Source organism: Chiloscyllium plagiosum, unplaced genomic scaffold (assembly GCF_037043375.1).
Source record: "Chiloscyllium plagiosum isolate Xiang-an unplaced genomic scaffold, Cpla_swu_hap1 HiC_scaffold_11, whole genome shotgun sequence".
Classification (NCBI taxonomy): domain Eukaryota; kingdom Metazoa; phylum Chordata; class Chondrichthyes; order Orectolobiformes; family Hemiscylliidae; genus Chiloscyllium; species Chiloscyllium plagiosum.
The window spans coordinates 59,613,285-60,626,221 of NW_028270149.1; the positions used below are offsets into that span (position 1 = coordinate 59,613,285).

Here is a 1,012,937-nt window from a genome sequence, read left to right on the forward strand (position 1 = left end):
GAGGAGTTGCTATACTCATCCAGAAGAATGTCCCATTTCAGCTGTTAGACCAAATTAAGGACAAATATGGGTGTTTCGTCATCCTTAATGCTTTAATACATGGAGAGGAGCATGGGATTTTGAATGTAAATTGTCCCCCAGCGCGTCCCCTCAAATTTTTAATGGATGCACTTTCCAGTTGATGGCTCTTGGAGCGTGTCATACGATAATAGGGGGAGACTTTAACCAACTAATGGACCCCAAGGTAGATAGGATGCCCATGGATCTCGCAGGCATATCCCCGCAATCCAGGCAACTGGTAGACCTGAGTGGGCAGCTGGAGTTGGTGGATGTGTGGAGATGTCTTCACCCTGAGGGTAGGGACTTCACCCTTTTCTCTAACCCACACAATCCTAATGCTACACTCGGATTGACATTTTTTTTTACCCCATCAGCCTTTTTGAATTCAGAGCTATCCTGTAGAATTGGGAACATAGCCATTTTTGATCATGCGGCAGTGTACATGGAGGTCGAGGCTGGGACAGGCTCGCGGCATTAGTGCATAGATCCTTTCCTCCTGAAGGATACCAAGTTTACTGAGTATTTGTCGTGGAAATTTAAAATTTTTTGGGACATTAATTCGGGAATGGCCAGCAACCCATCGGTGCTCTGGGAGACTGCCAAGGCCTATGCAAGGGGTTTGATTATTTCTTACTCAGAGACCCAGAGGTGGCAGAGGGGACAGCAGCAGCGTATGCTCGAGGACTGGCTAAAGGCAGCCAAGGCGGCATACTTTGACAGATCATCTATGACCAAGTTGCAGCAAATTACAGCCCTCAGGGCTGCTCTGAATGCTGCTCTCACCCAGACAGCAAAGAGGGAGCTCTTCTTTGCAAAACAGAGGTTATTTGAGTATGGTGATAAACTGGGGAGATATCTGGCTTATCTGGCCAGAAAAAAAGAGTGCCCCCCAAATCTATCACATCCATCAGAGAGTGTGCTGGTACTCTCACTTGCAACTCCAAAAAGATTAACACGGCATTCAGGAAATTCTACTCTGAGTTGTACCGGTCGGAGAGCTATGAGGACAGATTGGCGAAGATGGAGTCTTTTTTTTAAGACCTTGGACCTCCCAGGTGTAACTTCAGAGCAGGCATACTTTGAATGCCCCTCTGACAATCCAAGAAATACAGGAGGCAGCGAGGCAGCTCCAGAGCAGTAAAGCATCTGGCACAGATGGATTTCAGAGCAAGCTTTATAAAGAGTTTATAAACGTGCTGGCTGGGCCAATGTTGGATATGTACAATTTTTCTTAGTCAGGACTGCCTCCCATCCTCTCTGAGAGAAGCAAATATCTCCCTTATTCTCAAGAAAGAAAATGCCCCCGAGGATTGTATTCTGTACAGTCCATATTGCTAGTCGATGTGGATTTTAAAATTTTGTCGAAAATGCTGGCATTGAGGTTGGAGAAGGTCTTGCCTCCATCGTAAAGGAGGACCAGTCATGTTTTATGAGGGATCACAGATCTTCTAACAACATTAGAAGGGTACTGAATATGTTCAGGTATGCCAGCAAGGGTCAATTCCGGGCTTGATAGTTTCCCAGGATGCAGAGATAGCATTTGATCAGGTGGAGTGGCTGTACCTCTTCTATGTCCTGGAAGGGTTTGGTCTTGGAGAGGTCTTTGCAAGATGGGTGGCAGTATTACATAGTGACCCTAAGGCAGTGGTTCCTCCTAATGGTATACGGTCTGACAATTTTAGTACTGGTAGAGGCAGCCGACAATGGTGTCCGTTTTCACCGTTGCTATTTACATGAGTGATTCAGCTGTTGGCAGAGGCTATCCGGAGGGACCCCAATATAATTGCCCCGGAGATAGGATCAGAAGGGCATAAGATCACCCTTTATGCAGATGAAGTTCTTTTTCTAACTAACCTGATAATATCTATGCCCTGTTTAACACAAACTATTAATTTATTTGGTTCTTTCTCAGGGTATGAAATCAATTTTTTGAAGTTGGAGGCCATGCATGTGGGGGTATCTTGTTAGAGTACCTGACCTTTGGGTGGAATCTGATTCCCTTTCAGATCGTCACAGGGAGTTTTCCTGTATTTTGGCATTTTTATCACCACCACCTTCGATCAATTATATAAAGCTAACTTTGTGCAATTAGAGTCATAGAGATGTACAGCATGGAAACAGACCCTTCAGTCCACCCATCCATGCTGACCAGATATCCCAACCCAATCTAGTCCCATCTGCCAGCACCCGGCCTATATCCCTCCAAACCCTTCCTATTCATATACCCATCCAAATGGCTCTTAAATGTTGCAATTGTACCAGCCTCCACCACTTCTTCTGGCAGCTCATTCCATACTTGTACCACCCTCTGCATGAAAATGTTGCCCCTTAGGTCTCTTTTATATCTTTCCCCTCTCACCCTTAACCTATGCCCTCTAGTTCTGGACTCCCCGACCCCAGGGAAAATACTTTGCCTATTTACCCTGTCCATGCCCCTCATTATTTTATAAACCTCTATGAGGTCACCCCTCAGCCTCTGACGCTCCAGGGGAAATAGCCCCAGCCTGTTCTGCCTCTCCCTATAGATCAAATCATCCAACCCTGGCAACATCTTTGCATACCTTTTCTGAACCCTTTCAAGTTTTACAACATCTTTCCGATAGGAAGGAGACCAGAATTGCACACAATATTCCAACAGTGGCCTAACCAATGTCCTGTACAGCCACAACATGACCTCCCAACTCCTGTACTCTGACCAATAAAGAAAAGCATACCAAACGCCTTCTTCACTATCCTATCTACCAGCGACTCCACTTTCAAGGAGCTATGAACCTGCTCTCCAAGGTCTCTTTGTTCAGCAACACTCCCTAGGACCTTACCATTAAGTGTAAAAGCCCTGCTAAGATTTGAGTTCCCAAAATGTAGCACCTTGCATTTATCTGAATTAAATTCCATCTGCCACTTCTCAGCCCATTGGCCCATCTTGTCAACATCCTGTTGTAATCTGAGGTAACCCTCTTCGCTGTCCACTACACCTCCAATTTTGGTGTCATCTGCAAACTTACTAACTGTACCTCTTATGCTCACATCCAAATCATTTATGTAAATGACAAAAAGTAGAGGACCCAGCACCGATCCTTGTGGCACTCCACTGGTCACAGGCCTCCAGTCTGAAAAACAACCCTCCACCACCATCCTCTGTCTTCTACCTTTGAACCAGTTCTGTATCCAAATGGCTAGTTCTCCCTGTATTCCAGGATATCTAACCTTGCTAATCTGTCTCCCATGGGGAACCTTGTTGAATGCCTTACTGAAGTCCATATTGATCACATCTACTGCCCTGCCCTCATTAATCCTCTTTGTTACTTCTTCAAAAAACTCAATCAAGTTTGTGAGACATGATTTCCCACACACAAAACCATGTTTAGTATCCCTAATCAGCATTTGCCTTTTAAAATACATGTACATCCTGTCCATCAGGATTCCCTCCAACAACTTTGCCAACTTCCAGTCTTCCGGCACGTCACCTGTGACTATCGATGATACAAATAATTCAGCAAGAGGCCCAGCAATCACTTCTCTAGCTTCCCACAGAGTTCTCGGGTACTGGGGATTTATCCACCTTTACCCGTTTCAAGACATCCAGCACTTCCTCCTCTGTAATCTGGATATTTTGCAAAATGTCACCATCTATTTCCCTACAGTCTATATCTTCCATATCCTTTTCCACAGTAAATACTGATGCAAAATACTCATTTAGTATCTCCCCCATTTTCTGTGGCTCCACACAAAGGCCACCTTGCTGATCTTTGAGGGGCCCTATTCTCTCCCTAATTGCCCTTTTGTCCTTAATGTATTTGTAAAAACCCTTTGGATTCTCCTTAATTCTATTTACCAAAGCTATCTCATGTCCCCTTTTTGCCCTCCTGATTTCCCTCTTAAGTGTACTCCTACTTCCTTTATACTCTTCTAAGAATTGACTCGATCTATCCTGTCTATACCTGACATCTGCTTCCTTCTTTTTCTTCACTAAACCCTCAATTTCTTTAGTCATCCAGCATTCCCTATAGCTACCAGCCTTTCCTATATTCCTCTGGATTCTTGTTATCTCATTTCTGAAGGCTTCCCATTTTCCAGCCGTTCCTTTACCTGCGACCATCTGCCTCCAATCAGCTTTTGAAATTTTTGCCTAATACTGTCAAAATTAGCCTTTCTCTAATTTAGAACTTCAACTTTTAGATCTGGTTTATCCTTTTCCATCGTTATTTTAAATCTAATAGAATTATGGTCACTGGCCCCAAAGTGCTCCCCCACTGACACTTCAGTCACCTGCCCTGCCTTATTTCCCAAGAGTAGGTCAAGTTTTGCACCTTCTCTAGTAGGTACATCCACATACTGAATCAAAAAATTGTCTTGTACGCACTTAACAAATTCCTCTCCATCTTAACCTTTAACACTATGGCAGTCCCAGTCTATGTTTGGAAAGTTAAAATCCCCTACCATAACCACCCTATTATTTTTACAGATAGCTGAGATCTCCTTACAAGTTTATTTCTCAATTTCCCTCTGACTATTAGGGAATCTATAATGCAATCCCAATAAATTGATCATCCCTTTCTTATTTCTCAATTCCACCCAAATAACTTCTCTGGATGTATTTCCGGGAATATCCTACCTCAGCACAGCTGCAATGCTATCCCTTATCAAAAATCCACTCCTCCTCCTCTCTTGCCTCCCTTTCTGTCCTTCCTGTAGCATTTGTATCCTGGAACATTAAGCTGCCAGTCCTGCCCATCCCTGAGCCATGTTTCTGTAATTGCTATGATATCCCAGTCCCATGTTCCTAACCATGCCCTGAGTTCATCTGCCTTCCCTGTTAGGCCCCTTGCATTGAAATAAATGCAGTTTAATTTATTAGTCCTACCTTGTCTCTGCTTGCCCTGACTGTTTGACTCGCTTCTGTTCTCAACTGTACTATTCTCAGATTGATCTCTTTCCTCACTATCTCCCTGGGTCCCACCTTACTAGTTTAAATCCTCCCGAGCAGTTCTAGCAAATTTCCCTGCCAGTATATTAGTCCCCTTCCAATTTAGGTGCAATCTGTCCTTCTTGTACAGGTCACTTCTACCCCAAAAGAGATTCAAATGATCCAAAAATGTGAATCCTTCTCCCATACACCAGCTCCTCAGCCATACATTCATCTGCTCTGTCCTCCTATTCCTGCCCTCACTAGTTCGTAGCACTGGGAGTAATCCAGATATTAGAAGATAAGACAGGACCTTCGGCGCTGGGAGAACCTTCTGATATCCTGGTTGGGTAGAATAGCTCTGGTCAAAATGAATGTTTTCCTCGTTTGTTGTATCCCATGCGAACGCTTCCATTGATGCTGCCCAGGCAAGCGCTACAGAGACTTAACGTTTGGCTTGGTTCTTTTATCTGGTGTCATTATGCTTGTCAAATTGCAGCTCCTGCAGGGCGTGGCTGGTGTGGACTTTCCAGATTTTAAGAAATATCAATTAAGTTCCCTATTATCCTGTGTGGCTGATTGGGCTTGCGAGGATCCGAGGTCAATTTGACAGGACATTGAGGCCTCCCAGGCAGAATGTCCCCTCATTAATTTATTGTTTATGGACAAGATGAGGACTGTCATGGAGTATTGCAGAAATCCAATTGTCCTTAGCACGGTTAAGTATGGAGAATGATGCAACAAAGTGAGGGCAATTTACAAACAACTTCCCCTTTTACTCCCATAGTAGGAATGCCAGGATTCCGGCCGGGATTGATGGATTCTGGCTTTAGGCTCTGGGAGTCTAGAGGAGTCTTCTGTTTGGGAAATTTATTTGAGGGGGAGCTCATGATGGCTTTCAAGCAGTTGAGCCAGAAACATGAACTATCTAGGAGGAATCTCCTTCGTTATTTTCAGATTAGGGAAAAAGACTACATTAATGGTTAGCCCTTACAAGTCTGATGTGGAGAGGAGAGTACTCCGGCCCATGAGTACTCTTTCGGTCAGCACCCTCTATCATTTATTAGGAGGTAGCGTCTCGAAGGACATTGAGCAGCTGTGTGGGATCTGGACTCAGGAATTGGGAGTAGAGATCTCATCAGAGATGTGGGAGGACATTTGGGAGAACGTTAGGAAGATTTTGATATGTAATAGGATGCAGGATATGCAACTGAACCTACTCCACAGGGCTTATCTGGTACCAGAACGGCTTGCGAAATTTAAGACCAGGAGCGTTTGCAATGTGCCCCAACTGTAAAACGGATATACACATGGTACTTTTACACATTACTTGTGGTCATGCCACAAGCTTTGTAGGCTTTGGGACGCTGTAGCGAGTGTCTTGGAAGGGGTCTTGGGAACCAAGGTCAAGGTAGAGACGGTGTCCCTCCTTTTGGGTTTGCCGAATCTCCCTCTTTAGATGCACATGGGAAAAAACTGTTTAATATTCTTTCATATTGTGCGAGGAAGAACATTCTGATGAGGTGGGTGTCGGAAAATCCCCCAGGACTTCAGGGTGGTGTAGGTTAGTTATGGAGCACATAGAACATAGAATATAGAAAAGTACAGCACAGAACAGGCCCTTTGGCCCACGATGTTGTGCCGAGGTGTAATCCTAATGTAGAATAAAATAACTTAACCTACGCACCCCCCAATTCACTGCTATCCATGTGCATGTCCAGCAGTCGCTTAAATGTCCCTAATGCCTCTGCTTCCACCACCACCACTGGCCACGCATTCCATGCATTCACAACTCTCTGTGTAAAGAACCTACCTCTAACATCCCCTCTATACCTTTCTCCTAATATCTTAAAGCTATGACCCCTCGTGCCAGTCAATCCTACCCTGGGGAAAAGTCTCTGGCTATTGACTCTATCCATGCTTCTCATTATCTTGTATATCTCGATCAAGTCACCTCTCTTCCTCCTTCTCTCCAGAGAGAAAAGTCCAAGCTTAGTCAACCTCTCTTCATAAGGCAAGCCCTCCAGTCCAGGCAGCATCGTGATAAATCTTCTTTGTACCCTCTCCAAAGCCTCCTTCCTATAGTAAGGCAACCAGATCTGGACACAATATTCCAAGTATAGTCTCACCAGGGATTTGTAGAGCTGTAGCAGAACTTCACGGCTCTTAAACTCAATCCCCCTGTTAATGAAAGCCAAAACACCATATGCTTTCTTAACAACCCTATCCACTTGGGTGGCAACTTTGAGGGATCAATGTACTTGAATACCAAGATCCCTCTGTTCCTCCACATTGTCAAGAATCCTGTCTTTAATCCTATATTCAGCATTCAAGTTTGACCTTCCAAAATGCATCACTTCACATTTATCCAGGTTGAACTCCATCTGCCATTTCTCAGCCCAGCTCTGCATCCTGTCTATGTCGCGCTGCAGCCTGCAAGAGCCCTCGATACTATCGACGACACCTCCAACCTTTGTATCATCTGCAAATTTACTAACCCACCCCTCAACCTTCTCATCCAAGTCATTTATGAAAACTACAAAGAGCAGAGGCCCAAGAACAGAGCCCTGCGGGACCCCACTCAATACTGACCTCCAGGCAGAATACTTTCCATCTACAACCACTCTCTGCCCTCTGTCAGCCAACCAATTCTGAATCCAGAGAGCCAAATCTCCCTGTATCCCATACTTCCTGAGCTTATGAATGAGCCTACCATGGGGAACCTTATCAAATGCTTTGCTGAAGTCCATATACATCACATCCATTGCTCGACCTTCATTGACCTATCTTGTCATCTCCTTAAAGAACTCAATAAGATTTGTGAGGCATGACCTGCCCCTCTCAAAGCCACACTGACTGCCATTAATCATGCTATGATTTTCCAAATAGTCATAAATCCTATCCCTCAGAATTCTTTCCAAAACTTTGCTGATCACATCTCCCTCGCCTTCCTTACAAGTATGGTGCACCAGAAAACAGAATTCTTTTATAGGACATAACTATATAGATACAGACTTGTTGGCTATATTGGTCAAGGCCTTTGTGTAGCCATGAGGGCTATGTCTGGTGGGTCGGGGGCTCCAAGAGGAAGAATTCTGAAAAAATACAGGTATGCTAACTTATGCTCCCAGTGATGGGGTGCTTTGGTGGGGTTGCACTGAGTGTTGTAACTTAATTTAGTTTAATTTGCCTTGGTTCAATTAGATTTAATTTAGTTTTTTTTGTTTAATTTATTTATTGAATTGTAGTATCGGTGGGGGGTTTTCTTCTTTCTTTTAAACTGTTTGTTGAGTAGAGTAGTAGCTTGTTTACTGTTATTGTTGTTATATTATAAGATTGTTACACTGTTTTGTAGTAATTTAATAATTTTGTAAAAATTTCAACATTTTTTTCTCAATAAAAATATTTTCAAAATAACAGGGTGACCAAAGTTGAACACAATACTTCAGAACAGACCTCACCAACATCCTGTACAACCTCAACATAATGCTCAACTCCTACACTCAAATGAGTAATGAAGGCAAGTGTACTGACTGCCTTCTTAACCAAGCTATCTGTCAGTGACATAAATTTCAAAGATTTATGTGCTGGAACCATTCAGTCTCTCTGTTCTATGACACTACCCAAGACTCTACTTTTAATTGTATAAGTTGTGAAACTAAATTTAATAAATTTGGGAATTTTTTGTAAACTAGCATAAGATCTCTCTCAATGTCAGCAAAACAAAAGTGTTGATCACTGACTTCGCAAAGAAAGGAGGAAAACCAGCCCCAATCTACATCAATGAAGCTGAGGCGGAGAGGGTCGAGAGCATCAAGTTCCTAGGAGTGATGATAACTGTCCTGGATCTCCCACAGTCAAAAAGGCACAACAACGCCTCTTCTTCCTCAGGCGGCTTAGGAAATTCAGCATATGTATAAGGGCCCTCACCAACTTTCACAGATGTTCCATACAAAGCAATCTATCCAAGCGTATAACAGCCTAATACAACAACTGCTCTGCCCAAGATTGTAAAAAACTACAGAAAGTTGTGTGCACAGCCCAATCATGACGGAAGCCAACCTCCCATCCATTTACACTTCTCACTGTCGCGGAAAGGCTGCCAACATCATCAAAGATCCCTCCCAGCTCGGTAATACTCTCCTACAATCTTTTCCGTCAGGCAGAAGATACAGAAGCTTGAACACATGCCCCAGCAGGTTCAAGAACAGCCTTTCCCTGCTGTTATTAGACTATTGAATGGACCTCTCCAACTTTAAATAATGTTGACCTGCGTATGTTGATCTTGCTTTGTGCACCTCTTGTGCAGCTCTAATCTTGTATGCCTCACTCTGTCCAAGAACCCTATGATCTCTTTGTCCTTGCTTGCTATGATCTGCCTGTACCACGCATAAAACAAAGCTTTTCACTGTACTTAGATACATGTAACTACAATAAATCAAATCAAAAAATATTGTTACTGAATAAATATACCAAGTTTTGGATACCACACACACAAAGAATGTGTTTACTGAAGGCTTTTGATGGAAGGTCACAACTTGAAATGTTACATATTTTTTTCTGCTCACAGAGAAGAGAAACGATGCATCTGTCCAGACGCATCTTAAATGAATCTCCCGTGCCTGCCTCTACTACCTCTGCTGGCAACGCGTTCCAAACGCCTACCACCCTCTGTGTGAAGTACTTGCTGTGTGTATCCTCCTTAAACTTTCCACCTCTCACCTTGAAAGTGTGACCTCTCGTTATTGAACCCTTCACCCTGGGAAAAAGCTTGTCTCTATACCCTTCATGATTTTGTAAACCTCAATCAAGCCCCCCTCAATCTCCTTTTTTCAAATGAAAATAAACCTAATCTACTCAACCTTTCCTCGTAGCTAGCACCTTCCATACTGGGCAACATCCTAGTAAACCTTCTCTGCACCCTCTCCAAAGTGTTCACATCCTTTTGGTAATGTGGTGACCAGAATTGTACACAGTATTCTAAATGTGGCTGAATCAATGTCTTGTACAATTTTAACATGACCTGCCAGCTCTTATACTCAATACCCCGTCCAATGAAGGCAAGCATACTATATGCCTTCTTGACCACTCTATCCACCTGTGCAGCAACCTTCAGGGTACAATGGACCTGTACTCCCAGATCTCTCTGCCCATCAACTTTTCCCAAGGCTCTTCCGTTCATTGTATAATTCGCTCTAGAATTAGCCTTGCCTAAATGCATCTCCTCACATTTGTCTGGATTGAAAACCATCTGCAACTTTTCCACCCAACTCTCCAGTCTACCTATATCCTCCTGTATTCTCTGACAGTCCCTTATGCTTTCTGCTACTCCACCAATCTTCGTGTCATCTGCAAACTTGTTGACCATACCAACAGTGCCCTCTTCCAGATCATTTATGTATATTACATACAACAATGGTCCCAACACTGGCCCCAACACTGACCCCTGTGGAACACCACTGGTAACCTTTCCATTTCAAGGAACTCCCTTCAATTACTACTCTCTGTCTCCTGTTGCTCAACCAGTTCTTTATCCACCTCGCTAGAACACCCTGCACACCATGTGACTTCAGTTTCTCCATTAGTCTACTATGGGGAACCTTATCAAACGCCTTACTAAAGTCTATGTATATGACATCAACAGCCCTTCCTTCATCTATCAACTTGGTCACTTCCTTGAAGAACTCTATTAAGTTGGTAAGGCACGATCTCCCCTACACAAAACCATATTGCCAATCACTGATAAGCCCATTCTTTTCTAAATACAAATCGATCCTATCCCTCAGTATCTTCTCCAGCAACTTTCCCACCACTGACATCAGGCTCACTGGTCTGTAGTTACCTGGAATATCCCTACTACCCTTCTTGTTCCAGGGGACAACATGAGCAACCCTCCAGTCCTCCAGCACCTCACCTGTGTTTAAGGATGTCACAAAAATATTTGTCAGGGCTTCAGCTATTTCCTCTCTTGCCTCCCTCAGCAACCTGGGATAGATCCCATTCGGTCCTGGGGATTTGTCCACGTTAATAACCTCTAGCCTACCCAACATATCTTTTCTACTTACGTCAATGTGATCCAGAGTAATTAAACTTCTATCTGTAATCTCAACATGCAAAGTAATCATTCAGAATCTCACCCATTCTCTCAGGTTCGACACACAGCCTTCCTTCATTATCCTTTAGTGGACCAATCCTTTCTCTAGTTAGCCGCTTGCTTTTTATATAAGAATAAAATATAAGAATAAAATGCTTTGGGATTCTCCTTAATTCTGCTCGCTAAAGCTATTTCATTACCCCTTTTAGCCCGCTTGATTCCTCGTTTAAGACTTGTCCTACTCTTCTGATATTCTTCCAGGGCCCGTTCTGTTCTTAGCTCCTGGACCTTATGTATGCTTCCCTTTTCCTCTTGGCTAGTTGTACAATTGCTCCTGTCATTCACGGTTCACAAATTTTGCCCTTCCTATTCTTTGCCTTCAACGGGACATACCTATCCTGCACTATCTTTAACCTATCTTTGAAAGCCTCCCACATATCAAATGTGGACTTCCCTTCAAATAGCTGTGTCCAATCCATATTTCCAAGCTCCTGCCTAGTTTTGATATAATTAGTACTCTTCCCTTAGGACCACTCGCTTCTTTATCTACGAGTATTCTAAAACTTACAGAATTGTGGTCACTGTTCCCAAAGATATCCCCCATCGCAACTTCTACCACCTGGCCTGGCTCGTTCCCCAGTACCAGGTCCATTATGGCCCCTTCCCTCGTCGGACTATTGACAAACTGCTCTAGTTTCTTACATCCAGATCTCTGACGTTAAGTGTATCCCAGTCAATGTTGGGAAAATTAAAATCTCCCATCAACAATACCCTATTGCCTCTACATCTTTCCATAATCTGTTCACCGATTTGTTCTTCTACTTCATGCTCACTGTTGGGAGGCCTGTAATACAGCCCCAACAATTTAACTGCACTCTTCTTATCTCTCAGCTCCACCCATAATGCCTCACTACCCAAGAGCTCCATAATGTGCTCCTTTAGCACAACCGTGATATTGTCCCTGACCAGCAATGCAACTCCACCCCCTCTTTTACTTCCCTCCCTGTCCTTTTTGAAGCGGCTATATCCTGAAACATTTAGTTGCCAATCATCACGCCCTTCCTTCAACCAAGTCTCTGTGATTGCAATAACGTCATACTCCCAGGCACCAATCCAAGCCCTAAGTTCATCTGCCTTACACACTATACTCCTTGCATTTCAGGCCACCAGTTTTTTTGCGCTCATCTGCTCTCTGCCTACTCTTCCCTTTATTAATGCTACCTTCATAATTCTTACAGTCTCCAGTGTCCACTTCGCTGCCTACTTGTTTTCTCTTTTGGTTCCCAGTCCTCTGCCACATTAGTTTAAAACCTCACCAACAGCAGTAGCAAAAACTCCCCCAAGGACATTGGTTCCGGTCTGGTTCAGATGTAGACCGTCCATTTTGTAATAGTCCCACCTTCCCCAGAACCGATCCCAATGTCCAACAAATCTGAACCCCTCCCTCCTACATTATCTCTCAAGCCATGTGTTCATCCTGCCTATTTTTTCATTTCAATGCTGGCTAGCACGTGGCACTGGTAGTAATCCCGAGATCACTACCTTTGAGGTCCTCCCCTTTAACTTCTCTCCTAGCTCCCTGAATTCTTTTTTCAGGACCTCATCTCGTTTTGTATTTATATTGTTGGTGCCTATATGCACCAAGACAACTGACTGTTCACCCTCCCCTTTTGAATGCTCTGCAGCTGATCGGTGACATCCCTGACTCGAGCACCTGGGAGGCAACATACCATCCAGGAATCCCGTTTTCAGCCACAGAACCGCCTATCTACTCCCCTCACAATAGAATCCCCTATGACTATGGTCCTACGAGTCTTTTTCCCGCCCTTCTGAACAGTGCCCGCCACGGTGCCATGATCCTGGCAACTGCTGCCCTCCCCTGGTTAGCCATCTCAACAGTATCCACAACGGTGTACCTGTTTTGGAGGGAGATGACTGCAGGGGACACCTGCACTGCCTTCCTACTCTTTTTCTGTCTTTTGTCACCCATTCACTGGCTTCCTCAGCAACTCTAACGTGCGGTGTGACCAGTTCACTAAACCTCCTCAGCATCACGGATGCTCCGCAGTGAATCCATCCACAGCTCCAGAGCTGTCATGTGGTCAAACAACAGCTGCAGCTGGACACACTTCTTGCAATTGTAAGAATCAGGAATGTCAGACACATTCCTAAGCTCCCACATCAAGCAAGAACTTGATGTTCTTGCATTTGGATACAAATGGTTACAGATGCTTAGGAATTGACCAACAGGTTTAGACAGTACATTTGATCGGCTCAGGCTTGGAGGGCCGAAGAGCCTGTTCCTGGACTGTAACATTTCTTTGTTCTTTGTTCAGATACTGCCAAACTTTTTCTTTATTTCAAGCATTTCCTATATTTATTTTGGATTTCCAGTGTCCGTACCATATTGCTTTTCAAGAGGCTTCCATCTGTCCCCAGGGACTTAGCAATATGCAAAGGCAGTCTTTACCAAACAGGAGATAACTATTTCAATATGTAATTTACGTTGAGTTTACTGTAGCATGAAAACAGTCATTACCTGGCTGAGTCTTAAGGAAACAACTGTTCAAATAAGTTAAATATTGATATAGAAATTAAACCATAGAAAACATTTGAACAAAATATGTATAAGTAACATTATAAGGATTCCCTAAATGCTTTACCATAAACTTGCCTCAATTTTTCAGGCTCTGAAGTCTTAAACCAACCTCTCAAAAAAAGATCTGGGAGTGATATCACCCACCACAACAGACCAAGACACATAAATAGTAAGCAGGACAGAACACCAGTGCTTCAATGGAGGCTCACTGATGATATTATCTAGCATGGCGACGAAACATCTCAGAACAAATCTTGCAAGTCAGCGAGCAAACTTACAACCTGATCCACAATCTGAGCTACAAATCTTCACAAAAACTGCTCTATTCCATCCTTTATAATAGACTTTAATATAATAATTCACAGCAAGAATTCACCAAAGATCCTTAGACAGCACTTTCCAAAACCACAATCATTACTATCTAGGAGAAGAAAAGTAGGTACATGGAAACATCTTCACTTGCAAGTTCCCTTCCATGCTACTCACCATCCTGACTTGGAAATAGAAAACCTCAGTGTTGTTGAGTCAAAATCTGGAACCCCCTCCCCCCCAATGGCATTGTGGGTCTATCTATAGCACAAGGCCTGCAGTGGTTCAAGATGACAGCTCACCATCACTGTGAAATATTGTGCTAAAGGTTATCTTTATTAACTCACTCACCAGCTTGCTATATTTTACTGCACTTTCACACCTTTTCAGCCCTTGCTACAAGCAGTGTTTACCTTTGAATAAGTGTAGCATACAGAACAATACCATTCCCATTAAGTGTCCATGAAACATTATAATATTAATCAACCCTTACCAACCATCTCCCGGACCTGAATAGATTACCCAATTAGTAAGTACCTGTTAAATGCCTTTTAACTGGGTCATTTTCCCTTTAAAAAAACTAACAGACAAAACAGCGCTTCCATGAAATTTCATGAATGAATTAAACTCATCCGGCAAACAGTAAATAAATCTCACCACAGAGCTGTAGCAATCAGTTTAATATCATTTGTTCTTTTATTAGGTACAGGTACAATTTCTAACTTATTTAGAGCATGTAGGCCTTGTATTTTTAATAACATTTACAATGAAAAGAGAAAATGACTAACACCTCTTAATTATGCAAGCAGACTGGCAGACCCTCTTCATCCCATCAGAAGTAGCAGTCAGCATTCAGCACCTATTAACCCATCTCCTGTCTCTTCAAATCTTTGTGTTGTATAGATAAACAACGTATCACCATAGTAATGGAATTTTAATATATGTAAGGACTGTGTATAAAGGGGCTCTTGTAAGAACCGTATTTTGGGATTCTATTGCCACCTTGAACTTGTGCTATGATTGCTGAATAAAACCACTCACCAATTCCAGTCATTATTTGATCCCACACCACCTTCTCAGGGGCAACTAGGGACAAGCAATAAATTTGAGTATTTATATTAATAAATATTATTTACCACGAGAGAGAATTTGCATTTATTTAGTGCCTTTTTATGATCTTAGACACATCCACGTGCTTTGTAACCTAAGCAATTTTTGAATATGGTCACAGTAATACAGAAAATTGCTGTAACCAATTTGTGCACAAGTCTCACAAACTGCAATAAGACACACATCATCTGCTGGTGCTCTTTGTAATGGTGATTTAGGGATGGTTATAGCCATGACTGTAGGTAGAAGTATTGTTATAACAGGCGCTGGAAGAATGCACTGACACTCTAGTTTCACCACTCCACAGGTTAGAATGTTAAATAAAGATAGCTTTACAGTTACCAAGATGACCGACAAAAATGCCTCCTCAAATTTTAGACAAAAATGTCTCTAACAGGATTTCTAATTAAACACCATTACTGTTAAAACAAAATATACTCAATAATGATAAATGCAAATACTGGTTACAGAGATTCGTAGAGATCTATGGCACAGAAAAAAGGTGCATTGTGTCTGTTCCAGTCAAAAACAACCATCTAACTATTCTAATCTATTGTTTTTTATCAACTGTCAGCAAAACAGAATACAGATGATTATCCCTATAAATAATCTCAAAACACCCATGCAAACATACACACACCCTTCAGGAGAAAAAGAAAGAAAGATCTCTGCAGAGATTGCTTTCTGGAAAGAAAACACTGGTCAATGAATTACTTTGAAGGCAGAATGAGAAAGCATAGGACATTCTGGAATCTGTTGCTCTGATACTATAGAATATGTAGTCAAGCTAATAATCATGTATATTGTCTCATAAATACAGCAGGCACAACTGACCAATACCTAAATGTCCTTAAACTAAATGGTTTAACTGAACCCCATTCTGAAGAAGGGTCATTGAACTTAAAACGTTAACTCTGCTTTCTGACCACAGATGCTGCCAGACCTGCTGAGATTTGCCAGCAGTTTTTATTTTTGTTTCAGATTTTCAGTATCCACAGTTCTTTATTTTATTTTAATGTTATGGACCATGTTGGACTATGGGTAATTACTTAATCATACTTATAACAACAGGAAAATGGCTAAAGATTTATCTGACATCCCATGATCAACACTCCTTACAGAGTTTATGGATTGCCATAATTGTATTGGTCTTACATGAAAGACCAGTAATTAAACCTGGATAGTCTCTGGCTATGTATGGCTCAACTAAATCAGTGAGCTATCATTGAATCATTATACGTAAGATACAAGGCCTGAGTTTACTGTAGGAATGCAGTGACAGTGTACCAGTATAGAATCATATATTGCATCAATATTGTACACAACCTACTCACAAGAATTTGCAGGATCTGCTTATTTCAAAATTATTCAGTAGTGTCAAATTGGAATATCTCAGACATCAACAAATCTATTCCTGTATCTTAAAGGGGTAAAGGTAATTTCAGCAGGAACATTTGAACAGATTATGTTGAAATTATGTCGGAGGTTCTCAAAGGTACTAGAGTGAGGATAGCTACACTTATACTGAGTCCTAGACAGTGAGAGAGGTATAGCAAATCAGGATTACCATTTATACAATATAGCACAGCCTTCTGAAAAGTCTACTGACTACCCTCTGATTGGAAAAAAATGACAGTGCAGATTATTTTTGTCCTCATTTTTCATTCATGCGTGGGTTGTGGATGTCACTGTCTTGGCCAGCATTTATGCCTAGCCGCTTATGAAAAGATGGTAGTGAGCTAACTTCTTAAACATTGTAGCTCACGTACAGTAGACATCCCCACAATGTCATTAGGGAGGGAGTTCCAGGTTTTTGAGCCAAAGACAGTGGGGGAATAGTGTTATATAAGTTTAAAATCACACAACACCAGGTCCAGCAGGTTTAATTGGAAGCACACTAGCTCTCGGAGCAACGATCCTTCATCAGGTGGTAGTGGAGGGCTCAAACTCATGTTATATAAGTGGCTTTGAAGAGAACTTGCAGGTGGTTCTGTTCCTATCTATCTGCTGCTCATGTGTTTCTCAATGGTAGGGGTCATGAGTTTGGTAGGTGCCGTCTAAGGAAAGAGCTAAACATTGTCCTTCAATCATTTGGAAATCCCTTAAAATATCTCTCAAGTATCCAGACAGCCCATACTCTTGCAAACAAATTTTCAGCATATTTGTAACTTGTTTGCACAATTGGAGATTAATGAGAGATTATGCATATGAAATTGAGATCAAAGACTGAGCGTCCCAGTTAACTATCAATGTGTATTCAGTAATATCCCATATAGGATGAAATAATTTTCATCGGTAGTGCTTTTTAGATAGCGCTGGATTTGCCTTTACTTAAGTTTGAATCTGTTCTGGGACTACAAAAATTCTGAAGCTCAATATCATATACTGCTGATTGTGTGTTTGAATTGTCTGAAGCTGAACCTGTATCCAGTGGCAAAAGTGGGCAACTGAATGTGTAACAGTATATGTGTGATAAAGGAAGCAGACTCCATGTTCGTCGGGGCTGCTGTTAACCATGCTGCTAGAGGCAACTGAATCTCATAGGTTCTATGTAGTTGCGGCTCAGGGAAGTCCTAGAATAGTTTAATAGTTTTGAGAGGTCATGGAAGTTCAGGAGCCATGGGGGATCAAATGAAGCTGTGTGCCACTAATACTTCAGCAGAGCTTGGAGGTTGAAAATCCTTTGAGCAGGATAGTACTCAAGACGTAACCCAGTGGCAGTACTAGTATAGTGAAGCTAGCTGCTTATGCAAAGTTGGAGTTGTTTCTGCAAGAAAATGCTGGAGTGCAGATTCCAAGAATTCAGGGGAACATAGTCCCAAGGAAAGAAAGGTGAAAGACCAGAAGATGAACAGTCATTAAATCAATGCATGATGACTTTGCTGTTGACTGAGTTAAGAACAAGTCATTGAAAGTGAAGAATCATAATCCAATGTGACATGAGATTTGGTGACCCACTGTGTCACTACCATCAGTCAGGAATTTCTGAGTACTGTAATCTGTTCTAAGGCATGTTTGGCCATCATTTGTCTACAAACTCAACATCAGGCAAAATATAGATAACAATGCTAGAATACAAGCTATATCTGTCTGCACAGTCTAAACCTTGTCTTGTCAATAATCTTCTTACCTTTTTTGAGTAATAAACAAACATTATTCCTCTTTGACAAAAGCAACCTTGCTGAAATGTTTCTGATACTAAACCAGATACATTCTAAAACCTACAATGATTGCCCATACCACCACTCCAGTTACATTTAAAGATTCTGATAAGAACATAAGAACTCAGAGCAGGAATACGCCATCTGGCCCGTCGAGCCTGCCTCGCTACTCAATAAGATCATGGCTGATCTTTTTGTGGACTCTGCTTCACTTACCCACCCGCTCCTCTACTGTTCAAAAGTCTGTCAATCTTTGCCTTAAAAACATTCAATGAGGAAGCCTTATCTTGCTTCACAGGGCAGAGAATCCCACAGATTCATAACCCTTTGGATGAAGACGTTCCTCCTCAGCTCAGTCTTAAATCTGCTCCCCCTTATTTTGAAGCTATGCCCTCTAGTTCTGGTTTCTAGCCAGTGTAAACAACCTCCTTGCTTCTATCTTACCTATTCCCTTCATAATTCTATGTGTCTCTATAAGATTCCAACTCATTCTTCTAATGTGCAATGAGTATCTTCCCAACCTACTCAATCTCTCCTCATAAGTCAACCCCCTCAATTCTGGAATCAAACTAATGAACCTCCTCTGCACCCCTTCCAGTGCCAGTACATCCTTTCTCAAGTGAGGAGATCAAACTGTACAGTGTGGCCTCACCAGCACCCTATACAGCCCCAGCATAACCACCCTATTTTTAAACTCTGTTTCTCCAGTAATGAAGGATAATTTTCCATTTGCCTTCTTACCTGCACACCTGCAAACAAACTTTTTGTGATTCATGCAGAAGGACACGCAGGTGCCTCTGCACAGCAAAACACTGCAATTTAGCACCATTTTAATCGTACTCCATTTTGCTGTTATTCCTACAAAAATGGACGACCATGTATTTACCAACATTGTGCTCCATCTGCCAGACTCTTGCCCACTCACCTAACCTATCTGTATCCCTCTGCAAACTTTCAAAGTCCTCTGCACACTCTACCACTCGTTTAAATGTCATCTGCGAACTTTGACACACTACACTTGCTCCCCAGTTCTAAATCACCTGTGTAAATTGTAAACAATTATGGTCCCAACACTGATCCCTGAAGCACGCCACTAGTTACTGATTGCCAATTAGAAAAGCACTCATTCATCCCTACTTGTTGCTTTCTGTTAGTTAACCAATCTTCTATCCATGCTAATACATAATCCATAACACAGTGCATCTTTATCTTATGCTGTAGCCTTTTGTCGGCACCTTTTCAAATGCCTTCTGAAAATCCAGATACACCACATCCACTGGTTCCCCATTTTCCATCATGCCCATAATGTCTTCAAAGAATTCAGTAAACTAGTTAAATCAGTGGAACCAGAGGAATTAGTGCACTGTCCAACCACATTCATTTAGCTTCTTACAAGCAAAAATAAGTTATATTGCAAGCACAACTATTAATGTTAAAATGGTTGTTAGTGTTTTGGCTAAGTATAAGTCAAGTTTGGTTTGATGGTGCGATTCTCATTGCAAGGCAGAGCAGTTTTTGAACTGAATCCTCCCAAATTCACTACCTTAATTGTTGTTACCATCCCAATGACAAATATCATGCTGAATTTCCATACAATCTCACCATGCACTATTCCTGAAACAAATCACCACTTACCCGCAATCCCAAAATCAACCAACATCTCTGGCATCAGATGGATCTTTAAAAGTCCGTTATACATCCAGTCATGCACTATCTGTCCAAAGCTGATGTGTGTGCTTCCTGACATTTATCCTGAACATGCCAGATAGGGAAATTGGCACTCGGCTTTGTTGAAATTGTTCTGGAGCTCCTGATGGATGGGGTGGTGCACAGGCGAGACTTCCTCTACTCCCAGGACCTGCAATGGGGACTATGACACCAACCATGTCAGCCTGTTCAAAGATTGCCAGCAATGGTAGAGCATTCTCAGGTATCCAAAGGACTGCCCTTCTTCACTCTGCCAACCTTGGTACACCTTCTTCTCTCCGATGCCTCACACACACTCTCTCACTGCTACTGCACTCATGTCCCCCAAGAAACACAGTCTACCAGTCTCACTACTACCTGCAACATCTTCCCACTCACCCTCACCCACCCCAACCTGTGATATACTAATTTCTGGCTTCCTGTTTTCTCTAAGTGGCTTGGCAAGACAATAGTAATATGAGCCTAGCATCCTAGGATGTGTGACCACAGTGAGAGTGAGCAAAGAACCTGCGGACGTGGCAAAGTTTAATCCAGGAGGTAGGTGGGTGTCCCTGACTGCAAATCATCCTTGTAGCAAATTATAATGACAGTTCCTGCTGCAGCCTATAGTTTGGCATTCAAATACAGAATCATCCTGTAAGTGGATCAGTGATGTTCTGTGAGTACTCTGAGAGGCTGGCAATTGTCAAGTCCCAACAACTGTCGGGTTTGGAGTGTGGCCAATGCCCATGGAGTCTGCCCTGAGATGTTGGTGCCTGGTGTCCAACATGGAAGCCTTATGGAGCAAATGGTGAGCTCAACCCACCAAGCACCACGTTGTGTTTTCCGGATGTTTAGTTTCTTTAGTGAGTTGGTAAGACCACAACTGGAGTATCTGTGTGGCAACCTATGCTGTTAACAATGAGTTTAAGAAGCAATAATGCACATCTACTGAAAGCTTACTGCTGCTCACCCTCACTGCTTGACAAAAGCATACAAAGTGCACGCCCAATTCTGGCATAGGTCTCAACATATCACACACATTGTTCAGACCCAGATAAGATTTCATCAGAGTCTTTGATGTAAGACCATAAGACATAGGAGTGGAAGTAAGGCCATTCAGCCCATTGAGTCCACTCCGCCATTCAATCGTGGCTGATGGGCATTTCAACGCCACTTACCCACACTCTCCCTGTATCCCTTAATTCCCTGCGAGATTAAGAACTTATCAATCTCTGCCTTGGACACATTTAACGTCGTGGCCTCCACTGTGCTCCGTGGCAATGAATTCCAAAGACCCACCACTCTCTGGCTGAAGAAATGTCTCTTCATTTCCATTCTAAATTGACCCCCTCTAATTCTAAGGCTGTGCCCACGGGTTCTAGTATCTACGCCTGACAGAAACAAATTCCATGCATCCACCTTTTCTAAGCCATGCATTATCTTGTAAGTTTCTATTAGATCTCCCCTCAACCTTCTAAACTCTAATGAATACAATCCCAGGATCCTCTGCCGTTCATCGTATGTTAGGCCTACCATTCCAGGGATCATCCGTGTGAACCTCCGCTGGACACACTCCAGTGCCAGTATGTCCTTCCTGAGCTGTGGGGCCCAAAAGTGGACATAGTATTCTAAATGGGGCCTAACCAGAGCTTTATAAAGTCTCAGAAGCTCATTGCTGCTTTTACAGTCCAACCCTCTTGAGATAAATGATAACATTACATTTGCTTTCTTAACCATGGACTCAACCTGCAAGTCAACCTTTAGAGAATCCTGGACTAGCACTCCCAGATCCCTTTGTACTTTGGCTTTATGAATTTTCTCACCGTTTAGAAAATAGTCCATGCCTGTATTCATTTTTCTAAAATGCAAGACCTTGCATTTGCTCACATTGAATTTTATCAGCCATTTCTTGCACCACACTCCTAAACTGTCTAAATCTTTCTGCAGGCTCCCCATCTCCTCAGTACTACCTGCCTGTCTGCTTAACTTCATATCATTGGCGAACTTCGCCAGATTGTACCCAGTCCCTTCATCCAGATCGTTAATATATAAAGTGAACAGCTGCGGTCCCAACATCGAACCCTGCGGGACACCACTTGTCACTAGTTGCCATTCCCGAAAAAGAACCTTTTATCCCAACTCTCTGCCTTCTGTCAGACAGCCAATCCTCAATTCATGCCAGTAGTTCACCTCAAACACCATGGGCCCTCACCTTGCTCAGCAGCCTCCAGTGAGGCACCTTATCAAAGCCCTTTTGGAAGTCTAGATAGATAACATCCACTGGGTTTCCCTGGCCTAACCTACTTGTTACCTCTTCATCGAATTCTAACAGGTTTGTCAGGCACGACCTCCCCTTACTAAATCCGTGCTGACTTGTTCTAATCCAACCCTGCACTTCCAAGAATTTAGGAATATGATCCTTAATGATGGATTCTGGAATTTTACCTACAACCAAGGTTAGGCTAATCGCCTGTAATTTTCCATCTTTTGTCTTGATCCTTTCTTGAACAAGGGGGTTACAACAGTGATTTTACAATCATCTGGGACTTTCCCTGACTCTAGTAATTTTTAAAGATTACAACCAATGCCTCTGCTATTTCCTCAGCCACCTCCCTCAGAACTCTAGGATGTAGCCCATTGGGGCCAGGAGATCTATTAATTTTTAGACGTTTTAGCTTTTCTAGCACTTTCTCTTTTGTAATGGCTATCATACTCAACACTGTCCCTTGACTCTCCTTAATTGTTGGGATATTACTCATGTCTTCCACTGTGAAGACTGACAAAAAGTATTTATTAAGTTCTTCAGCTAATTCCTTACCTCCCATCACTGGCCTTCCTGCATCAATTTGGAGCGGTCCAATTTCTACATTTGCCTCTCGTTTCTTTCTTATGTCTTGAAAGAAACTTTTACTATCATTTCTAATATTACTTGCTAGCTTACCTTCATATTTGATCCTCTCCTTTCTTATTTCTCTCTTTGTTATCCTCTGTTTGTTTTTGTAGTCTTCCCAATCTTCTGATTTCCCAGTGCTCCTGGACACTGTATAGACTCTCTCTTTTTCTTTGATACATTTCCTGACTTCCTTTATAAGCCATGGCTGTTTAATTCCTCCCCCCGGATATCCTTTCTTTTCTTTGGGATGAACCTCTGTACTGTGTCCTCAAGTACACCCAGAAACTCCTGCCATTGTTGCTCTACTGTTTTCCCCGCTAGGCTGTGCCTCCAGTTGATGTTCGTCAGTTCCTCTCTCATGCCCCTGTAATTACCTTTATTTAACTGTAACACCATTACATCTGATTTTGCCTTCTCTCTTTCAAGCTGCAGACTGAACTCTACCATATTATGATCGCTGCCTCCTCAGTGTTCCTTTACTTTAAGATCTTTTATACAGTCTGGCTAACTACATAGCACTAACTCCAGAATAGCCTGCTCCCTTGTGGGCTCCATCACAAGGTGTTGCAAAAAGCCATCCTGTAAACGTTCTATGCATTCCCTTTCTTTGGATCCACTGGCAACATTATTCACCCAGTCCACCTATACATTGAAGTCCCCCATGATCACCGTGACCTTGCCTTTCTGACATGCCCTATCTATTTCCTGGTACATCTTGCATCCCTGGTCCTGACCACTGCTGGGAGGTCTGTACCAAACTCCCATTATGGCTTTTTTGCCTTTGTGGTTCCTCAACTCTACCCACACAGACTCCACATCATCTGACCCTATGTCATTCAGTGCAATAGATTTAATTTCATTCCTAACTAACAAGGCAACCCCGGCCCCCTCTGCCCATCTCCCTGCCTTTTTGATAAGTTGTAAATCCTTGGATGTTTAATTGCCAGTCCTGACCCCCCCCGCAACCACGTCTCTGTGATGCCTACCCCATCATAATCATTCACGATGATCTCTGCTGTTAATTCATCCACTTTATTACGAATACTATGAGCATTCAGGTAAAGCACCTTAATACTAATTTTCTTATCCTCATAATTTCCAACATCTCTAGTAATAGAGTCATAGAGTCATAGAGATGTACAGCACGGAAACAGATCTTTTGGTGCAACTCGTCCAAGCCGACCAGATATATATGTCCTAAGTTATCCTTCCTTTTTGCTTCATTCCTAGTCTGCCTTGAACTTAAACCCTGCACACATGCTAACCTGCTGCTTATCTTTCTACTTGACTCTATAATCCCTGTTGCTTTCCCTTTCCCTTCCCCCTGACTCATTGGTTTAAAGTCCTGCTGACCACCCTATTTATCCTTTTCACTAGAACACTGAATCCAGATTGATTCAGGTGGAGACCGTCCCATCGGTACAGGTCTCCCTGGTTCCAAAACTGGTGCCAATGTCCCATGAAATGGAAACCCTTTTTCCCACACCAATCTCTTAGCCATGTGTTTACCTCCCTAATTTTCTTATCCCTATGCCAATTAGCACATGGCTCAGGCAGTAATCCAGAGATTATGATCCTCGAGGACCTGTTTTTCAATTTCCTTCCTACTGCTTGATAATCCCCAAACAGGTCCTCCTTCCCAGCCTTGCCTATGTTGTTAGTGCCAACGTGAACCACAACAACTGGATCCTCGCCCTCCCACTCCAATATCCTTTCAAGCCAGTCAGAGATGTCCTGCACCCTGGCACCAAGCTGGCAAGACACCATGCAGGACTCCCAATCCTGCTCACAAAGGATACTATCTGTCCCCCTAACTATAGAATCCCCTATAACAACAACTTGTCTTTTTGCTCCCCCATCTTGAATGGCCTTCTGCACCATGGTGCCGTGTTCAGCTGGCTCATCTGGGTGGCACGGTGGCTCAGTGGTTAGCACTGCTGCCTCATGGCACCTGGGTCCTGGGTTCGATTCCCGCCTGTCTGTGTGGAGTTTGCACATTCTCCCCATGTCTGCGTAGGTTTCCTCCGGGTGCTCCAGTTTCCTCCCACAATCCAAAGATTTGCAGGTCAGGTGAATTGGCCATGCTAAATTGCCCACAGTGTTAGGTGCATTAGTCAGGGGTAAATATAGGGTAGGGGAATGGGTTTGGGTGGGTTTCTTTTCGGAGGGGCAGTGTGGACTTGTTGGGCTGAAGGACTTGTTTCCACACTGCAGAGCATCTCATCTAATCCTGTCCACAGCCCTTTTCCTCATCCATACAAGGAGCAAAAATTTCATACCTATTGGACAGGGTCAAGGGCTGAGTCTCCTCCAATCCTGAACTCACGATATAATCCACGAGTCATTGGAATATATGGCCTACAGACCTGCCATTGGATATACCACATTACTCATGTATGTAGTCAGCAACATGTCTTTTTGGATTAATGGCAACACCTTGTCAGTGGATACTACCACTTATGTTGCCACTGAACAAATTTTATGCACTGACTTGTCTTACATCTTTTAAAGCCTTTTTTTTTAACTTACAGGTCTTAATAACTTCCAAAAGTTTGGGTTTGAGTGATATTTTAGCCTCGAGCTATGATGTTGTGGCCCAAATTCAGATTGAACAGTCTGAACGTGTCTTAGATGGTGTCAGCTGCACAATCTGCATTTTTCTTCTGACCATTGAAGCCATCTCAAGCCATGGAATTTTTATTAAGGGTCCCTTATCAAGTTTGACAACTACTCCATTAAATCTTAAGTGTAGTTGGTGATTTAGACAAATTCTAAAAATGATTTTATATTAACCAGTTCAGCACAACAAAAAAACGGAAAAAAACCGAAAAGAAATACAGCAATAGAATGAAAATAATAAGATCCTGAAAAATGTTATGCAGATCTGCTAATAGTTAGTTCAATGCCATACACAAGTGATCCCAAATCCTTCAAGTGCCTGGCTTTGATTAAAATATTTGCAAAATCACCAAATATTTAATGAGTTTAAATCTCTGTCTTTCAGATTAGTAACTTTGTGAAAAGGTCTTTTTGGGTTACCTATCTGGTGCTATAATCTCAACAGAAAAGCCTGAAGAGATATTTAGCTTCTTTGTTGCTATTGTACATAGTGTAGTTTCATATTGTACCATAGGCAATATGCTATCTCACATCATCATCATTTAATACTTGCTGCTGAGTTTATTCATGCCACAACAAGTGCAAAACCTTTGATAAAAAAATCACAGAGAGTGAAGATGTCACACTGGTGGTGTGCGTACGCATTAAAAAGATTTGTATTTATTATATATCACCTTTCTCGACCATGGGGCATTCAAAGCTCCAAACAAGCAATGAAATATTTTCTTGAAGTGTTGTGAGTCTTGTCATGAAGGAAACATTACTGCAATGTATATTGTGTCAATATATAGCTTCCATGAAATGCCAAAAACTTTGTCTGATGCAATAAGACTCCGAGTCAATGTTCTAACGTGCTTTCTCCAAACAATTTTGTTTCATTCAATAGACACTATAATCAAACAAATAGAAGAACTTTAAGGTCTCATTGATTCATGTGCAAGAGGTTTGAGAGCTAATTGAAAAGATTTTTTCCCATTTTGAACATTATTGCCATCTCAACTAAACAGCAAATATTAAGAATATGCAATTCTCATAGCACAGGACTCTTAAGATAAATTAATTAATTTGCTTTACTACATGAGACACATGTGAAAAGATGTGTGGAATGACTCATGGAGCAATGCAAAGAACAAAAACTAAATTGGGCTGGGTTAAAACTACAAAGAACTGTCGGCAGCATATTATTATTTTTGAACACTTGCAGAGTTTAAACACTGAACATAAAAGTAATGTGTAGTCTGGCAAAAGAAAACTATCTAGCAACAAGCAGAAACTTGATAGGGTGTGCCACATTACATATTGCTGTAAACACACACACACACACAAATTCAAACTACATTCAAGTCGTGTGCATTTTCATGAGTTCTCAATATGCAAATTCATTGGTATCAAAATTCATAATATCACTGAAATGGGATCTCAGTTTCAGTGCAACATAATTACATGCGCAGTTGGCATCATGAAGAAGTGGAACTGGAGGAATTGATGAAGATGTGTACTTTGACTGATTCTTAGCAAGTTATTGTATATCAAGAATGAAATAAGAAGGGACACGTATTCCATGGGTGGGAACCTGAAAGATTTCTTGGTTTGCTTATTTTCTCATTAGTGAGGTTAGAGTTTTAGTTGCTCTTGGGTGGGGAAGTTACTACTGCCTGCCCAATACTACCACTGAAACATCGAAACTATTTTGATGATTAGGTCTCAATTAAATTTCATCGGCAGACTACCCACGCATTTCCAGTGGTAACAGATAGCTTGTTCAATTCAAATATGGGATTTATAAATGTGCCTGTCATCGCAATTAAAGAGTGAATGCATCTTTCAAAATATGGTGTCCTTCTAATTTTTGGAGTTTTTTTTATTCAAAGGATATGGTCTTCACTAGCTGAGCAAACATTTAATGCCCATTCCCAATTGCTCTGGAAAAGTTAGCAATGGCCTGTCTTTGTGACTCTTTCCAGTCTGTGTAATGTGGCTACATCCACAACATTGTTATGGAGGTAGTTCCAGGTATTTGACCCACCAACAGTGAGAGATATTACCAAGTCAAGATGGTGAGTGACTTGTTAGGGGACGTTTTGGTGGTTTTGTTCCCATGTATCTCCTGCCTTTGTCCTTCTACAGGGTAGTAGTCATGCATTTTGAAGGAGGTAAGGAACATTGGTGAACTTCTTCAGTGTATCTTGTAGATGCTGCCACTGCTACTGAGTATCTGTGGCAAAGACAGTGAATGTTCGTGGATGTGGTGCCAATCAAGTTGGCGTCTTTGTCTTTGATGGTGCCAAGCTTTTTGGTACTGCACTCATCTAAGCAATTGGGGCATTTTCCATCATATTCCTAACTTGTGTCTCATCATTTCATTGCCAGTTATGAATCTGTTTCTTTTTAAACATTCAGTCAGTAGAGGGAATTGTGCTTATTACACAGAGATGCATTGGGCTAGAGTCTGGTCCTTACACTGCAACTTATGCCTTAAATGTACTGTGAAATCTACAGCTGGAACATTGACTGCTTTCATAATCATATACTGTTTTCCACATTAAATGTATAATTGCAACTGTCAGTTCTAATACACTTCCAAAGAGAAAATTAAGCATTGTGAGTTGCCATAGTCAAACACACTAAAGCTGTCTTTATGGATTACAATATTGGGAGATTAACTATTGCCTAACTAAAAACAACAAATGTTGGAAATCACAGCAGGTCAGACAGCATCAATAGAGAGACAGCAAGCTAATGTTTTGAGTGTGCTGGCTATGATTCAACTGCAGTTAAAAAAAATTGTGCAAGGAAAATCATTTCACACAAACTTGATTTAGTTTTTTGAGGAAATTACCAAAAGGATTGATGAGGGCAGAGCAGTAGACATTGTTTACTTGGATTTTAGTAAAGCCTTTGACAAGGTTCCACATGGTAGAATAATTAGTAAAGTTAGATCACATGGGATTCAGTGTTGGCTTGTCAATTGGATGCAACATTTGCTTAATGGCAGGAGACAGAGTGATGGTAGAAGGTTGCTTTTCAGACTGGAGGCCTTCACCAGCAGTGTTCCACAGAGATCAGTTCTGTGTCCTCTTTCACTTATCGTTTATATAAATGATTGAGATAGAGTAAAGAAGGCATGATTAGTAAGTTCATGGATGACACCAAAATTGGTGGTATAGTGGACAGTAAAGGTTATCTCAGATTACAAGAAACACCTTGTCCAAATGGGTCAATGGGCTGAAAAATGGCAGATAGAGTTCAAGTTGGATAAATGTGTAGTATTGCATTTTGGTGCAACAAACAGGGGAAATACAATTAATCGTAGGGCCTTGGGTAGTATTGTAGAACAGAGGGACCTAGGGATTCAGGTACATAATTCTTTGAAGTCTGCATCACATATAGACAGGGCATTAAAAAGGCGTTTAGCAAACTTGCCTTCATTGCTCAGTCCTTTGAGAATGGGAGTTGGGAAGCCGTGTCAAGGTTGTACAGGACATTGGTGAGGCCTCTTCTGGAATACTGTGTTCAGTTCTAGTCACCGTGTTATACAAAGGATACTGTTAACCTAGAGAGGGTTCAGAAGAGATTTACCAGGATGTTGCTGGGTATGGAAGGTTTGAGTTATAAAGAAAGGTTCAATAGGCTGGGATTTTCTTCATTGGAATATAGGAGGTTAAGAGGTGACTTTATAGAGGTTTATAAAATCATGAGGTGTATAGATAAGGTGAATGGTAGGTGTCTTTTCTTTGGATGACGAATTTAAAGACTAGAGGGTACAATTTTAAGATGAGAGGAGAGAGATTTAAAAAAGACATGAAAGACAAATTGTTTACAGAGTGTGGTTCATGTGTGGAATGAACTTCCTGAGGAAGTGGTGGATGCAGCACAGTTACAACATTTAAAAGACACTGAGATAAGCACGTGAATAGAAAAAACACAGGAGCAGGCAGGTGGGGCTAGTTTAATTTGGAATTGCTTTCAGCATGGACTGGTTGGACTGAAGAGTCTGTTTCCATGCTGTATGACTCTACAATGCAGTTTTATCATGGAAATGAGTTAAACAATGATGACTGAGGCATATTATTTGGGGACAAAGGAAGGTTAGCTACTGTAAACTATATTTAAAAGTTAACAACAGCGCAATAAACAAAGAAAGAATATGATTCAGTGATGGGTTTGGAATGTATAAGTTTATTATCATAAATATAATTCACTGGTACAGCTGACAGTATGGAGCGCATTGAATCCAAAGTCAGAGAGGGATGAGAAGAAAAAGAGAAAAGGGGAAAAAAGGTTATATTACACAAGTTTACTGAATTTCCATCAGCAAAGCACCATTTATAATTCATTAACTCTGTTTTCTTTCTACAAATGCTGCCAGCCCTATTGAGTTTCTCCAGCACTTTCTGTTGATGTTCCACTTACAATTGCTATGCTTCTCAGTAAATGGATCAATTCATGTTGAGTAATGTTTTATTAAAATTTTACGGAAAAAACATCAACTGCAAGGAATTAAAAACATGCAAGTATTTTGTTCCCAATTGCTCAAATTGAGCTGTGGTAAATCATCTCTTACTACATGGGATAGATGGAATGACACAGATGTCATTTCTGCCTTGAAGCTCGATACTGAAATTTAACAACATTACCTAAAAGCATGTTTAGTGGGATTGTCTATGGTTCACTACAGGCTACATTGGTGTATAGAAGAGTAATTACCATATAAAGAACTTACAGAATTCAATTTGTTTATAATTTATTGTAATTGGCAGGATCTAGAGTTTGGCACTGGGGAGGAGAGATTTAAGATAGGTGAGAAGAATGGGCCAAAACTAAAATTAACGAGGTAAAAACAATGACTGCAGATGCTGGAAATCAAATTCTGGATTAGTGGTGCTGGAAGAGCACAGCAGTTCAGGCAGCATCCAAGGAGCAGCAAAATCGACGGAGGGCTTTTACTCTTCCAAAACTAAAATTAGATGTTATATGAGAATAAAGATCGGGACTGAGCAGAGAACTGTTTAATAGCAAATTCTGGTCAATCTACAGTGTCCTTAATGTAGACAATAGAAAACTGGTGCAATGTAAGTTATCAGTAGTAGTAATGACTTGTTAATTAGGTTGAAGAAAGGGAGTTCAAGAGTCATAATTCTTCTCCACTTCCATGAATAGTTCATGCAATGCTCATTTGAGCTGGCGGAGTCCCTCATTTATATTATGCATGGTCTGTGGAGGTGGTGCAATAAAATTACAATTCAAACTACAAGATTTCAGAAAAACTATAGGCTTTGTATATATTACAAATCTGAGAAAGAAGCAAAAGACAAAATGTTAACATAACAAGTTGTATCCCAACAGACACACTGTTGGCATTAGATTTAATTTACTCATATCAATGTTATAGACTAAGGTTATTGAATAATTCATGTGTTTTTGTGCTTAGGCAGACATCAAAATAATGCCAGGTTATAGTCCAACGGGTTTAATTGGAAGCACACTAGCTTTCGGAGCGACGCTCCTTCATCAGGTGATTGTGGAGCACCTGATGAAGGAGCGTCGCTCCGAAAGCTAGTGTGCTTCCAATTAAACCTGTTGGACTATAACCTGGTGTTGTGTGACTTTTAACTTTGTACACCCCAGTCCAACACCGGCATCTCCAAATCATCAAAATAATGAACAGGGAAGAAACTGTAATGTGCCTCGTATCAGAAGATATGAAATGCCTACATTAAGTTAGACATTATTACCATTAATCCTTTCTTTATCCAACAAATTTAATCCAATATTTGTAGAGTTCTTTCCATTTGATGGAATTATTTGCATTATTTTACAGTATATATTCAGTCAGAGGACACATCATTGGAGAGGACACATATGGTATTGACTGACCAAGCCGGTTAATCGAAGTACTTCTGTGGGATTTACAGTGGGAAGAGCATGATTAGAATTTTGACTGGATTAATTAAAACAATCCAAAGACAAACTAATTTTTATAAACCTTGGGTATAACTGTAATTTACAATATATAACACTTAGGAAAATAGAGCAAAGTTAATGCTAAATGCCTTGGTCCTGATAGCTACCTCTGTTGATATCCTAAGGTGGAACTGACAGAGATAATCTGGTAGCAATCTTCCAAAAATTATTTGATTCAGGAAAATTCACAGGGGATTAGAAACTGACAATGTAACACCATTATTCAAAATGGCAAGGAGAGAAAGAAAATCAGATAGCTATAGGTCAGGTAAGCTAGAATGAATAAATCATGATCATGTGTACTCTACAATGAACAATGTGGTAAAATACAGTGAAAAGCTTTAACTGCTGCCACAATCTGGCACCAATCAAATACTTCAAGAATATAAAGAGCAAGCTGAAAGAAAGTCCATCTTCACTCCGCTGCCTCCACCATGAGTCCCAAGTCAGCTAATAAACGACACCGGCATTGGACTCAACAATGGAGTTGTCGCTCTTCTAGCACCATGTCTTCATCACTCGGTCCCCCCGGCCAACAGGCTGCCAAAATCAGGTTCCATGCTTGACCCACACTCGACCTGTAACCAGGAATCCCTGGCACCACTGTTGCCGACTCTGGGCCTACCACAACCAGGAGTCCCCAGCTCTGGGCCTACCATGATCAGGAGTCCCCAGCTGTGGGCCTACTATGACCAGGAGTCCCCAGCTGTGGGCCTACCACAACCAGGAGCCCCTGGCTTCATCGCTGCTGTCACTGTCTCTCTAATACCCGAAGTCCCTGCTTCGGGCATACCACACAGCCGCTGCCTCACCAACTTCTGGAATCCCCACTCCATGCCCACTACAACCAGGAGCCCCCAGCTTCACTGCCAGGGGGGCTGCCGATTCACCAAGAGTCCCACTCTGGCCGCTCCCCTCTGCGATGTCACCCCCCCCACCCCCCTCCACCACCGGCAACAGGAAGCAGATGATGAAAAAGATTTTTAAAAAAGTAAGGAGATAAGGGAGGAAGTGACCGCCTGAATTGTATACACCCAGGGGCCCAAACACTGCCTCTCTTGACAGTGCCACATGTCACTGGAAGAAAGCTAGTGTCTATCATAATGGGTGTAGTAACGGAGCATTGAGAAATGAAAAATAAAATCAAGTAGGGACAACATGGCTTTGTTAAGGAAAACCATGCCTGACAAGTTTATTTGAATTTTTTTGGGTTGTAACAAGCAGGATGGATAATGGGGACACAATAGATGCAATATATTTGAATTTCCAAACAGTATTCAATAAGGTATCACACATAAGGCTACTTAATAACTCAAGAGCCCATGATGTTGGGGTGGTATTTCAGTATGAAGAGAGGATTGGCTGACTAATAGAAAACAAAAGAATTGGGATAAGGCAGCATTTTCAGGATGGCAACCTGTAACTCATGGAGTTCCACAGGGATCAGTGCTCGGACCACTATTATGTCCAAAATATATTCATGACTTGGATGAGGTAAATGAATGTACTATAAATAAATTTACAGGAGATATAAAAATAGGCAGAAAGGCAGGTTGAGAGAAAGCTACAAAAAGTTTGCAGTGAGATATTGAAATGTTAAGTAAGTGGGCAATAAGTTGAAAAAAGGAGTATAATGTGGGAAAGGTGAATTTGTTCATCTTGGAAGGGAGAACCAAAAGAACTGAGTTTGTTGAAATGGAAAGCTGCAACACAAAGGGACTTCGGGGTACCTGTGCACAAAGTACAGAAAACTATCACATGGGTGCAGCAGGTAAGAGGGAAGGCAATATCTTTAATAATAGTTTTAATGTCACTCCCATGACTATGTTCAGCTAATTTGCCTGTAGTTTCCTGTCTAGGTTTTTGAATTCAAGAGTTGTATTATATTAAATTCTATATTACAGGCTACACTGCATGCCAAAGGCAATCTCATTCATAGAAAACACATATTGACACATGGTGATACTTCTTGACAGATCTTTGACAAGTTGGAAAGTTCTATAGGTTTATGCACATTTTAAAGTATATTTCTCTCCAAAGTTAACAGTCCCAAAGGATATTTCAATGCACAAAGGATCACTGACCCCACACTCAAAGAATATCTGATGCCCCCCCTCCCAGAAGGGAACCCTGACACCCCCCCCCCCCTTTTATTCATCCAGGGTATTGTGGGTGTCACAGACTAGATCAATATTTATTACTCAGAGATCAGTTAAGAACCGCCACATTGCTTTAGGTCTGGAGCCACATGTAGGCCAGAACAGGTGTGATATTAAAGATATTAACTTGCTCTGCTGACCTGCAGGAAATTGGATGTCCCAATGCTAGGGTGGGATGCTTCTGACTTACAAATAAATTGTTAAAAATTACCTTATCATCTCCTATTATCCAGAGCCATTTACGTGGCCATTTTCTTGCCATTCAGAGCTATTTACATTTTCATCCCCTATTCAGAAATCAATAACAACATTATGATTGGAATTCTGACTACTCCCTATAGTTAAAAAAATACAAATTACACCAGATCTGGCTATTTAAGGATGATTTGCATTACGTTGTTTCTGAGGATGAAGTAGTCACTGCATTGTGTCTTGAATGACATGTGACCGTGGGGAAATGGCTGGGGGTTGTCTTGTGGGTATTACCTATTGTGATGTAAAGAGTTTGTATAAAGGAAGGATTGTTTCCTTTGTTCAGGGAGAGATTTTGCCATGACCCCCTAAGCCCTGCGAGGTGTGCGTTAAAGTTTCCTCCAGAAAGTTTGTTCTGTACTGTGCTCAATAAAATCTGATTGTTGATTCAGAAGTTGGTGTGTTGCTGTTGCATCAAGTGTGTAAGGACCTCAGGAGAAAAAAGAACTGAACACAAGTAAATGTAGCAGTTTCCATCCCTAAAGGACACTGGTGAACCAGATAGGTTTCTCTGATAATTGACAATGGTTTTGGGGTCATCATTAGACTCTTAAACCCAGATTTTCATTGATTTCAACTTCCACCATCAGCCATGGTCAGATTCAAACCTGTGTCCCAGAACATTATGTGGGTCAATGGGTTAATAATTTAGCAATAATACCACCACGCCATTGTTTCCCTTGCCCCAGGAGTCATGGAACAATATCCTCAGCACACCTGAGCTCTCCAAATAGGTACTCTGGTTATCCAAAAGAAGCGCATTGAACAGCAGACAGTGGTTAGCACTGCTGCCTCACAGCGCCAGAGACCCGGGTTCAATTCCCGCCTCAGGCGACTGACTGTGTGGAGTTTGCACGTTCTCCCCGTGTCTGCGTGGGTTTCCTCCGGGTGCTCCGGTTTCCTCCCACAGTCCAAAGATGTGCAGGTAAGGTGAATTGGCCATGCTAAATTGCCCGTAGTGTTAGGTAAGGGGTAAATGTAGGGGTATGGGTGGGTTGTGCTTCGGCGGGGCGGAGTGGACTTGTTGGGCCGAAGGGCCTGTTTCCACATTGTAAGTAATCTAATCTAGTCTAATCTAATCTAATCTAATCAGATCTTTTCTACCTGGCCTAACCTCAGACCTCTGGATTCCAGACCCTGGGACTCCAACATCAATTATGAGTGGAGTTAGCCGATCATCTAAATGACCAGCTCCTTCCAGCAACTGAACATATATAAAATAATGGACCATCCTGATAAAACAATCAATTCCCAACTTCTGCTGGTATTTTTGTGAAGATGAAAATGTTCTCTGTCACGGATAAAATTGGGACAAGAGCTTATTCTCACAGGTTTGATTATTTTTATTAACTCGTGTTCTTAATGCTTCCAATTCAGTCATTACCAATTTTATAGCCTTTAGTTATGCCAAGTTGTCAGTGAATCTTCTGGAATGGTCTTTGAATATTGATTTTTATGCATCAATATTGTTTATTTAAACAAGAGAGTGTTGGAAAAGCTCAGCAGTTCCGGCAACATCTGTGGAGAGAAATCAGAGTTAACGTTTTGGGTCAAGTGACCACGCCACAGAGCAGATCTCTCAATGTCTATTTCATGAGGGTCTGAAAAAGGTAGCGACAGATGAGCTAATTTACTAAAGAATATGTCAGCAATGAAAATAGACAAAACCTTTAAACTGTCCAAATATTCAACAGGTTCATACTGGTAAAGGATAATTAATATGAACGGTTTCATCAACATGGGAAACATTTTGCAACGTGCTGCTAAATTAACTCAATGGCTCCTGTACTTCGGAAAGTAGTTATCCACAACCTGCATCAGAGTTAATCATTAAATTGACAGGCTACTAAGATCAGAACTGAAATATGGTGATCTCATTGGAACATACAGGATTCTTAAAGGGCTTGACATAGTAAATGCTGAGAGGTTGCTTCCCCTTGTGGGAGAGTCCAGAACCAGATGCACAGTCTTAGCATTAAAGGCACCAATTTAAGGCTGAAATGAGGAAGAATGCCTTCTACTGGAAGGTTGAGAATCTTTGGAATTCCTCAACACAGAGAGGTGTGAAGGCAGAGTCCTTGTGTATATTTAAGGCTGAGATAGCTTTTTGGTCAGTCAGGGAATCATGAGTTATGAGGAAAAGGCAGGAAAGTGGACATGTCGGATAAAGATGCTATTGGGTGGTGGAGCAGGCCAGAGTGGCTTAACGGCCCACTCTTATTCCTATTCCTTATGGCCTTATGGTCTATAAACATAACTTGCTGTTTCATCCACAGTTCTGCACTTGTGCAGAAAGTAGAGTTGGTGATAGACCATGCAGAATATTAACTGCAATATTATTAGTGTACCTTTTAGGTTGGTGTGTCCAAACTATTTTGCATATGTGAACGCCCAGCCTCATCCGAAAATGACATAACATTAAATGTTCATCATACTTACATGCAAATTAGGAGCAGGAGTAGGCCATTCAGAACCTCATGCCTGATCTGCCACTTGATAAGAACATGGCTGATCTGTTTGCGACCTATAATTTTCTGTCTACTCCCTCCAGCATTTGAATCCCCATCTAAATCTGTATTAAAAGTATTCAATTGCCCTGCATCCACTGATTTGATTAGATTAGATTCCCTACAGTGTGGACACAGGCCATTTGGCCCAACAAGTCCACGCCGACCCTCTGAAGAGTTACCCACCCAGACCCATTTCCCTCTGATTAATGCACCTAATACTATGGGCAATTTAGCATGGCCAATTCATCTGGCCTGCACATCTTTGGATTGTGGGAGGAAATTAGAGCACCCGGAGGAAACCCACACAGACACGGGGAGAATGTGCAAACTCCTCACAGACAGTCACCCAAGGCTGGAGTCGAACTTGGGTCTCTGGTGCTATGAGGCACTACTGAGCCACCGTGCCGCCCCATAGATTAGATTTCCTACAGTGTGGAAACAGGCCTTTCGGCCCAACCAGTCCACACCGACCCTCTAAAGAGTAACTCACCCAACCCACCTAACACTAACTCATGAGAGACACCTAACACTATGGGCAATTAAGCATGGCCAATTCACCTAACCTGTACATCTTTGGACTGTGGGAGGAAACCCACGCAGACACAGGGAGAATGTGCAAACTCCACACAGACTGTCGCCCGAGGCTGAAATTGAACCTGGGACCCTGGTACTGTGACGCAGCAGCGCTAACCACTGAGCCACCATGCCTGCCCTCAAGGGAAGGGAATTCCATGGACTAATGGCTGTCTGAGAGAAAATATTTTCATTTCAAACTTAACTGGGAGTCGGCCTTATTTTGAAATAGCATTCCCTAGTTCTGACAGCAATTTTTTGACTTCCACATTTATTCCCACGTTTTCTGTTATTTGTAAATAAATAGAAGAGAATGTTCCTTTCATTTCTTTTCTTTGTGCAGGATCTGCTTGTTGTACGACTCAGATCCTTTAAGAAGCTATGGATCCACTCAGGGGCACATTGTAAGGAAACCGCGCCTTGCCATTATTCCAGGTAAGACATTTCTTTATAAAGCTTTCTAAAAATTAGTCAAAGTCCACACAGTCTCATTTTTGTTTCTGAAAATCTCAGATGTTTTCTCATGGGTACTCTATTCATCTGTCTTTACCATGTAGTCAATAATTCCATTTTGTTTTAACTTTCGGACTAAACATAATTTCAGAATAATTATTTGAATATGGGCAATCTGCTCAGAAACCACTAGATGATAGACAAGTAGAAACGGGTCCCACCTTTCCACCCAAAGGTAAGTCAGCTCTTCTGAAAGAGGAAAACTTGGCTGGGAGATAGAACCAATGAGGTAAGCGAATACTTGTGGAAGATTATGCACAGATTTCAACAGCAGCTTGAACAATTAAAATCTAATGTCAGGCTTTGCAGCTGAACAACTTCAAAAGCATGTGTTGACTTCATAGGAAATGATTGAAAGATAAAGCAATGGCAGCTGCCCAAGCTGGTTCTCCTCTCTAGACCTCTCTTCCTCTCACTCCTCCTTCAGGATTCACCATTAAACCTAGTTGTGGATTAAGGATATTTATTCACCGCCCTGTTTTTTTTTTTAGCGTGGCTCAGTGTCAAAAGCTGTTTGATAACACTCGTGAGAGGAACTTGCAGTCACTTTACTACATTCTAGACGCTGTTGCTGTTATGAAACAGAGAATTCAACTGGGAAATGTCAAATTCTTCCCTCATCCAATAAAAAATATAGAGCCAACTGCATTATCTAAATTACACCAGTTTGAATTCAAACTATATTCTTTCAGTTAAAGGTTCAGAGTGTAGGAATGTAATATCAAAGTACAGAAAATAATAACTATGATTTGGAAATGAAGGTGCACCTTGTTGCCAATGGTTAAAAATATTGCAAATCAAGTCCACATAGCTTGTTTCAATAAATTGCTTAGGACAGCTCCAAGTCCTTAACAGTGACTATTTGTGACGGACAGAATCTTGGGATACTCTCAATGTGGAGTGGCTTCAAATTAGAACAATTCTTTTCATGCACTTCAGATGAGTTGGAAACCACATTTACAGATTACTTTTTCTCACTTTAGTCAGCTTACAGTTGGGTACAAATGTATCACCCACACCCTTGTTCACCATCAAAAACAGGGATCAGGTCTCAGAACAAGAATGAATTTACTTAATAATGTTTCAGATGGAATTTGTCTGTTTTCTCACTGGCATTTTCAATGTGTGTTGTATATGAAGTGATTGTATTTCTTATTTGCCAAGTGGTTGTCCAATTTAAACAATTTAAGGAGCAAGCTTTTTAAAGAAGATTTAGCATAAAATAGGCTGATTTTCATCCCACATTTCCCCTCAAAAGTCTAAAAATGTGACATCCCATTCACTTGGCTCACACAATTACTTACCAAAAATTAAATACAGATGAAGAGGAAAACAATACACAAGATTGTACAATCCTCTCAGTCTCTCTTTCATGGCAGACTTGTATTTTCTTGATTACTTTGAATGAAAGTGTAAACTCATCTATATACAAAGATTTCGTAGTAGGCTTTGAGGCTTTTGTTAGTTGAATTTCCAGGAGGCTGGTTCTCACATGAATTTGAGGTTGGAATACATTAGCAGAATCCTTCTCTCACTTTCAAGTTATTGCTGTTTATTATCTTGCTTGCCTATTTGCAGACAGTTCAATGGTCTTTTGATGGAATGTGATAAAATTTCTGTCTTTGAGCAGTTTTTATTTTTAAAGTAGACAAGACTATGGCTACCTCATCATATAGATTGATACAAGATTAAATCCCTTTTTCCGACTAGAAGGGCGTTTACTGATTACACATCCTATTTGTCATGTGACCCTTTGAAACTTATCAGCTTAGTACTCCTGCGGACAGTGTGGGCAGTTGTCTGTAATGATAATCATCCTCCTTTTCTTCCATATCTATACTTGGTCTACTAACCTGATCGATGCCTCAAAAAAAGTTGGAGATCCTCCAAGTGGTTTTGTTATCCTCATACTGTGTGGGGAGAAAGTGAGGTCTGCAGATGCTGGAGATCAGAGCTGGAAATGTGTTGCTGGAAAAGCGCAGCAGGTCAGGCAGCATCCAGGGAACAGGAGAATCGACGTTTCGGGCATAAGCCCTTCTTCAGGAAAGGGCTTATGCCCGAAACGTCGATTCTCCTGTTCCCTGGATGCTGCCTGACCTGCTGCGCGTTTTCATACTGTGTGGGGTAGTGTCTTGATAATTACAAAGCATTTGGAAATTCTAAACTGGAGGAAGGTAATTTTGGTGGCATTAAGCAAGAAATTTCAAAAGTTGATGAGGAGCAGATATTTGCAGGTAAAGGGATGGCTGAAAAATGGGAAGCCCTCAAAAATGAGATACTGAGAGTTCAGAGACTGTTGTTCCTATTATGGTGAAGAACAAGGCTGGTAGGTATAGGGAGTGCTGGATAATGAGAGAAATTGAAGTTCTGGTCAAGAGAAAGAAGGAAGCATCTGTCAGGTATAGACAGCGGGGATCGAGTGAATCTCGAGAAGAGTATAAGGGCAGTAGGAGTATACTTGAGAAGGCAAAAAGGGGACATTAGATAGCTTTGGCAAATAGGATTAAGAAGAATCCAAAGAGTTTCTATACATGCATTAAGGACAAAGGGAGAGAATAGGGCCCCTTAAAGATCAACACAGCTGTCAATGTGTGGAATCACAGGAGATGGGTGAGATACCAAATGTGCATTTTGCATCAGTGTTTACTGTGTAAAATATGGAAGCTAAAGAACTTGGGGAAAGAAACAGTAATATCTTGAGAAGTTTTCATGTTACAGAGGGGGTGGTGCTGGGCTTCTTAAGATGCATAAATGTCAATAAATCCCCGGGACCTGATCAAGTGGATCCTAGAACTCCATGGGAAGCTAGGGAAGTGATTGCTGGGCCCCTTGCTGGAATATTTGTAGCATCAATAGCCACGAGTGAGGTGCCGGAAGACTGGAGGTTGGCTAATGTGATGCCATTATTTAAGAAAGGTGGTAAGGAAAGGCTAGGGAACTAAGAAGATGATTGATGAGGGCAGAGCACTGAATGTTGACTATATAGGCTTAAATAAGGCATTCAACAAGGCTATACATGGTAGATTGGTTACCAAGGTTAGATCACATGGAATCCAGGGAGAGCTAGCCATTTGGATACAAAATTGTCCAGAAGATAGCAGACAGAGGGTGGTGGTGGAAGGTTGTTTTTCAGACTGAAAACTTGTGACCAGCAGTGTGTCACAAGGATTGGTGCTGGGTCCACTGCTTTTCATCATTTATATAAATTACTTGGATGTGAATATAGAAGTTTGCAGATGACACCGAAATTTGAGGTGTAGTGGACAATGAAGGAGGTTACAACGGGATCCTGATCAGATGGGCCAATGAGCCAAGGAGTGGCAGATGGAGTTTAACTTAAATAAATGTAAGGTGCTGCATTTTGGAAAGGCAAATCAGGATTTATACACTTAATGGTAAGGTCCTGGGGAGTGTTGCCGAACAAAGAGACCTTGGGGTGCAGGCTCATAGTTCCTTGAAGTGGAGTCACAGGTGGACAGGATAGTGAAGGCATCATTTGGTACATTGAGTATAGGAGTTGGAAGGTCATGTCACAACTATACAAGACATTGGTTATGTCTCTTTTGGAATACTGTGTTCAATTTTAGTCTCTCAGCTACAGGAAAGATGTTGTGAAGCTTGAAAAGGTCTCAGAAAAAATTTACAAGGATGTTGCTGAACCTGGAAGGTTTGAGTGAGATGGAAAGGCTAAATAGGCTGGGGCTCTTTATAGGTAAAAACAATGACTGCAGATGCTGGAAACCAGATTCTGGATTAGTGGTGCTGGAAGAGCACAGCAGATCAGGCAGCATCCGAGGAGCAGTAAAATCGACGTTTCGGGCAAAAGCTCTTCATCAGGAATAAAGGCAGAGAGCCTGAAGGGTGGAGAGATAAACTAGAGGAGGGTGGGGGTGGGGAGAAAGTAGCATAGAGTACAATAAGTGAGTGGGGGAGGGGATGAAGGTGATAGGTCGGGGTGGGGGGAGGGTGGAGTGGATAGGTGGAAAAGAAGATAGGCAGGTAGCACAAGTCATGGGGACAGGGCTGAGCTGGAAGTTTGGAACTAGGGTGAGGTGGGGGAAGGGGAAATGAGGAAACTGTTGGAGTCCACATTGATGCCCTGGTGTTGAAGTGTTCCGAGGCGGAAGATGAGGCGTTCTTCCTCCAGACCTAGAGCTTTGGAGGCTGAGGGTTAACCTTATAGAGCTTTATAAAATCATGAGGGGCATGGATAGGGTGGAGAGTCAAGGTCTTTTCCCCAAGGTACGGGAGCCTAAAACTAATGGGCAGAAGTTTAAGTTGAGAGGAAAAAGATATAAAAGGGACATAATGGGCAACTTTTTCACACAGATGATGGTACGTGTATGGAATGAGTTGTCGGAGGAAGTGATGGAGGCTGGTACAATTACAACATTTAAAAGGCATTTGGATGGGTATATGAATAGGAAGGGTTTATAAGGGATATGGGCCAAATGTTGTCAAATGAGACTAGATTAGGTTAGGTTATCTGATCAGCATGGATGAGTTGGACTGAAGGGATGGTTTCCGTGCTGTACGTCTCTATGTCTCGATAATGCTATCACAAAGAATAGCAGATTTTCTGTCCCCACCATGTTGACAATAACAGTGACACATTCCTTGCTTTGCTTTCCACTTTTACACTTTCTTATTGTTAAACATGGAAGGGCTATCCCGTAGAAGACAATAAAGCAGTCCAGTTTCACCTGTGTACAAAATGTCTTTTGGTGCATACATGGTCCAGGTGCGTGCAGTACCATTTTGCAGCTAATCATCTGTCATTGCTGCCATAACAGCCACACCCTTACTGCTTACCATGCAGAAAACAATGCTCTGCCTTGTCTTGAATTGTCTCGCCATGCATCACTGCAGGTGAACTTCTTTTGGCCTCTTTTCTTTGCCATGAAGACACCCCTTTCTTGTAGGATTGGAGCACAGACAGAATATTCTCTACTCGAGCTGTCTTGTACCATGTTCAGGGAGCCTTTTCTACAATGCGATATGCAGCGATTCTCATCCTCACACATGCTGGTCAAAGTGTGCCAAGGTGCCCACCTTGTGCTTCAGAACAGTTGACAAACTTGACAGTGGAACCCCCCCGCTCTGTGGTGACATTCACTTTTCACTTGGTGTACCAATTTCACTTTGTCTCCAATCAACAGCACTTTTAGCTTTCTCACAGATTTAAGCTATACTTACAGGGACTGAACATCCTCTCTCAGTGTAATCTTGATGTTGAATGATAACTCACCTGAATTTTCACGCTGTATCGTGGTGGAATGCGACTCCAAATGGTTGGCATGGTCTTTGAGACATATGCATGTCTTCAGTTAATCCAGAGTTATTTCCAGAATTTCCCCTTACAGGAATCCTCTTATTGAGATTTCCTCTTCTGCCACTGGGAATTACTGACTACTTCACCACAACTAAAGCTTTAAGTAATCCAATTTGACTCATCGCAAATTCAGTTAATCTAACATCAGAATGCTCAAACATGTGCTTTACATCCAGCATGTAAACACTTCACCAAATGTAGCTGAGTTAATAATGATCTTTTCCAGATGTGGCCAGTGGATGTAGATTCTTGTCCTGAAGATCAGCCAATCACTTACTCTCCAAGATCTTCTTCCAACCATTAGCAGGGTCTCCTTCCTTTGACTGCAATCCTTTGATTTCCAATGTGTTCCATTTTTTATATTTTTTCAGGGCATGAGGTTATCACATTGACAGGCCATACTGTTCCGTGAAACATCTTTTAAAAGTGCAATACCTGATTATATTCTGCAGCATTAGTTAAGAAAGTTGTCCATTTTTCATTTGTTTTCTCCAGCAATTTTCCAACAATTATGTCCAGCCCCTTGTATTTTGGGAGAACATTATGGTTTACCCTATCTGGATTCAAGCCGTGGTCTTCATAATAAAAACAAAAATATCTCTGGCCAGCCTGTTATCATCTCTGTCATTTTATGTAATACCATTTCTTTTTGTGCCTCAGCTTGATGAGGCCTACTTTTGAGAAAGTGAAAAATTTACTTTCTTAGGCTAAGTTATTTCATTGCAAAGTGCAATGAGCAGCACTGACCAATTTTCCCCCTGAATTTGCTTAAAAATGGTGTCTGTTTTTGCCAATAACACTCTGCATCTGAACAGTAGACCTGTGCATGGATTACACAATTACATATTACCCTCATCCCATCTACCTTGCTCTTGGTTAACTTGATGTCATTGCTTTAAATGCACTATACATATAATGTTCACCAACCTGATTGATTTTGCTAAAATCATAGATTGTGCAAGAATATTTTGGGTGCTAGATTAGGAATCAAACAAACCAACTGAGGTCCCTCTTTTGTCATGCAAAAAAGACTGTGTATTGTCCATCTTCTTGGGATTACATATGTAGAATGAAGTATGTATAATGATGGAGAGCAGCTCATTAAATAGCATTACCATCAGAATTTATAAATATCACAAAGAATGTTGGTTTACCTTTGATACAAGAGTTCATCCTTGTAATTCATACAACAAAATATAGCTCAGCAAAACTGTTCAAGAGCTTATTACTTCAGTATAAAGTAAGCAAACACATAGGACTACAAAAGGAATATAAACACATATTTATGTTGTATCACATGTAGTCTTATTGCAATTCCCAATATACCAGAAACCTTTGTGATGTTCAGTACATTTCTTATTCAGAAAGAAATGCAAACGTATTTAAAATGATTTGGAGATGCCAGTGTTGGATTGGGGTGTACAAAGTTAAAAATCACACAACACCAGATTATAGTCCAACAGGTTTATTAGGAAGCGCTAGCTTTCAGAGCGCTGCTCCTTCATTAGGTGGTTCCAAAAGGTAGTACTTCCAATTAAACCTGTTGTACCATACCTGGTGTTGTGTGATTTTTAACAACATATATTAACAGGAGGACAGATTGAAGCAACAGTGCCCTCTAGTGTTGTCGAGCAATCACACAGGAGTGTAGTTCTTCAATATAAAAGTGCAAAGGTAAACAAGAAAGACTTATTTTCAACACAAATGCTGTAGTAAAGTTAATAAATGAGATCAAAAAATAAAGTTTAAAGCTACAAATTGAAAGCAAACATTCAAAGGAAGTAAGATGAAACAAGGTCACAACAAAATCTTCCATTTATATGATGATCTTCACAATCTTAGGAAATCAAAAACATTTTGCAGACAATGTGGTTACTGTGAAATGTAGAAAACACAGCAGCCCAGAGTACATACAATAAAGCCCACAAACAGCAATAAAATAATAACCAGACCATCAGATTATTTCTCTGCCCCACTTCAATCTCTGCTAACTCAGCATCCTCTACTCTTCTAATAAAATTGAAATGGAATCTCAAGAAATGACACTTCCTCCATCACGTGGGCATTTTATAACTTTCTGGATTCAATATTAAAAGTTCAATAATATCAGATTATAACCAATATTACCATTTGTTTCAGAAAGCAGTTATTTATGTTGATTCTGCCATCTCCATTTACACCTATCTAGACACAGCTTTCGTTTACTTCTCATTTAAAATCACCTTTGCTTTGTGCCAACATTCCTTTTGACTCTCCTTTAATCTCTCCTGCTTTCCAGTCTATCTCAAAATTTCCCCTTGTTTCTTATTTCCCCATCCCTTTTCACCTTTTATGTATTTGCTTAGAAACCTGTCAAATCTCTAACTTTTCCAGTTCTGATATACGTTTATCACCTGTGAGACTTTCAGTGAAATCCTGTTGAGATGTTGTGGCCCTTGCTTGATCAGGACAACCCAAAAGATCCCAAACCAATCAGACAGTGGCACGGCCTTGCCCTAGAATGAAGACCCTCAGGACTTGGGGTGGGAAAAGTCTCACCTGCCAAGAGCTAATGGCCAATCTGAAGCTGGCATAAGCGATCAACACCACCACCGGGGGGAGCGATAGCTGCTGTTGGAACAACAGGCATCGAACTCTCAGCAGCATAGAGCAATCCAGGCTACAGGTTGGTAACAATGGGAAAGTTGCCATGGGGAGAGGGGAGCAAGGTTGTTGGCCACAAAGCAGCAGGTGGCTCTCAGCCTGCTTTCCCTTCCTGCTCTCATGTCCGTCAATCAGGTTTCCAGTGCCTGAGATTGCAAGACAATCCCCCAGAATCTGACATGTCGCCCTGTTGTGACATACTAGGGAATGTGAATTCCACTCCTCCTGGGGTCACCACAAAACTTAATGATTTAGTCAAAGGACACACAGTCCCCAATTTACCTGGCTGATAGACTCAGGTTATCTGAGAATACTGAACAGGGGTTCTTAACAAGAACCACTATTTATTACAAATAAATGTAATTAGCAACATGTAAACAAAACTATATCTGTTAATAGGTACCTCTACTAAGTGAAATTTTAATCCTTTTTTAAACACACACATACACACACACACAGATTCAGGCAATCAGAGATATATTGGTGTTATGGATGGAATGAAAATAAAACTTGAAACATAATTCAATAGCACCCCCAGGACACAGGGTTCGATGAGATGTTCTGTTTCTTTCCAAGATCTTCTGTTCTTTGATCTCCATTCTCTAGGTTCTTTCACCTATTTGCAGAACATACTGGTTTCATTACAAAATCTGTTAGTAATGGTTAAAAGCAACAGCTTACAGCAACTACTAGGAGAAAATAGCAGGCTTTCTTCAGGCCTCAGGCACTTTTACTAAAGGTGATAGAGAGAGAAGTTGCTCTTCCAGGAATTGTGAGGCTTCTCGCCTTCTATTGTAAACACTGAAGCTGTTCATCTGCTCAGCAGCCAATCAGACAGCTGCGTCAGACTGATGTCTTCTGGCACACAAAATTGGTCATTTTTGCACAAACCAATCAGAAACCTGTTGCTGGCTGAATATCACTCTGCACACACCTTCCGGTGTCTGATCTCACCTCACCCAACACTTGCAAAGCAACAATGTAAGCACAACTCCCAATGAGTTCCAGTAACTTGTTTTAAAGAGTGCAGCAAATCCATTCATAGTCCTTGGTTTTAAAGCAGGCTTCTTTTCCCCATTTCAGTCCACAATCAACAAATACACACACACGCGCACACACACACACACACGGTTACAAGCTTGTCTGGGCACACGGGGCAAGGGGAGGGGGTTTGGGAGAATGCGGTTATTACTTGGCCACTTTAAGGTCTCAGTTGGTGATGGGATGGCAAGGTTAGCCATAGGTTTTCCCCCTGCCCATCCACAATGTATTCTAGGTCATGGCCAGAAGGGAGTGAGGTTTATTTATGACACCACCCAATAATTAAATGTCCTTCCTACCTGTAACCTGACTACCATCATAACTGTGGGCCTCTTGTGGATGCATTAGGACCAGCAGACACCCTCCCATTAGTGCTGGTGGCCTGAGGATGGGCAGGACCAGGAAGGTCAATGCCTGTAAAGGGCTGACAGAATGAAATCCCCTTTGGGTACTGAAGTGAACACTGGATTTCTCCCACAGACCTAATGGTGGTTTGCTGTCTTTTTAATCACAGAAATGTACTGTCAGTCTTACGTTTGTGGTCAGCCAAGGTTTTGTAAAAGAATTCTGGGGGATAGGATTTATGACTATTTGGAAAAGCATTGTGTGATTAATGGCAGTCAGCATGGCTTTGAGAGGGGCAGGTCATGCCTCACAAATCTTATTGAGCTCTTTGAGGAGGTGTCAAGACAGGTTGACGACAGTCGAGCAGTGGATGTGGTGTATGTGGACTTCAGCAAGGCATTTGATAAGGTTCCCCATGGTAGGCTTATTCATAAACTCAGGAAGTATGGGATACAGGGAGATTTGGCTATCTGGATTCAGAACTGGCTAGCTGACAGAATGCAGAGAGTGGTTGTAGATGGAAAGTATTCTGCCTGGAGGTCAGTGTTGAGTGGGGTCCCGCAGGGCTCTGTTCTTGGGCCTCTGCTCTTTGTAGTTTTTATAAATGACTTGGATGAGGAGGTTGAGGGGTGGGTTAGTAAATTTGCAGATGACACAAAGATTGGAGGTGTCATTGATAGTATAGAGGGTTACTGCAGGCTACAGTGCGACATAGACAGGATGCAGAACTGGGCTGAGAAATGGCAGATGGAGTTCAACCTGGATAAATGCAAAGTGTTGCATTTTGGAAGGTCGAACTCGAATGCTGAATATAGGATTAAAGACAGGATTCTTGGCAGTGTGGAGGAACAGAAGGATCTGGATGTGCAAGTACATAAATCCCTCAAAGTTGCCACCCAAGTGCTGGATAGGGCTGTTAAGAAAGCATGTCGTGTTTTGGTTTCATTAACAGGGGGATCGAGTTTAAGAGCTGCGAGGTTTTGCTTCAGCTCTACAAGTCCCTGGTGAGACCACACTTGGAATATTGTGTGGTCACCCTACTATAGGAAAGATACAGAGACTTTGGAGAGGGTGCAAAGAAGGTTTATCAGGATGCTGCCTGGACTGGAGGCCTTGCCTTATGAAGAAAGGTTGAATAAGCTCGGACTTTTCTCCCTGGAGAGAAGGAGGAAGAGAGGAGACCTGATCGAGGTGCACAGGATAATGAATGGAATAGATAGAGTCAATAGCCAGAGACTTTTCCCCAGGGCAGGATTAACTGGTACGATGAGTCATAGCTTGAAGATATTAGGAGAAAAGTATAAAGGAGACATCAGAGGGAGGTTCTTTATTCAGAGAGTTGTGATTGCATGGGGGGGAATGTGTTGCCAGCTGTGGTGGCAGAAGCAGAGTCTTCGGGAACATTTCAGTGACTGCTGGACATGCACATGGATAGCAGTGAGTTGAGGGGTGCGTAGGTTAAGTTACTATATTTTACATTAGGATTAAACCTCGGCACAACATCACGGGCCAAAGGGTCTGTTCTGTGCTGTACATTTCTATGTTCTATGTTCTATGTTTATTCATAACATTTTTTTTAATTTAAAATTTTGAAGAATTTTAAAGTCAAAGCTGACATTTCATGAAGTGCAAACTGGTTCTTCCAATACTTGTTGTGACTCAATACAATTACAATTATATTTAATATTTACCAGACTTATTGTATGTTGATCCTACAAATCCTGGAGTCACTTGGCTGAAGGAACATTGGAAATCTCTTTACTCACTTTGCCTTGACCTTGGAAAGTGCCAGTCAGCAACACTGGGACATTGACAGCTCCTTGAAATTCATCAACGAACAGGCTTCAAATAGCATCTTTCACCAAGTTGATGGCCATCTGGCCACTGTTAATACTTGTGGAGGGCGTGGTTAGGCAACGGAAGGCATTTTGAGAAAAGTCCTGAAGCACAAATGCTGCAGAAGGCATGCATTATTAAATCTTTAGACAGTAATCTTTCCCCATTGATTGTCTGAAGCTTTAGGGCAGCCCTCAATATGTAATCCTGAACCTTAGATTATGCCAGTCTGCAACACAGGAGGACAACCCCTTGTAAAGGCCAGCAGGTTTCAGGCAGACCAAAGATTGTTTTTCACTGAGTTGATGGACTGCCAAGAATTGTTGATGCTGATCTTGGTGCCAAGGAAACAGTGTGGTGAGCACAGGACACTGCATCTCAGAACTGATCAGGATGAACCTCAGCAAAGACTGTGGCATCTCCCACCAAACATTCTTTACAAAGGCACATTCTACAGAGTACATCATAATGTTTACTGTGAAGTTCTGGTGATGAGGCATTCTGACAGTCTGCTCAGGCAAACATCCACCAGAATCGCCCACTTCCTTTCCTGCAAAGGCCTTGACGATGTTATGTGCTGATCACTGTCTGATGGACACATGGTAAAAGGTATTCTCCTACGTAAACATCCCCACAAGCGACAAGTGACATCACATCGTCCAATTACTTGGAGCTGTCTGAGGTAATCTGGCCAGACTCAACTTTCACAACATTGGAGAGGCAAAACTCAGCACACTGTGACAGTGTTTATATAGAGAAGGTCTACACCCAACTTGATGCAGCTGCGTACAAAGGTGGCCATTGGGGTAAGGGTGATGTTGAGTCTGATTTTGTTCTCTTTACTTAGGAGGTTTGTATATTGAATTCCCTGTGAATAAAGTCCACCTTTGATTTCCTGATAAGGAAGACGATGACTTGGGTAATCATTTTGGCACAGAATTCGGGAATGGGCCAGACCTGTGCCACATACAGCTACACTGAGAGTGCCTGTCACCTGAGACCAGGTTCTTGTCTGTAAAGGAGAGGGAGCCTCACTCCCACATCCCAGCTTCAAACTGACCAAAGTTATTCGCTCAATCTTCCAGGTTTCAATCACATACCCACTCTCCCACAAATCCTATCCCCACCTCCTGCAGGGTATCTGACCTGACAGTCAAAGGGTCAAAGAATCAGTCAGCCCAGTTACCAAAGAACATGGCTTTCCTTTTGACTCAATTTACCTTGGCCCTTGGGATCAGTTCAAATCAGTCATAATGTTAATTGGTCTGTGCCCTGACAGCAGAGCCGAGCAGAAGACAGTGAAATTTTCCATGTACAGAAAGCTTTGGCCTGAGTGCCTCCATTACCTGAGATTGTCACCCTCTTATGCCCATCTGGACTGGACAGACTCGAATAGCTGGTCAGTACAACACACGAGCAGGACTGGGAAATAAGGGCAGCCCTGCCTGACTTCAGATCAGGAAGTTTTCCAATTCCCTTCCATTGATTGAAACTGTTTCACAATGCTTGTGTCAGACAGATGCATCCAATGGCAGTCCAAACCCCAGTTCAGTAAGTACGCCCATGGTCGTGGTGTGTGATATTCTATCAGAAGCCTTCTCCCAGTGTGGGTTAATGAGGCAGGAACTAGCCTCCTGTTCTGTACGAGAACCCTGAAGCACTCAGGGATCTACCTGATTTGCCTGCAACAGTGGTAAACCTGCCGATGTTAAGGGCATTTAAATGGTCTTTGGATAAACATATGGATGAAAATGGAATAGTTTAGGTTGGATGGGCTTCAGATTGGTTTCACAGGTCGGTGCAATATCGAGGGCCGAAAGGGCCTTAATGCACTGTAATGTTCTATGTACCACCTGCTGAATGTAGCAGGGGTCTGGGCAGAGCAGATCACCGTCTCCAGGGCATGTTTCACCCGGGTGGCCGTAGCCTTGGTGAGAATGTTGAAGTCATATTTCGCAGTGAGATGGTCATCACTTTCTAAGTTTGTCCGTCTCCTCGGTCTGTTTGTAGGTGAGGGCCTTTCCTTCTGAAGCCAGACAGGCTGCCAGCCAGAAACACACGCAGGTACATCAAAACGTCCTACTCAATCAGCTCTCACAGAGATCAATACAACTCAAACAGTAAGGCATCCCTTCCAGGGGCTCTCCTCCTCCCAAAGGACTCGAAAGCCTTAGTCAGCTCATCCAAAGTTTGAAGTTTGTCCAAACTGTCTGCGGCCTGTCATCTGAGACCTGTGTGATTGAGAAGGATAGCTAGGAATGACAGAGCCTGTACACGCTGCAGGCTTCACATCAGGCAGTCCTCTATAAAAGGATTAGAGGATTCTTAAATTGTCAGGCTGTGATTATTTTACTGAGGCAGCTTCTTCCTTCAGGTTACTAACCACAGAGTTCCATCTGTCTGCCTGCTGAAAGAAGACATTTCAGCTCATCTCATCCTGCTCCACAGAGTTGCAAAGTTTTGTCATTTAATTGTCTTTCAAGTAACCGTTCTTGGCTCTACTCCTGTCTCCCAATCAGGATCACAAATTGTCTGATGGGCCTGCCCCATTAGAGTTCCTGGGCCTGGGATGAGGTTTGAACTTTCTCCATTGGAGGTCTTCAACCCCACTTCTTTCACTAGGAGTTTTCCCTCAAGGGCATTGTTCACAGCTTCCTGGAGTTTGAGTGCACTGGTCTCTTCCATTTGTGATTGGCATTGGTGACCACAACATCCTCCAATAGTGAAGCTAGGCAGAGGGGGCAAAATTGTTCATTTATAACCCTTCTTTATTACCTTAACCTGCCATTTGATGGTCAAGATCCTAAAGGTATCCTTAACATCAGTGAAATTTCCAACCTGGTTGATGTACCTGGTTAGGAAGGTAAGTGTATCCAGGATGAGAATGCGTGGAGGTGGACTTTCACCACACAGTCCCATTGTGACACTAGGATGAACAGGAAGCTCCACCGTAAAGATTGCCAGCTGCAGAATGTCCCTCTTCTCCTTGAAGAAATTTTAATGTGCTGCGATGTCTGTGAGAGTATCATTCTGCATGCAGTGGATGACAGTAGCTTCATATCAACATCATTCCAAGAGGATTTTCTTGGTGAAGGAAGCACAATCCATTAGTGTACCTCCTTGCCCACCTTTCCCTGCCATTCAAATCGTATTACATGCCCCCCTTAGAGCATTACTGTCTACAACCAACATTATCCTGATCTTAGTCTCTCTCTTTATTCTCCAGCCAATAAGAAAGAATTCTGCTTGCCCAACAAATTCCATTCCTGGTTACTCTAGAGGTTCTGGTAGGGAAATGTGAGGACTGCAGATGCTGGAAACCAGAGTTTAGATCAGAGTGGTGCTGGAAAAGCATAGCAGGTCAGGCAGCATCTGAAGAGTAGGAAAATCAATGTTTCGGGCAAAAGCCCTTCTCTGGTAGGGAGTCATCTTCTCAAAGCATTGCTGTCCATTTTTTGAAGACACTTCCATAATGCTGTTTAGTAGGGAGTTAGAAATGTTTAGTCCAGCAATGAACTGAAATGCTATTTAGTCAACAGAAAGTAAGTAATCTAGTAAAAATAAATCTAATCTAATCTAATAAAAAATGTAAGAATTGCTTAATATTAGTTATGACCTTATTTATTCTTTATGTACTGTAGAATATTGCAGAGTGAGCCAATTCTGCCCAGTGTCTGGCCAGGATACCTATAGCCTCAAACCCTTATGGTCTACTGCTTTATTACGTAATAGAGAATCAGTTGGTGGACAGATTGTCAGCTCTTTTAGTAAAGGGTAACTTGCAGAGTTAGTTCAAAGAAAACAATTCACAAAACATGATATTCTAATGCCTGCAATCAATTGGAAATGATTGGGAAGAATCAGGTAAACATTATGAAGGACTAACATACAATTTCAAAGTAATCTTAACTGAAGATGGGTAGAGCTGTCCAGTTATTCTTTGTATAATTTAACATAAAAGCCAATATAGTCTGAACACTTGTTCAGAATTGAGAAAGAGGAGAATAGCCAAAGCATTATTCCTTTCATGAGAACCACAATTTCACCGAATCTTTGGTAAGCCTATATTCAGCAATAGTGTTGATAGAAATTCTGCTCTGATTTTTATTTGTAAGTTTAATTTTGACATTTTGATTGAAAAACTATATCTGCAGTTTCCAAACAAAAAGGGATATACCAAGTAATGAGCAGTCAAGGAGTCAGTAAACAATGCATTTTAAGAATCCTCTCTTCAATAGTGGGGGGGAGAGAATGTAGACAAGGGGAATCTGAACAAGTGAAAAGATGTGTTGAGGCACAGTGCGCCCACAGTAATTGGAGTAAGAGTGCGTGAAAGAGAGGAAACTGGTTTTTGCAGTGATTCTCTTATTCCCCTGTAAGCACATGATGCCTCCCACTTGAGGTAATAAATGGGACACAAAGCAGTGTGGAAAATAGGATCAACAGAAAATTATGATAAATAGGAATCAATTATAGTAGGTAAAACATTACAAATCGAATGCCTTGGTTTATTTAAGTTTGAAGTCAGTGAACGCCAAATAATAGCCTATGCTCCAATCATTCAGAGCATGGGGAGTGTATTTGATTAAGTTTTGCATTCCTTCAATTTGTTTTAAAACAAACATTTGTTAGGCATGATTCAGCCTTTTGTCCAACTGCATCTCCTGAGCAGCAGGAATGAAAGAAGTTGGTGGACCAAAAGCAGTTTAGTAATGCAACATTTTTCTGCATTAACTGAGCATCCTGTGGTGTCAGATTTAATCCCAAGAACAACCAGATATCGCAACCTCTCTGTGGTTCTGTCAGTGCTCGAATTTACTATCAAGCCAAAGTGAGAGATATACTGCCATCTGGTGGACTATGTCAGTCGAGCATGTGTAGTCGTGGTTTTTTTAAAGTTTCTATCTTATAGAATTGTTACGGTCCTGAAGTAGGCCATTCAGCCCATTGTGTTTGCAATGGCCCTTTGAGATTTGATTTATTGGCAATATCCTGTCTTTCCCTTAAATAATCATCTAGTGCTTCTCGAATGCCTTAATTGAACCTGACTCCACCATATTCCCAGACTGTGCAGTGCATTCTCTGACTACTCACTGAGTGAAAAAGGTTTTCTCATCTCACCACAGCTTCGTTTGAAAATCAAATATTTTAAAGTTGACCAAAAGATTCTCTTATTTTTTGAGCATCAGCAGTTTCTCTCTAACTAGACTCTTCCTGGACCCTGATTATAAAAACATTTATCATAGCCCCTCTTAACCATCTGCTCTCCAAATTCTCCAGTCTTACACAAAAGGCAAGAGCCTGCGCAAGTCCATAAATGCTGGACTGCAGTAATAGGTTCAAATAGACTCAAAAATATGAAGAGGCAGCAGAGTTCATTAACATTTCAAAATCCTGTCCCACCAAACATTGCATTCAGATAGTGACCATGAAGAGCACTGGTACCTGCCCAAAAACATGGACAAGAACTTCATAAACCACAAGTTAAACATGCCCACATGAAAATCTCTCTCAGGAAATTGAGAGACAAATATTCTATATTTTATATTCTGTACTGTATATACATTCGATACCTGAATCACTTTTTGTCTTGGGTCCATTTAAAAGAATAGATCAGGAATCGACTTCTGCAGATATGGATTAGAGACAATTAAAAGGAATAATCATATGCAACATTTTCAATCAGCTCCCAACTTACTGGTTACAACTAAAAAATATCTTCAAATTACCCTGCATAATGCTTAATAAGTCAATATGAATTGCTTTAGTTCTGTAGTTTAGTAGAGTCATTAATACTAATCAATATGTGAACATTAGTTACAAAAGGGGAAAAGGAATTTAAATCGAGTGATTTAAAAAAACCCAAACAAAAGTTCTTCTGGACATTCACACGCTATTTATTGGCCAAACACGGCACCAAGGGAAATTAAGAGAAGACTACAATTATCTGAGCTCACACTAATTCCCATTTTTGAAATACCTGGATTTTATGAAATGTATCCATAATTTAATAACCCAATGGCATGCAGGTGTAATGATTGAGTGTTTTAAAATCAAAATCCAGCTTAGCCAACCAATTAATTTTGACCCTTTGTGATTTGCAGAAGAATCAATGTTTAATTTGGATAACTCACTTCACAGCATCAGGGTTGAAATGAAATATGCCACATACAATAGCAGTGTTAAGGTGGTTAGAAGGGATTTCAATACAAATAATTCAACATTAGCTTTATAGGACAAAGCTTCATTCATTTTTTTTCAGAACTCCAATAACTATGTAGTTGCAATGTAGAAAGCAGGCCATTCACAAGGTCAACAGTCAATGATGAACAAGGAAGGCTATTTGCCACCATTTTCAGGTGAGTTAAAGAGTCCAGATTCCCTCGCAATTGCAATGTCGAATTGTTGCTTCCATGATTCCAGTTTTCCCAGCCTAACTATACCATAGGAACTTCATTTCATGTGTCAGTCATTTCCTCAAAGAACTTTTTTGTCGTCAATCCAAAATCTACTTTTTAAACTTGTATTCTTGGAATTTAATTTAAATGTTCCTATATTTTTGTATCTGTAATAAGATCACATCATTTTTTTTCCTTTTGAATCTAGAAGGTTCTATCCCGTTCCTACCCGTAATTCAGACCATTGACACTGAGTGTCAACTTTGTAGTAGTTCTTAGCTGTGACTTCAGTACTTAATTATCTTTTGTACATCAAAAACTAGAATTAGATACTGCATTCATGTGTAGTCTAACCAGCGCACTGTAACATTTGATCTTCTACCAAATTACATTTTACTGCTTTTTGCTAGGTATCCCAAAAATGATCATGGTATCCATTTATTTTTTGAGACCATTTTCAAAGCTTCACTGACAATGTTATAAGAATAATGTCTGAACTTGGTAAACAGATTGATTCAGCTCTGTTTCCAATTGTTTTTACAAGCTGGCAGATTTGTTGCTGTATACCTATGAATTTTCAGTCTGTAATTCACATAATCATATCTGTTCCAACTCTCCATAGGTTCAACAATGGGGTCTTGAATGGTTACTTTCTATATTTGAATAATTTCTGGAAGGCTAGTAACATGGAGTTGTTGTAAAAATCAGTACTGGGAACCTATCAACCATACCCACACCTATCTGAGGGTTCATCGTTGAATCCTGCGCATGCTGGAGTAAGTTATAGTTATGGACAGTTTCTTTAGAAAAAATAAAAAGAGACTGATCAAGTATTTAATCAAACTGTAGAACTTTACTAAACAAGGATAGAATTTGAAATAACTCCACGAAGGCTGATACACATACATAGTACATGACGCTGACCTAGCTCCCTCAGCAGTAGCTCAGAGAGAATAGAACCCCTGACACTCCTGTTTATATCTTTCAGCCAGGGCTCCCTGATTGTACCAGGTTGATAGCCCCAGTCAGGGATGTCCACCTGGATGACATCATTCTAATCACTACAGTCAGAATGTTACTCTACTTGCCATGAAAGAATGATGTTTAATCCAAGTGTTCAGGACAAACTGCCATTTATAACGGGTTTGCATATCACAGACTGGATTTTTTTGTTGAGTTCAAGAAATGTGAATCTAGCCATTTCCTCTAGCCAGAGACCTAAGACCATCAGCTGTGTCCATACACATTATATTTTCATTTCCTGGGGAAGTCAGGCAGCCAGGGTTCCATTGGCTCAGCTCCCAAGGTAGTATTTGAGGTGTGCAGATATTGAGGCAGGCTGTTTAAAAGGCCCATGTTTTTCATTGGGACATCAGTCCAACTCTCCACATCTTTCTTATCCCCTTAATCCTCACCCTCATGTTCCCACCATCCTCCTTCATGCCCTGTTGTACCCCTTTGTATATTCTGATGTTCAGCCAGAACCCAATATATACAATCCTCAAGAGTGATGCAGTACAAATAGGGCCATTAGAAATGGACTTCAAGTAATTAGATACATAACATCTAATAAAGTGCTAATCAAACACTGCAATTCAAACTGCTCTGAGAAAAATCATAACTTCCACTGAAAATAAATGAAGTCATCACTAATTTGCAAAAACAAGAACTGCCCTGTAGTAACCACAAAGACAGATGATTCTTCAACAACCTTTTAAAATTATTAATTGAACTATATTCACAACCTCCTTCTGAGCTAGGTGTTTCAATAGATTTTACAAGTCAGCCAACCACTCATAAAGTGCTCAGTTGTCAACACAAACTCTCATAATGCCAGACCATGGAGCTGATTGAAACTGAATGACCAGATTATATATCCTTTGTTCGATTTCAAAGCAGATGCCCTGTTAAGTCAGTATAGTAGGTGCCTGAATTAAGTTTCAGCCGCTGATTTTTTTCTAAGTGAAACAACTCTGGACATTTGAATCACTGTCAATATCATGGCATAAAATTGCCTAAGCATTTATTTAATAGTTTTGAATGTATGATAGAACATCTTTACAATGGGTGAAGCACTTTAATATATCTCAGCACTTAATCCATGCCAGTTAATATATCAACTTGCTTTTGTAGGAGAGCCTTCTGGCTGAAGGTATATGATGAATCACCACAGTTAAGACACAAGTAGACTTAAAATAAAGTATCTAATAATTATATTTGAAGTTGTCAAAATATCTAACACTTACCTGTTCAAAAGATTCTTGACTCCATAGCAGACTTCCATCAAGGATCAAAACTCTCAAATAAGGCATGTTTTCCTCCAATCTCAAAAACATACCTAACCTGAAAAACACCAAGAGATACTGACTTCAGAGAACACATTTGTGAGGTCATGACTTGATCTTAACCTAAACCACTTCTTACCTATGGGAAAGTTACATAGACTCATTTCAAAACAAGACATTTGAATTTGCTGTAAAGAAAACAGCATTTTGATGATTCCCAATGCCAAGATGATTAAATCCTGCCCATGAACCTATTTGGACATTATTGAGATCTCTCAGAACTGAGCATATTTTGCATGTTGACAATATTACTAAATGTCCATAAGGAATTTTTTTTCAGGATTCAGAGAAAATGATTTTTTTAATCATAAAGTACGACAACATAAATTCACAAGAAACAATGTTGATGAAATGTGCAGTGGAATTTCTGAATACAACATGTTCACACCAGTTCTAAACTATAAAAATAGCTGTAAACGTTTCTACTTAAATGTCACGAATTTTCAGAGGGATTTATCAACCATTTTTTCGCAAGTAAAAATGACACTGATGTCAAGTGTTGTGAAAGATACCTTAAGCTTCCAAAAATCATATCGCTAAGATAATTTGTGTTGTTAGTTTTGTCGCATTAAAATAGTTGAAGTTCGAATTTAGTTTTAATGCAGCAATTGTCACTTAGAGTAAAATATAACAGAGTTTGTGATAATGAAAAATACAACAAAGTACACTTTGTGAATGCTTTTTAAATCTTAAAATACAGAATTACTGAAACTTCAGAATTTAATGGTGAAGACTATCCCAAATGGACATCAGCATTTATCTTAACTACGGTTCGATACTAATTCTAGAAAACAGAACACTTGATACTAAAATCCATGAAATACAGTTATGAGTAATTTCTGCTCATGTTGCAGTTGAGACCATCTTAATAGAAAGGCTTGGAAGAAGGAGCTATTACAGCTTAATAAATTCACAAATTCATATCTTGCTGATCATAGAATGAAGCAGCAAAGGGAGCAGCCATTTGGCCCATCCACCAAGTGCTGGTTAAATGGAACATCTGCCTAATTAGTCCAGGTCTCTTGCTATTCCCTGTAGTCCAGCAAATCTTTCCTTTTCAAGTTTATTTCCAAATTCTCTCGAGAGTTACCCTTTAGACACTTTCACCAACTTTTCAGATCATAAATTTTCCCTGAGCATCTGGTTCATTGTCAATTATTTTGCTTATCTTAATAAAGCCTGCTACTTAGCCAGCAATCATGGAAAGAAATATTTACTTCTCCCCATTATTCTTTCGAGTGTTCACTTTAAAGGCACTATACAAATGCAAGTTATTGCTGGTTATGTATCCTTTGTTATGTGCCATAGCTGTCAGTGGATCTTGTCAATTTTAAATGCCCTGACTGTGTTTGTGCTGACTATACTGTTGAAACAGCCCACTTTGTGACAATGTCAGTGTCAATCTTTGTTTTGTTTGGAAGTATTTGATTTAACAAAAAAATAAATTATTTATGCAAATAGAACACAGCAGGCTTTTACAGCTGACGTTGACCTTCCTCCAGAAGACTTGAAATGGGAGCTTCAGAGCAGCTCATCAATCAAGTTCATTTACTTCAGTAAATTCAGTCAATTCTTGGTCAAGTTGCACGTTTATGTCTCACATGGGAGCAAAGTGCTCTGGCTGAGAGAGATGTAAAGCTGACACTTTTCAACTTGGCTAATTTAAAATTATTCCTTACTGCTGATTGTGGAATTATGGCAGCTTTCAACAGAGTCGCATATGACTGTAGTTGTCATACCTGCTGCTAATAACTTTAACTTCTCCTTAAAGAAAACTCTGATAAGCAGACTCACTTTAAAAACAAATCTGCAAACATACCAAGCTGCAAACATACCACTCTTAAATTTTTTAAACTATTTTTTCTAATCAACCCAGTCAGAGATGTAATTACACCTCTCTGGAGCAGGTGGGACTTGAACCCAGACTTCCCTATTCAGGTATAGGGTCATTACAACTGTGCCACAACCATGCCCTATTCAGAAATATACAAAGGCACAGCATGTGGCAATAGGAACTCTGAAATGATGGAGGGTGGTTCTGATCCATTGTTCTCTGGGTTACAGGCCCAGCATTCTCCCTCTGCATCACTCTGCTAGCATATAGGTAAGTGGCATATTTTTTTGGACAAATTTGCAACCAGTATGGTGGAAAATTGGGTCTAAGAAGTGACAGGTTGGATGCGAAAGGTACTTAATTAAATAATTAAATAATCAACTATTCAAAGCTAAAAATTGTGTACACAGGCAATCGCTGTGTTGCAAATTGCTTCCATTCTTGAGGCTGGTCACAAGTCAATTGATATGCAATCGGAACACAATGCAAGACAATATAAAATTGTCGTTTGTAAGTACAAGAAAATATTTGCATGTTGGACCTTTAAAATTGATATTAATATACCTTGAATGGTTTTGCATTTTTATGTACAAGCATTTATAAGGTAGACATTCATAAATTGGGGAGTGCCTGTAATTTAATTTGTATTTAATCAATAAACACACAAAGCCCTGATTTGTTTCCTCACCATATGTATAAATTGCTCATTTTAAAAAATCAGCATTTAAATTGATTCCCCTCAGAGTATCTACTTATTTGAGGAAATTTCAGACTTTCAATAGCAGAGCGAATATCCCTTCAATATACTTCTTTTCATTACTATATCAGCTAAGGAGAAATGATTTTGAGTGACATTTTAATGAATAGACAGGAATTAATTATAAGAATAGTTTTTTGTGTGTGTGTTTTTTTAAAATACCATGCCTTGTAGCTGACTGAGATATAGTGGAGCTTTGTTTTTACTTGCATTATACTTCAGCAAATAGAGGCAGATGTAAGTTTGTTATTTCATCATAATGTTTTGTACTAAACTCCTCCACAAACAAGCAAACTCAAATTAATGTACATGTGGTTTTAAATATCACTGGGACATATATTTTTGGAATAAGGAATGTTTGATCTCTGTTCAAAGCTATGGAAATACGAAAAAATGTTCTCTGGCCTGGAAGCAAATATAAGCTACATTGCAGCTACTAGAGAGAAGATAGGATTACCTAATCCATACAGCAACATAGTAAGATACTCATTAAGTTCCTAAATACAGCAGAAACCTTCTCGTTCCCTTCCTTTCCTTTCCTATTACTAGTTATCAATTAGATCACTTTGATCCTCGAGTATGTTGGATCACTGTTTTAGCATGTATCTACAAATGGCTACAGATATCTGTTTAAACCTCAAATATATTAGCAAAATATGCATCAATTGCACTTCTGTGTAAACAGTGTAAAACATTCTGACCAAATTTGAAAACAAATCCACATTTCTAATGGAGGCTTAGGCATTATTTAGCCATCTAATGTTTATCTCTCTAATATCAACTAGCAGTATTTATTAATATTTTATCATTTTTCAAATACCCTGTAAAAGTAAACAGATTCATTCTTTCATGTTTTCTACCAACTATTCTCTCATCTGGTTTTTCAATTTGTAATTTGCCAATGTTGCAGATATAGTAAGAAGAAATTACTTCACAGTTTGATTTGCCTCACATGGTTCCCTGAAAAAGTATTCTTTATTTGGGGAGAGATAAATGTCCCAGCGGTTTCATTCTAAGACCTGAAGCCCAACCTTCTGCAGTTCTTCCAACTCTGTCTTCAGACTAAGAATCTCTCTCATGTATTGGCAACCAGAATTTGACAAAGGGTTCAAGTTTTGGCTCAACCAGAACAGTAAAGCACCATTTCCTCTGAGCTGTACTTTAACAGTTTCACCTATGTGGACAGGTAGCTCTCTGTAACTACTTTCTGGGAACCGTGAAGAATGTAAACATGGGGAAAGTGGCACAAGGGAGCAAAGTATTAATGATTGCTTTCAGAAGAAAAGTTCTGAAAATGAACTCACTTTATCCAATTGTCATGCAGTGTACTGTATGTCAGTGGGTGGACTTTCAGTTAATTGTTTTTTTGAAAATTAAAAACAAATCAGGGTTAAGATAGCATTCACAAAATCATATGATTTGGCATTTGGACTATAGACCATATCAAATCTCTAGTGAGTACATAATTAAATGTGGACATGGCCAATGATATCTCACAGCCGTCAATAGAATTCTCACCTCTCCCTTTCCCTCTCTTGATGTCACTGTTTCCATTTCTGGGGATAGCTTCTCTACCAGTGTCCATCTCAAACCTACTGGCTCCCAAAGTTACCTTGACTACACTTCCTCACAGGTGAAAGTAAGGGATGCAAATGCTGGAGATTAGAGTCAGAGTGTGGTGCTGGAAAAGCACAGCAGGTCAGGCAGCATCTGAGGAGCAGGAAAATCAATGTTTCGGGCAAAAGCCTGATTTTCCTGTTCCTCAGATGCTGCCTGACCTGCTGTGCTTTTCCAGCACCACACTCTCAACTCTACACTGCCTCACACCATTTTTCCCGCAAAGATTCCATTCCATTTTCTCACTATTCCCTTGTATGTTAGATCTATTCTAAAGATGCCACTTTCTGCATGGAGGCCTCCGACATGTCCTCCTTTTTCCTCAACCGAGGACTCTCCCACCACCACCACCACCACCCCCCCTCCCCCACCCTACACACATTGGTTGATAGGGCTGTCAATCCATTTCCTGCACTCCTGCCCTCATCACTTCCCTTTTCCACCAGAATAACAATAGGTTTCTGTTTGTCCTTATTTTCCACCCACAAGTCTCCAAATTCAAAAGAGCATCCTTTTCCATTACCATCACCCCAACAGGATACTGCCATCAAACACTGCTTCCCCTCTCCGCTTTCAATCCAGACCACTGTAGTCACTGCTCACTTTGTGGTTGTTACATTGGCGAGACCAAACGCAGTTTGATTGACTGTTTGTGCTGAACACCTCTGCTTTGTCTATAGGAATGATGTCAGCGTTCCAGTTGCTCACCATTTCAACAAACCACATTTCAAACAATTCTTGGTAGTTTTATTTTGGAGCTAATTCTATCCTTGTTATGTGTTGTTGTGACCAGAGCTGTAAGTTTATTGTGATTCCTATTCTTCTCCAGGTGTCACACTCAATTATTGGACATGATTTGAAGATGCCGGTGTTGGACTGGGGATGCTCCTTCACTACCACCTGATGAAGGAGCGTCGCTCCGAAAGCGAGTGTGCTTCCAATTAAACCTGTTGGACTATAACCTGGTGTTGTGTGATTTTTAACTTCGATTATTGGATAAACCACAGCTAGCGCCATGGTTTTACTCTAGGGCTGAGCAATGACATAGGCCCCAAATCATTCTCAGCTGAAACAGGAATTGAATCTTGCACTATCAACTGACCAAGCAGCCCCTTACTTTGATTAAAATCATTCTATTTCTGTGCAATTCTGTTACTCATAATGGTGTTTACGAGATTACATTTCACAACTGTATTAGTTTTCTGAGAAAAACATCCTTGATTGTGACGCATGTTGAATTGTTGAAATTAGAATCATTTGTACATGGTTGAATACCATAATCCTTTGTTGAGGGATGATCTAGTTATTCCTTCTGGACAACTTTCTCTCCCAACACCTTTCCCAATGCTCATATTGGCTTCTACAGTTTCATGGTTTTGGGCACCTGCAAGGACTTGCCCACTCAGCTATTCTGCACTTAGCAGTGAACATTGATCGTCTATTCAACTGAGAAAGTGATGAGGAATTATTGCTCTTTATCACACTAACTAGCCTCGCCCACACCCCCGATGAAGCAAATTGCAACATTCCTAAGCGTGGTCTGACTGTGATTAACTGACATAACCTAGAGCAGACAACAGACAAGGACCTTATTGGTTTGCATTGTCATTTACTGTCAATGAAAATGAGTGGACTCTGTCGATTAACCTTTATAATTTAAAAAAAACAAATTACTCGTAGATTCCTGCTGTTGCCATAAATCCAAAGCAATTGTGATGACAAAGTAACGATGCTGTACATGCACTTCTATAAGGATACAGTTATAAAAGTACATCAAATCAATTGTGGTACATAAGTTCTGAGTAAACCAGGATGAGTACATCTAGTCTTAGTAGGGACTGATCAATAAGGGAAACCTTTCACCTCACACAGGAGTAATCCTATTGAATAGTTATGTCATATACCAGGAATGTCTGTCAAGATAATTACACAAAAAGGTCGTTAGCATACATTTGTTCCTGAATTTTAAAATGAGAATAATTTATATACTTCGTTACTTTAATTCAGAATAATTCTGGCATTTTATGTGCAGGTCTAATATTCATAATCTGCATAAAATCATTGCCCAACTCAACACTCTACATTTTAGTTGTTTTGCTCTCTATAAAACCATGCATTAATTTAATTAGCTTACACTTGATTGCTTTGCAGGTTGAGAAAGATAGTTTCATAAGTAGTACAGTGTTCCAACTGCAGATAAAAGTGGTTTTATAGATATATCAGCTGTAAGTGATACAGTATTGTTGTCAAGTATGGTCCAATACAGTACAACGAATGGTGTAGTATGGCACAGTACTTTATAGATATGAAGATTTACTTTAAAAGTGGTGATATCATAAATTTAAAACAATCCAGATAAAGGTTTTCCTCCGTTTCCATTTTCCAACAGTCAATAACTTACTGTAACATTATGTCAATTCTGTTACCGTCTTCAACACTGCATGAAATTTTATGATGCCATGGAAGCATTAGTGTTCTCAATGTTCATGCTACTAACTTGCCAACTAGTTTCAACTGGAGAAGTTAGAATGCATAATTTTATGTTGTTAAAAATTTTAAACAATTTTAATTCATGCCTGTGGTTTTCTGCACTGTCTACTTATAGGCACTGTTGCAATTTGTTGAATACTATCTTCCTGACGTAACATATTCTAGATATATATATTTTTAAAAATGTATTTGCTCTGGGTTTGAGCAGACATCATTTAAAACTTTGTTTCATTTATAAAATAAAGCTGGAGCCTTCAGTCTTCTTGCCTCTGAGACCATCTCCCATCATAAAAATTATGGATACTCTGTTGCACACTCTGGATGCAAATTATTAAACATATTTAACATCTTTGTTCAATTTAAAACTTGATAGCTATCCTTCAATCCTTTCCTTCTTGCGAAAAGATTGTTTCTCTCCTCCACATTTCAACTGAGTCGAGACATTTTACACAATTATCCTTTCAATATGTAAGTTCTTTGTAAACTAAGTGAGCATTGTTAAAAAATGAAAAGGCACTTAAATAAAGTACTGAACTCAAATCTAGTGCACCCGAAAATAACGCAATTGTAACTGTCCTACTCTTGCAATTTCATTCATGGAAGTACCTGTGCATAGACATAAAATTAATGATTTAATTCTGTTACAATTCAGTTGTATAGCCATTGTCACAAGTCTTGCCTTGACTAGTGCTTTCCGCTCAAATGGCATTTACACACTCCAAAGACAACATATTTCCAAATACTGGGCTTTTCTGCAACAGTTGTAGTCATACATTATAGACTAGCCATTGCCAACTGTTTTACAAACATAAAAATAATAAAATTATGAATAAAGTCAAAAGTCAAATATGACAATTCTCTCCACTCTATGCTCAAGAGTATCCCTCTATGTTCTCCATCCACTTGACCTGCCACCAATTCCACACAGCTCAATTCTTTACTTCTCTCTCTTTCTCTGCACTGCTACCTAAATCTTTGTGATGATAAAGACACCAAGATTCTGATTACTCATTAGATGGCACCTTGGATTGACAAGGCATCACAGTCATGTTCTGTCCCAATTCCAACTAGTATACCTCAGTAAAGATAAAAGTTGGAAATCAGAAACAAAAATAAAGTGACAGGTTAAAAAAACTCAACAAGTCAGAGAGTATCTTTGTACAGAAAGAAATACAGTTAATGGCTCAGTTCTCTCAGAGTCATACAGCACAGAAACAGACCCTTCTCTTCAACTCATCCACACTGGCCAGATATCCCAATCTGACCTAGTCCCATTTGCCAGCATTTGTCCCATATCCCTCTAAACCCTTCCTATTCGTAAACTCAATAAGATGCTTTTTATATTAACTGCCTCCATCACTTTCTTTGGCAGTTCATTCCATATATACACCACACATTGCATTAAAAGTTACCACTCAGGTCCTTTTGAACTTTTTCTCTTTTGACTTAAACCTATGCCGCCTAGTTTAGCACTCCCTCAACTGAGGAAGAAAAATCATCTTGGCTATTCATCCTATCCATGCCACTCATGGTTTTATAAACCTCTATATGGTCACCCCTCAGCCTCTGATGTTCCAGGGAAGAAAGCCCCAGCCTATTCAGCCTTTTACAAAAGCTCAAACCCTCCAGTCCCAGCAATGTCCTCATAAATCTTTTCTGCACCCTTTTAAGTTTAACAACACCCTTCCTATAGGAAGCCAACAGAGTTTCACATGGCATTCTAAAAGTGGCTTCACCAATATCCTGAACCACTGTAACATGATACCCCAACTTCTATAGTCAATGTTCTGACCAATGAAGCAAGCTTGCCAAATGCTTTCTTCACCATCCTGTCTACCGGAGCTTCCTCCACTACCTGGTTACCTCTCCTACCATGCCAAGTGGTCAACTATCTACTTGACTGCATTTGCAGTGTCTCCACCTTCCTGAACTGCCATTCATCACACCCCCTTGCTTTTGTAAATTCCTTACTGCCTCTAACTGCCACTCCGACTGATCCCTGCATTCCAATAGGATTCGCAACACACTTCCTACAGACATAGTATCCAGGAACATTCAAATTCTCCCTGATCTCCTACATCTGACAAGAGGAGTACATCACCCTATGAAAAGCCATTTCTGTCTCTTTAACAATCTGCAGACCCAGAAATTAGCTAAAAACAGACATAATACACTTTGTTCAAAAATGCATTAGCACAGTCTTACTATCCAAAAACACTGCTGTGGGATAACGTAATATCAATCCTTAATGTTAAAAGTCAATCAAGAGACAGATCACAGTATAAACATCAAAATAAAAATCCCCTCACCTTACTCACTTTCATGCATTTACAAAAAAAACCAGATTAAGATTGAAAGTCTGATAAGTCTTAAACTCTCTCCATCAGAACTGGTATAATATCACCCTACTCTTTTTTATTTCACACAGATTCTTTTGAAGTTTAGTCCTGGACTGTCAGTTAAATGACTTGCAGAATGGTGTGAAGGACTAATCTAAGAATTCCTTTTGGGAAGGTAGAAGTGATTGTGTAAAAAACATAAACCTATACACATATATATATTTCAAATAATCTGCCATACTGTCTGAACTGCTGTGTATTTGCTACATTCCTGTTCTCTCAGATGAATGGCATTTGATTTTTTTTTATAATTAGTAATATAACCAATGAGAAGACCCAAGCCATTAATAAGAAAATTATTATGAATTATTAGATTTATCTTCATCCTTACTCCTAAATAAGATCTGATTAATTATTTGGACAGCTTTCATTCTCAACTTTGATGAAGCAGAACAATACATGGCTGGAAAAGTGCAGTAGGATGGAAGGCTTTAGTATATTGGGCCACAGGGACGTGGAACCTGGAGAAACCAAATGGATTGCAGCTAAACAGAACGGGAAGTTGAGATCTTTGTGGGACATTTTGCAAGTGTTATTGGAGATAGTTAAATTAACCTGACTCTGGTATGAGAAACAGAACATAACAGCAAAACAAAAAAAACTATGGTACACAAAACACGAAGAAATAGATTGCACTAGGACAGTGGATAAGTGAATAACTGGGATCAGAGTAAGGTGGAAAGCAATAAGGTCTATATTAGGGTTGCTGTGAATGTATCTGAATGCATAGAGACTCATGACTAAAACTACAGACAGAGTTATAGGCAGAGATTGCCATATGGAAATATGAGGTAAAAACAATGACTGCAGATGCTGGAAATCAGATTCTGGATTAGTGGTGCTGGAAGAGCAGAGCAGTTCAGGCAGCATCCGAGGAGCAGTAAAATCGATGTTTCGGGCAAAAGCCCTTCATCAGGAATACAGGCAGAGAGCCTGAAGGGTGGAGAGATAAGTGAGAGGAGGATGGGGGTGGGAAGAAAGTAGCATAGAGTACAATAGGTGAGTGGGGGAGGGGTTGAAGGTGATAGAGATGGAAATGTGTTGCTGGAAAAGCGCAGCAGGTCAGGCAGCATCTAGGGAACAGGAGAATCGACGTTTCGGGCATTAGCCCTTCTTCAGGAAGAAGGGCTAATGCCCGAAATGTCGATTCTCCTGTTCCCTAGATGCTGCCTGACCTGCTGCGCTTTTCCAGCAACACATTTCCATCTCTGATCTCCAGCATCTGCAGACCTCACTTTCTCCGTTGAAGGTGATAGCTCAGGGGGGTGGAGTGGATAGGTGGAAAAGAAGATAGGCAGGTAGGACAAGTCATGGGGACAGTGCTGAGCTGGAAGTTTGGAACTGGGGTGAGGTGGGGGAAGGGGAAATGAGGAAACTGTTGAAGTCCACATTGATGCCCTGGGGTTGAAGTGTTCCGAGGCAGAAGATGAGGCGTTCTTCCTCTAGGCGTCTGGTGGTGAGGGAGCGGTGGTGAAGGAGGCCCAGGACCTCCATGTCCTCAGCAGAGTGGGAGGGGGAGTTGAAATGTTGGGCCACAGGGCGGTGTGGTTGATTGGTGCAGGTGTCCCGGACATGTTCCCTAAAGCGCTCTGCTAGGAGGCGTCCAGTCTCCCCAATGTAGAGGAGACCGCATCGGGAGCAATGGATACAATAAATGATATTGATGGATGTGCAGGTAAAACTTTGATGGATGTGGAAGGCTCCTTTGGGGCTTTGGATGGAGGCGAGGGAGGAGGTGTGGGCGCAGGTTTTGCAATTCCTGCGGTGGCAGGGGAAGGTGCCAGAATGGGGGGGTGGGTTGTAGGGGTGTGTGGAACAGGGATATATTTCCCTCCCCACCCCCTTCCACCTTCCGCAAAGTTCCCTCCGTGACTACCTGGTCAGGTCCATGCCCCCCCTGTCTGTGAGTCACTAACGTGTGGAAAGAGTGTAGGGAAATTTATTTACAGGAATGTGTGAAGATTTGTAGCTCAGGTGCTGGCTGATGTAGTTGTGGATATGTTCGCTGAGCTGGGAAGTTGATTTGCAGATATTTTGTCCCCTGTTTAGGTGACATCTTCAATGCTTAGGAGCCTCCGGTTGCATGTTGTAGTGGCCGGTATATTGGGTCTAGGTCTATGTGTTGTTGATGGAATCTGTGGATGAGTGCCATGCTCCTAGAAATTCTCTGGCTGTCCTCTGTTTAGCTTGTCCTATGACAGGGACAACACAATGATCAGAGAACAAGCTAAACAGAGGATAGCCAGAGAATTTCTAGAAGCATGGCACTCATCCACAGACTCCACCAACAAGCACATTGACCTAAACACAATATACCAACCGCCATAATGAACAACTGGAACTGGCCACTGGAAGCAGCAGAAACAGAACCAAGTAAATTCCCAGAAGACACAGTACAACAGCTCTTCACAGGAGGCTCCAATGCATTGAAGGTGCCACCTCGGCAGGGGACAATACGTCTGTAAATCAACTTTCCACCTTGTCGAACATACTCACAACTATAACAACCAACCCATGAGCTATACATCTTTACACATTCCTGTAAAGTTTTGCAAGGTTTGTAGCTCAGGCTGAGGTTTAGGGTGTAGGTTTGCTCGCTGAGCTGTAGGTTTGATATCCAGACGTTTCATTACCTGGCTAGGTAACATCATCAGTGGCGACCTCCAAGTGAAGTGAAGCTGTTGTCTCCTGCTTTCTATTTATATGTTTGTCCTGGATGGGGTTCCTGGGGTTTGTGATGATGTCATTTCCTGTTCGTTTTCTGAGGGGTTGTTAGATGGTATCTAGATCTGTGTGTTTGTTTATGGCGTTGCGGTTGGAGTGCCAGGCCTCTAGGAATTCTCTGGCATGTCTTTGCTTAGCCTGTCCCAGGATAGATGTATTGTCCCAGTTGAAATGGTGGGTTTTTTCCTCTGTTGTAGGGCTATGAAGGAGAGGGGGTCATGTCTTTTTGTGGCCAGCTGGAATTCGTGTATCCTGGTGGCTAACTTTCTTCCTGTTTATCCTACGTAGTGTTTGTGGCAGTCCTTGCATGGAATTTTGTAGATGATGTTGGTTTTGTCCATGGGTTGTACTAGGTCTTTTAAGTTTGTTAGTTTTTGTTTGAGAGTGTTGTGTGCTACTAGGATTCCGAGGGGTCTTAGTACTCTGGCTGTCATTTCTGAAACTTCTTTGATGTATGGTAAGGTGGTTAGGGTTTCTGGCTGTGTTTGGTCTGCTTGTCATGGTTCTTGAGGAATCTGCAGACTGTATTTTTTGAGTATCCGTTCTTTTTGAATACGTTGTATAGGTGGTTCTCCTCTGTTTTCCGAAGTTCGTCTGTGCTGCAGTGTGAGGTGGCTCATTGGAATAGTGTTCTGATACAGCTTCATTTGTATGTGTTGGGATGGTTGCTGGTGTAGTTAAGTATTTGGTCAGTGTTTGTCAGTTTTCTGTATACGCAGGTTTGTAGTTCTCCGTTGTCCGTTCTTTCGACCAAACCAAGCAATGTAACTTTATCTTTTTTGTTCCTTAGTTCTAAACAAATAAATTCTCTTCTTGACTCCTCTAAGACATCCCAGCCCGGCTCTGTGCTCCTTAATCAACACTACCACTCTCCTCATCTTCTTCCTGATTCTCCTCATTATCTTTCATGAACACTTTGTATCCAGGAACATTTAAAACCCAGTAATATAACTTTACCTTTTTTAATTCCTTAGCTCGAGACAAATACATTCTGTAAATCAACTTCCCAGCTCAGTGAACGTACCTACAACTACGATATTTACAGGAATTTACAGACAGGTGCAAAAATTAAAGAATGGTCACAATGGAGGAATTTTACTGTCTGAACGCAGACAGTATAAAAGGAGCGTCAAGGGCAGAGAGTGGCTATGGCAGTATGCTTTCAGTCCAATGAACAACAGAGGGAATATGGGACCTGCCTCTTGGGAATGAGGTCAGTCAAATGGATCAAGTGTCAGTGGGAGAACATTTTGGGGACAGTGAGTATTGAATCATAAAGTTCAAGCTAACTATGGAAAAGAACAATGAACAATGAAGCGTGAGAATAATTAACTGGAGAAAAGCCAACTTCAATATTGGTAAGAATGGATCTGGGCCAAATAAATTGGAGTTAAAGGTTATCAGGAAATTCATAAGCTAAGCAATGGGCTCCATTCAAAGATGACAATTCAAGCACAGACAGGGTATTATCCCTTGAAAGTTTGGTCGAATAATGAGAACCTTCTTGGAAGACAGAAGAGATAGAAATGAAGAGTGTGGTTATGACAGATGTCGAGCAGAAAATTCAACAGAAAACCAGTTGAATATTGAATGTTCGGGGGAGATGAAAATGTAAATGAGAATAGCCAGGAGAGTCTGAGAAGAGATTGACAACAATAGGTTCTAAGAAGTGGATCAACACATGGAAACAGGGGATATAGCAGAGGTATTAAATTAATTTTTACTTAAATTGAATTGCATCATTCTTTACCAAGGGTTGCTCAGACTATGGTGAAACAGGTAATCCAGAAACTAGGAAGGTTTACAATTGATAAAGAGGAGGTACAGGCTGTCACTATTTAAGATTGGTAAAGGATTGGAACCAGATGAGATGTATCCGACAATACGCAGGGCAGTCAAAGTGAAAATTGTGGAGGCACTGACCATAATTGTCTAATGCTCCTTAGAACTGGGGATAGTGTCAATGGACTAGAGAATTGCAAATGCTGTATTATTGTGCAAAAGAAGGTATAAAGATAAGACCACCCACTACATGCTAGTTAGCTTAACCACAATGGTGGAAAACTTTTAGAAATAATACTTTGGGACAAAATTATTAGCTCCATGGATTATTAAAGAAAACTACCACAGATTTCTTAAGAGAAAATCATCTTTAATTGCAACTGGGATTTTGATGGCTGATGCCCTTTAGTTCTAGACTCCAGCACCCCAGGGAAGAGACCTTGTCTATTTATCCTATCCATGCCCCTCATGATTTTATAAACCTCTATAAGGTCACCCCTCAGCCACCGACACTCCAGGGAAAACAGCCCCAGCTTATTCAAACTCTCTCTATAGCTCAAATCCTCCAACCCTGGCAAAATCCTTGTAAATCTATTCTGAACCCTTGCAAGTTTCACAGCATCCTTCCAAACGGAAGGAGACCAGAATTGCAGACAATATTCTAAAAGTGGCCTAACCATAGTCCTGTACAGCTGCAAAAATGACCTCCCAACTTTTGTACTCAATACTCTGACCAATAAAGAAAGCATACCAAACGCCTTCTTCACTATCCCATCTACCTGCAACTCCACTTTCAAGGAGCTATGAACCTGCTCTGCAAAGTCTCTTTGTTTAGTAACACTCCCTAGGACCTTACTATTAAGTAAGGAATAAGTCCTGCTAAGATTTGCTTTCCCAAAATGCAGCACCTCGCATTTATCTGAATTAAACTCCATCTGCTACTTCCCAGCCCATTGGCCCATCTGACCAAGATCCTGTTGTAATCTGAGGTAACCTTCTTCGCTGTCCACTACACCAATTTTGGTGTCATCTGCAAATTTACTAAGTATACCTCTCATGCTCACATCCAAATCATTTATATAAATGATGAAAAGTAGTAGACCCAATACTGATCCTTGTTTCACTCCCCTAGTCACAGGCCTCCAATTTGAAAAACAACCCTCCACCACCACCCTCTGTCTTCTACCTTTGAGCCAGTCTGTATCCAAATGTTTAGTTCTCCCTGTATTCCATGAGATCTAACTTTGCTAACCAGTCTTACATGGGGAACCTTGTAGAACACCTTACTGAAATCCATATCGATAACGTCCACCGCTCTGCCCTCATCAATCCTCTTTGTTACAAAGCCACGTTGATTATCCCAATTCAGTCCTTGCCTTTCCAAATACATATACTTCCTGTCCCTCAGGATTCCCTCCAACAACTTGCCACTACTGACGTCAGGCTCACTGGTCTATAGTTCCCTGGCTAGTCCTTACCACCCTTCTTAAACAGTGGCACCACATTAGCCAACCTCCTGTCTTCCTGCACCTCACCTGTGACTATTGATGATACAAATATCTCAGCAAGGGTCGCAGCAATCACTTCCCTAGCTTCCCACAGAGTTCTCGGGTACACCTGATCAGGTCCTGGGGATTTATACATTTTTTCGTGTTTCAAGACATCCAGCACTTCCCCCTCTGTAATATGGACATTTTTCAAGATGTCACCATCTATTTCCCCACATTCTATATCTTACATGTCCTTTTCCACAGTAAACACCAATGCAAAGTACTCGTTTGGTATCTCCCCCATCTCTTGCGGCTCCACACAAAGGCCACCTTGCTGATCTTTGAGGGGCCCTATACTCTCTCTAGTTACCCTTTTGTCCTTAATGTATTTGTAAAAACCCTTTGAATTCTCCTTAACTCTATTTGCCAAAGCTATCTCATGTCTCCTTATTGCCCCTCTGAATTCCCTCTTAAGTATACTCCTACTGCCTTTATACTCTTCTAAGGATTCATTCAATCTATCCTGTCTATACCTGACATATGCTTCCTTCTTTTTCTTAACCAAGCATGTTGAGACCTTTGTAGTTTTGCATATACAGCAGATATCATTATGGAATTTCAAAGCATTGCAAACTGTGAGCAGGGTAGTGTAGAACTTCAAAAGGACATGAACAAGTTAGTGAAATCATGGGGTGGGGGGAGGGGGGTGAGCTTGGGGGGGATGAAGTGGCAGATGAAGTTCAATGTGGAGAAAGGAGATGAATCATCTTGATGGGAAGAATAAAGAGAGAAAACATAAAGAATACAATTCTAGGAGCAAAACAACCTGAATGTAAAGGGACATAAGCCATTCAAGAGGGCAGGACAGATTGAGAGATTGATTAATAAAGCACACTGTGCTCTATGCTTCATTAATAGAAGTATAGTGTACATCAATATTCATGAACCTTGACACTATCAGGACAAAACAGCCCACTTGGTTAGTTTCACATCCAGAAGAATTCGCTCACTCCATTGCCACCTCACAATAGCAACAGTATGCACCATCTAGAAGAGGTGCAGGAATTCACCAAGGCCTCTTTCAAACCCATGACCAGCACGTCTAGAAGGACAAGGGCAGCAGATACATGGGAATACTATCATCTGTAAGTTCTCCTCTTAGCTACTCACCATCCTGACTTAGAAATACATCGCTGCTCCTTCTGTGTCACTGAGTCAAAACTCCTGGGACTCCCCCACTAATAGCATTGTGGGTCTACCTGTACCACATAGACTGCTGTAATTCAGAAAAGCAGTGACCTTCTACTCCTACCACTACCTTCTCAAGAGCAACTATGGATAGGCAATAAATGTTGGCCCAGCCAGCAATGCCCACATCCAATGAATGAATAAAAAGTAGAAAGTAGATTGTAGTGATTGTACCAAGGTCAAACAAGTGGAACTGATAGAATATGAGTTCCCTGATTGGACTAGGTTAACAGCCCCAAACAGGGAGCCCTGGCTGACAAATATAAACAGAAGTGTCAAAGGTTCTATTTATTCTAAGAGTTGGCTCTGAGAAAACCAAACCAGTGTCAAGTACTATGCAAATGTAAATAACGGGTGACTTTGTGACAGGTTATCAGCCCTCTGTGGAGTTATTTCATTGGTTATATTAAACTAATACCGGACACTGATTTAACATCAGCTGGCGTGTTGTATACAGTTCTGGGTGCCACACTTCAGGAAGTTTGTAAAAGAATGAGAGAGGGTGCATAAAAGATTTACACAAATCATTCAAGAGATGCAGAACTTATGAAGAGATGCTGGTAAAGTTCAGGCTGCTTTCCTTGGAGGAGAGATGGTCAGGAGAAGATCTGACAGGTTTTCAAGATCTTGAGGTGTCTAGGACAGAGTAGGTAGTAAGAAACTGCCACCATGAAAACATCAAGAACAAGGCACAGATTTAAATTAATTGGCATATGAGGCAAAGGCAACATGAATAAAGCTTTTTCACGCAGAGAGTATTTAAGGAAAGCACAACCTCAAAGTGTACTCGAAGCAGACTCTACCAGCGCATTCAAAAGGGGGAATTTGATTATTATTTTTAAAAAAGAACAATGTGCAAGATTACAGGGCCAAAGCAGGAGAATTTCAAAGTGAAACACTCATTTCGGAGAGGTGCAGCAGTCATGATGGGCTGAATAGCATCCTTCTGCAATGTAACAATTCTGGGATTCTGTGAATCTGATCAAAACATAATAGAAGGCAAAGGTTTTATGTAAGAATTTTCAGTAACTGTAATATGGAGAAGTGTAGAGAAAGATGGTAAGAGTGCTTTCAAACACAGCAAGTCATATAGACTGAACCTGTATGAGGCAATTGTGTCTTTGGAAATAAAACTCCAAAAGCAAAAGAGAGGTCAAGTAGCTTTCTTAGACTGAAGATTAGGAAGTTTTATGCTAGTTACTGAAAAAGCTGTGTCTGATATCGTATTAGCAATTGATTCTAAAACCTAATTACTACTGGTGATATTAGCAAATGAATGCTTAATGTCTTTATATAGCGAGGCTAATTGAAACAAAGTCATGCATTATGGATTAATGTCACCCAACTGCACACTTCAAATGGCACACTGTAATGAATCTGAAGGGAGAAACTCTGATAGAAATAAAATATTTCAAGATCCTGCAGCATCAAATAACACTTTGAGCAGGTCGTGGAATTAACTAAATTATAGCTACTTTTGATTTTGTGGCTTCACGCTGGAAATTTATGCCATATTTTTATATTGCTCCAATTGTAGATATGACAAAGAATTTTCAGTATAACCAAATAGATTTTGTTTTAAAAGGATATTCAGGAACAATGTTATCCTTAAAATATTTCACTATTTGTAGTTGTTTTGTCTGGGAAGTAATGTAAGGCTTTCTGTTGCCTTCAAATAGTGAAACTTTTTTATTCAAGTTAGACATACTATCTTCATCAGCTCATCACTACATCAGAGGTAATCTGAACGAAATCACAGCAGCCTCTCTTGTAGAGATCAGTGCAACCTTATAGCTAGATGTCTAGATCATGTAGCTATCTTGACCTCAATCCATACCTTAAGCAAAATTATTAGCCTTAGAGTCTCGCAGAGACATTTGACTACAGGATGCTGCAAGTTACGGTAATGAGTAAGTTTGTCCTTTCTCATTTATTCCCGAATGCACATTCTCCTCATGCTATCTACATATCAATGCAAAAACTCCTGTGAGAACATGAAAAAAGATTTTTTTTTGCTTAGACTTAACTTCTATAGGTTTTTTTGAAAAAAAACATAATTCTTATTTTCCTTGATCGATAGAAGTAGCCTCCTTCAGTTCAACTCCCCACTGATTGGCTTGCCTCATCCAATTAGATTAATGGATATCTATACCAGTTCCCTGAAGAGGCTCAATCTTTCCCCACTTTTATCTTTTATTCCTTATAGTTGCATGTTTTAGCCTCAAGTGTTTAATTGCTTCAGATTTTAAGACGTTTTTACTTAATTTTCTAGTGTGCTATTGTTGGGTTTTTCTTAGGAAATGTGTAATGCAATCTTTATCTGCAGTTTCTACTTACATATTAGTCAAAAAATGTCTTGTCAGAAAGCATAAAGACTATTGCATGGAGACATTTTAACAATGCACTATTTTGCTGCTATGGGACAGCACTGTGGCTCAGTAGTTAGCACTACTGCCTCACAGTGTCAAGGACCTGGGTTTGATCCCACCCTCAGGTGATGGTGTAGAATTTGCATGTACTCATCACGTCTGTGTGGGCTTCCTCTGGGTGCTCTAGTTTCCTCCCACAGTCCAAAGGTGTGCAGGTTAAGTGGATTGGCCATGCTAAATGGCCTACAGTGTCCATGGTTAGGTGGATTAACCATGCAGAATGAAGGGGTGGGATGCTCTTTGGAGGGTCAGTGTGGACTCGATGGGCCAAATGGCCTGCTTCCACACTGTAACGATTTGATGATTTCAAAGGAGAAATCATAAAAAGGACCATTTTATGAAAAGACTTTACATGAGTGTTTTTTTAAATTCCTTATTAAGTATCTGGAATTCCACACTTATTATTACACATGATACGTAGGACATAAAGACACTGGAGAAGATGCAAAATAGAAGCTATAATCTAGCAGAAAAGCACAAGCAGGCAAAATCTCCTCTCTGGGAAGGGGTTGATTGAGTGGTGACTTAATAGAGAACTTTAAAATGATGAAAGGTTGTTATACTGTAGACAAAGTGTTTCCAGAATGGACAAGAACAAAACTAGAGGCTGTTAATGTGAGTCACCAAGAAATCAAATGTGGAATTCACAAAAGTGTTTTGTCTGAAAGGATGGTGATGTAGGATTGTACAGGAAGTGGTTGAAGTAAGTAGTACAAGTATATTAAAAGATAGGCTGGGTAAGTAAAAAATGAATAAAAGGCTATGATGAAGTTAAACGAATGGGAGAAGGCTCGGAAAGAACAAAGAAATCAGCATAGACTGATTGGGCTGTATATTGTTTCAGTATAAATGTAATACAGCACTAGAAAAGTTTTCTTCTGATGAATAGTTTGCAAAAAAGGTGGGAATATAGGCCTTTCCCAAGTTAGGGTTTTAAGGACCGGAAGGAAAACAGAATGCCTAAACTTGGTATAAACTCCTACATCTAACATAAGGAAGTTCAATGTTAGTTACTCTGTGAAGCACCAGCTTTAAACAGACATATTGTACAACATTGCATTCAGCTCTATATTGTTATTTTCCTGGTTCTGAAACATTTTGTCAGCAGCATTTCACTTAAATGCTGCTGTACAGATTTACAATATGCATTCATTGCTATTTGTTTAAAGCAATTTCATGTTCACAAACTGGACTAATTTTTAAAAATCAATTTGGAGTTCTACAAGGAAAATTCTTCATTGAAAAAATGCATTAAATACACATGGGTTACTTAATGGAAAGCTTACCAGTCTAGACAATGTAGACAAACTGACAGCCAAATAGTCTGCAGGAGACCAAGTAGTTTTGCAATTTACTACTGTTATGTAAGGTGTGAGATTCATTTATATCTTAGTATCATTTATTTAGGATTTTGAATAAGTGCCAAGTGAGTTTGTGTCCCCGAAGGGCTTTAATGGTTAAACTTGGAGAGTTTATGCATGAACAAATTAAAGAATGTAGTGTCTTATGCTTTTGAGGAAAGATCTTTGGGGTGCTTAAGGAAAACACCACAGCTTAGAAATAAGATTTTTTGTTTCAGTTTGGGCAGTTTTGCAGATGTTTTGAATTAAGCTATGTAAAACTGCTGCTTCTGAGAAAGGGAGGTAGCATATTAGTTAAGATAGATTAACTCAACGTAAGGAATTTAATTCAAACGTTCCAAATAAGAGTGTTGGGTTAAAACCCTGAAGATTTATGTGAAGCTCAGAAAATTTAAGCTTAGTTATATGACAAATCAAGCAAGATTACATCAGATTCTCATAACTGGGATTGAGAGAGAGAGAGGGGCTTTCAGTAGTATAAAGGCATGCCGTCAGGATGAATAAGACTATATTTTAATAGTGTTGCAAACTTTTTAAATGTGTTATATGTAAATAGCTTGGTTTATTCTATGTTATCTTTATTTCTTTTGCACAATAATCTTCTATTTTCTTGTTAAAGCAGCATTGTGTTTATGTTTCAGTAAAAAGCTATCAAACTAAAAAGGAAAAACAAATCATTCAAGCCAGATTTCAGCCTGGGATCTCACTTGTCCTGGCCGGAACGGTGGCTAGCACTGCTACCTCACAGCGCCAGAGACTCAGGTTCAATTCCCACCTCAGGTGACTGACTGTGTGCAGTTTGCACATTCTCCCAGTGTCTGCCTGGGTTTGCTCCGGTTTCCTCCCACAGTCCAAACATGTGCAGGCTAGGTGAATTGGCTATGCTAAATTGCCCGTAGTGTTAGGTGTAGGGAAATGGGTCTGGGTCGGTTTCGCTTCGGCAGGTCGGTGTGGACTTGTTGGGCCGAAGGGCCTGTTTCCATGCTGTAAGTAATCTAATCTAAAAAAAGCACCCTACATATCCAGCCATCAACCAATTATTCTGAGGCCTTTTAGTTTTTCAACAATATGGTCATTTTTGTTTTCCAGCAACACATTAGTTAAATACGTGCTGCGGGTTTAGTGGTTCAATGTTAACTAACTAATAAAGACAATATTTTTTGTATTCAATAAATCATTTGAACATTCAAGGATACAAGCTATTTGACCGTTCTCTAGTAAATTGCACAGCTATTGCTCAGATCTGGAAGCTGAAGCTCTGATAAAGTCATCCACTTTAAACATTAGCTTGTGTTCTCTCCCTGAACGTGGTCTGACCTACTGTGATCTCCAGGATTCGTTGTTTTCAGCTAACTCCAGTATATTGTGAAAGAAGCAGTCAATGCCAAGCATTGAATCTTCAGCTCCATATCTATTAATCAGAGCATGTCAACAGGTGTAGTGCTGCAAGCTATGAAGTCTACCCTGAAATTCACAGGAAGCAGTGCTATTTTGAATTGACTACCAATACTACATACATGTGGACATTTACTTCCCAAATGCTGTACCTGGCTTTAAGAACTTATTGTTGAAAGGATCACAGAATTCTCTATTTGTAGAATACATCACTCTTGTGGTGCTTCCTTTAACACTTAGTTTGACCCTTTCCTGTCTTGAAAAATCATGACAACATGAGCATAAAAGGATAATCTTGTACATGCAATATAGACTATATATGACGAGAAAGTTGGCTGCAAAACAATAGAGATTTAGTGTAGTTAGAATGACAAAGGTAAAAAAAATGGTGTTTCAAATGCTTTATAGTCAGTTAAGTACTTTCTGATTATCTGTTTATAATTTTAGAATGTTAGAATCCAATTGTTAAACACAGCACTCTTACAAAGAGAGATCTGTTTTTAGTGATGTTGATTAAGGTTTCTAAATATTGATCATTACCATTTTAATACCTCTGCTCTTCTTTGAAGTAGTGTCATGGAGCCTTTTATGCACACTTAAAGTAGCATCTGGAGCTCGTGTTCAATATCTCATCTGAAAGGCAGAACCTCTGATTGTGTATTATGTCCTTAATAGTACATAGGGTAGCTGTCTGGATTTTTGTTTTTGTGTTTCTGGATAGGACTTGAAATCACAATCTCTCAGTATATATTTGAATGCCACTATAGCTACTGTACTGAGAAAAGTGTAATTTATGAAAAAATAGACCAAAGCAATACTTATCAATATAACCTTATATTGATCATTTTGCATGCTTCCCTTCATTGCTCAGACCATTGAGTATAGGGGTTGGGACACGTTGTTGAGGTTGTACAGGACGTTGGTGAGACCACTTTTTGAGTACTGTGCATAGTTCTGGTCACCCTGCTATAGGAAGGTTATTATTAAACCAGAAAAGGTTCAGAAAATGTTTACAAGGATGTTGCCATGACTGGAGGGTTTGAGTTATATGGAGAGGCTGAATAAGATGGGACATTTTTCACTGGAGCATAGGAAGTTGAGGGGTGAACTTGTAGAGGTTTAAAAATCACAGGGCAGGGGCATAAAATGAATAGCAAAGCTCTTTTCTCTGGGGTATGGGAGTTTAAAAGTAGGGGACATATTTTTAAGGTAAGAGGAGAAAGATCTAAAGGGGACACGAGGGGCAATGTTTTTACATGGTCGATGGTTTGTAAGTGAAATGAACTGCCAGAGGAAGTGGTACAGTTACATTTTAAAGACATTTAGATAGGTACATGATTAGGAAAGATTGGGGGGGGGAGATGGGCCAAATGCAGGCATATGGGACTAATTCAGTTTGGAAACTTGAGGGTATGGGAAAGTTGGACCAAAAGGTCTGTTTCTGTGCTGTATGACTCTAGGATTCTAACTTTGTCATAGGGAAATGATTTTTCTGCTAACTCAGTCAATGAAATACCTGAACACACAGATTAAAACAGCAAGAACTATTCAGAAACAGTTCAAAACTATCAGGACATTGATTTTCATGGACAGGAAGAGTCGCTTACTCCATTCCTGAATATCTTAGCTGCAGAGAGAAGTTTGGCAAAAAGTGGAGTTGAACAAATTTTTAAAATGTGTCTACTCGCGGACAAAGACTTTTTTTTGAGCATTGAAGTGTTTTCGATTCTTTTTTAACCTATCACATGCACAATGATGCAAACCTCAGCTGGTAAGACTGCATTTACTTACTTTTACTGCTGTTTCAATTGAATTGATTGCTTGCAAGCATTGTAAAATGTGGGTGTGCATGGAGTTGTTCATCTCATTGAAGTGTGCCTTGATGCTAAAAAAGTTGGTAACCACTGCTATCGATCATGATGACAAAACATTAAAAAAAAGATTGTCACATCTTATTCTGATGTGCAACCGTAAGCGAAGTCTTTCCAAATCTATTCGGCGGTCAACGTGAACATGGTTTACCCAGGCACACAAATTTTAAAATCAAATGGGTTAAATAAAATAAATATATTTGGAATCTGAGTTCAGAATAACTCATTGGGGGAAAGAAAAGCCAATTTTCTAAGTGCAGACTGATTCACTAATACTTGATCGGAACTGTGTGAGTGTCATTATTAGATTTCTTTCACTGTTAAGACATTTATATATAGCCCTTTGGTTTCTAAAGGAAGCATTTATGCGTTTTTGATAAATTATCAAATTAAATAATCATGACGCAAATTTCCTCCTCTAGCATTTGTAATGATGGTTCCCACCCTTCATGCCAGGGACCCAGGTCAATTCCTCAGGTGCCTGTCAGTGTGAAGTTTGTACATTCTCCGTGTCTGAGTGGGTTTCCTTTCAGGTGCTCCAGCTTCCTCCCACAGTCCAAAGACAAGCAGGTTAGGTGAACTGGCCATGCTAAATTGCCTATAGTGTCTGGGGATGTGTACGTTAGGTACATTAATCAGGAGGTAAATATAGGGTAGGGGAATGGGCCTGGGTTACTCTTCAGGGCTCAGTGTGGACATGTTGGGCCAAAGGGCCTGTTGCCACATTGAGACAAATAAAATAATTTCAAAAAACACATCCATGAACACAACTTTACTACAAAGAACATCACTCAAATTTACTGACTATGAACAAAACACACTCAGCAGATAACCTTACAATAACACACTGGTTGAAAGCATCCTGAAGATTAACTCCAATAAACTCACCAACTGTTCTGTTGCAAAAGCTAGTCACTTGTCGAGATTGTTCTACTTTTCTCCCAAACGCACACTAGAGATAATTGATAGTTTTCTAAATGTGCTTTAAGTTGAAGAGAAACAAATCTCTATAGTGCGTGAAAATTTTTTTTATAATTGTTCAGTGCAAATATGACCAATATAATAATACTGAAAAATAAACATTTGACAATTTGATACACCTACTTTCAAGACTTTTTCCTCAGATGAAGTGTTAGCTATTAATATGCCAATTTAGAGACTGCTGTTAATAATTCAAGTAAATTACAATATTCACTTATGTTATTGAATATGTCTAAAAGTCATAATGTAGATCTGATGGCATGTATTTAGTTTTAAAATGGACATTGGTAAACAATTGACCTAAATGATTTTAGATGTAAAATTCACATTTTGAAAATCAGAGTGAGATATTACTGTATGCCAAACAAAGTCTTATTGCAGTCATGCAACTGAAGTAAAAACTGTACCTTTTCCAAAATGTGAATGGTGCAGAAATATTACTGCATTGAAATGATTTGTAAAATTGATGGTGTAGACACCAACATATTAAAGGATATATGATTTCACATATGAAATTGATTGATTTATTTGTCAGATTTGATCTTTGTTGGCTGGCCAAAATTTTTTTGCTGTCCCTAGATGCCCTTGGGAAGGTGGTCATCAGCTGCCTTCTTGAACTGTTCCAGTCCACCTGCTATAAGTTGATCCACATTGTGCTTAGGAAAGGAATTCAGGATTTTGACTCAACTACATTGAAGGATCAGTGATATATCTACACACATCAGGATGATGAGTGGCTTGGAAGGGAACTTGTTACCATATATCTATTCCCCTTGCCCTTCTATATGGAAGTGGCCATAGACTTAGAAGACTTTGTTTAAGGATCTGCAGATTCTGCAGTGCATACTGCAGATATTACACATGACTGCTACTGTGTGTCAGTGGTGGAAGGAGTGGATGTTGATGAATCAAATGGACTGCTTTGTCCTGGATGGTGTCAAGCTTGTGTGCTGTTGGAGCTGCACCTATTTGGGAAATTAGGGAGTATTTCGTCACATCCCTGACTTATGCCTTGTAGATAATAGATAGGCTTCGGGAAGTCAGATGACTAGTCTCTGGCTAGTTGTTGTACACATTTTGTTTATGTGGCAACTTCATTTCTTAACTTCCTTCCATCTAACTCAAATGTACAGAGATGTGGACAAACAAAAAGGAAACAAAGGGAATGAAGTAATAGTGACATAACCCCTAACATTCCTTTTGAATGTATTTCACATGACCTTTAAGTAAGCAACATAAAAATGACCAGTCACAGCTTCTAATTAATGCCTACCTATGGAAGTACGTTCTTCATCAATTTATCAAAAATGACACTTACTTCATTTATTTGTATTAGCTGCTTGAATTGCTCCATAGTCTAATTATAAAAGTAGCCAGAATTGCGATTAGTTTCTGAATTTTCATAAATTCAGCAGTGGGAATTAAGCACATCATGTTTTAATTTAAAAAAAATTGGTTAATCAGAAAAATCAAGAAACCCTATTCAGAGCACACAAATGTACCACAGACATGGTTTTTGCAACATTTTAATCACTTTTGTTTACATAACCATTAAATGAGGTGTATTTTCACAGGTTATTGCACAGTATATGTTTTTGATATTGAACACATTACTCATGGAAAATAGTACCTTGATCTGCAAAACATCTGCTATTCCATCACATATCATTATAGACCTATTTGATTTTCCACTGAGAAAATTGTTTGCACCTGCCCCTGCTTTCTGAAGTATATTCATAACGTAACATTAGCACTTAATATTTTTTCCAGTAAACAATATTTCAAAACGTTGAATGGCTTGAACATTTCTTGTCAAAAGAAATATTTTCCATCATTTATCATGAGTGAGTTCTACCCAATTCTTTGGGAACAGAATTGTGGTAGAAGTGTTCCAGCAAAGCAAGCTGTAGCTTTAATTTTAGATACATTAATAGTCTTTAAACATCCACATGCTTTAAGCAAAGCTTATTTTGGCAATTCTTCTCCAAATCCATTTTCAAGATTGGTTACTTTTAATTAGTGTCAATAGACCTCAACATTAATCCATTTTCAGGGTAATGGGGAAGTAAAGTGAAGAGTAGCAGCAAGTGGATGAAAATAGATCTATTTGTTTTTACACAACAGAATACAGCATTGATTTAGGTAAGGTATGGAAATACTGCCTGTCGAATTAGAATGTTCAATTAGTTGGACCATTGCAAGATGTAAATGTTGCCCTCTATAATTTCACTATGATATATTTACAGCATTTTTCAGTTTGCATCAACTTGAAAATATCACCATGGGCCATTACTTTGACCTTTCAAAATACATTATTCTGTATCCTTTGGAATTTCCATCCCATTATTACACTTCAAATCTTCAGCATCAGAGTTGGCCATTTGCGATTGTTTGTCTACTTCACTATTATCCAATGGTTCTACCACTTCATTGTTGCCATCTTTTGTGGGATCAGATTCGGGGTTTGTATTTTCTTTTGCTTGAACTGCTTCTGATTCTGCAGAAGTTCCAAAACCAGAACTTCCTGGTTGCGCACCATCACCATCATAGATAATGTCTTCAGGGTTTGGAGCCGCGGGACAGAACTCTTCCCCTGGACAGACTTGATGAAAGATATCTTCTGCCTAGTGAAAGAAGAGGAAATAAGTCCTGTGAATATTGATCCAAACAAATACTGAAAATAATTATTGGTCTGAAGGAAGACACTTTATCGAAGTTGTTACAATTATAATGCAAATGGACTATCAATGTTAAGCTTTCATCACTTAATTTTAACACCTGACTTTAATGAACTAAAAATGGTTACAATAAGGAAACTAACCTGAATGACTGCACATGGAATGTACAAAACTGGTTGCACTAAAATGACCGTTTTTAATCAAAGGACACCAAAATTCAGTGAGGCATCAAGAAATTTTAGTATTTTATTTTAGCCATACTCGCATAATACCATCACATATTGAGAGATGAAAGGTCACCGGTGGAGTGTTGATGTCTGAAAGCACTTCATTCCCTTATTATCTCTTTCAATAAAAGGTAACACTTCCTAAAGAATAGCTTGCGAATGCCACCTTTCACCAAGAAATCAAGGTTAATTGTCCTAAGCAAGCAGGTGGCGGTAGTGGGAGCCAGTTCAGAGGGCCTGCGGCAACAGGGAGAGCGAGTTCGGAGGGTGGGAATGAGACGAGAGGCTTTGAGGAGGGAGGCCCACTTACTGAATGGAGATAAGATGACCTGAAGACTTTTAGATCTGAATTCATTTCTTGACTCGGTTTTTGTAGTTCTGTTTGTTTAAAATTCTGGATTTTGCATTTAAAATGGTCATTTTTTAAAAAAAAGTTGGGTTTTTGTACTGAAGAGGGCACTGGAGAATGGTGACTTTGTACACTGTACTTCTTTACTTGAGTACACGGGACAATAAAACCTAACCCAATTCTAAAACAACAGCTGTCACTCAGGTTTCACTCTTGCAAATCAATGATTCCAAAAATTTTGAACTGCAATAACTTTGACCTTCCTATCTGAATAATATGTTTTTTTATAAAGAACTTTATTACCTGCATTTTCATGTGTTTGAGAGCATGTTTTCTTATGTTTTTCAAGTTTAACAGGAAACTCAATTCCACTCAAGAAAGCCTTGAATTGGACCACCTTCATTCTGATTTGTTTAACTAGGTTTTGGAGAGCAATAGTTGTGCACGAAAAACAAAAATAGCTCCTACTGACCAAGAGGGGGATTTAAAAAGAAGGGAGTTGATCACCACTCATCTGCCTGTAACCATGTAGACTATCTCAGTGAATAAACAGTCTAGTGTGGCTGAAAGAATGAACGTGTTTATGTAACATCTTTCATAATCTCAAAATTTTGAAGTGTTTAGCAGTTAAATGCATCTTTTTAAAGATGTGGAGTTGGAATGTGACATAGTGTTTTGCATACAATATTCCACAAACAATAGTAAGATTATCAGCCAGTGATTCTGGTCAAGAAATAAATGTTTCCCAGGACAATGAAACAACTGTAGAGAGTCAAGGAAGTGCCACATGATAATTCAGGTTCCCCTGAACAGGCTTCATCTCTCAATAGTGCAGCACTCCCTCAGGAGTGTTCAAGTATCAATCCAGATTACATGATCAAATCTCTAGATGTTGTATGGATCTATCAGCAAACTGAATTGACAACAGTGATATGAAGCAGAATGAATGGAATGGTTTCCAAATATGGTAAAAACAATGACTGCAGATGCTGGAAACCAGATTATGCTGGTTATCTAACTTATCTGAGAAATGCACTATTTACCCTATTTCCTGATGAAGGGCTTTTGCCATAAACGTTGATTTTCCTGCTCCGTGGATGCAACCTGACCTGCTGTGCTTTTCCGGCACCACTCTAATCTTGACTCTGATCTCCAGCATTTGCAATCCTCACTTTCGCCTATTTACCCTCAGCACCTTATAACGGCAAGCTGGATGGGAAGATCCAAAGTTCACATGGCCAATTGCTATATGCTGACATGCGCTGAAAAATATTGGCTTTGCACTAAAAAAAGCCTTCTGAAAATCACTGGCCAGGATCAGAAAGACCTTTCACTTGAACAGAGTATGAGAGAGAAATCAGCACTGATGTTAGCACTCCAGACAGTGGCGAGGATGAGCAAAGAGAGATACAGATTAAATATGTCAGACAGAAAGTGTCCAAATTTTACATTAATACGGTAATCCTGAACTCTTTGCTGAGGCCACACATTTGCTGAAAATAAATAATGCACAACTCAGCATTTGCCATAGAGGCATTGAGATGTAAATGGAAACAGTCCAACTCGTCCATGCCAACCAGATATCCTAACCTAATCTAGTCCCATTTGCCAGCACCTGGCCCATTTCCCTCTAAATCCTTCCTACTCATACCTATCCAGATGCCCTTTAAATGTTGCAATTGTACCATCCTCCACCACTTCCTCTGGCAGCTCATTCCATACACACACCACCCTCTGCATGAAAACATTGCTCCTTAGGTCCCTTTTATATCTTTCCCCTCTCACTCTAAACCTATGCCCTCTAATCTGGACTTCACTCCAGGGAAAAGACTTTGTCTATTTACCCTATCCTTGCCCCTCATGATTTTGTAAACCTCTTTCAATCCATTCAATCATGGCTGATTAGTTTCTCATCCCCATTCTCCCATTTTCTCCCTGTAACCCTTGATCCCCTTGATATTCAAGAATCTATCTATCTCAGCCTTAAATAGACTGAATGACCTGGCCTCCATACCCTTCTGTGGAAGTGAATTCCATAGATTCACCACTCTCTGACTGAAGAAGTTTTCCTTACCTCTATTCTCAAAGCTTTTCCATTTTCTCAAGTCCTAGTCTCTCATACCAATGGAAACGTCTACCCAACATCTACTCTATCCAGGCCATTCAGTATTCTGTATGTTTCAATTAGACTGCCCCTTTATCCTTCTAAACTCTGAGTATAAACCCAGAGCCCTCAGACATCCCTCAGATGTTAAGCTGCTCAGTTCTAGGACCATTCTCGTGAACCTCCTCTGAACATACTCCAAGGCCAGTATATTCTTCCTGAGATATGGGACCCAAAACTGTGCACAATAATCCAAATGTGGTCTAACCAAAGCCTTAAGGAGCCTCAGAAGTACATCCCTGCTTTTATAGTCAAGTCCTCAAAATAAATGCCATCATTGCATTTACCTTCCTAACTACTGACTCAACCTGCAAGTTTACCTGGAGAGAATCCTGGACGAAAACTCCCAAGTCTCTGTGCACTTCACACTTCTGAATATTCCATGCCACTATTCTTCTTACCAAAGTGCATGACTTCATACTTTCCCACACTGTATTCCATCCGCCACTTCTTTGTCTATTCTCCTAAACTATCAAGATCCTTCTGTAGCCTCCCCTCCTCCTCAATGCTACCTGTCCCTTTATTTACCTTTGTATCATCAGCACACTTAGCCAGAATGCCCTCAGTTCCTTCATCTAGATTGTTAATGTATAAAGTGAAAAGTAGTGGTCCCAACATAGCCTTATGGAACACCACTTGTCACCAGTTGCCATCCAGAGAAGATTAGCTTAGATTCCCTACAGTGTGGAACCAGGCTCTTTGGCCCAACAAATCCACACCAACCCTCCAAACCCACCCAGACCCATTCCCCTACATTTACCCCTGACTAGTGCACTTAACACTACAGGCAATTTAGCATGGCCAATTCACCTAACCTGCACATCTTTGGACTGTGGGAGGAAACTGGAGCACCCGAAGGAAACCCATGCAGACACAGGGAGAATGTGCAGACTACACACAGAGGTTCCTGAGGTGAGAATTGAACCCGGGTCCCTGGCGCTGTGAGGCAGCGGTGAAAGGATCCTTTTATCCCCACTCTCTGCTTTCTGTCAGACAGTATAAAGTGAGGACTACAGATGCTGGAGATCAGAGTCAAGAGTGTGGTGCTAGAAAAGCACAGCACGTCAGGCAGCATCGGAGGAGCAGGAGAATCAATGTTTTGGGCATATTGGAAGAATTGTTATTTCAGAGCTGTACACATACTACTTGACACAGACAACACAATCTGCACTACAATGCCCAAATTCCTGAAAGGGCGTACGCCTGAAACATCAACTCTCCTGCTCCTCAGATACTGCCTGACCTGCTGTTCTTTTCCAGTGCCACACTTTGACCACAATGCAGTCAAGCATGATGTTTTCAATTGAGGTCATTGAGACTGCTTGGAAGGAAGAAAGTAGTAACGAAGGACAGACTCCTCAGGGCCTGACTTCAAACCTTTTAATACCTGTTTACTCTCAAACACTGGACAGACTCTGCAATGGTTTTGTTTATGCCTTTGCAATCTCACATCTTATTCTACTGACTACAGATGTGTGTCTGCATTAGTGTGTGTAGGAGAAGGATAGCAATCATCTCCTGATTTAGCAGCCATTTGTTGTCCCAAGGCCAAACACTTACACTATGGGCAAGTTGGAACTGGATGGAAAAGGTACAAAGCAACTATGAGTAGAAGATGTGTGTCCGGACATAGCACACACAGTTACAAGATTCTTACCCAATTCTTCCAATGAGCTCCATAACTGAACATTTCAATAGCAGAGCCATTAGTTTCTTCTGCTGTTTACTGCACATCACTTTACATATTTGATCTTTTTCATTTTTCGACAATTCACTTTCTGCCGCTTAGATTGTCAAACATATTTAAAGCAAATGAGATTTATAATTCTATTATGTATTTTACTACTGATGTATGCTTCAAAACACTTTACAGCTAACAAAATACTTTGGAAGTGTAGTCACTGTTGTAACATAGGAATTGTTGTAGACAATATGCACACAGCGAACTCTGACAAACAGCAATATAAAAATGAGCAGATCCCTTTTTTGTCATGTTGATTGACAAAAAGTAATAGCTGGGTTATGAGAGATACTCTGATGATCTTTAGGATATATGCCATCTTCATATTCATCTGAACAAAGTAGGTTGGGTTTAGGTATAGTATCACCTGACAGAGTGCTGACACCAAAATGCTGCTGTAATGTATCAGCAAAAGTATCAAACTTTATTTCTATTTCCGTGGAAAGACACTTGAATTTGTATATTTTAAAAATTCATTCATTCATGGGACATCAGCCTCACTGGCGAGACCAGCATTATTTGCCCATTCCAAATGACCCAGAGGGAAGTTCAGAGTCAACCATATTGTTACAGGTTTGGAGTCACATGCAGGCCAAACCAGGGAAGGTAAGGATGGCAGATTTCCTTCCAAGGACATTAGTTAATCAGATGGGGTTTTAATGCAAATTAATAACGGTTTCATGGTGTCTTTAAACTAGATTTTTATTCTATGTTTTTACTGAAACTCAAATTTCACCATCTGCCATGGTGAGATTTGAACCTATGTTTGCAGAACATTAGTCTGGCTTTCTAGATGACTAGTCCAATGACATTACCACTATATTGCTGTCTCCTCCATGTGCTAATAAATTAACAATTGACACACAATACATTTACTGTTTCATTTTTTTTTGCAGTTTATTGCCACCCAAGGTGTAATAAACATCTGTCTACTGATTGTTTAGCTGCACAGTAGTCACACCAACCCTTTAACATATTCACAGCAATGCCACATAGTACCTTGAATTCAAAGTACTTGCATCTCTATTGGGTTTTAATTATCCTCTTCAACACTATGTGTACTAATAAAGTGTCAATACCGTAAATAAATTGTTTTCTAGATATGTTGCCTTTTAAACACACATTATGATTCCTTTGCTTTCCACAAAGGAAACCCCCCAATGGCTCCCCAATATCCATTTCTAAATTTCTCAATTGCTTTTGTGCAGTCAGCATATTTTGCACTTCCCCTAACTGCTATCACACTCTTCAAATGAACCATAATTTTAAGAAAGGGACACTGGTTGCTTAACACAAAGATATGCTGCCTTTTTAAAATTCCCAGCTAATCCAACACTCATTCTCCCTTAGGCTCTTTAACATCCAAACAGGTCTTCAAGTGTACAATGGTAAATGGTATGCAAGATTTAATTGTGGCAAATAAGATGAATCAACTTTAGGTATTTGATGACAGTTATCTATTCGAAACAGAATACATGGTGCAAGTTATTAGATTTCAATACCAGAACATGGAAAAGCAAGTTATCCCAGAAGAGTTAAAAAATTTTAATTTTCACCTTGCAGACTGACTGCTATTATTGTTTCCTTAACTGTGATGACACATCAGAAAGGTAACAGCATAGTTCAAAAAGCCTGTGGTACATTCTAAAAGCGAGAAACACATGATAACATGAGCAGTTTATTTTAGATAGTTTTGAGTTGACCGTACCTGCTTAACAGACTGCTCAAATCCAAGAGCAACATCAGGTCCACAGCAGACAAAGACGTTACTGGGAAGGCCTTCATATGTGCTTCTGTCAACCGCTGATGTATCTCTCACATTGAAATATAAAGCCCAAAGTACTTGAGGTTTCTCTTTCACTTCATGATCACCAAAATCTGAAAGAAAAATAAGTAACCATATTGGTAGTCAAGCACAGTACCACACATACAGATATAATGTATATTAGAAGAGCCTAATATCACCGGTTGACAACCTAAATCAAAGTATTTGTTATGATTATTTCAAAACAGAACACAAAATCCACAAGACAGTCAAGTACTGTAATGTGTGCAGAGGGGAGCTGCATGATAACTACCGGTTCCTTTGCCAGAAGTTTGAATGGAAGGAGAAACTTCGTAACAATCTATATTTTCATAACATTCCTAATGTTTACAGAAAATGCAAATTTACAATGGATCTAGAAAACTTATAAAAATTACAATATCCAAAATTACAAACTAAATGGTAAATAGAGATTTTAAAATTCAATATACAGCAGAAAATAATGATAATTATCTGTGTTAATTATTTTAATCACCCACACTCATTAACGAGAAGGAAACTTACTCTTATTTCCAAGAAGGGGAAGGGCATAGGATTTTGAAGAAGGACTCTGATGGAGAACAAATGGGTGGCAGATGCAGTATAACATGACAATCTGAAGTTGTCCATTTTGGCAATGAATTATTTATACAGTGATAAAGTGGGAAAGGTTGGTGTATGAGGGGCCTGGGTATCACTGAGAGCAAACAGTTGGGAAGGCAAATGGTACAATAGACTACATTGCATGAGTTTCAAATTCAGGTGCATGAATGACTTACTGGAGCTGTACAAGCCCTTGAGACCATACCTGGGCTACTGTCTGCAAGTTTAACTCCCCACCTACGTTCGTGACAACACCCACGTCCTCCACCTCCTCCAGGATTTCCGCTTCCCCGGTCCCCAACGCCTCATCTTCACCATGGACATCCAGTCCCTGTACACCTCCATCCCCCATCACGAAGGACTCAAAGCACTCCGCTTCTTCCTTTCCCGCCGTACCACCCAGTACCCTTCCACCGACACCCTCCTTCGACTGACCGAACTGGTCCTCACCCTGAACAACTTTTCTTTCCAATCCTCCCACTTTCTCCAAACAAAAGGAGTAGCCATGGGCACCCGCATGGGCCCCAGCTATGCCTGCCTCTTCGTAGGGTATGTGGAACAATCCATCTTCCGCAACTACACTGGCCCCACCCCCCATCTTTTCCTTCGCTACATTGATGACTGTATCGGCGCTACCTCGTGCTCCCACGAGGAGGTTGAACAGTTCATCCACTACACTAACACCTTCCACCCCGACCTCAAATTCACCTGGACAGTCTCGGACTCCTCCCTCCCCTTCCTAGACCTTTCTGTTTCTATCTCAGGCGACCGAATCAACACGGACATCTACTACAAACCAACCGACTCCCACAGCTACCTGGACTACACCTCCTCCCATCCTGCCTCCTGTAAAAACACCATCCCATTCTCCCAATTCCTTCGTCTCCGCCGCATCTGCTCCCAGGAGGACCAGTTCAAAATACGTACAACACAGATGGCCTCCTTCTTCAAGGACCGCAATTTCCCCCCCGATGTGGTCGACGGTGCCCTCCACCGCATCTCCTCCACTTCCCGCTCCTCCGCCCTTGAGCCCCGCCCCTCCAACCGCCACCAGGACAGAACCCCACTGGTCCTCACCTACCACCCCACCAATCTCCATGTACGGCGCATCATCCGCCGTCACTTCCGCCACCTCCGAACAGACCCCAGCACCAAGGATATATTTCCCTCCCCTCCCCTATCAGCTTTCCGTAGAGACCACTCCCTCCGCGACTCCCTTGTCAGATCCACACCCCCCACCGACCCAACCTCCACTCCCGGCACCTTCCCTTGCAACCGCAGGAGGTGCAACACTTGCGCCCACACCTCCCCCCTCACTTCTCTCCAAGGCCCCAAAGGAAACTTCCATATCCGCCACAGATTCACCTGCACCTCCACCCACATCATCTACTGCATCCGCTGCAGCCGGTGTGGCCTCCTCTATATTGGGGAGACAGGCCGCCTACTTGCGGAGCGATTCAGAGAGCACCTCTGGGCCACCCGGACGAACCAACCCAACCACCCTGTAGCACAGCATTTCAACTCCCCCTCCCACTCCACCGAGGATATGCAGGTCATTGGACTCATCCACCGCCAAACCACAACAATGCGACGGTCGGAGGAGGAGCGTCTTATCTTCCGACTGGGAACCCTCCAACCACAGGGGATGAACTTGGACTTCACCAGTTTCTTCATCCCCCCCTCCCCCCACCTTGTCTCAGCCGAATCCCTCCAGCCCGGCACCGCCTTCCTGACCTGCAGACTTCTTCTTGACCTCTCCGCCTCCATCCTACTCCGACCTATCACCCTCACCTTGACCTCTTTCCACCTATCACATTTCCAACGCCCCTCCTCCAAGTCCCTCCTCCCTACCTTTTATCTTCTCCTGCTGAACACTCTCTGCTCATTCCTGAAGAAGGGCCTGTGCCCGAAACGTCGAATCTCCTGTTCCCTGGATGCTGCCTGACCTACTGTGCTGTTCCAGCAATAAAGTTTCAACTGTCTGCAAGTTTAGTCTTCTAATCTGAGAAGATATAGCTACATAGGTGGGGGTACAGCAAAAGGTTCACCAAATAGATTCCAGGCTTGGCAGACTTGTTATATGTGGAAATATTGTTTCAATTGGAGTTCTAGTCACTGACGTTGAGGAGAATGAGGGGGATCGCACTGACTTACAAAATTCTGACATGAAAAAGCATAGGAAAATGTGAGGTTATGCATTTTGGCAGGAAGAATAGGGGAGCAGAAAATTGCTTAAAGAAAGACTGTAAAAATCTACAGAGCAGAGGGATTTGGGAATCCTCATCCATGAATCTCAAACGGCTCACATCCAATTTCTGCAGGTAAAAGGGAAGGCAAATGGGCTGTTGGCCTTTATTTCAAAGGGAATGCAGTATAAAAGTAAGAAGGTTTTGCTAAAACAATACAAGCCACTAGTCACTGGCTGTTTTCCTAGCTGGGGGTCCACAAGGGGTCTCATCCTTCTGAATTCTAAAGAAGCTGAGTCTACTCAACCTCTCCTAAGACAGTTCCTCCATACCAGGTATCAACCTTAGTGCACCTTCTCTGAACTACTTCCAATGCCAGTACTTCTTTCCTTAGATAAGGGACCCAAAATATTTTTTATTTTGCAATATTTTAGCTGTGGTCTGACTAGTGACTTGTATTGTTTTAGCAAAACCTTCTTACTTTTATACGGCATTCCCTTTGAAATAAAGGCCAACAGCCCATTTGCCTTCCCTTTTACCTGCAGAAATTGGATGTGAGCCGTTTGAGATTCATGGATGAGGATTCCCAAATCCCTCTGTTCCATAGATTTCTACAGTCTTTCTTTAAGCAATTTTCTGCTCCCCTATTCTTCCTGCCAAAATGCATAACCTCACATTTCCCTATGCTTTTTCATTTACCAAGTTTTGCCAATCACAACTAGACCAGAAAATGGCAAACAAAAAGGAATTGAAATAAGGTCTGGGATTGGCCTCATGAGTGCACAGATTCAGGGGTAGTAAATCAGCGAATAACGAGTATAGAGCACTTCAGTGATCAAAGATGATGACAAGCTCAATCTTGCGTATGTGTACACGTGGAGAGAGAGCCCAAGGAGCAATGTTGCGCTTGGTGGGCAGACTGCTTACTCAAAATAGGCATGCTTAATAGAAAGGTTTATGAACAGCAAAATGGTAAAGTTGGGGATGCTACTAGTAAGAAAGCTGTGTGTTCTTTCAAGATAAGGCTGAGGATGGTTTGAGAGAGACAAGAATTGTGAAGTTGAGATGGAGATTAAAGGTGACATGAACATAAAAGTAAAAGAGCAGCTATGAAGAGCCTGAAGAGAAAATAGTGGTCTTAGAGGTAAAATTCAATGTCAGTAAAAGGTGTAAAGATGTGGAACTGAATTGGTCATTTTTCCATTTTTTTCATACATGTATAAATGGATACAAATGACTGTCACCTTCTTGTTATGCATTTTATCATCTTGCTGAGGCAGAATTTCATTTCTACACCCCACTACCACCCAAGGCAAACTGTTCTTCCCATTCTCACTGGGAAGCACAGCTCTCTGTTGAGACCTTGAGGACCTGCCAGTAAATTATTATTGTAACATGTATCAAGATACAACAGTCAAAACATCAGTAAGCATCCCAGTGTTTTTCAAAACAAGTTTCACATCAATTAGGAGAAAAACTTGGGAATTAACTGTCATCTGTGAATAATAAATTAAACAGCAAAAACATCAAAATCAGATAAGAATAACCGCACAAAGATGAAGGTTTGAACACAAATAGTGAACAGGAAAAAAGACATTATGGAAATATAAAACATTAAAATCAGCACTAAAACAGTCATAATCACACGTGTACATAAGTTTTAACGTCATCACCTTGCTACTGTTGATCCACTGAGAATACTGCATCAGTTTTCTATTCTGCACATTAAAATCTCTGCAATTACTGGTGTAAGAGAATACAATTCAAGGGCATGGTTATATTTAGTAAATGTTGTATAACTACCAGCTCAAAATCAAAACTTTATTTTGTGTGCAAGGGACTAAAGTGATTTTCTTCTTTCAGAGCTGCTTCTTGTAAAGCTAAAACATTTTTTTTTCATTTCTGAGCCTGTTATTCAGAAGTACAAAAGGTTTCTTCTGTATTGTTTTATCAGTGAAGAAACTAAACCCGCTCTTTCAGGTGCCTTTGTCTTTTTGACCTGCTATGGCCTAGTGCTCACCTGATCTGGTGATTCGTCCTCAATGGCTCTAATAGAATTTGCTCTGACATTTTAATTAAAATACTGCCACTGCCATACACACTGCAATCACAGGCAGATGATAAAAAGGGCAATGTACCAGCTGAAAACTCGTGCATGCCATATTTTGGAGCAGAACTGCACCTGATGTTCCTTGTTATTATCTCTGCTATGTGAACAAAAGAATTTCAATTATACTTTAAGTAAAGCAAATGAGAGGTAAAGCTTTCCTTCTTTGTAAATGGGCTAGAAGTTTAACACACACATCAATCGATGTAACATGGTGACATCAGACAGTTGAGTATTTTTTGAACAGAGTTTAAACTGGGTTCTTGTTCACTGATAATTTTTTTTTTTTAAACAGTATAGGTGAATAAAAAAAAATCCAAAACTAAACTGTGAAATCTTTTCTTCTGTTTTCTCAACTGGAATGGGAAACCATCTCAAAAAACCTTCAGTGATTCCTGGCTGATTCTGCACATTTAGCAAAATAATCATTCAAAAGCAAACAAATTACAAACCCTGTTAATTATTTCTGGGCCGAGAATAGTAAGTTCAAATTTCCAATAAGTAAAATGTACCATTCCAAATCAGAGAATCATGGTATGATGTGTCATAGAACGTGATCATTCAGTTCTGTGAAAGGCAACCCAATTGATCCCATTCCCCTATTACCTATATTAAATTAACTATCACACAGATTATATCTTTCACAAGCTTTTAACATTAAAGCAATGTTTGGGATGTAAAATACCAACAGGTTCAGAGTTTGCCCTTCAGCATTGAAAATCGTGGCCTAAAATTTAACTTTGAAAAATTCAAAAAACAAAATCACTCTTAACTGCTTTGTCAGGATGACAAAAAAAATTTCTGGCAATCTCAATGCAGCTAGAATTAATATGAGTCAGCAGCAAAACAAAAATCTCCAATTCAGCAGTTCCAGCTTAACAAAGCCATTGTCAAGGTTATGAGCATTAAAAAGTTAGAGCATCACTGTATTTTGTAGTATGCATTTCTGAAACACTCATTAATGCAACTGACAGTGACTGATTCAAGATAATAGGTTTACACAACATACAATTTATCACTACATCAAATGACCAGATATGAAGTGACAAAATGATAAGGATCGCTCAAAAAAAAGTGCAAAAGTGCAAAGAGGAGTCATTTTCTCTGTTTTTTTAACTTGCGAAGCCGCAACAGTTAGTTAGTGTTCATTCACTCAGTTTCCATTGCGCAGTTAACTTATGATTACTTGAATACTACTGCTTGTCACAAATAAATGAAAAGGAGTACAAAATTTTGATCTTTCAGTTTACATAACAGCAGTGAAACCTAAAACAAAACGTGCAAGGCTTAGCTTGCATTTATAATCTATAATATATACATGTGCAGACTTGCAAAAGTAAGAAGTGTAGTACCCTAAAATGATGCAAGAGACAGAACCACAGCAGGTAGGTTGTCAATACAACAATCAACCACATTGGTCTTATGCTATCAAGGTTAAGCAGACATTAACACAGTCAGTCTCGGCTCACCACAAAAATAAAATCTATACTGAATACCGAGATAAACAGAAATTGCTAAAATTGTAAACAGTAAGGATGGGTAGGGTCCCAATTACAGTGAGAGTCTCCATTGGTTAACTTAACATTTTCAACATTTCAATTGTAAACCCTCCTTCTATTCGAATTTGAAAAATAATGACTTTTGCAAAACATCGTTTTTTCACGCATGGTTCTGAATTATTTGTCTCTGCAGAAATATAGTTAACTTATTTTTGGTTAGCTTGTTGCTATTCAGTGGGCAGGCAAACCACAGTCAGACGATAAAGTATTTCTATCATTCTCCAATATACTGATTTCCAAGGTGATTATACACAAGCAAGTTTTCAACTTCCTATAGGTACCTTTACATTTCAGAAGTCTCACAGATACCATTTTCATTCAAATACACAATTATAGTAATAATTACTCAGTAAGTAAGTGATATTAGAATGGCTCTTACATCAAAATAACTGTTAAGATAGTGGGGTTAATGGTGCAACAATGGTACGTCATTCTTTTGCAAATATGTTCTCATTAAAATGTGACGAGAACAACAATTATGACCCTAGGTGTTGTGCACAACGTCTAGCTTTGAAGTGTGAAGTGATTACTTCATTATGTGCATGAGTTATTGATGTGTTAGTATGTGATTATTGTAACATCATGTCAGAAGCAAGCAATGGTTTACACTGAGATAATCAGGTTCAGTTTTCAGATCAATTTCAAGACCCATCCTTTTAAGCTTCTAAAATTTGTTTCTAAGCTTGAATGATTCACAAACAGATAACCACTTGTTAGATTATTTTGCATGCAATCGTGTCTTATAATAATGTAATATTGCTCAATAATATTTGCTTCTGATAAAAGGCCTCTGGAGACTGTACACCAATGTTTCAACAGTAAAACAGAAGTTATGTTATCAATTCATAAAATAAGATAAACGGAATAGCAAAGATCGATACTGCCTCAGATGGGATGGAGTTAGATAAACTTTAAAAAAAACCACAAGAGAAAAATAATGCCAATTCTGGAAATGTGGAGTAAAGAACTTATATGAAAGATCATAGAAATGAAATATTAGTGAGTTTTGAGAAGATTTGTAGCTCAGGTTGAGGTTTTGGATGTAGGTTTGCTGGCTGTGCTGGAAGGTTCGTTTTCACACGTTTTGTCACCATACTCGGTAACATCATCAATGAGCCTCCAAATGAAGCACTGGTGGCATGGCCCACTTTCAATTTAGGTTTCCTTGGGTGTGTGACGTCACTTCCTGTTCTTTTTCTTAGGGGATTGTAAAAGGGATCCAAGTCAGTTTGTTACATGAATACCAACTAGCCATGACCTACTCTCACTAGTATCCTTACAGATAGAAGAGGAGGGACACCACTTCAACTGGGACAACACATCCATCCTAGGACATGCCAAACAGAGATACACACGAGAATTCCTAGAAGCATGGCATTCCAACCGGAACTTGATCAACAAACACATCGACTTGGATCCCATTTACCACCCCATGAGAAAAAGAACAGGAAATGACATCACACACCCAAAGAAACCTAAACACACAAATAGAAAGTGGGCCATGCCACAATGCACCACTGATGTTACCCAATGTGGTGACAAAACATCTGAAAACAAACCTTCCAGCTCAGCAAGCAAACCTACATCCAAATGAAAAATTTGTGGAGAGAGAAGAAATGATCAGACTTGCTAAACAACTCCAGTGTCTGGTTTTAAGTAGTAAAACTCCCACAAGTTTATCCATGGTCCATTCTGAGGTGGGTGATGTCTACTGAAGTCTCAACAAGGGAAAACTATTTAAGGTTTCATATTATCAACCATTACCCATAACTCTATTTATGCTCATAGTCCCATTTATGATCCTAAAAAGGGTTTCTGTTGACCTTCAACCATAGCTATGACAGCTAATCCTGAGGAAATCTGGGCAAACTCCCATTGTTGGGCTTAAGGTGATTAAAAATGTACTTACCAGTGAGGCAACTGAAGTAAACATGACCCCATCCAAACAAAATTCAAAACAGGACCAATTTACTGAGAGACAATGCAAAACAGGTTTCACATTAAAGATGTGTCCAGTTGGGGAAAGAACAGATGTTAAAGGAGGAGCAGATGTGGAATGAACGAAGTAGCAATGAACGAGGTGGTAAGGAAAGGAATAGGCATTTTAGTCTAATATCTTTGCCAGTAGAACATGATGTCAGGTAAAAGAAAAAGCAATATAGAAATTTGACAATTTCAAATTAAAACAAAAGAGAGAGTGCGGCTGAATGCAAACATCTACTCTGCCATCCTGAGGAGTGATTAAGTCTTCAGTTCTTACCAGCATCATTTTCACTGTACTGGGCATACAGTGTGGACACAACAGGTTCCAAGTCTTCTTTGGCAGTTCCATTTGATGGACAAGTTAGGTGAACCAGATCTATTTGAAATAGAACATAACAAAGCACGTTATTAACGTGAAATAAATTAACAGAGATGAACAAGCAATTCAAGTGTTCCCAAAACAAACTTTCGGTATTGTAAAAGTCAGGAAATATTTTTTAGTGCAGCCTTTTCTCCTGTAACAATAAGCTAATGCAATTTCAACTTAGAATTTTACTTCTGTCACATTGGAAAATAAATGCAACTTTTCTTTGCAATATAGCCCATTCTATAGGTTTAAACATTTTGTACTTTGAGATAAGATGACTTATTCGGCTTCACATTTATCCCCACACAGTACTCTACTTGACACGGGTGCTGACTAACTACATGGAAACTTGTACATACAAGTTAGCCATTTATGATGATCTTGGTACAGGCAATTTTATTAGAGTTTGGGAGATGTATGGATATGATTTCTAGAGATGCAATCCCAAGCACCATTATTTATTGATGAAAACGAACATTGTAAATTTAGGAACATAAATGGTTCACACTGCAAACAAAAACAAAGTTACATTTTGAGTATAGGTATATGATCATCGTGATGTTTTGGGCACATGCAATTCATGCCACATGCTTGTTTTTCAAACACAATGAAATCACAGGCAACTTAATTCTTTGGTACTTTGCATTATTTAGAATAATAATGCATGCTACTTTGTGCATTTGAATTGTCAAGAGGTGCCAAAAAAATTATATAATATCTATTACAATGAGACACTGCTTTCCTAAAAATAACAAAGTTGTTAAGCAAATAAATTAACTTTTAGTACTCCAAAATTATAAAGACAACATGCATAGAAGTTTGCTGTACTGTTCAAATACATAGGATAAGCTGTTACAATTTTCCAAACTTGACTAAAAAAGAATACATATCTTTTGTGGCCCCACAAGTTCCCATTGAACCACCAAAGTCTGATTAAAGATCCAGAATGTCTAAGATTTTATTGTTGGGAAGCCAAGAAGACTATGTTCATCAGCTTTTTTTTTTCAAATAAGTCACCAAAGACAGGTGGAAATGTAAGTTTAGAAAGAAAATTTGAGGCAGCTTACACCCCAATTCTAGCTGCAAACTACTTCTGCATAGATGTTGGATGTGTCCAAGATTAAATTTGCTAATGGGAGCACATATCTTTGCTTGGCCTCCATCAAAAATATGTGATACACACAGAAGTGCTCAACTAAGTACAGAAGATTTCATGTCGCCAGTGGAACTATATCCAAACAGCACTCATTTCCTTCTTGACAGGAATATGGGATTGAAAGCAAAAAGATTAATGGAAAAGAAAACTAAGATGACAATTGTTACAGTATGATGGACAGGTTGAACAAAACTGAAGACTGGTACGATCCCAGATAGTAATAGCATGAGTGAGAGAGGCTACATTTGCTACTTACTAGCAAGTTCAATGCATGTTACCATCTGACTGTGCAGAAAAGCATAAATCGGTCATTCAGAGCAACTTCAAAAGCACTCTGACAAAAAATAGGAACAAAAATAGTGTATACTCAGTTAAAAGCTGAGCCAACAATTCACTTTCCCTATTTAATTTGCTATTGTAAATGGCTCACCACTATGCAATCTCATCTGTTCAAAGCAAAAGGAATCCTAAATTAGTGCAGTTTCTTAGAACTGCACTAATTTGCATCTGTGACCACTGTGAGGAATTGTGGTTTATATGGTCATTTGTCAATCTGAAAAACTGTCTACAAGGGATCTCGTTCAACTCTTCATAAATGTTTTTACAACATCAAACATACATCTCAAAGTGTAGTTTTTTAATTCCATCTTAATCACTTGCATATCATTCTATGCAATGATTTATAGCTTTTTTTGCAGAACCACTCTTTCCAACGTTTTCAGAGACTGGACTTTTCTCAAGAAAAGTCCAAACAATAAGGAACTGTATAAGAGGACATTTGTTTGATTGAAAAGAATTGAGCATGATAGAATAGTTGAGATTGAAGAACTATATGAGAACAACAGGCTTCATTCTTCAGATTCCATTACTTAACAAGCACCTTCACATATCAAATATTCCTTGAAGTGGAACATCCCCATCAACATTAACAGTGTAAGGCCTAAGGTTTCTTTCATGGGGGTAGGCGATAATCTAATTTTCTTTATAGTAAAAGACCCAGTACCACATAAAAACTTTATACAATTGAACAATAAATCAAAAATAACCACCATATTTTATGGTACTTTGCACTGTCTTTACATTCTGCCCTCTACTGTAGTCTGCCACATCAGTTTCTATTATCCAACACGTTTGAGTCACTCAGGTATGACTGAATTAGTAACAGCAGCTGAAGCCATTTGTCATGTAATGCTCTCCGAGCAGGAAGAACAATGATTTCAGTTCATGATTCGATCATTTGAGTCATATTTTCAGGGCAAGTGAAAGACTTCAGTTCCAGTCAGCTGGCAACTCTGATTACATGTATGTCATCTTCACAACACAAGATTGGGGGGCTTGAAGAATAAATGAATTAATCTTCAACAGTTATTGACCATGGTAAATCACTCAGTTAAAAATCAATTTAAAAATGAAAATAATGTAGAAACAGGATTAGATATTGATTTCAAAGCAAAATCGTTGTTAGTTCAGGTATTAAGTGCAAAATATCTCAACTTACAGGTGCCCTGTGGACAGGTATTTGAAGAGGGACAGAGCTCAATGATTCGGATAGACGGTTGACCTTTTTCCACTGCAGGTACAGTCAAAATAGATATCTGTAAAGTCAGTGCATAAAGTTGTGGATTATTGAATGAGTGGAAACAATGCCAGAAGTCTAAATAATCAACCTTATTCTTCAATTTGAACTTTCACATATGGCAGTTTGTGGTATCTTATTGTATACAATGACTTAAAACTCACTGCAGTGATGCAAAGAGCACTTTAGGATGATGTGATTTAATATGATATCTTAGCACAAGTTGTCTTTAGTGACAAAAATCAGTCCATTATCCTGAGATCAGCAATATTGTCACCAAAGGGGAGAAGAAATCAAATCTTTGATTTGGATGCTGAAATAAATCCACCAACCTGACCTTGAATTGGGATTGTATTTCTCCAAACAACTGGATATCTAGTTAACTACAGTAGCTGTCATATTTCAGACCAAGGAAAGATTCATCATGAATATTTTTAATCCCATAGCTCACATTTTTCATTTCCACAAGAAAAAAAGTCACTGGTTTACAATTTAGGTATCTGATTTTTCTTTTCCCCCCCCTCCCCTCCGGGCAAGTTTGTAGAATTGATGATGTATGAAGGTTTGTTTTATTTAAGGAAACAAATGAATGGGTGAGTCAACTTGCAAAAAGATCAGGATTTCAGGAATCTAGCTACGAAGATAAACTTACTTGGAAAAGCTCAAGTCATTTATATACCGTGTTTTAAAATATAGGCAAGTATGCTTCCAGTCTGAGTGGTGTCATGCCCCAGTGCAACAGCAATCTGCTGTTTATCTTGGAATGTGGCCATATCCAAGAGCACTGCAGCCAGGTCCTGACCTGGCTCAATGATATCACAGGAACCTGATTTGAAATTTTGAGGCACTCACCTGTTTCTGGTCAATGTATTTGTCAGAGTTAGCTTCGGAGTTAAAATAGGATCGAAGGTGTTTCTGTTGGGACTGGTACAGTAATGACAACTTCTACTGTTTAAACGTCCACCTCAGTGTCACTTAGCTCATTGCATCAAAATCTAAGTGTTTCATTGTCTTCAAAAGAACACTGGATACAAATATGGGGCACACGCAGAGAACAACTAGATTTGATAATTACAGCTATGAATTATACTATCTATACCAGATGCACAATGAATGATGATGCTTAGACCTAAAGAAGTGATCAGTATGGCAGTGCCTAATGGAACATCTAAAATAAACTGTAAGCTTCTGAGCTTCCTATTCAATAATACTAACACTATTATGATAGCCATTCGTTTGTTAAATACCAGATTGAAACATTACAATCTCAGCTGGGAAAGAAAGAAGACAGGACAATTAAATAAAGATAGATTTTCTCATTCTCTATCCCAAGACAATGATATCCAGCTGGCTGTTAAGCCAGTGTATTTATTTTTGGTTATGTTGAGCAATTAATATTGTACTGCACATTTTCCAGAGGATTTTGCAATCAAGGCAGCAAGGATGAGGAAGGCCATTCAATGCAACTGGATTCACTTATTCAGAAAGTTCATATAGCCAAGCTAAACAAAAAATTAAAATTAAAAATACAAGAAATATAAATTGCTGGAGAAACTCAGCAGATCCGGTAGCATCGTGGAAAGAGAAACAGAGCTAATGTTTCAAGTCCAATGACTCCTCTTTGGAGTTGTATTATCAACTGTCAACTTGATAAAATTCTGCCTAGCTTTTAGACTAATTTCATGTAATATTCTATTCAAAAGCCTAGTTGCTAATGTTATATTTACATTTTATAGAAACTTAAGAATTGAAAGACCAAGTATCAGTAAGAGTTACCATCACCTGCTCAGAAGTGGATTTCAGGATAGAAGAATTTGTTATAAGAACTCCTCTTGAAATATACCTTAGAAGGAGAAAAAATAATAATTAAGTAGCAGTGTGAAATATGGAACAATGGAGTAAAAGGACTGTAACCAATCTCCAGAATTTAACAATGTTCAAATTATGACCATAATCCAGGATATCAATACTTAAGCCTTTTTAAACATGGGTAATAAAAAAAATGCTACTATTGAATGATTAACTAGTTAATAAACACAAGGAGTTTTGAAAAAATCCAAACGAATATTTAGTTATCTCACAGCTTTTCTCAGCAGACATGCAAATGCTGAAGATACAATATTTTTTGACCATAGAATACAGAATTCTTTACAGCAAATCAGTGGACTGTCAACAATCACACAGAAATAACAAATCACAAAGGAGGATACAATAGCTGTGAAAGTGTGCATCATGCTCAAGGGGTTTGCACAACATTAAGCTACAAAGACTAAAGTTGATGGACGAGATCCTGAGTCCATTACAACTTCTCACATGTTTCCAGGCCAATTTTGATGCACACTTTTCTCTACTTTCTATTATTGCATTACAATTTTCCCAGCTTGGATTTTACTATTGTATCTTTCAACAGTATTATACTTTGTGAAAATACATGACCAGATTTACAACTTAGATAGGCATAAGATAGTTCAGTGCTGGGGAAAAAAAGTTTGCGTAAGGCTGAAGAAAATTTATTCTGTTGCTGAGAAGAGACACTTTTTTTTTCTTACTTTCATCAGGACAAATGCAAGAACGCCAAATTTCAAACAATGATATGTACTATCAATGACTGCTAATTGGTTGGAAAGTCAGCTCTGATTGGCTGAGACATTACCATGAGAGAAATAACATGCAACTATAAACGATATAACTAAAATTTATTTCACCAGACCATCAAGGATTTCTAATTACAATTTAAATTAGACATTTGACAACCTTATAACAAGGATGTATTAAAATTACAGGGCAACCTCAAATTGTCCGAATGACATGGGTGGGGAGTATATTGATCGGATAATCGAATGTTTGGATAACTGATCAGAATTTGGTAAATATCTTAAATCGAGTTAACATTAACAGGAGGTTGAATCAATTCAATATTTAAACATTTGCACTAGACAGAGATGGTGGGGAAGACCTCCCTTGGGTGTACACCGAGCTACAACCTCCAGCCTGTTCAACTGGACTCCAAGGCCCCCTCTCCTTTGCTTCTTCCCCTTCGAATCTCTCCCCCTAGCAATCTCTAGCCCTGCGCATCCTCCACTGCTGCCGGCTGGAAACTGCGGCCACGCACAAACGGTCCCAAGTTCGAGGCACAAAGCAGGTGCAACGCCGTCTACATCCGGGTCCTCGCACAACAGTTCCATCCCCTTCTGAAAGCCAGTCATATGAGCCATACAACCAAATCCTCCACTGTTAAATTTATTTCAATCACTTTATATTTTAAAACGAGAAGCAGGAAGAAAGAAAATAAATGACTGGCAGAGGAGGAGCGAAGTTGCTGAGTTCACTGCTGAGCAGGTAGTGACAGAGTCCAGTTTCCAATCTCAAACTTAGGGACCTTGAGATCGTATTCTGATAATCCGAAATTCAGATAATTGATTTTCGGATAACAGAGGTGGTTCCATATTTGATGTGACAGTTCTTAAATGTAGAAAAAATTTACCTGTATTGTACATTTTTAGCATGTTCCTCAGGTAGGTAGCTATTATTCACAACAAAATATTGACAGCTTATGCGATGGCCATTACTGTCAACAACAGCTTTACACCTGAGAAATAACAATATGCAGAGTAAAAGGTTAAATTAGTTATATTACAGACACAAAATATAGCAAACAAGTTTCCTACAAAAGTAAATGAAGATCAAACAATATACATTAAATAGTTAACTTGCATTTTTAGTGAACTGCAAACTTCAATGAAAAACAGTACTGAAGTTATTAATAGTCTAACTACAATTGCGTAGGTGTTACTGATATGGCAGTAGTTGAAACCACTGATGAATTAAAATTCTAAACAACTCAGAACTAGCTTAAAGTATAATGTATGTCTTACAAAGAATCAGTTCATACCAAGATACTAAATTAATTTGAGTGCTGGGAGTAAAAGTGAATATCATTAAATGGTGCCCACATATCTGAAGTTTAAGATTAAAGAAAAAAAATTTGTATGCAAAGAAAAATTCAGTCATTTTGAAAGCTTTTCCAAAACCCATTCCCTGAAGTGGAAGCTGCAGAAACACTGCAACAAAATCATCAAGATCAAGGTTTCCAACTTGGACAGAAATCTAAATTGTCTGTGTGGCTCAAATGAAGTTATCTTCGTAGCTTGCAGATATTATAGAATCCCAGCATTAAGTGTCTCTGTGGGTGTGACATTCCCCTCTTTGGAGAAAGTGGTGGTGGCGGAAAGGACAAATAATTGGTCAGGTTGATCCCAGAGAAATACTTGAGCTTTCCTGCCACCTTAGTAATTAAGGAGAAAGTGAGGTCTGCAGATGCTGGAGATCAGAGCTGGAAATGTGTTGCTGGAAAAGCGCAGCAGGTCAGGCAGCATCCAGGGAACAGGAGAATCGACGTTTCGGGCATAAGCCCTTCTTCAGGAATGATTCCTGAAGAAGGGCTTATGCCCGAAACGTCGATTCTCCTGTTCCCTGGATGCTGCCTGACCTGCTGCGCTTTTCCAGCAACACATTTCCAACCTTAGTAATTAACCTGGGTAATAAAAGCCATGGATGACCTTCATAAATTAAGGCCCCTAAATAGTCAATTAATAGCCACTCTGTGTTAGAATGGAAGAGAAGAGACTGAATGACAGAAAAGTTAGTCTTAAAAGTCCAATCAGAATTGGGTAAGGAAAATAAAAACTCGGCACTAAAAAAAAAGACAGACTGAGAGCAAGTGTGCTGCTGCCAAAAAAAAACAAGCAGAGAAAACAATTCAAAATGGATGACAGAATTTACAGCTTGAAATTGCTGAATTCAATGTTGAGTCCAGATAACTATTAAGTACGTACACTGAGACTCATTGCAACAGAATAGAAAAGCAATTTATTGTCACTTCTATGTATGAAAATACAATGAGATGCATATAAGTCACCACAATTCGGCACCATTTTATTTACAGAAATTATAAAGAGAAATAGTTGGGACAAAGTTAAGACCAAATTCATCTTTTGTTTCCTTCACAGCAATCTGGGTTTATGTAGCGGCTACAGGACACCACCACCAAAGCTGCCATACTGGACAAACTGGAACCACCATGCCACTGCTAACAGCCACCACTGAAACTGCCGCACTACCGCCAGGAGGAACGGACCAGACCCACTGACAATGAGGCCTTTAATAAAACCGCAGCCACCATGGCAGTGAGGAACAGACATCCAATCCACCACACTGCTGCTACTACAGCAGACCCTTGCAACTGCCTATCTTCACTGCAGTTGCAGAAAAGAAAATAACTGATAAAGAAGAAACAAAACAAAAAAAAATGTGTCCAGCCAGGTGAGTGGGAGAGTAAAGACTCAAAGTCTGAACACTTCCTATCCTGCTGCCATTTTGAATACAGTGCAGATATGCCAACAGGAGATCAAGGAGGATAATTAAAATGATGAGCCACTGGAAAGTTTAGGTTATGTTTGAGACAGAAGTGTTCTACACAGAGATAACAATTTGAGCAGCCAATACAGTAGAATAATGAAATGCACATAAACTGTTGGTTCACCTGGAACGAGTGCTTGGATAGTTAAGCAAGAGGAAGTAAAGGGCAGTGTTAACCTTGCCTGCGTTTGTGTGGAAAGGTGCCATGGAAAAGGGTCAGGGTGTTGGGGTGACAGAGGAGTGAATTAGGATATCACAGAGAAGAATCTTCAAAATGCTGAAAGAAGAGAAGTTTTGTTTGATGGTGGTAAAAACAATGTAAAAGTAAATTTTTGAAGACCCTTTGTCTTAACAGCCAAATACGTTGGTGTGTCTGGAACCACAAATAGGTCAGACCAAATAGGAATGGCAGATTTTGTTCCCTCAAGGACATTAGTGAACTAGTTGGGTTTTTAATGACAACCAAATGATTTTAAGAGCATTATTAACAGACTAAAATTTCATGCCTGATTCATAAATTAAATTTGACCAGATAACCTCAGAACAAGAGTCCAGGTCTTCAGATTATTAGTCCAGTAAAATGACAATTTGGGTTACCACCCTGAGAGACTTCAAAAATGTTATGAAATGTGATGTCTGTTTATTAGTGACTGATAATGCTGAACCGAAAGAAAATAAAAGCAAACCCACAATTGTCCCAAACAAGTAATGGCTTGTTTACTCAACCAAAGTTGAAATGCTGATTGAATCAAGTGCGGCTCAAAAGAGATGACAAAGTTATCCATGATTTTTAACTTAGAATGATTTTTCAAGTGATGGGCTTCAGTGTGCTGGAAAGACAAAATACAAAAGGCTCTTGTTCTTCTTACCAGGAGACTCTTATGCAATTAGGAAGGCAAAATGGATGGAAACAGGAAAGCAAATAGCATGTCACCCATTTATTGCAAAAGGTTTGGAGTATAGGAGAATACAGTGTCAATTTGTCACCTGCAAAGTGTCACTTTGATTATACACCTGCAAATACTGTTTTGATCTCTATATCGAAGGAGAGAAGTATTTACCTTGGGAGGTGTGCAACAAACTTTTATTAGATTAATTCCTGGGATGAGAAGATTGCCTTTGTCTTCTTTTAACTCTTTGGAGTTAAGCATGAAAGATGATTTCATTGAACCATAAAAAGATTCTGAAGGTTGATACAAAGAAGCTGCTCTCCCAGGCTGCAACCAGGGAGATGAAATGCAATAGAAGGGTTGGTCATTTAGGATTAAGATGCGGAAAGTGTCTTAATTTAAAAGATGGTGAATCTTTGAAATTGCTGTTCAAGAAGGCTCTGCATCAGTCCTTACATACATTCAAGGTGGAAGTCAAGAGATTTTTGGTCACTGAGATAATTGAGAGGTTACAGAAATCAGGTAAAGTGCAGTGAGGTCAAGACTCCTCTTTCTCATCAGTGTAGGAGCACAAAAGGGCACACAATCTACAGCTGCCTCTACAGCCCATCCTCTCATGTAAATAGGAGGAGGAGAAGGAAACAGGATACAGAGAATGTGAGAATTCAGATCTATTTGGTGGTTATCACTGAATTTAGTTCTGGAGATTAATAAGTTTAAGTTATTTGGATAAGCGAACAGCACAAAATTCTACATAAAGTCTACATTTGATCTTCTGTACTGTTCATTTTTACTTTAGCAGAGATTGCTTGTTCACAAAAATCTTCAGCCCCTGCTTTGTGCAAGGGTTTCTCAGTTTCTAATTCTTAGACCTTTCTTCTGTTTTGATTACAGGAACCTTTGGTTACGAAGGGTGCCATTTAAGAAACTTTTGAAAAATAGCATTAAGGCATGTTAAATTAATTTAAATTTAAATTAATCTGAATTAGGCATTACCTGTTAATTTTAAATAAAGTCTCATCCTTCACAGATGATAGATTTCAGATTGAGTGACTTGTCAGAGATTATGAAGTCACGTCAGACTACTTCAAAAAAAAACTGCTAAGATTTCACAAACTCTAATTTTGTCTCATCTTCAATACTCTGCAAATGTTCAAATGATCCAAGGAAACTTGACCAAGTGAATTTTGTCTAGAGACTAGCAGATTAGATTCAAGTATCAGAACAATGGCACACAGGTGAACAGTGAAAGTCTCTTTTCCCTCTTTCAAAGTTTCTTTTTGTTTCCTTTACTGTTTGTGGGTCTTCGAACAGCATTGACTAGTTACAGGAAGGATAACAGGGATAATTTATCATTTTATCTAGACACCAAACATGAAGTTTGCAACTGTTAAAGTTATAATTATACATAGGTTAGCTGCAGCAGAGCTCAATTCCCTCTTCACTGCATCCACAATGTATCTCAATGCCACAATCAGTAGCCAATACCATTGTACAACTGTAGCAATTATCAATATTACACTTGCATTTGGCCATGGCTGCCAATTACAGCACATCTTTAACGATCAATAGAAATGTTTAGTGCCAAACAGTTGTTCCATTAACTCAGTTGCTTGCTTAAAATTCCACGACAAACCAAAATAGCCAACAACAGTTGTTTCATAAGTTCAGTGAGAAACCCCCGAGCTACTCATGTTGCTCCTTTGACAAAAGTTGCGCTGTCCTTCATTTTTTTTCTCCAAAAGTGTTGTACGAGGCAGAGTTGCTGAGATGGCTGGGTTTATCTACTTAAAGAAGCTTTTAAGTTTTAAAAAAACCTTGTACAATGAAAGGGGAGTGGCCAGTTCTTCCAGTTCAGCTTTGATCTAGTTTGGTTTAGGTTTTTAGCAGTCTGGCTGTTCAGAGCTGCTGGTCAGCTTTATAAGGCTGCTGGTCAAAGAAACAGCTACATGGAAGGTGTTGCCTACTGAATCTCTCTATCTCCTGTAAGCCACGGTGCTTGATTCTACCTTTTTTGCCATAGGGGTGTTTATGGGGATGTTGTAAGTATTTGGAACAGCATCATTAAGTTGTGAGAGTCAATTGAGTTTTCAAATCGTTATGTTATTCTAAATTTGTTTTTTTTTATTCATGTGTAGAATAAATTAAGTTTTGTTCAAAACTGTGTGGTTGGGCCAGCTACATCACTCCTGGATTAACAACTTAACACCTGCTTAAAACTAGAAAAGTCAGGATCTGCCCTGGTCCATAACACTACAAGGATGAAAGCAGCACATGTTTACCTTGGCATCTTGAGCAGTGACGACAGCAAATCTTCCCGCTGAGAAATCAAGTGAAGAGTGGAGGAGGTAGTATTGATAGATAGTGGACTTATCACAACATATATATAAAGTGAACTTTTCAATCCTAGTTCATGGTTCAAGAAAGTGGCTCATCATCATCTTCACAATGCTAATTAGGGATAGGAAATAAATGCTCACATCCCGAGAATGAATAAAATCAAAATGCCATATGTGGAGAAACAGAGTCGTGATGGCTGCAGGAAGCGGCACAGACCATGGAAAAACTTAAACACGAGGAAGAGAATGGTGAACAGCCTGGTGATCACGAATGCATTGCAGGCCACCGAGCACATTGGGATCAGTGTACGGGGCTTACCGCAAGTTAGGATACAAACATAGTTCTGAATGAAGCAAAGTTTGCAAAAGCTGGATGGTGGGAGGGTCTGCCATGAGCATAGATTCCTGATGAAGGGCTTATGCCTGAAACGTCGATTCTCCTGCTGTTTGGATGCTGCCTGTGCTTTTCCAGCACCACACACTCTAATCTGATCGCCAGCATCTGCAGTCCTCACTTTCTCCTTCCAAATAGTGTAATATCCAAGCTTGAAGACATTAAAAAGCATGGGTAAGGGTTTCAATCGTCAATTGTTTGAGGTAAGGTTGAAGATTAGTCTTGATGAAGAGAACAAGTGTATGGGTGATCCTGGATCAGCTCCCAATGATAAAATGCTAACAGAGAAAATGCTAATAAACAGAGAATACTGGAAATATTCAGCTGGTCAGGCAGTATCTCTGAAAAGAAACAGTTAACGTTTAAGGTTGATGACGACTGTTCATCTTTTTCCTTCAATGCCACATTCAAAACCTACAATCTCTATCACCCTGAAGGACAAAGGCATGGACCACCACCATCTTACAAAGTTCCCCTCCAAGCACCCTCACTTGGAATTAGACTGTTATCTCTTCAGTCATAGGGTCAAAATTCTAGAACTCTTTCCAAAAGCACACCGAGGAAGTTAATCCGGGTGTTCCCCAACAGGAAACCCTGGATGAATTAGGACATATAGAACTTGCTAAATACCAGGCATGAGACCTTCAGATCAGGAGACCCACTCGAATATAAGAAATCCAAGTATGACCTTCGCAGAACCATTAAAACAGCCAAGGACCAATACTGACACAAACTAGAGACCAGACAGACACCTGGCGACTATGGCAAGGTCTGAATGACATCACAGGTTCTTAAAAAAAAAAGTGCAAGATAGCAGACGATGACATTATTCCTCCCAGATCATCTCAATGCCTTCTATGCTCGCTTTGAGCAGAATTTCTGTGGAGAGGTAACACCTATTCTGACAAGTCCTGACAAACCTATCCCAACAGTCACTGCATCAGAGCTCAGATCAGTTTTCCTTCTTGTGAATCCAAGGAAAGCAATGGGACCAGATGGAGTACCAGACTGTGCACTCAGCATGCACAGAACAATTGGCAGAAATCTTCTTGGACATCTTCAACCTCTTCCTGCAGCAGGCCACTGTTCCTGCCCATTTCAAGAGGGCCAACATCATCCCTGTGCCTAAGGCGACTCATGTAGCATGTCTCAATGACTACCACCCAGTGGCCCTAATTTCAGTGGTCATGAAGTGCTTTTAAAGGCTGGTCATGGCGTTAATCAACTCCAGCCTCCCCACTACTCTTGACCCACTCCAATTTGTCTATTGGAACAACAGATCCACATCAGATGCCATATCACTTGCTCTTCACTTCTCCCTAGAATATCTTGACACCAAGAACAGCTACGTAAGAATCCTATTCATCGACTACAGTTCAGCCTTCAACACTATTATCCCCTCCAGACTGATTACTAAACTTCGTGATCTCAGACTAAGTCCCACTCTCTGCAACTGGATCCTCAGTTTCCTGACCCACAGGGCACAGTGAAGAGTGGGGACAATATTTCATCCTCACTAACACTCAACACTGGAGCCCCCCAGGGTGCATACTCAGCCCCCTACTCTACTCACTGTATACCCATGACTGTGTCACCAAATACCAGACTAATGCCATTTACAAGTTCGCTGATGACACCACCATAGTCAGTCAAATCTTAGATGGCAACAAAACAGACTACAGATGGGAGGTGGGAAGATCTGGACAAAATGGTGCACTGAGAACAACCTAGCACTCAATGCCGGCAAAACCAAGAAACTCATTATTGACTTTCAGCAGGATGTTACTTGTGCCCACCTACACATCAACAGCACAGAGGTGGAACGAGTAGAGTGTCAAGCTCCTGGGAGTGGTCATTCACAACAAACTTTCTTGGATTCTTCATGCAGACGCACTGGTTACAAAGGCCAACATCTCTTCTTCCTCAGGCATCTGAGGAAATTTGGCATTATGGCGAATACCCTTCTCAACTTTTATAGGTGTGCTATCGAGAGCATTCTTTCTGGATATATCACTACCTGGAATGGCAACTGTACCATTCAAGATCGGAGATGGTCAGAGTGAGATGAACTTGGCCCGGACAATCAGAAAGGCCTACCTCCCATCTATAGAATCCATCTATCAGGCCCGCTGTCAAGGAAAGGCCACCAGCAGTCTTAACGATTCATCCCACCCTGGCAATGTTTTTCTACAACCTCTACCATTGGGGAGAAGGTACAGAATCCTGAACACACGCACCAGCTGGTTTCGAAACAGTTTCTACACCACTGTTATTCGAATACTTAATAGAGTCACCAACTCTTAACATTTGCCTGTACTTGTGTTTTTGTTTTTGCTGCTGTTTACCTATTACTTACTATCTATGCTACTTAACTCTGATCTGCCTGTATTGCTCACAAGACAAAGCTTTTCGCTGTGCCTCGGTACACGTGACAATAAATTCAATTCATTTCAGATAGGCTGACAGATCAATTTGGCAGATGCGTTTCAATGTAAGCAAGTGTAAAGTAACACATTTTGGCAGAGAGAATGAATAAGAATATAAAAAAGGACAAGATTCTCAGTGGGAATGTGGGTGTATACATGTGCATTACATTTTCCAAGTGAAAGGGAAGTTCAGGAATGCAGTAAAAGTAAAACACAAATTTCTTAGCTTTGTGAAGAGGCATTGACAAGAACAAGGAAGTTACTATCATCCTTAATAACACATTGATTCAACCTCAACTAGTCACTTTAGGAAGCTTGTGAAGTCTTTACAGATGTGCAAAGAAAATGTTCACATTTTTCCCAATTTATTTCAGGAGCTGAGAGCCCCATTGGCAAGACCAGCATCTGTTGCTTACCCAAACTGCTCTTGAGGAAATGATGCGGAGTCGAAAATGGTTCCAGGCATGTGGGACTTCAGTTACATGGATAGACTGAAGCTCAAGTTTGCCTTAGAGAAGAAAAGGTTGTGGGGAGATTTGACTGACATGTTCAAAAGTATGAGTGGTTTAGATAGAGTAGCAAGTAAAGCTCTTCACCCTGGCAGAGGCATATAGAATCGCAGCTTTCAAGAGAAAACTGGATAAGCCCCTGAAAGAAAACCATTTACAAGGCTCAGTTAAAAGTTTAGGGTTTGAAATTGAGAGGGGTGCTCTTGCAGAGATTTGGGATTAACACTGCGAATGAATTGTTGTCTTATCGTAGAATCATTCCAAGACAGCAGAGTAGATAATTCTTACAACTGACCAATTGATCGTCATAGAAGAACTACTACCAAAGTAGTCAGTAGCTTTCTATTTGTCTTAAGTTTTAAATCACAGCAAAGCAGCCATAAATTAGAATAATGTAATGAAGGGATAAAATCAAAAGCCAATTAGGTGACTAGAAAATTCCCAATGACAAATTATGAATGACTTTAAGTAATCAAACCTGAAATGATCAGTCATGAAAACCCATTACTAACATAATTCAAAAAAGGGGAATTGCTTTAAATGCTTCTTTCTTCTGTCACTTTCATTAGTAAATGAAGTTTTCAACGTCCAAAGGAGTGTGTCACTGTCATTATTTTGAGATTGGTTTTTTATCTCTCTTAGGAAAGATGGTGGGAAGTGTTTGCAAAGTGTTACATCAGGCATTAAAAATCCAAGACAGACTAGCTAGGCCAATGGGTCATTCCTTGTTTGTAAGCTGTGCCTCTGATAATATATGATGTATTACATGAAATAATAGCCCAGTTCTTCTGAAATAGTGATTAAATAGACAATGTTGAAAACAGCTTTTGCCTTAATGTTTTGGAACAATTACGTAGTAGTACACTTCAAGGTCCACATCCTAAGTTAAAAGCAGGGATATTGAATGTTTAAACTGTGTTCAAAGCTAGAATGTTTGGTATGTGAACATCTTTCAATGCATTCCACTTTTTAAATCACCCAAGTATTCCAACTTAACTACAAATCTGTTTGGGAGCAGTACTTCACATCTGCAGACATTCCTTAGTTGTACAACCACATTTTCTCAAATATTTCTGAAGTTAGCAGCTGATGGGCCGGTGTCACTTCATATCTTAAATCAAATGAAACTAACAGAACAGAATAATTCATTTGATGTGACCACCCTGAACAGTCCGTTTCAATCCTTCCCTTATGAACTACCCGAGGGCTGTTATTACTCATCTCAAAATGGGATATACAGCTGCACAATCCTTGCTGAATTTTCCCACTGCAGACAAAAGGGTTTATCAAATGGGAAGAGCGACCTAGCTTGCTACAACGAACTTTCTAAAAATTCATTAAAGTCGTTTCCTCTTTGAAATGACACGCATTATCAACAGCGATTAATCTGGTGAATCTTTTGGTGAACTCAATTTATAAAATGCAACAACACAGAGCCTTTTTGTCTTCAGATGAAAATCAATTAGTGTAGGTAAGGCCACAAGGAAAAACTAACATCACTCATCACTAGCCTCTGGCAGCTCAAATGATTTGTCTTCCAAGCTTGGGTGATCAGGAGCTGTTGTAATATCTCAGGAAAATTAATTTTGTTTCTATATTCTAGACCAAGTTTCCCTGTTTGCTGGACCTTTACACAAATAACTTTTAATCAAAGGTGATCTTTGATTAATACTTTAGATGATCTCAGAAGAAGGCTCCTTTTTCATGAGCCCTTATACAGTCTTCCCTCAATATGCTGTGTGAAAGGCAGGTCATTGCCTTTGTCTTTACCTCGATGTTTCTCTGTCGACCACCAGGCATTTCACCGAATGTCGCAAACAGTACGTTCCGCCAAAGACTGCAGACATCCTGTGGACAAAGTACATATTGTAATATCCTTCAATATCCCATAATTTTAAATGTAAAATGTAGAAATAAAAGAAAACATGCAAAACTGCCATATCTCAGGTTGAGGTCTTTGTTTTCAGTTCACGATTAACTATATCCCAGGTTTAAAGTAGATAAGTAGCCAGCTATTGATATGTTCCTGAAAATATTAATTTATAAACAGCATAGGAACACAGTAACTACTTAAAGCACCTTCTGCTTTCAATCACCTGAGTTCCTGAATTCATATCTGTTTTTGGCAATTTTAGATCCAAGGCATATGTGTCCCATTCTGCACTCTGAGTGCAAGTTTGATGGAAACAATTTTTAACCCATGCAGATAAACTATTCCATTAGCACACCTGAAAGTGACCAGTGCAAAGCTCCTAGACCAAATGACAAACCAAGTGAAAAACAGGGAAACTAAATTAAGTGACGTAGTTTTGCAAGATACAATTCTGCATTAGAGCATATTAAACCTCATATGTTTTACTTTGCCTACCCCAATAACAAACCACATCAGAAGGATTACTAATATTTCATATTAGATTTAATATTTGCAGGCCTTGCAGGATCACAAATAGGAATACACATTGCAAACCAACAACCTGTAGCAGGCAAATTTCACTGGTTTGCAACAATCCAGATTTAAGAAATTTTTTTCTGAAATGCTTTGCCCCAATATTCAATGCAGCATTCATGAGAAATTGGATTTCATCCACCTGCTCATTATACAAAGTTACACTCTTTCAAAAAAGTTTAATTAATCAGTGACAATTCTGATTTTCTCAATGGTACGAATAGCTACTACTCCTCAAACTACAAAATAAAGATCTATTACTTTAGGGATGTTACATACCTACATTATTGGAACTAACATTTGTGCTACACAAACACTGACCAATACCAGCTTAAATAAAGAACCCAAATACAAAAGCATTGCCAAAGTGTATTAAAGTAGGTTTCAGATTTAATACTTTTTGGAGGTCTTTAATTTTGACGATTGCAGATATCTGGATTAGGCTTGAAAAAGGTCAGTGAAAAGCCTTGAGGTATCCAACCATTGCTGAAAGAAGGTTTCTAAGAAAATCTTATGACTTTAGGTAACTGTTTGAATACAGTTCCGGGAAAACACCTGACTGTTAAATTACAAGGTTTTACTTGAATATTCCCTGCAGGCATCGAGTTTGGTTTGTAATTTTTTAGTTGGGGAATGCCTGCTACAGAACAAGATGTTCAGCCTGTGTGTCCTGTTTGGAATACTTCTTGCTGTGACATTAAGGTGAAACCTGACTCACTCTTCTAAAACAGCAAAGAATTTCACAATATTGTATTTCCTGAGCAAGCCTTACAAGACCCGCGTATACTTAGGGATTTGACCACATATACAAGAATATCAGGTCGAAAGATTTTGGAACATTCTACATCTTTTCCTTTAAGAATTGTATTCAAGGATAATAACCAATGTCAGAACATGTTTTACTTTTTTTGTTAAATAAGAGAATCTTTGCAGAAAGAGAAGTATCTGAGGACAAAAAGACAGAAACACCTAGGGGTTCAGGTGCATAGTTCTTTGAAAGATGCATCACAGGTAGACAGGGCAGTTAAGGTGGTGTTTAGCACAAATGCCTTCATCTCACAGACCCATTGAGGATAGGAGTTGGGATATCATATTGAGGTTGCACAGAACATTGGTGAGGTCACTTTTGGAGTACTATGTACATTTCAGAGTGCCCTGGAAGCAGAGGGTTCAGAAAAAATTTACCAGGATGTTGCCAGGATTGGAGGGTTTGAGTAACAAGGACAGACTGGACAGGCTGGAACCTTTCTCACTGGAGTATAAGAGGTTGAGGAGTGACCATGTATAGGTTTCTAAAATCATGAGAGGCATGGATAAGGTGAATAGCAAAAGGTCTTTTACCTACTACTGTAGGGTAACTCAAAACTAGGGAGCATATTTTTTAAGGTGACAGGGGAAAGATTTAAAATAGACCTGAGGGGCAACTTTTCTACACAGAGCATTGTTCCTATGTGGAACAAACTGCCATAGGAAGTGGTAGAGGCAGGTACAGTTACAACATCTAAAAAGATGTTTGGACAGGTACATGAGTATGAAAGATGTATGCGAAAGCTGCTGGGGTGGAAGGTGAGGCCCGGAAGAGTTCTGTCCTTGTTGCGTTGGGAGGAATGAGGTTCAAGGACAGTGCTGCGTGAAGTGGAGGAGATACGCTGGAGGGCATTGTCAACTATGTGGGAAGGCAAGTTTTAATCTTGGAAGGAGGCCATCTGGGATTTTGAGGTGGAATTGGTCATCCTGGGAATGGATACATCAGAGGTGGAGGAACTGCGAATAAGGGATAGTGTTTTACAGGAGGTAGGGTGGGAAGAGGTCTAGTCTAAGTAGCTGGGGGAGTCAGTGGGCTTGTAGTAGATGTCTGTGGTTAGTCGGTTACCGGAGATGGTGTGGAGAGGTCCAGGAAGGGGAGGGAGGAATCATAGATGGTCCAGGTGAACTTGAGGTCAGGGTGGAAGGTGTTGGTAAAGTTGATGAAATGTTCAACCTCCTCACGAGGTGGTGCCGATACAGTCATCGATGTAGTGGAGGAACAGCTGGGGGCTGGTGCTGGTGTAACTGCGTACCTGACATACAAACAGGCACAGCTGGGTCCCATGTGGGTGCCATGGCTACCCCTTTGGTTTGGTGGAAGTGGGAGGTTTTGAAGGAGAAGTTGTTGAAGGCGAGGACCAGTTCAGCCAGGCGGATGAGGGTGTCGGTGGAAGGGTACGGGGTGGGACGCCGTGAGGACAAGAAGCGGAGGGTTTCAAGTCCTTCCTTGTGGCTGATTGAAATGTACAGGGACTGGATGTCCGTGGTGAAAATTAGGCATCACGAACTTAGGTGGGGAATTCCTGGACTAAGGGGACAGGATGGTGTTGAGGCAGGAAGAGGGGAGTTCAGTGGGACAGGTGCAGGCTGAGACAATGGGTTGACCGGGGCAGTCAGGTTTGTCAATCTTCGATAGCTGGTAGAGTTGGGCGGTGCAGGGTTCACAGACTATCAGGTTGGAGACTGTGGATGGGAGATCCCCAGAGGTGATGAGGTTATGGATGGTCTGTGAGATGATGGTTTGGTGATGGGAGGTAAGGTCGTGATCAAGGAGGCAGTAGGAGGTGGTGTCTGCAAGTTGGTGTCTGGCCTCAGTAGTGTAGAGGTCAGTGTGCCACACTACTACTGTGCCCCCTTTGTCTGCAGGTTTGATGGCAAGGTTGGGGTTGGAGCGGAAGAAGTGAAGGACTGTGTTGTGGGAGGGCGGGAGGTTGGAGTGGGTGAGTGGGTGGACAAGTTGAGGTGGTTGATGTCACGGCAGCATTTTGAAATGAAGAGGTCAAGAGTAGTTAGCAGACCAGCACAGGGTGTCCAGGTGGATGGAGTGTGTTGGAGGTGGGACAAGGAGTCCTCAGTGGTGTCTTGTTTGAAAAAGCGGGCCCGAAAGCGGAGGCGGTGGAAGGACTAAACATTGGTCCTCAGTGAGTGGGAGGTCTGGGGGAATGGTGAACACAACAGGGCTGGGAGCTAGGACCTGGAGTGGGACTGGAGCTGGAGGTGGGGGCAGAGACACAGTTGCTTGAGTGGGCGTGATTATAGGGTCACGGTGATGTCACCAACAGAAGTGACGCTCACTAAGTGGGTAGAAATGGGGCTTACAGCAGTGTCCACAGGGATAGAAGTAGTGTCACGAGTGATGTGGGCAACATTTTGGCTTGGCTCTCAGCAGGTGATGTCACTGGTGGCGGAAGTGATGTTGGCGATAGAGTCTTCCGTGTCTAGGTGAGTGATGTCTTTAGGGATGGAAGTGGCTGCCGTGGTGGCAACTGCTGGGGTGCAAGTGATGTGCAAGGTAGGTAACGCGTCTGTGTTGGGGGTGGTGAATCTAGCAGTGGCAGTAGTCTTACCCGCGGCACGGAGGTGATTGGGTGGACAGCGATAGCAGAGGTGGTATGGTCGGCATTGGCTGCTGTCCGAGGGGTGGCGGTGGAGGCGGAAGTGATGTCATCATTCACCCCGGCAATCATGGATGGAGCGGCCACGTGGGTAGTGGAGCCTGGGCAGTTCCAGAGACCAAGAGAAGTTTTCGGAGAAGCCAGTGCATTGAGGGAAGTACATAAAAATTTGTTTAACTTGTGTTCTTTTATGTCCAATGTAGCGGAGAAAAACTGTTGAGCGCCTGAATCCTTTGGAGGGTGAAGAAACGCAGAGGTCGGTTGCAGGTCTGGGAGAATGTGGCTCTGAGGTCAAGGGCGGGTAGAACTGACTGCAGGTAGAGTAGATGGCGGCGCATGGCTGATATTATGGAGCGGGAGGGTCCAGAAAGAGAATCATTGCTGAAGGTTTTAGTGTGTACTGGGTATCCTGTTCAGGTCCAAACTGTCTTGGTCTGAATGTGGTCCAGTGTCCATGTGGGATCAGATGGTTCTGTAGGCAGGCACTGAGGAAGGAGATGTGGCTGTGGTAACGAATCTGCTGAATGGCATGGCTGAAGAGCATCAGGGTTGGGGAGGGGGGAGGGTAGTACAGAGGGAGAGGGACTCACTGAGATACTGAGATCTTTGTAGAGAGGGGAGGAAAATTTCTGCGAGGTAGGCATCCTTAGAAGAGGGTTCACAGAAAGGTTAAAATAAACTAGGATATAATGAGGACTGCAGATGCTGGAGATGAGAGTTGAGAGTGCGTTGCTGAGAAAGCACAGCACGTTAAGCAGCATTGGAGGAGCAGGAGAATCGATGTTTTGGGCATAAGCCGTTCATGAGACATGAGACTTGTGGGCTGGGGCTGACAGATAGATGGGAGGGAGATGGGGGGGGGGGAGGAAGAGATGGGGGGGGGGGGGGGGGGGGAGGAGGAGATGGGGGGGGGGGGGGAGGAGGAGATGGGGGGGGGGGGGAGGAGGAGATGGGGGGGGGGGGGAGGAGGAGATGGGGGGGGGGGGGAGGAGGAGATGGGGGGGGGGAGGAGATGGGGGGGGTGGAGATGGGGGGGGGTGGAGATGGGGGGGGTGGAGATGGGGGGGGGTGGAGATGGGGGGGGGTGGAGATGGGGGGGGTGGAGATGGGGGGGGTGGAGATGGGGGGGGTGGAGATGGGGGGGGTGGAGATGGGGGGGGTGGAGATGGGGGGGGTGGAGATGGGGGGGGTGGAGATGGGGGGGTGGAGATGGGGGGGTGGAGATGGGGGGTGGAGATGGGGGGTGGAGATGGGGGGTGGAGATGGGGGGTGGAGATGGGGGGTGGAGATGGGGGGGTGGAGATGGGGGGGTGGAGATGGGGGGTGGAGATGGGGGGTGGAGATGGGGGGTGGAGATGGGGGGTGGAGATGGGGGGTGGAGATGGGGGGTGGAGATGGGGGTGGAGATGGGGGTGGAGATGGGGGGTGGAGATGGGGGGTGGAGATGGGGGGTGGAGATGGGGGGTGGAGATGGGGGGGGGGGATGTGGGGGCGGGGGCAGTAGCTGAGAAAAAGATAGGTGGATGGAGGCAAGGGAGAAGGGGATAGGTCAGAGGGGGAAGTGATGGACCGGTCAGCAGGGCCTGTTGGCCATACAGGACTTGGGTATAACATTTTTATCTCTGGATCAGTGGTGCTGGAAGAGCACAGCAATTCAGGCAGCATCCGAGGACAGGCAAAATCGACGTTTCGGGCAAAAGCCCTTCATCAGGAATAAAGGCAGAGAGCCTGAAGCGTGGAGAGATAAGCTAGAGGAGGGTGGGGGTGGGGATAGAGTAGCATAGAGTACAATAGGTCAGTGGGGAAGGAGATGAAGGTGATAGGTCAGGGAGGAGAGGGTGGAGTGGATAGGTGGAAAAGGAGCTGGGCAGGTCGGACAAGTCCGGACAAGTCAGGGGATCGTGTTGCTGGAGGTTAGAAACTAGGATGAGGTGGGGGAAGGGGAAATGAGGAAACTGTTGAAATCCACATTGATGCCCTGGGGTTGAAGTGTTCCGCTCTTGCCTGGATTACACTTCTTCCCACCCTACCTCTTGCAAAAATGCCATCCCGTATTCCCAATTCCTCCGCCTCCGCCGTATCTGCTCCCAGGAGGAGCAGTTCCACCATAGAACACACCAGATGCCCTCCTTCTTTAGAGACCGCAATTTCCCTTCCCACGTGGTTAAAGATGCCCTCCAACGCCCTCAGACCCAACCCCTCCAACCGCAACAAGGACAGAACGCCCCTGGTGCTCACCTTCCACCCTACCAACCTACGCATAAACCAAATCATCCGCCGACATTTCCGCCACCTCCAAACAGACCCCACCACCAGGGATATATTTCCCTCCCCACCCCTCTCCGCCTTCCGCAAAGACCGTTCCCTCCGTGACTACCTGGTCAGGTCCACGCTCCCCTACGACCCACCCTCCCATCCTGGCACTTTCCCCTTCCACCGCAGGAACTGTCAAACCTGTGCCCACACCTCCTCCCTCACCTCCATCCAAGGCCCTAAAGGAGCCTTCCACATCCAAAGTTTTACCTGCACATCCACTAATATCATTTATTGTATCCGTTGCTCCCGATGCGGTCTCCTCTACATTGGGGAGACTGGGCGCTTTCCTAGCAGAGCGCTTTAGGGAACATCTCTGAGACACCCGCACCAATCAACCAAATCGCCCAGTGGCTCAACATTTCAACTCCCCCTCCCACTCTGCCGAGGATATGGAGGTGCTGGGCCTCCTCCACCGCCGCTCCCTCACCACCAGACGCATGGAAGAAGAATGCCTCATCTTCCGCCTCGGAACACTTCAACCCCAGGGCATCAATGTGGATTTCAACAGTTTCCTCATTTCCCCTTCCCCCACCTCATCCTAGTTTCTAACCTCCAGCAACACGATCCCGACTTGTCCGGACTTGTCCGACCTGCCCAGCTCCTTTTCCACCTATCCACTCCACCCTCTCCTCCCTGACCTATCACCTTCATCTCCTTCCCCACTGACCTATTGTACTCTATGCTACTCTATCCCCACCCCCACCCTCCTCTAGCTTATCTCTCCACGCTTCAGGCTCTCTGCCTTTATTCCTGATGAAGGGCTTTTGCCCGAAACGTCGATTTTGCCTGTCCTCGGATGCTGCCTGAATTGCTGTGCTCTTCCAGCACCACTGATCCAGAATCTGGTTTCCAGCATCTGCAGTCATTGTTTTTACCTCTATAACATTTTTATGCTATGTTATGTCATGGCCTGGGAGTAGTGGAACTAGGGAAACCATGTACTTGCCCACCTTGGTCATAACAAATGTCAAATCCCACCACCACATCCATTAAACAACATCTAACATTACCACTAATCAGAACCTTAACAGAATCAGCCACATAAATACTGTAGCTACAAAGCAGGTCAGAGACTATATAATTTCTAGCTACTGAATCTCCTCCTAAAACTCAAAAATCTTATCATCCACAAGGCGCAAGTTGCAATGGAACAGAATAAGCTCTTTCTGTATGAGCACAACAGCATTCAAAAAGCTTGACACCATTAACCTGCTTTATTGCATTTCATCCACCACTTTAAACATTCACTCTCTCCACTACCAATGTACCATGGCTGCAGTTTATGTACTGTTCACTGTAGAAGCTCACTCCTTGTCGACAGCATTGCCCAAACCTGCTACTTGAAGGGATAAAGTTAGCAGGAATGTGGTAGCACCACCACCTCAAATTTCCTAAAGTCACATGCCTTCCTGATTTGAAAATACTTTTGCTTAAAAACTGTCAATGGGTCAAAGTCCTGGAATGCCCTAACAGCCTTCATTTAAACTTCCTGTCTAGCATAATTACTTGTGGGATTATTTCACCACAAAGACTAATAGTTATGACTCATCACCAATTTCTGAAGGACAGTTACAGGAGAGCAATAAATGTAATTTTTGTTTAGCAACATCCAAACCTGCTGAAAGTTAAAGGGTCTTTCAATGCTGACCTTAATCACAAAACCTCATTGTGACGACATGTGACGACAAATCTATTGATGCAAATTGTACAGAAGGCTCTCAAAAAAAAAATAAGTCAGTCTTGCTGTGACTCTACTACTGTTTAGAAAATGGAGGATGTCAGTCACAGCAGGTAGTGATTGACTGGGTTGCTGGATGCAACTCAACACATGATTGTGATTTTCTGTAATCTTTTCAGCAAAAACTTGTTGTATAAAGCAGCAATCTGTCTTAAGCCTTTTATCAACAAGTGTGAAATTGATCAAGTTTATAAAAAGCTTATTAAGCCATTTGCTTTCATTTATATCATCTTCACTAGAAGACAGGCACTTTATATTAATATGGAAAATGAAACACTAGACGATTATTAAAATAGTGAATAGCTTTTGCACATGGTAACCACAATTGCGAGTTTTGATAATATTTAGTGTAGGTGATGAATGTTGTTCCGAATTCAGCACTCAGGATTTGAATACTAATAGTCAAATCACAGCAAGACTGATGCAAGCTATTATGGAAAATACACAAAGACCAGAATGTCAACTGATATCACAAGTAATAAGTCAAAAGCAAAATAAATGCAAGTAGTAATCTAAAAAAAAAACAGAAAAAGCTTTTAAGTATTCATGCTGAATTATCTGTGGAGAGAGTTCACCTTTCAGGTTGATGACCTTTCATCAGAAACAAAACATTAAAGGCATAACAGTTTTTATGCACGTTCAAAGGTGGAAGAGGGGCCAGTTTGGGGGGGGGGGGGGGGGGGGGGGGGGAGAAGAGAAGTGGGGGGGGGGGGAAAAAGAGGTGGGTGGAAGAAAAAACAGGATTTTGGATAGGTTGATCAGCAAAAAAAGACATTACATGATTTAGGTAGAACAATTAGACAAAGATAAATAATGGGTCAACACCAGCTGTAAATAAGGTAGTTGGTTAGCTTGCCGAGCTGCTGGGTTATCGTACAGACTTTTCTTTACCATGCTGGGTAATATCAGTGTGACTTCTGTGAAGCACTGTTGTTCTGTCCTGCTTGGTTTTCATGTGGTCCAGTGCGTTGGGGTGAGTGTCACTTCCGGGTCGTCTCTGCACTGGTTTGGACACTGGGTCTGTGTGTTTGTTGATGGCCTTTTTGGGTGAAAACCAGGCTTCCAAGAACACTCTGGCAAGTCTCTGGTTAGCTTGTCCTAGAATGGTTACTTTGTCAAAAGTGGAATTAATGGCCCTCTTGATCTGTGTGTACGGTGATATGCCAGGACACAGGACCCCATACCCACAATATGCAGGACCAACATGGTATGCAAAATCCCTTGCAACAAGCACTACATTTGACAAGCAGGAAGAAAACCAGCCAACCGACTTCACAAAAACCAACTGGCAACTAAATGACATGACTCACTCTCCCTCATCTCCGTACACTGAACTCGCACTGATGATGTTACCCAGCACGGTAATGAAACATCTGCACAATAACCCAGCAGCTTGGCGAGCTAACCAACTACCTCATCCACAACCTGAACTACAGATCTTTGCGAAAACCTTAAAGCTGTAAACAATAATAGCAGATTAGCTTCAATCTTTATGTCACCATTGCTGACAGGAATAGTGCCAGAAGACTGGAGGATAGCAAATGTTCCTTTGTTTAAGAAGGGGAGTTGGGGCAACCCTGGTAATTATAGGCTAGTGAGCCTTACTTCAGTTGTGGGCAAGATGTTGAAAAAGGTTATAAGAGAGGATTTATCATATTGAAAGGAATAATCCGATTAGGGATAGTCAACACTTTTGTGAAAGGTAAGTCATGCCTCACTAACTTTACAGAGCTCTACAAGGTGACAAAACAGGTGGATGAAGGTAAGGTGGTTGACGTGGTGTCTAATAATTTCAGTAAGGCGTTTGCTAAGGTTCCACATGGTAGGCTCTTGCACAAAATAAGGAGTTTCGGGATTGTAGGTGATTTAGCAGCTTGGATCAGAAATTGGCTAACTGAATGACGACAGAGTGGTGGCTGATGGAAAAGTTCATCCTGGAGCTCAGTTACCAGTGGCGTGACGCAAGGATTTGTTTTGGGGCCACTGCTATTTGTCATTTTTACAAATAATCTGGAGGTGGACGTAGAAAGATGGGTTAGTAAATTTGCAGGTGACACGAAGGTAGGCAGACTTGTGGATAGTGTCGAAGGGTGTTGTGGGTTACACAGAGGCACATAGATAAAATGCACAGCTGGGCTGAGTGGTAAATGGAGTTTAATGCAGACAAGCGTGAGGCAGTTCACTTTGGAAGTAACAGGAATGCAGAGTACTGGGCTAATGGTAAAATTCTCAGCAGTGTAGATGAACAGAAAGATCTCTATGTCCAGGTGCATAAAGCCTGAAATATTGCCACCCAAGTTGCTAGGGCTGTTGTGTTGGCGTTTATTGGTAGGGGGAATGAGTTTCAGAGCCACAAGGTGGCTGTAGAAGACACTGGTAAGACCACACCTGGAGTATTGCGTGCAGTTCTGATCACTACATTTTAGAAAGGACGTGGAAGCTTTGGAAAGGGTTCAGAGGAGACTTGCAAGAATGTTGCCTGGTACGGAAGGAAAGTCTTATGAGGAAAGGCTGAGGGAACGGATGCTGTTTTCGTTGGAGAGAAGGTGGTTGAGCGGTGACTTAATCGCGACATATAAGGTAATCAGAGGGTGAGACAGAGTGGACAGCGAGAGCCTTTTTCCTCAGATCGTGAAGGCTAACACGAGGGACATAGATTTAGGACAAATATCAGGGGGAGCTTCTTTACTCAGTAGTAGGGGTGTGGAATGGCCTGCCTACAACGGTAGTAAATTCACCAACGTTAATGGCATTTAAACAGGCACTGGGCATACACATGGATAATAATGGAAGGGTGTAGGTTAGTTGGGCATCAGATTAATTTCGCAGGTCGGCGCAACAGCGAGGGCCAAAGGGCCTGTACTGCGCTGTAACGTTCCATGTTCAGATGAAGTGCAGAAGCCGTTCAATGATAAACTGGGGCCAGAGATTAGGATTTTAAATTATTAAACTTAATGTAGAGCCCACTACACAAGTGCCAAAACTAAGAAGCTATTCTTCAAGCTTCCATTAAACAGAAAAGAAAGCAGAGCACGAGGAGAGAGAGTGGGTGAAGAATTAAAATGACAAGCAACCGGAAGCGGTGGACGACAATGTGGAATCCTTTTTGCTCTGAACCTTAAGTACATCTGGTGGGGAGCAGGAAATTTCAAAGTGTTTAGGTGGGAATGGCCACTTTGGAATGCTGAAAAGGAGGGGTATCACGACTGAGGTAGAGAATGATCTATTGAATGTGGTAACTGGTAGGACAGAAGGTGGAAAACAAGGGGAAATGTTTTACAATTTTGGGAGTAAGTAGAAGGGGTGAGTGTGTAGGAAATGGAACTGTCATGCTAACCATGTAAAATGAAATTATAGCACAGAAACTTCATGACCCAGGAGATAATTCAGTCCACTGTGCCCACAGTCTCAGTCGAGTCCCACTCCCAGTTTCCAATTCTTGACCTGGAACCCAGTGGGGGCTGTGCCACTTCAAACGCACAAAGTTGTGTTTAAAAAAACACATTGAGATTGAATATTTCTTCCACATCTTCTAGTACCAAAAGAGAAAATACTGGAAAATCTCAGCAGGTCTGACAGCATCTGTAAGGAGAGAAAAGAGCTGACATTTTGAGTCTAACTAGCTTTGATAAAGGGTCAGTTAGACTCGAAACGTCAGCTCTTTTCTCTCCTTACAGATGCTGCCAGACCTGCTGAGATTTTCCAGCACTCTCTCTTTTGGTTTCAGATTCCAGCACTCGCAGTAATTTGCATTTATGATCTTCTGGTGCCCACCACCACTTGCATAAAAAACCCTCGCAACATCCCTTTAAATTGGTTAGGCACTAACTCGACACCTATACCACCTGATTGTTGACCCCACTGCTAAAGGGAAATAGGTTTTTCATATCCACTTCAATTTCTTGTCCTCAAAGAAAAAACTGGCCCTTCAGTCACCACTCTAAACGTACTTTAGAACTCAGATTGAATAGGCTGAATTCATGATAGTTTAAAAGACATTTGGAGATTCACCTCTACCTTCACTGAGGGAACGGAATAGTAAGAGACTGACAATATGCAGGCAACATGTATGCATGGAATGGGTTGAAGCTTTGAAAAAACAACTATTTCTGATTTGGGACAGCTTTCAGCAAAGTCAATGCCACATTAAGCAGTTGCCCACAGTATAATTTATTATTCAGACAGTTAACTTTTCTCTAATGGCTGATACAAATCACAAGTGAAAGAAGATATAATCGTATCTTGTTATTTTGTTAACAGAAAATGACGTTAGCATTAAAACAGGATAGAATGAAATCAAATACACAGTGTTTAAAATATCAATGTTGCTATCATATTTTACCTTTAATCAACCGGGTGCATGTAATTGGAGGTTTTGTTTCATACTTGCTTCTGAAATGCTGGAAAACATCTTGTTTTACAGTAAAGCCCTTTAAACTACTGATCGGTACCAAGATCCAAAAAAAAACTGTTCGACCTACATCCCCAAAAGATACAGCTGTTCAATAAATGACAAAAACAACTGAACGCTTTCAGCCTGGCTTTTGGCAATTTTTGCACAGCACAGAAAAATGCATATAGTTAGACAGATTCTTGATGAAGAGAATCAAGGGCTATGAGGAAAGGACAGGTAATTGTACATGAGCAGCATCTGGAACAGCCACGATCCTGTTGTTAGGTAAGGCTTTAAAACTTCCTAAAGCAATTTTTCCCCTAAATGTGGGTTTCACCCAGCACCTGGCTGGAGCATTGCCCCATTTCCAGAGCCAGCAGTCTTTAATATCATTGTTATAGTTGTGCCACAAACTGGTCCAACTAATCCTTCCTCTCTGATAGGACTTCTATCAAGTAATTTGAAATTTTATTTCTGCCTCCAATGATGAGATCAAACTTCAACAGGAACAGTTAAGTTTAGATGAACACTGCATCCCCTGGTTGTGCTTATGTACTCTGTGAGGTGATGATCAGTGCAGCCCATTCTGCCCCACAACATGTGAGTAACAGCATGGAAAACCAATTGCAAGAATAGGAGTTAGAGAAATACACAATATATCACAGGAAGAATCACTGGTCACAGTATACCTTCCATCATTTTATAATGTGATAATGTGAGTTTAAGAAAGCTTTAATTATTCAATTCAATACAAAACTGGTGTTAAATAATTTTTTTTCTGAAACAAAGTATGCTCTTAGATTCCCCAGTGCAGAAACAGTTTTAAACTTCAATTAGCACTTCCAGGAAATGGAAGCATATTGATTTTGTTTAAACACAATAGTTTGACTTGCCCTAATTTCCTAAGACTCAGGGAAAATACCACTCATCTGTAATTCAAAATTTTATTGACAATAACTAAGTTTCTATAGACATTTGTGTACAATAAGAAAACACAGTCAGACCACACATGGAATATTGACAGCAGGTCTAGCTATCACATGTTCGGAAAGATATCTTGGCATTGAAATAATTGCTGTGTAAACTTGCCAAAATAATTGATACCTGTACTCCAAGTGTAAAGTTTATAAGGAGCAATGATTGAAACCAGAGTTGTACTGCCTAAAATCTACAAAATTAGGGATGATTTGATCAGAGTGTAAGACATTAAGACAATGTGGAAGATATAGACAGAGTCTAGAACAGGACTGGAAGGGGTATAGTCCAGGAATTGGGAGGTATGTTATGAAACATGGCACGGACCCAGTGAGTGGTCGAAGTGGGAAATGCTCTTGCACAGTCAACTAATGCGCCAGATCAATTATAAACTTTAGATCCAAGATTGATCAATCTTGTTATTCAAAAGAATTAAGGATATGGGTACATGGTTACATGGAGTTAGGCCATAAATAATCCTTAACGTTAAATTAATGGTAGAACAGGCTCAAAGGATAAAATGGCATATTTGTTCTGAAAATACACTTTGCTTACCCAGAATTCAGAAGTATAATCAGTTGTTGTGTGTGAACATAGGTGACCTGTTCATCCCTGTGGCTATAGGACAATTTCAGGGGGTAGACAGTCTGAAAGTTAGGGTAGAGCAGGGAATTTATGGCAAGAGAGAAAATCCTGTTAATAGATCATTAACAAAAAAACTCAAAGAACTGCTGGTAATCAGAAACAAAAACAGAAACTGCTGGAAAAATTCAACACTTCTGGCAGCATCTGTGGGGAGAAAACAGAATTAACACTGCGGACCCAGTGACCGTTTATCTGAACTACAGACCGACATTTAATTCTGTCAATGAAATCATTACACTATGATTTCAAATTACAAACAGTAAAATTCTTCTATTTTTAGCAGCTCTAATGGTCTATGTTGGTGCAGAAAAAGGACATACACACTTTAGAGGGCCTTTTCTCCTAAATGGCTGCATAATTTATTACATCCATTTGGAGAATATTTCATTATTTTAATACCCATTTAACACATCAGCTATCAACTAGTTCCACCTCCTTATGAAATGTGAATTTACAAAATTGTGCCAGGCTGCAAATGGGGTAGAATATGCAGGTTCTGGATTAGTGGTGCTGGAAGAGCACAGCAGTTCAGGCAGTATCCGAGGAGCAGGCAAAATCGACGTTTCGGGCAAAAGCCCTTCATCAGGAATAATGGCAGAACAGACTGCTCAGAATACTCATTCCTTGGCAGGTCACTGATATAAAACAGATTGCATACAGGGCCAACTATTTTCAGCCAGAAGTGCCAAGTAGCTAGCCCATCTCAACTACTGCATCACAAAAACCAGACCAGCCAATTTATTTAACCACATACAAGATCAAGAAATGGTTGCATGTGCTGGGCTTAGCAAGCGCTTTAACACTGGCTGTTGTGCTGATGTCTTATGGCTAATTCTAAAGCACAACTCTTGTGCTCTCACACTGCTAAAACACAAATGAAAAAAAATTGAAAAGGTGTGTCAGATCCACAAAAAAGCAGGAAAAATCCCATTTAGCCACTTATCAATCCATCAACCATCAAGTAAACAAAGGCCTCATTGGCACGCTTATCAAGTCACACATTCACTAGTAACGTGCTCACTAACAGGAGGCTGTGTGCCATCATGACAACTTCAGCCCAAAATATCATTGCAGACTTGGTTCAAACATGGATAAGAGAGTCAAAGTGCAGATGAGAGAGGATTGCCTTTAAAAATCAAGGCAGCTTTTGATCACGCAGCATCAAGGAGCCTTAGTAAAAAGGATTGGGAAAACTCTCCACCTGTAAGTCATACTTAGCATGAAGGAGGGTTTAAAGGAGATCAATCATCTCTGAACATGGCTGTAGGAGTTTCTCAGGGCAATGTCCTTGGCACAATCAGCTTGATTGCTTTATCAATGACTTTCCCTCATCGACCTGAATTCAGACAGAATTAGGCAGAGAAAGAGGCCATTCTGTGCAATATGCTTGCACCAGCTCTTTGGCGGAGCTGTCCAAATTGTCAGACTTCCTTGTTCTTCCTAAATATTTTAAATTTAGGATTTATCCAATTCTCTAATGAAAGAGCATCAACCTGAGGTGTTACTTCTATTTCGCTCTCAGTTGCTGCCAGATCCAAATATATCACCATCTTTTTTTTGGTTCAGATTTGTAGCGTCTGCAATGTTTCGCTTTTGTGTTGAAAGAAAAATCTGGATGTCTGCTCAATAGAAATAATGCCATGTCATCTTGTAAACAGTTATATACAAGGAGGATGAGTAAAAACTAACTTACAGATTATTGGATTCAGAAATCAAACTATTAGGTCACTTGGATGAGTAAGCATGTTTTCTTCAGTTCAAATAATGACCACATATTGGTTCTCCGGTTTTCACCTGCCCCTGAAATGGTTTAAAAGGAGCTACATGCACTGCCATTAATGAATAAATAAAGGCCATCTCTATTACCCTTTCTATTAGTAAATCAAAGACAACTGCCATCCCAGTCTTAATCATGTACAGAAAACTATCCTGATAATTGTGGCCTGTGGACTTGAGGAACCTTTTTATGCTATTAACCCTCAAAAGAAGTATCACAACTTGAAACATCTAACTACTGCCACCAGTATCAGTGATGTGTTCATTTGCTAAAAGAGGATGCTAAAACTGTACTTGCTCTCACCTTTAGCCTTGCAGTATCAAGTCACATAATGACTAAATTAACAACTGCAGAAACTTCAGACCTTGTATCACAGTGCTTCATACAGTCTTTAAATGCCATTTCAGTTCCTATCAAGACACAAATCAGTGGAAGCAATTTTTAATGCAGCTGCTAAACAATAAGACCCATTAATAGCTGAACTCTGACAGCACTATTCACGATGATTAATGGTTCTGTGTATAATTTGATTATTCTATTAATTCTGCTGATTACTGTTCCTGCTAATACAGTGAAGGTCACTTCCAAAATAAATCTTCATTACACACTTACATTAATGGAGAGAAAATACTGCCTCTAACTAGTTGTTTTTCTTAATTAAAAGCTAATGTAACAAGAACTAAATAGGCTTGAGGGCTACCTTTGCTTCTGTTACAATAACAGGATGTTTTTAAAACTCAAGATAGAAATTATTTCACCTTAAATCATACTGGTGAAAATAAAAAGTATAGGATTAAGAAAGTTCTCTTGGAGAAATGTGAAAGCACATGCAGCCACCTACAGCTGTAAACTGCTTCTACTTCAGTGACTCAAACAAACATTGGACTTTAAACAATTACATTTTAGATAATTAGGTGCTTCACTAAAATGTTCAAACAAAAGAAAATGTCAACCTACCCTAAATCCAAACTGAAGGAGGGTAGAATGAAACATTTATGAGTAACATTTTGAAATTCATGTCTGTCACTTCAAAGAGACTACAGATTTACAACAGTTGTGAAGAAAAGTACTTTTAAGCTATTTGCTAGGCTCTTTATGCTAAAGAGAATTGTTCATGAGTGCAGAGACACTTCTTTACAGTGGAAAACGTTATCAGATTACCTCCATCAGTATGATAATCAGGAATAATCTCTTTTCACTTTAAGCTATTCAATGTAAACATTGATTTATTATTTTTAATAAATCAATCCAATTTATCTCTGTTCATTTGTTCTATTACCCCACATTCATTTCTTGCTCCTTCAACTCATTAAAGGACTGTTGTTTTCATGTTATGTTTTTTTCAACTCACATGGTAATTCTCTCGTTGAACCCTTCCCCATGTGACTTTCTTCTGCCTGCTGCTTTCACTATTAATTTAGGAGATGTAAGCAACCAAGCACTTATTGGCTGGAAAACAATTTCCAGGTTCCTAGCCAATGGAAAGTCTGGAAAACGACATCCAAACTTTAGGAGCAGTAGTGAGGAATAATAAACCTGCCAGTAGTGGTACAATCAAGATATGACGCTGGAAACCTGAAATTAAAAAAGAAAATCCGGAAATCTCAGGCTATAGAGAATTTGTGGTGAGAAACAGAGCTAACGTTTCAGACCTGTCACCTTGCGTCACAACTGAAGGAGGGATGGATGCGACAAGGACACAAGGAAGGTCTGTGACAGGGTGTAAGATAGGAAAGATTGAATGCCAAAAGACTTACTCTTGCAGAGCCATACAGAATGGTGATGGCAAAAAGGAAAACAACAAGTAAAGATATGCCTGGAGGTGGTGAGCAAAAGAAAAAAAGTGTAAAAATCAACACATGCAAAGAAAATTCACAATCAGACATTGAGGTCTGAGCTCTGAAACTGGTGAAATCATCAAGGACTATTAAATGCCTAGTTAAAAGAGGTGACACCACTCCTCAAGCTTACTTTCAGCTTCACTGGAACAGTGCAACATGGGAGCAGAGAAATGTCAGCACAAAGGCAAGGTTAAGAATTAAAATGACAGGTCACCAGAATCTTGGGGTCACACTTGCAGGTGTCGAGGTGTTTCACAAAGCAGACACACAATTAGAGCTTTGTCTCACCAATCAGGGTTCAATACAGAGGAGACCACATGTAAGTAGTGAGTATAGTCGACTAGACTGAAGGTAGCACACAAATTGCTGGCTCACTTTGAAGATGAGCTTGGGATCTAGGCAGTGAGGATAGAGGTAACAGGGCATCTTCTGGGTTTGCATGGAAAGATGCCATAGCAAAGCTGCAGGATATTGGAGGTGACTGAGGAATGACAACGATATCCTCGATGGAGTGGTCACTCTGGAATGCTGAAAGAGGAAGGCAAGGTATGCTTGGGGGTGGAAATGGTCTATTGAATACGGAAGCTGGTGGGTGGAAGGAGAGGTCACGAGAAACCCTGTTGTGGTCAGAGGTCCTTCATTCCAGTAAATCTGCACCCAACAAAAACTAGTCTAAATCTGCACTAGTGCCATTTCCAGTACTTGGCCCACAACCTGAAATATTATGACATTTCAAGTGTTCATCCAAGTACTACTTAAAGGTTTGAAGTTCCCTGCATCAATTCCCTCTCAAGCAGCGCATGCCAAAGTCTCACCACCGTCTCTGAATTTTTCATTTCCTTAAAATCTCCTCTAAACCTCCGGTCTTTCACCTTAAAATTACGTTCCCCTATTATTGACCCTTCAACACGCACACTTTCCCTTCTCTCACCCCCCTCACCCCCACCTCCTCCCGTTCAACCACTCCTTTCCCCCTCCTCCCTTCTTTCACTCCGCCTTCCTCTCTCCTACCCCTTCCTTTCCTCTCTCCCCACCTCTTTTTTGCACAAACTTGCAATCCGAAGGAGACATCTTTGATTCAAGGGACAGCCAAAAATGACAAATTAAAAAAACACAATGCAAAAAAAAACTCTACTAAAAAGCAGTCTTTTGTGAAATTTCTACATTACAACACTGAGTCAGACAGCTGAACTAATTCAGTCTTTCTAACCGTACATTTGCAACACAGAAAAATGAAACCATTGAAGATCTTCCAAATAGTCACTGCAATGATTTTTAACCAGACTGAAAATAATAAGTTTCTAGACACTGGTTTTGTATCTTAAAAGACTTAACTATTTATTAAGTATGCAATAACTTTAGCAGAAAGAAAATTAAGCATGGTAAGCTGATTAATATCTGTGCGTTTATACTTGAAACATGTTTTCAGAAAACCACACACACACACACACTTAAAAGGGATAAATAAAACAAAATAATGAAACCGGCTAGATCACTTAAATAGCTTTCACGGTGCGTTGTTTGGCAGGTATAAAAGTGATCTTGGTTGCTTTTCTGAAACAGTCATCAGGGTTACCATTTTAGATCATCCAAACAATACATCTCAGCTTTCTATTCTTTGGACTTCTGGAAGCTGGCCTTGAAGATTAGGGCAAGGAGCATTCAAAATCTTCATGCTGTCTCACCAGCAGCCCAGAACCATCTCTCAGAAAACAGTTGCAAAAATAAGAGTTTGAGATTTGTCTTCATAAACCAATCAGCTCCTCCCAAGGCTACAATTACCATCCAGCATCTGCCAGCTGCTTGAACGTAGGTCTCTTCCAGGCTTGCTCGAACACGTCTGTGTTTTTGAAATAATGCCCTTCCTGGGCTTGTCGTCTCTGTTGAAATCTTTTTAATCATGAAATCAGCCTGCTACTAGCCTCCAGGCTTAGCCTCACAAAATAACCTTGTTTGGTCCATACACAACAAGCTGTCCCAAAGTCCACAAATCATTTCCAGCTTATAACTCATTATGATAATAGTATAAAAGTAAAACATTTAAAAATCAGTGAGAGCTCTAACACACCATTTGTTTTCCATTATGCCTCATGCCCAAATTCTTTTTCAAAAGAAATACTCTGGCCTTTACATTTTTCATTTGAATCTCTTCCACTCTCTTCATATTCTCTTTTACTCTGTTCTGCAGAAATTTCTCCTAACAAACCGGCTTTTCCCTCAAATTATTTTCTGGGCATCACCTATTCCTAATTTCACTCTACTTTTACAATCCTCTCAACCCTTTAAATCTAAAAGGAAGAACTGCAGAATCTGTAAACCTGAAACAAAAAAATTGCTGGGGAAACTCAACATTTCCAGCAGCATTTGTGGAGAGAAAGGAGGGTTTACATTTTGAGTCCAGTGACTCTTCTTCAGAACTGCAACTGTATGTTACAAATGCAGCAAGGATGTATCCACACAAGTATGACCCGAAACATCAAATTATACATAGAATTAGTTTAATTCATGGAGATTTTAACATGGCGAATAATCATTTTAAGAAGGTACCAATCCATCAGAAATGCAAGTTCTGCACAGATGCTGCCGGACCTCTGAGTCTTTCCAATAATTTTTGGTTTCTCTCAGTTCTTTATTATTCTCTCAAATTTAAAAAAGTGTGTCAACAGTTTCAGCAGACCAGAACTGAATAGTTGGTGCTGCTGGATGTAAATAGACCTATTGTTTATTTTAAAATGGTGCATGGGCTGTTGACTTCAGTGCCAAGCACATCTACTGTATTTTGAGGCACATCACAGAGTAAGAAAGTTGTAACTTTCCATTTCTTACATTTCAGTAATGTACTACAGTGGTAATTGTTACAGAGGGAAATCTTGGAAATTCATTGGTATAATTGCAAGTGCATAGATCAAATGGGTTGCTTGGTCAAAATTCTGCAATTCCCTCCTTGGCACCATTGTGGGTCTACTGACAGCACATGGAGACTGCAGTACTTCAAGGCAACAGCTCACTACCACCTTTACCCAGCCAGTGATATCCAAGTTGCACAAGTAAATAAATAAACTCAATCATGTATCACACAGCATTCTAAGCCTGAACACAACCCCCAGTCCACCTACACCTTGAACCTCTTAGCACAGCTCATTTCAACTTCCATTTACAATGTTCACACTGTTGACTGCACTTGATTTCAGTTGACCATGCACCTATGGGTCAGCATATTCTACAATGCAAGTGCCTGACCTGTATTACTGAATATAGAAGCATCACTGAATATTTTTAAGGCAAAAGTAGATTAATTTAAGAAAAAGGTAATGCTGGCATCGCTGCATATGCTAAGTTCCATTGCCCACCTTAAGTTGCCCTCGAGAAAATAGTGGTGAGCTGTCTTCGTGAACCACTGCCGTGCACACACACACATACAAAATGCTGTTTGGAAGAGAGAGTTCCAGAACTTTGAAACATTCTTTTGACAAAGCGAGTCAAAGGTTATTGGAAGCAAGTAGGAATGTGGAATTCAGGTCACAAATGAGGTCACTTTCAATTTGTTAAATGGCGGAGCATGCAAGAGGTGCGTAATTGCCTATTCATGCTCCATAATTCGATGGATTAGTAGGTTCTGAAAATGATTATTTGCCATATTAAAATATATGTGAATTACATTGATTAATAAAATTGTTTAGTGTCATACTTATGTGGATACATCCTACACACAAGCAAAGCAACCAATGTTTTCAATAAGGGCAAATTGACTTGAAATTAAATTTCTATGGGACTCTATACTGATAAACCAACCCTATCAAGAATGTCATCATATAAAGGACCAACACTAATTAACTTATAAGTCTATCAACTCTCACACTGGGAAATAGTGTCGTTATTTGGCCTCTAGCAATATTGATCATGTTTTCAGTTTCAATAAGTAGGCATTAAGGAGGAAATTTAGTTGTAACTGGTACTGCTCTTACAGTCCTGGTCATCTGTAATGAGAAGCAACACATCTCAGATATACTGAAAACCATTTAACTGATGACTTTCTTCCACGACACAATTACAACACATGCCAAAGATTGGCTAGTAGTTGGTGGACAGAACCTTTGTCTACAACATTTGCTTTTCAATTCACTAAAATCTGAACACTCAAAATCTAACTACCAACTGTTTTACCAAAACAATGCATACAGTGTGTGTTGTACTTGAATAGATAACTATAACAGACTAGATGGATAGTGCATTGAAACAGGCAATCAAATCTTGATAAAAACTGCAAAATGTTATGTTCATTGTGGCAGTAATCGCAACACATGAACATAAAAAAAATTGGAGATGTATTTTGTATTTTTTTCCAAATTATCCATAAGACAGTTGCTTCATATCAACAGATTAGCTTGCTTTTGTTTCAATCAGAGTAGAAATTTACTTATGCGTTTCATTTAATGCTGAAGAACTGAGTAAAGTCATTCGCCCAGATTAAAGGGCATTTTACTGTCAAATTTACTGATCTTCAAAAGGACAATTTTCTAGTGTTTGCTAATTATCTAATTTTCTATTAACCATTATTATATGCATAATATTAGCATGACTAATTTAATTCACATTTTCAACAGAATAAAAAGTTGGCAGAGTTCAATCACATTTTTCAGTAAAATTCTCCACTCCAATCTCACACATAGGTTTACATTTTAAAGCAGCCAAGGAAGAATTTAGCTTTTTGCTCATGATTCATCTGAAAACACATCTTGCTCTATACACAATAAAAGACTAACTAATTTGAATAAAGCAGCACAAGATTAATCCTACCACATAGCAACGATTTCCTTCCAAAAGATATAGACTAACACAAGAAAACTAGAGACAGAAAAAAAAATACTTGAAAAGGTTAGGACCATAATTCCATAAATGAATTATGTTAGTCTGAAGGTCTAATCAGTAATGCTCAAAATTCAAACACTATTAATGTAAAAGTTCACCTACGTTTATCATAAATTTCCTGGAAATTACATCTGTAATCTGCGACAAGCAAATTTATTTCGGCCAGTTTTTCCACACATTTTGTAAATGAATTTGTTCACTGCATTACAAATTATAAGGATCAGCTGTAAAATACAAGATGTCTCCAAAAAAACCAACATATGCACTTCTGAACATATAGTAATTTCTGTATAACATCCTTGTATGTAATTAATTACGAACTTTCTATCCGCATATTTTGTTTTAAGTAGTAAAAAGGTGAGCCACTGAGTCTGTGGTGTAATAGATAGCAATGTCATTAAAGTAGCAATCAAGAGGCCCAAGCTAAAGTGATGAAGACATTGATTAAACATCAGAGCAGCAGGAGGGAGGAACTTAAATTCAATTAAGTCTCAGGTAGCTTCAGTATCATCATTAACTGTTGAAAAAATGAACCTGTTCACAAATGTCTTTCAGTGAAGAAAATTTGGCATCCTTATCTGGCCTATATCGACTCCAAACCCACAGCAACATGGTCAACTCTAAAATACCCTCTTAAAAACAGCTTTGTGAGCCACTCAGGTACGAGAGGGTCCAGATTTCAAGCAATTTGTCAAAGTGCCAAATATGATACAAGCAGAAACTTTATCCGACAACTCAGATCTGGAATGTACTGTTTGAAAATGTGGTTAATGCAGACATTCTTCTAATATGATTGAGTCAAAATCTTGCAATTCCAGTCTAAACAGCACTATGGACAGCAGCAGTTTAGACAGGCAGTCCATCACTGCCTTCACAAGGCCAATTAGGGCTAATCAGAACAAAGATGACCCAATGAGCAATGCCCATAATTTGTGAAATGAGAAAAGTTAAATAGAACATAAAATTTTCAACAATTGAGCTACTTTCTTAATAACACTAACCGACATTAACAACTTTTAAAAAGTTACTATAAGATTTCAGGAATAAACAGATAAACAAGAGGTTTAAAATACTTAATAGCTTGCTTCTGAACTGGATTTTGCTTCATTCTTTTTAATATTTACATATTCAGTGAATAAAACCATAGATCTTTTATGCTTCCTTTTTTTTTTGCTTTATTCATTGACAGAAAGACAGCACCACTGGCTAGGCAGCATTTATTGCCCATCCCTAATTTGCCCAGAGGGCAGTTAAGAGTTAACCATATTGCTGTGGGTTTGGAGTTACATGTAGGCCAGATCAGGTCAGATTGGCAGTTTCCTTCCCCAAAGGACATGAGTGAACCAAATGGGCTTTTCTGACATTCAACCATTGATTCATGGTCATAATTAGTCTTTTACTTCCAGATTTTTCAAAAATTGAATTCAAATTCCACCATCTACCATGGTGATATTTTAACCCACATTCCCAGAACATTATCTGGGTTTCTGGATTAATAGTCCAGCGATAATACCACTAAGCCATCGCCTCCCCCATTATTATGATGCTACGCTGTCAATGATTTTAGAAGACACAATTAAAATTTTAACCAGGTGATATAACACTCACATTTGGTCATCAATTTCTAAATTTACAAAATATGCTAAAATACTGCCCAACTTTAACATAACCAAAAAACTTTTCTCGTACTGTTTTTCACTCACCAGACATTTGCTGGAACTCATACAAATCTCAAATATGAAAATTATGAAAAGGTATAAAGAGTATTCAGATATCAAGAGTAAAGTCTACACACCTGCAGAAGCATTGTGGTATTTCTCCAACACCATACAAGGGAAAGAGGAATGGTGTGTTCCCATAGCGTCCAAGGCACTGTAGGAAGTGCTGAGTTGCTTTGAGTCCCTCAGTGGTCAAAGCAATTTCAGAGACCATAGCAATGGAATGCAGAATGAAATGTTGTAGATTTGAGGTTAATTTCTTTGTCTTCAAATAATCTGAAAACCTACTGTCCTGAAAGTCTGTGGATTAAACACAGCAAACAAATTACTTTGTATTTTGTTTCATTCAACCAATTTTCAGATTTGATATCTCGATTTAAATATCAAAAGCATTTTGGGTACTGGTTCCAAAAGACCTAAAGTCAAAACTAACCAGAAATACAAGTGTGCTTACAAAAAAATACCTTCATCCATAAAATATTTAGTTGGAGAACAGGTGTAAGACATTTGAAGTGGTCAAGTTGCCTCACATTTTTAAAATTAAGGTTAGCAGCCAAGCGGGAATTGTGTGTGAGGTGGAGAAATAAATGAGTAACCAAAGATCAAGATTAAAAAAGTAGGCATTATTAAAATTGTCTAACTATTTTAATTCAAAACATATATTTGAGACTGTGGTGTGGGAAAACAGGTTGAGTAGCATCTGAGCAGCAGAATAGACATACGCCCTTCATCAGGAATTAGGCTTGTGGGTCGAGGCTGAGTGAGGAGGAAGAAAGGAGAGGAGGAAGAAAGGAGAGGAGGAAGAAAGGAGAGGAGGAAGAAAGGAGAGGAGGAAGAAAGGAGAGGAGGAAGAAAGGAGAGGAGGAAGAAAGGAGAGGAGGAAGAAAGGAGAGGAGGAAGAAAGGAGAGGAGGAAGAAAGGAGAGGAGGAAGAAAGGAGAGGAGGAAGAAAGGAGAGGAGGAAGAAAGGAGAGGAGGAAGAAAGGAGAGGAGGAAGAAAGGAGAGGAGGAAGAAAGGAGAGGAGGAAGAAAGGAGAGGAGGAAGAAAGGAGAGGAGGAAGAAAGGAGAGGAGGAAGAAAGGAGAGGAGGAAGAAAGGAGAGGAGGAAGAAAGGAGAGGAGGAAGAAAGGAGAGGAGGAAGAAAGGAGAGGAGGAAGAAAGGAGAGGAGGAGGAGGAAGAAAAGGAAGGTGAGGAAAAGGAAGAGGAGGAGGAGGAGAAAGCGATAGGTAATAAGTCAGAGGGGGGCAGTGATGGACGGGTCCGAAAGGCGGTGCCGAATTGGAGACTTCGGCCTGGGATAATGTGTGGGGGGGGTTGGGGGAAGTGGTGGAGAAGGGAGAAGAATTAAGAAGCTGCTGAAATCCACATTTATCCCATGTGGTTGCAGGGTTCCAAGGCAGAATATGAGGCATTCCCGCTCCAGACATCAGGTGCTAACAGTTTGGCGTGGAGGCAGCCCAGTACCTGCATATCTTTGATGGAGTGGAAGGGGGAGTTGAAGTGTTCAGCCACGGGACGGTGGGGTTGGTGGATAAGAGTGTCCCAGAAATGTTCTCTGAAATGGTCCGCATGAAGGCGTCCTGTCTCCCTGACGTAGAGGCGACCACACCGGGTGCTCCAGGTGCAGTAGATGACATTGGTAGACAGACAGGTAAATTTCTGAAGGATGTGGAAGAATCCCTTGGGGCCTTGGACAATGGTGAGAGGAGTGGTGTGGGTGCAGGTTTTGCACTTCCTGCGGTGGCAGGGAAAGGTGCCAGGAGTGGGGTGTGGGCTGGTGGGGGGCGTGGACCTGACGAGGGAGTCACGGATGGAACGGTCTTTTCGGAACACTGATAGGGGTGGGGATGGAAATATATTTCTGGTGGTGGACCCATTTGGAGGTGATGGAAGTAGCGGAGGATGATGCGTTGTATGCGGACGTTGGTGGGGTGGAAGGTGAGGACGGGGGGCGGGGGGTGTTCTGTTCCTGTTGCGTTGGGAGGGGTGGTGGTCAAGGGCGGTGGTGCGTGAAGTGGAGGAGATACACTGTAGGGCATTGCCAACTACGTGAGCAGGGAAGTTGCGATTGTAGAAGGTGGTGGTCACCTTGGACTTTGAGGTGTAATTGGTCATCCTGGGAACACATGCAGCGGAGGCAGAGGAATTGGAAATAGGGGATGCCGTTTTTACAGGAGCTTGGGTGGGAGGAGGTGTAGTCTAGTAGCTGTGGAAGTTGGTGGGCTTGTGCTATATGTCTGTGGTTAGTCGGTCAACAGAGACGGTGATGTAGAGTTCCAGGAAGGGGAGGGAGGTTGCCAAGATGGTCCAGGTGAATCTGAGGTCAGGGTGGAACTTGTTGGCACTGACCTCTACACTGCTGAAGCCAGGCGCCAACTCGCAGACACCTCCTACTGTCCCCTTGACCATGACCTCACCTCCCATCACCAAACCATCATCTCCCAGACCATCCACAACCTCATCTCCGGGGATCTCCCATCCACAGCCTCCAACTGCAATGTCTTTGAACCCCTTCTTAAGATTCACAAACTGGAATGCTCCAGTCAACCCGTTGTCTCAGCCTGCAACTGTCCCACCAAACTCATCTCTTCCTACCTCGACACAGTCCTGTCCTTTTTAGTCCAGAAACTCCCCACCTACATTTGTGACATCACTCACACCTGTCACCTCCTCCAAGATTTTCGTTTCCCCAGCTCCCAACACCTCATTTTTACCATGGACATCCAGTTCCTGTACACATCGATCAGCCACGAAAAAGGTCTTCAAGCACTCAGTTTCTTCCTCTCACACCATTCCAACCAGTACCCTTCCACCAAGGATCTCATCCGCTGGTCCTCACCCTCAACAACTTCTCCTTTCAATCCTCCCACTGCCTTCAAACCAAAGGGGTAGCCATGAGCACCCGCATGGAACCCAGCTATGCCTGCCTGTTTGTTGGCTAAGTGGAACAGTCCATCTTTTGCAGTTACACCGGCGCAACCTCCACCTGTTTCTCCACTACATTGATGACTGTATCGACGCCGCCTTGTGATCCCATGAAGAGGTTGAACAGTTCACCAACTTGACCAAAATCTTCCACCCCAACCTCAAATTCAACTGGACCAGCTCGGCAACCTCCCTCCCCTTCTTGGGCCTCTCCATTACGGTCTCCTGCAACCAACTAATCACAAACATTACTACAAGCCTGCTGACTTCCACAGCTATCTCCACTACACCTCCTCCCACCCTACCTCCTGTAAAAACACCATCCCTTATTCCCAACTGCTCCGTCTCCACTGCATCTATTCTCAGGTTGACCAATTCCACCTCAAAGTCCCAGCTGGCCTCCTCCCTGCACGATTGCAACATCACTTCCCACATGGTCGACGATGCCCTCCAGCCCATCTCCATTTCATGCAATACTGCTCTTGAACACTACCCCTCCTAATGCAACAAGGACAGAACCTCCCCCAGGTCCTCACCTTCCACTCCACCAACCTCCACATACAATGCATCATCCTCCGCCACCTCAAATCGGAACCCAGAGATATATTTCCCTCCCCATTCCGAAAAGACTATTCCCTCTGCGAATCCCTCATCAGGTCCCCCCCACCCCCAACACCACCACCACCCCCCACTCCTGGCACCATTCCCTGCCACCGTAGGAAGTGCAAAACCTGTGCCCACACCACTCCCCTCACCTCCATCCAAGGCCCCAAGGGATCCTTCCACATCCTTCAGAAATGTACCTGTACCTCTACCAATGTCATCTACTGCATCCATTGCACCCAATGTGGTCTCCTTTACATTGGGAAGACAGGACACCTTCTGACGGACCATTTCAGAGGACATCTCTAGGTCACCCACACCCACCAACCCCACCGCCATGTGGCTGAACACTTCAACTCCCCCTCCCACTCCTTCAAGGACATGCAGGTCCAGGGTCACCTCCACTGCCAAACCGTTACCACCCAACACCTGGAGCAGGAATGCCTCATATTCTGCCTTAGAACCTTGCAACCATGCAGGATAAATGTGGATTTTAACAGCTTGCTCATTTCCCCTTCCCCCACATTATCCCAGTCCCAAACGTCTAACTCGGCACCACCCTCCCGACCAGTCCATCCCTGCCCCCTCTGACATCTTCTTCGCCTTCATACACCTATCACTTTCCCAGTTACCTCCCCAACCCTGCCCCCCTCCCATTTATCTCTCAGCCCCGACCCACAAGCCTCATTCCTGATGAAGGACCCATGTCCGAAAGGTCGATTCTCCTACTCCTCAGATGCTGCATGACCTACTGCGCTTTTCCAGCACCACACTCTCGACTCTGATCTCCAGCATCTCCAGTCCTCACTTTCTCCTATGTATTTGAGACCGTGAGGTTTTATAATTTAGCTTCTCCTGGCTTTCAAAAATTTCAGTACTGTAATAGCGTTGGCTATGGAATCATAGCACATGACTTGAAAACTTCCTCAGTTGCTTCACGCAGAAACAGGCAGAGAGAGAAAGAAAACAAGAAAAGAAAGGACAGACAGAATAGTTTTCTTGGAGATGCCAAAATCTAAGGATTAACTTAACAAAAATGCAATGTGAAAAATTAACTCAGAAAGCCCTATTTAACACCCCTTGTGGAAAAAATGTTGACATTAAGTTGACACACATACACTGAAAAGTTCTAATAGGAAACAGACTATCAATAAAATATACTTGAACATGGAAGTTAGCAACATGAAACTATGTATTTAAATATATTATAAATCACAGATTTTTTTCAAAAGTTGGGGATTAGTAGACAAAATAACAGGGGATATGCGGATAAAAGTGGGTCTGCAGTGAGCGCACAGTTCCTCAAGCACAATGGCAGAAGCTTGGAAATACAGCGTGGCCTTAGCCATAAAAGTACAGTACCTAGGTATTCATCTGGGTATTGCTCATATTCCAAACAGAATGTAAGAAATTTCATCAACATTCGTTTTTCCACCATAGTGAGCTGTTTGCTGGCAAACACATCTGCTCGGGAACACGGTACCTAAGAATGATGGGAAAAGTTAAAAGGGACAATAAATTTTAACTTTGGAAGAATACAACAAAAATGTAAGCTATCAGTTCTTGAAAATACCAGCAACATGGATTTTTTTTTCCTGAACACAAAATCAACCATAACCATCCTTTTGGTATGAAGATTATTTTCGGTTCCTAGATATCTTAAAATAGTTATTACTCTAACAAGCAGACCTTGTAAACAGGTTTCAAAAGTAATGGGCTGCAAAATTAACTTGCATTTCGAACAAAATAGTAAACAAAACTCCTGTAACCCCTTTGCCTTTGATGGACATACACGGTACATCAATGCAGCAAAGTAGTCCTTAGTGAGCCCTAATTATTTACCTCATGCCTAAAAATTGAATATCTACATCTAACAAAAAAAATACAAAATTGCTAAACAAGGTACCTTTGTAGGTTCAGTTGACTAATATAAATGTACAATTTGCTTTGCAACTCAGCAAAGTTCAACAATTTTTAAGTGAACCACTCAAGGAAATTACTACAATGTCGCTAATTCATCACAATTTTATGGACTGTTCTGTGAATTTAATTCTAAAAATGAAGTGCAGCAGTAAGTAATTCTTCATGGTTTAAATTTTTAGTTATGGTTAATTCTGACATTTTGATGGATTTTCCTTTCAATCAATCAGAAAGAGAGAGAAATATTTTATATAATTCAGTTATGCTAATTTTGGGAACAATCAGGTCCTGACAACAAACTGAATCCATCCTAATGTCCTATTAGGAGAAATATCCATGATATGCCTAATTTATAACTGAAGTCTGAATCATCAAGTAAGCTGTCTCAGTCATATGCTGGGCAGATTTGAAGTCAAAAATCACAATTCAACCATTTCCAAGACTATATTGTTTGGATAATACTCAAAAGTAGTTGTGTTTATGAAGGTGCTCTTTTCTACTGCATCATCCACATTCCTGCACCATTATTGGTAAAGCAAAATCTCAATTTTAAAAATCATGACCTGTGCAATAATTATTCACCACTCAAACAAATCTAAAGTAGTTTAAAATGGTCAGCGCCCAGTAGCTTAATCACAGTTGCTAGAAAGGGCCAGCTTGTAATCAAAATAAGAAACCTTACATTCATATTAATTATTTTCTACATTATCATTGAGTGTCAACAACTGCCTGCACCAGCCTCTATTTCTGAAGTTATTAACAAATTCATTAACAATGTTGAGCCTGATTTCTGAAGAGTGGCAATCTCATGCTGGGTCAGATGCTGAGCAGGTTGAGTGCCAGGTGAGCAGAGATAGTGCATCAAATGGGTAGGGTGCCAGAGGGACAGTCAGTGGTCCAGTATTTAGGCTAGGTTGGATTTTGAGTGGGATTTCACTTCCTTTGGGAGTCAGGCCAAACAAAAGTCAGGTAGGGTCTGGAGGTGGGGGTAAAGGGATAGGTCTCAGAGGTGCAGGGGAAACAGAGGTCCATCCCTTTTGTGGGGTGGTGGTTGAGGTGGGGGGAAGCATGTGTGTGCGTGCATGAGTGTGTATATATTCATATATGTGATGGGACCCAGGGGGAATGGAAAGGACGTCAGTCAGGAACTGGGAATAGGAGTCTGGAGTCTGGGAGAGGTGCAGTTGGGGGTGCTGGTTGCAGGGCAAGTCAGTTGAATAGGAGTTAGGATATTTAACAGTCTAATCTTCCCTGAATGGTTAGTTACTTAATTCCATGAGATCCATTCAAATCATTTAAATTGGATGGGTCCAAGCATAGAGGTATTGCTCAGTGGAATCTTCAATTTCCCCAGCAATTCCTTCAGAGTCCGTCATGATAAGAATTCTACAGGGTCTCCAGATGTAACTCCTATAAATACTGGAGTAACTACTGTCTGATCATCAGAAAACCTGGGCTATTATTTCTGTTCAGACCATAAAGCAATGCAGTCATAACATATCTGGGCTGCATAGATCTGGTATATGCAATCTAAGATTCTTCTGTGTAAGAATCAGGGTGGCATGGTGGATCAGTGGTTCACACTGCTGCCTCACAGCGCTATGGACCTGGGTTCGATTCCAGCCATGGGTGACTGTGTGGAATTGGCATATTCTCCCCGTGTCTGCGTGAGTTTGCTCTAAGTGCTCCGGTTTCCCCTCACAATCCAAAGATATGCAGATCAGGTGAATTGGCCATGCTAAATCAACCATAGCGTTCAGGGATGTGTAGGTTAGAGGCATTAGGCGGGGTAAATCTAGGATGACAGGGTAGGGAAATGGGACCGGATAGGTTAGTCTTTGGAGGGTCGGTGTGAACTGGAGGCAAAAAGGCCTGTTTCCACACGTGGGATTCTAAGTCTACTCAGAAGACTGCTTTAAAAGTATAGCACAAAGATTGCAAAAAAGTGAGAAGGTAATGCAATCAACTGACAAAATTAAAGCACAATAAAGCTTCTGCAAGAGGAAGAAAAAAATTAATTTACCCACTCAGTACATATTCAGATAAAAAAACCCAGAAAAGTCAGCACCTCACTTTAGGCTTTGGCTACATTGACTTGTTACAGTCTTATTTATGACAAATTATATTGACAAAATATTTTATGCAAAACAAAAAGTTCACTGGCAAAAAAAAGTGTCTCAACCAGCAGAATAAAACAACACAGCACATTTTCATTTGTTCCTGGTGTCTACTAACCTAGGTCATATGCTGGATATAAAGGAACCTCGAGTCAAAATAAGTTTTCAAATCACAGATGGGAGAATTATATAGATGCAGCACCAAAGAACATGGAAAAAATAAAGGACTTATAGCGGTTATTTCCACAATGTGGAACTTTGATTACTTAGGGGGTAAGGCGACTGAGTTGAAATACTTTGAGACGACATATCATGTACAGATATTGCAAAGAGATAATAAGTTTTTTTATTTGTCACATCAGCCCTTATTTTAGTCAAAACGTAATACTTCCTGGAGACTAGCTGTGTCAATGTTTTAATATCTAACTCATCATTTTGCTAATAACAATATAATCCTGAAGAACTATCAACACCATGATAGTTCATTCTTCCAATGCATTAAAAAGTTCCTAAAGACTTAAAAATATTTCAGCCAATTGAAAATATTCAATTCTAGATTTAATAAAATGCAAAGATGTGCAAAAATGTAATTCACTTTTCAGTTAAAAGAAGCAATTCAACAATGAAAACGGCAAAGGAAAACAGAGTGTTGGCGATGAACAGAAGCTCTCATCAGGCAATACCATGAGAAAAGCTTATTTCATGCATTGCTTCTTCTCTACTTATGCTGAGGTAGAGCCTTCATTGTTACTTTGTGGGTTTGAGAGCTATTTGGGGTTATGTGTCAGCTATAAATACTTCAACAGTTTATGGGCTATTAACTACAGTTGCACTAGCTAAATTAACATTTCTGAGCATTTTGATGAATAGCTGCATGAACCTCAGAAATAAAATCAGATACTCAACAGCGAAAAGGAACCCAAATTAAGAAGTTATGTGCACCCACCTATTGCTGCATGCCTTCTATATTTGCACCCTATCTCACCTCTCCCTTAACAGGGTTTCTCTTTCTTTAATTGCCTTTCAACTTCTAATCACATGTATTCTCAGTGTTTATAAATAAATGACTTCAACGTGGACAGAGAGCAGCACAATCTTGGAAACAGGTCAACGACACCAGTGAGCGAGGAGGATAGGAAAATTTAGCATGATGCAAGCATTTTTATGATAATGGGTTTAATACTGGCATGTGAAATTTGACTTGACAAACCAAACGGTAATACATTTTGAGGGAGCAAAAATTGAGAAAGCAAATACACATACAATGGAAAGATTCTAAAAGATATGGGTGAACAACAAGACTCGGAGATCAGATACATAATACACTGAAAGAATGAGAATATGCAGATGGAGAATAAGCATAAAAATCTACATTCCCCCTTTGTCCCTTATAATTCAGCAGCTATGAATCAAAACATGACTGCCTGCTTTTAAAAACATTAAATTCAAGCAATGCCTGAAAACATAAGTGGGACACAAAAGAGAGAGATAATCTAAATACAAGTTAGATATTTTGCTATTTTGTTAGTAAAAGCATAGCATTCATATTTGCTACAAAGAAAATTCTGCAGTAAGGCCCAGATATGGTAGTCAAAAGAAACCCTCTCCAAATTTATAATTCAAAATTTGTATTTATTTTGATTAAATACACATGCAAAGTTGTGCTCGATGACTTGTTACCTTCTATACTTTAGTTTTTTTCCACATCGTGCAGCTAAAATACTTGCAATACAATCCACAAGGCAATGACACACAGATCCACCTTTACCCTAAAACATAAGGCACTCTAGATTTTAAAGAATGCACTGGAATTCATGCATTTGACTGCATCTCACCCAAAGTCTATTAATTGCAAGAAACAATTAAGAGAAATGATCGAATACCCGTTCAATCTTTCCTCCTTGAAAAGTAAGTATCCTGGTAATATTTTTGAATTCTGCATACCGACTGACATTGGATTTGATAAGAAGGTTGACCAAGGAGCCACAGGAATACAGAAACTGGAAGAACACAAACATACTGGTTAGTTAGCCAGGCTTCAAACTCTGGTTTTCAGATCACTGTAATGGTCAGATACTGCATCACGTTTTCGGGTTTTTTTTTCATGTCAAAATTTATACCAAAAAAAACCAACTTATAGAGAATCACATTTATGTATTTACAGCATTATAACATTGAAAGGAAACTGAAGAATTTGCTGTTCTTTCAAACCACGATAAATCTTATTCATATTAAGGTTTATACAGGTCACAAAATGTATTTCACATTAAAAAACATTTAAACTCCCTTGCTGATCCTTCACTTTTACAGGATTATAAATAAGGAGATTAGAAGTCTCAAAATAGAAAACAAATACTTTTGCATGTTAGTTGCGATGCAAACTTCAAAGACAAAAAGACATGGAAGGCATTTTGCATGCCTGCCTTCATTGCTCAGTCCTTTGAGTAAAAGGAGTAGAGATGTTATGTTGAGGTTGTTTAGGATATTGGTGAAGCCTCTTCAGCAATACTGTGACCAGTTCTGGTTACCCAGTTAAAGGAAGGATATTATCAACCTGGAGAGGATTCAAATTTACCAGGATGTTGCCGGGTATGGAGGGCTTGATAATTATAACAAAAGGCTGGATAGGCTGGGACTTTTTACACTGGAGTGTAGGAGGTTGAGAGGCGATCTGATAGAAGTTTATAAAATAATGAGAGGTACAGGTAGAGTTAGTAGTTGCATTCTTTTCCCTAGGATGAGGGATTTCAAGACTAGGGGCCACACTTTTAAGGTGAGGAGTGGAGAGAAATTTCAAAAAGATATAAGAATCAATTTTTTTTTTTACACAGCGAGTGCTTTGCATGTGGAATGAATTTCCTGAGAAAGTGGTGGATGTGGGTACAATTACAAAGTTGAAAAGACATTTGGATAGATACGAATAGGAAAGGTTTGGAGGGATATGGGCCAGGAACAGACAAGTGGGACGAGGTTAGTTTGTGATTATGTTCGGCATGGACTGGTTGAACCGAAGGGTCTGTTTCCATGCTGTATGACTATGTTTTTCTTTCTTCCCACCAATAAAGAGAACACTGATGGCTCAGAAGGACAACAGAGGAAAAGCAATAAGAACACAAACTCTCTGCTTATGAGCAAACCCAACAAATCTCCAGTCTTATTTTTAATTATAAGCTGAATTAGGAAATTTATGTGAATGCCTTGAATAACTAGTGGGCAAAATCAAATTGCTACCTTGGAGGTCAAGTCGATGTTAAATTTCCTGCCATTCTTTACAATTTGTGAATAAGTTGTTATTTTTTCTTCTTTCTTCACTTGTTGATCAGAGGCATCAATAGATTGGTTTACATTGCCAGTTTCCACTTCAATTGTAGCTATACCATCAGCGATCTCTTTTGTGTCCAGAGATATTTCAGTGGCTACAGATGAAGGAATATTGCAAGAATATGGTTTGTCCTCGGATTCAATTTTCTCAGTAGAAACTTCCTCCTTAGAGTGTGAGGAATCTTTGTTCTCTAGAGGAGATTCTGCATCACCACTGCTTAGAATTTTGTGTGTGTGATTTCTCTCATCTTGATTTTTCATTACTGCATTCGCTGCTCCAGTGTTAGAATCCATATTTGATTGCTTATTTTCAAGAGCTCCGACTTCTGTAACATCTTCCTCTGTCGTTGTGCTATCAAGTGTAAAGAAAATACAAATCAGAAATACCACAAAACACACTTTGACCCTTATCCTTCAGTTCAGTGATTATGGTGTTTGTACACAGGTTCAAATCAGTAAAAGGCAATTAGAACTGATAAGGAAATTCTTCTCAATGTGGAATGGTGTATGATATTAGTGAAATCCCAGAAATAAAAATTAAATCAGATACTGTACTGAAGAGATGAAGTACAACGGTTGAAAGTCTGACATATAATTCTTGTGATCTTCATAAAACTTTGCAGCGAGCCACTGAGCTGAGACCGCCTCCAAACGTTACATCACAAAACAAAGACAATAGCAGAGGCTCTCCACTCTCCTCCCCTTCAGTTCATCTTGACAATGGAAGATATACAGTAGGTAACTTCATATATTCAACAAGTAATTCTAAAAGCTCCACAAGCGTCAAGCGTTGGATGAGATATTGGAAAGGGAAGCACAGACAAAGTGCAAATTTATTTTCCAGGTACAAAAAAATAAGACAGACAACAAAATCGAAAAGATAATTCAACATCTTGCATGCAGGAATATGCCAAAGCAGAATTTCACATTACATCCATCCTCTAGAATATATTCTAATGAAAATATGCAAACAGAGCACAATTAGGATCAAGAATTTAAAATCGCCAGATATTGATTCACCAAGATATTCACTGTCCATGCGAATAAACCTTCGATTTCATGATGAATTTCTTGGTCAACTGATGCATAAAATAATGGCATATACTGCCTACTCTTATTTTACTTGGAGATGAGGTCTTATGAAATATAACAAACATAATGTAATTTGGATTATCAACAAAAACATGCCAGGACTGATTGCAGAATTTTATTTTCATATGACATGAGCATGGGAGATCAGTAAAACATAATTAAGTTTAGCTCAAAAGGCACAATATGGCTTCAAGCTCATCAAAATGTACTAATATGATCAAGAACTTTGCAGACTGAACAAGTCAAATTTTTTTAAAAATTGGTTTTGATTTAGACAATGGCATATCATAAATGAAAAAGTTTTTTTAAAAAAGGAGCATTGAACAATTAACTCCTGGATTTAGACCAGCAGCCAAAGACGTGTAATTGAAATCAGAGTTAAAAATCACACAACACCAGGTTATAGTCCAACAAGTTTAATTGGAAGCACACTAGCTTTCGGAGCGACGCTCCTTCATCAGGTGATTGTCGCTCTGAAAGCTAGTGTGCCTCCAATTAAACCTGTTGGACTATAACCTGGTGTTGTGTGATTTTTAACTTTGTACACCCCAGTCCAACACCGGCATCTCCAAATCATAAGTGAAATCAAACAGCCTCAAACTAAAGGAGCGCAAGACTTACTTTAAGTAGTCATGGCTGCATTAAAGAGTAGCAGATCACTAACGGTGGAGTTGTACTCAAGACATTTGTCTTGCACCCACAGCATAAAGCCATTTTATATAGATGGTTTCCCAGAAGCAGAAACCTGCGTCCTTAACTATGCACATGCTTGAGACCCCTAGGTTTAATAGTTGATTTTTAACCTGGAAATCGTACCAACCACAACTTGTGCTTACCACTGTCTCTTTAATAAGAAAGCATCATGTCAACACAGCAAAATACGTGGGCTAAAACTTTTTGTACACATTTTTAGAAAGCATAAAAAAAATTAAACAACAAAAGGAGAATCAGCCTTAAAAAGTGTTTACTAATAGGGAAAGATTGCACATCTAGACTCTGATGAACAATGTGCTGATGCAAAAGCTTTGGCTGACTTTCCAGATATGTTTTTGTACAGGTTGCATACATAGATACAAGTTATATCTTACCAGGTGAGATAACAATGCCTAAAACATGAACCTGAAAATCAAGTTACTAAGTATAAAGGATACAAAAATAACAGGTTTCAAATTCAAATCAGCTTTACATTATAGTATTCAAAGCTGCAAAAGTAGCTCAAAGTTTATTAAAAAATCCCTAGCAACTATTATAACTACCTTCACCACTTCAGAAAACAGCATGCTGACATGGACTTCAGAGAACTCATTGGTACTTTGTTAGCTCTCCAGCAAAGCAGGAAGAGATATCAGAGATATTCTGATAATGTAGAAGAATTGTGCATCTATGGCTGCAATTTACCACAGCAGAATGATTTCCTTCAGGCTTATAGCTGCAAGCACACAGGTGTGAGCACCCAGAATATTAAGGAAAATTATGAGCAAGTTAAATTGGCTGAGCTCAATGCAGACAAAGGTTACTTCCTGATTACAAAAACATCTTTTACTATATTTGCATTTTAGCTATGTTATTTTCAAAATACAGAGGCTGAATTTTAGCAATTTCATCCCTCTGCTTCTCCTGGTCTTTCAGCTGTAAACCGGAGGAAATTCATTCTGCTTTGGTAAATCGTGTGCACAATTCCACATTTTCAGGGTCTCTCTGAAACAAAATTTCACACTCGTGCTTGCAGCGAGAATCTCTGTCTGCCAGAGAGACATCCGCATACTAGTTAGTGGACTGAAATCTATAAATGAAAAACATAACATTTTGAAAAACACACCTTGCATAGCAGAAGACTTCCAAATTCTCAATAGATTTATCCACCAGACCAAGTTGAATGACATCTTCTCCTTCTAGTATCTTATCTTTCCAATTAGCTTCTGTTGTGTCAGTAGTGTGTTCCTGATGTAGGGTTGAAAAATCAAACTAACGATAAGTCAGAATTGACAAAAGAACAACTGTTCATACTACAGCTTTAAAAGTATGAGGAATTAAAATATATTAATAAACACAAGCATAAAGGTACTGCTAATAACTAATAGTAAAGATGTCATGTCTAAAATGCCAATGCTTGAAAGCTTTCAGTATGTCATGCGATCACTAATATGGTCATTGCTTTTACAAGTAAAAGTTGAGTAAAGCATTTCAATCAAAAAAATGTAAAATCATGCCATAATATTCAATTTTAGATACTTTTAAAATTTTGTGAAATGAAAATTATGAGGAATTAAAATATATGGATAAACACAAGCGTAAACATTAATTTTTTTAATCAGTGCCAAAATTGTTAGCGTTAGTAGAAATGGTTCATGTTGACATTCCAAAATAGTGTTCTCTTTTTTCAATGCAAATTCACTTGGATTTGCATTGAAAGGTATCAAGAGCATGTAATTTTAATATAATATTTTAATAAAGGCAAAATGTGTGTTTTAGTATGAATACAAGGAGATCAAGGATATATACACACACACACATTTTAGTCATGAACAAAAAGGAGCTATTATTGCTAAAGATATCAGCATTGTGTGTCTTAGGCATATTGCCATTATTGTTGCACAGATGCATCATCTGGAGGTCATTCTTTTGAATGGTCAGTGACAGGAACTAAAATTAACTCCACTTGCCAACTTTTTAAGCAAGAGAGCCAGTAAATTCACTGTTATTAAATTAAACAAATTTAAAAATAAACATGAAAAAGTTTTGTTCATATATTCAGAATACATTGCAGCTAATCTTAAATAATATTCCACGTGTTAATTTATGTTTCGCAGAACTGGAACAGCCATTTTCACAATGCCGAATACTTCCAACAGGAAGTGCACAAAAATACACTTCGATTGTTACTTTAAGTATAACATAATATTGCAGTGTGCATCACAGAAATGTAACAAGAAAAAGGTCACCCAGCTGAAGACTAGGACAGGTAGCAAAGAAATAGCATACATGTCACATTAACATATGTGGCAAAGTTGACTTTTCAGCTCAGGAGATTAAAATGCATTCTTTTCATATTGCCACTCAATGGCAGAATCAATGTTTGCAGCCTAAAATGTTGCCAGACAACGTATGACCAAGTTAGCAGACATTTCCAATTTCGATATTATGTTACCGGAATGGCAGTAGCCTGGAAACTCTAGTGTTGCACTGTCATGGCTGCTCTCAGCAAAATATAGCAAGGAAAACAAAAGCTAATGAAAAGATGTGATAAACTCCAATTTATTGGCTTGTAGCCAAAGAACAATTAGTTCAATTTTTCACACTTCTTTTGTAAATCACTTTTCTTTCATTCTTCTCTCCTCTCCCACTTTGGTAGAAAGGGGAAAACAAAATTGGGTAATAGATTAATATTGCATGCTCAATACAAAGTAAACCACTAATTTGTCCCAAAACTACTTACTTCAATGTAAACTTCTATTTCCTTTAACGATCCTTACAAATTCTGTGGGAGACTACCAATTTAGTGCACATGTATACTGGAGTACTGACACTTACACCATTGGCACAAATGAGTTGAATCAGAGATGGCATTGCCACGAAATCATTTCGTGGCAATCAATTTGTAATCTCCTTTCAGCCCAACCATAACATTTTATAGAATACGTGAAAGGAAAAACACTGAATTGTTACAGAACAGAGAGCAATAAGCACATTAGAAGGCTTTTCTTTTTACATAAAAGGGACTTTGGAAGGAACTCAGAACTGCCATGGCTGGGTCATTTAAAGACATGGCAGTGGTATAATGAGATGAATAGTAGGTGCCTTTTCCCGACTGTGGGGGATTTCAAGAGTAGGGGGTGTATTTTTAAGATCAGACAGAAGATTTTAAAAAGAAATTAAGGGCAATTGATTGTTTTTTAAAACGTTGGATCACATGTGAAATGAATTTCTATAGGAAGTGATGGACATCAGTACAGTTACAACGTTTAAAAGATATTTGGGCAAGTACATGATTAAGAAATGTTTGAAGGGACATGGGCTAAACGCAGACAGGTGGCACTACTTTAGTTTGGGATTATGATCAGCATGGACTGGTTGGACCAAAGGGTCTGTTTCCATACTGTATGAATTTAACTCTAAACTGTACCTAAGTCAATCTTATACCATCATTTCAAAAACTCTCAGTGAACTTCAACATAGTAGACAAAGCAGGAGACAAACATTAAGGCAAAACTCAACAGTTGAGCTGAATAAGATGCTGAAGCATTTAAAAACAAAGACTTGTAAATCAACATCCGAGGAAGACAGAACACTTGCAGTTTGGAAATGGTGACAGTGATAGACAATTCATTACATAACAATAACTTGGATTTAAAAGTTTTGGATTAACAAGTTTGCCAGTTGTGGTACATTTGAAACTTGTTTATAAGAATTAAGTATAACTGTTTTTTTGATGACTGAGGGGGAGGGAAAATTAGGTAGGGAAAATTCTTGAAATTGAGAAAGCTGTTTGATCAGATGACTTGAAACTTTGAAGACTCAATAGTCAGATAGTTACTGCAATTGTATCCTAAAGGAGTACTGATTTGAGCAGTCTGCACTGCTATTCACAACTCCCAGTATAGCAGTACCCACAAACAGCCGAGATCTGATGATGAGTGTGAAAAAAGTAAAGTTTATCTTTGCTGTGGTAATGTTATACAAATAAGCTACAAGATGAGAAGGCAAATATTACCAAACAGGACAGTTGAGCAGCATGTTGGAGCCAAAGGCGTTCACAGAAGGAATTCATGAGGTTACAGCACTTGCAGCATACCTTCAACAAAACATTCAATCCTCTTGCATCTAAAAAGATTCAACGACAGCAGACTTGTGGAACCCCACCACATGTAAATTCCCCTCCAAGTCCCATACCATCTCTGATTTGGAAATATGTTGAGGGGAGGTGGTGGTATAGTGGCAATGTCACTGGATTAGTCATCCAGAATCCCAGGTAAATATTCTGGAGACAAAAGTTTGAATCCCACCATGGCAGATATTGAATTCTGGTTTCACCAAAATGTTGGAATAAAAAGCTAGCCCAATGCAACTATGTGAAAAACATTTGAATGTTGCAAATAAATCTGGTTCACTAATGTTCTTTCCTCAATCTTCCGGGAGGCAGTCACAACTCTTAGACTACATAGTTCTGAATTAGCTTGTGCTGCATTTTCAAGTTGGCAGGCTTTGATTACTGGAATACCACAAGGATTGGCGTTGGGACATCAGTCGTTTTCAGAGAAAGTGAGGGCTGCAGATGCTGGAGGTCAGAGCTGAAAATGTGTTGCTAGAAAAGCGCAGCAGGTCAGGCAGCATCTAAGGAACAGGAGAATCGACGTTTCGGGCATAAGCCCTTCAGGCTTATGCCCGAAACGTTGATTCTCCTGTTCCTTGGATGCTGCCTGATCTGCTGCGCTTTTCCAGCAACACATTTTCAGATCAGTTGTTTTCAAACTATATTAATGATTTTGATAAAGAAAAAAATAATAAGATATCGAAATTTGCTGATGGTGCCAAGCTAGATGTGAATGTAAGCCAACAGAGGAACAGAGAGACTGCAAAGAGATAGTGACAGATTATGAGCGGGCAACTAGGTGGTAGATGGAGTATAAATGAGAGAAGTGTGAGGTAATTAATTTTGCTCATAAGATTTTTTTTTAATTCTTTTTAAAAGAAGTGAAATGAAATGTGCATATTTTTGATATTTGAAGAGACTGGGTGTGTTCACACACAAAGAACACAAACAATTGACACATAGGTAAAACAAGCAGTTGGGAACCAAACATCTTTATTGCTAAGGAGTACAAGAAGAAGAAAGTTTTGCTACAATTGTACACAGTTTTGCTACGTTCATACCTGGTATACCGTGTGCAGCTTGTGTCCATAGTTAAGGAAGGATACACTTGCGTTGGAAATAAATACAGTAAAAAGGTTAATAGATTAGTCCCTGAGAAGACAGGGTTATTGTATGAAATCAGAGTTATCCAATGATAACAGGAGTGAGTAAGCTGGCCTTATTCTCTCTGGAGTTTAGAAAAATGAGTGGTGATCACACTGAAACATTTAGGATTCTAAAGTTCTGACAGGTATTCTCCTACAGAATCTAGGATGGGCATAATTTCAGGAAAAGGGTTCCATCACAATGATGGTCAGCTCCCTGAACAAAAAAAAAATCCAAAAGTGCCACATTTTCCTCCTTTACTACTTTTAGGAAAGGGTTACCTTGAACAAAATCTCTTTAGAGCATTAAAGCTGCCTTTAGTATACCAACATGTCTGTGAAATTTCAGGGTGTGGTCCTGCTTGCTTTTTCAGCCTGAACTGCATCCAACTCCAGTTCTCAGAAAAACAACAGCAGTGTGCAGCAGACAAATTTTATGCTCCTGCACAATGAATCTAATGTCATTCCCTGATTAAGAGATAAGTAGCATGCTTGGAAATATCACCTGGTGATTTAAAAGCACAGAGTTTCTGAAAACGCAAGCAGGACTACACCCTGAAATTTAACAGGAAACATGTTGGTATACTAACTTAGGGCAGCTGCATGGATTCATTTTGTGAATGACCTAGACTTGAAAGCATATTCTGGATAGGAGATAGCAAGTGTAACTGAGTAAAAATATGGAAAAGTAAGAACTTCAACACAACTGGTTTTTGAAAAAGGATACACAAATATCATGCAGACAATCTAAAATGTACTTTAATGTCCCACAGCACCAGAATACCGTTTTACTCAGTGATCACATGAGAAAATGTTTTTCTTGATGAAGTAGATACGTTATGTATAAATATTTTAATAGCTAGAACGTACACTCAACATATATTCATGTTCACCTAATTCAAGAAAGTGCAACTACTAACTTGTATACTGCGATATTTCACACAAGCTTCCAAATAAAACATGACTTACTTTGCATTCTTTGATCCAAGACAACAATCCAGAAAAGCTGAAACTTGCCCAGGTGCCTCCATAATAATTCCTCCTGCATAGAATCCAAAATATTCATTAACAACAAAGTTTAAGACACCAATTCTTTCAAGATACTTTAGATTTGAAATTTTAAAATCTGCATTCTGTTACTCCTCGCGTGGTCACATTGACTTGTCAGTCTGACAGTTTGGTTGAACTACGTAAAAGGTGTGCTTAATTCACATAATTAGGTACATCATTGCACAAGCCATTAGTCTTAGACCCATTTAAACAGTGACAGCATATGGTATTATTAAATATCTTTGTGCGGTCAAAACAGAGGCATCTGCAATTAAAGGCTGGTAAAAAGGAGAGACATTTACCTTCTGATCTATAGCATCACCAAGGCTTAGTTGAAAGTTTCTTAAATTCTCAGAAAACACAACGAGCTATATTTAAATTTCAACTGGTCAATTAAAATAAGGAAAGTAACGCTATTCTAAATATTTTAAATGGCAGCCTACTTCATGAGACAACATTGATTGTCCACGTTTTAAATTTCGATTTTACTGTCACTTGTGCTTTAAAGCACAAAAAAAAGTGAAAAAAAAATCTGCACCTGGATCCTCAGTTTCCTGACCCACAGGCCACAATCAGTGAAGATTTGGGACAATATTTCATCCTCACCAACACTCAACACTGGAACCCCCCCCAGGGGTACGTACTCAGCCTCCACTCTACTCACTATCGCCATGACTGCATCGCCAAATACCAGACTAATGCCATTTACAAGTTAGCTGATGACACCACCATAGTCAGTCGAATCTCAGATGGTGATGAAACAAACTAGGTGGGAGATGGAAGACCTGGAAAAACAGTGCACTGTTAACAACCTAGCTCTCAATGCTGGCAAAACCATGGAAATGATTATTGACTTTCGGCAGGATGTTACTCATGCCCCCCTACACATCAACAGCACAGAGGTGGAATGAGTGGAGAGTTTCAAGCTCCTGGGAGTGGTCGTCCACAACAAGCTTTCTTGGACTCTTCATGCGGATGCATTGGTTACAAATGCCCAACATCTCTTCTTCCTCAGTCAGCTGAGGAAATGTGGCATGATGGTGAAAACCCTTGCCAACTTTTATAGGTGCACCACAGAGAACATTTTGTCGGGATGTGTCGCTACCTGGTATGGCAACTATACCATTCAAGATCGGAGACGGTTAGAGAGATGGGTGAACTAGCCCGGACAATCACAAAGGCTAACCTCCCATCTATAAAATCCATCTACCAGTCCTGCTATCGAGGAAAGGCTGCCAGCATTCTCAAAGATCCATCCCACCCTGGCAATGCTTTTCTACAATTTCTACCATCAGGGAGAAGGTACAAAAGCCTGAACAAACGCACCAGCCGGTTTTGAAACACTTTCGACCCTATTGGTGCTAGAATACTGAATGGACTCACAAAGTCTTCACATTCGCCCGTACCTGTGTTTTTGTTTTTGCCATTATTTACTTATCTATGCTACTTAACTCTGATCTGCCTGTATTGCTTGCAAGACAAAGCTTTTCACTCAGTACATAGGACAATAAATTCAATTCAATTCAAATAGCGCCAATTTGAATCATTTAAAAAAAAAGATAGATATGGCTTGAAGAGGTTCCATCAGTCCTGAGCCAGCTCATCACCATCAATGACGTCTGCATCAACCATTTGTCACCATCTACACCAGGCTCAACCAAAGTCGCCAATCCTCAGGCGCCATCTTTACCGCTGGTCCAATGCAGCTTTGCCACCACTATGCTGCCTCCTGTGCTGGACCCACCAACATCAGGGTTGCATCTCGCTGCGCTGCGCCAACCTCAATGTTACTATGATGCCCTCTGCCTCCGCTTCACCGCTGCAAGTACTGGACCCAACCAAGGTCACTGATCCTCAGGTGCCAGCTTTCACCACTGGGCTTAAACTTGTCGACGCTACTTCAGCAGATGCAGCAACCACTGACTCCAGGTCCGCTGCTTACTCTGGAAAAGTAAGGACTCACTCTCACTCTCCTCTGCACCCTGGCCCGGCTGAAGACCACTCAACTTGCTGATGCATTGCAAGCTCAGGACAAGCTAAGTAAGTTAACAAAAGGAAAGAGGGGAGAAAAAAGAAAGAAAAAAAAGAGCAGTTGAAGTGGACAAGCTCAGCACAGAAGTCCTACTCTGGTACTATCTTGAACCGGCTCGCGTCCTAAAACTATTTGTATGTGTTTTGAGATTTGGATTGCTCCCAACTTTCTGCCATCTAAACACGCTCACTTTTGGGAGTTAAAACAATAAATCAAGATTAAATCAGTAATCCATCTCAACCAAGCAAGGCATAAGCACAGCAGGAGGACAAGTTTTATTAGTTATTTTTCAAATCAATCTATTCAAAGATGTTGATATCTCAGCAGCACTCCTGACTCAGAAGTAGGGACAGCACCACTGAAAGACAAAAGCCCCAATTGATTTTCTATTTAGAGGGAATTATTCCAGCTGCAAACTCTACTTTAATTCCATCCACTGAGTAAAATCCTTAGAAACCCAATTACATAATGAGATATTGTATAAATCAAATTAAGCACTTCATTAACTCTTAATTATTTTAGCCCCAGTGCTTAGAAGATTTACTTTTTCAGATTGTATGATCTGTTTCTGCTGGAAATAAGCTGCAAAATGTGTTATGAAGTCAGACAGTAACTCTGTATTTCTCACTAGTTTAACAAGAGCTCTTTATTTTAAACAATTAACTCCATAAAGCAGACAGATGAATTTGATAGAAATATACTAAATGCTCATACAAGATCAGTGCATCTCCAGCTATATTCATGAAAGTAGACTATTACAACTTCAAGGGGGAGAAATGGGATTATTTCAGAACACACTTCCCCAAAAGCAGGAACAAGAAAGAAAAAGAGAAGCTTGATATAACAGTGGAAGAATAATTCAAAATTAATATATATAGCTTCAACAAGAAATAAGTCAAGAAAATGGAAATTCACATCAGCTGCACCAAGATAAAAGCTTTGTATTTCTCAACATTTCACAGGCTAATTGCATTTTTCGACAAGATCAGTACCAAGTGACAATTTAGCTTTAGCAAATAACGAATACAGATAAGAATTCACAAATCAGTTTCATTTAAGCACTATTTAACTTCTGCTATAGCAATCAAATTCACAGAATTGCACGAACACGCAACAGAGTATTTGCAATTCAGCCAACTGGGTCAATGCTGTCTCTTAGCAAGAGCTAAGAAAGTAAGGACTGCTTAACACTCCAATATTATTGCTGACCCCCTATCACTAGGTCTCATAAAAGGCTTGCTAATTGCAGATATATTTGGGACGACCTGCTTGACTATACCAAGTCTCCACACACTTGGACTCTGGATATTCTTGGAACTATCTTGGTATTCTGGAGTCAACCTTCATAATTTTTGCTACATAAATATAACTTAAGATTCTTGTAGTGATTCCTCTTCACTTCTTATTCAAAGAGAGGCTTACCTATACACATATTCTTAAAACATTGTGAATTCAGTGGTCTTGCACGTCTCTGATAACACGGTGGATGAGCATGTTGTCCATGTAAAAAATGAATACCCCTTTGCCTTCATAGATATTGGACACTACATGTTGAAAGATTTCTAGCGGAGAGGATATGTCTAACGGACGTTGGTTAGAACAATACCAATTGAAAGGCATGAATGTATGTTGTGAGCAACTTGGATTCTTGGTAAAAGTGTATTTATCAAATAATGGGATTGGCACAAGACTGTCATCCAGAAGACATTGGATGCATTTCCTTTGAATCACTATGTTTAGCTGTGTCAGGTTAGCACAAAACCTGTTGATAGTCCCCAAACCAATCACTAGTCCTGAATACTATTTTGTCAGCTTGATAATGGGTGAGATTACACTTTGATGCAGCATATCAAATTATGTCAAAAGATGTAAACAAGTAGATGCATTTAAAAATATGGGAAGCAGAGCAATATAATCTCACTTCAGCTTTCTCAAACCCCAAACCAGTTTTGTAAATTCATTAATAAAACATTGTTCCACTGTCACTTTGTGTTACTACCAATTTTCTATACAAATGCATGCTCAGGGATATTTGCTGGTTCTCAAGGTGTACAAAGTTGCATTACTTTTTTTTTGCCTGTGTCCAAGAGTTCTGGTGATCTGGTCCTTGACTTTGAAGTTTGCACCTCCTGGTCGCTGCAATTTTAACCTGGATAGTTGTATTTAGATTTCTTTAAGTCAGTCCAATGATCCTCTAAGAAAGTGAAACCAGCCCATGTCTCAAGTTTCACCTCCTGCACAAAATCTGTCTTCCAGTTCTGCAGAGTACAATTATTGAGATCTTTTATTTTGTTTAGGAAACCTTCAGCTTCAATCTCTATTTTTGATTTTCTGTCCTCTGCAATTGCTGCAAACTTGTTCTGGCTGTCTTCTTTTAATGTATGTTTGAGTTTGCAGAATTGCTGAAAATGGTATCTTGCCGCAATATTTAGCTCCCTCTGCTGGCCATTCTGCTCTGAAATAATGGCACCATATTGAGTCCATTTTAAATGGTTGAAACTGTGTCTTCCACTCTTTCAGTTGTTGCGGTTTTCCTGAGCTTCTCAATGATTGGCATTCTTAATTTTGTGCCTACACAAAAAATCAACCACCTCAGGATCCTCACCATCTCCCCAAAGTACACCTTGATTCTACAGCTCCACCTGCTTCACATGATGAATAGTAAATTCTAAAGTTAAATCATCTTTTGTTTGCACAAAATTTGAAAGCACCTGCACAAACACACAATTATTAGGTTGTGAATTAAGTCACTTTTAAGATTCTGTAGCTTTAAAATAAGAAAATATGGAGTACTGACCTCAAATTTTGTCATCTGAGTTAATGGATCGAAATAGTTTTAAAAAGGAGCAAAAACAAATTCTAAATTGGCATAGGCATAAGTTGACCAATTCAGGTTGACCAAGCTTCATGAAACCAACACACACGAGACAACCACAGCTGAAATTAATATTATTCCCAATTTAATATTATTCCCAAGGCAACAAAACCAGTTTCCCAAGAGGGATGAAAAAGATTTCCAATCCTATGTGATTTGCACCATCTTGAGAATCTTCATACATCAGAACTAAAAACATACACACAATGAATGCAGAAGGAATACACAAACAACTTGTTATTTCAACAATTATTTTGAACATCACTACTGGATTTCTTTTCACGATCTTTTCAAGCAGCCTATTTTATAACGACTTATTGTATAGACATAATGTTTCCCCACTTTAGCGTGGTTTCTTTTCCCTGTCACCTTCTGTTTATGACATATGTTCACCGATCCTTCTGCCACTATCTCCAAGTTTCCCCACCACAAAACGTTAAGTTGACCAGTCTGCAGTTTCTGGCTTCATCCCTCTTCAAACCTTTTTCAAAGTAGAGATTTATAACTTTTCAATGCTTCGGGTTTTGACACTATCCACATATTCGAAGCGGATTGGAAAGTTGTGGCCAGAACTTCTGAAATTTTCACTCGTAGCCTCGAATTCACCTTATTTGCTTTGAGTGATGTACCTACTTCTTTTACCATAAACTTTATTTGCTTATCCTCTAATTCATGTTCCTTTTGAAAAATCACTTGTGCACCCTTTTACTACATTACATATTTTTCTAGTGAAGAGGTTTATTACCACAACCATGCCTCCACAAAGTCCATTAAAGCCTGGTTTTCTTTTGACAAATCTTTATGATGTTTTTACCCAACTAACACACTAGCCACTATTTTATACTTTTTATTCTATCCAAGTTTTTACAAAGGTGTTGGTTTCTCCACTACATCATCCATCACCAGTGCAATATCAACTTCCTGAGCAAAGTTGCAACCCCTAACACCTTCATCCTTTTTTTTTCTTTGCTCCCTAGCTTTCCTCAATACCTGCAAACTGGATAATAAGTACCTTCAGTTCCTTCAATGAGGGTACTACAATTGTTAAAATCAAGAGATTGGAATGGTTGATTTTAAAAATACAGGTTAGGTGTTCTTCAAATACATTACTATAAAAAGCTTCAAAAAGCAGGAAAAGACATGTTTTTCAGAAACTTCCTATCATTTTTGATTTGTCCTTCAAGTGAAACAATGCACTTCCACAGCTGAATCGTCTTATGCTCCAAACAGATATCTGTCAGTCAGTTTCCAGAACCACTGAGATTGAAATTTTTCCTACTAATCTTAAATTGCAAGCACCATCCAAGCACCTTGAGATGCATTTCCAAGGTGGCATCTTGACTAAGTAAACTTTTAACCTAATTTTTACCTATTGAATACAAATCAAATAAATAGTTTCAATATTCCAAGGCTTTTTGTTCCAGATTTATTTTAGTCATTCACTTTAATGAACTAAAATTCAGAATATATTCAGACTTTAAAATATAAAATTTATATACAAATAGTTACTGTGGGCCAGATTCCACTGCGAATTGATGGCAATGTGCTCACTATTATTGTTGAAGTGTAGGTCAGACTTCAACTTCCTCTAATCGAAGATGTGTAATTCAGGAAGTTGTTGTCAGAGTTGCCTTGATCTTTTAGAAGCTGCGGTTTACACTGATATGGGTTGGCTCACGTGATACTACTACATACCCACTACATGTACGTGGAAAAGACGTTAAGATAACATTTTCAGTTTAAGTAATTTTTTTTAAACAGCGAGTCTTAAATTACTGCCAAAATCACCATTTGTAATAAAAACTTTGAGATGCACAATTTTTTATTCACTTTTAATAAAGAAATACATTTTGCTTTATCTCGCCTCTTTTTTTTTAAATCCAATCTTTCCTTCTATAATGTACATTCTGTACCTGATTTGACATTGAATTAAACGGTCACACATTTCCTAATGATGAGTCTGTGATGATTTTAAACCAAATTTTTAATCTGACTAACGAACACAGTTGCTTAAGTAGCCCGCACAGGTGGTAAATTCCCCTGTAGAGAGCGCCATACCAAAACTGCTCTCAAAATGACAATAAGATTAGAATCCCTACGGTATGGAATCAGGCCCTTCAACCCAACAAGTCCACACCAACCCTCCAAAGAGTAACCCATCCAGACCCATTCCCCTACCCTATATTTATCCCTGAGTAATGGACTTAACACTATGGGAAATTTAGTATTGACGATTCACCTGACCTGCACATCTTTGGACTGTGAGAGGAAACCAGAGCACCCGGAGGAAACCCACAGACAGGGTGAATGTGCAAAGTCGCCAGAGGTGGGAATCGAACCCGGGTCCCTGGCACTGTGAGGTAGCAATACCAACCACTGAGCCACTGTCACTGCAAGATCCCAAGAAGCTGTGAAATTACAAATACGACAAAATACGACTTGGTTGCCACGAAGAGAAAAATTCAGCCCATATTTAAAATTACTCGTGACGTATAAAGGGTACATTGACTGTTCAATCTCATCTCCCATGTGACTATTTCTCATTTCTTCACAAGTAATTTGGAAACAAAATAGAATAAATTTACTATTTCTTGTTAGTCTTGCCTCCATCATGCATCTGCTTATGAAAATATGGATTGGAACAAAAGGATGGAGACAGTCAAAAATGCCTTTCACATCTGACTATAACAAAATAGCAACCAATCAACATACAAATGGCTCAGTCACTTTTAATCACCATTTCTTAGTTCAGAAGGTTCAGTTGAGAAACCAAAACAATCAATCACTGATTTAGTAGTCAAACTTGTACTTTCTTTCAACTCCCTTTAATGCAAATTTCCAGATTTAGAATTAATGAGAATGAATTGCATTTCATGGAATAAAAGACTCGAAACACATTGTTTGCAAAACAAAACGGTAATAAAAAAATTAACTTACGTTAAAAGTAAAAAAGCAGCCCAAATTTGGAAATGAAGTAAAACAAAATATGCAACTTTGATTATAGCATCTCATTTTGCTTTACCAACATAAGTACTGGAACAGTAGAATAAATCCATTTTACACAATGTTCAATAAAAGGTTGAGAACATAAAATGTTTCAAGTCGAGGTAGTAGTATTTCTACAGACAAGGACACAGCTTTGATAATTGATCACAGACTGACAGCAGGAACACAGTGATTGGTTTCCTTCCAAACTGCAAAATACTGTAGCTTACCTGTCAACATGAAGAACTCTCTGGCCAATTCGAGAACAAGCAGCTGCAATAATGGACTCTTGCAGACCTGCAATAGAAGTAAATTTAAAAGGCATTCCATTGCTCAAATATAGAATACAGAAACTAGATATATTCCTGTGAATACTCTAGCCTTAAAGTAATGTCAAATTTAAATTATATTCAACTTGCGACCTAATTTGTTTCTGCAAGCTTTGGAAGCAAGCTTTTGGAACTTATTTCATTTGATGATCATTCAAACTGCAAAGCACAAGATGGCACAGCAGCACAGCACTACTCATTGATTTTTGAAGAGTCCCACAATACAGCAGATTTATAAAACCCCTTTTCAAAAGGAGGAAAGTGATGAAAAACAAAATCCTCCTTTGCCTTACAATTAGAGGAAATGCTGAAATATATTAAGGAAGTGGCAACATAGCATTTGGAAAACCATATGATGATTAGCTACAGTCGACTTATATTTTCAGCATTTAAAGCTTCCCTCTTTGACAACTGGACCTAGTATCTTCCTTTGGAAAAGGAAGATACAATGTAGGAAGGTTTGGCCTTTTAACATTTCCATCACACAGCATTGAACACACTGGGTCATTCTGTATTCATAAGCATAGATTGATGACATTTCTTTTCACTGAAAGCAAAAGGACACTTAAACATCCTTTTTAATACAGATGTCTTCACTATCCTGCATCGCATCAAGCTTATTTGAATTAATCATCCAACTTTTTCAATCTAAATAGTTAAAATGGAAGACTGAATAAAATTGTTTGTAATAAAATGTGTGAAATAAATACAAATATAATGAAGGAATACGAGACAAATCACATTCAGAGGTCAAGAAAATGTCAAATATTGCATGCTGTATGTTGAAAATTTAACTTATCTTGCTCAAAATTCTTTTTTACTCTTATTACAATCAAAATCCAAGGGTATGACAATAACAGCTGGAGTTACAGAACTTTTTGTTTATTGTAGTTCACTTCCTTTACTGTGTTTACTTCAAGTGAGCTAGGACATTAGTTAAAGAGTTCAACAGGAGGTCCTTTCAATTCTCTGTAGACAACATCAAACAAATGAAAGACTCAATTTTATGCAACATAAAGTAAGTGCTTTGAGAGCTACTATGCTTGTTAATACTGGGGCAGTCTAAGTCTGTGCTGCTGCTGATAGGATTCAAAATGACTCTTGGCTGTCAGCATTTGCTACTGTCCAGGTCTGACCTATTGACACATTGTAAGACATCCACCTTCAGCTACTCCTGATTGTTCAGCAATGGAAATGGGATCAGCATTGTGAAAACAGATCAAATGTTTTTGGATAATGACCTTTGTGGTTTAATGCCTCTCTCTCACCCTGTCTGCTTGATCCACTATATTCTATAATTTTACATATCTCGTCAAGAAACATATTTGACTTAGCATGTCTCTTTTCTAAAAGACAGAAGTTGCATGCATGATTTAGTACATATTTGCTGATAGGTATTCTTAGAAATAATCAGAGTAGCAATGAAATAGGTTGGAAAGCAAATTCTCTGACAAAATACTTGGAAGGTTAGTGCTGATCTCAAGTGTTCACAGTTCAATTCAATTCTCTTAAAATTAATGTTGCTAAATTACAATCAGTTTTGTCCTACTGCAGCAAAAAAAATGCCAATTCAAAATACACTAGTGTTGTGATTGTACTGCAATCCAAGGATAACTAATATGAGATGAAAATGAAATTATGCAACGAGAGAACCATTGCCATAACTATGATCAAGGGTAATATGTATTTGTTACTCATACTGCGTTAATTTGCTGATACAGACGATCACACTATTAAATTTGCATTCCATTTGACAGTTCAAAGAGAGCATATTCTCAATCCAGCCTCATATTTGCTGACACAGATAGGCATTATTCAAAAATTAACAGGCATTGCACAGGAAAAAAGTTTCATAATCACATGAAATACAAATATAGTTTTACCTTAATGGTTTAACAGTCATTGGAGAAACCTAGTGTACAATTTACTGGATGTTTTGATCAATTATTAATAAAAACTCAATGATCTTTCTGAAATTGCATGTCTACAAGTGATTCTGTAGTATTACATTGAGTATGTGCATCAACATGCATTGTCAAAAGTTAGAAGTATGCTAGATTGAAACAGAAATGCGTCTCACAAGAAATGTTTGAATTTACATTTAGGTTTATACAGCTCAAAGGTCACCTGGGTTACAGAAAGGAAAAGCAAGATTTGAGTGAATGTTGCTGCGCACTGCTGCGATTAAACACAAAATACAAAACAACTGATGGAGGAACAAACATGAAAGCAGAAGAAAATCCGTGATAATGCGAGAATATGTTTAGTTCAGTGCCCATCTTAAGTTTGTTCGAGAAGAAAACCTGTGTGTAATCTGATATTGACAATCCAGTGGTATTTTTATCTATAATTCCAGAGCAATATTTGTAACCTACATGCATGCTGGATTCTAAGTCAAGACCAAAATATTAAGCATAAACCCAGATACCTGCACTTCTCAATACTTAAGAAATATTCTGCCTGTTATTTAACTACCTAAGTGAATAATATTACACTAATTTACATTACGGTTCATCTGCCAGATACTAGCCCATTCACTTACCTGTCCAAGTCTTCTTGATGACTCCTTGCATCCTTCTCAAAAAAACCTCACATTTCCAGCTAGTTTGCTGCCATCAACAAATTAGGAAATATTATAGATGATTCGCACATCCAAATTATATACTTAATTTACATAGATTATGAACAGCTGTGGACCTATTACTGATCTTGCAGTACCCATTAGTAACAGCCTGCAATTCTGAGAATGATCCGCTTATGCCAACTCTCTGCTTTTTATTAACTTACTCTATCCCTACTAATTCACACCCGATGTCATGTACTTGAAATTTAATAACCTCCTTTGAGGTTACCTTATCAAAAGAAAAATTCAAATACACTGTATCCACTGGATCTCCTTTACAAATGTCACAATGAACATCTTCCAAAACATCCGATAGGTTTCTCAAATATCATTTTCCTTCCATAAATCCATCCTAATTCTGCCCTGTTTTACTGTTATTTTCTAAGTGTTCAGTTATCACATCCTTTTGAGATTCTAATATTTTCCGTACTACAGACGTCAAGTTAACAAGGTCTGAATTTCTCCACATTCCCTCCATTCTTAAAATAACAGGATTACACTTGCCACTTCCAGTCTGCAGAAACTTTTTCAGAATCTATTGAATCAAGATAGATTGAACCAATCATCTAATCCAGGAGATTTTACATCTCTCAATCCAACACATTCTTCATGTACATCCTTTTATTCATCCCAATTTCTTTTTGCTCTTCAGTTACACAAGTCCCTTGATTACCTAGTATTTGTGACTGATTTTCTGTATCTTCGTCCATCAATACATGTACAAAATTTACTTTCTCCACCATTTCTCGATTTTCCACAAATTCTCTTGTCCCCAAACAAAACTGATCCAATTTTAACCTCTGCATACACATAATGAAGCTATTACAGTCTGCCTTTATGTTCTCTGTTAATGTGCATTCATTTCTTTGTTTCATCAGATCCTTTGCTGGGTTATAAATTTCTCCCAATCCTGAATCTTACTACTGTTTCTTGTATTCTTATAAACCACTTGCTTTGATCAACCGCAATCTTTAACTAGATTTTGTTAACAATGGTTGATTCATCCATCTCTTTGAGCATCTGTGCCTTGAAGGAATGCTTGTATTTTGTAGACATTGTGATATTTCTTTAAATACTAGCCATTGCGTATCTATTGTCATATCTTTTAATGTATTTGTCCAATCCACCATAGCCATTAGTTGTTTGCTCAAATCTGTGCTCCCTCTCACAGCACAGGTAATCTTCCTGCCAAGATGTCAACCCTGGTCCTGCCAAGCTCATACTGATCCTACTTGCCCCAGAAACAGCCTCAATGCTGACGCGCCCCTCATACACCAATTTTCTAGCCATGCATTCAATTGTTCCGTTCTCCAGTTTCTATGTTTACGAGTACACAGAAGTTGGAGTAACCCTGAGATGTCTGCTTTGAAAGTCCTGCTTTTCAATCTCCTTGCATGCTTAAAAGAAATCTGGCTTCAGGGCCAGTTCTTTCCTACTCAAGTTATTTGAATAGGCATGGGCCACATACATTTATTTACCACTTTGGAATCAGGTTCTACAGTGCTTATTACAGGAGATTAGTTTAGCTCCATTGACTGAATGACTGGTTTGCTATGCAGAGTGACACCAACTGCACCAGCTGAGGTTGCCATGAAAGATTCTCTTCACCTCGTTTGACATGTGGTGACTCTCAGGTAAAACCACCATCAGTTGTCTTTCTCCCTCTAATGTGACAGTAGCCTTATAACCTAAGACAGTATCTTTCTGATAAATTGGGACATTTTGGATGATAATGAATCACGAGAAGGTAACACTATATACTCTGAACGTACACAAAAAGTGCCATTGCTGCCGTCTGCTCTCAGTAAGAATGATGGAGTTGGTAACTTAAAGACAAGCTATTACAAAAGGGATGATCTTACAAAGTGACTGACATATCAAAGAATGAGCAATAGGAAACAATATCAGTAAGATGACCATTATTGTAAAGAAACCACACAAATGAGCATAAACTACCAAGCCAATTCAAGATTAATTATGAACTGTTCATGCACATAAGAAGCCAACACCTAGGTACCTTTGTCCCTAAGTTGGTACTGTAAATGACAACTTATAAACTTTTCACTGTACTCATTTGAGTACGTGACAATAAAGCTAATTCAATTACAGTCTAGGATGTCTCTTATCAGTCAAACTTTTGTTGGTTATTAAGGTTATTAATAAGTAGTGATTCTTAGGATTAGGGTACAAGGAGGAAGACTCAAAGCACAAGGAACACTTCAGCCAACAGAAGCTTCAGGACAGGAGACATGTGTCCAGACAACTAGAGTTACAAATTGGCATCCCAAAGAGAATGAGCTGAAAAGTCACTTTTTATTTCTTTTATACTAGTTATGATAAACTTAAAAACTTTGAATATTTGTGAAAACACATTTGTTTTATGTATGGATTTTGTAATTATTGGGACGAACAAACTTAGTGACTCTTTCAAACAAATAATCTATAATTGTCATTGATTTAGATCTTACAATTACAGTTAAGCGCACCCCAAAATTCTTACAATCCTAGAAAACCAGCTTAAATACTCAAAGCCTGCAATGGGATACAAGATAAAGCAAGTGAGCAAACATATGACAGATGGCGTTAAATATGGGAAAATATGAAGTTGACCACTATAGTGGAAAGAATGAATGAGTAGATTTGAGTAGAGTATGCTGCAATTCAGATGGATTTGGATGTCCTTGTACAAGGATCAAAAAGGGTTAACTTGCAGATACAGTAGAAGGCAAAGCGAATATTGGGTGGGTGAGAGAGTTGCAGACAAGTAGGGAATTTTTGCATAAACTGTATGGGGTAATTGCAGTCTCAATCAAAGGAGGAATACTGCTTGCATTGGAGGCAGCATCATAAAAGTTCACAGAAGAGATTGCCTTATGTGGAAAGCTTGAACAGGTTAGGTCTATACTCAAAGTTTAGAAGAATGAGAGTTGATTTTATTGTAGAATTCAGAGGAAGGTTGATAATAGTAGATGCTAAGAGGCTATTTCCCTCAGGAAATTTCTTCTCTCTGAACATTATTAATCTTTGCAATTCTCTTTCACCGATAACAGTGAATCATTGGGCAACTGAATATATTCTAAACAGAGTTAAACACATTTTTTATTTGCAAAGGAATCAAGGGGTACAGGGTACAGGGAGAAAGAAACCAGAGGGCACAACCTGATCAGTCATGATATTATTGATGAGCAAAGCAGGCTCGAGGGAGTGAATGGCCTACCAGTGCTCCTAATTATGTTCTGTACCTTCTGTCCAACATTAGCTGTCAGTAACCTATTGCTTCCACTTGCAATCCGCTCACTTGTTGTGTTTCAATCTCTTCCTGGATTGAAAATGTCTCATCTTTATCATGGCTTCCTCAAGCTATACATAATTTCCCATAAATCTTTTACCCTTAAAATATTTTTTTTTACCCCAACACCTCATTATTGCGAACTGTCTTTCAGCTTCTGGGCACTGAACTCTGCAATGCCCTCCCTTAAGCCAATGCACTTCGCTACTTCCCGTGATTCCTTTAAGTCTTGTCTTATTTGCCACCTCTTCAGTAAACATTTACATTAAAAACCTGGTGCCTTTACTAGAAATCTTACAAAAGAACATGAAAGAAAATTAAATAACCCAAGATCCCCAAAATACAATCGCTTTATCGGAAAGATGTTGCGAAACTTGAAAGGGTTCAGAAAATATTTACAAGGACGTTGCCAGCGTTGGAGGATTTGAGCTACAGGGAGGGGCTGAACAGGCTGGGGCTGTTTTGCCTGGAGCCTCGGAGGCTGAGGGGTGACCTTATAGAGGTTTACAAAATTATGAGGGGCAGGGATAGGGTAAATAGGCAAAGTCTTTTCCCTGGGGTTGGGGAGTCCAGAACTAGAGGGCATAGGTTTAGGGTGAGAGGGGAAAGATATAAAAGAGACCTAAGGGGCAATTTTTTCACACACAGGGTGGTACATGTATGGAATGAGCTGCCAGAGGAAGTGGTGGAGGCTGGTACAATTGCAACATTTAAGAGGCATTTGGATGGGTATATGAATAGGAAGGGTTTGGAGGAATATGGGTCGGGCGCTGGCAGGTGGGACTAGATTGGGTTGGGATATCTGGTCAGCATGGACGGGTTGGACTAAAGGGTCTGTTTCCATGCTGTACATCTCTATGACTATAACATATGCAAAGAGGGGTCAAGTATTGCTTCTACTCGCCACTTTCTTCAATTATGATTTTGAAACTCATTCTGGCTTTAATCCATAGAAATATTATTTACAAATAAAAGCCAATCTAAAATATATGCACACACGAATGAATTGCAACTTAAAGTTGAAACCATTCAGAAGAGAAAATTATACCAGAAGAGATCTTGGAAAAATAAGGTTACTTTAGAAGCCAGAGAAGAGCCAAAACTCCACCAATAAGGCCATTAGTACAAAAAGGAAGTTTCAGAAATAGTATACAATAGTTTGAAAAGCTTTGCTTACATTCTCAATTCTAATCAAATACCTTGATCAAAGTAAAAGCATTACTCCACATTTTCCTGCAGCTTTTTATACATTGCGTAGTTACAATACACCTCATTTCAGAATGAGATAAAATTAGAACACAAAGTGCATAAAAATTGCCTAATTTGAGATTAGTTATATAAAGAAAACTCCTAAATCTGCAAGTAAAGCATGGTTAATCAAATTTTTTTTGTTTTAAATTGAAAAATGTTCAGAAATGTACTAAGAGTAGCAGACCTTTCAGTTCCTTGATCTTGTTCCACCATTCCAGTCAAGAATGATTGATAGGTACCTCAATTTAGCTACCTTTGCTTCCTAGTTTTCAGTACTCTTACCTTACAACCTGTTTGTTCAATAGATTCAGCAATAGCAGCCTTTTTTGTTCGTACATGCATGTGTGCTTACATGTGGTGAGAAGACTTAAGATTTCCATCAGTCTTTGTTCAATTCAAACAACCAAATTGAAGGAAATACTTTACCTGTACATAGGTCAGAGCTGAAAATGTGTTGCTGGAAAAGCGCAGCAGGTCAGGCAGCATCCAGGAAACAGGAGAATTGACGTTTCGGGCATAAGCCCTTTTTCAGGAAGGGCATTCCTGAAGAAGGGCTCATGCCCGAAACGTCGATTCTCCTGTTCCCTGAATGCTGCCTGACCTGCTGCGCTTTTCCAGCAACACATTTTCAGCTCTGATCTCCAGCATCTGCAGTCCTCACTTTCTCCTGTACATAGGTCACCAAATTTCTTCATTTTAAACTCATTTGTTCAACCATCTAAACTTAGAATACAACCTAGATTTAATGACTCATGTGGCACAATGGTAGTGCCCTACCTCTGGACCAGACAGCCCAAGGTCAAATTCCACTTGCTCTAGAGGAGCTTCTAACATGTCTGAATAGATTGATCAAACATATCTGAATAGATTGATCAAACATATCTACAATTAGGCTAATGCAATTTCTCCTCATAAGCATGAATGCTCAGGGATCATTCTGATATTCACTATCAACAAATTAAAAAATGGTGCACCAAGACATAAAGCATATGGCAGCCACGTACTATGTTTATTCCCTGGATAGTGAGCATGGGCAGAAAGCATATTTTGAGTATTTGAGCCAAGTTAACTGACAAGCTTCAGTTGAAGACTCCATCCTCATGCAACACGACTTCCTTTTGGTTTACCTTTTATAAGTAAAGAAATTGAAAACAAAAATCATAAAAGTGAATTTTAAAAGCTTTTTCAATTCAAACTTTATATTCAAACTATTGTGAAGTCTTTAATGTTATTTAAACTTTGGTCAGACAATTCTTAGGCAACCACTTGCAGTTTGTAAGCACCACTCCCTTCAGTATAGTGGAAAATCTTGAACTAATTCGATTTTCGCATTGCATAATGTAGACAAAAACTAAAAATCATCTGAGGCTTGGTAAAATTCCAAAGTCTGATACATGACTAACATCAATACGGATCAGAAATCAGCGTGCATAAGAAAAACAGGAATTACTATCAAGTTTGAAGTTGTAGCAATTTTATGTCTCATGGATGTTATATTGGGACAACTAGTCGTATTTGTATGACTATCAAAAATCTGTTTTCTAACCTGGATTGGAGATAAGAAAAACAATTTTCCTTGTATTTAATACACCTTTCCACCAAACATTCTACTTCTCTACTTTAGAAAATTTATATTAGGAGAACATGCTACCAGAACCAGAGAAATTATATTTTTGATGTTCTTTCAGAATACAAACAATTACATTTCTATCTCACGTTTATCAGGCTCCTTCTAGCGATTGTAATTAACCAGTTTTGAGCATTGTGAAAAGGACAAAAACTTCTACCTAACAATTGTTTCACCAAGCTACTTTTCCAATAAAACTATAGGTAATAAAGATTACAATCAAGACATTTTTTTTTACAGCTGCCTAATGCATATAGCCCAATAGGCCATAAGATAGAGAAACAGAATTTGGCCATTCGACCCATCTGGCCTGCTCTGTCATTCAATCAATCATGACTGTTATGTTTCTCAACCCCATTCACCTACCTTCTGTCACCTTTGATCACCTTACCAATCAAGAACCTCTATCTTAAATAGACTCAATGACTTGGCCTCCACAGCCTTTTGTGGCAATGAGTTCCATAGAATGACTACCCTCTAAGCTGAAATTCCTCATCTCAGTTCCAAAGGGTCATCTCTTCATGCTGAAGCTCTGCCCTTTCTTACTTGTGGAAACATGTTCTCTACAACCATTCTATCCAGGCCTCTCAACATTCTTTAAGTTTCAAAGAGATCCCCCACACTCCCAGTCTTCTAAACTCCTTCGAATACAGACCCCAAACCCTCCTTCAACTGTTCGTCACGCAAGCCCTTCATCGCCAGGATAATTCTTATAAATTTCCTCTGGATCCCTTCCAACGCCAGCATATCCTTCCTTAGATATGGGTCCAAAACTGCTCTCAATATTCCCAATGCATGACTAGAGTCTGATACCACCTCTGTAGTACATCTCTGCCCTTTCAGATCGAATTCTAACAATGCATTTGCCTTCGCTATATGACACATGAACCTGCATGTTAATCTTAGGCATCCGAGCTCAGGATTTTCTAAGTCTGCATTTCAGATTTCCAAAGCCTTTCCACATTTAGAAAATAGTCTATACCTCTACTCTTCTGATCATAGTGCATAACCTCTCATTTTCCCAGACTGTATTCAACTTGTTTTAGTGAACAGTGGAGTTTCAATCAGACTGCAAGATTTTGTACCTAAACCTGTTAATCCTCAAGACATTACTGTAACGAGACAAAATCACCATGCACAAAATTGGTACTCATCGGTCTATCCCCTCCATCCCACCTTCAGACAGATCTTGTAGGCAAGACCTGCTTTGCCTGAGGTGAGAAATGCAAGGAAGAAATATGACACTCTGCAATCAACTTTGTCTGGCTATAGTGACTGCTCTGTTGTCTATATTTTCAAGCCATGCCAAATTCACATTCTTGAATAAGGAAGAAGATGCCACTTACAAATCTTTGAGGTGGCAACTTAAATCTATCCCAAAAAGGTACAGGTGATGCATAGAATAATTTCTATGTGACTGTAACTGTCAATGAGTAACCAAAAGTATGTTCATGCATAAAATTGCTTCAAACATGTACCACAGCATGGAGTTTTAACTCATGCACACAGTCTCTGATGTAGATTTGGACAGTTTAACTTCCTCCAATTCCTAAACACATATCGTGAACCAATCACTTGAGATTGTGATCTCAAAAGCTGCAATGGCAAGTACTAAACAAACAGTCTGGGCAGGATATTTCCTTTCTTACTACCTTAAATTGTTATTCAATGAGAAATTTTACACTAACTCAATTGGCCACTCAAGTCAGTACTCTGACTGGCTGATTGGTGACTTCTTTGGACATGCCCATGAACAAAGTCATACTCAAACTGCACTGTGGTCAATGGTGCATCCCTGACAGTGGCATGGGGCTCCAAAACCTGTGCATGCACAATTCTTAACTCCAAGACCCCATCATTTTCTAACTATTGAGTACAAAATCATTTTGCCCAGTCAGTAAGTCTACCCAACTCCTCAGATTGAAATTGCTCCAGTTTCACACATTAAAAATGGGGTCAGAGTGGGAGAAGGTTTGGAAGGACTGCATTAGGATTTCTCAAATCAATTCTCCTAAAACCTTAATACCAAATGAATTCTGATGTAATATCTTCTACTGCTGTTCAAGAGATTTTAGGATTTCAGGAGGGTGGGAAAGGCGAGCGACATAACTTATTCAGGTGCTGGGTGCCACACTCCGACTTCCCAGCATTCTTCTGCTTAATACTCCTCAGGGCAACACAAACTTCATACGTTCCTCTATTTCAGGTATTTCTTTACATTCTTATTCTAGCCTATACACCCTCCACTATCTTTTGTCACCATACAGTCTTCTCACATGCATGCTCCGCAAGTGCAGACCTTCCTTCTTCTCCACACAAGTTGTTTCTAACATTCTCAAATGCTGCAAAGCAAACAAGGAAAACTAAAGCAAACAACACAGAGTGAGCAGAGACCATAGAGAAGGCGACAAGGGAATGCCTTCCACTGACTTGACAATGTGATGATGCAGCCCCTTTAACAAGGTTATTTTACCTTTATTTCTTCTTTTGAGAAGGGTCAGAAAGGCAGAGATGCCAATAAGTCTGAACTGGCTACTTCAATAATGATAACAGTTACTGCCGAAGTCAACAATCAGAAATAGCTTTCAGATTGTTCTTTTTAAAATTAGTTGTAAAATGAAAGGGGAGTGGTCAGTTCTCTCAGTTCAGATTTTCTTTCTAGTTTGGTTTAGTTTGAAGCTGCTAGTCAAAGGCAGCTGGTGGGGGAAAAGGTTCCCTGATTCAACAGAGGTTTTCTAGCTGACTCTCTATCTGACATCTCTTCTGTAAGAACCTGTGCTTGATTTTACGTTTTTTGGCAAGGGATTGTTTCTGGGGATGTTGCAGGAAATTGGAACAGCATTGTTAAGTCGCAACAGAGTCACTTGGGTTTTCAGACAAGGTAAATTATTCTATACTCTGTTCTCTTTTGTACATGTTTCATTCGGTAATCTGTAAATAAATTGTTTTGTTTAAAACTGAGTGGTCTGACCACTCCTAGAATATCCATCTTACACTTGCTTAAAACACTATGAAAATTCAGGGTCTGGGCTACCTTCTTGAAATGTTTGGAGGGGATCTGGGCTGGTCCATAACAATGACCACTGACAATATATATCAATCTGTCCCACTGGGAAAGTGACCTCATTCCAGAAAGCTGTAGATATCGGTGATGACTTGCCTTAAAAACTCGAGAATCCTGGATATTGATGCTCATGTGACTCAAGTGTTGATATTCTGTCTGTAGACTGTGTTGTGGTTACCAGAACTATGGTCTGTCTATCTACTCAAAAAAGGAATGTATGCTTGAGAAGGCAGCTGCCAGTATTTTGATGTTGCTGATCCTCTTGTTACTCAGAGATGCAATGTTGAGTTAACAGAGAGGAGAAACTGCTATGGAGTAACTAGATTACTTACATTGTGGAAACAGGCCCTTCGGCCCAACAAGTCCACACCGACCTGCCAAAGCGTAACCCACCCAGACCCATTCCCCTACATTTACCCCTTCACCTAACACTATGGGCAATTTAGCATGGCCAATTCACCTAGCCTGCATATTTTTGGATTGTGGGAGGAAACCGGAGCACCCGGAGGAAACCCACACAGACACTGGGAGAATGTGCAAACTCCACACAGGGAGAGTCGCCTGAGGCGGGAAGGGAACCCGGGTCTCTGGCGCTGTGAAACAGCAGTGCCGCCCACAAAAAACATTACAACCAAATGCTCTTGTTTTCAATTGACCAGTTAATAAACTATGTTTGGGTCTGTGGTGCAAAATTTAAAATGTTGACAAATATGTCTTCTATTAATATTGTCTAAATACCTGTCTGCAACTAAACTAATTTCAAATTTTTGAAGCCTGGCTTTCAGTATAATGACTAGCTAGGTTTCAAAAACAAAGCATTTAAATTGGAAGTAGGGAAGTAGAAATTTTTAAGGCAGGAGAAGTTTGAAGTAAAAGTTAAATTAGATCAGTCTTGCACATTATCTTCATGACTAACAAAGGGATCAATGACAGGAAAGAGACAGTTTGAAAAACAAACAGAAGGTTCATGGAATATCCTCCTCAAATTTGGCTGCCCTCAGAAATATATCACGTAATGATCACCATGTGTAAATCATGGTTGTCACAAAGAGAACCAGTACAAACTCCCAGTTAGTCACTGCTATAATGCATGGAACAGCAGGCAGCATGGTAATACTGCAAGGAAAACAGAACATAAAAGTAGGCATTGTTTTGCTGCAACAGAACAGGATATTGGTGAGACCACATTTAGAGTAGCATGCAAAGTTTACTTTCATCGTATTAAGTGACAGAGCAAGCTGGAAAATATCAGTGTTCCCTCTAATTTCATTTTTCTGTGTGGATCACTCAAGGTCTTTGCAGGACAACGACTTTGGGAACCAGAAGTCATTGCTGCTATCCACAATGATCTCCATGCACACAGCCTCAGAGCAGGCACAGATGCAGCATAGCATAAATTGGAGTAGACTGATGGTTAGCAACAATAAGTTGTTTGTATATTTTCAATGTGGGAACCAAAATAGTCCATTTCCTCACATGCTTTGGAGGAGTCGTCAACAATGAACTTGAGCTCTAAGTGAAACAACACAAGAGTCACTGGTATACGGAACATTTAAGACTGACAGTGATTTTGTTTTGGATTGGGACCAGTGTAGATCAAGCAGATTTTCATCTGTTCTGTAAATTACCTCCACATGTGGATCATTTGTTTGAGGTAATACCCAGTACTGGCGTGAGGAAAATTGAAGAGAGCAGTACAAAGGTTGACCTCAGTTTTCACAAGAAGAAAAAAAGCTATCATATATTACGACCAAATCATCGATACAGGGTGCAATGATTGAGGTCCTCTTCACCTCCCACAAGCCAAAACCTGCCCCTTGAATTAAGATCAAAAGCAAAATTCTGGATTTTCTGTATCTTGAGAGCCTTATCTTGATGTAGGCAGACATATGGGCAACTTCATTAAACAAAAAGAAAAATTTATCACCTCCAATCTACTAGCACAGCATTTGGCCAAGTGGTAGAGAGAGAGACTGAGGACCAAGAGCTCAACTTTGAAACTACCATAACGGTTTCCAAGTAGCAGTAATCTCAGTGTTCCTAAATGCCTTGGAGACTTTTAGCAGGCATGTCAAAGCACTGGTGAACTTATACCAGCAACTGATTCTTAAGATCATCCAAACCAGTTGGCAAAAAAAGGCAGTGCAAGATCAGGAACCTCTTCCAGGTGAACCTGCCCAGAAGCAAAGAACTGATCACTCAAAACCAGCTGTGTTGAGCAGTATGCTTGTTGCCAATCTCCCAAATAAATTGTTCTACTCAGATTAGTTGCAGCAAAAGACTCCCAAGAAACAATGGAAATGCTTAAGAGATACCCTCAAAAGCATCCCTAAAGATGTCAAACAAATATGTTAACTTGTACAACTGACTGGTGACCAATCAAAACAGTTATCCAGGGAAGCAACAGACACATTGAAAGATTTTGGAGTGCGCAGAGTAAAGTCGAGCATTTGCAAGGAATGCATAAACCTCCAGAATACCCATCCAAACAACCCAACGCCAACTCGAGGACACCTCTTCCTACTGCCCCCTCGACCATGACCCCACCCCCCATCACCAAACCATCATCTCCCAGACCATACAGAACCTCATCACCTTAGGAGATCTCCCACCCACAGCTTCCAACCTCATAGTCCGGGAACCCCGCACTGCCCGGTTCTACCTCCTTCCCAAGATCCACAAGCCTGACCACCCTGGCCGACCCATTGTCTCAGCATGCTCCTGCCCCACTAAACTCATCTCTACCTACCTCGACACTGTCCTATCCCCCTTAGTCCAGGAACTCCCACATACGTTCAAGACACCACCCACGCCCTCCACCTTCTCCAAGACTTCCGTTTCCCCGGCCCCCAACGCCTCATCTTTACCATGGATATCTAATCCCTCTACACCTCCATCCACCATGACCAGGGCCTCTAAGCCCTCCATTTTTTCCTCTCCAGGCGTCCCCAACAGTACCCGTCCACCGACACACTCATTCGTTTTGCCAAACTGGTCCTCACCCTTAACAATTTCTCCTTTCAATCCTCCCACTTCTTCCAAACCAAAGGGGTAGCCATGGGCACACGTATGGGCCCCAGCTATGCCTATCTCTTTGTTGGCTACGTAGAACAGTTAATTACACCGGCACCACACCCCACTTCTTCCTTCGCTACATTGATGACTGCATTGGCGCCACCTCGTGCTCCCGCGAGGAGGTTGAGCAATTCATCAACTTCACCAACACATTCCAACCTGACCTTAAATTTACCTGGACCATCTCTGACACCTCCCTCCCCTTCCTGGACCTCTCCATCTCCATTAGTAAAGAGCGACTTGACACTGACATTTTTTGCAAACCCACCGACTCCCACAGCGACCTGGATTACATCTCTTCCCACTCTATCTCTTGCAAAAATGCCATCCCGTATTCCCAATTCCTCCACCTCCGCCGTATCTGCTCCCAGGAGGACCAGTTCCACCATAGAACACACCAGATGGCCTCCTTCTTTAGAGACCGCAATTTCCCTTCCCACGTGGTTAAAGATACCCTCCAACGCATCTCGTCCACATCGCGCACCTCCGCCCTCAGACCCCACCCCTCCAACCGTAACAAGGACAGAACGCCCCTGATGCTCACCTTCCACCCTACAAACCTTCGCATAAATCATCCGCCGACATTTCCGCCACCTCCAAAAAGACCCCACCACCAGGGATAGATTTCCCTCCCCACCCCTTTCTGCCTTCCGCAAAGACCGTTCCCTCCGTGACTACCAGGTCCACGCCCCCCCCTACGACCCACCCTCCCATCCTGGCACTTTCCCCTGCCACCGCAGGAATTGTAAAACCTGTGCCCACACCTCCTCCCTCACCTCTATCCAAGGCCCGAAAGGAGCTTTCCACATCCAAAGTTTTACCTGCACATCCACTAATATTTATTGTATCCGCTGCTCCCGATGCGGTCTCCTCTACATTGGGGAGACTGGGCGCCTCCTAGCAGAGCGCTTTAAGGAACATCTCCGAGACACCCGCACCAATCAACCAAACCGCCCCGTAGCCCAACATTTCAACTCCCCCTCCCACTCTACCGAGGACATGGAGGTCCTGGGCCTCCTTCACCACCGCTCCCTCACCACCAGACGCCTGGAGGAAGAACGCCTCATCTTCCGCCTCGGAACACTTCAACCCCAGGGCATCAATGTGGACTTCAACAGCTTCCGCATTTCCCCCTCCCCCATCTCATCCTAGTTCCAAACTTCCAGCTCCACACTGTCCCCTTGACTTGTCCGGACTTGTCCGACTTGCCTAGCTCCTTTTCCACCTAACCACTCTACCCTCTCCTCCCTGACCTATCACCTTCATCACCTCCCCCACTCACCTATTGTACTCTATGCTACTCTCTCCCCAACCCCACCCTCCTCTAGCTTATCTCTCCACGCTTCCGGCTCTCTGCCTTTATTCCTGATGAAGGGCTTTTGCCCGAAACGTCGATTTCAAAGCTCCTCGGATGCTGCCTGAACTGCTGTGCTCTTCCAGCACCACTGATCCAGAAACCTTCAAGTTTATCTGCTCAAATGTGGCAGCCTCCACAGAACTTGTCAGTCATCACAAAACCCATCAAACTGGAGCATCTTCAACAACAAGGGGCAGAAACTGCTGGGCAAACTCAACAGATCTGCCGCCAGACCTGCTGAGTTTTTTTTTCCCCCAGCAAATTCTGTTTTCGTTTCTGAATTCCAGCATCCGCAGTTCTTTGGGGTTTTTGCTTTGGTGGAGCATCCTCAACACGAGGGACTGTTAAAGGGGGTGAGAGACCAACAGTGACTGCAATTCAAAAGTACTCGGTTGGCTGCACTGGGCCCGTCTTGGTTTCGTAAAGACATGTAAATGTTATGCTTTTGCTTTGACACTCTTTGCTAACACAGGGAAGGGTTGGGTTTCTTGCCTGCTCCGGGGCGGGGGCAAGTGTGACTGGCCCGGGCTTAGACCTACACCCAGCTTCCTGTCACTTTTTAAATGTCCGGCAATCGGAGACACCCTCCCCCCCCCTCCTCCCTCCTATAGCTTTACCACTCCTGCGGCAGGGACCAGCCCGGATGGGACACAGCCGCTCCTTACCTGTACCCAGGATGACCACGTCCAGCTCCTCCGGGAGAGCGTCCGCCATCTTCACAGAGCACACGTGACGCCGAGCCCGGAAATGACGACGCCCCTTCTGCCCCGCAATGTTGTCCATCGAGGTGGTATCCGCCCCGCTGCTCTGCCAATCGTCCCGCGAACATCAGACTTGTTACAGCGTTCCCGTAATCAGACAGGAGCTTCGTCAATGACAACCGTTCACAACAAAACATTACGCTATAAATCCTGGCACAAAGCAATGGTGCAGCCACTTTCTATCCGCTCCTAACTTCTGCCAACAAGTAAATGACATGTCAGCAGCAATATCAAACTTGGAATCGTAAAACAACAGATAGTTCGTCGTTTGAAAAGAACGTAGCTGTATTGATTAGTTCTTAATAAGTATATCCACAATGCGAACTATCGTCGATACTTCTCTAATTTAATCAGAATTCGATAGAATGCTCCTTAAATCAATTTAAAATCATTCTAAGTTCTCAATTTTCCATCCAATTAATCCAGAAATCTTTTGGTGTGATCTTTCTTTTAGCAAAATTAACTGAATTCAACAGTGTTAATCATTTGTCGCAAATGTATCATTTTGGAATTCTGTCCCCTTACTGAGTTTGACTAATTTCCGGAAAGTTGATTGAAAAATAAATAACTCGGATTTCCCCCTTGCAACCGACGAAAGAATAATTAATTCAATTCTTCGTGAAGTTTAAAATGCAAAATGTCAACTCGGAAAATCACATTCATTTTATTAAATAGCACATCTTTGTGGCGATGTTGAAACACTTCTGCAGCGAAGTGCAAATTGGACAGGTGGAAAACTGAATTAGATGGTATTCCACTTTAGTACATCATCGAATCGCCTTGCCATTAAGTAGGATACTAGCTTGTCAACCCGAAAAAGCGTTTCGCCTGCTTGTGGCAAAATTACCCCATATTTCCAAATAAAATGGACATGCAGCATGCATGTATCAGGTTAATGTAACAGGTATGTAAATGGAGATAACAAGTTTCTTTTGTTGTATAACAACGCAGTATTTCGCTGCCAACAATTGTAATCATGCGACCTTGAATTCTGTGAGCAGTGTAACCCAGCATTTGTGTGTAAATCTTAGTTTTTTTGAGCTAAACCGACCGAGACGACGCCACCGCACCCTTATCTCCTTGAATTAAATGAAAATACTGCGCAATTACAGTTTGACTTCGGTAAACTCGACAGGTTCTTCGAGGGGTCGTTTTCAGTAAGGGGTGATTACTCAGCATGCGATTAGTAAACTCAATTTCATTGAATAAATGTAATACTTTTATGAATGAAATGATATGACGTCTGTTTCCAATGCACTGGAATATCACTGAGGGTATGGGGTTATAGCAGCGATCTGGCAGAATGTGTCTAAGAGAAAAGTTAGTTTGCTTTTTTTGCTTACTTTAGCGATGTCGCTATCGTTGAAACATCTGCCCACTCCCATCTCCTCATTTTTCATACTCAATGTTTAATACTTGTATTATTATACAGCCGATCTCACCCATCCTGGGACTCGGGCAACAAAGTACACACAAACACGCTTGTAAACACAATCTCCTTACTGAGAAATTAAAGCGGCGAGTGTTATCGCACGAGATAGAAAGGAAAGCTGCATATAATTTTCAAGCTGACATTAGCGACTGGGTAACACGATCAGTTTGCAAATTTTCTAAACAAAACAGCCCCTTCAACAAAATGTAGTAAGGAGAATAAAATCATTAGCTTGAATATGTTAACTGACCATCACCCTGATACGCATGTTATCTTTATAACACGCCAGATTGTCCACAAGATTGACAAATCATTATTGGTTGTACAGCATTCGCGAACAATGTGCCTAGTTAAAAATCACACAACACCAGGTTATAGTCCAACAGGTTTATTTGGAATCACTAGCTTTCGAAGCGCTGCTTCTTCATCAGGTGGCTGTAGACTTGATCGTATTGTAAATGCTGTGAAAACTCTTAGATCATTAAAGGCGCTACATCAATACATAGTTCTGAAATAAAATGAACAAAACCATTAATAAAACTAACAACTTCTCAAATATCTCTGTTATAATTATGATTGAACTGTTATTACCCATTGCTTTACAGTTAAGTTCAGAGTTTTATCATCACTGTGGATTTTTAACAAAATTTTTAAAATATGACATATGATGCTTAAGAATTTCAGACAAGCCACTAACCCTCAAGACAAGTGGTGATAAAGACGGTGTAAAAAAAGGGGGCCACGTTTGTCCAATTTGATTACTCTCACTTGTGCGCAAACTATTTCCAAAGTTTTATCAGGCATGTGTCCCCACTTGAGATTTGAGAACTTTCCACTTTCTTGTAACAAAGTTTAAAGAAGTAAACTTATAGATTCCCTCCAGTATGGGAACAGGCCATTTGGCCCAACAAGTCCGCAGCGACCCTCCGAAAAAGTAACCCACCCAGACTCATTCCCTTATATTTAACCCTAACTAATGCACCTAACACTATAGGAAATTTAGCGTGGCTAATTCCTCCTACCTACACATCTTTGGATTGTGAGAGAGTATGCCAGCTCCACAAAGACAGTCACCAGAGGTGGGAATCGAACTCAGATTCCTAGCGCGGTGAGACAGCAGGGCAGACCACTGAGCCACCGTGCCGCCCTTAAATAAAATGCTGAAATACTACCCAAATCTGGCAGCATCTGCGGTGAGCGAAGTTTCAGTTCAACGACGAACTTCTCTGTCCAGAGATGCTGCCAAGATCTGCTCAGTGTCACCGGCACTTTCTGTTTTTATTTCACACTTCCAGCATCTGCAGTATTTTGCTTCTGAACCAACCATGCGTGCTGTCTTCACACAACAGTTTCCAAAGTGTGTGAAACGTAACCAATTATAATTTGCTTTCAAAAAAAAATCGTTTGAGCTTATTTTAAGAAATTTCGAAACGGGAGGAGAATTAATTATGTTAATACATTCAAAAATGATTTGTACTCACGCCGTTGCTATCGTTACAAATTATCATTTTGTCAGTCGCAAAATATGTAACCAACAGCCATTGTAGCAGGTATTCGTTTCCAATTATATAAGTTCTATTGACGTATTATTCACATGTTACAAATAATGCCAATGGACAGATTTATTGCTTAGTTCAGTATTTACCAGCCAAGGTGACATTCCAGACGCATATTCCAGTCGGCTAGTTTGATCTCAAAGGAAGACGGAAATGACCACCTGGTTGTTACATCTGTATAACTTAAATGTGTAGAACCCTTGTGTTTTATTCTCGAATCGCCCTCTCTGCTCTGCATATCTTCGAATTCTCTCTATTTTTAGATAACATGCCATCTGCTGGGTTAACAACAATACACGTTTTCCATTTGAATTCACTCCGCAAAATTAACCCGTGGTTTGCGTAAGAAGATTTAAAATAAGCAGGTATTATTTGTACACCTGTTTATAATCCGCAAACGCGTCAGACGTCTTCACCCTGCCCATTGGAACTCCAAGCAGGGGGGAAAAATACTTCAGCGAATGCCGAAAATCTGACGTGGAACAAAAACAACAAAAAAGGGGTCTGCTAAACACTCGGAAGTTTTGGTAGCGTGAAATGTTAACTCTGTTTCTCCCTCCACCGATGCTGCCTAACATGCTGAGTGTTTCCAGTGTCATTCTTTCTTTTGTAAAAAGTAAATGCCAGTAACATTATCAAAGGAATTACAAAACGGAATTTCTGTGAATATATTATTTGCGGGATGGCTAGAGTGCCTGCTTTGAGCTTTACGGTAACATTAGCTGGACCTCGGTTACCCCTGGGCTATTTCTATTCAAACTGATATAAAATGAAGTTTGTTTTTAGTTTTCTATCCCAATCAATAGATTATCCATGCGATTTCTACGGTGTGTATTTTGTAGATGATTCCACTTTATGCAGCAATTCATCTCGGGTTGTACAATTCCGAACTAAGTTATATGACCCAAACACAAGGAGGCATCTGAAGATCTGAAGACTCAAGATTAGTTACTTATTTCACCCTGTTCGATCCACAGTCATTAATGCTTTGTTTACATGAATATGTACTAATAACTTTATTGTGTGCCAAAGGTGATAAAAATGCAATCTTTTGATTCTAAGACTGAAACGCTGGGTTTTTAAAGGCGGACAGAACTAAAATACATTGAGAATGCTTGAACTCGGCCGAACCTTGCAGTCTTGAGAGTTGTCTTTTCAAATGTACCCACACTTTAAAACATCCTCCGTCAGAGAATGATGGAAAATTCATTCAGAACAGTTTTTCTTTCAAAGATGCGTTTCTAATGAAATAGAAAAGTGCGCGGGTGTCATGTGGGATAGAATTTAATTCTGAAACTTCAGGAAAGCAAGGAGGGAATGCAGCTTTAAAGCTGAAGCGAGCAGTTCCTGTCCATTCACTGATTTATTGATGTATGCTCAGCACGTATTTCAGCAAAGGCCGACTGGAAGCCCCACCCTCCGGCCTTTGATTGGCGAAAAAGCGCCGCAAATATCCAATGGTGAGGGGGCCCAGGGCAGCTATGCTGCGGATTGGATGAGGACCGTGTCCGTCACAATGTGGGGGGCGTGGTCGGGGGGCAGAGTGGGTGACTGCGGCTCTTCTCACTCATTTCTTTACTACGTTGCACAGATACACAGAGAGACACAGGAAAGTACATGTGGACAAGTGACCATGGCTGTGTCAGCTCCCGTTATCCCACCGCCCCCTCTCACACCCACTTCCACCCCGTTAACAGGAGGCTTGTACCGGACCGATTCGATGTACCCCAGCCCTTCGGAGTCTCCCAAACTCAGCAGCATTGGGAACAATCTCAACAGCGGCAACGAGTGTAAGATGGTCGAGCTCCGTGGAGTCAAAGTGGCGTCTTTCAATGTGGACGGGCAGGAGCTGATCTGCCTCCCGCAGGTTTTTGATCTCTTCCTCAAGCATCTGGTGGGCGGTTTGCATACGGTTTACACCAAGTTAAAGAGACTGGATATAACGCCCGTGGTCTGCACCGTGGAGCAGGTCAGGATCCTCAGAGGACTCGGAGCCATCCAGCCCGGCGTCAACCGTTGTAAACTCATATCCAGGAAAGACTTTGAAACTTTGTTCAACGATTGCACCAACGCGAGGTAAGCACCGTCTTTTTTCGTCTTCCCGCATTGTTTCTTTTTCTTTCCACAATACTTTTTTTTCCCTCTTTCAATATTTCCACCCATCTCCCTTTCATTATTGTCACCTGTTTGGGAATTTTTAACCGCTTGTCATTTGGGTTGGGGGGTGGGGATTGTTCGATGATCAGAAACGCTGTGGGATTCTCATTCAGAGAGAGATCCATTAAGTCTTGAAAACTAGTGCAGCAGATTGAAAAAAACGGGGGGGGGGGAAGCACCAGCTTTGGCACTTAACGCAATTTACAAACTCATCGATTCGTCCCCAGTCACGTTTCAGTTTCGCTCTCTCACCCACCCTCTCTATGAAGCTCCTTGTATTATTGCAACCATGGAACCCAGATCAGCGGAATGAATACATGTTCGGTCATCCAATATGAAAACATTTTCTAATTATATCTATTCATCGTTTTACGAGAAGCATATGATACCCACGTAAGCGAGAACATCACTTTTTATGCGCTCGTTGTACATGTGTAAAACTAGCACAAGGTTCGGCTGTGCACGCACAAAGTTAAACGAGGCAGCGAAAGGTGGCTTAAGATTCCAGATTTTGCTACTGGAAAACAATGTGAGGTTGCTTTCAATTACTTGCGAATGGGGATCAGCGCCGCTTTGCTGGGGGCGGGGGTGGGGAGTTGTATGTTTTCTGTTTCAGCCTGCAGGACTCGCTGTTGTCATTTCTAATCAACAAAAAACACCAAAAAAAAACTTATGCCAAAGTACTAAGGACGTTCACAATTAGCAGATCATTCGAGATGCAAAATAGACCAAGGTACCAAATTAAACCGCGGGTTGATTTATCTGCAGCACTTTTTTTCTTTGTTCTGTTTGAATTGATCGCGAATTAATTTTCAAGATCGTCTTTTCAGACTGCAGATGTTGCAGTTTGTACAATAAATCAATAGGAGCAGATCTAAATGAATCGCCTCGGATATGGATTCTGTGCATGTTTTGATGTCTCTGTGTTATTCTTAGCTTGTTATCCTGATAGATATATACATGGTAAGCATGTATTGCCAACTAGGGTTCTGCGAAACTATAACTTTGCAATTGACAGACCTGTCAAACTCAATGAATTAAAAGAAAACTTTTTTCAGTCCAGGAATGGTAGGCGAGTGAAACAATCCCTTATAATTCCTAGGTTTGAAATTGATCTGCTGGTTTTATTGCATTCATTATTTATTGAAGAACTGCAAGCTAAACATAACGTTAAGCTATTTTGCACTTAGGGACTGCATTTAGGAAATTGGATGGAAATTGCATTACTGATGAACATCTGTGCATTTTCCACTGCTGTATTGTTATACTTGGGTGTAATGGCTCAGCAGTTTTTTTTTACCCACATAATTTCTAGCCACCATGTCATTTTGCCTTTTGCAAAGTACATTTCTGAAATATTCTGTCAGAAGGGCTACATTTACTAGTCATGTTGAAAAAAAGATTGTCTGCAAAAATTAATTTTTCATTTGCCTCTAGCAGAGGTTTAATAGAGTACACACTTGTTGTTTGCAGAAATATTGTTTAATCACATTAATATCACAGCCTGAGGAAGGAAGATAATTGTACAAATGCATATAGAAATATGCATTGCTAACTTTTTATGATTAAATTATGTAAATGACCCATCCACCGTCCTTCGGAGCACTAATCATCTAATTAGGAGTGATGTCCTGAATAGATGTTTCTGAATCTGGGTATATGCAATCAGAAATGCATAAAATTGGAACTGACATTCATAATTCCAGAAAATAGCCTGCAAGATAAATGTTAACATATATACAAATATACATGTTAATAAAAGTAGAGGTTAAATTAACTTTATTGCTATTTCTATAAAGGCTGTCTGCATAATTAATCAAATGCCACATAAATTACTTGTTCAGGTATGTTAGCTTGGGAGTAAGGTAACAGGTTTTTATAAATTGTGCAGGATTTCTTCTGATGATGAATGAATTTCAAGATGAAATAACTGTACAAGCAAAATAATATAAAAACTTGCTACTTCTAAAACAGATTTCACGAATGTCAAAAACATTTATTATTTTTTAGAATGCTTTGATATCTTTCAGAATTTGAAATCTTGTCTTAAACTAGTTGAGACATAGTGGCCCAAGGTTAATGCCAGGTATGTGATTACCAAGGTAAACAGTAGGTAGTGTTACTAATGGGATTGAGTCAAAGTATATTTTGTGCGCTGATTGCAATGTAATATGTTGGTTTTAATTTGCCTACAGTAAATATAATGTCAAATGTGTCATGTGGAAATAAATACAGTGAAGTTTAAAGGGAGACATGATGCCCCAAAGCATCACTCACTGGATTGATTTATCTTGCGTGGTATAATGACTGCAGATGTGGATCTGTTATTCTAGATGAGGAATGAATTTGATGAGCTGATAGCACAAGCCAAGAAGCGTGGTTTTAATTACTGATGTGGAATTTATTTGTGAAGTGCAAATGATTTACTATATTACTTTGTTATTGACAGATGACCTTTACATCAGAACATTGCTTTTCAATTAATCAAAAAAGAAGAGGTATTTTTGGGACTCCACCATTTGATATATTTTAAACCATTAGTTGATGTGAGTCTGTGAAAGGACTTGACTGACATATAATACTATTGTGACCGACTGGGGTTGTGTGTTACTGTGCAGTGTGAGTTCAGTGGTTGTAATAATGGGATGGTGGTAGGAAATGAGTGGGTGTTCTTTATTTTGAAAAGTCAAGTTTATATCAAGCTCATTTAGGCTTAATGTCTTTCAAAATTATTTTGAGTGCTCAAATAAAATGAAAGAAATTAAGAATCATGAAGGAGAGCATGCGGAACATTTTACTGCTTTCTTTGAAGCCACAATAGGAGTAATCCACACCCCTGATGTAATTTCCAGAGTGTGGGTAGGTTTCAGAACACCTGGCTTACAGTTTCAGCACAGCTGATAAAATAAAGTTAAATTTTAGATTCATGTGGCAGCCTGAAGAGAAGAAAAATAACATGAGGGTTTCTTTTGTAAACACAATAGATGGAGCAGGGAGATAAGGGTCTCCCAACTCTTTAATCATTCTTTGTTACAAGTTACTTTTAAGGGATCAAAGTATTTGAAATGAGAGCTTTTTTTCATGTGATTCATAATACTGTTCCAACTAAGAGCTTCTGTTTGTAAGTTTACAAAATGATGATACTGGATATTGAAATTAATGTTTTATATTTGAATCACAAACAGATATCATGTTGTCTTAGGCTCTTTCATTTGCGAATGATCATAAAAATAATGTTCTGAGTAACACACATTTAATATGCAATTTGGATTGTTGACAATAGTAGAATTATGGATAAGATTTATTTTATAAATCTGGTTAAAAAGAAGTGATCTTTATTGCTGAAACATAGAAGCAACACACACAATGCATTGTTGCATGTTCTTTAAACCATAGGGTTTTTTTTGACAGATTGCGCTGATTACAATTTCCTATGTTTAAAAAGCAAGGTGAGTACCTGTATCTGACAAGAGTACAGTAACCATTGCAAATTATCATTAAGATTTTACAAGGTATTTTTAAAGTGGTACAATATGGAACTATCTGTCCTATACATAAAAATGTCTTTAGAATTTAAATACAGAAATATCTTAAATTGAAAAAGAAGATAGTATACTAACGATGAGCATTTTGTGTTGACCAGGTAAATTAACTTAAATATTTATTTTGTAACACTTGTGATCTTAATATATAGGACTTACATGATTTTTGCCAAATACAGTAACATAACTTGATTTTAAGCAGCAGTCACAAAGCAGTTGGGGGTTCTAAGTGTAGCTCACCATTCCTCGATATCTTTAGGTCAAAAGTCTCTTCTTCCCTTTTTCTGAACATGGTGCCATCTGTTTTTTTTTGCACAAATAAGTAATAATTACAGAATTATAGAAGGTTTTTGAATTAAGCTGATGTCTGCTTAATAGGATCCATTAATGATCTACCATGCTTAAATTGGAAGCTATGTAATATCTTACTAAATATTTACAAAAAAAAGGACTTCAGAGCTGCCATGGGTCAGTTTAAGTGTATAACTACATCTGAGAAAGTAAATGTGATTTGAAACATTGATCTCCTTGAGTAGCAAAATGGGAGATTTGTATCAGATTGGTATAAATGGTTGATTGTAAATCTGCGGATCTTACCCATGAGTCAACACTTTGTATATGCATCAGGCAACTAATTTAATGCACCCTGTATTGTAAGCAGACTAGAGACACTTTCTATGTAAACACTGACACAAAACTCTCACAAAATTCATGTTATTCCAAGTCAAACTGAAAGTAATATATACTCATTCACAATAAAAACATTCCCTCCCTGGCTATAAATTGAACAATCAATGTATCCCTCTTATAGTGACATATAATTTCACAGACATATTGTTAGTCTTCAGATGATGTCTATTTAGTATCTCATTTGCATTTTGTGCATTTTCATTTAGTCTGTGGATAAGTTCTTGAGTTTCAGTGTCATCTGCCTTGGAATTCCGTTGCTCCCAAGTTTTTTGGTAAGCCATTACATATAAGAAAAGACAGTTCGAATGTTGGACGTACACTTACTAAATCAAAACGTGAACAAAAGTACCAGATAAATTCCATTTGAATACTAAATATACCAGATGACTGGAGATGGTCTCATCCAGCAGATCAGGATCTCTGTGGAGCAAATTGGGACGAGTGTGAAGAATTCAGAATAATGCTGAGGCATATCAGCAGGAGTGTGAAGCTGTTCAGGGCCATTCTGAAGCAGGTCCGAATCATAGCAAAGTAGTTAAGGATCACGGCAAAGCAAACTGGGAGAATGTGAAACAGATGGGAGAAGTGTGAAGCAGTTCAGGATGATGTTGCTATCAACCAGGAGGAGTGTGTAGCCTTTCAGGATCACTGTGTAGCAGGTCAGGATCGTAGTGAAGCAGTTCAGGATCACTGTAAGGCAGACACAAGAGGAGTATAAAGCAGGAACTAGACCAGGAGGAATGTGCAGCAGGCAAGTATCACTGAATTTGATTGGGAAGGTTGTGCAGCAGGCAGGGATCACAATGGGGCTAATTGTGAAGCAGATTGGAATCACAGTGAAGTGGACTGGGATCACTATGAAGCAGAATAGGATCATTGAAGTAAGAGAAAGACAATCAAAGTTGGCACAAGGGGAAGGTCAAAAATTGGTTGGCTGGTGAGTATTGTATATTGTTCCTTTGGTCCAAAGTTAAAATGTTCATGTAAAGAGCTGCGAATTCGTTTTTGATAATAGTGGTTAAGTAATGCTTTTTTATTAACCTTGACATATTTAAGTATCAGCAGAAGAAGAGAAGGGAATATCTGTTGAGTTTTTTTGAGTGTAGTTCTAGTAGATGGAAGAATAGTAGGCCCATTCCAGTCTTCAGAGTGCACATCCTTTTTCCTATGGGAACTCCTGGATATTTGTGGTGTCCTGAATAATCAGATGTACAGGTCACGAGGTCAGCTGCAGCAACTTAGGCTCCGTGTTTTGGAGCTGGAACATATGCATCACCACTGAGCCTCAACATGGTTGAGATATTTATGGATAGTATCTTGAAGCTTAAAGGTATGTGATGAGAAAGGGAATGGGAGTTAAGACAAGATAGGCTGGGGATTTTGGAATCCTCTCCAAACAGGATTTAGTTCTGAAAGTGATGGTTCTTCTGAGGAATGCAGCCAAGCCCAAGTCTACAGCAACATGGCTGACTCAGCTTTACAAGTTGGAATGAAGAAGACAGGAAATGCAATAATAAGAGGAGATTTGATGGTGAGGGAAGTAGACAACTTTTTTTAAGACTGCAGACCAAGAATCTAGGGTAATGTGTTATCCCTCTGATATGAGGATTAAACATGTCACTGAACAGCTGTAGAGCACCTTGACAGGAGTAGGTGAAGACCCAGCAGTTATGAACCATATTGGTACCAATAAAATTGGCAGAGTGGAAAATGTGTTTTGTACTCAAAAGTTGAGCAAACAGGTTAGCAAGCAGGACCTCATATGGTAATCTCCATACTTGGTAGCTTGTGCAAATTAAATTTGAAATAGGGTAGAGTGATGAACACATGGCTGGAGAAATTGTGCAGGACAGAGGAGTTTGGATTCTTTGGACAATGGCACCAGCCAGTTGGGTTGCACCTGAACAGAGTGATTAACTGATGGTGTTGGGAAGTGTTTAAACTCACTTGACAGGGATGTGGGAATGAGGAGGTAATACTAGAGAGGATTATGCAGATGAATCTACTTTCTGGGGAGTCACATAATACTAGAGCAGGAAATAATAAGATAATAGGAGTGTTCAGTGTAAGTTTGCAAGAAGATTACACTTCATGTGTATGAATGAGCAGATTTCGGTAAATGAGATTGATGAGTTGCAGCCACAGGTAAATAGATAAAAATAAAATGTGGTAATACGAGAAAACTGGTTCAAGGATGGGCACGACTGAATATGCAATACTCCAGGATGCAATGTGTCCGGAAAATAGTAAAGAAGGAAAAGGAAGAGAAGTGGCAGAATTGGTGAAAGAGAATGTTGTAATGAGAAGGATTAAAGAGGAATACCCCAGAGATATCAGGATAGAATTGATTCAGTTAGCGCTAAGTAAGAAAACAGGTGTAATTTCATTGGTTGATGTGTAGCCTATAGCGCACTAATTAGGGGAAAGATGTAGAGGACCAAACCTGCAAAGGGATTACAGAAAAGTGCAAGAATTTCAGAGTAGTTGTAATTGTAATTGTAATCTCTGAGATAGTTTTGGTGGTAAGAGATATAGAGTGACAAAAGTTCTGAGAATTGATTCAGTAGCACTTTGATTAAGTTAAATGAAAAAGGAAACATTGCCCGAGTTGTTTCTTAGAAATAAGGTAGGCCAGCTACCTGTAGGGAACTGTTTAGAGGAAAGTGATCATACATCATAAGGTTTGGATTGGCTTTGGAAAATGACAAGGAGCAATCCAGATTTGGAATAATTAATTGGGGAAAGCCAACACTGGCCAATAAGGTTAGAATGGATCTGGACTAGATAAATCAGAACAAAGCTTAGTTGACTAAGCTGTAACAACAGTGGGCTGCATTTAAAAAGACTTTTACTATGCTCAACATATATTCAGCAAAAGAGAAATCCAAAGCTCCCTGGATGATAAAAGAAATAGAGATTAAAATGATGTAGAAAATATGTTTATCACAGATGTCAGGTGGAAAACTAGGTTGATTATAGAAAGTATGGTGGGGAATTGACAAAATAAACAAGAGAAACAAAGCAAAAGTAGAAGAGATTGGCAGCTTACATAAAATGGCATCCAAAGGCTTGAATCAACATATAAATCAGAAAAGATGGTAAGAGGACCACATGATTAGGGACCAAAGGAAGGGATTTACCTATGGAAGCAGGGGACATGACTGAAGAACTAAATCAGTTCTTTGCATCTGATAAAGAAGAAGATGCTGCCCGGGTCATGATGCAAGAGATAGTAGTTTCAACACTTCAAGGGGAAGTATTCAATAGGCTGTCAGTAATTGGAGTTGATGAAGCACCAAGACTGGATGAAATGCATCCAACAATGCTGAGGGAAGAGAGAGAGAGACAAAAGTTGTGGGGCACTGGCCATAATTTTCCAATCTTGCTGAGTATCAGCTTGAACAGAAGACCCGAGAATTACAAATGTTACTCAAAAAGATGTCAAGATAAGCCCAGCAGTTGCAAGTCAGTCAGTTTAACCTTGTTGGTTGGAACTTATTAAGATGATAATTTGGGACAAAGTTAATAGTCACAGGTAAATGTAGGATAGTTAATGAAAACCAGCCTGGGTTTGTTAAGAGCAAATTGTATTTAACTGATTGAATTTCTTGAGAAAGTAACAGAGAGAGTTGATGAGGATAATGCAGTTGATGTAATGTACATAGACTTTCAAAAGGCATTTGATAATGTGCCACATGACAGACGTGAACAAAATCATAGCTTGTGGAATAAAAAGAGCAGTAGCAGCATGGATACAAATTTAGCTGAGGGACAGGAAAGAAAGAGTAGTGGTGAATGGATGTTATTGGAATGGAGAAGTGTAGAGGACCAAACCTGCAAAGGGATTACAGAAAAGTGCAAGAATTTCAGAGTAGTTGTAATTGTAATTGTAATCTCTGAGATAGTTTTGGTGGTAAGAGATATAGAGTGACAAAAGTTCTGAGAATTGATTCAGTAGCACTTTGAGTAAGTTAAATGAAAAAGGAAACATTAAGCTTCAAGATACTATCCATAAATATCTCAACCATGTTGAGGCTCAGTGGTGATGCATATGTTCCAGCTCCAAAACACGGAGCCTAAGTTGCTGCAGCTGACTTTGTGACCTGTACATCTGATTATTCAGGACACCACAAATATCCAGGAGTTCCCATAGGAAAAAGGATGTGCACTCTGAAGACTGGAATGGGCCTACTATTCTTCTATCTACTAGAACTACACTCAAAAAAACTCCCTTCTCTTCTTCTGCTAATACTTCCTGATGTTAACATTCCAGCGTTTGAGGCACAGGGCACAATTTCCAAATTTGTGAATGATATGAAACTTTTAATTGCTGTGTACCATTGAGAGGACAGTGTCAAAATTTGAAAGGACATGGACTAAGTTGGCAGAATAGGTTAACAAGTGGTAGATGAAATTTAATTTACACAACCGTAAGGTAATTCATTTAAGTAGGAAGAACTTAGAGAGACAGTACAAAATAAATGATGCAATACTAAAAAGGATACAAGAGCAAAAGTACCTGGCTGGATATGTGTATAAATAATTGAAGATGGCATGGCACATTGCAAAACGGATTAATAAAGCCTACAGTATCATGCAGTTTATCTTGGGGGACATAGAATTCAAAAGTAAGGAAGTTAAGTTAAACTTCTGTCAAAAGTTGGTTCCGTTTTATGCTGTGCCCTGCTCTGAGCACCACGCATTCAGAAAGGTGTGAAGGCATTAGGGAGTGTGGAGAAAAAAAAGATTAATGAAAATCATTCCAGGATAAGTCACTTCAGTTATGTAGAAAGACTGGAGAACTTGGGGTGGTCCTGCTTGAAGAAGAGAAGGTTGCGGGGAGATTGTGTAGAGGTATTTAAAATCATGAGGGGTCTGGGCAGTGTAGATGGAATAAAACAGAATAATTAAAAACCAAAGGTCATAGATTTAAGCTGATCTCCTAGTCTTCTTCTTTCAGCATGTGGTTAGGAGAGTCATTTCTGGCTTTCAAAAGGGAATTGGGTGATTATCTAAAAGGAAACATTTGCAAGGGGAAAAGTTAGGTGAGCAGCACTAGTGAATTGCTCCTTTACAGAATCAGCGCAGGTACAGCGGGCTGAAGGACCTCCTTCTCTGCTTTAACCATACATTGGTTTGTGAAATAATTTACCAAATCTGCACTTGCTACAGAATTGGATATGTTCTAATATATTCTGTATCTAATTTCAAAGCACAACTGTGCTACATGTAATGGTGAAGATAGGAATTAGTTGAAATACATGCCAATACACTGGAAATAATTCCAATACTGAATTTAAAGTGCTCACACAAAAAAATCCAATTACTCAAACTAAACACATAATTGCCGAGAAAGTGCTCCAGAAATAGAGGAGTTGCATGCTGCTATTATGTTGGATGCTGTCCAGTTGCCTTCCTATTTATGTGTCCACTTGTGTGTTACATGATGATTTTTTTTCCACAGGACAATTTCAAGCATGTATAAAATGAAGCAAACAATAATAGCAATCTATAGAAAAGTTAATAAACCTTTAATGTTATCAATAGTAAGTGGTTCAATTAATTGCTAATTACAACAAAACAATAATTTTAGCATGCTTTCCAGAATATCACTGATGTCACATCTCCAGCTGATTTGATGACAATTGAAGAGTAAAAATGCAATGTTAAAACCTATATTTTCAAATTTATTAGGCTGCTTTATAACACTTGTCACTCCAAGAATACAATGTAAGATGGGATAGAATTTGTACATATTTTGGAGCATGCCAAAAGAGTGGAAGAGAGGAGTTCATTTCATTAGGGCCTTCATTTATTTGATTGATGGAGAAACACCAATAATCAATACTTTAAAGGCGACACTAAAAATTAACAAGCGCACTGTGTAATTGTTCATCTTATAGCATTTTCCAGAGCACAAAAGCAATAGATTTGTGATCAAACTCAAATTACAATGTTTGTGAGGAGTCATTGCAGTAATATGAGCCATTTACTCATTTTTATTTGTTTCTGTATCATATTTGTATGTGTGCTGATACAACCTGCATCAGGAAATCCAAGACCTAATTGTTATTTTTCCATTCCAACTAAATTATTGTAATCCTGACTCAATCATGCAGACAATGTGGAATACATCTTTCTTTACGCTATTTTGCATTTGAAACAGATTTATAGTCCCCCAGAAATTGGCTTACTTGAATAACCAAAATTATATTTTAGGAATGCCAAAAGACTCAAGCCAGTAGTATTTAGAATTCAGGAACCTAACAACCATTTTATTAATAGAACTTTTGAAAACTGCGATAATTTAAAACCGTGCTATTGATCTGTCCAAATGCATCACTAGTTTACAATGTCAAAAGGCACCCACTCCTTGAATCAGCTCCTGGCAGATTTTAAGACATCACGTTCAGCCTTGGTAAAGGCCAGCCAGTGCTGCTTTCATGCACAGTGTATTGCCTTTGGAGAAAATTTATGACTCAAATGTTGATTTTTCAGCCTGCATGTAAGGCCAGTGAATGAAGCAATAAATATGTCATTCTGATCAGGCAGATCACTTGTGAGTGTTGGTTGTTTTGGAAATATGTGCAGCCTTAATCAGTAGCAAGGATGAAGCTAGATCCTTTTCAGAAATGATGCTCAGTGACCACAAAACTCTTATCATCCTAATCAGTATAACTGTTCCATTTTGTGTTTGACATCAACAGAAGCTGCTCTACATAAAAATGTTTGAGATAATGTTCTCAGCTATTTAACTGCTTGCACAATTGCATCATCAGTAGAAAGATGGGAGTGCAGTGTAGCTGATACATGACACTATTATATTTTTGAAAATGGACATATAAAAATAAACCTCTGCTCTAAAAATTTTAAATGGAACTCTAACAGTCTAAATTAGTAGCCACTGTTGGCAGCCTCTCCATTCATTTTAATGACCATTTCACTGACTCAAAAGTCCAGACAGCCGTGCAACCCAGACTGACATCATATTCAAATACGACAAAAGAGTCTATGACTCCACTAATCTCTTTGGTTGTTTGCTAATGATATTCTTGGCTGTACTAGGTGGGAAAAAAATCAAGATTGCTTTGGGATAATCAGTCAATTTATAGGAGTTTTTTTCTAATAAAAAACTTATTAAAATAAGATTTAAATGAAAAAGTATTATAAGAAAAGGTTTTACCATGAAGAATAATTTTGAACATGGCCACTTGAAGAAAACAAACCAACAAATAACATTTATGTGTTCGAATTAGAGTAATGCCTATTTGATTTATTCAAAGGATTCATGTGTAAAAAACAGCTTTTAAAACTTTTTACAAGCAATGAATTTCTGAATGAAAATGTTGACTAAGATTTAGTCTACTGGAGTTTAGGATTTCAGGTAGATATGCGTCATCATGTGTGTGACAATTCTGGTTACATTCAGTATTTTATTTACTTCTTAATTTTATGTTTGCATCATTAAAGATTATATTTAACTAAGAGGGGACGAAATGCAACATTAAAGATCTAATAAACTAGGAAAATATAAACAAAAGCAAGCATTGATCCAAATGAGAAGAGCTAATAGTAAATTGTAAACAATATTATGAAAAAAAATTCACTTGTACAAATAAAATGAAAAAAAATGTTCAACTTTTCAACAAATTCATCTTGGATTTGTTTAATTTCCATGGAAGATGTCAAGCTAACATTCCAGATTGTTACAATAAAGATTGGCTCATTTCTATTTTGGTCCATTGTTATCAGATTTAGTGACATCATATTGTCTGCTACAATAATTAACATTAGGTTAAAGTATATGGTCAGTTACAACATTAAAATCAAACATCTGATTCAAATGTTAGGTTAAAAAGTTACCTTTTATGTCAACTCCTCTCATTATTTGTAAATGCCCTGTGTTTAAAAAAAAAATCCCATGGGTCTCATAGACTGTAATAGCTTCATGAAAAAAAGCCCACAGGATTTTACTGCGTAAATTTCACATCCATAATATCTACAAGGCAGCCACACATTGCCTGATAGTCTTTCAATGTAAAACAACTGCTGAGCAGCCTTCTACATGAGAACAATGAAAGAGAATGGTTAATTTGGACATGATTGTTTTTGGTTGAGCACAATAATATTTATAGATTTTTTTTGACTTATACTTTCTTTCTGTCAAAATGGACAGAAGTCCTTATTAAAGAGGAGATCAGTCAATATTTGATAACATTTTTTTACTATTTCTTTGGCAAAAAAAAGTTTAAATGCAAGTCGCTGTGCCTTCAGTGTTAGAAAACTACAGGGGGAGTTGAAATGCTGGCACTCCAGCAAAGAGCTATAGGCATGGGACAATTGGACAAAAAGGAATCCTCGGCAATTTTTTTGTGAGGGTCAGCATGTCACCAGCTGTTAGGTGCGGAAAAATGTCTGAAGTTGTGCATGTAAGACTTTTCCCCCATTGTGTGTTTGTTCAGAAAATTTGAAATCAACCAACCGACTGTTTTGTGGTGGACCTGCGAGAAGTCAGCTCAATTATGGGGAAATCTCTGGTTGGCTGAGTTTGAATTTGTGAAATTGACTTAATAAGAATGTCAGTTTGAAAGCAGATACGGCAGCTTTAGCTGCAGCCTCTCCTTTACAAATTAAATTGGTTAATTAAATTATTTCAATCACTTGAAGCCAGGTTTATTAGACGATGAGTCCAAAGATTTTCACGAACATTGAGATAAAAGGAAATTTGTCTGTTGATGCCATTGTTTAGTTGAAGCTGTTTGGTGCTGACAGATGTCCTATAGCACCATCAGGGCAGGGAGGCCCCAGTTAAAGTAATGGATAGCAGTCTCATGTAAAGATTGGTCCATTACAAGGATGGATTTTCAGCGGGCTATAAATCAGTGCCTGACTCATTTTCTTTCCCAGCACAGAGATGAGCTGCTGTTTTTCTTGTTATAATTGAACGTCAGCCATGAGCAAAGGGCAGAAAAGGGAATTTTATGTTGACATTCATTATTTTTTCACCAAGTAAAAGACAGGAGGGTTTTTGTTAGGCAAATATTCATATCATATCTTGAACCTACATTAGCACATGAATGTGATGCCTTTTTCACCCCATTCCAATAATGATTCAAATTGGTTAGGGGTTCCAATTCACTGTCTACTTATTACTAAATATGTCATGCCTTAACCAAAGCATTTTTAGAGTTGCAAGATTACAATGGTCTTAAATTTACAAGAGAATGACAGTCAGTGCTATGTAAAGAGAGGTTAAATGCACAATTTACATATTCATTTCATGATTCATTTGTTTGATGATTTATATCTATTTACAGTGTGTTTTCCAATTTTGTAGCCACATTCCTTTCATCATTGTGTGACAGATATACTGGGCTTGGCTGAAAAAATCAGAAGTTCCTCTGTGTATCATATTAAACTATGCATGTTTACAAATTTTGTGTTTGTCCATTATTTTCATCTTCTGTAGTGTGCCTGCCATCATGCATCCAATTTGCTAACATGGGCTGGATGATCTGGACTGCAAAACTCTCCAGATCATCACGTCTGGCACTTAACGAAAGGAGGCACACTTGAAGCAAGACAACTTACTTCTGGTCAATTCCTCACTGTACCCGACGACCAATGCAGAATGCCTCACCAGCAGTCTGACTGGAAACTAACAAAGTTCACCCTGTGGCGGCAATTGGAATGAAGTCATGAAATTTTTGTTTGTTACCTTCCGGCTAGGAATCAAACACTGTCACTGCCTCACTGGCAGAACAGCACTAAGTTGCATGTTTCAAAGAAATTCTATTTTCAAACAACTTACTAATTTAAGTTATCAACCTATAGATTTTCCATATAGAGCACGTCTTTCATAAAGAATTTTATGTGCTTTTGGTTGCAAAAATTTCCAGCATTTGTATTTTTAGCAGCTAAAAATTTACAATACATTCTCTTAGTTTATGGATAGAGGATCTTTACAAATCTCAATTCATGCTCTCATGATAGGATGTGCCTTTTTTTTGCCTCTGAGCTCTTGCTTGTTGAGTTCCTGATCTTAGCAAGCTGATATTGGATGGATAGTAACTGCTTTCCCCTCACAGAGCAACAATTCAGAGGGTAAGACAATCTGCATATTACCCACTTACATCTTATTAACCAATCCATGAGCATCAGAGTTTGAATGGATCACTTACTTATCTGTTTGTCCTCATGAATGATATGTGAAATGGGAAGGTCAAATGATTAAGGAGATATAAATATAAATACAGAAACAGGAAAGCTACTGAGACTCATGGAACCAGAATCTAATCACAGTCAGTACCTTCAGAACAGGAGAAAAAGGAATGAAATTGGGAAAATTCCAAAAAAAATTATTCTAAGGCTGAACTCCACCTAGAATTCATAAATCATGTTTTTGAAATAAAAGTTGCCAACTTTCAGCAGACAATACACTTATTTTTAAGAATAATTTACTTTTGTTGTTAAGTGCAGTCAGATTTGTTGGTATTTGCTAAATGCAATGCTTTAATTTGTAAACCTTAACAAATATATACGGTTGTAATTTCACTTAATACACAAACTTTTATTCCAGGATCAATGACCATCATGAAGTATTTGTGTTTTAAAGAAGATGTCACTTATGTGATTTCTGAAACAAATATAACTTGCTGTAGAATTTGAGATCAGTGGAGTACTTGGGGTTTCTTTGTTTGACACAAACATTCTGTCTGGCTGTCTCTGGAAAATGTCTTTCGTTTATTTATTTTCTGATACACCAACACAAAATAATTGGTGCAAGATATCTTCATTTAATTCAGTCAAAATATTCCACTTGGCAGATTGTGATCTTTGGTTCTGGAACAACACCAGATGGCGTCAGTTTAGTGAGTGTGTAGATGGGATGGAGGGTATAAGAAGTGACTCCATAGAGGCAGTGCGTGCAGAATAAGTTAGTGAGGCAATTCCAAGTTGGATTTCAGAGTCATTATATACAATTGTGAAGATGGTTGCAGGAGGAAAGAAAATGCAGCATGAAAATTTACATAATATAAAATAATATTAATGTATTGGTTTCAATTAAAAATTATTTCAACAAGCAAGGAAAAAATAAATTGGATCAAATCCTTTTTATAACATTTACAAATTCAAGACGACAAAGAGTTATCAAGTGAATAAATAACAGTTCCATTGAAATTTGTCATTTTTCTTGCTTTTCTGTCTTAAGCATATCATTCAGTTGCTTTCTCCATTCTTTCCTCTACTTCCTGTTTGTATTAGATTCTGTGCCTTGTAATCTTTGTTCTGAATGACCCAGGAACTCTAGCAGTCTGGTGCCTTATTAATTTTTAATATATTAAGTGTTTTACTGTTGGGAGCAGGTGTCAGGAAAATATTCTAATTGTCAGCTTTAGGCAAAAAATATTGAATCCTGGTGTCAGTTCACTGAAAATAGACGGTAAAGAAATCAGCAAATTCGTGCTTATGTTAAATGTTCCTGACATTTGTTCTGCTGGAATTATATCCAGTTTATCTGCTAAGCTGAACATTTTATCAGCATGACAATTGAATTGTGCAGTGTATATGCGGCAGAAAAATGGTAATTGAGTATTTTATCAGAGGCTTCCATGAAATGGACTTTGTAGTCATAAATGAAGATTAAGGCTGTTGTTCACAGAGACGAACAAATTGGAGTGATTTATTATCTGTGACATCAATATGTCATTGCTTGGATACAAAATGAAAAACACTGAATTGCAGCTAAGCAGCGGAAGGTAAATACAGGTTTTAATTATTTGCTCCAAACCATTAAAACTGAGATGAAATTGTCATTAAGATCGCACAGCTGTTACACTAGGCTCATTTGTGTGGATTAAAAAAAGACAGTAATAAAGGATCATGTCAGAACAGAGGAACAATGAATGCATGATTCATTGTAAATAATCATTAACACAGGAATCCTGAAAGGACTTTTTGACTTACACAGTTCACCTGGCACTAATCTGTATATCCTTATTGAATTCTTTTGAACAACCTAATTGAAAGTAGATTTTTAAAACAGTCATTAGACTTCTCGATTCTTGCCCCACAATTCAAGACTGCAGACAGTTCAATTAAGACACTGTTCTGAACCTTCATTGCAGAAAGGCATTGTCAATACACGAACATGTTAAGCAGCAAAATGTTTTTAAGAGCATGTTGCTCCTACAAGTGACTTTGCTTTTCCACTGTTGCACTTAAATTCGAATTAATTGTTTTACAATACTAGTTATTGTGTTTTGTTTTGTAGTATCAATGTGAATTTTCACTTTGGTAACATGCAATAATGTTTATGAATTTCTCAGTGCTGACTTTATTTTTAATGTACCATTATTCTCCACCTAAGTGTTAATTTTCTAGACATTAGGAATGTTGCCAGTGGAGACAAATTGAACTGTGAGTTATATGATAATGCTTGCACTGTTTAGAAGCTTTGTTTAACAGCTTGTTAACAGAAAGATACAATGTTAATCAGTGAATAGTTTTGAAGATTAACACTTTAAAAACCAAACACAATTTAACGTGTCTTTTTAAAAGAAGTGACTCTCTATCACTCACTCACACACATGCACACACATACTACACTGTATTTTTTCTCAAAATGGCAATCTCCAGAATCACATTGAATTCCTCAAGGAACCATTTCATATTTTATTTCTACTTGTGCATAAGCTTCAAACATCACATTTCAAAAAAGTGTCAGAAGTATATGAAATAATGATAGAAAGGCAGCCATTTGATGCTGAGGTCAACTGCAGGTTAATTTCTGTTGCCGAGGGAGCATTACAGCATGTAACATGTTATGTGTGTTCTGCTGTTGAAGTGGAGCTTTGAGTACTTTTGCCTTCGTTTAAGACCACTTGCTCTATTTTCTGTATGTGGATCAGTCAGTTCAATATAGTAACCTTTAGATCCTTATGTCATTTACGGACCATCAGTCTTTTTAAGAAGTGTAACTTTTTAAGTTGTTTGGAAGACTTAATTACTTTCAGTACATTTATGTGAAAATACCTTTTCCGCTCAGGAATACAAATATTCTAATACTAACAACAAGATTTCAAATAAATCAAAATGATCTCATTCACCAATAAAGTAATTAATTTTGTCAAATGTATTACATTCTGTGCCTCTCAATAACTTCATTGCTGTTTTACTTCAAGAAGTCTGTCAGGCCAGACTTTGAGTGCATGCATGAACTGCTTCCCATTACCTCAGAACTTTCTCACCCCATTCCCAGATCCTGCAGTCTGTGCAACCAAAACTACCTCTAAGGTACAAAGACCTGAAGTACCTGCCTTTCAGTGCACCCAGAGCCTGGGGATCTGCACCAATGCTGTGTCCCTTCTTCACAGCACTTGCACTGCACATTGGCATTCTGGTTACTTCGCACATGTGGGTAGATGGCATCATTATGACATCAGATTGCATCAAAAAGGTGGTACTTAACTCAGAGAAATTGCAGTCTTGTCCACCTCTGGTTCTGCCTCCTCAGATGACTGAAAATCATTCCTTTATTTTATTGATGATCCTGCCTATATACCCATGTCAGGTTTTGTCTATGTCCGGATTCCAAGCAATCTAACATGTATTTTGCTTGGTAGAAACAAATTCATTTTCAGTGCATAAGAATTTTTCATGGCTTGTTTCTTTAAGAAACCGATTTGAGTGTAAACTTGATGAACTTAACATTTAAAGAAACCTTAATTTTACACAAATTAAAAACAACGAGCTGAGAGCACATCCTGGGCTGGATTTAATGTAGCTCGCCATAGTGGGAAACTTGGAGACTGGGTTCAGTTAATTGTGTGGGAAGCTTGCGTTAGTCTCCTAGTGATGACAAAATGACCCCTGATTAATATGGAGAGCAGAACGGTTGGATTCTCGCTCACCTGCAGCAGGGTGTCAATTAGGCTCATTAATGAAACGATTGACACCCGTTATCCCTGAGCCCACCACAGTTTACTGGTGGCTGAAGGGTTAAATGGCCCTATGAAAGCGGCTGTCAGATTTCTCTGTGGCCTACTGGAGGAACCCTTGTCATCAGGCACTGTTGGCCGAGTTGAAGATCCTGGTCTCATGCAAAGGTCACCTTTCAGGGTGAACGCTGAGATCCCAGAGTGATCCTGGGCATTTTTTCTGGGTGCACTTTTGCCAGCAGTTCACGCAGGCAGCAGAGATGAACTGTATCCCCTGATTAGCTAGCACCTCTCAGTGCACGGGATGGCCTTAACCTGGGGCTCTGTTTTGGGGAAGGCCCCTTAGTGGCCCTGGAAGTGCTTGAAAGGCTTCCCCCATCGGACTCACGGTGGTTCCTTGCAATACCACTTCAACCAGAAAATGTCCCAGCCTCTGTGTTCACATTTACAATTACTGATTCAACCTTGAACGGAAATGAATACTTATTTAGGTAACTCCTTTGCTAAACAAACATTAATATAATGCAAAAATAGGTGGGATATTTATTTCATGTAAGAAGCTGGTAACTGAGAAAGCTCTAGTTCGGTGTGTCTCTGTCTGTAGCAATGTCATATCCATGCTAGAACTTTGTCAATGTGAGCCCTGCCACATGTTTGAACATATAAGTTAAGGTCAATCCTTCCAAATTTTACAGAGGAAATTCTACACTGTTGGAGCTGTCGTCTTTCAGTTGAGACACATATTAGTGGTCCTGTCTGTCCTTTTGAGGTGGACAAGAAAGAATCTCTGGTGCTATTTCAAAGAACAGTGGGGATTTATTACCAGTATCATGACCAATATTTAATCGTCAATCAACATCATAGAAACAGATAATTGTAGGTGTTGGCTTTGCACAAATTGACTCCTTGGTGCCAACATTATACTAGTATTGTGCTCTAAAAACACATCTTTGGTTCACTCCATATTGCCAGTATTCTTTTTTGAGGCACATAATTCAATGCTCAAAATATAGATTTTGAAATCTGTGAAATAATAAAAAAGATTTTTGATTGTCATATTAACTCAGTGGCCATATCTCTGTGTGCATTACAGGGTGCCACATCCATATAGTGACCAAGTAGCACATGCTGTCTCAGCATGAGCAATGCTATAGTGGCTATGTCGGTCAGAGAAAGAAAGCTACGTTTACAAGTATTTCCTGTCATTGGACTGATAATTCTTTATTACACTTTATTTAGGGAGCAATGTTAGTGATTTGAAATGTGCAGAATCACTCAAGTGGATATTTGTTATTTGGCATAGGAACTAAAGGCCAAAATATTCTGTGACTAGGCTCAGTAGCCCACACACCTCCAGCTGTTCAAGTGAATGGAAGGAGAAATGCAGCTTCAGAAGTGCATAAAACTAAAACCCTGACAAAAAGTCCTCATAGTGTTTTACCAATCACATCTTGAGAAGAAAGGGAAGCCAGTGATCTTATCTACAATCCCAGCCTAACTCAGCATTTCTTTAACTGCAGTTCAAATTAATCTTGAAAGGATATGTGCAACACATGAAAGATTCTCAACTTTTAGAGATTATACAGTGTAAATGTTCCTGATAAAAGTCATTTCCACAAACTGAGATACTGGATTTTAGTAATTTAACTTATATTGAGTTGTTCAGTGATATTAGTTTTAACGAAAGGATAGGAAAACTACAGGTGCCTGAGATCTATTTCTATGTAGATTGGACAGCCATGAATGAATAAATTGGTTGAGGATAAATAGGAATCTTTTCAAAACACTGGGCTGAATTTTACTGGTCAATTGGAGATGGGTTGGGAGGAAGAAGAATTGTTTTGAAGAAAAAGCTAGTGGAAGACTTTTGACATTTTTTGCTGCCACAGGATGTTGTTGAAACAGGAACAGCAGTGGCTTAGCCAGTTAATGACCATGTCACCACAGCACCAGGATTAACTGGTATTTCAATATTGTGAAGCACTCCTCCACTACTGTTGAGTGGGGAGAATATCAGCCTTCCAGCGACTTCCTGAAGTGGGACAGTTTTCCATTCTGACCACTCCATGGGTCATGGACGATTCTCTCCCCCGACAAACCCTGCCACCGTTGTGGCTCAGCTTCCAGTTACTGGAACCTGCTTGGCTGACCCAAGCACATTTAAAGAACAATGTGAACCTACCTTATGGCACCTCAACATGAAGGTGCCACCTTCTCCTTGCAGCCTCAGTAGCAGCCATCTCTCTTGGGGGCACTGCTGTGGCTGCCAAGCTGCAGCCATCTTTTAGAGCCTGCAGCTTTGAGAAATGGGCTGTCCTCCTCAATTGATGGTCACCTCTTAATTGGCATTGGCTAGTAGTATCGCCTCTAGAGGCCTGTTGTCTGCTCGTCTGTCATTTCACATGGCTGGAGTTTCTGATTCATATGAAGTTCAGCCCATTATGTAGATATATTGAAACCAATAAAAGACAATACATTCTGAGGTAAACTAAAGCTAAAAGCCCAAAGCAGATAAATGACAAGCAAATTTAAAGGTAGATTTAAATGGGATAAATTTATAACACTTAAGAGAAAGTTACCATTTGTCTGTATATGAAATTACATGAAGCATTTCAAAAATATTACATGTTCAAGTCAGTTAGCAGGGGTATATCAGCTTATGCTATAAAAACTGTGGTTGGAGAGAGGGAAATGAAAAATCACTGAGGATTTCAAAATGCATTGAACATGATGAATGGGAAATGGCTAAAATCTTAACTTTCTACTTTTTGAAGGGTTTCATTTTAACCAGGGAGTACACAGTAATATATCATAGTACATCAAACATATGTGCTCTGGGAGTTTTTGTGTTATTGATGCTAAGGTTCGAGATAGGCTTAAGAAGTTGAAACCCAATAAATTTCAAGATGATAGGCTATACTTTTGAGTATCCATGAATATAAGGGAAGAAATGTATGATGTACTGATGGTCATTTTGAGGAAGAGATTCCAATAATGAAAAAGGCAAATGTAAAATCCATATTCAAAAATGCATACAAAACTCTGTAATTATAAAACTAATGGACCCACTAATCAGAGACAACATGAGGATCCTCTTATATCCAATAACTTACAGTCAGCACAGTTTTAACCAAAGTAGCTTTTGCTCAAGCAATTCCATTGACTATATAAGAATTGGTGCCCAGAATTGATGTAATATATTGTAATTTGACTTCCAAATGTCTTTTGGTGAAGTACCTCATGGAAGATGACTTTGCAAGCTAATGCTTATCAGGGGTAAGACATAAATGTGGATTAATCACTGGCTAAAGTAACTGAAAATTATTAAAGTTTCTCATTGGTGCTGATGCTGCCATCCAGATTATCAGAAAGGGATTGATGTTATACCACAGTACATTTTAAATTCCAGCTGTTGGCTCAATTTTCATGGCACAAGACCATTTCAGGACAGGACTCTTTCAACATCCAAAATGGCTCATCGACTAATCATGCCACATACTGCAATGATTTGCTGTACATCTCTATGACTCAATGACTCTATAAGTGTCATTAAATTATAGGCCAATAGACACCACTTTTCTGAAGCTAGTCTTCAATGATTTTTCAAGCAGGAATCCAGCATCCACATGAATTCCATGTTCCGATTCCATATCTCAGTGTTTTGCTCTTATGACACAACTTTTAAATGTAAGTAGCTTAATTGGCCAGGGACAACCTCAGTGGCTAATGAGAGATGTGAAACACCTCTAAGTGACAGGAACTGCCTGCTTTGCACCAGCAGCAAATGCAGGTGGTAGCCATGATGAGGGTGGCCTTACTGATTAGAACTGGTAGTCCAGCTAATGGCCAGGATACTTAATATGGTGAAGATCAGCTATGGAGAACAAGGTCAGGAGCATTCCTCATGCTAGTGCTTGTTTGCCTCACACATTTGAATAATCATTAACCACAAAGAAATGGGTAAATCTCAATACCATCTGTAGATATTGGTTCTATCACAGTGTAGAGCCAAGTTTTTTTTGTCATTAATGTTAATTTAAATGTAAGACGTTTAAGCAATCTAATTCTCTCCTGATCTTCTAAATTTTTTCAAAATTTGAAACTCTCCCGGAATGGTCAGGATCCTGATATATCATCCAGGAGTGCAGTTGTGAATTGTCGTCCTGAACCAGAATTCAGCCCATGGAATCTGCTTTATGATGTTTATTTCTGGATGATTTCAGTACAACATCAGTTAGCCATTGTGACAATGCAATCACAATATATCAGTGCATATAAAAATATTGCTTACCTTGTGATACTGAAAAATATGTGGCCTTTTGCAAATGTAAGGATCAATTACATCGCCCACGCCTCTCCCAAAACTCAGTGCAGAGCAAATGAATTGAAAATGTGTTCTAACTGAATGGATCTGAACCTGTTGGCATTTCTGAGTTCAGGATATTTTACATTTGGCCATATAAGAACATTCTTCAGAATGGAAGTGCATCCAAAAATGCAGTTGAGAAGAGATCTGCAGTGGTGGTAATAGCCACTGTCTTCAAACCCTCCTGAATGTTATTCAGTAATAGCACCAATATATTCTTCCTGGCTAGAGCTGGAAAGGTCATTATAACCTGTTTGAAAAAGGGTGCGAAAAATGCAGAGAGCCCATTCAATTTGGGTTGTTGGAAACAATCTCAAAGGCCCACCTGCAAAGGAAAGTGCTGCGTTGGTGCCTGCAAGCGGCCCTCAGCAAAGCGGGACATTCTGATGTCATTTATTTGTCATTCAATTCACGTTAATTATGGCTACCTCCTTCAACCATCCACCCATGTGCTAATATGTACGCGACATCCCTTTAAAATGCCAAGTAAGCAGAGACTTATAGTAAGTGACTCTTTTCCTCTGATTTATGCTCACGAAATGAGTGCAGTATTCAGGGAAAAAAAGCCCCTATACTGATTGCAGCAAGTTATTATTCAAAAAACTCAATGACTTTATTTTATCCATCTCGCACTGTGTTCTTTTCAGTTTTCATGTATTTTCAGGATGAGAAAGACCGTTAGATCTGACACAACCTTTCTCTACTTCTAAATATTTCGCCGGCTTATCTCCCATATTCCTTTCTCCCAGTGTTTTACTTTTTCCTCTTGTTTCCTCACTCTGTATTTCTGCTTATTGGCAAAGGTATTGTGACCAGAAAACAAACCTCGAGGGTTTTAACTCATATCAAGTCACCTGAAACAAACACTTGAACATTTTTGGTCCTGGCATAACTAGCTGACTGCTGAGGATCAACATCAAAGTGCCTGATAAACATGTCCCCTCCCTTGTTCAAGCATTGGGTCCCATTACTGATGTGGGCGGCACGGTGGCACAGTGGTTAGCACTGCTGCCTCACAGCGCCTGTAGACCCGGGTTCAATTCCCGCCTCAGGCGACTGACTGTGTGGAGTTTGCACGTTCTCCCCGTGTCTGCGTGGGTTTCCTCCGGGTGCTCCGGTTTCCTCCCACAGTCCAAAAGATGTGCAGGGTCAGGTGAATTGGCCATGCTAAATTGCCCGTCGTGTTAGGTAAAAGGGTAAATGTAGGGGTATGGGTGGGTTTCGCTTTGGCGGGTCGGTGTGGACTTGTTGGGCCGAAGGGCCTGTTTCTACACTGTAATGTAATCAAATCTAATCAAATGTGTAAAAGAACCCATCCAAATAAGACCATCAGTACCAACTTTTTATAACTGACTGAAACCATTCAAACATTTTCTTAAAAAAGTTATTTTTGCCCCTCCCCCAGCACATTTTATTTGTAAGTATTTAGTCAGACTGCCGAGTGCACTGTGGTTATTATCTTGTCGTCAGAGTTGAGTGAAGAATTATACTTTACACAACCTTGTGTTATGGTTTGTTTACTTACACATGCATACAAGGAACTTACCCAAATCTGTTGGAAATTCCACCACATCCTAAACCTAGGGCAAAGAAGAAGTGGTCCTGGATAAAAGCATTAACACATGTGAGAAGTGTCTTTTGCTTTTTAGAGCATTACATTGTTTGTGTGACATTTTACACATGCTTGTCTAAGTGAAAAACAAAGACACTGGCTGTAACAGTGTTGAGGTGTTACTTGAGCATGTTGGTTGCTGCTTTTTTTTTAAAGTACTTCTAGTTTGTGAACATTTGTCAACTGAATATTTTATTGGCAGAAGCAGCTTAGCCTCTGCCTCCCATTTGGCTTGTTTTGCCCTGTAGGTACATGAGGTGCTTGTTTTAATTTATTTGACACTATATTTACTGGAAAGAAAAAGTGAAAACTTTTTGGTTGAAACCTTTCATTTCATCAGGACATTCCATTGTGCTTTAAATATAGTAAAGTACTTTTGAAAGCTAGTTATCAATTTACTTTAGGGAAATAATGGCAACAAAAAAAGCACAGAGTAAAATCCAATAAACAGCAATGAGCAATTTGACCAGATAGTTTCTTTTAATTATGTTGATTAACTTATAAATGTGAGCTGGGACATGGCAGAATTCCCATGCCTTTCTATCAAATTAAGCTTTGGAATCTTTTATCTTCACTTAAGAGCTTTAGTTTAATGTCACAGCGAAAAAATCAGGACCTCCATTGGGGATGTGTCAGCCTGGATCATGGACTCAAGTCCCTGAAATGGGCCTTTAATTCAAATACTGTCTGACTCACAGGTAGGTGTTCTGTCACCGAAATTTCGTTCAATATGAATGAATCATGAATATAAGGTTTATAGTTGTTAACTAACAGATTTGTCAGAGCTATGGGCTGACATATCCCTGGGTTCTGATGACCTTTATTCTGGGTCTTAATGAAATAGTCAGTTTTAATTTTCCACAATTGTTACATCTTGGGGAAAGTTCTATTACATTGGGAAAATAGTGAATGTAACTCCTTTTATTCAAAAAGGGAGGGAGACAGAAAGCAGGAACCTGCAGACGAGTTAGGTCAACATATTTGATAAGCAAGATATTAAAAACTATTCATAAAGAAGCTATAGTAGGGCATTTAAAGTTCAAAGGAGTCAGGCAAAGGCAACATATTTTTGTAAAAGGAACATTTTGTTTTAAGTCAGTTTAAATAATGCTGAAAAACACAGCTGTTCTCCAAGTTTTTCCATCTTACAATCCATCATACAATAAGACATAGAAACAGAAGAAGGCCATTCAGTCTGTTGAGTCTCCTTGCCATTCAAAGAGATGATAGCTGATCTGATAATCCTCAACTCCACCTTCCTACCTTTTCCCCGTAATCTTGGATTACCTTATTGATTAAAAATCTATCCAGCCTTCAATATACTCAATGACTAGTCTTCACAATCCTCTGCGAAAAAGAATTCTGCAAATTCACCATTTGTTAAGAGAAGGAATTGCTCCTCATTTCTTTCTTAAAATTCTTTTTTTCTGAGATTATGTCCTCTAGTCCTAAACTCTCCCATGAGTGGAAACAGCCTTTCTGCATCTCCCCTGTCGAGTCCCCTGAGAATCCTATGGTGTTTAAATGAAATTCTAAACTCCAATGTGTATAGATCCAACCTATTCAACCTCTCCTCATAAGACAGTCTCTCTATATCTGGTATCAGCTTTATGACCTTCCTCTGAACTGCCTCCCATACCAGTACAGGTATATCTTTTTTTACATAAGGGGACCAAAACTGTTTGCATTATACCAGTTGTAGTCTGCTTAATGCCTTGTATCAATTTAGCAAGACTTCCCTTTTTTATACTCCATTTCCTTTCAAAATAAAGGCCAACATTCTATTTGCCTTTCCTATTTCCTACTGAACCTGTATGCTTGCTATTTGAGATCCATGCACTCCCAAAATCCCTCTGTACTCTAGCTTTCTGCAGTCTTCCTTCATTTTTCTTCTTTATTTATTCATAAGATGATGACATTGCTGATCAGGCCATTTGCCCATCCCTGATTTGCCCAGCGGGTTGTTAAAAGTCAACCACATTGCTGTGGATCTGGAGTCATATGTAGGCCATACCAGGTTAGGATGGCAGTTTCCATCCTAAAGAACATTAGTGAACCAGATGAGTTTTTCCAACAATCGACAATGGATTCATGTTCATCATTAGAGTCTTAATTCCAGATTTTTAAAAAAATTGAATTCAAATTTCATTTTCTGCTATGATGGGATTTGAACCCAGGTCCCAAGAACCTTATCTGAGTCTGCTGTATTATCCAGCAATAAGACCAGTACACCATCACTTGCCCTTAAATAATATTCAGCTCTGTATTCATAGCTATTGTCAAGACATTCCATAAGAATACAAATTCAATGGGACAATCAACAATTATACTGTATGAGAGGAGAGTGCTGATTGGTTGGCAAGTGGACTTGATTCGTCAAGATTTTGAATTGGAAATTGCAACCAGTAATGCTGATTGGCAGTTAACATCTAAGCTTTGTTTAAAATTAAAACCAGGCAAGTTGACTTTCATTGGTCTGTTTATTGACCTGAGAAATGAATGAGCAAGTAGCTGTCACATATTTTGTGTTGCCGTGGAATCCCTCCAGGCCCAGTGCTCTCAAATATTTTTTGTTGGATTCCATGAGAAATGTGTCTTCAATGGAATGGCATGGAACCGAGTTAAAAGAATTTTGAGGGCAATTAAAGATAAAATTAGGGAGGTTATACTTCAGTTTGAGATTGCCTTGATGAGACCTCAACCTGACTTTTTCCACTTGGAATTAAAGTGTGATGAGTGAGTTTTTCTTGTGTCTGGTCCTCCATGGATCACGGTGAATTTTCTTACACAATCTTCTGCTTTGCATCTTATTAATTATGCATCCAAGCTATTCAGTTACACACTCTCAGTTACACACAGCTTCACTTTAGCATTAGAATTATGAATTATATTTACTGCTCTGTGGGCTATAACTGAACGACATCACAGAGATATTGGAAGTGGCCCACTCCTTCTAACTTACATATTCCATTATTCTGATGATGTTGTTCCATAATAGGCTGCAAAGCATAAATATTATGAACCATAATTCACCACTCTAATGCTAAAGTGGAGCTGTGTAATTGAGTGTGTTCCTTTAAGGATACAAAGAACAATTTCTGTTTTAGGTTAGTCATAGATTCATTGTTTCCAGAAGATCAGTGTCACTCAAGTATAGCAACAACCTGAATCTTCTGACAAATTCACATTCATGTTGGCTTCATCTCCAGCTTCTGCTATTTTATCTTTGTTATTATCGTTGTTGGATTTAGTTTAAAAGGAGAATACCTAAAAAGCTTTAGTCCTCTTAAAGATTTTAATTAATTACCCAATATCCATTCAAGATCCTCATTGTAAAATTACAATGAATAAGGCAGGGATGGCCCCTTTGATAGGCTCAGAATTTTTCTTTGCCCCCCCCCCCCCCCCCCCCCCCCCCTGTAACTGCAGATAAATGTTTTTTTCTTTAAAATGTAATATATTTAAAATCCACCCCGTGGAGCCAGGGGAAGTAGAAGAGAAAGAGTTGCTCATTTGGGGTGTCTGCAGTGATATGACCAGCAGCAACAACGTGCTTGAGTTTGCTGAAAAGATATAATAGACAATAGGTGCAGGAGTAGGCCATTCTGCCCTTCGAGCCTGCACCACCATTCATTATGATCATGGCTGATCATCCTTAATCAGTATCCTGTTCCTGTCTTATCTCCATAACCCTTGATTCCACTCTCCTTGAGAGCTCTATCCAACTCTTTCTTAAATGAATCCAGATACTGGGTCTCCACTGCCCTCTGGGGCAGAGCATTCCACACACCCACAACTCTCTGGGTTAAGAAGTTTCTCCTCATCTCTGTCCTAAATGGCCTACCCCTTATTTTTAAGCTGTGTCCTCTGGTTTGGGACTCACCCATCAGCGGAAACATGTTTCCTGCCTCCAGAGTGTCCAATCCTTTAATAATCTTACACATCTTAATCAGATCCCCTCTCAGTCTTCTAAACTCAAGGGTATACAAGCCCAGTCCTCCAATCTTTCAACATAAGATAGTCCCGCCATTCCAGGAATTGACCTCATGAACCTACGCTGCACTCCCTCAACAGCCAGAATGTCTTTTCTCAAATTTGGAGACCAGAACTGCACACACTACTCCAGGTGCAGTCTTACCAGGGCCCTGTACAGCTGCAGAAGAACCTCTTTGCTTCTATACTCAATCCCTCTTGTTATGAAGGCCAGCATGCTATTAGCTTTCTTCACTACCTGCTGTACCTGCATGCTTACCTTCATTGACTGGTGTACAAGAACACCCAGATCTCTTTGTACTGCCCCTTTACCTAACTTGACTCTATTTAGGTAGTAAACTGCCTTCCTGTTCTTGCCACCAAAGTGGATAACCATACCTTTATCCACATTAAACTGCATCTGCCATGCATCTGTCCACTCACCTAACCTGTCCAGCTCACTCTGTAGTCTCCTAACATCCTCCTCACGTTTCACCCTGCCACCCAGCTTTGTATCATCAGCAAATTTGCTAATGTTACTATTAATAGCATCTTCTATATCATTAATATATTGTAAAAAGCTGCGGTCCCAGCACTGATCCCTGCGGTACCCCACTGGTCACCGCCAGCCATTCCAAAAGGGAGCCGTTTATCACTACTCTTTGTTTCCCGTCAGCCAACCAATTTTCAATCCAAGTCAGTACTTTGCCCCCAATACCATGCGCCCTAATTTTGGTCACTAACCTCCTATGTGGGACTTTATCAAAGGCTTTCTGAAAGTCCCGGTACACTACATTCACTGGATATCCCTTGTCCATCTTCAGAGTTACATCCTCAAAAAATACCAGAAGATTAGTCAAACATGATTTCCCCTTCATAAATCCATGCTGACTCTGACCTGTCCTGTTACTGCTATCCAGATGTGCCGTAATTTCATCATTTATAATAGACTCCAGCATCTTTCCCACCACTGAGGTCAGACTAACTGGTCTATAATTTCCTGCTTTCTCTCTCGCTTCTTTCTTAAAAGGTGGTACAACATTAGCCACCCTCCAATCTGCAGGAACTGATCCTGAATCTATCGAACTCTGGAAAATAATCACCAACGCATCCACGATTTCTAGAGCCACCTCCTTCATTACCCTGGGGTGTAGACCGTCAGGCACCGGGGACCTAACAGTCTCTCCAACACCAATTCCTGGCAAATATAAATTCCCCTCAGTTCAGGTCCTTCAGCCACTGTTACCTCTGGGAGATTGCTTGTGTCTTCCCCAGTGAACACAGATCTGAAGTACCAATAAGGGCCAAAATTTGTTGTTCATCCTTGGGATTCCCTGTTCATATGCATCTTTATTGCCCAGTTGTAAGTGTGGACCAGAAGATAAGATTGTAAATTTCTAGATGTTAAAGTTATTGAAACAATGCTTAACTGAAATCTAAGTTTAAGTTAATTTTCACTGAATTGCATTGGTCCAAAAGGAGGCCATCTAGCCCATGTCTGCACCAGCTCACTCAATGAATATTTGCCGATTGTCACTCTGTCACCTTCTCTCTATATCTCTGCACATTTTTCCTTTGCAGATAATAGTTTACATCTCTTCTGAATGCATTGATCCAGACCATAACTACTTGCTGCATGAAAAAAAAATCCTCATATCGCTTTTGCTTTTTGCCAATGACTTTAAACCTGTGCCTTCTATCTGTCTTAATTCATTCATGAGTAGAAATGGTTTCTCTCAATGTATTCTATCTTGATCCCTCATGTTTTTGAATACTTTTTCGAAATCTCCTCTCAGCCTTTTCTACTCCAAAGAAAATAGTCCCAATCTCTCCAATTCACTTCATAATTTTAGCTTAGAAATGATGATGATGTACAATAAGTAAAATGTTGAATGGGTTTTAAATCATTGCAACAATACCAAACAAAATAATTTCATATAAAACAGTTTTTGAGTTAATCTTGAAAGGTAATTAACAATCAGTTTTCTTGGGCTGTGAAATTGCGGAATTTCACTGAAAGAAAATCCACTTCTTGCCAGGGGCAGTGACGCTGTCACATCTCAGGCTGGGATCACTGACGCACTTGGCATAAACACCTCAGAGTCCCAAACTGTTGGCAGGAAGGGGAATGCCGCACTGTCGCTCAAACTGTTGGCACCCAGGGAGAGATCTATCCCAGCCTGAAGAATTAGTGCCTTGAAAGAGATTTGTGGTCCCAGTGGATTGCCACAAAATAAGGTTTTGATTGGTTGACAAGCTCTCAGCCCTTTTCTGGTGTGTCGGTAGGACCACACCAGCTGATACAGCAGACAGATTGTCTATGTTGCTTCTCCTTCACTCATCCCCAGTAAACATCTCAAGCCAAAAATGAGGCTCAATCCAGGTATAGCCCCCTGATCAGAAATTCACCTCAGTTGAGCTGTAACACTGATTGGACTTTGGGCACTTAGTATTTCATGTCGACAAGAAAACATATATCCTACTGATTACTTTAATATACTCTCCTCTATCAGACCAAATAACGTTAGATTTTATTGACAAAAATTGTTTAATGTCATATTAATTTCCCTCAAATAAAATTGCATTTCTCCTGCCATTGGATCTGAATTTCTAAACACACAGACTTACAGGGAAGGTCAGGACAAGAGAAGCCTAGACCTTTCTCAGGGGGCCCAGAGGAGCACCTTTGTACCTCAAGAAAAACAAAACAAAATGTCTTTAAAATTGTTTGCTCAGATTTCTTCTGTCTAGACGTATTCATCTTTTAAGTGAATGTAAAAACTACAATAGGCTTCTCATTCAGGTGGCTCTCCTTACCATCTGCCCAGAAGAGTTGATTAAAATAGAAGACAACAACAAGACAGCAGATTATTGACAAATAAGACTCAGCTGATTTTGGTTATCTGCCAATCTATGACCAGGTATATGGGGTTAAATCCCCCTTTTCATTATAATCTTATAGTTTTCTTGGAACGCAGCATGACTAAAAACACAATATTTAGGGAGGTTACCTTTTCAATACGAGGACAGTAGGAAAGTAACGACCTGCTTTAAATATTTGTCAGTTATGCCAATAGAAGTTTTGGATATATTCAGGTGAGCAAAATGTTTAAGCAGAGTTTAAGTGTGATTTCTCTTAGCAGAGAACATTAGCAGACATACCTTGAAACTGACATGTACTTGATGATGCTCAATGATAACAGAATTGTGTTTGATTTAGCTATTAACTTCTTTCCCTTGTTCAATTATGAAAAGCATGTAATTATTTGAAATGGTCAATACTAATTTGAAGTTTCATCAGGCAGAATAAGATGCTATTGATGACAAATGTCTTGGAATGTATTAATCAGCAATATCTCTCAGAAGAAGGAATTTCAATGTAGCCCTGCTCTTTTGGACCAGTTGGAACAATGACTGTTTCAGGTCAGTTTGAACAATGTCCTTGTTTGTGTCAGTCAATAGGTAATAATTGTACAGGACTCTGCAGACTTGTTCATTTTGACTTTTAACTTTGCTGCTGGTCAGAGTTAATAAGATATTTAATTAAAAAGTATCATACTTAACTAACTCACTTCTTTGTAATTGTCAGTTGATATGACTGCGTTTTCTATCTTGAGGTCAAGGGTTCACATGCTAAGGTTGTGATGGTTGTATACATTAGGAAAATAGGAGTGCTACTATTGTGTATGATGAGCAAATGATTAATAACATTCACCTGAAAAGTAACATTCATAATGCTTTTCAGCAGAAATACTGGAAACTACAGCTTCTGCTTTGGATGCAATTACAAGTAACAATCTTTGCACCCATTTAGAGAACTATTCTCTTTCTATGAGCTTCCACTCTTGCATATCACCAATTTCAGAAAGTACATTCCTCTCAAAGACATTTTTGGATGTATTACAGGTAACTTGATGCAGTTTTATTAACACTTCTAAGCTGAAAATGAGCTTATCACAAAAATAAGCATACTTTTTCAGTGTCAACCACCACCCATGAGTAACCTGATTTTAAATGACTTAAAATGACGTTCAATAAAATGTACACAACAATTTTCTGGTTATGTTGGTGTACACCAGCCAATTTCATAGTAAGTGGTTATATTGGTGTACAGCAGTTTCGTAGCAAATTGAAACCAAATATACTTAAATGTTTTTTGAAAACTTTTCTTCTTGGTGTCTATGCATCCAAAAGATTTTTTTCAGTCTCCTGAGAGGCCTGCAAATAAGCTCAATTAGCAATGGTTATTGATTCAGTATGGGGCTAGTTTGTGGCTGGGGCCAGCTTCTAGCGCAGTGCCTTTCAAACTAGTGTGAATGGTCGTGAAATTTGGGTCACACTGAATGTAATTTGCACTTAAAGTTCTATGATCCTTTGTGTAGATTTCAAGCAAATTGTACTGGAACACAACCTTGCAGGAACTCTTACCCCAGAGGCATATCCCTGTGAAATTCTTATGAATATGATTGAAATAAATGTGGAATATTCTGAAATAATACAAAACTCTATTAGCAACATGAAGAACCATGTCAAACAAAGGAGGTTTGATGAAGAAACCGATCTGACATGTTAGCTTGCTTTTCTTCTTTCAGATGATGACTGACTTGCTTGCTTGTACCATTTTCTTTGTTTATTTCAGATTTTCAGCATTCGCAGTTTCTTTTCCTTTTAAGTATAAACATAATTTTACTGATGAGGCATTGGAGATAACATTTTTTTGCTTATTTTTTTTCTGTTCCTGGCACTAATCCATGGGAGCACAATTTCCTGACCAGCAACTTTTCATGATTTTGTGACCTTGACCCTGGTGACTTATTCAGGGCAGGAACCCAACCTATGATGAGTTTGATACTGGGAAGAGGGGAGATTTAAAATAAATGTACATTTAAAACAAGCCATTTTAAATAATTTTTAAAAGAATCCTCATATTGTTTTCATGTCTGACTTAACCAGACAGCTTATCTTGAACACAGATCTAAAGGAAATATTTGGTGGAACACTCGAACAAAATTAAGTTTCTCTCAGAAGGAATGTGAGTAAATAGATATAGAAATATGGTCCCCATGGAAAATTTTGCAGTGGGTTTTTCCAGCATGCCCAAAGCAGAGACAGTTGGTGTCTAAATTTGGTAAGAAGCACTGTTTCTGTTCATCAGAAAATTATCCTTCTGATGTATCACAGTTGTCTTGATATTTATTGAGTGTCAAACCTTCCACTCCATTGTTAGTTTAATTAGTGGTTTATTACATCATCCATCAGTATTACATTTGACCACCTGACTTTAAGCTGTGACCATGAACTGAAACATTTGTAATAAGGTGACTACTTGTCTGTCATCAGAATTTTCATACAAATGTAATTTATTTGGTATTAATGGCATGACAATTGCTCTTGTTATGAATAAGCTGTACATGGAAAATATACTTTGAAATTGCAATTGAATAGAAGACAAAAAGAGTTTTAATATGGATAAACATTCCTTTAGTTTTCTTTTCATTCTGTAAAACCAAAAATCCAAAATGTTTATTTGGCTCAGTGTTGATCAACTTTCTTCTGTTTCAGAATGTTCGAACTTCACTGTCATGACTGTATCACCTAACCTGATGCTTCAACACAACATGCAATGAGTGTTGCATAGTTTCAAATTGAACACTGAACTAAATTACTTGTTCAGGTGGATACAAAAAAATTTCCTGGCACATTTTGAATGGCCGGTAGAAGGTGAAGAGTCTTTAGGTGCCCTGGTAAACATTCAACCATTAGCTAACATCACGAAAATGGATAGATTAGATTTTTTTTTAGATTACTTACAGTGTGGAAACAGGCCCTTCTGCCCAACAAGTCTACACCGACCCGCCGAAGCGTAACCCACCCATACCCCTACATTTACCCCTTACCTAACACTACGGGCAATTTAGCATGGCCAATTCACCTGACCTGCACATCTTTGGACTGTGGGAGGAAACCGGAGCACCCGGAGGAAACCCACGCAGACACGGGGAGAACGTGCAAACTCCACACAGTCAGTTGCCTGAGGCGGGAATTGAATCCGGGTCTCTGGCGCTGCGAGGCAGCAGTGCTAACCACTGTACCACCGTGCCGCCCACGATAACGATACAGCTTTTGGCCCAACGTATCCATGCCCATTCCTTGGCAGAATGTACCAATTAATTCCACTTATCTTGCTGTTCTCCATAGCACCATTTCCTTTCAAGTACTGATTCAAATCTCCCTTCAGTGTCACTATTGTGTTTGCTTCCATTACTTCAGGCAGTGCATTTCAGATCACCACAACTTAGTGTGTTTTGAAAATAAAGCTGTTCATGTCATCCCTGAATGTCAATCTGTGCCATTTGATTACTGACCTCTTTGCCATGAGATTTCCTTTCCCTATTCAATCTGTCAAAACTATTCCTATATCTCACCTGCTGTTTCTAGGATATTGCTGTGCAAAACTGGCTCTTGCATTTGACAAAAATAACTACATTTAAAAAGTAATTAATGGATATAAAGTGCTTAAAAACTGATTCCTTACTTCTGATATAATGCATGAATCTATTGAAGGAATCTACAACATATGAATGGGAGCCAAATTTTCAGGAAACTCTATAACTGTAGCATTTAATAATCAACTTGTTTCCTATTAGAGGTAAAGAAGGGGTGTGCATATTTAAACTACAGTAATGGTGGATCACATTACATATTTACTAGCAGATCAGAATATGAATTTTACTACTCTGTAACAGCATTTTCAATTTTGTATCTATGTTTTCCTATTAACTTCAAAATGAATAAACATACTTCATAAGGTATAATCACATTATAATAGATTAAAAAGCAGTTACAAACAGTTTAACTTTCAGTTGATAAAACCATACAACATTGAAGAAGGTTTTCTAAGGTTTTAAAAGGATAAAAGAACAAAGAAAATTTACAGCCCAGGAACAGGCCCCTTGGCCCTCCAAGCCTGAGCCGACCCAAACCTACTGTCTAAACCTGTCACCCAATTCCTAAGCATCTGTATCCCTCTGCTCCCCATCTACTCATGCATCTGTCCAGACGCATCTTAAATGAATCTACTGTGTCTGCCTCTACTACCTCTGCTGGCAGCGCATTCCAGATACCTACTATCCTGTCTATATCCTTCATGATTTTGTAGACCTCAATCAGGTCCCTCCTCAATCCCATTTTTTCTAATGAAAACAAACCTAATCTATTCAACCTCTCTTCATAGCTAGCACCTTCCATACCAGGCAATATCCTCGCAAACCTTTTCTGCACCCTCTCCAAAGCGTCCACATCATTTTGGTAATGTGGAGACCAGAACAGTACACAGTATTCTAAACATAGCCGAAACAGCGTCGTGTACAATTTTAACATGACCTGTCAGCTCTTATACTCAATACCCCGTCAGATGAAGGCAAGCATACCATATGCCTTCTGACCCACCTGAGCAGCAACCTTCAGGGTACAATGGACCTGAACTCCCCGATCTCTCTGCTCATCAACTTTTCCCAAGGCTCTTCCGTTTACTGTATAATTTGCTCTAGAATTAGACTTCCCAAAATGCATCCCCTCACATTTGCCTTGACTGAACTCCATCTGCCACTTCTCTGCCCAACTCTCCAGTCTATCTATATTCTCCTGTATTCTTTGATAGTCCCTTATGCTTTCTGCTACTCCACCAATTTCGTGTCCTCTGTGAACTTGCTGATTGTACCAGCAATGCCGTCTTCCAGCTCATTTATCCATATCACAAACTATAGTGGCCCCAGCACTGAACTTTGTGGAACACCACAGGTCACCTTTCTCCATTTCGAGAAACTCCCTTCAACTACTACTCTCTGTCTCCTGTTGCTCCACCAGTTCTTTATCTACCTAGCTAGAATACCCTGCACACCATGTGACTTCACTTTCTCTATTATCAAACGCCTTACTAAAGTCCATGTATATGACATCTACAGCCCTTCCTTCATCAATCAGCTTGGTCACTTCCTCAGAGATCTCTATTAAGTTGGTAAGGCACAATCTCCCCCGCACAAAACCATGTTGCCTTTCACTGATAAGCCCATTTGTTTCTAAATATAAATAGATTTTATCCCTCACGACCATCTCCACCAACTTTCCTGCCACTGACGTCAGGCTCATCGGTCTTTAGTTACCCGGAATGTCCTACTACCCTTCTTGTACAGGGGGACAACATGAGCAGTCCTCTAATCCTCTGGCACCTCACCTGTGTTTAAGGATGCTACAAAGATATCTGTCAGGGCCCCAGCTATTTCCTCTCTTGTCACCTTCAGCAACCTGGGATAGATCTCATCCGGTTCTGGGGATTTGTCCACCTTAATAACCTCTAGCCTACCCAACACATCTTCCCTACTTAAGTCAATGCGATCCAGAGTTATCAAACTTCTATCTCTAATCTCAACATTCATCATGTCCCTCTCCTCAGTGAACACTGATGCAAAGTAATCATTCAGAATCTCACCCATTCTCTCAGGTTCGACACACAGCCTTCCTTCCTTTATCCTTTAGTGGACCAATCCTTTCTCTAGTTACCCGCTTGCTTCTTATATAAGAATAAGAGGCTTTGGGATTCTTCTTAATTCTGCTCACTAAAACTATTTCATGACCCCTTTTAGTCTGCATGATTCCTCGTTTAAGACTGGTCCTACTCTTCCAATATTCCTCCAAACCCATTCTTTTCCTAGCTGCCTAGACCTAATGTACGCTTCCCTTTTCCTCTTGGCTCATCGTACAATTTCTCCTGTCATCCATGGTTCATGAATCTTGCCTTTCCTATCCTTTGTTTTCAATGGACATGTCAATCCTGCACGATCTTTAAGCTATCTTTGAAAGCCTCCCACATATCAAATGTGGACTTCTCTTCAAGTAGCTGTGTCCAATCCACATTTCTCAGCTCCTGCCAAATTTTAATATAATTGGCCTTGGCTCGGTTTAGTACTCTTCCCTTAGGACCACTCTCATCTTTGTCTACGTGTATTCTAAACCTTACAGAATTGTGGTCACTGTTCCCCAAGAAATCCCCCACCGCAACTTCTACCACCTAGCCTGGCTTATTCCCCAAAACCAAGTCCAATATGGCCCCTTTCCTCATCGGACTATTGGCATACTGCTCTAGAAAACTCTCCTGGATGCTTCTTACAAATTCTGCCCCATCCAGAAAGCTGACACTAAGTGTATCCCAGTCAATGTTGGCAAAAGTAAAATCTCCCATCACCACTACCCTATTGCCTCTACATCTTTCCATAATCTGTTTATCTATTTGTTCTTCTACTTCATGCTCACTGTTGGGAGGCCTGTAATACAGCACCAACAATGTAACTGCACCCTTCTTATTTCTCAGCTCCACCCATAATGCCTCACTACTCAAGCCCTCCATAGTGTCCTCCTTTAACACAGCTGTGATATCATCCCTGACCAGCAATGCAACTCCTCCCCCTCCTTTTACTTCCTTCCCTGTCCCGTTGGAAGCATTTATATCCTGGAACATTTAGTTGCCGATCATACCCTTCCTTCCTCTGTGTTTGCAGTAACGACATAGTCCCAGGCACCAATCCAAGCCCGAAGTTCATCTGCCTTACCAACTTACTCGTTGCATTAAAGTATATGCACTTCAGGCCACCAGTTCTTTTGCATTCATCTGCTCTCTGCCTACTCTTCCCCTTATTAATTCTATCTTCATGATTTTCACAGTCTCCAGTTTCCATCTCCCTGTCTACTTGTCTTCTCTTCTGGTTCCCAGCCCCTTGCCACATTAGTTTAAATCTTGATCAAATGGGTCATTGGGCTGAAAAATGACAGATGGAGTTCAAGCTGAACAAATGTGAGATATTGCTTCAACAATTAATGGTAGGGCCGAGCTCGCTTCAAATCTACCACACCCTCATGCCATCCCTCCCTTCAACTGCTGATCTGACTCTACCACCTTGACATTCTTGGGGACTTGCTACTCACCGGATATCTTAGAATAGACTGACATGCCTGGGACCTGAGCCATCTTTAAATAGCTGTTGTGCATCCAACAAAACATCAGCAGCCTGGAGCTGCCCTGCATTGTTTGTGATATCTGCCGCATACCTGGTAAGTAAGGGAAAACGGCACCCCACTTTGGTACCTGGAGGTCCTGGGGATGGGGGAGGGACATCCTCATGCCCCAGGACCGGCAGAGGACACCACATTCTCAGGATCTGCCGGCCTGGGCCATGGTTGCCAACCAGACTATCTCAGCCATCTGGAGGAATGTCCATCAATGAAGGAAGAAGGTCAGTGACCTTCTGTGCTCAAACAGGATAAGCATCACAATCTTCTCTCCGCTATCTCACGTTCATGTTTCCTATTGCTAAGCTAACTAGCCTACACATCCCTGGACATGACTGGTCAATTTAGCATGGCCAATCCACCTAATCTGTACGTCTTTGGACTGTGCAAGGAAACCAGAGCACCCAGTGGAAACCCCCCCAGACACTGGGAGAACGTACAAACTTCACACAGACAGTTGCCCAAGGTTGGAATGGCACATGGGTCATTGCAACTGTGAGGCAGCAATGCTAACCACTCAGTGCTAATTTAGAACTCTGAAAATGCAGTGAGTTTTAATGGTCTTGGCATTAGGTCTTGGCCAACTTCTCATGTGATTCTCCCACATTTCTCACCATAGCCCACATTACTCAGGCTCCTATAAGAGACTGCCCTTTCAGTTTGTGTTAACAGTTTTCATAATATCCACATCCTGAGATGGATGCTTACCTCAGAGGCTTGAAAGCTCTGCAGCAAAATGTGTCATTATTCATTTAATATAGTAGTCAGAAGACAAGCAGCAGGAACTCCCTTACCATTTTAATCCCATTTGTTGTATCAACTTTCCTTTGTGACTTTCAAACCAGGAGCAGATTCCTGTCATACAATAGCTATCACATAATATAATAAAATGATTTCCTGTGAATATGAAATTACTTTAACAAGATAAAATGGGAAAAACAGGAAAGATAAAAAGATTCTTAGACATTGCTGAGCTGAATAGAATGCAGGAATTGTTTACCATGTTTTCTTCAAATCCTAAAATGCTTCACATATAATAAAAAGAAAATAAATTCCAACATTTTTAAAGTGGTTTTTGTGAGTTCAGGATATTTCAAGATGCTTTTTAATTAACCAAGTAATCTTGAAGTGTGGTCATTGCTACAGTCTACGAAATGCAGCCTCTAATTTTGTCCACCATGCTCCCACAAATCACATTGTAAAAATGGCCTGATAATTTGTTTTACTCAATTTGACTGAGGAATAAATTTTGGGAATGACTTCCCTGCTCTTCACCTAATCGTGCCATGAAATCTCTTATGTACCACTGAGGAACATAAAGGAAAGAAACTGAATTGCTTTGAAGTGAATTTATGTTTTTATTTCAAAAACATACTTTGTTCATTTAAAAAGTCTACAAGGTACACACAAAGCTTTTAAATCAGTTTGTACAATCTTTGCAGAGAAAGAAAAAACAAATTTTAACTTTGGCATTTCTGAGAGCTCTGCAGTTGCAAAAACAAAGGCATTTTCTATTTATGCAGGAAACTATTTCCATTCATTTTGAGGCAATGAGAGGGTCTGACAACTGATCAGACCCTCATTATACTTTGGCAGAAAGACCTTAGAAAGTAATTTTTCTCCAGTGTGCCTTAGTGGCAGCTGCCCCAAGGTTTTGTGCCTCAACAAATACCATTGCATGTCTCTCCAGACCTTCGTTGCAAAGGTACGTTCCAGAAGGAGATGAGTGACAGTCTGTTCACCGATGTAGCTGCTTTGAGGGCAGTGTGTGATGGCACACGTAGACCAGGCACTGCCTTTCTCACCACCATCCAAGCTATGTCTTGGTGCTTGTTGGAAAATTCTGGTGATGAGGCATTCTGCCAAATGAATTTGACAGTCTGCTGTGGCAACTTCCTGACAGGATCCACCTTCACCTTTTCCTGCAGGGTTTTAATGACATTATGTGCTGACCACTTCCTAATGGACCTGTGGTGTAAAGGGTTTTTCCTTTGCAAAGTTTTTCATGAGGAACAAATGATATGGAACAGTCCAGCTATTTTGAACATTCCACAGTAACAAAGTCAGTCCCATTCTTCATCCTTCCCCCACTTCTCCAGAGTTTTGTACATGGTGTCCCTGTGGATTCAGTCCATCTTTGACCTCCAGATGAATTGGAAGATGGCTTGGGTGACTCCAGCGGTGCAGACTCAGGTAATGGGCCAGACCAGAAATGAATTTATAACTTGTTCTACAATTCCAGCAACAGCTTTACTTGTGCTGATCAGTGATGAGATGAACAACTATTCAATCTATTTTGGTGACGTTGGCTGTATGAGAGAACTTCCAGCTGTCTACAGCCACCCTTGCTCTGCTTTTAAAATCATACTGTTGGACCTTTAACATCCTTCTGACTCATTGAACTGGCAGACATATCTTGACTTAACATTTCATTTGAAGATGATATTTCTAACAACGCAGCATTCCCTCAGAGCTGCACTGAGGTAACAACTTTGCTTCGGTGATGAAATCCTCCAGCTGGACTTGCAGCAACACCTTTCTCCCTGTTGAGTGTACTAATCAACTGGGTCAAGCTGACACATTTAATGCACTCTGACTGTAATTTTGTATAAGATTTTCAAGATCTATGGTAGTTTGTTTTTGTGTTATTTATGTAACCTACTGATTTTGGAAAAGCTAATCAAATCATGAAAAGCAAAGTTTTGAAGTTTCTTTTTGTAGCTGCATTGGCACAAAATACAATTACAACTTTGCCAAGTTAAATTGTATGATAAAATCTTCAATTTACAACAGAAAATGCACATGGGAAAGAAGTAGTTAGGTTGATGTAGAGGTGGCCCAGCACCACCAAATGAGAGGTATCAGTCAAAACTTCAACCAATCTTTAAATTTCAGAGATCAAGTCTTTGATTTTGCACTTTTTCTCACTATTTGTAGAACCTACAGCCTTTTTCTTTCTCCAGAGAGGCATGAGTGTTAAGAGTTTTTACAGAAGTTAAACTGTATTTCTTTCTTGCTTGGTATTCATTTCTGCTCTTTGCCCTGGAGATGAGACGTGTAGAGGATCAGCGTGTTATTGAAACTCCTGAACAAATATTGAGTAATTTGTATAACCACAAGGGTAATGTGAACTTCACACAAAGGGGAAAAAAAGGTTGATACTGCAGTGTAAAATGATGACATCAGCAAATAAGAAGAAGAGCCTTCTCATGTATGACAAATAAGCATACAATTAGAGAGATCATTAACACAGACTTCTACACTAAAATATATACAGAGAACTATTTAGGCTGAGCCCTCACTTTCGCAAAAGGGGAAAAAAAACTAGATTATATGCAGCTGAGTAAGCGCTAATTTTCTCTGAGGAGGTCAGTGTCTCTTGAAGGCTAGGTTCAGGAGTGAAATAATTACTTAACAGCGTGTAAACAATTGGAAATTTGAAGTGCAGCCTCGGTATGAGAGACTTCTTCTCTCTGTGCTCCACTGGGACAGACAGCAGAGAAATTTGATTAAATGTTGCCCAGGTCCTGACCCTGTCTAAACATGCTGCAGCTCTCAGCATTAATCAAAGAATGTAAAAAATTTCTGACCTTGTGGTATATTTGGAATCATGTAAGCCAGTTAGGAATGGGAACTTGATTACAGCAAGTGACTTTGAAGAACATGGAGTCTCTTTGATTAATTTAGTATATAAATATTTAGTAATGCTTGATTATTACGTGAGGTATGCAAGGGCTACTTTGTTAATTACACAGCTGATCACGAACTGACAGTTCTGAAAACAGAGTTCTTTGCAAAATGTTTAGTTGCCTCCAAAATATTCAAAAGTTGGGTCTTGCTAGAAGCAAACGGGGATTGATTACTTGTCTCCCTTCAGTCTTGTTCGTTTCCTAGGTTTCTTATTGCTTATGTTTGTCCGCTTCCATTTTATTTGGTTGTTGGTTGTTTAGTTAAGGGAATATTGTACACTAACAAAATGACACAATAGGTGGGGGTGAGTTAAAAGCCATCCTTTTCTGAGTGGTTCATCTCTGTCACATCCAGTAAACTGTCCACATTATCCACCATCTGGATCATATCAACACTTAAAATTACCGCAGAGTTTGACCATCATTGCTCTCGATACCTTTCAGGGTATTTGTTACCAGTACATCTTCTTAACATGATCTTTTGAAGCATCAAAGATAAACAAAAGGATATCTGAGTTCACATGGCTTAACACAATAAAACGAAGATTAATGAAGTTGGTACAATTGGGGGAGAAAACATTTTGTTTAACAGTTCAATGCTAATCTCAGCAATATTCTTTAGTGATTTGCTTAACACGTTTCTGAATTCCAACAGCATGCTGATTTAGGGAATTTTCCATGTCCTTAATTCCTGCTTTTATATATTTTATTGCAATAATAAATTTGCTTTCAAGGTGTCCTTTTCTGGAATTGCAAAGGAACTGTGTTTAAAACAATAGTAGGGACAGTGTATGCAGGAAACTGCAATGGCAGGTTTTTTTTTGTCAAGACAAGAGGTGCTAGATGAGTGGCATATCATTTTTGCCACAGTGGTGTTATGCGCATGTATTGCAATGGTGCATCTTGGCACATTTTGCATTCCATTGTTAAATTAGATCACTCTTGCAAATCTTGCTGTCACATTACTCAGAAAGTAATTGAGGCATTCTGATCAGGGAGTGATTCCAAATGTGATCCACAATCTGTTCTGCGCTTGTGGATCTCAGCCAGACTAGTCACAGTTACTTTTAGCATTTTGGGTATCGTACAGTATTCCCACTCTAGGTCACTGGCTACTGAATGTACAGATCTGGATATTAAATGAAGATAGTGCCAGGTCTAATTGAGAATTCCCTTCTCCATACTTAATAGCCTGTCAATGTTATTCTGAAGGATTTGTCTCAGCCTGGTATGAGAGGGGTGGAGAAAAGTGTAAGTAATGTATATCTCTGGTAGTGGAACTATAAATAAATATAAGAACAGCAAATTTTTCTTGAGGCAGTTCTCCTAGAAAGTATAAGCTGTCTTATTTATAGGATCATAAGTAAATTGCTGGTGTTGTTTGCATCTCGTAATATTTTGCCCTTTTTTGATTCAAATGTTAGTAAGGTGCAGATGTAGGTTTATTTAAATATGCATTATGCAATGATGATAGACAGTTGCAGTAAAAATAGAAGACTGAAAATTATAAATGCCAGTTCATCCTTAGTGACTATTTGAAGGTATCCCTTCCCAATGGCAAGTAGTTGGTATTCTATGCTAAATCAACCACAATAAAATTAATATCAAATCAAATTGTATGTTTTTGGCGTAAAAATGTAAAATGTGAGCAGCTGATCATGAATCATGGGAACCAGTAACAATACTATTAAAAAGTTGACCTTCATGAACAGCTGAATAAAGGAATCTTGAACTCATTTGTTTGGGTGATAAAATCTCTTCTCATAAACATTACCAAATCTGTTGATGATTTTCAGGTTGACTTTTTTGTTCTCCAAGGAAATCTTAATTTCACCAAAATGTCATTCATTTTGAGGAAAGGCTATCTGGATAGATTGCGTTAGGTTACAGGTCAAAGTAAATTTTGCTTCTTGTCCAAGATTAAGCTCACTAACACTCCATTGTGAACAGGATTATTTTTTATAGATTCAATAACCACAGCAACATGTGTGTTAGGTAGTTTGATTCAATGGTTTCCCTTTCTATACAGAAAGAAAATTAAAAGGATGATGCATTAAAATAAATGCTCCATCCTTTTGCCTTTTGAAGTGGAAATAATTAAGTTTCACCGAAGGAATTCCATCATCACTAAAATGTTTGTGGAAATGTGAGGCAGATATAGTACTTGCAATTGGGATATGGGTGTCAGATAATTTTGACTGAATTTCTCTTCTTCTCTGGCAACTTAGTGACTAAGTGTAAGTCTTCACCAGTTCTCCTGTACATTGGTTGCCAAAGATGTGTGCACCAATAACGCAATAAGGATTCAGCTGCTAATTTTTCCTCTCTCACTGGGGAAGTGTCTGATCTCCACTTGATGCCTCTTCAGACTGACAGAATTAAGAACTCAGCAAAACTGAAGATTCAGCCTTCATTTCGCTATTCCACGAGGTAGTCTTCTGTTCCACGACACAGATTCTGTCTATTGGCAGCTAAGAATGAAGAACTGACTGATTAAATGCTGAGAACACTGGTATGCCAATCAACACAGCTATGTTGAATAGGAATTAGAAAGTTTATATGTGATTTATATTCTTGATTTGTACACATGGTAAGATTTAGAATCAGACTACATACTGACATGCTTTTATGGAAATTTAATATCTGAAATGTCAGCTTAGTTTTACATTGAGGAAGCAACTGTTTGAATACAACCTTTCTGTCAATGACAAAATAAGGGAATATGAATAAACCATAACTACAAACACTATTGATGTTTATGAATCTAGCTTTTAGTGAATTTTGAAGGTTCTTTGTTTACAAGCACAGATAATGCAATACTGTATGTATAGTGAATATTGACAAGTCTCCTGGATTATTCCTGTATAAAAAACCTGTCTGGGTCAGGTAACATGGACAGTAAGAAGATTGTGGTGGGTAAGTTGGTACCGTGTTTATCAACATGCAGAGTGGCCAATCTAAGTTGGGTTGCTTTGTGAGGATGATGGAGTGAGAGAGGGAATATTGTGGATGGAGTAAGCAGTGACTAAGAGGATTCTTGTATGCATTGTGAGACAACCTGCACTGCTGTCAATTTCCGTCTGGTATTTCAAATGTCTCGAGGAAAGCTACGTGAAAAAGACATAACAGCAGAAATTTTGTCGTAACTTGCCAGTGGGCGGCACGGTGGCACAGTGGTTAGCACTGCTGCCTCACAGCGCCAGAGACCCGGGTTCAATTCCCGCCTCAGGCGACTGACTGTGTGGAGTTTGCACATTCTCCCCGTGTCTGCGTGGGTTTCCTCCGGGTGCTCCGGTTTTCTCCCACAGTCCAAAGATGTGCAGGTCAGGTGAATTGGCCATGCTAAATTGCCCATAGTGTTAGGTAAGGGGTAAAGATAGGGGTATGGGTGGGTTGCGCTTCGGCGGGGCGGTGTGGACTTGTTGGGCCGAAGGGCCTGTTTCCACACTGTAAGTAATCTAATCTAAAAAATAAGGTCTTTCTCACCAATTGGTGAGCTGAAACTACTCACACCTCTCATTGATAATTTTCTGATAATGTTGGCATGGCAACATTTTACCAAAATGATCACCAAGAGGGATCTCACTCTCTGGGACGCTATCTGAATCTACACACTAACCGGTTAAGTAATCACACCTACATATTGACCATTAATATGTAAAACCAAACAAATAGTCCTGGGTGATCAAGCACTCACCTGCTAAGACATTCCAGTCATACATATGAACATTTAAATTTATCTTATGTAAAATAAATGGTTTGAGCTCATATATAGCAAGCAAGTTTATGAAACATTTAGAATGCTCAATCATTTTTATTCTGTATTTTTGTAAGAAAAGTAGAAGACCATGGTACATTTTAGCTCTGTTCACATTGCCATAAATTCATCAGTGTGAAAACATATACAATAGCCTCATCAACATTCTCTGGAAAGACTTTTTAAAAATTAGTCATTATTTGTTCAATATTTTACGGGGTCTTAGACCAACTGGATGTTGATCTCTGTAACTTTTGCATTTGGAATGTCTTAACATCATTGTGAGAAAACTTGCTAACTTACTTGTTGAAACCCTTTGAGATGCTGAAACTTTCTTTCAGTTTCAAAGCTGAAGCAACAATTGAAGCATATATGTTTGGAAATTATCTCTGATACTCCTAATTTCTGGTACTTAAATTTCAAGATAATGGGGTTTGTCTCATTTTCAGTGCCCTCATTACTGTCAGAATATTTTCAGCACTTTTAAAAAGCTTCACAGAACAGTTACTGTGCAGTCAACAAGGGTGGTGGTGGGAGCCCAAATCAATACATTTACAATGGTCGCTATGATGACAAGTATTGAAAGAAATATAACTTTAAGAAAATAAATGACTGATGGTTAGATATAGGGGAAGAAATGGTAAAGTTAGTTTGTGTAGCAAACATATTTGCATGTAAGCTTTGAATATATGTTCGAGACAATACCAACAGTAGCAACATCAAACATAGTTTTACATATTCCTTTAAAAGCTTGGAAGAACATGCCAAGATACTTTACAGATGGGGAAATAAGGTAGGACAACAGATGCCACCCCATGTGAGAGAGTTCAGAGAGGGGAGCAAAAGGCTGATAAAACAATATTTAAGACACTTTTAGATGAAGACAGAAAGTTTAGTAAAGTAATTTTCAGAACCAAGGTTCTGCTACTAATTGTGGGACAAAAGGTGAGAAGAGGGAATGGATTTGGAGAGTGTTACATTGGGCCATAGAACTGATGCATGCAGGGTAGGTCAGAAAACTGGAAAAGGTATGAAAGTTAGGGTGGGAAAATGTGGGGAATAATTTGGAGATAACAATGAAGACTTAATTAAATGGTTTGGCAGATGTAGAAATATGTCAATCAACAAGGATGGGTAATGGGTAAGTGACATTCAATGCAGGATAGGATTTGAGCAGTCGCATTTTAAATGAGTTGAAATTTATGGAGCAAAAGCTTGGAAGGGCATTAGGAAAATCACTGGAGTTTGTTTAGAGAAATTGGGGGTGATTAAAATGTAGTTCTGAAGAAGGGTCACTGGACAGAAAACGTGAACTCAGTTTTCACTTCACTGGTGCTGCCAGACCTGCTGGGTTTCTCCAGCAATGGATTTGAACCCATATGCCCAGAGCAGAGCTTGGGATTCTGAACTGCCTATTTAATGACATGACCACTGTAACACCACCAACCTGAATGAGTGGTTGAAGCAAAGAATGCAATAAGTGATTTTAGAAATTGTGCAGACTTTCCATATATGTACCCACTAAGAAATCTAGGGTGAAACTTTACAATCTCTTGTTGGTGTATTTTGATGGCAGAGATGCTCATAAAATACAGGGTCTGGTCTGCACACCACTCACCCACCTGCCAACTTAGCTCCCAATATACAGGAGTCCATTAAGATAACTTGCACTTGCCCAGCCTTGAGCCTGTTGAAGTGCTAAAGTGGCCAATTAATTACCACAAAAATGCCTCCTCCTACCCTGCTGCTCTTTTACCCAAATCGGTGGTGGGGGCAGACTATGGCATTAGCCAAGGGAGGAAAAGAAGCAAAACCTCCTTCATGGGCTCTCGTGCCCTTGGAGGCACATCATATAGAAAGTCACCCTCCTTACACTTTTAGTCTTTCTCAAGTACAGCCCCAGAAACTCCTTACCTGGCACTTGCCAGCCCCAGTCTGAATCCTGAACTAAGTTCAGGAATGGCCATCCCTTGAATACGGCACTGCTGAGATAGAGCTGCTGGCTATGGCAAATGGGAGGAAACAGGTGCTTTCAAATAGAGGGTGCAAGTCCCGTTTTGAGCTAATTAAGACTCCATGGCATGTTAAATAGCTATGGGTTGGGCGGTAGCTATCTGAGTGCATTCCCTGCTGACTTTTTGGGTGAGGGGGTGGGGTAACCAAAATATTCCACCCTTAGTTTTAGGCAGAATTGAGGAACATTCCACATGAACTGAGGAAGAAGCACGTTTGAATCAGTCACACTCGTGCATTAAAAGCCACTGGCAATATGGTTATGATGAGGGATCTGTAATTCTTTGGAGGCTGAGGTAGCATTTTCAGCAGCAAGTCGATGGCAATTCTTTACCGAAACAGCAATCAACAAGGTGAGATTTATTCAATTATTTGGCTTTTATCTAAGCCATCTGTTAAGTATTCCACAAAGGGAACAAGCAGAAAGATTTTCCCAGCAGTTTTACAGTAGCTTTTTCTGATGGCTGAAGAATTGACTAGATCTTCCTGCTTAAGAAGGACGGCTTCAGCTAAACTAAAGGTGTAGTTTCTCCCTTGTGCATGATGTAATTGAAGCATGATGTCATCCAAGCAGCTATTCACACTATTCACAAGTCAATGTAATACCAAGAGTATTGTAACAGTGATACAAATAAAAAGGTCTGATTATACTGTCCACTTGTGTTGTTGCAGGATGGTAGAAAACAGAGTTATTTACAAACACATTGAAGTACAGGCATGAATAATCACGAACCAGTCTCTGTCTGACATTTTTACAAAAGCTGACAGTTCTTCTAATTCCTAATAGGGTGTACAGCAATTAAACACAACTTTAAAAGTGAGAATTTGCATCAGCCTTTCCATTACTGAAGTCAGTGGAGTCACCATCCTTGTTCAGTGTAGATTGGACAGCAGTTTCATTCTCCAGTTGCCATTCAAGCTGTAATATAGGTGCAGACCAAACACTGCATATAATATGAAAGAATAATTGCAAGACGACTTTGCACCCTTGGCCATGTATGTCACATGAAACAAAAGTAACTAATAGGAAGCTGGTTTGCACTGGAATCTGCCAGTTTGATTCAAAGTGCTCAAAGTGACGGAGGACAACAGTGAAATCATTCCAGGACTGAAGGATCTTGTGTCCATGCTGATGGGTCCTAGTGGTGTCAAAACAGTGTTGCTCTAGCAAGTCAGTGCTTTCATGATACAAGCACAACAATGTTTTAAAATGGTTTTACTTCAAATAAACAAATAACTTATCAAAAGTTTGTTTAGCTGCATATCTTATACATGCCCAAAATGTCTTACAGCCGTTAATTACTTTTATGTCATGATTGTTTTCTAGGCCAACATGACAATCAGTTTACACAGCAAATGGTCTCAGGATATGTGTAAGCCTTTTCGAACACAGATGATGAGAAATGTCTTCACTCAAGGTAGTGAACTTGTAGAAATTTCTACTACAGAACACTGTGAAAACCAAGTCACTGACAGTATTCACGAAGGAAATAGATTTTTAGGGTCTAGATGTGTCAAGGGGTATAGGGAAAGAGCAAGACTATGTCATTGAGGTAGAGGATCAGACATGATCATGTTGAATGGTGGAGCTTGATGGACTGAATGGCCTACTCCTGCTCTTATTTCATTTGTTTCCAAATGGGATGAATAAACAGCTGATAGGCCAGGTCTTTAGTGTCCAGATTATTAGAGATTGGATCGAAGTCCATATGCATACATTCAAGCACCGAAATGGAGATCTTTCCACATCTACAGGCTTGGAGATCTCATTCCAAAGATGCCACCTTTGACATTACCCTGAGCAGTGCACTGAAGGTTTGCCCCAGGTAACAATCGCAATGCTGATACGGATCATGAAACCCTGACATCTGACTTGAAAATAAGTATTAAAACTAAGGCAAAGCTGATACTGAGATAAACATTGTTCTCCAAGTATAACCTGTCAGAAGGAAGCATTTATTTACTTGAAGAGTGGTGGAAATCTGGAAATTTCTCTCCGTAAAGTTGAGGAGTCAAGGTGATTTATTAAACATTTCAAAACTGAAATTGACACAGATTTTGTTAGATAAGGATAATAAGTGATCCAGAACCAAACTATTAGAGTTAATGGATAGAATGTAGCCCCGCATTCCATGACGAGCTTTAAGACAAAGGGCATTTTAAATAAGTGAAAGGATGATGGGGGCTTGTGGATTCTGCTACTTTCTGACCTTCACCCCCTTTAGGCTTGTGGTGGAGTTAGCTGCTGGGTCCTGTGGAAGGGCAAAGTCTAGGACGGGAAAACACAGGATTTTTCTTTGAAGCCACAGAGGCCATCTGTAGACCAAAGTCAAATGGACAAGATCCCTTTGCTCACAGCATTGTGTTTCTCTTCTTAAGATTGACAAGGGCATTTTGAACAACTCCACAAACAAGAATCCACTATGGCACTCTCCATACCAATCCCCAGTACCCTGTCATTGAATCCATGGGTGAACCATCATCGAGGGGAGAGTTACAAAAGGCAAACAGTTGGATGAAAATGAAAGTCTGTGGCCTCATGGTATTCCAACTGAGGTCTTTGGAGTAATATAAAATAAAAAGGTCTGGTTATACTATCCACATGTGGTTGTTGTAGAATGGAAGAAATCAGAATTCCATACAAGCACGTTGAAGTACAGGAATGAATAGTCACTAACCAGTCTCTGATTGACATTTTTACTGGTTTTATAAAAGCTGACAGTTCTTCTCAATTCCAAACAGGGTGTACACTCACCTGAGCTGCTAGGACTTGAGGCTTGGATTGTGTATCTCCTGAACCAAAAGCTTGGGTTCAAGTCGCATATCAGGACTTGCTGGCAATGGAAAATGCATTTGTCGTGTGCCCAAACTGGTTGATAATCAGCCTCCCAAATCATAAAAGAAAAGCACTGGAGATTTTAAATAAAAATCAGAAGAAACTCAGCCAGTTTGGCAGCATCAATGGAGAGAGAAAAAGAGTTAACGTTTCAAGTCTGATATGAAGAGTCCCTTTATTTTCATTTGTTCATGGCATATGGGTTCTGTTCGCTGGACCAGCATTTCTTGCAAAAGTGGTGGTGAGCTGCCTTCTTGAACTGGTGTAGTCTTTTTAATGTAGGTACACCCACAATGCTATTAGGCAGGTTCTACAATTTTGAACTGGTTTGACAATGATGGAATGGCAATCTATTTCCAAGTCAGGCTAGTGAGCAGCTTGGAGGGGAACGTGGAGGTGATGATGCTGCCAGAGGGAGGAGATGACATATTGGTATTGCTTGGACTAGTAATCCAAAGACCCACGAAATGTTCTGAGGATGCAGGTTTGAATCCCACCATAGCATGTGAAAGAATTGAAACAGAAATTGGTGGAGAAACTCAGCAGGTCTGGCAGCATTAGTGGAGAGAAAGCAGAGTTAATGTTTTGCTTTTCATCGTCCTGCCAATTTCTGTCTTTGTTTCAGATTTCAGAGAGTCTTCAGTCTTTCCTTTTATTTCAGTGGAATTGGAATACTTGGTTTGGCCTTCTTGCGATTCCCATTCCACAGTGACTTATTGATTATTCTGCGCCCTGGAAAATGACCTCTCAACCTGCTCAGTTGTATCAGCTGTAAAATGTCATGTTGGACTTGAAACATGATGGCAGAGTGGAAGTTTCCTGGCCAACCATCCTGCCAAGGACAATAGTAAACCACTGCAATATATTGTCCAGAAGCATGGACCAAACCAATGGAACCAGCCATCTTCAGGTGCTTCTTGAATGTCCTTCCTTCCATCGTAAGGTTAGAAGTGGTGATGTGCAATGATGAGCGAACAGTGTTCAAAGGACAGAAAGGGAACTAGCAGGCAGTGCAGGGAACCCCTGTGGCTATTTCCCTCAATTCAAAGTATACCGTTTTGAATACTGCTGAGGGGGATGACTTACCACGTGTAAGCAATAGGGCAAAGGTCTCTGGCACAGAGTCTGTACCTGTTGCTCAGAAGGGAAGGGGAGAGATGAGCAGAGCATTAGTCATTGGGGACTCCATAGTCAGGGGGACTTATAGGAGGTTCTGTGGGAACGAGAGGGACTCACGGTTGGTGCGTTGCCTCCCAGTGCCAGGGTTCATGATGTTTTTTGGGAACGTGTTTTTGGGATCGTTGACAGGGAGGGGGAGCAGCCCCACATCGTGGTCCACACAGGTATTAACGACATAGGTAGGAAAATGGATGGGGATTTAAGGCAGAAATTCAGGGAGCTCAGGTGGAAGCTTAGTGCTAGAACAAACAGAGTTATCATCTCTGGTTTGTTGCCTGTGCCATGTGCTAGCGAGGCGAGGAATAGGGAGAGAGAGGAGTTGAACATGTGGCTTCAGGGATGGAGCAGGAGGCAGGGTTCTGGATTCCTGGATAATTGGAGCTTATTATGGGGTAGGTGGGACCTCTACAAACAGGATGGTCTACACCTGAACCAGAGTGGTCCCAATATTCTGGGGTTGGGGGGAGGTAATTTGTTAATGCTCTTTGGTAGGGTTTAAAGTAATTCAGCAGAGGGATGGGAACCTAAAATGTAGCTCCAGTGTCCAGGAGGTTGAGAGTAGTAAGGTCAGAAATAAAGTTTCAAGGTCACAAGAGTGCATTGGCAAGCAGGAAGGTGGTTTGAAGTGTGTCTACTTCAACCCCAGGAGCATCCGCAATAAGGTGGGTGAACTTGCACTATGGGTTGATACCCGGAACTTCAATGTTGTGGCCATTTCAGAGATTATGGATAGAGCAGGGACAGGAATAGTTGTTGCAGGTTCCAGGAATTTAGATATTTCAGTAAGATGGTAAAAGAAGGGGAGGTGTGGGATTGTTATTCAAGGACAGTATTATGGTGGCAGAAAGGATGTTTGAAGACTCTTCTACTGAGGTCGTATGGGCTGAGGTTAGAAACAAGGAAAGAGAGGTCACCCTGTTGGGAGTTTTCTATAGGCCTTTGAATAGTTCCAGAGATGTACAGGAAAGGATAGCAAAGATGATTCTCGATAGGAGCGAGAGTAACAGGGTAGTTGTTTATGGGGTCTTTAACTTTCCCAATATTGACTGGAAATATTATAGTTCGAATACTTTAGCTGGGTCAGTTTTTGTCCAATGTGTGCAGAATGGTTTCCTGACACAGTATACAGACAGGCCAACATCACTCCCCACAAGCACACACTCCCTCCACCTCCAATACTCAGAAGCAGCAATGTGTGTACTATCTATAAGATGGACCAAAAAAATCACCAAACATCCTTAAGCAAAATCTTCCAAACCCAAAACCATTTCCATCAGAAGGATAAACACCAGCATATGCATGGGAACACCACAATTTGCATGTTTTCCCCCAAACTACACACCATCCTGATTTGGAAAACATACCACCATTTCTTCACCCTGGGTCAACCCACAGTACTTCGACTGCAGTGGTTCAAGAAGGCAGCTCACCACCACCTTCTCAAGGGCAGCGAGGGATGGGAAATAAATGCTGGTCCAGTCAGCAACCTATGTGCCACAAATGAATACAAGCAGGGTGCTCCTGGTTTAATCCTTGTCAACAGAGACAGGAGAAAGACAGATGTTACAAAACCACACTATAACGATCTTATTTTTATTCATTTGTGGAAATGTGGACGTTACATTTATTACCCATCCCTAGTTGCCCTTTAGAAGGTGGCAGTGAGTGGCCTTCTTGTTGCAATCCATGTACTGTAGGTAGACCCACAATGCTGCTAGGGAGGGAATTCCTCCAGTATTTCGTGATCATGTGGAAAATGTGATTCATTTATAAACTTAGCTTAAGTAGAGCAATATGTTTTAATAGCCTCTTTATGTTTAGTTTGTCTTTTAAGAGGAGATTGTTATTTTGGTACTTTTAATCTGAGTTTTAGGGAAATTCTAACAAAAAGTCAAGATTACTGTGTGTAACCTGATTTTTGATAAAAAAAAACATCTAGCTGTATACTTGCTTTGATAGTGCATGTTTAAACCATATTACAAGTCCAAAACTGACTCATGTGGAAAAATTCTGTTATGTTTGTAAAATATGGACAGTTTAGGACAGCTGAAAGAAACTTAGATATATGACATTTACTCTAGCTACCCTCCAGTAGTTAGTGAATAATGAGGTGTTAAATAAACCCATTTAAATGAACAATTAACACATTAGCTTTTACAAAGACAAGAATGGGGCCATTAATCTACTGCTAAAGTGTGCATTGTGTGTATAGACTTCAAAATTATACACTTAAAAGAAAATTATCCTTGTTATTGTACTGTAGATCTATCAGGATGCAGAGTTTGTGTTGAATGAAGATAACTTTGCTACTTCTGAACAACATTGCATTTGAAAACTGGTGCACACTTCACAAGCATGTTCTTAAGTGGTGTGTTTATCTTAAATGGAGAGTCTAATTACTTTTATTGGAAATATCTTCATTGCTTGTTGATACATTAACCCCATATGTTCCCGAATACATGCAATGAGAGGGATCTTGTGGCAGTGTATTAGTATCCCTATCCCGAAGTCAGGAGTTCAGGGTTCAAGTACCCACCAATGCTCCAGGTGTATCATGACAGGTCCGAACAAGTTGATTTTAAAGAAAACTAAACACAATGAGCACACAAGGAAAGGAACATTACTCTGTTTAATTTGTGATTTTTTTCCATTGTTTTATCCATCACTCTAATTACTGTGTCACTAAGGCATTTCATATCATACCACTGCTTTCTGTAAAGTGCATCCAAAGATGTGCAGGTTAGGTGAATTGGCCATGCTAAATTGTCCATAGTGTTAGGTGTAGGGGAATGGGTCTGGGTGGGTTGCTCTTCAGAGGGTGTGTGTGGACTTGTTGGGCCGAAGGGCCTGTTTCCACACTGTAGGGAATCTGATCTAATCTAATCTTTCCCCTATAAACTTGCACATTTTTCTTCCTTTTCCAATAACAGTCTGATGCTTTTTTTTGAGTGCTCTAATTGAACCCACATTTTCAGATAGTGCATTCCAGACCTTTGATTCTTTTGCCAAATTACTTCACGACCAGGAACAATTTCACCCTCCAAACCCCACAATTCTGAATACCTCCATCAGATTTTCTCCTAGTATTCTGTTTTCCAGGGAAAACAATCTTAATCTTTGCGGTCTATTTTCACTCCTGAAGCTTTTCATCCTGGAACTCTTGTGTATCATTTCTGCATCCTCTCCAATGCTCTCACATCCTCCTGAATGTGCACCTCTAACAAATGGACCCAGTGCTCCAGCTGATGCTGAACTACTGTCTTAGAGAAATTGAATATAAGCTTCTTGCTTTTGAAATGCCCCATATTTCCCAAGCCTTTGTTAGTTGTAAACTTTCTTAACTCTCAAATTGTCCTGCTACCTTTTAATGACTTATATATTTGTACACCCAGGTACTACTGTATCTGTTTTCCCCTTGAGGATTGTCCCCTTTATTTTTAGAGAGAAGGCAGACAATAGTGGTTCACTGATGTTCTTTGAGGAGAAAGTGAGGTCTGCAGATGCTGGAGATTAGAGCTGGAAATGTGTTGCTGGAAAAGCGCAGCAGGTCAGGCAGCATCCAGGGAACAGGAGAATCGACGTTTCGGGCATAAGCCCTCCTGAAGAAGGGCTTATGCCCGAAACGTCGATTCTCCTGTTCCCTGGATGCTGCCTGACCTGCTGCGCTTTTCCAGCAACACATTTCCAGCACTGATGTTCTTTGGGCTGGCAGAAGGTTCGCTGGGCTGAGTTTTGGGACCTTTGTTTTTCACAATACTATATTAATAGTAATTGGAGGTATTGTGAGCTGTGAAGAGGATAGAGTGGAACTTAAGAGGACATAGACAAGTTGACGGAACAGATGGACAGGTGGGAGATGAAGTTCAATGCAGAGAAACAGGAGGTGACTGACTTTGGTAGGAAGTACACAGAAAGGGAATAAAAAACTTTTTCCCTGGTTTCTCATATGTGAACTGTTTACCTCAAGTTCTACTTCAAGGCTGTAAACCCTTATGAAAAAGGCATGTATGAACAAATATCAGACACCTTAACATCATTCCTAACCTACATCTACACATATACTAATGTGATGTCCTTTTCTTATTAACATAATATAAAATACAAGTTTTCAAATAATAATACTAAAATATCCTGAGTCTTTGAAATAACTGCACAGAGGCTAGGTCCCCTTATCAAGTCATCCTTCATTTACTACTGCCAGCCAGCTTAGAGTGCATGCTCAACTAATGAGATTCTAAAACATCTGGTTACATTGGTCAGCCAGGGATTTCCTTTATTGGGGTTGTTAACCCAGGTCAATTATGGACCTCATAGTCAAAAAGGTCCACCTGGTCCCAATCACTACATCCTTCATTACACAGGGCTGTTGTGCAGCAGCCTATAAAGGCCTTTTGAAAGTCCAAGTACAATGTATCAACAGCATTACCTTCATTAACACTGCTTGCTGCATTTTCAAAACATTCCAGCAGGTTGAGCAAATGTGTGGATTATCCCTTAATTTCCTAAATTAACTATATTTGTGCATGTGGTGATTTTGTCCACAGATATTGTTTCTAGAAGTTTCTACATCACCAGAGTTAAACTGACTGGTCTGTCACCGCTTGGCTTGTCTTTGCACCCTTTTTTGAGCGAGGGTATAATGCTTGCAATTCTCCAGTCATCCTGCACCACTACTGAGTGTAAGAAAGACTGAGTATCAGGGCGAGCATCTTAACATTTCTCCGTCTCAGTTTCCACAGTGTCTTTGAATGCAACTCATCTCATCACAGAGTGCGACAAGCATGTCAGATCCCAAACTTTGGCTGCACTAAGATCTGGCAGGTATAAGGCCCAAATACAACAACAGCCTGCACTGCAACTAGAATTTCAGATTTTATTTCCATCAGGAGATTTGATGGACAAGTAAAAATCCATGCCAGGAATAGCTTTGATGTATTGAATCATTGCATGCCTATAGAATGGAAAAGGAAGCTAGGCTGGCCGAATCGTGGTGAATGTGACCCAGAGTGAATACCTCTCATGCTGTTCATAACTATGATACACACTTTAACTGACACTTTTACTCTCCGTGAAACTGGTGGTGACCCAAAATATAGCACAAAATACGATATAAACACAATGTGTTTGATCACATTTTCAAGCCAAAATGATTGATTATCATCAACAGTGACTGAGACTTGACTAGGTTGTTCCTACAAGTTCTGACTCACTTGAAGTGTCTCTATTCAACACTGTGCATCAAAATTGAAAGTGATATCTACAATAAGTTTGCCTCCTTGAATAAATAGTAAAGGAACAAACACAAGTTGAGTGAGCTTCTTATTTGGAAGATGATGAAAATTGTCAGAGAAAGTAACACTTTATAATTGTTACTAATTAAAGTGCTGCAACACAAAACAATTCACAAGATTTAGAACAGTAAATAATTTGATATTATTACTTTATTACTTTATTAATAGATTGTGCGAAGATCAAGTGGTCATCTAAACTGTACAACAGTACTGTTTCTTCAATTTCAAAGGCTTCATTTTGAATTTACTGAGATAGCATAGACTGGTTGGGCTGAATGATCTTGTTTTGAACTGCATTGCACAACATGGTGGTTCAGTGGTTAGCACTGCTGCCTCACAGCACCAGGGACCCAGGTTTGATTCCCACCTTGGATGACTATCTGTGTAGAGTTTGCACGATCTCCCTATGTCTGTGTGGGTTTCTTCCCACGATCCAAAGATATACCGGTTAGGTGAATTGGCCATGGTAAATTGCCCATAGTGTCCAGGATGTGTAGGCTAGGTGCATTAGTCAGGGATAAACATAGGGTAGGGGAATGGTCTGGGTGGGTTACACTTCAGAGGGTCCGTGTGGACTTGTTGGGCCAAATGGCCTGTTTCCACACTGTAGGCCTTCTAATTCTAAAATGGCATTAGTAAAGTGTGAAATCTTTCATTTAATGTTCATATTACTTGCAGTCCTGTGATGTGTTCACATTTATGACATATTTTATTCAATTGCTTTATTAATGTTAAGGAAGATGTTCTTTATGAATGCTATAATCTTATGTCTATTAGATAAGCTGTTTTTCTTTTAAAAATAATTTTGTAAAGAAAATCCTGAAGAAATAATGTATTTTTAATTTGATAAAGGACAGATGATAAACTATTCAGTCTGGTCTCTTTTTTTCTCTTTTTATTGTACTTTTCATCATGAGAATAAATAAAAAGGCAGTAAAATTTAATGACACAATAAATTAACATCAGTAATTATCAGCCCAGTGGCAAGGTGCTTAGCCTCAGTGTAAACGTCACCAAGTATCTTAGAGAGTAATCTGAAATTTAAAGGCAAAGAAAATAGCTAGAACATTGATTGTTGTTTATGTCTGACTGCTTATTCAGTCATGCTGAATGTTTTGTTCTGAACAAATGCAATTTAGATTTTCCCAGGCTTGTGAAATAAGCAATGAATCACTAGGCTTTGAGAGACTTGTAGTTTGGGGGAGGGGTGTGGGGCGCGGGAATTGAACTATTAATGGATCTCCCCATATACCTAATGCAATACATAGCTTCTCTACTTCTCCTGTTACATTGTTCCTCCAGATGTTCTCCTTTGCTAATTGGATACCTGTAATATATCCTTTCAGCCCTTAAGTTCACAAGATGATTGGCCTTCCACTTGAAACAGACAAAGAAAACATACATACAGTAGAACTCATTTTCTCATTATTGATTTCATGCACCAGCTGTCTGGTGTATTCATTGTCCATTTAAACCTCAGGGTGTCAGGGAAACATTTGTGACCAGCTGTTACATATAACTGTGTATGGCTACAATAAATTAATTCTGTTTCTTTTGGGGCAGATCTGATAATAAGCAAGGTAGTATGTACGACTGAAAGAAAGGGTTGGCTGTTGTATGGCTGGTACCTTTACCTGTAAGGATTTATTTTAAAGTGGAGAAGAGCTGGCGAGAAAGTCAGTGATATTTCTGCATGAGCGATGACAATGTAAGCACTGTCTCTAATCCGGCAATCTTGTACAAAAGCTATATTGTCAAGTGGAACCTTGTAAATAAAAACATTCTTATATCTTCAAAATGCTATTTCGGTACAGGTGCTTTTATTTGCAGAGGTTCACTAAAAGCCAACTATAAAGATCCTGTTGCAGCTTCCCTGTTATGTTTATTCAGATCTGGGTATTTCTGACTTGTCAGCTGCATGGCAATAGGTCTGAATACTTAATATCTCACAAGAACTCAGACTGGTGTTCATAAGAATGTAACTTAAGAAAGCATTAAAGAGGAAAAGACAACAAGTCTACCAACCCGAGTCCTTCCACAGATTCTAACCATGCTATTTAAACTCTTCAGGACTATTTCAAAATTCACTGAAAGAAATTCCTGAAATTCCCTCAAATTTTTCATCCTAATGACACTTTTCTTGCTGTGACATTTGCATGGTGTCAGCAGATCAGGGATTGTTCTGTTGAGCAGAATGTTTGATTTATTCCGATCTCTTAAAGGACTCAAGCACAATCTATCTCTTTGTGTACACATTATCTGTTTTGCAAATTAGAATTGTAATGCCCTAATGTCCCCTGAACTGATTGTAGGATGGGTTAAACTCCTCTACTGATTTCCTGAAAATGTGACTGATATTTCTTTTCAGAACAATATAAAGAGGAAGATGTTCGCCGAGCTGGGAATTTGTGTTGCAGACGTTTCGTCCCCTGTCTAGGTGACATCCTCAGTGCTTGGGAACCTCCTGTGAAGCGCTTCTGTGATCTTTCCTCCGGCATTTATAGTGATTTGAATCTGCCGCTTCCGGTTGTCAGTTCCAGCTGTCCGCTACAGTGGCTGGTATATTGCGTCCAGGTCGATGTGCTTATTGATTGAATCTGTGGATGAGTGCCATGCCTCTAGGAATTCCCTGGCTGTTCTCTGTTTGGCTTGTCCTATAATAGTAGTGTTGTCCCAGTCGAATTCATGTTGCTTGTCATCTGCGTGTGTGGCTACGAAGGATAGCTGGTCGTGTCGTTTCGTGGCTAGTTGGTGTTCATGGATGCGGATCGTTAGCTGTCTTCCTGTTTGTCCTATGTAGTATTTTGTGCAGTTCTTGCATGGGATTTTGTACACTACATAGGTTTTGCTCATGCTGGGTATTGGGTCCTTTGTTCTGGTGAGTTGTTGTCTGAGAGTGGCTGTTGGTTTGTGTGCTGTTATGAGTCCTAGTGGTCGCAATAGTCTGGCTGTCAGTTCAGAAATGCTCTTGATGTATGGTAGTGTGGCTAGTCCTTTGGTGGAATCCTTCCACCATGTGTCAGATACAGACCACCAGTCAACAACCCACAAGCCAGTGACACAGCCAGTTAGAACAATTCAGGATGATCCAGGTAATGATTACAGATGCTTACCATAGACTTCACAAATACAGACAAGAAATTGCGTGCCAAAAATCGTTAATTTCAAAAATCACCATTCAGGAATGGACCCAGACCATAGAGCAGGCCGTCACCATAAGACAGAACAGGACCACACACCGCAAAAAAACGGCACTAAAAGAAAAAAATGGCCAAACTAACACACAACAGAGAGGACACCACAACACACACCTGGGTTAGAAACCTCTCCCACAGACAGCTCACAGACACGGAAAGAACAATACTGGCCAAGGGACTCAACTCCAGCCACAGGGACGCCAAGACAGCAGACGTCCTAGCAACACTAGAATGCACACTCAGGAACAACGGACTGACAGAAGAGACACAATAAACAGTGAGACAAAGTATCGTACCTCTGATAACAAGGAAAAGACAAACACATAACCTCAACACCAAGGAGAGGGAAGCACTAAAATCACTAAGAAACGATAAGAACATAATCATACTACCAGCAGACAAAGGCAGAATGACGATCATCCTGGACAAAACAGACTACATCCAAAAAGCGCAACAACTACTTGCAGATACCAACACCTACCAAAAGAGGGAGTTTGACCCCACCCCACAGCTCACCAATAGGATAAACAACACACTGAGGAACCTGCAAAAAAAAAACCGGACAGATAACCAGGTTTGACCGACAAAGAATGGAACCTGAAAACAACAACACCCCCAGATTCTATAGACTACCTAAAGTGCACAAACCAGACATCCCACTCAGACCCATAGTATCACTACCAGGGACACCATCACACAAACTGGCTACAGCAGAAACTGAAACACCTGATCAGTGGATCCAGACACTCTATACAGTCAACACAGGAATTCTTGGACATCATCAGAAATATACACATAGACAAGGAAGAAACCATGGTCTCATTTGATGTAACGGCACTGTTCACTTCTATCGACAAAACCCTAGCCAGAGAAACAATAGCCAACCTGCTGGACATACAGAACAGACAACAGGACGTTGAACCTATCAACAAAGACTGCACACTCAAACTACTGGACCTGTGCCTCACAACATACTTCACATTCAACAACCAAATATATGAACAAATCAACGGTACACCCATGGGCTCACCCACCTCTGGACTCATAGCAGAAGCAGTAGTGCAAAGACTAGAACAAACAGTCTTACCGCAAATTCAACCCAAACTCTGGGTCAGATATGTGGATGACACCTTTGTAATCATTAAAAGTACAGAAATAGAGAACACACACCGGATCATCAACGCCACACTCACAGGAATCCGATTCACTAGAGAGGAAGAAAAGGACAACCAACTCCCATTCCTAGACGTGATGGTACAGAGAACACCGAACGGAGAATTCACCACAAAGGTATACAGGAAAGCCACACACACAGACCAAGTCCTGAACTATGAAAGCAACCATCCCAACACACACACAAGAAGTTGCATCAAGACACTATTCAAAAGGGCCACAGCACACTGCAGTACACCAGAACTGCAAAAACACCTATACAATGTATTTGCCAAAAACGGATGCCCGCACAATTTCATCAAATTTCCTAAGGGAAAGACAACGGAACGAGAACATGCTGCAACCCAAAGACCTATCCACACTACCATACATCAAGAGCATTTCTGAACTGACAGCCAGACTATTGCGACCACTAGGACTCATAACAGCACACAAACCAACAGCCACTCTCAGACAACTCACCAGAATGGAGGACCCGATACCCAGCATGAGCAAAACCAATGTAGTGTACAAAATCCCATGCAAGGACTGCACAAAACACTACATAGGACAAACAGGAAGACAGCTAATGATCCGCATCCATGAACACCAACTAGCCACGAAACGACACGACCAGCTATCCTTAGCCACACACGCAGATGACAAGCAACATGAATTCGACTGGGACAACACTACTATTATAGGACAAGCCAAACAGAGAACAGCCAGGGAATTCCTAGAGGCATGGCACTCATCCACAGATTCAATCAATAAGCACATCGACCTGGACCCAATATACCAACCACTGTAACGGACAGCTGGAACTGACAACCGGAAGCGGCAGATTCAAACCACTACAAATGCCGGAGGAAAGATCACAGAAGCGCTTCACAGGAGGCTCCCCAGCACTGAGGATGTCACCTAGACAGGGGACGAAACGTCGGCAACACAAATTCCCAGCTCGGCGAACAGAACCACAGCAACGAGCACCCGAGCTACAAATCTACTCACAAACTTTGAATAGAGAGGAAGAATTTCACCCCAGTAATCTCTTTTCAAAACTGAAAGAACTGTGGGTGCTGTAAATAAGAAACAAGAACAGAAATTGCTGGAAAAGCTCAGCAGGTCTGGTAGTACCTGTGAAGGGAAATCAGAGTTAATGTCTTAGGTCTTGTGACCCTTCCTCAGAACTTTCTGTATGGTCACCATAGTCCCAGAGGACCACAGAACTTCTCTCTCATTGGAGCGAGACGATTGGTGGCAGGTTTAAACTCATGGTCACCACCCCTCCAGTTAAGGGCCAAGGTTGAGAAGGCAGAACCTTCATGGTAATCTCAGTCGGTGCAGGAATTCAACCTGCAGCTTTTGTGTCACCCGGTATCACAAATCATCCGTCTAGCCAACTAAGGTAACTGAGCTAAAAGAGCAGTTATTTCAGTTCCAAACAGGAGTGAAACCTGCCATCCTTCTCATTTGTTATGTGGAAAACTATGAGTGAAATCCTGTGACCTTTAAAAATGTTGATTAAAGGATCCCCTAACGTAGCACTGTCCATCAGGGTGCCTGCCTGCAAGATCTCCTTGGAGGCAGCCCACTAATGAGCCACTTCCAGGCCCACCTTTCAAGGATTATGGGTGGAAAATAGGGGGTTGTAACAGGAAGCCTGGTGGTTCCAAGCTGGCCTGCTACCTCCAGGAATCTGCTGGACTTGTTCCTCAGTAGAGGTCCCTTCGACCTTTTGGAGGATCCCAGCAATATTCCGAATCAGCCCTGACATTGATAGCTGATTATTTCAACCCAGGGAGAAAGGGACGTATCAAACTGCTGACCTGATTCTTATATTTCTCGGCTTCCCTGAAACTGGGAAAAATCTGTTCTTGGTGAGCGTTAACTTCAAAAACCAATGGGAGAATCCATGTCAATAAATCACATGGTGCATCATAATCTGAGTCAACACTCTCAAGAACCCTTAGGCGCAAACATGTTTTTTTGAGTTTTGTAGTTTCACCAGTTGGTTTTATGTTTGCCATTATGTCTTGAACCAAATGTTCCCATCTCTGCTTGCACACATCTTTAAGAAATCCTTGCATTAGTGACAAATACATGAATAGTTCACGTGTAGTGTCATCAGTCATTGGATCATCTCTTGAATATTAACACTGGTAATATCAAGGTGAACTAAAGATTTTATTTTAAAAATGTATTTATTCCCTGCCCTAATACCTTCAACATTCGTTCTTGTTATGATGCTCTTCTGCTGTCAACACCTGAGTCTTGTGAAGCAGGTGCCAACCCTAACCTTTAACTTAGGTATTCTCACACTAGTTGGGTTTTGCAAACATTGCCTACTTTTACATGTCAAAAAAGACTATCTAGAGAGTACAGTCCTGCATTTGTGGTTTGGAGCATACATGAGCAGAGCCTCAGTATTGTTTAGTTTAATATGAGATGTACTTGACACTGTGACTCAGCTGTGTTTACTGAACATTGGACATTACAAATACCTTTCAATTTAGCTGCAGCCTGGAACACCTATTTTATACAAAAGATAGATATATAATTCTCTAAGTAAGAAAACAGAAAGCCTTAACATAATGGGAGAGCAGAACGTTAAAGAACACGGTCTGAAGGCCATAGAGTCATAGAGATGTACAGCACGGAAATCGTCCCAACCCAATCCAGTCTCACCTGCCAGCACACTGGCCATATTTCTCCAAACCCTTCCTATTCATATACCCATCCAGATGCCTTTTAAATGTTGCTATTGTACTAGCCTCCACCACTTTCCCTGGCAGCTCATTCCATACATGAACCACCCTCTGTGAAAAAGTTGCTCCTTAGGTCTCTTTTATATCTTTCTCCTGTCACCCTAAACCTATGCCTTCTAGTTCTGGACTTCCCCACCCTAGGGAAGAGACTTTGTCTACTTATCCTATCCATGCCCCTCATGATTTTATAAACCTTAGTAAGGTGACCCCTCAGCTTTCGATGCTCCAGGGAAGAAAGCCCTAGTCTATTCAACCTCTTCCTTTGGCCTGGGAGAGTTAGGCATGTGGAAATAGCTATTGATTAAGTAGCGGGAGGAAGCTGCCTTTTATTTGATAAGGGTCTTGTCATTGTTACAGTAATAGATGGCATCAAGATCAGGTAACACATTGGGAAGAGCTTAGACTGGTGAACCTTCCTCTGCAATTAGATTTTGAATTAGATTACCTACAGTGTGGAAACAGGCCCTTCGGCCCAACAAGTCCACACCGACCCGCCGAAGCGTAACCCACCCAGACCCATTCTCCTACATTTACCCCTTACCTAACACTACGGGCAATTTAGCGTGGCCAATTCACCTAACCTGCACTTTTTTGGATTGTGGGAGGAAACCGGAGCACCCGGAGGAAACCCACGCAGTCACGGGGAGAATGTGCAAACTCCACACAGTCAGTCGCCTGAGGCGGGAATTGAACCCGGGTCTCTGGCGCTGTGAGGCTGCAGTGCTAACCACTGTGCCACCGTGCCGCAATGATAGGCTGTGTTTCAAAATGCATAGTTTTATAAGAATAAAGTTTTTTGGGAAAGTATTAAGCAAAAAAGAATCATTTCTAGCTGCTATAACAAATTTTTAATTAATTTGTGTTATTGAGTTTGTTTTCACAATTAAAGTGAAGTCATGATAAACGTAATTTTACACATTTTTAAGCAATCACATTTGAACTTATTTATCTTAAGAAAATGAATTGATGTTTCTAAATATTTGGCATTGATGTGTTATCTTTCACACTGAAATCAGTAATCTATTAATGATAAGAACATCAAGCTACATCAAATGCAAAGATATTTCGATACGTTAAACTTGCTTACAGAGCAAATTGAAAAGCCTGTATGATATTAATGTAATTTGTGTGGTATATCAGAAAACCAAATGAATAAAGGAGAATTGAAAGAATGCAGGCAAACATCAAAAACAATACATGTATTGATATTTTCATAGACTACAGACACATTGTACAATTCCAAAGGTCAAGCTGTAAGATTAATGCAAGCCAAATGGTAATTGCTATGCCCAGTGTCTGTTCGTTCTTGCAATCAAAGCTTTGTATTGATTTCTGACTTCAGGTAGCTCTTGGAAAATTGTCCACTATAGCTTTCCTTTCTGCTAAGTTGTGTGTTTCTCTCTATATTGAGTGTTATTGTCATTCATAAACATGTGACTGTGGTTTGATCCTAAGTGAAGCATAAAACATTGATCCTACTTTGTTGACCGCGAAGATTTACAATTAATTTCCTTTCTGGTTTTGAATAATTTATAGATCAAGCAGCTTCTGGCATGTTTTCTAATATAGAACTAGAAAGTTAACTCTCTAGTACATAAGTGATATTTTAACACCTACAATGCTACTGTATTAGTATTTCTGCACATTGCTTTTTTTTTTCAGAGTGATTTGAACTTATGATTCCTGTATGTTTTTATTTAGAAATCGGTACTGTCAGAACATAGAATAAAGTAACTTAAATTTTGCTGCGTGAAACTATTTGGTACATGCAAATCGTGTTGGCATGTGTGTGAGATATAAGTGCATGTATGAACAAGCAGCTATGAATGATTTAGCCATGCATTGTGTCAATGTGGACTCACATATGCAGATTGCGTTACTGATGCAGATGCACATTAAAGAAAGTACCTGATGATAAGTGAGCTCCTGATTGAAAATAATCTACAATGTGCTCCAGTATCACTACAGCTAAACATTAATCATGCTGTTTCTCATGAACTATCTGCATTGTCTGGATGAAAGAAAACCTTTTGGCTTTGAGATGACCACTATGCCAGATCTTTAGAAAAGACAGATGATAAAATAAGTTGATGCACATAAAAATGAAATTGTTGGCTAAGTTAAAGTCAGCTAGGCCCACGCTCTGATGACTGAAGCATCAAGACTAAAAACTCTTCTTCCCTTTCTCTGCAGTCCTTCAGCCATGTAATAATTTGGAAGTGGCAAAATAAAACAAGAGGAAGAACCCAGGCTCAATAAGGAAAAAAAACCAAACCTGTAAAATTGCCATTCAGCCTGCTCAGCTGAGTCACGCAACCCGGGAATCCACGTTATTTAGAGAGGCAAGGCTATCGACATGGTGTGATCTGTGTTCAGGTCGAGCTTGCTCTCGAAGATGTACAGAGAGTCAGCATTCAGTGTATCAGAAATTCCATGAACTCTCTGCTCTGGGAGAAAAACAAACTACATTACCCAAACTCTCATCAATAAGTCTGTATCATGAAGAAGTGACCAGGAGTAAGATCATTTTGCACTAAAATTGCTTTATAAGATGTACGAGATCGACCAAAAGAATGTTGCTGGGTATTGCAAGATTTTCACTGTTGGAGCATTCCTAACAAAATTATAAATAATGCTCCTTTTAGTTTTAAGTGATGTTACATAGTAGGCTTTTAGAAGGCAGGGAGTGTTAACAATACTTGGCACTGATGTGTTATTTTATGTTTTTGTGCCTAACGGGCGACATGCATTTGCAATTTTCCTGTTTGCACTAATCAAATTACGAATTATATTTGTCTATATTAGTTGCAATGGCCCATGAAAGGCACCATATATCTAATAAGAAAGTAGACCCCAGAAAGAAGCTAGCAGCAAGATATTCTGTATTACATAACATAATGAAGATATTCTTAATGTCAGGCTGTTCATTAGATAGGAATAGCAAACTGAGTTCAAAGGGGAATGTAGTGTGATTAATAGAAAAGAAATTGAAATTCTTCCCCTTGAATCTTGCCTTCAAATTATCATCAAATAGTTTCTTTTTGGATAAGGGTCAGGGAGAGTAACATTCAGTGTCAGACAATTGAATTGATATGAATAATATGCAACTAAGACATGAAATGGGGAGTTGATCAAAAAAGTTGAATTGACATAACTGCTGGGGTGCAGACATACAGATAATGCTCAAACATCTGTTTATCGAAGAATGAAGGATTGGAGCCTGTCAAGAAAAGAATAATCCTATCCTCTCATCATTGACCTACCACTCTCAGCTGACTTACAAATGTCCTTTGTCATCTAATGGACGTTTCAAAGCAGTATTTGATAAAGAAATCAATGTTTTCCCCAATAGCCCACATTTTTGTTTTGCTTTTAATACAATGTAGAATTCTATCCACAAATAATTAAATGTCTAAATTGTTAATATATTATAATAGGTCCAATTAAATATACCAACATTTCACAGACCATGCTGTTTATATTGATCTCTGTAAAATTAGCATGATTATAGTCCCTCTGCAACACAGGTAATTGCCATTTTTAGATGCAGTTTCATTGCTGAGGTAATGTATGATTTCCTCATCGTGTTTGAAATTTAACAGTATGATAATAATGCAAGCTGCAGTGTTAGCTATATTTAGTAGTTTAATACAGAAATCCAATTTGAGATGTATATTGCTCCTCAGTACTTCTTTACCAATCAAAAATCTTTACACTCTCACAACAAACTTTCCTAGAATGCTCAAATATACAGTACATTGCATTGCTGTGGTCTTTGGAGATTTTAAATGGTATCTTTGTTTAATCAGTAACATTTTTTTTGTTTGCCATATTCCAACAGTACGCTGTGTAATATTTTGACCAGAAAATGGAACGTTATTTCAAACACATGGACTGATTTCATCAAATTGCTTCAGTCGCAATTAACAATCACCAGACAGCATTGCTTATCAATAAATACTGGACATATTTAATGAAGCTGAGAGGCTGTCGCCCATCAGCTAAGGAACAGACAAGAATCTCACATTGTCTCTTTTCACGAAGGGCGACCAAATTTAGTGCAAATCAGACACTTATCCAGACAACAAAGCAGGCCTTTCCTAAGATCAATGCCATTGAGAGTGGAAGTCCTGTCCTCTGAGAGTAGCTGGCCAATTAGAGATGGGCAGCCATTATTGCATAGAAGCAACACTGGGAAAGAGGTGGCTACTGGCAGTACTGCGCCTGCTTGAGGCCTAGGATTGACGAGGGGTTCATGCACAGGTGAGTGATGGTTGGGTGATGGTTCTGAGGTCGGGTTCACATGGGAGGGGTCTTGGATGCTGTCAGCAAAGGTGGGAAAGGCAGAGATTGTCAACATAATTGTCAATTTCCAGTGACATTACCAGATCATTCAAATGCCTAGGAATTAGTGACAACAGTGTTGAGTACAGGAGTTGGGAGGTCATGTTGCGGTTGTACAGGACTTTGGTTAGGCCGCTGTTGGAATATTGTGCGCAATTCTGGTCTCCTTCCTATTGGAAAGATGTTGTGAAACTTGAAAGGGTTCAGAAAAGATTTACAAGGATGTTGCCAGGGTTGGAGGATTTGAGCTAGAAAGAGCAGCAGGCTAGGGCTGTTTTCCTGGAACATCGGAGGCTGAGGGGTGACCGTTATAGAGGTTTATGAAATCATGAGGGACATGGATAGGATGAATAGACAAAGTCTTTTCCCTGGAGTGGGGGAGTCCAGAACTAGAGGGCATAAATTTAGGGTGAGAGGAGAAAGATATAAAAGACACCTAAGGGGTAACTTTTTCACGCAGAGGGTGATACGTATCTGGAATGAGCTGCCAGAGGAAATGGTGGAGGCTAGTACAATAGCAACATTTAAAAGGCATCTGGATGGGTATATGAATAGGAAGGGTTTGGAGGGATATGGGCCAGGTGTTGGTAGGTGGGACTAGGTTGGGTTGAGATATCTGGTCGGCATGGACGGGTTGGACCGAAGGGTCTGTTTCCATATTGTACATCTCTATGACTCTATAACAGCTTAATGTCAGGCTTTTTGTTTAGAGCATTCAGATTATAACTCTGGCCTTTGGAGATTCTTCCTTGTGTTGATACTCTCCAGTGTATATTACAATTGATTCAGAAGGGTGAAAGTGTGACAATTTCAGTGGATGGTGGAAAAAAAACATAGTTGGCACCAAATAACTGCACCCTCATTTCTGATTAAATGTGTCCTGTTTGAAGTTTACCTTTGGGGTTCACATTCTAAAAGCATCAAAGTATTGAAAGCAAGGATAATGGAAAAACCTAAGTGGACTAATAATGTGCATGGTGTGTACAATTTTTTTCATTGACAGTTTAAAGATAATGCCATATGATAAGGGTTTTATTAATGTTGTCCTAGAACCTTGCTGCTACTTGGTTGGTAATGATGATGGCCAACCCCCCCATCACAAATTTCAGTACAGTACTTTCTAGTGAGTTACTTCTGTGATGAAATGCTTTAATTATATCAATTTTTGTTGGATTAGATGAGCCAGCCATCTGTGATTGATAATATTTATGGAACAAGCAGTTCCAAAAGTCAATAGATGGCAATGCCCAATTATGTCTAGTGACAGGGTTTTAAATAGTCCCTCAGGATGGTTCAGGGTTCACTGAATAGACGTTCAAAGGAGACTGACAGAGACTGAAAGTCGGTAAATATACCATGTAGAGAGAGGGAGAGCAGACTTCATATAAATTCTGTCTTTTAGTTGTATTGCAGGCAAGACAGTTCTCTGTAGTTGGAGTGCTCATTGAAGTCCTAGAGCGGTTGAATATCTCTATATGGTTGGGACACAGGAAGTTCTAGGAAAGAGAAAGAAGAAAGCTCCACACAGAACAAACTTGTTGAACAATATTGCGGTAAAGGCAACTGAACTGCAATGAATTTATAGACTCCATAGAACGTAAGAGCAGTTAGATATGTCTGTGCTGTTAGAACCTAAACCAAGTTCTGGAGTATCTAGATTTTTCAGTCAGGGCTGCAGAAAAATTTGATAATTTGCATGGCTCACAAAAGCCAGGTACCACTAATAGGTCAGTATAGATAGGAGTGGGGGTTGATGTCTCTTGTGGCAAAGTAATAGTGTCCCTGCCTTTGGGCCTGAACATCTGGGTTCAAATCCCATGTGCCCTGGAGATGTGATCTAACATGTCCCAACCGGTTGATCCAAAACAAAAAAAAAGGGAGGGTTGATGGGACTTTTGTGGTGAGTGGTAGTAACACTGAGGACTGAGTTGATGAGGAACTTCTTCACCTAATGGGTTGTGAATCTGTGGAATTCCCTGCCCAGTGAAGCAGTTGAGGCTACCTTGTTGAATGTTTTTAAGGCAAAGATAGATTTTCGAACTGTATAAGAATTAAGGATGATGTTAAGCGGGCGGGTAAGTGGAGCTGGGTTCATGAAAAGATCAGTCATGATCTTATTGATTATGGGGGCAGGCTTGATGGGCCAGAAGGTTTATTCCTGCTCCTATTTCTACATTCTCATGTAACCCTGAAAGCCTAGGTTCAAGCCCCATCTGCTCCAGAGATTGGTTGGAAAATAGGAAGAATGGAGGTTGAGAATCTCTTAAAAAATACAGTAGCCAAAGCCCTACTGGTCCATAAGACTGCTTTCTCAATAGAGAAAGATGACTGGTGGTGTTTTAACATGAGGGTCACCATATCTTAGGTGAAGGAAGAGGTTGAGAAGCAGAATCCTTTATGGTAACCTCAGCCAATACGGGAATTGAACCCAAGCTGCTGGCATCACTCTATGTCACAAACCAGCCATTCAGCGAACTGAACTCAGCAGTGAAGGATAATCTTGATATTTGTCAGAACCCATGTAAATCCTGTTGTTTTTGTTCTCTTAGTCTGTTGGATCTCTTGACTGTTTTAAAAATAAAAATTGTAATATGATCCCAGACAAGACTACCAAATTATAACATTTGCTAAATCTTTATACTTAGAAGGTAAGAAGGAGCGTTAGTTTGTTCACATCCAAATCAGGTTTCTTTATATTTGCAAAGATAAGTAAAATTAGGTTCTGAAGAATGGTGACTGGACTTGAAAAGTTTATTTTGTATTTCTCTGCATAGATGCTGCCAGACTTGCTGAGTATCTGCAGCAGTGAGCTTTTCTTTTATATGTCCAGTATCCACAGTTCTTTGTTTAATTTAAAATTAGGAGAGATGGTTACAGCCATTTTTTTTGTTTAGTGATAACTCTTGCTAGTGTTGCTGGAGCAATGGAGCCAATTTTACTTAGTTTGATAGACCCAAGAACATGGAGAAAATAATGGGATTTATATCTTCCAAAAGACAAAAAACAAGCCTTCTAATAATACGTAACTTGAGTATAGGAGCTGGGAAGTCATGTTGAGGTTTACAGGACATGAGCGAGGCCTCTTCTAGAATACTGTGTCCAGTTCTGGCAGCCCTTTCATAGGAAGGATATTATTCAGCTACAGAGGTTTCAGAAGAGATTGACCAGAATGTGGCCAAGTATGGACGACTTGAATTATAAAGAAAGGCTGGGACTTTTTTCAGTAGGGCATAGTGGGTAGATGTGGGGGGCAAATTCTTTACACTGATAGTTTCCGTATGGATTGAAATTCCTGAGGAAGTGACTGATGCAGACATAGTAACAATGTTTAAAAGACACTTCAGTAAGTACATGAATAGGAAAGATTTGGAGAGATGTGGGCCAGGAGCCGGCAAGTAAGACTAGTTTAGTTTGGGATTATGAACGGCATGGACTATTTGGACCGAAGGGTCTGTTTCTGTGCTGTGTGACTTGATGACTATAACGTTACACTGTGCTAAAATGGATGAATATCCTCTGATTTCTTTTAATGATGACGTTTTAAGCTGACGTTTGCATATATTGTGGATTTCACCACTGTGTCTAAATGTTTTGTTTAAACTGACCATTAAAGAGCGGACTGAGACTTTGCAATTGCTTTTTATGGTAAGCTCAGTTCATGTGAAATGGTCATAATGATCATAATCACTACAGATCATGATGTATCTGATAACATCCACAATCTGAATGTGTAACATTTTTAACATGGCAAAACATTCCAAGGCACTTTCTCAAAGAGTCATTGACAAACATTTGACACTAAGACACATCAGGAGATATTAAGGCAATAGATCTTTGTTCTTCTAATTTTGGCCTCTTGAGCATCCAAGATTTTTTCCCAAATTTAGGACCTCTGAGGCTGAAGGCACAGGCTGTCAATGGTGGAACAATTAAAATCAGGGAATCTCAAGAGGCTTGAATTTAAATAACCCAGATATCTTGGAAGGTCGTAAGACCTAAGATGGTGTTTGATGTTATATAACCATTGTTTTCAGAGGCAAAATAAAGTCTATATCTACAAGGAACTTGGCACATTTGTAATTCTGAAATGATGTTTACTTAAAGCCAAATCCCCTGCCATGCAATACTGTAATAGTAACTCTGTTAAAATGTTCTTTGAAGCTAATCTCAGTGACCTCAAAATCAAATTGCAGGTTGATATTTCGATATCAATGATCAATGTCCCAAAGCAACAGCAACATTTTTGCTCAAGCAGGTCATCGTGCCCTCTGATCCTAGACTCTCACCCCCACTATTTTAGTGCTTAGTCTTAAATTTAGCACCTGACATCTTAAGTTTACTTTGATTTATATTTGTGTTTGGTGCAATATTTTCAGCTTTGTTTTATCATTAGCAGTCACATACTTTAGGTAAATCATTGATGAAATTTCTGTAGAGATATTTGATCTTTTGAAGAAACTCTTGTCATGTTCTACAGAGCATCCAACATGACCATTCTGCTTTTCTGCTGTTGCCATCAGTACCATTGGCATAGCTTGCATGAATATTTCAAAACTCCAACAACTTGGAGAACTGGTAAAATTCAGAATACAAATATTATACTGCCTTTTACCAGCTTAGTGCAATAATTCACTTTCATTCTACAAATCCTCTTTTTTTGCATTTCCAGTTGCAAGAGCACAGCAGTCAAGCAGCAGATATATAATTTTAGAACAGTGGCAGAAACTCTTATTTATCAGAAAGCAGATTTCTAACTTATTGCATGATCAAAGACTACATTGTGCAAGCATTTGCTGAAATTCAAATGTTTTGAGAAAAGAACCTGTTTTAATATAAAACCAAGATCTTTGCTCTGGCCAGGAAGATCAATATCAGAATAACTTTAAACCATGCACATGATAATCAGCATTTTTAATTTAATTGATTTGGACTTTGTTTCTCAGTATTACATGGCAGTGAGCCAGTAAACAATTATTACACCAGTTATCAGAAATGGACATTCCCATACCAGATGAGGGAAATAAAAATAGAAAACACTGGAAATACTCAGCAGGTCAGGCATCATCTCCAGAAAATTCTTAACTTTGTAGATTCGTAACATTTTGCCAGAACTTTACATCCTTCCATACTCAATTTGGAGTTCGACAATCCCAGAGTATACTCACTGACATCACAGTTATCATTGACAATTTCTCTGGCCCTGTGTATCTTTGTCCCATTGACACCCATTTTGTGATGCATTATTCATTTTGCTATTTAAGCATTCCTGCCTTTCACCCCATCACAGACATTACCCTTGTGTTTTATCTTATCCCTTTCCCTACTTTGAATTTCCTTATAACCTGTTCCACTTTTCGGCAGTTCTGACGAAAAGGTATCTGCTTGAAATGTTAACTCTGTTTTTCTTTCCAGAGAAGCTGCCTGATCTATTGAGTATTTTCAGCATTTTCTATTTGTATTTCGAATTTCCAAGGTGTGCATTATTTTGATTTTTATTCAATTGAGTAACATTGGCTCCAAACCCAGAGATTGCAGAGCTCGTTATAATAACAAATTGATCTACTTTCATTTTAATTATTGTATCCTAGTTTTCGTAAGAAGATAGGAACAATAGTTAAAGCACTCACTAGTTTATTACCAAGTTTGGAAATTATTCAAAATATGTTACACAAATAAAAAAAAGTTCTAATTCCTGTTTAGCTACTTGACTGACCATTCCCTAATTTCAATTTAGCACTGCCTCACTCCTGCCCTCCAGCACACTCCACTGACTCTCCAGTTCCAACAACCCTGCAAATCCCTCTCCCACCAAAACACAAATCTTCCAAACTCTCCAACTGACCTGACCTAGCCTTACTACATGCCACTTTACCCATTTACTTCACCTATAGTAATTCACTAACACAGTGAAATATTTGGGAAAAGATAAGTCTGTTTCATTGTCAGTGAATGAATGATCTGAACTGAACTGACAAGTAACATAAAAAAAAGATAGTCAGAGCCACTTTGAACATTTTAAAAAGGGAGAGGCAGCCCTTAGAAATGAGGCTGGGAATTAGTAATGGGAAGCCAGGAGATGACAGACTATTGAACAAATACTTTGCACCTGTCTTTGCAATTATTTACAACAAATATTAATGATCTGCATGGGTCAAGTGAATGTACAATTGCAAAGTTTGCAGATGGCAGAAAAATAGGTGGGAAGCAAGAATGATGCAAGGAATCTACAGAGCGATATAGGCAACTTCAACCAATGGGCAAAAACCTGGCAGATGGAAACTATTCACTTTGGCAAAGGGAGTGGAATATTATTTAAATAAAGAAGACATTCTCCAGAATTGTAGACCAGCCAGATTTTGGAGTTCTAGTGCATGAAATACAAAGTTCAAGTTCAGTGGTTAATTTGGAAGGCTGTTTGCCCTTATTCCAAAGGGAATGGAGTTCTTCCTTATAACGAGAAGTTGAGTAGGTTGGGCTTGTGCTCATTGGGTGGAGGAGAATAATAGGAGACCTTATTAAAACATGTAAGATTCTGAGGGGGCTCACCATGGGGGTGAGAGTCTAGGATCAGAGGGCACAATCTTAGAATAAAAGGTCATACATTCAAGGCAGATATGAGAAAGAGTTTCTTCTTTCTTAGTGTAGTGAATCTGTGGAATTTCTCAACTTGAACTCAAATGAATCTCCCTTATTGTTAAATTGTGCCCCCAGGTTCTCCACTCCTAAACCAGGGAAAACATCTTAGATGCATCTTACCTGTTTAGGTATTTTTCAATGAGAACTTATGTTAAGTTTCAATGAGATTACCTCTTGTTCTTAACATTAGAGAATTCAGGCTCAATTTGCCCAATGCCTCTTCAAAGGGTGGTCCTGTCATCCTGGGCACAAGTCTGGTGAACCTTCGTTGCGCACTCTCTATGGCAATAATATCTTTCCTGAGATAAAAAGATGATAACTGCAGACAGTACTTAGTGTGTTCTACCCAAACTGCTTTATAATTGAAAGAAGACTCCATTGCTCCTGTACTCAAATCCTCTTGCATTTAAGGCTAACATTGTATGAGCTTACCTAATAGCTTGCTGCACCATCCTTCAGTGACTTACCAACAAGGACACCTATACCCTATAAATGAATGAATGATCTGAACTGAACTGACAAGTAACATAAAAATGGACAGTCAGAGCTACTTCAAATACTTCAAAAAGGGAGAGGCATCACTGAACGTGTGTCCATTTCCAAAGGTCATTTACCTTTTTTGAGAAATACTTTGCACATGTGTTTCATCTACTAAAATGGATAACCTCGCATTTTCTACATTATCTTCCTTGCCATGTTCCTGCCCATTCATTAAGCTTGTCCAAATCATTCTGTAGCCACTTTATATCTTCCTCATAACAAACATTCCTCCTTAAACATGAACAGAAATGGCTGGAGAAGGTCAGGTCTGGCAGCACCTGCGGAGAGAGAAACAGAGTTAACATTTCAAGTCCAGTGACCCGTCTTCAGAACGTGAAGTCTGAACTCAATGTTAACTTGCTTTCTCTCCACAGATTTCTGCCAGATCTGCTGAATTTCTCCAGCAATTTCTGTTTTGAGATTTCCAGCATCTGCAGTTCTTTTTATTTTAGTTAACTCCTGCTTAGTTTTGTATCATCTGCATATTTTGGAAATATTACACTTAGCCCCCAATTCCAAGTAGAGTCATAGAGGTGTACAGAAGGAAACAGACCCTTCGGTCCAACAGATCCTTGCAGTACAACACTAATCATTACCTGGCAATGTGAGAATGTCCTATTTATTCTTACTCTATGCTTAACAGACAATCATTAATCTATGCCAGTACATTAGCTCCTATCCCATGATTAGATAATTCCTCATATTGTGGCACTCCTGAAGGTATGATTTTACCTTAGTTTCCTAAAAGCCTGTTACTTTGAGATATGATAGTTATGTCATGGTGCCACGTTCGAGCCCACTTAGTAAGCCTGACCAAATCCTTCTGAAGTCACTTTGGAGGACCTCAACATATGTTTCATATAGAAAGAGCTGAAGAATTGTACACCAACTCTCAAAATACACAGGAGCTTCTCAGCAACAACCGCAGGACAGGAGAAGCGTAGTAATGGAGCAGCAGTGAAAAGCTAAATGGCAGTAGTGAGTAAGGCTGCCAGACTGGAGACAATCGAGGCAAATGTGAGGTCTTACACTTTGGAGAAAAGAATACAGGCATGGACTATTTTCTAAACAGTGAGAAAAATCATAAAGCCAAAGTAAAAAGGGATCTAGGATTCTCTAAACTAACTTGCAGGTTGAGTCCATGGTTAAGAAAGCAAATGTAATGTTGTCATTTATCTCAAGAGGGTTGGAATGTAAAAGCAGCGATGTGCTACAGAGACTTTATAAAGCTCTGGTTAGGCTCTATTTAGAATACTCTGTCCAATTTTGGGCCCCCACACCTCAGGAAGGACATTTGGCACTAGAGCATGTCCAGCGGAGATTCACACGGATGATCCCTGGAATGGTAGACCTAACATACGCTGAGGATGCTGGGATTGTATTCATTAGAGTTTAGAAGGTTAAGGGGATATCTAATAGAAACTTACAAGATAATGCATGACTTAGAAAGGGTGGACGCTGGGAATTTGTTTCCGTCAGGCAGGTATACTAGGTCCTGTGGGCACAGCCTTAGAATTAGAGGGGGTCAATTTAAAACGGAAATGAGGAGACATTTCTTCAGCCAGAGAGTGGTGGGCCTGTGGAATTCATTGCCACAGAGCGCAGTGAAGGCCAGGACATTAAATGTCTTCAAGGCAAAGATTGATAAATTCTTAATCTTGCAAGGAATTAAGGGATACTGGGAGAGTGGGGGTAAGTGGCATTTAAATGCCCATCAGCCCTAATTGAATGACGGAGTGGACTCCATGGGCCGAATGGCCTTACTTCTACTCCTATATCTTAAGGTCTTATGTAGCAGGGTTGGAGGTCACAGGGCCTGGGGGTATGGCAGAGGGAAGAGGCATCTGCTGTGCCATTGGACTGATGAGACAGAGGCTGGAGTCTAGGATAGTCAAATGAGGTAGCCAAAGAGGTAAAGTGGCTGATAAGAGCTGTCAAGAAATTGTAAAAGGAGGAGAGAAGCTGCAAAGAGTGGGGGAGAAACTACAAAGGTAGAGTGAAGGTGCAAAGAGGAGTTAAAAGGGGGAGGGGGAAGGAAGGGCTCCAAGGAGTAGAGGGAAGGCAAAAGGGGGAAGCAACATTTTATACCTTTTTTACAAATGAATAATGGCTGCAATTGTACTACACTGTGTTAATTATACAATTTAATGCCAAACAGCTTTGTTTCATAAAGATCTGTATTGATCTGTTCTCGCATCTAAAAGCATCTCACATTTGGTAAATTGTTTAAGGTGTCTTAGAGATAAACATGCAGCCACTTAGCTGTAATGCTAGCAGTCCATTGAAAGCAAGTTTAGGTGATGGCTTTTTGTATGTAGAAGTATGTATCAATTTTTAATAATTTAATTTTTTTGCTATCTTAGTCTAATGTCTTGTGGCAATATAAATAAGCTAAGATGAGCCAAGTAATACTTTGCACATGTGCTTTGGCATTATGTTTAATGGGACAGTGATGATTATTGAAAATATCGATGAATTCTTCTAATTCTGTTTCTTTGTGAAATCAAATATATATGTCAGCAAAATTGCTAGAAATATTGGTCATACATGATTGTATCACCTAATAGAGGACTTGGTGAGAACCAGAAAGTCACCTTGGATAAAATCTCAAGAGGCGCCCTCAAAAGAGAAACATATTTTGAATCCTTGTATTTACAACCCTTATACATTATGGTACAAGGACAGCTGAATTTACACCTATTCTTTCCTAAAAGAAGGGTTAGATGCATGCAATATAACCTAGTATCTATTTTATTAAGAACTAGACCTCCTCTACTGTTGTTTTATGAAAGCTATTGCCTTAGTGGGACATAAAAAACTGCCATGTTCCAGTGAGGTGAATGGTTGGCCAGATTTACTCACGTAATATACCTCCATCTGTTGGTACATGAATGTTGTTGTACTCAGACTTCATCCATACTGTTTTTCCAAAGGTACTGTCTGAATTTCAACAGTCTAAGGATTTAACATAACATTTTTTTCCACTATTTATAGTGGTCTAAATGTACAAAAAGAACAGGGATTCTTCTGGCATGTAAACAGAAGGAAAAATGGCAGCATTTGACACAAAGGGAAAGGATAGGCAAAGTTGCCCTCGGAATCCTGTTCTATCATTCTTTGATCGTGGTAGATGAAATAGTTCTGTTTCTAATGGAAACCCAAGTTTCAGTAACTTGTTACCAAACAAAGTATTGCTGGACTATTGGTAGAATGCATACTCTATTGTTATCAGCTGCAAAGAAGATTTTCTGCATGGTGCATGAATATGAACTGAAGAATGGTAAACATGTTAAATAGTGTGTATTCTGTCTAGTCTGTTGTTTATATGTTTATGCGTAATCAGTAACTATTTATGACAATATATTTACTGTGCAGTTGCAAGGAATTTATTCAACCTTTGTATATGATCTAACATATTGTTAGTTTCTTACGTTGAATTTCTGGTCAAAACATAAGCTGCCTGCTGTTCGTGGTTGGAAGTAACTGATACAGACCACATGGGGGCACTCTTTTTTTTAAAAGAAAAAAAGATTTAAAATTCACATAGCACAGGGTTAAAAATTCTATGAAAGGGACCAGCAATTCCAATGATTATCCAAACAAGTTGTCTTGACATTTCGGGAAGTGAAAAATTCTACTCCTAAAGGTAAGGCAAGTTGTCACAATTTAGGAGTAGAACCTAATTTGACAGATGACAGACACTACGCCTAAAAGTAAGTAATCTGGTTCTATTGACTGCTTAACAAATAGGAAACATTTAGTGTTGGCTTGTTTTTCCTAAGGGATTTTTACTTAAGTGAAGATCTTTACACAGTTTAAATCTAAAATAACAAAGAGCTAAGTTTCATTGAATCCCTGAGTTTGAGACAATTGCTAACATGTTATTGATTAACTAACTAGAAACTCCAGTAAATGCATAGAGTAATCAAGCGTTTTTGACATTCTGTCTGGATCATGAACCTGACAATAAATGTGTCATTGAATTCAGCTGATGTGATTAAACAGGTAAGTTGCTCAATTCAAAAGATTGAATCTTTGCACATTTTGGCTACATATCATTTTCACTGAGCTTTGCAGAGGTTTCTTTCCATGAAGGTGAGCAACTAATCTCATTCTCTCGCCCAAACACATCTTGTCAGCTAACTATCCCAATGACATCCCTCTTATTCAATCCAGCCTGATTCTCTCATATGCCATAGCCTGGTGTTCCTGCCTCTGCTGGGATTTCCTGGCATTGTCACCATTTTTGCCTACCAGCCATGCACCTACACAAGTGTTGACAGTCTGGAATTGCCCTTCACTGTCAACAAATGGCTCAGCAATCACAATCAGTGCCTCTCACAGCAAGTATCAGGCCACATTGTGTAATTACAAGTCCCTACTACTCTTTCTGCAATGCAGATCATAGCCCAGTGTTGTAACATTGTTCAGTGTGGGACCACCATATGCAGGGAAGATATCAAGCAATTCAAACATTCACCTTTATTCATAAACAACAAACAGAAATCAAACAATCAGAACCTGCCTTGCCTCTCTGAACAGAAATGAACCAAATGTTGAACACCAGCAATTTTACAGTCAGTGATTATTGCACTCCACTCTCATCTCCTGGAACTTTGGCAACTTGTATGGTTTGTAGTGACTGAGGCTGGAATGCTGTCCCGTGCAGAAGGTAGTATCCCTCCTGCTCAAGTCCTCACCCTCTTCCCAGAAAACATTAGCCACTGTCCCAGCTCACTGACTTTCGGATGTACTGTGAGCCTTTAAGTTCTCACAAAATGCCAAAAAGGCAAAGTGAGGCAGGAACGCTGTGAGCATCAAGGTGTGTGCAAAGTGATTGCACATGAAGAGACAGTGTTAGCAGCCCCCAGGTTCTGCCTGGTCATTACTGCTCATTATCATCCTCATTACTACCTAATCAAAACTCATTAATATGCAGGATTAGGTTCTCCCACCCACCAGATACAAACTGAACTCAACATGAAAGTCTGAGGGGGTGCCTCACAATTCCGTTTCACTCCTCACACCCCACACCTCCACCTTGAGCAACATCTCAGGTCATGCTCCGTGGCAGCAACCAGGTGCACCCCATGTCCATGGGTGTTGCTGGAGAGAGGTGCCAATATGCTGCAAAATGCTACATCGTCATGCTGAAGCACACTGCAAGTGGATCAGAGATGTGCCACTATAATTGCGAGGCACCCCCTCAGACTTTCATGTTGAGAACTTGGTGTTTAGTTTGTGAGAATTTTTGGTGTTTAGTTTGTATCTGGTGGGTGGGAGAACCTTCTCCTGCATATTAATGGGGTGTGATTAAGTAATAATGAGGATGATAATGAGCAATACTCCCTATTAATAGGTCTGTCATACTCATTAGCGAGAATCTGGGACTTGGTTGGAAAATGCAACTTGTTCTTGACATTGAGAAATTCTTGACTGGACATATCATGGATTGCTCTCAAATTACTTGCTAATAGCCCATGTCATGCAGGGCTTGGGAGGATTCTGCCCAATGAATGTATTCTATAGATTGTAACAATAACAGCTTGTATTTATAAAGTCCTTTCATAACACTGCTGCGAAACTTATCAAACAAATTGTAATAGCTGGTCATATGTCCCCAGATGATTTCGGGTTAAGATACAAGGTTTCGTGAATATCTGAAAGGAAGAAAAAGATGCAGAGGGGAAGGGGTGTTTTGAAAGGGAAGTCCAGTGCTTTGGGCTCAGGCACCTGAAGTTAATGGTGCAACTTTTAAAATCAGCTGCCCTAGAGACCAAAAATACATGAGTGCAGATAATGCAAAGATTTGTCATGCTGAAGGAAATCACAAAGATGGGAGGAGTGAGGACACAGTTAGATTTGAAAACAAGAATGAGCAATAAACAATCACGACCCCAAATATGTCCAAAGGTAAAACCACTAGAAATGTCACTCAAAGTTGCAATGGAAATCCAGAAACTTAAAATCATTTAAATATAAAAGAGTATGATTAAGAAAAGGCACTCGGTTCAATCTGCCTTTGGATACAATACAGGTCCTATTCTGACCAACTCCTTATTGTTTTATATTGGCTTCAGACCTTTGAAGCAGGATCTATTTAGTTTCTATTTTAATGTTTGAAAATGTATGATTGATTCTGTAGGTGCAAGAATTACACTAATTGTTTATGTTATCTTTCAAACTGGAGCTAAAGAAGCTAATCCAAGTTTACAATCCAAGCCAGCAATTCATTCCATAAAGTGTGATTTAATTACTTCTGTATTGACCTGTTGTCTGCAGTCACTTTATTTTCCAACCAACATATCCCATGTTTGTTGTCTTGATTTCCCACAAAGAACTTTGCACAAGTCACTTTTTTTAGGATATGGATTTCAAATTCTCTATTTCTAGTGGAACAAAGTTTTATATTATGTAAACTAATAAGCTTTAAAGGAAAGTTAAGATCTTTCTTTGAATCTTTTTTTTAAATACCACTGGTCTCTGCCCATTCATCTTACACTTCCAACTTATATTCACAGCTATCCTGAATATCCTGCGAGTGAGTACATTGGAGAGCATCACTGTCCTTGTCACAACCTTATTTTGGTTACCAGCATGTTCTTGTATTAACACTCAAAGGTTTTTAGATAATTAACGTCTGTAAGGGTCAGGCTGTGCAACATTTGTATCCAATTGAGTTTACATAATTTAAGTAGCAACCAAAAATTTCACAGAAGATGTGAATCCATTTATAATAAGCGATGTAGTGATTGTCAAAATCAAACAAAATAGTGACCTCATACAAAAATGTTCATACATGTATCAGAGATATCAAAATGGAATTCTAACCTCTTAAATGTAGTTTGAAAGTTTTCGATAATTTTAAGGTAGTGGTGGAGTCACTTAACTAAACCAAAAGGGTTGTCAGCATCATTCTGCTAAATGGTACTTTTAACCCCAAGATCCACACTTCCTCACAATCCTTTGGCATGGTCTGATTACTTAAAAATGATTGTTGAGTCTGCTAGAATAAGATGTGAAGATGCAGTCACCTTTATTCTGTTGCAAACAGCAAAATGCTGGAGATGGTCCAAGACTTGTTTTGCAAATCTGTATCCTTCCTCCCAACAGCTACTAATGTACTGCAGAGGAAGAGATACGATGTTGGGCAGTAAGCCGTTAATGCAGAGTCATGAAATGTCCATGTTGATGGGGGGGAAACAATCTTTTTCAGCTAGAGAGTATTTTCAAAGCGTCTCTTTCTGAATCTAGTTTGGCTTTGTTGAAAGGTCTAGTTTTCTTTTTGGAAATGCTGTCATCCCTGGTATTTTTGCCTGCATTTCAATGCCCTCCCCCCACTCCCAATGCAATCAAAAATCCACATCTTCTTTAATGTTTCACGTCCTCCTAAACATTCATAGACTGTAAAGCTGGAAAATTGAGAGTTTAGATACAAGTTTATCAATCATACTACTTAACTAGACTGCAACTATCACAACTGACAATGCCTCTAAGCCCTGACTAAAACTGCATGTAAATAGCCATGAATTAAGACCAGAAGACACAGGAGCGGAAGTAAGCCATTCAACCCATCAAAGGTTCTCTGACATTCAATGAGAACATGGGTGATCTGATAATCCTCAACTCCACTTTCCATTTCTCTATAACTCTTGATTCGTTTACTTGATTAAGTAGAAGAATTCTACAGATTCATCACCCTCTGAGAGAAACTAAAATCCTTTTCATCTGTTTTGAGTGGTGACTTCTAACTCTGAGGTTATGCCCTCTGGTCCTTGACACTCATATAAGGTTAAAACAACCCCTTTATGTCTACCCTGTTAAGTCCCCTAAGAATTGTATGTATTCAAATAAGGTCACCTTTCATTCTTCTAAACTCCAGTGAGTACAGGCTCAACCTACACAACTGCTCCTCAAAAGAAAATCTCTCCATGCATGGGATCAAAGTGAACTTCCTCTAGACTGCCTCCAATGCCAGTATATTTTTCCTTAGATAAGGGGCCCAGAACTGTTCACGTCATTCTAGCTATGGTCTAATTAGTGCCTTTGCATAATTTTAGCAAGACTTCCCAATGTTTATATTCCATTCCCTATGAGATAAAGGCCAACATTCCATTTATATTCCCTGTTCCCTGCTGAAATCGGATGCTAGCTTTACAGCGATCCTTCCTCAAGCTGAGTTGTTAAAAGACTGTCAGTTTCCATCAGGCCAACACTAAGATTTCTGCATCAACCTCCACCAAGCAAACAAAATTTTATTTTGCTGTCTTACCATGGTTCAGAAGGTTCATGCAAATCTATAATAAACTGTAAGATCAGCAATTGGGAGGAAGAAATGTACAAGCTCAAGTTGTTCCAAGGATTTCAATTTTTCTTTAATTTTTCTAGCACTGGAGTTGATAGTTGAATATAATTGATCACTTTACTTAAATCTATTAAAAGATTAACATTCACATAGTTCCTCTTGAAATGAATAAAATGCATTCTACACACAAAGTACACACAATGCAGCTACGTCCCCACATAAGCAGTAAAAAAAATCACAAAGCTTGTTTGACTTTTTTGCTTGAAGACTGTGTTTATAGTCACAAGGAAACCATTCTATCTTGTTTTCAAGACAAAAATAGGAATATTTTAACATCCTCTTGAAAAACAGGCACTTAGTGTCCTTTGTTTAATATCACATCTGAACCCAGAACTCCGCCATTCTTTAAAATAATGCAAAGAACTACAGATACTGGAGATCTGAAAAAACCAAAAACAGAATTATTGGAGAAACTCAGCAAGTCTGGCAGCATCTGTGAAGGGAAGAGAGTTAATATTTGAAGTCCAGAGACCCTTCTTCAAGAATTTCTGAAATTTACTGCTAGATGTGCTGAGTTTCTCCAGCAATCTCTGTTTTGTTTGCACTACCATTCAATTTTCTCTGTAATAGTTTGCATCGTATTTGCTAATGATCCTGGCTTCAGCAACTCATTGAGTAATTTTAGATGCAACACTTTGTTTAATGGTTGAGTTATACTACCTCATCAACAGTAAAAGGTAACTTTTACTTATTCTGACTGTTAGTAATAAAAGGTACACTTTGAATATTGCGTGCAATTCTGGTCTCCTTCCTATCAGTAAAATGTTGTAAAACTTGAAAGGGTTCAGAAAAGATTTACAAAGATGTTGCCAGAGTTGGAGGATTTGAACTATAGGGAGAGATTGAATAGGCTGGGGATGTTTTCCCTGGACGTCAGAGGCTGACCTTATAGATGTTTATAAAATCATGAGGAGCCTGGATAGGATGAATAGACAAAGTCTCTTCCCTGGGATCGGGGAGTCAGAACTAGAGGGCATAGGTTTAGAGTGAGGGGGGAAAGATATAAAAGAGTCCTAATGGGCAACGTTTTCACACAGAGGGTGGTACATGCATGGAATGAGCTGCCAGAAGAAGTGGTGGAGGCTAGTACAAATGCAACATTTAAAAGGCACCTGGATGAGTATATGAATAGGAAGGGTTTGGAGGGATATGGGCCAGGTGCTAGCAGATGGGACTAGATTGGGTTGGGATATCAGGTCGGCATGGACGAGTTGGACCAAAGGGTCTGTTTCCTTGCTGTACTTCTCTATGGCTTAGGGAACTTTAGTTGGCCAAGTCCTGCCATTCGTATCAGAAAATGCAGTTCTTGGTATCATAATTTCAATGCATCGGTTGTTGATAGTTAATATAAACAAGTAATGGTAGACCATAATGGAGGGGCATTTGACCTTGTCAAACTATTGATGTTCAAACTCACTGCAATTCAAGGTAACAGCTGTAAAGATTTGTACTCTCAAAATGGCAGACATCGCGGAAGGGGCAAGTTCCAAGTGTACATAACATACTTTACATCTGATTCATCTTCTGACTCTTTCTACAAGTCATCCAAGTAATTGTACTGACATGCACTGTTTCATATTCAAACAATCACTAACTGGAGAAGTGACAGACATCAGTGTTAAATGACACAGAACTTCTTTTGGATTTGGAATTATTGTTCTTACTCCATTTGTTCTGATGACAATTAAAATGTTATTCCTATTCAAAATTAAAGATGTCATATTTTGAAAATCTATGATTTGTTTTACGTTGAAATCTCACACAATTGTCCATGTAGCAGTCAGGAGACCATGTAATAAGCAACTATTGTTAATATCATGATTTAACTGCAATAGTGTTACTCAGTAATGAAACATTTTATTTTCCTCGAGACAGAGAATTCTATCTTCCTTCCTAGATTATCAATGGATCAGACTAGAAAAGAATGATTAAATTCACTTTCTAAGAGTGTAAAGTTGGCACTTGCAACAAAACCATTTCACCTATGGCCACCTTTTAAAAAAAAAAGGTATATAAACATACTACAACATCTATGTTAGGTCTTTGACAAAACATTTGACCTTTATTCTATAACTTTGCTTAATATCCATAAACATGTAAGTTCCTTATCCTTAAGTACATATATCCAACAACTCTATTCTAAACTCATCTTTGAATCAACCCTTTCAGGTGGAACATTCCATCTTGTGACAATAGTTTGAAACATTTTCTCCTCACTTCCTATTGGGATTGAATTCCCCGGGGCCTGATAGGCTACATCCTAGGGAGTTAAAATAAAATGACAGCAGAGATAATGGATCCATTGGTTATAAATCCCAAAATTTCCTTTATGCAGGAAAGATTTCAGGGGATTGAAAAAAAAATCCTAATATTATGTCCTTATTCAAAAAGGGAGGGAGACAGAAAGTAGGAAACTATAGACTAGATAGTTAATGTGTCGTATTGAGAAATTGTTAAAATCCATTATTTAGGAAGTAATAACAGATATTTGGAAAGTCAAAGCACAATCCATCAGAGTTAAAATGGCATATGAACTTTAATGTGGCAGTAAGGTTTTCCATTTTGGCTGGAGGAAAAAAAAAGCAACTTATTCTCTAAATGGAGAGACACTTCAGAATGCTTAGATACTGAGTAACTGGGTACCCTCATGCACAAATCGCAGAAAACTGATATACAAGTACAGCAAATAATAAAGATGGCAAATGGAATTTTGGCACTTCTAAATGAACAGAGTATAAAAATAATGAAGAATTGTTGCAAATGTACATGGCATTAGTGAGACTGCACTTGCAGCATTGTGTAAAATTTTGAAACGCTTTCTTGAGGAGGGATATAGTTCGATTAGAGGCAGTTCAGAGAAGGTTCACTAGATTGATTGCAGAGGGGTTTGTCTTATGAGAAGAGATTGAGCAGTTTAAGCCCATGTTCTCGAGATTAGCAAAATGAGAGAATATCTAACTGAGATATATAAAATGCTAAAGGGGATTGACAAAGTAGACATTGAGAGGCTATTTCCTCGTGGGGCAATCTAGAAGGAGAGGTCGTAGTTTTAGGATAAGGGGTAGCAGATTTAAAACCAAAATGAGAAATTTCTGCTCTGAGGCTTTTGAATCTATGGAATTCAGTACCCCAGAGTGTGGTAGATCTGGGACATGCAGTAAATTTAAGGAGGAGTTAGATTTTTAGTCAGTGACGGGTTGAACAATTATGGAAAGTGAGCAGGAAAGTGGAGTTGAGGCTGGGATGAGATCAGCCACGATCATATTAAATGGTGGAGCAAGTCTAAGGAGCTGAATTTGCATACTCCTGCTCCTGGTTCTTGTGTTTCACTCCAAATCTTCCACCAATATTTTTATATTAATGACCTCTGGTTATTGACACACCTGGATGAGGGAATAACCTTTCTCCACCCAATCTATCAAACTTTCTCAATACCTTGAAAACCTCTGTTAGGTCACCTTTTAACCATCTATGTTCCAAGGAGAAAAGTCCCAATCTTTCCAACGGTTTAGTTCTAACAGTGAGGCATTGACGGTGATTTGTGAAATTCATGCATGATCCAGCTTTTGTATTTTGTTTTCAGATATATAAATTTAAACAGCCATATAGTTTTGTAGCCACCATTTCAACTTAGCCTGCCATATTTAATGGTTTTAGAAAGTAGTCACCATGGTCCTTTTTGCTTTTCTCACATTTTTCAAAATACTGACAATGAAAATACTAACTATTTTCATGTTACTGCTCCAAGCATCACAACACTTCTCCACGTTGAACACCATACACCATATTTCTGCCCATTGCTACATAAAGTCTAGAACATCCTCATCGACTAGGTTGCCTAGTTTCTGTCACCTGAAAAATTGAAAATGTTGCTGATCACAACTGAATAAAAAAAGAGTAATAGACCTGAAGTGAGAACCACCACTACAAACCATATCCCAGTCAGAAAAACCCTATCCACCACACTCTTTATTTCCTAACACTGAAGACCTTTTGAAATAAACATCTACTGTATTATTTTATAAACATTCTTTGTAACCTTTATTAAATAATGCAGTTCAGTTAGTCAGGGCCAATGTACTTTTAACAAATCTTGTCTGGTTCTCTTTGATTTGCCTATGTCTTTCCAAATGAAAATTTCGGTTGCCTCAGTTCCACTGGATTTCAGCGGCTTCCCTACACCAATGTTAGGCCATTTTCTGTGTGATTTTCTAATTTACCATTCTCCCCTTTGCTGAAGAACATAACATTACCAATGCTCCAGTCTTCTCGCACTTCCCGCACTACTATTACCTTTGCTCCTTTCAACAACTAAGGATGCATTCCCTCTGGACTGACTTACCAACTTTCTGTAATGATAATCTTTCTAGTCCTTTTCATTGAAAATCTATCACTCAGGTCACATCTCTTTGGGCGCATTTTTCTTTGAAAACGAGCTAGTTGAATTGACCCTCAGTTAGATTCAGGCATTATGGGTGCCAGATAAACAGACAAATATTTACATATGAAAGAAAAAATGCAAAAGATTAATGGAATAGAAGGATCATGGTTGAAAAGCAATAATGGTACATCATAAGCAGTTGAATGCAATGAGTATGGAATTGAAATTTGATAACTGAAGAGTTTTCCTTATCCTTCAATCTTTGAAGATATGTTAATGTTGAACAAATAGTACCTAATCCCCATTCTTGCTGATATAATCATACCAACATATTTTTTTAAAAATCTAGTTTAATACCGTGTTATTGCCTCAGTAATATTTACTCTGCATTAAAGTTAAAATACTGTTATGAGATAAGTTACACTAACAACCCGTAATCTTAAAAGTCAAGTGTTATATGCAATCCGGGGATTACTTTCACAAATAGGTCAACTTAAAAATAATATTTTTTAATGTTAACAAAACTTTCAAAATTTTAAAACCTCTGTTAGGTCACTCCTAACATTTTTTTATTTTCAAGAGAAAAGAAATCCAGTTTGTTCATTGTTTCCTGAAATGTATATCCTTGTGTTTCTGATATCATCCTTATCAAATTTTCTCTGCACTCTGTCTGGTGCCTCTGTATTCTTTTTCTAACATAGCCACCAGATTGTGTTCTGTAGTATAGGTAAGATTCAACACAGGTTCAGCACAACTTCCCTATTTTCCAACACTGTTTATTTTAAGAATAAACTGAGTATTTTATTTTGAAGCTTTGCTAATTTTTGGCACATTTTAGTGATTAGTGTACTTGTACTGCGAGGTCCCTTTGTTCCTCTCCTCCACTTTGAGTTGCAGTATCAGCCATTAAATGACCTTCTTAAAGTTTCCAAAAAAATGTAACTCCGCGCATTTATCTGTCTTCAAGTTCATTTTCCAATTATTTGCCCATTCTACAAGTTTATTAATATCTTCCCTTAATTCTTACTGTCTCCTTCTGTACTGACTATCTCAATCTCAATTTGCTATCATCCACACATTTTGAAATTGTTTTTTTAATTAAAAAATGCAAGTTAGGATTGATGGAGATTGTTGGGAAGTGAGTGAAATGGCTGTGCTGTATTCAGTGGTGTCCAAGACTTGTGTTTCAGATGTAAGACTATGCATTTGCATGTGAATTCACTGACCCTGATGACTTGTGTTGGTATCATTAAACTTCTTGTAGTGCTGCTTTGAGATTCTTGGGTTACAGTGCTCGCATTGGTTGTGACTGTAACCTTCTGAAAGTTTGTCTCAACTGATTTTTGGTCCACTGTAGATAGAAAAGCATTGCTTTTCCAGTCCTGTTGGAAAGATATTTCCCCTGGGAAGTAGAACCAGGAGGTCACAGTCTCAGACGTGCAGTTGTGCTTAAAGTAATGCAGGGTCGCTTTAAATATTTTCGAAGAGTCATATCTGTCTCAAACTGATAACCTTGTTTCTCTGCCTGCAGGTGATGAAGACCCGTTGAATCCCTCCAGCACTGGTTGTTTTTCTTCCAAATGTATAGCATCTATCTTAATATTGCTTTTATTTTAGCTTTAACTGGTGTTAGCATCACAAGAATTTAGTTGCATCTGTGAGTTGCATGAAGTTTGTTTACACTTTGCGCTAGAAGGAACTAACATTTTTATCCTGGAGAGCTATCCCTGTGCTTGTTTGGTGCAAGGCAAATTTCAAGGAGCAACTTAGAGATAGCCAAAGAGGTTTAGGAAGGAATAGTCAGAACAGTGGGTGGTTAAAGGCAAGACATCAGTTGTGGTGCAATGAAAATGCAGTGAGAAGGGACAGTGCAGTAGGATAATGAAGAGCAATGTTCCCTTGAAGCTGTGTGTAGGAACAAGTAGGAACAATTAGATGGAATTAATTGAGGAACACACACAACAGCAGGAAGGGAAGGATCTCATTATGAAAGGAGCTGATGTGTAGAGAATTAATTTTATGCACTGTTCTGATCTAGAACTAATTCAAACAATTGACACAATCTGCCACGAACCAGATTGTAGTTTGAAGTTTACTTGAACAATCCCACCACTTGCCTCCATTAAAATTATGGCAAGCTAATATCTTGGCTTAAGCTTCACTGCCATATTTCAGTTTGCTTCGAAGAGTAATAAGCTATTCCATAGTCTTTCCAGCAAATGTAGTTTTGGCTAAGAACAAATTTAAAAAGTGCATATTTGTTTATGACAAGTCTTGCTTTCTTAATTACATGACTCCCTTGGAAATGATGTTAAGAAAAGTCACTACAAGCTTCCTGATCTGTAAGAGTAATTATGGTTACTTGTTGCTATTGGATATTGTGGCTGTGCAAAGTTGGTAATGGTATTGATCCTTTGAATGAGAATCCTCAGAATGCTAATCCTCAGATAGCTCTGATACTATGGTCATGTCTGAAAGTCTAGTGCTGCCAACCCTGCATTGCTTCAATAATATTTTGAGGGACCTGGGTGGAAAAGGAGCATGTGTCAGTATCTTGAGAGTCAACCCTCATCTGACATTTAGCCTCCTGCATCCCAGTTGATGGGAATCCCAACTGCTAAGCAATCTGTATTGGAACAGTCTGTATGGTCTGTTCACAGAGGATTAAATCACTGTTTTGTGCAACTATCCACACTGTCAGTGAGATCTGCCAGCACCAAAATCCTGTAAGTTTTGCTGAAGCCTTAAACAGCCTTCTCAGGAAGTCCCAATCTACACCGTAAAGCAGTAGTTCCAGCCTGAAGAAGCAGCACAAGGCCAGAATGTTGCAGTGAGCACAAGTGCTGAAGAATACAGAAGACGGTGAGCAGCCTGTTCTCAAAATTGTTGGCCTCTTGGGGAAAGATCCTGCTGCATTAGTCACATCTGCTACATTTGAACTCATCCCAAGCAGCTTAATATATGAACAAGGAGTGTCGGACAACATCATATGCTTGATATTCTGAAATATATCACAGAAGTGCCTTGCATTATTGCATATTTTTTTAGAGCATAATCTTATAATTCCTTCCTGTTTAAGTAGCATTGCATTTCACTTTTAAAATTAAAGGGATTGCCTGCAATGTACAAGTTTTTTTTCTTGTGTAAATGAGCATGGGTTAAATCAAATTATCCACCAAGGATCCTTGGAGTTGGTAGACTGCTGCTTTAGGCTGACTTTCATATAAACACATTCTCTGGTAGAATTCTTTGGTGGTTTGGAGCAGTGAATTAACACCCTGCCCATTCATTTTTACTGCCCAATTCTGGTCTCCTTTGATGGGATGAAGACTTATAACCTCTGGTGCCTGAAAAAGTCACCTGTGAGTGAGTTTTGTCAGGCTCAAGCCAATGCCCTAGGGATCCATATACCCAATGGTCAACTACACAGATAATATCTTTGTTTTATTATCTGTATCTTGAATGACACAATTACAAGATGTTCTTATCTCCATCTCACTTACATAACAGACCTGTAATTTCTAAGATGTATTGACACTTTGGCTGGATGGAAGGTCTTGAAAAGCAAAGGACTCTCAATACGCTCCAAGGGTTCTTATTGTAGATGGTCATCTTTCAGTTGAACCTGAAATTGGAGTTTGTGACAGTCACCTTCTCTCACTTTCAAGTATAGCTGTTTACTACATTGGTTGTTTTTCCTTGCAGCGAGATTGATGATTTTCAGATGGTCGCCCATTGCCTTGAAGGACTGTGTCTTTGTGTCTTTTTTTGTTTTTCTGTTTTAGAAGTAGATAAAACACTGCTATCTCACCCATGTGATTGTGTTACAAGTTCAAAGTTCTTTTCTAAAATCGGTGGTGTGTTATCAATAAACATTCTTTTGTGGCTTTTCACAGCTTGAGAGTTTGAGATATGAATATGCAAATTACAGGTAGAAATAGGCTTTTCGCACCTGTAGCCTGCTTCGTCATATAATAAAATCATGCCTGATTTGTGTTTGAATTTCAATTTTCCACCCTAACCTCAGTGCCTCTTTTTTTACCTAACAAGTATCTATATACCTCCATCTTAAATATATTCTAAGACAACCCCAACATCACTGGAGGCAGAGTGTTGCAAAAATTTGGCAGCTGTTAGAGGGAATTAGTTCATTTCTGGAATCATTTCACAAGCTGCTGCATAAGATGATGTGTTGGGGAGAAAAAGCAGACTCACTCTCCAAAAGCTCATTCAAAAATTCAACTAATTTGGTTGTGTATCTTCTGCTGAACTGATGATGATGATGGATTACTTTACTGGTATGATGCCCATTGCTTTTTTTTAATAATGCCACACCCCACCTTCATGATGCACCACAAATCAAATAGCAACATACCAAACAAAAATTAAAATCTCCCCTTACAAAAATGAACAATGAAGTACAACACAGTTGTAATTTTGTCACAAAAAGACAAGAAATGAGATTTAGCTGACAGCAGAAAAATTGTGTTTTCAAAAAGTATCCCTCATCCACATCGTACTCTAAATCGTTTTGAACAGGTGATTATATTTTCACTGTTTCAGATATGCAGTCAAAGATTCACTTCTCAAAACTTTTGATTACATGTTCTATCAGGAACGCTAATGAAACATTCGGTGTGGGGCGGGGAAGAGAGGGGGAGAGTCGCTCCAAACCCGTGACTGTTAATTTTTAGAATATGCTTCCTAATTCTGGACTCACCCACATAAGGAAACTTTCTTCTAATGTCTGCATTGTCAAGACTGTTCAGCAATTCAATATCTTTCAAACTTTAATCAAGTCACCTATCACTGTTCTAAACACCAATGCAAGTCCATTTTCTCCAACCTTTCCTCAGGTATTAACTTATTGTGAACCTCCTCTGAGACACTTACTTCAGATCATGCTATTTCTCTGCATAACTAAAGTGTAACCCCTTACCTTAGTTTTCAATTTCTCTTGTGATAAAGGAACTTGCCATACCTAACATATTATGACTCATGTACTAGAATACCTAGAACCCTCTGCCTTTGAAATTCTGCAGTCGTTCTCCACCTAAGTAATACTGTACATCTGTTTTTCCTGCCAAAGTGCATAACCTCACATTTTCTCACTTTTCCCAATTTGTACTCCATTTTGCCCACTCAGTCAACTTAGCTGTGACAACTTGCATCTTCTTTCTATCCTCTTCACAACATGCTGTTCTACCTATCTTTGTGTCAGCTGGAAATTTAGCTACCATGCCTTTGTTCCCATTATCTAAGTCACTGATATAAATTGTACAAAGCAGAGGCCCCAGCATCGGCATCAGCAGGACTCCCCTTGTCATTCTCTTCCCAGCTGAAAAAGATCAATTGAAGAATGTTTTGAGTTTCATACTCCCCATTCTCATTCTTCTAGAACCAACTATCACTTTATTTCCTGATTTGCTTTTAAAATATCTGTAAAACACTTGCTATCCATTATTATATTCCTAGCCAGTTTCCTCTCATTCTTTGATTTCTTTCTCCTGATTAATCTACCAGACATTCTCTGTTCTTTATATTCTGCCCAATTATATTTGCCACTCGCCTTTTGTGGAATTATATGCGTTTCTCTTAGGTTTGCTGTTTTCCTTAACCTCTTCGTTAACTACTGATGATGTGATCTCAATTTTAATTTTTTTATCATATGAATATATTCATTCTCAGTATTCCAAAATATCCCTTTCAAATGCCTGTCACTGCGTTATTATTCATTTATCCCTGACTTATTATCCCAGTCCACACTGGCTAACTCAAATGTCATGTCGACATAATTGCCCTAATTTAAGTTTAAGACTTAGACCCTCTCTTCTCCCCTTCAAATTCAATGTAAAATATTGTAGTCCCTGATAATTAGGGGTACCTATACTCTGAGGTCATTCATTAATCCTCTAATATTGCACAATCCTGAGTCTAGTATAACCTGGTAGGTTTTAGAACGTGGTGCTCTAAGGAAATATCTCAAAAGCATTCTGCGAAATCTTCATCCAGACAATGATTGCAGTTGAAACGTAAAAATCATCCATGATTATTGCCTTTCCTTTACCACAAATGTCCAGTATTTCTTTGTAGAATTAATTCTGCACCATGGTTACTGTTTGGAAGTCTGTAAACTGCCCCTACTCATGACTTATTTCCCCTACTATTCTTCTTCTCAATCCAAACCGATTCTACCTCCTGATCTCCTGAATTAAGGTTATCTCTAATGATTGCACCAGTGGCAGCATTGATAGTTTTCCCCTTCCACCTTTACCTGGCCTACTAATTTTCTTTAATGTTATATGCGCATAAATATTCAAGACCTACGCTTGTTACCATGCATCATGGTTATCCGATTATATTTATTTTGTCAATCAGCTGTTTACATTGCTATGAAAGCTACACCATCCAGATATAAAGCCTTTAGTTTTATTTTATTTTGTTATTTTTAAAATGTCCTGTCTTATTCTCTCCATCCCTTCCTGCTGTTCTCTAACCTTAATTTCCCATATTAGTTTTTTGTGCTCCTGCCTTCCATCAACCCCTTGATCCTTCACCCAGACTGTGTTTAGTTTAAAGGCCTCTCTATTTTTATAGTTACATGGTTTTCCAGGACACAGGCCCCAGCATGGTTCCATTACAGACCATCCCACTGCTGTGGTCCCTGCTTTGCCCAATACTGATGTCAGTTACATGAAGTGGAACCTACTTCCCCCACATCAATCTTTAAGCCACTTATTTTCCCCCTAAACTATGTGCTCTTTTCCATTTGGCATGTATCTTTGGTAATAATCCAGAGATTATTACCTTTTAAGATTCTGTTCAATTCAGTGCACAGCTACTCATATGGTTTAAGCATAATCTCTTTCCATGTCCTGCCTGTGTTGTTGATATTAATTGGGTTCTCCCCTCCCACTGCAAGTTCTGGTGGAATTCTGAGCAGATGTCCTGAACCGGGGGCACATAACATAACTTTCTGGCCTTGTGTCTGGGTGCACAGAACAGTGTCTCTTCACTACTATCCTTTGCTGCATGGACACTCCTTTCTGCTTCCCCACATGAAAGATCATGTGCCATGGTTGGTTACGTCCTCTATCTTATAGTCCTCTCTTTCATCACAACAAGAAAGAGCATCAGACTTGTTGTAAAATTGGAAAGCCTTCTGTATTCTACCTTCTGGGTCCCTTTACCTGCCTTACTGAGTCACACTCTCCTTTCCCTGACCTTATCCTGAGGGATGTAGCCATCTATGGATACCAAGTATCCAGGTAATTTTCTCCCTTCCAATGTGTAATAGGGTTCATAGTTTGGCATTAGCTTATAAAATGTGAATGGAAGCTGCTTGTGCTGTAAATACTAATTAAAGATCTGTTTGCCCTAGATCACTCTGGTGTCCAGGAACTCCTATGTGCTGCAGCTATGCCACATCACCTCTCCTGCCATCCTTATTTTATTTCAAGGTCTTTCTGTTGAATGAGGAGTCATTACAACACAGTGAAAAGTTAATTCAATCTATTTCAATTTTTCAAACACCCAGTAAGCTTCAATGTTTCTTTTATTGATGATAAAACAGAAAGACAAATCAACTGGTGTGTTACAATTTGTTTTGTTGATTACCTATTCTTAAAGCAAATGAATATGTGAATGTTCATATTTAATTGACATTACCAAAGGTCACGCAAGATGCTGCATTTATCTTAACAGATTTTATGTTCGCTTTTTAAAACATAACTTGAAATTTGTAATACAGTATTTTAATGTCTCTATTGAGGTGGCACTAAAAAAAGTAAGAGGTGCAATGATGGAGGGGAGCTGAATGTTCTTTGATCTCCTGTTAAGCGTAAACACTTCAGATCTGATTATATTGCAGCCAAAAAGAGATGTAAATCCTTTACATAATGTCTTCAGTGAGTTGGAGTACTTCCTCCAAAATTATGGATTTCATCATTTCCTGGCTCTCAAAAATTATGGGTGTTTTGGACCAGTTATAGTCTCAGGTCAAATTTGATCAGACTGAAAATTTTTTCATCTGGTAGCGGGACCATTGGAATAGAAGTACTCTAGTTAGATCTTGAGACTACATTGTCATTTACTTAGACTGTTCCTGACCTTACCTCCATATTCTCATCTTTGTTCCATATCCCTTGATAACATTATCATAAAATCTGTTTCAGTTTTACCAACTTCAATTGACCTATAATTCACAGCTTTTCAGGAGAGAGAGTTCCAGATTTTTATTTCCCTCTTTACGGAAGTGATCTTACTTTAATTTTAAAACTGCGCTCATTTGGTCCAGATTCTCCCACTGAATAGTTGCAATAATTGTATCATTCTGTCCATCCAAGGACAATTTTTTCATCATTGTCAAAATTGAATGCAGCACCTCAGATGGGAGCTATGTGTAATTTAAGAATTATGTAACAAATGTATAAATCCTCTCCTTTTTGTATTCTAAATAAGGGAAGAAACCTTAGGAGGGAAAATGAGATTAAAAATTTGAGTTCCCTGAGGATTCAAGAGTGGGCTTCAAGTAGATGGTGATATTAAAGTGGGGTGGTGAAGTTTATGGTGTCAGTGAAGCATTGGGCTGAGAGAACTTAGATAATATGCATTGAATATATTAGATTTTGTTTAACATGAATACTAGTATGCAGTAACCAATGTAGTATATTTAACAATGCAAAGCATCCATCAATCTACATAACTGGAAGTTCCACTTTACTGCCCAATTCAGCATGTGCAGAGTGCTCATCTCTGTATTTGCAATGCATTACATAGCCTGAACATTATTACCTAACAATAAAATGCACAACACATTTATTGATCATAAAACATCTCTCTTGTAATTAAATGGTGCAGTAACTGCATACAGATTAATTCAGAGTCAGATCTCTTCAGTTTACCTAAATGTGCGTGCTGCCAAAACTATCACCACTTCATAAGCAGGGATTTACAATCAAAGGTATCACAGAGAATACCCCAGTTGAAAAACATTTTGATTGTTGTCAAGATCAGAATGAAAATTCATGTATTTAAAAACTTAGGCATGTCGGGTGAGAACCAGGCTGAATATAGTTAGTCAAGAGGAAAAATGAAGAGGAACATAAGATTGGCAATGAAATGGCAATTGAAATGGAATGACTGATAACATAAAAGGCAACTCAGCAATCATCCACTATCATGGAAATACTACAGAGTTATCAAGAAGCATGGTAGGCCCTGTAGGGGACTGAGGTGCTGACAGATACTTAGATGCAGAAAGCAAGGCTAGAATACTGAATGAGTAATTTGTATTAAGGTTAAATAGGGAAGAAGATGTTGATAAAAGATTGTTAGAAGCAGTGATCATACAGATAATAGATAGGATGAAATTGATCGGCAGGATATGTTGAAGTGTGACTCTGGTTAGAGTGGAGAAGTCTGATCCAGCTGGCTAACAATTTGCTCAGTAAAGCAGGTGTGAGTGGAGAGGGGAAGAAGGGCTTGCCATACTTTTTCCATTTACCCAGATGCATTGTAGAGTAGAAAATAAAACACCCTTGTTCAAGAGAGTGTGTAAGTGCATTCCTAATAACAATAGGCTTGTTCAATGCATGTGGCAGGTAAGGTTTTAGAAACTATTTTGGGAGAAAAAAAGGCCAGTTAAGAAAAACGATGCTCATAGAAAAGGATGATCTGTGCCAGTTAGGATAGACGAAAGGGTTTAAGGACAACAAATGTTGTATCATGGTAAGTAATTATTCTTTAGATGGGAGGATGGAAGTAGTGGTATTCCCAAACAGTCAGTGCTGGGACCAGTTCTTTTTTAAATGTAAATAAATGATGTCGGTATTGGAATACAGAGTAAAATTTCAGTATTTGTTGATGATACCAAACTTAGAGGAATGGCAAACAGCCAGGGTGATAGCAGTTGACTTTAACAGAAAAAGAAATATTAGGAGAATGAACAGTGACAGATTTTGACACATTGAAGTGTGAGATGATTCATTTTAGTGGAAGGGATAGGAAGAGGGAATGCAAACTTAATAGCAATGTTCTCAACTGTGCAGAGAGAGGGATCTGGGACTTTCCGTGGATTCATCTAAAGGAACAGAATATATTGAGAAATAATTTTTGGTGCTTTGCAGGTTCAAGTATCGAACAAAGACTGGGAAGCAATGTTGAACTTTATAGACCTGTGGTAGAATGATAAAAAGATATCACATCTCGTTCTGGTCAGCAGATTTCAGAAAGAATGCGATGGTCCTTGAGAGGGTGCAGAGGAAATTTTCCAAAATGTTTCAAAGAATGAGGAATTTTAGCTGCAAATTAGCTTGAGGATATTCTTGAAGCAAAGGAGATCCAGGGAAGATTCAATTGAAGTAGAACATAGAACATAGAGCCATTACGGTGCACAACAGGCCCTTTGGCCCTTGATGTTGCGCTGACCTGTGGAACCAATCTGAAGCCCATCTAACCTACGCTATTCCATTCTCGTCCATATGCCTATCCAATGACCATTTAAATGCCCTTAAAGTTGGCGAGTCTGCTAATGTTGTAGGCACTGCGTTCCATGCTCCTACTACTGAGTGAAGAAACTATCTCTGACATCAGTCCTATATCTATCACTCTTCAATTTAAAGCTATGTCCCCTCATGCTAGCCATCACCATCTGAAAAAAAAAGGCTCTCACTGTCCACCTTGTCTAACTCTGATGATCTTACATGTCTCAATTAAGTCACCTCTCAACCACCTTCTCTAGAATGAAAACAACCTCAAGTCCCTCCACATAAGACCTTCCCTCCATACCAGGCAACATCCTAGTAAATGTCCTCTAAACCCTTCCCAAAGCTTCCACATCCTTTCTATAATGCAGTGATCAGAACTATACGCAGTACTCCAAATGTGGCCGCACCACAGCTGAAGTATGATCTCATGGTTCCAAAACTCAATCCCTCTACCAATAAAAGCTAACACACCGTATGCCTTCTTAATAACCCTATCAACCTGGGTGACAACTTTCAGGGATCAATTTACATGGACACCGAGATCTCTCTGCTCATCTATACTACCAAAAATCTTACCATTAGCCCAGTACTCTTTATTCCTGTTGCTCCTTCCAAAGTGAATCACCTCACACTTTTCCACATTAAACTTCATTTGCCACCTCTCAGCTCAACTCTGCAGCTTATCTATGTCGCTCTGACCCGCAACATCCTTCATCACTATCCACAACTCTACCAACCTTAGTAAATTAGCATCTGACACTAACCTTCCACACCCACTAATCCTTCTACACCTATATTAAGATCATTTATAAAAATGACGAACAACAGTAGCCCCAAAACAGATCCTTGTGGTACAACCACTAGTAACTGAACTCCAGCGTGAACATTTCCGAACAACCACCACCCTCTGTCTTCTATCAGCTAGCCAATTTCTGATCCAAATTGCTAAATCACCTTCAATCCCATGCCTCCGTGTTTTGTGCAATAGCCTATTGTGGGAAACCTTATCTAATGTCTTACTAAATTCCTCTACACCACAGTAATCGTTTTACCCTCATCCACCTGTTTGTTCACCTTCCCAAAGAACTCACTAAGCTTTGTGAGGCATGACCGACCCTTCACAAAACTGTGTTGACTATCCCTAATCAACTTATTATTTTCTAGATGATTATATATTCTATCTCTTATAGCCTTTTCCAACACTTTACCCACAACCAAAGTAAGGCTCACTGGTCTATAATTGGCAGGGTTATCTCTACTCTCCTTAAACAAGAGGACAACATTTGCTATCCTCCAGTCTTCTGGCACTATTCCTGTCGACAATGATGACATAAACATCAAAGCCAAAGGCTTGGCAATCTCCTCCCTGGCATCCCAGAGAATCCTAGGTTAAGTCCCATCTGGCCCAGGGGTCTTATTTATTCTCATAATTTCCAGAATTGCTAACACCTCCTCCTTCTGAACCTCAATCCCATCTAGGCCAGTAGCTTGTATCTCAGTATTCTGCTTATCTTTTTTCAGTGTGAATACCGATAAAAAATATTCATTTGGTGCTTCCCCAATCTCCTCAGACTCCATGCACAACTTCCTACTAATGTCCTTGATTGGCCCTAATCTTTCTGTAGTCATTCCTTTATTCCTGATATACCTCTAGAAAGGTTTAGGGGTTTCCTTGATCCTGTCTGCCGATGACTTCTCATGTCCACTCCTGGCTCTTATTAGCTCTCTCTTTAGGTCTTTCCTGGCTAACTTGTAACTCTCATGCGCTCTAACTGAGCCTTCACATCTCCCCCGAACATAAGCCGCCTTCTTCCTCTTGACAAGAGATTCAACTTCCTTAGTAAACCACAGCTCCCACCCTCGGCAACTTCCTCCCTGCCTGACTGGTACATATTTATCAAGGACTCGCAGTAGCTGGTCCTTGAATATGCTCCACATTTCAACTGTGCCCATCCCCTGGAGTTTCCTTCCCCATCTTATGCATCCTGAGTCTTGCTTAAACGCATCATAATTGCCTTTCCCCCAGCTAGAACTCTTGCACTGCAATGCATACCTATCCCTTTCTATCACTAAAATAAATTGTGGTCACTATCACCAAAGTGCTCACTTAACTCCAAATTTAACAACTGGCCGAGTTCATTACCCAGTACCAAATCCAATGTGGCCTTGCCACTTGTTGACCTGTCTATATACTATTGGACAAAACTGACACATCTAAAGTACTTGAACTATAGTATTCCCAGTCAATTTTTGGAAAGTTAAAGTCTGCCATAACAACTACCCTGTTACTCTCGCTCTGATCCAGAATCATCTTGACTATCCTTTCCTCTACATCTCTGGAACTATTTGGAGGCCTAAAGAAAACTCCCAGCAGGATAACCTCTCCTTTCCTGTTTCTAACCCCTGCCCATACTACCTCAGTAGACAAGTCCTCAAATGCCCTTTCTGCAACCGTAATACTGTCCTTGACTAACAGTGCCACAACACCTCCCCCCCCCCTTAACCATTTTCTGTGTTTTTGTTGAAAGTGCACAATATTATGACAGTTTGAGGGAAGGTAGGCAAACGTGAGCTATTCCCATTAGCTGACGATATAAACATTAAGAGACAAAGATATAAAGTTTTGAATAAAGATACAGGAAATAATATTGTTATGGACGAGATCACACCCCGTCAAAACATTTTAAGAAGGTAGCCCAGACTCTAACCTTTTTTGTTAGGCCCATGTAGAGTGGATATTCCAAGAGTAATGCAGCTGGTCAAACCAGTTCACTTTAAATAAAACAGAATTTATTTAAACACTATGGACAGAACACTAGCAAAAGAAAAAAAAATTAGAATAATAACTTATTTGATAACCCAACAGACACAATACCATAAGTTACGAAGGAGCTGTTCCAATTCCTGCAACATCCCATAAACCCACCTCTTGGCAAATGGTAAATTCAAACACAGGTTCTAAAAGGCAGGAGAGATTTCAGAGAGAAAGTTCAGGCAAGACTTCTTTTGAAGCATGGAACCTCTTTTTACTGTAGTTGCTTCTTTAGGTACCCAGCAGTTTCTGACTGCTTGGTAAAATTAAACCAAAATTCTAAGGATCAAATTTGTAGACCAGAATGTGGAAAGTTATTTACTCATAGTCTTTTTGATTTTAGCAATGGTGACCTGCTGTTGTCTGACGGGTGACCGTCATTCTTTGATTCACTGGTTGACCTGATGGACCTCAGTCTTTTCCTGTTTTAGAATTTGTCCTTTTAAACTTTCATGCTTTTCCTGTCTGTTTTGCAACGATAGAAAGAGAGAGTGTGGGAGATGTGGATATATTCTTCCTGCAGGCTTCTGATGTTTCTCTTCTCAGATGCCCTTGAGTTTGTAGCTTTTTAACACTGCAGCTCAACCAATCAGTGGGCTGTTGTCAGGCAAAATTACCTCAATTCAAAAGATTCTTGGTGCCACTCAGTCTCAAATTATACCCCTCACAGCTTCAAGAAGCAACATAGAATGAAACGAAACAAGATAGAAGAGACATTTAACATCATCAACGAAACCCTCACAGGCATAAAGTTCACCAAGGAGGAAGAAACCGACGCTAAACTCGCATTCCTGGACGTCACAGTTGAAAGAAAGGACAACGGAGAACTACAAACCTGCGTATACAGAAAACCGACAAACACTGGCAAAATACTTAACTACACCAGCAACCATCCCAACACACACAAACGAAGCTGTATCAGAACACTATTCCAACGAGCCACCACACACTGCAGCACAGACAAACTATGCAAAACAGAGGAGAACCACCTATACAACGTATTCAAGAAGAACGGATACTCAAAAAATACAGTGCACAGCTTCCTCAAGAACAAACCACGACAAGCAGACCAAACACAGCCAGAAACACTAACCACCTTACCATACATCAAAGAAGTTTCAGAAATGACAGCCAGACTACTAAGACCCCTCGGAAACCTAGTAGCACACAAACCCACCAACACTCTCAAACAAAAACTAACAAACTTAAAAGACCCAGTACATCCCATGGACAAAACCAACGTCATCTATAAAATTCCATGCAAGGACTGCCACAAACACTACGTAGGACAAACAGGAAGAAAGTTAGCCACCAGGATACACGAACACCAGCTAGCCACAAAAAGACACGACCCTCTCTCCCTCGTAGCCCTACACACGGATGAAAAAAGCCACCATTTCAACTGGGACAACACCTCTATCCTGGGACAGGCTAAGCAAAGGCATGCCAGAGAATTCCTAGAGGCCTGGCACTCCAACCACAACGCCATAAACAAACACACAGATCTAGATGCCATCTATCAACCCCTCAGAAAACGAACAGGAAATGACATCACCACAAACCCCAGGAACACCATCCAGGAGAAAGATATAAATAGAAAGCAGGAGACAACAGCTTCGCTTCACTTGGAGGTCACCACTGATGATGTTACCTAGCCAGGTAATGAAACGCCTGGATATCAAAACCTACAGCTCAGCGAGCAAACCTACACCCCTTGTATCACACAGTAAATTACTTTTAGTTGCAAAACTCTTGTGGTATTTCAGTTCTGGCAGTTCAACTTCCTTGTCAATGTTCCCCCCCAAAAAAAAGAAAATGTGTGGTTTCTCCATACCAGCGCCAGGGGGAATAGAGTGGGGGAATGGGACTGAGGTTTGTTTTACAGAAATTTGACAATAGTTTCCCCTGTGCTGAAATAATTCCACGGGTTGGGATGTTCTTGTGGACTTCTAAGCTCTTCCTTCAGTTTGAAAGGTGTGTGGGAAGAGATTGCACATTATTGTATGTCTGTGGGCGATCCACTAAGGTTAAGGGGCTGGGCTCATCATTCCAATTAAGGATGGCAGGGAATGGTGGCAGAGGGCTCCAGAAACTGTAGGGTCAAGCTTTCGAAGTCCTGCTTGGAAGGAGCAGCAAACTACAATTGCAGGTCGGGGTGAGCATGTCAAAACTGGAGGTGCCTTCTCTCCTATGTTTGGGAAATTTAATTTATAAAATGACTTTTGCAGTGAGGTCATCACACAGTGGTATTTTATCTTCAACATGTCCAGGTGACAGTTAGTATAAATTTTAATAGGATGTAGATAGGAACAACAGGAATTCTTTGCCTCATCACTTATGATAAAAGAGTTAACAATCAATGGGAATAATAGCTATGCATATAAATTGTTTACACGATATGACTGAGCAAACTGAAATCTAGATGAGGCAATTGTATTGATCTGTTGCTGTTTCCATTAGGGAAATAGAGAACATAGCTACAAAATAGTCTCGATATTTTACTTTTATGTACTTAAACTATTACATTCATAAATATTCAACAGCACACAGTACAGGTATTTATCTTTTTGCTTGATATGTAATAACAGAGTAGAAGGAACAGAAGAAACTCTATTCACAATTTTCACTATTAACCTTCACATGAATGGAGGAAAATGAGACTGGAATAAATGAAAGCTAATTCAGGAACCGTGGAAAATCTTCTGTCACTGATCTCTTCTGACAGAGATGAAAGGAAGAAATTTTTTTTTTGGAATTAGCTTTTACATTTTAGGAATGCTGCAGCTTGACATACCACAGAAGAGGTACTGTAGGGTTAATGCAGACTGATGGCTGATCACAACAGCTGGAAGTCATGTAGTCACAGAGCTATCACTTGTAAAAATGGTGCACCTGTGGTAACAGACTGTCAGACCCAATTTTGAGTCCCCGGAGTGCTCGTGCTTCATTTGGAAATTACAGCAGCGTTTCCAAGTGCACTGGTCGTTCCCTCTTTCTGTGTCCCCAGGGTCGCATGGAGGGCCTTCTACTTTCTTTGCTGCATAATTTCTGTTGATTAACGGTAGTGCTGTAAAGAGTCCCAGATCAGGCTCTTTTGTAGAAAATTTGACAGGGGTACAGCCTGGAGCAAGGGCTGTCAAGTGATATGCTTTGAAATTGAGCCACTGCTAATATTAACTAAGGAATAACGGGCCATGCTCTGTTATAACACCAGAGTAATATAGTTGCTTTCTGGGGGCTGTGGCTGAACACAACCGTGCTAACTCTCGCCCTTCATTTTTAATAAATGCATTGATAAAGAGCAGCTGACCCTGGTAAGACTGGAGGGTAATAACTATCTCTAGAGCAGTTTATAATCTAGAAAATAGATGATGTTGACATGACAAAAGTGATTGATTTTTTACCAAGAATAAACTCAACTCTATTAGTGATACACAGGAGATAACTAACTTCATAAGTTTTCATTTTCCTATTTGTGCTATCTGCATTTGGCGGAGTGTCTTTGTGATGCTGCAATCCAACTGTCTGAATTTTGTACAGGTTAATTTTTAGAACATGTAGCAAAATTCTCTTAATTACTTAGCAACATTCCAGCAGATTTCTTTCTCGTCAAGAGTATAGACAGAATTGCTCTGATATTGATTTTCTATCATTCCAGTGATTCATAGCTCAGTGATGATACCTGTATATTAGAGAGAATTGAAATTCATGAGACATGGTCTCTGCCAGAGGATCCGTGACAAACGTGCCATAGATTTATATAAAATGAATAGTTTAGATCTCCTCTTCAAAGATATAATCAGATTGCAATAACATTGATGGGAGCACTTTCAACTTCACAGGAGTGCTGGCATTCGTCACTAGATCCTTTTGTAAATCTAGAACTAGGCTGTTGATTGAGATAGTTCAGGACGCTAACCATAGGGAAATGGAATGACACGACATCTACCTTATAGGGAAAATGCCAATGAGTACATCTCTCAGCCATGTTTGCTGGCTAATTGCTAGGGGTCCTAAGATTGCAGAAGGTGGATGTCCAGGATAGTCAAACTTCTACAAATGGAAGAAATGTAGTAAATAAAAATAAGAATATATTTTAAAAGTAAACCATGGATTATTAGGTCATATTATAATGTGGAGGAGCTGGTGTTGGACTGGGCTGGACAAAGTTACAAATCACACAACACCAGGTTGGAGTCCAACAGGTTTATTTGGAAGCACTAGCTTTCAGAGCGCCACTCTTTCTTCAGGTGGTTATGACCTTAACCACCTGATGAAGAAGCAGCGCTCCGAAAGCTAGTGCTTCCAAATAAACCTGTTGGACTCCAACCTGGTGTTAGAACATAGAACATAGAACAATACAGCACAGAACAGGCCCTTCGGCCCACGATGTTGTGCCGAACATTTGTCCTAGCTTAAGCACCCATCCATGTACCTATCCAATTGCCGCTTAAAGGTCACCAAAGATTCTGACTCTACCACTCCCACAGGCAGCGCATTCCATGCCCCCACCACTCTCTGGGTAAAGAACCCACCCCTGACATCTCCCCTATACCTTCCACCCTTTACCTTAAATTTATGTCCCCTTGTAACACTCTGTTGTACCCGGGGAAAAGTTTCTGACTGTCTACTCTATCTATTCCTCTGACCATCTTATAAACCTCTATCAAGTCACCCCTCATCCTTCGCCGTTCCAACGAGAAAAGGCCTAGCATTCTCAACCTATCCTCGTACGACCTATTCTCCATTCCAGGCAACATCCTGGTAAATCTTCTCTGCACCCTCTCCAAAGCTTCCACATCTTTCCTTAAGTGAGGCGACCAGAACTGCACACAGTACTCCAAATGTGGCCTAACCAAAGTCCTGTACAGTTGCAACATGACTTCACGACTCTTGAATTCAATCCCTCTGCTAATGAACGCTAATACACCATAGGCCTTCTTACAAGCTCTATCCACCTGAATGGCAACTTTCAAAGACCTATGAACATAGACCCCAAGATCCCTCTGTTCCTTCACCTCACTAAGAACCCTACTGTTAACCCTGTATTCCGCATTCTTATTTGTCTTTCCAAAATGGACAACCTCACACTTGGCAGGTTTGAATTCCATCTGCCACTTCTCAGCCCAGCTCTGCATCATATCCAAGTCCTTTTGCAGCCGACAAGAGCCCTCCTCACTATCCACAACTCCACCAATCTTCGTATCATTTGCAAATTTACTGACCCACCCTTCGACTCCCTCATCTAAGTCATTAATAAAAATTACGAACAGCAGAGGACCCAGAACTGATCCCTGTGGAACTCTACTTGTAACTGGGCTCCAGGCTGAATATTTACCATCTACCACCACTCTCTGACTTCGACCGGTTAGCCAGTTTTCTATCCAATTGGCCAAATTTCCCTCTATCCCATGCCTCCTGACTTTCCGCATAAGCCTACCATGGGGAACCTTATCAAATGCTTTACTAAAATCCATGTATACTACATCCACTGCTCTACCCTCATCCACATGCTTGGTCACCTCCTCAAAGAATTCAATCAGACTTGTAAGGCAAGACCTACCCTTCACAAATCCGTGCTGGCTGTCCCTAATCAAGCAGTGCTTTTCCAGATACTCATAAATCCTATCCCTCAGTACCCTTTCCATTACTTTACCTACCACCGAAGTAAGACTAACTGGCCTGTAATTCCCGGGGTTATCCCTATTCCCTTTTTTGAACAGGGGCACAACATTCGCCACTCTCCAGTCCCCTGGTACCACCTCCCGTTGAAGATGAAAAGATCATTGCCAACGGTACTGCAATTTCCTCTCTTGCTTCCCACATAATCCTAGGATATATCCCATCAGGCCCGGGGGACTTGTCTATCCTCAAGTTGTTCAAAATGTCCAACACATCTTCCTTCCTAACATGTATCTCCTCTAGCTTACCAGTCCGTTTCACACTCTCCTCTTCAACAATACGGTTCCTCTCATTCGTAAATACTGAAGAAAAGTACTCATTCAAACCTCTCCTATCTCTTCCGACTCAATACACAGTCTCCCACTACGGTCCTTGATTGGACCTACCCTCGTTCTCGTCATTCTCATGTTTCTCACATACGCATAAAATGCCTTTGGGTTATCCTTGATCCTATCCGCCAAAGATTTTTCATGCCCTCTCTTGGCTCTCCTAATCCCTTTCTTCAGGTCCCTTCTGGCTATCCTGTATCCCTCCACTGGTCTGTCTGAACCCTGTTTCCTCAACCTTATGTAAGCTTCCTTCTTCCTCTTTACAAGACATTCAACCTCCCTCGTCAACCAAGGTTCCCTCACATGACCATTTCTTTCCTGCCTGACCGGTACATACATATCAAGGACACGTCGTATCTGTTCCTTGAAAAAGTTCCACATTTCCACGACATCCTTCCCCGACAGCCTATGCTCCCAATTTATGCTCCTCAGATCCTGTCTTACAGCATCGTAATTACTCTTCCCCCAATTGTAAAACCTACCCTGTTGCACGCACCTATCTCTCTCCATAACCAAGGTGAAAGTCACAGAATTGTGGTCACCATCACCAAAATGTTCACCCACTAACAAGCCCATCACTTGTCCCGGTTCATTACCGAGTACCAAATCCAAAATGGCCTCCCCTCTGGTCGGACAATCTACATACTGTGTTAGAAAAGCTTCCTGGACACACTGCACAATCACCGCCCCATCCAATCTACTTGATCCAAAGAGCTTCCAATCAATATTTGGGAAGTTGAAATCGCCCATGACTACTACCCTGTGGCTTCTGCACCTTTCCAAAATCTGTTTCCCAATCTGTTTCTCCACATCTCTGCTGCTATTGGGGGGCCTATAGTAAACACCCAACAAGGTGACTGCACCTTTCCTATTTCTGACTTCAGCCCATACTACCTCTAAAGGCAGATCCCCCTCGAACTGCCTTTCTGCAGCTGTTATACCATTTCTAATTAGCAACGCCACCCCCCCCTCCTTTTTTACCACCCTCCCTAATCTTACTGAAACATCTGTAACCAGGAACCTCCAACAACCATTCCTGTCCCTCTTCTATCCACGTTTCCGTGATGGCCACAACATCGTAGTCCCAGGTACCTATCCACGCCTTAAGTTAACCGACCTTATTTCTGATACTCCTTGCGTTGAAGTATACGCACTTGAACCCATTTCTGTGTCCGCAAGTACTCCCTGTCAGTGCTACCTTCTTCACAGCCTCCCCACATACTTGGACATCCTGACAAACAGCTAGCCTACTTGCTGGACTACAAGTCCGGATCCCATCCCCCTGCCAAATTAGTTTAAACCCCCCGAAGATAGCTAGCAAACCTACCCCCCAGGATATTGGTGCCCTTCTGGTTCAGGTGCAACCCGTCCTGCTTGTACAGGTCCCACCTTCCCCAGAATGCAGATCAATTGTCCAAATACCTGAAGCCCTCCCTCCTACACCATCCTTGCAGCCACGTGTTCAACTGCACTCTCTCCCTATTCCTTGCCTCACTGTCACGTGGCACCGGCAACAACCCAGAGATGACGACTCTGTCTGTCCTAGCTTTCAGCTTCCAGCCTAACTCCCTGAGCTCTTGAATGACCTCCCCACCTCTCTTCCTACCTATGTCGTTGGTGCCAACGTGTTGTGTGATTTGTAACCTAAATCATCTTAAGTAGACAATATGAATTAACTTAATGCTTGTTACTCTGAATTATTATCATGATATCTAAACACTAGTCACTGAAAGCAAATCTGATTCTTAAAATTTGTTTCCTTTTACATGTTCTGTGTTTCAGAATAAATATTAACACGTGTTTAGTTTTTCTTGTAGTGGTCCCATCTGTACCTCTCGTAAGTGCTTTAGATGAACTATGTTAAAAACTTAAAACGCCTTTAACCTTTTAGGTTTTCTCCATTTATGAATTCAAGTGGAAAAGGGGATACCAGTCTGTTTGGTTCCTGTTTAGCATGGGCACAGATAATGTTTTTGGCACATTAGTGACAGTATTTTCTTTTTGAGGGCTCCTCTTGATATTTTATTGATGACCACTTTTTGAGTTTTGGGTGTTATCTTTTGGTTTTCAGGGGCTCCTATTTCATTCTTACTAAGTCCTTTACTAAATTATGCAATCAAATTGTAACATTATCTCCAGTGTTGGTGCTGAGCAAGGGATATTTAAACTTAAGCAGAATTAGAAGAATGCAACAATATCCTCAATAACTATCACCACACCATTAAATCCAAAGCCACAATACACAAGAAAAGTATTAATTTCCTAGACAACACAGTGTATAAATTGTCACAGCACAACAGAGCATAATAGAGTACCATATACACACTTGTCATGTATTGGTTAGTTCACAGATTTTAGCTTTGTCTTTAACACATGCCTTGCACCTCAAGCAATTCATAGTAGGTGAGATGCTTTGAGCTGTGATAACACCGGTTGAAATATTTATGTAAGAAATAGTTCAGAATTGAATTAGATAACTGATGCAGAGTTTGTGACAACCACATCCACAGTCCTTTGTTGAAAGTCTTACTTCTTACTTCTCCTTTTCACAGCCTCTCTCTTCTCTTTGCAGATGCTCTCCTCATTATACAGCCCCTTGCTGCCCTTTGAAGACTCTCTTGCAACCTTTGTGGCTCCTTTCCCACAGCTGGCTTCATGCCATTTGAAGCTACTCTCCCGTACTTCATAGTTACACTCCACGATCTGTTGCCTCACTAAACCCCAGGCTACATTTTCCATTTCTCCTCCATCCCCTTCCTGTGGCCCCTGGTCACACTTGCCCCACTCTGTATATTTGGCTTAGCAGCTTGGCTGACTGCCACCACTCACCTTTTCATGGCTCCTCCAATCAGAGGCTACTTCTCTCTGTTGATCGGTTGTTCCTTTCCAGAAACAGTGAGTCCGTGATTGAAAGAGCAGCTCCTGAAAAAATCTTTGGTGGTATTATTTTCCTCGATTGGTCAGAATCAATGGAATAGGAATAAAGAGATTGTTTTCCAAATGGGAGGCACTAGTGCGGTACTAGGTCAGTGCTTAGGCCCCAGCTACTCATAATGTGTTAATTATTTAGATGAAGAAACTGAATGTACTCTCTCCAAGTTTGCAAATGACACAACACAGGATACGAGGGTGAGCTGTGAGGAAGATGCAAAGATGATACTGTTTGATTGGACAACTTGGGTGAGTGGACACATGCATGTCAGATGCAGAATAATGTGGATAAATGTGAGGTTATCCACTTTGGTGGCAAAAACAAGAAGACATGGTTATTATCTGATTGGCAATTGTATGGGAAAGGTGGAGGTGCAACAAGACCTTGCTGTCCTTATACATCAGTTGCTGCAAGTAAGTATGGAGGTGTAGCAGGTGGTGAAGAAGGCAGTTGTTTTGTTGGTCTTCATAGCAAGAGAACTCTAATACAGGGGGACGGTGAGGACTGCAGATGCTGGAGATCAGAGTCAATTAAGTATGGCGCTAGAAAAAGCACAACAAGTCAGGCAGCATCCGAGGAGCGGGAGAGTTGACATTTTGGGCATAGGCCCTTCATCAGGATCCTAATGAAGGGCTTATGTCCGAAATATTGACCCTCCTGCCCCTTGGATGATATCTGACCTGCTATGCTTTTTCAGCGGCACACTTTTTGACTCTGATTCTTGAGATGGCAGACTAGATTGATGTGGATTATATTCACTGGAGTTAGAAGAATGAGAAGGATCTTTTAGAAACTGATAAAATTCTCACAGGACCATGACAATGTTCCTGATGACTGAGGAGTCCAGAACGAAGGGTCACAGTCTAAGAAGTGGGGTAGACTTTTTTAGGACTAAGCTGAGGAGAAATTTCTTCACCCAGAGAGTGATGAGTTTGTGGAATTCTCTGCCACAGAAAGTGGTTGAAGCCAAAACATTCAATGTTTTCAAACGACTTAGATATAGTTCAGAGGGCAAAAGAAATCAAAGGAGAGAGTGATTAGATTAGATTACATTACAATGTGGAAACAGGCTCTTCGGCCCAACAAGTCCATACCGACCCGCTGAAGCGCAACCCACCCATACCCCTCCATTTACCCCTTACCTAACACTACGGGCAATTTAGCATGGCCAATTCACCTGACCTGCACATTTTTGGACTGTGGGAGGAAACCGGAGCACCCGGAGGAAACCCACGCAGACACGGGGAGAATGTGCAAACTCCACACAGTCAGTCGCCTGCCACCATGCCGCCCAGTGGGAGCAGGATATTTAGTTGAATGATCAGCCATAATCGTACTAAACGGCGAAACATACTCAAAAGTCTGAAAGGCCTAATCCTGCTCCTATTTTCTATGTTTCAGTGGTTGGCTCTGCAGTTGAGTTTTCATGGCTATTTTGGGATTGTCAGTGGGGAATTTGCCAACTGTGTACTTTAAGTATTGACCAGTGGATAACCAGTAAGATAGATTATATACAGTGAATGCATATGCCTGTACATCGCAACCATTAGTGTTCTTATTGCCAAGCCTAACTTCCAAAGCATAAGGTGCAATATCTTTGCCGCCAAAATATCCTGAAATTCAACCAGATACCATAGAAAATGGGAAGTAGCAAATTGTCAACTGGTTCTAAACTCTGTGATCTTCCCTTTCCAATGACTTAATGACATACTGAAATTTCAGGTCATCGAACTATTTCACCAAAACTCAGCACAGAACGTCATTGCCTGGAAATAACAATGAGAATTGTTTATTGGATGAGTTTGCGAAATCATTTTGGTTAAAAACAGTGTTACATTTTGCTAGGAGGAGAGTCAGTGGGGTTGACAGAAATCTTTAGATTGCTGCATTATCCGAAGAAACATTCTCGAGAAATAGGAAACTGAAAATGCATAATCTCATCCTGTAACAAGCTGTGTTTCCTCCAGATTGCAGACAGTTATGTAAATTCACTAAATCTAGGGTCATAAAACAATAAAACAATGAACTTCTTGCAATATTAATAAGTAATCCAATCTGCTTCAAAGTATGCTCACTGAAACTGTGGGGCAATTAGAAACCTACATTGTGATTAAATTCTGCTTTATGTGGCATTTCACTACAAATAGTAACACTGCCAGATGCAGCATAACATGCTTAGCATAAGCCAAGAACTTTTTGTCTCAAGAGGCTTACTCAGTGACAGCGACAAACTTAAAAAAGGAAGAGCGTTAATTTGTTTCCTTGACTATATTTATGTATTAATTACTGTGTCAGGAAAGCACAAATTACTGTTATCTTATTTGTTGCATTTAGCTAGGTTTTGATGATGCTGGGTTTTCACTAGTGAGATTGAAATGAATAAATATAATTTTGAAACAAGTTCAAGATAAATAACCCTGATAAAAGGAATCCGGTTACTGCACAGGAGCTGTGAATCAAACCTATTTTATCTGCATTTTTATGGTAGACCTAACCTATACTCACATTCCAAATGATCATTACACTAAATCAACACAAATTAACACACTTAACAAACACTGACTTTTTTTTTCCAGACACTGTAGATGCTGTGGAATGCATCATCAATCTTGATCAAATTTCTGGAGGAATTTGCAAGGCCAGAGGGAAAGGGCATGGCTGTGGAATTAATTGAAAAGGTCCTTCAATGAGATGGTACTAGCATCATTGGTCAAACAGCGTCCTTCAGTATTGCACAATTGAATGATATTTTTAAAGTTCCCAGCAGTTTTATTAGGACTGTTATGTTAATAAGACTAAATCAATCAGCTTGAGTTTTGTTCCAAGGTCTAGATTCTGAGGCCGGGGTGCATTATGAGGAGATGTCATGGCAGAACCCTGTAAGTGATTTTTGAGGAAGTAGACAATTAACTGCCTGCCTCTGAGACACCTGACAAATTAAGAATAATGGGTGGCCTCCTAAGGCTGGAGGTCAGGCAGCATCAAAGGAGAAGGAGAATCGAGGTTTCGGGCATAAGCCCTTCTTCAGGAATGAGGAGGGTGTGCCAAGCAGGCTAAGATAAAAGGTAGGGAGGAGGGACTTGGGGGAGGGGCATTGGGAATGCGATCGGTGGAAGGAGGTTAAGGTGAGGGTGATAGGCTGGAGAGGGGGTGGGGGCGGAGAGGTCGGGAAGAAGATTGCAGGTCAAGAAGGCGATGCTGAGTCTGAGGGTTGGGACTGAGAAAAGGTGGGGGGAGGGGAAATGAGGAAGCTGGAGAAATCTGCATTCATCCCTTGTGGTTAGAGGGTTCCTAGGCGGAAGATGGGTCGCTCTTCCTCCAGGCGTCGTGTTGCCATGGTCTGGCGATGGAGGAGGCCAAGGACCTGCATGTCCTTGGTGGAGTGGGAGGGGGAATTAAAGTGTTCAGCCACGGGGTGGTTGGGTACATTTTAATTCCCCCTCCCCTCCGCCAAGGACATGCAGGTCCTTGGCCTCCTCCATCGCCAAACCATGGCAACATGACGCCTGGAGGAAGAGCGACTCATCTTCCGCCTAGGAACCCTCCAACCACAAGGGATGAATACAGATTTCTCCAGCTTCCTCATTTCCCCTCCCCCCACCTTTTCTCAGTCCTAACCCTCAGACTCAGCACCGCCTTCTTGACCTGCAATCTTCTTCCCGATCTCTCCGCCCCCGCCCCCTCTCCGGCCTATCACCCTCACCTTAACCTCCTTCCACCTATCGCATTCCCAAAGACCCTCCCCCAAGTCCCTCCTCCCTACCTTTTATCTTAGCCTGCTTGGCGCACCCTCCTCATTCCTGAAGAAGTGCTTATTCCCGAAACGTCGATTCTCCTTCTCCTTGGATGCTGCCTGACCTGCTGCGCTTTTCCAGCAACACATTTTTAAGCTCTGATCCCCAGCATCTGCAGTCCTCACCTTCTCCTAAGGCTGGAGACTCAGTAACCAAAAGGTGTCAATGGTTGTGAGTTGTAGGTTGGAAGAAAAGATAGCGTGTCTCAAACTGAAGGCTTTCTCTGTTGTTCTATAAATGTTTGAGGCCAGAGTGACTGGAGCATCCTGTTTTTTTTAAGGGAAACTTCTCAACTGCGCAGACAGAGGCCACAACTATGGTGCTTTCTCCAGGTGCTGAGGGGAGATGGGTGCTTTCATGCAGCATTGGTCTCCCAGTCTGCCAACAGGAGGATATCTCCATCTCTTAGTCATGTTTCATGGATGGGGGGAGGGGAGAGCTCGCATGCTATTTGGAAGTCCCAGTGGAGTGTGTGCAATGTGGCTTAATAGTGTGCCTTTTATTGGGCCGAACTGGTGACAACTGATAGACAGATAACTGTCAACCCAGCCCCAATTCTGTCTCCATGAGAAATGATCTAAGTGTTGGATCAAGGCAAAGCCTGCTATACTTGCTCGGAATGGACACCTCTGGATAATGACATTTTAAGCCAATGAATCGTTGAATTGAACACTCATCAGGAAGTGTCTCATCCTTGATTTTAGATGACTTTGCAAAGTCAAGTCGTTTACCCTGCACAAGTTAGCTTGTCTATCTGTGCTATTGTCTTCTGTTGAGAGGACTTGCCAAGTATATTACAAGTATACCTGCCCTTGCATCATTCATGTTGTTTGGCTGATCACGAAAAGCAGTCGAAGACTCCCAACATATTTTCTCCTTTACTTGTCCTTGGATTTGGTACATCTTATTATTGAGGAAATATTAGGTATAAATATATTTTCAAGCTTTAACCTGTTGTTGTAGTGCTGTAAACAGCAGGTAACCAATCAATTAAGAAATGAAAAAACCCTGCACAGAATAACATGTTATTTCTAGTAATGTATTTTCATTATAGAATATTTCAGTTGTGAACGATGGACTGTGAAGACAAAGGTTATCTAAGTTCTTGTCTGCTGCTATTCCTTTCATCAGTGGAGAATAATAAACACCATGCTCATTAGTAAGTGAGTGGGTACAAAATTCAATCCATACCTGAAGAACTAATAATTTTCAAGCAGTTTGAAAGTTTGTAGGTAACTGGAGATATGTAATGTAGCCATATCTGTGGGGGTTTCATGGACTGATGTAAGTGATGTTTTCATAAACACATTGTTTAATTCACTTTGTTACAAACACCTCTGTTGTATGAGTTAATTGCTCTGAAAGGGCTAATAGGTCATGAGTCTTTGGAACTTGCTCCCTAAAGAAGTGTTGGAAGCAGCATCCTTGAATATTTTTAAGGCAGCGATAGATGGATTTTTCTTAAGCAAGGAATTGAGAGGTTATCAGGGACTGGTGGGAATACAGATTTGAGGTTACAGTCAAATTAACCATCATCCTTTTGAATGGTGAAGCAGGATTGATGGGCTGGATGGCTTAATTCTGCTACTGATTTCTATGTTCATGTTACAGTATGTCATCAGTAGAATAGGTTGAACCAAACAGTTTTTGTGAAGATAAGGATTATAGTTTCCAGAGGGAGCAGATGTATCTGTTCCCTATGAACAGCACAAGTATACCTGACCAAATGTAGTTGTTCTTGTTGTTATCAGAAGACCATAAGAAATAGGATCAGGAGTAGGCTGTTTAGCCCTTTGAGCTTACTCCCCCATTCATCAGGATCGTGGCTGATCCAACATTCCTCCCATGCACTTTCCTGCCCTTTCCCCATAACCCTTGATTTCCTTACTGATCAAGAATCTATCCCAGCCTTAAGTATATGCAAGAACTCAGCTCCTACTGCTCTCTGTGCCAAGGAATTCCAAAGACTCTGAGCTCTCTGAAAGAAGCAATTCCTCCTCATCTCAGTCTTAAATTGGTTCCCCTTTATTTGGAGACTTAATCTTTCTGTCCCAGACTTTCCCATGAGGGGAAGAATTTGCTCAGCATTTAACCTGTCAAGCCCATTCAGAATCATTATTTGTTTCAATGAGATCACCTCAGCCTTCTAACCTGCAGTGTGCAAAGTCCCAATCTGTTCAGTGTTTGCTCATCCAACAATCATAATAAGGGAGCCTTCTCTGAACTGCCTCCAATTAAAATAATATCTTTCCTTAAATGAGGGACTAAAACTGGTCACTGTACTCCAGATGTGGTCTCACCAGCAACTTGTACAATTGCAGTAAGACTTCCCTACTCTTCAACTCCAACCCCCTTGAAATAAGGACCAACATTCCATTAGCCTTCCTGATTACCTTCTGAGTCTGTGTGCTAGCTTTCTGTGTTTTGTGCACAAGTATCCCCAAGGCCCTTTGGAGTTTCAGCTTTCTGCAGTTTTTCTTCATTTGAATTTTGGTTTTGCTCTCTCTCTTCCAAAATGACCAACTTCACATTTTCTCACAGTATGCTCCATTTGCCAGCATTTTGCCCACTTACTTAACTGATCAATTGTAAACTGTTTACAGAGGAACCTCAAATATCCAACATTCGATCATCCGAATTTCAGATTGTCCGGCAAGGTCGCAAGATCTTGATGCTTGGCTAGACTATGTTATCCTGCATTCGATTATCTGGCATTTGATTAACTGAACAAAAAACTCCCCACCCGTGTCCTTCAGATAATCGAGGTTCCTCTGTATGTCACTTTGACAACCTGCCTTTGGCCTATTTTTGAGTCAGGCACAGGTTTGGCAACAGTATGTTCATTTCCTTCCTTCAAGTCATTTATATATTATGTAAACAGTTGTGGACCCAGCATTGATCCCTGTGGAAGTCCACTGGTCATGGGTTGTCAACCTGAAAATGAACCCCTAATCCCCACTGACTGTTTCCTGCCCATGAACCAATTCTCTATCCATGCTAATATACTACCTGGAAAACCATGGTGAATGTAACATACCAGATTCCCAGCATGAAGAGAAAAAAACTAGAAGACGTAGAAGAGAAAAAAAATCAACTATAATTTTGTCAGTTTAAGAGAATTATGCTTTAAGAAGACCTGAGAGTTAGCAGCTGAAACACAATTGCTCCTAGAGAGCGACAGCTAAACCAGCACCAACAAGCACATTGATCTGGACCCAATACATCAGCCACTACAATGAACAACCAGAACCGACAACCGGAAGCAGCAGAAACAAAACCAAATAAATTCCAGAAAATACAGTACAGCAGCACTTCACAGAAAGCTCCAAAGTACTGAAGATGTCACCGAGACAGGGGAAGGAACGTCTGCAAATCAACCTCCCAGCTCAGCGAACATACCTACAACCACAACTGGCACCCGAGCTACAAATTGTCACGTAAACCTTGATCAGCTAAACCTCATGGATGAAAAATACCAGGGGTGATTTAGTGATGGGAAAATAGAACTTGTTCAGTCATATGTAAAACCATTTCTGGATATGAAAGGAAAAGACAGCAGAACCTGTGTAAGTAGCAAAAAGGTAAGGTCTTAAGATGAAATGTCTTTCAGTCAGTAAAATGGCTGAGCAAAAGAGCCAAGGAAAGTACGTTTGATCATAGCAGGATATGAATCCGGGTCCCCAGAACATCACCAGGATCTCTTGAGTCCAGCAATAATCTCACCAGATCTTCACGTACTCCTAGTAAAGGTGAAGGTTTCTGTTTCATTTGAGATGGGATATTCTGTTTCATATAAGTCCTCTGACAATTCCTTATTTTGCCTGTGAACTGACCATCTGGCTGACCACACTCTCTCAGGCCATAGGCTTTGCCATGTTGTCACAGTCACATTTCTATGGAGAAAATACCCGTCTGCCTGGACATTCCACTACCATCCCCTTGGATACACTTAATAATTTTTGATGCCTCTGGTATAGGTGAGCATTGAACCCAGGTCTTTTTGCCAAAAGGTAGAGATATAGCAGTATGCCACAAGATCCTTGCTATCTACTTGATGAGCCAACCAAAAGGAGCATTGTTCTTGCTGATAGCTGATGAATTAAATGTTAAATTGGTCTGTCTTTATGCCAATTGCTTCTTACAGGTGGATTTTATGTCCCTGTGAAAGATGACCAAAATGAAAGTTGATTCAGTGTATTTATTCCTTGAATTCTCCCATGCTTGCTGTGCAGCTTATAAGTGTCTGGTTTAGTGACAATATATACCTAGCTTTTGGACAGTGTGTACAATCATTTATTGTGCAGTTGTGTGGCACAGTTTGTCAGCTTCTCTTGAATAAAGGTTCAGAAATTATGATGTAATAAAAAGTGTAGTTTGCCCAGAAATTAGATAAATAGAAAAACAACAGACATGAAGTTATATTTGTACTAAGTATGTTTTATTTACGATAATATAAATGAGCATATTTTCATTTCGTGTTTTTCAAATTTAAATTGCACAATGATGGAATATAAAACCAAAACAGTAATGATAAAATATAATTGTGATGGTCACTCATAAGAAACATGAGTTGTGATTATGGTTAATTGTTAAGCAATTAATTTATTTATCCTTATTTTTAAGAAAATTAGAAGTCAGGGATTTAATACAGATGTGTATTCAATAAAACACATTTTTTAATGATTAAAATGAAGGGGAGACTTCAGTTTTATAAATTGATTAGATCTAAGTTTATTGTGCCCCTTTCCACTCTGAATTGTTTCCAAACAAGTCATTACTCTGTGCCTCATCAAGACGGATGCACGATGAAAAGGTTCATGGATAACTTAAAGAAAGCACTGGGAACAAAGTTGAATATCTGTCCCTGAAAAGGACTAGTGTGTTGCAGGACAAAAGGAGCAAAATGAACAGAACTGAGCAGTGATGAACCATATGTTAGCACCAAAGGCTGAAGCAAGCATGTTTTCACATTAGAAATGAAATGTGTCCTAGTAATTCAGATAAAGATAAATCTTAAGATTGCGTTTGGATTTTGATGATGTACAATACAAAGTTCTTGGCCATAAGGAGTACAATATAACAGAGTTTAGGAAGCATGAAAGAATATGAAAACAACCTTTAAGGAGTGCATAGATGTCAAAGACATTATTCATTCTGTACCGATCCTCAAAATTGTTTCAGCTCATGAATTAGCCATGCACAACTTTGTACTGTGAGCTGAACATGTTAGCAAGCATTCTGCATTGGTAATTAGTACATTAAACCACAGGAGAGTATTTCCTTTAGAATGATGACAGAAAATTGATCTGTTTAAGTCACCATAGCAACTGGTATGCCCTTATATTTTCTGCTAAGCTGAGCATATTATGCTTTCTGCAAGTTAAGAAATGTACTTCTAAATTGAACTGGTAAACTACTCAATAATGCAAAAAACTGCCTAATGGCAAGGGAATGGGGTAGGGATGGAAAGATTTCCTAATGAAAAGCCCAGTACCTGGTAACAAGCTTAAGTGTTCAGTGGTTGTCATGACATTTCTTTTGGAAAACAAATGGTGTATGGAAACACCTCAAAATTAACTGAAAGTGCATGGAGCTTTATGACAGTGTGAACCTGTCACATTTATAATCAGACAATAAGTAATGATTTATGAGCTGTCACTATGGTAACAAAACCTCAGTGTTCTTTGGCTACTTTATAAAAGAGTTTTACGAACTTCTGGGGTGTTTGAAACCTTTTAGAACAGTCTTCTAGTATCTTAATCCATTTGCTCTTATTTAAGTACTGTGCAAATGACACATGAATTGCACATGAATATAAAAGTAAAACTTACTTTTATGAAACTGTGGGCTTAAATGACATAGTAACTCTTCAAATTTGCAGAATATTGCTGATTATATTGAAAATTTGTTTACTGTTTAGATTATTACCCAATTTCTTATGTTATTTTCCTTAGCCTTTACTTTTAATGTACTGAAAGCAAAGGTAATCGTTTCAACGTAATAGCTTCAAATTTGCTATTTGCTTATTCTAAGGATATTTTCTATGTTAAACAAAACTGTTCCTTTGCTTCTGTATGAGGAATATAACTCCAACAAAACCCTGATGGCAGTCTATTCATGTTGCCACCTAATGCCAGAAGATGTCATGACCCTAAAGCAGACTTGTGTGAGAGAAAATAAATGGGCTAAGTCTCAAAAGATTTGGATGAACTTGGAGCAACAAAATGGCTGCAGAAACTATCGGATTGAAAATCCACAAACTTATGATGCTGCAGGTTATGTTTAGGATCTGTACTATGGTATAAATCCTATTGAATCTAAAGGAACTGTGAGAAGATTTCTCGTCTGTATCAGGTGAACCTACACATACTTCTTAATTATCTGATTACCTCGTGCCCTGGATATTCTAATATATCTGTGAAATAAATACATGTATTGCATTTAATTAATCATACTGCTGTCTTTGAGATTTAAGGTTTAAAAATAAAAAAGATTCTGGAAGGGTAAACTCTGGACTAGCTTTGGTCTGTCCTCATTATAGAAGATTCAGTTTTAATTTATATTAAACTTCTGTGGTAAATGCCAAGCTACATATGAAAGGCTGCTAGGAGTAGGAAGTGATGCAGGGTGCTTAAAGTTTCTGTGATCTTACAGTGAGATTCCAATCTCAGTTGTAAGCGAAAATTCGTCGTTATATTTCTGATCCTCCACTGGCTTCTCATCCTTAGCTGCTTTTCTGTGTCTGTTAAAGACAGTGCATAGGTGGGAACCAAGGAGGAGATAACATAGGAAGAAGTAACACACTCGCACTTCTGTGCCTGGCATTTCCTCAGTTTTGCTCCTGCTGTTTTAAGCATGTAGCAAGTGCTGAAACAAAGGAGCTTAACCACAGGTTACAAAGCTAATCAATTGCATTGTGAACAGAGTCACAGATTTCAAATTTGATTGAAAATTGTATTTGTGTCCACAGGGGAGAAGAGATCTTTCTTTTGCCTTAAACATTTTCTTGTAGTTTGTGTAATCTTGAGACAGGATCTAGGCTGACAGATGTAAAAAGAGCACGTGAGCCAGCAGCAGCAGATCTCAGTGAAGTAACAGTGCAGAAAAAACAGACAAACAGAGTGTTAACTCGGAAGTGATGCCATCGTCAGCTTACTGAATGCTTACAATTAAATGTTAAGTTTCTTTAGGGAATTTAGTGGCTAATACTTTTTCATTCACTGGTTATCAATTGTGATTTTGTATTTATCAAAATATAATTTAAATATTCTTAAAGCCAGAAAGAACGTACAAAATAGGCAAAGGAGTATGCCATTTGGCCTTTTGAGCATGTTCTGCTTTTCAATAAGAGTATAAGCTTTGATTTACCTCCATCTATCTTTCTGCACTCTCACTATATCTTTATACCTTTCAGTACTCAAAACTCTAGTGATCGCTGTCTTGAATATACTCCACAACTAGGTGTGCACAGCTCTTTGGAGCAGAGAATACTGAAGATGCACAACTCTTGGGTGAATACATTTCTTCTCATCTCAGTCATAAAAAAAACTATCTTGTGGTGAGTCCATGGTTCAGAATTTTATAATTGGGAAAACTTGTTCCTCTCTGATGAAGCCCTTATTTCAATTAGACCAGCTCTCATCTTCTAAGCACCAGCGAATATAGGCAAAGTCAAATATCTCCTCATAGTATAACTCCTTCATCCTCTGAACTAGTGGAGTGAAACTGCATTGCACTTCCTGGAAGACAAGCATGCTTTCATTAGGTAAGATCAAAACTGCATGCAGTACTGCAAGTGTGGTTTAACCAACACCTTTTTTTATTATTCTTTCATGGGATGAGGGCGTCGCTGGCTAGGCAGCATCTATTTCGTGAAGAAGGGCATATGCCCAAAACATCGATTCTCCTGCTCCTCGGATGCTGCCTGGCCTGCTGTGTTTTTCCAGTATCACATTTTTCACCTCTGGTCTCCAGCATCTGCAGTCCTCACTTTCTCCTAGCATCTATTTCCCATCCTTAATTGCCCCAGAGGGCAGTTAAGAATCAACCACATTGCTGTGGGTCTGGAGTCCTATGTAGGCCAGACCAGGTAAGGATGGCAGCATCCTTCCCTGAAGGACATTAATGAACCAGATGGGTTTTTCCAACAATCAATACATGGTCATCATTAGACTCTTAATTCCATATTTTTATTTAGTTCAAATTCCACTGTTTTCCATGACAGGATTTGAACCCAGGTCCCCAGAACATTATTTGGGTCTCTGGATTAACAGTCGAGCAATAATACTGTTCGGCCACCTTTTATAATCATAGTAAGACTTCCTTACTGTAACAAAAGCTGACACACTGGGTTGGATTTTCCCAGTGACATGGTAATTGAGAGTCTGTATGGAAATTTGTGGAAAGCAAGACTGTCCTGAGTGAATAGGCCTACAGGAGATGTGTCTGTTTTAACCTCTTGGACTCTCACTCACGAACCTGAGTTTAAGTTGGAGGCATTCTGTCATTTATGGGAGGAGTGATTCATTCTACCATGTTTGCTCAGATCTTGGCAGACCTTGTAGAAAAATACAGGATTGGAACCAGGTTGGTATCGTCAATGGTGTATACAGTGAGGAGAACCCAGATAAGATATAGAATGAGGATCAGCTAAAAATGATACTATCCAACTGATGGAACATAATTTCTCAGAGGATTAGGATGAGGACTGATTGATGGACAATGAGAATGTTGACCAATGGCACCTTTTAGTGCAAGGAGCTGACCAAAGGAAGAATGAGAGTATGTATAATGGATAAGGTATTGGCTGTCTAAAAATTGATAGTGCCTTAAAACCAGACATTTTTAGAATATGCCAGGCATTTTGTTTTTATTTTTCTCAATTAAAGTTAACTTACCTGGACAACTTAGCTAAGTGCAATATGGCACTGAACTTGTTCGTTGGCTTGCTGCTTGTGTGCTGGGCTATTCCCATGCTTCAAGTGACATGAGACCTCATTTGACCCGCCTTGATCCTGATACCAGTATCAACTATAACCACAGGGACGCCAAGACAGCTGACTTCCGAGCAGCACTAGAATGCACACTCAGAAACAATGGACTGACAGAAGAGACACAACAAACAGTGAGACAAAGTATCGTACCCCTGATAACAAGGAAAAGACAAACACACAACCTTAACACCAAGGAGAGGGAAGCACTAAAAATACTAAGAAATGATAAGGACATAATCATACTACCAGCAGACAAAGGCAGAATGACGGTCATCCTGGACAAAGCAGGCTACATCCAAAAAGCGCAACAACTACTTGCAGATACCAACACCTACCAAAAGAGGGAGTTTGACCCACCCCACAGCTCACCAATAGGATAAACAACACACTGAAGAACCTGCAAAAAAACGGACAGATAACCAGGTTTGACCGACAAAGAATGAAACCCGAAAGCAACACCACCCCCAGATTCTATGGACTACCTAAAGTGCACAAACCAGACATCCCACTCAGACCCATCGTATCACTATCAGGGACACCATCACACAAACTGGCTGAAGAACTACAGCAGAAACTGAAACACCTGATCAGCGGATCCTGACACTCTATACAGTCAAAACAGGAATTCTTGGACATCATCAGAAATATACACATAGACAAGGAAGAAACTATGGTCTCATTCGATGTAACGGCACTGTTCACCTCTATCGACAAAACCCTAGCCAGAGAAACAATAGCCAACGTGCTGGACATACAGAACAGACAACAGGACATTGAACATATCAACAAAGACGGCATACTCAAACTACCGGACCTGTGCCTGCCTCACAACATACTTCACATTCAACAACCAAATATATGAACAAATCAACGGTACACCCATGGGCTCACCCATCTCTGGACTCATAGCAGAAGCGGTAATGCAAAGACTAGAACAAACAGTCTTACCGCAAATTCAACCCAAACTCTGGGTCAGATATGTGGATGACACCTTTGTAATCATTAAAAACACTGAAATAGAGAACACACACCAGATCATCAACGCCACACTCACAGGAATCTGATTCACTAGAGAGGAAGAAAAGGACAACCAACTCCCATTCCTAGACGTGATGGTACAGAGAACACCTAACGGAGAATTCACCACAAAGGTATACAAGAAAGCCACACACACAGACCAAGTCCTGAACTATGAAAGCATCCACCCCAACACACACAAACGAAGTTGCATCAAGACACTGTTCAAAAGGGCCACAACACACTGCAGTACACCAGAACTGCAAAAAGGGGATGAAGGACACCTCTACAATATATTCGCCAAAAACAGGTACCCCTGCAATTTCATCAACAGATGCCTAAGGGAAAGACAATGGAATGAGGACATGCCACAACCCAATGGACTAGCCACGTTACCATACATCAAGAACATTTTTGAACTGACAGCCAGACTACTACGACCCCTAGGACTCATAATAGCACACAAACCAACAGCCACTCTCAGACAACTCACCAGGACAAAGGACCCGACACCCAGCATGAGCAAAACCAACGTAGTGTAAAAAATCCCATGCAAGGACTGCACAAAACACTACATAGGACAAACAGGAAGACCGGTAACAATCTGTATCCTTGAACACCAACTAGCCACAAAATGACACGACCAGCTATCCTTAGTAGCCACACATGCAGATGACCAGCAACATGAGTTCGACTGGGACAACACTACTATTATAGGACAAGCCAAACAGAGAACAGCCAGGGAATTCTTAGAGGCATGGCACTCATCCACAGATTCTATCACGAGGTCAATTCCTACCTTTCGGCGGGACTACCTTACACTGAAAGACTGGAGCGACTGGGCTTGTGTACCCTTGAGTTTAGAAGACTGAGAGGGGATCTGAATGAGACATATAAGATTATTAAATGATTGGACACTCTGGAGGCAGGAAACATGTTTCTGTGGATGGGTGAGTGACGAACCAGAGGACACAGCTTAAAAATATGGGGTAGACCATTTAGGACAGAGATGAGGAGAAACTTCTTCACCCAGAGAGTGGTGGCTGTGTGGAATGCTCTGCCCCAGAGGGCAGTGGAGGCCCAGTCTCTGGATTCATTTAAGAAAGAGTTGGATAGAGCTCTCAAGGATAATGGAATCAAGGGTTTTGGAGATAAGGCAGGAACAGGATACTGACTAAGGATGATCAGCCATAATCGTATTGAATGGTGGTGCAGGCTTGAAGGGCAGAATGGCCTACTTCTGCACCTATTGTCTATTGTCTATCAACAAACACATCGACCTAGACCCAATATACCGGCCACTGCAGCGGACAGCTGGAACTGACAACCGGAAGCGGCAGGTACAAATCACTATAAATGCAGGAGGAAACATCACAGAAGTGCTTCACAGGAGGCTCCCAAGCACTGAGGATGTCACCTAGACAGGGGACAAAACGTCTGCAACACAAATTCCCAGCTCAGCGAACAGAACCACAACAACCAGTTTTGTAAGTTTGTAGTTTATTCAATTTAAGGGGATGAGTAGCATCCTTTAAAGTAGGATTGACAATTTTACATGTGTGTTCCTTATCTAATGACAGGGTGATGGGCAGGTTGTACTGCTTGAAAGGATGTTGGAGAGGAAAGGGAAGAGGAGTTTTCGTGATATGAGTAAGAATCATCATCACAAGGAAGGGCACAGAAGAGGTCTTATTCAGAAAATACAATAATTCAGAGTTAAATTTATATAATTAATTAAATAATTATAAAGAAATAATTTAAATCATTATAATCACTGAAGCTTTTCCTGATCCCCTTACAGATTGGCACAAGGATGAATAGATTGAGGATGTGAACAGGTGGCTAAAAGAGTGATTCCATTTGATGGGATCCTAGCACCAGTAGAGGGATAGGAAGAAATGAACACTAAGAGATGGAATGTAATTCAACTAGAAGTAAGAAATGATAAGAGAAACTGGATTAGAATAGAAAGGTTTGTGTGCATGGTCTAAAGCAGTGTCCTTATACATAGAGTATAAGGAACAAATGGAATGAACTGTGGTCACTGACTGTGGTAGCCAATTCTAAGAATTAAGCAAAAAATGGTCAAGACAGGAAAATCAATACACTAGGTCTTATTGTGAGTTTTACTTTACATACATGTTTGGCTGAGGAAATTCACTCAGATCTGAAAGCTATCAAATTTCTAAGTGTGTTCAGGATATATTCTTGCAACACTATATTCTAGAATTAACAAGGGTTTAGCCATTTTAGATTCAGATAATGAGATAGTAGAGTTAACAGATTAATAGGGCATGAATATTTACTGAATAGCAATGATAATTAGGATTTGGAGATGCCGGTGTTGGACTGGGGTGTACAAAGTTGAAAATCACACAACACCAGGTTATAGTCCAACAGGTTTAGTTGGAAGCACTAGCTTTCGGAGTGTTGTTCCTTCATCAGGTGGAACTCCACAACCACCTGTTGAAGGAGCAGTGCTCTGAAAGCTAGTGCTTCCAGTTAAATCTGTTGGACTATAACCTTGTGTTGTGTAATTTTTAACGATAATTAATAAGACTTATGTTTGTTTTTAAAGGGAAACAGCTACTTAGATACTCCATTTGAGTAAAGCTGATGTCAGTGATCAAACAGACTGTCAAGTAAACAGAGAAAATGTGTTAATGGGTAAAATGATTAGTGGGGGGTGTTCAAAGAAGAAATCGATGGATGCAGAACCAATTTATACCCCTAAGCTGTAAAACGTTCAACTTACAAAATGAAACCGCCATTGATGGCTGAAGAAAAACCTAAAGAACTGCAGATACTGTAAATCAGAAGCAACTACAGAAATTGCTGGGAAAGCTCAGCAGGTCTGGCAGCATCTGTGAAGAGAAATCAGAGTCAACGTTTCTGGTCCAATGACCTTTCCTCAGCGTTCTGAGGAAAGGTTGCCGGATGCGAAACGTTAACTCTGATTTCTCTTCACAGATGCTGCCAGACCTGCTGAGCTTTTCCAGCAATTTGTGTTATTGATGTTAAAGATTGGGTGAAATAGAAATAAAAGAAAAAATCATGTAAAAATACAAAATATATAAGAGTTTCACATGAGAGAAAAAGAAGAGCAAAGAGCAAAAAATATAAAGTAAGAGCTACAAAAAGGGAACAGAAAAGAAATTAGAATACCAAAAATATCAAAGAAATATCAAAATCAATATGTTTTATACATCTTTATGAGGAAAAAAGGTATCACCAGGAGCACTATGGGACCCATGAAGCAATGGTGATAATAGTGACAATAAAAACAAGGAAAGTGCAATCAAGTTACCTGATGGCTTTGTGTCTGTATTTACAATCGAGGAAGAGGTCAGCATGGTGGACATACCAAGGAAACAAACTTTGAATCAGGAACAGACATTGACGAAAATTAATGTAAGGAAATTAAAAATCATGAAGAAAATGATCAAACTAGAGAGTGGTATATCCCCACAACAAGATGATCTCATCCCATGGTTAAAAAGGAGGTAGCTGAGAACACACAATGACCATTCAATGTTCCACTCCTTTCGATGAGAAAAGGACACCTGTTGCTCCCATTGAAGAAAGGTAAAAGAGGGAGTCAAAATTGTTGCAGACTCATTTGTCTATAACTAAGAATGGAATGGCTGAACATCTTGAAAAAATTTGACTGATCAGGATCAACCAGCATGGATTTCCAAAGGTATGTGATTGCTGAAATACCAGATAGTTTTATTGAAGATGTGACTAAATAGTGTACAGGAAAATGTAAGTGAGCAGAGGATGTTAGTTATATAGGGTGGAATTTTATGAGCTTGCCCAGAACTTTTAGAAATATGGCAAGGGGCTAAAATTAAGCTTCCTGATAGTGGATTAAAAGTTTGGTATTAAATTCTCAAAACCTTTCAGCTGGATTGGCTGTTACTGTTCGATCTTTAGCATGTCATGCATGGTTATTAACAACCCAACCCATTGCAATTATGTTCAAGAGCTCAATTAAGTTCAAGAGCACAATTTTGTTGGCCATAAAGGGAAAACGTGTGTTCACATAAACCCAGCTATCTCAGTGAGACATGCACCTGGAAGGGTAGACTTCTTCCTCAAAGCTCTAGTAAGTACAGACTTCTTCATAACCATGGTGCTTCTTTGTGCAAGAGCTGACAGTATTAGGGGTGAAGCCTGACTGGATTGACAAGACTGTCTAGCCAGGCAGCCACATTAACTGATGCCAGCTAACCTGTCCAGGCAAGCAAGTGGGACTGAACTCAAAAAGAAGCTTATCAAACGCCCACTTTTTATGGATGTATTCTTTTCCCATACAAGCCTGTGGTGGAAAGCTGTCTGATACGCATGTTCTCCTAGTTGTGATGGAAAGTCAATTGTCTGATGGTATTTGAGCTGCTGAATGTCTCTAAAGAGGAAACCATGGACAGATGTGCAACAGGCAGTGCCACCGTGGTGTTTGTTTTGCTACAGTGATAGTTGCAATAAACTGACAAAATTGATTGCATATGAGATACCTGACTGATATGCCTGGCATCCAACATGCTGTGTGCCAGATCTCTGCAGTGGCATTTTTACAATACTAACTGACACTTGATGTGAAGCATTGAATCAGCAGTGGTACATACCCAGGTGAAGTGCAGCCGATCCCTCATCCTCTTGCACCGGAGCTAGGTTCCTTTGAGCCACCCATGGGCACTGACTTCCACAACTACCTCTGACCAGGTTGTCTTTGTCAGTCAGGATGGCCTCATGCCAATATCCATGGGAGAAGAAGTTGCCTTATCTCTGAGACTGCCTTCAGGGAGAGAACCTGCAGGGGTTGATGGTGCTGCTTTTTGCCTGATCCGTGACAGCTGAGTGGAGGTTGAGTGAAATTCCTGGGTTGCAGAGAGTGAAGTGCTGTCCAGGTCTTGTTTAAAAATGGGACCTGAGCACGAGAACCCACAAACTCCAGGCAGCTTCAGAATATCCTGGCCGTAAGACTTGGCATTTTACCTGTGCATGCACACGCAATTAACTGAGAAGCTAATCACACATGAAAATCCAAGAGGTTCCTCTTGCTTCTCTATGTCAGCCTGCACATGTAGTCTCAAACCAAGAAACCTCTGTCTATAGACTTAGCAAAATACTGAGTGAGGCCAGAAAAACAAGAAACTTCTTCAATAACATGAAAAGAACAGAGTTCTTCAGACGTGGCAATCATGCAAAAGGGTTGGGATACTGACTCACCACTGGAGGGATTAATGGAAGAATAGCTGAAGGAAGTAGCTAGACAACATCAAAGACTGGTTTAACAAGAACTCCAGTAATGAGATTGTCCAGTGTTACTATGATCAATAAGCTTGGAAGACCAGGTTTGCTGAGACAACTGGGTCTGGCAATTTGATAACGACAAGAAGGTATTTGATAAAACTTCTTGTAAGAGACTGCTGCTAAAGTTAAAGCTCATAGAATTCAAAGCAAATCATTGACCTGGTTAGGGAATTGGCTGAGCAACAGGAGACAGGGGATGAAGATAATAGGCAGATATTCTAACTGTCAGTATTTAACTTATGGTGTGCCACAAGGATCTGTGTAGCACTTCGCTGTATTTAATAACTGGCTTAGATGAGCAAGCAGAGAGCTACTAGTCAAATGATACAGACAAAGGCAAAAGGAGAGTAGGCAGAAGTGTAACATTCCAAATTGATATTAATGAATTCATTTGATAAAACTGGGCAAATGCAAAATTTCAACTTTTGATCTAAAAGAGAGAGGTCAGGGTACTTTCTAAAAGCTGAAAAGCTAGAAGCAAGAGTGAACCAGAGAGATTTAGGAACCTGTGTAGTTGGATTATTAAAATGTCATCAACAGAGACAGAGACAGAGATAATCAAGAATGCCAAAATAATATGCTTTTGTTACAACTAAATGACTCGCATTTAAGATGTATCCAGCTGTACTACAAAACTCCAGTGAGGCCATAGCAGAACTTGTTCAGTTCTGGCACTGTAGTTCGACAGGTGTACTAACCCTGCAGGCATTGCAACATAAATTTAAGAACATTTCCTAGATTTCAAAGTTAAAGTATTAGGAGTGAATACAAAAAATGGGGTTGTATCTCCTGGAATTTAAAAGATTAAGGAATAATTTGATCTGTTTCAAAGAAAAAGGATTTTAGGTAATCCAAGATGGAGGATGTAAAAATGTTGTGGCTTTAAGAACTGCTCCTTTTTTTCAGGTATTTTCAGTGTTGGAGCTGATTTCCTCAAATTCTGGGAGCAATAGTTACTGTTTTATAAGCTGATCCATTGTTTTGTGACTTTGTTTTGATTTTTTTTCTCCAATGGCATTTTTAAAAAAGGGAGGAACAGAGTCAAAGGCTGAGACCATATGGTCAGTAAATTAAAAGAAAAAGAAACCTATGCTGCTGTCTGACACAGCAGTGAGAATTCACAGCTGCTGCTTTTGCTTTTTGACTTCAAGTATTTCTGTACATCAGAGAGTGGTGCATGAATGGAATGAGCTGCCAGAAGAAGTGGTGGAGGCTGATATGATTACAACATTTAAAAGGCATCTGGATGGATATATGAGTAGGAAGGGCTTAGAGAGATATGGGCCAAATGCTGGCAAATGGGACTCAATTTATATATCTGGTCAGCATGGATGAGTTGGACCAAAGGGTCTGTTTCCATGTTGTATATCTCTATGACTCTATGATTTTATATAAGTGGGAACTGGGGGGCAGATAGAGCAAAGCTTTTTTTCACTGGTTCAGGTGTCTCAAACAGGTAGATATGGCCAAAAGATTGAGGCATATCTTTCAGGACCAACATTTAGGAAACACTTCTATACTCAAGGGCAAAATGTCATTAGTGGTGTGCAATTCAACTGCATACTCCTTTTTTCTCTTGCTTTTACCCATGTCCAGTGAAGTGCACAAGCCAACATGTGCAATTCTACAGTTAGGAATCCTTTCAATGATGAAATCCCCCATCAGCTGGCAATGCTACAGCACGGGTGGGCTATAAAAGCCTCCTAGTTAAACAGGAAGGTTCTGCCTTGTAACCATAACTCTCCTGCCCAGCTCCATTCCCATTAACATAAGCCTTAAAAGCATAAAAGTGATGTGGTGTCTTAGCAATTAAAAAAATTAGTTTTAATTTGTGACTTCATCTCTTCATGTGTGTGTTATTGGTATTTATTGATATTAGTTCAGTCAGAGAGCTCAACTTTCTAATGCCTCATAGTTGCCAAACATTATTACAGGGGCATCAAGAATATCTCTTATTTGTAGAAAAAAAATGTGTATTTTTTGTCAACTCTTTATTGACAATTTTCTTTGCTACTCGATGTAGTACTTGCTATTCTATGTGACGTTATTACATTGATTGACAATAGGATAGTTCCTAATCATGCCCTGAGTTCATCTGCCTTCCCTGTTAGGCCTCTTGCATTGAAATAAATGCAGTTTAGTTTACCTTTTTTGTAAAGAACTCAACATTAAGTTCAATCTGAGCACAGTCATACATCATATACCATGGTATATTTTGTGGAATCTCTGATTCCAGTGATAGTTGGCACAAAGTGTCTCATATGTTTACACTTTTTCATTACAAAAAAGGTCTGTGGGTATATCATCTGTCCACAAGTCTCAGCATACTTTATATGGTTTGTGTATTTGTCATTTGTCAAATTCAACATTCATTATTACTATTTTATCTTATTTTAGAAAGAAATTGTAGGTAAATGTTTCCAGTACTTTGTAACACTCCTCAAAGTGTTTCACCCAACAATAGCACACAGCATCCAAAACAATCTAGAGCACAGGTCAAAACAAGAATAAGGCTTCATCATCATTGCACAAAGATTAGATTTAATCCCTATTGCAACCAGCAACACAGAAAAGATTTATCCAATGCAGTAATATGTGAAACTTTGAGAGGCCAAGAACTATTTAAAGTAAAAATTCACAACTTTATTTCTTAAAGTATAACAGAGAATAATTAACTAACAACTATTTACAACTCCTTCCTCTAACCGATCTTTTACATTCCCTTCTATAATACTAGTCTGATAAAACCCCAGATTAAGGTTTACCAAAATTCAAATTTCAAACCAGCCAGATGTCGAATCTTCTCATTATGCCTTCTTCTGTCTTATGGATTTCTGCTTCACGGGTTACTGATCGATAAAGATACCTTTAAGAGAGCTATTCTCCAGGCAGTCTGCAGATGCTGGTGGCTTGGTAGTTCTCCTCCCAAATGTTCAATTTTCCACGGTCTTATACCCCCAAACCATTGGATTGTGTCATTGGCTTTTAAGATTGTCAATATACTAAATTCAAACTAAATTGGAGTTTGGTATTTTTCAGGGTATGATTTAAACTGGTTGACCTAATTCAAATTTGTTTTATTGTCCCCAGGCAACCAGCTAATCAAGTTGTTCGACCAAAAAGGTTACATTGTATCTTGTTCAGAGCACTCTGTGCTGTGTCAGGTAGTTCTGCTAGCTTTTAACTCCCTTAAACATACAGTATACCCACATCTTTATAACACCCCAAATGTAGAACATTTTCAATTTTGCATACCAGTCTTCCTGGCAGCCTGCCTGATTTAATCTGCCTGGTTGTGCTGATTTATGGACTCCTTGTGCATGGATTTATACCATTGGGAGCTGAGTTGAGTGTTCATATCTTTGGAGAGACACCTTAACTGAGAGACTAACATTACAACATCTTGGTTAAATGCAAGTAAATTACCCAAGTATGATTGGTCTATCATAGCCTGAAGTCAGTATTTTCAAATATTTTGACTTGAATCTTTACAGCGTGTTATTTCAAAATACCAGGCTAGGTCTTCATAATGGATGACGTGAACCTTTGAAACAAAATAATTGCGCAGAATATTGTGTTTTATAAGATATAAGTTCTTATCGAATGGATCTTTGGAATTCCAGCCAATTTTTATTATTCCTACACAGGAGTGAATCCAACATTAGGGTGAGTTCTGATGTCATTCCTGCATACATTTTCATTTACAATTAAAATCAAAATTCTTTCACTTCTGTGGCTGTAGCACCCTGTCATCTGTTCAGTTTTCACAAAACTGTAACTTCTCGTCTGGGTTTTCGAATGTTTCAGCAATAGTGTGAATAGAGGTCATGTATTGGATAGGCCCTCGGGACAGAAAACTGTTATCGTGCTCCTGACGGGAGGAATCCATTTATAGTGTCTGAAAGTACAGCAGCTATATGTATCAATTTATTCAGAAGGCACAGAAATTGTATTTTGAAATATATGACTTTAAAACAGAAGTGCAGTAAATCTATCAGTAGTATTTATTGCGATACCATACAGTCCCTCATTTCCATTGATTGCTCTGTCATCTTCAGTATTGCACTCAACTTGCATCTCTTCTAGAACATCTAAACCCACTCAACTGGCATAATAAGGACACAGGATGGCCATTCAGCTCAACATTCCGATGCTGGCACTTTGAAAAAAACTACCTAAATAATCCCACTCACCTTTTTTCTTATAGCCCTGCAAATCTTTCCTTTTCAAGTACATTTCCAATTCTTGTTTGAAAGCTATGATTGCATATGCTTGCCTTTTCTGTGACTTGAATTTTCTTCTGCTGATGGAGATCACGTGTGTAGCTGAGCTCAATGGAAATTTATCACTTTAGGGAAAAGTGGTCCAAACCTTTAGCCTGGTCCTTTAACAACAGGAGAGGGATTTTAGAAGATGGTTTCTGAATCTTTGAGTTGGAATGCTCTTTGTAGTACCTGAACAATATTCAAAGAGAATAGATTGAAATTCCTTGTGGACTGATATACCTCCAGATGCACTGAAGACATATTAGATGAATTAAAATTAGTTTGAAATGGTTTAATTTTTTTGGTTTCAGTTGCATTGCAATGAATTTGATTATTACTACTTGTACAGTATTTTGAAATATGCTGTGCTGATTTCAACAAGGGACACTGCTCTGTCTATGCAGTTATCATATTTCCTGAGAGGCCTGATATGTGTGTTGACAGCATTGTCCTTTTCAGACCTAGTTCCAACAGAACTAATATATTCCATAATTCATAGGACTGGATTCGAACATGACATTTTGTCCATACACCCACCTTGCATTTCAAAATGCACTGCATGAATAAGACAAACATAGGCTGCCTACAAATCAATTAAACATGAAACAAAACAAACCAGAACTAAACTGAAAGGATATGAAATGTATTAAAAGCAGCCCTGTTCCCTGGGACTTAAAAGTTTATTTGAGAAGACTTGCAGAAAGTTTCTTTTCAAAAATGTATTATTCTTAAAGGTCCATAAACCAAATGACCCAATCTGATGTATTGTGTGAGTTTTTAAAAAAATGTAATTTCAGGGAACTCGCAAATAAAAGAAATTCTCAGAGAATCTATTTAAAAGCTTCATTGTCTATAATTACTTTTCCTTAAATACTGTCCCATAGAATAGGCAGCACGGAAACAGGCCATTTGGCCCAACTATTGTGTGTTGATGTTTATACTTACCATGACCTTTCTCCCATTCCATTTAGCTAATTTCAATCTTTTGGCACGGCTTTCTCTTCCCTTTTCTCTCATGTGTTCATTTACTTTGAAAAAAATCTAAGCTGTTTGTCAGTTGTCTTACTGCCAAATGGACATGACTTTCTGATGTACAGTTTTCCCCTGATGAGTGTCAGTGTAGTTCAATGGCTATCTGACAGGAGGCGTATTTTCTGCACAACTCAGAGTTACCTCAGGTTCTTGTTCTCCTCCAGTTCTTTGAGCGATGGTGCCTAACTGTGGGCGATCTACTGGTTCAACACAAAATGCTTGAAGTTGGAATTTTTAACTGCATTCCCCTTGAGATGGAAGTCTATTGCAGTACCACTACAGCTAATGTGTGTTCATCTTTAGGTTTAGTTAAGTTTTCAAATGACACTTTATGTCCAGCAGTTGTTTCACTTGAGGCACTTTAGCATTTGACCAAGATTGTTTTTATTTGTTCAAGGACCCACAATGGATCCTTTTAAGCAGGGAATAGCCTGATTTACTGCGCCATTCGTGCAACGTCAAGGGTTGTCATTATATAATCATTAATGGACAGCACAAGGCTATTGCTAATTAGACAGGGCAGAAAGGACGTTGACTCTTTCCCTAGCTGCTAATTTTGTTTCTGCAACGTGGCATCCTTGGCACTCAGAATGCAGCGTGAGCTATGGTTCCATGTTATTAACATATAAATAAAACCAGGAGTCGCTAATCACACAGCAAGAGGGCAGTAAACACAGTACAGAGAAATGCTGAAAAGTTAGAATTGATGTCTAAATGGCTGTAGAGTACAAAAAAAAGAAAGATCACTGCTGGAAGCCCGTCGTCTTTATTTAATGGTCATATTCAGTCACTCTAGGTATACAATTACTTTAAAAAGAAAATCCCAGCTGGCAACCATTGTACGTAGATCTGAATATTGAGGTTCAAAATAAATGATCCCCACCAAGGCGTCTACTTTTTCTGTCTTCAAAGCAGATGTACAATGAAAAATAATTCCAGAACCTTGTATGTAATTATGTTAAATGAATAAAATATGGGACCATGAGTAATTACAAAAATATGAGTGTTGGCAATCTGTAAGAGCACCTGTTGTTAGAAGAACTGAATTTTAAGGTGATTTTGCTCATACAACTGCCGGTTAACCTAATGATCTTACGTTAAAAATTTATAAAATGGCTTAGGACATGTTCGTCATTTGAACATTTTATCATGTGTATAAATTACTGTCCCATCCATCTCATGAAAATGTCTATTTGTCTCAAACTATGATCCACTGTATGTTTAACAGTGGAAATTACAAATGCATAAGTATAAAATTGGAATACAATTATTAATTGAATCTTTCATAACCTCATCCATCTGTGGTCCTATTAAAGAGATATCACTGTTGATTTACATTGATGAGTTTGGCAGAGGCTAGAACCTAGCAGCAATGACTTTGAAGCTGGTGGGGCAGCAAACCCTATAAGTACTTCACCTTAATGCCACATATACCATTCCATAAATGGATTCAGTGATGTAGCTTGATGTATGAGTTTCTTTGTGAAATTTACATATCCAGTATGGCTGCATTTTGCAAGTCATCTTGCTATGCAATGTTGTGAATACAATGCACCCCTGCTTTTATTTCCTTCCATGAATTAATGTTCTTCATCAGTCAGACTCATAAAGAACTGGTGTATCCATTTACCTTGCACCCACATGCAGCGTTGTGACCGCAAGTGAGCTGTTTCTCTGGAAATTGCACGACTGGCACAGAATGCTAGTTTACGTGGTTGTTGTGGGTGGAATACATGCTTTAGTTTCTACAAAATCACCATTCATAAAGATTCTTGCATATAGGTAACAGAGAATTTTCATAGTTTCTGTTACAGGCAAGGAGTGAAGAAATCATGGAAAGTTTGACACTCCTTACAATTTTTGCCACCTGACTCATCATCACAAATTGACTCTTGCAATATAATTTAGACAGAATTGTAAATCGGTGAGCTGAGTGGATATTGCAAATGGAGAACAGAAAGCAAAGGAAATTACTGATTTCCACTCGCTCCAATTTCTGCTGCAGAAATCCTCTGGTGTGTATGCATAAGTGTTTGTGAACAATGATTTTGATCAGCTTTCAACAGAATCCCATTCTAAGATTTGTTGCCTAATAGAAAAGCTTTCAAAGAAAGAGCACTTTAAATATTTTTTTAAGTTTGTCAGAGTAGTAAAACAAACATTCACTGGATCATTACTGGTTCACACATGACAATTAAACAGACTGAACAGTTGAAACGCTGTCATTTAATATGGGAGACCTGCCTGAATTCGCAAAGAGAATTCACTAAAGTATTCACAAAGAGGAAGATTTCATCCTGTCTGATTTCTTTTAGCTCAACATTTATCTAACCATAATAATGAAATGAATACTGGATATAATAAAGGAGAGTAAAGCTGCCAATTAAAACTGGAGCTAAATTTATCCTTGAAAATGATGCAGACTTTCTTTCAGGTTGGTAAGTTTATTAAGGGAAAGAGACATAGTGTTTGGCTCCGTATTTTATCATTTATTTCTGCAATAGTTGAAAAGCTCTTGCCTGTCAAAATAAAGGAAAATGCTTTGTACATTGCACTTCTTGTCGGATTGACTTTTCCAACAAAGTGAAAATATTTTTGTTGCCAAATGTACAATCCATTTACATTGTCCACAATTTCCTGCATTTGTTGATGGAGTTGGAGAATTAAATCTGAGGAATGCAGTCAAGTTAATAAGCGTTGGATGTTAACATTCCTGTGCTAATGGCAGCCCAAGTTTCTCGCAAACACATTTTTTTGCAAGCTGTTTGTTACTTTAGTTTTGTCTTACTTTTTGCCCTCTACATCATTTATATCATCAAGAGGAGGAATGTGATAATCCAGATTTCAGTTGCTTCTCTAGATACTATCAGTACTTCAGGAACAGTTGTGCTGTCTTAATTTTTGACAGACTCTTATGGTATTTCTACCCAGTGCACAAACACAGGAACAAATTGCTGCTTTTGTTGTGCTAACCTTGGCGCAGTACAACTTTGCCAAAACAAAATAGAACAAACTTCCAGTTCTCTAATGTTCCAATATGAGTGTTCATTGTTCTCAGTACTTCTCCATTAAATATGGTATTATGAGCTGGAAAGGGTTAGGAAAGCATTTTATTAACAAAAGACATGTAATCAATAAACATTCGGTTTAAGCTTGGGAAATAAAATGAGGAAAAGCAATTGAGTGAGACTTTCACTTAGTCGGACCTGCAGTTTGTATGTTGAAGCTGTTGTGAAAGGTGATGTCGGCATGAAGTGAGAGTAAGTTTCCTGTGACGAAATCTGATGGAATGTTGATTAGTGAGCAAGATCATGGACCTGAGAAACGTGCATTAAGATGGGCAAAATCTTTGTGTATATGGGTGAGGCCCTGGGACTGAGGAGCTTTTCATCAGTGACAATCATCACAAAGTTATTTACAATGAATCATTGAAACGGGGGAAGTATCTGTCATACAAACATTCGAATATATGAATTCAGAGCAGGACATGACTGCTCGGCCCTTTGAGGCTGCGCTACTGTTTCCTAAAGTCACAGTGAATCTGATTACTTCTCATTTCCGCCTAGCTACAATCTAAATGAATACGACATTTGATTAGTAGACTGTTGAACTGGATTATTCACTGATATATTGAATATTTAATGTATAATCAAACCAGAAGCTAAAGCATGTCACATTTTTGATAGCATGCAGTAAAATAACTCCACAAAGGCCAGTATTGCGTCACCAAGTTACCCTTTATTATCACTATATGCAGCTGTATATCTGATTCCATTTTTGGAATAAATTTGATCAGATGCAGTGAAATATGAATCAGTGTCATTTGTGTAACCCACAATCAGCAGCGAATTGGATATGCTGAAGGGAGATGGTAGGACAGCTCAGCCTGCAGTAACTCAATCTGTGTCAAGTTCGCCTTGTGCAGAATTTGAATATTTTGGGGGGAAAAAGAGACATATTACTCAAGGCTTTTGTCTTGCACTCATCAGGAAAAACGTAGGAATGCCACATTTTAAATAGACTGTCTGTTCTGAATATAGGAGACAGAGCACCACCTGATCTCTGTGCATGCAAAATTACAGGCATTGTCACATCATGCCATTAGTGAAACAAATTGAACAAGTTTTGTTCAAGTTTTTGTTCAGCAAGGCCAGCATTTATTACCCAGAGGGCAGTTACAGTAAACCATATTCCTGTGGGTCTGGTGTCACATGTAGGCCAGACCAGGTGAGGATGGTAGACTTCTTTCCCTAAAAGAAATAAGTGAACCATATGGGTTTTTACAACAATTGACAAAAGTTTCATGGCCAGTCAAAGTTTACCTCTTTATTCCTGATTTTATTCAATTTAAGTCTCACCATCTGCCATGATGGGATTTGAAAACATGTCTAGATTACTAGTCCAGTGACACTCCCAAAAGTTATTGTTTTATGTTCTATATGGTGGTTCTCTCATTGGTTCAACCTCTTCAAATGCATTGGGATCAGAAAAATGCAAAGGAATAAATATTTTGACTTGGTTGTAAATCAGCATCACTTGACAAGGATTGATTGTAGAAACAACAGTTTTATATATGCATGCCATGCTCTACCTAGTGGTGACGTTGGCCACCAACACAGCCTATTTCAAATGATGATAATGATTTATACTGTAGGCCAAATGAAAACTATTCGGTTGACAAGTTAACTTTTGGTTGGCTGAGGCATTCCACAGAGAAAACAACAGGCAACTACAGACTCTGTAAGCTTCTAGATAATCCAAAAATGGGGTGAGGCTTGTACATTCTCCTTTTGTTTGCAGAGAATATGTCCCGGAAATGAATGAATGCCATTTGTAAGAAGAATAAATCAGCTACATTATAGGTGCAACTGATTATCTCAAATTAAGTTATTCATAAAGTTGTTATTGGACTCAGGATTAAATAGCATGTGCTCGCTAATCAAGGAATTATATGTAACAATAAATGTTCTGTTTTGGGTTTTGCAAGCACGGGCTGGTTCATCATGGTCTGTTCTGTTTATTATGAATAAATTGAAGAAATGTATTGTTTGATTTGATCATCTAGTTTTTCAGATACTTAGCCTACAAAATTGGCATCACACCAGCAATGAAATTGATACATGGCATTGCTCAATTGTGTAGTAGGCAGAATGTTAACCCATGGATTGGCTGATCAAATGAAACACCTATGGGATCAGACCCACATTGCATGTGCTGTAATCCTAAAAGGAAAAGATGTCAAAGTAAGGGAATCTCATATTCAAAAGTAAATAAATCCTTTAATTGTAACAAGAGTCAGTCAAACTGTTTTGCAAACAGTCATTATAAGGTAATTGGATTATTACTTTGTTATAAAATTTGAGCACTCTCTCAATAATGCTGATTTATTCCTCAAAAATATGTGTTTGTAATATGTTATCACTGATATTTAAGCATTTGAATTGATTTGCAATTTGTTATCTGCCAGCTGGTTTCAAAAAAGGTGAGGGTCAATCCAGCATCTGATGTATTCTGTACTTTTATCTATCTATCTGCTGGCCTCTGATTCACTGAAAAATAACCATGATGGCTTCCTTAATTCCTATTGGAACGATGTGCTAAAGTGTTCAGCCTTACTGAAGAAGATTTTCCCACAATCACTCCCTGGTTTGTGCTGGATTAGTTGGCATTTCACAGGGTACAGGTTGGAGCCACCCTTGCTCCAAGTGATTAAGAGAATCACATGACCCCAACCGATCCTCAATGATCTTGACTCCTGCAAGCCTTCCAGTGAGCTGTAATAGAAAATGCATGGGTAAAGTGTGAGGTAAAGCTGTGACTCTCTCCATGTTGATATACTGCTGGCTCTGTGTACACACACCAGAGACAACTGGAGCTGAACTTGAGGCATTGAATGAGGCGAGCCCAGAAGTGAGGGAATTTTCTAAATTCTGACTGTTGTCCAGCATACTGTTTTCCCAGCAGGATCCTAGCCCATCTCTACTCTGGTCCATGTTCCGGCGAGGGGTGGAGGGGGATGGGGGGTTGGGGAGCACACAGATTGTCACAAGCAAGTGGGTAGCTGACTCAACTAATTAAAGGCCATTTAAATCCATTGTTAGAGGCTAATGGGAGTTCTCCAGTTCAGCTTCTCGGCCTCCCTGTGGAACTGTGGAGGTTCTGGGAAGCAGCATGCTGGCAACTGTCCGGGGCACAATTGTGGGGACTCCACCTGCCTGACTCCAGCTAGAATCACAGGCTGCCCTGTCGAGAGGCTCTGCATCAAGATCGCCTGGCCACGGGGTGCAGTGCTATTCAATTTTAAAAGGATGGAACGGGAGGAGTGCGCCTCTATCTTGGGGCACCCTCTTATTCACTGCTTTAAAGACATTGGCCCCGACAACTTTGAGAGCCAGCCTGCAGCCCTTAATTGGATGGCAAGTCCTCCCTCAGGTTATTAATTTGGGGACCAATCAAAATCAGTTGACTGTTGGTCACATGGTGAAGGCTTAAAAAAACCAAATCCCCCAGGTGATAGAAAATAGCCTGCCTCCGGTGAGGCAGCAAAATGTCCCCGGAGACCCCCCCCCCAAAAAAATTGGTGAATATTCAAGATACTACTATTCAGGTAGTGCAATTTCTTGAGAAGGATGGCAGAAAAAATAAGAAAAAGCAATTAAAATGGAATATTCTTCTATTCTCTTGATCTAATTGCACATTTGTGAGAAGCAGGAAAGAATTACTTGGTTATACACATCATGGGAAAGCCTGTTAGCACTATTGGTACAAAGTCTCATTCAGATGTCTAATTGTATCCATTAAGATCGGATTAGTAAATTTGAATTCCTTGTTTCCTGAGTTTAGCTAATACAGAAGCTCAGTACGAGAATTCTCATTAAAAGCAAAACTGGTTGGAGTTTAGTAACTCAGAAATTCAAGCAAGAAGTGAACAAATGCTGCGTCTGTTTATTATTAGAATTCACAGAAATTTAAGAAATATGTTTTTTTCTGAGAAGGCTTTTAGAAACATGGTCATTAATTTCTCTGTCTGGGAATTTTATGACAAAATAAATAACATAAAACACAGATGTGCAACTAAGCTTATAAAACCTTCACTGAAGTCTGGCTGATGGACTCAGAATTGCTTTGGATTCTGGTGTTTGAAATTGTCCATGAAATGAGACAGGAGTTGTGCAGGTAAAACAGAATTTGGTCAGCTCTCTCATCCATGTACCCCGGGACCTCCAGATCCTACAAGCCAACATTGATCAAATCAACACTGAACACCTAGCTCTTTAGAGATTTGGTTTCCTATTTAATATAATTACTCCATTCTTGCCTGTCTAATTTGTTTTACTACTTAAGCTGAACAAATGCTTACTCACACAATTCCTCTCCATCCCTGGGATCTGTCAGCTATTCTAGATTGAAAACTTCTAAAGACCATTGACACCTTTGCAGAGCAAGAAATGTAAGAGGATGTCAAATATTTAATAAGTATTCCCTGAAAGGGCTGCAGAAATATTCCAGGTTCGGGGCTCACACCAATATCCATGGAGAGTCAGATCAGAAATGTTTAGTTTTAGGGGTTATCTGTAATATTCACTGACGTGAGTTGTCATTAATATTCACTAGTGGGTAGATCAGTAATATTCACAGGCAGGGGAGCTCTGAGTATAGCCTTAGAAGGACTTAAAGGAAAAAAAAATAAATGAGATAGGGTTTATGAACTGCAGAAATAAAATATCAGGTCTGATGATACCTGTGAAAGAGAAACAGATTTAATGGTCGAGATTTTACTGGCTTTTTGGCAGATTGGAGTGATGTGGCTGGGGGACTGGTAAAATGTCAGAAATATGCAGTGATCTTTAAGAGACCAATCATGAGAATGACCTGTTTGCCCACTGGCCAGAAGAAAGCAATGAATGTAGCCAATTTAAGGCCTGGTTGAGGACTATTTTCACAGGCCACTACCGTTTTGCAGGAGAGGTCTCAAGTTGCGCGGATTCCCTGCCGGCACCAGCAGAGAATCAAAAGTTCAAGCTTCCCTTTGATGATGCCTCAAAATGGAGGCACCCTCTTGTTCTTCTTGCAGTCTCAGCAGTGGGCAAGCCTCTTGACAGTACCATAGTGTTGCAGGAAGTGCAGGGAGCTGGATAGTGTGCCCTGTGATGGCCAACTAACAAGCTGCAACCAGGAGGATTGCCTTCCTGGTCTTTCAGCCCTCTTAGGTAGGCTTGAGGACTACATATCATCCCCAGTGTTGGAACTTAGTTGATCCTGAGAAAGTCCCAATCAATGTTTGTGACCTTACATCAGATATTACATTCGCCCTCATAAACATTTGCAGCCTTTTTTATTGCTATTTCAAATTTCCAGCATCTGAAGTATTTTGCTTTTCTGGAATATTGCAGACATGATTTTCTCTGAGAAGTGGAAATAATGGGTCAAGTTGCTCCTGTCGAGAAACTTACCCACTTCTCAGCAACTCTGTAATTTAATGCTGGACAAGAAGATGCATTGGGTAGCCACTGTTTATCCAGCCTTTCCATCTTCATTCCAGATACTCAGGGCCTGGTAAAATTCAGCCAGGGTCCAAATTGTTTGTTGCCTGCCATTTTATTGCAGAACTTCATCAAAAACATAGCAATTTTCAAGAATGATTTTATGCTTCAATTAGCAAATGCTAAACTTATTTAAAAGCCAGGGAATTTTTACTTTAGTATTCATCCTTTTTCTGCATCAATGTGATGAGTAGATGTGAAGGTTATGAACCAGTACAAACATAACTTGTGCATTGCTGTGTATATAATATGCTTTGCAAGTTGAATGGGTGACCCCTGAAACACCAACTTGCAAATGGATTATATAAAATAATAATTGAATTAATCTTTGCTTGGTGTCATATACTGTTCAGTGACTAATTATTACAGAAATGAGAAAAGGAATCCAGTTTAGTAAAAGGGGAATTCTAAGAGGATCTTTAATTTAAGAGGACCTTTAATTATAGTTGTCCTGTTGACAACTAAGGAAAAATTAAAAACAGGTTTCAATAAAGATGGCATTGCATTGAGAGTGCAATGAATTATTTTGTATTATTGTGCTAATCAGTGGCACTCGTGTATTTGTGGAGAGCTGGGGTGTGTGCAAGGGGAAGTAATGAGCATACAAATTACGAGCAGAATGGGCTACTGAGCCCATCAAGTCTGCTCTGCTGTCTAACATGATCATAGCTGATCTGACTGAGGCCTCAGTAATCTTTGAATCTCCTATTAGTTTAAAATCTGTCCAACCCTTCCCTAAAAGCATTCAGTGGCCCTCTTCAACTTCCCTCCAATGAAAAGAAAACACTTGTGACCTTTTGAGAGAAAACCTTTTCTTCAGCTTAAATGGGAGACTCCAAAGTACAGTAGGAAGGGCAAGAGAGAGGGAATAAGAAAAGAAGGGGACAGAAGAGAAGGGGATTGGAACAGGCACAGCTGCAAGACACCAATGAGGGGCATGGGGCGGGGGGAGGTTGTGGAGTTAAAAGGGGAAAAACTAAGTAAGGGGCCGGAGCGCCGGAGATCCGGGTTCAATTCCCGCCTCAGGCGACTAACTGTGTGGAGTTTGCACGTTCTCCCCGTGTCTGCATGGGTTTCCTCCGGGTGCTCCGGTTTCCTCCCACAGTCCAAAGATGTGCAGGTCAGATGAATTGGCCATGCTAAATTGCCCGTAGTGTTAGGTAAGGGGTAATGTATGGGTGGGTTTCGCTTCGGCGGGTCGGTGTGGACTTGTTGGGCCGAAGGGCCTGTTTCCACACTGTAATGTAATCTAATCTAATCTAATCTAATGGGTATGATCTTGGGGAGGTGTGTTGCCTCCATTGTGGTTGAAACTTTATTGCTGGAACAGCACAGCAGGTCAGGCAGCATCCAGGGAACAGGAGATTCGACGTTTCGGGCACAGGCCCTTCTTCAGGAATGGCCTGTGATTAGCACAATAATACAAAATAATTCATTGCACTCTCAATGCAATGCCATCTTTATTGAAACCTGTTTTTAATTTTTCCTTAGTTGTCAACAGGACAACTATAATTAAAGGTCCTCTTAAATTAAAGATCCTCTTAGAATTCCCCTTTTACTAAACTGGATTCCTTTTCTCATTTCTGTAATAATTCCTGAAGAAGGGCCTGTGCCCGAAACGTCGAATCTCCTGTTCCCTGGATGCTGCCTGACCTGCTGTGCTGTTCCAGCAATAAAGTTTCAACTTTGATCTCCAGCATCTGCAGACTCACTTTCTCCTGCCTCCATTGTGGGCACAGCGTCTCAGAGTAGGTTCCCCCTTCCACCAAACCCGGAAGCCGTGCTAGTGTAATCCTGATGAAGGGCTTATGCCCAAAACGTCAATTCTCCCGCTCCTCGGATGCTGCCTGGCCTGCTGTGCTTCTCCAACACCACCCTATATTTTCAACTCTATATTTCCCCTGACCACTAACTCTGCACAGTCTACAGACTCAGCCTGGGTTATGCCTAGTTGTGTGGTTTGTGCAACACTGGTTTATATTCTAGTCAATATGCTGTTAAATAGATTCTGACAGTAAAAATACTGGAGTGTAGGAGGTTGACAGGTGACCTTATAGAAGTTTACAAAATCATGAGGGGTATAGGTAAGATTAATGGTAGTTGTCGTTTCCCTAGGATGGGAGATTTCAAAACATTGTTGAGGTGAGAGGAGAAAGATTTAAAAAAAGCACGAGGGTCAAACCTTTTGCACTGAGGGTGTTTGCATATGGAATGAACTTCCTGTGGATATGGGTGCAATTAGAGTCTTTAAGAGACATTTGGATAAGTACATGACTAGGAAAGGTTTGGAGGGATATGGGCCAGGAGAAGGTGGGTGGGACTAGTTTAGTTTGGGAGTATGTTTATCATGGACTGGTTGGACTGAAGGTCTGTTTCCGTCCTATATGACTCTATGAACCTACTTCACCTAGTCATAACCCTCGCTGTGTGTAGCGTTTTAGTACAGGAACAGAAATAGAACTAATCTGTCTATATTTTTCTGTGAAATGGAGAATCTGATAAAGTAGTAGAATTTGTTACCCAATTTGTGTGTGCATTTCAAAAAATATTTAAAATTAGAGATGCTCAGTTCCTTCAACATACCATGCTATGATGTTAATGAGCAGAAATATGGCCATCTTGGGCAATTTGTTAACATCATAGCAAAGTCTTAAGAAGGAAGACTTAACTGAAATAGATTTAATGAACTGGAGCTTCTAAAATGTGGCTGGATTTTGTTAAAAAGATGAATTGAATTTGGATTTGTTAAATCAATTATCGAACTATTTGGACAGCTTCATCGTTAGTTTAGTTCTGAAGGAGGGTCACTGGACCCAAAATGTTAACTCTGCTTTCTGTCCACAGATGCTGTCAGAATGAATGTTGCAAATGATTGTGAGAGATCTACTATACATTGTCCCTGAATGGAAAACTGTGCCCACTTGTATCCATGCATTCATGTGTATTTTCCTAATACTTTTTATTGCTACACATATGCAGAAAAATGTCTCATTTTGACTACAATTGATGTTTTTAATGATCAGGTCATTAGTTTCAGTTAATGGGAATGTATGGACATTTTAACAACTTTTAAACCATCATATTTCAGAAAAGAGTTGAAAGTTTAAAAAAAAACTGGAAGTGGGAAAAGTTTGAAATCTATTGGAAGTTCTCAATATTAGGATTTAAACATGTTCATAATATTGATGGGTCTGCGATGGATATATCTGAAAAGGGGGTCCAATTGTTAGAATTTGTTGTGGATTCTGGACCAGCTTTAATGTTTTTACTGTCAATCCAAATACTAGGGTAGGGGAGTCCAAAAGCAGAAGGCATAGGTTTAAGGTGAGAGGGGAAAGATTTAAAAGGGACCTGAGGGACAATGTTTTCATTCAGAGGGTGGTGTGTGTATGGAATGAGCTGCCAGAGGAAATGGTGGAGGCTGGTACAGTTACAACATTTAAAAGGCATCTTGATGGATACATGGAAAGGAAGAGTTTAGAGGGATATGGGCCAAGTGCTGGCAAATGGAACCAAATTAATTTAGGATATCTGGTCGGCACGGGCAAGATGGACCAAAGATCAAACACCTGTTTCTATGCTGTACAGCTCTATGTCTGTACAATATGCTCACAAAACATTTTTCAAAATATTTGTATTCTAAAGCAGTGGAGAAAAAGATTCATTGCTCTAGAAATAGAAGTCAGTCATTCTGTTTGTTTAGTGGCTTGTAATGATCTGTGTAAAACCATGTTTGTGGTGGTTTAACCCAGCTGCTACAGTAACGATTTAGAAAATGTTCATCCATTCACCATCCCCATCCATCCAGAGGGAGCCGTCCTGCTTATTAATGCAGCCAGGGTTTTGCTAATCTGGGGCTTTTAGCACAATAGTTTTGATGTGTGAGTGCACCAAATGTCATGTGATTATCAACTATGCCAGGTAATAAGCATTTTGTCCCTGATATAACACTATGAAATATTTCTGTGTGAATTTGTGAAGCCTGAAGTTCTTTCTCTGCTTTCTTAGCATGATTACTTCCAACAAGTCAACACTACCCCTATGAAATTCCTTCATCCACTATTGTAGTGACAATGCTGAGCCTTGCTGTTCCAATATTAGATTAGATTCTCTACAGTGTGGAAACAGACCTTTCAGCCCAACAAGTCCACACCGCCCCCCCGAAGAGAAACCCACTCAAACCCATTCCCCAACCCTATATTTACCCCTGACTAACACTGTGGGCAATTTAGCATGGCCAATTCACCTGACCTGCACATCTTTGGACTGGGGGAGGAAACCGGAGCACATGGAGGAAATGCACGCAGACACAGGGAGAATGTGCAAACTCTACACAGACCGGCGGGAATCGAACCCAGGACCCTGGTGCTGTGAGGCAGCAGTGCTAACCACTGAGCCACCGTGTCACCCCACAGCACAGAGGCAAACTCATTGTCATGAGGCAGAACTTGGTTATTTTAGCAGTTTAAATCAAGTTGATCAGATTGCAGCAGACAGGTTGTGGTCCAAGTAGTGGCTGGACCTCGCTTTTTCATGCCACCACTGGTCTAGAAAACTGTTGATACCTCTTAGCTGTTAAGCAAAGTCTGGTGTGGTATGAGCATCTCTAGTAAACATAATGTCAGAAATATTACAAAAGAAGTTATATCAGGATATTTGAATATGTTCAAGGTAATCAGGCAGTGTCAACATAGTTTTGTGAAAATAAAATTGTGTTTGACTAATGTTTTGGAGTTCTTTGAGAAGGTAACACATGCTGTACTGATAGATGTACTGTACTTGGATTTCGAGAAGACATTTGATATGACCCTACATCAAAGTTTATTGCAGAAAGTAGAAGTTCATCGTATAGGGGGGTAGCATATTTGCATAGCTAGAAGATTAGCTTGATAATAAGAAGCAGAGATTAGTCTGAAATGGCTCTTTTTCAGGTTGGCAAGATGTAATGAGTTGTGTGCCATACAGATCAGTGCTGGGACCTCAGTTGTTGACAATTCAAACATAATGGGTGAAGGGACAGGTCTAATAGTCAAATTTGCTGATGATTCCAAGATAGATAGGAAAACAAGGAAGCTGTGAAGAGGAAAAGAACAGGTTACAAAAAGTTATAGAAAAGATTTTCAAATGGAGCAGAATATGTGAAATTGTCAATTTTGGCAGGATGAGTGAAATAGAAGCATATTATTTAAATGCTGAGAGATTTGTAGAGCTCTGAAATGCAAGGGTTCTATGTGTCATTATACATGAATCACAAAATGTTAAGATGCAGGTTCAGCAAGTAATTAGGAGAGTTAATAGAATGTTAATATGTATCATGAAGAGAACTGAATACCAAAGTAGGGAGGTTAGGCTTTAATTATACAAGGCATTGGTGAGATCACACCTGAATTACTGTGTTCATATCTTATTTAACAAAGGATGTTGGAGGCAGTTTTAGACCACATGACACAGGAGCAGAATTAGGCCAGTAGGCCCATGGTGTCTGTTCTGCCATTCAATCGTGGCTGATATGTTTGTAGCCCTATTCTCCAGTCTTTTCCCAGTACCCACTAATGCCCCTTCCAATCAAAAGCCGATCTAACTCTGTCTTAAATAGACTCAATGGCGTGGCCCTCACAGCCTTCTGCAGCAATGAGTTCCACAGATTAACCACCCTCTGGCCGAAGAAATTAATTATCATCTCAGTTCTAAAGAGTCGACCCTTCATTCTGAGGCTGTGCCCTCGGATCCTAGTCTCCCCTACCAATGGAAACATCTCCACGTCCACCATATCCGGTCTTCTCAGTATTCTGTAAGTTCCAATGAGATCCTTCTAAACTCCATTGAGTACAGACCAAGAGTCCTCGTCTGCTCCTCATATGACAAGCCTTTCATTCTTGTAAACCCCATGTGGACCCCTTCCTTAGATACAGGGCCCAAAGCTGCTCACAATATTCCAGCTATAGTCTGACCAGAGACTTACACAGCCTCAGCATTTCTCCCTGCTCTTGTATTCTAGCTGTCTTGAAATGAATGCTAACATTGCATTTTCCTTCCTAATTGTCAACTAAATCTGAAGTTAACCTTAAGAGAATCTTAAACCAGGACTCCCAAGTCCCTTTGTGCTTCAGATTTCTGAAGCCTTTTCCCATTTAGAAAAATCTTTTCCTCAGTTCTTCACACCAAAGTGCATAACCTCAAATTATCCCACATTATGTTCCATCTGTCACTTGTTTGACCACTCTTCTAGCCTGTCCCAGTCCTTCTGTAGCCTCTGTACTTTCTTAACAATACCTGCCCCTCCACCTAGCTTTGCATCAGCTGCAAACTTAATGACAATGCCATCAGTTCCTTCATCCGAATAGATATTGTATAATGTGAATAGTTGTCCCAACAGACCTCTGTGGAACTCCATTAGACACCTGCTTCCATCCTGAAGAACACCATTTTATCTCTATTCTCTGCCTTCTGCCAGTCAGCCGACCCTCTCTCCATGCCACTACCTTACTCCTCACACCATGATTTGGAGATGCCGGTGTTGGACTTGGGTGTGCAAAGTTAAAAATCACACAACACCAGATTATAGTCCAACAGGTTTAATTGGAAACACACTAGCTTTCGGAGCGACGCTCCTTCCACAATCACCTGATGAAGGAGCTTCGCTCCGAAAGCTACTGTGTTTCCAATTAAACCTGTTGGACTATAACCTGGTGGTGTGTGATTTTTAACTCCTCACACCATGAGCTTTTATCTTATTTCGCAGCCTCCTGTGCAGCACCTTGTCAAAGGCCTTTTGCAAATCCAAATAGATCCAGTCCACTGACTCTCCTTTGTCTCACTTACCAATTACCCTCAAAGAATTCTAACAAATTTGTCAAGATCCTTGATGAAGCTGTGGTGGCTCAGCTCTATTTTACCTTGCACTTCTAAGAAGTCTACAATCTCATCCTTAATAATGGACTCTAAAACCTCACCAGTGACTGAGGTCAGGCTCACCGGCCTATGTTTTCTCTGCCTCCCTTTTTAAACAGTGATATTACATTAGCCATTTTCCAGTCCTTTGGAACTCTCCCTGACTCCAGCAATTCCTAAAAGATCACCACCAATGTCTTTACATTCTCCTCAGCTATTTTCTTCAGAACTCTGGAGTATTGTCCATCTGATCCAGGTTATTTATCCACCTTCACAACTTTCAGCTTCTACAGCACCATCTCCTGAGTGATGGCTACTACACTCATCTTTGCCCCCTAACTCTTTTGAAGTTCTGGTATGCTGTTGGTGTCTTCTGCTCTGAAAACTGATGCAAAGTACTTATTCAGTTCCTCTGCCATTTTTTTGTTCCCATTACTGCTTCTCCAGCTTAATTTTGCAGTCATCCAATATCTACTTTTGCCTTTGTCTCATCTTTTATATATCAAAAAAACTTTTACAATCTTATTTTATATTATTAGTTAGGTTACTCTCATATTTCATCTTCGCCATCCCATTTTTTCTTTCAGTTATTCTTTGTTAGTTTTTAAAGGCTTTCCAATCTTCTGGCTTCACCACATTGTATGCTATATCTTTTGCTTTTATGCTGTTCCTGACTTTTCTTGTCAGTATTGTGTTACTTCTTCCTTGGAATGAATTTCCGCTGTGCCTCCTGAATTATTCCCAGAAACTCCTGCCATTACTGCTCCACTGTCTTCCCTGCTAGGCTCCCCTTTCAATCAACTCTGGCCATGACTTTGTAGTTATCTTTACTCAGATGTCGGGAGAAGCTCGAGTCAGATGTAATGCCATTACACCTGACTCGAGCTTCTCCCTCTCGAACTGCAGGGTGAATTCTATTATATTATTGTCACTGCCCTCTAGGGGTTCCTTCACCTTAAGCTTCCCAATCAAGTCTGCCTCATTACACATCACAAATCTAGAGTTGCCTGTTCTCTATGGGCTGTACCACAAGCTGCTCCAAAAGCCCATCTCATAGATATTCCATGACTTTAGACAAGGTTTAGACAAGGGTAATACTTGAAATGAGGAGAAAATGAGGATTCAGATGCTGAAGTTCAGTCGAAATGTCTGGGGGTGCCTCCACTGCCAAATCCCAGTTACCCAACACCTGGAAGAAGGGCGCCTCATCACCACTCAGCATCAATGTTGATTTCACCAGTTTCCTCATCTCCCCTCCTCCCATCTCACCCCAGATCCAACCCTCCAAGTTGGTACTGTCCTCTTGAACCTGTTTGTCTCCTTCCCACCTATCCGCTTCACCCTCTGCTCTAACCTATCACCTATTGTCTTCCCAGCTACTTTTCCCCCAGTCCCACCCCACCTCCCATTTATCTCTCAGCCCTCTTTCCTCATTCTCCTCCCCCCCCCCCCCCCAAAATTCCTGATGAAGGGCTTATGCCCAAAACGTCGATTCGCCTGCTCAGATGCTGCCTGACCTGCTGTGCTTTTTCAGCACGACACTTTTCAACTAATACTTGAAGTGAGTATGTTATCTAATAAAGAAAGGCTGGACATGCCAAGTTTGTCTCTGCTGTGGTTCAGAATGATAAGAGATGGCTTGATTTGTAACGTACAAGACACTGAGTTATCTTGACAAATTAGATGTAGAGAGGCTCTTTCCTGTTATGGGAGAATCTAGAAATGGGGCTCACTGCTTAGATGAGGCAATTATTTTTTCTTTTAGGATTGAAAGTCTTTGGAAGTTCCTTCCTGAAAAGGTGTTAGAAGCTGAGTTGTTGAATATTTTTCAGGCTGAGGTAGATAGATTCTTGTTGAGCAAAGGGGTGAAATATTATAAAGACTAGATATGAATCTAGATTTGAGATTACAATCAGATCAGCCACAATCTTTAGAATGACATAGCAGGTGGCTAAATAGTCTACTCCTATTCTAATTCATCTGTTTGTACAAGTTAAGTTTCAATGCATTAAGTTGCAATTAAGGGTTATAGGTTCAGCATACAGTACATTACATTGAGAGAAATTTAGAGCTAAATATTCCTGCTTTCAGAATCACTAGTCTTTGAAAATGATTTCTCAGTTACTGATCATCTCAGCATCTAAAGTGAACTTTTTGAAATTCATTAAAAGTATGGATTCCACTAAGTCACTTGTTCTGTTTCTCTTTCCTCTGAGACACTGTTTAATTTATTAAACACTTAATTAATTGTTCTGGGCTGGGGTTTTGGGGTTTAGTTACAGGAGTGGGCAAAGCTGTGATGGTTGTCCTTTGGGGAAAGGACATTGAAGAGATATTTGTTAGAGCTATGCAAGATTATGATGGACTTCGATAAGGTAACCTGAAGATAAAGTATGCAGCAATTGGCGATGACCTGGAATTCATTGTCCTTGCAGGTGGTGGGTGCAGAATCGATTAATGATTTAATATTGAAATTGATGGGCACTTGAGTAATAAATATGCTTGGCTATGGAGACTTGAGGAGGAGGTGGATTGCTCCGGACTCAATGGACAAAGTGGGATTCTTTTGTGCAGTAAATGGCTCTATCAGTTCGTGGGTGAATGGATGTGGAAGTGCCATAGTTTGACATGGGGAGCATGAGAAGTGTGAAGGTGAACATAGTGCATGATATAGGGCATGCGGGCCCTTGGTGGGAGCATGTAGGACCCCATGGAGTCACTGGAGAGATAGCCTGTCGTGGTGGGACTTTTAAACTTCCTCTTAAAATATTTGCACACTATGGTTCATGATGTTTCTGGGATTCAGTGAACCATGATTGAAATGGTGATACAAGACCATGGAAATTGTGGACATATTTATCCCAAGATGGGGCTGGCCAGGCCAGGAATGCAGTGTGTGGACTCGTAACTTGAACTAGCTGCACCCTTGAATATTTTCTTGAAAATTGGAAACTCCAGGAATTGGGTTGACAACCTTAAATTTAATTCATGATCATGAGTAAAAAGAATCTTCCAAGGGTCTTAGCGCTAACGTTCAAGGAGCTTGCACACAAACCATTAAATTATCACTAAGGAAAGTAAAAATGTTAAGGCAGCAGTCACTTCAAAATGTAGGCCCCAATCATTGTCCATGATATTGTCATACATCCCATGGTTTCTAAGCAGGACCTGCAGAACAGTAGCCAGGCATCAATTTGATAATCCAGAGAAGAATTATGGGAAGAGAGCAATAAATAAAACGGAAACAGATCTAATATAAGCTTAGAACATCAACATATCAATCCATTAAGTATCTGTTTCTATTGTTTATTTACTTAAGATGTCTGCTGCTGATCACAGAAAAGAAATAATTATTTTGCTTTTGTAATAGGTTACTGCATTATACAGGGCAACACTATAAAAAATTTTGTGCATTAAAAATTTGGAAAAGGTAATCTTTGTTTCCATGCAATATTATATAATGCTCACTTGAAGTTGGAGGGATTTAATGGTTGGGCAGGATATGATTGCTTTCACAGTTGAAGTTTCTAGTTTATATCATGGCTGCCTAATCTCGGTACTCTTCCATCCCTGCCTACGTGATCTGAGAGGTCTGTGGTCCCTTGAATAAGGCTGAATTATTTTCAAACTAACACACTCCTCCGCATGTCTGTACATGTTCTCATATTGCATAAATTCTCGTTTAACTCCACTTACATCCTCTAAATATAAGCTGCATAGATCCAAGCTTTGCTTGTGTTTACATGAGTGGGTGAGAAATTTCACACTGGCTGGTGTGCCAGTTTGCCAGCACCATCGCACTCCTGGGTTGTTTCCCAGAGGCTGCGTGCCCTCGAGCTGCAAGCAGCCAATTAAGGTGCTTTAAAATTCTATTAAGGCCAATGTCAGAGGCTGACTGGGGGCATTGGTGACTTAGCCATCTACATGGAGGCACCCTTCCAAGCCTAGACTGGGAGTGCCAGAGCTCCAAGCAGGCTTTGAGGCCCTCCTTGTCTGCTTGGTTTCGGGTAGATCTTAAAGATGGCCTGGCTGCTAAGGGCACATTTTATTTTAATGTTCAGAATCTGCCTTGGGAGCGATGGGGTCTTCAGCTTAAGGGGCCTTTGCCTCAATACTGAAGAGTCTCTTCAGTTTCCTCAAAAGGCCAACTTTTTCTTTCTCAGTATTGGTCAATCTCCTTTTGAACCTTCAGCTTCAAGAGCACATCTCTTGCCTTTAATTGGACACTAAGCTCACAATTCAGGCCATGAGCTGGACAATTCAGAAAAATCACAGTCAGCTGTTTCCCACTACGTGTGATCAGAAGTACCCCTATTGGACCCTTACATCAGCATCCCAAAGCCCACAAGACATCTTTTAGCACTCTTTCCCCTTGAATGTTGAAGTCTCCTGACCTGCTGAGTATTTGCCACTTTTTCTTACGATTTCCTGCGTCTGCAATATTTGCTTTAGAAATTTCTGATGGTTGTCCAGAATAGGGAGGCTGTGGTTAGCCTACAGTAAACTTCTGCCTAGCTTTTGTTTGAGTTGGTATTAATATATTGCTTTTGCTCGGTACCAGAACAAGGGCTGATAATGTCATTTTCTCCCAAACCATTGAATTATTAAGGAACCTGCATTTTAGTGATGTCAGAGGATTTTGCAAATGCAAGTGGCGAATAAAATCTCTTGACCGGTTCAGCCTTTCAATTAGACCTAGGCTTATTTGTACCTCAAAATTTCTTCCCTTTAATCTGGAAATCCTTAACAGTAATCTCTGAATCACAATCTTGGATGTTGACTTAGTCTAAAGAGCCTTTTGGGGAAAAGAACCTTCCAAATTACAATTCTCAGTGTTAAGGATGTGCCCATCTCCACTCTCCAGGGGGGATGAAGTACAGCCAAGTGTTCAAACTGCCTGCAGTAAGTCACTGATGTTGAATGTACTGAGCTCAAATTGACTGAGGCATTGAAAAACAATTTTAACAGCACAGACGACCAAATATAAGAGCATACATGAATGCAAATCACATTTTATGTGAAGTTAAACAAATTAATGAACCACAGGCTCCTGGGATCATCTAAAAAAAAAGCAAGGATTATTTGTTCATTGTTGCAGTACTCTGAAAATCTGTTCCACACCTGTGTGCGATAACAAAATGACCATCGATAACCTGAGTCTTACAGTGAAGTGAATAGTGAGGAAAAATCAGCAATTCCTCGGGAACTGCAATACATTTAAACCTAAAATTTGCACCAACAACAGGCAAGAATGGAGCATGGAGCTACTGAGGAGGCACTCAGGTCTTGCCATAGGGGTTTGCATGATTGGTGTAGGTGCCACTTTAGGAGATGCAGCCTTACACCCTTGCCACAAAAGCCCTCTGAAGCAGCACAAAGCACAAGCTTTCGCTCTCTTCTCTGCCTGCTTAATTCCAAAACTATTAAGCTTGCCTAACTTTTAGCCGATACCATGTTTTCCTGCACATCCATCACAAAAATTATGGAGTAATCAGATCAGCTATGATCATATTGATCAGTACAGCGGGGGTACGGAGCTGAATGGCCTACTCCTGCTATTAATTCCTGCCTTTGTATGTAAATAAGCGAGAAGCAATGAAGAGATTAAATTGGGCCCATTGCCACGAAGCAGATATTTGACGAAAAGTACTTGAAGGAGTTAATGCTGCTTTTTCTTTGTAGTGTACAATCTGTGGTTTTTTTTGGGAGTTATTTAGCGGAATGAGTAAAGAATGGACATATGGAAGTAGCTTCCTCCAGAGGTACAGCGGGCACAGTTTGTTTCTCATTTTGCATGTTGGCACAGTGGCAATCAGCTCCCAGGGAAAGGCAGTGCTTTCAAACATGAGTAATTGATGAATTGTATGTAATATGCAAATGCGAATGCATAAATCTCCTGAATGACAGCTTAATTTATGTGAGCCTTTAAGAATGCAGGATTAGATTTTAATTAAATATCTTCAAAGGCACCCTGACTTGTAAGTTTTTGGCCTCATTTTTAAGCATTTTTTTATATTCCAGTTTTTGATAGAGGGGTTAGATTACTGAAATAACAAAATGGTACAAGGAAGATGCCTTGCACTTTTCAATGTTATCTGATTGTGGGGTGTTGACATTTAGCTAAACAGAATACGGCTGTACAATAAGCTAACGGGAAGCACCTGTGCTGCTTCAGGAAAGAACTCTTCTCAATTTTGACAATGTAAATCCATGTGTAACAAAAGGAGAAAATGTGTTTTATTCATCCTGAGGGATCCTCCGATCTCTTGTTAAGTTCACCTTGTGGAAAAAAAATGCTCTGTGCCTGCAGTCTCAAAGGCCATCAGCTTTAGTGAAGTGATACATTCAGGTCCCTTTTCTCTTTCCAAAACAAGGCAGATAAAAATATCGCAGACGGCACTGCACAATGCACTACTTTCCAGGTGAATACAGTTCGCCCAAGCCGTTCCCTTTCATCGTTCTAAGAAGTTGTAAATTTGCTTTAGAGTAATAGAAAGGTTAGAACAGTAAATTGGCACTTCGAGATATGTTTTCAGTTTTCATCATTATTTTCTCAGAAGCACATTAGCACTGAGGGCTGGCAGGTGTTCTAGTCGACTGTGAATGTTCATTTGGCACAACAACAGCAAGCTGCCAAAAAGATGGCTTGGGATGAAGCAGCAGTGAAAGCTGTGGACTCCGACTTCTTCTGATATGATTTATTTACAATATAAAATCAGAAGTGGAACACACATAACATACGCACACAAATATGTACCTCCACACAGTGAAAATGCTGCTATATCTGTTCAAATCTGACACTCTATTCTCACTGGACTGAGCAATTTAATAATTAAACAGACTACACTATGACCATCAGTTTAGAAACTCTTCATTAATGATGGGGCATCCATACTGCCAATTACACAAGAACAAATCATATTCCAACCAAAGTACATACATTTCAATACAGAAATGCAGAGTAGCACAATCGATTATTGAGGTTCAGAAACTACAAATCAGACATCTCTGGACACGCACAAAATTAATAAATTTCTTGCCACTTTAGAGACAGTTGGTTGGAAGCATAGCTATGTTAATCTCAGTACTTTAAAACCCAATGCATGTTCTGCAACAAAGCTACTGTTGTACAACTCCTTTAACTGTAGCTGAGAGAGGTTCTTGCAAAAATCCATGCTTTCGCTGTTAGATTGAATTGCAGGTCAAAAAATGAGTTGGACCAAAGCAATCCCTTGTAAGAATTAGAATTAAATCAGGTAACATTGAAAAGTGGAAGAACGTCTGAACTAATTCGTGATGACTTACTTACAGTCACAGCCATTTAACTTGCGAAGTGAACACGCTTTCCCATCTTGGAGTTCTTGAGGAGCAACAGAGACATTGTCTATCCAGATTATTCCTGGCACTGGTTTTGAAGTATCTGTGATCATGATGAAACCAATTTAAAGGACTGAAGAAAGTCCACCAATCTGAGGAATGTAATAATAAATCATCATTGAGTGGGTACATGAAAACCGTGCCTATATTGTTGCTCCTAATTGAAAGAAATGATGATCCAACATTATTTCCTGGTTTCCTGCTCTATATGAACATACATACAGTACTCAATAGCCTGTAAACCACTATGGGGGACAAACCTGGCTACCCTCAACTGCAAAAAACACGATATAAATACAAGTTCTTCTCTGTGGACACAGTTAAAATTACATCCTTACCGCTGGGAGATTCTATGATACAGACCCCCCCCCCAAACAGTTGTCTAAAAATAAGGATCCACACATGAAGAGCCTAATGACTGAGGAAGGATCCCTTGTTGAAATTAGTTAGAATAAGCAGACCTGGTCTCAGTCTGCCTCACACAGAATTCTTCAGTGCCTTTGACCCTTTTAAAAATAGCATCTTCTGGTGGAGCCAAAAGGATTAATTCCCTAACCCCACAATCACTCCCACAAGCTTTCCCTGGAGCCTTCTCCAGCTCACTTGCAAGACTTTCCCAAAGGTTCATGCCAGTGAGGAACATTGCCCTTAATTGATATTTCCCTTTGGGCAAGCAGTCTTGAGGGATGTGTTAAATGCCGGCATCTTGCCTGAATACAGAGATGAGGCCCAAAGATCAGTTACTGGCAATCCATGGGTCACTCACAGGCATGGTGGATCTGCAATGTTAACGCTATGCCGAGACAAAAATTTACTACTAACTTCCTAATGTCATGAGACAGGTCGACCTTTGTATCAGGTCTGTAATCATGCTAAACTTTTACACATCGTTAGTCATGTTTATTGTCATTTGTCCCATTAATTCAATACCACCCATCATATCTTGCTATGCACGTTTCTCTTACAATTTCTCTGTAGAGGATTACCATAGAACATAGAACATAGAAGAATACAGCGCAGTACAGGCCCTTTGGCCCTCGATGTTGCGCCGATCCAAGCCCACCTAACCTATACTAACCCACTATCCTCCATATACCTATCCAATGCCCGCTTAAATGCCCATAAAAAGGGAGAGTCCACCACTGCTACTGGCAGGGCATTCCATGAACTTACGACTCGCTGAGTGAAGAACCTACCCCTAACTTCAGTCCTATATCTACCCCCCCTTAATTTAAAGCTATGCCCCTTGTAATACCCGACTCCATACGCGGGAAAAGGTTCACACTGTCAACCCTATCTAACCCCCTAATCATCTTGTACACCTCAATCAAGTCACCCCTAAACCTTCTTTTCTCTAATGAAAACAGCCCCAAGTGTCTCAGTCTTTCCTCATACGATCTTCCTTCCATACCAGGCAACATCCTGGTAAACCTCCTCTGCACCCGTTCCAGTGCCTCCACATCCTTCCTATAGTATGGCGACCAAAACTGCACACAATATTCCAGATGCGGCCGCACCAGAGTCTTATACAACTGCATCATGACCTCAGGACTCCGGAACTCAATTCCTCTACCAATAAAAGCCAGTACGCCATATGCCTTCCTCACCGCACTATTTACCTGGGTGGCAACTTTCAGAGATCTGTGTACATGGACACCAAGATCCCTCTGCTCATCCACACTACCAAGTATCCGACCATTAGCCCAGTACCCCATCTTTTTGTTATTCTTCCCAAAGTGAATCACCTCACACTTAGCTACATTGAATTCCATTTGCCACCTTTCTGCCCAGCTCTGCAGCTTCTCTATATCCTGCTGTAACCTGCCACATCCTTCCTCACTGTCAACAACTCCTCCGACTTTCGTATCATCCGCAAACTTGCTCACCCAACCTTCTAACCCCTCTTCCAGGTCATTTATAAAAATGACAAACAGCAATGGTCCCAAAACAGATCCTTGCGGAACACCGCTAGTGACGGCACTCCATGAAGAAACTTTGCCATCAACTACTACCCTCTGTCTTCTTCCATCCAGCCAATTCCTAATCCAAACCTCCAACTCACCCTCAATGCCATATCTCCGTATTTTCTGCAGTAGCCTACCATGGGGAACCTTATCAAACGCCTTACTAAAATCCATATATACCACATCTACCGCTTTCCCCTCATCAACCTCCTTCGTCACCTTTTCAAAGAATTCAATAAGGTTTGTGAGGCACGACCTGCCCTTCACAAAACCATGCTGACTATCCTTGATCACATTATTCCTATCCAGATGTGCATAAATCCTATCCCTTACAATTCTCTCTAAGACTTTGCCCACAACAGAAGTGAGACTCACCGGCCTATAGTTACTAGGGTTATCCCTACTCCCCTTTTTGAACAAGGGAACCACATTTGCTATCCTCCTATCTTCTGGCACTACTCCTGTAGACAAAGAGGACATAAAAATCAAGGCCAATGGCTCTGCAATCTCCTCCCTGCAATCTCCTCCCATGAACTTCCTCGAAATCAATTTTCGTGTGCTGCAATTGCTTTTAAGAATAATTTTTGAGAAATCATTTGCTAACATGAATATTCCAGTCCAGCTCGTAGTAACTGGCAACTTTTTTACTTTTTAATATGGTTATGTACATTAACATAAGATGCTCTGAGAGTTTTTACCATTATAAACATTGAACACTACTGTTCTACCTGGCCACTGTGGGGATCAGCAGCCCTATAATGACATATTATTGGTCTTTCCACACAATTCCAAGTACTAAATGTCATTCCATTCAGTCAAGGTTAACTTTTCTCTCTGCTCTGTTAGATTTTGGAGGATATATTTTTAACTAGCATCAAATCGTTCAGAACGTTCTATAGATGTGAAAATACGTTTTCTGCATTTGTTTGCAAAAATGCTAGGTTTTGTTTTTTGCCAACATTTATAAGGCCACTATGTAAGAAGTAATTTTCAAGTTCTGGCTCTCATACCCCTGCTTAATGGAACAGCAGAGCTATGATGTGCAATTAATGATTTACATGCTTCGCATGCCAAAACATTGCAACCCAAAAATATTCTCTGAATGCACAGTAGTGTATAACTGGACTCAAAATAATACACACAGCCATAAAATACAAATAGCCTGAGAATTGTTTCTTATTCTGAGGCACAGAATGACATTGATGGTTGACAGTAACGCCACATGACAAACTTTGCAGCTTATGCCTTTCTTTCAGCACTAAAGAGCTGACCAAATATACCCGGCTTTCAGATTATGAAGCCATGTAAGAGCAATTCATCAAGATGTCAGCCAGGCTTGATCAGTGTTAGATATGTTTGCTCTTTAGCCAAGGAATATGCCTGAATGGATTAAGATTTAATGAATGTGTTGGGCCATTTTCACATTGATGCTACTAGTTAACATTATATTTAAAACCTGGAGGAAAAAGGTACATGAACTTGAATGTCAGCATATCCAGTTTCCATAATATATTAATGTACAAGGAATGGTGCAATAGTCATGTAGCCTTTGTTTTTATGCTACTTATGCCACATTTACATGGTTACTGTGTAATTGGCAATTCCTTAGTCCTGGGACTGAACAACAAATGGATAGATCTTGGTGGATAAGGATTTAGGGAAAATCCAACTTTGTGGATCTTAATAGAGCAAAGCTTTGTTTTACTGACAGGGTGGTAGAGATGGATAGTTAACAAATCAGTAAATCTGATTTATGGGAATATATTCCAAAAGAAGGTAAATTGTTGCAGGTAGACACACATCTTAAAGTGCAAATTTCTGGATTCACTCTGTTTAATAGAATTTAATAGAATGTAACTGTTCATGGGATTAGAGTGTGAAATTGTTCTTCAAAGTGGATAGATTTGCAGTTTGGGGCATTACAAAAAGAATTTATGATAATTTTGATTTACTCATTTAGACAATGATGAATGAAAAAGAGTATCTTTATTCAAGAGTTTTCAATGGAATGAGTACAGAAGTTTTCTCTGTTGTTGGGATTAGCCATTCAGTGTGTTTTATTTTCTGTTTATTTAACAATATTAGGCAGGTCAATTATATTTCCACTTGCTCATTAATATTTTATGGACTTTTGCATTGAGGCTCCTGTTCAAAAGGTGCTGCCCTCTCAACACCGCATCGAGGACTTGTGTGAACACATCCCCATAATTATTTGGATTGAAAGATTGTGAAATGAACAGCTCAGAGTTTTAACCAGGAAATGACAGTTATAGAGTCATAGAGTTGTATTGCATCGAAACAGATCCTAGGGTCTAATTCATACAAGCTGACTAGATATTCTAAATTGCTCTTGTCTCATATGCCAGCATTTGGTCCACATCTCTCTCAACCCTTCCTATTCCTATATCCATCCAGATACCTTTTAAATATTGTAACTGTTCCAGTCTCCACCACTTCCTCTGGCAACTCATTCCATACACGTATCACCCTCTGCATGAAAAAGTTATCTTTTATGTCTCCTAAATCTTTTATCCCTCACCTTAAATAAGTAGTTGTAAAACATTGTCTTAAGTTTGGAAATTTTAAAAGAAATCTTAAAATAATTGAAATTTGAATGAATGAAACTCCATATTTGGCAAAGTTAATTTTCAGTGCTAGATGGATTGTTTGGCGTAATTAAGATTTATCATGCTGTTAGGAAGACTTACACTGGAATGGACATGTCTTAACCATTTTCTGGTGAATTTATGTATAGAGTCAGCGAGTCCTACAGCATAGAGACAGGCCCTTTGGCTTAAACTGATCCATGCAACCAAAATGTCCATTCTCATTAATTTTCTAAACCTTTGCTTTCCATGTATTTGTCCAAATGCCTTTAAAGGTTGTTAATGCACCTACCTCTACCAATTGTCCTGGCAGCTCATTTCATACGCACACCACTCTCTGTGTAAAGAAGTTGCCCCTCAGGGTCCTATTACTTCTTTCCCCTCTTACATTAAACTGATGCCCTCTAGTCCTCAATTTCCCCAACCTTGGGAAAAAGATTGAATACCTATCCGTGCCTATCATGGTCTTATGCTCTTCGATATGAATCCTCCCTCAGTTTCCCAAGCTCTAAAGAAAAAGTCCTAGCTAGTCCAACCTCTCCCTATTACTCAGTCCCTTGAGTCCTAGCAACACCTTTGTAAATTTCTTTTGCACTCTTTCCAGTTTAATAACATCCTTACTATCGCAAGGTGACCAAAAATGAACACACTACTCCAAATGTGGCCTAACCAACGTGCTGTACAACTGCAATGTAACTTCCTAACTTTAATATTCAGTGCCCTGACTAATGAAAGCCAGTGTGCCAAAAGCCTTCTTCACTGCCCTGTCTTCCTGTGACTCCACTTTCAGAGAACCGTGCATCTGTCCCTCTGTTCCACTACACTCCTTTAAGGCCCTACCATTCACCAAGAAACTCCTACATTGATTTGACTTTCCAAAATGCAAGAACTAATACTTATCTATATTAAACTTCATTTGCCATTTCTCGGCGTGCACTTCCCCAGCTGATCCAAGTCCTGCTGCAATTTCTGTTATACTTCCTCACTGTCCACAATACCACCTATTTTAGTGTAATTTAGCAAATTACTTGTACACTCTTATCCAAATCATTGATATAGATAACAAACGTAATGGGTCCAGCACCGATGCCTGGCACACCACCAGTCACAGGCTGCCAGTCCAAGGCACATATAAGCATATATAGTGTCATAGAGTCATAGAGATGTACAGCACGGAAACCGACACTCTGGTCGAAATTGTCCATGCCAACCAGATATCCTAACCTAATCTAGTCCCATTTGCCAATACTTGGCCCATATCCCTCTAAACCCTTCCTATTCATATACCCATCCAGATGCCTCTCAAATGCCACAATTGTTCCAACCACCACCACATCCTCTGGCAGCTCACTCTATACACTCATCACCCTCTGATGAAAACGTTGCCCCTGAGGTCCCTTTTATATCTTTCCCCTCTCACCCTAAACCTATGCCCTCTAGTTCTGGACTTCCCTGCCCCAGGGAAAGGAAACTTTGTCTATATATCCTATCCATGCCTCTCATGATTTTATAAATCTCTATAAGGTTACCCTTCAGCCTCCGATGCTCCTGGGAAAACAGCCCCAGCCTATTCAGCCTCTCCGTATAGTTCAAATCCTCCAACCCTGGCAACATCCTTGTAAATCTTTTCTGAACCTTTTCAAGTTTCACAACATCCTTCCGACAGGAAGACCAGAATTGCACGCAATATTCCAAAAGAGGCCTAACCAAAATCCTGTACAGCCACAACATAACCTCCCAACTCTTATACTCAATGTTCTGACCAATAAAGAAAAGCATACCAAACATATTCTTCACTATCCTATCTACCTGCAACTCCACTTTCAAGAAGCTATGAACCTGCACTCCAAGTCTCTTTGTTCAGCAACACTTACTAGGACACTCTCACATTACTGGGCACAAAATTGCTGGGTCTCACCACTAAATATGTAACCTATTTCTGTGTGAGTGCACTTTGTGCATGCATGTGTGTTTGAACATTAGGATGTTTTTAGTAAATTTGTTAAACTGAATTAACTACCTGAGGGACAGGATGTACATCTATTAGGAAAGGCAAGGACTGATTAGGGATAGTCAACATGGCTTTGTGCATGGGAAATCATGTCTCATGGAGATGATTGAGTTTCTTGAAAAAATCTACACTACCAAAATGCAGCATCTCTCACTTATCTAAATTAAACTCCATCTGCCACTCCTCAGCCCATATATGTGTGCTGATACAAAATAAATATAGCATCTTGATGGTTTTTCCATGTATTTCAATGGTGAAACTCTTGATGAGATGCTACTATTGCTCAGCCTTTGGAGGAACAGGATGCCTGGAATGGTGACCTGCTAATTTCTGCATCTGCACGAATTGTACTGGCTGTCTGTTATCTGCTTTATACGTCAATGTTGATAGTCTCACCATTATGTTTACTAACAATCTGGCCCACAAACTCCATTTCCCTTGTTATATAATCTAATTTCTTCCTATTCAGATCCTTCTATTAGAAGCAGTATTTCTGGACTCAGATCACCCACACGTGACCTACTTCATGGACCTATTTCAAAGAACACACTTGTGTCACACTTGGGTCCACTTACTGGAAGCTACATTTGTGAACCAGGGTTGATTCAGTTTTTGGTTTGGCTTATTCCCAATGGACAATAGTATTACTCTGATGGCATGACTCTAATTAAGAACCTAACCATATGGGGAACTGCAAACGTGAACCTGTTCCTGCTGTGGCATTCCTGGATTTATTTTTCGTAACTATTTGGAAAATGTGACACGTTGCATTTATTAGAGATTGGTGCAGTTGCCTTTGAATGACAAAGACTTCCTTTTAGTTTTGGAAAATTATTTGGTTATTTACTTTTTTGTTTGGTTTCTCCACTCCTAGTGTTGCTTTCTCCAAAAGTGATAAGCTGCTTCTAAGGGGTTAGCCTCGGTTCAGCATTAGTTCACTCACCACAATTTCAGATGATCATGGGTTATCGTTCAACCTGAATCAGGATGTCAGAGTACAACTATTAGAATGAGCAAATTGAGAATTTGAGCAATTGTTATTTACAACCTATAATGAATGATTCAGATAGGAGACTGACAATAGATGGTAATTGGAAGTGGCACGTAGTAAGATTGTCACTGGATTAGCTACAGGGCCAACTCTCCCATCAGGTAGAATATGAATTCAGTGAATAAATTTCAAATTTAAAGCTAGTCTCAGTAATGGTGGCTGTCAGTGATTGTTATAAAAACAATGATGTTCATTAAGGAAGCAAGTTACCATCCTTACCTAGTCTTTCATTTACCCCTCAGCAATATAGTTTACTTTTAACTGGCCTCTGCAATGACCTCGCAATCCGCTCAGTTTCAGTGGTGATTAGGGATGGACAGCAAATGATTGCCAGTAATGCCTACAACCCATGAAAGAATAACACATATCCAAGGTTAATAATGATATGAAACTAAATGGGACTTAAGCAGTGAAGAGAGTGCAAAGAGGTTTCAATTGATGTAAATGTTCAGCCATGATTTATTGAATGGTAGAGTAGACTAAAGGTGTGCTAAAGTTTACTACTGCTCCTATTTGGAATCCATAGAATCCCCACTGTGTGGAAAAAGGCCACACAGCCAAATAAGTCTGCACTGACTTTCTGAAGAACATCCTGCCTTATCTCCTGTAACCCAGTATTTCCCATGGCTAATCCACCCCACGGACACATCCCTGGACACTCTGGGCAATTTAGCATGGCCAATCCACATAACCTGCACATCTTTTAGACTCTGGGCAGAAACCAGAGCACCCAGAGGAAACCCACACAGACATGGGGAGAATGTGTAAGCTCCATACAGTCACCCAAGGCTGGATTTGAACCTGGGTCCCTGCTGCTGTGAGGCAGCAATGCTAACCACTGAGCCACCATGCTGAAACATTGCTATGATCTTGCTGTGTGCTACAGTTTTTGCTTTACAATAGTAACAGTACTTCAGTAATACAAGGTTGGCTCTCAAGTAAAAATACAGTAACCAAAGTCCCAGAGGACCATTGAGTTGCTGTCTCATTAGAAAGAGACGGCAGGGAGTGAGTTTAAGCTGAGGGTCAGCACACCTTAGGTGAGTGGCGAGGTAGAGAATGCAGGACCTTCATGGTGACTTTAGATGGTACAGGAATTTAACCCATACTGTTGCAGTTCCTCTGTATCACAAACCAGCCATTCACCCAACTGAACTAACTGAGTCCCTGGCTGTCAAGTACTGTGGGACATTCCATATAAATTGATGTCTTCTCTTTATTCTGTCTATTAAGGTGTATACAAAAGTGATTCATCTTGCAGTTTTCTGTGGGGGAGAAGTACTCACTTTCCTATAACCCTATATTCCAGACTGGGAACCCATTGATAGTGAAGTATAGGTGGAAATTAAGCTTGTTTGCCTATTCTCTAAATTTCTTCCATTGCATCTGAACTGTGAATCACATAGTCAAGTTTCGGTAAATATTACACTTGTAAGATACATTTAAAAGAACACTTTTAGAATTAACTGGATCAGAAAAGGGACCTTTTCAAATTTTTTCTTCACATATTGTACTTATCGAGTCATAGAGATATACAGCACGGAAATAAACCCTTCAGTTAAACTCATCCATGCCAACAGGATATCCTAACCTAATCTAGTCCCAGTTGAAAGCACCTGGCCTATATCCCACCAACCCTTCCTGTTCTTATATCCATCCAGATGCTTTTTTTAAATGTTGTAATTGCATAGCTTCCACCATTTCCTCTGGCAGTTCATTCTATACATGCGCCACCCTCTATGTGAAAAAGTTGCCCCTTTGGTCCCTTTTTAAATTTTTGCCCACTTACCCTAAACCTATGTCCTCTCGTTCTGGACTCCCCCACTCCAGGGAAAACACCTTGTCTATTTACCCTATTCGTGCCCCTCGTGATTTTATAAACCTCTATAAGGTCACCCCTCACCCTCCAATGCTCCAGGGAAAACAGCCCCAGCCTATTCAGCCTCCTCCTGTAGCTCAAATCCTCCAACCCTGGCAACATCCTTGGCAATTTGTTCTGAACCCTTTCAAGTTTCACAACATCCTTCCGATAGGAGGGAGACCAGAATTGCACACGTTATTCCAAAAGTGGCCTAACCAATGTTCTGAACAGCTGCAACATGACCTCTCAACTCCTAAACTCAGCCTGTCCAATACCTTCTTCACTATCCTATCTACCTGCAACTCCACTTTCAAGGAGCTATGTACTTGCACTTCAAGGTCCCGTTGTTCAGCCACACTCCCTAGGACCTTACCATTAAGTGTATATGTTCTGCTTGGATTTGCTTTTCCAAAGTTCAGCACCTTGCATTTATCTAAATTAAACTACATCTGCCACACCTCAGCCCATTGGCCCATCTGATCAAGATCCTGTTGTACTCTGAGGTAACCTTCTTCGCTGTCCAATACATTTCCAATTTTGGTGTTATCTGCAAATTTACTAACTATACTCCTATATTCACATCCAAATCATTTATATAAATGACGAAAAGCAGTGGACCCAGCACTGATCCTTGTGGTACACCACTGGTCACAGGCCTCCAGTCTGAAAAGCAACCCTCCACCACCACTCTATATCTTCTACTTTCAAGCTAGTTCTGTATCCAAATGGTTAGTTCTCCCTGTACCCCATAAGATCTAACCTTGCTAACTTGTCTCCCATGGGGAACCTTGTCAAACGCCTTACTGAAGTCCATATAGATCATGTCCACCACTCTGCCCTCATCAATCCTCTTTTGTTACTTCAAAAAAACTCAATCAAGTTCGTGAGACATGATTTCCCACACACAAAGCCATGTTGACTGTCCCTAATCAGTTCTTGTCTTTCATATACATCCTGTCCCTCAGGTAGTTAACTCAGTTTAATAAATTGAGTAAAAACATCCTAATGTTCAAACACACATGCATACGCAAAGTGCACTCACACACAAGATGGTTACATATTTAGTGGTTAGATCCAGCAAGTTTGTGTCCAGTAATGTGAAAGTGTATATGACTCTTGAAATTTGCTAACTTGGCTAGCTTCAGGCCGAGCTTGGTGGTCCTTCGACATTTAGCATCAAAGTGGTTTAATATATTAATCGGTAATTGATCTCTTCCTTAAGATAGCACCTGCTGGGTTTTGTTACTTAAAACAAATCTCTGATTGCAGAACAGGGTGAATAAGAAAAAATAGGCCGAGTTCAAAACAGTGGCTCCCAGTGTACCTTTGCAGGCAGGTAGACCGCGCTTATTGACAATGGAATGTGGAAAGTACATTGATGCAAATGTGCAGTCTGCTTTGATGTTCATCTTTGTAATTTTGGCACAGAGTCTGTCCCTATTGCTCAGAAGGGAAGGGGGGAGATAAGCACAGCATTAGTCATTGGGGACTCCATCATTAGGGGGACAGATAGGAGGTTCAGTGGGAATGAGAGAGACTCACGGTTGGTGTGTTGCCTCCCAGGTGCCAGGGTGCATGATATCTCTGATCGTGTTTTCAGGACCGTTGAGGGGGAGGGGGAGCAGCCCCAAGTCCTGGTTCACACAGGCACAAACAACATAAATAGGAAAAGGGATGGGAATTTAAGGTAGAAATTCAGGGAGTTAGAGTGGAAGCTGAGTGCTCGAAAAAAAAAGAGTTGTTATCTCTGATTTGTTCCACATGCCACATGCTAGCGAGGTGAGGAATAGGGAGAGAGAGGAGTTGAACACATGGCTGAAGGGATAGAGCAGGAGGGAAGGTTTAGGATACCTGTGTAATTGGGACTCATTTTGGGGTAGATGGGAGCTCTACAAACAGGATGGTCTACCCCTGAACCAGAAGGGTACCTATATCCCGGGGGCAGGGGGGTAATTTGCAAATGCTCTTCAGGAGGGTTTAAACTAATTCAGCATGGGAATGGGAACCTGAATTGTAGTTCCATTGTCTAGGAGGTTGAGAGCTGTGTGGTCAGAAATAAAGTTTCAAAATCACAAGAATGCATTGGCAAGCAGGAAGGTGGTTTGAAGTGTGTCTACTTCAACGCCAAGAGCATCCGGAATAAGGTGGGTGAACTTGCAGCATGGCTTGGTACCTGGGAGTTTGATGTTATGGCCATTTCAGAGATCTGGATAGAGCAGGGACAGGAATGGTTGTTGCAGATTCCGTGATTTAGATGTTTCAATGGGAACAAAGAAGATGGTAAAAGAGGGGTAGGTGTGGCATTGTTAGTTAAGGACAGTATTATAGTGGCAGAAAGGACGTTTGAGGACTCTTCCACTGAAGTAGTATGGGCTGACGTTAGAAACAGGAAAGGAGAGGTCACCTTGTTGGGAGTTTTCTATAGGCCTCCAAATAGTTCCAGAGATGTAGAAGAAAGGATAGGAAAGATGATTCTGGATAAGAGCGAGAGTAACAGGGTAGTTGTTATGGGGATCTTTAACTTTCCAAATACTAACTGGAAATACTACAGTTCGAGTATTTGAGATGGGTCAGTTTTTGACCAATGTGTGCAGGATCATTTCCTGACACAGTATATAGACAGGCCAATAAGGGACGAGGCCACATTGGATTTGATACTGGGTAATGAACCAGGCCAAGTAGGTGAGATTGGAGGTAGATTGGATAGATTTGGAGGTAGGTGAGTACTTTGGTGATAGTGACCACAATTTGGTTATGCTTACTTTAGCGATGGAAAGGAATAGATATATACTACAGGGCAAGACTTATTGCTGGGGGGAAAGGCAATTATGATGCGATTAGGCAAGATTTAGGATGCAAAAGATGGGGAAGGAAACTGCAGAGGATTGTCACAATTGAAATGGAGAGCTTAATCAAGGTACAGCTACTGTGTGTCCTTGATGAGGATGTACCAGTCAGCAGGGAAGAAGTAGTCGAGCGAGGGAGCCGTGTTTTACTAAAGAAGTTGAATCTCTTGTCAAGAGGAAGAAGAAAGCTTATGTTCGGAGGAAATGTGAAGGCTCAGGGCGCTTGAGAATTACAAGTTAGCCAGGAAAGACCTAAAGAGAGAGCTAAGAGAGAGCCAGGTGGGGACATGAGAAATCATTGGCAGATAGGATCAAGGAAAACCCTAAAGCTTTCAATAGGTATATGAGGAATAAAAGAATAGTTCGGCCCAATATGAGGAATAGGGCCAATCAAGGATCGTAGTGGGAAGTTGAGCATGGAGTTCGAGGAGATCGGGGAAGCACCAAATGAATATTTTTTGTCGGTATTCACATTGAAAAAAGATAAGGAGAATACTGCGATACAGGCTATTGGCCGAGATGGGATTGAATTTCACAAGGAGGAGGTGTTAGCAATTCTGGAAAGTGTGAGAATAGATAAGTCCCCTGGGTCAGATGGGATTTATCCTAGGATTCTCTGGGAGGCCAGGGAAGAAATTGCAGAGCCTTTGACTTTGATGTTTATGTCATCATTGTCTACAGGAATGGTGCCAGAAGACTGGAGGATAGCAAATGTTGTCCCCTTGTTCAAGAAGTGGAGTAGAGACAACTCTGGTAATTATACACCTGTGAGCCTTACTTCGGTTGTGGGTAAAGTGTTGGCAAAGGCTATAAAAGATAGGATTTCTCATCATCTAGAAAGGAATAAGCTGATTGGGGATAGTCAACACAGTTTTGTGAAGGGTTGGTCGTGCCTCACAAACCTTATTGAGTTCTTTGGGAAGGTGACCAAACAGGTGGATGAGGGTAAAGCGATTGCAGTGATGTATAGGGATTTTAGTAAGATGTTTGATAAGGTTTCCCATGGTAGGCTATTACACAAAACATGGAGGCATGGGATTGAAGGTGATCTCGTGGTTTGGATCAGAAATTAGCTAACTAAAAGAAGACAGAGGATGATGGTTCATCCTGAAGTTCAGTTACTAGTGGTGTACCACAAGGATCTGTTTTGGGGCCACTGCTGTTTGTCATTTTTATAAGTGACCTAGATGAGAGCCGAGAAGGATGGGTTTGTATCTCTGCAGATGACACTAAGTTTGGTGGAGTTGTGGATAGTGCCGAAGGATGTTGCGGGTTACAGAGTGACAGAGGTAAGCTGCAGAGCTGGGCTGGGGTGTGGCAAATGGTGTTTAGTGTGGAAAAGTGTAAGGTGATTCACTTTGGAAGTAGCAACGGGAATAAAGAGTACTTGTTTCCTGATAAGATTCTTGGTAGTGTAGAGCAGGGACATCTCGGTGTCCATGTACAAAGATTCCTGAAAGTTGCCACCCGGGTTGATAGGATTGTTAAGGAGGCATACGTATGTTAGCTTTTATTGGTAGAGGGATTGAGTTTTGGAGCCATTAGATCATGTTGCATCTATATAAAACTCTAGTGCGGCTGCACTTGGAGTATTGTGTACAGTTCTGGTCACTGCATTATAGAAAGGATGTGAAAGCTTTGGAAAGGGTTCGGAGGAGATTTACTAAGATGCTGCCTGGTATGGAGGGAAGGTCTTATGAGAAAAGGCTGAGGGACTTGAGGCTGTTTTCATCCAAGAGAAGAAGATTGAGAGGTAACTTAATTGAGACATATAAGATAATCAGAGGGTTAGATAGGGTGGACAGGGAGAGCCTTTTTCATCAGATGGTGATGCCTAGCATGTGGGGACATAGCTTTAAATTGAAGGGTGATAGATATGAGACAAATGTCAGAGGTAGTTTCTTTGCTCAGAGAGTAGTAGGGGCTTGGAACGCCCTGCCTGCAACAGTCGTCGACTCGCCAAACTTGGGGACATTTAAATGGTCATTGGATAAACATATGGATGAAAATGGAATAATGTAGGCCAGATGGGCTTCAGATTGGTTTCACAGGTCAGGCAACATCGAGGGCTGAAGGGCCTGTGCTGTGCCATAATGTTCTATGTAAGTTAGGAGCCCAATTTTAGTTAAAAAAATAGCAGCATGATATAGGCTGTCAGATTCTTCATTGGTATAGTTACTTAAGTATTTTAGTGATGTGAGAATTTCTGAAAGATATTCTCATACTCAATATGTTTCAATGTTTCTAAAGAAGAAATGGAAGATGATGGAGATGAGATTGATCTTGAACATCAAGCTCTGTAACAAGGCATTACTTGCTACTTTAAAAATGTGAATACATTAGATCTGAAATACTGGGATTACGACCTTTTTAATCTATTGTAAGCATACTGGAAGTTTTTTTTGAAATATTGCCACATTCAGGTTTTGTGTGTGTGTGTGTGTGTGTGTGTGTGTGTGTGTGTGTGTGTGTGTGTGTGTGTGTGTGTGTGTGTGTGTGTGTGTGTGTGTGTGTGTGTGTGTGTGTGTGTGTGTGTGTGTCTATATATATTCTATACGCTTATTCATGCTGTCAAAGTCTCTATATATGTATCAGATAAAATTAAAAACCTGCTGCCCAGGCAGACCCATTGTTTCTGCTCCTGCCCGACAAAACTTACCTCTTCCTCTCTCGACTCGATTCTTTTTTTCCTCTTTTCCACTTTGGAGATTCTTCTGATGCTTTATGTCAGCTCCAGAAATCCCAGCTTGCGGACTCCAGCTACTGCCTCTTTACCATGGATGTGCATTCCATTTAGAGTTCCATCTCTCATCAGGATGGTCTCAGGGCTGTCCGTTTCTTCCTGGAAAAAAGGCCTGAACCATCCCCATCCATCACCAGCCTCCTCCACATGGCTGAGCTCATCTTCACTTTGAAAAACAGTTCTGAAGAAGGGTCACTGGAGCAAAACATTAACTCAGTTTTTTCTCCACGGCTGCTGTCACACCTGCTGAGTTTCTCCAGCAAGTTTTGTTTCACATTTCTAGAATCCACAATTCTTTGTTTCTTTTCTAAAGGTTTCAAGCTTTTTTAAAAAAAATTCTATAAGTGCATTAGCAAAGAGCTGGAATAATAAATTATACATTTTCGCAGGCTGAATTTTGTGCTCCACTTTTCTGCATTCCCCTTGACGGGCTTTAAGATGTTTTCTTCAGTTCGATACTGAAACAAGACATGTATGTTAAGCATTTATGAGCAAGGTGTGTTGAAGCAAACATAGATCATTCGAAAGGAACATAATTCCCAGTGTGCTAGCTGTTACATGATGCAATCATCAAAATCAAGACCTTGTTGATTTTAGAAGGTACACTATACTGAGAAATAAGGATATTTACAACCAAGTGGGCTTTGATGGTCAGGTGGCCTCTTATAGATTGGAAGCATGTGTTTTCTGGTTCTAATCCAAGCTTTCTGCAGCTCGCTGTTCTAACGGAAAGAGCTAACAAGTGAAAAATTGTCTCTGATAAACTGGACATCATGTACATCATGTACTGTGTCCATATTGTGCAATAAAACAGCATTTGCTTGTATACCCATTACAATAAATAACGCAAAGTATCAAGTTAAGAGCTTGAGCAGCCACAAAAGTGATTAATGTTGATTGTTCATTTTGCATCGATGACTGTAATCAGATTAGTAATGTAACAGAGTGCATTTATTCTGCAGTGTGATTGTTTGGCCATCAGTAAGCTAGAGTGTGTCATGTTGCTTCTAGCTCTGATTGCAGTTTGCCTCTAAACTAGTAAAAGATTCAAACTACCAGCCACAAACTGAAGTAAGGTGTCCTACATGAGATAACACAATCATTTTCTTTTGAATCATCTCTGAACCTACAATGGTACATTCACTCTGTAGTCAGAGCACTCAATGTTGAATCAAAACTCTGAACTTGAGATTTTAGTATTGCTCCCACTTGGATAGTTTTATACCTCTCTCAGATTTAAGGCTGACAAAATCCACTAGCCACTTGCTGTGGGCAAGTTCTGGATTGTTGGTTCATAGCCAGAGATGGTTATTTTCTAGTGGATGATCTCTGATCTCAGAAGGATGGGCTAGGCAGTAGAGAAAGAGCCAGTGAGGCAGCAGACTAGGTACACATGGCATGTACGAGCACTTGCCTCATGTAAAGGCCTAAATGAGGAACTCCCAAAAAATTGAACTATTTGATACTTTTGCCAAGGTATTATGGACTTGAATAATTGAAGGTCACAAGGAATACAATGACTTTAAGTTGAAGAATATTGTGCAAGCTGAAAATGTGTTGCTGGAAAAGGGCAGCAGGTCAGGCAGCATCCAAGGAGCAGGAGAATCGACATTTCGGGCATGAGCCCTTCTTCCGGAATGAGGAAAGTGTGCCAAGCAGGCTAAGATAAAAAGTAGGGAGGAGGGACTTGGGGGAGGGGCATTGGAAATGTGATAGGTGGAAGGAGGTTAAGGTGGGGCTGATAGGCTGGAGTGGGGGTGGGGGCAGAGAGGTCAGGAAGAAGATTGCAGGTTAGGAAGGTGGTGCTGAGTTCGAGGGTTGGGACTGATACAAGGCAGGGGAGGGGAAATGAGGAAATTGGAGAAATCTGAGTTCATCCCTTGTGGTTGGAGGGTTCCTTGGCGGAAGATGAGGCGCTCTTCCTCCAGCCGTCATATTGCTATGGTCTGGCGATGGAGGAGTCCAAGGACCTGCATGTCCTTGGTGGAGTGGGAGGGGGAGTTGAAGTGTTGAGCCACGGGGTTGTTGGGTTGGTTGGTCCAGGTGTCCCAGAGGCGTTCTCTGAAACATTCCGCAAGTAGGCGGCCTGTCTCCCCAATATAGAGGAGGTCACATCGGGTGCAGCAGATGCAGTAAATGATGTGTGTGGAGGTGCAGGTGAATTTGTGGCAGATATGGAAGGATTCCTTGGGGCCTTGGAGGGAAGTAAGGGGGAAGGTGTGGGCGCAAGTTTTGCATTTCTTATGGTTCCAGTTTCCTCATTTCCCCTCCCCCCACCTTGTCTCATTCCCAACCCTCGAACTCAGCACCACCTTCCGAACCTGCAATCTTCTTCCTGACCTCTCCGCCCCCACCCCCACTCCGGCCTATCACCTTCACCTTAACCTCCTTCCACCTATCGCATTTCCAACGCCCCTCCGCCAAGTCCCTCCTCCCTACCTTTTATCTTAGCCTGCTTGGTACGCTTTCCTCATTCCTGAAGAAGGGCTCATGCCCGAAATGTCGATTCTCCTACTCCTTGGATGCTGCCTGACCTGCTGCGCTTTTCCAGCAACACATTTTCATCTCTGATCTCCAGCATCTGCAGTCCTCACTTTCTCCTAGAATGTTGTGCAAGGGCTGATTATGTAGCCCAGTAGTAGTACACTCATATCAGAAAAAGGTCTTGATGTCCCACTCCAGAGACAAGTATTCTAGTTGACAAACCAGTGCAACTTTAAAAAGTTATGAGGAAGGGTCACTTGACCCAAAACATTAACTCTGATTTCTCTCCACATATGCTGCCAAACCTACTGAGCTTTTCCATTAATTTCTGTGTTTGCATTAAATAGTACTGCACTGCTGGAGATGCTGCTTTCCAAGTGTAGTGTTGAATTGAGGGTCCATTTGCCTTTATGACAACCTAAAGTATCCTGTGACACTTCCTGAAGAAGAGTTTGAGGTACCCCGGATGTTTAACCAAGACATTTTGCTCTACCAGTGTCTCCTGGTCATCAGTTGTGAGGTGCTCTTGGTATTACTCTACTTTGCACAGGAATGGCCCAAGCACCATTTTGTGCATTGTGACAATCACTTTGATTATCTTCCACTTCCTCTGGAAATTGAAAATGTTCTATATCCACAGGGACACAATGTACAAATCTCCAGTAGAAGAATGTTTTTAATGTTATCTTCACCTAATGGACACTTTTGTGTGCAGCTGGAGTAAGTTGTGCCTAGACCTTCAGTATGAACCAAGTGTCATTCTATCCTGAGGTTCTAGGCATCCTGGAGTTGTGAAGCATGGCGCTGGCCATGTTGCTGTGGGATGCTTTATTTCGGCTGTGCCACATGGCCTTCGTGGTCGGAAACCCACCAGATAATGTTCGACATATAATATCCTAAACACTTTGAAAGTAAAGGTGATGGTGAATCCTTGGGTGTTGGATGGACTCTGAGCACACTGTCAAAGAAAAATGGCAGATTGCCTCATTGGCAGAAAAAATGATGACCAAATGTCACAGACTAGACATTCCAAGTTTCAGGACCATATCCCTAAAGGATGTGTGAAGGTTTGCAAAGGCCTGCTGGGGAAAGGTTAGCCCTGCTGTCATAATACACCAAAGGCTGGAATCTGTGGAAAACCCCTTGGATTGTATGCAGCACAGAATCTTAGACAAAAAAAATGGAGATTGCGAATATAACCTACAATTACAAGTGTAGTGAGGCACCTCAGAGTCGCGCCTGATGTATTAAAAGAAATTCAATTGTGCTATATTTTATGGAATGTCATATTTGAATCATGACATGATAAGCCTTTTAAAAGTTTTATGAATAAAACATGTCTTTTGTAAGAAATCTTAAAGGCATCTTTGCACTTCTGCCACCCCCAATTAAAATATTGCCAGGAACGGCCAAGTCTGTAAACGAAAGCACTGGCTGGCCTGGAGCCAGTTATAGTCGAGAGGCAGGAACTCATGAAAAGGTGGAAGGTGGGATTTCCGCCTCCCAGGGACAGAACATCCCACCTTGGAGATCTGCCAGCCAACCAAGAGGACATTGCTGTGACATTGAATCAGTGTTTGATGATGTTGCTGTGTGCCAAGCTCGCAGGGCCCAGCGAGGAGTGGATGCGGTGAAGAGGGATAGATATGTTCATGGCGATAACCTGGGATCATTTCTTTGGGGTAAGATGCTTTAAGGAGGGACACCCATCCCCTCTGTGCCCAGCACTAAGACTTTCAGGGAAATGTGCCAGTTTGGCTGCTGGCATGGACCTATCCTGCCAATGTGGCTGGATGACACATTTAAATGGTCGTTGATTGTCTTCTGAAAGGCCTCACTGGTGAGCAGGCTACCCAACACCATTGTAGTTATGCTGAGGGATCAGCTGGGGCAGGGAAGAGCAAGTTGTTGGCGACCAGGAGCGCTTTATATTTGATGAGCTTTAACACCCTCTGATAGGGATATCGTTTTTTTTATTCATGTGGGGGATGTGGGTATTGCTGGGAAGACCAGGATTTGCTTCCTTTGCTGATTTTGCTGCATACATCTTTTCGTTTATACCAACACGAATCTTTGAGTACTGAATTTGGAAACTTAAATGTTTGGGAATTGCTAAAAAGGATTGCTCCCACAGAAGAAAATAATGGGCTGTGGTTTTACCCACATACATTTTCTCCAAGAAAATTCAGTTTGCAAACACTGGGATTGAAAATAATGTGATTTTGAGTGTATGGTGACAGAGAGTTCTTAAAGAATCTTTCTAAATACATCTGTTTTAGTCACATATATGAAAAGATTGTATGTTTAATTGCACATGAAAGATTATCTTGAGAGCAAAGCACAAACAATAAATTATTATAAATGTTAAAATCTTAATAAACCTTTACAGTCAAAGGTCTTCATTAAGTGAATTAAAGATTCCTGATAACATTCTGAAGAGCATGTCTCTCCATCTTAATTCTGAAGCAGGTTAATACTGCACTTTATTTTTCTGTTGACCACACTACTTAAGATTACAGCTAATTACATGTTCATTTATTTAAAAGAAATTAAATAAGCACCAGTTCCTTTGGAAAAATACACGGTCCAGCACATTACTTCACCTTTTAAGCTATCAATAAACTATTGTAGTCAGAGATTATTCATAAAATGACAGTAATTCAGCCTCTTGTGAAAGTGCTGTGTGATCAGGATTTTGACAACAATAGAATTACTTTCACAGTAGGGTGGATTGAATTCACACCAGACGCAATTGTGCTCTTTAGTAGCTCCCTCAAATACAGCTGTGCAGTTCTCAAATTGTTCCTGCCTGACTGCATTACAGTCTTCGTTATGTGAAAAACAAAAAGAATCCTTGGTGCAGTTACTAAACAAAAGAGAATCATACTCAAGATAATCATGATCTTCAATTAGTGCCATATTTTTACAGCTAGGTATTCCTGTTGATTGAAGGGATTTCAATCAGAAAGCCACCCTATTTTGAATGATTCAAAATAATATATATATTATTTACACTGATGTTCTCCCTAGTCTCTTGTTCCAGTAGTTTCTCAAAATGTACTTGCCTGAAGTCCCTCAGTTGACAGTTTCAAAGGTTTTTAACTAAGACACGTTATTTCTGTTGGACACTCGCTGTAAAACACCAATTGCACCATTTTCGTTTGGAGCTAGGATGGTGACCACTAACAAGCTGTTAATATTTTCGGTTTTCCCAGCTTTTCAGATCTTAACTTCTTAGATTATGTGGGAAATGGAGAAGAACTGAATGGGAGACATCTTTCCATTTCAAAGCATCCGAGTGTTACAAAAATGAACTTTAGTTTTGTGGTTCTTGAGCTCTGTGATAAACACAAAAAGGTGTTATTGAGATACTTAAATAGAAATAAACAAAGAATTCTTGGTTGATAAGAATTCTTTCTTCTAAAATCATCCATGAACTGATGGGCTGTGCATTGCAATGTTTTTGGCTAAATGTCAATTGTGTCAAGTTTTTTTGAAAGTATTCATGCCTCATGACCTAGAGAATTTTTTTGTCATCTTACCAAGCACATCTCATTAACTACTGACCTAGCCCTTATGGCATCCTCCACATCTGATTCTATCCCCATTTTACCACACACCATTCCTAGAACAATTCTCCCCACACCTGACATCCACCAAAAGACTGGCATCCCTGGCACCCTTGTCATTTTTAAAAAACAAGTTGTGAACCCAGACAGGCATTAGTAATCTGGAACTGCCCTGCATCGTTCCTGACGTTTGTTCCAGACATGACAGAAGGAAACTTTCTGTTGGACAGCATGGTGCAGATAAAGGATTTCCTCTTTCTTCCAGTTACAGCAGTGGAGACCATAACTACAGTCAGTGGCTCCCACCTGAATCAATGCAATCTAAGCAGCCTGATGGATTGACCAGTGATATAGGAAGAACATCAACTGTGCCAATATAAGTGCCACTATCTTCTGTCTGATACTTCACACTCACTCTATTACCACTGCTGTATCCACATTCTGCCAAGGTCTGTGCTCTGTCACAGTAGTATTGCCCAATGCATCTTACCTCGTTCACGGTCAGCCACTTCAACCCCGACACCACTAACCCTGTATGTCCTCTGCACTGTTTGCCACTCACTTGGGACATTTCCGACTCTACATCAAAAGTAACAGCTGTGCCATTCACAGTCATCTCCCTAAAGATCTGCTTCTCTCTCATTCTCAGAGGAAAGCAGCCCCCAAGAGGGCAGAAAGATTCAAGAAGAGTGTTGTGCTGTCCGACATTTGGCTCCTCAACCCCTCATGAGAAGAGGATCCTAACTCTGATGGTCCCAAACAGCTGACTAACCATTTCCAAGCTCCTGAGCTGGTTTCTGACGCTGCCCTTGCCTTGCTATGTTGAGCACCACCTGAGTAAAGGTTATGTCCCTTTACTTGACTGAGGACTACTGACAACCATGACAAGTTTCTTGGTTTCATGTCTGTGCTAATTAGCGAAGCAAGACTAAAGTATTGTGAGGAGAAAGTGAGGTCTGCAGCTGCTGGAGATCAGAACTGAAAATGTGTTGCTGGTAAAGCATAGCAGGTCAGGCAGCATCCAAGGAACAGGAGAATCGACGTTTCGGGCATAAGCCCTTCTTCAGGAATGAGGAAAGTGTGTTCAGCAGGCTAAGATAAAAGGTAGGGAGGAGGGACCTGGGGGAGGGGCGTCGGAAATGTGATAGGTGGAAAGAGGTCAAGGTGAGGGTGATAGGTCAGAGTGGGGTGGGGTGGGGGCGGAGAGGTCAGGAAGAAGATTGTAGGTTAGGAGGGCGGTGCTGAGTTCGAGGGATTTGACTGAGACAAGGTGGGGGGAGGGGAAATGAGGAAACTGGTGAAATCCGAGTTCATCCCTTGTGGTTGGAGGGTTCCCAGGCGGCAGATGAGGCGCTCTTCCTCCAACCTTCGTGTTGTTGTGGTCTGGCGGTGGAGGAGTCCAAAGACCTGCATATCCTTGGTGGAGTGGGAGGGGGAGTTCAAGTGTTGGGCCACAGGGTGGTTGGGTTGGTTGGTCCGGGTGTCCCAGAGGTGTTCTCTGAAGCGCTCTGCAAGTAGGCGGCCTGTCTCCCCAATATAGAGGAGGCCACATCGGGTGCAGCGGATGCAATAGATAATGTGTGTGGAGGTGCAGGTGAATTTCTGGCGGATATGGAAGTTTCCTTTGGGGCCTTGGAGGGAAGTGAGGGGGGGAGGTGTGGGCGCAAGTCTTACACCTCCTGCGGTTGCAGGGGAAGGTGCCGGGAGTGGAGGTTGGGTTGGTGGGGGGTGTGGATCTGACGAGGGAGTCACGGAGGGAATGGTCTTTACAGAACGCTGATAGGGGAGGGGAGGGAAATATATCCCTGGTGGTGGGGTCCGTTTGGAGGTGGTGGGGTCTGTTTGGAGGTGGCGGAAATGACGGTGGATGATACGCTGTATGTGGAGATTGGTGGGGTGGTAGGTGAGGACCAGTGGGGTTCTGTCCTGGTGGTGGTTGGAGGGGTGGGGCTCAAGGGCGGAGGAGCGGGAAGTGGAAGAGATATGGTGGAGGGCATCGTCGACCACGTCGGGGGGGAAATTGTGGTCCTTGAAGAAGGAGGCCATCTGGGTTGTACGGTTTTGGAACTGGTCCTCCTGGGAGCAGATGCGGCGGAGACGAAGGAATTGGGAGAATGGGATGGCGTTTTTACAGGGGGCAGGGTGGGAGGAGGTGTAGTCTAGGTAGCTGTGGGAGTCGGTCGGTTTGTAGTAGATGTCGGTGTTGATTTGGTCACCCGAGATAGAAATAGAGAGGTCTAGGAAGGGGAGGGAGGAATCTGAGACTGTCCAGGTGAATTTGAGGTTGGGGTGGAAGGTATTGGTGAAGTGGATGAACTGTTCAACCTCCTCGTGGGAGCACGAAGCGGCGCCGATACAGTCATCGATGTAGCGGAGGAAAAGGTGGGGGGTGGGGCCAGTGTAGTTGCGGAAGATGTATTGTTCCACATATCCTACGAAGAGGCAGGCATAGCTGGGGCCGATGCGGGTGCCCATGGCTACTCCTTTCGTTTGGAGGAAGTGGGAGGATTGGAAAAAGAACGAAGAGGCAGGCATAGCTGGGGCCCATACGAAAGTATTGTGAGCCTGGTAGCTCTGGCTGAGGGGAAAAGTGCAAGAAAGGCAAGGCAATGCAAGGTAGGCTTACTGAGAGCATCCGGGTATGCTCTGATTGAGTAAACACTATGACCGTGAGTGAGCAGCCCAGCATGCAGTTTGGTCCAGTCCATGAGCTGGCTGTGTGTCCCTCAATGCACATTGTCCTTGCTGCAGCTTTACAATGTTTGTTGCCAGAGCAGCCGGAGGTACAGCATTGAGGTGCAGTACGTGGATTCGGGAATATGCTGTGAGGGCTTTTAAGAGGGTTGCACATTTCAGATGCCAATGCCAATTTGTGCATGGGGTGTATGTGGCTGGTGCCCATGAAATGTACCCTGAGATGTTGGTACCTAATGTCTAACATGGACATGATTTTGAGGGAGTGGTGAGCTGAAGTGGCCAGCTACCTGCTGTAATTTCCATGTCGTGATTTCTCTGAACCTAGCTTGTTGGCATGTTTTTGTAAGATTAGAAGATTAAAATTAATGAAGTAAGTTGTGCCATTAATAAGATGTTTAAAATCTTATAATCATCATTAATTGGCAACTCACTGCTGCCTAGTGAGAAATCTGCCATTCTGTTCCGCAAAAGCATAAAAATGGAGCGAGATGCTCCTGATGTCAAGACAGGTTTTTTTTCTCAGACTTCTTGTCCGGTTCTACCACAAACCATGCCATTGTCCTTGTTGCTCAAACTCCTAATAATATTCAAGGAAAGAGCAAATTACTGCAGATGCTGGAATCTGTAATAAAATGAAAACAAAAATGCTGAAAATCACAGCAGGTCAAGCAGCATCCAGGGAGAAAGAGCAAACTTAACATTTCAAGTAAGATTCCACCCTTTGTCTTCCAATAATGCAGCCGCTAAACATTGCAGCATTGGGAAGGTTAAAACCAAGCAAACGCCTCCTTGACAAGTGAACACATTTTATCACTCTTTTCAGAATAGTTATTCTCTCGGGACAGGATAGACTGGTTATGGAGTTGCACCAGTTGCTGCGAGCTGGTGAGCATAACAGTTGCCTGGCAATGGATTGGACGAGTGTTGTATTGGGATACAGGGGTTCACTTTAAAGCAACCAAAACTTACATCTTAGCTTGTATGGTCATTGTATTATCATCTCTCTGCTTCACAATGCAGTTTTACTTGAATCAGTCAATTGAGACTCCGAGGCTTAATCTTTCACAAGCTGTGTTAGAAATTTGAAACTAAGGGTGACCCTTAAGGAATGCAGGACAACCAAAGTGAGGGACCACATCTTAAAATTTGAGATAGTTTGTCACCCTGATTTGAGCGCTCACTGTGTAGAGAACTAAAGGTACAGATTGTCAATATTAAGCAATGAAAATCAGGATGCACCATATTTTAAAACATATTTCTCCTCTAACTTTCTTCGACTCTGTCAGATCAGATCTTGCTTTCCAACCTCTGCCATAGTTGCTCTTGAGCTGTCTGCTAATATAGGTGAAAAATTCCAAATGAACGATCTTGAAATTTTCCTCCCTTCCTGCAGAGACGTGCCGAGCTAGTTCCTGACATTTCCCCCACCTGACATTGTGAACACAATTAACTTGAATTGGTGAGTGCAGGGAAGAGAAACTTGTGGTCACAAGCATAATTTGCCATGTTCATTGAATTGTTCAATATACTGGTATCACCACCTGGTCACATTAATGAGGACAAGTCCATGACCATCAATTTGTTAAAAACAGTTGTGGAGACCTTCAAGAGACTCCGCATCGTAGGATCTAATTTAACAGAGCTGCAAAAATATTTACAATGCGGTAGGCAGAGAGCCTGGACTCAGGAACCCAGTGAGTTGTTGACTATGGTGATGCCCAGAGAGGACTCCTGCCTGTGGTAGGCCCACAACATGTACCCTGGGGAATTGGAGGGTTTTGGCTGTGGCAGAGGCAATGTTTGGAGCAAGGACTTCAGCTACAGCATATTGCAGAGACCTTGCAAAAGCCCTGTATATGTGTTTGTAGAGCCCTTGTTCAGAAGATTTATGTCTTTTCTTTATTATTTCTTTTCTAGTCTGGAGGCTAGGTGACAGCGTGGATTAGGGTTGAAGGACTTGAACTCAGAACTTTTTCTTCCTTTTATTTTTCTATTTTATTCCTATGATTTTGTATTTATCTAATTTATTCTTAAGAATCTGTACCTAGGTATCTTGTACCTCAGATGACGCCTTAAGTGGCAACTTGTATACTTTTCGCAGTATTCATGTGAGTACATAGGACAATAAGACTAATTCAAATTCTCCAAGGAGAACACCCTAGCTTCTTAAATCTGTACTCATTACTCAACATCTTCATCGCTGGCACCATTGTCATAAACCTCTTCTGCATTCTCTCCAAAACCTTTGCATCCTTCCGAAAGTGCAGCACCCAGAATTAGGTGCAGTACCCTGTCTCAGTTCGTACTAGTATCTCATACAGGTTCACTACAATTTTCTTGATTTTGTGTTCTGTGCCCCTATTAATTCAAGTTGAGGATACTATATGATTTATGAATTTCTCTCTCAATCTGTACTGACACCTTTAATGACATGAATATCTATACTCAGGTCCCTATGCTCCTGCATTCCCTTTTTGAGTTTCACCCTTTAGTTTTACTGTCTCTGGTTTCTTACAAAAAATATCACTCATACGTCTCTAGATTGAACTTCATTTGCCACTTTTCCATTCACTCCACCAACTTGTCTATGTTCTTTTCTACTTTCTATACAGTGCTACTCACAGTTTACAACGTTTCCATGTTTTGTTGCATCTACAAATTTTGAAATTATGCTCTGCATTCCAACCTCTGATCAAAGAAGCAAGAATACCACATCCAAATCATTGACATGTGAATAGCTGATGCCCATCACAAACCTTTGCAAAGTCCCAATAGTCAGAGCCACCTAACCTTTAAAGGTCTCTGAAAATATGAAGACCTAAGTCTAGTTATCCAATTACCTTTTGTAGTCACAATCTTTTGATTGTTTGTATATTTGTATGAGTCCATGACTGATTGAAGAGATTTGAAGGGATATGAGGCAGCAGTAGGCAGTTGGGATTAGCTTGGTTTGGGATTATGTTCAGTAGGGACTGGTTGGACCGAAGAGTCTGTTACTGTGCTGTATGATTCTATTTCTCTATAAACGGCTTTAAACCTATGTCGATGCAATAGTTTTACTGCTTTATTTAATTTGTTTTGCTCTGTTTACGAAGCATCAAGAACGTAAATGGTCCAGCTGGAGTTTACATGTTCGGAGCCATAACCGAATGATACTTCAGTTTGATTTTGGTTGGATTCATTTGTTGGGGTAATACTTTGGATTTTGTTGTAAATGAAGAAACAATGTGTTGGCTGTTGATTCTGAAGTAAGCTGATCTCCGTGGCATTGATTTTATCTTTCCCAATGTTACTTTGAGTTTGACGTCGCTTCAAGAGGATTTCTTGAGATTGGCAAGAGTGATGTCCTCAAGCAGGCGTAGCAGCCAATCGTTTTGAAGAATTCTCAGAGTCCACAAAGTAGAACGTAAATATGTTGCCTATCTTCACATTTTAATCATTTTATAAATATTAATGTAAAGTGTGGGACAGAGTCATGGGATTAAGAGAAACTGAAATATTATATAATCTAAAAAAAGTTTGACTTTTTTCATTTTTAAAACTGATAATTTGTTAATCAAAATGGAGAGGTTTGAAATTTTACAAATATAAAAATAACTTTTCCAGGCCAGTGAGACTATTCAGAGGTAATTATTACATTGTTCCATGGTTTAAATAAAAAACAAATTATGTCTCATTCAACAAGGCACAAGATTTTCAAGGATTTTTAAACAAAGATAAATATCTTTTAAAATAGTTTTTATCCATTAAAGTAGGCTCTGAAAATTTCCATCAGTGGCACTTTGCCAGGGCACCTGTGTAAAGCTGGTGGAATCACTGACAGCATCTCGCTGGTCTCGGCGTTTTGCTGTGTACCTGTGGACTCCAGGAGTTGCTGTCAGTTTCACGGTTGTAATGACAGCAAAAGTTGACAAATTCACCATCGTAACAACTTCGAGTCTGGCCCAATAGTACTGAGTAAGCAAACACCAATATTTTGTTCACATCATACTTTTCTTAATGAATGTCTCAAAAGTCATTTCATATACTTTTTGGATGTAAATACAATTCTGTTGTAGATATTTAGTGCACTGTTTTATACATATTGTTCTGTGCATTACATGTATTGGGAAGGAAGTATTCTGTCAGTGTTGTGGAGTATTAGTATATCATAGGCTCAGTGGACTCCTACCCCAACTCTATTTTTAAGTTTAGCATCTATGCATCAATCGTTGAAGCAAGTACAGACTTCTTCAACAATCTTTGTCAAACTTACCTTAAGTTTCTTTCTCACATACAGATCATAGGATGTTTAAAAGTGTTAGTCTGAAAGAGTCAACGCTGAGGAGTACCTTAAGCAAAATTCTCATGATCTCTGTAATAATGTCTATCATATTAATGAAACTTGCATGCACTTACTATTATGCGATAAACTAAATCATGAAAATGAACACCTCTTCTATTAAGTCTATTCAGTGATTTTTCTCCACTGAACTAGACTAAGCAGATCACTTGCAAATATTGAAAGAGAAAGGTGAAAACAACTCTGCCTTATATTGAGCACTAGAGCAGTGAGTTTGTATAACGTGGTGAATAGTGATATGGATTACTTGTACAGCAAGAATTTGTGTCATCTTACTTGGATAATTTTGTCAGCTGGCTCAAAAAGACCAACAGTGCATTCTCATTACTGTTGATTTGTATGGACTTCCTCTTACCTTGGATGACAAAATCACAGTCATGACTTTGACCCCCCAAACACTATTGTGTAATTCTTCCACATAAATACAAATTTTCACCTTCATTGTTTGTGTGGTAATCTTTAAAATAGTTGTTGATGAGGGATAATAACTGGCAAGGGAAATTGGAAGGACAGGCAAAACTGCATCTCGAGTAGACTATTTCTGACCCCAGCTGCTGTTTGATGTGTGAAGTGGCTTGACCTGATTAATACTCCAACTCACCATTCCTGAACACAGAAAGGCATCATACCTGTCAGAAATTGTCAGCCAGACTGAAGGCTGTCTTCAATAATTCCTGCAGCTGAAAATACAAAAGGGTGTGTGTGTGTACTTTTATGGGTTTAGGCAAAATAAAGCTAAGTAGTAATCATTCTTCTGGATAGAATCTTTCAAGGCCATGAAGAACTTGGGCTATGGCAAAAATTTAGGAGAATTGTGTGAGAAGTTGAGCAAGGCCTTTCTCAATGGTGAGAACAGCAAGGTGCATCTCCCACTGAGTTCCCAGTATTGAGGCAGGATATTTGCTCCTGAATGGCAAGAGATTTATTAATGGGGAATATTGCTTATTATCACCCTTATTGTTACTTAATCTTACCTCATTATGCACTCTCCTACTCCAGCAGCCATGAGATAGTAACTAGCTGACACCAGATGGCCTCCTTCTTTAGAGACCGCAATTTCCCTTCCCACGTGGTTAAAGATGCCCTACAACGCATCTCGTCCATATCCCGCACCTCCGCCCTCAGACCGCACCCCTCCAACCGTAACAAGGACAGAACGCCCCTGGTGCTCACCTTCCACCCTACCAACCTTCGCAAAAACCAAATCATCCGCCGACATTTCTGCCACCTCCAAACAGACCCCATCACCAGAGATATATTTCCCTCCCCACCCCTTTCCGCCTTCTGCAAAGACTGTTCCCTCCGTGACTACCTGGCCAGGTCCACGCCCCCCTACAACCCACCCTCCCATCCTGGCACTTTCCCCTGCCACCGCAGGAACTGTAAAACCTGCGCCCACACCTCCTCCCTCACCTCTATCCAAGGCCCTAAAGGAGCCTTCCACATCCATCAAAGTTTTACCTGCACATCCACTAATATCATTTATTGTATCCATTGCTCCCGATGCAGTCTCCTCTACATTGGGGAGACTGGGCGCCTCCGAGCAGAGCGCTTTAGGGAACATCTCCGGGACACCCGCACCAATCAACCGCACCACCCCGTGGCCCAACATTTCAACTCCCCCTCCCATGCTGCCGAGGACATGGAGGTCGTGGGCCTCCTTCACCGCCGCTCCCTCACCACCAGACGCCTGGAGGAAGAACGCCTCATCTTCCGCCTCGGAACACTTCAACCCCAGGGCATCAATGTGGACTTCAACAGTTTCCTCATTTCCCCTTCCCCCACCTCACCCTAGTTCCAAACTTCCAGCTCAGCACTGTCCCCATGACTTGTCCAAAGTTGTCCTACCTGCCTATCTCCTTTTCCACCTATCCACTCCACCCTCTCCTCCCTGACCTATCACCTTCATCCCCTCCCCCACTCACCCATTGTACTCAATGCTACTTTCTCCCCACCCCCACCCTCCTCTAGCTTATCTCTCCACGCTTCAGGCTCACTGCCTTTATTCCTGATGAAGAGCTTTTGCCCGAAACGTCGATTTCGCTGCTCCTTGGATGCTGCCTGAATTGCTGTGCTCTTCCAGCACCACTAATCCAGAAACTAGCTGAGATTTTGCCAACTTGTAAGTCAAAGCGGGTATCTGGTGACTCCTTGTATCTCTAGACTTCCATCTTAGACATTGAGAACCAACATCTCAGAGCACGCTCCATGGGCAATGGCAAAACACACCCATGTCCACAGACGGTAGCATCCATCACATTCCAGTTTCTCAGCACCACCCTGGAACCTCTCTGATCCACTTCCAGTATGTTTCGACACTTAGATGCTGCACTTGGAGCACACCATTAAATATCATTGTAATGCTATTGCTAGGCATTTTGTATCCTGTACCAGCTCATGGACTGGATGGAATTATATACGAGAGCTACTCGCGTGCTTTCTTCACACTCATTTATTTAGCACCTAGCTGGATGCTCACAACATTCCAGCCTTGCTTTTTCCAGCACTTTGCCTCCTCAGTCAGTGCTAATAGATTCACTGTACATTTGGACACACGGACCGGAAGCTTATCATGGTTGCCAGCAGTCATCAAGCATGGACAAAGGAGCTGAAAGTGACTGCCTTTGTCATCACGGCCAGTTCCACCATCTGTAAGGCACAAGTTAGAAGTTTAATGGAATACTGCCCTGGATATGTGTACCTTCAACAACATTCAAGAAACTTGACACCATCCATGACAAGACAGCTGTATGGAGGTTGAGTGGATAAGAGCAAGTGAGGAAAGATTTTGCATGCAATATTGAGAACAGTAGAGTGTTAGGAGGTGTATGTAGTAACAGAGTGTGAATATGAAGTAACAGAGACAAGATGGTGGCCCTTAACCTGGTGGAGCAGAGAAGGTAATCAATCTTCCTACACTGCTGGGTTCATTTAAATGGTTGTGACTGCACTGACCTCGGTGGCAACCACACAGCAGGTTGGTATAGTATGGGGGTATCATGGGCTGCTCTGATAGTCCTGTAGAAGGGGGGCATTTTTCTTCACCAGTCTGTCCACCAACTCCAGATTTCTGTCTGCAAGGTTGGCTACCTGTTTCACCTTACATGTCAGGGTCGTGCAGTTCCAGACTGACAGTGCTTGTTTGGATGCACAATGGTCTTTCAAAGTTGGTGCCAGTGCCAGGGATTACGGGATATCCTGGAAAATTCTAGCCAGTGGTGAGTACTTCTAGCTACGATGAAAGAGAGAATTAGACTAGCCTTGGAGGGAGGGGCACCACTGGGATATGGTAGGTGGTTAATGAGATGGCTTTGAGATGGTAGCACGGGAAGACTCACTGGACTTTGCACAGGGAAGCCTTCCATGAAGCTCAATGAAAATGACACTTTGCCAAAATATGGTAAGAGTTGGCCCTTTGTCTTTACTGCTCACCTATACCAAGTCTTTATATAATATGGGAACTTTGTCACTGTAACTCCTGTGCACCTGTACATTAGCTGGATATATGCTGAATGTGTACATTAGAGTGACAGTCTTGCTACACATGCACACATTCTCCAAAAACTGCAAGTTGGACACTGGGCATCAAAATGACTTTCCAGACTTGGGGAAATGCAGTAGCCTTGCAAAATTATTACAAGTGTCTTTATTGTCTTGCTAGTTGAGAGAGTTTGCTGTGCACATGTTGATTGTTACATTTCCTACTCGACGTCAATGACACACTTTAAAAGTATTTGAAAAGCGGCAATGTTTTGAGTTATCTTAATGTCCTGAAAAGTGTTCTGTAGAGCTAAGTCTTTCTCTTTAGAGGCTCCCTTAGACCCATTCCAAATTGGTAGACAAAGCAAAAAAGGAAATCTCAGCGCAGTTCCCAGGAAGCTGTAAATGGTGATGTCTTGTTTTCCTTTAGATCTGGTCCCTTATTGAGACCTTCGTGTGAAATATTCTCAAATTCATCAACTTACAAATAGCAGGGCAGGGAACTGCAATCCCAGGAAACAATGATTGATATTGGTTCCAGGCTGGATTAACTATTCTGCTGCTACACATTGCAGGGGATTCATCCTTTTACCTCCCATGTTGCATTATCTTTTCATGCTTTACTTGAACCTGATAACTACTAAGGGGGCAAAAATGTTTGATTGTTAGAAACCATCATGAAGTATGTGGCACCCGTGAAATTTATGCTGAATAACCATGGATTGTGGCTTGCTGCAGAATGGACCTTGACCCTCATCAATAGGGAACTGCCAAGCTGTGGATGCCAGTGAACCGTCCAGCATGTTCATAAAGGCCCAGGTAAATCCAGCCCACTCAGTTGTGTAGCTGGTCTGCAGGCATCTCCAGGAAGTACAAGGGCTTGGCCAGGTTAGAAGTAGCCAGAGGTACTGTTGTGAAGCCAAAACCAGCACTCGTGGTAAGGAGAAAACAAAAGTCACAACATTCAGTTTGTACCAAACTTGACACCGGCGTTCTGATGACAGATAATTCACCTTCTGCCAGTTTGACAAAAGAGGGCACTTTGCTCTGCGTAGAGTTTGAGTGAACAGCAGCAGTTTCTCCCTCGAGTATTTAAGAGGGATCACAATTATGTGCAATAAAAATTGGTTTCTTTTTTAAAATAAGCAGCATGTATGTTCCATTGCCACTGAATATTGGAGTGTCAATGTGGAATGATACAGTAAGCAGTGGATCAGATTTCGTGGTTAGAGTTCTTTTCGCAATTTGCTTATTGCACAGGGTGATGACAGTACATGGCAACCAAATTCCCAGTTCCAAGTCACTCATCGTCCAAGATGCAATGATTGCCATTCTTTCACTGTAGCTGGGTCAAATCTTGGAGCTGCTTTCCTCACAGTTCTGTGGATTTACCTACACGACATGAGCTGCAGCAATTTCAGAAAGCAGCTCACCCCAACTTCCCCAGAGCAATTAGGGATTGGCACTGACTGTTAACCCTGCCACTGGATGCAGTGAGCAAGTAACAAAAAAAAACTGAGGCTAGGCATTTCTGTGCAAGACTAGAGGAGCAATCCATGGGTCAATTCCTCATGGTGTCATCCATGCACGTCCTTGCAAATCATGTGGTAGTGATCTGAGAGCAGGAGGTTTTCTTACTCTCATACAGATAATTATAATGAGTGAGGAAACAGCAACATTAAAAATAAGTGAGAGTAAAAGTGAAATGTTGTGCATCAAATAGCTTTGAAAGCCTGAAGTAAACAAGTGTGAATTATGTAATATTGTGATCTGACAGAGGGAATTTGTATCGAGTATATTCATGGTACTATGTACAGTATGTGCACACAGATGATACCAATTCAATGTAGTTTTCAGCCATCTAATTCTATCAGTTCAATTTGACTTGGAATGAACCAAATCAAGATGCAGCTCTTGATAAGGCTAGTTTGCACTTTGACTATAAAACAGGAGTCAGAAAATGTAACCATTAGAAAACTGTATTTCTCACTTACTGCAGAATAAAGCAGTACCTTGAACATTAGGAAAGTTTAATGGCAGCCTTGTGTCAACAAACCTGGTCACACTTTACAACTTTATAGCGGAAACTTATTTTCAAAAGGATTCATTAAAACTCCTCGTTAAAAGTAGTTGTTTTGCATCCTCCTGCTTTTGACGGTTTAAATAACCTTCATTAAATTGACTGCAAATTCCTAATCTGTTAAATTAATATTGAATGAACAAGCATGTTTCATTTTGTTGAAGACCTCAGATCTGAATTATTTTGAATTAAGATCTTTTGCACTGCTTGCAGCCTGTTTTTCCCATACACTTGAAAATGCACACTATTGATCTGTTTGGGAATTTATGATTCGGACTACGTTGCTGTAGAGGATTGAGCACAAATGAGACCTTCAGGCAATGAGAATAAAGTTATTAATCCCTGAACAAGTCAGTAATTTATTTACAACTATCTAGTAAAACAAATCTCACTTTCATCTTTTGTGACCGCAATGTTATCCTTCCCATCTGCTTAGCTGTACCAAGTTCCTGGAAACTTGGGAAATATTTCTCAGTTTCTTTTTAAGAAACTTGTTTCAAATCACTCTCTGGAAATGGCTGAGCAAACCAACGCTTTCTCTGCTGTGATCTAAACAATCAGTTCCAATTCCAACATCATTTTCTGACAACCACCTTGTGTGCTTTGGAAATCAATTTAAAACAGATTAAGTTTTCTTTTTAATTATTCCTTTTGGATACGTTTCTGCTTTGATTCTTGCAGTGGTAAAACATTTTTAAAACTCAAACCTTATCGTTTTTGCATGAATACATTAGCACAGATTTTAATTTCACTTGGGAAGCAATTTTTAATATCATGGGCGGCACGGTGGCACAGTGGTTAGCACTGCTGCCTCACAGCACCAGAGATCCGGGTTCAATTCCTGCCTCAGGCAACTGCCTGTGTGGAATTTGCACATTCTCCCCGTGTCTGCGTGGGTTTCCTTCGGGTGCTCCGGTTTCCTCCCACAATCCAAAAATGTGCAGGTTAGGTGAATTGGCCATGCTAAATTGCCCGTAGTGTTAGGTGAAGGGGTAAATGTAGGGACATGTAGGGTGGGTTGCGCTTCGGTAGGTCGGTGTGGACTTGTTGGGCTGAAGGTCCTGTTTCCAGGCTGTAAGTAATCTAATCTTATCATTTTAATCTGGTCGTTATTTGAGATCTTTACACAATTTCGATACTGTTACTCTTTACAGTGATCGTGGATCTCTGCTTTTCAAAGGTTGTCCAGCATAATTTGAATCCAAGTTGTGTTATATTTCTTGCTTTTGTTAGGAAATCAATAGCATTAAAAAGTCCCTGTAGTGCAATAAAGACATTTAATTTAACATGTTCCAGTAATAAAATCCCTTTGATTATGAATAATGTTGAATAAAGATTAGGCTCAAATTTGTTGCTCTGTGTTACTCCCCACCCCCCACCCCTGCAACTCCCCTGAAAATTGACATTAAAAGACTAACTAGAACAAGGCTTGGTCGATGTTCTGTAAAATGGTTTTATTTTTCATACTCCTGTAAAATGGATGTTACTAGTGTTTGTGAGACTTATTTTTGGCCATCACTCTTAAATGTGGTTTGTTTGAAAGTAACCAACAAAAAAATTAAAACCGCTTCTTTCTTTCTCCCTTGACAGTTCAAGGCCTGGAAGGCCCCCAAAACGTACCCTGAGTGTCACGTTGCCAGAAAATTCTCGCATTATGTCCCATGCAGTCCCAGGTCTCTTATCACCAGGAATCATCTCGCCAACAGGTAATGAAATCCATAAAATCATCAGCACAGACGTTGTAAGGCTTTTCAATTGAAATGAACTAATATTGATTGAATAGGCTTGTCCTTCAGGGGGTTTTATATTTTGCCAGAGGTTGGAATATTGGATTTTTTGAGTATTCATAAAAAACAATATAGCTTTGTTGTTACATTGTTTCAGATCCAATGTCACTTTTGCAATTCATTTGTTCAAGATATATTGCCTCTTTCTCCCAGATGCGATGAGATTCATTTGCTTCTATCATTTAAAAGTCAAGGAAAGTGCTGCTTCTAAATACTTACATTTTTGACTGCTTGGGATTTAGTTCTTTAGACCTTGATTTAATGAACATCTGTGTCTTCGTCCATTAAACTTATTTAGTAAACTTAGATTGCTTTCACATACAGTTCTCAGAAAGTACATCTTTTGTTTTAAAATGTTTTTAACATGAAATTGATCTTGTAGATTTTATGTATATTATTTCATGATGCATCTATGATTTAACAGTCAACTTATAAAAGAGTGATTTGTAAAATAATATATTTTTTCTGAAAGAAAATCTTTAGCCAATTTGCTCCAGTTTTTCCCCTCGTCCTAATGTGTTGGCTTTCCCTTGAATAGAATTGCATAGGTTGAGGTCCTTTTTTGATATCTTAACAAGTGTCCAACATTCAAGTTTGAGAATGGAAGTGGTCTGTTCAATAACGGGTTAACGAATTTCAGTCCATCCTCAGCTGATGCCTACAAAGTGCACGTAAGAATCAGAAATAAGAGAGTTTAACCCAATTTCTCCCGTTAACCCAAAGCTCTGAGGGTAATTGGTTCAACCTTAAGCTGCCTTGATTGACATCAACTGGCTCAGAGTCAAAAAGTGTGATGCTGGAAAAGCACAGCCAGTCAGGAAGCATCCAAGGAGTAGGAGAGTTGACGTTTCAAGCATAAGCTCTTCATCAGGAATGTCCTAATGAAGAGCTTATACTTGAAACATCAATTCTCCTGCTCCTCAGATGCTGCCTGACCAGCTGTGCTTTTCCAGCACCACACTTTTTGACTTTGATCTCCAGCATCCGCAGTCCTCACTTTCTCCCCATCAACTGGCTCAGCCCAGACAGATCAAACCCATGTCATGCCGGTCTGTATGGGTCACTGAGTCAACTGTATAAACTCTCAAGTTACATCATTGAAGCACACATTATGTGCAATTCTATTGCATTCTTAGAAGCCAAAAGAATTGTGGATGCTGTAAATCAGAAACAAAAACAGAAATTGCTGGAAAAGCTCAGCAGGTCTGGCAGCATCTGTGAATAAAAACCAGAGTTAACATTTCTGAGGAAGTGTCACTGGACCCAAAGCATTAACTTTGAATTCTCTTCACAGATGCTGTCAGTCCTGTTGAGCTTTTCCAGCAATTTCTGATTTTGCTTCACTGCACTTTCGGCTGGTCTCCGGCTTCTACTCTTGGTAAACCTGAAGCCGTCCCAAACTCGACCCATGTCCTTCCTGGTGCCAAGTCCCATTCTCCCATCAGCGCTGTGCTCGCTGACCTATATTGGCAACCAGTTAAGACATGCCCTTATTTTAAAATTCTCATCATTTTTTTTCAAATCCTTTTATCTTGCCCTTTCTACCTCCTGTGATCTGTTATCTTTGCTCTAATTTTGAACTGTTTGAACTTCTTGATTTAAATCATTTTGTCACTAATAGGTATGTCTTCACTTGCCTAGTCCCTGAGCTCTGGGATTCCTCCTAAATCAGTTTGCCTCTATACAATCTTAAAACGTACCTCTATGAGTAAGCTTTAGGGATCTGATTTGATTGTTTTTGCTATTGATAAGGGAGGGAAGACCACGGGATCCTGAAGGTAAGTGCCTTTCCACTTAACTGATGGACCTACTTTATTTGCTTCAGTAGCCCTGCTGGCTACAGCCTTCACTGAAGGTCTGAAATCCATCTTGCCTTACAACCAACCAGGTGCCCAGTCTAGCTGGAATATTGGAATATTGAAAGGGTAAATAGGATCACTGTTAAATTCTTCCAGCATTTCAAACCAGAAAGCATCTTGTTCTCTTCCCATTTTGTTAAAGTTCAGTCCATTGTTATGCCATAACTCACTAGAGTTGGTGTACTTAGTACCAGAGGTCTAGGACAGTTTTCCAAATGTACTGTTTAATGGATTAATGATGACAAGAATCCTGAACTGACTCATTTTAAAGTTGGCCCATGGATGTGGTTTCTAACAGCCATGGCTCAATTGGCAACAGTTTCACCTCAGAATCAGAAAGTTCTCTGTTAAAGTACCCTTTCCACGACTTGACCTCAACCATCTAGTCCGGACGTTGGTACATTATGGCATTTGACCTGCATTCAGCTTCTTAATATCCCATTTGTGACTTGGAATTTTAAGCAGCCAGTTCTTTATTTTTATGAAGACATCTAGAAATAATAAGTCAACTGAATTTCAACTTAAATAACTGGATAATGCCATAGTTTTCTGATCCAAGGTAGTAGGTTTCGTAGTTTCAAATGAATTTCTTAACAAGAAATGGTATTGTGCTTGAAATAAAACTGTTGGGTTGTTTGTCTCTTATTTGGATGGGATATGTCCTTGGATTTAAGGATCAGATTTTATAGTTGTGCTATAAATATTTCTAGTACAGCTGAAAACAATAAATTATTCTGAATATGCATTTATAAGCTATTTTTATATCATGAAAATCTATGGCCTGGAAAATTATTTTTTGTCCGCAGCATTTTAAGCTAAATACTTTTTAAAGATGATTTTACTGATATCACACAATATTATGCAAAACACAAAGGCAAAAACAATTCTTTTCTTTTTAATAAGTAATTCTGTTTTTTTTTTTAATTCTAAGAAGAAAGTTGATGTTTTGCTAATTTTTTTTGTCTTTCAGCTCTGAACAATTTGTGTGTCAGGCAAATTTCTTCAAAATTAGTTTTCATATTTAAAAAAAAACATTTGATGCGTGATCTAGGCTGACATTCCAGTGCAGTGCCGAGGGAGTGCTGCACTTTCAGGGATACTGACTTTTAGATGCCACACTAAACCAAGGCCCTGACTACTCTGTTAGCCTGATATAGAGGGTTTCACAGCAGCAGCACCATCTCCAGTTTTCTGGACAATATACATCCCTAAGTCAACATTACAAAATCAAATTATTTCTTGGATACAAATTGCTGCTGTGATTCCTGTCTTCCAACCTTAGCATTCATGCTTATAAAGGTCTTTGAAATGTCCGGTGATCATAAATGATCATCTTTCGTTAATTAATAAAAAGGATGTTTTAATTTCCTCTGTACATATGGTTAAATAACTAAATTACCATATAAGAATTCCAGTTGGTAAAAGCTTTCTTTTCCCTCAGTGGGGTGGAAACCAGGGCAACCTTAAGTTCTTGCACCTTCTGGAGCAAACACTCAGATGGTACTGGGATTCATTCAGTAATTGTTGTGCTGAGACCTCTTGCAAAGCCACTTTGCACAATCTAAATTAGTTTTTACCTGAGGTTGAAGCACTGTAGCAGCAATTTGCTTGGCAATAAGTGACACCATTAGGGCATTGACTGAGCTAGTGGATACTGTTCCATTTGAAGCTGTGCAGAGTTTTGTGAGTGTCTGCTTACTGAGTAACAGTGTCCAATAAGTCATTCTGCAGAGTTGAAAAAACAGAGGATTGTACTATTGTCCCTTCTGTCACTTTTCAAAACCATTGGGATTGCATGCTGAACTTGCATGTGATATTGAAGGAACAAATAATTCAGAATTAGTCATCCAATTTGAATTACAATGAAGGATTCTATGCCAGGGCACCTAATTTGGTTTTGACCATTCATTCTCTGATTTTATGATAATGGAATTGTACTTGACAGTTCTCCAAAATAAAGGAAAAAAGCTTCTATTGAAGGGATTGAAACTATTTTCATGTTAGGTTTGAGGATCAGGTTTTATTGTTGAGACGTTAATATTTATAACACAGCTGAAAACAGTAAATTGCTTGTGTGTCCTGGAAGAAGTATCATACTTGATGTAGGAGTTGTTGAAAGCCTGTTTGGCAGGAGGTGCCAAGCATGAGATCCTTGAATTTGTCTATCCTGTGATGTTGCACAAATGTAAGGCCTGTGAGTGAAGTGCACTCCTTCTTCCATTTCCTTCCACTTCCAAAAGGACTAAAGTCTTCACAGAACCCCATTTCCTGTAAGAGAGTGAGGAGTGATGGAAACCCGGGCAAACTACAAGTAAATGGCGAGTGAAAAGAGAAGCAAAAGCATATGAAAGCCAGCTTTCAAATGGCACTGACTGAAGAAGTTTGTGTTTGATATTCGCCATAATGCAAAGAAGTGTAACCAATCTCTGCCTCGTCATGCAGTTGTGATGATATGAACATACCAATTGTTCCCTACCACCATAGTGAATGTTAGTGTTGATATCAGCTGTTGACAGTCAGACTGTTTTAATAATTAAGATATGAATGTGGCTCTAGTTCCTCTCCAGTAACAATGAATAAGATGACATTTAAGCAAATAAAGGAAAAGTGAGGGATATTCTACACATGTCACTTCAAGTGATTTTCCAATCATCAACGGAGTCATAAAGAGTTATAAGAAGTTTCAGGGTGTCAGAGGGGAGTATAATAAGTGGTCACAATTCATGTTAATTTAGTTAGTTGATTTCAAAATATATTATTCTTGTAACCAATGTAGCCCCAAATGGCTATGAATTCACTTTAAAAGCAATATATATTCATCAATTAACTAAATGGGAATGGGTTAACATAATGCAATGTTCTACACGGTTATTAGATTAGATTACCTTTTTTTAGATTAGATTACCCACAGTGTGGAAACTGGCCCTTCGGCCCAACAAGTCCACACCGAACCTCCGAAGAGCAACCCATCCATTCCCCTACACCTAATATGATGGGTAATTTAGCATGGCCAATTCACCTAACCTGCACATTTTTGGACTGTGGGAGGAAACCAGAGTACCCGGAGGAAACTGTGCAAACTCCACACAGGCAGTTGCCTGAGGCGGGAATTGAACGCGGGTCTCTGGCGCTGTGAGGCAGCAGTGCTAACCACTGTGCCACCGTGTCGCACATATGACTTAAACTTAATTTAAAATATGCTTTTCTAAAATCCAAAATTTCCACCTTAAAGCTGCCTACATGAGAAAAAAAGGTGACTTATTCTGGGCTGCTAAGGTAGCGGCTATCATTGTGATAAATCACACTTCCCACAGTGTCTGTGCCCCATCTGGTTTGCCCCAAAACAACTCAACAGGATTTGTCTTGTGTAGCTTTTACACATACAAAATGGAAATGTGTGTCTGAAAATCCTAATGCAAATTACAGAACAAGACTGTGACTGACAGTGAGACTGTCAGAGGTTTAGGAAAACTTTCACCAACCTTTTAAGCATTGAAAGAGTGTAGATGCTCTGCAGTTATTAGATATGACAAGGTCACCTTTAATTGTTAATGACAGGGCTGTGTCTAATCATGCACTTGTACGACATGAATCCAACCACAGAATGCACTGGACTGAACAAGCTTAGTTCTTTTTCTAAAATTAAAAACAATCATTTAAGAGTTTAGGAAAAAAATTAAGGAATTTGACCTGTATTAATTAGTGAGCTGAGTTTACATAATTCAATAATTGTCTGAAATTAGAATATCTGTTTAAACTCCATGAAGGTTCTACACTCTTTTGCTCAGAATGGATTATTTTACTCCCGAGTCATTGCCACATTTCTGATGTTTCAGCAGCCTATTACTTTGCATTTTATCAATCATAAATTGTCTGTTCTGGTTAACATGCTGACCAATGTATTACTGAGACTTCCAAACCCAGAACATCCCAAGTTCTGACTTCCATCTATGCTAAATTAGCTAAGTTCTGCTGAGCTTGGCTCATGTAATGGCTTAGGATAGAGGAAAGAATTAGTCAGGGCTTGTATGCCTGAATGCTGCCTGCTATTCCTGTGAGGTGACATGATTGGGCTCAGATGTGCCTAGCTGTTGAAGAATAGTTATTTCTGCTGGCCATGTTACCATATTCCAAATACAGGGAAATAATTTTCTGCTTAATGAAAGATATCATTGAATGTTCCACTGGAGCAAAAGACCAGTGGGCCCAATGATCGTCTTATGTTGCAAGTTAGACAAGCGGATTCTGATTCAGATCATAAAAAGTAAAATGATTTAAAATTATTCCAATTGACAAACGTTTCAGTTTTATGAAATAATGAGCAAAAATAATGTTATGTTGTAGCTGTTTATGCTGTTTGTATGATCATGCCCAATTCAAATGTTTCAATTGATATGTGTTTAATAGCTCCCATGGTCTGCATACAGAAACACTTACAGTAGTGATGGATATCATGTGACTGTGACAAGATAGCCAATAAATGAAAGGTACAGTTGCATTTCTCCAAACAAACTTCTTTATATTAATAGAAGCATTGTCATTTGCAGTTAGTTGCAAATTACTCTGTATCCGTAGTCTCGAGAGAAGTTATGACTCAGTACCTAAACAGTGCATTAACTGTCATCAGTTCTATTTTTGACAGTCTTTTCAAATGCATTGCATACATACTCATTAAATCATGTAGGTCTCCTAATGATACATATGTACCTTGTTGTTTGCAGTTCCTCTGGTATCGGTTCATTTTTGGGGTGATGTTGCTTCTCTAGGACTATAATTGCCACATACAGTGCTGTTCCTGATCCATTTCTGTTCTGGGGGGAAACAATAGATTTCTGGAGCTGTTGCTCATTTGTTACTTATAGGAGAGTAGATCATCTTTTCCAGCTCTGCTGCCTTCTGTAAAAGCATAGCTTCTTCCCATGTCTTCAGTTGCTACAATATACCTGGCTATTCATCTCATGCAAATTCAAGGTGATGATTGTTTTACATAGGTCCCAGGTTGCCATGTAGGCTGAGGTTTGTTGAATGTTTGCACTCTGACTTTACAATGCTCAGCTCCTCTGGCAGTAATGTAGCAGTTTTATCAAAGCGAAATGTGGCTTTCTATTGTTTCACATCTTACACATGTTACTATATATGACTTCATTGTTTTTTCACCATTTCAAGAGTAGTTTGTGCATGATGTGACATTAATTTTTGGACTGGATATTTTCCATGCCTTCATTGAACGTATTTCTCCATTCTAGGATTGCCTTTCAAAAGACTATGCTGGAGTTGCTCAATTTTTTAATGATCCCTTTGATGAACTTCACATCCCCCTCAGTCTTTCCATTTGATTGGATGTAGTGCGGCAATGATGTATGGTGTTAAGTTTGAGTGGCTGAATTATTCAGTTATGCACTGAAGGCTATGGTCACTCATCATAACATTTGGAATGCAATAAGAACTGAAATGTGCTTTCAGGCATTCTCTGATCTCACCGGGCTCAACAAAAATTATTGACATGACCTAACCTCACTTCCAATATGGTGGTTGATAAGGAAAAGATGATAATTTCCTGTGAATGTGGAGGTACTCTAAGTTTCATCCATCATCTCTCTTGGTTGCCACGTGTGATAATCACTTTAGCTTTCTAAACATGGTATTCATTACAAGCATTGGTTTAAATTGTCCTTCATTTGATAGATTGACCATGAGACTACTTGTCTTGTCTTTCTCAGAGTGCTGTCAATTCCTTGATGGCTCACATGGATATGTTTCCCTATCTCTTTTCTCATCTTCTTGGGGATAATGACTTTATTTCTGTTGTGCAAGGTCCATCTTAGACTATCAGTTTATCTCTGTATGCTCAATACATTCCTGAGGCCAACAGGTATGTCCTTGAAACTTTCAGGCCGTTCTTTCATTAACACTTACTACAGTACTTGGAGAATTGCATCATGTTGCATAGTTTCCTTGGTTTCATCAATATATTTAGCCTTCTGATTCAATGAATCTGTTTACAGTCATTGAGTCATAGAGATGTACAGCATGGAAACAGACCCTTCAGTCCAACTGTCCATTCTGACCAGATATCCCAACCAAATCGAGTCCCATTTGCCAGCACTTGGCCTATGTCCCTCCAAACCCTTCCTATTCATATACCCATCCAGATGCCTTTTAAATGTTGCAATTGTACTGACCTCCACCACTTCCTTTGGCAGCACATTCTATACACGCACCACCCTCTGCATGAAATAATTGCCCCTTTTATATCTTTCCCTCCTCACCCTAAACCTATGCCCTCTAGTTTTGGATTCCCCCACCCCAGGGAAAAGACTTTGTCTATTTATCCTATCCATGCCCCTCATGATTTTATAAACTACTATGAGGTCACCGCTCAGCCTTCAAAGTGCCAGGGAAAACAGTCCCAGTCTATTCAACCTCTATTCAAATCCTCCAACCCTGGCAACATCCTTGTAAATCTTTTCTGAACCCTTTCAAGTTTCACAACGTCCTTTTGATAGGAAGGAGACCAGAATTGCATGCAATATTCCAAAAGTGGCATAACCAACATCCTGTACAGCTGCAAAATGACTTCCCAACTCCAATACTCAATGCTCTGTCCAATAAAGAAAAGCATACCAAATGCCTATCTACCTGTAACTCTACTTTCAAGGAGCTATGAACCTGCATTCCAAGGTCTTTTTGTTCAGTAACACTCCCTAGGACCTTACCATGAAGTGTATAAGTCCTGCTAAGATTTGCTTTCCCAAAATGCAGCACCTCACATTTATCTAAATTAAACTCCATCTGCCACTTCTCAGCCCATTGGCCCATCTGATCAAGATCCTGTTGTAATCTGAGATAATTGTCTTCGCTGTCCCCATGGTGAGCTTTGCATTTTGTTGAATCTGGGTGATTTCAATTCTGACTTGGTATCCTCAACCTCCATCGTTGGAAGTGCATCTCTCAACAGCATGTTGACAATGCACATCTGCCTCCCCTGCATGTGTGCAATGTCCAAATGATATCCCTGTAAATTAAATAACATGCTTTACAACAGGTAGAAGTGGTTTGGGGAAGATGCTTTGAAGAAGCTTTTGATTGGAAGGACTTCACTGTCACTTTGTCTCTCCCAAACATTTGCTTACAAGCAAATGCAATAGCAAGGCATTCTTTCGCTATCTGAGTGCATGTTCAATTTGCAGTAACACCCTGGATGCAAATGCCACTGGTTGCACAAGGATAAGTCCTGTGTCGCTAACAATATAGTGCTAGATGACATCTTCATTCATGTTGTAAAACGTTAGCACTGACATTGCTGACATTAGTTGTTTGATTCTAGTAAAGGCTGCTTTGTGTTCTTAGCATCCTTAGCAATGAGAGAGCATAACAGTTCACAGTCTGATGACAAATTAGGAAAGTACTTTGCTAAGAAGATCATGAATCCAATAAATCATTGTGCTGTCTTTATATTTGTTGTCTGCTGCATCTCTGTTACAGCTCTCACATTGTTAAGAATTGGTGAAGTTTGTTTGTTGTCAGTACATAATCTTAGTACTTAAGGCATCTGCAATACTACCTCTTTCTTGTTCATTCTTGGATTCTTCTGTTGAGCTTCCTCTCGCAGCTGCATCAGATTCTGATTATGATGTGCTATGGTTTCTTCCATTCTCAACATCCACTGATGAGTAGATCATCCCCAATAGCTTCCATTCCTGGAAGAATACTGACTATCTCATGATGTCTGTGTTGATACTATTGTGAAGCAGTGGAAATGTCAAATGGCATTTGCAGAGACAAAAAAATTGCAGATGCTGCATTTGCAGTCATCTTTATCTCCTGGTTGGTATTGAGAGTATGGTTAGGAAACTATTGTTTTCATCCAGCTTCACCTGGTAGTAACCATCTTTCTGATTGAGGGCAGTAAAGTCCTTCACCCCCTGGCAAATTACAGCAAAATTTCTTCAATGGGGGGGGAGATATCTTTAAAGCTTCATTGAGATCATTTAGATCTACATTGGATATCTGTTTTCCCAGGTTTATTCACTGCTACCATGCTGCTAATTCAGTCTGTAAATGTTGTCATTTCCTTGATTGCAGCTTCCTTTTCCAGTTCTTCTGTCTTGTTTTCCAGGTTGAGGGCAGCTTTCCTCATCAGATGCTGCATTGGGCTCACACGGTCCTCCATTTCACAATAATATTCATCAGGCTGACATCCAAGGCTGGTAAAAACTTCTTGCAACCTTTCAGGAACAGTTTGGCAGTTAATGGTTTAGTGGTCTGTGAAAGGCTTCAAATCTCTCTTGGCTTCTTTCGGGTTAATAGTTCAAGATTTGAACTTGCTTCAGCTTGGATGAGTGGATTTTGCTTAATGCTGAGTATCTGGAGCTCCAGATGTTCACACTTCCTATTACATTGGGCTCTCAGGTTAATTTCTCCTCTTGACATAAGTATTGTTCCATCATATACCTTCAGCTTTACCTTTGAGGGCTTCATTATTGGGTCACAATCTTGAATGACTTTGCATGGCTTTGCAAAATTGATGATGCTGTACGAGGCAGAGATGCCTATCTAACACTTCCTATTCGCTTGACTCTTTCCTTCTGCAGTCATCAATCTAATGATCACAAACAATTTATACCTTTTAACCTGATGGCTGCAAACTGTTGTATGGTGTAAAGCGATTCAGAATCACTAGCTGTTATGACTCCAGCTATTTGTAGACTTCTTCTAATTACAGTGCTACTTTACTGTGCTGAGCTTGCTTCCTTTGCTTCTGTGTTATACCCTCTGCAATATATACATCCTGTCCATTGGCCTTGATCTTTCTGTTGGCTTTTCTACAAAAATTTCTTTTCTTTAATCATTATATTCTCATTTAGCCTGGAATGTCTCTCAGCACAATGCAAACCTTGTCTATTCACCATTAACTCACTCGAACTGATTATGACAACCTCAGCTTTTACACAGGTCACTACCTATCTTGAGTGGAAGATTTTCCTCATTGAACAGACATGCTGTCATGGCTGGGTCTCTTTAAGTCTAAAACAGTCCAATCTCTGAGGAATTATGATTTCAGTTGGCCAAACGTTCAGTATATTGCTAAGTGCAGTCATGTATGATCAATACTCATACTCTTTACTTGAGCTCTGATATTGGATAAATATCGCACATAAGTAACATTAGTTTGGGGTCAAAATGCAACTTCAAAGTCAGCAAAATCTTTTCCTTCTAGCTTTCCTGTACCTCAAAAGATCAATGCTGCAGTACAGCTTGAAGTGACTTTTCTCCAGCTCTGATAGCAGAATTGTAGCTCTAATGTCAGTGCTTTTTAGAAAAATATTCTGAAGCTGTTTTAGAGTTCTCCCACTGAGAATGGTAATATTCCAATTCTGTCTCTTGGCTCCTTTTAATTCCACAGTAATGTGAAAAATGAACAGCCACTTTAACTACCCAGTAATTCAAAGCTGCAGATTGTATTTTGTTGCTCTTTTCTTGCTGTTTCTTCCAGAAGCTGTCTGTCCTACAGCTCAGAAAATTCACATTTCAGCCGCACCACTTTGAAACCATGTTTCAAGTGATGTACGTTTAATCACACCTACAGACTGCATTCAAAGGCACTTACAGCAGAGTTAAAGTTGACATGACTACAGCAAACCAGCCACAGCATTAAAGATTCAATTACACCTTTCTGAACAGTACTTAATTCATTTCCTTCAAGAGATCTTCTCAATTTCAATGTGAACAATTATAAAATCAATGCAACAATGTTATCACAAATAGTCTGTAGTTTGGCCACACATGGTCCAAGAAACAGCTGAAATGCAAACACTGGCAAATGGTCTTTTGCAAAGATGTGTTTAATCCAGTAATGGTTTAAAATCAAATTTGTACATAATTACACTTGGTTAGTTTTAACTTTGTCTTAACATTATATACAGTGAGAGAAATGATGTTACTGCAGCTTGCAAAGATCAAGGACAGAAACAGTTAAGATCTTGGTTCATAAAGTCCCTGTAGAATGGCAGGAAACATGTTGATGTGTTGTAATCTTTAACAGATACTCCGTACTCAACAGATTAGGATTGACTTGGCCTTTCCCAGCACTGAGCAGGTGACTTGATTACATATAAATCAAGCATAAAATGTCCTGTTCTGGGCGGTGAAGTGAATCAGTCAAATTATCGAGTGGCAAAACTAATTCTGTGCCTTGGGCCACAGAAGCTGCCAGTTCCTATAAGTCAGGCCTTCACTCAGTGTAAAATTGTTTTTATTTTATTCTGTTTCATTTAATATGGCTATTCAAGCTAATCCATGCAGTAAACCTGAGCCTGTAGATCTGTCAGAACTGTTCCAGTTACCAGTCTCACCACAGTAAGTAGCAAGTCCCTCAGAATTAGGCCATTAGTGCTACCAAGAACTACTTTACATGAAACAGTAATCACTAACTTACAGTCTATTATTAGATTAGCTTCATAGGGATTGCTTTCCTTTGCTGTGTGCTGATGCATAAACGACATGTTATTCCCATATAAATCTGATGGCAGAGCAGCTCTGACATGATGTTCCTATTCTTAGATTCTACTCACAGACTCTGTTTTGATTACTGCATAATTTTACACTAGCATCCTAAATGCTTACTGTACAACGTTTATATACAGCATCATTGCTGCATCAACATTTTCAATCTAAAATATTGTATTAATGTAAGTCCTACTGTTTGTGCATACAATCCCATAATCTTGTCAGTGGGAATTTAGCCTAGATGGGCTATTTTATGCTCATTTAGCTGAAACACACGCAGATTTTATTTTTCAAAACTTAGTGTCTATGTCCAGAGGCAATTTTATTTTCAGCTTCTTCACAAAAGATGTGCTAATGATGTTTATAAGTTCAAAACATGTGGGAAATATTCAAGAGGTTAAGGATAGAATACTATGAATCTGCAAAGATTGTTTCCTATCGCACATTAGTCACAAAATCACAAAAAAGCTGTTGTTGGGTCTTATAGTTTTGATTCATTCATACCAGCATAGGAGGAAGCTAAATCATTGTATACTAGTTAAACAGTTCAATGGATTCTGTTAAGTTAGGTTAGTTGAAATGGTTATTCTATGCCAGCAGTCACTTGTATTCATGTTGCACCTTTATTGTAATGAATGACATAGAGGCGAATCAAATGATGAATAGTTATACAAGAGTTAGGAGAGATGATTGAAAGCAGTCAAAGACAAAGGGCTGTACTTCTCCTCCGGGGCAGAAAAGGAGGTTTGGGCTGTTTCAGCGTGACAAACCCAAATCAGGGAACCAGCCACTCATCTGAATTTTCGAGGGAACTCCCCTTTTTATTGGCATAGACACATGGTTTTGCATTGAGTTAGGGTTGGTAGATGGGCTCCAGCTTGAAAGGAAAAGCACAGCAGGTCAGGCAGCATCCGAGGAGCAGGAAAATCAACTTTTCGGGCAAAAGCCCTTCATCAGGAATAGAGGCAGAGAGCCTCCAGGGTGGAGAGATCTCCATCCTCGGATGCTCTCTGACCTGCTGTGCTTTTCTAGCACCACTCTGGTTTCCAGCATCTGCAGTGCACTTTTGTCCAGCTTGAAAAGAGCAACAGAGTGTTTACCAATGTAAGGATGAGAATGTTTCAAAATGAACTTTTCCCTATCTCCAAATTGTAAAATTGTTTGTTAAAACAAATGGATTCAGCAGTATTCACTATTCAGGAATGGGAGGTCAGTCTGTGATTTCTTATGATTATGCACCCAGGCATTTGGGAGGGTTGCTGGGCTGCCTCGCACTCTGGCCTCTTCTGTTCTTGCACTGGGTGCTTGTCTATAGGCACTTAAACTGACTGGTCAACCTCTTTTAATTTGTCTCCACTAGGCTCCTACTGAGATTAACCAACTAAGAGATGGCCACCAATCCTGCCTCTGCAAAAATATCCCAGAGATAGGATGCAAAGTAGAAACTGGTGGAGCCATTTTCAGCTCCTGCCTGCCTCCAACTGGTGCCAAAAGTCCAACCCATGGGCTTTGAGAAGTAGCAATTGGGGGTGTTTGGGAACAGCATTTCACAGTAAGAGTTAGAGTTGAGGAAATTGTTACAAGTGTGACAGAGTAGGGAAGACAGAGGAAATAAGCCTGTCTTTTGCAAATTACCATTGGTTTCTCATTCTTTTACCTTAATTGGTCCAATAGCCTTGTCTTTCCATGATCTCATACCACCATATCTTTGCTGCCCTGTGCAGTTTCCATCTCAGCTTGAACTGCTTGGTCTTTTGACTCTGGTCACATTGGATGATGTAGATGGAAGCAGCAAGGCAGCAGAATTACAGATGGCTTTGAGATCAGATGGAGTTTCACATGGATGATTGTTTCAGCAGCAACACTTGTGAGATAGGGGCAGAGTCAGGCATCATAATGTAACAGGATATAATAGAGCTTAGTGGTAGAGCTTGTGCCATCAAGACACTGATAGTGCACATAACAGGTTCAGCTTTAGCAGCTAGCAACAGGAAAAGTAAAACTCAAGAAAAGATTATGGAATTTTAGATGAGACTAATATAGATTTTGCATTTCCAGTGTTAAGTTAGTGAATACATAATCATCTAAGCAATCTGATGACAGGTTGTTGCTGACCCAAGACTGATGGAAGAGCTGAAAATTCAGTATCATTAACATACATATGGAAGCTGATCTCATACCTACAGTTAATACCATTGAGCAGTAACATAAAAATGAATTGGATCAGCACCTTGGGCTATTTCCAAGTTAACTACAGGGATGAGAGAAGAATCTATTTCTAGAAGAAATGTTGGTTAAGTTAACGTCAGTAGCTGTGGAATCAAGAAAGGACATTGTCACAGAAGAAAGGTCGTGTCAGTGAAAATTACAGAGAAATTGCAGAGGAAAAAGAAAGATAACAGGTACCCCTTGCTGTTGCAGAGGAAAATATTGCAGATTATTATCAGGGGAGTTTCAAAGTTGTGATAAAAGGGAAATGGGATTGAAGGGATTCACCAGTGAGTGGTCAGAAAATGAATGAGATTGCGGAATGATGTTGCACTCGAGAACCTTGAGGAAAAGAAGCTGAGAGATGGGATACTTCAATTGCACAGAGGAGTTGAGAGTGATGATGATGACAGTTTTGAAGAGAAGGCAAATAAATCCTGTGCAAAGGGAATTATTAACAATGCCAGAAAGCATTGGAGCAAAGGACTGTAGCAGGCTGTCAGGGATTAGGTTGGGAGAGGTTTCACACGACATGAAGGGAATGGGGAGGAGATTTCAATGAGAGAGTCACCTTTGGAGGTTGACACATATTGAGGACTTTAAGGAGAGATCAGACAAAAGACATGATGTTCAAATGAGAAGATCATTCTCTGAACAGCAGTAGAGAGCTATATTGGTTGCTGGATATGGCAGAACTTGTAGCTTTAGTGCCCAATTTACAGTTGTCTGTTGTAATATTTCAGCTGTATTTTGTGGTATAGTCTCCAGAATAGTGACTATCAAACACATTAGATTATATAAGTAATGCTAACATTGCTGGTATAAGGGAGAGAAACCATTTGCTAGCAACACTTCTAGCTATTTTATGTAGAGTCAACTCCCGAAGGCAAGCAATCATGGACTGCTGCCTTAGTATGTACTCAGAATTTAATAATTAAATCTGAAGTCAGGAGTATTATCAAATTAACTGTCTCTTTTGATGGACAATTTGCTGAGGAAATCTACATTTAAAACAAAAGTAAAATACTTTGTATTCTGGAAAGCTGATCTTAAAAAACAAAAAATGCTGGAAATACTCAGGAGGCTTGACTGCAAGTGAGGAGAGGAATTGAGTTATAGTTGAAACATTTAACTGTTTCTCTCTCTACAAATGCTGCTGGACTTGCTGATCATTTTAAATGTAGAACTTTGGAAATGTTTGCATCTCTGTATCTCCCATATTAAAGACCAATTTAAGCATTGAGCAGTTGATATAAAGTGGAGCTGGAAAGGCACAGCAGGTCAGGCAGCATTGGAGGAGCAGCAAAGTTGACATTCCAGGTTCAGAGCCCTTCATCAGGACTGGTGAGCACTGAGCAGTTTGTCCGTTAACCATTCTGATTTCAATTTGGGTTCAAGAATGAAGAGCAACAATAAGTATTGTGAACACAAAGACAGAGGTCCTTGAAGTTGACCCTAGATTGAAAAAACTGCCCCTTCTTCCTGTGACACATCTCCATCTCTCACTCTCACTCTCACTCTCTCTCTCTCTCTCTCTCTCTCACTCTCACTCTCACACTCTCTCTCTCTCTCACTCTCTCTCACTCTCTCTCTCTCACTCTCTCTCTCACTCTCTCACTCTCTCACTCTCTCACTCTCTCTCACTCTCTCACTCTCTCACTCTCTCACTCTCTCACTCTCTCACTCTCTCTCTCTCACTCTCTCACTCTCTCACTCTCACTCTCTCTCACACTCTCTCTCTCACTCACTCTCACTCTCTCTCACTCTCACACTCTCTCTCACTCACTCACTCTCTCTCTCTCTCACTCTCTCACTCTCACTCACTCTCACTCTCACTCTCACTCTCACTCTCTCTCTCTCTCTCTCTCACTCTCTCACTCTCTCACTCTCTCACTCTCTCACTCTCTCACTCTCTCACTCTCTCACTCTCTCACTCTCTCTCTCTCTCTCTCTCTCACACTCTCTCACTCTCACTCACACTCTCTCTCTCTCTCTCTCTCTCTCTCACTCTCTCTCACTCTCTCACACTCTCACACTCTCTCTCTCACACACTCTCTCTCTCTCACACACACACACACATTTCTCCCTTGTGGCATAATTGAAGCATTAGAGTTGTCAGTGCCTGATTGGCCTCCAGCTATTGGGTAGGCAATATTCTTGTTCCTGGGGTCTTGACACCGGAGGTAGGCCTACCAGTGTCCTTGCAACTGCCTGATTAACTTGTGGTTCAGTAGACTTTCAAGTGAAGATACAACTTGGGTCTCTCATCAACTATCCTTTCAGGAATCAAGACCACAGATGCCTCATATAAATTCCATTCAAATATTTAACCTTTTATTTTGAGGTAAGAGTTCACTTAAGATTACACAGTGAGTGTTTGATCACTATTTCTCGGTATATCCTGACTTCACTATTCACTCTTGTTTTGTACAAGATTACAAAAACAAATCACACAAGATCATAAGTGAAGTGTCATTAGGGAATGCATATAGCAATTCTTCCCGTCCGTAAAATTATGAACTAATATATTCACATGAGGACCTGTGTGTTTTATAGTCTATCATGCATAAATAGATTCAAACATATCATTGTTACCTGCCAATCTTAGTGCCATTTGTTTCCTAAGTGTAACACTTTGGTCCTTTTGTAACATTCGAACTGTGTTCCAATGTATCAGGGCTTAAGGACTCTGGACCAACTTTGCAATGATGTCATTGAGCTGCTCCTCTCTGGGAATAAATAGCACAGTGTGAGTGGAATTAAGAGAAGGGGAGAAAACCATGGAAAACTAGGCAGAAACCCCCTGAAGTTTACCTTTGGGAATGTTAGAAAAGAACATGCAAAGATACATGTGAAATTGAGGATTGGCCTTAGATAATACAATTCATGGAACAGTCTTTCTATAATATAATGTAAGATGAGCTTCTGGGATATAGAGTCATAGAGTCACTTATTTCCATTTGCCAGCATTTGTCCCATATTCATCTGAATCTTTCATATTCATATACCCTGCCTTTTAAATCTCTGAATACAATAGCAATTAGTCACAACATATAATAAATAATACTATCAAGAAGCCCAACCCTGAAGATAGTTCTCAGCTTCGGCTTTTCATCAACCAGTCTGTCTTGAACCCAAATACATGAATGTGGACATCAAGTTATACAATTAGTATTCCCAACATAATTTTTAAAATATTTAGTGCAAAGCTGATTGCCATCGTTTAGTTAGAGAGAATGTCATTCTAAGACAAAAGTCACTTGGGCTGTGATGAGATTTGTGTCAGAATCGGACAAAAGGTGCAGCAAGGCTTATCCAGATGGCAAGAATATCTCACCACTTCTTTTATGTTTTTAATACATGCCGTGGTGAGTTTCTTTCTGGGCAGCGGAGAGTTGTCAATTAAGAGGGATTAGACCTTGTTAACAGTGCAACCCACCTCATTAATATTCAGCTTGCTATCTTACCAAACATGCTGAACAAGCTATTTTAAACAAGACATCTCAATGTGGAAATCTGAGCAGGTTCAGTTGGATCTCTGCCCCTGATTGGCCAGCAGCTCTCAGTGGTTGGCAGTTCTCCTCCTGGGGTCCCTGATCCCAGCGAATGGTCTGCTGCGGTCTCTCAAGTGCCTGAATGGGAAAAGCTAGAGTGGGACTCCACAAGATTTCATCTAGTGATTTTTCTTCTTCCTTTAGGAAAAGACAGGTGCACTTCCTTCCACAGAGAAATCTGAACTACCAACAAAATGGGAGATCTTTCACCCATAATTCTGTATCAAAGATCAGTGCAACAGCAGCACTTTGAACCAAGCGTGTACCATTGCAATCAATCAGATAAAAACACAAATACTATTCTATATGTCAAATGATGACTTACTACTTCCAGTGGATTGTTCACCACTGCAGCTGCAGTCAGAAACTGATCTTTCCAAATTCCATTGCCATTCTGTCCGTATACATTTCCAATGTTGTTTTCCATTATTGTATGCTACTGTGTTGTACATTGCTGGCTTACAATCACTTGCTTAATATATAATATTACTTCTGCATCATAATGAGGAAAACAACACATTACTGCAAAAAACAATAAACTATGAAGCATGCGAAGTATCATGCAATCAAATGAATTCAATTCATTGGATTCCAAGCCATAGCTTCTTTTTCTATCTCAACATCAAAAAACACATTGTTGTGTTTATAGGCAAATACAATGAAATCATGAATCAGGCATTAATTTCTCTCTGTTGAGTGCTCAGAACTGGACTGTTTCATAATGGTTTAGTGAAATAGAAGCCATTCAGAGCAGCACTCAGTTTCAATTTCTTTTTTTCTGGTCTATAAGAGTGATAAATGGAGATTATGTGCAAAACTGAAACATTTAGCAACTTCACAGGAGGATTGGACTATGTGCTTAATAAAGTAGGCAGTAAAATTATTGTAAATGTAATCCATTACAAATAAAACAAGTTTTTTAGGATCGAAAAGATTAGGACTCCGTCATCGTTGGTCTTGGCCTGACTGCCACAAGCTTTTTGACTATACTTTGGGATGGTTATATCCCAATTTTTTGTTCTTCCGATGAGTTTGTTTAAATGGCCTTTATAATCCAAAGTTGAATGATAGTGTTTCTGTGGAGAGCAACTTTGCAAAAAGCAACTTACTGCTGTCCATTACCACTTAAATTTACTTGAAGATGTTTTGTTGCCTTGACAAACTGATTTTCTGACCAACTTTGCGATCAAGAGACAAGCAAATAGCTCTTATTGTTCTTTTAAAGTCATTATCTGAATAATCAGTATTTGTAGCTTTCTTCCGAACATGCTTTCTTGCTGTTTACAGATCATAGAGCCATGGAATTTCAACCTGATGAAGGATAATTTGGCACATTGCAACATGCCACAACAAATCCAGCGGGATTCTCCACTTTTCACATAGCATGATTTAATACCTGAAGCTTGTAATTCTGTGTGAAATTGCCACAACCATGGCTGTCCTGACTTTCTAAAGCAAAAGGAACAGGCGTAAAAGTTCCAAAATCTCAAAAATTAAAGTAAGTATCGTAGTAATAGTATGATTAACTTACTTAGTTAAATAAATAGAATCTAAAAACATCAGAGAGATTTAGTTCATTCATGACAAGATAATTTTCACTTTGCTTAGTTCAAGATCAAATCAGAGAACATATCCCAATCAGTTTGACTGTGTTGGCAACTTTTTGATCAGTTGTTTGAACCGAATCCAAGATCATTATTACATATGTGGGGATGAAACGTTGTTCAGTTACGGTGGATATATCTCCTTTTTTTTTCAGTGATTAATTTTATTTCTTCTTCTTTTAACCTTAATCATACAACGCACAGTCTGCCCTGACCACTAGGCTTTGTCTGCCGTCAGATTTCAGATTCTTGAATTCTAGTAATGTTTGTGTATTGGAGTCCCATATTTTTATCAGCATCTCATTATCAGGACACTGATAGGTCAAGCTAGGTGCAATATTCTATTATAACAGGAACTACACCACAGAAATTCCACCTTCAGCGGCATTCAAGAAAGTCATTTCTAGTGAAGACCATTTAGATTTTCCTTCTAGATATTTTGGAAACCTGGGGATTTTTCCTTGTTCCCCAACCTGAAGTATCTGAATTGTTTTGTAAAGAATATTTTAAAACAGCTTCTCACAAGTAATACCAGTAATGGAAGAGCAAGTTCCTTCAATTTCATAGGATAGGACAATCAGTGCAAGATTCCTCTGATTGAATGGCTGTTTTGGAAATGCAATTGAATGCTTTTTGTATATTTCAGGCTCTGCACTTTTATGTTGATCCATATTTGGATAGTAATCTTGCTTGAGCAGATGTGGTCAAGCAATTCAGTGGAGTCTGGTTAGAAATATTCCAAATGCCCAAATCTAGAAACTGTTATGTGTCTTAGGGACAGTACTTTACTGGTAACATTGCGGAGACCCATGTGAATGCTCAGAGACATGCCAAATCCCACAACAACGGCTTATTGAATTGATAAGTCTGAAATCAATCCTGCTTCATCAATAATGATCATTCATCTATTGGATTATTCTCCAATGCCTTTCAAAGGAGGAAATTTGCTGTCATTAGCCAGTTAGGGTTACGTGACAATGCTCAGAACAGTGTGGTTGATTCTTAACTGCCTTTAAATAGCCAGCAAACCACACAAATGGCTCTCCATCACAAGCTCAAGGAGATTTGGGGATTGGCGGGAATTCTGGTTTTGCCAATGATACCAATATCTCAAAAACAAAACAAATATATCTGAGTTTTTACTATGCAGCAAAACAAAAGTGCTGCTGCAGATTTGGCAGCTGTAGACTTTCCAGACCACTATATCATCTGAGCACTTCGTCTGAAGTTTCATCAGCAACTGAGGAAAACTACCCTGACAATCCAACATGTAATCTTACTCAAGGAGAAAAAAACTTTTACGACTTTTAGTGCAATGGGCACATGGGCTAACAGTGAAGTCAGAAGTCTTCACACCACCATGTGCCAGAGAAAGTACAACGTAGGAACAGTGGGAGTGAGTAGTGAAGATAAAACAACCAATAAACAAAATAAATTTCATATATGAGGTTACAAAGAAAAAGTAAAATGTACATATTAATTAGAAGACTAATGACACTTTAGAAACACTAGAAATTAGTAGAGACAAAGGTTTTCAGACCGATTCCTCAGTAGTGGTACTCAGTTTCCAAATTTCTGAAACAAATAGTTAAGCACCTATTGCAATTAGTAACTTGCTTTTTGAAAGTGAACATACTTATAACAACTAACTTTTTTTTCCTGTTTCTTTTCCCCTGGTATTGTTGAATATTTTAGCCGTGAGTGTGTTACTAGAAAAGCACAGCAGGTCAGGCAGCATCCAAGGAGCAGGAAAATCAACATTTTGGTCCGGAGCCCGTCATCAGGGATGTTTGCAGAAAATCAATGTTTCCGGCCCGAAACGTCGATTCTCCTGCTCCTCAGATGCTGCCTGACCTGCTGTGCTTTTCCAACAACACACTCTCGACTCTGACCTCCAGCATATGCAGTCCTCACCTTCTCCTTGTTGAATATTTCAGTTGGCCTTGTTGGTCCATATAAATTCTCTGAGGATTTAACAGCTTGTCATAGCAAGAGCCTTGAAGTAACATCAACACAGGTATAGCTGTATTTATTTTGTGGTAAAATATATGTTGGCAATGCAGATTCTGAACCTGCTGCTCTGACATAGCCAAGTGCAATCTGAAAATAAACTCACTGAGGTTTGCTAAGGTTGTTGGCACAACAAGTAGCTGTTCTTCAACTGAATCAACAGTACACTTTTTTGACATGAAATACACATACTCATACATACCAGATGCCACATGCTGTCATTGTGACGTGTAGTATACATACACACAGTTGTCATATGCTTTTGAGCAAATCTGAAGTGGTGAGTTCATTTTAAAACATTCTTCCTAATACAAGACTGGGTGTATTGTTCACATTTCTATACTTTGTAGTAGAATACCCTATGCTGGGCCTATTTATATTAAAAAAAACTAGAAACTATTGTTTTCTTAGACAGTAAACTTTTAATGAAGTTTCTTTTATAAATTGGTCATTTGCTCAGTCCTCCAAGAAAGTAATTGAAAGCACAATAATATTTTTACATGCAAATGAGTCTTAGCAATTTTCTAATTGTTTATCCTTCCAATAATTTAAGTGCTTTAATATAATTTTGCATTAAACGGTCTGTTAGGTAAATGAAGAAAATGTCTGGAAATAGCAAGTAAGTGGGAAATTAATTCAACAGTTTAATCTAGAGTTAATAACAGTTGCAATTTTGAAAAAGATGGTACAGCAGGGAGGTAATTAACAGCTTATTCCCATTTGATAAAAATAATCCACTTTAATTCCATTGTAATTTCACCTCAACAAAATATGGACCCACAGGCTGGTTGTGCTCTCTGTAATGATTAGCTGTTTATTGCTATCTTATTTACAGCAAAAGTCAGTAGCACCTCATTGCTGAATTGCTTTTTAAATGTATTCAATTATACATGTGACGTACTAGAGAATTGCAAAGTGGCAAACATCCAGTCACAGCTCAGTGAAACATTCGTAAGCAAATGGCAACCACACCTCTCAAGTGTCCCATTATAGTAGAAATTGTTCACAGGGAATCACATTTCAATAGTTCCCAATATCCCACATCCCATTTCTTTTGCTGTGTATTTATATGCATTGTGTTCATCATCTGGACCTTTATGAGTCATTTACAAAAAAAAACACAGACACATGAAAGTCAAATAATGGATGATTTTTTTGTTCCCTCAAAGTATAATGATACAGTTACTTTATTACTGCAGTATAGCTGATGATGCACTGAGTTTTTCATTATTTCAGCTTCCATACAAGGGACAGGGACATAAGCTCTATTCATTGTTGGAAAAAAATAACTAGTTTAAAAGGATCTTTTCCAAATTGCCCCACTTTTTACTGTTGAGTTTCTCACAATACAAGATTTAAAGGTATGATTACAGCTGGGGGCCATCAACAAACCCATTTCTTTTGTTCCATTTTCACAATAATTCTTGGTAGCTGTCCTCTGAAATACAAGAATAGTGAATCAGAAGGTTCAAACCTGTGCTTTCCATAATGAATAATAAAGGAAAGTGATATCTTGATGAGCAATGATTTATGCTTGGGAAACAAGCTGCAATGCTTCCAGAAGGTCAAGATCATTACTGTTCTCAAAGTCCACACAATTTCTCTCGTTCACATCTCCATTACATAGTTTAACTACTTGAATGCTAAACACTCATTAATTCCTCAAACTTATTTTCTCTATAACATTGGTTATTCATTTCATGCTCTTAATGCACTGTTTTAAAAAAATGGAATGCTAGAAATAGCAGCATATCTCAGAGTTCAGATCTTGTGGAATAGTGCCTCATTAACTGTTAACATCTTTCTCTTGCAATACTTACGAGCCTGCTCTGAATTTTCAACATTTTCTGTTGACTTGATTCTTCAACGCAATTGATTTTGAATGTTTTTAGACTCTCTTCACCAATGGAACTAAACTCCATCAGATTCACACTGCAGCTACATAATTTTATTTGTTTCAGTGCATCAATCTGTTTAAATGGGTAAGACTGCAATCCCTGGGTCAGAGTTTGTGGGTGGTAGCCTCACCCCCCGTGCCCCCCCCCCAAGCTATTGAGAGGCTGTTACACTGGTGGACTTACTGTTCTTCAGATGAAACATGGAAATGAAGTCCTCTTTTCCTGCCCCTCTGCTCTGGTGAAGTTAAAACAATAAAAAATAAACATGTTCCCTCAGCTAATACCGTAATCAAACAGGTTGATTGGCTATTCATCTCATGCAACTTGCAGCACTTTGTGCAGAATTTACATCAGTAATAGTTAACAGCTTATACTTTAGAAAGCAAAATGCACAGAGCTATTTAAATATAGTTATTTTACAAATGTGGTTACCATTGCATCTAACCTATCAGTCAGATTGGTAATTTGAGTTTACTGTGGCAGGAATAGAATGCCCTGACCTAGCAGCCATTTTACGCCATTTAAGAGCTTGGATAAAGAGCACTTCTGGAGATGGGTCCTGCAAGGACTGTCTAGCATTGTATTTCAGTGGGTTTACATCATGCATGAGTGTTCTTGTCATCGCTCATCAAGGAAATGAACAAAGTTTTAAAATGTCTTTATTAAAGAGTGCAACAAACACTCCTGAGCAAAGGATATAATAGGGCTTTATGAAACTGGTGAGCATTTGGACATGACCCTCTTTCAGACCAGTCTGTGCACCATAACTGAATCATTTGTTTGCTTAGAGTCATTGGGTTCGAAACGTTCGAAGGCAGGCAGAAGCCTTAAGAGCTGAAGTAGAAGCCTTGTGTTTCCTTCACATCTCTGAACAGTGTTAAATTGAGGGCTACCATAATAAAACTGAAGACACAGAGCAGCACACGAACAGGAGCCATTCCAAATTGGCATGGTGCAGTTCCCCAGTGACAGCTATTCTAAAAGATCCTGGCATCCCTCTGATAAAGGCCTTCCCTCCCGACCTGGAATATGTCCTGACTGAAAGAGTAGCTGGCAACCCCATTACATTCTACTGTCAGACAAAGCCAGAGCCTGGTATTCCCAGTGCTTTGGTTACACTGTGTCTGGACAGCCTGGAAAGCTATTCCAATGTTATAGGTCATCTCATTTTTATATAGACACGTGGAGCAACAGGTTTGGCCAAGAGCCATATAGTCAGCCACCTAGCAACAGGCCTGTCTTAGTTAAATTCGAGTGAGTATAAATTTTCCTTGATCTTAACATGTAATGCTGTAGTATCGGCTGCCTTGAAAAATGAGAAATAAGACTTTTGAAAAAGATTTAAGCACTACAACGGTTTCTAAACATTTCCTTTTTAACTTTATGAAAGATAATTAAGTTATTCCATGATAACATCCTAAGAATATGGGAGAGTAAAGAGGCCTTCAAGGCTAAAGCTCTTTTAATCTTTTGAAGCTGAGATCTGCAAGAAAGGTTTTAAGAGGCCAAATGAGAAGTGTGAAAATATAGAAACAATTACATTTGGTGGATTTGTACCTGAATATAATAAGCTGCTAAACCAAATTTCTAATTTGAAAAAAAAAGCTATGCAGGTGCTGAACCAATAACAAACAATGTAATATTGGACCATTTTAACATTATGGAGTTTAATTTCCTCAGTGGGTTGTTTAGGATACTATTTAATGCAGTTTGGGTGGAATTACTGTTGGTGCTGTTTAATGTTGCCATTTACTGACAGGTTAACAATGTTAGCACAAACAAGTTAACCAGACTGCTAACTATAACACACAGAGGAAATTAAATCTCTGTGGCTGTAATATCTACACACTGTTGAAAAACTGTACAAGATACAAAATTCAAACAGACACCATCAAAGAATCTGATCCATAGATTATGATTCGCAGATTTCAAACAAAGAATATTGTCTAACAATTTGATATCCTAATTTACTTTATTTCTAAATTCAAAAAAATCTGAGCTCAATTTTTTTGCAAACAAAATCTTAGCTGATACATGTGAGGAGGGTTTTTGTCAAGAAGTGTAATATTGTCTCTAACATTAAAACTTGAGACCATTTGGCTAAGGTGAAAGCAAGATTTATACTTCTTTGCATGGTAAGTGACTCTCTTTCATCTTCTGTGTTCCAGTTTCTCTGAGTACGACCTTTGCAAAACATCTATTAATTTTACTTTTTGATCTTGGCCCTTTGAAAAGGTTTTGTTTAAAAATTCTCACAGAGACAATCATACTATTGTGCATTATGCAGCTGGAGATTGTGAGTAAATAGGACTCCTTGATATATGTGATGGAACACTGGTGTAATTGTACAACATTTTTTTGTCAGTGACAAGAATTAAAAAGAACCTTTCTTTCAGGGTTTATTAACTGGAAAAAATGCCTCAGGTCAGTGGAACCATGTTAACTACCAGCTTACTGACTGGTTTTGCCTCTTTGATGAAAAGCCTGTGTAAAGTGATATGCAAGGATAAGAAAAATAAATACAACTTCAATACACCACCGTTATTGTAATTAATCAGGTATAGAGAACTGTAATCTAAAGTCATTACAAGTTCACAGTTGATAAGAATATATACTTGATCACTATTAAAGGCAATTTTATTTGGAGTGTGATAGTAAAGAATTATTCTCTTGTCATTTTGTCTTATCTGACCAGAGTAGGATACAATAGCAGCATGATGACAAAATTAGAGGTTTAATGTAAATTCAACTGTGGTCAGACAAAAATTAAAACAAGCTACAAGAAGTAATATAACTTGTTTCCTTTTTATAAACGTAAAGATCCAGAAGATTTAAATATATGCATAATAACAACATTGGCTAACATAATTGAAGGCTCAACGTTTTGGAGAAGATTTGTAGCTCGGGTGCTCGTTGTTGTGGTTCTGTTTGCCGAGCTGGGAATTTGTGTTGCAGACGTTTCGTCCCCTGTCTAGGTGACCTCCTCAGTGCTTGGGAGCCTCCTGCGAAGCGCTTCTGTGATGTTTCCTCCGGCATTTATAGTGATTTGTACCTGCCGCTTCCGGTTGTCAGTTCCAGTTTCCTTAGTAGCCACACACTCAGATGACAAGCAACATGAGTTCGACTGGGACAACACTACTATTATAGGACAAGCCAAACAGAGAACAGCCATGGAATTCCTAGAGGCATGGCACTCATCCACTGATTCAATCAATAAGCACATCGACCTGGACCCAATATACCGGCCACTGCAGCGGACAGGGGACGAAACATTTGCAACACAAATTCCCGGCTCGGTGAACAGAACCACAATAATTGAAGGCACTAGGAAACTGGCGATTGTCTGAAGCTATCACAGCTTAATTTACTTTAAATTTAAACCAATACTTAGCGGATCTTGTTGAATCTGGAAGTGAAGTAGGTCCTGTCTTTTGTGATACAATTCGAAAAAAATAACCTATCTAAAGTAATCTTGTTTAGAAAAAGGACCAGAAAAAGGCAGATATACGAAAGACACATTGAATAAAACTTCTATCCCCTGAATCTCCATTAAAACAGGCAATTTGCAGTTTGTAATTCCCAAATATTTTTGTCTCAGTTACCCCATCTGGTATATTATTTTTAAAATCATCATATTAAATTTCTGTACTTTGTCTCATTTCCCCAACTTCCTTTATATTAATATTCTGGATTCATGTGAAAACTATACATTACAATTTTATATATTAAGGATAATATGTACTTGATTATTATTTCTTACTTATTATCAGTCTAGCCTCACTTCTCTGCACTCTGAAAACAAAATGTCGTACTGTAGACATGAAATTATAAAACCACAATATAACTTCTGTATACTGTCTATTGTTTTGGTCATATGTTCCAACATTCTATTGGCTACTTTCTTTGTTTAGTAAATATAGCTCGATATTAATTTCAATCACTGCATGACATGTTTTCAACTGCTTTACAACACTGTTAATTTTCAGTTGCCATTTATCTGTCCAGTATACAGTCAAATTCAATATTTCTACATAACTGTAATTCCAAGTTTTGTTTAGATTATCAGCAACCTCAATTAAACTGACAATTGCTGCATTACTTTACCTTATTTGTTAGACTAAAAATAACAAGGACCCAAACACTGACCCTTCGAAGGGCACTGAACAGTACCATTTCACAATGTTCTTATTCCAAACCCTTATTTAATCCTTTATTATGATCCTTTATTGTCAGTTTGATTAGAAGTTTTTCTTGTGACATCCTCTGAAAGTTTAGGGGCTTGCCAGGAAGTATTTCTTCACCCTTAAATATACATTCTGCTGTTTCTAATGAAGGCACTGGCACTAAGATACTGCCCCACCTTCGCTTGGATTCATTTATAAATACAGCAGACTTTTTATTAACCAGCATCTATGGGACCAGGGGTATGCCAGTTGATCAAATATTCTGGATAATCAAGAGGTCCATATGATCAATGTAAGAACGTACACCAAGAAATAGAAACATAATGCAGGGAGTATACACATCTCTGTTATATTTATTCATAGCATAAATCACTTAAATAATAACACAATTTTGCCTGAAATAAAACTTATCAGCAGGGAACCTTCTCACTCACACCCTCAACTGATTATTCGCAGTAGATTGCGGTTTCTGAGGAGAAATTGACTCAAAATTGAATCAACTGTTGATATTTCGCATAGCCATTCGATTGAACAACAAGTATATTTACATTGAAGTAAATAAATTTTAAAACTACCATAGATGGGCAGAATAATATAGTATACTTTGCAGTATTAGAGGAATATAATTTTTGACAATTTATTGCGAGTGCCGGTTAAAACAAAGTTTACTGTATTTTATCTGTCATTGACACTAAACTGATTCACCTTTTGCTGCCCCAATCAAATGTAACCCTTCTTCATGTCAGACACTTAAAGGGATTTTGATCTGACTGGGCCAGTGCAAACCAAGCTGTTTTAATGCAGACTCAACTGTGTAAATTAAGAAAGTCTGGCGATTTTCTCACAGAAAGCTGCCTGTCACCAGCCATTTCCAAGGACATTTCTGGGCAGCCACGGTCTTAATTCACAAACATGAATTAGTGTCTGATGACACCATCGAGCTCCAAAAACAATTTTGACTTTGGTCTGAGCACATAAGGAATAGGAGCATGTCAGTATGTTTGAAATTGGTATACTGCAGTTAAATGTGAAATGAACTTGCATCAGTGGTCTCTTGTTGGAACCCATTAGAAGTCAAAATCCCCCCATGTTTGATTTTGAAAGATTGGACAGGCAGGGCTTGTTTTCCCTGGAATTTAGGAGCAGATGGGTGATTTAATAGAAATGTATAAGGTCCTGAATGGTCTTGATGAGGTGGATGATGAAAGGGTGTTTACGTTTGTGAGTAAGTCCAGAACCAGAGTGAGTGACACTACCTTAAAATTAGGGGTTACCCTTTTCAAACAGAGATGAGGAGAATCTTTTTTTTCTCAGCGGTTTTGTGACTTTGCATTCTTCTGCTTTAGAAGGCAGTGGAGGCTGGGATCATTGAATATTTTTAAGCTGAATCCTTGTTAGGCAGGGGAATCAAAGGTTCTCAGGGATAAATTTGAATGTGGAATTCAGAACATAAACAATCATGATCTTACTAAATGGCAGAGCAGAATTAATGGCCAAATGGTTTCACCTCTGCACCTAATTGGTGTGTTTGTATGTATGCAAATATTTCATTCCAGTTTTGTGGCTCCATTCCAATGCACAATGGCTTCTTCATGAAATGTTCCACAAATTTCTTCTGTAGTCTTCTTTGATCCTAGAAAATAAACTGTCTGGCCAGGGGATTTGCCCATCTTAACAAAATTAGCTGCAAGCAGAGGTATGTGTCGTTATAATGCTGGACCAGTATCCCAGAGGCCATGAATTCTCACACAATCAGAGTAAACTGTAAAATTGAACTCCATAAATCTGGTTCTCCTGCACTGCAGACAAAATGATTAAAATTTGCTGGATTGATATAAAAATCTAAATGGTTCATGTCTATCTTGTATTATCCTTACTTGGTCTAGTTGCTTGAGTACCACACAGTGAAGTTGATTCCTAATATTCGCAGATTGCTAGTGAGAAGCAGCAACCTTTTTGTGTTGTCCATATCCCCAGCGAAGAGAGAGGTTTGCAGATAGACTGCTGAGGTAAGCAGTGATGTCACTGTGATCTCAATGGTCATGTGTTAAATTTCCAGTAGGAGATCAGACTGCAGCTCAGTTCAGAGCTTTCTGTCCTGTAGCATTGCCGTTGTGTATAGTGTAAAAATAAACATAGATTTACAGTCACTACAAAGTCTGGCTAGAGCTTGTATCAATATTCAAAGAAGCCATAAAAGGAATGCAATCAAGGTGCAAGATCATTTAAGAAGCTTAAATGCTTATTTAACTGATCAAGTACATCACCCAGCACTGATTTCAAAACCCTGCAGGTTAGAGCTGCGCTGCCAGGAGATCTTGGGCATGAAATTTAATCATACCCATTCAGATCCAAATGGATAATTGATCTACCCATCTCATCAGAATGATTTCAGCATAGTAAATTGCACCAAATTCCTTAACTCAACTTTGCTAATATGGGCTGCAAACAGCAGCTGACACTTGCAGTAGCATCTCCTCCTCACATAGTACAAGCAAAGGCAGGCTGCCTCTCAAAGATAAATTGGAGATTAAAAAGTTTGCCATCTCAGAAAATCCTACTGGATGACTCACAGTGCAGCAGTGGGTTCCAGATTGACTTGGAGTTTTGCGCAGACTTAAACACCATGCATTCAATTGCAGACAGCCATTATTAGAACAGTACAGCACAGTAACAGGCCCTTCAGCCCACCGTATCTTTGCTGACCATATGCCATTTTAAAACAATCCCATCTGCCTGCGCATGCTCTCTATCCCTCTATTCCCTGTATCTTCTAAGTGCCTGTCAAAGTGCTCCCTAAATGTTGCAATTGTATCCGCTTTTACTACCCTCCCTGGCAATGCATTCAACGAATTGATCATTCTGTTTATAAAACTTGCCTCGCATGTGGCCCACATGCTGGCTCAGTGGTTAGAATTTGCAACACCAGGGATGTGGGTTTGATTCCAGCCTCAGGCGACTGTGTGAAGTTTGCCGAATCTCCCCTTCACTGAGTGGGTTTCCTTTGGGTGCTCCAGTTTCCTCCCACAGTCCAAAGATGTGCAGGTTAGGTAGATTGTTCTGAGTGCCCTAAGATGTGCAGGCGAGGTGAGTTAGCCATGGGAAATGTGACACTATCGAGATGGGGTGGATCTGGGTAGGATGCTGTTTGGAGGGTCTGTGCAGACTCAATAGGCTGAATGCCCTCTTTCTGCACTGTAGGGATTCTACGATTCTACATCTCCTTTAGACTTTTCCCCTCTCACCTTAAACCTATGTCCCCAGGCATTTGAACTTTCCACCCTGGGAAAAAAGACTCCAACTATGCACTCTATCCATAATTTTGTGTATTTCTATCAGGTTGACCGTCAGGCACGCTAGTAAAAGCAAACCAAGTTTGTCCAACCTGTCCTTACAGCTAATACACTTCAATCCAGGCAGCATCCTCATAAACCTCTTTTGCACACTCCATAGTGCCTTGACATCCTTCCAATGGTGTGTCAACCAGAACTGCACACAATGCTCCAAATGTGGCCTGACTAAAATTTTATTCAGCTGCAATACATCTTGCCAACATTTATGTTTGATGCCCTGACCAATGAAGGCAAACATGCCATATGCCTTTTTTAACCATCTTATCTGTTTGTGTAACCACCTTCAGGGAGTTAAGAACTTGTAGCCCAAGATCTCTCTGTATATCAATGCTCCAAAGGTTCCTGGCATTTACTGTGTATTTTCTTCTTGTGCTTGACCTCCTAATTTACATAATCTTGTCTGGATTAAACACTATCTGCCATTTTTCCACCCAATTTGCCAACTGATCTGTATCCTGCTTTATCCTTCGACAAACTTCTTCATTATCTACACCTCTAGCCATTTTCGTGTCATCTGGAAAATTACTAAGCATCCAAATCGTTTATATATATGACAAGCAGCAGAGATCCCATAAGATCATAAGATATAGAAGCAGAATTAGATAATTCGACCCATCCAGTCTGCTTCGCCATTCAATTAAGGCTGATTTTTAAAAAATAGAATACAGTGTAGGAGCAGGTCATTTGACCCATCGAGTCCACACCAACCCTCCAAAGAGCATCCCACTCAGACCCACACCTCTACCCTCTCCATGTAATTTCCCATGGCTAATCCACCTTGCCTACACATGCCTGGATGCTCTGGGCAACTTAGCATGGCAAATTTACCTAACCTGCATGTCTTTGGACCTTGGGAGGAAACTGGAGCACACGGAGGAAACCCATGTAAACATGGGCACAATGTGCAAACTGTACACAGATGGTCACTGGAGGCTTGAATCGAACCTGGCGTTGTAAGGCAGCAGTGCTAGCCATTGTGCCGCCCATAACAGGGTTTCTCAACCCCTTTCTCCTGCCTTCTTTCTGTAACTCTTGATACCCTTACCAATCAAGAACCTCACTACTTCTGCCTTAATGGGTCAAAGACTTGGCCTCCACAGCTTTCTATGGCAATGAGCTCCACAGAGAGACCTCCTTCTAGCTGAAGAAATTCCTCCTCATCTCACTTTTAAAGGGCCATTCTCGCATTGATTCTTGTGGGACACCACTGGTCACAGAACTCCAGTCAGAAAAACTATCCTGTCTCTATGACCAAGCTAATTTTGTACTACCTTTACTTATAGCTTCCTATTAGAGAGTGCGATATAACTGAATGATCCTGTAATACACTACACTCCTATCCCACTTAACTTATATGTATTAAGACATAAAATGGGACATGCAGGTAAGTTCTCAGAATACAATATGACTAAAACAACAGCAATGACAATTCTGTAAAAATTGTAACAGTTTGGGTTGCATAAATATTTTTACTGTAATCACAATCAAATGTATATATTAAGACTGAAAATGTGTTGCTGGAAAAGTGCAGCAGGTCAGGTAGCATCCAAGGAGCAGGAGAATCGACGTTTCAGGCAAGAGCCCTTCTTCAGGAACCTCATGCCCGAAACGTTGATTCTCCTGCTCCTTGGATGCTGCCTGACCTGCTGCGCTTTTCCAGCAACACATTTTCAGCTCTGATCTCCAGCATCTGCAGTCCTCCCTTTCTTCTAGTATATATTAGCACTACAAGATGGCTCAGTGGTAAGCACTGCTGCCTCACAGCACCAAGCACCCAGGTTTAATTTCAACCTCAAGTAACTGTGTGGAGATTGTACATTCTCCCTTTGTCTATCTGGATTTCCTCCCACAGTCCAAAGATATTCAAGCATGATGGGTTAGCTACTCCATACCATACCTACTCCAGATTTCTAAGATCGGGTACTGACTTGTACACTGATGGATCAGAACCCTTTTCTGCTTGTGAAGTCAACTGAGATATGATATGGTGCTGTCATTGTGAAATGTGTACAGTCTATTGTGCCCAGTGCTTGGTAAAAGCCAGATATTTTGGCAAAGCCTAAGTCCTGGGCTGCAGCACTGACCTTGCCATGGAGAAACTAGTTGAAATGGTAAGATCTTGCTCAAACTGCATGAATAACAGCATTTGTACACTTGTCTGTTGGGGGTCTGTAACATCCCTCATAGATCCCTGATTGGATTCTTGGATGCAGTCAATTACTTTGAGGTTTACCACAGTTACTACCTTGATGGCCACTGACATAGGATGGCCACCAAGTCCTTTAGGTCACAGATTCCACTCTAACCGCTGTTACTGTTCTGTGGTAGTGTCCCAGGACATCCACAATCTGCAGTGACATGACACCTTACTCTTTTGGGTGCATTGGTATCAAATAGCCTTTGGGCTTCTTGCGCATCCTTCCACTGTGACTTGTGCACTTCATGTGGAGGTTGTTTAACAGCCCCTGGAGGTTGCTGCTGATCCTGGTTTTACTGGAGCATCTGTTCCTTCTCTGTTTTCTGTTACACTGTGGCCCTAGTGATGATAATCTCTACTGTACCTGGATCCATTGATCATGGTCAGTAGAATATCAGAAACTGAACTTGTCCATAGTAACATGAGTGGTTATAATTCACATCACTCACAAATGATAGTTTAGTGTAGTCTTCCATACAGTGGGACCTCAAGAACTCCAATCAACAATGGAATGCCTCTACATACATTATTCCAATGTATGCACCATCAGCCATGCCATGCAAATGCAGCAGGAGATTGTAAGTTTCAATGATTGCAGATAGCTTTCCCAACTCCCATGTTGTCCAAGAAAGTCTAACCCGGACCCTATCACAGGTATTTTGTATATGAGCACATTGGCAAATATAGTTAAGGAAATCAGCTTGGTTCCTATGCACAAGAGATCTTGGATTGCCTTTGTGGAATAGTGGACCATAGGTGACTACTCCTGCTTCAGACAGATAACTAGCTTCAATCTGTAATGACCACTAACATGGTCAAGATTGCTTGTGGCCAGGATTTGCACTCTGCACAGTTGGTCACTGTGTGCATTTCACATGCAGGTTAACTATATTTACTGGTTACTTCAGTCTCTACTGTGAAAGTGCCCAGTCAATGGATTTGCCTCACAAAGGGCCTTGCATCACTCACAAGTGCTCAAACAGAAAAAAAAACTCCACCCATTGCAGGTGTGGTTGCTGTCATTTTCCACGTCCAGTGCAAATTTATGATACCCGTGAGTTTGGAAGACAACGCCGGTTCCCAACTGATTCACCATTGCCGACGCCTTTCAGGAAGATGCCGCTTCTTTTTTCCCTTTCCTTTCAGTAACCTCTCTGGCTTCTTTGTCCTTTTGTTTGGGGTTCTCCATCTATATCCAGTAGTCTGATTATGCTCCATCAACATCTCTGACTGTTGAACCTGAATTTTTACATTGACAGTCAGTTGTGGCACTGATTGATTTGTCTTAATCAAACACCCTGTCTCACTTTGCTCTAAAGGTTCTGTTTTCACTTTAGCTATCAGAGGAATTTGTATCGTTGGAGGATTTTCCTGCTCTCTCTTTGTCAGATTTTCTCTTTCGAGCAAATCATGTGCAAGGCACTTCCTCAATATCAGATGAATCTTATTGATCCTTTTGATGAATAACTCGGCCCAGTTTAACTGTATTTCCTTCAGTTAATTCTTTCCCACTAGGGAGACATTTTTTCATCTTGGTACTACCAATGGCTGCTATTGCAATGAATCATCATTTTCCAGCCTGAAACTGGAATACTATTATTGGAATAATTATTTGGCTTCATACTAGTGTTGTGTATGTGAAATGTGACATTGGGAATTCCTGGACTGTCCTTCCAAGATAAAAGTCAATGCTGTAGTTGTATTAGTGGTGAAAGTAAATTGTGAATATGATTTTTATTTCTAATGTGGGCATATGTTCTGTTCTCAACTCGCATATCCTGTTCTTGCAACCTGACTGTGCAAATCTTTATCCTGTTGCTCAATAACATCAACCTATGATCCCCATATCTATCATTTGCACATTTGAAGATTTCCATACTCATGAATTAGACTTCAGTAAGGCGTTCAACAGGTTCCCCATGGGAGACTGATTAGCAAGGTTAGATCTCATGGAATACAGGGAGAACTAGCCATTTGGATACAGAACTGGCTCAAAGGTAGAAGACAGAGGGCAGTGGTGGAGGGTTGTTTTTTCAAACTGGAGGCCTGTGACCAGTGGAGTGCCACAAGGATTGGTGCTGGGTCCTCTACTTTTTGTGATTTACATAAATGGTTTGGATGCGAGCATAAGAGGTACAGTTAGTAAGTTTGCAGATGACACCAAAATTGGAGGTATAGTGGACAGCGAAGAGGGTTACCTCAGATTACAACAGGATCTTGACCAGATGGGCCAATGGGCTGAGAAGTGCCACATGGAGTTTAATTCAGATAAATGCGAGGTGCTGCATTTTGGGAAAGCAAATCTTAGCAGGACTTATACACTTAATGGTAAGGTCCTAGGGAGTGTTGCTGAACAGAGACTTTGGAGTGCAGGTTCATAGCTCCTTGAAAGTGGAGTCGTAGGTAGATAGGATAGTGAAGAAGGCATTTGGTATGCTTTCCTTTATTGGTCAGAGTATTGAGTACAGGAGTTGGGAGGTCATGTTGCGGCTGTACAGAACATCGGTTAGGCCACTGTTGGAATATTGTGTGCAATTCTGGTCTCCTTCCTATCGGAAAGATGTTGTGAAACTTAAAAGGGTTCAGAAAAGATTTACAAGGATGTTGCCAGGGTTGGAGGATTTGAGTTATAGGGAGAAGCTGAACTTGATGGGGCTGTTTTCCCAGGAGCGTGGGAGGCTGAGAGGTGACCTTATAGAGGTTTACAAAATTATGAGGGGCATGGATAGGGTAAATAGGCAAAATCTTTTCCCTGGGGTTGGAGAGTCCAGAACTAGAGGGCATAGGTTTAGGTGAGAGGGGAAAGATATAAAAGAGACCTAAGGGGCAATCTTTTCACACAGAGGGTGGTACATGTCTGGGATGAGCTGCCAGAGGTAGTGGTGGAGGCTGGTACAATTGCAACATTTAAGAGGCATTTGGATGGATATATGAATAGGAAGGATTTGGAGGGATATGGGCCAGGTGCTGGCAGGTGGGACTAGATTGGGTTGGGATGGACGGGTTGGACCGAAGGGTCTGTTTCCAGAATGTACATCTTTATGACTATGACTTCAGGCTACTTTGTTTCGATGCTTGGCTGTGATTTGGAACATTATGACAATTAGCTTTCCTCAATGATGTATATTACTCTTTCCTGGGATGTAAGCATTGCCAGCATTTGCTGTCTGTCCTTAGTGTTCTTGACTAAAATTAAGAGTTAATCACATTATGCATATCTAGAGTCACATCTGGACAATTGAGGTAAAGATGGCAAATTCTTTCTCTAAAGAGCATTAGTGAACCAAATAGATTTATGTTTAACAACACTTGGTCATCACTTCATGGTTACCATTACTAATTTCCAGTTCCTGAATTATGAATTAAATTTAAACACCTCCAGTTGCCATGGCCTTGAGATTTCTAGTCCAGTGACATTGTGAATATCTCATGATATCTTAGTCACAGCCGCACTAGCTGAAATGGGGACATTTAAATAGTTGGTGGCTATATGGCAATGGTAGCGTCTAAATTTATGACTCTGTGCATATTGCAGCATTGGTCTAGATCTCACGGAAACCCTGTGGACCTCCACTGCCGTCTCAGGCAGAGAACTCCATGGCAATTTGCAACTGTCTCTTTCTGTCACTTTCATAGCCATGGTCTCACGCACAGGCCTCCTTCTACCTTTGTTCAAAGTTTGGTCCAGATGTTATTTTTCATTAGGCCTCCTACAAACCTGTCTCAAACAGTAATTTCTAAGTTGACACCTTACCTACAATGATGCGAGAGCTATCCAGTGACAGCAGAGGCTTCGTCCAAATATAGTGCTGCAGGGCTGCTGACATTCTTCATTCTCTCTTGTTGGACAAATAGGATGGCACTTGATACAAGGGTCAGAGCAGCATTGGTGGATGAAAGAGTGCCTGTATCTTTATAGGTTCCTGAAAGTTATGGCTTTCTATAGCATGGTACCAGCTGCATTGCAGTTGCTGATATTAGTGACGATATTGACAATGATGGTATGTTTGTGTCGCATGAACTTACTCAACTTATAGTGCACCTCTTTCTGTGAACTGCATTAATGAGAACATGGCTGATGGTGTGAGGATGGACCTTGTTGTTTACAACCCAGTCCTCTTCTCTGTCAGAAACTTCCCTCTCCATGTGTCTCTTTTACACAATCAAAATCTGCTACTTCCCTGCCCCAGAAGCGTTAGGAGGAGGAGTAGTATCAGAATGGCCATGATGAAGAGGCCCCATCACTTGACATTCACAGCCAACAGCTCAAATCTCAAATTGGTTTTATCTTGGAGTCTAGCATAGAGCTGGGTCAGCAAGTGATGAATCAATTGGCAAAATTGGGCTGTAGCTAGACCAGTTTAGGAGTGAGGGATATTTCCTTCACCAACTCTCGAGGAGGCAAGGTAATAGACAAGTTACATTGCAGAGAACTCAAATGAAGACCTTGATGAGGATATATAAGGAGGAACACAGGTTATGTACACAGGATGCTGGATAGATTACTGCTTTTGGGCCATCTTCCTGAACTTCTTGAGGGTAAGGAGGAGTTCACTTGTGAATTTCTTCCCTACAGCGCCTGCTCCATCTCCTTCTGATTCAGCAGAGCTACAATAATTGTGACTACTGTCCCCAAAAGTGTTACAGCCTTTGAGAGGATGTGGCAAAAATCCTGAACAAATACACCAAAATCCTTGCAAAGACATGGCTGAGTACTTTTTGATACTCTTCATTAGAAGAGGTTCAACAAATTTACTTTATCTATTTATGGTGCCTGGCCTTTAATTAACATTGAATAATACAGGCCTTGGCATGACCAGCTGGGCTGTTAGGAAAGAGCTGTTTTGATGTGTTTGGGTAAATACAGAGGAGATAGCTATGTGCATTTGTGTCTGTGATATACGCTGCATGGCCTCCACAGATTATAAACTATACTGGCTCCTTTAGCCACAGAATGATGCTACATTTTATGCCATTGAATTTCTCGTGAAATCTTTTTAAAAGGAAGGATTAATTCATGTGATTTAAGCATAGCCAGCAAATATTCTTTAAGCCTTGAGAAGTTGCACCTTGCATGTCTGTAATCTGTGTAACGTACTTACTGCCTGGGTGCTGTTACATTGGAATTTGATTTGTGAAGATGAAAAAATGGCAGTAAGTGGCAGACTGGTGGGACCTTGAAGGTGCCTATGCATCTGCTGCCCTTGCCCATCAAGGTGTAGAGGTCACGGCTCTGGAATGTAGTAGTGAAGGATCTTTGAGTGCTGCCCCAGATTGTATAGATGGTATAGACTACTGCTGGTGATGAAGAGGTTAAGATGATGGAAGGGATTCTGATCGAGCAGATTTTTCTTTGGATGATGTTTTGTCCTGTAATACTAGAACCCATCTAAGTAAATGGAGCATTTTTCATCATACCTTGACATGTGCGTTGCAGTTGCTGGACAGGCTTTAGGAAAACAAGTGATCAGTCATTCACAAAAGCATTTCCAGCCGCTCACCCATTCTTGTAGCCATTGTATATAGCCAGTCCAGCAACGTTTCTGGTCAAAATTGACCACAGAATGCTGATGGTACGGGATTCAGCAATATTCATACCATGGAATGGCTAGTGGAAATGGTTAGACTCTTGATGGACCTGGCAATTATGTAGCACTTGTGTAACATATATATTCCTGCTATTTCTTACTCCAAACCTGACTCTTGCATAGATCTTACTGCACCCAGGCATAGACTATTTCATTGCTTAAGGATCTATTGATTGTGTGTGAGTTCCTTCAGGCCTGAGGCAGCCTAGTGTGGATTAGAATATCCACCTTTCCAGAAGAATCTTGTTGAGATAAAGTGTAAAGTGCAATGACTTTCATTGACATGACTACATGACTGGAGTGACTGTCAGGAGCACATTAGCCCCAGTTCTATTTTCTTCCACTTGTTTCTTTATTCTCACCAATGCATGATAACTTCAACATGTTGGTTGTGCTTAATGAATTCAGTTAAGTAGGAACTCCTTCCTCAGCCCTGTATGCAACAAATCTTTTCTGAACTTCATAATTGGTATGCCATACAGTCGTCTATTCTCTCTCTCCCACCTCCCCCACTTCCCCCACTCCCCTCAGTCTTTGATTTTACAAATTCACACCATTTGGAGGTTTTGCTGATTTCCCTGAACATGTTCTTTTGGACTTGGACTTGGACTTGGATGTGGAAGAATGATAATTTGATGGGTAGAAGGTAGTTGACCTGGATTGCCTTCTTGATGGTTCCCTCTTGAACAGAAGGATCTTGTATTTCTTTTTTGGAGAGCTTCAATGATGTACAGTTGTTCTTTAGAAATGTCACTGCTGCTGCAGCTAATTGGTTTTCTTTTCAGTATTTTGCATGTCATTTGTCTTTTAGTAGTGTCTTCTGTGGATTTATATACACCATAACTTAAATTTGTGTCAGTCGAATTTGGTTCTCATTCCATTAGTAGATCTGTGATGAAGTAAGTAAACTTAACACTTCAATTCATTGAATATTTCTTGTCACCTTTAAGTGATTAAATTATCGATGAAATGAGCTTGTTCGTGTCCTCAGTTACTTGGAGATTCATTCTTGATGTGATATAAGATCCATTATTATTATTGGGGATTCTTCTTTAAAAATTCAAAAGATTGGATACTTTGGTTGAACTTGCCTCTTCAGTCAGACTTGAATTTGTCTTGCGTAATTGTTCATTGGGTTAGTCGTGACCTGACTCTAAGTTGCAGATGCTTTTATTATCTTGAGTGGTGTCGACCGTGTAGCTGTTGCCTCTTGCTTGCAGCTGCCACTATGTTATGTGTGGATTTCTTCAAGTATTAAATGGTCAACTGTGCATTAGGAAAATGACCTTGCTGGTCAAACTGGAAGAGTCTTGTTGAGTAAACAATATGAGTTTATTGCACTACTGCAACTATTCACAGATTGCATGAATATGATCTAGACAACTACAGTGACTTTAGAAGCATTCAAGCCTCAGTGCATCTCCTACAAGCTGCTTCCTCACTCTGACCAAGTCCCTGCAACATCAGAGGGTGGTGTTTACTGAACTCGCCCATATACAGTGATAACTGCAACATAGAGTGAATATCCCCAGTTCTGTGCTGATAATAGTTTGACACTATGCTGAGCAAATCCTGCAGTAATGTTTGAGACAATTAACTCCAAATAAGTGTTTCTGAACTGCTCCAGCTTCATTTTGGCTCGCTATATTTGCAATCTTAAAAATTTCACAGTATGTCATTTATTTAAATTTTAGTGAGTTTTCAGCAGAAGCAAAATGTCAAATACCTCTTTCTATATTAACTTTAAAAATTTTATCCACTCTTTAGAGGTTAGTCTTGTTTCTCCATACAAACACTGCATTAGTACACTTTTGCTTGTTTAAGCAATTGTTGTGAAGCTGTTAGAGTATTTAATCCTCATTATCTAAGGATTCGCTACCGACAGATCTGCATACTCAAGAGGTCAACACCAGACCCTATCTCTTATATTCTCATACTCATCCAGTCTGATTGCGTGGTGCTTTGTTGTAGATAGGAGTGACAAGGTAGTTGTTTCCGCGTTTTCTGTTATTCACGATAACAAGCATTTGATGTATAAATCAGCACTGCATCATTGTCATGAGATATGGATTTCAAAGAACCATCAGCAACATAGCAGCACTATTAAAGGACACCTTTATTATTCATTAAAGTCTTTCTCAATATATAATAAGCTGATGTGATATTGGTTTATAAACTTTAAGTATTTCGTTACAAGAAACAAGTCAAATTGAGCATCAATGCACCTAAAGAACCATTAAACGTTTACATTGATAGATTAGTCAGATCTAAAGAATTAGTAGTCACAGGTCGGCGCAACATCAAGGGCCAAAAGGCCTGTACTGCGATGTAATGTTCATGTTCTACGTATTTGGCATGGCTTTGTATAAAGAACTATATGTATAAGTTTGAAACTTTAATGTTTCGTGCAAACAAACCAGAATCACATGGTTACTCCGGGTGCTCTGGTTTCCGTCCACAGTCCAAAAATGTTCAGGTTAGGTAAATTGCCCGTAGTGTTAGGTGAAGGGGTAAATGTAGGAGAATGGGTCTGGGTGGGTTGCTCTTCGGAGGGTTGGTGTGGACTTGTTGGGCTGAAGGGCCTGTTTCCATACTGTAAGTAATCTAATCTAATCTACTGGGTTACAGAACTATCAGCCTTTTGTGTCTTTGCTAGCTCTTCAAAAGACTATCTCAACTAATGACATTCTCCCGTCTTTTCCTCCATATCCATGCACATTCTCCCACCTTTCCCCTATATCTGTGCACATTGTCCCTTTACAAATGGCCATCTACTTTCTTTTTGAATGCTTCAATTGAATTGCCTCCACTGCACTCTCAGGGAATGCATCCCAGACTTAATCACTTATTGCATGAAAAAGTGTTTACCCATATAACTCCTGTGTCTTTTACTACTTACTATAAGTGCCCCCTCTTTCTCAATCCTTTCAGGAGTAGGAACATTTTCCCCCTTCTAAATCTGTCCAAACCACTCATGATTTTGAATACTTCCATTAAATCTTCTTTCAGCCTTCTGTAAGGTGAGCAGCCTGGCTTATCTACTGTCTTCATAACTGAAATTCCTCATCCCTGAAACCATTCTCATAAACCTCTTCTGTACTCTATCCAAGGTATGTACATCCTTGTGGTTCCCAGAACTGGACATCATTCTCCAGCTAGGCAAAAGTACCCTTGAAGAAGTTCTCCTCCTGTCTCCACAAGAATCTCAGTGAGTCTGTCTCTCACTGCAACCCCCAGGTCATCTACTCTTTGCTACCCTCCCACACCCTCCTCTCTGACCTACCACCTCCATCCCCATCCCCATTCACCTATTGTATTCTTTCCACCTTCTCCCCAGCACACCTCTCCCCCACACACCCCCCCCCACCACCCCCCACCCTGGAGGCACACTGCCTCTATTCCTGATGAAGGGCTTTTGCCCGAAACGTCAATTTTCCGGCTCCTCGGATGCTGCCTGAGCTGCTGTGCTTTTCCAGCACCACTCTAATCTAAACCCCCATCATTCTCCAGCTGACATCCAAATAGCATCATAATCTCAAAGTAAACTGCTTGGTCTTGTAGTATATATTACTAGTAATAAACCCAAGGATACTGTAGGCTTTATTAACTGCTCTCAACTGTCCTGAAACTTTTATGCACATATGAACCCAAGTCCCACTATTCCTGCACCCCCTTTGGAGTTTTATCCTTTAGTTTATATTGACTTCATGTTCTTCTAACCAAGTTGTGTCCCCTCACATTTCTCCACATTGAACTTCATCTGCCACCTGTCTACCCACTCCACCAAAGGAACATAAAAGTAGGAGTAGGCCACTCAGTCTCTCGAGTCTATTCCACCGTTCAGTGAGATCATGGCTGAATGGTGGCCAAACTCCATTGGCCCATATCCCTAAAAAACTTTGCTTGATAAACATTTACCTCACTTAATGATACACCTTACAGTTTACAACACTTCAAATGTTCATGTCATTAGCAAATTCTGAAATTGCATCCTGTACACCAGGATCTGAAAAGTGCAAGCTACCTGGCCTGTACAGATTGCATCTGGCTAGTCCCTGTCTCAGCGTCCCCAAATCTCTCCCTCATGCACCAACTTTCCAACCATGCAGTCATCTGGTTCATCCGCCTATTTCTATACTCATTTGCTTGGGGCACTAGGAGTAATCTGAAGATGACTACACTTGAGGTCTTGTTTGCTAACTTTTTACCCAGCTCCTTAAATTCTGGATGCAGGGCAACCCTTTTTCTACCCTGAAGTGCTGGCTCCATGGTGGACCTTGATTGTGGGCAGTTTGCCTTCTCCTCTCAAGATGCTCTGTAGCTGCTCAGTGACATCATTGGCAGCAGGAAGGCAACACACCATCCTGGCCTCGCACATCAGCAGCCACTGAAACATCTAACTGCTCCTTCACCTGTGACTACTGCTTTTCTAGCCTTCCTTGTAACACCCTTCCCACCCTCGGTCCTCCTGACCATGCATAGTTGGGTCATCCTTCTGCCATGCGCATTCCTCTGACTGTATTTCTCAAATGAACCATCAATCTCATCAATATTCAGAACTGAATACTGGTTCAAGGGCAGTTGCTGCATTAAGGTATAACCCTAAATGGTTGCACTAATTTTATTTTAAGAAGCCTTGCCTTCAGTCTTGAAGGGAAGACAGTATCTTAATTTATTTATTGGGTACTGATTTCCATTATATATTTCACTCAAATGACTATTGTTATATACGTGCCTCAATTAATTAATTAGTTAAATAATGTATTTATTCCAGATCATTTTTTGCAGCTTCATTGTACATTTGCAAACTTGGAAATAGTTTAAAAGTTAACTTTTAAATATTTTCTTGGCTAAATTTGAATTCTTTATGGAATTCTGTAGTTACAGTTGCCAAACTCCCTAACGGGTCCTCTGTATTTTCAGCTTCTGTGCTTCTGGCAAAGGTCAGGAGAACATCAGGAAATGACTTTTTCCCAGCTTTGAACTTCCGTCCATTAGTTTTAAGGAGTGGAAAAATTATGTTCAGTGCTGTAAGGCAAAAAAGTAAAGACAATGGGGCAAGTGGTTGTTGGATTACTTGAGCGTGGACTAGGGGCTATGGTTGGTTCACAGGAGGAGGTTAATTATTAGGCAGGAATACGGCAGGGTGATGGAGGTCTGTTGTTTGGTGCGGCTGTTGGTAATTTGAGTTCAGTATCCATAGTCCATTACCATAATGCCTTTTTAGAACAAACAAGTCCTCAGAATACATTCTCAGTGTTATATGATTGCAGAACGTTTGGAAAACTATGGGCTGAATTTTACCAGAACTCATTGTTCAATGTGGAGACATCATGGATTGGAAAGCCTTCATGTGGTTGAAAATATTCACTTTTATCCAACAACAGCAAAAGTGCAGAAAGTCAGGAGCTATCAGCCTTTGGGAGCTTGGATTTTCTTTTTGGGCATTGTGGTACCCAATGACGCTTGTGATTATTTCTTCTTCACAAGGGCGACTACTTTCAATTCGCACTGACTAAAGACATGGTCAAGATTGCTTGCGGACTGGATTTCTATCCCAAAGAATTGGACATTGCAGGCATTCTGCATGCAGGATGTTATGATTATAGATAGTCTGAACCTTTACTGTGAATGTGCATGATTGATGCAATTGCTCCTTAAAGGCCTCACATCACTTATGAGTAGAGCCCATGTACTCAAATGGAGAAAATAATCCCGACTCCGCGCACTCCAACTGTGTTGGCAGCCATTTTTAATTTCCTTTGTGAATTTTTGATTCACATGAGAATGGAAGGCAGTGGAAGTCTCACTAGATAGAGTGAGTCACAGGCTGTGCCTAGTAATCAAGGGGTGCTCCTAATCCTTCATGTTCCTTTCTTTCTTCCTTGCACTGTCAGTTGACTCCATCAGTACTGACCTTCCACACGTTCTCAAACACCACTATGAATTATTGCCCCATGTCCCAAGATTGCTCCTGGACCTTGGTCCTACATCTTAGTCAGTCAACTATAACTCTTCACTGTCCCCTACATTAAAGCCAGGTTGGTTAAGACCTTTGATTCCTCCCCCCCCCCCCCCTCGCCCCAACCAGTAATCCATATTCTCCAAAGCACTATTGTCTCCATGCCTTATATGTTGAGTTTCTCCCTTCTTCCCAATTCTTGTCCCAACTGCATTCCAACATCCTGCTTCCAATCACTAGAACTGACTTTCCCAACCTCATTAAAGCAGTAATGATCCCTGATAAACCATATTCATTGGGTTGACCCCCATGACCAATTTGGACAGACAGCCTAGAGAGACTGGACCCTTGACTGATTTCTGTGCCAGGAGGTACAAAGTGAGGGAGCACTAGGAGTAAATGAAGATCTCTGAGGGGCACCTTGGTTGAGTCCATGAGATGGGTGCCTACCCATGTGCACAAAGCCCTGGCAGCAGCATTGCAATGAAAGATGCTCGTGCTCTCCACAATGCACTCTTGAAGTACTGAACTGTATTGCAAATGGGGTCAGAGATGTGCCATGACGGTGCAGTGAGGTAGATCCATGTCCAGTAAAAATTTCTGTAGACAGCATGTGGTGATCATTACTGGCAATGGAGCGTGAGATGTTGGTAATATATATCAAAGATAGAGATCTCTCAGAACAAGTGGTGAGCTGTAGTTGCAAGGTACACGCTCTGCCTTTCATCTTGGGAGTTGTTGCTGTCTAGTTTCTATCCTGTGGGTGGAAGAATAGCAAGTTGCATATTAATGAGATGACATTAGGTCTAATGGCATGCTAATACACGCAAATGGATACAATGAGTCCTCTTGCCACTCTAACGAGATTCTCATCTCACCATTCAAATGGAGGTTGCAGAATCAAACTTCTTTTCTTCGACATTGGGAATTTCAGTTTGGCTGATCTTGCCATATTTTCCCAACTGACTTGCTAGTGTCCATCGTTCAGCAACTGGGGAATATTCAACCCTATGAGCTCATCTGTTTTCCACAGATCTTAGGAACAGTCAAGCATGCTGACATTGAGGATGACTCATGGAGAGATCCTGAGACCTAACCTTCTACTGTTTCTAGAATCCTGGACCCTCCCTGAATCCTAAGATTCCCTTCAAAATATTGTAAAAACCTTAAACTACCTTTGGAGTTCTGACAACCCCTTGGTCTTTCTTCCCAATTTCATTCAGAGATAGTGAGGACTGCTGATGCTGGAGAAGTCAGAGTCAATAAAATGTGGCGCTGGAAAAAGCACAGCAGGTCAGGTAGTATTGGAGGAGCAAGAGATGGGTTAAGCCCGAAACGTGGACTCTTTTGCTCCTCAGATGCTGCCTGATCTGCTGTGCTTTTCCCAATTTCATTCCCAACATTGACAAATTAATGCTAATACAGCATGGGAGAAAAATATGCAGTTTTTGCAATTCTCTGACTTATCATGAAATACTGACCTGGAAATTAGCTAATGGATATCAAGCTATAAATGTGGTATATTGAATTCACAAACATTAGAAATAGCTTGATACAAGTGTTAATTATGGAATAAATGTTAACACAAACAAGTGTTAAGAATTACTGTTATACAAAAATGAGTTTTTCTCAACGTTATTTCCTTTTGTTTGCAGCTTAGAAATGGCTTTCATAAGCTGATTGAGTCTAATGTGGCATGAAGCCTGTATGTTTATACATGCCATACTGTCCTCGATCTGGCAATTAACCCCTAGCTTAGATGTGTAATTCACTGGTGATCAGATGAGATAACCAACCAAGTTCCTTTGATACCAGTGCATATGGATTAAAAGATGATTTGCTATATACATAAATTGAGAGACACAGCAAAACACAGTCAGCAAAAAATTTAAAAACCAACACTGGAGTCAGTATGCAAAGATATTGATTTTAGAATTTGTTTTTAAACAGCATCTAATAAAACAACAGGTCTTTTGAATGAAACCAGTTTTATTCCTTGGCAAGATTTCTGTGTGAAAAGTGGGTAAGGTGGGGGGGATGTGGAATGGCCAGTCACTGAAGTGATCCCTTCATGCAGCAGGCTCTGCTGGCCTGGGGCACAGGGGAAATTAGGTATTAAGTATCAATTGAATAAAAGAATTGAGCTGGATTCCAGTCACAGACTCTGATGGAACAGCCTAGATCTTGAACTTGTGAATTCTCCCTGAACTGCTCTACTTTTGTAATTCTCTTACTTCCTTTACGATTGCCTTAAAATCTACTTCTTTGTCCAAGCTTTTGACCTTCTGTCCTAATATCCTATAATATGGCTTAGTTTCCACATAGTTTCATTATAATGGTGTAAACTTTTATTAATGATAATACAGTACTGAAGTAAAATGTATGGTTTTTTGCAAAACCTCTGACTTACTATGAAATGATGGCTTGGCTAACAGATATCAAGTTATAAAATGTGATATATTGTACCTTAGAAATGCTAGAAATAGTTTAATACAAATGTTAACATAAGCGTTTATGATACTGTATAAATTGAAGCTGTTGAGAGAAAAAATAAACATAGAGAGGCTATTTCCTCATGTGGCAATCTAGAACGAGAGGTCATAGTTTTAGGATAAGGGGTAGCAGATTTGGAACCGAGATGATGAGAAGTTAGAAGCAAAAACAGAAGTTGCTGGAAAAGCTCAGCAGGTTTCAGCAGCTCAGCAGATCTGACTTCTCTGTGAAGAGAAGTCAGAGTTAATGATTCAGGTCCAGTGTTCTGAGGGAGGGTCACCGAATCCAAAACATGAACTCTGACTTCACTCCAGATGTTGCCAGATCTGCTGAGCTTTTCCAGAAACTTCTGTTTTTGTTTCTGATTTACAGCATTTGCAGTTCTTTCAGTTTTTATGAAATTATTTCTTTCAAAGGGTAAATATAAAAAATCGACTACCCCGAGTGAGGTGGATGATGGGACATTGAATAAATTTAAGGAGGAAATAGACAGCTTTTTAATTCATAATGAGTTGAAGGGTTATGGGAAGTGGGCAGGAAGTGGAGTTGAGGCTGAGGTGAGATCAGCCATCATCTTATCAAATGGTGGAGCGGACTCGAGGGGCAGAAATGCGTAATCCTGCTCCTAGTTCTTCTGTTCTATGTTCTTATGCCACATCAAATTGAATTTCTCTGCCTGTGTTCAATTCAGGCAATGCAGACTTCATTTCATCTGGAGTTTAAATTTCCTTCCAGATCAAATGACAATGGCAGAACTTTCCAATATAACTGCAGCATTCTGAAATCAGGATTGCCAGTTCCAGATACAAATGCAGAAATTATTGCACAGAAACCCAATAAGTAGATTTTCACCTATTCTTTGAGCTCGAAGTGCCCTCAAATGCCTTTTCCACATAAAATTCAATTTACATTTAGAGGAAAATCCCATTCATCTTACCAATTTAAACTTTGTCTTTCCAATATTATAACAATGTCTACACATACTTTGCAAGCTGTAAAGCCCTTTGAGATGCCTTGAAATTTTAAAGTTGCTATATAAATGCAAGTTCTTTTTGAAAAAAAGAATTGTAGAGCAATTTTGGCCAACATTCTGAAATTCTCTAAGTAAAGTCCATTTTCATCTTTAACTCTAGGGACTTAAAAACTATGTAAAATAAATATTGAAATGTTATTCACTACTTTAAATAAAAAGTAAAATGTTGCATTTTTGTCGGCAGAGGTGGGTACTGCAAATACTGGAGATTAGAGTCAAGGTTAGAGTGGTGCTGGAAAAGCACAGCAGGTCAGGCAGCATCTGAGGAACAAGAAAATTGACGTTTCAGGCAAAAGCCAATATTAATTCAAATGATTGTATCTTTAAGGTAATGATGAAGAGTTTTAGCCCGAAACATAGATTTTCCTGCTCCTTGGATGCTGCCTGACCTGCTGTGTTTTTCCAGCACCACTCTAATGTTGATGAATTGTTGTACTGACTCAAGGAATTTACAGGAAATGCTGGGTTTGCCAGAGACACTCAAATCCCATGAATGAATAAAGATGGTGTAATGTGGCTGTATTCAGTGAACAATACCTCGTGCAGAATATCTTTCCATGTAGCTCTCAATATTTCAGCCTGCAGAGTCAACTTGCTTGTCAGGATTGAAATATGTGTGTGCTGTTGGGAGAATCTTTGTGTAAGAAGCAAGACTAACAAAAATGTCTACTATGGAGTTTAAATATTCAATAGTTTGACAAACAATTCATTTTTGGCTCTGTAAACAGGTGCAACATTTTATATTTCTATATTATTGATACTCAGCTTAACAGCACTACCAACCTGTGTATTTTTACACAAGTTTGGTACAGTTAAATAAGTCTTTAAATTTCATACTGAAATATATTGACTCCATAGGCCTTTGCACTTTTTCGTTGTAATAATTAGCAGTTCTCAACAAATTGATTTTCAGTCAACATTTTGGCAGAAAGGCCTTCATGCTAATGTGCAAGGGCTATGATCCCATTTAAAATTTATTTGGATTAATAGGCTGCTTTAAGATGCCTGAACTCTGTTGCATTTGAACTCTTGAGAGTCAAAACTATGAATTCAAATCCTAACAAAACTTCATCTAATTTAGCTTGTTAAAAAAAGTAATCTTCCTGTCAGCTTTTATACAAGTCCTATAGGTCAGCTGCAAATTAGATGCTGAGTAATGGGCCAAGTATAGGAGCACGATTTGTTTTTTTAAAGTCATAATATTCATGTTTCTGATTGAAGCTTTAGTCATGCTGATGAAATCTATGTGATGAATGAATAACTGGACACATTTAAAATTATCAGATTTCCAGAACAATTTTAATAAGTTTGCCAGTCATTCCTGATAAATTAACTTAAAGATACAATCGTTTGAATTAATATTGGCTAAAATGATTGTTCTGAGTTTTGGAGCTCGTAGCTTAGCAACACTTTCTAGCATTTGAAAGTCACAGCTTTTGTTTTCTTGCTGATTATTGCAAAGCTTGATGCTTTCAACTGGAAACAAAACTGAGAGAACATTTGAAAGCATTAAGTGTCTACATTTATTTTGTACATTGAAATATTTATTGGCACATTATATTGTCAAAAACTTATATTTATTGTGGATTTTACCTTGTAGTTAGCAAAAGATAACATATTGACATTGTTAAAACGCATACACTAAATCACTTGCACAGTTAATAGCCAGTGCCTCAAGCCAAAGGAGAAAATTCCATTTTTAAACACTTTGAGGGTGTCATTGGAGCAGAATCTTTGCACCAACATCAGACTTTCCATTTACTCAGATGCTTACAAATAAGGATGTGCTCTTGATCATTCTCATTGAGTCGTAAGATCTTGTAAAATATCATTTCAGAAAAGCTTCTGCATCTATCAACCTTTGAATCAGAAGCTTGAGGCAATGCCAGCAATACTAACTCTTTTGTTTTGTGTCTTTCTTTGTTAGAATTAGGTGATTCACTGAAGCACTTACAGCAACATGTATTGTTCCATTTCAATCAACATAGTTTCTTTTCCAGTGCCTACTTTTGCAAGTCTGAGATTTATCCCAATAGTTGAGTGAATGTACCTACACCACATGGACTGCAGGAGTTCAAGAAGGCAGCTTCCCTCACTTTCTCAAGGGCAATTTGGGATGGGCAATAAATGTTAGCGGAGCCAGCAATATCTGTATCCCATAAAGGCATGCAAAAAAGGTTTAACTGGAGCTGATCCAGTGTTAGAACAATATGCTACTCAATATAATAGGTGCTTGATGTGACCTATAAAATACGTTAAAGTGTTGTCATTGTGTCTTTTCACTTCCGCAGGCAAGGAACACAGTAATAAATCAGATATGAATAAAAGAAACAGCCTTAGCCCAAACAGGAGAGATCAACAGCTATTTACAAGTGACTAATATTTGCTGAAATTCAAGATAGTTTAATAATTTTGAAATGTAATAACTCATAACATCATCCTGAAGCTCGCAGCAAAACCACGAGGTGAAGGCAGATGATATTGCAAAAGGTTTGGCGTTATAGGAAAATAATTATTGTCAGAAAAGGGAAAACTGGGAAGAAGAGATTAAGAAAAAAAACATACTGCAAGTATACATTTCCTAACTGACTAACCAGATTTTAGTCAGCTAAAACCTGACTAAAGAGAGTTCACTTGTGGCAAGTTTCCAATGACTCTACTTGATGAAAACCTCCATGTGACTGAGATAATAAAATGTCCCCTTCAGGATGAGGAAGAGGAAAAGAAACTGTTACGTATTTTTATTGCCATATATTTTCATCCCTTTAGGTTCTGAATGAATGTGGGAATTCTGCTGACAGTTTTGACTTTTATATATATATATATATATATATATATATATATATATATTTTGAACTATTATATTTCATTGAAAATTATAAGGAGATATATATTACAGGCAGCGGAATTGATATTAACCATTAAACACTACTATCCACAGACAACATTTTGCCTCCGTGCCTATAAATATTTGTACTTAGAAAACTGTATCTTCAAAATGTGTCTGGTGAAATACCATATTGTTTGGTCGCTTCTCTGGGGCACATGTTCAAGCCCAGGCTAGTGTCATGAAGTTGCTGACTGTGAGTATCCCCATGTAAAATGAGTTTTCAACCTTCTAAATAAGCGCACAAGTACAAGAATGGGCTTTTGAAGTACATACTAAGATTCTAATTTCTCCCTGGGTTGGGGGTATGGAGGTGAGAGAAAGCCTGGTTTCATTAATCTGGTTTCATTTAAAAATGGCCAGCTGAACTTCAGATACTCAGTCCACGGTTGGGGTCTGGATTAGAAATAGGATCAGGTGATGTGATAGCTCTTCCCTGAGGCAAGCTGGGCAAAAAAAGACTGCCTGGGTATTATATGCAAAGTTTAAAACTGAATAATACTCATACCTCCTATGCCTGTTCCATCCAATGTATGCCCCTCCATGCTATCTCTGCAAGCCCATGCCTGCTTCTCATGGACCTTATACCCATATGGATCCATCATCCCCATGATCTTTTATACCCATATGCCAAGTACTGCCAACTCATCCCTCACTTATTTCCCTTCTTTTTCCATGCCAACCCACCTATTATCCAGCATGGGCAATAATCAGTATTAACACTAGCCTAATCAACAATTCAAACATCCCATGAATGAAGAAAAAGACTGAATGACAGCGCTTTTCTCTCCAGAGTATAGCCTGAAATGTTGAAATCTAAGCCTGTTACTTTTCTCCTTCCCGAATGTGTACTTGGAGATTTTTTTTCATTCATTCTTGGAATATGAATATTGCTGGCAAGGCAAGTATTTATTGCCCTTCACTAATTGTGCTGCAGATGACAATTGTGAGGTGCTTTCTTGAACCACTGCAGTCGATGTGGTGGAGGAACATCCAGCATTATTCGGGAGAGAGGTCAAGCATTTTGACCTGGTCAGAGTAAAGGAATGACGATTTAGTTCCAAGTCAGAATGGCTTGAAGGGAAACTTGCAAGTTTTGGTCTTTTCTGCTATAATGCACATTTTGGTGTAATGCAATTGATGAATTGAGGACATTGTTTCTAAAGTGCAAACTCTTCAAACATGTCTGTAACACGATTACATCACCGACACTTAAGTGCTGTTTCTATAATGTGGGGTTGCAAAAGAACGCAACCATCGTGTAATAGGAGAACTATCTGTATCTGCTGACCTTATCCTTTTAGGTGGTAAAGGTCATGGTTTTGGAAGGTGATCTCTACAGAGCCTTGGTGAGTTGTTGCAGAACATGTTTTACACATCGCTGCTACTCTGTGTCATTGGTGGAAGGAGTGAATATTGAAGGTGTTAGATGGGCTGCTAGTCAAGTGGGCTTCTGGTGAGTGGTGTCAAGCTTCTTCAATGTTGGAACTGTACTGATCCAGGCAAGTGGGAGTATTCCATCACACTCCTAACTTGTATCTTGTAGATAGTGGACAAGCTTTGGGGAGTCAGAAAGTGAGTCACTTGCCACAGTATTCGTAGCCACTGACCTATTCCTCTAGCTACAGTATTTAAGTATCTTAGTCCAGATCAATTTCTGGTCAATAGTTACCCCCACATTTTGAGACTCCAGGACACTTATGCACAAGTTGACACGTTGACAGATTTTGATAAGTTGGACAGTTTCCATGGACTTATTGACCATTTATGGATAATTGTCTCCATTGTTAACTGTTCCAAAGGGTATCTGACTCCTCCCCCAAAATGATACCAGGTGCTCTCACTCCCAAAAAGATCCCTGCACTCCCACCCACTTCTGAGATGCCCTGGAGGGATACCTCAGCCCTCCAAAGAGGCATTTAGAACAGATCTGTTCTTGTCTAATTTCTGCACCCATGGGATTCTAAAGTCCCATTTTAGAGGAGGCAGCTGGTTATTTGACTGGTCAGTTGCCTCTGGGAACTACACAGGCATAAACTGCTGTTCGCTTCCAATCCTGCCCTACCACTATAAAACAGGTCAAGCCAAATTTCAGAATTTTTGCTGGGGCAGAGATGGTCTCTCCCACAAGAAACTGGGGCCGATGTTTACCTAAATAATTTCATTCAGAGAGCACAATGAGGATTGTGTATTTGGGGCAATATGTGGGAGAGGTGATGAATTGACAATATACAGAGAATTGCGCTGCATATGAATATGCAGTAGTTGAGCCAGGAATTCTGGATAGCTACATAACTACAACTTTCTTATCTCACTACATCTCCAACATAGTCATATGTTTATCGTATGCTTGTTAATTACACATTGTGTTTTCAGTTCTGCTGATCACTAAACCAGGCTGATGCTTGGCTTACTTAGGGAGACAAAGGCTTAAAAATAGCAGATGGTAGGGAGATGAATTACAAAGGCTTGTGTAATCTCTTGGGGCAACATGTACCTTTGTATTACATTCCCAACAATCTGTTATTCTATATTTTGTACCTCGACAATAATACATGTAAGATTTTATGTTATTGTACAGGCCAGAGAGACCAAACATCCTATGTGGTGTAGTGATGTCCAAGTGTCTTGTGATCCTCCAAGGACTTAATCCATTGAGTACTGATAGGTCTATTCAGCTTTCAAAACACTCAATTTATTTATTTAATATCTGCAAGCATTTTACACAAGTAAATTTTCCAAGACTTTGTTGTAATAAATGTTTCAACCTAGTTTGGTGCAGAACCTAAAAACACAAATTTATTCTTAGAGTATTGTGAAGAAATGGAAACATTACAATTTATGACTTGGAGGCTGAAATACCGCAGTCCTCAAAGGATTTAAAGATTCTCATGACTTCATAGTTGGTTAAGTGAACTGACAGATAAAACAAATGGCTGTCTCTGATTTGCAGAAGTTTTGCATTTTCAAAATCCTGAGTTGTAAAGGGTAAATCAGACAGCAGGCATTTGATGTATTACTTTTGGTTCAATAACATATGAGTTAAAAAAATAAACATAGTTAAATACCCATCATACAGGAAAATAATACACTTATTATGGCTTTAAAATGTGTCTTTGTTTCAAATGAGATTCCAGCAGATACTTTGTGCCCTTTTTATTTGCAAGTCTGCTAGTTGCTTTGACCCTCATGATCCCACTGAGTCAATGCAGGTTCCTCTGGTTAAAGCACTTGCTTGGTCCAGGTTGCAGATGTCTATGTAAGGTAGGGTTACTGAAATATTATTGGACACATTCCTATAGGTTTGATTGGATGATCTGCCATTTCCAAATCTGTTTGTTTCAAATTAACAGAAATGTTATAGGAAATTTGACAAGAACTCAACTTTTTAAAAGCATCTATAAGTGTTCTCACATGCAGTATCTGAGGAGATTAATCTTTAATTTCTAAAGATTCCAGGACCACTGTTGAGTTCTAGTGTGATATTTTATCAAGAGGTTGCAGAATTGTCTTTCAGAGATTGTGTCTACTTCACACTTCCCTGACCCTTATTAACACAGACTGAAAGGCCTCACCACAATAATACTGAGTTGCAAATATCATTCAACTTTTGCCGTCTTACTATGAGATTATTGACTCACCCTATGTGAACGGCAAGATTAGAGTGGTGTTGGAAAAGCACAGCAGGTCGGGCAGCATCCGAGGAGCAGGAAAATTGACGTTTTGGGCAAAAGATCTTCTCTAATCTTGACTGTAATCTCCACCATATACTGTACCCACTTACACCTATGTGAGTGGCAAGACAAACCACATATAAATCTAGTGTTTACCTTTCACATTTAATATTTGAGAACAAATTCTGGAAAGTGGGATTGCACTGAGTAACTCATTTCTCAGCCACAGGGACACTAAGTGGCCTCTTTCTGCAAACGTACCATCTGTTTATCTGAAAGACCTATTAAGTTATAAGGAAGCCATTTATAAAAAATAAAGTGTTCAATTTAAAGAGTTTCACATTTCATGCTTAAAAGATTAAGGGTTTTGCATTAACTACAATTATTTGCATAATAGTCTTCTTTACTGCAAATATTTCAGAAGTTGTAAAGCATATATACTAAATTAAAAATAAAAGGATACTAAATCCAGCATGTGGTGGATTATGGGAGAAGGTCATTGACACTAACTGCAATCCTGAGGATGTGATAGCAGATATGTTTTGTTTCCTAACAGGCAGGTAGGTAGTACCGCAGGACACTATATACAATGTATTTATCGCAAAGCTACAATCCTGATATGAGCCTGAGCAGATAGAAATAGTGCTATCCTGACATCCTAATGCCAGGATATTAATACTGGCAAATTGCAGCTCCTGACAAGCCCTGCATTGTGCAGCTCTTGACAAGCCCAGCATAAAAGAGGGAATTCTGGTGGCAGCTTATTTCAACTCTTGAAACTTTTTCTTGTGGAAAGTTATGGAAGTGCTGCAGGGTGTTTTTGGAGGTGCTCCAGTGTACTTGCCAGAGTTTGTTGCTGCATCGTCACAAGATAACTGGGAAATAGGTGGTCTGTCCACATGAGGACGGCATGGGGTCAGCAATGCAATGCTCCCAGCTTTGCAGCTATGACCGAGATGTGGAAGTGGCTGCAGACAGGGCAAACTCTGCATCATGCACCTTATTACATAGGAGCTAGATGCCTCCATGCTCATTGGCGGTAATAGGAGGCTGTCTGGCAGACCAGCCAATACACCCAGCAAATTGTAACATCTTTGAGCACACTGTGTGCTAAGTCACGATGGTAGTAGGGTGCAAAAAAAACTTCAAGTACTTGGCACATCTGGCAGCATCTGGGAAGGGAGAAAAATAGTTAATGTTTCAGGTTGCTGACCTTTCATTAGAACTGCTGATTGACCTGACGCATTAGCTGTGTTTCTCTCTCTCTCTCTCTCTCTCTCTCTCTCTCTAGGTACTGGCAGAGTTGCTGAGTATTTCCAGCATCTTCTATTTTTATTTTGGATTCCCATTGTCAAGAGTGTATTGCTTTTGATGAGAATTGGATGTCTGGGTAAGACACAGATGTAGACTGGGCTGAAAGTGCATCTAACTCAGTGGGCCTGAGGAGAAGTGTTAAACCACCTGTCTTATTATAATATCAGATGCAATAGCATAATATTCAGTATTATAATGGGAAATCAGTACTTTGTGTGTACTGCAATGCTTGCCAAATCTCACCCACAGATAACAGCATAGAAGTCTTATCACCTTTATGTAGAAAGTGCTTTTGTACCAGTTATTTTCTATTAATGCTTACATTGGATTACTGAATGAATGATTAAATGGTGGAAAGCAACTAAACTGACCTTTTCGTTAGTTTGCAAAATTTCTAACACAAGAGCAACATTCTTCCCAAGGGGTTACACATTTATTAGAATTTTACAGTGCTATATTAAATAAATGAAAACAAGTATTGTGATATAAGAATCCATAAGGCTTGTCTTATGGAGATTACCTATTGTTATAAAGCTGAGTATGATAGGCAATCCATTACTTGAGATGTCAATACTTCTGTAACTTGCAAAACAAAATCCAAATAAATCAGTTAATAAGTTACTGTTTAGGATTTATTAAATGGAAAACAATAATTTATTGTACACACCATTCAAGTGAATGATTTTGTTAAATATTGAACACAGAAAAAGGTTTATACTAATTTACAGAAACTGAAGGCCTCTAGGAGCTGAAGTAAGAGGGAAACTATACTGACTGGTTTTCATTTTCATGGCGTTTGAGCAGTTAGCTTGCCAAATTAGAGTACAAGAAAACTTGAGTAAAATTGGCCTTATGTCAACTGAAAAACATTGAATTCATAGTTACCTTCAAACATTTTGATGAATAAGGACATTGCTGTAAATGTTGAAAAGTTGAAAGAAATTTCTCTCTGCTGCAAGTGCAGAGTGCTTCGGTATCCATAAAGAACAAAGATTGGTTAATGTTTCCACTTCTGATGAAGAATCTACACCTGGAATATTAACCTGTCATTTTGATTTAAAGGGGCTGATGGACTGGTTTCCAACTTTGAATAGCTTTCGTATTTAACAACTGTTTAAGACCAAAAGCAAGAAAATAAAACACATAGTTTAAACTAATATTTTTGAAACAGTCTTCTTTTTGACTTTGTGTGTCATTTCAATCACTTCATTTAGGGATTTTGAAAAATCCCTAAGTTTTTATTTCTTCCATGAGCACTGGACATCTCACAGTGCTTTATAGTCATTAGAGTCATTCAACATAGAAAATAAATGGTGGGGTTGAATTTAATGCCCTGTCACCCGAGGGTGAACCTGGAGGCTGTGATGTTTGGAGATTTTGTTGACTACCCACCATCCTCGATTAAACTAGGTACAGGAGGGTTTGTGGCTGGACCCTGCCTAGGTGTCAACTGAGGCCCTTTATGGGCTGCATCCCACCACTGGCAGCATTCAACCAGTGGTGGATGGGGAATTCATCATGGAGGATAAAACTGCCCAGCCAACAACTTTGTGTGGGAGGGAGTTGTTCCCTCATTCAAAGGCATTCAGAGCATAATCAAGGATGTTCCCTTCATTCTGTTCCTACTTACCTCTTTCCGCAATGGAGACTCAAGAGAATTATCAGTAGCAGACACTGACCTCTGATGTTGGAAGCCTGTAGGAGCTGGTAGCAGAAAAACAGTATTGACTGGTTCAGTTGGCGTCAGGTTGATCAGCTGCTTTTGAGGAAGGGTTCTTACTCCCCTGGGAGATATTCTAGAATGAAATGGCATTTCTGCAGGCAGAGTTCTCTGCCATTTGGGGACTCATTCCCCTCAGGGTCTCCCAAAAGATCAGGTTGTGAGGATGCCCCCAGTTTTGGTAGCAAGTGCCAGGCTCTCCATTGCCGCCATGAAATTTAACTTGTGGCATCTGCTTGTCTTTCAAAGCTGTGTTACAATATTTGTGTTGTGAACTGTTGGAGTTATTTTTTAAAAAAATTAACAGAGGGGATCAGGTCATTATTTGTCATCTACCGCAGTGATTCCTTGTGATTAATTCATAATGCATCAACATGATCATTAATATTAGGAAACATTTTAACTGTACTCTATTTAGGTGTTTCTCCATGTATTGGCATATAATTCTACTTGTCTATTTCCTATAAACACAACAGGGAAATAAGGACCTCGTCTGTACTTACTATATCACATCTTTAAGAATAAAGTGGACTCTTGTTTCTTCAAAGTCACATCTTCACCAGTTGTACTGTACCTAAATTTTATTTGAGTGATTTTTATTTTGAAAAATCCCTAAATTGTTTTTATTTCTTCCATCCATCCATAACATGTTATGATTTGGGAAATAGTTAGAGACAAATCAAAGCCTCTTCCTTTGTCAAGACAGTAGAGTGGAAAGATCCTCACTTTCTATCCAAATAAATTTCCTCTGCTTCGGACAGTCAGAATAGAAATGATTACTTGGGACTTCAGAGAAAGAGTGGATGTAAATGTTAATAAAGACCCCCATTTTAAGTTATGTTTTCTAATTGCAAATGTTATATTTAAGCTTGAACCTATATGAGCACATTATGTAGATGTTTGGAAGTTCAGTTGTTAGTCAGATTATATGAATTAAACTATAGTTTTGAATTAATGTGCACAAAAACAGCAACATATCGGTCTATGGGGGAGTTCTTGCTGCACGTGGTAGTGTCCCTTTCTTAAAATCAGGAAGCCTAGGTTCAAGTCCAAGCTGTTCCAGAGATGCATAATAACATGTTAGAATTTTTAAAAAGTTTTTAGTCAACATTTCTGAACAGATTGATTAGAAAATAAAAGATAATTAAATTCTAATCTGTTAATTGGATACCCCCCTGGAGCAAGTATGATTTGAACCTGGGCTTCTCAGCTCAGACGAAGAGACACTACCACTATACTACAAGAGCACATATATGTTAGAATATTAACTGTTTCAGTGTTATAGCTTTCAGATTGTCTCCCATTTATTAATTATTCAATAGGTGGTACTTATTAATTGCACAGCAGTGTTTTGCGCAGTTGCAATGTTTTTAACAATTTTCCGTACCACAGTAAGTGAATCACAGTAGTGACATGTTACCTTAATCACTTGTTTACTAGGTTTAACAGCAGCAGCCATGGCTGAAGCGATGAAGTTACAAAAGCTGAAGCTTGCAACAATGAATAATCTCCATGGTAATGGCAGTCAAAATGGCACGGAGTCTGAAAATGAAGAACTTAATTCTGGTACAGGTGAGTTCTCAGCTTGTAAGTACAACCCACTTAAGACAGTCATTTGGAGTTAATTTGTCATGATAAGTTATCTTCAGACGTTTTGCAATTTTGCCAATATCATAATATTATTTTCACATACACAATGTGATTCTGTATCCTAACAAAATCTACTACTTTATAAATTATATTCACACATTCACTGGCTCAAATTCTGCTGGTGAAGTAACAGCAAATTCATGATACTGTTACTGGTGTGTTAAAACAAAGCACAGTAATATGTGACAGGGAGGAGTTGTGAATTGCCTGTATGTAGGTTGATCTATCAGTGCCAACCTCAACTCACAAAAACTGGTCATTTGCTATCAATCTCCAAATGATTGTCAAGAAACTGTTGGTTTGACACCATAAGTACAGAACAAATTCACTGTAGATAGGGCTGCTACTTTAATATATAACAACTAAGTTAATGGGAGAATGTATTGATCTGTTATGTCAATCAATTTTGTAGGCACAGAATGGGAACAGCCAAAACTATGAAGTCTCATTCCTGCAGATAAATCATTCCTAGAGGTTATGTGAAATCTCAATTTAAAAAGATGCATTCTTACTCTTCCTTATTTCTTTCTTCCTTTATGCAGCTTATTTTCACCTACATTTTTTCTTTTTCCGCACCTAATTACAGTTAATTTCCTTTTCTGACATCTGTTCTTTTCATTTGCTATTCTTAAGCATAATTTGTTAAGGAGATTGACTCTCTGTCATATCATTCACCAAGGTTCTAGAAGTCTTGTTTCCCCTCACTGTGCCATTATCATTTGCACACCCAGCAATATGCACAGCAAGAATAATTGGAACTGAAAGGTGAAGAAAATAATCAAACTCATTTGGTTCAAGGGCAAAATCAGGGTGAATATCTGTTCAATGTTTATGTAATGGATCCTAACCAACAAAATATTTTTGGAGTTTAGAATATTGATCAAGTCTCACTTTCTGACGTGTCATGTTGTTCTTGAAAACTTTCTTGCAATATAAACTCCCTAGGAAAATATTGAGTAACAATGACAAACTATAGGATTGGTGCTGTTGTTAGATTGCATATTGTAAAAATATTTCAGTATGCATAAATATTTTATTATAAAAGCAAATGTATAAGATGCCGGTCAAAAGTCAATGTTTGAAAGTATTAATTGGTGGTTCAAAATCCTTTACAGTAGACTAATGGTTATTTGAGGTTTCCATGAACTGGCTTTACATTCACAAAATAAAACATGTGACTTCAGTCAAAGAATAGTTAGTTAGCCGTTCAGCATCTCAAATGTGTATATGCAATATTTGACAAGTTAATACATATCCTGACCATAATACATGCTTGATAGTACAGTGTTCCAGGAGATACAAGGAATGAGATTTAAGTCTCTTGGGAGTCAGAGGCTTGTAGAAAAACAAATCATCAGATGAATAATTGACAAAACAATTAAATTGCCAGTTATACAGAGTATTGGCATCCCAGTTTTAGAGTGGAAGGGACAACAGGTTCTTTGGGAAAGTCAGAGAATGATGTTTCAAGGGAAGGTAGGAAAGGAAGAAACAGAGAATGGAAACAAATGGAAAACTGAGAAATGAAGATATTCAAGTTTGAAGAAGTGATAGACTATAAGGCTAAGAATGGATTGATGAGCAGAATAAAGACAAGAAAGATTACAAGGCAGAAACAATATGACAAGTGGAAACTGTAGGTTGACAGAGAGACTCTAGAAAATCAGGAAAAGAAATTGGATGCTTTCAAATAAGGAGCCAGGTCAAGAGACTTTGGAATGAACTCTGCAAAGGGGAACAAAGAGATTTGGATTAAATGAAACTGGGATTTTATACTATTTTAGTTTTCTAAAAATCGGATCAAATTTAAAAGCAAATAACACATCAGTGTCAATGGAAAGGGTGGCACATAACAAGTATCAATCAATTACTGATTGGGAATAAGGTAAAGTACTGCTACATTTGACAGTTATCTAATAGCTTATGACAAGGTTTTACATGGGACAACTGGAACAAACTACTGCATCTGTGCACTGTTAAAATTATACTTTTAAGTAGGAAGGCACATTCTAATTAACTGCTATTGATTTTGGAGCTTAAGCATTCACCTGTATTCCTAGTTGACAAGTAAGGAAAAATGTCAGCTACTGCCTAAGCTAGCTGCCTCTCACTGCTGTCTTCTGGATGTTCATTCGTTTATGATATCTGTTGCATGGGATCTGAGTGACTCAATCTATTGACATCAAAAATACCTTTAGCTTAACTCTGTTATAGTTTGACTCCAGTGTGTATGACAATGCAAACAAACCATTAAGTGGTTCTGCAAAAGCTGTGTGTGCAACATATATAAATATATACATGGACAAATATCATTTGGTGAAATACTAGTGAGAAAAATTTGAAAATGAGAAACAAAGTTGTTCAAAACACTTATTCGTACTTGTGTGCGTCTTTTACTTTAATTTTGTAACTTAATCCCTTTCTTGCAGTCGGTGAGAAAGAGGACAAACTACTGTGCAGGAATACGAGCTTGTTATAGAGATATTCCAGTAATGAATGGCATTAACAATTGGTTTCCTTTTCATCTTGGAGTCTTGGAAAGAGCTTGGAGAATTATTCACAAATGGAGTTTGCTTGCTTAATTACTCAACAAGAATCTACATCAGTGAAAAGTGGTGGAATGTACACATTTCCAATGTATTGCAGTCAGGCAAATGATGGATTTAGTGGGATTAGAATCAATTCTAATTTGCCACTCTTATGAGATGTAAATTCAATTTGAATTGGCTTTTATGTTGAGAGATGCTGAATTAAGGCAGAATTCTGTGTAATATAACAATGTTGTTGCATTGTGCAAATAGGATTGATTACACAAGACTGGGATTAACATTACATTCCCATGCATAAAATCTGCAAGATCTGTAAGTCTGGTCCACTTGTGCTACGTGGCAATCACATATCTTCAAGGTTTCAGCTTTTAATTACAAGAAACAGCTGGGAAAATGATTTGCAGCATCAAGAATGTTTTCAATAATTTATATTAACTTGTACATTGTGAGTACAAGTATTAAACAGTTCAGTATTCTTTAGCCTTGTACTTTGATTAATTGTAGTATCAGTTACAGATCATTTTCTATTGTGATAAACAGTGAAGCCCTTTGAACAGTGTCTGCTTGAGGATTCGTTGGATTGGCAGGAAACTCTGCTACAGCCTTGAGTAGTTTTTACTTAAACTGCAATAGTCTTATCATATTCAATGATTTTTACATGATTCTGCATTGCTATTCCCTCGTGACTAGCAGCTTGTTACAGTTATACTGTGCTTCAAATTCAAAATACCATGCTTTATTGTTTTAGTAAATTACTTCCAATTTATTACTGCCTGGGTTTTGCAATCCATAAAATATTAACACTAGTGTGCAAGTTTACACAAAACAGTTGGTTGATTGATTCTGCTACTTGCCATATAAGAAGAAAAAGATATTTCTGAAAGTTTCCATCTCTGACTGTTATCCTAACAATGTTTTTTTATAGGCAATGGTTGGAACAAATTGCACAAACAATCTGAAATTATTTTTAGAGGCAAACAGCGGAGTATCTTCTGCTTTACAAAAAGCAGTTATAAAATCCATGTACTTCCAGTGATATAATTTCTACTTACTTGCTTTTACTGCATTAAAATGGAAACCTTCAGTTAAGTATTGAACTTGCAGTGGGTATTCACAGGGATAGTCAAGAATATTTTTAGCCAATCTCACCCTTTGCTAATACCTTTGTAAAAAGTCAAACAAGTGAAGTTGAATAAACAAGTCAAAAGTATAAATCAGCTTTGTGATTGGAATTAATCTGGTTGTAATTTTTTAAAAATCCTATCTGATTAGTATTGATAATTAAATAAATTTAAGTGGCAATGTCTCAGTATAAATTCACTGGCTACCAAAGGTCACAACTGGCGACTAAAAATGAGCTGTGAGTCAGGTAATAAATCTGCTGTCAGGTTAACCTGTTGAGCACAGTTACATTGCACCAAAGGAAATAGAAATTATGATTAGGAAATAAAAATGAATGCAGATCTTATTAATTACTGTTAACAGATTCAAGAAAGGGGTCCGTTACATAATTCAGCGAGATAATTATGAGTGTGTTGCAAAATAACATCAACAAGCACGTATTCAATTTCTGTTCCAGCTGATGTAGCTTTGGAACCCATCTCCTTTGCCTTGTACCTGAGAGTAGAAGGCAATGGCAGACCACCACTGACAATAGCTGCAAAGGAAAATGGCTCAGGATGAAGCATCAGCAAACAATGAGATTGACCTTCCTTCGGGCAGACCAAACATGACATGAATGTCAATGAATATTCGATAAGAATCTGCACCTCTAATCACCATATCAAAATATTTAAAAATTATTTTGGGTAATTTCCCTCTTACTAGATATTTTCCCACCATTATAGGTCTTTCTAATCCTGCAGAAAGAATGAATGGCTTAATGAAGACTGTTTTGGTTAGTTTGTGTCCTACCATTTTACTTTCCTTGCTGTAGTAAAAGTAAACAATGCCTGACAATGCAAACCCTCCTACGTATATCTTTTAGTGTATATTCATATTCAACCTGAGTATTAATAAGAGAAATGGATATTTGGATGAGAGGTTCAATACATATAGCTGTAGTGGAAACAGTTACAGACTCCTTGTGACTTGCTGAGTATTATGGCCCCTGATTGGCCAGCAGCTCCAGTTAGCCAGGGTGCTCGGTTGGGAAACTCATTGTCAGTTTGCTCTTAGCTGCCTGATGGACTGAAGATTCTGCAAGCCTTCCTTTCTTAGGAGTGAGTGTAGATGGCTTGGCACCTTTGCAGACTGAGCATGAACCACGTACCCACTTCAGAAAGAAGATTCTTCCCTAATGGGAAACATGTAATTGAGATGAAGGATAGCAGCAAACATGGATGATTGTGAGGTATCTGCAGGTCAAGGTGCTAGGACAAAATGGAAGCTGTTGCTGGAGATGCAATGCTACTTTCAGTCAAGGTATTGGACAAGGATGACCTGGTCAACCAAATTGAAATTTGGACAGCAGATAAGGAAGGACAAAGCATAACAGTACCAGAACATGTCCCTTTTGATTTAAATTAGCACCAGCATATACAAATTAGCATCAACTTGAACAGGGATATGGGGGAGGAAGGGTTGAAGCTGGAATATGACAATCCCTTACACACTGAAGAGTTAAACCTCAAGCTCAAAGAATGGCAAGTGCATCTGTGATAGTCATTCTAACTACTCCCAAAAGGAAAAGTAGAGAGAGGCTATTAATTAGCAGAAAGGCCAAAGCATGGTTTTGTTTTTGAGGGTACAAGGTAATGTTCTATAATTTCAAATGGTCTTGACAAATAAAGCTAAGGAACCTCTCCATAGTGGCAGACATATCCAGTGTGCAGCACATCCTGTCTGATGAAGGGCTTTTGCCCGAAACATCGATTTCGAAGCTCCTTGGATGCTGCCTGAACTGCTGTGCTCTTCTAGCACCACTAATCCACAATCTGGTTTCCAGCATCTGCAGTCATTGTTTTTACTTTAGTAATTATACATGTTGCAAGTGGCTGTTGTACAATTATTGGATTATATGAACACCTTTAAAGATGTTCATGCCGATATTGTCAATTCTTTCTCAACAAACGACCATTCAACAGAACCTTCACATCACCAACCATTGAAACAAGGGGTTTGAATCTGTACCACTCCATCCCTTGTTCGCAGGCTCTGTTACCTGCCCCAGTTTTTTTACATGGTCTTTTGTTAGTTTGGGGCCAATAGCTCCTTTTCCCCACAAAGCTCTGGGAAAGACTTTTTTTTTCCCTCTTCATGTTACTGTTTATGTCAGTGTGGCTACAACACTTTCAATGTTGGCTGCAGCCTTAGAATGGCTGATGGCAGATACAACTATCCAACTTCTAACACCAGAGTAAGCTGGTCTGGGGGTTATTTGGAAATATTTAGATGGGCCAATCTCAGATGATTGCTGTCTAGTACATTGGGTATTGCATTCTATTCTCACCACCTTAACATCAGGATGGAAAAATCTACATCGATGCTCTTTTTTTTCAAAACAGCATAAGGCAATCTCAGCTTCCTGGTATGCCACATTCAATTCCCATTAGTTTGAAACTCAAATGCCTAAAACTATTTCCACTTCTATTTGCACTGGTCCTCTCAACAGAATTTGAAAGCGCCTCACAGTTCAAGAGGAAAAATTTTAATTTTCTCATGGTGTAAAGAATCTGAGTCATATTTGTTAGATTTAATGTTACTTGTAAATGGCCTCATGACTCACTCCTGACTAAAGGGGAGTTGCAGTGATTGTTGATAGCTTGAACATTATCCATTAAATCCTGATTACAATGTGAAAATACTGAACAGGGTTGATTGCAAAACAGGGAGTTCAAATAAAGTTTGAAAATAGGGAGTTCCTACGGAAGTCACTACATTTACTTGTTTTCTTTTAAATTGCAGGCTGATGGCTTTTTCTCCCACAGTATAATCATCTCAGCCCACGTGATCATTTAAACTTCTTGCCCTCTACAATCCAATCACAGACACAAAATACAATATTCTTTTAATATTTATGTGCCTCTGTCAAAACATACAACTCACTTCATAAATGTAACATAGACCTCCCACATTGCAGCAATGATAACTTCGCAAGCTACTTCATTGACTGTATATATCCTGGAAAACCCTGATGGTGTGAAAGGTGATATATAAATGGAAGTTTTCTCATTTCTTAAAAATAAATAACTGTAGTTTAGTCACATACCTCTGAATTTATAATGCCCTGACTCAACGAGAGTAGTTTGTAGTTGCTCTGCCTTGCCAGTTTCAGGATGAACAAAGTTCCTGCAACAGTACAGGCAATCAATATGGCAGCAATTCACAAGATCCATGGAAAGGAGACCTCTGCTACCACTAGAACTTGCAGAGTCATCGAGCCATTCAACACGGAAACAGGCCCTTCAATCCAATTTGTCCGTGCTGACCAGGTTTCCCAAACTAAACTGGTCCCATTTGCCTGTGTTTGGCCCATCTCCCTTTAACCCTTTCCTATCCATGTACCTATCCATAGAGTCATGCAGCACAGAAACAAGTCTGTGAGTGGTGCATTATTTGGAGAAAGTACCCAAATAATGGGTCAATTGCTACATGCAAGGGGCTTGGATATTTGTTTGTGATTGCAATAGCTGTTTAGAGGAGGTCTCAATGCTTTCATGAAGTGTGCTGACTTTTTCAGACACTGGTTTTATTTTCAAATTTAAAAAAAGGTAGAGTTGGATCAGCAGATGACAGAAGAGCTGCATTTGACAGCTCAATCTGCCAGCAAAGTAGAAAGCATCTTACCACGCAATCTCAGCCCTCTGGAAATTGAGAATACAGCTCTGGAAACACAGAAAGTCTAGCCAGCTGAAGGTGAAAGAAACTGACTAGCTCCTGATCCACAAATTTATCTGCTGGGCAGTCAATTGTAATGGAATCTTGTCAAGGAAAATCAACATCACAACAGTTACTGCAGTGGGGTTGGGACTAAAGGTTGACATTTTAAGAGAGAATCACATGTATTATTTAACAAATCATGAACCACGATTGCAAAGCCAGCAAAGAAAGGTGGATGCAGATTAGGCCAATGGTAATGCCTGGGTTGCGATTTATAGCAGAATCTTTTATGATGTATACCTGAAATGAATCACTTATTAGCTCCTGATATAACCTACATTTTCCTTACTTTAATCGCACAAAAAATGATGCTTCATAATTCTTGCAACAGTTTTATAAAACTGCCTGCTCAAGATTAATTTCACTTACTGTTACCATGCTTCTCTCAAAACCTCAAATAGTTCCCTTCTAAATCTTATAACGATTTTTGTCATAGTCATAGAGCTACACTGCAAAGAAATAGACCCTTTAGTCCAACCAGTCCACGCACACCAGGTTCCCAAACTAAAGTAGTCCCTTCTGCTTGCACTTGGACCATATCCCTCCAAACCTTTCGTATTCATGAACATATTCAAACATCTTTTAAACATTGTAACTGTTCCTGCATCCACCACTTTCTCTGGCAGTTCATTCCACACATGAACCTTGTGTTAAAAAGAAGTTGCCCCTCAGGTCCCTTTTAAATCTTTCTTCTCTCACCTTAAAAATATGTCTGCTAGTTTTGAACTCCCCGAACCTAGGGGAAAGACCCTTGTCATTCACCTTATCTGTGTCCTTCATGATGTTATAAGTTCCAAGTAACTTCTTTTAAAACGGTCTCTACTGAATATTGCACAAAATTTCCAGCATGGATCATAGGAAAGTTCTGGCGTAACTGCAACACCTATTTTGCCATTTCCTTTATGACTAATTTAATAGCTTGTCCATTTTTAAAATGATAAATTTCACATACTCTTTGATTTTAAAATAGATATATTTGTAATTAAGTCTACTTACCTATCCTGTGCTTCCAACATTACTCTAAAAATAGCTCTCATGCTTTCTGTATGAATTTCTCAAACTCTGAATTCTGTCATCTTCAAAAAGATTATTTAACAAATGAATTTCTCCTAAAGGACAAGACATTTTTTGATACAATTAACATCACAGCAAGCATAAGGACCTAACAATTGTTATATATGATGATGTAAAGTGCAAGAATTTGATTTGTTGGCTTAGAACAAATATTTGTGTGCTGATCTTCATGTAGCATAATTTCAAAGTCAAGGTAAATTAGAAGATATTAATGACACTGATTTAGAATATAAAATAATGCCAATAAAACAGCCAAGCCGCTTTTTAAATGTGATGTTTAAAACAATCTTTTACTACAGATTTATAAATACATAGTACGTAACTGGGGGACTATTTGTTAACTAAGGTCCCAAGGAATTGCTTATAAAAGGTTGTCTATGCGAATCAGATTTTTTCTGTCTCACATTCAGGGCAATTAATACAAGATTAAGCTGTTACATTATTTTGAAACTCGGAGATAAGGTTGTACAAAATCAAAAAGAAGGTCAAAGAGGAAATTTTAAGATCGGAAGGAAAGAAAATCAAGTGCAAGTTCATGGCTGATGCTCTGTGATTTTAGTCTCCATTTCCACTCTTGCTGATGCAAATGTATTTTGTTTAATGACCCTGAAATCCTGGTTGTAATTAGATGTGGGAATTGTTCATATTTCCAACAGATGATGCTCTTATAATAAAATGAGTGGTGTTAAAATGGAGTCTGTAAACAGGAGTCAGATTTATAAAATCTCATTTTGCTGCCATGGCAACAAACTTAAGAACTGCGACAGAAATAAATACACAAAGTTTCACTGCTGAGAGTATAAAAATGAAAATAAATGAACAAGAAAGATTTGATTTCCTATCACCTGATGTGACACTCATACTGCTTATTGGTACCTAGCCAAGTCAGCACATATTATGTTAGGCTTGCTCATTAAAGTGCCCAAAAGGATTTTGAATTTGCTGTATAAAGTTGTAGCATTAAACCTTATGTGATATAAGAACATTTGTAATTTTTCACCTTTCTTGGAAAACTATTTATAACAATAAAACAGATGTAACTTTGTCATCAAACAGATATAGCTTTACAAGAACTACAAACATCCATTACTATTTCAATGTTGATTGCATGGAAGTGAAGTGGGCACACACACGCACAAATAAAACGGGCTTCTATAGAACAATTTCAAATTTCTACTATTTTTGCAAAATGTTTTAAACCTGTTGGTTAGAATTTCTATTAACTTAATGTAATAGGGTTTTATAATTTGTTTTGATAGTTGTGAAAACATTGAAATCCAGCAGCAATAATGGACTGAAAGGTCAGTTTATCTACTTTGTGCAAGCAGCAGGGTTGGTTTGGTTAGCATGAGGAATATGAACATTTGTGATGTCATTTGTGTAGCTTTTGTGACACACAAAAAAGCACACAGTCAAGCCCATTTAAGGTGGTTTTCTATTTTTATGGTGTGGTCAAGCATTCCACAGGGAAAACTGTGTTTCTTGTTACCCGTTTCCCTCCTACTGGTCAGATTGCAGCTACATCACTGCACACAAAGAGCTGGATTTAATCAAACCAGTTTAAGGCCTAGTAAGGCCAATTTGGTGAGAGACAGTTTAGGTTCATGGAAATGGCTGATCAGGGGTCCAGACCTCTGCAGCATCTGCAGACCTCACTTTCTCCTCTCTGATCAGGGGTCCAGCACCCCTAAGGCAAGCTTGGAGGAGTACTGGCATGCTCGATTCTGCAGCAGCTGCAGACCATCTTGTAGAGAGGTTGACCTCCTCACTGCCCTACCACATTGTATTCCTGCGACAGCTTCTTTTGAAGTTTGACAAAGTTGGAGAGAGTACAGTTTTATTTTGGATGACGTCTATTGCACTCAGCTGCTATGCCAGCTTACCACTTCTTTCAAGCTGCAGGGTTATCTTCTGATTGTCTGTCTAATTTGAGGAAATCCCAAGTTGTCACTTTGAGTCCTCAACTCCTAAGAGCATCAATAAATCGAGGGTATCTTAGTGTTGAACAACAGCTTTGATTCTGGCGAGTATAATCAAGTTCATAATTTCACTTGACTTTACGTACAATGAAAAATCTTTATGTTTGATATATTTCGGGAGATATTGAACATTTCAATTTGATTCTTTTCACACCTAGATATTATGCAAATTATCCCTTAGATGCTTTAACTGTTCAAATGATTAACCTCTATATGGAAAGTCTATTTGCATTGCACTGTAGTCAGTATTAAGATGAATATGTAAGCAATCTTCAACTTGGAATCAAAAGCTCTAGTTTAAAATCAAGTTAAGAACCGAGTGTTCAACCATTAAATTATCTAGGAATTTTACATGAGTTAGACCAGGATGAACACTGCACTAACAGAGAGAAATGGTTACATACCTTTGTAACCAATATTCTGATGTAAGAGAGGCAATGTACAATAGAATCCTGTGAATTGTTGGTAACCTAGACAAGATGCTCATTTCATCAGAAAAGTCTAATATATTTGCCATCTAAAGGAAATAACCTTAAGATTTAGCCACAATAAAAAACTTCATGGGCACAGGATGATATACTGCTAATGTTGAAAATCTAAAAATCGAAACTGAAAATGCTGGAATCACTCACAGATCAGGCAACATCTGTCATGAGTGAAACAAAGTTAAAATTTCAGGTGGCTGGCCTTTCATCAGATTTTTAATGTGACTTTGACTATTTTGAGGGCCCATCTGGTCAGAATTATACAGCAAAGTTTCCTAGTGATGAACAATTGGGCTAAACATGCAGCAAGGGATTGGTGTCCCTCTGTGCTGCCAACTCCATTTCATTTACATGGAGAAAGTCATCTCGCTCTAACAAAATCCAGACTTTGAGATTTATCTCCAAGAAAATAAAATCAGCTCAGTATGGATTTTGCAGTCAGTGGCCATCCCTCTTCAAGATTCTTTTTGGTGGGCCTCCAGTATGGTGGAGGTCTGAGTTGCAAACATAGTTTTTTAAAGTTAAGTGGTGTGTGACTTCAGTTCAAACTTACATTTGAAAGGTCTTCGCTCTTAAGCAACCAAATGTCCACATCAGCAGAAAAATCATGATTCCCTTATGTATTTTTTAGGTGATCCTCTTAATACAAAAATACTACTTTATTTCAGTTTATTTATAGAAAAGGATTAGACCCCATGGGTATTGTATATTCCTGGATAGATTGCAAGCAGACATGTTTCAAAGGGATGGGAGGGGTGGGGTGGGGGGGGGGATGATCATTATTCAAAATGAAATTTCAAATTATGATGCTTCTTCATTAGCTCAGTACTGCCTTTCACTCTTAAAGCAGTAGGGAAGAGAGACATACCATATTTGAAGTAAAGCTTCTGGTTTTATTGAACGCAGATGGCACCTTTCCACCTTCACCGCTGACAACAGAGCAGAATGTCCACTTTGGCTTTGAGGGAGGATTAAAACTAGTTGTGGCAGTGCAATAGGTAAAGGTTTGAAAATAAGAGCAATTGAAATTGCAGGAGATTTGTAAAACCCAATGCCTGAGAGTTGTTCAAAGAGGCAAAAAAAACTGCAGATGCTGGAATCCAAAGTGGACAGGTGGGAGGCTGGAAGAACACAGCAAGCCAGGAAGCATCAGGAGGTGGAGACGTCAATGTTTCAGGTGTAACCCTTTGTCAGGACTACAGGAATTGCTGGAAAAAACTCAGCAGGTATGATAGCATCTGTGGAGAGAAATCAGAGTTAACATTATTTTAGGTCCAGTGACCCTTCTTCAGACAGTCACTAATCTTATCCTGTGTGGGAATCTTTTCTCCCCCACCTCCCTCACACGGCTCCCAAGCTCATAGTCCCTCCAACCCTATAGACCTGCATCTGTCTTCTTCCCAGGCAAGAGGACCTGGGACACCCATTGTTTCTGCTTGTTCCTGCCTCATGGAAGATTTCTATTCCTACCACTACTATTTTTTTCTCCCATTTCTCCTTTCATCTGTGGTTCGTCTGATGCTTTATGTCAATTTCAGAATTTCCAGGTCTGAAGAGACGTTGACTGGGTTTTCTCTCCACAGATGCTGCCAGACCCCATGAGTTTCTCTCGCAGTTTCTGTCTTTTGTTTCAGATTTCCAGCATCTGCAGTTCTTTTATTTTAGCGTGGAATTGTACATCTGACAACTTAACTTGCGATCACTGTCTGTCAGTTTTAAAGGTTGTCAAATCTCTCAATAAGTATGTACAGCCTCCTCAAGTAATGAGAGAACTAAAGTGTAATATCCTAGCCAGAGCTGTGTCAATAACTAGAGAACAAACAAAAGGTCAACACCAGGCCAAGGGTGTCACCTTTCTCTATCAGCTGTGCGTTCATCAAAAGGTCCCCACCTCAAATGCCAACCACGTTCTTTTGTCTCCAGATATAACTGTCACTAGGGCCCCAGTTGTCAGTAAAATAGAAGACGAGTCCAAGATCTTAAGCTCTACAGTTACTGTTAGGGTCAAAGATAAGGTAATGTTCCTGAAGGTTTTGTTGAGCGTGATTGAAACACTTTGGAAGCTAAAGACTAATAGGTCAGAGTGGGAGCAGAATGGGAGTTGTATAAGACAGAACTAGGGACCTCTGGGCCACATTTGTTGATGAAACTGGAAAGCAAAAATGAGAAGGAAGGTGGTGTTTTGGTGTTGGGACCGTATTTTGGATAGCTCATAGCAATGCATTAAAAATTCAATCTAGTAAAGCAATCTAGTAAAAACACATTAGAAATAGCAGGAAGCTGTGATTTGTATAGTGATCAGGATAACTCAAACCAAACATAATTTGTAAAAATTGATTTGCAACCTGTAAGTTCCCAAATTAAATAGCCTTTGGACACAATGCATCATTTAACAAGCTGTGCAATTTTTACATTTACCTTTCTTGTTATTCCATATTAGTTTGAGTGCATAACAAGAAACTTGAACCATATCTTTGCAGTGATATTTGGTGCTGAAAATCAGTGCATCCAGTTTATTTAAAGTAACTGCAAAGTAACAGTGGAACTGCCAGTGCATTAGTTCCCTTTATTTGATCCTGAAACTGTATATCAGGCTGTGTAATGGCTGATGTATGTTGTGCATATTTCAGCCCCTCATAAATTTCAAATTGATTAACAACGCAAGGAAACATAGTTTGACCTGCTTCTTTGATCATGGATGCAGAAAATATCCATAAACATTCTGTATCAAAGGGAGAATGAGCTTTTTTTGAAACCAAGGTTGTTTTTGTGTAAGCGTGATCAAAGTGGCTCCAGTAATAATTATGAAAAACAAGCCTCTTTACTGTTGAATTTTATTTTTGCACTGTTCCTAGAATTTAATAGCTTCTTTCTTCCCACATACGGTCTGGTGGTGGATTGTTTGTTTCTCAGCAGACTTTTTGAAGGAGTTCAATGATTTCTGTGGACCAGGCCCCAAAGTCATAGCAGCAAGGCTTTTATCAAAAGACCTCAAAATAACATTGAGGATGGTTCACATTGTCTCAATTCTCTTGCAAAAATGTTTGTCAGCTTGTTTGGTACAAAGTCCAGTCCAAATTCTATATATTCTAAGAAATCCCAGAGGTGGTCCTGTTTAGGTAGCGGCATACTCATAATAACTTTAAATTTCCTTGGAAATTCTGCATTAAGGTTTAAGTTTGCATAGTTTCCAGGATTCTTCAACCAAATGTGCTGAAGACGAGCTGATGATACTTTGAGATAATCCATTCTCACAGCCTCTTGACCCATGCACCTTTTTAAGACCTAAGTTTTAGGTCCTTGCAGGTTCATTCAAGATTCATTCTTTGTGTCTAACCATCCCTATTTCTTAACTCCATCCAGCCTCCTCCATTGCATCTGTCCCTTCCTTTGCCAACTTTTGGTGACAGTTGCTTAAGATAGTTAGACCCCATGCTCTGAAACTCACTCACTGAACACTGTCTCTTTTCCACCTTCCTTACTTTTTTTAAGGGTCTCATTAAGGCCTATCACTGTGACCCAGTGCTCTGGATATCCACTAGAAACATTTGGTGTATTTTTATCTCTGATATTCCCCTTGAAAGTATTTTGTGATGTTTTCCTACGCTAAAATAGTTATGTGTTTGCAAGCTACTATTGTGTAACTGTTTGTAAGGATCCTGATAGTGTCATGCAGTCCCTAGAGATTTTGATTTTGCACAACTGTCACTTGTGAGCTTTCTAGATTAATGTTTAGACATTGTTTGGAAATTAATCCAGGAACATCCTAAACTCTGAGTGACTGTTTTCTTTATGAAACAATGGAGAAGTTGACAAGATCACAGTCAGCTTTTTTTAAAAAAAACTGGGATATTTTCTTGAATATACATGCTATGTGGGGGGACTAGGCAGGGACAAATAACAAGAGGTGGCATCAGATTTATACTATAATGAATGAAGTGCTCTTGAAAAGAACTGGGAATTGAAAACAATTAGCAATAAGCAATAATGAAAGAATGTTCTAGTAAATGAGGTTTGGCACTGACTAAGATTAATTGTTGTCTCTACTGTGAGTATTTTACAGTTCTGACAGTAAGTGAACTATTTTATTAACAACATGCATTTGTGCTTTTCAAAGCTAAGGATATTATTGCAGCTCGAGCACCAGTTGTCGTGGTCAAGTGTTCCCGGGTGCAGATTATTGCTATACTTACGTCTGTCTCAATCTTTTGAATCTCACCACCTATTGCACCAGTTACCCAATTTCTAATGTTTTGGAGTTGCATAGGGCAGTGCTTAACTCCCCATCTTCCACCTGGGAAGGGGCTGGATTTTTGCCCATAATGTTGTGAAAGAAGGTGGGAGGTAGAAAGCCTGGTGCCTTCCTGGCTGTGTTGATTTAAGCAATGTATAGGGTGGATTTCCTGCCTCGGGGCAAATTGAAGCCCATAAATTGTTAAATAAATGACCATTAAAGAGTATTTTTCCCACCGCCACTGGAATTCCATCAAGGAAGGGGATGGCATGTGCCACATGAGGAGGGTACCAAGTAAAAGGGCAACCTATTGTGGTAGTTGTTCATGGGGCATTCGTGGCTGGGTACTTTCTGGCTCATGGAGGAGTTCTCTGATATCAAGAACATCTGCCCCATGGAAAGGACCCCCTCCCCCAGCATCCTACACAATGACCCATTACTGTATAGGCGGAAGACAGTCTGACTGTCCTTGGTGAACTGACCAACTTATTTGTACTCCAAGGTCTCCTCCATTGTCACCGGTCTGGGGCCCTCTGTAGTCCCAGCAGTGGCTACACGCCGAGTCGCACTGATGGGCCTCGAGAGCTGCTGACCATATGATTGACCAGGAGTTATTGGAGGTGAAACCTTCACTCTTAGAGGGTCCAATGGCAGGCAGTTAACTGCCCGATGAATTCTGTCAGGAAATGTGTAATTGCAACCACGGAGTTGCTCCCAGCTTTCCGGCCTATGGATGCAGCCACAGCCAAAACTATTAAATTCAGTCATAGGCCTGTTTCCACTGAAAAAGAGATTCATTCAGAATTGGTGCGAATTATAAAATGTCAAATAATGTGCTGAATAGGCAATGAAAGGATCCCTGCAATAGTAGGTTAATGAAATGCCTCAGTAACTTACAGTGATGGTAGTATCTTTTCCAATAGGCAAATCACACCACAATCAAGATCCTGCATCTCGGGTGCTCTTAGATCCAATATTGTAAAGTATACATCTCATGTTTTTCTCCCAGTCTTCAGAGCATAAGTTAACAGGAACAATGTAGCTAGTTGGCCATCCCATTAGGTGTAAGAAAATACCATTATCCTTCATCTGTTAGGAGTACAAACTATACAAAGGAAGAGATGCATTACTATTGTATATGGAAAGTACCACTTTCCACTTTAGTAGCTGGGAAATTGATCATTTGCACTTACTACTTAATATGAATTAATTTTGAAATCAAAACTGGTGAAGTCTGCCAATTAACAGTTTGCTGCATTGATACATCTAAATGCAATTTATGCAATGTATACATTTCAGACTAAGAATACAGCGGGATATAGATCAGTTGCAGAAATGGACAGATAAATGGCAGATGGAGTTTAATCCATGCTAAGTGTGAGGTGCTGCACTTTGGGAGATCAAATGTTCAGGAAAAATACACAGTTAATGGCAGGATCTAAATAGCATTGAGGTCTGGAGGGATCTTGAGGTTCAAGTCCATAGCTTCCTGAAAATGGTCATGCAAGCAGATAGATTGGTAAAGAAGGCGTACGGCATGCTTGCCTTTATTGGTTTGGGAATTGAGTACAAGAGTCAAGATTTCATGTTGCAGCTTTATAAAGGCTTTGGTTAGGCCATACTTAGAGTATTGCATTCAACTCTGGTCGCCACATTACAAGAAGGATGTGGAGGCTTTGGAGAGGGTGCAGAAGAGGTTTACTGGAATGCTGCTTGGATAGAGGGTATGAGCTATAAGGAGAGGCTAGAAAAACTCAGGTTGTTTTCTCTGGAGTTGTGGAGGCTGAGGAGAGACTTGATAAAATTTGAGGTGCATACATCGGGTTGACAGTCAGAACCTTTTTGCCAGAATTGAAATGTCTAAAACTAGGTGTCATTCTTTTAAGGTTAAGGGGGGAAAGTTCAAAGGAGATGTGAGGGGCATTTTTTTTTTTTACAGAATGGTAGGAGTCTGGAAAATGTTGCTAGGGATGGTGGTGGAGGCAGATACGATTGGGCATTTAAGGGACTTTTAGATAAGCACATGAATGTGAAAAGAATGGAGGGATGTGGACCAAGGGCAGGCAGAAGGGATTAGTTTAATTTGGCATCATGTTCAGCACAACATCATGGGCCGAAGGGCCTGTTCATCCGCTATACTGTTTTTTGTTCTATAACTGACAGTCTAGTATGGGTGGTCTGTAAATCTGACATATTATTTGCCAACCTTCAGAAGATATATTCAACTCGAGATACACCATTTTATTGAGAAAAGAGCTGGAATTTCCATGTCTGTGAAAGCTGCAGGAAGTAAATGAGCCTCCATTTTTCAACATCAAGAGACACTGGCCAGTTTAGTGGAGCTGAGTTTGGAACCAATTGAGACATATAAAAGCCTTGCTATTTGCAATTAAAGGAATTTGCCTGTAGCCCAGGGGACCAGTGATCCAGGCAGCCTAGAGGCCTCTGTTTGGAGGAAGTGTTATAGAATCATAGAATCCCTACAGTGGGGAAGCAGGCCATTATGCCCCATCGAGTCACAGGTTTAGAAGGTGCTGCCAAAGAATTCTTATCGAGTTGCACTCATGTAACTTGTAGATGATGTAGAGTTTTTCTTGTGCATTTGTGATGATGGTGGTGGGATTTGAGTGGATGAGGTGATCCTGCCTTCTCTATTAAAACTCTTTCCCAACCTTGAAAATCCTCCTTCCCAGTACAATCTCCTTGTATCTTCTCTCCCAGTCCAAGCTATAACAGAGCAATGTATATTGCAGGGAGAAAGTGAGGACTGCAGATGCTGAAAGATTGCAGCACCTTTCAGGTGTGGCTGGACTTGAGGATTGTAGCGGTGTACAATGACCACGTGGTCAGTCTCAAGATGTACTACAACCCAAATATTTGACCTCACTCCCTTCCAATGTTTTCCTCCTTACTTTTGGTCAAGTACAGGCTCACTTGCCAGTCTATAATGTCTGGGCCTGCACCCAAGGACAGTCAATCATGATATTAAGGCTGGTTTCAAGTGTCTGTGGGAGGTGGAAGAAAAGACAATATAAGGAATGATGTATCACAATGAAAAAGGGAAGGAGAGGCACACTGAGGAGCAGATAGGGAAGCAGGAAGCGAGGGGAAGGAATTGGAAATCCAGTAGAGAGATTTGGATATTTCAGATCGGTACTTTAACAGGGAAAGTGAGTTTTAAAAAAAGCACGTTGAAAGAAATGACTAGGAATTTGTGACTGATAAGCAATCAGGCATTGTTACAGAAAGAGAGAAACAATGTTCTTGTGCTTATTTTGCCCAATGAACAACTAACTTTAAGATTTAAGAAAAGCTCTTGATTTTAGTCACAAGAGAAATATTAATCCTTACCTCATTTCCCCCCCGGAAAGAAAGGTTAGTGTAATTTTGATTAATCTATTTTAAGTCGACACTGACTGTGTTGAATGTCACTCAGGACATTACATTGCTTCATCTGCCATAAGGTGTGTGAAAATGTATTGCAGGGCAAAGAAAGACACTGATGTGCAAATAAGTAGTAGTGTGGTTTGTTTTCGAGCCAGGATACTCCTACAAAATATGTCACAAAAGTAAGGAGGAGAAAATCTTAGTCAGGATTCACATTGTACTAAAATCATCAGTGAATTATTTGCTTGCAATTGGGGGTTGGGTGGGGTGGGGGTGGTGTGGAGGGGGTGGTGCAAGGCTCCTTTTTTGAAAAGTTTCACAAGTGTATCAATTCTAAAATGTTCATCTAGCACAATTCCGAATCCGTTTCACATTAACACACATTACCTCCTTCATTACTGTTTCATCTCTTTTTTTTTGGGTCAATACTAATAATCAAATCTCTGCCACTACCACCTCAAACACACTTTCTTCCCCCCACCCTACCCCCACCTCCCATCCATACGCTATATCTTTCAGAGCAGGGGTTTTCCGAATTAGGGCTCCTTTGCATCTTTTTGCTCCGTGCCATACCCCTGTGCTGCTGGAGTGCTCTTATTGAAAGTCTGGAATGCTGTCCCCAAACCCCCACTCTGTACTTCCCTTACGAAACTCAAAGGCAGCCCCTTTTGATTACCTCAGTAATCTGCTACATACTGCTGCTTTCGTATTCAGTTACCTGACAGTTGAGGGTTTGGAGTGCACCGTTGTATGTAATGCATTAAATAAATGTCACCATTGTGGGAAAACATGAAGACTTTGGAGAACATTTGTTGGAATTAAAATACAAATATGCAAGAAAAATATGACTTTGCTTGTATTAGCTTTTATTTAAATGTTAGTCTGTAACCACCATATGTAATGTTTTCCTGTAGTAAGCAGAAATGGAAATCTCATAATTCTATGAGATGATCAGTCATGTCTTCTGGTTCCTGTAAATTTAAAATAATCATATTTTTAAATTCTGTGTTGGAGCTTCACTGAATGTATTTCTTTCAGCACTGCATATGTTGTTGTTCAGTGCCTGCCTACAGTGCTGCTGTAACTGTGGCATTCTGGATGTAGCTGTTAATAACAATTAGTTCTTATTTCTTTGCAAATTTTGTGACAGCATAACATCCATCTTGTGGAGCCCTTGTTGCAGAGTTGTATTGTCCCTATCTCTAAGGTGAGGAGGCTGTATTCAAGTCCCACTGGTTCCAGATATGTATAAAAATGTCTCCAGACAAGTTATCTGTAACATCCCTCTTTCTTTAACAAAAATATAATGACTCTAGATCAATACAAGTGTTTCAGTCATTAATTTTTTAAAAACTCATTAAGAATGTACTTTTCGAATTAATCTGCATATCTTAAGAATTAATTAAAACTATTGATAGTGTATTTATTAGTATGTTGAAAATAATTATTTAAATTTGTTTATGCTGATTTATGTTGGTATAAACAGTTCCTAGGTGAGGTTCCCCAATTTGTTAGAGATCCAGAAGGAATATTTCAATTTCTTAGGCTCCTGGGTGAAGAAGGAGGAACTACCTCCACTTCTTTATCTGCTTGCATCCTTGTTTGGTCATAGCAAGCTTAATTTAATAAGAATCCCTTTCTTTATTGTTGGCTTTTCCCCAAACTCAAACTAACTTTATATTTTACAAGGAGCCAATTTCTTGACTTAACAAAAATGTGGGTTTATTAGTTACTAAACAGAAGAATAAATAATATTGAACCATATACAGATTAGTAATAAGAAATGAGTCCAAAAAATCTAAAAGGTAAGGGTATACAGATGAATCTCTGTGTGAACAGTAGATAGTAGAACATTGCAGCTGTTATGTTGGATGGCACCAGTAACATGGACATAGATAGTTGAGCATTCAGTTTTGAAATTCTTGATTTTGCAGGTTGATTGGCATTCTTTTCCCTAGTTCCTTTTGACAGTGGCTGGCTAATACTTGGAGTGAAAAAATATCCTTTCCTTTTTTAACTGGTATACCAGCGTGTTAAGTGGCTGCTGTAAAACTGACCTTCACAGACACTAGTCCACACACTGGTACATCAGGCCACTAACATACACAATCCAGGGTGGAAATTTGTTGTGTTTCTTTCTTTTCTATGTCCCTGGAAGTGTAAAACACAAACATGACTGTTTGAGATGGCTTTCTGCTGAGAGAGGTGTGGGCAGTCTGACTTCTGTTCTTTTTCAGCTTTTCTGTTAGAATTATCCCTGACTCTCTGAAGTATGGATATTCCATGGATCTGCACAGGGTTCTGCTAGACAGTCACTGAATTTACTTCCATTGTCATATTTTGACTGTAGCAGTTCTCTTTAAAAGAAAACAAGTTGGAGTTAATAGTTCAACATATCCATCAATACTTTGGGGTTTTGATCCATCATCACAACAATGTCATCACAGAAAGCAATGCAATATCATATGATATTGTTAGCTTGTATGGTTGATATGGGTAAGCTGAAGCAACAAGTCTCCATTAAAGCTGTATGTTCACCCCCACTGCCTGCCATTAATCTAAAAAGAGAAAAAATCAGCAGAAGTTTATTTCCTTTTCTCAATATTATTCATGGTGTCGTTTAGTTTGTACAACGTTGTGTCTTCATCTATTAGACGTGGCTTTCATCACTGTCAGTAGTGATTTGGCATGCTGCAAAGATGATGTAACTATTGCTTAGTATTGTGTAAGTTGTGCTTGATGTCACTAAAGTGGTGCCACTTATTGGTGATATTATTGACCTTGAACCACTTGATGTTGTTGATATATCTTGCTCATAAATCATGTTGCATTTCCAGCTCAGGTGCGGATTGATTATGAACTCTCTTTTTTTATCTGTATACTGGCTTCTGTCTTTTATAGTCTCAAACTTCACTAAAATAATGGCGGGTCCCAGGTTTTCCTGATTGGATCATGTACATGTATTGTTTGTCTTTTTTACAGCTCAGGCAGGAAGATAGCAAGCTTGTTGACCTTCTGCAATCTGCCTATCCTCCTGCTTACTTGGAGGAATGCACTTTCTTGACAGGGTTGCCTTCTACTCCCTTCCATCTAACAGATCTACAGATGATTTCTTGTCAGCCTTGAGGGGTGTAGATCAAAGTGACAAAAAGACATCCTCTGGATCTTCATTTGTGGCTCACTATTTCATGAGGTTTGTCTTGACCATCTGGACATGCCTTTCTATAAACCCATGTTGAAATCACACTGGTCAGTAAATTCCTGAATTTCTCAAGTTGAATTGGATTCTATTGTCATGTGTTACTCTTCAAGGAATCCCTTGTTCAGCAAACATAATTTGTACTGCTGAGATCATGGTGTAGCCTTCAAACCTTTTGCCTCTTAGATAAAAGAGAATTTTTAGTAGTTGTCTCCAACTATGAAATGCCACTTCACTTTAACTGTATGCCATGGTCTTGGTGGTACCTGAATAGCTATTATCATTTTCTGATGTGTATCTATATATTTCTGGTTCACATTAAATTTAGATATCATTCTTTCGATGTATTTGTAAGTGCCTTTACTAAACGCATTGTTTTGGCTTTGAGCTCACAATTCCTTATTCCCACATGCCTTTCGTATCTTCTGACAACGTTTAGTCTGGGCATCATTATTCTAGATCAGGCTAACAGAACACTGTCTTCTAGAGAGGTGTCTCCTCTGATAGACTGAACTGACATTGCTTGTACTTTCTGTATCTTATCAAACCATCCCTGTCGGGAACACTTGCTGAGAAAACATCTGCAACTTTTCAATTTTGCTGATCTCATCTCTAATTAGACTCAATTTCAGCTGTTTGAAATTGACTACATGATGGATCTATACAGTCTTTGCACCTGGATCTTGTCTTGTTTGTCCTGTAGATATCAGCTGGCAATGGTACTTTTCCTGGCTTGTGGTTAGAGTGAACTTCTAACTCTGAAGTCTCTGAGGAACTTCTGCAGTTTTCCTAGTGCTCTACATGTTTTTCTTGTAGATTTTCTCCAGTGGAGGATGATAACTGTCACTGTGAACTTTGTCCTACAGAGCTAATTATGAAATTTCTGATATTCTCACACTAGTGTCTGAAGCTCCTTTCCAATGTTGGCATCTCTGGTTTCAGCTGGCAGCTGAACATAGGATGCAAATCATTCCAATTTTCCTTCTTGCAATAAAGCTGCTTTCAGTCTTTCTGTAGAAGCATCTACTTGCAGAGAGTTTTCTGCTTGTTGCAGTGTGGAAGCCGTATGTTCTTATATGGTATTCCTTTGAGTTTGCTCACATGTGGTCTAGCCACTGGGACTAAACTTTTTTTAAATTAGCCCGTGTGCATTTTTTCTGTGTTCTAATGTGAGGTGTGAAAGAACTTGTATTGGAGCAAACCAAGGAAACTTCGACTTTTTCTCTTCATTTTAAGCTTCCATTTCTGAGATACTCGTGAGATTTTGAACTTGAATCTGTCAGATGTATACATTATTCCAAAGGATTGGTATTCTTTGCAATGCATTTGTCTGCATTTAGCTTGATCACAGCCTTTTCTGGTTATATCATCAGCTGTGTTAGCTTCTGACTGTTTAATTTATTTTCTGCTGGAACACATCCTGGCTCACCTTTTGACCTCAAAAGGTGGGCGCGGGAGCTTATATTGGCGAATGAGTGTGTCGAATGTTGTCAGCAGTCACAATGAAAATGTTTTGTCAGATGTCCTGTTCTAGTTGCCATTTCTGGCATCAGGTTTGTTGAAAGCTTTTGCCTCTGCAAATGTGAGTGCAACCTCTCCCAGCCTTATGATAGGGTAGTGATTATTCTTCAGTGTTTGGTTTGGTATTTTTAGGATCCAGGCAAAATCTTAGCTATCCATTCAACATCCCATTCACCATGATGAAATTTACATAATATTTTGACTCTGAAACTCTGGTTAATTCTTTCATTACTTCTATCTCTTGGATCTCTAACTCAAACTCGCCTTTTAGTTCAGTTTGTACTTATGTGACTAGGAGTTGGTTAGCTCAGTTGGCTAGATGGCTAGTTTGCTATGCAGAGTGAAGCCAACATCATGGGTTTAATTCCCACACGAGCTGAAGTGGAGCTGGAATGGGCCCATAGAGCCTGTTCCTTCATTCAAAATGATCATGGCCATGATTGTAGCCTCAACCCACTTTCATGCCTAGCCCCTATAGCTCCTGACAGCCTTGTCAGTCAAATATCTATCTAACTCAACCATGAATACATTCAGTGTCCCAACCTATACCGACCTCTGTGGATGAGAACTCCAAAGATGAACGATCTCAGAGAGAAGAAATTACTCAATGGGAGATCCCTTAATTTTAAATTACGCCTCAAGTACCATATTCTCCACAAAAGAGGTGACATCCTCTAAGTATCAATCTGATCAAATCCCCTCAGAATCCTCTGCTTCAATAAGATTATCACTCATTCTTCTAAACTCCACTGAGTATGGGACCAACTAGTTCAATCTTTCCTCATAAAACAGTCCCTTCATCCCAAGAATCAGCCTAGGGAACCTTTGAATTATTTCCAATGTAAGTTTATTCCTCCTATTGTAAGGAGACAGAGAATAGTATTCCAAGCAAAGTTTCAGTCATGCCTTCTACAGGTATGGCAAAACTTTCCTACATTTGTTCCCTTTTTGCAAATGTGCACAACCTGTTTGCCTTCCCAGTGACCTGGATGCTAACATTTTGTGATCAGTTACATGATTCATACTCTTGTAGTGTCTGCTATGTGTGAAATTGCAAACTTGCCCTTGCTAATCAAATCCTTTTTTTATATATTTAAGGATGCAGAGCCCTGTGTATGATAATGCCTTTCATTTGATTCCTTAAATTTTCCATTTTCTGACTGTGTATCATTCAGTCTTAAAGAAATTAGCAATAGGCTTACCTGCTTCCCGCCTTAGGCTTTGAAATTCACATCAGTGGATCCAATGACATGACTTTGAAAAATTCAGCACACGTCTGCAGACAGAGCTTTGTTTGGGTTTTTACTGTGATGTCACTTACCTATCTCCCAGCTATTTAAATGGGAGTTTGACTTTTTGTGTACACTTCTCAAATGCCTGCAAGACAATTTGTTGTGCGCCAAAGGTATGTGCTCATTTTTGCAGTGGTGGTCATTTTGTTTTTGCATGATCCACTTAGCTTTTCTGTATGATCTTTTTTTTTGTCATCTAACTCAACATGAAATTCATTTCAACTATTTGAGGCTTACTCATGGACACCTGCTGCCACCACATCACGTCTTCTGAGTTCCATAACTGATCATTCTTTTGGATCCAGACTGCTGACACTTCATTGAATGTATATCTCATAGCTCTCAATGTGGCTGAAGGACAGAGTTGTTTCTTGGTAATTGGCCTGCAGTGCAGTTGTAATTGGGGTGCCCTAAATGTACATTTACAGAGCAACAATTGCTCCTATTTTCAAAAAATAAAACAACGTAACAGTGTTAGTAGATTGACGGTATTTTCTGCTCAGAAAATTTACAGAACATTTCAGGAAGATGCAGGGATCTGAAGGGATCACTAGAACATTTCAGCCCTGATGAACATTCTCATTCAGTCCAATTCTCTCAGTCTATTCAAATGCGATGTTTACTAGTCATCAATGACAAGGAAAGCAAGTGGAAACAGAAGGGAGGGCTGCTGCACAGCTCCTGCAGCATCACCCAAGAAGTGTGTTTCTAATGTGTTATTGAAACAGTAGATGGAGGTACATGAGGTGGGGGTGGGGGTGTAGGATAGATCAAGGATTTTAATGTTGGTACTGCATATGAGATAAAGAAAAGCTATTTTAAACAGCAGTGTGTCAGTTTTATTGTCATTAATTCATGAGCTGTGCTCATCAATGGCCATGCCAGCAATTTTCCCTCAGAGGGAGTTAAGAATCAGCTACATTGCTGTAGGGCTGAAGTTGTCTGTAGGCCAGATCAGGTAAATACATCAGTTTCCTTTCCTAACAGAACATTATTGAACTAAATAGGCTTTTCCTACAATTGACTACTGTTAGCATTAGACTCTTAATTCCAGAATGTTGTTGAATTCAAATTCCACAATCTGCCATAGTAGGATTTGAACCCGGATCCCCAGAATGTTCCCTGGATTTCTGGATTAATAGTCTAGTGATAATACCACAAAGTCATCAGCTCCCTGTCATTGCTTTAAGGTCTACAGTGAGAGAAATTGACCATTTTTGTCATGCATCTAATCAAATAAAATCACAGCATTTTAAATATTCATATTTTCTTTCTATTAAGTTTTACAAACAAAAAGGGATCTACTGAGAATGACATTAAGAAATCGGTGCAGCAAACCACTCGTTCAATATTGAAATGGGAGATTTTGGGCATTTACAAAAACATAATTGCCATTTGAAAACAATGCATTTGGTTTCCTTTTGGGTGTGTGTGCTGGTTATAAAAGGCCAGGGGAGCCAATCCAAGAACACAGCTGTAAAGACTGGTGAACTAATTGCTTTTCCTTCCGCTGCCTCATTCATCTTCATTCTTCACCAGTTACTGAAAATTATCAATATTCTCAGTTGTATTTCTTCTGTAATCCCTTTTTTGTGCAGCATTAGATACTGCCAGATGATTCCTTGGCAGGAGCCAGGGTGAAGAACCATGAAATACCACTCCTGGCAGATGGCAGTGCTCAGAAGAAATATGACAAACACATGCAATTTGTTAGCAAACTCTGGTATTACTAGTATTGTGAGCTGTCAAAATCATCCAGGTGGTATTACAGTACAAAAAGATGGCAAGCCAGTTTTTCAGAGAAGGACTGTGTCTGTCATGAAAATGCTGATTAGAAGACTCCCATCTACTCAGAATCTTGTTGCTGATTTTGCATGAAAAATTGTAAGATGAGGATCCATTTCTGTATGACACCATCTATTTGTGAAGAATTGTACTGTTCATCTGTCTTCCTTACCCCATGAAAAGTACCCTTGTGCCTGAATGGCTGGATGTTATATTATCAAGGGGAGACCAAAAAGATTTTAGTTGCTGCCTAAGAGGGTGTTTATCAAACTGTGAATGGGTCAACATACTAATTGCTTTTGCAGAATTGTTTGATAAGTTCTTGAAACTGGCCTCGCAAATGACACTCTCAGGTTGCATCATTTCTAGACTGCAGTCTACCGGGCATGTGGATGCTGTGCTGTTGGAGCAAAAGGTAGAGAGGTACGTGAGAGGGAAAGATTTCCCACATAATATTTGAAGAGCATTTTCCTTTTTAAACAATACGCCACAATATCAGTAAATGTCAGCACCACACTTTTAATGGTTTTCTCTGTAAGAAGGAAGTTGCACATTAATCAGACATTAAGGTGTACGCTAGTAAAAAATCTGACAATTTCTTAGCACGGTGCACATCACTGCCTAAAAGTAATTCCATGGGTTCCATACAATTTCCTCTGAACATAACTTTCCATTTAATAAACTGTGCTTAGTACAGATACATTTCTGTACAATTGCATTATACCATGCATTTCACAACTGTTGAGAAAGATGTGTGCTGACAATGGACACTGTCATAGAATCATCAGACTGGTCCTTAAAAATGATGAGTTGCTGAAGTGAAATGACCATAATTGCATGATTACCTTGACATGCAGTAAGGTTATATTTCTTAACTTAATAATTTAAGTCCTTGCCTCTGTCACAATTTATATCTGATCAAAATTTGCATATCTAGCCTTCGGTTATAAAAGGAATTGTAACTCTATTGGTTCAGCTTGATGCAAATACTTTATTTGCAGGCAGGAGCTGGTGAGAAAGCCAGAGTAAAAGCTACACCTGGAGCCCCCTGGGCAGGACATGTTTGATTTTCTAAATATACACACACACATCAAACAAAATACCAGAATGCATTCTTGTCCAGGAAGGAGGGAGGCTTTGTTTGCAACATGTACAGCTACAATTTGCTTTCTATTTTTATATGTCCCAGGAAATCTACATGTTTATGTCTTGAGATCCATAAAACTTTTCATTTTTAAAAAGACATATTGCTGAGATTTATGGGACAGACCCAATATAAACACTTAAATCCTATTTCATACTCATAAAATTGTTATTAAAAGCAATAAAAAAGCATGCATCCTTTTCTGTTTTATAAATGAACAATAAGCATAGCAGAGGTGTGTATTCTGTTTCTTCAGAAAAGGCTACATGTAACTAATGAAATGCCATGCTATGATTCATGCAAATTAAGTAATTTTCAGCATAATACATTTCATATTTGTATTGAATTATACAGTTCTCACAAGTTATTCAGTAAAATTCTGTATTCTTTAATAGTACAATGTCGAAATAGTCTTACCTCAGAATACCATGCTGAATCATTGGACCTGGGTGTGTGGTAGAATTAATGGTAAAGCTAGCAGCACTTAGTTATTTCTGTGGAAATCATACATCAACTAACTGTGACTGCATTGCTAAACAGGGAAATTCGGAAGTTACTATTTGAGAATAACTCTTCGAGAAACAGCATTATACCAGTATCTCACCCAGATGCTCACCATAGAAATATATGGAGTTGGGTGAATTTGATGTACTTACCTGATGCATACTGCATTCTTTGGAAGAGTAGAGTTTTTTTTAAATGCCATGAGCTGAATGCATTCAGTGTGGCTGAGTACATTGAGGATGAGGATGATGATGATGATGATATGTTCCTGTTTTTATGATTGCTCGTGTATCCTGAGTCGCCCTCATCCTGCTGTCTGTCATGAAAGGCAAATCGTCCTGATGCTGTGAAGATGTTTGTCATATTTTCCACCCCAGTCCTGTTCCCTCAGACCAAGTTGAGTTTCAGATACCCAAGAACTGCTGCCTGCCCAATCACATGAATCTCAATTTGGGACAGTCCAACATGTGGAGCCACGAGCCCAGTTACTGCCATGACACACACTTTGGAGGCTCAGGATCAGCACACAGAGTGTCACAGGGCATGAATGGCCTGCAGCCAGGCCGCGAGATAAAAGCATTAATATTCTACCTCACCTAAAGGTGAGGTGGCCAGACAAGTCATACAGTAGAGGACTCTGATGATGATGATCACAGCATACAAGATCGCAGTGAGGTAATATTACATAGAGATGTTGGGTGCAGTTGTTGGCTTGTCAAGCTGCCCACTGTCACAGTTGAAGAAGTTTGGCTTGAAGTTGACAGACAGCGGGGCAGAACAGAGCTTTCCCTCTTCACAAACTCTGTTGTTCTTCATCCTGGCAAGCAGCAGCCATTGCCACCTGTTGCAATCTTTGTATGGACAAATCTTCTGATATCCCTGTGAGAAGATATAACAAAACGCAACTTTCTAATTTGAGAAAAAAAATTTGCAAGTTTAACTTAAGGGCCAGGCAAGCTGGTTGCCATTTATATTGTTCTCTTTTCAGGACTGCATAATGCAGAAGTTGCCAGGATCTGGTAATGGCCACACTTGGCATCCTGGCATCACAATAGCTCATTGAACTGTGTAGCATCAGGATAATGCCAATTCAGCATTTTTATTCTGGGCAAGCAGCTGCATACTCCCATATCATTGAGAAATTCCACATGGGGCACACAATCAGTAGCCCAAGGAAACAAGGTAAGCCAACATAATGTTGGGTCACCATACCAATCTATTTCGTGCCACCATCTTTTAAATGTTTCTACAGTGCATAATTTGCTGAACTAACTCAAGACCACATCAGTTAAATTGGTAATGACATCTTTATTACTTCGTTAGATTTTATCTGGTTGTTTGTTTTCAGAAACTGTGTACAGTTGACTAAGTTTGAAACTTTTTAATAGACATTAAAGAATAATGAGGAAAAACCAAAAGAACTGCAGATACTGTACATCAGAAGCAAAAACAGAAGTTGCTGGAAAAGCTCAGCAGGTCTGACAGCATCTGTGAAGAAATCAGAGTTAATATTTCAGATCCGGCAACCCTCCCTCAGAACCCGCTCGGAGACCTGAAATGTTAACTTTGATTTCTCTTCACAGATGCTGCCAGACCTGCTGAGCTTTGCCAGCAACTTCTGTTTGTATACAAATAAATGAAGATTTAATTATAGAATTATGACTTTACTAAATGATTTGTCTATGTGTTCATTTTTAATTCATTGGAACACTACAAATTGCTGAACACTGGAAAAGCTTGGATATTACTTTCTTAACTTTCCAGAGTAGAGTATCGAAATTGGACCAGATTTGACTGTAGAAGAGGATCTATTGATATCTGCCTTTCGTTAGTCTTGCTCTTGCACCCTTCGGCTGAAAACATATTTCCTGAAACAGTTGTGGGCAGCATTCAGTGTTGTTTTGCAAAGAGAATAGTAGGGCATCCAAAATTTGAATGAATAGGGCCATCAAAAGAATGCTATTTTAACCAGTCAGGTTTAAGGATTTGGAGATAAACAGTGGAAGAACCTGGAGTGTGAATTAAAGTTTGTGAACTCAATGACAAGTCAGGCGCAGAAATACAAAAGAGAGAGAGAGAGAATGATTGTGTTGAGAGAGGGAGGATAAAAAAAGGCAAATGGAAAGGATTTAAAAACAAAACTGACATGTTTTATAATCTCCTAAAACAGAGCATGACTAGAAAGAATGAAACTCCACTTTTCTCATCATTAACTCTCATTTCAAATGTTGAAACATAGTGATTAACACTATCACACTGTTTAAACGAAATGATACTTTTTCTGCTAATTACTCACTAAATATTTTGGTGGGTTTAGTTCATATCTACTATATAAATGCATTGCTACAGCATTCAACATATGCCAATAGTGAGGCATACAGGGAAATGCTGCATCCGTGAAGCTAATGGCAACATGGACAGATACTTCTAGATACTAGCATTTAACTGCTGCTCTGCTTCTTGCTGTGAAGTTGCTGTATCATTTATCAGTAGATAACAGCAAGCATCATTAGTCTGTCAAGATAAAAGATCTGACTCTACTTTCTCCATTATAAACTGAATTTCTCAATAGCCTTGTAATTCCTGTATCTATCACAGAGGACACAAAATTCCCAAAACAAACACTCTAATCCAAGCTCCGCAATGTAATTGATCACTGAGGGCAGAGGATGCACAATAAGGACACCCTGAAAACCTCCCTGAACAAAGGCAATATGCCCACCAATATGTGGAAATCGCTTGGCCTAGACAACATGACCTGGACGAAGAACACTCTTAAAGGCGCCAACCATTTTGAGCGACACTGAGTGGAGCATGTGGAGGTCAACGTCTTTCATCAACTTAGTTTTGAATTTGCATACATCTGAAGCTATTGATAAAGTTATTTGTGGCCTGATTTCCATTCCCATGTCATATAACACAAAGTATCTAACATTCACAAGGACAATTGCTTTGAGCAGTATACTTAATTTGTGTAATTATGTCCAGAATATCTTCATTTGTTCGTGGTATGTGGATGATGCTTACGAGATAAACATTTATTGCTCTTCCTCAGTTGCCCTATAGAAGGTGGTGGTGAGTCGTCATTTTGACCTACTGCAGCCCTGTAAGAAAGGGAATTCAGATGTTAACCCAGCAACAATGAAGCATAAGTAATGTATTTTCAAGACAGTACAATACATGACTTGGAGGGTAACTTTCAACTGTTATTTATCACATAGGATTATATAGGATATATAATACAGAAACAAGTAATTGAACCTAAGCAGTTCATGTTTAGTGCTCCACCTGATCATCTTCCTGTGTTCTCTTATCTGAAAGCATCATCATAACTCTCGAAACCCTTCTTCCTGATATGCTTGTCTGGCTTCCCCTTAAATGAATCTACACTGTTCATTTGAGTTACTTCACTATAGTCACAATATTCCACAGTCTTAACTCTTCTCTGGGTAAAGAGGTTTTTTTCCTAAATTCCCAATAGAATTTCTTTATTGATAGAAGTAATCATTAAAGTGATGGAAAGTATCATCAACAGTGCTATCAAGCAGCACCTACTCAGCAATAATCTGCTCAGTGACACCCAGTTTGAGCTCTGCCAGGGCCACTCAGCTCCTGACCTTACTACATGGTTCAAACATGGACAAAAGAGCTGAATTCTAGAGTTGAGGTGAGAGTGACAGCTCTTGAAATCAATGTCACATTTGATCGAGATTGGTATCAAGGTGTCCTCGCAAAACAATTAACGGGTATCAGAATTCAAACTGTCTGGTTAGAGTCATACCTGGCACACAGGAAGATTGCTCTGGTTGTTGGAGGTCAGTCATCTCAGCTCCAGGACATCTCTGCAGACGTTTCTCAGGGTAGTGTCCTAGATCCATCCATCTTCAGCTGCTTCATCGATGCCCGTCCTTCCATCATTAGGTTAGAAGTGGGGATGTTCATTGATGATTGCACAATGTTCAGCACCACTTGCTCAGCTCCTCAGATAGTGAAGCAGTCCATGTTTAAATGCAACAAGATCTAGACAATATTCAGGCTGACAAGTGGCAATTAACGTTCATGCCACACAAATGCCAGGCAATAATCATCTCCAATAAGAATCAATCTCACCATCGTACCTTGACATTCAATGGTGTTACCATTACTGAGTCCCCCATTGTAGAGTAACTCACCTCTGTAAGCCCCAAAGGCTGTCTGCAGTCTACAAGGCACAAGTCAGGAGTGTGATGGAATACTCTCCACTTGTCTGGATGAATAAAGCTCCAACACTCAGATGCTTGACACCATTTAGGACAAAACAGCCCGCTTGATTAGCACCACCAATGCTCAGTAGCAGTAATTTGTACTCTCTATAAGATGCACGACAGCAATTCACCAAAGATCCTTCGACAGCATCTTCCAAACCCATGACCACTTCCATCTAGAAGGACAAGAGCAGCTGATCCATAGGAACATCACCACCTTCAAGTTCCCCTCCAAGCCACTCACCATTCTGTCTCGGAAATATATTGCCATGTCTTCATTGTTGCTGGGTCAAAATCCTAAGGCATTATGGATCAGTCTACAACACGTCAACTAAAGCCATTCAAGAAGGCAGCTCACCACCATCTTCTCAAGGGCAACTAAGGGTAAGCAATAAATGCTGGCCTTGTCAGCAATGCCAGGGTTCCACGAGTAAACAAAATCAAATCTATCTTGTCTTGATGCCCTCTAGTTATGGAGTTACCCATAGGGAAAGCACTCATTCAATCATAAGACCATAAGGTGTAAAAGCAGCAATGTTATTGAGCTCATTGAGTCTGCTCCACCATTCAATGAGATCATTGCCAATCTGATAACCCTTAATTCCACTTCCTTATCTTTTCCCTGTAACAGCTAAAACCTTAATTTTAAAGGCTTCATTTAAGTCACCACTTAGCTCTCTTTTTCATGAGCTAGAAACCCAGACTGCCTCTATCTGTTTATCCCCATCCTTTCACGATATACCAAACAGACTTAACAGGCAGAAGTTACTGCTTGCAATGTGGGTCTTAACTAGTGATTGGAGATCAGGCAGAAGCCCTCCATCAGCTTTGCTGGGGAAAGCCTACCACAAGAGCTCCCACTCTTTCTGATCCTGAGTGGTGGGCGTTTGGAACGCGTTGCCAGCAGAGGTGGTAGAGGCAAGCATGGTAGATTCATTTAAGATGCGCCTGGACAGATGCATGAGTAAGTGGGGAGTAGAGGGATACAAATGCTTAGGAATTGATCAACAGGTTTAGACAGTACATTTGAATGGTTCAGGCTTGGAGGGCCGAAGGGCCTGTTCCTGGGCTGTACATTTTCTTTGTTCTTTGTTTTTTATTAAAACAGCAAGCATTAGATCTCGCCTGGGTTAGAGGCCCAGAGGGACCAGAAATCCTGGTCTTCAGACACTGGTGGACAAACAGAGGCCCAGCAGTCCTGTTGCTATTAGTGCCGCTGGGAGGTAGAGGCAGCTGCTGCTTTGTACCCACCAGCGGCCCAATGCCAACGAGAGACTCCAGACCCATAGTTACAGAAGGTCAGATGGAAGTTATATACTTGGGAGGTGGGTTTGCAATTGGAGGCAGAATAAGAGTGTATTTCTGCAGCTCCCACTCTTTCTGATCCTGAGCTCATTGATCAGACACTAACTATAAATGGGTTGTCCCAAGAAGCCCACTTCAGGCTTTGCTTTCCAGACTTTCCATGTGGTCATTCCCTCAGTCACCTCTGGCTAAATGCCAGTAGTGACCTGAACCTTCAGTCAACTGCAGACTTCAGATAATGCCCGGTTGTGTCCAGACTAGCCCAGGCAGAGGGGAGCATTAAATACTGAAATGAAAACAAAGAGCTGGAGAAACTCAGCATGTCAGACAACATCTATGTAGAGAGAAAGAAAGTCAGTATTGAGTCCAATTTGACACTTCTTCAGGAATTCTGATATGAATGTGTATGAGGAGAGAACACAAAGGGGGAAAGCAGCAATAACTTGATTGATGGAAAAGAGCAGCAAACATATCCCTGAAATCGTGCAGGAATCTGCAGTTATAAACGGACCGTATGCTAATCTACTCAGATCTCCATTTATCCTATTTTGTCCAGCTTATCATTGGGTTTACAATTCCTATCTATCATGCAGAAAAATAAGAAAATTATTGTGCTATTTAAGACTGTCTGTTCTTGAATCCAGTACAATATCAGAGTACCATCAGTACTCTTTACTAAGTTAAACTGCCCTTCAGCAAAAATTGTAGGACACCTTACGACTAGATTCACAAGATTAAATGTTTGGGAACATAGGTATGGATTTAAATATTCATTTCTTGATATTAATCTTTTAAATGTTGAGTATTATCATAATATCTTCACACACTTGACCGATGGTTAAATATGGTTATAATGACCACTCTAGTGTGCTTTATGCAGGAAGGGCTGTCAGAGAGTTGATTAAAACATGAGGTACAGCTGAGTGCTTTCATCAGCTTGAATCCCTTATATCAGCACAAAGCAGACTGGAACATTAATTATTACTATTCGTAGATAGATTGTGACGCAACTATTGAGCCACAGTTAAGCTCATTCTAGATATACTAGCTTTCAACTTGCATTAAACACCCGTGACTTTAAGTGGCATTACTGTGATTTGATAATCTCTTTTTCACTGTACAGCAGCCATAACATACCAATGGTTCAGAGAGCACCTATATCACTTGGGAGTGGTAAAAGGCATACAGATCAGTAAAGTTCCACTTTGCGTCCAAACGATGAGATAAAAATAGCTTCTTTGGGAAGAAGGTAAGAATTCAAATAAAAAGGTTCAGACTCAACACAATTTACAAGAGCATTAGATGGTAGTACAGAACTTTTAAAATATGGAGTGGATTTGCCTCGTGACAGTGATGTTCTGGCAGGTTAGGACTTTTGTTCACCCTTCTGGTACCACCAAAATCTTGAACCAGTTTCTTGGGACCAGGGTCACTGCTGTGGGTGGCAAAGGATCTGTCTCAGACTGCCATACTGATTCCTGGAACGGCAGGTCTAACATGTGAAAAGAGACTGGATCAATTAGGACTATATTCATTGTTGTTTAGTAGAATGGCAGGGTTGGGGCATAGAGGGATTTCAAAGCAACCTATACAATTCTAACAAGACTAGAAATTCAGGAAGGATATTCCCAATAGCTGGGAAGTCTAGAAACCGGTGTCACAATCCAAGGATAAGAGATAGGCCATTTAGGACTGAGAGGAGGAGAAATTTCTTCACCCAAAGAGTGATGAGCTTCTGCTACAGAAAGAGGTTGAGGCCAAAACATGGAATGATTTCAACAAGTATAGTTTTGGGGGCTAAAGAGATCAGAGGAAATGGGGGGTGGGGGGGTGCGGAGAGTGAAAGCAGGAACAGGGTACTGGCTTGGATGATCATGTAGAATGGTACAGCAATCTCAAGGGACTGAGTGGTCACCTGTTCCTGTTTTCAGTTAAAGAGGCATGACCAAAGACAATTGATTTAAACCATCACAGCCAGGACCAAATATGAACTCCAATCCTGCTGTTGATACCTGTTCCCCTGTCCAAGCAATCTCTCTGGAGCTGGCTGAGTTTAGAGGCCACCTGGGGAGTGAGAGTTGACCCAGCTGGCACAGTGAGGGCAAACAGAGTTGTGCTGGTGACAGGAGAGATGGGCAACAGGACATCAAGGGTGCCTAAAGGTGAAGAATAGACAAAATAATTAAAATGATTTGCAGCTGTACTACAAAGAGACCATGGAGGTGGCTCTGCAGGTGGCCTGACGCTGCAGCTCCCACTCTGTGACCGAGGTGTGGCTCCAGGGTGAAGGGGTAAGGGTTCCTGGACCCCTTCCAATGAACTGTTGGGGTTCACCCACAGTGTAAGACCTGATCACTGGGAGAATCTGGCAGCAGCCCTGATCTGACCCAAACTAACAAAGCCAGTCACCACCAGAAGGCTACCTCATGCTGCAGAATGAGTGGATCTCTTCTGTTCCTCATCGTCCCCTGGCAGTTTCACCTGGATCAGCGATCTTCCAGATTTCCTGCTGGTCCAACCTGCAGATGTCATAAGGTCCAGGTGGATTAGCTTTCTTGTTGCACCTCGTTTTAGGTGGAGACCCAAATCAGTGAGTCATAGAGCTGAAACAAAGGGATGAGAAGCCTTTTCTAGGCTTTCTCTCATGCATTCATTAGTAATGTTGGGTCTCTAGCATCTTCACCAGGTAGTGCTGGAGGGTGGTACAGTGGAGTAGATGGAGATATTTCAGCAAAAGGGCAAGCTCCCCACTCCTTGTCTGGGGTTGTGAGGGGGTTGGGGTGGTGGGGCGGGAAGCAAGGAACCAGCAGCAGACCCTGCTATCTTGGTAGGATAGGAATCAGGCCAGGACAATGAGCCAGTAGACACCCCCAATGCTCTACCTACCTGTCTTGCTATTATCCTGCCTGAGTTGAGACACATTATTGAACTGAACTCAATCTGCCCAGTGTTGTACCTGGTTTGGGAAGGTTCAGTTATGACATTGGAGCAGAAAATACTCCATGTAACAATGAGCACATCTTCTACTCTTCTCCCATCCCCCTCCACCACATGGAGACAAAAATGTAAGCCTGTTATTTCCAAATAATTCTTTGTTTTGTTTAGAATGAGCAAAGCTCTCCATCCTCTGGAATGCAATGGAGTTAAGAATGGGATTAAGCACTATTGTGGAATTCCTGTAAAATTTCTTTTAACATTTCCCATTCTGGATTAATCTCATTGCAATGGTGCCAGCATAGAGTCATGGAGTCAAACAGTATAGAAATATGCTCAGTGTGTGCTGCAGGATCAACATCTCATGTTCTGAATCTGAACTGTCTTAAGTCACACCTGATTCTAATGTCTAATGGGAGATACCTCTACTCCTTTGTATTTTCAACCCTTGTACATTTCTCACAGTGTGCAGTGTGCAAAGCACAGACATTACAAAATCCCACCAATCCCAACTCCTCCTTAATTATCCAGCTGGCACAACTTTGAGCTCCAGTTTAGTTGGAAATGGGAAGTAACGAATCATAAATCTGTAGGGATAACAAGACTATTGTCAACGGATTCTGAACCCTTGATATTGATCCACCAGGCACTGATTACATTGATAATTAGGACCAAGTCTGAACTAGTTGATTGTCAGTCCAGTATCTAGCTGTTAAGCATCAAATACAACTGCGGGAAACTAAACCTGTAGGTGAGAATCCCAGGGTGCAAACAGTCAACTGTTCTAAATGCCCTAACCTTTTGAAAAAGAAAACCTGTTTTAGAGATTATTTCAAACATAGTTAGGGATAGAAGCATCCCTAAACCCTAGCTTTTGAAAGCATGTTGACATGTTAGTTAATCTGCTATGGGTTATCCAAACGATTTAGGGAAGCCACAGGGGCCTGAGAATGATGTTTTAATTAGTAGATGCTGAATTCCAAAAGCAGGTTCCTCATTTATTTTGTAGAGCTATCTTTGACTTTTCAACAAACTTGCTTTGTGAATTTTATATTGTTTTCATAAATGAGTTGTGTGCTGCTAAGCCTGATATTCTAATCCACAAACATTGCAGTGTTGGTAAAAGTAAGCTAGTCAACATATAGGTTAGTTATTAAAACCCATTACTAGTTTGACTTTTACATACTGCAAAAATCTTTGACAAGTAGTGGGACTAGATTAGGTTGGGGTATTTGGTCGGCATGGACGAGTTGGACCGAAGGGTTTATTTCCATGTTGTACATCTCTATGACTCCATAAGTACTTACCCATAAGTAAAACAAATTGGCCTGCTGCTTGAGTTCAGTGTATTTCATAAATGTTTCTGAGGACAGGATCAACTGTGGTGAAGTGTTTTGCTTCCAATTTTCTTTTCCTAGGAAAAGACACAAATGAAGCATGAAGTTATTTTGCTGTTAGTGCAAACTGAGACTGTGAGAATGAGTCTGAGAGGTGATCTCATGCCACTTGGTTTAGTGCACTTATAAACCACTTTAGGTTCTAAAACTAGAGTTTGATCAAACTTTCATGACAGTGCACAGTGAAGTGCATTTCATAGCAATTCGTTGTATAGACACTCCACAAAGTAAATGGATCGGTGTGTTGTTATTCAGTACTTTTAAAGAATGACTGAACTGTTCTTTTGTCATGGTGTATGTCACATTTTGTTTTTATTTCAATTTGAAAGAAAGTAAGTATCTCTCAACATGAAAGATTTTTTTATTGATCTTGTTGCTGGCCATAATATTGGCAAGCATCTTGAGTATCTAGACTGACTTAGAAGCTTTGAACTCAATATTTAGGTTTTAAATCAAGATTCTTTTCTTTTATAATATGTAATGTTTGGCCTTATCCAAGGAACAAAGTCCAATATACTAAAAAAAATAGTACTCTGAGGAACATAATTTTAAATCAGATTGTTTTATATTAGTGGTTTCCCAGGATAGAGAATTCAATGCTGGTTTTATTGAATCAGAGTAGGTACAACTAGCAAAATTTCAGGACTTTAACACCACAAAAGGTGACAAGGCAGGTTTGGGCAGGAGACGAATCCGACCAACCTGGATTATTTCCATCCAGAAAGTCTGACAGTTCCAGCATTGAAACATTGAATAGTTTTCTATTCCAGGGATTTTGCTTCCTTTGTTCTACCTCGAAGTCCTTTTCAAGTAGTAATCATGCTCTGTTTGAAAAATAACGGACATTACCACTAAATTTACCTGTTATGAAGAATTTCTCTCCTTATTTAACTTATTCAACTTCAGTTAAACTTTATGTATACTTGAGAGTGAAAAGCTCAAGGGAAACATCAATACAATTAATGATTACACTATAGTCCCAATCTGTCATAAATTTGACTTAGTTTCAAATTTAGGCCAAGTGTTAACTTACAATGAAAGACATCCCATTGTTTCTTTAAGGTCAGAAGGTTATAATTAAAACACCACTACAAATATCTCTCTGCAAGCATCCAGTGAATTATGGATGTCAAGGTGACAGCATATTTGCCTCAGGTATTTACCAAAGCCATTAGTGTTGCTGTAGGCATTCTCTATCTATTAAGAATGTTCCCTTATGTAATAGTCAGAACTCTACAGAGGAGAAATTTAATTCATATTATCATCAAAAATAATCAGTCTTCAAATCTGTAATGAAAAACACCACCTGCTTGTTTACCCACAGATCTCTATCTGCATAATGAGCAATCTCATGCACATTGATTTTAAGATTTCTCTATTACCAATTTAATGTGTTCTCATTTTAAATATGACACACCAGTATGCAATAAAAATATTAATTTCCAACATGACTACTCCACTGAGCATCACCAGTACATTCAGTTTAAACAATTGAATGGATATATTATTCTAACAATACTTAAATAATTGGAAGCCAAAGGTTGCAAAAAAAATCAAATTTGAATTGATGCATCTTACAAATTGTATTGCTTTGTAGGACACATTTTTTTTATTCTGTATATTTATAAATCTAGACTATTATAAAGATTTGAAAAATAGGAAGAATTCTGAATATTAAACTAGATATTGATATGTACTATATCCAATATTTAGTATGTAATAATGTCATTTAAAATATTTCATTGAGATCTCCAGGGTTCTTTTGGATACTTTATTATTTACCATTGCTGGTTTTTTGTAAACTGTAAATATTTTCTCATTCTAAATTAATTGGAGAATTTATAAAATTGACACTAAATATGATTGGGATGAGACCCCAAAGAAATTCAGTTTATGACCCACTTCTTTAACTTTGCTTAACCTTTCAGGAAGCTAATAAAAACCACTCTCCTCCTGTGATAGTCTATATGGAGAGAATGGTTGTTATTGAAGTGCAGAGCATATTGGTACCCTTAGAGCACAGTACCAATACACTGGCTCCAAGACGGTGGCCTGTGTCAAATAATGATAGTATCCTGTTAAATGATTTGAGTTAAATCAGAAAACTTGCATTTCACAGGCCATTGAATAAAGCTAACAACAGTAGTTGTTGAAAATGTGTCTTAAAAGGAAAAACACAAGCATAATGAAGATGATATTACTGAATTTTGTCTAAAGTAATAGACAGATCGTGTATTGGTGGTGTTACATGAACACTAATAGATTACCAGGAACACATTACTAGAGTAGGCTCGTGCTCATCTTAGCTTCAAAAAAAGCATGGCTTTTTTTTAAAATGCAACTGATTTACACATAGAACCAGCTTCCAAAGTACCTTTTTTTAATTCTATGACAGATCTTGAAACATTTTAATAGGCAAGCACCAATAAAATCACTGTAAAATCTTATCCAAAGTATAATTTTGTCAAACAATGAACTATCACTTTAACAAGTTAAATAATCATTTGAGACCTGAATTCTCATGTTGCAAATAAATTGAACAAAAGCTAACTGAAAATTCAGGCGCGTGATTAAACTAATTTGAAGTATACTTGTTATAGATCTCATGTTGCCAATTTGAACAGCAAGTATTAAAGTCATTACTGTTAAAATGTAACACCAATAGTGGATGATAGCCACAGCTAATCTAACAAAGCATAGTTCCATGTAATGTATCATCTTATGTACTGTTTCATATCTACCTAATTTTAACTGGTATTCATGAATTCAATTGCTCAGTGAGGTGTCAAGTTTTCTCAGGTGGTGTTTAATTTTGATCCAATTGTTCACCTTCTTGAGGTAAAAGTTCATCTTCATGGGGTAAGGAAAAAGTAAGTTACCTACTACCACAAGGTCAAAACACATAGTCAGCTATGCCATACTGTCTGATTATACAATCTTGCAGACATTCACCTGCTTAGACCACTAAGGTCTAATGATGTATGTGTGTGCATGTGCTATATTTGTGTGAATAGTGGCTTTGGAAGGATGCCAAAATAATTTATCTCTGTAGAAAATAACTGATAATAGATTAAAGGGTGCAAAAAATAAACTTTAAATTTCAGAAAGCCATCAGATAGTATGATCACTCATCAGTAACACATTTCACAAACCATATCCCCAAACCTTTCAGGAGTGGAAAGATTGGGACAAAAATTGGAACAGAAACCGAAATAACACAGTTTATAATTTTCCTGCACCTTACAGCAGAATGTCTAAATTGATTATATATTAAGGACAAATCCATAATATTAAGTGACATTATGGTGCTCTGTTCACGTCATATGTTAAGCATGACTATCAATCAGAAAATACTCTTTGTATCTAACCCTTGAGCAAGAATAACAATATCAAACTCACGAGGAATTCCCTGGCCTGCAGGGATGGGAGGATTTATAGCCAGTCATGAACACAGGGATCCTCATTCTTAGTAGCAATTAGTTTAACACCCATGGGTCTCCTTGGGAACTCCAAACAACTCATCACATCATCAGTACAATCTGGTACATTAAACCACTATTTGATGCCTATTTGTAAACACTCTAATTATAGGGAAATGACTTGCATACAAGTGCAATTTAACATTGTGATTTATATGTGCCAAATATCCATGTGTGACATCTGTATGTGTAGTGGTACTGATGTGGGAAAGGGGGTTGAATTTGCTTGCTTCTGGTATTTGAGAATGTAGTCATAAATTATAGGGGAGTTATTTAAATACTACTGACTATTATCGATTAAGCACCAAACAAAGATATACAGGAAGACAGTTTGCATTGCTTCAATAGTTACTTCCACTATGCTTTTGTTGGAATATGGTTAAGCAGGGAATGGACTGAAATAAATTTAACTATGTAAAGAGAGGACAAAGGTTCTACCCATGAATTCCACAAGAGATTAATGCAGGCTTGCAAAAAAAATGCACCTGCACAGAACAAATTGAATAGTTAAGAAGAATGGAGCTATGCAAAGTTATATATCTTAACATGTTAGCCTTGACTTCAACAGCTACTGATTTGGCAATGATTGCGTTATATTTCAAGCTTTTCCCTCAACATTTATCTCAGTGACCTTCCAATTGCAATGTTATTCATGGATGAGCTCGTATTTACTGCCAGAACTGAACGCCAAGATGACAGAGCTGACAATCATCCATAATTAAATGGTTGAGACAGTTGCATTGAAGTCTGACTAAGTGTTCGCATGTCATCTGCTTTATGTACACCTGTTAAGACCAGTACATGCAGCTGAATTGACACCTGAAAAGTCCTCCCCTTCAACTCCTGATCAAATTCCAGCTATACTCGCCTGGTCTTGTCCCATATACAGAATTTCCTTCTTTAGCATGGGGTTCTGGTGTGGTCAGATTGGGAGCCAGCAGAATTTGAGATGGAATCTGGATCTACTAGATTTGTGTCTTGTTCAGCCTTGTGGCTGTTTTTCATTGATGAATAATGCAGTGCAAGCTCTCTCTATCTGCTGTCTAATAACACTTGAGATTTTAGGTTACTCCAAGAACCCCACTAGATAATATTTTCAACTGGGTCATGAGTACCCATATCCTGAGATTTCCTTTGAGCTATTTACTTCTCTGACTAAATGTTGACCTTGATTGCTATAACAACTCTGCAAAAAAAGCTCGTGCCATTTAAATGAATGCCGAGGGATGTCTGTGGAAATTGTAGGTGTGGTTCTGGATTACGTGTAGGCCTTGAAACAAGAACTGAAGTGTAGTGGACTTCTGTGAGATCATCTTTCGATTTTTGATTAGATTAGATTAGATTACTTACAGTGTGGAAACAGGCCCTTCGGCCCAACAAGTCCACACCGACCCACCGAAGTGCAACCCACCCAGACCCATTCCCCTACGTTTACCCCTTCACCTAACACTACAGGCAATTTAGCTTGGCCAATTCACCTAATCTGCACATTTTTGGACTGTGGGAGGAAATCTACCAGCTTTGGATCAGAATTAGAGAAGGATGATTGATATGGCCTATGGCTCCCTCTCCAGGAGTAGCAGGATGCCGCTGAGAAATTTCAATTGCTTGGGAGTCTCAGTTATGAGAGTACATAAGTGGGCTGCCTGCTTCCACTAACTGAATAACCATGTCCTTGTCACCAGGAACAGAGCCATGGAGTGGAGGCTCCATTCTGTGCAGTGATGCTTTAGGGATTTCTGAACTTTGCAATCCAGGCCTCCATTTTGATATCAAAGGAAGATCGTCTCCATTTAAGTTTCAATTATTTGAAAATGGAGTCAAAATTCTTTTTAAAAATTTCGATTTTTATATGGACTGTAACTTACCAACCTATAAAGTCTTGACATTTTCAATAATTAAGCTTGTGCACCAGAAATCAGTTGTTTTTATATTATGTTGTTTCAGCGATAACTGGACTTACGCAAAGTATGGCATTGAACATGGAATATGATTTAGCTGGGAGTGTATTTTACCAGAAATGCTCGCTACTTACGGGCACACAGTCCAATTTTCCCCTCCATGGCGGTGGGGAGAGACATGGTGAGAAAAGCAGATAATTGGGTGAGTTTGCTCTGGAGAGAAGCTTCGGCCCTTCTCACCACCTTGATGCTGGGTGAGAAGGTCAGTTGTATATTTCTTGACTCAGTTGGGAAACCAAGACAACTTGCCTGCTGACACTTTGCAGACAGTAGGAAACCAAGGCTTTGGGGTGGGGATGGTCAGTGGTCAGCCTCTGAGAATAAACAGCTGAAAATGTGTTGCTGGAAAAGCGCAGCAGGTCAGGCAGCATCCAGGGAACAGGAGAATCGACGTTTCGGGCATAAGCCCTTCCTCAGGAATTCCTGAGGAAGGGTTTATGCCCGAAACGTCGATTCTCCTGTTCCCTGGATGCTGCCTGACCTGCTGCGCTTTTCCAGTAACACATTTTCAGCTCTGATCTCCAGCATCTGCAGACCTCACTTTCTCCTCTGAGAATAAACACTCCAGTCTCCCACATTGTGAGAAGAAAGAAGATAAATACCTTTCCAACACTGGAGTAGGCTAGTAACTTCAAATAGAAACTAGAAGTTTCTAGGTTTGTTAGAAGACCCAGGTCGACAGTGTCAAGACCTGTGTTAAGGTGAGGTACTTGCCTCACATGCCCATCAGCTGTAACAAGCTGATTAGTACGAGATCCAATGAGCTATTTCACTGGGAGTGGTGCCATGTTATTCACCACTTAACACACACCTACACTTAGGGGAAAAAGGAGATTGTGCCTGTATTCATAGACACATACTGTATATAAAAGAAAACCTGTACATAATTCTATTTTATATATGTGATACAAAAATTAAGATCTAAACCAATAACAAATAAAAAATAACATGGTAGCTTTGAATTCAAATATAGAGATGGAAACATGCTGGGAGGCTATTTAAAATGTATAGGCTACTTATCCATTCAAAAATTGACCATTTTAATCTTATAGGTTTCTGCACATTGATGTTCTAGCTATTGGAAGCCAGCAAGACAACATAATTTTTTACAAACCAAGATGTTATTCTATCTAAAGGACCTATGTTAAATACTGATATCTTTTTGAATAAAGATTATCACTGCTGCCAAATCATGTCCTACTATCACTCTCATTTCAACTTTGCCATCATGAGTGACATACTTGGTTTATTCGATAGCAACAGAAGCTGATTCTCCTTGATATACAGTTTCAAGTAAAAGAAGAATGAAGTTTTATCAAAATGCACAACACATGATGCTGTGTACACAAAACAGTTATGCTCAAATTTGCTGAAGGAACTTGTGGAAGTCAACTCTCATGTGACCATTCAAAACTTTGTAATTTGCTTTGAAGATTTGTTCTACTGGAATACAGTAATATATAGACTTATGATTAGAAGTGATAATGGATTAAATCAACAATACCTCTTGATTAGAACACCATCTGCAAATCTGGTGCTAGAGTATTTAGTTGCAATGCAAAATATTTTAAAAAGATATTAAATAATGAAAATTACGGCATTTTCTGATTATGTTCCTGTTAGTTGTCTTGGCACAATTTTCTAGTAGGAAGTAATTGAACTTCTGTTTGCTGATAGTTACCTCTGATGTTAAAGTAACTAACTAGTTCTGTGGAGGCTCCAAAGTTGCCTTTACTAGATGAATTGCCTGCTTCCTCTGATCACCAGTGACTGCTGGTTAATGTGAAAAGAACCCAGTCATGATAGATTCCAAAGGCAAAGTTCAACCTTTTATATCTAGCTTCAGGACCATTATTTCCTCAACTTTTCGCATGCATTAGATAATCCCCTAATAGTGCAGAAGGTCTGATTCTACGTCCAACTTACACCAACTGTTCCCTTATCTAATTTAGGTTATTTTTCAAAATTCAGTGTACATGTTACTGTCTGCCCCACATTAGAAATAGCCTATTTAGTAGCATTGTTAATGGCATGCGTTATCCATCAGATGTAGTTCTATATTTTTAGTGTTGTACGAATTAAATATAACCTGCCATTGAAAGAAACCATATTTATTCTCTTTATAAATGTTCAAAAATGTGCACCAGAAAAATCAGAAAGATGGCCATCATAGAGTAATTAACAGCTTTCATAGAATACATTTATCAATAAACATTGTGTTGAGAATGGGGTAAAGATACTCACAAACACGTTTCTCTAAATGGCCACAATGTAATGGCTACATTGTTTAAGAAAACATTAAAATGTTAAATGTATATTGTATGAAGTAACTTATACTAACTTTACAAGTTAAACTCAGCACTATGCTAAAGAATTAAAAGAGAAGCATGTGTACTAAGGAGGAGATCCCAAAATTTCATTACTTTTTAAAACAAAAATCATTCGTGGAACGTGGATGGCCGAAGCATGGCCAGCATTTATTGACTATATACAGCAGTTAAGAGTCAGCCACATTACTGTGGGATGGAGTTACATGTAGCCCACACTGGGTAAGGGGGCGGGGGTGGGGGAAGAGGGTGGAAGGGTGGCAGTTCTCCTTCTTAAGACGACATTAGTGAGCCGGTTGAGATTTTATGACAATCAACAATGATTATGTGGCCACCATTAGTCTGATTCACACTCCTGCTGAAGTTCCTATGAAAGTCCTGCCTTCTCAATCTTACTTCTCATCTGAAGCATGGTGACTCTTAGGTTAAACCTACCACCAGTCATTTGTTTCTAATGAGAGAACAGCCCTTTGGGGTCCTCTGGGACTCTGACAAGCTGCCTTTCCATTAGACCAAATTTTTAATCACAAATTTTTATTGATTTCAAATTTCCCCGTCTACCATTGAGAGATTTGAAACCATGCTCTGAGAATATTAATCTGGTGTTTGAGATTTTTAGTGGCATTATTACTATGCCACCACCTCTCTAAAATTATTATTGCTCATATCAGCCTTGGTACAAGACAGGTTGCTACCCATTCAGTCATAATTATTATTTATATGAAATTCTCTTGCTGACATTTCTTTACGCCTTCAATTATAATATTAGCAAAGTTTTTCCTGATCTGATGCATTTACTCTTAGGTTCTCTGGTGAACTCTTTACAGAAAATGGTTATTCATTGGAGATCAGATAAGTAATATTAAAGCTATGGCAAGAAAAAAATTAATATAGGCCTCGTGGGTGAGTTCAATACCTGCTAAAGGGTTAGTTCGGTATTAAGATATCATCGAGTCCTTCATTACTGAGATGCTGGTTTGAAGTTAACCAAACAAAAGAAGTGCCCACAGGTACAATGCTACAACTGTGGAACATTAAAATCTGTACTAACATTGCTGTCAGATACTCGAGGGTTCTTACATATACTTGTCACAATAATCACAAAATGTTCATCAGAATGATAATGATGGCTCACTTTAACAAAAAAAATAGGAAATGAATACAGGTCACATTCAAGCAGAAAATAAAGACATTAATACATATAATCTTCTTTTTCTCCCTATATGAAAGGACTAGAGTTGCCATTCATGATGATGCCCCACCCCCTCATCCCTGTCAGCCTACCTCCTGCATCGGTTACCATGGCAATGAGCCAGATGAGTCACCTCAGCACCATAGCTAACATGGCAGTGGCAGCCCAAATGCACAGTCCCCTTTCCCGAGCAGGAGCTTCTGTTATTAAGGTAAGACTGAAACCAATGTTATCTCTGTGTAGAAATAGCTAGTAATCAGGATTATGTTTTTGCCTCTAATCAATAATTTTTTAAAAAGCTGATGAACGGTTTTATTTATCCAAAGGTTATTCCACATCCAAATGTGGCCTGACTTATTAATTGAGAATGATGGGAGTGAAAAGCCTTAATTCTTGAGGTTAAGTTGCAAAATAAGAAAATGCATCACAAAGCAATTGTACAGTACTTTGACTTGAAATTTTCAGTGTGTAAACTTGACTTTAGTCAGGGTACAAATAACTGAACACACACACACAGCTTGATATATAAAAACAACTGTTGGGCCTTTCCATAAGCCAAGATCAACATTCATATTTCAGTTTCCTTATCTATATTGAATCAGTACTGTATATCACATGATGCATATTTTTAAGATGTTAAGTCCTTGTTTTAATCTCATCAGTGGTGGGTATGCGGTGGGTAGGTTAGGATGGATAGTGTTAGATATGCTTCAAATGGCTGATAGCTTTTTTTAAAAAAGAACTTTATTCTTTTTTTATTTCAACTACAACTTCCACTTCACCACAATCTACTTTGGAATCCTTACTTCCCTACAACTTGTTCTTTTTACCATTTAATATATCTTTCCGAACTGAGAGTGGGTGTTGACACATCTATCCTTGCTGTTCTGTAACTGACCTACAAGGAGGTACACAAGAGCTGTGTGGGCATCCTTGCCCTGCAATTTCCTCCTCTTGGATGCACAACCATTCTGTGACAAAGTCACCTGCAAACTTGACTATCATTCTGCAAAGATAAAAAACCTAGAGGAATTCTTTCAGCATAAAAATGTAATCTCTACCCACATGTATGTTTTGAAATAGAAGAACATTTTCCTAGGAATCTTCAGTTCAGTGAGTAATTATACCGTCCCTTTCAAGCAGTGCCCTGCACTATTCTGAGAAAAGTAGTATGTTGGTTGCCTGCTCATGACTTAATGTGCCTCCTTGTTATAATGCAGAAGTTCGCATTTTTGCAGTGATCTAAGAAGTTGGAGTAGCAAAGTGATGAATGCATAACAGTACCTAACAAGTACTGGGATGTTCCAGCTGCTTCAACTTAATTTCAGCCCTGAAAACACTATCTGAAGAATCAACATGCAATTATTTGCATGGTTGCTTCAAGATATATGCCAAACACCTACTATAAATCTTTAGAATACTCCCAAGGAGAGAAAATTAGTTAAATTTCAAAGTGTTGTTCACAGGTGCATACATTTTTTTAAAAAAAGAATATCAATAATATATTTCATAATGCAAATATTCTCCTCTGATTTTAAACTGTTTTCTTAGTCAAGTAACTGCATTAAAGGAAAGTTAATGAACTGAAATTTACTGAAAAATAATGATGAATGCAATTATTAATGCATAAATCAACTAAAGACAAAGATGAAGAGGATAAACCATGTAAATTATGAATTGCCATAAGTTAGTGAATGATTGCATCACTCTGCTATTAGCATTATGAAATTGGCATCTTTCCCTTGAATTTCCTCAGAGTTTCATAATGTTTCTGCATCTATGCATTAATTTTCCATTAAACTTGTCACTTAAATGCAACTCTTATAATTGGCGTCGTAAGTACCTTTTTAATTTTGAAATAACTTAATTACTTCATATCAGCCTCTCTGGTCTAGAAAGTGAACAACTAAAAAAATGTGAACTTTCATTCTTTTCTGCAGTAACTTGTCATTGGAGATTTTGCATGTCAAAATTTTAATTATTCTTTTTCACTATCTGTGTTCCTCTTTCTGCTCTCTTAAAATCTTTTCTCCACTTCTCAACCCAATTTGACATTGAATTCACACAATCAAATGCACACTCCTTCACTGTCTATTTGTTAATTACTAGATTACTGGCTATTCAACAAAGCCCCAAGTGTCCTGTAACCTTTCGCATTCCATTATCAACATGTGTTCTCAACAATGTACAAGACATTTTTGAGCTGAAGGGTTCTGGGAAAGGTGTTGCCAGTCATGCAACAATGTAAGATGCCCCATACCAGCAAATGGTGGGGCAATATCGTTTCCCAACCTTAGAGTTATGGTGATAAGTTTCATTTTAGTTTAGAAATTTTGAAGCAATAACCAAACTTTCCCTTGACAATTTAGTTTTCTAAATGTGCTTCTGTGTTACTTGTCCATTAAGAGTAAAAGCAAGAATTTACAAACTGACAGCTAGTTATTGAATTGTGGAATTCTAAAGGTTCATAATCACTGCAGTTCATAGTATTGTGTCAATCTGAGCAGAGTTTGAACTTTTAATTTTTTGCATCTTACGGTTTGTGACCAAAGTTAATTTTCTTACACACAGAGTAATGCAGTTATGCCATCTTATTGACATCTTATACATGTTTTGTGGTAGTGATAGGTCAATAATCTACAGTAGCTTTTTCCTCCAAAGAATTGTTTGGATATTATGCATGGGCATTGAAGTTTGTCTTTGGCTACATTGCAAACACTGGAAATACGTAGGCCTAAACCTTTTAATGATGGAGAGACTGTCCATTGGGGTGAAAATACTGATGTGGCCAAAAAATTGGAAGCCCCACTCATGACTCAGGCATGTAGCATTTTTGGTAGTGATGGGAATAGAGGGAAGACCTGCTTTGCAAATGCACATTTTGCTGAGGCAGCTGTACAAATCAGCAGATGTCTCTACTGTTGGTACTCTGTATGTACAAGACACAAAATACATAGATTACACCTGATAGAAGCACTTGTAAACTTTTTGATTTTGCTTGGAAATTCAGGGTACCTTTTTTGGAGAGATAAGGTACCACTGTGGATTTGCTCATGGGATACTTTTGAGGGAGACCAAGTGCCCAATGGAATTGTTAAAAGCAAGCATGAAAATATATATAAACTAATTTGGAACAGTGATTCTCAAGAAGACCAGTCATTAAAAAAACTATCAAAAATGTCAAAACATTTTAAGCTCTTGTGTTTTTTTAAAAATAAAGTCTTGGAGTGTTTAAAGAAAAAACTTTTGCTAGTTCACTTTGTAAATTGACATAAACTGGAAGCTTTTCTGAATTAGAGCTACATGACTGATTTCCCAATTAACATTCTAACTGTAAGGTGCCTGCTATTTCAGTTTGATTGACAACTCCAAGTGCTAATAAACTCTTAGAAGTGGAATTTCACATTTTATTGCTTCTTGTTATAAAGTGTTTTACACTTTGAATGAAATTAAGAAGTGGAAGTAAGTTAAATGTAGTCATTTTTTTTAATACATACTGAACAGTTCAATAGATACTTAGAGCTTTATTTAATTTAATTTTAGTATGGATCCCAAAATTTGCTCATGGCTCAGATTGTGTGAATTAATATAGAGGTAAGGGTAGAGGGTAAGGGTTGGGGTGCATACGTAAGCACTAGTTTGGGAGAGGTTTGTGAGGCATTATAATGTGTCATGGAGTTCAGTAAGGGGCATAGGTTAGAGGGAGGGTATGCTGAGTTAATGAGGGGCTTAGAGCTTATGCAATGCTATGTATGGGGCATGGGGAGTGAAGTGTATTAACAATTTAAAATGTTATGTACAGCATGGAGATAGCCTTCTACTGGAATTTTCTGGTTCGAGTCTTAAAGACTGTTCCATCCCAAAATAAAAATCTCAACTTCTGGGTCACTTCCTGCTGGTTTGGGTTTGCAGATTCAAGAAATGCAACTCCACCCTCCGAGCACAGGAGTGAAAATTTAACCTATAGTTTCTCCTTGTAAAGCAATGGGTTAACACCTCCACTAAATTAAGAGTAATTGATAGCAATCACAAAGTAATATTTACAGAGTAATTGACAGGCTATAGCATTTAACAGTTTTCAATGAAAAAAAAAGGGAAATAGTTCCTTTTCTAAAAAAAAAGTATGGATACAACATGGAGATCAAATCACAGCATTCAAAACATTTTACAGTTCAGAAAATATTTCCTACCAAGACAGGAAGTAATGGCTCAAGCCTTTAGAGTATAGCATCATTGCTAGAAGCAAAAATCATAATGTCATCACCTTAACCTTTATAAACCTGTCACAACTTGTATGAGTTGTTTTCATAGTTGGACGCAAAAATAAAATCACTGCTTTCTGCAATGGAATGTGACCTTTTTATCGACAATCATAATTAGTGGTGAGCTGCCCTTTACCCATGACAATGCTAATACTGGAATCGCAACCTTTACATTGTGAGGATTCCTACTGGGAGAAATGATTACCATTTTCTTTAGTCAGGCAATCATTTCCTTCTGATGAGATGTTAAATTAAAGCTCAGTCTTGCTGTTCTGTTGGACAATAAAGCTATATTTCATTTCATATAGGCAGTTTTCCAATGTTCTCAGCCAATCATTTTTCTTTCATATCATAAAATTAAATTCATCAGTCTATTAGCTATCTCACGGTTTTGTTTTTGTAGGGCAATAACAGCATTTATTTTAGAATCCGAGAGTCCCTACAGTGTGGAAGCAGGCCATTTGGCCCATCAGGTCCACATGGTCCCTCCGAAGAGTGTCCCACCCAAACACATCCCTTGCCCTGTGCCTGCAAGTCTGCATTTCCCATGGCTAATTCACGTAGCTTGCACATCTCTGGACATTATGGGCAATTTAGCATGGCCAATCCGCCAAACCTGCACATCTTTGCGTGGGTTTCCTCCCACAGTACAGACACAGGGAGAATGTGCAAACTCCACACAAGCAGTCACCCAAAGCTGGAACTGCTGACACTGTGAGGCAGCAGTGCTAACCACTCAGCCACCATACAGCCCATTTAAAGACTGCTAAAGCCCAAAAATAATTGACCATGTGAAGTGCATTCTTGATAATTGTGATTCACCACGTAATAATAAATATTCCATCAGCAATGCCTACACAATATAAATCAAAACAGTATTCTTTTTTTCAGCTGTCCTAACCAGAGAAAATGATTTGGTATAAACACATTCAACATTGTTTCCTTTCAGTATGGTAAGATAGTTTCAATTGCTCACACATGTATGATTACTTTCATCATTAAACTCTCATTGCTGGATTTAATGTCATACCATTAGTCACTTGATTTATTTAGCAAATGATATAGTTACTTATCAGATTTAAAACAGACTTTCACAGGATAGTAGTTACCTAATGAGGCGCTGCTTGTAGGGCTTGAGTAACAGAATGCATGTCGACTCATTAGCTCACTGACTGATAATAGGTTTGTTTAGTTCTATCTTAAATGTAATTCCTAAATTACTCATGCCTTACAATAAATAACATTGCATTAAAATAGTTACCTAGTCTCAAATTTAAATGTTTCTCAGGGGCCTTAATTAACTTCCAGTCATTCTCAGGATGTAGACATGGCTGACTAGATCATCGCTCATCCATGATTACCCTTGAGGTGACAGTGAGCTGCTCTGTTGCAGTCCATGTGATGTAGGGACACCCACAGTGTAGTGGAGAATGGAGTTACAGGACTATTTGGTCCGACAGTGGTGTTGATTTTCTTGAAAGTAGTTGGAACTGCACTCCTTCAGGCAGATCTGGAGTATTTCATCACTCTCCTGGCTTGTATTTTGTAGACAGAGGACAGGCTTGGAGAAGTCAGGAGGGGAGTATCTCTCACTGCAGAACTCCAAATCTCTGACCTGCTGTTGTAGCCACAGTATTTAGATGACTAGTCTGATTTAGTTTTCTGGTAAACTCCAGGAATTTGATGGGAGTTCAGAGATGGTAATGCCATTGAATGTCAAGGTGTGTTGCTTAGATTCTCTTTTGTTGAAGATGGTCATTGTCTGGCATTTGTGGGGTACAAATGTTTATTGCCAATCTTGGCTATTGTCTAGGTCATGGTTTGGGCGTAGAGTTCTTCAGTATGAGAAGTCGTGAATGCTGCTGAACATGGTGAAATCATGGCCCTTGTGATGGTGGAAAGATTATTTCATGATGCAGAGTCCCACTTCAGTACTGCTAGGAATAGATTTTTTAAAAGTTTATTCCTGTAATTTCTCAATTTTGTCAATCTTTCATACTCTGAAGGCACCTGGTTAGGGTGTTATCCTGTCCAAAAGACTTTACTCATGACTGACCCTCACTGTATATAAACTGAAATGACAATAACTATACACAGCAGAGTTTCATTCTCTCCTGACATGAAGGGGATTACTGTAATCAGGAGCAGATCCCTGGGCACCATTTCCCCTTCTAACCAAGAGCTGCTGAAGTCCATTTGCAGCTCCCTAACATTGGCAGCTCAGCACTAGACCAAGGCGAAAACCAATCCTGGATTCTCAGAAGTAATTATTCCTGACTTAACCAACAAGCCATTGGAGTTGTAGGTATAGATTGGTGTCATCTTGGCTCAGTTGACAGCACTTTCACCATTTAATGATTTTGGATTTGAACTGGGTGCCAAAATTTGAGGTGTAAAATTTAGGCTGAATCTCCAGAATCTGGAGCTGGACAGTTTGAGGCTCTGCCTCCTGTGTTGACTCAGCTCGGTTTTTGAAATCATAAACATGACAAATCAATCTCCCTGGTCAATCATTTCACTGTTGTTCAATGGTTTTACATGAATGAAAACACTTGCCTTTAAGTCATTGCATTTTAAGGCATTTGTAGCAGACATAAGAAGTCACTAAATAAATTCAAATCTTTTGTTTTAAGTCCAGGATAGATTTGGATCTGGATTCAGAAATAGCTGCAATCCACTTTGGAGACACTACTATTTCACTTAGTGTTTTTTGAAAGTGAAGTAGGTGGACAAATAAGAATGCCACTCTGAAGTAGTAAGCAGTCACCATAGTGCATGAGCAAGTAAGGTCTTATGCTGGAGTGAAGAAGATAAATTTAAAAGAGAGGTAAAAGCCTTAATTACCTAAAGCAATATGTTAAATAATAAAATCTATGCATTCTTCTTTGGGTTATGCTAAGAAATTTAGTGCGCTCCCTCTTCCAAAATATGTACATATGTGGGACTCTCAGGGATTAGCACCTGCTCACTGGCCAGTTTAATAAAATACTACTATTCATGAATGTAATTTATTTTAAACCCTTTCAGAGTATTTGTGCCAAATAGCCAGTCAGCTCAGCCTGCTAAACACAGCGTTATTACCTGTGAGGGTCAATAAGGTCATAATGGAAATGCACGACCTCACCCCCTTTGTTGACTATGCAAAGCCTGCAAAAACTTCTTCACTGAACACTATGTGATAAATGAAGCGTACAATGAACATATATGGGATATGTTTGATATTATACAGTTGGGATTTGTTTTCAGTGCTGCATGACCCAAAATTAATTTCTACATTTCCTGAGTGTGCTGCTGAGAGCAGGTGATCTCAGATAGCTCTGGGGAAATTCCAGTTTCCTTGGACTAAACACTTTAAAAATATATTCAGTTCTCATTGAAACAAACTCTGACACGTCAAGCGAAGCACTATTTAAAAAACTAAAACATCGCAAAATTAATGAAAAGATGCATTTTTAACACTTATGCAGCATCTTCCTCTCTAAAAATTCTTTTTATTCTTTTAAATACAAAATTTAAAGACTAGTCTCATCAGGGGAAGACCAACAAACCCACCACACCCCCAAACGTAACATTAAAGCTTGTTATTTAGCAGACAGCCTGTTCCTACCTTTTGCATCCTGCTTTAACCTTCCTCATCTCTCTTATGAACAGTATTTCTTTCTTCCAGTCTCTAACTATATTGTACTAAACAGGCTGTCGTCCTCCCTATCAAACCAAATTAGTCACAGTTTTCTACTCTTTCTCAGGGCGCTAGAACAGCTGCATTCCTTCCCCTACTTCTATTTCTGCTCTGTGGTCTTCATATTTATTAAATGTAGGATTGAAGCCAACTGATCTCATCTTTCAAATTTACCTCATATTCAATTTTTAAGAATTACGTTGTGTTATATCCCATTGTGATAGCGATAGATTATTGGTGGAGGTAGAATAAACTGGAAAGCCAGTCCTTGCTTCCTGATTTTGTTTAGTTCATTCTGTCTGTTAGCTTCCACTGGTTTGTCAGAAGTACAAAATGACCAATTAGAAACATTTCCGAGTGAATCTGTCAATTCAGTCATACCTCACAGCAACTGCTGAAGGAAAGTTATCTAGTTTTCTTCAATTTTAAACTGAGTTTTTAATTGCAGAAAACAGCCATCTACTGCTAGAGAGAACAAATGCACATCCTTCTGTCTCTTTCTCTCTGTGTATCTGTGTCTCTGTAACTTGTGTCCAGGTCAAACCTGCTCAGTTTTAGCTGAAAACCAATAAGCTTCACCTGTAAACAAACACCTTGGCTCTAAGTGCACATTGCATGAATCCATAGCCATAAAAAGACAGGAGTTCACAATAGTTATTGAATTCCTTGTTGTGAAATTATGCAGGCATTCTGATAAAGCCTTGTTTTTGTAAACAGTTCTTTCAAACGTTTACACTTGTTTTATTCTGACTAACATAGCCATTCTATATTTTCATTTCAAACTTAAAGTGCCCCTTTTGTGACTTTCCTTAATAATGTTATCCATTTTGGAGGTGAAACTCACTTGAACATCATTGGTTGGTTATTGGCTAGGAACTGGACTGAAAGATCCAGCTACTGAAAACCTATGATATTGTCATAAATATTTGACTTATCTGATCTGCTGTGGATGGTGCCTGATTATGAACCTTAGCTGCAGCGTTTTAAGGCTTTTTTTTAGTTGCATCCATAATGGAGCTTACTTATCAGATCATTTTTGAAAACCCTGTTCTCAAAAGTACCTTTGTACTTAATAGACCTGTTTCTGCTGCAATACGAAACCATTGTTTTATAGTAATCTGCAATTTGTTCTTTTTTTGTAAAATAAGAATTCATTTTCTGTGAAACATTCATGTAATGACTTTCATGTTACATAACTATGAAACCCATGCTACAGCAATGCATTCTGAGATACCTCTGTCACATTCATTTTGTTCCAGCTTTTTGCTGTTGCCTCTTTCTGTCCTTCAGCCATTTGAGCGGAAAGTTGGATACATAGGGACTTGACTGTGTATGTCTGTGTATTGAGTAGGCATTGCTAGTCTCTGGGCAGAGTTTCTATGTTGAAATTCAGCCCATCTTTTCTATCAAAAGCTGCATCTAGCAAGTTCTCTCGAGCTGCTGAAGACGCTGGATGTTTGACACCTCCAGACTGATATTCACTTAAGTCAACAGGAACACTCAAATCACTATTCGACTAGTGTTACTTGATCAACTTTCATATAACTAACAGAAACATTATGTTAGACTTAAAGCGTGTGCATCATATCGGCATCCAGTCTACACAGACTAGAATGTATTGAAAATGGAAATCATTTACAATGTGAAGCAAACACGTTGTGTGAAGCATAGTGTCAGAAAGAATGTTATGTTCTATGCACTATAAAATTGGACCAGTAGGTTGTTTAGCCAATTTTATTTGAAGTAAATTATTATTCAATACAGATCTTTCATAATCATTTAGGCAAACTGGTGCAGAAAGATTCATTTTCTGTTTGGAATGGAAATATAATCGATACATAACTTTGAATATAAATTCACAGAAACCACCCAGGTGATGAGTTAAATAAGAACATAATATTTTGTGAATATTGATATGAATGGAAGTGTGTTGAAAGTGCTATATGTGTAACTTCAGTGTTTTCCACAGTCTCATCAGTAATAACAATATATTTAAGTATGTACAAACCTGAATGAATAATGAAAATTAACCTTGTATTTCGGAATGTAGGGAATGCCACTACAAGCCAGTAAAGGTTACACTCATCTACTTGGACAACCTCTTGAATTTTTGTTCTGCCACCAGGAGCGGGTTCATAATAGCCCATCCCCAGCACCATCCCTTGAAGACAGTCACCGACCTGGAAGTCACCCTTCTTCACATCAGAGCAGCAGTGTGTCTAGCTCACCATCCCAACATGACATTGCCTCTGACAGAATATGTAAGCAAGTTCTTGTTGTTGAGCTCTCTGAACTATTGCACAGCCCAAATATTCCAGCCCTTGTTTATGTGAGTTAATTATTTCTGAAATTTATAGACTGTTTAACCCATTAGTGATTTAATGCATATTTCAAGGCTTTAATTATCACCTTATTTTAAGATAGAATAATGATGTCAACAATTCAGTAGTTACTTTTGTTGGGGGTTTACATGCTGGCATGAATCAGAATTTTAAAAGAAGTTGCTATTTCAGTTTAGCCCCAAGACCAATTATCTTGAAGTTACCATAAATCATATCATAATCCAGTTAAATACTAGGAAATGGCAAGTCATTAGAAAATTGGTAAATAAATGTAGCCATGCTTGTACGAATATATAGAAGAATTCCAAATACATATCAATGCATGCAGGTAGATTTTCCAAGATAATTGCCAGTGTGTCCCACAACACATGTGTAATTGGGGTTATTTGTAAAAAACAAAGTCTCCCAAAGGAAATTGGAAATGAATTTGTAAAAGCATTTGACAAACACTGCAATCTAAGAGGTTTTACAAATTTTTCCACCAGTGGAGAGAGGTACTGGAAATACATTGAGAAATTTCTGCATGTAATAAGCAAGATTAAATTCTGATTGTGTATAGGCTTTTCACTAATATATTTGCAATATTCCTCCTTTAACAAAGTATGCATGTAACTGTTATTACTAGTTTTTTTGCAAAGAGCTTCAAGTTTTAATATAAAGTCCTTTCAGATGCTGTCACTTTTTATATGAATAATGACATTCTGTACTCAAAACTAGGTTAAAAAATGCAACTGCTGTAACTATTGAACACTTAAACTTTGATATGTCATATTATTTGGAAATTAATGTCAAAACCCATTGAATATTTATATTAGATATGTACAGAGTTTGTCTGCATAAATATTTGTTTCAAAGTTTTCCCACATCAAAATTTCTATGACCATAGCCGTAATTGGTTCTTTTCTGTAACCTCGTCATTGTGAAAAGTATTCTGGCCCTTGGGTTTTCAGAAAGTTCTCAAAACACTTCTAGATTTTTTTTTCATAAGTTTATCTTTTTTTCTTTGTTAATGACTGCCATTTCTAGAGGTCAGAATAAATGTGAATAGGCATATGCTGCAATAACATCATTAAATGTATAAATTCAAATGACCGGATGCTTTTATTAAAGTTCTTATTGAAGATTTCAGCTTCTCCAAAATATTGGGATATGAACAATATTTTTGACAGTGCCAAATTCTCAAGTGTGTTTTGATAGCTTTTCACAGTTTTCAGTTGCTGGTTTTCTTGTTAACTTTTTTTTTTAAAAAAGGACCAATTTCAGAGGTTAAGCTTATATTTAGGACATGGTGAGGTTTGAATAGGGTGTTGATGCATGAATCACAACATCTTTTTTTGGGTTTTTTTTTGTTTTATGACACACTTCCAAAAATGTATTAAACAGGATGAAATTCAAAATTACTTACAACAAGAGTAGAACAACTGGCCAGAAAGGGATAGATACCAATCCAAGGTCAGAGAAATAGGGAGAAAAGATTTTTCTTCTTAAACTTAATGTTAGTACAGAGTAAAACCAAATCAAATTCTCGCGTGTACTACTGAAGGCTGGATAGGACAATACATCCAAGGTACAGATTTTAATTTCTCCTACAGAGAAATAAATTGCAGTCAATGGCAAGAAGGATAAATGGAAAGAAAGGCAGTTTCTTATTTACTTGATTTATTTGGAAAATACAATCTGATTTATGAAAGGAAGTTGTCTCCGAGAACCTAGAAAGACAGGAAACAAATTCAAGTGTTTGAGGCTTTTCGCCTCCACTACATGAGTTGGAAGGGGTTAGTGGGAAAGATTAGGAGCTCAAAAGGTGAGATAAGTGGCGTTGAATCTTGAGGGAGAAGGATACTGACATTTAACAGACATTTCAAAGAGGAAGAGGTAATGATAAGGATGAGTCGGGGTTTAGCAAGCAGTGCAGGGGGTAATAAATACACATTTGATGTTGGGAGAGATGGGGGAATGGAAGAATTCATCATATTTCATAATCCTATACAAAGGTCGCTTGTAGCAATTGGTGGATAATTGTTCATCTTGGTGCAGCAGTCCCATTTTATGTCTGAATCAAAGTTACAAGCTGCAAAACCCACTCCACAGACTCGAATGCGTAATCTAGATTGCCATTTCTTATACAGTTCTGAGAAGGAAAGTGTAATGGTTGCACATCCTATCTTTGATATTTTATACAGAAGTAGTCATAAAAAAAATGACACAATTTATTCCAGCAGTTTTCAATGGAGTGACCAGGATGCAGGGAAAACTTGTTCCAGTAAGTCCTGCTATATTCTGTGAACACCCAATCTTGCTGTTGCAACACTGCGAAAAACAACTTGCAATTTGCAGGAACAGACATCTGCAGGGTGTGATTGTTTTGAAAATCCACATCTAGCTCACAAACTAAGAATTCAGAATATTGATCCTGTTCTTTAAAAGCCTTGTTCTTGTGATGGTATTTTAAAATTTTTCTTCTTTGCGCTTTCATGCAATGTGGGCATCATTGGCAAAGCCAGCATTTGTTACTCAGCCCTAATTGCCCTTGAACTGAGTAGCTTACTACACTATTTCAGATGGCAAGATCCACATGTAGGAAAGATTTCCTTCCCTATTGGGCTATTAGTGAACCATCTAAGTTTTTACAGCGATAAGTATTAGCTGTCATAGGCACCATTAGTTAGACTTGCTTTCCATTACAGATAAATTAATTGAATTTAAATTCTAGCAGTCTAGATAGCCAGTCCAGTGCCATTACCACTTTGCCACAATCTGCCCTTTTTTTAAAAAATGAATGCCTAATTAGAAAGGAGGCAGGCTTGGCTTTCAGGCCGAGTGACATTAAATGTCTACGGAAGATAGGAGCTGCCTGCCTCCTGTCAGCAACAAAGGCAAGTAGCTAGCACACATCAGCCTCTGGCAACTTATGGGCGGCACGGTGGCACAGTGGTTAGCACTGCTGCCTCGCAGCACCAGAGACCCGGGTTCAATTCCCGCCTCAGGCGACTGACTGTGTGGAGTTTGCACGTTCTCCCCGTGTCTGCGTGGGTTTCCTCCGGGTGCTCCGGTTTCCTCCCACAGTCCAAAGATGTGCAGGTCAGGTGAATTGGCCATGCTAAATTGCCCGTAGTGTTAGGTAAGGGGTAAATGTAGGGGTATTGGGTGGGTTACGCTTCGGCGGGTCGGTGTGGACTTGTTGGGCCGAAGGGCCTGTTTCCACACTGTAAAGTAATCTAATCTAATCTAAACTCTCGGAGGTAGCTCAGCAGAAAACAAGGGATTGGATTTCGGGACAGTGACCATTCCAACAAAAAAGAAATGGTACTGAGTTGTACCAGTGCTCATTGGTTCCTCAAATCTCAGTTTTCCATGCATTCTGTTGAACATTCTAATGTACCAGTGATAAACTCAGCAGCTGGGCATAAACATGCACCAGACTGCTCAGGGGTTTGCCGAAATCCAAACTGCATTCAAGACTGAAGATGCTCTGTAACAAGTTTCTTAACAAGAGTCTAGTGGGCTGATGATTGATAGTGAACTAGATTGTTTCCAATGCCTGCCTGCCAACCCTACCTTTCCCACCCACACCGACCCTTGAAGAAAACTCTAATCCCAATTTGAGATTCTGAGGTGACCTGTGAGACAGTGATTTTGAAATTGCACCTACATTGGGTTCTAACCTTGCAAGCATTTGAAAATCTACCTCCTCGAATCTTTTTTGCTAATTGTGTAAGGTCTGGGAAGTTGCATGATCAGAAGGTTCAAGATAGGTGCAGTCCTGCAATAGAAACATTGTACAGGCATTTGTAATGTGGTTGGAGATCAGTGTACCTTTAAAAGACATGATCGTGATATCATCACTGCATGTTTACATGTGACCTGAAGGTATAAAAAGACCATAAGACATAGGAGTGGAAGTAAGGCCATTCGGCCCATCGAGTCCACTCCGCCATTCAATCATGGCTGATGCGCATTTCAGCTCCACTTACCAACGTTCTCCCCGTAGCCCTTAATTCCTCTAGACAACAAGAATCTATCAATCTCGGCCTTGAAGACATTTAGCGTCCCGGCTTCCACTGCACTCCGTGGCAATGAATTCCACAGGCCCACCACTCTCTGGCTGAAGAAATGTCTCCGCATTTCTGTTCTGAAATGACCCCCTCTAATTCTAAGGCTGTGTTCACGGGTCCTAGTCTCCTCGTCTAACGGAAACAATTTCCTAGCATCCACCTTTTCCAAGTCATGTATTATTTTGTACGTCTCTATTAAGTCTCCCCTTAATCTTCTAAACTCCAACGAATACAATCCCAGTATCCTCAGCCGTTCCTCATATGTTAGACCTGTCATTCCAGGGATCACCCGTGTGAATCTCCGCTGGACACGTTCCAGTGCCAGTATGTCCTTCCTGAGGTGTGGGGACCAAAACTGGACACAGTACTCCAAATGGGGCCTAACCAGAGCTTTATAAAGTCTTAGTAGTACATCTCTGCTTTTATATTCCAACCCTCTTGAGATAAGAGACAACATTGCATTTGCTTTCTTAATCAAAAGGCGTCATACTGCATCTTACTCCACAATCACTTGAAGCATGGCACACTACAAGAGCAGAGTCAAAAGTGCAGCAGGTCAGGCCACATCCAAGGAGCAGGAAAGTTGACGTTTCAGGCTCAAGACCTTATTCAGGAATGTTTGGGGGGTGGGGTGAGGAGGAGAAAGGAGGCCAAGAGATAAATAGGAGGGTTGGGGTGGGAGGGGAAGGTATCTGGGAAGGCAATAGGTAGATGCAGGTGGACGGTAATTGTAATAGGTCAGAGGGAAGGGTGGAGCAGACAGGTGGGAAGGACGATAGACAGGTTGGACAATTCAAGAGGGCGGTGCAGTTCTATGTAACATAATAGCTGAATACCAGCCCAGACACTTAGTGCCTGCAAAATGTAATAGCATTAATACAAATCTATTGAATTCTTCCTATTATAAGAAACTAGGCATTGATATTGTAAGAGCGATAACATAAGCATTACTTCATCAAGTAAATTACCCTGATGGAGGCAACAAAGCCACAATTTCAAAATCTGAAATGCGACACTATAAGCAAGTTACTAAAATCTTAAATTCATGATGTAATATCTGTTCTGCTGAAAGTCTTAAGCCCAGTAAATACATGATTAATGCATTGGGTTGAATTTAGCATGCCCCTGCTAGGTGTATTTTCTGTGGGAAAGCATTTAAATCAGGCCGAGTGGCCAGCCTACAGCCTTCCATTTCTGCTCCTGAGTGGAGCTCCAGAAATATAGGTGGTGTGCTGGTGCTAATAAAGCAGTCCACCCACTATTTTTAAATAATTAAGAGGTCAATTACATTTTTTAGAAAGCTTATCGATCTGAAAAATAAACCGCCTTGACCAAAATATGGTTGAGGTGTGCAGTCAGGCAGAATTGAATAGGCTGTATTTTAATCACGTGTGATAAAAAGGCACTAAGTAAAGGGGGCATATCATTCACCATGTTGCCTTGTGTCCATTGGGGATACTCGCGTTAGCTCTCCTACAAAATGGATAATCCCAAACCATCTTCCTCTAGTCTAGGATCCCATCCTGTCCTAAATATATCTTTGTGGGACAGCCATGCTCCACTTTAGGAGGGTTCGTGCTGTTTGCAGGGTCCTCTGTTGAGCTTAAGTGTGCTGCAAGCTGATTGTGTTGGTTGGCAGCTCCTAAACTAGGGACCCCTTCCCATTGACAGGCAAAAAGTAATTCACCTAGAGCACAGTGGGTTGTGGCTAGATGGTGAGGTTACTTGGAGTGAGTTGACCTCTGGCTGACTTTCCTTCTGCACCCCTGTAAAATGCAACCCATTGTTTTAGTGATTCGTCATTCAGCGTTTAGTTATCAACTTTTTCCAAGTTTGTTTCGCATGCTGTCAGTTTCTTCTTTTGTGATTTGTGAATATAAATTGGAAGCCAGTCAGAAATTGTAATTTGCAATAGTGGAATTCACAAGATGCAACTTCTCAAGTGTGACAACAGACGCTGTACACTAAATGAATCATTTACAGGAAGATCAATACCACACACAATCACATACAGTAAAAGGGTAAGTGTCATCTTCAATACTTAGACAGTGAATTACGGGACAGATTGCCTGTCCATCATAAAACTATTCATCACTGAAAATGAAAACTAACCAGTCTCTAATGGGCAGGGAAACCATTCTGTTGGTTGGTTAAAAACTGATTGATCATTAGTTTATATTTAAAAGCATTATCACATAAGATAGAGCTAATATGTCAACAGAGCGGGGAGAAGTGGCATTGCTTACAAGTATGTGCTCAGATATTTGTTTTTTAAAAAAAAAACTCAAATATCATGCTGATGAGGAACTGAGGTAGGAGACCCCAGGTTAATAAGAAGCTAAATATCTGGGATTTGTGAGAATACAATGTAATGTGAATGGATTAAAAAAAAACAAATTTCTGGTGTTGGTTCAGTTGAATAAACTAGATTATTACTTTTTTTTGCCAACAGCTGGTCAGCCTGGGACTAGAGAAGGGGAGCTCACTGACCATGATAATGGACCCAATATAAAGAGAAGTCAAAAGGAGAAAGGTAGGACAGCTTTCTAATCTAATATTAGTTTAAGAGAAGTGAGAGACAACAGTTATATAACCATGTTGTTAAAGCTCCCTGAATACTCTTTGATCTCAGTTTCTGTGGAAGAGATTAGAAAGATCATATTCAGATAAGTCAGCAAAAGCTTTATCACTTTTTAATGTAATTTCAGAAAATCTTTCTTCTCCCACTCTTTTCACCATCTCAATTTTCTCATCTTTGTCTTACATTTCTGCTTGAAAAATGTACATGGCTTATTTTAAGAGTTAAAGTCACCACTAAAATATAGCAGATGGGAATATATAAATGGGTGACCTAAAAATAGCAGGTAGAAGGAATTCACTGGTGAGCTAGTTTCATGGATACTCGCAAAATGTCAACCTGTACATTTACAAAAACTGCTGCTATTGCAGATGAGTTTTTAAGCAAAAAAGGTACGAGTCATTTAAAAATTTACTCTGACATGTAAAGGTTACTATAATTAGGCAAATATTACCATGTAAAAATGCCCAAATAAAGGACCACATATTTTATACATTAGGATTGATATATTGTTGCCTAACATTTCCAGCTGCAGTCATTTCCTTCCAGTTAAGCGCAAGTAGGATTTTCCAATAAAGCTTTTGCTTTTATTAAGCATTGATCTCAACAGGAATTCTCATTGCTGATGTAAACATTGATCCAAAATGTTCTACAGAACAATAAGCTATTCTTGTTCAACAAGATTAATATAAATCCCAATGTGTATATTTAAAATCCTGTAGAGTTGATTCCAGGGAAAGAGAATTGAAGTAGGGGAGGTATGAGCACTAAGATATTTGGGGTGCTTTGTTTCTGAAGTCTTTTAGCTGTGAAACTCACTTTAGATGGGATTATTTAAATATAAAATAATGGAGGCATTGTCTATGTGGGACAAAATTTGTTTTTATGAGCTGTAATTTATGATTCATGTTTAAAAGCGATTCAAAATCGACTGAAGAAAATCAGGTGAGAGGGAAAAATCTGAAGCAATCCTACTGATGCTATGTAACGTTCGGCTACAATTCCTTCTTCAGTGTACTGTTCATCTTTGGAAATTATTAAACATGGGCACACTGGAACGAAAACAGAATGTACATCATTACTTGGATCAGATTGTAACGTTTAATAAAAACTTAATATGGCTACTCAGTATTGGAGAGTGTAAATGCAATGTTGTATTACAAAGAGGATCCCGAACCACAATACCCATGGCAGCTCACATAACAGGTCATCAGAAGTTATACCAAGCAGAAGTGAAGTACTTTTTACAGAAAGCAAGTCAGGCTCTTTTGCACCAAGTTCAAGAATATTAACAGAAACCTATGGTTTAGTTACCTGCCCTATTATTCTTGAAGAGTGGTGTACAATATTGAGAAAGGACATGAGGTGGGAAGAGCATAAAAATGAATGGATTAGAGAAAAAAAGACGTTGAAAACTTCTCAGTGGCTAAAATTCCCAACATATTATTTCTGCAGTTATTTTCAAACAATGATAACTGCAGCATGCAAATTTATATGTTCACTTATAAAGCCATCTTATGTTTTTGTTAGTTTCAAGTCTCAGAGTTTCCCTGTTGTAAACTTCCAATTTGTCATTGCCAAGTAAAATTAGATCTTTGGAGAGAAAAGAAAGGTAGGTTCAAAACTCTCGATATGGCCACAGACAGTAAAGCAAGAACTGTGGGTTTCTTCAGGACGGGACTTGCCTTGAACTTTGAAACATTTTATCTTTTTTTTCTTAATCTGATACAAAGTACATTTAAAGCAACAAAAAGATGTGACCCTGTCACAGATGTAAAGAAAGCAGAGAGGGCCCTGGCAATAATAAGGAAATACTGCACTGAATAATAGCCAGCGTGCGCAAAATGGATAAAACATATGGAATTGATCAACACATTCTCCTTTTGAGTTACACACAAACACATCAGAAGCAATTTGGAACTGGCGATTTGAAATTCTCTACAGCAATTTGTAATATTTTGTTTGAGATAAGAATATGAATTGTTTTAGAGTGCACCTGCAATTAGTACTGGTGAACTAAATACAGAACCCATGGCAAATCTGAGTGTGTTTCTTTCCTCCCCACTGTGATGGTGGTCTTTGATAACTGGTGGGTCTGAGGGATGTCTTACATGGGATTATAACAGTGCAAGAACTCAATCAAAAGTGGACTGTTTAAAATAGTTTCAAATGACATTGCTCCCAGTATTTACTTTGCTCCCAAAATATATTGCGCAGTATGTTCAATGCTGGGGGATGTGGAGAGGATACTTCCTGGCTTTGTTCATTAATTGTCATAACTCTTTTCCCAGACTTGTCAGACAACCAGCCTGATTGTAGTTGGGTAGGAATGCCCAGTGGGGGTGGATGGGTAGGCAGGGATGGGATAAGAGGATGGTCGGTGAGGTGGTAGTGACCATTTTTATAGTAAGGGGAAATGACAGGGGGATGGTGATGAGAGCATGTAGGTGGTTTATAAACTAACTTATTGGGCTGGTGGAAACACTCCTGCTCATTCTGGTCCATTATCAGTGCTTTAAAGGCACTCCTCTCTGGGTTATTGGCACATCTACCCCTCCCTTACTTCTGGAGTTTCCCAGAGGAAACTTAGCTGACGAGAGTTACAAGTAGGAAAGGTATGAAAATAAATGCTCAACTTTTAGAAGCTTCCAATGACAGACCGTCCTTGTGGATGGATTATAATTTCCCCCGATTATTTAAGCCATTTATATTAAAAGTCAAATGCCCAGAGTTTAATCTTTGATTTGCAGGTGGGAAATAGGAAGGTGTACACAATGAGACCAGAACCCCCAACCCCCACCCCCCACACCCATGGGATAAAGTGATTAAATTTAAAAGATTTTTTTCATGACTAAGCCCTTAATTGATATAAGAGACAAGCTTCCTGTCCACTTAGAGCCAATGAGATCAGGAATGGAAGCGGCTCAGAGAAACCGTGGGACTCATTTAGTCATCTCAGAGAGCCATTATGGAGGCTGATGATTGTCTTCAAAAAGAAATCAGCTGCTTGTGACAAAACCTTTCCACAGCACCAGAAGGAAGCAAGATGTCACAACAGAGCAGGAAGTCTGGCATCTAGGGCAAGACAGATCCCACTTTATTGATGTCAACCTGGATCTAATGCTGGAGACTGAGGTTGAAGAGAGAGGTCTTCCTCCTGCTGGGTAACAAGGAGATCCATCTTAATCATCTTGTAGCAAGAGAAGCTCTTGATTTCAGTGTTATCTCTCTCTTTCCATCTGAACTCTTACTCCAGCCGGTCTCCCTGGGTAAGATCATAAGTTGATTATAAAGTATAGGAGCAGAAATTAGGCCATTCAGCCCATTGAGCCTGCTCTGCCATTCAGTCATGGCTGGTGAGTTTCTCAACCCCATTTTCCTGCTTTTTCCCTGTAACCCTTGCTCCTCTTGACAATCATTCTTCCAGGACTTCACTGAGTTTATGGTGCACACCTCTCTGGAGGATTACATTATAGAAAGTGCAGCATGCCACCACCATGACTGAATACTTTGCAGGAGAGTATTAGATAGTACCACCCAAACTGACCAGGCATGGGAATGCCATCCTCAGAAGCATGATGACCTTCTCAATGGTGTTCCTAATGAGGAGATGGGATTGGCAGTACTGCATCTGTTCTTCCATCTCCGGCTTCCATAGAGTTGTTAGCAGTCTCATCTTCAAGGGATATTCTTTGTCTCATAGGATTCATCCGTCATTTTGGGACTGGAGTGAAGATCTCAGATCTGTTGGAAGTTAACAGAATCATAGCAGTTTCCTGGAAATTGAACGCACATCTAGAGAAAGCTATGATGTAGAACTTCTTTTGTTCCCATCGTTCTTGGGCCTCTCCCCTCAGCTCCTTCTCTGGTACATTGAAGCCATCATCAATGCTGCTTCCCTCTCATCCAGAGTTGAAAGATTTGATCAATTTCGCTTCCAATTTCCACCCGGCTCCTGTCTTCACCTGGTCCATCTCAGATTCTTCCTTTTCTTAGTCTCCATTTTTGGGAATAGGCTGGGGAGTTGAAACATAGACTGGGTGACTGCCTTGCATGCTGACATTTCTGTCACAGGCCTGCTGCAGTGTTCCAGTGAGACTCAGCAATGAAGTTGATGAGCAGCATCTCAGTTTATGCCTAGGGGCCCTGCAGCCTCTAGAACTCAACATAAAGCTCAATAACTTCAGAGCCAGATTCCATCCTTTCACATTTTTTACCCCATCCTCAAATTTGACCTCATCATGACACGAGTTGCTTTTAGCACAGCCAACCCATTCTCATCCACTCTCTGCTCCTATTAAGAATAATTCCTTGATTCTCCCTCTCTCTCCACTCATCTCTTTCCCTTGCTGAGTTTCACCAGCAGTTTCTGTTTTTGTTTGACAAAGTTATTGTGTTCAGAGGTAATACCACCAGCTGCCCAAGCTATCATGCTTACTGTAACATGAATGTAATGTCCTGCCCTGGCAACGAGGGCATCAGCAACCTGTAAGATGCCACCAAAGTCTGTAGCTGATCTTTGAAATTAACTAAAAGAAGTCAAGAATTTCAGGGCCACATTGATTGTCATGCCCTTGTCAGTATTTGACAAAGTTAATGGTGCACGGTGTGACATCTTTAGCAACAGGAGCACAAATGTATGCATCCTTCCTTTCTCTTGCTCTTGAGAAGAAATGCTCTGCCTAGAAGGCCAGATGAGAGGTGGAGGAGGTAAATTGCCCAATTGCTAGCTCTTGTAGCCACGCCATTGAAACTCAGAACACAGGCCTTGAGCCGAGCAGTATGCCAGCAAATCTGGAATTGACACACCACTGGTCTATCAGACTCAATGATTTGAAACATGAATTATGAATGCCATTAATACCAAGCAGAACACTGCATGGTCAAAAGGCCCTTGAGCAAAATAGTGCTGATCTTTCTATCAAGAGAAGTGCTCAGTGCTTAATAAGTGTAAAAACATATGAAATTACTAAGCAACCACTTGTGTTTGCTGTCAAAGTTACAATCTAATAAAGGCCAGCAGTCTTGTAACTCTTATATTAGTGTGGTTAGGGAAAACTGGATAAGTTCTATAAGGCCCAAGTGACTGTGTGTGTCAAGATGGGTTAATATGATTTCCAACTTTTGCTTTATTTGATCATGGGATGTAAGCATTGCTGGCAGTTAAGGTGCATCCCTAATTGTTCTGGAGAACAAAAGAAAGGTGTGGAAAGCCACCTTCTTAAAATGCTGTGTGTGTGTGTTTGTGTGCGCGTGTCAGTACTGTTAGGGAAGAAACATTTGAAATGGAGATGGAAATTTGACCAATTATTTGTCAAGTAGGCTTGCATTTAGACAGGTCACTAGTTGGGACCAATTAAAGTGCATCCAATTCAACTTTATGTAACCTCTTACAAGGAATAAGAAAATTCAAATTCCTTGTTGATATGGGGCACTAAACATTGACAGATACTGTTTTGATATCACAGCTGATAATTTGGATATTCAGGCAGCAGCAGAATTCTGATCAAACTTTCAGATTAATCTCATTTACATTTCTCAAAATCAATTATGCAGACAAAGCATCAATGATGACTTCCTACGAAATCATTTTCATTAATAGTGTGATGTAAATGAATCGGAGTTGAATGTTTTCTGAAAATTGAACATTTTTATTCCACTGTGATGGTGCAAAGCATGTCAGAAGGTTTACTACAAACAAAAACATTATCATTTCTAATAAGCAGGGAAACTTGGAAATTAGTTTCATGTTTCAGATTTTTGACACAAGTGCTTCTAATCCTCATGTTTGATGTCTGCCAATTAAGCATATCGCTGAACTATCTTTCCTTTACTACTTGCTTTCATCTTATGGAAATAGTGACTTTCTTTTTCCTTCTCAGAGGTCTTGCCCTGGCTAGTAACCAAACACATCTTCCAGCCAGTTTCTGCAGCTTTTAATGCTGAAAGCTGGTTCTAATGCACCAACACAGTAATGCCTCACTGGACTGTTGAAAAATGTTAATTTCAACCAGAACTAATGCTCAACAGTTACTGCTATTTGGAGCGGTTTATTGCAAAGATTAATGACAGCCCTGTGGCTAGTCTGAGCTCACATGTTTTGTTTTATATAAATAAAAAGGACAAATTCCATATTTTAATATCAACAAGCTGCAGAGTAATTTTATTTTAAATCCATACACACAGAATACATGGTTTTTAAAAAAAGCTGTGCGAGTGAACCCAAACAACTCAATTAAAGTGATTAATTTTATGTTTTAAATGTAGGGGCACATACACCCTAGTTTGAAAGCTGTTGAAATGCACATAACCTTTGCATTCCTGCTTCATATTTATTTACTTATTTTTAGAGAATAGCATTTAGTTTTAATTCCTGAAGTATTCAGGTCATCTCATACCATCAAGATCTGAAAATTGAGACTTTAAAATATAAAGGTACAACTTTATCTGTCAAATATCCCAATATTAATAGTAAAGCATCAGTTAAGAGAGTCATAGAGATGTACAGCATGGAAACAGTCCCTTTAGTCCAAATTGTCCATGTTGATCAGATGTCCTAAATTAATTGAGTCCTATTTGCCAGCATTTGGCCCAAATCCTTCCTATTCATATACCCATCCAGATGCCTTTTAAATGTTGTAATTTTACCAGCCTTCACCAATTCCTTTGGCAGCTTATTTCAAACATTGCACCACCCTGTGTGTGAAAAGGTTGCCCCTTAGGTTCCTTTTAAAATCTTCCCCCCCTCCCCTTAAACATATGCTATCTAGTTTTGGACTCCCCTACCCTGGGGAAAATACCTTGGCTATTCACCCTACCAATGCCTCTCATGTTTTTATAAACAGTTTTTATCACATCATGGTAGGTGTCTGGAACATGCTGCCAGGGGTGGTGGTGCAGGCAGATACAATAGGGGCTTTTAAGGGACTTTTAGATAAGCATGTGAATATGCAAGGAATGGACCAAGGGCAGGTAGAAGGGATTAGTTTAATTTGGAGTCATGTTTGGCACAACATCGTGGACTGAAGGGCCTGCTCCTGTGCTGTACTGTTCTATGTTCTAAACCTCCTCAAGGTGACCCCTCAGCCTCTGACGCTCCAGGGAAAACAGCCCCAGCCTATTCAGCCTCTCCCTATAGCTAAAACCCTCCAACCCTGGCAACATCCTTGTAAATCTTTCTTGAACCTTTTCAAGTTTCACAACATCCTTTCTATAGCAGAAATTAAAGAGTTTCCTTGTTAATGCACTAAAACAGGTTGCTGTTGAGACAAGACTGGTGATCTGCCAAATAATAAGGAATAAATTTGTCTAACTTGATTGCATATTTTTCTGTTTGGAGAAAAGTGCTCTGTGATCCTGAAAGTCGGGCAAGTAGCTGAACTGTACAGAATGATATGGTTCCAGGTTCAGTGCCTGACTATATTGAATTAGCTAATCTCCTGAATATTCCTTTAATCCAAGAATTGGAAGCTAAGAGAGGACTGGACAGATGGGCAATGCCTTCTGCCCTCACAACGTCATAGAAGGAACAATAAGCATTTGAGTGTGATATTAGAGGATGCTTGATGTCTGACAAACTGTTGCAGCATTAGGAGCCAACTCCTGCAGCAGAAAGGAAAAAAGCCTGGACTGGATATCTGCCCACAAACTGTTTTGACTCTATATTTTATACTAGCACTCCATGGGGCTTTCCACAGGCTGAGATAGGATGGCACAATACCACATAACTTCTTGGAACACCAAGCTGCTTTCTATTAAATGCAACAGAGTTTCCCCCTTTATTCGTAGATGCATGAGGAGAAAATTCCATCCTGTGTTTCTTCCAATATAACTAATTAATCTCCTGCAGACTGCAGCTGCTATGTTTTCATTACTCACAGAACCTTTTATAAATCTTGTCAAATGAGAAGTACTTATTGAGAAAAAATTTAAAATGTCATCAAGGAAATACTGTTGAACAGCTCATCTTCACCTGTTATTGTATTCCAACAGCAGACAGATAATCATTATTGGTTAGAAATTTAAAATCAACAGTACCTCTTGCAGGAGATGATGATGTGAGATTTCTTTTCAACTAACATGAATCTGGTCAACAAAATCGGCTAAACCATTACCCAGACTCACGTTCACAAAGCCGGAGCCAGTTTGTCCTGACAATGGTTGTGTTGACAACTGGGATCAATTCCAGCAACATTACTTGTTCTGGAATTTCCTGACACCTGGTGCATAACTGGAGCCAGAAATCCTAATGACTCATGGCCATCCTAAAAAAACCCAATAATTACATTGAAGTGACTAATTTCCACAATTTACCATCGTTCAAAAAAAAGTAATGTTCCATTAACAAATCCAAAGGATTTGTTTATTTACTCATTTAAAATGTTGGCTAATGGCCAAATGTTCATATCTGGCTAAATAGAAGTTTTAAGTGGATAAGGCAGAGAAGTGTCCATTGAATCAAACCTCATGAATAAACTAACTGATCATGCATGGTGCAGAAGCTGGCTAAGCAGGATTTGGATCGCTGCTGACTGAGAGAATCATTACCTTGGCAGCAGGGTAAAAGGCCGGCAGTGGGAATATTTAGGAATTCTTAGCTAGTACTGTCATAGTGGGCTGAATAACCTCCAACAGTGCACTCTCTCTTCCAAATAATCAATTCAGATACTGTGGTCAATGTCAGCAACTATGAGGTTTGACAAAGAAGGGCTGACAGCAGCTGATGGCCTGTTTTCTAAGTTCACACAAAAATCAACAGTTGGGCATTCACAATCATCAAGGTTTTCATACATAATATTATATCTCAATAAGACTAACAAAATCACATTTTTACACAAGATAAAATAGGACAGGCTTACACACTTTTATTCGGTAAAGAACAGAAATGATTTGCACACATTCTTATGTGGTCATTAATGCAAATATATTGTATGCATCTATTAGGAAATGTGTTATATTTTAAGTTTGCTTATGATTTTAATCATAGTGTCTCAATGGCAGAACAGTCTATAGCTGCTTGGGAATTAGGATTGTTTATCAGTTTTGATAATTTACTTCGGTTTTCATTAAGGTGCATTGTAAATAGAGTGCAAAATTCTATCCTAAAAAGCTGAAATTACTTCTCCCAGTGGCAAATGCTCATTTTGCAGTCATATCTGGTGAAGTCTGAAGTTCTTCTCAATGAATGTATCAATTGCCAGTCTATTTATTTGATTATTTACTATTTATTAGTCTGGTTATTTTGTTTAAAAGTAAGTCAGACATATGTCTTCAGATGCATTCACATTAGTGAAATTTCAATATATTCAGGTATTAACATGGGTCGTGATCTTTAAACGTCAAACATACTCAGTCCAAATACATTTATAAAGTATTTTGCTGGAAATAAGATCCTGTATTAAACATTCATTGGGCACTTTCACATAATCACATATAGACAACAGCCACAGTCCATTAGCTTTGAGTAGAAACTACCCATTTATAAAATTACCTGGATTTAAGTACTGATTCAGGGTCATATTTATTGTCAATTTAATATTCATCTACATGTGATATTTACTAGTGATGAAGGTCTCTGTCCTTGCGCTCAGACTATTATCTTAACACCTTAACTAGAAGATTAGAAGGAGTCTCATTTCCCCCTCCTTTAATTTACTTTATCAATCATAGCGTCTTACTAATTCTTGTTCAATTCACTACACCAGTTTACTCAGTCATTACATAATGTTTAGTATTCATAACTGACAACCAGATTCTGTCTCAGTTCAAACAAGGTATTTTCTTATGCCAATAATAATTTTGCTTTGGTCTCTCAGTCTTGGCATAGCTCAAACCTGTTGATAGTAGCAGGGAACAGTGCTGAAACATGTGTTGCTGGAAAAGCGCAGCAGGTCAGGCAGCATCCAAGGAGCAGGAGAATCGACGTTTCAGGCATAAGCCCTTCTTCAGGAATCTTAGGGCTAATGCTCGAAATGCCGATTCTCCTGCTCCTTGGATGCTCCCTGACCTGCTGTGCTTTTCCAGCAACACATTTTTCAGCTCTGATCTCCAGCATCTGCAGTCCTCACTTTCTCCCAGTAGCAGGGAACATAATAGTTTAATCAGGCAGATGCTGAAAATGTGTTGCTGGAAAAGCACAGCAGGTGAGGCAGCATCCAAGGAACAGGAGAATCGACGTTTCGGGCATGAGCCCTTCTTCAGGAATTTCCTGAAGAAGGGCTCATGCCCGAAACGTCGATTCTCCTGCTCCTTGGATGCTGCCTGAGCTGCTGTGCTTTTCCAGCAACACATTTTCAGCTCTGATCTCCAGCATCTGCAGTCCTCACTTTCTCCCCAAATCAGGCAGATGCCCTGTCTCTGACTTCTGGGACAATGTTGAGTCATGTAGATGAATTGACTTCTTCAAGTACCACACTTTTAGCTCAATGCCCATGGACAACATTCACATAAGCTTATTTGTTTGAAATATACAGGTGCACTCCACATGCCGAATAATTTGGAATCACCAAAAGATTGCCTCAGCTTTACTGTAGTGCATTGTGTAACTCCTTTTCTATTTCCTCCACAGCAGAATAGGTACCTTGCTGGTACTTGCAACAGCATTCAACTATTGCACTCCAGGGGATAGACATTCACCTCACATGGTGACATAAAACAAATGGAATTGGATCAATCACCCCTATGTACAGGGCCTGATATTCAGTGTTACTGCAGTCAATGGAATTGAATAAATACCAGGCATAACAGGCCGCCAAACTGCTTTGGTCCACTGATAAATCTCTACCTCTGTACTATGGGTACAATGAAGAGTGTAGAAAAAGAAATGCAAAAGCTGAATTACTTTGTACATTTTAAAGCAAATCAGATAGATCATTCAACTTGTATTTATTATTTAACTCCAGCCAAGGTTATTTTGTGTTTTACTTATGTTTTATTCAAAGAAAATTGCAGGACTTGTTAAGATTATATAATTGATGGTCTTGCTCAGCTTTTGTTTGCATCAAACAGCAGAACTGAATTAATCTCTCTTAATGTACGGATGGTACACAGCCACAACAAATTCTGGGCTACTGCAAAACTAGCTTTATTGACCCAGCGTACCTTCAGCGCATATATAATGTTTACAGGCAAATAGAAAAATACTAGATTAGATTATCATGACTCAGCAAACAACATTAAACCAGTGTATTGCTTTTTATATGATAATGGATTGTAATATTAGATAGATGCTAAATGTTTAACTTACTAATGGACCAAGAAGATAATTTGCAAGTGTTTAGATGGTGATTGAGCGGGAAAGTTAAGCTTTATATAATTCAATTAGAAGCTTCATTTTATGCTTTTGACGGAAGTGATTGTTGAACAATACTGGCATATGAGAAAGGATGTTGGTAATGACCAAGAGTCCCAAAAACAGTTACAAATTGAGAAAGCTGACTAGCAAACTTTTTTGCACTTTAGCCCAAAGTAATATTCAACTCTATTAATATGTATCATAGTCTCATTGGAATTTGTTCATTGATCTATGAAGATTTTCTATCCTGTTTAAAGCTCTCCTTTCAGAAACTGAAGAGAATGGTTTTTGTTATAATTTATGTTAAGTGACAGAGGGATCCCAGTATGGAAAACACATCGTTTAAGGAAAATTAAAAGAATAATGGAATAATGTGCATAATATTTCATGGATTCCTTACTCCATCTGTTTCTCCAACTGTAATTCAATTCATAAAATATTTACAAGCGATTAATGGAAAAGTTGGGAATGTACATTCCAGCATCATAAATATCATATTTGATGTACTAAATTTGCCAAAACACCTAAATTTTAACAGATGACTTTCACAATGTTGGGCTGGTTTGAACATCTTTCCTGGACAATCAGATTATTTCTATGTAATTTATAACTGAAGACTTTGAATGTAGTCAAGATGATGAGATCAAGAAGTTGCTAAATTGTCCCAGATATTTTGTTTATGGCAGAGCAACACAGTTTAATAGCTCAGTATTCTGGCTGTTACTTGCCTCAGTTGGATGAACTTGATCAGTATTCAGTGAAGCAAGCTGTTTGACAAAGTGCCACACAACAGTGAAATTTTATTTTGAGGCCATTAAGGAAAACTGCTATGGTCTCATAAAGCTTACTGAACTGGTGCTGCTAGGGTGATGGAATGACCCATTTTATTTCTGTACGTTGTGATGTGGGGGATTTGGCTGCAAGTTGGAAAAGAGGGACTTGCTTACATGACAAAGAATGGATTCATTATGGACAACACAACAATCCAACTTTCATTGCTTTGTGAATACAGTACACCCAAATTGTGTATCACTGGAATGTCATGATTCTAAGATAGTACCTGCTAGGTTACCAAACTATAGCCAGCCTATCAGCACAAGCTACCTGAGTGATTCATAACCCTTGTGCATGTCATTAACTGCATATTCAATTCAAGGAAACATTTCAATCTGAGGATTAAAAATTATTAACTGCATCTGCTAAGTAATTTTTGCTTTGCAACAAAATCAAAAAGGTTAAAATATGCTAGTTTATTTCAATTATATATATTTGTGGAAGTAGCGCAGCAAATGTAGATGATTCAGTGCTCGCTTGCAAACTGCCAGTTTGCCAAATTATTAATCAGAAATGAAAAAACATTTATTACAAAAAGGGCAGTAATAGTTAGCCCAGAAGTTGTCAAAGTTTCAGCACAAGTGAAATATGTCGAAATCTTGGCCAGAGTCTGCCATTATCTATAGAACACTTTTGATTATACCACAAAATAAAATAGCACCAATAGGGACAATGAGGTTGCTATCTTCTGCCATAGCATCTTGCCCTTGCTATTCTTTTTCTGCTATTGCCCAGAACAGAAGCACATCCATTAGGAAAGCCCCACCATTTGTTTAGTGCTTCTGGACTTGCGAGGAGGCATGTGTACTAACAATTTCATACATAGCATTTTGTCCTGTAACTTTCTGCAGTTTTTTTCCCTATAAATAATAGTTAGCTCCTCTATTCATCCCCTATTTTAACCACGACCTGATCCATATTTAATCAGAGGGATTTGGGAGTTCTCTTACTCTGATCACAAGGTTAACCTCCAAGCTCAGCAGGTAATAGGGAAGGCAAATTGAATGTTGGCCTTTATTTCAAAGGTAATTGAGTATAAATATGGGTACTGCAAATGCTGGAGATCAGAGTCAAGGATAGAATGGTGTTGAAAAAGCACAGCATGTCAGGCAGCATCTGAAGAGCAGGAAAACCGACATTTCGGGCAAAAGCCCTTCATCAGGAATAATGAAGGGCTTTTGCTTGAAACGTCGATTTTCCTGCTCCTTGGATGCTGCCTGACCTGCTGTGCTATAAATATGGGGATGTCTTGCTAAAGAATACACTAGACCACACCTGAAATACTGTGAACAGTTTTGCCCCCTTTAGCTAAGGATTGATATACAAGCATGTTGGGCCTGTGCTCATTTGAGTTTCAAAGAATGTGAGGCAACTTTATTCAGAAATGCAAGATTCTTGGGGGACTTGACATAGCAGATGTGGAGAGGTTATTTCTCATTATGAGACGAGTCGAGGACTAGAAGGCATAATCTCGGGGTAAGGGACCACACATTTAAAACAGAAATGAGGAGAAATTTCTTCTCTCAGAGGATAGTGAATCTGTGAAATTCTTCATTGCAGAGAGCTGTGGAGGCTGGGTCATTAACTATATTCAAGTTTAAAATGGACAGTTTTTTAGTCAATAAGAGAATTGAGGGTTGTAAGAAAAAGGCAGGAAAGTGGAGTTAAGGATGATTGGTTCGGTCATGGTTTCATCGAACAGTAGATGATGGATTGAATGGCCTACTTCTGCTCCTACATTTTTATAGTATGAGCTGTCAGCTGGCAGTTGGAGCTACAAGTCCACTGTCTCTCTCTCTGTTAAAAATCACAGCACTAGGTTCCAGTCCAACAGGTTTATTTGCAAGTACTAGCTTTCCTGCCCCACTAGCTACCTGATGAAGGAGCAACGCTCTGAAAGCTAGCACTTGCAAATGAACTTATTGGACTATAGCCTGGTGTTGTGTGATTTTTAACTTTGTCCACCCCAGTCCAACACCAGCACCTCCTCATCATCTGTGTTCTCACTAACATTGGTTCCACTTTCCACCATTAGTAACATTCTTTTGGCTACTATGCACCCTTACCTTCTGATGTAAACTCTCTACCTAACATTCCAACCTAATTACCTCCCACTTTGCTTTCCTGTGTTTTTGTTAAACTTTCTGTTCCCTTTTTAGTTCTACTTCGCCTTCTCCTCAGTGTATATACTTTGTCACTGCCCTGCAAAGTTTTTGGGCTATTTCTCTGCACACGATGCATGCTATAGAATTGTGTGACATTGTAATGACCCAACAAACTAACTTCCCAAATTCCTAAAGAATGGCAACCACTGTGTAAAAACCTGATTTAGTTCGAAAATATTTTGAAGAAGAAATATTATGTAATTCCATTTTGATCACCAAACCTATTATGTAGTATGCAAATGATAGATTTAATGTGCAGATAAAGTGATGCATCAATCATTCAGCAGTTGAACTATTAATATGGAGAACTGTACATTTATTGCTTTAAGTTCTCTTAAAATAAAATGCATTATCATTCATTAGCAGCACAAAAATAAAAGAAAATGCTTTTTCAACTACTCCTTACATCTGTAACAGCCATTCTGAGATTTAATCAAGTCATCTTCATTGAATACACAGGTTTTTCGGTTTATCTATTTGTCTTGCAGCCCTAGAATGTCTGTCTATGTTACTGATCTCAGTTTAACAATATGTTTACTCAGGTAGATTTGTCATGAATGATTAAGTTAAAAATTGAAATTGTATCAAAGTATTGTAAATCTTTATTGGACAATTTTTTTGATAGATGTTTAAAAGAGTGGTAAATAAACTCCTAGTATTACTCTAACAATGTAAATGAACAGCACCTTTTAACCATTTGATATAAAGGAAATGATCTTCATATGTTTTAGACAGTCAGGCCTCAGGCTGCAATGAGAGGAGGAATCAGGTCTTTGAGGTTGGAACTTAGGTGCTGTATTTGGGAAAGAGAGAGAATTGAGTTCTTAGGGATGAAATGAAAGAACTATAATTCAGTGGGAAAGATTTCCTGCTTCAGGAGAATATCTAGGGATGCATTGCTAAAGCCTGCCACCACCTTTTGACTGGTCTCTGGGAAGATGGTCTCTGTGATAGTCAAGAGTGAAGTGCTGCATGGCTGGTTTTAAACATGGAATCTGGAAGCTGGAACCTGCTGGAACCCAGTTAGATACAGAAATTATCATAGAACTTAGAATTTTACACGCATGAATATGTAATAAGCTGAGAAGAACATAATCACACAGAAAAACCTGCCCTGATTTGAGCAGACGTACTTCCCGCTTTGTTTAACTCATTGGACAAGCATATGGACGTACGTGAAATAGTGTAGGTTAGATGGGCTTCAGATTGGTATGTCTGGTCGGCACAACATCGAGGGCCGAAGGGCCTGTACTGCGCTGTAATGTTCTATGTTCTATGTCCATACTTAGTCACTAAAACAAAAAGAAAATTCACCCATGGTCTACGAAATCAAGAGGGGCGAGCAATTAGTAGGCGGCAAGGTGGCTCATTGGTTAGTACTGCTGCCTCACAGGGTCCCAGGTTCGATTCCAGCCTTGGGCGACTGTCTGTGTGGAGTTTGCACATTCTCCCCGTGTCTGCGTGGGTTTCCTCTGGGTGCTCTGGTTTCTTCCCACAGTCCAAAGATGTGCAGCTCAGGTGAATTGGCTATGCTAAATTGTCCATAGTTGTTAGGTGCATTAGTGGGGGGGGTGGGTTACTCTTCGGAGGGTCGGTGTGGACTGGTTGGGCCGAAGGGCCTGTTTCCACACTGTAGGGAATCTAATCTAATCGCCTTCAAATGTGGAGCCTATATTCAACACAAAATAACTTTTATTTATAGAACATCTGTATTGCAATGAAACAACTCACAGGCACATTATAGGAGTGTCATAAAATGAAATAATAGACCAGGCCATGAGATATTAGATCAGTTGGCCAAAATGATGGGTTTTAGACGTGCCCTGAAAACAGAAAGGCAGAGTGTACAAAGAGGTTATTCCAGAGATTAGGACCTAAAGAGCTGAAAGCACTGCCACAACTGGTGGAACAATTGCAAACCACTAATTCACCCAAGGCCTGAATTAAAGCAGCACAAATACCTTGGAGGATTGCAGGGCTAGAGGAGATTAGAGATGACAGCATCAACGCCATGGAGGGATTTGGAAACAAGGTTGTCCAAGAGTCAATGTGTTAGGTCCACAAATACGAAAGGTGATGTGGAATGTGGTTTGCTGCAAGTGAAAACACAGGCAGCTGAGCTCAACATTATGAAGGATAGGATTACGAGACCAACTAGGAGTGCATTGAAATAGTCAGGTCTACAGGTGACTCAGACTCATTAGTGTTTTATCAGTAAACTTATGGAAATGGGGGAAACGTCAGGTGATGTTAGAGAGGCAGAAGCACAGGCTGCTGCAGGGATGGAATTGGTAGCTAGGCAGTGTTTGGTGCATAGACTGAAAATAATGGCTTCAGGTCTTCCTAATTGGAAGAAATTTCTGCTCATCCAGTCAAGGGTATTAGATAAGCAGCCTGAGAAGCAAGCAACAATGGAGTTGAGAGAAATGGACGGTGTGGTGGCATGGGTTTAATCAGGGTTATGTAAGAAAATTAATGTTGTGCCTTTATATGCATGTTGCTGGGGGTCAATTGACAAATAGGTGGGATTCAAGGATAGATCTTTGGGAGGACACTAAAGGAACAATGCAGGAGCTGGAAGAGAAGGCATTGTAAAGTAATTCTCAGGGTACAATTAGATGGATAAGAATGGAAATACACAGCAGCTGTCCTACTCAGCTCAGAGGAGGATGAGAGAAAACCTACCTTTCTCACAACCACATATAATATCACTTGAAATATGAACAGAGAAAGATTTGACCAGTAAGTGCTTGTTAGTTGTGTTATCCATCTTGATTTTATTATTTTTACCATTTGTAAATTCAATCTGATATATTGAATTTGATTTGATCAGACATAGAGTAGTTTTGTCACTTAAAATGGATGGAGGGAACCAGTTATTAGAGAAACACCAACTCACATAATGAGAGCAATAATAAAGCAGATTGTGCCCCAAAAGCATTGCCCTTAACCTCAAACAAAGATGAGCTAATGCAAAAAAATGTACAATATTTAGTCCAAACACTGTATGGAGCAAGATTACAATTTAACCAATCCATTTTCATATACAACTGGTTAACCACAATATCCTCTATTTGATAATGCTCTTTGGAACTTTGATCAGATGTCATTTTATGACAAGCATGACAAAAGATAATTGTTTAAATTTAAAGTGTTGTTTAACATCCTGCCATTGTGTGTGCAAAAGTTGGCTATATTTGAATTTACCCAACTTGAAATCTATCAAATAGAGTTAGTTTTAAATGCTTTATAGCAAAAGCACCCAAATCTGGCTTTCAATTAATGAACCTTGCATCAATAAATAGTTGAAGAAATGAATATTTTAAAACATTAATTCAAATATCGACAATGGTTAAGTATAGAATAAAGCTTCTTTTATATTGGATCCAAAACAAATGCAAAAGACTAAATCATCAGTACTGATAGCTGTCATATCAACCTACTGTGTGAACCTTATTAAGATGTCTGATAGTTATGAAGAATTAAGAGCAAATTTGTGCTGCGGGTCCACATCCATGAGGAACTGGGTTGATAGTGTCCACAATTATGTCAGAACCCTTCCCAGCAAATAATGACAAAAACATGCATTCTATCTGTCTAGTTTTGCACTCAAAGGTAGCAAAAAGGTATTGTTGATAGCTATTTTTCCTCACTGAGTGCAGCACGAGAGTTTTGTGAATTCATAGCATTTAATTGTCAGACAAAAAAAAAGTTGGAAATATTTCAGACTTCAAAATACTAGAGAAGAACATGTTCCTAGCCAATATACAATTTTTTAAAGCAAGCAGCTAACAAAGCAATAATGGTTTTTGCTTAAGCTGTTCTAATTATGCACACTGATCTCAAAGAGGCTGAATGGTATCATTTAAATGTTTTTGACAAGCGTTAGAGGAACCGAACAGCCAGATACAAACATGCTGGGGATGAGATTTTGATCAGAGTGCTACTGAAGCCAGTAGTTCCCTGGGATGTGTGCAGTGCACAATATCAAGAAGGGTGCTTGTATGGATGTCCCTTCAAACTGTGAGAAGCAACTGAACTGATGTTATCATGACATCCCACTGTCCTATCAGCTGTGATGTCCACTTCCCTTCTGGCTCGCAAGACTGGTTCTCAGGCCATGACTGACCCTGATTGATCAGTTAACCATTTCTCTGGAGAGTGTTTTACCTTTTGGATGCATTTTGTGAAGGAAGTCATTTTTGCTAAACCTGGTAGTTGATCCATTAACTTATCTGGAGGATGCTTAATCTTGTGAATTCCCTTGACAGAGGAAATCTTATTGCCAACTTAGGTAGCTGTCTCATCTCACCTGCGGGACCTTTAGTCTTAGAAATTTCCATCATGTCAGATGTCAGCTCTGTTGAGCAGGTATTTTTCCTTTCCTGCTGTATACCGGATTTCTGGGGCAGGCAATTGCTTTTTGACTTGAATGGGGTCGTGAAGCAGCAGTTGCTTTGAAATAACCTGTTCATTGACACTCAGGTTGGATTGAACCAGGGCCAGAAAACTCCTCTCCTCATTATAACCTTGTGGACAAATGTGCACAAAAATAGAATCAAGATATGAGATAATAATCACTGTTGAATGAGTGTTGCATCAAGCAGTCCTAGTAAAACTGCAGTTAGTGGGGAATCGGGGATGCTTGTTGAAGTCTTACCTTGCATAATGGTCAACCATCTCAGCTCCAGGAATTCCTCAGGGTACTGCCTCGGGTCCAATAATTTTCACTTGCAACAATGACTTCCCCTCCCCGCCATCATCATAATCTCAGAAGTGACGATGCTTGCCCATGGTTGTACAGAGTACATTATTCACAACCTCTCAGGCTCTGAAGCAGTCAGTGTCCATTGTGCAGCACGAGTAGTACAACATCCAGGCTTGGGCTAACAAGTGACATCCAAGCCACAAAAGTACTTGGTAATGACCATCCCTAACAGGAAAACATCTAACTATTGCCGCTACAATAGCATCATCGTAACTGAATCCCCCATTTACCATTCTGAGGATTATCATTGACCAGAAATTGAATAGGGTCAGCTATATAGATTTTGTGGCTCAAGAGCAAGTCAGAGGTTAGGAATGCTGTGACTAATAACTCATTTCACAAAAGCCAGTCTACATGATACAAGCCACTGTGATGGAATATAGTCCACCTGCCTGGCTGAGTACAACTCCAACTCACAAGAAGCTTGACACCATCTAGGAGAAGGTAGCCTGATTGATTGATCGATAACATCCACCACTTCAACATTCACACTCTTTCCTACTGACAGTGGAGCAGTGTATACCAAATACAAGATGCAATAATTCAAATTTTCACAGACACCACCTTCCAAACCTGCAACTTTTATAACCCAGAAGAACAAAGGCAAAAGAAGGATGGCGACTCCGCCCACTGCACACCAACCTGACTTGGGTCTGTCTCACCATTCCTTCATTGTAACTGGGTCAGAATCCTGGAAGTCCCTTCCAACAGCACTGAGCCAAACAGGACTGCAGCACATGGTGGTGGAGGGTTGTTTTTCAGACTGGAGGCCTGTGACCAGTGGAGTGCCACAAGGATCGGTGCTGGGTCCTCTACTTTTTGTCATTTATATAAATGATTTGGATGTGAGCATAAGAGGTACAGTTAGTAAGTTTGCAGATGACACCAAAATTGGAAGCATGGTGGACAGCGAAGAAGGTTACCTCAGATTACAACAGGATCTTGATCAGATCGGCCAATGGGCTGAGAAGTGGCAGATGGAGTTTAATTCAGATAAATGAGAGATGATTTTTGGGAAAGCAAATCTTAGCAGGATTTATACACTTAATGGTAAGGCCCTAGGGAGTGTTGCTGAACAAAGATACCTTGGAGTGCAGGTTCATAGCTCTGTGAGAGTGGAGTCGCAGGTAGATAGAATTGTGAGGAAAGCATTTGGTATGCTTTCCTTTATTGGTCAGAGTATTGAGTACAGGAGTTGGGAGGTGATGTTGCAGCTGTACAAGTCATTGATTAGGCCATTGTTGGAATATTGCATGCAATTCTGGGTCTCCTTCCTATCGCAAAGATGTTGTGAAACTTGAAAGGGTTCAGAAAAGATTTACAAGGATGTTGCCAGGGTTGGAGAATCTGAGCTTCAGGGGGCTGTTTTCCCTGGAGTGTGGGAGGCTGAGAGGTGACCTTTTAGAGGTTTATAAAATTATGAGGGGCATGGATAGGATAAATAGACAAAGTCTTTTCCCTGGGGTTGGGGAGTCCAGAACTAGAGAGCATAGGTTTAGGGTGAGAGGGGAAAGATATAAAAGAGACCTAAGGGACAACCTTTTTCACACAGAGGGTGTTACGTGTATGGAATGAGCTGCCAGAGGAAATGGTGGAGGCTAGTACAATTGCAACATTTAAGAGGCATTTGGATGGGCATATGAATAGGAAGGCTTTGGTGGGATATGGGCCGGGTGCTGGCAGGTGGGACTAGATTGGGTTGAGATATCTGGTCAGCATGGACAGGTTGGACCGAAGGTTCTGTTTCAATGCTGTACATCTCTATGACTCTATACTGAACGTCAATGTTTTATACCTGTACTGGTTACTGATGTTTTTTCCTACTTTAGTTAATAGTCAAAATGTGATTTCCTACTTTCTGAAAGAGGTTTTCTACCTTCTACAGCTAAGATGGATGCCTCTTTCTTCATTTTGGGCTAAATTAAAGTTTTCTTAATTTTGCAGTGTGATAAAAAAATAAATGTTCCCTTTCACAACTTTTATTTTAAGTAAACAAATCTGACACATACATTTAACCTGCAAAATCACGATCGGAGCTATACATCCCGATCTTCTGACTATCCAACCTTTTCTTCTGCTAGGCCTTTTGGGGATGGCACGGTGGCTCAGTGGTTAGCACTGCTGCCTCTCAGCACCAGGGTCCCAGGGTTCGATTCCAGCCTTGGGCAACTGTCTGTGTGGAGTTTGTACATTCTCCATGTGCCTGCGTGGGTTTGCTCTGGTTTCCTCCCACAGTCCAAAGGTGTGTGGGTCAGGTGAATTGGCTATGCTAAATTGCCGGTAGTGTTAGGTGCATTAGTCAGAGGGAAATGGGTCTGGGTGGGTTCCTCTTCGGAGGGTTGGTGTGGACTTGTTGGGCCGAAGAGCCTGTTTCCACACTGTAGGGAATCTAGTCTAATCTTTTCTTCAAATCCATTTCAATTTACTCTTTTGTTGCACAATTACAAGTTGACCAATACCAGAACCTCAGTATAACTTGTCGTTTTGATCCTCATTGGCCACACATTATGAAAAATGATGGTAGTGACATTCATTTTGAAGGATGGGGGAATGCTCATTTCCTGTGCCTTTTGTGGTGCAGCATTCTGGGTCAAGACCCAGCTGCTCCAGTGGTGTCCCATAATATGTTTGAGCAGGTTGACTGAAAATATCTATACTCCCCTTTCTCTCTATCCTTCAAGCCTGTGTGGGTTTTTTTGCACCATTTAAGGTTTTGCCCATTTACCCTCAGACATCTCTAATATTATTCAGAGCTCCCAGTTGCCTCCACAGAGTGGGTGTGCTTTGGGACATGGGCTCCTCAGAGTGGCTAGTGAAGAACACAGGAACAGGCATACTCCATTACTCCAACCCAAATCATTAAATATGATCGTAGCTGATCGAACATTTCAATGCTTTTTCCTCAAACCATCCCCATAACTCTTTTCGTCATCAGACATGTATTAAACCTTGACTTTAGACATACAGAGAGAACTTCCTCAGCCCTTTGTGAGGACAGAATGCCAAAGATTTACAACCCATTGAAATTACAAAAAAAAATTCTTGCTTATTCTTTGTTCTGCTCCCCTCACCGACCATGACCTGAAGCCTGGCTTCTCAAGGGCCTCTTTCGCTCTCTTGTTTCTTTCATGAGGGCTGCTGACTGACTATCTTCTTATTACAGTAATGTATTTAAAAAGTGAAAAACCATTTGTCTTCAGAATTTCCTTTTTATTCTTGTTTGATAGATTCTTCCACTGTTCTTACCTGAAGTGAAGTGATGATATTCACTGTTAATGTCACATTGGGTTCTGAGAGCTTTTGCATTGGGACAGTTCACTCCTTTCTAGATATTTTCTTATCAGTCTATTGAGAGAAATTATTTCACACCTCTGGAGCTGCCTGGTGCAGTGGTGGGGACACTACCACTATACCATACGAACCCTCCCTCCTTTCTTCTCTTCCAACTTTTCCCCCTACATGCTGAGTGTAAGGGTTCTGTTGAATTATCAGTGGTAGAGGATACCCCACCTGTGAGACTCAAAAGAAGTGACACTGTCTTACGTAAAAAGTCATTGTTTAAAGTATGATAGCTATAGGTACAAATCTAAAAACAAGTTAATGGGCGACACGGTGGCACAGTGGTTAGCACTGTTGCTTCACAGCGCCAGAGACCTGGGTTCAATTCCCGACTCAGGCGACTGATTGTGTGGAGTTTGCACGTTCTCCCCGTGTCTGCGTGGGTTTCCGCCGGGTGCTCCGGTTTCCTCCCACAGTCCAAAGATGTGCAGGTCAGGTGAATTGGCCATGCTAAATTGCCCGTAGTGTTAGGTAAAAGGGTAAATGTAGGGGAATGGGTGGGTTGCGCTTCGGAGGGTCGGTGTGGACTTGTTGGGCCGAAGAGCCTGTTTCCACACTGTAAGTAATCTAATCTAATCTAATCTTAATCATTATTGCAACAGTTTTGCAAGGAGCAAGTGATAATATGTTTATCTCCATCAGGATCCGGAGGAGACAACTAGATTCTCCACCAAATGATTCTGACACATTGTCAGATTGGGTGGAGATAATGCAACTTCAGATTTCACACTTTCTGAACCATTACCTTAAAAACCACCCAACTCCACAGAACTGGGATGAGTTGGTCACAAGCGAATGGCACAATCCAATTGTGGGTTTAGTATTTTTCAAAAAGCTGGGCTTGACAAAAATTTTGGCTCTTGTTGGTTGCTTTAACTTTTGAAACATTTCTGAACACTTTCCTTTTGAAAGGCCACTTTCAAATGAAAAAGCTGTGGTAAAATCATGAGAACAGATGGAACTAATTTTGACAGATTTAATGCCATTTAAGCTAAGAGAGGTTGAATAGATCACTTTGCACGTTAGCAAATCAAACTTTTGAAAATATTGGACTCTGTATGTTGTATGAATAATGAATCAAAAATATCTTTAAGTGATCTGTGGACTTTTTTTTAAACACTAAACCCTCTTGGATTAATTTTGACCTTGGTCACATTAGCTACTCAAATATTTCTGGCTGCCAGGGTGCTATTAGGCTTGTGTATACAAAGCAAAATCTCTCATATCTTTGAATGATCAGCCCACGGTGACAACTTATAAATCAATGGATGCTTTCGGCCTTACAAATGCTGCAATTTCTGGTTGTAAAATAATTTTCACATTGTTACTACACAGTGGCTGTGCTGGTAGGCATTTAAAAAAAATACTATTTATTGCTTCACCTCACATGTCTTTTTTGTAAAGTGTTGCCAAATTCTCTCTTAACTATCAGCCATACCACAATAAAAAAAAATGAATGTAGCTAGAGGAGCTTGGCTGAAAATATCAATGTAAAAATGTAATGGCTGGTCATCCATATGCTGTTTGAAATTAATCCCAAAATAGGTGTACACAAGTCAAATCACTTTAACAGGCCATATTGGCCTAAGGCAAGAGTCTGAAAATGTTTTTTGAGACAGACAAATCGGTCATTAAAATACTGTGATCATTTTGCACATTGATTCAATTATAGAAGTTGTTAAAAAAATTGTTGGTTATTTTTGAGGGCCTCATTGTTATCATCATGGATCAAACCAGTAAACGGCTGCGGAAAATCGTGCATAAGGAGTGAAAGGTCAAGAGAACACATTACAAAAATGAGGCCCGGCACCAGAAATACTTGTTAATGACTGAAATTGGAAGTTATGACCCAAAATAATCACAGATGTGCTTTAAAATCTCACCGTTGGGATCCAGACCTGCAGTCCGCCTCCTTTGTCCGAAAAGCAGTTTCTGGAAGTTCGATAGCAGACAATTCAAGACATTTCAAATATTTTAAATATTTTAAAATCTTTTCCAATCAGATTGACAAAGAAAAGGGAAAAACAACAATTAAATAATTACATTGAAAGAAATTTGAAACCAGATGATGTCATTAAGAACACATCTAAAACCTCTCTCTTATGCGATAGGTAGTCAATAAATAATAGGTAGGAGAGAGCAAGAGGTTATCTTATCATTGAAAATCGATGTAACCTCTGCTACTGTCATCCTAATTCCCACCCTTAGTGCCATACCTGTCCTATTTGTCTTCTTCTAGAAGCTCAATCTAGTGTGTGATCTCCTCCTGCTTCTCCACGGGCAGATTATGAGAATGAATCATACCTCAGTTATTTTCACACTTCTATTTATTTCCCTGTGCTGATGGGATGCTGACTAGGGAACGGGGGATGGGCTGGGTGCATGAAAATATCAATTCAGTTTAAATGGCAGTTAAAGACCAATATAGACTGGGTTAGAGGTGGAGGAGAAGTAATTACACTGTGCTGCAAATCTTAAAATTGTGAATAGAATTAGCATTGGAAAACAAAAAAAAAAGAATCAACCATCTCATTGAATACATTTAAAGTGTACTGTTTGTCACTCTCAAAAAAGTATGTGTTTTTTCAGTTCAGCCACACAGGTCACATTCTTTGGTGCTGTTATAAAGTAGTAAGAATGCCCCATGTTCCATTCTGCTGCATGATGAAAACTATAACCTGGAAAAGATTACCTATTTTCACATCTAGAAATACCAAAACTTCTTTTTATTTGACAGTGGAATCAGCCTTGATAGAGATTTCAAAGCTTGCCCAGAAAGGAAATCTAAAATTCTAAACATTTGTTTAACCACTTTAGTGATTTGCAGTTGTAAACACATTATGTATAAATATTACAGGAATTAGTTTATTGTTGTAGAACACTAAATAACTATTAATCTTTTGATACAACAGGGAAAACACGGCTGAGACCAACACCACTAGAAATTCCATCGTTGCTCCAGGACAAAAAAAGCAATAGAGACAAGATAATAGGATAATTTAAGAATATGTTGGAGTATTGTGGTCATCCTAGTTTATGTTCTCATCTCTTCTCCCTTCTAAAGTTAGTAGGCAATTACTACTCTAACCAGATGTAGGCAGCAGATACCGGAAAGCGGAGTTGGAACTTGAGGTCTGATTTTTTTTCGCATCACTCAAAATCTGAAATGGCACCAGGATAATTTAAGGATACCAGTCTTTATATCAGCAGTAAATCACCAGCTCTGACAGAGGGCAGACATTACACAGCTTAAAAGGAATCATTCTGCATCAAACCTGGGGCAGAGCACAAAGCAAGTTTTCTACATCTACCTCAGCTGGAGCAGGAATTGAACCTACGATGCTCATATTATTCCAAGCCATACATTAGCTGTCTTGCCAACTGAGCTAACCAGCAACTGATTGAATTTGTAAGGCTGTAATTTTTGCTTTCTGTTAAAAAAAAAGTGGCCAGACAGGTTACATAGAAGAGTGCAGCACAGTATAGGCCCATTGGCCCACGATATTGTGCCGAGCATTAATCTTAATCTAATATCAACCTAACTTACACACCCCTCAATTTACTGCCATCCATGTGCACATCCAGCAGTCACTTAAAATATTCCTAATGTATCTGACTGTACTACCACTGCTGGCAGTGCATTCCATGCACCCACCACTCTCTCATAAAGAACCAACCTCTGACATCTCCCCTATACCTTCCTCCAATCACCTTAAAATTATGACCCCTCATGACAACCATTTCTGCCCTGGGCAAAAATATCTGGCTATCTACTCTATCTGTGCTTTTCATTACCTTATACACCTCAATCAAGTTACCTCCCTTCCTCCTTCTCTCCAGTGTGAAAAGCCCTAGCTCACTCAATCTCTATCCATAAGAAATGCCCTCTAATCCAGGCAGCATCCTGGTAAATCTCCTCTGCATCCTTTTCACAGCATCTACATCCTTCCAATAATGAGGCGACCAGGACTAGACACAGTATTCCAAGTGTGCTTTAACCAGGGTTTTATAGAGCTGCAGCAAAACCTCACAGCTCTTAAACTCAATTTCCCTATTAATGAAATCCAAAGCACCATATGTCTACTTAACAACCCTGTCAACCGGTGTGGCAACTTTGAGGGACCTGTGTACGTGGACCCCAAGATCCCGCTGTTCCTCCACACTGCTATGAATCCTGTCTTTAACCCTGTATTCAGCATTCAAAATTGACCTTCAAAAATGAATCACTTTGCTTTTATCCTGGTTGAACTCCATTTGTCACTTCTCAGCTGAGCTCTGCATCCTGTCAATGTCTTGTTGTCAATGGCCTCTAATAGCCCTCAACACCATCTACAACACCACCGACCTTTGTGTTATCAGCAAAGTTACTCACCCACCATTCCACATCTTCATCCAAGTCATTTATGAAAACTTCAAAGAACAGAGGCCCAAAAACAGATCCCTGTGGGACACCGCTGGTCACCGACCTCCAGGTGCAATACTTTCCATCAACTATCACTCGCTGTCTTCTTTTGGCCAGCCAATTCTGTATCCAGACAGCCAAGTCTCCCTGTATCCCATACCTGAATGAGCCTACCATGGGGAACCTTATCAAATGCTTTACTGAAATCCACATACACCAAATCCACTGCTCGACCTTTGTCAACTTGTCTCGTCACATCCTGAAAGAACTCAATAAGGTTTGCGAAGCATGGCCTGCCCCTCACAAAGCCATGCTGACCATCTTTAATCAAACTATGTTTTTCCAAATAGTCATAAATCCTATCTCTCAGAATCCTTTCCAGTACTTTGCTTACCACAGATGTAAGCCTAGCTGGTCTGAAATTCGCAGGGATTTCTCCATTCCCTTTCTTGAACAGAGGAACTACATTCACCTCCCTCCAGTCATCCGGTACTACTCCCATAGAGAGTGAGGATGCAAAGATCATCGCCAGAGGCACAGCAATCTCATTCCTCGCTTCCTGTAGTAACCTTGGATATATCTGCTCCGATTTATCTATCTTGATACTTCCCAGAATTTCCAGCACATCCACTTTCTTAATATCAATCTGTTCAAACTTATTAACCTGGTCCACAGTGATCTCACTATCAACAAGGTCTCTCTCTCTCTCTCTCTCTCTGTCATGAATAAAAACTCATTTAGGGCCTCTCCTACCTCTCCAGACTCCAGGCACAAGTTCCCTCCACTGTCTCTGATCAGCACTACCCTCGCTCTGATCATTCTCTTATTCCTCACATAAGTATAGAACACCTTTGTGTTTTCGCCAATCCTTCCTGCCAAAGCTTTCTCATGCCCCCTTCTAGCTCTCCTCAGTCCATTTTTGAATTCTTTCCTAGCTACCCTGTAATCCTGTAAAGTTGTGCCAGATCCTTGCTTCCTCAACCTTAAGTAAGCTTCCTTTTTCCTGTTGATGAGAAGCTCCTTTTTCTCTAGTCATCCAAGGCTCCTTCACCTTACTATCCCTTGCCTGTCACAGTGGGACAAAGTTATCCAACACACGCAACAACTGCTCCTTAACAGCCCCCACATTTCTGTTGTGCACTTCCCGTGGAACAGTTATTCCCAATTTACACTCCACAGCTCCTGTCTAATAGCAGTATAATTTCCTCTCCCGCAATTAAATACCTTCCTACACTGCTTGTTCCTATCCCTCTCCATTGCTATGGTAAAGGTGAGGTAGTTGAGGCCCTGTCACCAAAATGCTCTCCCACTGAGAGATCTGACACCTGGCCTGGCTCGTTGCCAAGCCCCAAATCCAACATGGCCTCTCTCCAGGCGGCCTATCTACAGATTGTGTCAGGACTCCTTCCTAGACCCTCCTGACAAAATCGGCTCCATCCAGACCATCAGCACTAAGGAGGTTCCAATCAATATTGGGGAGTTGAAGTCACCCATAACAACAACTCTGTTACATCTGCACCTTTCCAAGATCTACTGTTCTTCTGTCTCTTTGGTGCTATTGGAGGGGGGGGGGGGGGGGGAAGGTCAATAGAAAACACCCAATAAAGTGACTGCTCCTTTCCAGTTACTGACTTCAATCCATAATGACTCAGTAGACAAACCGTCCTCAACAACCTCCTTTTCTGCAGCTGTGATGCACTCTCTAATTAACAATGCTACTCCCCCACCTCTTTTAAAAAGAACCGGGGTGGGGTATAAAAAATCTAAACCCTGGAACAACCAGCAATCATTCCTGCCCCTGTGAAATCCATGTCTCGGTTATGGCCACAACATCATAGTCACAAGTGCTGATCCATGCTCTAAATTCATCACTCTTATGCCTGACACTCCTTGCATTGAAACAGGCACACTTTGACTCATCCCTTTGTCCTATCAACTGTGCATCTTTCCTGACAGACTTTCTGCATTCTATTTCTGACCGTTCAACAACTCTGTAGCTCTGGTTCCTATCTCCCTGCCAAACTAGTTTAAACCCTCCTGACATGCTCCAGCAAATTGCTCATCCAGGACATTGGTGCCCCTCCAGTTTAAGTGCAACCCGTCCTTCATCTCCAGGTCCCACCTTCCCCAGAATGATCTTTGTATTTGAAGCCCTCCCTCCTGCACCAGCCCTGTAGCCACACGTTGTGCTGTTATGCACCCTGTTCCTCGCCTCACTAGCTCATGGCACTGGTAGTAATCTTGAGATTACTACTCTGCTCGTCCTGCTTTTTAGCTTCCAACCTAACTCCCTGAAATCACTTTTTGGATCCTCATCCCTTTTCCTAGCTATGTCATCAGTGCCAATGTGCATCACGACTTTTGGCTGTTCACCCTCCCCCTTCAGAATCTTGTAGACTAGATCAGACCCTAGCACCTGGGAGGAAACAAACCTTCTGGGAGTCCCATTCATGACCATAGTATCTTCTGATCATTCCTCTCATTATTGAGTCTCCTACCAGTAGTGCTTTTCTAATTTTCCCCCTTCCCTTCTAAGCCACAGAACCAGGCTCAGTGCCAGAGACCTGACCACTATGGCTTTCCCTGTTATGCTGTCCCCCACCAAAAGCACAAACACAAAAGCTAACCGACTGAAGGGAGGCAGGTACAAAATGGGTAACCACCTCATGACTGCCTCAGCGTATCACCCTGGCTCCTGATTAGTGTGGTAAAGGGGGACTGGATGTTTGGTAAGGGGGTGACTTTGGCATTGCACAGATTGAAGGGACAATGGGCATTCAGCACTTTGAGCTCTAAAGATATAAAGGGTTCAGCAACAATCTGGCATCACAGGGGCATCAAGAGTAGGAGAATAAGGCTATGAGGGACACTGAAGCAGCCATTTTATCCAGAACAGAAGCTTCAGCTGTTGTAACGAGTTGGAGTTTGGACCATGTGGCATTAAAGGGCAACACAGGAGGGGCAGAACCTAATGTAGCAGATAGATACAGGGCAGGAAGGCACTGGGAGTCAAACACATTTACTGCTAAAATTGGAGTTACCAGTCCAGAATGCTCCAGACCTTCACTGTCAATCTCAAAAATGCATCCTTGGGGACAAGAGCTATCCTGTGAACCGCAGAAAAAGGCACAAGTGCAATGTGACTGATACAGTCTGCTCACTGGAGAGCTACTGAACAAGTCAGTCGTCGGGCTTCTGAAGGTGGGATTGTGATGCCAGGACCAGTCAGATGGTGCTTTCCAACTGCAAGAGTTTCCATTCCGTTGGCGGCCTGCTGTACTCTCCATAGATGAGTGAACCTGGAAGAAGACAGCTCATACAGATTGAGTATGTTCAGAAGACAAGGTTGACAAACTTGAGCTGGAGGAAGATGGCAGTGAAGTAGAAAAGATCCCTACTGCACATTGCAATGGCCTTTTGCAGCAACACTGCAGGAGGAGGAAGAGCTTTCCTCTCTCCCTCATGGCCTCCAGCATTAGGTTCAGGTCAACATCAAGGCAGTTAAGGTTTACCCAGCCTTATGTGCTAAGTCTGCAGCTCCTATGATTGTTCATTTCCTTCTGGAAAAGTGGACGGGTTTGGCACAAGTCACAGATTTTTCTCTCAAGACAAGCAATCAGCCCTCTCAGTAACGGCTGCTGTGTGGAACCTAAATAGCTTTTCACACTCCTAACCTGCTCAGCCTGTACTAATTGAAAAGGACATGGCAAAACTTCAACCCCTGGTAGTACTGAGTATTAAAAAAAACTTTGTGTAAGTAGTTTTCTTCATTCTTCCTCCATAGAATTCTTATTCTCAGCCACATTATCTAAAAATCAGCATCAAAACAGCTGTTACATCTTCATTGGGTATTGGTACCAACATCAATCCTCACTGACTGACAAACACCAAACCAAAAAACAAACAAAAATCCCAAACTTAATCCACTCAATGTTGTTATTTTACAATACATGGTGTAAATATAAATTCCTGCTTAGGCTCAGTTTTCCTTCCATTTTACTATTCATAACCCAGTTATAATGTAACCGGAATAATATTGGTGTAGTTCTAGAAGAACAGGTTACCAATTATAATTTCCATAATTAGGAACACCTATATTTAAATGGTCATTGTGCAAGTTAAATCCCATATTTAAATCAGATGGAATCCGAAAGTGCTGGGAGAAATAATCTGTAATTTATTTCATTTACTTGTGAAAGCAGTCTTATCCAAATAAATCTCTCTCGGGTTATCCCTCACTGTATAATTTCTTTATAGATGTTCACACTACTTGATTATTATTTTCTACCTTGTCATCCTACTATTGAAATAAAATGGGTATCACTGTAAAGGAGCTACAGGAGCAGAAAGACAATATGTATATGGGTTATAAAAAGATGGCAGGGCAAGTATAGAGCGCGGTTAGTAAACCTAACAGCTTCCCAGGTGCTTTAATCAAAAGTAAGGGCAGAGATTACAAGAGCAAGATTATGCTGAACCCACATATGACAATGGTTAAGACCTCAGCTGGAATACTGTGTACAGGTCTGGGCCACTATTTAGGGCAATGAGAATGCATTGGAGAGAGAAAGTGAAGAGATTTACAAGAATGGTTCCAGCGATTAGGTCACTTCCATTAAAATTTAAGAAGTTGGGATTGCTGTTCTTGGAGAGAAGTTGGCTAAGAAGATTGATTGAGGTTTCCAAAATCATGAGGGGTCTGGACAGAGTAGACAGCAAACAATTGCTCCAGCTCACAAAAATTTCAAGAACAAGAGGCACAGATTTACATTGATTTGCAATGAAGTAAATGCAATGCAAGAAATTCTGGAAATAATGCAAAAATTGAACAGGCAGAGTGTGTCAGTCTTCACTGTAGAAGACATGGATAATATCCCAGGGATACTTGAAAACTAGGAGGCAAATGTGAGGGAAGAACTTAAATGTCAATGGTCACCATGGAAAAGGTGCCTAGAAAACATCCAGGTCCGCATACCTTGCTAAGAACATAAGATGGCCTACATCTCAAGCTTTTAAAAGAAGTGACTGACGAGATGATTTAGAAGTGTTGGTTATCATCTTCTAAAATTCTTTGGATTCTGAAGAAAATAGCTAACATTACTTTCCTCAAGAAATGAGAGAGATAAGCAGCAGGAAACTACAGGCCAACTAGCCTAACATCAGACAATAGAAATTGGTAAAATTCATTCAAAAGGCTGTAGCAGGATAATAAGAGTAAAACGGCATCAGGCAGAATTAGCATTAACCCTCTTACAAGAATCACAAAATGTTAACGAGCAGGTACAAGTGGTGATTGGGAAGGCAAATGGGATGGTGGTGTTTATTACAATGTGAATGGGAAGTAAAAGTAGGAAAGTTTTACTGCACCTCTACAGAAAACTTTGGCGAGACCATATCTGGAGAACTGTGAACAATTTGGCTGCCTTATTTGGAAAAACTTTGCATTAGAATGTAATGGTAGAAGCTGGTCTGAAAAAGTTCACTTGACTGATGCTTAGGATGAAGCGGTTAGTTTGTGTGAGAAAAGTTATGCAGGTTGGGCTTGTACCCATTGGAGTTTAAAAGGATGAGAGGTGTTCTTGGTAATGCATCTGCAATCCTAAGAGGACTCATTAGAGTGGATACCAGGAAGTTTCCCCTTGATGAGATTAGTTTAAAAATAAGATGTCTCACAAGTGGAGAATTTTCTTGGAATTCTATGGAATTCTCTTCCCCAGAAAACAGGGTCATTAAATTTATCCAGGTTGAGGGTAAAGGCTTATGGGGGAGAAGTCAGGGAAGTTGAATCGAGACCACAATCCGATCAGTCATGATCTTATTAAATGGTGGAGTAGGCATGAAGGATAGAATGATCGATTCCTTCTTGAATTTCCGACATTTCTTCAGTTGTAACCATGGAGATGGAATGACCTGAAGCCACACTTCCAAAAGATGTGAAATGACAATCAGGTAGAGTGAAGGCTTTCTCATTTTCTAATCACAATTGACCATTTTAAATGAGGAGGAGGTTTTCACAGATTGTTTTGCTTTCATTTTCCAGCTGATGTCTTGTGACATTTCTACTGTTTGCAGGGCTGATGATTAAAACGTTCAGTCAGTTTACAGGAAAGGCTGGCTAGTTCCCATTGAACAGACTACCCTTGCTAACTTTATGGAACAACTTTGGCGTAGCTGCATCGTGATGTACGGAATTTAAAGTTGGTAATGGGGGTGGTGGGTGTTTCACCTGTTAACTGAAGACCTCCCACCCCCTCCCATTGGCCTGAACATGCAGAAGCGGGAAAGCTGTTATGTTCTTTCATGGCCAAAAAGCTGTTGTGTTCACAATTGTAGTGATGCTACTTTTGAGTTAGGAAGCCTGGGTTCATGTCCCACCTACTTCAGATGTGTGTCATAACATCACCGAACAGACTGATTACAAAAAAAGTACAAAAAAATTCCTTCCTGCTTGCATAAATACTCCCTGTTCACCAAAAGGTATGAAATTTTTGCCCACATGAGAAAAGTAAATTATTGGAAACTGAATTATCATTGAAGCAGACTGAGATAATTTAGACATTTAAGCAATTGTTTTTTTTCAAAAACTATGTTGCTGGCAGTCAGGACCCATGGAGAAGGAGGAGGCAAGAGGCAAAGTTGGTCATTTATGATAAGAGCATTCTAAAATATCACCAGAAAATGGGAGAGAAATATACAGATTTTTAAAAAAGTTCTAAGGCACATGTGCCGTTCTCTTCAAATAGAATAGAATTTTGAAATGGAAATGTAATAGAATGGAATTTTTCTCCCCAGGAGATGGGGAGAGAAGTGGTGAGAATGAGAAACAGTTTGGTGAGTTGGTCGTGGAGAAATTCTCATTTCACATTCTCACCAGCACTGAAAGAGAATATTCAAAAGGGGGACTCCTGACTTGAAAGCAATTACATCTTCTAAGTGGTCAGTTAATTGACCATTTAAGGGCTTTGACTCATCAGTTCTTCAGTTACCTGCGTTCCCAGCAGGGAAGAATAGTGCTGGTTACCTGTTTGGCGTAACCAGGGTGACCTACCTGCTCAGTTTGTGAATTGGGGGCAGTTGGGGGGGGGTTGGGGGAGAGAGGAAGGTGACTGCTAAAAGCCACCACCCTGTTCATGACTCCAACACCTCCCTCGCTGTTACCTCCACTCTGAGGGAAGCAAGTGAGTCACTGGCCCAGCATCCACTTCTTGGAGAGGATAATGCAACCAATCGATTTTAGAATGAGGAAGCTGCTAGCCTCAAGCTGAAATGCCACTGTTGGCATCAAGAACTCACTAATCAGTTCTTAAGCTGATTACCAAGAGTGGTGCGTGATCCAGTGGGAGCAGGGAGTTAGTCAACATCAACATGTCCACTGTTACACTTAGTCAGTAAAAGGGAAATTGTCTTAAATGCTTTGAAATGAATCCTAGATGCAACTATTGACATTTGCTGGAAAATCCTGCAACAGTGCAGACATGCAGCCCACAAAATTTATATGACCTTATATCTTATCATCCGTATTTGTTTTACATTTCCGTTTTCAGGCTGTTTTGCAATGAATTATTTCAGCAGTGACAGCTGTAGATTGAAAAACAGCTATACCGGTTCAGGCCCTAGCACTGTGGAGACAGATTTCCTGGCAACTTTTCAGATATTTTCAATGACTGAAACCAAACATAAAAAATGAAGTTTTAAACAACAGGAAGACATTTAATAAAAGGATGACAAGCAATCTCTAGATACCAGGCGAAACATGGGTGACTTTATCTCACTGAATTGTTGGATTGGAGATGGATAAACCAACGCTTTTTGCTTGTGGGAAAGAAGTATTGAAATAGATACAGCTCAAACTTTATTGATCATTGAACTTGAACCATTGCAAAAACAGTGTAAGCCATTAACCGTGGTCAGTATAAAAAACACTCAATTTAGCATTGCAATCAGAAAACTGGGAAATTATTTATTCAGAGTTAGAAATGCATTTTGTTCTCGTTTTTTAAAGTTACTTTTGAGACTTCTGATCATAGATCATGCTTTGAGTTAGGAAACAAGACTGGTTAGACCTTGGACATTCCTAATATTGTTTGGTGAACTGCCTGGAAGAGTGATTTAACTTGCTCTGATGGTGAAACTCTTCAGTCAGGAGACAAAGTTTGGACAGTGTCAAAAGATTCAAGCAACTAGTCTTCTGCTTTACAGACAAATGGTCAGTTATTGAGCTAATGGGATAAGGAAAGATATGTTGTAATATCCATAGATTTAGATGTAATTTATGGTGAAGATATTACTTAGCATTACAATGCCTTGAAACAGGCATTCTGTATGTTAGTTAGAGCTGATTTAGATTTACAAGGATGTTGCCAGTGTTGGAGGATTTGAGCAATAGGGAGAGGCTGAACAGGTTGAGGCTGTTTTCCCTGGAGCATCGGAGGCTGACCTTATAGAGATTTATAAAATTATGAGGGACATGGATAGGATAAATAGACAAAGTCTTTTCTCTGGGGTCAGGGAGTCCAGAATTAGAGGGCATAGGTTTAGGGTGAGAGGGGAAAGATATAAAAGAGACCTAAGGGGCAACTTTTTCACGCAGAGGAATGAGCTGCCAGAGAATGTGGTGGAGGCTGGTACAATTGCAACATTTAAGAGGCATTTGGAAGGATATATGAAATAGGAAGGGTTTGGAGGGATTTGGGCCAGGTGCTGGCAGGTGGGACTAGATTGGGTTGGGATATCTGGTCGGCATGAACAGGTTGGACCGAAGGGTTTCCATGCTGTACACCTCTATGACTGTATGACTAGAATAGTATTCCCCAAACCAGTTTGAAAAAAGAGAGTTTAATTTGCCTGTATTTATGACACCTACATCTATTTTGTGGCCTCAGGTTTTTCCTCAATGAACACAGAGGGCAGAGAGAAGTGAATGGCAGGACTTTCAAAAACTATGCTTTGTTAAATTTTATCTGTGAATCAAAGGTAATGCTATGAATAAAATGATAGAAGGTTTATTTTTTACAGACCAAGGGGTGTTTTTTTAACATGAAATTAGGAATCAGAAGTCTAATTATGGAGTAATAAATGGGAAATAACATTGTGTGTCATAGCTAAACATTGAATCTTCAAGAGATTTAGGGAAATTAAAATTTAGACAATACCATATCAATTTATGCTTTTAAAATATACAATAATTAATTGGGAGCTCATGCAGCAGGAGCTATACTTCTATTCAAGAATGTTTAGGCATTTTCCAATGATTGGTGATGTTTTTTCTAAAGCAAGGTGGCTAAACTGGTCATTAAAACAATGTTTGCACACTGGTGTTTTAATATTTTGCAGGATACACATATCCCACATATTAAGAATATAAATTCAGTTACACATTCTGAAAGGAGAGTGGTGGACAGAGTTCTGACATTTGTTTGTTGTACTGTTGTGTCTTTGATGTCATAGATCTATGTTCTTTCTCAGTAACTTCTTTACCCAGTCAACTCATCAGCTTCAAAACACTGGTTATAAGTTCATAAATAATCAAGTAATTGAAAGGAGCTAAAGGAATGCAAAGGTATACAATGGTGATTTCAACATTTTGATCTCTCTGCGCAAATGTGCCATTTCTTAGCTGCATCATTCTAGTTACAAATGCCTGCTGCTCCACATGGATTTCATGCTCTAGAATTATACTGTTTTGTATTGTGAATCCTTTCATTACTTAATGATTTCATTTCTATGCTGTGTAGATGAGACTCAGCTCATGATGCCTGCCATCAGAACCAGCATTGAAAAGTTTCACATGGCTGGGCAAGCCTTGCCACCTGGATTTCCTGCTCCATTTTTATTCGCTGATGGACTATCTTCAATAGAAACACTGCTAACCAATATTCAGGTAAACTTAAATAGCATCAAAAAGCTAAGGACATTACTGTGTGTTTATTGTGATATAATGGTTTTCTAAACATTGAAATGCACATCGATCCCATTGCATTCAAATTATGGGAGGAAAACTCAACTGGGCAGATGCAGAAGGTGGGGACATCCATAATTGTGAATTTAAAATGCCTGATGTTAAAAGAGGAAATATTTCTTGTATTTATAGCAAGATTGTATAGTGCTTCACAGTAAATGCAAACAAAATGGACACTGAGCTAAGGGTGATAACTTGTGCTTAATCAATTTTGGGTTGAAAGATATATGCATATTGGAGGTGTTGGAGGCCCCACATCACCTCTTTTGGGAAGAATCACCTGGATTAAGTGCTATTCGGGCACTGACCAAAGTGATTGTGTCCCCAAGGATCAAGGACCCCCAGGGCCCACTTAACAAGAGCTGTTGGTCAGAGGTTGGCCATTCTTCATTGCTGAGCAGTGCCATTGGTGGGACGCTGGTGCAGGTTGTCTGTTCCCAGTATAACATCATCCAAAGACCCATGATCGTTGATGGCACAGGCGAGTGGAAGTGGGGAGGAGTGGGGTTCACACAGGGTCCATTACAAAGGCATAGAGGTGGTTCTCAGGAGTCCCCTCTACCCTTCCCCTTCTAATGTTGAGGGGTGTCCCTCGAGCTGACACCAAGTGCCTTTGAACTTGGAAGTATGGAGGCACATGGAGATTAAAAACAGGGAGGTTATGGTGTAGCTGTATAACATGTTGGTTAGGCCAATAGCTATCACCTGCAGTTCTGGAATCCGAAGATAGACTTAGGGTTATTTTCATTAGAGCAGAGGAGACTGATTGATTGAGGAGCAGTGGGAATGTGTTTGATATGTGTAAAATTATGAGGGCCATAAATAGGGTAGACAGAAATAAACTTCATTCCCCTTGATGGAGGGATTGATGGGCGGGCTTAGCATTTCTGCAAGGGATTAATTGGCTGCAAATTGTACAGAAGAAACAAATTCATCTACAGAAGAAAAAGGTGAAAATAGAATTAATATGTACAACATATTATTGATGTTGTTATCTAAATACTTTAAAGTGCACTTTAAAAAATTGATTACCTTGAGTATGCAATATTATATTGTAGCTGATGACAGAATTTTGATAAATCAGTGTGTCGTTAAAGTTGCAGACTGCAATCCAGAAGTATACAGTTGCTGTCCAAAACAGGGACTTCTGCAATTTCCCCTACTGAAAATTTTAAAGCTCATGGGAATCAAAATGTAATAATTTTACAGTAAAACTGATTCCTGCAATGTTTGTAAATTTGTCTATAAATTTAGCCATTGTCTGTTATAAAAACCCAGAGTGAAATGGAAAATAAAGCAATGACTTCAACTGACTGACCTCCAAAATGAAATGAAGTTGATTTATTTTTTTGAAGGAAACCTTAATATACCCTGATTAGTTTCATTCTGCTCTGTTATATTCCTAGTTTCAATACAGCATTGTTTGTCCTTGATGAACACATGATCAACCTGTAAATTTTTGATGGGAATTCCATTTCTTTTTCATTTATGCTTAAAAATCTAAAAGAAGAATATGCATATCTCTTGTGTCCCTCCTTCTGCAGTAAACCCTGAAGTGAAATGCATTTAACGGTTATTGGGCATCCACTATCTTTTAGATAAGGAATGAACTTGTATTCATATATCATTCTCCTACACGTGCAGATTGGTGATCAGTTCCAGGAACCACTTTAGACCCTGAAACACTTGCACATTTCTGTTAAGTTTCCCAGTTTATTTTAATTCATTGGTTTTGGCTTCTCCATCCTGGTTTTCAATGTTTTCTCTCTTCTCAATGCTGTTGTTTGCTAACATCCTTGTTCTTCCTCCTGTTTAAGGGGAGTGCTGAATCAATCCCACTTCTGTGGTTTAGCAACTGTATATTTGATTAATTCCCTAAACTTTCATTATGAATTCGATTGTTGATTTGTCATGAGCAACATATGCATTATAAACAGGCAATCCCTGGCAAAATGTTCTACTTTATTGAAGACACAAGGGAAAAAAAAGAGAATGAGACACATTGATTATCGGTTAGGACATGTTACTGCTGATTTAAATTCAGGGCACAAAATTGGCATCAGTGTGAAGAGTCTTGACACTCAGCTAATTCACTTGTACAAGAAGTGGGAAAATATTATGCAAAATTAAATAAAATTACTGTGGAAGTTTGTAAAGGCAATTTTAAATACAGATGAAATGCTATTTTCTGTAACTTTAGAGCATCGGTGAAGCAATCCAAGTGTGACCAGGCTTAACAAGTTCTCAATAAAAAGATAGATGTGATATGTTTTTGCATAACTCACGGATGACTGATAGACTAATTTCTGGTTTTAAAGAAAGATAACAACTAAGAGATTTGCTTAATAAGATTTAGGGACATCAAATTGTCCTGGCTGAAAGAGAGTCATTTAATCAGACTGGCCCATAATCATGTCCCAAATGATCACAAATTGCAGTCCTTTAGAGATTGCATTTAGCTTAACAGACTTCCAACAACTTTCCACAGTGCAATACTGATTGAGCAGTCCGCTGGGATCTTGCTTTAGTTATGGAACAGGCTTGAATATAATCCCTTCTTCCTATCAAAAAAGGCAGACCTAATCACAGGAAGCAGTGATGCAACAAATATGGAAAATTGTAGTTAATAATGATTAATTATATCATTAGCCATTCAACATCTCATGTGTTGCATAATAAATAACATTGGCATGAGCTCAGTCTAATTAAACACTTTGATTTTAAATTAAAAAATACATTTAGATAATATTTACAAACCCCAACCTAGTTTTGGGTGGCAAATCCAATTTAAATATGATATTAGAAAAAAGTCTATTTGCAAGGTTGCATGTTCAATAGGTTGTTTCCTTGATTAATAGTTTGTAGAAAGTGTTCTTTTGAAACTTATTTTGCAAAATTTCAATATGTCTTAATCCCAATAGCTCAATTTCTTCAATACTGCATCAACGGCATTTGCATAAAAGTTCTCTGAACCCCTTCACAATATTCCTTCCTATATTCAAAAGATGCATATAGACAGCTTTCTCCTCTTTGCAAAAAAAAATTCTACTTCTTAACCAATTGATTTATAAATCTTTAACATTCTTTCAAGTGACATTCACTCATGTTACTCTTTCAGCCATCACCACCAGCTGTGTGTCACATTACATTCCCCTAAATGTATTTATGCTAATTTATTCTACCTGCTCCCTGTGCCCTGTATATGTTGGCTGTTATCAGTAACTATGAACTCATTGAAATCTTTGCCATTTCTCTTCTTGCTTTTAATTACCTAAAAACTACTGTTCAAACCTCTTCCTCCTGTTATCCTACATTTAATTCCGCTTTTCTTACTGCAGCCTTTTCTCAATGAGGATTTTTGACAAATAATTAAACTATTATCAAGTAAAATAAACTTAGCCACCACAAGGCATTTGTTTATCTAAGTTGTAACTTTACATTGCTTCTGGACCAAACTTAAACTTCTTTTCCCAGTTCAGGAAACTGCCCTGTGTCTTTGCACATTGGTCATTTTCACCTAAGAAAATTACTCAGCACTTAATAAACCCACAGTTTGTACTTCCTATAATAATAGCGATCTGTTCCTTGGCCAGACACACTGCAAAAACCTTCAAGATTCCCAAACTTTGAAAACTGTCCAATTTGTCTCAGAAGGCCAGAGATGCAAAACATTTGTTGTTTTGCGTAAGTTCAGACTGAAAATGATTGACACTTATTAACTCCAATAGATCTGATCAGAGGTGAACATTATTGGTAATTTTTCTTCCTTCCTCAAAAATTTTGACTGTTCCAAGTTGAGTAATGCACCGGGCTGTATTTTTGGTGGAATATTTCATAGAGTGTTAGATAAGAGTTGGAAGATTATAAAAATATGCAAAACCAAACATTTCTTTTTCCAAACTTATAATAAGGATCTGAATTGTGTTACTGGGAATTTGTTGCTCTAACTTCAGCACTGTTCTGTGATTGTATAGGGCCTGCTGAAGGTGGCTGTAGACAATGCACGTGTGCAAGAAAAGCAGATACAACAGGAAAAGAAAGAACTCAAACTGGAGCTGTTCAGGGAGAGAGAAATGAGAGAAACCTTAGAGCGGCAACTCACAGCAGAACAGCACAATAGAGGTAGGTCTCGTTAAAATGAAGCAGATTAAAAAAACGATAACAGCTTAATGCTCTGCACAAGTTAGACTTGGCTTGATGACACTTCAGATACAAAGATAATAATGGATGCGTAAGATGAAGAGGCTTCCAACTCAATAGGGGATAAGGCCCTTATGGACAAATGCATTACAGCACAAAGAACCTGACAATGGATTCCAGAGAGTGACATTGATGATGATGAAGGTAAAAGGTGGCAAACTACAAGGTCACTCGCATAAATAGTCAACAGAGGTGCCAAACCCCAAGTTATGGGAGGGGGAAGATTCCTTGGAATAAATAAAAAGATTTTGTTTCTGCAGCAGGTTTTGGTCATTGGTTAATATTTGGTATCCTGGCAGCAACCACAAAGCCTTTATTCTGTATCAGTCCACCGTACCACCAGTATTTCTGTAACCACATTAATCCAGTGTTTCTAGACAATAGAAACTGTTCAGTCACCCTGGTTTATGGCTAAGATGTGTAATCTAGTCACACTTGGATGTTAAGCAATGAGGGCTGTGCTACCATATGCAATTTCATCAACCAGACCATTAGGATATTCCCACAATATTTCTATTGGTTCCTTACTCTGGAGAAAATTTGAAATATTTAGCAGAGTGTGTCCTATCCAGTTGAGGTCTTGTATGTTTTACACAACACTTTCCCTCAGTAGGTCACTGCACCTCCCTTTCTCCATGTATCCAGAACAAGAAACGAGAGGAGGAACAAGTTAATTCAACCAATTCAAATTTTCCAACACATCATCCAAGATTGGTTCATGGTAGAAGTCAACACAGCCTCTATTCCCCATTTTATAGTATCCTTTCCCCTCCCTAAAAGGTCTCTTATTGCTCAGTTAGTAGCACTCTCCCTTTAAACCTACAGGAGTGGAACACAAAAATCAAAAAGTAATACCTGCAGCAGTACTGATGCATGAGGCATTTAATCAAAGCCTCACCCGTGCTCTATGCTGGATGCAAAAATCCCACAATATGATTTTGAAGAGTATGGGAAATAGGCACCAGTATGATTCAGCCACAGTTCTGGTCAATATTTATATTCCAGTCAACATCAAAAAATAATTTCTGATCATTATCACATTACTGTTTGTGGGAACTTCTTTTATGCAAATCATTTTGTTGTAGTGCCTCCTACCTTATTACAGTAGGCACTACATTACAAAATGCTATTTAATATTATGATCACAAAAGGCACTAAAGTATTGCAAATCTTTATTTCTTCCCTCTATTACTGATCAGCAGTGTACTGTAGGTGAGCTGGATCTGTAGAGACCTTTTCTCCCTGTTCTGGCTGCAAGCCATTCAATAAAAAGTGACTGAGTACATGTAAAATCTGCCTCAGCTCTATCCTTGAAAATAATGTCAGTATCTGAGCTGGCGGCTCAGAGTCAGAAACCAAATGATGATGCTTGATGATGATCATCCTCTTGTATTCCTGCCTGGCCATGTTGCTGTTCCAAGAATGTGGTAGGTGAGTGTTTGGGAGGCAGCCTGTGAATCAGGTCAGTGAGTGGTGAGCGGGGATGTGAAAGACTGGATTTGTTGTTATTGAAACCCTCGGTGGTTTCAATTCAACGCCTAGAAACAGCAAATATTTTGGCCACTCCAATTATGGACAACATTAGCCCATCAAGGTGAGGTCAATGTCAGTTCCTGCTCATTTAGGTACTTTGACTCCAATTACGTACCACTTTATAGTCTACAGCTATTAGGAGGACTTCACCAGTTTCATCTCCAAATCCTTGCTATATTCATGACATTGTCCAACGACTAACTGTTTTAAGAAAAAAGTTTTATTTTTCCATTTAAAGGTCCCCTCACATTACACACCATAGCTAAATTAAAGACACTAAATGAATCAGCCTACTTATTACTTACAAGTCTTAATTACTTTTGGGTGACCATTACAATGTGGGAAGAGTTAAGAATTACTATCTGACTTTCTTCCTTCGAATTGGCCCCACATTGTGCTGATACTGTAGACTCAACAGGTAGCAAATTTTGGTTGGAAGTTCTCATTTGCTATATACTGCATTGTTCCACCAACACTCTGTCACTAGAATGTCAATTCCATTGTCGTGTTGTGGAAAACCAAAATGGAATCAGTCCACTGCCAGTTTTATCTAGATACACATATATAATTTTTCTTCATTAAATTTAATGTTTTGTTTTGATTTAATTAGTTGCATGCAAACTGTGGTGCATTTTCTGTTATTCATACAAATTTCTATCCAAATAAACATGCCAAACTAAAGTTTTATTTATATGTTTAAGCAATAGTATATTCTCCACCGCAACATGCCGAGATAAAAACAATAGTTTACAACCAACAAATAGCACTCCAGCTGTTCCATTTCATAATATTGATGTTCCTGTCATTTGAGATCTAAGAAACGCGATTCATAAAAATGTAAGAAATAGGAGCAGGATTGGGCCACAGGGACCCACAAGTCCATTCCACCATTCAATAAGATCATGGCTGCTCTTTCCATGAACTCAGCTCCACTTACCCACCTGCTCACCATAACCTTTAAGTTCTTTTACTGTTCAAAAATCTATCTTGGCCTTAAAAGCATTCAATGAGGTAGCCTCAACTGCTTCACAAAGCAGGGAATTCCACAGATACACAACCCTTTGGATGAAGCAGTTTCTCCTCAACTCAGTCCTAAATCCCAACCCACCTTATTTTGTAGGCATGCCCCCAATTGTAGTTTCATCCACCAGGAGAAACAACCTCCCTGCTTCTTTCTTAGGGTGGCACAGTAGCACAGTGGTTAGCACTGCTGCCTCACAGCACCAGGGAGCTGGATTCAATTCCGGCCTCGGATGACCGACTTGTGGAGTTTGCACATTCTCCCCATGTTTGCGTGGGTTTCCTGGTTTCCTCCCACAATCCAAAGATGTGCAGGTCAGGTGAATTGGCCATGCTAAATTGCCCGTAGTGTTAGGTGCATTAGTCAGGGGTAAATATAGGGTAGGGGAATGGGTCAATCTGGGTTACTTTTCGGAAGGTTGGTGTGGACTTGTTGGGCCAAAGGACCTGCTTCCGCACTGTAAGGAACCCAATCTATTCCCTTCATAATTTTACATGTTTCTATAAGATCCCTCCTCATTCTTCTAAATTCCAATAAATTTCAACAGTCCCAATCTACGCAATCTCTCCTCATAAGCCAACCTACTCAACTCTAGAATCAAATCAATTAAACCTCCTCTGCACACCCTCCAGTCCTAGTACATTCTTTCTCAAGTACGGATTTGAAAACTGTGTACAATACTGCAGCTGTGGCCTCACCAGCACCCTATACAGCTGGAGCGTAACCTCCTTATTTTTGAACCCTGTCCCTCTAGCAATGAAGGATAATTTTCCATTTGCCTTCTTAATTACCTGTTGCATCTGCAAACCAACTTTTTGTGATTCATGCAGAAGGACACCCAGGTGCCTCTGCACAGCAACACACTGCAATTTTGCACCATATTTAAATAATAGTCCATTTTGCTGTTATTCCTGCCAAAATGGCTGACCTCACAATTACCAACATTGCGTTCCATCTGCCACACCCTTGCCCACTCACCTAACCTATCTGTATCCCTCTGCAAACATTCTGTGCACTTTGTTCTACCACTCATCTTAGTGTCATCTGTGAACTTTGACACACTATACTTGGTCCCCTATGTAAAGTCATCTATGTAAATTAAAATCTATGTAAATTCAAATTACATTATTCAAGGTACAAGTCTCCTGAAATCTTTTTGCATTTTTATGACTTTTGAAGTTCACATGTCTAATTTTTAAACTTTGTCACAAAATTTGCAGCAGCATAATAGGCCATCTGGCTCAACTGGTGTAAAGAATAAACACCTAGACAAGTTTTGGACCATTCTACATCATTCACTATCAGCCAAAAAGTAAATAGTCTTTGTACAAATATATCTGGTAAGGTGTGATGTCAACTCAGAAGTCTCCAATTTATGGCATGGCTCTCTCGCTTTGTGGAGAGAAGTATGTGCACAGTCTAAAATACTACAGGTACACTGTTAGGGGAGGAAAGAAGCACATGTGGTTTTGATAGTTTGCCAAACAGCTGTTTAAACTTGTGCTACTGTTCAGCATCAAAAGAACCCTGCACTTACTGTTACATGTATAGAGGTAAAGGGAAGTCTAAATGTACCAGTTAGGAATGTTGTCACCTTCTGGGTGCTGTTTATAGGCAAACACTAATTTACAATTTAAACACCAGCAGCTTCTGTCTGTTACTGACATTGCAGACTGGTATTTAAACTGTTAGAATACCTTCAACTCCCAGTTACAGTTTTGACAGCATTTACCCCTCACCTGCAATTCATAAAAGCAGAGCTATTGTCACCTTATTCAATCTGGGATCAGTTTATTCATTAACAATATAGATCTATTTTTGATGAGAGATGCATTCTATAATAATAAACTCAACCATCTGAAACCCAAGTAATAAAAGAGGTTGATTTGGTCTGCCATATTTTATATATTTCTATGTTCCTAAATCAGCTGTAACTATTTTCAATAGCTTTGTATAACTAGTTACAAGATTTTCTATGTCTAATGATATAATTACAATATTACCAGGGCTCCTTCTAGCACTAGCTTATAGCAATTGCATAGCTTTGCAGGAAGCAATGCAGGTGCATTTCATATAACTTACCTTATAATCATACCTGTGAATAAAAAGTGGCCCTAAGGTGTTTCATATAATCATCATCAAACAGATTGTGACAAAGCCACAAAAAAAAAGAGATATCAGGTGAAATAATCAAAAGCATGGTCAAAGAGTCCCGCCCCTCCAATTACCACCAGGACAGAACCCCACTGGTCCTCACCTACCACCCCACCAACCTCCATATACATCGTATCATCCGTCGTCATTTCCGCCACCTCCAAACGGACCCCACCACCAGGGATATATTTCCCTCCCCTCCCCTATCAGCGTTCTGAAAAGACCACTCCCTCTGTGACTCCCTCGTCAGGTCCACACCCCCCACCAACCCAACCTCCACTCCCGGCACCTTCCCCTGCAACCGCAAGAAATGCAAAACTTGCGCCCACACCTCCCTCCTTACTTCCCTCCAAGGGATCCTTCCATATCCGTCACAAATTCACCTGCACCTCCACACACATCATTTATTGCATCTGCTGCACCAGATGTGGCCTCCTCTATATTGGGGAGACAGGCCACCTACTTGCGGAACGTTTCAGAGAACACCTCTGGGACACCCGGACCAACCAACCCAACCACCCCGTGGCTCAACACTTCAACTCCCCCTCCCACTCCACCAAGGACATGCAGGTCCTTGGACTCCTCCATCGCCAGACCATAGCAACACGACGGTTGGAAGAAGAGCGCCTCATCTTCCACCTTGGAACCCTCCAACAAGGGATGAACTCAGATTTCTCCAGTTTCCTAATTTCCCCTCCCCCCACCTTGTCTCAGTCAAATCCCTCGAACTCAGCACCGCCCTCCTAACCTGCAATCTTCTTCCTGACCTGTCTGCCCCCACCCCAAATCCGGCCTATCACCCTCATCTTGACCTCCTTCCACCTATCGCATTTCCAACGCCCCTCCCCCAAGTCCCTCCTCCCTACCTTTTATCTTAGCCTGCTGGACACACTTTCCTCATTCCTGAAGAAGGGCTCATGCCCGAAACGTCGATTCTCCTGCTCCTTGGATGCTGCCTGACCTGCTGCGCTTTTCCAGCAACACATTTTCAGCTCTGATCTCCAGCATCTGCAGTCCTCACTTTCTCCTTGAAGATAACCAAGCAGACCAAAATTCTTAATCAGCATTTTTCAATGTTCTTTTGTCTAATCATTCTGATTCCACTTTCACCTTTTTTTAATTGCAGTACTTCAAACATTATAATTAGACTTCTTTAAAAAATTGTTCCGGTAGTTTCAAATTTCTCACGACAGTCAGATTTTTCAGTTTTTGCCACAGCGAAACAGTGCACAAGTTTGGAGTATCTGACTAGATTTTGTATGTCCCAACAATTGTTTTGCTCATAAAAGTTCAGTCCTTCATATTGGAATATCAGTATTGAAGGCGGAGGGAAAAATAGTTCATGTGATTAAACTGGCCAACATGCAATGTAATGAACATACAATCACAGTGTGAACATAAGATTCTTTACAGATTTACTTCCTATAAACAGTGGCAAGGTGTTATTGCATAAATAATTATATTGGAGGAAACTAAGTTGAAGTGGAAAGCATGGGAACCCATAATGAGCCGGAAAAAAAACGCAATATAAATCTTTACTGAAATTACATCTCTTTGACACAGAATGTTCGGTGTATCCAAGTGAAATGCAATAGATAGCGCTTGCTTAAAATTCAAGATTTATTATGTGAGATTCATTTTTTTTCCCCCAAGTGTGCAGAATCAAAAGGTATATGGAAAGATCTTGACTATGTTACATTTTCAGTCTTGTGAACCATAAAAATAAATACATTGCTCTGAATTTGTATTTTACGAATCCAGCAACAATTCAAAAGCGACTGAAGAAAGAGAAAAAGGCAAAGAGGAAATTACAAGAAGCACTGGAATTTGAGTCAAAGCGACGAGAGCAAGTGGAACAAGCTTTACAACAGGCTACATCCACAGAAAGTCTCAGGGTGCTCAATGGTACTACTCTCATACTTTTTATATAATGCAACTCTTGTGATTGAAAATCAAATAGGTGCAAGTGCACATCAGGGCTCATTAAATAATATGAAAAGGAATTGAAAATTTTGAATAATAGTTGTAGTGATAGACACCCCATCGGAACTGATGAAGGGGTAGCAGTCTTTTTAATTGTGGGAAGAATGAACAGTTCATGTGAGTAAACTTACTGATGGACAATAAAACAAAAAAGTAGTGATATTAACTCTGATAACAGATGTTAGTTTAAAAAGTCTTTACAGAAAATACTTGGTTATTTCCAACATGTTCTGTTTTTAATAATTCTTACATAATTTCGATTGGGAGTTTGAGTTGAAAGGACAGCTACTCGAGAAAAAAAACTCAACATTTGTTACCACCATCACTTCCAAACATGGGTGTGTACCACAAATACAAGCCTCTTTTTCCTTGAGCACTGAATTAAGGTTTTTCATTTTTCCCCTGAAGGAGGGACATTAGGCACAATTTTAACCATTAAAATGCTAGCCATATGAAGTTGTTTATTTGGCAAATTAGGATTTAAATATTAACTGAACCATGATGTTGAGCTTTTCAAACATTGTTATTGAATATAAATTTAAGGTAATTGATTTTTTGTTGCTTTGGGGAAATGGGGAACATTCTTTGCATAGTCTTCCATAGAGGGCTTGTATCATGATTGATTACCCAGTTATGGATGGAGGATTTGTACAAACAGCAGCCGTGAGGGAGTATAATGTGCTGATTTGTTCCCTTGATTATTTTGTCAGGTGCAAATAAACATTAAATTTTCTTTTAATTATATGTTCCTGTGCAAAATGCCAGTAACTACAAAATATGCAAAGGAAGATTGGTAAACATTGAAGAATTATCTCCATGCAGGGCTATTAGTAGGCTTAAAGAGAATATATTCCTTTAGCAAAACTAAATGTTATCAACATACTGATTTAAATTGTTGCATAAGATTATAAAAGACAGAAATTCAGTATGATTTCCAAATTTGTCTAATTTCTAAAGGCAAAACAGTCTTTTCAGTAGAGTTAATCTGCATCACCTAGGAATGGCCACACCGAAAATCACATTGTGAGGATAATAACAAATGAATTCAATGATTTTTGCACATGACTTGGACTCATTTCCAAATTATGTTATAGCTTTTCATTATGCATAATGAACACATTTTAATTATAGTCACACACATTCCAATGTGTGTAAAAATTACCCTCGGAACATTATGCACGTTGTGGATTTGATGGGATCAGAGGTTAATAGAGTTACTGAACTGTTGGAACTAAACCCTTTTGCTCATTAGTGATCACATGATAAGCTCATGCAACCCAGTACTCACTCTTCTTCAACTTAGGATATTACATACACAAAAAGTAATCGTAGCATCTGAAAAGATAGAAATGTAAAAGAAAAAAGGCAGCTAGTTGAAGAGTGTGCATCAACTGATTTGATTTTCCTGTTTTTAGACGCAGTAATTCCCGAGATGGAAGCTGAACACTGTGGGACTCAACTTGATACCACAGCTACAGTACAAGGTGGGTGTGAGTTGTATCCCATACTAAAGTACTAAACTTAGTGTGGAGAGGTCGGAAGGGGCATGATATAATATAAAAAAAAGAGGTTTAGGTCATTTTATCTTTTCTAATATATAACAAAATGCTAGCTCCATTCTGCTATGGTGAATGATTTGAAACAAAGAAGCAAAGAGAGAGTAACATGTTATCAGATTTTCCCCTCTCTATCCTGTCCTCCTGGTCACATGTTCTGTTCCATTTAAAAACTAGCTCAATTTTTTGACACGGATTTCACTCAGAGCAGCAAGCAATGCTGATCGATCATAAATTAAGAGCACACAATTTAAATGGTATAAGAATTGTCCAGTTTAATTTTCATCCTTAACGCCATAGTTTACCTTCTGCAACAACTTGGCAAAAATCTACAGAAATTTACTCATGTAACCAGATAGCCTCAGTACAAGAATTAGAAAACAAATACTGTGTTGTTGACATCACTGAATCAACGAGCAAGCACTTTCTACTTTTAGTGGAGGGAGTATACATTCTCTTTTCCATTTCAAATGGTTAAACTATCATTTGCCAGTTATGTTCAAATATTAGCAAAATGTTGACACAACGTGTTCACTAAAGATGACACAATCCCAAATTGTTATGGTTCTGTTCGCCGAGCTGGGAATTTGTGTTGCAGATGTTTCGTCCCCTGTCTGGGTGACATCCTCAGTGCTTGGGAGCCTCCTGTGAAGTGCTTCTGTGATGTTTCCTCCGGTATTTATAATGATTTGTACCTGCCGCTTCCGGTTGTCAGTTCCAGCTGTCCGCTGCAGTGGCCAGTATATTGGGTCCAGGTCAATGTGCTTATTGATTGAATCTGTGGATGAGTGCCATGCCTCTAGGAATTCCCTGGCTGTTCTCTGTTTGGCTTGTCCTATAATAGTAGTGTTATCCCAGTCGAAGTCATGTTGCTTGTCATCTGAGTGTGTGGCTACTAAGGATAGCTGGTCATGTCGTTTCATGTCGACACCAACTAGCCACGAAACGACACGACCAGCTATCCTTAGTAGCCACACGCTCAGATGACAAGCAACATGAGTTCGGCTGGGACAACACTACTATTATAGGACAAGCCAAACAGAGAACATCCAGGGAATTCCTAGAGGCATGGCACTCATCCACAGATTCAATCAATAAGCACATCGACCTGGACCCAATATACCGGCCACTGCAGCGGACAGCTGGAACTGACAACCGGAAGCAGCAGGTACAAATCACTATAAATGCCGGAGGAAAGATCACAGAAGCGCTTCACAGGAGGCTCCCAAGCACTGAGGATGTCACCTAGACAGGGGACGAAACATCTGCAACACAAATTCCCAGCTCGGCGAACAGAACCATAACAACGAGCACCCGAGCACAAATCTTCTCCCAAACTTTGAACAATCCCAAATCTTCTGATATGGGGATCTTTTCAATTGAACTCATATTACAATGTATATTAGGACTGTAGAAATCTCAACACATGGACATTTGTTGTACTTGGAGCAGAAATTGAAACTTCCGATTTCCAGTTTTGCCCAAGTTCCTGCATGGACAGTGTTCACCTACTCCTAAAATCTCCCTTCCCAGACTCACCTACCAAAAAACCCTGGCTCCTGTCCAGGTGATGTCAGTAGAATCGGCATTGTTAGGGAGTGCAATTTGAGGTTTACAACTCCATTCAACACAGTCAGTGAATTGAAGGCAGACCTTAAAAAGAGTATTTGTTTTCAGTTCATGATAAGCAAAGGAGCTCAACCGCACCAGAATTATGCTTGACATTAATCTTCTGGCTCTCTTCAGGAGCTAGCATCAGAATGTGCAAAGGCTCCAATGAAAAATGGTAAGTGGAGTATATTAATTCACAGTCAGTATCTGATGCTGACTTAAAGATCTGGGCCAGATGGAGTCAAAGCCCAATAAACTCAGGTGACATGTTGCAGCATTTCACTGTCCTTTCCTTTTTGGATTTTATTGTTTGAACCAACATTCACAGAGCAACAACAATTGATTGAGGGACTTTTATATTTGCTTGTTTGTATTTTCCCACAGGAAAAGTCTACGTACCCATGTTGAACCCAGATTTGTTTCTCATTACACATGATATGCTGTAAACATGAGTTTTGATTGCAGGCTACTTCTTCCTTTCCTCGACTTTGTTTGTTTGTTTGTATTTCTTTTATTCTCAATAACTTTTCCATCCATAAATTTACTCATTAAAAATTAAAGGGAAATTTCAGAAGAAACTAGCTATACAATAAGCTTCTCAATCATCTACTACCCCAAAAAGGAAAAATGCTGACTATTAGCCTGATTGTCAAAATTGGAATATTAGAGATATTTAATGTTTGTCCTACTATTGTTATTCACTTTAAATCTTTTGAGAAGGACTTCTCCAAGTTGTAATTGTTTGATCATATGGAGAATTTAGAGAGTTCTTTTTTAATAAATCTCAAAATTAAATATTTAAGTGACAAAGCTAACATAAACTACTTGAAATGACACAATAATGGAAATCTTGACTAATCCCTTTGCTGACCCATCATGTTTATCTAAAGGCTCTCACCATAGCAGCAGGTCTGGCCTATTGAGAAGTTGTGTTTGAATTTTTACCCTTGTTTATTTTTCATTCTGTGATAATATTTGTTGAACTGCAACTGCTTTATAAAAAATTCCATGTGTAAAATACCACACACAAAAAAGAAATTTAACTAAATACTTCTCTCAAAAAGAAATGAGGTATGGACCCTATTCAACATCTTCATTAATTGAGATGATGGTCACATTTGTAAAGGATGGATTTAAATGTGTCTGTTCCAAAAAGGTTTCTGGAAGGCTTGAAGGTCTTCCTTTACATTCAAGATTGTTGTGTAACTTAACAGTTAACTCTAGTTCAGTCAAACATTTTGATTAATTGACCAACTAGTGGGACATGGATGGGCATCTTAAAATGCAGTATCATTGTCTTTACATATCAAAAATAAGCCTTGCAGATGTGAATTTGCAGATTCTAGGGGCATCTTTTACAACTATTGGTTGATTTGGTACCCACTTATTCTGCAGATTCCAATACCAGTCTGACCACAATGCTTTAGAATGACAGAGATGGACACTTTGGTCTGTCTTCAATAACAGCAACATCCAATCTCTGATGACATAGGATTTACATATAGAATTATTTTTCTGGATTTACAATAATGAACAGGCTTCCTGCAGCCCTCAGAATAATCTAGGACAAAGTTATGAAGTTTTCCTAATTTTATTCTTAAATTGGGTCCACATCTTTGGCATAATAAAAATAAAGAACTGCGGATGCTGGAAATTTGAAGCAAAACAGAAAGTGTTGGAGAAACACAGCAAGTCTGGCAGTGTCTGCAGAGAGAAAAACAGAGTTAACATTTCAAGTCTAGTGACTTTTCATCAGAGCTGACAGTCACAGCGCCAAACTTCATATGAAGGACTAAGTAGTTTGAGTAAGCTTGGTATGCAGTTGTAAAATGTCCAAAACAAGGGTGGCTGACACCAACTACTCAAGTATTCCAAAACATTTAGCCATCAAGTAGTTGATGAAACTCAATCTCAAACTTACTGTTGCAGGGACAATACATGGGGAAAATACATATGAAAGCTTGCAATCATGTATTCAGCTGTAAGGGTCTTTGGGGGTTGGGCGATATAATTGTTAGAGTTTCAGCATGATGTTGCATGTGATCAGAAAGATAATGGCAATGTGTGCACAGATTTACAGTGAATTGTGTTGTTCACTGGAGCTTGTGGTATCTCATAGTTCAACAAGCAAACATTCCAACCTACTCTGGCCAATTATTTGATGAATCTCTCACACCCTCATCAAGGGAGACGGTAAGAAAAAGTGACAAATAGGAGTTTCTTTAGTATGAGGAAGGTGGGGCAGTAGGCTGGGAGGAAGAGGCAAGTTTACAATATATAAATGTGTGTCCAAACAAAGTACTTAATTGTTATTTGATTTGTGGACACTCTGTGGAAAAATAGAACTCAATTTTTCATTGGATACTTATCTTCTCATGAAGGTGAAGAGAGAACTGATGAGTTTCACGAACACATTATTTTAAAAAAAGTATAAGAGACAAAATCAGTTTCTTTTTCCCTCTGCTCAACATCTTACGGACCCTGACTAGCATGTGCAAATGGCCTGTCACTGAGTTTGAATAAATTCCTCACTAACTGGTGAAAAATGTTCACAGTTGCTGTTTCACTTGATATTAAAATGTTTAAAGTCTTTATCATTCTATCAAAATGACTCGAGTCACAATTTAGCGCAGCACACTTTGGACTCCCATGCCCTCCAACAGTCCACCTTCATAATCAGTGGCTCAGAAAAACAAATGCATGTGGGAAATGTTATTAAATTTAGAGAGACGTTGCAATTTCCATAGTGTTCCTCAGATTTTTCTTCAATTAACATGTCCTAGGTAAGATGTAGGAAACCATGGTGACAATCACCAAGCAGCCTTCCCAGCAATTGACCATGAAAACGCAAATTCCAGTTTCAGTGTTTATACCTTTCCTCACTGCTGTATTTCAGATAAATACATAGTATTTTTACAATTTAAGCAATATATCATGGAAACCTACACGATCACAGGGCTTGTCAGTGGGAGTAGAATGTAATGGGTAATCAGATGCAGAATGTGGTGATATGAGCTGATTAACATGCGTAATCAGTATGAAGGAAAGATGAGCAATGCAGTAAAAGCAGAGGTTTAGTCACTTAAATATAGCTCAACAGGACATTTTTGTAAATCCTTGCTATGGAATCCACGTAGCCAGTTTACAATATTTTAGAGATTGGTTGCAAGTCAACTTTTAGTGTTTCAGATTATTAAAAACAAACGTCTCATTTTGTTTTCTGCACACTACTTAACTCCTTTCGCAGAACATTCACTGTTCCAAAATGGGAAGGATTTCAGTGGTATTAAATCATTACCTCAACTTCACATAAATGGGATCAGAATCGGTAATACTATGGATTTAGTTGAATGAGTAATTGTATAGTACAGAAGCATTTACAAGTATGTTAAACATTAATGAAAAAAGTAGGCATTTTGAGCAAGTTCTACTCTGGACATCAAATTCCCTGAACTGCAATAAAACATTTGCACATTCAAACTGTTCCTTTGGCATCACCATAGCAACATAGTTAGTGACTGTAGTGGGATATAGAGGGCATAACACTAGCAGAGATGAATTACATACAGGGTCTCTTTCATGAGCGTGAAATGCCCTTTTGTCACTCATGAGCTGTGAGGTTCTCAGCAGTTAGCCTACATTTCAAGATCCATTTCAAATTCAGCTCAATTGTCTGAATGCTAAATGAAAGATTGAATAACATGGGCAAATCTGGCTATTATATGCAAAATGAAGACTGAAAGAGTTTGGATTAGGTGACAAAGTATACAATTTATAGGAATGCTAACCAAAGCTTTAAAAAAAAAGATTGAGCTGATAGTATTTAACACTAGCTGACATGTGGGTTTTTACCCTGTTTGAATGATTTTTGAATAGATTAAAAAGGCAGAAAAAAATGTGAGACATTAATTACATGTTCATTTGCATCAAGATATCTGAAATCACGATTCAGCACAAAGCAACCTCAGGCACTGTTGTATTCATGGGACTGGAGAAAATAGAAAGAGACATTTATTAAATAAACTAATCATGTCCTTTTTTTAAATCCAAAACTTGTCTTTTTAAATCAGTGCTTCATGATGTTTAAAGTTCATAGCACACACTGTTCCCTGGTCCAAGATTCACAATGTTAGGTTAGGCGTGCTACAGACAGAGTACAATACACATCTTCCCTAGGTACCTCCAGAATGCCCTTGATCTTGACCGAGCACACTGCAATGTGTTTTTGTGACCTACCCTGTCATTACTGTCCATACACCTTCTCCAATGGAGATCAGTAAATTCCTGAGTGCTGATGCAAATAATGAAAATTGTTCGGAGAATCTGTGCAGGACTAATTTTCATGGAGGGCATGTGGTATTGCAGTGAAAACGGACAAAAATTTTTGCTAAATTATATTGCTTCTAGCAGCACCTCAGAGATTAAAAAAAAATTTGCATCTCTGCACCCACAAGCAGAATTCTGGTTTTCTCTGTATTTTGTGAATACATCCTGGGAGCAAGATTTAGACAAGCTCATTGGTGGATGAAATGGTGTTTAAGGACAAACCATCACAAGCATATCAACAAACTGAAAACATAGAGTGCACACAAAATCTCTCTACACATTTCCCATTAATAATAAAAGTACTGAAGAGTTTGTGGCCAGATAGCTACAAGTCCACGTTGAATTATGTTGGATAAGGGAAAGTTACAGAGGCCCTGGTTGTCCTTGTGATTGCTTTAGAGTAATGTCTGTACCTCTGGGCTTATCCTACGGTTAAAGAACAAAGCTAACTAACAATGCTGACTGGATTTGGTAAAAGGGTACAGTTTGCTCTACTGCTCTCTCATGGAGTCATCCAGCATGGAAACAGACCATTCTGTCCAACCTGCCCATGTAGACCACAATCCCAAATGAAATGTCCTACCTACCTGAACTTGGGCCCATATCCCTCCAAACATTTCTTATTCATGTACTTATGGAAATCTCTTTCAAATGTTAGAACTGTACCAGCATCCACCACTTCCTCTGGAAATTCATTACCCACATGGACCACTGTGTTTAAAAAAAAGATTCCCCTCATCTCTTTTTTTAAAATCTCTTTCTCCTCTCACCTAAAATGTATGCCCTTTAGTCTTGAAATCCCCCACCCTAGGGAAAACACGCTTGTCATTCATTTTATCTGTACCTGTCACGATCTTATAAACCACTACAAAGGTGACCCCGCAACCTCCTTCACTCCAACGATAAAAGTCCCAGTCTGCCCAGCCCCTCCTTATAACTCAAACCTTCCATTCCTGGCAACATCTTGGTAAATCTTTTCTGAACCGTCTCAAGCTTAATAATATCCTTCCTATAACAGTAACCAGAACAGGCCTCACCAATGTCATGTACAACCTCGACATGATGTCTGAACTCCTGTACTCAAACACCTTCTTAACCACGCTGTCTACCTGTGATGCAAACTTCAAATGAATTATGTACCTGATGCCCCAGTTCTCTCCTTCACTACCATGTGGTTAAGAGCAGCCATTGGATAGAAAACTATTGGAGCAAGTGATTATTGCCCTCGGTCCAAGGCTGCAAGTGTAGTTGCCGGTCTGGGCCTCAATCCTGGAGATCTCTTCAAACCTGGAGCCCCCTGAACATCAAAAAGCACACTGGGTAATAGGGGTCAGATTTTAGTGAATTTGAGAACCACGAAACAGGACAGACTGAGGGTAATTTAATGGGGATCACATCTGCCAGCTAGAAACCTGCTCAGTGCCTTAAGTCACATTTGTCAGGGTGCCTCAAATGGCCAATAGAGGTTGAAATTGCGCTGCCTGAAAGGCTATCAGACACCCACTGGCAGCTCTCCTTGCCCGACCTCCGCAGGAATTGTGATTGATACCAAAGGCTTAGACAAGGGTTGCAGCCCACAGTTGAACGAGGGCAGAATAGGAGTGGCAAGAAAGAAGTCTTTAACTGGGAGTCAGAAAATAGAGTGCAGGGCTACCTCAGCAGACTTGTGCTCTGAGACAAAAGGTGCCTTAATCAGATAACTGAGTCTCTTACATCAAAGGGAGGGGTACTCAGAGTCATAGAGTCACACAGCACAGAAACAGACCCTTTCGTCCAACTCGTCCATGCTGACCAGTTTCCTAAACTGAACTAGTCCCATATCTTTCTAAACCTTTCCTATCCATGTACTTACCACAAAAATGCTTCTCTATGGGGCTCTGCGTACAGCTGGTTAACAGCTTTAACTGGCCACTTGTAGACCTGAATTAAATCCAGTGGAAAGACTGCTCTGGGTGGAGGTGGAAATGCAGTAGAGTCCACTCCCAGATCCTCCTAGTCAATGAAATGTCCCTCTGCCTTGGATGAGGAGTACGATTATTCAACTCCAACCATTATTTACCTCTCCTGCCCCCATTTTAAGTGATTCACACATGGTACAGACAGACGAGAACAATACCAAAGAGATATTGACTGTGCACTATAATGTGCTAATTCTTACTGAAATGCAATGAATTGGAACAGCAGAGATGTTGAATGTGCATATTCACATCAGTGTTCTTTATAAAAAAGGAAGGAAAGAAAGCTCTCAATCATCACTGATACTGAGGCCTTCATTTCACTGATTAAAACTGTAGTTACAGGTACTTTTGTACTCAATGCAACAAGACAAATTTATGAAACTCAATAAAGGAAACCGACCAGAAAAATTTAGCTCCTATATTAAATAGCTTTTACTTTGTGATTTTACTTATGAAAGGTGAATTAGATTGTATATGCTTTCCCATAAATAGATTCTATTAATGTAGAGTTTCAGATAATTGATGCTGGGAGTAGAAATTCCATGGGGCCTCATCCACTTTCCTGCTGGAACTTGGTCGGAGATTGGTGCCATCAGGATTACAGTAGTGGACCAAAATTTCTGGAAATGTTTTTCTAGATCCAGAAGTGCAATCACACAACCAAATGACTTCTTCCACCATTAAATCACCCATTTTCTGGGAACACTTTTCCCCCTATTGGCTCAAGTGAGGAAGCAGATGGGCTCATTAAAAAATATATATGGGTAACAAGTAGAGGCCAGTGGACCATAAGCATTCCCCTTAGTCCATTTGATCTGGTTCACTGGCAGTTGTGATTCAAGCTCTTAGCCAGGAATAAATGCAATCGGCTTTTGGCATAAAAACAGAAAGTATGGCAGAAACTCAGGCAACATCTGTGGAGAGAAATTAATGTTGAGAATCCAGTATGACTTATTTATCCTGAAGAAGAGTTAAGCTGGACTCGATGTTCACTGTTTCTGTTTTTCTCTCTCCACAGTAGCTGCCTGATCATTGATTGTCTCCAATACTTTGCAAATTCTCGTTTCCTGCGTTTGCAGTATTTTGCTTTTATTTCAGCTTTTAACATGTCTTTGTTCACATTTTTCAGTTCTATCTCTAGCTCTACAGTAGGGGAGAAACAGAACGTTGTGATCATGATGCAAGAATATTACTTTTGGTCTTCTGTTTCTTTTAGAAAGAATCTTAAGTAATACTTGCAAATTAAGTTCTCCATTACTATTTATTTGCTGGTTTACTTTTTGTGGTGGAAATTGTTACGCTCTTACACAAACAGTTTCATTCCTTCAATAAAAAGACAATAATTATCTGACAAGTAAAGTAAATCAATAAGGAGACCTGGCATGTGCAACAGCCTTGACTTCCATGTATGAGCCAATACTATGAGAATATACTTCAGTTCACTGCAAAATTTAAATCCCAAGTCTCTACATTAAGGAATGTTGGTTCATCTTTGCAGGTTGAATGAAAAAAAAACTTTGACAGAGATTCTGAGCAGCATTGGAGACATCAGCTTGAAAATTAGACTCACTTGTTACACCCAACTGGGGTAGCACTTATCTATTTTGTAGATATCACCTACATTCATGCTAAAAATCAGTCCCCCCCTATTGCCAGACTCATCACAAAATTCACAAAGGTGGTTATTTTGGCTTGTTAGGTCATGTTACTCCTTAGTTTTCCTCCAGATACTTTAATTTGTTTGCAGAAGGCACAGGGAGGCTGGCTTGTACTTAAAAGTTTCTGACTTACTGGTTAAAGAACCACATATTATAGCAACTGTTAAAAGGAAAAATAGAGATGGTCCTCCTTAAAGTGTTTTTTTTTAAAACAAACACAGGAAAAGAGACAGCTCCTGCCATGGGGACATCTGATGGCTTCTCCCAAACATGCATATTCCCAAGATATTCAACTACCTGGGAGATAGTTATTGGTAGGCAAGAATCTGTTGTCCTTGATAACTGATCACCATACCACCACACCAATCAGCTATACGTTGTCAGTCAATTGCCCACTTGTACACTGTTTGATCTGTAACCAGACTTCAATACTGCTTAAACAAGTAGCTGTGTAACAGCATTTAACATGAGTGTCAGGTTCCTTGTTCTTAACAAGTAAGCAATTCTTCAATCTTTAAAACTAGTTCTTTTCCCTATTTCAGTCCACAACCAAAAATACAGAAAAATATTTTTAAATGGTCTTTTACATAGTATTGTTCTTCACAAACTTCTAACAATTTAATCTGAGCTGTGGGAATTAAATTATTTTAAATAACTTGAAGCCAATTAAATTAGTTCATAGAGAAAATTGGTGACAATTCTATCAAACACCCAAAGGATATCACCCACAATCATTTCAAGCCTGTTTTTAGTGTAAATCAGTGCTTCTGCAGCAGCTTGTAACCTATAACCACAAATTACAACACATTCAAACATATAATTATTTAAGTGTCTGCATTTGTAATTAAGGCATACAGTACTTGGAATTTTTAGTTCTTCAGTTACTTTTTAAACAGTTCCCATTGATGCACACTCTATTAAGGAATTTGTGTTGAGGATTTAGTCAAATTTAAGGACTGTGCCCTAAACATTTTTAAAGAGTAGCACAAGTTGTGCAGCAGGGCTTCTCAAACCATAGCTCGGGTGTGATTCCCAAATCTGTAATGGGGGCCATGGAGTGCCACAGGGCTCAGGAAAATGGTTTCAGAAGGGCCAAACATCAGGGCCAGGCTTATTGGCTGAGCAGGCTGTCAGTCAGGACAGTCAGTACAAAAAAAACAGCCAATCTCTGGTGCTGACCATCTCCCCTGACAAGCTATCAGCCAATGAATGTAATATTCAGCCCCAGAACATTCAAAACTATTACCAATACTGCCTAACGTTCTAGGGACTACCATTGATCAGAAAGAACTTGACTAGCGTTTTAAATACAGTGGTTACGAGGGCATATCAGAGGCTAGAAATACTGCCGTGAGTAACTCACTTCCTGATTGCCCAGAGCCTGTCTGCCTTCTATAAAGGCACAAGTCAGGGTTGTGATGGAATGCCCCCACTTGCCTGCATTACTGTAGCTTCAACAACACTCAAGAGGCTTCACGCTATCTAGGTAAATGTAGTTCACTATATTGGCACCACATCCTCTCTATATGATGCGTTGCTGAAATTCATCGAGGCTCCTTTGACAGCACCTTCAAAACCCATAGGCATTTTCATCTAGAAGGACAGATGCATGGGAAGCATAACCAGCTGCAAGAACCTCTCCAAGTCACTCCTCATCCTGGCTTGGATATAAAAACAGAAGTTGCTAGAAAGGCTCAGCAGGTCTGGCAGCATCTATGTGGAGAAATCAAGTTAATATTTCAGGTCTAGTGACCTTTCCTCAGAACTGGCTTGGAAATATATTCCCTTCTGTGTCACTGCTTCAAATTCTGGAATTCGCTTCGTACTGGTACTGTTTATCTGTCTACTCCAAATGAACTGCAGTGATTCAAGAATGCTCCTGACCACCACCTTCTCAAAGGCAATGAGGGATGGGCAATATATAATGGCCCAGTCAGCAATATCCTCATTCTGTGAATGAAGAAAGAAAGAAATAAAAAGAGAGAGAGAGAGAGAGAAACTGCCTGCCCCCCTGCCCTGCCCTGCTCTCACAGTCCTGGCTTAGGATCCTGACCACTTCCAAATCATCCAAACGGTGTCATGGGAGAACAAGTTCAGGAAGCATTGCCCACAGTCACCACATGTGCAATATAGTTCTGCTGGTTGAAATGATACAAACTTTACAGCAAGTGGGAAAATCATTTGAACAAAATAGTGTGAAAATACCAGAATTGCAGCCAGTGCGAAGGATTGCAGTAATGTTAAAGAGCTGTTGGCAGGCTCTTGGGCTGCAGGTTCAGTTTAAGAAAGTAGACTATTCACTCATCTGTGCTCAATTACTAAATTATCCTATTGGCTGTTGGAGACTTCGATCCTGCATTCCTGCCCACAGTCCTTGTATAGCAGATATAGCCTAGTATTTTGCAGATAGACTTTATAAACAAAACGCAACTCTAATTTATTTACTGCATGGATTCAAAGGCTAATGGTATAAAGGTCACTACCATCTGGAAGGCATTTATTTAAATCTCTACACTGGATCATGGCAACAATTTGTAGATAACCAGAAAATACTGATCCATGTAAAAATTACAATCCTACTGCATTTTGATTTCATTTCTACATTACAAATGAATATGGAGTTTTATATATAATACAGGACAAAAGTATAAGGGTTTTGAACTGACAGGAATGTTGTCATGTAAGGCGTAGTGTCTGGATGGTTGATGTGCAATGCAGAGTGGTACCAACAGCGTGAGCTCGATTCTTGCATTGTCCCCAAGAGCACTATCCTCCGGTACTTACGGAACAAACCCATAGAAGAAAACACTACACGACCAGACACGATAGCAATCATACCGTATATCAAAGACATATCAGAGATAACCATCCGACTACTCAGACCCCTGGGAATCTTAGTGGCCCACAAACCAGAAAGCACCTTCCCTCAGCTCCTCACAGAAGGTTAAAGACCTGACAGCCACATCCAATAGGTTGAACGTTATCTGCAAGATACCCTGCAAAGGCTGAAAAACACTACATCGGACAAACAAGAAGAAAACTGACCATACAAGTACGCAAACGTCAGTTTGCCACTGCCAGACACGACCAGTACTCTTTCATTTCCAACCACACAGACATCGAAGGACACGAATTCAACTGGGACAATGTAACCATTCTGGCACAGGTGAAAGAAAGACACTGCAGAGAATTCCTTGAAGCCTGGCACTCCAAACGGAACTCAATCAATAGACACATTGAACTGGACCCCGTACACAAATCACAGAGACATATAAATACCAGGTAGGACAGAGCACCTACACCTTAACAATGACACACTGATGATGTCACTTAGTGAGGCGACGAAACATTTGCAGAAACACATACCAGCCCAGCAAAAGAATCTACAACTTCAAAGCACCTATGCTTAATCATAGCTGGTGTAATTTTGTTTTAAATAGAAAAACTAATGTCAGAGTATAGAAGCGGTAAAATCTACAATCAAAAGTTTGGGGCTCATTCAGATTATAATGAAAGGATAAAACAGTAACTGTCCTGGGCAATCAAATGTGCAAGAATGAATCACGGACATAACATAAATACAGTGTCACAACTGCTGCACTTGAATAGGATTGGGACACAAGACATTATGGGAAATATAATTCTTGAAGGATTTGAGCTCCAGAGAAAAAAGAAAAAAAATTCTGTAACACCTTTCACTATTTCATGATATGCAAAAGGTTTTTATAGTTAATTAAGTACTTTCTAGTATGGGAAGATCCCACAAACACAAAGAGGTATATGACCAGATCTTTATTGGGTGATTTTAGCTGTGGGATAAATGAGAGCCAAGATCAGGAGAGCTGGACTGCCCTTCTTTGAAGAGTCTATGGGATCTCTTACATCCATTTAAGAGGGCAGATAGACCTCAGCTGTTCTTTCTATATACAGAGTTAAAAATCACACAACACCCAGGTTATAGTCCAACAGGTTAATAGGAAATACTAGCTTTCAAGGCACTGCCTCTTCATCAGGTGGTTGATGAAGGAGCAATGCTCCAAAAGCTAGTGCTTCCAAATAAAGCTGTTGGACTATAACCTGGTGTTGTGTGATTTGTAACTTTGTACAGCCCAGTCCAATATCAGCATCTCCAAATCATCACTCTATATACAAGCATAGTATTTACCACTGGTAACTGGAGCATTGACCGGATCAAGTGTGCTACAGGTCAGGCTGTGCCACCTTCCTAGCTGAAGGAAATGTACGAGAGAGGTGAAGGTAAGGGCAGAAATAAACAAACCATGGTTGTTTTTTAAATCAAGCAACAGTGAGAAAAAGTTGGATTTTATAAAATTTCAAGGACCTCCACAGCAAAGTGCTTAATCTGATGTGATGGGTCTGGAAGAATGCATCTTAAACAAAGTAATTTCAAATTATCGGTGCCCCATTGTATTGTGCTGAGTGATGCAAAATCTGTGTTCAAGCTCAGTTGCAGCTTTTAGGCTGTATATAACAGTACTGACAGTGGCTGACCACAGAACGTTTCCCCTTAATGGCCTCCTACTATTTATCCATTATACCAGTGAAATCTAATTATTTCTCTTTACTCTATGTCAAACTTCAGAATTTTGCTGGGCTGGCACTGACGACTGATTTCATTAATTTTGATTACCTTTGTTGGGACTGACTCCATTTCACAAACAGAGCTAAAAGCTGCTTCAAAATCCCCAGCCGCACATTATATCAACACAGTTTCCTAAATTAATTTGTACACTGAGTAGCAAATAAAAAGTGCTGAACATTATTTTATTGACTAAGTACAGATGCAGGGAGAATAGTGCTCAGTGGATGAAATTCTTTAGAATGCAATGGGCTCGGGAGTCAATAGTTTAAATTAGTAGATCACGTAACAAGACAAGTGTGATTTGCCAAACCAAATATTCAAGACCCAGATGTAAACCTTACACAAAACTTTCAGCAGTGTTTTGCCTCTGTAAACAAAAAAAGGTTCCAGTGATCTTAGTGGACAGCAAGATTTCTTTTGTTTTCAAATTTCTACTTCTCTGTCTTGAAAGTCTCCATTTCCCTACTGAAAGTATATCATTCCAGAAGAACATGGGGAATGCATTTGAGATTAAATTCCAATTCATGGTGAATATAAGCATAGTAATAAACTGTGTGGGCATCACTGCCAAGCCTAACTTAGTCCACATACAGACATATGTTTCTACATTTAATAGAACAGAAGCTAGTTTTTACCTCCGTAATGCAGTAGTGCACTGTCCCAGCACAGATCAATGAATAGAATCAAATACTGAGCCACCTTGAAAGCCTGAACCTTTCACTGAATAAGCTTGCTGAACCACGAAGGAACTTTCGGTACATCATCTTCCAACAATGCATGCAGAGAGCTTATTTGCCAGTCACTGACGGTCCTGTTTCTTCTGTTCTGGTAGATGCTTTCTATTTAACATTGCTTAGAGTTTAAATTTCTTTTAATTTTGAAATGTTGTGGAAAATGGTTTCACCATGTTTTCTGGAAATGCCTGGAGTGGTTTTCTCAAAAAAAAAGAAATTGAAGATTCCCTGTGAACATTAAGAAAAATCTCCAAATAAAAAGTGGTTTTCTATAAATCACATGACTGACAATAAACACTGGCTTTGCTTAGATCCCCCAGGGCTGTTTTGAGTAGTGAGTGGCTTGAAAAGGTGCTTACTTTCTCTTATTCAGTTGGAGAACAAGTTTTTCAGCTGATCCCTTATTTCAAAACAGAAAGTCTTGACACTGAGTTGAGGGTGAAACCCATTTGTTCTTTTGAAACAGTGATTGAAGACACATCTCAAAAGTGTATTTCCTGAGCAAACTAATGTCTGTAGAACTTTGGGGACAATGATATTAGTGACTTTTATCAAAAATGTGTTCAGCTATTGCACATCCCTAATTGCCTGGAGGGCAGTTAAGAGTCAGCCACACTTCTGTGGGCTTGGAGTCACAACAGACCAGGATAGACAACTCTGAGTGGGGTTGGAAGGAGGAGGGGGAGGGAGGTCTTGCGATAATCAATAATTGCAACATTGTTGCCATTAGGCTAGCTTTTTATTGCAGAATTTTTGTTTTATTTTTTAAATTAACTTCAAATTCCACCAGCCACTATGGTGAGATTTGAACTATATTCCCAGAACATTATTCTGAGGCATTGCCGCTATGCCATTGGCTTGACCACATGTGCCAGAGAATCAGAGCAGCAGACTTCTAACATGTTTCAAGAATGACCCATTGACCAAAGCCAAGCTGTAACTAAATAACCCCAAAATGCGCGCATAGGTACTTTCTTAGGGAAAGAAGAAATTTCTTGTTTTGCAAAGGCGTTTATACTTCTATGTTTTTGTCTCCTTTAATCAATGATTGCAAAAGCTTTGTTTTGATAATAAACCTGTAACTGCACTGAATTAGATCTTGTCATTTAAACCATGAATTTGAAATAGTATTTATTTCGAAAATGTATTTTTATTTGATATTGTAACCCATAAAATAGTGAGAATGGAGTGCCAGTGCATTCTTTCGGTCTGTTATAACACAGAGGCAGACTTTTAAAAAAATTAAATTAATGAAGGAATCATAAGCTGTTGTTTGATGTGGGTTATGAATGCGATAAGTAAGGTGGGAATGTGACGATGCAAAAAAAATCCTTTAGGTCAAAAAATAAATAAATTTCCTTTGATGCTAGGAAGTATTTGAACAATTGCTTTCAAAGTCACCACCCATGTAACAGATAACTATTACCCTTGCCAAGTACAGGAAATTTTTGTGCTGGGCACATTCTTCAAAGGCTATCATTTCAGTAGGAGGAGGAAATTATGGATTATTTGGACTGAGGAAGAATTATGGATTCAAATTTTAAAACTGTGTTAGAGAAACTCAGCAGATCTGGCAGCATATGTGGAGAGAGAAGCAGAGTTAACATTGAGTCCGCTGTAATTTCTTCAGAGCTGGAAAAGTGTTTTTCTTTAAATACTTTAGACAGAAGGGTAGGAGAGGAGAGTGGAACTGATTGTGAGGTTTCAGAGTGTAAAAAGGAATGCTGAAACATGAAATAGAGATGTAAAATAGTGTCTGCTCGGCTGTGCAATGGCAACAAGACATAGGACTGGGAGAGTTTAAAGTCAAGGTGGAGAGCAGAAATATTTGAACTCTATATTGACTCCTGCAGGTGTAAAGTAACCAGGTGGAAGAGGAGTTGCTGTTCCTCCTGCTTACATTGAGTTTCTCTGAGCTGCTACAATGGACAGAGGACAAATGTTAGTATGGGAGCAAGTTTCTTATCAAAATTACAAACATTAGGAGGCTGGGTTCATTTATACAGAGAGAGCAGAGGTGTTCCCCATAGTGGCTATCAGTTTGTGTTTGGTCTCCCCCACGTAGAGGAGACCACATTGTGAACAGTGAACACAGTAGATTGATAGAAAATAGTACATGTAAATCATTGCTTCAACTCGAAGGTCTGTTTGGGTCTTTGGACAGTAAGGGGAGAGATTAAGTTAAAAGGAAGTTGAATTGCATGGGATGATACCGGGGGTTGGGGTGGGAGGGGAGGGGGGGGCTCCTTATTTGAGGAAAATGATCCATGTGGAATGCTGACAGTGGAGGGGAATAAAGATGTGTTGGGCGGTTGTATTCTGCTGGGAGGTAGCGAATGTGACAGAGAATGATGCTTTGAATATGGAGACATGTAACGTGGAGATTGAGGACAAGGAAAACTCTATCATTGCTCTGAGAGGGAGAAAGAAGAAGGGGTGAATATGTCTAGAGTTCAGTTGAGGTGGGGGGGGGGGGGGGAAGAGGCTGGTGGGGACAAGTTGTATGGAGTGAAAAAGGGCTTTATTATGAGAGTCATTCAGTTTATAGTAGATTTTGGTGGACAACTTACATCCAGAAATGAAAAACAGCAAGTTCAAGGAAGGAAAGGGTTAAAGATGGATCAGGTGAGAGAGAGGGATAGAAAATTGGTGATTACATTTTCTCCAATTCCAGACAAGAGCAGAAAGAAGCACCATTGACATCATTTATGTATCAGGGAAGGAGTTGTAAATGCACCCCACTCCCCCTCCTCAGAATAGAACTGGAATAAGGAATGTTTCACATACCTTTCAAAAGGTACAGCCATAACTGGGACCCAGCCATAACTACACCTGACATGGCGGAAGTGAGGCAATATAAAATGCAACAAACCACACAAAGTGAGGATGAGCTCAACCAAGCAAAGAACAAGTGGTGTTGGATGCGCAGGAAGAAGTGGAGAGCTTTCAAACCATCATAAATCGGGGATGGAAGAGAAGAAGATATTCAAATAATGACCTTCTGCAGCTTTGTAAGGTGTTTAAGATATCCAAGGGGAATTTCCAGATTTCTTTCTGGAAAACATTAAGATCATCTTTTTTTGCCTCTTTAGAATAGTTTGCAAGGTAGGAAACTACCTACCTTGAACAAGAGAGTTGAGATAGGAAAAAATTGGTTCTGATTGGCAAGAACAGACTGAAAATGGAGCCACTAGAACAGTCTGTTGTGGATTTTGGGAAGGAGGTAGAAGTGGACTTCTCAAATTGTTCACAGTCAAGTTACTATTGTCTCAGAAACATTCGCCCAACTTTAGTGAAGTCAAGGTAAATTTTAGTTAAGATTTTAATATAAACAAATGGACTTGGCTTATTGCATCAGATAAAACAGCAAAATAAATGTTTTAACATTGTGAGCATTAATAACAGCCAACTGTCCAAGAGTTGAATCATGCAATACTCAATTATAAACATTTCTATTGGCAATTAGAATAATGAATTTCAAAAGGATTCACAACTAATTTTCTGTTACGTTTGAGTGCCAGGCCCTTGTTTGGAGTCCAGATTGGATAGAATTGATTAGTTAGATTACAGCTTGTATTCTCCCTTGCATGCATTTTCATTTTCCGTTGAAGAAACAAATAAAAAATTAGGAAAACAATTTCAACCAGGATGTAATATGGCCTCTTTTTTCCAAAAGGTATAATGTGATTTTCTCAGCCTGCGATTGAGGAAGAATATGAAGAGGTCCAGAACGTCTACACCTTTGTTAATTTAACAAAGGCATCACAATCTGTGAACCACAGTGGGAGATCTTTTAAAGTTTAGATAAGCTGGCAGTTCGGTGAATATTAAAATGTTTATAATGGTCAAGTTAATCGACCCAGGATCCATTTGTGGAGTTCTGAGGAAAGGTCACTGGACCTGAAACATTAACTCTCTCTCTACAGATGCTGCCAGGCATGCTGAGCTTTTCCAAAAATTTCTGTTTTTGTTCCTTTTTATTTATTACCAGTTTAGTCACCAAAAAGGAATCAAATTTAGTTGTTCCAACATTGTTCAACATGCTGTGTACTGTAATAGTGAGGACAAAGCTGTACAGTCATCAGTTTCTTCACAGTTTGATAGCTATGCACAAAACAAGATCATATTTATAACTTATGTTTTTAATCCGAGATTGTTCAAGAATAACTAGCCTCAATGATGGATGCTTAATGAGCAAAATAGGCAGGTTACAGCTGAATACCTCCATCCTTTCAAATGTTCAAAAGAAGATGTAGAGGAAACAATATGCCAGCTACAGATTAGATGATCTGATACAGAGGAAAGGAATTGAACAAGTAGATTCATTTAAAAAGGAAGCCAACACAAATTTGTCACAAGGTAAGAAGTGTGATTAATTTAACATTTTTGATGTTATGACAGACTTGATAAGAGCAGAATGGGTGGAAACAATATTGGTAAATAGCTTGTTTACTGGACTAGAGGAAGGCGTTTTACAGGTATTGAAACTAGGGCCACTATTTTCCTGGTTCAGTTTCATGTCCGAGACTTGGGTCCATCGCAAGGCATAATTTAAAAATGTGCAGAGGACTACAAAACCGTATTGTGAACTGTGGACAGGAAAGTGATACACATCCAGAGGACAGATAGGCTTGTGAAATGGATTGACTGAAGAAATTTTAATGCCATGAATTGCGCAATGATATATTTTCATGAGAAGAAAAACAAAGAGAAAATACAAAATAAAGGGCACATTTCTAAAGGGGTGCAAGAATAAATGACACGTGGGGGTATATATAACAAAAGATGGCAGGGATGTTGAAAAAATGATTAAACTAAAAAGCATACAAGACCCACACCGTATCCTGGACTTCATAAACAGAGGCATAGGAGTGCAAGGCAAGGAGGTTGACAAGAATCTTTATAAAACACTGATTAAGCCTCAACTGAACTATTACGTCCAATACTGATCACTACCTTTCATTTGAATGCTTTAAAGGAGGGAAAGATTGATGAAAATAATTCGTGGAATGATGGTTCTCATTTACACCAGTAGATTGGAGAAGCTGAAGTGTTTGCCTTCTGAAAGGTTAACTTGAAATTTTACAGATGTTCAAAATCATGAGGGGTTTTGACAAAGGAGATTGGGAAAAACTGCTTTGACAGAAAAAGATCAGGAACTCAACACTGATTCAAGGTGAATGAAAGCAATAACTTCAGATTCTGGAAATCTGAAATTTAATAAAAATGCTGGAGAAATTCAAAAGGTCTCGCAACATCTCTAGAAAGAGAAACCAATGTTGTGAAGAATCACATCAAACTAAACATTAACTGTGTGTGTCTGTCTCTCTCCACTGATTTAAGGTGACTAGGAGAAGAATCAACATTAAAGTATGGATTTTTTTTAATGCAATGAGTGGTTAGACTTGGAAACCAGTTGCTCAATTAGAGAATTGCCACAGCAAATGTCCACGATGAGCTGAAGTCTGGAAATGGCAGCAGACAAGGCTAGATAAATGCTATGAAGATACTATTATAGTATATTAATATGTTCAGTATAACTTTAGCACCTGAGTGCACACAGGCATGCTTGATGACAAACAGCATGTCTGCCAAGTCACTTAAAATCCATTTTAGGCAGAGAGACCTAGCTGCCAAGCACATGTCACGATATTAATGAGAAATCAGAGTTGACATTTCAGGTCTGGTGACTCTTCCTCAGAACAGTTCTGAGGAAAAGTCACTGGACCCAACACGTTAACTCTGATTTCTCTTCACAGATGCTGCTAGACATGCTGAGCATTTCCAGTTCTTTTGGTTTTTTTGGACATTGATGAAAATCCTCTTACCTGCCTCACTTGGCTTTGTGAAGTTACATCTGAAAATGTGTTGCTGGAAAAGCGCAGCAGGTCAGGCAGCATCCAGGGAACAGGAGAATCGGCGTTTCGGGCATAACCCTTCTTCAGGAATGAGGAAAGTTTGTCCAGCAGGCTAAGATAAAAGGTATGGAGGAGGGACTTGGGGGAGGGGCGTCGAAAATGTGATAGGTGGAAAGAGGTCAAGGTGAGGGTGATAGGTCAGACTGGGGTGGGGGCGGAGAGGTCAGGAAGAAGAATCTTCTTCCTGACCTCTCCGCCCCCACCCCAGTCTGACCTATCACCCTCACCTTGACCTCTTTCCACCTATCACATTTCCGACGCCCCTCCCCCAAGTCCCTCCTCCCTACCTTTTATCTTAGCCTGCTGGACAAACTTTCCTCATTCCTGAAGAAGGGCTTATGCCCGAAACGTCGATTCTCCTGTTCCCTGGATGCTGCCTGACCTGCTGCGCTTTTCCAGCAACACATTTTCAGCTCTGATCTCCAGCATCTGCAGACCTCACTTTCTCCTTTGTGAAGTTACATGTCCATCCAACATCAGCTCAACTCCCATCCAACACACAAGAACCAAGGCATAGCTATTGATGCAGTGGAACACTCTTAAATGCTTGGATTTAAAACATTTTCTAACTAACATTCCTGTAATAAGAGAATCTAATTAAAATTATATTCTACTTGAGTAAAAACAATGACTTGCAACCATTAGAATAGGGACTGGGAGTTCTGTTATAAAGCAGGTAATGAGTGAGGGGGTGGTTTAAAGTGTTTCAAAATTATATATGGGGAGCCACTAACTGTCTCAATGCCCCAGGCAGAGGCTTTTTAGGAATAGAAATGGTCCATTTAGGTTGTTTGCTCTAGACTTGGTCTGCCTCCACTTCAGGCCTGGGTTCCTTGAAAATTCCACCATCTCTCACGGAGATGGGATTAGTCCAGTGTTCAGAGTCTCACTTTCAGCATGAGAATCTGGCTCCTGACCCTTCAGCCACTGTCCCTACCATGTAGAACTATAATCAGCAACCAGGTCACACTAGTGGAACAGGAAAATTGTTGCACAGGAAACAGTACTAAATGTGAAAATGAAAATGTTAATGCTGTACAACAAATCTCTACATTCAAGAGTTACAAATAAGGGCTTGGATATTTTGAATACCTACAACATTTGATTGGTCAAAAGGTCAAATCAAACAAATGTATTTCCAAAAGTATTTCTGAGGATAGGTTAATTTCCTTACTGCTGAGTAATATCCAACAGAAATTACTCCACAGAAGGAAGCTATTTGAACTTGTGCAGTTTTAAAAGTACACATTTATCAATTTTCAAAGACATACCAATGAGAGGCAAACTTCTCATTAACCACTTCTTTCAACTGGGGTAATTTATTCTCTCTAATTACTTACTATTTTCTGCTAATAGGGAGTCTACAGAAAAAAAGGTAATGCAATCAATCATAGGAAATTATACTTAGATTCTGGGTCAGACCATCTTTCCAACTTTGGTTTAGGCATGTATACAAAATCAAATCCATATCTGTAGTTTCATCAAGAGCTTTGAATCAGCTGCCCATTTGAAGTTGTGAATTTAGCTGCCCTGGGTCATTGGACAGTTTTCCTGAAATCTCCATTGTTGCTTTAAAGATCTCAAATCGCTCCATACGGAATCCCTGGCAGGTGGAATGGGGTTAGTGGGGGAACTGAAAATCTTATTTTTCCATGACAGCAGTACATAAAAAGTGGGAAAACGGACAAAGTATCACATATTTGGGGAAGTTTGTTTCCTTAGCCAATACCCACAGGAAACAATTTGTGCTTCAAGAACTATCAAGTGCGCTATGAATTTCTTACTGACTTCAGATACCTGCATAGGATGAATGCTCACCAGCGTCAAAATCAGGCCACAACACATGGAGTTTCCTTTTCATATAAGAAGGTGAAGAAAACTCGTGCATGATAAAGAAAGCACTGACATTTAAAACTAACAGATAAATGTGTAGTCACCATCCAAGCAGGAAACTAGCAATAATATTAAATATTGTTACTCAAAGTTAAATAGCACAAATTACAGAGAGAAAACTTGATTATTTGTATATTCCTTATACAAAGGCAGAAGACACATAGAATCAAGCCACTTAAATGTTTCAGTGATGAATGATGAGTTAAACAGATTGCAGTCAGTCATTATATTATGTATTCAAATGCCGAATGGACCATTGTAACATTGTTTAAAATATTCAGCCTTATATATGAAATCTTCCTTCTAGACAATAGTGGGAAATTTTGACGTTATATGGACAATGTGCCTTTTGTTCAAGTTTTTACGAAATCTCCTGCAATTGTCTCACCGAGATTACTTGAAGCTCGTTTTCTTCATGCTACTGGGAAGACTCAAGTTTCTCTATTTGGTTCATCTCTGGAGAGTTATTTTACTCTGATTGTGGAGTCAGCAGCAATACAGCTGAAGCGTTGGTGTGGTATTAGTTCCTTTTAAAATCAATTAACACATTTAGTCCACGGATGAACAACCTTTTCCCAGTTTAAGTTTTAATATGCTTTTACTGCACACAGTAAGCAACTTAAGCATTTCAAAATGCATAATACTTAAAATAGGTAAATATCTATCTATACATAAATATTGACAGTCATATTTGTGGAATTTACAAATTGACAAAATTAAAAATTGTAAGCAATGAACATGTACATTAAAATCAGATAAGTAGAATTATGCAACAAAATGACTTCCATCAAATTAAAAATAAAACAGCAGAGTAGAGGTCTCGCTGTTTTGCAAAGCACAAATGGACCTAAAGCTGACAAAATTCATCAGTGTTCACACATTCAGCTGGAAGGGTCAAGCAACAGCTCCTGCCATGACTTGAGCCAGAGCCTGTATAAGTGTGAGGAATGAATTGCTAGAACATCTGAAATCAAAGTGGAAAAAATCTTTATTAAACCAGTAAATAATTCTTCCAGGATGGGAGGTGGAATGTGCATCTGTTTTGATGCATAAAATGAAAGATTCCTGCAGGTGAAGATAAAGCCCTGAGATATCAAATGTGGTTTACACATTTACAGTGTTTGCTTATGCAGCTTTAGGGACAGAAAGGCTTATTTATAAAAAAAGCTTTTGTTTTACAACCCATGGGAATATATCCTTACATGGTATGGTTCATAGACTGAATTATTCTGCTACATATCCAAGCAAGGACGTGACTACACTTTCTACTTATAAAGTATCAATTAAATCTTGTCGTCATAAAATTCCCAAGTTGGTCATGCTCCAGAGAATTACCATTCTGTCTTCTTCCTGTTTGCTATTCTTGTTTATATCCTTCCTGCCCCTACATTTCTGACCATGTTGTAGGCTCTAAAACATGATAAATGCACAAAGCTCTGTTACTAATTAGCTTTTTCCTGTTCTTAAATGAACTAAACAGTGACATTAGAATTAAGATTGAAAAACTGGATAAAATCATGATCCAATGTTTTTTATTTAATCAAATTGTGTTGAAAGATAAATACAGAATTAAAGCTGTCACTTCGTAACTGGTATGCTTGGTAACAACCCTACTTCATTTACAGATTTCATAACATGGTGCGATTCACCATTGCACAAAGGAATGGAGAATTTTGATGATATCACAGGGTTCTAAATAGGGACATCTGGGGTATATGGAAGTTAGACACAATGTGGGTTGTTGCACTACACAATTTCTGGTTAATTCTGCATTTTTTAATGTAAAAAGTGGACTCAAGAAGCATTGCTCACAATTGCCCTTTGTATACTTATTTTCAGTGCATCTGAAATTATATGACACTTTACTGTGGAGGTGTCAGCTGAGCCCTGTATGTGCTATTAACCCAAACATTGCTCTGCTTCAGAAATAATGCAGTATAATGACTAATTAAGCCAAATGTTAGATTGGATACTGGCATGCATTAACCCACTTCTGATCCGTTGTTAAACCCCTTTAGCATCTTCAGAAAAAGTTTGCATTTGTTTATGTTGGATAGCAATGGGGAACACATACCACTACAGAGTCATACAGCACAGAAACAGATCCTTCGGTCCAATCCGTCCATGCCAGTTTCCATTTGCGTATGGAACTAAACTAGTTCCATTTGTGTGTGTGTGTGTGGCCTATATCACTTTCTTATTCATGTACATGTCCAAATGTCTTTTTAAATGCTATAACTGTATCTGCATCTACCACTTCCTCAGGTAGTTCATTCCATGTAGGAAACACCCTCTGTATGAAAAAGCTGCCCCTCAGGACTCTTAAATCTTTCCCCACTCAGTTTAAAAATATCGCCTCTAGTTTTGGACTCCCTTACCTTAGGAAAAAGCCCTTTCACCACTAATAGATATTGTCCCTCACGATTTTATAAACCTCTATAATGGTCACCCTACGACCTCCTGTCTTCCAGTGAAAAAAGTCTAAGCCTATCCAGCCTCTCATAACTCAAACCCTCCAGTACTGGCAACATCTTTGTACTTTTTTTTGAACCGTCTCCAATTTAATAATATTCTTTTTATAGCAGGGCAACCAGAACTGTACATAGTACTCCAAATTGACCTCACCAATATTCTGTACAACTGCAACATATCCCAACTCCTACACTTATTGGTCTGAGCAATTAAGAAAGTATTTTGCACGTTTGCCTTATCTTCTTAACCATCCTGTCTGCCTGTGATGCAACTGTCAAAGAACTATGTACCTGAATCTCTTGGTTTCTCTGTACAACATCACTACCTAGGGCCCTACCATTAATTGTATAAGTCCTACCCTTGTTCGTCTTAACAAAAGATAACACCTCGCATTTATCTAAATTAGATTCCATCTGCCACTCCTCAGCTCATTGGCCCGATTGATCAAGATCACTTTGTACTCAGAGGTAGCCTTCTTCATTATAGCACCAATTTTGGTTATCTGCAAACTTACAAACCACACTTTCTGAATTCTTATACAAATAATTGTGTATAAGTGACAAACTACTCAACTGACTCAACGCCGATTCCTGCGGAACACCATTGGTCACAGGTCTCCATTCTGAAAAACAATCCTCTACCACCAATATGTCTCCTACCATCAAACCGATTTTGCGATTTTGCATCCAATTGGTAAGCTCTCCCCGAATCCCATGTAGTAAAAGAGGGTGAGGAAGAAACACAAATGTATTTTCTATTGAATAAGCAAGCACAATAGAAGGGGAATACATTCATCCCAAATTTCAAAAATTAGGGGCAAAATGCAAAAGAAAGAGACTTAAAAAAGAACAATCAAATTAAAAAATTGGCCTGGATGTAGTTGGTAGTGAATGAGATGCAAGAATGCTCCAATAACCTAATAATGTATCATTCTGATACAGAGTTGAAATTACCTGATATCTGATCCAGTGATACTAACTAGTGTTAGTTTGACAGGGAAAAGTTGTGTTTGTTGCTGTTGCACCTGCAGGGAATGCAGTCACATGCCAAAAGTAGTTACCCATGTAAAATAACCCTGGAATTGAGCTAACTGTGTGGCACGGTGGCTCAGTGGTTAGCACTGCTGCCGCACAGCGCCAGGGTCCCAGGTTCGATTCCAGCCTTAGGCGACTGTCTGTGTGGAGTTTGCATATTCTCCCCATGTCTGCGTGGGTTTTCTTCGGGTGCTCCGGTTTCCTCTCACATTCCAAAGATGCGCAGTTCAGGTGAATTGGCCATGCTAAATTGTCCATAGTTTTAGGTGCATTAGTCAGGGGGGGGTGGGGGTTACTCTTCGGAGGGTCACTGTGGACTTGTTGGGCCGAAGGGCCTGTTTCCACTCTGTAGGGAATCTAATCTAATCTAAACTGCGATGCTGACTAAAGCACAAATTGGTGGAGAACCTCTGCAGGTCTGGCAGCATCTATGGAGAGAAAACAGTTAATGTTTTGAGTATGGTGGGTGACTGGACTGTGGGTCACGGGTTTGTTTCAGATCTCCAATCAAGTGCTTTGTTTTATTTTAGTTTTTGGACAAACTCATATATACTTTCAAGGTGTAAGCTTTGTTTAGGATGTAATCAGATCTGGTGCATATAGTGGTGAATAAAGTGTGGCATGGTGGCTCAGTGGTTAGCACTGCTGCCTCACTGCGCCAGGGACCTGGGTTCGATTCCCACCTCGGGCGACTGTCTGTGTGGAGTTTGCACATTGTCCGTGTCTGTGTGAGTTTCCTCCCACAATCCAAAAATGTGCAGGTTAGGTGAATTGACCATGCTAAAATTGCCCATAGCATTCAGGGATATGTAGGTTAGCTGCATTAGTCAGGGATAAATGTAAGGGAATGGGTCTGGGTGGGTTACTCTTCGGAGGGTCGGTGTGAACATGTTGGGCCAAAGGGCTTGTTTCCAGACTGTAGGGATTCTATAAATTCTAAAAAAAAGTGACAGAGTGGAGGGGCAGTGAGCATTCAATGGTCAAGAGTCACACAAAGGATGTCATTAGCAGCACTGATTGCCAGTTCCAGCACAAGAGACACTCAAACTACTGGGAATGCAAAAAAGCATGGTTTCTTTTAAAAACATTGAAGGTGCAAGTTTTGTTTATGGATACAGTATGAAATATATCGAAACGACAGGTGAATGCAGGGCAAAAACATATTGCTTTAGTTTTATGTAAGGAAATAGATAATTAGAGTGTGAACAAATTGTGCACAGCTGTACAAGCTAGTCAAAAGAAAGATTTTAAGTAAAAACAGAAACATCTAGAAATGTTCAACAGGAGCGCATCTGTGAAGACAAAGAATAGAGCCAATGTTTCTGGTTGATCACCTCTTAACAGAACCTGGGTGGATTCATTCTTAGAGGTACAACTATAATCAAACAAAAAGAGCTGAAATTCTTGTTCAACAGGAGACCTCAGCTCGGTCACAATCCAGGGCGAGATAAAGTGCAGCACTCAACCAATACTGTCCCCAAGTGACTCCACTATGCCGGGAGAAGTCACTCTCTAGGTTGCTGATTAGATCATCACTAAGCAATTAAATTCAAATATGCAAAAGCAAACTGGATACACTCGAGAGAAGGTTCAATCATGTGGTAATAGACATGGTCATTTTTCTCAAAAATAAACAGAATTTGCGTGATGGGTTGAATGGTTGAATTCTTATTCCACTGTGTTTCACTTTCTGTTCATGGTCACACTTCACAACCCTTTCCCTGCACTACCACACAATTTTAAATCTAAATTCTTTCATTGCCTGATAAACTCTAAAATGTTATTTTTATTCTCTTGCAGATAGATCATACATGAAAACATCCATTCTGTATTGATGGACAATTTTTAAATTGAACTCAACCATGTACTGACAACGTTTCCACACTCCAGTGAAACCACGGCTGGGTACAGCACGTACTTCAAGCCTCTTTCCTTCAGTGCAGCCTCAGTTGAAACATTTGTCTACAGGATTCATAATTCAAAAAAAATTAAAAATACACCCAATGTGATGGATTAGTGCTGTAGCATCATCTGTGCTGCAGGTAATATTGCCAAAATGCAGCAATGTTTTTGTAACAGGTTAGCTGCGCCAGTTGATATACATAGCAAGAGACATACTGGCTGGTTAAAAAGTAGTGTGTTATGCTATTTTGAAGAACACATTGAGGGCCAACTTAGACTGAAGTGACTTTATGAATTGATGAATTTACAGCACAATAAGCTTGATTCGAGGCTGTTCAACGCAATTAGCCCAGAGACAACCGAAGGACTTTGTAATAGCTGAAGGAATTCTGCAACAAAACTGTCTATTGTAATTATGAATAAAGCTTTCTCTGTGAAAACTGGTCTATTTTAAAAATGACCTTTTAAAACAAAAGGAGAAAGCAACAAATGTTTTGCCGAATGATGACGTCCTTTGGATTTGTGTTCCATCTTAAAGAGACGTATTGGTTTATCATTAACATCTTTTACACTCTGCTCAAATATTGGGGAGGGAAGTGAAATTTATGCAGTAGTAACGTTAGGAAATGAAACCTTTTTAAATGGCTAGTTGCTCGTGTACGCTACCATACTTTCGTTCAGAATATTTAGTTGAAACTTCAACCTCTGATCAGAGAAAGGAATGTTAACTAGTAAAGATACAATGTTAATAGAACTTTTCAATTTGTCTTTTGTCTTTGCAAAACTGTTCACAACAAACATTGTCCCATGCTGTTCAATTCAGATTGTCAGTAAAACGTGTTGATATTGATAATTACATTTATAGCTGTGTAGTCAAATAAAAATGCCACAAGTCCCCTGCACATCACGTGCAGACATTGTTAAAGAAAGCTTACACAAGCAACTTAAATACTTAATACAACACTGTAAAAAAACCTCAGTGGCAAATGGCTTATGTCTGCACTCTGTTCCACACAGGAACATTTCCCCACATAATCATCACTAAGTGAAGAAATTAATTGTAAATAACGAAGTAAATTAAGAGACTGTGTTGGTTAATTCAGATCATTCATATTTTTGCTTTATTAATGTGTACACTGATGGATTAGGAGTTACACTCCATATCTCATTGTTAAGAAAAATTATACAAAGAAAATTCCACTCCTTCAAGAATATAGCTGGAGTTTTGTTATAGAAATGTTAAAATTTCGCACAGGTAGCTCACGATTAAATAGCTTTGTCAGTCACATTTTGCACATAGAATATTGTAATATAAGTAATCTGCTGAAAGAATAGGCAATATCATTTAAGGAGACTGTATTCATCTTACTCATTTGAACACAAGATGCTCACATGGTAGCTATGAGACAATAAGTGCATCTGGAACACATACACTAACATCTACAGGATTAAAAAAAATTGGATTTGGAGTTATGCACTTTAGTCATAGAGATGTACAATACAGAAACAGACCCTTCGGTCCAACCCATCCATGCCGACCAGATATCCCAACCCAATCTAGTCCCATCTGCCAGCACCCAGCCCATCTCCCTCCAAACCCTTCCTATTCATATACCCATCCAAATCCCTTAAATGTTGCAAATTTACTAGCCTCCACCACTTCCTCATTCCATGGCTAGCTCATTCCATGGCTAACATCACCCTGTGTGAAAAAGTTGCCCCTACTTCTTCAGACATTGGTGAAGCTTGGCCTTTTCAAAAGCAATCGTGCAGTCATTTGTCTCTGAATTGTGTAGATTAGATTACTTACATTAGATTAGATTACTTACAGTGTGGAAACAGGCCCTTCGGCCCAACAAGTCCACACCGACCCGCCGAAGCGTAACCCACCCATACCCCTACATTTACCCCTTTACCTAACACTACGGGCAATTTAGCATGGCCAATTCACCTAACTTGCACATCTTTGGAGTGTGGGAGGAAACCGGAGCACCCGGAGGAAACCCACGCAGACACGGGGAGAACGTGCAAACTCCACACAGTCAGTCGCCTGAGGCGGGAATTGAACCCGGGTCTCTGGCGCTGCGAGGCAGCAGTGCTAACCACTGTGCCACCGTGCCGCCCACTAAGTAGTTCAATGAAAAGACTGGACTTCATCATGCTCATGGCTATTAAACCCATTTTGATTACACATCTCTTACTCAGGGCATAGGAACCATAAGATCGACAACAGTGGAAATATTACCTGCGCAGCATGAGGCACTATGAACTATAAACTTTGCTGTGTGCTTTTTGGGAGAGTTCATACCCCAGATGTGGTGGCAGATAACAGAAATGTCATTAGTTTTTGATAATACTATGACAAACTATTGAAAAGTCAGCTTTGATCCATCAAAAGTTTGAATCCTGCCTGAATAGTAATTTCATCTCACTAAAATTCCGAGTTTATGTAAGCTATCAGCAACACTTCAGAAATAGTTGATAATCTCCATGTAGGCAGAGATGGCCGTGGGGAACAGCATTAGACTTTCAGAATCAGAATGTCTTAATTACATTGTTCTCTTAATCACATCAAACAATTCCCATCATGTGAATTTAAATGCCAAAACACATTATGACATCTTTTTTGGACCTTATAGCTGCTGTTACTTCAACCAAAACACCAATTCCCTTTCCAGCATTCATGACATTGATTTGGATCTGAATCATTTCCTTTCATATGGCATTGCTGTTAAATATGGCTGATCTTCAATTTGTTTATGCTCCATTCACATTGTGAAAAACTTAATCAGCACCTGTTTTAATAATCAAGTATTTGAACTTCCAGCCTGGATTCTTATTTGGGCATAGAGTGGCAGCAATGTTCTGATGGATGCAATTACATTTGACAGACCCAAAATCTTATCTGAAATGCACTAAAAGCAGAAATTGCGAGAGAAACTCAGCAGGTCTGGTAGCATCTGTGGGGAGAAAACAGGGTTAAATGTTGAGACAAGTGACTCTGCCTCAGAACCATTTTCTCCCCACAGATGCTGCCAGACCTGCTGAGATTCTCTAGCAATTTCTGCTTTTGTGTGTTTCATATTTAAAGCATCCACAATTTTTTCAATACAATCAAAAAATTTCATCTTTCTGACAACACCAAGTCACAATCTGAAACCATTTCTAATTTTTTATTTAAACAACTTGCTATTTTCATTGGTCTGAGCTCACTTAATAGTTTTGGCTGTAATTTTGTACTGTAAGCGCACAATGGATTTAAGATCTCCACAAGATCAGCTAGTAGTGACCACCACTCACCAGTGCCACTTGACACAATGAAGGACAACTGGATGATGTGTTCCAGCACTGATTGTACCAAAGTGAACATGAACATCTTGAACATTCAGCCAATCAATATTGCACACAAATGTATAATAGTCACAGTAAAACCAGATTATAAAATGTGAACATTATTCATTTTTCCTACTGGTGTTAAAAATGAGTAAATAGAATTGTTTATAACAGGAAGAAAATCAATGCAAATTTTCAGAATATGCATCTAATATACAGAAGAAAATGCAGCATCTTATAATGACAAAGCTTAACTCCCCTTTTTTTCAGACTGACCAATCCTACTAACAATGATCACACACCAAACATACAAGTCCATTCAATCCCATAGCTTCAGAGGTTTGAAGCAACAATTTGATTTTTATACCATAAGTGATGTGTACTTTTGTAAATATAAGCCAGCAATTGTTTCCTCCCACTGCCCAAATATTGCACCCACAATTCTAACATGATTCTTCAGTTTTTAAATGAAGGTACCAACCTAAACTAGAGACTGAATCTTGCAGAATATTAAATTACAGATATTAAAATCAATTTCCATTGTAGGTAACTCTATATTTTCTTTGGGTGATGATACCAAACTTGGGCTTCATTCAGTTTTTGATACTGTACATCCTGTCAGAAGATCCCAAATAAAGTAAGAAAAATTTCATTGAATTCTCATTACTGGAAGTTTTGCACATTTTGGTAAACTGAAGTTCAGAGTAGTAAACAAGCAACACCTGAATCTACTTCAGCCTGAGACAAATTAGAATCTTTCAATTGCATAGGACTTTGTTCCACACATTAGGGAAAGATGTAATTCACTTTGAAATGTGTTTAATTATCAGCATGTGATAGGTATCCTATTACTGAACTCTGACTAGTCATTGTTGGGTCAGCTGAAAACAATTTGAAGGGTGCCAGGTTGTGGGTCTCTGAAAGCTGTTTGGTCAACAAATTGCTGAGAAGCCTTTTTTTTAAAAAAAATGTTTATTGAACTGCATCCATTTAATTCATAAAACTTTACTGTTTTGTTTTAAATGGAGATAATAGTGAAGACAAGCATCAAGATTATTGGCATCTGGATCGCATAGTCTTTTCAAAGCTGGAAAAACACATTTCTGCTATTCAATTTATGGTGGAAACTAGATCTTGCCAACTGACTAATGTTCAATGGGCTCTGTCAAAAGGTTATTTCAAAGTAATCCATTTGAGGAGGAGAAAAGTGCTTTTTGTGTATGACAAATGATCTCTTATTAATCTTGTAATATGAACACAAGCATTATAAGTGTTGCCATGCAGAACACATCACCCCTATTAAACTATGGCAGAAACATCATATTTGATTATTTTTATCTGCCATTTCACCTTATGGGGCTATGTAACTATATATCCTAAAATTGGTGGAAGGTGTCATAAGATAAACATTTAAGTTTTACTCTGGTGAAGTTTGAGAGTCTTTAATCATCACAAGATGGTCATCTTGATTAAGCTGTTCAGAAATATAAAGTAGATTGTTAGTTTCTGTTTAATAAAGTTGATCAATACTTAGACATTGGATGTTAATCTGGACACTTCCTTTAGCCCAGTTATTGCTGCCTAGTTTTTGATTGTGTTGCACTGGGAGTCCCAATATAAATAAGTTGACTTGGATGCTAATTTAATGCTACTTCCAGAAATAAAGGCTTTTAAAAAAAAGATTGTTTTGCCAACCTTAAGAATGTTTAAAAAAATGAATACTTCTAATGCTTCTTGTTTATTTTTGAAAAATGAACATTTGCAACACCTGGTGGTTTGCTTGTTTCTTAAGGGATACATGTATTCTACTGAGGAATAGTCTGAGACATATGGGAGCTGGTGAGTACAATAAAAGATGTTTTTCATTGTTAATTTTTTTGTTTGAATGGCTGCTTCGAGAAGGCATGGGAATAGACACATTCTGATAATTTTAACCTTCCCAAATTGGATAGATTGATTTAATTTGGGTGAGATTCTAATATGTTAATAGTCTAAAATAGGATCCCACTTCCCTAAAATCTGTCCACCTTTAATGTTAATAGAAGTGGGATGAGAGGTGAATGCTGGAAATGTGTTGCTGGAAAAGCGCAGCAGGTCAGGCAGCATCCAGGGAACAGGAGAATTGACATTTCGGGCATAAGCCCTTCCTGAAGAAACGTCGATTCTCCTGTTCCCTGGATGCTGCCTGACCTGCTGCGCTTTTCCAGCAACACATTTCCAGCTCTGATCTCCAGCATCTGCAGACCTCACTTTCTCCTCATGAGAGGTGAATGACCAATCTGATAAGATTGAAAGCTTTGGAGGAGGCTCTGTGTGTCATTTTAATAGGATTTCCATTCTTAAAACTAAATTCACTTGGTTTCTCGAGACATGACCAGTATTGGATCCAGCAACTTGGTGCTTTATGGCACTAGTTGTGGTTCGGGGTAACAGGTACAGCAACTTGTTAACTCCGCCTTCATCTCTATAGTCTCCCCACACCACCCCAGATTATCCATACTCCAAATCACCTAGCTCAAAACTGTTGAATCCCATCTGAAACTAACTCTCAGGGTGCAAAGGAGCAGTGACATTTGTTCATGCATGTTGCCAGCTTTTACCCAAATTACCCAAATTAGGATGATTCCATAGCATAGTAGATAAATGGCAGAAGGTATTGTTCACATTGCACAGAGAACAGCAAAATCACTGTTTTAACCACTGTAAATTTTGTTTTAATTTAGCGTTGGCTTTTTGCTATAATCTTATTACCTGAAATTATTTAAAACTGTTATAAATGAAATTTATACATCTTTCCTTGATGAGAGAGCAATAATAACTTTTATTTAGGAGATATGTCCATGGCCTGAAGGCTGAATTGCGGTATGAGTTACCTTGAAAATCTCAAAAATAAAACGAAGTAATCAGTGTAAAGGTGTGGAAATATGTAATGAGAATGTAGTAACAAAAACAGACAAATTTAATTGGGAACAGGGAAGTGGTAGATGGGATATTAAAGGAATGGTAATGTCCTAATCAACTTTGTATTAAAATTACATACCAGTACTCTGTTTCCACATTACAGACACTGAAGTACCCCACCCCTCCAATCGCAACAAGGACAGAAACCCCCTGGTCTTAACTTCCACCCAACTAACCTCCAGATACAACACATCATCCTCCACCATTTCTGCCACTTACAAACAGACTCCAACAGTAGGGATATTCTTCCCTCCGCAACTCCCTCGTCAAATACCCCCACCACCCACCTCCACTGACCTGCTGTGCATTATCAGCACCACACTCTCGACACTGAAGTAAATGTAGTATAATAATTTTAAGTACTATGTTAAGGAATGGAACTGTGCTTCCCAACCCTTTGCCCACTGTAACTCTGCTTTGACTCTTGGAAAGTTGAGAGTAAGGGCCTGTTAGAGCAGGAACATGGTAGTTGTAACTTGTTGGTCCAAGTTACCGGTATCCCCAGTTCTTGCACAATGCTTTTGGCATGGTTGCTACCTGGGCCTATATCCCTAATCCTAGTACATGTCTCTTCAGATAGGCTCATTGTCCATCCTGTCATTGGGTGGACCCTGGGATTCCAGGCCTTTCTATCATCTTACCAATTACCTTTGTATTCTTGTCCACCAGAAATTCAGTTATTGACCCCTTGGATCCTCAATTAATGTTGCTATTTTTAGACTTGCTGCTGTTTTCACTGTCAACCGCCTCATGTGGTTGTATTGATGCCTTGTATTGATGTCCATTCTTTGTCCTGCCCTCTTGTAATTCTTGGCCCTCTCACATAGTGGGTCTGGATATACCCTCCCACTGCACACCCTAGTGATTGTTGCCTATAGGTCATGTCATGACTTTATCCATCATTGGCCCTCAGCTTTGTGCATCAATACTTTGTCTTGTTCCACCCTTCCCCATCCAACTTCTCCATCCCAGTAGTTTGTTCATCCAGTCGCTGGACTAATACCCTATCTTTAGGTGACAAATAAAGGTATTCACCCACTTGGCTCATCATGTACGAAGTTCTACCACTGGTAGCTTATTCTGCCAACTAGGCCAATTGTAGTGTTCAAGTGACATGAGAAATGGAGAGACTTGAAGGTCTGACGATGAGTACTTTACACAAATATTCACATAGGGGACATGGTCCATAAACTGACTGCCTTCCCAATCATAGTTTATTTTACACATTTATAAATGGTAAAATCATGCTAGTTCCTTCACTGTTCTGAATGTCATGTAACTATGCACAACTCAAAACTATTACGAAGTTTGCATTTCATTGTGAAACTAGACAAATAACCAGTTGATGCATTTTATGGCAGTCGCTTTCTTTCTAAGGCTAATCAATTCTTTGCTCTGCACATTCCACAGAGATCACATCTCTTCGTGCTTTAATACATATTTCCTCTGCATCTGTTCACAGCAATCATTTCTTTATAAAATTAAGCAATTCTTCCCTTTACAGATGTTACAGTGGTCATGTCTCCTTAGTGATTTTAATCCTGATGAAGGGCTCTTGCCCGAAACGTCGATTTCAAAGCTCCTTGGATGCTGCCTGAACTGCTGTGCTCTTCCAGCACCACTAATCCAGAATCTGGTTTCCAGCATCTGCAGTCATTGTTTTTACCTGGTTTCCACTCTACCTATTAACAACAAACATTTCTTTGTACGGTTAAATGATTTTCTGCTTTAGATATATTTCAGTGTTCATATCTCTCCTGTGATTTTAAACAGGTTTCCCCTCTTCTCTGTCAGGCTAGGAAAGACATGGTTCAAGCGCAGTAAATTCCTAAATACAGGTAAAGGAATGAAGGACCATAGAACATAGAACATAGAACAATACAGCACAGAACAGGCCCTTCGGCCCACGATGTTGTGCCGAACTTCTAACCTAGATTAAGTACCCATCCATGTACCTATCCAAATGCCGCTTAAAGGTCGCCAATGATTCCGACTCTACCACTCCCACGGGCAGCGCATTCCATGCCCCCACCACTCTCTGGGTAAAGAACCCACCCCTGACATCTCCCCTATACCTTCCACCCTTCACCTTAAATTTATGTCCCCTTGTAACACTCTGTTGTACCCGGGGAAAAAGTTTCTGACTGTCTAGTTTCATACCCTAAATTTCAACATACCCTGGGCCACACTGCAGGATAAATCAGTCAGGAGTACAATTGAGAAGCTGGAAAAAACTGGCAAGATGCAAAAATAACAGATTTTCTCTCAGAGATGATCACCATTTCTTGGCTTTCTACCAGCCATCCCTTTTTCTGCTTTTTTTTTTCTTCCTCTTGGCACTTGTTCCATCTATTCATCACATTCCTTTCCCCACCCACAACACCACCTTGCTATTGTCAGCAATAAATATCACTGTTTAACGGCTGCTTTCAGTTCTGACTGAGGGTCACTGGATCTCGAAACACTAACTCTCCTTTTCTCTCCACAGATGCTGTTTGATCTGCTGCAAAGTTTCCAGCAATTCTGTTTTTGTTTCAGATCTCCAGCATCCACAGTTCTTTGTTTTAGTTTAGCCTGGAAATCAGGATTACTGGGTCTGGTGACATTATCACTATGCCACGGCTTCTCTATATTTTATCTGATATATAAAAATGTACAAAAAGGCAGGACTTGATTTTAAGGCATAACAACAGTAGCAAGTGAAAGGTGGCAACACTTCTAACAGTGAAGCAATTCTCTTTGGATAGCGAAGTTTATCAGTTGTAGTAATTTCCACTTATTATTGGTTGGGGAAATGCTTTAATATACAAAATAAGACAATTTTCTCCATGAAGACAGTGTTTAAGAAGTATGTTATATGATTGCACCAACTAGTTACAGGAACCTAATCTTAGCATCGTTTTGAGACTTTTCAAAGAAGAGGTTTCTCATTTCTGTTTATTTGAATAGAACAAAGGTGACAGAACATGTTATGCCAGATGAAATAAAGGACAAGAAATATCATGATCTGGAATGAAGTGTGCAACATGGAACTATTTTAATAGATATTCCTCAAAAGCCCATTTTCTAATTATTAAGAGAAGTTTCTTAACTCCTTTTTAAATATTTGAATTCCATACAAAAAATGACATAAATAAAAGGTCCCACTTTGTCTAATTCAGTACAGAAACAAAAAAACACTACACACGTGTGCTGAGTGATGTAACTGGAATACAATCACAAGATCAAATTAAAAATGACATGAGAACCAACACACATCTATAAAGGAAACATTGAGCTTTAGTTGGTGAGTTTTCATGTTGTTTAACCTATGGAGACAAAATGAAATGATGAAAACTGCAAGTCTCTTAACTGAACTCATTTAGTATTCCAGTCCTTGAATTTTAAACATCAAGAACTTTTGCAAGACTGATTCTTTGAGTAAGATGTGAAAGCAAACAGTCTATTAAACTTACAGCCACAATCCAAAACAATGATAATGATCTTGCTTTTTGTTGTCATTTGTTCTTAAGAATTACATCAAAAAAAGCTAATGGTTGCACCAAGAGGAGTCAATTTAGCACCAGAATTGGAATGCACTGATCATTGCTGCTCACATAGGAAAAATAATGAACAATAATCTAAGAGGTAGCATGACTTTTGGAATTGCAACTTAAAATTGCAGGAACAAGCTAAAATTGGTTGCTGTCCATCTGGGTAAAAACTCAAATGCCAGAATATAATTTAGTTATGTTTCTCCTCAAATTTACCAACACTAGGTTTTAAGGCAGATTTTCAACCAACACCCCAGGGCAACCATTTAGGGCACAAAACTCATATCCCTTAATGACACTAAAAAAGACACTTTTGAAAGTGACTGCTTTCCTAGGTGTCAGAGTCTAGAAGTGTGGCGCTGGACAAGCACAGCGGGTCAGGCAGCATCTGAGGAGCAGGAGAGTCGATGTTTCGCGTATAAGCCCTTCAGCAGGAATGCAAAGGGGGTGATTGATAAATAGGGGGCCGTTGGGAGAGGGTAGCTGGAAAGGTGATGGGTGGATGCAGGTGGAGGGGGGGGTGGAGTGGCTAGGTAGGAAGGTTGTACCAAGAGGGCGGGGCCAAGTTGGAGTGTTGCATCTGGGATGAGGTGGTGGGAGGGGAGATTTGGAAACTAGTGAAGTTGATGTTGATGCCATGTGATTTGTATGGTCCCCAGACAGAAGATGTGGTATTCTTCCTCCAGTGGTCGGGTGGCTTGGATTTGGTAGTGGAGGAGGACTTGCATGTCCTTAGTGGGCTGGGAAGTGGAGTTGAAGTGGTCAGGCATGGGGCAGTGGGGCTTTTGGGTGCATGTGTCCCAGAGATGTTCTCTGACATACTCCCATGAGTTGGCATCCTGTCTCTGTGGTGTAGCGGAGACCACATCGAGAACAACTGATGCAGTAGCTGAGGTGGGTGGATGTGCAGGAAAATCTGCTGAATTTGAAAAGATCCTCTGGGGCTTTGGACGAAGGCTGCAGTCCTCACTTTCTTTGACCTACTTTCCTGGGTGTACATTGCGACACTGTCAGCAGTTTCTAGTGTGACCTGCTTGGCATCTCATATAGTGAAAGGCATTGATGTGGACATGCCCTATGTTCTAAAAATGGTACAACCATGACATTGCACAGCTGCACTGGTTGTGTACGATCACCAAGGATAAAGCAGTTAGCGGCACTAACATTATTTAAAGGGCCAGACATTTGACTTGTTCTTACTGAAAAGTACCCTGGAGTGCTTCTGAAGATTTTGTGGAAGGTTCCTGGATCTGGCAGGGAGAGTCACCAAATTCTCACATAGAGGAACAAAGGATTTGGTAACTTGCCTTACATGAGGTGGCATGGTGGCTCAGCGGTTAGCACAGCTGCCTCACAGTGCCAGGGACCCGGGTTCAATTCCAGCCTCAGGTGACTGTCTGTGTGGAGTTTGCACATTCTCTCCGTGTCTGCGTGGGTTTCCTCCGGGTGCTCCGGTTTCCTCCCACAGTCCAAAGATGTGCAGGTTAGGTGAATTGGTCATGCTAAATTGCCCGTAGAGTTAGGTGCATTAGTTAGGAGGGTGGGTTACTCTTCAGAGGGTCGGTGTGGACTGGTTGGGCCAAAGGACCTGTTTCCACACTATTGGGAATCTAATCATAAACACTGCAACAGCAATGGGAGCAGCAGCTACAGCTTCTCTGGCTCTTCAGCACAACAGGAAAATGGATCCGAGGCTGTAGTGAGAGACCAGTAGCTGTAGTTCCAGCCAGACTCTGCTGTGCTTCCTGATTCTTTCCTAGACCAGCCAACATTTTAGTCTGCATCAAAGGTATTTACCTATTAATATTTCCTGGAATGTAATTCAACAGCAGAACTGGTATGTAACCACAACCATCTGTGAGATGGGAGATGAACCATCTTCCCCCAAGCTTGGTGATGCCAACTCGTGCCAAGTGACTCAGTACATACTAATCCCAACACTATGTGTGATTGAAGTTGAATGCAGTGCCAGTGGTTGGTGCTTAAGAATGGCAGATCAAATGATGGTGTCTCTTCAGAATGGTGTGTTACTGAATCTTCTCCGCCTCGGGTTGGACAGTCAGCCTAACGTGCCTGAAAACAGAAAATTACAATGGGAACGTTGATTATAAGGGAATTAAGGGAGATAAGGCAAGAACCTACCATCATCCTCAACCAATATTGTTGTCAATGTCAAATGTCATGGGCTATGTTGCAGTCAACCTCATGATGTGGAGAACCATCTCCTCCCCAGAGTTCAGAAGGTGAAACATCCAGTCCCTCACTAGCTTGGCTTTTCTCCCTTTTGTGCCACCTTGAACTGCAACAGTGGGATCAATTGTAAATTAATACATTACACTGCTTTTGTGTAATAAGTCTGCCATAGTTGAATAGGTGGAGCTTTCTAGATGTGGCAAGAGGGCTGTGAGTGATGTTGGCAGCAGTGGCATGTGTGTGAGGGTGAGGGACAGGGATTGTATGCTATGTGTCCTGAATGCCCAGTGAGTGCTGCTGAGTGAGTGATAGACTGTGGCAAATCCAGTGGCATGAGGGGCTGGTTGTTTGGTGGGAAGATATATAGAAGATATCTTAATTGTTGTCGAGAGTTCATTCAAATTCAAATTCTTGAACCTAATTTTAACTCTGTTCAAGTGAATGTGCTTTGAATCTTATCACTTGCAACATTGCTGCAAGGTTCTGAGACTGACATTGAGAATTGACCTTACTGGCCATTTGCTCTCAATCCTCTCTGATTGTGGTCATGACAGAACTGTTAGCACCCATACTGGAACCATGGTGCATCTTTTCCAGTTCATTTCCATCCCTGAGGTTTCCAGTATCACATCCATGCTCTGGTTCATCATAGAGCTCCGTATCACAATTAAATGGGGTCCTCTTCACGCAAATGCACTTATTCTCAACACCCCAGTGATAAAGAGAAACTGCTCCATTTAATATTACCGCAGAAACACAATGGCTTCTTCACTAGTTCACCAGCCAAAGAAAACATTGTAGAACGGTATACAAAATAGAGTGAAAAAAATGTAAATTCTGGGAACAAACAACATTTGCAATATCTCAATTCAGTGTCACCCTGTATATGCATTTTAATTTTTACAGTATTGAAGCTCTTGTACATAGTCCAAGGCTGAGGGGTGACCTTATGGAGGTTTATAAAATCATGAGGGGCATGGATAGGATAAAGTTAAAAATCACACAACACCAGGTTATAGTCCAACAGGTTTAAATGGAAGCCCACTAGCTTTCAGAGAGTCACTCCTTCATCAGGTGGTAGTGGAGGGCTCAATCCTAACACACAGGATTTATAGCCAAAATTTTACAGTGTGATGTAACTGAAATTATACATTGAAAAATTGATTGTCTATTAAGCCTTTCATCTGTTAGAATACAGTGATAGTTTCACTTCTTTCATGTGTAAATCACAAAACCTTTTTTTAAAAAGTTGCATTCTCAGGTTAGCTATTAACAATGGTGATAGCTAGACAATATGTTGAAGGTGTTAGCCCCCTGTGTTCTCTGTCTATGCCATGATGTTTCGATTGATTCTAATCTTAAAAAGTGAGATAACTGAATTCATGCAGTTTTTAAGCTCAGAGTTCCACATGAATGCATGCAGTTTTTGAGCAAAGTACAGTGTAACCCTGCAAGTACAAATTCCCCCCCCAAAAAATATGTGTGCATGTGGATCTTTTTCTGTCTGTGTGTGCGTGTCTGTCTGGGTTGGGGGTTGTGAGTGTGAGAAAGTGTATGTGTGTGTGTGTAGTGAGTGCAGAGTGTCTTATGTCTGTGAGGGGGTGCATGTGGGAGTGTGTGTGTCTGTAAGGGTGTGTGTGGAGTGCGCGTGTGTGTGTGTGTGTGTGTAGGAGTGTGTGTGTGTGTGTGTGTATATAGTGCAATGGTGGTCATCTGTAATGTGACATGAACCCAAGGTCCCGGTTGAGGCCCTCCCTATGGGTACAGAACTTAGCTATCAGCCTCTGCTTGGCCACTTTATTCTGCTGCCTGTCCCGAAGTCCACCTTGGAGGATGGTCACCCGAAGGTCCGAGGTCAAATGTCCTGAACTACTGAAGTGTTCCCCAACTGGGAGGGAACCCTCCTGTCTGTTGATTATTGTGTGGTGCCCATACATCCGTTGTCGTAGCCTTTGCTCGGTTTCCCCAAATACCATGCCTCCAGGCATCTCTGCCTGCAACGTATAAGATAGACAATGTTGGCTGAGTCACATGAGTACCTGCCATGTACAAGGTGGGAAGTGCCCCCATGCGTAATGGTGGTATCTATGTCCACAGACAAAGTCTCTTCCCTCGGGTGGGTGAGCCCAGAACTAGAGGGCATAGCTTTAGGGTGAGAGGGGAAAAGATATAAAAGAAGTCTAAGGGGCAACTTTTTCATACAGAGTGTGGTATGTGTATGGAATGAGCTGCCAGAGGAAGTGGTAGAGGCTAGTACAATTGCAACATTTTAAAAGGCATCTGGATGGGTCTATGAATAAGAAGGGTTTGGAGGGATATGGGCCAGGTACTGGCAGATGGGACTAGATTAGGTTGAGATATCTGATTGGCATGGATGAGTTGGACCAAAGGATCTGTTTCCGTGCTGTACACCTCTATGACTCTATAAGAGCTTCCAAACTTAAATGTGATGAGTCATGGATTTAAAACTCACCAGAGGCTTATGATTTGGAGGTGCAAGTGTTGGACTGGGGTGGACAAAGTGCAGTGCTTCAAAAGCTTGTGCTTCCAAATAAACCTGTTAGACTATAACCTGGTGTTGTGTGATTTTTAACTTCAAAGACTTAAGCAGATAACATGCAGACAGATATTTCCATGCGACACTGTTGAAAGTTAGTGTCATCTGTTTACTCACTAGCTTCTTGGACCTTTGCTTACAAAGGATTTCATATAGATCCAGAAAATCTGTACCTCCCTCTACAAACATTTTCAGCCCTTGGTTTTGATGGAGTGCTTTATATCTTGTCTAAAAGTAAAGATATAACACATCGAATGGGGAATTTTTGACAGAATTCTTGACCTAGGGACTGGTTAGAATGTTGATCAAGGTGGTTGAGGAGATTATAAGATACATTTAAGGGGCAGCTCGATAAACACATGAGAAAGAAAGGAACAGAATGAAAGTTGACAAGTTAGGAGGAGGGTTTGTGGTGAGTGAACCATAAACATCAGTGTAGTCCCCCGAGGCTGAATGATTTACACCTGTGTTATAGCATGATAATTTGCATTCGTTTAATACCAGAAATTCTGGTTAGTAGATAATTCTGGTTGTGGAGGATTCTAGAGTGCTGGATAACATCTAATCTACTTGTAAATAGCACCTTCCTTTCCCAATATCTAATACATCTAGACTCCATTTTGAGAACACATTTTAAGGTAATTCTTAATTGTTTCTCCAGCATATGGCTACCTGAGTTAGATATGTCACATTGCATTTTGTTAGCATCAAAAGTATTATGATTCTATATTAAGTACAACAACAAATGAGGTATTCAAGACATTAACAAAATATTTCATTCTTCGTCCTGTTTTCAAGGCATCTAAGCCCTTGAATTTATTTGCTGTAGTAAACAAACTTATTGTGTGTTTTGGTGTTTTAGCTTTACTCGTGAATTTAATTAATAAAGAATAAAGTTGAAAAATTATATGTGAAAGCATTTTATCCTAATTTCCTTCAGACGATTCTTGAAATATTGCTTTGAAATATCAGGGGAGAAAAATCAAATCATATGCAATGTTCTATAGTGCATGAAAAGATCCGGTTAATATATATTTCCATTATGCCATTCAAAATTATCTTTTTAATCCATAATCTTTCCTGAACTAGCTAAAGCTCTTCACAAACTGAGAATGCAAATTAAGCCTGATTCTTTCTAATTTGACACAGATGAGCCATATGCTACTGGATAATTTATCTTTATTAACTTTTAATTTGCTTACAGTATGAAAACATTTGATTATTTGAAGAACAGTATTTGATAGAGAGTACTTTCAGTGACACCACACATTTTTAGATGAAATTTCACTAAAAGGTTTGAGCTTAAACTTTACTTCTGTTTGTGGTCATTGCCTTTCACTCACTGATCAAACAAGCAAAATGTTTTCTCATTCATAAAGTTTCATCTACAGCACAAAAAGAGTCTTTCAATCCTTGGTGTCCATTCAAATACAACTCAGGTACTCCCCTTCCCGAGCCCTTACCCCACTGACTTAAGAACCAAAGGAAAAATAACATCGTATCTCATTGCCTTTTGAAAGCCACAATAGAACCAGCCTCCACAACATTGCGGAAATTCATTCCAAATCCTAAACATTTGCTGCTATTTCATTTTGATTCTTTTGTCAGTCACCTTATAGTAGTGTCCTCTGATTCTTGAACCATCCACCAATGGGAACAGTTACACCCTTCGTATTTTGTCGAGATGTCTCATGACTTTTTAACATATCTACAGTGACTTCTCTTAATCTTCTCTTTAAGGAAAACTACCTAGCCTCTCCAATCTAACCAGCCAACTGAAGTGCCTCATCCTGAAAACATTTTGTCAAGTCTTTCTTTTTGGTGTACTTCATGACCCAGTCTCTATAGCTGTCTGCTGTAAAGAATTCCACATATTTATTACCTTCAGACAGAAGAAACTCCTCCTTATCTCCGCTTTAAATGAGTGACCCCTTATTCTGATATTATGTCCTCTGATCCAAGACTGTCCACAACCTTTCCACATCTACCCTGTCAAGTCCCTAAGAACCTTGTATGTTTCAGTAAAGTCACCTCTCATTCTTCTAAAAACTCCAATGAGTACTAACCCAACCAGGTCAACCTGTCATAAAACAGTCCGTCTACAGCTAGAATTAACCTAGTGGACTATTACCAATGCCAGTATATCTTCCCTTAGATAACTGACCCAGAAACTGTTCACAGTATTCTGGGTTTTGTCTAAATAATACCTTGAGCAAGACTTCCCAATATTTATGCTCCATTCCCTTTGGAATTAAGATGGACATTTTATTTACCTTCCCTATTATTTACTGAATATACATGCTAGATTTTGTGATTCATGCTCAAAGACCCTCAAATCCCTCAATGGTGTAGCATTCTGCAGTCTTCCTCTATTTAAATAATATTCAGCTCCTCTATTCTTCTTTTCTCAACATTATATTCCATATGCCAAGTTCTTGGCCCCTCGCTTAATTTGTCTTTATCCCTCTGCTGACTCTTAGTGTTGACCTCACCACTTGCCTGTCCACCTATTAGTGTCATCTGCAAACTTGGCTATAGTACATTCACTTCCACCATGCATATTGTAGATAATCATGGTCCCAGCACTGATCACTGTATCACTTCACTAGTCACAGGTTGCCATTCTGAAAATGCTTCCCTTATCTCAACTCTCTGTCTTCTACCAGTTAGCCAATCCTCTATCCATAGTAATATACTACCTGCTGCACCATGGGTTATTGTATTAAGTAGACTAACATATGGTAACTTCTCAAATGCCTTTGAAAATCCAAAATGTATTACATTTACTGCTTCCCCTTTATCTATTCTGCTTGTTCCCTCCTCAAAGAATTCTAATAAAGTTGCCAGCATAGCTTCCTTTCTTGAAGCTATGCTGGCACTTAATTATATTATGTATTACTTAATGCTCTGCTACTACATTCTTTATAATACACACTGATATTTTCTCAATAACAGATGTTAAGCTAACTGACCTATATTTATCTGTTATTTTGTCTCCCACCATTTTAAAATAAATAATTTACATTGGCAGTTTTCTAATCCACTGAGACTTTATCAGAATCTAAGGGATCTTCAAAGATTACTACTGGTTCATCCACTATCCCTGTAGCTACAACATCTCTTAGGATATTAAGAGAAGTATCAGCCCAGGGGACCTTTTGGTCTTTAGCCTCATATGTTTACTGATTGTTATTGTGTTTCTTTTCTCTCCTTTTTTTGCCCTTTGATTATTTAGTAATTTTGGAATATATTAATATTTTCTATTGTGAAGACTGATGCAAAGTATTTATTGAACTCTGCCATTTCCTGATTCTCCATTATTTCCCAAACCTTATTGTTTAGGGAGTTTGTTTACTTTTCCCCCTCTCTATTAATATATTTGAAAAAAGCTTTTGTTGCACATCTTGATATTACTTGAAAGTTTACTCTCAACATTTATCTTCTCCCTTTTTATTGTTCTGTAATAATCTTTTAGTTTTTAAAATTTTCCAAGTCTTCTGACTTACCACCAATCGTTGTCACGTTGTTCTGTCTTTCAATTTCATGTTATCCTTTAAATTCCCTGGTTCACGATGGTTCACATACGTGCTTCCTAGAATCCTTCTTCCTCACTGGAATATATTTTTGTTGGGATCCATGCATTATTTTATTAAATGTCTGCCATTGTTCTTCACATATCTTTGTTGCTAAACTGCTTTCCCACTCAACCCTAGCTCACTCTGTCCACATTTCTTTGTAAATTACCCTTACTTAAAGTTTAGCACACTTATTTCTGATGCAAGTTTTTCTCTCTCTCTCACCTAAATGCTAAACTCTACCATGCTATGATCACTGTTTCCTGGGGGATCCTTTATGTAGAGATTATTTATTAAACCTGTCTCATTATATATCACCAGATCTAAAATAGAGAGATCACTAATTGAATCCACAGCATTATGTTCACAGAGACTGTCCCAAATAGATAGTATGATTTTTTCCTCATGGATACCTCTGTTAATTTGACTTCCCCAATCTCTATGACGATTAAATCCATTCATGATTAATGTACTTCCTTTTTTACATATCCTGATTATCTCCTAATTTATTTTCTGGTCTAATGCGTAGCTACCTGGAGGAGGGCATATAGACAACACTTCCCAGTGTTTTCTTCCCCATTAATTTTTACCACCATCTATTTGGATTCTACATTGTCTGATCCAAGTTCGTTTTCTTGTTTTTATTCCATTCTGTAATTTAAAAGAAAAGCTACCTCACCACCCTTTCCTTCTTGCCTTTTGAAAAGTCACATGCCCTTGAATATTTAGTTTCCAGCTTTAATTTTCTTCTGTTTCTATAATGGCTGTAAGATCATTCCCATTAATCTCTCGTGCCATTAATTCATTTATTTTGTTCTGAATGCTACATGCACTCAAGTAAAGGGCCTTTCATTGTTTTTTTTAACCATTACTTCCCCCTTTACTACTTATTACTGATTTTCTATGTTTGTGTATGCTGTACCTTCCTGTCCCATTCCTCGTATCGTTATCAAAATAGTTCTTATGCTGTCCTATCGTTTTGCTTTGTAAGCCTCTCCTAAGCACCCCCTCAAGCCAATTTGTTTAAAGCCCTCACTGTAGTCCTAGTTCTTTGATTCACCAGGACATTAGTCCCAGCACATTTCCCAGTGCAATAGTTCCCTTCTACGCTAATACTGGGGCTATGCCCTTTGATCCAAGACCTACCTCACACAGACCAATCTTTGCACAACATTCAATTCCTGGATTTTATTTATCCTAGGCCAATTTGCTCATGGCTTATGTAGTACCCCAAAGATCTTGGAAGTTCTTTCTTTTTAATTAAGCTCATAACTGATGAAATACTTTCAGCAGAACCTTCTTTCAGGTCCTATCCACGCCTTTCTCTGCTTGTGCACTCTAACGGCCTCAATAAAGTGTTGCCTAATATGGCTCACATCAGAAGTATGCATATGTACTGCACACTACATTTTGGACCTAAATGTCATGGATATTAACAAAATCTAGCAGTAAGGAAATGAAATTTGCAACCTCTGACTTGCTTCACCAGGAAACGGACAAATTCATAAGCCACAGCAAACCTTCCCTTTAATTCTTTTGATCAAGACTTTTAAAATTGATAGTTTGGATGATCTTAAAAAAAATTTAAACTGAAATTTATACTGTGGAACAAATCATTTGGACAACAGCCAAGTACAGAAACCAGAAAAATGAGTGACATGAACAGCTGCAGAATTTAAATGCTGTTATAATCTTAGAATTTTCAGATGTGTGTTAATTAACTAGGCCCAGAGACGTAGCTATAGCAATACCGAGATTCAACTTCTTTATTTTAAAATGTGTTAACTGTAATTCTTAACTTTGAAGATATGACAAGTGATCATCGGCCAGCACTGTGTTTCAATCGTCCATTTTCCAGTTGCTAAGTCCAGAGGGAGTGGAACAGAATAGGTTCCAAGGGTCTGGAAAATATGGTTCAAAATAAAATAACTGGGCTGATGCCACTTTAGTGGCTGGTCAATTCTCTAAAATGGTCTTTTAAATTAGCTTAATCATGATTTTTCCATATCTTTCACATGGGAATAAGCTGGGTCTCCACCAAAGAGTGGCGATTCAGAAGATCAGAATTTTGTTTTATTTTGTAATAAATTTTACACACTAGCTTTTACTATTGTGTTTGTGAAATGATTTTAGAGGTTTTAAAAATTGAGATTGTGTTCATCAAGGAATAGAAACCAAAATAGATTATTATTGTCTAGTTAACTGGGGAAATCAACAGGGGTACACTCATCTTCTATATTATATCTTTGAAGTCTTGTAGACAAGTGTGAACTTACCATGACATCTTTTGTCATACAAGCATTATCATCCTCTGAGGGTTTAACAGGCAACCTCCTTTGCACCCAACTTTTACAGCTGCACACCCATGTTGTTAACAGTTAAACTGAAGCTTTGGTGCAATGCTGCTTCATCACTTATCCACAGTTTCCTTTCTCACATATTTTGATAGATACTTTTGCTCTATATTGGCATTGGAAAGTTTGAAGTATATAATCTTTAAAAACAGCTGCATGTTTAGTTACAACTTCAATAAAAACTGGAATAATTTCATGACACAAAGGTAAACATATTGTTCAACTCTAGACAGTCAGTTAATGAAGGATAGTACTGGAGCATATCTTTACTGAGATAATAACTAAAAGCTCATGCCTCCTCATTAAACAACAACACTGTAAACTCAATCTGTTTGAACATTTATCACACTGCTCCAGTGGTAGGAGTTGAACACATACCTCCTGGCCCAGAAACTGAGATACTACCATTGCACTACTTAAACCCCGAGAAGTGTTTCTTAATATATGCTTAGATACTTTCTAATCAATTTGTTCAGAGATGTTATGAAGGTGTAGAAGTGTACAGTATCTTTAAGAAAATTAAAACCTAGCGGAACTATCTGACAGCACCAAGTGTTCTGAATAAGATACAATGTAACCTTTAGGTCCCGCAGCTAGTTGCCTGGAGACACAACCGAATTTGCATTAGGCCAATCAGTTTAAATTATACCCCCCCAAAATAAACCAAACTCCAGTCAAGTTTGAATTTGGTATATTGACAATATTAAAAACCAATGACACAATCTGATGCTTTGGGGGTATAAGACCGGGAAAACGCAAACAGTTGGGAGAGAACCGCCAAGCCAGCAGCATGTACAGACTGCCCGAAACACAGCACTCTTAAAGGTACCTTATCTGTCAATGACCTGTCAAACAGAAATCCTTAAAATCTACAGAGAAAGATGCAAAGGGAAGACTTGACAGCTTCCTGGTTGAAATCTGAAGTTTTGGTAAATCTTACTTGGGGGTTTTATCGACGAGAGTCATAGAAATGTACAGCAAGGAAATAGACCCTTCGGTCCAACCTGTCCATGCCGACCAGATGTCCCAACCCAATCTAGTCCTACCTGCCAGCACTTGGCCCATATCCCTCCAAACCCTTCCGATTCATATACCCATCCAAATGCCTCTTAAATGTTATAATTGTACAGCCTCCACCACATCCTCTGGCAGCTCATTCCATACACGCACCACGCTCTGTGTGAAAAAGTTGCCCCTTAGGTCTCTTTTATATCTTTCCCCTCTCACTCGAAACCTATGTCCGAAAGTAAAAGATAGGTTAGAGGAAGGAGTTGTAAATAGTTGTTAGTTAATTATTTTCTGTTATACTTTAAGAAATAAAGTTGTTAATTTTTACTTTAAATAGTTCTTGGCCTCTCTAATTTTTACAGACTACTGTACGGGGTAAATCGTTTCTGTGTTGCTGGCTTAAAATTCGGGGCAGGGGACGCGGTTTACCCTGTGTTGTGACAGATGGTATGACACATATCTGGAAGAGGTGGGATTTGAACCCGGACCTTCTGATACAGAGATAGGAGCACTACCAGTTTATCACTGCTGTTATAAATTATAGTCCAAAATCAAAATCAACTGTCAATTCTTCAGAATAATGTGACAAAGTGGGCACTTCAGCCAAAATAGCAGCTATGCTTGATTAGTAATGAATATTAGGGCACAATCTTTGGGTCTAAGAGATTGTGACTCTTAATTTCTTCTTTCTTGATTTTATTTTCCCTGAGAGCAGTCAAACATCAGCAATCTCAATATCCTCACCATAACTGACATCATTTCTTTATTGTCCAACAGCTAAATCAATGGTACAAAAGTTAAAAATTCTGAAGAATATGCATGCATTGAATATTCCTATACATTGCATAAAAAAAAGCCAGTGGATTAGGTACTGCAAATATGTTTATTATTTTGACATTTCTAGTTCACATTATTTGTAGAATGCGTACCACAAAAATAACAATCTGTTCTAAGGATTAGCATCCATAACAAAACAATATTGCACATTATTTTTGCAAGGAATGCACAGAAATGATGTATAGGAAGTCCTTGCTTAAGTTTAGCTATTTATATTGACAAAGGATTGAAAACTGAAATCTCACTGCAATGTTGTAAGATTTGTTTCATGATTTACTGAACCCGACTTGATGGGTGTCACTTCTGCATAACCTCTTCTAATCTTCGACTTGAGATTGTTATATGTGCCCAGCTTTCTAATTTGCAGCCTCTCCTTGTTCGACACTGCTTATCCCAAGATCAACACCAGGCAGCCCCATGCATCAGGCTTTAAACCATCCACTGGAGCTGCCAGACAACAGCTCACTACCTACAAGAGGTTGCATTGCCATTCCTCCACTACGTACCTAGGATAGCACCAGACATGACAGAATGGTCGTGGGGCCCTCCCCTACCCCAATCCTGACTAGCAGTGACAGTCCGTGATGGAGTGGTCATTACCCTTTTTCCCAGCCCAGACAAAAATCTAATAGCTCCCCCACCGAGCTCAAGCCATGATTACTAATGAGCCACAAATCACATCACATTGGCAAGGATGAGGGGGTTCAGGGGAACAGCCTCACTAAGCGGTGGCCCTTGTGGACCCTGCAGTGAGCAGAAGTACTGTAGCTCCTTGGAAAAAACATCACTTGGTAACAGCCAGGAAGAAGTGATGCACCCCACCCCCGACCAAACCTAATAAACAAATACCCCTGGATAGTTGCGCTCCAAGCTGTATTTTTGAAGTATCCACTACAGGAGATACTGTGCATAAAAGGTTACATTTTCTTTCCAGATTTTTAAACCTTTTTTAAAAAAATTAGTTATTTCATTTACCAACATAATAACTTAGCCATTTGAAGCCCTGTATTTCACCTTATAGGATACAGGTATCATGTTTGATTTCTCCTAACTCCAGTTTCAACATTGATTTCCAAAGCAATAAATGTTTCTTATAAAGTTGCAATTTTCAGGAATGCAACTACAACAGCAAGTGAGGACAGTGGGTACAAGTTTTCTGCAATTTAATCTATCTCTCTGTTCTTAAAACCTTTATTATGCAGGCAAATTATCTCAAACAAAGATTTTTGATGAAAGGTTGGATTAGTTTTCAGAGTAAATAAAACAAATATACAATTTTATTTGCATATTATTTCTATATGTTTCATTTGCTTTCAAACACGCAGGCCCATTGCTTGATTAGACAGAAAATAACCAAAATCTCTGTACTGTGCTACTTCTCAAAGGTGTGGTTTAAAATTCAAATTTGGCATTCAAAGCATAAAGGCTGTCTGAGATTCCCCAGAACCCTTGAACATCTGCATAATCTTACAATCTTTAAGTATTCATGGTACAAATGTGATTATAGAGTCTCCAGAGAGCTCAACTTCTGACAAGAGAAACATGCAACATTTTTGAAAAGTATTATACAATTCTTGGTGACTTACTTTCAAAAAAATTTTCAATTTGTCTCTTTTTACCTTCACATTTTAGAAAAGAAAAATCCTAAGCATACTTTTAAGAAATGCATAATATCATTTGGCATTTCCCAGCTGAGGTATAGCCCAGTTACTGCTACATGCTTCATTACATGCAACTCCCTAAGAGCAGAGGAACAGACAGAAATAATAAAGCTATTTAAATATAAAAAAGATGAATTCATGCCAGATGTCCATTTTCTCCTAATTTGAAGACTATTTTGCTGACCAGATGCCAGTGTGTGAATTTGATGCAATTTGCTAAATATAAAATTATTAATCTCCAAGTTCCAAAACTACAATTTTATTCTGCTACTCCATCTATCACTGAACAGTAACATTTTGCTGTTTATATTACATCGATATCTTCTTTAGATTTGTACCTAAAAAATTGCTTTCTAAACATTTAAAATTACATAAGAATACTATCCAATCATAGAACATTCAGTATAGTGGGGAGTAATAAATGTTTGATGGAAATATGAATATTTCCATGAACAAACTCATGAATGACAAGGTATAGGCAAATTACTATTGGTAGTCATTCATTATTGCTTGTTGCAACCTTTTAAAAAAAAATCATTGAATTTTTTTTTAATTAATGGGACAATAAAGTACATCGTTTTTTTTAATGCTCCTTATATCTAATCTGTCTCCTGACACTGGAAAACAAAAGACCACTAGTTAAAAATATCTGAAGGATACATCTGGAATTATATATTCCACCTTCTGTGTAGTTTTAACCTTAACACAGTTTCAACACCGCTGAAATGCAGAACTATGATGATTTTAGTTTCAGCACTACAATTAAATTAAGAACAATAATGAGTTCTAACCTAACAACATTTGTTGCACCGCAGACTTGATATTGCTCTTCATGCCATACAACAAATTATATATTAATTATATATTAAATGCTGTGTATTTAGTGTTTTCAGCAGCATTGATCTGATGATCTATGCTATGGAATGAAAGAATGGTAGCTTCTGTAAAGTGGAAAACAGTAAACTGGAAGATGAACATTCCTTATATTTGTCATGCAAAAAAAAAAAGGAAAAGCATGATGATCCTTTGAAATAATTGTAAATTATCTAGGCCCTGTGCATAATGTGGTCCACGACAAAGGAAATAATGTCAGGCTAACTGTTGAGTAACTAGAAATTTATTTCCAGTTTTAATGATCACATGTATTATTGCACTAGCATGACTTTCAGCAACCCAGTAGTTATATTTGTCAGGTACTGAAATATGGGGCAGGATTTCCATTGAAAAGTGAGTTGGGCCCGTTCTTGACTTTTGAAATGATGCCTATCTCTGAACACATTTTGCACCGTATTTTTGGGCTGAGTTGTATGGGGTGCCGTGGTCTCTGAGCTTGTGACTAAAACATTGGAGGGAAAGCCTGCCCAAGGGAAGGACAACTGCCCTAGAGTCTTTCCACGGTCAACCAACTTTGCATTTGGGTAGTGAGAAGGTGAGCTGTGACAGATCAGAAATTTGTAAGTTTTTGGGCATCAGTCAGGGTGGGGGCGGGGGAAGGGGGGGGAATGTCTGGACAGAAGACCATGGGGGGACAGCAACCTTAGAGTGGTTGGTGGTCATACCTTGGGAAGGCTCTCAAATGGATGTGGGGCACCAGCCAAGGAGAGACCTCTTTAATTCACCAGCAGTCCATGCAGGGGAAAAGGCACCATCTGGAGACCTTGCTACAGCAGGTGTTCATAGGATGTCTGGTTCCTCCTGGAGTCCAGGTCGCATTTTAGTTTCACAAGCTAGTATGAATGATGGTAGCAGAGGTGTTCAATCCTTCAGGCCAATGACAGTGGAACTAGATACAGTGCAAATATTTCAGTGAATGTTTGCACTACGCTAAGAGGATCTCCACATTTTATGTGCAGCATGGGTCTTTGGTCAAAGCAAAACAAATAATGCACCATATGGACGTTGAGGAAGATAAATTGGAGACACCTTGCAGGCATCTCCAACTACCATTCCTCAATGAGCCTACAGATCACCATTTCACTCTTTTCCTTTGAGGAGGAGAGGGCCCACAATGCCAGAGAATTTGCCAAGTCCAACAGTGGAACCCAAACCCAAATCGGAAAGAGATCACAGCAGTTGAGGTGAAAGCAACAGAGTTAGCATGATTCCACAAAAGAATGTTTGCAAGATGGCAGGTCCTCCCTCCCAGTTGCACATGCCATGGTAATGATGGAACATGGCATGTGCAAGGCCTGATGGAGACGGAGAAGGATGGCTTGTTGGCCATTATGCTGAGGGATGACTTCAAGCTATGAATATTTTCAGGATACAACTGGTCACTGACTAGAGGGAGTCCCTGTTCAGGCGTAGCTAAAAAGGTGGCTACTAAGAAAGGGGACGCTGTACAGGGCTCCTCTTCATGATTGCCTGTTCTGATCTCTCTCACAGCTATGGACTCGCAGAAATAATGCACAATTATACACATATTAAAAAGTAACAACAGTAAGCCACTTGGCCCTTCAAGCCTGCTCGACCATTCAATTGGCTGATTTTAACCTCAACTTCACATTCCCGCATATCACTGATAATTGTTCATTGCCTTGGTAAGCAAGAATCTATTTACCTCTGCCTTGAACATATTTGGATATTGCATTCACCAACTTTTCAGAAAGGGTATTTCAAAGACTCAACCCTCCAAGACAAAAGTGTTTCCTCATATCTGTCTTAAATGGGCAACTCCTTTACTTTTAAAAGAAGGCTCCTAGTTCAAGATTCTCTCCACAAGAGCATAAGAAATTATAATGTGAATAGGCTGTTCAGCCCCTCAAGCCTTATTTGCCATTCAATAGGATTATAGCTTATCCAATATTCCTCACTTTCCTGCCTTCCCCAGTAACCTTTAAGACCGTTACTGATCAAAAATCTATCTTGGCCTTAAACATACACAATGACTCTGCCCCCAGAGCTCTCTATAGCAGAGAGTTCCAAAGATTCTCAACCCTCAGAGAAGAAATTCCTCCTCATCTCAGTCTTAAATTGGCACACCTTTATTCTGAGACTACGGCCTCTGGTCTTAGACTCTCCCATGAGGGGAAACATCCTCTCAGTATTCTAAACTCTAATAAGGAGAGTCTTAAGAAGAAATACTCTTTCAACATCCCTCATGACTTTATATGTTTCACTTAAGTCACTCGGACTGTTCTAAATTCTGGAGGATACAGACCTAACCATCTAATCTTTCTTCATAAAGCAATCCACTTATTCCAGGTATGCGTCTGAGGGTGCGCTATTACTAACTTTCAAGGATTCAACTAAGGGACCCATATTCTGGTGGGTTTTACTGACATAAGAGTGGGGAGCACTCAGTAAAGGGTATAGCACCAGAGTCCAGGAGGAGGTGTCAAAAACAGTTACTTCTGGAAGAGACTGGGGGTGCACTGCAGAAAAGCAGTATTTAGAACATTCCATAGGACAGAGCCTCAGGAATTTCCCTTTGGGACTGAGCATTTGGGCAGACCTGCAATGGAAGACAAGTAGCCCTCTTGCTGCATTCCCTGAAGCAATATAAGCTCCTACTGTATGATCAGAGCACTCCATGGGTCATGGCCTCTGCAATGTCTTGCCTTGTGAGAGTGAGCAACCTCAGTAAGCACCACATGTACAATGCATGTAATAGGTACATGATCACTTGCACAGTGGCACCAGCTCCATGGCATAGGTGGGATAGGAGCACCGAGTCACTATGATACTTAGATAAGTGCTATGCAGAGCAAGATACAAACATATGCTTTCAGTGAAACTAAAATCTTTGTGGAAAAATTCTTAACCATCTACATCAATATTCCTTTTTAAAAAAATTAGCAGCACAGGCCTCCTGAAACCTGTAGTCAATGCCATGACCAGCATACCAACACCCCGATCATCATGTATTGAACCATGAGCGGTCAGACGCATTCATTTATCATTTGCCAGTTGACCATAGGTCCTCATCAATCCACATATATGGGTGCACGCAATATTTCCAAACCCCTTCCCTTGTCTCCAGCTCCCTCCTCTGTCTTCCAAATCAGCCGTCACATTATTGGAAGTCTCCCATCATGTGAAGCCCAGATTTATCAGCAAATCTTGACCGTGATGGTGGTCTGCACGGATTCCTTATTCCCTCTAGGATATTGTTGCCTGCCTTGACTCCAGGATCTCTCTATTGGGCCTTCCCTTTCACTATCTTCTCCCTTTTGAAATTTTTCCTCTTCCTCATTATCTTCTCTTTGCCAAACTCCAGAGCATGCAATTTGCAGAAGACACTTCCCCCACCTTTAACTCATGTCCTTGTCTGATGGCAAATCTTGTACACTCTCTGGACTTCTGATTGTGACTGATATAAGCGCCCTTCTACTTAGGTTGCAATCCTTAACTCACAGTGTCCAACCACGCACCTGATGAGGTTAGTGAGAACATTCATGGCAGCTCTGATTCACAGGCCTAATATTTGCATACATACAGAAACCTCTTGTGATGGGCACAGAGCAGTTGTTACCCCTTCTAGGTAACATATTTGTCTGTACTCTGGGTTTGTGCTCTTGTTAATATGTGTACAGCTGTCCATGTTGTGTACCTGTGGAATACCAGCAACTGAGGCCGAACCTATCCCCCTCAATGTCCAAGACAGGACGGAGATAAACTGGCCCACCCTGGCAAAAAGGCCACTGATGACTTCTTGGATGCACCCTTGTGATGCTGGACAGGTCAGTTTCAGACCCTTGAAATAGGTCATCAACAAAACAATTCAGGATCATGGTGACCTGTACGGCTATTAGGAGTGTGAGCCGTCTGCTGTCTACTTGGCTTTCTGGTCTGCAAGTCTTCTTGCAGGACATGAAACTGTCACCAAATCTTGCGATAGATCACGCCTCCTCTGGCAGTGCATGGCTGTCATGTTCAAGTAAGTAATAACTGATATGTTCTTGCAATATTTTTAAATTGTCCCTCATTTTCTATGATTGCTCAGTAGATTTATGCAAAATTTAATACAAATACTACTCATTTTCAGACAGAATAATCATATAGTGACCTGCTCTCAGGGATTTGCAATTTTCTTTTTGAAAGAGTAGGAAATACACAAGTGTGGCCTACTGTGACTTATCAGCTGACATTTGCCCCTTTCCTATGAGAAAGTAGCCAGCTTCCGATTTGGCAATTCCTCCAATGATTTGGCTGAGATAAAGAATTTTTTTGCATGTGCAAAATGCAAGTACTTGGAGTTTGACTTTGCTCTCAAGTCCCTTTCTCCCTTTCTCCTTTCATTAATGAACTCTGCAGCATTTTTTACTTAGAATTCAACCCATGATGTCAAAAAAACCCGATAGAACACAGAGAGACCATGACTTAAGTGTGTAATTCCTGTGGTCAACTCCTGGAATTATTTTGTTTACACTCAATGACTAATTTTATTTCTTTTTAAAATTAACTCTAACAACTTTGAAGAAGGGGAGAACTTGGCAATTTATACAATGTCAAAAAAAAAAGAGAAGGGGAAGTAAACACAGCACAATTACACCAAACTGCCAGCAGGTATGTCCATGCACATAACAGCTTTATCTTAGTTTTGGCCAAAACATTTTCCAGCAGACTGAACAATATCAGATCTATATGCAGCCAGATTAGAAGCTGCACCAAAAGGGATCTCAGCCAGGATGTAGTAGATATTGTGAGAAAATATATTAATGTATGAGACTATGATCTGGATTTAGCGTAACCAATTGTAGCAGGAAAATGCTGTCTGGGTTCTTGAAACCATAGGAGAGTGGTGGGAAAATCGCATACAACTGAGTGGGAGACAATTGAAGAAACTCACCTACCTCTGATAGGATATCAATGACTGCAATTCATACCAATTATCCCTGATCCCACCAGAGTTTAGTCATGGCTTAGGGATTAAATATAAGCAACATAACTTTCACTTGCCTTCCAAAGGCCATGTCTGCTTGTATGGTTCTCTCTCGCAAAGGCACTTAGTGCCTGATCAAGGGTACCTGCTCTGGGAAGGGCTTGGGGAAGCTTATACTTAACACTCTACCTTTGTTTCCAAACGTTTTGCATCATCCCCTCCCCTTAATCCTTTCCCCACCCCTGGTCACCTGAGTCCAGGTATTCAACGATCCCAGTCATAGCATTGGTGAGGGAGAGCTTCTGGCCTTTAAAAGGCCAATCTCTCTTATTAGGTGGTATTTCCACCATGGAGTATAAAATCCCAGGGAAAGCTAATACTGGCTACTGGAGTGCTAGTGATAGGCCCTTATTTGATTGGAGAGGTGCCTTAGAAGTGGTGTAGGTTACCACTGGTTCAAAGTTTGTGAGAAGATTTGTAGCTCGGGTGCTCGTTGCTGTGGTTCTGACAGGGGACGAAACGTTTGCAACAAAAACTTCCAGCTCGGCGAACAGGACTACCACTGGTTCTCTAATTGGTGAGTTGGACCTGGGTCAGTTACAATAAATTCTGTCCAGTGTCTAGTATCCATTGCATGTGTTTTGAGAAGATTTAGGTTTTTTTGAAAAATTGAATCCAGTGTTCAACTGATTCTTCTTGTTAACCTTGTAACTGCAGAGTACTGACAATTTTGTAGCAGTTATTGATGGAAATAGAAACAAGATATGCTGCAAACATTAGTAGGTCAGGAGTTCAGTGGTAACTCTTCAGGTATCAAATCTCACAAATGCTATCTGACTTGCTGAAGGCTTCCAGCATTTTCTTTTTAGTTGAGATTTCAACATTCACAGAATTTTGCTTCTACTTTACTAACTGATTAGCTTGATAGTAGCTACTGTAAGCACTAGTAATAAGTCAGGTGCATGCTCAACACAGTATTAGTTCTACAGTGTACATTAGCAGGAACGTGCTCAATCTTCATATAGCTAGGCATCCAATTTATTTACAAAAGCTCTTACATCCAATAAATATTTGAATTGCAAATTAAGAGTGGTGGCAGTTTTGCAAAGGCAGCTTACTTTCTCACCTAGTTCGCTAACCTTGCAAATCAGAAGTGATGCTCCCAGTGTGTCTGGGAGCTACCAAGTCACGGTAGTGGTGCCATTGCCCTGCAAAAGGTTTTGGAGTATTTTTACAAAATACAGGAGTTACTAAATTCATCAGATTATTAATATTAAGCAAAAACTTCAAGTTATTAGTACCTGAGAACATATGTTGCCAAAATGAAAGTCATTTGTACCATAAAGATGGAATAAGTTGACAAACTATGAACAGACATTGAGCAACTAACTTATGCAGATTTCAAATTAATAATTTAGTTATTTGACCAATAGTTTCTGAATTATCTATATCTTTGTCATAGCATGTAACTTTTACTAATTACACTGATTCAGCATTAAATATGCATTTTGATGCATATAGTACACATTGTGATGTATAGTTTATACAGTAAATGCAAGACCCTCAAGAACATTGATATACAGAGGGATCTTGGGGTGCAAGTCCATAGTTCCCTGAAAAGGGGCAACACGTGGGTAAGATAGTAAAGAGATGTACGGCATGCTGGCCTTCATCAGTCGGGGAATTAAATATAAACGTTGGTAAGTCATGTTGCAGCTGTATAAAACTTTAGTTAGACTACATTTGAAGTGTTGTCTATAGTTCTGGCTGCCACGCTATAGAAAGGTTGTAGAGGTGCAAAAGAGGTTTACCAGGATGTTGCCTGGATTGGAGTGTATTAGCTATAAGGAGAAGTTGGACAAACTGGGTTGTTTTCACGACAGGATGGGAGGCTGAGGGGCAACGTGATAGAAACATATAAAATCATGACAAGCATGGATAGGATGAATAGTCAGACGTTCCCAGGAGATGTGCAAGGCAATTTTTCTTTTAAATGCAGAGGATGCTTAGTGCCTGGAACATGCTGCCAGGGGAAGTGGTAGAATTTGATACAATAGCAATGATTAAGAGGCATTTAGACAGACACATGAACAGGCAGGGAACTGAAGGATATGGATCATGTGCAAGCAGGTGGGATTAGATTTGAATGGCATCATGGTCAGTGCAGAGACGTTGGGCCGAAGGGCCAATTTCTGTGCTGTACTGTTCTATGATATTGTGTATCCAAAGTCAAACATTCTTTTCTTTACGATAAACTATTTTCTTGTACCTCTTCAACAATCGTTACTTTCCACATGGAGAAAAGATGTTAGAAGTCTATCCATATTAGGGTTACAATTGTATGCACCATACAAAACAATAAAGCAAAATAATTAATGGTTAAGTATTAATCTAATACGCAGACAGTTGTAGATCAATGTTTGTTTTCCCACAAACCTACATTTTGCAGACAGTATTTAAAGTAAACCATGTGACTCCATCATCTAATATACATTCTTGTCATCCAACAATCAAAACTAAATTTACTTCTGTGATGGAAATGACATGTACCAAAATAAGTTTCTGACATCATTCCATTTAAAAAAAGGATACAAATGTGATATTGAACATAAACTATAGGAATGTTCTACAGAATTCAAAACTGTAACAAATTCCACCATTTGCACATAATCTGATGCTGAGAAAAAATGTAAAAATTCTATGACCCTGGAGCAAGCTTGCAGATGAGCTTTATAGCTTTGTGACATGCACTTCGGATGAAGGTTGGACAGGAAGGTCTGGCTGTCATCTGCTCTATTGCCACTCGAAGCTCATAAAACAATGTCCTGTTAATAAAAAGTAGAAAGCCAGTTAGCTCCTTCAGATCACAAGGCATCGCATATTTGCTGTGTAAACAAAGTATTCATAGCCTGGTAATAAATCAAAGGACTACCCATTTTATATTGAGCGGTTCTTTTTTTCTACTCAAGTCTGTTATCTAATGTAGAATGTCATTTTGAGCTATGCTGATTAAATTAATGTGGGAAAATTAAAATATTTAATAAATCATCATAAAGCATCCTCTAGGTACATTATTGACTAGTACAAGGATTTATGATCTCACTCACAGTCACACTACCAATGATCAAATGTTGTAACAGATTTACATTTATGATAATAACCTGCATTATAAAGCTATTTATTATAAAGTAGGACCAGACGTCATGTGTTGTACATGTTGATCAGCAAAATCAAATATTCTATAATACATTTAGCCATTGTCCAAGATCTTCCATGTTCTAAAGTCATAAGCATTTGGTTGAACCTCTAACCTTAATTAACTTTACATTAATTAGACAAATAAACTAGATTAGAATGATTCACAAAACAGAAGTTGGAAGCTCTCCAGCTTCACAAAACAGAAGTAAGTAACTTGCAGAGCTACCAATAGGATTCCAGGTGACATGTAGCAATTATGTTAACAGGTAAAGTTATCACACGAGGTTGGTCAAAACAAGGTAACTATTCAAGCTTGATTCCTTTCTCTGTCTGAACGACCAATCCAGGCTTTGTTGTTATGAAGGATAAAATGGAGGGAAAAACATCAATGGGTTGTGTACTCTTCCTGCTGGCTAGAGATAAGCATCCCAAATTAATGGGAGATATTAGGTGTTGTGTTAGAAACTATACAGAGGAGAAAAATCAATGTAACAACTTCATGAAAGTCACAGGGAGGATAAATGCAATTTTGTGAAGCTAAAAGTAGTGTGCAACTATTTGTTCAGTAACTTGTGATAATTCACAATTCATGTGATATCTCTTCCGTGCCACAAGCAACTGATCAATTTGTTCATTAATAATGGACATCTTTCACAAGCAGATATTTTATCAACAACACCTCCTCCCAAACTATTAGTTTCATATCTCACAAAGACAGAACAGGTACTTATGCAACGTATTTGATTTGTACTGATTGACTCAAGTCCAAAATTCCTCACGACATATTTTTACTTTCAATAGACGAGAAAGCAATATGTAAAAATAACAAAATTTGAGGGACAGTGAGCCCTTTGACTATCTTATACAAGACAACGAAACAATAGTACTGCCAGATGGTCAGGAGCAAGTTGCCTGTCTGTTTCTAAGGCTCAATATGATCTGTTGTTTGAAAGAACTAACTGGAATGGTGCACAATAATCTACAGGCAGAATTTTAAACAAATAGCATGAGCTTAGCTGAATTATATTAATAGAAGTTCATTATTCTGCTAGAAAGTAGTAAGAAATTTAATGAAAGCACATTTAGGAAAATATGGTTTCTAAAACAACAGAAGCTGAGGGTTAAAGCAAAGAAAACAGTGTTCCATCTGTTCACTTGAAAATTTAATATTAAATTCTTTCACTGCCAATTTAACATGAAAACACAAATCATGGAGATTTTAATGTCAAATTAACCTTATCTGTCTCACCACACAAGTTAGCAATCTACCAAGAAAATCATGAGTTCTTGCAACATGAAAAAGAGAATTGTAAAAATACACTTTCACCTGATGTTCAATACATTTACTTCCATTAATGGATTTATTTTCTTACCAACACCCCTTCTCCCTGCTATATTCATACTCAGAATTTCCAATGACAGCAAACACATTAATGGTTGTTGCATTTAGAATGCAATCAAAGGATTCATTGCTCCATGACAGCTTCAATCAATAAAGCCGTGGATATAAGAAAAGCAGCTTGATGAAGGCACATTTATGCTTATAAATTTTGAAACAGCCTATGCACACGTGTAAACATATTGACTGAGTTCCCAAAATGAGTATTAGAATAAATCATAATGTAAAATTAAGAATAGGTCATTCAATGCATCTCAGAGCTATCTAAGTGTAAAAACCTGTATGACATCAATCACTTTCTTCCAATGGAAAACAGTCCTTTTTAACTGAAGTAAACACACAAGTTTCACTTCTCAGCTTTTCCTAGAATAGTTTCCATTCATTACACTTTTCTGCCCATTCTCTTTCAGGTTTTAAAATAACGGCTGAATTAAGCCAAGACTGGCAGGTTGAAAAGAAAGGGAACAGCGTTATGAATACAGCCTTTGAATATGAAGGTAGGGTTGCCAAAATATTGGAATGCTTCCAAGACATTGTTTATGGACTTTCTTTGCTTGGAATGTAGTCCCTGTATGGCAATGATGCTATTTTGCCATATACATATGATAATTGACAAGATACAGTATTCTTTACTCAGTATTAGTAAAATTTGTATTTAATGCAAATTGCTTTTGAAGAATCGTAATCCTGTGTTAAGGTGTGTTAGGCTTGGAAAGCTGCCAGTATCTACATAAAAGCAGGAGCATCTTCCTGCACTATTAAAAGCATTCATTTAATTTTTGAAATCCAAAACATTTTATAGTATAAAAGTAAGTATAATTAGAATTATATTCACAAGCCTGGCAAGGAAAAAACAGGTTATTCCAGTTTTCATAGTTTCAACCATAGAGCTAATCACAAAGAAATGTTTTTAGCCAGAAGCATATTGACAATTCCAGTTAACATTTTATGCATGTTCCTATTTTGGCCTTCGGTGATAAAAACAATGTTATCTGGCTGCACTTGCCAAGTCGTGAAGGAAGGCTGTTCAGAAGTTCTGCTGGCAGATGACCTCATGGGGCTTCAGGCATTCTTTGCATATCATCAGCTATCAACTGCACTGATGGGCAATGGTCAGATGCTGTGCAGCTTAAACCAAAGACTTGTCTTAATCCCTGTTCTGTGACATGATTAATGAGATCGAATTCCCATTCTGGGCTTCCTACCAATCAATAGGCAGATGGGCAATGGTGAATGCAGACACTCAAAGCAACAAGACAGTAGGAGCTGCTGAAGCCCAGCTCAGACAATTGGGTTAGAAAGAATTTTTTTTGACATTTAATGAAAATTTGATTGCACCCTAGGCTATTGTATAATTCCGATTGGCTGACAAGGTGCATCAGTACACATTACACACAACATTTACTTCGGTTCCAGTCATAGGGATTCAGTTCTATTAGCTTTGACAGTTGGGTTTCGACATCTATAGTTTCGTACACAATATTTTCACTTTCCTCCAGTTAATGGGAGATACCATTCATTTTAAATAATTTCTCATAGTGGTTAACATCTTGTACTGAATCAAAGCAATGCTTCTAAGTACTAAGCTAACAAAACAAAGAATTTATTATGTACACTCTTTACACTTTGTCAATTCAAAATAGGATTTATTGATAGCAGGAATACTGAAACATCATAAAGCTATCAATTAAACAAAAATAATAGAAAATATAAATTAATAAATTTAATTTTAAAATAATTTTAGATTCAACACTAACCTGAGGATATCGTAAAATTTTGAAGATAAGAAAGTAATAACCGTAATTTCACGTAGCTGCTCAGTGTGTTCTTGGGTACACATACATAAACGCAAATTAATTTAAAAGCAAATTAAAACATTTTTTAAAAATTCTGGCAAGCTATAAGTTTTAACATTATGCAGCTCTTCCTAGGTCCCTAGTCCTGCTTCATTGGTACTCTGTAAAATTGAGAAAAATCCACTGAGGCGGCTCTGGACGAACCTATGACTAACAGCCTCCTTTGAAAACTCTGTTCATGTTTTTACAACTGACAAAGTGCACCACAGCAGACAAAACAATCCATGGCATTCCAAAACAGATCATATTCTAAATAAAATAACCCAAAACATTCTGAAAAAATCTAACTTTTTCCCCATCGACAAATTCTTTGAAAACTTCCAGGATCTATACTCTGATCTATATTTTCACCAAAAAAGGAATTAGTTCTTCCTGTCCATATACCATGTTTAATTGAAACTTGTCAATTAGCTTTTAAGATAGATTGCTGACAGACAGACAAACAGGGGTAAAAGCATTACTCCTCCAGTCTTTGGTAGCAGAGGTAAGAAATTTCTTCTGTCATTAATATTAACAGACGTAAACTAGCATCCTTCAACTGCAAATAATTTAATTTCAAAAAATTTTTTTTTTCTTTAATTGGGAACATGACATCCAATATTTCAAAATTATTAAATGTTTTGACATTGTAAATGTGGGAAAGATATTTTTACTGGTCAGTGTTTCAGTAATCAGAGGTATACACTTAAGATCATAATCAAAAGAGCAAAGGCCAAGATTGAGAATGTTTTAATGCAGGAAATTGAAAAATCATGGAACAGCCTACCAAAAACAATGATGGATGCAGAATCCATAAACGTTTTCAGTTGATATTCATACACATACTACCAGGGGTATATTAGAAAGTGGATAATTCATCCAGAGGCAGCACAGGCACACTGGGCCAATGGTCTCATTCCATATTACAGAAATTTGCCAACACTGTAAAGATAGAGAAGCTGTCCAATACATGCTCATTATCTCATTTAAACTGATAGGAACTACTAAGAGTGCTCATGTGAAGAAAATAATATAGAAATCAAGAAGTTGCTTTCAGTCACTCAACACTGCTCCAGAGGAAATACTGTTGAAGATCAGCAGAATCTAACTGGTATGAAATCAGTGAATTGGCAAAATCTTTCATTTTTTTCATTTAGTCTTGCTATAAAAACCTTTGTAAAACTTATATAGAGTCACAGAAATGTACAGCACGGAAACAGACACTTCAGTCCAACCCGTCCATGCCGACCAGATATCCCAACCCAATCTAGTCCCACCTGCCACCACCCTATCCCTCCAATCCCTTCCTATTCATGTACCTATCCAAATGCCTTTTAAATGTTGCAATTGTGCCAGCCTCCATCACTTCCTCTGGCAGTTCATTCCATACACATACTACCCTCTGCGTGACAAAGGTGCCCCTTAGGTCTCTATTATATCTTTCCCCTCTCACCCTAAACCTATGCCCTCTAGTTCTGGACTCCTCCAGCCAAGGGAAAATACTTTGTCTATTTATCCTATCCATGCTCCTCATTATTGTGTAAAGCTCTATAAGGTCACCCCTCAGCCTCAGCTCCAGGGAAAACAGCCGTATAGCTCAAATCCTCCAATCCTGGCAACATCCTTGTAAATCTTTTCTGAACCCGTTCAAGTTTCACAACATCTTTCCGATAAGAAGGAGACCAGAATTGCACGCAATATTCCAACAGTGGCCTAACCAATGACCTGTACAGCTGCAACATGACTACCCAACTCCTGTACTCAATACTCTGACCAATAAAGGAAAGCATACCAAATGCCTTCTTCACGATCCTATCTACCAGCAACTCCACTTGCAAGGAGTTATGAACCTGCACTCCAAGACCTCTGTTCATCAACACTCCCTAGGACCTGACCATTAAGTGTATAAGTCCTGTTACGATTTGCTTTCCCAAAATGCAGCATCTTGCATTTATCTAAATTAAACTCCATCTGCCATTTATCTTGTCGACTGGAATTTTTAAAAAATCACTTTGGAAGGTCGTGTGATTGTTGCGAGCTGGGACATGGTATAAATATGAATAAAATGCAAGGTTTGTGAAGGTTTGTAGCTCAGGTTGAGGTTTAGGGTGTAGATTTGCTCGCTGAGCTATCAAATCTACAGCTCAGCAAACAAACCTACACCCTATGTGTAAAATTTAATTGTAATAACTTTATTACCCATTACATCTGCCTTTGGTGAGCTGCTTTCTTGAACCGCTGCAGCCCGTTTGCTGTAGGTAGATCCACAATGCAATTAAGGAAAGGAGTACTAGGATTTTCAGCAACACTGAAGGAATGGCAATATATTTTTAAGCCAGGATGAACACAGAATATAGAACAGTACAGGCTCTTTGGCCCTCGATGTTGTGCCAGACTTTTAACCTACTCTAAGATCAGACTAACCTACATACCCTTCACTGTACTAACATCCACGTGCCTATCCAAGAGGCGTTTAAATGTCCCTAATGTATCTGACTCTGCCACTACTGCTGGCAGTGCATTCCAAGTACCCACCACTCTGAATAAAGAACCGAACTCTGACATCTCCCCTAAACCTTCCTCCAATTACCTTAAAATTATGCCCCTCGTAGTAGACATTTCTGCCATGGGTAAAAGTCTCTGTCTACCCACTCTATCTATGCCTCTCAATAACCTATACAACTCTATCAAGTCACCTCTCATCCTTCTTTGCTCCAATGAAAAAAGCCTTAGCTCCCTCAACCTTTCTTCATAAGACAAGCCTCCAGTCCTGGCAGCATCCTGGTAAATCTCCTCTGCACCCTCTCTAAAGCTTCCACATCTTTCCTATAATGAGGCAACCAGAACTGAACACAATATTGTATGGTCTAACTAGGGCTCTATAGAGCTGCCACATGACCCCACGGCTCTTAAACTCAATATCCTTACTAATGAAAGTCAACACACCATACGCTTTCTTAATGACCCTATCAACCTGGATGGCAACGTTGAGGGATCGATGGACATGGATCCCAAGATTCCTCTGTTCCTCCACACTGGCAAGAATCTTGCATTTAACCCTATATTCTGCATTCAAATTCAACCTTCCAAAGTGAATGACTTCACACTTTTTCAGGTTGAATCGCATCTGCCACTTATCAGCCCAGTTTGGCATCCTGTCAAAGTCATGTTGCAACCTACAACAGCCCTGCACACAATCCACAACTCCACTAACCTTCATGTCATCAGCAAACTTACTGACCCACACATCCACTTCCTCATCCAAGTCATATATAAAAATCACAGCAAAGGTCCCAGAACCAATCCCTGCGGAACACCACTAAGGAGTAGCTTATAGGAGAACTAGCAGGTGGTGGTGTCCCCATGTATCTGCTGCCTGTCTCATTCTGGATAGTGGTGGTCACGTGCTATCTAAGGAGCCTTGGTGAATTTCTGCAGTGTTTCCTCTAGATGGTACACAGTGCTGCTGTTGAAGATCAGTGATGGAGGGATTGAATATTTTTTGTGAATGAGTTGCCAATCAAGGGCATTACTTTGTCTAGAGTGTGGTGCTGGAAAAGCACAGCAGGTCAGGCAGCATCCGACGAGCAAGAAAAATCGACATTTCGGGCATAAGCCCTTCATGAGGAATAGTATTACTTTGTCCGACATGGTGTCAAGATTCTGGAGTGTTGTTGGAACTGCTCCTATCTAAGCCAAGTGCTAAGCAGCTAGGGACTATCCTATCATAGAAGAGAAAATGAGGTCTGCAGATGCTGGAGATCAGAGATGGAAGTGTGTTGCTGGAGAAGCGCAGCAGGTCAGGCAGCATCTAGGGAACAGGAGAATCGACGTTTCGGGCATTAGCCCTTCTTCAGGAATGAGGAAAGTTTGTCCAGCAGGCTAAGATAAAAGATGGGGAGGAGGGACTTGGGGGAGGGGCGTCGGAAATGTGATAGGTAGAAAAGGTCAAGGTGAGGGTGATAGGACAGATTGGGGTGGGGGCGGAGAGGTCGGGAAGAAGATTGCAGGTTAGGGAGGCGGTGCTGAATTTGATGGATTTGACTGAGACAGGCTGGGGGGAGGGAAAATGAGGAAACTGGTGAAATCCGAGTTCATCCCTTGTGGTTGGAGGGTTCCTAGCCGGAAGATGAGGCGTTCTTCCTCCAACCGTCGTTTCGCTGTGGTCTGACGATGGAGGAGTCCAAAGACCTGCATATCCTTGGTGGAGTGGGAGGGGGAATTGAAATGTTGAGCTACAGGGTGGTTGGGTTGGTTGGTCCTATCATACTCTGATTTGTGCCTTGTAGATAGTGGATGGGCTTTTAGTCGTCAGCAATTGAGTTACATGCTGCAGAACTCCTAGTCTTTGACCTGTTTTTGTAGCCACAGTATTTATGTGGCTCATGCAGCTCATTTTCTAATTAATGGTAACCACCAAGATGTCATTAGTGGGGCATTCAGTGATGATAGTGCTTGCAAATGTAAAGGAGTGATGGTTAGATTTTCTATTGTTGGAGACGGTCATTGCCTGACATCTGTGCCACGCAAATGTTATTTGCCACTTGTCAGTCCAAACTTGTATTTATTTATTTGCATATGGGCTATTTCAATGTATGAACAGTTGTGAACAGTGTTGCATATTATGCAATGAGCAGATATCCCCACTTCTGGCCTTACTATGGTGGGAAGGTCATAAATGAAACAGCTGAAAATGTTGGATGCTACATTTAACTCCAGTAGAGATGTCATAGAGCTGAGATGAGTTTTCTCCAACAGGCACAAACATTGTCCGTTGGGTTAGTATGACTCCAAACACTGAAGACTCTCCCCTCTCTTCCCCCTTCCCTCCAGTGAATTGTTTAAAACTACCATTCATGAGTGAATGTTGCACGATCACAGAGGATAGATCGGATTCGTTGGTTGTGGAATTACTTATACAGCCAAAGGGTCACACAGCATGGAAACAGACCTTTCTGGCCAACCAGTCTATGTCAAACATAATCCCAAACCAAGCTAGTCCCACCTGCCTATTCCTGGTCCATATCCCTCCAAACCTTTCCTATTTATCTACTTATCTAAATTCTTTTAAATGTTGTAACTGTGCCCAAGCATATCACTTCTTCGAAGTTCATTCTACGCGCGAACCATCCTTGTGTAAAAAAATTGCCCATGTCTTCTTTAAATCTCTCTCACCTCACCTTAGAAGTATGCCCCCTAGTCTTGAAATTCCCCATCTGAGGGAAGAGACTCCTCACATTAATCCTATCTAATAAGGTCACCTCTCAACTCCTATGCTCCAGTGAAATAAGTCGCAGTCTATCCAGCCTTTTATTATAATTCAAACCTTCCATAACAGGCAACATCCTGGTAAATCTCTTCTGAACCATCTCTATCTTAATAATATCCTTTCTATAACAGGATGACCAGAACTGGACACAGTACTTCAGAAGAGTCCTCACTAATGTCCTATACAACCTCAATATAACTTCCCAACTCCTAAACTCAAAGGACTGAGCAATTAAGGCAAGCATGTTAAATGCTTTTTTAACCACCCTAAACATGACGCAAATTTCAACGAATTAGGTGTCTGAACCCCTAGGTTCCCCTGTTCTACAACACTACTCAAAGCCCTACCATTAATTGTACAAATCCTGCCCTGGCTTGTTATGTCAACATGTAATACCTCGTATTTATCCAAATTGAATTTAGCTCTATCACTTGTTGATTCTGCTGTTTGGCACACAAGTAGCTTGATGTCTTGTGTGCTCTTGGCATTCCTGCATACTTCCTTAAAACAAGGTTGATCCTCTGGTTTGATAATAACAGTAGAGTAGGTAATCTACCTGGTCATGAGGTGCAGATTGTGTTGGAGTAGTGTTATGCTGATAGCCCAGTGTCTCATGGATGCACAGTCTGCAGTAGTTAGATCTAGTTGAAGTTGTCACATTGCACATGGTGATTGTGTGACATAACATGATGGAGGGTATTCTCAATATGAAGACAGGGGTTGAGCTAGATGCTGTAGAATTCCTAATCTCTAACCTGCTCTATTTACTTAGCTCATCCAGCTCATTTTCTAATTAATGGCAACCCCAAGATATTGATAGTGGGGCATTCAGTGATGGTAAGGACTGTGTGGTAGTCACTCTTAGCAATCCTGTGATGGACAGATGCATCTATGGATGGGAAGACTGGTAAGAAATGAGGCCAATTATCTCTTTCCTCACCACTGCTGCAGATCCAATCTAGCAGCTATGTCCTTTAGGACCAAACCAGCTTAGTCAGTCGTGTTGATGCTGAGCATGTCTTGACAGTGTATACTGAGGTGCCCATTCAGAATTTATTCTGTACTCTTGCCATCCTCATTGCTTCTTCCAAGTGGTGTTCAACATGGAGGAGAGACTGAAGGTGAAGTGGTAATCAGCAGGCGGTTTCTTTGCCTTTTTTTAACCTGATGCCAAAAGACTTCATGGGGTCTGGAGTAAGGTGAGAGCATGTAGGGCAACTCCCTTCAGATTGTATACCACTGTCACTACCTCTGATGGATCTTTCCTTGTCATGGGACAGGACATTCCTTGACATGCTGTTGGGATACTGTGTGCAAGATATGATTCTGAGCTTTGTCAGGTTGTTGCTTAACTAGTCTGTTGGACAGCTCTCCCAATTGTGGCACTAGCTCCAGGTGCTTTTAAGGAGAACTTTGCAAGGTTGAGGCGGCTGTGTTTGGCCTTTCCTGCTCCTTAGTTGAAGCCAGCCAGTCCTTTTAGCTTTGTTTAGTTTTTTTGGACACTTTCTAGCAGTTGGTAGAATAGAGGCCAGACTAGGCAAGGAGGCAGTTTTCTTTCCCTGAAGGACATTAGTGACCCAAATAAGTTCTTATGACAATCAATGACTGTTTCATAGTCATCACTAGACTTTAACTCCAGTTTTTAAGGAAGTGGTGTGACTTAAACCCAGGTCCACAGAGCATTACCAGGGCAGCGATATTAGCAATCCCAACTGTAGCAGTGTTGTTATATGTATACCAAATTTACTGCCAAGCACCTCGAGAACAAGTACAAGTGCAGAATACCAAATTGAACCATTATGATCAAAAACACTTCCACACACTTTTTTTTGGCTTATTATGATTTAAGCTCTGTTTCAACGCATCATAGACATTTGTTTTGCCATCTGAAAATTCAAAAGAAAAGAATAATCACTTTTTAAGTTCTTCATTTAGTGTCTGTGAGAACACTGAATTTATGATTGGCTGTTCATCCTCATTAATGACATAACTGCCTTTGGAGGTTTGGTGATCCTTTTGACTTGGCATCAGAGTTAAACTGCTTTCAGAAAACCGTGGAGATTGGCTAAATCTTTTGGCCAGGTTTCTTCAAGACAGTGGTGAGCATCCATAATTTGTTAGCAATCACAAAATAGAGCTTAATATAATGCCACTACTTATGTCTCTCATTAAGAACAATGTGATTAATTTGGTTCTAAATTTTTGTTTGGAGAATTGAGAAGATCCTCAAGATTAAAGAAAAACTATTTTTCTAATCAACCTGTTCAAAAATGTTATTACACACCCCTGGAGTAGGTGGAAGAGAGATTACTATCTAAATGGAGTCAAGTTTGTTTAGCACCACTTCCTTGTTGGTGGCCACCATACTTAGCTCTGCTCCTTCACTCTCGAATTTTTGGGATCTTACTCATTTCTTCCACCATAAAGACTGATATGAAGTAATTATTCAGTTCCTCAGCCGTTTCCTTGTTCCCCACTACTATCTCTCTAGCATCATTTTCCAGTGGCCCAATGTCCACTTTGCTTCTATTTTGCTCTTTATATATCTATAGAATCTCTGACAGTCTTCCTTTATTTTTGTTGCTCTTTGGTCTTTGTAAGCTTCCCTGAAGGTGGATAAATCACCTGCACCAGATAGACTACACCTCAGAGTTCTACAGGAGATAGCTGAAGAGATAGTGGAGGTTGAAGTGGTGATCTTTCAGGAATCACTAGAATCAAGGATTGGAAAACCGCTAATGTTAAACCCCTGTTTAAAAAAGGGAGCAAAGCAAAAGACAGAAAATTATAGACCGATTAGTCTAACCTCAGTCATGGGTACTGTCCTGGAATCCATTGTGAAGGATGAGATTTCTGAATACTTGGAAGTGTATGGTAAAATAGGGCAAACTCAACATATTTTCATCAAGAGGAGGACATGCCTGACAAATCTGCCAGAAGTCTTTGAGGAAGTAATAAGCAGATTACATCCGTTGGCTCTCCTTGGTCTAATTTACCTGAACTTCAAGAAGGCCTTTGACAAAGTGCCACAGAGGAGTCTACTGAGTAAGATAAAGGCCCATGGTGTTCGAGGCAAGGTGCTAGCACAGTTAGAAGTTTGGCTATCTGGCAGAAAGCAGAGAGTGGGGATAAAAGGGTCCTTCTCAGGTTGGCAGTCAGTGACAAGTGGTGTTCCACAAGGCTCAGTGTTGGGACCACAACTTTTCACTTTATAATTAATGATCTACTTGAAAGAACTGAGAGCATTCTGGCTAGGTTGCAGACAATACAAAGATAGGTAGAAGGACAGGTAGCATTGACAAGGTGGGGAGGCTGCAGAAGGATTTGGATAGGTTAGGAGAGTGGGCAACCTTTGGTTACAGCGGACTAAATGTTATTCCAATTGTCAATTTTGGCCAAGTTCAATGAGGTCACGTGAAATTTCTCACTATTTTCCAAAACATGCCTTACTACATCCGATCTTTCCTCTCACTACAAGCAGAAGTATTTGCCACCATGAGGAACACCCAGCATTTATGGCACTGATGCCATTTTTAAAATCTGGCCATGCACCAGGCTAAGTGCTCATAGCGAGGGTGGAACCAAACACAATCACATCTTAGGGCCTATAGGTGACAATCCATTGCATATACATGTGCACATTTGCAAATCTATTCCAGTTTAATAACAAAACTACACAGCTTATTTGTCCTTAGCCTCATTCTATTTTAGAACCCTGCCTAAGGGAATGCTACTCTTTCCTCAAAGCAATATCCCAATATCTTATTTTTCAATGCAAGACCATCACATTGTTTCAAACATTTAAGACCCGTCACTCTTATTCAGCAACAGCAAAAAAAAAGAAAAAGCAAATGAACAGAAACAGTTGTTTTCGGAAACACACAAAGGACTACTTGCCTTTTGAGCAGCAACAAATCCATGGTCAATGAATGAATGCACACAGCTTATTGCTATTGGAATGGTGTTAATCAAATCCTATCAGCTATGATGCGCCTTATACGGCAGTACTTTATGCTGCTGAAGGCAACACTCCTCATGCTCAATGTCCTCCTTTTCCTTCTTGGAAGACAACTTTTGTTCTCCCAGCTCTTCAGCATCGAGCACATCCCACCCTTTACTTGGCTCCAGTTGTGGAGAGCACAGCATGCTAAAATTATGCATCTGGACTATATTGCAAAGCCTCTTCAGACCAAAACAAGTAACAGTACATCATTACCAAGAAACCTATTGGCTACTCCCTATGTCTGGTTGAAGAATGGGCCACGTTGTATTTATGTTTGGCCTCAGTCAGGTGTTTGCATAATTGAGTCATCAGTCATGTTGCAGTGGTTAGCCTTTGTCTTCCAGTAACCATCCTTATAAGGCATTACAAACCCTTAGCAGTTCCGCACACTCCTTCATATAGTGAGACATGGAGGATTTGGACAAGGAGGACCATGAAATGCCTGTACCTAACCTTTGGTATACAGACTTTGTTCAAATGAATGCAGTACAAACTGTGTCCTGCAAATACAGCATCTACAGTTTCCTCCTATATGATATTTTTTCAACTCATGCTCACATTACCCATGAAAGACAGCTTCGCATATAACAGCAATCAGTTTTGCGTCCTTGTGCAGCCTGAGATTTTGGTCACTCAGGACGGCCTTTGATTAGCTCATTTCCACTACTGGCAGACCCTGTAACTGCTGCTGTATGGTTTCTGAGAGTGGCAGGCATGACCCCTGTTAAAACCAGCCCCTAGAATCAAAATTAGAATATCTGTCAGACTCTGTCTTGAGTCAGTTTTGCAGAGGTGAGAATTTTGGCAACTTTGCATTCCTGACTTGGAGCAAACATCCATGTCATAGTGCCAAATTGGTTCTACATTGTTATCCCTTTAAGTTTGGTCCTCGAAATGAAACCACCTATACCAACCCATCAGGCCATCTTGTCTTCTTAAAATAAGAAAGTGTCAGTTTTAAAGTCTATTGTCCATTACATTTGTAATGGGATAGTTTGGATTCAGCATGATCAAGCAACGCTGTCAATCACTTGAATCTCATCAGAGAATCTCTGAGACAACATCGGGGTTCAATAGGCCTCGTAAGACTATCATTCTCTCCGGTTCATGGTCAAAATGGTGATTCCAACTAAACTCATTAGATGCAGAAGTCTAAAGCTATTTTGATGTTAAGAAATACTGGACTTGTATTGGCAGAACTGTACTTTGAAAAGCTGTTTCAATATTTGGCTTTGTATTTCTTGCAAGAAAGGTGTCACGATTCGCAACCAGTAACTTCATGCAAACGGTTCTCCACTGACTGGATCCATTCTTAGTTTTGAATTTTATAGGTCCTTTAAGTGATTCATAATATGAATCATATCTTTTTGTTGCAACTCATGCAACAGAACCATTCTTCCATCCAAATAAATTGGGATACTTAATTATTTCCTTTTACTGCATAATATGAAATCATCTTCACTAAACCTTTTGACAGAGCCATCTATTATTTAATTAGCTATTACGTAACAAGCTCCCACAGGCAAAATTTCCAGAAATTTGTGATCGCTGTTTTCCAAAAACAGTTTACAGTTTCAAGGTGGTGGTGACTTAGTAGTAATCTCACTGGACCAGTTTTCCAAGACATCAGGCTTGACCTGTATGGAACTGCTGTAAAACAAACAGGGATGCTGTCCAGGCCCTGTTTTCCAGCTGAGGCCTTCCCTTGAAATACAGGAAATAAATGCAAGAGCTGATGCTGAGTATTTGCATTGCTGACTCTAACAACTTATAACTTATTCGCTGAGTGACTTTGATTCATTTCATGTACAATACTTTCGATCATATAGCATCATATATTTAATCGTACATATCTATTAATTATGAGTTTACTGAATGGTGGAGCAGGACCGAAGGGTGGAATGGCCTACTCCTGCTACTAATGCATACACTGGTGCCTGTACTGGCTCTTTTCCCAGAATAATGCTCTTATTCCATAGCCTGAACTTGATCGTAACTTCTAGATAAAAATGTTTAGGCCAGGTTGCTCAGCAGTTGGGAAAATGTTAGAGTCTATTATAAAAGGATGTAATAACATAGCATTTAGAAATACATAATCTAACCAATTAGAGTAAACATGGCTTCATGAAGGGGAAATCATATCTGACAAATTTGTTGGAATTCTTTGAGGTGGTAACAAACAGGATAAAGAGAAACCAAGACATGTAATATATTTGGATTTCCAAAAGGCATTCAAATAAGGTATGCACACAAGGCTACTTAATAACATAACAGCTCATGGTGTTGGCAAGAGGTGAAGTCGAGACAAATTCTGCAGAAGGACAGGTTAAATGAGTGGTTAAGAACTTGGTAGATGAAATATAAAAACTGAAAGATGGAGTATAATATTGGAAAATGTGAGATCATACACTTTGAGAGGAAGAACAAAGGAGCTGAACACTACATAAATGGAGACAGACCGTAGCAAAGAGAGATTTACAGATCTGTGTACATCACAAAAAGCTGGCATCCATATTTAGCCAGGTAACAGGGATTTGAATGGGACTAGGCGTTTATTTCACAGGCTATATAGCACAAAACAGGAGTCTAAAATCTACAAGGCACTTGTCAGACTAGATCAAAAATACTGTGAACAGTTTTGGTCCCTTTTAAAGGAAAGATATACTGGCATCAGATGCATTTAAGGGAAGGTTTGCTTGGTTGACCTTGAGCATGAAGGCATTTACTTATGAGGAGAAGTTTAGTAAGTTGGGGTTGTACTCATTGGAATATCGAAGAATTAGAAGCAACCTTACTGAAACATAAAAGATTCTAGGAGGCTTGTTAGGGTAGAGACAGAGAGGCTGTTTCCCTAGTGAGAGACTCTAGGACCAGACAGCATAGAAAAATGGGTTATATATTTAAGACACAGATGAGGAGGAATGTCTTCTCTCAGGGGGATTGCAAATCTATGGAATTCTTCACTACAGGGAGCTGCAGAGGCTGAGTCATTAATTATATACAAGGTTGTGCTAGATGGATTACAATAAAAGAAATAGTAAGGGAATTGAGGGTTACTGGAAAAAAAAGTAGGAATGTGGAGTTGAGAATGATCACATCAGCAACAATTTCATTGAATGGTGGAGCAGACTAAATGGGATGAATGGTCTATAATATTCTGGGAACACAGGTCCAAATGGAAAAGCATGATTTATATAAAGATCTGGGATATGGAAGATGGTCGACTGGCAACTATGCAACCACTGTCAATTGTGATAAAATTCATTTAGTTCACTTCCTTTTGGGAAGAAAATCTCCCAACCTTACCTGGTCTCAGGAAGTGGAGAAGTCAATATTTTAGGCATAACCCTTCTTCAGGACCGGGGATGGGTGTACAAGGAGCTGCAAAAAAAGGGGGTGGCAGGGGCAGGATGGTGAAATGGGGATAGGTGAAGCAAGTAAAGGGTACAACCTGGTTGGTCAAATTCTTCCCATTGACCAACCAAGTCATACCCTCAACCTGTCTTCACTTATCCCCACTTTATCTGCAGCTACCCCACACCCACCCCCAGTTCTGAAGAAGTGTTAAACCCAAAATGTCAACTTCTGCACCTTCTGATGCTACCTGACTTGCTGTGTTCTTCCAGCCTCCTGCTGGTCTATTTTGGATTCCAGCATCTGAAGCTGTTTTTTTGTCTTTAACCTTACCTGGTCTAGCTTGCACATAATTACAGACTACAGCAATGGAGTTGACCCTTAACTGCCCTCTGGGCAATTAGGGATGGGAAATAAATGCTGACTTAGTCAATGACAACCATATCACATGAACGAATTTTAAAAATGTTAGCAATTTGAGGTCTTCGTCCAACATGACCAAAATGCATAGTAATTCTCCTTGCTAAAAAGTCAAAAGAATTGGTTATAGTTTTGAGACACTATTTATCATCAAATCAGCCAAACTCTGATGCGGCTTTTCCCCCTTTCCATGTCATATCACAGACTTCCTTTGTTTAACTTTTGCTATATGTTAAATCACTCATTCATGAAAAATATCTGGTACTGTAATGGAATTACACCAGTTTGACCAGATAATGAAGATTAGATTTAAGATCTAAAACCAGATCTTTTCGCTTTTGCAAGATGTACTGCAACAGATTCAAACTGTTGCTTTCCATTTGCTTCCACTTTGGGCAATTGATGGTGTATGTTGCAGATAATGTCTCCTGTTCACGGTCATGCAAATAATCCATCATCTGCTTTTGGAAATTTAATGACTCACTACTCACTAATTGCTCCTTGGCACAAACTATATTTTTTAAAGTGACATGTAACGGATGCTTAAAAGATTCAAACTGTATGTGTAACTTGACTATTTACTCCTTGACTGCATAAGATTCACAGACGTCTCAGATGGTTCTCTCAGCTTGTTGTGAATATATGGATGTGTCAAATTTTTTTTCTCAAAACCTGAAGTTCAGTCTGTTGCTGCAGTCATTATCTAAACTATTCCATAATGTAACCTCTTTGTTCAGTACAATGTAACTGCTATGCTGTAAGCTATGACACTCGTTGCCCCAGCATTCCTGCTCTACATTCTCATAGGTACATCCTAGGACTGGCTCCACAGCATTGTCTAAGCCTTTGGCAACATCTGTCACAAAGTCTTTCTAAAGGAGTTATCAAACACATTCCTGCCAAAATTTGGAGATGCCGGTGTTGGACTGGGGTGTACAAAGTTAAAAGTCACATAAACCTGTTGGACTATAACCTGGTGTTAATTGGAAGCACACTATCTTTCGGAGCGACGCTCCTTCTTCAGGTGATGAAGGAGCATCGCTCCGAAAGCTAGTGTGATGAATTCCTGCCAAAGCTAGCTTCATAGATTTCTTTTAAATTGTCACCACCAAATTAAAAGTATCTAAGGTTCCATCCTCTCTCCCCTGCTCTGTTACTTTACTGATCAATAGTCTTCCTTCCATTCTTACCCGTTCAAAAACAAACATGATTCCACCAACTTCAGAATTCATCATTTCAGTGTATGGTGTACATTACCACATGCTAAGATAATAAAATGTTCAGTATGATGCAGAAATATTTTCACTGTTCCTTTTGCAAGTCTAACCAACATCAAACATGTCTTAATTGATACAATCTTTGGTTTTTATTTTCCATTTTTGGATATTCCTGGTTTTGCTCCAATATCATACTGAACCTCTATGCCATTAAGCGTGCATTGCCAAAGCAGTCTCCAATAAGACTGGTTTCCTCTGTTGTACTGTCACGCTTTCTACTCAACAACTCCCATTGTTTTACAAGCAGGGCACAAATACAATTCAGTTCTTTGGGAATGTGCTTCTTGTTGTACAAGGTGTAAAGGTCGGAATGGATTAATTTTGAGGAGTAATTGAAGTGCTATTCACTCTCATGTATTGCAGACCTGGTGAGAGAACAGCTGAGGATCTCAGAGAAAGATCTATCATATAGTTCTTAATCTCTGTGACAGTGTTTATCATTTCAATTGAATGTATACTTTGTTCTAAACATGCAATAAACCACATCTTGTTAATTGGTGAGGGAATTACCAAGAGAAAAAAATCTGGTTAAGGTCATCCTAACCAATCTAGCTGTTGCAGATGTGCCCTTAGGAGTGATCACTACATAGACTTTGTGGAGACAAGGTCCCATCTTCACACTGAGGCTACACATTAGCATGTTGTGTGACACTGCCACCGTACTAAATGAGACAGACTTTGAATAAATCTAGCAACTAAAGACTGGGCATCCATGAGGCTCTGTGTATCATCATCAGCAGCAGAATAGCATTCAACAACAATCTGAAACCTACTGGTCTGGCTCACTCTATCATTACAATCAAGTTGAGAAATAACCGCCCCCAAGTGCAATGTCAAGTGCAGGCGGTCATGCCAAGAGCAGCATCAAGCTTACCTAAAAAAATGAAGTCAACCTGGCGAAGTTTCAACACAGAATTTGTTGTCTGCCAAGCAGCAGAGCAATACACAGGGGTAAACAATTTCACAACCAACGGATCAGATCTAAGCTCTGTAGTCTTACCACATCCAGTTGTGAATGGTGATGTCAGTAAATAACTCACTGGAAGAGGCAGCTCCACAAATATTCCCATTTTCAAATAATAGAAGAGTCCAGGACATCACTGGAAAAGATAACACTTAAGTATTTGCATCCCATCTTCAGCCTCAAGTGCTCAGTGGATGATCCATCTCATCCTCATCCTGAGGTCCTGTGCATCATAGATGCCAGCTTCACTAATCAACCAAGCGATGGAACAAGGTTTTGACAATACTATCAAGTGGTACTTGCAAAGGATTAATCTGCTCATTGACGCACAGTTTGTGTTCCACCTGGACCCCTGACCTCACTACAGCCTTAGTTCAAACATGGACAAAAGCACCGAATTCCAGAGGGAAGGTGGGAGTTACTGGTTGTGACATTAAAATAATATTTGATGGTGTAAGAAGACCGAGCAAGACTAGAGACAATGGGAAACGGGGAAAACTCTATGCTGGTTGAAGTTATATAAAAGGAAGATGATTGTACATTCTGGAAGAGGAAGGCAGTGGTATTACGGTAATTACACTAGAATAATAATCCAGATCATCAGATTAATGTTCTGGGGAACCTGTTTACAATCCCGCTATGCTAGATGGTGAAACCTGAATTCAAGAAAAATCTGGAATAGCTCACCTAAGCGTCGCTGTGTAACCACTGTTTATTGTAACAACTCAACTGGTTCATTAATGTCCTTTAGGGAAGGAACTGTGCCGCCCTTACCTGGTCTAGATCACACATGACTCCAGATGCACCGCAACATGACCAATTCTCTGAGCCAGTATTTACTGCCCACCCCTAGCCCAGACAGCAATACCCACATTCCATGAACAAATAATTAAAAACACAACTCATCAGGAGTTCCTCAGAATAGCATCCTAGGTCCAACCATCTTCAGCTGCTTGCCTCGATAAAAGAAGTCAGAAGTGTGGATGCTTGCTGACAATTGCACAGTTATGGCATCTCAAGTACTGAAACAGTCCATGTCCAAATCAGCAAGACCTGGACAACACCCTCACTTTGTCACAAATGTTTTGTGCCATTTGTCAGCCAAACACTTGGCAGGCAATGACATTCTACAAAAACAGTGAATCTAGCTCATGTTCTTTGACATTCAGTAGCATTACCATTGGTGAAACTACTGCCATCAAGAATCTGGGCGTTATGATTGACCAGAAACTTAACTCTACCAGCCATACTATGTCTACAACAACAAGTCAGAGACTGGGAATTCAGTGGCAAGTAAATAATGTCTATTTCTCCCAGTGCCTGTCCAATCTACAAGGCATAAGTCAGAAGTATGATAAAAAAGTAAGAGCCTCCGTTTTTCAGACCGAAAGCCTGTGACCAGTGGAGTGCCACAAGGCTCGGTGCTGGGCCCTCTACTTTTTGTCATTTATATAAATGATTTGGATGCAAGCATAAGAGGTACAGTTAGTAAGTTTGCAGATGACACCAAAATTCAAAGTGCAGTGGATAGCGAAGAGGGTTACCTCAGATTACAACAGGATATGGACCAGATGGGCCAATGGGCTGAGAAGTGGTAGATGGAGTTTAATTCAGATAAATGAGAGGTGCTGCATTTTGGGAAAACAAATCTTAGCAGGACTTATACACTTAATGGTAAGGTCCTAGGAAGTGTTGCTGAACCTTGGAGGGCAGGTTCATAGCTCCTTGAAAGTGGAGTTGCAGATAGATAGGATAGTGAAGAAGGCGTTTGGTATGCTTTCCTTTATTGGTCAGAGTGTTGAGTACAGGAGTTGGGAGGTCATATTACAGTGCACAGGACTTTGGTTAGGCCACTGTTGGAATACTGCATGGAATTCTGGTCTCCTTCCTATCGGAAAGATGTTGTGAAACTTGAAAGGGTTCAGAAAAGATGTACAAGGATGTTGCCAGGGAGGATCTGAGCTACAGGGAGAGGCTGAACAGGCTGGGGCTGTTTTCCCTGGAGCGTCGGAGGCTGAGGGGTGACCTTATAGAAGTTTACAAAATTATGAGGGGCATGGATAGGATAAATAGACAAAGTCTTTTGGGTGGGGGAGTCCAGAACTAGAGGGCATAGGTTTAGGGCGAGACGGGAAAGATATAAAACAGACCGAAGGGGCAACTTTTTCACACAGAAGGTGGTACATGTATGGAATGGGCTGCCAGAGGAAGTGGTGGAGGCTGGTACAATGGCAACATTTAAAAGGCATCTGGATGGCTATATAAATAGGAAGGGTTTGGAGGGATATGGGCTGAGTGCTGGCAGGTGGGACTAGTTTGGATTGGGATATCTGGTCGGCATGGACGGGTTGGACTGAAGGGTCTGTTTCCATGCTGCACATCTCTATGACTCTTGTTAGGTTAGCCAGACCAGACCAAACATGCCCTATAGACCCCTATGCTAAGAATGCTGGTAGTACAACAATCTCAAAATGAGCAACAGTGCAGAGATCCTCATACAACATGGTGAGCAGCAGTGCAGATTCCACTTGCAATCACACCACAGCATCACGCCACAAATTGACTATGGCAGACATTTGAAGATGTCTTAAACACAGCTTTAAGAAGCCTGTTCATCAGCAGGAAGTGAATGATACTTAAGAACTCTCCAGAAGGAAACCTGTGGCAACGTTCATCAAGGCAGCATCTACAATTGATGGTAAAATGTCTTTCACACTCGTAAGAAACATGTCACAGCAGGACAGTGTTTGCGATTCCTTGGAGCTGGAGTATTAGTCACTGCAATGCAGTTACAGATTGCATTGGTTGCCAGCGATCTGTAAAAGTTAGTGAGTTTCGACAAGATTTGTAGCTCAGATTGAGGTTCTGGACATAAGTTTGCTTGTCGAGCTGGAAGGTTCGTTTTCAGACATTTCATCTCCATTCTGGGCAACATAGTCAGCAAGCCTCCGTTGAAGCACTGGTGGTATGGCCCGCTTTTCATTTGTGTGGTTAGGTTTCCTTGGGTTAGAACAAAGAAAATTTACAGCCCAGGTTCAGGCCCTCCAAGCCTGTGCCAATCCAAATCTACTGGAAAACATATCGCTCAATTCTTAAGCATCTGTATCCCTCTGCTCCCCACGTAATCATGCATCTGTCCAGACGCACCTGAAATGAATCTACCGTGCCTGCCTCTACTACCTCTGCTGGCAGTGCGTTCCAGGCACCTACCACCCTCTGTGTAAAGTACTTGCCATAGACATTCCCTTTAAACTTTTCAACTCTCACCTTGAACGCATGACCTCTCGTTATTGAATCCCTCACCCTGGGAAAAAGCTTATCTGTATCGACCCTGTCTATACTCTTCATGATTTTGTAGACCTCAATCAGGTCCCCCCCAATCTCCTTTTTTCTAATGAAAACAATCCTAACCTACTCAACCTCTCTTCATAGCTAGCACCTTCCATACTAGACAACATCTTTGTAAACCTTCTCTGCACCCTCTCCAAAGCGTCCACATTGTTTTGGTAATGTGGCCACCAGAACTGTACACAGAATTCTAAATGCAGCCGAACTAAAGTCTTGTACAATTTTAATATGACCTGCCAGCTCTTATACTCAATACCCCGTCCGATGAAGGCAAGCATACCATATGTCTGCTTGACCACTCTATCCACCTGTGCAGCCACATGCAGGGTACAATGGACCTGAACTCCCAGATCTCTCTGCTCATCAACTTTTCCCAAGGCTTTTCTGTTTACAGTACAGTTCGCTTGAGAAGTAGACTTCCCAGAATGCAGCACCTTTCATTTGCCTGGACTGAACTCCATCTTCCACTTCTCCAGCCAACTCCCCAGTCTATCTATATTCTCCTGCATTCTTCGACAGTCCCCTTTGGTTTCTGCTACTCCACCAATCTTCGTGTCATCTGCAAACTTACTGATCGGACCAACAGTGCCCTCTTCCAGATCATTTATGTATATCACAAACAACAGTGGCCCCAGCACTGACTATTGTGGAACACCACTGGTCACCTTTCTCCATTTTGAGAAACTCCCTTCAACTACTACTTTGTCTCTTGTTGCTCAATCAGTTCTTTATCCACCTAGCTAGAACACCCTGCACGCCACGTGACTTGACTTTCTCTATTAGTTTACCATGGGGAACCTTATCAATAGGAGAAAGTGAGGTCTGCAGATGCTGGAGATCAGAGCTGGAAATGTGTTGCTGCAAAAGCGCAGCAGGTCAGGCAGCATCCAGGGAACAGGAGAAACGACGTTTCGGGCATAAGCCCTTCTTCAGGAATGAGGAACGTTTGTCCAGCAGGCTAAGAAATGACGGCGGATGATGCGCTGTACATGGAGATTGGTGGGGTGGTAGGTGAGGACCAGTGGGGTTCTGTCCTGGTGGCGGTTGGAGGGGCGGGGTTCAAGGGCGGAGGAGCGGGAAGTGGAAGAGATGCGGTGGAGGGCATCGTCGACCACGTCGGGGGGGGAAATTGCGGTCCTTGAAGAAGGAGGCCGTCTGGGTTGTGCGTTTTTGGAACTGGTCCTCCTGGGAGCAGATGCGGCGGAGTTGAAGGAATTGGGAGAATGGGATGGCGTTTTTACAGGGGGCAGGATGGGAGGAGGTGTAGTCCAGGTAGCTGTGGGAGTCGGTCGGTTTGTAGTAGATGTCCGTGTTGATTCGGTCGCCTGAGATAGAAATAGAAAGGTCGAGGAAGGGGAGGGAGGAATCGGAGACTGTCCAGGTGAATTTGAGGTCAGGGTGGAAGGTGTTGGTGAAGTGGATAAACTGTTCAACCTCCTCGTGGGAGCACGAGACGGCGCCGATACAGTCATCGATGTAGCGGAGGAAAAGGTGGGGGGTGGGGCCAGTGTAGTTGCGGAAGATGGATTGTTCCACATATCCTACGAAGAGGCAGGCATAGCTGGGTCCCATGCGGGTGCCCATGGCTACTCCTTTCGTTTGGAGGAAGTGGGAGGATTGGAAAGAGAAGTTGTTCAGGATGAGGACCAGTTCAGTCAGTCGAAGGAGGGTGTCAGTGGAAGGGTACTGGTCGGTACGGCGGGAAAGAAAGAAGCGGAGGGCTTTGAGTCCTTCGTGATGGGGGATGGAGGTGTACAGGGACTGGATGCCCATGGTGAAAATAAGGCGTTGGGGACCGGGGAAGCGAAAATCATGGAGAAGGTGGAGGGCATGGGTGGTGTCCCGAACGTAGGTGGGGAGTTCTTGAACTAAGGGGGACAGGACGGTGTCAAGGTATGCGGAGATGAGTTCGGTGGGGTAGGAGCAGGCGGAGACAATGGGTCGGCCGGGGCAGTCAGGTTTGTTGATTTTGGGCAGGAGGTAGAAGCGGGAGGTGCGGGGTTGTGGGACTATGAGGTTGGAGGCGGTGGATGGGAGATCCCCCGAGGTGATGAGGTTATGGACGGTCTGGGAGATGATGGTTTGGTGGTGGGGGGTGGGGTCATGGTCAAGGGGGCAGTAGGAGGAGGTATCTGCGAGCTGGCGTTTGGCCTCAGCGGTGTAGAGGTCAGTGCGCCAAACTACTACCGCCCTCCACCTGCTCCATGATTTTCGCTTCCCCGGTCCCCAACGCCTTATTTTCACCATCGGACTACTGACATACTGCTCTAGAAAACTTTCCTGGATGCTCCTTACAAATTCTGCTCCATCCAGACTTTTGACACTAAATATGTTCCAGTTATTGTTGGGAAAATTAAAATCTACCATCAACATTCTATTGCCTCGACATCTTTCCATTATTTATTTACCTATTTGTTCTTCTACCTCACGCTCACTGTTGGGAGGCCTGTAATACAGCCCCACAAATGTAACTGCACCCTTATTAGTCAGATCCACGACAACTGGCTGTTCACCCTCCCCTTTCAGAATACTCTGCAGCCGATTGGTGACATCCCTGACCTGAGCACCTGGGAGGCAACATACTATCTGGGAGTCTCACTTTTGACCACAGAACCGCCTGTCTATTCCCCATACGATAGAATCCCTTATGACTATGGCCCTAAGAGTCTTTTTCCTGCCCTTCTGAACAGGGGTGCCTGCCACGGTGCCATGATCCTGGCAACTGCTGCCCTCCCCTGGTGAGCCATTCCCCCCCAGCAATATCCAAAACGGTATACCTGTGTTGGAGGGAGATGACCACAGGGGACGCCTGAACTGCCTTCCTACTCTTTCTCTGCCTTTTGGTCACCTATTCACTGTCTCCCTCAGCAATTCTATCCTGCGGTGTGACCATTAAACATCCATGATCTCCTCAGCATCGTGGATGTTCCACAGTGAGTCCATCCGCAGCTCCAAAGCCATCATGTGGTCAAATAAGAGCTCAGCTGGACACACTTCTTGCAAGTGTAAGAGTCAGGGACTTCAGCCATGTTCCTGAGCTCCCACATCAGGCAAGAGGCACATGTCCTCTGCCATTGTAAACTTTAGCTTTATATCAATTAACTAAAACCAAACAATGCACTTAAATATGAGAGAAAAAAAAAGAAAAACCCTAAATTTTACCTTACAGAGTCCTTTTTCTTCTGGTTCGAGGAGGGTGGGCAGGAAGGAGATACTACACATGTAGTATCTCGGATTTAGCCGCTGCCCAAATTTATACTGTTCTCTTACCTTCCTGGAATCTTCCTTGTCTCCAGCGTCACCTTTGCTCAGTCTCCCATTGCTCCCAGACAGGAAAAAGGCCATGGGCTTCAAAGGTAAGAATTTATACCGTTCTCTTACCTTCATGGCAACCTCGTCTTCAACGTCACTGTTACTCTGTCTCCCGCTGCTCCCGGACAGGAAAAAAGGTTGGTGGTGTCATTTCCTATTCCTTTTCTCAGGGGGTGGTAAATGGGATCCAAGTCAATGTGTTTGTTCATAGAGTTCCGGTTGGAGTGCCATGCTTCTAGGAATTCTCGTGCATGTCTGTTTGGCTTTTCCGAGGATGGATGTGTTGTCCCATCATATGAACATCAACTAGACAAAAAAATGACATGACCCATTTTCACTAGTATCTTTACATACAGATGAGGACGCACACCACTTTGACTGGGACAACACATCCATCCTAGAACAGGCCAAACAGAGACATGCATGAGAATTCCTAGAAGCATGGCATTCCAACCGGAACTCTATCAAACACGTTGACTTAGGGGGTGGTAAATGAGATCCAAGAAAAAGAGCAAGAAATGACATCACCACAGGAAGTGACATCATCAACCCAAGGAAATCTAAACAGAAATAAAAAGCAGGCCATACCACCAGTGCTTCACCAGAGGCTCACTGATAAAATTACCTTGCACGGTGACAAAACGTCTGAAAATGAACGTTCCAGCTCAGCGAGCAACCTTACATCTGTAGAAGTGTTTTAAGTGCTCAGCTGGAGAGCAAATTAACATTGGATGTCCATAAGTAAAGTTAAAACCCAGGGTAGGCAGGGGAAAGTTACAGCTGGGAAAGCTAAGAGCTTTATAAACAGTACTTACAGTTCTGATCCAGAACTTTTGCGAACAGGGACCATGAGGCACAGCTACACTAAAGGAAAGCAAGGGTCACAGAAGCAATTCAAACTGAGGTTGCAGGCCCAGGGATATTAAAAAGTTAGAATGTAAGTCATGAATTAGTACATTTGAAGCCTAAACAGCCAAGGTCAAATGGTAGAAGAAAGCTATAAAACTGTATTAAGGCCACCATAAAGGGACAACCTTTATTAAAAATCATGATAAAAGCATGAAACAGTTACCAAAGCTACAGACAGCTATATTCATTCAGGAGAAACTGGAAAATATACAGGATTATTATGAGACCCTCAGACAGCAAGAATCAAGTTTGTCAACATGCAACTTTCCTTCATGGTGATCTTAATTTTCTTGAAAGACAGACTGACTGTATTCTTCTCTATCATTTTGCTATGATGGTGCCTGGTGTTCTCACTACCAAATTTAACATTTTGTGTAACTTCAAGTAAGCTAAATGTCACTGCTTGTAGATTAGATTATTGTTACCAATGCGATATCCTTTAGTCTCATCATCACCGGGTTTAATACCAATTTATGGTGGGAGGCAATAGTCCAGTGTTATTATCACTGGACTTTTAATCCAGAATCCTTAGGTAATGTTCTGGGGACCTGGGCTTGAATCCTACCACAGCAGATGGTGGAATTTGAATTTTAAAAAAATCTGGAATTAAGAGTCTAACGATGTCCATGAATCCAACATCGATTGCTGGAAAAAACCCATCTGGTTTGCTAATGTCCTTTAGGGAAGGATACTGGCCTACATTTGACTCAAGACCCACAGCAATGTGGTTGACTCTTAACTACCCTCTGGGTAATTAGGGATGGGCAATAAATGCTGGCCCAGTCAGTGATGTTCTCATCCCATGAATGAATTTTTAAAAATCCATGTTCATCAACTGTATATTTATATTGAATAAATGAGGCCACGTTTCACCAATGCTACCATCTGGATAACGAGTGTACCAAATCTATTCCATTCTCAACACTGATGCTAGCCAATTAACAATCCTTATGAAAAAAGATCAAAGACAAGCAAGATAGCCCAAAGAAATCATTGTGACGAGTGTTCAGTTACAGTATGCACAGCTGACAATTTGTGCGCCATTTTAACTGACATATTTTATGATGTCTGAAAAAGGTGCAATGGGCTTACTGTGGAGATATGTTCGTACACAATAAATCTGCTTTTGTGAGGAGAACAAAAGATACCCAAATAATTTTTGAAAATGGCTTGGTTGGAAGGAAATGGCATGAGAAAATTTGCTGCAGCCATTTGAAACAGAAGAATAACTTCTTTTGATGTAATTCCTGATAATCTGCAATGTAGTACAGATATAATGCAAAGATGGTGTAATAGGTAAAAGGCGTTTTTATTTCTGTCCTTTCATTATATCACACAAACTATTTAGTAGTTACTTTTGATACAAGCTAACTACTTAAAAATTAAGTAATCAAAATTTCTAAACATATTCACTAATAAATTAGTGAATTAAAATCTAGCAAATAAATTTAACACTACTAATACACGATGACTATTCTTTTAACAAAGACCAGATATAAGTATTTCGTTTTGACTATGGAGCAATACATTACATTAATACATATTCAGCAAAATATATAAAATCTGTAATGAGGATATTAAAGAATGATTTAATTGTACTGTACAGAGTTATCAAGAGTTGAGAATTTGGTAACATTTTGGTTACCTTCTTCAGCATTAAGACAATCTAAATCCAATGCCTACTCACAATATTTTGTAGTCCTGGTAACAATATTAATGTCTTCAAGCCTATAAACAATGGAGGAAATGGGTAAAACATTATACCTACCTGCAGTAGGGATTCCTTCGAGATGCATACCTTAGGGTCAGGAAACGATAGTAGAAAAAGGGGAGGAATAAATGAGCCCGGCCTCTGTGAAACAAACACATTTATCTGATTGACAATTTAATAACTTTGAACCTAAAAGTTAGGATCAAGGTGATACATCAGAGACATTCAACTGTTATCAGAATCCGAAACGAAGTACTGACAAATAAACTGATACAATTAAGCACCAACAGATAAACATTTACTTGTCCCATTTTTTTAAAAACACATGCATTAAACAAAGTATTTTTAAATCCTGCTGGTGAGATTACAAATTCATCAAACATGCACACAATGCAACTGAAATGGTATAAACCAATTCTTTACCAGTTCTTCCCTGTAGATACCTTCACTAAACTATCTTACTTTTAGGGGAGTTGACTCACATTGTTTATATGCACAATGGGAACTGAGTTCTGAGGTAGGACTATGAATTACTTCCTAGTGACTTATTTTGGACATCCATGTCTTTTCAATATACTGCTTCAAGTTTCCCAAAGCAAATATTTAATGACAAGAGGTTTTATATCAGTCTTAAAGCAGATTTATTTCACTGCAATTATTTATATTCAATATCGTTATATTAACTTAGCTGAATTACTGGAACTGATGTATTTGCAAATTTTCATGAGGACATATGGGCAGAATTTACCCCATTTTCAGTTGAAACATATCACCAGATAAGATCCATACCAGCCACCAATGCGATGCCATGGAGTGATGTTTCTCTTGCAATCTTCTGCTCATCATGTCAGTAGGGTAAGGGTAAGTGAGGCCATTATCCTCGGTGTACAACTTTACAGTCACAGGGCAACCGCTTATCCCTCTTAACTCAACTCTACCACTGCACACATATCCCATCAATGCACAATGACTCCAGCTCACATTACTGCATGCATCATGTTTATGCAAGTCTCTTGAACCACCTTGACCTCTAAGACTACCACCCATTTCTGCCCTCTGTGCTTTCTACTCAAAAAAAATGTGGACAGCTCACTACATCCCTTCTCACGCACCACCACCAATTGCTCTTGCATCCATGTAATTGTAATTAATCCCTCAGTGTCTCACTAACTGAGCCAAGAGAACCAAATGGTGGTCTTTGGACATCAGGCTCCTCTTCATAGAATTCCTGTCCCACTCAGACCCCTCCCTCTACCCTGTTATCCTGCATTTACCTCTGACTAATGCACCTGCAATACACATCCCTGAACACTCTGGGCAATTTAGCATGGTCAATTCACCTAACAAGCACATCTTTAGATTATGGGAGGAAACCCACGCAATCACGGGAAGAACGTGCAAACTCCACACAGACAGTTACCCGTGGCTGGAATCGAACCCAGGTCCTTAACACTGTGACACTGTGCCACCGTGCTGACCCAATCTTCACTGTTCAAGTTTCTCAAATTAGAAACAGAAAAGGATGGTCACTCATGTGAGGCCTAGCAGACCTCAATGGTCAACTAACACAGTAAGTTTCATTTGTTGCACTGATACTGGTCTCCTACTAACACCAGTGCAAGTGCATTCTTAATCTGCACAAGCTTTTATCCCTTATAGATAACTATTTCCTTCTCTCAGCTTCTGCAGACACTAGTAGCACGCAGCACAAAGGCCAATGCTGTTAATCTTCAAATAAAGAAAGAACTGTAGATGCTGGAAATCTGAAACAAAAACAGAAAATCATAGAAACACTCAGCAGGTATAGCAGCATCTTGAAGACAGAAACAGAGTTAATGTTTTGAGTCCAGTGAAATCATTCTGACATAGGGCCACTGGATTGAAAAAAATTTTTTTTCCTCACCACAGATGCTATCGTGTCTGCTGAGTTTTTCCATCACTTACTGTTTTTGTTTCTGGAGATCCTCTGCTTCAACTCCATATCTGAGAAGAAAGCCACTCAATCCTCAGGGGGTGAACCAAAAAGGCACTCATCTGCACTATCCACCAGCTCAGAGACTTAAATTTTTGTAGACTCTCTTTCTAGATTAGACTTAGGAACACTAGTGAGTACATCGCCACATCTACACAGCTGGTCAATTAAGAAACACTCAGATCTCTGAAACTCAGAGGACCACTGGAGAAAGGCATCATCTCTGCCCCAAGCTTACTGTCTTTGTCAAAGTGTACAGGCAGGTACAGAAACAGCAAGGAAGTTTGTCATTGGCACTTAGTAAGCTGAATCAAAGAATGAAGAGTCCATCAAAAGCTTATCATTAGTATGGATAAAGAATTGGCTAATGGACAGGAGACAGTGAGTGGGGATAAGGGTCTCTTTTTTAAGTTTGGTGACTCGTGAACATTGGGGTTCCACAGGGATCAGTGCTGGGACTGTAACTGTTTAGAATATATCGAATGACTTGGAAAATGGAACTATAATTGAATATGCATTAACAAAAAAGTTGGTGGAGAGACAGATTGTGATAGTAATACAGTTTACAGAGAGATATTGGTAGGCAATAAGTTGACAAATAGAATATAGTGTGGAAAATTGTGAAGTTGTTCATTTTAGGTGGAAGAAGAGAGTATTATTTAAATGGAAAAATGCTGCAGAAAGATGCAACACAAACGGACTTGGGAGTACTTGGACATGAAACATTGAAAGCTACCACACAGCTGCAGCTGATAATCATGAAAGCTAATGGTATGTTGCCACTAATCTCCAGGGGGTTGGAGTATAAGAGTAGGGCAGTCTTACTGCAGGTATACTAGATGCTGGTGAGCAGTTTCAGTCCCCTAAAGGGAAAGATATCATTTCATCAGTGGCAGTTCAGGGAAGATTCACTAGAATACCCCTGGCACGGAAGGATTGTCTGATGAGCAAAGGCTAAACAGGTTGGGAGTTTAGAAGGAGAGGTGATCTCATTGAAATGCACATGATTCTTAAGAGGACTGATAGGGTAAATGCTGAGAGGATGTTTCCCTTCATGGGGAGCTTGGACCAGAGTGCACAGTTTCAGAAGAAAATCACCAATTTAAAACAGAGGAGGAATTTCTTCTCCCATAAGGTTCAGAATCTTTGGACCTCCTTGCCACTGAGACCTGAGGCAGCCGAGTCCTCGTGTGTATTGAAGGCTGAGATAGACATATACTTGATCAGTAAGGAAATCAAGGGTTATGGGGAAAGGGCAGGAAAGTGGAGTGAGGAATGTCGGATCAACCATGATCCTACTGAATGAATGGTGGAGTAGGCTCACGGAGCCCAACAAGCTACTAGTATTCGTATTTCTTTTGGTCTCCTGAGTACCAGGCTAGATCTTAACGTGTGAATCTGTCTGCCTTCTTGGACAGATTTGGACTGCATGAAGACCGAGGTCGAACACACTCGGTGGCTGGTAGATAGTATGCAGATCTACATGCCATCGCTCTCGCTAAAGGGAGGCTGAAAGATTATAAAGGGCCACAGAGACAGCAATGCAAAATAAGAACGTGAAAAATATGAAGCTGGAAATTTGTCATGTCAGATCGAAATGCAACTGTGTAATAACTATACAAAATGGCTGAAACTGAATGCAAAGTGGCCAGAGTAAATAAATTGTGTTTTCTTGAGCAAAGAGTACAAGTCTTAGAATTGGGGACACTGCTAGAAGCAGTGGTGTTCAGTTGGATTCAGAGCTGGCAACAATAATGTGGTGAGGCTGGTGGATTGCTAGTGCACAGTAGTTTGGGTGAAGAGTTAAAGACGATGGTAGCCATGGACCATGCAGGGCATTGTGATGAAGAAACAGTTGGATACTGGCCAGGACAAATGACTTGCGAATTCCAGAGCTCCCATTCTTACTTGTGTGTTGGGAATTTGCATTGTCAGGTTTCCTGGGGAAGGGAATGGGGTATAAAATAAGGTGAATTGGGAAATTAAGTGAGATGCAAATGCATGCAAATAAGGTAGCTGCCTCTCAGTGTTGAGATTCCGAAGTCACCATTTAAGTTTTATGTGGAAAGAAAATTGCAAAATGTTCTCTCGGTGTCAAAGTTCTGATTTTATTATGCTCTCCTATTTTCCCAACTTTCTTGCCACGGCCCATGTAACACCAGGAAGATGACAGTTCTGCCCTGTTTTTGACCTTCCATTATTTTAACCTCACTATCTCAGTGAAGGCCTTCACAGTTTTCCTTTTCAGAAAAAGTGAGTACTCTTACAGTTGTCCAGTTTTAAAAACTAGCTTCTAGTGTATCATCTGCCTTTTTCTTTTATTACAGACTGACAGCTTGAAGGACTTTCCAATATAATGGTCAATTTTTAAAAACTACTCACGCACCTGACCAATTTCTGTCTTGGTTCCTTTTTTCAAACTTGCAGATAAAATCAGTGATATGCCCCCAAAAGAAGGTCAAAGTCAGGCTCCAAATTTTAAAAGGCTTACTTTGTAGGAGTTTCGAAATTACTTAAAAATACTTGATTCATAGAGACCAGAATTGCACGCAATATTCCAGGGCGAGCAGAACATCAACATCCCGTACAACTTTAACATGATGTCCCAACTCATCCATGCAAAGATCTGAGCAATAAAGGCAAGTGTGTTAAATGCCTTCTTATCCATCCTGTCTACCTGTGACACAAATTTCAAAGAATTATGTACCTGAACCCCTCGGCCTCTCTGTCCTGTGACAATACGCAGGGAGAAAGTGAGGACTGCAGATGCTGAGATCAGAGCTGAAAATGTGTTGCTGGAAAAGCGCAGCAGGTCAGACAGCTTCCAAGGAGCAGGAGAATCGATGTTTTGGGCATGAGCCCTTCTTCAGGAAGGGCCCTACCATTAACTGTATAAGTCCTGCCTTTATTTGTTTTACCAAAATTCAATACCTCACATTAATCTAAATTAAACTCCATCTGCCACTCCTCAGCCTGCTGCACCAATTGATCAAGATCTCTTTGTAATCTTAGAAAACCTTCTTCACTATCTACTATACCAAAATTTTTGGTGTCATCGGCAAACTTACTAATCATGCCTTTTATATAAGTGATTTGCATGTGAATATAGATGATAAAACAAAAGTGGAACATTGAAGGTCACAGACCTCCAGTCAGCAAAACAACCCTCCACCACCACCCTCTGTCTCCTACCATCAAGCCAATTTTGTATCTAATTGGCAAGCTCAACCTGGATCCTATGTGATCTAACTTTACTAATTTACCGTGCAGAACTTTATAATAGGCTCTACTAAAGCCCAAGTAAACAATGTCTACTGCTCTATCCTCATCAATCTTTTTGGTTACTTCATCAAAAAATTTCAATGAAGTTAGTGAGACACTATTTCCCTCGCACATACTGACTATCCCTAATCATTGCTTGCCTCTCCACTACATGTAAATCCTGTCTTTTAGAATCACCTCAAACAACTTACCCACCACCATGCTAGACTCACAGGTTTTTAGCTCCCAGGATTCTCTTTACAGCCTTTCTTAAATAAAGGCACAACATTAGCTTCTCTCCAGTCCTCTGACACCTCACCCCATAGTTATAGATGATATAAGTATTTCTGCCAGATGCCCCACAATTTCCTCCTTAACTTGTCACATTGTCCTGGGATACAACTGATTAGATTGGTGACCTATTGAAACCTGTTGGACGCTCCCATGCATCTCATTGCTGAAGGGAGGAAAGGGGTTGATACATCAGGTCAGGAAAGCATCGGAGGAGGAGGCTCAGTAGTTTAAGGGAGATTTCAGTGTTCCCATATTCAGGCAATTTAAAAAAAACCTCTTTGGCAGTCAGGTTCGGCTCCAGGAATGTGTTGCTTTCCATTGGAAACTTCAAACAGATATGACATGCTATCTTGCAATGACACAACGCCAGGTTATAGTCCAACAGGTTTCTTGGGAAGTGGGAGCTTATGGAGCACTGCTTCTGCACCTAGTGTCATGTCATTTATAACTTTGTCCACACCAGTCCAACACTGGCACCTCCACATCATCTTGCAATGACTTTACATGTCCTGCCGACCACATTGGAAGCTTAGGCAACCTGTTATCGTCTGTAGAATGGCTTTGGCCTCAAAAATATTCTAGGCTAACATATCTTACAGATTGAAGTATATAGTTAGAATAAAAGAACTGCTTTAAACATAAATTTTTTGTTCCTTTCGACTTGAGACATTACACATTTTTCTCTCATATGTAAATGTCATACTGATCAACTTAATATGAAAATACCTTGCCCTCTATGTGACCATGATTTGCATCTGGAAAGAGCAAAATGGGTACATTAACCTTTGCAGTAGAAAACTGCCTAACATTTAATGTTGAAATGGGATACACTTTTAATTGTTGAAATATTCCAAATGGTATATCAGAACAATGATTCTAACACTTAATGGTTTAACATTTATCAAACTGTAGCAGCTTTATACATCTAATAAATACCTTGATATGCCAATAAATTAATTTGCAAACTAAATGCTGGTACCAAAACGTCTTGGCCATTTTTAACTAGTCAATAAAGTTACTATAATTTAGTACAGCTCAACAAAAATAATAGAGCTATAACAAATATATTAACTATATCGGATGAAAAGATTAATGCATTGTAAGAGTCACATCAAAAAGAGCATTTACGTTTTCAAGCAATTGATGTGGAATAAAGTACATCTTCATTTAACTTTCAAAATTAAACTTCTTTGGATAGGGTCAGTTTGGATTAGTTCAAGATGCAATTTTTTTAAGCTAATGGTGTGGTTATATGTGATATTGGTGAGGCCTCTTCTATGGTACTGAGTGCATTTCTGGTCACCTTGCTATAGGAAGGATATTTTTAAATTGGAGGGGGTTCAAAAAAGATTTACCAGGATGTTGCTGGCTATAGAAGATATGAGTTATAAAAATAGGCTACAGCGTTTTTCACTGGGGCATAGGAGGTTCAGGGGTGATCTTACAAAAGTTTTTTAAATCATGAGGGGCATAGATAAGGTGATTAGGAAAACGGCATTTTCCCTCGGGTGGTGGAATTCAAAACTAGGGGGCATATTTTTAAGATCAGAGGAGAAAGATTTAAAAAGGACATGTGGGGCAACCTTGTTTTTCCACAGAGTGATTTGTATGTAGAATGAACTACTAGAGGAAGTGATGGATGCAGGTACAGTTACAATATTTAAAAGATATTCAGATAATTACATAACTAGGAAAGGTTTGGAGGAATATGGGCCAACTGCAGCTAAGTGGGACTAGTTTAGCTTGGGAACCTTGTCGGCGTGGACTAGTTGGACCAAAGGATTGGTTTCTGTGCTGTAAGACTCTGTGCGGTGCAGACACAGGTCACATACATCATCTCAGCTACTTGTTCATGTGCTTCAATATTATATAACATGAGTGCCCTCCTTATGCCATGTAGTAATGTGACAGGCTATTGACATCTGATAAGATGTATAAATACACGAGCAAAACACAAAAAAAAGAACGTTTTTAGAAAGCTTGGTTTGAACATGAAAGACTCTTAATAAGTTATAAACAGCAAACAAAATGACTGCAGGTTTTGTAACAGCAGGAGAAGCAACGAATGCAACAATTAAGTGGTAACATATGTCACTACTGCCAAGAGGATTTTTAATCCCTTTAAACATTAATGTAGTATTTCTGCTTCCATTGCAACAACAGAGCCATCTGTGTTGGTATTGAATGGAAACATGCCAAATGCACAATTGAAAACTCTCTTTGCTCATTTGATTTCCCAGATACAATAAAAGTGGGAAATATTTTCACTTTCTTCTTTTGAGATTAAGAAAATAGCCACTTGACTGCACCATACATCTGGAATAGGTGCTTATAATTCAAAGAGACTGACAGGAAATCAAAACACGGAACAGAAAAATCGCAAACGAAACATGCAAACAATCAAATTCATTGTTCACTTTCCATGATGAAACTAATGGTTTCTCCCTGCCTGTTGTACAACAAATAGCAATTAACAGGTTTTGTCTCCACAGAAAACACAAGTCACAGCTTGTAAAATCTGTTTGATACTCGTTCTACAAATACAGTGTACCATAAGCACTCCAACAGAAAGATGTGGTAACATCATAAATGGATAATCTAAAGCCTAACAATTCAAATGCCTCTCACACAATTAATGAAATCCTCTTTCACAGTAAAATATTGTCATGAAGATTTTTCTTCAAGATAATTATTAATCTAAAGTGGAATGTGATGGAAAAAAAGATTAAAAATTAGAAAAGGCAATTTCAATACCTCAGATCATACCCTGGAAAGAAATGCTTGATGTTATGACACAGATGGAAGCCAAACCAAAATCAGCCTCACTATCACTGGATTTGCAACACAGTGAACTTAAAACATTCAGTGAGACTCAAAATTTCCCAATTGATCCAAACCAGACTTGGACACCAAATTTATAACTTAAACAAAAATTAGCAATTGATTATAATAATCTAACTTTGGCAGAACAAAGATAAACAACAAGGCCATCTAATTAATATCTATAACCTAAGCCCAATCTTCTTTTGATCATAAACCCCCAATTGTACACTAGCAGGCAGGAAGAGTGTTGAGAGATGATTTACAAAAAAGCAATAGTCATTTGCTAGTTAGGTAACTACTTCATTGAATACCAGGTCTTCAAGAATTTTTTTGATGATAGGTTATATTACAGGTGGGTAGGAATGCACATTTTGCTTATAGTGCAATGACACTAGTCAATTCAAATAGCTTCTGCATACCATTGGAGACGTACTTATTTCTTATGATTGGGGATTCTCTTCTCAGAGCTTCCAACAAGTCAATAACTGGAGAATAACTAGAAAAAGCAAAAACAAAAAAAAACAGCTTCCCCTTCTGATATCTTCTTGCAAAACTGTCCTTTGTTTTTTGCTTACCGTTTCAACATTCTCTGTGCTTGGTTGGTCAGCATTGGCCCTCCTTTGATTGGCTAATTCAATATCTAACCAGCTGCCAGTCTCCAAGTATGACAATGTCTTGGCGCCATATAACCTGCATTATCCTTTCAGGTTAGTTCTCAATAGTAAATATCAGTCTTTTGTTATCTCCTCTTCTTTTCAAAACAAAAAACAAGCCTCTGTTCAAAATTAAATTCTCAACTGCACTCAGTTCCAAACCAAAAATGAGAAAATTAAAGAAAAATATAATGATGGTCTCAACACTCAGAGAGGACACATTAAAGATAATCAAAATCATGAAGCGTTTGACAGGTTGATTGGAGAGAAACTCTTCCAACCACTACGCCTGACAAGGAAATTCCACTTTCTTGCCACTGTGTGGAAAGAGATTCTTCTTACATTATTTATTTGATTTAGTAATAATTAGGTTCTCTTGTTCTGGATGCCCCACAAAAGCAGAGAGTGTTGAAGCATTTAAATAGAGCCTTGACATGCACACAAGTAATGTACGAATATAGGATTGCAAGATTCGTGTGGCAAGGAGTAATTCATATGTAAGGAGGCTTACATGAAGCATAAACACTAACATAGACTAGTTTCAACCCCACTCCCCATTTTTTTCCTATTTAGTTCTCAAATTTGGTCACTTTGCAACTGTCTCCACAATGACTTTGCTTCATGCTTTCAGGTTTACTTCAAGTTTTCACTTGCATCCAATATTGGATGAATAGTGCATTTTTCCACCGTAAAGCAGATGCAGAAATACATAATAGAATGTTAGCTGCGGAACTGGAGAATGAGCAATGCTCATTTGATGATATACATGCACCATAAAAGTTGACCCTTAAAGCCTCAAAAATCCTTCCAAAAATGAGTATCAACATGCAAAGCATAAAGGTGAAGTTGGAAAGCGAACACAAGAAACAGGAGTAAAGTAATCTCCATTGAGCCTGCTCTGTTATGTAGTATGATCATTGGTGACCTTAATTTTCAACTTCACTTCCTTGCCCATTGTACCGATCCCTTGATTTTCTGAACTATCAAAAACTTATCTAGTCCAGCCTTAAATGTTTTCACCAATTTAATACCCAGTAGAGAATTTTAAAGATTCACTTCCCTTCAGTTTTTGAGTGAATAAATTTCTTCTTATTTCAGCCCCTTATCCTGAGACTGCTCCCCTACATTTTAGATTCCTTATTACTAGAGTCAAATTTCTCAGCATCTAACCTATAAAGCCCCTTACTAATTTTCAACGAGATCACCTCTAATTCTTCTCCAAATTAGAGAATAGGGCCCAATTTATTCAGTTTTTCTTTATGCAACATCCCAACGATCAATTTAACGAACCTTCACTGTCCTACCTCCAATTTTGTTCTTGAATTCCAAAACTGTAAAGGGGCAAAGTATATATCATAAAATCAGAGCTTAACAAGGTTAATAAGTTCTTTAATAGTCTTGTAGCCTGGGTAAACCAACTCTGCAGTAATAGGAGGATGAGCTCATTGAATGCATGCAATTTTATACATAACTATGTCAAAGAACTAAGTAAGGGACAGGCTATTTTGGAATAAAATTATGCAATGAGAAAGCATCATTGTAAAAGGAGTCTCTAGAGTACAGCACATAATAGCAATGTATATTGAATTTAAAATGATGTAGTGGCATCCAAAGTCTTGAACATAAACCAAATTACATACACGGGAGGAAATAATATAAAAATAAAACAAGAACTACATATTAAACAACATCTGAAACAAAAATAGAAACTGCTGGAGAAATTGAGACGGTCTGGTAACATAGAGTGCTTCAAATCCAGTGACCCTTCAGATAGGAGGCAAGTTGGCCAAGACAGATTTGGCCTTGCTGTTCCTTAGATGATTTGAGCCAAGAACCTCCCTACTGCCTTTATCTCATCTGTAATCATAAGGACTAGTTTCAACCCCACTCCCCATTTTTCCCAATTTTTTTCCTATTTAGTTCTCAAATTTGGTCACTTTGCAACTGTCTCCACAATGACTTTGCTTCATGCTTTCAGGTTTACTTCAAGTTTTCACTTGCATCCAATATTTCCCATCATCTTAGTTATTCCAGCATTGTCCCTTCCCAGCATAATTTGCTCTGCTGCAGAATCTTGACAGTTCCACTGCTGCTTTTGAATTGAATTTTCTTACCAACCCCTTCCCTTCTGCTTTAATGAATGTAAAGCCTGGTCTATTCCCTAGTTATTCATTTTGCCAGCCAGGTTTAAGTGGAGCTCATCCTAACAGAACTGCTCCGTCTTTCCAAATACTGCCGTCAATAGCTCATGAAAATAAACTTGTGCCTTCCACATAATTCCTTCAGTTGCAGATTTAACCCTCTAATCTCTTTGTCTCAATGCCAACTCGTGCATAGTTCAGGTAACAATTCAGGGATTATTATTGTCGAGGGTCTTTTTAATCTGGAATGAAAGACTCAGCCTCTTCCAACAGTGATTCATCATTAGTTCCTACACAGCCCACAAAAACAAGATCATTCCCTCCCATTCCAGATTCTTCTCTAATCCTTAATAAAACAAAAGACCGCAGACCATAAGAAACATGATCAATAGTAGCCCATTTGTCCCCTCAAGCCTGCTTCACTATTCAATATGATTTTGGCTGATCCCAACATTCATAGTTGAAAATCACACAACACCAGGTTATAGTCCAACAGGTTTAATTGGAAGCACACTAGCTTTCGGAGTGCTGCTCCTTCATCAGGTGGTTGTGGAGGACACAATTGTAAGGAACGGCGCTCTGAAAGCTAGCGTGCTTCCAATTAAACCTGTTGGAGTATAACCTGGTGTTGTGTGATTTTTAACTTTGTATACCCCAAGTCCAACACCAGCATCTCCAAATCATGCCCAACATTTATGCTTACTTTCCTGCCCTTTTTCTATAACCCTTGATTCCCCTACTGATCAAGGATCTGTCTCAGCCTGAAATATACACAAGGCTGCCCCACAGCTTCCTGTGGCAAGCAGCTCCAAAGACACTCAAACCTCTAAATGAAGAAATGTCTCATCTATATTAAACTGGCGCCCCTTTATTCTGAATCCTGGCATCAGGCAGGTAAAACACCACACGGAACACCTGGTTGCAGTTGCAGGGGGAAATATCTATTCCTTTGTCTACTCTGGAATAATCATGATTGCATTCCTTTTCTCACATACTTAAATTATGGTACCGTCACCTATTTGCCCATCAATCCTGCAGTCCTTGTTTTAATCTACATAGGAGAAAGTGAGGACTGCAGATGCTGGAGATCAGAGTTGAGAGTGTGGTGCTGGAAAAGCACAGCAGGTCAGGCAGCATTCGAGGAACAGGAGAATCAATGTTTCGAGCAATCCTGATGAAGGGTTTATGCCTGAAACATTGATTCTCCTGTTCCTTGGATGCTGTCTGACCTGCTGTGCTTTTCCAGCACCACATACTCAACTCTAGTCTACATAGGCAGCAGTGCCTCCCAACTGTTGTTTAAAGTCAAGGCCCGAAGCTGCTTCTTCATTCCAAATTGGGTTCCTTTATCTGTCTGCCATGCAATCACATCCTCCATGTTCTTATCAACCAACTTTAAAGTTCTACTTAATCTCCAAGGGGTGTGACTATTTTAGAATTCTGTGACAAGATAATTGTCTCCTTCCCTTAAGCCCTGCAATATGTGTGGCTCAAATTCTAGCTCCACAATTCAGAGCTAAAGTTAGAGATGCAGACAATTATTACAGGCAAGTTTATTTGGAACCTCAGTGCTCCCCATAAACTCTCACATGCTGAGGTCACAGCATATTGTTTTCCCTGCCGTAGCTATCTAACCTTATTATTTATGCCTTCTCAAATTTAATGAAATATCCGTTTCTCGCTGTTCAAAAATTACAACAAATGCGTTCTAAAAGTTTTTCATGTGACAAAAAATAACATCCAGATACAATGGCTGTCAAAAACAGCAATAATGGTTTAAAGGTGGCAATTTAAACTGAGGTTTTATGTACACACTCTAGCTCATTAGGGCTTAATTAATCCTTAAAGCAATGAGAGAATTATAACTTCAAAATAAAACCAGCATGTCTATTTTTCAAAAAATGGAGAGTTTGTTGAGAAGGCAACACTTAACAAGTTTGCTCAGTGTCTATTTAAGCATTTTAAAGTTACTGAGGTGGTAAATCGGTATTTGCAGATGTAAAAATGGTCCTTCATAAACGTGGCTATGGCTAGAATAAGAATTATACACCCCATTTTGAAAGTTGTTGTGTAATTTTAAATGTTAATAATGTTAGATATACATATAAGCAAATAGCATATGAATAAATACATAAATAGTTTTGTTAATGTTATTAATAAAAGCTGAATTATATGAAACTGATTGAAAATGCGAACAATTGAAAAATAAGACTGAACAATGCATTCTTTAAAAAAGCATTTATGTAAAACTGAGAATTTGAAGATGATCTTAAATTTTCTAAAATATATTTTCATATGTTGCATTCAGTTTGCTGCTATTATGAGCACACTTTAAAGTTTAATGTTGTCCAAAGACTTTACAACTAAGGAATGTATAATTTTAGAAGCTGCCCAATGTTGCAAATAATATTACTTCAAACTTCTTGTTCTCAGTGGAATAATAATGGTAATGACACTGGCTGCCCACATAGTCCCTTTCAACAAGGGAGTAAGAAAGCTACTTTTCAATATACTATAGTATCAATAATCAAAGTTTAAGAATGAAGATCACTTTCTGCAATATGTGACTATTATAATGTTTACTGCATATTCATTATGAAATTATGAGTGGCAATAGTGAAGCACTTCAGCGACTGTATGTACACACTTGAGCACACTCACGTGTCCCTAACTTACGCACATAGTAGTAAATGGTGTAAAGAAAATGAGGAATTAGTAACAGACTTCAGGTGGTAAAATAGCTGACTCATTTGCATATGAAATTTAATGTAGAGAGGTGTGGGATAATAACATTTCAGTCAGAAAATTACAAGAGAGATATATTAAATGCTGGAACATTAATTGGGTACAGGAAGATGGACATGGGGTAGGTACGCAAATCTTTGAAGGTGGCAGGACAAGTCAAGAAATTTAATAAAGCACAATAATTTAATAAGCCCTTGGTTTTATGAATGAAGTAACTAATAGAACACCGGTTATGTCTCAGCTGGAGTGCTGGGTTCACATTGGGTCAAATACTGATTGGTTTTGAAGGAGAAACTGCGCTCAACAGCAGAAGTGGTGGTTACTAAAGGACAAAGACTGAAGGTAATGGGTAAAAGAACCAGAGGCAACATAATGGCAATTTTTTTCCATTCTGAAGCAAGTTATTGAGATCCGGAATGCACTGCTCAAAAAGGCATAATGATTCAGTAACAACTTTCAAAAGGAAACTCGATGAATGCTTGAAGGGAAGTAATCGTCAGGACAGTGAAGAAAGCAGAGGCAATGGGAGCAATCTGATAAGCTCCTTCAAAAAAAAGAGGTACAGGCACATTGGGCTGAATGGCTTGCTTCTGTGATACACTATTATTTGAACCAATGCACTTATGAAACAAGTAAATGAACATTCAATGTTTAAAGGGAAAGAAGAAAAATGGGACAAAAACGCATTGGGCTACATTTCTGCATTCCCTTATGAATGGTTATAATGACACCTATCTGACGATTATAGGCCCAGTTTTATGCTCAAGTTAATTTAGAGGCGATGGGTTGTGTCTTGAAGATAATAGTGAAAGCTAGATCATAAGAAGGCAACATCCTTGGTTTCAAGGCTCCTTCCATCAAACATTCTGGCACATTAACATCAGTTGGAGTGGGAAATAAGCTCTGGGTTCACTCTGCTTTATCCCCCATCATTTCCAGAGGCGAGTCTCACAGAATAAAGTGCAACTGGCTATTTATAGGCATGCATGGCAAAACATATGGAACTTAAGCCCCTTCAGTTTGTATGCAAAGCATCAGAATCACCTATACGGCTTCAGGGAATGGTGTTCATAAGTCAACAGAGGGGACCTCAAGGATATAATCATACAAAAGACTGTGCCATGGTTCTCAAGAATGTGACCATACAGCATCCAAAGGGAAAACATTCCTTAACAAAAGTTTTTTAAAAATATTTTTAGGCAGCTCTGAGGCAGCATTTTCACTCCTGTCCTATCTCCTTAACTTTCTAATCTGAGTTTGGTGCAAGCCAGGCAAACGATACCAAGTCAGAACTGAAAATCTGGCCATAGCCAGAGAATCATCTAGATAGCAAGCAAAACTAAAATTACATTAAATTTTTCAAATTGGGAGAAGGGAAGGAAATATCAGTGCGAAACAAGTGAGAGAAATTCTAGTTACACATGTGACAGCTAAGTCCACTTTGGGAAAAAGACTTCCTATTTTGTGTAGTGCTTTCTACTATTTGATACACTGACAAATATCCTACAATAGGGGCATTTTCATGAAATCTCTGAAGGATTTAGAGAATAGAATCCATGGTGACTTGGCTGCATAGATTCAGAATTGGCTTGCCTATAGAAGGCAGAGGGTAGTGGTAGAAGGGTATTTACCTGGCTGGAGATCCATGACTAGTGGCGTTCCGCAGGTATCTGTACTGGGACCTACTTGGATTAGGAAGTTTGCAGACAACACAAAGATCGGTGGAGGTATGGATGGTATAGGAGGTTGTCAAAGGATACAACGGGTTCTAGATTAGTTGTAGATATGGGTGGAGAAATGGCAGATGGAGTTCAGTCTGGGTAAACGTGAGGTGCTGCACTTTGGGAGATCATATGTTAAAGAAAAGTATACAGTTAATGGCAGGGCCCTGAACAGCATTGACGTACAGAGGGATCTTGGGGTTCAAGTCCATAGCTCCCTGAAAGTGGCCATGCAAGTAGCTAGGGTGGTAAAGCAGGTGTATGGCATACTTGCCTTTATTGGGAAACTGAGTACAAGAGTCAGGCTATCACGTTGCAGCATTATAAGACTTTAGTTAGGCCACACTTAGAGAGTACTCCGTTCAATTCTGGTTGCCACATTACAGGAAGGATATGGAGGCTTTGGAGAGGGTGCAGAAGAGGTTTACCAGGATGCTGCCTGGATTAGAAGGTATGAGCTATAAGGAGAGGCAAAAAAAATTCAGGTTGTTTTCTCTAGAGTGCTGGAGGCTGAGGGGAGACTTGATAGAAATCCATAAAATTGTGAGGTTGACAGTCATGCTTTATAAGATGACGGAGGGAAAAGTTCAGACGAGAGGCGAGAGGCATTTCTTTTATACTGAGTTTGGTAGTAGTCTGGAACATGCTGCCAGGGGTGATGGTGGAGGCAGATACGATTGGGGTGTAAAGAGATTTTCAGATAAGAACATTAATATGCAAAAAAATGGAGAGATATGAACCAACGGCAAGCATAAGGGATTAGTTTAATTTGGCTTCATGCTCGGCATAACATCATGGGTTGCAGGGCCTGTTCCTGTGCTGTACAGTTCTATCTTCAATGTATATGCCTGGATCAAACCTGAAATTATACATTACATGGCTGGTAATATTGAAAACATGAAATGAACACAAGTGATTCTCCTTTCAGCTCTTTTAGAGGCTGGTATTAAATCAAGTTGAACTCCAATTTGGATTCACTATTTCTGCAATGAAAATTTAATGTTCCCAGGTCAAATATTACACAAGAGAAAAAAGGTCAGATATAGTTAAACTTTCAATTGAAAGTGAAGAGCTTTGTCAGGTTAGCAGAAATGGTAAAAGGGACCACATTTCCAAATGGAAATGGACTCATGTTTGGAGATTTTCAATTTATTATTTCATGCTTATATTTGAATATCTGAGCGCACAGATACCTTGGATAAAGGAACTGTACATACTATGTGACATAAAGACAGCATTTGATTTAATGTGGTATCAAGAAAGCCTACAAGAGTAAAGTCAATGGGAATCCAGGAGAAATCTCTCCACTGATCAGAATCACACAAAGGAATAGGATTGTGGTTGTTGCAGGCCAATAATCTTAGTCCTAGAAGTTTGACACTAGGTTCCTCAGGGTAGTGACCTATTCTCTGGCATCTTCAGTGGCTTCAATGATTTTCCCTTCATCATAAAGATCAGAAGTGGGCATGCTCATTGATGCTGGCATATTGTTCAGTACCATTTTCAACACAAATACGGAAACATCGAGGCAAAATCTGGATAACATTCAGATTTCAACTGATTGGTGGCAAGTAACATTTGTGCCACACAATTGCCAGGCAATGACTATCGCGAATGAAAGAGAATTTAACCAATAGCTCTTGACATTCAAGGGCTTCACCATCGTTAAAAGCCCACTATAAACATCCTATGATTTACCATTGACTAGAAACTAAACTGGACTGGCCATATAAAATACTTGACCATAAAAGTAGAATAGAGGCTGGAAATTCCATGACAACTGACTCATTTTCTGACACCCAAATCCTGTCCACCATCTAAGGCATAAGTGAAGGTGGTGATAAAATATACCCTAACTGCCTGAATGAGTGCAACTCAGAATTAGAAAGCAGCTTGAAAGTTTCCAGGACAAATCCTGCTACTTGATTGCCAGACCATCTTTTGCCTTTACTACTCACTCCCTTCAAGCACCGCGAGATCACAATGCCTGTAGGCTGCACTATATAAATAAAACCACACTGCAGCAAATCTTTAAGGTTCCTCCCAAAGTGGTAACCTCTACCACCTAGAAGAACAAGGGTAGCAAGCACATAGTAACCCCACATCACTTGCAAGTTCTTCTTTATCACACACAATCCTGATTGTTTTGAAGCAATGCAACATGATCAAAAGTGTGCAACTTTGTTTCCAACATCATGGTAACAGCTCAAAAAGGTGGTTCACCACCACTTTCTCAAGGGCAATCAGAAATAGCAGTAAATGCTAGTTTTGCCAGAAATCCTTGTATCCTAAGAACGAGGAAAATTAAAATGTAACTAGTAAAACTGTTTAGGGGAAAATCAACGGATGTAGCATATATTGATTTTTAGAAAGCACTTGACAAGGTGCAGCACACAAGTTGATTATACGAAATTAGGACTCGTAGGACTTGGGAGGGATGAGTAATATGTTAGCATGAATTGAGTTTGGTTAATAGAAGTACTGAAATGACCAGTACTTGGGATCCAGCTATGTACAATTAATACTGATGATTTAACATGTCATTATCCTGACATTATTCTAACTATTTTTTACTTCCCATTATTCCAAATATGATGTTTGATTTTGAAGAAAACACATTAAAAGGATATTTCTGCTTTTAAAATCTGTAAATTGGAAATTAATTTAAGAAGTTTCTTCAACAAAGATGCTACAGCAAATAACTTCTATTATAGTGTAATATTTCAAAACTCAGTGAACTATGTCTTCATCTCAAATTACAAAACAGACTTCTGCAATGCAATTAGCTCTAGGCAACACAATGGGTCCTTCAAACATTAAAGCAAAGTACTGAGGATGCTTGACATCTGGAATAAAAACAAAGCACTGGTGAAAATCAGCAGGTCTGGCATTAACTGTGGAGAAAGATGCAGAGTTAACATTGAGCCTAATAGGATTCTTCTTCAGAACTCAAACAGAGATGTGTGCTGAGGCAGGAAGCAAAGTTGGACCCATTCGAATTGATAACTACAACACTGGAAAAGTTAATTGCCTCAGCTAAAAGACAATACACGAGTCCTGCCCCAAGCTGTGGGCTATTCAACACACACAGTTAGAAGGATTACTCATTAATCTGAAACAGTGAAACTGTATAAAATGGACTGCAAAGTTATCTTAAGGTGCACAATGCCTCAAGGAAAGGGCTGAGAAAATAGGTATCCTCCAGAGGGACATTTTCCAAAACTAAAAATAAAACTATTCTATTAAAGGAAAGGCAGGCAGAAAATCCCAAAGCCACAGAACTTGGTCATAGAGTCATAGAAATGTACAGCACGAATACAGACCCTTCGGTCCAACTCGCCCATGCCAACCAGATATCCAAACCTAATCTAGTCCCATTTGCCAGCACTTGGCCCATATCTCACTTCCTCTGGAAGCTCATTTGTGAAGAATAAGAAACCATCTTCCTCACTCCTAACATCTGCTAAGCTGAGAGATCTACATGTACAAGAAAACACCATTTATTCAACTAATCAAGACAATCACAGCTACTGTTTCTGACTAATGGAATTGGGGGCATTCTCCTTTGGGGAAACATCTAGTGTTCCTTGCAATTTAAAAGAATGGAAGTTGTTCGAAAATCTAAAATTCTTCAAGAATGTGACAGCATTAAAGAGAGAGTACAGAAGAGATATATGAAAATCATTCCAGGGACGAGGAATTTCAGTAATGAAGGTAGATTGGATGAGCCTAGACTATTCACCTGGGAAGACAGAAGGACGAGAGGAGGTATGGTTGAAATCTTCAAAATCACAAGAAACTTGGACAGAGTAAACAGGGAGGAAATGCTCCTACTTATGTAGGGATTGAGAACAAGGTGAATACGGTAGTGGTGCAGATTGGTTTTCAGACTGGAGGCCTGTGACCAGCAGTGTGCCACAAGGATTGGTGTGGGGTTCACTGTGTTTTGTCCATTACTTTTTAACATAAATGATTTGAATGTGAACATAGGAAGTATGTTTAGTAAGTTTTCAGATGACACCAAAACTGGTGGTGTTGTGGACAGTGAAGATTATTCCAGAGTACAACTGGACCTTGATCAGATAGAATGGCAGATGGAGTTTAATTTAAATAAATGTGAGATGTTGCATTTTGGTAATGCAAATCAGAGCAGGAACTTACATACTTAACAGTTGGGTCCTAGCGAGTGTTGCTGAACAAAGAGACCTTAGGGTGCAGGTTCATAGTTCCTTGAATGTAGAGTTACAGGTAGACAGGGTAATGAAGAAGGCATTTGGTATGCTTGCCGTTATTGGTCAGTGCATTGAGTATAGGAATTGGGATGTCATGTTGCAGCTGGACAGGATATTGGTTAGGTCACTTTTGGATTAGTGTGTTCAATTCTGATCTTCCTGCTACAGGAAAGAGTTCAGAAAAGATTTACAAGGATGTTGCTGATGTTTCTTGGCTTCAGCTATAGGGAAGGGCTAAATAGACATGGACTGTTTTCCCTGGAGAGCTGAGGCTGAGGGGTGACCTTATAGAGGTTTATAAAATCATGAGGGGGAAGAATAGGGTAAATAGCAAAGGTCTTTTCCCCAAAATGAGTGTCCAAAACTAGAGGGCACAGGTTTAAGGTGAGGGGGGAAAGATTTAAGAGAGACCTAAGGGACAACTCTTCCACACAGAGGGTGGTGTGTGTATGAAATAAGTGCCAGATGAAGTGATGGAGACTGGTACAATTACATTTAAAGACATCTGGATGGGTACATGAATAGGAAGGAGTTAGAGGGATTTGGGCCAAATGCTAGCAAAAGGGACTACATTAATTTAGGATATCTGCTAGGCATGGACGTATGTGACCGAAGGGCCTGTTTCTGTACTGTACATCTGTGACTCTAAATGTTTGTTCTCTTATTATTAAAGAAAAAGGGTACTAAGTGGAAAACATTTTCAAGCAGTGAGTGGTTAAGGTTTAGGATGCACCACCTGAGAAAACGATGGAGGTTGGCTCAATAGAAGCATTCAAAAGGGAATCAATTAGATGGCTAGTTGCAAAAGAACGATGTGCAGGGTTATGGGCACAAGACAGAAGAATAGCACTGGGTGAGATGAGCAAATGGAATGCTGGCACAGACAATAGGCTGAATGGTCTCCATCTGTGCTGTACCAACCCTGTAGTTTGACAAGTCGGAAATAGAGATGATGATTTCCCCCCCAGCTGGGAGCACTAACAGAATAATTGGTCAGAATATAGGCTCAAGATGAGGAGAATTATCATTATTCAAGGGGTGGAGAATATTTTACATTCTCTACCCAAGAAAGCTGTGGATGTTCAGTGACTGGGATGACTTAATTGATGTTAGTCAATTTTAAATTTGAGGGAATGGAGGGCAAATTGGATCATTCAGGAAATGGAATGGAGATAAAACTTTTCATGGAGATCTGGAAACAATGGTTAATTTCAAGCTAATCTGCCCAAGCTTGTTAAACCAAGCATCTCTAATCTTATAAAGATCATTGTCCAGTGTTACATCCATAAATTCCCATGTTATCATCCATCACTGTGCTTCACTTTGTTTCTAACATGAATTTTAAATAAATGCGGGAACATATGGCATTTGCTTCTTCAGTGTTTAGCTACAACATTTCTGAATTATCATTAACTGTTGATGTCTTGTGCTCTTGAAGGATTTTCATAATTTCAGTGAAATATCTGAAGCTTTACACAGCAAGTGAATAGAGTATGGAACAAAGCAATGTTAATCAACTTGAAGTCAACTCCCTCCAAGATTCAAGTGTACACTATTATGCTCTCCTCAGAAGGGTAACAGCGATAATAGGTTAGTCAATTTTCTCTCTCAAAAACATCAACATTACTAGATGACTAAAACCAACAAAACACATCAATATAAGTTTGAGGTCATGTTTTTCTCAGAGTCCTGAGCACGCTGCAACCAGGAACATGTTCCAGGCCAGCTTAGTTTTGCAACAAGTGACGTTCAGGTGTAAAGCTGAATTTTAAGTGCTCTCAAAACCTAACAGACTTCCTTGGAAATAATTTTTTAAAAACATTTATTTTTAATGTAATGAGAAAGAAAATTCTTGTTGAATTTAAACATTAGCTGCAGACATACATGTACATATATCAAATTGCAGGATTCTTTGATCTTTGAAATCAATGCAACCTCCTGCAACCTCCCCTTCCCACCCCTTACTACTTAGTGATAAGTTTTGGTGAATACGTACTTGGGCATCAAAGATAAAATATAATGTAACTGTGACTTCAATAAACGTGATAGTTTAAGAGACCCTCACTATTATTCTTCTATTTTTCTCAATTTTTGTGGTTTATAACGGAGAGTTGAAGTGAAGAGTTGAACATTGAATAGCAGCTTGTGTCAAAAAGAAAACAAAGACAGTGGTTTACTGTTGGGAACTGACTGGACAATAATGCAACTCCTGTATTGTTTTAAGGTTATTGTAGATGAACTGGTATCAAGTGATTGATATTTTCAGGGATGGCAGCTGGTTGGATGTTAATTGGCCAAAGGAGGACCATGGAGAGAGGTGATTTGAAATTGGGAAAAACAGTTCTGACAGGAGTGATTTTTGGGAGCTCTGGAGATTATTGCTGTGTTCTGCTCTGTGACTCTAGTTTTCAATCGATTTATTAAGTTGTTGAATGTTCTGAGAAAAGCATCTCAGTCTGTAAGAAATAAGTGAATATTGTCCAAGAATTTCATGAAGGCATGGTATCCGTAATTTGAAAATGTTTGTTGAATTTGCAAATAACAATTCTTCTGTTTTCCCTTTTAATTTATTCCTTACCTGTGTCTATCTATCTGAGAGAGCAAGAGTTTGTAATCAAATACACTGAGTTTTAGATCACAGATATAAATCAGATTACCTTGTTGTTTGTCTCGGTTTTAAGTTACATTCTTAATAATAAAACTGCTAATCTTTGTTTAAGTTACTTGGTGTAAAATTTCTGTTATTCATAAAGTCTAATTAGGAACAATTGGGCAATTTTGTTGGTCACTTAATGTTTGAATTTCACTGTGTTACCAATCCAGTCTTAGAAGCTAATTTGTTTTGGCTTACTATTCATGTATTGTAACAGCAGTCAATTTTTTTCTAAGGTTGCTCCAAGTGCTGCTGTAGATAGTAATATTTGTCACTGACTCATTATTCTTATATTGTTATTAAAGACAATTGGAAGTAGTACTTAAACATCTAGTCTGACAATATCTGAAGAGCAGATGAACCCACAAAAATCATAAAACATGACTCTCTGATAGACAATGATCCATTTCAGTCAGCATGCTTCATTTTAAATTCTCAGTTTTGAATAAGGCACTCAGTCGTTCATTCACTTTAATGCACGATTCTCCTCACGTTGCAGCATAACACAAGCACTACAGTACAAAATGCATTTATCCTGATCACAAAAACATATTCCAGAAGTGAGTTCTAGAGCAACATGTTCCTGGTTCCTATCTATTGAATATACTTCAAAATAAAGTTTCTAGAACGTGACAAGTTCAACACTCACAAATATAATTAATGATAAGTATATAAAGTGATGAGATCATATCCAGAAATTAATCAATATTTAAAATTACTCTTCAAACAGCTTCCTGTAAATCGTTAATTCTCAACTTCCTAGTGAAGCAGATGTACACTTCCATCTGAAAGCACAATATTACTTACACTGGACAGGCTATTACTTTGATCAAAAATGAACTTATGAATCTCAAAGAGGCCTATAGCAATTTGTAATATAATGTTAGTCTTAATGAATATCTTGCTTCTAAGGCTTGAAAACATTAAATCTTACGGTCAATGTTTTTAAAAGTACTATTAGCAAGACCACAAATTATTTGCAGTACTCATAATCAAATATGGATTGTAGATTATTCACTGACATTTTAGCTTTAAGACAGTCCTGGAGGTGTAGGAATTTAGCATAAATATTGAGAGAGAAAATAAAGAATTCAGGTCCATATATTCATTACTGGCAACACACCCTGTTCAGATTAAGTGTTCTAACTTGCTGATGTCCAAGACTGAATCAAATGTATTAGGCAGTTTAAATATAGCGCAGTATACTGATGTTTACTTAAGCTGACTCTTTTCTTCCCACAGAACTCTCATATTAAATTTCCGTTCTTTAGATGTTTACAGTTTTATTGCATTACAATCTGGTAATGGGAGCTTCCAAGTAAAACTGTTGTTCTTCTAGAATCCAGGAATTACTTTTGAATATTACACAAATTAAATTATTTTCCTCTGTGCAACAGATTGTGACTGTTGCTTTTTCTTTACAAGTTTCTCACGAGATCTGAAACATTTTTATTCATAGTGCTCATATTATTAGAGATCAACATTGTTAGCATTTCCTCTCTTGAGGATATTAAATGATTTTGTGTTGAACTGCTTGAAATTTTTTGGAACTTTTGTAAACATCTGTTTGCCAAATTTTAACACACTATAGTTAAACGTGCTCACCGGAGGAAATTGCGAACAAAAACTTTGCTGGGGAGGTAGGAGGCATTCTTACAGACATAACTGTAGATAGGTTATGTCCTTTAACCACCAGCACCACAAAATACTAAAATCAGACATTATCTATCTCTGATATTGCTACAATATCAAATTTGGACAAAACTGAAATGGATTATAAACACATATTAATATTTGCAAACCTAAAAGCTACCCAAGGAAAACAATAGTCAGCAATACATCTTAATTTTACAACATTAGATTTTCTTTTTGTTTCCTTTTTGTATAAGTCATTCACAACCCATTTTACCCCCTTCTTCATATGCAAGGGTTGGGAACTATTGCCAGAGATTCCTTAATAGCCCATCTGATCCGTATCAGTTAACAAGGGATGAAGAAACATTTTCCTGTTGATTGTTATTGCTCCTCATTTTTTCTTCACACTGCACCACCATCACCACCATTCCCCCCTCACCAGCCAATAAATCAGAGTAGGAAGATGCTAGAATTTGTCTGCGCAGAATTAAAAATAATACAGAAACCACTCCAGTCCCTGCACTAAAACATGGAAGGGCACTTCGGTCTTTGACATTACTCTAATTTCAGCACCACCATGATGATATAGTGAAAGAAATACATGGATTTGTAAAGCACCTTTCATGATCTCAGAAAATGTTAAAAGTGATTCTAGTTAGTAAGTACTTTTGGAGTATAGTTACTGTAGAAATGTAGAAAACTTAACATCCAACTTGCACACAGAAGTTCTCACAAACAAAAAATGACAACGACCTAATTTCTTTTCACGTAACATTGACTGGAAACAAAGTTGGCAAGAAAGTCACAGATGATTTCCCTGCTCTTCAAACAAAAAAAAAGTTTCATCCAAAAGAGAACTTGTAGCAATGCAGCATTCCTTCAATACTGCAACAGGGCATCTGCCAAGATTTACTGCTGAAGTCTCTGTTGTGGACTTGAACAAACATCCCTCTGACTGAACAAAAGGTATTAGAAACACTCAACAGGTCTGACATCATCTGTGAAGACAGAAACATAGTGGGAGAAATCCTAACCTAGAAAATTCTAAGGCATTGGGATCATATGTGGACAGTTAATTTACTTCCTGGAGCCCCAACCAATTAGGGATGACAGGAGGATTCTGACTGGTGGGCTATTCAGATTGCCTAAGGCTGAAAATAGCCAGCTGTTACTCCAAAAGTGATGTGTTTGCCAATTTAAGCAGGAGTTGGCGAGGGTGCCTCAAGATATTAATTTGCTTTATTTGTCAGGCATCTCTAAATTTGGGATACAGCTGCAGATCTATCACTGGAGAAGGAGCTGCTATGGTTCTTTGACAGTTGACAGGGAGGGAGTGGAAGCAATAGAGGCTTTGCCAGACCCTGGTCTTTTGCTGTAACTGCCCAGGCACTGTTCAGCAAGTCTGTCCATTACTGTGATAGTCCAAGCAGCATGACTCTTCTTTCCCCAATGGCAGTTAATTCCAAATAATTAGCTACCCTCTCAATCTGACTCTGGAAAGACCACACATCAACCAACTTTCACAAAGTGCCCTCCTTCCTATCTGTTTGTAGCTATGAATATTCCGCCCTGTGCTTCAGGTTGATGACAGTTCAATTATCCTGGCAAAATGTAATCAACCTGAAACATAAACAATGTTTATCTCTACGGATGCTGTAAGACCTGCTGAGTGCTTCCTGCAGTTTCAGTTCTAATTTCAGATTTCCACATCTGCAGCATTTTGCTTTTGAATTTTTAAGATGTATATTTGGAAATGAAATTTGTGAACTCCAAAATGTAGACATTATTGGAGATGTGTTATTTGGTGGATAATTTAATCATTGTATCTGAATAATCTAAATTATATTGTATATTTGAAAGAAACCTATTTTACAATAATAGCCTTACATGATTTCTGAATGTTAACTCTATTTAGGAAAATGTTCCACAAGGTGGCAGGCTTCCTAGCCAGAAACATCTCAGGATTTTGAGGATTCATGTAAAAACCTGTTATTTTACTTCTCAGTCTCAATTCCCTGCAAACCTCACCATTTGCAGTAAAACAGATAAGAGACTTATAAAAATACTAAAAAAGCTTAAATATTTACTAGTATTACCAGAAAATCTTCCAGCAAGTCTTAATAAAAGAATTACTGGGGCTCTGAAGATAATGAGCTTTGCACCAAATCCTCTTAAATAATTATTCTTAGAATTATGTGCAAAATATTGAATCGTTACAAAATCATGTATCCCTATACAATATGGTTATTCACTATTCAAAATGAAACTTTTGTTTTAATCCTTTGAATCTACTAACCCCAAAAGCACTTTGAAATGTGCAGATTTGTTTCAATTAAACAATAGAGTTAATACATTCCTTTACAATGACTAGGTTAGACGAACAATCGGATCTTGTAGTCTCAATCTGAGTGTGCCTTGGTGATGGTGGCTACCTGTTGCCAAGACTAAAACCAAATTACTTTACTGTATTAGAATATGGTAGTTTAAGGTGTCAAATTCATTCATTCAATCAATGACCTTTGCATTTGCCATCATTTACGTTTCCGGGAGTTAAACTGATTGTCTTGTATTCTGAGCGCGCAGACAGCAATGCACATGCAGAGGTGCGTTTTCTGAACTCAAAATGGTCAGATAAGGAAAACAATTTTACGATTAGTGAACACTAGCTTAAAATTCTCTTCCCAAAGCACAATACCAAAAGGAAAGGATGTTCACTGACAATTTCATCTTCAGATGCCTCCTCTTCATGATGCAACTTCATTCAGTTTTCTGTCCATGATGGAGACAGCTGAAGATGCATACTTTTAGATGCTATCTAGCAGTATGAAAAGAAAATACAGAGCCAAACAGAGATGATGGCTTCATGCACCATACCAAGATCTGCAGAAAACTGCCAGCAGACATACCTAGATTTTTATATAATTTGAAATTCATCTTATGCTAAATTATTTGGTCTTGCTTTGAAATCTGAATGTCTATCTTTTAAAAAATATCTTCCACACTAATGAAATTCAAGAAAACCCCCAAACGAACACAAACAATTTGCTTGTTGTGTTGTTCTATTATACAGGAGCACTGTCGAAGGCAGTACTTAGGAGTGCATAACTTCAAACTTCTACATTTTGTCGTAGTTGCCCTAACACAAACCAGGAAATAAACGGCCACATCTATTACTGTGAAGTAAGGAATATTTCATGGTTTAAGTGGATATAGTGTAAAAATATTGTTTCACTAAGATACAAGAAACAACACTGCATTTTTATTGACTGCATTTGTACAAGAAAAGCTCTTCATTTTAAAAATAAAATCTGTAGTCTTTGATTTATGTGGAGAAAGTGACGAATGGTGATTAGCAGTGCTTAAGCTGATTTGCAACTGGGCAGATATGGTGGGAGCAAACAGCATGATTAAAGCCCTCTTGTGAAAATATACCATTGTTCAACTCATATCCTGCACTAAATTTCAATTCATCCAAAGTTCTGTTGCCAACATCCTGTCTTGTACTATCAATCACAAGCAACACCCACATCCCCCACACTCAGCCCTCATGTCATCATTCTTTGCCTCATGTTTCCCCAATACCACAAACTGAAATACTTTATATTCTTGTTCAAATCCCTCCTTGGCTATGGTCCTTTCCATCTCTGAAAGCTTCTAAGGGATTAAAATTCTCTCACCTAAATTTTTTTTTAATTGTACAAAGTCCTTTCCTTCATCTCATTATTGCTGGACGTCTTCAGCAGTCTATGTTCTTTATTGTGAATTCCTACCCTCCTCACCATTAGGAAGAATGCCTATTCCCAACTCCATAACAACACAGCTGCCTCATCTGCTTCTGAAACCCTCATCCATGCCATTGAGACTGCTAGATTTGTGTATCACGAAGCTTTCCAGGATAGCCTCCCATGTTCTATCTCCATAAACTTGAGATCAAAGTTTTGTTGACTGTGTCCAGACTCACATGAAGTCTTATTCACCATTGCCCCCATGTTTGCTAACCTAGATCAGTGTTTTCAGCTGCCTAGGCTCTAAATCCTAGAATTCCCACTGGAGACACTTATCTATCTTTCTTCCCTAAAAAACTAGCTGTATGATCAGATGTTTAATCATCTACCCTAGAATTAGTTGGTGTGGCTTTCCAACGAATTGTGCATTACAACACTTCTGTGAAGACCCTTGGAATACATTATAATAAACATGATTTAAATACAACTTTCTGCAGTCGCAAGTAGAAGTGTTACTAAGAAAATGGTCGATTTTACAATTTTACAATAATCATTAAGGGATTGATATAGTTCATACATATGAATTTTTATTTCTAAAAGGAGAAAAAGAATTGTACTATAATTGTCAGAAAGACTGCACCTTTCAGCCATTATTTGGAATATGGATTGACATTGCAATTGGTATAAATGAAAGGTTCAGCTGCGAAAAGCAGCCTAAATCACAGAATTATTTCCAGTTACTTCGAGTGAAATGTGATGGAGAAACAATAACTTGAAGTGTCTGCTGGATCTAGTAGTCATTAAGTTGCAATAGACAAACAAACAGGGACAGTGCATATGTATTAATACATTTCTTGTCATGCAATTGTTGTTCCGAAATAAGATTATCATGTGTCAGTCAGTTGGTGGTATGGTAATTGAACATTGCTTACAAGAGACGTGTTGCTGAAGCTTTTCTCTTTGTACTCAAAGACAAAGCTAAGAATGCTAATTTTCAAGTATCTGGATAGATGCAGCTTCAACAACACTCAAGAAGCTCAACACCATCTGGAACAAACCGGCCTACTTGATTGAACATTTATGGGGTTGGATGGGGTGTCAAACTCTTCACTCTCGATATACAGCGGCTTCACGGTGTATGATTGACCGGATTCACTGCATATTGCAAACCACAGTTCCAGAAACTAGTCAGTAACAATAGAAGCTAAGAAAGGTCCACATTTACCATTATTTTACAATAATACTCTACCATTTGAAATCAATTCTGAGAAGCCTGTGGATTTCTGTCTAATACTGCAAATGATAGAAACCTGACTGCGCTTGAATACTGCCTTAGTCTGCCACCTATTCCTTGTCCACAGGTTAACTGGCATTACAAATTAACTGCAATGGGGTCCAGCATATCATTAATGGCATAAATGGATTTGACCTCGCTTTGAGAAAGTAACTCAGAAGACTTTCTTCCCTTGCTTGAAAAGCAGAGGTATTATGCAGACATAGGAGGCAAAATGCTGTTCCTTCAATCAATTTTGAATTGCCTGTCACCTCTCAATAAGTCAGACTTGCAATGCAACTAGTTGACTGGTCATTTCCCAAAATAACTATAAAACCGAAGTTCTGCAACTGATTTTATGCTTCTATCCGTAATTGATCTACCCAAGCTAATGCCTTGGCAATGGCATTATAGTTACGTCACATCAAAAACCTATTCAATTGGAAAGTTGCTTCTAGAGACTTCTATTCCCACTGGTCTCAAAACTATTTTTTATTTTTCTAATCAACCAGTTCAGCATTGTTATTACACACCTCAGGAGCATTTGGGACTTGAGCCTGGGTCTGCTGATCTACCAGTAGGGACATGGACCATCACAAGAGGGTCCATACTGGTCTTGATTTTTTTTTTTCCCTAATAAACCTATTCAAAGATGCTATTACACACCTCTGGGACCTATACCCTGGCCTCCTGATACAGGGGTAGGGACACTACCACTGAGTCATGAGGACCCCCTACATTGGTGGAAAAAAACCTCTAATCTGTCTGAAGATATACAAGGTACCTTGTGGTGGTGTCCCTGCTCCTGAGCCAGGAGGCCTAGGCTCAAGTCCAACACACTCTAGATGTGCATATCAACAACTCTGAGCAGGGTAATCAGAAAATATCTAAACGTTACAAGCAGAATTTGTGAAAGAGAGACCTACTATAATCGGTGATCACCAATGTTGGATGGTGTGTTCCACTTTATATCTACCTGGAATAGAAAGTCATCTAAAGTTCACTTGTCAAGAAAACTGAAACAAAAATATGAATCACTGGAGAAACTCAGCAGGTCTGGCACTATCCACAGGAAGAGAAGCAGTCAATATTTTGAGTCCAGTGACGCTACTTCAAAATGGATCAGAAACATCAACCCTGCTTTCTCTCTCTAGCAATGCCTCCCACCTTCCAAGCTTCTCCAGCCACCTCCATTTTGGTTTCACACTTGTTTTTTTTTTCACCAAACTGTTCAGGCATGTTATAGCACATGTCTGGAACTTGACTAAGGACCCAGAGGCTCAGAGTTAAGAAATCTGGAGTTGACTTTTTACCAATGACAGTTTTTTAAAAAACACACTTAATCCCTTTTGCTAATTGTTCAATAGGAGGACAGTGAAACTATTGTTAGGTGAGTGAATTTAACTGTGATTATAGGAGAACTCATGCTTGCTCCTTGATGGTACTCACGTGTTTTAAAAAAAACATGCTCAGAGATGTTAGTACACACCTCTGGAGTATGTGGGACTCTAATTAGGGTGTCTCGGTTCAATGGATACTACCATTGCACCACAATCACTGTCACTGATATTGTTTTTTTTTTCATTTAACCTATTTTTCCTAATCAACCTGTTCAGAGATATCATTACACACCTTGAAGCAGGTGGGACTTGAATCCACGCCTTTCGGTCTGGGGTAGGGACTCCAGCTCCACACCAGAAGAGCCCCACTAACACTGGTCTTGATTAATTTTGACAACAATACGATTCAGCTGCATTTTATTAGATTCATCTATTTACAGCATGAGCCTTAAAAAAGCACTGAGCAGATAGTCAACAAGCTGAGTTTCCAAGGAGCGAAGGTGGAAGGAGCACACGGAGCTTTGCGTATAAAAACTAACTTACCTCGAGGATTTGCAGCCTTATTTCCAGGGAGCGGAGTCAGAGGGAGGAGCACACTGATTGACTGAAGCCTGATGTCACAGGAGAGCTGTGACCTGATTGACTGGTAGGAAATTCCTCCTAACTTTGAAAACAACTGCAAAACTAATTAATTAAGTAGAAATGGCTGGGGAGGTGATGTGCTGTGGCTGTATGATGTGCGAGCTAACGCTGTGACCACATCTGCAGCAAGTGTTGGTTGCTGGAGAAATGTCGGTTCAGAATTGATGAGCTGGAGTCCAAGCTTTGGACACTGCAGCGCATCCGGGAGGGGAAAGAGTTACCTGGATGCTTTGTTTCAGGGGGCGGTCACACCTGGTAGATTAAGTAATCCGGAGATTATAATCCTTGAGGACCTCTTCTTTAATGTAGTTTCTAGTTCCTCATAAATTCAGTCAGTGGTCAGGGACAGCAGGGTATGACTGTAAGTGAGGCAGATAGAGGGAGCCGGTTTTCAGGAACGGAGAAGCCTCATCTCTTGACCTTGTCCAACAGGTAAAAGGTACTTACTCCCTGTGTGAATAAGTAACAGAGCTGCAGGGAGGATGTGCCAGCCGACCACAGCATCATGTGACAGGAGGCCATTCAAGAGTGGGGAACAAAAAGACCAGTGGTAGTTGTTGGGAATTCGATAATTAGGGAAATGGATAGCATTTTTTGTAAGCAGGATCGAGAGTCCCACATTGTACATTGCCTGCCTGGTGCCAAGGTGAGGGACATCTCTTACCAACTTGAAAGAATACTGGACAGAGAGGGGGAGGATCCAGTTGAGGTGATCCACACCAGGACAAATGATGTAGGCAAGACAAGGAAATAGGACATGTTTGGGGATTATCAGGAACTAGGAACTGTATTAAACAGGTCCTCAAGGGTTATAATCTCTGGTTTACCACCAAAGCCCATGTGCAAATCGGCACAGGGACGCAAGAACAAGGAAAATAAAAACATGGCTAAAGGAGTGGTGTGGGAAAGAGGGGCTCCACTTCATGAGGCACTGACATCAGTACTGGAACAGGAGGGATCTGTACCTCTGGGATGGTCTCCACCTGAACCGAGCTGGAACCAATCTTCTAGCAAAAAGGGTAAATAGGTTGGTCAACAGGACTTTAAACTAGAAGAGGAAGTGTAAAATTCCAAGTAGTACAATGGACAATGGGAAACAAAGCAGTAGGTTAACATCTATGGGGGTGGACTCAACTGCATGGAAAAGTTTGAAAAAAAATGAAAATAATGGAGAACTCAGGAGTAATTATTAAATAATCCAGAACACAAAATAGGACAGCGTGTATGGAAAGGGTTCGGGATCTCACTTCAAGTACACCAGATAAAGGGATGACAATAAGAAGAGGGACGGTAAATACAAGACTGAATTGGCTATATCTAAGTGAATGCAGTATACGAAATAAGGTAAATGAGCTTGTGGCGCAAATTGAAATTAGCAGGTATGATGTGGTGGCCATCACTGAGATGTGATTGCCATGGTATCAGGACTGGGAGCTAAATATCCAAGGATATACATCCTATTGAAAAGACAGGCAAGTGGGCAAAGTGGGTGGAGTTGCCTGACTGGTAAGAAATGAAATTAAATTGTTAGCAAAAAACTATGTAGGGTCAGAAATGATGTAGAATCTGTGGGGGTAGAGTTGAGCAATGCAGAGTTAAAAACCATAATGGTAGTTATGTACAGGCCTCCAAATAGTAGTCAGGATGTGGAGCACAAGATACACCAGGATAGAAAAGGCATATAAGAAAGCAAGGTTACAGTGATCATGGGGGATTTCAATATGCAGGTGGACTGGGAAAATCAGGTTGGTAGTGGATTGCAAGAAAAGGGATTTGTGGAAAGTTTACAAGATGGCTTTTTGGAACAGCTTGTGGTGGACCAATTACAAAACAGACAATTCTGGATTTAGTGATTTGCAATGAGGCAGACTTGATAAGGGAGCTTAAAGTGAAGAAAGGTGAAGGATGCAGTGCCCATAATGTAGAATTTGCTCTGCAATTTGAGAGGGAGAAGCTGGAATCAGATGTAATGGTATTACAGTTGAACACAGTGGTACAGCAATAGGAGGAATTTCTGGAAATAATTTGAAAGACACAGCAAAAATTCATCCAGAGGGAAAAGTAACATACAAAAGGAAGATGAGGCAACCATGGCTGACTAGGGAAGCCAGGGACAGCATAAAGGCAAACGAGAAAGCATATAATGCAGTGAAGGGGAGTGGGAAGCCAGGGGATAAGGAAGCCTACAAAGACCACCAGAGCTGAAAATGTGTTGCTGGAAAAGCGCAGCAGGTCAGGCAGCATCCAAGGAGCAGGAGAATCGACGTTTCGGGCATAAGCCCTTCTTCAGGAATGAGGAAAGTGTGTCCAGCAGGCTTAGATAAAAGGTAGGCTTCAGCAGGCTAAGATAAAAGGTAGGCCCTCACTTTCTCCTCAAAGACCACCAGAGGACAACTAAAAAAGAAATAAGGTGTGAAAAGATTAAATATGAGGGTTAGCTAGCCAGTAATATAAATGAAGATTGCAAGAGTTTCTTGAGATTTATAAAAAGGCAAAAAAGAGGCAAAAGTAGACACTGGGTTACTGGAGAAATAGTAGCGGGGAATGAGAAAATGGCTGAGGAACTGAAATAATTACTTTGCATCAGTCTTCACGATGGAAAACATGAGTAACATCCCAAAAATTCGAGTGTCAGGGGGCAGAGCTGAGTATAGTGGCCATCACCTAACAAAAGGTGCTAGAAAAATTGAAAATTGGATAAATCACCCAGACCAGATGGACTGCACCCCAGAGTTCTAAGGGAGATAACTGAAGAGATAGTGGAGGCATTAGTGGTGATCCTTCAGGAATCACTGAAGTTAGGGAGAGTCCCGAGGACTGGAAAATTGCTAACAAGGGCTATTTGCCCTGTTTAAGAAGGGAGTGAGGCAAAAGACAAGAAATTGCAGGTGGATTAGCCTGAACTCAGCCGTTGATAAGATTTGAGTTCTTTCTGAAGAATGAGATTTCTCAATATTTGACAGTGCATTTGGGTGAAGTCAGCATGGTTTTATCAAGGGGATGTCGTGCCTACAAATCTGTTAGAATTCTTTGAGCAGGTAACATGCAGGTTAGACAAAGGAGAGGCAATTGATGTTACCTACCTGGACTTCCAGAAGGCCTTTGACAAGGTGCCGCTATTTGCGGAAAGCAGAGAGTGGAAATAAAAGGGTCCTTCTCAGGATAGCAGCTGGTGACTTGTGGTGTTCTGCAAGGGTCAGGTTTGGGACTATAACTTTTCACTTCATACATTAATGATTTAGATGAAGAGTATTTTGATTAAGTTTGCAGATAATATCAAGAAAGGTGGAGAGACAAGTAATATTGAGGAGCGGGGAGGGGGAAATAAAGGTGCTGCAGAAGGATGTTGTCAGGTTAGGAAAGTGGCAGATGGAGTACAATGTGGGAAAGTGTGAGGTCATGCAATTTGGTAGGAAGAATAGAGGCACAGACTATTTTCTAAATGGGGAGAAAATTCAGAAGTCTGAAGTGCAAAGTGACTTGGGAATCTGAAGATTTTCAGAATGTTTACTGCAGGACAGACTAAGATTCAAGGTCATAGCCTTAGAGTAAAGGGAAGACCCTTTAGAATGGAGAGGAGAAGAAGCGTCTTCAGCCAGACGGTGGTGAATCTATGGAATTCATTGTCACAGAAGGCTATGGAGGCCAGGTCATTGAATATATTTAAGACAGAGATAGATAGGTTCTTGATTGTTAAGGGAACAACAGTTATGGGAAGAAAGTAGGAGAATGGGGTTGAGAAACTTATCAGCCATGATTGAATAGTGGAGCAGATTCAATGGGCCGAATAGCCTAATTTCTGCTTCTATGTTTTATGGTCTAAAATCAGAGATTTTAATTGGTTGTTCATTATAGAGATGACTGATTCAATTTCAGTTGGTTTCAAGGCATGCAAACATATTGCTGAGCTTTTGAACCAAAATCAGCTAATTTCAAATCATTTGTAAATCATCTCATCAAGTATGTTAAACTACTGGTTAGGACAAAATTCTGATGATTAATTTTTCTTGTAAAACACATTTTTAGATTTGGACATTCTGATCATAAAAGGATGAACGAATCTCATTGGTTTAATAGTTAAAATGATATAGGTACACATTATACAACTTAATGAATTGTAAATGAAAAACCTGAAACCTGGTGACTTTATTCTTTCCCACCATCTGGGCTGTACATTGTGTGACAGATCAAATAAATCTGGTTTGAAATTAATACAAACCCATAAATAAATGGCAAAAATAAAACCATCAGTACAATGCATAAAACCAACCGATTTGTTTGACATTCTCTGTGTGAGCCTTACATAATTTGAATTGAAAAAAAAACGTTGATCTTGTGAAAAAAAGGTATGTGAAGGATGTGGCTATTTATACCAAGGAAGGTACAATCAGATTGTGAAAAGTCACAACACATGTAAGATGACAGCATCATCAAAACGGAAAAAAATGAAGAAAGTAGAAATAATACCCACCAAATAATAGATGATCAAATTAATTAAAGACATGGTAGTCCACCATGTAAAGGGATAATCTATACACCCTCATATCTATAATTTATCTTTATCTTTGAATTGTGATAAAGACAATTGGAATTGAATATGAACATAAGAAATAAGAGCAAGAATGGGCCATATAGTCTCTCCAGCCAGCCCTGCCATTCAAAATCATCATGGTTCAACTTGGACACCAACTCCCCAGTTTAATCCTGGCATTCCCATAGTGTCCAAAAATCTAATATACTCAGCCTTAAGCTTATCCAGATCTTTATTGAGATCTTGAAATATAATTAGTTGACTGGTCATTTTTCCAAAATCAAAGGAAAATTGAAGTTCTGGAAATAATTCAATGCTTCTTCGTTAAGTTTTGAAGCATGGATCCAGGCGTCTGGAGTAGAATATTTAACAAATTTCACAATGGTCTAAATGAGCAGATCTAATGGCTAACCATTTATACTTAGCCAATGCTTCCTCATTCTATGATGTGGAGGTGCCAGTGTTGGACTGAGGTGGACAAAGTTAAAACTCACATGACACCACATTATAGTCAAACAGATTTATTTGAAACCGCAAGCTTTCAAACTCCCCGCTTCTTCCTCAGGTAGCCTGAGGAAGGAGCAGGGATCCAAAAGCTTACAGTTTCAAAAAAAAAATAAAAAACCTGTTGGACTGTAACCCAGTGTTGTGTGATTTTTGACTTCGTCCTCACGATAGACAGTCCAGCTGAGGAAAGTGTCTTTCAGCATTCACCCACCTAAGTTCTCCTGGAAAATTGTTTCAATAAGATAATCTTTCATTTAACCTAAATATCTAAGAATATAGGCCTATTCCACTCAATTTTTCCTTGTAGAACAACACTGATCTCTTCTCATTAAGTTTTCCTTCTTTGGGAGTTCAAAACAATCTTTTATTCATTCATGGGAAGAGGATATTACTGGCTAGGCCAGCATTTATTGCCCATCACAGTTGCCCTTGAGAAGCTGCCTCCTTGAACTGCTGCGGTCCATGTAGGCAGGCCCACCATTAAGAAAAGGAGTTCCAGGTTTTTGACCCAGCAACATTGAAGGAACAGTGATATATTTCAAGTTCAGAATGGAGAATCTCTTGGAGGTGAACTTGCAGGTGGTGGTGTTCTCATGTCCCTGCTGTCCTTGCCCTTCTAGATGTCAGCACTTGCCGGTTTGCAAGGTGCTGTCTCAGGAGTCTTGGTGAATTTTTGCAGTGCGTAGTGTAGATAGCATACTCCAACTGTGTGTTGGTGATGGAAGGAGCAAGTGTTTGTGAATATAGTACCTATCAAGTGGGCTACTTTATCCTGCATAGTGTTATCCTGCTTTTTGAGTGTTGTTGGAGCTGCAGTCTACCAGGCAAATATGGAGCATTTCATCACACTCCTGACTTGTGCCTTGTAGATTGTAAACAAGCCTTGAGGAATTAGTTGGTGAGTAACTTGCTACAAGATTCCAAACCTCTGACTTGCTCCTGCAACCCCAGAGTGTATATAGCTACTCTAGTTTCTGGACAATAATTACCCAAGACTGTAGATAGTGGGGGATTCAGCTATGGTAGTGCCATTAAATGTTAAGGAGTGAGGATTAAATTCTCTGCTGTTGGAGATGGTCACTGCCTGGCACTTGTGTGGTGTAAACCTCACTTGCAAGCCCAAACCTGGATTTGTCCAGGTCTTGCTACATTTGGATGTGGACTGCTTCAATAACGGAAGAGCTACAAATTGTGCTAAACCTTATTAACATCACAATGATTATCCTACTGGATGGAAGGTGATTGCTGAAGTGGCTAGAAATAGTCAGTCCTGGGACACTACCCCAAGAAACTCCTGCAGGGAAGTGTTAGAAGTGAGATGACTGATCTCTTACAACCACAACAATCCTCCTTGAGTGCTAGGTATGACTTTCCAGTGATGAGTTTCCCTCACGATTCCCAGAGACCCTTAAAATTTATACTACTAAAGAAAAAGTACAAGTTCTTCACAATCTTTTTGACTGTTGTTTTAAAACAGATAAAGCACAACATATTTGGTTAACACCTGTCATTTCCTTATTCTTCATTTTCATTTCTGCTGTTGCAGTTTCTAAGGATGAAGGTTTACTTTTCCTATGGTGTTTTTATTGAGGTCTTACATCAGTTTTTATATTACTTTTGCTAGTTTACCCTCATACTTTATTCGCTTCCTCTTTTTAACTTCTTGCTCATTCATTACAGGTTTCTAAAAATTTCCAAATCCTCAGGCTTGATACTCTACTTGGTGACATAAGCCTCTTCTTTCAATGTCACACTACCCCCATCCTCTTTAGTTAGCTTTGGAAAATTCACTTTTCCTGTTGCATTTTGTCTCTCAATGGAATTGAGAATTATGAAATATTTACAATTGCTCAGTCATACATTTTGATCTCAGTTCCCAATTTACCTTAACCAATTGTTTGCCACTATATGATTTGGAGATGCTGGTGTTGGACTGGTGTATACAAAGTTAAAAATCACAACACTAGGTAATAGTCCAACAGGTTTAATTGGAAGCACACTAGCTTTCAGAGCACAAAGCTAGTGTGCTTCCAATTAAATCTGTTGGACTATAACCTAGTGTTTTGTGATTTTTAACTTTGCCACTTTAGTTTTGCACTTCTGCACTTCACTCTCAAATTCAATGTGAAATTACAACATATTATAATCACTCTTTCCCACACAGATTAATAATCAACTCTGCTTTGTTATACAAAATAATATCTAGTTGTTTCCACGTTGTATTTATAACAAACTGTCTGGAGTATATTGAACTTGCCCATTAAACTACTTTTACCATTTTGATTTGTCCAATTTAAGAAATTTTAACTCCCCTCATCAATAATTGCAATACTCCTTGTTATTGATTAGCAAAATTTTTGGGTGAAGCCTTACTGTTTTATTTCTAAACTACTTTGAAAACAATGTTTTTGCCCCCTGCAACTTTTTATTTCCAAACATATGGATAGTGGTCCCTGCTTTTCTGAGCCAAGGTCTTTTCTTACTAAACTAAATCGTCCTTTACAAGATTTGGAGATGCCGGTGTTGGACTGGGGTGTACAAAGTTAAAAATCACAACACCAGGTTATAGTCCAACAGGTTTAATTGGAAGCACTAGCTTTCGGAGCGCTGCTCCTTCCCCAGGTGGTTGTGTCCTTCATAACCATCTGATGAAGGAGTGGCGCTCCGAAAGCTAGTGCTTCCAATTAATCCTTTACAAGGGTTACCTCTACTAAATTCTCATTTTGTCATCTTTGCAACTACCCAGGATTATTGAGTTTCCAAACCCAAATTACCATCCCTATATTGCATCTTTTTTCCCTTTATTTGTAGCATTACTTCACCCATCTTACTATGAATGATTCATAGACAGAAAAAAAAACTTTTTTGCCTTTTATTAAATTACCTGAATAACTATATTTATCGCTACACCATTATTATCACATTCAGTGTCCCATCCTGTCACTGTGCTTATTTATTCCTAAACTGCTATACTGCTCATGAACTTTGGCATTTCACTTTTTGTTGTACCATATTCACTTATTCTCTCGAACGTTTTAGTTTGAAGTACTATCTACAGCTGTAGTTTTCCTGGTTCCAGTCTGGTTTAAACACCTCCCTCTTTCTCCAATACAGGTGTGAGTGCTCGATCAATTGATGGCATTGCTCTTATATCATGGTTAAGAACAATGGAAAACGACCCTGAATTTGTATTTGTATGTTAAGAAGGGAAAACATGGTTTAGTTTTACTTTAGATTTGTTCTGTAAGTGGTACTGGGAAATCTGGAGATGTTTTGTTTACATTCATTTTAATGAGGTTTTGCAACATTAACTTGAAGAGCTGCTGAGATTAAAAGTTTAAAAATTATACTGTTCCAAAATATAAGTTAGTCATTAAGTATGTGGGTCACACAATGAAAGCAAGGCAGCTGAGTTTAGAAAGCTTGCACATTGCTCAGAAATTAAAAGCAATACTGAGTCTGGTTTGCAGTTTGTTTCAGATGTCTTGGAGAGACACATCAAATAAAGGTAAAAAGCATCTGGTAACTGCAGAAACTTCCACCTTAAGGAAAGGCTGCAACTGTCACAGCCCAAGTCTGAACAAGGTTGGTTGGAAATAGTGATGAATCTTCATTGAAGGTTTCAGTGTTTATATGAATATTACTGGGATAGAAGGTGAAGTACAAAGCTAAATTATTTTTTGATGTTGTATTGTCCATGTTTTGTTTTTGTTTAGTAAGCATTCCCTTTTTTGTGTTGAAGTACACAGGTAGCCTCTTGTGAAAGTGTCCCATTACTAATCAACAATTTTAAAGAGAAAAAAACCCAGAATGTTAATATCTAACAATATGTTAATATCTAATCTTCATTCAGAAGTCTAACTTGTCCAGTATTAATATCAGCAGGTGGCATATCATCATACTTTCAGCCACATATTCAACTATGAGCCATTTAACACTGTGCCAATTTGGCTCCAGTAGTAACACAGAGATAATAAACCTTGAGGTTTTTTAATTAATTTAAACTTTGGATCCTCAAACTGCCTCAACAGAATCTTTTTTCCTTGCATCATTTATTACTGATTCCTATGTGGATTAGAACAACTGAATCTACTAGTCCCAAGTTCTTTTCCAGCTAGACAGAGTCCTTAATTCTATTATGGGCACAAAAATACAGTCAGAGTTGAGAGTGTGTTGCTGGAAAAGCACAGCAGGCCAGGCAGCATCCGAGGAACAGGACAATCAATGTTTCAGGCATAAGCACTTCTTGATGAAAGGCTTATGTCCGAAGAGTTGACTCTCCTGCTCCTTGTATGCTGCCTGACCAGCTGTGCTTTTCCAGCAACACAATCTCGACTCTGATCTCCAGCATCTGCAGTCCTCACTTTCTCCTACAAAACACAACCATAGAGAGTTCTGTGTCAGAGGTGCTAGAACAGTATATTGTTCTCAAACTGTGCTGCTTCTTACTACCACCACATTGCATGACACTTTCCCCTCACAAGTGACCCACAGCAATTCTTCTCCCGAAATGCAGACATTACATTATCCACACCTATAGCAAGAAACTTGCATCTGTTTGGTTAAGTGCAGAGGCAGGGGCTCCTTTGGCACTTATGTAAAGAAGTCTGACCTATCTGACTTGCGGGCATGTACTACAGTCTATAATCATGAACTAAACCTTCAACCCAACATTCAAATGTCCAAGTAGTTCTTCTTTTCCTGACTCAACGACTTCAAACTGAAATTCCTTGCAAGGGACACTTACTGCAGACATTGCAGACTGGTATTGCAGTGCTCTCCACATATTCCTATGATGTTAAAGGAAAGTAGATTGCCATATAAATTTATTGTTTTTAAAATCTTTCATGAGATGCAAACATTGCTGGCCCAGCTACCATTTGTTGCTCATCCCCAACTGCCTTGAAAAGCTGGTGTTGACCTATCTTCTTGAACTGCTGCAGTCCATGCGGTGTAGGTGTACCAATAGTCCTGTTAGGGAGAGAGGTCCAAAATTGAGACGCAGATACTGGATAGATGGGAAAATCTTTTCAAGTCAGGATAATTTGAGATTCAGAAGGGAATTTGCTAGCTGTGGTGTTCTCATGTCTACCAGCCTTCTTGTTCTAGATGATAAACATCATGGGTTTGAAAGGAGGTTTAAAGAAACATCTGTGAGTTGCTGCAGTGTGACTTGTAACTTGGTACACAGAAATTATTTTTGACATGGAATGCATTACCAGAAAGGGTGGTGAAAGTATTTGTAGAAGCCATGAAAGTTTAATGAGCACTGAAAGAAAAATTGAAGAATACAGGAAAAACGGCTATTAATTGACACTAGTTGGATCATTGTTACAAAGACAAGATATAGACTTAACAGCTGAATGGCCTCTTTCTGTCCTGTATCCATTCTAAGTCACTGTTTTTGTGGTTGGAGCTTGGGATTCTAACTACTGAATGAGATTTTCAACTGTTTTCCCATCTGCGAGGACTCTGTCTCCAAAATGGAATTTACTCAGCAAAATCACTCCTCAAATCTCAGACAGTACGTGCTTTACTTTTAAAGACAGTGCAAATACAAAAGGAGTGATCAAAAGGAATGCATATTTCATGTGGATAGAAATTTAAGATATAAAGTATACTATTTTTAAATCGCAGTCTGTAGTACCAGCCACCTATTCAGAGATGCAATGGCGTCAAGGAAATGTGCCTGATTCAAGTAATGGGCAGTGTAAACAAGAATGTGTTTTAAAACACAAAGAAAATATTCATTCCCCCATTCCTGCATTGCCCTCTAAACTGAAGACATGGGGCAAGGTGAGGTCGGGAGAGAGACGGACTGGTCTGTTTCACTTGCACTACTGGAGAGTTGAACAGGGTTGAAGTACACATCTGTGCTTAGGAACATGAAAAGTTACTTCATTTGCTTGAAATAGTCAGTTGTTTTAATTTGATTTTAGTGTCTATTATAATCAATGCCCATGTCAGCACTATTTGCCAATTTAGCGACTGTCTGAGTGTAGCAGTGTGGTCAAACTGGAGATACGTAGGCTAAATAATGATAAACTGACTGAGACAAAACTCACACTTATATCTCTGCAGGTATGTGAACATAATATCTGTATTTTTAACAGCCATTATTTAACATGCATATTCTCAGTCAAGCTTCAAAGTTCTACAAAGAATGTTTTGACTGGAGAGTTCTTTTAAACTGAGCATGGTTGGCTGAACTCAACTATTTTATTATTCATCAGCAAAATTATTTTTTCTGCAATCACAGTAGAAATCAGCTTAACAACATTATAAAATCTGGAGCCATACATTCATTCTGCAGGTCAGCCACAAGTCTCTTTGAAGTATTTTACAGTATTATTTTCAGTTTAACAAGGGTTTCAATAAAAAAAGTTCTAGCTTTGAACCAAAGTCCAACTGAAGTTGCAATTACAAGAAAATCTTAAATGACATCCTGAACCATCTACCCATGATATCAAAAAGAGGTAGACAAAGCACAATTCAAATGTCTCATTTATCTTCGAGGCCACGTCTGTTGAAAGAATGAATGTGAAGGCATCTAACATTTATTGAATCAAATAAATAAATCACATTTGTAACAGATTTCCTATTCCCTGCTACAATGGAGAAGAACCCCTGTAAACTGTCAAGAGTCCTTACATGTAGAATCCTTTAGGAGCCTGAAAAACATGGTTTATGGCAGGAAATGTAGCAGAATTGCACAAGAACCCCAGTGATGTTGGAAACAACTTATTATATCTTATGACCAACTCCTGGTCTTGGAGGTGAGATTCCTGTTAGGTAGCAGCAAGTTGCTTTTTTGGGTGATTATTACTTGTTAACAGTCTGAACTGCAGATTTTGCCTCATTAACATACCATCACAACACCAGATGCGAGCAAAGAAGATGCCAAGAATTCTCGCCATAGGAGTCAGAACGACTTCAGCTTGCTAGTGGCTGTGGAAGAACCTCCACACTGGTCACAATGCAAAAGCATCTCAAGGTGCTTTCCGTGAACACCAGCTGCACCCCATTCTCGTCAATGGACTAACAACTGCAAATGCCTCATGTCTCCTGTACAAATCACTTGCAGGACATTTGGCAATTTGACCTGCATTGCAAGGCACACTGAAAACTCCCAGTGAAAGGCTGAAAGGACACTCTGCGTACAGGGATACCCAGCTCACAAATTGGACTTGGCTAGATGTCAGGGCTGCTCACTTCCTCTCTGAGCTCACGTACTTAACACCTATCTGCATGTTCAGAGTATCAGTGCCTTTGCCTTCCTTGTCATAGTGTCATGCCTGTTAGCATGCTTGTGCTTCAGCAAGACAGCAACATCAAGTCTATCCATTATCTGAGGGACATCTGCCTATACTGTTGTTAACTTTAAGCACAGTGCAACATTGTATCTGAAAGATGGTGCCTAAAATAGCATAAGCACAGTATTTGCATTCACATTAAGCTTGAACTGGATTTGGATTTCATTGTACAAAACATCATTTGCAAGGCAGAAATGACACTGATTGGTGCATTAGCTGTAGTTTTAAAATATACGTGCCACTCTATGTGTATACAGTACTTAAACTGAACATTGCACTAAAAAGATGTCCACACAAGACTGAAAATCAGGAAGAGCTTAAAATCAAAATTTCTAGTCACAGTGATTTCCAAATCTGTGCTAAGAACAGATATGTTCATACAACTTTCCCCAAATCACAGGAACTTTCACACCTTCATAAGATACTGTTTCCTTAAGTTCGCAATTACATTACCATTTAGCCAGGATATATTCTAACAAATTTATGGTATCAGAGTGAATACTGGTTTATCACAGATCACACTGCAGCTCCATAACATAAAAAAATGTCAGCTCATGGCAGTGGCAAAAAAAGTCTTCTTTGGAACAACAAACAAAACTCAGACCACCACAGGCCAAAATCAAATTCTTTTGACTGATGTTTTTACATCTCGTTACAAGTCTACATCACGGTTTTCTCCCACAGTCCAAAAGATGTGCAGACCAGCTGAACTGGCCATGCTAAATTGCCCATAGTGTTAGGTACATTAGTCAGAGGGAAAATGGGTCTGGGTGGGTTACTCTTCGGAGGGTCGATGTGGACTGGTTGGGCCGAAGGGCCTGTTTCCACACTGTAGGGAATCTAATCTAAATCTTAATCACGAGAGAAAGGTGACGTACATGGCTGACTCAATTTTTTCAAATTATCTCTGTATATTCCAAATTTTACAACTGAAATTAAGATTTGCACTGAGAAGACATGCCATGCATGTCTCAGGAAGATCACCAACATATCTTCTCATTCCCTCAAAAGTGCTGCATGATCTGGGAAGAGAAGCTATCACTAAGTTTCAGCATACAAGAGTTTAGTACACAACTATTCAGCAAGTATTTTACTGTCCATACCAACTACAAATCAATGGAAAAGATGGGTCACACAGAGCACCTCCATGACTACATCTACTTGTGAAGATCTAAGGGTTACATTTCAAAGTACAATACAAACCAGGTTCCCAAATGACCATCTTGAATGTTCAACTCCAAACTCCACGAAGTACAAACCTATGCCTTGATACTTACAAATGGATATTCTCAAATCTGAGTTCAAAGATAAAACTCAACACAGAATTTCATTTTGGTCATGTCCAAAAGAGCAGTTATAGCAAATTTAGTCTGATGATGTGCAGCAGCTATTATCAGCAGATGGCTGAACAATTTCAACAGGTCTCTGAATTAACACATTTCTTCTGGCCATTAGGACTCTCTAGGAATTCAACTTTCCAAAGCAAACAACTGATTATTCCACAAGCTCCACAATGAAATTTGTTTCATCATATATACATAGGCGCAGAGAGAAAAAGAAAAAAAGAGATTGGCTCATGACTCTGTCAATTGGACTAATATAGAGAAGGACATCAATCATCTGAACAAGTAACATGAAACACGGCAACTTCATCAATCTCCGTAATCGAGAGAATCTCAGTCAACAAAAATATCGTTCTAAGCTGTGGTGTAAGATCACAATTGATATTTTCATTTGTGGAGGCTGACTATTTGAGGAAATTCCCTTTTGAGGCCAATCAAGGATACCACAAATGCAACATTATTGACACATTAGCTGTGATATTCATTAAGTTTGGTGTTTCTCAACAATTTGCATCCAACAATGATCCACATTACGCTAGTGCACTTTCCAAGACATGTGCATGATTTTGGGCATCCAACACAACCTCCCAACTCCTATACTCAATATTCTGACTAGAGAGAGGAAGTAATGTTGCGGCTGTACTGGACCTTGGTTAGGCCACTTTTGGAACACTGCATGCAATTTTGGTCTCCTTCCTATCAGAAGGATGTTGTGAAACTTGAAAGGGTTCAGAAAAGATTTACAAGAATGTTACCAGGGTTGGAGGATTTGAGCTAGGGGGAAAAGAGGCATGGATAGGGTAAATAGACAAGATCTTCTCCCTGTTGGGGGGTGGGGGGGGGAATTCCAGAACTAGAAGGCATAGGTTTAGGGTGAGAAGGGAAAGATATAAAAGGGACCTAAGGGGCAGCATTTTCACAAAGAGGGTGGTGTATGTGTGGAATCAGCTGCCAGAGGAAGTGGTGGAGGCTAGTACAAATTGCAGCATTTAAAAGGCATCTGGATGGGTACATGAATAGGAAGGGTTTGGACGGATATGGGCCGGGTGTTGGCAGGTGGGACTAGATTAGTTTGGGATATCTGGTCGGTATGGACGAGTTGGACCAAAGGGTCTGTTTCTGTGCTGTACATCTCTATGACAACTATCCACAATCTAATGGTCTTGCACGATGCACTCTTCATATGGTACAGTCCAGATCATTATATGCAAAGCTACATGCCAAAATTGCTGAATAGCCATGTTAAATCTATATACTACTCCTCAGTAAAATGCTTATCCTCACCAGCAGTTCTCATGCTTGGAAGGCAGAGCTTGAATTCTTCCCTCAGCCATTCTTAATACCCAACCAAACGTGCATAATGCACTGTGGGAACGAAGGGCTAAAATGGTACATGAGAATAATCAGACATTCAGACATTACCCCAACTTGACCTAGGGCAAAGCATCAAAGTTTGAGACTTGTTAGAGATAAAGGGGTTTGTGGAAAAATACTACAAGTTGCGCCTAGCCCATTTTATGTCATCATCACAAACAATGGTCACATCTTACAGTGAAATAAATCACTTAAAGCAGTGACGTAGTGACACTTTTACTGGGCTCATAATTCAGACCTCAGCCGAATGCATTAGGGACATGGGTATGAATCCCACCATGGCAGATGGTAAAACTTGACTTCAATACAAAATCTGAATTAAAATAAGCCTAATGGCAACCATGTGTCAATAGTAAAGACCCACCTGGTTCACTAAAGTCCTTTGGGGAAAGAAATCAATCATCCTTACCTGTGTGGCCTACATGTGACTTCAGACACAAAAATATGGCTAACTCTTAGATGCTCTCGGAAATAGCCCAGCAAGCCACACTGATCAAGGGGCAATTAGGGCTCAGCAATAAATGGTGGCCCAGCCAATGACATACCCATATCGTGAACAACTAAAAATCAGTAGCACAGCTGAGTCATGATAAACGCATCAAGACTAGATCCAGTTATATTGTATGTCTGCCAAAGCATTATTTTAACATAAAAAGATGAAGTACAGATTAGAATCCTTTATTCTACTTATCAGAACAGGTTTCCAATAATTCAAAGGGAAAAGGGAGATCTATATTACTGCACAGATCTCAGATAGCCGTCTTAAAGATATAGTGCTTAAAAGTAACATCTTGTTATGTGATATCCTAGTATGAAAGGTCTCTAGCTTACTCTGTTCATTCAATTAGTATGTTGGCAAGCAGCCAGTGAGTCTTCTAGTTAGTGATTACATAGTGCACTATTCAGTAGAGTCTTCTCTAGGTGACCTAGGACATTACTGCCTCAAAGTCAAATGATCAGGCATGAACGTTGCTTTGCCGATTCCAGTTTGGAGGTTGACTGTTTTTGTATAATGTTGATATTCTCAAAACATATACATGATAATCAATCCTATTAATTTACCCAACAGTGAAGCGTGTTCAGAGTTCTTGGTCAGAGCCTGTTTTATCATCTTTTGCAAACAAATACATTTCCTATCTACATGGACCTCCACTGTTCAATGGATCTTGCATAAAGACAGTCAACCACTTAGAAATCTTAACTTTGTGCCTTTCCTCTTCCTTTCTTGGACCTCCTTTATATGGAGTCTTCTTAGCCTATCTAGGATTTACAACTTGTTAAAACAGTTAGTTCCATTTGGATTATTTCAAGACAGCAAAAGGAAATAACCATAATCACACATTCATTATGACTTAGCCATTTTGCTTTAAACAATTGCATATTTTTGGATTCCATTTCACCCAATTGTTCGTTCAACATTACAGCACTAAAAATGTTTTGTTTTGATAATTTATAGAATTGCTCACACACTGCTGTAATGAGACCTTTAGTAGTCAGTTCAAGATGGAGGCAAAAAGTGGCTAGCATATAATGGAAAGGGAGTAGTAGGATTTTCAGCTCAGAACAAAAGCACATTGTTTAAAATGGTATTGGATCATATGCTTCCAAATTCAAGAAAGCAACAAAATTACATTTTTTTTTTAACATGGGCTTTCCTAGTGTAGCACTGTTTCACATGATGGATTATCAAGAGAGACAATGGTTACTCACAACCTAATAGAAATAGGAGGACTGACTATTTTTCTTTTAAAAAATGTGATCAAATGGATAGCCTGTTACTTATTGTTCTATTTATTTATGGGATGTGAGCAGCGACTAAATCAATGTTTAAATCCCATCTCTAAAGTTCCCTCAGGAAGGTTTGTTGTCTTCTTATTACAGTACATGTAGTAAACAATGCCCACAGTGTTATTAGATTGTAAGTTCCATGAGTATGACCCAGTTACAATAAAGGAACTGTAATATATTTTCAGGCCACCACAGTTTTAGACTTGGAGGGGAATTTGCAGGTGGTGCTGATCCCACGTGCCTGTTTCCTTTCCCTTCCAGGTGGTAGAAAAGTTTAAGAGGATGCCTTGGTGATTCATTTCTGTACATCTGGTTTATGTGGGTTGAAAAGTGTGGCGCTGGCAGGTCAGCCAGCAGCCAAGGAGCAGGAGTCAACATTTCGGACATAAGCCCTTCATAAAGGGGGACTGGGGCGTGGGGAGCTGGGAAATAAATAGGAGGCTGAGTGTGGGTGGAGGAAGGTAGCTGGCAGGTGATAGGTAGATGCAAATGGAGGGTGATAGTGATAGGTGGGTGGAACGTATAGGTGGGAAGGAAGATGGACAGGTAGGACAGTTGAAGAGAGCGGTGCCGAGTTAGAGGGTTTGATCTGGGACACGTTACAAACTGTGCCACAGTGCATGATGGTAGAGAGAGTGAATATTTCAAATGGCAGACTGGTTGCTGATCAAACTGCTTTGTTCTGGAGAGCACGGAGATTTTCCCACCCCTGCCAAGTGTTGTTGGAGATTGATTTAATACCGAGTGAATTAATCTTATTCCTGACTTGTGCCATGGAGGATGGTCTCGTGAGTGGAGTCCCTTGTACCAAAATTACTAAGACTCTGACCTAAGGATGGACATTATGTGCCCTTTACCTGGTATGTTTTCAGTGGGGCAGGCAATGTTAATTGGTCAGGTGACTAACCTTTTCTCCCATGCCAGAACTCTTCTGCAAAAGAGGGTAGGCAGGTAGTGGAATCAGCAGTCTGCCCACTATACGTAAATAAATAATTGAGAATCAACTGACCCAGATAACATGCTACCCATGCCAAAAATACAGCTGGCACAGTCAAACAGGAATAGCAACCCCTTTTATAATTGCCTACATAAGGGGGGATGGGAAGGAACAAGGGTAACCTTGTTCAGGGGTGCCATGCATACATCAGGTGCATCTTCCTGAGATGCCACACCATGTTTCCTTCAACAGCACCCAGTACCCCAGTTCCTAGAACAAATCAGCCTGTTTGACTGGCGCACCCACTCCCTCCACCACTGACATTCAATTGTATAGTGTACACTAACAAATAACACGTGACAGAAATTTGCCAAAGATCCTTAGGCAGCACCTTCCAAACTCACGACCATTTCCATCTAGAAGGACAATTATATGAGAACACTGCCACCTGCAAGTTCCTCTCCATGCCAGTCACTATTCTGACTTCGAAATATATCACTGGGTCAAAATTCCTGGGATTCTGCCCTTAATCAACAGAGCATGGACTGCTGCAGTTCAAAAAGGTAGCTCACCACCACCTCTCAAGAGCAACCAGGGATAGTCAATAAAATCTGGCCAGCCAGCGATGCCCACGTTCTATGAGTGAATAATATATATATTTTAAAAAACTCTCCAGGCCTCTTGCTAGCAGCAACAATTACTTAGCGTTAGCATTCCCAGGAGTAATGGAATTGTTGACCAATCAGATTGGCCGTAGTTCCCGAAGGCAGGTGTTCTTCACAAGGGGTGAAAATAACATAAGTCAGCTAACTAAATCTACCCACAGTACCTTATGGTTGCTCAGTGGGCATTCAAGGGATGAACTGGATTCCAGCTGACATTTCTTCTGGGCATTGTCTATCTTCCACAAACTTCTGCTCCTTTCGTCGAAGCCACAACACTTGCATAGAAAGAATTTGATTATAATATTGCATTGCTGTTCACTATCATGGGGAGATGATCAGAATCTTCACTGCTTGGTATTTGTGGATATGCCTGCTACTTCTCCCATGACAAGGGTGCGGCACGTACCATGATACAAAACATTTTTCAGCTTAAAAGATCTGACAGGGAAGTCAGAAGGGAACAGAAAGAAGGGGCAGAACAAATCTAAATTTAAGAAAATGTTTGAACTGCCAGGGCTAATATATAACATTGCAGCTGGTCTCTGAAGTCTGGTACAGTGGAAATCAAATTGGTACCATTAGTCATAGCTGAGCGGAGAATAAAATTCAGATGTAATACCATGTTAAGAATTGGAGTACTGCAGTGATTAGCCTGCAGCAAATCTTATATGACATTTTACCTGACTTCTTCAAACTTACGTAAGCTGATTAAATTAACTATGACATTTTATATTTTTTTAAAAACGGTGCACTCTCAGATTTTATTGAAGTAAAATGTCTAATTATTAACTAATGGTGTAAAAAAGTTTGTTACCCCATTAAATTGTTACATTCCCAATTTGCTTCAGCTACACACTTGCAAAGCTGTCAAAATTCAACATCGAGCATAGAAGCTTGCAGAGTTAATTTTACAAAATAATATAACTTGTATTTTAAAACAAACAAAAAACTATGCATATTTTTAAGATACTTCGTATTTTCCAATTCTTAAACTGACAGAAAAAGGTCTATTTGTTGTCTAGCAGAACAGAACAGTGCCATACTCCTAGTTCATTGCTGCTCAAGTCAGCTGCAAACCTAGTCTGGAATTAATTAACCTCTGATAACCACGGTCTTCACGTGGGAAAAAACCAAAAATAATTGCTTGAGGATGGCTGATATTGGCAACCTTGCATTTGTTGCTATAAGGTAGAGCTGGACCTTCTCTTGAAACCACTGTCATCCTTATCATGATAGTGCAACCAGAAATGGTAATAGACAGGATTGTGAAAGAAAAGGCTCTATATGTGCAAGTTTGTGTAATGTGTGGCTTGGTGAAAGAAACTGGAAGTGGTGGGATTCCCTTGATGCTTCCTTTCACTCCTACCCCTAACGGTGGAGTTCATCATGCTTAATTATAGTTTAATACACTCTAGCAGCAATTTGCTGCAATGTATTATCACGTCTGCTCAAGTTACAGAGGTGGTACAAAACAAAAAATCATTACTTACAAAAGCAAGCATTCTTGGACATGGAAATAGGTTCGAATGAATAACTCTTCCAGAGAGCTGGAGAAATAATTATATTTTCTCTTTCCATCCGATAATGTTCTAAGATTCCAAATGCAGATAGATGGCTTACCAAATCTGCCTTACCTAATGCTGAGCTGTATCACTGTAAAGACATAGTTTCAAATTAGAGGCATGCTTATAAGTTAGAAAGCTCAAATAATTCATAATACCATCAGAAGGACAGTTAAAAGTACTGACTCTTCTAATTTGCTACACACCTTTTTTATTCCCCAGAAACCAGGCAAGCAGTCTTGCCACCATCAGTTTGATCTTGCTATGATAAGTTCTTAAAGATTCCAGTGTGCATACATGCATAACATAACTAAAATACCTGGATACAATGTTTAACCACAATTACTTTCAAAGACCTCTCATGACAAATATTGATACCAGTTTACTTCTAGGTTAACCCTCACCTCTAAATTATTCCTATATCTTGCACAAATTTTGAGGCAGCAGACTCCAGATAAGATTAACCTGTAAGTTCAAACAAAATTTGATTACAAATACCAGGGTCAAGAAACCATTAAAAAAAAACTCAGTGAGATGAAGGACATAAATGAATTTGATACTGTTTACCGATGCTATTTATTTGTATAAGATAAATGGAGACTATTTGAGTTACAAGGCAAGTAAATAAAGTACAATAGACATATTTAAAAATTAATATCAAATGTGTCCTAAATTTGGACATTCAGCATCTGAAGTATTCAACTTCTGTATCAAAAATGTCATGTTGTATTGGAGCTTTGAAGTACTTACTGCTATCAAGTCAAATTTTAACTGCATCAAAGTCCTGAAGCATTCAGTGGTGATAAATTAGCTTTCCCCAGTTCCACTCACCCTCCCCAAGCTTCAATGATCAATATTGTACAGCTATGGAAATTTCCAAACCGTAGAGTACATTAAACAATTTTGGCAGAAATGCTGATTCACCAAATGAATCTTTCAAAAACACATTCCAGCAAACCTACTTTGTAACCACATGCAGTATTCCTTTATAGGCAGCAGCTTAAATAATAGATAAAAATTGTTCAACAGACTTGTATGACATCAATTTGCTTGCTAGTTTAACAAAAAATGTTTATCTTGAAAGGTTCTGGAAATATGTACGAAGACCGACAAGAACAGGTATCATTACCACTATAATCACCGCAAGTGAGTCGATCACCACATCCAGCATGTTAGACGGATTGATGGTTGGGCAAGGCAAACTAATCCATTGAGTAGATAACTTCACAGACTAAGAAGGCTCTAAGTTTGATTTATTTCTCTGCTGAGATAACTGAATTCAGCTAGTCTTGTGGTCGCATCCCAATTGGCTAAAACAATCTTGCTGCAAGTTGACAATAAAAGCATTAAGCAGATGATGCTTGTGCCTCAGCTCACTCAGAGGCTCAACCCTAAGCCAGAGCTGTGATTATTATGTTCAGTAGAGACTTACATATGCATGAAAGCCAAATACTCGAGGCACCACAGGGCAATCAGTATGATGGAATGAAATCACCTTTGGAAGAGAAAGAAAAGAATATGGCAGAAAGTAAAACAAAAGGCTGGCACAGGATTCAGATATAAGAACATTTTTTCGAAACGCAAACCTTGACTAAGTTGTTGACCACAGATTACATTGTTTAAGGACAGAAAACTAAATGATTCTCTCCTTTCAGAGCTGATCCTGACAGGTCCATCTGATCCAAGATCAGAGTCTGGCCAATTGTGGTATAAATTGATTAGTCATCACACAAGTGTCTCTCACATATGTCACTAAAATTTACCTGAAACAACAGTTAGTTCCAAATTCTTAGTATGCACACTAAAGTGCATAAACACTAGCAAATAATACTTTTTTTACATTTATATTTTCCCTCCTGCTTTTGTTCCATTGCGGCTATTTATACATTTTCTGCCTCAATGTGACATTACATTTTGTGGACATTGAAATGTCTGTTTTATATAAAAAAACAGCTCTTTTGGACACTGAAAGCAACATTGGCCAACTGAACAGCATTCTGGGAAAACTGGCCAACTGAAAGCATGCTGGAAATTGGATCAGGTCAGACAGGTATGCAAACCCGGTAAAAACAATGACTGCAGATGCTGGAAACCAGATTCTGGATTAGTGGTGCTGGAAGAGCACAGCAATTCAGGCAGCATCCAAGGAGCAGTGAAATTGACGTTTCAGGCAAAAGCCCTTCATCAGGAATTCCTGACGGGCTTTTGCCCGAAACGTCGATTTCGCTGCTCCTTGGATGCTGCCTGAACTGCTATACTCTTCCAGCACCACTAATCCAGGGATGCAAACCTGATACTTTGTTTGATTATATTGAATAGGTGTTAATGAAACAGTGGAACTGAAGATATTAAACCAGGGAGCTTACAACATTCTCTGTCAAATTGAATCAAGATGTGCAGTTGCCAGTGTTGGACTGGAATGGACAAAGTCAGAAGTCACACGACACCAGGTTATAGTCCAACACGCTTATTTGAAACCACAAACTTTAGGAGTGTTGCCCTTCGTCAGGTGGTGAGAGGGATGCACACAGATAAAGAATTCATAGGTAGAGAGATCAAAGGCAGAGAAATCAAAAGATCAAACAAATGGTGTACATGCAGTGTCAAATACTAAGTCTCAGCTGGTGATCAAAAGTGTCAAGATGGTGTGAGTAAAGTATCGACAGCTGAATAACAAGCAAAGGGATGACCTGTTATTCGATTAAATGAGGTAAAGATATACAGAGGAACCTCGATTATCTGAATACCAATTATCCGGAAATTGGATTATCTGAAGGAAACATTACATCAAAGATGAGTTTCCACTGATCGTGGCTTTTCTTTACAGTGATCAAACAGGCACTGACTCTAAATGACTGACCTCCCACCCTCTCTCCCCGCACTTTCCCTGGAGTTCGACATAGGGGTGAGCCCTAAACCTCTCCTTCCCCAGATCTCTCCAACATTGTGCTGTACAGGGCAAACGTGGAATCTGTCAAAAAGTTGCAGTAAAAAGTGGTGTGTGTACGCGCGCTATTTGGAGACTTACCCAGCAACAGCAGTCTTGTTATTGGTGTTCAGTCTGGCTGCCCCAGAGAAGAGGTGGGGCTATGGGGGTGGGGGGGGGCACGGTGTTGGGGTTGGGGGAGGGTGGGGGTCAGGTTGGAAGGGTTTGGGGTTTGGGCGGTGGGGGGTTGGACGGGTTGGTGTTGGGGAGGGTGGGGGGCAGCGGCTCGCCCGCTGTTGCAATCTCCTGAACTGGGAGCAGACTTTACAAATTCCGAGCCTCTGAGGAAAGGCATCTAATAACCGAATAATCAATTATCCGAACGAAGTAGTGCCCACCTATCACATTCGGATAATCAAGGTTTTTTTTTAGATAGATAGATTCCCTACAGTGTGGAAACAGGCCCTTCGGCCCAACAAGTCCACACCGACCCTCCGAAGAGCAACCCACCCAGACCCATTCCCCTACACTTACCCCTGACAAATGCAACTAACACCACGGGCAATTTAGCATGGCTAATTCACCTAACCTCAGTCCAAGGGTTGGGACTGAGATAAGGTGGGGGGAGAGGAAATGAGAAAGCTGGAGAAATCTGCATTCATCCCTTGTGGTTGGAGGGTTCCTAGGAGGAAGATGAGGCGCTCTTCCTCCAGGCGTCATGTTGCCAAGGCCTGGCGATGGAGGACCTGCATGTCTTTGGCAGAGTGGGAGGGGGAGTTAAAGCGTTCAGCCACAGGGCGGTTGGGTTGGTTGGTGCGAGTGTCCCAGAGGTGTTCTCTGAAATTTTCCGCAAGGAGGCGGCCTGTCTCCCCAATGTAGAGGAGGCCACATCGGGTGCAGCAGATGCAGTAAATGATGTGTATGGAGGTGCAGGTGAATTTATGATGGAAATGGAAGGATCCCTTGGGGCCTCACACATCATTTACTGCATCCGCTGCACTCGATGTGGCCTCCTCTACATTGGGGAGACAGGCCGCCTACTTGCGGAACGTGTCAGAGAACACCTCTGGGACACCCGCACCAACCAATCCAACCGCCCTGTGGCTCAACACTTTAACTCCCCCTCCCACTCCACCAAGGACATGCAGGTCCTTGGCCTCCTTCATTGCCAGACCATGGCAACATGACGCCTGGAGGAATAGCGCCTCATCTCCCACCTAGGAACCCTCCCACCACAAGGGATGAATGCAGATTTCTCCAGCTTCCTCATTTCCCCTCCCCCCACCTTATCTCAGTCCCAACCCTCAGACTCAGCACTGCCTTCTTGACCTGCAATTTTATTCCCGACCTCTCTGCCCCCAACCCCACCCCCTCTCCGGCATATCACCCTCACCTTAACCTCCTTCCACCTATCCCATTTCCAACGCCGCTCCCCCAAGTCCCTCCTCCCTACCTTTTATCTTAGCCTGCTTGGCACACACTACTCATTCTTGAAGAAGGGCTTATGCCAGAAACGTCGATTCTCCTGCTCCTTGGATGCTGCCTGACCTGCTGCGCTTTTCCAGCAACACATTTTCAGCTCTGTATATTCAGAACAGCAAAATTAAGTGTAGTTTGGATAGACTTCTGTAGGGGTTCTTTATTTCTGTTCTGTGTTTCATTGTGTAATTTTGTGAATAAATTTTTGTCTGTTTTAAAACCTGGTAGTCAACCTCGCTAACTTACACTGGGTAATTTTCACTGTACACTTACCAAAACAAATTGCAGTTATGATCTGGGCTGCCTGCTTAAGAATATTTTGAGTGGTCAAGCCTAGTCTATAACAATACACAGGATCTTCTCAGATGAGGAGGAATGTGCGGACACCTAAAAATTTTGAAGGAGATCCTCATAAGAACGGAATACAATGCTCAATTCATCACTCACCAGTTCTGACATGCTACAGCGAAAAACCACACCAACATTCTCAGAAGACAGACAGGATTCTGACTGATCGAGTACCCTTTGTCATCCAATACTTCCCTGGAGGAGAGCAACCATGCCATGTTCTTCACAGCCATCAACATGCCATCGATGATAATGAGTGTCTTGCCAAGATCATCGCCTCCATTTCTCACCTTCAAACAATGGCCAAACATTAAACGGGCCATCGTTCACAGCAATCTACCCAGCCTTCAGGACATCATCGAACACAACCCTATCATGGCAACCTCAGCAAGATGTGTCAGATCATCAACATGGATACTCATGGTGGGAACATGACCACCATGTACACCCATATGACCTGGCCAATGTTGTCTATCTCATAGGCAAGGATGCCCTGAGGCATGATAAATTGGCAAGACCATGATGACACTGCAACAACAGATGAATGAATGGACACTGCACAATTGCCAGAAGGAATGTTACTTTCCAGTCAGGGGACACTTCCAGCAGTCAAGGAATTCAGCCCCCGACCTTCAGGTAAGCATCCTCCAAGGTGGCCTTTGGAGATACACAACAGTGCAGAATCACCGAGCAGAAACTGATAGCTAAGTTCCGTACCCATTAAGACGGCCTCAATCATGATCTTGGGTTCATATTGTGCTACATGTGATGACACTGCACTGTTCTGCATCTGTAAAATCTTCCTTGTCCTGATTTGACACCATCATCTTGATAAATTATGATCTCTCTACTTTAAATTAGTTTGTACAGTTTTGGATTACTTGTTACTTTGGTTAGACCCTTGGCACGAGACTCCTATATCTATCATGTTATTCCAGCCATTTGGTTGATCTCTAGCACATTAATTTTTAAAAATTATCTCACTGTCTCATTTGAATCGGATTATAGGTCATCCTTTCGCTTGTTCTTCAGCTGTTGGCACTTTACTCACACTATCTGACAGCCTTGGTCACCTGCAGAGACTTATTATTCGACATTCTATTTAGACCAATTGCATGATCTTTTGATCTCTCTGCCTATAAATTCTTTATTTGTGTGCTTCTCTCACTTCATGTGATAAAGGCACTACACTCCAAAAGCTTGTGATTTCAAATAAACCTGTTGGACTATAACCCAGTGTTGTGTGACTTCTGAAAATGAATCAAGCCAGTTAGATGTGCAAGCCATTCACCTTAATTGATTATTAAATGAGTTTCTGATGAGGCAATGCTCAGAGGTTTCGGCTGGAACAGCAGATCCGAATTTCAGTCAAACTGCTTTTGAGACAAGATTAGAGTGATACTGGAAAAGCACAGTAGCCCTTCATCAGGAATGAGGCTGGGAGCTTCGGGGTGGAGAGTTAAATGGTGGGGCTGGGGAGAAGATAGCTGAGTGTGCAATAGGTGGATGGAGGTGGGGGTAAAGGTAACAGGTTGGAGAGAAGGGTGGAGTGGATAGGTGGGAAGAAAGATGGACAGATAGGATAGGTCATGAGGATGGTGCTGAACTGGAAGGTTGGAACTGGGGTAAGGTAGGGGGAGGAGAAAGGGAAATGAGGAAACTGGTGAAGTCTACATTGATGCCCTGGGGTTGAAGGGTCCTGAGGCAGAAGATGAGGCATTCTTCCTCCAGGCGTCGGGTGGTGAGGGAGTGGCGATGGAGGCGGCCCAGGACCTGCAAGTCCTCGGCAGAGTGGGAGGGGAAGGTGAAATATTCAGCCACTGGGTGGTGGGGTTGATTGGTGTGGGTGGTGTTCTCTGAAGCGCTCTGTGAGAAGGCGTCTGGTCTCCCCAATGTAGAAGAGACTGCATTGAGAGCAACAGATACAATAAATGATGTGTGGAAGTGCTGGTGAAACTTTGATGGATGTGGAAGGCTCCTTTGGGGTCTTGGACAGAGGTGAGGGGGGGGGGGGGGGGGGGGGGGGGGAGGTGTGGGTGCAGGTTTTGCAATTCCTGCAGTGGCAGGGGAAGGTGTCAGGAGGAGAGGGTGGGTTGTTTGGGCATGGACTTGATCAGGTAGTCATGGAGGGAACGGTCTTTGCAGAAAGCAGATAGAGGTGGGGAAGGAAATATATCCCTAGTGGTGGGGTCAGTTTGAAGGTGGCAGAAATGTCGGCGAATGATGCGTTTTATGCGGAGGTCGGTGGGGTGGAAGGTGACGACCAGGGTGGTTCTGTCCTTGTTGCAGTTGCAGAGGTGGGGTTCGAGGGTGGAGGCGCAGGACATGGATGAGATGCGTTGGAGGGCATCTTCAACCACGTGGGAGGGGAAATTGCAGTCTTTAAAAGGAGGAGGCCATCTGGTGTGTTCTAAACAGTTCAGCTTATAGGATTGTCTCAAACAATTGGGGAAATTACAATATTGAAAGTTATCTTTTGTAATACCCTTCCTGAGGCAGAAACCTAATTTACATTGAGAAACTCAATTATTCTAATTACATTGTATTCTGAAATAACCTGAATAACTGGTTAAAAGAAGCCACTCATATCAAAGGAGTTTCACACACACTCCAGAGAACTTCAGGACCAAGCAGCAGAAACTTTGGGAGCTAGAAGAACAGCCTCAACTCCATTTTAACCACCAGTAATCAGATTAGTATAAACTTTCAGCATCTTGCACTCCCAAAACTGAATTTAAACTAATGTGTCGGCATGGAAGTGTAAGATTAGAGGGAAAGAAAAGTTTTGTAAAGTTATATTTATATATATCTTGTGTTTCCAGGTTAGTAAAACATGTCTCACGGTAAACCACATCTCATCATTAGTGCAAAATGAGTCCTAAGAAGCAATCAAGTAGATCAGACCATAGGAAGCTTCCACTTCTCAGCCTCAGGGTCACTCACTCCATCGTGATGCTATTGAGAGTTCCTCACAATACAACTTCACAGCAGTAAAGTGGAAACTAGACCTACCATCTGAGCTTTTTTACACACACACACATACACACACACACACACACACACACACACACACACACACAATTTATGCACGATGAGTCAAAATCATGGGCATAGACCTATGTAGGAAAACCAAGGATTCCTAACATAAAACAACTACTTTTTATGGATAAATACTCTTACTTTTGTTCCATTTGTATGCTTTCCTTTGGTCATTTTTTATTACAATACTTCCAACTTTACACAGGTGGCCAACAATAGTACAAAGAAATTATGCATTGTTTGATTGACTAGTTTTCATATACTAATTATGATGATATCGTTATGTATTAAAAAAGGGCTTTTTGATGGCTGTTGTTATTGGTATTTCCTGCAGTGTACAATGTCCTTGTTCTAAATAAGCTGTCACTGACTTCCAAATATGTGATGATTTCTGTATGATGGACCTCAAAAGATCATAAAACTTTAGATGGGATGAAAAAAACATTTTGCCTTAGGCTTCAAAATTTAATACATAGTACTGGGTCTCAGATGTTTAAGTCAGTAAGCATCTGTTCCAAAATTATTGTAGCAGTGCAGGCAAGATGCCTGGATCTCAGTAATGCTCTGCCATATACTTCATTACCTCATTTAAAAAAAACTGATACACCATTTGGAGAAATCTTACATGCAGCAATGTCATTAAAATGACAGAATAACAAAAATAGTCATAGATTATCATGAATTTAAGAATTACCAGTATGGTAATAATGCAGTAAATGGTAGTCACCTACATGTAGATAGACTGGCCAAACCTTTCAAATTTTGAGAGAACAGTATTTCTCAAGTGGTACAGCTTACTGGCCAACTATGTTATTCGGGAATGGCTACTTTTAAGCTTACAATTTACACCAAATGATGGATAAACTTACCATTAACGTCATGGGATGTGAATGAAAAAATAAAGGGGAGCTTGTCTAATAAAAATGTTGGTTAGAAACTCTAAATGCAGAAAGCTATGTCAAGCGAAGCGATTACATTTAATACAGTATGACAAGTTGGCACAGATAACAACTAACAAAATGTGAACTTTTCTCTCTTTACAGAATGATTACATATAGAATCAAATTCCACTTAGGGTAATGGAATTAAAACATTTCAAAGACTTAGATGGTGATACAAAATTACTCCATACTTCTGCAGCAATGAGCTTTCATTCACTGTGTGTATCTTGAAATATATGAGACATGTAAGCAACTTTCCCTTGAATGTGCTCTGAGGGTCCATACAAGGCAATCTATCACTTCCTCTGGTAATTCAGTCCATACACGCACCATCCTCTCCCTGCCTATTTCAAGAGGACCAACATCATCCCTGTGCCTAAGAAGGCTAATGCAGCATGTCTCAATGACTACCGTCCAGTGGCTCTAACTTTGGTGGTCATAAAGTGCTTTGAAAGGCTGGTCATGGCATTAGTCAACTCCAGCCTCCCCACTACTCTTGACCCACTCCAATTTGCCTGTTGGATCAAAAGATCCACGTCAGATGCCGTATCACCTGCCCTTCACTCCTCCCTAAAACATCTTGACACCAAGAACAGCTACATAAGAATCCTACTCATTGAAGGCTGAACTGTAGTCAACACTATTATCCCCTCCAGACTGATTACTAAACTTCGTGATCTCTGACTCTCTGCAACTGGATCCTCAGTTTCCTGACCCACAGGCCACAATCAGTGAAAAGTTTGGACAATATTTCATCATCACTAACACTCAACACTGGAGCCCCCCAGGGGTGTGTACTCAGCCCCCTATTCTACTCACTGTATACCCATGACTGCATCACCAACTACCAGATCAATGCAATTTACAAGTTCACTGATGACACCACCATAGTCGGTCGAATCTCAGATGGCGACGAAACAGACTATAGACAGGAGGTGGAAGACCTGGAAAAATGGTGCACGGAAAACAACCTAGCTCTCAATGCCAGCAAAAGCAAAAATCATTTTTGACTTTTGGTGGGATGTTACTCATGCTCCCCTGCATGTTAACAGCACAGAGGTGGAACGAGTGGAGTTTGTCAAGCTCCTGGGAGTGGTCATCTTGGACTCTTCACGTGGACGCACTGGTTAAAAAGGCCCAACAACGTCTCTTCTTCCTCAGGCAGCTGAGGAAATTTGGCATGACGGCGAATACCCTTGCCAATTTTTATAGCTGCGCCATCGAGAGCATTCTGTCTGGATATATCACTACCTGGTATGGCAACTGTACCATTCAAGATCGGAGACAGTTACAGAGTGTGGCGAACTCAGCTCGGACAATCACAAAGGCCTACCTCCAATCTATGGAATCCATCCACCAGGCCCGCTGTCAAGGAAAGGCCGCCAGCATTCTCAAAGATCCAAGCCACCCTGGCAATGTTTTTCTACAACCTCTACCATCAGGGAGAAGATACAGAAGCCTGAATACACACACCAGCCGGTTTCATAATAGTTTCTACCCTACTGTTGTTAGAATACTGAATGGACTCTCAAACTCTTAACGTTTGCCTGTAACTGTGTTTTTGTTTTTGCGGCTGTTTACCTATCATTTACTTATCCATGCTACTTAAAAATGTGATCTGCCTGCATTGCTTGCAAGACAAAGCTTTTCACTGTGCCTTGGTACACGTGACAATAAATTCAATACAAACTCAAATTCATTCAAATTCAATTCAAATCCTCTCTGTGAAAGGTTGCCCCTCCAATCCCATTTAAGTATTTCCTCTCTCACTTTAAACCTACGCAACCTTACAGAAAAGACCTTTGCTATTCACTTTATCTACTTCCCTTATGATTTTCTAAGCCTCTATAAAGGTTACTCTCTCTCCGACCTAAGCTTGTTAGGAAGGTACTATTATGTGAAAACACAAGATTACATTTTGGGGAAAAAAAGTGTGTCGAAGTTGCTGAGTTATAAAGTAAAAATACTGCCTAGTAACATGGACACATCACATTTTGGTGTTGTGGTAAGAAATAAGGAGCTTTACATATACGACAACAGAATGGTCATCAGTAAGAGTGAATTGGTGAACTCAAAATTGTATGCAGTACTGTGGGTGGAGTGTGCCAACAAAACCTATTTTGTCTTAGCAGCCAACTGTTAACAAAAAATGCACTTTAAATGAATAACTAAGGGTAAAGAAGTCAAACTGCACCCAAATGCTTCCTCCAATCATTTAGAATGTATAATTATTCAGCAAAACTGCTGCTAATTCCTTCCTTCTGCTACAAAGGTGGTTTGAAACAGTTGCAGAAAATCAATGTTCAAACAGTTGTGGCTGGTCACAAGATTACTGTTCATTTACCTCAACCTCCATTTTGTTCAAATAATTCACTATCCTATGCCTCTGCATTCACTGGTCTTCTATTTTAATTCTCAAGTTATCCATCTCCTAGACTATTTTTTCTTTAAGTTCACTTATTTCACTTACAGATTATATCTTAACTTGTTCATTCTGCATGTATATAACAATTAATCATCATGACACTGGATTGAGAAGGGGCTCCAGCATTACAAAATCTGTGACAAATCTGGACCCTGTTAAGAATCATCCATAAGAGGAGATGACATAAATGCCAGGAATCTATTATAAAACTTTTTCTGTGTTGACATGATACTAAATCCTGGAAACTGGCCAATACAGTCAACTTCAATGTGTTTGACAATTCGTATAGTGTTCACATACCCAAACAGCATCTTCACAATTACAAGAGACAAGCATCCTCAATTCCATGTATTTACACAATGTAGTTCAGGAATTATGTTGAAGTAATTGGTCATTATCAAAATATAAACATAATCTTAAAATAATAATCAGCGATACTATTAAAGGGAAAATATATCTACCATTGGAAACATTTATTTTAATCACCTTACTACCACATTCCATATGTTATGATTAGAAATGTTTTATTCTACACACCGTGGTTGACAGCAAAGATGAAAGCTGGCAACCAGTATCAATGGACTGGAAAGGTGGGTAGAAATGCGGAATTCAATCTGGAGAAGTAAAGTGAAGAAATGCATTTGGGAAAGACAAACAAGGGAAGAGAATACAAAAGAAATTAGAAATGTAGAGGATTAAAAGGACTTTGGGGTGCATATCTACATATTCCTGAAGGTAGACACACAGATAATATAGTTCAGACGGCATATGGGATACTCCATTCTTTTAGCAGAGGTACAGCATTAAAAGCATGAAGGTTGTGCTAGAACCGGATAAAACACAAGTTAGAACACAGCTAAAGTATTGTTTATGGTTTTGGTCGACACATTACGGGATTTGAGAGCTCACTGGATACGTGCAGAGAAATTTGAGGAGGATATTGCCAGAAATGGGAATTTTAGCCATGAAGGATTGGATAGGCTGATTTGGAGCAGAGGAATCTGGAAGATTTGATTGGGATGGATAATATTGTGGAATTGCCGAGACAGAACACATAAGAAAGACCTATTTACGATAAGAGAATCAAAAATTAAGGGCACAAAAGAATTGGTAAAAGGAAGTGAGATTTTTTCTTGTCCATCCAGATGACTAGGAGTCTGGAAAGTATGGGAGATGCAGAAACCTTTAAAATAAGGATATGTACTTCAGGTACCATAACATACAGGACTACGTGTCAAGAGCTGCAAGGTAGGGTTAAACTTAACAGCTCTTTTTCACACTGTGCAGATACATTGGTGCAAATAGTCTCCTCCTGTACCATAACTTTTTGTGCTTCAATGCTTACAATACCTTCTCCCTTTCTCTTCCACCTTTAAGTACTTGCTGTACAGCTGGTGACATGAGCGGAGTCTTCATAATGAACACATTATGTAACAAGTAGCAAAACACTACAAATTGTGACTCATGCTCTGACTAACACACGGTGGCTTCTCCAGAGCGACCCAGTATTGAAATCACTGTTTCAGCACAATGAATTCAGCACTGCCTTCTTGCCATACATGCTGTATATTCTGGAAGGAGCCCAATGCATAAAAGTTTATGGTAACTTTCACATCAGCTGTCCTTGCGATATTGAGATTGCAACAGGCGACAGATTTCAATGAAGGCATCCTTACTGAAGCACAGATATTTCATTAAGGTTGATTCAGGTGAGAATTACTTCCTGGACACTGTGGGTGGACATGCCTTCTGTTGAGACCCTTTTTCCCCATTCTCTACCCTCTTCCTGCAGCTTGCCCTGGTCTCTGTCTCTGGCTCATTCGTTTTGTTTTGCTGTATTCCAAGGAGAATGCTTGGAGAACAATACAGTACAGAAGAGGGCTTATGGCCCCTGGAGTCTGTACTACCAAAAATATACTATTATTATCTACTCTCAACCCACGTTCCTGCACTTGTTTTCCGACACTCCCAGGCAGTGCATTCCAGGTACTCATTACTCTCTGGGTGAAAGATTTTTTTATAACCCCTCAAATTCCCTTTAAATCTCCTGCCTTTCATTTTAAGATTATTCCCCCTTCCTCTTCAAACAAATCCTTGCTTATAGTATGGTGATCAGGACTGAACACTGTACTCCAGCTGAGGCCTAACCAAAGTTCCCTACAGTTTCAATATGACGTCCCTGCATTTGCCTCAATATGCCATGACTGATTATAACCAGGTGTTGAGATTTTTTAAACTTTGTCCACTCCAGTCCAACACCGGCACCTCCACATAATGACTGATAAAGGCAAACAACCTATATACCTTAATTAGTCTATTAACCTGTCCTGCCACCTTTAAGGGTCTGTGGACAAGCACCCCAAGCTCCATGTGTTCTTCTGAGCTGCTTCATGTCTTGTCATTCATTGGGTACTCCTTTCGTCTTGTTCCTTCTTCCAAACTGCATCACATCATATTTATCAGGGTTAAATTCCATCTGTCACTGATATGTCCAACTATCAAATCTGTATATATCCTCCAGTAACCAACATCTTCCTCCTCACTGTCAACCACCCGGCCGATCCTTGTCATTCACATACTTACTTGTTCTACCCCCAATATTCTCATTTATGTCATTTATGAATATCACAAACAATAACTGAACCAGCACTCATCTCTGTGATATGATTAGATTAATTAGATTCCCTACAGTGTGGAAACAGGCCCTTCGCCCAACTCAGTCCACACCGACCTTCCGAAGAGCAACCCACCCAGACCCATTTCCATCTGACTAATGCACCTGACTAATGCACTAACACATTTCCATCTGACTAATGCACCTGACCATCTGACTAACACTACAGGCAATTTAGCATGGCCAATTCACCTGGCCTGCACATATTTGGACTGTGGGAGGAAACCGGAGCACTCGGAGGAAACCCACGCAGACACGGGGAGAATGTGCAAACTCCGCACAGTCACCCAAGGCTGGAATCGAACCTGGGAGCCTGGTGCTGTGAGGCAGCAGTGCTAACCACTGAGCCACTGTGCCACCCCACTACTGCATACTGGGCTACAGACGCACAAACAGCCTCTACCATCACCTTCTGTCTCTAGTCACTCAGACAATTTTAGATCTAACTTGCCAATTTACCCTATATGCCAAAAGCTTCTATCTTCTTTATCAGTTTCCCATGTGGGACGGTGACAAAGTAAGCCTTGCTGAAATCCATATATAGTACATCAATCTCCCTACCCTCATCCAAACACTTGGTTACTTCCATGAAAAATTGCACTAGATTTGTTAGGCATCCTATGATAAAGGTTTTGACTACATGCATGTGTGGGTGCAATTAGATTCGACAGAAACCTTGAAGTCGGGACTAAGTCCTTCAGTGTGTGCCAGCTCATTCACTGGAGACTTAAACAACATTTAACAAACCCCATTCATCCATGATTAATCAAAGAATAAGAGGGTATGCAAGCATCTCTCTCCATTGATAGTAATTCTGCACGCTGTTGTCAATCTCTCAGTCCTGTCTGTGATGTTGTCCACCCAGCCAGTCCTTCTCAGAGCTGTCTGCTTTTCATCATGTTTTATCTCCTATGCTTGCCATGCTCTGGATCTCTCCTGCTTTTTCCTCATATTCATACACTCTCAATTTCCACTTCTTTCATTTCAATGCCCTTGAGAGACTCTTCAGGTCTACTGGGGACAAATTCACTGATTTGTTGGTCTGTCTGGACAATTTTAAAATGTAATCTTTTTCTCTTCAGCCTTATCGAAGTCCAGCTCTCAGCTATACAGCTAATTTACAGTAACAAAGTACTGAATTCTTCTATAAATTCAGCAACAGCTAACACAAAATTAGCAACCACCTCGTAAGTTGTTAATGATTCCTTTAAACAATGGTGGTGCTGCTGAATGCATATTCAGCCATGCAAGATCAAGAATGGCAATCCAAAATAGCAGTGCTGGCACCAAATTAGCACTGTTCACCTGACTGACATCATGATCTGCCTGCTCTGCATACTCCATTCATGTTCACTGTGCATATGGTTGCAGCCTCTCAATAATACATCAAACATGATTCATAGCAGAATTCTTCATGCATACCATGGACACACTTTCAGCACTCTTAGGAAGTTTAAGCACCCAAAAAAATGGGCACCAAAGAACTGAAATTTCATAATCCAGAGTTATTTTCAGTAAAAGATACTTTTTGTAGTATTCTTCCAGTAAGTTTCAGTTCAGAGACAATGATAACACATGCACACACACAAATATTTTTCAAAAGCTATTCAATATTTGTGATTATATAGAATGGCTATTCTTTTCATACTTAGTCAATTTTTGTCATTTATGCTGTGGACAATTTGCATGCAAACCGAGAGAAGCAGCAATGACCATGTAAATACCTAACATCGTCACACACACCACACCCTGTATGAAGTGGATAGAAGCTACCTGAAATATCAAATGTCATCTAATGCACATTTTCAGTCAAAGCAATGTTATTAAAAGAACTAAATTAGTGCTTTCAGGATTAAACAGGCTACAATAACAATGCCATGAAATCTAGATTTAATGTTTACCCAAATAACATAAAGACAGCTGCAGGCATCAAGAGAATCTCATTGTACGCAATGAACTTGAACAGGCTCTGCTGGTGTGTTGTCATTTTGTCTAAAAAGGATCGCACCCATGGCACGGAACGAGGGCCAATGATCTATAAGAAAAGAAACAAAATGAAAGTTGCTGACGGTATGTTGCTTTAATTGTCATCCATAAAAATAAAGCTACTTTCTATTCAGCACTGCGTTTAAAAAAAATTATGAAATTTCATGATCATACAACTTAAATAGAAAGTCAGGCAAATCCACTATGTTCTTCGACACATTTGTTGTAGGACAGAATACTGCTTAATATCTTTGTGGCACAAAACAGTATGCCATCAAGACTATGACTAGAAACTTCATCTGTTTTGTGTATTTGGTTTAATGCCTACATATAAATGTCTAATGCACAGTTGTGATGGCACTACATGGAGCAAATGTCACATTGTAAGAATCAAAAGCTGAAAGGAGCACCATAGAACAAGATTTCCTTCAGAAAACTATTGAGACAGAGTTAGCTTCAAATCAATTTTGTAACGTAACAAATGAAGCACTTACAGAGGTAGCACATTGTTTCTGGAATCGGTTAAGTGTTTTGAACAAAGTAGAATAAGTTAGCCTGAATAAAATGTGTCATGGCTTTAGCCTTGACAATTTCACTCAAACATTAATTCATTTTTAATGTGGTGACCATTTTACTTGATCTTTACTTGGGAAAGAAAAGATTGATTTTGAACTTTTAAATTTAAGGAATATGAAACGTGATACTTATGGCACAGTGCATTACATTTGCAGTTCCCACTCATTGTAATAAGTGCAATATTTTTGAGTCAGTCACACCTTCAAACTCCAGTTTACTACATCACTTTTGTGAACAGGGCCAATTTGTTGATTTCAACTAACTCATGAAAAGCTTTTATGCAGTCATCCAGATAAATACACATATCAACAGCTCTTGTTAGCTAAATAATGGTGTTTCTTTTGCAAGGATATAATTAATTCAAAATTATAAAGCAGATAATGCCATTTCAACAAAACACTGTGCTAACTTTAAACACAACACCGGCTGTGAAGAGATATCTTAATTGTGCTACCTGTGCAACTGTCACAGCATAGTTTGCATATTCTTATTTAAAACGATGGTTATTAATGCATATTATTTACAGTTAACATATTTAATAAAAAATGTAATTTGTACACAGCTTAATCTTCAGGAAAGCAAGTCAATTGAGACACTGATTAGATTCAACAACAAAACAAAATCGTAAACCATTTTACTGATAGACTTCAATCTGAAGTGCAGTATTAAAAATAATTTAGGTCACCTCTTACTTTTAGATAGGTGGAAGATCGTGACTTTGAAACTTAAGCCCACGTGCCTCAAAACAAACTGTAAAAGGACCAACTTGATTCAGGTGGACAAAACAAATACCCTAACAAAATACACATGATTCATTGAAAATCTTTAGAGCATTGATCACAGTAACTCAAAAGGATAAATTATTTCACAACAACAAACAAAATCAGAAAGGTTTTCGATGAAAACATTATCATTAATCCTTTTTTAAAACCTCAGTATTTAAAATTTTTACAGCTGGCACTTCCACTACTCAAATTTTCACATCTACACCACAAATACAAAAAACAACAGAGGGGTAGAATTTGCTTTATTTGAGTTACGAATGCTGTGACAGACGGAAGGGAATAGCAAGTTAATTTAAAGTCTATGAGACACAAAAGCCATTTGATTTTCAGGAAGAAAAAACTCTCAGATTGAAAAAGCAAATCAGCAATTATCAATAACTGGCACTTACATAGAACATTACCTTCTATTGTAATCCACAAGAGTGATAGAAAGCTAAATTTGACATGGAGTTGTTAAAACATCAATCAGACAGATGACCAAAAGCTTAGTTAATTAAACAGATAGATTGTAAGGGCCATTTTAAAAGGTGCAAAGAAATGTAGAGATGTTTAGGGAGGAGATGACAAAGCTTAGGTTTTTGGGGATGAAGTAATGGTCACCATGGTGGAGGAATTAAAATTGGGGATGCTCAGAGGCCACAATTAGACAAGTACATCGATCTTGGAAGGTCGTAAGGTCAGAAGAGACTAAAGAGATATGAAGGAACAAATCCAAGGAGGAATTTAAAACCAAGAACGATAATTTTAATCTCGAGGGACTGTTTAAGTGGGAGTCAATTTTAGTTGGCAATTAACAGGGGCATGAATGAATGCTGTAAGAACAGAATTTTGAATGGCTTTAAGTTTATGGAGAATAGAATGCTTGAAACAATTCAGTTGTGTTGGAACAATCTAGACTAGATGTAACATGGATGAAAGTTTCAGCAACAGGTAACGAGAAGTATGGGCAAATTAAATGACATTGTGGAGATGACAAGTCTTACTGATGGATTGAACAAGAGGTTGGCAGCTCACCTTGTGGTCAAATATGGCACCAACATTGCAAATAGTCTGGTTCAGCCTCACACACAAGACAATACTGAACAAGTCAGATTCCAGAGTCAAATCTGGCATGATAAATCACAAATTTCATTTGTTTGCAATTTAGTTACCATGTGTTGGCCAGGCACTGAACATATTAAACAGACTATGTATCATTCAAAAATAAAACAACTTGTGGTTCCTAGCTATCTGTTTTTCCATGCATTATATCTGTTCCACCTAATTCCTGGCTGTTTACAATCTTCCCAAATAGCTTGCTAACTCCTGAACTTAATTCATATAGTTTTTTTTTAAATTGTTCCAAATTAATTTTTTACTCATTCTTAGATTTTAAAAGTCAGAACTTCACAACAGTGAAATAAAACCCATTTATTTCCAAATTCCCAAATCATCTAAAAGTTCATCATACGTCCAAAGATAAAGGTATCTTTGAGAGGCATTCATTTCAATACTTCCAGTCGAGATGGAAGTAGAATAGGATGCTCCAACTAAAGCACCTCTGCTCCTTCTGTTCTCTCTCTTTCCCCCCCTTTAGTCTCTCTGTGGATCTGGGACCTAGTCACTTGTTGGTATGGTGTCACTCAGCCTGGTCTCCCGATGGCTTGTGACAGGTACTAGGCCTGGTCTCAGCTGATGGCAGCTCTCGGCCTGACCTCATCGGCACCTGGTGGATGCTGGCCTGAACTCTCGACTGACAGTGGTGCCCCTCAGCCTGATCTCATGTGCCTTGGGGTCGGTCCCAGGCATGGTCTCTAGACAGCGTGGCGGCTCTCGACAGCTTGTGGCAGGTTCCGGGCTTGTTTTCTCAATGGCTCTCAGCCTGGTTTCTCAGTGGTACGTTGATCTGTCTCTTGGCAGCTCAAGATGGTGTCTTGGCTCAGCCCGGGCATGTTCCCGAAGCATCGGGGGACATCGGTGAGGTGGCAATTTCAGCAGCAACAACAGTATCTGTGGTGGCTGCTTTGAGAACCGACAGCTAGGTCTCCCAGAGAGTGAGATAAGCAGAGGACTCAAAGATTGTTGAATTTTTAGTTTAAACTAGGAAAGTAAAAGAATAAGCTATGAAAGACTTTAATGTACACTATAACGCTTATTCTTCTTCTATTCTATGAAATAATGTTTAGCTTTTTAATTTTTGTTTCTCTTATAAATTTGTACACAAACTTTTTTTGTACCTAGGTACTTATCTAGCACCATTACACACTTTTCACTGTATCCCTGTACTTGAGCACATGACAATAAAATCTAAATTTCAAATGTCCAATAACAGTATGTTACCAGGGATTAAGCACTCAGACTTTCATAATCAAGCCTATTTTACACAAATCCCTTTTGATCAAAGTTTTCTGTTGTCTGTTTCTACAATACAAATCATTTTCAAATTTATGGTTGCAGCATTAAACCCAATAAAACATTTGAGATAATTATGGGCTGTACAAGTAAATGTTTCTGCAGGGTTGTTGGATATGCTGACTTCAAAATGTTGTAAAGCCAGTACCAGGCTCAGTGTCCTTATCTTCAGTGAATATTTGTTTATACAAGTTCAGCTTGTAAGATTAAAAATCAACTGGGTGTTCAATCCCCATTGCATTCTTTCTGCAGCAAAATGGCACACATGCAGCTATTGATAGCATCAACCAGATTAAATGGCTCAAAGTTTGGTAGTGCTAAACCACTGCAATCGTCACAAGAGATGTCAATTTAACACTGGCTTCTGTCCATTCAAATTTCTACCTATACTTTAACAAACTTGTCAATGGTGCAACTACTTCTGAAATTCACTGCAAATTTCTGAAAATTCACTCATATCATATATTGCATAATTTGCATTTTGTGTTCTGCACAGAAAAAGCCAAAATCCTTTTTATTTTTGCTCCTCTGGATGCTAACTGGCTTTGTTCTAGTGTGGACCAAGTCAGTCATTTATACTTTTACAAATTCAATTTTAGGTAGATTTATCATCGAATTGGCTCTTTGTAACTAATCCAGCAGTTTCTTCAAAATGTCGTAAATGTTTTTCCCAGGTTTAGCTGAACACAAATAGGGGAGACGGGAGGCCTAGTAGAATTATCACTAGAGCTATTAATCCAGGGATTCAGATAATTTTCTGGAGATCTAGATTTGAATCCTGCTATGGCAGATGGTGGAATTTGAATTCAATATAAATCTGGAGTAAACAGTATAAGAAGGACCATGAAACTGTTGTCAATGGTCATAAAAGCCCATCTACTTCACTAATCTTTCTTAGGAACCTGCCATCCTTGTCTGGTCTGGACCCACACCAATATGGGTGATTCTTAACAACCCTTCGGGCAAATAGGGTTGGGCAATAAATTATGCAACACCAGTGATTTATCAATGTAAATTTCAGAACTTTAATAACTTAGAATGACAGAATCGCTGTGCAGAAGTAGGCCATTTGGCTCATCGGGTCCGAAAACATCCCACCCACCTACCTACCCTATCCCTGTAACCCTGCATTTCCTCTAGCTAATCCATTTACCCTGCATGTACCTGGACACTACTGGCAATTTAGTGCAGCCAATCCAAATAACCTGTACATTTGTGGACGGTGGGAGGAAACCCACACAGACATGGGAAGAATGTGCAAACTTCACACAGACAGACAGTCACCTGGAGGGGGAAATCGAACACTGGCTCCCCAACACTGTGAAGCAGTAGTGCAAATGACTCATCCACCATGTTGCCCAATAATGGATTGAAAGAATCAGCAATGACTCTTTCTGGAATAAATCGTTTCCCAAGATGAAAAGGGACAAGCAGAAATGTTATAAAGGAATTAAAAGCAACATGATAACTAACCATCCCTGGGAAGGAGTCAAAGCAATATAAACTGTTTCAAGGCAGACAGGGGTAACACTCCTTAATGATCTGCTGCCTCATGACAAATGGGCAATTAAGACTGCCTGCAGAAGGAATGTCCTGAAGTAAAAAGGGTAAATTGCAGGACTGGCTATCTTACAAAGACAGTTCAGGTTGATGTAACAAAGGAACTGGGGAGCTACTTCTGATAAGGCAACAAGTCACAGACATGAGGTCTCCAAACGTGTAATCAATACTGGGGTTCAAGAATTTAAAGAATCATCAGTACTGTCAAACCACAAACTTGAAAGAGAAAATTATATAAAGAATTCAACACCAGAACAATTTAGCAAAACCTTGAAGAACAACACTGCACAAGGATCAAACCCTGGACACTTCCAGGGACAGACTCTCTTGGTTAGAATTGTAACTAAATTCCACCATTAATCAAGCAATAGCCAAGTTGAATTGTGAGGCTTAACTTGCTTACTTAAGGGATCACATTTTGGTTGCTACATGTATTAAAGTTTAAACCATTGTTTCAGTACTTGCCTGCAAGATTTCTTAATTATTATCTGAATTAAAGTAGCTTGTGGTGACTTGCACATGTCATGTGACATGAACAAATAAATACAAATCAACTAAATCATCAATGGTAACAACTCAGCAACACAATCCCTTTTTGGCCTTGTTTGTAAATCATTGAAAGGTTGTTGCTGCATTTTTCATTCCAATAGGTATGGCTTTAGGCGTTGATAAAGCCCATTTGGTGTAACAGACAAAGAAATATCAGTTTTTGCATCAGTCAACAGAATTTGTAAATATCCTCTTTAGAAGTCAATTTTTCTAACCAATGATGTTTGTCCAATTCTGTCTGCAATCCTACAGTTGTGGAACTGGATATGTCTTTGCTACCATGTTGATTCTGTGATAGGTAATTTCACAATCCATGAGAGCCATCTGTTTTTATCATGATCACAATCGGCAAGATCCTGCTACTATGAGTTGGTTCAATATCATTATCCATCAGGAAGCTGATTGTTTCTCATGAGCTAATTTCTTTCAGTTGAAACTGTAAGAATATTGTTTTGTCGTAACGTATTCTCTACATGGACTGTACTTGCTGTGAGCGATGTTTTTCCTGGGCTATTTACATAACTTGATTTCATGAATCAGCTTTGTAAGTCACCTGAATAGTTTTCTGGAAGATAAAAAGTTTAATATTCTACAGAAACTTTCAGCACCTTTCTATTATCCAATTTGATCATGCAGGACAATACGAAATAATAAGCATAAACAGGCAACTTTCAAGTTGGGAAGATATAACAAATCCAAGAAAAATTAACAAACAGCGAAATTCACAGTTGACTTTGGAGGAACATATGTGGGAGAGGCTCACAGCACAGGAGCAAATAAGTACATGGTTTATGAGCTGCCGGGGAAGTGGTGGAGGCTGGTACAATTATAACATTTAAAAGGCAACTGGATGGGTATATGAACAGAAATGGTTTAAGAGGGATATGGGCCAGTGTTGGCAAATGGGACTAGATTAGTTTAGGATATTTGGTCAGCATGGTCGAGTTGGACCAAAAAGTCTGTTTCCTTGCTATATATCTCTATGACTCGAAGTGGACTGCCACGAGGATCAGTGCTAGGGTCTCAACTATCTACAATCTGTGTCACGGACTTGGATGAAGGGACTGAATGCATGGTTGCTTAACTTGTTGACATAAAGTTAGGGAGGAGTAAAATTTGTGAAGAGGATCTAAGGAGCTTGCAAAGGAATATAGGTAAGTTAAGTGATTGGGCAAACATTGTTTAAATGGAGTATAATATGGAAATATGTAATTTGGGTAGAAACAGTAGAAAAGCAGCATATTAATTAAATAGAGAGAGTGTGCAGAACTTAGGAGATAAAGAGAATGAGAGTTACAAAGAATTAGCACGTGGATACAATGAGTGATTAGGAAAAGATATTAAATGCTGTTATGTAGTGCAAGGGATAAAGTATAAAAGAAGGGAAACAAAGTTAAAAATAAGGGTTCTGCCATTTATGATGGAGACGAGGAGAAATGCTTTCGTCGAGGGTGCAAGTCTGTGGAGATTTCTTTCCGAGAGCAGTGCAGATTGTATAACTGAGTAGTTTTAAGGCCAATATGGATTCTTAACTGGCAAGGGAGTTAAAGGATGTAGCAGGGGACACGAGCATAAACTCACAACCAGATCAGTCATGATTTTATCAAGTGGAATGGCCCATTCCTAATCCAAACTTTTATGTTACTATGTCATCAAAAGGACCTTCCTTAAACATGGTCATTACTTTTCTGATTAAAAGGTATTTTTTTAAAAGGTATTTTTTCTACATTCAGAAAAAATGTAGTTGCAGCAAGACTAAATTCCTTAAATTGCTTTATTTGAACATTTCCACTATCACTTTTGCAAAATTGCCAGAATTCATAAATAAAACAAACAAAATTAGAATACTGATGTTTTACTTGAAGAATCAAAGATCACCATATTTAGTCTGATTGACGTTACAGAAAATGTGGCTGATTAGGGATGTCTGACTATATTCTGTAACCATAAAAAGTAGCTTTCAATTTATTTACATATTCACGATGCTACGATTGTTATCGTGTGGTAGTCGTGGTGTGTTCCACAACACAATCAACATCCGGCTAAGGCAAGGAATAATTGTTAGATTGCACACCTGCAGTCAGACCAGGTTCACTTCCAAGCACAAAATTTAGCCCTCTTCTTGCAAGCTGAATTTTTGCACTTCAGCTGTCTTTAAAAAGAAAGGATGTGTGTTTAATAGCATTACTTCTGATATTAAAAAATATAGTTTTGACCAAGTCCGAAGAGTAAACATCACACATTACTGTTGGTGAGGGGAGGAGACAAATCCTGAACACATTCAAATAACTTTCTTTAATGATGAGTACTATATGATCATATTTCACAGCTTAACCTTCCATCCAAATAGTAGGGCTCATGCTGCAGTGGTAGTGTCTCTACCTCTGAATCAAGAGATCCACATTTTGAGTCCCACTTGCTCTAGATGTGTGTTGTAACTCAATTTGACCAACTGATTCAGATACCTCTGTCAAAATAGTAGACAGAGAAATGTCAAATGAGCATATGTTAACTGTAAATCAACTATTATTACAATCACAAATTCCAGCTTCCTGAATGACGATCAGCATTCAATAGAAGAATAATGGACTAATGTTTGGGGGTAACATTTGTTGGAGCTTCAGTTTTGCTTTAGAATTATTAACTTGCCTTAGTCCCTTCCAAAGGTACTTCAAAATAAATTGTTTATGGAAGTTGGTTAAATTAGCATACCCAGAATTCATATAATTCCATGCTGCATCTGTGACACAGGAGAGATGGGATTCTGATTCAGTTTGATTTTCTAGCATAGACTACAGCGTAGTCAGCCATTATTGCATACATCTGTTATACACATTTTAGATCCCAAATTAACATGTACACAAGATCAGATTTACTGGACCACAAAATTATATGGAAATCTCTGCAACAATCTTATTTTCTTATTTAAGATACCTGCAACTCTTGAGAGCATTTTTGGACTGAAAGGCGTAAATAACAATACTATAAATTTTACTACCTATCTTTTACAAAAAGGCTGGTTAAAATGTTAAACATAGAACATAGAAAAGTATAGCACAGAAAAGGCCCTTGTGCCGAGGTTAATCCTAATGTAAAATATAGTAACTTTAGGTTAAGTTTGGCCACAAGAGGTTTGATGTAAGGATCAATGAAACATTAGCTTAGTGGAAAAAAAACAGGTGCACAACCTGGCTTCTTTTACAACAGTGGAACAAAAAGATTAAAAAGATAAAAACGTGCACTCAGTACATACATTCCTCCAAAGCCAAAGAAAGACATATGGGCATTTACACAGTGCTTTCTAAAGTCACAGAATCTCTCAAACTACTTATAGCTAACGAAGCAGCATACAATAGAAAGTATTAAAACAATCCATACAACAAATCCAATCAGACCTAAGCTCTATAGTCCTGCAAAATTCAGCAGCGAACAATGCTAGACAATTACGTAATTGGAGAGGCAGGGATTCCACAGTGTGCCAATTCTAAATGATGGCGGAGGCCCAGCACATACGTGCAAAAAAAAAGGCTGAAGCATTTGCAAGCATCGACTGCCAGCTGTATTGAGTGGATCATCCACCTTAGCCTCATCCTGAAATCCCATGCACCACAGATGTCCTGGCCTTGCAGCCTGGTCTGGCTGCGGAGCCAGAGACTCTTGGCCGTGGGGCGAGTGTGGATTCAGTGAGCTAGACAGCGAAGAGATGGAAGGTGGGGCAATTCCTACGTTGGTAGGTCCTGCGCAGGTGGTAACAAGACTGTGATGATCGCCCTCGAGGATAGGTGTCAGAATTGACTTGATCATAAAGACTGATATTCTGTCCTTTTTAACTTCTTACTTTTCTAATTTATTTCTATGAGCTATAATGCTGGACTATTTATTTCTTTATTTTTCTAATTTGTTTCAGCTTCCTAAAAATTTGATCTTAAGTATCTGTACCTAGGCACCTTTGTATTTAAGATAGTACTGTAATGCACTAACTAAACCTTTCACAGTACTTGCTTGGGTACATGTGACAATAAAGCTAATTCAAATCGATTCATTCAAAGAGACAGCATGCTCTTAACATTTTAAAAAAAAAGCAAAACTCCCCTGCTACACTTCAGTCTTTTGTGATGGAAGCCTACAAATGTTGGAGGTCTGACAATTCCTTTCTTGTACACGGAAGGAATGGAGGCTGGAAATTTTGGATACAGGATTCAGAATTGCTTACTAGTTACAACAGCAGATTGCTGACTTCTCGGGACATTAACCACCTCAACCTGTCAACCCCCATCCCCCACTCCAACCTCTCACCCTCAACGCACAGCCCTCCACTCCCTCTGCTCCAATCCCAACCTCACCATCAAGCCAGCGGATAAAGAGAGTGCAGTGGTAGTTTGGCACACTGACCTCTACACCGCTGAAGCCAGACGCCAACTCAAAGACACTTCCTCCTACCACTCCCCTCGACCATGACCCCACCCCCCCCCATCACCAAACCATCATCTCCCAGACCAGACAGAAACTCATCGCCTCAGGAGATCTCCCACCCAAAGCTTCCAACCTCGTAGTCCGGGGACCCCACACTGCCCGGTTCTACCTCCTTCCCAAGATCCACAAGCCTGACCATCCTGGCCGACCCATTGTCTCAGCATGCTCCTGCCCCACTGAACTGATCTCTACCTACCTCGACACTGTCCTATCCCCCCTAGTCCAGGAACTCCCCACATACGGTCGAGACGCCATCCATGCCCTCCATTCTCCTCCAAGACTTCCGTTTCCCCAGCCCCCAATGCCTCATCTTCACCATGCATATCCAATCCCTTGATACCTCCATCCGCCATGACCAGGGCCTCCAAGCCCTCCGTTCTTCCTCTCCCGACGTCCCCAACAGTACCCTTCCACCAACACACACATTCGTTTGGCTGAACTGGTCCTCACCCTCAACAATTTCTCCTTTGAATCATTCCACTTCCTCCAGACCAAAGAGGTAGCCATGGGCACCCTATGGGCCCCAGCTATGCCGGTCTCTTTGTTGGCTACGTAGAACAGTCCATCTTCCTCAGTTACACCGGCACCACTCCCCACCTCTTCCTCCGCTACATTGATGACTGCATTGGCGCTACCTCATGCTCCCACAACGAGGTTGAGCAATTCATCAACTTCACCAACACATTCCACCCTGACCTTAAAATACCTCCCTCCCCTTCCTGGACCTCTCCATCACCATTAATGACGACCAATTTGACACCAACATTATTTTTTTTTTTTTACAAATTCACCAACTCCCACAGCTACCTGGATTACACCTCTTCCCACCCTACCTCCTGCAAAAATGCCATCCCGTATTCCCAATTCCTCCGCCTCTGCCATATCTGCTCCCAGGAGGACCAGTTCCACCACAGAACACACCAGATGGCCTCCTTCTTTAGATACTGCAATTTCCCTTCCCACGCGGTTAAAGATGCCATTCAACACATCTCGTCCACATCCCACACCCCTGCCCTCAGACCCCACCCTTCCAACCATAACAAGGACAGAACACCTCGGTGCTCACCTTCCACCCTACCAACCTTCGCATAAACCAAATCATCCAACGACATTTCCACCACCTCCAAACGGACCCCACCACCAGGGATATATTTCCCTCCCCACCCTTTCTCGCCTTCCACAAAGACCTTTCCCTCCATGACTACCTGGTCTGGTCCACGCCCCCCCCCAACAACCCACCCTCCCATCCTAGCACCTTCCCCTGCCACAGCCCTAAAGGAGCCTTCCACATCCAAAGTTTTACCTGCACATCCACCAATGTCATTTATTGTATCCGTTGCTCCCGATGCGGTCTCCTCTACATTGGGGAGACTGGACGGCTCCTAGCAGAGCGCTTTAGGGAACACCTCTGGGACACCCGCACCAATCAACCACACCGCCCTGTGGCCCAACATTTCAACTCCCCCTCCCACTCAGCCAAGGACATGGAGGTCCTGGGCCTCCACCACCACCGCCGCCTCACCACCAGATGCCTGGAGGAAGAACGCCTCATCTTCCGCCTTGGAACACTTCAACCCCAGGGCATCAATGTGGACTTCACCAGTTTACTCATTTCCCCTTCCCCACCTCACCCCAGTTCCAAACTTCCAGCTCAGCACTGTCCCCATGACTTGTCCTACCTGCCTATCTTCCTTTCCACCTATCCACTCCACCCTCCTCTCTGACCTATCACCTTCATCCCCACCCCCATTCACCCACTATACTCTTTGTTACCTTCTCCCACCCTCCTCCCTGACCTATCACCTCCATCCCCACCCTTATTCACCTATTGTACTCTATGCTACTTTCTCCCCACCCCCACCCTCCTCTCATTTATCTCTCCACCCTTCAGGCACTCTGCCTGTATCCCTGATGAAGGGCTTTTGACTGAAACAGCGGTTTTCCTGCTCGTCGGATGCTGTCTGAACTGCTGTGCTTTTCCAGCATTCCTAATCTAGAATCTGATTTCCAGCATCTGCAGTCCTTGTTTTTATCAAGCCAATCAAGTTGCTGTCAAGCCTTGCAGATGTGATATAGCTTAACAGCTAACAGGCTATCCTTCCACAGTTTCCTAGCCTCTCAGGCTCACTGACTTTTTCAAAATGAGTCTTAAGGCAAGACCATGTAGGAGCTGAAGTGTTCATTCAGACTATCAAGTCTGCTTCACCATTTAAACTGGAACTGATCTGATAACCTTCAGCTCCACTTTTCTGCTTTATGGGACCCTAACTCTGATTATTCCCTTTGATCCTAGACTCGAGGGAAAATAATTTCTCCATATCAATATTGTCAAACCCTCGTGGAATCTTGTACATTTCAATCTATAATCTCATTCTTCTAAACTCCAATGAGTACAGGCCCAACCTACTCAGCCTCTCCTCGTAAAATAATCCCTCCTTACTTGTAAACAACCTAATGAGTATTCTCTGCACTTACTTCAATGTCAGTATATCTTTCCTTAAATAAGAAAACCAAATCTTTTGATAGTATACCAAGTGTGGTCTGACTAGTGCCTTGGGGATAGTGAGGACCACAGATGCTAAAAAATCAGACTTGATAAAGTGTGGAGCTGGAAAAGGTACAGCAGGTCAAGCAGCAACAGAGGAGCAGGGGATTCAATGTTTCAGGTTGGAACCTTTCATCAGGACTCTTGTATAGTTTTAGCCTATTTTTATACTCAAAGTAATAAAGGTTCCTCATCATCCCTGGCTTCTGTCAGTTGAAAGGCTGTTTCTTGCCCCTCCAACCCAACTACTATTGGTTCCTGATGACTTAAGCAGAGTTTAGCCATTTGAATCTCATTATTGAATGGGCTTCTCATCACCATTCTGTGAAATTTTATTTTGCAGCCAAGATGTCTGCAGGGCAACTGTGAACTAGCAGTAACCATTAAATCCATTGGAAATATCTGATGTACTTTAATTTTTTCCTATTGGGATGTTCCAAAAAGTTATTTGCATTTTATTGGAATTCTGCATATGCATAATGAATAGGGGCAACAGATGTTTGCAGACCCTGCCATTTGTACTGTACAGCCGAGTACACTAACATCCAGCCTTGTACCAATTTCACATCTGGGTAGAAAAGAAGAGATAGCTCAACTTGTTTCACTGATTATCCATTCTCCATGTTTGTTTTTAAAAGCAGTACCTGTTTTTAAAAGCAATTTCTATAAACCTGCAAGTGCAACTGCATAGATGTGACACATTTTCACGATCATTCGCAAGGGGAGTGAGGGATTTATATCGGAGGAAATTATCTGAGATTATCCAGCAAGTGTTGCCCAAATGCAGAATTGTATCTAATGTTCAACACTTGTTTTGTAATCGTAGGCTAGATGGGTACAATCAGTACTTTCCTTACTGAAGAAAACAAATATGCTTTCTGATATGATCTGCCATTTTTAGGACATTTGGCTTACTTATCTGCCATCACACAGTCTAAAGTTCATTACCACATTATTCATTTACATGATACACAGACCACCTTTTTGGCTTGATGGCAGCATCTTGGGAAAGATGAATATCACTCATGTTGCTACTGTACAGCATGCAAAAGTTAACTTCACATTTTGCCCAAAAAGGTGGTCTGTGTATCATGTAAATGAATAATGTGGTAATGAACTTTAGACTGTGTGATGGCAGATAAGTAAGCCAAATGTTAACATTCCAGGAGTAATCGGAGGTAGATGAAGCACTTCTCACGTGACAAAGTAACCAGGAGTGATTCTTTGGGACTTTCATGAATTTGTAAAATATACAGTATAATATGATCTGATTATGGTAGCCATTATCTTACAGGATGATTTTGAAGCACCCTATTTCAGCATCATATTCTGTGTGGTGAACAAATGATGTGTCATATTTATGCAGTTGCTGATAAGGTAACTCAGTTTGTGGCATGGGCTCTTGTGGTACAATAGTACAGGTAGACAATCCTTTATTCGAAATCTGAGGTTTTTTTCCTGAAGTCTTTTTTCTCATTAACAAGGTTGTTTGGCATGCAAACAGTTAATGCAACCCTACACCCACTCGACACACATCACTCAAATGTATCGTAGCGGCATGGCCCAGCACTGGCAGGTGTCAATTCTGTCTCAGTGCTTGTAGTACTCACAAGTAGGTCTGCTGTTTAATAATTTTTTTGTTATTTTACTATGAAAATGTCATTTAATCCTTTATCCAAAAAATTCTGAAATCTGAAAGACATCTGGTCCCAAGAGTTTCAGATAAAGAATTGCCTACCTTTACTGTCCCTTCCTCCATGTTATGATACACCTCTCCAGAGGTGTATCATAACATGCCTAAATTAGGCTGAGTTTAAAAGTTTTTTATAACTTGTGGAACTGTATAACCCTTCCAACATATTTACTGACCAGAGAAGATGGGTTCACAGTAGGAAAATGCGGATCTCTTGGCCAACTTCTTAACTAAAACAAGTAAAACAGGGAGCTCATTTGCTATTCCATTTGAATGTGAATTTTAACTCAGGATGAAGCCCATTAAGATATTAAGTATTTCCTTAGAAGCAGCTGTCAATCCAAATACAGCACATGTATTATCACCAAATTTAAAAAATAGAAGTTCGGTGATGTACCAACAAAAAGACACTTATCACGAATAGCAAAAAGTCATTTGCAAGAGCTGGGCCTAGTGGTGGACCCAGGCCAAGAATACTTATTTTGGCACATCATGGTATCGTTAAAACTGAACAATCAAATGAGCTCCTTTTTCTCAAAGCCCTAGATGGGGGGTGGGCAAGGTGTGGCAGAAGGTGCATCTTCCCTCAGACAAAACAAAAACTTATCATTTTACTTCTGTATATCTTCAATACTTTGAAATGTCTTATTCTGGTGACAAATAAATACACAATCATATTTAAGGCAAATATGTCCTAGATTATTGAATATACAAAAGAAAATATATTCTGAGCAAGAATCAAATTGCCTACAACAAAAGGGCTGCCCATCTGTAGGTCATTCTATTACTTTCTAAGATTAAAGCTATAAAATACCCATTTCTCTTACCAAGGGCAAGTAAATTTCAAGCTTCAGAAAGTAATAAAACTTGTCCGCATTTCCTGAAAGTGAAATTAACTTGTGTCAAGATGTTATTATAAGTGATTTATGGATGAGTGAAAAAATGTTACAGAAAAATGTTAATTTCCATTAAACCACTGGAACAAAATAGGAAATGGAGTTCTTGTAGCGGTGACTGCTGAATTGAGAAGAAAACAGTAAAACGTCTAACTCCTCAGTCGAAGGATTACCTTGACATATCTGCATTTCAGGAATTCTTTCTGCTTCAATTGCCCTCAAATACATCAATAACAACACCACAACATGGCAGTTAAATAGTATAATGAATACTGGAATATTTTTAAACCAACTAAAGTACCTTCAATCCAAAACTTTTGAACAGGTTGGAATCATGAACAAGACATTCCATGCAGTTTGGCAAGTATACAACTTCAACGCAGAAAACAAAACGGCAAAGTTTTCAACCTCAACTTTCATAGTATAAAGCACTGTCTGCGGTAGCTGCCTTATTCATTATTATTACTCTGAATTAATATTTGAAGCAAAATATTTAATAGAAACAGCTAAAAGCCTTTAATGTAGAATTTTAACAAAAGGTATTAAATGAAAGGAATGAATGCCAAGTATGAGGCTTTCTGCCAAATGATGTTTAAATGGCTTTTACTAAAACAATATGAAGATTAAAAACACCTTCTGAATGACAACACATCAGAAAATAAAATTAATGCAGTACTTTCATTAGGAGAATTGCATCTCAGTGTGATTTCTTCCATTATATCTCAAAATCAGTGGTACAATGCCTCTTGTGTCACAACAGGCTTTTAGGCAAATCTCCAGCATCTCAGCACACCTCTGTGCAATTCAACCCAATACTGCTACTCTCTTTAATGAAAACAAACTAGGCAATAAACCACTTGTTCCCTCAAGCTAGGTCCCTCTTGTAACAAACAAAATCTGATAAAAGAAAATATGCTTTCATCAATTATGCTTGAATCAATTATGTCCTGGGAGATAAAAAGAAAACTGTCTTTGCAAAATAGGCTTCCGATTTACTCAACAACTGAACAAATACTAACAAAAAACAAAGAACTTTCCATATCGCTTTATTACAAATTTATTGAAAGCGTTTTTTTTTAACCTCAATCCATATTATGATTAAATCATTTGTCAGCACATCAAAGGATATTTCATTCCTGTAAATTAGGCTTTCGAACTACGACATTTTTTTCCATTAACTGTCCTATTTAAACTATATAATAATTTATGAGGTTGCATTTTCTGACCAAACATGACATCCACAATTTTAACTTATTGCACTGTTCATTGTGCATCAAAGCAACTACAGAGGCAAGAAAAAAAACATTCACTGTATTCAACTGACACACTGAAGTACATTGTTACCAGATGTTCACTTCATGTTCAAAATACAAAGTTGAGTGATCTTTATTAATTTCTTCACTTTTTGTTCTACAGTTACTTACAATTTTATCTCAAGAGCAACACAGCATGACTAACATAGGCCAATTTGAACAAAAAAATGTAAATCTTTAACTTAACTTTTGCACAGAAAAATCCATAAATTGGAATAATTTAGTGAATGAAAAAGTATCACAGAAGGCAAGGAAAGGGAAAGGAAAAAACACAATACAAATATCCGTTTTTAAAGTTCTACATATAAATAGGTTGATCGAATAGTAAGAAAATATGCATATTCAAATTATTTAATACTAAAACCTGCCTCTATGATTTAGGTATAAATTTAAAGATCACCATATACTATTAATTGCAATTGCCTCACAAGGTTTACAAGTTAGAGAATTAGAATATTTGGTAAGGGCAAATCTGCTAATTCTTTTCAGAATCAATTCCTGGAGTCATGTTACATCTTAAATAAATAAAACACAACATAAATACGAGTTGACAACTATTATAATGGATTGGAGTTTTTTGTATATCTCTAGCCACTGTCAGAAATAATCCATGTGGATTGATTTCATTCAGCCGAACAGACAAATAAGAATACAGTACTTTACATATTCTTTTAGATAACCAGAAGAAAGCACAGATCCAATATTTCTGCAAACATCCTGAAATAAATGCAATTGTAATGAAGCACAATGTATTTTAGCTATTTCTTCCAAAATGTAAGAAAACATGCAAAATATTTGTTCATAATTAAAACAAAGAAACATTTGAAAGTAAGTTTCCACCTAAACACTTCAGATGAAATATGATCACCTAATGAACATTTTGAAATACAACCCATAACACAGAACAAAATGATGGTTAGATGGAATTCAGTTGCATTCTTCTGTTTGTTAATTAAAATGTTACCAAACGTTTGCCATATGCAAAACTCCAAAATGTGGGAGAGTAAAGCAAATCTTGTCAAATCGAAAGCATTCAGATTATCTGAAGCACAAGTTTGGTAAAAAGCACTGCAAGATAAAGTACTGAATACTGTTGCTACCTAGTGGAATTTCAGTGCATTTCAATTGGGTAAAGGGCAGAAATTGGAAAATTCTCTGAATTCCCACAAGAGGGAACTACAAATCTTAATAAAATTCCAACACAGATTAATTACAATAAAGCTCATTATTTAAAGCTTCTCAATATATTCTTAAAACTTAGCAGACTTTGTATGGGCAAATATATCCAAGGAGAAATAACAATGACAGGATTTGGCAATAATGCTCAGAATCTTGCTTTTCAACCTGCTAGTTGGGCAGTTAAGATGGTAAGTGCTGACATTAACCAGAAATGATGATTGGGGATGGTGAAGTAGATCTACAGTTAGAAAAAAACAATTAAGATATGAAATATTCATCTGGCTACCTTGCAGAATGAAAGTATTTCCCTTTCTGGGCAACAGTACTAGAAGCACATGAAGGTAGAAAGAGGAGAATCATTAAAAATAGTGAAGATGAAGTGACAAAGCACTGAAAGAGAGTAGCATTTTAAAAGGGAAAAGCAATAATCCAAAGAAGTTAAATAAAATAAGAGAATGATGAAGTCAACAAACCGATAGAGACACAATGCAAGTACTATCCAAGGAAAAAATAACTAGTTATCAAAAAAAGGAAGAGAGGCATAGGAATAAGTCAGATGGAAAAAAAAACCAGCTTATCCCTTAAGTGCGCCTCTTTTGTCTCCAATGCTCTTCATTCACAATCAATGGTATCACCCTGGGAGTGGCAAAACATCAGATTAAAAAAAAATTGGATTATTTCAAGAAGAATTAGTTTGCCCCTTGCTAACAAACTTTTATCCATCTTCTAGGATGGTATATTCCAGCCTCTTCAAGGCTGACAATGCTTCGTGATCAATGAGCAGAATGAAAAATTCAAGCATAACAAAATGAACAAGATCTATCTTGTCTTGAAACAGAAGCCTCAAAGCCTTAAATAAAATATTAAGAATGCAGAAAATTAATCTTGATGAAACAAGCAAATTTAGACTGGTTAACATACTGGCTCCAACTTATTATTGCATTACTGGATACCAAATGTTCTGTGTGTTGAGTTCTTTTTCCCAATTAAGGTAACATACCAAAGTAATTCCAAAAACAAGATCATGCCATCAAAAATTCAAATAGAAATTTAGCAGTGACTTGCATCCAACTTTTACACAAATTTTGAAAATGACAATTTGTACAATATATTATACATATATATACGCACACACTATATTAATGTACTTTAAAAGTTTCATCACAAACAATAAATGTATTTTGTTGTTATATTATTGGTTCTTTAAAACAGCTTAATTCATTCATTCACCAGAGAGAATATTCAGGTTGACTTAGAGTTCCCAAGTCTAGACTCAAAATGATTAAAATGGTAACTTGTCCCATTTTTAACCGCTTTCCCCCTAGCATGCACATACGAGTGAAATGTACTGAAAAAGCATTGTTTGTGATAAACAAAAATTAGTTGAATTTCTTCATTTAAAAATTAGGCAAGATGATTAATCAATACTGAAACCTAGTCTTTAAGGCCTCACTGACAGTACTGGCAACAAAAGCATATTCACTTCTGTTTCGTGACTTGGAAAACCACTCTCACCCTCGGACAGTGGCTAAATATAGTTTACATGGGGGAATTTTATAAGTCACCAAAATAATAAATTCAAATTGTCCTTATAAATCTTTCACACAAGTAACAGACTTTTAAATGATGCTATTCACATAATGGCACAGTACATGTCAACAATTTTTCAGGAATGTTACCCATAAAAGCATGTGCTGTTATATGAATGTAATCCTAAGGTTAAGATGGGCACATCATTCCAAGTCTACTGCATGTTTAAAGGTTCTCAAAAAGAAATTCAGCAAATCAGAGCCAAACATGCAATTTATGCAATAATTCATTCTGTAGTAATTCTGCATAGGCAGCATTTTTAAAAGAAAATTCTACATCTATAGATTTAAGCATGAGAGTTTAAAGTTACTACACTCATAACCTTAAGAATGAATGAAGTCTCATGCACAATTTAGGAGAATAAAATTTCAATTAATTATAGCTAGGTCAGTGATGTCAAACAGGAAATATTTGGGGGATAAATTCTGGAGTGTTTCTAGTGTTCAAGAATAACAAATTCAGGAACACAAGAAGTATCTGTTGATTTTTAGCCAACTCAGCTGACACTGAACTATAAGATGATGTGCCGGGATGAGGGGAGTTAAATCTGGTAACTCAAAAGAGGAATTTGGGAAATTAAATTAAATACAGGTTCAGTGTTTCATCTCAGGACAACGAAGTCTAATTAATACGCATTTATTACATAAAGACAGAAAGAATTCTGAAAGTCACTGATTCACTTCTCACCAACTTAGTCACAATGGAGCAATATCCACAAATAAAAAGCCTGCTTTACTGCATTTTCAAATTTCTTGTCAGAGGACAAGATATAGATTGTATCTTGGTTCCATCAGGCTGAATCACCAGTACAGCCATTAGTTCAAAAAAAATATTCAGGTGGCATAAGTGAAGAAAAACGGACTGATTCCTACCATCAAACAGTGTATAGAGTAAATTTCAGAAAAATCTATCCCTTTAAGCTTTAGAAGGTTAAAATGCAAAGCAACCTTATAGAGGTACATAAAACACGCAGGGATATGAAAAGGTTAATTGAGGAAACAATAACTGCTGGCCCAGCCAGTGAAGCCTGAACGAATGTTTTTAAAAAGGTACAAAATATTTGGATTAGAAGTATTTCTTCAGAAAAATTATATAGCCTGAAAGAGTTTTAATCATTTCTGGTGAAGTACTGAAATAGGATAGTAAAGGCAAACACTCACACTTTACAAATGGCAACCAACTGCCATTGTGGGAATACAGAATTTTTGGTTTCGCCAAAAGATTTCGGCAAACATGCAAAGTGAAATCTTTCAGTTATGATCTTCTAGCATAGCGAAATTTCTTCTTGTATCAACAAGTGTCACTGATGGGAAATAAGAGAGTAATACTGAGAACAGAACTGTGAAAAAATTCCTCTCTTCATGTGCACTCTAAAATGATAGGTGCACAGTGGAAGCTTGATAATAGTTTGATTAGAACACAAATGTTCTGAAAGGAATAATTAATTCACAAGCTATGAAAAATAAATGCAAGAACATTATGCAGATGATACTGATGTAAACCAGTTGTTTGTGTAAGTTAACAAGGCTTCAATTTTCTATAATGTAGCCAAAGAGAATTGAAAAATCCAGATAAAGAAACATGCCCTAAGGCAGAAGATAGAGAAGGAAAATCACTTGAAATAAAAACATTGTAATCTAACCTTCTTGTTAGTAAAATCTCCTCAGTAGTATACATCAAATGAAAAGCAAAAGCCTTAACAGTGTCATTATGTTAAAACGTAGTGAGTAGGGTTTTTCACTCAACGCTAATCCAGTGATTATCATATTTTTGGCGAGATTGATTGAGGGATAAGTGTTGGCCAGCTTCCTTCTTCAATATCAACTTTATTAAAAATGTTTCATGGGGCATTTAACCAAAGGATGGAATGTCTGATCATGCAGCCATCTTCCAGTACTGCAATCTTACAAGACACTTTCTACCTTCAATGTCAAAAAGGTTAAACAACCATTTCATAAATCTTACCCAGGAAACAAATTTCAAAGCAATGCATTTAGGATAAATTATGTATTTTGATATGCAGCTTATTCAAAGTGATGATATTCTTAAAAATTGTTTTAGTAATTGCAGACTTTATGAACAGATCTACATTGAAAACTGTATTGCAAATTTAACATTTAATCAGAGGAATCCTGTTGTATTAAAAGAAAGCGCTACATTGAAAAATTGAACGGCTTTGAATTTTATTTTACAAACCTGTGCATTAGGATCTGCTAATGAATAAATCAATTTCTACTGAAGGACAAACCTGACTGAGTTATTAAATCATACATCAAGTCTAAAGTTGTCACTTCCCAGCGACTGCATTGACAAGCCATATACATTTGTTAAGCATCTGAACAAAAGAGATATACTGCCGTTTTATTTATTCGGTGGAATACAGATGTAGGGCTGCAATTTATCAACGTGACAACTAAATCTATCTTGTCGTACCTATAGCTATAATAAGAGCATGCTGAGATCAACAAGTCTTTTCTTCAAAATTACTGATCTGTAAATTGCCCTTGACTGTTGTGGCAAATAAAAATCACCTTCTGCTGTCAATCTGGAACAATCTGGAGACATGACAAACATTTATACACCTGCAGAAAAAGAGTTGCCACGTGTGGCATTTTAAAAATTATCCATAGGAGTCAATCAAACAAACAACAGTTTAAAAGTAAACAGGATTTTTCAAAAGTCTCTGATGTGATGAGCAGAATCCTATTCCAACAATGGGGGGGTTGGACAGATTTGGATTGGTTCAAACACCATCGAATTACCTTCATATTTATTTAAATTGAGCAAATAAACTATTTTTGCCTTTTTAACCATGAGTAACATCAATTAACAACTTAGATAATGGCACTGAAGGACACAAAGTAAAAATTTGTTGATTACACAGACTGGTTGCATCATAAGTTTTGTAGATGGAAGGATAAAATTATAGAGAAGGTAAAAAAGGGATGCACAGGTGGAGAGAGAAAGTGTGCGAGAACGAGAGATATAAAGCACGGAAACAGAGTCTTTGGTCCAACTCGTCCATACCGACCAGAGATCCTAAATAAATCTAGTCCCATTTGCCAGCATTTGGCCCATAAGCCACTAAATCCTTCCTATTCATATACCCATCCAGATGCCTTTTAAATGTTGCAATTGTACCTGCCTCCACCAGTTCCTCTGGCAGTTCATTCCAAACACTCACCACCCTTGCATGAAAAAGGTGCCCCTTAGGTCTCTTTTATACCTTTCCCCTCTCATCCTAAACCCATGCCCTCTAGTTTTGGACTCCCCTACCCTGGGGAATAGACCTTGCCCATTTACCCTATCCATGCCCCTCATGATTTCATAAACCTCTATAAAAGGTCATCCCTCAGACTCCTATCATTATCCCATCTACCTGTGACTCCACTTTCACAGAACTATGAACTTGCACTCCAAGGTGTTTGTTCAGCAACATTTCCCAAGACCTTCCCAATAAATGTATACGTCCTGCTCTGATCTGCCTTTCCAAAATGCAGCGTCTCACATTTATCTGAACTAAATTCCATCTGTCACTCCTTGGCTCATGGGCCCATCTGATCAAGATCCCATTGTAATCTGAGGTAACCTTCCTCGCTGTCCACTACACCTCTAATTTTGGTGACATCTGCAACTTACTAACTATACTTCCTATTTTCAAATCCAAATCATTTACAGAGGAACCTAGATTATCCAAATATCGGATTATCCGAAGGGGATCTCAAGGTCTCGATAGAAACATTACGTCAAAGAGCTGCTTCGACCCTGATCGCGTCTTTTGTTTACAATGAGTAAAAACAAACTTGGCTCACTGAAATGCTGCTGAGAACAGTCCCAGACAGTCCAGGCACCGTCTCTAAATGCGGGCAGAGGGCAGGGTGGGAGCACAGTCTCGCGCGCAGTGTGCTTTTGCCTAGTCTCCTGAACGGGGAGCAGACTTCACAGAAAGCTCCGAGCCCCAGAGGAAATCAACAATCGAATAATCAATTATCAAAACGAAATAGTGCCTGCCCATCTCGTTCGGATAATCGATGTTCTTCTGTATATAAATGAGGAAAAGCAGTGGACCCAGCACAGATCCTTGTGGCACACCACTGGTCACAGGCCTCCAGTCTGAAAATCAACCCTCCACCACTATCCTCTATCTTCTACTTTAGAGCCTGTTCTGTATCCAAATTGCTAGCTCTTCCTCTATTCTATATGATTCTGTCTGGTTTCTAGTATCTCTGGGCATCCGAGTTCATTCTAAGAAAAATAAACAAACAACACAATTCACAGCCAACCTTGGAAAAACCAGTGTGGAAGGAGCTCACAGCAGGGGAGCAGCTAAGTAGTTTTTTATGCATAAAGTGCAACCTTACTAGTTTTCTTTTGTAAATCTACAATAGTAGGTAGACTGGGTTTTTTTCTGATTATATGTTATTGAGATCTGTGTCTTGATTAAATTTTAAAACATAAAATAGATACTAAGTTAGCCCACAGTATAGCTTAGTATCTACAGCTGACTCTGTAGATTGTTAAGAAGCAAACATTGCCTTTAGTAGAGTGATATGCTCTTCCTGTTGGATGAGAGAGATTAAGGAAAATTTCCATGCTACTGATGATTATGTTTCCAGGAAGTGTGTATGGTTGCGAATCCTGTCGGATCACAGAGATCATGTGGAGCAGGAGTTAAAGGCAAATGAGGAATTTACAGGAGCTAGGTGGTGTGATGGATGGCAGTTGCAGGGAGGAAGATAAACCAAAGATACAGTCGGGTATTTGGGTGACTTCCAGGAAGGGTAGGAGGAGTAGACAGGAAATGCAAGTGTCTCCTGTGGCTATCCCCATCTCAAACAAGTATGCTGTTTTAGGAAATGTAAGGGTGATGGACTCTCAGGGGAATGCAGCACTGACAGCCAGGTTACCAGTACTGAGACTGGCTCTAATGTAATGAGGGGTATGCCAGTTTCCAAACGAGAGAGAAAGGAAAAATTGGGAGAGACAGATGTGAAAAGGGTAGGCAAATGAGGTAATTGTTGATAGTAGGTTAAGGCAGAAGAAAAGCTGAATAAGAGATGAGAGCCGAGATTAGGAAAGAGCAGGTTGGCCGTGCTGAAAGTAAACCATGTGATAACAGAACCAGTGTCAGTTGGGTGGAAAAATGGGAAGGACAGGATCAGGCCCTAAAGTTATTGATCTCTGTGTTGAGTTCTGGAGACTGCAAGGTCCCAAGCAGAAAATGAGATGCTGTACTTTGAGCTTGTGCCAAGGCTCACTGGAACACTGCAGCAGCCCTGCGACAGAAAGGCTGATGTGGGGAACACAGCGATAGGCTGGCAATTGGAAACTCAGGGTCATTTTTACAAACAGAATGTAGGTGTTCCGCAAAGTGCACAACCAGTCTGCATTTTGTTTCTCAATGTAGATTTTAACAACACCCAGTCCTATCTTGATTGTGGTTGCTTTTAGCACACCCAACAGTTTTCAGTATAGCCTACCCATTCTCTCCTACTCATTATCACTTATTCAGCCTTTGCCCTGGTCTATCAATGATGCCATTGTTTGCCTATTCCTTTCATTTCTCGCTTTCTTTCTGGGCTTCGCCTCCACCTATATGCTCATCTCCAACTCCTCCTACCTCAATCCACCCTCCACCATCCTCAACTCATCTTCAGCACTTCTTCTTAACTACAATCAGTTTTCATTGAGTCAAAGAGGTTTACAGCACGGAAACAGACCCATCAGCCCAACTTTCCTAAGCTGCCCAGTTTTCACAATTAAACTAGTCTCATTTGCCTGTGTTGGTCCTGATCCCTTCATGGAGAAAGTGAGGACTGCAGATGCTGGAGATCAGAGCTGAAAATGTGTTGCTGGAAAAGCGCAGTTCAGGCAGCATCCAAGGAGCAGGAGAAGAAGGACTCATGCCCGAAACGTCGATTCTCCTGCTCCTTGGATGCTGCCTGACCTGCTGCGCTTTTCCAGCAACACATTTTCAGCCCTGATCCCTTCATACCTATCCATCCATGTCCTTGTCTAACTATTTCTCAAATGACAAAAACTGTACTTGCTTCCATCACCACCTCTGGCAGCCCATTCCAGACACTTACCACCCATGTGGACAAAAATGCCCTCTGGACCCATCCGTATCTTTCCACTCTCACCTTAAACCTGTGCCCTCTAGTTTTAGACTCCCCTACCCTGGGGAAAAGCTGTTGGCTATAGTTTTGAATCACCATACCTGAAGTGTTAAGTCTGCTTGGTTCTTGTTTAAAACCTTAAGGCTAATCTATAAGCAAAAATCAAACATTATAATGCAACTTACTGTTGCTTTATTTGTTCCACCTTACCCATTCCATTCTCAAAATGTACAATCTTGTTTCTTGAAGAACTCTTTCTGGTTCCTTGTTTGTGTTACTGATCTCTTGAGGCACAAATCTCAGGTACTGTGGAATGTGATTGTGATGCTAAACAACAGAACTGTATTTAACCTGGCATATTCCTTTAAGAACACTGCTGAAGTAATCTCGTTGGCTCGTGTCCTAATTAAAGCCTTTTGTAAAACTGTAAAGTTAGAGAGCAAATGTCGCAGCTTATAAATCTCTAGCTTCTGGTCTTGGAAACAGACAAAATTATTTGTTAAGCAAAAACAAGAGATCGGTGGTTTTATTGTGAATGTGCTGGAGCAAGTTTTACATAAAGAGTAGGGCGGTGATCGCATTAGGTTTATTTTTTCCAGAAATAGAAACAAAAACAAGAATTACTGGAGAAACTCAGCAGGTCTGGCAGTATCCATGAAAAGAAAGCAGAGTTAACTTCCAGGTCCAGTGACCCTTTTTCAGAACTTTTGCAAAATAATAATTCCTAAAGAAGTTAGAAAACAAACTTTTAAAGAATAAAAATGGCAGCCATATTTAATTTAGTGACTTTGTAGAGTTGATCACATGATACACTGCTTTCTAACAATAGTTGAGTTAATAAGAGTGAAAGTAATTGAAACAGGAAGCATGTGCAACACTTTTAAGCCATGCAATACTTTTAATATATTGTTAGCAGATCTCTCGCAGCAGCATTCTTTACTCAATTAGAACATATGCTAATTAGTTATCCCAATGACAGTTCCTCATGGAATGTCATTCATACATGTGGGCCAACATGAAGGTAAAGCAAAAACAAAAATTGTAAAATAATCTAGGTGCAAGTAAGGATTGATTTGAAATATAATATTAGGTACACACGTATATACAGGTAGTTCTGGGATAGCAGATGTTTCGGCAGTGAGATCTGGGTATAACCAATGATGAATTAGGGAACGGTATTCAAGGATGCTTACCTCCATTGCTAATAATGCAATTCCAGCAGGGATTGGTTCGCACGCTTTGTTCTGCGCATGTGCCAATGTCAGCTGCCGAGAGAGAGCAGCTTTCTGTGACAGGTACCGTACACAGAGCAGCTTCCTTACATTTTTCAAAATATACTGTGTTAAATTTACTTTTGTTTTGTTAATAAATATAATTTCAAACTTTATTCAGGCTTTGCTTTAGACCTTTGGTGATTTTTGAGCGATCACGAGTGATATTTTCTGCTGGTCTGCCCCTAACTCTACTTTTCCCACAAGCCCTATTATTCCTGTTAAGCGAATTTCTATTAAGTGAGGTTTTACTGGAATGCAAACAAGGCATCATAGGAGAACTATCTGTATGTATACAATCATCTTTTTAAGTATCAAATTTATGCTGACAGCTATTGTTGCACCCATTGCACTGACATAAAAGTATATGCAATAAAACTGCAAGTCTGCTTAAAACTATAACGTCCTTTTCTCCACAATCTAGAGAATGACTGTTATTCCAATCACAGCGATGAGTGTTTAAATTTTGTTTTACATTTGTTTTCCAAAATCTGGAAACTAAGTTAAGATCAATAAAAGCTGTCAGTGATGCAAAATCTCATCTTGTTCATTAATGCTCTTTTAGAAAGTAAGCCTGCCCTGTTTTCCCTATCTTATAAATGTAGTTGACATTTAATTGTTTTGTAAAAAGACACCCAACAAGTTAAGCTGATATATCAAACCACTGAATGTAGCTCACCACCATTCTTTCAAGTGAAATCAGGAAAAGGCAAAAAATATGAGCCTGACTGGCAGCACACATATCCTGGAAATGAACAATTCACTACAGGTACTCTAACAACATAAATAATTTAATCCTAAATAACCATTTGTAAAGAATCAAAAACTCCTACAACTGAATATATTAACTAAATTATGTATTAAGGGAACAAAACACTCATTTTAACAAAAATTAAGTATGCAAAGTTGTATATTCAGCAATATTCAGTTATAAGTGCATGTGAAAAATTTAAAAAGAAACTTACATCTAAGATTTTCCTGGTGTAGGCTGTTGCATGAAGCAGAGAAAATACTGCCACTGGTACCAAGCATACTGTGTAAATCTAGATAAGGAAACGGTTTAGAAATACAAGTCAAAAAAATCTGATAAAAGGGTCCATGTCATTTGACCAAGGCTATTTCAATTTTTACTGAGCTAATTTACGTGAGGTACCATTGTCCTGGGACAAAACAGAACGCTGACTTGCAATTTGTTTGTCTACATTCAAGCAGCCAAATTGATTGCCAATTATGCTTGTGGCAATTATTTAACTGACATTCACAATAAGCACAGTTGACACTAATCCAATTCTCTAAGATGCCTTACGTAACCTCTATCTGCATCTTTCCGAATCCATCCAATCTAAATCTAAAACCACTGAAAAGCTGCGTGTATATACACATTATATGTATCCTTAAAAGATTACTTTCAAATCAAACAAAATATCATACATGCCACAAGATACTTTGTTTGTGGATAAGTGAACTTTGAAAATTTTGTAGCTTATAACCACTGTCCACTGGTTATAATCAGAAGTGTTTGCCTTCATTTTAAGAAAACATGAATCCTTATTATGGTTGTGTGGTAATTAAGACAAAGGTGAAACAACACTTCTTGCTTGCCTAACTTTCTCCCTTCTGTTGCTGCCAATTCTTAGAGTTATGGTTTCACATGACTTGGCTGCCTTTTAGACCAAAGGAACAAGAGTAGACCATTTAGTCCCATGGTCCTATCTCACCTTTCAAAAAGAGGTCTCTGTGACCTAACCTCATATACCATGTTTTGATTAACATCTATCAATCCCACATTGAAAAATCCACAGGATCAGCAACTGCAGTTTGTGGGAGAATGCCAAACTACAACTATAGGTAGAACTATTTCTCAACATCCTGTGCGTGCAGCAGTCTTCACTCACAGATGGCCAATCACAGATAGCCACTAAAGAACCAAACAAGCTTGAATGGCTAAAGGGTCTACTTTATGAAAATAATCACCACCAAGTCATGCAAAAACATAGTCTATACTTAGAGCTCTCTACATTACAGTGTGGAGAAAGGTACTTCTGGTGCTGCTTACCCTGGCACCTAATAGAGAGAAAACCTGCTGGATTAAGCCACAATCAGCTGACTGGCATGCGTCTCAGCCTATCAGGGACCTCAAAACCTAATGGTCCACTCTGGCAGAAGCTGAGAACCAGAGACTGGCAGCATCTGAAAACTAGATATTGTTGCTGGAAGCTCAGGTTACAGAGCCATAAAGGGCCGCAAATGCAAGGATATTTGGAGTGGAATTCTTTTGGACTACCACAAAGGGAGTTGTGGGGACGGTGGGGACTCAGAGGTAAGGGTAGAGTGGTGACTTTCAGGAGACAGTCTACCATCAATGCTCTCAAATTCCCCCAGATTGGGACAAATAGAGCCTACTTCCAGAATCTAATGGGCAGGCTGCCCGAGAAGCCAAATAATGTAATTCGGTCAGTTAGTTCAGTTGGCGTGAGAAACAGCTGCTGAGAGAAGCAGAATGATTTCAGGGTTCAATTCCTGTAATGCCAGAGATAATCATAAAGGTGGGCTAACTCCACCTTATCCCCTATTTGAGGGATGGTGATCCTCAGGTTAAACTTAGCATCAGTCATCTCTCGCTAACTAGCCAGCAGTCAATTGTCCTCTGGGACTATGGTGCATTTTACTTTCAATCAGACTGATGGGAGGTTGACTTAACTGCTGATAGTTTGGGATGGTAGCTCACAGATCTTCCCTACCCAGAACCTAATTGCTGAAGTGTTGAGAAGGGAACAGATAGCTCAGCTGTACCAATACACCTGATTATTTGCCCTTTTTGTCATCTCTAAGGTTGGAAAAATGCCACCTCATTATTCAGCAAGCACGAACACAAGTCGAAGGGAAAGGGAAACAGACACCATGGAAGGTCCTAGAAATGATAATTTGGGACAAGATTAACTGTTCCTTGGAAAGTGTGGATTAATTAATAAAGCCAGCAAAAATTTGCTAAAAGCTTAGTGTTTAATTAATTAAAATTTTTTGACGATGAGGGCAAAGTGTCATAAACAGACTTGCCAGCAAAGTTGAAAAAGAGACACTATGGCAACATGTATACAAAGTTGACCAAACAATAGGAATTAGTATAGGTAAAAGGCTGCTTTTTGCACTAGAGGAATGTATACATTGAGGTTAAACCAGGAATCAGTACAAGGACCACTGCCTTTCTTGATTATATAGTGACCTAGACTTGGGTGTACAGTATAATTTCTAAGTCTGCAGATGACATAACCTGGAAGTACTTTGAAATGAGAGGATACGATGGTAGAGTTCAAGAGGACAATTGCAAGCTGGTGGAACAGGTGGACATCTGACAGATGATGTCCACCAGTTTGTATTCGCCCTGATACTTAACGCAGAGAAGTATGAAGTGCTGAATTCTGGAATGAAAGAGGAGGAGAGGCATTTTAAAATAGAGGATATAATTCTATAAAGGGTGTAGAAAAAGAAAGACTTGACAGTGTACGTACACATATTATTGATGGCGATAGGGCAAGTTGAGAAAACGTTTACCACGGCATACAGAACAAGGTATGTGATTAGTTCATGGGTAGGAGCAGTCAATGAACATTGACAAGCTCTCTCACAGAGCAGTGCACCGTGTCTTCCAACAATGTTCAAATGTCCTATTTGCAGGAGGGATTACAGAATGAAGTAGCTGGATTTTTCCCTCATAAACCCAAAGTTACTGAGGGCAATGATCATATTCCATTTGCTGCTTTTATCATAAGCCCTAGTGCTCCAAATTGTAATGTACAATCTGAACCCTTTATAAGTTGTAGTCAGCTAACACTTGACTGTGCTGCCCTATAACCCAATCCAACCTCCTGCCCAGCTGCCAACTGAGGCAGTTGTCAGACTTGCATTTGTAGAAGATTTAACAAACAAGGCCATATTGTTGATATTACAGGTTCCTTGCATTTCTAGCCTTGACAGGCTTCTCCCTGCACTTTTTCTGCTAGTAACTGGGGCTGCTGTTTTAGTTCACCATAATTTCAAATGTGAGATGTTATGAAGATATCTTATATTTAATACTGCTTGGAGAACTTAGTTCTGAAATATTATAGAAAACGGATTTATTTCAGGTTTTGTGGAACAACTTGAAGTAGTTTCTTTAACAAATATATCAAATGTTCATTGCAGAAATAGCACCTTTTCAAAAAAAAAACTTTCCCTCGTATACTATTTGCTTTGTTGAGGACATCTGTTGGAGCTATTTTGAACAGTAGTTGTTTTGGAGAGGTTCTTGTTTTACCTAACTGAGTTGGAGGGAAGTCTAAGAACAAGTTGCCCAGTTGTTCTCATTTCTAAGTTAATAAAAAACCCTTGATGAGTTCAAGATGAAACATTTACATTCTTTTGAAAGAGACTGATTGTATTTCCCGAGCAACGGTATTTACAAATCTTCAGAGACTAGCATGTAATTAGTGACACACCCACACATGCCTGAACAAACTCTGAAACATTCTCCACTTTATGTTTTGGCCTTCAAGAATCAGGCACTGGCCAAATGGTCCTGTTTTTCAGAAAGCCAATACTTGCAGAGAAATTCATTATCCTCCTCATTTCCTCAAGAATGTGTACACATTTACATCTGTATTTTGGAGAATATTTTGGGTCAAGCATTTATACTTCTATGTTACAGACTGTATATTACTGCACATTTATTGAATAAATTATGTTTGGATATTCAGAAACCTGGTTAATAGATCTTCTTGTTTAAAATCTGATGTAACTATGGCATTAACTTGGTCAACTTGACAAAATACATCTTTTCTCCCAGTTATGTTGTGACTGAAGGATGTAGTGGGTCACACCTTGAGCCTCAGTCACCATATACTAGGTTTTTGTAGTATGGGAAACTTCAAGCTTCAGCACAAGGAATCCCTACTGTTCATAAAGGGAGGGGTAGGGTCTCTTGCCAGGGAGAAGGGTTTGGATCATATGTGCGTGTTAAACTTCTGTTGTGTTTTACTTAGGTTTGAGCCATGTAGATTTAGCTTCTTGCTCTAAAAGGATGGCATTACCCTTGATATCCTATGACAGGGTTATGACAAGAAACAAGATCGCAGATCATACAGATTGACAAAATGCATAAACAAGACCTGGACTTGGTGTAAATGTTACTCAGAAAACTGGCAATGGGTTTTTTTTTTTAAGAAGTGTCAATTTTGCAATTTGCAAGCATTCCATCATCCCTGGAATCTTCCACAGCCATAGTATCATTTGTTGCATGGATTTCATATAACTGTAACCGATGGCATTCTAATTGACTGATTGGAGGGATTCTTCAACTGACCATCTTTGCAATGTGAAAGAGTTTTCATTACATCTAAATACAGAGAGTAGGTTTCAGGAGCAAATCAACAAATTCTGCAGTAGAAGCAATTCAATGAAAGTTCACTTGACTGATAACTGGTTTCACTGAGTGTCATCTTGGGTGGAAAGGCTGAATAACTGGGCATTTAGCACTTGAGTTTAGAAAATGAAAAGTGACTTTATATGAAAAGTGCAAGATCTTAACTGGACATGGCAGATGCTGAAAGAATGCCTCTTTATATGGGAGAGGCTAGAACAAGGGGATGCAGTTTAAAAATAAGAACTGTCCTATTTAAGGTGAAGATGAGGCAAATTTTCTGTTCTCAAAAGGTTTGAGTGTCTTTGGAATGTTTTCTTCAGAAATTAGTGGAGTCAGAGTCATTACCTATTTAAAGGCAAAAAGGAGATAGATTCCTGACCATCAAGTCAGTCAAAAGTTATTGTTGGTAGGCAGGAAAATGGAGCCAAGACCATAATCCTATTGTGAATGGCTTACTTCTGCCTCCTAAATCATGATATGTAAATCCAGTTTAAGGAACCAGTGTAAAGCAATCTCCAGGAGACACTGATAAGTAGGTCATGCCATCTGCAGTCTAATTATAACCTGCCCAAATCAAAGCTTAAACTAAAAACCAAAACAATTTGCTCCACTTAATTGCAGAGAATTTTAACCATTTCACATTTAAATTGGGTAAGTCAGCTTTTTAAGACTGAAACATAACACGAATGTGGCAAGTATTGGAGGGACAGGGGAGAGGGCTTTCAGAAGAGTGCTTGCTTGCAACCAAAGTTGCCCTTTTGCAGACATTAGGCTGAAATCAATCCACAACTTCAGGGTACCCTCGGCATAAATCATATATGTCCACTAAAAATAGAGAATTTGTCTTGATCAAATTTGGTGGATTCCTATTTGCTTTCACACACCCCTCCAGACTACAATATAACTGCATCGACTTTTGGACTATCAGAGATTGCAATACTATCTTATTTGGCCACAAGTGTTAGTTTTCCTTACCTCTCCTGTTTCCTTATTCCTCATTATCATTTGACTGCATTTTTCAGCCTATCACGATTACATATTTTCTTGCTTTCCTGTTTCCTCTGCCTGCATTTCCTACTTGCGGTTCTTTATTGAAATCTGCTCTTGATTTCTGCTGAGAATAACTCACTGTCTTCTCTTTCTTCACTGGTTTCAGACTGATAGGCAGAAATTAGAAAATGTGAATAAATTATTCACACAAAACTACAGTATTTATAAAATACTACACCTGAGCTTGCAGAAGACAGTAGTTCAATCTTTCTTGCTCTTTTACACACATTTAAAAAAAAGCAAAATACTGCAGAGGTTAGAAATCAGAAATAAAACAAAGCAATGGAGAATCTTAGCAGACCTGGCAGCATCTGTGAATTGAGAAACTGAGTTCAAAAACTCTGATCCAATAACACATCTTCAGAACTGTTGCCAGACTTGCTACGTTTCTCCAGCATGCACTTTTTTTTTAAAACTTTAGAACAGCTAATATTTGTCCTAACTCATCTAAGTCATTGTTTAGAAATTCACTTCAACCAGTTAGATTCAAATAAAACACAAACCATCTTGAGATTACTAAACTGAACAGAACTGTTTTTAAATGTATATTTTCTTTGATTTAAACTTGGTAGACTCATTGTGGGAAGAATTATAATGTGGCACAAATAATTATATACAATACCAACTGTTTTCCTGTGATGTGGATCTTGGTTTTGATGATGAGCTACTAAGACACAACTGTGATTAACCTGGCCTGTTCTTTCAGAATCAGAACTTCTGGTGGGAACATGAGCAAATCTGGGTTAATCTAAGTTTTCCAAATCCACTTACCCTATGTTACTTGTTTGTAAACTTGGCTCCATTTCAAAATGACTGGCTTTCAACAGAGTGCATTTACGGTAATAAAAGTTACATAAGTAGATATTTAGGCAGATAATCAAAAACACAGCCAACTGCTAAGATTTCAGAAGGGAAAAGGGGTACTGAGACACAGGAATGTGGGGTGGGAATTCCAGAACAAAGTTATAACTTAATACATGGCTACCGATGGTGACAGAATTAAAACCAGGGATGCTCAAGAAGTCAGAATGAGAGCAGCATAGATATCTTGGAAACTTCTGGTACTGAAGGTTACCGAGACAGAGAAGATAACAAAGTGATTTGAAAACAATAATTTAAGAATCATCTCCTGTTCAGGTAAAGCAACAATATAGATAAATAAGTATACGGAATTTTGAGTGTCAAGAATCATGCAATACAATTTTGGAGTTTGTATTTGTGGGAAGTAGAATTCGGGAGACCACCTAGGCATGGGTTGAAATGGTCAAGTCTAAACGGTGTAAAATGTCCCGGATGAGGTTTCAGTTATAGGTGAGCTATGACTACAATTGTGATGGATACATGCTAGTCCCTATCATAATCTACACACAACAGTGGATTTCACCATTACATTTTTAAAAACTCAGATGTATAGCAATTGTCATCTTTTTCCACTACTTCTATTCATTGTTGAAAGATTGCTTTTCAAATCTTGACTAAAAAAAGCAAATAGCTTAGTGGACTGATGGAAAGCAATAGTGTGAAAAATAGAATATCAACTGGCATAATTGTCAACTAACGTTGCATCAAGGAAGATTAAGAGTCTGATTATGTAATAACTTAAATCTCTTACAAAATGCTCTGTACATGATGGAAAAATTAATAACTAGAGACATGGCAGATTCCTGCATTACCTGCCATTTTCCAATATCAATAGGAAACAAACAATATCAAAAAGTTGTGATATCGCTATTGTTACACATTTCACTAAAAGCATGGCCATTGTACAAACACTTGGATGACTTGTCAGTTAAGCCTCCTGGATTACACTATATATATTTATTGGAAATAATCAGGTAGGCGGAGGGGAAGAGAAACAGCGACGAAAGGCTATTCCTTTCACAAGACCTTATCCCCAGATTTTTCTTTTTTAAATGCAGTAAATCTTGTCACAAGATCTGATTACAGTCATAAAAATGATTGAGTTTACACAATAAAGCACACTGAAGGATACAGGTAATGGGATGGGATGTAATAAAGATGAGCGAGTACAGCAGGTAGTGGCAGCTGTCCTCTAAGAGTGCCTGTGTGACATAGGCTCTGCTGAACCGGAATCTGGGCAGCCTCTGATGAAGCCGGCAAGCACTTGTCAGGGCATTAGCCAGCAACGCTCTCTGATAGAACTGTCCACCTTCAGCAACTCTATGAAGAAGCAGAAGCAGACAAAACATTCAGCTTCTTTATATGCATCGACAATTAATAAAAGTGTGGCACTGAATTGTGGTACTTGGCAGAGCAAGTGCAGGTTGGGAAACAGAATTTACTGTAAATGTGTGTTTTTGTTTTACTTAGTTTTGTAGAACTTTTCTACAATGTACAGTTTTCCTTCTTTTCTTTAAAATATGAGCGCACCAACTGGGTGTCAAGCCCTGTGGAATCCAGTCATTACGCTCAAGAATTTGTAAATAAAGTAAGTGAGGAGAAATCAATAGCCCGATTTCTTTTTGTTCAAAATGTTAAACAATATCCCACCAACTTAATTTCAAAAGAGTTCAAAAGCAAGTTAACAGGGTAAAGGCACTGTCCCAAGAAAGTCCCACATGGCTGCCAGGATGGTGCTGTGACAAATCTAGGTCTTCAGGTTTTACACAGTTCGGCCAGCTGTTCAATAAGTAACAGTGCCCTGGAATACCGTGAAATTACCACTTTGAACTTTTACCATAGTGTATAAGCATCAAGTACTTAATGCATTTAACCAAAATCTCATTGTTCATTACTTGAGCAAAGATTTTATGCTCTTCACAGAAATAAATTAATACTTTATCAAAATATTGGAAACAAATTACAAGCAAATGAGTAAAGCAGGTGTACAATAATATTTCACTGCATAATATTAGTCTACAGTTTCACCTCTCCTTTTATCAAACAATCAGATTAATTTTGTTATTTTCTGTTTTGATGCTTTTTGCACTGAATTTAAAAAGGAGGATTTACTTGGTTTCACTGATCCTAATGTAGTAAAACATCAGCAGCAATTATAACCAATAACAGTCTGTTATTGATCATTCCCTCACACCACATTTTCTGAGAAGTTAGGTTTTAAAACAATGATATGGAGGTGCTGGTGTTGAATTGGGGTAGACAAAGTTTAAAAATCACAACATCCAAAAGGTTTACTTGGAAGTACAAACTTTCAGAGTGCTAGCTCCCTGATAAAGGAGATTTTTAGTTTTAAAACAAGGCAGTGCATTTGGGAAGGTGATTCACTAATATGCTGGCATAAAATTGGCTGAAAAGTAGGAATCAGGATAAACACAATGAATATTTAATCAGACTGGAGAAAAAGTTGTAGTGGAGTTCGCCAAGGGTCACAATTGAAATCTTCAATCTACCTAATTGTATTAATGATCTAGATCTTGGAGTGCAGGAGACAATTTCAAAGTTTGCAGACAATATCAGTCTTAGAAATATTGCAAACTGCGAGGAAGACAGTGAAAAGCTACAAAAGAACATGGACGTGTTACTAGAGTGTGCAGATACTTAGGAAATTAAATTCAAGGTAGGGAAGTAGTTGGTGACACATTTCAGCAGAATGAACATTGAGAAACAGTATTAAAATTTAAATAAAAGGCCTGGGAGATGTCATGCTATAACTGGGATCAGTATATCAATAATCATGCCACATTATAGTATGTGTTATAACAAAATGTATTTTAAAAAGTACAGAAGTACAACATCCCAATGAGACCAAAATGACCAATTTTTCGGACAACTATTCAGGAACAACATAATTTATACCAAGTTTAGTCACTATGGAAGAGAAGAAAAACACTACTTAGTGGAAACACTATTTATTGTATTATGAAGATGTGGGTGCACTGTACCTTTAAGAGAGTTAAAAGCTAGAAAAAAAAACTACGTGACAGCACCAAGTATTCTGAAAAAAGATACAATGTAACGTGTTCCAGCTACTGGGGTAGCTAGTTGCCTGGAAATGACAGAACAGATTCGAATTAGGCCAATCAGTTTAAATTATACCCTGAAAAATACCAAACTCCAATCCAGTTTGAATTTAGTATATTGACAATCTTAAAAGCCAATGACACAACCCAATGCTTTGGGGGTACAAGACCAGGGAAAACTGAACAGTTGAGAGGAGAACTGCCAAGCCACAATCATGTAAAAAGACTGCCTGAAAAATAGCTCTCTCAAAAGATACTTTTAAATCGATCAGTAACCTGTGAAATCCCTAAGAAGAAACAAAGATTTGACATTTGATTGGTTTTTTTCAAAAGTTGAATTGCGGTGATTCTTAACTGGGGGGGGTTCCAGAGTTTACTGGTCTACTATTATAGGAGGGAAAGTAAAAGATAGGAGAGAAAAAGGACTTGTAAGTAGTTGTTAGTTAATTATTCTCTCTTATACTTTAAGAAATAAACTTGTTAATTTTTACTTTAAATAGTTCTTGGTCTCAAATTTTCACAGGTTACTGCATGGGATGACTCTTTTCTATGTTGCTGGTTTACAGTAAGCAAGAGAGTTTATCCCATGTTGTAACAATTGTTAAAGTTAACAAGTACAATGAAAAAAGGATTTTCAAATCATGCAACTGAAATGACATCTGTTCAAAACCAATGATTACACATACACATAATCATGGTTATGACAGATAAAAGACAAATGGTCTAACATCTCCTACAGTGGTGGGCGAAGGGGGGAGGGGGAGGAGATAAACAAAATTCTGAAGTTCAAGATTCCACACCACAAAGTGCAGATTTATTTTCGGTCCTTTGATTTTGCAATGCTGACATGCTGTTGTCTGCAGACTGATGGGTGCTCATCTGTCCTGCCCTGATAAAGAACAAATGAACCAAGTACGAGAAAACAAGATGCTTTCCATTTGCAGGCTCTGGATATTTCTTTTCCTCTGCAGCCCTTGGCACTGACAACATTTTAAAACATTGCAGCTGAACAGTCAGAGGGCTGTTATCAGGCTAAATCCTTAATTTGAAAGATTCTCAGTATTGCTTAGACTCAAATTCTCCCTTTTACTACTTCAAAAAGAAATACTGTTTTTGGTCAGTGTTTGACTTCCCTTTTTTGAACTGCATCATTTGAAGCCGGTATTCCTTATTTCTTGACTGAAGTGCTCATTCAATGTCCTTCTCTTTGTAATTTTCCCCCTCATTGCTTCAAAATCCAGCATTGTATCACACAGCTCAACAACATATTGTCAGAAACCTCACTGTTTTTTTTTAAAAAACATTTTTGGTTGAAACTGTGAGCTAAGAGTTGAAGGTGACTTTTGGACTGTGGGCAGTAGCTTGTTTTCTCGTAAAACGCAAGAACAAACAAACTGATATTTGTTTGGAGTATCTGGCCTGAATATTAATTGCAATTTGATTTATGTTTAAAGAGCGCTGTAAACATTTCAGTTCCAGAAATGCATTTTACTCAAGTTTTGGCAAATGTTTCATTGTTAACAAGGTGCCATCACAGACAGGCCAGTGCCAACCAGTTTAACAGAGAAAATGTTAAAACAAAAAGCAGAAAGAGAAACCAAAGTTTGAACTGTGTTTTTTGTCAGAAGGATTGTAGCTGTCAAAGCCACAGGACAGAAGTTTCATTGCTCCCCATTACCTCTAATCATCAACTTATTGAAAGTTCATAGAATAGAATTTTAGTTATAATTAAATGACAATCCCCCTGAGCCCCAATAGAAGCTGTACGCATTCACTGGTGTCACTTCAGAAATCAAGCAATATACAATTCCAGGTGCCTGTGATATTACACATTGTCAAAACTACTCAACTGAACTGGCCAGATACAGCTCTTTCAATTTTCTTTTAACTTATCCCTTAACTATGTCTGTCTGTCTCTCCACGAGAGAAAGGGTTCAATTTTGAGGGTTACTGAATGTTTTAGTTATACAGTGTTGCAAATAAAAGGAGGGGAAGACTGATTTGATTTGTCGATCTTTGAATCGCAACATGCAACTGATTTTCAAATTGTACAACTCTTCGCGAAATGTCGATTCTCCTGCTCCTCGGACGCTGCCTGACCTGCTGGATCTTTCCAGCACCACACTCTCAACTCCTTTTTTCACTCATAGCATTCCAATTCCATTTCAGTTTATAGTCAATGAAAAATATGCTCTTAGTGTATATTAAAAAAATACACATTAACGGTGTTTAGACAAAAGGAGAAAGCTTGGACTCTCTAGGTTCCAAGATATTACAAGAGAAGGGTGGTTCATCATAAGGCCCCAGATGCAGTATTGCGTACAGTTCCAAATGCCACACTTTAGGAAAACATGAATGCATTGGAGAGAATACAGAAGATATGCACAAGAATAGTTCCAAGGGTGAGAAGCTTCAACTATGCCAATTGATTGGAGAAGTTGGGATAGTTTTCCTTAGAGGAGAAGGCTAAGAGGAGATTTAATTGAAGTTTTCAAAATCAGGAGTGGTCTGAACAGAGTAGACAGAGAGAAATCTTTCCCACTCAAATTAATCAAGAATGAGGGGGTGCAGATTTAAAGTGATTTGAAAAGTAGCGAAGACGATTTGAGAAAAAAATCTTTTCGTGCAGGGAGTGATTAGGGTCTAAAATGCACTGCCTCAAAGTATGGTGAATGCAGGTTCAATGGAGTCATAAAGAGGGCATTAGATTATTATTATTTAAATATTTAAAAATGAGGATTATGGGGAAAGGGTAGAAAGGTGTCAATAAACTATGATGCTCATTCAGAAAACTGCAAAGTCATGATGGGCTGAATGACCTTCTGTACTGTAAACAATTCTGTGACACTTGGGTTGGAAAAATATAAAAAGTCATTTTTCTTTAATATGGGAGAGATTGAGAAATGTTAGTATTCAAGTTGACCTGGAAAGTTCTTGTGCATGAATCATAAAAAGTTTAGCCCTCAGGTACAGAAGGAAATTAGGACCGAAATGGTACATTTGTCTTACTTATCAAGAGGAGTGAAAAAAAGTGTGAAAAATTACATAAAAGGAAACTGCAGATATCACACACAGAGCACTCTCTACAATTTGGTCTTTTATCCAAGGAAGGATATATTTACTTAACCGAGAATGTGAGAAGGGCTAACCATGCCAATTACTGGGATGAGAGGATTGTTCCTTGAGAAAAGATTGAGCCACTGGACGTGAATCCCCTAGAATTCAGGCAAATGAGAGATGATCTCTTTGAAACAAAATTATAAGAAAGAGGATAGAATCATAGAATGCAGACAGTGTAGTTAGAGGCCATTCAGCCCATCAAGTCTGCACCAAACCTGCGAAGACCATCCCACACACTCCCCGTAACCCCACATTTACTATAGTTAACCCAACTAACCTGCCAATCCCTGATGACATCCCCTTGGTATACGTATGAAGATAGGAATCTGTTGTATTTATGCTGAATGCTGTTTTTTGATTAGAAATAGTGAGATGATTTTAAAAAAACACTGCAGAAAAAACAAACTTTTCCAACCAACTGGAAGAGTAAAGATCAGTACAGAGGTCAAAATAGTAATGGGAAATAGAAGACAATCACTATCTTGGTCTGACTAGCAGCAACTGATCTCTTCTAGTTTAAGATATTACTTTGTCACAGGGCACTGAAAGAAATCTGAGAATTTTCAGTTACATCATGCAGTTACATGTAACAATAATTACTATTTTGAATCTTAATGTACATTTCAAAACAAAGCAGTTCCAAAAGTTAAAACCCAATTATGAAAAAAAGTTTAGCTCTGATCATAATTTGAAGATTAACAATTCATTCTATGATTCATTTATAACATTCCGAGCTTTCTAACAGAAAGTATCATCAAGTTATTTTGGCCAGTAAAGTCTATAGCAACCTTTTCTAATGAATAAGCATTGTACTGGATGCTACAGCCAACTTAAGATTTCAGGGACCTAACATTCTCAATATTTTGCCTGTAAATATTACAATCATTGCAAACATGTAATACACGTGTACCTACCCCAAGATCGGAAACAGAAAAAAGAATGTTGACATCAGCGTAAATATTCGAAGCAGCCACATGATAGATTCGATCTTGTTGCTCATCATGAATTTCTTTTATCGTTATATGGCAGGAAATAAAGAAAACAATATTATTATATTTTGTTTAAAAAAGAAACACTTTATAATAAGTAATCTCTATCTAAGTGGGTATTACTGTGTGGGATGCCCCAGGAATCAGTATTGGAAGTGCTACAGTTTCACATTTACTTAACAACCTAGACCCAGAACTTCAATTCAAGTTAGGCAGCTTAGCAAACAATATTAAAGCAACGGGTTAGTGGGATTAAAAGGAACAACATGGACAAGGCAGAATAAACTGGACAAAATGGCCAAGTGGAAAAGCTTCAGATGAAATTTGATGCAGCTGAATATAAAGTACTACAGATATAAGGAGAAATGGGCAACAATTGGCACTGACAGGGGTACAAGGAAAACTAAAAGACGTCTGAGAAACATAGTAGATCTAATGTTCAATGTGTTTAACCGACACAAAGCAAAATCGTTGGACTAGTCAGCCAAATAACCACAGCAGTCATATAGAAGGCAAAGGGAAATCATCATCACTATGATATTCAGCCTCTGGATGTACAAGAACATTTGTGTCTTAAAACTCTTAGTTAGAAAGGAAGATTGAAGAAATTTGGGATTCCCCATTTTAAAAGCTGACAAAGGAGCTCTAAAAGCTTGCGATTTCAAATAAACCTGTGAATGGCAACCTGGCGTCATGTGACTTCTGACCTTATCAATCCCAATTCAACACAGGCACCTCCATATCATAAAAACTTTGTCTTTTAAGTTACACAACATTAGAAATGGTAACCAAGAGATAAATGTGAAATATCTTTTAAATGAAGTAGTACGCGCCGATTGAAGTAATAAGTTTAAACTTTTCTTCATAGAGCAATGAACACACAAATTGGGCTCTTGAATAGATATTACAATAGGAACTTTAACATCATTCTAATCAGGAAAACAAAGAAAAGTCAAATGACTTTTCTGACCCACCAATTATCCTGCAATTTTTCTAACATTCTATTTCTTGTCATACATCAAGCAAAATATTTGGAACCAGGTCAGAAAAGAACCCAGCAGAAAAATTTAAATAAGAATATTTCTTCTAAAAATGTTTGAGGCAACATTGAAAACCATTCTATTTCCTGAAATTTACATTTTTATGGCTTATAACATCCAAAAGTGTGCAACTTCTTCATAATGAAGATAAATTAAGGGATAGGGGGAAGAGTGCGGGTAAGTGGTGTTGAAATGCTTATCAGTCATGATTGAATGGGAGAGTGGACTCGATGGGCCAAATGGCTTACTTCTACTCCTACGTCTTATGATCTTATGAACTAATATTGTCTAAATAAAACAGAGATGACAGTCCATGTAACGGGTGGTGTGATTGCAGAATTTGAACTAATATGTAGGAGCCAGGGATGCATGCTCTTCCCTTCACTCTGGTTGTTTTTACTTGTTAAAGGAAAAGGATACATTCACCCTGAATTTATGTCATACCGACACATTCTATAGTACAGCATTTTGAGAACGTAAAATGGGAAATTCCGCTGACATTCATAAACAGCTATGTTTTATGAGTTTATGAAGGCTGTGTTTGGTTATTGCTTTGTCAGTTCTGGTTCATTTTAAATACTTGCCAAAATGTGACACCACGTACATTTGAATTAGCAAACATAGTCATCAAAGCAATTACTGCACTTTCTTGGTTTGTACTCATGGAAGAGGTACAACCCGGTTTATTTACTCATCTGGAAATTTCAGGATCAGACTAGTGCAAGAAACAAATTCCACCAACCCTAACAACAACAATTCATGCCAAAATTTTGAGAATCATCGTAACTCAACTCAACATAAAGCAAAATGCAAAAACTGGAATAAAACCAGCAGAAAGAAGTGAACACGACTGGACCCAATGAAAGAATGGAAGTTTTGCCTTAGAACATAGAACAATACAGCACAGAACAGGCCCTTCGGCCCACGATGTTGTACCGAACATTTGTCCTAGCTTAAGCACCTATCCATGTACCTATCCAATTGCCGCTTAAAGGTCACCAATGATTCTGACTCTGCCACTCCCACAGGCAGCACATTCCATGTCCCCACCATTCTCTGGGTAAAGAACCTACCCCTGACATCCCCCCCTATACCTTCCACCCTTCACCTTAAATTTATGTCCCCTTGTAACACTCTGTTGTACCCGGGGAAAAAGTCTCTGACTGTCTACTCTATCTATTCCCCTGTTATTTTATAAACCTCACCCCTCATCCTTCGCCGTTCCAATGAGAAAAGGCCTAGCACTCTCAACCTATCCTCGTCCGACCTATTCTCCATTCCAGGCAACATCCTGGTAAATCTCCTCTGCACCCTCTCCAAAGCTTCCACATCTTTCCTAAAGTGAGGCGACCAGAACTGCACACAGTACTCCAAATGTGGCCTTACCAAGGTCCTGTACAGCTGCAACGACTCTTGAATTCAATCCCTCTGCTAATGAACGCTAATACACCATAGGCTTTCTTACAAGCTCTGTCCACCTGAGTGGCAACTTTCAAAGATCTATGAACATAGACCCCAAGATCCCTCTGCTCCTCCACCTTACTAAGAACCCTACCGTTTACCCTGTATTCCGCATTCTTATTTGTCCTTCCAAAATGGACAACCTCACACTTGACAGGGTTGAACTCCATCTGCCACTCCTCAGCCCAGCTCTGCATCATATCTAAGCCCCTTTGCAGCCAACAACAGCCCTCCTCACTATCCACAACTCCACCAATCTGCGTATCGTCTGCAAATTTACTGACCCACCCTTCGACTCCCTCTTCCAAGTCATTAATAAAAATTACAAACAGCAGAGGACCCAGAACTGATCCCTGCGGAACTCCACTTGTAACTGGGCTCCAGGCTGAATATTTACCATCTACCACCACTCTCTGACTTCAACCGGTTAGCCAGTTCTCTATCCAACTGGCCAAGTTTCCCACTAACCCATGCCTCCTGACTTTCTGCATAAGCCTACCATGGGGAACCTTATCAAATGCCTTACTAAAATCCATGTACACGAAATCCACTGCTCTACCCTCATCCACATGCTTGGTCACCTCCTCAAAGAATTCAATAAGACTTGTAAGGCAAGACCTACCCCTCACAAATCCGTGCTGGCTGTCCCTAATTAAGCAGTGTCTTTCCAGATACTCATAAATCCTATCCCTCAGTACCCTTTCCATTATTTTTCCTACCACCGAAGAAAGACTAACTGGCCTATAATTCCTGGGGTTATCCCTATTCCCTTTTTTGAACAGGGGCTACCTGTGAGATTGAAATCAGAATAATACAGTGCTTCTACAATTAATTCTCTGATAATTTGAAATTTACTTAAGTTGACACAAGAATTGCGATAGAAATTCTGTCTAACACTATTAAGGACAAAAGCAGATGCTATGCCACAACTGCTAAAACACCAACTTCAACAGAATTATTGTTTTCACTCTTAACCAATAATTATAACAGTAACGACCTAAACAAATGCGTTTGTTCTGGATTCTCTCTCGATGCATCACAACATGGCTTGGCAATTACTTTTCCCAAGACTGCAAGAAACTATAGAGAGTTGTGAATATAGGTTGGGCTGGAGGGGATTTAGAATTTCCAAAAATAAAAGACCTGTACCCATATTTGAATTGGCTGTTAGATAGTCAGCAACTCTGAAAAATACCTACCAGCAGCTCACTTTCTCAACTGGAGAGACAAGGAGCAATGTAAATTTTAAAAACAAAGGATGGTGTAAGCTAGGTGCCTATCGTTCAGTCAGCAATTCTGCTGCGCAGTGTGTGAAGCAGTCATACAAATTTAAAAGGCCATGTCAAGTCCCCTGTCAACAACCATTTAGACAATTTCAGCTCTGAAGTAGTAGTCAGCCTGAACAAAATTTACAGACACTGGTATTCAGTCACCCTTTATTGACACACTAATAGTCCTTGACTTTAGTACTGCCTCCTTCAGAGTCAGGTACCAGAGTGTCAAGTACTTCTGACACTCACCCTTTTTATCTGTCAGCCAGGGTTCCCTAATATGACCAGATTAACAGGCCCAACAAGGAAATCATATTCTATATGATGCCCAGCTGGCCAACCTCATTACAATCACTACAGTCCTTACAATTTACCCTGTAACTGAGGTACCATTGGGAAAATTCAGTTAAAATCCAAATTTTTATCATTGTCTGGTATTTCATACTGGAATTGGGAGATAGGCCAAAGAACTCGGCTAAACTGTGAAGACCTGTCACTACAATAATGGTCCTAACACCATCATCTTGTATGCTCTTACGAAACAGTCACCATTTGAGGAGGGTACCCAATATATGCATTTGACTATGAAACTATGCTCAAGTCTGAAACAGTACATTTGAGAAAGGAGAAAATGAGACAAAAATTTAAAGACAAAGAGGACAATGGAAAGTCACAATTACAAAGGCTTCTGCTATGATCCTGCAGACACTAAGAAAACAAAAACTGAGAAAATTCCCTACAGCAGCCTGAACACTTCCAGAAGTTCAGATTTTAATAATGCGTTTCACCTAACCCACCCTATTGATTACTTGATCACTTTTTCTTGTATAATTTATGCAAGGTCACAAAGATTTCCTTCACATTCATTCCTATTCTAAACTGAAGTGAATTTTAAAATGTATGGTTCTATTCAAAACTATAGTTTTGAGTTTTCTCCTTTCACCAACCATATCTTGCCTTGATCCATCACTCCTTTGGCACTTTCTCCTCCTTTGAGCATCTCACTTTGTTTCACTGCTCTCACCTCATATATAGTCAACACTATTTGCTACCTTCGCAAGTATGGAATTTTTTAGCATCAAGGATCTACTGTTCCTTCCTCAGTTTCTACTCGAATGATTTGTCACCCTTTGTGATTTCAACCTCCATCTCAACTCATTATGTTCCCTCTCTACTGAATTCATGCCCTCTTAACCTCCCCAAATCTTTCATTTCAGAAAATTCCCAACCTAGATTCATGGCCAATCCCTTGACCTTGCCATCATTAGTCCCATTGCACTAATTACAAATAGCCATCTCCAATCACCATTTATCACTCTCAATCCATGTCCCCATTCCAAACCCCAACACCATCCCCTTAATTTGCTCGTGGAAAAAGAACTAATTCCTAATTTACTTACAACTGTACTTCAAAAATCACAACTATTGAATCTTTGGCCCTGTCTAACAAGACTTTTGCTGCGACTGATTACTCAACTGCACCCAAAACTCTGATTATTAATACCCAATAAAACCATTAAGTTCTCTCATCCTGGCTACTCTCACTGGTACAGCCTTCACCTTTGCTCCCTAAAATCTATGGGACACAGATTGGAAATGATGTGGCAGAAAACTAGTTTAACCATCTACTATCAGACATGGCTACATCACATAAATGGATCCTTTTCTATTTTGCTAAAGCTCCTCAGGATCATCTGGGAATGCAAAGGTAAACCCAGAGGATTATTTTCTCTCCTGCAAACTATCACCACACCCAGCCTGTTCCTCACCCACCTGGCCAAACGTCAATGCTCCACCCCACCTACACAATGTTTTAGAGGTTCCCTCGCCTATCTCGTCTCATGCCCTCTGATGTGAGACAATTGATAATTAAATGCATACTAAAAGCTTTAGAATAGACAAAACATAGCTACAAGCACCTTATCTAAATAGTATGGAAAACGCAGCCAATACTTTCAGCATGGTATTAATTCTGTGGGAATCTAGCTAAAATGCAAGTTATTAACATTGAACAACTTTCACAAGGATGAAGGTAATAAAGACGCAGTCAGGATGGCGATGTGAAGCTACAGTGAAAACAACACTTTACAAAATTAGAGGAAATGAAAGGGACACCAGTAACTGGTATCGCTTTGCTTATTGCTAACTCTATGTGAAGTAAATGCTGAGTTTTTTTATTGTCAACGATAAGTGAATTGTAAAACATTATGACTACAACTAACCAACCAACTGTATTTTGAGAAATGACTTAGTGGACTTTTACCACATGCACATGCTCAATTTAAACCTGTAATAACTGTACCCAAGATTCAAAAGTAACTGTTTTAAAAATCACAACACCCTCTCAAAATCCATCTTGCTCATGAGACACTCAGCCCATTCACTTGACCATATTCCAACCAAATCGAACACTCAATGTCCCCTTCCAGTCTACTCTTAGCGATACTGCTAGGAATTTTTTTCCGCTTTAGGTGTTGTTTCTTGTTCCTTTAAACAAGAACCTTGTTTCTTCAGATCTGGAGCACACTACCAAAGAATGTATTTGAGGCAGATTTAATGGTGGCTTTCTAATCAAACTTGGATAATTATCTACAGGGAAAATTTTGCAGAGCTACAGGTAAAAATGCAGGTGAATGGGACTCATCAAATTGCTCGAGCAAACATCTGGCATGGATGTGACAGGTCAAATGGCACCATCTGTGCTATAACCATTTAACAGCATTACTGAAGCATTATAAAGCATTGTTAGACAACAAGTCACACGATGCAACATGAGGGCAGGGGCCGAAAGCATAGTCAAAGAGACAGGATTAACGTAGGATTTCAAAGAATAAGGATGGTAGAGAGTCAGAATGGATGATAGGGAAAATTCCAGCAATTGAAGTTTTAAGCAGCTGAGGTTACAGTTGCCAATAATGAAGAAAATATAAAGCAGAAATGCATAAGATGACAGATAATTGCAGGTGATATCTTCAATATAGGAAACAGTAAGGACATAAAAAGATCTAAAAACAAGGTTACGAATTTTAAATTCAAGGCTCTGATTGAACAGGAACCAAAATAAATCAGCAATAACATGGGTGATAGGCGAACACAAGCTGGTGCACACAAGGACACAGGCAATGGAGTTTTGGATGACCTCTGGTTCAGGGAAGAAAAAAAAAAAAATGGGAAGCTAGCAAGGCATATATTAGTATAACCCATAAGACCAAAAGGCGTAGGAACAGAAATTAGGCCATTCAACCCATCAAATCTGCCCTGCCATTCAATCATGGCTGATAAGTTTCTCAACCCCATTCTCCCACTTTCTCTCTGTAATCCTTGATATTCAAGAACCTATCTCACAGTCTTAAATATACTCAATGACCTGGCCTCCACAGCCTCCTGTGGCAATGTATTCCATAAATTCACTACTTCCTGGCTGAAGAAGTTTCTCCTTATCTCCGTTCTAAAAGGTCTTCCCTTTAAGGCTATTCCCTTCTAGTCTCTCCTATCAACAGAAACATCTTCCCAACATCTACTCTGTCTAGGCCATTCGGTATTCTGTACATTTCAATTAGATCCCTCCTCATCCTTTTAAATTCCAAGTTTAGACCCAGAGTCCTAAGACGTTCTTCATATGTTACGGCTAAAGGTCAAAAGCAAAGGCAAGAGAAAGAGTTTCAGCGGCAGATGAACTGAGGTAGGAGTAAAGTCAGACAATAATAGAGGAGGAAAGAGGTGGGCTTAGTGATGTCATGTTTATGAGGAATTAGCTCATCATGAAGTCAAATAGAAGACCAAGAATGCAAACACCCTTGTTTAGATTCTGACAGTTTCTGGGGAGATGGATAAGAATCTGGATCTTGGACTGAAGACAATGGCTTCACTGCTCCCAATACTTAATGAGAAGAGAATTTCTGTTCATCTGGTATTATTTGGGAATAAATATACCATGCTCCTTTAACTTACCCATTTATTCAATAACCAATGAATCACAATTTTCCAGGAATGACTACAGCATATCTGGAAATGAGTTGATTTAACTTGATAATGAAGCATAGGCACTTGATTTAATACATCAAACGGGTACAAATAATATAACAAACATCCTCTTAAAAAGCAATTCAAGAATAAATTAACCATATTTCTTCAGAACCGGGAATTATCAGTTAATTCCAGTGTATGGAATAAGCTGCCAGAGGAAGTGGAGGAGACTGGTACAAGTAAGCCAGTTAAAAGGCATCTGGATGAGTACATGAACAGGAAAGGTTTAGAGGGATATGGACCGAGTGCTGGCAAACGGGACTAGATTAGGTGAGGATATCTGGTCGGCATGGATGAGTTGGAACGAAGGGTCTGTTTGTTTCCGTGCTGTACACCTCTATGACTCTAAGTCATGAACAGAGTGGAACTTCAAGTATAAGTGCACATAACACCTAAACTCATGCAGTCATAGTTCAATAAGGCTATACTTAAAGTCATTTTCACTTATTAACTATTATTTAAATAAAAACAAAGACCAGACAGAAATAGATCATTAGAAGTATTTTTCTACGCTTAGTTTCCTAGTCTATTACACAATACTGACAGTTCAGAATTAGATTAGAATGGCTTTTGTCCTTCAAAGTCAATTGTTAAAATACAAGCTAAAATCATACTCTTTACTGATCAGGTCAATCATTTATGATCAATTGATGAATTATAGAAATAGAAGATAAACGCTTACCGAGACCGAAACTGGTCTGTTTGTTTTAGTACCACCATTGTCAACATCAGGACATCCACTTGGGTCAGTAGATTGCGTAGATTTATCAGTTGAGCCTTGCTCTGCCATTTCAAAATTCTCTGATTTGAACCAAGAACACAACATTAGCTTTCCAGTGCAAAAATTACCTTCTTTTTCTTGTATTTGAAGAACTTAGCAACCTTTAACACGGACAAATATCTCATGGAGCTTCACAGAGCTGCAAAAATGATTTCTGTGCTATTGAGGAGACATTAAGAATAATTAACAGCTAGGTCAATTAAGTTGATTTTAAAGAAGGGTTTTGAAGGAGGCAAAGTATTTGAGAGGGGGATTAGGCCGAGCGGATTGAAAGTGTAGCCAACAACTAAAGGGGAGTGATGAGGCTAACAAAAAAGGCTGAGATCAGAGCAGCAGAGTGCAAAACAGCTGGGCTAGAGAATTGTATGGATATCATAAGCAAAAGCATCAAAGGGTAAAAAGAGAATGATTTGTGGATGAGGATACACTGCATCTCAGCAAATATAAAATATAAAATATGAAAAACTGAGTTTAGGATGGGCTGATGTCTAAAGACAACAAAAGGGTGGAAAACTGAATAGAACATCAATGGAACAGTTTTTCTTTTTATTAATTCTTTTACATGATGCAGGTGATGTTGGCTGGAGCAGCACTTATTGCCCATTGCCAAGTACCCTGCTGTAAGCATCAAGGGCTGAGGGAGTATAGATACGAATCACTGTGCCTGTTGGAAGGGAGTTCCAGAATTTTGTCCCAGTGACAGTGAAGCAAGTCATCAGGATGTTGTGTGGCATTGTGGGGAATTGTTCCCATCCAGCTGCTGCCTTTGTCTTTCTAGGTAGCACAAGTCATGGTTTGAGAAGCCACTTGTGGACAATGTCAGGCTCCAGCACATTATGACCTGCCAGACAATACTTGAAAGCTTTAGCCAAAAAGACTGATATATACCATATGAACTTTGGCCATATCTGCTCCAAACAGTCCCGAGACTGGAGCAAAAACATAATTGAATATGGGCACTCACAGCCATCTGGGAAATTTGCATATCCTTTTCTGCAAGGATGGATAAAAGAATTGATAATTTACCAGCTGACTCATCTTTGTCATACCGTGGATGAAAATGGACATTGAAAGTGAATGCGTGTTAAACAAATGCGATCCCATTGACCTTTCATTTCTTTTGATGGCTTCTCATTCAAACCAGCCAGGATGAATTTCAAAGTAACAACTGACAAACAAGATGTTTAATCAATACATTTTCTTTGGAAGTAAAGACAATGGCAGGTGGATTTTTGCCACACCATGTTACTTTGCTGTACTTCTGCGAGGTATGATTTGTCTGATTAGCACACAAGGCAATACTTTTTACTGTCTCAGTACATGTGATAATAATAAATCAAATTTAAGCAAAATCTGCTGCAGGCTTTTATGGACCAGGCCAGACCCCCACAAAATATTTTCAGTAGCCTAGACACTAACTTTTTCTTATTTTAAAGATAGGTGTGAAATAAGGGGTTGCAGGTGTGATGCAACTGGTCAAATCACTTGGCTTGAAACGAAACAGAATTTATTTAAACACTATAGTTCAAACACAAACAAAAAAAAGCAGAATTTAGGATAACTTAGCTATTGGAAAACTTAAATGACCTGATTCAGCAACTTAACTAATTAACTGTTCCAACGTAGTAACAGCTCATAAACACATCCTTTGGCAAAAAGGTAAATTCAAACACAGATTCTTACAGGAAGAAGGGAACAACATGCATAGAGATTTCAGAGAAAGTCTGTTGGGAATCATTTACTGAAGCTGGCAACCCTTTTGGATCTCACACATCTGGTAACTGATAAAACTAAAAACACTAGAAAGCCCTGAACTGGGAGAACTGGCCACTCCCCTTCCATTGTTAAACTGTTTTAGCTTTCTAGCACCATAGACTTTTCGGCACCTCTGCCTTTACAACATCTCTTCAAAAAACCGATGACAAAATCACTTTTTTAAAGTGACGGCATCGTCACAAGGTCCAATCTAGTAGCTATACTATTCAAGACACAGCCATATCAGGCACTTGATGGATGTTGAAGTCCCTCAACTGACATATATTCTATGCCCCTACAAGTCTCAATACTTATTCCAATTATTGCTCAACATGGAGAAATACCGATTTATCATCTGATGAAGGTGTGTGGAAGAGGGACATCAGTAGAGGACAGTTAGCAGGAGATTTACTTGCTCGGTGCTGACCTGACGCTATAATATTCCATTGGGTCAGGATTTAATGTTGAAGACTCATGGGCAATACAGGTGATACCAGAGTTAATTGTGTAGAACTGGAAGCAAAGCCATCAATGGTGAATCTCTGATTACAATTAGATATCCATGAATAGAATCAGCTAAGTAGCATTTCCAGCCAACTGACTAAAGGTGGAAAGGCATTGGAGGAGGATGGCATAATCAATTGAGTCAAATATACAGATCAGTGCAAGAATGACAAGCATAAATAAATTTGCCTTTCTCACAGTCACATCAGATGTTACTTATGACTTTAGAGAGCCATGTCAGTACTGTGCCAGGGTGGAAATCGAAATGAAGGAACTCTAAAGATAGATCTGCAAAAGATAGGCACATATTTTCTTCAGGAGTGATTAGTAGTTGCGTAGTAATTGCAAGCTTTTTTATTAAGGAGCGAGCATTACAGACTTGAATATCCTTTTGAAGTCATTGGCCTCCTTTCTGTTCATTTAATTGTGTTCTCCTCCTTGAAATCTAAACCATTAAGATAGCAGAGCAACAGTTCCAAAACTATTTCTCGGAGAATCCACCACATACCTTCCTCATTCCTTCACCACTACTCGATCCTCTGTCACTCAGCCAGTATTCATACTGCTGCTACTGCTCCTTATGCACATAGGTTTCAATTTTACTGCCAAGCCGAATTTGGCACTTTAATTAACACTTTTTGGAAGTGCAAATAATCACAGCCATATTTCAAACTCCGCAATACAAAGTTTCTTTATGGAGCAATAAAAAGGGGAGTTTGAGACTGAGGAGCGTTAAGAATTGTGTGTTAAGGGGCCCAGCCTCTGACTGGTTTTTGTGCAATGCTGAACTGATGTGTGCACCAAGTGCAGCTGAGGAGAAGAAACAGCCAGAGCCTGCAAACAGAAAGCATTCATTTCTCCCTCTCTGTGTAGGAAAAACTGAAAACCTTGAAAGCTTAAAAGAAAGAATTCAAAAACAATGATACACTGAGTCCCACTGAATTGAGCAATGTCATCACCTACTGCCAACAGCTGTAAAATCAAAAGGATTGAGTGAAAATAACTTTCCACTTGGCGCTTTGGACTTTTGATCTTCAGAATTTTGTTTACTCTGACTATATTTTCCCCCACCCTTAATGTGTGTCTTAAACCATTTGTCTTCCACCTGTTTTAAATTATGAAGTGTGTGTGCATTTACAAAGGTTTGAAGAGCTATAGTTTAGGTTTCATAGTAGTAGATTAAAATCATTTCATATCTCTGCTACTGTTCAAGTCACGTGTTAGGCTAAAGAGAGTTATTCTTCCTTTTCTGACTAAATCTGTTGCAAATTGCTTTTATCCTGAAAGCTTTGGCCATATAGCTGTTCCAACTTCCCTCTGAGGTTTGCCACATGCTGACTGTATGCTAACACATTTGACTTCCAAAATTAGAAGTCATACATGCACAGACCTCAGACGGCCATACATTTAAAGAAAATTAGAGGGAGTATTGGCAGCCAGTCAGTCAGTAAGGCAAATTGATCATTTTGGAAGTCTCACTGGGATTTTATTTGTTTTGTGATGGTTTGCTGAACAGTGGAACACAATAATAATTTTTCATTTCATCTATTCATGGAATGAGGGCTTTACTCGTCCCAGTTAAAGTCTGAATTTCAATGCCGATGGAAGACTTTTACACTCCCTTTCACATTTGCTGAAAGTCCCTTCACATGCTTGTTGACACCCATTTCCTCTATCACTTCCCCTCCAAGTGTTTTATATTCAGCCTGGTTCTCACTTGCAACAAACTAACATCTGTCAGATAAATCATTTTTCTGCTGAAGTTTATCCTTTCACCATCCACCAAGTTCTAGCTTTGATTGCTAGTCCTTTCCCCCTGTTGTGCAAATATACCACGTCTGCATCCAAATAATTCTTTTTAAAGATAGCCAATGCTAAATAAGAGATTTTCCAGCCAATATTTGGTTGTAGTTTAACTGGGTCAGACCTGTTCTCAACCCATTAACAGCAGCTCTTCTCCAATTAAATACTTCTATTAAACAGTGTTTCTTGTCATGTTCAATAGCTGAACAAATCTTAGCATTCTCTAAAAATATCCTCAAGCTCACGCAATACATTTAATCTGCTCAAACTTTAGTGTAATCCACGATCACAATGCCAGTGGCAAAAAAAACATATTTATATTGATAGCCAGATAGATCATGTCAAGCATGCTCTGTACCCAACATACTAGGAAGTGGCTCTACATTGGACTTTGACCTTCTAGAGCATCTAAGAAAACAGCAGCCAAGGTCAAAACCAGAAACAGGGAGAAAGTGAGGACTGCAGATGCTGGAGATCAGAGCAGAGAGTGTGGTGCTGGAAAAGCACAGTAGGTCACGCAGCATCCAAAGAGCAGAAGGATCAATGTTTCGGGCATAAGCCCTTCATCAGGAAACCAGAAACAATTTACTAACCGCACAACGTTGATTCAGATGCTTTTGCCACACCACTAGAGACTTCAGCATTTGACCCATCATATGCCATTTGCAGAATACTGTCCAATCGACTAACAAAGGGTATCACAAACCCTTAATGCTGACACCTATTTAAATACAACAATGTGAACCAGAACTTGAGACCTCTGTTTGATAGCCATCCTGTCATCGCAAACATCTCTTCTCCTCACATCCATTGACTGACTAAAACCCATAAGCTGTTTGAAACCATGAGTGCTCACTTATCAATCCATAACCTGTCAAATCATCTACTACACATAGACCCAAAGTCAAACAGCACGGAAACAGACCCTTCATTCCTACCAGTCCATAAGCCCAAACTAAACTAGTCCCACCTACCTGTTCCTGATCCTTCCAAATCTTGCCTATTCACGTACTTATCTAAATGTCTTTTAAACGTCATAACTGTAGCCGCATTCACCACTTCCTCAGGAAGTTCATTCCACACATGAACTATCCTGTGTGTAAAAGATTTGCCTCTCACTTTAAAAATGTGCCCCCTCATCTTGAAATGCCCCCAAGTTCCATCTCAGTACTTTCATGAAAAATAATTACCAGCGGACATGCTTTGTATCAAGGAAAGAAATTTGGGAATCCACAAATGTTTCTTTTTTAATAAATCTGTCAAATTACATGTTTTGAAGTACCATGGCAAGAGCAGTTCTTGCTAAAGAGGTTCAGAATAGGTCATGGCCCATATGCAGCTTTTATGCATTTGTGGAGGGACACAAACAAGACTGCACATTACTGAGTAGTTCGAACTCCTCAGACTAAGTGACAAGTTTTTCAACTTCAACTTCACAAATGAGGCAGCTATTGCTTGGCTTGGAAAGATTTACATTATCTAATTTAAAATAAAAATCACCAGAACTAGATTTGGCAATGCTTCTTTCCTCCATGGACTTGACATGTACTAATCTACAAAATTTTGATGCTTTATGCTTTGCATGATCTCACATCCACCTTATCTCATTTTACCTGACCAGCACATATTTTTCTTCCTTATCAACAGACCTAGCTTCCTCTTCAGTCCTCTGCCAGCTGTCTCAAATATTCCACATGGTATTAAGTTCCATATTCAAACTACATTCCGGGTCAAAATAAACTTCCCTTGAAATCCTCATTGAGTTCACAAGTGACCATCTTAGATCTCTGGTCACTCAATTTAAACTGCTCGATAAATAAAAATGTTGTGTCTTTGGTTACCAGGGATTTCACATTCACCTCCTTGCTCTACCCCTCGAAACCACCCAGACATTTTCTTGCGATTTTTGATGCTACTTTTTAAAAGTTATACTTTCATTCTCTTTAATTCATTTTTTACATTATACAGTATCTTTTACATTTGTGTTGACACGTATGGTATCTGGACACTGACAGAAACAGAACCAGAAGAATTCATCAATACCTTCAATAATTATTAATCCTCCATTAAACTGAAAGCTACAACACACAAGGAAAGCATTAATTTCCTAGATAATATTTATTGGCACAGAACAACAGATTAAAATAAAAATATGTTTCCCCCCATATTACTACACAAAAAAAGCCATCACCCTCACCACACTTTCTAGAAACTGGCAAGGTCACATCCAATACATTCCCATCATATATATGCAAATCTGCAATACTTAACCAGGCAGTTACTACGTTTCTTACTGTATCTCACTTAAATGTAATACTTAGCACGCATATTTTACAATGTATTTTTTAACCCTATATATTTGCTCCTGAAACTATACAGCCTTAAGTTAAAGATCCCACATTCATTTGCAAGCAATTCACTACCTCAGTCATTTTAGTTATCTATTCACAGACACCACCTCCCACCTGGAGCCTTCTTCTCTCATCTGAACCAAACTTGGAACCTCTACTTCCTTTCACATAATTTCTCTCCTTTTGAATCATTTCTTCAAAACAAGGGAGGGTACGGTGACTCAATGCTTAGCACTGCTGCCACACAGCGTCAGGCACCTGGTTCAATTCCAGCCTCAGGCAAATGTCTTTGTGGAGTTTGCACATTCTCCCTGTGTCTGCGTGGGTTTCCTCCGGTGCTCTGGTTTCCTCCCACAATCCAGAGATGTGCAGGTTAGGTGAATTGGCCATGCTGAATTACCCACAGTGTTCAAGGATGTGCATGTTAGGTGCATTAGTCAGGGGTAAATGTAGAGTAATAGGACAGCAGAATGGGCCTCGATGGATTGGTCTTCAGAGAGTCGGTGTGCATTTGTTGGGCCGTAGAGCCTGCTTCCACACTGTAGGAATTCTATGATGCCAAGTGCCACACACACACACACACACGCTCCAATTAGGTTTGTTAACTCTTTCAACTCCGATCATTTGATAGTTCTATCAACGGAAAGATCCAAAGTTATTATTGACTGGTCTTCATCAAACCTATATTTATGGTATTTTATTCAATCTAACAATCTAGAACGATAATTCAGTGCAGTCTGAGGGAGTGTATCATCTCCAAAAGAGACTTTACACAAATCTTATCTGCTTTGAGATGGATAGAGTAAAGTTCCATTCCAAGGTAGAAATGTGGGGTAAAACAAGGGATGAATTCCCAATTATTCTTTGACTCATAACTGTGTGTTTGGAATCACAAAAGATTGAACAAACTAGATTCAAGGAACCATTTCTCCTCATAAATTTTAAAGGACAAAACATTAATATTTTAAAAATATTGAAAGAAAACAGCAAGTATGGGGAACTTTTGTTTACAAACTAAAAGAACAGAAAAAACGTACAGCAGATTACTGGCCTGAGAAACAGACAGGTTCAAACAACAAAGATGGATTGGTATTAGAAACAAGCAAACAAATTCTGTGGATAACTGGGCTAATGACTGCAACAGTTTTGATTAGATTGAATTAGATTAGATTCCCTACAGTGTGGAAACAGGCCCTTCGGCCCAACAAGTCCACACCGACCCTCCAAAGAGCAACCCACCCAGACCCATATCCCTACATTCATCCTTGACTAATACACCTAACACTATAGGCAATTTAGCATGGCCAATTCACCTAACCTGCACATCTCTGAACTGTGGTAGGCAACCGGATCACTCAGAGGAAACCCACGCAGACACGGGAAGAACGTACAAACTCCACACAGACAGTTGCCTGAGGCAGGAATTCAACCCAGGTCCCTGGTGCTGTCAGGCAGCAGTGCTAACCCACTGAGCCACCGTGCCGCCCTGCCTGAAACTTTCAAATTCAAAGAACAGCAGATATTTCATCCACTGTCTGGCCCAAACTTCATCCTTCAACCAACACCAAAAAAAACATACCTGGCCATTTGTACATACATATCTATTCGCAAGATCTTCTTGTTTGCAAAATGATGGCAACATTCGCTAATGCTGTGATACATATTTTTTGAAATGCAGTCACAATGATGACCAGAGGATGTAATTAGATGCTAGCTAGTAGCAAGGTTAATCTTTTAAGAGTGTTGTAATCAATTGTTCAGATTAATTCAGATTCCTCCGGCCACCATTCTATTCCTTCCTTTTACCAATGGTCTCTTCATTCACTAAACTACACTGTCAATGTATGATATGTACAGTCCTTTAAGTCGATCAATAAGCTCACTAAGACAGATTTTAAAATTACTACTGGAGGATAAAAACAGTATTAGAGGAATAAATAATCATTAAATAAAAACCAAAAGAATTGCAGATCCTGTAAATCAGAAGCAAAAGCAGAAATTTCTAGAAAAGCATTAACGTTGAGTCGAGTGACCCTTCCTCAGAACTGTTACGCTAACCATTAACTGAAACATCAATTCTGATTTCTCTCTACAGATGCTACCAGAATGAACTTTTCAAATAAATAATTATGCTGGTTTCCAAAATAGGTAGCAAATATATAACGCCTGCTTAACACTCAATCAGCAAACTGGCACTCTATTCCACTATTATCTTCAAATCTTATGAAGTAGAAATAAAAATCTTCCTTTCAATTAAAGTTTATATGTTTTCAATCCTAATCAACAATGTGACCAACAACTCAAATAGAATTATTAAATGTGAAATTATCACTATTCCTGTCCCTATCATGAGACATTTAATTGATCACCATTATCAAAAATGTTTCCAATTGTCCAATTACTAAGCTCAAATATTCATGCTCCTCTGGGAAACATTCAATACTACCAAGGCTAGTTCTATCAGAAATTTCAAATCTGCACATAGAACTGTAACTATAAGGAAAATCATTTTTGTTTATTAAGTGATCCCCATTTAAATATCAACTCTCACCTGTTTCCTCATTCAACGTTCCAAATCTTCACTCCTTCATAGAGGTCAACATCAGTGCACACTGGGAAAACTGTTATCCTAAATTGTTGTTTACTGAGGTGGGAATTCCTTCTTTTATCACAGGGATGTTCAGAAAGACAGAACATAATAGATCCATATAAAATTACAAAATGTGATTAGTATTTAATGAGATAAAAATTGTTCCTCCAGCTTCAATCTATAAACAGTTCCTAAACATTGCCATCCAGAGGCACTACACCATCGCATGAGTTCTGCATTAAATGAAATCAGACATGTGAACTACCAGTAACAAAATAAGCCATCAGAAAAAGTATCAAATGTTGTCAATTTCTTTCAACTAAAGACTAAGTTATCATAACATTTCTCCTACAAAGAATGTTAATCCAGCTTCTTTGAGAGTGTATTCTTTCTTAATGCAAGTCATCACCAAAATTTCTTCACTGCAATCCTGTAATTCTGTGCTGACCTGTCATAGATGTATTATAAAACATCACCTGTTTATTTTTAAAAATGCTATTAGCTGAAAAGTCAACACAGAAGTGATATTTCGGGCAAAAGCCCTTCATCAGGAATGAGCCCCTCATTCAAGCAGGATGCTGCCTGACCCGTTGTGCTTTTCCAGCACCACCCTAATCTGGACTCTGATCCCCAGCATTTGCAGTCCTCACTTTCACCCACAGATGTGAGGGGTCGTTCCAATGCCAGTCTGTTACTAGGCGTTTTTAAACAACTACCTTATTAAAGGAGGAACAACTAATCGAAGACTGAGGTTCACGTGCAGCACCCATTACTGAAAGACTCGCGAGAAATATAATGCTAACACGTTTACAAAAGCTCCTTAAACCTGCCGGGTCGCAGCATCATGTGTAACGTCCCATCACCGCACTCTGCTGCGTTGCTAGGGGCAGGGGCAGGAGCCGGGCCCATTCCTCCCCCCCCCCCCCTTAACCCGCCCCCGTGCCGACAGACTGTACTAACGACGGCGGCGTCGGCCCCCCGGCTACAAGACGAAGCTCAGTTCCCCGGTCCCTGCAGCACCTACCTTCAGTCAGTTTGTGGACAGCGGCCTGGAGACTGCTCGCGACCAACAACCACCGGCACGCTCTCAACCAAACACAATGGCGGGCCGCTGAGTGACAGCCCTCCTAGCCATCCACAAGGCCGCCTGTCCCCCCCCCCCCCCCCCCGTTGCTGGACAGCTGACCAATTAACGACAGGTCCTCACGAGCAGGTTAGGTTGTCATCAACCCGAGATGGAACGGTCGGACATGTACGCATGCGCTCCCAGTGCATCCTGGGGGCTGTAGTCCATACAATTGCAGAAGGGCAGGATGATATCCCCACAATTATTTTCTCATAAACCTGTTCGGAGAAGATATGATTGCACACCTCTGGAGAAGATGGGACTCGAACCCAGGCCCCCTGGCACTATTACCATATCAAAAAGACCCAGCAGGATCAAATGCCCATGGGAGGAGGAATTAGGAACTGCTGAGGTAGTTAGAGTTGCTAGGGTTTAAATTAAGTAGAAACAGAAAATATTCTATGGACTAGATTTATAGTGAATTGACACATTTGCACAGTGTCAAGCAGATCAGAGTTAAGGGACACTGGTACCCATACCGGGGAGAAAGGGAATGGGATAGGTTCTACTTAAACTGGACGAAAACCAGTATCTTGGCAAGTGAAATAACTAAGGTTGTAAACAAGAAATCTAGGAATGGAATTCAAGTGAAGAAAAAAAATAGAAGTCCAGAGAGAAAAATCAAGACGATAGATAGGAGCGTTTAGCATGAATTTATCAGTAATTATCCGTGAATGAGGTCAAAGTCAGGAAAAATGGTCTAATTTAAAAACAAATAAATTCATTGTATCAGAGTTGCTGGTTGACTCGATAAACTAATGGCAAAATAAAAATAAAAATGTATGAAGATAAACAAAATAGAAAATAATTAGCTCTTATAATAACAACATAAGGACAATAGTGAGGAAGGATCATGGCTCAGAAGATCAGAACGTGGTTATGTTGTGGTGAGCAGTGCTATCTCAGTGCCAGGGACCCAGGTTTAATTCCAGCCATGGGTGACTGTGTGGAGTTTACATATTCATCCCATGTTTGCGTTTTCACTGGGTGCTCTGGTTTCCTCCCACAAGTCCAAAGATGTGCAGGTTAGGTGGATTGGCCATTCTAAATTGCCCCATAGTGTCCAGGGATGTATAGGCTGGATGAATTTAGCCATGGTAAATGAAGGGTCATGGGGATAGGGTGAGATGATACTTGGAGGGTCGGTGCTCTTGATGGGTCTAATGGCCTCTGTCTGCACTGTAGGGCATCTATGATTCAATAATTCTAGTAGGATAAACAAAGCTAGAGATAGGAAGTAACTAGAGCGGAACCCTCTCTACAGAACCCTCAAGATAATAATGATCTTGGAGATATCATTAATCATACCATACTGGGAACTTAGAACAAAACAATGCAATAGCCATGGCTTCACATAGACTGAACTAACTAAATTGGCAAAAAATAGTTTGTGGGATAAATTAATGAAATGTATTTGAGATAGTATTCTGAAATATCATGGAATCTGCAGGATAAATATTGGTTTATATTTTATGAAACACTAAAAAAAAAACTGTGGATGCTGGAAATCAGAAACAAAAGCAGAAATTCCTCAGATCCTTTCACTTCCGAGGAAGCGTCACTGGACCCGAATCATTAACTCTGATTTCTCTCCACAGATGCTTCCAAACCTGCTGAACCTTTTCTGAATTTTGTTTTTAGGGGATTTATATTTTGTTTTGTGTAATGACAGAGGGTTAATTAATAACCCTTTAACAAGGAATTATCTATAAAAGAGTGACCATAATATGATGCAATTTTACAATGTGTTTTAGAGTAACACATATAACTGTTGTGCAATTCGGGCATCCTTCCTATCAGAAAGATGTTGGGAAACTTGAAAGGGCTCAGAAAAGATTTGCAAGGATGTTGTCAGGGTTGGAGGATTTGAGCTATAGGGAGAGGCTGAACAGGCTGGGGCTGTTTTCCTTGGAGCGTAGGAGGCTGAGGGGTGACCTTATAGAGGTTTACAAAATTATGAGGGGCATGGATGGGATAAATAGACAAAGTATTTTCCCTGGGATCAGGAGTCCAGAATAGAGGGCATAGATTTAGGGTGAGAGGGGAAAGATATAAAAGAGACCTAAGGGGCAACTTTTTCACGCAGAGGGTGGTACATGTATGGAATGAGCTGCCAGAACAAGTAGAACAATTGCAACATTTAAGAAGCATTTGGATGGATATGGACCAAGTGCTGACAGGTGGGACCAGATTGGGTTGGGATATCTGGTCGGCATAGACGGGTTGGACCGAATGGTCTGTTTCCATGCTGTACATCTCTAGGACTCTATATAAATTCCAAACTAGTCCATTGAATGCAAATAAAGCCTAGCACTTGGATATAAGGAGCAGTTTGTTCAGACTGGAAAATTAGATTAAAAGACATGATGGAAAATATAGAATGATCAAAATTCTAAGATATATTTAATAATATTCAACAGGTATGCTATCCATTGAGAAATTAAACCTTCAGGATAAAAGTGATCCATCCATGACTAACAAAAAAGATTAAGAATAGTATTAGATTAAAACAACATCCTATAATATTATGAAGAGAAGGAGCAAGCTTGAGGAATAGTAGAGTTGTAGAAACTAGCAAAGAATGAACAAAACTGGTTGAAAAGGGGAAAAAAGTTTGATGGTAAACTAGTAGGCAATGTGAAAAAAAATTGTAAGAGCTTATAAACATAAAGGAGGGTTTCCTAAAGGCTAAGACAGGATATGTTATATCACAAAATAAGGAAATAGCAGAGACATTCACAATATTTTTGTATGGTCTTCAGTGGAAAACACAAAAAATATATGAGAAATAGTGGGGAACAAGGACCAAATGTAAGTGAGGAACTTAAATTGATTGGTATTAGTGAAGGGAATGTACTGAAGAAATTTAAAGAACTAAAAGCTGACAAATCCTCTGAACATAATGACTCAATGTCCCTTTATTCACAGCATGTTACTTCCAAAACGAACTCAATAAATTGGTTTCCCTGTCACAGAACCATGCTGACTCTTCCTGATTATCTAGAATTTTTCTAAATGTCCTGCTATATCTCCTTAATGATTGATTCTAACTGACACCATGACAAATGTCGAATTGGTCTCTCGTCTCCTGTTTTTTGCCTCCTTCTCTTCTTGAATAGAAGAGCTATATTTGCTATATTCCAGTTTGATAGCACCTTTCCAGAATCCAGTAAATTTTGAAAAATACACAGTGATGCATATAGACCTCTTCCCTAGGACTCTAGGATGAAATCCATCAGCTTCATGGGCTTCCCAGCCTGTAGCTCCATTGATTTGTTTGGTACTGCTTCCCTGAAATTGTATTTTCAGCAAGCATCTCTCTCTCTCTTCCACCACTGATTTTCAGCAATTACTTGAATGGTCTTTATATCCTCTATAATGATGACAGAGGCAAAATATTTGCTTAGTTCATTTGTAATTTCCTTTTTATGCACAATTAACTGCCCATTCTCATTCTCTAGAGGACCAACACTCACCTACTATACTTATCCAATACTGTCTCAAATTTTAAATACCTGTCAAAACAGGTATCCACCTTGTTGTGGTTCTGTTCGCCGAGCTGGGAATTTGTGTTGCAGACATTTCGTCCCCTGTCTAGGTGATGTCCTCAGTCCTTGGGAGCCTCCTGTGAAGCGCTTCTGTGATCTTTCCTCCAGCATTTGTAGTGGTTTGAATCTGCTGCTTCCAGTTGTCAGTTCCAGCTATCCGTTGCAGTGGCCGGTATATTGGGTCCAGGTCGATGTGCTTATTGATTGAATCTGTGGATGAGTTCCATGCCTCTAGGAATTCCTGGCTGTTCTCTGTTTGGCTTGTCCTATAATAGTAGTGTTGTCTCACTCGAATTCATGTTTCTTGTCATCTGCGTGTGTGGCTGCTAAGGATAGCTGGTCGTGTTGTTTCGTGGCTAGTTGGTGTTCATGGATGCGGATCATTAGCTGTCTTCCTGTTTGTCCTATGTAGTGTTTTGTGCAGTCCTTGCATGGGATTTTGTACACTACATTGGTTTTGCTAAGGTATCCACCTTTACATCTCTAGCTAGTTTTCTTTCATTCTCTGATTGCTGTCTACTGATTAATATTTTAGCCATTCTCTGCCATTCTCTCTATTTTGTTCAATCATCTGAACTGTGACTCATCTTGCATAACTTAAAGAAAAGTATAAAGTTTAATGCATTCTTTAATGTTTTAGTTCACCAGGAATGGTGGCTCCTTCTTTCAGAATTTTTCTTTAGGGTAGGAATATTGTCATTCTGCAATTTTTGAAATATCCTCTTAAATGTCTGTATAGATCTATATTCTAGCCTAGTATCCCAGTTCATTTTAGCTATCCCAGCTTTCATGTACAGATTATTGCCTTTATGTAAGTTTAACGTATTAATTTTAGAGCCATTCTCCTCCCTTTTAATCTGGATGTGAAAAACAATTTTATTTCAGTTACTGAGATCTAACAGTGTCTTTACACTGAACTGATTCACTAATCTTGTCATACTATACAATACTATAGTACTATAGTATGTTATGGGATAACATACTCTCTGGTCAGTTCCAAAAGCATTGCTTCAAAAAACAATCTCCTCATCGAAGCTACTGTTGCAAATTTGATGTCACCAGTTTTTGTGAAGAATAAAATCAACCATGCTATTGCCATCCTTTTCTCACACACACACCCAGTATTTATTCTTGTATGCCTCATCTGTATTTTGGCTACTTAAGATGCCTATAAGACATATCTAATAGTAATTTGTTTCCAATATTCCTTATTTCCATTCAAACTTATTCTATACCCTGATCTCCTGAGCCAAGGTCATCGCAACAATTTCACTAAAAGTGAGTACCAAAGTAGAGCCTTGATTAAAATTGCCAACACTCTACATTTGTCACCTTCCTAATCTTCCTGGTGCAGCTGTCCCTCTTTCTCCTGAGGCTGCAATGACAGGACAAGTGGCAGTACTTAGATATCTGAAAATAGGAAGTCAGAAGATAATGTTGGAGTGAGGGAAAGATTGGTGGAATGGAAAACATGTGGTCCATAATCACACTAAATGTGACAATTACTTAATAACATTTTTCCATTAACACCATAGGGGTCTGCAGTCTCATCCTTAATGACAAAAACTGGATTCAATTTCATTTTCTGGAAATGAGTTTTTTTTAATGAAAACCCATCATAGAAGTAACTAATACAAATTTGCTTCTCTTTTGAAATTCAAATTCCAAAAACTGTACATATATTTTAAATACATATGTATGAAATATATACCTTCGCAATTCTCACATATCCTGTCTATATCCCAGGTAGATTGGTTCTCTTGAAAACTAACTTTCTTTACTCATGTTTTGTCATGAACAAATTTAGCTACCATTCATTCGGTCCCTTCATCCAAGCCATTGATATAGGTTGCAAATAACTGAGGATCCAGCCTTCTCCTTATGCCAGTCCACTAATTATAGCTTGCCAAACTGAAAATTACACATTTGCGCTTGTTCTCTATTCCCTGTTAGCTGAACAGGCATCTATCAATGCTACTATATTATTTCTCAAGATGACTCAAGATGAAATGTTCTACCTTGTGACCTGCTCCCATTACATACTCAGGATCTTACTTGAGGGCCTCCTTGGACCTGGTAGAAATACTTGCAGCATGACCAAAGGCTAAATGGGATAGACACAGCGGCTCAAATCTGAACATCCCAAAGACACTGTTGCACTTAGCCACAACAGAGTTTATTCAATGACAGTCTGTAACCTAATGGCCAAGCATAACCTCCATTACCATGAAATCAGGGGATCATAGGTATATAAGAAATAAGAGCACAAGTAGTCCAGTTTGGCCTTCGATCAAAAATCAAAAATCTATCTAATTATGCCTTCAAAATGTGTATTGTTTGAAAATCCTGGAACGCTATCCTGAGCAGTACATGGACTGCAGCAGTTCAAGAAGGTAGCTCATCACTACCTTTTCAAGGTCAACTAGATATGGGCAATAAATGCTGGCTCAGTCAATGGTATTCATATCCCATGAATGTATATTAAAAAAAATCTGTTACTCTCTGGGGAAGAGACTGTGATGAACAATGTCCCTCGGAGAAGAAAATGGGAACCTACTTATTTTTAAATTCTGTTTCTTCATTATAGATTCCTCTGAGGGGAAACAACCTCTTGGCAATGACTTCTGGTGAAATCCTCTTAGAGTCTTATGTTTCAACCTTATTTCAAAGAGATCTATGGGAGAACATGCTGCAAGGTAGCACAAAGCGTATCTTGAAATGAGGTACCAACCAGTGATAATAATTCTCAGGACTCCAAAGCGCAGAGCAGCAGAAGAGGAAAGCTATAGAATGAGCTCAGTGTCCGGACACCCAATGGATCAGATCAAATGTCTGCAGTCATTCTACACCCAGTCATGAATTGATCATGAACAGTTAAACAACAAATGGAAGGAGAATTTTTCCAAAGTTTTGGCAGATGAAAGATACGCAACTGAAATGCCATGGTCAGTGGCTTCTCTTTACAATCGCTGACTGACCTGCTGAGAATGTCCAACATTTTCTGTTTTCATTTGTTATTAAAGGTCATTTAAGTCAAGCTGCCAGGAGACACAATTGATTCCCAACGAGGGATCACTGTCTCAGGAGAGGAGAAAAATTTAAATGAAGGCAAAAATATATCCCACTGTTTTCCATTCTGCCAATCTTTTCCTCACCCCAATGTTCACCTTCTGACTTACTATTTTCAATTATTTAAGTACTGTCACTTCTCCTGTCATTACAGCCTCAGGAGAAAGAGGGAGAGCTGCACCAAGAAGAAGATTGGGAAGGTGGTTTAATGGGTAGCACTGTTGCCTCACAGTGCCAGGGACCTGGGTTTGATTCCAGCCTTGGGTGACTGTCTGTGTGTGCATATGTGACCAGTTCAAACGGGCCCCGCGGGCCAAGGTAAACCGAGGCAAGAGCAAGGCCATGCTCTTCAGGAATTGGGCTGACCAATCCTCGATCCCCTTCACTGTCAGGACCGACCACCTGAAGGTGCTGGGTATTTGGTTTGGGGGGCTGGGGTGTATGCCAAGTCTTGGGAGGAGCGTATAAGCAAAGTGAGGCAGAAACCGGGCAGATAGAAGCTATGGTCGCTCTCCATCGCGGGAAAAAAACCTGGTCATCAGGTGTGAGGCACTGTCATTGCTGTTAAATGTGGCACAGGTCTGGCCTATTCCCAGAACCTGTGCCGCTGCAGTCACCTGGGCCATCTTCCAATTTATATGGAGATCAAAGATGGACCGGGTCCGAAGGGACTCAATGTATAAAGATCTGGGCAACGGGGTAAAAATACACCCAGTGCCACTCTCACCCTGATGGCCACCTTTGTGTGTGGCTGCATCAAGCTGTGCGTGGATCCCCGGTACACAAACACTAAGTGTCACTACGTACTGAGGTTCTACCTGTCCCCGGTGTTGCAAAGGATGGGCCTGGTCTCGCTGCTGCGGAATGCTCCGAGTAGTTGGACCGTTCCGTATCACCTGTCCTTCGTAGAGATGTTTATGAAGAAAAACACCTTTGACCACAAGTCCATCAGGAAGTGGTCAGCATGTAGTGTCCTTGAGACCCTTCAGGAAAAGGAGAGGGTGGATCCTATCGAGCGGTTCCCTGAGCAGACTGTCAAAGTCATTTGGCAGAATGCCTCATCGCCATAACTTTCCAACAAGCACCAAGACATGGCTTGGCTGGTGATGAGAAGGGCTCTGCCTGTGAGATCCTTTATTCATGCCCGGACTCTCAGCCGCACCGCATGCTGCCCTCGAAGTGGCTGCGGGGGGGACGAGACTGTCACACACCTCCTTCTGGAATGTGCCTATGCAGAAGAAGTCTGGAGAGGAATGCAGTGGTGTTTGTCGAGGTTCGTCCCGAGCAGCGCCGTGACGCAGGGCTCCGTGCTCTACGGCCTGTTCCCCGGGACGCACACCGAGACGAACATCAACTGTGCCTGGAGGATTATCAACTTGGTGAAGGACGCTCTTTTGGCGGTCCGAAACCTGTTGATCTTCCAGCTGAAGGAATTGACCCCGACTGAGTGTTGCAGACTGGCACATTCCAAGGTCCAAGACTACGTGTTGAGGAACGCGCTGAAGCTTGGGGCAGCTGCCGCCAAGGCACGGTGAGGAAAGAACCACCGTGTAACATCTGCCTGCCTAAGAAGAACAGGGGACCCACGCAGTCATTTGGGCTCTGCTGACGCCTCAGCTAAATATATGGATATATGATTGATAAATGTACAGACCTGTTTTTATGAATGATAAATTCTGATCTCTGTATTCAAATGTTTACGTATGTATGGCATGACCAACTGTACAGACCATCAAATTATTTTATGAATAAAGTATATTTTTGAAATTAAAAAAAGTCTTTTGTAGAGTTTACACATTCTCCCCGTGTCTGTGTCGGTTTCCTCCAGGTGCTCTGGTTTCCCCCCACTGTCCAAAGGATATGCAGGTTAGGTGAATTGATCATGCTAAATTGTTCATAGTGTTCAAGGATGTGTAGGTTAGCTGCATTAGTCAGGGATAAATATAGAGTAATAGGGTAGGGGAATGTGTCTGGGTGGGTGACTCTTTGGAGGGTCGGTATGGACTTGTTGGACTGAAGGGCCTGTTTCCACACTGTAGGGATTCTAAGGTCCTAGGTCAATGTGCATCACAGGGACAATGCCACATTCCTGTTTAGAGTGTTAGGTCTTCTGTTCTCTTATTCTGGTCTTGGAGACAGATGTTCGCAGGTAAAAGGACGGCTGGAAAATGGGAAGCCTTTAGAAATGAGATAACGAGAATCCAGAGAAAGTACATTCCTGTCAGGGTGAAAGGAAAGGCTGGTAGGTATATGGAATGTTGGATGACTAAAGAAATTGAGGGTTTAGTTAAGAAAAAGAAGGAAGCATATGTAAGGTATAGATAGGATAAATTGAGTGAATCCTTAGAAGAATATAAAGTAAGTAGGAGTATACTTAAGAGGGAAATCAGGAGGGCAAAAAGGGACATGAGATAGCTTTGGCAAATAGAGTTAAGGAGAATCCAAAGGGTTTTTACAAATACATAAAGAACAAAAGGGTAACTAGGGACAGAATAGGGCCCCTCAAAGATCAGCAAGGCAGCCTGTGTGTGGAGCCGTAGAAAATGGGGGAGATACTAAATGAATATTTTGCATCAGTATTTACTGTGGAAAAGGATATGGAAGATACAGACTGTAGGGAAATAAATGGTGACATCTTGCAAAATGTCCAGATTACAGAGGAGGAAGTGCTGGATGTTTTGAAATGGGTAAAGGTGGATAAATCCCCAGGATCTGATCAGGTGTACCGGCGAACTCTGTGGGAAGCTAGAGAAGTGATTGCTGGGCCTCTTTCTGAGATATTTGTATCATCGATAGTCACAGGTGAGGTGCCGGAAGACTGGAGGTTGACAAACGTAGTGCCACTGTTAAAGAAGGGTGGTAAAGACAAGCCAAGGAACTATAGACCGGTGAGCCTGACGTCGGTGGTGGGCAAGTTGTTGGAGGGAATCCTGAGGGACAGGATGAACATGTATTTGGAAAGGCAAGGACTGATTTGGGATAGTCAACATGGCTTTGTGCGTGGGAAATCATGTCTCACAAACTTGATTGAGTTTTTTGAAAAAGTAACAAAGAGGATTGATGAGGGCAGAGCAGTAGATGTGATCTATATGCACTTCAGTAAGGCGTTCAACAAGGTTCCCCATGGGAGACTGATTAGCAAGGTTAGATTTCATGGAATACAGGGAGAACTAGCCATTTGGATACAGCACTGGCTCAAAGGTAGAAGACAGAGGGTGGTGGTGAAGGGTTGTTTTTCAGAGTGGAGGCCTGTGACCAGTGGAGTGCCACAAGGATCGGTGCTGGGTCCTCTACATTTTGTCATTTATATAAATGATTTGGATGCGAGCATAAGAGGTACAGTTAGTAAGTTTGCAGATGACACCAAAATTGGAGGTGTAGTGAACAGAAAAGTGGGTTACCTCAGATTACAACAGGATCTTGACCAGATGGGCCAATGGACTGAGAAGTGGCAGATGGAGTTTAATTCAGATAAATGCGAAGTGCTGCATTTTGGGAAAGCAAATCTTAGCAGGACTTATACACTTAACGGTAAGGTCCTAGGGAGTGATGCTGAACAAATAGACCTTGGAGTGCAGGTTCATAGCTCCTTGAAAGTGGAGTCACAGGTAGATAGAATAGTGAAGAAGGCGTTTGGTATGCTTTCCTTTATTGGTCTGAGTATTGAGTACAGACGTTGGGAGGTCATATTACGGCTGTACAGGACATTGGTTAGGCCACTTTTGGAATATTGTGTGCAATTCTGGTCTCCTTCCTAACGGAAAGATGTTGTGAAACTTGAAAGGGTTTGGAAAAGATTTACAAGAATGTTGCCAGGATTGGAGGATTTGAGCTATAGGGAGAGGCTGAACAGGCTGGGGCTGTTTTCCCTGGAGCATCGGAGGCTGAGGAGTGACCTTATAGAGGTTTACAAAATTATGAGGGGCATGGATAGGGTAAATAGACAAAGTCTTTTCCCTGGGGTCGGGGAGTCCAGAACTAGACTGTAGTTTTTGGGCATAGGTTTAGGGTGAGAGGGGAGAGATATAATAGAGACCTATGGGGCAACGTTTTCACACAGAGGGTGGTACATGTAGGGAATGAGCTGCCAGAGGAAGTGGTGGAGGCTGGTACAATTGCAACATTTAAGAGGCATTTGGATATGTATATGAATAGGAAGGGTTTGGAGGGATATGGGCCGGGTGCTAGCAGTTGGGACTAGATTGGGTTGGGATATCTGGTTGGCATGGACGGGTTGGACCGAATGGTCTGTTTCCATGCTGTACATCTCTATGACTCTATGACTCTATGGTCTATGTGACTCCAGAACCACACAAGTATAAACGCTTATAACTATTCTCTGATGCAGCCAAGACATGCTGTTTAAAAGTCGAAGATCTTTTCTGCAAACCGTTAAATTTGAAGACCCCCACATATGTAGGTGAACAATCAGGGTCAAAAATGATGTAAGTATCAGTATCAAACTGAAGTAAAAGGCTTATATCATTACAAGGGAGAGTAGAAATACAGAGGACTGACAAAGCTATAAAAGAATACAAGGAAGTAAATGCAGTCATGTAAAGGGCAAAATGGGAAATGAAATAAAAATGCAAGGCTAAGTACAGATGATCTTATAAGAGAAAAAGAGGGGAAATTTGGAATGTGAGCCCATTAAAGATGATAGTGAGCAAGATTGTGTTGGAAAAACTGACATGACAATGTTAAGTAAGTATTTTGAATTATTTTGAACAAGTGGCACGAGAGAACTTGACTTTAAATCAAGGAAGGCACTTGATTTATGGTAAATTTATCTAATGTTTGGAAAAATATAATAAAAAAATAACTTTTTTACTTGATTTAAAAATAATTCAGCTAATACATTGGAGGTTTTTTTTTAATAGTTTGAAAGATCCATTTTGGTTGATTTCATTGACATACTAGTTCTAATTTTTTTTTGGAAAATACTGGTTAAGTTGAAATAAGTCACATTATGTTTGCAACAACAACATATTTTTCTGGAGACCATTTTTTTTGACTCTGTATATTCACCAAATAATCATTATTGTACACTGAATATAATCATAAAATATACCCAACATTATTTGATATTTATGTAAGAAAAAAGTTGAGAAGTTATATTTCAAAGTGCATAGTTTCCATAAACCATAGTATCAGTCATAGAATCCCTACAGTGCAGAGACAGAGACCATTTGGCCCATTGAGTGCATTGACCCTCTGAAAAGCATCCCACCCAGTCCCACCACATCCCTTGTAATTTCACATGGTTTTCACTATGGCTAATCCATCCCTGTACACTAGGGGGAAATTTAGCATGGTTAATCCACCTAACTGCACATTTTTGAACTATGGGTGGAAACTGGTGCACACCAAACAGAAACCTGCACAGACACAGGAAGAATGTGCAAACTCCGCACAGTCACCCAAGGCTGCAATTGAATCTGGGTTCCTGGCACTATGTCACTGTGCCACCCATAGATGGAGAAAAGGCAGCATTGAAGGAAGAATATGATTTCATAACTTCTTGTATTCATTGATGGGATGTCACTGGCAAGGTCAGCATTTATTCCTGTTTTTGCCCTTGAGAAGTTAATGTTGATTCATATTCTTGAATGGTTGTGGCATGTGTGGGGTCAGTTCACCCACAATAGATTGTGAGATGTTTTTGAGGAATGACTATGGATTTTCAAATCAGAACAATGTGTGACTTAGAAGGGTTCTTACGGTCAATGGTGCTTCCATGTGCCTGCTGTCCTTTCTCTTCCATGAAGTAGATGTTGCCATTGAAGAAGCCTGAGTGAGTTTCTGAAATATATCTTGTAGATGTCTTGTAGATATAACACTAAACTACTCAGTGCATTTGTGATGAATACAGTCAATGTTCTGGGTAGAGAATAGGGTGCAAGTTAAGCCAGGGCTTTGTCCATCTTTATTTTGTGAGTGTTGTTGGAGCTGCATTCATGTAGGCAAAAATATTCCATTGCATTCCTGACTAGTGGTGTGGCTTTTGAGAGTGAGGAGATGAACTACTCATTACTTAGAAGAATTGTTCATGAGATGTGATCATCGCTGGCTAGACCAGCATTGATTATCCATTACTAATTGCCAAGAGTTCAGTTAAGAGTCAACTACATGATCTGGAGTCAGATTCAGGCCAGACTAGGTAAGGATAGCAGATTTCCTTTCCTAAAAGATATTAGTTTTAGCACTGATCAAAATTGGTTGCATGATCACCATTAGGCCTGCTTTTCATTCTAGATTTTAAAAAATTGAATTCAAATTTCAGCATCTGCCATGTCTCTGGAACATTAGCCTGACATTAGCCTATTTCAGTGATATTAAGACTAATCTACCACCAGCTCTCACTGCAGGATATTCAGTGTCCATAGTCAAATAATTTATTATGACTGGTCTAATTAAGTCCCTAAATGTCCCATGTTTTTTCATTATACCTTTTCACTAGTTTCTTAGCACTTATCCAAATGCTATATACATTAATTTTATTTTTATAAAATTAACTCCTTAATTTCTCCATTAAATTGGTCATTTCCTCTACGTTTTGACATTCTCTTGTTTGAAATGGTCATTAATTAGGGCTTGTGTCCCTTGAATGTGACATCACTCATTAGCTGAAGCTTAAATGCCATCCAAGTACTTTTAAATTTGGCCACAAACCTCTGGAATAGCTGATGAGTTGTTCAACATTTGAGTTTTGATAGAGTTCCTCTGGGTATGTCGTGACTGTTAAAGCTTATCTACACCTGGTATGTTCTGCTACAAACAGCACACAATGTGATTGAGTTTTTGACAAGTTGTTGGCTCAGGATTTCCTCTCCTTGTGTTTTCTCTCTGTCACTGGTGCTTATGTTCAAAGCAGGCTGCATAGATTTTTTTGTTTAGTTGCACCAGGTGCAGCATTCCTGGGTGAGCTCATTTCACTATTAAAAACCTTGGCTAAAACTGATCCAAAATTCTTTTATTTATGAACAAGGAAGGAGGCAGAAAAAAAGTTGCTTCAGCATCCAAATGACTTATTGCATTAATTTTTATGGGATTTCCCAAAAATATAGATTTTAACATTAACAGGAATATTCAACATGGTGTGGCTTCAAAAGTAATTTAGGAATATTTGTTCCCATGAAAGAACTTATACTCAGAGCAATTTAGAGTCATAGAGTCATTATTTTTAAACGTTTTTCCAGTTTGGGGCTGAAAGATCATTAAAGTGTTTGTTGGACTAGAACAATGAAATGAAATGAGCACAGGACCTTGGATACTGATAATAATTGAAGATAAGCTTGGAGAAAAATCTCCGTGATACATCAATCAAAGTAAACTTGTTTCATCATTTTTTTGCCAAAATACAAACAAATCTGAGGGTTGTTTACCCTTCTAATACCATTAGCTGTATTAGAAGTTAATTTGCGTCTCAGTTGTGGCTCAATGACAAAGTTATGAATTCAAATCCAACTCCAGGACCTAAACACAATAATCAGGGTTGAAACTCCATTGTAGTGCAGGAGTACATTAAACTGAGATTACATAAGTTTGCTTAGTGGGCATAACCTATCCCATGAGCTGAATCTTATTTTTTTTTTGGCTAAGTCTTGGTTGTGTTGAGTTTTCTGAAGGGATTTTTGCTTTGAGACACAAATGAACTTTTCATCTTTTGTTATCAAATATACCTCTAACTCCCAAAACCATTCCCATGGCCTCTCTTGTATTCAATTTCCACCACATTCTACCATGTGGCATTCCTGGAACAAAGTTCCACTTGCTATGTATCTGCCAAAAGACCAGTATCCCATGAGCCTATACTAATCTAAAAAGCCTGCTGTGCAACCAAATAAGCAATGCCAGTCTGGAGCTGCCCTGCACATTCCTGAGATTTGCCGCAGACATAGCAGACAAGGGGTAATCAACACTTTGTTATGCAGGCAGGAACCTAGAGGTCCTGCTTAGCCCAGTAGTGCAGATATAGGACTTTCTTTTCCCTATGACCAGCAGTGGAGGAAACAACACCAGATCATGCCAGCCCTGAGGATATCCCCTGGGGCAGTGCAGTCTCAGCTGTCAAAAGAAATACACAGTACTCAATGATCTTCTCCTTTCCGCTGTCTAAATGCCAAACATTTGTTTTCTCATACATCACACTCACTCGATCTCTGCTACTGCATCCACCTTCACCAAGGCTTATTCTCCACCACTCTTCCTTGCTCTTACCCAGCCCAACCCCCATGATGAAAACCCTGCATTCCATCTGTGCTGCCTACTTGCTCATTTGGGGCACATCCCCACCTGCAGCAACAGTTATAGTCATTTTCATTTCTGTTATTTCCTGCCTCTCTCTCATTCAAGAGGGACACAGCTCCCATTAAGATAGAAAGAGTAATACAGCTTATAGGCTGCCCAGCATTCAGCTCCTCACCCCTTATGAGGAGAGGATATTGTCTGTAACCAGCCTGTGTGGCTGACTGACCCAGCCAAACCCCTGGACTGATATCAGAGACTGCACTGTGAGCCAAGGCTATCCGTCTTGAAGGAGGACTGCTGTCAACCACGTCTAGCTTCCTGCCTTTGTATCTGTGCTAAATGGGAAAGTAAAGCATAAGTAGTATGAGCCTAGTAGCTCTGACTAAAGGGGAAAAGTGCACAATGGCAATGCCAGACAGAGATACTGTGAGCTTTCAGGTGGACTCAGAGTGAGTCAGTGCGATTTGGTTTGATTTGATTTATTATTGTCACATATATTTACAAACAGTGAAAAGTTTTGCACACAGTGCAGGCAGATCACACTGTAAAAGATTCATAGGGTAATAGATCAGAGAAGGTGCACGGAAATCAACATTAATTTTAAAATTTAAGAGGTCCATTCAGAAGTCTAATAACAGTGGGGAAGAAGCTGTTCTTGAATCTATTTGTATGTATATACAAACATTTATATCTCCTGCCTGATGGAGCAATGATGGAAAAGAGTAGAACCAAGGTGGGAGGGTGACAGTGAGTGAAGAAGCTAGGGATGTAGTCTGGTCGAGCTCATGAGTTGAATGCATGTTCCTGAGCAAAAGATATCCATGATGTGGCACTGCAATAATAGTTGCTGGTGCAATTTGAATTGAGGCATTGAAGTGCAGGAGCGTCATTTAATGGATCAGAGATATGTCATGAGGATGCTTATGGGCTGACACATACTGGATGCCAATATCTATGGGTGTGGAGTGCATATGGCTGGAGTGATGCCTGAAGTACTTGTGCTGGGAGTCCAACATGGTGGCTCCTTAGAGCAAGTGGTGAACTGAAATCACCATGTACCCACTCGGAATTCCATTTCATGGTTTCTTGATGGCGAGCTGGTTCAGCAAGTTTACTAAAAAGGGAAGCTGAATATTAACATGATGATTTGTGCCATTAATAAGGCATTTAACAAGTGATCATTCTCCCTTAATTGTTAATTCACTACTGTCTAGTGGGAAACTCATCACACACTGCAAAAAAAAAGGAATGTAATGCTCCTGACATCAACATGATCTTTGCTAAACTTTTGATCTGGTGCTGCCACAGCTGTCACCATAGCCCAAGTCACTTTTCTCTTGTAAGATTCTGCCCCATGGCATTATTTTGATAAACAGCAGATGGGTCATGTTGGGTGTCCTGCCAAATTGTATCCTTCCATAAACATTGCGTAAACAGGGAAGATGATATCCTAATGGTATTATTGCTGAACCATTAATTTAGAGACCCAGGGACCCGGCTTTGAGTCCTGCCAAGGCAGATGGGGCATTTTGAATTCAATTTTTTAAAAATCTGGACTTAAGAGTCAACAATGACCATGACTCCACTGCTAATTGTTGGGAAAACCCATCTGGTTCATTAGTGTTCTTTAGGGAAGGAAACTGCCATCCTTACCTGGTCTGGCCTACATGTGGCTCCAGACCCATAGTGATGTGGTTGACTCTTAACTGCCCTCTGGGCAATAAGGAATAGGTGGTAAATCTCAGTCAGCAGTGCCCACATCCCATGAATGAATAAAATTAATTATCGTGTCATTCCTGTTTGTAGGAATGTGCTGCAAATTAGATGCTGCATTTTCGACATTTCAGCAATGATTACGTTTCAAAAATATTTAAGTAGCTGCAAAGGACTTTGAGACATCTGGTAACAGCTCTATATCAATACAAATCTTTCTTTCTTCTTCCAGTTCAAATATCATATGCAACAAATGGTGTATTTCCTGCCAAAGCAGTAGAACAAGAGGTTGGTGGCATTGGGCATGCACAATGCACTGGAATTGGAAGCAGACTAGTTATCCCAATCCTGCTGACTGCCCTCTCACCATTGGTTGCTTGCCTTGACATCACATTGTCTGTCCCTTTGGTGGTAGCTGCCTCTCTTCCACAACAAGGAGCGTTGCACCTTACTAAATGGAGACAAGGCAATTCCACAGCAGCAAACCTCAATGAACAGCCATTTAGCACTGAGCAACTACAATGAGAATTCAGACAATGAACCATTAGAGAGACCCCACAGCACTTGATCCTGAACAAGAGCAGTCACACAGAGTTGAATCTCAAAACAAGTTTTTTGGTGTCACAGATAATGGCATCATAGACACTGTGAATACCTAGAGTTGTGCATGTATCCCCTACTGAGATGGCAGCAGACACAGCCCAAATTGGTGGTAGGATTAGGATCTTACAGCTGGCAAGCAGATGCCCTTCCCAACTGAGGCCAAAGCCAGGCAGATACCTGGCAGCAAGCAAGCCAAGGTTCCAGCAAGGCCTTATTTAATTCCCTTCATGTCACCATCTTCTCCTCACGGAGCCATGGGTGACAGGGGTCCCAGCTGTATTTGCAGTCCCATGGAGGAGATTCACAATAATGACCTGGCAAATGAAGCTACAGTTTAATTTTGCTACTTACAAGTTTCAGATTGGGTTTTCAATGTGATGTGCCGTTTCTATACTCCACATAGAGCAGCAAGCCACCCAGAGGCCCAGGCACTCCTGTTAGCTGTTTCATCTCCAAGCCAACTCCATGCTTAATTGGATTGGAATATTAAGTGGCCATCTCAATGGATACTGAGCTTCATACAATGTTGGGTATCATCTGGCATAGAGTCATAGAGATGTACAGCACAGAAACAGACCGTTTGGTTCAACTTGTCTATGCTGACTAGATATCCTAAATTAATCTAGTCCCATTTGGCAGCACTTGGCCCATATCCCTCTAAACCATTTCTGTTCACGTACCCATCCTGGATGCCTTTTATTGGGGAGATCCGATCCTTCTTGTTGTTAATAATCTAGGTTAGTGATTCCATGTGGGAAAGCATACTCACATGACATCTTAGGTAAGGTATAGACTTAATCTGGATAAACTGCAAAGTATTTTATTAGGTATTATTTAATAGCTATTTAGTTATGATTAAGATACATAATTGTCTCTTTTGAGGCATTAGGTAAAATTAAGAGTGATGTCAAATTACTGCTACTTAATTCTCACACAGCATTGGTTACAAGAACAGAACTCTTAAAATCTCTCAGAGAACAAGTTAGCTCCTCTTCAAAACAGTCCTATATTTACTGATGCAAAGGGTTTATGTTGTAATTCCAGTTAACCCTATAAGGTATGAATAGACTTATACAACATCCACCTCAAGCTTTTTACCTTCATGTAATCATTTTAAAGAAGTAAAATAGGTTTTTTTTATTATTATCCTATCTTCCCTCGCCACCCAAGTCTCTGGCTTTATAAATGACTGAAGATTTGGTTGGGTTGAACATCCGCAGACTGTTCAGGTACAGTTTGGTGCTATACTGGAACCTTGATGGATGTTTGATTTCCCAGGTGCCCTTTGCTGAGGATGTGTCCTAGCAGCTATGTCGCTGTTGAACATTTGTTTCCTTTCGAGGATCTTTTGTTTCTTTAAATTATGTCAGAAAGAACTAATATTCTCCTTTTGACACTGTATTGTGGTATGTTTGCTGTGATTCTTATGTTCTTGTTTGTACTGTTTTGAATAACATCATCAGGTTGTCAGGTTCCATCACATACTGTAAAGCTGACTGTGCTGTTTTGGTCCTGCTTCTTCAAAACAGCTGAATTGACTGTAAGAAGAGTTCAACTCTGATAGTTGTAATGTAATGTTTAATGATCAGATTTTGAAGACTCCTCTGGGGTTGAAAGGTAATTGAATAATTTCTCTAAACCAGTTAACTAAGTGTTATTGTCTGATCTGTCTGTTGTGAAGAGTTGTCAGACACCAACAAAATTAAACTGTCCTCATTTCCCTTGGGCTCAGTAATCAATTTTTTTGAAACCTATGAAGTCATCCTATTCTTGAGTAAAGTTACACAGAGCACTGATATTTGACTCCTGAGCTGTTTGAATTTTTGCAACATGTTCTTAAATATTAAGAGTGAAGCATGCTTTTCTGCTTAGAAGTGAGAAGTACAGGTTTCTAATCATGTACACATGTTCCACATAATATTAGTCTCTGATTTTAAGAATATGCTCAGTCTTCTTTTAATCTGGAGTAGTATTCCACCTTTACTATGCAAATCCTAGAAAGTTATCGTTTTATCTCCTCAACTAAGAATTTTTTTCGGATATATTGGTAACAATCACCCTAGTTTCAAGTTTGAAATTAATTGAATTGCCATTAACCTGTATGGTGTATGTAATGGCCTAGTAGTATTATTGCTGAACTGTTAATCCAAAGACCTAAGTAACAATCTGGGGGTTTGAGTTCAAACCCTGACATAGCAGATAGTGGAATTTGAATTCAATAAGATTGGATTTTAAAGTCTAAGGTTGACAAGGAAAACATTGTTGATTGTGGGAAAAAAAATCTATCTGGTTTATTAATGTCCTTTCGGGAGAGAGATTGCCATCTTTACTTGGTCTGGCCCATGTGACCACAGACTCACAACATTTCACAGGTAGGGGTTGATTAAGCAGCTATTTAGCAGACTTGCCTTCATTGCTCAGATGATTGAGTTTATGAGTTGGGACATCATGTTGAGGTTGTACAGGATATTGGTGAGGCCATGTTTGGAATACTGAGCACAATTCTGATCACCCAGCAAGAGGAAGGATATTATTAAATTGGAGAGGATTCAGAAAGGATTTACAAGGATTTTGCCAGAACTTAATGATTTGAGTTATAAGGAGAGGTTGGAGCTGGGACATTTTTCACTGGAGGGTAGGAGTGAGGAGTGACTTTAAAGAGGTGAACAGTAAAGGTCTTTTCCTTAGAGTGGGGGAGTTCAAAATTAGGGGGCATATTTTTAAGGTGAGAGGAGAAAGATTTAAAAGGGACCTGAGGGCAACTTTTTTACACAAAGGCTGAATTGTGTGTAGAATGAACTGCAAGAGGAATTGGTAGATGCAGATACAATTACAACATTTAAAAGGCATTTGGACAAATACATGAAAAGGAAATGTTTAAAGGGAGATGGGCCAAATGTAGGCAAGTGGGGTTAGTTTAGTTTGGGAAATTTGGTTGGCATAGGCGAGTTGGACCGAAGGCTCTGTTTCAATGCTGCATGACTCTATGACTCTGTAATGTGTTTGACTCTTAACTGGCCTCTGGGCAATTTGGGATGGGCAATAAATGCTGACCTGGTCAGCGACGCCCACATCCCATGAATGAATAAAACAAAGGTAAGATAAAAACTAGTCACCTATTATCCACAAGAAATAATGAAAGTAAGTTTTTGTATTCTGGATTTTCTTCTAAAAATGCTCATTTAAGTTTTTAGCCTCTTTGTGTACATTAGAATAATTTGTTCTTTGGTTCGACAGTTGTTTATGACTCTTGCCCTTTCTCTAGAAATGTTCTACTTTCTCATAAAAGTTGCATTGACACGATAAAACTGGACATGGCTTCTATCATAATTCTTTCCCTTTTCATAACTGGAGCAGTAAAGGACTCAAAAATATTTTGAGTAGATCCATCTTGTGATATTTTGGTGTTTTTGCCCCTTTGAAAGTTGACTAAATCTGATGGGCTACTTGAATTAGGTTAGCTTTCTGTTCCTACCATTCTTTTGAGCTGTTTTAAATTTCACCTTCTACCATTGTCTAAAAGCTCTTTCCAATGTGGGATCCTCTTTTGATCATAAAATATCTGAAAGAGACGTGTCAGAAACTCTGACAACAATTCTCTCTCAAATTAGCCCCAACTGCAAATCACCATAATCATAAAATTCTGAAAGTGTAAAGATAATTAATAATGTTGTCAGCAGGTTCTCTAGGAAGATAATATCCTTCTGTTAAATTCAGCCCTCTACATTATACAACCTGTACTTGATGTAAAGTAATTGTCAAATGCACTTATTATATTTTCAGAGATATGTCTCTTTACTTATATTTTATTGTTTTAAAATGTGGTCAGCTCTCTGACCTACAGAGTAAAATAATGCATTGACTTGTTCTTCGTTGGGGTCCTTGCGTAATTTTGAAGCATTCTATTAGAATTTAACTATTTCTGCATATCCTCCAGTTCAATTGCATTTTAAAAGGAATTGTGATTTTAAATCTGATTGGAGGTGCAATCTTCGTTGCCATTATTTTGAACTAGTGTTGTCTTATTTAAATGATTTAAATGAAAGTTATTGCAGAAAGTTCTTAATCTTCTTGTAGATAGAACTGGTTTTACTGGTCAGTGTTTTAAATTGTTCAATCATGGCAACTTTATTAAATGTTCAAACTTCTTCAGAAAGTTTTATACTGATTATAATTTCTTCTTTATTGGATAATGAACATGAATTGCTAATAATGCTTAACCATGAAGAATTTTAACTTCAACCATATTTTCTCTTTTATAAATTTTACTTAATACCTGTTAAGTTGAAAAATTCTAAATGTTTCAGAATTATCCTCCTATTTATGCTATAAAAATCATTTTTAACAATTTATATATCATTAAAATGAGTAAAAATTAAGAAGTACTGCACTTTAACTTCTTCTGCAAGATAAAGAAATCCTTGTTTTATCAGGCTGTTTTTCCTTTCTTTGTGATTTTTAACCCTTTTTTTTGCACTTGGAGGACTTTCATCCTTGTTGCACCCTCTTTGAGCTGTTTCTACTGCTTTACTTTGTTTAAACATTTTTTAAGGGAACATGTTTGGCTGAAGAACAAAAGTTTGTTCTTTTGCACAAAGTACTTATTTTAATAAACTCTTCTAAATCCAATTTTTCCATATTCACTAGCTGACTAGTGCTATTTTTCTGAACTTTAAGAAGTGTTCTTCCAAAAAAGATTTTCCCTCACTGTTTATCCCAATTTTTAAACAACTGTGACATTGCACATTTGCTTTGAATAGTATTTTAAGCCTTCTTTTTTGAGTTTTTGAGTTTATTTGGTGAGTTAGGTAAAATTGCAACTGGAATATTAATGTGGCAAGTTGAGCTGTAAATGAGGTGATTAGAAAACAATGAGCATTAATTGGGAAATTGCTGCTGCCTCATTAGAATCTCATCACCGCTTGAAACATGCACAAAAGGTCCAGCAAGATGAATAGCCCTTGCTGAACAACTCGTCCAACTCTGTCACACCTCTCATCATAGTCCATGTTACTCAGATCCCTTCCTTCACTCAGTGTCGGTTTCATAATCCTCGAAATTTGTTGCTAATTTGTAGACAAATAATGAATTGTGCTATTAACATGCTGTTAATTTTCAATTAAAGTTAGGAACAACATGGTTTAGATTTTCTCTAAACATCAGCCCATCCAAACACCTTATCACATCCAGTTCACTGATGTCCTTTTGGCAAGGAAATTGGCCATCCTTACCCCGTTTAATACTCAGCCTACATGTGATTCAAAACCCAAAGAAATGTGGCTGACTCTTAGCACGCTGAATGTCCTAGAGATACATCACTTCAAGGGCAACAAATGTTCGTGGTACCCACATCTTAGGTAAGAATAAAATCAGTTTCACGGGCACTTATATCTTACCTATTGTTATCAAACTCTTTAATAGCAGTTTTCTATAAAAGGTTGCAGTTGCAGATATGACTCAAAAGAAAATGAGACAGTGCCTAGACTGCTATCAGTGTTCCCCACAACTAACTGTGCCAGAATCCTCTGAGCGATGGTTATTCTCCTTGACTGAACCTGCTGAGAACTATGATGAGCTTTCTGGTTTTGTGTCTGTACTAGACAGCATGGCAAGACATCATCAATATGAACCTGATATCTCTGGCTGAGGGGCAGAGTGCAAAAAGGTAAAGCAAGGCAATGCAAGGCTGAGATGCTGTGAGCATTTTTATTTCTTTTTTTAAAAAACCCACAACTCACTAGAGTGGCTGACGGCATTACGTGCATATTATTTTGAATCACTGTACATATATACAAAATACTCAGTGACTGATCATACCTGCTTTACCTTGGAATAATTTGCCTTCAGTGATTCAATTTAAGCTTTACTTTACTTTCAGAGAGGTTGAAGAGATCCCTCTGAAAAGACACAGATATCCGCTCTCAGTGTACAAATAGGTAAACCGCTGTATGAGTCAACTTTAATAAAACTAAGATGCTCAGAATTCTTACAGGAGGATTGACACAAAGGAGCACAAGATTTCCATGATAATATCTATGGACATATTATTTGTATTAAAATGCAAGTCAGTTCAAATTTTATTTGCATTACTTTAAGACTTGCCTCAATTTGAAATGCAAAGAACATTTAACTTTGCAGCTAGAACTCATTTGCACAATTATTCACAATTCTACATGGTATCTTTAAATCCATGTGGTTAGCTATCAGCAGTAGGAGATAAAAACTCTTGTGAATCAAATTTAAAGGGATAGGAATAATTAAAGTGTGTGTCACAATGAAGGGGACAAAATTTAGAAAGTTTCTAGCAAGCAGTAAAAGGCATTTCCACACATTAGAAGTATTTCTTAAGGTGGTGGAGGAAAGCAAGTCTTGAAAGATATATGGATGGACAAATGATGGAGCTGCATAGGACCCGAGGATGATTTTCAATGTTGGTTTAGTACTGCATATGATGCTTGGGTAATGATTGTCCTCTGTACCAATACACAGCTCTGCTTCATATTGTATTCTTTTATTGGGTTCTTTAAAACATAATTATCACTGTCACACTGGATTGATAATTCGTGCAAGCTCAATTTACTTGAAAGTCTCAAATTTGGTAGATGGTGGTGTTTAAAATCCATTTTTAAAAGAAGTTTGTAATTAACAGTATGATGGTAGTGTCAAAACCATTGTTGATTATTGGAAAACCCCATCTGGTTCACTAATGTCCCCAAGGGAAGGAAACTGGCTCCTCACCTGGTTTTATCTAAGCATGATTCCAGACCCATATCAATATGTTAACATGTCAATAAACACAGTTAGTCAACAGACAAACCAATAACTTGAATTTATACAATAACAGATGTACTCATTCTTAGCCGAGTATGTGGCTGTGTGTGTCATTCTTACTTCATGAACACACTCAGTTCTTAAAACAGCACAACTCTTAAAGAAATAGGACTTCCATCCAAAGGTCAGTTCTGTAACAATGAGGAACAATCAAGCTTCAAGCTATATTTCATTACTACTCTGGTACAAGTGCGAATGCATCATTTACTTATCTCTGTTCTGAACAGAACTGGCAACATATTAAAACGGTGCTGCTGGCTCTTTTAAATGATTTCTGTGCACACCCAACTTTACTCTTACTGTTGGCTGCACATGTCAACATTTGACCACAAAATCACAAGTGTGAAGCATTACTTAAAGTGAAGGGAAGCAATGACTTACTGTTATTATGACTAGACTATTAATCCAGACACCACCTAATCTTCTAGGGACCTGAATTTGAATCTCACCATGGTAGATAGTGGAGTTTCAAATTAATTTTAAAAAAGCCTGGAATTAAGAGTCTATTGAATACAAGGAAACCTTTATTGATTGTTGGAAAAAACTGATCTGGTTCACTAATGACTTTTAACGAAGGAAACTAGCTTCCTTGCTGGTGTGGTCTAAATGTGACTCCAGATCCATAGCAATGCATTGACTCTCAACTGCCCTATGGGCAATAAATGCTGGCTGCCTAGCCAGCAAAACCCATATCCCATGAATGAATATTTTAAAAACACCCTGCTCCTCATAAAGGGGAAGTAAATTGTTGCTGCAACACATGGTTGTCAAAACTGAATCAGTGCTGTTATACTTTGTGTTATAAATGTGATTATGCAGCAAGGTTTCCAAACAATATACTGGAGGTCTTGATGGAAGAGCTGGAAAGATATCCACAGAGAGCGCAGAAATGGGTGATGATGAGTGTTCAGGAGGCAACAAGTACACACAGTGGTGAGATCAAAGTTTGGAATTTTGCTCCAGGAATTTGGAGTGCAGGAAGCAGTTAAATAATTGGACAAATTATCGAGGGCAGTGAGTGCACATTCAAACAGTACATTCTATCAACTGCATCATTAGTCTCATACACAATGCAATTCACTATACTCACATTCACTACAATTCATATCACCCAATGACCAATAGTCTCTAGAAATCAGGACACATTCCTAATTTCTCATGTCATCTTCATGGATTTTTGTAAACCAAACAGCCACAATTCAAAGATAAGATTCATGACAGGTATTTAACAATGACCACTCAACTGTATTGCCCATCAATCAATATCATATCCTTTCGTCTTGCAGGAGATGCTGGTACATAACAGGAGAAAATAACAAAAGCAAAGTAATAAAATGGCATACGATAAATGTACCTTCAGGTACTCGGAAGCCATATTGGGAAGGAGCATTGCTGTGCCCGTACTCACTGCAATAATGATGGAAGAATTCACTTCTGTTCTGATGATGGGTCAGACATCAAAATATTATGGTCATTTAACTTGTACTTCTAAAATGTCTTTTTAAAAGAGCATCGCTACAGAGACAATAACTTCAATTGTTAAAAACAGGGGTGCGTGGTACAGATGGGATGTATCACTTAAAGGTGTCAAAGAAAGTTCAAACGGACTGAACTGTAGTCTCTTGTGACTACAAAGTTTGCAGGAAATTTATGAGTCCCTGCTCAATAGCAAATACACTTGACATATTTTTTTATTTTTTTCCTTTGGAAGAATACACAAGGACAGGGTTGAAAAACCACTTTCAACTCTACTGAAAATGACTAGTATGACTGAACACCTTTTTTTGTCTACCATTCTGGCTTTAAGCAGTAGCATGGTACAAAGGGCACGGTTGAAGAACTATTCCCTGGTTACCCGTGTGTCCTAAGTAAATACTCTCTCTGAGTGCTGCAAACCAGTTAAAAAAAGAAAGCAGAAGAAAAGGAACTTCCATCAGACTACACAACCCAGAATTGCAATAAGAACCATTTCAGCTATCAACGTCAATGCCACCAACAACCCCCATTTCAAAGAAATAAACTTACAATTTGCTTTTTACAAACGATTCAGAGAATGATTTTTAAAAAAACTTTTATTAGTTTGGACTCAACTGTTACTTCTACTCTGTTTACATGCATATTGCATTAGTGATTTGCATGTGTACTAATCAATAAACTCACTCTTTGTTAATTTAAGAAAAAAAGCTTGGGCTGCATCAGTCAGGACTTAGCAGTGCTTTAGAGAAGTGATGGGTAGAGGGAAGACACCAGGTTTGAACTCCATAGACCATGTTTCTTCCCCTGGGGCAGTTCTTCAAATCCCCTTATAATCTGTTGGAAAACAGAATGATGGACTGTTGTGACACACTGCAAGATATTTTAATTATTGGTATCCAGGGCCATGATAGTTGCAGATCCATTCCAACACCCAGACCCTTGGTGGAAATTGCTTGTGTTATAACGGTAGCTGATACATCAACCACTAGGTACTTGATCATGATCTGTTCCAGGGTTTACTGATGGAGATGACCACTTCTATTTTTGAACAGAAAGACGTTTTCATGTTTGTGAGCACTTGCTTTCTGACAGGCTCTCCAAAGAAAAACAATAACCTGCATTTATGTAGTACCACTACAAACCTACTAGCTGATTTATTTAGTTTCCTTTCTCCATTTAATGGACTGCACCATGGATCTGGAGCCTTCATAGTTATTTTAAAACATAAACAACATAGTGTTATGAAACAAAGAAAGGGGAGCCAGACATATTGTTTAAAATAAAGTTTAATTCTTCACTATAATTTTGGCATCCACTCAAAATATAGAATCTTGATGTTTTTTAAGATCATATCAGAGCTCTGCTTCTCAGCTGATTAACATGGATCCACATCCATTTAAGTTCACCAGTATGTGCTGTGGTTTCTTCTATTATTCACATAAATATCAGATAAGACCACCTTAAAGACTGACAAAGCAGATATGTAGTGACAATTGCGCCAGGTTTGGCACATCAGTCTCTCTGCTGCAATCCGAAGTAATATTCTGACTACTCTATGGTCTCTACCTTGTGAAAACTCACAAACTTATTAATTCATTCTTGACCTTTGTGCTGAAAAACTGAGCATTGAAAGAATCACAATTGGATTTTTATGAATAGAGTTTTCACTTAAGAGACTGAGAATACTCCCTTTTCACAATGTATACACAGTGGTAACATTGTTTTGCGGACATTCCTATTTGTGGGCACTTTTATGAGTTTCATTAGAGCTTTAATGCTCTGACAATTCTCCTATTTCTTTTTCTGTGTGCAAGTATAATGTACTGCATGATGTACAACCTCCTGTCATTCATAACTGGCGAACAATTCTATATTTCATTATCAGGTTTCCAAGATTATGTCTGGTAATAAAATTGTAAATCTGTTGTTCCTTCAATCAGACTTTGCAGTTGATACAAAGACGCTATCTGATTTGTAGCAAACAATTTGTTATAGTACATATTTCTTTCTGACTCCCTTCTGAATGAACACATCTTGAACCACTGTCTGTTTATTTTTTTACTTCCTAAATTTATAGGTCTTGTCCATTTCTTTTGCAACCAAGTATGTTGCCCATAATACAATTCCATGATGAAAACGGGGAAGGAAAACAGTTTTTGGAAAAAAAGTGGCAATTAGAAATTTAGAAAATTACATCACAAGACACCAAGAATATTTCTTTATTTTCTGTCTTACCAATCGCAACCGGTTAGATGAGGAACTGAGTAATAGAGCTAATTTTAATCCATGACTTGATTCTGGTGTGATTAAGATGAAGTAATGAGTGAAACGTAATGGTAAAGTTTCAGATAATGTTGAGTTGTGACTTTAAAGTTTGTGCAGAAGGATGCTGTCTTCTGCTGTGGAATTTGTCTTGCAATTGTACCAATGAAACCATCACTCCCCTACCGAACGATCTGGTGTGGAGGTAAGTATAATCATAGCAATATCCATTCCTGTCTTAACTATTAGCAATCCACACAGTGGCATTCAACTCTTTCACTGGATTTGGAATATTCTCCAGCTAAATAGTGACATGTAGTTATCCATTTCCAATATTAATCTGCGATGCCTTTTGGATGTCTGTGTAGATCTGACCTAAGCTGGATGTGGAGTTAAGTCGTTCTGCCCAGCATGAGCAAGGTGATCTAATACCATACACAAGACAATGGCCTTAAATTCTGTTAGGTCACATTCATCATTTTTGCAGAGTGAGGTGGATCACCCACCCAAGTATGATGAGTTGGGAGACCCAGTCATTCATTAGATCCACTCTTAACTCTTTCCCACTCACTGGAACCATGATGTGTAATTATGTTAGTGTGTGACTCTGCCATTTACAGCATGTTTGTGTCAGTGTCTCAAGTGGAAGAGGAGAGGGAAATTGCTGTGTCTGTGAGTCAGTAGCTTTGGGAATAGATTAAACAAACTGGGAATCATAATTCTTTGATGACCTTGTTGGATAATCGTTGAGAAGTTGGTGGTGCATTTCACATTCTAAATGGTGTAATTTAACATTGATAAAATCCATCTGGTGTTCCAGCCAAAGAAATATTGTCTCTTGTATCAGTCAATGTAACATGCTATTATCCTTTTAACAAGTCAATTTTTGTAACCAACAATGCTTGTCTAATCCTCTCAATACAATTCTCCAAACATGGAATTGACTATGAAACTGCCTTTATCACCATGTTGAGTTTGTAATAAATAATACATATTTGTTATTACCAGTGTGATTTTGTCACCATTCAATTTGATTACTACAGGGTCAACTTGTATTTTTAACTTTTGATTCATTATGGAACCACTCTGACATTTTCTATTTTACTCCTTGTTTCCTTGTCCTCAGCAAATGTACTTTAGCTCTCATTAAATGTCCTTGTTATTAGTATTGCTTTATATTAACCTGACACATTCACTGATTGTTCCTCCGGTCTGGATTAATCGCTCTGTGATTCACACCATTCAGTTCCTTATTAATGTGATAAGGTTGTGTCCAGCAACAATACTCTGGGCTTTGGCTTTTTTTTAAACCAGCTCCAGTTATCGTTCTTGATCAAGGACATTTCAAGTGCTTTGAAATTTCTTTTGGTAGAAGAGGAACCTGAGATTAATGAGGCGAGATTCAATATTAATGAAGGTGATAATCTCCTTCAATAGACAGCTCAGTGCCCCTCATGAGAATCTTGTCTTGACACCAGGAACTCTGTTGGAAACTACAGATTATTGCTTCCAACATCGAAAAAGGCCTTGTTGTACTCAAGTGGTTCTCCTGGATTTCTTGCCACAGCCCATTTTGTTCAGGGCCATGCAAGATTGCACCCCTCATTGTTTTACTTCCTTGTTCAGAAGAATAACGAAATAATGCATTCAGAATCTCCAGTGGCCTGGCTTTCTTTATCAATAACTGAGGAAGAATTTGCGTGACCGTCCTGATACATCTACTTATTTCATAGAAATAAAGAAAAGTTACAGCATGTAAAGAGGCCATTCAGGTTATCAGATCTGCACTGTCTGAATAAAGTGGCTGCCGATACTAATCCCACTTACTAGCACTAGGTCCACAGCCATGCAGGGTACAGTGATTCAGGTGCAGATCTGGATCACTTATAAATGAGTTGGGATTTCCAAGTCACCCAATAAACTAAATAGTGATTTTCAGAATCCACAGCCCTCTGTAGGGTGAATAAAGGTTTTCCTCAAGTCCCCTCTAATCTTGATACCAACGTCTTAAATACATGACCCGTGGTAATCAACCTCTTGATTAGGGGAAACAAAAGTCATCCTTATGCATTTAATCCAAGCCCTTCATTATTTTTACACTCCAATAAGGTGTCTCCTTACCCACCTCTTTTTTTCAGGAAAACAATACTAGACTTTCCTCATAGCTGTAATCCAAGTCCTGGCACAACTCTTGTAAGTCCCCTCTGTACCCTCCTTTGAACAATTTATCCTGTGATGCGTCCAGATCTGTACACAGAACTCCTGCTGTAGCCTAAGCAGGGTCTGATATGATTTCAGCAGTATACCTACTTCTACTAATAGGATCTCAGTGAACACATTCCAGTTGTACTATTTCTAGAGTTGTCATACCCACATTCCTCCCTATTACACAGTTTTATGAAGATTGTTCAGGTGTTCCTACTACTGCCTCTTCCCAGCTCTTTTTTCATTTGAGGTGAAATAACTTGCAATGTGATTTTTTGTAAATTTAAGCATTAAACACAGATTTCTAGTAAATCAAATCCATCCTTGGAAACAGAATCATTCTCAGAGTAGTTACCTCTTCTTTCTTTCTTTACTCTAAGCTCTTTCATAGCCAAGTTTTATTGCCTGAGGTCTCTCTGTCTTTGAAGATCAAGATTTTTCAATTCCATTTCCCTTTCCATTCTCTTCACTAGTTTTCTCCCCATTTTCTATTTTCTTTCGTTACTCTTTCTCTTCATAGTCGAAATCAAACTTGCATATTTTCAGTTCTCTTTTCCTTTCTCTTCCTTTTTTATCCCTCTTTTCTATCACTTCCTTTCTCATTTCTCTTTCAGTCTTTTTTCCTCTAATTCAATTCTTCTCAAAATCAAGTCCTTTCATTTCTAATTGAATCTTATGAATTCGAGTTTCCCTCCTTTTAACTTAAAATTATTCACGAGCTCTCCCAGTGTAGCCTTAGGGACTGATTTCAAATAATTCTCTGTGAATTTTTTTTATTCTTTGATTTTGATTTTTGTTGTCACATGTACTCAAGTACAAAAGTATGGGAGTACAGTGAAGAGTGTACAATGTCACTACTCAATGCAAGTACTGAGGTAAAGAATCTTAAAAACTTTGTTGAAAACTAAACATTGCAGTAATTATAATATAGCATAAAACATATGAAATAAGGAGAAAAGTTACGCATTGCAGAATTCTTTTTTAAGTAGAAAATAAAGAAATAAAGCTGAAAGTTCAAGCATTATAGTCTTTAGTGCTTAGCCACAGTGGGACTGCATTGTGAAGAAGTATCTCAAGAACGAAAGTCCACGTTAAAGCCATGCCAGGCCAAGAGACTGCCAGACTACTCCCAGATAAGCCTTAGTAACAGTAGATGCTATTTCAAAAGTTCAATTGTCTATTATACTTCACAATAACACTGCTATTTTCATGAGAAGTACATAAATTAATTACTAATTTCCTTAACTATTCATAGATTCCTCTTAAATGGAATGGATTCCAACCCTGCCAAGAGCTGCTATGATCATACTGTCATGATGGCAAAACAGGACAAGTCAGACTCCAGATGAAACCTGGTTTGATGGAATGTAAGCTCGATCTTTTACTCTTCGGTTGCCATGGCAGTCAGTCCAACACCGGCACCTGCACGTCATATTTACACAATGCTCCCAATGTGCTCTTAACAAAAGAATAAAAGATTATTTGCACAAATAAAGTTTTCAAGACAATTTGGAAAGATCTTATCATGAGAAAGCACAAAGAAACTCTTTTCCCCAGCAACATTCTGCAAAGACACTTAACCCCAACGAAGTGTCACTTTTATGTTCTCTCTAAAATTTCTTCAAAAAAATGTTTCTGAACATTTCCTTTCGGTGACTTTCTGCACATTCAGCAGATGTAAATCTCTCCAACTCTCCAAGATTTACAAAGACACAAAGTAACTCATCAAGTTTTCTTACTGAATGCTGAGATGAAGCTCAGGGCTTTTTCCTATCCTGTCTACTAAGACTTCTTTCGAGCTCTAGTGGCTGAGAGACTGCCAAAATTAAAACTTCCTTCTGCTGGTGTGAACCCTGTTTTCTTCTGAACTGAATTTGTTTGGGACCCAAATTCTCTTTCTTTTGGACATTAGATGTCAATATCATACAGATTTTAGCAATTGTGTCACCAAATAGTTTATTTTGTCAATTTTCTTAATTGCATGCTTTCCTGGAAATGCAGCCTTGAACTTACTGTTCAAAATTACTTTCTGACCTTTAATAAAAACAAGGCACCTTCACAGAACTAAAACCAAAATCCAATTTACCTCTCTTGTTAAATCTAAGTTCCCAAATAACGGTACATCCCAAAACTTCATCAGAACAGCCAATAAAAATATAATTGGCACATCTGAAATGTGCATACATTTCTGCTTCCATTGCTATCCATGTGCTATAGGTACACCTACAATGGATGTAGGTTTGCTCGCTGAGCTGGAAGGTTCATTTCCAAACATTTCGTCACCCTACTAGTAACATCTTCAGTGGTCCTCAGGCAAAGCACTGCTGATAAGTCCTGCTTTCTACTTATATGTTTGGGTTTATTTGGGCTGGTGATGTCATTTCCTGTGGTGACATCACTTCCTGTTCTTTTTCTCAGGGTGTGGTAGATGGGGTCTAACTCGATGTGTTTGCTGATAGAGTTCTGGTTGGAATGCCATGCTTCTAGGAATTCTTGTGTGTGTCTTTGTTTGGCTTGTCTTAGGATGGATGTGTTGTCCCAGTCGAAGTGGTGTCCTTCCTCATCCGTATGTGAGGATACTAGTGAGAGAGGGTCATGTCTTTTTGTGACTAGTTGGTGTTCATGTATCCTAGTGGCTAGTTTTCTGCCTTTTTGACCAATGTAGTGTTTGTTACAGTCCTTGCACAGTATTTTGTAAATGACATTAGTTTTGCTTGTTGTCTGGGTAGGGTATTTCAAGCTCATTAGCTGCTGTTTGAGTGTGTTGGTGGATTTTTGGGCTACCATGATGCCAAGGGGTCTGAGTAGTCTAGCAGTCATTTCTGAGATGTCTTTGATGTAGGGGAGAGTGGCTAGGATTCCTGGACACTTTTTGTCTGCTTGTTTGGGTTTGTTGCTGAGAAATCGGCAGACTGTGTTCATTGGGTACCCAATCACGGTATAAGTGATTTTTTCTCTGCTCTGCATTGGCTCGTTGCCATACGGACCAAATATTGAACTACAGAAACAATCATCCCAACACCCACAAATTAGAACATTATTTCAATGAGCCAATGCACACTGCAGCACAAAGAAACTATGCAGAACAGAGGAAAATCACCTATACAGTGTATTCAAAAAGAATGGGTACCCAATGAACACAGTCCACCAATTTCTCAGCAACAAACCCAAACAAGCAGACAAAACACATTCAGAAACCCTAGCCACTTTCCTCTACATCAAATGAATGCCAGGAAATGACATCACCAGCCCAAAGAAACCCAAACATATAAATAGCAAGCAGGACTTATCAGCAGTGCTTCACCTGAGGCCCACTGAAGATGTTACCTAGTAAGTTGACGAAACATCTGGAAATAAACCTTCCAGCTCAGTGAGCAAACCTATATCCAGAACCTCAAGCTAAGCTACAAATCTCCTCAAAACTCATGTACACCTAAAATGCCATAATGGGATAGCGCAGTATTGGTGGTGGAGGGAACGAATACTTGTGAGTGTGGTGCCAATCAAGAAGGCTGCTCCATCCTCAATGGCATCAACTTTGTTGGGTTTTGTTGAGCTGCATTCATCCAGGCATCTGGGAAGTTTTCCAACACAGTCCAGAATTGACCTCCAACAACCTCAACCATCTTCCTTTTTGCTAGGTATCACTCCACCCAGCAAAGAGTTCAGCTCCTGATTCAGATTGTTCCAGTTTTACTAGCCCTCCATAATGTCACACTCAGTCAAATAGTTTTGGTATCGAGAGCAGGTATTCTCATCTCTGGAATTCAGCTCTTTTGTCCATGTTTGAACCAAAGCTGTAATGAGGTCAGGAACTGAGTTACTCAGTTGGGACCCAAACTAGGCATTGTCAAGTTGGTCTTTGCTGAGTAAGTGCTGCTTGATGAGTAAGCACTGTTGATGACACTTTCCATCACTCTACTGATGATTGAGTTTGATAGGGTGGTTATTGGTCAGGTTGGATTTTTCCTGACTTTTACTTTGTATAGGACATGACTGAAAATGTGTTGCTCGAAAAGCGCAGCAGGTCAGGCAGTATCCAAGGAGCAGGAGAATCGACGTTTCTGGCATGAGCCCTTCTTCAGGAATTCCAGCAACACATTTTCAGCTCTGATCTCCAGCATCTGCAGTCCTCACTTTCTCATAGGACATGACTGAGCAATTTTACAGATTGTCAGGTAGATGCCAGTGTTGTATCCATCCTGGAAGTGCTTAATTAGGGGTGGCAACAAGTTATGTAGCTAAGTCTTCAGTACTATTGCCAGAATGTTGTTGGACCTCATAGCCTTTCTAGTATCCAGTGCCTCCAATGTTTCTTGATATCACATGGAGTGAATCAAATCGCACTGTACAAAGCCACGATGGATCATCTACTTGGCACAACTAGCTGAGGATTGCTGTTCATGCTTTAGCTTTACTTTTTGCACTGACATGCTGGGCTCCCCTATTATTGAGGATTGGGAGATGTGTGAAGCCTCCTCCTCCAATGAGAAGTTTAAATGTCCACTATCATTCACAACTGGATGTGTTAGGACTGCAGAGCTTAAATCTGATCGTTTGATTGTGGAAATCCAGCAACCCAATCAAGGATTTTTCAAGACTGAGTCAGCTCAATCAATACAGGTGCTGCTGAGTCACTCTTGATTGTAAATATCAAACTTCCCACCCAGAGGAAATTTGCTCTCCTCAGTACTTCCTGCTTTTGTTGCTCAATTTGGAGGAGTACATATTCATCAGCTTAGGGAAGGCTGTATGTGTTAATTAGCAAGAGGCTTCCTTGCCTGTGTTTGACTTGATACCACAAGACTTCATGGAGTCCAAATTCAATGTTGACCACTCCAAAAGCAAGTCCTCCTGACTGTATACACTGTGCCACCCAGTGTGTTGGGTCTAGCCTGCCAGTAGGATGGGACGTATCCAGGAATGATGATGGTGGTGTCTGGCACATTGCATATAAGGTAGGATTTCTTAAATATGACTACGTCAGGTTGTTGCTTGATTGATCCATGAGATAGCTCTCCCAATTCAGTCTATCAATTTGGATCTTGATCTGTCTTGTTCCGTGGGAATGAGGCAGTTAGGTGGTTAAAATGGCTGCTAGGCATTACTTGGTGAGTGTCCGTGCCTGATCGAATCACACCAACAAGAAACTTATTCTGACCAAATCCTGGTCAGAGCCAGGTGGCATTTCATCAATATTTAAAGATTTAATTCCAATGACAAAATTCAATGCCAAAATAGTTTGAAGTGTGAATGGCACCAGAATAGCAAGTGTCCTCCTGGCTTTGGAAGAAGCCCAGGCAAGTTTAATTTTATCTTCATGATTTATTTGAAAGCTAGGTGGAGGAGGAGTAACTCTCCAAACCCTAAAGGAAATATTGATCCCTCTCTGCCCTGGAACTTCCCTTCCTGGTTAATGATGATTACACCCTGAACCCACACTCCCTTCAGCACTCAGATTAAAAGAATGTTCCCATGATAGCAGTACTCCACTGCTCCTCTGACACTCACTGACCATCAATGTGCTTAGTTCACATGGGAGCTTGCACTCAAATATAGTATTGAGGTAAGGATGATCCAGACCTTAGTCCAACAATATCTTGTGTGTTTTTTCCTACCCTGCACTCCCACTATGAGTTAAAATCTGGGATAGTGACTTGTCTGAACAATTGTTTAACAGCTATAATGCTGTATTGTTTACCCTACTTGTATTTTGTTGAGGGAAAAGTTATGATAGTTTTTGTTTCTTTATTCGAATATAAATCAAATTGATTCTCTTTTTGCCCAATGTTGATTCAATTGCTCTTTCCTTGTTGTTCATTCTCCTTTCTTCCATCTCATATTTGCTCTCTACACCTTCTTATTCTCTAATCTTATTTTCAGTTTTTCATTTCTAACTCCTGATAATCAAACAAATAAAGCCATGTTTAAAAAAATGTTTAACGTATCGAAACCACATAACAGCTTTTGTGTCTATTTTGTTTTCTCTCTTTCCTTTGCATTTCTTGTCCCTATCCCAAGATCTGAGAAACACTGAAAAATGTAAACAAATTGACAATTCTGGTCTAGACCACTGATGAAGTAAGGATACACTATAGGGGAATTTAACTATTCACACATCAAAATGCTGCTTAAAACTTTGGGAATAAATTATATCATCAAGTAACTTACAGAATCCTGTGTGTCACATTTGGACTTGTGTAGTTATTCACAAATTCACTGATGAGAGTAACTACATTTATGTTAGCTCACACATTTTTTACATAAGAGAGTAATGAAGCCACATTTCAGAATTGTTTTTTCTTATAACATTTTCATTTGCGACCCGGTTATGTGCAACAATCTGAATCTTTCACATTTCTTTGGAAAGCAGTATCTGGTGTTGCTTCTTAGATTTTACCCTTGAAACAGTAGTGAGGTGAGGTAAAAACAATGACTGCAGGTGCTGGAAACCAGATTTTGGATTAGTGGTGCTGGAAGAGCACAGCAGTTCAGGCAGCATCCGAGGAGCAGCAAAATCGACGTTTCAGGCAAAAGCCCTTCATCAGGAATAAAGGCAGAGAACCTGAAGCGTGGAGAGATAAGCCAGGAGAGGGTGGGGGTGGGGAGAAAGTAGCATAGAGTACAATAGGCAAGTGGGGGAGGGGGTGAAGGTGATAGGTCAGGGAGGAGAGGGTGGAGTGGATAGGTGGAAAAGAAGATAGGGAGGTAGGACAAGTCATGGGGACAGTGCTGAGCTGGAAGTTTGGAACTAGGGTGAGGTGGGGGAAGGGGAAATGAGGAAACTGTTGAAGTCCACATTGATGCCCTGGGGTTAAAGTGTTCCGAGGCAGATGATAAGGCGTTCTTCCTCCAGGCGTCTGGTGGTGAGGGAGCAGCGGTGAAGGAGGCCCACGACCTCCATGTCCTTGGCAGAGTGGGAGGGGGAGTTGAAATGTTGGGCCACAGGGCAGTGTGGTTGATTGGTACGGGTGTCCCGGAGATGTTCCCTAAAGCGCTCTACTAGGAGGCGTCCAGTCTCCCCAATGTAGAGGAGACCGCATCGGGAGCAACGGATGCAATAAATGATATTAGCGGATGTGCAGGTAAAACTTTGGATGTGGAAGGTTCCTTTAGGGCCTTGGAAGGAGGTGATCCTCCGCTCCACGCTTGCAGCAATGTGCCGGCACCTAACCTCTCTACAGTCTGCCCTGTCTCAGCTGAGGGCGACACTCTCTCAGAATTGCAAAGGACCCACTCTGTACTACATCCTCAGGAAAATTCATATTCTCAACAAAAAGTATTTCAACTCCATCTCAAACATCAAAAACTGTAAGTACAACAAACTTTTATCCACCCACCTCCATAACCAGCGCTCCTCAAACATTCCAGAAGATTCCCCCAGCCTCTGGGACTGCTTGGACTCCATTAGCCATGCGGCTGGTGCAGCTGCCACCCCCACACTGATTGATGATGTCACTTCCGCCCCCATCACAGCCACTCCCACAACCACTTCTGCCCCTCACAATTCCTCATACATCACACGTGACATCACTTCCGCCCCTCACATCATCGCTGATGTCACACACTCAGTGACTTCTGCCACTCCTACTGCCGTGTCTGCCACCACTTCCGCCCCCACCAATGCCACTCACCTGCATGCTGCTGACACGTCCCCCACATACCCCACTGTCACCATTCCCGGCCCCCAGAACCCTGAGGGGAACACCACCCCTGCTCATGACTCCACCACCACACCCACTCCAGTTACTTTCTCCGCCCCCACTCCTAGCTCCACACCCACACCAGATCTCAGCTCCCAGCCCTGCCGAATTTTCACCATCCCTCCAGACCTTCCCCTCACTGAGGATGAACGATCAGTCCTCAGCAAAGGACTCACCTTCATCCCCCTCCATCCACGCATCAATGAATTTAATACACGCCGTGACGTCGAACACTTCTTCCGTCACCTCTGCCTCTGAGTTTACTTTCACAATCAGGACTCCCGCCCAGCTTCCGAGGACCCCTTCGCCCACCTCCAACACATTGTATCCACCTGGACACCCCGCGCTGGCCTATTACCCACCCTCGACCTCTTCATTTCCAACTGCCGCTGGGACATTAATCGCCTCAACCTGTCTACACCCCTCCCCCACTCCAACCTCTCACCCTCACAACACGCAGCCCTCCAATCCCTCTGCTCCAATCCCAATCTCACCATCAAGCCAGCAGATAAAGGGAGCGCAGTGGTAGTCTGGCGCACTGACCTCTACACTGCTGAAGCCAAATGCGAACTCGAGGACACCTCTTCCTACCGCCCCCTCGACCATGACCCCACCCCCCATCACCAAACCATCATCTCACAGACCATACAGAACCTCATCACCTCAGGAGATCTCCCACCCACAGCTTCCAACCTCATAGTCTGGGAACTCCGCACTGCCCGGTTCTACCTCCTTCCCAAGATCCACAAGCCTGACCACCCTGGCCAACCCATTGTCTCAGCATGCTCCTGCCCCACTGAACTCATTTCTACCTACCTTGACACTGTCCTCTTCCCCCCTAGTCCAGGAACTCCCCACATATGTTCGAGACACCACCCATGCCCTCCACCTCCTCCAAGACTTCCGTTTCCCCGGCCCCCAACGCCTCATCTTCACCATGGATATCCAATTCCTCTACACCTCCATCCGCCCTGACCAGGGCCTCCAAGCCCTCCTTTTTTTCGTCTCCCGACTTCCCCAACAGTACCCTTTCACCGACACTCTCATTCGTTTGGCTGAACTGGTCCTCACCCTTAACAATTTCTCCTTCGAATCCTCCCAATTCCTCTAGGGGTAGCCATGGGCACATGTATGGGCCCCAGCTATGCCTGACTCTTTGTTGGCTACGTAGAACTGTCAATCTTCCGTAATTACACCGGTACCACGCCCCACCTCTTCCTCCGCTACATTGATGACTGCATTGGCGCCACCTCGTGCTCCCGCAAGGAGGTTGAGTAATTCATCAACTTCACCAACACATTCCACCCGACCTTAAATTTACCTGGACCATCTCTGACACCTCCCTCCCCTTCCTGGACCTCTCCATCTTCATTAATGACGACCGACTTGACACTGCCATTTTTTTACAAACCCACCGACTCCCACAGCTACCTGGATTACACCTGTTCCCATCCTACCTCTTGCAAAAATGCCATCCCATATTCCCAATTCCTCCGCCTCAGCCGTATCTGCTCCCAGGAGGACCAGTTCTACCACAGAACACACCATATGGCTTCCTTCTTTACAGACCGCAATTTCCCCTCCCACGTGGTTAAAGATGCCCTCCAATGCATCTCGTCCACATCCCGCATCTCCGCCCTCAGACCCCACCCCTCCAACCGTAACGAGGACAGAACGCCCCTGGTGCTCCCCTTCCACCCTACCAACCTTCGCATAAACCAAATCATCCGCCAACATTTCCGCCACCTCCAAAAAGGCCCCACCACCAGGGATATATTTCCCTCCCCCCCCCCCCCCCCCCCCACTTTCCGCCTTCCGCAAAGACCATTCCCTCTATGACTACCTGGTCAGGTCCACGTCCCCCTACAACCCACCCTCCCATCCTGGCACCTTCCCTTGCTACCACAGGAACTGCAAAACCTGCACCCACACCTCCTCCCTAACCTCCATCCAAGGCCCTAAAGGAACCTTCCACAACCATCAAAGTTTTACCTGCACATAGACTAATATCATTTATTGCATCCGTTGCTCCCGATGCGGTCTCCTCTACATTGGAGAGACTGGACGCCTCCTAGCAGAGCGCTTTAGGGAACATCTCCGGGACACCCGCACCAATCAACCACACCGCCTTGTGGCCCAACATTTCACCTCCCCCTCCCACTCTGCTGAGGACATGGAGGTCGTGGGCCTCCTTCACCACCGCTTCATCACCACCAGACGCCTGGAGGAAGAACGCCTCATCTTCTGCCTCGGAACACTTCAAACCTAGGGCATCAATGTGGACTTCAACAGTTTCCTCATTGCCCCTTCCCCCACCTCACCCTAGTTCCAAACTTCCAGCTCAGCACTGTCCCCATGACATGTCCTACCTGCCTATCTTCTTTTCCACCTATCCACTCCACCCTCCTCCCTGACCTATCACCTTCATCCCCTCCCCCACTCACCCATTGTACTCTATGCTACTTTCTCCCCATCCCCACCCTCCTCTAGCTTATCTCTCCACGCTTCAGGCTCTCTACCTTTATTCCTGATGAAGGGCTTTTGCCCGAAATGTCGATTTTGCTGCTCCTCGGATGCTGCCTGAACTGCTGTGCTCTTCCAGCACCATTAATCCAAAAAACTGTAGTGAGGCTGTCAAACAGATAAGCCACATCTATAAAGGTCTGAACAGAGAAAATTGAGAAACAACTGTCAGTTATTTATTTTGTTTGTGAAATATTGTCAATGGAATTAAAGACTGCACTTTTGAAGAGATTTCTAAATTGAGTTTTTTTAAAATCCTGGATTACTCGACTTTTACATGTTCACTTGAATTATTTATAGAGGAAAGGTTGCTTCATTGAACACACTGAAAATTCAATGTAAAAGGTGCCTTCTTTCAGACGTTGCATTTGTTTTTCTGTCTAAGGAGTATGGTCTCTTGCTGCATGTTGTACAGAGTTCGTCACAGAGAATGCACACGGAGAACTGTGCTTCTGGGTGGCTAATTCCTTTATTCAAAGAAAGTGGAGGCCTGATCAGCAGAACATTAGAATGATTCATTCAAAGCTTTTAAATGTTCCCAGGCAATCCAACACACTCTGGGCACACTTGAATTTTGGCTTTTACTGGACAATGCAGCCAAAGAATTATGGGTTTGTGAGATGTTCTGCCCTTATTTTAATGGAAGTTAGATGGAGACCTGACTCTCAAGTGACAAACTGTCAATTTATCTCAACATAATTCTGAAAACACTACATTCTTATTAAAAATTGCAATAGAACTGTACATTTGAAGAGAATCATTTTGCTCAATTTAGCTTTAATGATACCAGGCATGAATATTAGGTTTTCTAAAGTATCTTATGATACACATAAAATAATTTTATTAAGAAGCACCAAATTTTCAACAAATAATTATTGTTTTATTATTTTGTCAACTTGAGATCAGATTCTCAAAAGATCACAGTGAATGTTAAACTTTAAAATGTCTATATGCATATTGTGAGTTAATAACAGCTGTTCTGCATGTACAACAATGCTACAAGATGCTGTTGGTTTTCTGATTTAGGTCTTTAAGCCTTTGTGTGACAATGTCACATAAACATCTCCAGATGCACAAATAGTCTTCTTTTGTGTTGATCCAAAACTTAGGTTGGCACTTTTACATTTCCTTGAAAATTCAGGCTGAAAACTGATCAGTAGGGGGTGCTATAAACCAATGAGCTGCACGTCAGTTAGACATTGCCTTAAGGTATCCTTTTCATTCACAGTAAAGACGGCAGATGGCCTTCTCTCAGAGGAATCCAAGTTATTACACAAGCAATGCAGGATAAACTTGTAATCTCAATTTTCAGTCACAACACAAGCAGTGATTTTTTCCACATTTCTCGTTTTAAATATACATTTCTACTGTCAATACATATCTAAAATGAGTTCAACAGGGTCTCACACCCTACACTATTACTTTTGCTCCACGATTATTACATAAGTATATTTCCATGTTATTGCATCCTGTCATCAGAAATGTTTCTGTATTTTTAATTAATGTATTTTCATCAAACAAATGCAGTTCCCCTGCTCTGGATTGGTATATTTTAAGTGTACTATCAATCCACTGCTGTGAAATATAGTTCCTGAAGTGTTATATTGAAATTAATTCCACTATACTAATAACATGGACTATCAGACATTGTTGTGTTGTTGAAAAAACATATTGATTATGCCAATGGGACAGATCATTAAAGCGATACAATATTGGATGCTGTGCTAGGAATGTTGTTTACTACTTGCCCATAACACAGAAATTGGTGGAAAAGCAAGTTGCAAGGGGGATACAAACCATTTACAGCGAGATAATGCTATATTAAGTTGGCAACAAATTGGCAAATGGTGTATGATGTGGGAAAATGTTACATGTTTCATTTTGGATGGGAAAACAAAGGAACCAAGATTACTATTTAAATAGAGCAAAGCTGCAAAAAACAGCAAAACAAAAGCGACTTGTGAGCACTTGTGCACGAAACTCAGAAAGCTAGCACACAGCGGCAGCGGGTAATCAGGAGGCTAATGGAGTCTTGGCACTTTGCTTAAGGGGGTTGGAATTGAAGGATAGGGAAGTCTTACTGCAATAGTACAAGGTGCTGGTAAGACCACATCTGGAGGACTGTGAGAAAAAACACAAAGAACTGTGGATTGTGGATATCTGAAACAAAAACAAAAATCGATGGAGAAGCCCAACAAGTCTGGCAGCATCTGAGGAGAGAAAGCAGAGTTAATGTTTTGAGTCCAGTGAAACTCTTTAAAATTTCTGGAGAACTTTGAGCAGTTTTGGTTCCCTTATGTAAAGGCAAGATATCATTTCATTGGGTGCAGTTCAGAGCAGGTTCACTTAGTTGACCCCTGGCATGAAGGGATTGTCTTATGAGTAAAACCTTGACCAGTTGGGACTCTACTCACTGGAGTTCAGAAGTATGACAGATGATCTTATTAAAATATTTAGGATGCTTCAGAAGCTTAACGGGATAAATGCTGAGAGGACGTTTCCCCTCATGGGAGAGTCTCGGGACCAGAGGGCATAGTTTCATAATGGGTGTTATAAAGGGTGCACATTTAAGACCAAGATGAGGAAGAATTTCTTCTTTCAGATTCTGTGAGTCTTTGGAATTCCTTGTCACAGGGAACTGTACATATGAGATAGATTCTCGAACAGTAGAGCAATCAAGGATTATGAGGAAAAGATAGGAAAGTGGGAGTGAGAAATGGCTGTAAGCCTTATCTATGCCCCCCTCATGATTTTATAAAATTCAAGAAGGTCATTCCTCCAGGGAGAAAATTCTCAGCCAATGCAACCACTCCTTATAACTCAAACCCTCCAGTCTCGGTAACATCCTTGCAAATCTTTTTTACACCCTTTACAGTTTAATAACATCCTTCTTATAACAGAATGACCAGGATTGTACACAGTACTTCAAATGTGGCTTTACCAACATCTTATGCAGTTGTAATGTGATGCTCCAACTCCCGTACTCAGTGCTCTGACTGGTGAAGCCAAGTGTGCCAAACACCTTTGAAAATATTTTCTCACTGGGGTCAAACTAGGTCCTATATGCAGTGATCTTTGGGCCCCATCCACCTGAGAGATGTTGTAGAGAACCAGCCAAATCAGAGTCCATCACTGGTAGCCCTATCAAACTGGGGACAGCAGGCAGGTTCCCTCAGTTTGGGCATGTTGGCAGCCTCACTAGAAGAGTGTGTGCCATCCAGTGGCAAGGAGAGCGAAACCTTGGAGGGTAACAACAAAATCAAAGATGGCTGAAGCCAATAGGTTCTTTGGATTGGAGGAGAAACCCTTTAGGTCAACTCATTTGGGCTATGGGTTTGTCCTTTCCTATCTGCCTGTCATTAGTACATAGACACTCCAGCTGCAATACTTGCTGCTGGGATGCTGCCTCCAGTGAGCTGCTGGCCTTGACCCTCTGGGGAGTCTATGTCAACACCAGGATGATCCTGGCAGTATCATCCCTGTCCTCTTAGTTATTCACATAATGGCTAGTACCAGGGTCGCCACTTGCATTGTCCTCCTGACTCTGGAAGAATAAACTAGATATAGAAATGCATTAGGGAAAAAGTGAGGACTGCAGATTAGAGTCGAGAGTGTGGTGCTGGAAAAGCACAGCAGGTCAGGCAGCATCCGAGGAGCAGGACAGCCAACGTTTCAGGCATAAGCCCTTCATCAGGAAACTAAAATCTGAAATGCATCAGGCTACTGACCACACTACAACCTTCCCTGTTTCCCTCCTCTTTCTCCACATAACCCACCACCTGTGAGTCACATAAGATTCCACTCACTTTCACATTTATGGACAAACAGAGCCACAGAAATTTACAGCACAGATAAAGGCCCTTTGAATCTGCACTGGCCAGTAACAGCCACCTATCTACAGAGTATTCTAATTCTATTCAGCCAGCATTCCATTCCATGTATTATGACAACATAGGAGCTGCCATTCCACTTTAGCAATAACATAATTCTTAATTTCTTCACCTTGCAGAAACCGAAAACTTTTCTTTCTTTCTCTATTCAACAAGAAGCTTTTTAAAAATAATTGTGTACCTCCTGCCAATTTTCACAAAGAATTCTGCATTCTTCTTGACTCTCTCTATGAAGTATTATTTGACACATAGAAAGATGGTTGTGGTTTTTGGAGGTCAGTTATCTCACTCCAGGACATCTGTGCAGGAGGTTAGATTACTTACAGTGTGGAAACAGGCCCTTCGGCCCAACAAGTCCACACCGACCCGCTGAAGTGTAACCCACCCAGACGCATTCTCCTACATTTACCCCTTCACCTAACACTACAGGTAATTTAGCATGGCCAATTCACCTAACCTGCACATTTTTGGATTGGGGGAGGAAACCCATGCAGACACGGGGAGAATGTGCAAACTCCACACAGAGAGTCGCCTGAGGTGGGAATTGAACCCGGGTCTCTGGCGCTGCGAGGCAGCAGTGCTAGCCACTGTGCCACCGTGCCACCCACCTGAGTTCCTCAGGCTAATGAGTTAGGCCCAGCCATCTTCAGCCACTTCATTAATGACCTTCCCTCCATCGTCAGGTCAGCATTGGGGAAATTCACTGATAATTGCACAATTTTCAGCATCATTTGTGACTCCTCAGATACTGAAGCACTCCATGTCAAAATGCAATAAGATTTGGATTTGAGGCTTGGCTGACAAATGGTAGGCCACGACCATCACCAATAAGAGACAATTTAACCACCTCCCCTTGACACTCAATGATGTTACCATCACCGAATCTCCCACTGGCAGCACCCTGGCATTATCATTGAATAGAAACTCAACTGGACTCGCCACATAAACAGAATGGCTACAAGAGCAGTTCAGAGTCTAGGAATACTGTGGTGAGTAACTCACCTCCTGACTCCCCAAAACCTGTCTACCATCTACAAGGCACAAGTCTGGAGTGTGATGGAATACTCCCCACTTGCCTGGATGACTGCAGTCCCAACAACACTTGAGAAGCTTGACACCATCCAGGACAAAGCAGCCTGCTTGACTGGCAACACAGTCACAAGCATGCACTCCCTCCACCAAAGATGCTCAGTGGCAGCAGTACTATCTGCAAGATGCACTGCAGAAATTTACCAAAGATCCTCAGGCAGCACCTTCCAAATCCATGACAACTTCCATCTCGAAGGACAAGGGCAGCAGATACATGGGAACACCACCACCTTCAAGTTCCCCTCCAAGCCACTCACTATCCTGACCTGGAAATATATCACAGTTCCTTCACTGACACTGGGTCAAACTTCTGGAATTCCCTCCCTCATGGTATTGTGTGTCAACCCCAGAAGGTGGACTACAGCAGTTCAAGAAGGGAGTTCACCACCACCTTCTCAGGGGCAACTGGCCGGGCAGAAAAATGAATAGATTTTTAAAAATCATGGTACTGAAGAGTAAAATGGACAAACTATTATGTACAAACATTACATTCACAGATAAGTTGGCATCTAGGCTAATATTCGCTATTCAGTTAAATAAAGTAACATATTTCTATCAGAATGTCATGCTGTAGTTAACTTAAGTTAAGATCAAGCACTCGATCTTCATATCATTAACTCATATGCTATGATACAGTGATGACATCATGAGATTGTCCCTTAAAGGTTTGATGACATATTGACGATGACAGTTAACACAACAGAGGCTCTGTTCTTGAAAGAACATTTCGGGATGGGTAAGAAATACAAGCCTAGCCAATGACATTGCAAATTTAATGTATAGAAAAAAATCCATTGAAATTTCAAGGGAGAGCACATCTTGCTACTAGCTGGATTTCTAGCCTTTTTGTGACATTTCCACCAGACTTATATTGGGAATATGTCAAAAAGATAATTAATTTTGTGACTCCAGAAGCTTTATAAATCTATCTACATTCAAACCAATGCAAAATATTTAGACAATTGAAAGGCTGCACATGTGGATAGAGGAAATCCACATTAGTGTAAAATGTATCCATATATCAATCAGTTCCAAGAAGCTATCGTAGAAACAATAACTTCCAGTACTTTTGAGGAATCATACCTGGAATTATCTTTTAAGATTACGTTTACTATTTATGGAATCAGTGATGTAAACTGTAATATTTCAATGCATTATTATTAATTGTGAGTTTTGATTGCTGTCTTTTGAGTTAGTGGACGTGGATTTTCTGTGTGTCTGAAGTTAATAATTAACTTATAAACATCTCTGTAATTATGGTGATTCATTTAAAAATAGTTTTAACTTTAGAATTAGTCGGTTTTAATGCACCACTTTAAAATATTTTAGATTGTTTTGAAACTTAACATGGTAAATATTGGGACCTCAAGGTTTGTTGGAAAATATTGAGCCTTTTTAAGCCTAAGGGCAAAACCTGTGGCTAAGAGAGAAACTTTTAGCTTCACTGCTGACCTTAAGTAGACCTGTCCTTGGAAATCCTTGGAATATGATGGCCGTGTAGAAATGTGCTCCTGTGAAGAAATTGATATATAGTGAACCAAGTTATTTTAAAATGTAGAATTAGTGTTAGTTCCAGACCAAAAGTGCTATGATAAAACTTTGAATAGGTTACCTAACACTGAAATTTAAGCAGGTGTATTGTCACACCAGGAAGAAGCTATCTGTTGTTTCAGTCAAAAGTTGAAGTCACAAGTGAATCAAAGGAATATTGTGATCTTAGATTTAGGAATGTTGTTGTGACTATTATGCAAGTGTAATTTTGGGCAACGTACCAGTGGTGAGGTTTGGGTACTGTTGGGGTGGATAAAGTTAAAAATCAAGCAACACCAGGTTATAGTTCAACAAGTTGATTTGGAATCACTAGATTTCGAAGCACTGCTTCTTCGTTGAGAATTGATTTAGCTCAGTTGGGTGGATCGTTGGTTTATAGGGTAGTATGATGCCAACAATGTGGGTTCAATTTCCATCACTGGTATAAGGTTACCATGAAAGACTCTCTTCTCAACCTCTTCCTTTGCCTGAGGCCTGGTGGTTAAATCACCACCTGTTGTTTTTCTCTCTCATGAGGGATCAACCCCTATGATCTGGTAAGACTATGGTGACAATAACAGCTTCTTCATCAGATGGTTGTGGAGCAGAATCATAAGACACAGACTTTATACCAACAGGATTGCAGTGTCATGGAATGTAATAGTAAACAAATTTAGGCTTAAGTCTTTCATCCTTTAGAATGACCATGTTACTTTTGGTTCCTTTATATATAAATCCCAAAAATTCTTTAAAGTTACATCCTCATGATAGATTTTTAACAATAGGTGTCTCCTCAGGTCAGATAATGCATTGAAGGTGTTAAGTTAAAGTCTGTCTGTGTCCCAATATTAGATCAGACTTTCTATTTCTAAACCGGGAGCTATAGAATCTTGCATGGATTTATGCAGTTTTTGAGCAAAATACAATGTAATTCTGCAAGAATAAAAAGTTCACCCCACAAACTTATATATGTGTGTGCACATGCGCATGTGTGTGTGTGCAGGTGGGTGTGTATGTGAGGGTGGGAGTGTCTGTGTGTGAATGTAATAGGGTATATGTCTATGGGAGGGAGTGCGTGTGGGTGTGAGTATATGAGAGAGGGCTCTGTTTGGCCACTTTGTGTTGTTGCCTGTCCTGGAATCTGCCATGAAGGTCCGAGGCCAAATGTCCCAGATCATTGAAGTGTTCCCCGACTGGGGATCTCTAATATGCCCACCTCATCAGTATGACTTACACTCGATTACTAATATGCAATAAACTACATCTTGTCTAATACAAAGTCTTTTCTTGATAGATTAATGAATGGTTTTCCTCCACACCAGTCCAAGCAGGACCTGTAGATCCCTACTCTATAGGAAGGTGGTTACAGAAAATCTTCCACCTAGTGAGCAAGAATGCAGGTAGCTTAATGTGCCACAGTGGTCAGTGGTGAGGATTGCTCATACAACAGGAACTTCAGTTATTTTCAATCAACTTGTTCAGACATGGTTTGATGTCCATCCAGGACTTGAACTGGACCATCTAACCCAGAGGTAGGGATGCTACCACAATGCCACAACAGCCCTGTCATCATGAATTTTATCTTCCTTGACAATAAGGCATCTCATAGCTGATGATTTATGAATTGTATTTTTTAATCAACCTGCTCAGACATGTTAAGACATACCATTGGAACAGGTGGTACTTGTACATAGGCCTTCTGGCTCAGAGGTGCTTGCTCCACACCACAAAAGCCCCCAACATGAACTTTAAAGGTTGGTGGTGAACCTAATGAAGAGTTATAACAATCATCACTTCCTCTGGGGTCATTGATGGAAATTTGGTACCTGGGCCACATTTGCAAGTAAATTGAACACGGTAAACAAGTTATGTAATGGATGTAAGCCCAGGTTCAAGTTTGTTAGTGAAGTGATACATACTTTCTAATAGGTATTTTTATTGAAAAAAGAAAATTTTTAATATTTTTTACAAAGTTACAAAAGTAATACAAACAAATATAAACATCATTATAAAATTAAATAAGTAAGAAGAAAGAAAGAAATAATAACCAAAAAAAATGAAAAACCCAACTAACTACTAATCTATACTGCAAACAACCAAAATATTCAGGAGAATATAATACATTTACTAGCAATAAACAATGAAATAATTAAATAACTAGATACCATGCTCAAAATAGATTTACATCAAATCATAATAAAACTCGTATTTATACGGGATTCCTCCTCCGGGGGATCCCCGAACCAGCCAGAACCATTACCACAGCGAGACAAAAGCCCTGGACAATATGGCTGAGATATCCTTGTCGATATAGTTCAAAAAGGGCTGCCATGTTTTATAGAATAATTCCATTTTTTGGTGCACCATATTTGTGAGGAAGTCAAGGGGGATGTATTCCATGATTAACCTGTGCCAATTCGAAAGTCCTGGAGGGCCTTCAGCTACCCAATTCACTAAAATATTTTTCCTTGCACAGAAGAAAGAATGGTAAATAATTTCCTCCTGTATACATCCAGGGAGGAAAAATCCGAAAAGCCCAAAAGCAGGGACACTGGATCCAATCTAATCTGCATACCCAGGTTCTCTGTCAAGACATTCACTACTCTATCCCAATACCTGCGGATCTTATGGCATGTCCGTAGACAGTGTGTGAGAGTGCCAACTTCTATTTTACATTTAGGACACATTGGGGATGCTCCTGCCTTGAATTTTGCAAGTCGTTCAGGTGCCATATGAGGCCTGTGAAGTATCTTTAATTGAATAGCCTGCGTTCTATTACAAACAGAGATCTTTCTGGCATTTTCCCAGATGTCCTCCCACATTTCTGATGAGACTTCCAACCCTAATTCTTGATTCCAAGTTTTAAATAATCGTTCCATGTCCTTAGATACTTTATTATATAATGAGTGATAAAGAGTACTAACCGAGGTGGGGGGCATCGGCCATAGCACTCTCCTTTCCCAATCTGAGTTGTAGGGATTAATTATCTTCTTCTTAATGGTCTTCTTTTGTATATAATCTCATGTTTGGAAATACCGAAAGAGGTCCCTGTCAGGCAGTCCAAACGCCTGGTGCAAGTGCTCAAAGGACATCATAACCTCCCCATCGAACAGGTCTCCCAAGCAGGAGATACCTCTGGATTTCCAAGTTTTAAATGTAGCATCTGTCATCCCTGGCTGAAATCCCAGTGCTCCCACTATGGGGGTATAAGGGGAGGTTTTTTGCAGGTTACCCTCATCTTGTGGCATTATTCTCCAGGCTTTAATTGTATTTAATACAATAGGATTTTTACAATAGTCCATAATTGCTCTCATCTTGTCCATAAATAAAAATATGATGAGGGGACATTTTGCTTGGGAGGTCTCAATATCTAACCAGATTGATTGTGGATCACAAGAGACCCAATCAGCTACACAGGATAATAAAGGGCTCAATTGATACCTCCTGAAATCTGGAAAGTCCAGTCCTCCCCTTGCTTGTGGAAGCTGCAGCTTTTCTAATTTGATAAGGGGCCGCTTATGATTCCAAATAAAGGAGCCGACCCAGCCGTAAAGCTTACGCAACGCCTGTCTCGGCAGCATCGGGGGAGCATTCTCATAGGATACAACGATGTAGAATATTCATTTTAACTAGAGCTACTCTGCCTAACCCACGATATTGGGAGATCTCCCCAGCGTTGAAGGTCCTGTCTTATTTTCTCTGATAGGTGCTCAAAACTAGCTTTATACAGCTGACCAAATACTGGGGTGATAAAAATACCCAATTACAGAAAACCTTTTAGTGACCACCGAAACGGAAAGCAAGATCCATCCAGTAAATTGGATACACTGGCAAGACCTCCCAACGGCATAGCCTCAGATTTCACAAAATTGATTTTATAGCCTGAGACCATCCCAAATAAATTGATCACTTGGATTAGACGAGGCACGGATATCAAAGGATCACTTAAGAAGAGGAGGACATCATCTGCATATAGAGTGATTTTATGTTTGCCTGATCCAACCCTTGGCGCTGTTATGTTAGGATCAGTTTGTACAGCTTCTACCAGTGGTTCAATCACTAGCGTGAATAATAATGGTGAAAGAGGACATCCCTGATGACATCCCCTGCCAACACTAAAGCTACCTGAACGTAAATCATTGGTGATCACCGCTGCTTTGGGATCATTATATAATACTGAAACTCATTTGGGATCCAGTGGCCATTTTATATCAATATTTTGTCCCTTTTTAGAAACATTTCAGGCCATTACAATCTCACTTGTTAAAATCAGACAATGGAATTTTATTTTATTGCCATAATGATGTCATTAATTGAATGTCTTCGTCATAGAGTCATAGAGATGTACAGCACGGAAACAGACCCTTCGGTCCAACCTGTCCACGCCAACCAGATATCCCAACCCAATCTAGTCCCACCTGCCAGCACCTGACCCATATCCCTCCAAACCCTTCCTATTCATATACCCATCCAAATGCCTCTTAAATGTTGCAATTGTACCAGCCTCCACCACTTCCTCTGGCAGCTCATTCCATACATGTACCACCCTCTGCGTGAAAACGTTGCCCCTTAGGTGTCTTTTATATCTTTCCCCTCTCACCCTAAACTTATGCCCTCTAATTCTGGACTCCCCGATCCCAGGGAAAATACATTGTCTAATTATCCTATCCATGCCCCTCATAATTTTGTAAACTTCTTAAATCTGTTAATTTTCTCTATTCTAAGTTAAAAATCACACAACATCAGGTGATCGTCCAACAGGTTTATTTGGAAGTATTATAACTGGTTTTGTGTGATTTTTAACTTTGCCCACTCCAGTCTAATAGTGGCACCTCCACATAATTCTCTATTCTAAGCAGACACTAAATGTGTAAGTCATTTGTTTATAGTATGTAGTGATTTAAGTGCTTTGTCTGGTGGTTTGATATCCAATGCAATGATTCCAAGAGATGAAACGGACTTTGAATATATCTTCCATGCAGGCATAATTTATATGGATTATTTTGAAAACAATTTGTTGACCACAGAATCAAATTACTCATAAATGTTCTTGCCTGAGCCATCTTAGAAAAATACTCCCACTTGCTCCTCAGCTTCAATCAGCTGTGACACCCATTGTGCTATCACAGTAATGTGACCACTTTAACAATCTTGCCACAGCAGTTAATGGCTGCTATCAGATAAATAGAAAGCATTCAATTTGAAACTTGTTTCTAGTGACAATTCTGAAGTTGAAACGGTAGAAGTGAATCCGTGTTTGTAGCTAGATTTTGGTGACAATGTCTATGTATTAAATATATGCTGTTTGACGCCCAGAGCTTTCCTTTGAATTGTCATTTTTTTCTCTCTAATAGTTTCTGTCACAGGCTGGTGGAGATGAATCAGTTCAGCACCTCTGATTCAATAGGTCAGTTCTTTGCAAAGTATCTAGTGGGATGTTTTGTGCTTTCCTAATCTGGGGTTGAAAGAATAACTTTCATGTGCAATCTAAAAGGCATTTAAAGATCATTCCCACACATCAAAGATCACTGTAACAATGACTTTGCACCACATCTAAAGCATCACTCACCAGTGTCAGTCGCAAAGGGACTATTGCTCTATTTATCAAAGAAAACAATTTGCAAACTTTATTTCAAAGTTCTTTATTTCATGTCAGCAGGTCCACTGTTTCAAATACAAAGTTAAAAATCACACGACACCAGGTTATAGTCCAACAGGTTTAATTGGAAGCACTAGCTTTTGGAGCGACGCTCCTTCATCAGGTGGTTGTGGAGGAGCAGCGCTCCAAAGCTAATGCTTCCAATTAAACCTGTTGGACTATAACCTGGAGTTGTGTGATTTTTAACTTTGTATACCCCAGTCCAACACCGGCATCTCCAAATCATGTTTCAATACAGGAGCACTAAGTGGCAGGCTTTGTGAAGTCATCACTTTCCAAGTGTTTCAGGCATAACATTCTCCAACAATCAAGCTTTAACAAGTTATGGTTTGTAATTGGATAGGAACATGTTTATAAAATTATGGATTTGTGAATTAATAATGAACAGTACTCTCTTTGCATACTTTTAATGAAGTGACAGCTTTCAATAGAGAGTTTAATATGAAATGTTAGTTGTTTTATAAGCAAAATGACAATGATAGTGAAATTGACAGCAGCTTCTGGAATCTGAACATGTCCAGCTAAACATAAAATTGAAGACGTTACTCTCAGTGATTCTGCACTTCTCAGTAGGGTAGGGTGCACGATTGAGCTTCGCTCCAGCATCACTAAACTGGCAAGAACTCCCATTTTTCAGTCATTAGTTTTAATGAAAAATGACTTGAAAAAGAATTGTACTTGGCCTATTTGTCCTATGCGGCACATTTCTGATTGATGTGAGTCTGCACAGCTTGGACCAAATGGTGGTGGTAATGATATGGGTTAATAAGGAATTTAAAAAAAAGAAAATTAAGCACTAGGATTCATTTCTACAGAACTAGAATTAAAATTGCAGACGTTATGTTAAATTTGCATCTTTCCTTTTCAAAATCACATTTGGAGTGCTGTGAACGGTCTGCTCTCTGTATTAAGAAAGCAATACATAAACTGGAGAAAGTACTGAAAAATGTTCTGGAACAATACCAGAGCTGAGAGCTAATGCAGAGTCATTATAACTTTATGAAAGAATAATTTTATTTCACAAATCAATTTGCAATTTTTGAGATATAAGGAGTAGGATAGATATGAGAGATATCAGTGGAACCATTATTTTGGGATTATAAGAAGTGGACAGTCAGGTTTGGAGATTTACTGGTATCGGTCATGAGTCTGGGCATTTCTCATCCAGTTCTGTCTGGTTAGGTTGCCTAAGGGGCTGGGCCACTGGATGTCTGTGGGATGGGGAGGAACCAGGGAAGTCATCTGCTATGGAAAGGAGACTCAGGAACCTTTTTGTGGGGATTGGGAGATGTAGGCTGGGGCAGGTGTCATGGTAAGAACATTTTGAAGGGCCTAACTATATTTTTAAAAGTGGAATATGCTAAAGCAGAGAAAGAGTGAATGAGGCAGCAGAGTAAAGAATATGGCACGGCACTGACCTGGGTGACAATTTCAGATCAGGGTCTGCTGTCATGTCTGCCTCTGCTGGTCTCCTGCAAAGTGGATGGCCCTCACCGCATGAAATCCTTCAATCTGCATGTGATAACTAATAACTTTTTTTATTTTACTTAATCACCTGAATGTAAATTCCTGTACTGTACTGCATTGGCAGGATTTTAAACTCTATTGATGGACCATTAGGATAGTTTTGACCAGTAACAAAGGTATTGTTTGCAATCCCTCCCCATGATGCCAGTCAATGTTAACTGTAGTTTGTTTTTGTTCAACCTGTTTGACCATATTCTGATACATCATTGTGGCAGGTGGGACTTTAGCTTAGACCTTTGTCCCAAACAGAGAGGATCACGACCACTGAAAATACTACAGATTTATTCTTTACTTCTTTATCTTTTACAAGGGATGTGGGTGTCACTGCCTTTTGCCTCTCATTATTTGCCCTTGGCTTAGTAACTCATTCAGCTCATTTCAGAGAGCAGTTAAGACTCAGTCACAGTATTGTGACTCTAGAGTCACAACTAGGCCAGGCCAGGTAAGTGTGGCAGATTTCCTTCCCGATAGGACATACGTTAGTCAGGTGGGATTTGTTTTTATTTAAAAAAAAGACAATCAATGGTAGTTTCAGGACAGTATTATTGAATTCTAGTATTACACAATTCCAGCTTTATTCAAATCAAATTCCATTGGTTACCATGGTGAGATTTGAATGCAAATCCCCAGAGCATTAGCTTATGGTAGCAATTTCACTTTCTTAGCATAGCTGACCAAGAATTTCTCACACTCTGACCAGCTGTCATTTGTATATGTTAGGAAGGATTTACAAGGATACTTAACCTATGGTGGGAATTGAATTCAGATCTCATGCCCAAAACGTCGATTCTCCTGCTCCTTGGATGCTGCCTGACCTGCTGCACTTTTCCAGCAACACATTATCAGCATTGTTATCATCAATCCTTGTGATCATGCAAATGAATCCCATTAATTTACATTCCAATGCTCATGGTTACACTCTTCCTCTAACATTTGCCAGACTTGCTTATCTCTAAGGACTGTTCAAATTCTGTTATTCATCCTATTCCTTGTTATCCTTATCACATTCAGTTACTTGTCTTGTGTTACCTACTATTTCACTCACAGGAGATACAAAAAAAAGCTAATTCCTATGAATTGCTATAAAATTCATAACATTAGTTCTGAAGTTCTGAAAGTATATAACCACAATATAACGTTAATCATAAAGTCACATGGTTACACCTAATGTTAGAATTCTTTAGCTAATGAGTTGTGAGCAGCTTCTGTCTCAGCTGACCTTGGAAGATCAGGTGAACATTGCCCCTCCATCTTGTAGCTGCAGCTATAACTTCTTTTTACATGCTGTCTGTAAGTGTTTTTAAACAGAAGGTTGCTTCTAAGGTTTACCGACCCTACTCTAAATATTTCTATATTAACATTTTTTCACTTAAGACCACATCTATTCCATTGATAAAACTGAAACTCAATCACTTTCAGAGCTATTCAACTTGTCTGAACTCTTAGGGTTTTACAAGAAATAATCCCATTCTTCTTTGTCTCTGTAATTGTGGGATTATATCTTTCTCATAATTTTTGCTGGACTACAAACTTTGGCCTGTCTGTTCCCAGACATTTCTTATCAGACATCTGCAGCTGTGGTTTGTACAGAACTCACCGTATATTCATTTTAGAAGGTTCATTGTTCTGCCTAGACCCTGTTCGCTTGGATTTATTTTCTTCTCAAAGCTACCATTGTCCAAATGCATGATCTCACTTTAATACTGAAACAGGCAAGTTGATTCTGGTATGGCAGCTAAAAATCTTCTCTGCCATATTTAAAAAGCCTCAGGAAACCATCTTGTGCCACCTCTGGCTACTGGCCGCCCCAATAGGGTGCATGATTTGGAGATTTGATATTTGCAAGAATTGAGGGTGAGTTAATGCAGAAAACATTAAATCATTTAAAATAGTTTTTTTTAGGTTGATAGATTGTAACTAGTGGTGTTATGCATAGATCAGTGTTTTGTCTTCTACTACTTAAAGTATGTACCTATGACTTAGATAATAGGACTGAGAGCAGTATCAAAGTTTGTCAAAGACACAAAGCTAAATGAGAAAGTCACTTGTAAGGAGGAAACCAAAGGAGAGAGAGAAACTAGTGAGGGGAAGATGAAATAGAATTTGGCAATGAGAGTATCATATTGGGAAATGTGCGCTGTGGTAGAAAATAAAGAACCAGACGTTTTTTATATAAGGTGAGAGATTATTAAATTCCAGTGTCTATTTGCACGAGTGACAGAAGATTAATATAAGATACAATAAAGAATTACGAAAGAAACTACTAACAAATACCTTTATTGCAAGAGACTTGAAGGTAAATAAATGTTTTGCTGTTGCAATGTAAGGTTTTAGTGATACTACACCTGATTTGTGTACAGTTTTGGCCTTTTTACAGAAGGAAGAATATACTTCTCTTGGAGAGAGAGTAACAAAGATTTACTAGGCTGATAGCTGAGGTTTATGATTTGTAAGAGGAGAGGTTGGGTAGACTGAGAATTTATTTCCTTTGAATTCAGAAGAATGAGAAGTAATTGAAGATCGCACAAATCATTGAAGGAAAACATTCTTAAGGGGAAGTGTAGTAGAACTTGAAATTCTCTGCAAGAGGGAACAATTGAAACAACAAGCACAAACGTATTCAAAAGGAGAACAGTAATGTGTGACTAAGAACGGAAAGAATATTTTCATCAAGTTAGAGGAAGAGGAGTAGGGAGGTTTGTATCGAAGACAAATATGGACATGGATCTTTTGGGTTCAAATGGTTTGTTTTGCAAAAATATTTTAATCTGAATAACATTGTACTTTGGGATTATATTACCATCTGCAGTTGCCATGACATAGAAAAGCACAATTAAGGATACTGTACTTTTAAAGTACACACTAATTTAACATTGATTTCCAATGCATTGTATTTCCCTGCTTTGGAAAGGATAAGGTTAAGAACTGCAAAATATTGAGAAATGTCCTGACAGCATTAACTTCAGAAATAAGCCTAGAGTGATTGAGATGAAGTTGAAAAATAACAGTTTTGAAATTCAATAGTTATAAGCAGTAAACCCAATTAAATGTCAGCACTAAAACAAACTCCGAATCATAGAACACCTTTTAACAGAGTTATATGCTGACTTCAAAGAACTGTAATTAAACAAAACTGACACCGATTAAATTAGCATAAGGACAAATGACTAAAGCTTTTTGGAGGAGGTAGCTTTTACACCGCATATTTTAAAAGAGAAATAGAGGTGGGGAGGTGTTATGAAGGAATTGCTGAATTTAGGACTTGACAACTGAAGGCATGTTCACCAGTGGCTGGGAAAAAAAATTTAGGGTGCAGATGGGAGCTAGAAGAAAAGTAGTTATCATAAAGGCTTGTAAGATTAGAGGAGTTCACAGAAACAGAGTCACTAAGTCATGAAGAGATTTGCACACAAACGTAAGAACTTTAAAATAAAGACACTGGTTGACTAGGAAACCATGTAGGACAGTGATCTAAAGAGTGAAATGGGTTGGTGCTAGTTAAATGGGTAGCCAAGTTTGAGATGTACTCTCACTTCCTGAGAGAGTGATTAAAAGAGCAATAGAGATGTTGTAGGATGTAACAAAACGTGGGTGAAGCCTATCTCAAATTGTCTTTGAACTGAATATTTTGCTAGAGCCAGAAAGTGAGGACTGCAGATGCTGGAGATCAGAGCTGAAAATGTGTTGCTGGAAAAGCGCAGCAGGTCAGGCAGCATCCAAGGAGCAGGAGAATCGACGTTTCGGGCATAAGCCCTTCTTCAGGAATGAGGAAAGTGTGTCCAGCAGGCTAAGATAAAAGGTAGGGAGGAGGGACTTGGGGGAGGGGCGTTGGAAATGCGATAGGTGGAAGGAAGTCAAGGTGAGGGTGATAGGCTGGAGTGGGGTGGGGCCGGAGAGGTCAGGAAGAAGATTGCAGGTTAGGAAGGCGGTACTGAGTTTGAGGGATTTGACTGAGACAAGGTGGGGGGAGAGGAGATGAGGAAACTGGAGAAATCGACTGAGACAGGGTGGGGGTAGGGGAGATGAGGAAACTGGAGAAATCGACTGAGACAAGGTGGGGGGAGGGCATCGTGCCTCACACTCCCACAAGGAGGTTGAACAGTTCATCCACTTTACCAACACCTTCCACCCTGACCTCAAATTCACCTGGACCATCTCAGACTCCTCCCTCCACTTCCCAGACCTTTCCATTTCTATCTTGGGCGACCGAATCAACACGGACATTTACTATAAACTGACCGACTCCCACAGCTACTTAGACTACACCTCCTCCCACCCTGCCCCCTGTAAAAACGCCATCCCATATTCCCAATTCCTTCGTCTCTGCCGCATCTGCTCCCAGGAGGACCAGTTCCAAAACCATATAACCCAGATGGCCTCCTTCTTCAAAGACCGCAATTTCCCCCCAGACGTGGTCGACGATGCCCTCCACCGCATCTCCTCCACTTCCCGCTCCTCCGCCCTTGAGCCCCGCCCTTCCAACCGCCACCAGGACAGAACCCCACTGGTCCTCACCTACCATCCCACCAACTTCCATATACAGCATATCATCCGCCGTCATTTCCGCCACCTCTAAACGGACCCCACCACCAAGGATGTATTTCCCTCCCCTCCCCTATCAGCGTTCCGAAAAGACCACTCCCTCCGTGACTCCCTGGTCAGGTCCACACCCCTCACCAACCCAACCTCCAATCCCGGCTCCTTCCCCTGCAACCGCAAGAAATGTAAAACTTGCGCCCACACCTCCCCCCTTACTTCCCTCCAAGGCCCCAAGGCCCCATATCCGCCACAAATTCACCTGCACCTCCACACACATCATTTATTGCATCCGCTGCACCCGATGTGACCTCCTCTATATTGGGGAGACAGGCCGCCTATTTGCGGAACGTTTCAGAGAACACCTCTGGGACACCCGGACAAACCAACCCAACCACCCCGTGGCTCAACACTTCAACTCCCCCTCCCACTCCACCAAGGACATGCAGGTCCTTGGACTCCTCCATCACCAGACCATAGCAACACAACGGTTGGAGAAACAGCGCCTCATCTTCCGCCTAGGAACCCTCTAACCATAAGGGATGAACTCAGATTTCTCCAGTTTCCTCATCTCCCCTCCCCCCACCTTGTCTCAGTCAAATCCCTCGAACTCAGCACCGCCTTCCTAACCTGCAATCTTCTTCCTGACCTCTCCGCCCCCACTCCACTCCGGCCTATCACCCTCACCTTGACCTCCTTCCACCTATCGCATTTCCAACGCCCCTCTCCCAAGTCCCTCCTCCCTACCTTTTATCTTAGCCTGCTGGACACACTTTCCTCATTCCTGAAGAAGGGCTTATGCCCGAAACGTCGATTCTCCTGCTCCTTGGATGCTGCCTGACCTGCTGCGCTTTTCCAGCAACACATTTTCAGCTTTTGCTAGAGCCACTCAGCAATACATAAAGGTTGTGGCATGGGTGAAGATGGGTGTGGTATAACTGAAGTTGGAATAAGAAATCTGTATGATGAACAAGATGTGGAGTCAGGAGTTCAACTCTGGGTTAAGTAGAATCTCAAGGTTGAGGCAAGTCCATTTTGGCTGGGTATGAGTAAGAAGTGGGGGGGAGAGTTAGTGGCTAGGGATTACAGTTTATTATGGTGTCCAAAGACACTGTTGCATGGTTTTGGTCTTTCAAAGCTTTTAATTGGATGAAATCCCAGTTCATTCTGATTGTCCATGTTGCTTAACATTCAGTGGGATAGATGAGAGAAGCAGTGTGCTTCACAATGTGCAAGTGCACGATGCAGATTGGAACACGGCAGTTTGGTAAGGATGGGAGTGAGTTTTTTATATTTTGTTTTGTTTCTGCTGCCTTGTTCCTATTCAGATCCCACAGATCAATTGGAAGAGAAGCATCCCAAGAGCTGGGAGATTATTAAGGGATGAACTGAGGAAGTGCTCCCAATGGCAGAAAATTAGTCTATTAGTGTGAGTGATAGCTAGGGACACTGGTCCATCTGTGACGCTGTGAGTTATTGACACCATGACTCAAGGGACTAGAAAGAAGAATGGAATGGGTGACCATCAAAGAGAATCAAGCTGGTGATGCATGAGTTCTCTGGGGTCTCATTAATAGGTCATTTTTCCATTTTGGAAACTGATGAGGATGTGGTACCTTAAGAGAGTGCAGAAACAGCCAAACCTCTGGGAACAGAAGCAGCCTGACTATGTAGGAGAGATGGATGAAGAAAGCAGAATTGGGGATTCTGTTTGAGGTTTCAACTGCTCCCTTATAAAATAGGATAGTTGCATTGTAAGGGGTTTAGAGGAATTTCTTTAAATGCACTCAGAAGATAGTTCCGTGTCAACATGTAGAATATCTAACAAGGCACAATGCAGTGCTGGATCTCATTCTGGAAAATGAAATTGGCTGGATGGTAGGTGGCAGTAGGAGAACATTTCAGTGAACGACAATACCACATGTTATAACTTGTTATGGAAAAGGATGGTCTACAAAAATGGTATTGGATTGTGGAAAGACAGATTTTACTAAAATAAAGCAGAATTGGGCCGCAGTAGGCTGAGAACAGCTACCTCTGGGTAAATTCACAGCTGAATAGTGACGGGCATTCAATATGTTCCTTTTAGAGTTAAATGTAGGTGCAACAAACCTAGAGATACATACATGTTTAACAATATTCAGGTAGTCCTGCAGAGAGTGTTCAGCAGGAGAAGATAAAAGGTAGGGAGGAGGGACTTGGAGGAGGGGCGTTGGAAATGTGATAGGTGGAAAGAGGTCAAGGTGAGGGTGATAGGTCGGAGTAGGATGGAGGCGGAGAGGTCAAGAAGAAGACTGCAGGTCAAGAAGGCGGTGCTGAACAATATTCAGGACTGGATTAGAAGGAAAAGAGGCTTTTTACAGGTACAAAGGGAACAAAGTACTGGAGACACTTGTGGAGGAGAAAAATTAGGAGAACAAAGACAAAAATACTTGGGGCAGGATGAGGTTGATTCCCAAGATGTTTTATAACTTTATCAAGGGGAAGAGTTTAACCAGGGAAAGAGTAGACCCCGGCAGTGCATGGTGCTGGAGGACATTGGTATGGGGGTTAAATAAATTCTTCACATTTGTCTTCATTTTGAAGAAGTAGGATGGAGATAAGTAATTCAGGAAATGGAACTGTGAGGTTCTTGAGTAGTTTGACATAGGGAGTGAGTAGTTATTGAAGGTTTTAACAAGCTTAAAAGTCACAGATTCCCAGGTACAGATAGTTTTATCCCAGGCTGTTGTGGGAGATGAAGGATGAAATCTCAAGGGCTCTGACCCAAATTTTTAATTTGTCTCTTGCTACAATGGAGGTACCGAGAAACTAGAGGATATCTAATGTGGTACCACTTTTTCAAAAAAATGCTAAAGATAAACCAGGGAATTACTGATGAGTAAGTCTTACGTCAGTAGTAGGGAATCTATTGGAGAAAATTCTGAAGCAGATAATTAATTCTCCTCTTAGAGAGGCAAGGTTTGATCAGGGATGTCAACAGTGAAGAAGGTTTTCTAAGATTACAAAGGGATCAAATGGGTCAAGGAGCTGAAAATTGGCAGATGGAGTTCAGTCTGGATAAATGCAATGTATTGCATTTTGGTACAACAAACAGTGGTAGGGGTTATACAAAAATAATGGTAGTGTTGTAGATAGAGGGATGTCAGGGATGCAGGTACATAATTCTTTGAAGTTTGCATCACCTATGGACAGGATGTTAAAAAGGTATTTGGCACACTTGCCTTTATTGCTCAGTCCTTTGAGTATGGGAGTTGGGAAGTCATGTTGAGGTTATACAGGGCATTGAAGCCTCTTCTGGAATACTGTGTCCAGTTCTCGTCGCCCAGTTATAGAAAGGATATTATCAAGCTCGGCAGGTTTCAGAAGAGATTGACTGGGTTATGGAAAGTTAGAGGTAAAAGAAAGGTTGGGACTTTTTCAGTGGAGCATAGGAGGTTGAGAGGTTACCTGATAGAAGTTTATAAAATAGGGAGGTATAGATAGAGTTAATAGTGGTTGCCTTTTCCCTAGGATGAGGGATTTCAAGGCTAGGGGTCACATTTTTAAGGTGAGAGGAAAGGGATTTTAAAAAAGACATGAGACAAATTTCTGACACAGGGTGGTTCATGTTTGGAATAAACAAAGTGGTCGATTATCAGTACAATTACAAAGTTTAAAAGACATTTGGATAAGTACATGAATAGGAAAGGTTTGGAGGGATATGGGGCAGGCAGCTGGATGACCATCAATCATCTTGCACATTGTTCTTCAGATAGATAAGTAAACATTATAATAATCTATCCTGTTATCTGAAAACACAGTTGTCCCTACTCAGTTTTTTGTTTGCCTCGGCCTATATATATCATATTGGAGGAGAAAGTGAGGTCTGCAGATGCTGGAGATCAGAGATGGAAATGTGTTGCTGGAAAAGCGCAGCAGGTCAGGCAGCATCTAGGGAACAGGAGAATCGACGTTTCGGGCATTCCTGAAGAAGGGCTAATGCCCGAAATGTCGATTCTCCTGTTCCCTAGATGCTGCCTGACCTGCTGCGCTTTTCCAGCAACACATTTCCACCTCTATATATATCATATTGCCATACAAGGGACCTACCAGAAGTCATAACAGCAATGATAATAACTTGGATAACTTGGTGGTGCAGTGTTTTAACTGCTGCCTCACAGTACTTGTAACCTGGGTTCTGTCCCAGCCTTGGGTATTTGTGGAGTTTGAACATTTTCCCCCTGTCAGTGAGATTATGCGAGGTGCTCAGGGTCCTTCCCACAGTCCCAAACTGAGCAGGTTCAGTGGATTAGCCATGGGAAATGTGGCATTACAGGGATTGGGTAGGGGCTGTTTGGAATGCTCTTCAGAGGGTCAATGCGGACTCTAGATCAAATGACCTCCTTCCACACTGGACGGATTGTATGGATTGAGATTCTCTGGGACCTTAGAGAACACCTGAAAATTAAATAGAATTGTCATTTATTAAGGCATTCATTGGCATTTTTAACACTATTCAATGAATCTTTGTCTGAGACTCCAGAGAAAAATATATTTTGAGCATATGCCAGAGTTGGAGGCACTTGGAGATGTAATTATTGTAACAAAATTCATTTTTAATTGTTCTTTAATTGACTGCATCTTAATGGCTTATACAAATCATACCTTTCTGAATTTAAACTCTCTGATATAGGCATGCAGCGTTCCAATATGCCTAATTGAAATTCTACCTTAATGATGTAGAATGCATTTTTGTAATCAATGAATGGATGTCTTTGTGTTTTTCTGCAATTAATGTTTCTCCAAATAGGTTAGTGTTTTTAAATTGAATCCACTCTTGCTCAGAACGTTGCTTATTGGCTGCAGAAGTTTACACTAGTAAAGGTTATGTTTATTTTACAGTAGTTTTTCAAGTGTTAACACCATTTTAGGTCTTTGGGGGAGAAAAAAAAATCCTGCAGTAGAAATTTATACAGGACCGCTTTGTCCACAGAAGTCAATGCTTTCACCCAGCTTCATCTTCAACTGAGTTCTCCATGTGGTCTGTAAGTTTAACCAAAAGTGTACCAGAAAAATGAACATGCGTGAGATGAACATCAGCTTTGAAATAAAGTGCCTCCCAATTGTCACACTGTAAGACACACTGATTTTCTACTTAACAATAATTCTGATCATTGAAGAAAAAGTTAGGAGCAGGAGTTAGCAATTCAGCCTCTCAAGCCTGCTCTGTCATTTTAATATGATCATGGCTGATCTCATCTCAGTGTCAATTCCACTTTCCTGCCTGAACCTCATAACCCTTCAACCCGTTAGTAATCCAAAATCTGTCCGTCTCCTCCACAGATTCATGACTGTTTGAGAGAAGTAATTCCTCCTCATCTCTGTTTTGGATCTGCCACCCCTTAACCTAAAGCTATGACCGCTTGTTCTATAGATATTTGGCAGATGGTTTATACATTTCCTTAATTCAATAATTACCCAATCTAAATGTGTGTCTTAAATATTGGGGACCCTAACACATATGCATTTAATTCTGTTACGTTGTTGGGTCTGGAGGGGGGCACAGCGGGAGGGGGGAGGAGGGTAGAAGGGAGCTGCTACCAGGGAGTGCAGGATCCCAGATCCAGAATGGGAAAGAGGGGCTTGGGTACTTGGTGTGAAGGTAGCCTACGTCCCAAGGGGTGAGCAGAGGTTGTGTCTGGAGTGGGTGAAGTAAGCATGGGTTTGGTCTGGAGTGGAGGGAGGAGTTGGGGAAGGAGGCTGTAGCATTTGGAGAAGGTGAAGAGTAAGGCAGGGATGTTGAGAAGTTAGTCAGTGACAAAACCACTTTGACCAATGAGAAGAGGATTTATAGCCCAGGTTGATATAAGTATGTAAATTAGCTCGCTGAGCTTGAAGGTTTGTTTTCAGATGTTTCATCACCATGCTAAGTAACATTAGTGAGAGTCTCTGATGAAGTGCTGGTGGTATGGCCCACCTCTATTTATAGATCTTGGTTTCCTAAAAGTAGGTGATATCTTTTCTGGTTCTTTTTTTCATGGGAAGGTAGATAGGGTCTAAATGAAGGGTCTGAGGATGAAAGATCAGTCCTCAGCAAAGGCCTCACCTTCATTCCCTTATGCTCCCGGATTGATGAATTCAACACGCGGCGTGACATCGAACAATTCTTCCGCCGCCTTCGCCTCCGTGCCTACTTCTTTAACCAAGACTCCCGCCCACCCTCTGACGACCCCTTCTCCCGCCTCCAGCACACCCCATCCACCTGGACACCCCGTGCTGGCCTCCTACCTGCCCTCGACCTCTTCATAGCCAACTGCCGCCGCGATATTAACCGCCACCTGAACTCCCCCACCCCTCTCACCCACTCCAACCTCTCACCCTCGGAACGCGCAGCCCTCCACTCACTCCGTTGCAACCCCAACCTCACTATCAAACCAGCAGACAAGGGAGGCGCGGTAGGTAGTTTGGCGCACAGACCTCTACACCGCTGAGGCCAAACGCCAGCTCGCAGATACCTCCTCCTATTGCCCCCTTGACCATGACCCCACTCCCCACCACCAAACCATCATCTCCCAGACCGTACAGAACCTCATCACCTCAGGGGATCTCCCATCCACCGCCTCCAACCTCATAGTCCCACAACCCCGCACCTCCCGCTTCTACCTCCTGCCCAAAATCCACAAACCTGACTGCCCCGGCCGACCCATTGTCTCCGCCTGCTCCTGCCCCACCGAACTCATCTCCGCATACCTTGACACCGTCCTGTCCCCCTTAGTCCAAGAACTCCCCACCTACGTTCGGGACACCACCCATGCCCTCCACCTGCTCCATGATTTTCGCTTCCCCGGTCCCCAACGCCTTATTTTCACCATGGACATCCAGTCCCTGTACACCTCCATCCCCCATCACAAAGGACTCAAAGCCCTCCGCTTCTTTCTTTCCCGCCGTATCGACCAGTACCCTTCCACTGACACCCTCCTTCGACTGACTGAACTGGTCCTCACCCTGAACAACTTCTCTTTCCAATCCTCCCACTTCCTCCAAACGAAAGGAGTAGCCATGGGCACCCGCATGGGCCCCAGCTATGCCTGCCTCTTCGTAGGATATGTGGAACAATCCATCTTCCGCAACTACACTGGCCCCACCCCCCACCTTTTCCTCCGCTACATCGATGACTGTATCGGCGCCGCCTCGTGCTCCCACGAGTAAGTTGAACAGTTCATCCACTTCACCAACACCTTCCACCCCGACCTCAAATTCACCTGGACAGTCTCAGATTCCTCCCTCCCCTTCCTTGACCTTTCTATTTCTATCTCCGGCGACCGAATCAACACGGACATCTACTACAAACCGACCGACTCCCACAGCTACCTGGACTACACCTCCTCCCATCCTGCCCCCTGTAAAAACGCCATCCCATTCTCCCAATTCCTTCGACTCCGCTGCATCTGCTCCCAGGAGGACCAGTTCCAAAAACGCACATCCCAGATGGCCTCCTTCTTCAAGGACCGCAATTTCCCCCCCGACGTGGTCGACGATGCTCTCCACCGCATCTCTTCCACTTCCCGATCCTCCGCCCTTGAACCCCGCCCCTCCAACCGCCACCAGGACAGAACCCACTGGTTCTCACCTACCACCCCACTAACCTCCATGTACAGCGCATCATCCGCCGTCATTTCCGCCACCTCCAAACGGACCCCACCACCAAGGATATATTTCCCTCCCCTCCCCTATCAGCATTCCGTAAAGACCACTCCCTCCGTGACTCCCTCGTCAGATCCACACCCCCCACCAACCCAACCTCCACTCCCGGCACCTTCCCCTGCAACCGCAGGAGGTGCAAGACTTGCGCCCACACCTCCCCCGTCACCTCCCTCCAAGGCCCCAAAGGAAACTTCCATATCCGCCACAGATTCACCTGCACCTCCACACATATCATCTATTGCATCCTCTGCACCCGATGTGCCCTCCTCTATATTGGGGAGACAGGCCGCCTACTTGCGGAGCATTTCAGAGAACACCTCTGGGACACCCGGACCAACCAACCCAACCACCCTGTAGCTCAACATTTCAATTCCCCCTCCCACTCCACCAAGGATATGCAGGTCTTTGGACTCCTCCATCGTCAGACCACAGCGAAACGACGGTTGGAGGAAGAACGCCTCATCTTCCGGCTAGGAACCCTCCAACCACAAGGGATGAACTCAGATTTCACCAGTTTCCTCATTTACCCTCCCCCCAGCCTGTCTCAGTCAAATCCATCAAATTCAGCACCGCCTTCCTAATCTGTAATCTTCTTCCCGACCTCTCCGCCCCCACCCCAGTCTGACCTATCACCCTCACCTTGACCTCTTTCCACCTATCACATTTCCGACACCCCTCCCCCAAGTCCCTCCTCCCTATCTTTTATCTTAGCCTGCTGGACCAACTTTCCTCATTCCTGAAGAAGGGCTAATGCCCGAAACGTCGATTCTCCTGCTCCTTGGATGCTGCCTGACCTGCTGCGCTTTTCCAGCAACACATTTCCATCTCTAAATCTATGTGTTTATTGATGGAGTTCTGTTTAGAATGCCATGCCCCGAAAGAATTCTCTTGCATGTCTTTGTTTCGCCTGGCCTAGGATGTGTATGTTGTCACAGTCAAAGTGGTGTCCTTCTTTGTCTGTATGTATAGAAACTAGTGATAGTAGATAGTGTCTTTTGGTGGTCAATTGGTGTTCATGTATCCTGGTGACAGGTTTCCTGCTAGTTTGTCCGATGCAGTGCCACCAAAAGACTTGAGGAGAAAGTGAGGTCTGCAGATGCTGGAGATCAAAGTTGAAACTTTATTGCTGGAACAGCACAGCAGGTCAGGCAGCATCCAGGGAACAGGAGATTCGACGTTTCGGGCACAGGCCCTTCTTCAGGAATGAAGAAGGGCCTGTGCCCGAAACGTCGAATCTCCTGTTCCCTGGATGCTGCCTGACCTGCTGTGCTGTTCCAGCAATAAAGTTTCAACACCAAAAGACTTGACCCACTATCACTATTACCCCAAGTAATTCAGGAGCTATTGCCACAGCTGGAACTGCACCTTCAAAAAAAAAAGGATGTAATGGGAAAAAATATCAGCTTGGCTCTTCCAACTAGAACAGGTAACGGGATCATGATATGTGATTAATTGACACTCTGGCATGCTGCCTGTATTCCACTCAATCTTGTGCTGCTTGCTAACTATGATGGTTTGTGTGCAACCAACAGTTCCTCTGCTATTCATCAGCTGCATATTTTAACAGATGGCTAAATATTATTTAGTAAATGCACTTAAAGCTAGTGATATCTCTTAAAGGGAAGGTGCATTATGGCTGGGAATGGGCATAGTTTTGTAATTAAACCTGGCCTGTGAAAGAAATTAATGGCTGACCAAGACAGACTAGGTCCTGAGGTTTTCAGACCTTGTATTGGAGATGGAAAGAGGAACCATGTGCTATATTAACAGTAGGGTAGTAAGATCTCCAGACATAATGACAAGGCAATGGGGAAAATTATAATTGCAGTGGTTAACAGCAGGCTTTAGCTCAATGAAAAGTGCAGGAAGAGTTGACATAACTAAAATGAGCTATTGACCTGGTGAAGCTACAAAACAGGACTACATACATTCCAAAAAGCAGTGAGCAGCACATGGACAGGGCTAAGTAATCCCACAACCAGTGGACGAGATCAAATCTCTGCAGTCTTGCCACATCAAACAAAGAAATGTAGTGGGCAATAATCAATTCAAAGGAGGTGGGAATCCAAAAATATCCCCATCATTGGTAAGGGAGTTTAGCACCTCAGGGCAAAAAAAAGGATGATGCTTTTAGAACAATCTTCAGCCATTAGAAGCAAGAGGATTATCCATCTTGGCCTCCTCCAGTGGTCCTCAGCATCATAGATACTAGTCTTCAGTTCACTCCATGATATCAAAAAATGGTTGGAAGCACAGGATAATGCTAAGGCTATGACCCCTGACACCATTCCAGTAATAGTGCTGAAGATTTGTGTTTCAGAATGTGCTGCATCCCTAACTGACTTCTTCCAGTTGCAACATTGGTATTTACCCAACAATGTGGAAAATTGTCCTTTGCAAAAAGCAGGGAAAAACCCAAACCAGCTAATCAGTACCACTCCATCAGTCCATTCTCCATCGGTAAAATGATGGAAGATGTCATCAACAATGTTGTCAAGCTACATTTGTTTTACAGTCATCAGTTAACAGATACAGTTTTGGTTTGGCTATGGCCACTCAGATCCTAGTTATATCCTTTGTTCAAACTTGGGCAAAAGAGCTGAATTCCAAAGATTAGGTGAGAATGACTTCCCTTTGACATCTAGGCCACATTTTACTGACAGTGGCATTGAGTGTCCTTTAAGTTTGCAGTGTGACATTATTGATGATCCTTTAGATTTATTTGGCATTGTGATTAGTGTAAATGTCAGAACTTGAAGAACTGTTCATAAATTGAAAGAATCAAAGAAACAGTAAGATAGAAGGGATCAACAATAACTCTGGCTCAAATAAATAAGGGACAAGGACAAACTCTTAGACAGGAATTTGAAAGCAATTGGATACTTCTGGGAGAAGGAGAAGTCTAAGCTACATGAACTAAACTGTTTTGACATCTGCTTGATAACTGGCTGCTTTATGTGGCAAGTCAGCTGATTGCTCTGCTAAAGAATTTAAAGCATTAATCACAAAGTGGTGTTTTCAAATACACACCTAATGCCAAATCTAACAAGGAGTGGAGGAGTTACTTCTGATAAAGAAGCAAGCTGCAGACTAAAGGACTGCAAGGTTTATCTAAATTATTGAATACACTTGAGGATTTTTAGATTCTCAGACCACAAATCTGAAGGATGCAAATCTGTTACAGAACTCAAGTCCAGAACTCTTCCTTAGCAGAACTTTGAAGAACAATACTGCACAAGGATCAAACCCAGGACGAGAGGCCGATACTGTTGGTTGGAATGTAACTGAAGTCCATCAGTAATGGGGTAGTAGCTGAGTTGAATTGTGACATTGAATTCATCGCTATCACATCCTAAATTTTACCATTGACCAGAAACTCAACTGGACTAGCCATATAAATTACTGTGGCAAAATGAGCAGATCAGAGGCCAGGAATCCTGCTGGAAGCCACTCACCACTTCACTCTCCAAAGCCTGTCCTCCATCTACAAGGCACAAGTCAGGAGTGTGCTGGAAATATACCTACCGGCTAGATGTGTGCAGCTTCAACAATACTCCAAGAAGCTTGATCCTAGCCAGGATACAGTAGCCTGTTTGACTGGCCCCGTCCACTCCCTCCATCACTGCTCAGTACTAAATGTGTAGCACCTACAAGATGATCTACAGATATTTACCAAAGCTCCCAGCACGTTGCAAACTGATGACCATTACTATGCGGAAGAACAAGGGCCGAAGATATGTGGGAATATCATCACGTGCAAGTTCTCCTTCAAGTTACTCAACTTGACTTTAAATAAATACATTCCTGTTCCTTCAGTGGCAATGGGTAAAGATCTTGGAAGTTCCTCCCTCATGACAATGTGTGTACCTACTCCCAAAAGAGTGCAGCAGTTCAAGGAGACCATTGTCTTCTCAAAGGATAGGCAGTACATTCTGGCCCAGCCAGCAACGCCCACCTTCCATGAAGCAATTTTTTAAAAATGATCTACTTGTTATTGGTATTTGTCAAAGTTACTGATACCATTTGGGAAAGGCTGCACACATGAGGTCTTCAAAAGAAGATATATTTGATTTTGATTTAAACTTGGTTCATTTCACAGTACTAAATATCTAGTTACACTATATTTGTGAAAGGTGAGACATGTTTAACACGTTAAAATGCATTACTGTCAGCTGCATGGACTTTGCACGAGAATAACAACTTTAAAGATTGGAACGGAAAACTAGTTAGCTCTTCCCAGTGCAAATCCTGTATTGCCTGATGAATGTAGGTAAGCTTGTGATGTCAATTAGTTCCTGAAAGGGTTAATTGCCTTTTTACAACTTAACCTATCCATGCAGTAAAGGAAAAGCAAGGTAACAACAAAACTGAAACATTTTGTTGCTTTTTATGTTAGACTGATAGCTACCAGCTCAGGTATTGATATTGTGTGCAATTTAAAGAATAGGATACAGGTAGGACTTGTAAAAGATGAGACATATGATGAAAGTATGTGCTGCAGAATCACATTGGTGAAGTTTGATAGATCCACTTCAGATGGTCGCCTTAGTGGGCAAGGCTACAGAGAAGGCTAATGGATATCTCTGACCAAACTTTTAGAATACGTGGAAAGTCTGTTAGAAAGCCAGCATTCAATGGCAAGAGAAAATGGAGTCTGACACACAATTAGCTGATGGCTCTGGGGCACATTTCTTTACAACATGGAAAATGACCAGCTCCAGTGATGCCTCTGGAGCTGATCATGATACATTGCCTAATGGCTGATTTATCTCTGCTTTAGATTTGCAGTAGAAGCAGCATTTGAGTGCTGTCATGCCTGCACAATTGTGTATCAGTGAATCACGTCTGCTGCAAATTCCTTTCTTGGACAAATACTTGACGTTAATATTCTTACTCAGTTTAGTGTACAAATGAGGGCAACAATGGTCATAGGAGCCTCAGGATGTCACACCATTCTTGTAAACTGTTTTGTAATAGATCTCTTTTTCCCTCAAGATCCTCTAAAGATATGGCTTTCTGCTTTTGAATAATTCTCTATCCATCCCCTTCCTTCTTTCAACAATTATTTGTGTCCTCTGTTTATTTCCCATCATACTTGATGGTAGGAGTTAGTCGTATGGGCATTCTAGGTATAGAAACTGCTGCTTTATGCATAATTCTTTAAAAGAGCAAGAAATTACTTCAATCCCAAACGGACCATTATCTGTAGCCTATTGTAACTTGAATTTTGTTGTAAAATCTAGAATTGCAGCAACTGCTTGATGAAATCCAACAGTAACTCATGTAAGTCGTGATGAATTATCCTTCACACTGTTGAACATTTGCTTGGCCGTAGGTGATTACGAGGCAGATGGGTGTTACTGCAAATACTAACACAGATATCAAATCCATTTACACACTGATATCATGACCTATCCGATCTGCATATTTGGCAGTCACTCTACAGGCACAAATCCATTTACAAGTATGATGTTCAGCGGGCTTCATATCACCTGCACGTGGAAATATTATGGTCTTATAATACCCCAAAATGCTAAATTAGGACCAAGGAAAGTACTTATAATTCCACTATATACAAAATAAGAAATGTCCCTCTGTTTGGATTAATGACGATGAGGAAGAGATACACAAGTTTCAATTTTTGAAACTGAATTTGAATCTGTATGTGGCTGATTGAAAAGGAGAATAGAATGATTTTTGTGTTGGAAGTACAATATCATAATAGTGCAGTAGAGGGTGCTATTAAATAACTGCTTTAATATAGATTTTTGGTTTATATAGCAACCTGTCATAATTGAATACACCATTGTGTACATAGAAATACAGAATCTGCAGGTCTTCCTGGTCAGGCACAACTACATTATATTTTGCTGTAGCATCAGGCATTTAATAAATGGACTAAATGTGACCATTTAGCAATTTCAAACTGATGCAAGTGTTAACTCAAGTTGTATACTTGCTAAACTGGGAAAAATGCTCTTTGTTTTCAAATAGATCTCCTCGTTGTTAGTTATTCCAGATCTTTTATTTCAGCTCATCAGGATTTCACTATAAAGGCAATTTATAACAAGTGGAAAATACAACAGTGATTCACAAGGGGAAACATGCCAAGTGCAAAATATAAATGATGCCAGAGGCATTCTATTTTGAAAAGCGAGAGAAGTCTTTAGGTTAGATTGTTCCATAAATGAAAATAGTGTGAGAAAACATAAAGTAATCCATGGAACAGGTGTCCCAAGCTTTGGTTTTGAAAATCTATAAATTATAAGAGAGGAAAGAAAATAAAACATAGCTGAAAAATTGTACATTTTTCTAGTTCCAGGAAAGAATCGGGTTGGACAAAAATAGTCCATTGAATTGTGATGTAGACACAGTTGAGAGGATCTGTTGGTTTGGATGTTTGTAGTTTCTTTTGGACTTAAGAGGCAAGTTCCGAAGCGTATGGCTCCAGATGGATTGATAAGGATGGCTCTGTGGCTCAGTGGTTAGCACTGCTGTTTCACAGCAATAGGATCTCGGGTTTGATTCCACCCTTGGGCTATTTGTCTACGTGGAATTTGCATATTCTCCCTATGTATGTGTGGGTTTCTTTTGGGTGCTCCGGTTGTGGTATGCAAGAGGAAGGCGTTTGACGAGGTAAAGAAGTGTCGGAGGGATTTAAATATTCAGTATTCCATGAGATACCCAGCAACGTTGCGCTTCAGTCAAGGAGGGTCTGTGTATAACTTCGGATCACCGGAAAAAGCAAAAGAATTTTTGGATGCTCTCAAATAGACTGAAGCACTTGAACTATATGGACAGTTATTTTAGTTTGCCCCTTTTTTCCTCCGCTTTCCCCCTTTCTCTTTTTCATCTTACCTTGGGGATTGTTGGGGGCGGGGCATTCTTTTAACTCTTATTTATAATTTGCTTGGTTTATCTGGTTGTTGGGGGATGTTTTTGAGTTTTCCTTTAATATTTGTTGGGATTGTAATTTTATATATTTTATTTCATGTTGCTGCTTTGTTAAGAATGCCTAGGGTAATAATATGGAGGGGGGCGGGTTGGTTGCCCACTTTTAATTTCTGTATTGTAAGACAATGGTATTTGTTTATCTTACACAGTGATGTCTGGGCTGAGGGCATGGCTCTAGTTGGAAGAAATCATGATGGGATTATTGGATGGTAGGAGTGCCCCCTGTGGACAAGGGGCAAAGACTCCTTTTAGTTATGTCTTATGTTATTATTTCTTAGGAGTAGTTTTTAGTAGTTTTGAGTTAGTTGTTTCAAAGGTTGTATTTTTAAATTTATGTGAATTGTTTACGGTCTATACTCAATGCTTCCTCCTGGGGGGTCTCGGACATTCTTGAACGATCATGGCTAGCCATTCATTTAAACAGTGTACCTGGAATGTTAAAAGGATCCACTCGCCAATTAAAGGGAAGAAGATACTATCAAGTCTTTAAAAAAAAAGAGGGTTGATGTAACCCTTTTACAGGACACACATCTAATTGATAAGGAGCATTTGAAGCTGCAGCAGGGAGGATTTCGTCAGGTGTTCTTTTCATCTTTCAATTCGAAAAGTAGAGGGTTGGCCATTCTTATCCGGAAGAATCTTCCGTTCCAAATGTTAAGCCAAATAAAGGATGAGTCCAACAGTTTATAATACTTAAAGCTCTAACATATGGAGAGGAGTATGGGATTTTGTATGTATATTGCCCCCCAGCACATCCTTTTAAATTCGTAACAGATGCGCTCTCCAGGCTGATGGCCCTCGGGGTGCGTCACATAATTACAGGGGGAGATTTTAATTGTATTATTGATCCCGAGGTGGACAGGATACCTAGGAGCTCTGCGGGTATATCTCTGAGATCTAGACAGTTGGCTGATCGGAAAAGGAAGCTGGGATTTGTAGATGTGTGGAAATGTCTTCACTCTGAGGGTAGAGATTTCACCTTTTATTCTAAACCTCACAAGTGCCATACCAGAATCAATATGTTTTTTGTCCCTTCGACCTTTTTGAATTCAATATTGTCTGGTAAAATAGGGAATATAGCTATTTCCGACCACTCAGCATTCTATATGGAGGTCAAGACTAGTGGTGTCAAGATGGGCTCCCGGCATTGGCGTATGGACCCTTTCCTATTGAAGGATAGTAAGTTCATAGAATATTTCTCATAGAAATTTAAATCTTTCTGGGACATTAACTTAGGTACAGCCAATAACCCATCGGTGATGTGGGAGACTGCTAAAGCATTTGTGCGTGGCTTGATTATCTCATATTCTGCAACTCGGAAAAGACAGAGGGGAGAATACCAGCATCGTTACTCAAGGCTCACCCGAAGGGGGCTGAGACAATGTATGCTGATAGGCTGTCCATTACCAAACTACAGTGGATTACAGCCCTCAGGGCTACTTTGAATGCTGCTCTTAATCAAACAGCAAAGAGGGAGATACTATTTGCAATGCAGAGATTATTTGAGCATGGCGATAAGCTGGACAGGTATCTAGCATACCTTGCCAGAAAGAAAAAGGCTCCCCAATCCATTACATCTATTGGAGAAGGAATTGATACTTTGACTTGTGATTCTAAGAAGATCAATGCAGCTTTTAGAAAGTTCTACTTTGAGCTGTATCAGTTGGAGGTCTGTGAGGAGAGAGCGAGGAAGATGGAGTCTTTTTTTTTAAGAATTTGGTCCTTCCACTTGTAACCTCTGAGCAGATGTCTTTTTTGAATGCCCCCCTGACAACTCAGGAAGTGCAGGAGGAGGTGAGGCAGCTCTAGAGCGGCAAAGCGCCCGGGCCAGATGGATCTCAGATTAAATTCTATAAAGAGTTTGTAGAGGAATTGGTTGGATACTTATAGACATGTATAACTAGTCAGAGTAGTTCCCACCCTCTCTGAGAGAAGCAAATGTCTCTCTCATTATGAAAGGAAATGTCCCTGATGATTATACTTCATACAGGCCTATATCCTTATTGAATGTGGACTTTAAAATCCTCTCAAAAATGCTGACATTAAGACTGGAGAGGGTTTTACCATTTATTTAAAAGAGGATCAGACGGGGTTTATTAAGGGTCGCAGATCTACTAATAATATCAGAAGAGTGTCAAATATGGTACAAGTCTGCCAGCAAAGAGTGATACCGGGGTTAGTTGTCTCCCTGAATGCAGAGAAAGTATTCAACCAGGTGGAATGGTCATACCTTTTTTATACAATGGAGCGGTTTGGTATTGGAGAGGTTTTTATTAAATGGGTCGTAGTGTTATATAATGACCCAAAAGCAGCGGCAATTACCAACGGCATAAGATCGGATAGTTTTAGTGTTAGTAGAGGTTGTCGTTAAGGATGGATTCTCCCTCCACTACTATTTACATTAGTGATCGAACCGCTGGCTGAAGCGATCTGAACTGACCCCAATATAATGGCCCTGGAGGTAGGATTAGGCAAGCATAAAATTACTCTTTATGTGGATGACATCCTTCTTTTCTTAAATGATCCATTGACATCTGTGCCCTGCTTAATTCAAGTGGTTAATTTATTTGGTATGATTTCATGGTACAAAATTAATTTTACAAAAACAGAGGCCACACCCCTAGGAGGTCTTATTAGCCTATCCAACTTTGCAGATGGTGGTCTCTGGGAGGTTTTCTCTATTTAGGTATTTTTATTACCCCGATATTTGGTCAGCTATACAAAGCTAATTATATGCATTTATTAGACAAAATAAGGCAGGACCTCCAGTGTTGGGAAGATCTCCTGATATCCTGGTTAGGAAGAATAGCTTTGGTCAAGATGAATATTCTCCCTCGCTTATTATATTCCATGAGAATGCTTCCTTTGATGTTGCTGAGACAGGCAAGTGCTGCATAGGCTTTGGGGTTGGCTTTGTTCTTTTATTTGGAATCATAGATGGCCCCTTATTAAATTAGATAAGTTGCAGCTCTCACAAGCAAGGGGAGGTCTAGATTTTCAAGATTTTCCAACTGAGTTCCCTGCTATCATTTGTGGCTGATATGGCTGATTGGGTCTCTTGTAATCCAAAATCAATTTGGCTGAATATCGAGGTTTCCCAAGCAAAATACTCCCTCAAACTATTATTTATGGACAAGATGAGAATTGCCACAGATCATTGTAAAAACCCGATTGTACTAAACACAATCAAAGCTAGGAGGATGATACGACAGGGTGAGGGTAATTTTCAAAAAACCTCCCCTTTTATTCCTATTGTGGGAATGTTGGGATTTCAGCCAGGCTTGACAGACACTGGCTTTAAAATTTGGGAGTCCAGAGGAATCTCTTGCTTGGGAGATCTGTTCATTGGGGAGATCATTATGTCCTTCGAACAGTTGCATCAGAGGTTCAGGGTTGCCAAGCAAGGACCTCTTTCGATATTTTCAAGTATGAGACTTTGTACAAAAGACTACGTTGATGACTAATCCTTACAAATCAGATATGGAAAGGAGAGTGCTTCAGCTGATGGGTATACCCTTGGTCAGTACTCTCTATCACTCGCTAGGTAATAAGGTATCGAAGGACACGGAATGGCTATATATTACCTGGACTCAAGAATTAGGGATGGAAATCTCCCTAGAGATGTGGGAGGACATCTGGGAAAATGCCAGGAAGATCTCTATCTGTAATAAGACTCAAGCTATTCAATTGAAGATACTTCATAGGGCTCATATAACAGCAGAGCGGCTTGCAAAGTTGAAGGCAGGAGTTCCCCAATGTGCCCTAAAAGTAAAATAGAAGTTAGTACTCTCACTCATTGTTTGTGGACATGCCATAAGACTCATAGATACTGGGACAGTGTAAGCAAGTGCCTTGGCAAAGATTTTGGGAACGGAGATTGTGTTGGAGCCGGTGTCTCTCCATTTGGGCTTTTCAAATATTCCTTCTCTGGATGCATATGGGAAGAAACTGTTTACGATCCTCTCCTTTTGTTCGAGGAAAAACATTTTAGCAAGCTGGGTATTGGAAAGTCCCCCAGGATTGGCATAGGATAGTTATGGAATATATTCCCCTGGACTTCCTTACAAATATATTGAACATAGTGGCCCTTCTTGAACACACTAATGCAGATGTATCGGCCATACTGTCTAGGGCCTTAGTTTATCCATGAGGATGTTGTTTGTCGGTTTGGGGGCCCCTCGGAGGAAGAATCCTGCATAAATACGGATCTTGTTCTGACTTGATATAATTTTATTTTGAATGCTTATTTATTTATTTACCTTTTTTGTTGTTAGTTATGTATTATACTGTAGTCTTTTTTAATATAGAGTCTCCTTTCTTACATCTTACTTTGTGTTTTGATCGTCTGTAGAGTAGATTAGTAGTTAGTTTCCTTAATTTATATCGATGCTGTTATTATATTGTAAAGTAGTTACACTATTTTGCATTAGCTTTGTAATTTTGTAAAAAAAACCCAAAAATCTTTTTCTTTTCAATTAAAAATTATTTTAAAAAGCAGTATTTTGCATAAATCAACAAATTATAAACCCAGATTCCTTCATCTCAATGCTTCACCTTGGTAATTGGAAATGTTTCAGTGGCTCTAGTGCATTTTTGCATTTGTTTAACAGGTTGTTCTGCGATAACACGACAGTGCATTCCTCTGCAACCTCGCACTACAGAAAATCGCGCTTTTGAAGATTGCTACACCCGTTCAGTAGAAAGTTCATGTTATACAAAAAGTGTCCACAATTTGTCAGTCGCATTAGAGCCAATTCACATTGACAAAACATGCTTTTTAACCAGAATCACCTGTGCAACATTTTTTCTCAAACGTTCTGCAGTTGGACAAGTGTTAAAAATCAATTCTTCACTTAAAGTGATGATCATGTAATAACTAACAATATCATAAGATACATTTGACAGAATATACCATATGGAAATCAAGATGAATTTCTCTCTCAAGTGCATATTACCTGATCTGGCAACACTTGTTATCTCCCATATCATTAGAAACTGGGTGAGGGTATTGTGCTATTGAAAAATCAACTAAAGTTTTATATAGTTAACTATTGTACATAAACATTAGATTACTATAAAAAGCAATGAACAGCATGCTTCCAATACCATGTCATGCTTCAAGTGATCAAGGGTAAAATGGACGGAGAACTTAATGCCCTCAGCTCACATCCTATGACAGTAGTGATATTATGAGCAAGTCTTTTAAAGGTAAACTAAAATACTGACTTTGAGCCATAATGTACCAGAAATAAGATTTGAAGAGAGGTTCTCTTACAGCACTGAATCATAAACACTGCTATAGAATAAAAGTGCAGGTACTGCGCTTGAAAGCTACACAAAGTATTGCATAACAAATTATCACACTCTGATATTTCCTCCAGGAAATAAGTATTAAAGTGCTTATCTGTAATCAATATTGCTCGATGCACTAATTGTTGACTGATGGAACACAACTTTTCAGATTTATGAAATAGGGCATTCGGTTATTTGGTTCTTTATCATTTTGTCCGTGCAATGAAATTTATCTACCAGCAATATTTATTTTTAAATGTCAGCCGAACTTTAGATATTGGCTTACCTAAATCAAACTAATGAAAGGTTAATAGTGTTACAGTCTTTGTAAGCTGGCAGACATTCTCAGAGTATAGACCTAGTCTATACCATTTTGCCTCCAGTGGTAATCCCCCAACCCTACCCCCATCCTTGGATCCAGTGCAATCTGCCTTTAATCTCTTTTAGGGAGAACGTACTCCCTTCAGTAAAGTTTAAAAAGCTTGTCTTATGAGGAAAGTTTGAGCAGTTTAGGCCTATACTCATTCAAGATTTTTAGAAGAATGAGAGGGGATCTCATTTGGGTACATAAGATACCAAAGAGATAAATGTAAAGGGGTAGTTTTTCCTTGTGGGGAAATCTAGAGTGAGAGGGCATGGTTTTAGGTTAAGGGGTGATGGATTTAAAATGGAGTTAAGGAATTCCCTTTTCTCAAAGGGTAATGAATCTGTGGAATTCATTGCCCCCAAAGTGTAGTGGATGCTGAGGCATTGAATAAATTTTGAGGAGTAGATAGACAAATATTTCATTGCTAATAGGTTAAGGGTCATGGGGAGCTGGCAGGAAAACAAATTTGAGATGAGATCAGCAATGATCGTATTAAAATATGAGAGTAGGTTTAAGGAACTGAATTGGCTACACCTGCTCCTGGGTTTTCTTATCTTTTATGTAAGCCCAAAACTGCACACACTACTGCAGGCAGGACTGAGCCAATGCCCTTTTTGATTTATGTTAAGACTGAAGAAGTCTTAACGTCTATTCCCTCCTCATTGCTTACTTTCCTGCTTAAGTCTATATAGTCAAAAAAACTTGTGTTATAAAGTGGAGGTTGACATCCCTCTGATAATTAAAACCGAGAAGATTGTTTTGCCTTGTAATCTGATAAAGACGTGTGATAAGTGGTATAACCTACTTCTCAACCCCCAATCTATTATAAAGGAGTGGTTAAGTGAAATGAAATCCTTTTCACTTGCTCTACAATTAACAAGTAATAATTTATTCATCTCATTTCAACAGTGAATGAATTAACAGAATTCCGAACCAACTGAACAATTATTCCCTTACTACTCCCTATTCCCTAACTGAATTAATTTCTATTGGTACTATGTTTCAATAACACAGGTCCTACTTATAAATCCAATTAATAAGAACAATAAGTTAAAATTTAGTCTCAAGTTCACACAGAATGGATCCTCTGGAATGTTCTTCTGTCCTGTCCAGCCTTTCTCCTCTATCTGAAAGCACCATCTCCATCTGCTGAATTCTGCTGTGGCAAATATTTGCTAAATGGGCCTTGTACCTTTTTTTATAGATGGTGCTTTTCAAAGAGCTTTCTTGTGGAGATTTCTTGAGAGCCTGATATTTCATTGGCACTTTGCTGTTACTCCTTCTCCAGATAGCAGTTGGTTCTCCCTCTAGTTTTCAAATGCCCACATCTTTTATACCCGTGATTACATATTAATTTCTTTACAATCTGTTTGGTTTGTGGTAGCTGAAACGAACAATTTAAATTTAATTGGTCCTTAATCTCCAAGTGCCTTTTTAAATTAATTGGCTGAATTTAAACTGTTGTCTGGGTAAAAATGCTGCTTGGACCTGCTAACTGAAAAGTCTTTTGATACACTTGTTCCAATTCTGGGGCTCTCTGCTTTATACTCGCAAACTTCCAAGCACAATCTTTTAAAGGGACCACACACTGCTTTTCAATTCATTTTGACAATTTTTACACTATTTTTACACACAACTTTGTGACACTTGCAATTGTTATGCTGAACCTGTTCAGATGAGTCATCAAGACGGTTAAAACCAAAGTATTGATGTCTGTGGTGTTCTGCTCGTTAGCGTTTGCCATGTGAAAAAGTCCTAATTACCCCCACTTTTCTGTGTATTAACCAATCTTCAATTTAGGTTTATGTGGTACCACAACCCCAAGCAAGCTTTTTTTTGTGTAATACCTCTGTTTGGTAACATAATGAGTACTTCTTGAAAATCCAGACACTACATCCACTGGTTCCCCATTTCTATCCTACCAGTTACCTATTCAAGTTTCTTTAAAAGGTGTGTAAAACCTGATTTCCCATTCAAAAATCAGAGCTAACTTTGTTCAATCATGTTATGATTTTTCTAAGTAAGCCATTTTGAGATCTTGTATTGTGCCAAGTATCTCTGAGTTAGAAGCTCTGGGTTCAAATTCATGACTTGATGGCCAAGGAAAGTGAGTTTGGAACATGGCAAAAAAAAGGTTGATATTCAACCTGAAAATCCTTCTAAAATGTAACAACAGGCAGCACGCACTGAAAAGATTCCTGGTCAGCCATGTGCTGGAAAGACGGTTGCAGCCTCTACCTGCAGTACTGATTGCTTTGAGCTACAAGATGCATGTGAAAGTGCGAGTTACCACAAAAAGTCTGACTCTCTGGGGATGTGGTGAGTCATGGATGGAAGGTATTCAGCTGGATTAGATCAGATTGACAGCAATAGCATAGGGTTCCCTGTTCCACTTGTGTTCATCTGATTCAGGATCTGCCTCATTGCCCTACCCTGTTGTGATCTCAACTGAATGGCACTGACCAATCTCAAACTGAGCATCAGTGAGCAGTATGTTGCTGTTGTGTTTCTTCAATGAACTTCCTTCCATCAGATGCCAACATCCTTGGGGCTACCATTGACCAGAAGCTAACTGGACCAGTCACATAAAAGCCAGACACCATCTTAACTTGGAACTATATTGACATTCCATCATTTACTGCCAGGGCAAAATCCTGTAGCTCCCTCTAACAATACTATGGTTATACCAACACCACAATGAGCTTCAGATGTTCCACCACTGATCTCATTACCAGCTACTCATGAGTAATTAGAGTTCAGCAATAAATGGTTTCCGAAAGAATGAACTATGATGGACCAAATGACTGTTGTTGAATGTAGTTGTCTAGTGATCTTGAAAACATGAGTCAATCTACACAAGGTGTCACAAGCAGCAAATTCAATAAATAACCAGCTGTACTGCTTTGGTGTTGGATATGGGCTAAATTTTAGACAATATCAGAAGACCTTTCTGCTCCCTTCATATCATGCAATGAGAATCTTTTATATCCACCTTGGAAAATCTTAGTTCAAAATCCTATTGGAAAATATAACATTCCATACTGCTTTCCTGAGTGACTATTTCTAATTTTAAAACAAAGTGACTCCTAATGACAGCACAATAATAAACTAAACCTGTAGGTTATCTATTAATTTGCGTAATATTTCAGTTAGTCAACATTTTCTTGAAGTCAAGTAAATGTGACTCAGCTACCACTAAATTCTGTTCTAGAACAATAAAATAATAGATGTGGGGTTGGGCTAAAGGACAGGAGGAGCAGGATGAGGAAAGCCCTCTCTCTCCTATCACCAAGAGTGAACAATTAACCAAGAAAATTTTGTTGCAGGGTGAAATAGTGGTAGTCAGTGTCTTGTATATGTTCTAAATACTCAATCACAACTGCTAAATTAACATTCCTTTTCATAAATGAATGGCTTAATGTGAAATCTCTGTTGTGCCAGATCAATACAAGACTGATCCTTCAGGGAAACACCAAGCAGACCAAATCATGGTATCACTGTACAAATTAAGCTCTGTGCCATATGCATTATAAATTAGCCATTCAATAATAATATCCTTGATCATTTATTCAAAGACCTACACATTTCTCTGTGGAAGGAAAAGTACAAACATGGCACATATTCAGGATTAGTGATGAACACCCTCCAAAATAACTACAGATTTTCATTGTGAATAAGGTTTAGACGATAATACCATAATTCAGTTTTAACCCCTTAAGACAGCACCATTGGAACTCCTCTCCAATCACTATCCAAAGGCAAAGTTAAAACCAATCAGTATTCAGTTTTGTTGTATTACCTTCTGCTACTTTACAATGTGCCATCTGGTGTCTTTACAAACAAAAAAAAGAAGGCAAGGACAAAACTTAATGATTAGATTGAACAGAGCGCAATTAAAATAAGATTTAATTCTTTGGTGCAATATGTGCAAAATCAGAACATGATGTTTCCAGAAGCTTTGCTTTTACGATAGGTAAAGTTCCTATTTCAGAATCTTGAATTTATTGGTTTCTGGCTTGATCAATGTAGTGAATGAAAATATTCTAACCTTGAAAGGTTGATAAAGATTGGCTGCGATGGATAGTCTGTTCTGTTCTGAAATATGTGGCATAGTTCAGTACATTCCATGTTTTTCTTGTGATAGATGTCTCTAATATCTTTAAACATTCAAATTTGTAATGAAACTAAGCTAGCAGCTATTGTGATGAAAGTATTAAATAGCTAAAATGACACATTATGAGTAGAAAATTATTGGAGGTGGAGTTTAATGCAACAAAGTTCAAATGGCTGACAGGAATATTTCTTCCCAATCAAGACATAATGGGGATTCATATTACCATAATGCCGATAATATTTAGGAGCAGGAATATGCCAATTGGTCCATTAACTCCAGTTCACCATTTGCTAATACAGTTTGTCACCTTTTTAACACCACTTCCCCAAACTTCCCCCATAACTCTTGACTCTCTTGTTGATCAAATATCTTTTAACTTATTTTGGATATAATTATTCAGTGATCCAGCCTCCAATGCTCCCTGGGAAAAAGTATTTCAAAGGCGAAAAACCCTCAGAAGAAATTCCTCCTCATCCCTGTCCTAAATGGGATATTCCTTTTATTTAACTCTGTCCATGATTTAAGATTATCCCAGTAAAAGAAATGTCCTCCCAGGTTCAACACTATCAAGCTGCCACAGAGCCTGATATGCTTCAATAAGATCATCTCTCGGTCTTCTGAAATTGTAATGACTGCAGGCCCAACTTAACCCAATTGTTGTCATCAGACAATCTCTTCAACCCATGAATCAGCTAAGTGAGCCTTCTCAGTTTTTCAATGCAAGGATATTTCTTCAAATAAAGGGCATTGGTCAGACCACACCTGGAGTACTGTGTGCAGTTTTGGTCTCACCAATGCTCTTTATATCTGTAGTGGGACATTGGTACTTTTTTTTTGTATATACTCAATTTTCCCCCTTACTATAAATTTGCATTGTCCTGCCTAATTATTTTCAGTACCTACCTGCTAACCTTTCATATGCAATAACATGTAGATCTGCTTAAGTCTTCCTGCCAAAATGGACGCGTTCACATTTTCCATTTTGTACCCATGTGCTCACTTTCTTTTTTTTGTTCACCCAATGAACTTCCCTACATCTCTTTGCAGACTCCTTGCACCCCCATCACAACTTGGTTTCCTACCTACCTACCTACTTGTGTATAAGCAGCAAATCTGGCTACAATACAGTGTTCCCTGCATCCAGGTCACTGACATAAATTGTAAACAGCCAAGGCCCAGCACTGATACTTGCAGCTGTCCACAGGTTGCAGTTCACCAACTTGAAAGATAACCTATTTATTCCAGCACGTCATTTCTTAATCTCTTCCCCTTTCCACACTCCAATATTATCCCCAAGACCATGACCTCTTATCTTGTGCAGCAACCTTTTTCAAGCTTCACCTTATCAAATACCTTTTGGAAATCCAAATACAATATATTTAATTGGCTCCCCTTGATCAACTTTTCAAGATGCTTCCTCAAAGAATGCTAATAAAAGTTAGCCACTTTTTCAAAAGTATTTGGTATTCTGTGTGACTGTAGCCAGACATTTAGAAACCACCTCCTTAATAATGAAGTCTAGCATTTTCTAGTAGTAGACAGATGGTAATAGCCTGAATATTTTGTGGTAAAGCTTATTTTTTTTTTGAGGATGTTGGGAGATTTTTGTCATTTGGTAATTGCTACCATATGAATGTAATGTCTTTGTTTTCTTATGATGATCCATTCTACTTCCTCAGTGGAAGGCCACAATGGTAATGCTGATCTGGCAACCCTTGCACTTTCTTCATTGTCCCTGTTACAGCAGCTTTTAGCTACCTTAACTGTTTCATTAATACAAAATAAATGAATATGCATCTACTTATTACTTAAGTAACTATCAAAAATATTGTCAATATTAAACTTTTTGGTTCCCTTTTCACTTCGGCTCATCTCTAAGCATTAACAATGAGAACCCAGTATTCCAATGAGTTTTTTTATGGAGTTCATTTACATTGTGAGCAGTTTAATTCAAGACCATATTATTTTCATTGCAGCTCACTGCCTATTTCAGATATAATTCGTTAAGTAACAAAATGCTGCCATGCATTCTTGCATCTTTCATTTCATGCAATCACCTTCTCTGAATTGCTGAATAATTTGAGATAGTCTAGAGACATCATTGACAATTTTTTATAATCTTAACTCTTAAAATTTATGTTAATATTTGTGACTACTGGTTGCTTGTGGAGGAAGAATTCATGCATTTAAGATAATTAGTGGGTTCAGCACGACAGTGAATCCAAACTACTACAATCCTGAAAATACCTTGGAGGTGGATTAAATAATTCAGGATATAATGTTAGATGTATATACAGTATTTGCAAAATGATCCAATTAATTTTATTTTCTGAAAATAGCTTTGGAATTGCATGAGAAAATGTGTAACCCGAAGTAAAATGAATATATTCATTTGTTATGAATTTATTATGCACAAAGTGGAAATGGCCAGACCATCTTTTCCTTCCAACCAGCCCATATCTGAGCAGCACTGAATGCTCCTTCTGTATATTTTGATGCATGTCAAGAATTCCACACTTACCTGGTTGTTCTTTAATGTTTTGAAGAGAATGAAGTGAAGAAGGGCTGAGAGTGTGTTGTTACAATCAAACCCCTGATGTGGTAACCAAATTGCTATCATCCAAGATGAAGTCATCTGGTTGTCTTTAATCTACCTCAGTTCATCACTCCAATGTTAATTTTGAAAAGATACCTCCCTTGTGTGACTTTCCTCTAGATCAAATGAAATTACATTTTAAAGGGTGTCAATTTAACCAGGCTTCTTGGATTAATAAAAGTGAATTTATTACTTAATACATAAAAGAAATAATTAATGCAATATAAGCAAGCAGACCAGAAATGAAAACAAGCCCAAAGAAAGACAAAAATTAAGATACACAGATCAGCCTTTTGAGTTTTTAATGAAAAGCTAATAGTGGAATGTTGATTGTTGAAGGGTTGTTTTCAGGATTCTTGGTTTGCAGATTAATAGAAATTCTTTTTTATTGTTTGGAGGTGGTTTGTTGGTGGTGATCAGTGAGAAAATGTTCTTTGTTCTGTTTCCTCTGACTGGGCTTGCTGGCCACTTGACATTTAGTAAGCGAGAGAGATGAGTCTTTTTACCTGCAACACTGGGATGTCTCATGGGTGATTCTTCAATCGTGATCTTTTAAAGCGCATTAGTGCTTGCACCCAGGCTACCACACATGGGCCACAGTTGCTGCTAGTTTTAAACGTTTGTGTTTTGCCTCTTCAGGAACTTACAAAACATTGTCTGCAAGAGGTGGCTTTCTGTGAAGAGGGAAAAGACAGTTAGCCTTTAGGTTGTCTCTTCCTATGATTTCATGCAATCTCTCTTGCACTCTGTCTGTTTGCTCTGAAGTTTCTTGGATGTCCATAAATAAAACATTCCATGGATTCCACAAAGAACTTTCCAGTCAGAAACAAACGTACATCCATGGTCTTTCTTTGGTGTATGCAGCTGATCTCTTTGTAAAAAAGAAATTTTTTCAATTAAAACTAAAAAATTTCCATAAATATTTCAAGGATCTGATATGTTGTTGTAACAAAATGTTCTGTTTAAAATTTAATGTCCCACTTCAGTTTTGAAAATTTCTGGAGGTTACAATAATCCTGCGATAGTAGTATCGCAATTGTTGCAAACTTGATTGTTGACCAACATGGTTTGTCAGAGCTGGTGTAGTGGGGCTGGATTTGTGGGTGTTCAATCACAAAGTTAGTTAAGCTTAAATATGTTGAGTATCACTTTTATTGAGTGATAAGTACACATTTATTATTATACATGAGTATTTATTACTCATTTTGCGCTGTTAGTTTTCACTTCAACTTGTACCTGAAGCATCAATGCAAAACTTTAAAGTGAATCAGCAGTAGAAGTGAGAATCTTTTGGATTCACTCATAACCTGGGAAAGACTGATAAGCTTCTAGCTAATAGGGATTAAACAGCTTGTAGGAAAAAAAGCAAGAAACCTTCTAGTCACAAGTGGAAAATAACTGAAAATCACCTCTGCAGAACTGTGCACAAGAAGAGATATACGGTAACTGTCAAAAGAATTCAGGTGCAATAATTATGAGCACCAGCTTTGAGTGATTAAATCATAATTAAACAAATTATACAAATAATTCTGGCAGCAACCACAAACATTTTACCCATACTCATGATTGCATTCATCAAAGCCAGATGCATTGGATTACAACTCCAAATGCCCTTTATGCACAGGACAAATTATTATGGAATAGCAGATTTTTTTAGTTTATGGTCAATATTAAGGATGTTACATTAACAAGATAATATGCAAAGTAAATACATCTTGATTTTGTCTTGTTAAACTAGTGCAAATTATTTTAAACACCATGGTCCAATATCACTAAGCAGTGAATTGCTGTGATGGCTTTGACCTAAGTACAAGTAGACAAGCAATTTCAAACCAGACAGAAGGTAGAATCATGTATTAAGGATTACAATACAAATGAGAATTCAGAAATGGAGTGAAAAACTTCTGTTTTCCAGTTATATTAGACCTGGCACTGTGTAATGTGACAGGGTTAATTAATTACCTCCTTTAAAGCACCCATGGTAGCAGTGAATATAAATGAATTTTACATCCACTTTGAAAAGGAAAAGGTATAAGATCAGTGTGTTACACCTAAATAAGCATAACTATGTATATATAAAATCTGAGCTACTTGAAATGATCTGACATATTAGTCTAGGGGATGGACTTAACAGAGGTGCAGTAGCAAGCATTTCTGGGGATAGTTTGGAATTCAGATATACTATGAACAGAAATTCTAACAGGAATATCCATTAACCATGATTAATAAAATAAGCTAAGGAAAGCATCAAAACTTAAGGACAAAACTATAGCTGTACAAAGATGAATAGCCAGTCAGATGTTTGGTTAAAATACAAAGAATGATAGAGAATTATTGAAGTTAGAATAAGAGGAAGAAAGTGAGAACACTTTTAAAAATGAATAGCAGGAGTTTTTACTGATATTTGAAAAGGAAAAGAGTAAGTCAGAAATGGAGCATGTAGTTGCCAATCAATTCTGAAATGGGAATATGTAGCTTGAGCAAAAATCAGGAGATAAGAAACCCCCACAGCTTCTACAAACACACTGATTGTAAGTTATAAATTTTTTTGGTTCTGTCCTAAACATCTCTGTAATACATGGAAGACCTAAGTCAGCTAAACCTAGTGATGTAACAATTAATATATAGTGAAGACTTCAAATGTGGAATAAATAAAGTTTAATACAAGTGTAACTTCTCTACTTTTGGATTCTATATCTCTAATAATAAACTAGTACTTTTTGCTTTTTTGTTCCAGAAGCAATTTACTTATTAAGTGGAGTCACTTGTGTACCTATAGTCCCAGAATTCATTGCTTTCTGCCACATTCAGATGCCAAGTTAGCAAAAAAATTTTGATCTCTTTAAATTTTTTCTTACTCCAGTGTAATTGCTGAGCAGCATTTTAGAAGACAAAATAATGACATTACAGTGCATATACTGGGACTGTGGGCTGCTGGAGATTGGTGAACACTACAATATATGGACTTGGTGTAGGATAGGTTAGGAATTGTAGAGATTTGGATCAATTGGAGTTTGTATGGGACACTATTTATATATTAAAAATGCCTTTTATTTAAGAAAAAGTGCTGAAGATCCAAAAGTCTTAAACACAAATAGACCTAACCAGAATAATTGTGATACCGGAACCCAGCACTGTTATAGAAATCAGAGTTATTTTCAATCTTAGTCCATCTTTGAACGCATTCCCTGTCTAGAATGATTGATTCGTGCAAACTGCCTATTAGTTTCCAGAAAATTGCATACACTCCTCCTCCTGGCCCCAGAAAGAACTTTAGAGAAAAACAAATGATCTGTTTGTGCCTCCTCCATCCCCTTGGTACATGTTCATTCAGTTTGATCTGGTACACAGGCCACAGTCCCTTCCTGGCTCAATCTAAAGGTAAAATTGCATTCTGGGATCAATGACATACTTGGATACTAACTTGCTTGTTTAACAAAGAACTGTTTTAGCTTTCAACTGCTAGCTTAGTCTTAGTATCAGAGTGTAGCTACTTGATCAGAAACCTGCATAAACTTAGCATCAGGTCAATCTGAACAGTTTGAGAGTGGTAATCTCAGAATTTAATCACCAGCCTCTGCTGGGCAGTGAGCTTTAAAATCCCCTCTATTTTTAAAAAAGTCTTAGCAAAACTTTTTATTTTCTGCTCATAACCTGTTGTTCTGTTTCTTTGCAAGTAACTAAGTATGAAAGGCTGTCTTTAAAACAAGCCTTTGTAGCTGATTTTTAATCATTGCAAACATTTATTAAATGCCACTCAGAATATCAACTGAAATGCAAGGATTTATAAATATTCGAGATTCCTGATAGATGAATTGTGGTTCTTATGTTTTCTTTATGTTTGGTTGGATGCCTGAACTACAAACATGGTCAGTGATCAATGAATACTTCCTAAAGTATAACCCTACACAGATCTGTAGCTGATTGAGAGCAGCATTAGAACTAACAGAAATTAACCATATAATTGTGCGCATCTTTTCAGACTACTGGTCAGTACAAAAGTTCAGCACAGATCGCAACTAGGCTGAATAAGTATTGAGAGAATTGTCAGATTTTCTGAAACAAAATATAATACACAATTACATCAGATGTTGGCATTCCGTGTTAACTATATTTAAATGTATCAGTGAATAATAGATATCGGTGACAACATGCTATATGTTCATAGCATAACTTGATTGAGTTTTTTGAAGAATTAACAAAGAAGATTGATGAGGGCAGAGCAGTAGATGTGATCTATTTGGACTTTAGTAAGGCGTTCGACAAGGTTCCCCATGGGAGACTGATTAGCAAGGTTAGATCTCATGGAATACAGGGAGAATTATCCATTTGGATACAGAACTGGCTCAAAGGTAGAAGACAGAGGGTGGTGGTGGAGGGTTGTTTTTAAGACTGGAGGCCTGTGACCAGTCTGAAGTGCCACAAGGAGTGGAGTGCCAAAGGATCGGCGCTGGGTCCTCTACTTTTTGTCATTTACATAAATGATTTGGATGCGAGCATAAGAGGTACAGTTAATAAGTTTGCAGATGACACCAAAATTGGAGGTGTAGTGGACAGTGAAGAGGGTTAGCGCTGAAAATGTGTTGCTGGAAAAGCGCAGCAGGTCAGGCAGGTCATGCCTGAAACATTGATTCTCCTGCTCCTTGGATGCTGCCTGACCTGCTGCGCTTTTCCAGCAACACATTTTCAGCTCTGATCTCCAGCATCTGCAGTCCTCACTTTCTCCTAGCAAAGAGGGTTACCTCAGATTACAACAGGATCTTGACCAGATGGGCCAATGGGCTGAGAAGTGGCAGATGAAGTTTAATTCAGATAAATGTGAGGTGCTGCATTTTGGGAAAGCAAATCTTAGCAGGACTTATACACTTAATGGTAAGGTCCTAGGGAGTGTTGCTGAACAAAGAGACCTTGGAGTGCAGGTTCACAGCTCCTTGAAAATGGAGTCACAGGTAGATAGGATAGTGAAGAAGGTGTTTGGTATGCTTTCCTTTATTGGTCAGAGTATTGAGTACAGGAATTGGGAGGTCCTGTTGTGGTTGTACAGGACATTGGTTAGGCCACTGTTGGGATATTGCATGCAATTCTGGTCTCTTTCCTATCGGAAAGATGTTGTGAAACTTGAAAGGATTCCGAAAAGATTTACAAGGATGTTGCTAGGGTTGGAGGATTTGAGCTATAGGGAGAGGCTGAACAGGCTGGGGCTGTTTTCTCTGGAGCGTCGGAGGTTGAGGAGTGACCTTATAGAGGTTTACAAAATTATGAGGGGCATGGATAGGGTAAATAGGCAAAGTCTTTTCCCTGGGGTTGGGGAATCCAGAACTAGAGGGCATAGGTTAAGGGTGAGAGGGGAAAGATATAAAAGAGACCTAAGGGGCAACTTTTTCACACAGAGGGTGGTACGTGTATAGAATGAGCTGCCAGAGGATGTGATGGAGGCTGGTACAATTACAACATTTAAGAGGCATTTGGATGGGTATATGAATAGGAAGGGTTTGGAGGGATATAGGCCGGGTGCTGGCAGGTGGGACTAGATTGGGTTGGGATATCTGGTCGGCATGGATAGGTTGGATCGAAGGGTCTGTTTCCGTGCTGTACATCTTTATGACTTTATCACTGTATGACAAACGGCCAATTGAAACTCAGCGCATGATGAGGCCTCAAGCAGAAAATTGTTGCTTCTACCACTGTGAGAAGAAATAATTTGCCTTTGGTTCTGTTTGTTAAACCACGTAACTCAAAGGGTAATACAGATTTCAACAAAATATGGTTACAGATAGGATAATCCTGGATTTTTTTTATTTAAAAGGTTCCGATAACATTGAGAAATAGAGAAAATTGACTGTTAAAGGATGTTTTAAATTGTTTTATTTGGATTGGTGTCAACTATTGTCAAATATCTCAATTGCTGCAATGGAATTTGTCACAGTGGTAAAATGTGGGCAGTGTTTTCAAAGGAATTTGTTGGATGTGTGTCAGTCTGAAGTTCCACACGAAGAAAAGACGCTCTTAATGATAAAAAAAAGTTCAGCTTTTTTCTTACTGATTTATTAACCAAAGAAATTCTTCAGGAAATGCTACTTTCGTTGACTCATTACACTTCACTGTTGAAGGCTAGCACTGCTAAGGCTGGCACGATGGCTCAGTGGTTAGCACTGCTGCCTCACAGCACCAGGGTCCCAGGTTTGATTCCAGCCTCGGTCAACTGTCTGTGTGGAGTTTGCACATTCTCCTTCTGTCTGCATGGGTTTCCTCTGGGTGCTCCAGTTTCCTCCCACAGTCCAAAGATGTGCAGGCCAGGTGAATTGGCCATGCTAAATTGCCCATAATGCTAGGTGCATTAGTCAGAGGGAAATGGGTCTGGGTGGATTACCGTTCATTGAGTCGGTGTGGACAGGTTGGGCCGAAGGGCCTGTTTCCACACTGAAGGGAATCTAATCTAATCATAAGTACTAAAAGTAACTGATTTACTGCTAATGTCACTGGAAAATGTTTATTGCAATCCTGCAAAATTTGTGAAGGTGGGTCAAGTTAATGTTTCTGCTCCTGTTCAACTGTGAATGTGTACTTGGAAAGACTAATGGATTTCAAGAAAATTTGGTACACAAGTAGGATATGGCCCAAGGGCAGGAGGTCATGGACTAGCTGATCCTCTGAATATTACAGAGGTCCATAGTAACCTCAGATCAGTGTTGAAAAATGTGTTGCTGGAAAAGCGCAGCAAGTCAGGCAGCATCCAAGAAGCAGGAGAATCGACATTTCGGGCATAAGCCCTTCTTCAGGAATGAGGAAGGTTGTGAAGGTGTGCCAAGCAGGCTAAGATAAGAGGTAGGGAGGAGGGACTTGAAGGAGGGGCGTTGGGAATGCGATAGGTGGAAGGAGGTTAAGGTGAGGGTGATAGGCCGGAGGCGGGGTGAGGGCAGAGAGGTCGGGAAGAAGATTGCAGGTCAAGAAGGTGGTGCTGAGTCCGAGGGTTGGGACTGAGGTAAGGTGGGGGGAGGGGAAATGAGAAAGCTGGAGAAATCTGCATTCAGCCCTTGTGGTTGGAGGATTCCTAGGTGGAAGATGAGGCACTCTTCCTCCAGGCATTGTGTTGCCATGGTCTGGAGATGGAGGAGGCCAAGGACCTGCATGTCCTTGGTGGAGTGGGAGGGGGAGTTAAAGTGTTCAGCCACAGGGCGGTTGGGTTGGTTGGTGCGGGTGTCCCAGAGATGTTCCCTGAAACGTTCCACAAGTAGGCAGCCTGTCTCCCCAATGTAGAGGAGGCCACATTGGGTGCAGCAGATGCAGTAAATGATGTATGGACCTGCATGTCCTTGGTGGAGTTGGAGAGTGGATTTAAAGTGTTCAGCCACGGGGTAGTTGGGTTGGCTGGTGCGGGTGTCCCAGAGGCGTTCTCTGAAATGTTCCGCAAGTAGGCAGCCTGTCTCCCCAATGTAGAGGAGGCCACATCGGGTGCAGCGGATGCAGTAAATGATGTGTGTGGAGGTGCAGGTGAATTTGTGACCGATATGGAAGGATCCCTTGGGACCTTGGAGGGAAGTGAGGGGGGAGGTGTGGGCGCAAGTTTTGCATTTCTTGCGGTTGCAGGGGAAGGTGCGGGGAGTGGAGGTTGGGTTGGTGGGAGGTGTGGACCTGACGAGGGAGTCGCGGAGGGAGTGGTCTTTCCGGACCACTCATGTCTGGCAGTGGTGATTTGATGTTTGTACACACGCATGGTCAGTTTTTATTCTGTTTGTCCTATGTAGTGTTTTTTTCAGTCCTTGCAGGTTATCTTGTAAAAAACATTTTTCAGCTCTGACCTCCAGCATCTGTAGTCCTCACTTTCTCCTCAGATCAGTGTTGCAAAGTCTGGTGACCTGGTTAGCTCTGGAGATCCTGGGGAAAGACCACATCCCTCTTCTGCATCACCCAATCCACCAGTACCTCAAGGTCTCTGTCACAAAGTGGAATGCCACTTTCCCTTTTTATGTATCATCGCATCTGCCATAGTGCGTGCAGCTGGGAAGGGCAGCTCTGGAATACCAGTGCTTGTTTAGGTTTTATAGTGTTGGAGGACAATCATCCCAAGCACTATCATCCCAAACCTGCCACAGTAAATGTCCATCCCACTCATACAAGACACATCAGAATGCTCGTCTGATTCACTGTAACTAAAAAAACTCTCACTGGTCAATATCCTAGTATAGATTGGCATAGAACCTGCCATGTATTTATGTGTATTTTTTGGTACAGAAGGTTCTGTATCTGAGTGGCTTATATGTGGGGTGCAGTTCAATGTGTTTATTGATTTTGAGTTCTAGTTTGAGTGCCAGGCTTCAAGGAATTCTCTGGCGTGTCTCGGTTAAGCCTGTGCTAGGATGATTACATTGTCCCAGTTGAATTTGTGTCCTTCATTGTCTGTCTGTATGGTTGGTATTGAGAGAGTACTGGTCATGTCTGGCAGTGGTGATTTGATGTTTGTACACACGGATGGTCAGTTTTTATTCTGTTTGTCCTATGTAGTGTGTTTTTCAGTCCTTGTAGGTTATCTTGTAAAAAACATTCATCCTGTTGGATGTGGGAGTTGGCTCTCTCAACCTTTTGTGAGGAGGTGATGGAAGGTGTTTGCCAGTTTATGGGCCACCTAGTTTCCCAGGGGTATGAGTAGTCAGGTAGTCATTTCTGATATTTCTTAGTTGTACGATATGGTCATTATTGTATCAGATCGTATAGTGTTTTCTTTTTAGGTTTGATGCATACGTCTTGGAGGAGAGGGCTCTTGGGGTACCCATTTCAGTTAAATCCCATAAATAGGGTTTCTGTTCTGTTTTTTGGAGTTCTAGGTTGCTGCAGTGTGTCATCCTTGCTCATTTGAATAGCAGTTTTGTTTGTGGGTGCTGGGGTGGTTGTTATATCTGATTAGAAACTGAACTAATCAGTATGTACTGTTTTTCCTGTACAGACTGATGTCGAGTTCACTGACAGGTGTGCTTTCCACTAATACCTCCAAGAAGGGAAGACTGCTGTTGTTTTCCCCTTATTTAGTGAATTTTATTCCAGTGAGGATGTTTATTGATGTGGTGGGTTTCTTCTAGTTGTGTACATTTATACGACAAAGGTATCATCCACATACTGGATCCAGAGTTTGGGTTGGATGTTGGGGAGTGCTGTGCAGTCTAAACGTTGCATTACTGCTTCTGCTATCAGTCCTGATGTCAGAGACCCATTGGTATACTGTTGATTTGTCTGTACACTTAAACATTGAATGTAAAGTGAGTAGTGAGCAAAGGTCCAGTATTTTTAACACGTTGATGCTGCTGGTGTCATTGGGTGTCCTAGTTACCACTTCATCCAACAATGTGGCAATGTTACTCTTGGCTAGGTCAATGTCTACAGATGTAAAGAGTGCTGTTATATCAAATGAAATCATTATTTTGCCATCCTCTATTGTGGTGTTTCTGATATTAAGAAACTCTTGGGTGAAGTGATTGGAGTATTCTATTTGATGTTTTAGTTTTGTTCGCAGCTCCTTGGATAGCCTCAGTAGATGTCCCTGGGGTGCGAACCTCTGATAGCCCATAGAATCCGGGTGTGTTGGATCTATCAGGTATCATCGTTTGCAGGTCAGTTTTGCTGATGTCTCATGTGCTGTGTAGCTGCTTTAGTGTTATGGTAATCCTGTTCTTGTGGGGCAGCGTCTATCATCAGTAAATGCCACCTATTAACATTATAGCTAACAGATAATTTAATTAAAGCTTTAGTATCACTACGACAGATTCAGCCTCAATGCTGCAATACTTTACAAGGTATTTCAACTTTGCCAGAAAATATCCTACATGAAATCAGGATGGAAAGATGTTCAACCTCTTGCAACATCTGTCCTATGTCTTATGACCTCTACATGGAATTTTTACCATATGTCTTGACATTCACATTTCAAACACTTCTATTTTCTTTCACAGATCTTTATTTTATTGTTAAGGTTGCTGCTCAACACACAGTGGATGTATGTCAAGTTTTTCTTATTATCCTTCATCGTCATCCTCCACATTGGGGAGGAATCACTAAATATATCACTCAACGCCCAATTTCACTTTGTGCATCAGAGTTCTATTGTTTAACACCAGTGGGGGAAAAAAACTCTGCCACTAACTAACAGGAAACATACACTTTTTTTGTGATACATTTACTTTTGGCCTGCCTTTGATTGTTACATATCAATTGCATTATTAACTGATTTTGTACACCGTCAATCAGGTTAACCATGTGACTTCATTGACTGATCATGCACAGTTTTAGGTCACCTCATGACATTTACCAGACCCCCCATATCTCTTATCCTTGGGCCATCACGATCCATCATATTCAGTTACATTCTAGGATTTAGCTCCTTTGCCAGTTATTGAGTAGTCCTTTGCTAATAGCAAGAAGATTCTCTGACCTGCCTTAGACTGAATATCTGGGATATCTTAGACTGGGAATATAGTTTAAATCCCTCAATGCCTGTAAACTTGAAGCTCTCTCTTTTTAAAAAATATATATTTAACCTGTGACTACTATTACCTGGGGGTCTTAACTGATGGGGTCAGACCCTTTTCTTCTATCCCATGATCAATACCAGAGTTTAGACCAGTCTGCGATAGATGCTTCTATTAGCATTTCTCAAGGGTGTTCCTTATCAAGCTCTCTCGATACAAGCAACAGTTACATTTTTGCTTCTCCTTCAACAGGACTCTTCTTTTTTGGGAGGAATTTGAATGACCATTTGTGTGCTACCTCAATCTTTATTACCTTGGATGGCCTTCTAGTTTTTGGTTTAATTTCAAATATCACACAATGGAAGCTGTTGTTTCACCTCAAAATCTTCCATGGCCATTTTATGCCAACTGTGAACCACTTTCAGTCATTTTATGCTGCTTTCGCCATGTGCAGCCCTAACACTCAAAATTACTTCTAACTATCTCTATCTTTCCAGTATTACATCTGCTATCTCATGTTATAATTTCTCCAAAATAGAACATCTGATCAGCTTGTATCAGTGTGACATTACCCACTTCAATCTTTACTCCAGTTCTTCTCATGTATTTCTTCTAAGTGTTATTATATCTTTTATTTTTGGTGTTTCTGAAATCAGGTGAAAAGGGGAAACGAGATCCTTTCTCGTTTGGCCCCTCTCGATGGTAACAACAAATCTTTTTATTTCTACTTTAGAATGTAACTATCAAATTGCAATTTAAAATGCACTTATTTAGATCAGAGGTGCCAAACGCAATATTGTCTTGAGTGTAAGAAAGAGGAATTCTTTTACATATTAAACTCTGAGAATTACAAAGAAATTTATGTGCAAACACTGTTTAAAGTGTAGAAAGAAGGCAGTGAGGGTCCTAATGTAGACAGAAAGATAAACACAACTTTAGTTTAACATTCATAAAGCATTAAAGTGTAAAATTTTTAAACTTGAGGCCAGTATTTTTAAATTGCTGGCTCATATTTTGCAGCAGTGACAAAGCCTCCAGATATCCTCATGTTCTTGGTGAAACGTTATCATTGATACTTATTTCACCGGTTAATGACTTAGACTTTGAGAGAGCAGGAGCTTTTTATTATCAGTTAATATTCTTCAATCTTGCTACACTGTTGCTCAAACCAGCTTTTGATACAAGTTCCATTTTCATATTTCTGCGTCTGCTCCATTGCATTTCCAAAGTAGGCAGGAGGCTGGAAGAACACAGCAAGCCAGACAGCATCAGGAGGGGGAAAAGTCGACGCTTTGGGTGTAACCCTCCTTCAGGACTTGGGGTGGATGTGGGTGGAGCTGCAGGAAAAGGGGGTGGTGGGGGCATGGGTTTGAACTGGAGATAGGTGAAGATATGTAGAGAGTATGACCTGGTTGGTCAATGGAAAGAATGAATCCAATTGGTGGCAGGGAAGGCGAGGGGCTTGGAAGGGAGGCTATTTGAAACTGGAGAATTCAATGTTGAGTCCTTCGAGTTGTAGGGTGCCCAGACGGAAGATAAGGTGTCATTCCTCTAATAGGCCTCTGTGATTTGTATTGGCAATGGAGGAGGCCAAGGATGGTCATATCAGAAAGGGAGTGGTTGGGGGAATTGAAATGGGTGGTGACTGGGAGGTTCAGTCGGCCCCTGTGGACCAAGCTGCGATGCTCAGTGAACCGTGCCCTAAGATTATTTTCGGTCTCCCCAATGTAGAGAAGACCACATCGGGAGCATATCATGCAATAAACTAGGTTAAAAGAAAGACAGGTGAACCTCTGTCTCACCTGGAAGGACTGTTTGGGGTCCTGGATGGAGGTGAGAGGGTGTTTTACTGGCAGGTTTTGCATTTTTTCCGCTCGCAGGGTAAGGTACCTGGGGGTTGGGTTGTGTGAACCAAGGGTTGGAGGGAACAGTGCTAGCGGAAGGCAGAGAGGGGTGGGGAGAGGAAGATGTTCTTGGTGGTGGGGTATATTTGGAATTGGCAGAAGTGTTTGAAGATGATGCGTTGGATGTGGAGATTGGTGGGGTGGTAGGTGAGGACTCAGTGTCCTTATGTTGTTGGAGGGAGGTTTAGAGCACTGGTACAGGGAATGGAGGTGGTACAGCGGAGGGCTGACTGGATGACGGGGAGAGGAAAAGTGCATTGTTCAAAACAGGTGAACATCTGGGATGCTCGCGAGTGGAATGTCTCCTTGTCTGAGCGAAGGCGGGCAAATTGACAGAATGGAATGTCCTGAAGAAGGGCTTATGCCCGAAACGTCGATTCTCCTGTTCCCTGCATGCTTCCTGACCTGCTGCGCTTTTCCAGCAACACATTTTCGGCTCTGATGTCCAGCATCTGCAGACCTCAATTTCTCCTCAAATTGACAGAATGGAATGGAGTTCTTGCAGGATCTTGGGTGGGCGGAGGTGTAGTCCAGGTAGTTATGGGAGTCTGTAGGTTTGTAGTAGTCTGGAGACTGTGTCCACAGATGGAAATGTTGAGGTCAAGAAAGAGAAGGGAGGTGTCCGAGACAGACGAAATATATTTGCGATTGCATTTCCAAACTGAATACTCCACAGGCAATCCATCATCTTTCAATATACAACTTATCATGCAAGTGTGAATGAAACAAGTTTCAAATTTCTTGATGCTGACATGATTGACTAGTTTTACAGTCTTTGCAGCCAATGAGAATTTCGGTGTAGACGGGTTATCCTCGTTTACACTAAAGGTGTTATTGAAATGAGAGAGGCTGATAAATCATGGTTAAATTGTAAGTTATGAAGAAGGCCTGTTGAAACTTGGGTTGCATAAAAGGACAGGGTATAAAATATTATTAACAATATGGAAATATAAATGTTAAAACACAATCTTAATTTAAATTGCAACGGGTGAACCAGTAAAAGTCAAATTTTTTTAAAGGCAAAAAGAGGATGCAAAATCCATTTGAGTATTCTCTTTGGCCACAGAAGAGGTCCCTGAGGACTGGGGAATAGCTAATGTTGTCCCATTGTTTAAAAAGGGTAACAGGAATAATCAGGAATTTACAGGCCTGTAAGTCTCATCAGTGGCAAGGAAATTATTGGAAAAGATTCTCTGGGACAAGATCTTTAAGCATTTAAAAGCAAATGAGCTGATTAGTGATTAAACAGCATGGTTTTGTGTGGGGGAGTTCATGCCTCACTAACTTGATTGAGTTTTTTGAGGAGATGGCAAAGATGGTTGTGGAAAACCTGGTTGATGTTGACACGGACTTCAGTAAAGCCATTGACAAGGTCTTTCATGGCAGACTGGTACAAAAGGTGAAGTCACATGACATCGGGGTGGGCTGTCAAGTTGAATACAGATTTTGGATTAGTGGTGCTAGAAGAGCACAGCAATTCAGGCAGCATCTGACGAGCAGCAAAATCTACGTTTCGGGCAAAAGCCCTTCATCAGGAATAAAGGCAGAGAGCCTGAAGCGTGGAGAGATAAGCTAGAGGAGGGTGGGGAGAAAGTAGCATAGAGTACAATAGGTGAGTGGAGGAGGAGATGAAGATGATAGGTCAGGGAGGAGAGGGTGGAGTGGATAGGTAGAAAAGGAGCTAGGCAGGTTGGACAAGTCATGGGGACAGTGCTGAGCTGGAAGTTTGAAACTAGGATGAGGTGGGGGGAAGGGGAAATGAGGAAGCTGTTGAAGTCCACATTGATGCCCTGGGGTTGAAGTGTTCCGAGGCAGAAGATGAGGCCTTCTTCCTCCAGGTGTCTGGTGGTGAGGGAGCGGCGGTGAAGGAGGCCCAGGACCTCCATGTCCTCGGCAGAGTGGGAGGAGGAGTTGAAATGTTGTGCCACGGGGCGGTTTGGTTGATTGGTGCGGGTGTCTCGGAGATGTTCCCTAAAGCGCTCTGCTAGGAGGCGCCCAGTCTCCCCAATGTAGAGGAGACCGCATCGGGAGCAACGGATACAATAAATGATATTAGTGGATGTGCAGGTAAAACTTTGATGGATGTGGAAGGCTCCTTTAGGGCCTTGGATAGAGGTGAGGGAGGAGGTGTGGGCACAGGTTTTACAGTTCCTGCGGTGGCAGGGGCAAGTGCCAGGATGGGAGGGTGAGTCGTAGGGGGGAGTGGACCTGACCAGGTAGTCAGGGAGGGAACGGTCTTTGCGGAAGGCGGAAAGGGGTGAGGAGGGAAATATATCCCTGGTGGTGGGGTCTGTTTGGAGGTGGCGGAAATGTCGGCGGATGATTTGGTTTATGCGGAGGTTTGTAGGGTAGAAGGTGAGCACCAGGGCCATTCTGTCCTTGTTACATTTGGAGGGGTGGGGTCTGAGGGCGGAGGTGTGGGATGTGGACGAGATGCGTTGGAGGGCATCTTTAACCACGTGGGAAGGGAAATTACGGTCTCTAAAGAAGGAGGCCATCTGGTGTGTTCTATGGTGGAACTGGTCCTCCTGGGAGCAGATACGGCGGAGGCGGAGGAATTGGGAATACGGGATGGCATTTTTGCAAGAGATAGGGTGGGAAGAGGTGTAATCCAGATAATAAGAACTGGCTTAGTTGTAGGAGACAGAGGGTAGCAGTGGAAAGATGCTTTTCAGAATGGAGGACTGTGATTAGTGGTGTTCCACAGGGATCAGTGCTGGGCCCTCTGCTGTTTACAATCTACATAAATGATTTGAAGGAAAATTTAGCTGGTCTAATTAGTAAGTTTGCAGGTGATACAAAGATTGGTGGAGTTGTGCATAGTAAGGAGGATTGTCAGGAGATACAGAAGGAGATAGAGCAGTAGGATCCAGAAAAATGGCAGATGGAGTTACATCCAGAGAGATGTGAGATGATTCATTTTGGAAGGTTACATACAGGTGGAAATTGTACAGTAAATGGCAGAACCCTTAGGAGTATTGATATGTAGAGGGATCTGGGTGTGCAGGTCCACAGATCACTGAAGGTGGCAACACAGGTAGATAAATGGCCTATGGCCCTTCATTGGAAGGGGTATTGAGTATAAGGATAGGCAAGTTATGCTGCAGGGTTTAGATCAGCGTGGTGCTAGAAAAGCACAGCAGGTCAGGTAGCATCCGAGGAGCAGGAAAATCAATGTTTTGGGCAAAAGCCCTTCATCAGGAATGATGAAGGGCTTTTGCCCAAAACGTCGATTTTCCTGCTCCTCAGATGCTGCCTGACCTGCTGTGCTTTTCCAGCACCACTCTGATCTAAACTCTGATTTCCAGCATCTGCAGTCCTCACTTTTGCCAAGTTATGCTACACCTCTACAAAGCTTTAGTTAGGCCACACTTAGGATATTGTGTACAGTTTTGGTCACCACACTACTAGAAGGATGTGGATGCTTTGAGAAGGGTATAGAAAAGGTTTACCAGGATGTTGCCTGTTTTGGGGGATTTTAGGTATGAAGGAAGATTTGGATAGCCTGGATTTGTTTTCACTGGAATTCAACAGGTTGAGGGGTGATCTTATAAAAGTTTATAAGATTGTGAATGACATGGATAGAGTGGAAAATATGAGGCTTTTGCCCAGGGTGGAGGGTTCAACTACTAAGGGACACAGTTTCAAGGTCCGAAGGGGGAAGGTTTACAAGGGATATTTGAGGCAGGTTTTTCACCTAAAGGGTGCTGATTGCCTGGAGTGCGTTGCTAGAGGAGGTGGTGGAAGCAGACACAATAGCAGCATTCAAGAAACACCTGAACGATACATGAATAGGAAGAGAACAGAGGGATATGGATTCTATGTGTATTTTTACTATTTTAACTTACATCTGTTTTCCTTTCTTGAAGGGATGTGGGTATAATGGCTAAGGCAGCATTTATTGTCTGTTTCCTACTTCCAAGAAGGCAATTAAGAATCAAATACATTGTTGTGGTTGGTGTCACATGCAGATGTTAGTCATAGTTTAAGAGTACAGGGAAAGGCCCTTCGGCCCTTCATATCTGTGCTGGTCATTGAGCATCTATCTATTCTAATCCAATTTTCCAGCACTTAGCATGAAGCCTTGTATCCTTTGGTATTTCAAGAGCTCATTTAAATACTTCTAAAATATCTTGAGGGTTCCCAACTCAAAAATACTGCCCTAAAAAAAGATAGTGGAGATATGCCCCAATCCTCTAGATGAACCCATTTTTCCTCCAATCCCCTTTTTAATGCAATTGCTCCTTAATTTAAAACTCTGCCCCCCGGCTATTGATTGCTCTACCAAGGGGAAAGGGGTTTCTTTAGTTACCCTGCAGCACAGAGACGAGTGAGTCCTGGGGTCATGTCAGCGAGTCAGTGGTGAAAGCTGGGGTCTGAAGATCGGCAACTTTGTTAGCTGGGACGGACGCTGGCGCAGCAAAGTGGTGGCAGGAGGGCACCAGGGCAAAATTGCTCGCTGCGGTTGTTTCTATTGGTGTGCATGTGGTGGTGAAGGGGTCAGTGAAAGATGCTGCCTGAGGATTAGCGACTTTGTTAGTTGGGTCAGGTGAGATGGTGATTCTGAGGCAGCTCAGAGTTGGTGTGGATGGACCTTTCTTTAAGCTATACCTTCTCATTGTTTTCTTAAACTATCAAAATAGCTCCAAGTTATGGAGACAAATGAAAGCTGTTCACTGTGACAATGCCCATGACAGTAAATCATTCATAAATCATCTATCATAATACCCCTCAGAAATGTATAGATTCCAATCAGATCCCTTGCCTTCTCTCCTCAGTGTTGTAAGAATAGATAAAAGTCCAGTTTATCCTCTTTTCCCCCCTTTCCCCTCATGGTTGAATTTCTCCTGCCTGGGCAACATCATGGGAAATCTCCTCTTCAACTTATCTAGTACAATCACATCCTATCTATAGTCCGGCGACCAGAACTGCACATAATATTCCATCTGTGGTCGAAGTAATGTTATTTACAGCTCCAACATAATCTCCTTGCTCTTGTATTCATTGCTTTGACTAATGAAGGCAAGTATTCCATTTGCCTTCTTAACCACCTTATCTCCCTGGCCTGCTGCCTTCAAGGATTTATAGACATGCACAAGGTCCCTCTGACCCTTTGTACTTCCTAGGATCCTATCATTCCCTGTGTTTTCCCTTGCCTTATTAGTCCTCTCAAAAAACATCACTGCACACTTGTTTTTTTCAGAATTATATTTCATTTGCTTGACGGGAGACCCCAGGGCGAGGTGGAGCAGTGTCAGGCTCTTCCTGGCATTCCTGCCTCCTTCACCCACCACTCTCCGTGCTTTAAAGAAAAGAAATTGAAGAAAAAAAAATAAAAGGAGCATAAGAGAAAAAAGAGCTAAGGAGAGCAGACGAGTTCCACGCTCAGGTCCCCTACACCACCACCATTTTGTTTTTGAAAGGGCATTTGCATCTAGTCCACCGCTATTTGACTCTTGTGTTGCCAGTTAAGCCTATTGGAACTATGGCTTGGCTGAGTTTCGGTTTCCTTCCTTATCACATCCCCCTTTCTCTTGCTGGCAAAACTTTGATCAGTTGGAAATGGGGGTAGGAATTCTGTACCTGAAATCCACCTACCATTTTTTAAAATGTGCACAATATCATCCTGACTTCTCAAATGTAGACCCATGTGACCATACAGAATTGCATGAGAATAAACTGCTTTCTAATAAATTGCCACAAAAGGAGGCACGATAACATTCAAAATTGTAGCAGGCTTTGTTTCATATTTCATCAACTAAGCAGATTACTTTCTTTATTTCATATAACAGGGAATAAAAATAATGACTATTGATCACTGTCCTATTGAAAAAGGATTTAGAAAGCTAATGAACTTATGAATAGATTAACTGCAGCCAAAGAACATAATTAAGACCATAAGACATAGGAGCGGAAATAAGCCATTTGGCCCATCGAGTCCACTCTGCCATTCAATCATAGCTGATGGGCATTTCAACTCCACTTACCCGCATTCTCCCCATAGCCCTTAATTCCTTGTGGCATCAAGAATTTATCAATTTCTGCCTTGAAGACATTTAGCGTCCCAGCCTCCACTGCACTCCGCGGCAATGAATTCCACAGGCCCACCACTCTCTGGCTGAAGAAATGTCTCCGCATTTCTGTTCTGAATTTACCCCCTCTAATTCTAAGGCTGTGTCCACGGGTCCTAGTCTCCTCGCCTAACGGAAACAATTTCCTAGCGCCCACCCTCTCCAAGCCATGTATTATCTTGTAAGTTTCGATGAGATCTCCCCTTAATCTTCTTAACTCCAATGAATACAATCCCAGGATCCTCAGCCGTTCCTCATATGTTAATCCTACCATTCCAGGGATCATCCGTGTGAATCTCCGCTGGACACGCCCCAGTGCCAGTATGTCCTTCCTGAGGTGTAGGGACCAAAACTGGACACAGTACTCCAAATGGGGCCTAACCAGAGCTTTATAAAGTCTCAGTAGCACAACGGTGCTTTTATATTCCAACCCTCTTGAGATAATTGACAACATTGCATTCGTTTTCTTAATCACGGACTCAATCTGCATGTTTACCTTTAGAGAATCCTCAACTAGCACTCCCAGATCCCTCTGTACTTTGGCTTTACGAATTTTCTCACCGTTTAGAAAGTAGTCCATGCTTGTATTCTTTTTTCCAAAGTGCAAGATCTCACATTTGCTCACATTGAATTCCATCAGCCATTTCCTGGACCACTCTTCCAAACGGTCTAGATCCTTCTGCAGCCTCCCCACTTCCTCAGTACTACCTGCTTGTCCACCTAACTTTGTATCATCGGCAAACTTCGCTAGAATGCCCCCAGTCCCTTCATACAGATCATTAATATATAATGTGAACAGCTGCGGCCCCAACACTGAACCCTGCGGGACACCGCTTGTCACCGGCTGCCATTCCGAAAAAGAACCTTTTATCCTAACTCTCTGCCTTCTGTCAGACAGCCAATCCTCAATCCGTACCAGTAGCTCACCTCAAACACCATGGGCCTTCACCTTGCTCAGCAGCCTCCCGTGTGGCACCTTATCAAAGGCCTTTTGGAAGTCTAGGTAGACCACATCCACTGAGTTTCCCCGGTCTAATCTACTTGTCACCTCTTCAAAGAACTCCAACAGGTTTGTCAGGCACGACCTCCCCTTACTAAATCCATGTTGACTTGTTCTAATCCGACCCTGCTCTTCCAAGAATTTAGAAACCTCATCCTTAATGATGGATTCCAGAATTTTACCAACAACCAAGGTTAGGCTAATTGGCCTATAATTTTCCATCTTTTGTCTTGATCCTTTCTTGAACAAGGGGGATACAACAGCAATCTTCCAATCATCCGGGACTTTCCCTGACTCCAGTGACTTTTGAAAGATCTCAACCAACGCCGCTGCTATTTCCTCAGCCACCTCCCTCAGAACTCTAGGATGTAGCCCATCGGGGCCAGGAGATTTATCAATTTTAAGACCTTTTAGCTTTTCTAGCACTTTCTCTTTTGTAATGGCAACCATAATCAACTTAGCTCCCTTTAATTGTTGGGATATTACTCATGTCTTCCACTGTGAAGACTGATGCAAAGTACTTATTAAGTTTTCCTGCTATTTCCTTATCTCCCATCACTAGGCTTCCAGCATCAGTTTGAAATGGCCCAATGTCTACTCTTGCCCGTCATTTGTTTCTTATGTATTGAAAGAAACTTTTACTATCATTTCTAAATTAAGCCTATCTTTCTTTAACTAGCCATCCAAAAACATCCTGATCCATTATTACAGCATCTTAATTACTTTTGGATAGTTCAATGGTTTCAACTCCACTTTGATAGCAATCATTCTGTGGTGATCACTTTGTCTGAAGAGAAATGCATCTTACCAACTTTACACCTGCAATTGTTTTTTTAATTTTTTCATGGAGTGCTGCTGTCATTGGCAAATCCAACATTGTTGTTAATTTCTAATTGCCTTTTTGAAAATGAGAGTGAGTGATATTCTTGAATTCCTGCAGTCCATGGGATGTAGATAGACTCCAAATCTGTGTTATTAGGAAGGGGTTTCCAGGACTTTTACCCACTAGTGAAGGGTTAATGTTATAGGTCCAAGTGAGAGTTTTATGTAGCTTTAGAAGGGGACTTGCAGTTGTTTGTGCTGCCATGAGTTTTCTGATTTTTGATTTGATTTATTGTTATGTGTGCCTAAGTACAGTGAAAAGATTTGTTTGCGAGGAGTACAGGCAGATGACAGAAAGTAAGAACGAGGTAAAAACAATAACTGCAGATGCTGGAAACCAGATTCTGGATCAGTGGTGCTGGAAGAGCACAGCAATTCAGGCAGCATCCAATTTCGCTGCTCGTTGGATGCTGCCTGAATTGCTGTGCTCTTCCAGCACCACTGATCCAGAAGTAAGTAAGAACGTACAGTTCATAGGATACTGAGAATGAGCTTATACTACACAAGACATGCACTAACAAGGTCAGTATTATTTGAAATTTAGAGAGTCCATTGTTGTGGACCAGGCCAGACCGCCTCAAAACATTCCAAGAAGATAGCCCAAACCCTAACTTTGCTTGTTGTTTTAAGCAGGTGTATAGTGGGTATTCCAGGAGAGAATCTGTTGGTCAAACCATGTAGTTTTAAACAAAACAGGATTTATTTACAAGATTACCAAATGAAACATGAACAAAAGAGAACAGAATATAGAATAACTTAAGCTATCCGAAAACCCTATAGGTTATCCCAATTTAATGATGCTGTTCTAAATACTTGCAACAAGCTCCATTAAACACCCCTTGGCACCAAAGGTAAAATCAAATCCAGGAGAGAAGTCGGAGAGCTCAGCATGGACCTGTATCTTTGGGTCCAGCTGCTTAAAACATTACTGCAAAAAGCCAAACCAAACCAGATAAACGCTGAGCTGGGAGACCTGGCCACTCCCGTTTCATTGTACAAGTTTGTTTTTAACTTGAAAACCTATTGCCTGAGACAGGATCGGCTAGCTATAATCAAACTGGCCCTAAGACCCTTCAACTCAGACTTTTCAGAGTCTGTGTCTTTTATGAACTCACTGTGGGAGAAAAAAAGACAACATCAGCTTGTTAAAGGAGCAGTATCATCACACCATTCACCCATAACAACAGGAAAGAAGCTGGTGCTTGTGTTCAAGCTTCTGTATCTTCTGACTGATGAAGTTGTGGGGGAGCATTAGTGGGGTGGGAGAGGTCTTTGATGTTTGTAGCCTTTCCACGGCAATGAGATGGAATCCATGGATAGGAGGTTGGCTTCTGTGATGGTCTGGGCCATACACAGCCTTCTGTAGATTTTTATAGTCCCGGGCAGAGTAGTTGCCATACAAGGCCATTGTGCACCCAAACAGTATGCTTTCGGTGGTGCACCTGTAAAAGTTGGTGAGGGTCCTTATGGACATGTCAAATTTCCTGAGCTGCCTGAGGAAGGAAAGGCATCATTGTACCTTCTTGACTGTTGTATCTACATGGTAAATCCAGGATGGATTGTCAGTTATTGTCACTCCTAGGAACTTGACGCTCTCAACCCTCTCCTCCTTTCTTTCTGAAGGCAACGATCAGTTCTGTAGTTTTGCCAACATTGAGGTTGTTATCATTGCACCATGTCACCAAGCCCCCTCTTTCCTTTCTGTATTCTGACTGGTTGTTGTTACATATCCATCCTACCACGGTGTTGTCAGCAAACTTGTAGATGGCATTCGATTGGAAATTGCTGAAAATGTGTTGCTGGTAAAGCACAGCAGGTCAGGCAGCATCCAAGGAACAGGAGAATCGACGTTTCGCGCATAAGCCCTTCATCAGGAATGCCCGAAACGTCGATTCTCCTGTTCCTTGGATGCTGCCTGACCTGCTGTGCTTTACCAGCAACACATTTTCAGCTCTGATCTCCAGCATCTGCAGACCTCACTTTCTCTTCGATTGGAAATTGGCAACGCTGTCGTGGATGCACAGGGAGTACCGTAGGGGGATGAGAATGCATTCCTGGGCAGCATCAGCGTTGAGTGTTATTGTGGAGGAGATGCAGTTGTCTATCATCACTGAAACATGTGGGTCATGAAGCTGAGGATCCAATTCCGGAGGATGAAGCCAAGCCGTCACTCTCGGAGTTGTGAGATCACTTCAGAGAGGATAATAGTGTTGACGGTGCAGTTATAGTTGATGAGCAGGAGTCTGACATAGGTGTCCTTGTTTGACGTTCCAGGGATGAATGCAGGATTGGCATCTGCTGTGGACCTGTTACACTGGTAGATAAATTGTAGAAGATCAAGGCAGGTTGGGAGACTGGAGTTGAGGTGGGCCATGACCAGCATCTCGAAGCGCTTCATAATTATGGAGGTCAGAGCCACAGGGTGGTAGTCATTAAGGCATGTTGCATGTGTTTTCTTAGCTGCGGGGATAATGGGGGTCTTCTTGAAGCAGGTGGGGACTTCTGCTTGTAAGAAGGAGAAGTTGGAAATGTCAGTGAATACCTCACCAGCTGGTCTACACAGGATCTAAGAACAGGGCTGGGAACTCCATCCAGGCCCGTCGCTTTCCTTTGGTTGACTTCCAGGAAAACTGATCTGAAGTCTGCAGCAGTGACAGAGGGAACAGGTCAGGGAAGGTATCAACGTGCCACTGACACTCTGCTCAAAGTGAGCTTAGAAAACATTGACCGCACCAGAGAGGGATGTGTTTTTGTCCACTATTGTGCTCTGTTTTGTATCTTATTATGTTGTTTAGGCCTTGGCCCAGGAGTATGGTTGGTTTGGGCCACTAACTTGGTCTGGTACTGCCTCTTGGCATCTCTGGCTTTGTGGAGTCCTATCTGAATTTTCTATATAGGTCTGGGTCATCTGACTTGAATTCTGCATGCCTGGTCTCCAGCAGGGAGGGGATTTCCAGGTTCATGCAAGGTTTTCGGCTGGGCAACACCCAGATTGACCTCTTTGACACAGTCCTCCACACATTTTGTAATGAAGTCTGTGATGATGGTGGCATGTTCGTTCAGGCTTTCTGCTAAGTACTTGAACATAGTCCTGTCCATTGATTCCAAGCAACCCTGAAGATGCTCTTCCACTGTCTTGGACTAACATTGTGTGAAGGACCATCCCGTATCAGCTCCAGTTTGTAAACAGGGAGGAGGAACAGAGTGTTGTGCTCTCATTTTCTGACTTTGTAGAGGTTATGGGTTTGAAAGCTTCTGTCAAAGGAACCTCAAAGAATTGCTATAGCATATCTTTTATATGGTACACATCGCTGTCACTCTCCCTCCACTGCTGAAGCAGTGAATATGAAACATGGCGAATGGGGTGCTGATCAAGCAGGCCACTTTGCCTTCAATAATATTGAGCATCACAAGTATTGTTGAAACTACAATACATTCAGACAAGTGGGGAATATTACATCACACTCCTGACTTGTGCCTTGTAGTTGATAGGAGATGAGTTACTCACTGCAGGAGTCCAAGCTTCTGATGTATTCTTGCAGTCCACTGTACATACACACATTGCTAGTGCAGTTCAGATTCTGATCAATGGCAACACCCAGTATGTTGATGGTGGGAGATGCAGCCAAGATAATACAATTGAATATCAAATTGATCATTAGATTCTACTGTTGGAGATAGTCATTTCTGGCATTTATGTGGCACTATTATTACTTGCCACTTGAAGATTCGTGCATTTGGTCCAGGACACTTTCAGTATCTATGTTTGCTTTCTTTTCTTAAAAAAATGCAAATATGAATGAGGAATAACAAAACAATTGGGTATAGATTTGATGTTTGTAGTGACAGTGTTCACTGTGAAATCTGTAGCAACGTTTGACATCTGCACAAACGCAGTTTAGTGTGGAAATCCAGAAATTACTGTCATGTGACTTTTAGCTCCTCCATAAGTTGCTTTGTTGAGGTCCTCACAGATGTAAACCATTGACAATCCTCTTGATATGATGTAAAGGTCCACTTTCATACTATTGGTCCCACTGCAAAAAGAATTGGAAGAGTGGCACCTTGTTCGATCAGGTGGAGTGGTATTTATTTTTAAAAAGCAATCATAATTATTTCTAACGAACCTCTGACCCTGAAGAAGATTGGTAGAATATCAGATTCCCAATTTATAATGGAAAATTCCATTATTTAAAATGATGTTTAAATGATTCTTTCTGCCATTTCAGTATCTGTCTTAATTTGAAATATATCGCCCCCTCTTTATCTTGCTTTTGGTGAAATGATTCAAAAGTGAATGAAATTCAGGGCTTTTTAGTTCCTGGCTTGCTGTTTGTTAATTAGTAATTAATAGCTATGTAATGACTGTAATTATTGCTAGCCAGTTTTGAAATAATCATTGTTTCGGGATGCCAGAAATCCACCAGAACTGATTTTGGATGAAATTAACTTCAAGGAATGTGAAATCCATGACCTAGATCACACAAGCAAACCGGAGGTCAGTGGCAAATACTCTTATGTTGCTACTGACTGGAGAAACTGGGGTTTTAGAATGACACCTGTCCCCTCCAATTGCTCAATGGGTTCATGCACTGCTGATTGTACCAGTGAGCCATTAGAAAGATGGCAGTCGGGTCCGGGTGTCCCTGGAGAAGGAGCACGCGGTGTCCTCCAATACCCTTGGTTTTCAGGGACAGATGAGCACCATGGGGCATGGAGTGTTTCATTTCCACTTCTGATTCTATTTAATCCTTATTCCACCCCCCACCCCCACCCCCCATTTGTTTCCATTTGTTTCAGCATTGCCCTTGGTGAGAAGGGGCACTACCTGTCACTGCCCTGCTAGGTTCTTTTCCCGAGGTTTTACACATGAGATGCACACACCAACTTCTGCAAACAGTTAAAGTTTATTAGATTAGATTAGATTACTTACGATGTGGAAACAGGTCCTTCGGCCCAACAAGTCCACACCAACCCGCCGAAGCGCAACCCACCCATTACCCTATATTTACCCCTTTACCTAACACTACGGGCAATTTAGCATGGCCAATTCACCTAACCTGCACATCTTTGGACTGTGGGAGGAAACCGGAGCACCCGGAGGAAACCTACGTAGACACAGGGAGAATGTGCAAACTCCACACAGTCAGTCGCCCGAATCGGGAATTGAACCCAGGTCTCTGGCGCTGTGAGGCAGCAGTGCTAACCACTGTGCCACCGTGCCCCACCCACTTCCAGAGCTTGTACCAGCTAGGTGACCCCTTTGACCCTCTTTGCAGGCGTGCAAAGTCGAGTCAAAGAGGCCCGTACGTTGAAAACACACCACTTTGTACAGGTCAATTGGTCATGCTCACAGATACTCTGGCCATTCCCTCACAGTCACAGGCCACTCAAGATAACCACAGCACTCCCTTGCAGTCACATGTTACCCCAGGCACAATGGTAGAATGACGTTATCCTCTGAGATAGTGTAAGTGCCCTAATCTTGGGGAATCATTTTGCAGATGATTTCCTGACTCAGTGATTCCCCAAGGCAATGCAGGTGTGATATGTCCTAGCTTTGGGGGATGGCTGTGAAAGCATTTCTCGATGGAAGTGACTGAATGATAGTTTAATTTGATAATAATAGGGGGAGTAGTCGCAAATGACTGTCTAAATGGAGTACAAGTCATCTGCACTCCTGCATGAATGTCGCCCCCCACCCACTTCCAGAATGTTCAGTCAGAGAAGTTTAACCCTTTAATATTACATTAATTTCCAGAGAGATTTAATCCTTTAACATTACAGCCCCTCGGGTGTTTTTTCTTCCTGGTGGTGGGATATGAATAAAGTTTTCTGCACTCGATGTTTCTTCGCTGTGTCCTACACCTGCATGCACACGATATGGGTGCCAGGGAGAAACAAGTGCTACTGCTGTATGGTGGTAATGTGGGGGACTTATTTTTTAAATAAAAAAGAAAAGAGAGATTGCAGTTCCCTTTTGCAATCTGTACTGAGTTAGCTGAACACAGTTGTTAGAAGGGCCACTACAACTACCTATATAGTGTCCTGCCCAACAAAGGACCAGCTTGAATTCATGTTCTATTCATTGGTTAGTGTGTATCCAACAGGTCAATGTGATATGTCTAGTGTGTGGATGAAGAGATTTTGAGTTGTAGTTTGTTTCTGATTTTTAGCCTCTAACATTTATTAGCAGCATTGTGAAACAGAGAACCAAATGTATACTTTAATTCTCTCTGTCAGAATATACCCTCTCCATTTACACAGTTTGTGCTGGTCATACTGAGCAGTCAGGTTCCAGACTGAAGCTTGACTTGATAGGCCAGAAATTTTTGTTTTTGCAATTGGGTTACTGTAGTATTCAGCTGAGGCGACCAATACGTGTTTAACCAAAGGGTGTAGGTTCTATCACACAAAAGAATGGAAAAAAACTAGCAATGTTACACAGGAGGTTGTTGATTGCTTCCCATATCTAGGCTCCACAATCATCAACAATTTGTCATTTGATGTTGAAGTCATTGTTGAAGTCAGATTAGCTGGCTGAAGAGCTGGAATTGTGCTTAAGTCAGTGCAATGTTGCAGCCATTCAAATGTTCAGTAAAAGCATATGGATAGACAGTGACCTGGCTAAGAAAACCAAATCTCGGGTCTGTCAAGCCTCTGATCCACATAGTTCTGTACAATGGTGAGACATCCAGCAGGCAGGAGAAAAGGCTAAGCAGCTTTGATCATTGCTGTCTCAGACATTTCCTTGGCATCTCTGCAGGATGTGGAGACCAAGTCCAAGATTCTAAAGCCTGCTGATACCTACAGTGTACACTCTCACTGAGTTAATGATACCAATGCTAACTTAGCTATGTTCATTGGATGGATGACAATAGTTTAGCGAAAGACCTCTGCACAGTGAATTGGCTACTGAGCCATGATCTCCTGGGTGTCCATACCTCCACTGGCTGCAGGATCCTAGAAATCTGATTTACCATAATTCTGGGCAGAGAAAAAAAACACCAATTCTGCATTTGGGAAATGTAGTGATGCAAAAACCTCTGCTGCTTTATTCCAATTTTTCTTTTCTTTTCTGCCCCTTCAAGGTAACAGTGCATCTGCTTGATGCTGTGGTGCAAGAACTACAGCCATAAAGAGGGGAATGCTGTGACAAAGGAGAAAATCACTGCTCAAGGAGGAGAGGAAGAGGTCCAATTCTGGGAAGGTGCTATAACTAAAGGTTTCCAGAGAGGTGGGAAGCCCTGGGAGCCATCTTGGCAGGGTTACGAATTCAGGGTTAAGGCTCAACCAAGGCCCATGTTGCTGATTGCTGGAGCACAAGTAAATTTTATAAGTGTTGATGTTCTGGTCAGATTAGCTGGCTGAAGAACTGGAATTGTGTTAAAGTCAGTGCTGAAGTACAGCCGCAGGAACCCAGGAGAATGGTGTCTCAGGAGATGGTGCGACCATCATTTGAGGCTTTTTGAGCTAGATTAGCTTTGGAGAGAAATTTCAGAGGCTGGACGTTTTGAAACAGTCAAAGGAAAGAGATAGAACCTTACTGGGGAGAGACAGTATAAATGAGATCGTTTGTGGCCCAGTGACTTGTGACATCTATGTGATTTACCAACGACAAATCTGTGATTTCTAGTGTCTGACTGATTTGGGACAGCATTAAAGAAATAAGCAGAGACAAAAGGAAGAAGAGAGAAGAGAAGAGAAGAACACCTCCGACCACTGCCTTCCTGTCGAGTGAATGCATGCCCAAGTGGGACTTCTGATCCACAATAGGCAACACTCTCAACACAATTGAACATCAAGACATAAGCCATTATTTTGAGATGGAAGGCTGCCACAAATTAGTGACTGTTACTACGACAAGTGCAAACATGGGTATTGGAAGTGAGCAGGATTTTCATCATAGAGGCATTAGAATCATAGAGATGTACAGCACGGAAACAGACCCTTCGGTCCAACTCATTCATGCCGACCAGCTATCCCAACCCAATCTAGTCCCATTTGCCAGCATGTGGCCCATATCCCTCTAAACCCTACCTGTTCATATACCCATCTGGATGCTTGTTTAGTTGTGATGATCCTCCTTTCATTAACTGGTAGCATGTGGATGCTTATTTGTGGTGCTGATGCAAAGAATTGAAGCAGACTCATTGTCAGAGTTCAGAAATACTATCTGGACCTAGTATTGAGATTTGTTTGCAATGGTATATTTCAGGCTGGTCCTCCATGAATTAGGATCATGGGTGATCTGATTACCTCACATTCCTACCTACCCCCAATAACTTTTTGACCCCGGTTTAACAAGAATCTATCTACCTTTGTCTTAAAAATTAGCTGAGACTCTTTTTTTTGTGTGTGTGCTTTTGAGAAAGAGTTGCCAAGACCTTTGATTTTCTGTGTGAAAACCACTCTTTTTTCATTTCTGCCTTGAATGGAGGCCCCCTTATTTATAAAACATCATGAACCCTAGTTCGCGATTCTCCCAGAAGCAGTAATATCCTTTCCATATTCAAAATATGCGTAAAGATTTGTGCAAACATACCCACAACCACGGCATCCTTTCCATATCTACCCCATCAAGATCTTCGATGTAACAATATTCACTTCTTGCTTTTCTAAACTCCAGAGAATACAAACTTAGCCTGTCCAAACTTTCCACATAAAACAACTATCATGTTGCAGGGATTAGCCTAAATCTTCTCTGGATTGCTTCCAATGCATTCACATATATCCTTAAATAAGGATACCAATTATGTATGCAGTTCTCCCAGATGTGCTCTCACCGATAGCTTGTATAGATAAAGCATAATATGTTGCTTGTGTATTCAATTACCATCGCAATAAGTGATTACATTCTATTAACTTTCCTCATTTATGTAGTGTATTCGTATGATATCCATTTTGCAGTTTCTGCACAAGGACACCTGGATCCCTCTACATAACAGATCTTTGCAATTTCTCTCACTATGAAAGTCATATGCTTTTATTTTAATCTTCCCGCCAAATCGGACAAGTTTACATTTTCTTACTTCATTTGCTAAATCTATGCCACTTTCAATTGATCTATATCACTCTGTAGCCTTCCTATGTAATCTTTGCAACTTACTTTCCTATTTATCAATATGATATCAACAATTTTAGCAACTATACCTTCTTTTTGTCCCTTCATCTGTGTCTTTATATTAAATGTAAATGATTGAAGAAAAAACTATGTCAGTAGATTAGTTAAACATGAACATCCTTTGACAAAACCATGTTAACCCAGCCTGTGTACTTGAAGTTCAAAGTGCCCTGCAATAACCTGTTTGAATAATAGTTTAACATCTTTCATAGGAAAGTTGTGAGAAGCTATCTACCTGCAGCTTCCTGTTTTGTTTCCCTCCCTTTACACTTGCTATATTAGAACCTCCACAACAGAAGTTCCACAAATCTAGGGAATTCGAACATTAAAACCAACAGATCATATATTTCACAAGCAACATCTTCTAAGAGTTTAACATAAAATCCATTAGGACTGAGAGTTGCCAACTCTGAGATCAACAATTTCTCAGTGTCACTTCCCTGGTGATTGTAATACTTTAAGTTTCTACATTTTTAGGGTGGAGAGAAGGAGAAGCAATTTAATATCACCTCTCAGTCTAAACTTGGATAATTTGGCTAATTGGAAGATTTTAATGTTGTTAAATGTTTATAACTAGTTACAATTGTTCTTAACAATTGTCACACTAGTCTTTCAACTCGATACCTATTCTGTTGAGTTAAAAATCACACAACACCAGATTAATTTGAAGCACACTAGCTTTTCGAGCGCCGCTCCTTCATCAGATGGTTCTGTTGAGAGAATGATAATTTATCTCTGTAATACATATTGATGAATATAAATTCAGTCAACTATTCTATATTTACTCAAAGGAGTTAGAAATATCAGGAAACTCTCTCTGCTCTTCCTGCATGTCTTGCTTCTGTTATGTTATTTCCAATGACTCACTGAATTTATTTACTTTTGATCCTCCAGTAATGTTTAATCTCAGCTTTGTCATGGCTGTAGGGAAAAATACTTCAGCACCATGTAATTATCATTGATAAGACGAGAACCAAATTTCAGAATTCAATCACTGGTTTGACATTGACTACCATAAATGTTTTATGTCCTAAATTTAGGTTTTATAACCATCAGTTGGGGGAAAAGACGTCAACGGCTTTACAGAAAACCTTCTAACCTAACTGTGGCAATGACTAAATGTCTGGGCATGTATCAGTGTTTCAGTTTGGATGCAGGTACAGTAGTCTGTATCTGCACGAATACAAAACCATTCTCAACATTCTCTTTTCAGTAACACCAATAATCAAAAGAATAATTCCACCTATTATCCATTGTCATACAGTAGAACCAAAGTACCCAGTTAATTCATTTGTGTTGCATAAAAGATCAGATCCTTCCCCACTATTCTTGGGTTAGGCTCTTTGTTAAGCAGATGAAAGTTTCAAAGTTTACTCAGTTATTCTCAGCCTTTTGTCCTTACCGGGCTCATATAATTATCTTTCAAACGTGTTAACTGCAAGCAGTATAAAAAGGGAATTTAGAGCATTAACTATCTGTCGCTATAAACCTCTTCAGTGTATAATTGCATAGAAAACAAGTACGTGATCTTTGGGCTCAGCTATTCAGTGTAGAAGCTGAGGGAAGTGAAACGGAAAACCATTATCTGCAACTTCCTCTCAAAGGAAAGCGATTTGGGGTATAAGGCAAACATTTATCAGTCTTTGAAGGGCTGAGGAAAGAGGAAGCAGGTTGCTCTTGCATTCAGCAAAATAATTAGTTGTTAAAAGGACACAAAAACTTAATGCCTCAGCTTAGTAAATAGATACTTCTGTTATAACAAGGAAGAAAATCACAACATTCTTGTCTGGACATACATTTAGTTTGACGGAATACCTCTGTTTTCAGTTCCTTTAGTTTCCAAGGTAAGATTTTTTTCTCTCTATGAATTTGCATTTGCTACAAGCTAACATTAGCCATAAAGTTCAGTTGGACTGAGCTAAGAGGATTCTTATAATTCAGTGTACCCACAATAAATACCGAAGCTGTGTCATAATGCAGAAATGCATATCTGGCCTTTACCAGGAATAACAGTCAAGGTGAATTAGACAAGGTGATTGTGTTTGCTGATTTGAGCCTGGCTGTGCTAAGACATACCGCTTTTTTTGGATGTTACATATATCCATACATTGCCTCTGCCAAATGCTTTATGGTTAGACTTCCACAATTTAAAAACTCAGGCACTTTCCAATATATCATTGGAATACTTGTACGACAACAATTTTACTAAAAAATATAAACACTAAATTACCAAAAATATTTTCAAAACAGAAGGTCTTACAATTTTATAAAAATCCTTTACACAGGTTTTACAAAATCAAATTGAAATTTATTTCAAAATGTTTCCACAATCAATTTCTGACATGGTCTTTTTAAAAATTCTTCAATCATTTTGTTTCACTTGTTAAATACCTTCAAGATATCTGAGTCAACTTCAGTTGTGTTACCCCACATCGCAGAATTTGACTTCTAAATCAATTTTAGTCTACTGTTTGTATGTCAATTGATCGCTGTGTACCCTGCATCATTTGGCTGAACAGTTCAGATATTCCAAGGTTGAGGCTTGTTGCTCCATGTGCTAAGTGTGGTTGCAGGCATCTTTGTGGGGAATTGATGCCTCACCTCCACAAACAAGAAAGCTTGCCAGATCAAGTTGCAAGCAGCAATATAAAAGCTAACTGGGTGAGCTTCTGTAAACCAATAGCCTTAATACAAACATCCTGTCTGCTAGAAGCTGGCTGCCAATTGTGGAATTTGTGGTGTCCTTCTGCGGTCACTCCCTTGAATTGCGTTCATACCCCCAGTTGGCCTTTAAATGGAAGGCTGTATCCCAGCGAGCATGTTTTTCAACCCTGACCATGTTTCTCGACTGCCAAATAGTCTGGTGGTGAGTTGAAGCCGTTAAGTGACTGTTAATTGACTACTTTAGTGCCTTAATTGGGGTAATAAGAGAAGGTTATTCATAATCTTCTCTCCCAGCATTTAATTACTGATCAAAGTTTGTGAGAAGATTTGTAGCTCGGGTGCTTGTTGTTGTGGTTCTGTTCGCTGAGCTGGGAATTTGTGTTGCAGACGTTTCGTACCCTGTCTAGGTGACATCCTCAGTGCTTGGGAGCCTCCTGTCAAGCGCTTCTGTGATATTTCTTCCGGCATGCCGGAGGATGCCGGTAAATGCCGGAGGAAATATCACAGAAGCGCTTCACAGGAGGCTCCCAAGCACTGAAGATGTCACCTAGACAGGGGACGAAACGTCTGCAACACAAATTCCCAGCTCAACGAACAGAACCACAACATTTAATTACTGAGGTGGCCACAAGGGGCATAGCACGTGGGGTGAGATGGGGGGAGCAGTGAGATACCAATCTCTCTGTGGACAGTTTACTTCCCTTTCTCACCACCTCCATGGTAGGAAAAATCATGCCCCATGAATTATATTTAAGAAAATCTTTTGGGCACTCAAACATGTGGTGGGATGACTTCATGAAGTAGCAGGTGGCAATTGTACAAGGAACAGAACTTCATGTAAATGATGTTGTAGAACCCAACATCACCTGGTTTTGGAACTTCCACTGAACTCAATGTCACTTGAGCAAGCCTGCCTTGGTTCATAGACCATTGGGGCAGTGGTCAGCCCATTGAGAACTGCCAGCCAATTAAAAGTCAGTGGTGATGGTATGGGATCCGTTATCTGGGTGTTGATTGTCTGCACAAGTATCAATTAGCAGCGGCATGAGAGAGTTGTACACAAGGCTTCTTGCCATGGACTCAATCAAGGTAGAGGCAGGCAAGCAGCAGGTTCCCCATTTCCCACCATCTTACCCTCCCCTGCCGCTGCACTCCCCACTTCCTCTGGGCATTGCCATTCACCCACATTGCAGAGTCCAAACTTTGGACTTTGCATGGGAGCTGTTTGGGGATCCGTCCTGAAACAAAGGGGATAGTGAGGACTACAGATGCTGGAGAGCCAGGCCTGAAACAAAACAAAACTTGGAAAATATTCAAGAAATGGTGACTGTAGATTCCCTTTCTCATGGCAAGAATGCAACATTTTAATTTCTAACTGAAGTTTTTTAAAGAAAAAATGGGCAATTCTATTAACTTTTCCCACATTTTTCTTTTTATTTCAATGCTGAATCAAAGTCAGTGGAGTCTGACTGAACCATAAGGCTGTTCTCCCATTGAGAGACCTATGATTAGTGCTGGTTTAATTTGAGGGTCACCATGCCGTCAGTAAGGGGAAGAAGTTGAGAAGGAGAGTCCTTCATCATAACCTTGACCAGACCATTGGAGGCCAGTTGTGGAGTCAGTTAAGTTAACCAGTGTAGTTACAAGGTAAGAAGGAACTTAACCTAAAGTGAGGCTCCATAGTCCTGGCTAAGTTTCCAGGAAGGTACACATACTGTCACTGAGAGCTGATAGCCAATCAGAGACTGTCAACTCTCCATTACCTTTAGTGGCTATTGTCGATAACACATTGGGCCGTTCACCAGGGATTATTGCCTGGTTGCTAAAGAAAGGCAAAAGGACTGTTGTTGCTGAGGAGGGACGTTCGAGTCGGGGTCAAAATGGTGGCTCTTAGCAGGTCCTCTCATTCCTGTGTTGGATCTCTTCATAGCATCATTAGAATCCCTATAATGCAGAAAGATGTCCATCAAGTCTGCAGTGACCCTCTGAACATCGTTTCCCCCAGATCCACGTCAACATCCTTTGTTACCTGCACCCCAACCCTGTCCCTGTAACCCCACATTGGCTACTACCAGGCAATTCAGCAAGCTCAACCCACATAACATGAGCATCTCTGCACTTTGGGAGCAAATTAGAGCAGTGGCAGAAACCCACACAGACAGTCAACCAAGGCTGGATCTTGTCTGGACACTGAATGAATGGTTGTTATTGAGGGACCCAGTCGTCTGGTGGCGAATCTGACACAACTTGCTGAGTGGATTTCTGAGGCATTGGAGAAGGTGTGTCTTTCCTGAGCCACCATTGATTTTCTAAGGAAGCTTTTTTTTTTGAAAAAATAAGTCGTAAAGTCAATCTAGAGGCTACTGACCACAGAATTCATTTGCTGTTTCATTTGTCCTCAGATCAAAATCTCACCTCTGTATTCTTCAGATTATGTTCTGTCATTTTAAAACTGGTTTTCAGTATAAATGTGTGATTTTAAAGCCCAAGTCGGGCACTCTTCCAGTAAGTTAGTCATGGTTCCCATGTAATATTTCAAACTCCTGTGCCTCACTTTGGTTTGCCACAGAAATTACTAGTTTTTTTATTAATTAGTTCCCTCATCTGAACCACAGACTTCCCTACAAACACTTTCATTTGCACTGAAGAGTGCAACAAGTCAAATCAAGACCAATTCTGCAATGCTTTCTTTTTGATGTCTCTGTCCTGTTTCCTACTTTACTCCCTTTTTTTCAGCTTGTGCAAGAATTATTTCTCCCTATATTTCTTTTTTTTAGAGGCAAGGCAATCAAAATTGTGCATGCTGCTGCAGGGATTTTCCCACTTGGAATATTTTTGCCCAAACAGGCCCAAACAAGCAATCCAAAATGCAAAGCATAGCTCAGATGCAAATTAATGTTCCTACCAAATTCTGTCATGTCTTAAGTCCAAGCGCTAAAAAAAGTACCATCTACCATAATAATTTTCTCATATCAATATCCATGTGATCACTCAGGGGATCACCATTTTAATAACTAAATATCAAATTACAGCAAGTTACTTGGAACCTTTTACTACAATGGAGTGTCTCACTATGATAGTGAGGAAGGATGTGAGGAGGAATTTCATCATGCAGAGGGTTGTTGAAGCAATGGAATACTTGCAACACGGTAGACAGTGTTTGCAACACAGCTCAATAAAATTTAAATAAACATTCAACAAATGCAACAAGTAGAGGAAGGTACTTGAGAATGGAGTATATCAGAGGAATGTTCTTTGCTTGCAAACTTAAAACGCTGTAGGTCCTAGAAATCAGAAATTAAATAAGAAAGTCTGGAAATGTTCAGCCAATCAAGCAGCATCTTTTCAGCGAGAATGCAAGTTTGTTGTCAGATTGATGACCTTTTTGTCAGAACAGGAAAAACTTTGGTGGCATAACAACTACTGAACAAATACAGATATAAAGGTCCAGGGGAGGGGAAAAAAGCCAAATTCTGTGAATGGTGTCAGCAAAGGAGAAATTAAATGGCAGAAATGGTGATGCAGAAAGGCCAAGGACGATTGTAATGAGATTTTTAAAAAAAATGAACTGGAATTGGGGAATAGCAGAATCATTGCAAACAGCTGCTGTCAGAATAATGGGGTCAGAGTTTTTGATCTGAAAGTGTTGACCTCAATGTTGAGTGACTCAATGTGGATTGCCAAACTGAGAGATTGTTTGAGCTTAGTTGAACTTAATTGGAACACTGCAAGAGCCTGAGGATAGAGTGCTCAGAATAGAAATGGGGTGCAGAATTAAAATCATTGAAGATCAGAGTTCTGCTTATGAACTGAAAGGAGTGATCCCCCAAAGTGCATTTAGCCTCCCCGGTATTGAGGAGATTGCACCATCAATAGAAAGCATGGAATTAAAATAAAAACAAGGGCAATAAATCACTGTTTTACCTTGAGGGAATGTTTGGGGGCTCTAAATAGTGGGAGGGAGGAAGTTAAAAACCCAGATTTTTAACTTAAAAACCCAGAAGAGGAACTTGACTGATATGTAGAGGATCTTGAATGGCCTTGACGAGATGAACATGGAAAGGGTATTTCTTCTAATGGGTCAGTCCAAAATGCAGCTCTATTGTAATCAGATGTTGCCCTTTCAGGACAAATATAAGAATTGTTTTGAGGATTGTGTGATTTTGACTCTCTGTCTCCGTGTAGTAGAGGCAGGTTCATTGTTTTAAAATATTCAGAGTTGAATTGATTCTTGTTTGGAATCAGTAGTTGTCATCGGTATATGGGAATTTGGGATACAAAACAGAAAAAGATTAGCCTTTCTTATTGAATGTAGAGTGGATGTGAGGGCCTGAATGGTCTACTTCTGTTCCGATTTCAGATATTTGTATCTTTGTAGGTGCTTCTGATAATTGGCTTGGGCATAAGGGAGGGAATGTTGAAAATGGAAGACAAGGAAGATATTTTACTTATGCATTTAACTTTGCTTCCATTCAGGGTCATTGTGTAAGTAATCCAAAGGACAGAATAACATTGATCTATGCTATAAAGTCTATAATTCTACTCAATTTATTTACCAAGCAGATCAGCTGTGACATTCTTTTTCAGTCCAGTAAAATTCCATTTTTCTGATTTCATTCAGCCTGATGCATTTGAAAGTAAGAAAGAGAACAGTGCTAGATCAACACCACTGTTTACTTCTCTTTATACTTAGAGAATAACTAGAGGTTAATATGCTGCCTCTACATAATCAAATTTTACTTCAAAGTTGACCTTTTGCTTGAACAGTCAACATTGTTTGTTTGATTCAATAATTAATATGAGAGAGAGAGAGATTAATCTCAATCATTACTCCAAGTAGCTTTGAAGGATGGAGCTCAAACAGTCAATTCATACATTGGTTTAATGATTGCTTGATGTCTAAAGACAACTCATTTATGAAAATGATAAAAGGATGATAAATTAGTTAGCGCTCAAGGTTTTTATTTATATCCCAAAATGAAATAAGTGTGCTCCTGTACTTAATTTGAAGAATTTAGGCAAATGTGGTGTTAGAATTAGTCTCAAAATTAACTAAAGTGATAGTTCTTCAAACCACTGTTTAGAGGAAAATAATGGTCAGTGGTTAGGCCGATTTACAAATGTTGGAGACATCGGGGGAAATGCAGTGGTTTTCATAGTGAATAATTAAATATAAAATTAATTGTTCCAAATATCCTTGTCATACAGCATATCCCTGCATTTACTGAAAGCAATACTACAGGCAGTAGGCAAGTAATTTATCAAGAGTGCAAAAAAGCAGTACTCCAGTCTGCTTTAAAAATTCAACAAATAGATACTGATTATGAAAAAGTATAATCTCTTCTGTGATACATCAACAAATGAGTCTTTTCTGCAAAGCAGTTGATTAGAGCTCTGTTTTGTGGTTAGTATGGTTACATTTTTCATTTTTAGAGTGAGGGAGAAGATGTATAGGGTTTTACTTCCTTGCTGGTCTGTCTACGTTTGGCCTCCTCCCTCGGGCGATTCAGTGGCTTGTCATACGCATATCTTATATTAGGTTTGAAGGAAATGAGTGAGTAGTTTGTTTTCAGTTTTGTCGTGTTCTAAGCCTTTCTTTTGTGGAACAATTATAAGGACCAAACACAGGCTGCCGAAGCCAGACATTGACTATTTTCAATAATACATAAGGAATCATCAGTGAACATAGTTACACATTCTGGAACAAACACTTTCATTTCAAAAGCTGAAGGATTCTGTCCAGCTTGAGCTTTTTGAATATGTAGTGCACTGTAGTTGCTTGTGGAACTTTCTGAACTTTCAATGAGATTCTGGCTTCATTTCTTTATTCAAGAGTTTTCTGCTGGGAATGTCATACTGACAAGAGAAGGAGGAGCAACGGCAGGTGCTGAATGGAAAACAAATAGAAAGCACCTAACAACTGTATTTATAGGCCCAGGGCAGCATACCGACAGTTCTCAGAGGAACAGTGCTTAAAAAGAAACTCACTTCTCATGCAAGGCTGTGACACAGTTGTGTCACTGCCTAAAACAAGAACTATGACTAGCTAGCATGGCAATGATGTTTCATGTTGATGTTCACTTAATCGGGACCTTCACTGCTGCATGCGTTTGGCGGTCTTGTCCCCGGCTGCTCCACAGTTTTGCTCATCCTTATCCCTCATAAAACCAAAACAGCACTCGTCTCATCTCTTTTAAAGTATTGCTACTTGGAGTAAAGTGCATTGTTCTTCATGTTTGCAGTGTTCCAACTGCATGGCTATTGAGGCTTAGCTTCAAAATTGCATAGGGACTGCAGAAGCTGCTCCATACCCTCACCCAGCATGCCCAACTGGTTCATATGTAAAACTAAATCAACCCCAGTATGTTAGTCTGAATCATTAACAGTTCAAGCAACCTATCCAACACATTATAACACTCGTGGTAGTTCTTAGTGGCCTTCAGTGAAAATACAGAGGAACGTCGATTATCCGAAATATCAATTATCCGAATTTTGGATTATCCAAACATCTCAAGGTCCCACAAAAACATTACTTCAGAACTGTAAGTGTATTCGATTTATCTGCACTGAAGAACATGTGAAAATGCTGGCAAAATAAAGAAACACAAGCACCTCAAGCATCACCGAGTGGATATTTTTTAGGTAAGGGTTAGTTATACAGCCCTTTGCAAAAGTAAGTGTTTTACAGTATTCCCGTCACTTTACCAGGCCATTCATGAAAACAAATGCCTGAGCAAGAACACATATACATGATGTGGTGTTTCTGTCTTTCTATCGTGACACTGAGTTCCTGACAAATGCTCTTGCGATCGTAGTAGCTGTTCAGGACCTTGTTTAATGCTATATTTCAGATAGTGTTTATGTGATGGTAAGGGTTTAATCCTTCTCAGTTTAACCTGTAATTTACAGAAAGGAAAGATTAGTTTGTTTAAGTAGCAGACTCATTTAAATTATAGATCTAAACAAATTCTCCAGTAGAGCATAGCGTTAGATCGATGTGGCTTCCCTTGTAACAGATAAAATCTATTATCCAAATAATCAATTATCCGAATGATACAGTGCCCACCCATCTTGTTCGGATTATAGAGGTTCTTCTGTAGATAGCTTTTATTTAGCCCAATGTAAAGATCAATTTCAGAAATAAATTTCAAAAATAAAACAAGTGCAGACAATACCAGAATTTTCTCATTTGAAGCAGGCCAGATCTTATTCCATCACCCTTGCATTGAGTAAAAGGCAATGGGTTTCTTGACAGCACTTGAGTTGAGATTGCAAAACTTGTGTTAAAACTTTGGTACACCTTTTTCTTTTTTCACTTACGATTTCCTTTAACTAGTGGGAAAAGCACATTGTCCTTCTGTGCATTCTGGGAAGTGTATAAATATTGTGTAGAAGTACTCGATGACATAATACACATGTTACCTTCTTAGAATTATTTGGACCTTTTGCATTGTCAGACACATATGAAGCTCTCAACATTGAATCTGAATGTAAGACTATTGCAGATTTCATTGAAAGCCCTTTGATGGAAGTTACTCTCCTACCCAGGATATAGTTAAACCAATTGTGTGAATGAGTCTCAAGAACAATATAGGAAGGAAGGAAACAGAAGGGAAACTTGTGTAGAATATGATTAACAGTTAGTTTAACTGGTTACTATGATTTTAAAAAAATACTTTTGTGCATGTTGTATTGCATGAGAGTTTTCTGGTGAATAGTAGAGCAACGATACTCATCACTCAATTTGGGGGGAAAAAATCTCCCACGAAATAATCTTCAGAGACATGGTATTCCACTTTATCAAATCTATTTTAATTTGGTTCCAAATGAAGAATGTGCTTCCAGCGATCCAATAGCAGCCAATCAATTTGAAATATTCCCATGTCAGCAAACCAGGAAGGAAAAATAATCCTTAACTTTTTAAAAAATGTTCAATTTTATAAAGTTAAAAATCACACAACGCCAGGTTATAATTCAACAGGTTTAATTGGAAGCACTAGCTTTCGGAGCGATGCTCCTTCATCAGGTGGTAGTGAAGGGTTCAATCCTAACACTCAGAATTTATAGCAAAAATTTACAGTGTGATGTAACTGAAATTATACATTGAAAAATTGATTGTCTGTTAAGCCTTTCATCTGTTAGAATACAGTGATAGTTTCACTTCTTTCATGTGTAAATCACAAAACCTTTTTTTTACAAAGTTGCATTCTCGGGTTAGCTGTTAACACTGGTGATAGCTAGACAATATGTTAAAGGTGTTAGCCCCATGTGTTCTCTGTCTATGCCATGATGTTTAATTGATTCTAACCTAAAAAGTGAGATAACGGAGCTTTACATAAATTCATGCAGTTTTTGAGCTCAGAGTTCTACATGAATGCATGCAGTTTTTGAGCAAAGTACAATGTAACCCTGCAAGTACAAATTCACCCCACAAAATATATGTGTGCATGTGGGTCTTTGTCTGTCTGTGTGTGTCTGTCTGTCTGGGTTGGGGGTTGTGAATGTGAGAAAGTGTGTGTGTGTGTGTATAGTGAGTGCAGGGTGTCTTAAGTCTGTGAGGGGGTGCATGTGTGAGTGTGGGAGTGTGGGTGTCTGTAAGGGTGTGTGTGGGTGTCTGTGTGCGCGTCTGTGTGTATGTGTGTCCGTGTGTATGTGTGTATAGGAGTGCCTGTGTGTGTGTGAGAGTGTGTGTGTGTAGGAGTATCTGTGTGTGTGTATAGTGCAATGGTGGTCACCTGTTGGACAGTTGGACAGACAAAGGAATGGATAGTGACCTGGCTAGGAGAGTGAATAGCTGTTAATGGAGACTGTTAGTGGCTAACAATAGGTAAAGTGTACTGGCAGACTGTGATAACAAGACCTGATGTGTGGGGTTTGGGGCTAGGACATGGGGGAGTTCTGGCCTGAAAACTATTGAACTCGATATTGAGTCCGGAGGGCTGTAGAGTCCTCAAGCAGAAAATGAGGTGTTGTTCTTCCAGCTTGCGCTGAGCTTCACTGGAACACTGCAGCAAGTCTGAAACAGAGGGCGGCACGGTGGCACAGTGGTTAGCACTGCTGCCTCACAGTGCCAGAGACCGGGGTTCAATTTCTGCTTCAGACGACTGTCTGTGTGGAGTTTGCACATTCTCCCCGTGTCTGCGTGGGTTTCCTCCGGTTTCCTCCCACAGTCCAAAGATGTGCAGGTTAGGTGAATTGGCCACGCTAAATTGCCCGCAGTGTTAGGTGAAGGGGTAAATGTAGGGGAATGGGTCTGGGTGGGTTGCACTTCGGTGGGTCGGTGTGGACTTGTTGGGCCGAAGGGCCTGTTTCCACACTGTAAGTAATCTAATCATATTGGCCAGGGAACAGGGTGGTCTGTCAAAGTGGCAGGCAACTGAAAGCTCAGGATCTTTTTTGCAGGCAGAACGTGGATGTTCTGCGAAGTGGTCACCCAGTCTACACTTCGTTTTCCCCAGTGTAGAGGAGACCACATTGTGAGCAGTGAATGCAGTAGACTAGATTGTTGGAAGTGCAGGTAATGCGCTGCTTCACCTGGAAGGTATGTTTGGGCCCTTGGATACCATGGTGGGAGGCGGTAAATGGACAGGTGTTACACCTTCGACTGTTGCAATGGATGGTACTGTGGGGCAGTGTAAAACTGCCACCCTGGTTTTTGAAATCATAACAGAGGAATTGACATTCAACAAATAACAGCCAAGAAATTCTGATCAAGGTTGGAAACGATATTTCCAATCCTGACTGAACAAAAAAGTACGCAGGTATCTTTTGCTGACTCCAGCCATGGAAATTCCTCGAAATGACCCTTGCCTGATGAAATAATGGAGAACTTTCCAGGAATCCTTGCAATCAGCAGCAGAGAGGATCAATGTGAAAATTAACTCCTTGTTATAGCAGTCAGTGCGCTGTATTCCCTTTTTAATTGTTCAGGAACACCACTAATCATTTTAACATATTATGAAAAGATAAATTCTTAAGCTTAAGGTTAGAGTGTCAATTGAATGAGAGGGTAAGATGATCGGGGAGGGGTCAGGATACCAGATGGGTGAGGGGGTGCGGGGTGCCAACTGGGTGAGGACTTAGGATGGTAGGCATGAATGCTTGGGGGTTGTCAAGTGGTTTGATCAGCAGCTGTGAGGCCTGGTGGGGCTGGGGAGATAGAATTGGGGCAGTTAGTGTTGTTTAGGGATTGGTGGGTTTCAGTGATTATGTTCGCAGGGGTTAGGGCAATTTGGTTTCATCCTATTAACTGTCTCGGATAACTTTTAAGCTTAAGTGGGTCATAACCTTCTGAAATTTTTATGGGTCTCTTTGGAGGATTCTAGATGTCGGGCAATTTTCCTTCAGAATTTCAATTTTCTGGTGCAGGTTGTTTTGTTATACCGTGCGTTTCGTTAATGCAAATTTGCTGTAATGTGATTGACGAATTGGGGCGCTGTTTCTAGGGAGTGAACTTTTCAAATGTGTGTTGGCTGTAATGTAATTACATCACGGACACTTTCAGTGCTGTTTCTAAAGTGCGATATTTTTGTGTAATGCATGTTTGTTCAAGAATGCAACCATCGCATTTTAGAAGAAGTGAATGTAATTACCATGCGGTGACCTGTGTTGAGTTTTCCATATGGTCTCAACACCGTTTGATTCTATGCTGCTGCATTGATTATTTCCCATCAGAATATCTGGGCCACCAGGATGTCCAGTCAGGCTGTTTGACAATAATTAGTGCTAGGTTAAAATTCCAACTTTGTCTCTTTCAACAAAATGTGTAACTTTTTCAATCTTTTAATGCAATTAGTCTTACTGTAAAAGAAAATGACAACATTCTCATCAATTCAATGATTTCTAATTGATTCACTTAGCAGGGAATCTCAGTAGTGTAACCAATGCATCAACATAAAGCCATGGTTAGTACACCTTAAGACGTAAGAGCAGAATTAGACCATTTGGCCCATCAAGCCTGCTCCGCCATTCAATCATGGCTGATATGTTTCACAACCCATTTGCCTGCCTTCTCCTCATAACCCATGATCCCTTCATTAATCACGAACTTATCAACCTCTGTCTTATATATGCTCAATAGATGAATCATTTGCTGGATGAAGCAATTCCTCCTCATGGCAGTTCTAAATGGCCATCTCTTCTCTGAGGCTATGCCTTTTGGGCCCTTGCCTCTCCTATTAGTGGAAGCACCTTCTCTGCATCCATTCTACCCAGACCTCTCAGCATCCCGTAAGTTTCAATCCAATCCCCAACTCCCATTCTAAACGCAATTGAGTATAGACTCAGAGTCTGCAACCATCTCTCATGTGATCATGTCCTTCATTCCCATTCTCTTAAACCTCATTTTGGGCCCCTTCCCATGCAAGCACATCCTTCCTTAGATACAGGGCCCAAAACTACTCTCAGTATTCCAAATTTGTCTGACCAGACCATTGTACAACCTCAGCAGTACATCTTTGTAACTTCTGTATTTCTACCTTTTTCAGTTTCAGAAGTAATGGCCCTAAAGATTTTCAGTTTCATTGTGATTATCATCTCAAAACTCCCAGCCAGTGTCTGAGATAAATGTAAAATTCAACTTGTATTTCATGAAAAAAATGGTGTTTATGATTCCCCCACCCGCCCCACCTCTTCAGTCTGAGATTCTATTCATTCACCAAGATTTTCTTGTTTTGTTCCTGTCTGCTAACCACAGTTTTATTGATGCTTTAGGTATGAGTAGCATGTTATTGGCAGAGGAGAGACAGTCACTGAATCTTTGTAGCTGTTGCTACATGGGCAACTAACATGGCCAGTGTTGAGGAGTTCTCCAATAAAGATGCAATGTGTTTTTGACTTCCTCTTTTTAGTCTTGACTTATTGCAGAATTTACTGTCTGATCTAACATGATAGTCAACCTCTTCCCTGATTGCAGGGAAGGCAAAGGTCAGGAACATGGAGTACAAGACACCAAACAGTCTGATACAGTCCTGTTTCAAACCCCACCTTCCATCTGATCTGTTGGAAATAGAGCTTAGTGCAGTGCATATTGACTGTCTCCCTTAACACTTCAAACTCCCGCACTCCTTCTATGATAAATGTTCTTTAAAGCCTTGGAGAGTTCTGCTTATTTTTAATGAAATGATTATCAAAATGGCAGTTTTCAATTTGGGGACAATATAACTGTGCCTGATCCTATTCATTTGACCACTCTCCTCAGTGAGTGAAGTTGAAGTAATATGACGTGTGGAACAAATTTATTTCTTTTCAGATATTAAATTGTGTTGATGTTCATGAAAAAAATCCAATTAAAGCAGTTTTGCCATACAGGGATCCCAAGAAAAATATAGGAAGGAAATAGAAAAGATTTTTTTGTAAGATTTGGCTTGGTTGAGTAAGTAACACTCTCACTTTCAGTTCCATGTGTTTTGGGATGGCATAATCTAAACGTTATTTTGAATTAAAATGGTGCTTTGGGATTGAGGTTTCAAAGAATGACAGCTCCAGGCATTGGAAGGGCAGAGAGGGTGCCACATGCTAATTTTGCAATGAATACAACACTACCTTCTTCTGGAGTGTTGAAAACGTAGGCCCAGTTTATAAAATTATATCTTTGAACATCTACATTTTTTAAAAACCTTTTACTATTTAAGCAATACTCTGCACATCTGTTCCTCCTACCAAAGTGGATAACCTCGCAACTTCTCACATTATATTCCATCTGCTATGTTCTTAGCAATTCATGAAGCCTATCCGGATCCTCCCGCAGCTGCTTTACATCTTCCTCACGACACATTCCATTTGGGTATCATCAGTAAATTTAAAAGTATTACATTCGGTTTCCATAACCAGATGATTTCTACAAATCTTGAAAAGCTGGGGCTCAAGTGTTGTTTCTTGTGGTACCCAGTAGTCACTGCTTGCTAATGTGAGAATGACCCATTTATTCCTATTGTTTTCTATATGTTAGCTATTCATTAATCCATGCCACTACATGACCTCCTGTCATTAAAATATCATACATTATACACCTGTCTGTTTTGAGTTCCACTTCAGAATTGTTATCCATACTCTCTTATCCTTCAATGCTCCTGAGGTATCCACAAAGCAGTAAAGTGAGTTTGTTCCATGTGGCCTGTGGCCACATGATGGTAGCTCTGCATGCTGCATGTCTGGGGACCAAAACTCATGACTCCTCTGAAGCATTAGCATGGTGTTATAATTGACTAAATTTCCTGTGTACAAGCTGGAGAAGATGCAACTAAGGGGTTCTCAGTGGAGGCTGTGTACTGAAAGGGAGAAAGTTGTACATTTGATGTTTGTTCTTTTAAAATTGCTGCGAGCCAGTATTGTTGGCTGAAAATAAGAATCAAATGGCTGCACAAAAGCAGCCAGCATGCCAACTCTGCACCTCACACTGGATTCATCATATCGAGCTGCGAAAATGGTGCATCTCTCATCCACATGTGCCTTGTTTTGTATCATGAACTACAGACGGTCTGCCAGTCAATTCAGACTGACCTTTCCTGCTTTTGTTGTTCAAAGGTGTTTGAAACAAATTATAGCAATTGTACTGCTGTCATTTGAACTCAAATACCTTAAAGCATGCGTACACCTTCAGAAATGCCCTCTCTGACCAGGTTTTGAACATTTGTCTTTATTGTCCTTTACTGTTAAATGTCTGTGAAGTTCCGTAGATGTTTATTGTGTTAAAGGCACTACAATAATTTGTACTGTTGAGATCACAGTAAACAGTGTATTTACTCACTGAGCCATGGAGGGCTCATTTGTGGTGATAAATGTATACATTTTATGTTGTATTGATAAATTTGATGTATTACAATTTTTCATGTAAATTTCAGTTAACCATATATTATGTTGGCATTTTCTAGACTCTTAAATATTGGGCATGGTTTAGAGATTTATGGGAGAAAGTGAGGTCTGCAGATGCTGGAGATCAAAGTTGAAACTTTATTGCTGGAACAGCACAGCAGGTCAGGCAGCATCCAGGGAACAGGAGATTCGACGTTTCGGGCACAGGCCCTGAAGAAGGGCCTGTGCCCGAAACGTCGAATCTCCTGTTCCCTGGATGCTGCCTGACCTGCTGTGCTGTTCCAGCAATAAAGTTTCAACTTAGAGATTTATGTAATACAGGACTGATCAAAAAATCTCACTATTTTAGGGATACTTTTAAAATGCTAGCATATACAGATATCACACATTAAAGTCTCAAAATTACACGCGTAGTTGCTTTAGTTGACACTTTTTTATGGATTATAGATAAACATGATAAATATAAAGCAAAATTTTGAAATACGTTATGACAGTACTTACAATCACTCTGCTTTGAAATTATTTCTGTTCTGTTATTTTTATATATGCTGTGTTTGTGCATTTGGGTTTTCATAAACATGTTCCACACTGAAGGTTGTGCTCTTGACCAGTAGGTTCTTATTTTGAAGCAGTGTGTAAGCGTTGCAATTTGCCATGTCTACCTTAATCTCTTTCCTGTCCTTCATTGTCAGAAAACATTGATTTTTGGCTCTAATATTGAACTTCAATATCAAAGGTGCTTCATTTTAAAGAAGAATTACCTTCATGCCAAAGGCTTACTTTTATTATATGGTTTAGAGATATTGATTGCCTTTTGAAATGTGAAATTACTATCTGCTTCACTCCACTCCTGTTGTCTCCATCCCACTACCAGTGCAAATATCAAATGCATTCTGAGAATGTAACAGTCTGTGAGTCTACTGTATTATTCATGTTAGATTTCTTCATTCCTAAATTCTTAGGTATTCAAATATATCATACATTTATTGTACTTCCTTATGAGTTTCAATTACTTGCCATATAGAGTAGGATAGGATAATTGCTGGATAATTCTGATTGGAAAGTTTTAATACTGCTGATACTGAGCTAATTATCTTGACTGTCTTAAGCAAACAAAACATCAAATAAAACACATTTACATGGCTCATTCTACAATCATTCTGTTTGTTGACTCTATTGTTATATGAGGAGTTGCAGAAAATTGTACCATTTTTTGAAATGCATGCAATGATATCAAATAAAATGAAGTATATGAGCAATCCAGCAGTTTGATGATGTTTCAGTGGATAAAATGGAAGCTTCAAAGTATTCTGCTCTACCCAGTGTTACATATTCTTTTTCATAAATAACCAATACTTGCAACTGCCACACTGACTGGCAGACTGCTGCTTCCTTTTTTTGTGATTTGCTTTTTTTTCTGGTATTTTGGCTGCAACATGGTCCAATATCTTGAAGTTTATTGGCAACACCAATAGTTTATAGGGCTACCATATCAGATCAACACTCACAGTCTTGTTCTGTGCTAATTATACATTCCATGCACATAGCTAACTGACTGAAGACACTACATGAAGAGTGATTGAAGATATGGTGGATACCTTTTTTCTTTTACTGGAATGTACTTTCTTCTACTGTAACCATTTTAAATTACAGGTTTGTCTGGTCTAAATTACAACACTCTACATTTTTCTTTTAAAGACCAGGAACCATTTTTCTGATAAATGTTTACAAGGATATATTTTATCTGTAGGTTCAGCTGATGTCTTGGTGGTATAATATGACCAGGTCTAGTTTTTATACAGAAATCACAACTTGGCAGTGTAGCTTCACTCTGTATTCTGTGGTTTATTGCCTCTCATGATATCTTCAGTATTCAAGTCAACATCCTATTTTTATGGGTGATGGTTGGTATGCAGTTTTAGTATGTTGTCTATTTCTTCACAGGACTTGACCATTTCTTGATGCAAAGTTGTGTAAATCTTGGACTTGTATGCTTTGCCCTGATGCACATTGAAATAACTCTGTGCATGCTCATTGATCAAGCTCTTATACTGTTCTCTTCCTTCTTTCCATCGATGTATTGTACTTAGGTGGTGTGATGATAGTCTAGATCTGTCTTTGAAACATGGAAGCCTCTGGTTAAAGTAAACTATCGAATTAGCATGTAGATTTGACAACAGTTACATGAAGTACAGACCCCATTCCCCCAACTCAGTCCCAGGATAGTGGACGATCCATGGAAAAGATGCATTATATGAACTGGGTATGGTGGTGTCAATAGTGTAGTAGGGGATGTTTGGTCCATGATTATAACTAGGCTTGTCTTTTATCCTGTGTTTTGTTCTAGACCCCATAGCTAAGGAAACAATATTTTTCCCAAACTTACTCTGTCTATCCTTCAAGAATTAAAAATTTTCCGTGAAATTGCCTCTTGTTGATCAATTCAAACTATACAGGCCCAGTAGCCTGAATTGCTTCCCAAAGAATGTCCTACCATCCCAGGAATCAGTCTGGTGACCCTCCACTGCACCACCTCTATAACAAGCATACATTCTCTGCCCTTGACCCTTTTGGTGCTCTTTACAGCTGATGTCCAATGTGGAAGTTTCAAGTGAGGGAGGGTAGTAGGTGATAACAATAGGAAGCTGTATTGTTATTCCTGATGAAGGGCTTTTGCCCGAAACGTCAATTTTCCTGCTCCTTGGATTCTGCCTGACTGCTTTTCCAGCACCATTCTGATTTTTGCTGTAATATTATTGTCCATTGTATCTCATTGGGATACATATTCACTGTCCTATTTCTCTTTGAGTGCCACTCTATATTTTTATAATTCGGAGATGCCGGTGTTGGACTAGGGTGTACAAAGTTAAAAATTACACAACACCAGGTTATAGTCCAACAGGTTTAATTGGAAGCACACTAGCTTTCGGAGCGACGCTCAAAACACAATCACCTGATGAAGGAGCGTCGCTCCAAATAAACCTGTTGGACTATAACCTGGTGTTGTGTGATTTTTAACTTTGTACATTTTTATAGTGTACTTTATTTCTCCTATCATTTCAGTCATATCTCTAAGTTAATAGAAAATTCACCTTTTTTGTATGTAGGAACAGTGACAGTGATCAGTTGATACTTAACAAAAAGACAATCTATTCATTGTAGTTCCCGGGGTCATGACATTTTTGAAGGGGTTATCTTGCTGATGAAATGTTAAAGCCATGTGTTCTCTCAAGTATACAAAAAAGATCCTGTCATGTTAGTTGAAGAAGAGTAAGCGTGTTTCCCTAATCCGGCCAATATTTATCACTCAACTATTTAAATTAAATTAATAACTTGATAATTTACCTTCCAGCTACTTGAGGGTCCTTACTGCTACATTTCCCTATACTACAATAGCACCTCCAAATCCAAGTTCAGAGCTTTGTTGTATGTTGAATTTGGAAAAGCTGTCAAAGAAATACTAGTTCGTCCCTGACCTACAAGGGACGGCTACAATGGAATATAATTTTATTGAATATAATTAAATATTGATCTGTCACATGACCCAGTAAAAGCTAACCCTGAGTAGAGAAAACTATTGATCATGACACAGGCCGAGTATTGAATGAGTTACAATGGTGATTTATGTAAGAGTAACAATGTGCGTTTAAAGAGATGCCACTGTTCAGCATTAAACATTCATGCAGTTATCCTTTCAATCAATAATTCTGTGAATGTATCTATTTTTCTATATTTCATCAATCTCAATTAATATTTCCTAGTCAGTCTTAAACTTGTATGAGGGAAAGGGCCAATATTTTAATTCCATTTTCAACAACAACCACCTGGTTTGGCTTTTTCAGATTTTTGAACGTATAATCAGACCTGTCAAGATACATCCATTTACAACACGATTTGGTTCCCTCCGTGTTGAAAAGAAAACAGTTTAAATGCATCTTACTCTAAGAAATCAGCACAGCTCTCTACACTTAAATGGATTTGCAATTGGTTTTAGGTCATAAATCTCACTCCATCAAAAAGCTATCCTTGAGGCCTCTGCATACCAAGAATCCATTTGAGATTCATTGAATGGGTGTAAATAAAATGACATACTACATCTGACTCCAATGATAGCACTTGCGTCAATCCAACAACTTGATACAAGAATCAATTTCTAATGATTTGTTGACAGCATTTTCAACATCGTGCTGTCTCTGCAGAAATAGGCACATGGAAACAAAATAAGGGAAAAGTAGGTTAAGGAAAAGAGCAGTACAAGCTCCGTCTTTAAAGAGCTGAGTACTTTGGATTTAGGTGACACAGTCTCAGTACATCATTTATATTCAATAATCATTTATTTTTCAACTTATTGAAAAATGCTAGACAAAGGTTTTGAGAGGGTAAGGATCAGGACATTTCTGCAACATTTTTAACAGAAGTTACATGCAAATGATCATTGTTGCACTTTTTAAAAATGCAACTACATTCATATCAAAAGAAAAATTGGTCACATCTTTATCATGAAAAGCGTAACTATTTATTCACATATTCTGGTCAATAAAATTGTCCATTTGGTTCAATTATGTTTTTGTCCAGCTATACAATTCAAAAGGAGGCCAATGTTCATGAGAGGTTAACATTCCTTAGTGAAACTGTACCTCTGTAAAGGAATGTATATTCTGCCTGTAACAAATGCTAGGTTAATTTGTATAGAATGTCAAACTAGAAAGTTTGCAAAATAATGCTAGAAAGAGGAATCAAGCACATTCCAAGATCTTCAGGGACAGTACTGACTGCTTTCATGCAGGGTGTGGACAGGAGGGAAATAATTTCTGTCCCGAGGATTCCAGGTGGATCTCCAGAACATTATATTCTTTTGATTTGATTTATTATTGTCACATGTGCTGAGATAAAGTGACAAGTATTGTATTGTTATTCAGGCAAATCATATCACATGTAAATGCATCAAGGTAATAGATCAGAATGCAGAATATAGCGTTACAGTTACAGTGAAGGTGCAGAGAAAGACCAACTTTAATATTGGCAACAATATTTAATATTTGCACTGTTTTGGGCAACATGGTGGCTCAGTGGTTAGCACTGATGTCTCACAGCATCAGGGTCCCAGGTTCAATCCCAGCCTTGGGCGACTGTCTGTGTGGAGTTTGCACATTCTCCCTGTGTCTGCGTGGGTTTCCTCTGGGTGCTCCAGTTTCCTCCCAAAGTCATAAAGATGTGCAGGTTAGGTGAGTTGGCCATGCTAAATTGCCCAAAGTGTGAGGTGCATTAGTCAGAGCGAAATGGGTCTGGGTGGTTTACTCATCGGAGGGTCAGTGTGGACTCGTTGGGCCGAAAGGCCTGTTTCCACACTGTAGGGAATGTAATCTAATATATGAGATATCTGTCCATAAGTCTAATGGCAGAAGGGAAGAAGGTGTTCTTTAAACTGTTGGTATTTATTTTCAAACTTTTGTATCTACTGCTCGATGCAAGCGAGTATAATCAGGATGGGAAGTGTTTTTGATTATGTTGGCTGTTTTCTTGAGACAGTGGGAAGGATAGATGGAGTCAACGGATGTAAAGCTAGTTTTCGTGATTGACTGGGCTGCATTCACAGCTGTTTAGTTTCTTGTGGTCTTGGGCGGAGCAGTTGCCATAGCAAGCTGTGATACATCCAGATAGGATACTTTCTATGGTGCATCTATAAAAAATGATGAGTCATAGTGGACATGCCAAACTTTCTTAGCCTTCAGAGGAAGTAGAGGTGCTTTCTTGAATGTAGCATTGACATGGATAGACCAGGAAAGATCGTTGATGAGATTTGCTCCTAAGAACTTGAATCTTGCGACCAACTTGACCTCAGCACCATTTTTACAGATAGGGGCCTGTCCTCCATTCTGCTTCCTGAAGTCGATGACCAGCTTTTTCATTTTGTTGATATTGAAGAAGAGATTGTTGTCTTTCTACCATGTCACAAAGCTCACTATCTCTTTCCTGTGCTCTGTCTCACTGTTTTTAAGATCTGACACTACGGTGGTGTCATCTGCAACTTGTAAATGGAGTTGGAGCAGACATTGGCCACACAGTCATGAGTGCATCAGGAGTATAGTAAGGGGCAGAGTATGCAGCCTTGCAGGGCACTGGTGTTGAAGGTTATCGTCGAGGTGGTGGTGGTGTCAACTACCCTTACTGATTTGTGGTCTGTGGGTCAGGAAGTCGAAGATCCATTTGCAGAGGACAGAACACTGTTCTAGGTCTTGGAGTTGAAGATGAGTTTGTTTGGAATTATGCTGATTAAGGTGAAGTTCAGACAATAAATAGGAGCCTGACGTAAGTGTCCTTGTTATCTGGATCTTCCATGGATGACTGTAGAGCCAGGAAGATGGTGTTTGCTGTGGATTTATTGTGACAGTCAGCCAATTGTAGTGAATCAAGGCAATCTGGGAGGCTGGAGTTGATGTGCCATTACTAACCTAAGGATTGGATGCTAGATCCATTGGGTGGTATTAAGCTATGTTTCCTGATTTTCCTTTGCACTGAGATGATGGTGGTATTCTTAAAGCAGGTGGGAACCTCTGATTAAAGTAAGGAGACATTAAACATGTCTAAATAGTCCTGCCATCTGGTCTGCACAGAATCTAAGTGCATGGCCAGGGACTCCATGTAGGCCGATCACTTTCCGTGTGTTCATTCTCGTAAGCCGAACTGACACCTGTGGAGGTGACCGTGGGTACTGTTGTCAGGCCAAGTGACATCACTTCACTGACCTTCTGTTCAAAATGATCACAGAATGCATTGAACTCATCGGGGAGAGATGTGTTGTTGTCAGCAATTCTACACCGTTTCACTTTGTAGCCTGTTTATATCGTGTAAGCCTTGCCACAGTCAACATGTGTTTATGTGGTTAGTCTGAGAGTCTCGTTTAGTCAGATATTGTCCTTTTGGCATCCCTGATGGCTCTGCAAATGGTGTACTTACCTTGTATGTATTGGTCAGTGTCACCCAATTTGAATGCCTCAGCCCTGAACATCAGTAGGAAGTGGACCTCATGGCTCATCCATGGTTTCTGGTTGGGGAACACTCAAATTAACTTTTTTGATATGCAGTCCTTTACACTGATGAAATCTATGATTATACTGGCCTGGTCACTTAGGCTGAATGAGGAGGAGGGGAATAAAACCTGAGCTGATTCACCCATTAACGTCTTATAGAGTCATAGAGATGTATCATGTAGAAATACACCATTCAGTCCAACTTGTTCATGCTGACCAGATATCCTAAACTGATCTCCCATTTGCCAGCATTTGGCTCATATCCCTCTGATCCCTTCCTGTTCATGTACCTATCGATGCCTTTTAACTGTTGTAATTGTACCAGCGTCCACCACCTCCTCTGGGAGCTTGTTCCATACACATATCGCCCTCTGCATGAAAACATTGCCCTTTAGTTCTATACCCACTGGGGGAGGTGACAGCCTTGTGGTATTATCACTGGACTGTGAATCCAGAGACCCAGGTCATGTTCTGGGGACCTGGGCTCAAATCCAACCACAGCAGATGGTGGAATTTCAATTCAACAAAAATCTGGAATTAAGGGTCTAATGATGACTGAATACATTGTTAATTGTTGAAAAAACCCATCAGGTTCACAAATGTCCTTTCTGGGCTGGCCTACATGTGACTCCAGACCCACAGCAATGTGGTTGATTCTTAACTGCCCCCTGGGCAATTAGGGATGGGCAATAAATGCTGGCCTAGCCAGCGATGTCCTCATCCAATGAATGATTAAAGAAATATTTCCCCTCTCTCCTTAAACCTATGCCCTCTAATTTTGGATTCTCCCAGCCTGGGAAAAAAAACAATCTCTCTAAGGTTACCCATGAGTCTCTGACACTCCAGGGAAAAATGCCCTGTCTAGTCAGCCTCTTCCTACAGCTCAAGCCCTTCAATCCTGACAATGTCCTTGTAAATCCTTTCTGTATCCTTTCAAGGTTCCCAACATCCTTCCTGTAGCAGGGAGACCAGAATTGAAAGCAGTATTCCAAAAGTAGCCTCACCAATGTCCTATACAGCTGCAACATGACATCCTAAATCATATATTTTAATACACTGACCAATGAAGGCACGTGTACCAGATGCCTTCTTCAGCACCCTTTTACCTGTGACTCATTATAGGAATTATGCACCTATCGCCCTACGTCTCTTTTGTTTGGCAACACTCCAGAAATAGGTCAAAGTGGCTTCTAATGAATAAGATATCTGAAGGGACCTCTTAACCATCTTGGATTCTAACACACCTATTCCTCTGGCTTTAAGGAACAGCTGTCTGAAATCAATAATAGCCCTTGGTATATCCTGTGGTAACCAGTGAAGAAACCTAGGGCTGCAGGTTCACAGTTCCTTGAAAGTGGAATCACAGATAGACAGAGTGTTGAAGAAGGCATCTGGTATGCTTGCCTTTACAAGGGTCAGTGTATTAAGGTATAGGATTTAGGACGTCATATTGTGGCTGTACTTCAGATTACTCAGAAGGTACTTATTTATAAGATTAACCAGATTGCTCAGATACTTGATGCAAATGTCCCACCATATTTAATTCCAGTTACAATAATGAAAGACAGCAAACTCATTTAAAGTGAAATATGCAATTGGGGAAAATATTATAATGCAATGGGTTTCTCCACTGTTCAGAATTCCATTCAAAAAGATTTAATGTCACAGTTTTCTTCAGACTATTATTTATTACTTCATCACAAAAAATCAATGTCATTGTACTCCTAACATACAATAAAAATCCTGGTGATTCTGTATCTATTAAGTTGCAATATCTTGTTGGTCTGTGGAGTGTGGATGCTAATTTGTTGTATTGGTTGCTTCATTAATCTCGATGTTTTCCATGTTTTCCACAACTTCAATACTATTAGTCATTCGATACAAAATGCATTAATATGTGCCCTCCTTACTCCACACCACCTCTAATCTTTTACCTTTGTCTTTCCAGTGCAGTCGACTATCCCTTTCTCATTCTTTTCGTTTTTACCTATGCATCAGTTACATTCTTTTTAAACAAATTTGTATGGTTTCAAAGTATTAGAGTAGAAATGTTCCATTGCAACAATCGTAAATCAATCATAGCAAGTAGCCTTACACTACGGCTACACTAAATGGACAAACAAAAACCCATGTCAAGTAAAAGGACAACTGCTTCTTTGATAGTCCGTGACTACCTGGTCAGGTCCACAACCCCAACAACCCACCCTCCCCTCCTGGCACCCTCCCCTGCCACCTCAGGAATTGCAAAACCTGTGCCCAAACCTCCTCCCTTACCTCCATTCAAGGCTCCAAAGGAGCCTTCCACATTCATCAAAGTTTTACCTGCACATCCACCAATGTCATTTATTATATCCGTTGCTCCCGATGCGGACTCCTCTACTTTGGGGAGACTGGACGCCTCATCGCAGAGAGCTTCAGGGAACATCTCTGGGACACCCGAACCAATCAACCCCACCACCCCGTGGCCCAACATTTCAACTCCCCCTCCCACTCTGCCGAGGACATGCAGGTCCTGGGTCTCCTCCACCGCCGCTCCCTCACCACCCGATGCCTGGAGGAAGAACGCCTCATCTTCCACCTTGGCACACTTCAACCCAGGGCATCAATGTGGACTTCACCAGTTTCTTCATTTCCCCTCGCCCCACCTTACCCCAGTACCTGCTGTGCTTTTCCAGCAACACTCTAATCTAAACTCTGGTTTCCAGCATCAGCAGTCCTCACTTTTGCCTTCCTTCTTTGTCATGGTCCATTCAGCACTCACATCCAACGTAAAGAATTTTATCTTTATCTGGGGTGAACACCATTCCTTATAATTAGTTCATGATGTTTTATTGGATATATTGCCCCTCATAGCATTACCAGCAGCTACTCGGCAATGACTACCAGACGTGTAACTCAGGAAAGTACTTTAATTGTAATAATGGACATGAGCCCCATTTGCTTGCTCAGTTAGATGCAGAACATTTGAAAGCACTATTCACAGAAGAGAAGGGAAGCTTTCCTGGTGTCTGAGCCAAAATTCCTTAAACACAGGTTAAGGGATGATATGATTGAAATCTTCAACATATCAACAGAAAAAGACAGGATACTAGCTGGGGATTCTAGAACTATGGACCATAGTCGAGAAACTAGGGCCAGACTGTTCAGGAGAGATTTTAGGAAAGACTTCTTCTACCAACGTTGGTAGAGGTTTCACCTCTCTTTCACAAATGGCAGCTGATGTTAGATATTAAAATTAAATCTGAGATTTTTGTTAAGCAAAAGTGATATGGGCCAAAAGCAGGTATATTTAGTTAGGCCACAGATCAGCTATGATCTCATTTGAATTACAGAACAGACTTGAGGAGCTGAATGGCCTACTCCTTTTCTTTATATTCTTTAAACCACAAAAACAAATGTATGTGATTGCTGAATGTGTGCCTCATTGCGAACGAAGTTAGTTTTAGTGTTGGCCTACATTGCGTTAATGACTATGTGTTGCCAGTAATTCATTAATTGCATTGTGTTTAGCTGTCCTGAAAAATAGGATAACAGTATTGTCATAATGAAAGCATGTTATCATCGTCTTCCAGAAACAGCAACATTTCAATTTCACCTCTGTAGTTAAAGTTCTATAAAATGAAAGGCAGAAATTTCTGGAAACAGAAAAATTCTAATAAGCATGCACTGTCAGAAGTGGCAGAGCACATCAGCCAATAACCTATGTTTTCTCATCCTGTCACAGATCAAAGCAAGCTCACCTCAGAATATTGTTGGTAGATGTCAGTGTTATATTGCAGATGCTATCTTATATAAGTGCTAGAAGGGCAAGAACTGAAGTGCGTATCACACATACTGCTGGCATAGTATGTAACTTTTATAGATTCAATCAAAATCCTATTGTAGGAATTTTTACAGCTATTGGAGGGGGAGGCCAAAACATCACTGCCAGCTGTACAAGAGCAGCCTTTTGTGACTATTCATCAAACGATGGACTTTGTATCAGTAGAAAAGGAATGAGATGACATCAACTGATCTTTGTCTTTTATGATGCATTATATTTTGTTGTGCTGTGGCTAGGTGCAGTGCCGATATTGAAATGTATTGAATGAATGAGCTGCCAGAGGAAGTGGTGGAGGCTGGTACAATTACAAGATTTAAAAGGCACCTGGATGGGTATATGAATAGGAAGGATTTAGAGGGATATGGGTCAAATGCTGGCAAATGGGACTAGATTAATTTGGGAATATCTGGTTGTCCACTAGTCCCGTTTGCCAGCACTTGGCCCTTATCCCTCTAAATCCTTCATAATCCTATACCCACCCAAATGCCTTTTAAATGTTGTAATTGAATCAGCCTCCACCACTTCCTCTGGCAGCTGATTCCATACACTCACCACCCTTTGCGTGAAAAGGTTGCCCCTTAGGTCCCTTTTATAACTTTCCACTCTCACCCTAAACCTATACCCTCTAGTTCTGGACACCCCACTGCAGACAAAAGGCCTTGTCTACTAATCCTATCCATGCCCCTCATGATTTTATAAACCTCTATAAGGTCACCCCTCAGCCTTCGATGCTCCAGGGAAAACAGCCCCAGCCTATTCAGCCTCTCGCCATAGCTCAAATCCTCCAACCCTGGCAACATCCTTGTTAATCTTTTCTGAGCCCTTTCAAGTTTCACAACATCCTTCCAAAAGGAAGGAGACTATAATTGCACGAGAGTTACTGGTCAATGTGCCAGTTAAATTCAGTCTAGAATACAAATAGCAGACATTTTATTTCTTATTAACTATAACATCCTAAAAACATCAATATGACCTCTGAGCTTGTGATGAATATGGAAGGATCAGTAAAAGTCATATTTTGTATTGGAGAGAATGATGCCTGGATTTGATAAGTTTAATCAAATCCATTACCTGTGGATAATGGTGTTGTAAATTAGTGATAAAGATGAGGTGCTCCAGAAATAATAATATGAATTTACTAGCATTTCAGTGTGGGTCATATTACTGTGGAATAATACTAGGTAAAGGCCAAACCTTGATTCATTTTCGCTTTGCAGTTGCATTGGTCGGGGCCTTAGTAGAAATGTCTCCCAGTTGTTCAGCCTGAAACTGAAAATGAACATTCCTTGGAAAAGGATGTTACTTTTCACATACCTATATATGCAAAAGTCCAACTTGGAGAATGGGAGATCTTATGGTGCAGATATCCTCATGCCAGTTACCATCTTCTAACATCAATCACTTGTACCTTCTGTGACATTAGATACATACAGAAAAATACCAATAACTTGGCATATGGAATGTAATGTGAGAAATGTGAACATTTGCACTTGGGTGGACAGGATAAAGGAGCTGAATATATTTAAGTGGAGAAAGTCTGCAGAATCCTTCAGCACAGAGGGATTTTCCTGTCATAAATCATAAAAATCTAACATACATGTTTAACATTTTAGGGAAGGGGAACGTAATGTTGGCCTTTATTTCAAACAGAATGGTATATAAAAGGTAGATTGGTTTTAATAAAGCTATATGAAGGCATGAGTCAGCCCACAGCTGAAATACTGTGAACAATTTTGGGCCCCTTTATCCAAGGAACAATATACTGGCATTTCAGGTAGCCCAGAGAAGGTTTACTAGATCCAGAATATGGAGGGACTGTCTTATGTGAAGGCCCAAGTGGGTTGGCGTTGTACTTATTGGAGTTTGGAAGAACAAGAAGTGACCTTATTGAAACATTTAACATTTTTGGAGTGCTCAACTAGGTAGATTTGGAAAGGTTGTTTCCCCTTGTGGGAGAATCTAGGGCTGGAGGACATAATCTCAGAATAAAGGTTCACCCATTTAGGACAGAAATTAGGGGAAATATCTTCAGGAGGTAGTAAATACGTGGAATTCTTTACTGTGGATGGCTGCCGCCATTGGTCAAATGTATATTGAAGGCTGTGAGAGCTTTTTAATCAATAAGGGAATTGAGGGTTAAGGTGGAAAAGGCAGGAACGCACATCATACAATATGGAAGAGATTCTTGGAGCCATCCAGTCTGTGCCACCAAGAAAAAACTATTTTAGATTGACGATAGTCCCACTTGCCCGAACTAGCCCATGGCCTTGAATGCTATGACATTTCAGGTTCTCATCCAAGTACTTTTAAAGGTTGTCGATTTCCTGCATTCTAGAATCCCATCACTCATTGGATGAAAAATAAATTTTCAAGTCCTCTCCAAACCTCCTGCCATTAAAATTATACCCCCTTGTTATTGACCCTTGAACAAAGCAGAATGTCTGTTTTGCTATACCCCCCCCACCCCTGTTCTTGCCCCTCATAATTTTGTACACCTCAATCAGGTTCCCACTCAGCCCTCTCTCTCTCAGGAATCTCCTCTGTACCCTGTCCAGTACAATCATATCCTTCCTACAGTGTGGTGACCAGAACTGCACACAATATTCCAACTGTGGCCTTTCCAAAGTCATGCACAGCTCTTCAAATCTACGCTGCATCTGTTTAAGGCAAGTGTACCTTTTGAATTCTTTATTTAGCCCATTAACCTGTGCTGCCACTTTAGTAGAGTATATATAATCTGCCTTGCTGCATTAACTCTCAATTTATTACAAGTACACAGCTCTTCCTTATTGATGCCTTGTGACTACAAGACTACATTTTTTTTTCTGCAGGTTCCATTTCAATGAGTAGGCTTCAGATAAATTCACATCCAACAAGCTGCTCTGAAAATTCACATTCAGCAGCTGGGACAAATTCTATCACATCTGTTGAGATATTCCACAAGATTCTAAAACAACCAGAAGTTTTCTAAATAAAACAGTCGGCATCATTATAAAAGTAAATTTGTTTGATCTCCTCCTAAAGTTAATGGAGCATTTACAAACTCCAGAACTTTAACCCAGATTCATAACTGCCAAAAGCTATTCAGTTTTTCCTTGGGTAATGCCCTATTTGTACCAAGTTTCATTGAAATCTGCCCTTTTTTTTGATTAGCTATGTATTATACACACATGCACAGATATATTTACAGACTAACAGGTGAAAACATTACTTTGGCTTCAGGCAAAATAATGAATCTATATGTTTAATTATAGGATCTGAAAGAACTCTTGTGTAACGAGGCATCCATGAAATCTTTGGTGTGGAATGGGGTTGGAATAGCCTCAGAAATAAAAGGGTGAAGAACCCCTGGCCTAAACACCATATACATTCAGTCTTCCTTGTCAACTTGTGTCTTGAGATTTCTTTTTTCCATTTTGACCTTCAGGAAGTATCGTCATTTTATCTTGCAATTCTTAAACATATTTAGGTTATTTAATAACAGTTATTTACTCATATTTTCTCAAGCATCGCTTTAATATATTCAACAATTGTATTTATTTTCACTTCACCAAACTACTCTTTTCCACCTGCAAGTGTTTTGTTACCATTTACCTTATGACACCTCATGATACTATCATTCCTGACAACTGAATTTAGATTTGCTGAAGAAATGTTGTTTTATAACTTTTTTTAAAGGGAGGGTCAGCTGCTTTATTATTATTTAGTTGGAAAGAGAGCAAAGTGTCTTTTTCTGCAACTCTGGTCTTATTAATTCTTTAATTATGATCATAAAATTGAAACTTAATGTTCCGACAATAACATTCTGTTTTAATCTTGAGGACGCAGCCTTTTTTCAATTTATAGAGGTTTTAAGCAATAAAAATTCCATTAACTTTAATCGCCCAGATGACCCATTGTAAGTGTGATAGCAGTGGGTTGATCATTCAAAGTATCCTGCAATCTCAGCGGGAATAAGCCAACAGCAGTGAGAATTCAGCTGCAAACAGCTAATAAATATATTACGTTACATGCACCTTTACAACAGAATGTTGATAAAATAATACATGAATGCAAATTACTTGACATTTGTATTGTCATTCTATCCATCTCATGGCGAATCTTCTCCCTTTGTGCTGTCCCTTGAAACTTCGATCAGGTTTATTAAAAAAAAGTACTGAATTATTTCTGAAGACTTTTGTAGGTTATTAAATGGAGCAGCAGCTGCATCTCAAAAGTATTTCAGAGATTGCAGAATTACAAGGTCTGGCAATTATTCTTCTTCCCTTACCTGTTCAAACGTAAGCCATCATTGTTGATCCTGAAGAATAAGGTCCACAAAATCCTTGTGAATCTATAGCATGGATTTTCCTTTTCCACATACCAGTTTGAATTTGATGCTAAGTCAAAGATACCTCCAGGTGTCCGGAGACAGTGAAATCTTATTGAAAAACTGTTTCCTTTTACTTTGCATTTGTGAAAATAGTGAAGTAGATGTTTGGGAAGCACACGTGGATTTAAGGTAAAATGACATAAACATGAAAATGTACTTCAAAAGTTTATGAAAATACTGACGTTCGTGGAGAAAGTTGATATGTTACAAATAAAATTTATCTATTGAGGGCTGGTGAGTTTATTTAATGGTAACTATGAATTGAATATATCGATAAAACCTTGTTACACTTCCTTCAACAAGATATAACATTTCCAAGAGGACTGAGTTCCAGAGTTGCAGCTTTCATCAATTCAATGATCATTTACATCATACCTCTGGGGGATGCAAACAATCACTGACAATAACTTCTCAATTTCCATGTCTAACCATCTATGTGCAAACTCTAGAAATTAGCTTTTGTGTCCAAGGAGAAACAAATATATTACTACCATCAATTTCCCTTTATTAATGTTGTTTGCATCATCCTAAAAAAAAACTCCCAAATGATGCCAAATATGATTTACCAATCATAATTCCATATGCAGAATCAGAGCATTTCTATTATCCAAGTATCCAAATTGTAATGTGCTTAATGATAGATTTGACAGGTGAGGTGCCGGAAGACTGGAGGTTGGCAAACGTGGTGCCACTGTTTATGAAGGGCGGTAAAGACAAGCCAGGGAACTGTAGACCAGTGAGCCTGAACTCAGTGGTGGGCAAGTTGTTGGAGAGAATCCTGAGGAACAGGATGTACATGTATGTGGAAAGGCAAGGACAGATTAGGGATAGTCAACATGGCTTTGTGCGTGGGAAATCATGTCTCGCAAACTTGATTGAGTTTTTTGAAGAAGTAACAAAGAAGATTGATGAGGGCAGAGCAGTAGATGTGATCTATATGGACTTCAGTAAGGCTATCGACAAGGTTCCCCATGGGAGACTGATTAGCATGGTTAGATCTCATGGAATAAAGGGAGAACTAGCCATTTGGATACAGAACTGGCTCAAAGGTAGAAGACAGAGGGTGATGGTGGATGTTTTTCAGACTGGAGGCCTGTGACCAGTGGAGTGCCACAAGGATCGGTGCTGGGTCCTCTACTTTTTTGTCATTTACATAAATGATTTGGATGCGAGCATAAGAGGTACAGTTAGTAGTTTGCAGATGACACCAAAATTGGAGGTGTAATGGACAGTGAAGAGGGTTACCTCAGATTACAACAGGGTCTGGACCAGATGGGCCAATGGGCTGAGAAGTGGCAGATGGAGTTTAATTCAGATAAATGCGAGGTGCTGCATTTTGGGAAAGCAAATCTTAGCAGGACTTATACACTTAACAGTAAGGTCCTAGCGAGTGTTGCTGAACAAAGAGACCTTGGAGTGCAGGTTCATAGCTCCTTGAAAGTGGAGGCGCAAGTAGATAGGATAGTGAAGAAGGCGTTTGGTATGCTTTCCTTTATTGGTCAGAGTATTGAGTACAGGAGTTGGGAGGTCATGTTGCAAATGTACAGGACATTGGTTAGGCTATTGTTGGAATATTGCATGCAATTCAGGTCTCCTTCCTATCAGAAAGATGTTGTGAAACTTGAAAGGGTTCAGAAAAGATTTACAAGGATGTTGTCAGGGTTGGAGGATTTGAGCTATAGGGAGAGGCTGAACAGGCTGGGGCTGTTTTCCCTGGAGCGTTGGAGGCTGAGGGGTGACCTTATAGAGGTTTACAAAATTATGAGGGGCATGGATAGGATAAACAGACAAAGTCTTTTCCCTGGGATCGGGAGTCCAGAACTAGAGGGCATAGATTTAGGGTGAGAGGGGAAAGATATAAAAGAGACCTAAGGGGCAACCTTTTCACCTTTTACATGTATGGAATGAGCTGCCAGAGGAAGTGGTGGAGGTTGGTACAATTACAACATTTAAGAGGCATTTGGATGGGTATATGAATAGGAAGGGTTTGGAGGGATATGGGCAGGGTGCTGGCAGGTGGGACTAGTTTGGGTTGGGATATCAGGTTGGACCGAAGGGTCTGTTTCCATGCTGTACATTGCTATGACTATGACTGTATAAGATTTCTTGCAATTTTCCCAACTACTTCCACACTTGTGATGTTAAGAGCAGTAAAAGCTTCTCACTGTGTGACTTTATTCACACAATGTCTCACATTCACAATGCAGAATGTTTGCCTTCTGGATGAAGGTTCCATGCTGAATCTTTACTCTGGTCAGTCTTGCTGCTCAACTCATATACGTGCTTGTGTTAATGCTGGTTTCTGGCATACCTGCAGCTGCCAGTGCATAAACATTTTTTTTGTAATGTTGTTAGATTAGATTAGATTACTTTACAGTGTGGAAACAGGCCCTTCAGCCCAACAAGTCCACACTGACCCGCCGAAGCGTAACCCACCCCTATCCCTACATTTACCCCTTACCTAACACTACGGGAAATTTAGCATAGCCAATTCACCTGACCTGCACATCTTTGGACTGTGGGAGGAAACCGGAGCACCCGGACGAAACCCACGCAGACACGGGGAGAACGTGCAAACTCCACACAGTCAGTTGCCTGAGGCGGGAATTGAACCCGGGTCTCTGGCGCTGCGAGGCAGAAGTGCTAACCACTGTGCCACCGTGCCGCCCACTTCTATTTTAGCCTCTTGCATTGGTGAGGCCAGAATCCTTTCATACCACATGACTAGCATTTTTCTTAGAAAGCAGGGTTGTATTATGTCGGGTGCAACAGATTTCAGGTCCTGCGCTGTGAACTTTCTTTCCACTTGCTGGCTACTGCACTAATACTGGTAAATGTATTTAATACTTGCAGATGGTGTCCAGCCCTAATGGTTTTCTATGTTCTGCCATCATTAAGTAATGTTTCAATGTCATGACCTTTTATTTTCTCAGAGGTTATTTTGGAGAAATATTTACTCAGCATTGTAGCTATGACCAGATCTATTTTCTTCTCAGACAATTCAAGCACTGACAAATCATAATCGCAGTTGTCACAACACCTATTGCCAAATTGATCAATTAACTCTTTTTAAGCTTTAGCCTTCAAGACACCAGCTCTGCATAAAGAATTCTAAAGTTCGTTTTTACATGAAGCTGATTCTCAAGCATTTTCCATACCTTAGCAGGATCACTCTGGCTCTTTCTCTGATGCTTATCCTGTGCAATGCAAACTTATTTTCAATGCATTCTCAACTGGATTTGCAACAGCTAAAGCCAAAGAGCATAGCCCATCTTCTGTTTTAAAAAGTCTGAATTTTCTGTAGCCTTCTGATTCATGCTGGGGAATTTGGAAGACAAATCTGATGTTCCATCGCTTTTGCAATTATTGCTGATTCCTTTGGGTTGTTTGTTTCCTTCTGCGCTGTTTTTGGTTTGACATTTTTTAATGTGATGCAAGTACAATACACACTCGTTGTTTTGATTATGGTGTAATGGAGTAATTCTAATTTTGCACTGCTTTGTACAAATCAAGAACCATCATTCTGCACCATATTGTTCTAGTGTTGTTTTTAAATGCAACAGATTAAGCAACATGGATTAAGTTTGCTTAATCTCAAAATTCATAAACTGAGAAAACAATTTGCATTTACAAATAATCTATGTTTTTCAACCTCTGCTGGTATGCTTCTTGCTGAACCACGTATGGCGCATGGGTTGCATCCTGGTTCTCAGTTCATCAGTATATTAAGAGCTTAAAGCATTACAGCACTTGAAACAATGAAAGTGTCAATAAGCAAAATGCAGTCTGAGCTGGAATTGTTTTCAAAATGACTGAAACAAATCACTCAGACCTGTACATCCTGTGTGATTTACATCTTTTAGAAAATGGTACAGATCAGGATGGAAGTCACCTGTGGATTTTTGAGCTTAGAAACTAATTGAAGCCAAGCATGGCGTCACTATAAGGAAGGAATTGTATTACATGGAACTGCTTTTCAGCAGAAAATAGCAGAATATTTTTTTTTTGCAACAGCAGAACTATAAGATGCTCTATCTCCTTGTTTTTCTCCCATCCTTTTAAGACAGCGTGTCGTGGATTTTTTTTTAAAAATGGACACATTTCTATTGACTGAGAACTCAAAAACATTTTTTGATTTTCCTACTGAGGAGATACAATCAAAGAGCAAAGAACAACACAGCACCAGGTCCTTTACTCCTCCAAGCCTGTGCCGAAACATTTTGCCCTTCCGACACATTTTGCCCTTCCATACTAAAACTGTCTTCATTTACAGGATTCATATCCCCCTATTCTCTCCTATTCATGTATTCATCCAGGTCTTCTCGAATTCTGCTATTTGTGTCTGCTTTCACCACCTTCTCTGACAGTGCGTTCACACCCTTTGTGTGAAAAATGTGCCTCACACACCTTTTTCTTAAACTCCACCCCGCCCCCTTTCCAACAACACCTTGAACCTGTGTCCCCTAGTGATTGACCCCTCCACCCTGGGAAAAAGCCTCGTATGTTCAACTCTATCCAGGTCATTCACAATCTTTTAAACTTCTGTCAGGTCACCTCTCAATCTCCTGCATTCCAGTGAAAACAAAACTATGCAACCTTTCTTCACAGCTAAAAGTCCCCTATGCTAGGCAACATCTTGGTAAACTTTTCTGTACCCTACTCATTAATCAAATAACTGTACTCTCAAGTTAAAACTAACACTTCAACAACACTAGACTTTTAAAACTGCATTTCTTGATTTTTTTTTCTTGGATGTTGTCCCCTTTTAAAACTTAACACTTGCGTTTTTGTGTGTTTTGTTTGATGTTATGTTTTGTTACATTTCTTGTGTCAAATTAATCTTTCTTTCACTCAAACAAACCTTAATTTAAGATCCTTAATTTTGATGAGTTCCACATTTTTATTGAAGTGTGATATGGCTATGTGCTTAAAAGAAAATCTGAAATATTTGTTACAGCAATGGAGGAGGTTAAAACCATGGGAATGAATTCAACACCTAACCTGGTCATAACGTTGGGACAGTATCTAATAAAGTTTGTCATGTTTATCATGTGAAACATTTACCTGCTATCTTCATAGGTGATCTAATTTGCCAAAATTTACCAAGATCCTGTTACAATTTTTACATGTCTTTCCATGAATTTTCCTAATCCAACTCTGTTCTTAATGTCATTACTCAGAGAGTTTCTGTTCCGAAGAACAGAAAATTTTCAAGTTCAATCCATGTTGAATCAACATTAAGTATTTCTCCATAATGTAATTATACTGCACATTAAATATGGCCACAAATGTATTGAATTGCTAGCACCCAATTTATTTTAGTGGCAGTACTTTGTATTAAATATGCCTTGAACCACTAATTGAAGATGTCTTCCTTCTATATGGTGTCATGGGTGGAAGTAAAATGTTCCATTAATGACAGACATAAATTATTGAAGGCAAACAACAGCTGCACATGATTTCAATGTCTCTCATTTTCCTAATGTTGTCCCACATGTGTAAAACAGAGCAAGCTAGTACTTAGCACAATATGTGAATGAAGCAGCGATATTTATGGCTGTATAACTACACTGATTGATTTCTCTTGTTTTAATAGAGAACTCTTAACAGCAATACAACCAACTCTTCATTCCCTGAATTTATGTTTCATTGTCTTTTTAAATTAAATCTTGAATTAAATGTTACACCTTAGCTGTTTGAAGATGTATTTCAATCACATATTCATATGTAATAGCCTTATTTCAGTGTTAGCATTGATAGTAATAGGAGAACAACACAGTACAATGAAGCCTACTTGGCATTTTATCGTCTCCCACACATGAGTGATCCTGCTTTTCTCTGTCTGACTCCCTGATCTTCTTGGAGGGAGTAAGATGCCTGATGTCCACAAACTCCTATCCAGAATTGTCATCATCTCGGGCTAATATTTCCTGAGCTGAGAAAAAAGGAGGAATTAAGTCCGATTGAAATGAATGCAAGAGCACTTAATGGTCCTACATGAGCTGAGGAAGTGGTGACGTGTCCTCAAGAAGAGTGAATAGTTGTATAGGATAAGGTGAGTGATAGTTCTCAAGTGTCCATGCTGGTTGGCAATGTTGACGGTTATAGTCCATCAGTCTTGACAAGAGGCATGTGCAGTGGCAGAGTTAGTGAGTGCTGGCCCTGTGAGTTTGAGCTGGCACTTAGCTCTGCAGGGGGGGGCCTCCTTGAGGAAATTCTGGATGCCCCACTTCACGTGGGATGATGAACTGATCTATAGTGCCATTGTCTGCCGAGGATGCCTGGGACTGATATCATGGCTTCCTGTGGCAGTTCAAAGGGGAGAGCTGGTTCTCTTATAGAGTCATAGAGATGTATAGCATGGAAACAGACCATTCAGTCCAAGCCATTCATGCCGACCAGATATCTCAACCCAATCTAGTCCCACCTGCCAGCACCCTGCCCATATCCCTCCAAACCCTTCCTATTCATGTACCTATCCAAATGTTGAAATTGTACCAGCCGCCACCATTTCCTCTGGCAGCTCATTCCATACATGTACCACCCTGTGTGTGAAAAAGTTGCCCCTTAGGTCTCTTTTATATCTTTCCCCTCTCACCCTAAACCTATGCCCTCTAGTACTGGACTCCCCAATCTCAGGGAAAAGAATTTGCTTATTTATCCTATCCATGCCCCTCATAATTTTGTAAACCTCTATAAGGTCACCCCTCAGCCTCCAACGCTCCAGGGAAAACAGCCCCAGCTTGTTCAGCCTCTACCTATAGCTCAAATCCTCCAACCCTGGCAACATCCTTGTAATCTTTTCTGAACCCTTTCAGGTTTAACAACATCTTTCCAATAGGAAGGAGACCAGAATTGCAAGCAATATTCCAACAGTGGCCTAACCACTGTCCTGTACAGCTGCAAATGACCTCCCAACTCCTGTACTCAATACTCTGACCAATAAAGGAAAGCATACCAAATACCTTCTTCACTATCCTATCTACCTGCACTCCAAGGTCTCTGTTCAGCAACACTCCCTAGGACCTTATCATATCCAAAACATTGTCCAAGACCACGTTCACATTTCAGTCTGTGAAACAGAGAGAAGCTTGCCTTTCTTCTGAGGCGTTTCTTCATCATTGAGGGTCAAACAATACGCTGTGAGAGGTTATACTTGTCTTGCAGCCTCTGAGCTGGTTTACAACTAGAATTTAGATATGATTCCAGAGACTTTGAAACTAGAAGATCCTGGCAGTGGTGGGCAGTTTTGTCTCACTTACTGTAAGATTCTCTGAGAAATGTGTCCTACATCATGGTTGCACAATTCAATGGTTTTCAACTGGCCCTGTGAGAACTGTCAAAGTGTGCAGTGAAACTTGGCACAAATGTAATGAAAACAATGTGAAACCACACTTAATCCACTGAGTTGGCCAAATTGCCTGTCTAGCCACCACTCCATCATGTCAGAGATGTTTAAGGGGATTCAGGCTAAGGGAATGCCCCCGTGAGGATGGACAGCGACCCTAGTGCAGACCCGGCAGTGGGTCTGATTAAATCTCTGGGCATACCCATGGGCCATTTTGAGGAAGGTGTTGTCCCGTAAGTTACAGCGAGTTATGAAATGAGCTGTCCCTTGTCCCTGTTTATCAGCAAGCCGCAGTGTGATGGTCAGACAGATCAGGCTGAGGGTGCTGATGGTGATGGCTGTCACGAGCAGCTGGATCCATCCTTGGTGGTTGGAGTGGTGTCTTCCTCTGTGTGGTCCTTGTTCATTGGTTGTGGAGCCCACTTGTAGCGGGTGGCATGTGTCCATTCAGGTCGTCCTTCCAGTTTCACAGCAGTCCAGGTCATCATTCGGATCAGATACTGGCCTTTCTACCTTGTTCTTGCAGTCTACATATTTACCATGCCTTTTCAGGGTGCTCTTGTTCATTTTCAGCCCCGGGCCTTCCTCACCACATCGTTGGGGTTACCCAGCTCCCACCGCTGGCATCTCCCATGGCGTCCTGGATGTCTTGAGATGATGTCTAAATGCCGTATTAGGTTTCGAGGGGAAAAAAAACAGAGATAGAGAGTTAACAGCACACAGGTAGTGAGTGTTGACAGGTTAGGCAATAAAGTTACTCAAGCGTGTAATCGCTGACTGCAAAGTACGCAAACACCAGCACTGAACAAACACAGCCAGATGGGACACCTGACATTGACAAAGCAGCACTCGGTAAGCGCAGAATAAGCAGGCACACCCAAAACAAACACTTCGAAACCACAGGACACCACAACCCAGTGGGCCCGAGTCAATGTTGTTCGAGCTGTGGATCTAACAGTAGTAAAGTGAGAATTTGATGAGCGATCTCCCCAACGTATATTGTGCCTAACTTTCTCTGCCCGACCTTCTTTCTCCAGGCTAGAACAGGTTCGTGACAGACGTTCTGACTCAGTGAATCACGCGTGGGCCAAATTAGGGTTTGTCGCAAAAATTTCAGGTAATTAATTTGGCACAGGTGACGACTTCCACAAGCCCAGTCCACGCGGTTTAGGACCGAATTACCGGCTGCCAGTTAACTTACTTTCCCACCAGATGACCTCCTCGGGGCCAGACGTGGCAGCTTAAAAGTCAGTTAACAATTTAGGAGCCAAGTGCTCACCTCCACAGGCCAGAGTCACTACTCACCTTCCAAATTGCAGCAGCAATTAGTTAAATTTGAAAATAAATTTAGCCGCTTACCAGACTACCTCCTCAGGCCAAGTTCTGGCAGCAATTTAGGAGACCAGTGCCCACCTCCACAGGCCAGGGTCACTACTCCATTTCCGAATTACAGTGGGTGAAGCCAATTCACCGCAGATCAGAATTGTGGCCACCCTCCGCAGTCGTCCAGCCTTTCTCTGGTCTGACCCGCTGGGCAGGGCTGGCCGCCAGGGACCAATTGCGTTAAATTTAAAACGTGAAGTTCGCTTCCCCTGTTGAGAGAGTAAAGAAAGGGCCTGCCGACCAATGCCAAACTGTCGGAGAAATTTACCCAATAGGTTAGAAATCACAAAACACAGCTCGAAGTGAAATTGACAAACAGTTTATTGCAAGCCGTATAACTGGAAGAGAAATTGACTAGACTGACAGTCTGCACAGGTAGATCAGATTTCTCCCCCCCCAGAGCTGAGGATGCGACCAGTTTTATAGTAATGCTGCACAATGACACTGATTAAGAAATGGGAAACTACAATGTTTCCGGAAATGGAATAATCTAGTTGCAAGGATGCTAATTAGAAAACAGTTTATCGGATGAATGTCCTGTTCCTTCACACAATACAACATCCTGGCAGTATCATGGGTCCATTCATCTTCACAAGTAGGTGTTAATGTCTCTTCTGAAGTGGTGAGGTGCTTCCATTGTCCTGTTCCTGGAGCATGTCCTTGCTGGTGCTTGTCTGTATGTCCTGCTCTGTGTGGCTTGGGTATTGCTGGGTTGTGAAACTGCCCTTAGGGCTTTGAGATATCTGTGGTGCTCTGTCATGTCCATGGGAGCTTAAAGTGTATTGTCTTGTCTGCGTGCCGTCTGATTCAGCTTGTGAGCTGCTCGGGAATTCTGGGTGTTCTGGGACGGTTTGACCAATTTTGCTTTTGTGGGCCTATCGTGGGTTAGCAAATCTTTTCCCACACAAACATTTGTGTCATCTTAAATAATATTACACCTCACCAAAATTAAAAGTCTTAAAATACGTGACAATTTATCATTAAATTATAAGTGAGGTATCAGTCTTTCAATTCTAAACTAGGAAATTCCAATACACAGGTGGCCAAAGGGCAAACTTGAAATCTTGTGGTATATTTTACTATAGAACCATAAAAAGCAAGCATGATGTTCATGCACTTGTAAAGCTGCTTGAAAAGTTGGCATTGGCAGACCCAGATTTCCCATTAACCTGGTAAATTGCAATTTACTCTACTTTGTGTTATAGAACATAGAAGATAGAACAATACAGTATAGAACAGGCCCTTCGGTCCTCGATGTTGAACCGACCTGTGAACTATTCTCAGCTCGTCCTCTGACACTATCCCAAAATCATCCGTGTGCTTATCTAAGGGTTGTTTAAATCTCCCTAATGTGGCTGAGTTGACTACATTAGCAGGTAGGGCATTCCACACCCTTACCACTCTCTGCGTAAAGAACCTGCCTCTGACATCTGTCTTAAATCTATGACCCCTCAATTTGTAGTTATGCCCCCTTGTACACGCTGACGTCATCATCCTAGGAAAAAGACTTTCACTGTCTACCCTATCTAATCCTCTAATCATCTTGTATGTCTCTATCAAATCCCCTCTCCGCCTTCTTTTTGCCAATAAGAACAGGTTCAAGTCTCTTAGCCTTTCCTTATAATACCTTCCCTCCAGACCAGGCAGCATGCTGGTAAATCTCCTCTGCATCTTTTCCAATGCTTCCACATCCTTCCCGAAATATGGGGACCAGAACTGTACACAATATTCCAAGTGTGGCCGCACTAGCCTTTTGTATAGTTGCAGCATGATATTGCGGCTTCGGAACTCAATTCCTCTATGAGTGAAACCTAACACATCGTATGCCTTCTTAGCAGCACTACCTACCTGGGTGGTAACTTTCAGGGATCTATGTACAAGGACTCCAAGATCCCTCTGCACATCCATACTACCAAGAATCTTTCCATTGACCCAGTACTCTGCCTTCCTGCTATTCTTCCCAAAGTGCATCACCTCACATTTAGCTGCATTGAACTCCATTTGCCACCTCTCAGCCCAATTCTGCAGTTTATCCAAGTCTCCCTGCAACCTGTAACATTCTTCCACACTGTCCACTACTCCATCGACTTTAGTGTCGTCTGCAAATTTACTAATCCATCCACCTTTGCCTGCGTCTAAGTCATTTATAAAAATGACAAACAGCGGTGGTCCCAAAACAGATCCTTGTGGCACTGGACTCCAGGCTGAATATTTTCCATCAACCACCACTCACTGCCTTCTTTCAGAAAGCCAGTTTCTAATCCAAGCTGCTAAATCACCCTCAATCCCATGCCTCTGCATTTTCTCCAACAGCCTACAATGTGGAACCTTATGAAAGGCTTTACTGAAGTCCATGTATACCATGTCAACTGCCCTACCATCATCTACATGCTTGGTCACCTTCTCAAAAAACTCAATGAGATTTCTGAGACATGACCTGCCCTTGACGAAACCATGTTGACTATCTGAAATGAAATTGTTGCTTGCTAGATGACTATAAATCTCATCTCTTATAATCCTTTCCAAAATCTTTCTTACAACTGAAGTAAGGCTCACTGGTCGATAATTACCTGGGCCATCTCTGCTGCCCTTCTTGAACAAGGGCACAACATTTGCAATCCTCCAATCCTCTGGTACCAAACCTGTAGACAATGACGACTCAAATATCAAAGCCAAAGGCTCTGCTATCTCCTCCCTAGCTGCCCGGAGAATCCTCAGCTAAATCCCACCCAGCCCAGGGGACTTGTCTACTTTCACTCCTTCTAAAATTGATAACACCTGTGTGTAACTAACCTCGATCCTTTCTAGTCTAATATCTCGTACCTCATTCTTCTCCACAATATTCTCCTTTTCCTGAGTGAAAACCGATGAGAAATGTTCATTTAGCACCTCTCCGATCTCCACAGGGTCCACACTCAACTTCCCACTTCTGTCTTTGATTGGCCCTATTCCTACCCTAATCATCCTTTTATTCCTCACATACCGATAGAAAGCTTTAGGGTTCTCCTTTATTCTACTTGCTAAAGACTGCTTGTGTCCTCTCTTTGCTCTTCTTAACTCTCTCTTTAAATCCTTCCTAGCTGATCTGTAACTCTCCATCGCCTCATCTTAACCATCTTGCCTCATCAACACATAAGCCTCCTTTTTCTTTGTAACAAGAGATGCAATTTCTGTTGTAAACCACAGTTCCCTTACCTAATCACTTCCTCCCTGCCTGACAGGGATATACCAATCAAAGACATTCAATATCTGTTCCTTAAACCAGCTCCACATTTCCATTGTTCTGATCCACTAAATTTCAATTATGTATCCATTCAATTATTTACTTCAAGTTATACTTGCAAAAGTTTTGTTACAAATCTGAAATATTATCTGCGAAAATCAGATGTCTGAACTGAATGTAGTGTGTTGAACAGATTTAGGACCATGCATTGTTAGAAATGGTTGAGTTGAGTTGACTTTGAACATTCTGTGCTTGCAGTGAAAGATGATGTATTTTTTTCCAATGTAGTTGAAATGCATTTGATTTTTTTCACTAGTTGTATGCATTATATCGCCAGCCTCTCCAGTAACGCTGTAACTATAGCAAATACAAGTAAATATGTTGATAAGCAAACATGATTTGGAGATGCCGGTGTTAGACTGGGCTGTACAAAGTTAAAAATCACACAACACCAGGTTATAGTCCAACAGGTTTAAATGGAAGCAGTAACTTTCAGAGTGCTGCTCCTTCATCAGGTAGTTGTGGAGTACACAATTGTAAGACACAGAATTTATAGCAAAATTCTGTGTCTTACAATTGTGTACTCCACAACCACCTGATGAAGGAGCAGTGCTCCAAAAACTAGTGTTTCCAAATAAACCTGTTGGACTATAACCTGGTGTCGTGTGATTTTTAACTTTGATAAGCAATCAATTCAACTGAAAAAAAAAGTGGGTGCGCTGTGGAATCTTTCTTTTGTTTTGTTTTGAAGTGTGCTATGTTACTGAAAATTTGGAAACCACTGGCATAACAAAAAGTGAGAAGTGGACAGTCACACAAGATGATTCACCTCAGACTATGGTGAAGTTGTCATGAAAAGTCTCACTTGCCACCAAACTTTAAATGGAAATGGGAAATTTTCAGACCAATGCCTTATTTTAAACAAGTTGAAAATATTAGCAGGAGGATGTTGAGAATCCAAATACAACCTCTGCCCTTAAATATCTTGGAACGTTGTAGGGACAATGTTCTGTGCTATGAAGTCTTGTACAAAAGTTTAATTTCTACACAAGTAGAAATCAAAATCCATTATTATAAATGTAACCAGTTCAATTGATAAGTTAGGCAGCCTTGATGGCAGAATCATATTTGGAACTTGAGGTGAATCAACAGTCAGTTAAGTATTGCATTAATTACTTTCAGTCTACCAGAATTTCATTCAGCAAAGGTTGTTTACAGTGGTATTAGCCCTAATTTATGACATGTGAAAAAAATAGCCCAAAGACAATTGCTGGTCTCTTCAAGACAGTACAATCATTATACAATGCCCAGAAGGTCTTCAGTAACATAAGCATTAGTGCGTGTTCCACAGATTAGTAAATTCTGCAAGCAGACCTGGTTGAAGGAAGATATATAGGCAATTATCCATTCACTGTTGTTGCTACTTCTGCTTATTTGCAGCCCCGTCACCTATTTCTAAACTTCATTAATATTTTGGGCATTGATTCCTAGAGTCTGTTTTCACAGCTGTCAGCTGCACACATAGTCCAGATTGTATCCTGCAGCTCTTTCAATGTAATTACTGTTTAATACTGAACAACAAACTACTTGATCAGTCAGCGTTGCAGTATACGTAATCTTTCCAAAATCTAACAAAGTTTTCTATGGTGAAGTTCCTTGGTAACAGCCAATTTCAATTTTTGTACCTGTATTGTCAGATAATTACATTGGTTTCTTACTGTGTAAAAAGACTTGTATAAAGCACTTTGCTTGGTGGTAATCAGCAGAACTGGATTTCACCTCATCAGAGTATTTTGGTTATGGTGAATAGGCTGAACTTTTAACTACTGACTGTAATATCTGTATTCTTTAAGATAGAGGTCTGTATAAGGTGTAATCAGGTCCTTAAAAGGAAAATCAAGATGGGAAAATGCCAGTAAACACATTTAACATATATTAATCCAGGGATAGATCCTTTCCCAGTTCTGTATAAATATATCATCCTTAGATACATGGTGGTTTCTCCCACTCCCCTCTCCCTAGTGGAGCATAAGGACTGATGAGAAAATACAGTGAGAATGAGGAAAAATATAATTCTCGACATTGAGAAGGATTTTACTGATTTTTCCTTCTAAACCATAACTGGAGAATTCAGACTCTCATCATTGAGTGACATTTACCTTCTTTCCATGTATTTGCATCTCATTAAAACCCCACTCACCTTCTTTATGCGTGGTTTCCAATTCTCTCCTTTATTGAGAAACAAGATAGAGCAAATCCTTATGTATAAATAGAGTGGGTACCTGATGGATGAAGATTACAGAAGGCTTGACTCTGCCATCATGCAACTGCTTCTTCAAAGCAATGTTCCAAAAAGCTCCATGACTATTCTCCTCTTTAACCTCCTCACATACATGTACACCAGCATCAGCAAATCACCAGCATTATGTTTTATCTTGGACCAATTCAAGTACCACTTCAGCCCTTCAAAACTTTATTTTGGAGCTGAGCTACACCTACCACTTGTACACTTCTGCCAGGTTGCCTTCTGCTAAGGAACACACAAGCACAAGCAGTTACCAGTCTGAAATTGAATTTAAACTCATATCTTTTAAACTTGTTTCGCTGTTTTGCAATTTTTTGTTCAGGCTCATATGGCTGAATCAACATTGAATCTGGAGGACTGTACAGTGGTTAATCAGAAGGTGAGGTGTTGTTTCATGAGCTTGTGTTGAGCTTCATGGCAACATTGGAGTAGGTTGAGATCAGAGCAGAATGTGTGAGCAAGAGGGTGAATTAAATGACTAATAACTGGGAATTTGGGGGTCCTTTATTCTTCAATTTCTTTTATATTATGTGTCAGTTTGAAACTTGTTTGTCATGTTTCTGTTTTCAGACAGTGTTTGATCTGCAAAAACACCCTTTTCTTTTACCAAAATCATTACCACTCCTTTTCCTTTTTTAACACCTTCTTCATCTTTTAATCTCTTCCCCCTTCTACCCAATCCCAGCATCATGTTCTTTTTGTTCTTCCATCTCAATCCCTCTTTGAACAACAAAGTATTTCTACCTCCATTCCTTCATCCTGCATTTCTACCTTTCTCCAGAATCATATTTAATTTGATCCATTTAACTCTGTTTCTTAATTCACAGAGTTGACAAAATCGCCTGTCTATTAAAACATGATCTTCATTTCAGATTCTCAGCCTCCGTAGCATTTTGCTTACATTTTGTTTTATTTATTTCTAAGAATTAAGATCTGATAGGTAACAATTTAAATCCAATTTCAGATTGCTAGGATCTGAAATGATATAACATATGATATACTGTTCATATATAGTAATTGAAGAGAAAACCTAGTTTATAGCATAGTTTATTTGCTTCACTAAGCATTGGTGTTTCATTTCAGCTTATGAATGCAATTTGGAGATGCTCTCCCAACTATCAGTATATTCAGGACATGTTTTCGTCATCACAATCTATACATTATCTTGTGGTGCAAATTGCTTGCCTATTATAGAATATAACTGATTTTCATTGAAGAAAGGGAAGGTAATCTACTCTGCCAGGTCACTATCCAGAGACACATTTCTGCACCTTATCTTTGAAACATCGTCCTACCTTTTCTGCTTTAGGTTGACAGGACTACTTTTATGTTTACAACTTTGCCATCATTAGAAGGGAAAAATCCATACCAATCATTTGAGTTACACTGCTGCCACCAGGATTAAAAAGAAAGCTAAAAATCACACAACACCAGGTTATAGTCCAACAGGATTATTTGGAAGCACTAGCTTTCGGAGCAACGCTCCTTCATCAGGTGGTTGTGATGAAGGAGCAGTGCTCCTGATGAAGCACCTGATGAAGGAACAGTGCTCCCTCATCGCAGCCACCTGATGAAGGAGCAGCACTCCGAAAGCTAGTGCTTCCAAATAATCCTGTTGGACTATAACCTGGTGTTGTCATTTTTAACTTTCTACATCCCATTCCAACACTGACACCTCCAAATTATTAAAAAAATTGGAGTTGCAAAGCTGATGTAAACCTGCTCTGAACTGTTGCATATTTATAATATTGCTTTAAATCACAAAGTTTCTGTGACTTTATTTTGGATCAGAAAAGTATCAAGAAAAATTTTAAATGTGAATTTTACTGGTACTATTGGTCTCAAAAACAAATCTTAGAACATGACTGGTTCTTCACTGACTTAAACTAAACTGAGTTCGATAGAACTAGAGCAAAGATGGATTTGTTTAACTATGAGGTGGAGATAAAGAGGAAGTAGATGGTCATTGGTATTCTGAGAGAGAAATTGTGTCAAATAGGCATCGAATTGGTACTGGCATTATGACAGCTAAATGACCAGAGACCAGAGACTGGCGAGGAGAACTAAGAGCTCTTTATAATGGTCTAGCAAAAGTGACAACAGTCAACAAGATAAACGTTTTAATTTAATTATTTATTATGGAGCGAGGTTGGAAACCTGCTCAGCAACTAAAATATCTGAATCGTTTTCTGATAATATAGCAGGTGCCAAAATTGGTAGTTTAAGAATCATGCAACAGTCAGGACAGAAGGTGACATGAAATGGTATTTGGGGTCATTGTTCTGTTGATTCCAACACCATGCATGTTCAACATTACTGTACAATTCAACCAAGTTTCCAGAGTCTTTGATTACTTGTTTACCAGTTTAGGTTTGTAAGTAAATGTTCTTGATATGATAAGTAAAAGTCTAATGCAAAAGAGTTGGAAAATTTCCCAAGTAATGTTTTCACTCCAGTAAGATTCTTCTTCAGTTCTGAAGTTGTCATGGTGCTTCAGTCAATTTGTTAATTCCACACTGGTAACAAGTCAAAGGTCAAGGATCCTCGATCATTATATATTAGATCCCCCTATCTGCCTGACTCAGTCATGCTTTCTTGTTTCATTGACCAACTGTCAAGTTTTATTCCACCTTAGGCATGTGATTGTAGCCTAGAAGAAAGCATCAAGGAAACTCCCCATTCTTGTGGAAGTTATTACAATTTGGAAAGATGATCTGCTGATTGCAGTCAAAATTGCTCTCAGTAAGTTCACAATATTCAATGCTGCCTCACAGTGCCAGAGACGCGGGTTCAATTCCTGTCTCGGGCAACTGTCTGTGTGGAGTTTGCACATTCTCCCTGTGTCTGCGTGGGTTTCCTCCGGGTGCTCCGGTTTCCTTCCACAATCCAAAAAAAATGTGCAGGTTAGGTGAATTGGCCATGCTAAATTGCCCGTATTGTTGGGTGAAGGGGTAAATGTAGCGGAATGGGTCTGGGTGGGTTATGCTTCGGCGGGTCGGTGTGGACTTGTTGGGCTGAAGGGCCTGTTTCCACACTGTAAGTAATCTAATCTAAAAAAAATTGAAATTGTGCCTTTTAGATAATTTCATACATAATTAGTGTAACAAATCTTTTAGATAAATTTTGTAATTGTACATGGCAGATGTGAAATTCTTGTACAGTGCTTTGAGCTCAGCTGTTAATTACACTGAGCTGAGAGTTAAAGGCACAGAGGAAATTTTGATCGTTACCTCAGTTCAAAGGCTTCTTCATTCAAAGTGCGTTTCATCAATTAAGTTCAAATGCTCAACTTGCGCAAGGCGCCAATTGATGAGTAGATTTTCTCAGGTGTTTTTAAAAACATCGGTTCATGAAGAGACATTCGCTGCCTGCCTTTCAAAAGTGTTCTTTGATGGCTTGCCCGTTATGAATAATGAATTCATCTATTACCCCTAGTCTGCAAACTCACATTCATTACCATTTGAAAGAAAGGCTGCTCAACTTCTCAGTAAACATTGATCTAATTAGCTCATCTATTACCCCTAGTCTGCAAACTCACATTCATTACCATTTGAAAGAAAGGCTGCTCAACTTCTCAGTAAACATTGATCTAATTAGCGTCAGAGTGCAGGCAACAACGACCAGCTAGCTCTTAAGAAATCTATTAATTAAATCGGTCAATTCTGCTTGTTGACTCGTTACCCTGCCTTTCAGATGCAGGTAGCTGTTCCAGGAGATTCTTGTTATCTGTTGATGGTAGGGAAACTTGAAAACAAACTAAGGTCTGAAAATCTACCTGAATAATCCTTAAATTCTCATTTTGTTTTATAAGGGTTGAAACCTCTACTTACATTTTGTAGAAATGCTGATATGGAGGATGAGAGTAGGTAAGAATATAAGGTTATCAGGTACGTTGAGCGGGATGGGGTGGGGGAGGATGTGTAGATCCCTTTTTCCACGTATGGAGTCAGCTATTACGAGGGGGCATAGCTTTAAATTAAGGGGTGGTAGGTATAGGACAGATATTAGGGGTAGATTCTTTACTCAGCGAGTCGTGAGTTCATTGAATGCCCTGCCAGTAGCAGTGGTAGACTCTCCCTCTTTATGGGCATTTAAACGGGCATTAGATAGGCATATGGAGGATAGTGGGCTAGTGTAGGTTAGGTGGGCTTGGATCGGCGCGACATCGAGGGCCAAAGGGCCTGTACTGCGCTGTATTTTTCTATGTTCTATAAGTCCATGTGCTATAACTTCCAGCTTTTCCATGTCTCTTGGGATCTGCCGTCTCAGCTGAGTACTCCCAGTGATGCATATCCATATACTAATCCCTTAAAATGCAATTTATTCATGATTCTTTTGTATAATTTCCACTGGGAGGGATAGAGGAGATGTTTCTGTAGGTGGTCCAGGAGAGTTCTACATCCAGTTTAGTGCTGAATTCCAATGTAAATGATCCTACTTGAAACAGTCATGATTTGGACACCTGGAAGTACTTAAGGATGCCCTCACAAGAACGGGGTACGATGCTCAACTTACACTGAAAGACTGGAGCGACTGGGCTTGTATACCTTTGAGTTTAGAAGACTGAGAGGGGATCTGATTGAGACATATAAGATTATTAAAGGATTGGACATGAAATATGTTTCCGCTGATGGGTGAGTGCCGAACCAGAGGACACAGCTTAAAAATACGGGGTAGACCATTTAGGACAGAAATGAGGAGAAACTTCTTCACCCAGAGAGTGGTGGCTGTGTGGAATGCTGTGCCCCAGAGTGCACTGGAGGCCCAGTCTCTGGATTCATTTAAGAAAGAGTTGGATAGAGCTCTCAAGGATAGTGGAATCAAGGGTTATGGAGATAAGGCAGGAACAGGATACTGATTAAAGATGATCAGCCATGATCATATTCAATGGTGGTGCAGGCTTGAAGGGCAGAATGGCCTACTCCTGCACCTATTGTCTATTGTCAACTCATCGATCACCAATTCCGACGTGCCACAGCAAGGAACCGTAATTACCTCCTCAGGAGTCAGACACATGCTGCAACCAAAAGGGTACCCTTTGTTGTTCAGTATTTCCCAGGAGCTGAAACATTACGCCATGTTCTTCATGACCTGCAACACATTATCAATGAGGATGAGCACCTCACCAAGACCTTCCCCATACCTCCACTATTTGCCTTTAAACAACTGCCAAACCTCAAACAGATCGTTGTTCGTAGCAAGCTGCCCGGCTCCCAGGACAACTCCATACAACCCTGTCATGGTAGGCGCTGCAAGATGTGTCAGAGTGTGGACATAGGTACCACCATTACGCAAGGGGACACCTCCCACCTTGTACATGGCAGGTACTCATGTGACTCAGCCAACGTTGTCTATCTTATACGTTGCAGGCAGGGATGCCCAAAGGCATGGTACATTGGGGAAAGCGAGCAAAGGCTACGACAACGGATGAATGGGCACCGCACAACAATCAACAGACAGGAGGGTTCCCTCCCAGTTGGGGAACACTTCAGTGGTCCAGGACATTCAGCCTCGGACCTTTGGGTGACAATCCCCTAAGGTGGACTTCGGAACAGGCAGCAACAAAACGTGGCCGAGCAGAGGCTGATAGCTAAGTTTGGTACCCATAGGGAGGGCCTCAACTGGGACCTTGGGTTCATGTCATATTACAGATGACCACCATTGCACTATACACACACACAGATACTCCTACACACACACACACACAGGCACTCCTATACACACATACATACAGACACATATACACACAGACGTGCACACAGACACCCACACACACCCTTACAGACACACACACTCCCACACTCACACATGCACCCCCTCACAGACTTAAGACACTCTGCACTCACTATACACACACACATACACTTTCTCACACTCACAACTCCCAACCCAGACAGACACACACACACACAGACAAAGGCCCACATGCACACATATATTTTGTGGGGTGAATTTGTACTTGCAGGGTAACATTGTACTTTGCTCAAAAAACTGCATGCATTCATGTAGAACTCTGAGCTCAAAAACTGCATGAATTTATGTATAACTCCGTTATCTCACTTTTTAGATTAGAATCAATCTAAACATCATGGCATAGACAGAGAACACAGGGGCTAACACCTTCAATATATTGTCTAGCTATCACCATTGTTAACAGCTAACCCGAGAATGCAACTTTTTTAAAAAAAGGTTTTGTGATTTACACATGAAAGAAGTGAAACTATCACGGTATTCTAACAGATGAAAGGCTTAAGAGACAATCAATTTTTCAATGTATAATTTCAGTTACATCACACTGTAAATTTTTGCTGTTAAATCACCTCTCAACCTTCTTCTCTCTAACGAGAACAGCCTCAAGGCCCTCAGCCTTTCCTCGTAAGACATTCTTTCCACACCATGCAACATCCTAATAAATCTCTTCTGCACCCTTTTCAAAGCTTCCACATCCTTCTTATAATGCAGTGACCAGAACTGTACACAATACTCCAAGTGTGGCCATACCAGAGCTTTGTACAGCTGCAGCATAACCTCCTGGTTCCGGAACTCAATCCCTCTATTAATAAAGGCCAAAACACTGTATGCCTTCTTAACAACCCTATCAATCTGGGTGGCAACTTTCAGGGATTTGTGTATGTGGACACCGAGATCTCTCTGCTCATCTGCACTCCCAAGAATCCTACCATTAGCCCAGTACTCCGGCCAAAGTGTATCACCTCACACTTGTTCACATTAAACTCCATTTGCCACCTCTCAGCCCAGCTCTGCATCCTAGAAATGTCTCTCTGCAACCTACTACATCCTTCATCACTATCCACAACTCCACCGACCTTAGTGTCGTCCGCAAATTTACTAACCCACCCTGTTAAGCCCTCATCCAGGTCATTTATAAAAATGACGAACAGCAGTGGACCCAACACCAACCCTTGTGGTATGCCGCTCGTAACTGGACACCAAGATGAACATGTTCCATCAACAACAATCCTCTGTTTTCTTTCAGCAAGCAAATTACTGATCCAAACTGCTATGTCTCCCACAATCCCATTCCTCTGCATTTTTTATAATAGCCTACTGTGGGGAACCTTATCGAATGCCTTCCTGAAATCCATATACACCACATCAATTGGTTTACTCTCATCTAACTGTTTGGTCACTTTGTCAAAAATCTCAATAAGATTCGTTAGGCACAACCTACCCTTCACAAAACCGTGCTGACTGTCCCTGATCAGATTATTCTTTTCTGGATGGTTATAAATCCTATCTCTTATAACCTTTTCCAACACTTTACCAACAACTGAAGTGAGACTCCCTGGTCTGTAATTACCAGGGTTGTCTCTACTACCCTTTTTGAACAAGAGAACCATATTTACTATCCTCCAGTCCACAGGAACAATTCCTGTAGACAATGATGACTTGAAGATCAATGCCAAAGGCTCGGCAATCTCTTTCCTTGCTTCCCAGCAGATCCTAGGATAGATCCCTTCTGGCCCAGGGGACTTGTCTATTTTCACACTCCGCAGTATTTCGGATACCTCTTCCTTGTGAACCTCAATCTCTTCTAGTCTAGATGCAAGTATCTCTGTATCTTCCTCACCAACATTTTTGTTTTCTATAGTGAACACTGTCGAAAAATATTTATTTAGTGCTTCCCCTATCTCCTCTGACTCCACACACAACTTCCCACTATTATCCTTGATTGGCTCTAATTTAACTCTCGTCATTCTTTTGTTCCTGACGTATCTATGGAAAGCCTTAGGGTTAACCCTGATCCTATCCGCCAACAACTTCTCATGTCCCCTCCTGGCTCTTCTGAGCAATATTTTTAGGTCTTTCCTGACTTCCTTGTAACTCTCAAGCGCCCTGAGTTTTCACATTTTGTCCTAATATAAGCCGCCTTCTTCTTCTTGACCAGGGATTCCACTTCCTTAGTAAACCTTTCTTAATTTACGTAGAAACATTGGAACAGGGAGCAGGAGGATGCCATTCAGTTTTTCAGGTCTGCTCCTCTGTTCGATAAAATTGTGGTTGAATTGAGTGAAAGCTCAAATCTTCATTCCTTTCCACTTTGATTTAATTATTCATTCCTTTGCTAAACAAACTTTATTTACCTTTGGCTGGAAAGAAATTGAAAGAGAGTTCCAAAGACTGGCAATCCTCTCAAAGGGAAAAAAAAATCATCTTGTTTTTGTTTTAAATGGGTGTCCATTGATTATTGGTTCTTGATTCTCTTATATCCCCTCAACATCCAATCTGTTAACAATCCTCAGGATTGTAAATAAGAATCAAGGCATATCTCACTCTTCCAGAGTTCAGCAGATATTAGTTTTGCCTGTGCAGCTCTCCTTCAATCAAGCAAACCTGCACATTCCAGATATTTGGTGAATCTTCTCTGAAATATATATATATATACATCCTTTCTTTAAATAAGGTGACTGATTCTACACACTGTATTACAGCGATGGTCTCTCCAGAACCCTGTATAACTAGAACATAATCTTCTTACTTTTGCATTTAACTCCCCTCACAATAACTGATCATAGTCGAAAAATGTGATGCTGGAAAAGCACAGCCGGTCAGGCAGCGTCTGAGGAGCAGGAGAGTTGATGAAGAGTTAATGCTTGAAACATTAACTCCTCATGCTTGATGCAGATCTTAGGCTCGAAACGTCGACTCTCCTGTTCCTTGGATGCTGCCTGACCGGCTGTGCTTTTGTAGCACCACAATTTTTGACTCTGATTTCCAGCATCTGCAGTCCTCACTATCTCCTAATAACTGTTTACATTCTATTAGCTTTCCTAATTACTTACCGTACCTGAGTACTACCCTTTTGTGATTTATCCATAAGGAATTCCAGACTGTTCTGCACCTCAGAGCTCTATCATCTCTCACTGTTTATATTCAAGTTTTTGAAAGAAATTCTTTCTTTACAGAAATTGTTGTTTCAGTCGGGGTGCTGTGTCATTAGTTGGGGCTAGACAGTGTTGCGAGCACCCTATAGACATTTGTCAATGATATCAATGAGGAAACTCATGAAGCTTCTTATGAAATTGGCCTGGACAATGTCTGTCTGGGAGAAAGTGAGGGCTGTAGATGCTGGAGATCAGAGTCAAAACGTGTGGTGCAGGAAAAGCACAACAGGCCATGCAGCATCAGAGTAGGAGAATCAATGTTTCAGGCATAAGCTCTTTATCAGGAATGTGGGCTTAGAGTTAAATGTGAAGGGGTTGGGGCTGGGGGGCAAGTAGCTGGGAATATGATAGGTAGATGAAGGTGGGAGGGTGATGGTGATATATCAGAGTGAAGGGTGGAACGGATAGATGGGAAGCTAGATTGATAAATAGGACAGTTCAAGAAGGCGGTGCCAAGTTGGAGGGTTGGTTCTGGGATAAAGTGGGGGGAGGGGAGATCAGGAAACTGATGAAATCAACATTGATCCTGTGTGGTTGGAGGGTTCCAAGGTGGAAGATGAGGTCACCAGTTTCCTGATCTCCCCTCCCCCCACCTTATCCCAGATCCAACCCTCCAACCTAGCACCGCATCCTTGAACTGTCTTATCTGTCCAACTTCCTTCCCACCCATCCGTTCCATCCTCCATTCTGACCTATCATCATCACCCTCCCACCTTCATCTACCTATTGCATTCCCAGCTATCTTCCACACCCCCTGCCCCACCTCCCTTCCATTTATCTCTCAGCACCCTTGGACCCCAGCTCCACATTGCTGATGAAGAGCTTATACTCGAAACGTTGACTCTCCTGATTTTCGGATGCTGCCTGACCGGCTCTGCTATTCCAGCACCACACTTTTTGACCCTAGACAATGTTTGTCTGTCCCAGAGCAATTGATCCCTCAGGCTAGACTGAAAGAAAGTAAGGGTAAAAACAATGATTGCAAATGCTGGAAGAAAGTAATCCAATGTTGGCAAGTCTTTGGAGTCCATTGTTGTCCAAGGCATGAGAAAGTTGGTTCACTTCAGTTTCTGACGGATGATCTCTTCTTGGTTGTTATGACACCTCAGCTTATTGTCAGTGACTATTTCCTCTCTCTCTATTCCACAATCTCTTCCTATTCCTTGGGTATTTCTATTTAACTGTGGTTTGGGAAGGCTGTTCTATTGCATGCAAGAGAAGAGCACCAATCAGTATTGCCACTCCAGCTTTTAGGGGAAAGTGAGGACTGCAGATGCTGGAGATCAGAGCTAAAAATGTGTTGCTGGAAAAGCGCATCAGGTCAGGCAGCATCCAAGGAGCAGGAGAATCGACGTTTCGGGCATGAGCCCTTCTTCAGGAAACTTCTTCAGGGCTCATGCCCGAAACATCGATTCTCCTGTTCCTTGGATGCTGCCTGACCTGCTTCACTTTTCCAGCAACACATTTCCACTCCAGCTTTTAGGCTAAATCTGCTTGCCAATAGACCATCTTGTGGAAGCATTTTTTGATCATATCAATTTGCTGTTTTGTGATATTTCTCATTTTTGAATTTTGGTTTGGGAGCTGTGTCGAGATACCAACAGGCATCATGAGTAATATCTGAACAGAATTTCAAATTCTAATCACCTTCTGAGAGAAAAAAATTATTTTCACCTTGAACTTAAATACTGGAATGAGATGGTGTGGCTCAGCAGCAGATTCACTGATGCACCAATGAGACAAAGGAACATAGAAACAAGACAAAAGGAATAGGCGTAGGCCATTCAGCCCTCAGAACCTGCTCTACCATCAATGTGATCATGGCTGATTCATCCTACTCAGGCCTTTCTTGCTTTCACCCATATTTGTAGATACTTCCTAGGGCTAGAGGATCAATCTCATTTTTGAAGACATTAATTCTCATTGAAAACTTTATCCATGAAACATATTGAGGAGATTGCCTCACGTGAATGTCGTTCCGTTCTCTCTCACTCACTCTCTCTCGCTCTCTTTCTCTCTCTGTGTCTGTCTCTCTGTCTCTCTCTCTCTGTCTCTCTCTCTCTTGCTCTCTCTAACCTCTTGACAAATCCACCTTTGTTCTTCCACCAATTCAGCTGCATTGATCATTGTTACGAAGACAAAATAAACCAATCCAATCTGAAATTATTGATCGGTTCCGGAAGGCAGAGAATAGAAAAGATTGACAAAAACATTCCGAGATTGATGAGTAACGTCCTTTTCTAAACAGGAGAAAGTGAGGACTGCAGATGCTGGAGATTAGAGTTGAGAGTGTAGTGCTGGAAAGGTGCCTTCATCAGGGCTTTTGCCCGAAACGTCGATTCTCCTGGTCCTTGGATGCTGCCTGACCTGCTGTTCTTTCCAGCACCACACACTCTACTTTTCCAATCAACCTGTTCAGAAATGTTATTACAGACCTCTGAAGCAAGTGTACAAATTTAAAAAAAAAATCACACAACACCAGGTTAAAATCCAACAGGTTTAATTGGAAGCACTTTTTTTAAAATTTCAAAACTATATTTTATTCATAAAATATTTTGATGATCTGTACAATTGGTGGTGCCCTTGCATTCCTTCACATACAGAGATTGGAATTAATCATTTGTATATACAAGTCTGTATGTTTACCATCCATATATTTAGCTGAGGCTTCAGTGGAGCCCACTTACTGTGTGGGCCCCCTGTTCTTTGGCAGGCAGACGTTACATGGTGGTCTTTCTCCACCGCGCCTTGGCGGCAGCTGCCCCAAGCTTCAGCGCATCCCTCAACACGTATCCTGGACCTTGGAATGTGCCAGTCCGCAACACTCAGTTGGGGTCAGCTCCTTCAGCTGGAAGATCAACAGGTTTCGGACAGACCAAAGAGCGTCTTTGACCGAGTTGATGATCCTCCAGGCAAGCATTAGCCTTCGGAGCGCTGCTCCTTCATCAGGTGGTTGTGGAGAATAAGATTGTAAGACACAGATTTTATAGCAAAAGTTTACAGTGTGATGTAACTGAAATTATACATTGAAAAATACCTTGATTGTTTGTTAAGTCTCTCATCTGTTAGAATGATCATGTTAGTTTCACTTCTTTCATATGTAAATCGCAAAACCTTTTTTAAAAAGTTACATTCTCAAGTGAACTTTAACAATTGGTGTCAGCCCAGACAATGTATTTGGTATTAGCACTCCTCTGTGCTGCTGTCTGTGCCATAATGTTTAGACCGATTCTAATCTTAAAAAATGAATTGACGGAATCTTACATCGATTCATGCAGTTTTTGAGCAATATAACATGTAACTCTGCAACACTGGCATCTCCATATCTGGACCAAGTGGGATGTGAAATAGAGAGGTAAAAATAATGACTGCAGATGCTGGAAACCAGATTCTGGATCAGTGGTGCTGGAAGAGCACAGCAATTCAGGCAGCATCCGAGGACAGGCAAAATCGACGTTTCGGGCAAAAGCCCTTCATCAGGAATAAAGGCAGAGAGCCTGAAGCGTGGAGAGATAAGCTAGAGGAGGGTGGGGGTGGGAGAGAGTGGCATAGAGTACAATAGGTCAGTGGGGAAGGAGATGAAGGTGATAGGTCAGGGAGGAGAGGGTGGAGTGGATAGGTGGAAAAGGAGCTGGGCAGGTCGGACAAGTCCGGACAGGTCAGGGGATCGAGTTTCTGGAGGTTAGAAGCTAGGATGAGGTGGGGGAAGGGGAAATGATGAAACTGTTAAAATCCACATTGATGCCCTGGGGTTGAAGTGTTCCGAGGCGGAAGATGAGGCGTTCTTCCTCCAGGCGTCTGGTGGTGAGGGAGCGGCGGTGGAGGAGGCCCAGCACCTCCATATCCTCGGCAGAGTGGGAGGGGGAGTTGAAATGTTGAGCCACTGGGCGATGTGGTTGATTGGTGCGGGTGTCTCGGAGATGTTCCCTAAAGCGCTCTGCTAGGAGGCGTCCAGTCTCCCCAATGTAGAGGAGACCGCATCGGGAGCAACGGATACAATAGATGATATTAGTGGATGTGCAGGTAAAACTTTGATGGATGTGGAAAGCTCCTTTGGGGCCTTGGATGGAGGTGAGGGAGGAGGTGTGGGCACAGGTTTTACAGTTCCTGCGGTGGCAGGGGAAAGTGCCAGGATGGGAGGGTGGGTCGTAGGGGGGCGTGGACCTGACCAGGTAGTCACGGAGGGAACGGTCTTTGCGGAAGGCGGAGAGGGGTGGGGAGGGAAATATATCCCTGGTGGTGGGGTCTGTTTGGAGGTGGCGGAAATGTCGGCGGATGATTTGGTTTATGCGAAGGTTGGTAGGGTGGAAGGTGAGCACCAGGGGCGTTCTGTCCTTGTTGCGGTTGGAGGGGTTGGGTCTGAGGGCGGAGGTGCGGGATGTGGATGAGATGCGTTGGAGGGCATCTTTAACCACGTGGGAAGGGAAATTGCGGTCTCTAAAGAAGGAGGCCATCTGGTGTGTTCTATGGTGGAACTGCTCCTCCTGGGAGCAGATACGGCGGAGGCGGAGGAATTGGGAATACGGGATGGCATTTTTGCAAGAGGTAGGGTGGGAAGAGGTGTAATCCAGGTAGCTGTGGGAGTCGGTGGGTTTGTAGAAGATGTCAGTGTCAAGTCGGTCGTCACTGATGGAGATGGAGAGGTCCAGGAAGGGGAGGGAGGTGTCAGAGATGGTCCAGGTAAATTTAAGGTCAGGGTGGAATGTGTTGGTGAAGTTGATGAATTGCTCAACCTCCTCGCGGGAGCACGAGGTGGCGCCAATGCAGTCATCAATGTAGCGGAGGAAGAGGTGGGGAGTGGTGCCGGTGTAATTACGGAAGATCAACTGCTCTACGTAGCCAACAAAGAGACAGGCATAGCTGGGGCCCATACGTGTGCCCATGGCTACCCCTTTGGTCTGGAGGAAGTGGGAGGATTCAAAGGAGAAATTGTTAAGGGTGAGGACCAGTTCGGCCAAACGAATGAGAGTGTCGGTGGAGGGGTACTGTTGGGAACGTCTGGAGAGGAAAAAACGGAGGGCTTGGAGGCCCTGGTCATGGCGGATGGAGGTGTAGAGGGATTGGATATCCATGGTGAAGATGAGGTGTTGGGGGCCGGGGAAACGGAAGTGTTGGAGGAGGTGGAGGGCGTGGGTGGTGTCTCGAACGTATGTGGGGAGTTCCTGGACTAGGGGGGATAGGACAGTGTCGAGGTAGGTAGAGATGAGTTCAGTGGGGCAGGAGCATGCTGAGACAATGGGTCGGCCAGGGTGGTCAGGCTTGTGGATCTTGGGAAGGAGGTAGAACCGGGCAGTGCGGGGTTCCCGGACTATGAGGTTGGAAGCTGTGGGTGGGAGATCTCCTGAGGTGATGAGGTTCTGTATGGTCTGGGAGATGATGGTTTGGTGATGGGGGGTGGGGTCATGGTCAAGGGGGCGGTAGGAAGAGGTGTCCTCGAGTTGGCGTTTGGCTTCAGCGATGTAGAGGTCAGTGCGCCAGACTACCACTGCGCCCCCTTTGTCCGCTGGCTTGATGGTGAGGTCAGGATTGGAGCAGAGGGATTGGAGGGCTGCGCGTTGTGAGGGTGAGAGGTTGGAGTGGGGGAGGGGGGTCGACAGGTTGAGGCGGTTAATGTCCCGGCGGCAGTTGGAAATGAAGAGGTCGAGGGCAGGTAATAGGCCAGCGCGGGGTGTCCAGGTGGATGCAGTGTGTTGGAGGTGGGCGAAGGGGTCCTCAGAAGGTGGGCGGGAGTCCTGATTGTGAAAGTAAGCTCGGAGGCGGAGGCGACGGAAGAATTGTTCGATGTCACGGCGTGTATTAAATTCATTGATGCGTGGACGGACGGGGACGAAGGTGAGTCCTTTGCTGAGGACTGATCGTTCGTCCTCAGTGAGTGGGAGGTCTGGAGGGATGGTGAAAACTCGGCAGGGCTGGGAGCTGGGATCTGGTGTGGGTGTGGAGCTGGGAGTGGGGTCGGAGCCAGTACCTGGAGTGGGTGTGATGGTGGGGGGAATGGGGGTAGAGTCATGAGCAGGGGTAGTGTTCCCCTCGGGGTTCTGGGGGGTGGGGATAGTGACAGTGGGGTCTGTGGGGGGCGTATCAGCAGAATGCAGGTGAGTGGCGCTGGTGGGGGCGGAAGTGGTGGCAGACACGGCAGTAGGGGTGGCGGAAGTCACTGAGCGTGTGGCATCGGCGATGATGTGAGGGCCGGAAGTGGTGTGGCATCGGCGATGATGTGAGGGCCGGAAGTGGTGTGGCATCGGCGATGATGTGAGGGCCGGAAGTGGTGTGGCATCGGCGATGATGTGAGGGCCGGAAGTGTGTGGCATCGGTGATGATGTGAGGGCTGTGTGGCATCGGTGATGATGTGAGGGCCGTGTGGCATCGGCGATGATGTGAGGGCCTCCTGAATCCAGGAGTAGGAAAGCATTAGCTCATTAACTCCCTTGGGTGCAGTGGATAAATCCTTTCCATAGCACTGCTTCAGGATCGTTGCTACTTGTTAGCAACATTCGTTGCAAATTGAATTTTTCATGTGGTAGTAATTCCTGGGAATAATCCAATTTTACTGAAGTGTCTTACAGTCCACCAGGGTTATGCATGTCAGATCCCCATTAGATAGCAGCTGTATTTGTAATACCAAAGGCTAATGGAAAAATAACAATTTGAACAGAATTGTTCATTAGCATCAAAACATTTCTCCTTTCCACTTTTGATGCTTTACTCTGCATAACTTTACAGATGATAAAACTGAAAAACCTCTCTTTCATGTCTGATTTTCAATAACTGTACCTGCAAGCTGCTCTGTGACCATTCAGCACTCAAAGGAGCACAGTCAGTTTTCTCTATTCCAATAATAAAACAAAGATTTTTTCCCTGGGAACAACGTGCTTTGAATTGGAGCATTGCATTAACTTCGAGGAGAAAGTGAGGGCTGCAGATGCTGGAGATCAGAGCTGAAAATGTGTTGCTGGAAAAGCGCAGCAGGTCAGGCAGCATCCAAGGAACAGGAGAATCGACGTTTCGGGCATAAGCCTGAAGAAGGGCTTATGCCCGAAATGTCGATTCTCCTGTTCCTTGGATGCTGCCTGACCTGCTGCGCTTTTCCAGCAACACATTTTCAGCATTGCATTAACTTGTCTAGAATAGACAAAAAATGGTTTGATCATTGAGTAAGACGTTTTGTACGTTTTTGTTCTATTTAACAAAAACATACAAATTTAGTTATTTTCTGAAAGTACCATGTCTCAATATTTCAAGTTTTAAACAGAAAAAGTTTTTTGTGTACCAGAATTTAACAATGCAAGTGTTATTAATTTGACACCGTTAAAAATCACACAACACCAGGTTATAGTTCAACAGGTTTAATTGGAAGCACACTAGCTTTTGGAGCGACGCTACTTCATCAGGTGATCTATAACTCTTGCATATCTCACAGCTCCCTCCACAGGATCATCTGATGAAGGAGCGTCGCTCCGAAAGCTAGTGTGCTTCCAATTAAACCCGTTAGACTATAACCTGGTGTTGTGTGATTTTTAACTTTGTACACCCCAGTCCAACACCGGCATCTCCAAATCCTAACTTGACACCATTTATGTTGTTAAAACTTGGTGGAGGATTTCATGGCAACTACAAAGGCAGGAAATGTAACCTGTGGGATGGCAGAATGGGAGGTTTTCATTGCCCGACAATAGATTGAGATACAGAGATAAAGTCAGTGGTTGAATAACAGTGCGCCAAACATTACATGGGCATATCATAGGCTCATATTTGTAGTATATTTGATATCATAAATAATAATTAGCATGAAACAATAGTTTTCAATAAAATCTAACTTCAATATAAAGTGTTAAAAATCACACAACACCAGGTTATAGTCCAACAGGTTTAATTGGAAGCGCACTAGCTTTCGGAGTGACACTCCTTCACAATCACCTGATGAAGGAGCATCGCTCCGAAAGCTAGTGTGCTTCCAATTAAACCTGTTGGACTATAACCTGGTGTTGTGTGATTTTTAACTTTGTACACCCCAGTCCAACACCGGCATCTCCGAATCACAATATAAAGTGAACAGTGTAGAGGAATCTTGGTGTACGTAATTCATGATTATTTAAAAATGCTGTATTCAAATCTGCTTTGTGCAGTTGTTGATAAGATCAGAACTTCTTTGTTGAGTTAAAGTAACAGAATAGACTCTTGCATGGAACCTTTGGGCTGGCAAGTGTGAGTCATCAATGTTGGGGATCATGGAGGGAGGTGTGAGATATGCAAGAGTTATAGAAGGATACAGGAGAGATGAAAGGATAAGATTTGTTTACTCCTTTTGAGCCCCTGAAACAGAGTGTGCCACAGGTATAAGGAATTTATATGGTTATACTCATTTTCCAGTATTTGCTCTAGATGCTTCATGATTCTCTATCAGAAGCACCTTGGTTCTTATTAGCCTCTACATTCCTTGATTGTGGATTTACAGATGCACAAGCACCTTCTGAAATTAAGCCAAGTTGATTCTGTTGGCCTCTTTCTCAGTTTGTTACAAAAAGCCAATTGCTTATTGTTGTGAGGAAAAATATCATGGATAAACACCACACAGCAGAATACTTCACTGCAAGCTACACTAATGACAATGTCACACCAATGATGTTCCAAAGCTAAAATATAATCATAGAGATATACAGCATGGAAACAGAACCTTCACTCCAACTCTTTCATGCTGACTGGATATTTGGCTCATATCTCTCTAAATCCCTTTTATTCATATACCTGTCCAGATGCCTTTTAAATGTTGTAATTGTAACAGCCTCCATATATGCAGCATTCTCTGTGTGAAAACATTTCCCCTTCTGTCCCTTTTAAATATTTCCCCTCTCACCTTTAAACCTATGCCCTCCAGTTCTGGACTCCCTCAACCCGGGGAAAGACCTTGGCTATTCATCTTGCTCACCCCTCATGATTTCAAAAAAACTCTAAGGTCACCCCCTTAGCATCCACCGCTCCAGGAAAAATAGCCCAAGCCTGCTGTGGTTCTGTTCGCCGAGCTGGAAGTTTTTGTTGCAAACGTTTCGTCCCCTGTCTAGGTGACATCCTCAGTGCTTGGGAGCCTCCTGTGAAGCGCTTCTGTGGTGTTTCCTCCGGCATATATAGTGGCCTGTCCCTGCCGCTTCCGGTTGTCAGTTTCAGCTGTCCGCTGTAGTGGCCGGTATATTGGGTCTAGGTCGATGTGTTTGTTGATGGAGTTTGTGGATGAGTGCCATGCTTCTAGGAATTCCCTGGCTGTTCTTTGTTTCGCTTGCCCTATAATGGTAGTGTTGTCCCAGTCAAATTCATGTTGCTTGTCGTCTGCGTGTGTGGCTAGTAGGGATAGCTGGTCGTGTCGTTTCGTGGCTAGTTGATGTTCGTGGATGCGGAACTAATGTAGTGTACAAAATACCATGCAAGGACTGCACAAAACACTATATAGGACAAACAGGAAGACAGCTAACGATCCGCATCCACGAACATCAACTAGCCACGAAACGACATGACCAGCTATCCCTACTAGCCACACACGCAGACGACAAGCAACATGAATTTGACTGGGACAACACTACCATTATAGGGCAAGCGAAACAAAGAACAGCCAGGGAATTCCTAGAAGCATGGCACTCATCCACAAACTCCATCAACAAACACATCGACCTGGACCCGATATACCAGCCACTACAGCGGACAGCTGAAACTGACAACCGGAAGCGGCAGGGACAGGCCACTATAAATGCCGGAGGAAACACCACAGAAGCGCTTCACAGGAGGCTCCCAAGCACTGAGGATGTCACCTAGACAGGGGACGAAACGTTTGCAACAAAAACTTCCAGCTCGGCGAACAGAACCACAGCAACGAGCACCTGAGCTACAAATCTTCTCACAAACTTTGAGCCCAAGCCTATTCAGCCTCTCCCTATAGCTCAAACCCTCCAATCCTTGCAACATGCTTCTAAATCTTTTCAAAACCCTTTCAAGTTTCACAACAGCTTTCCAGTAGCAGGGAGATCAAATTGAACACAATATTCTAAAAGTGGCATAAAAGTGACGAGACAAAAGTGAGGACTGCAGATGCTGGAAACCAGAGTTTAGATCAGAGTGGTGCTGGAAAAGCACAGCAGGTCAGGCAGCATCCGAGGAGCAGAAAAATCGACATTTCAGGCAAAAGCCATTCATCAGGAATAGAGGCAGGAAACCTCCAGGGTGGAGAGATAAATGGGGGGTGGGGGGGAGGGAGGTGGGGAGAAGGTAGCAAAGAGTACAATAGGTGAATGGGGGTGGGGCTGGAGGTGATAGGTCAGAGGGGAGGGTGGAGTGGACAGGTGGGAAGGGAGATTGGCAGGTAGGACAGGTCATGAGGACAGTGCTGAGCTGGAAGGTTGGAACTGAGGTAAGGTTGGGGGAGGGGAAATGAGGAAACTGGTGAAGTCCACATTGATGCCCTGGGGTTGAAGTGTTCCAAGGCGGAAGATGAGGCGTTCTTCCTCCAAGCGTCGGGTGGTGAGGGAGCGGCGGTGGAGGACGCCCAGGACCTGCATGTCCTTGGCAGAGTGGGAGGGGGAGTTGAAATGTTGGGCCACGGGATGGTGGGGTTGATTGACCCAACTCCTATACTCAATACATTGGTCAGCAAAAACAAGTGTACCAAATGCTTTCTTCACTATCCTATCGACCTATAATTCCACCTTCAAGGAGCTATGAACCTGCACTCCAAAGTCTCTTTGTTCAGCAGCACTCCCCAGGACCTTCCCATTAAGTGTGTAGGTCCTGCCATGATTTGCCTTTCCAAAATGCAGCACCTTACACTTATTTAAATTAAAATCCATCTGCCACTCCTCGGCCCATTGCCCATCTGATCAAGATACCATTGTACTCATAGAGAACCTTCTTCACTGTCTACTACGCCACCAGTTTTGGTTTAATCTGCAAAGTTACTAACCATATTCCTATATTCACATCCAAATCATTTATATAAATGACAAAAATCCATGGACCAATCCTTACAGCACACCGCTGGTTACAGCCCTCCAGTTCAAAAAGCAATCCTCTGTCACAACCCTGTTTCCTATCTTTTGATCCAATTTTATATGCAAATGGCTGTCCCTGTATTCTATGTAATCTAACCTTGCCAAACAGTTTACCATGTGGGACCTTGTCAAGTGTCTTTCTGAAGTCCATATGGATCACGTCCACCATTCTGCCCTCACCAATCTTCTTTGTTACTTCAAAAAACTCAGTCAAGTCAGTGAGACACTATTTCTCATACACAAAGTTATGTTGACTATCCTGAGTCCTTGCCTTTCCAAGTGCATGTAAATTCTGACCCTCAGAATCCCCTCCTACATCGTACCCATCACTCACATAAGGCTCATGAGTCTGTAGTTCCCTAGTTTCTCCTTACCTCCTTTCTTCAATAGTAGCACCACGTTTGTCAATTTCCAATCTTCCGGCACCTCACATGTGGCTATCGATGATCACAAATATCTTTGCAAGGGGCCCACCAATCGCTTCCCTAGCTTGTCACAAAATTCTGAGACACACCTGATCAGGTCCTTGGGATTTATCCAACTTTTATACATTTTAAGACACCCAACACCACCTCTGTAATATTGGCAATTTTCAAAATGTCACTATTTCTTCAAGTTCTCTAGTTTCCATATCCTACTCCATAGTAAATACTGATGTGAAATTCCCCATTTAGTATCTTAACCATCTCCTGTGGGTCCACACAGCAGCCTTGTTGATTTTTTTTTTTAGGGAACCCTGATCTCTCCCTAGCTACTCTTTTGCCATTAATGTATTTATTGAATCTTATTGGATTCTCCCTAACCCAATTTACCAAAGTTATCTCATGTTCCCATTTTGCCCTCTTGATTTCTCTTAAATATACTTCTCCTGGTCTGAGACCTTTCTAGGGATTCACTTGATCCCTGATGTCTGTACCTGACATATGCTTCCTTCTTTTTCTTGACCAGAGCCTCAACTTCTCATGATCCAGCATGCTCGACATTATCAGCCTTGCACTTCATGCTAATGGGAACATACTGTCTCTGGACTCTGGACTCTTATTATCTCATTTGTACAGGCCTCCCATTTCCCAACCATCCCTTTTTCCTGCAATTTAGCCTTCCAAGGCCCTTTACCCCTCCCCCAACCCCATCAACTTTTAAAAGTTCTTGCCTTTTGCTGTCAAAAATGGCTTTCCTCCTAAAGTTAGAACTTTAACTTTTGCACCAGGTCTGTCCTTTTCCATAACTATCTTAGAACTAATAGAATTATGGTCACTGGCCCCAAAGTGCTCCCCAGGTATATCCACATATTGAGTAAGAAAGGTTTCTTGTATACACATCTTCTCCATCCAAGCCCTTAACACTATGATAGTCCCAATCTATATTTGGAAAGTTAAACTTCCTTCCGATTACCTCCCTATTATTCTTATAGATAACTGATATCTCCTTACAAATTTACTTCTTAATTTCCAGCTTAGCATTGGGGCTCTATAGTACAGTCCCAATAACGACTCCATAGTACAATCCCTTTCTTATTTCTCAGTTCCACCCAAATAACATCACTGGACATACTCCCAGGAATTTCCTCCTGAAATAGTGCCATAATGTTATCCTTAACTAGAAACGCCACCTTCACCTCTCTTGCCCCCCCTCTCTCCTTCCTAAAGCATCTATACCCTGTAGCATAAACCTGCCAGTCCTGTCCAGCCCTGAGCCATATTTCTGCAATAGCTATGATATTCCTGTCCCATATTTCCAAACACGCCTTGAGTTCATCTACCTTACCAGTCAGGCCTCTTGCATTGAAATATGTGCAGTTTAATTTATCAGTCTTATCCTATCATCTGCTTTGCTCCTGCTTCCCTTGATTGTTTGACTTGCTCCTCTTCTCAAATACACCAGCCTCAGACTGGGTCAAAAATCACATGATACCTGGTTATAGTCCAGTGGGTTTATTTAAAAACACTAGCTTTCAGATCTTTGCTCCTTCATCAAATGCAAGTCACTTGCACCAAATGAAGGAGCAGCACTCTGAAAGCTAATGTTTTCAAATATACCTGTTGGACGAGAACCTGGTGTTGTGTGATTTGTGACCTTGTCCAACACAGTCCAACACCAGCACTTCCACATCAAATGACAGACTGATTTTTGTTTTCACTGTCTGTGGTTCCCCACACCCACCAACCTTATTAGTGAATCCTCCCAAGGAGCACTAGCAAATTTCCCCGCCAGTATATTAGTCCTCTTTCAACTCATGTGCAAACTGTCCCTCTTATACAAATCACTTTTAACCCAGAAGAGATTCCGACCATCAAAAAAAAGTGTATCCTTTTCTGCTGTACCAGCTCATCAGCCACTCCTTCATTATCCTCCTATTCCTACATACACCATTAATCAGTTTAATTCTATCTTTAAAACAGCCTTTTGAATTTGAGACCACATCAATAATATATAGTTCTGTTGTAAATAATGGCTCACCTGTTGGAGTTCCATTAGGAAAAACACAATGTTTACATGTTACTTTTAGTTCTTATGATTTGAACCATTGAAACTTCCCTGCTTTACACTATGACTTCAAAGCATTTTCTAAAATGTCTTGAGACAAGTTGGCTTTTCAGATAGATCTGAAGTTCCTTTTATAATTCTAGGTGTGAATACATTATCCCACTATCTCACCAACACAATAAAATCTTCACTTTGAGCTGTGTTTATCCAAGATCTGTTTGAAGTGTATTTCACTAGTTCCCCATACTAGGTACTATCAGTACCATTTTTTGTCTTTCAAGCACAGTGTAAAAGGTTTTCTCTTAAAACACACAAACCATGAGTACATATATATTTGCATAATGCCTCTGCTGTGTGAAAGGGACCATTGCTACACTTTGCCAAAAATAGCGTGTTTATCCAGGAATTTTAGTTTTACAAAATTAAACAATATAAGTAATTATAAAGTTGTTAAGTTTAATACAGAGTCACCAATCTTGAGGAAACTTGATTCAAATTGTTTGTTTGCCATTGCATTGTTGCATAGAATTGGTTCAGGGTATACTGCAAATAAAGGGCACAATATTTACCTGTAATCTCAATGTCTTGTATGGAGATTGTGTTGTGATGCGAGTCTTTGTTCATGATGATATCAAAACACTTTTGGTAATCACTGCTCGTATCTAGCAAACATTTACAAGTTTGCTTTTAAGCAGTAAATCACGTTGAACTTCAATAATTACATCAATAACAAACTAAAACAACAAAGAAAAGAGTGACCTGAGTAACAGAGTCAGCTTCCTTCAATAGCAGGAAAAGAGACTCCTGACCCTTTTACATCCCTGAACGGAAATAGATAAGTGGCAAAGCTGAGGAATATGACCTATCTCAATGTAATAAGAAAGCTTAAACAAAAGGTGAATTTAGTTTTGGAAATGTGCTAAGAAGTCACAGTGTCTTGGGATTAGGATAAACCTTTACCCTTGGGGTATGTCACAGATCAGGATACTCGAAAAATGAACATTACACAAATAGACATTCTACAACATTTTGTACATTCACAGTACATGTCAAAGCCCAAAATGATCAGTTTTAAAGTGAACAGTTAGGTAGACCTAAACAAATTGCAAAAAACAAGGTTTCATAAATACCAAATCGGGTAAATGACCAATGAATCTATTGACCAATGTGAGGAGTTCCATTTTCATGTCTGGAAATCCCTACTGTTCAAATACGTTTGAAGTCATCTTTACAATGCAGCCAGTCACTGACGTCCTCAGTTGTTAAAGGTTGTGCAATTCATTCTGTCCTAAGTCAGAGACTTACTGACATAATGTGTAGAACATTTAGCTCTGGCCAATACTTTGATTAATTTAAGAATGGTTCATGGTATGCTTCTTAGAAAGATGAACAGTTTGTGGGCTATCACTACTCAACTCCCCCAGAAAAACAAACACACTCACACACACACGTCCATTGCGACAGCTTGAACAGGTCTTGTACAGTTCAAATTAGAACCTTTTATGCAAGATGAGGATTTGAGTCACTCATGTTATATTCACAGTGTACAGCACTAGAATGAATAAAATAAATCTAAAATGATTTAGTCAAGGTAATAAAAGCTCATTGTTCCAGACACACAGGCAGCAGTGGGCGACACTGTCATACCCGTCAGCTGCCACTTGTATTCCAAATGTTAGCGTGCTTTTACAATATTTTAGTAGAATCTATTATTTCAAATTTCAAGAACTGAGTTTTAAGGTAATGAGTTACATCAGGTGCTTGTAAATGGAGTTGGTTTAAGAATTTTCAGCTGCCACAAGGGTCCAGCTTATTATTATAATTAAAAAACAAAATTCTCATTTCATCATTCTGCTTATCTTCTTATAGAGACAGTTGACTAGAATGCAGAAAATAGGGAGTGAAAATGTTAGGGTCCTTGTGTAGTTTCATTGTGGCACAAACTGAGGTGTCGTAAATTCTGTTCCAGGTTGCTAAATATTTTTGTGATTACTAACACAAAATTTCTTCTTGCATGCTTCTCAATTGTTGTTTGAATCACAAGTCTTGAATTTGTATGCATGTACTTGGCTTCATGGTCATGGCCCCGTCTTGGCAAAATTAGGAAAACCTATAACATCTCATAGATTGTACTAATCTATTATGTGCATGTGATCCCCAGCCAATGCACAACACACATTTTCACAGAATAAGTTCAGAAAGCTTAGAGTTGAAATGAGGCAATCCGTATGCCTTCCGGTGAAGATGCGCCCTAACAAAAAAAATCTAAACAAAATGAGCAGTGAAAATATTTCTTCTTGAGTCCAAAATTCAAAATGAAATGAATCTTGAAATTTTACTTTCATATACTGAAAACAATCACATGGTTTCTTTAATACTATCATCAATAAGTGAAAAAGTACAATTTATAATGTTCATGATAGATCATAAATTTTTCTTATTCTAACATAATAAATTGTGGGTAGTACGGTGGCACAGTGGTTAGCACTGCTGCCTCACAGCGCCAGAGACCTGGGTTCAATTCCTGCCTTAGGCAACTGTCTGTGTGGAGTTTGCACATTCTCTCTGTGTCTGCATGGGTTTCCTCCGGGTGCTCCCACAGTCCAAAAATGTGCAGGTTAGGTGAATTGGCCATGCTAAATTGCCTGTAGTATTAGGTGAGGGGCTAAATGTAGGGGAATGGGTCTGGATTGCTCTTTGGAGGGTCGGTGTGGGCTTGTTGGGCCGACGGGCCTGTTTCCGCACTTAAGTAATCTAACCTTGTATTCTAACTGGTGTGTCTGTATGCTGGTTCAACAAACCCAAGGCTTCCAATCATATAACACTGCTATTTTATTTTGTGATATTAATGTTTTTCTTCAGATTTACCTGACACAGTGCTCCCTTTTTTAGAAAAAGTTTCCACCAGTAAGTGCTTCGGGAAATTGTATATAACAGACAAAAGTCCTGCAAGACAGTCCATTTCAACTAAGTGAACACAGTTTGGTTAATAATAAGTTTATGGAACAAAGTCCATTTTTTTAACACTGTTGGCTGAAATGCTGCCCTGTTTTATCCCGATATGTAAATTATTGCTTCATAACTGGCATTTTTTTTTAGTTTATGGTATCTAGTCATCTTCTGTAATTTGTTGCTTGCATGATTGCATGATTGATTGTTAAATTAACTTTTAAAAATAAGATGTCATGAGCAACAAAGCAGTTGGAAGACTGCCTGATGCTGTGGTAGAAAGTACCTCTGTGGAAAAAAAATACTGCAGATTCTAGAATCTGAAATTCAGTACAGAAACTGCTCTACATGCTCAGCAAGTCAGACTGCATCTGTGGAAAGAGAAGCAGACGTTTCAGGTCAATAAAAACATCAGAAGTGATTTAAGCTCGGTCATCTTAAATTTTAAATCTGTTCTCTCCCACTGTCATCTCTCCCACTGTTTCCAGATCTGCCATCTGAAGGTTTACAAACAGATATTAACACAGGGTGGTGTGGGGGTGAAATGGATATGGGAAATTCTGTTTCTGAGCATTAAGTACAAGTATATCAATATTAGCCAAATTGATGACAGCTGGGAACAGGCATATATTTGGACTAAGTGTTGAAATGCAGTGATTGAAGTCATCCTGATAATCAACAAAGTAAAGATTAGATGTGTGATGCCTACTTAGGCATTTCTAGATCTAGGCCATTTAACTGGCAAATTCAATTGAATGAATGTTTTAGACTGACTAAATTATATTTCTTTCCAGAAGTGACACACACAATTAAAATTGAAGGAGCAGGTAAAATAACTAGCTCCAAGATGGCATTGCAAAAACAAATTAAGAAACTTAATTGGTTATATATGCACTATAGGGTGAAAAATCTTAGGTGTTCAAGATTGTAACAGAATCAAAAAATGTGTTATTGAGCTCACCAAGCATTGAAAACTTATATTATGAAATAACTCTCTGATTTCTGATTGGTAAGTCAGAGTATCAGTACTTTTACAGAGTTGACTTTTCAAGTCTGAATGAAGAAAAGTCATACCAGACTCAAAACGTTAACTCTATTTCTCTTTCCACAGATCCCACCAGAACTGCTAAGCTTCTCAACGAGATTTTGAAATGTGTTGCTAATAGACCAATGGATAAGCAAGCAAACAAACAACAGTCGTGAAAATAATTGCCTGATCTCACAATCTGTGGTGGAGTTAAATGTATATTTACAATAAAAATAGTGTAAAATATAAACTTTTATAAAAGTTAATTTAACAATTTTTTCTACTGGGAAATGGTTGCTTTTGAATTAAAAATATTGCATTTAATAAGCAAGCATCTTTCAAGGGCCTAAAAATGCCAATCCTCTTTACAGGCAATTAAATCTTTGAAATCACTGTTTTCATTTAAGCACAGCAGGTAATTTGTGCAGAACAGGTCTCATAAGCACCAATGTGCTTATGACTAGATTGTCTGTTTTAATGATATTAGTTGAAGGATAAATATTGGTCAGCACACTGGGAATAGATCTCCAGTTCTTCTTCAAAGTAGTGCCACGCGAACTGGCATATCTGAGTGAGAGGACAGATGAGGTGTCAGTAAAAGACAATACCTCTAACACTGCAGCACTGTCTTGTGTACTGAAATGGAAATGTTGAGCCTGTACTTCAGTTGCTAGAGTGGCACTTAAATCTATAGCATAAACTTTGCACTTAGGGCAGAATTACTCCCAACCTAGTTACAGCTGACAAATCTGCTAATAAAAAATATATATACTGACAGATCCGCTATATATTAAAAAATGAAGAAGGACCTTTATGGAGATTTGTACTCTCTGATTCTTTAATAATTTCTGATCCACCTTCTGGTTATTCCGAATATGACTGATTTGATTAATTATCATCTCCACATAGAAATATAATTTCACCAGTCTGTATGTGTAGTACCTTCTGAAGTATTTCCTAAATGAGATCTCTGATTGAACTGTCTCTCCTTCTGTCCCTTGGTCCCGTGCACATAATTTTTCTCCTTCTGTCAATTTGCATAGGCTCCTGATGGTTAATAATAGGACTACTTTTGTGATTGAACGTTTTGACAATCCTGGACTGCTTGTGTCCAAAGTATTTGTTGGTAGGTTGGGAAGGTGGGTTTAGTGATTTCTGCCCATTAGTTGTTTTGATGGTGCTCTGGAGTAGAGCTATAATTAAGGAGTGCAACTGGAAAATCCTTATTTTTCCTTGGTGGTGATTTGATAGTTGAGACACCTCATTTAAACTTCATGGAAGAATTGAAGATTTGGGATGCAAGTAGGAATTGGAAATTTATTAGTGGCTCTTGTTTTACCAGGCCACCATTTTTGCTTAATGATGTTTTCAATAAGTTACCCTTTTCTATAAGTGTTAAGCTTTATAGATGGCTTAAAACCATTCTATCACTCTGGTCATTTTCTTTGACAGATTCGCCTTGGACTAAGATATTATCCATGTAACATATTATTTCTTTAACACCATTGAGAATGTTAAAAATGGTTTTTGAAACATTTTCAGTGCTGGCATTACTCCAAGTGGCAAGCAATTAAAACAAAATCCTCTAAATGATGTAGTGAAGCTTATTACTTACTATTGCACTTCAATCAAAGGCATTTGTTAAAAACTGCTGTTTGCATTCACTTTGTGGACAGCATTGCTAAGTTTTCATCTGTTGGCATATCAGATGAATTTGCCTCACTCCTGACTAATTAAATTAAGTGAACTTAAATGTGAAGAGTTCCATAAGGTGTTGGAAATTGAGCCATTCTGTGATACCACTCTGGAAACTTCATGACAGAAAAGATGACTTGCATTCTGGTCAGCTATTCCAGCTGTGGTTGAACTTGTTTCATTATTGGGTGTGTTTGCATTCCTGGATGTGAAAAGACACTCTTTGTTAAATTATGCTTAACACATTCTTAATTCATCCAGACCAATAATAATTTCTGGAAATCTTTTCTGAAGTCACACCAGGAGCATGGCTGATTAACTTTTAACTTTCTGATGAGGTTGATCTCTGCTGAAGTTCTTATACTTAAAAGAAAGGATTCCAGATACTGACTGGAGAACACAATAAAAGTTTCCATTTCCCATTTTCCCTTGTGCGGGAGTGTTTTCTGTAACTGCTCTGATTTTTAGTTTGACCATATAACGTGGTTTCCACTAATTGCAGGGAATGTGTTTATAACCATGATTTAGTTTCTGATAAAAAACATTACAGTTGTTTCAGTATCAAGTTCCAATCCAGTATTTATCCATTGCCATATATCTGCATTTTAGATTACATGTTATGGGGGAAGGGGGTTATTTATTGTACTAGAAAAATGCTTTGATTAACTTCTGGCAGAAATTCTTCCATTTCATTATTAGCCTTATCTGTGAAAACTTTTTCTTTGAAATTGCCAATGTAGAGGTTTTACCTTGGGACAACTTTTGAAAATGACAAATCTTTCTTCAGAAGAAGTATCTGGAAAGTCTGCAAGAATGTCTTGCACATTGTCTCCCAGCTGTACCTGCTATTCTGATTCTATTTTTGCATCTCGTGTGTTAAAGATGTCAGAGAGGAAATGTCAGAGTTTTCAGTTCCATAACTGCTGCTACCATGATATATGTTATGATTTGGAGGTGCCGGTGTTGGACTGGGGTGTACAAAGCTAAAATTCACACAACGGCAGGTTATAGTCCAACAGGTTTAATTGGAAGCACACTAGCTTTCGAGCGCTGCTCCTTCATCCACCTGATGAAGGAGCGTTGCTCCAAAAGCTAGTGTGCTTCCAATTAAACCTGTTGGACTATAACCTGGTGTGTGAATTTTAACTAATGATACATATTGGTTATCTAGCTTTAGAATGATCACAGAGACATTATGTTCAATCAGTAATATCATATATTACTGAATTTCATTGAACTCTATATGATCACATCTTACACTGCTGAAACCACAATCATTTCCCCATTGTTTATCCGTCAGGTGTTTTTTTCAAACTCATCATTGTGGGGTGCGTTATTGTATAATCCAAACATGAACCATTAAATCCAAATCCAGAGAAGACAGCATCGAATGCCACAAATAACAAAGAGAAAAACCAGAGAGTCTGTTTTAGTGAAATTGTTTGAGAGATAAATATTGACCTGGACACCAGGGTTAACTCTACTGCTTGTTTTCTCAATAAGCTCATTCATATTGATCTGGGCATTTTTAGTCTCATTCTGGAATTCATTCTCAAAGCTCGAGAATGGGCCTTCATCACCCCACCTTTTTAGACACTTAATTCTTACTACTTAGGTAGGAGTTAATGTTTGATTTATTATTTAAGAATTCAAAAATATGTAGAAATAGTTGGAATTTTGATGTTTTAATTGATTACATCCTGACGTCAAGACAATGAGTGGGTAGACAAATAAATAGGGCATTCAAAAAGCTGTACAAGAGGTATAAGTCACTCGTAAGATGTAAATTTAGCTACTTGAACGTGATGGAAGACTCACAGATAAGCCAGATGTGTCCTTATTTGTTGTCAATATGTTTGCACTTTCTGGTGGAGTACAACAAATAGTGATCGGGGGAGGAAACTGCATGGATTCGCTCCACCCTAATCAGGGATTTGGACTCTAAAAGTAGCATCCCTGTTTCCACTATTCTCTCTAAACTTTGTAGTCAACTTTCAATAAGTGTCTAGCCATCTGTTTCATTTTAGTAGGACCATGTTTGATGGCAAATGATTCAAGCAGTGAATTTAAAAAAGAAGCAATTTAATTAATGGTACAGTTCATTGTGAGTCGATAAGTTTTTCCTTAATCAATGGTTGTTAAAAAGAGAATTCATTGTACACTAGTTTTAAAAAAGTAAAAAACCGACATTTTAAATAGAATGTGAAGTTTTCTATATTATTACCAAGCTGGGACCAGTTTAGTTGGAGATTATGGTCGGCATGGACTGGTTGGACCAAGGGGTCTGTATTAATGCTGTATGACTGTGACTCTCTATGGTCACAGTGACTTTCATGTATCACAATGCTGGCAGTCTTTTTCATGGTGCTTTGTCTATTTTCAAAGCCCCTGAACACAACAGCTTGAAAGTATATCAATCTTTCAAAAGCAAATTTGTTCTTAAAATCCTTGACCAAGCACACGCTACCTGAACATGGCATAGGCAGGGGTTCAATTGTCCTGCTTGCGTGATATTGCAGGAGAAAGTGAGGTCTGCAGACGCTGGAGATCAAAGCTGAAACTTTATTGCTGGAACAGCACAGCAGGTCAGGCAGCATCTAGGGAACAGAAGATTCGACGTTTCGGGCACATGTGCCCGAAACGTCGAATCTTCTGTTCCCTAGATGCTGCCTGATATTGCAGATCAGCTTTGGCAGGGAGTGGTCACAATGTTGGTCCCATGCAGCATTCAGCTCATGGGGAGGGAATGATTCATGTTCTTTCTGGGCTGGGGATTCTGCTGCAGAAAGGTATCTGCATGTCTGAGATTAAGGAGGTGGTGCGTGTGCACTTCCTTGCAGCAGATGTTAAATACAAAAATGCTGCATCCACTTAATTAATGTGTATGCCCAGGCTCAAAGTAATTCGTGGATGAACATCCTTAAGTTCCCATAGCTACTGGTGCCGTCCAGGCTAGGTATTATAGGCAGTGAATTCAACGAAGTGACTGTTGGTCCAAGAATGCCCAAGAGTAGGCTGGACAGGGCACAGACCAATGAACATTGTGACTGATTTGAACTGATTCCAAGGGCCAAGGTAAATTGAAGCCATGTTCTTTGGCTGCTGGGCTGACTGAATCTTTGACTCTTTCACTGTAAGGTGCTGGTTAAAAGGTTCAGAGCACTGGGGGAAGTACTAAAAACTGGAATGAGCCATGGTAAAAAAAAAATGGAGGAAAGCTCACTCTGTGTGAGTTAAAATCAGGTCAGGAAGTGTAAGATGCTCTCTGAGTTACAATATGTGGTACAGACATGGCCCATTCCTCACTCCTGGCCAGAACCAAATAACATTCACACACTAGGTCATCCCATTGCCGTCTCACACCCATTCTTCAAAACCACTCTTCCTAAGTGTGCTCCATGCATCCTCAGCACTACTTTCATCCCTATTTTTCTACCTTTCCCATTGCAGGAGAAGAAAGTGTGCAGCTGCAGGATGAGACAAAGGGGGTGAAGGGTCAGTGGTAGACCTGCAGCCATTGCCACTTTGATCCGGACGAGATAGGAAGTTTTGGAGACTGGCAATTGGATGGATGAGGGGAACACAAAACCTGGTGACAGTATTGGATGCAACTCTGCCACTTACTATTATAAATTTGAGGAGATGGAGGCTTATTTTTAATATCACTGGAAGCACAGAATATGTTCCTTGGGTATGGGTTAAAACCTCACTATGGCAGCAGTAAGTCAATAAATCTTCAATTAAAAGCTAATCTCAGTAACAATGTTGATTGTCATTAAAACCTATCTGGTTTTCGTGTCCTTAAGGGAAGCAAATCTGCAATGGTTACCTTATTGGACTTAGGTGATTCCAAACCAGTGGGTTGACTTTTAACAGCTCTTATCAAGCCAGCCAATTCAAGACAATTAGGGATGGCCATGAAATTTTGGCTTCTCACTGAGGCTTGCATCCTAAGAAATAATATTGAGGAATTACCTAAGAAGGAAATGACAACATGAAGTATAAAATAAACAATTATCTGTCTGTACAGCACTTTGCTTTCCTTCTACAGATGCAACATGACTTTGATTAAAAAAAATTCTTCTTTATAACTGGAGTTGAATGTTAAAAGAATATGTTGCACAACTTGAGTTTCATTTTCTGAATTAGCAATTTTTTAAACTGGGAAACATTTCATTAATTTTATTGGCAGCATCAAAAATAGTTCATACAGCTCCACATTTCACACCTTAGGCACATGCATCCAGTGTAAATTCACACTCCTACAGAGTCATCCAGTAAATCAATGCCTTGTACAGAGCAATCAGGTAAAATTACAGCTAAAAATAGAGGATGTTTATAAATAAAGCAAGTCATTTCATGAATATCCAATCCATTACATTTTGGGTTTAGAAAAATCCCTTGCTGTGCTACAGCATGTTAACCTCATTCAACTATAGGGACAGATCAGTTTAACTTATGTTACAACACAAACAGGCAGTCATATGCAATCAGTCTTTTTATCCCTGTACCCACAACACAGTAAAAATTAAAGCGTTCAATAACAATCAAAATAGATCCCAATGGTTCTTTACCAGATTCGTGAATAACGGGTAGCAGACACTAAGTTTATAGCTTAAACAAAGGAATTAGCAATGTATTATTAATAACACAGCAACTTTAAACAACAAGGTAATCTAATTAATATCTTTCATTTAAGATGTTGAGATGCCGGTGTTGGACTGGGGTGGACAAAGTCAGACAGAAGTCATACAACACCAGGTTTAGTCCAACAGGTTTATTTGAAACTACTTTTTCTAAAATTTCAAAAATATACTTTATTCATAAAATATTTTGATGATCTATACCATTCATAGGTGCACCTTGCATTTCTTTACATACAGAGATCGGAACTAATTATTCGTATATACAGGTCTGTACGTTTACCATCCATATACTTAGCTGAGGTGTCAGCGGAGCCCACTTACTGCGGGGGCTCCCTGTTCTTTGACAGGCAGATGTTACACGGTGGTCTTTCCCAACGCGCCTTGGCGGCAGCTGTCCCAAGCTTCAGCGCGTCCCTCAACACAGTCCTGGACCTTGGAATGTGCCAGTCTGCAACACTCAGTTGGGGTCAACTCCTTCAGCCGAAAGATCAACAGGTTTCGGACTGCCCAAAGAGCGTCCTTCACCGAGTTGATGATCCTCCAGGTACAGTTGATGTTCATCTCGGTGTGCGTCCCGGGGAACAGGCCGTAGAGCACGGAGCCCCGCGTTACGGAGCTGCTCGGGACGAACCTCAACAAACACCACTGCATTCGTCTCCAGACTTCCTCTGCATAGGCACATTCTAGAAGGAGGTCTGTGACAGTCTCGTCCCCTCCACAGTTGCTTCGAGGGCAGCGTGCAATGGGGCAGCGAGTCTGGGCTCGATAGGATCCGCCCTCTCCTTTTCCCGAAGGGTCTCAGGGACACTACGTGCTGACCACTTCCTGATGGACTTGTGGTCAAAGGTGTTTTTCTTCATAAATTTCTCCACGAAGGACAGGTAATAAGGAACGGTCCAACTATTTGGAGCTTGCAGAGCACTGCCCCTTCATCAGGTGACTTCACATTTTTTTAATAGATCTTGTTGGTTTGGTGCACTTTGCTGATCATCAAAATGATGTTGTCTGCACCCAACACATGTAATTGAAGTTGGCCATTTTGGCTTCATGTCCATGTTTAAGAAATAGTACATCACATTCCTTTTGCCAGAAAGCTTTGATCAGAGTGGAAATGATTACCAACTTGATCAACTTCTATGCAAATTCTTCAAAGAACTCACCCTAGCTATTAGTAATCATGATTTGGAGATGCCAGTGTTGGACTGGGGTGTACAAAGTTAAAAATCACACAACACCAGGTTATAGTCCAACAGGTTTAATTGGAAGCGTACTAGCTTTCGGAGCGTTGCTCCTTCATCAGGTGGTAGTGGAGGGCTCAATCCTAACACACAAATTTATAGCAAAAATTTTCAGTGTGATGTAACTGAAATTATACATTGAAAAATTGATTGTTTGTTAAGCCCTTCATCTGTTAGAATACAGCGATAGTTTCACTTACTTTTTAAAAAGTTGCATTCTCAGGTTAGCTGTTAACAATGGTGATAGCTAGACAATATGTTGAAGGTGTTAGCCCCCTGTGTTCTCTGTCTATGCCATGATGTTTAGATTGATTCTAATCTAAAAAGTGAGATAACAGAGTTTTACATAAATTCATGCAGTTTTTGAGCTCAGAGTTCTACATGAATGCATGCAGTTTTTGAGCAAAGTACAATGTAACCCTGCAAGTACAAATTCACCCCACAAAACATATGTGTGCATGTGGGTCTTTGTCTGTGTCTGTCTGTCTGTCTGGGTTGGGGGTTGTGAGTGTGAGAAAGTGTATGTGTGTGGTTAGTGAGTGCAGAGTGTCTTAAGTCTGTGATGAGGTGCATGTTTGAGTGTAGGAGTGTGTGCGTCTGTAAGGGTGTGTGTGGGCGTCTGTGTGTATGTGTGTCCGTGTGTATGTGTGTATAGGAGTGCCTGAGTGTGTGTGTGTGTAGGAGTATCTGTGTGTGTGTATAGTGCAATGGTGGTCACCTGTAATGTGACATGAACCCAAGGTCCCGGTTGAGGCCCTCCCTATGGGTACCAAACTTAGCTATCAGCCTCTGCTTGGCCACGTTTTGCTGCTGCCTGTCCTGAAGTCCGCCTTGGAGGATGGTCACCCGAAGGTCCGAGGTCCAATGTCCTGGACCACTGAAGTGTTCCCCAACTGGGAGGGAACCCTCCTGTCTGTTGATTGTTGTGTGGTGCCCATTCATCCGTTGTCGTAGCCTTTGCTCGCTTTCCCCAATGTACCATGCCTCCGGGCATCCTTGCCTGCAACGTATAAGATAGACAACGTTGGCTGAGTCACATAAGTACCTGCCATGTATAATGTAGGAGGTGTCCCCACACATAATGGTGGTTTCTATGTCCACACTCTGACACGTCTTGCAGCGCCTACCGTGACAGGGTTGTATGGAGTTGTCCTGAGAGCCGGGCAGCTTGCTACGAACAATGATCTGTTTGAGGTTTGGCGGTTGTTTAAAGGCAAGTAGTGGAGGTGTGGGGAAGGTCTTGGTGAGGTGCTCATCCTCATTGATAATGTGTTGCAGGTCACGAGGAACATGGCGTAATTTTTCAGCTCCTGGGAAATACTGAACAACGAAGGGTTCCCTGTCGGTTGCAGCATGTGTCTGACTCCTGAGGAGGTCATTACGATTCCTTGCTGTGGCACGTCGGAACTGGCGGTTGATGAGTTGGGCATCGTACCCCATTCTTGTGAGGGCATTCCAGAATACTTCCAGGTGTCTGTCACGTTCCTCCTTTTCTGAATAGATCTGGTGTATGCGTAGAGCTTGTCCTTAGGGGAAAGCTGTTTTAATATGTTTTGGGTGGAAGCTGGAGAAGTGTAGCATTGTGAGGTTGTCTGTGGGTTTGTGGTAGAGTGTGGTGCTGAGGTGTCCATCCTTGATGGAGACGCATGTGTCCAAGAATGAGACAGATAGTCGAGAGTAGTCCATGGTGAGTTTGATGGTGGGGATGAAACTTGTTGATGTCACTGTGTAGTTTTATCAGTGACTCCTCGCCATGGGTCCAGAGGAAGAAAATGTCGTCAATGTACCTGGTGTATAATGTTGGTTGGAGATCTTGCATAGAGAAGAAGTCTTGTTCGAACCTGTGCATAAAAATGTTGGCATATTGGGGTGCAAATTTGGTCCCCTTGGCTGTTCCGTGTGTCTGGATGAAGAACTGGTTTTCAAAGGTGAAGATGTTGTGATCAAGGATAAAGCGGATAAGTTGTAGGATGGTGTTTGGAGACTGGCAGTTGTTGGTGTTGAGTACTGAGGCTGTTGCCGCGATGCCATCATTGTGGGGGATGCTGGTGTAGAATGCGGAAACGTCCATTGTGACGAGGAATGTTCCCAGTTTGACTGGTCCGTGGGTGCTGAGTTTCTGTAAGAAATCCGTAGTGTCGCGATAGAAGCAGGAGCTATTAGTAATGTTGTGAATAGACTCTTGGGATTTCTATCTGTACAACATGGGTTAGTGCCTATTAATTTGGAAATTGATTTGTACCTTGATCTGGCCTTAAACAACTCTCCAGATCTTCTCTGGATTTTTTTATCATCCTCAGAACAATTAATCGTGTTCTCCATCCTTGCCAAGAACAAGTCATATGTTAAGAGCTCTCCTCTCAGGATCATTTCTGACTTGATTTCTGCTGTAAAGCTGTACATGTTGCTTTGATGAAAAGAAACATTCAATGCCTTGAAATTTCTTAAAATAACATTTAATGCAAGCAAACAATTGCATTCTAGATTGGCAGGTTTGACAGTTTTTTGACAGTTTGGCAGTTCTAATTGATTTGTGTACTTAATAGGAATTTTCTTATCTACTTTTAACAGACCCAAAGGCTATCTGACCATACCCCCTCCCAAGGGCACCTGACCCATTGCCCCACCTTCCAACATTTCTGGAACTATATCCACAGGGTATCTCAGGTTTACAAAAAGGTACCCTTGCTATTCAAAATAAATTCACTGAAACACATCCTCTCTGACCTGTGAAAGCTGGGACCTAAGTAGAATACATATCAAAATGAGAGTTAAATAGACATAACTGATCTTTAAATAACCATCTGTTCTTGTGAACAATGAATACATGAAGATTAGAGCAACTTTAAACACCCTCCTGAGAAAATCTGAGAAAGTGCTCTCAGCAAGGAAATTCCAGACTTTAGGAATTTTTGCAGGTACCACAGGGAAATTTAAAAAAAACAAATGACATAGGCCAAAGGTTGCTGTTGAATTTAAAAATCACCTATGCATTTGATACATAACAATGTTTTGTTTTCAATGGATAAATGACATTTGGCACCTGAATAAATTCTATGCTGCAGGATGCTAATAATACAGATACCTTGCAGGAACCAGGAAATAAATATCACAAAATAAACATCAGCAGGGTAAGCAATCAAGGTGATCCATTTTTAAAAAAATGCAAGTTATGAAAAGCTAAGAATTTAGGTAAGATTTTGAAGTAATCTAATTGAAATATTCAATATTTGGTGAACTTTCTCCTCCTTGCTTTGATATGAGCAATGATGAGGAATATAGGAAGCTATGGAGAGAATGAGAAAAACATAATTTCAATGTCAAGAAAAAAAGTTGTAATATTTCTTTCAAGCCTTAAATGGCAATTGCAGATTTTTGCCTCTGAGTAGTGACTGCCCTATTTCCATGCATTTGCATCATATTAAATTACCAACTTAACTTATTTATGTGTCACTTCCAATTCTCCGTTGCTTCCCTGAGAAAAAGCTAACACAAATTCTGAACAGAGATATCAGAGCAGGAATCTGATTGCTACACCTGTCAAGTAAGATTCAGAAAAGATTTACATGGATCTTGCTGGGTTGGAGGGTTTGAGCTATAGGGAGAGGCTGAGTAGAATAGAAGAATTGCTACAGTATGGAAACAAGCCATTTGGCTCATCAAGTCCACACCGGCCCTCTGAAGAGTAACCCACCCAGACCCATTCCCCTAGGCTACACATCCCTGAACACGATGGGTAATTTAGCCAATATGGCCAATTCACCGGATCTGCACATCTTTGGACTGTGGGAGGAAACCGGAGCACCCGGAGGAAATCCATGCAGACACGAGGAGAATGTGCAAACTCCACACAAACAGTCACCTAAGGCTAGAATCGAACCTGGGTTCGTGAGGCAGCAGTACTAACCACTGAGCCACCCTCAATGGAGTTGGAGAGAGAAATAAACCACCACCTCCTGCAGAGCCTAGGTATGCTTTTTAAAAAACTTTTTAAAATTAACCTATTTTTCTAATCAAGTGGTTCAGAGATGTTATTACACAATTCTGGAGCAGGTAGGACTTGAACCTGGGCCTCCACATCCAGGGATAGGGACACTACCACTGTGTCACAAGAGGGCCCTTAATGAGGTCTCGTCTGGAATAGGCTAAGGCTATTTTCCCTGGAGTGTCGGAGGCTGAGGGGTGACCTTATAGAGGTTTATAAAGTCATGAGGAGCATGGATAGAGAGAATAGCTAAAGTCATTTCCCCGGGATAGGGAGTCCAAAACCACAGGGTATAGGTTTAAGGTGAGAGGGGAAAGATTTAAAAGCTACCTAAGTGCCAACTTCTCCCCGCAGAGGATGGTGCGTGTATGGAATGAGCTGCCAGAGGAAGTGGTGAAGGGTGGTATAATTATAACATTTAGAAGGCATTAAAATGTGAAAGGTTTTAGAAGGATATGGGCCATATGCTGGCAAATGGGATGAGATTCATTTAGGATACCTGGTCAGCATAGACAAATTGGATCAAAGGGTCTGTTTCAGTGCTGTATATCTCCATGACTCTGTGTTTGACCAAGCTATCATTCAACAGTCTCTTCACCACAATGTCCCTGCATCTCCCATGACCACTGCAACATTATCATGCTTACCCTTGGATCAACTCTTACACTACTTTGGCCTTCAACACTTCACTTTGGATCTCAGGGATACCAATGACTTGCTTGTTTTTTGCCAGACCATGTTTTCCAAGGGTCACATACACTTCAATTGATTATTATCCTGCTTTCTTTACGCGCATTCATTTTGTGCATAATTGGAGGGTTCCAATCTCTGCGTACTCCACATTGCCTTCTTTTTTTCACAGAAGCTCAGTTGCAGACTACCAGTCTCTGTGGCTTACATCGGTCTTTTTAAGCACAAAGGGAAAGGTAGGATGTTACAGGGGCTGGGGGGGGGGAGCACTGCACAGACAAGTGCTGGTCTTGATGCTGTATGACATCATGTTAGATAACTCCACAGCTGCAGCATTTACCTGCTGTCTATGCAGCAAAGACTCTGCATGTGGCTATGTGTGGAGGTCAGAAGGGAACAGTCCTTAGTGCTGTAAAGAGGGACCATGTTCTCTAGTGGGCACTATGACAGAGAGTAAAGGGTCTCATCGATTCCACTTTAGCTGTAGTCAGGCACGTGATCTTACTAAAGTTGAACCATAATCAGCCTATAAGTCAAGTGTAACCAGCCATATAGCGAGATGAGGCAAGTGTGAGCCATTGAGTGGACAAAATGCATGCAACACTATGTGTTGTGGTCAATGAGCCTTGTAGTGACAGAATTAGAGTGAGCATGATGTTGTGAACGTGAGGTAGAAGGGAGACGATGATGGCACTTATCTTTGCAAAATACACAAGATTTTTGATCTCCTTCCTACATTGCTCCATGTCTCACTTCACTCAAGTCACAAAACTGACCAGGGCTGAAAATTTAAGACCAGGCTGACTTGGTCTGGTGCTGTGGCATCCCGTGTTGGTCATTTGGAGAAACAATCGCTCTCCACATCCATCACCCGGTTCTTGTTGGTGAAGCAGGGTTTCCTTTCCTTTTACCCATGTCTTGAATATTGATGCTCGAGCACCACAGTGTGAGTGAGAGGTCCTGGCTTGTAGCTTCACAAGGGGTATGTAGCTGGGCTTCAAATATGGTAAAGAGGTGTGAAAGCCAGGAAATGAGCATTCTTGCCTCTTTTACTCATGATTCCCTGAGAAAGCTGCTCAGGAACTCGAATGTCTATTTATTGAGGAGAAGAGCAGAAGACTGTGTGAGAATAGTGACTCCAAGCTCTACCACATCAGTTACCATGGATCTCACTTAACGAAACATTCCAATGGGAACATTGCACACATTGGTCAAAACAGAAAATTGTTAAACTAATCCATGGTCATGCTAATTATATTACAAAATAATTCACCAGAGAAGGCTTAGAAGTGGAGAGTCTAAATGTGTTCATGTAACATACACTTCTAGAAACACAAGGGATTTGAGGATATACTGAGAAAATAGTTAATAAAACTAACATGCAATTTTTAAATAATTTAAATTCCAAATATTTGTTTCCATAAAATAAGTTTAATGAAAAGAATTTCAATGTATTGAACACTTTTCTTTATGAATGAGGATTTTAAAATAGTATTATAATCAATTCAGACAACTTTATGTCAGTATGGCTTATGAGGTTTACCTATGGTAAATATTGGGTGAGTTGGCATGAAGGGTGAGAAAGTTTGGTGATGTTGGGGAAATAGGTTTATATGCTGGCAAAAGGATGATAAATATTCATCCAGATGTGTGATGCTATGGTTTTAGGGGGCTTGGTATAGGATATGGGGAGTATTAGGAGTTAAGGAGTTGTTGGTATTGAGAAATAGAGTGTGCTGGAGGATGTGGGCTCACATGAGTGGATGCAGGAGATGCCATTGATAAACATGGATGGGTCATGACAATTGTGTGTGGATTGGAGGGTATGATGGCTGAGGGCTGGTGGGCTCATAGTGGTTTCATTTGTCTTTATTAATCTTCCTTGCAGTACCAATACATGGAGTAGCAGCTGGCAGCCTCTGCTCTTACTACAGTGTGATCACCTGGCTCACCTCTTAGGAGAGCCCAGCACACAAGAACAAAAATCCTACCTCCTAGCCTTGTTCTTCCTGGGTCAGGTTTGTGAAGCCAGGCAATAGGGCAAGTAGAGATGGGCAATACATTCTAGCCAGTCAGCAATACCCACGTTCCAGAAGTAAATAAAACAAACTGTCCTGTTTGTCCACCTCAGACACAGGAACAAATATTGAACCTGTATAAGGCAATTGAGAGTCATTGGTAACTTAAGTGTAACAAGTTTTGCAGTATTGGTTTGAGAGCTGGTTTCATTTCTCCACATACCTTCCTTGAAAACTAAAGTTTGCTTTGGAAATTAATAAAAATGATTCACAACATTTCATAGGAATGGTAATTTTACTATGTGCGAAAAATGTGAAAAATAATCACTGGGAAAGAAATCACGGTCATTACAGCAAACAAAACACATACAATATAGTCCTCTTGTCACATCCTTCCTTAAAGGTACACAATGGAAACAAAGAAAACTTGTTGTAATGATGCTTACTTGTAACATTTTGCATTTTTGTCATAAATCTGTAACTTTTGAGGAGATAGCGTGAGCGAACTACTTCACCTGACTAATAATTGTGGAATGAGCAAAGTTAGTGCAGAAGCTGTTCTCGGTCTGTCCTTCTCTCCCATCTCCTGATGTTAAGAAAAATTACAGTGCATACATCTGGAGGATGGGGACGAAAATGTTATTAGGAACACAGTGAAACTACTCTGTGTGAAGAAAACAGCAGCAGGCACTTAATGGTTCACGTGACCCAGGCAGCAGCAGCAGACGATTCCTCGGGGATTGTACACAAGGAGTGCAAGGTCAGAAAGGCAGCCGGTGTTAAGTAATGCTGCCGTGTGAAAGGAGAATGGTTATAAAAATGAAAGCCACCGTGAAGGTTCTGTTTCAAGCTCATTAATAAATAGCCAATATGGGATTCCTGTGTTCAACAACAGAATAACCAGTGAGAATCATAGGATAGGTGGAATATTAAATACGGGGTTAAATTTATAGGGACACTTATTCCTCACTTCTACCCATCCGTACCTTGGCTCCTCATGCTCAGATGAAAATTCTGTTGGCACTGTGCCAATCTTTAATGACTTAGAGAGGGGGTCCCTGCCCCTGCGGCCCTCTTGAGAACTGCTAACCAAGCCAATCCAGTTGGCTGACAGGTCTGTAGTCTTCGCTGTACTAGAAACAAGTAGTGGTTGTTGCTGGGATGACACATGGGCGCCCAGTAAAGGAAACAAGGGAGGGTGGTCGGGTATTAGTAATTAGAAGGCAGTCATAAACAGGGTAAACATTGGTCCACTCACCCAATTGAATTCAACATGTCTTTAGTTGTTGTGGCAGTCTCCAAAAGGTAACAAATGATCTTGATGCTTCCAGATTTATCAATTAAATCTGCAGCACCAGGCAACCAGTGGCAAGCCTTTCCTTCTGGCCTTGTGCAACCTTATCACACCTACTTTAAAGCACTCCCAAACACTTGCCCATCCAATGCTCAAGAAAAGCAGAGGGCAGCAAAAAATGGAATTCCAGTGGGTTTTGAACAAGTTCACGAACTTTTAAATGGCAGGTAGACTTCTGATGTTGTTGCTTGCTTGTCTTCCATAATATCTGAGGCTGGAATGATGACATTGGATTGAGACTTGATATTTGACAAGCTGTAATTTGCATTCTTATGGGCAGCTGCCTGACGAATTATGATCCTTAAGTACATCCTCTGAGACCCATGTGACATCTGCCTTGAAAATAATAAAATTTCACCTTTTAAGTCTTCAAAGACTGTGGGTGTTGGAAGTGGTGAGTACACAGTTAGCAAGTACTTTTACATTAAGAGCAGCTACTCTTAATGTAAAGCAGTAGGACCTGAATCTGTAAGCTTTCCAGATAGGTCCTTTCTTAGTATTTCTTTATTTACATAGACTGTCAATAAACCTGTTAATGTTCAGTCACGTGAGTGCAGAATTGATGCTAATACAATAAGTTAATTCAGTAATGTAATGATTACAGATACAGGTGACTATTATTTCTTTAAGCAATACTGGGCTTCAACATATGCCCAGATAATCCATTAGACACTGCTTCGAACAAAGCAATGATGAGAAAGTTCATGATCAAAGTACAGATTTTTATTGCAGACCAACAAATAGTCTTATGCATGTTTTAATTCATTTGAAAGAACATAAACAGTCTGCAGATTGATAATCAGTTTCTGAGATTATTAGTGATCATTGCCTCTTGGAAGAGGACTTTGTGTTGTCGATCACTCAACATGAAACATTGTTCATCACTATTATAACAACATCTTTAAAATTCATCTCGTTCTCTTAACAAAGAAACTAATGCAAGCCCAACATCAAAAATAACTGATGAAAAGCATGTGACTGTATGCAAAAACAGAAATATAGACTTAATAAGTGAGCAGAACTGTTGCATTTTGACTGCTATGTGTAATTCACAATGTCACTTGTCCTGACAGAAATCTTGTTGAATGATCTGGCTTCTCAAACCTATTAACTTAACAAAATCTTTTTGAACCGAAGCGTGATTAGTACCAAAAAGTTCAAAAGTCAAAAACTTGTCTGTTAAGTGAGCTAAACCCGTATGAAGGCAGACAGTGCTGCTAAAATTGGCATCAGTGTATCTTAGCTTTTAAATTTGGGGGAATGGAATGACAATGTTGGTTGTTAGTTTTTAGCCCTTGATCTTTGTCTAGCAGATTCTGTTAGTGAACTCACAGGTGTGGATATCGTATGAGCTGGAATGGGATCAGTTGCGATGCTTTCCATAGTAGAATAGCCCACTGATGCTCACTGTCAAGTTTCATACTGAAAAGCAGCTACTTGGGTGCAATTCTAATGTTTTGTGGCTTAGTCTCCAACACACACAGGAAAGGTGGAGAAGCTAGGAAAGTCATGCACATGTGCATGGTTTCATTCCTCTCTAAATAGCTGTGTGAATTGGCTCATAACATGGGCCTACTAAAGGAGAACCATGATATCCCCAGGACATCTCAAAGAATCGAAAGAAATACGTTTGAAGTGCCAGCAACTGTAGTTATGAAAATAAATATCACGGCCTATTTTTATACACTGGGTCTTATAAATGACATATGAATGAGATCAATCAATTAAAATATTACTTTTCTTGCCTGAAGGAGGAATACTGATCAAAGAGTGCACCCTGACAGTTAGGAATCTGGAAACGTAGCACTTGGAAGCAGGAATAGGCCATTCAGTCCTTCAAGCCTGCTCTAAAATTCACTCCACCATTCAATAAGATCATGGATCTTTTGACTGAGGTCTTAATTCCAACTTGCTGTCTGCATAACTCTTGGCTCCCTTACCTGTCAAAAAAATCTATTTGAAAATATGTATTCAGTGCTCCAAACTCCACTGTTTTTTGGGGAAGAGAATCCCTCAAACTTGACCCTGGATTAACAGAAGTACACCACCATTATTTCCGAATATCCTGGCTCTTCCTTCAAATCTTGATCAAACAAGCAAAGCATCAGTTTAATGTTCCACTGCAAAGATGGAAGCTCAGAAAATGCAGCAGTCTTTGTTGTTGAACTATGTCTTCAAATCCTAGACTGGGGCTTCAATCATGTCTTTTTGTCTCAGATGAGAAAATGCTACCCACTCAGCCCAACTCGTTCCCGCAACTTTGCTAGATGCCACTACCTGTTCACATTGCTGCAGATTTTAAGAAATCACTCTTTGTATACTTCAGTGTTTTTAAGTAACATCACGACAAATAATTTTCAGCACGCGCCCTGTACGGATTATATGTGACCCATTCAAGCACCACACATTTCATATTTGGCAAGATAATTCTGCATTAGTATGTTGTCATTCTCTAATTAATCTTGCCAATGTTCACAATATTTATTCACCTGCATATCGCTATCATGCTTCCAAAGTCAATGCCTCCTGAGCACAGAAAACAGCATCCAAGAGCCATTTGATGAATTTGTTCCATTATTGGCTGAATGCCTCCTGCAGGGTAATCTTAGGAAAGGCCAGCTGTCATGAAGAGCTTCTGCATTGCCGAAGTACCTGCCTAAAATTTATGTCCAGAAAGTATGAAGGAACCAGGCAAGTACTCATATTCATTTTGGCACGACCTTCAAAATGTAAGCAAGGGATTATGAAATTGTTGACTGTTGCTTTTCTGTTCACTGCATCACTAAATAAACAATTTATGCAAAATTTTCCAGCAAACTTTGAGTTGGTAGCCTACCTTTAGTAAACCCTCACTTAGTTGAAGAAGATTCATTGATGTCAGCCAGATGACTGTCCCTCATTGCTACCACTGTACCAGCTACTTTACAAGTACTGACAGTAAATTTGATTGTTCTTGTTCATTGGGTTAAGTCATGCTTTCAATGCGTTGATAGAGAAACAATACTGCTCTATCAAGTTTCAAGATGTTAATAGAAGCCAAGAATGTAGTTCCGAAGTAATTCATCTGAATGTGCTTTGTTCATTGACTCTATGACCTCTTTACAAAGAAAAAAGCTATTTTTTTTCAAGGGCAAAATCCAACTTAGAGAAACACAATGGTAATGAAACAACGAGTGGAGGATGTACGGAAGGAAATATGCCAAGTAAGAGATTCCTCTCATATCATAAACACTGCTATTTTTCCTGGAGAAATGAATTCCGTTAAGGATCCCACTTTTGTCTGAAGAAAATCAGCATCCTGTTAGGCTGTTAACTCTAGGAAGAGCTATGAAAATAACAAAATAGGTCAAATTAAATTTCCTTCACTCAGAAATGTCAAGAAAACCTATGGCAGCTCAAAGGAAAAAGCTGCAATGTTAATTATACCAATATCCCTCTAGGGCTCCTTCTCAATAGAGTAATGTCTGCTTCAGGCAGGCGGCTTTGATACCATTCATCTTTTTCATGACTTATACCTGAGGAAACCTATCATAAATGAAGTCTCCATTGTCATAATTGATGACACCTTGATTTAATCAATTCCCTATCTTTGTGTCCAAAGTAAGAATCTAATGGGAGGTTAGAGAAGACTATTTATTGCCAATAGGCTTCTGGGACCAATCTAAATGCAGCTGTCTACTGCCTGTAAATCTAAACCACCACTGCATCCAGTGCAAATCAAAAGACAATTTGGGTACTGTCAAAATTGAATCAAAATGAATGACTTTGGGAACCAATAGATTGATGCACGCAAAAATTACCATGTATAGACCCAATGGCACATATTTAACAGCACTTCTACTCATTTGTCATGTGTTTGCCTCAGGCAATGTGTTTCATATTTTCTAGCCTTCATGCTTTAATCACCAAATAGCCTTGATGTGATATTGATGTGATATTTTGTGTCGACTTATTTTTCTTCCCCTGAAAGGTTATTACACCAATTTTCACAGAAAAGTCTGGTTCAGCCAGACTCATTGTTTAGTTTTAATTTTCAGATAAATTTCCTCTTCTATTCATTTGGGAAAATGTGGTAAATGCAGCTTTTTTTTGATATTGTTTTTTTGAATTGGAGCCTTCAATCTAGGTTGACTAATGCTTCCTATGAGACCATTGTAACATTTATGATATTATTTTTTCCAATAAAATAGTGTCACCAAACCTGCTTGCTAGGTGAAAGATATGCTTAATTAAGAATGATTGAATACATTGGTTAAAATTGCAGAATATTTCAGTCTTTTTTAGTATTTCAGCTTTTAGTTTCAACTGGATTATCAAATGCTGCATGCCAACCTTTCATGTGATTAAACAGGATATCTATATATACTTTTTGCAAATATAATACAGGGTGATTGGATTTGCATTCAGATTAATATGCTAGAATAGAATCCTGCATAGCAAATGACAACCCTCATATTTTTTCAAGTTCTTTTATTAATGATAGCTGCATATAATGAAAGTTGAAGATTGTAATTATCATCTGAAGTATTTTTTTTAAGTTTGACTATTGCATAACATTACCTGCCTGAATATGACATTCATTGGCAGATTATTGAGAAGCTTGGCAAGAGTGAACATTTGGCAAGTTTGTGACTAATTTTCAATGAGCTAAGTAAAGGTTTTGCAGTGTATTTCCATTGAATGTCAGCATGAAAATGAAAGGCTCTTCATAATAATTGTATGAGCAGAGGTGTAAATCAATGGACGATCATGTAACTGGAATGTCATTAGTAATATTTTCCTCTTTTTGTTGGCTGATCGCCTCTTTATCATTTGTCCTACTCCAGGAATATCTTTATCTTTTATGGGATAATCATGATTGGAATGTAAATATTATGCAACTAATTGTCTCAAAATATACTATGTTGCTCATCAGTGACAATATGAAATTTTACATTGCATGTAAAATTTATGAAAGTTAATTTGAAAGTCTTAGAAAGAAATGTAGCAAAATGACAATATGCACTTCACAATGCACTCTTGACTAAGAGTTCAACATCTATTAGTCTATTGAAACAGCTGCACCTTAGGAAAGACATTGTTTGATTCATAACTTTTTCTGAGATCCATTTATTATTCAGTATTTATTTACACAAGTTGAAAAGGTATGAAGTACTGAAATTAAAATAAAAAACTCTGGCTAAACATGGCCGGTCTGGCAGCATCTAGAAAAGCAGAGTTAACATTTTGAGTCTGGTGACTTCTTCAGAACTGATAGCAGCCAGGAAAAGGTGGTATTTATGCTGGAGGTGAAGTTAGATGGGTTGGGGAGAGAATTGTGCAGCTAGGTGGAGATGGGGTCTTGACAGATACAGAGAGAAATGAAAGGGGAAGGCAGACAAGGGGATTTTTGATATTGTAGGAGAAAGTGAGGACTGCAGATGCTGGAGATTAGAGCTGAAAATGTGTTGCTGGAAAAGCGCAGCAGGTCAGGCAGCATCCAAGGAGCAGGAGAATCGACATTTCGGGCATGAGCCCTTCTTCAGGAATGAGGAGAGTGTGCCAAGCAGGCTAAGATAAAAGGTAGGGAGAATGGACTTGGGGGAGGGGCGTTGGAAATGCGATAGGTGGAAAGAGGTTAAGGTGAGGGTGATAGGCCGGAGTGAGGGCGGAGAGGTCAGGAAGAAGATTGCAGGTTAGGAAGGTGGTGCTGAGTTCGAGGGTTGGGAATGAGACAAGGTGGGGGGAGGGGAAATGAGGAAACTGGAAAAATCTGAGTTCATCCCTTGTGGTTGGAGGGTTCCTAGGCAGAAGATGAGGCGCTCTTCCTCCAGCCGTCGTGTTGCTATGGTCTGGCGATGGAGTGGGAGGGGGAGTTGAAGTGTTGAGCCACGGGGTGGTTGGGTTGGTTGGTCCGGGTGTCCCAGAGGTGTCCGCAAGTAGGCGGCCTGTCTCCCCAATATAGAGGAGACCACATCGGGTGCAGCGGATGCAGTAAATGATGTGTGTGGAGGTGCAGGTGAATTGTGGCAGATATGGAAGGATCCCTTGGGGCCTTGGAGGAAAGTAAGGGGAGAGGTGTGGGCGCAAATTTTGCATTTCTTGTGGTTACAGGGGAAGGTGCTGGGAGTGGAGGTTGGGTTGGTGGGGGGTGTGGAGCTGACAAGGGAGTCACGGAGGGAGTGGTCTTTTTGGAATGCTGATAGGGGAGGGGAGGGAAATATATCCCTGGTGGTGGGGTCCATTTGGAGGTGGCGGAAATGATGACGGATGATACGATGTATATGGAGGTTGGTGGGGTGGTAGTTGAGGACCAGTGGGGTTCTGTCCTGGTGGCAATTGGAGGGGCGGGGCTCAAGGGCGGAGGAGCGGGAAGTGGAGGAGATGCGGTGGAGAGCATCGTCAATCACGTCTGGGGGGAAATTGCGGTCTTTGAAGAAGGAGGCCATCTGGGTTGTTCGATATTGGAACTGGTCCTCCTGGGAGCAGATACAGCGGAGACGAAGGAATTGGGAGAATGGGATGGCATTTTTACAGGGGGCAGGGTGGGAGGAGGTGTAGTCTAGGTAGCTGTGGGAGTCAGTCGGTTTATAGTAAATGTCCGTGTTGATTCGGTCGCCCGAGATAGAAATGGAGAGGTCTAGTAAGGGGAGGGAGGAGTCTGAGACGGTCCAGGTGAATTTGAGGTCGGGGTGGAAGGTGTTGGTAAAGTGGATGAACTGTTCAACCGCCTCGTGGGAGCACGAGGCAGCGCCGATACAGTCATTAATGTAGCAGAGGAAAAGGTGGGGTTGGTGCCAGTGTAGCTGCGGAAGATGGACTGTTCCACATATCCTACGAAGAGGCAGGCACAGCTGGGGCCCATGGCTACTCCTTTGGTTTGGAGGAAGTGGAAGGATTGGAAAGAGAAGTTGTTCAGAGTGAGGACCAGTTCAGTCAGTCGAAGGAGGGTGTCAGTGGAAGGGTACTGGTCGGTACGGCGGGAAAGGAAGAAGTGGAGGGCTTTGAGTCTTTCGTGATGGGGGATGGAGGTGTACAGGGACTGGATGTCCATGGTGAAGATAAAGTGTTGGGGACCGGGGAAGCGAAAATCATGAAGGAGGTGGAGGGCGTAGGTGGTATCCCGAACGTAGGTGGGGAGTTCTTGGACTAAGGGGGACAGGACCATGTCGAGGTATGCAGAGATGAGTTCGGTGGGGCAGGAGCAGGCTGAGACGATGGGTCGGCTGGGGCAGTCAGGTTTGTGGATTTTGGGCAGGAGGTAGAAACGGGCGGTGCGGGGTTGTGGGACTATGAGGTTGGAGGCGGTGGATGGGAGATCCCCTGAGGTGATGAGGTTATGGATAGTCTGGGAGATGATGGTTTGGTGGTGGGAGGTGGAGTCATGGTCAAGGGGGCAGTAGGAGGAGGTGTCTGCGAGCTGGCGTTTAGTCTCAGCGCTGTAAAGGTCGGTGCGCCAAACTACTACCGCGCCTCCCTTGTCTGCCGGTTTGATAGTGAGGTTGGGGTTGGAACGGAGGGAGTGGAGGGCTGCACGTTCCGAGGGTGAGAGGTTGGAGTGGGTGAGAGGGGTGGAGAGGTTGAGGTGGTTAATGTCGCGGCGGCAGTTGGCTATGAAGAGATCGAGGGCAGGTAAGAGGCCAGCACGGGGTGTCCAGGTGGATGGGGTGTGTTGGAGGCGGGAGAAGGGGTCGTCAGAGGGTGGGCGAGATATTGGCCAGGAGAGAAGATGAAGGGGATATGTAACAATGAGAACTTTTGGTAGGAAACAATGGCTAGGCTATGCTGAAAGCAACCCATGTCATGACAGGACTAGTGTGTGGAGGCGGGTAAAAAAAACACAAAGATGGAGACAGGCTCTAAAGCTATTGGACTCAATGTTGCAGGGTCCACAAGTGCAAAATGAGATGCTGTTCTTCAAGCTCGCAATGACTTGCTGGAATACTCCAGCAGGCCCTTGACAAAAATGTTGGTGTGGGAACAGGGTGGTTTGTTGAAAAGGCCAGCAACTGGAAACTCACAGTCAGTTTTATAGACAGAATATAGTGTTCTGCAAAGCGATCGCCCAGTCTGTATTCCATCTCCCCAGTTGGAGAAGACCTAACTGTGGATAGTGAATACAGGAAGCTGGATTGATTGAAGTGCAGGTGTATCAATTTTCACCTCGAACGATTGTGTGGGGCCTTGAATAGTGAGGGAGGAGGAGGTAAATGGGTAGATACTAGATGTTCTGTGATTGCATGGAAAGAGGCTGTGGGAATGTGAGAGGTGTTGGAAATGGAGGAGAAATGGACCAGGCTGTCCAGGAGGGAATGGTACCTGCGGAAGGTTGACAAGAACGGAGAGACGAGTAGGTGTCTGGTAGTGTCATTGTGCTGGAGGTGGCAGAAGTAGAGGCATATGATGATCCTTTTGGATGTGGAAACTAGTGGGTTAGGAGGTGAGGACCTGAAGGACCCTTTTGGTCTTGTGGGAGAGAAGAGAAGGGGTGAGGGTAGAAATGTGGGAAATGGGTCTGATGTGGCTAAGAGCCCTGTCAACCACAGTTCCAGGGAATCCTTGGTTGAGGAAAAGCTGGACATTTCTAAGGCCCCCCCCCCCCACCCTTGCGGAAAGTGACATAATCAGAACAGAGAAGGAGAAACTCGGAGAATGAAATAGTCTTTACTGGAAGCAGGGTGTGAGAATGTACAGTCTGAGTAACTGTAGGAGTCAGTGGGTTTGCAGTCTATGTTGGTGCCCAGCCTATTCCCAGAAATGGAAACAGATACTGGGGAAGGGTAGGGAGAGGTCAGAGATGAACCAAGTGAAGACAAGAGTGGGGTGGTAACTGGAAATAAAATCAATTCAATTTTTCCAATTTCAAGCAAGAGATGGAAACAGCGTAAACATGCTAGAGAATGAGTTGTGGGTGTGGTATGGTGTGCTTGCAGCTTCTGTTATTGATATTTTAAGGTCTACAGTTGATAGCCCCAGTACTATCAGTCATGGACACAGTCTGTACACAATTCAGGGGCTTTGCCATGGTCAGTCATCCATTTGGAACTTTCCCAATACAATCTGGGTGTGTGTTCACTGGATAGTGCTGAAGGGCCAGCACAAACAGTCAGGGCAATTGCAAAGCATCAGCTGCAACATAGCAGACAGTTATCTGATCAGTCATGTTGAGGGACTGGGCAAAATTACTAAGAGGTTTAGGACAATTTAGTCCTGGGTATCTGTCTGCTGATCTTCCAAGTGAGGTCAATAGGGCTAGCAGGAGGATCAATTGTCGATAGAGTGGAGGAGTTGAGGTTTGGCAGGGGGGAAGCAGAGGCATTTGTGGAAGTTGGGGTAGTAATAGCAGGGGCAACTCTGGATGAATGGGAGGAATATCCAACAGTACAAAGCGAGCAACACCCAGGTGGGAGGAGTAAACATTTTGATGGATGAAAACAGAATCCACACTTGCTGGAAGTCACAATATTGTTACGATGAAAACATGAAGCAGCAACTTGTATAGTGCAGCCACAGCACATTTGCAATCAGTTCATCGCTTGCTATGCAAGCAGTGTGATTGTGCTTAGTGATTAGATGCTGATCAAAGCTGAATTGCTACATGTCATTGGATTTGGAAATTGAACTCAGCATCTCAATAATAATGAAGTTATCAGGAATAGCAGTGATAAAAGCTAGTATGGCTAAAGGGGTACCATTGCTCTTGCAACTTCCAAGCATTTTACGTGTGTCACTTAATATTGCTTCATTGTCTGTCATGTAAGTGTAATGGTTGTTTGTGCTGAATGCATTGTGAAGGAAAGTGAAGCATTTGATGTAGGTATAGGGTTTGAAGGGTAGTTGTGATGACCCTTACAAGGCCCATGGGAATCACTAGTTAATCTCCTTGTGGAGCTCATTCAGTATGAGTTCCCCTAGAAACAGGCAATGGCCTTTTGAGCTGGAACTCACCTGAACCCTTTATAAAACAGACCCAGACTCTGTGGTACTGTCTTTATCTCAGAGCTGGATGCTTAAATTCGAGATCTAACTATTCCAGAGGTGTGTAATAACATTACTGAACAGGCTGATTTAAAAAAAAAAGATGCAGACCCAGACCTGTTGACTGTCTGCCCACTTCTGCGGTTATTTTGGTGCCCGGGTGTCCTTGGAGAGGGAGCAGACAATATTCTTTAGGCCTTTATAGTGACATGGGCACTGTGGTGGCTATTGTGTTTTATTTTCCCTTCCAACTTCACATTGAATTAACCCCCTTTTCACTCTCCCCATCTCTCCTTCACCTTTGATGGTTTACTTTGCACATAAATTATTCATTTGGAAACACGGATGATTTACTACTGGCAGTTAATAGAAAAAAGAAATGCTATAGGTGATTTGGTGATGTGGTTATAAAAATAAAAGCAACATTCAGTTGTGTGTAAGAGCACTTGTCAGAATAAAAAGACTAAAGTGCACCCAGGGCTGGGTCTACAAAACTGTCCATCTTTGCATGACGTTAAAAATCACACAACACCCAGGTTATAGTCCAACAGGTTTATTTGAAAGTGCTTCCAAATAAACCTGTTGGACTATAACCTGGTGTTGAATGATTTTTAACTTTGTCCACTCCTGTCTACCACTGGCACCTCCACATCACGTCTCAGCATGGTATTATTTTATGTACACCACGAGTAATGGTCCCATTTTGGTGTTAAACAAAAAAAAACAATGTTCCTTCCAGTTGGGCTACCCGGGTCATTACAATTGAGCTGCAGGCACTGCCTTTGCAATGACATCTGGTTGTCACTGAGCTGGCATGAAATCGTCACCAAGTTGCTGCATACGCTGAGGCTGAGTGTGGATGAATGATGCAGGCATTTCCTTTATTATCCCTGTTCAGCATGACTCACTATGTGGTGAAGTGTGATCACTGCTCCCACCCCATCCATAGGGTATGATCTGAGATCAAAGCATCTCTTTCACTCTTATTGTGCCCAATTTCCATTGAGAGTCCTGGGCCCTGCTGCTGGTGGCATGTTGGTCGCTGCAGATTTAGGTGGAGCAGGACTGAGGCCAAGCCCAGGAACAGTAGCGGTGTGGAGGATGATGAGATAGGGAAGAGGTTGAGGCCACAGGGCTCTCGATTTGTGGGATTGCAGGAGATCCAGAGGTCTCTCCCCATGATCTCCATCCTTATGATGAGCAGGACACAATGCCAGTGCTATAAACCTTGTTATAGCAAATGGTAAGGCAGCTGGAAATGGGGTTCCACTAGTTGGATTGGTCTGAGCATATCCACATCCTGGACAGATCCCATTGCATCATCCAATGCCCTGCACCATAGCAGCAGGCAATGAGGTAATGTCCATGATGCAAAGGAGCTGGGGGTAAGGTAACAGTCATCTGAGGAGGGAGATTGAGGACATTGGGTGGCGAAAACTACCATTGTCTGTGACAGAGATCAGTAGCATTGGAGGGTTGCTACAGAACCGCATTGACTCCAGTTATATTAGAAGAGAGTTGGGTGCCACAGACAGTCATTGGCTGTAAAGTAATCTTTGGTCATAGTGCTGAAATCTGGTTGGCCTTATGGAGATGAAGGTCAGTCTCTGTTGGTTACGTTTATATTCCCTTTTGTTTTCTGTAAATAAGAACTCACGTTTCTCTTTGTATTTGTCTAATTGCTTTCCTTTATGTGATGTTACCTGACTGGGTATTGCAAGATTAGGGTGTCATGGGGCATCGGGGGCAGGGGAGCACTGACTTAGAGAAGTTGTCCAGATGGAATATAGTTAAGGACAGGAAACTTACTGAGGGGCCCAACAGTTAAACAGAGTCTAAGCTTAAAAAATGGGGTTGTGCATGTGAGTGAATCACAGCCATACTGTCGATGTGCCATGTGGTTCTGTAGTTGTTGTAACTTTAATGCTGCTGGTGAAGGGCAATGCCGGATTGCCAATACTTGCCTCAGTACACACTCTGTTTTCAAAGATTGCACATTTGCGAGAAATGTTAGTCTTTTGGTGGATGTCCAATGAGTGGTGGGTTTCATCAGGAATGGCATATGGTAAAATGGATGAGAGTAGAAGGACCTGGATGTAAATGTGTACAGATCATTGAAAGTGGCAGGAGAGGTGAAGCAGTTAAGAAAGAGTACAGTATCCTCAGCTTTATTAATAGGGGCATAGAGCATAACAGCAAGGAGGCAATGTTGAACTTGTACAATATACTTATTAGACTTCAGCTGGAGTGTTGTGTGCTGTTCTGGATGTTATAAGAAGGATGTGGGTGCATTGGAGACAGTGCAGAAACAATCCACAAGAATGTTTCCAGGGGTGTGCAACTTCAGTTATGAGGATAGACTGAAGAAGTTGGGATTGCCCTCCTTGGAGAGAAGAAGATCTGATAGGGGCTTTCATAATCATAAGCATGTTGGATAAAGTATATCAGAAAAACTGTTCCTGCCTGTAGAAGGAACAAGAACAAAAATGCAACCATTCAGAAGCAAAGGAACAATCCGGAACCCCCGCGCCCCACCCCCCCAACCACCAGCAGCATATAGTTAGGGGCTGGAATCCATGCCTGCACGTGTGGTGGAGACAACTTCAATTATGGAATTTAAGAGTGCATTTGATGATTATTTGGGTAGAAATAATGTGCAAGAGAATGAGGGAAAAGCAGGAGATTAGCACTCGGTAACGATACTTACTTATTGAGTTGGTGCAGGCACAATTCGTCAAATATCCTCCTGATCCTCAATTCTCCTGTAACCCTGGTAACATAGAGTGAACATGGGACTTGAGAAATGCCACAGAAGCATGGTAGGTAATCATGTGACAAATTTGGGAAATAGCATGAGAAATGCTGCTTGGCCTCGTGATGAAAAATTGACGTAACTTGGACTTAGCTACGAAAAGGACGATTCACCCCCATAAATTTATTTATTTCCTAAAAGTATTTGTCTTAGTTTATCAATAACAGATATCACAATTTTATAATCTGTTTTGCTTTGGCCGACTTGGATCTTACATTTCGGATACATGTGTTTTAAAGGATTTCAGAATAAATTGGTGTGGAGTTCAGCCAAATAGACCAGAATATCCCAGTTTGTGCCAAGTTTGATAATCTTAACTGTTGTTGCTTGAGGAGTGTGTAGTAGATTTTTGTCTCCCTGGACTAAGAAAAACAAAACAAATCAGGCTGCCTGTCCTTGATCATAATAATCCCCTTTTGAAACTCCTTGGGTGTGATGCTCTGGGGAAATTGGCTTTGAGTTTTATGATGATGCCTCTACAGTGGGATAATCTGCCAGCTCTCACTCTACAGGCAAAATGTGTGTTTGTAATGAATGGTGCTCATTAGCTATGAAACAACAAGTGACTTTAGGAGATGGGAAGGATGAAAAGAATTGGCAACAAGACGTAAATAACATTCCTTGAAACAAATAATTTTAATGAGAAACAAAATCCCTCCCAGCAGGCGATAGTCTTTCATTGTAGATAATGACTTCCTAAAACATTTCTCATCAGTACAGTTTAACATTTGATGGTGCAGATCTCCCAATCTGTTTGGATGCTGCAGAATTGGAATGCTTTCACTTCGCAACTAATTCATTGCCCATTGGAACAACCTAAAAAACATATAATTTATCACTATCTTGCAAAAGTAAGTGAAAAAGGTTATGTTATCTAGCTGGCCTTACTATGCTACTAACCAGGGTCTGAGACATTTAATTAAATACAAAATAAAAACAAAACATTTTTCAACATCCAAGACAATGATATGACTGATTCTAGTCAGTTATCATTATTCATAGAAACAAGTTAGATCACTTGCTCTCCTTTTGGTTCCACTTTTCCCAACCATTATGAAGGCTTATATTTCAAACAATGTTATAGAGTCATAGAGATGTACAGCATGAAAACAGACCCTTTGGTCCAACCCGTCCATGCCGACCAGATATCCCAACCCAAACTAGTCCCACCTGCCAGCACCCAGCCCATATCCCTCCAAACCCTTCCTATTCATATACCCATCCAAATGCCTCTTATATGTTGCAATTGTACCAGCCTCCACCACTTCCCCTGGCAGCTTATTCCATACACATATCACCCTCTGCGTGAAAAAGTTGCCTCTTAGGTCTCTTTTATATCTTTCCCTCTCACCCTAAACCTATGCCCTCTAGTTCTGGACTCGCCGACCCCAAGGAAAAGACTTTGTCTATTTATCCTATCCATGCCCCTCATAATTTTGTAAACCTCTATAAGGTCACCCCTCAGCCTCCGACACTCCAGGGAAAACAGCCCCAGCCTGTTCAGCCTCTCCCTGTCGCTCAGATCCTCCAATCCTGGCAACATCCTTGTAAATCTTTTCTGAACCCTTTCAAATTTCACAACATCTTTCCGATAGGAAGGAGACCAGAATTGCACGCAATATTCCAACAGTGGCCTAACCAATGTCCTGTACAGCCGCAACATGACCTCCCAACTCCTGTACTCAATACTCTGACCAATAAAGGAAAGCATACCAAACGCCTTCTTCATGTAACATGTAACGCCATGTTACATGATAAAGTTGCACAATCATTCCACAATGAGTGGACTAAGTATAAAGTCCCTTTGAAGATGCACGAAAGGTAGATCCCAAGTGGAATGGATATGTTTAAAATTCATGTTTGCAAGAAGGTAGCTTCAATAGAAGGATGTGGATGTATATGTTCATGAAAGTGACAGGACAGGTGGAGAGAGCAGTTATTTGAAGTTGGACACTCTGAGGTGCCTCATATAAAGCCTTTGATTTTATTGATATACTGCAGTGCTGTTAAGGAAGTTAGTCAGTGTTTACTTTCCTCACATGATTCAGTTTTGAACTTGTAACCTTGGAGACTGAAAATCTTTATACGTTAGAACTATAGATTGAAACATACTGTGTCATTGTTCAAATAAGAGAGTTAATTAGTTTCCAGTTAATGATCAATGTAAATGATTCAAAAATGTAAAGTAGTTATATTATCTTGAGTTATGAGGAGAAAGTGAGGTCTGCAGATGCTGGAGATCAGAGCTGGAAATGTGTTGCTGGAAAGGCGCAGCAGGTCAGGCAGCATCCAGGGAACAGGAGAATCGACGTTTTCAGGAAAAAGGGCTTATGCCCGAAACGTCGATTCTCCTGTTCCCTGGATGCTGCCTGACCTGCTGCGCCTATCTTGAGTTATGCCAGTGCAAAGGAGTTACTGGCAATGATGTCTTAGCTGGCTGACCACCTCACAGTGTTTACATCAGATGATTGACATTATCACTGAAAGATTAAAACTGGACTTGGGCAGAATTCTTAATTGCAATTCTCTTTTAAAAGAATATTTTTAAAAGTCAATGGAAAATGCTATGAAATTGATCAAACTGCAACTTATCAAAGGTTGCACCAGCACTAGATTTTGAAAAGGTCTTGTTGGTTTGAAAGAAACATTCCCATTTATGTAGCATTTTTCTTGATCACTGGATATTTCAAAGTACTTCATGTCCAGTGCAGTCACTGTTGTCATGTACAAAATGGGAGAAACCGATCTGAGAGCTTAAACTCCCACAAACAGTATGCAATAAAGGCCAGATGACCTGATTTTGTGATGCTGACTGAGAGATAAATATTTGTCGCTGTTGTACGTGCAACCGAATGAAATCCACACGGCTCACCATGTAGTGAGTTCCTTAAACCATGTCTACACCTCACCATGTGCTGGGTTGCTGCCACAATCTTCTCTGAGTGTAGGGATCTGGAAGGTCGAGTGTGGCAGAGGAAAACCACTTATAGTCCACCTGGCAGAGACTTGTACTGAACAAGTGTTTGTTGCATGTTGGCAAATAGTTGCAGGCAGCATTGATAGTTATTTTGCAAGGATTGTGAGCAGGACCTGGATGTTTATATTCCTCTGAGATGCTAAGCAGTTCTGCCCATATGCTGACATCATTGTGGGGTGTTCTCAAGGCACTCCTCAATCTTAACCCTTTCAGTGACTTGGATGCATCTACAACAGTCAGGACAACAGTAAGAACTCACCTGTCTTTCTTCGAATAGCACCATGGGATTGTTAGACCACCCATGCAGGCAGATGAAGCTTTAGTTAACATGTCATTAGAAAGACAATGCCCCTGAAAGTACGGTACAATACTCCCTGAGTACTGCATAAGAATGTTAGCCTTGATTTTTATACTCAAGCCTTGGGATGGAACTTGAACTGAGAGGTGAGACTGATATCATCTGAAAAATAGCAGACACCAGCAGACTATAAAGTGGCATAAAGGCATAACTAGAAGCAATTGTCATTACTTCTCAAAAATAGGTGGTTAAAAAGTTATTTTTATTTTGAAACTAAAATCCCACACCCCTTCTCCAAATCTTCCCAGGGCATATCACTAGGCTTGGGAATGTATCTCTCTTCCACTCGCTTATTAACTGAAACCCTCCCACTCTTCACCTTGAAATTGACTCTACCTCACCCCCTCCTAACCAAACACCCTCACACACCTGCCACCCTAGATCCTGACACATCCCATCAACCTCATGGGACTTATCCCTGATCCCATCAGTGGATCTGAAATCTGAAGTCCACCCCAAACTATATTAAACTCACAATTGCTCACCTGGCCACCTTGTCACCTTGTGCCCTGGCAAGCTAATTACCTGCTACATGGCACCCTACCCACCTCGTACCCTATTTGGCACCCTGCCCATCTGGCATACAGATTACCTGGCACTCCACACCCTACCCGCCTGGCAGCATAATTTCCTGGGAGAAAGTGAGGACAGGAGATCAGAATCAAAAAGTGTGGCACTGGAAAAGAACAGCCAGTCAGGCAGCATCCAAGGAGCAGGAGAGTCGACGTTTCAAGCATAAGCTCTTCATCAAGAATGTGCACGTTCCTGATGAAGAGCTTATGCTTGAAACATCGATTCTCCTGCTCCTCAGATGCTGTCTGACCGGCTGTGCCTTTCCAGCACCACACGTTTTGAGTCTGAGCATAATTTCACGGCAGTCTACCCTCACACTTACTTACTCTGTGAAAGAGTGGGCCTGGTTTGTCATCCCTGACTGTCCTGCATGATGAGGGACATGTCAGTTTTAAAGTACCATTTGCATTTCTGAAGAAGCCCTGATCTTAAGTTAGAAAAACTTGAGTCCTTTGTCTTTTCCCTTTTAATCACACATAATATAAAAATGCAAATCAAATTTAAAGCTCTGCATCCTTCCTTCACATCAGAACCCAATACTCAAATAATAATATGCTATGAACCTTCACATCAACATAAAAATATTTTAGCATAGCATCTCATTATAAAGGTAAAGAGAATTAATTAAAATCAAGACAGCATAAGGTCAAAGTAAAGAAGTAAAACATAAGGAAAGGCCATTGGGTTCTCTTTCCAGTAATTTAAAATAATAAATGCATCTAACAATATTCTGAACTCCCTTGCCTTTGGCTTTACCATCTTTCTGCCTGGTTATTCCAAGTATCCCTTGGTTAGCATTTAAACAGCCAACAATCCTTACTATCCCAATGTAATGTTTAAATATGTGCTCCCTTACAGTTTCCCTTTTGTACATGGCTGACTAGTTCCTAAAAGTATTCCCAACTGCCTTGTGAACTGACAATTATATTGACTGGGTAGGTTATATGGTTTGGGTTCCACACACAGATCATGTCATTCTTATTTTGGCAAGTCAGAGGAGATCTATATTTGCAGCTTTCACTTTGCTGCAGAGGTAATAATCAAGCTGTTAGCTGATTTAAGGACTGGGAAGTACTGCTATCGGTGTTAACGTCAGAGTACCAGTCAGCTTCGATGCAATTGGATCCTTTGGGCCTCTACGGGGAGCATTTGCAAGTTGTGATTCATAGCTGTATAAAAGGAAGAACTAATGATGTGTTTACAAAGGGGAAATAATTACACCCATCTCATTGGACAAGAAATACTGGTTGGAGCCTGCACAGCCGAGGATGATATAGCTGGAATCCATCTAACTATCAGAGTTCCAATGCATGTCGTATCTAAATGCCCAACTGGTTTAAGTCAGCCAGCCAGCAATGCCCATGTCCCACGTGTGAATAAAATGTAAAGACCACAGACATGTGATCTTGCCCATTATCCAGATATGCCACTAATTTTGTAGCAGTCCAGAGGAACTGCATTGATTTGAATATCCTGACAGAATGAACAGATGTCTATTGAGAGACCAAAGTTAATTTTTTGCAATTACGGCTCCTAATTCCAACTAGAAGCCCTCACATAGTGAAGAGACACATGGCACAGTGTTGTGTTGTGCTTAGCTCTGAGTCGAAATCCAATATCACAACTTATCTCCACAGCAGCAGTATCCATTTCTTGCCCCTAACTCATGCACAATGCAGGAAAAACACTTCTCATGCATTTGCCAGACCAGGCTATTTATGTTTCCATTGTTGACCTCCCAGATTTCCACACTGCGTGAATTCTAACCAGTCCAATTAGCGTTTCCCACATTCTTTTCTGCTCTAAGCTGCATTCTCATAACAGCTGTATTTTCTGACCTCCATAGCTCCCTGGCCCTAAAGCAGTGCAAACAAAATGACTCCTTTTAATTACTCAGCACTCGAATACCTTGCACCTATCTGTCATTCTAGTTTCTTCCAGCTTGCTGGTACTTCTCAATTTTTTGTTTAAGCTGTCACCACATGAGGCACGCCAGGCTGCCAAATGCCCTGACTCCACCATCCTGCTGTTTGTCATCAGATCCTTGTGGAACACCACTTTTCCATGCTACTTGGAAAATTATTAGCCTTTTCATTTCCCAAAGGGCAGCTAATCACACCACCTTCAAGTTTTTTTTTATATAACAAACTAATAAAAACAGATGAAAGAGAAAACTGAAAATACAATGAGCTGAATCTTACATTCTTTTGGCTAAGTCTGAGTTGTGCTAAGTGTTTTAGGGAGCTTTTTATCAGTGAGGCCTAACGATTTGTCGTGCCTTAGCTTTTCAAACTTGCCACTTTATTTACCGACCACACTTCTATGGTATCTCTCATTTCTGATTTCCAAGCCGTCTGATCATGTGCTTTATCCACAACAACTCACTAGCCAGTGAATTTCCACTGAAATGTTGACATCCCTCGTGTCCACACCATCTTTCAAAGTCTGTTGTGCACCTGGTCAAGGTTGGTCTCTGAACATGCCAGCATGATTCTCTGACAGGGACCTGAAATCCTGTTGGTCATGGTGTTCCGGAGGAGAGGTGTCCCCTTCTCGGTGGGTCAAGGGAAAAGACTGCACCACCAGACCTTGCCAGCCTGATCTGAAGTTGCCACTAGGGTCAGTGCCATCTCTAGGGGACAGAGGAATGGTCAACAATGCAGGAAGAAGGTCAATGACCCTCTCTGTTCTGCCAGGGTAAGCGCCATACCTTCCTCCCTGCCACAGCATACTGACTCAGTTGCTGCTACTGCACCCACCCCCCTCCAAGGCTCCAAGCCTACTGTGCCATCTGTAGGCAGGGGGATCAATGCATCCACATGGCACTGGGTCACGATCACACTTTTTGTCCTTCCTCATTGAACAAATGGAATGTTTGGTTTTCTCTGTGCACAAAGGTGTAGCTATCAATATGTTTCCAGCAGGCCAGTGCCAGGGAATTGCTAGACACAGACAAGGCCAATGCTGTAGAATGGCCACGGAATAGACAATTGTGCTCTACCCCTCTCGCAATTGCCTGTAGCACGTTCTCCTACTCATCTCTGCCCCCTCAACCCAAGGCAACTTCTCACTAACCCAGCTGCCTCCTCAGTCCCTCACCATTTTTCTTTCACATGCACCAGTACTGCCACTCACTGTCATCTCACTCACGTCCCCTTTATGCTCACTCCGGGAGAAGACAGCCCCTAACAAGGAAGAGTGAGACCATGTAGCTGGAGGGGTGTCTGACGTCTGTGTCCAAAGGTGGAACCAAGCACAGAGCCTTCTGCACTTTCCATTCAGGGTACTGCCAAGGTGGTAAAAACAATGACTGCTGATGCTAGAAACCAGAGCCTAGATTAGACTGGTGCTGGAAAAGCACAGCAGTTCAGGCAGCATCCGAGGAGCAGTAAAATTGACGTTTCGGGCAAAAGCCATTCATCAGGAATACAGGCAGAGAGCCTGAAGGTTGGAGGGATAAGTGAGAGGAGGGTGGGGGTGTGGAGAAAGTAGCATAGAGTATAATAGGTGAGTGGGGGAGGGGATGAAGGTGATAGGTCGGGGGGTGAGGGGTGAGTAGATAGGTGGAAAAGAAGATAGGCAGGTAGGACAAGTCATGGAGACAGTGCTGAGCTGGAAGTTTGGAACTGGGATGAGGTGGGGGAAGGGGAAGTGAGGAAACTGGTGAAGTTCACATTGATGCCCTGGGGTTGAATTGTTCCGAGGTGGAAGATGAGGCGTTCTTCCTCCAGGCATCTGGTGGTGAGGGAGCGGCGGTGAAGGAGGCCCAGGACCTCCATGTCCTCGGAAGAGTGGGAGGTGGAGTTGAAATGTTGGGCCACAGGACGGTGGTTGATTGGTGCGGGTGTCCCAGAGATGTTCCCCAAAGCGCTCTGCTAGGAGGCGTCCAGTCTCCCCAATGTAGAGGAGACCGCATCGGGAGCAATCAATACAATAAATGATATTGGTGGATGTGCAGGTAAAACTTTGATGGATGTGGAAGGCTCCTTTACGGCTTTGGATGGAGGTGATGGAGGACGGGGGGCCGCAGGTTTTGCAATTCCTGTGGTGGCAGGGGAAGGTGCCAGGATGGGAGGGTGGGTTGTCGGAGGGTGTGGACCTGACCAGGTAGTCACGGAGGGAACGGTCTTTGCGGAAGGCGGAAAAGGGTGGGGAGGGAAATATATCCCTGGTGGTTGGGTCTGTTTGGAGGTGGCGGAAATGTCGGCGGATGATTTGGTTTATGCGAAGGTTGGTAGGGTGGAAGGTGAGCACCAGGGGCATTCTGTCCTTGTTACGGTGGGAGGGGGGGGGGGTCTGAGGGCGGAGGTGCGGGATGTGGACAATGCGTTGGAGGGCATCATTAACCACGTGAGAAGGGAAATTGCAGTCTCTAAAGAAGAGGTCATATGGTGTGTTCTGTGATGGAATTGGTCCTCCTGGGAGCAGATACGGCGGAGGCAGAGGAATTGGGAATACGGGATGGCCTCATCTTCCGCCTCGGAACACTTCAACCCCAGGGCATCAATGTGGACTTCAACAGTTTCCTCATTTCCCCTTCCCCCACCTCATCCCAGTTCCAAACTTCCAGCTCAGCACTGTCCCCATGACTTGTCCTACCTGCCTATCTTCCTTTCCACCTATCCACTCACCCCTCCCCCCAACCTATTACCTTCATCCCCTCCCCCACTCGCCTATTGTACTTTTTGCTACTTTCTCCCCACCCCCACCCTCCTCTCACTTATCTCTCCATCCTTCAGGCTCTCTGCCTGATTTTACTGCACCTCGGATGCTTCCTGAACTGCAGTGCTTTTCCAGCACCACTCTAATCTAGACTACTGCCAAGGTGGCCAGGTCCTCTACCTGCCTGAACCCCTTAGGCCCTGGGAAATTCAGATTGAGAAGAGTCAACTCGTTCCTGGCAAGAGGACTCCTAGCATCCCTGGCCTGTGTAGACACTAGTTCCCCTAAGGTTGCCCTCCCAAACCTCCAGGGACAACAGGCCCTTTACATCTTAACTGTGGAACCATGGAATACACGAAGACGTGGTGAGAGGTGGAGAAAGGGACAAAAAAAGGTGGATGAACGACTTTTGATGGCACAGCTGGAAACAGTTTGTAAGTTATTCTCAATTTACACACAAATATTCCTGAAGTTAACTTTCAGGTGCCTGTGAGTCTCCTGGTGCTAAGGTATTTCACACCATCTGGCAACACCTCATGGCCATAGGTCAAGGTCAATGGGTGGAGGCCTGTGCTGAAAGCCTACCGCACCATCTGCAGGCAGGGGGATCAACGTTTGGCTCTCTCTCTGTGCGCAAAGGTGTAGCTATCAATGAGTTGTCCAGCAGTGGCAGTGTGAGGGAGTTGCTAGACACAGACAAGGCCAATGCTGTAGGATGGCCAGCGAGTAGACAGTCCGTGTGCCTACATGTGCTATTGTGCTGGGCCTGTGATCAAGGCTGTTTCCCTTTAAAAGCCCTAGGATCTGTGTTTGCTGCAGTCTCCTCCCTCACAAGTTGAGCATCTTTTCCTGCACAGTCTAAGAGTTGTCACAGCCATTTCTTACCCTATTGTGTATTTTGCCGGCATGATGGAAAATAGGAGTTAGTGTTCCTTCCAGCCCTAACCTGAATATGTAAGGACCTCCTGATCCATGGACTATATTGAGGACTACTCCCCTGTCATGGTTGTCTGTTTGCTGCATATGCCACGTGTTTGCAGCATTAAATGCTGGCAGATGATGAGATATGAGAGTAGCATGGTACACTGCTATACAATAAGGTGTTTAACCCTTAAACTGAGGGCTGCTTAGTAAGGCAAGTTGCCTGCTTTGGTGCTGCACTAAATAGCATGGCATGGCAAGGATTGGTAAGGCAAGGAAGTGAAATAACTCCCCTCACCAAGCCACCCTTTATTTACAAGCGGAGAGTCCTTGACACTGATCCAGCTCCCTCAGAGCCAGCTCTCGGAGTGAACAGAACCTCTGACACTCCTGTTCATATCTGTCAGCCAGTGCTCTGTGGCCGAACCGGATTAACAGCCCCAGCCCAAGAACCCAAATTCTATACCTGGCTGATCTCAGTCTTATCACAGCATTTCAACTCCCCCTCCCACTCCACCGAGGATATGCAGGTCATTGGACTCATCCACCGCCAAACCACAACAATGCGACGGTCGGAGGAGGAGCGTCTTATCTTCCGACTGGGAACCCTCCAACCACAGGGGATGAACTTGGACTTCACCAGTTTCTTCATCCCCCCTCCCCCCACCTTGTCTCAGCCGAATCCCTCCAGCCCGGCACCGCCTTCCTGACCTGCAGTCTTCTTCTTGACCTCTCCGCCTCCATCCTACTCCGACCTATCACCCTCACCTTGACCTCTTTCCACCTATCACATTTCCAACGCCCCTCCTCCAAGTCCCTCCTCCCTACCTTTTATCTTCTCCTGCTGAACACTCTCTGCTCATTCCTGAAGAAGGGCCTGTGCCCGAAACGTCGAATCTCCTGTTCCCTGGATGCTGCCTGACCTGCTGTGCTGTTCCAGCAATAAAGTTTCAACTTTGATCTCAGTCTTATCACAACAGAAGGGATACTGTGAGAATTCAGGTAGGCACTAAGTGAATGAATGCGGAGAGATTAAGCAAGCATCCCCGAAATGCAAGTGGTCCACTGTACGAGCTGGGTGCTCAGCCCTGTGTGCAGTGTCCTTGCTTCAATGCTGGTTGTGGTGTCATTTGCAGTGCAAGTCTGTCTTTCCACAGCGCACTGCTAATGAAAAGTAATGGTCATGATCGGTTGGCAGATGCCAGATGCCAATGTCTGTGGAGGAGTGGTGCATGCACCTGTTGTCCATTCATCATATTCTGGGCTGTGGTTTGATCGAGGGCAACATGGAGTAAGTGGCCAGCTGAATCTACCAGGTGCATCCTCTGATTTACTTTTCGAGTTTTCTTGATGTCTAGCTTGTGAGGCAAGTTCAGTATGCTAGGAGGCTGAATATATTTTAGGCAGATTGTGACATTAACAAGGCTTTTAACAAATATGAAATTCTGTCAATTGGCATCTTGCCACTGCTAGCTAAAATCTCATCATGCTGTTTGTGAAAAGTGAAAAAAGGAGGGAGTGAGATGATCTTGTTACTGAGATGGACCTTGTTGGACATCTCAATCTGATTCTGCCACACATGTCACCCATCAGATCCCAAGATTCCACCAAACCTTTCAAATGCCTTAATAATTCTCTACTCAGTTTCTTGCAGCACAATCTGGGAAGTTAATCTTTCATTCTTAAAGACACTAGTGTAATGCTAAAGGGTGAAAAATCCTCATGCCAGTATTGCCTTACTCACTTTCAACAAAGGCTAGATCATCGTAGATTTCATTAATGGTGCATGAGCATTTATCTAATCATCATTATAATATGATCAGGTTCAACATAATATTCAAAAGGTGAAACAGCTGCTCGATTTAGCTAAGGCTGACTTTAATCTGTGGATGATCCACAGTAAACTGGGTAGTTCTGTTAGTGCATGAAATGATGGATAATCAATGATAGGTGTTTAAAAAGGAATTGATTGTAATACAGAATCAGTTTTAACCTTTAGAGTGCCAATTGAAAAAGAAATGGACAACACTAAACGAAAATCGAGAAATATACAAAACTGCAAAAATTAGCACAAATTCTGGGACCAATGAGGGGTACTGTACTAAGTTAATAGAACAGAATGCAGAATATAGTGTTTCAGCTACAGAAAAAGTGCAGAGAAAACTCAACTCTGATATATGAGAAGTCTGTTCACAGCAAACTGATAGAAAATGCTGTACAAAGTGAGTATGAACATCAACTTGCAAAACAAATTAAAATAAAAGTTCACAAAAGAGAGTGATCAGGAGTAATGTGAGCTGCTTGAACACTAGCCATCATCAGGAATCACTTTCTAACAAGTATGTCTGTCCACCTAGGAAATTCCATGTCACCATAGGTCTTGAGTCATTGTGTGGCAGATAAACCCAATCCTAGCATCTCTGGTAGCATGTCTTGTGCGAAACATCTTTTAATGTGGGAATGCTGTTGTGTCTCAGCAGCCACATGGTCCTTGACAGAAGGTAGATCCAGTTCCAGTCGCAAGGAAACCTCAACAACTGGGGATCTTCTTAATGCTGCAGCCTTCATCCACCCTCACAGCTGTTGGCATCACACAAATATCTTCTACTCAGATCACCATTGAGGATTTGTCTTGTATTGTGCTTTGTCTGGTTCCTCCCTTCTGACCTTACCATGATGGGTGGCCTTGCTAGGAGTTGAGATTACCTGATTATATCAATCTCAGGATCAAATCTCTCCTCCACAGCAAGGTAGCTATCCATGGAAAGAAGAATGGACAATAAAATAAGGAAATGGAATACTTATTAAACAATTTAATATCAGTATTTACAATAGAGGAAAGGGTCGGCATATTAGATACATGGAGGTAACTACTACTAAATCCTGGACTGAATGGGGACTCAATAAATTAATGCAATCAAGGTAACAGTAATAAAGAAAGTCATGACTCAAAAGAGTGACAAATCCCTGTGATTAGATGATTTCCATCTCAGGACTTCATAGCAAACACGCAAGAACATTATCAAATCAGTGACTTTACTTCTTTCATTTGATTTTAATTTTGATTTATTATTGTCACATGGAACTAGACACAGTGAAAAGTGTTGTTTTGCATGCTAACCAAAACATCATATCTTGCATAAGCACATCAGTGTAATGGAACAGAATGCAGAATATGGTCTTACAGCTACAGAGAAGTTGCAGAGAAAGATCGCCTCTAATATAGGAGATGTCTGTTCAAAAGACTGATTACTGGAGGGAAGAAACTGTTCTTGAATCTTCCAAAGTTGTCTTGATCTTAGAATTGTTCCTTTAGATTAGAACATTTCTTAAACCGTTCTGCTATTTGTGAAAGGTAAGATTAGGAAAACACAGAATTATAGACCATTTATCCTGAATGTCTCATTAGAACGAAGCTAAAGTCAATGACTAAGGGTAGGATGAGTGAACACTTTGAAAGTTTAGTGCTGATCAGACAGAGAAAAGGTAAGTCATGCATTGTTCTGAAGAAGTAACTAAAATAATGGCCACAGGCATGTCTACGAGTATTACTTGCGTGGACTAACAGAAGGATTTTGATATCTATGTAACAGTTAGCTCAAATTTCAGTCATGGAATTGAAGGGAAATTATTGACCTAGTTAGAAAATTGCTTGCATGGCGGAGAAATTAATGGTAATGGGCAGGTGCAGAGTTCACAAGACGTAATCAGTCATACCTATATGGTCCTTATTTATTGACAATGATGGAATAGAAAGATGCAAATCCGAAGACAGATGGTATAGTAAACTGTGTATTTGGAAACATAAAATAAATAGTAATAGATTACATAAAATGGAGAAACTGGCCAAATAGATTTGAATATACGCAAGTGTGAGACCATGAGCTTTGGAAATAAAAAAAATCAACAAAAATCACTATTGTTTCCTCAATAGTGAGAACCAGAAAAAGTGAAGGTGCAAAAAACCATTGGGGTCCAAGGTACTCAAAGTATTAAAATATTGTGAACAGATGAAGAAAATATTCTAAAGTATTTATTTATTTCTAGCCTTTATATCTTGAGGACTAGAACATAAGGAGATCCAATTTATGCTATTGTGTTGTGATTCTGATGTGAGGATTATGCAAGAAATCAAGCCAGCATGATGTCCTAAAAATATAAATGTCCCATTGAATCACCAAGATGGTTAAATTACTTTTCCTGTTATCCAGGACAAAAATAAACTCTCATCAGGCTGCATTAATAAACACAAGAATAAAGTTAGTACAAAGACATTTATTTTTTAATAAGTGGCAAATGGACTATTAATTACTATTATGAAACCTTAACTATATTTTCTTTAAATCCCAATACGTACACATTCATATACAAGCAGGTCAAAGTAGGGCATACACATCTGTAGAGGCAATATGGTTGGAAAAAATATACACAAATCAAAAATTTTGCGTTTCAGGAATCCTAAACCACAAGGTTAGAATGAGACAACTTTCTCACATATTTTCTGTTTCCATGGATGGAATCACATTGCCGTCAGCCACAAGGGCTGATCAATTTGGGCACTAGTCTATTCCTGAGCTGGCCATTCAGTTTTCATTGTTTTTGAGCAATGTCTTTCACTCACAGCGAGATAAAGAGAGTCTGGGATTGAGAGAACACTGCTTCCTTGCAAAGCCCTTCCCCACTCTCAGGATATTTTCTGTTTTCCTGAAAGAGAGAAGTGGGATGGGGCTGGGGGGCGTGGGGGCAGTGTGGAGAATGTCTTTGGAGCAAGCTTCTTGGATTGTTCTTTTTAATTGCACTGCTGACCAGTCTGTGGTAAAACCTAAACTAGCTGTCCAAAGTCTGTTTCTAGTATCCTGCAATTTGATGCTCATTTTACCAGTTCATCCAGCAAAAGTAACAAATTAATCTTATCTCCTCTCAACAGCTTTATTCTTCCAAAGGTCACTTGACATTTTATTAACAATAAGTGAAGCACAACACTGTTTCACTTTTGACTTTTTAGTTCTGGAAAAATTGCATGGTAACCTCTCTGCATTGCAGGAATTATCCAAAGTTTCCCTTTTTCTCTAGTTTCCAAGCAAAAAATATGTGGTTCTAACAACAGCTATGTAAAGTCCTAGTTTGATCACACCTGGAACAATATGAGATGTTCTGGACATCTTAGGATGGTTATACTTGCTTTGGAAGAATAGATTAACCAAAAGGGTAGCTGCAAGGTTTTAGCCAAAACTTTGAGACCCTTTAAAATACCCTCATTTTTGCTGACTTTTGTGAGCCTTTTTAAGCCTCCTATCACAACCTATCTCTCCGATCACATGCTTGGTAACTACACCTAAGTCATCTTCCATTATGGCTTGACCTCTGTCTTTTCATTCCTATTTAAATGCAAATTTTTGTTTCCACACATGTAAGCAAGCTATTGATGTGCAAAAGAAATGTCACTTACACAAGTAAATCTGTCAAACAGATACATAAATGTATTCTTAATGCTCTTTTATGACACCTAAATGTTTCTTGGTTCCTGATGTATCAGAATAAAAGTGAACCAATAAATCTGCTAATCTGTATCGACTGCTGACTACAAAAAAACAAAATATTCCACATTGCTGTCTTCAAACTAAAGGGTCCATTTGCATTGTAACAAAACAGAAATTGCTGGAAAAACTCAGCAGGTCTGTCAGCATCTATGCAGAGCAAGGAAAGTTAATGTCGTGAACCTTCTGAAACTTCTTCTGAACTGATGAACAGAAGTGTTAACTCCACTGTCTCTGCACATATGCTCCAAGAGCTACTGAGTTTTTCCAGCAATTCCTGTTGTGTTTCTGATTTCCAGTATCTGCAGTTCTTCACTTTTTTTTGGTTACTATTTAAATTGTATACATGTTACATTCCTGCAAAGTGGTTAAGCCTTCATGCTGATGCAAACTTCACAAGGTAACTTGTAGATAAAACCACCCAAACTATATGAAGCAAGAGTTTTACAACAATCTTTGGGATGTTGTGGTTAGCTGAGTTGACTGGACAGCTGGTTTGCCCTACAGCGTGGTACCAACAGTATGGGTTCAATTCCCACAACAACTGAGGTCACCACAAATGTCCTGCCTTCCCAATCTCACCCCTCACCTGAGGAATAGTGTCCATAGGTGAAAGCACCACCAGCTATCTCTCTCTAATGAAAGAGCAACCCTATGGGACTTTGATAACTTTACTGTGGTGATTTATATTGCAGCTACCAGCCTGTAGTTCCTGTTTCTTTTTTGGATGAGTATGTCCTTATCGATATAAGTCATGAATATGTACAGGTTTTAGTGCACTAAAAGATTCCAGAAATTTCAGAATCTGGTTGGAAAATGTTGTTGAGGCTGAAGTTATAGAGTAAAATGTTAACTGTGTCAATGCTCTGACAATAGCTACTGAGCATGTGCATAAGATGTCTGATCACATGGAGCTGAGACCTGATGGAAGGAGGTGCTAATGAAGCCTTACTCCACCATGGTTATGCACCTATATGTATGTGTGTCTGAATATTATTTATATATGGTAACAGTTTACACCAGTTTTGTATTCAGCCCTTATGTCTCAACTCCTACAAAAACCCAAAATGAGCTATGGTTTTACTGAATTGCAGAGCATGTTCAAAGGATGGTATGGCTGATATCTCTTATTTTCTAAATTCTTATAGTACATGGCTGGGCTATTCCACTTCACCATTCATGATGCACCCAAAAAAAATCACACTCCAGCTTTTGATTTTGCCAAAAATGTTAACATTGAATTTGTGCCTGAAGTGCTAAATTGAAAACTCCTACTTTGTTTCAACTGCAATTCTCTTGCCTGGAGAGTGTTCAGTGTATATGTGTTTGAAATATAAATCTTCAGGAGTACAGTAAAACAGAAAGTGCTCTCCATACTGCAGTGAGCTTAGCAACTATCAGATCCTTTCAGCACTTCAGAATCCAGGTTTACTATTGGATTGGCTTAATACTCAATGCTGTATGAGATTATCTCCTCTCGGGGTCTCATACAGCCCCAAGCCTGACTCTATTCTGATATTGTAATACCAGTGACATAGGGGAGAACAATAAGTGCTACAGCCTCTGCATCACCCTGGAATGACTTCAGTTTTGCACTGACCGCAACAAGGAATGAAGCAAAGAGCTTAATTTTAAATCTTTGTAATGTTTGTAAAAACAAAAAATTGCACAAGTTACCAAGATTATTAACATGCCAACTTAATTGATAGTTAAATGTCAGAGAGCACTGTTCTTGCAGAATTGTGCTTGTCCAGAGCTTTTGACTCCTTGGTCATAGATGAAGGCATCTCCAAGCTGTACCTTCGGTGTAATAGTCCTCCAAGAATTTGATTATTTAATACTATATTTATTCTGTGCATTCTGTACTAAACAAATGATAGTTAGAAGTTTTTTTTGAACAAATAGACATCTGTTTGATCTTATCTCTTATTTGTGGCTTTAGTTTATAAACAAAACAGCACATGAATGATTCATTTACAAGTACAGCTGCCTATCATGTAGAGCTTAGACTTATATCTGCAATGCAGCAAAATAATTGGAAGAGCACGACAGAGGTTTTATCAAGTTCTGAGATTGTTGTTGTGAGTTTAACGTGATTTAAGGCACGATGACTGCAACCACATATTCCTGCATCAGTTGGAGGATGATTGGGAGATTTATTTTTTTAAAAGTACACACACACAGTTTCTTAGATGATGTATTTACATCTATAGCTTTTCCAAGTGATTTCCTGTCAACTTATATTTCCTGTAAATGAATATGGAAAAAAACTAATTACTATGAGTGGTGAACATCAGAGTTTTATTCTAATATGTCCAACAATGACAGTCATCAAATTCATTGCATTTACATGAGGTAATTAGGTCAATATGTTCTTCATTATGAAATATATTAGCTTATCAGATGACAGAAAGTCCATGTTTTTTCTGCAGTGTATGCACACATTTCACTGTTGTGTGTGATAGAGCAGGTTTTCAACAATCTGCCTAATTTTCAGCAACTTGTTTCGTTATAAATTAATATCAGCTCTTGCAAGTTATTGAGAAGGGACACGTTCAGGAATCCCCATTTTACATTTTCCATCTTGTAATCCTGTCCACATCAGAAACGCTAATCAGCTTGGTTTATGTGTGTTCTGGAAAAAAAGGACCTATGCATCTCAGAAAACATTGAACCAAATGGTTGATTACACCAAAGAAAGAATTGCAATTTTATAGCATGCTTCATAACCTTAGGGTATCCCAAAATACCTCAGTTTTGAGCTGAGCTTCAACTGTCAGTCAGTTAGATTTTTACTGATTTTTAAAATCTTAACTTAATTTGCCTGTGTTTGTTTACTATCTGATATAAGTGAACTGTGTGTGGAGGGGGGCGATTTATTTCTAGTGAGCCCTACTGGAGCTTTCTGATATGGAATGTGCAACACCATAATGATTGTCATGACCTTCTGAGTTGATTTAGACTAATTAAAATTCAGCTCCTGCTGTCCTTCAAATAAAGGAACAGCAAAAACCATTTTGGTGCAGAAGTACAGAGCTTCACTAGGAATTTCCAAAGGGAAGTGTGCTAAACCAAACTGATTGCTATGAGCTCCTGTATTGATTAGCTCAGTGAACATTTAGCTACCACAATTCATCAATGAAAACATTTTTTCTCTGTGTCAATTTCTTAGCATTGCATTAGATATTATCAATCTGTGCTTGAAATAGTCCCAAGTGCAGGAATGCTTTAGGGGAACAAAAATCGAACAATTTTGAAACTATTGAAGTGCAGAAAGGTAGGAAAGGAGTGCATCATTAACTTTTCCCAAGTGAGGGCTCTATTCAATTGACATTTGAAGCAAGTGGAGCAGACGTAAAGTGTTTTTCTCAGTGGCCATGGAGAAAGATGAAGAAAGTGTTTTGACAACAGTCTGGGACAGCATAAGCACTACTGCTGAATCAATGCCACAACTTTGACCCAATGGACCAATGCGGCCAAGTAGTGCCTTAAAAACTCAGGTTACTTGCTTGATTTTGTTAGCTGTCACTTCCATACCACTAAGCTTTCTTCCTTACCTCTGGCAAATGCCAGTTCCATTTGACAGCACTCTGCCTAGGTGGGCAGTTAGGCATTGGACACAAGTTGTCTCCCAGTAAAATCAAAAGGGCAACTAGCACAGTGTACAGCTTTTCACTATATTTGTCAAGGCCAGTTAGACAGTTAAATTGGCAGAAATTTTGGTAGTGAGCACTGACCCATGTTTTATCTAGTGAATGAGCCAGAAATGTACAGCTCAATCAGGTATGGTAGTGGGCAGCCTGCAAGCCAATGGATTAAAGGTCCTGAAGTGGCTAATTAATAGTCATTTAAGAGTCTCCCGCTTCTGACATTGGGGTCTTACCCATGTTAAGGGAGGGCAGTACCAAGTATCCAGGTGAACATAGAACATAAACAGTACAGCGCAGGAACAGGCCCTTCAGCCCTCCATGTCTGTGCTGACCACGATGCCATTATCTTAAAGGTATTGCTCCTCCTGATTTGTCCTCCTTTGACCTCCCACTATCCTTTCTTGGGTCTGCAAGCTGGGCTTAAGTGTGACTCCATTGCAATGGGCTTCCCTCTGGAACTGGTGCCAGTGGCTTTGTGCTGGGACCATTTGATTGGCTGCCAGCTCTGATTGGAGGGACTTCCTCAAGTTGATGAACCAACAGCTGTTAAATGCTTGCTGTGCAAACTGAACAAGAAGTGGGAACCCTGCCACCAGTTTAACGTTTGCTGCCTCTATACTTGATTGTTCAAGTGCTCTCTTTGTCAGCCTCTGACCATGAATCTTGTGTAAGCTTGAGCTCAGTCAAATCTCCATTGCTTGAATCCCAACTGACAGCAAATTGTATTTATCCATAATGTCTGTGCCCTACCAGTTAAGCAGTGCTTCAGTGTTACATTCCTCATATTTATTTAAAACCTGACTATGGTCTTACCACTGTGTAAGCTCCTTCAGGTTCATAATCCTTTCATATAGCTTTGCTCCTATAATTGTGGACATGAGCACCCCTGATGTTCCTCACTCTGCTATTGCCAATTGTGACTTATGCTGTCTAAATTCCCTCTCTAAATATCTCCAAATTCTATTTCATTTAAAAGTTCAAATCTATCTCTTTGATCAAGATTCTGGTTACTAATAACTTTTTATGTTGCTCAGAGATGAATTTTATTGGATAAGACTTCTGTGATGCACCTTGAGACATTTTATGGTGGTAATGGTGCAGTTTGAAAATCATGAATAATTTGAGTACCTGAAAACGCAATGAGCTCATGTGGTCAATAAAAATGTTATAAATCTTAGTGCACGTGAGTAGATGAATAATAAAAGTAAATAGCTGTCTGAAAATAACATATACCTAACATAGTCCTTTTTCTCCAGTTACTTATTCAACACTTCAATGTATGCTGTCAGAGCCTTATAATAAAGTGTGACAGGAATTGAGAAATGATTTAAAGATATTTCAGGGTCATAATAATTCATGTAAGGCTACAGATAAGGCTCTTGGAAATAAAAACAAGCTCCACAGAGGTTCTTAAAAATGAAAACTGATGCTTGTTTGAAATGAAAAGGCAATACATCAACTTGGAGATTATTTGAACAGCTTTTAAATCCAGACATCAGAAATGCAAAGTGACATGGGACTGAATGTAGGGTAAAAAGAAAAGCAAGCAGGTATAGTTGAGCTCTGGGACAGTTAGAAAGGTCTTAAACAACACAAAGTTTCAACCTAGTCTCTAACACAATTCTTTTGCAGATACTCAATTCCAGGAAAACATCATTCCTATTGCAAATCTTTAAATTATTAATGAATTGACCATTGTTGAGACAGTTTTCAATCATTCTTTTCAAATCTATGGGCATTTATCTTTCGTATTTCTGATGGCCTAAATTTTCTCAGTTATAACAGCATGATAACTTCTAGACTAGAAGCTCCACAAACTAGCTACACCTCAGTTAGGTTGACCCGCCGCCCAGAACAAAAATATCAATCTTTAGTTTTGTTTGGTTGTTAGTTTTTGATGAGTTTCACAGAGGAGTTTTCTTCATGATACCAGTGAGTTATCTCACTGTACCTTCCTAAATTCAACTCATGATCTACCGAGCCTGTCCCTATGGCTCTCCTCTCGTCTGATCTTACCACACAGTGAACCTGAGACAATTCACCACTTCCAATGTATCCTGGAATAGACCAGCATCTCTGGCTCCAGCGTCAACTTAAAATGCCATTGTGCAACCAAACAAGCACTGTCAGTCTGAAGCTGCCCTGTACAGATCCTGATATTTGCCCTGGACATGGCAGACAGAAGGAAATTGTCACTTTGCTTTGTGGGCAGGGACCTGGGGTCCTACTGGACAGAGTGGAGCAAATGCAGAACTTTCTCTTCCCAAGGGCCAGCAGTGAAAGCCACAACACTAGATCATGCCAGCCTGGCTTGAGTTTGCCACCTGCGTCAGTCTTTGCTCTCTGAAGGAATGTGCAATGATGTAGGAGGGAGGTCAATGACTTTCTCCAGTCCACCAGCAGAAGAACTACCATCTTTGTTCCAATACATAGGTACTGTATGACTGCTACTGTATTCCTCACACCATGGTTCATCCTCTGCCACTCTTACTAATGCTGACCATATCTCCCCTCACTCACTGTCATGCACCCCAATCCATGACACCAACCTGCATGTCTCCTGTGCTGTCCCTTCACTCACTCAGGACACCTCCCCAATACAAATAAGAGCCGCATCACTCATTTCTATCTCCCTTAACTGTCTCTCTCATTCCAGGAGAAAAGCAGCCCACCATAGAGCAGAACGAGTCAAGCCGGGTGGTGTTCTGTCTGACACTCCATTTCTGATTCTGACAGTTCAGAATGCTGACTGACCATATGCAAGGCAAACGTGAGGACTGCAGATGCTGGAAACCAGAGTTTAGATCAGAGTGGTGCTGGAAAAGCACAGCAGGTCAGGCAGCATCCGAGGAGCAGGAAAATCAACGTGGAACCATTCCTGATGAAGGGCTTTTGCCCGAAAACATTGATTTTCCTGCGCCTCTCCTGACCATATGCAAGCCCATGGTCCATGACTGTCCATGCCCAGGACTGGTATCAGAGGCTGCCTCTGATTTACTCTGCTACTCTGAGCAAAGGCTATCACCTCAACTTGACTGAGGAATACTGACAATCATGACAAGCTTCCTGAATTTGTGTCTATGCTAAATGGTAAAGCAATACAGCTGTAGTGTGAGACTGGTTCCTCTGGCTGGGGCATGCTGCCAAAAAGAAAGGCAGGGATGCTGAGAGCATTCAGGAAGGATCAAAATCAGTGAATGCTAAGAGTGTAAGCAAACAGGCTGGAGATGCAGTCTGGTACAGTCATAGAGCTGGGTGTATATCCCTGAGAACAAAGTGTCTGCTGTAACATGACAATGATAGTTGCTGTTGCAAATTGAGGTGCAGAAACGAAATGTAGAAGTGCATTCAGTGAATTGGAAATCACCATGATGTTTCTTAGAGTCTGGCACATGTTGGGTGCTAATGTCTGTGGATATGGGAGTCTGTTGCCCATAGAATGTGCCCTGAGATTGTTCAACATGGAGGGCCCTTAGAGCAAGTGATGAGCTGGAGTCGTCAGGTGAATGCTCTGACATCGATGTTGAGAATTGTTGATGTCCAGTTTGCTCACATCGGATGGTAGATTAAAAGAGCTGCACATTAATGAGGTGATGTAATAAGGTCGACAGTAAAGAATAGCCCCCCTAAATAGGCAACTGGCTGTAGCTAGCGAAAATTTTGTTTGGATATCTGGAACTTTGATGAAAAGCTGCTTCTGACATTGAGAAAAGCCTTGACAGATGACTTAAGTGACACTACAATTTTTTCATCATCGCCTACATCATTCAGGCCTGTATAAAATTCTGTCCTTCAGTCTCCTGCTAGGAGAAAACTGTTCTCCATTCTGATTAGGTCCTGATTCTCCTGAACTGAACTAAAGTTACAGGTTAAACTCATGGCCCCTGGCCATTTGTAAGTTGAGCAGGATAAACATTCCATCTATTAACATCACAACTATCCTGCCAGACACTTGACTGAAGTCACATGAATTCTTAGAAATGATATTTACAACACTGTTCCAAATGAATTTCTGACATTTTAAAAATAAGCTCTTATCTTCACAGGAATGACAAAAGCTCATATGAATCTATTTTATAATTTAAATTCCAATTGATAATGTATGTATATAATATTCACCATTTATCACACTTCTCCAAAATAAACAAATGAAAAGGTATCCTTAAGAGGCATTTTCATTTTATAGCAATATTTCTTCTTTATTAGTTCTGCTATATAAATAATAGTAATATATTTACATTAAATATACACTGATTTTCATAGTACGCATATAACATGCAAGTCCATTTTATTCCTAACTTTAATTCAGATTTGCTCTTGATAAAGCATTGTCCTTTCCAGTCATGTGAATGATTTTTAATCTATAATTCAAATATTAAACTTGTCATGAAATCTTTCCAAGAAAAAGGATTTCAGTCCATGTAAATAAGTCTCTTCAGCATTGTTTGATAAGCATACATTAAACTTCTGTGGAGTCAACTCCAGACTCTGTCTCTTTCTCCGCTGTTTAATATTTCTGTTGACAAGCAAACAGTTTTTGAGAAAAAGAACTGAGCGGCTTTTTGATCTTCATCCTGTCATCACATAGTGACACAACACCACTGTTTCTGGCAAAACAATTACTTTGAATGGTTTCTCATAATTCAGTACTATGTTTGTCAGTGCAGCTTTCAAATTGTCAAAGGCACTCTGATGTTCTTTTGTTTATTCATACTTGTCGCATTTCTTCAATATATTTGTCAAAGGAGCCATGGCAAAGCCAAAATGAGGAATGTGCTTCTGGTAAAATACATCCATGCCAATATATCACAGAACTTCACATTTGGTCTGAGGCACATGAAAATCCAAAATAGCCATTACTTTTGCTTTTGTCGGTCGCTACTTAACTTTTTTTTTGAGGTGTAGCCCAAGTAAGTTACTTTGTAATGAACTATATTATATGTTAACACATCATTTCTGCTTAATTTCCTATATTGCCTTTTGCAAACTTTGATCTTGTGTCTGAAAGTACTTTGCTGAAAATGTGTTGCTGGAAAAGCGCAGCAGGTCAGGCAGCATCCAGGGAACAGGAGAATCGACGTTTCGGGCATAAGCCCTTCTTCAGGAATCCTGTTCGATTCTCCTGTTCCCTGGATGCTGCCTGACCTGCTGCGCTTTTCCAGCAACACATTTTCAGCTCTGATCTCCAGCATCTGCAGTCCTCACTTTCTCCTCTGAAAGTACTTTGGTCATTTCTCTCAGACTATAGACATAATAAAATTGTAGAGAGAGAGAACCTTCAGGAAAGAATTGAACAAGATAGAGGTGAGATGGCTGATAACTATCACTGATGGAGGGACAAACAGGGCGCATTAGTTGAGACTGATTAAGCAGAAGGTGCAAGCAGCAGTGTAAGACTGTCAGAAGTAGATAGTTTGGTAGGTATTGTTGTTGATGATGTATAATGATTTGTATATGTAAATGATGACACTGGCCCACTGTGAAACAGGAAGCCAGGGACATGAAATGAAAGTTGTAATTGCTTAGGTCACATCAAGGCAAAAATAACTTATCAACATCCATATCAGGTTTCAAGGAATGAAGGTGACCTTACAGATCCCAAAGGGGATGATGAAACAAATAAACCTACTTGTACTTTTGAGATATGCCGACGTGACATGGCAGTTTCTCAACCTTTCAGATGTTTTACTTATAGTGCTTTTAAAATGTCTGCAGCATAAGTTTTCAATTTAGCTTTATCTTCTTTGTTTCTCTAACTATGCCCAGGTTTAGCTAATAGCACGCAGCACAGGGAAAAGTCAATAGACACACATAATCAAACACAAAACAATTGAAAAATTGAATACTACGTCAACTCTCCATTGGAAAACAAAACTGCCTTACTTTAAAATAAAGTAACTAACACATGTACAAATGAATTCAAACTGTCTGTTTGCTTTAGGTACAAAAATAACCTCGTTGGCTTAAGATTGCTGATGCTGTTCAGTGATCAATGAATTCAAAGTTATGGTTCTGCATGATGAGTTTGATGAGGCGTATGATCAACATCATGATCACCCATTAGAAAAAGAAATGTATCCTCAAAACTACTGTCATCTACAAACTCTGGTCTGCTCATTACCAAGCATCTTTCATTCTACTTTGTGTGTTATCATCCAACATATTGCATTGGTACCAAGCAGGCTAGTGAATAGTATTGCCAAAGCTGCAAGAAAAAGAATTATGAATTGTAACCCTGGGTCACAGATCAGACACCGAATGCAAGTTAAGTCCCTTTGAAGAGGGTGAACATTTTATATTTAAAAAGAAACTTCTAGATTGTAAAGCCAAAAACAGGCTTAAAATGTTTAATCCAGGAAATGAAAATGGAGATAATGTTGAGGAGTTGTTTAAAAAAAATCAGGAAAAGTTGTAAGGACATTTTTTGTCATGTGAAGAAAACTGGGAAAATTGACTAATAAATTGACTAATGAATGGAAAAAAAATCTTGAAGGGAGAAGAAATGTTTGCTAACAAAGTTTTGAAGGATAAAATGCTTATTGTTCATCTAAAAGCATTGCTTAAAGATATGAGATCAAACCAATACCACTTTTCTGATGGAGAACAGTACAGGAGGCTGTCAGATGAAGCACTAAAAGGCCAAATCTATTGGAGCACTAAAAATGCTGCATAAGTCACAAAGCAAAAGGGAAAATTGGTGTTGTTATGGACCAGACCAAACCCCTTAAAATTTATTATTAAGATTGCCTAGACTTGAAGTTTTTCTTATTTTAAAAGTAAGTGTAAGGTGTTGCATTCCAGATGTAATTTGGATGTCCAAACTATTCAACTTTAAGCAAAACACACTTTATT

At 40.0% G+C, this 1,012,937-nt stretch overlaps 3 protein-coding genes and 1 long non-coding RNA gene across 20 annotated transcripts; 1 reads left to right on the plus strand and 3 right to left on the minus strand.

The window, feature by feature from the left end:
- Window positions 1-83,226: 83,226 nt before the first annotated feature.
- On the minus strand, window positions 83,227-184,571 carry chm (CHM Rab escort protein). Of its 4 annotated transcripts, none has more exons than XM_043704523.2 (16): window positions 184,501-184,571; window positions 167,451-167,517; window positions 159,248-159,320; window positions 158,195-158,240; window positions 154,143-154,264; window positions 151,142-151,583; window positions 149,794-149,910; window positions 145,236-145,356; window positions 140,423-140,645; window positions 115,976-116,053; window positions 105,714-105,818; window positions 104,012-104,072; window positions 102,152-102,248; window positions 99,408-99,506; window positions 90,597-90,766; window positions 83,227-84,353 (listed from the first exon to the last, which is right to left on the minus strand). In XM_043704523.2, the coding sequence occupies exons 2-16, from the start codon at window positions 167,458-167,460 to the stop codon at window positions 84,042-84,044; spliced, it is 2,076 nt and encodes a 691-aa protein (XP_043560458.2). In that variant the 5' UTR covers window positions 167,461-167,517; window positions 184,501-184,571; the 3' UTR covers window positions 83,227-84,041. The 4 variants fall into 4 exon arrangements, with proteins under 4 accessions (XP_043560458.2, XP_087848254.1, XP_043560457.2 ...); XM_087992128.1 differs by lacking the exon at window positions 184,501-184,571 and adding an exon at window positions 175,717-175,764; XM_043704522.2 differs by lacking the exon at window positions 158,195-158,240 and having other exon boundaries at window positions 184,501-184,565.
- Window positions 184,572-189,170: 4,599 nt separating this feature from the next.
- On the plus strand, window positions 189,171-585,128 carry dacha (dachshund a). Of its 4 annotated transcripts, none has more exons than XM_043704519.2 (11): window positions 189,171-189,660; window positions 382,868-382,983; window positions 442,552-442,683; window positions 489,673-489,845; window positions 499,626-499,836; window positions 506,425-506,505; window positions 543,086-543,231; window positions 547,284-547,431; window positions 553,979-554,122; window positions 555,616-555,684; window positions 583,764-585,128. In XM_043704519.2, the coding sequence occupies exons 1-11, from the start codon at window positions 189,218-189,220 to the stop codon at window positions 583,796-583,798; spliced, it is 1,698 nt and encodes a 565-aa protein (XP_043560454.1). In that variant the 5' UTR covers window positions 189,171-189,217; the 3' UTR covers window positions 583,799-585,128. The 4 variants fall into 4 exon arrangements, with proteins under 4 accessions (XP_043560454.1, XP_087848257.1, XP_087848258.1 ...); XM_087992131.1 differs by having other exon boundaries at window positions 499,701-499,836; XM_087992132.1 differs by lacking the exon at window positions 189,171-189,660 and adding an exon at window positions 190,003-190,134.
- LOC148148811 (uncharacterized) lies at window positions 471,628-531,187 on the minus strand. Of its 2 annotated transcripts, XR_015758671.1 has the most exons (4): window positions 531,166-531,187; window positions 480,586-480,692; window positions 473,823-473,899; window positions 471,628-471,674 (listed from the first exon to the last, which is right to left on the minus strand). It is a non-coding gene; the product is annotated as an uncharacterized LOC148148811 (long non-coding RNA). The 2 variants fall into 2 exon arrangements; XR_015758670.1 differs by lacking the exon at window positions 471,628-471,674 and having other exon boundaries at window positions 472,135-473,899.
- A 21,115-nt stretch (window positions 585,129-606,243) lies between the features above and the next one.
- LOC122557152 (transmembrane protein 33-like) lies at window positions 606,244-771,815 on the minus strand. 10 transcript variants are annotated; one of them, XR_015758672.1, is made up of 14 exons: window positions 771,693-771,716; window positions 770,630-770,740; window positions 766,321-766,448; window positions 761,567-761,685; window positions 753,012-753,106; window positions 747,030-747,217; window positions 739,554-739,621; window positions 738,511-738,582; window positions 711,564-711,697; window positions 697,263-697,325; window positions 696,235-696,295; window positions 695,759-695,921; window positions 644,758-644,841; window positions 616,473-616,526 (listed from the first exon to the last, which is right to left on the minus strand). XR_015758672.1 is itself a non-coding variant. In XM_087992134.1 (11 exons), the coding sequence occupies exons 3-11, from the start codon at window positions 766,388-766,390 to the stop codon at window positions 616,400-616,402; spliced, it is 957 nt and encodes a 318-aa protein (XP_087848260.1). In that variant the 5' UTR covers window positions 766,391-766,448; window positions 770,630-770,740; window positions 771,693-771,711; the 3' UTR covers window positions 606,244-616,399. The 10 variants fall into 10 exon arrangements, 8 of the variants coding, with proteins under 8 accessions (XP_087848260.1, XP_087848264.1, XP_087848262.1 ...); XM_087992134.1 differs by lacking the exons at window positions 695,759-695,921; window positions 696,235-696,295; window positions 697,263-697,325 and having other exon boundaries at window positions 606,244-616,526; window positions 771,693-771,711; XR_015758673.1 differs by lacking the exons at window positions 695,759-695,921; window positions 696,235-696,295; window positions 697,263-697,325 and having other exon boundaries at window positions 739,554-739,631.
- Window positions 771,816-1,012,937: the final 241,122 nt, after the last annotated feature.

Coding starts and splice junctions, on each gene's coding strand:
- chm (XM_087992128.1), bottom strand. CDS start 175,743: ATGCTCACTATCCAGGGAATAAACATA. Junction 104,073..105,713: donor GCTAAAAATGTACAATACAG/GTAAATTTTTTC, acceptor TCTCCTTCTAAG/GTATATTTCAAGAGGAGTTC. Junction 84,354..90,596: donor TTGAGCAGTCTGTTAAGCAG/GTACGGTCAACT, acceptor TTCTTTCACTAG/GCAGAAGATATCTTTCATCA.
- dacha (XM_043704519.2), top strand. CDS start 189,218: ATGGCTGTGTCAGCTCCCGTTATCCCACCGCCCCCTCTCACACCCACT. Junction 489,846..499,625: donor CAGGAGCTTCTGTTATTAAG/GTAAGACTGAAA, acceptor TTCGGAATGTAG/GGAATGCCACTACAAGCCAG. Junction 543,232..547,283: donor CACTGCTAACCAATATTCAG/GTAAACTTAAAT, acceptor GTGATTGTATAG/GGCCTGCTGAAGGTGGCTGT.
- LOC122557152 (XM_087992134.1), bottom strand. CDS start 766,390: ATGGCATATGATGGGTCAAATGCTGAAGTCTCTAGTGGTGTGGCAAAA. Junction 738,583..739,553: donor ACACCAGGAAAATCTTAGAT/GTAAGTTTCTTT, acceptor CTCTCTCGGCAG/CTGACATTGGCACATGCGCA. Junction 711,698..738,510: donor TTGCATTATTAGCAATGGAG/GTAAGCATCCTT, acceptor CTTTTCTTATAG/ATCATTGGCCCTCGTTCCGT.